The sequence below is a fragment of the Pleurodeles waltl genome, chromosome 3_1 (genome assembly GCF_031143425.1).
Source record: "Pleurodeles waltl isolate 20211129_DDA chromosome 3_1, aPleWal1.hap1.20221129, whole genome shotgun sequence".
Lineage (NCBI taxonomy): Eukaryota > Metazoa > Chordata > Amphibia > Caudata > Salamandridae > Pleurodeles > Pleurodeles waltl.
This window is the reverse complement of record NC_090440.1, coordinates 1,548,423,816-1,549,577,248: the sequence shown is the minus strand read 5'-3', so window position 1 is coordinate 1,549,577,248 and position 1,153,433 is coordinate 1,548,423,816. Positions and strand designations below refer to the sequence as shown.

The window sequence follows — 1,153,433 nt, the reverse complement described above, 5'->3', positions numbered from 1 at the left end:
GTTGGCTGCTGCAAAATCCCCAAAACGAGGTGTGGTGTCCTAAGGAAACTTGCAGTACTTTCTGGGCTCTGGGGCGGGGTAATTTACTTACCTTTACTGTATTCTTACTCTCAAAGCAATTCTGCACACACTACACTGGTCTAGGGGGGTATTCGTGATTCACATTTCACTTTTTTTGTATATGGTTTGTATATTGTATTGTGTTGCCCCTAGACCTATTTTCTCCCATTGCATTCTATAGGATTTCCTACTGTTTGCATTGTTCTATGACTATTTACTTGTCTAATTTTCGTGTCTACTGTATATATTGTGTATAATACTCATCTCCAGAAGGAGTATTGTCTCTAAGATAGTTTTGGTACTGTGTCACCCAAATAAATACCTTTATTTTTGGTAACAGTGAATATTGTCTTTACTTGTGTATACATATTGTGTAACTATAAGTGGCATTGCAGGAGCTTTGCATGTCTCCTAGTTCAACCTAAGCTGCTCTGCCATAGCTACCTCTATCAGCCTAAGCTTCTAGAACACTACTACTTCACTAATAAGGGATAACTGGACCTGGTATAAGGTGTAAGTATCCAAGGTACCCACTACAAACTAGGCCAGCCTCCTACACTCTGGGATAAGCCTGACTGGTCTGTGCTAAGCTACCAGGGGGTGATCATTGGTTGTCTTTGTTGTGCAACTCACTTGCCCTGACTAGAGTGGTGGGTTCTGCCTGACTTAGGGCAATACCCTAGCCCACCAGAAACCCCATTTCTAACAGCAGGACTCAGTAAAGTTAGTAGCTTACCTTACCATGACCCAAGTAGTAGAAAGGTAGCGCAGCCTACTTTTGACTGGATCCAAGTGAGCTAGACAGGAAAGACTGGAGCTTACTGTTGAGTCAGTGCCTAAATGTTATTGCGTACACCCAAAAAGGGTGCAGAGCTGATACTACAGTTTTGTGAAGAATTGTCAGGGACAGGCTTTTGTTGGGTCATACGTTTCTTATTCTCCATTTGTATCGCACTGTCTTTGGGTGTCAGTAGTATCCTTGAGATTCCTAATGAGATGCCTACTGCAGCAGCAGAGCAGAACAGGAGTACCACCGCATTATTTAGGGCTCACTCATGGCTCGAATCTGGAGGGTTAGTACACAAGTACACAAGTACACAAAGTGGTCATTGCTGACTGAGTAGCGTGTCCATGGCTGTTGCACTAGAGATCTAGTGCTGCATCATAGGTCATGTAGTTGTAGTTGCTATTGTGGCATATGACTGAGACCTTGAGTGGGTGATTCACTGTGAGGCATTAGATGATGTCATATAGGCAATCGATTTGTTTCAAAATTGAACATGAAATTTAGGGAAAGGGAAAATGGGAAAATCACTATTGCTATGGCTGAAAGGGTGAATATATCAGTAAGTTCAGGCATACTTGTGTGGTGCCTTCCTGTGGATTGTTATAAATAAGACCCCAGAAACACATATAGGCCCTCATTACAACCCTGGCGGTCGGTGTTTAAGTGAAGGTAATACCGCCAACAGGGCGTCGGAAAAAAAAATGGAATCACGACCGTGGCGGAAACCGCCAACATAGACAGCCACTTTAACACTCTGACCGCCACGGCGGTACAAACAAACAGCGCAGCGATCACCGCCAACACTATTATGAGAGGCCAATCCACTACCTTTTCCGGGACAGAACCAACGTGAACAAAAACACGGTGGAAACAGGACTTGGAAGGGAAAACACTCACCTCTCCACACCCCACGAGGAACCAGGACGCCATGGAGCCAGAACTCCAAATACTCCCTGCGATGGTATTTCTGCTCCTCTATCAGGAGAAACAAAGACAGCGGCGACGACCATGGTGTGTACTGCACCAACAACACAGGGGAGGAGGGAGGGAAAAGAGAGTGACACACACATGCAACACACAACACCCCCACCCACAACAACATACACACAAATACATGCGGCAACATTACATTTACACCCCCCACCCCGCCCTTCAATAACGCAAGGACAAAAGGAATTGATTTGAACGAATGTAATCAATAAAAATCAGATAGTGCAATTTAAAAAATCAGTATATACAAATATGTACACGAACTACACAAGTCCGGATAGTGCACCAATAATTGTCTGTGGACTCCCTGAGGGGAGGGGGCACATCCCTATCCCTATTGGATAGTCAGAGTCACTCCAGCTCAGGACACCTTAGGGGCTGTCCTGACTGGCCGGTGACTCCTCCTTGTTTTTCTCATTATCTCCTGCGGCCTTGCCGCCAAAAGTGGGGCCGTGGCCGGAGGGGGCGGGCAACTCCACTAGCTGGAGTGCCCTGGGGTGCTGTAACAAAGGGGGTGAGCCTTTGAGGCTCACCGCCAGGTGTTACAGTTCCTGCAGGGGGAGGTGAGAAGCACCTCCACCCAGTACAGGCTTTGTTACTAGCCACAGAGTTACAAAGGCACTCTCCCCATGTGGTCAGCAACATGTCTGGTGTGTGGCAGGCTGCTAGAACTAGTCAGCCTACACTGGTAGTCGGTTAAGGTTTCAGGGGGCACCTCTAAGGTGCCCTCTGGGGTGTATGTTACAATAAAATGTACACTGGCATCAGTGTGCATTTATTGTGCTGAGAAGTTTGATACCAAACTTCAGAGTTTTCAGTGTAGCCATTATGGTGCTGTGGAGTTCGTGCATGACAGACTCCCAGACCATATACTCCTATGGCTACCCTGCACTTACAATGTTTAAGGTTTTGCTTAGACACTGTAGGGGCATAGTGCTCATGTACTTATGTCATCACCTATGGTATAGTGCACCCTGCCTTAGGGCTGTAAGGCCTGCTAGAGGGGTGACTGATCCATACCTGTAGGCAGTGTGAGGTTGGCATGGCACCCTGAGGGGAGTGCCATGTCGACTTAGGCGGTCATTCTGACCGCGGCGGTCGGCGGTCGCCGCCCGCCAAGCGGTTCCCGCCGAAAGACCGCTCCGCGGTCAAAAGACCACGGCGGCCATTCTGGCTTTCCCGCGGGGCCGGCGGGCGACCGCCAGAAGACCGCCGGCCGGCCCAGCGGGAAAGCCCCTTCAACAATGAAGCCGGCTCGGAATGGAGCCGGCGGAGTTGCAGGGGTGCGACGGGTGCAGTGGCACCCGTCGCGATTTTCACTGTCTGCAAAGCAGACAGTGAAAATCTTTGTGGGGCCCTGTTAGGGGGCACCTGCACTGCCCATGCCAGTGGCATGGGCAGTGCAGTGGCCCCCAGGGGCCCCATGGCACCCGTTCCCGCCATCCTGGTTCTGGCGGTGGACACCGCCAGAAACAGGCTGGCAGGAAGGCGGCGCCGCCATGGCGGATACCCTGGGCCAGCGGGAAACCGGCGGGAAACCGCCGGCTCCCCTTTTCTGACCGCGGCTTTACCGCCGCGGTCAGAATCGCCCAAGAAGCACCGCCAGCCTGTTGGCGGTGCTTCCGCCGCCCTCCGCCATGGCGGTCATGGACCGCCAGGGTCAGAATGACCCCCTTAGTCTTTTTATCCCCACTAGCACACACAAGCTGGCAAGCAGTGTGCCTATGATGAGTGAGGGGTCCTCAGGGTGGCATAAGACATGCTGCAGCCCTTAGAGACCTTCCCTGGCATCAGGGCCCTTGGTACCAGGGGTACCAGTTACAAGGGACTTACCTGGATGCCAGGGTGTGCCAATTGTGGAAACAAAAGTACAGGTTAGGGAAAGAACACTGGTGCTGGGGCCTGGTTAGCAGGCCTCAGCACACTTTCAAATCATAACTTGGCATCAGCAAAGGCAAAAAGTCAGGGGGTAACCATGCCAAGGAGGCATTTCCTTACAGGAGCCTCTTCCAGTAGCTTTAAAAAAGAAGAAGAGATAGGTCGCAGGAGAGAACCACTGGCCTTAACTAGGCTGGGCAAGCTGAACTCCCTTCAGAAACTGACAAGCATATCTATGTACAGACACTGAAAATCTGCAATACTCACAAAACACTCAGGCCGAATTATCAATAGTGCCCTGGCGCCACAACTGGCATGTGGACCTGTTTTCTGTATGCATGTGGCACTTTGGTATTACAGAAGGGGTCACAGACTCTTGCACAGTTCCTTCTGTAATAGAAATCATGCCAGTGTACATGTTGCACCAGCACAATTCCAAGGGGGTATTCTTTCATTTTCATTGGGGATGTGAAACACTTTGGGGCATATATATACTCCATTTGCACCAAATTTGTGTCATTTTTTTTTAACGCAAATTTGGCGCAAAACTAACTTCATATTTCTATTTTGACATTAGACCTGTCTAACGTCAAAATATTGGAGTTTGCACCATTTTTAGATGCATGAACTACCTTGCGTCAATAAGATGCAAGTTAGGCATTCCCATCTAAAAAATGGAGCTAGCCCCATATTTATCCCTCCATGCTAAAATGACACACAGGTGGGAGGAGGGGCTAAATAATGGTGCAAAGCTTGCTTTGCACCATTATTTAACACCTGGATCAGACCAGGCGCTAGGGGACCTGTGGACCCATTTCCATGATTGAACACCATGGAATGGGTCCACAGGTGCCCTCCTCATGCCCCAGGAACACCCCCACCCACACCAGAGGGACACCGGACGATGGAGACCCCATCCCAGGTAAGTAGGGTTAAGTATAGCATATTTTTTCTTTTTTTAAATGAAAGTGCTATCGGAGGCCCAATTTGCGGCACCCTGCATGGCACAGGATGCACTGGCCATGCCCAGGGCACACTGGTCCCCTGTGCTGGCCACTGGGGTGGTGGGCACGAATCCTGTCTTTCCTAAGACAGAAGTTATGTGGTATGCATGGTTTTGCGTCAGAAAATGATGCTAGGCTGGTTAGAGGAATTTCTTTGCCTCTATCCAGGATCACGTAATTTTTTTGGGTGCAAACCCCCCTTCTCCTATACCGCCACCACCACCCAGCTAATGTCATAATTTTTTACCCTAGCCCACCCTTTGGACCAATGTAGTAGGCTGGCCTGGCTTATAGTGGGTACCTGATGGTACTTACACCTTGTGCGAGGTCCAGTTATCCCTTATTAGTAGATTAGTAGTGTTCTAGCAGCTTAGGCTGATAGAGGTAGCTATAGCAGAGCAGCTTAGGCTGGACTAGAATACATGCAAAGCTCCTACTATACCACTTATATAATACAGCACTATATCATAAGAATCAAATACTCAGAGTTACTAAATATAAAGGTACTTTATTTTAGTGACAATGTGTCAGAAATATCTCAGAGGATATACCCCCTTAGGAGGTAAGTAAAATACACAAAATATACACGCAAACCAAAATCAGGTAAGTAAATAGTTAGAAAAGTAGTGCAAACACTGTAGAATACAAAAGGATGCAATAAGCCTAGGGGCAACACAAACCACATAATAAGAAAGTAGAATGCAAACCACTTAGGGACCCCAGGCCTAGTGTAGTGTGCAGAGGGTCGCTGGGAGTGTAAGAAAACACTAAGGGTGTCCAAGATACTCCAACCCAAGACCCTGAAAAGTAGGAGTAAAGTTACCCTATTTCCCAGAAACACACTAAAGTCGTGATAGGAGATTCTGCAAGGACAACAACTGACTTCAAAGCACTGAAGATGGATTCCTGGACCTGAGGACCTGTAAAGGAAGGGGACCAAGTCCAATAGTCACAAAAGTGTCCAGGGGGGCAGGAGCCCACTAAACCCTGGATGAATGTGCAAAATGGCTGCCTCTGGGTGGAAGAAACTGAAGATTCTGCAACAACAGAAGATGCCAGGAACTTCTCTTTTGCAAAGAAGATGTCCCACGGCGTGCTGGAGGATGCAGAGTAGTTTCCACGCAGAAAGACCGCAAACAAGCCTTGCTAGTTACAAAGCTCGCAGTTGAAGAAAATGGGTGCTGCCCGGGCACAGGAAGGACCAGGAGGTCGCCCCTTGGAGGAGGAGACAGAGGGGGCGCTCAGCAACACAGAGAGCCCACGCAGAAGCAGGCAGCACCCGCAGAAGTACTTGAACATGGGTTCAATAAAACTGAGCATGAGGGTCGTCTCAACACTACAAAGGAGGGTCCCACGAAGCCGGTGGTCAACTCAGCGAGTTGAGCAATACAGGACAGAGTGCTAGGGACCTGGGCTGTGCTGTGCATGAAGGATTCCTTCCAAAAGTGCACAGAAGCCCTAGCGGCTGCAGTTCATGCAGTACACAGGATTACTATCTGGCGTGGGGAGGCAAGGACTTACCTCCACCGAATTTAGACAGATGGACCACTGGACTGTTGGGGTCACTTGGATCCAGCTCCTGTGTTCCAGGGACCACGCTCGTCACGATGAGAGGGGACCCAGAGGACCGGCGAAGCAGAAGTTTGGTGCCTGCATTAACAGGGGGAAGATTCCTTTGTCCAGTTTCGTGCCAGAGCAGGGGCTGGGGGATCCCTGAACCGGTGTAGACTTGCTTATGCAAGTAGGGCACCATCTGTGCCCTTCAAAGCATTTTCAGAGGCTGGGGGACGCTACTCCTCCACAGCCCTTAACACCTATTTCCAAAGGGAGAGGGTGTAACACCCTCTCTCAGAGGAAATCCTTTGTTCTGCCTTCCTGGGACTAGGCTGCCAAGACCCCAGGAGGGCAGAAGCCTGTCTGTGGGTTGGCAGCAGCGGTAGCTGCAGTGAAAACCCCAGAGAGCTGGTTTGGCAGTACCCGGGGTCCATGCAGGAGCCCCGGGGATGCATGGGATTGGCACCCCAATACCAGATTTGGCTTGGGGGGACAATTCCATGATCTTAGACATGTTACATGGCCATATTCAGAATTACCATTGTGAAGCTACATATAGGTATTGACCTATATGTAGTGCACTCGTGTAATTGTGTCCCCGCACTCACAAAGTCCAGGAAAATTGCCCTGAACTATGTGGGGGCACCTTGGCTAGTGCCAGGGTGCCCTCACACTTAGTAACTTTGCACCTAACCTTCACTATGTGAGGGTTAGACATATAGGTGACTTATACGTTACTTAAGTGCGGTGTAAAATTGCTGTGAAATAACGTGGACGTTATTTCACTCAGGCTGCAGTGGCAGTCCTGTGTAAAAATTGTCTGAACTCCCTATGGGTGGCAAAAGAAATGCTGCAGCCCATAGGGATCTCCTGGAACCCCAATACCCTGGGTACCTAGGTACCATAAACTAGGGAATTATAAGGGTGTTCCAGTGTGCCAATTAGAATTGGTAAAAATGGTCACTAGCCTGCAGTGACCATTTTAAAGGCAGAGAGAGCATAAGCACTGAGGTTCTGATTAGCAGAGCCTCAGTGACACAGTTAGGCACCACACAGGGAACACACATTCAGGCCTCAACTATGAGCACTGGGGTCCTGGCTAGCAGGATCCCAGTGAGACATATAAAACACACTGACAAATAGGGTTTTCACTATGAGCACTGGGGTCCTGGCTAGCAGGGTCCCAGTGAGACAGTAAAAACACCCTGACATATAAACACAAACAGGCCAAAAGTCGGGGTAACAAGGCTAGAAAGAGGCTACCTTACTACACAAAGCCCCCCCCCTCAAACATAGGAAAATAAGGCTAACCTTGGCCTGTTGAGTCTTTATTGTCTAAGTGGTGATAAGTGGAGAGAAGCTCTGCAATAGATTGTTTACTCCCTTTACCATCCACTGTATGGTTACTACCCCGTGGGGATGTAAACCACCCTGTTTGAAGGTTTTTAGCTAGCCAAGAATGTGAAGATATATTCTCAGAGTTCCTATTAGAATGTTTTAGTTTAGAGCAGTGGGATTGGTCCACTGGGCCTATATCAAATGATGAGAATGTCAGACAGGGATGCTAACTCAATAAAGCCATAGCTGGGTAAAACGTTTGTCCATATGGCTGTAAGAGAGAACAGGGTTGCTGTTTCTCTTGTGTTGGAGCAGGGCAGGGCTGCTGTTCTATAAGCTCCACACTAGGGCCGGGCTGCTGTCCTAAGTGTTGTGAGGCAGTGCAGGGTTGATGCACTAAAGTTTCTCTGGGAGGGTTGGCGGGATGCTCCATGTTAACTAAAATGGTGCAATTTTTCACATCAGGATTAGTTATCCCACAGAGAGGTACTTTCACCTCAGGGAGTACAGCTGTGGTAGCTGATGGTTCACTGGTACAGGTTCCACCCTAGGAGAGGTTTCTCCCACCACAGAATGGTATCCTTAATGGGAGGGTGGGTAGGGGATACTTTGATGCCCTTTTTACCTGTTGTTGGAGAAGGATCCTGTGTTTTCAGGCCTTTTTCTCTCCTTTGCTTTTTCACTTCAGCTGAAATGAGAGGAAGCAATTCCTCAGGGATACCCAGCATGGATGCATGGGTATTAAACTCTACCTCAGCCCAACCTGAGGTCTCTAGGTCATTACCTAAGAGACAATCTATAGGTAAGCTAGGTGATACCACCACCTGCTTTGGGCCAGTACCTCCACCCCAACTAAACTGAACTATGCTAAGGGGAGGAACTGAGTGGAGTTATGGACATCAATAATCTTGTACTGTTGTCCAATCAGGTGTTGTGCAGGAGACACTAGGTTCTCAGTCACCAAAATAATACTGGCACCTGTGTCTCTGTAGGCCTGAGCCTCAACACCATTTATTGAAACTGACTGCCTGTACTTATCCATTGTAAGGGGACAATGAGCCAGTGTGGCAAGGTCAGTGCCACCAGGTGTGACAGAAACTGTCTTGGGACTGACTATCCAAGTTTCTATGATGGACCCAAAAGTTAACCCAACTACACCCTTATTTTGACTGTTGCCAGCAGCCCTCCACTATTACCACTACTGCTACAGGCACTAATGTTTGATGTATTAGTGGTGGTAGGCTCAGAGGCTTTACCTGGGCAGGACTTATCCCTGGCCAATGGCCTTTATTTTTACACACATAGCACCAAGGCTTTTTAGTGTGTGTGGATTGTGAAGAAGAGTTAGAAGATGATTTATCCCCACCCCCTGAAAAGTGTTTAGGATGTGAAGAAGGATCTTTGTTTTTACCTTTATCTCCATACTTATCCTGAGATTTCTCACCATCTTTCTTTTGCCATCCTTGTCACCCCCTGTATGAGCTTTTCTGCTCACTCTTGTTCTGACCCATTTGTCTGCCTTCTTTCCCAAGTCTTGGGGAGAGGTCAGATCCGAGTCTACCAAGTACTGGTGCAACAAGTCAGACACACAATTATTCAAAATATGCTCTCTTAGAATTAAATTATATAGGCTTTCATAGTCAGTCACCTCACTGCCATGTAACCATCCCTCCAACGCCTTCACTGAACAGTCTACAAAGTCTGTCCAGTCTTGAGAGGACTCTTTTCTGGTATCTCTGAACTTTATCCTGTATTGTTCAGTGGGTAAGCCAAATCCATCTAAGAGTGCATCTTTCAAAGCATTGTAGTTATTTGGCACCACTTTCTCTGACAGTAAGGAGCCTATCCTACCCTTTCCAGTGAATGATAACCAAAAGATAGCAGCCCACTGCCTTTAAGGGACCAACTGTACCATACAGGACCTCTCAAGGGCAGCAAACCACTTGTTAATGTCATCCCTCTCCTTGTAAGGGGGGACTATCTTATGCAGGTTCCTAGAATCTTGTTCTCTTACAGGATTACTATCAAGAACATTGCTTCTGCCACTATGGGGAACTAACCCCAACCTCTGCCTTTCCCTCTCTATATCTAGAGATTCCCTGTCTAAGGACAGGTGCTGCTGTCTCAGCTTGAGTCTGGCCTCTTCCAACCTCAGCTTTCTGAGTTCCCTATCTAGGGTGTCATTCTCAAGGTGGGAGGCTCAGGAATTCTGAGACACAGAGGAAATTTGGGAATTGGCAGAAGTGGATCTGTCTCTAACTGGCTGGAATCTAGTTACTTGGCCTTTTGGAGTAAAAGGTGCCCTACTAGTGCGTGACCTCCTCCCACTACCAGTGTCACTAGATGGCCTGTTAGCTGGCAGGTCTTTGGATGAACCCTCCCCAGAGTCCTCAGGACCCTCTTCTGATTCTTGCTGGGTAAACCCTCCTCTACCTCCTGATCCTAGGATGGGCCAGACTGGTTCTGGTCACTTTCTAGGAGAAGGCTAAGAAGAAGATCTTTGGTAGGGTTCTCACCAATGCCTAAACCTCTTTCTATGCAGAGACCCCTCAAACTTTTATAGTTTAAACTACCATAGGTTGCCTGGACAACTGTGGGAGTAAGCTCTACTGCAGACATAGTTGTTAGAAAGGGTTGAGGACAGAGAGGAAAATGTTTAGAAACTTTTTAAAGAAAAGAGAAAAACTTTTCAAACTTTTCAAAACTTTTGAAAACTTCTTAGACACTTTTAAGAAAGTTTGTAGAAAGAGAGTTAAACTGTTTAGGTTAACTGTGTATATTTTTAAGTATTTGGAATATGTTTTTCTTATGAAAAGCACCAATGACAAAGTGGTAAAGCAGTTACAAGTACTTATCCCACCGATGCACCACCAATGTAGGAGGCTGGCCTGGCTTATAGTGGGTACCTGATGGTACTTACACCTTGTGCCAGGTCCAGTTATTCCTTATTAGTAGATCAGTAGTGTTCTAGCAGCTTAGGCTGATAGAGGTAGCTATAGCAGAGCAGCTTAGGCTGAACTAGGAGACATGCAAAGCTCCTACTATACCACTTATATCATACAGCACTATATCATAAGAATCACAATACTCAGAGTTACTAAAAATAAAGGTACTTTATTTTAGTGACAATGTGTCAGAAATGTCTCAGAGGAAATACTCCCTTAGGAGGTAAGTAAAATACACAAAATATACACACAAACCAAAATCAGGTAAGTATATAGTTAGAAAAGTAGTGGAAACACTGTAGAATACAATAGGATGCAATAGGCCTAGGGGCAACACAAACCATATACTAAGAAAGTGAAATGCAAACCACTTAGGGACCCCAGGCCTAGTGTAGTGTGTAGAGGGTCGCTGGGAGTGTAAGAAAACAATAAGGGTGTCAAAGATACCCCACCCCAAAACCCTGAAAAGTAGGAGTGAAGTTACCCTACTTCCCCAGAAACACACTAAAGTTGTGATAGGAGATTCTGCAAAGACCACAACTGACTGCAAAGAACTGAAGACGGATTCCTGGACCTGAGGACCTGTAAAGGAAAGGGACCAAGTCCAAGAGTCACGAAAGTGTCCGGGGGGGGGCAGGAGCCCACTAAACCCCGGATGAAGGTGCAAAATGGCTGCCCCTGGGTGGAAGAAGCTGAAGATTGTGCAACAACGGGAGATGCCAGGAACTTCTCCTTTGCACAGAAGATGTCCCACGGTGTGCTGGAGGATGCAGAGTTGTTTCCACGCAGAAAGACCACAAACAAGCCTTGCTAGCTACAAAGGTTGAGGTTGAAGAAGACGGGTGCTTCCTGGGCCCAGGAAGGACCAGAAGGTCGCCCCTTGGAGGAGGAGACAGAGGGGGCGCTCAGCAACACAGAGAGCCCATGCAAAAGCAGGCAGCACCCGCAGAAGTACTTGAAAATGGGTTCAAGAAAACTGAGCACGGCAGTCGCATCAACACTACAAAGGAGGGTCCCACGAAGCCGGTGGTCAACTCAGCGAGTTGCGCAATGCAGGACGCAGTGCTGGGGACCTGGGCTGTGCTGTGCACAAAGGATTCCTTGCAAAAGTGCACAGAAGCCCTAGCGGCTGCAGTTCACGCAGTAGACAGGATTACTGTCTGGCATGGGGAGGCAAGGACTTACCTCTACCAAATTTGGACAGATGGACCACTGGACTATCAGGGTCAATTGGATCCAGCTCCTGTGTTCCAGGGACCATGCTCGTCATGATGAGAGCGGACCCAGAGGACCAGTGAAGCAGAAGTTTGGTGCCTGCGTTAGCAGGGGGAAGATTCCGTCGACCCACGGGAGATTTCTTCTTGGCTTCCAGTGCCAGGTGAAGGCAGACAGCCCCCAGAGCATGCACCACCAGGAAACAGTCACGAAAGCCGGCAGGATTAGGCGCTACAATGTCGCTGGTAGTCTTCTTGCTACTTTGTTGCTGTTTTGCAGGCATCCTGGAGCAGTCAGCGGTCGATCCTTGGCAGAAGTCAAAGAGGGAGATGCAGAGGAACTCTGGTGAGCTCTTGCATTCGTTATCTGAAGAGAAGCCCACAGGAGAGACCCTAAATAGCCCTCCGAGGAGGATTGGCCACCTAGTCAGGTAAGCACCTATCAGGAGGGGTCTCTGATGTCACCTGCTGGCACTGGCCACTCAGAGGCCTCTATTGTGCCCTCACACCTCTGCATTCAAGATGGCAGAGGTCTGGGATACACTGGAGGAGCTCTGGGCACCACCCCTGAGGTGTTGATGGACAGGGGAGTGGTCACTCCTCTTTTCTTTGTCCAGTTTCGCACCAGAGCAGAGGCTGGGGGATCCCTGAACCGGTGTAGACTGGCTTATGCAAGGAGGGCACCATCTGGGCCCTTCAAAGCATTTCCAGAGGCTGGGAGAGGCTATTCCTCCCTAGTCCTTAACACCTATTTCCAAAGGGAGAGGGTTTAAAAACCTCTCTCAGAGGAAATCCTTTGTTCTGCCTTCCTGGGACTGGGCTTCCCAGACCCATGGAGGGCAGAAGCATGTCTGTTGGTTGGCAGCAGCGGTAGCTGCAGTGGAGACCCCAGAGAGCTGGTTTGGGAGCACCCAGGGTCCATGCAGGAGCCCCGGGGATGCATAGGATTGGCACCTCAATACCAGATTTGGCATGGGGGGGACAATTCCATGATCCTAGACATGTTACATGGCCATATTTGGAGTAACCATTGTGAAGCTACATATAGGTATTGATCTATATGTAGTGCACTTGTGTAATGGTGTCCCCGCACTCACAAAGTCTGGGGAAATTGCCCTGAACTATGTGGGGGCACCTTGGCTAGTGCCAGGGGGCCCTCACACTTAGTAACTTTGCACCTAACCTTCACAAAGTGAGGGTTAGACACATAGGTGACTTATAAGTTACTGAAGTGCAGTGTAAAATGGCTGTGAAACAACGTGGATGTTATTTCACTCAGGCTGCAGTGGCAGTCCTGTGTAATAATTGTCTGAGCTCCCTATGGGTGGCAAAAGAAATTCTGCAGCCAATAGGGATCTTCTGGAGCCCCAATACCCTGGGTACCTAGGTACCATATACTAGGGAATTATAAGGGTTGTCCAGTGTGCCAATTAGATTTGGTAAAATAGTCACTAGCCTGCAGTGACAATTTTAAAGGCATAGAGAGCATAAGCACTGAGGTTCTGATTAGCAGAGCCTCAGTGACACAGTTAGGCACCACACAGGTAACACACAGTCAGGCCTCAACTATGAGCACTGGGGTCCTGGCTAGCAGGATACCAGTGAGACATATAAAACACACTGACAAATAGGGTTTTCACTATGAGCACTGGGGTCCTGGCTAGCAGGGTCCTAGTGAGACAGTAAAAACACCCTGACATATACTCACAAACAGGCCAAATGTGGGGGTAAATAGGCTAGATAGCGGCTACCTTCCTACAGCAGCATTCTATAAATTTGGCGCCCGGCTGGCGCTCTAGAATGACGCAAGCAGACGCTATACTTTTTGACGCAAAACTGCGTTTGTGCAGTTTTGCATCAAAAAGTATTAATAAAGGCCTTTGTCTCAGTGCCCGTGCCGTATTACAGGGATTGGTGCAGAGGCAAAGAGACCGTGAGGATGCACACTTGCTGTACTCCACAAAGAGGTAGTACGCAATCAGTTCACCCACCACGTGTGGGCAGCCATTAGATGAGGGGAAAGGAGGTTCCATGGACTCTTCCCCACCCCAACATCCCCTTAAGTTGAGTTTAGTCACTTAGTGCACCCAACTACTGGGGGAGGTCTGCCCCCTTTAAAATTAAGGCTGTTAGAATAGCAACATACAATCAACTTTTAGTATATAGGAAAATTTATCCGAATAACCCAGTTGAGGATACAACTTTTTCCAGTATTGTGAGACGACAAGCTTCTATGGTTGTAGCCATTCCTTTTGAGTTGAGGAATGAATAGTTGGCATAAGGGGCTGGCAAGCAACCCAAAGAAGATTGGTACTTGCTAACAGCATTGTTTTACAGTGGAGCTACAGCAGAGGATATGGAAGACTGTGCCACCTCTTGCAGCCCCAAATTATCCGGAATGTGGGCCAACAGTTCCACCAGCACCTCTGAAGGCACACACAGTGCAGAAGTGCCTATATAAATATCTATATTAAGTTATTACTTCCAAGTCTCACACCCTCAAGTCTATGGAATTGTAGCAGGCAGAGGTTTTTGTGGAAGAATTGAGGTCAGCGGCAGCAAACAGTTCACAGAGCAAGAGAATTACATCCTTTAAGTGAGCTATATCTTAACTTCCCACGCCCTGTGAAGAAAAAATCAGCTCCAATTGGAGAATCCTCCAGGTACGAGATTTAGGCCCTCATTATGACATTGGCGGTAAATCCCACTTACCGCCATGCTGACTGCCGCCAACATACCACTGCCATGGTGGATATCCATTCACCATATAATTACACACACCAATCCATCACTATTCAGCCACAGGTACAAGTCCGCCACACCAAAGGTCATTGATACACTGGCAGTATCAAAACTCACATTGTTACACCAACAGAACAACGCCCATCACAATATGACCCACGAATCACCACGGCAGACATTCAACCACGGTAAACCACTAGCGGTACATACCACCGCACTCAAAATACACACACATATACAAAACAACACCACATTGGACAATTCAAACTACACACACCTGACACCCATGCACACACCACACCCACACCACTATAAAACACACACCCCCATTACCCACAACTCTTTACGACTATAATTAATTGCCTCCAGAGAGAGACAGCAAGGCCACTCACACAACCAGAGCCACATACCACTCATACCTGTACACCACTCACACACCCCACATGACACAGCCCAACACATTACCTTACACACCTTCACCTACACACCTTACACAACAACCATGGCACCACAAAGACACCCCCTCAGAGGAGGATCTAAGGGTCATGGTGGGGTAAATCATCAGGGTAGAACCTCAGTTATATGGAGCACAGGTGCAGCAGATATCAATAGCTAGGAAAATGGAGCTATGGCGTAGAAGTGTGGACAGGGTCAATGCCGTGCTACGACCTACGGGGGAAGGTACGTTCCATTGCAGCAAGACACCAACTCGCTGAACAGAGGACTGGCGGTGGACCCCCAACTCCTCCCCCACAACTAACAACATGGGAGGAGCAATCTTGGCAATCATGCATCCTGAGGGCATGGCCGGAGTAGGAGGAGGACTGGACTCCGGTAAGTCAACCCTATTCTACTACTACCACCCTACCTGCATGCCATCACATACCCTCAACCTCACCCTCACTCCCATCACTCCACCACCTCCCACACACCCAACCATCACACCCCACTCATCCCAATGCCAAGCCCTGCATGCCATACCAATGCATGGACACCCCTCACAGTGAGGAAATTCGATTTTTAATACGATCGTATCGACCCGCCATTTTGTGGCCCGCCGCCATTTTATGTTGCCTTCACTCAGGCAGCACAGCGAACGAAGTCCATTCTGCCTTTTCTGCTTATTCTGCAACATGGTGTTCATAACAGCCTTCTGCCTCTATCTTTACAAGGCTGGTATTAAGGTCTGACCGAGTACACTAATCCCTGTCTGGTTTTCTAATCCTTGTTTCAACTATCTGTAGGCTCACACTATTCTCCGCCGATCTTATCTTATCGTCTGGCCTTCGCTGTCCTTTGCTAGTATTCTCTCATTTCACAACTGTCCTCCAAACGCACACAAACTTATCGCACCACATGCAACTTCGTTGTGGATCGGTTAATGAATTAGTTCAAGGGAGGGGTGACAAACACAGCTGGAGGGGAGGCAACCTTAAGTCACTTGATACTTTGTTTTCCAATTCCTTCTATTGGTGCTGTCTTGTTTTCCGACATTTCTATTGGCTCTGTTCTATCTTTACATTATTCTTACTGGCTCCTTTCTATGTGTTCTGGGAGTGTATGTAGTTAATAAATGGTTTTTATACGGTATATAAGATTGTGCGCCACAAAGTAAAGTGGCAGTCTCCTGAGAACATACCTTGTGTACTTCTTGGACAACTGTACTAGCTGCAGCTAATAAAATCTGATCTTTTACGCCTGACAGAGTGTCCCGTGTCTCTGTTAGTTGAGGCAGGTGAATCCAAGGAGATTTCAGGCGTACCCTGCGCCGCCAGGCCCATAAGGTTCTGGTTCTTCAACTGGCGCCCAACGTGGGGCGGCTTCAGCGGTACCGGTTCTGCCTGAAGGTCGTGAGGAACCCCGCAAGAAAATTCTGGAGGAATCGCGAGCCACGTCAAGCGACCCCTGTATGTCGAAGTGGTCCGAAGGTCTTTTTCAGCGCGGTTACTCCTTCCTGACGGCTACTGACGACTGCTGCCCTGACTGCCGCCCTGCCTTGGCCCTTTCTTTGATGATGTATGGTAAAGCGAGACGATAGACGGGCCTCTGTTGGTGTAAGAAGACATCCTTAGTTAAGTATTTGGTGGGTCGCGCCCACAAATTTTGGTCTTTGTTTTGTCCTTAGGTCCTTAGATTTGGCCATTGCAGTGGCCAAAGCCGAGGGGTAAGTGCATTTGTGCTGTGTAAACTGAAAGTTTTACCCCCTTGATGTTTGTGAACAGCCAGTAAAAATCGTGAGATGTCTGGTCTGACTAAGTTTGGAAAACTTTGTTGCTTTGGTTGTAATAGGGACTCCCAGCTTGAGGACTCCTGTCCGATTCCTTCGGTTGGAACTCCCACATATGAGCTCTATTCTAAACATGGTGTTGGTCCTATTGCCTTTAATAAGACATGGACCCGATATACAAAGAAAGATGGTGTTTTAAAATGGCCAGAAAATGGTAGTTTCGAAACTGATGTGCTAGATAATTTAGAAGCAACGTTATTTAAAAGAAAAGCCCGGCCGGCAATGTTTGACTCTTTTCGCCTTTGGCGTAAGGAAGCCAAACAGAGAGAAATTAAACAAGCGAAACGAGATAGGAAAACACAGGGAATGACGATTATACAGGCTGCTCAGCAATTCAAAGATGATGAAATAGATAATGCAATGGAAATTTCAGACAGACAGCATCGAATGGCAATAGATAAATGCTATCCGACGTTGCCTATCTCTTCCCTTGATAAGAGAAAAGATTTTGAGGAAGATTCCTTAATGTCCCACTTATTGAAATTGCCTCCGCCCTATGTACAAGGTGCTAATGCACCCCCGATGTTACAGCCTGTTCAGCCGCCAGTTGTGCTTCCGCCTGCTCCAGCTTTTCCACATTTGCCTCCTCAAGTATTGCCTATGCCAGCTTTGCCTTTGACTCCTTTGCCTTCTGCTCCTTTGGCAATTCCTAATGCTCCTTTAGTTAATTCACCTAATACCTTGTCCCCTATCCTTATGTCAAATTCTCCATCTATGCGTAAGCGATTTGCAGATACTGTCTCTGGTCTCTTATCACCTTTCTTTGAAGCTTTAAATGTGTCTCCAGCTTTTTCTCGAAGACAGTCTCGTAGTCAATTCCCAGACTCCGAAGAGCGAGAAAAATTGGACTCACTTGCTTGTAGATGGATCAAGAAGGGTCCCCAATATAGTACATCTGATATTATGTCCACCTTTCTGCAATGAAATGCACCTACGCAGAGATATGTTTTTAAAGTTATGTGCGATACTCTCGCTAAAGAATGGGAGGATATGAATTTGGGTTCGGTCCCACAGGATCTGTTAGATGTTCAGGCTGACTTTGACAAAGGACTTATTGTGGGTCCTAAGGTTGAAAACGCTGTCAGAACACTTATTTCTTTCAGATCCCTATTGTTCTCACAGACTTTTCCTGATTCTGATCCTTCAGTTAGGACAGCACTGAAAAACTATCCCATGAGAGAGGTTTCTCCAATATGGAAGGAAGAAGTTGCAGCAGCAGGTGCTAATCCAGCTATTCCTGCGCATTTTCAGCGCATATGGATACATGTCCCCTGGAAAAGGTCTGAAGTTTTAGCACTTAAACAGTCACTACCAGATTCACGCAAAAATCCTGCTGGTTACTATAAAGAGTTGTCGCAAACAGTTGATGCATGTACTATGAATCTAGCAGATATTGACATGTTGATGGGAAATGTAGTTCCACAGACAATATGGGCTAAAATTCGTAGAGAGGATCACGCTCAAGAATTAGGCGGCGATTGGAACGCTATTATTGCCGCAGATAGAGGTCAAGTAGGTGGTGCAAAGCCCGACGCTTTGATCTCAGAACTCCCTGGTAGGATTATTACATTAATGAAAACAATGATGCCTGCTTTGAGAGTTAATTGGGATAAGCTAGCAGCATGTAAACAAAAGAAAGATGAAAGTGTTTCCGATTTCTTTACCCGATTCGAGGAGACATTCATTGATCACAGTGGTCAAGATATGGCTACAGAAGGGGGACAGCGATTATTTGTGGATAAGTTCGTATATAACTTGCTTCCTGAACTATCACACAAGCTAAAAGACTCCGAGAGTTCATGGGCAGTTTCTTCTTCCGCCCAGATATTGGCTACTGCACAATATTATGAAAATAGAGACAAAGAAGAAAGGGAAAAACAAGAGAAAAAGACGAAAGAATTAAAAACTAAAGTTCTCTTGCAACAGGCTTATCCTCCTCGTTATGTTCAGCCTCAGTTTCAACAGCCTCTGCAGTTTCAGAGGTTGTATCAAAAGCCTGAACCATTCATTCCAAGACCTTTGCTAGGTCCCAATCAATGTGCTTATTGTAGGGAGGAAGGTCATTTTAAGAACAGTTGTCCGGCATTGTTGCAGCGTAATGGAGCAACATCTGCTTCACGAGGTCGTGGTGGTCCTCAGTCAGCAAATAGAGGTAGAGGTCGAGGTGTGTTAACCCAAGAGCAGCGTTCTTTTGTTCCTCCAAATTCCGGAAATTACTTTGACCAGCAAAATGTTAGGTCTACACAGTATTACAGTGAGGATCAGTATATTGAAGGAGGGAATGAAAGTCTTCATTTTGAATAGGACAGCCATGGACAAAGTAAGGGGGTTACGTCAATTCCAGTGGATCAGAATGGACCTTATGTTAATGTCACTACAATGGGTGTTTCAGAGCCATTTCTTTTAGATACTGGTGCCATGAGAAGCTCTATCATTCATTCTAAACTCCCTGGCGCACCTTTGTCTGGCTTAACGAATGTATCTGTAGGATTTTCTGGCGCCCCTGTTCGCAATCCAGTTTCTTGCCCTTTGCCTGTTTCAATAGGCCCTTATGATTTAGAAGCTCCGCTTCTTCTGACGAATGGTTGTGGTGAAAATCTGTTGGGTTTAGATCTATTAAAAAGAATGCATGCTACGATATATTGTTCACCTTCTGGTGTATACCTCACTCTAGGACAGAAAATGACTAGTCCAATGTACTTATCAAAAGATCAATTCCCACCTGAATTGCTTTCTCTTCCCGAAACGCTTTGGGCTACGGGTCCGAATGACGTTGGTTGTCTTGAGATCCCACCTTATGTTGTTACTCTTAAGCCCAATGCTGAAATGCCACGTATTCCGCAATACAGAATCTCTACTGAAGGTGAGAAAGCACTTCTGGAAATTGTCCATGATTTGATTCAGAAGGGTGTGGTTGAGGAAACGAGAGGAAATACATGTAACAGTCCTGTTCTTCCGGTTCTTAAACGCACTGATCCTTCTCAGCCTCCTGTTTATCGTTTTGTAATTGATCTTCGGGAGGTAAACAAGATTGTCGTACCGCAGTTTCCTGTAGTCCCAGATATCACTGCTCTGTTGACGATGATACCTTCTACAGCGACTTGGTTTTCAGTTATTGATCTAAAGAATGCTTTCTTTAGTATTCCCATCGCCGAAGAGAGTAGAGATATTTTTGGTTTTTCCCTCGGAGGCCGAAGCTTCCGGTTTAAACGCGCACCTCAAGGTTATTGTGAAAGTCCCTCTATTTACAGTCAAGCTCTAAAATGTCATCTTGATGCCTTTTCCTTACCGTTCGGTGCCGCTCTCATTCAGTACATGGATGACTTATTAGTTGCAGCTGATTCAGAGGAGATTTGCAAAAACGTGACCGTTGCACTGTTGCGTCATTTGTTTGATCTGAATCACAAGGTTTCTCCTTCTAAATTACAATATGTCTGTCGCGAGGTGACTTATTTGGGTCATCTCTTGTCAAAGGAGGGACGACGATTGACCCCCGAACGAATTCAGGCAATTGCACAAATGTCAGTGCCATCCACACAAAGAGAGGTACGTGCCTTTTTGGGCATTACTTCTTATTGTAGACAGTGGATTCCGAGTTTCTCTTTATTGGCTAAACCGCTGTTGGCGCGAACTTTAAAAGATACGCCTCAGCCTCTTCCGTGGACTGACGAGTGTCAGAAGAGTTTTACTGATTTGCGTATTGCTTTGTGTTCTGCTCCTGTATTGGGTACTCCTGATTACAGTAAGCCCTTTACGCTCTATGTCCACGAAAGAGAGGGTTGTGCATTGTCAGTCTTAACGCAGCGTTTTGGAGATCAACAGCGACCATGCGCATATTTCTCAGCTACGTTAGATCCAGTAGCTAAAGCATTGCCTAGTTGTCTTAAGGCAACAGCGGCAGCAGCAATTTCTATTCGACAGTCTGCTGGAGTAGTGCTAGATAATACTCTCATTGTTATGGTGCCACACGCAGTGGATACTTTACTAAATAGGACAAAAACGCAGCATCTTACGAGTGCTCGGTTGTCCGGATATGAGCTGACGCTTTTGGCTAGTCACATACACATCAAACGATGTAATACCCTGAATCCAGCTACTTTGTTGCCTCTTCCAGAAGAGAGAGATGTCTCTGAACAGCATGATTGTTTTCTCCGTACTGAAGAAGAGACTAAGGGTAGAATTGACCTAAAAGACACGCCATTAGTGAATCCAGATGGAACACTATGGGTAGATGGTTCTTGTTTCAAGCTCCCGAATGGAGATACAGTTTCAGCCTACGCTATTACTACTTTGCATACGATTGTGGAGACAGCACGCATTAGACATAATTCAGCTCAGGCAGCTGAATTGATAGCCTTAACTAGAGCGTGTGTGTTATCCAAAGGAAAAAGAGTAAACGTGTACACTGATAGCCAATACGCTTTTGGTGTAGCGTTTAACTTTGGGCGCTTATGGAAGGAAAGAGGATTCTTTACTTCCCATGGTACTAAGATACAACATGGTCAATTAGTGACTGAACTTCTTGAGTCACTTACAATGCCTACTCAGATAGCGATCGTGAAGTGTAGTGCACACAAAAAGATTGTGGACGATGTTGGTCGAGGAAATGCATTTGCAGATGAGGTAGCGAAAAAGACAGCCAGAGACAACACAAGTCGAATGTATGTTGCAGGTCCCGCAAACTGCGTAAGAGAAAAGGGAATGTGTGAAGATACAGTAGAGAGTGTGAAATCAATTCAAGGAGAGGCTACGGAGAATGAGTTGAGAAAGTGGAAGGAAAGTACAGGAATGTTAGATGAGATGGGATGTTGGGTTGAATTATCAGAACATCAACGTTGGCTGTTACCAGATGCTTATGTACTACCTGTAGTTACTATGGCACATGGTCCAGCTCACCTAAGTGCAAAAGGAATATGTAAACTTCTGGCTCCAGTGTGGCAAAATGAGGGGATCCCAAAGTGTGCAAATAATGTAGTAAAACATTGTATTGTTTGCTTGATGTACAATCCGGGAAAGGGAACCCCAACTCCAGCAGGTCATTTTGCTCCTCCAACATATCCATTTGAGGTGTTGCAGATCGATTATATTCACATGGAACGATGCAACAACCTCAAATATGTTCTGGTGGTAGTATGTGCTTTTTCTAGATGGGTAGAAGCCTACCCTCTGAAGGACAATACTGCTTTATCAACTGCCAAAATACTTTTGAAAGAATTCTTCCCTAGGTTTGGTTTGCCGCGCATTGTCTGGAGTGACAATGGGAGCGAATTTGTGGGTCAAGTCATGCAAAAAGTTTGTGCAGGTCTTGGCATAAAACAGAAGTTCCACGCGGCGAATCACCCACAGTCGGCTGGTTTAGTAGAATGCTACAATGGAACCTTGAAGCTTAAAATTGCTAAGGTGCAAGCTAGCACAGGACTTAATTGGCCTGATGCTTTACCATTGGCTCTTCTGTCCACCAGAACAGCAGTACACTCTCGTTTGGGGCTTAGCCCTTACGAAGTGATATTTGGTCGCCCAGCTAATGTATGGGGAGTTCCTCGCCCTAAGAAATACTCAGACTTGCCATACCCGATGTTGATTGACTACTTGCATGACCTTACAACTAAATTGCGTGTTCTTCATCAACAGGTTCAGAGTGCTCTACCAGAGGCTTCCACAGACCCAGGTCATTCCATCCGACCAGGTGACTGGGTCTGCACGAAAAATTTCCAACGACAGAGAAATTTGGAGCCCAGATGGAGAGAGCCACGCCTGGTTCTTTTGACCACAAGAACAGCAGTTAAAGTCGAAGGAAAGAAAAACTGGGTGCATGCCGTGCACTGCAAGAAAGTGCCTTTGCCCTTGCCTTTCGATCAGTGGGTCCGTAGAGGCATCAGTGACTCTGAAAGTGAGAAAGTTCCGCAATTTGTACCATTCAGTGATGCGCGTCTAATTGGAACACTTTCTGAGAAAGAGGACGACGACATCCTTCAAGAAGCAATACCATCGCATCGTCGCTTGAACACGACAAATCCAGGAACATTGTTTCAAAACCAGACTGCCTCTGGACAGGAACGCTATAATTTGAGACCAAGACCAAAGAACTTGTAAATTTCTCTCCTATGTAGTACTCTATCCCGGTTGCAGGGTCACGGTAGGAGTCTTAGTTACGACCTGAGTAAGTGGCAATAGGCCTGCAGGACCTCACAGTGTCATAGGACGGTAGATAATCGTGACTACAGTGATTGAGGAAGATTGCCGTGAGCATCCACTTAGAAAGATGGAGGCTACATTAGATAAAAAAGAAAGTAAAAATGTAAAGAATAATTGTAAAGAAATATGTAGTCGTTGTAGTATTGCTCTATGCGTCATTATATTGTCGTGTATTCTTTTGGCATCTGTAAACTGGATCATTATTACTCTGCAGCAAAAAGTTGTCTCTTTTCCTACCTCTACATCTTCTTCTACTATCTCTCCGCACCTATTTCACACTCTTCCCCAGCATGAACTCATCAGAAGAACTGAATACTTTAACAATTCCTTCGTCCAGTTGTTACATCAACATCAGTTAGTGATCAATACAACTGAATGTTGGGTGTGTGGACTCATACCACATACAGTAGAAAAAGGAATGCCATATTTAGTTCTTCCATTCTCCTATGAAGGTTCCGCTTGGGCTTATTTTGTCATTTTCAATAATGCATATCAAAGTAAAATTAAACAACCTGTCAGTTCACATAGTGTTGGTTCAAATTTCAGTCATAGTTTATTGATAAAGGGAATGGTAGCTATGGCTAAAATCATGGAAAAAAGTGAAGCTTCCATAGATGAAAGAAAAGCATATACCAATTGGAACATAACTAATTACATTTCCAGCCTCAATGATAAGGTTAAGCAAGGAAAATCTCCTCCGATACGGGTCATACCCCAACAAGGAAATTTCTGTCTGCAAATAAATGGTAGAACTCCAAACACCGGACAAAGAGAAAGTTTATGTTCCCATACATATGTTTATTCAGCCCTGAATTCACTGCCGTTAGTACCATCTCAAGGTACATACTTCGTTTGCCACGATAGGGCTTATACATGGTTGCCAGCTGATTTCTCTGGTACTTGTTATATAGCCTTTCTTCTTCCCCCTACATACACCGCTCCTGCGAACCATCATAAAAATAGATATGGCAGAGGGATTGTGGATTCGAAAGACACAGCAGGACAAGAGGGAGGAGATTTCCTCAAAGGATTTCTTCCCTTCTGGGGTCCAATGGCCAACAGCAGAAATATAAGGCAATTGGTTCGTGTCGTAGAAACCACCATAGACATCACTGTAGGAGCTTTAAGTAACATTACAGCTGAACTACAGGCTGATCGTCTTATGACCTTGCAGAACCGTGTTGCCTTAGACTTTGTTCTTGCGGACCGTGGTGGAGTATGCAAATTGATCGGATCAAGTTGCTGTATTTTCATACCTAATGACGCTCCGACAGTATACCAAGCTATCTCTAAGTTACACATAATCTCCGAGTCGATTCATCAGGACGAAGGAGATTGGTCCTTTTCAGAGTGGTTTTGGGGATTACTGTCCAAATGGGGTTGGAAGGTATTGACATTCTTTGGAGTAATTTTAGCTTTTATATTCTCTTGTTGTCTTTGTATGCACTGCGGTCCTGCCATCTGCAACCTATGTGCTACTGCATGTATTCCCAAACCCAAGTCACAAAGAGCAGAGAATATCAAAATGACGGTACAGCAACAGCTTGATGACCTCATGGCCATAGACATCGACTCAGATTAACATGAGTTTGTGTATCTTGCCTGAGTTCTGGCAAAAGGAGGGTCTGAGGAAATTCGATTTTTAATACGATCGTATCGACCCGCCATTTTGTGGCCCGCCGCCATTTTATGTTGCCTTCACTCAGGCAGCACAGCGAACGAAGTCCATTCTGCCTTTTCTGCTTATTCTGCAACATGGTGTTCAAAACAGCCTTCTGCCTCTATCTTTACAAGGCTGGTATTAAGGTCTGACCGAGTACACTAATCCCTGTCTGGTTTTCTAATCCTTGTTTCAACTATCTGTAGGCTCACACTATTCTCCGCCGATCTTATCTTATCGTCTGGCCTTCGCTGTCCTTTGCTAGTATTCTCTCATTTCACAACTGTCCTCCAAACGCACACAAACTTATCGCACCACATGCAACTTCATTGTGGATCGGTTAATGAATTAGTTCAAGGGAGGGGTGACAAACACAGCTGGAGGGGAGGCAACCTTAAGTCACTTGATACTTTGTTTTCCAATTCCTTCTATTGGTGCTGTCTTGTTTTCCGACATTTCTATTGGCTCTGTTCTATCTTTACATTATTCTTACTGGCTCCTTTCTATGTGTTCTGGGAGTGTATGTAGTTAATAAATGGTTTTTATACGGTATATAAGATTGTGCGCCACAAAGTAAAGTGGCAGTCTCCTGAGAACATACCTTGTGTACTTCTTGGACAACTGTACTAGCTGCAGCTAATAAAATCTGATCTTTTACGCCTGACAGAGTGTCCCGTGTCTCTGTTAGTTGAGGCAGGTGAATCCAAGGAGATTTCAGGCGTACCCTGCGCCACCAGGCCCATAAGGTTCTGGTTCTTCAACAGCCCTGCATGGACAACTATCACAAAAGCATGCACACTACAGAGAATCAGCTAGCCCAACATATACCGACTTACATAAGTGAAAGCTGCCAGGGCAAATACAACCAAAGAGGACAAGCCACCGATGCACAATATGTCACACACAGAAACAATAACACTTCATTTACATCTCCACAGGTATCCCAGTCAATGTCACCGGAGAAGAGGTGCCAGCACTATCCAGTTCCCCAAATGAAGAGGCCCACAGTGATGACAGCAACTCTGGTCACCAGGATCTGGGTGACCAACCTGGCCCATCAGGGACCTCTGGACAGTCGGTTACCCAGGCCCAGTCACGCACCACCAAAGAGCCTCCCCCATCTGGAAACACCACCACAGCACTCACCCAGCATACCCACACCTCTTTCTCCAGGACACGTCAATCAGCAGTGTGTCCACTGCTACAGGGACCCCACTCCACCCCTCATACCCAAGACAATCAGGGACCTGGAGTCAGTTGCAGTGGGCACACGGTTCAGAGGACAGAGGCACAGGACAACAGGGAAACTGGGAGGAGTGCTGTACGCCAGGGGGAGGACAGGCCCAGGGAACCGACTCTCCAGGAGGCACTCACTGAGATCCTGGGAGCATATCAACATTCCCAGGACACAATGGGCTAGATCCTGGACAACGTGCAGGAGAACAGGCGGCTGCAGGAGGGACAGTACCAGAGGATCAGGGAGGACTTGCAGGCGATCAACACCACCCTGGTCTCCATTGCAGGGGTGCTGACATACGTGGCCAACACTATGAGGGAGGCAGTCTCACAACAGCAGGCCCCAGCCAGAAGCCAGAGACTATTGCCAAGACCCCCACCAGCAAATGAAACTCTCCTGATTGTCACCCCTGTGTCCCACTCAGTCACCCTGTCCACCTTGAACTGCCATTGCTCCACTTCCTATGTCCCATTGGACAATGCACCTGTGCAACAAATAGACTGGAACAATACCCTGGACTTTTTTCCCTCATCACCCCATCCCCTTGCACTTGCCCCTCTACTTCTTGGCACTTTAATAAACACCCTTGGAAAAAAAACAAGTATAGAATATGTTACATTTCAAAGTATGTATTCGCTTAGCCAGGTTCAAACATTGCTATTCAACTGTACAGTAATTTTGCACATAGGAAAGACCTGTATTTGGCTGCAGTGATCACACCAGGAGCGATAGTGGGGCACCAACATCTGTAAAATGAATTGCCAAAGGGTACAGTAAGTGGGCATAGAAGTGGGAAATAACAGCATGCCAGTGCCAAAGATATACAAAATATTGACAATGAAATGTAAAGTAACACTGTCTTACCTGTGTGTCATTGTAATTGTCGTATCACTGCTGCTTTGTTGTCCTCATCCTCATCCTCTGCCTCCTCATCCTCACTGTCCACAGGGTCCACTGCTGCCACACAGCCATCTCCAGCCTCCTCCTCCTGCAGAAAAGGCACATGGCGTCTCAAGGCAAGGTTGTGCAACATACATCATACCACGATTATCTGGCAGACGTTCTTGGGTGAGTAGCACAGGGATCCACCTGTTAGATGGAGGCACCTGAACCTGGCCTTCAGGAGGCCAAAGGTTCTTTCAATTATCCTTCTTGTTCGCCCAAGTGCCTCATTGTAACGTTCTTCTGCCCTTGTCCTGGCATTCCTCACATGGGTCAGTAGCCATGATAGGTTGAGGTAACCAGAATCACCTGCAAATATCAAGGGACAACATAATCCCATATGGCCCACACCATACCCATACACCAACACCTACTGAGTGGAAACCAGGGCTCACCTTTTAAAAAAAAAATATATATATATATTTATTGACATTTTTCCAAGAAGTGAATTCTCAATGGGATTAGTAGATCATGTTGCAGAGCCTCTATATCATGGTACAATCATATCCATTTTCGTGACATGAAACATGCAGTACAGGTAATCAGTTATTATGTTAGTAAGCATATTGTACATCTCCTGATATTACCCCTATCCGCTAATATTGTAACCGTCATCACTGTTCCAGTATGTAGACTTCCACGCTCTGCAACAGGTGTATCGCCATGTCATGTAAACCGTGATAACTAGAAAATCTAACTTTGTGCTGGTGAGACAATTCTAATACTAGTGTGAGGATCTGGGCAAACGGGGCCACCGGCCCACCACTCCAGGGGTAGATGCTCTCCCACCCCTGTCCCTCTCTACTTCACCCTCGCTGGGGTTCAATCACACTGTGTAACTGCTGATGTCTTTGTGTGTCGTGCAACGGGTTCGAGGCGCTCCTGACAGTGTTATTGTGGTGTCCTCTTCTATGCTCAGCTCTAGGAATGTACCCTGTCCTCTTTCATGCACTCCAGTTCCTCTCTATTCATCTCCTGTACCGAGCTATGCATGGGTCGCATCCGCTTCTCCCCCCATTCTCCTGACTATTACCCACCACTGATATCTTCTTCTCCCATTCCTCCAACAAGTCAGTCCAAAGTGGGGCAATTGGGCGCTGACGGATCCCTCGTTCCTCCTCTTGCCGCAATGCACGCAGCCTGGCCTGCGCCCAGGTCGACACATCGTGTCTCCAGACCACCACTGAGGGGCCTCTAATGGACTTCCAGTTTATGGCAATTCGGTGTTTGAAGAGCGCCAGTGCCAGATCCAAGAACCTGCCGCTGACATTCCGGGCAGCTGGTCTGGAGCTCAGGCCCAACAAGCAGAGGGAAGGGTCCATCTCCACGTTCACGCCCAGCGCCCTCTCCAGATCTCCCAGGACACTCCTCCAACACTGCCTTATCTCAGGGTAATGCCACAGCATGTGGTCCAAGTCTACTCCCTCAGCACCGCATCAGGGACATGCCTGGGGGTCACCCCCGTATATCAATGAATCGTGTGCGGCGTGAGGTAAGTTCTATGTACCTAATTGTACTGGATGTATCTAAGACGGGTGTTCCGTGATATCCTACGAGGGTATGCCAGCACTCTCCGCCACTCCGCATCAGTCATGCCTCTGCCCAATGTCTCCTCCCAGTTCATCCTAAGGCCCTGAAGGGATTCCATTGTGCCCTCATTGTGAGCTCTGTAAAGTCTAGTGATGTGATGCGCATCCCCCCCATGATTAGTAAAAGGTGTAGTACTGTATGCACCTCTGGTTCCGCGTTTACTGTATGCCAATATTCCCGTATAGAGTGTGCCAATGTTTGATACAGTAGGAATTGCCCTCTCTGAGCTCCATTCTCCTCCACCATATTAGTGAAAGATCGCATCACCCCTTCTCGGAAGAAGTCTCCCAGAGACTCCACTCCCACCTGGGTCCAGGCCCGACTTGAGATCTCGGCAATACCTGATATGGGGCACCCCGGGGTAACGCCGCCAATGGAAACGCCGGTGAGTAGGCTGTCTTTATTCCCATGCGTCTCAGGCACCTCCTCCAACAGGAGAAGGCCACCGTCAGTTGGGTATTCCTCGCCGGTAGCGGTATCCGGTGATTGAGCATTCGCACCAGTCTCCCCCAATCTCTCCCCTGGAAGTGGCCCGGTCCAGCCACCCCTCCCCAGTAAACCACCTAGATATCCATTGTAGCTGGCTCGACAAATGCTAAAGTTCAAAGTCCGGGACTCCCAGTCCGCCTTCATCCACAGGGCTACGTAAGATAGATGGGGTGGTCCGCCTGCAGCCCTCATCCCAAATGAGCTCTCGAAGCAGTATATTCAATTCCCTGAACCCGCTCACCGGAACCGTCACCAGGAGATTAGAGAAATAATACAGAAGGCGGGGTAGCAAAATCATTTTAGAGAGGAATACTCACACCATCGTGGATAATTTAAGAGAGCCCCAGAACGCCACGACGGACCTCAAAGACTGAAGTGCCTTGCCTAAGTTGCCATCACAGAGGTCCCCTAAGTCATGGATCACCTGTATTCCCAAATATTTGAATGTATGGGGTGCCATTCTGATATCCACAAGACAGGACGGTGGCCGCGGCTCACCCTCCCCCCACGGGAAGACATACGTCTTACTCCTATTTAGCCTAAGGCCTGAGTGGCAGCCAAATTCCTCCAGCAGTGCAAGTGCCCATGGGATCCCAGAGTCACCCTCCCTCAGGTAGAATAATATGTCATCCGCATAGAGTGAAATGTTATGTTCTGCGTGGCCCCACTTCACCCCTCTGCCTCTACATTCCTCCTGGAATTGGGCCACCAGGGGCTCGACAGCAAGTGCAAACAATAGCGGGAACAACGGGCAGCTATATCTGGTCCCTCTAAATACAGGGCAAGCAGCCAACACCGTCCGGCCCGTCCTTACTTGCGCCATTGGTCTGCTATACAGTAGATCAACCCACTGCACTAAACCCCTCACCTAGGCCCATTCAGAGCATCACTGCCCTCAGGTAATCCCACCTCACTGAGTCAAACGCCTTCTCAAAATCCACAGAGAGAAACACCGCCCCCGGTGGTCGCTCATCCCTCGGCATATGCAAGAGAGCAAATAAACGCCTGAGATTGAGGGATGTGTTACGTGCCGGTATGAAACCGTTTTGGTCATCGTGTATTAGGGTTGGAATATGTTGAACCAGTCGATTGGCGAGGACCTTGCTCAGTATCTTAAAATCACAGTTTAACATTGAGAGCGGTCTAAAATCCGTCACCAGCGCTTCCTGCGATTTGGTCTTAGGCAGGGGGACCACCAGCACCTCCCTCATTGTCTCAGGTAGTGTACCCTTCTGAATTGTCTCTGCATAGAGTTCAACCAGTATGGGTGCCGATTATCCGAGTACCTCTTAGAAAACTCCATAGGGAGTCCATCCGTGCCCGGCGTCTTGCCCGCTGCTAGCGGTGCGATAGCGGTTTTAACTTCCTCCAGTGTCACCGGGCTCCCCAGTGGTTCCCTATCCTCCAGCGCCAGTGTGCGCAATGGTACCGTTTGCAGGCGGGCTCCCAACAAATCAGGGAGGTCCGACTCTGGTTTTCTGTAAAGTGTCTCATAGTAATGCCTAAATACTTCATTTATTGCAGCTGGTGCATGTACGCGGTCCCCTCCTACGCCACATACACTCGTTATTGGTGCACCCTCCCCGTGGGGCCTCACCAACCACGCCAGCATCCTGCCCGATCTACCCCCCTCCGCATGTATAGATGCCAAATACTTCCAGTAACTATGGTGGTGTAGCTGTTCCTCGGTCAAGTTGTAAGATTCTTTCACTTTAAGGAGTCTATTGCACGCTGCCTGGTCTATGCCCACAGTGCTCTTGCCTTCATGTATTATCTTTTCTAGGCGATTGAGTTCACACTCAAGAGTCCGCGTGATTCCCACTGTCTGCCCCATGCAATATCCCCAGGTCACTACCTTGAGGGTTTCCCATTCTACGTGTCTGGAGGCAGCGTATCCCCTGTTGATGTGTATGTGTACTAATAAATGAGCTCTAAGCGCTTCCCTGTGGGTTGGATCCTCTAGTACTGCCAGCCTAAGTCTCCACATCGGAATGGGTGGTCTGGACTCTGCACATCGCCAAGTAAGGAGTAGCGGGCTGTGGTCCAAGAGGGTACGTCCCAGGTATTCAGTATGTATTATCTCGTGTACTAGGTTCCCGGTGCATACTACCCTATCTATTCTAGTATGCACCTGGTGCAAACCCGAGTAGTAGGAATAATCCCTCTACCCTGGGTGCTGAATTCGCCACATGTCCTCTAGGCTCCAATGTGTCATCCAATCCCTTAGCCCTTTAGCTAGTTTATGTGATGGCGCCCCTGGCATCGGTGGGGTAGATCGATCCAGCTCAGTGTCTATAACACAATTAAAGTCCCCTCCAACCACTAGTTGTCCCCCCAGTTGTCTGGTTAGTCGGCCCTAGAGGTGCTGCAAAAAAGATACCTGGCCCTGGTTAGGGGCATATATACAACTCAACACCACCTGTCTTCTGTGCAATCTACCCTCGACTATCACAAATCTGCAATCTTGGTCTATATCCACTGTGTTAGCTTGGAATGGGACCCCTGCTCTTACCCACACCAGCGCACCTCGTGCAAAGGCTGAATATGTAGTGGCAAATACCTGCCCCCTCCATCAGCATCGTAGCTTATCTACCTCACTGGAGTTAAGATGGGTCTCTTGTAACAGTGCTACATGCACTCTCCTCCTATTCAGATACGCCAGGACTCTGTGCCGTCTAGTCTGCGTCCCCATCCCCCTGATGTTCCATGTTAACAGGTTATAGTCTGCCATTCTATATAAGTTATACCAGGCTGAGCCGCCCGTCCCCCCACTGGCCCCCGCCACCCCCCGTCACCAGCGTCTGTATCAGAATGAAAAGATTCAGCCTCCCGCGCACAACACAAAACATGTAACTGCAAACCCCAACTCCCCATCCCCAGGGCACCGCTCCAACGGTGGGCCGCCCAATTAACAATGCAAATGCACAACCAAAACAATGAGTCATTCTGTATTCTCGCCGTTCACTCCTCCGCGGCTGAGAATCCAGGGGGGTTCCATGGCCAACAGGGCCCTGAATACAATCCAAGGTCCCCATCAAGGTCTGGGGCAGCATAGTCAAGGTCAACCCAGGTCGTCGGCAGTTTGGGGGGTTAACTTGGGGGCCCCATCAGGGCTGCCGACGCCCGTCTCCGATGTGTCAGAAGCACGATCTGATTCCTTCTCGCTGGCCTCCTCTGAAGAGTCCATGCCCGCAATGATGCAACTGCTTCCAACACCGCCTTCCTGGAGTACTCCTTCTGGGCCGGGGTCGGTCCCACTTTCGATCGGGGCTTGCTGCGCTGTCTTCTTGGTCCTCTGTGGCCCCAGCGCCCTGCACGCCTCGTTCCATCACCCGTGCCCTCCCCAGACTTATGCTTCTCCAGCCATTCCCATGCTTCATCAGGAGTCTGAAAAAAGGCAGTGTGACCATCAGTAATTACCCTCAATCTAGCCGGGAACAGGAGGGAGTATTGGATGCCATCATCCCGGAGTGCTCTCTTCACCGCTGTTCTGCACCTCCGCTGTAAAGTCCGGGAATAAGGTTACCGTTCCATTTGCAACATGGAAAGGCCCGACTTCTCTTGCTCTCTGCAGAAGTACATCTCTGTCCCGCTAATGCAGCAGCTTGGCCACGATCACCCGGGGGGGGAGTCCCGGGGCCAGTGCTTTCGACGGTACCCGATGCGCGTGTTCCAATGCACAGACTGGGGTAAGCTGCTCCAGGGCCACATCCGACTGTAGCCACCCCTCCAAGAAGGTCACCATGTCCGTGCCCTCTGCGCCCTCCGGAAGGCCAATAATTCTCCCGTTGTTCCTGCGACTGCGGCCTTCGGCTTCTTCTGCCCTGCGTTCCAGCCATTGCACACGTTCTGTCAGCTGAAAGACTGTGGCCCTGAGTTCCTGCTGCGCCGGTGCGACCTTCACCAGCCCTGTCTCCGCTTCCCGGACCATGTCTGCCAGTTTCTGGTGATCTGCCCTGAGTAAGCTCACCTCCACCGACACCTGACCGATGTTGCGTTGAAGCGTCGTCTTGGTGTCCTCTATGGCGCCTAGAATCTTGTCCGGTGTGGCCTGTAGGGGCAGCGGCACAGAGTCTGCCATGGCTCCCCCTGTCAGGTCGCCCACACGCCTGTGGGCCTTCGCTTTGCTTCTAGTCCGACCCCTGGAGGTCATCCGTTTGCTGGGGTGGTATGCTAACGGCCCCCGCTCTATTACAGCGATGTTCTGGACCCACAGTCGACCAGGTGCTCTCCCTGAGCCGATGCAGGTGGTCGCCAGGCCAGTCCAATGCCGCCCTACATTCTCAGTCACCATCTCACCCTTCCGTTCGGGGGATCAACACAGGCGTTCCCAAGGCCAGGCCCCTCAACCGGGGTCCAGCCGGGCCCGGTCCGTACCAGGGCTCGTCCACCAGTTCTCTACCGCAGCTGCTTCTCCTTGCAGGTGCCCGGTCCACACCAGCTCCCCACCTCCAAGTGTGCGCCACTCCTTGGGCGCCCCCTCCGCTGTCCGTTAGGGCCTGCTGGAGCCAAGATGCACTATCGATTCACCCACTCAGTCCGGGCCGCTGCCGACCCTCACCTCAGCTTTCCACAGGAAAGGCGCCGCACTCCCCCAGCAGTGCACCCCCCGGTCCACAGGGCACCAGTCACAGCACACCTCGTTCTCTGGTCCGGTTCACTCGCGACGCGGCCCCAGCCACAGGAACTCCTTACCTGCAGCTGCCGCAGGCTCAGGCCCTCTCCGTCTGCGGGCTATACCCCTGCCGGCCCATGCCGTCCAGGCCTCCGCTGGCGCCCACCTCCTGTGCGTTGTCGCTCTCTGCAGGGCTCAGCACTCCCCCAGAAGTCTGGGGACTCCAGCTGCCACACCGCCGCTTGCCAGGCTTCCTGGGTCTACCTCTCTTGCCGCCCGCCGCTGGGTTGGGTATTCCCCCACTGCCAGCCGTGCCACAACAGTCTCCGCTGGCTCCCCCTGCGCATCGGTCTGCTCCCGGCCCGTCTCTGAAGGGCTTTAAACGGCCCTAGATGCCTGCTCAAGGGGCCCCCATTGCCATCCCATTGTCGTAGTCCACCTCCAGTTCCCGGTGGGTCAGGGATTTAAAGGATGAATGCTGGGCCCAGATAGAGCCGCGATTTTACTCGTCCACCATCTTGGCCATCCAGGCCACACACCCCGAAGCCAGGGCTCCCCTATTAGCCACATCCTGTGCATCTGTAGTTTGGCCATCACATTTGGGATGCTGCTATTCCTCAGGATAAAGGCATCATGCACCGACCCTGGATACTTAGCATTGACATGGGTTATGTACTGGTTCAGCAAACTCACCATCTGAACATTCATGGAGTGAAAACTCTTGCGATTTCGGTACACCTGTTCATTGTGCTGGGGGGTGCAAATGCAATATGAGTTCCATCAATCGCCCCAATTATGTTGGGGATATGTCCCATTGCTTAGAAGTCAGCCTTCACTGTGGCCAAATCCTCCACCTGGGGAAAAACAATGTAGCTGCAAATGTGTTTAATCAGGGCAGACAACACTCTGGTCAGCACTATTGAGAACATTGGCTGTGGCATTCCTGATGCCAAGCCCACTGTCACTTGGAAACAACCAGTTGCCAGGAAATGGAGCACTGATAGAACTTGCACAAGAAGGGGGATCCCAGTGGGGTGACGGATATCAGATATCAGATCAGGCTCCAATTGTGCACACAGCTCTGTGATTGTGGCCCTGTCAAGTCTATAGGTGAGGATGATGTGCCTGTCCTCCATTGTTGCCAAGTCCACCAGGGGCCTGTACACAGGGGTATGTCACCATCTCCTATTCATCCTCAGCGGAAGCAATCTAAGGGACAAAGAATTGAGGAGCCGGTCACAAATTGAACATTGGAGCCACAACAGTGCAATGCATGCTGTCAATTTGTATTGGGTAAGTGAGATTTGTTCTGTATGTCCAGACTTTAACTGTGACATAGTTATTATCCAGGGCCTGTACGGACTGCTGTATGGGCCTCCAGACCAACAGGTGAGTACACTGTGAGCACGATCCATGTGGCATGAATGCATGGGGTGGTGTGTGTGAAGGCCTTGTGTAAGGGGGTGGGTGGATGTCCTCTGGGCGGTGTATTGGTTGTCTGCTGGGCCATGTGTGCGTAAATGGTGATGTGAAGAGGTATGATGGGCCATAAGTGTTACAGGCAGGACTGTCTGACTGATACTATTTTCCTGTGTGTATACCCTCTGCAGGTCAGGGCCCATCAAAAGAAGGGTATATAGTGTGCCATCACCAAGGACATGCGGACCCTAGGGGTCTACACCAGGCGGAGCACCCACTGTCGGAAACTGTGGAAGAACCTGAGACGCTGGGTATGGAAGATGGAGGAGACCCAGCTGGGGATAGCCTCCCAACAAGGAAGGGGTGCCCGTCGAACCCTGACCCCCCTGGTGGCCCGCATACTTGCGGTGGCCTATTCTGAGCTGGATGTGCGCTTGAGGGCATCACAGCAGCCACAAGGGGGTGAGTACAGTGCCCATCATTACAACTAACGCATGGTAGGGTGGTATCCGGATGGGGAATGTGTGTCAGTGGGTGCCCCTAGGTCAGGCCTGACATTGCAGAGTAGGTATCCTGGTGGCAAGGGTCCTGAAGGCATAATCCTGCTACCTGGCTCGTAGGCATCCACAACTGGTCAGGGCTGTCTGGGTCCCAGGTGTCCTGAATTTGGTGGTGTGTGCCCCTCTCCATTCCTTGGTGGCTAGCTAAATAACTGGTAGGCTGTTCCCTGTGTGTGAGTGGTGTGTACGCCAATAGTGGTGTTGGTGCGGCCATTGACCAGGTGTATCCTTTGTCTCCTACCCCCCTTTTTGTTTTGTCACCCTGTCCTTATCTGCATTAGCATCATCCGGCGGAGGAGCAGAGTTACCAGCGACAGAGGGAGCTGCATCCCACAGGACCCAGAAGGCAGAGTCCACCGACGCTGAGGGCACCAGTGGGACGGAGGTGAGGGGAGCACCACGGCGGAGACTGGAGGGGACAGTTCAGACTCTGATACCTCCTCCGATGGAAGCTCCCTGGTGGTGGCGGACACCTCTGTGACCACCCCAGCTACAGGTATAGCCGCCACCCCTGTACCAGCACCGCCCTCCCAGCAGCCCCTCATCAAGTTGCCCCTGCCCGCTCACCCAGGAGGGTGGGCATCCCTTTCGCCCCAGGCACCTCAGGCTCTGCCCCAGTGAGCCCTGCTGCCCTGAGTGAGGAGGCTATTGACCTCCTGAGATCCATCTCTGTAGGGCAGTCAACCATTGTGAATGCCATCCAGGTGCTGACAGCCCAAATGCATCAAACTAATGCTTTTCTGGAGGGCATTCACCCTGGCTTGGCGGCCCAATAGAGATCGATCCAGGCTCTGGCCTCCTCTCTGATGGCAGCCATTTTCCCTGTTTTCACCCTCCAACTTCCTCTTCCCAATACCATTCCCCTCAACCCCATCCTATCCCAAGCACACAGGCAGATGAGCATGCACACAAGACAGCACACAAGAGTAGCACAGGCAAACACAAGCACCACACATCATCCCACAGGCACTTACACAAACCCAATCCAGATGCAGACATACCAACATCCACAATTTCCACTGTCTCCTCCTCCTCTTCCTCCTCCACCTCCCTCCCAGTAGCATCTACACTCACACCTGCATGCACTACATCCTCATCCAGTACCAGCATCACCACCACACTTAGCAGAACCCACACCTCACTGGCAGGCACCTCCACAACAGCCATGCACACGTCCCCTGTGTCCTCTCCCACTGTGTCCGTCCCCCCTCCTAAAGTACACAAACGCAAGCACTCAGACACACAATAGTCATCCACCTCACATCAGCATCCAGCCCATGCACCTGCACCCCAAATCAGCAGACAGACACCTCCTATAACCACTCCCTCTTCCTCCACTCCCAAACCTTCTCCCTCTTCCCGCCCCAATGTCCCTAAGAAGCTTTTCCTCTCCACCATTGACCTCTTCCCTACCCCTCCCCCGTCCCTCACGTCTAGCCAGGGTGGCAAAAACCCAGGCATGCACCTCAGCCACACAGTCCTCGGGTCCAGTAGTCTCCACACCCACTCGTGGTGGGAAAGGATTCAGGGCACTTGTGCAGAGGGTGAAGGAGCCTACACAAGGCAGCCTCAAGAGAAGGGTGCCTGCTCCAGCTGCTGCCTAGAAGGGAAAGAAGCCAGCCCCAGCTGCAGCCCGGAAGGGCAAGGAGCCAGCCCCAGCTGCTGCCAGGAAGGGCAAGCAGCCAGCCCCAGCTGCTACCAGGAAGGGCAAGGAGCTAAGGGCAGTAACTCAGAAGGAGCCCCCACCACCAACCATGGTTGTGTAGCCGTCCGAGGCTGGAGGGGATGGGCAGGAGCTTCCCCCCACCACTAGCAGCAGCACCAGCACCAACACCATCAGTGGGCAGCCATCGGAGGCTGCAGGGGATGGGCAGGAGCTTCTCCCCACCAGCAGCAGCTGCAGCACCACCACCACCACCGGTGAGCACCTGTCTGAGGCTGCAGGGGATGGGCAGGAACTTCCCCGGATGGGCAGGAGCTTCCCTCCACCACCAGCAGCAGCACCACCACCACCAGTGGGTAGACGTCCGAGGCTGCAGGGGATGGCAGGAGCTTCCCCCCACCAGCAGCAGCACCACCACCACCACTGAGCAGCCATCACCGCCGGCAGACGGTATGCAGTCCTGCCTCCATGGGCTGCTTTGCAGCATGGCCCCTGCAAATCCAGTGGGTATGACACCCACCTGAGAGACTGTGACCTTGCACTCCCCAGGATCAGGAGCACAGGGCACGATGCCCCATCCAGAACCAGTGGGTAAGACACCCACCAACCCCAGCCTCCCCAGGATCAAGAGCACACGGCACAATGCCCCCTCCAGAACCAGTGGGTAAGACACCCACCAACCCCAGCCTCCCCCGGATCAAGAGCACAGGGCACGATGCCCCCTCCAGAACCAGTGGGGAAGACACCCACCAACCCCAGCCTCCCCAGGACAAAGAGCACAAGGCACAATGCCCCCTCCAGAACCAGTGAGGAAGACACCCACCAACCCCAGCCTCCCCAGGATAAAGAGCACAGGGTACGATTCCCCCTCCAGAACCAGTGGGGAAGACACCCACCGTCCCCAGCCTCCCCAGGATCAAGAGCACAGGGTACGATGCCCCCTATAGAACCAGTGGGCAAGTCACCCACTTGGGAAACTGTGGCCTTGCACTCCCCAGGAACAAGCACGGGGCATGATGCCCCCTCCAGAAACAATGGTGTTGTTCCATCTGACCGCTGAGGTGCCCCCCGTTCCCTGTCCCCCTGAGGTGCCTGCCTATTTTCCAACTGATGCCCCTGCATTGTTCTCTCCGTGTTGATGCAGGTGACATGTGGGGCCTTGAACTTTGGCCTGTGGCCCACGCACACTGAGGACTGGGCAGTGTCCCTTGAAGTGTACATTTGTATCTACCAGTTACATTGCATATTTCTTATTTCTACTGTGTTGATCTTATTAAATTAAATTCATGTTGTCCTTGCATTTTTAATCTGGGGTACAGGGTATATATGTTTTATTACTGCAGCTGTATGTGTTTATGGTGTTGGGGGTGTTGCCTGTGTGTGTCACTCTCTTTTTCCTCCCCCGTCCCCTGTGTGCTAGGCGGCTGTACTCACCGCCATCGTCTTCGTCGTCATTGGTGATCGTGGTGGAGCAGGACGTAGAAAATCATTGGAAAGACAAGCAGCTCGGGCTCCATGGCGGCGTGGTTCTTCCCTGTGTCTCCAAAGGTGAGTCCTTTCCCTTCTGTGCAGTGTTTCCACCAGGCTTTTGATGTCATTGGTACCACCCTGGAAACAGTGGCGGTTTCCTGTGTCTTAATACAGGGGCGGAACATTGGCTTTCACCTGGCTGTAGGCGGCTACCGCCGTGGTGCCTGTTGTTTCCGCCCTGGCAGTCGGTGTGGTAAAGTGGCTGTCTATCTGAGTTCTCACCACCATGGTCATAATTTGGTGGTACTTACCACCAGCCTGTATTACCGCCACTTTCTCACCGACTGCCAGGGTTGTAATGAGGGCCATAGTCTGTTCCCTGGCAACAGGTTACATACTTATGTTTATTTCAAAGAGACAAGAAATAAGATCATAGTTAATAGCTAAGTCAGAGATTATGGGAATTCACAGGAGTCCCAAATTCCTGATGCATACCCCACGCCTAAAAAAGGCTTATGAACAGAACAGAAACATGTTGAATGAGATTACATTATGTAAAGGATCCTTATAGCCCCAGTCAATCGATTATTTCTCTTTGATCTTGTGCTAGGTAGGCAATAAAGAAAATGATCAGCCAACCACTACACAATTTCAGTTGTTGAATTACCCTGCGTAGGTGGAAAAACTTGTACCTCAAAGTAGTCATGCACACAGAACCTGCTACAGGCAATTGTGTTGGAAGACTCATGCACATTATTTAGACCAAAAAAATCTCAAGGTGAGCAACTTCTATTGCAGGTGAAGAACTGCCCCAATGCTGTGACATAATACCTTTTGTTGATGATGGGCCCTTTGCTATCCTAGTGACAATACCATTGGTATATGGTTAAATGTAAATAAGTATTTCAACTTTGAGAGGTTAAGGAATACTCACCTGGAGGGAGCCGCCATATGGCCGCTCCGCGGTCGAAAGACCGCGGAGGCCATTCTGGCTTTCCCGCTGGGCTGGCGGGCGACCGCCAGAAGGCCGCCCGCCAGCCCAGCGGGAAACCCCTCCCCACGAGGAAGCCGGCTCCGAATGGAGCCGGCGGAGTGGGTATGTGCGACGGGTGCAGTGGCACCCGTCGCGTATTTCAGTGTCTGCAAAGCAGACACTGAAATACAAAGTGGGGCCCTCTTAAGGGGGCCCCTGCAGTGCCCATGCCATTGGCATGGGCACTGCAGGGGCCCCCAGGGGCCCCACAACACCCCATACCGCCATCCTGTTCCTGGCGGGCGCCCCGCCAGGAACAGGATGGCGGTATGGGGTGTCAGAATCCCCATGGCGGCGCGGACAGCGGAAAACCGGCGGGAGACCGCCGGTTTTCCTGTTCTAACCGCGGCTGAACCGCCGCGGTCAGAATGTCCTGAGGAGCACCGCCAGCCTGTTGGCGGTGCTCCCGCATCCCCGGCCCCGGCAGTCCTTGACCGCCGGGGTCGGAATGACCCCCTTTGTATCTTGGCAGAGTGCTTCTCTTGAAGAGACAAATGCATTTCTGAACATTCTACATTACTATTGTAGTTACTTGCCTAAATGTGCTTCAGGAAATCTTCTTGAGCTCAAGTACTACAAAAAGTGACAGTGCAATTTTAAAAGAGCATTCAAGTGACTTTTCTTTCTCTAATAGTATAACTCTTGGATTCGAATTGTGTCATTCATGCCTGTGTTTCAGGTTTGAGGAATTTGCTTTTGAAGGGTGTTTCACACACACAGTGAAACCAAACCAAACTGTTCCACCCTAACTGTTAAAACCCAGAGTGGACATTTGTATTTCTTGGATTGTTTTTGTTCCTTTTAGTTTAACCCTATGCATGCAGGAAAGTTATATGTGATATAATGAATGCCCTTGTTTGTCTTTCTTGTGCATGATAAGTGCAACCACAGTTCTAACTGCAGTGTGCAACAGTGAATCTCTGTGAAGCCAGCCCTAGTGTTGTAGTACTTATTGTTATGGTACTCAGTTTGGGTTTTTGATAATGCAGTGTTGGTTATTATTATCCAAGAAAAGTGCTGGAGCATCCCGGTGTTCTTCTACCGCTCCCGTGCCCATATCAGAAAGAGAGATTCAGTTTCAATGAAGTTGAGTGCACTAACTCTACTATCACTCTGTCAACAACGACCTGCCCCCGAAGATACAGGGTGCCTGGCTAGACCGGCAAGACGTGTCAGTGTTTTCTCTCTTTCTCTTCCGCTCCCCCTTTCCTTTTGGGACACCTGCCGGGGTTTCTGTGTCCATCAGGAAGTGCCGAGAGGTGTTCCAGGAGGTCGGGGCATACCATCGCCCCTGCAGACATCCTGCTTTTCAGGTGAGTGGCCCCGTCTCGACAGGCTGGACTAGCCCCATGAGAAGCAGGGTCAAGACTGGTTTGCATATGGCTGGGTCCAAACTGAGATGACATGGTGGGTGAAGAATGATGGATTGGGATGCAGCCCGAGTGATTGCCAGTGGCTGAGATTAATTCAAACATTCCATCCATCACCTTGTTTTTGCAACTAACTGGACATAAGCACATGTAAAAATGAGACATCCCCAAAAAGCCTGCCTTCCTCATGGCGACCCTCAAGAGATATGGCCCACTCCTGGTAGTAGCTCCTAGCCACCCCTAAAAACATACCTTGCAGTGGTAGTCCTCTTTTGATCTTTATTCCAGATGCACAAGCAGGAGCACACAGCAAACCCTTGGCAGCAAAGTATCATGTACTTTTCTCTCTCTATGTATGACTGTCAGCAGGAATAACCAGTCCCAATGGAAGACAATTACACTTAGATCAGCAGACCATCTGACACTAAGGTGAGCTTGAAAATTGCATCAACCACGGGTTTGCGGTGCTAAAATCACCATCTCCCCAGCTTTCAGGAACAGGCAGACTTGAATCACAAAATTACATTTTTCAACACAATTTTGGCATTTTACTGGGACATACCCCATTTATACTATTTTTTGTGCTGTCAGCCTTCTACCAGTTAGTGACAGAAATGGATGTAAAACCAATGCTGGAACCCAGACAGCTAACCATTTCTGAAAAGTAGACAAAATTCTGAACTCAGCAAGGGGTAATTTGTGTATATCCTACAGGGGTTTCCTACAGAAAATAACAGCTGAATTAAAAAAAAAAATGAAATAGAGCTGAAAAAAACAGCAGTTTTGCTCCATGTTTTACTCTGTTACTTTTTCCTGCAATGTCAGATTTTTTAAAGCAATATACCGTTAAATCTGCTGGACTCTTCTGGTTGCGGGGATATATAGGGCTTGTAGGTTCATCAAGAACCCTAGATACCCAGAGCCAATAAATGAGCTGCACCTTGCAATAGGTTATAATTCTATACCGAGTATACAGCAATTCATTTGCTGAAATATAGAGTGAAAAATAGGTATCAAGAAAACTTGTGTATTTTCAAAATGGGCACAAGATAAGGTGTTGAGAAGCAGTGGTTATTTGCACATCTCTCAATTCCAGGGTGCCCATACTAGCATGTGAATTACAGGGCATTTCTCAAATAGACGTCTTTCTAACACACTGTCTTACATTTGGAAGGAAAAAATGTGGAGAAAGTCAAGGGGCATAACACTTTTTTTGCTATTCTGTGTTCCCCCAAGGCTCCCAATAAAAATGGTACCCCACTTGCATGGGTAGGCCTAATGCTCGCGACAGGAAACCCAACATGGACACATCACATTTTCACATTGAAATCTGACATGTTTTTTGCAAAGTCCCGAGCTGTAGATTTTGGCCTCTAGCTTAGCCGGCACCTAGGGAAACCTACCAAACCTGTGCATTTTTTAAATCTGGACATCTAGGGGAATCCAGGATGGGATGACTTGTGGGGCTCTCACCAGGTTCTGTTACCCAGAATCCTTTGCAAACCTCAACATTTTGGTCAAAAAAACACCTTTTTGTCACATTTTGGTGACAGAAATTTAAAGGAGCCACAAATTTCCTTCCAGCCAGCATTCCACCAAGTCTCCCGATAACAATTGTACCTCACTTGTGTGGGTAGGCCTAGCGACAGGAAATGCCCCAAAACACAACGTGGACACATCACATTTTCCCAAAGAAAACATAGCTGTTTGTTGCAAAGTGCCAAGCTGTGGATTTTGGTCTCTAGCTCAGCCGGCACCTAGGGAAATGTTAGACTTTTCATCCTTGCCGTTGTCTCCCTTAACGTTTTGCCTCTGTTTCCCAGGTTGTTGATGTGTGCTGGACTCTGATTTTGCTGTTTTTGTTACTCTGGGCACTTTACCACTGCTAACCAGCGCTAAAGTGCAAGTGCTCCTTTACAAAATGTGTATGTAATTGGCTTATCCATGAGTGGCATATTTGATTTATTAGTAAGTCCCTAGTACAGTGCACTAGAGGTGCCCAAGGCCTGTAAATCAAATGCTACTAGTGGGCCTGCAGCACTGGCTGTGCCACCCACATACGTAGCTCTGTAATCATGTCTCAGACCTGCCACTGCAGTGTGTGTGCAGTTTTAACTGTAAATTCGACTTGGCAAGTGTACCCACTTGCCAGGCCTAAACCTTCCCTTTTCTTACATGTAAGACACCCCTAAGGTAGGCCTTAGGTAGCCCCAAGGGCAGGGTGCAGTGTATGGTTAAGGTAGGACATATAGGCCCTCATTACAACCCTGGCGGTCAGTGTTAAAGTGGCAGTAATACCGCCAACAGGCTGGTGGAAAAAAAATGGAATCACGACCACGGCGGAAACCGCCAACATAGACAGCCACTTTAACACTACGACCGCCACGGCGGTACAAACAAACAGCGCGGCGGTAGCCGCCAACAGACCGGTGGAAGAGAATGTACTGCCCACCCTATCATAACCCGGCAATCCGCCACCTTTTCCGGGGTGGAACCAACCTGAATGAAAACACAGCGGAAAAAGTACACAGAAGGGAAAATCACTCACCTCTCCACACCCCACGAGGAACCAGGACGCCATGGAGCCAGAACTGCAAATCCTGCCGGCGATGGTCTTCCTGCTCCTCTATCAGGAGCGACAACCACGGTGGCGATGACCACGGTGAGTACTGCACCTACAACACAGGGGAGGGGGGAGGAAAAAGAGAGTGACACACACACGCAACACCCCCACCCTCACCCACAACACCATACACACAAATACATGCTGCAGCATTACATTTACACCCCCCACCCTCCCTTGAATAACGCAAGGACAAAAGGAAATGATTTGAGCGATTGTAATCAATAAAAATCCAGTAGTCAAAACTCCAAATCCAGTATATACAATTATGTACACCAACTACACAAGTCCGGATAGTGCACCAATCATTGTCCGTGGACCACTGGGCCCAAAATGCATGGGCGAGACCCACACTAGATACCTGTCTCCAAACGAAGAGAACACTGCTGGGGCATCAGACCGAAAATATACAGGCACCTCAGAGGGAGGGGGAGGGGGGGCACCTCAGCCTGATGAACGCACAACGCCACTGCTCCACGAGGGGGATCCATGCCCACTGATGTATTCTGGGTAGTGCAAAGCCACAGTCTCTCAAGTGGGTGGGTTGCCCACTGCTTTATCCTGGGGAGTGCAAAGCCACAGTCTCTCAAGTCTTTTCAGTGGGTGGGTTGCCCACTGCTTTATCCTGGGGAGTGCAAAGCCACAGTCTCTCAAGTCTTTTCAGTGGGTGGGTTGCCCACTGCTTTATCCTGGGGAGTGCAGCGGTGCTGGTTGCGGGCTCTGTGGCGGCGGTGCTGGTTGCGGCTCTGTGGCGGCGGTGCTGGCGACGGGCTCTGTGGCAGCGGTGCTGGCGGCGGTGCAGGTGGCGGTCTTCTCCATCGTACAGGTTGGCGTCGACGTGGAAAGAAGGTGTTACACTGGTCCCTCAGTCGGTGCCACCATGCCCTCTCCTGACCTGCCCTTCAGTTTCTGGCCCTTCCCCACCTTTGATGATGGCGCAGCTGTCTTGCCACTATCCCCTTTTGTTTTCCCTGACCCCTTGGTGGCAGGATGTGGGCAACTTTTTTAACTTGGCAGGTGGCGAAATGTCCTTGCCCTCGCACTGTGGCACACTGGTAGCCCTGATGGTTGGTGCACTCCAATAGCCCGCAGTTGCTGGCACCACTGTGCCTGGGGATGTGGTGGCTAAGCTGCTGGGTTGGGACCTGGAAAGCCTGGCCCTAGGGGACGGACAATGGGGGAGGTGTAGGGAAGAGGTCAATATTAGCCAGGAAAAGTTTTTTAGACACACTGGGACGGGTAGATAGAGGGGGTTTGGAAGTGGAGGAAGAGGTAGTGGTTGTAGGAGGTAGTACGTCTGCTGAATTTGGGTGAAGGTGCCTGGGCTGGAGGCTGTTGTGAGGTGGATGGCTGTTGGGTGGGTGTGTCCCTGCGTTTGTGTACTATGGGAGGAGGGCTCACTGAAACACTGGGAGAGGACACAGGGGATGTGTGAATGGTAGTGGGGGTGGTGAGTGCACGTGAGCGGTGTGTGGTGATGGGCGTGCTGGTGATGGAGGTAGTGGCTGAAGATGTAGTGCAAGCAGGTGTGAGTGGAGACGAGACTGGGGGGAGGAGGGAGACGTGAAGGAGGGGGACACAGTGGAGGCAGTGGATGTTGGTGTGTCTTTTGTGTGAGTGCCTGTGGGATGTGTGGTGCTTATGTTTGCCTGAGCCACTTTTGTGTGTTGAGGTGTGTGCATGCTGGTCTGATGGTGTGCTTGGGATAGGCTGAGGTATAGGGGATTGGGTCTGGGTGGAGGAAGTTGGAGGGGGGAGGCTGGACACAGGGACAATGGCTGCCAATAGCGCAGAGGCCAGAGCCTGAAATGCTCTCTGTTGGGCTGCCTGGCCAGAATAATTGCCCTCCAGGTATGCATTTGTTTGTTGCAAATGCCTCTCAACATCCTGGATGGCATTCAGAATGGTACACTGCCCAACAGTGAGGGATCTCAGGAGGTCAACAGCCTCCTCACTGAGGGCAGCAGGGCTGACTGGGGCAGGGTCTGAGGTGCCTGGGGCGAAGGAGATGCCCACCCTCCCGGGTGAGCGGGCATGGGACACACGCTGAGGCGCTGCTGGGAGGGCAGGGCTGGTGGGGGGGTGGCGGCTGTACCTGTTGATGCGGGGGCACAGAGGGGCCCGCCACCGCAAGGGAGCTCCCATCAGAGGAGGAGTCACTGTCACTGCTGTCACCTCGTGTCCCCGCCGTGCAGCTCCCCTTGCCCTCCGTCCCACTGGTGGTTTATGACTCAGTTGTTTCGCCCTTCAGGGCCAAGTGGCAGCTCCCTCCTGCTCCGGTGCCCCTGATCCTCTGCCTGATGATGCTATTGCACACAAGAACAGGGAGACCACAAAAGGGGGGGGAGAGAGAAGAAAGGCATGTTCAGTGCATGAAACAGCACTACCGTTGGCGGACACTACAGACACAGCAGCCCTCTGCACTACACCATGCACTTATTGTTCCTACATTATTCACATGCCCATGGGGTACAAGGCCTAAGCCCGATTGCTGCACACATGGAAGTCACAGCAGCCTGATTAGGTGTAGATGGCACTAACCACTAGTGGGGTTGGGGTTCCACTGAACCTGCCTCTCAAGGGACCTTGCCTACCAAGCTCGCCCTGGCCTAGGGGAACCCATTGCCCACCTCCCCCACCCAGACACCTTGTAATGCGCGCAGAGTCAGATGAATGCGACTGTACTCACCCCCTTGTGGCTGCTGTGATGCCCTCGAGCACCCATCCAACTCCGGATACATCACCGCCAGGATCCGGAACATCAGGGGGGTCATGGTGTGACGGGCACCCCTCCCACTTTGGGAGGCCATTCCCAGCTGGGCCTCTGCCATCTTCTTGCTCCAGCAGCGAATGTCCTCCCATCTTTTACGGCAGTGGGTGCTCCGTCTGTGGTGGACCTCCAGGGTCGGGACGTCCTTGGCAATGGCATGCCAAATATCCTTCTTCTTTTGGGCGCTGACCTAGAGGAATAGCACAGGGGAAAAGGAAGATCTTTACCCGTCCGGACCGTCATACTCATTGGCCCACGTTCCCACCCTACCCTGACGTACATACACTCACCGTCCGCTCATGCAGGCCTCAGCCCCCCCCACATGTATCTTCCATCCACACCACTCCAAACAGGCATTGCCCATGCAGCATGCTCACAGTGTACTCACCTGTGTGTCTGGAGGACCGTACAGTTGTGTGTACTGGGGGAGGACCCCATCCACTAATTTCTCCAACTCCTCCGAAGTGAAGGCAGGGGCCCTTTCCCCAGACACATGAGCCAGCGTCGCTTCCAGACTGAGGTCACAGCAGCACTTGCAGTGTAGGTCCTCTCCTGTTGAAGGTCAAGTATCAAGTGAGTGAACAGACAGAAAATGGCGGTCACGTCCGCGGCGGTGCGTACCGTCACCGCCGGCGTACATCGTCATTGGCTCCTCGGACCCACAGGGTCCAATGTTAACCAATGCAGGATTGCACCATTATTCGACCGCCTACCGCGACGGTGTAGAACTCCAGCGCAGTTACCTCACACCCCATCCCATTGTCCCACTTTAGAGGTCAGGCAGCCGCCATTTCAGGGCCCCAAATGGCTTCATTTCCAACTGCGTCACACATACCTAGGCCTAGACTCAACACACATACAGGCCACCTTTTGTGTATGATTGGTGTTCTGGGTAAACTGTGGGTACCTGCCTCTGAGTTGTTTGACTCTGTGCTCGCTGTTGTCCTTCATAGGCACCGTCCGCTGGGACATGTGAGGCGATAGCAGCATCCTACGGTGTACCGACCGTTGGTGGACCTGTAGACAATGGAGGAGCGACATTTGATTATCACATACATGCTTGACCGTGCCACAATCCAGGAACTGTGTACCCAGTTGGAGCCAGACCTGATGTCAGCAATCCGCCATCCCACAGGAATCCCCCCTCAAGTGCAGGTGCTGTCAGTGCTCCATTTCCTTGTAAGTGGGTATTTTCAAACAGTGGCCATAGCATCAGGGATGTCCCAGCCTATGTTTTCCAACGTATTGTCCAGAGTGTTGTCTGCCCCTCTGAAACACATGCGGAGCTACATCGTTTTCCCTCAGGAGGAGGATTTGCCTACAGTGAAAGGGGATGTCTATGCCCTGGGACACATCCCCAACATCATAGGTGCCAGTGATGGGACCCATGTGGCCTTGGTCCCCCCCCCCACAGGATTGAACAGGTGTACAGAAACCGGAAGAGTTATCATTCTATGAATGTACAGATGGTAGGTTTGGCAGACCAGTACATCTCCCATGTGAATGCCAAGTTCCCTGGCTCAGTGCATGACGCCTACATCCTGCGAAATAGCAGCATCCCTTATGTGATGGGTCAACTCCAGAGGCACTGTGTGTGGCTATTAGGTGAGCAACTGGAGGCAAGTCAGTGGGAATGGTTGTCTGGGGATATCCCTCCAGGTTAGTACGTGTCTAACAGTTGTCCCTCACCATTTACAGGTGACTCTGGTTACCCCAACCTGTCATGGATACTGACCCCAGTGAGGAATCCCAGGACAAGGGCAGAGCAACGCTACAATGAGGCCCATGGGCGAACTAGGAGGGTGATCGAGCGGACCTTCGGCCTCCTGAAGGCCAGGTTCCGGTGCCTCCATATGACAGGTGGATCCTTATTCTACTCACCAAAGAAGGTGTGCCAGATCATCGTGGCCTGCTGTATGCTTCATAACTTGGCTTTGCGACGACAGGTGCCTTTTCTGCAGGAGGATGGTCCAGATGGCGGTGTTGTTGCAGATGTGGAGCCTGTGGACAGTGAAGACGAGGAAGCAGAGGAAGAAGACATGAACAACAGGGACTCAGTGATCCAGCAATATTTCCAGTGGAACACAGGTAAGAGTACAGACCTGCCTACTACATGTACTTTAACACTACTACCTCTCTACTGTGTGTCGTTTTCACCCAGTGTATGGTCACTGAGTTGTCACTTTCCCTTACGATTTCACAGATGTGGGTCCCACTGTGTGACATCTGCTTAGATTCCTCATGGACTAGAGCTGTGTGACATAGGTATGTTGACATTACAATTGAAAATGCATTTTGTCACTGTAATTGCTAATACACTATTTCGAAATCACAGACAGACTCCAGATTGTTTTGTGCTTTAAGTGTGTTTATATAAGTGCTCAATATTGGAGGGGGTAGTGAAATGGTGAGGGGTGATGGTGGAGGAATGTCCATGGCAGAGTCCAGTCTATTAGTCTCACAGGTGCATTGCCCAAATGGGCATAGGAAGTGGAGCTGGGGCAGTTAAAGTATGGACAGGGTGACAAAGTGGGACAGTAGGATGACAATCAGGGTGGTCTCATTTTTTGGCGGGGGTCTTGGCATTGTGCTCTGTCTTTGACCTGGATCTCAGGGACCGTTTGCGGGGTGGTTCTCCCTCTGCATGGGGTGGGATGCTGGTGTGGTGGTCCTGTGGCAGGGCGTCCTGTCCACTAGCGCCGGCGGAGTTGGTGGGCAGTTCATCATCCATGCTAGTGTCAGGGGCCCCTTGTTGTGCCACAGTGTTCCTCCTGGTGTTGAGTACTTCCTTCAGCACCCCTACGATGGTGCCCAGGGTGGAGCTGATGGTTCTGAGTTCCTCCCTGAAACCCATATACTGTTCCTGCTGCAGGTGCTGGGTCTCCTGAAACTTGGCCAGTACCGTTGCCATTGTCTCCTGGGAGTGGTGGTATGCTCCCATGATGGAGGAGAGGGCCTCGTGGAGAGTGGGTTCCCTTGGCCTGTCCGCCCCCTGTCGCACAGCAGCCCTCCCGGTTCCCCTGTGTTCCTGGGCCTCCGCCCCCTGAACCGTGTGCCCAGTGGCACTGCCCCCAGGTCCCTGTTGTTGTTGGGGTGGTGGGTTATCCTGGGTTCCCTGTAGTGGTGGACACACTGCTGATTGACATGTCCTGGGGACGGAGGTATGGGCCCGCTGGGTTGGTGCTGTGCTGGTGTTTCCAGAGGGGGGAAGGTCTGTGGTGGCCTGTGACTGGGTGAGGGGAACCGACTGTCCTGAGGTCCCCGATGGTCCGGGCTGGTCATCTAGATCCAGTTGGACAGAGCTGCTGTCATCACTGTGGGCCTCTTCTGTTGGTGGTGTGGACATGTGTGGACCCTCCTGTCTGGTGACGTTGGGTAGGGGTCCTGCAGGGGTATAAAAGGATGGTTATTACATCTGTGTGTGTCATGGTGTGCAATGGGTGGGTGACCGTGTACCCCAGTGCTTGCATTCCTGTGTGGGACCTTGTGTGAGGATGGTTAAGGGGGTTGTATGGGTATGTGCAGTGGCCATGCTTTAATGATGGGTGTCCATGCTTTGTTGTTGCATGCAGGGCTTGGTTTTGGGATGGGTGGTTTATGATGTTGGGACATATGTGAGGAGTTGGGGTGCTGGGGGTGAGGGTGAGGTTGGGGGTATGTGATGGCATTCAGGTAGGGTGGGGGATGTCATAATTAAGATTTGTCTTACCAGAGTCCATTCCACAACCCACTCCTGCGAGGCGCTCAGGATGCAGAATCGCCAAGACCTGCTCCTCCCATGTTGTTAGTTGTGGGGGAAGAGGTGGGGGTCCGCCGCCAGTCCGCTGAACCGTCAGGTGGTGTCTTGAGACCACAGAACGCACCTTCCCCCGTAGGTCGTTCCACCTCTTCCTGATGTCCTCCCTATTTCTTGGGTGCTGTCCCACTGCGTTGACCCTGTCCACTATTCTTCGCCATAGCTCCATCTTCCTTGCAATTGAGGTGTGCTGCATCTGTGCTCTGAATAGCTGTGGCTCTACCCAGACGATTTCCTCCACCATGACCCTGAGCTCCTCCTCCGAGAACCTGGGGTGTCTTTGCCGTGCCATGTGGTGGTGTAGGTGATGTGTGGGGTGGAGTGTGTGGTGTTAAGTGTGCTGATTTGTAGTGCTGTGTTGTGTGAGGTGCGTGGAAGTTCTGTGGGTGATGGTGTTGTGTGCCTGTGGATGCTGTTGTTCTTGCTGGTGCTATCTCTTTCTGGCCTTCTTTCGGAATTTTTGGTCGTGGGGGTTTGTGGGTGTGTGTTTTATATTGTAATGGGTGTGTGGGAGTGGTGTGTGTATGTGTATCAGGTGTGTGTATTTGGACTTGTCCAATGTGGCTGTGTTTTGTAAGAGTGTGTGTATTTTGAGCGCAGAGGTGTGTACCGCCAATGGAATACCGTGGTTGAAAGACCGCAGCGTGGATTCGTGTGTCGTGATAGTGTGGGCGTATTTCTGTTGGCGTGACGGTAGAGGTTTTGTTTTCGCCGGTTTATCACTGACCTTTGGTGTGGCGGACTTATGTGGGTGTCTGAATTTTAGCGGATTCCGGTATGTGGGTTATAATAGCTGTGGCGGAATTCTGCGGCCGCGGCGGTGTGTTGGCGGTCTTCTGCACGGCGGCAATCGGCTTTTACCGCCAATGTTGTAATGACCGCCAATATGCCAAAAGCATCTCAGAGGCTATACTCCCTTAGGAGGTAAGTAATATACACAAAATATACACACACAACCAAAATCAGGTAAGTAAACAGTTAGAAAAGTAGTGTAAACACTGTAGACCACAATAGAATGCAATAGGATGCAATAGGCCTAGGGGCAACACAAACTATATACTAAGAAAGTGAAATGCAAACCATTTAGGGACCCCAGGCCTAGTGTAGTGTGTAGAGGGTCGCTGGGAGTGTAAGAAAACACTAAGGGTGTCAAAGATACCCCACCCCAAGACCCTGAAAAGTAGGAGTAAAGTTACCCTACTATGCCAGAAAGACAGCAAAGTCGAGATAGGGGATTGTGCAAGGACAACAACTGACTGCAAAGCACTGAAGACGGATTGCTGGACCTGAGGACCTGCAAAGGAAGGGGACCAAGTCCAAGAGTCATACAAGTGTCCAAGGGTGGCAGGAGCCCAGTAAACCTCGGATGAAGGTGCAAAAGGGTTGCCTCTGGGTGGAAGAAGCCGAAGATTCTGCAACAACAGAAGGTGCCAGGAACTTCTCATTTGGTCAGAAGATGTCCCACGGCGCGCTGGAGGATGCAGAGTTATTTCCACACAGAAACACCGCAAACAAGCCTTGCTAGCTGCAAGAGTCGCGGTTGAAGGTTTTGGGTGCTGCCAGGGCCCAGGAAGGACCAGGAGGTCACCCCTTGGAGGAGGAGACAGAGGGGTCACTCAGCAACACGGAGAGCCCACGCAGAAGCAGGCAGCACCTGCAGAAGCACCTGAACAGGCGTTCAGAAGATTTGAGAACGGCAGTCGACTCAGCACAACAAAAGGGGGTCCCACGAAGTCGGAGTCCAACTCAGTGAGTTGGGCAATGCAGGACGGAGTGCTGGGGACCTGGGCTAGGCTGCGCATGAAGGAAGTCTTGCAAAAGTGCACAGAAGCCCTAGCAACTGCAGTTCACGCAGTACACAGGATTACTGTCTGGCGTGGGGATGCAAGGACTTACCTGCACCAAATTCGGACAGAAGGGCCAATGGACTGTCAGGGACACTTGGACCCAGCTCCTGTGTTCCAGGGACCACGCTCGTCAGGATGAGAGGGGACCCAGAGGACTGGTGATGCAGAAGTTTGGTGCCTGCGTTGGCAGGGGGAAGATTCCGTCGACCCACGGGAGATTTCTTCTTGGCTTCCAGTGCAGGGTAAAGGCAGACAGCCCTCAGAGCATGCACCACCAGGAAACAGTCGAGAAAGCCGGCAGGATGAGGCACTACAATGTTGCTGGTAGTCTTCTTGCTACTTTGTTGCAGTTTTGCAGGCATCCTGGAGCAGTAAGCGGTCGATCCTTGGCAGAAGTCGAAGATGGAAGTGCAGAGGAACTCTGGTGACCTCATACCCACAGGAGAGACCCTAAATAGCCCTCAGAGGAGGATTGGCTACAGAGAAAGGTAAGCACCTATCAGGAGGGGTCTCTGACGTCACCTCCTGGCACTGGCCACTCAGAGCTGTCCATTGTGCCCTCATACCTCTGCATCCAAGATGGCAGAGGTCTGGGACACACTGGAGGAGCTCTGGGCACCTCCCCTGGGAGGTGCTGGTCAGGGCAGTGGTCACTCTCCTTTCCTTGGTCCAGTTTCGTGCCAGAGCAGGGCTGGGGGGATCCCTGAACCGGTGTAGACTGGCTTATGGAAGGAGGGCACCATCTGTGCCCTTCAAAGCATTTCCAGAGGCCAGGAGAGGCTACTCCTCCCAGGCCCGTCACACCTATTTCCAAAGGGAGAGGGTGTAACACCCTCTCTCAGAGGAAATCCTTTGTTCTGCCTTCCTGGGACTGGGCTGCCCAGGCCCCAGGAGGGCAGAAACTTGTCTGATGGTTGGCAGCAGCTGTAGCTGCAGAGAAAAGCCCGGAAAGTTAGTTTGGCAGTACCCGGGCACTATGCTGGGGACCCGGGGATGCATGGAATTGTCACCCCAATACCAGAATTGGATTGGGGTGACAATTCCATGATCCTAGACATGTTACATGGCCATGTTCAGAGTTACCATTGTGACGCTACATATAGGTATTGACCTATATGTAGTGCACGTTTGTAATGGTGTCCCCGCACTCACAAAGTCCGGGGAAATTGCCCTGAACAATGTGGGGGCACCTTTGCTAGTGCCAGGGTGCACTCACACTAAGTAACTTAGCACCTAACCTTCACTAAGTGAGGGTTCGATATATAGGTGACTTATAAGTTACTTAAGTGCAGTGTAAAATGGCTGTGAAATAACGTGGACGTTATTTCACTCAGGCTGCAGTGGCAGTCCTGTGTAAGAATTGTCTGAGCTCCCTATGGGTGGCAAAAGAGATGCTGCAGCCCATAGGGATCTCCTGGAACCCCAATACCCTGGGTACCTAGGTACCATATACTAGGAAATTATAAGGGTGTTCCAGTGTGCCAATCAGAATTGGTAAAATTAGTCACTAGCCTGCAGTGACAATTTTAAAAGCAGAGAGAGCATAAACACTGAGGTTCTGGTTAGAAGAGCCTCAGTGATACAGTTAGGTACCACACAGGGAACACATACAGGGCACACTTTATGAGCACTGGGGTCCTGGCTAGCAGGATCCCAGTGACACAGGCAAAAACAAACATATATACAGTAAAAATGGAAGTAACATGCCAGGCAAGATGGTACTTTCCCACAGTTCGTAACTCACTTTTCATGCTTCCACTTTGCTGGCTTTATTTGTTTTAGGCTATGCAGCTAGAGTTCGCCCGTTCCCTTGCCCAAACCTTATTTACAGTATCCTTCTGAGTGCTCTCTTTCTGTAAACATGCCTAAAAATCTTGTTCTTATCTCATCATTTGCTGTGCATTCAAAGAACAAGGTCAAATGTCAGGATCTGTCTTCGGTGGGAACTTAGGTCCTCATTACAGCCCTGGCGGTCAGTGATAAAGCGGTGGTAATACCGCCAACAGGCCGGCGGTAACCAAAATAGAATTATGACCATGGCGGAAACTGCTCACACAGACAGCAACTGTAACACACTGACCGCCACGGCAGTAGCAACAAGCACTGCGGCGGTAACTGCCAACAGCCAGGCGGCCCACACTATTATGACACACCTATCCGCCACCTTTTCAGGGGCGGTACCAACAACATCAAAAGCATGGCGGAAACAGTACACAGAAGGCAAAGGACTCACCCCTGGAGACACAAGGAAGAACCACGCCGCCATGGAGCCTGAGGTGCAGGTGTTCCCCATGTTCGTCTATCTCCTTCTTCACTATGAACACCAACGCCGGAGAAGACAACCACGGTGAGTACTGCCGCCTAGCACACAGGGGAGGAAAAAGAGAGTGACTCACACTCGCAACACGCAACATCCCCACCCCTAACACCATAAACATAAACTATTGCAGCAATACAAAATATTTCCCCCGTACCCCTCAGGAATAATGCAAGGACAAAAGGAAATGATTAACGTAAGTGTAATAATATAAAATTACAGAAAATCGTGCTTCAAAATCTCAACAGTATGTACATATATACAAATCGAGGGATACAGCCCAGTACACAATGTCCGTGGGCCACAGGGCCACATCACATAGGCCAAGGCCCCATTTGACTCCTGCAACAACAAGGAGTGAACACCGCAGGGGCATCAGGTCGAAAACACACAGGCACCTCAGGGGGACGGGGAACGGGGGCACCTCAGCCGGAAGATGTTACAACACCACTGGTCCTGGAGGGGGCTACATGCCCTGTGCGATGTCCTGGGGAGTGCAAGGCCACAGTCTCTCAAGTGGGTGGTCTGACCACTGCTTGGTCCTGGGGAGTGCAAAGCCACAGTCTCTCTAGTGGGTGGTCTGCCCACTGCTTGGTCCTGGGGAGTGCAAAGCCACAGTATCTCTAGTGGGTGGTCTGCCCACTGCTTGGTCCTTGGGAGTGCAAAGCCACAGTCTCTCTAATGGGTGGTCTGCCCACTGCTTGGTCCTGGGGAGTGCATTCTACAGTCTCAATAGTAGATGGCTTCTTCCACTGGTTCTGGAGGGGGCCTTGTGCCCAGTGTGCTTCATCCTGACAAGGATTGGGTGAGTGGATGGCTTCTTCCATTGGTTCTGGAGGGGTCCTTGTGCCCAGTGTGCTGCCACCTGGCAAGGAGGGAGTGAGTGGATGGCTTCTTCCACTGGTTCTGGATGGGGCCTTGTGCCCAGTGTGCTTCATCATGTCAAGGATGAGGTGAGTGGATGGCTTCTTCCACTGGTTCTTGAGGGGGCCTTGTGCCCAGTGTGCTTCAACCTGGCATGGAGGGGGTGAGTGGATGGCTTCTTCCACTAGTTCTGGTGGAGGCTTTGTGCCCAGTGTGCTTCATCGTGGCAAGGATGGGTGAGTGGATGGCTTCTTCCACTGGTTCTGGAGGGGGCTTTGTGCCCTGTGATGCAGCACTTGGGGAGTACAAGGTCACAGTCTCTCACCTGGGTGTCACACTCACAGGATTTGCAGGGTCCAAGACGCTCTACAGTCCATGGAGGCAGGACTACACACTGCCCACCGGCAGTGATGGCTGCTCAGTGGTGGCAGTGGCGGGCTGGTGTCAGTGCTGGCAGTGGTGGGGGGAGGCTCCAGTCCATCCCCTGCAGCCTCGGACGGCTGCCCACTGGGGCTGCAGCTGCTGGCAGTGCTGCTGGCAGTGGTGCTGGTGGCAGAGCTGGCGTCGGAATGCCAAGAGTGAGGGGAGGCTCCAGCCCATCTCCTGCAGCCTCGGACGGCTGCTCACTGGGCTGATGCTGCTGGCAGTGCTGCTGGTGGTGGTGTTGGCAGTGTTGCTGGTGGCGGTGCTGGCAATGGTGGGGAAGGCTCCAGCCCATCCCCTGCAGCCTCGGACAGCTGCCCACTGGGGCTGCTGCTGCTGGCAGTGCTGCTGGTGGCGGTGCTGGTGTCGCGAATGCCAGTGTTGAGGGGAGGCTCCAGCTCTTCTCCTGCAGCCTCAGGCGGCTGAACCGCCATGGTTGGTGTTCGGGGCTCCAAATCAGTCACAGCACTAGGCCTCCTGTCCTTCCTGCCTGCAGGGGCAGGCCCCTTGCCCTTCCCAGCTGGTGGTTCCTCCTTGCCCTTGCCCTTGGCAGTTGGTGGTCCCTCCTTGCCTTTCCCCTTGGCAGCTGGTGATGCTTCCTTGACCTTGGCAGCTGGTGGTGCCTCCTTGCCTTTCCCCTTAGCAGCTGGTGGTACCTCCTTGCCTTTCCCCTTGGCAGCTGGTGCAGGCACACTGTCAGTGCTGATGGCTGGTTCCCTGGAGCCTCTCCCACCTACAGTATCTGCTGACACTACTGTGGCCGTGTACTGGGTGGCTGAGGTGCTCGGCTGGGTTCTGACCACCCTGGCCCAACTTGAAGGACGGGGAAGGGGTAGGGAAGAGGTCAACGGCAGAGAGGAAAAGCTTCTTAGGGACACTGGGGCGGGAAGAGGGTGAAGGTTTGGGAGTGGAGGAAGAGGGAGTAGTTGTAGGACATGTCAGTCTGCTGTGTTTGGGTGCAGGTGCATGGGCTGGATGCTGTTGTGAGGTGGATGGCTGTTGGGTGTCTGAGTGCTTCTGTTTGTGTACTTTGGGAGGAGGGGGCGCAGACACAGTGGGAGAGGACACAGGGGACGTTTGCATGGATGTGGGGGTGGTGACTGCCAGTGAGGGGTGTGTAGTGATAGGCGTGATGGTAATGGGGGTAGTGGATGAGGATGTAGTGCATGCAGGTTTGAGTGTAGATGCTACTGGGAGGGTGGTGGACGAGGAGGAGGAGGGGGACACAGTGGAGGCAGTGGATGTTGGTGTGTCTGCATCTGGATGGTTTTTGTGTGAGTGCCTGTGGGATGATGTGTGGTGCTTGTGTTTGCCTGAGCCACTCCTGTGTGTTGTCTTGGGTGCATGCTGGTCTGAATGTGTGCTTGGGATAGGTTGGGGTTGAGGGGAATGGGACTGGGTAGAGGAAGTTGGAGGGAGGGCCCCCTAGATTACAACCACTGCAGATGAATAGGATATGGAGACATCCCCCTGTGTACAGACCCTGGTGGACTTGGCAACAATGGAGGACAAGCACATTATCCTCACCTACAGACTTGACAGGGCCACAATCACAGAGCTGTGTGCCCAATTGGAGCCAGAACTGATATCTGCTATCTGTCACCCCACTGGGACCCCCCCTCTTGTGCAAGTCCTATCTGTGCTCCATTCCCTGGCAACTGGTTCTTTCCAAGTGACAGTGGGCTTGGCAGCAGGAATGTCTCAGCCAATGTTCTCAATAGTGCTGACCAGAGTTTTGTCTGCCCTGATTAAGCACATACGCAGCAACATTGTTTTCCCCCAGGTTGAGGATTTGACCACAGTGAAAGCTGACTTCTATGCAATGGGACATATCCCCAATATTATTGGGGCTATTGATGGTACACATATTGCATTTGTCCTCCCCCCAGGAGAAATGAACAGGTGTTCAGAAATCGAAAGAGCTTTCACTCGATGAATGTGCAGATAGTGTGCCTGGCGGACCAGTACATCTCCCATGTCAATGCAAAGTATCCTGGGTCTGTGCAAGATGCCTTTATCCTGAGAAATAGCAGCATCCCATATGTGATGGCTCAGCTCCAGAGGCACCAGGTGTGGCTAATAGGTGAGCCTATGGTTCCAACCTAGTGTATGTTGGTGTATGGGTATGGTGTTGGCCCTAAGGGTTAGTGTTTGGCTAACAGGTATCCATCGATATTTGCAGGTGACTCTGGTTACCCAAACCTCTCATGGCTACTGACCCCGGTGAGGAATCCCAGGACAAGGGAAGAGGAACGTTACAACGAGGCACATGAGCGAACAAGGAGAATAATTGAGAGAACATTCGACCTCCTGAAGGCCAGGTTTCGTTGCCTCCATCCAACAGGTGGTTCCCTGTGCTACTCACCCAAGAAGGTCTGCCAGATCATCGTGGCATGCTGTATGTTGCGTAACCTTGCCTTGAGACGCCAGGTGCCTTTTCTGCAGGAGGATGAGGCTGGAGATGGGCGTGTGGCAGAAGTGGACCCTGTGAACAGTGACGAAGAGGAGGCAGAGGATGAGGACAACAGAACAGCAATCATACAACAGTACTTCCATTGACACACAGGTAAGACACTGCAACTTCACCTTCCATTGACAGTTTTGTGTTGGACATTTTACATGGCAGGCCAATTTTTCCACTACTATGGCCATTTACTGTACCCTTTGGCATCTCTATTTTGAGATATCTGTGCCCCACTCTGGCTCCTGGTGTGGTGACTGCTACCAACTACAGGTCATACCTATGTATACATAACGGTACAGTTGAATTGCAATGCTTACAGCTTGTTAAACAAATACATATTTCAATCAATTGACAGACTCCATACTTGTATTTGTTCCAAGGGTGTTTATTTAGGTGCTAATAAGTGGAGGGGTATTGAAATGGGCTGGGTTGCTGATGGAGGAAAGTCCAGGGTAGAGTCCAGTCTATTTGTATTACAGGTGCATTGTCCAAGGGGGCATAGGAAGTGGAGCAATGGCAGTTCAGAGTGGACAGGGTGACTGAGTGGGACACAAGGGTGACAATCAGGAGAGTCTTATTTCCTGGCAGGGGTCTTGGCAATGTTCTCTGGCTTCTGCCTGGATCGCAGGGAGCGTTTGCGGGGTGGTTCTCCTTCTGCAGGGAGAGGGGTGCTGGTGGCCTGTTGGTCCTGTGGCGGGGCATCCTGTCCACTAGCAGTGGAGGTGGAAGGTTGTTCATCGGTGTGGCTAGTGTCAGGGACCCAGGGGTGTGCCACTTCCTCCCTCATGGTGTTGGCCATGTCTGCCAGCACCCCTGCAATGGTGACCAGGATGGTGTGGATGTCCCTCAGGTCCTCCCTGATCCCCAGGTACTGTCCCTCCTGCAGCCGCTGGGTCTCCTGCAACTTGTCCAGTATCTGGCCCATCGTCTCCTGGGAATGGTGGTATGCTCCCAGGATGTTGGTGAGTTCCTCCTGGAGAGTTGGTTCCCTGGGCCTGTCCTCCCCCTGTCGCATAGCAGTCCTCCCAGCTTCCCTGTTGTCCTGTGCCTCTGTCCCCTGAACCATGTGCCCACTGCCACTGACCCTAGGTCCCTGGTCGTCCTGTGTTTGTGGGGTGGCCTAGGGTCCCTGTAGTAGTAGACACAATGCAGATTGACGTGACCTGGGGACAGTGGTATGGGCCCACTGGGTGGGTGCTCTGGTGGTGTTTCCTGAGGGGGGAGGCTCTGTGGTGGTGTCTGGCTGTGCCTGGGTAACCGACTGTCCGGAGAACCCTGATGGGCCAGGTTGATCATCCAGATCCAGGCGTCCAGAGCTGCGGTCATCACTGTGGGACTCTTCTGGGGGGGACCCGCATGTTGCTGGCACCTCCTCTCCGGTGACATTGGATGAGGGACCTGTGGGGATGTAAATGCAGTGTTATTGTTTCTGTGTGTGCCATCTTGTGCATGGGTGTGTTGCCCTCTATGGTTGTTATTGCCCTGGCAGCTTAGCCTTGTGTGAGTAGTGATTTGGTGGGCTAGGTGATTGTCTCAAGTGTGCATGCTTTTGTGATGTGTGTCCATGCAGGTCTGTGATGGGGGTCTGTGCATTGCTGTTAAGTGCAGGGCTTGGCATTGGGATGAGTGGGTTCTGATGGTCGGATGTATGTGAGGTGGTAGGGGGATGGGGTGAGGGCAGGGGTGGGGGTATGTGATGGCATGCAGGTGGGAGGATGATAGTAATGGAGAGTTGACTTACCAGAGTCCAGTCCTGCTGCTACTCCTGCCAGGCCCTCAGAATGCCTGATTGCCAAGACTTGCTCCTCCCATGTTGTTAGTTGTGGGGGAGGAGGTGGGGGTCCACCGCCAGTCCTCTATGCTGCTATCTGGTGTCTTGCTGCCACGGATCGCACCTTCCCCCATAGATCGTTCCACCTCTTCCTGATGTCATCCCTTGTTCTTGGGTGCTGTCCCACAGCGTTGACCCTGTCCACGATCCTCCTCCATAGCTCCATCTTCCTAGCAATGGATGTCTGCTGCACCTGTGATCCGAATAGCTGTGGCTCTTCCCGGATGATTTCCTCCACCATGACCCTTAGCTCCTTCACTGAGAACCTGGGGTGTCGTTGTGGTGCCATGGGTGTAGTGTGTGTGGTGTGTGTGAGGGTGTGTGGGGTGATGTGTTGGGGTGTGTGCTGTAAGATGCGTGGATGGTATATGGATGATGGTGTTTGTGGTTCTAGTTCTGTGGTTGCTCTTGGTCTGTCTCTCTCAGTTAGCAATATTTTTTCATCATAAGGGGTTGTGGGTATTGTGGGTGGGTGTTTTATAGTGGTGTGGGTGTAGTTGTGTGTATGTGAGTCAAGCGTGTGTAGTTTGAATTGTCCAATGTGGTGTAGTTTTGTATGTGTGTGTATTTTGAGCGTGGCCATATGTACCGCCAATGGCTTACCGCGGTTGAATGTCTGCCGTGGTGATTCGTGGGTCATAATGCTGTGGGCCTAGTTCTATTGGCGTAACGGTGTGGGTTTTGGCACCGCCAATTTATCACTGACCTTTGGGCATGCGGACTTGTGTGTGTGTCTGTATAGTGACGGATTGGTATGTGTGTGCCATAATATGGGTAGCGGTAGTCCGCCGCGGCGCCGGTATGTTGGTGGCGGTTGGCATGGCAGTAAGCAGTACTTACCGCCAATATCATAATGAGGGCCTTAGGGTTTACTTTTCTTTCTCTGACTTCAAAGTGAGAGGATTTATGCGAAAATCTTGTTGGATACTGGGGTTAGGAAAGAGTTTTTTTCTATACCATGAAAACATGTAAATAAACTTCACAACATATCAGAATTAAGAGTACAAATGAAGCACATTTTTGATAATTCTGAACTGTGCTGGAAACAAATGCCTTTATATGATTAAAACAAATCATTGCATTGAGTGCTATAATTTACACACATCATCATCTGTGCACTGTATAGTTTTATTTGAAAAACTATATGTCTGTGCAACGTAATGGTCATTTCAATCAAAGCATGTTTTCTGTTACGGCAATGTGTTACCGCACCATGCATACTCCACTCCACACCACTCCACACCACTGCACCCTACTATGCATCATTCCGCTTCACACCACTCCATACCACTGCACTGTGGGACACTGCACTCTTCCCCACTCTATACCACTCTACTCTATGCCAATGCACTTTACGCCTCTCTACACCACTGTGATCTGAGCCTCTGCACGCTATACCACTGCAGTATAGGCAACACAAATCTAGTCTGCACCACTCCACTCTATGCCACTCTGCAACACTGCACTGTACTCCACAGCACTCTGTTAATACACTCTGTGCTAGTGCACTTTACTCTGCAACACTCAACTCTATGCCCTTGCACTTTACATCAATACACTGTACGTCACTCTAATCTATTCTATGCCACGGCACTCTACACCACTTTACTCTATGTCATCACACTCTATGCAACTCCACTCTACCCTGCACCTCTCCACTCTATGCCACTTCCCTCTACTGTGAAACAATCTACTTTACGACGCTGCACTCTGTGCCACTGCATTCTATGCCACACCTCTCTACTCCATGCCGCTGCACTCTACTCTGAAACAATCTATTCTACCCCACTGCTCTCTACGCCACTCGGCTCCACTGAACTCAAAACCATTACACTCCACTTCAATACACTCTACGCCAATGCACTCTGACACTCTACTCTGTAACACTGCACTGGCTGCCACTATACTCTACACCACTCTTCTCTGTACTACCTCATTCTGCACCAATACACACTATTCCACAGCACTCTATACCACTCTACTCTGCTTAACTCCACTCTATGTCACTGCACTTTACAGCACTATACTCTGCTCTGCACCATGCTAAACTACTCCACTCTGCACCACTCTATGTGACTGCACTCTGTGCCACTTGAGTCTGCTATGCATTCTGTCACTGTACCACTCTACACTACTGCACTCTCTGCCATTCTATTGTGCCACGCCACTGCTCTCTGTACCACTCCCGTTCTGTTTCTGGGAGACGGACGCGTTCTCCCGAGATGCGCCTTTTTCTTCACAAGAGATTCTGATTCTATATTATGTCCAAGTGCTCGTATCACCACAACTTATCTGAATGCCTTGAGAAAGCCCCGGCTTACGTGCCGTAAGGGGGCGAAACACGTGTTGGCTGATGGTCTTGTGTCGTTGCTTTAGACTCACCAACGATGTTAGGACGATGTTCCTAGGCTACTGTAAATAGACTCACAACTGACGGCATTTACATTGGATTGACGTTGTTCACAATAAACCTGAAATAAGAAGACTAGACTGACTCTTTATACAACCACTACGGATTCACCTTGTGTGTTTGGCCGGATGTTTTGTTTCGGACTCATTCTTCTATATTAATAATGTTGGAATCAAATTGCTCACAATGAATAAGGCATTTTGAGGATTAACCCGGAAACAATAATACTTTTGTCTGACTCTCATAATATTTTATTAGAGGGACTTTTCCACTATCAGACTTTATACTTGTTACTTTAGGAGGACTAGGGTCCAATGTCCTCCGGTTAAGTCCCTTCAGTTACCTCATTTAGGCATTTTATACAGAGAGCTAGTGTACTGGACCCCCTCCTTTTTTGGAGCTTTGTTTTTGCATGTACCACTCTACACCACTGCACTGACACTCTACTCTGCAACATTGCACTCTTCACCACTGTACTCTACACCACTCTACTTGTACTACTGAACTCTGTATCACTCCATTCTACGCCACTGCACTCTACAGCACTATACTCTGCACCACTCTACACTACACCAATCTGCACCACTCTACGCCACCTCTCTCTATGCTATGGGAGTCTACTCTACACTCTGTACCACTGCACCACTATACACTACTGCACTTTCTGCCACTCTAGTGTATGCCACTCTACTCCATTGCACTGTCACTCTACTCTGCCCCACGCCACTGCACTCTAATCACTGCACTCTATGCCAATGCACTCTAAACAACTGCACTGTACCCCACTGCACTCTACTCTGCACCACTGTGCCCTACACCACTGCTCCTATGCCACTCTACACCACTATGCCACTAACCTTTAGCCATCCTGAACAGCAGTCACTCTAGTGTATAAGATGGCTAAAACACGTTGGCAAAGCCAATAACTCTTGCATAGACGTGACCTATTAGCTTTGCCAATGTTTGTTAGTACTATGAGGTACCGAGGTCCCTGAAAGAACTATGAACGTGTAAGTCCTTATTTTAAACATGCATTACACACATCACAATATAGGCTGCTACAAAATGCACAAATACATTCTGTTAAAAAAGTCCTTCCAAAATACAGATTTAAATAATATACAGTTTATACCTAGTTCTAACATTTTTTTATAACATTCCAATAAAACTACACACTCCACAGCACACCTTGGAACACCCTTATAGTGCCTTTCTAAAAGAAAATATCTTTGCATCAAAAAGCTTCAAGTGACTCCTTAGATTAAAGTCAATGCAGGTTTTCAAGCCCCTTTACATTTGCAGATTTACCAGTTGTGCATATTTGCATTTCTTTAGGGAAGGAGACACCCTGGCAAGAAGGCCTTTTTGTTATCTGTCTGCCCCTCCCTCCCTCAGAGCACGGGAGACTCCCTGTCTTTCAATTTAGCTGGGAAAACTGATCTGTCCCAATTACATTTTGTCCTTTGGATGAAAGGCTAAAATTACAGAAAAATGGTGTCCGTTAAGCCTTTCATCACAGACAACGGACGGCAGGGCTAAATTACAGGCAGTCCGTGAAAATTACAGACGGGTGGTCACCCTAACATTGTTTACTCACACTCCAGAATCTAGCTGGGCAGTGTCTCAGCCCTGTTTACACACAAAGGGGGTCATTACGACCTCGGCAGTCTTTTCAAAAGACCGCAGAGGCCGCGGGAGACAGAATACCGCCATTGCCGGCGGTATTTCTGTCTCCCTATTATGACATTTCCGCTGGGCCAGCGGCCCATCGGAAATGTCACATCAACATTGCAGCCGGCTCGTAATAGAGCCGGCGGCAATGCTGTTGTGCAGCGGGTGCAGTAGCACCCGTCGCGCATTTCACTGCCCGATATTCAGGCAGTGAAATGCGCGACGGGGCTATGCCTGGGGGCCCCAAGTGCCCTTACTGCCGGCCTTTCCATGGCGGTGTGTACCGCCATGGACAGGCCGGCGGTCGGGGACTCATAATCCCCAGGGTGCTTGCACCGCTGCCCTGGGGATTATGACCGCCAGGTGGAATCCTGGCGGGAAAATGGAGTGGCCGGCGGTATGGCCGTGGCAATTCCACCACGGTCATAATTGCTGGCGGAACACCGCCAGCCTGTTGGCGGTAACATACCGCCGGCCGCCAGGGTCGAAATGACCCCCATAGTCACAAATACACATGCACACATTCAGACACATGCAAAAACACACACGCTATACCTCCTACCCCCCTTCTCATTGCCCAATGTTTGAGTTACGTATCTTCTCTTCTCCCATTTCCTGGCCCTCATCTCCTTAAACTGTAGCATCGAAGCATATTGATTTCTCATTCACAATTGGTATCACTTTGCAGGGCTGCCAGCAGGGCTCAAGTCCTAAACAAGCATTTGCAATGCAATGGGTCTCCCGTTTGCTCAAGTTAGAGCTATTAGCGTTGCAAATTCCTAACTGGACTTTTCTTGCAATATAAATTGAAAATTAAAAGTAAAACAGTTGACAGATCAAGCCGATTAAAAGTGCCAATTCAAAGCGCCATGGCCCCCATGAGCATGAGAGTTATTGGCTTCCTGCACTAATGTATAGAAAGGATCGCGGCTGGTATGAAAGGCAAACCAAAATCGAAAGAGGGGCTATCTCACCCTGTAACAGGAAGAAGCGTGACGTAGTGTGATGGTCAACAGAAATGTTTACTTAGTTAAAACGCCTGGGGAGGGTGTGAAGTTGTTTGTTGCTTTTTGTCAAAGCAGTATAGTGTTGTCAGATTTCTTTATTTCCTTGTTTACATAAAAATAAGCTTGTATTGCAAAAACAAAGGTTGAAATGGAAAGTTAGCAAAACACTGTGTGCATTTTTTGGGGTGTGGTGTGGTCTGACCCCCTGGTGCTGGCCTCCTCCATTGGCATGCATGCTAGCATGGTGTCAGGGCGAGTGCTGAGCAGAGGTGGCGGGTGAACACACACTGCTCTGGCTGCTTGAACTTCCCAGCCTTCAACAGAAACAATAGCCGTGTTCGGGAGCCGCAGAGAAGGCTCTACTGTCCAACCCTTCTCCGAGCCTTCCTCCTAACAACGACCACTTCCTTTATACTTCACTTTCCTCCTCGGGTCCTCATGTGAGCAGACAGCAGCAGAGGTTTTGCAGCCCCCTCTGACTGCAAACTTAAAGTGCTGGCCTCCCAGCTGTAGAAAAGACCAAAACAGAAAGACTGGCAAACTATGGGCTACGCAAGGGCACTCATCGGCAATGAGGCAAACTTACAGGGTCCTTTAAACCCTACTGTGTGGCAGGGCCACTTCTGTGTCTCCCCACGCCCGCCCCTTTGTGATGCGTGCTGACGTCACTGTTTGTTTTCTCCACCGGAGCAGGAAGCGGCCTTGTGGACGCTTCCTGCTCCAGTGGGAAAAACAGCCCCAAACGGCCTTCCAGACGTTCGCATGAGCAGAGCGACCCCCTGTGAGGGCAATAATTTTTTTTAACAGCTGTATGGTTTCCCTGGGGACCACTATGGCCCCCAAGGAAACCATACAGCTGTTAAAAAAATACATATATATATATACATATACATATATATATATATGAGAAAACAAACTGGTCCTGCTTCTGGCGTGCTCTTTCATGTTGGTACAGGTGTGAGGAATGGACCATTTCCTCTCATAAATCCAAAAACAAACAGTTGCAAGCAACTTCACCACTGCACTCCAGGAGGAAGTTATTTCTTTTTATTGCAGTCAAGATTAAATCACCATCCTTCACCACCGACGCGTTTCGACCTACCGGTCTTGATCACAGTAAATTAGTCCTATCTCCATGTCGCCTATTTATAGTGTCTCTCCTATAACCCCTGTTAGTGCATTGTGGGACATGTAGTCTATTAAAAATAAATTAAATGTTGTACATTAAAAACCAAGCTCCCCACCCCCACAAAACCTGCCCAACCCTACACAAATTGTCTAAATTAATATGTGCAAAGAATATCACTATTCACAACAATCATTATGTCCATTTCTATTCTGTTGGAACTATTAACCTTACTTAATGCAATTACCTCTGTGATTCCTATATATACCTGATAATAGATTGGTGCATTTATCTATTATTGTTTTCATACTTTCTCATATACATCCTAAATTTACCTCATTTTCTCCTTGATATTTATCTATAAATGTCCTCTATCCACACATCCACAGGTGATCTTATCTAATAACAGTTAGCAAGAGCGTTATATAACCTCAACCTACAGATGATAATGCAGTTCTTCATCCCCATTCAGACCCCTCGGGCTTTTGGTTTTGAGCTGTATTATGAACCCTGACTTCAAACGTCTCAGTTACTCTCTGTCTCCTCCCCTTTCATTGATATCTACACTCGCAATACCAAAAAATCTCATGTCTGTCCATTTAGCTTCATAATGAGTCATAAGATGTTTTGCAATAGCATAGGTTGTATCCTTATTTTGCACGGCTCTAATGTGTTCCAAAATGCGTTTTTTAGGACAAATTGCACTGCCCACATAACGCAGACCACATGTGCATTGAATCACATTTAGTCCAATCCAATCCACTGCAACTCCATTCCAGTCCAGTCCACCTTAATCAACCCCACCCCAGTCAAATCCACCCCACCCCAATCCAATCCACCCCATTCCAATCCACCCCACTCCAATCTATCCCAGTTCAAAAATCCACCCCACTCCAAAAAGTCCGCCCCACACCTATCAACTTTGCTCCACTCCAATCCAATCCACCTCACACCAATCAATTTCACCCCTCTCCAGTCCACCCCACTCCACTCCTCTCCACTCCAGTCCAATCTAATACAATAAACCCCCCTCAAATCCTATCCACTCAAACCCAGTCCACTCCAACCCAACCCAGTCCACCTCACCTCACTCCACCCCACTCTGAAAATCCATTCCAATCCAGTCCACCCCACTCCAATCCACCCCACTCTATACCAATCCAATCCACCCCACCGAGCTTCAGTTCACTCAAGTCCAAACCATCCAGCCCACCCCCCCTCCAATCTAATTCACCCCACTCTAGTCCAATCCACCCCCCTCCAATCCAATTAATAATCTGCCCCACTCCAATAACCCCCACTCCTATCCAATCCACCCCACTCCAGTCCTGCGCAATCCACCCCACTCCAGTACAATCTAATTCACCCTAATCCAAACCACCCCATTTCAATCCACCCCACCCCAATCCAATGCACCCTAATCCAATCCACCAGACCCCAGTCCCATCACTCGAGGTCAATCCATCCACCCCAATCCAATCTAATCTACCCCATTTCAATTCACCCCACTCCAGTCAACCCCACTCCACCCAATCCACCCCACTCTACTCCAATTAACAGACTTCCTCAGTCCACTCCAACCCACTCCATCCTATTCCACCCCACTCTACACCACTCCACTCTAGGACACTGCACTCTCTGACACTGAACCACTGAACTCTACGCCCCTCCACTCAACTCTGAAACTATACTCCAACAAATCCACTTAACAACACTACTCCCCCACTCCACTCTATGTCATTCCATACCACTAACTTTTAGTCATGCTGAACAGCAGCCACACTGGTGTACAACATGGCAAAAACACATTTCAAAGCCAATAGACCTTATATATAAGCAAGACCTATTTGCTTTGCCAATGCTTGTTTATTTTTGTACTATCACAGAGATTTTTCTTTTGCCTATACCTGTTTTTTTTCTTCATCTTATTTTTTGTCATTTATTTATTTTGCCTCTCACAGTACTCAGTCAAAACAGTGAGAAGGATCACCAGCTGAGCTGTTACCAGTGGTTGAGAAACAATGGTTTAGAATAGCAAACATCTGTTTGTCACTGTAGTCACTCAGAACTTTTATATATGCCTTGTTAAAGCTAGCAGACCTCCCTAAACTGTGGCACAAAACAATGTTTCTTCTCTGCATTGTAAGTCATTATTATGTATGCAGAGGTGTCAGCGAGAAGCCAAAACTCTTATCTTCACCCACAAATATTGTTGTTGGTGCCTCAGGTGTGAACAGTTGAAGTGATGTTTGAAGTTGTTGGCCTTGGAGTGCATAGATCCTCGGGGTTCTAAAATGCTAGAAAATGAATCCTATGATTCTGGGAACATCGCGTCTGACTCCAAGCTCTGAAAACTACAAACATTACTGTAAATATGCATCAAATCTCATGTTTGAGAAACTCCAGCTATCATAATGAAAACTGTTGCTTTGAAAAACAGTCAAAATAAGACAATGTTACGCTCAGTTGAGAAGGTGCTGAGGGGGTGTTAACTCCCCCTTACCTCCCATCAACATGCTCCCGACCCCACCTCCTCCGAGATTCCCTCCAGACCTTCCTTCGGGGTGCAGCAGGCAGCGAGAAATCGCAGCTAGCTGATTGCTGTTTAGACACATGGCTTGACTGCAACGATTTGGGAATATTTCTTGTGAATGGCCACCAGGGTTACTTTAGGGATCGTCACTTTGTAATGTTGTAAACGTTTTACTTCAATCATTTCTTTTGATGCATGTTTGTGTCTCAGAGTAGTAGGAAAATAAAAAAGAAACGTGGCACTCCTCAGAAAGTGTGCGGCCAGCTTTGCAGCAGGGTAGATGGTGTCTACCCTCTGAAAATAGTGGGTGGATGGCGTACACCTGTGTCTATCCTCGACTCAAGCCTGCTGCCCAGAAATTATATGGGAGTCTGAAAAGTGTGCAACAATTTCAACCATGTTTGTGCATTTGTCTGTGTGTATTGGCATGTGTCTCTGTATGAATATATATATTTTTGTGTATATATCTGTGTGGATGTTTGTATTTTTGTATTTGTATGTGGTGCTCTCTGTGTGCACTTGAGAGTGCTTGGTATGGTATCCTGCTCTAGCACATTGTTTATGTACCTGGCATCTGGTGGCCTACCATAGCATTTGATTACCATTCCTGACATTTGAAGCTCACTCCAGGCATTTGGGATTCCCATGGATCAACTGCCAAACAGGGGTTCACTGAAATATGGCTGCCACAACTAGCATATGAAGGTTTAAATATGAATCTGGTGGTTTCATCATGCATTTTATAGCCCTTTCTGGTATATGGTTTCCCTTCATGGACTACTGAGGAAACGTCTAATATTGGGTGTGCACCCCTTGCATTTAATTGGCATTCTAGCCTGATTTGTAGAAATCCCTAACATGATAGAGCCCATTCCCTGCATCCATTGAATATCGCTGTCTTAAAGTGGTCATTATAAGGGCATATGTAACAACTGGAGGCTACTCTCAACCTTAAACAAGCATTCATGACAGTGTGTAACCACTACACTCATTTGGTAGCAGTTGCTGGCAAAAGGTGTATATCCTGTCATCTTATGGCTATGTGTGGCATAAAGTGGCACTATTGTCATAAGGTAGCTGCCTCTGGAATCTGCTGGGCATCTCTGGCATCTGCTATTAATCCATGGCATATTGTGGCCACATTTGGTATCTGCCTACAACTCAGGAAAAAGGTATGCATCGCTGGAGTAAGGTAGACATACTTGACCTCTGGTGGCCAACCTGGCATCTGACGAGCATTCCTAGCATCTAGCCGATGCCAATGGCAACAGTGGACACCTCTGACCTGCTATTGCAGTACGAATATTTTAGGAGGCCGAGTTTATCCACGGGAGGCCATATGAGAAAATGACAAGTTGATATTTGTGTAACAAACTGTTGTATTAGTGAAAATAAAAAATTGGTATTTGAAGACAAAAAGCTTTAGCTAAGGGGAAGTTTATGAAAGCTATATGTAATTTTAGACAATGATAGGCTGATGTTTGAAAAAACTGTTGATTTGCTAGAAATAAAAAGTGAGTGTTTCAAGAGGACATAGGGTATATTTTCACAAATTGGCAAATTAATACTTAAGGGAAAATAGCTTATTTATTGAAATCTAATAATTGAGAGGGAAAATGTTTGGATTTTTCAGAAAATGACAATTTGATAGTTGAGGCCACGTGTATTTTCAAACTATTTATTAATGATGATGTTTGAGTATTAGTTCACACCAAGTTTGACACACGTATAAAATATGTTAGTATATTGATGTCAAGGGGCACTTATTGGTATGGCTGTTCTTTTATGATATTGTGGAAAAGGTCATGTCAAATTACATATTGAGATTATTTGAAATACTTATGACATTTGAACATTATGTAAGGGAATGCAGCGTAAAATGTACCATTTGCCCCCATTCTTCTTAATATTTTTGGAGGCAACGCTTCAAAGGTCAGGGTTACATGGTACATCATAAACTACCTGTAAAAGTGGTAGCTTTAAACCAACTTTTTGAAACAGATAAATGCATCTTTTGGCAGTAAGATAAATCACCACAACTCCTTGTAAATGGGTGCCTCTCAGGGCTTCAACTCCCCCTTGACAGAATCAATAATTTAGCCACAAGAACACTGTTCAGTCTTAGTTGACATATCCATATGCCCACCATGCTAATTCACAGCCAAGCACAGGCCCAATATATAATCCTGATTTTGATATGCAAACCAAAACATGGGACATCATCCTTTAGCTTCTCCAAGCTACTCTCATGGCTTGTCTAAAAGCACATTCTTCACTATGCCAACCTTTAAAGAAAACCTGTGTGGCCTCAGTGCATTGTAACGTTGAATGCTCACACCCTTCCTATGAAAATCCTCCATGATCAGCTCTGACCAAATCTCCCTCTTTCCCAGTTCTAACGTGTTTTATTTGCCCCCCATCTAAATATTAAACACAGTCAGTGGTTACTCCCTACCCTTGTTTCCTTATAACTCTTGGATACCTATAACTTGTGACTGGAAATAAGCATATGAGTCAAATATGTTGCAGGGTAATTCAGAAAATGAAAAAAAGACAGGCTCCTCTTTGGCAATGGAAAGACAGCTCTTTACTGTCACAACAGGGAGATCAACCCTCGTCACACAGACAGGTAGCCAGTCTCAGTTTGATGTTGTACAGATAGCTTCTTATAAACAAATTCACACAGTGCTTTATTACAAAACAGTAAACAATGAATCGCTACATCGTTATACATAAAGGGCCACATGTACGAATATTTGGAATTGCAATTCCCTAATTGCGATTCCATGCAAATCGCAATTAGGGAATCGCAATTCCAAATGTAAGAAACTCCATTGAGTTTCTTTTGCGATTCCCGGTGCGTCGCAAATAGACCTGCCTCATTAATATGCCGTAGGTCGCAATTTGTGACCCACTGGGAATCGCAAAAATCACAGGGATGGTGGCCTGCTGGTCTCAGTAGACCACCATGTCTGTGATTGCTTTTAAATAAAGCAATCTTTTTTTTTAAATGCAGCCCATTTTCCTTAAAGGAAAACAGGCTATGTTTAAAAATAAATAATGAAATGTTTGAGTTTCATTTTTTATGAGTAGGCAGTGGTCCGTGGGACCACTGCCTGCTCTTAAAAAATGTTTTGCACGCATTCACAAAGGGGAAGGAGTCCCTTAGGGACCCCTTCCCATTTGCAAATGGGTTCGCACTAATTTGAAATTGGTACTAACTGCGATTGTTTTGCAATCGCATTTACGGTCACAAAACAATCATACATACCATTTAGATTCAGTATTAGGAAGGGACGCCCTGGACATGCCCCTTCCTAATACCAAATCGCAAAACCCAAATTGTGATTTGGTAACAAGTTACCGAATCACAGTTTGGGATTTGTACATCTCAAAAAGCATTTTTCTAGTCGCAAACGGGCCGATTTTGCAAATCGGCCCATTTGTGACGAGAAAAAATGCTATGTACATCTGGCCCTAAGTGTGGAGAAACATCATGCTGTTTGTGACCCTAAACTTTAACCAAAATTATTACAATCCTTCATTGCAGAACAGCAAATAATAATTGACTTGTCAGTTACAGATTGAAAACAGAAACACATTAGAACCCTGTGACCCTGTACCCTAAACTCTAACTTAATCCCCTACACATTCTTCATTTGTGGTTTTTACAATGCTTGGCAAACTAACCATTCTTCATTCATGAATGCATGCATATTTGCAGTAAATACAGCTTTAGTAACCTGTGCTTGATCATTGTGAACCTAAGACCTCTGTGTAATCTGAACCGATTAGATTTCCTGCACCCATTATCTAATCAGGTAACAATCTATTTGAAAACACAAATCACGTGCCAGTAAGCCTGTGTGTTAAAATCATAAATTATATCATGCTTACTAAACGCGTGTTGGCCTTTAACTTCAACCCTTTCAAGTTACTTATTCCATTATGTACTCAAGTGAGCTCTTTACCTTATTCAAGTCAGTATTAGATTAGGGCCTGCAATGTTATTTCACTGCATACAGCTGTGTAGTGATTTCTGCTGGTGTCTGTTGTTATGATATAATCTCACATTCATGTTTCACATTTTCTGTTACTCATATGTTCTACGCATATGTAATGGGCTTCTTTTAGTCCCTCCACTCATCTCTAGTTCATCTCAATGTAAACCTTCCTTCTGACAATTGTTAGCACTTTATGCAAAACATTTCTCATAAGAGGATCCCAATTTTTAGCAGCTACATATTGTAATTGTAATTGTATTCATATAGCGCTTACTACGCCTGATGAGGCAGCAAAGTGCTTTTCGGCAAGTAGCACACTACTCTAGCGCACAAAAAGATTAGTGGTGGATTAGTATAGAGAAATATGAGTATAGTATTAGTGTAGGGAAATTTATGTTAATTTGAGTGGTGGGCATACACGTCTGTTAGTTGTATTGAACAAAATAATAGTGGGATAGAAGAGGAAAGAATTTAGAAAGTGTTAATTGGGAGATCATATTAGTAAAATTAGGTTTGGGATGAGTGAATGGAGAGATGGAGGACAGAAGAGTCTGCAGAAAGGGATTAGGGAGATCGTTGTAGTAAAATGAGGTTTGGGATGAGTCAAAGGAGAGATACATGAGGGAGAATTTAGTAGGGTTGTTTGGGAGATCATAGTAGTAGAATGAGGTTTGGGGTGAGTAGTAATTGGAAAGAATGTTTTTTTTTTTAAACGAATACATATCTAAATACATGATTACATCGAAAGGGAATATATCAAATCAAATCATTAACATTTATAAAGCGCGCTACTCACCCGTGCGGGTCTCAAGGCGCTAGGGGAAAAAGGGGGGGGTTATCGCTGTTCGAACAGCCAGGTCTTTAGGAGTCTCCGGAAAGCGAAGTGGTCCTGGGTGGTCCTGAGGCTGGTGGGGAGGGAGTTCCAGGTCTTGGCCGCCAGGAAGGAGAAAGATCTCCCACCCGCCGTGGAGCGGCGGATGCGAGGGACAGCAGCGAGTGCGAGGCCAGAGGAGCGGAGGAGGCGGGTGGGGACGTAGAAGCTGAGGCATCTGTTGAGGTATTCCGGTCCCTTGTCGTAGAGGGCTTTGTGTGCGTGGGTGAGAAGTCGGAAGGTGATCCTTTTGCTGACAGGGAGCCAATGCAGGTGTCTCAGGTGTGCGGAGATGTGGCTGCTGCGGGGTATGTCGAGGATGAGGCGGGCCGAGGCGTTTTGAATGCGTTGCAGGCGATTTTGGAGTTTGGCTGTGGTCCCGGCGTAGAGGGTGTTGCCGTAGTCCAGGCGGCTCGTGACGAGGGCGTGGGTCATGGTTTTTCTGGTGTCGGCGGGGATCCAGCGGAAGATCTTGCGGAGCATGCGGAGGGTGAGGAAGCAGGCGGAGGACACGACGTTGACTTGCTTGGTCATGGTGAGAAGAGGGTCCAAGTTGAAGCCGAGGTTGCGGGCGTGGTCTGTGGGGGTCGGTGCGGTGCCGAGGGCCGTGGGCCACCAGGAGTCGTCCCAGGCGGACGGGTTGTTGCCGAGGATGAGGACTTCCGGTTTTTTCAGAGTTCAGCTTTAGGCGGCTGAGCCTCATCCAATCTGCGACGTCCTTCATACCCTCTTGTAGGTTGGTCTTGGCGCTGGCGGGGTCCTTGGTGAGGGAGAGTATAAGTTGGGTGTCGTCGGCGTAGGAGGTGATGATGATATCGTGCTTGCGTACGATGTTGGCGAGGGGGCTCATGTAGACATTGAAGAGTGTCGGGCTGACTGATGAGCCTTGGGGTACGCCGCAGATGATCTCGGTGGGTTCTGAGCGAAACGGAGGGAGGTAAACTCTTTGGGAACGGTTTGAGAGGAAGGAGGCGATCCAGTCCAGGGCTTGGCCTTGGATCCCGGTGGAGCGGAGGCGGGTGATTAGGGTGCGGTGACAGACGGTGTCAAAGGCAGCCGAGAGGTCGAGCAGAATGAGGGCGACTGTTTCACCGTTGTCCATCAGGGTTCTGATGTCGTCAGTGACTGAGATGAGGGCGGTTTCAGTGCTGTGGTTGGTTCGGAATCCGGTTTGTGAGGGGTCGAGCAGGTTGTTGTCTTCCAGGAAGGTGGTCAGCTGTTTGTTGACGGTCTTCTCTATTACTTTGGCTGGGAAAGGCAGAAGAGAGATGGGGCGGAAGTTTTTTAGGTCGCTCGGGTCAGCCGTAGGTTTCTTTAGTAGGGCGTATGAATAAGGGCGTATGAATAAGGAAGATAATATATTGAGATGTCAAGTTGTCTAAACACAGACTTTCAAGTGTTGCAGTATTTGAAGGTAAATTTTTTTTTACGTTTTATAACATTTTTTAAATATTTTCATCAAAATAGTGAAACCTTATAGATAAATAATTAAGATAATATTTACCTATTGTGATAGATAAAATCAGAGACTAATTGTAAGTGATATATACATTTGTTAAGCAGGTTTAAAAGGTATGTATATATTTGTTTGTACAATAAAATGCACATATCTAGATATATACATATAGTCAAATTATAAATGTTTACATACACAGGGATATGCTGTAAATTGCTGTTTGAGGATGGTAGTTATGTAGGGAATAGCCAACTCTTGAGTAATCTTCTGAAGATAAGATAGCTATCTGTGGATCTTATATTTGGGGATAATGAATTCCTCAGTGTGGCCGCTTAAACAGAGAAAGATGTACCACTTATTGTTTTTTTTCTTGTATGGTTGGGTTTTAAGGCGAGGTGTCAAACTTTTTTTTTTTTAACTCTCTTTATTAACTTACTGTATCAAGTATCATGTATAAATAATGATCTCATTTTATTATGTTTGATACAGTCCAGTGCAATTATCATCAATGGATTTAAAACTTGGACCCTTCATAGTTATGTCGCTTTTACAGCCCATCATCATACTTCTGTATATGGTGGAGATCCCTTTTTTGGGTATAGGATCCATGAGCAGTCTATGTTCTAAAGGAGATGCCCCAGGCAATTGCTCTCCCTCTGGGACATGTCTCCTCAGGGCATGACCAAGTTGTGTGTACCTATATCATTCCAATTCCACAAGTTCAAATTCCTGGCTGAGGTCCTCAAATAGTATAATTGCCTGCCCCCTCCATCAACACCGCTTGCTCCTTACTGGGTGGTTCTGTCATGTGTAGTACCCCATACAGAGGTCTCAGATTGAGACTGGTGCTTCTGTGTGGCATGAAGCCCGGCTGATCCAGGTGCATGAGAGAACTGATGACCCTTCGAAGCCTGGTCACCAGCACCTTTGCAAGCACTTTCACTTATACATTCAGCAAGGATATGGGTATGTATGAGTTACAGTCTGCCAGTGGCTTACCTTTTTTGTGGAGAACTACAATAGTGGCTACTCTCTGATCCACTGGCAGGCAGCCCTCCTCGCACGCCAGCTGGAACATTTCCAGCATTGGCTTGGCGACTTTGTCAGCCAGGGATTTATAAGCTCCACAGGCAGACTGTTTGGCCCTGCCGATGTCCCGGACTGCCGGCCACGTTTTGCTGCTATCAGTTCTCCCCAATTTAATTCAGCCTCTAGGGCTTCCTTGTCCTCCTGTGTGAGTAATGATAGTGTGATGTCCTTGAGGAAGCCTACACATTCAACATTAGTTCTGAGGTAGCAATCTTGAGCAGAGGTTCCTTTGTTGAATCTATTCGATGATTTTATTCCTGATGAAAAGCTGTCCTGTTCCATGTATTGCTTTGTGGATGATACAAAGCAGCTTGAAGGTGGATCTTCTGGCAACCAGTAACCGGTGGAGGGCCCTCACAGTAGGGGAGATGTGGGCTTGTGGCTTTACATGTAGAAGTAGTCTGGCAGCAGAGTTATGAATCCGCTGTAGTCATTTTATAGTAGACAGAGATGATCCATGGTACAGGCCATTGGTGTAATCCAGTTTAAACAGTACAGGATAGATGGTAACCTGGACCTTGTGTGGAAATCCCAGGTGTGGGAAGATGCGTTGCAGAGTTTTCATGGTGATGAAGCTCGATCTTGCTAATTTGTCTACTTGGGCATTCATTGTTAACATGGAGCCCAAGGTAATTCCATGGTTTCTTACTTCCTAAGATGCTTTAGGAGATGGTCTTAGATCATTAAGCCTGGCACAGAGTGGGTCATAATTTTTCCAATCGTCACATGTGAATATTTTAATTTTGGAAGCATTCAGTTTGAGATGCCTCCATATCATACACTAATCAACGTCTCTGAGACACCTGAAGAGTTGTGAGTTTCCAATGTCTTAGGGGCTATCTAGTTTGAGGAGTGTTTATATGTCATCTGCATAGTTGTAGTTTGTGAGCTGAAATTCATTGATCATTGCTGTAATGACTTCATGTAGATGTTGAAAAGCAGGGGAGAGATGATTGACCATTGAAGGCCCCTTGCTTTTGTGATGTACGGTTTGGATGAGAAAGGGGGAGTATGGATGATATTTGTTCTGTTTTGAAAGTAGAATGTGATCCAGTCGAGAGCAGTCCCATCTATGTCGGCTTTGTAGAGTCTTCGTGTTAGGGTGTCATGATTAACTGTGTCAAGAGAAGTAGTATGACAACTCCATTGTGGTCTACTGTGTTTGTAAGGTCATCCAAAATGTTTATTTTAATCTGGCTTTTGGTTATATTCTTTTCAAATATATTCATTGCGATGTTAAATGAGTATTAGTGTGGAACATCTGTCATGGGATTTCTATAACATAGCCTATAAGGTTTATCCTAGGAGCACCAATGTTGATTACTCATTCTTCTGAGGCTCTAACAGTTCAGTTCAGTACACCACCTCTAGCATTCCCTAGTAGTAGTCTTGGAAATCTGTGACTATCCTAAAATTCCAAGGAGACTTCTTGAAACATTTGTAACTTGCTGAAAGTTGTAAATGTGCACCTCTGTTAAACCGTAGACCTCTGAATGTTAATTAACGAGTTACTTACAAATCAGGATCACTTTCTGAGCATCAGACTGAAATAGGAGGGCAAAGCTCAGCTTTGCATCAATACCCAAAATACTTCTTTGGTATTCAGTGAGTCACTTGAATCCCTTTGGACTTTTTCAAAGGTATAAAAAGTATTCTCAAAGGTCTTAGCCAGAAAGTGAAGACTTTTACATGTCTTTGTAAAGTGTCTGTCAGCCAGGATTTTCCCCTTGAATATTTCCGAGATATTTTGTGTGATTTATTTCTACATATAAAAGCTTTTGAAAAGGAACTCATAAAATCACTAATGAGCAGGTCTGTGATGCACAAAGATGTGACAAACGAAATACATCTGCTTGAAATACAAGTAAACTGCGTCCATTGCTGTTTTCCATGACAGGTCTTTCAAAACAAACATGTGACATGACAGTATTTTAGAAAATTATCTCATGCTTGCACAGCATAAAATGCTCAAATGGGTGTTGGAAGAAAGCGCTTTTTCAAACCATGCAAGGGGGGGATAAAAAGAGGTATTATTATTTTCATAGACACCTTGAATCACTGCTTGAGTGGTTCATTGATTTATTTATGTGAGTAGTTGTGAGAAAGTAGCCTCTTTCTAGCCTTGTTACCCCCACTTTTGGCCTGTTTGTGAGTGTATGTCAGGGTGTTTTCACTGTATCACTGGGATCCTGCTAGCCAGGGCCCAGTGCTCATAGTGAAAACCCTATGTTTTCAGTATGTTTGTTATGTGTCACTGGGACCCTGCTAGTCAGGACCCCAGTGCTCATAAGTTTGTGGCCTATATGTATGTGTTCCCTGTGTGGTGCCTAACTGTCTCACTGAGGCTCTGCTAACCAGAACCTCAGTGGTTATGCTCTCTCATTTCTTTCAAATTGTCACTAACAGGCTAGTGACCAATTTTACCAATTTACATTGGCTTACTGGAACACCCTTAAAATTCCCTAGTATATGGTACTGAGGTACCCAGGGTATTGGGGTTCCAGGAGATCCCTATGGGCTGCAGCATTTCTTTTGCCACCCATAGGGAGCTCTGACAATTCTTACACAGGCCTGCCACTGCAGCCTGAGTAAAATAACGCACACGTTATTTCACAGCCATTTTACACTGCACTTAAGTAACTTATAAGTCACCTATATGTCTAACCTTTACCTGGTAAAGGTTAGGTGCAAAGTTACTTAGTGTGAAGGCACCCTGGCACTAGCCAAGGTGCCCCCACATTGTTCAGGGCCAATTCCCCGGACTTTGTGAGTGCGGGGACACCATTACACGCGTGCACTACATATAGGTCACTACCTATATGTAGCTTCACAATGGTAACTCCGAATATGGCCATGTAACATGTCTATGATCATGGAATTGCCCCCTCTATGCCATCCTGGCATAGTTGGCACAATCCCATGATCCCAGTGGTCTGTAGCACAGACCCTGGTACTGCCAAACTGCCTTTCCTGGGGTTTCACTGCAGCTGCTGCTGCTGCCAACCCCTCAGACAGGCTTCTGCCCTCCTGGGGTCCAGCCAGGCCTGGCCCAGGATGGCAGAACAAAGGACTTCCTCTGAGAGAGGGTGTTACACCCTCTCCCTTTGGAAAATGGTGTGAAGGCAGGGGAGGAGTAGCCTCCCCCAGCCTCTGGAAATGCTTTCTTGGGCACAGATGTGCCCAATTCTGCATAAGCCAGTCTACACCGATTCAGGGGACCCCTTAGCTCTGCTCTGGCGCGAAACTGGACAAAGGAAAGGGGAGTGACCACTCCCCTGACCTGCACCTCCCCTGGGAGGTGTCCAGAGCTCCTCCAGTGTGCTCCAGACCTCTGCCATCTTGGAAACAGAGGTGCTGCTGGCACACTGGACTGCTCTGAGTGGCCAGTGCCACCAGGTGACGTCAGAGACTCCTCCTGATAGGCTCCTTCAGGTGTTGCTAGCCTATCCTCTCTCCTAGGTAGCCAAACCCTCTTTTCTGGCTATTTAGGGTCTCTGTCTCTGGGGAAACTTTAGATAACGAATGCAAGAGCTCATCCGAGTTCCTCTGCATCTCTCTCTTCACCTTCTGCCAAGGAATCGACTGCTGACCGCGCTGGAAGCCTGCAAAACTGCAACATAGTAGCAAAGACGACTTCTGCAACTCTGTAACGCTGATCCTGCCGCCTTCTCGACTGTTTTCCTGGTGGTGCATGCTGTGGGGGTAGTCTGCCTCCTCTCTGCACTAGAAGCTCCGAAGAAATCTCCCGTGGGTCGACGGAATCTTCCCCCTGCAACCGCAGGCCCCAAAAAGCTGCATTACCGGTCCCTTGGGTCTCCTCTCAGCACAACGAGCGAGGTCCCTTGAATCCAGCAACTCTGTCCAAGTGACCCCCACAGTCCAGTGACTCTTCAGTCCAAGTTTGGTGGAGGTAAGTCCTTGCCTCACCTCGCTAGACTGCATTGCTGGGAACTGCGACTTTTGCAGCTACTCCGGCCCCTGTGCACTTCCGGCGGAAATCCTTTGTGCACAGCCAGGCCTGGGTCCACGGCACTCTAACCTGCATTGCACGACTTTCTAAGTTGGTCTCCGGCGACGTGGGACTCCTTTGTGTAACTTCGGGTGAGCACCGTTTCACGCATCCTTGTAGTGCCTGTTTCTGGCACTTCTCCGGGTGCTACCTGCTGCTAAGAGGGCTCCTTGTCTTGCTCGACGTCCCCTCTACGTCCTGGTCCAATTTGCGACCTCCTGGTCCCTCCTGGGTCACAGCAGCATCCAAAAACGCTAACTGCACAATTTGCAGCTAGCAAGGCTTGTTGGCGTTCTTTCGGCGGGAAAACACTTCTGCACGACTCTCCACGGCGAGAGGGATCCGTCCACCAAAGGGTAAGTCTCTAGCCCTTTTCGTTCCTGCAGAAACCTCAGCTTCTTCTGTCCAGTAGAAGCTTCTTTGCACCCACAGCTGGCATTTCCTGGGCATCTGCCCATCTCCGACTTGCTTGTGACTTTTGGACTTGGTCCCCTTGTTCCACAGGTACCCTCGACTGGAAATCCATTGTTGTTGCATTGTTGGTTTGTGTCTTTCCTGCATTATTCCTCTATCACGACTTCTTTGTCCTTAGGGGAACTTTAGTGCACTTTGCACTCACTTTTCAGGGTCTTGGGGTGGGCTATTTTTCTAACCCTCACTATTTTCTAATAGTCCCAGCGACCCTCTACAAGGTCACATAGGTTTGGGGTCCATTCGTGGTTCACATTCCACTTTTGGAGTATATGGTTTGTGTTGCCCCTATCCCTATGTGTCCCCATTTCATCCTATTGTAACTATACATTGTTTGCACTGTTTTCTAAGACTATACTGCATATTTTTGGTATTGTGTACATATATCTTGTGTATATTTCCTATCCTCTCACTGAGGGTACACTCTAAGATACTTTGGCATATTGTCATAAAAATAAAGTACCTTTATTTTTAGTATAACTGTGTATTGTGTTTTCTTATGATATTGGGCATATGACACTAGGTGGTACTGTAGGAGCTTCACTCGTCTCCTAGTTCAGCCTAAGCTGCTCTGCTAAGCTACCATTATCTATCAGCCTATGCTGCTAGACACCCTATACACTAATAAGGGATAACTGGGCCTGGTGCAAGGTGTAAGTAGCCCTTGGTACTCACTACAAGCCAGTCCAGCCTCCTACAGTAGTCTTCCATGGTGGCAGGTACTGCAGTGCTCTGCACTCCTGCAGCTACTCTGAACACATGGTATCTAAGTCCCCAGAGGGATGGCAACTGATCACTGGAGTCGTTAGGTCTTTAGGAGATGGTAATTGCTCACTGGGGTGTTTAAGTGCCTGACTTAGAATTTGATGAATGGGGCACCATCACAAATGTGACATATATCTTTTGCATCTAATTGCCCGTGCATTAGGGTATAATGCACTTTTAAATAGGCGGACAGGATATCCCTCAAATTGAGTACCCCTCTGCCAAACTGTTAAATCAGGCCCTGGGTCCCCACCTGATTGATAATTGATGCTTGGGGTGTATTAGTCCCTGCAAAGATGGTAATTGATGTTAGGGATGTTTAAGTCCCCATATAGATGGTGATGGATAAGTGAGAAGTTTAGGTCCCCATCTGGACATTACTTGATGATTCTGATGTTTAATTAATGTGCGACAGGGTAATTGATGATTGACTGGGATGTTTAGGTTTCCACAAAGATTATAGTTAATGACTAGGATAGTTAAGTCCCCACAGAGATGTTAATTGATTACTCAGATGTTTAAGTCCCCACAGAGGTGGTAGCTGATGATTGGGGTGCACCCAGAGATTGTAGTTAATGTATGAGATGTTTAAATCCCCACAAAGATGGTAATTAATGATCAGGATGTTTAATTACCCAGAAAGATGGTAATTGATGGATGGATATTTTATTATCTACAGAGATGATAATTGATGATAGGGGTGTTCAGGTCCGGGCAGCATGTGTGTGTCTATATTGAATACTTCCTTTTTCATAAAAGCTAGTATTTGACTTGACAGTCATCTAGATACTGTTTATACAAAGGAGCACCTGGTCATCCTGGGACTGGTGGTTTTCAACAGGTCAGGTAAGACTGTTCTAGCAGCTAGGACTGCTGAGGACTTGCATGAATGTGGTGCTGAAGCGCTGATGAACTCTTAAGGCAAAGCATAGACTTTGAAGTGCATGGGACAAGCATGGGCTACATCTGGAAGTCTCTTCCATCATTTGGATAGAGAATAACCACCCTTAATAAAAGAGACAGAGTAACTCGGCTATCATGCCATGAATAGCGCTATGAAACTGACCTTAAAAGGCCTGTATTGATTTTTATTTGTGTCACACATGCTTTGTGTGCCTATATTAAAATTTCATAAAAGCTAGTATTTGACTGAACAGTCATCTTATTGGTGCTACTATTTGTATGTTGAGTTATGAGCCTTTATATGCTTAGCACCTACCTCCTCCTGAAGAGCCTTTAACTGCTCGACCTGCACTACCACTGAGAGGCAGGTGCTGGTCTTCGTAATACATGGCCCAGTTACCCAGGACTCATAGTAGGTCAGGCCCCAGGAAATCGGGCCCCATACCTGGGCCCAGAAACTCCTGCTTGCCTTCCAGCCCTGTGAGAGGTTCTGATAATGTCACTCAGTTCAGATATTAAAGCCCTGGCAAACATGGTACCTGATGATTGTTTGGGATGTTTCGGTTAACACAGATATATTTATTGATTATTGGAGCATTTAAGTCCCTCCAGAGATGGTAATTGATGTTTGGGGTGTTTAAGTCTCCAAAGAGATTGTAATTGATGATTTGAATGTTTAAATTTGCACAGAGAATTAATTGATGATGGAGGTTTTTAGGTCCCTGCAGAGATAGTTACTGATTAGTGGGATGTATAAATCCCTGTACAGAGGGAAACTGATGATTGGGATGTTTAGATAAATGATGATTGCGATGTTAAGGTCCTCTCAGAGGTGATAATTGATGGCTCGGATGTTTAAGCCTCTGGAGAAATGGTAATTGATGATTGGAATGTCTCCATAAAGATGATATTTGAGGAGTCCCAAATAAGAGGTTGTATGATGACTGGGATGTCTTTGTTCCTTCAGAGATGTGCCAATGATTGGCACGTTTAAGTCTGTATATAGATGGACTGTGATGGTAGTGATGTTAAGATCATTATCCTAACATCTGTAAATACCTCCTGTCTAGTTATATGTTTCTTACATATTAATAGTCTAAATGAAAGTAAACTCATGATAATCTTTTCTGAGGTTGTTCTGCACAATTCCTGGAATGAGGAAATGTGAATAGCTATTAAGGAAAAGGAACTTTTCAAATGTTACATTCTCCCTGCCTTAAGCCTCTGGATTTGCATTTGTATGAGCTTGAGCTGTCAAATGGCAGCTGAATAGCCCCTTTGATGATATTTGAAAACTGCTCCCACAGCAAGACAAAGGCATTGGGCTTGGGAAGGTGTTGTTGTTTTCTTGACACGTGGACAGTGGACTGTGCACAGGAACTTGATGAACTTAAAGAGGCCTACTCTGTCACAAAAACGTTTGCTGACACCAAGGTAGGCCCTTCCTTTGCCCCTGGTCAGACAGGCACCTGTACCAGCGGGTGAGGAGAAATCCCCAGAAGTGTTTTAGTTTGATCACAGAGGAGGGCTTGCTCATTTCAATTGAAAGACCCCTGGGGTGGGCACACAAGATCTTCAATTTGGAAGAAAGGTTTTGCTATCTTGGTTTTAAATAAAAATGGGCACTGTGGGACTGTTTGCAGTTGGGCACACAGGAAATACTGCAAATGTGGGTAGGGTTACGCCTGGGATCTTCTACTGTATTTGTTACGGAGGAGCCAGGAGTCTTCCTGGCCCACATGCTGGTGCCTGGCCTAAATGTGACACCCACAGAACCCTCCTCAGAATACTGCTGAACCTGTTGAAGAACAAAAGGGGACTGAACTTGCTGTCTGAGACCTGACAAGGGCCTAGAAGACTGGACCCGTTCTCCCTCTTGTGCCTAGAACAAAGAAGTGGGTTCCAGGGATCATAAGGGTGATCTCCTGTTCAAGCTACAGAGGCAGAACAAGCTATAAGAGGTCTTTCCTGCAACTTTCCAACTGACCAGTTCCGGCTTGACCTGTCCTGAACCCAGTTAATGGCTTCTCCTGTAGTGAGTCTTGACCCCCAAGTGCTGTTCCTGATATCCTCCAGGCTACGGCTATGTGGCAAAGTGTACTCACCTAACATCTCTTGAAACCGGTACTTAGAAGCATTTTGGCTCCAAAGACCTCCACAGGAGCAGAAATAAATCTGCCAAGCTGATCTGACAGAGGTGCACAGCCACTGGGCTGCAGACACAGGTTGCTCCTGCTCTGAGTTTTTCCATAGCAGCAAATCCAATTCAGCAGGACCTTGCAAATAAGGTATCTGGCCTTGTGGAGCCCTCTACGGCCACAGCCTGCAGCCTTGTCCCGCTGGAAGAATATGACCTCCAAAGAAGTGACTACTTCTGAACACAGAAGTCATTACCGGATGAGTGCACCAAAAGTATCCATCTAGTAAGGGATCTTCTCTGGGCATGAAATGAAAAATTTTCATGCTTGGACCTTTCCCAATATAAGTTTAGGAATTCACTGAGATCTCGTCCAGTGACCATCAAATGACTAGTAGCCATCCTTGTCCACAGCCTGCTGTTTTGCCCCGCTGAGTATTTTTGACTTCCATTTCAGAGACGAAGGATGGAATTTGGTGGAAGGGGTTACTCGGTCACAAACGTGACGGATATCCCATCCGCCGTATTAAGAGCCCATTATATCCTATGGGAATGATAATACGGTGGACGGGACATCCGTCCCTTTTGTGACGGAATAACCCCATCCGCCAAACTCTAGATCAGGCCCTAAGTCCAAAGGTAAAACCTTTGACTGGGATTGACCAGGTTTTTGCATCTGATCTGTGCTCCATTATGGTCAGCCTTAATGCTTTTTGACCTTATTTTGAACCTTAAAATGTTTTTTAAAATCATAACTTCAGTTTCCCTTATTGGATTTTTGTAACTTTGGCATTAAGTTATTCATTAATATTTATTCTATTTTTCTAAATTAGTCTGGGATTATTATTTTTTTGTATTCCTGCTTTATTACTATTTTGGTACTGCATAAATACTTAACACATTGCCTCTAAGTTAAGCCTACCAGCTCTGTGTCATATCTGCCTGGGGGTCGAGCTCAGCTCAATTTAATGCCTTTAGTAATTCACTCTAACAAAATGTATGATTGTTTCTTGAGGTGGGTAGTCATACACCCCAAATAATAATCCAATTTCTTACAATGAGAGGATGGTAAACCACTGATCTGTTGTGATGATCAGACTAGGATTGTAATGGTTTGGAAGTGTATTCAGTCTCATTTGGTATCAATAAATCAGGTGCCTCAAGATTGCTGACTGAAAGTAAAATATGTGAGAACAGATGAGAAACAGTGTTGTTGTAAGGACCCCTTTAGTAACCGGATTGGGCACCCCTAGTTTATTTTAGATTCCCTGTTAGTGCTTTTTACATTCATACACTTTTTATTCAAGTCTTATTCATATTTTGTTAGCAAGCCTGCTTTTAGCAATTGTTTTATATATTTTTAACAACTGCCTTTTAAAGGAAGGAAGAGTTCACACTGCACATTTCATTGGCCATTGTACAAAATGTAATCTGTACCTTTGTCCAAGGCTGCCATGTATGGTACATGATATGCTAATTTGTATTGCCAGTGTAGGAGCCAGTTTCTATATTTGAAACACAGCATGACATCAACCCTGTTCTCCAAACACTGTATGGGTTATTATATAAACAACACGTAGGCCTAAGGAGGGAAGAGGGCATTCCGATTATGACTGTCTTGGGACGTGTACCACACGACAGACAGCTTTGCTGACCCTGGTGCTGACTCTTTAGCTTCCCGAGAGGATTGCTATCCAGACAACAGGCAGACCCCTGCTATTCTATTCAGGTATGAAGCAAGGGTTGATCCCTTAGGTTGGGCCAGGCAGAAGGTTACAAACCACTATGCTCTTCAATTTAAACATAGGGATTTGGTAGGAATATCTAGGTTCTCTAGAATCACACAACATGGTGGGGTTGTTCATTTCCTTCACTCTGGCTGTAATGTTGGTTATTGTGCTATCTTTCATCTGCCTTATTGTTATCGCACCATTATTGCAGCACATGGTTTATACAATAAAATGTGACTTCTTCAATGAACTCATTGAAATCCATTTCACATTTTGTGTCTTGCCTTGGCATACGTGAGTAATGGAGTGAAAGGGGCATAATCTGTTTCCCCGACTTCCCTGAGGAGTCAGAGTGTTAGGTTCACGTTGCCACAAATCACCTTTTACCTTGGCAGGTTTGGAGGTTTAGGTGAGGCACTGCAAGCTAGCCAGGAGTTAGGCCGACAGCTACGAACCTTTGCGGTGTTGGTTCAGTCTCCTACTCTCAGTGGTGCTGCTGCCTTAAACATGCAGTCTTATTACCAAAATAGGAACCCCATAACAGTGGGCTACTCTAAGCAGAAATATAGAAGCCATTCGGTTGTCTTGAACAAGGAATAAACACATATATAAATAAAAGCACAGAGAGTGTACGTTAATGTGGGCTTGAAGAGGAACTCCCAGCCAGAAATATTGTGAGACACTAACTATAGGTTTCTATAACTTCGAGGTAACTGTACCGATTTGGAGATAATAGTAAATGGATAATGTAAGGATGTAGTCTGTGATCCATTAGCCTTTCTGACGTTTTGGCTGAAAAAGAGCACTTAAATGCACCAGAGGTGCTTGTCCTTGAGAATACCTGGGCAAAGATAGCTTTCTAGTTCAACATACTACGGCCCAGATTTAAAAGGGCCTAGCTCCTCCCTGCGCCACATTAACGGAATTTTTTATGACACTAATGTGGCCCAACAAGGCCAAATTTGCAGGGTCATATTTACAAAGTGGCACAATGCAATCATTGTGCCACTTTATAACCCCTTGCACCACATTAAGCCTGTGCAAGGCATAATGTATACACGCGGACATTCTCCCATTAGAGGGATCGCAAAAATGGCACAGTGGAATATAAGAGATTCGACTGTGCCATTTTTAATGGCTATTTTTAATGCCTGCACAGATCAGGCGTTAAAAAGGGGCATATCATTGTTTTCAGTGGGCCTCTATGTACTCTACAGGATTAGCTCCAAACCTTGGTGTAGGCTTAGGATGCATTAGGAGAAGAAGCCCATCTGTATGCTAGGCTTAATGGGCAGAGTGAGACACACTGTACCATATTTGCTGTGAAGTGTGTAAGCTCTTCTTGAAGCCTCAGCTTCTTTCTAAAAAAGTGATCAGCTCATGGACCTACATATGGCTGTTTGAAGCTCTGCTTTAGAGTTTGGTAGACAGGTTACTTTGTCACAAATGAGAGAGATATCCTGTTTGCCTCATTACAAGTGCATCATGTCCTTTTTTGACATTTTAAAGTTAAATTAAACTTCACATTCAAAATGGACCCCCAAGTACAGACAGTGAGTTTACAGCATGCATTCACAATAGCACAGCATCAATATCCGTTTGAGCTGTTACAGGGGGCAGGCTGGAGGTGGTGTTGCTCTCAAAGTTTCTATTTACTGAGTGTAGAAAATATTAGTCCACTGTTATATCACAGGTTCGGTCAACTCCATACAGCTAGTTAGCTTGTGCCGCTTGAGTTCCTTGGGGCAACGTCTTAACCTCCAGCACAAGGGTGATAATCCAGTACTAGTTTCATTTGCTTGCTCACTAGTCTCTACTCTAACAGGCTGTTTTATCCATTGTCCCCATCTCGCTCTGCCAAATATAGCAAAGTGGACCCCAGATATCCTTGGGGCGAGAGACAGCCGGTATGAGCTTTCAATATTCTTCACTTTGTTCCTGGCAGTGGGACATGCCTTTCAACTAAAAAATAACCATCTGACCAATGCTCCATTGTGGTCAGCGTCAGAGTGTGGCTAGGTCTTGTTCTGCCGTGGTCATTGACTATCACTGGCTGCTTCTTGGTGCTGGGTTTACTTAAAACTTTAAAAATTCATATATCTCTTTTTTCCCTTAATGGATTTTTGTAATTTTGATGTCTTTTTGTTTATTAAACGTTGTTCTGTTGTTCTAATTCGTTTTGGAATTTTTATTGTTTTACATTTCAACTTTATTAATGTTTTAGTACTGCATAAACACTTTACACATTGCGTCTAAGATACGTGTCTGCTCTGTGCTATAGATCCCTGGGGGTAGAGCTCAGGTTTATTTAGTGATTTTAGTGGTTCATCCTGACAAGGATTGTGATTATTATTAGTTAAGATGGGTAGTTACCCCTTCAACTAATAACCTAATTTCTTACAGGTAGCTTCAGTATATTAGAAGACAGCGCTCAGCCTGTGAAGAACTCTGAGGCCTGTATCCCTTCAGTGAGCGCAAACTCTTGATGTAGCTCCAGCCTGGGCAGAAAGAATATTTAATTGATAAGTAAACTTCACTAGAGCAGTAATATACGCATGCCATTTTGCTATTTTCACTTGTAACTTATACATTTGGTCTTATTATTTCAAGTCGAAAAACACTACCTCACCTTAGAAAGGTGTATTCTTTGAAGCTAGGCTCATTCCCCAGTCCGAGTCACGAACTTCTTTAGTTTACATAGTATACAGGCCTGTTTTGAAGCCATATGCCCTTTCACAGACTGAGGGAAGAGCGTTTAATTACGGGAGGCTACAAATACTGTCAATACGTAATTCCAATTGAAGCAAGATAGGAAACTGGATTTCTCCCCAGTCACTGTGCAGTTATTTTTCATTTTAATGTCTTATTTTGTGAATTTTAAATTACTTCGCAGTGAGACACGAACATAGCAAATAAAAACTGTATAATACTGATATAGGTGGCTCAGGGCACGATTGCATATGTTTTACACAATTTATACTCCAAGGGCTAGAAATAACAAGGTAAATAAAATGGTCTTCGATATATTGAGTGTGACATAAAATAGATAATTGCTAGAGCATCACATCTAAAATCGAATTTCCTAATTCTTCACGTAAATTAGTCACCTTTACATAAACAAATCAGACCTGTGTCTGTCTTGCTTCATTTTGGTCTCTGAATGCTGCAGTTTCTATTGAACTTATCATTTGATCAGTTACCAGTGGATTTCGCTTTCACCAGCAGCTAGTCCTAGTCATACCCAACCTCATATGCACAAACATACATACATTCATTCATTAATCTATGTGATCTATCCTCCTACTGCAACAATCTTAATGCAAAGTATTCCATCAATGAACAAACACATTCATTCTTGTGTGTGTGTATATATATATATATACATATATATATATATATATATATATATAAAATCTAATAAAATACAAATGTTACAGGGACGTTATAGTTAGGCTCACATTTTAAATGTACAAAATCATAGAAATTCACCTGTTATAGAGTTATTCCAAGTAACTATAACTCGTCCCCTAAATTAACTATAACTCGTCCCACCATGCACAGTTTTGTCCTCAGTAGTTTTACTGCAAATATTATAGTAGCATTATCACTGATGTTATCAAAGATGTCACGAGTGCTGTAATTTGTAGGGTAATTAGCAGTGCATGGCAAGGGCGTAAGGCGAGTTATAGTTACTTGAAATAACTCTAACTATAACTGGTGAATTGCTATGGTTTTGTATGTTTAAATTGTGAGCCTAACTATAACGTCCCTGTAACCTTTGTTTTTTTCTGTGAAGTTCTTTGTGTTTTTTTAATGTAAAGTAATTTTCATTACCATACGTTCAACCAATCACTAAGCACGCACAGCCTTTGGCTGTGTGCAGTAGCAGTCGGCCACAGGGCCTGGCCTCTGGCAACCCCTATAATCACACAAACCAGATCCTGCGCATGGCCGACCTGGCCTGCGGCCAGACCTTGTAGCCAACCTGCCCAGTGGGGGTTGGCTGCGAGCCTGGCCTGCTCCTAGACCTTGCTACCAACCCCTATCACCACCCAATCCTGTGCTGCGCACGGCCAAATCCCATGTGCAGCGCTGGTTTGCCCCAGCACCTGCGCACAGGCCCTGCGACCAACCCTTATAACCACCCAACCCCGCCCTGCGCACTGCTTTTGGCCACGCGCAGTGGGTGTTGGCCGCAGGGCCTTGCCTGCAGACAGTCCCTGCAGCCAACACCCCTTACCACCCAACCCCAGCCACCACACGACCTTTGGAAAAGCACAGAGGTAGTTGGTCGCAGGTCTGTGTGCCCCTCTCCCGGCTGATTTCGGCCCAGGCACCCCATACCCCGGGGCCTGGCCTAAATCCATTTTTTTTAGGGGGGGGGGAGGAGGCTGTATGCCCCCCACTTCTCAGGCTGATCTCAGCCTCATAGACACCACCCCCAAGACGCAGCTTAAATATATATATTAGGTTTTTTTTAGGAGAAGGCTGCGTGCACCCACTCCTCAGGCTGATCCTGGCCCGAGGACCCAATCCCCCAGGGCCAGGTCTAAATATATAATTTTCTTCGGGGGGCACACAGCCCCCCTCTCCAGGCAGATAATGCCCTCGGGCACCCAATCCCCTAGGGCCCAGACTAATTAACTATTTTTTGGTGGGAGGGGACCCAAAGGCCCTCCTCTCCTGGCTGATTTCAGCCCCGGGGACACCATCACCCGGGGCTCAGCCTCAATAATCATTTTTGGTTGGGCCAGGGGGTTCCCCCTTCCCGGCCAATTTTGGCCCCAGGGACCCCATCCCACAGAGCCCAGCCAGCACTCCTGGGTGCCCTCTAGGGTACTGAGTGTGCATTGGGGACCACGGGGGGAATCTCAAGGCGGGAGCCCAGCATTGCATTCGCACACAGGAAGCTGGAAAATATGCAGTTCAAAAGCAATTATTTCCTCTGTGGGCAGGGAAACTGGGGAAACCTCCACTGTGAGCATCCGTGAGCTGTTTGATAGCTCTCACTTACTCAGAGCAGAGTGTTTGCTGTGACTTGGTGGCAGCTGTGGGTGGACACCCCGGGACATAGCAGGACCCAGCCCTGGGGGTTGGCACTCCCCACGGCCATTAATGGCTCCTTGAGGGGGGGCTGTGGGGCCCCCCTCCTATAAGGAAATAGCTCTGGGGGGGTAGTCCCCAGGCCGGGGGTCTGCAGCGGACTGCCTTCATTGTTTTGTTAAAGACCCAGGGAGGTGGTGGTCTCCAGGGCTGTGGGGGGCCGGGCAGCCGCCACATTCTAATTTATTAATGCCCTGGGGTGGTAGTGGTCTCTGGGGCTGTGGGAGGGCCATGTCCCCACATTGAATTTTAATAATGCCCCCAGGAGATGGTGGTCCTCGGGGCTGCAGGGGGGCTGCACGGCTCCTTCGCCCATAATTTATCAATCGCCCCGGGGAGGTTTGGGGTCCCGGGGGCTATGGCTGAGGCTGCTGGGCTTCCCCCACACAAATAATGCATTTTGCCCTGGGTAGGTGGTGGTCCTAGAGGTGCGGGGGGCCACACGGCCCCACGCACATATTGTATCAATGACCCTGGTGCGGTGGTGGTCCCTTGGGCTGTGACAGAGGCTGTCGGGCCTCCCCGCACAACTCAAGCATTTTCCCCCTGGGGCAGAAGGGGCTGCCTGTCTCCCACCACATGTTTTATCATTTGCCCCGGTGAGGTGTGGTCCCCGGGGCTGTGGGGGAGGCAGTCAGGCCTTCCGCACACAAATAAGCATTTTGCCCCAGGGAAGTGGTGGTCCCTGGGGCGTGGAGCGGATGTGCGGCCCCCCCATATTCTAATTTATTAATGCCCCAGGGTGGTGGCAGTCCCCGGGGCTGCAGGGGGGCCCGCACTGAATTTTAATAATGCCCCGGGGAGGTGGTGGTTCCCGCGGAAGTGAAGGGGGGGCTGGGTGGCCTCCCCGCATCACATTAAGTTCATGCCCTAGGTGGTCCCTGAGGTGCAGGAGGGGGCTGCGCTGCCCCACTGCATATATTTTATTAATCACCATGGGGCTGTGGGGAGGCCGTTGGGCCACCCCCACACAAAGCATTTTGCCACGGGGAGGTGGGAGTCTGTGGCCCGCAGGGGAGCCACGCCAGTCCCGCGCACATATTTATCTACTGTATCGTGCCGGGGAGGTGGTGGTCCCCGGGGGTGTGGGGGAGGCCATTGGATTAGAGAGGAAAAGGAGCACATCAACTGCAATTAGTGCGATGTTATCCTATAGTGATTCTCCTCAGTTCTACCCCTGTACCCCTGTACCCAGGCATCACAGCCAAACTCAATAGACAGGGAAAATAAAAAAGGTGGCATTTTCATCCTTGTCTAGTACCCCTGTGAATCGGAAACATTTGCTAGAGCACCAGCTGTATAGGAACCTGTGCCAAAGGTTCTTGATATAGAAGTTTTAACATATCCCTGTTATGTAGGTCCAAAGCTCATGCCTCTGAGGACCTGATCCAAGTGCGACCAATCAGCTTCTATCAAAGGCCTTTTCGAAGTCAAAAAGTAAGAGTGGCAGGTGGTTGGAGATGTCTAGGAGCCAGATCAATGTTAACACGCCTAATACAATGCATGAAGCTGGATCGGGTGAACTAGGATGTCGACGATGCATTGCAGCGAAGTTGCTAATATCTTGGCAAAGAATTTCATGACAGTATCAATTAGCTAAATTGGACAGTAGAATGCACAATGATCCGCTGGGTGTCCTGCCTTGGAGAGCACCACTATAGTGGTGAGATCTAAATCGGCATGAAGAAACATTTTTGCACTGCTTGCTCATAAAGTTTCATCAAGTGTGGGGCAATATTGTCACTGAACTTACAATAGTGCTTGAGAGGAAAGCTATCAGGCCAGGATTCTTACCCATTTGCATGTCCTGTATTGCTGTCTCTATCTGCTCCACTGTGAGGTGAGCCTCAAAGTCATCTCATTGGGTTCTCATAAGTTGTATAAGGGGTATCTCTGCAAGAAGAAGTCTTTCCCGTTCCCGATCGGGGCCATGAGTAGTGTGCATATAATGTTTGATTGTAGGCCTCAAATGCCTCCGTTATCTAAGTTGATGTGTGTAGCTGTTGCCCAGCCCAATCACTGATGTGTCGGATTAGCTCTAATAGCCATACACATGCCTGGTGAATTCACCCCACCTTTGACATTACTTGTCTCAGTGCGATGTTCTGTCTAGTTCAAGGTGCAGACTGACGGAGTCTTATGCGCTGGATAGACTGTTTCTCTAAATCTAGTAGTCCATCTTCAAAGTCTGTGATTTTTCTACATTTATATCTTTTGACCTGTTTGCACCATGCAAAATGCTACCTACATCTGGCCCCAAGTTCCATGATTAGGTAGTCTATGAAGCGGCTGTCCACAAGAAATCAGGCGTTAAGGCACCATATTGGCCTTGCTTGGCATACATGGGTCCCTATGAGGAGGGTGGAACCAGGCCTTAAGTTGCCACCTTGGCCTTCTGTGGTATACACGGGGTTCAGGGGTTCCTCTGTAGAGGGTAACAAGGGAATGGTCTGGTATTCCTCTGGGTAGGATACTTGCCACTGTGGTTTGTAGCATGTCAGTGGCTGGAAAGAACAGGAGGTCTGTCCGGGAAAGGGTCTTGATGGAAGCTGAGGTATTTGTATACCCTTGCTTATGTGGGTGCCAGGCTCTCCCAACATCACAGAGTCCCAGAAAGTTCATCCATGTATTTGGATTTCTCTAGGCTTTACCATGTGGGGGGCCTGATGTGTCCCCATCTGGGTGTGGAGTAGCATTGAAGTCACCCCCCAGAATTGTGACACTAGGCGGTATCTCCGCCACAGTATCCATAATCTTGTGAAAGATTTGTGTATGTAGTTAGGGTGGTATGTATATGCCGAGTCTGTTGCAGTGATTCTCCTCTAATGAGCCCTCGCTGCATAACGACAGTGAGGGTTCCAAAGGGTTAAAGTTACTGAGGATGGGAAATGCCTGTGCAGGAGTATTGCCATCCCTCTAGAAACTCTAGGAAAGCCAGCATGAAAAAATGTGGTTCTATCAGAATCTATGCAGGAAGGGGCAGTAGGTTACCAACAGGTGGGTATCAGGCCACATAATTGCATAGTGCAAGACGATAGTGGTCTAAGAGAACACCTAAAAATCAGCCAATGATAGTGTGGGCCAACACCTTGTCAGGACTCTTGCCAGTTAGAGCCTTCCATCCACAAAGCAGTATAGAAACATTTATATTCTGGCTATGGATGCATTGAAGAACAAGCTGATACAATAACCCACAATAAACAAGAGCCCACAAACCGCACTTCCTCCCCAAAAGCATCTTATGTCCCTGAACACCCACACAGTTCAACTAGTACTGAAAACATTCCAAGGCCTTAAAAGTGGACCTTTTCCTAAGCAGGATCGCATGCCAACTGTCGTCAGACGCCCTCACTAAGGGGCATGTGCAGTAAAATGCCCCCCTCACTTCCCTGTGATACTAGCGGGCCCCAGTTGGGGAGCTAATTCTAAGGTGTGTCCTAGGCATGTGCACTCTTCACCTGGGGTAGTCTTCCCTCCCTGGCCTGGCCACATGAGAGATAGTTTGGTCAACATGTGGTCCTGAGCAATGCTTTAGTGATAGTTCTGTCTCACTGGGGGACCGCAGTCTGTATCTGAGGAGTCTGGTGATCTTCCATGCTGTTTCGCCCCCTCTACGTCTTCAGACTCCTGCGTGGTTTAGGTGGTATCGATCGATGGGGTATTAGCGAAAGCCCATCCCCTCTCAGAACGTTGGAGAGGTATGACAGCGAAGTTCCCTTTGTTCTGTGGCCTAGTCCCAGACCTCTTCAGGTGTCTCAAAAAAGTGATAAACTGGATTTGTAGATCACCTTTAGTTTAGCTGGAAAGATCAACATATTCTGAAGAGATATCTCTCCTAGTTTAAATTATAACAGCATTGAAGGACTTGGGTTGTTTCTGAATGATCTTGGTGTAATTGGGAAAAATTGTGATTCACACTCCTTGAACATGCAGTGTACCTTGCTTAAGTTGTGCACGTAGAATATTGTCTTAATATTGATAGTTTTGAATTTTACCAATCAAGGACTTGGGTTGTTTCTGAATCATCTTGGTGTAATGGAAAAAATTGTGATTCACGCTGATTGAAAGTGCAGTGTACTTTGCTTAAGTTTTGCACGTAGAATATTGTCTCGATGTTGATAGTTTCGAATCTTACCAATCATAGGGCGTGGATGCACTCGGGTAGGGACCACGTGGTTAGAGGCTGGTGAGCATGTTCTACAACAAACCATTAAGAGAGTGTTTCCCCTGGGACCCTGGGACCCTGGACTGAATCCAACCTTCCAAGAAGGATTCTGAGGATTGAGATGCAGCCCCCTCTGGAAATTCCACAAATTGCTAATTATTAGGCTGGGAACTATTTTTGGCGGCTTCCAGTGTGCAGGTGGTTGAGATCAGTGTTGTCATTTTAGCCTTAAGATCAGTCACTTCGTCTTCTAGAGTGGAGACCCACCTCTCCATCTCTGTGACCCTCTCAGCCACATTATGGAGGTCTTGACAGAGCAGTATGACATCCGCATCCTCTTCTTCAATACTTGTTTCAGTTGCCTCACAAACATTTTGGATCACCTGTAGAACTTTTGCCACCATGTAGATTCCAACTACTCTTGGGCTGGGGAAGTTGTGTTAGTCTGCTGTGGCTGTTCTGAGGAGATGGTGGTGTATTTGTCTGTTTTTGCTTGGGTATAAATTTGGGTTCCTTTGTCTTTCCCCATCATGACTACAGGTGGGAATTGGTGTAGGCAATTATCCTGCTTTTTGCCCAGCAGTTTCCCCGTATGGTATACTTATGTAGCTCCTGGTGGGCCGTTAGCATGGGATCCCTGGTGCCAACACTGCACAGTGTTTCCCTTTGCCAGTTACAGGGCAGCAGTTATCAGTACTGGGGGATATAGTATAAGGGCCTCATCAGTTAGGGCTTTAGCTACAGCTCTTATGTCCACAAGTCTCGCAACCAAATATGGGATTCGATCAACCCCTGGTGGGTGGCCCACCTCAAAAGTCCAAGGGCAGAAACTCAATCAGTTGAGTGTCTCTCCTTGATCGTTGGGTCAGTCCATTTACATAGGGCCCTCAGGGTTCCTCACCAACCACACAGGGGACACACGCCTTTAACATCTCACCTCATTTGTTCAAATCACTGGGGAGTTGGGAACCCCGTTCAAATTGGAGGGTGTGGTAGATGACAACACCTCCAATGAGCCCCAGTGTGAATTATCCTCACAGGGGGGGTGCGAAATGTGGCCCCCAGCAGCCCAGGAGCACAGGGCATTCCAGTTGGTACAGTGCAAGGGTAAGGATCAAGAGTCTGACAACCCCCAGCCTGCCCACCCCTGGCAAACTGTGGGGGAAGTAGCAAGAGCAGCTTTTGGTGTCTCGTCCGCTGCAATCACTATTCTTTCACTGTAAACTAGGCTGCACGGCCACACTGTGCTGGTCAATCTGAAGGCCCCACTCCACGCACCTCCCTCAGTCCAGGTATTGATTGTGAGGCAGGTGCCCTGCCGGTGTCTCCCGCCCAAGCTCCACTTGGCCTCAGGCACAGGGTGTGGGGTTCCATAGCACCGCTGCAAGCCTCCCTGGGCGGAGTGGACTGCCAAATGATCTCATCTGACTCGTCTGCCAGGCGCCCTCGGTCGGGGGCACACACCTCCTTTCGGGGTTCCAGGTAGATGGTTGCCCAGGTGCCCCAGATCCAGAGCTGCTCGGCTGAGGCCCTTTAGCCCGAATGGGTGGGTATTATTTTATCTGATGTACTGGTGATAGCTCAGTCTCTTCTGAGATGATTCCCGCCACCACGGCTGCCATCTGACATCAAATATCCAAGACAGGGGCCTGGGGAAGGACATTGAAAGGGATCTTGGTGTAACTTGGTGAGGGCTGGCTGTAGGATGTTCGTGGATGTGAGAGGATGTCTAGGAGCATTACCAGAACCTGTCTACCATCTTGACCTCCCCACCTGTGCACACTGGTACCAGATCTTTTAATTGTTTCTAGCCAAATTTTCCTTGAGGATGAGATTGGTGTCCAGGGTGAAGCAGAGTGACTGGCATTAGGAAAAAGTTAGGATTATACTCCATCCTGGTTCATGTTGTTGAGACTGGTTTGTTTGTTGTTCTTGGGGAACACCAGGAATCCTGTTTTTGTGGGTTTAGCTTCAGGTAGGGGCTGGACATGCAGGTCTGGATAAATTGAGAACAGTGTTTGAGTCACTGGACATCTACAGTAGAAGAAACCTTCACATATATTTGAGTGTTATCAGTAAACTGGTGAATTTTGATGTTGCTTTCTTTGAATAGAACCCCAAGGATCTCAAGGTGAAACTACCTTTGGTAGAAGCTCTGTCCACCCTCCTAACGAGATCTGTAATCAACCACTTTCCTCAGCCTTTCTTCCCACTTAGCTTTGGATCTCTTTCCAGCGCACAAGCTGTCATACATGTATGTGCCCTACCTAGCTGCCTCACATCTCTGCCTTCTGACTATTTAGCCGAGTATGAAAAGTGGTAAGGTTAAGGAGGGGTTCCAAGGGAGATTTCCATGGGTCACCTCCCAGTATGAGCCTGTTAAAGTCTAGGGCAGAACTCATAACTGATACCCTCTTGGTCCACAATGATCACTCTTCTCTTATGGCGCTCACCTAAATTCTCTTGTACATCCTCCTACTTCCCCACTAGCTTTCCTAAATTGTTAAGCAGTTCATTCACAGCAGCAGTTCATAACCTTTTGATTACATTGAACCCTCACTGAATCACTATTGGAAGCTGTGGACCCTCTCCTAAGCAATTCTACAATTTAAACCTCAAAACAATACAAAAAAAACCATTAAAAAGTTATAGGAAAGTATCCTCTTTTTGGCGTGGTTCCCCCCACTTTTTACCTGCTGTCAGTGTGTTTTAACTGTTTTCACTGGGATCCTGCTAACCAGGACCCTAGTGACTGTGCTCTCTTTCCCTCTAAATTTGGTTGCTTAGTACTTTGTTCACCCCACAATTGGCATACTGGTGCCCCCATATAAGTCCCTAGCATGTGGTACTTAGGGTACAGAGGGCATTGGACTTACATTGCATGGTTGCTTTTGAAGCCTGGACTTTTTGTTGGTTGCATCAGTGGCGCTTCCAATGCACCTCCTAGATTCAGAAATTCCTTGGTTGTTATTAAAGCTGCATTATCCAGTGGGGTATGTCTAGGCTGCTTCTAAATGTACATCATAGACCTAAATTGTATGTGTGTTTATGGAATCTGCATATTCGTATAGGTTGTCCCACCTCCCCTACAACCTTAGAAACTTACGACCTGATTTAGAATTCAGCAGATGGGTTACTCCGTCGCAAGGTTGACAACCCATCCGCCTAAATCTAAATCCCATAGAATATAATTGGATTTAGATTTCGACGGACGGGATATCCATCACCGTTGTGATGGAGTAACCCGTCCGCTGAGTTCAAAATCAGGCCAGAGTGTACTTGTTTGGGGGGAAACTGCATCTTCTTGTGGATGATGCCTACTTCCCTTCTAGGTACACTCTAAAATACTCCATGGCTTAACTATGTGGTAAATCAGTGATTTCGCCTCCACAGCTATTACCCTTACAGGCCGCTTCTCCATACTCAGTTTCCTTTCCTCTACCTCTCTTCATCTACCCTTCCTCTTCTACTCTTCCTCATTCCCTCCCCTACTCACCTTCATTTTTGGTTCCACTCTTTGTCCAGTCCTCTTTCCCTATTCTGTAGGGCCTCACCTTACCTGTTCTTTCATGTAACCTTCTGTCTTCTTTTCTACTTTCCCAATAAACACATTCGCAACATTGAGTTCAATGCATGTAATGCAGCCACTAAAGTTAATAAATATCAATGTGCAACTCTTATCTGTCTCTGCCCTTGCAATTGCTAGGGATGATCCCGAATCATATAAACATGGGCAGCAGCCAGGAAAAGCAATTTCAAATGTACAATGGCTTTGCAAACATTAGCCCACAGTGGGGATCAAGATACAGGTCTGCCACAGCATAGAGAATAAATCAAAGGGAAAGCAACTAGTTCAGGGGAGATTCTGAGTAGCACAGTACCCTCCACACCAGAACGAACTACTGATTACTTGATTCAAGCTGTAAAATACATTTTGGCAGCTACAAAAGTGTCCAGTGGTAAACTGCTAATTGCATACAAGAACGGATCTTGCATCTACCTCAAAACATGTCATTAAACAGACAGAACTTAAATAATTTGATGGGGGTCTACAAAGTGGACAGCTCATTGATACGTTCCTCAAAAGATGGTGATTTATTCTCATTTATAAAAGGGACATGAGGGCTAATAGATTTCCATCTTTAATTGTAAAGGCTCCTCACTTTATCCCTAGAGCAACTGAAGAGAGCGGAATTTGAGCTGTACGGATTGTCCTAACGCCTTCATGGAATTCCTGCTTGCAATTCCCCTTGTCTTTTCTTCATTTCTGGCTGATAATGTTCAAACCCATCTTTGGGCATCATACAATTTACTGCCTTCACAGAAGTCATACTTGGAATATTCAAACCTGCTCTTTCCTTCTCTACTGCCTTGCTAGCTTGGGTAGTGCACAGGGACCTTCAATCAAAACATTTTCAGTTGCCCTATCCTCTTGCTTGTCAACACCTCCAAGAGTTGTTCACCAGCTTGAAAATGACTCCAAGCCTGATCTAGTGCTAAAGGCCTCACTAGTTGTTTAAGTGATAACCCTGTTGCAAAAGTCTATCATAGCAGCACGGGATCTAATAATTTTGAAACACCCCCAAACAACTCCACCTCATGGAGAACATTCTACCAAAGGCTCTGAAGCATGTGCAAGACTCTTTTTAGGATGCTTCTCTTGCTAAGCATCTGCAAGGGCTCACAAATGTTGAAGGCTGGAGATTCCATTCAGTTGGACTATGATGCTGTTCAAATGCTCTCAAACAACCTGCATGAGGATGATGACAGTTGATGACTAACTCCTTCAGCATTCTACTAATGATAGCCATAACTGCTCCAGCATTGGATCTTTCATAGATTTACATGCTTGAATCAACCCCTTTGTCGTAGTGGGAGTCCCACTGTGTCTTTAATAAAGCAGTGGGTGAACTACCAGAGGCCATAATGGCAATGGATAGTCAGTGCCATAGCCTATCTATGTCCTTTTTTAAAAAAGGACCAAAGTTTATCTGTAACCAATTAAGCGATAGAACCCTCTAGAACGCTCCGAACAGAGGCTGAATCCCTTAGATTTTCTACTGCATGTTGTGTGAAGGGAGTCTCCTTCGAACTCTGCTCAAATCTCTATTTTCGCTCAGCAATTTCTCATCAGATTTGTTCTAGATTCGACTACCTACAGATTCTGACTGAACAATATGTCCCAACCTATCAAAAAATGACTTTTCAGAGGCTGTGACACGTGTGGGAAGAAAAGGCTTCATTACGAAAACCCACATAAGGAATGCATATATTGTCTTGATCCAGATCACAAGGTGGGAGACAACAGTATAAGACCAGTCACACCTTTTCTCACAATACTCTGAAAGACAGGGAAGGCAGTCTTTTACTATGGCAGCAGAAACAAAAAACAAGAGAGTGCCCGTCTTCTGAGAATAGTGATGACTCATCACAAGCTTCAAATTCCCTTAAAAGACTAAGGCTAAGGAAAATGTCATCTTAGAACCATCGATAAAAGTCATTAAAAAATCAAAGCACACCTCTGCTGGGCACGAAAAGAGGCATGAGGACCTTCCTTCATCTTTCAGAAAACATAAAATTGCCTTCTCTGAGAGAAGCACTTCCAAATAGTACTTCTCAGTCTCTACCGTCGACGACAAAGGTGAAGAACAATCCACTAGAGTCCACAAAGGTACTATAGTTGTGGAAAACACCATCGACGACACGCTCGTCGGTGACTTCATTCATAGTAAGGACGGCCATGCTGACTTTTACCACAGCAGTGTTTCCCATGATAATTACTTAGTCGCTGCTAGCATCGACGACGATCATCACAGCAAGGATCATAAAACACCAGTCAGCAAAGACACATTCGACAGCCATTCTCTTAGACTCTCTGTCGATGACAAAAATTCCATTGATGAGGCAACACTTGTCGATGCACTCACAAGTACTACCAACGACAACAATACCATTGAAGATGGACTCATCGATGATGGTCCCTTGAGGATGAAAACCTTGTAGACGATACAGGCAGCAACCCTGTCAACCACAACACCATTGATAATACTGTCAACAACACCTTTTCTATTGACAAAGACAACAACTACAATTGAACATTTAAAATCAGGAGAAAAACAATCAGCAAACATAACTTTTCCTCCACTGTCTTTGATTCCTCTTAGGGAAAAATCATCTACCTCAAAACTTTTACCAATACATACCTCTCCAAGTAAAGTATTACTCTACCCACCTGCACTCCTTTTTGATGAGTATGATGACTCTGAGGACGGAGGTCCTTTTGGAGTAGCTAGTACTCCTTCCCAGCTAGAAGTAAAATGCCAGGACTTTGCGGATGATGATGATGATGATGATGATCAGTATTAGGACGAATACTACTCAGCGAAGGAACAAATGGAGCCTTACCATCACCAATTTTCTGGACAAGGCCTACAAGAACCATCTATTCTATTGCCCATGTCACTAGTAATAGACTTGCAAAGTATGCTCCAAGATTATTATGGCAGGTTTCCACCATCAACTCCTGTAACACCTATGAACACAAGCATCTAGACCGGTATAATTGCTGCAAACCCCTTTGCCTGTGTCATCAAGAGTTATTGACACGCCTGCAGACCTTATACCGAAAGTAACAACTACTTTAGCCCAACCCCCAGATCCTCAGTCTACGGAAAAGACAAAGAAGAGGGGGAAATATGTGATGCTACCATGGAACCAAACGAGGAGGAAGATTATCTTATTCCCACTCCATCTCCAACTAGAGCGGTGCTGGAAGATTCTCTGCCAGAGGACATAGGTGGATTTCACATTTTAATGGAGAGAGCGGCAAAGCATTTTGAGCTCCCACTACTCTCTAGGGAAACAGACTGTTTTCTTTATGATTTTAAAGAACCAGCTAAGAAATCGTTGAGAGCTATCCTGATTAAATATTTCATATAGCAAGAAATGCTTAAGGCCAGGAAAAACCCAGCTACGATGTCCAGCACAAACCAGATGCCCAACTTGTCTGATCAGGATAACTAAGCCAGATTCTGTAGTTCACAAGTAGTGCAACCTCGCTCAACGAAACCCTCCACACCAATTTCCTCTCCTCCCACCAGGGATTAGTGTCAGCTCGACAATATTGAGAAAAGATTTTCCACTATGGCAGCCACAACGGTAACGACAGCAATTCTCTGGCCATATTGGGCTGTTACAACCGCCAAAAGTGGTCAAAAATATAGACTTGCTACCAGAAGATGCCACGCTGGAAGTTAGAAAAATTCCCCAGGAGTTGGAACAGATAACTGCATAAATGATTGATTGTGCCATCGAAGCATTAACAAGTGGATTCAGACAGCTTGCAGGTGCCGTGGTTCTCTGCAGATAAGGATGGTTGAAATCCACTTCCTTTCGGCCAGACATACAAAGTAAAATACTGGACATGCCATTCAACGGTGAGTCGCTGTTTGGAAAACTCGTGGATGAGACCTTACAGTCCATCAAGGCTGACATGAATACAGCAAAATCTCTTGGGACATTGCAATACAGGAAGCAGCCTTTTTGAGGAGCTAGAGGAAGAGGAGCTTATTCCTCTAGATGCAGCTATCAACCCTACAGGCAACAATTTTAATCAGCCCAGGCACTTTATCGCCCCAAGTATGCACAATAGAAGCCATATAGACTACCACTAGCAGTGGCATATAAGCACTCCACAAGAAATAAACAGTCTGCCCGCCGCAGGGATACAAAACGAAAGCAATGACCAAACAATGGTTCCGACTACCCCCCCCCCCCACAACTCAAATTGGAGGTCACATTACAAACCATTTTCATCAGTGGTCCACAATAACATCGGACAACTGGATTTGAAATGTGATCTCCAGAGGACACACCCTGAAATTCCTCCAGAAACCTCCAAACACCCTGTCATCACCAACTCCTCAAGGAGATTTCCAGCATGCTCAAAAAAGGGTCAAGAGAAGTTGTTTAACCACTTTAGAAAGGACTGGGGTTCTGCTCCTGTTTCTTTCTAGTAAAGAAACCTTTGGGACATTAGCGTACCAATCTAGACCTGCGAAGATTCAACACGTTTCTAAAGAAACAATTGTTTCGAATGGTAACTCTTCCTGATACATTATACCTCCTAAACAGCCGAGATCATATGATGTCACTGGACCTCAAAGACGCATATTTCCATATACCTATACATACAAAATATTGCAAATGTCTCCACTTCCAGATAGCTGGAACCCATCTACAATTCAAGGTACTACTATTTGGACCAAAGTCAGCCTCCAGAATATTTACCAAGATGCTGGCCCCAGTAACAGCTCATCCTGGACAACAAGGATTCCAGGTCTTTCCATACTTGGACAATTGGCTCATAAAAGCTTCAACGCACCAACAATCAGCAGCGGACAAGTCCATCTGCCTCTCGCTATTCGAAAAACTCGGGCTCACAATTAGCTATCAGAAATCACATTTCCAGCCCACAACAAGATTGACATACTTGGGGGCTGTTCTAGATACTATACAAAAGAAAAAACATTTCTCTCCCAAGACAGACAGCTGAAGATTCGTCAATTAGCTCACAAGCTCTCTGCAAAAAATACAATTTCTGTACAGACCAACAAGTCATTCATGGGAATAATTTTTTTCTGCAACCTCTTGTCCAAAATTGCTGACTACAGATGTGTCCACTCCAAGAAGAACTGGACAAACAATGGCTCAAGGTGTGCAGTTGTTTCGAGGACTGCAGTCAGATAACATCAATAATGAAAACAGCCATGTCTTGGTGGACACAACAATCAAATCTGTCCAAAGGGATCTCGGGCCATATTTATAATTTTCGACGCACAACTGCGCCAACGCAGTTGTGCGTCAAAAAATCTAACGCCGGCTAATGCCATTCTGAAGCACCATGCGGGCGCCGTATTTATTCAATGACGTTAGCCGGCGTTAGCCGGCGAAGCTGCCTGGTGTGCGTCAAAAAAAATGACTTACACCAGGCAGCGCCGGCGTAGGGGAATATGGAGCTTGGGCGTCAAAAAATGGGGCAAGTCAGGCTGAGGCAAAATTTTCACCTCAACCCGATTTGCGCCATTTTTTTTTACTCCCAACCCCCATTGAAATGACTCCTGTCTTAGCAAAGACAGGAGTCATGCCCCCTTGCCCAATGGCCATGCCCAGGGGACTTATGTCCCCTGGGCATGGTCATTGGGCATAGTGGCATGTAGGGGGGCACAAATCAGGCCCCCCTATGCCACAAAAAAAATAATACTTACCTGAACTTACCTTAAGTTCCCTGGGATGGGTCCCTACATCCTTGGGTGCCCTCCTGGGGTCCCTGGGGGCATGGGAGGGCACCTCTGGGCTCATTCCGAGCCCACAGGTCCCTTAACGCCTGCCCTGACCAGGCGCTAAAAAACGACGCAAAAGCGGCTGGACGTCATTTTTTTTGACCCGCCCACTCCCGGGCGTCATTTTTGCCCGGGAGTGTAAATACGGCGCACATGCCTCGGAGTCATTTTTTAGAAGGGAACGCCTACCTTGCATATCATTAACGCAAAGTAGGTGTCCACGCTAAAAAATGACGCAAACTCCATGAACTTTGGCGCTAGACGCGTCTAACGCCAGAGTATAAATATGGAGTTCGTTTTGCGTCGAATTTGCGCCAAAAAAACTACGCAAATCCGGCGCAAACGGAGTATAAATATGGCCCCTCGTATCTGCAACTAATTCCAAACTTTATCATAATAACAAACACTTCTCTAGACCTCCTCCAAGATTTGCAAATCAGCGACAAGTGGAGTCCAGCAGAAATAAAACTTCACATCAGCCAACTAGAGCTAAAAGCTATCGAATTGGGGAGCAAAGCTTTTCTACCCAAGGTAGAGCGACTCGCAGTCCTCATAGTACAGACAATACCACTGGTATGTTGTATCTCAACAAACAAGGAGGAACTCGATTGCTAGCGCTATCTCATCAAGGGCAGTGCATTTGGAATTGGCCCCTGCAACATCAAATCTTTCTCCAAGCAGAACGTGTTCTTAGAGCGACCAACCTCCTGGCAGACTCACTATGCAGAATGAGCATTCTGTATCACGAGTGGGAGCTAGACCAACAAGTTCTTGACAAACTCTTCCACAGATAGGGAAGGACAAACTTAGATCTATTTGCCATGAAGGAGAACAAGAAATGACTATTCTATGCAAACTGTCAACCCAAAAGAGGATAATGGGGGACTGTATTTTAGATTAGATGTCAGGAATATATGCTTACATTTTTCCCCTGATCCCATTGATCCCCAGGGTCTTCAATAAATTGAAGAGAAAACGATGCCGACTCCTCCTCATAAACCCCAGTTGGCCCAGACAATTCTGGTTCACAAAACTCCTTCTCCTATAGGAACAATGAGATGTCCAGCTCAAACCAACACCATTGTTGCTGACCATGACCCAGGGCCAGGTCGGTCATCTGGACCCAACATCATTACACTTATCGGCCTGGCTCCTGAATTCATTGAATTCTCCACCTTAGACATTCCCTCAGAGTGCAGAGAAATACTTGCCAAGGCATGAGGGGATATACCCAACAAAACTTATACATTTAAATGGAAACATTTTGCCTGTGGTGTATAAAGTCTAACATTTATCCTCTCACATTGCCACCAGAGCAAATACTCCCATATCTGTTCCAACTGGCAAAATCCAGATTATCTCATTCGTCCATAAGCCTGCACCTGGCAGCAATTTCCAGATTTAGATGTTCCAAGGGTGCACATTCTTTATGGTCTAATCACATTATGAAACAATTCCTCAAAGGCCACTTTAGAGTTGTCCCTCCAGTACAAAAGCCTGCACCATTGTGGTACCTCAATGTAGTACTGGGACAGCTCATGAAACCACCATTTGAGCCCATTCACAAAGCAGAATTACAGCACCTTACTTGGAAAACATCACTCTTAGTGCCTCTCACATCTGCCAAAAGAGTAAGTGACATTCTTGCCTTTTCCATCAAAGAAACTTTTCTTCAATTCACGTTCAAACATCGTTATACTTCGAACAAATCTTAAGTTTATCCTGAAGGTTCTGTCAGAATTTAATCTGAACAAACTGATGGTCCTGCGAACATTTTTTTGAGATCTGCAGGCAATTGAGGAAAAATCACTACATTCTCTAGATGTCAAAGGGTGCCTGAAATATTTCTTGCACAGGAACCATCAGCAACCCGCAGACCAACTGTTTATGGCATATTGTGGTGTTAGGAAAGGTTTTCCTGTATCCAAACAGACCATTGCCAGAAGGATTGGACTAACTATACAGTTTTGTCACTCGCAACCTGGGAAGCGGTTACAGTACAAAGTTAAAGCCCATTCCACCAGGGCTGTTTCCACGTATACAGCTCTTTTAGCTGGGGTACCCATTCAGCAAATCTGCCATGCAGCAATGTGGTCCAGCAGTCACACATTTACGAAGCATTACTGTCTGGATGAAACGCATAAGACTGATGTGGCAGTTCGATAGACAGTGCTAAGACATCTGTTTCATTAAGGTGAGCCTCTTTCATTTCCGCCCACATTCGCTAAATGTATGCTGCAATGACATAATGATGGTTAATATTATTATTATTATTATTATTATTATTATTATTACTATTATAATTAGTTACCTGTAACTGTGGTTCTCCAGTGTTGGTATCTCTCATAGATTCACATGCAACCCACCCTCCTCCCCTTAGAGGCTCCCCTCAGGCATACAAACAAACAATTATTTCACACTCGTACTGGAAAAGCCGAGGGATTCAGCCTCTGATGGGAGTGTTCTAGATTGTGCTGTCGCCTGATTGGTTACAGCCCAAGTTTGGTTCTTTTTTTTAAAAAATAGGACATAGATGGGCTATAGCAGTGACTGTCCACTGCCATTACGGCCTGTGATAGTTCACCTACTGCATTATTAAAGGGACTCCTACTGCGATGACAGGGTAATTTAAGCATGTGAATCTATGAAAGATACCAATACTGGAGAAACACAGTCACATGTAAGTAACTAATTTTCTTGGATCTACTAAGTTCAAGTTGGCTGGCCACTTCTCCAGAACTGGACATTGACAATTCCAGTATGGTTCAAGAATATCATAGAATAAACATTTATTTTGTTTTCCAAACAAACTTTATTGTCCTTTTCAGATTAGAACATTTACACTGAGGGTGTGTCAGTAGTCATCCAGTCACAAGTCAAAAAGAAGCAAAACTACAGTTAGGTAAGAGTGTCCCCTCACCTGTAGCCATGGATGAGGGCAGTTCATATCGCGCTTCCCTAGCCCTCCAAACATATTTCTACTGACCACATCGTTAAGGCCTCCCAGTAGAACAATATCCTTACTCCCCTCCACCCTTCTGGTTCCGTCTAGGGTCTCATGGCTATTCAATGGGTAGCTGATCCAGTTCGCCAGTAAATGCTAATGGTTGCATGTGTCCCTTGTGTTCATGTAGGTTGATGAAGGAAAAGGTAAATGATCTCTTGCTTGTGTTCGAGTAGCACCTTTTGACTGTCAATCCATCCTTTTTAAGCAGTGATCATTTGATTGCCCTATCCAGTGTGGCAGCCCTTTGTTCTTGCAGGGAAGAATCATTGTCCGAAGCATGATCATCCTTCTTTAACTGTTACACCAGACCCTCTCATGCTCTGACAGCCTCCATGGGGCTGTGGCCTTTCTTTGCTCTTCTGAGAAGCGTGATGCTTTCATAGTCCGCCCATCTAAGTAGTTCCCTCTTCCACCCATCCACTGTAGGACCTACAGTTGATTTCCATTTGAGTGTGATCTGTTGTTTGGCTAGAATAATGGCTAAATCAATAAATTTGGCTATGGTCTTGTGTGTTGGCAGGACACGGGTAGAGACCCACTAGACACACCGCTAGCATCCCAGAGATATTGCAGTCTGTGACATCACTAAGCAGTGTGATAACATCTCTCCAATATGTGGTTGGCTGCTGGTAGTCCTAAACCATATGAAACATTTCAGCTCCAGCAGCCCCACATCTACGGCATGTGGCTTGGGCATGCAGGAAGAAATTATTGATTTTAACAGGTGTGAGATATTCTCTATGTAAGAAATAAAAGTTGATCAGCTTAAATCACATATTTGTAGAGACCTTTGGTGTCATGTTAAATATCCCCCCTCAGTCTCCATCCGTGATGGGTGTTTCCGCATCCACCTTCCCCTTGTGCTTTAGTACATCCAAAGGAGTGTCTATCGCACTTCTGAGGGCTCAACAAAGGCCTGAAACAGACCGAGGGCTAGATGTACAACCCCGGGTTTTGCAGCTTGCAATTCGTGAGTCGTTTGCGAGTCGCAAATTGCAAGCTGCAAAACCTTATGTACAACAGTGTACTTTACACTGTTTGCGGCTCGCAATGGGGTTGCAAATGACCTACCTCATGAATATTCATGAGGTAGGTCGCAATTTGCGACCCCATTGGGAATGGCTGTCCACACAGGGCTGGTGGCCTGCTGGAGACAGCAGACCACCATGTCTTTGACTGCTTTCAAATAAATCAGTCTTTTTTTTAAACAAGACGCATTTCAAAAATAAAAATGAAAAAATATTTCGCTGCCATTCACAAAGGGGAAGGGGTCCCTGCAGACATCTTCCCGTTTGCAAATGGGTTAGCACCAGTTTGAAACTGGTGCGAACTGCGATTGTTTTTTTACCACATTCAAGGTCACAAAACAATGATACATTGCGCTGCGACTCGCAATTATAAAGGGAACGCTCCTTCCTAATTGCGACTTGCAAACCTATTTTGCGATTCGGTAAATAGATTATCGAATTGCAAAATAGGGTCTGTACATACCAAAATGTTTTTTTCCTGTCGCAAACGGTCCGATTCTGCGAATTGGGCCATTTGCAACAGGAAAAATGGCAAGTGCATGTGCCCACTAGTGTCCTCCGAGGAGATATACAAAAAATGGAGGCCCTGATGTAATTTGGATTCCCCAAGCTTTCTCGGCCACTTGCGCAGAAAGGCTGCCCCTAATGCTCCCTATATTAGGAAGTGGCTTGCTGGTATGTCACAATTAGCCCGTAGTTTGTCAAATTACAACAATTTGTCCAGTCTATACAAGTCCCCCAAGGTCTTCAATACCTTGCTAAACGCATGCACTCAGCTTGCTCCAATAATTCACCAGGATAAGGGCGGACAGCCTTGGAAGGGGTATGTTGGGTGAGTATGTTGAAGTAAGCCTCAGCAAGGCCTACTAGTGCAAGGGGTTCACCTTTCTCTGCACAAAGTCCTCAGACCATATAGGAAGAAGTTGGCACAGAAACTGAAATAAAAGACAAAGGGGGTGATTCTAACCCTGACGTTTCCCCCTCCAGAACACCGCTCTACGCAGACACTGAAATACAAAGTGGGGCCCTCTTACGGGCCCCACGACAACCCATACCACCATCCTGTTCCTGGCGGGAGAACCGGCAGGAACAGGATGGCGGTATGGGCTGTCAGAATCCCCATGGATTCTAAAGGGCAGCGGAAAACCGGCGGGAGACCGCCGGTTTTCCGCATCTGACCGCGGCCAAACCGCCGCGGTCAGAATGCCCTGCGAGGCACCGCCAGCCTGTTGGCGGTGCTCCCGCCAACCCTGGCCCCGGCGGTCCATGACCCCCAAAGTTTATTAACCTCATGAGGTGGTACTGCAGTTCAAACAGCACCCTTTGGTAATGTTTGAAGTAGCACACTGAACTGAGAGAGCATGGTCCTTTTATACCCACGCAGGGGCTAAAAGGAAGTGGTACAATTATAGAAGCAAGACTTGCATACATGTAAGGTCATGTGGAAATGCACAGTCAACAGGTAGGAGGAGCTGACAGTTTTCAAGGACTAACAGCTGCAGACCTTACTGAGCATGTGCGAAGTGGGAGATGCTAAATATAACTTGTCACTAGGCAGATTTTCAAGAGTAGTTAACAGAAAGGTAGGACAGAGCACATGGTGAGCACATGGCAGCATGTGGCAGAGAAAATGGCTGCCATGAATACAAAATGGATTCCGCGAAATGTTCACAATAGTTACTAAATACAAGATGTCTTCTGCTAATGCTTAATCTAATCGCTGCTAAACTACAACAGACGACCCTTTCAGCATTAGCTGAAGACATTTGTTTTTCTAGGATAATCTAAATATTCATCTTGTATATTTATGCTCATCATTTCAGCTATTTCCTTCTCTAACATATGTTATGCTTTCATTTCTGTAATATTTCTTTTGGTAGGCATACAAGCAGTAATACACATGGAGCAGAACATTGGACCACACTGAATACAGATACAGCATGTGAAAAATATTGCAATCATTACACACACCTGACCACCCAACAGGTAGTTGGTAATATCCATAGTATCACAAACAAAATATGTATTATGTGAAGCTGTAAAACTACTATTATTTACACCCTCAATAGTTAAAATCAAGGTACAATAGCTTATCCCTACTGGAATTCGGCCAATGCTGCGTATACATAAATCTGCTTTAGTTTTTGTAACAGAAATCACAAATTGTTCTTTCTTGTCAGAGTCTTGTATATTTGTGAAGACGTATGGTGTTGAAACATTGTCCAGTTGATACTCTTCCCATTCCCATTTAGTTCCTTTGGCTTGGGGATACCCATCTTTGTCTTGGTAGCATACTTTATTAAGGCGAAAAAGAAGTCCGCCCTCTGTACGTTTTCCAGATGCAAACAAAAGCGTGTACCAAGCTTGACAAGAACCATTGTGTGAAAAAGGAAGAGGAATGAAAGGTGTTCCTCCTTTCTTTTGATGCGCAGGTATCATTCCACATACCCAACAGTTAGTAGTATTTGTAGCATTATGAGTATGATGCAACATCTGAATGAAAGTATTATTGAAGTACGATTAACGGTGCTTCTGCTCCTGGTAAGGAAGTATAAAGTAATAGTGATCCTCTGGTACTGGAGTAGTGGCAACAAAAAACTCACGAGCAGGAGCCTTCTTTTCAACAAACTCTAATGCATGGCTGATTCCCCCCCCCCCTTGCCACATTGGCTCTCCGTTTCACTAACCCAGGGCGGTAGCTCAACCAGTTTAAAAAAAAAAGATTCTTTCCTCGGTCTCAAATTATATCGCGACACTCCAGAAGTCGTATGGTCCGGGAAGACCTCTGCAGATTCGTCAGGTGATATAGCACGGCCTTTCTCCATAGTCAAAATCTCTCGATGATCGGTCAGCACAGCAGGTTCCATCAAGGTAGGTAGCACTCTCTTGCAGTGAGTACTATGGACCCAATTCTTTCGGTTCGTCACTCGAACTGCTGTCCTTGTCGCAAGGAGCACCTGTTCTGGGCCTCGCCACCTTGGTTCCAAGCTGCTTGATCTTTCAAAGGACTTAATCATCACCTGGTCACCAGGTCGGAGTTCATGGCCTTCACCTGTAGATCTGTCAGGAAGTGCTTCTCGAACCTGTTGATGAATAGAAACCAAATTGTCGGTTAACTGTGCCAAATAATCATTCATCAGGACACAAGGTACATCATATACAGAATTTGGCTTAGGAACTCCCCAAATATTCATTGGCCTCCCGAAAACCACTTCATAAGGACTAAGGCTGATTTTAGAGTGTGGCACTGACCTAATAGACAATAATGCCAACGGTAATGCATCCGGCCAAGTTAAGGATGTGGAAGCCTGTATCTTCGCTAACTTCAGCTCCAAAGTAGCATTATACCTTTCCACCAACCCTGCTGATTGTGGGTGGAAAACCGCATGGAACTTCTGTTTGATCCCTAAGCCTTTCAGGACATACTTAATAACTTCCCCAACAAAATGAGGTCCGTTATCACTCCATAAAAGTCTGCAAACACCAAACCTAGGGAAAAATTCTTTCAAAAGCACCTTCGCTTTGGTAATGGCAGTATTATCCTTTGTGGGGTACGCCTCTATCCATTTACTGAAGGCACATACCACCACCAAGACATACTTTAAATTGTTGCAGCGTTCAAGCTGAATATAATCCATTTGTAGAACTTCAAAAGGTGCAGTTGGTGTAGCAAACCCTCCCGGAGGAGTATGTGTCCCTTTTCCAGGATTGTATTGTAAACAGATCAAACAAGACTGTGCTACTCTCTTAGCTGTACTGGAAATTTCTGGATGTTCCCAAACTTGCGTAAGCAACTTTGTTATTGTTGAAGCTCCAACATGTGCCAGCCCATGTGCCATCTGAACCATAGGTTGTACAAAAGCTATAGGCAATTTCCATTTATCCATCTGCTTATTCCACCAACAGCCCTCATCATCCAATTCTCCTTCTTCAGACCATTGCTCACGTTCTTTCACAGAAGCAGATTTCTGTATATCTAATACGTCTTGTCTAGCATTATGCCAACGTTCAGCTTGTGACTTCACTACATACATAGAAGTAGTACTTCGCTGCATCTCAGTCTCACGTGCTACGCGGTCTGCAAGAGCATTATCTTGCCCTATCTTATCGGTCACTTTCTTATGTGCACTACATTTCACAATAGCTAGTTTCTTTGGATATGTCAATGCAGTCAAGAGGTTATGCACTAAATCTCTGTGCATTATCTGCATCCCGTGGGATGTGAGAAAGCTTCTCTCCTTCCAAAGCAAACCAAAATCATGAGCCACTCCAAAAGCATAGCGGCTGTCTGTATAAATGTTCACACATAAGTCAGTACTAAGCTCACATGCTCGTGTCAAAGCTATTAGTTCAGCTGCTTGAGCTGACTTCTGTGGTATACGAGCTGTCTCCACTACCGTGTGTATTGTGGTGATTGCATATGCAGCTGAGGTCGTACCATCTGGCAACTTCAAACAAGACCCATCAACCCACAATTCCCTGTCTACATCTGGAAGGGGCGTATCTTGTAAATCAATACGACCCCTTTGTCTGTTCTTCGGTAAGGAATATACAATCATGTGTTTCTTGTGACTGAGGCTGAGTCACCGGATATGGCAACAAAGTGGCTGGATTTAGTGTTGCACATCTCTTCAGTGTAATGTGAGGAGCCAGCAATGTCAACTCATATCCTGTTATACGAGCACTAGTTAAATGTTGTGTCTTTGTTTGATTTAAAAGAGCATCAACCGCATGGGGTACTAACACCAACAGCTTATGTGACAAAACTATCCCTTCACTCTGACGTATTGACACAGTTGTTGCGGCAACTGAATGAAAACACCCAGGCAACGCTCGAGCGACAGGATCAAGTACTGCTGAAAAATATGCAAAGGGACGCTGCTTATCGCCATGTGTCTGTGGTAAAACTGACAATGCACATCCATCTTTCTCATGTACGTAAAGTGCAAAAGGCTTCATGTAATCTAGAGTACCTAACACTGGTGCTGAACAAAGGGTTTGTTGTAGCTGGCGGAAAGAAGTCTCACATTCATCTGTCCATGGGAGGGGCATTGGAGTATCTTTAGTCAAAAGTGCTAGCAAAGGTTTGACAATGTGTGAAAACCCTAATATCCATTGCCTACAAAAAGAAGTAAAACCAAGGAATGCACGAACATCTTTCTTAGTAGAGGGTACTGGTGTGTATAAAATTGCTTGAATACGATCTGATGTGAGTGCACGGCCCTCCTTAGACAAAAAGTGACCTAAATAGGTTACCTTTGGTCTACAATATTGCAATTTCTTTCGTGACACTTTATGATGGTGTAAAGCAAGAAAAGAAAGTAAGGACAAAGTGCACTTTTCACATTGCTCAGGGGTATCAGCCGCCAACAAAATATCATCGATATATTGTATGAGAGTCACACCTTCAGGCTAAACAAAAGAATCAAGTTGTCCAAAGTCATAGTACAAGAACTAATTGGTCCCTCAACTTCCTCATAAAAGGCGGCTGTATTTTTCCGCGGGTCAGGTATTGCTGTTTTAAGTGCCATTACATCTGCCCTATTCCAAGGAGTATACACCCAATTATAAATAAAATAACCCTTAGCATCAACAGAAGTTTTATCATCACTTGTACCCAATCCTTTAGGAGGAACATACAAAGGCGCGGCCGCTCGCATTGGTTTTGCGTGAACAATCATAATCTTATCTGTTCCAAAGATGGAAGCTTGCACCCCGTCGGTCATAGATGTCCGTACAACTACGTCCACGGCCCTTTTCTCCTCTCGCAAACGGTCTGCTGCAACACATAATTTCACCAAACGCCTGATTGCATCAGCCACCTGGGAGAAAACAAAAAGACCATCACGCATTTGCTTATGATCAGCTGCTACATCATCGGGCTCTAACTCATCAAAATATTTCCGAAATAGTTCAATAACTTTTGTGCCAAATGCCTCAGTAAAATATAGCTGCTCCTTTTCTGTCCACCCTCTCATGTTGTCTAAAAGTTCAAAAGCAGAGACAACGCTACGAATTGTTTTACGAGCAATAGATCTAAGCTCAGACGCACGGTTAGCAGGCAACATAGAGCGACTGTCTCGCATCTTCTGTTGCTCCGAACTGGAGACCTTAGCTAACTCATGAGGGGCAGAAGGAACGACATACGGAGGTGGAGGGCGATCTAGTAACAAAAAATCATCATGTGGTTTATTAAAGATAGGATAGAGAGGTTGCCTAACGGTGTATTGGCCAGTTACCTGTAATTTACGTTCTTTCTTTTCTAGCTCCTTTAAGTCATTTATTTCTTTCTTTCTCATTTCCAATGCTTTTACATATACATTCTTCCGCTGCTCTTTCTCAAGCAAGGCTTGCTCATGCTTCACTCGTCCACGCACTTCTTTCTCCCACATTCGTACACAGTCAAACATATCTTGCCTAGACTTTCGCTTACACATACATTGTTCCACATACTCAATCTTTCGCAAATCAAATGACCCATGCATAGGCCAACGTAACTCAGGATCCGCACAAGTGTATTTATTCCATAATGTGCTGTACATTATAGAAGAAAGACCATGTTTAACATACATATCTCTATTTGGCGTCCCCTCTGGGGGTGCCGGATGCGATTCTTCCAGTCTCAAATTGGTACCATTACAAAAGAAACACATCCTACGAAGTGCGCTAAAAACAGGCATGCCAAAAATAGTGCAGAATATGCAATATTATAATCAAAGTAGCACTTAAGGTGCCGTTCAAATCAAAATTAAATTGGAGAAAATTCTCCTTATTACCTGCCTATATAAATTGCAATTTATATATCACTTCAAAGGACACAAAATGACTAGTCGCCCAAAACACGAGAACCACAGTAAGTAGTGCTAAAATACATTACCAAACAAAGGCATCAAACCCCACAGCAAGTGCCGTAAAACGGCTCTTACCAATCACAGGGTGTCCAGGTTCCAACTGCCAAGTTCTAAAATCGACCAAATGGTCACTGCATGACGAATGAACAAAAAGGATCTCAGTCGAGGACCGGCGCCACCTGGATGGTCAAATCAGAAGGAAGGGAAAAACGCCGTAGTTGCCAAGACTCGGGTCTCCTCAGGCATTGATCGTCCGCAGCGAGATCCCAACCCTTTGTCACGACCAATCCGTTGGGCGTCCAAGTCACCGATGAGTCCCTGTTCGGGCGCCAATTTGTTGAAGTAAGCCTCAGCAAGGCCTACTAGTGCAAGGGGTTCACCTTTCTCTGCACAAAGTCCTCAGACCATATAAGAAGAAGTTGGCACAGAAACTGAAATAAAAGACAAAGTTTATTAACCTCATTAGGTGGTACTACAGTTCAAACAGCACCCTTTGGTAATGTTTGAAGTAGCACACTGAACTGAGAGAGCATGGTCCTTTTATACCCACGCAGGGGCTAAAAGGAGGTGGTACAATTATAGAAGCAAGACTTGCATACATGTATGGTCATGTGGAAATGCACAGTCGACAGGTAGGAGGAGCTGACAGTTTTCAAAGACTAACAGCTGCAGACCTTACTGAGCATGTGCGAAGTGGGAGATGGTAAATATAACTTGTCACTAGGCATATTTTCAAGAGTAGTTAACAGAAAGGTAGGACAGAGCACAAGGTGAGCACATGGCAGCATGTGGCAGAGAAAATGGCTGCCATGAATACAAAATGGATTCCGCGAAATGTTCACAATAGTTACTAAATACAAGATGTCTTCTGCTAATGCTTAATCTAATCGCTGCTAAACTACAACAAGTAGGGGTTCTTTGTTTTGGTCTTTTGTAGGCAGCAGGCCCAGCAATGCTTGCCAACTGCCTGCAGTCAGTTCTGCTACTGCACTGTGGAGTTCCAGTAACAATTGTGCTAGCCACTGTCATGTTGGAGCATCAGGTTTGTCGTGTGGTACCTCCGCAGTACTAGCATGCACCCACTTCGTTACCCACTGTAATTGTGCTGCTAATTAGTATGTCTCAAAGTCTTGGACCACTAGTCCACCCTCCGCCACCAGGCGTTGTAGCTTAGGAAGTGACAACCTTCCATATTAAATCCATAACTAATGAGACTAGTTCTTGAAACTTTCCTCTGGAGACCACAACCCAGTAGTGTACTAAAAAACATACAGTAACCTGGGTAGCGCCACCATTTTGCCTCCCACCACTCTCCCTGCTACTGACAGCGGGATAATTTTACAAACAGTTCTTGTCACTTACAGGGAAGCTACGGTCGCACCAATTTTGCCCATTAAAGTATCATGTAAGGTTCTATATTTAGCCAACTCTGAGGTATTTGATAAATGTAGGTTTCCCTGTCACTCACTGTGTGGTGGGAGTAACATCCAGGGACAGCTGAATTAAGAATTGGCTGGTTTTCTGCAGTTAACTCTCAGACCTGACAGAGTCTTAATGCTATTGAGGAGTTGTATTGCTTTACTGGGGTCCGACTGTCTATCCTTGAGAAACAGCATCATGTCATCTACATAGAGTGCGATATGGGTCAGCCTACCATGGCTTGTCACACCCTCGTAGAGAGAGCTCATCCATTTCCTGCACTCCAAGGACTCCACTGCTATTGCAAATAACAGTGTTGACAGTGATCCTCCCTGCCAAGTGCCCCTCTCTACTCAATACGTGTTAGAGATCATTCCCCAAGTTTTAACTCATGCTGTGGAGTTGGAATATAATAATCGCATCCATTTAAAAACCCAAAATCCTAGTCCCATTTTCTCTATCATGTCATAGAGGTAGTTACATTCCAGGCTGTCAATTACATTTTTGATATTGACAGACATGACTTGAGCATCTGAGGCGATAATTGGGGCAACTAGTAGAATGGCTATTGGTCCCCATATGTTTAATGCGATATTCTAGCCAGGTACAAAACACGCTGCTCAGTGTATTGTAATTGACATTTAACATTGATAGTGGACTGAATGCCTTAGCATCATAATGATCTCTGCCAGTCTTCAGTAGGGGAATAAATAAAACAGGGACTTACACAAGGCCCTAGCAGGACTTTTAAAAAATTTGAAAACTAGTCAATTTCTAATTACAATTTTGGGAATTTAGTCGTGTGATCAGGTATTGGCTGAGTAGTCCAGCAAATACAAAGTCTTAGACCCCACCGCTGATCCACCAATGTAGGAAACTGGTTCTATATATACTATCTCAAAGTGAGAGATAGTGTGCACAGAGTCCAAGGGTTCCCCTTAGAGGTTGATAGTGGCAAAATTAGATAATACTAATGCTCTATTTTATGGTAGTGTGGTCGAGCAGTAGGCTTATCAGAGGGTAGTGTTAAGCATTTGTTGTACACACACAGGCAATAAATGAGAACACACGCTCAAAGACTGAACTCCAAACCAATAGGTTTTTATATAGAAAAATATTATTTTCTTAATTTATTTTAGAACCACAAGATTCAGAATTTAGGTAAGTACATAAATTGTAAGGTACTTCACACAGGTAAGTATGGAACTTTGAATTAAAACAGTAATGTACACAGTTTTGGCACAAATGGCAATAAGCTATTTTAAAAGTGGACACTGCAAAAATCATCAGTTCCTGGGGGAGGTAAGTATTGGTTAGTTTCTCAGGTAAGTAAAGCACTTCAAAGTTCAGTCTCTTGGGCATAGGCAGCCCACAGTTGGGGGTTCAAGTCAACCCCAAACACCCAGCACTAGCAATACAGGGCCGTTCAGGTGTAGAGGTCAAAGTAGGGCCCAAACAGCATTGGCACCTATGGAGAACAGCGGTGCTCCCGTTCCAGTCTGCTAGCATGTAAGTACCTGTGTCCTCGGCGAGCAGACTAGGGGGGTTTTGTAGAGCACTGGGGGGGGATCACAAACAGGCACACAAAATACACCCTCAGCGGCAGCCGGGTGCAGTGTGCAAAGTAGGTGTCGGGTTTTGTGTTGAAAGCAATGGAGGACCCGGGGGTCACTCTGGCAATACAGGCAGGGCACAGGTGGACTTCTCGGGCCAGCCACTGACTGGGCTAGAGTGAGGGCCGCCTGCTGGTTACTACTGCACTGGTAGTTAGTTCCTCTCGGTCCTGGGGATGCGGGTGCACTGCTTTGTCCAGGCGTCGGGTTCCTTTGTTACAAGGTAGTCACGGCCAAGGGAAGCCTCTGGATGCTCTCTGCAGGTGTCGCTGTGGGGGCGCAGGGAGGTCGACTCAGGGTGTCCACGTTGTTGGAGTCGCCTGGGGGTCCTCTCTGCAGTGTGGGTTCCTCTGACCATGAGCCAGGGGCGTTGGGTGCATAGTTTGAAGACTCACGCTTCTGGAGTGAGGCTGGAGTCTCTTTAAAGTTGGTTTCTTTGGTGTAGTTTTTGGACAGAGCCGCTGACGTCGGAGGTTGTTGGTCCTTTAGGTGCAGGTCAGTCCTCTGAGTGCTGAGAGGTCGCTGATCCCGCTGGATGCGTCGCTGTGCAGGTTCTGCGAATCTGGAGACAGGCCGGTAGGGCTGGGCCCAAGTCAGTTGTGGTCTCCGTTGTCTCTGCTGCGCTTTCAGGTCAGCAGTCCTTCTTTCTTCAGGTTGCAGGAATCTGATTTCCTGGGTTCAGGGTCGCCCCTAAATACTCAATTTAGGGGTGTGTTTAGGTCTGGGGTGCAGTAGCCAATTCCTGGAGGGTGGCTGCACACTCTTTGTGCCTCCTCCCTGAGGGGAGGGAGCACATCCCTATTCCTATTGGGGGAATCCTCCAAAACAAGATGGAGGATTTCTTAAGGCAGGGGTCACCTCCTCTTAGGACACCTTAGGGGCTGTCCTGAATAGTGGGTGACTCCTCCTTGTTTTTCTCATTATCTCCTCCGGACTTGCTGCCAAAAGTGGGGGCTGTGTCTGGAGGGGCGGGCATCTCCACTAGCTGGAGTGCCCTGGGGCACTGTAACACCATGCTTGAGCCTTTGAGACTCACCGAGAGGTGTTACAGTTCCTGCAGGGGGAGGTGAGAAGCACCTCCACCCAGTACAGGCTTTGTTCCTGGCCACAGAGTGACAAAGGCACTCACCCCATGTGGCCAGAAACCCGTCTGGATGAGGCAGGCTGGCAGAAACTGGTCAGCCTAACACTAGGAATTGGACTGGTATACAGGGGGCATCTCTAAGCTGCCCTCTGTGTGCATTTTTCAATAAATCCGACACTGGCATCAGTGTGGGTTTATTGTGCTGAGATGTTTGATACCAAACTTCCCAGAATTCAATGTAGCCATTATGGAACTGTGGAGTTAGTATTTGACAGACTCCCAGACCATATACTCTTTATGGCTACCCTGCACTTACAATGTCTAAGATTTGGCTTAGACACTGTAGGGGCATAGTGCTCATGCAACTGTGCCCTCACCTGTGGTATAGTGCACCCTGCCTTAGGGCTGTAAGTCCTGCTAGAGGGGTGACTTACCTATGCCACAGGCAGTGGGTTGTGGGCATGGCACTCTGAGGGGAGTGCCATGTCGACCTGGTCATTTTCTCCTCACCAGCACAAACAAGCTTTGCTGCAGTGTGCATGTACTGAGTGAGGGGTCCCCAGGGTGGCATAATACATGCTGCAGCCATTAGAGACCTTCCCTAGCCACAGGGCCCTTGGTACCAGGGGTACCAGTTACAAGGGATTTATCTGGGTGCCAGGGCTATGTCAATTGTGAAGACAACTGTACAGTTTAGGGAAAGACCACTGGTGCTGGGGCCTGGTTAGCAGGGTCCCAGCACAAAGGTTGGGGGGTAACCATGTCATGAGAGGCATATTCCTACAACTTCCCTCCACACTTTCGCAAAACATTACTGTTTAGACTCAGAAGTGAGAAGGGACGGTCATTCTGTCATTTTGTTGAGTGTTGCAGGATTTCTTGGTAGAGCCTGACAGGCACCCACCTTCGAGTGCGGTACTGTTTTGGGATTCTGTTCAAAATGTGAGGAATACACAGGTAGATGTATGCATCTGAAGAACAAGTTTCTTACCTTTGGTAATGATTTTTCTGGTGGATACAATTTCTACCTGTGGATTCCTCATGGTCCTGCCCGCCTCCCCATTGCATGTCTGGTTATACCAAGAATAATATTAATTAGTTATATGAATATTGTATATTTGCATTTCAGGAAATATATATATATATATGTATATATATATTTTTTTTTAAACAAGGTTCAAATGCTGGCACTCCAAACAACGGATGTGTTTATTTAAACCAAACCATCCTTTTCAAATTTCCAATTTGACTTGCAAAAACAAGGCAATGCGTTTCAACCATCACAGTCTTCATCATCAGCCCAAAGAAAAATTCAAAATCGATATTATATATATATATACTGTATATATATATATATATATATATATATATATATATATATATATATTAGTGTATTGAGTTCGCACATGTTGTGCTTGTGATGTTGGTATTCACCCGTTCTCCTCAAGGCACGGTAAAAAAAAGTGTGTGAAACTGACATCAGCACTCCAGAATGAGCCCTTGTTGCGGGTTTGTTTGATCTTAAGGTTGATATCGTTGACGAGTAGTTTATCTTGGTAGAAAAGGTCCGAGTATATGCGACCTAGGAAGTCGAACTGCCTACTGCCGCCGGCAAAGCTCGCTCTTTTTACAAAACCCTGATTGCGGCCATCCAGCGCAGTAGCTTCAAAATGACCGTAAGTATCTTTGTAGAAGAGCCCCGCTGAAAGCTGTGTGTCCAGGGCATCGCTGCTGTAATTAAGAATACTCGCAAGTTAGAGAAATCAGGTCTAACTCAGATTTAGCGCATTCACCCGATGTGCAACCTACGAAGGCCATGTTTGCAGGTTGATCGGCTTTTAAAAAAATATTTACGTTAGCGACCCTTCTCTTCTTCTTTTTCGAAGCTCTCTTCCGACTTACGGATCTTCGTTTGTGAGCGCCTTATGAAGATCAACGTCTTTTTTATAGGGGGCTGGCAGGCCCCTGCGCTTTGAAGCACTGTGCTGCCTGTTAACAGGTGTGTGAGACTTGTACACCAACCCCGTTCCTTCTTGAGGTTGCTTATTCATACGTTCAACAACCGCAGATGTCACGGAAACCACCACATCCTGAAAATGTTTGTAGCAGCCGCTTTAACATGCGGTTTTGCAATTTCATAGCCTCTTCTCAAGAATGGCACAGCTCTTCTAAACAAACTACGGAAGAAACCCCCCAACCATACCCCATACATAACCGGGCCCCTTGAAAGTACGGCAGCGGGCTCCATATCCAGCCTGGTTTCTGTAATAATCCCTATACATAGAGGGGTTGCCGTACGTTTTCATAATCACCACGATGGCTCGTTAATAGTCGATCTCGCGTCACGGTCTTAAATTAAGCTTAACAATAATTTTCCCGTACTTAGAGGACACCGGCTCAGCCTGATCGTCGTAGATCATGATCGTAATGGTGTCAAAATGTTTTTTTAAATTGATAGGTAGTCTGGTTTGTTGTATTGTATATTAACCATTGTGTTTTGTGTTATTTTCACCCTTTACCTGGACCCATCTCAACAGCAGTGAATAACTATCCCCTATCCTCTGCGACTCTACAATATCACTATACATGTACAGTGTATAGAAACCACCGTTAATATCGGGGTAAGACTGGTCCAGTTCTACATGACTTCTGATATGCTGCACTGTTCCTAAAACCCTTTTTAATTTATCCGAACAGTTAAACACCGCATTACGATTTGGAGCTTCAAGAAACATCTTCCGTCTAACGTTATCTAACACTAACTAACACTAATATTCGCACACATTGGCTATGGTTTTGTTGATGGCTCCGACCACCGAGGTCACAGACAGGTAATATCTGTGAGGAAACCAAATATGGATGTTCAAAGCGTCCTGAGCACGCTTTTTATTAAATACAAAGTTGTACATTGAAAACGTATCCCATGTTCTGGGGTTTTGGATTTCTGTTAGGGCTACCTCCCAATCACCTTTCAGGTCTACGGGTTCAGCCAATTTCACTGTGCAATTAGAAATTTTATTGTCAGGGAGCATGTCCTTTGAGGCGTTGAACGACAGAGTGATACAAAATGGCGCTACATCCATCTTCATGTCTACAACGATCACCCATCGTACTCACACAACCTAAACGAAACTGGCCAGTACACAACTGTTAAATTTCTCTGGCCACCCCCGCCATTTGACAAAAACCTGTTGTTAGCACTGCTACCTTTCCCTTTCAGAATCTTTTCAACCTTGTGCAGATCATTAGATACCTTCTGTGGCTCCTTCTTGTAAAAGACACCTGACACCTTTTCCCCCTCATAGTCCTTTGGCCCGTAAATATATACATCCTCTTTACGCTCCACCACTATGAATATCTTGTCACTAAAAGTCTGTTGGTAGCATTTCGTAAAGACTCCTTTCAGTTTTGAAACCCTAACATGGTCACCTTCTTTTAAAACTGGCTTCTTTACATCTGCAGTGATCCGACTCCCATACACAGTTCACCTTTAACGAATTATCTGTTACGTCTACGGGGGCCATTTTGATGGTTCTGTGGTAAGTGGCGTTATAAACATTTATGAAAGCCTGTAGAACATCCAAGTACCGGTAGGTGTTATAAGCCATGAAATATCTCTACATCTTAGACTTTAGGGTTCTGTTAAAACACACTATAACAGATGCTTTTACCTCCATGTGCATTACAAAATGTTTAGCATTATGCTGCTTTAACAGTTTCTGAAATGCTTTGTTTAAAAATTATTTTCCTGCGTCTGTTTGTAGTTTTTGAGGAGTTATCCCTTTCCTGAAGATTGCTTTAAAGCCTTCAGTTACACCAGAACCACTTTTATCACTTAGCGCTTCTGCATAGGCGACTTGGACAATACATCTATAACCGTTAATATGTATTGAGCACCGTTATTATGCTTTGTTAAATCTTGAAGACTGATTGTCTGCTTGCCATTAATAATCTACTTGCGCATTAACTATGGTAGGTCTTCTCTTAAAATGTTTCCTGGCGGGCTTATGGAGGGAATACGCCTCTTCCCCAGATAATCACATCTTCACCAGTGCTCTGTTTACTGGTTCATTTTCAACAATAGCCCTTATAAACAGTGCTTTGGCACCCCCCCCCCCAGGCTACCAACCACTCTTGTATCGCAATAAAGCTTCCTTAAACCATAACTCAACATGATGTCATCTGTTACAAACCATGAAATGAAAGACACCAGTTTTGTGTGATTCCATTTTATTAAAAATAAAAAATATTAGCATGAATAAAACAATATACTTTACATTTTCGAGATACAGATCTTATGGTGTGGTATTGTTGGTCTTTAGTCTGTCTTTTGACTATGTGTACATACAGGGAGTGCAGAATTATTAGGCAAATGAGTATTTTGACCACATCATCCTCTTTATGCATGTTGTCTTACTCCAAGCTGTATAGGCTCGAAAGCCTACTACCAATTAAGCATATTAGGTGATGTGCATCTCTGTAATGAGAAGGGGTGTGGTCTAATGACATCAACACCCTATATCAGGTGTGCATAATTATTAGGCAACTTCCTTTCCTTTGGCAAAATGGGTCAAAAGAAGGACTTGACAGGCTCAGAAAAGTAAAAAATAGTGAGATATCTTGCAGAGGGATGCAGCACTCTTAAAATTGCAAAGCTTCTGAAGCGTGATCATCGAACAATCAAGCGTTTCATTCAAAATAGTCAACAGGGTCGCAAGAAGCGTGTGGAAAAACCAAGGCGCAAAATAACTGCCCATGAACTGAGAAAAGTCAAGCGTGCAGCTGCCACAATGCCACTTGCCACCAGTTTGGCCATATTTCAGAGCTGCAACATCACTGGAGTGCCCAAAAGCACAAGGTGTGCAATACTCAGAGACATGGCCAAGGTAAGAAAGGCTGAAAGACGACCACCACTGAACAAGACACACAAGCTGAAACGTCAAGACTGGGCCAAGAAATATCTCAAGACTGATTTTTCTAAGGTTTTACGGACTGATGAAATGAGAGTGAGTCTTGATGGGCCAGATGGATGGGCCCGTGGATGGATTGGTAAAGGGCAGAGAGCTCCAGTCCGACTCAGACGCCAGCAAGGTGGAGGTGGAGTACTGGTTTGGGCTGGTATCATCAAAGATGAGCTTGTGGGGCCTTTTTGGGTTGAGGATGGAGTCAAGCTCAACTCCCAGTCCTACTCCCAGTTCCTGGAAGACACCTTCTTCAAGCAGTGGTACAGGAAGAAGTCTGCATCCTTCAAGAAAAACATGATTTTCATGCAGGACAATGCTCCATCACACGCGTCCAAGTACTCCACAGCGTGGCTGGCAAGAAAGGGTATAAAAGAAGGAAATCTAATGACATGGCCTCCTTGTTCACCTGATCTGAACCCCATTGAGAACCTGTGGTCCATCATCAAATGTGAGATTTACAAGGAGGGGAAACAGTACACCTCTCTGAACAGTGTCTGGGAGGCTGTGTTTGCTGCTGCACGCAATGTTGATGGTGAACAGATCAAAACACTGACAGAATCCATGGATGGCAGGCTTTTGAGTGTCCTTGCAAAGAAAGGTGGCTATATTGGTCACTGATTTGTTTTTGTTTTGTTTTTGAATGTCAGAAATGTATATTTGTGAATGTTGAGATGTTATATTGGTTTCACTGGTAATAATAAATAATTGAAATGGGTATATTTTTTTTTTTGTTAAGTTGCCTAATAATTATGCACAGTAATAGTCACCTGCACACACAGATATCCCCCTAACATAGCTAAAACTAAAAACAAACTAAAGACTACTTCCAAAAATATTCAGCTTTGATATTAATGAGTTTTTTGGGTTCATTGAGAACATGGTTGTTGTTCAATAATAATATTAATCCTCAAAAATACAACTTGCCTAATAATTCTGCACTCCCTGTACTACTACACTTGCTACATACGTTACTTGGTGCCTTGCCGCTAATTGACCTCAGCGTCACAAGTTTTGCTATTTTTCTAGATATACACTTGATAGCTCTAGACACGACTTTCCTCTCACCCCTCCTATAACTTTGTACACACAGGATACTGACAGCATTCATAAGTTCATACAGTTCAAGGCCCGACAATACTAAACCCTTCTTTGTGAAATAATCATCTGTCAGAAGCTCCAAGGCTGTGTGTAACGTGATAGTCTGCAAGTCTTAACTCACGCATACGCCTTTTGTGCACGCTCCAATACTTTTTGGCTGTGGGCATCCAGGCGTTGATACACCATTCGGCTATACATTCAGGACTGTCACACATCATCGTAGCTGGCGGCTCAGAAATGTTCAAATAATGCAGAGTACAAGGGTGTATTTCAGCTATTCTTCCTTTAATCAGCACATATACCATTCTGCCAATGCATATGTGTCCGGGGTGTAACTCATAGGCATATTGCACCTCGACATTCTGATCAACGTCCTAAAGGTAAGTATTACGTTAAATAACAGCATGATGACCCTCTACCCAGGACTCTACATTTTTTTAAACAGTTTTTGCTGGGCTAATGGACCGATTCTTCTATTTTTAAAATGAACATCACACAATCGGCTTTATATAACCCTTTCTATCATCTTTCTATCAAAATATGTACACAACCCCTGCATACGCTTGAGTTTTGAACCTTGTTCATTTGAGTTTTGGATCCCTTTCAGCGCTGTTGCTACAATCTTAACCATATTGGGGTGCACATTTTTCTTTTACTCGGACATCCCATAGATAACTCTTAACATTTTATACACCTTGCATGGGTCTAGCCTACTACATAGATGTGTCGAATTGTTCTTGGTGTGTACGACTCATACAGACACTTGTGAGCCTCCTGTTGCAGTTCGTTAATTTTATTACCATAACAAAGATTATAATAGTCGCGTTTTACACGTGTTCACAACAGTCGCTGCAAAACTTTTAAGAGGCCATACTGCGTCTTGCAGGACACCCTTATTTTCCTTTTTGAAAACACCGCCATTATAGGTACAAACACAATTCTTACACTGCTCTTTGTTCTGGCTTGTGGAACTTTCAGACTGGTTTGAACAACATAAGCAGTAAAAATTTACATCGTTAACCTTTGATGATGACTCTTCTCCGACTGCGCTTTTTGTTGATGTTTTCTATGATTCAATCAGAAACAAAAACATACTATTAGTTAAAGGTAACAAAATATACATATATATATATGATATATATGTCTGTATCATATTTTTTATTAACCTTTTCATTTTCTTGACACACGGCGGCACCTCTGAAATCTTGAAAATTGCACAGATCCGTTACTGTGTAACCGTCGTCGGTGTTTAGACCCGGCTGCTGCACGATAACTGTGTCCGATGCCTTTTCCTCCAGAAACCCCATATCTTCATAGACAGGGGAGTTGGGAGGCGCTATAGATTCTTCCACATCATCAACGTCGGTGAAAATGTTTCCAACACTTAACTCTTCGCTCAATGCATCGCCGCCACTGCTGTCGCACTTAGTAGGGGATATCAGCTGCAGTAAATTCTTGAGGCTGAGTTTTTCAAGCCGATGGCAAAGATCCTCTTGAACTTCCGTAACATCGCACCCCTCTTCTTTAGGAAGGTCCTGCTGCTGCAGAGTGCAAACTTCACTCTCTTGCATGGCTTACTCCTGGAAGCGATAAGGAGGCTGGAACTCAAATATAGCCTGACACTGAAAGGTCAATGTCCAGCATGGGTTATATATCTTAAAGGGCCCTATTAGAGGAGGTAGTTATGGAATTAAACTCCAAAATCGACTGTATGATTCCAAATCCCCATTGCTCCCCAACAAATGTCTTGTGGTGTGTTTGTGCACACAGTGTCTCTGCGCAGGCAAAGTGATTCAGTGCACAATGATTCTCCATTGATGCAAAATGTCTACAAACCTGCAAAGTTTCCTGCGAAGTGATAATGGAAAGTTGCCCATCCTACACAGGAGAGGTTCTGCTATTAGAACTGTAAAACACATTTTACCGTTAAGGATGCTAATAAGGAAAACAAAGAACACCTAGTGAAATGGCCGTAAACCGGCAGTGAACTGACCTAAACCCGCAAGTTACAGAGCACCAAAGCCTTTAATAAAGCCCGGCTCGTCTGGCAGTTGCCAACTCGAGCTAATGGTCAGTCTGCCATTCTAGTGCCAAAGCTCTCACCAGCAGCTCTGTTGCAACAGGCTTTAGCTTAGCGCTGGCAGAAAACTACACTTTCATAACCAGTTATGTAACTTCAGCTTCCATTAACGAATGTAATTGTTCTACTTCTAATTCAAAACAGGTGAACTACAAGCCCAGACCTGCCTATCACATTAACACTGGGACATTCACTGAAGGCAGCTTGTCAGATATGTGGCGAGAGAGTTCTCTGACTGGGAAAACCGGGGCCCTGTTATTTACTGAAAGCCAGTGTATAGAACGGATGTCGGAGGGTCGCCACTAATACGAGTTTTTTTAGGGATATGACGAATATAATCAATAAACACTATCTGGATCCTCCAGGTGCTGGAAACCAAAATAGGTCATGGCAAAAATCTTCAAAGCATCCCCCACTAAGGGAGGCAGTCACTAGAATAAGACAAGTAAGGATGTATGGTTAGGCTACTGCAGCCCATACACATCGTAAAGCAGCCCAACTAGACAGAGGCGTAACGCAAAATGATGCCCCCCCCCGCAAAATGTGACGAGGGTCCCCTAGTCTCGCATACATGACGGATTTCTAAACGCCTTGGGCTGAATGTACCCCCTCCCCCGCCGAAGGTCTTGAGAGGTGGCCTGCACCTCAAGGCCTCCCTTACTCCCCGCCTCTTGATCTACAGTTCGCCAGGGAAATGACAGCGACAGAATGGCCAATCCGGCCCTGACCATGTTACAGTCAGCTAGGTGCTCCTGCTGAAGATATATGTTTATTGTTCTTCAAAACGTAAACAGTAAGCGGGTGGAGTGAAGCGTCCCTAACGTACCCAAAAAACAGGGCTTAGGGAAAAGACAACTTCTGCTAAAACGGCTCTCTAGCCGCACGCCCCTGTGACGCGATGGTACCGCCCACACCAGAGCCTATGATAAGTGAGCGCGGCTCTCTCACTTGTCAACAAAGCTCGGAGAAGAGAGAGAAGCAAAGCTGAGAGAAATTTGAATTGTTGTCAGCCATGAACAGACAGACCAGGAGCAAGCTGTGCTCACTTAAAGGCGGCCACCCACCCGCAGGTAGGTAGTCCTGCGCGAGACACCGCAGCCAGCAACGGACGAGCTGCTTAATGATTTAAAATGAGGGCGAGAGTTCCACTGGGGAAGAGGGGCGGGGAGTCGGTATCGTTGTTGTTGTTATAGCTGCATTCTAATTCATGCGACGTCGCAGAATAGTGTGGCACTTGAGGGATGCCAATTAAAATGGGGTTGGGGTGAATACGTGGAAGAGTAGTTCAGTGTAGCAGCCTTTTGTAAGGTTGGTGGTTCGTTACTTGGTCTAATTAAATAAACCTTAAATTGTCCTGCACTGAAATTGTCACGCCGTGGTACCCTTCATGGGTCTTGGTACTGGGCTTTTAGGTCTCTTACAGCGGGTCTGCCAAGTTTCTTGGGTCTGTATGGTTCGCTACTCCTTTCTTTGCATTCTGGGAAATGTAGTCCCGATTATCGCATTATAAAGATATGGATGTTAAGTACCAGATTTGTACGGTTGTCGGGTAGTATTCTGCAAAACTAGGCTGCAACGTGATAGGCTCATTGGAAACGGGTTGGCGATTGGCGAAGATGGGAAAGGACCGATAATATGGCCGATCAAGTTTGAATTCGTGCTTTCTATAGGTAGCCCAGACTAGCTCAGTAAGAAGCAAGTGAGATATCACCGCCCCCCTGTTTCCCACATGCTCCGATTGAAATAATGGTTTCTTACGCAGTAGTGATTCTTATCTCACTTTGCATCTAGTGTTGTAAATAACAAGTGTCTTCACCGACCGACAATCTACATGCACGCGAAGGGTGAAAGGCTTGCGTTGACTTGTGGCCTAACGCAGGATGTAATTATAAAATGGAAATTCCCGTAGGAAGTGGGGCGGGGAACAGGATGCGGGTTATTTTGCGCATCCTTTCTTAGCAGCGGTCTGCTGTGAGAGGGATACCCATGTGATAATGTATCTAGCTACCCTTTCACTCTCTCACTCACGCAGAAAACTGACTGGGAGCTTCCGTGTTTGATGATGGACCCGAACTAGAACCAGGCCCGAGAGGCCTCATTATTTTAGGGATTCTAGTCGTTAAGGGACGAGCGTGCGTTGCCTCCTCTAAAATGTCTCACTATCAAACGACCAGCAACTGGCAGCGCATTTTTAGTGACGCATGTTACCAGAAACCCGGGGTCAGGCCTTCTCCCTTGTTCACTGCCTGCTGCACTACCTCAAGCACCGAGAGTATGTTGATGACCACAGAAACAACATAGTTCTAGTGTTCTTGATCTTAGGTTTATTGTAGTAGGGTATTCAATCTATTGGTCGTTTGCAGTAGTTGCTGACCTGCAACCCAAGTATTTCATCCTCTGGGAGTATGAATACGGGGACAGAGCACGGTGCATTCACTAGTTGAGTTAGTTCGCAGGTTTCACTCGTTGTTGATAAAGGTTCTAAGATAAGGATTATTTTAAATGAGCATGTTGTGGGCTCACTAACTTTTCCGCGGCACATTTTCACCCTGTGCACGGTTGAATATTTGCACTGTTACAGTAAATTAGTGTGCGTCGTGGGAATGGGAAAGGGGCCTCCCCAGAACTCACGAGAAATACATTTTATATCGCTATGGGTGTAAAAAAACTATTCTCATCCGAAAGAAAATAGTCTAAAATGTCGAAATTGCAATTATCCTACAGGTTTGTATTTATGCACTCCTGAATAAACACCGGGTGCATTTACAACTGCAGAAAAAAAAACATTTTTTTTTTCTCATTTGTAACTACAGTTCAATTCACATATAAATATTTCAGAAGTTTGCCTTGGGAACTGCAACATTTAAATGTATTCATGCATCCATTTAAAGCAGAGGTCTTCAAACTGGGGGGCTGGCCCCCCGAGGGGGGCCTCAATAGATCCGGTGGGTGGGGTGGGGTGGGGGGGGGGGGGGGGGCGCCAAGCTCTGGCCAAAAGAAGCATTACACAGATAACAGTGTTTTTGTTTTAAGCAGAAACATGTTATCGCACCTTTTTAAAAAGGTAACAGTACTTAACTGCAGCGTTTAAATACGCCTGGACATATTTAAACATAGCCATCTTTATAAAATAATTGTGAAAAATTCTGAGGCGGGGCCCAATGATTTATTTTTCAACTGTGGGGGCGCAGCATTAAAAAGTTTGGAGACCACTGATCTAAAGTCTAAACGTTGTTAAAATTATGGCGGGAGAAAATTCCAAATCAAGGAAGAACAGCCTCGTAGACCAATTCAAGACGTTCTGTGAATCTGTTTTCTATTAGTAAATTCTGAGTGAAAGTGGCCTTGTAACATTCAATGCTTTCTCTTCCAAAGACTGTCCTGGAAGGAGGCATGTATCCTGTCTGAGAGTCAACGTTAGTTGAAAATAGGATAGAATGTAACATGAAGCAGGAGCGCTTAGTGATAGTGAACCCTCCTTGACAAATGCTACGATGTAGTTTTGTTTTTAAACCAGTTTCCTTTTCTGATCTAAATCCATGCCAACCATGATGGATGCATTAACATAAAGCAGAGAATTACATATCGCAACACTGAGCTTTACGAAGGAGCTAATGTGGGCTCTGAACTATATCGTGCATGTAAATTGAACTTGAATTGGCAGTGCCTTGACTTACAAGTGTAGGTTCAGGAGTGGTAATAACAAAACATAAATTTACACTTTCAAACGGCTTTACTACCAGGTGCGATTGTACCAATGTGGTGTAATTTCATGTGTGAGAATCAGCTGGAAGTGCAACCAGAGTGGCTATTGACTTAAAAATTAGACTTCAAATAATCTTGCCACTGTGTGCAGATTCAGAAAGTTCTCTTAAGCCACATTTTCTCCACGATGGATACATCTTTACTCCTTCTCAAGGGAAGGAGTAAATCTGTATTCAGGCTAGGAATGGGAGGACTACACCTGTGAGAACTGGTAAGGGAGAGGTTTTTTTTTTTTTTTTTTTTTTTCTCCCCATATGAAAGAGGAAGTGGAAATTCTGAAACTCATATTTATTTTGGCAAAGGATTTAGCCAAGTGTAAAGCTGCACCTGTTATATTTAAGGATGTGTAAATATTTAATTGTCACAGTTTTCCACAAGTACTCTTGGAGTTATTTTAGTTCCAAAATCCTCGAAAATGTAGATGTGAACTTCTGGAGTATTTTTTCAAGCACCTGTAGAAGTGTGTCCTGTGTGACTACCTTTCTACAGTGTAGAAGAATACACTGACTGTTATCTTCTGCTAACCACTCAATCAACATGTATACAGTTGTGAACATATACAGAGAGCAACAAACTAACTCCATGCCGCAAACTAGTACAAGTACTAATTCTGCATTGGCAGTTGCCAACGTCCACAGGCAATAGCAGTGCTGCTACAGTCAAATCAAATCATTAACATTTATAAAGCGCACTACTCACCAGTGCGGGTCTCAAGGCGCTAGGGGGAAGGGGGGGGGGGTTACTGCTGCTCGAAAAGCCAGGTTTTGAGGAGTCTCTGGAATGCGGGGTGGTCCTGAGGCTGGTGGGGAGGGTGTTCCAGGTCTTGGCTGCCAGGAAGGAGAAGGACCTCCCACGCGCCGTGGAGTGGTGGATTCGAGGGACGGCAGCGAGCGCGAGGCCCGAGGAACGGAGGAGACGGGTGGGGGTGTAGAAGCTGAGGCGACGGTTGAGGTATTCCGGTCCCTTGTTGTGGAGGGCTTTGTGTGTGTGGGTGGGAAGTCGGAAGGTGATCCTTTTGCTGACTGGTAGCCAATGCAGGTGTCTCAGGTGTGCGGAGATGTGGCTGTTGCGGGGTACGCCGAGGATGAGGCGGGCCGAGGCATTTTGAATACGTTGCAGGCGTTTTTGGAGTTTGGCGGTGGTCCCAGCATAGAGGGTGTTGCCGTAGTCCAGGCGGCTCGTGACGAGGGCGTGGGTCACGGTTTTTCTAGTGTCGGCGGGGATCCAGCGGAAGATCTTGCGGAGGGTGAGGAAGCAGGCGGAGGACACTTGACTTGCTTGGTCATGGTGAGAAGAGGGTCCAAGATGAAGCCGAGGTTGCGGGCATGGTCTGCGGGGGTAGGTGCGGTGCCGAGGGCCGTGGGCCACCAGGAGTCGTCCCAAGCAGACGGGGTGTTGCCGAGGATGAGGACTTCCGTTTTGTCAGAGTTCAGCTTTAGGCGGCTGAGCCTCATCCAATCTGCGACGTCCTTCATGCCCTCTTGTAGGTTGGTCTTGGCGCTGGCGGGGTCCTTGGTGAGGGAGAGTATGAGCTGGGTGTTGTCGGCGTAGGAGGTGATGATGATGGCGAGGGGGCTCATGTAGACATTGAAGAGTGTCGGGCTGAGCGATGAGCCTTGAGGTACGCCGCAGATGATCTCGGTGGGGTCTGAGCGAAACGGTGGGAGGTAAACTCTTTGAGAACGGTTTGAGAGGAAGGAGACGATCCAGTCCAGGGCCTGGCCTTGGATCCCGGTGGAGCGGAGGCGGGTAATTAGGGTGCGGTGACAGACTGTATCGAAGGCAGCCGAGAGGTCGAGGAGGATGAGGGCGACTGTTTCACCGTTGTCCATCAGGGTTCTGATGTAGTCTGTGACTGAGATGAGGGCGGTTTCAGTGCTGTGGTTGGTTCGGAATCCGGCTTGTGAAGGGTCGAGCAGGTTGTTGTCTTCCAGGAAGGTGGTCAGCTGTTTGTTGACGGTCTTCTCTATTACCTTGGCGGGGAATGGGAGGAGCGAGATGGGGCGGAAGTTTTTCAGGTCACTCGGGTCAGCCGTAGGTTTCTTTAGTAGGGCGTTGACTTCGGCGTGTTTCCAGCATTCGGGGAAGGTAGCAGAAGAAAATGAAGAGTTGATGACGGCCTGGAGGTGCGGGGCGATGATGTCGTCGGCTTTATTGAAGATGAAGTGAGGGCAGGGGTCCGATGGGGCGCCGGAGTGGATAGAATTCATGGTGGTTTTGGTTTCTTCAGTGTTGATGTGGGTCCAGTCGTTGAGGGTGATGGTCGGGGTGTGGGTTCGGTGGTGCTTGGTTGGGTCTGGTGTCCGAAGCTGTTGTGGAGGTCGCTGATCTTGTGATGGAAGAAGGTGGCGAGGGAGTTGCACAAGTCTTGTGAGGGCATTGGCGCTGGGGTTGGAGAACTCTTTGACGATGCTAAAAAGTTCTCTGCTGTTGTGGCTGTTTTTGTCCAGTCTGTCGGTGAAAAAGTTCCTTTTGGCAGCGCGGATCAGGTGGTGGTGTTCGCGGGTTGCGTTTTTGAGGGCGGTCATGTTGTCGGCGGTGTGGTCCTTGCACCAGGCCTTCTCGAGGGTGCGAAAAGTTTTCTTTGAGGGTGTCCGAGAACCAGAGAGGTTTTCTGGTGATGGCCTGTTGATGCATGCGTCTGAGGGGGGCAAGGTTGTCTGCGCAGTTGGAGATCCAGTTCGAGAGGCTGAGGGCTGCGTCGTTGGGGTCGGTGGTGAGGGTGGGTTAGTTGACAAAATGCTCTTGCTTATCAGTCTCTTCCTTCTCGCACTGACCTTCAGGTAAGAAAAGATGTGGTGTGGAGGGAAGTTCCCTTGCAAATGCGCTTTCATTTAATCCAGATGGAACTTTGTGCTTGGCTGAGCAAGACTTTTGAATCAACAACTCATCCTGCCAGCTAAACTGGAGAAGCACCACCTCTTGCATATTGCTTTTTCTCATCAAACAAATTGAGAATAAAGGCCACGAGAAGTCCTAACCAGCCAAAATGGATGGTTGACTTACTTAAGTGGAAACACTTACTTTCTCCCAGGTACACCTTATTGGAGTCCAAGTTATTACTTCAAAGTGCAGCTACTCCATTTCTGCAAAGGGTGGCAGTGCTTGCTTTATTACATTTTACTCCATCTAGGTCTGTTGGTGAAAGGTTTTTGGTAAATGAGTCCAAAGATACGTTTTTGTAATCGTATAGCATCAGTTCATGCCTCAGTCTACTCTTTATCTGCTAGTCTGAGGCCCAAGGCCAGCATCCCTGCAATGCATGGTCTCTCTGCCTGGTGAAATACTAGAGTTTTGGGGACAAACACTTCCTCCACAATGTTCCTTCCTCATTTCCCCATCTTGTTTCCTCGTCTTATTCCTTCTCTCTTGTAGTCCCATCAGTGACATGAAGTACTTTTTAAAAAGATGCAAGTGCTTTCCAAATTTTCAGTTTAACAGAAAATGCCAACCATTATGAAGTAAATTGTAATAACTCTGAATGCTCACACTTGTACTTAAACTCTGCTTATTATTTATGCAGACTGAGAATGATCCCAAACATATTAATCAGAATTAAGTTATTAATGGAGGCAAACTCTGTAAGATTGCTAGCTGCAAGTAATGTAAGGAATGGATGGCTCATTCTCAATGCAGCCCCTTACACTGTACTGGTGTACTGAGTTCTATGGAATAGAAAGGTGGACTTCAGTACACGGTTAAAAGGGTCAGGAATTTGCAATCCATGTTTTGTAGAGCGTATGAATGAATTTTATGTATAGTCCCATTCAACTACACTTCAAGTCTGTGGCAAATTTTGAGGGGTCGATCACCTCAGTTGGTATGCCTTGTCCCTGTTCCTTTTTGCTTCCATGATTTCCCTTCCATGTGACCTGCTGAACGTCTGTTGGCCAAAGTGATTGTCATGAAACCAACCTTTAAACCATCCTTGTGATGAGGGGAGGCTGTTAGCCAAGCATCATTAAGCTAGCGAAAGGTCAGACCTTGAAGACTGACTTAACACTTATAATTCTACAAATAACTATTTTTGCCTCTACAAAGAATCTAGAGGTGACAGAAGGAGATGGGGCAGCAACCTGGGCTCACTGGGGAACAAAAAAGTGAAAATATTTGGGTAGGCACTAGAAAAAGCTAGGTTAGATGGGAACCAAGAAAAACGCAAGGTTTTGCCCCACCATACTTCAACATGTAGTGCCATACCACAGCACACAGTGCCTTGCTTTGGTAGCGAACACTACATCTATCAAGTAGTGGGATTTGGGGGTTAGATTCTGACATAGAAGCCTTCTGTCTCTTTGAGGCGGTCAATACGACTTGATGTTTAGATTGTTTGTTTGTTTGACTCATTTAATTTCAGATTTGTTGCAGTAGGACTACTATGATTAATTAAATCCTCGTCTTCAAGGAGGACGAGAGCTGTTATTTTCAGCCATTCTGCTGGAGTGTGAGAGTGGCTTCAATTTATTTTTCTCAAACTAGTTTTTTTTTTTTTTTTTTTTTTTAAGATGGAAGCTTTGTTTCAAGTCTCATTTGACTAACCTGCTTAGCCTTGGATTAACAAATATTTTAAAATGGTAGGAACAGTGCATGCTAATCGTTTACTTAAAAGCATATTAAATATTTATTCTAGGACTTTAGTACTAATTATCAGTGTTTATTCACTAACATCACTCTTGAAACTTACCGATTTAAAGTCTAGCTGTTTCTTTTACTTAATTTTTGTAAAGTGCGGCCTGAAAACTGTAGTTTTTTTCACACTAGTTAAAGCTGGGAAGATGAGAGTTTCCAAAAAACAAGTAAACGAAGAAAGTGGACACATTGAGAAAAATGTCAAGAAAACCATTACTGAAAAAAACAGGTATGAAATAAGCAATGACCTTCATTCCGTTGGCTTCGTATGCTTTTTGTCTGAGATTCCCAAATTGGTTATTTATGGAAGAACATGAAAAGCGACGCTTGTTTCTGGTTAATACATCTTCAAGGCACCTGACCTGCATTCTTTATCAGCAGTGGTACAGTCTAAGCACTTAGTTGTAAGCATATGTTTGTTGGCTTGGAATACTATTTTGGTTTTCTGATCTTTTGAGAAGTGGTTTTGGGCCCACTGCCTGACTGATACAACAGAACTGCCGGTGGAAGATGGCTGTCCAGGCTAAAGATCATTGCTTTGGTTTGTATCGCAGTGAAAACACAAGCAATAGAATTGCATTGTTGCTTTAGTCAGTGCAGACTGGGAAAACACCGTTGCTTTCAGTGCCTTCAACAGTGAGGAGATTAGTAAATCTATGGTTGGGAATCTGACTCTTAAAACATTTTGAAGTTGCTTGCGTTCTTATGGCAACTATTGGAGATGCTAGGCCACAAAAATTGGTCCTCTCCTCCTAAATAAAAACCTAATAAAATAATTGGATTATGTAAAAACATACTTTTTTTTTAATGAAATGCTCCCCTAGGTTACATACTTAAAATTTCTTCATGTATGCATTTTTTTTTAGGCTTTATCAGCTAATTATGGTTATTTCATCATTGGGTCCATAGGCAGCCAATCATGCTGGTTTGCAGACAATCACAGGAAGTACTGCCTCTTGCGTTCAAGTTATGTAAGTTGACTGCTGATTTTAGCTAGTTTCCCGGACGTCCATGCAGACATTATAGCGATCCCCAGACGTTCCTGAGAGCTTTGTTTTTCCTCATGCATTCGGTGTGGCCCTCGCTAATCCTGTTGCTCATCAGACTTCTGTGCCTGCTCCTCTTGCCTGTATTGGCCTTATAGTTGTTCATTCATGAGCTACTACTTGAGCCCGAGATGGTACGTGCTGATAGATCACCTGAAATAAGCTGGATCTTCCAGAATGGCTCCAAATGATTTCGGTCTTAACATTTGTACTTATGAGATTCGGTCTCTGGACCCAATTTATGTTGAAGGCTTTTCTTCCCATTTTCTAGGTGCTCTTCCGTCTTCCAAAGGGTGGGGGAAAAAAGGGCATAGCTGACTTTAATTTCATATGTGCTGTCTGTTACGAAAAGGTCTATTTCACCTTATTTCCAGTTTCTTTAGCTGTCATCTAAGGGTGTCCCTGAATTGGTGGTGGGTAATTTTTACAACAGTGTATTTGATTGATCACGCAGTATGTTGGTTTATGCACTAGACACACGCCTTCTTGTGCCCAATTCATTCTAACTCTATTATAATTTAAGGGGGGAGTTGAACTGTATTATCCAGGTCTGCCTTTTTGTTGGCTAAGTGAACTTGAGGGATTATAAATACAGAAGGAACAGGTATACCGCATTTACCATTGTGAGCAATGGCGCATGGTCCATACAGGCTGCTAATGCTAGGTCCAAGATGCCCTGGAATTGCCTGCTGATTTATTTTTATTTTTTTATTTTTTTGGTGTGTTTTCACACAAGCTGGTCAGTCGTCTGGTTAAAGAGATGGTTGACATAAAGCTAGAGGACTGTCCTCCTCCACATTTTGGAGGAGATCTGTAGGGCTACACCTCTAGCTGCCTCCTCCAGACGGACAACTTATTTCGGAAGCAGCTGCTATGCCTGCCTGCTTTCTTCTCAACAGTGATTATACTTAGCGGTTGGTTTGCAGTTTTTGGAAGACCTGCTCCTCATAACAGCCTTATCACTGTAGTTCTTTCTGTCCAAATTCCAAATTGGAAACTGGTTTCACGAAATCAGTAATTTCAGACTGTCTTGCTCTGGACCATGTTTTAAACATCCAATGGCTTTTATATCCGTCAAACGTTAGTAGCTCAATTTAATATACCTGTTCTCCAAGAACCCCTTCAAACCTTGACCCCTGATAATTTTCCAAGGCAGCATAGTAGAATGTGTGCTGAGTTAAGGAAGTAGACTATGGTCTATTACATGTCAGCTGGCCTGAAGGAGGGTTGTCAATATTACTAATCCTATGTGACTAATATTCAGCATTGTGTTCTGCTGTCTAGATGAGCTGTGCCAGCATGAAATCCTTTGGCGTTCCAAGTAATGAAGGTATGCCCTTGTGATGGGCACGCATAGCACTCAGCACTTCATGCTTTTCTGTGGTTTCTACAGGCATCTGAGGAGATGCCACTTTAAACCAATCTTCCTGGCACATAGGATAAGAGACTGTTAGAAATGGTGTCTCTAGTTGGCAGTCTGTTTGCACCTTGCCCAAGTAGGCACCTTCACTCTAGTCAGGATAAGGGAGATACTCACTCAGATAACCCCTGCTTGGTAGCTTGGCATGAGCAGTCAGGCTTATCTCCGAAGCAATGTGTAAAGCATTTGCACATAATGCACAGTAACACAGTGAAAACACTACAAAAGGACACCACACCAGTTTTAGAAAAATAGCCAATGTTTATCTATTTAAAACGAGACCAAATACAATAAAAATCCAACGTACAGTAATAAAAATAGTAAATTCTGCAAGATTTACTCAAATACAGTTCCTTGATCTCAGTATCTCAACCTGGGGCTATTCCGGCGTCTTGAGCAACAAAACCAACAGTTCAGGCCAGTCGCGGGCCAGCTACAGTGTCTGGAAGACCCACACACAGTACCTTGGATTTGTAGGGCATCAAGATCCTTATGGTGAGCTCCACAGAGCGGCGTCGCAGTGTCTGTTCCAGTGTCGGTGCAGAAGTTGTCGGGCCCTTGAAGTTGCAAGCCTTGCGTATCGAACTCCAGGATGAAGTCTGGTGTGCTGGCATTGATGGCGTCGGGGCTGCGGTGCGAAGCTGGGCGGTGCAACGCCCGGAGCCCACCGGTCACGGTGCAGGCAGCGGCTCAATGACTGCAGCATCGGTGAAATCAGGGGTGCGGTGTGAAGCTGGGCGGTGCAACGCCCGGAGCCCACCGGTCACGGTGCAGGCAGCGGCATCATCATTGCGGAAACGCTGTCATCGGTAGATCCCAGCCAGCAGTAAGGGACAGGGCAGTGCTTTGTGACCCTCACGAGCGGTGTCCACAGGCCACCGTGCCAGCATTGGTGCTGGTGTCTGCAGGAGTGGCGGCATCTGGGAGGCCCAGGCTGTGGTGTGAGCAGACTATGCCGGAATGCGGGGCTCGCAGTGGCTTGGTGAAGTCGTCTGATGGTGTCTGTGAGACCAGGGTCGTGATACGAAGTGGGGCAATGCAACTGTGCAACGTCAGCAGGTCGCGGTGCAGGCCAGTGGCTTCTTGGTGGCGGCACAGTGATTTTTCCTCTTGAACAGCACAAAACACAGTTCCCAGTGCTGCAGGTCTAGGAAACTGAAGTCTTTGTCCCTGAGACTCTAAAGGGAGGCAAGCTCTACTTTAAGTCATTGGAGAACTCTCTCAAGCAGGACACACAGCAAAGCTCACCCTTTGCAGTCCTTTCAGACAGAAGCAGCAACTGCAGGCCAGTCCAGCAAAGGGACAGCACTCATCCTTCAGCTCCTCTCCTGGCCAGAGGTTCCTCTTGATTCCAGAAAGATTCTAAAAGTCTGTGGTTTTGGCTCTTCCTCTTATACCCCTTTCTGCCTTTGAAGTTTGCAAACGTCAAAGCAAAGTCTTAAGTGTTTGACAGATCCTTCCTTGGCCAGGCCAGGTCCCAGACACACACCAGAGGGTCGAAGACTGCATTGTGTGAAGGCAGGCACAGTCTTTCAGGTGTGAATGGCAACTACCTCCCTCCTCTCTAGCTCAGATGACTCCACAGAATATGCAGGCTACAAAGGGGTTGTGCGTCTGTCTAGAGAGTGCAAAACAGGCCAACTGTCAAACTGACAGACAATCCACAAACTGGCAGAGTCACAGAATGGTTTAAGCTACTTTATAAAAGTGGCGTTTTCACGCAGTTTGAAAACCAACTTGAATAAAAGATGTATTTTTAAATTGTGAGTTCAGAGACCCTAAACTCTACTTTTTTTTTTTTTTTTTTTTTTTTTTTTTTTTTTTTTTTAAATCTGATCTCAAGGGGAATCTGCGCTTCAAGGATATTTAAAGGCAGCCCCCATGTTAACCTGAGAGAGAGGCCTTGCACAGTGAAAACCGATTATGGCAGTATTTCACTGTTAGGACCTATAACGCCCACTAGTATATGTCCTACCTTAAACATACACTGCACCCAGCCCCCAGTACTACCTAGGTCCTACCTTAGGGGTGCCTAACATGTAATAAAAGGGAAGGTTTAGGCCTGGCAAATGGGTACACCTGCCAAGCCTCATTGGCAGTTTAAAACTGCGCACACACACTGCAGTGGCAGGTCTGAGCCAGGTTTACAGGGCTACTAATGTGGGTGGCACAACCAGTGCTGCAGGCACACTAGTAGCATTTGATTTACAGGCCCTTGGCACCTCTGGTGCACTTTACCTGGGACTTGCCAGTAAATCGGATATGAATAAACCAATCAACAGTACAATTTACATAGAGAGCATATGCACTTTAGCACTGTTTAGCAGTGGTAAAGGGCCCAGCGTCCTAAAGCCAACAAAATGGTCAGAAAAGTTAGGAGGAAGGAGGCAAAAAGATTGAGGATGACCCTGCAAAAAGGGCCAGTTGCAACAGAGACCATAAGTCTGCATTAAGCTACCTTGTTTGTACTTGATAACCCATTTGTGTTTGACAATACAACGTGGGAAAAGGATGGTTTGAAATGAGGTTGTTTTAACTGGTTTTAAAATCAATGTGTATTTTAATCTGTATGCACCTTATTAAGAAGGCAATCTAACTCCGATTTAAGGCGGGCCTAAAATGTGGTTGTTTAACCAACACTTCAACATTTGTGGGGTGGGTGTGTTTGTTTTTCAATTGCTGAAATTATGTTCATGCTTCTATGACTGTCCTTAATCTGGCGAATACATTTGTTGTTCACTAAACCAATTGCTGATTTGCAAACCTGATTTTTGCAACTTGTATATCCAGTACCAGTCTTTCCTCAGTCTAGCAAATTAAATGGAATCCCTTTTCATGAAACTGAGCCATCTGAAAACCGAATTCTTTCTCCTGTTCTTTACTTACAAGAGCTTCCTGTTCGAAAATAGCAGCTGCTCTACATCCATGAGGCATTTGTCCATCCCTTGTACTGTGTGCAGTTGGGACCCAGCCTACCTGTTATCTTTGCACTTAATAAATTGTTTGTTGTACCACCCACTTTGATGTAATGCAAAGCATGCCTTCTGTTCCATGTATAGGGCATGGATAACTCGGGGTTGAGTATGCAATACAAGAATGCATACATACTTGCTTAGCTTCAGTGTGGACCAAAACCCTGCCCTGAATGACCACACAGCCAAATGGACTAAACCATACCAACTCTACCTCCTCAGCAAACCAAAATCTACCATCCCGCTCCCTCTCCAAACGGGCCACTTATACGCTTTTATCTAGATGGAGTGGCAGTACCCTTCTTGTAGGGCATCAGAAATTTAGCACTGCGCATCTTTAAGGTACGCTCTACGTTGTTTGTCTGATAGATGCAGAAAAAGAAAGCTGATTGTCTTACCCCCATCTTACAATATCAACTAGGTGTTTCCAGCCAAAGGTAACTAAAATGGCATGCATAAAGCATTTCATACCAATTTGACCATCCAACTCTAGACAGACAATGAAAAATAGAGTGCAAAATTTCCTAATTCTAGAACCCCTGAAAGCCACGAAAGACTTAACGCATCGCCTCCCTCTTCCCAACTGAACTTCATTGTATATTGGCTGTTTATTGTAATGATAGTTGGGCCACTTGACTGTGAAGTACTGTAGCCTGGTGGCTGGGTTCAAGCTACAGAAATAATTCAAATAAATAACTGGACCTGGTATTTCAGAGAGTAAGTTTCTCACAGAAGTGTTTCTTCACATGATATTCGCCCACTACTTAAGCCAAACATTGGAACTCCCCTTACGAAAGCAACAGATCACTTCAGGTTCAAGGTAGCACTTAAGATTTGGTTGTTTTTGCTTAACGTCAGTCCTGTCTCTGAAGTCAGTCTCTGGGCCACAGCACCCTTTGGAAGCTGTGTGCTTGCATAATATTATTAAAACAGAAGTTGAACTTAGTGAAGGCCTGCATTTTAACGAGTTTTCATTTTTCCTTCTTGAAAGTAACCCTTTGCCAGTTAGACAATTCTAGGGCCATACTAACAACTAATCATGGTAAGATTATTAGGTGATGGAGGGGGTGCTGTTGATCAGGAAAGAAACCAGTGTTCTTCAGTAAGTAACTCGAGCATTGTTGTGCCCCTACGAAAAACAACTTATAAGCAATCTACTCACTGGCAGATGACTATGAAATCAGTTTTTAAAGAGGACTACGTTTTTCTGCAAACATTTGCCAAATTCTCTACTGTTGGTTAATCTGAATCTGCTTAATTGGGTATACGAATTGATATCTTTAGTATTGGTTAACCCTTTTTTTTTAAATTGAGAAATAGAGAGTAGGCTTAAATGACATCTGTTACTTTTTTTTATTTTTTATTGTGTCCATCTTAACAGGATGTTGACCAGATATTCTCTTTTGGATTTTCTTTTTTTTTTTTTCTTTCCCTGCAGTGTCTTCATTTTTGATTAATTTGGTTGCTTAGTGAAAAATGGGATTCTTGCTATTTTGCTTGGGTGTCTGGCGCTATGGGGTCAGATTCAAAGGAGAAAGCATGATAGGTGGACTTAATTCCTATTAACTTGTGACTGGTTCTAGGAATGTTAACTGCATGTTTACACTACTGTTTGTTAGTGTGCGCCGTTTTTTGTTTTTTTCATAGCCTGTCCTGATTTTTCTGTTTGGCCAAAGACTTAATTTGGCCAGCAATTCCAGGGTTTGATTTTGTTTGAAGGATGATACTTTTTAAAGCTTGCTGTTTGTCAGGTTCATAAGTAAACAAACACTTACCATTAGTGCCAAAGAGGGCGAACATCAACATTTGGTTCTGCTGGTCAGACCAGTTCTTATGGGATTATGGCACTCTGACTCCGTAGCAAATAGTGCAACCAGAATTGCCTCCTGTCCTGGAACCCCAAATTTGGTACCAATGCAAAATCGCTGGATTGCCAGAGGTTAGTTTTTTTTTAGGCTGTAGTGAGCGGAGGTGGAGGAGGGGGGGTAGGCAAAAGACTGAAGATTCAGGGCTCACTCTTGAATATTGGAAATTGATACAGGAACTCGCACAGAAATAACAGTCCGTTTGTTAGTAAAAAAATAAAATAAAAAAATAACTAGAAGGGAACTGATGGTCTAAAATATGGTTTAGTCACCTTAGCTAATGTAACCCAGCTTTCCACCAACGGTAGTCCTTTGCTTTTTAAAAATAAACTAATTAGCGAAGGCAGTGCACTCTGATCTTGCATGAAGTGATGCTATGTGAATTACCACAGTGCTGTCATATCTCCTACTTTAAAGAGAATGTAAGGTTTATCAACACTCTGAAGTTGTCGTTGACACTTTTACTTAAATTAAATTACTTGTATTTTTTTCCCGAATGTAAAGTTGTTTTATTTTGTAAGTGACTCAATGACATTTTTAAAGGAAATAGTGGTACTTGGTGGTGTTGTATTAAAAAAAACTGCAATATTTAAGATGGTGTGCTATTATATATATATATATATATATATATTTTTTTTTAATTTTTTTTTGTAGTCTGTTTTCCTGTCTGCACAAAAGCTTCACATTCTTAACATTGCCTCCTTTGCCATTTTCTCAAAGTAGATGGTGCCTGGTGGAAACACCGAGGCAATTTTTTTTTTGGCCACTTCCATCATACAGCTGCATACATGATCTAACTTAAAACTATACATGCACTTGCTTAGCCTACTCTAACCTTCATGTGCAATCACACTAACATAACTGTTGGATCAGGTAAACAACTGATCTTTACCTTAATCAAAATTAGGTGGTGCCAAAAAGCTGTTTGATACACTTTATAAAATGATTTCACAAATCTTTTCAGTGACCCTAGCCAAAATACAAGGCTAGTTGGGCCATGGTAAATCTTGAGTGATCCTGCTTGGGTTTCCTCAAACTTAGAAAAGTAATGATCTCCGCCAGGTGTCTTTATTAGATACAGCATGGACACTTCATATTGAGGTCACAAAGCAGTCCTCATGAGGGTAGGTAGAGGTCTGTCTGGGCCCTGCAAATGCTTGTTTTCAAGTAACAAGTAGTTTAAATGTTTACACTTCAGCAGAATTTCCGAAAATACCTCTCTACTGGGACATTAGATAATTTGGTAGCACTGGTGTACTCTGCAAATGATTTTCTTTTGTCTATTAAAATGTATAGAGCGAGTCTAATGTTAATCTATGAAACTTTGGTATCAGTTTGAATTGGCGAATACCTGAAGTCTAGTACTTGATGGGATTCCTTACCAATTCACTAACACTCGGTGATGCTCCTTTGGGAAGCCATTTGGAGACATGACAGATGACTTGCTGATTTATAAGTGCAGTTACAGTGAAGAAATGATATATAAAAGGAAGCTCATGTGAACGATTACTAAAGGGTAAATAAGCAAGAGTTCTCTTGTGCTGAACCTTAATAGTTTCATTCTGCTGTTCAGCTTTCCTTTTCATAGCGGTGTACAAACTGTAAGGACATAATTTAAGTTTGCTTTCCTAGGTAACCAGTTTAGGACTGCAGTTTTTGGGTAAGTGAATCCTTTCTCTCCCAGTAACTATACTCTTTATTTTGCAGTTCAGTGACAAATATTGGCAGAATGCAAGCCATGAATATCCTTTTTGGAGGCGAACTGGAAAAAGTAAGTATTGGTGACTTGCAGGTTCTCAGAATTGCCTTCCTTTCATGAATTATAAATCTAGTTTATTCAGTTTCCTCAAATTAGGAAACTATTCGCAAGTGTAAACTAGTTATCGAATTAACCAGTTGGTTTTCTGCTGTTTGTTTCACTTGTGAGCAAATCTACTGGGGGGGGCGAGATCTGGAAAGCCTACAATCATGTAGGTTAGTCTGGATAAAATCTGGAGATTTACTGCAGTGAAGGGCAGGAGTACCACCATTTCAGGGTAGCAGTGGAACACTAACAGTTGGCATTGCAGTGGGTATGGATTGTACCACGTATATTTTCCTGTGGGGGAGGGAAACGTTTGTACACCTGAGAAGGCCATTCACGTCTGCAGAGTGGAATTGCACGTGCGCAAACTGTTTCTGGTATCCTTGAACATCTCTACACTACAGGCAGTGTGCGTTATCTTCCATAAGGAAGACTGAAGAGAAATACCCTGACACAAGTGTTCTTGACTATTTGCTCAGATCCCTTAGTTTTGGATTGTGATTTGGGCATGTATATTTACGGGAATATTTTTATCTTGCAGCTCAGCCGAGAATTTCCACTGGCACCTGCACAAATGGCTGATCAGAAGCCACGCCCTGCGTTGGACAAGAATTTACTGCCGAAAAAAATTTACCTTCTCCATCAGCCTCGTAAATGCTGAATTGTAAAATGTGTATATACACACTGCTGGGTGTATTGTAAAGAACCAAACCTGTAACATAGTTTTGTACTTGTTTCATGCAATAAATATTTTCCAGCACTGTTTTTATTTTATTTTTTCGATGCTGTAAACCTAGCCAATATGTTCTAAGTTAACATGTCGCTTGCGCTGATCCAGTCCGACCCATAAATATTGATTCTGCTTGTTTCATACTGTAATATCACTGTACCATACTTTTTCCTATAAGCGTTACAGATTTTAATGCTAAAATGGAACCAATCTTAAATCTATGGGGCAATTAAAAATTACTCTTGACCACAATAGCTTGTTAACTAAGACAATCCTATTTAGGGTGAGATCCATTATTCTGCATTTGCAGATGCGGTTCAAAATACTGATTTAATGAAAGTGAGCAGAAAAAAGTGGTTTTGCTTGAGCAAAAAGCCATTACAGCTTATTTTCCTTTGTTTTTCAAGCATGTGCCAAGTCAGTTAACTTGCCCAAATATTGTGCGTTATATATAGGTGGCATTTTTCGGCGTATGGGGGTGTCTGGTGTGACTTTTGCATGGAGAATACTGGTGTACAAGGCAGCTGCAGTAACATGGTTATGCAATTGGCTTACTTTATTTTATTGTTACTGCGTTATATATTTGTGTTCTATTTGACATATGCAGCTTTAGAGGTCTGCCATTACGATAATTTGTGTAGCTTTTTGGAACACTGCTAGGAGAAGGCTGAAGGCAGCCTAGCTCATTGGTGTTTTGGCAATGTGTGCTTTGTCATCCTGCTGCCCCTCCCGTCTGGGGCTTGTTAGGACCGCAGGTGGAACCAGAAACCAAGTATACTGGCCATCTAGTAATGGGGAGGGGGGGGTATTTTCTACACCCAGTCCTGGATCTCTAACAATCGCTCTCTTCCTTATCGACTTATATATATATATATATATATATATATATATATATAATTTTTTTTAAAACTTTTTTTTTTCTTCTCTGTGCCCCAGCAGCACTGGTTCAGCAGTTACATGTCGTCAGCCATTACTCCCAACCAGCTCCATTTTAGCGTGGTTAGTATATCTGACCAGACCTTCAATGGAATCTATCCTTTTAAGGCAGCCATTCGTGTTGACATAGGTAGTTGAAGGACTCTTCACGTGTGTTCTTTTTCTTTTTTTTGTTGTCTTCCAGAAAAATAAACTTTTATGCCCCCTTATAAAATAAACTGCAGAATAAGTCCAATAGTATTGGCTCCTCCTGTAAGCATTCAGTTATCAAGTGCTATAGACTAGATTAGTGACAATGCTAGAATCCTAAAAAACTATTACGGGAACACAAACTCGTAACAGAGTTTCTGCTAAAGATAAGCAATATATTGTTCCATTTGAGTACATGATTTGATAGAAAATACTGGACTCTTAAACATTCAGCAGTACTCCTTAACTAGGGCACAGATTCTGTTTCTAACATCATATTCAAGTAAGAAGTTCTTGCTAAATTTTGCAAAGATTCTTGGAAGGGCAGAAATGACCACAGTGATCTATTAGAATTGCATGAGGTATATTTAGCTTGAAATATCCAAAAGATAAGATGCTCAACTGAATATTCTAGTATACAATGATCTCCTACGCTGATGGCATAATTTAAAGTGACCTCTTTGGCCTGAACAAACAATGCTGCAAATAATGTGGCCCAGAGTTGAGTGACATCACTTTATTACAAAAACTCTTGATGATCAACCGCCCCTCCCCCCGCATTGGTTTAGTACAGGGTATTTGCTCTAACCAGGTTTATTTGAGCCAAAAGCTGTTAAAGAATGTGTAACCTGTCCATGTCCGGATTAAAAGAATGTGCAGATTTGAGGTAAACTTTCTTTCATCTATAGGCTAAATAGTACGATCTAAACTGTGCATGCTCCTCTGGCTGCTATCATTTAGTGTAGTCGGTTTGGATCCTGAAGCCCTATTTTAGAAAATTGGATGTGTTGCTGTAGGACAATCTGGGGTCCAGGAAGTCATAGTTTTGGACTAGATAAAATAACATTACCCAAAGGATGAGGCATGGGAGCCCTTGTCTTTGAACTATTTGCTATTTGGCAAGTGCAATAAATAGCCAAGTTGATAAGGATAACGGGTGGTGCAAATCATCTTCATCCACCTCTTCTAACCCAGCTTGCCCATTGGGGCTCCCATCTGCATCACCCTCGGTATGCACCCATGCCTGCAACACCTCCGTCCACAACCCTGCAATCAGTTGTCTCTGTATCCTTCGAGCATCGTCCTGGAGCAATTATCTCCTCGGTGCTTACCCACACACAAACAGTGACACCTTTCACCCATGTAGCTACCATCAGGCCTGTCTCTAACTTCCAAGCCATCGCTTATCCTTGCTCAGCCAATACCAAGAACCCGGAACATACCTTGTGTGTGGGTGTTTTTTTTTTTTTTTTTTTTTTTTTTTTTTGGAGGGTGGGGGGGTGGGGGGGTGGGGTAGCTATTAACCATCCCAAGAGACAGCCCTCCAGGGTACAATTGAGAGTGGTGTTCAGTGCGTAGATCACTGTGTCCTAGTATGGCACCAAGTAGGAGCAACTCCAGGTCATATGATAGAAGTCTGGGAGTGCACATCTGTGGCAACCTCCTCGCCCATCTCTGTAAATGATCCACCGGCAGGGTGAACCTCGCTCTGTAGGTCTCCAAACAGTCCCATGCCACAACTGGATTCTCACAAGAGTAGTGCCATCAAGTATGATTCTGAGTTTATCAGGGAACATCAAAGAATATTGCAAGCTGCCTTCTCTGAGGGCCTTCTTTACTTGAAGGAAGCATGTCCAATTTGCACCACTTCCGTGAAGTCAGGAAGCAATAATACTTTATTGTTGCTCACTGTGAAGGGGCCCACAGTTTTGTGCCTTTTGGAGTATGGTATCTCTGTCCCTGTAATGCATCAGCTGTACCATCACAGGGCAGGGTCACTGGGCACGTTCCAGAGCAAAGAAAGGGGTTGGATGATTTGGGGCAGCCTTGGTTTGAAGCCATCTTTCAAAGTACAGCACCATATTGTTCGTCGCAAACTCCACCCCACCCTCAGGCAATCCGACCACCTGGATGCTGTTGCGGCCTTCTGCATCATCCGACATATGCTCTAAAATGCATACCCTGTCAGTCAGGTCACCCATTTGACAAGACCGTTTTTGGTGGTCTGGCTGCAGCACTCCCATTGTGGTTTCCACCTCATTAACCTGGTCTGCCAGCTTACTGTGACCTGCTTGTAGTAGGTCAAGGCCTACAGATACTGTACAAATATCTTGTGGAGAGTATCCTTGGTGTCTTATTGCAGCAATGATCTTGTCTAGATGGATGGAGGTAGAAGGGTTCTAGGAACCCTCAGGGTCTGTGGTCAGGAATTGAGTGGTCTCCCCTGGTCCAGGCTGGGCGCCCATTGCCTTAGTCTCTGGTTTCCCCATAATGAGTTAGCAATAGTCCCTATAAGGTTCAGATCTACTAGCCCCAGCTGTTTCGACTCCAATACTGCAAAACCTCAGTCCTCTTCATTTGAGGTGAGCAAAGCTAGAGTGTCGCTGGTGTTGCAGGTGCTCCTTACTGGAGCTGCTTCAAATTTTGGGAACTACCCAGAGTTCTCTTGGTTTTTTTTTATTTTATTTTTTGCATAATTTAGGTGTTACTGTAACCCTGAAAGTGCCTTGTTTTGACTTCTACTGGGTGTTCCCTTGTGTCTGGACAAAGCTAAACACCTCTCAAGAGCTCTAATGAGAGCGAAACACGCGTCTGGGTTGCTTTACTCCTTCTAAGTTGGCTTGGATGTTATTTGACCAGTCCAAAGCTGTAATACTGTGCCTGGAGTGATACATGTTTTTTTGTCATTTTACAGCTTGGCGAGGATGACACTGTCAATCCTGTGCTTAAAGATTTTGCTGTACAAATGGCAAAAGGCTTTGTCCTTATCTATTTCGGTGTGGATAGCACTGTGCTGATCTTATGCTTAAAAACTTTGCTAGATAAACAGACACTTGAGGAGAGCAAATCTAGAATGTAGCTGATGTTGCAGGGTGCTCCTTACTGGAGCTGCTCTCCACCAAAATTTGGGAACTACCCAGAGAAGAAAGCAATGTCTGCAAACTGGGAAAGAGGATGGCCAGGCTGAAATGTTAATTGACAAACCTTCAGAAGAAAGTGAAGCACTTCAGCTTGAAAATCAACTTGAAAATGGATTCTTAAGCTTGAAAATTGGCATGTTCTACTCCAAGAAAAATGCAAAGACTTTGAAAACAGACCTTTTCTGAACAACATATAGCTTGGGGCATAACCCCAGTTTCTTCAACACCAACCTACTGAGATACCCTACGAACCTATTTAATGCCCTCCTTGAAAAATCCAGTAGCGGCCCAATCATGAATATAGCTCAGTAGAGGTAAGCAGAGCAGTGAAACTCCTCCAAGTAGCAGCGCCTCCTGGGGAGTACTGAAAGTAGCATCTTGCCACTATACAAACAGGGTAAGGATCCACCAATTTGTCTGTTGTATAGGACGATTTGCCTACTTGATTTAGACCTCGATCTCTTTGCCAAAGTCTTATGCAACTGACTGGATAAGTTGATGCCCAATTTAATCCACCCTCACAAGGGAGGTTTCTTGCGTCAGTGCAGAGTAAGTGATAGTACCAAACAAATCCTACACCTTAGTCATTGCCAGGAAAAATGGGAAGGAGGCATTTCTCATATCTCTCTACTTTGAGAAAGCATTTGATAAGATAGACTTGGGGGGGGGGGGAAGGGAAATGTGTTTAGATGTCCTTAAGTGATTTGGCCTCGTTACTCGTTTCCTATGCTTTAATGTAACCCTCTGGTAAGGGTCAAGTTAATGGACGGTCCTCCAAGTTCATATGCATAAGCTAGGGCACATGCCAGTGGTGCCCTTTATGCCCTCTTCTTTATGATTTGTCCTTGAAACCTCTCCTGCAGAAAAGTCGTCATAATACCTGGATTATAGGTATCTCTTTTTGTAAAGACATGTTTGAGTCATCGGCCTTAGACAATATCCTTCTTATCCTCTCAGAGCCTATGCAATCCCTCCAGGCCCAGATCCCTTTGTTCAAGGTATGTTGGATGGTGTTGGAGCTCCAAAACAATCTGACTAATTTTGAAGGTTTGGTGTTGGTTGGAGGAGCATTTGGATGCGTTTAGTGCATGAAACTGAATTTGACCAGTCTCATGATAGCATTACATATATTGACATCCAGCTGAAGCCTAGCTTAGTGGCTTGTGTCTGAATGAATTTGAGCTGCTGTTATGGAAGTCGAGGTCCACTAGCTGCCTGGGTTTTTCAGACCCTGACACCCCCCTTGAAAAGGAAATATATTACACCGTTCTAAATGGCCTGCCCAAACTATTTGTGCAGATGGGATACCGAGGCTATCTGCTAAGATCTGAATGAAGTACCCAGGAGAAAGGAGTCCATGAGTTCCTCACTTGTTGCATTACTACCAAGCTTCCAAATTACTTACATGTTAGAATACCTACACTGCGTAAGGGATAAACAGTGTTGCTTTATTGGCCAGAACCTGGCAACCAGACCACTGGGAGAAGTACTATGGACCCCTGTGAACACACAAGGTCAACTTCTCTGTGTCCCTCATTAATTACTAGAGCTACTTTAGTGGAATGGGACTCTTGCCTGTAGGAAGGCTCTCACCATATTCCCATCACCTCTCACGCTGATAGTCAGCAACCCCAACTTCTCCACACATGGACAAGAAGGTATTGCTTTAGATGCAGGGATTTCTTCTGTAGTGGCACCCTGAAATAATTTGAAGAAATTACACTGGGTTATGAGATCCTAGAAGTGGAGTGTCTTCACCATCAACATATTAGACACTGGGTATCCCGAAGTGGCTTTAAGGATGAGGACACTAGGGAGTTAACCCATTTCAAAAAAAGTTTTTAACACCTTTCCTCAACTAAACACTTAGTTTTCAAAATATATGCCCTCCTCAAAACACCAGCTAGCACACGCAAGCTACCTTTTCTGATACAACAGGAAAAAGACCTGAGCAACTCCTGTGATGCAAAACAGTCGCAGGAGATATTTGTCTGGACCAATAATTTGCCCCTCACGCCCAAGGTACGGAGATTCTTTATCAAATCTTACTTCAATTGCACCTCACTCTAGTGTGGCTGTACACTATTAGAGTAGCTCTACACTAACTCTAGCGCCTGCTGGAGGGGTTGTGGCGAGCAGGGATCCCTGCTATGTATTCTCTGGACCAGCCAACATCTCAGAGGATTTTTGGGACCAAATTTCTTTGCAGTCTCAGATCCATGACCAAATAATCTATAAACAACCTAAGTTCACCCTGCTGGACAGACCTGCACGAGCGATCCCCAACATTTACCATTGGACAAACCTATATCCAGCCTTCATTTGGTGACCATACATACTGTTCTGTCACTCTGGGTTAAAGCCATCCTGTGAAACATGGCTAAACAAACTTTGGGTCCTGCTGGGTCACCAAAAATATTGACATGAGCTGCAGGGAAAACTAATCCATTTACCAAACAACAAAATATGGAATCTGGTCTTGGTATACAGTATGTGAACAAAGATTAAAAGGGTCCTACCTGTCTGCAGTTCCTAAGGACCCAAGAACTCCTTAATTGTACCACAATATCTCGGTTTGGGAACTAAGGTGCCAGGTTGAGTGATGCATGGCAATATTCTCTATTTTTGTATTTACTAAATGCACAATAAAACCTATTGAAACAAAACGTTTAGGAATACCTACAAATCTTGTGAAAGAACCTTTAGTGCAAATCTAAAAAACTGGGCAACATATTTAAAGACTGTATAACAATCCATTACGGCAGGTGCCAGAAATATCAACTCTAGCACCTTGTGTGCCCAGTGCACACCATTGAGTAAAACATATTGCCTATATACAGGTAAACAACTCCGTTGCAGGTGTAAGCAAACAAAAACAACATGCTTTACAAAAAGATGTTTAAATGCTATTAGAAGTTTAAAGGGGTTCCCTGCCGGCCATGCCATTTCACTTTTGACGTTTTCTCAGCATCTGCAGTTATGCCCCTCTTAAGTTGTTTTATATTTACTGAACATTATTTTTTCATTTGTTAATAACCCTCCAATACACTGCAAGAGATCCCAATCATGCATCTCTTGTTTTCTGCATTACTTTTTTTTTTTAGGACTTAATTAGTGGAGTCAGAAGTTACATTCTGCCAACGTCATCTTGAAATCCAGACTTCTATTGAATTTGCTGTGTATTTTGTTTAGATCCTAAAGTGAAACCGTTCTATATTGTTTACCTTTGCTTTGCTCCCGTGTTACCAAACCTGGATTTCCTTGTTGATCATGCTTTAATACATCTTTGGATATATTTATATGTAGTACGTGGCCAATTAAACGGGTGTCACAAGCATGCTCAAATTTTAAAACCAATTCTAATTTATGGCTTTGCACTGCGGTGTAGTCCACATCAGGAAACTGCCACAAGATCACCAATATAGCATTGGTTGTTATGGATGCCAGAAAAAAGATAAAACAGTAAATCAACATTCACAGCAGAATATCTTGTTTAGATAGCTTGTTAGAGAGTTACTGAGCTGCATTCCCACTGTTTCTCAGAGTAAGACCTTTTCTATGTGTTCTAGGACAGTCCGTATTTACCTGGCAGTCTTAGCTGCTGTTCATCATTGGTGTCTCAAGGACTGGTATTTTTGCCCTATAACTCGATAAACAAGTTACAGAAGACTATGAAAGAGTAGCGGAGTTGAGTAGTCTAGCCTTACTGCAGGACTTTGTGATTTAGATACAATATGATCCAGTGATTGTGCACAATAATATGAATGTTGAGTCAGAGCTATATTTTCCAAAGGGACACAGTCTCTTCAAATTGAAGAAAGTTGATTTATTGGAGCTTAGCATATACATTGTCAGACCTCTGGCAGATCCCAGCCAACTGACCACTCGCCAGAGATCTAGAATCATACAAGGAATATATACATCCAGTAATAAAGGATAGAACACACCTCTTTCTTAAAACACAAAAAACATAATACACTAAATAGAATCAAAGATATGCTTACAAACAAATACCCACTCTAATGTTAATAGGCCTAATCATATAAACCACAAATGTAGTAATTCAATTTCTTAGGCATGTACCTACCCCTTTATTTTCTCTAGCAGATGATTCAGTATATCCACCAGCACTATACCCTTTTGATTCCTTTGTTTTGGTAAGAGCTACAGCAGTTCCCTCAGAACACGCTTTCCACCTTTGACATTGACTCAATTGACCCCTTAATCACCATCTTGGGATCTGACCATTTGGAACTCCATTTCTTACCTGTAGTCCCAGCACACACTCACTAGATTCCCTTCTTCCTACATACTTGGTTCACTTACCGCCTTATTATGCCTACCGATTTTGATACTTTTTAAACCTATCAGACACCGCCTGTTTATCCAAAACGGGATGATTAGATTTTTCCACCCATGCAGGAACCACCAATGTACATGCTACTAAAATGATGCTTCTTTTGTAACAGTATGGAGTGTGATATGTAATTCCACATTTTCTTCAGTTACTGTTTTCAGCATAATCCGCTACGCAGTGACAGCTGGATACATTCACCTGACACTTGATTTAAATGCTCAACTAACCTATTTCCATGTGGATGATATACTGCTGTTTTGAGATGTTTGATTTCTACTTTCCTCAGAAATGCCTCATGTTCTTCAGAAACAAATTGTGGACCACTATCCAACACCATTTTTGTAGGACTAGCCCCTCTCCTGGACATCTCTTCACAAAAAGAAACAACCTTGGAGGATTTAACCTTGCTTAGAAAAGAGGAAGTTTTGAGTAATAATCTACTATCAACGTTGGCAAATCTACTCCACAGACCGTCAAAAGGGCCACAGATGTCAATGGCCACCTTCTATGTTCTCTTCAGTAATTTCACAGGTACAATAGGGGGGGTCTCCACAACAGTGTGTGTTTTATAACTGCATGTACAAGGTATAAAATTGCAAACAAATCTTTCAATTGCTCGGTCCATGCCAGACCACCACCCTGGCCTTCATCTTCATGGCTGACATGCCCCGATGACTGACACACAGCTGTTCTATTACCTTATTCCTCACACTCATAGGAACTACCAATCTGTCACCCCTACAAACCATGCCGTGCTCTACTGGCAATTCATCTCAAACTGGCTGAAACACATTCAAACAACTCTTTCCATTCACTTATAGCACTTTGCACCAGGTAACTTGGTTATCAATAATTGCAATACATGATCATCACTCAGCTTTTTTCCACTCCACACAAAAAGCCCCTATACACACTTCTGCACACTTGCTACCATCCACTCATCATCAGCTTCACACGTACTGCAGCATAATGGCAATTGTGACAGACAATCAGCATTAAACTTCTTAATCCCTGGTACAAATCTTATGTCAACAGTGTATTACTGTAACCTGAATATCCACTCTGCCACTTGAAGGGTTGCCTTGCTAGCCCTTTTCATAGTGAAAAGATCTACCAACGGTTTATGGTTTGTGCACAGTTCAAAATGGGACCTCCATACATATGTCCACCACCCACACGCCAAAGCCTCCTTTTCACTGGCCGAACATGAGCTTTCTGCTCCCTTCAACATTCAAAAAGCAAATGCGACAACTCCCTCCTTTGCATAAGCACTGCTCCCAAACCATAAGCCCTAAATCCGTCACAGCAATGGTTTTACCTTCAGGATCAAACTGTTTAAATTCCAACGCCTTAACTATATTGACCCTATGACATTCTTGAATGTCACACGGACTTTGCACCCTTATTCATGAGCAGCTGTAACATATGCACTCAGTCTGAAAAATGTTCTGCAAATTTGTAGTAGTACGCTAGACCCAGGACAAAACACAGAGAGGGTGCGTTTTCAATTACCTAAAACAGCTTCAATTTAGGTTTCACTCCCTCCCAAGACAAAATGTTCCCCAGATAATCAACTTTACACATTCCAAACTTGCACATCTCCACCCCAATAGAAAGTCATGCTTGCTCCAGCCTTTCCAACACGCCCTCCAACACATTATCTTGTTGCTCAACATCAGAACCCCACACCAGAATATCAACCTGAAAGCAGAGAATGTTGTTTAATACACTCAACACTCCCTCCATAACCCTCTTAAACACAAGGGATGCTGAAGCTAGACCGAATGTCATGCGCTCAAACTGATAAACGCCATGTGTAGTTATAAATTAGGTCAGATGTCCTGGCTCTGGCAGAAGTTGTACCTGATGACAAATCTAATGTGGCGAAAATCTGGCCTTCACATTCATCACCATCTCACTAAAGCAGGGAAATGGATGACATTTGCTCTAATATTATAGAGATCTCTGAGGTCTACACGCATGTGTATTGTATGACAAAAAAATGTGACTCAGCAACTTGGATGATTCAGTTGGGTCTATGGCTCCTATCCCCCCTCAATCACATAGTCTGTCTAATTCCTCTTTCAATTGCTCACGCAATGTAATGGCACACTGCAAATGTTGTGGACTTTGGGTATAACTTCCTTTTTCAATGCAATGTTTCCAAACATCCCAATTTCCCTGGCAAATAGTTTAGAAAATGTCAAACTCCACTTTGTAATCTGATTTTGTTCACTACGTAATACCTGCTTGGGATGGCTTGGATCCAAAACCATCCCCAACACACATTGCTCTCTCCATCCTAGTAATACTTTCCCTTTCTTGGCTATATAAATGTGACCCATAGCACTTCTGTTCTTAAATTCCAAATGGGTTGTAAAGTACCCTATAACTGGTATTTTACCACTGCAATATCCTTCAAGTTCGACATCAGCCACTAATAGTTCACAATGGCACAAATCTTCCCACAACAACTGGTTTATCAACGTGTAAGGTGAACAGGAATCTTCCCACAATTCTGTTCATTTTTACATCATGTTTTGGATGCTAATACCTAGTCCCTCTCTCCTCAGTAGACTTAACATCACTCACGACCATTGTAGGAAAGTAGCCTCCTTCTAGCATGGTTACCCACACTTTTGGCCTGTTTGTGAGTGTGTGTCACTATGTTTTGCCTGTCTCACTGGGACCCTGCTAGCCAGGACCCCAGTGCTCATAGTTTGCGGCCTAATGTGTATGCCTGTGTAGTGCCTAGCTGTGTCACTGAGGCTCTGCTAACCAGAACCTCAGTGCTTATGCTCTCTCTGCTTTTACATTTGTCACTGTAGGCCAGTGACTTTATTTACCAATTTCAAGTAGCATACTGGACCCCCCTTATAAGTCCCTAGTATATGGTACCTAGGTACCCAGGGCATTGGGGTTCCAGGAGATCCTTATGGGCTGCAGCATTTCTTTTGCCACCCAGAGGGGGGTCAGACAAACCCTTGCACAGGCCTGCCATTGCAGCCTGTGTGAAATAACGCACATGTTATTTCACAGCCATTTTCACTGCACTTAAGTAACTTATAAGTCACCTATATGTCTAACCTTCACTTGCTGAAGGTTAGGTGCAAAGTTACTAAGTGTGAGGACACCCTTGCACTAGCAAAAGTGCCCCCACATAGTTCAGGGCCATTTTCCCGGACTTTGTGAGTGCAGGGACGCCATTACACGTGTGCACTACATATAGGTCAATACCTATATGTAGCTTCCCAATAGTAACCCCGAATATGGCCATGTAACATGTCTAAGATCATGGAATTGTGTCCCCATTCCAAATCTGGTATTGGGGAGCCAATTCCATGCATCCTGGGGGCTTCACCATGGACCCCCAGTACTGCCAAACCAGCTCTCTGAGGCTTGCACTGCAGCTACAGCTGCTGCCACCTCACATATAAGGTACCACCCTCATGGGGTCTGGGCAGCCCAGTCCCAGGAAGGCAGAACAAAGTATTTTCTCTGAGAGCAGGGTGTTACACCCTCTCCCTTTGGAAATAGGTGTTACAGGCCGGGGAGGGGTAACCTCCCCCAGCCTCTGGAAATGCTTTGAAGGGCACAGATAGTGCCCTCCTTGCATAAGCCAGTCTACACTGGTTCAGGGACCCTTTCTCCCCTGCTCTGGCGGGAAACTGGACAAAGGAAAGGGAAGTGACCACTCCCCTGTCCATCACCACCCCAGGGGTGGTGCCCAGAGCTCCTCCAGTGTGTCCCAGACTTCAGCCATCTTGCTTTGCAAGGTGTGGGGGCACTCTGGAGGGCTCTGAGTGGCCAGTGCCAGCAGGTGACGTCAAAGACCCCCCCTGATAGGTCCATACCTGATAAGGTAGCCACTCCCCCTCTCAGGGCTATTTAGGGTCTCTCCTGTGGGTTCTCTTCAGATTCTGCTTGCAAGTTTCCTTCAGGAGTCCTCTGCAACAACTTCATCATACTCTGACCTCGGATCAACCGCAGCCTGCTCCAAGAAACACTGTAACTGCAACAAAGTGTCTACAAGAGACACTTTTCTTCAATAAATTCAGCTCCAAGTCAGCAACTGCAACAGTTTCCATGGTGTGCATGCTCTGGGACTCCCTGTCTTCATCCTGCACCAGAAGGACTGAAGAAATCTCCCGTAGAGTGACTCCGTCACTGTACTGCTCCAAGCAGGCACCTTCCAAAGTGACGACCGATACCCTGGGACTCCTGTCACGGTGAGGAGCATGCTCCTAAGGACACAGAGGGTGGACATCATCGACATAGACTGTCCTGAGGTCCTGCTGACGCAATTTGGAAGAGGTAAGACCTTGCCTTCCCCGAGAACGACAGTACTCCTGTGTATTGTGTCTTCTTCGCTTCCTGAGGCCTCTGTGCACTCTTTGCAAAATTCCTTTGTGCACAGCCTGGTCCAGGTCCCCAGCACTCCACCCTGCAACGCTCAACTCACTGAGTTGTTCTCCGGCGGCATGGGGCCTTCTTTTGTTGTGCTGCATCAACCGCGTTTTGCACCTCCTTCGAACTCGGATCTTGCAGCTTCTGGGGGTGTTGGCTGGCATCCTGTGGGCTCTCTAAAGTGCTGAGTGCCCCCTCTTCTTCCTCACACAGAGGTGAGGCCCCCAGGTCCCTCCTGGGTCCATCCAGCGCCATTTTGATGAAAAGAGCACTTTTGTCGTAGCCAAGGCTTGTTGGCGCCTTCCAACATGAAATCTTATCTACAATGATCTTCACACCGTGGGGCATCTTTTGCATTATGCAGAAACCTGCTGGCCTCTTCTTAGGGTGCATTTCTGCAGTCTTTTACTAACTGGGGACTCTTCTTTTCCACCCTTTTCTGGGTTGGCAGGGACTCCTGTCCTTTCTTGAACTTCTTTCGACTTCTGGACTTGGTCACCTTCCTTTGCAGGTCTTCAGGTCCAATAATCCAGCAGTTGTTCTTTGCAGACTTGGTTAGTTGCTGCAAAATCCCCAAAACGAGGTGTAGTGTGTCCTAAGGAAACTTGCAGTACTTTACTCGTGCTTTTCTGGGCTCTGGCATTGGGTGATTTACTTACCTTTACTGTATTCTTACTCTCCCAGCGATTCTGCACACATTACACTTGTCTAGGGGGGGAATTCGTGATTCACATTCCACTTTTTTAGTACATGTTTTGTGTTGCCCCTAGACCTATTTTCTCCCATTGCATTCTATAGGATTTCCTACTGTTTGCATTGTTCTATGACTATTTACTTGTCTAATTTTGGTGTCTAGTGTATATGTTGTGTATAATACTTACCTCCAGAAGGAGTATTGTCTCTAAGATATTATTGGTACTGTCAACCAAATAAATACCTTTATTTTTGATAACACTGAGTATTGTCTTTACTTGTGTATAAGTACTGTGTAACTATAAGTGGTATTGCATGAGCTTTGCATGTCTCCTCGTTCAGCCTAAGCTGCTCTGCTATAGCTACCTCTATCAACCTAAGCTGCTAGAACACTACTACATTCACTAACAAGGTATAACTGGACCTGGTGTAAGGTGTAAGTACCCAAGGTACCCACTACAAACCAGGCCAGCCTCGTACAATCATCACTTCCACTTCATTATCTCCCGCGCTCACAGTTTCAACTTCCACTTGATCCATGACCTAGTTTCCACTCCGTTCTGTTTTTTTATAATTCCACCTATTTTGCAAACCTTGGAAAAATGCCCCAAATTATTACATCTGTAGCATTTAATCTTAGCAGCAGGACAAAGGTTCTACCATGTGCTTTGAGCTGTCACACCTGTAGCACTGCCTATCTCCATCCACTGTACGTGATCTTGTAGAACTGAAATTACTATTTTTACTATTCTTAGTATTTTGCGATTGTGACTTTAACAGACTGACTTCATTCATTTCATAGCTTACTGACCTGCCATTGGTTTGCTCATCATTTATCTCTTTCACATAACCCAAAGTATTCTCCAAACCGTTAGGCTCTATTGCTATTTTTTTTTTCCTAAAGAAGGATCTTTCAACCCCAGTAACCTTTCATGTTACTGGTTCTGTTTATCATCTGATTCCTAATAATCTCTTCATGCAAATCCCTAAACTTGCACGAGACTGCTAAAGTTCTAAGCACTGCCACATACTGTTCTATTGTTTCACCCTGTAACTGAGCATGTGAAAACATGTCTTTTGACTACTACACTCACTTTCTTGCTGAAATTCTTTTCAAATGCATTCTTTGCATTCACATATTTGGCACTCGACTCATCCGCATCACCATCAGATCCAGCATCTCTATTCTCACTATTGTGTATTGGTGCCCGTAACGTCTTTAGCACCTTCCTTCCTCTCCAAAACTATGCTTTAGCATTTCTAATTTACATTTTGCCACAAATACATCCCTTCATACCTTTGAGATATGTCTCAAAGGACTCTCTTCAATCTACTCACATCATTGCTGAAAGACCAGAATTTTGTATAAACATGGGAGGAGCCACTATACTTTGCAAAACCATGTCACCATACACCATGAGCCATATGTATCATGCATTTTACAAGTTGTAATAGGCCCGATTCACAGAATTGGGCCGCTTGAAACCGATAAAGTGCAATGCATTTTGATATGTATTAGTTCCAATTTGCAATTCCGTAATGTGTTACCGAATTGCAGTTTGGAATTGCGAATACATACTGTTTCGGTATTAGGAAGGTGCGTGTTCAGGGCGTCCCTTCCTAATACTGAATCTCAGCAGTATGTAGGAACGCTTTGTCACCGAAATGTAGTCGTAAAACGTTCACATTTTACCACCTACTTCAAGTATGTGATAACTCATTTGCAAATGGGAAGGGGTCCCTATGGGACCCCTTCCCCTTTGTGAATGCATGTGAAAATGTTTTTTAAGAGCAGGCAGTGGTCTCATGGGCCACTGCTTACTCTTAAAAAATTAAAAGAAAACTTTTCATTTTTATTTTTTAAACATATCCAGTTTTCCTTTAAGGAAAACTGCCTGCATTCAAAAAAAAAGATTGCTTAATTTAAAAGCAATCACAGACATGGTGGTCTGCTGACCTCAGCAGGTCATCATCCCTGTGACTTTTGTGTTTCATAATGGGTTGCAAATTGCGACCTGCGTCATGCATATAAATGAGGTAGGTTGATTTGCGACCCATTAGGAAATGCTAAATTAAACTCATGGAGTTTCATACATTAGAATAGCGATTACCTAATTGTGATTCACAGAGAATTGTAATTAGGTAATCGCTATTTGGAATAATGATACATCTAGCCCCTACTACTAAAATAGTTTAAAAAAAAAAAAAAAAATACGTTGTCACCGTTGTCTAGTTAAAACAATAAAGGTAGTCACTGTCTTGCAGGTTTGGAAAAATGCCTGAAATGCCTTAAATCACACTGAGAATAAGTGACTGACAGGCGAACAGTACTTGCATCATACACACTCTCCTTACACACAAGCAGTCGACTTTCATTTTCCTTGCAGCTTGAATCCGTTTTCAATCACTGATGGCCGTCCAGAAGTAGTCCACTTTGTTTCTGTGCATTGCACATGCTCCAGTGCTCCTTCAATTACTAATGGGTAAAGCTAAGCCAGAACTCCTCTTAGAGAAAAACTTCATAATCTCCTCTGTCTCTTGCACCTCCTGTTGCTACCAATTGAGAGACTAGCACAACAGTGCCTCTTGAAGAGGCAAGATATACCAGTGCAAGCTCAAAATGTTCCAGTTTAGTTCAGCGCAAGGCCCTCCCTTTATCATGGCAGTTGTCATGCAACCACAGCAGCAAGCCAGACGATCCCTTTCCCAAAAGACATGCTGTATCAGCATGAGCACTGAAATGCGTCGCTTTATTTGGCCTCAAAATGACTTTTTCCCCAAATATGTGCATAAGTGATCTAGAGCAAATTCAAGTGCGACTGCTAAATGGCACAATGCTTCCACCTAGTTCACTACCAAAGTTGCACCATAACTGCAGCTTAATAGCTGTGACCTCTCACTACACATTGTCAAAAAACAACTGTTGCACACATACAGAGTAGCTCTTAGGGGTTGTCACCAGACTCTGCTCCAAAAGCTAGGTCTTCAATAACGTCTCATATTCATCATCAGTTTTCCAAAGAGGCTTAGCCTCTTTAAATTGAAGAAAGCTGAATTATTGGTGCTTAGCATATAGAGTGTCAGACCGCTGGCCTATCTCAGCCAGCTGGCAACTCACCAGAGTTCTAGTGTTTTACAATCTTTACGAGGAATATATACAGCAATTCCTGAATGGTATAACATTATAGCTTTAAAAACAGGTTTGTATTTACACATCTGAAACATAAGCCAATGAAAATGGTGTACAATGAAACAAACCAGGTTTTGGCACTCTAAGTTTCATCAAATCACCACAGTTAAAAAAAACTAGGGCATCTGCAGCCAATGTCATCTTGTTGAGAGCAGGTTAGTGATATTTGACTGCCTGCAAGAAGCCTTTGGCTTTCAATTGACTTCATATGGCTTTTTCAAAAGTCCATAGTAAATGAAACATAAGGCAAAGTGCTAAAATGTATCAAATATGTTATATGACTAGTAGGATTAATGAGGAAACTGGGGATTAGGGCCCGGGGTTCAGCTGCACACTCAAACAGGTTCAAATGGTTAACATTCAGGGTGATCAGGCTCGGCCAAGTGGGCATTAACCTTAGAACTAATCTGAAAGTGCAAGCCCCATATATCCTATTCAATATTGAAAACTGGTTGTTGTGACGGAAAAGTCCTCTGCATGGTAAGAGATGTGTACCCCTGCCCTGAGTGCCCAACTGTATTGTTGACTGGAACCCTAATGCTGATTTCTTTGTCATAGACGAACAAAGATCATGTGTGTGCACCATTACATAGGCCTGTCTCATGGATTGTGGCCTTGTTGGACCGGGAGGGGCACTCAAAACTCTGCCCTCATAGTGGTGAAAGGCTACCGCCTTCACCAGGAGTTACCATTACGTAACAACAGGGTCACCCAACAGGAAGACCTGGATAATAAACAATACATAACAACAGTGGTCCACAACAAATCCATTGTTTTGGCTACTTTCTTTTTAAAAAATCCAAAAAAAACAATGCCATGTGCTTTGGGAACCGGGGTGAACAATCTTTCACAATACTGACGGAAACCTGAGACTTTGTCAAAACAAAAATCACACACAGAAAAAAACAATAATGTACATAACTTTTTATATTCTCAAAAACAAATAAGAATCCATAACATATGTATGGTTGCTCCAATATCCTAGAGAAGAGAAAGGAAAGGCTCCTGAAAAAAGTGCTTGTGCTTAAAGTGAGAAGGTACAAGGAAGTGAACCTTTTACATAAGTCCTATTTATACAGAAGCCTGTTCGTACATATTCATTCCATAAACATAAGTATTGTCCCATCTCAAAGAGAGGCAATGGTCTCAATCACATTTGACCCTCAGTGAAACCAAAATATAATCCAGGCTGTCACGGATGTTGACGTTTTGACCCGACAAGGTGTGGAAGTGGGGCTGATCCAAGCCCCAACGTGGGTCTTTAGGAAAGGAAAAACAAAATATAGCAGGAAGCAACCTAATAAAAACAACACTTGTCCCATTTATTAAAATCAATCATAATATCTGTGTGTATGTAAAAAACAAAAAACAACCCTAAATAGGACAGAGTCCTCACCTAAAGACTTTGTCCAAGAGGAATCATATTTTTTAAAGCAGGTTCCAAATACAGGCAGGTTTACTCCAAACCATGAGAATTAACCATTGGCTATTAAATAACCTTGCAGCACTAAATGGAGTTCTTAGACCACAAGGAAGAGAAAAATATATCTATTAAGGGGTTTAAAAGTATAAACATTTACCCCTGATTTTATCTAATTGCAATAAAAAAACTGATAAAAAGACTCACTGGGAGCGTGGGTGAATTTATTAAAAAAAAACTTGTGTTCCTGAACAACCCTTTCTTTCATCTAAGACATTTTGGGATCTAGAACACAATAAATCTACATACCACATATTAGCTTCTCACAATGGCGTGCTCAAACATAAACGAAAAAAGAAAAGAAGATTAAGCCATTGGAAGGTTACCTCAAATAGGTACTAGAGGTCAATCCCTTTTGCAGCAGCTCTCCATGGTGGATGCAAAGTATCCAGTACATCCATCCACGTCACAAATTACCATTTCAAGATTCCAAACGCCGTGCTGGAAATCGACTATCAGCGAGTTTCAGAACTCAGCTGACGAAATTAACTCAACGCGCACGTCAGCCTTTCTTAAAGGCATCCCAACTATTTACCTTATTAAAATACTATGAATTATCTACTAAAGAATTGTCAAAAATAGAGTTATCAGCTTCATCACAACGCACAGTGATGAAATGTATGTTGCGAATGAATCACATTTTCGTTTGCTGTATAGCATGCACATATTAATGGAAGGAGAAAAGTTAAAGCAAGGGGGTGATTGTCAGAGTACAATACTGTGTCACAATAAATAACACATTCCCAATTTCCTGAAGAAATGAACTCACTGCGCCACAGCAGACAGCGCCCAAGGTTAACATATTTCTTAAGGACATCCCAGCTATTTACCTTATTATGATACTACAAATCAATATGCCAAAACTAAAAAAAGATAGTGGTGTTAACGCGTCCCTTTATACTAATTTATTATACATCAGAACTCGTTTTAGGCCTATGAATCTTTTGACCCATTTGAGAGACACCTTAGGAAGAGATAGCTAATCAATATGTCAATCAATACGTCTATGATGTCATCAATATTTATCGCAACAATACATTTTACTTTAGTCACAGTCATTAATCAATTCAGATTTCCACCATGACCTTGCAGCCATGAATAACCACACCAGTTTAGTAGAATTTGATGAGTTTTATTCCCTATTGGTTACAAATCTAATAACAGGTGCGTCAATCTCAAAATCAGGAAACATAAAAGCATAGTCACGATATGGTAACTTTGATAAGATTTAAATAAAGCGAGAATCACAAACATCAGAACATAACAGGGCGTGAACATAGATCAATTTAGCAGGGTATCAGTAATGCGTCAGTTCAACAAAGCATAGATTCAGTTGTTTGTCTATTTGCGTCAGTTTAGTGAAGACCTGTCCCTATCCACTGATTAGCATTCGCATGTTGGGCTTCATGCAAAACGATTTAGAAGACCAATTTGGTAAACATCTAACTATGGTCTCTGTCAAAAGTAAGCAGTTGGTACCTAGAAAGGAAAAGCAAACAAACAAATCACATATGCATTGTCATAATTACCCTCCAAAGATTAGGTCAGCACACATGTTCAGTCTTCGTCTTCAGGACATCAGTCAAATCGCCATCTGTCAGAACTCAGCTCCGCGGCAAAAGGGCACTTCCCTCCTAAGGAGGTAAAGTGTAAATGGGGAATTCTAAGGGCGAGGATGGTTTAAGTAAACCAACAAGTCACTAAACAGAGTGAAAACGTTTCTGGATAAAATCAATAGCATTCCCTACCTAATTCTAAATGACTCCCCGTGACATGGGTTTTTATCCCCTATTCGTTGTGCATTCCCCCAAAATTCTATTGGACATTTGTTATATTCCACTATCTTTAACCTATCAGAAAACACACTAGGTAACCCAACTCTTCACCCCGTATTATTTTACAAGTCTTTGATTGGTCTTCATAATTGACGTCTTCAGAGGTGGCACTTCCGGTATGATTTCATCCTTCTGTAATTCTTTGCACATCTTTGGTCAGCAGTTCCATTGTCTTCACTGGTTTGAATGACCTTGTACATTACATTAATCTACACTGTTTCACTTTAACTTTAACATTTATTCTGCAAACGAGAGAAGGCGGTGAGAACGGATCTAACATGGTTACATTCATCTTCTAATTTGAAGAAAAAGAACACGCAGGGTCATGTCCCTTTATGAGTCAGCGTACTGAAAAATAGAAAAATGCATTTAATATGTGAGCCAAGCAGCTAAGCTTCGGCTCATGCTAACTTAAGGCCTATAAAGGATTTCAGCACAATTCAATAACGCAAACGTTAGTATAAACTTATTTAAACGTAATATAAACATTTCAGTCCTAATTATTTGTCTACGTATACATTGGTGGCCACTTCCTGTGGTCACATTTCAAGTGCACGTTTAAGCAAAATTACTATTATTACAGTTTCTATGCAGCATTATCACACATAAATTCATAAACATTTCATGTTAATATAGTTTATATATGCTACACTCTCTCAGTGGTATTGGCTACAACACTACTCATGATGAAAAATGTATGTATTGAACAAATTTCATTTTCATTTGCTATATAATATATATATACATATCAATGAAAGCAGACAAGTTACATAAAACAAAGGGATGATTGTCATAGTATGATACTGTGTCATAAAAAATAACATGTTCCCAAATGGGAGTATCAACTAGAAAAAACACAGATTGCCCTCCTAATGGTCTATAGTGCCCAGTCAAATCACATGTTACTAATAAAATAGCCACCTGTTTGGAAATCTCAAACTCATTCAATCCTTCCATCACTGTGTTCAAACACTGAATCCACTTACATTCCTGTAAGTTGAGAATGTCCCTCTGGGATTGGAGCTAACCTTCTCATTCACTTGCCAGCGTAAACTGTCTATAGCGTGATTCAAGGCGGTAAAATGTTCCACTAAGGATGTGCCCTACACCTTCCACCTGATCCTACTGCAATGCTGGCGGTTACATGCCTTTACCCTCTGTCTGGCCTGACCTACATAAAGGAGCTCACACCGACATTTGATCACATAGATGACATCCACACTGTTACAGTTTGTGTGTTCCCTTAATGTGTAGGTCTGTTCCTTGTAACTGAAAACGTTTTTCTTTAACGTCAGGTCACATGCTTTACACTTCCCACACTTGAAATGCCCTTTAACCTTTGTCAAATCACACAATGTGTTAGCAGATGGTTTTGGTGGTTCTCCTAAAAAAGAACATGCCATGTAATCTTTGATGCTCGCACCTTCTTAAAGGAATGCATGAGGAGCTTGTTTGTTTTAATTTCATCAGAGACCAACGTCCAGTGATGATTAATGATTTTACGTATTTCATGGCTTTGTGTACTAAAGGTTGTTACATATTATCCTATTTTCAGTTGTCACTACACATTGTTTAGGGACAAGTAAGGTATGCATATGGCAGAACCATGCTCTTTTCCTCTTTCAGATAAACGCTTAAATAATATCTCAGATTCCCTGAAATAATCAGATTTAAGAGAGCAGTTCCTTTGGAAACGAAGGTGCTGACCTTAAGGTATGTTATCCCTAAGGTTTCTGGGGTGATAGCTAGAATGTTGTAAAAGGATATTTCTCTCACTATTCTTATTAAACAGAGTAGTATATAAGTGATCCTTATCAACCTTGATAGTCAGGTCCAGAAAATCAATAGCCTCTGTGTTATATTGAATTGTAAACTTAATATCATCTGACCTTATATTGAGCCATTTGTGAAAATCTAGGAGTGATTTCTCATTGCCTGTCCATATCAACAGAAATCATCAATGTAATGTTGCCCTAGGGTAATATGTTCAAAAAAAGGTGTTCCCTCATTATAGATATGGTCCCTCTCATAGTGATCCATATATCGTATTGCTAGGTCCAGCGCAGAAGTAGCACCCATAGCAACTCCCTTAGTCTGGAAATAATAGTCACCCTGGAAATAAAATACGTTTTTCGTCATTGCTATCGCCAATAAATCAATAATGAAACCAGTCCAAACCTGTACAGGTTGAGTCCTTTTATCTAAAACCTCTCTAACCACCTCCAGTGACTGCCTCTGAGGGATATCATTACAACACTGTAATATCCATTGTAACCAAGATCTGGTCATTAGGATTGAAAGCAAGCTTAGCAATCATCTTTATAGTTTCCATTGTGTCTCTCAAATAGGCCTTAGTGGATTCCACACTAGGGGCCAGATGTAGGTAAAACCGGCATTGCGACTCGCAAATTGCGAGTCTGAGCGACTCGCAATTTGCAACTCGCAATGCCGGATGCAGGGTGGTGTCCCTGACACCATCTGCGATTCGCAAGGGGGTCGCAAAGACCCACCTCATTAATATTAAGGAGGTGGGTCACAATTTGCAACCCCCTTGCGATTCGCAGCACTCACAGGGATGGTGGCCTGCTGTAGACAGCAGACCACCATGTCTGTGACTGCTTTTTAATAAAGCATTTTTTTTTTGTATTGCAGCCCGTTTTCCTTAAAGGAAAACGAGTTGCAATACACACGAAAAAATGAAACGTTTTTGTTTAATTTTTTCAGAGCCATTCACAAAGGGTAAGGGGTCCCATGAGGACCCCTTCCCTTTTGCGAATGGGTTAGCACCCATTTGAAATGGGTGCTAACTGCGAATTGCTTTGCGACCGCGTTCGCGGTCCAAAGCAATTCTACATCGCGATGCGAATCGCAGATAGGAAGGGGAACACCCCTTCCTATTTGCGAGTCGCATTCCCATTTTGCGAGTCGGTAACCAGGTTACCGACTCACAAAATGGGAATGAGCATTGCGATGTGCTTTTTGCATGGTGCAAACAGCGAATTTCGCTGTTTGCACCATTCAAAAAGCATTGTACATCTGTCCCTAGGTTTTAAAAATAAATCCACATATTTATATAGGGATTCCAAAACGAAGCCACATCCCAATAGTATGTCAACTGGGGGGCTTCTCGTAATTCCTGTGAATTTTAGGGATGGTATAAATGGAGTATTAGGCAGTTTTTTGTTTAAAAAATCATACTCAATTCATCAAGGTAAGCTTCCTCCAAATATTTGTCAGTTACTCTCTTTACCTGATTGATTATTACTTTAGTGGGGTCAGCACTGAGTTTGATATAGCTGATTCCATCCATCAATTGTGAAATTATCTCGGACTTATAGTCCAAGGTATTCTGAACCACTATCCCCCCCCCCTTTATTAGCCGACTTGATGACAATATTTTTATTCTGTTTCAATATCATTAGAGCTTCTCTCTCTGATCTCGAGATGTTATAGTTCACATACTCTTTTCTAGACAAAAGTTTCATAGTGTCCCTCATTATGACCTGTGCTAACGCAAGTATCTTATACAACATCAATTGTGCTGGAGGTGTAAAGCATGAAGGTGTCCTTAAACCTGTATTTGATGTAAACTGTTAGAGGAGGACTTTGTTGAAATAATATCTTAAGCGAACTTTTCTGAAAAACGTATGTAATTCAATTTTCAAATTAAATGAATTAGGTAATGTCGTAGGTACAAACAGCAGGCCTTCAGACAGTACCTGATACTCAGCTGACGTGGGCACATAGTCTGACAGGTTCACAATGGGGTTCAGATTACTATTGGAGTTCGGGGATCGGCAAATTCACCACCTGTAGTGTTGCCTGCATGTCTGGATCTCCCTGTGGCTCTCCTGTTGAAAATACACCTGCTTCTTGCCTCTGCTTCGGCCTCTCCCCCAGTCTCTCCCCCTGGGCAGTCCCCTATTCCAAGGGAGAGGAGAGAGTTGGAAGGAGCAAAGTCCATAGGGGAACGCTGATGTGAGGACTTGTGCAAGGTGTGAGTAATGCGGTCCTGCACACTGATCAGGCTAAAGCTGGTTTGCTGGACTGATTCGGGGACCCCGTATGCCAAGAGGGGCCACCATGGACTGAGCTAAGGCACGAGGTGTGAGAAACACACTCCCACACTGATCAGGCTGTAGCCTGTGTGCCAAACTGATTCAACGACCCTGTATGCCACCAGGGGCCACTGTGGACTGAGCCAAGAAGCATGGTAGCTTTTGGGCATTTGCCCATGTGCCGAAATATTCTGGAAAACTCGTATGCCAGGAGGGGCTGCTCTGGATGCCAACATCAGGTCAAAGTGACCAGATATGTGAATGCCGTAGTAGGGACCCCATATGCCAGGAGGTGCTGCTAGAGACGCTGAGGCCTAGGGCCTGGGTTGTCACCAGAGACTGAGAAACTGCTGCTGTTACCAAGGCAGAACTAGCCCGCATTCTCTGGACTTCACCGAAGGAGGCCTGAGGATCAACAGTGCACTACCAGAGGCCAATCAGAGCAAAGAGACCACCTCATCCCTGCGGATGGTAAAGGGACTTACCATGCGATCGTTGGAGAATGAGCAACTCCAATCGTTGGAACCAGCTGATAGTGTGGTTTGAAGGAGACAGTCTGCACCTGCCGGGTCCTACCACGTGTGACTGCGGGCAGTCAGACTTTGCCGATCTGGAGCAGGACTGCGCTGCACCTCTATAGGGTTCCATGCCACTGGAGCGGGTGTGACAAGAACTGTGCCTTTGGGATCCCGAGAGATATACACCATAGACCCTAGTGACTGAACTTACAAACAGAGTCCGATGGGAGAACTCTTGAGTACGGCCTAATAGTTTACATTCCCTGGATGCAGTCATCAGTAAATGAAGAATAACATCAAACCTGTTGCACTAGAGGTTGGATGCAGGGAGTGGCCTGACAGCTATTGCAGCCCGACATCAAGGGAGGATTGTTTTATTGCTTTTTAATGTCATTTACCTTTGCATGTGTAGAGTTAGAATTAAAATACTTTTTTATGTAAAAACAAGTATTTGACTGGACGTTGATTGATTGTTTGTGCTGCTTGCAGGGTGAGTTATGAGTCATGTTCATTGATCTGTATCTGCGCTCTGTGCTTCTCCCCGCGGAGCCTTGACTGCTTGACCTACGCTACTCAACTGATAGTCAGGTGCAGAAGAGGGTACTTGGCCCAGTTGAGCGGGATCTATGTTAGGGCAGCCCTGTGGCATCAGGAGTAAAAGGCCTCAATCACCATGGAAGGGCCCAGAAACTCCTACTTGCCCTGTGGGACTCTGAACGGGGTTCATACGGACTACCACAAAATTAGGCATCCAGCCCACGTGTGCAGGCACAGCACACTTACTAAAATGGCTTCTGAAATTACCCCTTTCTCTTGTGAACTATGATTCATGTAGCACAAATCCAGATTCAGAGCAGTGGATTGTTGTATATGCTAATGAGAACTGGACTAGGAAAACACGCGGAGCGTTTAATTTCAAGAGATATCTGTAGGGAAGCCTCAAAGTAGTTCTAATGATGGAGGATAAGATAGTCTTTGGAGAGGTGTTTTTTCAAATCCTTCCAGAAGTGAAGAAACACAAGGTGTGATTTGATATGTACATGAATGTTATCCCAGGATCAGGTTCCCAGCCATACAAAGCTTGGGTTGTGGCCTTCCAATTTTTGGACCCCCATTTCCAATCTGGAAATATATATATTCTGATTCTCAATCTCTCTCATGTTACTGTCTTGTTAGTCTGGCAGTAATTCTTCAGTCTGCTGTGAGCTGGAAGGAGGAGGCAGTGAGATCCCTTCAAGGTTATAGTGATATACTTGAATGTATTCAAGTCCTTGAGAGTCTGGAGATGTTCATCCTGACCAGCTGGCATCTCATGAGTAGGTAGGGTCAGAACCATTGTAATACTTTAATGTAGGCAAATGTGTGCAAAATCTGTCCCAATGTCTTGTTTTTAAATTGCTTTTTATTAGTTACAATAACAACATAAAACAGCAATCATACAAGCATTTTGATATTAAGTATTAATTAACATTAGCAGCATTACTTTGACATAAATATATTCAGATGTGAGTTGGCAAGTCATGCCTTTCATCAACATGCCACAGTTGAATTCTGATAGTGCATGCTGCCACCCCCTAGAGCAATCTGCCAGTTGGCTTCGAGCTTACTTGGCATCTTGGAGTTGATCACATCGGTCTCCCATAATATAGCAGTTTAAGAAGCCGTCATACTATTGAGAAGCTGTCTAGTACCATTAAAGAGCTTCCCAGTTTTACAGCTCCAAGCCTCCCCCCCACCATCCATCCTGCCCAGCTCACCAACAGTATCTTATTTGGCTACGGGGGCTCGAAATTGGTCAGCAGTGGGATTGAGGGATCATCTGAGTGTGCTAACAGATAATGGCACAGTGGCCCCCAAATGTCTTGAAGCCTGGAACTCACAGGCAGGGTTTCTGTATACATTGATAGCTGCTCATCATAACATTTGAGATCTGCCAGCCACTCTTTGAATTTTGGGACACGTCCCCTCCCCAGCGACAAGCTATTCTACGCTTAACCAGCAATAGTGCCAGGGCTGTGAATCGCCTGTACTGCGGCTTAATCTACTGTGTGTATCCCAGTAGAGCTGTTAAGGGTGTAGGTCGAAACAAGGGCTCTAGCATTTTCTGTAACGCCGGTTCATATCATACCATTATTCGCCTATGCAGCCACACTCCCAAGCCAGATGCAGAAAATCTGCTTCTGCCATGTTGCATCTCTGGCACCTACCATGCTCCCTCAGCCCATATCTGTACATTCTGTGCGATGTGTAATAGACTCTGTGTAGGAATTTATAATGAACAATGCGAAGTTGACTGCTGGACGAGACCCGCCCAGTATGAGCACAACATTCCCTCCAAATGTCATCCGACAGTTCCATCCCCAGCTCATCCTGCCATCTCTAACGAACCTCCACGCTACAGCCATGTGTTTCTGTTTGTATAGTGTAGTATATCATGGATATCAGTTGCTTCGGTGCCCGTGCTTGCATCAGTGTATGTAAATCATTCAGCACAGGGGGCTCGTCAGGGAACCCCGGAGTTGCTGCCCGCATGTTATCTGGTATAGAGGAATACATCCAGGGCAAAGGGGGAGGATTTAGCGAAAAACTGCTCCTTAGTTCTGAACGTGCCATTTACATAAAGATCACCCCACGTAGGGACTACAATCATTTTTATTAAGTGTGTGCAGCCTGCCAGATACTAAGGCAGGGATCTCCATCTTGTCACTTTGTTTGTTATTTCCATTATAGCCCTGCCATAATTCGCTCTGAGTGTTTCGGTTTTGTCTGTTGTAACCCTAATGCTACCTAGGTATTTAATCTCCACTGGACACCACTGCAATGGATAGTCCAGTTCAACATGGTGCACCTGTGGTGTCAGTGGGAAGATGCATGACTTCCCCTCAATTTATCTGTACGCCCGATAGTCCACCAAAATAGATAAACTCTTGAATGATGGGGTTTAGACTGTGTTTTGGCTCCTTCAGATATAGTGTAAGGTCATCCGCATACATAGGTATGCGCAAGTGTCTCGAGGGGTATCGAAGAGCATAGTCCAGGTGCCGCTGTCTCAGCTTAGCTGCCAACGGTTCGATAGCCAGCGCAAATAGAAGTGGCGACAGTGGACACTCCTGTTTTGTGCCTCTAGATATAATGATTGGTTCTGTGCGCGATCCATTTATGTGCACCCTGGCCATGGGCTGGGAATATAAAAGGGCTTCTCATCTTGAGAATCTTTCCAGGATCTCCAACCTCTGGAGCATCGCCATCAAATAGTCCTACTCAAGGGAATCAAACGCCTTAGGAGCATCAAGAAATGCTACTGCCGGGTCTAGTGTTGGATCAATGTCATTTATCACTGCAAATAGTGTATGCAAATTGTGCGAGGTAGATCTTCCAGGAACAAACCCAGACTGGTCTGGTCGAATCAGGAAGGGGAAACGTAGAGAGAGGCGACTGGCCAGTACTTTGGCCAACATTTTTACATTGCAGTTTATAAGTGACAAGGGCCTATAAGAGTCACATTCTTCTTGTGGTTTCCCAGGCTTTAGCTGGGCAAGTATCAGCACTTCCCTCATGTTCAGGGGAAGTATACCTGCCTCCTTGGATTGGTAATCCACACTGACCAGCAGAGGGATCAGTAAGTCAACATAAGCCTTATAAAATTCCTCAGGGAGGCCATCCGGACTAGGTGCTTACCCAGACTCCAGCTGCATAATCAGCTCCCTAATTTCGCTTTCGCTGAGATCCGCAGCTAGACCTCACGCAGGGCACTGCTCAGCCAGCCCAGCACTATCTCATCCAGCCACTCATCAAATTCTACCCATTTCTGTCTGCACGTGCCATAAAGCTCTTCATAGTAGCATGCAAAGGTGCGGTGTATACTCAGAGTGTTGCAGCAAATATGTCCCTCTCGTGTCTTTGGGCCTGATTACAACTTTGGCAGAGGGGGTTAATCCGTCCCAAATGTGATGGATATCCCACCCACCGTATTACGAGTTCCATAGGATATAATGGACTTGTAATACGACAGGCGGGATATCCGTCACATTTGGGATGGATTAACCTCATCCACCAAAGTTGTAATCAGGCCCTTTATCTCTAGGATGGGGTGTGACATGGAGGATTGACACGCCATAGTAGCTAGCGTCTGCCCTGGCCTCTCCCCTTCTCCATATGCTCGGGCCCTTGCATATCTACCCATATGTAGCCTCTCCCTCTCCGCCACCTCTGTGTATTCAGATCTCAAACTAGCTAGCGCATCAGCAGAAGTCGCTGACCAGTTGCGATTTAGGCTGAGTCAGCTCGGACTGTATCCTTTGAAGGTCTGAGCGGTGCGCACAAAGTACTCCACAACTCTTGGAAATGCACACTCCTCTTATTGTCACCTTAAAGGCCTCCCACACTACACCAATTCGAAGATACAGGGCCAATATTTCTTTGATAAAAGTCTTCAATTTCCTGTTTCGATTCCCCCCGGAACAGTGCATCTAGTAAACCCTCTGGATTCAGCCGCCAGTAGGCCCCCACAGCCAACACCTGTAGGCCAATTTAGCACTGGAGAGTTATCAGAGTATGTTCTTGCAGGGTGTTGTATCTCTTTCACCCATGGCCCCATCATCTTGGATATAAGCCTGAAATCTATGTGAGACCAGCTATTATGTACCCCGGAATAGAACGTAACCTCTCGGGCTTGGTGGTTGAGCATCCTCCATGGGTCAATCAGGGAGTGGTCTGTCATGATGTCTATGAGGTGTTTGGCAGTGGTGTTGTATGCGGTGGATGATGGACGTGATCTGTCCTGCACATCGTTTAATACTGCATTGAAATCTCCAGCCCAGATCACCATGCTTGGGCCAGTGTCCACTAAGAGACCCCAAACTTTGTCAAAAAATGCTGGATCGGCTGTATTTTGCCCATAACAATTGCTTATCATTACAGGGTGAGACCCAAGATTGCCCCAAATAACAGTGTAGCGGCCATGTTCGTCATGAATAGCACCCCAGGGGGGAAAGGGAACCACTTTGCGTATAATTGTGATGGTGCCTCGGGCATAGGACACGTAGGCAGAGTTCTGCCTATATGCGGCACATTTCGTTGCAAATGTTGGCCTCTGAGATGGCAAGAAATGTGTCTCTTGCAATAGTGCTAAGTGTATATTATGTCTTTCCAGGTATGCTAAGATATGTCTACATTTTCTTGGGTACCTCAGGCCACTTATATTCCATGTCAAGCATCTCATTGTCTTGCAGGGGTGGGTATGACTTGTGCTGGCTATGTGTCGGTTATTCACTTGTGCCATGGAGCTAATATCAGGTTAAATGACAACTTGCTCTATCTTTGTGTCTATGCATACAAGTCAGTAGTGCTGCTTGTGGATTAAGAATAAAACATAAGACTTCATACACTTTCCCCTGTTTCACCCACCTCCCACTCTGATGGCCCAATATATATGTATATGTAGCCCCTCCCTTAATGTCAACCTTACTTATCAACTTAACACAGTAAGCTTAACAAACACAAGAGGGGTAACCTGCAGGGGCTTCCAAGTTGCTGACTGAGACACCCTCATTTATATAAGGGGTACCTGGGCTTGGTCGGTAATATTAACAGATTGCCCATAACTGAACATTGTGTAGTGCCATTCTAGTCCTTCGCGTCCTGCAGCTCAGGATATCTCAAATGTACATCTGGGACCTCACAGTGAGGTCTTGCACTCATCGTTAATCTATGTCCGAGGTAGGCGATACTGGCCTAAGCTGCGTTTCTTTGAAACCTTTTTTTTAGGTGTCCATATCCATGTTTCGTAAGAAGTCCTGGGCCTGTTGGGGGTTTGCGAGTATTCGATCTTTCCCCTGATAGGTGACTCATAGATGGGCAGGATACAGCATTCCATATGGTATTCGTGCCTGGCGTAGTTTCTGCTTCACAGTTGTGTACTTTCACTTGGCATCCTGCACCATAGGAGTAAAGTCCGGGTAAATAGATATTGCATTGCCTTCAAAGTTCAGTATATGATGTTCTTGTCAAAAACCAACTAAAAGAGGGGTTTGGAAAAAGGGAGATTTGGATAGAAAAATCCTGGTCCTGTGTATAGAGCTCCCAATACATGTACAAAAACAAGGTATACACAGTTCCACAACGTAAGTATAATCAGGAAAACCACATTGGGTCCTGATCTAAGGAAAAGATCGTAAAAAAGAGAGAAGAAAGAAGAAAGAAAGCCAGGTCCCTGGAAAATTAATTATTTTGGAACAAGAGCCCTCACTCACCAAAAGGTGACATGCTTCATCCTCGGGCTTTGCTCCACGTCAGGCCGGCGCTGCAATGCCTGACGGGCCCCTCAAGGGGGGCTCTTTGCCGGAGATCTTTTGAGATATAGGCCCGGTTTAGAAAGAATAGGGTATAGGATTGGAAAAATTCTATTTAAAAATAACTAGAGGTTAGGCAAATTTTATTAAATAATCCAACCACTGTCATGATTAAAACCAAAGAGCGGGGAGAGAAAAGAACAAGGTCTACGCTCCCCAAAAAATTATTCACTTCCTCACTCAATTTGAGGTTAGGAATTGTACGCACAGGATCCCCTGTACGATTCACCAGAAGGTCAACATGTTTCTCGCTATTGATGTCCTATGGATCTAACGCGATTCTTCAGGACCTAAACTACCTAATCCTATGTGTAAATATAACCTATAATAAGGAATATTAGTACAATGCAGGGACCTGAAATGAGAAGAATAACAAACAAAAAGAACAACACATTATTCACATGCACAATATCAACAGTAATGTGCTCTGTGCAAATCCACACATAGGTGAAGTATGCCCACTGTGGATCAACGTGTAAATCAATGTGAAAATAATGATGAAATAAATGCTTACCCTCCTCATACTAGTGGATGGGCCACATCAGGTAAAGCACCAAGTAACGGAGGTCCTACTGAGCTAAATGCGTGAGTTCAATTATCAGATTGTATTTAGGGAGAAAGACAAAAACAGTAATACCGGGAAGTTGAGGGATATAGCGTTTGCCAAACATTCAAGTGTCCCATAATCAAATGTAGCAGGATGCTACACATATTCTGACTGACCAGTTTTTAAAGTTCACTTAGCTGAGAAAACATCAAATAAACGTAAAATACGTGGTGTGCTGATTGCAGATGTTAACAGCATATATAAGGAATGTCATAGACACATATATGTATAAGTATATATAACGTGCTCAAAAACGCCGTAGCCAAGTATGCAGCGGCGGTGTCTACACACGAGTGTTCGTGGTGGGAAATGCGTGTAAACAACAAAGGACCAAATCAAAGGGTATATAACTGCCTTTTCCCAAAGTAACATGAAGTGATCCTAAGGATTCCCATCTAAACACCCAACAATATTACCATCCACTTACTTGGGACCTCTCCGAAGTTTGCGGCATCACCTGCCCCGTCTCGGTGTTCCTGGAATAGGAAAGAGCACCCGGTAGGCTGGGCTATATATCTTCAAGCCTCAGCATAGAAAGAGGACAGAAATGGCGGCCATCTTGTGTTAGGTCCAGCAGTGGGATAGAAATTAAAGAGGGACTCCATCATGTAAGCCCCCAAAAAAAGGAAGAAAGGGGTCGGCCATCTTAGTGTTACAGAAAACCAATTTAAAAGACACAGAACTAAGGCTCAAATATATGTGTCGGAAAAAGAATGTGATTAAGAGGCAAATTGCTCAGACTTAAATAAGCATAAAATCTATGGAAAGAGATGGAATAGCCACAACCAGTAGTGAGTGTACTTAAACCTGGTCAAGAGATTCCTTAATCATGATCGATGCACAAAGTCTGTCCATGGTATGTCATCATTAAGTCCTATAATATGTGTCTTAAGTCGATAGACCCAACGTTGCTCTTTTTCAAAAAGGCGGTTTGTGGATTCTCTTTGGTCTCTGATGGTCTCAAGTATAACCCACCTGAGATCATTAGGGGTGTGATGTAAATCAATGTAATGTTTCGTCAATTTTGTGGAGGACCTCTGACATCTAATAGTACTGCGATGTTCATTTATCCGAATCTTGATCCTCCTAGTGGTCATCCCTATGTATCGTAGTTTACACGGGCAAGTGATCATGTAGATACAATTCTTAGTACGGCAATTGGTATGTATCCTTAACTGCCAGGTATAGGGTTCTCCCAAATCTAATTCTTGGGTGGTAGTGGTAAGTGAGCAAACATTACACCCACCACAAGGATGATGTCCTCTGACCCCCAGCCAACGTGTCTTTATCAATTCTCTAGGTTTTGGCACAACTGGTCTGGTATGGACTAGTAAATCTCTAATGTTTTGAGTTCTTTTGAAAGCAAAAAGAGGACGTTCTAGGGATTCTCCCGAACTGTTCAGGATACTCCAGTGTCTCAAAATGACCTTCTTGACACGGTTACTCAGAGGAGTAAAGGTAGTGACACATGTCAGTCTGGTTTGTGGTTCTCGGACATTGGTGGCTAGCAATGTATCCCTTGGGATATTCTTAGTTCTCTTCTTAGCCTGTTTTATAACAGAGTTGGGATAGTTCCGCTCTTTAAGTTTTTGACTCAAAATATCTGCCTGTGTATGAAAATCAGCCAAATCAGAACAGTTACGTCTTGTCCTTAAGAATTGGCCGAATGGAAGATTGTTCCTTAAGGATTTAGGGTGGTGACTGTCGTAGAGCAGGAGACTATTCCTGTCAGTGGGTTTGTGAAAGATGGATGAATGTAGTACTCCATCTGTAAGTATGATCCGTAGATCTAAAAAGGAAACTTCTTTGTCAGAATATTCAGCACTGAAGCGAAGATGCACATCAAGAGTATTAATCCACTGGATGAAGGCTTTAACTTGATCCACATCTCCTTTCCAAACCACTAGTATGTCGTCAATATAACGACGCCACAGTCTGATGTTGGAAAAGAAGGGTTGAGTAGGAACCAGTATGTTGTTTTGTTCGAAGGTGTACATATACAGACTCGGTGCAAAAGTGCTGCCCATAGATGTACCTTGTACCTGGTGATATAAGTTATCTTCAAATTGGAAGAAATTTTCTTTAAGGGCCAGGCTCGCACATTGCATTATAAAACTGATGGGGGTATTGCGAGTCCAGGGAGTGGACATCAATGTGTCTTGTACTGCTGTAAGTGTAGCTTCCTGGGGTATGTTAGTATATAGGGCTTCAACGTCAAGACAAATTAACATATCCGTTAAGCCTGTAGTGTTAATGTGATCTAAAAGGACGAGAGTATCCTTAGTGTCTTTTAGGAAAGTGGAAGTTTGTTGTACAATAGGTTTAAAGAAGAAATCGCAAAATTTAGAGAGAGGTTCCAACAGGGATCCTATCCCTGATACAATCGGTCGGCCTGGAGGGGGGGTGCCCTTATGAATTTTGGGGAGACAGTAGAAGTATGGCACCCTAGGTTCTTTGGTGTCAAGGAATTTGGCTTCCTGTTGTGTGATCCAACCTGCTAATTCTGCTTCGCTAATCATTCCACGAATGATGTGTTGAAGGCGGGCTGTAGGATCAACATTAATAGGTTCGTAGTATGTATCATCACTTAGGAGTCTCAGGCATTCTTGTCTATAGAAGGTGGTATCGAGTATCACAATAGCACCTCCTTTATCCGCAGGTTTGATGGTAATGTCAGGATTCGAAGATAAAGAACTAATGGCTGTTCTTTCTAATCTAGACATATTCTGAAAAGGACGAGTAGGTAAAAGATGCTGTAATTCATGCCGTATCGCCTTCTCAAAGGTTAGAACTTCTGTTGGAACAGAAGTGGACGGAGGCATGAAGGATGACGGATTCCTTAAATTCGTATCACCCAGGGGTGTCGAGGGGATACGATCCTTAAAGAAGAAGTGTAAACGTACCTTCCTAAACATTGCTGAAATTTCGCAATTTAGCCGGAACTGGTCATCTTTTGGGGTAGGTACAAAACCTAAGCCCTTTTCCAAAACTGACAGTTCAGAGGGGGATAGTATGGTGCCAGACATGTTAACCACTAAGGTTTGTTTGTTGGTGTCGCACTGCGGCTCCTGGTCACCATTTGTGGTTCTTCCTGGGCCCAGCGCACGTTCCAGCCTCTTCTTTTGTTTCTGCCTCTGCCTCTGCCCCGGCCTCTCCCTAAAAAAGGATTGAAACCAAACTGGGGTTGCGGTTGGAAAAATGGGTATGGCGGTTGTTGCCACATAGGAAATTGATGGTATGGGAAAGTCGGTGTCATATTCATTAATGGGACCTGACGATTCTGACCTGGCTTTCTTTCTTCTTTCTTCTCTCTTTTTTACGATCTTTTCCTTAGATCAGGACCCAATGTGGTTTTCCTGATTATACTTACGTTGTGGAACTGTGTATACCTTGTTTTTGTATATGATGTTCTTGTGCCAGTCTTAGTGCTGTGTCTCTGTCTTTGTAGTTCAGGAGTCGCGCTATGATTGGGCATGCATGGTCGCGTTATAAGCAATCTATGTGTTCTCTCCACCACAAATACTTTAGAGAAGGATTCAATGTCAAATAGTGCAAACAGGAGCTTCTCCATGTAGTTCTCCATTCGTCCTGTATTTTTTGATTCGGCTATTCCCATAATTCGCAGGTTGTTGTGCCTTGAGCGCGCTTCTAAATTTTATTTTTTGCAGCTATGAGATTCAGCACTTTGTCCATATTTTGGAGCTGTGCTTTTCGTGAGTTTCCAGTGTCTTCAATCTGCAAAATCCGCTGTTCCGATTCTTGCATCCGTCCATCTTGTTTCTCAAGTTTTTGTGCCATCACATCCAACCTAGATCACACAGAGTCCGTTTTGGATTCGATCAAAGCTAGGCTACCCTTCATTGCAACCAGCAGCATTTTTCATGTCTATCTCTTCCTAGGGGGGTATAAAATGACCAATCTTCACTGTCCAGCTCGCTTTCAGATGTATATCGTGCTGTCTTGCGCTGTTCAGATTGCAGCTTGGCTTGTTTCCCCTTAGTTTTCCCCATATTGGTGATGGTACGTCCTGCTCTCTCAGTAGTGTCTACTTCTCTCCCCTGCTCTAAGGCATCAGGGGGGCACGGTCAGGTGGTATAACTGGGGCTTATTCTCCTATACCATAGCACATTTGCATAGCTCAGCCTTCGTGCTTCACCCTTGTCGTCTGCGGTGATGCCGCCGTCGTCTAACCCTGTCTTCCTACAAGTAGTTTTAATCAAGCACTATGTTAACCTTATTCTGCAAAGTTTGAGCCGCACAACAGCTACCCGCCGATTCTGTGCACGCCTAGCTGCTGTATGTGTGCAGAGCTCTGCTTTGCGCTCTCACCGTCGTTCAAATGAGACACCCTCCATTCCTCCACTGCAATTCATTCATGGTTATATCCAGCCTAAGTCATCTCCTCAATATTAACCACTCACCTATGCTCTCCCACCATGGCTGCTGCTGGTTATAACTTAGCCTACCACCAGACTGGGTACATAAGCAGTTAATTGCGGTCCAACAGCATCAAACCAACTCAAGCTGGTACACGCTGCACGACTGCAACCACATGGGTACTTGGCTGTTTTCCTGGATGCTTGTCTTCCCCTTTCTTTTGTTTCCCACCTCCCTGCGTCTTCCTCGCCTTGGCGACGCAATCTGGGAATGGCGCCCACCTCCGCTCCCCCTCTGACCGCACCGGGTATCACTCTCCAGTTTCATCCGCGGCCCAGACTCCAGGCGTCTGCCATCTTAGGCACCCGGTGAGCTTCCTCGTTCGTTTTTGTTTTTGGGGAGAATGCAGCCGCACAGCGTCAGTCCGCCTGTCGTCTCCAACTGCAGGGTCTCAGTAAAGCATGCAGCACCATTCCACGATTAATTTGGGCGCAATCTGCCGCAAATTATGCCATATTATGCTCCCAGGTCACGAGAGCCTCACTAGTGTGCGGCCATCTTGCACACTGGCACACTGGCGCCCCATGTCCAAATGTCTGTGACCATCTCCACATTTCCTGTCCAGAATGAGCTACAGAAGTTTTCACCTAGAGAGTTTAAACAAGGCAGCATGGTTTCTGAGGTCATACTAGGTGTACTTGTATCTTCTGCTGGGCTATGTAAATTGTTTTACAAGGCAGGTAGAACCATACTGTAAATGTTTACTCCCAGAAATGGAAATTATTGTGTGTGTAATATCGTAACATTATGTTTTTTCTGTGTATCTGTGTAATCTCTGGATTTACCTTATTTACATAGCTCACAGGGAGTGGTTATAGAGGATTGTATTCCAGAGGATGTAGTGGACAAAAAGGTGGACTGGTCCAAATGTAAACCAATTCAGAACTCCACCTCTGTATGAGGGATTCTTCTTACTCTTTCTAAGGCTCTTTTAAGGGTTCTTCCTGAAGAGAAAGATTGTGTAGATCTCGTTGCTATGATGGAGATGCAAATGCAGTTTTTGCCACATCCCTTGTTTGAGACCTTGAGAGCCACAACAGTTTCTTCTGGGGCAGTCATTGCTGCCAGATGCCATGCATGGATTCCCATATGGAAGACAGAAGGTCTCCAAAAGTCTGCTGTTCCTTGTCTTCCTTTCCTTGGCAGTGTCCTCTTTGGTTCACATCTGGGCAATCTCCATAAATCATTCAAAATTAAGGAGCATATCCTCATTTATTTAAGTAAGTACACGCTCTGTCAAGTCCAAGGCATGTTTCTGTCAATGAAAGCGCTCTTTGGATGTATTATCTAGAAGTGGGACCAATAATTTTAGCAGCACAAACTGTGTCTCCTCTTCAAAGGTTTCTTTTGATCCAACAGCCAAAACTCAGAGCAACTGACAACCATGCGTTTGGCCCCATGACTGTGGTACGAAAAAGGCTTAAATTATTTCTGGTTTATTTCAAACACCGGGGATCTGAAGATAGTTCAGAGGGATAGAAAACAGAATTTTCCACATTCCCAGCATTTTCCACACTGACTCTAGATTCTGGTCTATTGATCATTTCCTCGTCCAAATCTCTAGTAGAGCAGGAGGTCCTGATGTCAATAATTCAAACCCTCTTGGATAATCTGGCCATTTTTCCCGTCCCCTTAGAAGACCAATTGGAAGGAGCTCATTGTAATGATCATTCATTTCAAAACAGATATATTACAGTCAATAGTCCCTTTAATCCTATAGGGAGAATTGCTAGTCACTCTTGAAATGGCGTCATGCCCCTGTTTGCGCCCTGACTGCTATTTACTGCACTTTGCTGTCAAGTTTAGTCATTTCCAGTTTAAGGTTCTTCCTTTCAACCTAAAATCAATTAGAGAGTCTTTTCCAAGCCTCTGGCTCCTGCAGTTGTTGTCTTGTACACAGAAAAGAGAGAGCCCCGATCTATATTTGGAAAACTGGTTAGTTCATGCTTCATCAAGAAACCAAGTGCTGAAGGATCTGAAGTTCATTTTCAATCTTCTGGGTTGCCCAATTGACCTAAAGAATTAAAGACCGGAACTCGCTCAACATCTCCAATTTATTGGAGCTCGGTTACAGGCATATGTGGGAATGGTGTTGGTGCATCCAGGCCATGCTTGCCAAATCTGTTTACACTTGATATTCTTGCTGGCTCTCCAATCACCCCCTGCTTGGAGATTGATGCAGATTCAAGGGGGGATTATAAGTCATTTTCCACACTTTAGAGGGTTTGGATTGGTACCTTCCTTCTCATTATCCTGGATCTTATTTTTCTTTCTTGTTCTATGCTTCCATTCCAGGTCACCATAATTTTGTGATTCAGTGGGTATGTCTTTACTTGGGATACGAGTTAAAACATATTCTCAGGTGGTGGAGTCCAGCCTCTCACTTTTACATGCTGAACGTTCTTGTGACCTAGGAAGTTCATTGATGGATTGTCCAAGCTCTTTTAGAGAGGGATTTCCATGACTTTCTTTCCATCCAGTAATCCTGCCCATGTATGCTTATGGACTAGCTTTGCTAATAATGATGGAGTCTCTCTCAGACCAGAGTCTGTAGATGGAGGAGGAGCAGAGACTCACTTTCTAGTGGAAGTAGCTGTCTTAAGTTCTCCATGCCCTGGAGGGTTTTGCCACTGAGAGAAAGTCTATTATCCTACGATCAGGCAACACAACAACCAAGGTCTATGTGAACGTGGCAGACACTGTGGGCCAGACTCACCAGTGGCCAGAGGAGAATCTGTTGACTTTAGTAGCCCACATCATTGGGGTGGACAGTTCAAAAGTAGACTCTCCAAGTCCGATGTCATCATAACAGGAGCTTTGTCTGGCTCGGGCAACATTCAACTTGATTAGCAGAAGATTCAGGTTCTTGTTAGCCGTTCCTTTCTGGCCTGGGAAGTCATAGTTATCCAATCCTCCATCAGCTTTCCTCACCTCAGGAGTGGATCATCTTGTCAATTCCATCTCTGATCTCCTCCATGTCGCAGCTATCTTTCTTGAGAATACACTTGTCGACACAGAGATTGAACAATTAGGTGTACAGAGCCAGGGGATTACCTGAGTCATGACATCTGTATTGCTGGTCTCTAGAAGATTATGCATTTGTAAGGCCTACAATGACCCTTGGGCCTCCTTTCAGAGATAATTGGGAAAGGTTAATCCTTCAGATGGGCTTTATCTCCTTCCACTTTGAAGACTTAGTGGGCAGCCATCTAGGCCTTTAGATAGTGTCTTAAGGGTATTTCCTGGGCATGGCCTCCAGGTTGAGCAATATCTCCTCCTTGGTCTTTCCTGGCTTTAGTTACATCCCTTTGAGCCTATCAAACAGCTTTCCCTCAAAAGCCTAATGCTGAGGACTTTCTTTATAGTCGCTGTCTCCTCGGGCAAGAAGTTTGGGTGATTTGGGACCTGGGTTCATCAGGCTTCCTACCTTTGTTTCTTTCCATGTAGGATGGTCTTTCATTTTGGTCCAGGGTTTACTCCCAAGTACTTGTTCAAATTTCACAGAGGCTGAAGTTATTCTCCCAGTGTTCTATCCTAATGCTGCCTTTCCTGAAAAAACAGCTATGAACTCCAGACGTTTGTAAAGCTCTGTCCATCTATCCTTATATGGTTACCTCGTTCCATCAGTGCAATTAAGTGTTTATACATTTTGGTGCTGCAGATAGAGGATTGGCTCCTTCCTCCCCTCCTCTGAGTCACTGTGTGAAAGCAACCATTTCAAGTATTTACAAGCTCTCAGGAAAATGACACCTGGACACATTCAGGGAAGTTCCTCTAGGGGATGGGTGCCTTGTGGGCCAAGGCACAAGAAGTCTTTCCATCATGGAAATTTGGCAGTTACTTGGGTGATGTCTTTTTGATGTTAATTTTTTAAATCCTACAGCCTTTGGCACTATACGCTCTGTCGGAGGTGTTTCAGAGACTTTATTAGACCTCTATGTGGATTCTTATTGGTTTTATCTCTGTGTGACTCTCACCAAAGCTGTGTTTTAGCTTGAGTACATTCTCTAACGTAAGAACAGGGATGAGGATGAGAAATGTAGAGGATTTTTTGTGCCTTTATATTTTTTGCATCATTAACAACGTGCAGAATGTAGTAGTTTCACACTAGATGACACATGTATACACTGATATAGTACTGTCATGTTTAAAACAGTTTTCCTATGTTGTGAAGAAGTGCGTTTTCCTGACCTTTGTTACTTAGGCCTCAATTTAGGCCATACTGTTTAAAATGGATTTCGCCTTTGTCACTGTGCCTCCCCCTGCACATTTCACTGCTCATTATTTCTGCAGCACACGTTCACACAGAGTCTTTGTCAGTTTATTTCCATTGTCATTGTTCAAGTTGTTTTCAATGAACTTTCCCTGGCTCAGTCACAAACTGTAACTACATTTCAAGATTCTTTTGTTATCTCATTGTACCTTATTAATTCATAATGGGTTAGTTGTTCATGCTAATGAAATGATACATCTGCGCACACCACAGTGATTCTGCTGTTTTTTTTAATTTAATATGTAAAAATAATATATAAAACCCCTCGAGTTTGGGGGTGAGCCAGGCTGTAGGGATGCTTTCCATTTCTCTCTTGATTTTGCTGCCCACTCGGGAGTTACAATATTTGTGATTCTGCACTTCTCTGTAAAATTCTATATGTTGAGAGCCTACGTGGCATTAACTTTGTACCTATGTTCTCTATTTTTTGTACTAAATCCTTAAACCTCTTCTGTAGATCTAGAACTCAAATATTGAGTTGGCCCTTTTACTTAGTTGACTGAATTTCGGATATTTTGATGTGCCTGGAGTTGCCTTAATTTGAAGACACATTACTTTATGAAGCCGAGGTTTAACCCAATCTTCAATTCATCGAATTGTGGGCGTTCCGTTGGGGTACATTTTAGGGTGTCAAAATTGTGGGGTTTGCCGCGCGCACAAAAATAAATTCCATTACAAAGATTTTCTTTTCCCTGACATTACTCCCTCCCACCCTGTTGTTTGCAGCTTTGGATTTAGATGTGGACAGTTGAATCAGGAAGATAGATGGGATTGGAGCCTTTATATGAACCTCATATAGTGTCACTATAAGGGTGTGTACAGGAAGGGCGGCCTCTAATAACGTTAGGCCTAGGACAAGGAAGAAGAGCAAGTTAGAGTAACAGGATTATCGTTAAGTAATCTGGAAATCAGTTCTATCTTAAAAAGTATACATATCATTCAAAGAATGCATTTTTTTTAACAATCGTCAAAAACACGAATAAATTCGTGTTTCCCCTGGGCCCGATCAGAAGTAGACCGAAAACGAGAGTAAAATGTTACCACTTATCTGTGAGATTATTAGTGTAATATAGGATAATAGTTAAACATGTAACGTGACTGGAAAAGGACAGGCCATATTGACCTTTTTTGTAATTATTTACCATTAGTAAAAGACACTCTTTCATAGCTTTCCATTGATCACAGAAACGTAAAACTCTGCTCTTCACCACAAGAGGGCAGCAGAATCATGTTTCTGTAGTCCGCTCTAGTCTAAGTGGCGAGTCTGTTGGGTTTTTTATTCTTATTTTTATTACTGCAAGAAAACAACCAAAACAGAGAATAAATTGCAGCCTCAGTAGTCAGAATTGTCAAATAACAAATAGTCATCACCCTTCCTTTCAATCGGAGCCTGTTGGTATTTTTATTAATTTAATTCACTGTGTAATCACTCTTCTCAGAAGAAAGGCGCGAAGTTCTTTTTAAACGATGAAACTACGAGAGATGCGTAGCCTTGATATTATTTTGAGAGATTTCAGCCAGCTGGTTTCTTGTACCAGAAAAAGAAAGATGCCTCTGATTTCAAGAGAGAAGGTTAATACTACTCGTGCCATCGTCATCTCAGTCGCAAGGGCGTCTAGCATACTTTTATTTTCATCAGCCGAAGACCTTGTGCTTGTGATGCAGTTAAATCTTCTGTAAAGTCCGTACCCTACACCTATTTGATTCTGAAATAACGTTTTGGACTTAGTAGAACTAGCTCACCCATTGCGTGAAAGGTTAAAATGCAGACAATTGTTTACTGCAATATTCTAGGAGTTATAGTTTAATATTGTAATTACAAGACCTCAGTATGCGAATGAATGTTTGTAGGTCTAGACCAGGATACTGGTATTCGGAAGGATGCAAAGCCTGACTGGTGTCGATACTTCATGTTTGAGTTTTTGCCTTCTGCAAAGCCTACAGATCCTTCCGCCGCGTCCCTTTCTGAGCACATGGGGAGTACCAGGCCGTGCTCAGGGCAGGAAGCGCAAGTCTCAGGACTACATAGACAAATAGCTAGTTCAGTGTCAGGCATAAACGGGGGGGAAGAAGTGTGAGATGAGGATAAGCGAGAAGGAGAAGAGGCGCTGATAGGTGTGACAGAATTTGGCCTGGTCATATCAGTTATACAAACTGTCAGCAACCGAGCGCTAGTGTTTCATGTCATTACTGGACTCCTGATCCTTTGGAGCACCAGAATCAAATGGTTCTGCCAATGAAGACAGCTCAATGGAATGGACCCTAAACACTTGAAAGAGTGAAGGTTTCCTTGTAATAACACAGCCATTTCTCCGTGCTGTGACGATTGTTCATTTAAAGTCGGTGATGACATATGGCTGAGGACAGTAGTTGGAATCATCCTGGTAACTGCTTTGGTCTTGCATCAGTACTCTTCCCCCCTGGTATAGATGGTAATACTATGCATGGTACTGAACACCAGAGTATCGCCTCCTTTTTTTTGATTTTGGCATCATGAGATCAAGTCTCACATGACACCCGTGAATCTAATTCATACCTAATGACACGTTACCTTGGTGTGCATCATTTGGCCAAACATAATTTCCACTGGCAACACATTTGATGTCCTGTGTGGAGTATCTTAACAATTGCGTAGTGTTTGGAAGGGTGTCTTAGATATGGAGGCCTTGGTAATTTTTGCAGGTTATAGAACCTCCTTTAATGTAGCTATGATTGTCTGGGTTTAGCGAAATGGCAAATAGTCATACAGTGGCTCAAATCATGTGGGCCAGCAAAAATTACATGGGAGAAGGACTTGCTGGACTGGGCCTGCTGAGGAAATTAGAATGAGAATGATAATGCGGAAGACTGGTCAGAAATGCTCAGGTATTTGATTGTGGGCAATGACTGTGTGTGAGGATGGGGGGTGGGGGGGTGGTTGTGTAGGGGACAAGGGACGAGGAAGTCGCTGCCGAACCGAATAATAAAAATAATTGTTATGGTATTAGTGTGTGACACATGGATCCATGGCCCAGATTGTGAAATGCTAAGTCACCATGTTTCTTGTGTATTATTTTACTGTTCACTGACAAGTATAAATAAAACTTACAAAAAATATAGCCATGAATCTCTCAACCACGCTATTTGCCTATGGCCAAAGAGGCGGGATCTTTGGATTTTTTTTTTATAAACAATTTTTATTGTCTTTAATGACAGTGTATCGAAACCACCTTACACATTACCATTGCATCCCAATCCAGTCCCCGCCTCCGCACCTGCACCCACCAGCAGCTGATCACACTTGTAATGTAACATTTCAATGTGGAAGACAGTCTGTAATATTCCCACCATTTGCCCCAAATGTTTGTTGAATTTCCGAGGACAACCCCAGCAACATAAATCCATTCCTCCTGTTTGAGACACCAGTCTATACCTGATCGCCACTGTTTCAGACTAGTTAGCCCAGGAGTATGCAATGCCCTTTTGGCAAACTCACGCCCACCAAACTCATCCATTATACCCAGCAGGGCCATCTCTGGGGTCAGCGCCATGGTTTTACTCAAAATCGCAGAGAAGGCGTTTCCTATGCGGGTCCAGTATTGGGTGATCTCAGGACATTGCCAGACCATGTGGAAAAAGTCTGTTGCAGGGGAGTGGCAACAAGCACACCTGGGGTCAGAGAGAATGCCTGCCTGTCTTAGTCGTTAGGGTGTCATGTACGTTAGGTGCTGGTAATGTGGTTGGATCAGGCTTAGCCTTGCGGATATTGCTACTTTCATAGGAGCCATGCAGGCCTTGCACCATTCAGCCTCCTCCAACTCACCCTCACATCTCTCCCATCTCTGTTTCAGCAGGTCCAGTATCTCCGGAGCAGTACGTACAAGGGCCTGCTATAGCCGGGAAATACCCCCTCAACCTAGTCCCCCCATCAACAGTTGCGTCTCCAAGGTGCTGAAGTCCAGCACCCCTTATAAGCGTGTGCTGTAATGACTCAGGGCATGGCACTCTGCAAGTATTTGTAGAACTGAGTGCAGGAAAGGATAACTAAGTTTGTAGATCAGTGAAGAAATGCATGGTAGATCCATGCCACATGTCACCCAACACTGTAATTCCAATTGAGCCCCAATGTCGAAGCCCACTAAACGTGCAACTTATTCCATCTAGCATCTCTTCCAAAGGGGGTAAATCATGTTGCTGCCCTCCACACCAAGAAGATCTCCCTGGTGACCTCTGAGAGAGTGAGTGATCAGCCATACAAGTAGTGCATCACCCAATCAAGGCTAAGGCTGAACAATTGAAGTTGGTACCCCAAGTCGTTCCACCCACCTGTCAGCGAGTGGCTTATAACCAATAAGTGAGATGCCCAGTAGTACAAAAGGATGTCCATCATACACCGAGCGGCAACATTTGGCTTGAGTGATGCTAGGGGGGCATGGCCCCTCCACAAAAGAACCGAATCAGTGCCACCACCTCGCTATACCAAGCACTTGGAATTTGGAGCTGGAAATTCTCCAGGATGTAAAGGAAGCAAGGGAGTGTCATCATTTTGATCAATGCAACTCTGCCCAAGATGTTAAGAGGAAGAGTTTGCGGGGCAGCTAGACTATTTATGGTCCCTTTCAGGAGGGGAGTGAGGTTGAGAGTGCACATCAGATCTGGAAGCATCGATATGTGACCTCAAAGGCATTTGAAGCTCAGGAGGTGAACAGGAATGTGGACTGCCAATCTAGTGACACGTGATCTCCTTGCAGAGGAATGAGTACAGACTTCCCCCTATTTATTTGAAGGCTTCTTCGAAAGGTGGAGGAGCTCAAGGGCCCGCGGGCCAGAGACCGCAGGATCAGCAAGAAACAAGAGGACATAGTCTGCATATAGTGCAATTCTATCCTCGGAAGCTCCACTCCATCTCCACCCCCGCATCTGGACATCACAGCAGATTATACAAGTCAAAGTCTCGTTGGCAAGGACGCAGAGGAGTGGAGAAAAGGGGCATCCCTGCTGAGTACCACACAGAATTGTAAATTCACAAGAAAGTACGCCATTGACCAGGACTTGAGCTATCAGTTGTGAATACAGAAGTTTCACTATGTTCCGGAAGCAGGGCCCAAAACACAAATGGAGCAGCACCGACCTGAGGCAGTTCCAGTGGACGGTGTCAAAGGCTTTTTCAAAGTCATCAATCAACAGATCTGCCACCCCCTTGACCTCTCTTGGTTTCTCTTGGCCAGAGCTACATGTAGATGTTAAATACAGCATCAGGTGCTGCGATCTCGGATAAAGATGCATGGATCGGGGTGGATAAGGAAGCGTAGGACCAAATGGAACCTAGTTGCCAAAATCTTGACATATATTTTAATGTCTGCGTTAATTAATGAAATGTGTGATAGGACGCGCAACTTGTCTAAAGCTGGTCTGTTTTAGTGTCGACAACAATAGTTGGAGGTTGAGTTCTGAAGGAAAGAGCCTCTGTCCCACAGCCTCTGACCAGAGCCTGAGAAGATGTGGGATAACAGTGTCACAGAATTTACAGTATTTCTCAAGAGGGAAATCATCCGGACCTGGAGTTTTATTGGTTTTCAGATTGCGGATGGCTGCTTAGGTTTCATCTTTGGTTCTTCTAGGGTCTTTTGCTGGAGTCGTATCAGACAGGGAAGGGGCACATCCAAGAGCAGTGGTTGGGCAAGCTCAGGGGCTGGCCGCGATTGAGTGGGCTATAGATGTTCGTAATCTGCAAACACCATCATAATATCTTCAGCAGTAGTGGCATGGCATCCTCAAGAGCAGGGAAAGTCTGGAGTTTACATTTCTGTTTGCCAGACGTTAAAGGATTATGCTACTGTTATCCCCGTACTCTTATAATGCTGGGTGGTGGCGCACCAGCATTTATGGTCCTCTTGGAAGGCCAGGTGGCAGAGGGATGCCCTATCTACCTCTAACTGTCAGGCCAGTGATTCAGTTGCATTAAGCACAGCTGCAGTCCAGTCTGGAGTATGCAGGATTCAAGGTCTGCAATGTGCTGATGCCTAGCTCTATCTAAGCATTTGAGGTATGCTTTGGCAGTTTCTTGTATTGTGGGTTTGCTTGCTGCCCACAGCGTACCAGTTCCCAGAACCATCCCTTCTTTTGTTTCAAAATAGGAGCACAATTCCTCAGACAGGTGGTCCACGAAGCCTTCATCTACAAGGAACCAAGGGTTCAAACGCCACATGGGTCTTTTATGGCATAGCATGGTCCAGGGTTGAAAATATGTGTGTGTGGTGGGATGGGGGTCGGGAGAGTGGTCCGAGATGCCACGGGGGAGGATGGCAGCTCCCACTGTAGCGAAGATGTCCATGGCCGGGAGAAATATGTAGCTGATACAGGACATCATTTTCATAGATACCAAGGTATAGGTATATGTCCGTTCTTGTGTGTTCCACATCCTGCAGATATCACAGAGTCCCAGGGGATATTCCAAGGAGTTAATGTTCCTGGAAGGAACTCGCTTCTCCCGCGAGGGAGGGCCAGAGACATCTACGCCTGAATTGGAGATAGTGTTAAAGTCCCCACCAAGGAATAACATCCCATACAGCAAAGCAGCGATCACTCCAGTTAAATCTCAGAGGGTCTGGCCCTGCAGATCGGGAGGTATGTAGATACTCAACAGGGTATATGGTTCCCCCTTTAGGGTCCCAGCCAACCCCATGTACCTTCCCAGGAGATCATGGAAGACCTGGGTAACCGCTTAGAGAAGATTATTGTGAAGAATTGCTGCCCCTCTGGATCCCCCAGTAAAGCTGGAATGGTAAACTTGGTCATAGCCAAACCTGAGCTGGGATGAGGCAAAGGGTGCGCAAGAGATTTGTCTCTGGTTAATGGTGGTGGAGGAAGTTAAGGACTACAGTGCTAAGATGCCATTTACATTCCATGAGGTAAGGTTAAATTCCATGATAGAGATGGCCTGGAGGAGAAAGCGTTAGCAAGTCCACCACAGATGGAGCAGTGAGGGATGCAAAACATTTACAGGAGCAAGCAGAACAAATAAAAACAAAACATTGAAAGCATAACCCCTTTTACATTCCCTAACAAACAAGAATCTGTGGCCCAACACTTTCCACCAACTGAAACAAAAAACATGTTGGGGTATTCAAGGTGAACCTCCTCCTGTGCAGGATCTATACGTAGTAGTCAAATCATAGGTAAGTCGCCCTGGCTCTAGGGCCAGTGTTCATCAATGACCAGGGTATCGAAAGCTAACCATGGAGCCGCAAGTGGGTCATCATCATCAGAGGCTGCAGCACTGATGACCCCCAGTGTTCCTGAGGGTGGCAGGGAAGCAAATGGTTTCTCAATCCCTGTCTGGGAACTACCAGGGCCAGTCCCCAAGGAGGTAGGGGAACATCCACTTCGCCCCACCCCCAGCCCCTGGATCCGGAGTGGTTTTGGGTCTGGGAGTGGGTCATGGTCGGGCACGAGGGTCTTGGGTCTTCTTGGGTGGTGTCAGTTTATGGGGGTTATTTCTTTGGAGGGTTCATTGTCCAGTTACCCATTGCCAAGCTGCCTCAGGAGTGTCAAAGAAATGGGAGCCAGATCTGTGGATAACCCGTAGTCTTGCCAGGAAGATTAGCACGTATTGCAAAGATGTTGCCCTGAGTTTCTGTTATATGACATCAAAAGTCTTGCGTTGTAGTTGTGTCGATTATGTATAGTTCAGAAAGATCATGATGTGGGGTGACTGAAAGAAGAGCTTGCCTCTGGTACATGCTTCCCAGAGAATAACATCCCAGTCGCAGAAGTTCTGTATCTTGGCAGTGGTGGGGTGGGGTGGGGTGGGGAGGGGACCCTGGGGAGAACTCTGCTCCAGGGTTCAGTGCTCCCACTCCACTATGAACCATGGTGACAGAGATCCCTCAGGTATCCTAGATCTGAGCCAGTTTTCTACAAAGGTCTCTGGCTGAGCGGGTCTCAACCCCTTCAGGGAAGCCCACTAAATGTAGGTTGCTCGGGCGGGATCTATTTTTCCGCTTCCTCAGCCCTAGCCTCGAGGGTGCGGACGGTTGAGAGTAGCGCTGTTACTTTGGCCTTCAAGTCTGACGAGTGGTCCTCAAGGGTGAATACTCGATTTTCCACCTCTGTTACCTGCCCTGCCACATTGAGAAGATCTTGACGCAGCAGGGCAACGTCAAAACGAACTTCCCCAATTCTAGACTCGAGGGCCTCCCGCAATGCTTGGATGGCTTGCAAAATCTGGTGTGAGTCCGGGAAGGCAGAAGGTTCTAGTGATGGATCTCCGACTGTGAGATTTCTACCAGTGTCTGAGGTGCGCATATTAAATTTGTCCATTTTGCATTGGGATCCAGGTACATGGAGCTTATCTTTCCCCACTGTGGCGTGTGAAGTGGGGTGTCTTGAACAGACACTGTCTCCCGGCAGTGGGAAGGAGCAGAGAAAGAGCCTTTACAGTGTCAGTGTCGTAGAGCCGTTGATGTCCAGTGACACCCCGGCCCACTTACCCATATAGGTGACAGAGTAGCATGTGCAGCAAGAGCAGGGGTCACCACAGGTGGACGAAGATCTTTCGGCCAAGGGACACAAGCCGTAGTGGGAGGGGGGCCTAGATCCGGCGCAATCCCTTGTGTTCTTTGGGTTCAGCTATGGGTGGTGGCATCACAGCAGTCAGTATTTCAAGGATAGGGGTTCACTGGTAGCAGTCAAACGGCCCACTTGCTTCCAGAGAGTCATCAGGGCAGCACGTGCAGCAAGAGAGGGCATCAATCTGCCGGCCCAGTGTCCCACCCCAAGGGAGAAAAGGTCCCTCCTCTTTTGGGGTCCCATTAGGCCTGGTCAGACCCCTACTCATGGAGGTGGGGGTGCTCATCAAGACCAGTCCACGTTATCTGTGGAGGGCACCAACTAGCTGCAATAGTGAGTCAGGGCTTCTCAGTCCCTTGTTTGAGGACAAGATCTAAAGGGGTGTAACCACCCCCAGAGACAGTGGGCATGGGGCCTCTTCATCAGCAATTAAGTCCCTGCGCTCCCGCTGCACCCCTGTGGGTTGAGCTGCCAAAAAAGCCCCGGGGTGAAGGGAACAGCCCTAGTGATGTGCATGTTATTCACAGACCCCTCGTTGAGGCCTTGGCAGGGTGGGAGCCAAGAGCACTCACCAGGAGCTTTATAAGGCAATGTGCGCCCAGCCAGGTGCCATCTTGATGTCTCTGCGGCCTTCCTCCACAGCATTCCAGGCCACAGGAGAGTATAGGTGAGGGAGGAGAGAGGGGAATGCATATGCATCTGCCACAAGCCACTCTGGTGACAGCCCTGGCCGACGACCTCTTCCTCCTCCCGGAACATCAGTCCTCTCAGTCACCAGGCTGGGGGGGTCACGCTGGAGGCCCACCGGGACGGTTCATATTCCATTGTCGCTGCCCTTCGCCCCTCTGTTGTCCTCTCCAGCCTTCACCCAGGTATGCACGCAGCTCAGGCTGCTAGCCTCAGGGTTCTTCATGGTGTCAGCAGGCCACCACCATTTTGTTGGAGGGAGCATGGCATGGCCCTACGCAGTTGCTGCTCCTCGGGGCCCTGGGAGAGTGCCATCTAGCTCCAGAACGGCCACCAGTAGTTGGAAGGATACACTGTGGATCTCAAATACAATCAAGGGGTACCCAGGGTAGAGGATGAAGTGGAATGGCGGAGGAGGCCCTAGTAGTACCCCTAATATGCATCCACCATCTTGGCTGCTTTGGCCATGCTCCCTATCGTCTGATGTTTATACCCCAAAGTAGCACAGTCTTAGAACTCTGCAATTGAAAAGCAGGACTTTTTCTAATTTGACTGTGAGGGAATGGCAAAAGTAGAGTGCACTTTGTTCAGTACTAGCACAATCTTTTCTGCAGCTGTGTCATGCAAAGTCACCACCTTCAGAAATTTGAAACAGTCACTTACAATGATCAACAGATTCTGGCCAGTGGTGAACAGGTCACAGAAGTCAATAGAAAGATTTCCCTTATGTTGATTGGTAGAGAAGTTATTTGAAGTGGTTCAGGTACAATATCTTTGCTCTGTGTTTGACATATGTCACACTCCACATCAATTTCCTCCATCCACCACTGCATCACATGCTGGAAACCTTGCCTTTTGACAGAGTACCTTTTTAGTTGCCAGAACTCTCTGGTAGCCGTCATGCACCTAATGTGCTAAGTCCAAAACTTGGATCTAAAGGGCATGAGGTATAATAATGCATTTGCCTCTGAGCATAAGACAATGATAGCCAATTCAGACGAAATCTGTCTAAAAGACTTGGGCCCTCATTACAACCCTGGCGGACAGTGTTAAAGCGGCGGTAAGACCGCCAACAGGCCGGCGGAAACAAATTAGCAATTACGACCGTGGCGGAAACCGCCAACAAAGACAGCCACTTTAACACTCCGACCGCCACGGCGGTACAAACAAAGAGCGCGGCGGTCACCGCCAACAGACAGGCGGAAGACAGTGTACCGCCCACACTATTATGACAGGCCAATCCGCCACCTTTTCCGGGGCGGATTCACCGCAGATAAAAACACGGCGGAAACAGGAATTTCGAAGGGAAAACGCTCACCTCTACACACTCCACGAGGAACAAGGACACCATGGACCTGGAACTCCAAATCCTACCTGCGATAGTCTTCCTGCTCCTGTACCAGGAGCACGAACGCCGGCGGCGAAGACCACGGTGAGTACTGCACCTACGACACAGGGGAGGGGGAGGCAAAATACAGGGACACACACACGCAACACCCCCACCCTCACCCACTACAACACACACACTAATACATATCTATACATTATAGTAACACCCCCCAAACCCCCTGGAAGAATGCAAAGACCAAAGGAAATGATTGTAACCATTGTAATCTATTAAAATACAGTACTATAAAATATATATACACTATAAACAAATATATACACCAATAATACAAGTCCAGGTATTGCACTATTTATAGTCCGTGGACCACTGGGCCCAAAATGCATGGGCGAGGCCCACACTCGATACCAGATCAAAACAGAGAGAACACTGCAGGGGCATCAGATAGAAATACAACAGGCACCTCAGGGGGAAGGGAAGGGGGGGGCACCTCAGCCGGATGAGTGCACGACGCCAGATCCACGAGGGGGCTCAATGCCCACTGTTCAATCCTGGGGAGTGCAAAGCCACAGTCTCTCAAGTCTCTCCAGTGGGTGGTTTGCCCACTGTTCAATCCTGGGGAGTGCAAAGCCACAGTCTCTCAAGTCTCTACAGTGGGTGGGTTGCCCACTGTTCAATCCTGGGGAGTGCAAAGCCACAGTCTCTCAAGTCTATACAGTGGGTGGTTTGCCCACTGTTCAATCCTGGGGAGTGCAAAGCCACAGTCTCTCAAGTCTCTCCAGTGGGTGGTTTGCCCACTGTTCAATCCTTGAGAGTGCAAAGCAACAGTCTCTCAAGTCTCTACAGTGGGTGGGTTGCCTACTGTTCAATCCTGGGGAGTGCAAAGCCACAGTCTCTCAAGTCTCTACAGTGGGTGGTTTGCCCACTGTTCAATCCTGGGGAGTGCAAAGCCACAGTATCTCAAGTCTCTACAGTGGGTGGTTTGCCCACTGTTCAATCCTGGGGAGTGCAAAGCCACAGTCTCTCAAGTTGATAACAGTCTCCACTGGTTCTGGAGGGGGACTGGTGCCCAGAGTGCATCACTCACCCCGTGACGGTCCCAGTTGCGTCAGTGCCCCTGCCGCTCATGGGCTAGCGGTGCTTGATTTGGCGGTGCCCTGTTCAGCGGTGCTTGAGTTGGCGGTGCCTTGTTCAGCGGTGCTTGCCCTGTTCAGCGGTGCTTTATTTGGCGGTGCCCTGTTCAGCGGTGCTTGATTTGGCGGTGCCCTGTTCAGCGGTGCTTGCCCTGTTCAGCGGTGCTTGATTTGGCGGTGCCCTGTTCAGCGGTGCTTGATTTGGCGGTGCCCTGTTCAGCGGTGCTTGCCCTGTTAAGCGGTGCTTGATTTGGCGGTGCCCTGTTCAGCGGTGCTTGAGTTGGCGGTGCCCTGTTCAGCGGTGCTTGCCCTGGTCAGCGGTGCTTGATTTGGCAGTACCCTGTTCAGCGGTGCTTGAGTTGGTGGTGCCCTGTTCAGCGGTGCTTGTGCTGGTGGTCCTTCATGGCCCAGCGGGGCTTGTGCTGGTGGTCCTTCATGGCCCAGCTGGGCTGGGGCTGCGGGGCCCTCCTAGGCAGCTGGGCTGGGGCTGGCAGGGCCATCCTGGGCAGCTGGGCTGGGGCTAGCGGGGCCCTCCTGGGCAGCTGGGCTGGGGCTGGCGGTGGCCTCCTGGGCAGCTAGGATGGGGCTGGCGGTGGCCTCCTGGGCAGCTGGGGCTGGCGGGGCCCTCCTGGGCAGCTGGGATGGGGCTGGCGGGGCCCTCCTGGGCAGCTGGGCTGGCGGTGGCCTCTTGGGCAGCTGGGATGGGGCTGGCGGTGGCCTCCTGGGCAGCTGGGATGGGGCTGGCGGGGCCCTCCTGGGCAGCTGGGCTGGGGCTGGCGGTGGCCTCCTGGGCAGATGGGGCTGGCGGGGCCCTCCTGGGCAGCTGGGCTGGGGCTCGCGGGGCCCTCCTGGGCAGCTGGGCTGGGGCTGACGGTGGCCTCCTGGGCAGCGGGGAAGATGGCGTCTTCTCTGCCGTGCTGCTCTTCCCAGACTTGCCGGGTTTCTTGTGGCCCTTCCCCACCTTGGGAGGTGTCACAGCTGAGTCCACACTCCCACCGGGACCCCTGGGAGCGGCTTTGGTGGCTGGAGTCTTTCCCCTCTCCCGCCGGGCACTGGCCAACTTCTGATGCTTCACAGGGGGAGACTGGCTGTGCTGTGGCTCCGTGCCACACTGGCTGTCCTGGTGGCCAGTGCACTCCACATACCTGTGACTACAGGCACCACTGGTCCCGGAGATGTTGTGGCTGAGGTTCTAGTTCGGGACCTATGAGATGGACGGGGTGGGGGAGGTGTGGGAAAAAGGTCAAGGCTGGACAGGAAAAGGTTTTTGGACACACTGGGACGGGTAGCTGGAAGGGGTTTGGGAGTGGAGGAAGAGGTTGTGGTAGTAGGAGGTGTACTTTTGGTGACTTTGGGTGCAGGTGCATGCGCTGGAGGCTGTCGTGAGGTGGATGTATGTTGGGTGGGTGTGTGCCTGCATTTGTGTATTTTGGTAGGGGGTGTCACAGACACACTGGGAGAGGACACTGGGGACATGTGAATGATAGTGGGGGTGGTGACTGCACGTGAGCGGGGTGTGCTGGTGAGGGACGTAGTGGCTGTAGAGGTAGTGCATGCAGGTGTGTGTGTAGACGAGACTGGGAGGGAGGAGGGAGATGACGAGGAGGGGGACACAGTGGAGGCAGTGGATGTTGGTGTGTCTGCATGTGTCTGATGCTTGCATGAGTGCCTGTGGGATGTGTGGTGCTTATGTTTGCCTGAGCTTCCCTTGTGTGGTGAGGTGTGTGCAGGCTGGTCTGATGGTGTGCTTGGGATAGGCAGCGGTACAGGGGATTGGGTCTGGGTGGAGGAAGTTGGAGGGGGGAGGCTAGACACAGGGACAATGGCTGCCATCATTGCTGAGGCCAGAGTTTGAAAGGCTCGGTGAAGGGCCGTCTGACCAGAATGAATGCCCTCCAGGAATGCATTAGTTTGTTGCAACTGCCTTTCTACACCCTGGATGGAATTCAAAATGGTAGACTGCCCAACAGTGAGTGACCTGAGGAGGTCAATGGCCTCCTTACTGAGGGCAGCAGGGGTGACTGGGGCAGGGCCTGAGGTGCCTGGGGCGAAGGTGATGCCCACCCTCCTGGGAGAGCGGGCACGGGGCGAAGGCTGAGGGGCTGCTGGGAGGGCGGTGCTGGTAGGGGGGGTGGCGGCTGTACCTGTAGATGCGGGGGGCACATATGTTGCCACCACCACACGGGAGCTCCCATCAGAGGACGAGTCTGTGTCGCTGGTATCAGCTCCTGTCCCCGCCGTGGAGCTCCCCTCACCCTCCGTCCCACTGGTGAATTCAGAGTCTGTAGTGTGGCCCTCCATGGCCTTGTGGGATGCAGCTCCCTCGTGCTCCGGTGCCACTGCTCCTCCGCCTGATGATGCTAATGCACACAAGAACAGGGAAACCACAAAAAAGGGGGGGGGGAACAGAATAAAGACATGTTGAGTGCATGGATTACCGCTACCATTGGTGGACAAGACAGACACAGAAGCCCCCTGCACTACACCGCGGTCTTGGGCTCTACAGTGCAATTCCTGGGAAATGGCCTACAAGGCCATGGACGACATCTGCACACATAGATGACACAGGGGCATGAATAGCTGTGCTTGGCACTCTACAGAGGTGGGGTGGGGGGTCACAGGGCCATGCCTTACGGAGGGGCCTAGCCTACGGAACTCGCCCTGGCCTAGGGAAACCCACAGACCTCTTCCCCCACCCAGACAACTCCACTGCACGCAAAGTCAGCTGAATGAGAGTGTACTCACCCCCTTGTGTCTGCTGTGATGCCCTCAAGCGCCCATCCAACTCCGGGTAGGCCACCACCAGGATCCTGAACATCAGGGGGGTCATGGTTCGACGGGCACCCCTTCCACGTTTAGTTTAGGGAATTATCTTCCCCTTAAATTCAACCCCGGCCCATCTTCTGTATGTGCCTAACAACTGGGAAAAAGCCTTATTGTCTAAATTCAGAGCTGGTACTATATGTTATGTTTTCCGCGGGGGTACTATGGGAATTTGGAAGAGAAGAAGTATGTTTGTGACTGTATCTTTGTGATCTTTTTTTTTTAATACATTTTTTTATTTGAGTTTTAACCAAAGCATAGCATAGCCACTTAGACATTTCGTAGCAATCTCTTAGCAAAGCACTTAAACTAAAAACATATATCCAACAGCCCCTACCCTCCCTCTCCACCCAAACCCTGAAACAGAACCCATCATCACGTTGAGTGGTCCCTAAGTTCAAATTTCCCGGAGTTCTCATCCTGCCCAGAGGTCTCTCCTTTGGCATTGTACTATGACGTGTCCCTGTCATTAACCTAGGAGTCCATATTCAGAAAGCGGTTATATCTCCAAAGAATAATATGTCATCCACGCTCCCCATATCCTTTTGAACTTCCACGGGCATCCTCTATTTGCGTACATCAGATTTTCCCCCATCATGAACCTTTCTATCCCTCTCCTCCATACATCCACAGAGGGGCATATCTCAGAGCCCCAGAGGTGGGCTATGTCCCTTTTGGCTACCATCAGTCCCAGTCCACATAACGTGAGCTGGCGTCTGGGCAGGTCAATATCATTAGGCATTCCCAGTAAAGCATATTTGGGGTCCAAGGGAATCTGTGCTGATAGTACTCCCTCCATCTTTCCCACCACCCTACTCCAGAACTCCTTGATCTTGGGACACTCCCACAAAACGTGGATGAAGGATCCAACATTACCACAGCCTCTAATGCAGTTCGGATGTCTCGCTCTTCCCATCACATGTAGTCGTTGTCTATCATAGTATAGCCAATGTAAAATGTTAAACTGAATCAACCTAAGTCGTGATCTAATCGCCACCTCTCTGGGGAACATCAGTGCTGCATCCCAGGCTATGTCTTCCAGCGTCCCCAGCTCTGCCTCCTATCTACTACGCAAATTTATCAGTGTATTTGGCGTATTTTAATTAATAGTTTTATATGTTAGGGATGTCGCTTTAGCGTCTAGACCGCCCATTAATAGCCTGCCTTCTAGAGGGGTGCAGTCAGGTATCCCCCTCCTCCATCACGTCCCCGACTTTTGAAATACCAATTCGGTCCCAGCACTCGAAACCCTTCAGTTTCCTGATTTCTCGCAGCCAGCCCCCCTCCCAAAGAGGGGTCTCTTTAGTGGGACGTCTCTGCAACCCCATAATCTTAGTAGCTCTTATCCAACCCTCCAAGGCCACCTGTGTGCCTGGCAAAAGATGTCCAGTCCCACTTCCTTCATATAGGTATTGCCTACATGATTTCCCTTCCCACTGTAGTCATTATAGACAGAAAGTGGGATGGTCCTCTGATGCGAATAACCAATCATTAACATTTATCAAGTGCACCGCCCAGTAATACGCCTCTATATCTGGCAGAGAAACCCCCCTAGCATATTGATTGCATTGTAAAGTCTTAAGAGCTATTCTTGGATATTTCCCCTCCCAGAGGAAGAGCCACATATCACGATCTATGACCCTAAACACGCTCGGGGTATCTGAAAGTATGTGTTTTATAATACATAAGAGGAGCTTTGGTAAAGGGATCATTTTAATAATCGCCATACGTCCCATCAATGTAAGAGGCAGAGCTCTCCATCTTTCCAAATCAGTCCTGCACTCCTTCACCACCCTCCCAAGGGTGCCAATGCACTTGAATCGAAAGCTTTCTCTGCATCCAGGGCTAAGAATACATGACGATCTATTCGACCCATTATGCTGGTCAACCACACATACGCTCGCCTCAGATTATGTTTTGTGGAGCTTCCTGGCATGAAACCAGTCTGATCCATGTGTACTAATGAAGAAACAACACCCAGCATACGATTTGCCAAGATTGTGGCCAAGACTTTCACTTCCACATTCAGCAGGGATATCAGTCTGTATGACGCACATCTCCATTTGGGTCTCCCTTCTTTATATATCACTGCTATCTCAGGCCTCCTTAAACCCGGGGGCAGATCTCCCTGTTCTCAAGCCTCTAGAAACATATTTAAGAGATGGGGAGCCAGGGTAGCGCGGAAGCTTTTGAAGAGCTCCGCGGGATACCCATTTGGTCCTGGTGTCGAAGTAAACCTCAGCAAGGCCTACTAGTGCAAGGGGTTCGCCCTTCTCTGCACAAAGTCCTCAGACCATATAGGAAGAAGTTGGCACAGAAACTGAAATAAAATACAAAGTTTATTAACCTCATGAGGTGGTACCACAGTTCAAACAGCACCTTTCGGTAATGTTTGAAGTAGCACACTGAACTAAGAGAGCATGGTCCTTTTATACCCACGCAGGGGCTAAAAGAAGGTGGTACAATTATAGAAGCAAGACTTATATACATATAAGGTCATATGGAAATGCACAGTCGACAGGTAGGAGGGGCTAACAATTTTCAAGGACTAGTAGACACATTACTGTTGGTTACTAATTACTAACAGCTGCAGACCTTACTGGGCATGTGCAAAGTGGGAGATGCTAAATATAACTTGTCACTAGACAGATTTTCAAGAGTAGTTAACAGGAAGGTAGGACAGAGGATATGGCAGCATGTGGCAGAGATAATGGCTGCCATGAAAGCAAAATGGATTCCGCAAAATGTTCACAATAGTTGCTAAATACAAGATGTCTTCTGCTAATGCTTAATCTAATCGCTACTAAATTACAACAGACGACCCTTTCAGCATTAGCTGAAGACATTCGTCTTTCTGGGATTATCTAAATATTCATCTTGTATATTTATGCTCATCATTTCAGCTATTTCCTTATCTAACATGTTTTGTGCTTTCATTTCTGTAATATTTCTTTTGGTAAGCATACAAGCAGTAATACACATGGAGCAGAACATTGGACCACACTGAATACAGATACAGCATGTGAAAAATATTGCAATCATTACACACAGGATAGTCAGTAGTTTCCAGCCCCAAGCGGAAACAAGAGCCCAAAACCATCCAGAAAAAGTCCAAGTACCAGTCTCTGTGTGAATTTCTGCAGCAATTTTATGCAATTTAGATATTGCATCATATACTGAAGGTGAGTGATCTGGAATGAAAATGCAGCAACTACTACCGGTGATGCGACATGCACCACCTCAATCAGCTAATATCACATCTAGTACCATATGATTTTGGAGCGCTACAATCCTCGCAATTTGGAGCTCCTCTGTAATTTTCCCAAGTGCCAGAGCTGCCTGATTGGTAACAGCTTCCACAACCCTTGTCAATCGTCTCACTTTCCTACTGTTTAATGTAGCACCCACAAAGGAGAACAACCCTAAATTAAAATCAACTTATTGTTGCAGGCTAGTGTCTGTTTGGTCTACCTCATTTGTACTTATTGTCCTTTTATATCTATTTTTAATGATGTAATTGAACAGTTTAAAATCTCTGTGATATGATGCAGGTGCCAAAAACACAGGGGGTAATAGAAAAGATACATAACACACACCTGACCACCCACCAGGTAGTTGGTAATATCCATAGTTACCACAAACAAAATATGTATTATGTGAAGCTGTAAAACTACTATTATTTACACCCTCAATAGTTTAAATCAAGGTACATTCGCTTATACCCACTGGAATTCGCCCAATGCTACGTATACATAAATCTGCTTTAGTTTTTGTAACAGAAATCACAAATTGTTCTTTCTTGTCAGAGTCTCTTATATTTGTGAAGACATATGGTATTGAAACATTGTCCGGTTGATACTCTTCCCATTCCCATTTAGTTCCTTTGACTTGGGGATACCCATCTTTGTCTTGGTAGCATACTTTATTAAGGCGAAAAAGAAGTCCGCCCTCTGTACGTTTTCCAGATGCAAACAAAAGCGTATAGCAAGCTTGACAAGAACCACTGTGTGAAAAAGGAAGAGGAAAGGTGTCCCTCCTTTCTTTTGATGCTCAGGTATTATTCCACATACCCAACAGTTAGTAGTATTTGTAGCATTATGAGTATGATGCAACATCTAAATGAAAGTATTATTGAAGTACGATTGATGGTGCTTCTGCTCTTGATAGGGAAGCGTAAAGTAATAGTGATCCTCTGGTACTGGAGCAGTGGCACCAAAAAACTCACGAGCAGGAGCCTTCTTTTCAACAAACCAGGTGATTATTGCTATAACCACCAAAACAACAACAAACCCCATAGTACTAATGATCACTTTGTTATTCATTTTAGCAACAGTGATAATCGACCCTTCCAGAAATTAATTAAAAACAATCATTGGAGCTCTTATCCCTGGACAGCCGCTGATTTCTTCACCATGGGCCAAGACGGGTGTCACTACTCTAATGCATGGCTGATCCCCCCCCCCTTGCCACATTGGCACTCCATTTCACTAACCCAGGGCGGTAGCTCAACCAGTTTTTTTCAGCACTACATATTCTTTCCTCGGTCTCAAATTATATTGCGACACTCCAGAAAACGTATGGTCCGGAAAGAACACCGCAGATTCATCAGGTGATATAGCACGGCCTTTCTCCGTAGTCGAAATCTCTCGATGATCGGTCAGCACAGCAGGTTCCACCAAGGTAGGTAGCACTCTCTTGCAGTGAGTACTATGGACCCAATTCTTTCGGTTCGTCACTCGAACTGCTGTCCTTGTCGCAAGGAGCACATGCTCTGGGCCTTGCTACCTTGGTTCCAAGCTGCTTGATCTTTCAAAGGACGTAATCATCATCTGGTCACCAGGTCGGAGTTCATGGCCTTCACCTGTAGATCTGTCAGGAAGTGCTTCTCAAACCCGATCCTTTAGGAGGAACATACAAAGGCGCCGCCTCCCCCATTGGTTTCGTGTGAACTATCATAGTCTTATCTGTTCCGAAGATGGAAGCTTGCACCCCGCCGGTCTGAGATGTCCATGCAACTACATCCACGGCCCTTTTCTCCTCTTGTAAACGGACTGCCGCAACACATAATTTCACCAAACGCCTGATTGCATCAGCCACCTGGGAGAAAACAAAAAGACCATCACGCATTTGCTTATGATCAGCTGCTACATCATCGGGCTCTAACTCATCAGAATGTTTCTGAAATAGTTCAATAACTTCTGTGCCAAATGCCTCAGTAAAATATAGCTACTCCTTTTACGTCCACCCTTTTCGTGTTGTCTAAAAGTTCAGAAGCAGAGACAACGCTACGAATTGTTTTACGAGCAGTAGATCTAATCTCAGACGCACGGTCAGCAGGCAACATAGAGCGACTGTCTCGTATCTTCTGTTGCTCCGTACCGGAGACCTCAGCTAACTCATGAGGGGCAGAAGGAACGACATATATAGGTGGAGGGTGATCTAGTAACAAAAAATCATCGTGCGGTTTATTAAGGATAGGATAGAGATATTGCCGAACAGTGTATTGGCCAGTTACCTGTAATTTACGTTCTTTCTCTTCTATCTCCTTTAAGTCATTTATTTATTTATTTCTCATTTCCAATGCTTTCACATATACATTCTTCCGCTGCTCTTTCTCAAGCAAGGCTTGCTCACGCTTCACTCGTCCATGCACTTCTTTCTCCCACATTCGTACACAGTCAAACATATCTTGCCTAGACCTTCGCTTACACATACATTGTTCCACATGCTCAATCTTTCGCAAATCAAATGACCCATGCATAGGCCAACGTAACTCAGGATCCGCACGAGTGTATTTATTCCATAATGTGCTGTACATTGTAGAAGAAAGACCACGTTTAACATACATATCTCTATTGGGCGTCCCCTCTGGGGGTGCCAGTTGCGATTCTTCCAGTCTCAAATTGGTACCATTACATAAGCAACACATCCTACGAAGTGCGCTAAAAACAGGCATGCCAAAAATAGTGCAGAATATGCAGTATTATAATCTAAGTAGCACTTAAGGTGCCGTTCAAATCAAAATTAAATTGGAGAAAATTCTCCTCATTACCTGCCTATATAAATTGCAATTTATATATCAATTCAAAGGACACAAATTGACTAGTCACCCAAAACACGAGAGCCACAGTAAGTGGTGAAACAAAGGCATCAAAACCCACAGCAAGTGCCGTAAAACGTCTCTTACTAATCACAGGGTGTCTAGGTTCCAACTGCCAAGTTCTAAAATCAACCAAATGGTCACTGCACGACGAATGAACAAAAAGGATCTCAGTCGAGGACTGGCACCACCTGGATGGTCAAATCAGAAAGAAGGGAAAAACGCTGTGGTTGCCAAGACTCGGGTCTCCTCAGGCATTGATCGTCCGCAGTGAGATCCCAATCCTTCGTCGCGACCAATCCATCGGGCGTCCGAGTCGCCGATGAGTCCCTGGTCAGGTGCCAATTCGTCGAAGTAAGCCTCAGCAAGGCCTACTAGTGCAAGGGGTTCACCCTTCTCTGCACAAAGTCCTCAGACCATATAGGAAGAAGTTGGCACAGAAACTGAAATAAAAGACAAAGTTTATTAAACCTCATGAGGTGGTACCACAGTTCAAACAGCACCCTTCGGTAATGTTTGAAGTAGCACACTGAACTAAGAGAGCATGGTCCTTTTATACCCATGCAGGGGCTAAAAGAAGGTGGTACAATTATAGAAGCAAGACTTATATACATATAAGGTCATATGGAAATGCACAGTCGACAGGTAGGAGGGGCTAACAGTTTTCAAGGACTAGTAGACACATTACTGTTGGTTCCTAATTACTAACAGCTGCAGACCTTACTGGGCATGTGCAAAGAAAGAGATGCTAAATATAACTTGTCACTAGACAGATTTTCAAGAGTAGTTAACAGGAAGGTAGGACAGAGCACATGGTGAGCACATGGCAGCATGTGGCAGAGATAATGGCTGCCATGAATACAAAATGGATTCCGCAAAATGTTCACAATAGTTGCTAAATACAAGATGTCTTCTGCTAATGCTTAATCTAATCGCTACTAAATTAAAACACTGGGACTTTGCCCGGTCTGAGCCTTGTCAGTGCGGCCGTGATCTCATCCAGCGTGATATCTCCCTCTAGTTCTTCCCGCCCCTCTGCTTCCAGGGTAGGAACAGCTATATTGTCTAGGTACTCGGTAATGCGGTCAGCATTTTCTAATGATCTTGCCCTGTAGAAATCTCTATAGTAGCAGGCGAAAGTCTCTGCGATGTCATTGTCAGTGGACACCCTACTCCCTCCTGAGTCTCCACCTCCTGGATCCATGTAGCTTCCTTCTCTTTTCTCCCAAGCCAGGCCAGGAATTTCCCGGCTTTATCCCCGGTCTCATAATGCCTATGTTGGACCGTCTGTAAACAACTCCTAGCCTCCTTTTCTGCTGTCTTTCGATACTCAACTTTCGCCAACTCTAATTGACGAAGTAGCAGAGCTGTCGGCGCCTGCACCACTGTTTTCTCTATTTCTAGGAGCTTGCGCTCCAAGGTACTCAGCTGGTCATTGTCCCTCCGTCTTTTCTGAGCTACCAGATTATGGGGGTTATTCTAACTTTGGAGGAGGTGTTAATCCGTCCCAAAAGTGACGGAAAAGTGACGGATTTACCACCAGCCGTATTACGAGTCCATTATATCCTATGGAACTCGTAATACAGCTGGTGGTATATCCGTCACTTTACCGTCACTTTTGGGACGGATTAACACTCCTCCAAAGTTAGAATAACCCCCTATGTGTGCTATCTCGAAGTACCATTTTGTAGGTCTCCCACAACACCACTGCCGAACCAACTGACCCTATATTTTCTTGAAAGTATAATTCTACTCGAAGCCCTCTCGCCACTTCGCGGTCTTGCTGATCCCAGGCGCCCAGCCTCCCCCCTCTACGTCTCTTTGCTCCTCCAACCAGATTAACTACCAGAGGGGAGTGGTCCGACAGCCCTCTTGCCAGGTATTCAGCTTGCTGTATGGTGCCCACCTCTCCCACCGGGGCAAACATATAATCTAATTGGGAGAAAACCTTGTGGGCCCCTGAAAAATACGAATATTTTCTGTCCGTGGGATGTGCCTGTCTCCACAGGTCCAACAATCCCAAGGTTTCAGCAAAGTCACACAGCGGGGTAGTGGGACCTATGGATTTCCCCATTCCAGATTTATCCATACCCGTCTCCATCACATCGTTAAAGTCTCCTCCCAGTATGTGGAGTGGGGAAGAGGACTCCAGCAGGATCTTTGCTAATTTCTCTAGAACGGGGGTCTGGAGTCTTGGTGGTGCATATGCACTTAGCAGCAAAATTTCTCTCCGTCCCCAGAACCCCTTCACACCCACATATCGACCACCAGGGTCCGTCAATTGGTGGGTGACAAGAAAGGGGGGAGATCTTCGGATCAGGATCGCTACTCCCCTAGAGCCAGACGTGTATCCCGTATGCGCCAGTATAACATAGGGGCCGCTGCTCAGGAAGGCACACTTCGTAACTCTGAGATGTGTCTCCTGAAGGAGTACTATATCCGTTCCCTGCCTTTTAATATATTGGGACACTAGTCTGCGTTTAACCTTATCTCCCAGTCGGTTCACATTCCAGGAGAGGATAGTAAATCCCTTCTCACCCTCAGAGGGCATCTCCTTAGCTTTACTCATGGGGGCTATCTAATACAACAGATCATAGTGCTTAAGCCCTGCGGGCACCCAGATCACCAGGAGCATGACTGAGGGGATTGAGGACCAACCTCTCTAATACTGTACTCAGCTATTTGTGTCTGCGGGTTAACTGTGCAACTTATCAACCAAAGAAGAAAAAAAACTCCTAAAGTAGAACCCCAACCCACCCCCCTCCCCACCTCTCAGCAGCCTCAGTGTACATCTCCACACCCCTACCCCACAGGACTCAAGAGGTCTGTTACCCCACTCCCTTCCCTACCCTCCCAACAGTATAAAGATATAGAATGTACTTAAGGGGGGGTACGCACCGATAGAGGTGGAGCCCCAACTGATTGATACTCAAGAGACAAGGGCTTCTTTCCCTCTTTCAAAACCCCCCTTAGGCTTATGTAAAACCTCAATCAGCCTGGGGGGGAGCGATACCGTCCATCCTCGCTCCTCCGGCCTCCCTTCACATGACTACCCCTCTGGACATTTGGGCCTCCGGGCCTCTTTCTCAGCCTCCATATTGTCAATGGCCTCCAACAGCGGGTGAGGGGACTCCCCACCCTGGTCAAGGCGGCTCTCTGGCGTCAACGAGTCCATATCTGCACTTCCATGTCTCTTCCGAAGGCTTGCGCTATGATTCCCTTCTGAGTCAGTAGTGTCCGCTTCCTTCTCTGGCTGTCGGGGGAGCCGCCATGGCGTGTCTCTACCAACTCGCTGTCGTCGCCTTCCCCTGCGTATCGGGAGGGACCACTCCTTGGGCCTCGCACCTTCCCTCTCTCGGGGCCCTTCCTCAGTTCCTTCATTCCCTTTCCTTGAGAGCTTGGGACGCTCCTCGAGCCACCCCCGGCATGTTCTGGAGACTGAAAAAAGAAAGTCTTCCCTTGGAACAGGACCTTCAGTTTGGCAGGGAAGAGGAGCATGTACTGGAGCTGAAGACCACAAAGCCTGGCTTTAACCGAATCAAAGGTACGGCGTTTTTTCTCAACTTCTCTAGTGTAGTCAGGGAAGACCATAATCTTGGAGTTCTCATATCAGACCTCGCCCATTCTACGTACTCCCATTAGGATCATGTCCCGGTCCTGATAGTTCAGAAAACAGGCAATCGCCGGCCTAGGGGGCCCCAGCGCTCTGTGGGCACGTTCAATCATAAACAGGCAGGAAACTTTTTGGGGCGGGTGGAGCCATTGATCCAAGAATCGTTACATATAAGTCCCTCTGTAAAGCCCCCAAAGCGGAGATTATTACGCTTTGCTCGATTTTCGGCATCCTCCAGCCGCCACATAACATCCTTGTTGAGGACTTTGATCTCCAACACCTCTTTCCGCAGGTCCCTGACCATGTCCTCCATTTCAGAGATGCACGACTCCGCCGACCTGACTCGTTCTGCCACTTTACGGAGGTCCTGGCACAACAGGGAGACCTCCGAACGTACCTCACCCATTCGCTCCTCCAGTGCCCTCCTGGATGCCTGAATCTCTGAAAGAAGCGCAGTATTTTCCGGGACCGCCACAGGGTCCGTCACCAGCGCAGGGGGGTAACCACCTTGGTGTACCGATCCATTTTGCCCTGTCGAGGCGGTTTAGGCTCCTTGTCTCTTGCCATTGAGAGACCTCAACAGGAACCTCTGTATCTTCAACTACCCGGTAGCCCTCAGTCAGGTAATGTACCACAGCACCCAGCCGCAAGTAGGGATCTGGGGGGGACCCCCCGACTCCCTCCGACCCTCGGGCCGGCATCCCCCTGGGGCGCTCAGCTCTATAGTCCTGCCACCAAGCCCTCCTTCTTTCTCTTTAACAAGGGGGAGATGCATCTCTCCTCAGCAGTCCCTTCGCCTGTCCCCGAAGGACCCCGGGGCAATATGGAGTCTCGTGTTCCTACTGCTCTTCAGGCCCTTTGATTTCCATCAACCGATCATTGTCTGCTAGTTATGCAGGGGTCACCTCCTTCTTTTCCATTCTCATCTTCTTATGGGCAGCAGATCTGCAATGCCCCGCAGCCCCAGTTCCTGCACCACATACCACAAAAATCAATGGTCGGAGTGAGAGGGGGCCACCCCTCACCGTCTCGGCCCTCCGCAACACACCATCCAAGGCCGGACAGTTATGCAGCAACAGGCGCTCCCAAGAGAGATCCCCCTGGCCTCGGGTCTGTCTTGGTCTCCTCTCCTATCCGGGGCATCCCACCCTCATCCAATCTCCCGCAGCCCCGACTCTGGTACCTCGTTTGGAGACAGTCACAGGCGGGAGGTGGGGGTGGCGCGCCTCACCGCCTCAGCCCTCCGCAGCACACCATCGGGCCGGGCAGTCCTTCAGTGACAGGCGCTCCAGAGCACCCCTCCGACAGATCCCCAACGGGTCCAAGCCTCAGCGCTCTCACTTCTGAGGTGCCAAGCCCTTATCCGAGCTCCCGCTGCGGGGAAGCCTCCAGGCCCAGGCCCGCCGCACCGCCTCGGCAGCCACAGAGGAGCGCCAAGTCACTCTCCGACCTTCCTGGTCGGTGACCCCCAAAAAAAGAAGGTGGGGGAGATCCCACCCTCCGCTTCGAAGTGTCCCAGAAGGGTAGGATATTATAAAAGGATACTTTGGCGGAGGCAGCAACGGAGCTCTTCAAGGAGCGTCCGTCTTCGGCGCCATCTTGGCTCTGCCCCCTGCATCTTTGTGATCTTTATTGCACTTTGTGTTTTTTTGCAAACAGTATAAACCTTTTAGAACTCACTATTATTACTTCTTTTTAAAATTCACAACTTTAAAGATTGCAGAGCTGATCTTTGTTTTTTTCAATTGTTACACAGCACTGATGTATGCTTTAGAATGGTTAGTTTTTTTAAAGCAGCTGTGTCTTATTGCAAAAGTTTGGATTTTTGGATGATGCTACTTTTGTTTTACCTTTCTATTGCCTATCACATGTGACTTTATATTATATATGTATATCTTTTATGATTGTCTTTGTCATTCGAATAAAGATTTTGATTGATTGAACTAGAAGAGGAACTAAGAGGGCTAAAGAAAAAACAAAAATGCAATGTTCCTTCCATAATTATGGAGGCCTAGAATGATGAACGGTAATGAATCTGCGTTTGTAAGTACTGGAAATTAGGGTGTGAAGAGGCATGCACAGATCTCAGTCCAGCACAATATTGTGATTGCCAGGGACTCAGCTGACCATGCAGTGATTGAATCTGTAGAGGAAGAAGAGGGAGGACTCAACAGAGGTTACACACACACACGCTATTTTGGTACCTAAGCAACGGCCACTGCTACTATTACATTTTCAGCATCAAGCAGCAACATAGTATCTGTACTGTGGCAGGATGCACTCTGAGGCACAACAGATGGCTCAGATAAGACCCGCTGCAGGCCTATTCACTTCACCGCAAACTACATGTGACTGACAGGTACAAAGGTAAACTACTTGCAAGTGAAGGTAGCAGGGCCCTCCCCCAAAGAAATCTAGGCTCACTTGTCCTTCCTATTCATCTTGGTTTGATGGATTTCATTTGTTTTCCTATACCTTCAGCAAAGAAGATTCTTGGGCAATGTCTATTCGTGTGCAGAGGTGCCAGAGAAGGAACAAAGAAAATGTTTCTGCTAGTATCTGGTTCTAAGTCTGACTTCTTGCAACTCAACACGAACATCAAGACAGTTATCTAGTGGAAATGGTCAAAGATGGGTGAGCTCTTTTCATGGTATGACACACGGTCTCCAACATTTTATTTAGTAAGAGCTACTTATGTTCAATGAAATAATCCCAACCTACTAATATTATTAGTGTTCTAATAGTGACCATATCAGCCAAGATTACATTGTGACCACCATATGCAAGATTACTAGCAGTGACCACTTCTGTGCATCAGGGAGGGTTCCCAGCAGTAATGTGAAAAATACTTTGTTCATATTTTTCTCCAAACATCAGTTTATGAGCTCTGAAAAACGTTCATATTTTCACCTGTAATACATACTCAATTTTGGTAAACACATATATTCAACCAAACACAAGCTTCCTATTAAGGGAGCGATTTACAGGTAACTGGAGAGAAACTAGTAGCTCATAAGCTACTTGTCAGAGACTCCCAATAATAGACAATGCATGCTGTGGTTTGCAGAAGAATTCCCTAAAACTGTGAAATATGATTTGTTTTTGACAGATCTGGCAGCACAATTCTCTAAGGTAACAGTGGAAGATTCTCATTTTATTCTTAAAGCCGAAACATGTTCATTTTAGTTAATATACTTTCTCTTCGTGGACCTTTAGTCCCTCATTATGACACTACGAATTGTGAGGTGAACTTCCTTTCAGATATTACCTTTCATAGATAGTGTGCTTTAGCAGCCGCATCACAGGCTTTTATAAAAGCCAGCAGTCATCTTTGGTTGAGGCCAGGAAGCCACATACAATGATGGTTAGAGCGGGCAAATTCATGACAAAAGAATAAGGTCTTGACCATCAGATACTGAAGTGCATGTGCTTCGTCAGGAAAAGCTTGCAGGTGCCTTTTCAACAAAAGGCTAGACTGAAATCAACCAGAATCTCTTACCAATCATACCATATCAAACCTATGACTCCTTTTTTCTCTTTCCAGAATCCGAATAGCAGGTTGTAGCCAATACATTTAGTAGTATCCATTTCTGATGCATGTGCACTGCAGATTGTGATACGAGGATATTGCATACCATATGGCTGCATTACACTTGTTCAACTTAAGTGCACTCCTATATCCGCCCAGGTGGGCCTACCATCCCATCAGCCTGGGTCCCTGTAGAAACAGCATGTCTGCTGTACACTGTAAATATGGCTAGTTTATAGATTGCAAAATGAGAGTGGATTTTATGAAGTGCAGCAGTTTGAGATAAATATACCTCATTGGATCTATGAATACATATGCACGCAGGTTCTGTTCCTTTGCAATGGAGGAGCACCAGATTTTTGTGCCACAAAAGATCATGGTAGCTATGTATCTCCATATTTTGCAAATGCTCTGTTGGTTGGATGTCCAGCAGTGTACGAGAAAATGGAGGGTAGGCCAAGAGCTGTCAGAGAATTTTGAAAACTAAAGGAGCTGGACAGTAGCCTCTACCTTTTACTCTGATCCCGAACATTAAGTACTCAGTACCGAAGGCAAAGAATGCTAAGGCCCTCATTACCCTAGGCTCGTAATTCTGATGGGCTGAATAACAAGAGTTAATGGACCCACTAAAAATTTGAATTTAGTAGAAACATATTGTTCCTGGAGGCTTCACATGCTGCAAGCAACTGAAGTCTCCAGGTGGAATACCGGGAAAAACACATGGAAATCAGCACAGTAAGGCCCATATTTATGGATGGTTACCATCGCCTTAGTGCCATTTATTTTGGCGCTAAAACTGTGTTAACCTAACTCCATATTTATATTTTGATGCTAGAACTGTCTAGCATCAAAATATAGGAGTTAGCACCATGTTCAGGACATGCGAAACCACCTTGCGTCAATGAGATGCAAGGTAGGCATTCCCGTCCTAAACACGATGATAACCCCCTAGCGCCATATTTATCTCCAGGCACAGAAACGACGTGCAAGGAGGAGGTGGCCCTAAATAATGGTGCTAAGCCTGCTTAGTGTCATTATTTAACGCTTGGGTCAGACCAGACATTAGGGTGCATGTGGGCCCATTTCCATGGTGGAACACCATGGAATTGGCACAAAGATGCCCACCCCAAGCCTCAGCAACACCACCACCCACATCACAGGGACACTACAGGAGGGGGAACCCATCCCAGGTAAGTTCAGATAAGTATAATTTATTTGTTTTGTAAGTGCCACTGGGGTCCCTAACATAGGGCCCCCTGCCTGGCACTGGGTATGTTGGGCTTGCCCAGGGGACACTAGTCCCATGTGGTGGGAATTCGGGGTGGCGGTGATGACTCCTGTCTACACTTAGACAGGAGTCATTTTGTGACTGCTTGGGTGTCATATAATGACATAAGGCTGGTTAGTGGCATTTTGTTTGCCACTAACCAGCCTAACGTCATTTCAGACCCACTAGCGCCATGTTCCCTAACGTCATCCCTGACTGGCTAGCGTCTTTTATTTAGACGCTAGCCATTCCTTAGCGCCATCTTGCGTCATTTATTGAATATGGCGCATAGCTGGCTCTAAGGAATGGTGTTAGCCGGTGTTAAGAAAAATGATGCAAAACTGCGTTAGTGCAGTTTTACGTCATTATTCATAAATATGGGCCTAAATCTGATGTTTGCATGTTAATCCCCAAAAAATCATAATCCCCATTATTTCCCAGCCTCCCACCTTCACAAATTACAGGGGTCTCCGGTAACAGAAGCTCCGGGGAAGGAAACAACGAGGATGTATATGGGCCATTTATAATGAGAGCCAGTGGAAAAAGTGGTGACTGTCACATCCCATTTAGGGGCAGATTTATGAAAAGTGGTGCTGTACCTAGTGCAGCACCACTTTTCTAGCACCCCTTAGCGCCCCGCTATTGCCACCATGGTAGCACCGTATTTAAAAAACGGCGCACCATGGCAGTAGTTAGGGTAACTAGCGTCATCATTTTTTATGCTAATCTGCGCTTTGCAGGATTAGCGTAAAAAAATTAGCGCTAATCCTGCAAAGCACCCAGAGGCCCATTGTACTCAATGAGACCCTTTTTTAAACACCTGCACTTAGCAGGAAATAAAAAATGCCTATAAAAATGGCGCAAATTAATCTCATTGATTCCTTTGGCCCATTTTTACGGCCCACCTAGCGCCGGAATGCCCCCCCCTTGCATACATTATGCTTGTCAGAGGCATAATGTGGGGCAAGAGGTTACAAAGTACTTTGTAAATAAGGTGTGACGTTTTTCCCCTTCCAAAACCACATTATTGTAAAAAAATGACGCTAGTGTGGTGTTGGAACGGCGCAAAGCCAGCATAATTCTGGCCCTTAATTTTTAAAATCTCAAATATTTTGTGCTCTTCCTTCATTTCCTTTGGGGCACACAGTGCTTCTCTACATGCAAAGGTCTTCTTAATAATATGTTAAATACTGGGGCTTTGTAGAAACGATTATGACAATAGTGATTTACTTGCTGGGAGTAAATGCAGGATGGAAAGAAGGCATTGTCATGTGAAATTCCAAGGTTGTTTGGGAAGAGGGCATTCTAGGACAGTGGTCAATTGTAATGTGCATGGTACTGTGAGCATTGCATTCTTTGAGACAGTGAAGATAATGAATGATCCATATTTGTACTTTAAATACTGAGGAAAAAGAGGATACAATCATGATATTGGATAAATCTTCTGTTTGGGGCCTGGGTATTTAAGATCAAGAACATGGCAGTATGGTATGTTGGTATGTTATGTTTTGTTGATTTGTAAAGTGCATTACGACCCAGGAAAGTTATTATGTGCCGAGCAGGTGTGAACCTAGCCAAAGCCTATGGCCTAGTGGAGACGACTCAAAAAGCTAGGTCTTCAGCTTCTTGCGAAACTCAAGAAGTGAGAATGAGGCTGTGTAGTGGAAGGTTGTTCCATGCTTTAGGAGCAATGCAGGAGAAGGCTCAACTGCTGGACCTGATTTCTGTATTTGCGAGATGTGTGCAAGTAGGAGTCTGGGCAGGCAAAGGTGTTTGGAAGGTTTGAAAATTGTTGAAGTATGTGGGGCAAGTGTTAAACAGTGCCTTGAAAGTGTAGGTGAGGGAGGAGTTATGCTTGTTTGTGTATGAGGGGCCAGTACAGCCCCCTCAATCCATCTTCAAGTGTGGTGGGGTGTGAGGTAGGCATTGGAGGTTGAGAGTGATTCTGGCTGCTGAGTACTGAATGGTCTGCAGCTTTCTTGTGAGTTTTTTGTTGATCCCAAGACAGAGGGTGTTCCCCAGCTTGCTTGCAAATGAGGCATATCTGATGGGTTTTCCGGGTGCTGATTGAGAGCCATTTGAAAATCTTCCCCAGCATCTTCAGGTTATGGAAGCATGAGGCAGCGATGGAGTTGAATGGGGCAGTCATGTTAATTTTGCTGCTGAGAACAATTCCAAGGTTTTTTGCGTGGGTGTTGAGGATAACTCAACATAATTCTGTTAGCCACCAGATGAGTTCCACAATGAAGTGCTCTCTCCGAAGATCACAAATTGGGTCTTGTGGATATTCAGTTTTAGACAGTTGGTCTACACCTGGTGGGCAATTTCAGTCACATGCAGGCAATGAACGTGATCCTGGTACTGGAGAGATTTTTCGTGAGGGAGAGAATGAGTTGTGTGTCATCTGTACTGATTAAACTACCCTTATCCTAGGATCCTGAGTAACAGAACAGGCAACCGGGGCATTGAGCTTACCCTGTTAATAACAGCTCCACGATGACCGTAAATGCTTGCAGAATGGAGGCGTATCGACATGCTGTATTCCTCCAACATGAGCTGATGTCTTCGTGGCTTTGAATAGAAGATACCAACATTGCATGTTCATAAATTTATGGGAAAGAGAAGTGATGCATAATAAAGGTGGTATAAATTATATCTTAATTGTTTTTGTTTATTCTCAAAATGTGATTTTATAATAGTAAGGCAATTCTTACCACAGTCCATCTGCAATATTTCTGGTGATGTCTCATATTTTCAGAATGTGCACAGATCTGATTAACACTAACATATCTTTTTGTGACACAGGCTCAAAACTCAACAAAGTAAACTCATGTGTGCGTAAGCTAGTTAATTAAGTAATTGCAGGAGTCAACTAACAAAGATGTTAAGCTCTTTGAGTGTGGAGAGGAACTGAGTGAAATGATCTATTTTCTGTGGGATATCTAGAACGTAGGACATGGCTGAATATAGTAAATTGGAGAAAAAGAATGGCATAGTGAAGCTAGGGCTTATAGTATAAGAGAGCTATTTAAATTCCTTGGTAATCATGTTTGAGGTTAAGGGACACAGCTTTGTTCAATGTCAGTTCATGAACAATGCATCTCACAAGTGTGTAAGACAACTGTCTATCCAAGAATCACACTAAAGACATTTGAAGTTTTCTCTGGTGGCAAAAGCCCATCTAAAGAGGGCTCCAGGAGTTAAAAATACTCACATCCACTAATTTTAAGAGTCCCATTTACATGGTGAATGAAGATATCTCCTCAGTTTGTCTTCAGACATGCAAGAAAATGAGTCTAATCTTGCAAATACAGTAGATCAAAGCCTATTGCTGCTGCGCCATGGCATTAGATGTGTATGGCATTAAATTACCAGTTTACAGTCTCTGCGTGTGAACTAATGCCAGTTGTCTCTAGCACAGTGTCTTAAAGCTGTGTGGGATATCTGAAATACTAGGACAGGGGGCACCCCAGAATGCCCACAGTTCCATAAATCAAAGACAGCTGTAAACCTCATTTTCAAGAGGCAAACTGTCCCCGAGGTAATGTACCTCTCAACACCTCAAAATTACAGTCATTTAACTAAAGGGTCCACTCAAAAGCTGAGTTCTAGATTTGTGGAATAAATTAAGGGTTTCGTTACAAAATTTCTAAAGGTGGTATACAAAGTAATTGCCATGAAGGCTCTCTACATATAGAGCATTAAAGAGAAGTGCAAAATCGAAAATATTCTAAGTCCCAAGTGGGCAGCAAAATCAATAGAGAAACAGACAGCATTTCTAACAGCTTTTAAGTCTTCAGGAAAGCCTTTTGTCTTGCCCCCAAATTGCGAGTGTATACACATTATTTTCACTTAGTAAAGCACCAAAACTGCTAAATCATTATGGCAGGACCAGGAATGTTATAATCTCAGCAAATCAGAGCAAGGTTTTATTAAGTATCTTATTGCCCAGTCACCTAAGCTCTTTCCCACTATATGAATATTGATTCTGCCCACTTTATTGATCTGGGCCACACCAAGAAAAAGCTAGAGGTCCACCTGCCATACATCCTCTGTAACATAACACTTAACACATAACTAGTATGGCAGGGTTCATTACCCTGTGTTTTATCAGGGACACATAGACAACTTATGTGCTATATAACAGTATGACAAAATGTAAAGATATTGATCCGAAAGGCCCACCCACTATTTTGTGGCATCATCAGCCAGTCCGACCCACCATGTTAGGATAATACCAACCCATCGGTCTCAACCTCATATAAGAGGGAGATGAGAAGATTGCTGTCTGGTCAACAACAGGGTCCAGTTAGTCTTAAAACAACCTAAGTGTAAACCCAAGGATAGCTTTTATTGTGTGGTACACTTGTCTGGAATAAACAAGTATTTGCAATGTAAAGGGTCTTGTGTTTGCTCAAGTTGCAGCTGATAGCGTTGTAAATTCCTTACTTTGTCTTTTCTTGCCATGTAAATTGAAAATGCAAAGTAAAACAGTTGACATAAGCAAACCAATTCAATGTGCCACGTCCACCATGAGCAACGTGCAGTTATCCATGTAACAGGGTCGATGGCCAATGCGGTAACAAAACTGCCCCAAGGAGGGACAAACATAAAGCATTTACCAATGATAACAAAGGATTTTTGAAAGGCAACACATGAACGAGTGATAGTGATGGGCGTATGATGGGCGTGATTAAAAGCCCAAAGATAGATTACAACACATCAGAGCACTTGTGAGATTGACCTTAAAATGTGGGGATGGTGTAGAGCAGTGGTTCCCAACCTTTTGACTTCTGTGGACCCCCACTTTATCATTACTGGAACCCGAGGACCCCCACTGAATTATTATTGGAATCCAGAGACCCCTGATTTAGCCATTACTGAAAGTTGGGGACCTAATCTGTTAATATAATTTAATTTTCTAAGCAGATGCGGACCCCCAGGGGGCCCCGGACCACAGGTTGGGAACCACTGGTGTAGAGAGGTTGTGTTTCAGGCATCACAGCACAATCTGATGGCCAACATATTTCAGCCACAAAGGATCCCTCAACTGAGGGACTCGGGCCTTCATCAGGGCAGTCCCGGTACCCCTACAGTCAATAGTTCATGAACCACTCATGTTCATAATAGGTAAGAATAGGTCTTACCTGTCAGTCTGTCGTTTTCACCTGGGAAGATAAAGAATATGAGAATTCTGGTATGTAGTTGATACACTGGGATCTCTATAATTTAAATCATTATAGAGTAGTATCTCTGCTATAAACATGCTTTGTTAGGCCAACTAGTCCAAAAAAATATTCTCTGAATTGCACATGCAAACATCTATCGTGATGCACATCTGATAACAAAGCATGCGCTAATCTACTTGTAAAACAAAGTTGTGAATCATCCATGGAGCGTTCAGTCACTTACTCTACATTATTTGGGTGTTATGCCATGCAGACACATCAAGGAGGAACCTCTCCAGTAGTCACACAGTTGTATGAGAGAAGAGGCATAAGTAGTAAACAAACCATACTCACAGTCCAGGTATACACAAAGTTTTGAGAAATAACTTGAATAATGGTCTATATGTACGTGACGTCATGTCCTATATGAAGACTTTGTGAGATGTAGGCATTGGACACCATCTTAAAAACGATGGCACTGATTTAGGTAAGGTGGCGCTTTTCTTGCGCCCCTTAGCACCCCCCTAACACCACCATGTGTGCGCTGTATCTAAGATACGGCGCACCATGGCGGTAATTAGGGGAGCTTTCATATATTTTTTGCCGATAGTTTGGAGCTTTGCAGGATTAGCGTAAAAAAAATTGACGCTAATCCTGCAAAGCCCATTGAAAACAATGGCATGCCTCCTTTTAACGCCTACTCTGATCAGATGTTAAAAGTACCGAAAAAAATGACGCAAAGAAATCTTTTTTCGGCCCCTCCTAACAGGGAAATGCCTCCTTTGCATACATTATGCCTGGCGCAGGCATAATGTAGCACAAAGGGTTACAAAGTGGTGCAATGAATGCATTGCGCCACTTTGTAAATTTGGCGCAGCGATTTTTGCCTCATTGGGCCAATTGGCGCAAAAAGAAAATTACACTAATGTGGCACAAGGGGCTCTTTAATCTGCCCCTATATGAGATGTAAGTATAGGACACCATCTTCTGTAGACATGAGCTCATAGCACTCACCAAATATACCTGCTTGAATAGGCAGGTATGTTTATATAGCGATGTCATTTTTGTATGGTAACTTCCTTGCGGGTCTCAGGCCTGTGCCTCTATATCACCATGCGGGTTAATACTCATACACCACCTACAACGCTATCCCCCAGAGGGAACTACTTACATACACATACCATCATGCATTCACAATGTTATGGAGTTGTAAGCGTTTCGTGTTTAGTCATTTTCGTAAACATAGTTAGACAAAAGCTCAAGGGAAAGCGTTGACATACAATCACAAACACAAGTTTATTAGTCAATATTCGTAAACATATAGTTAGACAAAACTCAAGGGAGAGTGCTGACACACACACAAAAACACGTTCATTATACTGGCCAAAGTCTGCAGCTCATTCATCACAATTAATAGTGCTTGTCCAAATACACTAATATTCCATTGCATTTATATATAGTACGACGGAAAGGATCAAAATATTTTTTGCCCCAACCACAATCATTCCCACCATACACACAGAGGCTCCTAATGCACCAATCTTCCGTCTTGTGCACGAGATAAAAATATATATAAATACAGAGAGGCTTGGAGAGGGAAGGTAATCATTAGGCCCCATTCACCCACACCCATCCTTACTTCCTCAATGCACAGTTTCTTACCATCCATCTAAGTCAGCAGCCGAAGCACTCTTTGTTAATGACCTCCGAAGATGGTAGAACAAACTAGGGGCCAGATGTAGCAAGTCGGCAATTTGCGACTTGCAAATTGCGAGTCCCTGCGACTCGCAATTTGCAAGTCGCAAATTGCTATGCAGTGCGGTGTCTTAGACACCGACTGCGACTCGCAATGGGGTCGCAATGACCCACCTCATGAATATTCATGAGGTGGGTCGCAAATTGCGGCCCCATTGCGAGTATAGGCGCTCGCAAACATGGAGGCCTGCTGTCGTCAGCAGACCTCCATGTTTGCGACCTGCTTTTCAATAAAGCAGTTTTTTTTTTTTTGAAGTGTAGCCCGTTTTCCTAACAGGAAAACGAGCTGCACTTCAAAAAAAACCGAAACCTTTAGTTTCGGTTTTTTTTCAGGGCAGGGAGTGGTCCCTTGGACCACTCCCTGCCCTGAAAAAACAATTTGGGGTCCAGTCACAAACTGGAAGGGGTCCCATGGGGACCCCTTCCAATTTGCGAGTGGGTTACCATCCACTTGAAGTGGATGGTAACTGCGAGTCCATTTGCGACCGCGTACGCGGTCGCAAATGGAATTGCATCCCACTGCGAGTCGCAAATAGGAAGGGAACACCCCTTCCTATTTGCGAGTCGGAAATGCATTTTGAGAGTCGGAGCCGACTCGCAAAATGCATTTCTGAATGGCAAAGTGGCTTTTGCGCCTCGCAAACGGCGATTTTCACCGTTTGCGAGGCGCAAACACTTTGCTACATCTGGCCCTAGATTCATAAACAGCGAGTTATTGTGAATAAATTGGGTGCAGTGAGCTAGCGGTCAGACCTTCTAATAAGTTGTAGTATTGCCATCATAGGAAAGATTATGTCGAGCACAGCAGGAACAACATTAATGGAAATAAATAAACATGACTCTGCTTGACAGTGTGCTGCCGAAATAAGGAACAGTGAAATATGCAGGGGGAAACATCCATTTTGACAAAGATGGCTGCTAGGCCCAGACTGAGGCATATTTAACAATAGTCAGAAAAACACAATTATTTATGTCATAGGAAATTTATTTTAAAGACAATAGTAATATTAGTGTGAATATGTATGATTGAGTGTAAAACCACATTCTGCACGTTGTTAATGCTACACAAAAATATAAATGCACAAAAATCCTAAACAACTGAAGCATTCCGCCTTAAAGGGTCTGAGACTGCAGGATGCTATCTGTGACTACACTCTTCACAAGTTTCTTAGCATGAACAGCAATATTTCTGTGAGTCATCAGGCCTTACGCCAAAGGTCTTCTAGATCTCCTTGAGTCTCAACAAATATCACCTGGGACTGGAAACTACCACAGGTGCATTTCATGTAATTTTATATAAGATATGACTAGAAGCAGGGCCTAATATGTTCCATGCACATGAGGCCCACCAAATAAGTTTTACATAATTTTTGGCACTGGCATATTTCGGTAATACAGACAGTTTATTGTGGTACTTTCTTTACCAAATTATGTTTGCTTTAAAAAGACCTATGAACAATTGTTTGCATCCATATTTCGTGCCCTGTATTACTGACATAATAAAGAACCTTGACTTTCATTTTTGTTCAACTTAGGTCATGATTCAGGCTGTGATAACAGAAAATGATTACAGCGGCAGTGTTAGCTCTATAAACAATGATCGCTGTACCTCCTGCAACCTAATAATACATTTCAAGGCCAGATTGCTCTGATATCCTTAAGCTTTATATGGGCTTTTTTCGTTCTCCGATAACCTGTGTGAGTATGGCTTTCTGCAATGGACCTTCTACTACTCTGAGCTTGAAGTAGTCGATAACAACGGAAGTACCAGTGATGTAGGTCATAAAAAATACAACATTTGGATAAATGGGAATTTGAAGACTATCATGACAAAGTGTCGAGACTTACTTCATTCCGTAGGTTACCGAGGGAAGCGTTTGGATCCATCTAAGTTCCCCTTCAGTAAAGAGGAGTTAGAGGAGGGCTTGAGGGCAGAGACATGTCAAGGTACAGTGTCGTTTGCATATATTCAGAGGAGACACAAAGGCAGGGTTTCATTTGCTCCTGCTCAGGTTTAATGTGGCTGTTAAGTCCGGGCTCATCCTGGAGACTTGAATCGGCTGGACGGTAGTTCACACTATGACATTCAGGTCAGCATAGGGCCCAATCCAAGAAGGCTGTTGGTACGGTCTCCAGGCAAACACTAGTCCTAATTCAAAATTCTGGTTTGACGCATGTTTGGACAGGATAACCAGAAACAAGACAGACTTAGTGATAGTTGTCAACTGTGAGCATTGGTGGGATTCTCCACTTCTTTAAGTTCACACCAGACTCTTCCCTAATTCATATTTTTGGTTTTCTTGTGTCCCTTTAGTTTCTCGTACTGCCCTCCCCCTTTGGTTACCTCAGTTAGTTATTGGGCTACCAAATATTCCATTATTTATGTACTGACTACTGTTCAACAAATGACTTCTGACTTCCATCAAAGATGAAGTTGTCCTGTAATACAAGGTGGTGAGCTCACATACCCTATCTTGATTTACAAGATGTTATATTGTTGTTTCTAGCTTTCATCTACTGTTATGCTTATGCTATTTAAGACGTCCAGTTTTTCCCTGGTCTACTCCTTAGCACTTGCTCTTTGTTTTGACATGTGAGAAATTGGTTTGTTGGTTGACTGGGGTGTGAGCCTTAGTCTAGCAACAGCCACAATCCCTTGCAGGGTGAACCACAAAAAGTCACTGATTTAACCTGTGCTTTACCCTGGGTAGTTTGGCACAAAAAGCAGTCAGGATAAACTTAGAGGCAATGTGTTAAGTATTTATGCAGTACACAAACAGCAACACAACACAATAAAAATCCAAAACCAATTTAGAAAAATAGAGAAAATGTTAATAAATTATTTGACCACAAACTATCGAAATCCAATAAGTAGAACTGGCATAAAGTTTAAGGTTCAAAACAGAAAGTTCTCAGTTTTAGAAAATGGCCACCTGGGCACTTTTAATGCCACAACCAATGGCCCAGGAGGGGATGAAGACCTCTTGGGGGTGCACGACTCATTCAGGCTGGGTCCAGGCACAGGTTTAGGATGGTGGGGGATTGTTATGTCCCTGTGGCTCAGAACAGGAGACCAGCTAAACTAGCCCTTGGACACACTTCTGAAGTCCGGGGTGCAGTTGGCGATCCAGGGCTGTACAGCAGGGCTGGCCTATGAAAGTTCCAAACAGGATCTGGGCAGCAGAGCAGTCCTTCCAGGTACATCAACAGTCTGGTAGAGTGCATAGCAGGCCACAGAACAGGCATTCCTCTGAGAGTCCTTCCGCAGGTCCATTAGTGAACTGAGGAGCAGGTCTGAGAGCCATGTTTGTTTACCCTGGTGCCCTGCTCCTACAAGCTGGGTGATGTTTCCAGAAAGGTTCTCCGAAGTTCCAGGAATTTCCTGGCCCCTAGCTGGCTGTCCTGACTATACAGGGTTGTTAAGCCTATTGTGTGGTGGCAGAGCCCAGCCTATTCAGTTGCAAATTGGACTGCGCTTAAATCCACCCCCCCATCAAGTCAGTTAATGGCCCATTCAGGCTCTGCTAATCCCCCTATTGTGTGACTGTCTGGGGTGAATTCACAAAGTCCCAACTGTCAGTTACACCTAGGCATGTGACCTAAAGCAGGTTACAGGCACAGATCGCTAAGGGCGGGAAAATGCCTACTTTCAAAGTGTGGCATTCTCAAACTTGTAATAATAAATCTGTCTTTACCATTAAAGAGGGTTTATTATTACAAGTTCATATATACCAAACATGCCATTTCTACCACTTCTGGTTTGGGAATTACAACGTAATAATTTTAATAAGGAATCCCCAGTTTTACCCTATGAGAGGGGTAGGCCTCTCAGTAGTGAGAAAACAATTTTAGGAGTTTTTCACTACTAGGACATGTAAAACTAAAAGGTGTATGTCCTACCTTTTAACTACATAGCACCCTTCCCTATGGGCTACCTAGGGCCTAACTGAAGGATGACTTATATGTAATAAAAGGGGAGTTTAAACCTTGGCAAGAGGTTTTAATGCCAAGTCGGCATGGCAGTGGGACGCCGCCTTCAGGCTACAATGCAGGCCTGATACAAGCTTTAAGGTGCTACTCAAGTGGGTTGCACAATATGTGCTGCAGGCCCACTGATAGTATTTAATTTACAGCCCTTGGGTATATGGTATACCACTCTACAAGGGACGTACATGTAAATTAAATATGCCAGTCAGGTGTTTGACAATCAAACCGTGTTTCGGGAAGTGAGCACATGCACTTTAGCAGTGGTAAAGTGCACAAAGTTCTAAGGACAACAACCAAATATCCAGCAAAAAGTAGGAGGTGGAAGGTAAAAAGTTTGGGGTTGACCCTGTAGAGAGGGCCATTTCTTATATAAGGTTTTCGGATTTTGAGGTGACATTGGGTTAACCTGTATGGATCCTTCATATACTGATCTTGAGACAAAGTTGTCAAGAGATCAGGGATGCAATAAATGTGCATTTCATGTCACATGATGGAATGATCCTGGTTGAAGAAAGAATTGGATCTGTAATTCTCTTGTTCTTAAGCAGGCAGAGGTTGTTACATTACAAAAGAAATGTGCTATGCCTTTTGATAATATGAAACCACCATGACCCACATTGAAAATGTGCTACAGCAAATATAGTGGCTAAACTAAAAGTGAAGTTTTGAAGATTTGTAGGATGTTGAAGTCTGTCATCATGGTAAAACTAGAGGTGAAAACCCAATCCCCATCTATTGTGAAAAGGTCCCTGAAGTTGCTAAAACTTTGCTAAAGACTCTTTTAATTGCCTTAAAGGGCAGGTGGGTTCTTCAAAATGGGAATGTGGAAATATACATCTTACAGTTCCTCAGAGTACAGTTGTGACTTGAGGGCAAATGCAACCAAAATGCGACCCAGGCTAAGTATTTTAATTTGTTTAGAGTAAGGAACTGATTCAGGTTGTGAAGATACTTGATGTACATGGGCCTTCTTGCCAGCATTATCACATTGAAAAAAGAAAAAGAAAGGGACATCTCATGGAAAGATTCCTCTGTTATCATGCTGAGGGCCACCAAGTGACTTCATCTTAAGACTTTGAGTCCAATGAAACCACTACCCACTCCCCCCATCCACTCTTCATCACTGGAGTCTTTCACTTTGTGGTGAGTCCTTTGCAGGCTAATTGAACAATTGTTCCTATTCAGGGTCTGTTAGACCCAGTTGCAGTTTATCTGCATACCAATGCCAGACGTTTCCCTGATCCATCCAAATCACAGAATATCTGATTCCAATATTCCTGGCAAACCACCTATCACAGCAGTCTTCAGATCCTTGTAACATTGTCACAAGTCCCGGTCCCCTCTGGAGTATGAGTAAACTAATAATCCTATCATTTTTCTGGCCTGATTTTACAATTTCACATCTCTGAGGTCACAACATACAGTACCTATGTTTGTCAACATTTGTCTCCCACATATTAGCTGGGCTGGGGAAACCATTTAACTTTTTGTGGGGAACTTCCGTATGGGGATTCCTACAAGTGTGACACACTTTTATTTAACTTTTCAATCACTTTTAATGCTCTCTTCAATGTCTACCTGAACTGTTTTGCTTGCCCATGTATAGGTCTGATATTATACTTTTTGTTGTTCATGGAGACATGGACCACACCATCGGTCAATGTCAGTGTACATCTACCAGCGTAAGATACAACTTCCAACTTACAGGCCCCAAGGAATACAGGTCTTTTCTTTCCAGTGAAGATTAGCTTTGTTGCATTTTCTTTTCTGGCAAATAAAGCTGGCTCTAGGAACAACTCAGAGCAGATGAGAGACTCTTGTAAAATGATAGTTCCCAAGATCTCCACTATAGCATGCATAATTGCATGTTGTACATGGGATGTCAGGGTGGGTACGTTTGCCTGTATTAGGACCCACTAATCTCAGGAAGAGGGTTAAAAGGGAAAGGTTGGTAAGATTATGGGGGTAGACTCCAGCAGCAGAACATGGGACAGGAGGAACACTGAGCTTTGGTACAGTAAAATTCATATTCAGTTAAAGGTGAGTATGATTTTGCTAAATAACATTCAATTGGCAGGATGAGGAGTTTTCAGTCTATATAAATGTGAAAAACACAATTCGCCCCAATATACTGCTCATACCCTTGCACATGTCACAGATGTAATCACTGATAATGAGGTGACTTTGGGTTTGCACGGTTAACCATAACTGGCCAAAATTTGTGTTTTTGGGGGTTTGTATTGTAACCATATTATCACTCTAACTGTGCTTTTTCAGTGAATTTAATAAATGTTAATGTCCTATGAGCAACAGAAACAATGACTTACCCTTGAAAATAACTTTTCAGTGAATATATGAGTTCTTTTGAATGCAGGTTTTCTTAGTGTTATGTTAAATGTGCCCCCAGACCATGTCTTCCAGATGCATATTACATTGTTTGCAGGTTCTTGTGCTCTGGCAGGTTGTAACAGACCAGGACTCCAGGGGAGAAAGGTGGATAGTGGTTAGGGGTCAACACAGTTGGGTTTGTTGGCTATGGCCTTGTCTTCAATAAGAATACTTTCTTTTATATGACCAGTGGTGTTCAGGGGCTATTTGTACTTAACACTTAGCCTAACCCATACTGGTGAGAAAAGGGAAAACCATCTTCTGGTAGAGTTCATTCTACACCATTGTTTAAAAATTGGAGGGTTTATATTTTCTGGGAAATGTATATGTAGCAATAGCCATGCACTTAACAAGTTCGGAGCTAACATTAACATGAGGAAACCCACTGGATATATGCTGATGGCATTGTTTTATATGTGAATATTATATTACTAAACAAATGTAAACTTAGACTCTGTTGTGATAACGTTTACAAATCATATCATATCATTTTAATTCATGTAAAACAGAGTTAATTCTTTTCAGTGCAAGTAGACATTGTTTTTAAGACGTTGATTTGATAGCGCCCAAGAAGTACCAAGGAATTCAAATTACCACTAATGATCTCTATATCTATTGCTCACCAAAGAAGGTAAACAGCTGGAGGTTTGGATAACTGTTCTATTTTAAGTATTTGGCATGTGCAGCTAGATAAAAATGACAAGTGTACTTCTGGACCCAAAAATAGGGCCACGAATCCCTGACCTAGTCTATCTATAACTAGTCTGGATAAGGATTATTTCAAGATTAGAACCTGGTGTCTTAATTAGTGTAGGATAGATATCTTGTTGGAGGATTATCTTGATGGACAAATCTTGTTGGATAGATATCTTGTTGGACAACTCTTTAGGATGATGCACAGTGCAACAAGATGGGCTAAGTTAAGGGGGGTGTAGTTATATATACAGGTAGTATTATACCAAAGAAAGTATGTGTAGCATACATCCCATATCTGCATCTAAATGTTGTCTTTATTACAAACTTCCATATAACTCGGAGTTGCCCATATTTGAACACTCTTTGAAAAAGGTACTTTTGACAGATTAGTAAAATCCTTAGCAGCAGTACAGTTCTGTGTTCCTGAACTGTTATGTGTGGACTCGATTTAAAGGATTATAATTTACAAGGGATTGATAGTTTATACATGCTAATCTTGATGCTCCACCCTAATTAATCAAGGAGGATCAATGGACACGGAAGAGAGAATCCTGAAGTATTACCGTCAGTCAAGACCACTAAGAAAACCTGCACAAGAAGTATTTCCAGTCCTCTGTCGTTGTAGGTTTATTCAAATACTAGTACCATTACGGAAAGCAAGAGTCATAAGGGTCAAGGAAATTAGCATAAAACCAAATCATAATAATGCAAAATGCCACAAGAAATTAAGTAGCAACAGCGCATTTAGTAAATAATCAAATTATTAGTAAATAACCCTGAATACAGAATGGCCAGAAGCATCTAACCCCGTCCAAGCAACAAGCGGAAATGCCAGAAAGCCCAAAAAGAAGATTATGGGTTCTTCTCCAAACAGCATATCTTTTATAATGTTTTAGACAGAGAAAACACACAAATCCATAGTATGATTTTACGTGAATGGGCAGCATTAAAAAGTTTGCTTGCACAGCACCAATCGCATTATTAATTTCAAAACAACACTTACTTGCACATCATTTTCATTGATACATACATGATGTGCTGCACAGAAGGAACCACGTTTTTTTAATGCGAAAACACAAGAAAACAAAGAACTGCTTCTGCACATTTATAGAATCGACATGGTAAAGCACATTTAGCTCATAACCTTGTAATGCTGCAAGATAAGTACATCTCTTCCACAGGAAGCTAGAGATAAATTACATTTGCACACAGGGACACAGACAATGGATTGCAGCTGATTCTGAAAACAAATAAAACACATGAACTAGGGCAACTCGTGCAGAACAAATAGACATGCACCTTTCTGTAACGTGACATACCATCTTGTTAATGTGGCCTACTTATACTAATTAAACCTAACCTATGCTAAGCACTATTGTCGGAAAATATTTTACTATCACGCTATCTATTCAGACGATTCCTAATTTTACAAAGAATAATCCAAAACCGTTTCTTGTTTTTAGTCCACTAAGGGAGGAGTGAGCAAAAGGTCATTATATGCCAAGATAAGGAGGTAACAATTGTGGTTATTCTCATACCCTACTCAGACAACCACAAGAACAAACGAGTATGCCATGAAACACAGTGGATAAGATTAGGAAGTTCTTTAGGAAGAAGGTGCACAATGGACTTTAATTTATTTGACTTATCTTCATATTCCCAGATTGCAGCTGAACTCGCCTTTTCTAGGAAGGATATAAAGATATATTACTACTCAATGCACAACCTCCTACCAGCTAGTGTGTGAATCTGCCTGCTCCTGTAGAAAAATCCTATCTTATTCTCTAAATGTATCTTTACATCTTTCATAAATGCCACAGGTTTCTGTCCATGCTTTAAGGTCAATGCTTCTTCTCATTACATGGTAATAGAAATAATAACATTAAGAGAATGTGGTTAAGTGAAATTGAGACACTGAAAGAAAACATCTTGAACCACATTTCTAAACTTGAAACAAGTGAAAAACAAATAAATCACAATCAAGTCTGCAACCAGACAACTAAGAGCATTATGTAGGAGTGCAACGGATTCACAATTCTATCTGCAATTAGAGATTGTAACTCTGACAGAGCAAGCACTTAAATTGGAAATACTGAATTTGAGTTCCTAACAAACCTCATCCCAGGACCCTGACTAAATAAACCCTTCCAAAAAGAGACCAGAAGATCCTCATGGACATTCCATTGTGTCTGGATCTGGCTTGGTACTTGAGACTGTATGTCAATATGTTACCACTCCCTTAAATCCTATTGTCTCACCATGGGTCAGGTATAAAAACATTTAATTAATATAGAAAATGTTGAGTATAAAAATGAATGTTAACATTTGATGCTAAATCCAACAATCCCATGACAAAAAGCCACTGCTGTCATACCTTAACTACATGTGCTAGATTAGCCTTTTTGCAATACAATTGTATTTTCAGAAATCAGTGCTTTCAACAAAATAAAGGGACAGAGATGGCCACTTGTTGCCCCAGATATAGAGCATGTAAATGTGGCTAACTAGGAAAAAGAAATCATCAATATAATCACTAACCTACACAAAGACCCTATCAAACCCTTGCATCAGTATATTGATGAAACTTCTACCTCCCATAGTATAGACCTAAAATCCATCTATCACCATAACAAAACAGAAATCAACTATATTTAGATATTTTGATCGAAATAGAAGGCAATTAACTTTATACAACATTCTCTAGGAAATCAATAGAGAAAAACTCCCTAGTGCCATCATGCACATAGTCTGAGGTGCAATCTACTATTTGGGCAGTTCCTGCAAATTAGGTGAACTCTAGAAATGTTGATTTTGTTCTGAAATTAGACTACATACAAAGTCATTTTAAGAGGATATCCCAACAATGTAGTGAAACATGCCAGGAGGAAACAGGCATGGTTCTACTCTTTAGAAAAACTGCTCAAACCCAAAGAGAAAGACAACAAGAATCAAAGGCTGATATGTGTACCACCCAGCCGCAGTCTGTCCTAGAGTCAAATGCAAATTCTTCAGTCTTTGCCTTGAAAAGACATAGAAGAAAACAAGAGATCATGCAGTGAGAGTGTATTGTCACAAAATAACTCTTCATTGACAGCCATTTAGGGACTATTTCCTGTGACAGGGCACTTTATGTGTGGACACTGTGTGGCCTCCAACTTCAGAAAGAACATACGTAACGTTTCACATAAAAGCCAGTCCATATAGAAATACGCATTAAAATGTTAACTCTATAAGCTTGATCTCTAAAGATTGTGTTATCTGTAGATTCATTATGTTGACCAGCTAGCACAAATTATGGAACAAGAAATTTGTCAACATTAAAGTAGAATAAGGTGCCATTGTCCACCCCTCAATCTTGAACAATGTTTGTGCACCCAAGCACACAACGTATGATATCGTCGTTTGGAAAGTAATTAAAGTTATTACGTTTGGTGCTGGGCTGGCGACATAGAGACTTCTGACAAAAAGGAGTATAAATGGATTAATAAAGTAGACAGTGTGAAAAATGGGCAAAGTATTCTGACAGACAAAATAAATTTATCAACTGTATGGTTTATTGCTTCATCCCTTAACAGATTTGGTAACAGTATATTGCAGTCTAAGCATCCTGCCCTAGCACCAGATACAGATGTAACAGATTAATCTTCTGCCAAATGTAAAAGAAGAGAAATATTTAGAAATTATTGTAATGTTCTGCGATAACTTGTATGCAACAATAACGATTCTACAAATACCTATGATGAACTGGGTGTACATATATTGGACATATACTATTCTTAAGCTTCATAATTTTGAAAATTGTTCAAAATGTTATGTATCACAATGATTGCTTATTTGGGTTATACTCAGAAATTTCTTGACCAAAAAACCCATGCATCATTCCAAGGCCAGATTGGCTGTATCGGGCATTGAGTGTTTCCGCGGGAGCCTGGAAGGGTGAGGGCCTGTTTTGTTCCTGTGGGTCGGTTTATCGCTCAGCTGGGGGGCACTGTGTTTTGCAAATTCTTACGGGTTTAAAAGTACTGACTGCAGAGTTCCTTTTATACCCAGCAGTTTTCATGCACAACAGAAATGTGAAGATATGTTTGGTGATTAATGTTCCAGCTGGAGAGGGATCGGAGTTTTGTCTAATTGCTGTTTTGACTCATTGAAAGTAGCGCAAAGGGTTAACATGCCTGCTGCAAAGAATGTGTACCGTGCAGATCAAAGAACTGTATTTAATGTGGCTAGCTCAGTGGGCTACTGCCTTTGTCATAGAGATCCTTTTATTACTTCCAGTTCATATGTTGTAATCATAATATAGCACAGTGAGCTATAAACTGCCATCAAAGAGTTGCATGCAAGCTGCATGATATGGTTAGAAAGCCTTGTTGTTCCTAGTCTTTCATTATCCTAATGTTGTTGTAAAGGTTTTGTTTAGGTAGAAATAAATTATTAGTAAAGCCAGTCCTAACCACTGTGTTATGTTTTGAATCATGAGTTTGTGCTTCTCTAAACCAAGCACCTTTATAAAATGCCTACCAATATGGATGACATTTGCATCATACACTTGTAGTCATATTTGTCTTTTGTAACATTTTCCATGCACTGATTTACACATGTATAATTCATTGGCTCTGTATGTTTGTGTGATGTAAAGTGATCCAACCCCTTCTGCTGGTATAAGGGGTGCTATAAAAACAAATGAAATACATGTGATTGAGGGGCTGTGGAGAGATTAGGGGCTCTGTTAAAGAGTTATAGTGAGGGAATTTATAGAGGAGGTTATGTTAATGGGAAAGGGGCACCCACAAATATTATTGCAAGAGCACTGCCAGGGCTAAAGCCGGGCCTGCTGTGACACTTATTTGTTTGCAACATGCTAACATCCCTCGAAATAGTCCGTCATTGTGCTCTCAGCTTCATGACTGTGCCTAACAGTGAATGTGTGCACTTATATTTAAATTCATGTTTCATGCTTGACATCTTATTTTATTTTTGTCATCTCCTTAAGAATGTCTGGGGGTATGATTGGGTATCCTGCTGCACTGGAAAGCCATCTTTTACCATGCTTTATAAACAAATACAATTGACAATGTAACAAAAGATGTGTTGTAGAATGTACCATTCTTGCTATTTTTCCCCAAATATTCTTAGGGGGATGCCCCCTCCAGACCCTCTCTGTAGTGGTCAGGCGTGATCGCTGTGCTCACTAGATACACACCGTACAGAGGCTGGCCTGACAAAATTTGCCCAGATAGCTTTGGTATCCTAGTCCAGCCCTGCAATTCCCTGTAGAACAAATGTTAAACAACAACTGGCAGTACACCCATTGGACACAGGCAATCAGGCTGTTATTTAAACTGTAAAATATTGTAATATAATATGTTTGTTAATTGAATAGTTGCGTGACCATATTTTCACTGAGTATGCCCATGAAGCTTATCAGTGTCATTTTGAAAAGATCTGCAAAATGGATTTGTTAGAATATTACTTTGATCAAACCCAGTTTTGTACGATTCTGTTTGCTGATTTCAAATAGGCACAAAATGTATCTACGAAATTGGGATATTTTTTCCACCCACTATACTTATGAGCAGCCTGTACGAAGTGATAGAGTGCTGGGCCAATCTCCTCAAATCAGATACCTGATGGACTTTCTTTCATTGACTCAAAAGATGTAGGGAGTTAGCATTGGCCACACAATTTCCAATTAACAGTGTCACACACTTGGCTACACAATAAGGACCAGGAATCAAGAATAAAGTTAAGAATTTTATTACAAGTTAACAGTCAGGGTACTATAACTTCATGTCAAAAACATGCTGTAAAGATACAGGATTACAACAGGATAACCAAACCTCCTGAAGACGTTTAGGCGAATCAGCATGAGGCATGCAAGAAGTTTAGTTGAAGCAATACAGAAAATTTAGCAATACAATTTGGTGCTCAGTGAAGAGTCTCCAGTCTTCTCCCCTAAACATTGGTATTGTCTAAGGTCATCTAGCTTAGGGTCTGAAATTTGGTAAAAAATAATTTTCTCCTAAAAGGATCCCAGAAGTTGGAGAAATGCTGAAAAATGTGAAAAATATATGTGCATGCATATAAAAGGAAAGGTGTCAGCATTTCAGAAGCTCAGTCAAGAGTCTTCCAGAGTTGGAGAATTTAAATGTTAGTTTAAGCCACACTCAGCAAAGGGACCAGGAAAGGGCAAAAATCATAGAGGTCTGCACCTCTCGAAGTCCAAAGGAAATCTGCCTAAGATCAGCATGAGAACACCAGTTAATACCACACGAATATTCTAAGTATAACCCCTCGTTCACACTGTCAGGAGTTCCATTGTCCTTTCCATTCTCACGTTGTAATCTACAACATTTGTGGATTCTCCCAGAGTAGTCCTAAGAACCATATCGCCCTTGGATACTTGCTACATTACTGAATAGGGACTGGCAGTTAAAGCTCTGTCTCTCCATGTTCCTCCGTCAAGGACCCTTTCTCAAACTCTCTATCACTAATACAGTGTTGCTCTATTTTCAAGCTCACAATCCATGTGAACGTACCTGAACAGAAAAAGACATGCAAGCAGAAATGGAAAAACACAATTTCAAGTTGAAAGAAATACAGGACTAGTCATGTCAAGTTAAACGTGCACATTTAATACTTGTCATTTGTGCACATATAACTACAAGTATATAAGAATGTCAATACATCAATTTAAATTATATTCATGGTATAGCTTTAAGTAAATGTGATGCAACTTTAAGTACAAGACTATAAATGTGAATAGGAACTACATTATAAATTCAAATGTGAAAACATCACTTTTCTTTGCAAGCACATTTTATTGAGTTTTTACAACAATTCCCCCCCACATGGTTTCCTTTGGTTAACTTTACTGCAGTTTCATATACATCTGTTACGAAGTACTGCGAGTAATATAGGCATTGTTCCCCCCAACAAAACTATAACCCCATACCCACTCTCTGATATGTGCATAGATTCTGGTGAAACATTTAATCAAAGATACCTTCTTGTGGCTATTATGTAAGAACATTAGTGTCTTAGTCTGACATGATTGTGCCAGTGGTAGGGTGTTTAAGTGAGTGCAGTGGGTCCTTTCCTGGCAGGTAAGAGGATTGGGCACTCAGAGCTCTTATGCAAGTGTACTTGTTGCAGTGGCCGAGAGTGTATTAGGTTTGGATATCTTGAGATCCTCAAATGGGGCCTCCCAGCCTTGGGCCGTTTTCATTGTGCCAATCCCTCATCTGGCTTCCCTTGTCAGTACTTTACCGTGACAGCCTGCCCATTTTGTTAGTTCCTTGCGTCAAGTGGCCACACGGGGCCCATTAGGGAATTTCCAGTTCCTAGTAATTACCTGTTTAGCTAATATGTAGGCCACGTCTTGGAACTTAGTTATAACCTTTGTTTTGGATGTGAGGGGAATTTGGCACTTTATGAGGGTACTAATTGTTCTAATTATTTCTTCCCAGTAGGTGTGCAATGTTTGACAGCACCATAGCATATGTAGAAGTCCCGCCCCCACCTAACCCCATCGTGGGCAGGCCTTGTTAGTGACTGAGAAGTGCATTCCAATGCGTTCCGGCGTAAGGTGTGCCCTATGAAGTACATACTAATTGATTAATTTGAAGCAGGTATTGAGGGATATCTTGGGGAATCTCTCTAATATATTGTCCTAGTCCTTTTCTGGTATTTGTACTTCAGGTCTGTGAGAAAACAGGGCTGATTGCAGAGGCCCCTGACTTTTTGCCCCCATTTTTAAATTTTTGCTGGTGTTTTCCTGACTCTAATGGTGCCCTGGGTACTGGCCTGTGCTTGGTATAAAATGAGTATGCACTTTGGGCTAATTATAATTGGCTAAGTGAACCTACCTATAAGTCCCTAGTATATGGTAGGGCATGTAGGTTTAGGGACCTCAGCATAGGTGGTGCACCCATAGGTGCACTGCGGAGGTGCCCAGTGTCATTTTAAAGGCAGGCCTGCCTTGCCGGCTGCTTTTAAATTAAAGTTACATGCAAATTCGTCTTTGGAATTAAAAGTAGTTCCGAAGTCTTAAACTATTTTATTTTACATATAGGTCACCCCTAAGGTGTGCCCTATGTGCCACTAGGGTTGGGTGCCATGTAACTATAAGCAGGGACCTTATAAAGATAATTTTATAAGGCCTGGTGAGGTAAAACAGCCAAGTTCGCTTTTCTCTCATTGTGAATGACCTCCACATGCTAGAATGGGGAGACTTTATTTTAATTTATGAAGTCCCCTTAAGTGACAGATACCACAAGTTTGGTATCAAATAAACTGTTATAATAAATGCCACAACATAAAATTGTTGGATTTACTATAACTTGTTCAGGTAAAGAGTTTTAAACTTTACCTGAAAAGTTGCCAACTTCAGCCCTGCAGTGTTTTGCTGCTTTGCTCTGATTGGCCAGGCTGCCTTGATGAGGTGTGAAGTGGTCTGGCTCAACACAAATAGATGTGCCCGGGGGAGGAGATCTTCCCTCAGCAGATGGAGAGGCAGGAAAAGGGGAAGGCTGCCAAACTGGTCTTCAAAGGCAGAGAAGGACATTTGGAGCAACCCAGCACCTCCCTCACATCCTGCAGACCCAGACAATTAGGTGCCCTCTTGATTAGATTAGGAGAGGGCAGGAGAGGGGTGTGTTTAGCCACACCAGTGGGTGGGTTCAGCCAGATGTAACCTACAAAAAAATATTTTTTAGCCATGATGGATTTTTGAGGAATGTTGCTCCCTGGGATTAATTTTTGCCACACTTCCCAGGAAGTGGTCATCACAGGGGAAAGGACCCTGCACCTGATTGGAGAACCATGTTGTTAGAAATGGAGTCTTTGGTTGACAGTCAGGTTACCCCCTGTTCAAGCAAGGACCCTCATTCTAGTCAGGGTAAAAGAGAATCACCCTCAGCTAACCCCTGCATACATCCTTGGTAGCTTGGCAGAGCAGTAGGCTTAACTTCAGAGTGCTAGGTGTAAAGTAGTTGTACCAACACACACAGCAACTTAATGAAAACACTACAAAATGACACAACACAGGTTTAGAAAAATAGAGAATATTTATCTAAACAAAACAAGACCAAAACAACAAAAGTCCACCATACACAAGTCAAGTTATCAATTAAAAAGCAAAAATAGTCTTTATGTAGTTTAAAAAACACACTAACACTGTTAGCGTGAAAAAGTACCTGGGATGCGTCACAAATAACCCTGCACGGGCGAGTGGGCATCAAAAAGGGCTTGCAATGCGTTGATTTCACTCATGAGCGAGACCTTGCGTTGTTTCTCCTTTCGTCGGGTCGGGAGTGTTGTTTCTTCTCTCTGCAGGAGAGCAATGAGTCGATCCAGTCAACACTCTCGGATCCAGGCATGCCTTGCGTTGTTTTTACATGCCCAGCAGTACTTGTGTCGGAAATCCAGCCGCACGATTATTCAAAAACCACGCAGCGCGAGTTTCTGTCTCCGAGTCTCCATCAGTGATGCGGCACGCCGCTTCTCCAGCTCCGTGCGTCGATTCTTCAGTCGCGTTTCCGGCGAGCGTTGATTTTCAGCTGCAGAGCCGGCGGCACGTCGTTTCTTCAGCCGCAGGTCTTTGCTGTTCCTGGGACTTCAAACAACAGGAGGCAAGTTCTAAATCAAGCCCTTGGAAATTTCTTCTCAAGATGGAAGGCACACAAATTCCAGTCTTTGCCCTCTTACTCTGGTAGAAGCAGCAACTGCAGGATAGCTCCACAAAGCACAGTCACAGGCAGTGCAGCTCTTCTTCCTCAGAACTTCAGCTCTTCTCCAGGCAGAGGTTCCTCTTGTGTCCAGAAGTGTTCTAAAGTCTGTGGTTTTGGGTGGCCTCCTTATACCCAATTTCTTCTTTGATGTAGGCCTACTTCAAAGTAAAGTCTCTTTTGAATGTGAAATCCTGCCTTGCCCAGGCCAGGCCCCAGACACTCACCAGGGGGTTGGAGACTGCATTGTGTGAGGGCAGGCACAGCCCTTTCAGGTGTGAGTGACCACTCCTCCCCTTCCTCCTAGCACAGATGGCTCATCAGCATATGCAGGCCACATCACAGCTCCCTTTATGTCACTGTCTAGTGTGAGGTGCAACCAGCCCAACTGTCAAACTGACCCGGACAGGGAATCCACAAACAGGCAGTGTCCCAGAAATGGTATAAGCAAGAAAATGCTCACTTTCTAAAAGTGGCATTTTCAAACACACAATCTTAAAATCAACTTTACAAAAAGATGTATTTTTAAATTGTGAGCTCAGAGACTCCAAACTCCACATGTCCCTCCGTTCCCAAAGGGAATCTACACTTTATTCCGATTTTAAGATAGCCCCCATTTTAACCTGTGAGAGGGACAGGCTTTGCAACAGTGAAAAACGAATTTAGCAATATTTCACTGTCAGGACATATAAAACACATTACGGGGATGCGGGAGCACCGCCAACAGGCTGGCGGTGCCCCGCAGGGCATTCTGACCGCGGCGGTTTGGCCGCGGTCAGACAAGGAAAACCGGCGGTCCCCCATGGGGGATTCCGACCCCCTCACCGCCATCCTGTTCCTGGCGGCTCCGACCGCCAGGAACAGGATGGCGGTGAGGGGTGTCGTGGGGCCCCTGGGGGCCCCTGCAGTGCCCATGCCAATGGCATGGGCACTGCAGGGGCCCCCGTAAGAGGGCCCCACTTTGTATTTCAGTGTCTGCTTTGCAGACACTGAAATACGCGACGGGTGCCACTGCACCCGTCGCACATACCCACTCCGCCGGCTCCGTTCGGAGCCGGCTTCCTCGTGGGGAGGGGTTTCCCGCGGGGCTGGCGGGCGGCCCTCTGGCGGTCGCCCGCCAGCCCAGCGGGAAAGCCAGAATGGCCTCTGCGGTCTTTCGACCGCGGAGCGGCCATTTGGCGGCTCCCTCCAGACGGGCGGATCCCGCCGCCCCCCTGGCTCAGAATGAGCCCCTATATGTCCTACCTTAACCATACACTGCACCCTTCCCTTGGGGCTACCTAGGGCCTACCTTAGGGGTGCCTTACATGTACGAAAAGGGAAGGTTTAGGCTTGGCAAGTCGCTACACTTGCCAAGTCGAATTCAAAGTTAAAACTGCACACACAGACACTCCAATGGCAGGTCTGAGACACGATTACAGAGCTACTTATGTGGGTGGCACAACCAGTGCTGCATGCCCACTAGTAGCATTTGATTTGCAGGCTCTGGCACCTCTAGTGTCCTTTACTAGGGACTTACTAGTAAATCAAATATGCCAGTCATGAATAAGCCAATTACATACACATTTTGTAAAGGAGCACTTGCACTTTAGCACTGGTTAGCAGTGGTAAAGTGCCCAGAGTAACAAAAACAGTAAAATCTGAGTCCAGCACACATCAACAACCTGGGGAACAGAGGCAAAAGGTTAAGGGAGACCACGCCAAGGATGAAAAGTCTAACACGTGTCCCCTCCAGCTGAAAGTGGGGAGCAACTACCGAACCTCATGGGAGTTCTCATCACTAATGCGGAAAAATCTGGACAGACCATCAGCATTGGCATGTTCTGTACTAGGACGGTGTTCTACTGCAAAGTCCATCCCCTGTAGGGAAATGGACCACCTCAACAGTTTTGGATTCTCACCCCTCATCTGCATTAACCATCTGAGGGGCCTTTGGTCGGTATGAACTCGGAAGTGAGTCCCAAACAAGTAGGGTCTTGTCATCCAGGTAGGCGGCACTGAACTCATCCAGCCCAGCCAACACCTGGTTGACCAACCTCTGAAAGGTGGTTATGTAGTTTAAAACACAAACTAACACTGTTAGCGTGAAAAAGTACCTTGGGTGTGTCAAAAATAACCCAGCACGGGTGAGTGTGCGTCAAAAATGGTTTGCGATACGGCGATTTCACTCACGAGCGAGACCTTGCATTATTTCTCCTTTCGTTGGGTCGGGCGCGCCGTTTCTTCTCTCTCGCAGGACAGCGATGCGTTGATCTGGTCAGCACTCTCAGGTCCGGGCAGGCCTTGCGTTGTTTTTACACGCCCAGCGGTACTTGCGTCGGAAATCCAGCCGCATGATGATTCAAAAACCGTGCAGCTCTGGTTTCGATCTCCGAGTCTCCATCAGCGATGCTGCGCGTCGTTTCTCCAGCTCTGTGTGTCAATTCTTCAGTCGAGTTTCCGGCGAGCGTTAATTTTCAGCCGCAGAGCCAGGGGCGCCTTGTTTCTTCAGCTGCAGATCGGAGTTGTGTCGATCTTTTCCCTACACGGCGCTCTGTGCGTGAATTTCTCAGTCTTGGGCTGCCAGCTTCTCCTTTCAGGGTCCCAGGAACTGGATGGACACCAAAGGGCAGAGTAGGAGTCTCTCCAGAGACTCCAGGTGCTGGCAGAGATAAGTCTTTGCTGTCCCTGAGACTTCAAACAACAGGAGGCAAGTTCTAAATAAAGCCCTTTGTCAACACCAGGACAGTGCACGCTCTACGGGCAACATAATGCAAAATGACAAACCTTATGCAATGTAATAATTCATGCATTGTGTGCTGATATTGCATATTAACTTTTTGCATTGCAGGTATTTATCTTGAAATGTCATTAATACTGTTTGCAATGTATTTTTCATTTCCAAGCCTTTCCTGAAGCCTGGCTGGGTGTGACTGGGTGTGGCAGGTGGGCGGGGCTTGGGTCTATTTAAGGAACCCAGCCCAGCTCCACGTGCTCACTATTCAGAGGTCCCGGTGCAGAGCAGCAGCATTTTCCACGGCTGCTGTTCCGGAGGCCGACTTGGACATTTCCTTCCTCATTATCTTGCTGATCTTCAAGCAGGGCGGTAAGGCGAAGTTCGGGGAAGGCCCTCGACTCTGTTTTCTAGAAACATTTGAGTTTTGGGCTTTGTGATTTACAGTGTATGTGATTTGTTCTTGGCACTTAACCCTTACAGTTCGGATCAGCAGAGTGCACGATCCTTTTGAGGCTTTTGAATCTTGATGGTTGAATCGGCAATAGTGAGCGCGATTCATGCTTGACAATTAACCCTTGCAGTTCGGATCAGCAGAATGCACGATCATTTCAAGGCATTTGAATCTTGATGGTTGAATCGGCAACAGTGTGTGGGATTCGTTCTTGGCAATTAACCCTTGCAGTTCAGATTGGCAGAGCGCGCGATCATTCGCAGTCTGGCTATAAGGTGCGTAATAATTTCTGGGCAATTGAATCTTGAAACTTAGATCAAACAGAATGTGATCTTTCTTGACAAAACAAGTTAGTCAGTTTGCCTATTCTACAGTATAATTCATGAATCCTATAGCAGTTAATTCTTTGGAAACTAATGTACTCATTGACTCTTGTTGTGATGTAATTGCTATTCTAAGGATTAACTTGAGAAAGTTCAATGTTCAGAATATATGATTATAAAAAGGTCACGTTATTGAAAAGTTCTTGATCTCTCATGTTGTTAGAGCATAAAGAGTTAAAACAAAGTTCATGACGATCAATGTGAATGACTTTGCTTTTGTGTTCTTAACTCTTGCTTCCACAGGTCTCCTTCCCCGTTGTTCCCAACCTAAACCCCATCCCCCACTTGCCCATTCTTTAACTCGGTGCTATAAGAGCTAGTAGAGTTTGGAGCTGCCAAGAGGTAGACATATTGGGAACAGACGCAAACCCAGAGGATCCGGTCTCGCTGACACCCTTGGAGATTTCTTCTCAAGATGGAAGGCACACAAAGTCCAGTCTTTGCCCTCTCACTCAGAAGCAGAAGCAGCAACTGCAGGATAGCTCCACAAAGCACAGTCACAGACAGGGCAGCTCTTCTCCTCAGCTCTTCTCCATGCAGAGGTCCCTCTTGTTTCCAGAAGTGTTCTAAAGTCTGTGGTTTTGGGTACCCTTCTTATACCCAATTTCTCCTTTGAAGTAGGCCTACTTCAAAGTAAAGTCTCTTTTGAATATGAAATCCTGCCTCACCCAGGCCAGGCCCCAGACACTCACCAGGGGGTTGGAGACTGACCTGTGTGAAGCAAGGCACAGCCCTTTCAGGTGTGAGTGACCACCCTTCCCCGCCCTCCTAGCACAAATGGCTCATCAGGTTATGCAGGCTATACCCCAGCTCCCTTTGTGTCACTGTCCAGTGGGAGGTGCAACCAGCCCAACTGTCAAACTGACCCAGACAGGGAATCCACAAACAGGCAGAGTCACAGAAATGGTATAAGCAAGAAAATGCTCACTTTCTAAAAGTGGCATTTTCAAACACACAATCTTAAAATCAACTTTACTAAAAGATGTATTTTTAAATTGTGAGCTCAGAGACCCCAAACTCCACATGTCCCTCCGCTCCAAAAAGTAAATCTACACTTTAATCAGATTTAAAGGCAGCCCCCCTGTTAACCTATGAGAGGGACAGGCCTTGCAACAGTGAAAAATGAATTTAGCAATATTTCACTGTCAGGACATATAAAACACATTACTATATGTCCTACCTTAAACATACACTGCACCCTGTCCTTGGGGCTACCTAGGGCCTACCTTAGGGGTGCCTTACATGTAAGAAAAGGGAAGGTTTAGGCTTGGCAAGTGGGTACACTTGTCAAGTCGAATTCACAGTTAAAACTGCACACACACACACTGCAATGGCAGGTCTGAGACATGATTACAGAGCTACTTATGTGGGTGGCACAACCAGTGCTGCAGGCCCACTAGTAGCATTTGATTTGCAGGCCCTGGCACCTCTAGTGCACTTTACTAGTGTCTTACTAGTAAATCAAATATGCCAATCATGGATAAGCCAATTACATACACATTTTATAAAGGAGCACTTGCACTTTAGCACTGGTTAGCAGTGGTAAAGTGCCCAGAGTAACAAAAACAGTAAAATCAGAGTCCAGCACACATCAACAACCTGGGGAACAGAGGCAAAAAGTTAAGGGAGACCACATCAAGGATGAAAAGTCTAACACAGGACCCCCCTCTTTTTCACCCAGAAGCAAGGATAAAACTGGCAGACCTGCACCCACACCTCAGATCCCTACCAGATTCCATCAAGGAAGAACTACAGAAGAAGAAGGACTTCCCTGCTGGACACCTGACCTGCACCTGGACACTGCACTCTGGAGGACTGCACCAGCTGCACACTTCGGCTCCACTAAAAGAAGTACTTTGCCTGGCTTCAACTTGTTCAAGGAGGGACTACCTGTTAGCTACAGGTGAAAATTGCTAACCAGAGTCTCCTGCACCAACTCCTGAAGAAACTGACCAGCTGACCACTGTCCTGAGACCGTTTTGGAGTTTGCGCCAGGTGCATTATGGGAGTTGTAGTCTGCACCATAAAGGGACCGACCCCCCATGACAACTCTAGCTGCCTTGCCTCAACTGCGACCCGGCCTGACTTGCAGGTTCGTCCCAGTGAAGAAAATGTCGGAAAAAATGACTAAGTCCGAACATAGGAAGTTGACCGGGACCTCCTAGGCGGTGTATCTGAAGAGGGCTCCAGGGACGTCGGATCAAGATTCAGGTTTGCCCCGGTCGAAGGATTTTCACCTCGTAAAAACGACTAAGTCCGAAGGTAAAATTCGCCACCGAGGGCTCCCGCAACACATATACGAGGAAGAGTTCCAGGGGTAGTTCTGCTCACCAGCCTTTGTACCAACTATTGTGTTTGGGATGCACAGTAGTATGTCTTGAAGTCAAGTACTGCCAGTCCCCCAGCTCCCATCGGTCATTGCAGTGTAGATAGTGCTATTCTCCTTTTACCACGGCCTTAGATAAACTCAATTATAAATGCATCTAGGTCTTTGTGTGTTGGAAAGGTGTCCCCGCCCGTATCCATATGAGCACTCCCCTTGCATAGGCAGAGTAGGTGGTGTAATAAGCCTGGCCTCTTTAGCGGCAATGTAAAGCCACCCCTTTGTCAGTCAAGTCTGTTTCCTTTAGTATTGCAACATGAACGCCTGTTCTGTTTGGATAGGAGAATACTTTGTAGCATTTGATCATGGTATGCAATCCACAAATGTTCCAGGATAAGAATTTATATGTTGGGTTCATAATCACTTGTTAGGTTTTGATCAGCAGACCCTTTCCCAGGACTCTCTTCCCGTCTCACCTCATGCCGGCTGCATGCTTAGGAGGTCTTTGAGCAAGTATCTAATAATGGCACAAGTCGCATATTCCCTCTTGTGGGATCCACACTGGTAATGTCCCAAAGAGGTATAAAAGTCGTGGCAGTACAACCATTTTGAGCAGTGCTATTCTTCCCATCACCGAGATGGGCACAGTGCTCCAGAAGACCATGTTCGATTTAAGGGCCATATTTATACTTTTTGACGCACAACTGCGCCAACGCAGTTGTGCGTCAAAAATTTTACCGCCGGCTAATGCCATTCTAACGCACCATGCGGGCGCCTTATTTATGGAATGACGTTAGCTGGCGCTGCAGACTGGTACGCGTAAAACAAAATTACTTACACCAGGCAGCGCCGGCGTATGGGAAAATGGGGGTTGGGCATCAAAAATTGGTGCAAGTCAGGTCTGAGGCAAAAATCAGGCCTCACACCGGACTTGCACCATTTTGTTTTACGCCCAACCTCCATTGACATGACTCCTGTCATAGCAAAGACAGGAGTCATGTCGCCTTGCCCAATGGCCATGCCCAGGGGACTTATGTCCCCTGGGCATGGTCATTGGGAATAGTGGCATGTAGGGGGGCCCAAATCAGGCCCCCCTATGCCACTTAAAAAAAATGGAAAAAAATACTTACCAGAACTTACCTTTACTTCCCTGGGATGGGTCCCTCCATCCTTGGGTGTCCTACTGGGGTGGGCAAGGGGGGCAGGGTGGATCCCTGGGGGCAGGGGAGGGCACCTCTGGGCTCCTTCCGAGCCCACAGGTCCCTTAACGCCTGCCCTGACCCAGGCGTCAAAAAACGGCGCCCATCAGGCTGCGCACCGCTTTTTAAGGCCCACCCCCTCCTGTGCGTCAAAATGACGCCAGGGTATAAATAAGGCGCACAGGCCTTAAAGTCATTTTTTGGAAGGGAACGCCTACCGTGCATATAATTAACGCAAGGCAGGTTCCCCCTTCCAAAAAATGACACACATGGTGGGATTCTGACGTCCGCTGGGTGGGGCGTCAAAGTATAAATATGGGGCAGGGTTTGCGGCGAATGTGCGTCAAAATTTTTGATGCACATTCGGCGCAAGCAGAGTATAAATATGCCCCTAAGGGCCATATTTATACTTTTTGACGCACAACTGCGCCAACGCAGTTGTGCGTCAAAACTTTTACCGCCGGCTAACGCCATTCTAACGCGCCATGCGGGCGCCTTATTTATGGAATGACGTTAGCCGGTGCTGCGGACTGGTACGCGTAAAAAAAAATGACTCACACCAGGCAGCGCCGGCGTATGGGAAAATGGGGGTTGTGCGTAAAAAAATGGTGCAAGTCAGGTCTGAGGCAAAAATCAGGCCTCACACCGGACTTGCGCCATTTTTCTTTACACCCAACCTCCATTGACATGACTCCTGTCATAGCAAAGACAGGAGTCATGCCCCCTTGCCCAATGGCCATGCCCAGGGGACTTATGTCCCCTGGGCATGGTCATTGGGCATAGTGGCATGTAGGGGGTCCCAAATCAGGCCCCCCTATGCCACTTAAAAAAAACGGGAAAAAATACTTACCAGAACTTACCTTTACTTCCCTGGGATGGGTCCCTCCATCCTTGGGTGTCCTCCTGGAGTGGGCAAGGGTGGAAGGGGGTATCCCTGGGGGCAGGGGAGGGCACCTCTGGGCTCCTTCCGAGCCCACAGGTCCCTTAACACCTGCCCTGACCCCGGCATTCAAAAACTGCGCCCATCAGGCTGTGCGCCGTTTTTTAAGGCCCACCCCCTCCTGTGCGTCAAAATGACGCCAGAGTATAAATAAGGCGCACAGGCCTTAAAGTCATTTTTTGGAAGGGAACGCCTACCTTGCATACAATTAACGCAAGGCAGGTTCCCCCTTCCAAAACATTATGCACATGGTGGGATTTTGACGTCCACGGGGTCGGGAGTCAAAGTATAAACATGAGGCAGGGTTTGCGCCGAATGTGCGTCAAAATTTTTGACTCACATTCAGCGCAAGCAGAGTATAAATATGCCCCTAAGTGTCCTAATAGCGTGGCCCATGTTGCCCTCCAGAATGTCAGGCGAGGTGTAATAAACCTTGACTCCCAAGTAGGGCAGGCACTATGGTTCCCAAATTAACGAGTCCAGCCCAGTTGGTAGGGATTTGTCAGGAGTGGAATAGCCTGAACTTCTGCCAATTCACCTACAGGCCAGATAATGCTCTGAAGTGTGCCAACATGAATTTGGCTCCTCTTAACTCATCTTGTGTGTTCTGTAAGAAGAGCAATAGGTAATCTTTTACTCAATATCTTGTAGTTGACCTTCAACATCGACAATGGTCTGTATGCCAAAAGGTCATGGGATGGTTTCCCTGGTTTCAGAAGGGGGATCACCAGCGCTTCCTTAGAGGTGTCTGGCAAGCAACCCAAGAGTATGGCCTCTGCATACATCGCAACTGTGAGAAAGTAGCCTCTTTCTAGCCTTGTTACCCCCTTGTGGCCTGTTTGTGAGTATATGTCAGGGTGTTTTCACTGTCTCGCTGGGATCCTGCTAGCCAGGGCCCAGTGCTCATAGTGAAAACCCTATGTTGTCAGTATGTTTGTTATGTGTCACTGGGACCCTGCTAGCCAGGACCCCAGTGCTCATAAGCTTGTGGCCTACATGTATGTGTTCCCTGTGTGATGCCTAACTGTCTCACTGAGGCTCTGCTAACCAGAACCTCAGTGGTTATGCTCTCTCTGCTTTCCAAATGTGTTACTAACAGGCTAGTGTTGGAAAATGGGTTATTGGTAGGGCAGGTAGGTACCTACACCTAGCAACAAGCCACTAACCTCCACATAGGTACAGTTAGGTCTCAGTAAATTAATCCCAGCTCAACCCTTGGTAGCTTGGCAACGAGCGTCAAGGCTTAACTTAGGAGACAAAGTGTAAAGCATTCAAATATCACAAAACAGTAATTAAATAAAACACATGAAACAGTTTAAAAATCCAAAACCAATTTATAAAAATAGTTTATATTTTTATCTTTAAAATGACACAAAAACGATTAAAATCGGTTCAGGGGAACCGGAGATATGAATTTTTAAAGAATTATTACTTTTCTAGCGCTTAGAAACAAAAAGCGCCAATCGGGTCATCTGGTTGCACCTCGACCGGGGCAAAGTCAAACTTTCAGGCCGACCGCGATGGAGCCCTGCTCGGCTACAGGTCGCGGGAGGCCTCGGTTAAAAAGTTACCTTCTGACTTAGTCTTTATTTTGACGTTTTTCTTCACCGGGACGAACCTGCCAGTTGAATCCGACCTCCTGGAGCCCTTGTCCGGATATGCGATGTGGGTTTCCTCGGTGGAGACTTTTACCTTCGGACTTAGTCGTTTTTTCGAGATGAAAATCCTTCGACCGGGGTAAACCTGGATCTTGATCCGACGTCCATGGAGCCCTTCTCGGATACGATGGCTGGGAGGTCCCGGTCAACTTTTTACCTTCGCCCTTAGTCTCTTTTTTGGATGTTTTTCTTTACCGGGACGAACCACGAAGTCAGGCCGGGTCGCGGTTGAGGCAAGCCGGCTAGAATTTCCGCGGCGGGTCGGTCCCTCTCTGGAGCTTTTTTCCAAAAATTCTCAAATCTTTTCCAAACTTCTGGGGCTTCACCCAGATGTTCTTTTAAGGTTCTTTTGGGGTCCACAGCTCACCCCAAGGGTCCAGAAGTTCTGTGATGGTCCTTGGGGGGTGCGGACTTCAACTCCCAGAATGCACCTGGCGCAAACTCCTTTTTGGCCACTGGACAGTGGTCAGCTGGTCGCTTTCTTCAGGAGTTGGTGAAGGGGACTCTGGTTAGCAATTTTTCACCTGTAGCAAACAGGGAGTCCCTCCTTGAACCAGTTGAAGCCAGGCAAAGTCCTTCTTGTGGTGAAGCCCAAGTGTGCAGCTGGTGCAGTCCTTCTGAGTGCAGGTTCCAGGTGCAGGCCAGGGGTCCAGCAGGGCAGTCCTTCTTCTTCTTTAGTTCCTTTCTTGTTGAATTCTGGAGGGGATCTGAGGTGTGGGGGCAGGTCTGCCAGTTTTATCCTTGCTCCTGGGTGAAAAGCAGGGGGGCCCTGGTTCTCCAATCAGGGACAGGGTCGTCCCCCTGTGATGACCACTTCCTGGGAAGTGTGGCAAAAATCCATCCCAGAAGGCAACAGTCTCTAAAAATCCAACATGGATGAATCTGATTTTTGGAGGTTACATCTGGCTGAGCCCACCCACTGGTGTGGCTAAAAATCATAAACACACCCCTCTCCTGCCCTCTCCTAATCTAATCAAGGGGGCACCTAGCTGTCTGGGGTTGCAGGATGTGGGGGTGTTGCTGGGTGCTGCAAATGTCCTTCTCTGCCTTTGAAGACCAGTTTGGCAGCCCTCCCCCTTCCTGCCTCACCATCTGCTGAGGGGAGATTCTCTCCCCCAAGCACATTCCTTTGTGTGAAGTCTGGCCACTTCACACCTCATCAAGGCAGCCTGGCAGAAGCTGCTGCAGGCTGGCCAATCAGAGCACAGCAGCAAAAACAATGCAGAGCTGAAATTGGCAACTTTTTAGGTAAAGTCTAAACTTTTTACCTGGACAAGTTATATTAAATCCAACAACTGGAAGTTGTGGGATTTATTACAAAAATCAATTTGATACCAAATTCTTGGTATGTAACATTTAAGGAGACTTTAAAATTTAAAATAAAGTCTGCCCATTCTAGCCTATGAAGGCCATTTACTTCAATGAGGGAAAAACGAATTTGGCTGTTTTTACCTCACCAGGGCTTATAAATCTATTTTTATAAAGTCCCTGCTTATAGTTACATGGCACCCAGCCCTAGGGGCACATAGGGCACACCTTAGGGGTGACTTATATGTAAAAATAAGGTAGTTTAAGACTTTGGAAGTACCTTTAATTCCAAAGTCGAATTTGCATATAACTTTAATTTAAAAGCAGCCAGCAAGGCAGGCTTGCTTTTAAAATGACACTGGGCACCTCAGCAATGCACCTAGGTGTGCATCACCTATGCTGTGGTCCCTAAACCTACATGCCCTACCATATACTAGGGACTTATAGGTAGGTTAACTTAGCCAATTATAATTAGCCTAATTTGCATATCCATTTTACACAGAGCACAGGCCCTGGGACTGGTTAGCAGTACCCAGGGCACCATCAAAGTCAGGAAAACACCAGCAAAAAGAGGAAAATGGGGGCAAAAAGTTATGGGGCCTCTGCAATCAGCCCTGTTTTCTCACACAACCCCCCCCAGCCCACACGCCCAGGAGACTCAGCCCAACTCTGGGAGAGTCTTCCTGGCTTGTTAGGCGAGGAAGACAGTGAAGAAAACTGGCTGTCCCTTTGCAGGGCCTACTCTGCCTTATATCCTCCTGTCAGGGTCACTCCCTATGGGTAGTGAAGCCATCCCAACAGTAACAGGACCCAACTCAAACTGAAACTTCCCTCTAGGGGGGTCTTCCTCCTTTCTCTCTGCCAACTTGGGTAGTGAGGTGCCCACCTCCCCTACTCCAAACTTTGCTAGGGCAACACCTAGCTTACCCAAAGAGGTCACCCAACACTTGAGCAACCCCACCATGACCAATAGGGTCAGGGGGCCTACTTTGCTATTGGCTTTGGGGTCTGCCTCCCAGGCCAAGTACAGTGCTGCCAGGAAGGCTAGCACCCAGCAGAGGCTACTGACAGCTGTCAGTACCCAGAACCACACCCTAAGCTCTCCACTGACAGGTGGCTGAGCTGCTTTAGGGGCAACTTTGGGGTCCTGGCACCCCTCTTGCTGACTAGAGTGGGGGGCTACCACCTCCTGTGGCAGACACCCTCCTTCCACTCTCCCTTCTGTCAGTGCAGGGGCAACACCCTGCATCTGGACAGCTGCCTGACTACTCAGGACTTCCTTAGGGTCAGGGGAGGCCTCACCAGTGCCAACTCTGGGCTTCCCCCCTACTGGGGCAGAAGGCCTTTGGCTCCCTGGAACTCTCTTTAAGAGTGGCCTACCCTTCCTTTTCTTCTTTCCTTTTCTTGGGGACCCCTGTCTCCTAACTGTAGGGACTGACTCCCCAGGACTTTGGGTTGGGGGGGCGCCCTGGGCGACCACCCCATCTGTGACCAGACTCGCCTCTGGGAGGTCATTGCCCAGGATACAATCTAGGGGGAGGTCAGCACTGACTACCACCCTAATCCAGTCAAGGATACCCTCCCTCTCTAGGGGCACTATGGCTACAGGTTTGGAGGTGACCTCCCCTGTGGCTATCCTGACTTTCTTTGTCTTTCCTGGGACATACATGTCTGGCGTCACTAACCGGTCACTCACTATAGTGTGACTGGCACAGGTGTCCCTCAGGCCAGTGGTAGGGATCCCATTCACTTGAATGTGGTGGAAGTGCCTACTCCCACCCTCAGGGATCACTAGCTTACCATCTGGTCCTGTCTCCCAGCACAATGCTAGGAGGACTTCATCATCTGAGGAATCCTCCTCTATGGCTACACTGGACAGCCCAGTGCTAACCACCTTCCTTGGACAGGCTGCATCTCCTCTGAAGTGACCTGTCTGCTGACAGTCAAAGCAAGCCCTACTGTCCAAGAGTTTTTTTAACCCTGGGTCTCCCTGTCTCTGCTTGTCAGAGTGGGAGTGGGATTTACTCTCCTCCTTCTTAGGGTTCTGGGGTACAGAGGGAGTCTCTGTGGTGGGCTTACCACCTCCCTCCTTAGGTTTTTGGGGACCTGTCCCCCCCTTCTTGGAGTCTCCCCCCTGGGACTTGACAACCACCCTGGTTCTCAACCACTCATCAGCTGCCTCCCCTAGCTCTCTAGGGTTGGTCTGCTTAGAGTCCACTAGATGCTGGCGTAACCTTTCTTGGATACAATTGGTCAAGATGTGCTCTCTCATGATCAGATTGTATAACCCCTCATAAGTATCTACTTTGTTACCAATAATCCAGCCCTCTAGTGCCTTTAGTGAAATGTCCACAAAGTCAACCGAAGACTGGGTACTGACCTTCTGGGTGTCCCTGAACTTCATTCTATATTGCTCTGGGGTCAGACCAAACTTCTTGGCTAAGCACCTCTTCATACTAGGGTATGAATCTGCCTCCTCCCCCCTTAAGGTCAGAAGCCTATCCCTCCCTGAGTTGGGGACCAACTCCCACAAAAGGGAACCCCAGTATTGAGGCCTAACCCTTCTCATTTGGAGTGCCCTCTCAAAGGCCCCCAGCCACTTATCTATGTCATCCCCCTCTACATAAGCAGGAACTACCCCCTTGGGTAATCTGGGGCAAACTCCCCCACCCATGGACACCTCAGCTTCTTTATCGCTGCTTCCATCTCTTTTCTCTTTGTATGCCCACTTTTTCTTTTCTAGGGCCAGCTTCTCTGCTTCCAAAGCTATGTATGCTAGCTGGGCCTCCAGCTCTCTTTCTCTGATGGATGGGTTCTCTCCTCCTGAAGGGACCCCCTTCCTACCACTAGCTTTGGGCCTGCCCCTAGTGACTGTATCTACTGAGGACTGTTCTTCCTCGTCCTCACTTAGGGTCAGAAGCCTTCCCTCCCCTGAGTGGTTAGAGCTTGCATCCTCCCTTCTTTCTCCCTCCTCTGGAGCTTCTTCTGACTCTACCTCTTGGGCCTCAGCCCATGCTGTCAGGGATGTGATCAGGATTTGCTTCCTGAGATCAGTGGTTGCAGGCAACCCTCTTTCAATACACAACCCCCTAAGCTGGACTACTGTCGGTGTGGGTAGGCTAGCCAGATCAAGCTCCATGGTTCCCTAGTTTTGTGTCAACAAAAACTTTTTGCAAAAATTGGAAACAAGAATTTAGAAAAATTACAAAAATTCAATAATTGAAATTAATCCAAATTAAAAATTAAAAAAATTTTTTGCACTAGGACAATTTAAAGGATTTTTAATTTGTTTTACCTAAAACTGTAACTTGATATTGAATACAAGTACAGGATCCCGTCGCTGCTTCCAATTATGTTGGAAAATGGGTTATTGGTAGGGCAGGTAGGTACCTACACCTAGCAACAAGCCACTAACCTCCACATAGGTACAGTTAGGTCTCAGTAAATTAATCCCAGCTCAACCCTTGGTAGCTTGGCAACGAGCGTCAAGGCTTAACTTAGGAGACAAAGTGTAAAGCATTAAAATATCACAAAACAGTAATTAAATAAAACACAGGAAACAGTTTAAAAATCCAAAACCAATTTATAAAAAATAGTTTATATTTTTATCTTTAAAATGACACAAAAACGATTAAAATTGGTTCAGGGGAACCGGAGATATGAATTTTTAAAGAATTATTACTTTTCTAGCGCTTAGAAACAAAAAGCGCCAATCGGGTCATCTGGTTGCACCTCGACCGGGGCAAAGTCAAACTTTCAGGCCGACCGCGATGGAGCCCTGCTCGGCTACAGGTCGCGGGAGGCCTCGGTTAAAAAGTTACCTTCTGACTTAGTCTTTATTTTGAAGTTTTTCTTCACCGGGACGAACCTGCCAGTTGAATCCGACCTCCTGGAGCCCTTGTCCGGATACGCGATGTGGGTTTCCTCAGTGGAGACTTTTACCTTCGGACTTAGTCGTTTTTTCGAGATGAAAATCCTTCCACCGGGGTAAACCTGGATCTTGATCCGACGTCCATGGAGCCCTTCTCGGATACGATGGCTGGGAGGTCCCGGTCAACTTTTTACCTTCGGACTTAGTCTCTTTTTTGGATGTTTTTCTTTACCGGGACGAACCACGAAGTCAGGCCGGGTCGCGGTTGAGGCAAGCCGGCTAGAATTTCCGCGGCGGGTCGGTCCCTCTCTGGAGCTTTTTTCCAAAAATTCTCAAATCTTTTCCAAACTTCTGGGGCTTCACCCAGATGTTCTTTTAAGGTTCTTTTGGGGTCCACAGCTCACCCCAAGGGTCCAGAAGTTCTGTGATGGTCCTTGGGGGGTGCGGACTTCAACTCCCAGAATGCACCTGGCACAAACTCCTTTTTGGCCACTGGACAGTGGTCAGCTGGTCGCTTTCTTCAGGAGTTGGTGCAGGGGACTCTGGTTAGCAATTTTTCACCTGTAGCAAACAGGGAGTCCCTCCTTGAACCAGTTGAAGCCAGGCAAAGTCCTTCTTGTGGTGAAGCCCAAGTGTGCAGCTGGTGCAGTCCTTCTGAGTGCAGGTTCCAGGTGCAGGCCAGGGGTCCAGCAGGGCAGTCCTTCTTCTTCTTTAGTTCCTTTCTTGTTGAATTCTGGAGGGGATCTGAGGTGTGGGGGCAGGTCTGCCAGTTTTATCCTTGCTCCTGGGTGAAAAGCAGGGGGGCCCTGGTTCTCCAATCAGGGACAGGGTCGTCCCCCTGTGATGACCACTTCCTGGGAAGTGTGGCAAAAATCCATCCCAGAAGGCAACAGTCTCTAAAAATCCAACATGGATGAATCTGATTTTTGGAGGTTACATCTGGCTGAGCCCACCCACTGGTGTGGCTAAAAATCATAAACACACCCCTCTCCTGCCCTCTCCTAATCTAATCAAGGGGGCACCTAGCTGTCTGGGGTTGCAGGATGTGGGGGTGTTGCTGGGTGCTGCAAATGTCCTTCTCTGCCTTTGAAGACCTGTTTGGCAGCCCTCCCCCTTCCTGCCTCACCATCTGCTGAGGGGAGATTCTCTCCCCCAAGCACATTCCTTTGTGTGAAGTCTGGCCACTTCACACCTCATCAAGGCAGCCTGGCAGAAGCTGCTGCAGGCTGGCCAATCAGAGCACAGCAGCAAAAACAATGCAGAGCTGAAATTGGCAACTTTTTAGGTAAAGTCTAAACTTTTTACCTGGACAAGTTATATTAAATCCAACAACTGGAAGTTGTGGGATTTATTACAACAATCAATTTGATACCAAATTCTTGGTATGTAACATTTAAGGAGACTTTAAAATTTAAAATAAAGTCTGCCCATTCTAGCCTATGAAGGCCATTTACTTCAATGAGGGAAAAACGAATTTGGCTGTTTTTACCTCACCAGGGCTTATAAATCTATTTTTATAAAGTCCCTGCTTATAGTTACATGGCACCCAGCCCTAGGGGCACATGGGGCACACCTTAGGGGTGACTTATATGTAAAAATAAGGTAGTTTAAGACTTTGGAAGTACCTTTAATTCCAAAGTCGAATTTGCATATAACTTTAATTTAAAAGCAGCCAGCAAGGCAGGCTTGCTTTTAAAATGACACTGGGCACCTCAGCAATGCACCTAGGTGTGCACCACCTATGCTGTGGTCCCTAAACCTACATGCCCTACCATATACTAGGGACTTATAGGTAGGTTAACTTAGCCAATTATAATTAGCCTAATTTGCATATCCATTTTACACAGAGCACAGGCCCTGGGACTGGTTAGCAGTACCCAGGGCACCATCAAAGTCAGGAAAACACCAGCAAAAAGAGGAAAATGGGGGCAAAAAGTTATGGGGCCTCTGCAATCAGCCCTGTTTTCTCACAGCTAGTGACTAAATTTACCAGTTCACATTGGCATACTGGTACACCCATATAATTCCCTAGTATATGGTACTGAGGTACCCAGGGTATTGGGGTTCCAGGAGATCCCTATGGGCTGCAGCATTTCTTTTGCCACCCATAGGGAGCTCTGACAATTCTTACACAGGCCTGCCAGTGCAGCCTGAGTGAAATAACGTTCACATTATTTCACAGCCATTTACCACTGCACTTAAGTAACTTATAAGTCACCTATATGTCTAACCTTCACCTAGTGAAGGTTGGGTGCAAAATTACTTAGTGTGTGGGCACCCTGGCACTAGCCAAGGTGCCCCCACATCGTTCAGGGCAAATTTCCCGGACTTTGAGAGTGCGGGGGCACCATTACACGCGTGCACTGTACATAGGTCACTACCTATGTACAGCGTCACAATGGTAACTCCGAACATGGCCATGTAACATGTCTAAGATCATGGAATTGTCACACCAATGCCATTCTGGCATTGGGGGGACAATTCCATGATCCCCCGGGTCTCTATCACAGAACCCAGGTACTGCCAAACTGCCTTTCCGGGGTCTCCGCTGCAGCTGCTGCCAACCCCTCAGACAGGTTTCTGCCCCCCTGGGGTCCAGGCAGCCCTAGCCCAGGAAGGCAAAACAAAGGACTTCCTCTGAGAGAGGGTGTAACACCCTTTCCCTTTGGAAATAGGTGTGAGGGCTGGGGAGGAGTAGCCTCCCCCAGCCTCTGGAAATGCTTTGATGGGCACAGATAGTGCCCATCTCTGCATAAGCCAGTCTACACCGGTTCAGGGATCCCCCAGCCCTGCTCTGGCATGAAACTGGACAAAGGAAAGGGGAGTGACCACTCCCCTGACCTGCACCTCCCAGGGGAGGTGCCCAGAGCTCCTCCAGTGTGTCCCAGACCTCTGCCATCTTGGAAACAGAGGTGTCTGTGGCACACTGGACTGCTCTGAGTGGCCAGTGCCAGCAGGTGACATCAGAGGCTCCTTCTGATAGGCTCTTACCTCTCTTGGTAGCCAATCCTCCTTCCTAGGTAGCCAAACCTCCTTTTCTGGCTATTTAGGGTCTCTGCTTTGGGGATCTCACCAGATAACGAATGCAAGAGCTCATCAGAGTTCCTCTGCATGTCCCTCTTCACCTTCTGCCAAAGGATTGACCGCTGACTGCTAAGGACGCCTCCAAAACCACAACAAAGTAGCAAGACGACTACTAGCAACCTTGTATCGCTTCATCCTGCCAGCTTTCTCGACTGTTTTCAGGTGGTGCATGCTCTGGGGGTAGCCTGCCTCCTCTCTGCACCAGGAGCTCTGAAGAAATCTCCTGTGGGTCGACGGAATCTTCCCCCTGCCACCGCAGGCACCAAAAGACTGCATCACTGGTCCTCTGGGTCCCCTCTCAGCACGACGAGCGTGATCCCTGGAACTCAGCAACTCTGTCCAAGTGACTCCCACAGTCCAGTGACTCTTCAGTCCAAGTTTGGTGGAGGTAAGTCCATGCCTCCCCACGCTAGACTGCATTGCTGGGTACCGTGTGATTTGCAGCTGCTCCGGCTCCTGTACACTCTTCCAGGATTTCCTTTGTGCACAGCCAAGCCTGGGTCCCCGACACTCTGACCTGCTGTGCACAACCTTCTGAGTTGTCCTCCGGCGTCGTGGGACTCCCTTTTGTGACTTCGCATGGACTCCGGTTCACTCTTCTTCCAAGTGCCTGTTCAGGTACTTATGCGGGTGCTGCCTGCTTCTGTGAGGGCTCCCTGACTTGCTGGGTGCCTCCTCTGTCTCCTCCTCCAAGTGGCAACATCCTGGTCCCTCCTGGGCCACAGCAGCACCCAAAAACCTCTACTGCAACCCTTGCAGCTAGCAAGGCTTGTTTGCGGTCTTTTTGCATGGGAACACCTCTACAAGCTTCATCGCGACGTGGGACATCCATCCTCCAAAGGAGAAGTTACTAGCTCTCTTCTTTCTTGCAGAACTCCAAGCTTCTTCCAACAGGTGGCAGCTTCTTGCACCCTCAGCTGGCATTTCCTGGGCTCCTGCCCACTCTCGACACTGTTGCGACTATTGGACTTGGTCCCCTAGTCTTACAGGTACTCAGGTCCAGAAATCCACTGTTGTTGCATTGCTGGTGTTTGTTCTTCCTGCAGAATCCCCCTATCACGACTTCTGTGCTCTCTGGGGGTAGTAGGTGCACTTTACACCTACCTTTCAGGGTCTTGGGGTGGGCTATTTTTCTAACCCTCACTGTTTTCTTACAGTCCCAGCGACCATCTACAAGCTCACATAGGTTTGGGGTCAATTTGTGGTTTGCATTCCACTTTTGGAGTATATGGTTTGTGTTGCCCCTATACCTATGTGCTCCTATTGCAATCTACTGTAATTTTACAATGTTTGCATTACTTTTCTTGCTATTTCCTGCATAATTTTGGTTTGTGTACATATATCTTGTGTATATAACTTATCCTCATACTGAGGGTACTCACTGATATACTTTTGGCATATTGTCATAAAAATAAAGTACCTTTATTTTTAGTAATTCTGTGTATTGTGTTTTCTTATGATATTGTGCATATGACACCAGTGGTATAGTAGGAGCTTTACATGTCTCCTAGTTCAGCCTAAGCTGCTTTGCAATAGCTACCTTCTATCAGCCTAAGCTGCTAGAAACACTTCTTCTACACTAATAAGGGATAACTGGATCTGGCACAAGGTGTAAGTACCTCTGGTACCCACTACAAGCCAGGCCAGCCTCCTACAGCCACTAGTGTGGGGGGTCAAAACGTCAACATAAGACATATAGAACTCAGCAGGGAATCCATCTGTTCCCGGTGTTTTCCCCATGCTAAGTTTTTGATTGCTTCCTTGACTTCTTGTGGTGTTATGTCCTGCCTCAGGCCTCTGCCTCCTCAGCTGAGAGGCATGGAAAGGGAAAGCTAGCCAAATACTCCCCAACCCGCCCTCATTAAATTGAGAAGTGCTCTTGTGTAGTACCTTATAGTGCTGGTAAAACTGGGACCTAATCCCCTCCTGGCTGTAGACACGTTCCCCGTCATCTGTCCTCAGTTCTAGTACTGGGGAGCCCCGCTTAGCGGATTGGCCAACCATGCCAGTAATGTCCCTGTGTGGTCCCGCTCAGCATGGGCGCAGTCCATATAAGCCCAAAAGTCAAATACAATGCAGTCGTTCAGTATGGGCTGCCACCTCTTCTTTTTTATCTAGTATGGGTTGTTGGAGGTCTTACCGGTTATTGCAGCTAGGTCTCCAATGATCAGTGTTCCTGCTCCGCTGCCAGCAGTTCCTGTAGCAAGGTGCTTCTTATGCCTATGGAAGCTGCCATGCAATATCCGGGGATAACCACTTTGAAGGTGTCCCACTCTTGTTGGAGTGTGGAGGCCATCCCATTATTCTCTTGGAAGTACTGCTCTACTCTGCTGGCGACTTCTTCACAGAGAGCTAGGTATTCCAGGTTGTGAGGCTTTAGGCACCAGGTAGGGATTCTAACTCTGGGTCCAGCCCAGTTCAAGTTTAAGAGGACTGGGTTATGATTGGAGATATGCGAGCCACATATTCGACTGTATGGATCTGGCCATGTACGTCCAAGGTGGAGATTAAAAGATTAAGGCACACGTGGAGTTAGTGTTAGCCTGAGAAGAATTAATAATCTCAGGTCTGTGGGTGAGTGCACCAGCATGTGTCTATTAACTCCCATTTTCCTTAGCCAATCCGTGAAAGCCCAGGCTACTCTGGAGACTAGTAAGTCAGGTGTGTGAGCGATCTAGTAGTGGACCTGCTACTCAATTAAAACCATCTCTCATAATAGTTGTTTGTTTTGGGCAATGCGCAAGGTGACCCGAGAGACCCATCAGAAATGTATGTTGATCTATATTAGGTGTGTAGACATTTTGACTATACCTCGGCCTTCAAGTATCCCCGTCACCACTATATAGCGGCCTTCTGGGTCGATTAAGGTGTTTGGGTGGTGGAATGGTGTCCCCGCCCATATCCATAGGAACACCGCCCTTGCATAGGCAGAGTAGATGGTGTAATAAGCCTGGCCTCTCTAACAGTGGTGTAAAGCCACCCCTTCTTTGGCGGTCAAGTGGGTTTCCTGTACTACTGCAACATGAACGCCTCTTCTGTTTAGATAGGAGAATACGTTGTAGCGTTTGGACATGGTATGCAATCTGCAAATGTTCCAGCATTAGAATGTATACACTTGGTTCATATCATTTGATAGTGTTTGATGAGCAGACTTTTCCCAGGACTTTCTTTCTGTCTCCTGCATGCTTATGAGTTCTATGAGTAAGTATCTATTACTGGCACAACTCACATATTCCCTCTTAGTAATGAAATAACCTACAACCCAACTCCCACACAAGTAGGACACAAGTGGGTCCAAGCCCACCATCCAAACTAATACACAACTAAACAAGAAAACAAGGTGAGAACAAGCTATTTGCTGTTCATGGAGAACCCACAACCCTAACCAAGAAGAGAAGGGCTCTCTAGCAGACATTCCAGGCACAGCTACTCTCATCCAGCACAGTTGAATAATTAGTAGTGCAAATTCAAAGAGGGTTGTATGAACAAGATACAGTTTCTCTCTCTAGCAAGGCTTTGCCCGTTGATCATTGGAAGGTCAGTGAATTTGTAGGGTGTTTTGACTTCGTGTTGCCCTCTATATGAGTTTGTCCGTTGTTTTCAAAGTGACCTTTGGCAAGGTATCACTCGATCCACCCGAGTTACTTGAGCTGCAGTCCGAGTCCACAGTGTCACCGTCGTCTAGTGGAGAGGGACCTGTTCCAGACCCAGTCAGAGGTATCACTGCTAGCATTACTCGTCTCCTTTCCAGTTGTGCTTCATCCTGAGAAGGGCTGCTCTGTTGCCTCTGCATCGCAGCCACGGTTATTTTCGGTGCTCGCCTTCGATTTTCTCCGCTAGGACTCAGCTGGGGGTGCTGGTCCAACCAGCACCAAACCTCTTGGGGGGACTGAAAAAATCATGTCCCATCCGGTGTCGCCACACAGAGTCTCGCTGGAAACAGTATCTCATATCAGTCTACCAGCTGGTGCAGCTTATTTTTAACTTCCAGAAACATGGATTGTCGAAGCTGTGCTTCTCGAGAGAAATCTGGAAAGATTTGTACCTGGTAATTCTCTATCAGAATCTCTCCTAAATAAATGTCTTGCTTTGGCCAGGGTGTGACCGCGTCCTTATAGTGTAATACTCTTGCCACCACTGGTGTTGGCGGGGCTCCTGATGGTGGTGGTATCGCTGGTCTTCTATGGGAGATTTCCAGTGCGTAAAAGGAGGACAAGCCCTCTGGGGCTACTTGGTTCCGTAACTATTGTTCCTAGTAGTCTATCATGTTGTCCCCCTCCACCCTTTCCCGCAGGCCCACCAGCCTAATATTATTTCAATGTGAGTGGTTCTTTGCATCCTCCGTTTGAATTTCTACAGTATGGATCATTGTTTCCATGGTGGTGAGATGCTCATTCATGTGGCGAGGGTGTGGTGAACCCCCGCCAGTTCCCTTTCTGCTGTGGTGACTATCAACCAGGAGCAGTGGTCATCGCTCAGCAAGCTTAAATCTGCTCTTAGCGCATCCATTTTAGTTCCCAGTGCCTCCCTCGAGGCCCTGATGGCTTGCATGTCATCATCTAGGAGGGTAGAACTGGTTGCTTGTGAAGATTGGGCGTTATGGGGGTTGGCTTCTTCAGTAGTGTGTCTGAGGGGTTCCGGGTGGGGCTCCTAGGTGTCCTGGTCTTTTTTCCTTGCTGCTTTATTCATGGCCCTAGTGGAGGCACTCCGCGCGCAGCGGAGTCCCAGGAGGAAGAGTGTCAGAGATAGGCCTCCAATTTCATTAGGGGGGACAGCTCCCTTGTGTGAGGAGGGCCTCAGACTGGAGATAGCTGATGATGCCTGGCCTCTGGGTGTAAGTAGTCTGTCTCTATCCATCAGAGGGAGAGGTATTTTGCCAGTTCAATAGGGCGGGGAGTGCACGGATGCAAGCACCATTCAGCAACCCCTATCTTCACTTGTAAATCACGGTTTAGTGGTGGGCATTGTTCTGGTGATTTTTGTTGTCATATTTTAGGGGAGGGGGACCTAATTTTGAGGGTGGGTTTCTGTGCCTTCATAGCTGTGTGCCGTAGTCCCGGTTGTGGGCTATAGGGGGTTAGACCTGGCTTCACTTCAATTAGTAAATGGGCCCGCCAGGTCCAGAGCTCCCGCGGGGAGCTTCAGTCTCTTTGTGCAGATTTGTGGATCTCTTGTACACCTTTCTCTGAGCGAGAGACAGTCCTTTCCCAGGTGGCTCAATCCTGGTTTCTGCGCACTCGCTGCTGCTCTGCAGGGTTTCCCATCCGCCAACCACTTGGGCCGATAGCTGCCTCTGTCACCACCACCACTGTGCCACCTGCCTCGCCTCCTATAGCGCAACGCCTCCTGGTCGACTGTTTGACCTGCCATGTAGGTCTTCGCTCCGTTTGTGGCAGTGAAGAGCAGGCGTCATCCCTAAGGGGCCCTTGAAGTACTTCGGTGGCCTGTCCTCACTCCTCCACGGACCCCGCTCCGTCCTGGTCCTTGGGCCTTGGGTTGGAGATTACTACGCCTGCTGCGTTCCAGGATCCTCATCTATTGCAGGCAGGCCAACCTCCTGTCTGCAGAGGTACCTACTGTGTATAGGTTCTCCAGCCATTCCAAAGGCTCCCTGTTATTTCCATGCTGATTGTGGGAGGGAGTCTCCATGACTGAATCTTTCAGGGCACGGCAGAGTCAACCCCAATGCAAGAGTATCGGTGGCCTGTTGATTCAGGGCACCCCCATCTTGCATCCCCGCTGTGTAGGCCCAACTTCAGAGGGGATGGTGCGATTCCTGGGCAGTGATCTGTGCCCCTGTCAGTGTTGTGCCAACCCTACTGCTTTAACAGGGTCCTCCTGGAGACTTTTTCTGGTCATTATGGTACTGAATGAGGGTCTAGTGGCCGGAGCTCTCTCGGGTGCTGCTCACTCCATCAGCTCCAGGCCACACCTGCAAATGTGAAAACATTATTGCATGTGTTTACATGAATTCTTCTAGTTTCTAAAGTAAATACTTTTCAATAGTATGAGGATGATTTTCTTCAGTGTTTAAAGAATAAATTTCATTTAATAAGGTTAAGGGACATAGAATATATAAATTCCTAATTCTACAGTGATTGCACTTCAGTATTGGGTTCAAGTGCAACACTTTACATTAATAACATTAGAACACACAAAATAGATAGTGCTAAGTGCACATGTGCACATGTATATTGCACATTTGTGACATATAGGGATGGAGTCAAATGTACGCTCTTCAAGAAAGCTTGACTCTAAACGTGAGCATCTGGGTTTGTTTATTGATGAACTGGATATAATGATTCTTCGTGCACTCATTGTATGAGGGACCCCACTGTGAATTTAAGAGGGAAGGATTTAGAACATCTAAGATTTGCAGAGAAGCCTTATGTGAAAAAGCATTTTGAATATATTACCTGTCACAAACATCCCCAAGGCCAGGAACTTCTGGTTATTTCACAATCATATCATTTTGAAAATGTTAATCTCTATTTCATGGCTTCTTAACAACAGCGCCCTTTTAACGTTTATATTTTTGCTTCTTCAGCGACATATCAGGATTGATGATTGCAAAATATTCACTAGCACTTGGAGGGCTCACATTCCACTCATTAGCCCGTTCAAATATCTTCTTCTTTGTAGTCTCTCAAACACATTAATACTTAGGAAAGAGTCAGTGGTCTCTCACAGAAGGTTAAAATGGGAACAGATTGCCCTACATGTGACTATGGAAAAGTTGTGTTCTCATCCATTTTCTAGTGTGATGCCCTGAATGGACCTTACTGCAGGTAGTATTACAATCCTATCTGCCTCCAAAAAGAGGGACCAGGCCGCCCTCATTGTCATAACAGGGCAATTTGTTCGGTCCCTGAATGATCTGACAGAAATTACAGTGTGGTAGCATAAACCTACGCAGTACTTTTAAATGTTTCCCAAAAGAATCTGCAGTAACACAAGTTAACACTATAAGGACTGCACCAACCTTACCTAGAGAGAATTACAAGAGCAAACGTTGGAGAAGTTAATTGAGGCCACCCAGTGGAAAGATACGCTTTTCTGGGAAATTCTAAACAATTCCTCTTTTGTCCCCGGGATGAAAGATCACTCGATGCACATGTTCAGGTAGACAAATGGGTGGAACAGGGTGGAACATTTCTAAATTATTCAGATGAATTATAATAGATGGGGTTATTGAAACCATTATGTCCAACCCTAGTAATAAAACCCCAGGCCCGAATGGAGTGCCACTGGATTAGTGTATAGTTCTGGGGCCCACTATTAACTTTTGTTTTAAATTGCAGCCTGAAGCCCACTTGGCTGGACTCCTGGTGGCAATCGATTATTTTCCTGATTTTCTATAGGGAGATAGGAGTGATCCAAATAATATTTGTCCTTTCTCACTTATCGACTCACCTGTTAAGATCATTAGTAGGATCCTGCTCACACACAACACTGGGCTGAGAACAGAGTGATTCTGAACAATATCCAGTATGTTTTACATCAAAGGCTGGGTACGACTGAGCAGTGTCCCAATTTGTACCTCATTGAATTGATGTATGTCAAGGTTCAGAAGGTATCAGTTCATCCAGCTTTTATGTACCTGACTTTGTTTATAACAAGACACTTTGGTGCATAACGAATAATTGTATGGATATATTTGTCTATCATAACACATGAGCGGTTGAATAAAAGCCTCTCTGTAAACCAGTATAGACCAAATGTTCACTATATGGATGCATTTTTCGTCTACGAGGTGGGTCTGACAGGATTGCATTTTAGTGTGTTTTCATTAGCTCTTCTCTTGTGGTTGTAGATGTGGGGCAACCCAGCCGTTACTTTGAAAAAGGAAATTCGTTTCAATTATTTGTCTTTAGAGATGTGGCCTAGGGTACTGGAGGTGAGATATCAGAGAGCAAGGATCTGGGTTAACTAGATTTTTTTTACTTTATGGCCACTTTGTCAAAAAATACGAAAAACAATTAACATTTGCCCTCATTAAGAGGAGGTGGATAAAGAGGGATGATGCTGAGCTTTCCAAACAGTAAACTAGACTTCATCTCTCTTTTTAAACTGTGATGAGTATGGAGACATTAATTATAGGTAAGAAATATTTAGGAGAGCTCATTACTGACAAAATTGTAGTTTGGTCATATTATCGATCTTTTCCTATTTTCTAGTGAGCATATATCCGCAAGGGTTCAAAATATCTTTGTCAATGTGACAGCTCATCCCTTGAAACTCCTATGGGTTGATTGTTTTGTGAGGATTTTGTAAATGTTATGGAAAGATGTACAGTAGGGTTCTTGGTCAACATGGAGGCAAAGTAAAATGTCAGTTTCTTGCGCCATATGTATATGTGTACGTACTTTTACCATCACCTATGGTTTGTTTTGTGGTAGGAAGAATGATGGTGGCAGCTGCAGAATTTAAGATGTTACTGTCCAGTTTACATCGATACCCTTGAGAGGGTACCTGAGAACCTTGGGGTCAAAATAACTACAAATATGTCCTGGGAACTTTGTTTGTTGGGTCCGGTGAGGGGCACTGACCCCTGCAAACACTGCTAGCACCATAATTCACAGTCCCAGGAGGAACTGCAACGGACGCGAGAGAGGGGCGGGGCCACCGTCTGCAATGTGCATAAAGTACGTCCAGCCTCCCGCAGCACAGGTCTTTGTTTATTGGGTCTGGTGAGGTTGGTTCCAGGGCTCTAATAATTTTTGCGAGCCTTACATTTTGATCTATCAGCATCGGTTAGGTATGGTCCTGCAGGCGGATGCACCTTCAGCGTTTTGCCAGGAAAAAGCATTCGCAAGGGGTGTGTGTTGGCCCCAATCCCCTTTTTGTTATATGTCAACAGCCTTGAGGATACCTTGTCTGTCTGTGCTAAGGATGGCCCGATGGTGGGCAGGAAAAAGTTCCTGCGTTACTTTACACGGATGACGCTGTCTTAATGGGAGAACACACAAGAGCTTAAACACACTTTTTCAGAAAGTTGTTAGTTCCATAGGGTCTTTGGGCCTAACTACAAACCACATGAAGATCTTTACCATGCTCTGTCGGCCCAAATCCTTGAAACCAATAAGTGTATACCTCAAAGCCAATCAGGTCACCTCAACCCAGGATTTTTTTTTTACCTGGGGGTGGTCCTTGATGCCAAAGGAAACTGGAGGCCAATGTAAGTTTAAAGCCATTCAAAGGTTTGCCAATGTTGCCAGTTATATTTACAGCTTGCCTCTCGCATTGGCAGAAAGCCTATGGCCGCGTGCTGGAGGTATATAGGAGTAAATGCCTACCTATTCTCACCCACAGGGCTGGTATTTGGGGCTATTCCAAAACTTCTGCCCCCCCCAGACCAAACTGAACAGATCCTGCGCGGTCTCATGGGGGTACCTCCGGCCTCTACCACCTACATTGTCCATAAGGAGCTTGGCGTTGGATTTAGTTAAGGTGCAATCAAATTGGCCCCGCTGGTGCTTTGGTGTGCTATTTGGGCGAATCTACATGCAGGCTTAAACTAGAAGGTGATCTTGGATTGCCTTGCTTGTAACAGATGCCTAGCCGTTCCATGGTTGCTATACATTAAACAGAAAATGTCTGAGTTGGGTTGGGGAGAAATTAACTCTGTTCTTCCCCCTCCAACATATCTAAGGCCAACCTAACTTGGGTCAGGAGAGCGTTCCTAACCAGGAATAGACAGCATAGAGAGGAATGTGAATCATCTAAAATCTCTTTTAGGAATATGTTAACCTGTAAACCAGCTACCAACATGGAATCGTACCTGTCTTGGGCGGATACTACCTGGGATAGAGTCTTGTTAACTAGATTTAGGTTTGGTATTGTGATGGGGCATTTAAGGTTGCTGTTGGGTCAATTTGATCCTACCAATGTGCTAACCTGCCCCTCACTCCAGAGTCTGCTCTATGTTACCTTCTTCTGTAAGTACTATAGGGTCTGCTGTAAGAGGTTTCTAGTATCAATTACAGCTCGTGGTATTAGAAGATGTTCTGAGGGTCCGGTGTATGTGCAATCACTGAGTTCCCCTACACTCTTATAGCATTGCTCATTTTAAAAGTGTGCCCTGGGCAAGATAAAATTAATGGCGTTTTAATAGTCTGCAGCTGTGTGTTGCTGGTACTTCCCGCATGTTTTTATCCTGATTGTTTTATTATGTATTTATTTACCTGCTGATTGTATGGGACTTGGAACTGTTCTTTACCATGTTTTAGCATTTGTACTGTGCTTGTATGGCTGTATTTTACTGTGGAAATAAAGTCTTTCTAGCTATCTGCCATGTCCTGGGGTAAGCAAATCTCTAAGAGCACTTTAAAACTTCAACAGACCACTTCTGGGATTCAGAGGGTGTTCATATCATTAAGGGCCTCATTTATATTCGCGGAAGGGTTACTCCATCACAATGGTGACTGATAGATATCCTGTACACCGGAATATAAAGTCTATAGGAAATAATGGGATATATATTTCGGTGGATGGGATATCCGTCACCATTGTGACAGAGTAACCCGTCCACTGAAATCTAAATCAGGACCTGAGTCTAGATCTATCAACCTGGCCATTAATATTTATAACGTTAAAGCCTTGAAAGCTGCACTCTATGGAGCAGAGCGTTGGGGACACTTGCAGGTACACAAACATAATATAGGAAAATAATAATATCTGAAATCATTGGCTAGTTTACCTCAGAGTACCCCCTTACTACCACGATTTTTGGATGTGAATACATCTACTTGCTCTAAGATGAATATCATACCATTTGTTCTTCTGACGAAGACTGTGGTTCACTGAGGAATGGTTGCAATATTGATCTGCCCTCGTGGAGGTCATTAGGCCTGATACCCAACATAAAAACCCATGGCGCAATTATGTGCGAGTCATGACAAGGACTCTTTGTTTGGAAGATCTATGGAAGAACAGAACGTGAACCCAGTGATAGCTTAAGAGCAGCTAAAAAACCTCAACTAGAATTTTGTATCGTAATAGAAAATCACCAAGCCCAAACATGGGCTTTTTAAGTCAGTCTTCCTGAACTTAAAATGTATCCGTTCTTGCAAGCATTCTTTTGATGTCTTTACGCTTTCGGTGGCCGGCAGTTATTCATAAAGGTTTGATCTGATATTCTTCCTATACACAGTTTTAATATAAAATGGCACAATACTCAAATAACATTTAAAATGTGGACAGCTTGTAATGCAATAGATGAAACAGTAGCTCATCTGTTGTTTTTCTCACCGGCATAAGTGCTGCCACAAAAGAAGTGGGTCATACAGATATGCCATAACTTATAATGACGTTGCATTGGGGATTCTGGGGACCCATACTAGAGAATTAAGGCCCAGATTTATGAGAGCCTAGCACCATTCCATTGCCACATTTGCGTCATTTTTTTACACTAATGTGGCGTTGGAAGGCAAAAACACCACACCATATTTACAAAGTGGTGCAGTGCTTGCATTGCATTACTTGGTAACCCCTTGGGCCACATCATGCCTGCATCAGGCATAATGTATGTAAGGGGGGGCATTCCAGCGCTAGGGGGGGCAGATAAAATGGCGCAAAGAAATCTAAGAGATTTTTTTGCTTCATTTTGATTGGCATTTTTTGCTAAGAGCAGGTGTAAAAAAGAGGCTCCCATTGTTGTCCATGGGCCTCTGGGTGCTTTGCAAGATTAGCATCAAACTTTTTGACGCTAATTCTGCAAAGCACCAGACTAGCGTAAAAAATGATGATGCTAGTCTCCCTGACTACCGTCCATGGTGTGCTGTATTTTAAATACGGGGCACACACAGGGGCATTAGGGGAGCGCTAAGGGGCAAAGAAAAGTGGCGCTGGACTAGGTGCAGAGCCATTTTTCATAAATCTGCCCCTAAGTGTATGCAGTGTGGCAAACCTCCTCCATTGTATCTGGTGTATGAGGACAGGATACATTGATAGGACCGATTCATAAATGTAAACCAATATGTGCACCGCCATCAAGAACATGTACTATTCCCTCTATCAAGGTCTAATGTTTTAGTTGGTGTAACTGTTTAAGGGTTTTAATTACATATTTATGTGTTAACTCAGCTGAATGTATTATTTTGTATTTGTAGTGATCGGGTTATTGTTTTGATTGTATTGTAAGATATGTCGTTTATGATGTTTAACTGAAATAAAGATTTGAATCATGATGATGTCAAAATGTAAATGTTGTTTTTAACGTATGTTAAACAAATGCATTAGCTGTATGAGGAACGTGTTTATCATGGCACTGTTTCAGTTGAATTATTAATTAGTCATAGTTTGTTACTTTTACAAATGTTGTATAGCGATAGATAGTATCTTGTGTTGTTTTTATGCTTTTTAATGGACCAAAATAAACTTACATTACTGATTGATTGACTTCTCGGTGCCTTTTTTCCCTTTTCCCTTTTTCCTAAGTACGTGTCCTTATGGGGAGTGACAGGAATAGTAGGTCTTGCCTTTTGCACCGAATGACACTGAGCCGAGCTTGTGTACTGCTGTAAAATATTTTAAAAGTTTTTACAATTCCCACACATTTCGGCCAGCAATCTGATTTTGTGTTTCATTAACTGAAAAAGCAATCATTGTGTGACAGTTCTTGCAGCATTCCAACAAACAAGGTAAGCTGCAATGATTCCTTACCAGTGTGGGGATATATAAGCTAACGCAATCTGCATTTTTATTTTCTATTGATGGATAAATAGTACTTGTTTAGGTTTTTTCATGCACATGGTGACAACATTCTTTAAGTAAGCGTCGGGATTAAGTCCCAAATTTGTTCTTGGTACCCCTAGCGTGGAACCTCACTAATTCCTCATAAATGTTGTTTGTTCTTTTGCAGTGATAGAGAAAGTGCAGGACAGAGAGGATCAAAGCATTGACAAATACCTCTAATGCAGTGACTTTTTTTTGTATATATATTCATTAGCTTTCCATAAAGCAGTAAACAAGACATGGGTCATAGTAGCATTTTGTACAGCCATAATTGCTTGAAATAATGTAATGCCCACCACTCCTGTATGTGGTGGATCACAGACCCAATGAAAGAATGCAGTTGTTGAACAAAGTGAGAAGAAGAGAGAGAAGACAGAAAGAAAGAGCCAATTCCCCCAATGTCATATATACCACAGAATAACTACATACATCCTATGGTAGTGCCGCCATTGACACATCTTTGGTTTAACAGGTAGGTTTTGTTAAGGAGCATTCAGCAAAGTAAAACATTATTCAATTCGACACTTAGCATGGTTCAGGTTCATCAGATCCCCCATGTTGAACAGATAGTCTGTAATAAAATTATGTCTATTTTGGGATATGAAAATCACATCCAAATGAATATATTCGGGGGGTGTTCGTCGTTTTTTGCTTCCACTTTAGTACAAAAATATCCCAAAAGTCCCCTCCCTTAGACGGGATTCCATGTAGTTTCAAATTCAGATAATAATTACCTTCAGCTCGCGTCCATAGCAAGAGTAATCTCAGCCACTCCCCCACACCGGGGGTAGATGGTGCTTTCCAATGCATTGCTATTTGGTGTTTAAACAAAATAAAAGCTAGATCAATAAATTTGTGTTTGTGCTTGTCTGATGTAGCACGAGGCCTTGCTCCCAGTAGGCAAGATTCCGGAGTACATAATGATGTATGGCCAGATATCTCACTTGTAATTGACATGACCTGTCCCCCAGACATGTTGAAGTGGGCAGCAGTCCCATGTCATGTGATAGAAGCTCGCCCCTAAAGCATGACATCGGGGGCAAGCAGAGTTTGCAGCCAGAAACATATGCATTATGCTATGCGGAGAGAGATATGTCTGGTGGAGATGGTTGAACTGTGTGTATCGGAACCTAGCATTGCGAGATATCTCTATGACCTGTTGTACTGCCTGGTTCCATCTCCGATCAGACAATGGATCAGACAGTACTGCGTCCCATCTAGCCCGTGCCTGTGTAAGCTCCTTGGCTGTTCGCGCGTCGCAAGGCCAGATGACTGTTGGTGATTGCCCATCCAGTATTCTCATGTGTGAGTAAGGTGTGCAGTATCGTGGAACAACTGGGCTGTAAGCCCTCCACTTCCCACATGTTCTTGATCTGTCGTTGCAGTGCATAATATGTCAAAAAATGACCTGCTGGGAGTTGCAATTCATCCCTGAGGTCCGGAAATGACAAGAAGGCACCCTCCCCGTATAAATTACCCAATGTGAGAAGGCCCACAGCTTCCCAGGCAGTCACATTCATGCGACTTGACACCCCAGTCAAAGCTGGCATCTGCCATAATGGGACCAAGGGAGAATAGGGTATTCTACCGTCCTGCCACCGTACATAGTGTGCCCAGCACAAGCGGGCCATCTGCATCTGTCTACTTTCTATTATTTGCCTGTTTTTCGGGTATGCGATCCCTGTATACAGAGAGACCCTGTTAAATGCCCGTTGGATCTGTATTCTCTTAGGGCAATCCACTGTTCGAAGCCACCACATTGGCCACTGGAGTTGGGTTGCCATATAGTACCATTCAAAATTAGGGACCCCCAATCCTCCCTCCATTTGCGGTCTTTATAGCACCTGTAATGTCACTTTGTCTTCTGGCCACCCCCCATTAGTTCTGTTAGGAGGCACTTGAGCTCCCTCCAAAGCAGTGACTTATTTAGCTTAATTACTGTAGTTTACTGGAGAATATATCCCCACATTTCTACAACATAATCTGTATTCAGCCTGAGTGATACACCTCTAACATTTGCCCTGCATCAGACACCATTTGTCACACTAGGCCGTCAACACTGGCCTCCTTTTCAAAAACGCACTGCGTGTTGGTCTCTGCTATAAAGTGCTTCAGCATAATGTCCCTCTATTTTGGCGTTGTCATTATTTTAACTATTCTTCCCCCAGAAGGTTGAGATCAGCAGGTGGCCCACTGTTGTCTAGCCCTCGTAGCAGAAAAGCAAAATATGGTGACATATTTTTTCTTATGTTACAGATACATTGTGGAAGACATGTTCATTATCTCCCAAATCATCTTGCCTTCCTCTGACCGCTTACAACTTGGCACTTCTCTGTCAAAATCCAACTGTAGAATCTCTTGTATCTTCTGGTGACTCAGGCAGTCCTTCTTTTCTTCTTTACCTTACCATCCCTTCTGCCTGAATACCCTATTCAAGACTGCTGCATGTAGAATATGTTTATTTTTCTTAGTTGTCATTCAAGTCAAAGCTTGGTTTAAAAAACATGTATTTTCCAGAGCTGGTCTGTTCTCTGCACAGGAGGTTCCTACATTCCTCTGATGGGGCCCTGCTTGGGAGCTCACCTCTCTTCTGTTCTGTCTATCATTAGTTCTGTGGGCCTTCACAAAACACTTTAAACCTGTTGTGTCTGCCATCAAATCGTGAGACATAGAGATTATAATTTTTTTAAATGACATTATTGTGTTACAATGCCAAGACCATCTGGAGGAGCAAGTGACATGGGTGGTTGTCTTGTTCGTGGACCTAGGATTTCTGGTCAAAATAAAAAAGTCAGGTCTAAATTGGAAGACATATGAACTTTCTGTGATTCGAAATACTCATGGAAAATTGACGTAAACCCATGGGATTAAAGACAGAAAGCAATCCAGAAGATGGTGGACTCAGAAAGATTCTCATTGTCGAAATTGGGTAGGGTGTTGGACAGCCTTGATCCAGGTCAGACTGACATATCTGTTACATTATTGGGACTTTGAAAGATTAAAGTTCCTGGATTTGTAAAAGGATCATCAGTATCCAGAGAAGATTAAGCTGCCGGATGAGGCATGCACAAAACTCCAATGGTAGCTAGACCACACTTAGGTATGGATGGGGAAGGTGATTTTTCTTTGGTTCCCTTCCAAACCTTGTCATAGAACTGGATGCCATCAGGCTAGGCTTGGGTGTGAGGTGCTACAAGATCTCCATAGGGGGAGCCTGGTCATTGGAAGAGTTTCAGTTGGGGCAGTCCTTACTTGAGAATGTTGGCTTAGTGAAGCCAACATTTTCAGCACTACTTCTTGGAAGATCGTATTCTAGTTCAAGTATTTTTCAGAACATGACAACATCATAGCTGACTGGCAATTCAGGTATTTCATGAGTACCAGTACTTGATGCTCACTTACGAGATGGAGAGAGCGTTGAAGTACAGATGGGGTTAATTCAAAAGGGACCTGTAATATCAATTATGTTGCTCCAAGATGAAAGGAAGATGCCAAAGATGTAATCCAATATAAGTTTATTCCAATGACAGAGGTCCCATCCAAACAGCATCCAACTGCCAGCTTCACTGTCTCAGCCTCTTACCTCACATCCCACAGTTCTATGACCTCACCCAGTTCTACACTACTCCTAAGGATTCTCTTACTATTCTCTCATGCATACTACACACCTCCCCCTTTTATCAACTAACAAACAAAACAAAACAATAAGAACTAAAAGTAAAACAAAAATTGCTATATACATTTGTTCAAGAATAAGTATCAAGAAAAAACAACATTGCTACATACATTTGTTCTAATTAACATATTGGTGAAACAGAATTAACCAAACTATCATTAAGAGTCTTTCTAAACTTATTACATTTGAGAACCACCACCCAATTAAGATTCCACATCCTAGAATCTTCTGTTCTTATCGCATTGTTGAACACTTTAACCACTCTTACAGGCTTAGATTTATTCATGCCTCTCCCTTTGTTCAAAGGTCCACGAATAAGTACCCAATCACCTACTTTAACTTTAGTTGTTTGTGTTGACTTCCTTGAATCAAAATATTTTTTCCGAGCTTCTATTTTCTTTTGCTCCCTCTCTCTCCAACATCCATCTGATAATATCACACCTGTCCTTGACTCCATATCATTCACCCACCTGGGAGACAAAAAGGTATTAGGGTGTCTGGCTCTGAGCAGTTCAAATGGTGTTTTACCTGTAGTGGAGTGAGGTGAGACCCTGTAAGCCTCAACCCTTTTCGTCACTTCTTTCCTCCAATTCAATCCACTACCCTTGGCCAAAGCTATAGTCTCCTTCAATACCCTATTGAAACGCTCTACCATGCCGTTGGTTTCGGGATGATAAAGCGCACACTTCTTGTGCCGTATGGAACAGTCCGCTAAAAATTGTTCCATCTCTCTAGACACTAACTGCACACCATTGTCAGTGAGGATAACTTTGGGAATACCCTCTCTGCCAAACACTTCTTTCAGAAAACCAATGACGTGCTTTGTCTCTATGCCTCTAGTAAATTTGATCTCCGGCCACCTTGAGAACACATCCACCAGCACGAGGAGATAAACATCACAACCCTCTCCACGAATAGGCCCTAAAATATCAAACGCAACTTCCTCCCACGGCTGAGTGTGACGATCTCTAATCTCCATGGGTTGAACCTTGGGTTTGATATATTTCTCGCTCATAACACACTGCATACACTCTCTAATGATTCTTTCTACCTGACTGTCCATTCCTGGCCACCAGTACGTCAAACGCAATCTCCCTTTGGTTTTTGAAACACCTTGATGACCCGAGTGGGCAAGGGAAATAAGCTCCTGTCTTAATGTGATGGGAGGAATTAGTCTTGTACCCCTAAACAGCAGACCATCTCTACTTGACAATTCCCCTCTCACATGCCAAAACTTCTGAGTCTCCAAACTCCCTTCATTCCTGTTCTCCCAACCTCTCTCTATCAAAGAAAGTATTTCAACCATTGTGCAATCTAACTCGCATTCTCTCCTCCATCTTTCTTTAGTCACAACACTGTCATCAAAACCACTTCCTTCGATTTCACATACCACTTCGTCATCCAAGTCCTCTTCACTCCCTTCTCCCAACTGGTTATCTTCTGTCGACCGTACCAGCCTTGATAATGTGTCAGCCACCCTGTTTTGCGCTCCAGGAATGTATCTAATCTCAAAATCAAAGTCCTGTAATGATACCACCCACTTCGTGATCCTACTTGATATCGCATCAACTCCTTTCCTTTTAAAGATCTCACAAAGAGGTTTATGATCTGTCCTAACCTCGAATTTGGTGCCCCACAGCAAGTTCTTGAGCTTCTTCACAGCCCAGTGTACCGCTAAAGCTTCCTTCTCGATTACCGAGTAGTTCAACTCCGCATTCCTTAGAGCTCGCGACAAAAACAAAACCACTTGCTCAGACTTATGATCTCCTTGTTGCAGAACAGCTCCTAGACCTTTTGCACTGGCATCAGTGATCAAAACTGATGAAAGATTCGGATTAAAATTCTTCAATTTGGGAGCCCTAACCAACTTCTCCTTAATTTCTTTAAATTCACTTTCACACTCCTCACTCCATACAAACTCTACACCTTTCCGTAATAACCTCCTCATATTCACACACATTTCAGCAAAATTCTTGATAAACTTCCCATAATACTCAGCCATCCCAATGAATTTCATCAGTTCCTCTTTATTAATTGGTGACTGTAACTTCCTAATGGTATCTACAAGCTCTTTCTTTGGTGATACACCTCCTCCAGTGATCGTATGTCCCAAATACTCAATGGAGTCCCTTTGAAATTTACACTTCTCCACTTTAACGGTCAAACCACACTCTCCCAGCCTCTCCAAGACTTCAAATACTCTTCTTTCATGCTCAGAACTATTTTTCCCAAATACCAAGACATCGTCTTGGTAAATCCTAACACCCTCCAAATCCTTCAAAACTTTTTCCAACATCCTTTGAAAGACCGAGGCTGCAGATATCAACCCAAATGGTAACCTGGTGTACCTGAATGTTCCAAACGGAGTGACAAAGGCAGTGAGATCTTTAGACTGTTCAGTTAACCTAATCTGATGATATGCCGACGTCAGATCTATTGTGGAAAACACTTTTGCTCCTTGCATCAACATCAACATATCTGAAATGTTTGGTAAGGGATATCTATCTACAATCACATGTTTGTTTAATTCTCTCAAGTCCACACATAAGCGAAGACTCCCATTCGCTTTCCTGGCTGCAACCACTGGTGCCAACCATTCAGTTCCCTCGACCTCTTCGATGATCCCTTCCTTCTGAAGCCTCCCCAGTTCCAATTTCATTTCTTCACGCAAAGCTACTGGTAAACCACGAACTTTGCTGCATACAGGTTTCGCTCCTTCTTTGAGGCGAATATGATGTACGTAGTGTCGAAGACACCCCAGTTTATTTTGAAAGATCAAGGGAAATCTCAACTTAAGTTTTGCCACAAAATCATCGTCACCTGTGGTTTGTTGAGCAGTAGCCCCTCCAGGTTCTACAATCTCATTCACCCCCACTTGATCTCTAATTTTCACAGGGGGGTCATTATTTGGATCAAGTATCACATCCAAATCTTTCTGATGGAACCAACTCAGAACACTGTCACCCTTCTTGGACACGTAAATCTTCGCATTAGTATATTTGTGTCTGTATTGAAGTATACCCCAAAAATACCCATACAGCTTAATAGGTTCTCCACCATATGCATGAGGCGTTATATCCGGTTTGAATAACTTTACTTTGTCTTTGAGTTTTCCCAAATAGAATTCTTTCGAAATGATGGTTATCTTTGCTCCAGAATCGAAAAGAACCTTAGTTCTTTCACCATCCACCAAAACTTCCTCAACAGGTCCTTTCCTTCTCTCTCCTCCAACCTGAAGGACGATTTGGCCACACTCGAATTCATCTCCATCATTGGTGTCTGAATCATTATTAACACCATATACACTATTTTTAGACTTGCACACACTAGCAAAATGCCCTTTCTTTTTACACAAGTTGCAAACCACCTTAATTGCTGGGCAGTTCTTATCATTTGCCATGTGACCCTGCTTGCCACAACGAAAACACTTCCCTTGAAAAGTAGCTTTCTTTTCCTTTCTATAACCCTGCTTTACTGGAATCTCTCGCTTGTCCTTGACCTGTTGTACATTTTCACTCTTGTTCTCTTCCTTCTTTATTGTTTCAATACACATGAGTGAGTGTTCAATTTTCTTGGCTAACACTAAGACTTCATCCAATGATGGATCATCCTTTTGCCAAATTTCCTCCCTAACTCTTTCTATGTTACAGCCCAACATAAACTGATCTCTGATCCTCTCCTCTGACAAAGGTCCAAACTTGCAAGATGAAGCTAATTTTCTAAGAGCTGTAACATAGCCTTCCACAGTTTCACATTCTCCTTGATTCCTCCTGCCGAAATGATATCTTTCGAGTATGGTGCTAATTTTCGGAATGTAATGTCTATCTAGTTTTTCTATGCATGTCTCATATTCATTTAGGTTCTCATCAAAAATGTCTGGAAGATTGTCAAACACTTCCTGACCCTCTGAACCTAAACAATGTAAAAGTAACGCAGTCTTCCTCTCATTGCTTAAAGATGCGCCACACACCTTTGCATATCTCTCAAAAACCTTCTTCCACTTTTGCCATTTAATAGGTGGTTCTCCTGGCATGGCCAAAAAGAAAGAAGGTGCAGTGACATTCTGCATCATGAAGAACTTCCGTTTTAATGAAATCACAGCTTTCCAAAGTGCAAGTCTTTTAATGTCACGATACTGTTGAAAAACAATTTAGAAATGTGGTTTCCAATCTGTATTCCTGTGTGTTTACAAATTCACAGTTCAAATCGTGAATTATTATCCCTTACAGGCTGTCCATCTGCTTTGGTTGTGGCATTTACTGCCTGTTGCACGCAGCAAATTCAGAATACAGATGATGCAGCTGGCACGCGTATTAAATATCCATGGAAACGCACGCGGCACAGCTGACGCGCGGCACGTCCCAAGCACACAATGTAGCTGGCGCGCGGCTGAAGCTATGCAGTCTCCATAGAAATGCACGCGAGACAGCTGGCACGCGTTCAACTGCCGGCCTCAGCTGAAAGTGGCGAAATTGTCTTGTTTTTTTTTTTTTAAATGAACGCGCTTAGAGAAGAAAATGTCAAACTTCCTAAATACGGAAAAAGCGCTCACCTTTCTTGTGCTTCGTGTCCTTAAAGTTCCTTGTTGAGACCTCTGTTCCCCCGTGTGCAATGAAATAATGCCACTGGGTTAAAAAAACTCGCATCCCATCCTCGTCGCCAGTGTAATATCAATTATGTTGCTCCAAGATGAAAGGAAGATGCCAAAGATGTAATCCAATATAAGTTTATTCCAATGACAGAGGTCCCATCCAAACAGCATCCAACTGCCAGCTTCACTGTCTCAGCCTCTTACCTCACATCCCACAGTTCTATGACCTCACCCAGTTCTACACTACTCCTAAGGATTCTCTTACTATTCTCTCATGCATACTACAGGACCTTTTCATGTTCAGAGTAGAATGCTCCAGTGTGCAGCTTCTTCAGGCAGAGGGTGGACCCAGAGACAGAAACTCCGGATGCATGTCTTCAGGTCTGGTCAGATGAGATAAGTTATGCATGTGCCAATTTTTGATGACACTGAGAATGCTAGTTCATGCCAGGAGACAGAAGGTGAACATTGTGCTTATTGTCCATTGACATGGTTTGCAGTGCTACTAGAACTTTCCTGGAGTTTTCCAATCCAAGTTCATGAGGATGTGGTTGTACTGCAGGATTAAGGCCCTCATTCCGACATTGGCCGGCGGCGGTCTCCGCCGGCCTGTCGGGGGCCGCCAGAATACCGTTCCGCGGTCAAAAGACCGCGGCGGTGATTCTGACTTTCCCGCTGGGCTGGCGGGCGGCCGCCTTCAGGCCGCCCGCCAGCCCAGCGGGAAAGAGGCTTCCACGATGAAGCCGGCTCGGAATCGAGCCGGCGGAGTGGAAGCTGTGCGACGGGTGCAGTTGCACCCGTCGCGTATTTCACTGTCTGCGAAGCAGACAGTGAAATACATTTAGGGGCCCTCTTACGGGGGCCCCTGCAGTGCCCACGCCAGTGGCATGGGCAAGGCAGGGGCCCCCAGGGGCCCCGCAACCCCCCCTACCGCCATCCGGTTCCCGGCGGGAGAACCGCCGGGAACTGGATGGCGGTAGGGGGGGTCGGAATCCCCTCGGCGGCGCAGCTAGCTGCGCCGCCTTGGAGGATTCCAATGGGCGGCGGTACACTGGCGGGAGACCGCCAGTGTTGCCGGTCCGACCGCGGCTTTACCGCCGCGGTCGGAATTCCCATTGGAGCACCGCCGGCCTGTCGGCGGTGCTCCCGCGGTCCTCCACCCTGGCGGTTTGAAACCGCCAGGGTCGGAATGAGGGCCTATATGTGGTCAGCTACAGCCACTGATGAAAGAGTGGCTATTGTACCTGCCTCCACAGCAGTGTAGGAAGCACGCACTTGGTGACAGACAGAGAGGACATTAAATAATGTTCAAAAGGTTTTTATTGCAAGTATGTACAGAACTCCTGAAAATGCTGCCTTGGAGCACACCAGTTCCAGTCACTGGTGTTCATAATTGGACGTCATCCTTCTTGTCATTTCTGTGGCACCTCATTGGTTTCACTGTAATTGAAATGTATTGCTGACGGTAGCTCCTTTCTTACTCTTCAGGTTAACAATCCAAGGTCCATACAACCAGTGGAGAGTCCTTTTTGAAGGTTTTACTAAGCGATTGAGATACAAAGATCTCTGCTCCATCAATACAATTCAGGAATCTCAGCAGGCCACAAAAATTTAGATGGGGTGCTATTTAGGGCATCCCCTTTCTAAGAAGGCTATTACAGGATCTTCGTAATGAGAAACATCTCTCAAGGCAGACCTAAAGCCCTACACTGTTCAGCCTACGATAACATCCTTCACATCTCTAACACAAACAATGGCCTCATAGGAACGCCACACTGACAATAAGATAGTGCTGATTTGGTGCCTTGAAATGGAAACAACCAAGTGAGCCTGGGAGTAGTTCTGAATCAGTTTCATATTTCCAATACATGGAAAGGCAGTAGGCCTGGTAATGACTCTCTGTGTAACAGTATGCTTTGTTTGTGAACAGATTAGTTCTCTGGGTGGGCCTGTTTTTACAGACAGTGATCCTCTCCCCATGTTCCCTTTGAAAGCGGTACATGCATCTCTGTATTTCCCCAAGTAAAGACGTTTGGTACCTGCGTCTGTCCTTTGGTGGGATTGAAGGGGAAGAAAAGCAATGAAGTCTGGAGTCTAGGATTGTTAAAAACAAATCCTAGACATAGGGGCATATTTATACTTGTTTTGCGCCGAATTTGCAACATTTTCTTACGCTAATTCGGTGCAAAACTAACTCCATATTCATACTTTGGCGCTAGACCCATCTAGCACCAAATTTATGGAGTTAAAGTCATTTTTTGGGGGGACGTGGAAACCTACTTTGCATCAGTGAGATGCAAACTAGGGGTTGCTTGCTTTGCACCATTTTTTAACGCCTGGGTCAGGGCAGGCGTTAGGGGACCTGTGGGCCTATTTTCATGGTGGAACACCATGGAATAAGCCCACAGGTGCCCTCCCCACGCCCCAGGGACACGGACAACCACACCAGAGGGACAGCGGAGGATGAGGGACCCCATCCTAGGTACGTATAGGTAAGTACAGGTAAGTATTTTATTTTTTCATTAAAGTGCCTTTTGGGGCCCTGAAATGGGCCCCCCTACATAGCACTGGGTGCAATGGCCATGCCCAGGAGACCCTGGTCCCCTGTGCTGGCCATTGGTGTGGTGGGCACAACTCCTGTCTTTTCTAAGACAGGAGTCCTGTGGTATGGATGGTTTTGCGCCAGAAAATGACTCTAGGCAGGTTAGAGTCATTTTGTGACTCTAACCTGCCTAGCGTAATTTTTTGGTGCAAAACCCCCTTCTTCCATACCTCTAGCACCACCCGACTAACGTCATTTTTTTTTACGCTAGCCTACCCTTTGCACCAGCTTGCACCATTCCATAAATATGGTGCCCGACTGGTGCAAAGAAATGGTGCAAGCCGGTGCTAAACTTTTTGGTGCAAAACTATGTTAGTGCAGTTTTGCACCCAAAAGTATAAATCAGGGCCATAGTTGTTAACTGGGACACTGCATATGTAACACTGCGCATTGCCATCACCCACATTATGGGCAAGGAAAACCCACTCCTGTTTGTCAGAACAGACTGTGCCACCACCTCTGGTCCTACATATGGCTTCAAGCAAATAGGCACTACTGCTAACCATCCTTCCACATCCACCAGAGAGTAACAAGGGGCATATTTTGGAGCCCCTAGAACTTCCTTGAGCCACATTAGTGCAATTTTTTATGACGCTAGTGTGGCCCAACGAGGCCAAAATTACTGCGCCAAATTTATAAAGTGGCGCAATGCATGCATTACGCCCCTTTGTAGCCCCATGAACTACATTATGCCTGCACTAGGCATAATGTATGCAAGGGGACGTTCTCCCGTTAGGGGGGGTCGAAAATATTGCACAAAGAAATCTAAGAGATTTCTTTGCATCATTTTTTACGGGGCCATGCTATTGTTTTCAATGGACCCCTATGTGCTGTTATGGGTTACATCAATTGCATCAGAAATTCTGGTGCTGTTCCCCCGACTCTGCACAATGGTGTACCGTATTTTAAATACGGCGCACATATGGTGGCAGTGGGGGGGGCGCAATGGGCCACAAGAAAAGTGGCCTTACATGTAATGTAGCGCCACTTTTCTCAAATCTGGCCCCAAGAGTTTTATGGCTTCATCGAAAAACACCATCTCATGACGATGCACATCTATGAAATGTATTAACCATGCCTCCGACCGTAAGGCCTCGGTGATTGGGCAATCAAGTAGTATATGCACACAGTCTATGAATGATTTATGAAATCCATCAGTAACTACCTGGATTCAGACAAAGTTAACCCATCACGCGTATTTGATTATCAATATCTAAATCGTTTTGACTTTCCTCCGGGGCAACTGCATACCAAATATTTTCACATACAGCAATTTGTGTATAAACCTATCCAAATGGCTCCCTGATTTATTTATATTTAAGATGGGTGACTCTAAAAGATGAATGAATGAACATAAATGTAATAAATGAATACGGACAGTGCCTTTTAAGGGAGGGACACACTACCACAAAAACACGTGGACCCATTGGCCTGTTTATTAAGATTCGAATATTGCAACTCTGAGCCACCAGCTAAAAATCTGCTGTCTGTTTACTTAAAAACCTACTTTCTATTAATTGATCTTTAAAGGACATTTCAGTCACACATTGACACCTATTTTATTTTTATGCTCACATGCACCCGGTCTTCCTATGCATCCCTGAGGCCCCTCATGGCTGTGTTCGCCTTCTTAGTAGTCATGCATTTCAACTTCAGTGCCCAAATGACCTGGGGCCAGCCTCCACTGTACCCCTGTTTTGTTTCCATCATAGCTTTCGATTCGTCCACCCAGATCTAAAATATGATGGAATCTCATTTACATTTAATAGCACTTTGTATGTATTTGTAACGGTATTGTTTGCCCAGAGCGCACTAATTTCCTTTTGTTTGTCTTGACTGGCTACTGAGAATGGGAACAAAAATAGTTTTGACTCAGCCACACGTCAATACTTATACAACTATTTCGACCTGAGTGATTGCTGGTGTTTCTTCAATTATTCAACAGTCTGTGTAACAGAGCGCACTTATATTTATCATTTCCTACAGCACCTCCATGCTTTGCTTATTAAACGCGGCTAATATCCCAGTGCTCATGGCACAATATTGCAAGCATTAATTTCATTTTGCTTTTAAAAATCAAATTAACATTGTTGGTAGCTCTAATAACTCACAGCGCATGATAAAAAGTCGATTGTCTTTTCGCCATTTTTCTTCCAATGCCAGTGGCCGTGGGCTTGGGAAATGCATCCAAGTTGCACCGCAACTGACCTTATGCTCAGTTCTCCATATTTGAATGGCTAGCTTGAAGTCCGTGTGATTGATGAGTATATTGAGGCGCATTCATATCGAGCACAAACAACTGAAAGAAAGAAAGTGCCCATAAAGCAGCGTATCTATGTGCGGCTACCTGTATTGTGTCGTGTGTGTGGGGGAGGGGGGCTCATTCGACACAGTAAAACATACTACCCACGCTTCGGTACTCTTCCAAAATGGGCTCGATAGCGTCAGTTCCCCTTTTATTTCACTTCTGTGATAATGTGCCCATCATCAGGGTGCCCGAGTGCGTGTGCCACGTGCACACTACGTCCATTCTCAAATTAGTATTACATAAAATGACGAATCTGGCCAATTTATTGCATAGTCTTTCAGTCTTATAGACTACTTCTACATGAGCCTTTTGAATGTGATGGTATTGGGTCGGCCACCACTTGGGATGTTTCCAGCCTTGTTGCACTGGCAGTTCCTGCAGGAGAGCGTTAATTCATTGCAGCGAATTTCACTTTTCCCACTTGGGATCAACATTCAAACGTCCAATGTGAGTCAGTCTCTCTTGAATTTCTATCCAAGAATGACTAAAGTAATCATACTTTTTTAAACATGGGCACTCACTCATGCCCGTAAGTGGCCATTACTATCATGCCACTGATGGTGGACACTGTTCATCTGCAACAATCAAATGGGGTTCTGAATTTCCTATAGGGTGTGTCCCGGACTAGAACTTTGAGTCCTACACGTATATCATTTTGCCTCCACCTCTGCTTTTGACTGGCAAGATCATTCTTCTTTTTCCTCCACAGATGAATTAGGATCTAAGTGCAGTGCATAACAAAGGCCCCTGAAGCCCCTGCGGTCCATCCAATGTTCTCACCTTAGTCTTCTCTAATGCATAGAACTTTGTCTAATCTCCTCATGATTAATTCAGCTTCTCTATTTGCTTGGGCCCATCTCAGTGTGATTTTGTGGTAGCTTTTTGTTTTTTAGATATTCTTGGAATTCAAATCCATGAAACAGAGGACCATTGACTTTTGATAACATTCAGATGTGTCTGTATGCTGCTAGTACCTTGTTTTAGGCTTGACATGTTCAAAGGTCGTGGATTCAACTATTTCTAATACCGGGTATTCTGAACAGGCACATATGAATACCAATAGAAATTTGCTGCCTGACAGAAGGAATAAATGTGTGCACTCTTTTCATTGATCACAGGGGCTGATCTGACTCCAGCATCAAGTTCCTTAGCTATTTATCGAATCCTCTTCTAGAATATCTCTCTTAGAGAACCACCCCTTTTCCTGGAGTTGTGCTTTTGTCACAGCCATTCCTTTGTGGCTCTGATATTTCAGTTGTACCGCTCAGTCATGGGGATCTCACAGTATAGCAACTCTATTACCATCCAGTACTAATCCATCTTCTGCAGTGTTAGTTTGTGGTGATGCCTCCACAACGCTACTAGTATTTGCATTGAGTTTGCATCGCTGTTCCTTTGACCTGCAGGTTTTCTGAGTCTGGCCAGTACATGATTGAGAAATTATACTTTTGACGATGAATGCTAATATTTTGGCAGCGGATGATGAGCAGTGCCCTGGATTAGCAATACAAGAGGCTTGAATCTGTATTTAGGCTGAAATTGTGTTCACATAAAAACAGATCGAAGTGGACACAGCCCCTCTCTAAGGTCAGTGTCTCTTTCTCTATTTGTGAGTAATTCTTTTCTGAGTCCATCAGTGCTTGACTCGCAAACGCCATGGGAATCATTAATTCAATAGCACAGTGATACCTGTCTTGGTGAGGTTGTGAAGAGGTTTTGTCAGAGTGGTAAATTGGGTATGAATCATCCACAGTAATTTATCATTCCCAGGAAACTGTGCACTTCTGTCAAGCTTTGAGGAGAGAGTGCAAAGTGGATGTCTTCCACTTTTTTTGGACCCACACAATGCCTTTGCCAAAGAACACACACCCCAAAAAGGTTCATAGAATCTTTTTGAAATTCATATTTTTCATGATGGTGCGTGAGACCAGACGGAGTTACACATTGCAGCACAGCATCACCTATGGTGCAGATAAGGATTCCGTCACTTATGTTCATGAAGTCGCCCAGCTTCGACAGCACCTCTCAAAATGCATTTTGAAAAGCATCCAGTTGATGACACCCCAAACCTCACTCTCTTGTATCTCCTCAACCCCACATGAATTGGGAAAGTTGTCATATATCAACCCAACTTGTCAACCAATAATTAGAGATATCCCAGGTTTTGATTTCATTTTGGAAACCATCTAGCTCCACTTAGGTCTACTAAAATGTTTTCAATAGTTGGGGTAATGTGGCATTGTCTTTTGATGGCAACATGTGGTAGGCTCAGATCATATAAGAACCCCACTCCATTGAATTGTTTGGGCATTACTGCCCTGTGACTTTTTCAATGATGTCAATTTGCCCAGTCTCCTGGGTTCTGCCTCCACTTGGGGCCTCAGGTGGAATGTGATTCTTCTGGGCATGAGTGGTAAACGGTCTATAAACCTGTCAGTGTGTACTTTAAACATCTTGGATTTTAAATATCATAGGCCAGAGAAGATGGGTCTATATTTGTTTAATAATTGTTTAGTAAGACAAGCCCAAAACGACAAAAAATCAATAAGAGGAAATTGAGATATGGATTTTTAAAAAAGAAACTGGGAAATAGCTATTAGAAATAAAAAGAGCTAACCAGGCATATCTGGTTGTGCCAGACCAGGACAAAGTCAAAAGTTCAGGCCTACCGATATGGAGAGCATGCCAGTTATAGGAACCAAATGAGGCCCACTGAACAAAAGTACCTTAATCCTACTCAATGAAGATGAGGGGTGCAGAGGAGGCGGCGCATTGGTGTCAAACCCTGCAGCACAGGAGAAGTGTCAATTTTCCCCATGCAGTCAAGGAGATACGCAGATTTTCTCTACACAGCAGCAGCAATGGGGCAGTTCCAAGGTGCAGTCGGTCCGGATTTGATGCACTGGAGTCAAACCCCACAGAAGAGACGATATGTTGATTTTCCCCATGCAGTAGCAGAGATGCGTCAAGTTTCTCCATGCAGCAGCACCAATGAAGTGACTCCGTGGTGCGGTGGTTCTGAAGGCAATGGCCAGGTCCTGGCTTTGCAGCAGCAGCAATGCGTTGGAGTGGATCTTTGCAGTAGAGGTGATACGCCGGTTCTGATCCCACAATGGGGCCGATGCACCAGTTCTGTCCCTCGCATCAGTGGTGATACATCAGTTCTCTCCACAGCAGCACTTTATACTCACTTCGAAGGCCCAGGACTGGATTGGCACCATTTGGCAGGCAAAAATTCACAGTTAGCTGAGTCCAGGTGCTGTAGAGTGAGTTGAAAGTTGTAAGGAAATGGCTCCCTGTTGCAGTTACCCCCCACTTTTTGCCTGATACTGATGCTGACTTGACTGAGAAGTGTGCTGGGACCCTGCTAACCAGGCCCCAGCACCAGTGTTCTTTCACCTAAAATGTACCATTGTTTCCACAATTGGCACAACCCTGGCACCCAGGTAAGTCCCTTGTAACCGGTACTCCTGGTACCAACGGCCCTGATGCCAGGGAAGGTCTCTAAGGGCTGCAGCATGTCTTATGCCACCCTAGGGACCACTCACTCAGCACAGACACACTGCTTGCCAGCTTGTGTGTGCTGGTGGGGAGAAAATGACTAAGTCGACATGGCACTCCCCTCAGGGTGCCATGCCAACCTCACACTGCCTATGACATAGGTAAGTCACCCCTCTAACAGGCCTTACAGCCCTAAGGCAGGGTGCACTATACCACAGGTGAGGGCATAGGTGCATGAGCACTATGCCCCTACAGTGTCTAAGCAAAACCTTAGACATTGTAAGTGCAGGGTAGCCATAATAGTATATGGTCTGGGAGTCTGTCAAAAACGAACTCCACAGCTCCATAATGGCTACACTGAATACTGGGAAGTTTGGTATCAAACTTCTCAGAATAATAAACCCACACTGATGCCAGTGTTGGATTTATAAAAAAATGCACACAGAGGGCATCTTAGAGATGCCCCCTGTATTTTACCCAGTTGTTCAGTGCAGGACTGACTGGTCTGTGCCAGCCTGCTGCTGAGAGACAAGTTTCTTACCCCATGGGGTGAGAGCCTTTGTGCTCTCTGAGGACAGAAACAAAGTCTGCTCTGTGTGGAGGTGCTTCACACCTCCCCCTTGCAGGAACTGTAACACCTAGCAGTGAGCTTCAAAGGCTCAGGCTTCATGTTACAATGCCCCAGGGCACTCCAGCTAGTGGAGATGCCCGCCCCCTGGACACAGCCCCCACTTTTGGCGGCAAGTCCAGGAGAGATAATGAGAAAAACAAGGAGGAGTCACTGGCCAGTCAGGACAGCCCCTAAGGTGTCCTGAGCTGAGGTGACTCTGACTTTTAGAAATCCTCCATCTTGCAGATGGAGGATTCCCCCAATAGGGATAGGAATGTGACCCCCTCCCCTTGGGAGGAGGCACAAAGAGGGTGTACCCACCCTCAGGGCTAGTAGCCATTGGCTACTAACCCCCAGGCCCAAACACGCCCTTAAATTTAGTATTTAAGGGCTCCCCAGAACCTAGGAACTCAGATTCCCTCAACCTAAGAAGAAGAGGACTGCTGAGCTGAAAAACCCTGCAGAGAAGACGGAGACACCAACTGCTTTGGCCCCAGCTCTACCGGCCTGTCTCCCCCCCTTCTGAAGACACTGCTCTAGCGACGCTTTCCCCAGGGACCAGCGACCTCTGAATCCTCAGAGGACTGCCCTGCTCTAGAATGACCAAGAAACTCCTGAGGACAGCGGCCCTGTTCACCCAAGACTGCAACTTTGTTTCAAAGGAGCAACTTTAAAACAACTGCGTTTCCCGCCGGAAGCGTGAGACTTGCTACTCTGCACCCGACGCTCCCGGCTCGACTTGTGGAGAAACAACACTTCAGGGAGGACTCCCCGGCGACTACGAGACTGTGAGTAGCCAGAGTTGCCCCCCCTGAGTCCCCACAGAGACGCCTGCAGAGGGAATCCCGAGGCTCCCCCTGACCGCGACTGCCTGCTTCTCAGATCCCGACGCCTGGTAAAGACTCTGCACCCGCAGCCCCCAGGACCTGAAGGATCCGAACTCCAGTGCAGGAGTGACCCCCAGGAGGCCCTCTCCCTTGCCCAGGTGGTGGCTACCCCGAGGAGCCCCCCCCTTGCCTGCCTGCATCGCTGAAGAGACCCCTTAGTCTCCCATTGAAACCTATTGAAAACCCGACACGTGTTTGCACACTGCACCCGGCCGCCCCCGCGCTGCTGAAGGTGTACTTTCTGTGTGGACTTGTGTCCCCCCCGGTGCCCTACAAAACCCCCCTGGTCTGCCCTCCGAAGATGCGGGTACTTACCTGCTGGCAGACTGGAACCGGGGCACCGCCTTCTCCATTGAAGCCTATGCGTTTTGGGCACCACTTTGACCTCTGCACCTGACCGGCCCTGAGCTGCTGGTGTGGTAACTTTGGGGTTGCTCTGAACCCCTAACGGTGGGCTACCTTGGACCCAAACTTGAACCCCGTAGGTGGTTTACTTACCTGCAAAAACTAACAAACTCTTACTCCCCCCAGGAACTGTTGAAAATTGCACTGTCTAGTTTTAAAATAGCTAAATGTGATTTATGTGAAAAGTGTATATGCTATTTTGCTAATTCAAAGTTCCTAAAGTACCTACCTGCAATACCTTTCATTTGAAGTATTACATGTAAATCTTGAACCTGTAGTTCTTAAAATAAACTAAGAAAATATATTTTTCTATACAAAAACCTATTGGCCTGGAATTGTCCGAGTGTGTGTTCCTCATTTATTGCTTGTGTATGTACAACAAATGCTTAACACTACTTCTTTGATAAGCCTACTGCTCGACCACACTACCACAAAATAGAGCATTAGTATTATCACTTTTTGCCACTATCCTACCTCTAAGGGGAACCCTTGGACTCTGTGCATACTATTCCTTACTTTGAAATAGTGCATAAGGAGCCAACTTCCTACAAAAGTCTTTTTGTGACCTTGAGACTTCAGAAAACAGGCAACCAATCAGTTGGCCCTTGGAGTCACTCTGGGTGTTGCGTTCAAGTGATGAAGGTCCAGCCCTTCTCACAAAGGCAAGAAGGACGACAGGCAGCAGGTCAGCACAGCAAGAGAGCAGTCTATAGCAGCGGTCCACCAGAGTGGCAGTCATTGTAGCAACACAGTAGTCTTCTTCCCGGCAGAGTATCCACAAGTTAGAAGTGTACTAAGTTGGTAGGGTCAGAAGTCCAGTTCTTGTACCCAGCGGTGCACTGAAGTGGGAGAGACTTCTAAGAAAAGGTTTGGAGTGCACAGAGGTCCTCCCTTCCTGCCCTGGCTATCGACTCACTACAGGGGGTTAAGCAATCCTTTGTGTGAAGACAGGGCATAGCCCAGTCAGGTGTAAGGGTGAGGCTGTGTCCAGCACCTCCCTCCCATCCAGCTCAGGATGGTCCATCAGGATGTGGAGGGTCCATCAATCACACCTAAACTCTCTTTGTGTGTGGCTGTCTAGAGACACTGCACAAAGCCCAGCTGTCACTCCACCCCAGACGTGTATAGGTGACAGGCTGCAAGCACACAGGGCTAGGAGCAGAAAAATGCCAGCTTTCTAAAAGTGGCATTTTCGAAATTGTAACAATAAATCTGACTTTGCCATTAAAGAGGATTTATCATTACAATTCAAAGGTTACTAAACATGACAGTTCGTCCCCTTCCCAATCAGGAATTACACCTTATTCAAGTAATAAGGAAACATCAATGGTATCCTATGAGACGGGTAGGCCTCACAGTAGTGATAAAAACATTTGAGAGTTTTTCACTACCAGGACATGTAAAACTTAAATGTATATGTCCTGCATTTTAATTACATAGCACCCTGTCCTATGGGCTACCTAGGGCCTACCTTAGGAGTGACATATATGTAATAAAAGGGGAGATTAGTCTTGGCAAGGGTTCTTAAATGGCAAGTTGACATGGCACTGTGACACTGCATTCAGGCTGCAATGGCAGGCCTGGGACAAGTTTTAACGTGCTACTTAAGTAGGTGACACAAGCAGTACTTTAAGTCCACTAGTAGCATTTAATTTACAGGCCAGGGCGGAGCCAAGATGGCGGATGGATAGGTCGCACGATTGCGCCTCTCCATCCCACCTCTCGGGGTATCCCTCACCTGCTGCCCCTGGGGGGACACCATCAGCGCAGCCACGGTGTCCCCGGAGTTCGGGGCACACCCCGCCGGCCACAGGGGCACACGAGGAGCGCCCCATCTGACCCCAGGATCGTGTAGAACGAGGGCCATGGACTCGAGCCGTCGCAAGATGGCGGCGCCCCTCGCCCGATATCGGAGCAGCGGGACCCGGCGGCCTGTGTGAGGAGGCCCCTGGAGGTGGGGGCTGGCTGCTGGAGGTCAGTGGTCGGCCGCAGAGGCTGTGGGGACGAGCTGGGTGACCGGAGAACCAGTCGAGGAGCAGACAGAGGAGGAGTCGAGGCAGTGCACGAGCAACGACTGGAGCGGGGCCTGCCAGGGGGTCCCAGGTGATAGGAGCAGCAGAAGGTGAGGCTTGGGGCCCCGGCGATCAGTGCGATTGGGTGGAGGCCGGTCTGACCTGGCGCCGCCGTTGTGAGGCCCGACCAGAGCATCAGGGGCAGTGGTGGGACCGGGGCCTGACCAGGTGGAGGAGGTGGTCTGTTAGGCGGCGAGAACCACCCGCCAGGTTTTCAGGAAGAGGCAGTGAGAGAGAGTCCCGGGTGCCGCATCGGAAGAGGGGCCCCAGCAAGGTGAAGGAGAGGGGCCTGAGACATCTGAAAACTTGGGGGCCCTGGAGGAGACCAGCTGGGGGCTGCCTGTCTGCAGGGGAGCCCTGGGCCCTGATGTTTGCGGCTGTACTGGGAGCTGGGCCTTGGAGTGAGGGGCTAGAATAGCGCCGGATGGGATCGGCGGCCGGGAGCCCACTTGATTAACCACCCGGGCACAGTGGACTTGGCGGGGTCACGGTCTGTGGATCTGAGAGGGAGAAACTCAGCGGATTCAGCTCACCCCTTGCCTGGAGGAGAACGACGCAAGGCCTGACGGGCCATGCCTAAGGGGCGCAGGACAATGGCGACAATGTTAGAGAAAAAGGACACATGCGTCAAGGACATGCTAACCAAGCCGCCGGCTGGCAAACCGGAGAGGAGACCCCTGGGCCTGGTCAGCATACAGAGAAGGAGGCAGGGGAGGACAAAGTGGCACCTGTTACTAGGTGCATTTTAGAAGGCCTCTTTGCATCGATCCGAGACGACATAAAGGCTGTGAAGAGGGTTCTTTCGCAGGACTTGAAGGTAGTGCGACGGGAGCTGGAGGAGGTAGGAGAAAGAGTGGCATTTCTGGAGGAGCATGAAAACACCAGAGGGGAGGAGGTCGAGCAGCTACAACAGGAAATTCTTTGGCTTCAGGACCAACAAAGAGAGCTCCAGGCACACTCAGAAGACCTGGAGAACCGGTCGAGGAGGAATAATATTTGCATCCGAGGGGCACCCACCGGGGCCAAAGAGGAGGACATACTTTCATTCGTGCAGGCCCTATTCCATCAAATCCTGAGGGAGTCCACTGAGAGGGAGGTGCGCATCGATAGGGTCTACAGGGTGGGCCTACCAAGGCCGTCTCACGCTCTGCCGGCCGATATTCTGGCCTGTATCCACGACTTCCCTCTGAAAGAACGCATCCTCTGAGCAGCAAGGGAGCAACATCCTTTGAAATTTCGTGGCCACACTCTGCTCCTTTACCAGGACTTAGCCGCCATCACCCTCCAGAAGTGGAGAGACTTCCAACCGATAACCTCACACCTAAGAGACCACAAAGTTCCCTACTCCTGGGGGCGCCCCTTCTGGCTAATATTTAGATGGGAGGGTAAACTGCACCAATTTCGTTCACTGAAAGAAGCCTACAAACTCCTCCAGATGTATGACCCCCAGGGCGGGAGTCAGGGCTCGCCCACTATGGATCGCAGGAGTAAGAGGTGTGCACGATGGCAGACTGTGTCGTATGGCAGATCCAGGTCGGACAAGGAGACCATGGTGTCCGAAAGGAGAGCAGTCCTGGAGTCACTCAGCGGGGACAGGAAGATGGCCACTAAAGACATGGGGTAACAATTGTGGGCCTAGCAGCTAGAGTAACAGTATCAGGCAGGGGAGGGGTTTAGGAGGGCACCCACAGTACATCGGACTGACTAGGGTGCAGGCCCCTTGGACTGAGGCTTGAACTCCGGACTATGCCGGTTTGTCCGGCTCCCCTTTCTGGGGCTATTTGACCATGTTGTTTCAATATGTTCTATTTTTTTGGAAGGGGACGGGAGCGCAACGCTTATGTTCAGTGGCAGTAGCTATGCAAATGGGACTTACACTCAGACTACGATCCCCCAGCGGCAGGCTGGGCGCAGCGGGACTCACTTCGGGGACACTGCGACTGACATTGCTTCACTCACACCTTCCCCATGTCAGTAAAACTAGTCACACTTAATGTTAAGGGGTTGAATAATCCAATCAAGCGCAGAACGATAATCTCATACCTCGAGCACTCAGGCACGGACATATGTCTCCTTCAGGAGACACTCTTAGTCTCTTCGGACCAGCATAGAATGCGGTCTGGAGCCTTTCCCATACAACACTTCTCTGGTGGGAGAAAAGTGGCGGGGGTCACACTCCTGGTGTCGTGTTCTTTCAGGGGGAAGGTGGGAGACAGGATTGCCGAGATACGGGGAAGTCTCCTTGCTTACAGGATCCACATTGGGGGGATCCAGATGGAGGGAGCATCTATCTATGCTCCCAACGAAGGCCAGGAAAAGTTAATTCTCGGGGCCCTCGCAGAGGTAATGACTAACCAGGAAAGAGAGGTGCTCATTCGGGGTGACTTCAACATAGTTTTACATAGGGACTGGGACAGATCCGCTTCACGATACGGAGGGACAGGGGCCATGCATGCGAGGGGCCTGGAGAGTTTAGAGGGGTGGGGGCTTAGAGATCTGTGGAGGGGAAGACACCCTAACGCTAGGGACTACACCTTTTACTCACACGCACACAAGACCTACACAAGTATTGACTTTTTCTTGGGCACCAAGGAAATCGAACAGAGGATGGGGGACATAGTAATAGATCCCTGTGCACTATCGGGTCACGCAGTGGTGACCCTCACACTTAATGCTCCCCTCGGACGCACAGGGCCCCACCCTTGGCGCCTGAGGTCCACACTCCTGATGAGGCCAGAGGTGGTCGCTCGGATCTCCAACGCTATTTCCACTTACTTGGAATTTAATGATACGGCTGACACCCCGCTACCCCTTCTGTGGGATGCACTGAAAGCGGTGATCAAAGGGGAGTTTATAGGGATCTCCGCAGTGGATAACAAACTCAGACGTGAGAAAAGAGCACACTTACAGCAGCAGGTGATGGAACTTGAAAAGATACACAAGAGGAAGTGGGCTCTGAGGGTCTGGAGACAACTCAGTGCAGCTCTGCTACAGCTGCCGGGAATCGACATGGACAGGGCGGAATACGCGGCTCTCTGTTTGCAGCAATCCTACTATGTGGGTGGCAATAGATGCGGGCGCCTTTTGGCCACTAGACTTAGGGCCCAGCACCAGTGGGCAGCGGTGCCATCAATTAGACTCTCGGGGGGACTGGCGGTCACGAGCGACGCACAGATTGCCTCGGCCTTCCGTGACTTCTACCGGGACCTGTACTCGGCACAGCAGACCGACCCGGGGCCCTCGCTTCCTTATCTTGAACAGGCTCGCACGCCTAAACTGACGCCGGAAGAGGCTGCCCCTCTTGAGGCTCCCATACGGCTGAAAGAGGTCATTTCAGCAATAGCCCGACTGGAGGCCTTGAAGTCCCCTGCGCCGGACGGCTTTCCTGGATCCATCTACAAAACATTTGTCTGTAACTGGCTCCCTTCCTGACCCAACTCTTTAACAACATCAAGGGGCCAGGGGACATGCCATCATCTATGCTGAACGCAGTCATAGTGGTCATTCAGAAACCCAGGAAAGATCCAGAGCAGTGTGGCTCCTGCCGACCTATATCACTACTAAATGTTGATTTCAAGCTGCTTATTGGTATCCTCGCGGCCCGTCTGAACCCGCTGATGCTTGGCCTTGTGGATCCTGACCAGGCAGGCTTTATCCCGGGCCGACACTGGGGAGACAACACGAAGTGTCTACTGCATGCGGTGGACAAGGCATAGTGTGCGGGGCGGACCTCAATGCTGCTCAGCATAGACGCCGAGAAGGCGTTTGACCGTGTCCAGTGGACACATGTCCATGCAACACTTGGACACTTTGGCCTGGGGACTCGGTTTAGGGCCTGGATAGCAGGAACCTCTATCCAGCCCAAGGCCTCGGTCTGGGTCAACGGAGTGTCATCTGCCCCTTCTTGGTGGGCCGCGGGACCTGCCAGGGGTGTCCGCTGTCCCCCCTTCTCTTTGCTCTGTATATGGAACCTTTTGCGCAGAGAGTGAAAGATAGGCCGGAGATTACAGGGGTCAGATTTAGAGGGGAAGCGTACACAATCCCGCTTTACGCATATGACACTGTGGTGACACTCAACAACCCGGTGAGGGTTCTTCCGGTCTTTCTAGAGGAGGTGGAGGCTTTCGGTGTGGTGTCAGGCTTCCGGGTGAATCTATCAAAGTCCCGGGCGCTTGACCTTGTGCTTCCGAGGGAGACGCTGAATTACTTAACAAAGCACTACCCTTTACGGTGGGAGAAGGACTCTGTCCCTTACCTAGGTCTCCGGATCGCCCGAACAGTGTCCGAGACTGCCTCCGTGAACTACCGGCTCCTCCTGCAAGGGGGTCAGGGCCGACCATGCAGGGGGGAGACGCTATTCCATCTCGTGGACTGGCAGATTAGCAGCCGTCAAAATGTCGATCCTCCCCAAGGCCCACTTCCTTTTTCAATCGCTCTGGCAGAGCCTCCGGAGTTATATGACCTACTACAGTGCACAGTCCTGATTCCTAGCATTCTGAGTCTGGCTCGTTGGGAGGCAGAACTGGGGAGATCCCTGGCGCCGGCGGACTGGCAGGCGATTCACTACAGGGCACACCACACAGCGCATTGCCCTACAAGCATGGAGACCCCGATAAAGATAGCAACTTATTGGTACCTCACCCGGGCCCGACTCCACCAAATGGACCCCACACAATCACCCCTCTGCTGGAGGGGATGCAGTAGTATAGGCACTTTGACCGACTTACTATGGGGATGCCCGAAGCTGTCTGGGTACTGGGAGGGAATCCTACATGACATCGACACTCACATGAACACCCAACTTCCACGCTTCCTGGCTTATATCCTACTGGGTCTTCCAAATCCCCTAACGTTTCCGCTCAAAACTATACGGGGCCGACAGATAGGTCTAGCGCTGGGGGCAGCTCTCCAAAATATACTGACTCACTGGGGAACGTCTCGGATTCCTACGCAGCTGGGGTGGTTACAGAGACTTTAGCTGATCCTGAGGATGGAGAGGATCACCCTGTCCCTTGCATCATACGAGGACTCCTATAGAGAGCTACGGCACCCATTTCTGACTTTGCTTTCCTGCAAGTTTAGGGAAGTGACATTCCCTAGATATCTGCAACTTCTTCGTTTACAGAAATAGGAGCCTCCTTGACACGTGAGCGGGGGTCTTCGCGGTTCCATTATCTGTCCCACAGCCATGACTACAAGCTAACGCTCCCAGTGGGGGGGGGGGTAGGGAGGGGCCGGGTAGGGGGGAGGTCAAGAAGGGGAACTGCCCTGTTGCCTGTTTCTCCTTGGAGAACATTGGATGCTGCGACACCCTCCTGTGTCTTTATCCCTTTCTTTCCCTTTCTCCATTTCTTTAAATTTAAAACCCTCAATAAAGAAATGTGAACAATAATTTACAGGCCCTGGGTACATGCAATGCACTTTACTAAGACGTATAAGTAAATTAAATATACCAATTAAGTATACAACAATCAAACCATGTTTTAGGGAGAGAGCACAGGAAACATAGCACTGGTTAACAGTGGTAAAGGGCACAAAGACCAACAAAAACGAAAGACCACCCTAGGGCTGACAGGTCTAACAGTGCCTGAGTCTCATTCTGTGATTAATATTTTCGCGATTACGTATGTTGACTTATGTTGTATTGTGATCTCAAATTTGCTCATTAGAGTCACAGTGTCAGACCTCTGTCAGTATATATGTGAGTTTTGTTGGATATCTACTTCAGCCTTGGGAATAGCTGTAGGAACTGCTGACTGTCCATTAAATTCACTGATGCTCCTAAATCTGTTACATTTGTGACAGTGAGGCCTTGTATTCGGATTCACGTTTTTGCTGCAGTCTTGTCTCTCTAGATGTTCTATCCATGACCAATGTAAAAAATATTTCCTTTTAACCCTCTGCACCATCCTGCACGCTTATGTAACTATCTCTGTATGAAGAGTGTGACCAGTTCTCTGGTCATTGTGAGATGGTTTGTAATGCTCTTGAATCCATCATAGCTATCTCTCTCTCCTGTTCATGTGTCCTCTTCTGCCACTGCAACAATCACTCTTCCAAAGTGGTTTAGCACAGTACGTGTGGATCATGTTTTCCCTTATGCCTGACAGTCAGCTGCTTGGTGTGATTCACCTCTGCAGTATACAGATTGTCTGGTCCGTTGGTCCTCTTTGCCTGCTTCTAGGAGTGCCTCTGGTGTAAAGCATGCTTCCAATAACATCAATCAACGCTCATCTGACTCCACCTTTACTGCTGTTAGAGAAGGTTGCATTCCATTATTTCTACCCTTGCACTGGAAAGCCTATGGGATCTAATGAGATTGTGTATACCATATAGGGCCATTGGGGGTTCAAGGAGGACCATGACCAGAAGCTGTGAATCAACTGAGCATGCATCATCATTAGGCCTTACGGTAGTGAGCTCACTCAATGTTGTATAAATACCATCAGCCGATTCACCTTCTCTCTGTTGTGCTTGGCATATAACAACTTGCAGTTTGCTTCATCTCCAGGTTCTAGAATAATTAAAATATCTCTTCTCCCACCTGGTGCAGAAGTAGGAAGTGTTTCACTTTGGGGTCACTCTCACTCATGGTTATGAAATGATTGCAGTCTATCCACAGAGCCCACTGGAAAGCCAGCATCACAGGTGCAGACAGTTTGCTGAATGCTGTCAGCAGGCACGCTGTCACATGCATGTGCAATTCAGGTGGTCATTGGCAGCAGCGTACACTAAAGCAGATGCCATCTGCCAGGCTGGAGAATGTTGCCTCCTTGATCTTTACCATCTATGATGGTATAATGTTTGCTGGTGAAGTATAAGCGAATATCAAAATCACCCACCTTTGTGGACCATGTAGTGCTTCTGAGGGGTTGATGCAGTCAGTGCAGCTACTATGTGCTCTGTCTTTTAGGGGTAAACAGAGATCAACTATACTCCCATTCTGTCTTTTATGTCTTTTGCTAAGCTCATAGCAATATGTTACATGTTGATTTTTCCCTCTGGCCTTGCTGATGCGAGTCCTTTTCATTCAAGGATGTCATACTAATTCACATCTGATCTGTTGCTTTGTTCCATTCATCTTTGAACCTGAGCCTATGCGCTTACTTGACGCACATCCCGCACTTTGCTTTGGTTGCCTTGGGGTCCATGAGCAGTACGTTACATCAGGTAGAATGTTTTAGCACAATTTACCAACTGTGTCATAAGAATTTGAGTAACACATCCTTCAGCAGCCCTGGGGCTCTCAGAATGAGGACGTGTATCGAATTTTCATTCTTTTCGCCAATGCAGTGGGGGCGACAGAGTAAAACAGACTCCTCCCTATTCAGCAATCTGAACTGGACTGGACTTAGGCAAGCCTAAGTCCCCTGATGATGCTCCTATTGTCAGGGTGGTTGCATTCATGTGTGGTCACCGAATGACACACTACAGAACCTCAGTGAGGCTTTTTAGGGTCGAGCAATGCAAGTGTATGGGCTAGTGCATGTGTCTTGCTTGCAAGACACTGTTGTGTGCAGTAAAGAGCTTGGAGCCCGCCTTTCTCTCACCATTTGATGGTTTGTGTAGCACTTTTCTTTACAGCCTCGTAATTCGTCAAGACAGGCCTGGTATCATTTCCACTCCTCTGTGTGGAGCAGGGACCAAGCACTAATTGATTCAACTTAATTAGGACTAGTCTGCTGTTCCCGACGTGATCCAGGTACTATTTTGTACTTTTTAACTTCTAGTGCTATGCAAACAGAAGGCTTGTTACTGGCAAATCTATGCCCAGCAGGACAAACAAAATCGCAAAGTTTTATTTTTTAAAGCTATCTTTCTTTTATGTTGCCAAGTTGTCTTCTCTTATTGCCCACTCATGTTTTCTTCTGTTTTTGCTCATGGACGCTTTTCTTAAAAGGTGACAATTAACTTGTTTGAAATATTGCAAAACAACATTGTTTCTTTGTTATATGTGATTTCTGAAATGAAGCTTTAACACATAATCGTGCAGTAGACCCTAATTCACCCACTCCATTCAACCCACTACAATCCACCCCAGTCTACCCCACTACAATCCACCCCAGTCTACCCCACTTTATCCCACACCAGTCCATCCCACCCCATTCCAATCCACTCACCCCGATCCAATCCACTCCAGCCCACCCCACCCCACCCAACTCCAACCCTCCCAATCCACACCAAATCTAATCTGCCTCATTTCAATTCATCCCACTCCAATCAAAACCAATCTGCACCGCTTTAATCCAGCACAATCTGCCCCACTCCATTCCAAAACAATAGGCCCTACTCCAATCCAGAACAAAGAGCATCACTCTCATCTACCTCACTTCAATCGGCCCCACTCCAATCCAAAATAACCTGTCCCACTCCAATCCAAAACAATTTGCCCACTCCAGTCTGCCCCAATCCAAAGCAGTCTTCCCCACTGTAATCTGCTGCACTCCTGGCCAAAACAATCTGCCCCACTGCAATTCAAAACAATTTCTATCCAATCCAGTTCATCTCATTCCAATCGGCCCCACTTTAATCCAAAGAAATCAGCCCCACTCAAAGTTCAATCCAATCCACTCCCATCTGCCCCACTTCAATCCAAAATAATCTGTTCCACTCGAATCTGCCCCACTGCAGTCTGCACCACTTCAATCCAAAACAATCTGCCCCACTCCAATCTGCCCCACTCCAGTCTGCCCCACTCAAATCCATTCCAATCTGCTCCACTCCAGTCCAAAACAATATGCCCCACACCAATCCAAACCACATCACCTCAATCCAATCCACTCCACTCGATCCCAATTGACTCCACTTCAATCCACCCCATTCCCATCTAATCCACCCCACACAAACCTAATCCACCCAACACCAATCCACCACACTCCATTCCACCCTAATACAATCTGTCCCACTCCAATCCGCCCAATTCCAGTCCAAAACAATCTGCCCCATTTCAGTCCAACACAATCTGCCCCACTCCAATCCAGAACAATCTACCTCACTCCAATCTGCCCCACTTCAATCCAGAACAACCTGCCCACTCCAACCTGCCCCACTCCTCTCCCAAATAACCCACTCCAATCCAAAACAATCTGCCCCCTCCAATCCAATCCACCTCACTCCAGTCCAACATACCCCACCCCATTACAAATCACCCCACTACAATCCAGTCCGCCCCACACCAATCCAATCGACAACAATCCAGCCCAGTTCAATCTACCCCAGTCATATACACCTCACCCCAATCCAATACACCCAACTAAATCCAATCCACTCCACCCCAGTCTGATCCACCCCACTCCAATCCATCCCACCCCAGTCTGATCAGCTCTACTCCAATCCAACCCACCCTACTCCCATCCAACCCACCCACTCCAATCCAGTCCACCCCACTGCAATCCACCACACTCCAATCAAGTTCACCCCTACCCAATTCAATTTACTCCAGTACAATCCACTTTAATCCACCCCACTCCAGTCCAATCCAGTCCACATTAATCCACCCTACTCCAGTCAAACCCACTGCACTCCAAACCACCTTAGTCTACTCCAGCTCAATCCAGTACACCCCTCTCCAATCCAATCCATCCCACACCAATCCACTCCACCCCAATCCAATCCAGTCTGCACCACTCCAATCCAAAATAATCTGCCCCACTCCAATCCGCCCCTCTCCATTTCACACCTCTCCAGTCTGTCCCACTCCAATCCATTCCAATCTGCCCCACTCCAATCCAAAACAATACACCCAACTCCAATCCACCTCACCCCAATCCACCCCACTGCATCCCAATTCACCCCACTCCAATCCACCCCACTCCTATCCAGTCCACCCCACACTAAACAAATCCACCCAACACCAACCGAATCCACCCCACTCAAATCCTCGCTAATACAGTCTGCCCCACTCCAGTCCAAACAATGTACCCCACTCCAGTTTGCCCCACTCCACTCCAATCCAAAACAAACTGTCCCACTTAAGTACGTTCCACTCAAATCAGCCCCATTCCAAAACAATCTGCTCCACTCCAGTCTGTCCCATTCCAATCCAACACAATCTGCCCCACTCCAATCTGCCCTACTGCAATCCAGAACAATCTGCCCCACTTCAATCCAGAACAACCTGCCAACTCCTATCTGTCTCATTCCACTCCCAGACAACCCACTCCAATCCAAAAAATCTGCCCCTCCAATCCAAACCACCTCACATCACCCCAATCCAATCTACCCCATGCCATCCCAATCCACTCTAATCCAAACCCCCACAATCCCCAACTACAATCCAGTCCACCCTACACCAATCCAATCCACAACAATCCAGCCCAGTCCAATCTACCCCAGTCCAGTACACTTCACCCCAATCCAATCGACCCCACCTCACCCCAATCCAATCCACCCCACCCCAATCCACTCCAGTCCAATCCACCCCACTCAAGCCTGATCCACCCCACTCCAGTCTGATCCACCCCACTCCAATCCATCCTACCCCAGTCTTATCTGCCCCACTCCAATCCAACCCACCATACTCCCATCCAACCCACCCCACTCCAATCCAGTCCACCCAACTCCAGTACATTCCACCACAGTCCAGTCACGTCCACCACTACCTAATTCGCCTCACTCCAATACAATCCACTTTAATCCACCCCACTCCAGTCAAATTCCATCCACATTAATCCACCCTACTCTAGTTCAAGAAAAAACACCTTAATCTACTCCATCTCAATCCAGTACACCCTCTCCAATCCAATCCACCCCACTTTAATCCAATCTACTCCACTCCAATCCACCACAATCCACTCCAATCCAGCACAATCCACCCCATCCCACCCACTACAATCCAGCCCACTCAATCTAATCCACCCCACCCTAATTCACAATTTTCAATCCAATCCACCCCATCCTAACCCACCCCACTCAATCCAATACACCTCACCCTAATCCACCCCACTCAATTCAATCCACCCCACACCAATCCCATCCACCCCAACCCAGCCCAGTCCAATCTACCCTAATCCAATGCAACTCACATCAACCCAATCCAATCCACCCCAATCCACTCCACTCAAGTCCAGTCCACCCCAGTCAAATCATCCCACCCCATTCCATACAACACACACCACTTCAATCCAACCCAGCCCAGCCCACTCCAATCTACTCCACCCCAATCCATTCCACTCCAATCCACCCCACTCCAATCCAACCAAATCTAATCCACCCCACTCCATTCAAGTCCACCGCTACCCAATCCAGCTCACTCCAATACAATTTACTTTAATCCACCCACCCCACTTCAGTCAACTCACCGCTACCCAATCCAGCTCACTCCAGTCCAGTCCACCCCACTCCAATACAATCTATTTTAATCCACCCCACTGCAGTCCAATCCAGTCCACATTAATTCACCCTACTCCAGTCCAATCCACCGTACTTCAAACCAACTTAATCTACAGTAGCTCAACCCAGTACACCCCTCTCCAATCAATCCACCCCACTCAATCCAATCCACTTCACTGAATCCCATCCAATCCACCCCACTCCACTCTAGTCCACCCCACTTCAGTCCACACCACTCCAGTCTACCCCTCCCCAGTCACCCCATTCCAGTCCAATCCACCCCCTTGTCCACCCCACTCTACCCCAATCCACCCCACCCCAGTTCAGTCCACAGCACTCCAATCTAATCCAATCAAATCCACTCCAATCCACCCACCCATCCTAGTTCAGTCCATCCCACTCCAATCCAATCCAATCCAATCCATCCACTCCAATTCACCCCACCTAAATACAATCTACCCCACTCCAGTCCACTCCAGTACACCCCAATCCAACACTCCGCACCACAATCCAATCCACCCCACTCACTCCAATCCAATCCATCCCACTGCAGCCCACCACACCGCAATCCAGTCCACCCCACTGCATTTCAATCCACCCCACTCCAATTCACTCCACTCACTCCTATCCACCACACTCTACTCTAAACTACCTACTCTATCCCAATCTGATCCACCCCACCGGATCCAGTTTAGTCTACCTCACTCCAATCCATCCAGCCCACCCCATTTCTATCCACTTCAGTCAACTCACCGCTACCCAATCCACCTCACTCCAGTCCAGTCCACCCCACTCCAATACAATCTATTTTAATCCACCCCACTGCAGTCCAATCCAGTCCACATTAATTCACTCTACTCCAGTCCAATCCACCGTACTTCAAACCAACTTAATCTACAGTAGTTCAACCCAGTACACCCCTCTCCAAACAATCCACCCCACTCAATCCAATCCACTTCACTGAATCCCATCCAATCCACCCCACTCCACTCTAGTCCACCCCACTTCAGTCCACACCACTCCAGTCTACCCCTCCCCAGTCACCCCATTCCAGTCCAATCCACCCCCTTGTCCACCCCACTCTACCCCAATCCACCCCACCCCATCCCAGTTCAGTCCACAGCACTCCAATCTAATCCAATCCAATCCACTCCAATCCACCCACCCATCCTAGTTCAGTCCATCCCACTCCAATCCAATCCAATCCAATCCATCCACTCCAATTCACCCCACCTAAATGCAATCTATCCCACTCCAGTACACCACAATCCAACACCCTGCACCACAATCCAATCCACCCTACTCACTCCAATCCAATCCATCCCACTGCAGCCCACCACACCCCAATCCAGTCCACCCCACTGCATTTCAATCCACCCCACTCCAATTCACTCCACTCACTCCTATCCACCACACTCTACTCTAAACTACCTACTCTATCCCAATCTGATCCACCCCACCGGATCCAGTTTAGTCTACCTCACTCCAATCCATTCAGCCCACCCCATTTCTATCCATCCCATCCCACTCTAATCCATCCCACCACAATTCAATCCAATCCACTCCACCCCACCCCACTCCAATCCAATCCAGCCCACTCCAATCCAATCCACAACAATCCAGCCCAGTTCAATCTACCCCAATCATATACACCTCACCCCAATCCAATCCACCCAACTAAATCAAATCCACCCCACCCCAGTTTGATCCACCCCACTCCAATCCATCCCACCCCAGTCTGATCAGCTCCACTCCAATCCAATCCAGTCCACCCCACTTCAATCCAATCAACCCCACTCTATTCCAATCCACTCCAGTCCAATCCAATCCACCCCATTCCAGTCTAATCTAATCACCCCATTCAGTCTAATCTAACCACCCCACTCCAGTCAAATCTAATCTGCCCCACTCCAGTCCAATCTAACCCACACCACTCCACCGCACTCCAATCCAATCCACCCCACACAAGTCCTATCGTTCCAATCCAGACCACCCTCCCCAATCCAATCTAATTCACCCCACTTGAATCCACCTCAATCCCATCCACCTCACCCCATTTTAACGTATCCCACTCCAATCCAATCCAATCCACTCCACTCAATCCACCCACTGTATGTCAATCCACCCCATTCTACTCCAATCCAACTTACACCACTATCTCAATCCACTCCAACCCACTCCACCCTATTCCACCCCACTCCATGACCGTCTGCCACTGAACCACTGTACTCTATTCCCTTATGCTCAGCTCTACGACACTCTACTCCTCTTACTCCACTGTACGGCATTCCAACAAATCCACTCTACGACATTCTACTCCCCCACTCTACTCTGACACTCCACACCACTAGCTTTAAGCCAAGCTGAACAGCAGCCACACTGGTGTACAACATGGCAAAGCACACTGTCAAAGCCAATAGCTGTTGTATAGGCGAGACCTATTAGCTTTGTCAATGCTTGTTACTTGCTGGGGCGATGTTTTTTTGTACAGTTACAACCTTATATTTGATAAATTTTTACATTGTAACGAATGAGATGAGACACCTGCCCATAATGATGGCAAGAGTGCCAGTTTTGTTTTGAACATTTTTATGACCTTCAAGAAGAACCCAAAGGAACAGAATCCACTGATTCTAGAAAGGGTTACACAATGAAGTGCAGTAAGAAGATACTCAAATCATAATAGCAAAAACAACAATAATAATAATAACAACAACAACAATGATAATAATAAAATATCTTGCCCTTTATAGGACACTATACTACTATAGCTTTTACAGTTTAGTGGCATAGTAAGAAATAGGTGTTACCACGGGCCAACACTCTGACAATGATGTTATCTTCCTCAGGTGAACTAAAGTTTGTTTCAGCTTGCCACAGTTAAACTTGACCCCAACATGTTCTACACACAAGTCTGCTGAAGGAGAGCTTATTGAAATAATGCCACTCACAACTATCTTCTCCTGAGTTGGGTTCAAGAACAAAGTTGTTTTTACTTACTTTTTTAATATTAATCTCAAGTGCATCTGCACCAGACAGTATTAGGTCGCTTCTAATGGACTCAGTAATACACATTCAAGTCCACAGTGGTTAAGAAGCAATAGACACTCAACGAGTAACATCTGCAGTAAAAAAAAATCAGAGAATCTGTCAGTTCAGTTCCAGGTTAACCTAGTAAACTAAAAGAGATGTGTTTAAGACGTGTTCTGAAGGTGCTTCCTTATGCAGTTCCATCTTAGGGGCAGTGGCCCAGTTTTTTTCTTTTTGCCCAAATCTGTAATTCTTCCTGAAAGATGGTAGCGTGGCCTTTTATGGACAGGTTTCAATGAGGAAATCTGGAACACTGGATGTATTCTAAGAGTAGAAGGCACAGTAGGTGGACAGCAACTGGACTGATAGTATTCTCTACCCTACAGGGTCCTGAATAACGTGGTTAAAATTTTCATGGCCCTTTCAAATGCAGATGCTTAATGGAATCTTAAACTCTATCCCGAACACTAAAGTTGCAGGACACTTCCTGGTGTCTGCAAATTGCCTTACTTTCGTTTCCGTGACTGTCGAATAATGTCATAATCACATGATAACCCACAGAACAATTCTTATGTACCATATGCTCTTGCATACCTTTGTTTCTTACTTGCAGAAATAAAAGGACAATAGTATCCCTGTAAATACTTCAATTTATACATAATAGAACTTATTATTATTCAGGGACACACAATAGCATTAATTGACATCCTAAATCATAGTCATAATTCGTGAAGGATGTATCTTCCAAGTCCTTGTTCACTGAGTTCTAAATATAATTCCTAAAAAAAATTACTCACTATCATGCAAAAGAAAGGTTGACACTCGCTGCCCTCGACTCCATAGTCAAAATGGATAGAGAAAGGATGGAAAAAGGTTGACACTGCCCTCGAATCCATAGTTCAGAATATTGCATACTAAAGTATTCGTCTTTCATTTCCATAGCAAGCTGCCACTAGATCGCCGATCCACTCAGTTACTCAATGGAGTGTCCAGACCTAAACACTTCAATGCGCGCTACCAATAGACCACAGATCAAAGTGGTGCTCCAATATGGTTTACAAACTTATTTTGTCACTCACTTTCATAATGTCTCTCTCCTGTTCCATCCACTCTATCTTCTCTCTATAGTGAAGGATTCCATCTTTCAGGTAAAATTTAGATTTTCAGTACAGTATTTATACTTTTGCAAAATGCTTTAATACTACGCTTGTGGTAATTAGCAATACTGAGGAAATTCTGTATTTCCTTCACAGAGATTGGTTGTGTCCAATCTGGTAAAGCTTCTATTTTTTTCTACGGTAATACCTTCAGGAGTGCTATACAATCTCAGAAGTCAATGTTAGTGGTATAGATTTATCATTTCTCCAATTTTGCAAATAATTTATTCTTGTGGAGTCTTTACAAAAGATCTAGAATAGGTAAGTATACCATTTAAATAGATGACTACAAAAACATCTAAATAATCACTGGAGGCTTCATCCGTAAAGCGGGGTAACACAGCTGGTGCCTAACACAACTTGAAAAGCATCACTTGATATTCATAAACTTGGTCCTCCAAGCGGTTTTCCTTTTGTCATCTTCCTTTATGTCCATAAAATGATAAGCCACCATTACTCCACCTTCGAAAAGATAACAGCTGTTTTTACTCGGCCTGTTAAATCCTGCATGACCGGTAAGGGGTATAATTTAAGGAAAAATAATTTATTAAGAGCTGTATAATCAATGCATGTTCTTAAAACATTCGAAGAACAAAGATAAAGATGCTGGAAAGTTTGAATGTTGAATAACGTTAGCTGGGTATTGTTTTAGATATGTTCTCGGTTATGCAGATTCACCTTTAGTTCGAGCATGTGCCCTGTAACAAGGCAATACTGGTCCTGGCTTCTAACCAATGAGACAATCGTAATCCCTATGTGGGGATAGAACATCTTTATGATCAAACACCTTCCTAAAGTTTTCATATTCCACTGGTTATACAACTATAGGGGCACCAATAGATGGATTTCTACTCAAATGAACTGCTGAGGTGGAGATGCATGTGATTCTAGTAGTGAAACAATGGCCTACACAGAAGGGAAGGGGAAGGGCAATCGCACATACTTCCCAATTAATAAATGGATTGTGCAAAGTGACTCAAAGCATTCCCAAAATAAATCTAAATAATGGAGCATCAATAATGTCAAAATGGATTATTTCTTTATGCCCGTGCACAAAATGTGAAAAGCCCAGATGGTAATGGTAACCCAACAACAGGCTGCACTGTTTCTTCCTGTGTTTTTTAAATCACAGATAAGCCCAATTCTGTAGCTTAGTAAATACTGACAAAGTTTCCTGTTGCCTGGAATTTGTCATGAGGAAAACTACTAATGTTTAATGCACGCTAGCAAGCAAGACATTAAGCAATATATATTCAGAACCTATTGTGTGTGGTGCTATCAGTAGCATATATAAGAGGAAAGTTTGAAGAAACAACTACGTATATATTGCTGAGCTACTCAGTATCCTTATCTTTCAGTGCTAATATCACTCTTTGGTGACCTGGTTCTGGCTCTGCATGTCTGAATAAACACCTTCATTGGACACAATTTCTTTGTCTATCTCGTTCTGCTAATAATATAGATCTCGGTAAACCCCCTATTTTGCATGTTTTTAGGGGATCTTTCGACTGCATTGTCTGGTTGCATCAAAACAGGGGTAAGCTGTTTTGCATTCTCCTCTTTTCTTTCTGTTAATCGGTAATCTACTTGAAGTAGCAGATCCATCAGCTCACTAAACATCTGTAGGGAATCTGGGTTTTCTACATGGTCACCCCAGATTTTTCCCCTTGTACTGGACTCTATATCTTTGCTTCCCCTAGTACAGTGGTTCCCAAACTTTTTTGATCCCCGGCTCCTTTGACCTATTGGCCGTGTTGGCCACGGCTCCCCGTTATGTTACTTTTTTTGGCGGGTGGGGGAACGTAATCCCAGCCTGTACCTGTACCTACACTATTTACCATTTGTCTTCTTTATTCTCTCCTTCACGTTGCTGAAAACCATTTATTGGAAACAATTTTTGTTACAGGGATATTATTAATGGTACTTTGGCGCCCTCCGCTGGTCAGAATAATTAATGCAGGGTATTTTTTTCCAATACCACGAGGAAAAGCTACCGATTCAAAGCACCTCCGAGTGGTTTCCAGACTGTGTGCGGCGCCCCTGGCTAGTTTTGACGGCGCACCAGGGAGCCGCGGCGCACAGTTTGGGAACCACTGCCCTAGTACATGGTGTAAAATTCATGCAGGGCATGGAAGTTAAATGCCATTTGTAGACTGCAGCATGTATTGTGCCACCCACTACAGTGACAGTGCTAACATGGCTAGATGCCTACACTCTGTAGCCTGAGTGTAAAACCTGCAGTGCAATCTGTTAAAGTAACCCTTTCGACAGGTAAAAACATCCCTTTTAAATATTAGTAAGTCACCTATATGTAAGTCTTATGCCTCACGTGGTAGAGTGCATGATATATAAAAGTGGGATATGTAAAAAAAGAATATTATCATGTCCCCTACTGTAACAAGTCCTAAAAAGCTATCTTCACTATGGCAGGTGTAGATTCCCTATGTAGAAAAACAGAGTGCAGATTAAAATGCTAATGCTGCAAACTCTGGAAAGTGACCAGCTAGACAAATAATGAAACCACTATTTTAAGCCGCCTTTTTCTGGAAGTACCAAGCTGACCAGTGGCAACTGGACCTGAACTGGTCCCTGCTGTTGGCCTCTGCCTGGCGCACCCTGAGAGTCTCTAAGTGGCTGCCCTGGGGATAGGGGGACTTTAGAAGTGTACTCCTGTGCTTGATTGGGACGTAAAAGACTAAGGGCCTGATTTAGAGTTTGGCAGAGGGGGTTACTCCGACACAAACGTGATGGATATCCAGTCTGCCATATTAGGATCCCGTTATAGCCTATGAAGATCCTAATACAGTGGGTGGGCTATCTACCACATTTATGATAAAGAAACCCCTCCGCCAAATTCTAAATCAGGCTCTAAGTCGATAGATAAAATCTTTGACTAGAGTGAACCTGGTTGATGTATCTGACCTGTTCTCAATAAAAGTCAGCCTGAATTTACACCTAGGTCCTGGTCTACTCTAACCATAGACTAACATTAGCACCAAGTGCTTTTTGGCACTATTTCTACTTACAGCTTTAACAATACATATTTACAGTTCACCGTAATTCTGTTTGTTGAATTTAAGTTTTTTGTAATTCTGTTTGGGATTGTTATTGGTTTGCATTTTGACTGTAATACTGTTTTGGTACATTCATAAATGCTTTACATATTGCTGTAAGTTAAGCCTGTCTGCTTTGTGCCATATCTAACAGATGACTGAGCTCGGGCTAATGTAGTGACTTTAAAGGTTCATTGTGACAAGAGTTGTGATTATTCCTTGAAGTAGGCAGTCTCCCACTCCAAATATTAATCCAGTTTCTTACAAGATCTTTGATTGTGGGTAAATGAATGTCAATACCAAGATGTCAAGATCTTCCCCTATTCTTCTGTACAATACAGCTGCTCTTTTATGTTTGGTATTTTCAACTTGATAAACTAAGTAATTAATCTGACTGAGAAAAGTGACTAGATCTCTACTTCTTAGAGGCAAATCTAATAACTCCTTGAACTACAGATTATTGGATCAGAATTTTTGTGAGCACATTCAAAAACCCTTCCCAAAAGGAAAGAAGAGACTTTATATTGTTAACTAAGAACATCTCGTAGGATGCTGCTTCTCCACCTAGGTGGGAGACCAAGAAGACGACTTTCGTTTGGTTATCTCAGAAAATGAGGGGTCTGTTGTATTTTCACCCTGTTCGCTTGTATTTTCCCTTGCCGTCTGTCTGTTTAGGCTTCTCTGTACACCCTTCCCTTTAGATGCACTAGAACATGGACGTAGAAATGCAGAATAAGTAAAGTTTATTAGGTCTGATATAACAGATGATGCAGTAATTATACTAAAGCATCTCATGTCAGTCGCTAGTCTTCCTTCTTCCTTTGTAGCCACAAGTCAAATATCAACTTGCTTTCCGTCCTCAAAAGACAAGGCGATGAGATGTCCCTATCACAGGATTGGCAGTGACCCTCTGGAGAAACATAATAAGACTGGTCAGTCTATCACAATTGCCTGGGCTATAATTTTGTTAGAAAACTGCCAAAACAGTGCATCCTTTCAATTGACTGTGCATTCACCTGAGTGAGAGGTAACTGGGTAAGTGCCAAGTTATAAAAACAACATGGGATGTATCTTTTTTTTAAGGGCTAGCGCTGGAGGCCCAGAGTGCTGCCCACCACCCCTGTATTCCCCATTTATTCCCCAACACTTCCCTCAAGCCACGACCCTCCAGGGTCGTGGCGTCCGGCTCCCCAGCCTCCTCTCCTGTTTTGAGGCCATCGGGATTGATGTTATAGCCGGGAACACTTTACGCTGGCCATCGGTTTCCCTTGTGAGTGGGTCCTTCGGGTTCCCCCTCCATCTGTCTGCCTCCACACTGGACCGGGTCACTCTCTTCCTGGTCCTTGCTACTCGCTGGACTCCACGCTTCCTCGTCTTCCGTCTCTGTCTATTCCTCCATCTGCCGCCCAATGCCGGGATCCATCTTTACTGCCATAGAGGAAGCGTCCTTCCGCTTCCAGTGACGCAAGTCTAGTGTGGGTGGCCAAGCAAGGTCATGGAATGGCCTGGCATCCGTGTTGGATGTCTCGGAGCACACTTGCTCAGTATTGTTCATATCACAATGCCTCCTTTCTTGGAATGGACTGGAGGGCCATTTCAGCATCGGAAATTGTGAAAGGTAGTCCACATTCAGTTGTAACTTTCCAGAGACATGAAAGACCAGAAAAAAGAAGGGCTTCAGTGCCATGAACCAACAAAATATTTTGGGGTTAGAATGTTTATTGTGGGCTAACCAAGCAAGAGGAGCATGGTCAGTTATTAAGACAACGGTATGTCCCAGGAGGTAATATTGGAGGGCCTCAACAGCCCATTTTATGGCGAAACATTATTTTTCAACAGTAGCATAGTGTAAGTCTCTCGGAAATAGTTTGCAACTTATATAGGGTATGGGTCGAAGGTACCCCTGGTCATCAGATGGAATGGTAGGATAAAATCAGGGCATCTCAAAAGGGGGGAGGTCTGCACAACATTTCGTTTAGTCGACAAAAGCCTGTTCTTGGGTTGTTGTCCATTTCGCCCGTCTACCAGTATGACTATTTGTCAATAGATGCATCAAATGGCTTGCTAAATTTGAGAATTGTGGAATAAATCGTCAATAGTACCCTAGAAGCCCCAAGAAAGACCAGATTTCTTACTTGTTGATAGGTTTGGGTATCCGTTGAAAGGTTTGGGTATCCGTTGAAAGGCTTCCACTTTATTTACCTGGGGACTAATTGTCCCATTTTGTATGGCATACCCAAGAAAATGTATTAATTTATGTGATCAGTTGCAAACATGTTTTTTTGGGGGGTTTAAGGTGAGGCGTGCTTGGGAGAGAGACAGCATAACCTGTTCTAGATGGTGTAGACGGGTTTTCCAGTCAGGACTGAAGACCACAATGTCATTTAAGTAGGCCCCTGCATACTCAGAGTGTTGTTTTAACAGATTATCCATCATTCTTTGGAACATAGCAGGTGCCCCATGAAGACCAAAAGGTAATACCCTGAATTGATAGAGACCTCTAGAAGAAGCAAAGGCCGTTTGTTCTTTGGCACAAGGAGTGAATGGTATTTGCCAATAAACTTTTGACAAGTCAAGTGTGGACATTATTTTAGCCTTCCCCATTCGCTCAATCAATTCATCTATTCGGGGCATAGGGTATGTGTCAAATCTGGAAATGGCATTTACCTGCCGAAAATCCACTCAGAACCTTAGACTGTAATCAGGTTTGGGAACCAGGACTACCAGGGAACATCACTCCCTATGTGACGGTTCTATAATCCCTACCTTCATTATCGCTTGAACTTCTTGTTCCGTGGCCTGTTGCTATGCTTCTGGTATCCTATAGGGTCTTTGGCATACCATTTCAGTACCCTGGGTCACTATGTCATGGGCGACCAGGGTTGTCGGACCAAAAGTATTTGATAATAGTATGGGAAATTTATTTGAGAGGGTACTTATTTGTTCCCTCTGGTCATTTGTTACATTTTCCCCCATTCGGATCATTCCCTCTACTGGTTCAATGAAGGGGTACAAGAAGCCCTCCACAGGGGAACCTGCAGTAATGAAATAAACAGGATGGGGGACCAGTTGACACTGAGGACAGGAAGAACACAAGCGTGCTGCCTCTTTGAATAATCCAGGCCAATAAAACCTTTCTAGGAGTTATTTGAGTGTGTTTTCTTGTCCATAGTGCTCTCCCTCTCCCTGACTGTGAGCTAATTGTAGTGCCTGTTCCCTGAAAGCTTGTGGGATGACCAGTTGTTTTACCATTTCCCCCTGCTGTATTGAATCTATATAATAATCCTTTTTCTAGGAAAAAGAATAGTCCTGCCTGGATTGGGTGTTGATTATTCACTTGTTACAATGCCTGTATCAAGGAGCTATCTTCTCGCTGTGCGTTCCGAAAACTCTGTGCAGGGATCTGTAGGTCATCTGAGGGAGACAGAATTCAGGTTTTTATATCCTGTGAGTCTAAACCGTATTTATTTTTCTCCTCTCCCTTCTCTTTCTTACTTTTCACTGGTTTTGGTTTGAACGGTTCAATGTTCTCAGAAAAAAAGGAGCTTCTGGTAGCCAAATGGGCTGTACTGTGTCTTGAGTTAAAGTGGCTAAATACTGATCAAAGTGAGGTAAGTCTTGCCCCAGAACGGCAACCTCGGCCAACCCTGGAACTACCCCAACCCTCCTTAGCTGCAGGTCTCCGTTAACCTCTAATAAAATCTCTGCAAGAGGGTATATCTTAATTTCTCCATGTACACATGCTATCTGTACCGTGTCCCCTAATTTGAACCGGTTTCCCTCACAAGCGGGTCCTTCGGCTTCCCCCTCCATCTGCCTGCCTCTACGCTGGACCAGATCGCTCTCTTCCTGGTCCTTGCTGCTCGCTGTCCTCTGCCCTTCCTTGTCTTCCGTTTCTGTCTCTTCCTCCATCCGCCGTCTAATGCCGGGATCCATCTTTACTGCCGTAAAGGAAGTGTCTTTCTGCTTCCAGTGATGACCGTCTAGCATGGGTAGCCGAGCAAGGTCGTGGAATTGCCTGGCGTCCACGTTGGATGTCTTGGAGCACGCTTGCTCAGTATCGGTCATATCAGAGGGTCTAAATAAAAAATGTAGAATACATTGTTTTAAAAAGATATGCAACTTCTAGAGTTTCCATTGAATAAGTATGGTTGTGTCAAAGGTAGAAAATGTGAGTGATGTGTGTGAACTCTAGCTCCTGTAACTACTGAAATTAGTTGGGAGAACATAACTAAGGCCCTTATTACAAACATGGCGGTAAATCCCGCTTTCCGCCGTGCTGTAGACCGGCAACATACCGTTGCGGTGGCGGAATTCCACTACAGGTATTACGACCCACTGCTCAGAATCCGCCACAATACAGACAACCACACAAGTCCGCCACACCAAAGGTCAGTGATATTCTGGGGATACCAAAACCTACACCGTCACGCCAACAGGAATACACCCACACTATCACGACCCACGAATCAATGCGGTGGTCTTTCAACTGCGGTAACCCATTGGTGGTACAAACCGCCGCGCTCATAATACACACACATTTACAAAACACAACCACATTGGACAATTCAAAATACACACACCTGATACACATACACACACCACACCCACACACCCACAACACTATAAAACACCCATCCACATTACCCACAAACCCTTACAACCAAAAATTTCGAAGAAGGCCAGAGAGAGAGATTAGCTAACACAACACCAGCTTCCACAGACACACAACACAATCACTTATACAACATCCACGCACCTCAAACAACACACACCAACACATCCCCCCACACATCACAACAGACAGCACCTCACACATCACCCACACCACATCATGGCACCTCAAAGACACCCCAGGTTTTGTGAGGAGGAGCTCAGGGTCATGGTGGAGGAAATCATCCGGGTAGAGCCACAGCTATTCGGATCACAGGTGCAGCAGACATCCATTGCAAGGAAGATGGAGCTATGGCAGAGAATCGTCGACAGGGTCAACGCAGTGGGACAGCATCCAAGAACATGGGATGACATCAGGAAGAGGTGGAACGACCTACGGGGGAAGGTACATTCTGTGGTATCAAGACACCAGATTGCTGTATAGAGGACTGGCTGTGGACCCCCACCTCCTCCCCCACAACTAACAACATGGGAGGAGCAAGTCTTGGCAATAATGCATCCTGAGGGCCTCGCAGGAGTAGCAGGAGGACTGGACTCTGGTAAGTCATATCTTAACTACTTCATCCCCCCCACACCACCTGCATGCCATCACATACTCCCACTCTTACCCTCACCCCCATCACACCATCATCTCCATATGTCCCAACTATCACAACCCACACATCTCAATACCAAGGCCCTGCATGCAACACCTATGCATGGATCACCCTCACCAAAGCATGTCCAGTACAGAAACCCACACAGACCCCAAACCAACTATCACACAAGGGCTAACACAATGATGCAAGCACAGGTGTAGAGGGTACCTCACCCAACGCACAAGATGGCACACACAGATACTAAAACTATGCATTTACACCCCAACAGGACCCCTACCCAACATCACCGGACAGGAGGTGCAAGACATATCCAGTCCCCCCACAGAAGAAGCCCACAGTGATGGCAGCAGCTCTGCACGCCTGGATCAAAATGACCAGCCCGGCCCATCAGGGACATCTGGACAGTCGGTTCCCCTGACACAGTCCCAAACCACCACAGAGCCTCCCCCCTCAGGAAACACCGCCACAGCACCCACCCAGCGGGCCCATCCCTCTGTCCCCAGGAAACTTCAATCAGCAGTGTGTCCACCACTACAGGGACCCCAGGCAAACCCACCAACCCAAGAAAATCAGGCACCTGGGGTCAGTGGCAGTGGGCACACGGTTCAGGGGACAGAGGCACAGGATAACTGGGAAGCTGGGAGGACTGCTGTGCGACAGGGGGAGGACAGGCCCAGGGGAACGACACTCCACAAGGCCCTCTCCAACATCCTGGGAGCTTACCACCATTCCCAGGAGACCATGGGCACGGTACTGGCCAAGTTTCAGGAGACCCAGCGGCTGCAGGAGGAACACTACCTGGGGATCAGGGAGGACTTGAAGTCCATTAACAACACGCTGGTCACCATTGCAGGGGTGCTGGCAGACCTTGTCAACACCATGAGGGACACAGCGGGACACAAACGGGCCCCTGATACTAGCCTGGACGATGAACAGCCCTCCACCTCCGCCGACGCTAGTGGACAGGAGGCACTGCCACAGGACCAACAGGCCACCAGCACCCCACCCCCTGCCGAAGGAGAACCACTCCGCAAACGGTCCCTGAGATCCAGGAACAAGACAAAGAACATTGCCAAGACCCCCACCAGGAAATAAGACCCTCCTGAATGTCACCCTTCTGTCTCACTTTGTTACCCTGTCCACCTTAAACTGCCATAGCTCCACTTCCTATGCCCCATTGGACAATGCACTTGTGACACCAAGAGACTAGACTCTGCCATGGACATTCCTCCACCATCACCCCAGCCCATTTCACACACCCTCCACTTATTTTCACAGAAATAAACACCCTTGAATCACAGATCAATCTGGAGTCAGTCTGTGCTTTCACAAATGTGTAATTGCAAAATCTCTGGAATATAGCAATGCCAATGTACTTGTTCACATACCAATGTTACACAGCTGTTGGCCAGGAGTAGACATAGCAGGGGCACAAATTGGGACCCGGATCTGTGAAATGAAAAGCCAAAGTGACAAGTCAGGGTCCATACACAGAGGTAAAAAGGCAGACTTATGCTAGGTCCTACAATGGTATGAGATGTGAGAAGCAGTTCCATCTTCCTACCTGTGTCTCACTGGAAGTATTGCATGATGATGTTGTTTCGGTTGTCTACATCTTCTTCTTCTGCCTTCTCTTCTTCACAGTCAGCAGGCTCCACAGCTGCCACAAGACCACCATCAGGCCCATCCTCCTGCAGAAAAGGCACCTGGCGTCGCAAAGCCAGGTTGTGCAACATGCAGCAGGCGACAATGATCTGGCACACCTTCTTCGGTGAGTAGTATAGGGATCCACCTGTCAGATGGAGGCACCGGAATCTGGCCTTCAAGATGCCAAAGGTGTGCTCTATTATCCTCCTAGTTCGCCCATGTGCCTCATTGTAGCATTCCTCTGCCCTTGTCCTGGGATTCCTCACTGGGGTCAGTAGCCATGACAGGTTGGGGTAACCAGAGTCAACTGAAAATATTGAGGGACAACTGTTAGACATCCTCCAAACATTAGGGACTCTCCCATACCCAGACAGCAAATTAAACTGTGAGGGGACTTTAGGCTCACCTATTAGCCACACATGGTGCCTCTGGAGTTGCCCCATCACATAAGGGATGCTGCTATTCCTCAAAACGTAAGCGTCATGCACAGAACCAGGATACTTGGCATTCACATGGGAGATGTACTGGTCTGCCAAACACACCATCTGCACATTCATTGAATGGTAGCTTTTCCGGTTTCTGTACACCTGTTCATTCCTGCGGGGGAGGACAAATGCCACATGTGTACCATTAATGGCACCAATGATGTTGGGGATATGTCCCAGGGCATAGAAGTCGCCTTTCACTGTGGGCAAATCCTCCACTTGAGGGAAAACAAAGTAGCTGCGCATGTGTTTCAGCAGGGCAGACAACACTCTGGACAACACGTTAGAGAACATTGGCTGGGACATCCCTGATGCGATGGTTACTGTTGTTTGAAAAGACCCACTGGCCAGGAAATGGAGTACAGGCAGGACCTGCACTAGAGGGGGTATTCCTGTGGGATGGCGGGTAGCTGAAATCAGGTCTGGCTCCAACTGGGCACACAGTTCCTGGATTGTTGCACGATCAACTCTGTAAGTGATAATTATGCGTCTCTCTTCCATTGTCTACAGGTCCACCAGGGGTCTGTACACCGGAGGATGCTGCCATCTCATCACCTGCCCCAGGGGACGTGCCCTACGGAGGAGAACGGTGAGCAGAGGGTCATACAACACTTAGGTATCACAATGCTGTTTTGCAAAAACGTAACAATTTCTCTATGTGCCTTTGTCTGTCCGTATTCCTGGCCTAAATAGGTGTGACGCAGTTATTTGGCCTGCCATGTGGCCCCCTGAAATGGCGGCTGCCTGACCTGTAAGCTGGGACAAGGGGAAATGAAGTAACTGCGCTGGCGTTGTACACCGTCGCGGTAGGCGGTCGAAGACTGTGGCGCAATTCAGCATTGGTTAACATTGGGCCCTATGGGTTCCAGGAGCCAATGAAGATGTACACCAGTGGTGACGGTACGCACCGCCGCAGACATGGCTGACATTTTCTAACTGTCCACTCACTTGATACCTGACCTTCAACAGGAGAGGGCCTACACTGCAAGTGCTGCCGTGACCTGTGTCTGGAAGCGACAATGGCTACAGTGTCTGGGGAAAGGGCCCCTGCCTTCACTTCGGAGGAGTTGGAGAAACTAGTGGATGGGATCCTCCCCCAGTACATGCAACTGTACAGTCCTCCAGACAAACAGGTGAGTACACTGTGAGCATGGTGGATGGCACATGATTGTATGGAGTGTCGTGAATGGAAGAGGGAGGGGAGAGGGACAGGCCAGCATGTGAGGATAGTGTGTGTGTATGTATGTCTGGGCCAGGGTGGGAGGTTTGTAGGCAATGCGTGAGAAGAACAGTACCGGATAGTAACATCCATTATTACTTCACTTTTCCTCTAGGTCAGCACCCACCAGAAGAAGGGTATTTGGCGTGCCATCGCCAAGGAAGTGCGGACCTTGGGGGTCTACCATAGACAGAGCACCCACTGCCGGAAAAGATGGGAGGACCTGCGCCGCTGGAGCAAAAAGACGGCAGAGCCCCAGCTGGGGATGGCCTCCCAACGCCCGTCGCACCATGACCCCCCTGATGTACTGGATCCTGGCGGTGGCATATCCGGAGTTGGATGGGCGCTTGTGGGCATCACAGCAGCCACAAGGGGGTGAGTACACTCTCATTCAGCTGACTCTGCGCGCTTGACGAGATGTCTGGGTGGGGTGGAGGCCTGTGGGTTCCCCTAGGCAAGGGCAGACGCGCAAAGGTAGATCTATTGTTTTGCAGCCTCATTCCAAGTCCAACCCCAAAGGTAGTATTTGTCCTCTACACCTAGTCAGGCTCCCATGGGTTCCAGCTGTGCATGAAATGGGTCTAGACAGAGTCCCCCTTGGGCATGTGCTTTTCCCCTGCACTGTTAGTGCATGGCTTAGTGCATAGGGCTGCTCCCTGTGTGTTGTGTCCGCCAACCGTAGTGGTGTTGCATGCACTGACCATGTGTATCTTCTGTCCCCCCCCCTCCTTTTTGTTTTGTCACCCTGTTCTTGCATGCATTAGCATAATCTGGCGGAGGAGCAGTGGCACCGGAGCAGGAGGGAGCTGCATCCCACATGGCCCTGAAGGGGGAAGTAACGGAGTCTGAAGGCACCAGTGGGACGGAGGGCTAGGGGAGCTCCACGACGGGGACAGGAGCATACACCAGCGACAGCGACTCCTCCTCTGATGGGAGATCCCTTGCAGTGGCGGGCACCTCTGTGCCCACCGCATCAACAGGTACAGCCGCCACCCCGCCTACCAGCACTGCCCTCCCAGCAGCCTGTCAGCGTGTGTCCCGTGCCCGCTTACCCAGGAGGGTGGGCATCTCCTTCGCCCTGGTGGTTTCCGTTCCAATTCCTGTTTCTGCCGTGCTTTTGATAGCGTTGGTACTGTCCCGGAAAAGGTGGCGGATAGGCCCGTTGTAATACAGTGGGCGGTACTTTGTCATCCTCCTGTTTGTTGGCGGTTACCGCCGCGGTGTTTGTTTCTACCACCGTGGCGGTCGGAGTATTAAAGTGGCTGTCTATGTTGGCGGTTTCCGCCATGATCGTGATTCAATTTTTTTTTCAACCAGGCTGTTGGCGATATTACCGCTGCTTTAACCCCGACCGCCAGGGTTGTAATGAGGGCCTAAATGTGGTATTGAAGGCCAAGGAAAATAGTTGCAGCTCCTCCTGGTAAACGAAGAATCTTAGACAAGACTTTGTACTACTTTGTCAGATAAAGTATAGGTAACTGAATATTGTTGTAATTTCTTGGTCATCATTAGAAGCTGCTAATTCTACCTGCAGTTCGTTGTAATTTGGCATTGCTACCTGCTAAAGCTTGGGTCATGGGGTCAATGATAAAGGACCATGGTCATCCAATACAGCTATTCAATCTGTTGTGTTCTGTGTTGATGAAATGCTCTTTTATTTTAAAACAGGTTAAAAACAAGACTAGTCTGTTGATTGTAACATTAAGGGGAAAGAGTGTCAAAAGGTGCAGATATTGACTTATTTCATGGAATTCAACTTCAAATAGATATGGAATTTCCAATTTGTCTCTTTGGAGCATGTAATGGTCAGCGTAAAGTCATATAATTGAAAACTGCTAGTGTAGAAAATGAATGTATATAAATATGAGTACTTGTAGTCTGTAGGAGAACTATAAGTTTACCTAAAAACAGGAGAAGCTCGGAAGAACAGGGAACACTGGAATAGTAAAATAAATAAGCTAGAGACCAGATTAACTAGTGGTTGCCCCTGGGAAGCAATTCGTATTATTGGAATGAGATGCAACAGTAGCTGCAACTGTACAGATTACTTACAATACTCTAGTTACCATTTCTTGTTCTAGTATTTACAGAATGGAGGTTTCCCTAAGACATCTTGTGAACCAGCCAAAAAAATGTTTGATCCCACCTCACCCGCTTAAGAATCCCATGACACCATCCATGCTTATGTGAATAATGATTCTTTAACCCTCCAAACAGTCTGTCGACCAAAGCACTAAGGATTAAAGATTGCAGTAGGGTGGGAATGTAAGTATTGGCATAAGAAAGAGTAATGGGAATAATAATGATAACCAGTTAATAACTAGGGCTTTACTTTTGAGACCTTATCTTATCCCAGTCCTTACAGAACTAAGAATATACAAAAAGCATTATACGGGGGAGGTTTCTCGATAGGGATGTGGGGGCGTTGACCCCCTACTCAGAGTCCCAACAGTCAGACAGACCCATTTTAAACTCATTTTCCCTGCTAAATACTACTCTCAGGGCTGCATCGGCCTCTCATTCATTGGACGATCAAGAACAGTTGAGGCCAATTTGCTCTTATGGCTCTTCTGCTGTTAGGAAGCACGAGAGCAGTGTTTAGATTGGCTGAGAAACGTGGGGTTTATAGTCTCTGGGACCAGCATGTTTTACATCCAGGCAGCGAGACGCAGGATAATGTTACCTCCGGCGTACTGCAAGCTGAAAATAGGTGTCAAGGTAAGATTATGTTTAATACTACATGCTTACAACAGACTGTAAATGTTTTTTAAATAGACTGTACCCCCTATTACCTCTGCATTACGAATTCCATTCTGCACCTATGCTATGCTTCAAGCTGGATTTCGTATAGCAGAAGCGATTTGGGCATATTCTTTTTATAATGCAACTACCGTCCGTTTTCAGCATATTTGAATTGTATGTGCCCCACCACTTTCAACAGTCATCAGCCGCTTCTGGCAGTATATCAGAACTCTTTTTTTAAAGTTATTTTTATTGAACAGTTAGACAAAGTAAACTGCAGTGTCATTAGACATTGCAGATCAATTAGAAAAAACAGCAGCACCCATCGACAAAGAACCTGTAGGACAGTCACATTACAACATTGGATCACTGCAGCAGCATTCCCCAATTCGGTGGTTGAGTTGACAACTGCTCTATTGCAGGACATCATCAACAGTGCTGTCCAGGGGTTGTCAGATGTTTCCTCTAGACACATTCCATTTACCCTATATTTTATTCCACTTACTTGGGCACCCCCTTCCCGAGTATACCACCCTCTCAGCCAACATGCACCACTCCGCGTCTTTTTTCCCAGTCCCCCAAACTCAGACTCAGTTCGGATCTCCACATGCGGGCTATATTTCGTTTGCCATCATCAGTTCCAAGTTGAACCAGAGTCAGTCCATACGATTAAGGTCTGTTTCAGCCTATATGTTAAGAAGATACCATTTGGCCGACAATGCCAGATCACTTCTCACCATTTCATTGAGGCGGGTAAGCAACCCCCCCACCCCAATAACCTTGAAGCGCAACGCAGCCCCATAGCATATGGAAGTATGAGCCTTCATGACTACACCTCCTGGGACACCAAGCATGATCCAGTTAGCCCATTTTTAACCAGGGTACTATATGCTTAGTTGCTACGATGAAATATTTTCAGTTGCACCAGACGAAATCTAGAGGGTATGGCCACCAACCAGGGGGAGGCCAGGGGTCCAGCCACTCCCCTTCCTCCAGGTCTCCTAGAGCTTGCTACCAACTCAACAACAACTTAGCCAGGGAATCAGGGGAGTTATTAATTCATTTGGGGTAGGTAAGCAAAATTGCCTGTCTTGGCGTGTACTCATCTAACAGCCGATCCTCAAGTGGAGAGGACTCTGGGAGATCCGTCCCCTTGCGAATTGCCTTCCGGAGGGTGTTTCTGATCTGTAAATATCCGAAGGTCTCAGAGGGGGCCAACTGGTACTCTTCTTGTAGTCTGTGAGAGGAAGAATATCTCCCTGTCTCCACAAATCACCCACCCTGGACCGACCTATCAAGTCCCATTTGTCAAACCCTATGTGTGTTGCCAGGATGCCTAACTGTGTTGTATCCGACAGGAGGGTGGCCTGTGTGATCTTGTCCCTCCACCACATGTTGTGAAGTGGGGTGTGCCAGAGTGCCACTGTATTAGTGGTGGGGCTAAGTATAGGTGCAGCCCTGGGACCTCCATGTATGACTCTAAGATGGCCACTGGGTTTCATATTGTCCCTGTCCATCCTAAATGCCAGTTTCCTCTCCGGGAGATGGATCCAGTGGTTGACCGCCGCTAGTTGTGCCACCCATTAGTACTTTTTATGTCAGGAAGGTATATAACACCCTCAAACCAACTCCATGTCATTTTTTACATAACAACACGGGGGACCCTGTTCTAGAGAAGGCTGCGGATCTCACTCTCTATGGTCTGGAAATAGGTCGTGGGAACCAGAGATTGCAAGTTTTGGAGCGCGTATAAAATTGGGGTAGAGCCAACATCTTGAAGAGGGCCGCCCTTCCCAAAAGAGACAGGGACCTCCAGTGTCGGACATCCACTCTCAGCCTGTCCAGTGGTGGCTGTAGATTACAGGTGTAGAAAACCCTAGGATCATGCATGATAAAAATCCCCAAGTATCTGAAACCACCAGTTACAATTTGGGCCTCACAACCAGTCAGCAGCACTGGAGTCTTACCGCTAAGTACATATATTAATGACCTATGCCTACAGATAGTATAGCCTGAGTACTTTCGGTATAGTGTAAACGTACATGAGTCTATCAAGGGAGTTGGTGGATTCAGCAATATATAGCAGAACATCGGCCATGTAAAGGAAGATTCTATCTTCCCGTTCCACAGTCCATCTCAGTCATCTGATCAGAGCATCAGTTCTTACCCAGGCTGCCAAGGGCTCCAGACCAGGGCAAAAATTAAGGGGGAAAGAGGACAGCCCTGCCTCATGCCCCTTCACAGCGAAAACAGGGCAGACGTGCCCCCATTCACTGCCACTTCGCAAGTGGATTGGAGTAGAGGAGTCGGATCCCGGACAGGCAATATGGGCCAAATCCAAGTTTTTCCAGCACTGCATAAATAAAGGGCCATTCTACTGTGTCAGAAGTCATTGACATATCCAGGGACAGTATGATTGCATCTTCCCTGAACACAAAACACCATGCAAACGATGCAGGTTAAGTGCTGTGTTCCTGCCCGGCATGAAGCCAGGCTGATCTGGATGGAAAAGTGGTTTAATCACTTGAATCAAGTGTGAAGTCAAATGTTTCGCAAGTATTTTAACTTCTGGGTTCAGTAACAAAATGGGCCTATATGAAGCACACTCCTCAGGCGGCTCGCCATCCTGATGGATCACCACAATATATCAGAACTTGGTCCAAAATGAAATACGCCACAATTGTTGTAGTGCTCCACATCTATGTAATTAATTAGCATAATACAACAAAGAAAACTCAGGCAGAGCCACCACCAACTGAAGTACTGGTTATAAATTCTAAGGCTTTCAAATCTTCTATCTGCACTCCATAAAGAGAAAAAATGTAGAAGGAGTAAACCAGATAGCCACTCAACAAATGTTCTGAATAGAAGCTCCATCCACTTCTGCTTAAGAAGCCGTCATCCCCCAGGTGGATTGAACTTGAATGGTAGGGGAACTTCCTGGGTCTCACAGGCCAAGGAAATCATCAACCTAATCCAATAACTTTTGGTGGTAGAAGGGGATTTCTGCCCCACCTAAAGACTTCTAAATTCCCATAAAAAATATCTATAGTCAGCTGAATGTGAGAGGAAAATCTTAACTAACTATATTCAGAAAGTCGTTTCTTATTCAGCATGTACCTTAGAAACTACCTTAGGCAGGAATTTAGGACAACTCATAAAACCATTCTGTCAGAAAATACCTGAAGGTAAAGGGCCCTGACAGATAAAGGGGGTCATCGGGGTCGGCGGGAGCACCGCCAACAGGCCGGCGGTGCTCCGCAGGGCATTCTGACCGCGGCGGTATGGCCGCGGTCAGAACAGGAAAACCGGCGGTGTCCCGCCGGTTTTCCGCTGCCCTGAGGAATCCCCCATGGCGGCGCAGCTTTCTGCGCCGCCATGGGGGATTCCGACCCCCTCACCGCCATCCTGTTCCTGGCGGTTCCGACTGCCAGGAACAGGATGGCGGTGAGGGGTGTCGTGGGGCCCCTGCAGTGCCCATGCCAATGGCATGGGCCCCCGTAAGAGGGCCCCACTTTGAATTTCAGTGTCTGCTTAGCAGACACTGAAATTCGCGAAGGGTGCTACTGCACCCGTCGCACCCTTTCCACTCCGCCGGCTCCATTCGGAGCCGGCTTCCTCGTGGGAAGGGGTTTCCCGCTGGGCTGGCGGGCGGCCTTCTGGCGGTCGCCCGCCAGCCCAGCGGGAAAGCCAGAATGGCCTCCGCGGTCTTTCGACCGCGGAGCGGCCATATGGCGGTTCCCGCCAGGCGGGCGGCGACTGCCGCCCGCCGGCCTCAGAATGAGGCCCAAAGTAATTAACTCCCAAGTCCACGGACTGAAATGATGACATTCAAGGAAATTGTTTTGAAGGTCAACATTTTTACATGCACTTTTTCTAATCGTTCAACAGGTGAATACTGTCAATTCTCAAGTACAAAAGGAAGATCTCAACCCTGAACTAATGACTTGGTAGGTGGCCTATGTAGGAAAAATCCTTTTAAACAATGAGATCCCAGTTCCTCCATGTTAGCTAATCCTCCCAGGGGAAAGCAGAACTTTAATCGCTGCCCAAAGAACTATAAGAGTAACCACAGCTAACTCTATATTTAGGCCATCTTGCAGGAATTGGATAACCCACATAGGTACAGGGATTTAAATGATGATTTTAACACAGGATGCCCAAAGATGATCATAACATTTCCGAGTAGAACGTCTGTGAGATTCCTTGAAAGAAGCTGCTAAACAAAATGAAATACCTCAGTTCTGCAAATTCATTATTTCAGCTTCCAGATACATAAAATAAGTATCTGAAGAGATAGAAGGACAATTCTGAACTCATTAAAAGACAAGGATCTATCAGAAGAATATATTCCGGACTTAATGCCAGTTTCCTCAGAAGTGGGAACCACCCCATGCAAAGCAAAAAGAACCCTATTGTTACAACCTCTGCTTCCTTCCTGAAAAGTCATGCTAGGAATATGGCTATCAGGGGAAAGGCATGAAAAAGCAGTGGAGGCCATGGAGATGTTACCAAATTCACTCCCCAGGCTTCTTTCTTGGGAAAACGAGACAGGAAATAAGGTACTAGGGCATTTTTGCTACTTACGAGTAGGTCCATCCTTAGGTGTCCGAACCTGACACACATCTTCTTATATACCCCAGAATCCAGAAGGATGGGGGCGTGGCCTGACAACATGGCCGGCAGGACGTGAACTACAGCTAGCCGGGCCGCAAACTCGTAGTAATCCTACACTGATCCTGACTGTTTGGCGCTGCATCTACTACCGATCTGGCACCCACAGACTGATTTATGGCATTGTGAGTGCCTTAGGGAGCACAAGTAGCACCTGAGACCTTGTGTGAGCTGTGAGGAAGGAAGAACAGGTTGGCGGTGAAGCCCCGTTGGAGTAGCCTCGGTTGCGGGGGACACACTGTGTGGTCCAGTTGGTTGCGTTCGCCGTGCGGATGAGTGGCCAGGATTGAGTGCTGGAATGCCCCATAGCTGCTTGGGATTGTTGTGACAGCAACCCGGGAGAAGGTCTCATACCGGTGCTGCTTTTAACCAATGAGGCCCTGTTGCACCTGCCCCACTGAACAGTGCCATGTGTAGCTGGGCCGGCGAGCGCAGTACCTGAGGACTAGAGGGTGGCCCGCAGCTGGGGCGCTGGCCGGGGAGCACCCCTGCTGGAGCAGTCTGGTACGCAGCAGACGCTGCACCCTGTGTATCGGCAGTGGCTCCCTATGATCAGAGGTCCCAGGCCAAATGTGGGGCAGATCTGCTGATAGCTGGGGCAGTGGAGGCGGAGGCTCATAGGGCCCGGGGGATGCAGTGGGGATCCACTGCGCCCCGGCCTTGGATCAATTGAGCCTGTCTCAATGAGTCCCTGAGGGGGGCGCTGCGATGTACTGACACTGACAACCGTGCACGGTGTGGCTAACACATGGACACTTGCCTCAGACACAGCGGGGGTTAGCAGACTGGATACTTGCCATCCACCCTCGCCTTCAAGTGAAGCTGCCCCAAGGGACCTGCACAGGTCGCCCAGCTTTTCTCAAATAAGCTTGCAGGGATTGCTGGTTCCCGCACTCCAGGTCATTGGCGGATCGGGGCCTATTGGCGGTAAAGTGCTGGGCACAGCTGTAAAAAGAGAACCCCGCAGTCTGTCAAAGGTGAGATGCGAGACTGCAATACAGTATGTGTACACTGCCATTCAGGGCCTCATTACCATATTGTGCTACCCTGCCTGCTGTTGACACCCCCGGTGGGCACTGCACCTAAGACCTTCCTTGCAACACACCTGGCATTAAGTGCAGCTGGCTAGAATCATTGGGGTCCCATTGTGATAGGGAGCGGTGTACCTGGGAGAGACCTGGGACAAGCTGTACTCAACCTTGGAACCAACCTAACGACCCATCGATAACGCCTGTATACACGAGGTACTGCACAGCGTTTCATGCGCCCCCCCCCACTAATATCCATTGTGTCATGTGTCCGTTGCATATCCAACAGACAGCATGGAGAAGGATAAGCAACGTGTTTGCATGCATCGAATACCATCATGCAATATACAACACCTTGACAGCCCACAAAATGACTAACGAGGCAGACCGGGCCCCCGGAGGAGAGGGATCTACCGAAGGAAGAAGGCAGAACCCACCAGGGCAGAGATTTTAGCTGCAATGCATGGTACCCACACCGCCTTGGAACAACGTATTGACTCTCTTTCTATTTATATTAACTTATTGTGCACTGACTTTCGCAGAGTGGCAGAAAAAATTACAACTGCGGAATCAAACATTGAGACACTGCAGGGTGAGGACTCTACACTGAAACAACAAATGGTGGAAATGAAGACAGCGGTGGCAGGGTTGGACGTGAGGGCGGAGGATGCAGAGGTCCACTCTTGCTGCAACAATGTTCGGCTTCTTGGCTTCCCAGAAAGGTCGTAGGGGACCTCTGCAGAGTCATTCATCGAAAATTGGGTGCGGACTGTCCTGAAACCACCAGGGCTTTCTACTTTGTTTGCGATCGAAAGAGCACACAGAGCGCGGGTGCCCCTGCCGGGGGCACCCCCTAGGGCTATCATAGTAAAAATACTGAATTATCGAGATTGTGATTGCCTCCTGCGGGCAGCAAGAGAGCAGGAGGTTCCCCATTATGAGAATTGTGAGATAGCCATTTGTCCTGATTACATGAAGCAGGTTCAACAGCATTGCAAGTCCTTTCTTGCTGTCAAACAAAAGCTGAGAGCACCGCATTTACGCTATATGCTCCTGTACCCGGCTCAGCTGAAAGTTATCCTGCATGATAAAGCTCACTTTTTTGATAAACTAGAGGAAGTAAGGAAATGGTTGGAGCTCCGAAATATTTCTACAGTGGGAGGACCAACTGGCCCCGGAAAGACGACATGGAGCACCCGACCGGGAAGGGGTTCAGCCCACTCAGGTACAGAGAATCTGAATATTACACTTCTGGGGTCGCATCAAGTGCATATTGGGGAGGATGGAGCCATGCATCTTACTACAGAGACTCGTCTGCCCTGTGCGGTCATTCCTCCTCTGCAGGGGTCCATGGAGGGCTTGCCCCTATTGTCTTCAAGTCCACCAGTGGACGTGGACCAGATACTTTGGCAGACTGTGATGGGTTGCTGCACTAGTTTCCTTATTGATAAACTTTGGATTTCCTGATTCCTAACAGTGTGGGGAGCACTCAATGGGGTGGGACCCCGTCGGTGGACAGCTAAGGTCTGATTTTGAACAGCCCTAGCAACTGGGGAACATAGTCCCACATTGTAGATCACTGGGCAGGGTAAGATGAAACTCCGCTGATTGCTGGCAGGTTGTTATGATAATAAGTCAGGGGAGTACAGCATTACTGACAGAGTGGATGTTACGCCTGACTGGTGGAGATCAGTAGGTATTGGTTGGTCATTGTTGGTCCTGGTGGGGGGGAGTTGTGCGTGCCTGGTGCACACATGGGTTGGACTACAATAGTCTTGCAGTTGCACATTATTTGCCTGCGGGTAGGAGGATGTAAGGTTCGCAAATGTTTAGTTTAACTCTGTTTATGTTGTTTAAGTTATTACAGCTGGGTAAAGACACTGGATGGAGCAGGTGGGATGGTGATGACTGTTGCACACAACACTTAGATGAGGCGTAGTGACTACAAGATACTTACCTGCAATGTCTGGAGACTGGGCACCTACGTAACGAGATACAGAGTTCTGTCAGTACTTAAAATGCACCGTATAGATATTGCTTTCCTCCAAGAAACACACCTGGATGACGCTGGGGTATCTAAACTAGCTAAAAAGTGGAGGGGACAAACATACCACTCTTCATACTCAAAGTATGCTCGTGAAACTCTGTTTTGGGTGGCACCTGGGGTCCCGTTTTCCCTCAGTTATATGGAGGCAGACATACATGGTAGGTATGTTTCCCTGCAGGGCACACTAGATGGCAGGAACATCTCCTTACTGAATACCTACACCCCCAATATGGATGACTCAGGCTTTTTTTTAATGCCATGCAGGAACTTATTACTACCACTACCGACACTCCCGTTTTGGTTGGGTGGTCATTACTGTGTACTAGACCCCTGTCTTGACCATACACCACCAAGAGTGAGGACGAAACCTGTCATGACTAAAGCTCTCTCCGAGGTTATGCATATCCTCAACTTAAGGGACGTGTGGAGAATATTACATCCCACGAGGCGGATATACACTAGTCACTCTCCCACACACAACACATATAGTCTACTGGATAGAATACTGGCAGGGGATCCATACCGGTTAGAGGGCCTTGCAGTTACACATTTGGCCCTGTACTTGTCTGACCACTCTCCGGTAGTTTGCAAGTTGGAGTGGGGAGACAACTCTCAGTTGGGGAGGACATGGAGGATGCCATCAGATATTCTGGAGGATGTACTGGGTCATGAAGCCCTGGGAAAAGCCCGTGTTGATTATATGGAAGGGAACTGGGGATCTGCCTCCACTAGGTCCACCATAGGATGGGAAGCATCAAAGGCAGTTACGAGGGGTGCATGTATGGGCCTCCAATGTGGTGTATGACGACAGCTGCAAACTGACATTCAGAAAGAGGAGGCGGCCTTTGCTGCACTGCAGAGCGCTACATTGGCTACCCCAGATACTCGGGGCGGGAGTTTCAAAGTCATAGAAGATTAGGGGAACTCTGGGATAGGTTAGACAAATATACCTTACAAACCTATTTACAAAGACTCCATAGGGAAGGAGACAAGTCTGTCAGACAGTTAGCCTAGATATTGCGTAGAGAGCAATCCCTACTGCCCATTAATTGTCTAAATCAACATAGACAGGGTTAAGATCACATCCAGGGTGGATATAATGCACACTTTACAAAAGCATTTACAAAGGGTCTATAGTGCAGACCCAAGAGTCAACATGCTTGGATATGTCCCTAATCTGACAGTTGCTGGGCTGCAGAGATTAGAAATCGCAGATTGCCCTCAACACGGTGAGAGTAATTGAGGGCCTCAAAAAGTCAGTCATATCCTGGAACACGTTGCCACTTTCCCTGATGGGCTGGCTGGCAATCGCCAAGATGGTCCTTCTTCCCAGGTGCCTATGTACCTTGTTACATTTTCTAACCATTATCCTACAGAGGTAATTCCGACAACTAGACTCTACTCTTGTCTCACTATTATGGGCGGGTAAAAGGGCTTGGGTTGCCTTGTCGACCCTATCAAGACAATACAAAGAAGGAGGGTTAGAAGTCCCAAGGTTGGATTTGTATTATTTTGCAGCACATATTCAACATGCTGCATGCTGGCTGAATCCAGTCAATAACTGGGAAAAATGCCTTCTGGATGGGGTGGTGGAAATCTGACAGTTCCCTGAGCTTCTGATGGAGGGACAGAGCGCGGTGCAGACACTGTTCTTAAATGCGCTCCTTTTCATTGTGAACTTCTGGTGTGGATTCTGAAACCAGTCTGCTACATCATGAACAATATGTATTTTCAGCAATGGCGCAATGGGGGCTGTGAGCTGCTGGGTGACTTATACCAAAATTAAAGGTTCCTCTGCTTTGAGGAAGCTCGGAATACCTTTTTCCTGGGTCAGGGCCAATTCCTGCAACCTAAAGGGCTGGCAGCCGTGGCATGTGTGATGTGGTGAGCTTTTCCTGGTACGCCTAAAACACCACACACACTGGGGATCCTCCTTACCTGTGGTGCGGGTAGTCGCCTGATCTCCTTATTGTATAAAGCTATGCACTCAGATGTTGTTGGCCGACCGCCGCAGGTCCGAGCAGCTTGGGACCAGGACTCCTGTGCCCCATTATCAGAGAGTGACTGGGCTCAAGTTAATGCACTTACACATACTGGGGGTTATTCCAACTTTGGAGGAGGTGGTAATCCGTCCCAAATGTGACGGATTTACCACCAGCCGTATTATGAGTTCCATAGGATATAATGGACTCGTAATACGGCTGGTGGTATATCCGTCACTTTACCGTCACTTTTGGGACGGATTACCACTTCCTCCAAAGTTGGAATAACCCCCACTGTCTCTTGTAATGCCCGTCTCAAATTAGTGCATTATAATTTCCTTCATAGGACTTATTTTACCCCTAGAGGGTTGCGGAAGTTCTCTGCTGCACGTTCTGACACTTGCCCCAGGTGTGGAAGTGAAGCGGCGGATTTCTTGTATCTGGCTTGGAACTGTAGGATTGTACAGGACTTTTGGTCACAAGTGATTACTGAAATTCAAGAGGTGGTGGGAATGAAGTTTGCTCAGATGCCCCAGAGATTTCTAATTGGCAATATTCCTCATCCAAAGGGTAGAAAGATGGAGTATAAGTTTCTGCATTTTTCATTGGTGCTAGCTAAGCATAGGGTTGCCATAACGTGGATGGATCGAAGGGGTCCAGACTATGCCCGCTGAAGAGCAGATGTCTTGGAATGGGCTGTAGCAGAAGAGATGCATATGAAAATAAAATGGCACAGTGACAAAGCGTTTGAGGATATAGATGACTGGAAATAAATATGTGCCATTTTTTCGGATCCAGGCACGACCCTAACTTCTTCAGAAAGTGAGGATGAAGACTCAGGGGTACCTGTAGGGGAGATAACGGGGATGTAAAACATCGAGACACTGAGACGTCCTACTATTAAGGCAAGGGGTAAGGTATTCTGCTGTAAATCCAAATGTTGTGGGCTTGACTGGTTGAGGGAGGACATGGGTATTAAACAGTTTTCTATTGTACATTAGTATTGCCAGTGCTTACCTGTCTCCTTATCTATGTGACACCGTATGATTCAGCTGTATGTTACTGGTAAAATATAAATAAAGTTTTAAAATAAAGGATCCAGAAGGAATTTGTGGAAGGGGTAAATACCATGCTCGGATGAGCTACAATGTCTGCACTTCTAATATAAATGGCTAAAAGGGTCAAGAGGCTGTTCTGCCCAGAAACATATATGGAAGGCAAGTTATGCTGGGCTGCAGACTTTGTCCCTGACTACTGACTCATGTATGCTTTTGCAACAGTGGTGTGTGTTCTTATCACCAATGCTTCCCCCAGAAGGTGAAGTGCAAAATGCCTCAACGCTTTTACTACTACCACCAATTCTCTCTAGTTGGATGAGTGGACTTGTCCAGAGGGAGCCAAAGTTCTTGCGTTTGGAGAGAGCCCAGAGTCGCTCCCCACCCACAGCGGCTGGCATCTGTTGTTAGGATATCCCTTCATTGAGGTTATGTGGGCCCACCCTTCACTTTAGTGCCCTCTTTGCAATCCAGGTTATTAGGATTGGCGTCTCAATGTCCCTTGATGCTGGTTTCTAATGACAGAACAAATGTTGAACCAGTGGCCCATATGCAGTTGTGCCCATGGTACCACAAATACACATGCGGCCTATCAGTAAATACAAAACAAAGATTGCATCCCACCTGAACTCCCCCCACCTCAACTCCCTAGTATTCCCCTAAACTCACACTCACCATGTCCTCTTGAACCTGAAGCCAGTCCCTTGCAGGCAAGACAGATGGCTTAACAGAAGCTGTAAAGCACTTGAAGTGTCAATGCTCTTGTCTCTGGTTAGGAAACCTCTCCCAACTGAGTCTGATTCCAAGCTTTAAGTCTTGATAGGGTGTCAGCTTGGACTTTGGGAGGTGTATCAAAAAGATATGTTGTTCAGGAGTCATACTTCTCTTGTATCACCTTCTCTTTGAAAAGCTGAAACAGCAGGAGAAAATCCCTCACAGAGAATCTCAGAAAATTCTGATGGAGAACATTGATTGGTATATGAAGATAAGTGTGCTATCCTTCTATGGCTATCATTCATTCCCCTACACTTATCGAGGGGAATAATCTGCCAATTTTTTTCCATCTTGAAATTGGTAGATTTGATAAAATATTTCAAAGTTTTCAAGTTGATAATGAGTCTGAACTTCCTCATTAGTTTTTGGCACCAGAAAACTACTGAATTAACTACCTGACATATCTCAGCCTTCGGAATTGGAATGATAGCCTTTTTCTGAAGTAATTCTGAAGTCCCCTGAAGACGAGCCAACTACTTTGGTGGATTCAATGGCCCAGGCATGAGCAAACTGCCTGATAGAGGAGGGATTGATTTGAATTCCAGAAGATACTTTGCCTGGTGCTGTCCAATACCCAGACATTTTTCTCAAATTTGAAGAAACTGAGAAAGATGCTGTCCAAGAGGTGTTGCAGCAGCAAGCGGTTGGAATAGTAAGGACTGCTACCTTCGATTTGAAGAACAGGATGAACCTTGATCAGTGTTCTGGGTCATAAAAGATGACTGAAAGCAATATTCTGATGCTTGCTGATAATATCTTCTCTGATATTGTGTTTTTAATAGTGCCTGGACAGTTCTATGAGCCAGGGTTTGATCTTAAACATATAAATGTGATTTTATTTTTTAAAAACACTTTTCAATAAGTTTTCTCACTGGTGCCCAAAATGTGAAGTACCATCAAATGGTAATTTTAAAAGGCAGTTTTATGTTAATTTCCAACTCTTCTAGACTCAAAGGTAAATCTGTCTCCTTGCTTCAATATTTGTTGCAAAAGCAGATGCTTCAAATTAATCACAAGCAACATCTGAAATTAATTTTGCCAGCATTTCTATATGAGCTAAAAAGTCTGAACAGTCTTTGCCAGCTTGAAGATCTGTAGACAAGGCCTGAAAGTACTTTAGTAATAACTGGGAAGCATTAAACAATGTAAATGACTGTTCTAGTTGCCAAGTTCAGTCCTCTAAAATTATTGAGTGCTTGTCTAGTGTGTTGTGTCTTGCATGTGTTATAACAGAACTCTTTTGGCTCCGAACGGACTCCGTAGCAGTGTGTTGTAATGGCTAGAATACAATGTAATGAAAGCTTCGTTTTGAATGTGGGAATTCACAGGAACATGCAGAGAAATAAAGATGTGTGATGTACAGCTTAGTGTGTGACGTTGTCAGTGGCGGGGAACCAGGTCGGGGAGGACGCTATAGCTGGGGAGGAGATAGGGGATTAGTAACCCAAAGAAGGACATATCTGCCCCAGAGAGTTTACCATGGTCCAAGCAGACTGCTCATGCGTGCCATGTGTGCCTTCGTAGAAGTGCAAAGTGACCGGTTGGCGTCTGTGGAGTCAAAGCGCAACTCTAGTTGTTGTGAAGAGTTTGAATGTAAAGACAGTTTCACTGAGAAGTCTCTGCATCGTTGGTCAAGAAACTATGACCAAGACCATACTAAAAGCCAAAATGCCATGCAAAATAAATGTACACAGTGTACGGAGTATTCGCGCTGAAGGCGGATACAACCAGGTTTACAAAGCGCAGTCAGAGACAATAATCATTTAGCACATAAGAATAATAGTGCTGGCTGTCAGGACAAGTAAAAAGAAAGCATAATGCTATTACACTTACCAGAGTCTTCGGGTCTGAGGTCTAGGAAAAAGTATGGCTTTGTTGGAGAAAATCAAGATAGTAGCTAGCTACAAAAGTGTGTTTGGGCTTTGCGGAGCTGCCACCCTTCCCTCAAGAGTGCAATAAAAATATTTGTGTTATTTTAACTGCCTGTGTGGATTTGGTGTCTGTAAGACTGTTTATTGTGTTTTATATTCAATAGCCTGGCAGCGACAGCCAGTTGGATGAAACAGAATGCCTTGAAAGTTAACACTGAAAAGTCAAAGGGTCCTGGTATTAGGTAAAAATAAAGCTAGCTGGTCAGATATTTGGTGTCTGCAGGGAAGTGGGATCTGCCAACTTAATCTGCCTGGATTTTATGGGTTTTGGATCACACAGTTTTACACTTTTTACTGTGGGTGAGCCTCCCAATTGGTACCTCACCCACTGTAAACACATGATAAATGGACTGTGTGTTTACTGCCAGTGTCCACTTTTTAAGATAAAGCTGCTGCGATGCACCAAAAGTAAGAGGCACACTTGTGAGGGCTGCGCGTGTCAGAATACCGTCATGTGTGAAGCTCTGTAACCACGTAAGGCAGCTTGGTGCACAGGGGAAACTTCAAAGTTATATGTTGACCTGGGTTAGGCTTTATAATATTAGTGAGCACTCATAGGTAAAGTAAATATTGTTTACTGTTTTGTCTGTAGTGACACTGTATTAGACACAAAGGGAAAAATCGGCCTTAGAGTGCAGTTTTGCTTCCTTTGGGTCTACAAAGTCCAGTAAAGTACTGTGAAATGAAACATATGTGCCAGGTCTGCACATGCACATCCCAAGAGGCTACATAAACACCTTATGGGTTTTCCAGAATGTTCATAGTTCTCAGACTCAGCTCAGAATCAGAGTCCAGGCCTTTAGCCTTTCTGCTGGGCAAATTAAATTACAATGCTCCCCAAAGGCCTCCTACCGCAAAAGGAGCAATTAACAGTCGTTTACACATCTCCCGAAGAGGGGGGCATGGGGAGGAAAATCTGCATCCGTTAATTATCTGTCACACTTTACCAGGGTTGTGACAACCCAGGCCCACTGAACTAATGAGGAGGCCCAGATCACTGGAGCTAGCACAGGAGGGGACTCCCCTTTGAAGTTTTGGTGGGAAAGTCCCCAGCAGGAATGTCAGCAAGGGATGAAGCTGAGGCCACCAGAGATGTGTGCAGAGAAAACTTGGCAGCACCATCTTGAATTACCCAGCATTAATGCAGGAGGGTTGGGACAAGGGTGGCGGGTGATGTGGCACCCTAGGACTGGTCAGGGGTGCCTTGATTCTAGAACTTTCCTTGTGCCATGTGAGAGAGAGAGAGAGAGAGAGAGAGAGCGAGAGAGAATTGGACACTGGAATTGGATGGCGATAAACACAGTGGACAACTGGAAGGACAGGCCCCCTGATGCCCTGAAGGACTAAGGGCTCTATCTACAAATGACACCGGGACCAATGGGTTTCTCTAGGACCAGGGAAGCTGGTCTCCTTACATGCTCTAAGGACCAGTAGGGGCAAGAAAAAGACTTCTGCACCCAGGCAAGATCAGAAGAGCACCAGAGACCAGGAAAAGGAGAAAGGCTGGTGCAGGATGCCAGTCGAACCAGCTCACTGGAATGTGTGCCACCTTAGAGGACAGAAGACCTGTGAAAAAGGCTTCAGGTGGCTATAGCTCGCCACCAGGAGCAAAATGAGACCATAATTGTGCAAATTGGCCAAACAGGGCCCTACTGCAGGGAAAAGGTTTTGACCTTTGATCCGCAGCCGAACAAACAGAGATTGTGGAGCTCTGGTAGGACTCCAGAAATTACTCCCAGGGTGGGCCTGTGCACAGTGATCGACACAGGATTTATTAATTATTAATGAGCCTGGGGGGTGGTGTTTTGCCCCCTACCAAGAGCTCTTCAAGGCCCGGGGACCCAATCCCCCGGGCTGGTCCATTTAAAAGATGGGCCCAGGACTCCATCTCCTGGCCCTCGATGCCATGAGATAGGGTGCACTATTACATACCTGCAAGACAGAAGACAGGGGACCCCTCTCCAGGCTCTCGATGAAAGCCAGAGGAAGGAGACTGCTGCCACGCTAACCCCAACAGCAGTAGGCTTGCACCAGCGGCTGCCGACTCCCGCCCCAGCAGACGAGGACTCTGGCCATGTGGGGGGCCTATTCTGCTCCAAGGGGAAAACATGTTGTGCTAATATTAACATGAGGAGTTGTGGGAGCTGCAATAGTCGTAGCAGCACCTCCCCACTCCTCCCACCCCAACCGCTAAGACGTTTTAAAAACTGACCCCAAGTCTGCATGGTCAGAGAAAATATGATTCTACAGCCTGGGGAGTGCAGTGACCTCTAGTTGTTGGTTCTATGACTGTGGGTTTTCTGGCCTAAACCAGTCAAAGAAGGACACAGACACATGTAATATTTTTTCAATATTTATTCAAATGTACTGTCCTAAAATGCTTTATTCACATGTATTGCTGACACTAATGTTTCATAAAGGTTGTAATGCTTTCTTAATTGTAATGATTTCTGATGGAATATGGTCACCGATGTCAGTGATAGAGTGATGGATTATAACGTGGTATCTGGTCTTTAAATGTAGTAACCTTGATAATGCCAGTAGGCCTGCCTGATTTAAAGTGATACCTGGCTATATTACAATGAGCTACCTGGTATGGGGGTACTATGATTTTTGGGGTCAAATGTACTGTTCTCAAGGTATTTCTACAAGCCTTGTGTATATTGTTAAATCACTGCATAGTATTTAGTAGCGTGTGTAATAAATGCCATTTTTCTTTTAAAAAAAACACTCACAGACTGGACAATTATTTATTAAATGTTATTATTGTGTGCCAGTAATGATGATTACTCGCCCACACCACACCAGAGTGGCCTTCAACTGCTCTGCGTCGCTACCCTGAGAGTGTCAAGCACTACAATGGGGTGCTTAGTTCCCAGTAAGGGGGTAGTTGTGGACCTATTACTTGTGCAGGCCTCACATCCTGCACAACTTACAGCCTGGTTTCCTTGCATTGGCTACTGGATTTTGGCCCCAACGGTAGTCAAAAACTTACAAGTCTGTTTGGATGCTGATCTGTTATTGTATAGACAATCGAGAAGGTAGCATCTACCTGTTCTGTCATCTCAAACTGCGGAAGAAAATCTTTTACTTTCTTCCTTTTGAGGGTCGCAGGCTGGCAGCAGAATCTCTTTTACCCAGGATTGACTCCTGCAAGAGTTTATATTTGGGGCCTACCACATTTGATATTAGAAAGCTCCAACTGTTTCAGAACCTAGTTGTGCACGTAATCTTCAACCTGAAAAAGCAGACACACAATTCCACATATAGAAGGTCTCTACACTGGCTTCTAGTAGAAAAAATAATTTTGTTCTCATCTCTGTGGTTGATTCCCCACTCGGTATAAAATAAGCCCTCTTTATCATCAAGATAAATTTCTGGACTGTTGTCCAGCACCTCTTAGTCAGCTAAACAGCATAGCCTAAAACCACTGCCTTTCAGGAAATCCCGCTGCAGAAGCAGAGCCCTTCATTATTTTACATTCAAAGCTTAGAGAGCCCTGCTTCCTTGAATCAATTAATTTTCACGCTCCTTTTAGGAGGGCTTGAAAAAACATCATATTTGAAAACCATTGTTAGGGTATGGTGTGGCATTTGAAATAGACTAGTGCCACGGCACCCAATTGGACAGCAGTTGAGCTTTACATTTCAACATAAGAGTATTCCTTGGGTAATGTGTAACACTCTGCAGAATAAGCTTCACTCCTACCATATTAATCAGTGACTGCTAAATTCAGCAGCACCCAGCAACACTGAGGCCCTCATTATGAGTTGAGATATTTCACTTGAGCAATAACTCCAAGTGAAATACTGCAACTCACAATTCCAAGTGTCTTCGGGCTAGAAATATCGGGTTCACAAACTCTGGTCCTGATAATTCCAGGCCCAGAGACACTAAAGGCTTTCAGATGCTGCATCAATCCAGAGGCGTGGGGCGTGAGAAGACAATGCTCTCCCTGGACAGGCCCACCACTGCCCTTCAAACCCCCCCCATACCCGTCCCAGCACTCCTTCTCATAATTTCGTATTGCTCTTGGCAGGCCAACATTGTCAGACGTTCTTCCCCTGGAAACGAGGAAAACCACAGTGCAAACAACCTGCTATTTCCAGGTATGTATGATAATTCCACATTCATGGGGCAGGGGGTTGGAATTGCTAGAATCTGTTGAGGGTATACTGACTGGAACAATAGATTCACGCCAACTGGTAATGAGAACTTGGGTAGTTACTCTGGCATACTAACCAGCGCCTTCAACATACTAATCTCCACAGTGGCACACTAAGTAGTAAATATAGCATACTGAGGACCAACCTTGGCATACATGACATCAGCCTGAAGCACTCAGCATCCTGTTTGATTAATTGATCAGCCCCAAGGTCACCATGCATAATTTAACAATACTACTGGAATATTCAGTAGCTCGTCAGTACAGTGTATTACACTTGGTTGCTACTTACAGGAAGAAGAAATATCTACTTATGTACACATTATTACTTCACTGGTGAAGGTCCTGAAAGCTTTAAAGAACGTGTTTAACCCTCTGGTTTTTTCCAGAAGCAGCAGAGGTAGGGCTCACTCTACAAGCTTCCAACATCTGCAGAGCTTCAACTTTAATATAACCTTTTAGGCTCCTGGCAGAGGCTGTGGATCCTCAGTAGAAGAAAGAGGAGGGCTTGCCTTCTTACGATACAGAAAGGAGGTCACTGGCATGAAAGAGGTCAGAGAACCAGAAGACAGTGCCACCAGATCGATGTTAAGTTGGCAAATTATAAATGTTTTTTCCTATGAAAGTTGAGTGGAAGACTTGTCCTCTTTCTTTTTCGGTGGCAAAGAATAACCTCAGATCCGTGGATTTTCCACACTGTACAGGATTACAAGAGAGCAGAGAGTGCTCTAGTCCCAGAGGTCTACTGAGATCTACTGAGCGAAGGAGCTCTAGAAAGAGTCAATAAATAAGCACAAGGATTTCAGAGCAATTTGTTCCTGGTGAGGAATGGGACAAAGCTTTCCGCCATGTGAAAAACATTTGATAAACTTGAGATTGCTGAATGGTTTCATATGTTAGACATTTCAATATGGAAGATGTAGCCTACCTGAGGGATTCTCTTTTGCCAGGGGACTGAATGCTGAAAAAATACTTTAAAGACACCCACCTGTCAATCCCAATTTACTCCAATCCCAGATGTCTCCTTCAGGTCTATTTGGAGTCAGGAAAGTTTACAGTTCAGAGATCCCCCTTTCAGCCCTCCTCTCACCCTTTGTGCAAAAGTCCTAAATCCTATGATAGCACTGTTCAGATCTTGGGGTATTCATGTGATAGTGTATCTAGATGACTTTCATTGTGTCTCATAGTAGGACCCGGCTGCACGCTCAGATAGTTTGGATGACATTTATGTTGCAGATGATTTGTGATAAATCAGGAGAAGTAATTGTTTGTTGTGATCGAGATGATTCAATTTCTGGGTCTTGTTATAAACTCTCGGAAAGCCTCTCTTTTTCTCCCCAGACAGAAAGTCATGATTATAAAGATGGATATTCTGTTGGTTTAGAAGAAATACAGATTTTCTCTCAGAGTGTTAGCCTGGACATTCGGACTTTTGTCAACATCCATTAAAGCTATTTTCCAGTGCCCATTGATTACAGGGATCTTTGGCATCTGAAGGCACTGCATTTGAGAAAGGCAATCCTGAACTCAGTTTTAATTTCACTCCTGGAAGACGCAAGGGAAGAGTTGGGCTGGTGGCTTTCCCAGATCAAGACTCAGAATTTTTGGCCCGGTTTCCCGACATCACATTAGAGGCAAATGCAAGCAAATCAGGTTTGGGGTTCAGTGTGGCTAGACTGAGATGGGAGAAAAGTGACATGCGCGAAGATATTTGGCAGCATATAAACTGCTTAGAGCTTCCCATAGCTTCCTTTTCCCTAAAACATTTGGTTCAAGATAGAGCAGACTGTTGCGTGTGTTTAAGAATGGATAATATATCAGTAGTATGGTACCTAAATTAGGAGGGGCTTGCTCAAAATGTCTGACAGATCTGACCAGAGACTTTTGACATTATTGACTTGACATGAACATAATGGTTCATGTGGAGTATCTTCCAGGCTTAAAAAACTCAGTAGTGGACTGAGGGTCCAGGCTTCTGTAGGACCGGAGTGACTGGGTGCTTCACATATGTGTTTTCCTTTAATTCTGTCAATTCTTGGGTCCCCTACAGGTAGATCTGTTTGTTTCACGACTCACGTGCTGCTTGCGCCTGGAATTTGCAGATCTGGTGGCGTGGATCTTCAATGTTCGACTTTGGCACAAAAAGGGGCGACTCTTTCTGGTAGCCACGGTGCTGTAGGCAATGGAGACGCCAAGAACAGACCGTGCCCTTCAGAAAATAGCGCCAGAGGGAAAAAAACCCTTAGAAAAAGGGGAAAAACCTCCAAACAGGAAGATTCCTGGAAAAAACAAGAACAAACAAACAGGAATCCAAAAGGAGCAAAAGTCAGGAAACACAGAATGCTGAAATCCAGAACCAAAAGGGGAGGAAATCAGGAGCGAAGACACTAACTGAGCAGAAAGTGTTGCAGCGCAAGGAAATGAAGAAAACACAGCCCTTATATACCAAAAGACAGGAAGTGACCCACAGGAAGTAAAAGGACACCATATTAGACAGGGAGAGGTACATAGAACAAAACAGAATAGAAACCATAGAGAATAGGGAACAATGAATGCTGGGAAGAGAAAGGTAACCTGGGAAGGGAAGAAGACATAAAAAAAGTACAACAAAAAGACCCCAGAAAGAAGAAAAGAAAGAGGACAAGAAGGAAGAAAGAAGAACAGGTAAGGGGGGTCAGGAGACCCCAGCAAGGCGGTGGAAAACGACAGAGCGAGGCCCCATGCAATGCCTGGGGCCTCGAAAAGTGCATGAAAGGCTGGGGGCGCGCCGCGTTTTAGAAACGCGATGTGCGGCCCCAGCCGAACGCCCGGCTTGTGCCGAACATTCGGCTCGCGCCGCACCACGCGGCGCGACAGTAGGTCCCCCTCCCGAAGGTCCAGGTTTGAGAGGAAATAAACGGTGAAAGCGTTGAATCAGGCGAGGAGCGTGAACAGAAGATGCATCTTCCCAAGAGCATTCACTGAGAGGATAACTCTTCCAATGAATCAGATACTGAAGGCGTTTGTGAAAAAGACGAGAGTCACAAATTTCCTGTACTTCATATTCAGGAACATCATCCACGAGTACAGGAGGTGGACAAGGAAACTGACGTGAGTAAGGGTCAGGCACATAAGGTTTAAGCTGAGAAACATGAAAGACCGGATGAATCTTCCATGTATGAGGTAAGTGAAGACGGACAGTGACAGGATTGACCAACTGAAGAATACGGAAAGGCCCATAGTAACGAGGTGTGAACTTATTTTGAGAAAGACGTAAGGGTAAGAATTTGGAGGAGAGCCAGACTTTATCTTGCGGATGATAGTCTGGATTGGTAGCACATCTCTTGTCTGCAGCCTTCTTCATATATCTCTTGGTATGTAACAAATTAGATCGAATTAGTCTTTGGATTTGGAGAAGGCGTTTGGAGAAACAGGTAATAGCGGGTAGAGGAGAGTTGGATTGTGGAGAAGTAGGAAAAGAGGTAGGATAAAAACCATATGAACAGAAAAAGGGAGTGACCTTGGAGGCACTATGGACTGAGTTATTGTAGGAAAATTCTGCTATAGAGAGGTAAGTGTTCCAGTTACTTTGGGTAGAATTGCAAAAGCATCGAAGATATTGCTCTAGTCCTTGGTTCAGACGCTCGGTCTGGCCGTTGGTCTGAGGATGGAATCCTGAAGACAGGGCTCTATTAATATTTAGTGTTTTACAAAAATGCCTCCAAAATCGGGAAATGTACTGAGGTCCTCTATCAGATATTATGGTATGTGGAAGTCCATGGAGACGGAAGATATGATCAATGAATATTTGACTTAGTTCTTGAGAAGTAGGTAGCCTTTTCAGGGCAGTGAAATGAGCCATCTTCGTGAAAGAATCCACCGTGACCATGATGACCCGGTTTCCTGCTGATGGTGGGAGTGAACACATAAAATCAGTAGAGATGGTATGCCATGGGGCCGGTGGAACAGGCAAAGGCTGTAGTAATCCTGCCGGTCTGGTATGGGGTATCTTGATTTGGGCACATATGGGACAGGCCTGAACGTATCTTTCCACATCCAGCTTCCAGGTAGGCCACCAGAAAAATCGTGAAAGAAGTTCTTGTGTGGCCTTGATGCCTCTATGACCAGCTACAGGTGAATCATGGCACATTTGTAATGCCTTTTCTTGCACCTTGTTAGTGGGGAGGAATATCAGGTTTTGATAATAAAAATATCCTTGTTTCTTATGTATTAATGGTCTTAGTTCTTCAATGTCGTGGTCCGATAGGTTGGCGTATTCCAGTTGTACTTCTTCCAGGAAAGACTGAGCCACTCCAATGATCTTACGGGGTTCCAGAAGATACTGAGATAAGGAAGGAGTACACTCTGGATATCGGCGAGACAGAGCATCAGCCAGAATGTTTTGAGATCCAGGAATATATGTGATAAAAAAATCGTACTGACTGAAGAAAAAGGCCCAGCGGGCCTGACGACTATTCTGGCATACAAAATTTCGTAAACATTGTAGGTTACGGTGGTCTGTCCTCACCTCAAATGGTTCCTTGGAACCCATCAGAAACTGTCTCCACTCAAGGCAGGCTGTTTTCAGAGCCAATAATTCCCTTTCCAGTACAGAATAGTGTTGTTCAGCTGTGGAAAGGATATGAGACAAGTAGAAAACAGGATGTTCAAGACCATCATCCTCTTGTCGTTGGAGTAAGACAGCTCCGATGGCTCTCTCAGAAGCATCAGTTACGACTATAAATTGTTTGGTGGTATCTGGATGTCTCAAGATGGGGGCTTGGGTGAAGACTCTTTTTAATTCTTGAAAGGCTGCTTCAGCCGCCTCAGTCCAGACAAACCCTTTCTTTAAATTTTCCTTTTTTAAGGTGTGAGTTATGTGGCTAGTCAGTCTGGCAAAGTCTAGAATGAATTGTCGATAGAAGTTTGCTAACCCTAGGAAACATTGTGTTTCTTTTATGGAAGAAGGAGAAGGCCACTCTAGGATAGCTTGTACCTTTTCTTGATCCATAGCTATGCCGGTGGGACTTAAATGATAACCCAGATATTTGACTTCCGTCATGTCGAACTCACATTTTTCTGGTTTGCAAAATAGTTGATGAGCACGAAGTCTTTGAAGAACTTGTTTCACATGGGAAGAATGGAGTTCAGGATTTCTAGAACAAATAAGAATATCATCTAGGTAGATCACGACTGTCTGATTCAGAAGGTCTGAAAACACTGAGTCCATAAATCTCTGGAAGATTGCGGGGGCGTTAGTGAGACCAAACGGCATAACCCTATATTCAAAATGGCCAAATGGAGTCCTGAAAGCTGTCTTCCATTCGTCGCCTTCTTTTATGCGTAAAAGGTGGTAAGCTCCTCGTAAATCTAATTTAGTAAAACGTTGAGCCCCTCTGATAGCTTCTAGTATGTCCCTGATGAGAGGCAAAGGATAACGATCTTTAATTGTTATTTTATTCAGACCTCGAAAATCCAGGCAAGGACGAAGATCCTTTGTCTTCTTGGGCACAAAAAAGAGAGGAGCCCCAGCCGGAGACGACGATAGAACAATAAGACCACTCTGTATATTTTCGTCCAGATACTCTTTTAGAACTTCTCTTTCGGGTTCCGTGAGAGAGTACATCCTCCCAAAAGGAACAATTGTGCCGGGTTCCAATGGAATAGCACAATCATATTCTCGATGTGGAGGTAGCACAGGTTTCGACGGTTTTTGGAAAACATCCTGAAACTCCAAATAGTGGTCTGGGACCCCTTGGACCGTATTAATGGACATACCAGTGGCACCTTCAGTATCTAAGGATCTTTTCGGAGACCAATACTTGTCGGAAGTAAAACAGTTCTCATGACAAAATTGCGAAGACAAAGAAACTGTCCGGGTTACCCAATTTATATACAGGTTATGTCTGATGAACCACGGAATTCCAAGAATGATGGTATGGTTGGGGGACGTGATAAGATCGAAGGAAATGTGTTCTTGATGGTTTCCCACCAGTAGACTTAACATCAGGGTAGTGGTGTCTACAGGACCCGAGGATATCAAGGATCCATCCACGGTGTGTACCTGTTCGGGTACTTCTTTTGCTTGTGTAGGAACTTGGTGAGCAGCAGCCCACCTCTTGTCCATGTATATACCACTAGCACCACAATCTAGTAATGCCATAGTCTTTTCTTGACGACCGTCAGGAAGTTGTAACAGGACAGGAAAAATGAACAAGGCGGTTGTATTGTCATTAAAGGAGCTGATGGAAGGTATAGCTGTAGATCCCGTTCCCTCCCTTCTTACAGAGGACGGGAGGTGGCGTTTCCCGAAGGCTTGGGCGGACGTACAGGACAGGTACGAAGCATGTGACCAGCAGAACCACAGTACAGGCACAACCCTCTCTTGCGTCTGTCTTCTCGTTCACTAGCAGAGAGCGGACCTCGGGTAGTATCCACCTGCATGGGTTCCCCTTCGATGTCTCTAGCAGGAGTGCGAGGTTCCTCGGAACGCTGCAGGCAAGCTCGTGAGCTACTTGGCTGGGAAAACCCTCTACTCCTTTTCTTTTCCGATCTCCGTTCCTGAAGACGATATTCGATGGACAGTGCTTGATCCATCAGGCCACGAAGCTCTTCTGCTCTGGTAGAATGTACTAGTTCATCCTTTATTTCTTCTTTGAGTCCTCTACGAAATAGAGTTACCAGAGTACGTTCCACCCAAGTGGTCTCTGCCGCCAGCTGCCGAAAACGGGTTATATATTGCAGGACGTCTTGCGAGCCTTGTTGGATGTCACATAGGGCTTCTTCAGCAGAGGCTTCCAATCCAGGACGGCTAAACATCTGTTTGAAGCGACTCACAAAGGTGGAATAGTCCAACAATACAGGGTCGTTGGAGGACACCATCGGGGTTGCCCAGGCCAAGGCTGGACCGGATAAGGCACTGATAAGATAACCCACCTTGGTCCTGTCGTGGGAGAATTGGGTAGGTCGGAAGGCGAAGTACACTGTTAATGCATCCAGGAACTCGCGAAGCTTGGTTGGTTCACCAGAGAAACAAGGGGTGGAAGCGGAGATAGTTGGAACATCACTGGTGCGGAGAGCCAAAGCCTGTCGTAACGCAGCATTTTCATTGCGTAGTTGTTGCAATTCCTGAGCTTGTTGCTGAATCGTGGTCAAAAGAGATTGTTCCGGATCTGCAGCAGCCGCCACTGAGTCATCCATGGTGTTTGAGGACGTCGGAATGGTTGGGCGCTGCAATCTGTCACGACTCACGTGCTGCTTGCACCTGGAATTTGCAGATCTGGTGGCGTGGATCTTCAATGTTCGACTTTGGCACAAAAAGGGGCGACTCTTTCTGGTAGCCACGGTGCTGTAGGCAATGGAGACGCCAAGAACAGACCGTGCCCTTCAGAAAATAGCGCCAGAGGGAAAAAAACCCTTAGAAAAAGGGGAAAAACCTCCAAACAGGAAGATTCCTGGAAAAAACAAGAACAAACAAACAGGAATCCAAAAGGAGCAAAAGTCAGGAAACACAGAATGCTGAAATCCAGAACCAAAAGGGGAGGAAATCAGGAGCGAAGACACTAACTGAGCAGAAAGTGTTGCAGCGCAAGGAAATGAAGAAAACACAGCCCTTATATACCAAAAGACAGGAAGTGACCCACAGGAAGTAAAAGGACACCATATTAGACAGGGAGAGGTACATAGAACAAAACAGAATAGAAACCATAGAGAATAGGGAACAATGAATGCTGGGAAGAGAAAGGTAACCTGGGAAGGGAAGAAGACATAAAAAAAGTACAACAAAAAGACCCCAGAAAGAAGAAAAGAAAGAGGACAAGAAGGAAGAAAGAAGAACAGGTAAGGGGGGTCAGGAGACCCCAGCAAGGCGGTGGAAAACGACAGAGCGAGGCCCCATGCAATGCCTGGGGCCTCGAAAAGTGCATGAAAGGCTGGGGGCGCGCCGCGTTTTAGAAACGCGCTGTGCGGCCCCAGCCGAACGCCCGGCTTGTGCCGAACATTCGGCTCGCGCCGCACCACGCGGCGCGACAGTTTGCCTCCGGTCTGAATCCCAAACTTCCTCAGTTTTTCAGCTAGATGCCAGATCCAGAAGTGGAAATGGTGGACGCTTTTCCACATCCTTGGTCTAATATAAAGGATTACACTTCTCTATCCATTGTGACAATCCTCATAACATTAGTGGAGATGAGGGATTAAAAAGCCCTCTGGTCCCAGTCACACCATTCTGGACAGTACCCTCTGCTTCTCAAACCATTTGTAGACTTCCCAGACTTTTTCTGTTTTTTCCATTAATTCTATCCACTCCCACACTGGGACAGCACGAGTTTGTGTTGTAAGGTCATCTTCCTCTAATGGCATGGAAGGTTTCATGGGATCTTGGAATACCCCAGGCCTTTCAAAGAAGTCTGTTATCAAATATTCTTGGACTTCAACTATTAGAGAAAGATATAAATATGCATGGTCAATTTGGGTTGGCTGGATTTGGGTTGGCTGGCATATGAAAAGACAGGATGATCCTGTTTCAGCTCCTCTGGAACAATTAATTATTATTTTGGTTTATTTTTTTTCAATGGTAAGGCTCACAGAACAATCAACTGCTATTGGTCCACTATTTCAGCTGGTCAAGATTTAGTTCAAGGGGAGTCAGTTGGCAAACATTTTTTTTATATGGAGGACATTATGATTTAGCCACACTGATTCCTCTTGGGCTTGAATATTAATTCTTATGGGACCTAAAAACTGTTTTGAACTTACTGTTGCAATTGCCACATAATGTTTATTTATCTTTGAAGTAGCTGGCAGCAACACTCACTATGCTCTTATGTTTAATTTCATTTTGAAGAGTATCAGATTGTCAACACTTTGGATGTAACTAATTGTGTTCCCCTAAGGGTTTAACTTTGTATATCACAAGGAGAACTTAGAAGATGTTCACTTCTGTTTTTTACCCTTCTTTGCCAGATTGTGAAAGGCAACGTAATTCAATGGTTAGTATCATTGAACACTATTCACTCGCTCTGCTAATCCATTACTTTGAGGAGAATAGCGAGCCATTCTAACATGTTCAACCCTAGTTCTACTCAAATATTCCTCCATTTCCTGAGATGTAAATTCAACACCATTGTCCAAGACAATAAACTTAAAGTATCCCTCAACATTACACATGTGTTCTAAAAATATAATAACATTTAATGACACTGTAACCGGGTTGCGAGGACCCTGGTTACAAATATCGACCCTGGGCCGGCCAACCAATACCCCGGGGGCGCCGACGGGAGAAAGGAAACGGAAAAGTCCTTCACAAACCCGGATATCCGGGTTACAGAGAAAATAAAGGAAGGACTACCGGCGTGCTCGTTGGTGGAAGAAAGCGCGGAGGACGGAGGCAGACAGGAGAGTCAGGAAGAGCGACCGGACCTGAAGAACGAAGGAGGAACCCCAGGAACCGGCGGCCCGACCTGTAACCATGGCACAGGTACGCCGGCAGTGGAGCAGCATTTGGAAGCAACTTCCCGCCACGTCCCTGGAGGGACGTGGCTATCGCAGGTACGTGCCTGCTTCTTGAGCCCCATAACAGATTTTTTGGGCGGGTGGGGAAGGCGGGTGGTGTGGGACAAGCGCTGGGAAGGGATAACAAAATTAACTCAGCGCCAACAATCTAATGAATAATATTTTTTGTGTGTGCCACCTAGAATTATTCTCACAGACTACAGAAAACTATTGGTTCTGTTTATCTTTCATTTTTCCTTGGTTTCTTGTTCCTCATTTCCACTAACCTGTATAAAGCGAGTGCTGTGAGTATAACAGCCTCGCATATAAAACCAAGAAAGAAATCTTTAAGTATACAAGGAGAAACCCCAAACCCTGGTGAGATTTTGGGCACCTATTAAGTTCTTTTTTCCCGTCCCATCACCCACTAAACTGCACTTTCCCTTCTAACCCTTACCAATAACCCCAGAGCAAACCACTTACCTTTCTTCATTTTTTTCCGATCAACGTCTCCTTGCTGTTCTCTCCGGATGTCGGCGAGCCTCCAGCCAAAGAAGAAGACCCCCTAAAAAGAATCAAAGAAAGGAATTAGAGACAGAGGGAACATAGGAAAGGAAAAGGCACAGAAGAACCCAAAGAAAGAAAGCCAAAGCGAGGAGAACACAGACTGTGCAGGACTTTTGAGATAAAAGAGACTTAGATAAATATAAAATAAACAAAGGTGCTACTAAAGAAATATTGGGTCTCCAACAGAGTTATTCTTACCTCTCCTTCGGTAACGCTATATCCAGACACATTTAGTCTTTGGCTTATAAATGGGTTCATAATGAACCTACTTTGAATGCTAATAGACTAACACTATGGTATAACACATTTCACTTCCCAAATCATTCACAGGTCCTAGAACTTCTGTGGCCACTTTTTCCCATTTCTTAACAAAGAAATCATCAGAAATTAAGGGGCAAGCACATGTAGATAAGGCTTTATCTGAAAGCAAGCAAAACTCACAAGAGCCTACATGCAATTCAGCAGCTTTTTCTAACCAGGCCACCAGTAATGCAGATTTAGGTGGTCATTACAACCCTGGCGGACGGTGTTAAAGTGGCGGTAAGACCGCCAACAGGCCGGCGGTAATAAATTTGGAATTACGACCGTGGCGGAAACCGCCAACAAAGACAGCCACTTTAACACTCCGACCGCCACAGCGGTACAAACAAACACCCCGGCGGTCACCGCCAACAGACAGGCGGAGGACAATGTACCGCTCACACTATTATGACAGGCCAATCCGCCACCTTTTCCGGGGCGGATTCACCGCGGATAAAAACACGGCGGAAACAGGAATTTCGAAGAAAAAACGCTCACCTCTACACACTCCACGAGGAACGAGGACACCATGGAGCCGGAACTCCATATTCTTCCTGCAATAGTCTTCCTGCTCCTCTACCAGGAGCACCAATGCCGCCGGCGAAGACCACGATGAGTACTGCACCTACGACACAGGGGAGGCAAAAAACAGGGACACACACACACACGCAACACCCCCACCCCCACCCTAACCCACTACAACACACACACCAATGCATATCTAAACATTACAGTTACACCTCCCAACCCCCCGGAAGAATGCAAAGACAAAAGGAAATGATTGCAACCATTGTAATATATCAAAATTCAGTAAGCAAATATATACATATATACACTATTTACAAAATATAAACCAAGATTAGTAGTCCAGGTATTGCACCATTCATAGTCCGTGGACCACTGGGCCCAAAGTGCATGGGCGAGGCCCACACACAATACCAGATCAAAACAGAGAGAACACTGCAGGGGCATCAGATAGAAATACAACAGGCACCTCAGGGGGAATGGAAGGGGGGCACCTCAGCTGGATGAGTGCACGATGCCAGATCCACGAGGGGGCTCCATGCCCATTGATGTATCCTGGGGAGTGCAAAGCCACAGTCTCTCAAGTCTCTACAGTGGGTGGTTTGCCCACTGATGCATCCTGGGGAGTGCAAAGCCACAGTCTCTCAAGTCTCTCCAGTGGGTGGTTTGCCCACTGCATTATCCTGGGGAGTGCAAAGCCACAGTCTCTCAAGTCTCTCCAGTGGGTGGTTTGCCCACTGCTGCATCCTGGGGAGTGCAAAGCCACAGTCTCTCAAGTCTCTCCAGTGGATGGTTTGCCCACTGCTGCATCCTGGGGAGTGCAAAGCCACAGTCTCTCAAGTGGATGCCTTTCTCCACTGGTTCTGGAGGGGGCTTTGTGCCCAGAGTGCTTCATCCTGCCAAGGACAGACGGAGTGAATGTGATACTCCACTGGTTCTGGAGGGGGACTGGTGCCCAGAGTGCTTCATTCAGCCAAGGACTGAGGTAGTGGATGCATGTCTCCACTGGTTCTGGAGGGGGCTTTGTGCCCAGAGTGCTTCATCCTGCCAAGGACTGAGGTAGTGGATGCATGTCTCCACTGGTTCTGGAGGGGGACTGGTGCCCAGAGTGCTTCATCCTCCCAAGGACAGAGGTAGTGGATGTGATACTCCACTGGTTCTGGAGGGGGCTTTGTGCCCAGAGTGCTTCATCCTGCCAAGGACTGAGGTAGTGGATGCATGTCTCCACTGGTTCTGGAGGGGGACTGGTGCCCAGAGTAATCATCCTGCCAAGGATTGAGGTAGTGGATGTGATACTCCACTGGTTCTGGAGGGGGCTTTGTGCCCAGAGTGCTTCATCCTGCCAAGGACTGAGGTAGTGGATGTGATACTCCACTGGTTCTGGAGGGGGACTTGTGCCCAGAGTGCTACATCCTGCCAAGGACAGAGGTAGTGGATGTGATACTCCACTGGTTCTGGAGGGAGCTTTGTGCCCAGAGTGCTTCATCCTGCCAAGGACTGAGGTAGTGGATGCATGTCTCCACTGGTTCTGGAGGGGGACTGGTGCCCAGAGTGCTTCATCCTGCCAAGGACTGAGGTAGTGGATGCATGTCTCCACTGGTTCTGGAGGGGGACTGGTGCCCAGAGTGCTTCATCCTGCCAAGGACTGAGGTAGTGGATGTGATACTCCACTGGTTCTGGAGGGGGACTGGTGCCCAGAGTGCATCATTCACCCCGTGACGGTCCCTGTTGCATCAGTGCCCCTGCCGCTCATGGGCTAGCGGTGCTTGAGTAGGCGGTTCTTGCCCTGTTCAGCGGTGCTTGACTTGGCGGTCCTTGCCCTGTTCAGCGGTGCTTGCCCGGTTCAGCGGTGCTTGACTTGGCGGTCCTTGCCCTGTTCAGCGGTGCTTGCCCTGTTCATCGGTGCTTGACTTGGCAGTCCTTGCCTTGTTCAGCGGTGCTTGCCCTGTTCAGCGGTGCTTGACTTGGCGGTCCTTGCCCTGTTCAGCGGTGCTTGACTTGGCGGTCCTTGCCCTGTTCAGCGATGCTTGCCCTGTTCAGCGGTGCTTGACTTGGCGGTCCTTGCCCTGTTCAGCGGTGCTTGACTTGGCGGTCCTTCATTGCCCAGCTGGGCTGGGGCTGGCGGTCCTTCATTGGGCACCTGGGCTGTGGCTGGCGGGGCCCTCCTGGGCAGCTGGGCTGTGGCTGGTGGGGCCCTCCTGGGCAGCGACGATGGGGCTGGCGGTGGCCTCCTGGGCAGCGGGGATGATGACGGTCTTCTCCGCCGTGCTGCTCCTCCCAGACTTGCCGCCTTTCTTCTGGCCCTTCCCCACCTTGGGAGGAGTCACAGCGGAGTCCACACTCCCCCCGGGACCCATGGGTGCGGCAAGGTTGGCTGGAGTCTTCCCCCTCTCCCGCCGGGCTCTGGCCAACTTCTGGTGCTTCACGGGGGGACTGGCTGTGCTGTGGCTCCGTGACACACTGGCTGTCCTGGTGGCCGGTGCACTCCAAATACCTGTGACAACAGGCACCACTGGTCCCGTAGGTTTTGTGGCTGAGGTGCTAGTTCGGGACCTATGAGTTGGACGGGGGGTGGTGGGAAATAGGTTAAGAGTGGACAGGAAAAGTTGTTTGGAGACACTGGGATGGGTAGCTGGAGGGGGTTTGGGAGTGGAGGAAGAGGTGGTGGTTGTAGGAGGTGTAAGTTTTGTGGTTTTGGGTGAAGGTGCATGCGCTGGAGGCTGTTGTGAGGTGGATGTATGTTGGGTGGGTGTGTGCCTGCGTTTGTGTATCTTCGGAAGGGGCGTCACAGACACACTGGGAGAGGACACAGGGGACGTGTGAATGGTAGTGGGGGTGGTGACTGCACGTGAGCGGGGTGTGCTGGTGGGTGTGCTGGTGCGGGACGTAGTGGCTGTAGAGGTAGTGCATGCAGGTGTGAGTGTAGACGAGACTGGGAGGGAGGAGGGAGGTGACGAGGAGGGGGACACAGTGGAGGCAGTGGATGTTGGTGTGTCTGTATGTGTGTGATGCTTGCGTGAGTGCCTGTGGGATGTGTGGTGCTTATGTTTGCCTGAGCTTCCCTTGTGTGTTGAGGTGTGTGCAGGCTGGTCTGATGGTGTGCTTGGGATAGGCAGAGGTACAGGGGATTGGGTCTGGGTGGAGGAAGTTGGAGGGGGGAGACTAGACACAGGGACAATGGCTGCCATCAGTGCTGAGGCCAGAGTTTGAAAGGTTTGGTGAAGGGCAGCCTGACCAGAATGAATGCTCTCCAGGAATGCATTGGTTTGTTGCAACTCCCTTTCTACACCCTGGATGGCATTCAAAATGGTAGACTGCCCAACAGTGAGGGACCTGAGGAGGTCAATGGGCTCCTCTCTGAGGGCAGCAGAGTTGACAGGGGCAGGGGCATGAGGTGCCTGGGACGAAGGTGATGACCACCCTCATGGGTGAGCGGGCACGCGGCGAAGGCTAAGGGGCTGCTGGGAGGGCGGCGCTGGTAGGGGGGGGTGGCGGCTGTACCTGTAGAAGTGGGGAGCACAGATGTTGCCGCCACCACAAGGGAGCTCCCATCGGAGGACGAGTCCGTGTCGCTGGTTTCAGCTCCTGTCACTGCCGTGGTGCTCCCCTCGCCCTCCGTCCCACTGAGTCCGTAGTGTGGCCCTCCATGGCCATGTGGGTTGCAGCTCCCTCGTGCTTCGGTGCCACTGCTCCTCCGCCTGATGATGCTAAGGCACAGAAGAACAGGGAGACCGCAAAAAAGGGGGGGAACAGAAGAAAGACATGTTGAGTGCATGGCTTACCGCTACCGTTGGTGAACAAGACAGACACAGAAGCCCCCTGCACTACGTCATGCTGTTGGGCTCTACAGTGCAATTCCTGGGAAATGGCCTACAAGGCTATGGAAGACATATGCACACATAGATGACACAGGTGCATGAATAGCTGTAGTTGGCACTCTACAGAGGTGGGGTTGGGGGCCACAGGGCCATGCCTTACGAAGGGGCCTAGCCTACGGAACTCGCCCTGGTCTAGGGAAACCCACAGCCCTCCTCCCCCACAAAGACAACTCCACTGCACGCAAAGTCAGCAGAATGACAGTGTACTCACCCCCTTGTGTCTGCTGTGATGCCCTCAAGCGCCCATCCAACTCCGGGTAGGCCACCGCCAGGATCCGGAACATCAGGGGGGTCATGGTTCGACGGGCACCCCTCCCACGTTGGGAGGCCATCCCCAGCTGAGCCTCCGCCGTCTTCTTGCTCCAGCGGCAAATGTCCTCCCATCTTTTCCGGCAGTGGGTGCTCCGTCTGTGGTGGACCCCCAGGGTCCGGACGTCCTTGGCGATGGCACGCCAAATATCCTTCTTCTGGTGGGCGCTGACCTACATGAAATGTAAAGGGGAAGAAGAGAAGTCATTACCAACTGCACCGTTAAAGTGAGTGGCCCCCATCACTACCCTTGCCATGTGGCACATGCACCCACCGTCTTTCATTCACTCAGAACTCTGCCCCCTTCCTTCTTACAACCATCCCTTTCCACACAGGCATAGCCCATACTTATGCTCCCTGTGTACTTACCTGTTGGTCTGGAGGACCGTAGAGTAGCGTGTACTGGGGGAGGACCCCATCCACGAGCTTCTCCAACTCCTCCGATGTGAAGGCAGGGGCCCTTTCCCCAGACGCACGAGCCATTGTCTCTTCCAGACCGAGGTCACAGAAGCACTTGCAGTATAGGCCCTCTCCTGTCGAAGATCAGGTATCAAGTGATTCAGCAGATAGAAAATGGCGGTCACGTCCGCGGCAGTCACGTCCACGGCGGTGCGTACCATCACCGCTGGCATACATCGTCATTGGTTCCTGGGACCCATTGGGTCCAATGTTAACCAGTGCAGCATTGCGCCGCGGTCTTCGACCGCCTACTGCGACAGTGTACAACCCCAGCGCAGTTACCTCACATCCCATTGTCCCACTTTAGAGGTCAGGCAGCCGCCATTTCAGGGGCCCACATGGCCTAATTACCTACTGCGTCACACATACCTAGGCCTACTCTCAACACACATACAGGCCACATTTTGTGATTGAATGGTGTTCTGTGTAGACAGTGGGTACATACCTCTGAGTTGTTTGACTCTGTGCTCGCTGTTGTCCTTCATAGGCACCGTCCGCTGGGACATGTGAGGAGATGGCGGAATCCTCCGGTGTACCGACCGCTGGTGGACCTGTCGACAATGGAGGAAAGAAATTTGATAATCACCTACAGGTTTGACCGCGCCACAATCCAGGAACTGTGTACACAGTTGGAGCCTGACCTGATGTCAGCAATCCGCCATCCCACAGGAATCCCCCCTCAAGTGCAGGTGCTATCAGTGCTCCATTTCCTTGCTAGGGGGTCTTTTCAAACAACTGTGGCCATGGCATCAGGGAAGTCCCAGCCTATGTTTTCAAACGTATTGTCCAGAGTGTTGTCTGCCCTACTGAAACACATGTAGAGCTACATCTTTTTCCCTCAGGTGGAGGATTTGCCTACAGCGAAAGGTGACTTCTATGCCCTAGGACATATCCCCAACATCATAGGTGCCATTGATGGGACCCATGTGGCTTTGGTCCCCCCCCCACAGGAGTGAACAGGTGTACAGGAACCGGAAGAGTTATCATTCCATGAATGTACAGATGGTATGTTTGGCAGACCAGTACATCTTCCATGTGAATGCCATGTTCCCTGGCTCAGTGCATGACGCCTACATCATGCGGAATAGCAGCATCCCTTATGTGATGGGTCAACTCCAGAGGCACCGTGTGTGGCTATTAGGTGACTCTGGTTACCCCAACCTGTCATGACTACTGACCCCGGTGAGGAATCCTAGGACAAGGGCAGAGGAACGCTACAATGATGCCCATGAGCGAACTAGGAGGGTGATCGAGCGGACCTTCGGCCTCCGGAAGGCCAGGTTCAGGTGCCTCCATATGACAGGTGGATCCCTATTCTACTCACCAAAGAAGGTGTGCAAGATCATCGTGGCCTGCTGTATGCTTCATAACTTGGCTTTGCGACGACAGGTGCCTTTTCTGCAGGAAGATGGTCCAGATGGCGGTGTTGTTGCAGCTGTGGAGCCTGTGGACAGTGAAGACGAGGAAGCAGAGGAAGAAAACATGCAGAACAGGGACTCAGTCATCCAGCAATATTTCCAGTGAAACACAGGTGAGAATACATTCCTGCCTACTACATGTACTTTTACACTTCTACCTCTATCCTGTCAGTCAATTTCACCCAGTGTATGGTCACTGAGTTGTCACTTTCCCTCACGATTTCACAGGTGTGGGTCCCAACGTGTGTCATCTGCTTAGATTCCTTAGGGACTAGAGCTGTGTGACATAGGTATGTTAACATTACTATTTCCTGAACATTTTGTCACTGTAATTTCAAATACACTATTTTGAAATCACAGACAGACTCCTGATCTTTTGGTGCTTTAGGTGTGTTTATTTAAATACAAAATATTGGAGGGGGAAGTAAAATGGTGAGGGGTGATGGCGGAGGAATGTCCATGGCAGAGTCCAGTCTATTAGTCTCACAGGTGCATTGCCCATATGGGCATAGGAAGTGGAGCTGGGGCAGTTTCAATATGGACAGGGTGACAAAGTGGGAGAGTGGGATGACAATCAGGGTGGTCTCATTTCTTGGCGGGGGTCTTGGCATCGTTCTCTGTCTTGTTCCTGGATCTCAGGGACCGTTTGCGGGTTGGTTCTCCGTCTGCAGGGGGTGGGGTGCTGGTGGGGTGGTCCTGTGGCGGGGCGTCCTGTCCACTAGCGCCGGCGGAGGTGGTGGGCAGTTCATCGTCCATGCTAGTGTCAGGGGCCCCTTGTAGTGCCACATTGTCCCTCCTGGTGTTGAGTAGTTCCTTCAGCACCCCTACGATGGTGCCCAGGGCGGAGCTGATGGTTCTGAGTTCCTCCCTGAACCCCAAATACTGTTCCTCCTGCATGCGCTGGGTCTCCTGAAACTTGGCCAGTACCGTTGCCATCGTCTCCTGGGAGTGGTGGTATGCTCCCATGATGGAGGAGAGGGCCTCATGGAGAGTGGGTTCCCTTGGCCTGTTCGCCCCCTGTCGCACAGCAGCCCTCCCAGTTCCCCTGTGTTCCTGGGCCTCCGTCCCCTGGACCGTGTGCCCACTGCCACTGCCCCCAGGTCCCTGTTGTTGTTGGGGTGGTGGGTTATCCTGGGTTCCCTGTAGTGGTGGACACACAGCTGATTGACGTGTCCTGGGGACGGAGGTATGGGCCCGCTGGGTGGGTGCTGTGCTGGTGTTTCCAGAGGGGGGAAGGTCTGTGGTGGCCTGTGCCTGTGTGAGGGGAACCGACTGTCCCGAGGCCACGATGGTCCGGGCTGGTCATCTAGATCCAGGTGGACAGAGGTGCTGTCATCACTGTGGGCCTCTTCTGTGGGTGGAGTGGAGATGTCTGGACCCTCCTGTCTGGTGACGTTGGGTAGTGGTCCTGCAGGGGTGGAAAGGCATGATCATTGCATCTGTGTGTGTCACGGTGTGCAATGGATGGGTGAGCGTGTACCCCAGTGCTGGCATTCCTGTGTGGGGGCTTGTGTGATGATGGTTTAGGGGGTGTATGGGTATGTGCAGTGGGCATGCTTTAGTGATGGGTTTCCATGCGTTGGTGCTGCATGCAGGGCTTGGTGTTGGGATGGGTGGTTTGTGATATTGGTACATTTGTGAGGAGTTGGAGTGATAGGGGTGGGGCGAGGGTGGGGGTATGTGATAGCATGCAGGTAGGGTGGGGGATATGGTAGTTAAAGGTTTGACTTACCAGAGTCCATTCCTCCACCGACTCCTGCGAGGCCCTCAGGATGCAGAATCACCAAGACCTGCTCCTCCCATGTTGTTAGTTGTGGGGGAGGAGGTGGGGGTCTGCCGCCAGTCCGCTGAACCGCCTGGTGGTGTCTTGAGACCACGGAACGCACCTTCCCCTGTAGGTCGTTCCACCTCTTCCTGATGTCCTCCCGATTTCTTGGGTGTTGTCCCACTGCGTTGACCCTGTTGACTATTCTTCGCCATAGCTCCATCTTCCTTACAATTGTGGTGTACTGCACCTGTGCTCCAAATAGCTGTGGCTCTACCCGGACGATTTCCTCCACCATGACCCTGAGCTCCTCCTCCGAGAACCTGGGGTATCTTTGCCGTGCCATGGGGTGGTGTAGGTGATGTGTGGGGTGGTGTGTGTGGTGATAAGTGTGGTGATATGTAGTGGTGTGTGGTGTTTTGTGCATGGAAGTTGTGTGGGTGATGGTGTTGTGTGCCTGTGGATGCTAGTTTGTTGATGGTGATGTCTCTCTCTGGCCTTCTCTCTGTAATAGTGATCGTAGGGGTTTGTGGGTGATGTGGGTGTGTGTTTTATATTGTATTGGGTGTGTGGGAGTGGTGTGTGTATATGTATCAGGTGTGTGTATTTTGAATTGTCCAATGTGGTTGTGTTTTGTAAATGTGTGTGTATTTTGAGCGTGGCGGTGTGTACCACCAATGGAATACCGCGGTTGAAAGACCGCCGCGTGGATTCGTGTGTCGTGATAGTGTGGGTGTATTTCTGTTGGCGTGACGGTGGAGGTTTTGTTTTCGCCATTTTTTCACTGACCTTTGGTGTGGCGGACTTGTGTGGGTGTCTGAGTTTTGTCGGATTCCGAGATGTGGGTCATAATAGCTGTGGCAGTGGTGTGTTGGCGGTCTTCTGCACGGCGGTAAGCGGCTTTTACCGCCAATGTTGTAATGACCGCCTTAATCTTTTAATTGATGGAGTTATACACTTGTGTCTCTCATGAGCCAACCTCCTTAATCTAACATGCAAGTTGGTGAATACAACTACCCATCCACTTTTTCTAACAAAATTCTTCTTGATCCTCAACATGTCTTGCTCCTTTGAAAATGCTTGTAATTCCTGATGAAGGCATCTATCCTTGGGCCAACATTGCATGATACAGGTATTCTCTTCTTGCAAAACGTTGTCATTGTTATACTCTTTCAACCACTCATCTTAACTTACAGCACAACCGTGATCATCGATTGGATCAAGCAAACCAACAACACGTTCGACTTAATCTTCATCATTCACACAATTATCTTCTCCAATAGAAATCTGGACAGGAAGCCAGCCCACATGTTTTCATTACCAGTGACATACTGCACCTCGAAATTAAACTGATACATTTTTAACAACAACCTGACCAATATTGGTGAGCTTAATGTAGGAGGCTGGCTTGGCTTATAGTGGGTACCTTGGGGTACTTACACCTTGTGCCAGGTCCAGTTATCTCTTATTAGTAGAATAGAGGTGTTCTAGCAGCTTAGGCTGATAGAGGGAGCTATAGCAGAGCAGCTTAGGCTGAACTAGGAGACATGCAAAGCTCCTACTATACCATTTATATCATATAGCACTATATAATAAGAAAACACAATACTCAGAGTTACTAAAAAATAAAGGTACTTTATTTTAGTGACAATATGCCAAAAGTATCTCAGAGGATACCCTTACTTAGGAGGTAATTAATATACACAAATTATATGTACACAAACCAAAATCAGGTAAGTAACAGTAAGAAAAGTAGTGCAAACAATGTAGAATCGCAATAGGATGCAATAGGTAGAAATAGGCCTGGGGGCAACACAAACCATATACTGCAAAAGTGGAATGCGAACCATGAATGGACCCCAGGCCTAGTGTAGGTTGTAGAGGGTCACTGGGAGTGAAGAAAACACTAAGGGTGTCCAACATACCCCACCCCAAGACCCTGAAAAGTAGGAGTAAAGTTATCCTACTACCCCAAAAAGACAGTAAAGTCGAGATAGGGGATTCTGCAAGAACAACAACTGCCAGCAAAACACTGAAGACGGATTCCTGGACCTGAGGACCTGTAAAGGAATGGGACCAAGTCCAAGAGTCACGCAAGTGTCCGGGGGGGCAGGAGCCCACTAAACCTCGGATGAAGGTGCAAAAGGGCTGCCTCTGGGTGGAAGAAGCCAAAGATTCTGCAACAACGGAAGGTGCCAGGACCTTCTCCTTTGGTCAGAAGATGTCCCACGGCGTGCTGGAAGATGCAGAGTTATTTCCACGCAGAAAGACCGCAAACAAGCCTTGCTAGCTGCAAGAGTCGCGTTTGAGGATTTTGGGTGCTGCTGGGGCCCAGGAAGGACCAGGAGGTTGCCCCTTGGAGGAGGAGACAGAGGGGGTGCTCAGCAACTCAGAGAGCCCCCACAGAAGCAGGCAGCACCTGCAGAAGTACCGGAACAGGCACCTGGAAGATCTGAGGACAGTGGTCAACTCAGAGTCACAAAGGAGGGTCCCACGACGTCGGAGCCCAACTCAGCGAGTTGGGCAATGCAGGACGGAGTGCTGGGGACGTGGGCTAGGCTGTGCACAAAGGAAGTCTTGGAAAAGTGCACAGAAGCCCGAGCAGCTGCAGATCACGCAGTACACAGGATTACTGTCTGGCGTGGGGAGGCAAGGACTTACCTCCACTAAATTTGGACAGAAGGGCCACTGGACTGTGGGAGATACTTGTACCCAGCTCCTGTGTTCCAGGGACCACGCTCATCAGGATGAGAGGGGACCCAGAGGCCTGGTGATGCAGAAGTTTGGTGCCTGCATTAGCAGGGGGAAGATTCCGTCGCCCCACACACGATTTCTTCTTGGCTTCCAGTGCGGGTTGAAGGCAGACAGCCCTCAGAGCATGCACCACCAGGAAACAGTTGAGAAAGCCGGCAGGATGAGGCGCTACAATGTTGCTGGTAGCCGTCTTGCTACTTTGTTGTGGCTTTGCAGGCGTCCTGGAGCAGACAGCAGTCGATCCTTGACAGAAGTCGAAGAGGGAAGTGCAGAGGAACTCTGGTGAGCTCTTACATTCGTTATCTGAGGAATAGCCCAGAGGAGAGACCCAAAATAGCCCTCAGATGAGGATTGGCTTCTGAGAAAGGTAAGCACCTATCAGGAGGGGTCTCTGACGTCACCTGCTGACACTGGCCACTCAGAGCTGTCAATTGTGCCCCAACACCTCTGCATCCAAGATGGCAGAGGTCTGGGACACACTGGAGGAGCTCTGGGCACCTCTCCTGAGTGGTCACTCCCCTTTCCTTTGTCCAGTTTCGCGCCAGAGCAGGGCTGGGGGATCTCTGAACCGGTGTAGACTGGCTTATGCAGAGAGGGCACCATCTGTGAGCATCAAAGCATTTCCAGAGGCTGGGGGAGGCTACTCCTCCCCAGACCTTCACACCTATTTCCAAAGGGAGAGGGTGTAACACCCTCTTCTCAGAGGAAATTCTTTGTTCTGCCTTCCTGGGACCAGGCTGCCCAGGCCCCCGGGGGCAGAAACCTGTCTGAGGGGTTGGAAGCAGCACCAGCTGCAGTGGAGACCCCGGAAAGCAAGTTTGGCAGTACCAGTTTTCTGTGCTAAAAACCCGGGCATGCAGGAAATTGTCCCCCCAATACCAGAATGGTATTGGGGGGACAGTTCCATGATCCTAGACATGTTACATGGCCATGTTCAGAGTTACCATGGTGACGCTACATATAGGTATTGACCTATATGTAGTGCACAGGTATAATGGTGTCCCCGCACTCACAAAGTCCGGGGAATTTGCCCTGAACAATGTGGGGGCACCTTGGCTAGTGCCAGGGTGCCCACACACTAAGTAACTTGGCACCTAACCTTAACCAAGTGAGGGTTAGACATATAGGTGACTTATAAGTTACTTATGTGCAGTGAAAAATGGCTGTAAAATAATGTGGACGTTATTTCACTCAGGCTGCATTGGCAGTCCTGTGTAAGAATTGTCTGAGCTCCTTATGGGTGGCAAAAGAAATGCTGCAGCCCATAGGGATCTCCTGGAACCCCAATACCCTGGGTACCTAGGTACCATATACAAGGGAATTATAAGGGTGTTCCAGTGTGCCAGTGAGAATTGGTCAAATGAGTCACTAGCCTGCAGTGACAATTTTAAAAGCAGAGAGAGCATAAACACTGAGGTTCTGGTTAGCAGAACCTCAGTGATATAGGTAGGCACCACACAGGGAGCACATACAGGGCATACATTATGAGCACTGGGGTCCTGACTAGCAGGATCCTAGTGACACACAGGCAAAAACAAACATACATACAGTGAAAATGGGAGTAACATGCCAGGCAAGATGGTACTTTCCTACACTTAACCCATACCATTTTCACCCATCATAAAGACCAATGATTTGTGATCCTATATAACTTAAACTTCCTGCCCCATACGTATGTACAAAAAAGTTGAGCTGCCAAAACCTATGGAAGTTCCTCTCTTTCTCTTGTACTAGTGTTTCAGACTTATGCAACCATCTAGATGCAAGTGCCACACTTTTAATTGTGTTATCATTATTTTTTCCAAACCTATGCCAAAACCATGTGAACTTGCATCAACCAGGATAACATACACATCCCCTTCAACATACGGTGTCAGTACTGATGCTTGACAAATCATTCATTTTATAGCGTCAAAAGCTTTCTGTTTCTCTATAACCCATTCAACATTGATGCATTCCTTAGTAACATATTAAGTGACATGGTGATGAGAGCAAATCCTTTTACATAACATGAATAATATTCACACATACCAACAAATGTTCTAAATTGGCTAACATCAGATGGTCTAGGTGTGTCAATGATAGGGTTGGCATAATCTGCTTTGGGCTTAATCCCATGTGTAGCGCTCACACTTACTACTTAAGAAATCATTTTTAGCTACATTGTCTCTGTGAGAACAAATGAACACTATCAGTGAGAAACGTACATGTGTCCTTCCTTACAGTGATCCCATGCACCTCTAAAATATATAGTAGCTTGTTGAAAATTGGGTTGTGTTCCTTCTGTGCTCCAGCATAAAATAAAATGTTATTCAGGAATGCATGGAATCCGGATACATTTCCAAATAACCTATACTTAGTTTCTGGAACAGCGAGAGCCGCCGAGGAAAGGCCAACTGGCATGCACTGAAAATAATAGGTCCCAAAAGAAGTGATAAAAGTGGTGAGTAACTTGGAATCATCAGAAAGTAGATTCTGGTGATACGCAGATCTCCGGTCAATTGTTGTAAAATATTTTGCTCTACCTAACTGTGCAAAGATTTCTAAAATTAGGTAGTTAATGACATGCAGTGATGGATTGGCCTACAGGGCAATCAGGCAGTGCCAGATGGGATGGTCTGATAGGTCATATGTGGTCCATTGTTTGGCTGTTTATGAGCATGTTTTATTTTTTGATGAGCCTGTTCTTATTGCTGACTTCCCTGGTATTGCTACAAACATTGCTTGCAGCAAGTATAAATGCATGCATTCTCCACTACCTTGCAAAACTTCTACACATCATGTATCCACAAGTTCAAAACCACCCCATTTTGCTAATTTGGGCTACTTTTTTAGTTATTTGAGTCACTAACAAGGGCAACTTCCTGGTGTTTGTGTCTATTTTCTGCCACATTCCGTCCCTGATGACCTGAAGTCTGCACACAACCATATCTCACCATTTTGTTTTTGCTCCAACCACTGGGGAAACCCATACTGCTGGTCTTCACTAACCCATCCAAATGTTTTGTTAAGTTTTTCCTAATGTTGAGTGGATGTTTTTGCACCTTGTAGCATAAAGGTGTGACGTTTCGTTTTAAGGTGCTTTTGTTTGAAGCCCTTCACACATCTTAATTTGCATCACATACTTCTGATTGCACATCAATGACTTATTTAAGCTATTTTAACTCCAAACTCACCAACTAAATTGGATAACTTGTGCCATGGACACATAACCATTCTTAAATTGCCCCGGACACTGTACCCTTTTTTTGGCTACATATACCTTAACATGAAGTTACCTGTCTGCAAACTTAGTAATCTACTGAAAATACCCTAGCACATCAATTTTTGTCCCACCAAAAGCTATAGGATACACATTTGTGGAAATTAGAGACATCTTCCCCCATTTGTCAAAGAATACCTTTTAATCAATAATGGTAATATGTGAAACTGAGTCAACAGTAACTTATATGTTTAGAGGCGCCACACAAATTTATATACTGGATCTCTTTTGTGCCAAGCCACCTTTGCCCCCATGCTCTCCTCAAAAGATAATACAAAATTGCAATTACTTGCACGAAAACTCTGATCATTATTCTGCACCGACTAACTAGTGTCAGCTTATGTTAGCTTTTGCAGACCTTAGCAAAGTGGCCTACTCTACCACACTCCTTACACCTCCTGCTAGTTGCAGGACAGTTATTAGTGCTTGCCAGGTGAAACCTTAACCCACAACGAAAACAACCTGTAGATCTTTGTTTAATTTCTTCAACTCTGTTACCATTTTTAAATGTTTAGCTACTTGAAATAATATAGCACTTTTATTAAGTTCCTTCGAGGCCCACATAGACGGCTTGATGTCCTTTGCAGTGGCACCAGTCTCACTCAGATTTTGGATTTTAAAACACAACATCTACTCCTGTACTTCTCTTTTGAAACAATTCACAACTATCTGGTCTCTCAAATAATGGTCTAGAATTCCATCAAATTCACAAGTCGATGAAAAGATGAGTAACTTTGCAACATATCTGTCAACGGATTAGTCAGACAATTGCTTCCCTGTATAAAAGATGTGTTTTTCAATAACTATGCTAGGTTCCTCTGAAAAATGATAAGACAATGTCTCCACAGCTTCTAAATACCCATTCCATTGACCAAAACTAGTGGTGTTGGGAATACCTTCCAGCAAATCATCAAAGATGTGCCTCCCTTCAAATCCTAAACTATTATATAAAATAGCTAATCTCATTTCTGCATCGTATCTCTTCCCACCAAGTGTAATTAAATACTGTTCCAAACTCCTCTAGCACTGCTTCGATGCTACAACTGGTTTTCCAGGAGTAGTAAACTTTACTAGGTAAAGTTTCACATTGCATGTTTATTTATGATGTGTTTTTCAAACAACAAAGTAACTTTGGAAACTTATAGAGCTAGCTTGTGTTGTAAAATGTTTAACATTTTATAACTGTGGGCACTGCATTTTTTATAAGGCACAACAGGTACCTAATGATTGCGTACAAGCAGATCTCCACTGCCCCTCCCCTCTTTCCAAATAATCATCTAGCACCTATCATCAGGGGACTGTCTTGAACACTGTATGTGCTCTCTCATGAAGATGCATGTGCGCTTCTGCTAATCTCAGAGATTACCCCTGATGTTGAGGTCAAGAGTTCCTGTTGCATACCAGCCCATTTGAAGCAACCTTCTTCTACTTGTCATCAAACAATCATGATTTATAGAGCATGCGGCTACTCCAAGAGTGTCCCAGTGTCCTCTATTCTGACCTCCCACATTTGTCTTTCTTCTGCCAGAGTCCACTCCCCCATATCTTTAATCAATTGTAGATGTGTGGGACTTGAGGGCGACAACCATTGAATAGCCACTGGTCTGTTTGCCAGTACAAGACTCAGCAATTCAAACCCTACTGGACCTTGCACTCACATGGGTAAGGAATTATGTGGACGAAGCAGTGCTTAACAGTATTAACAATGTTTATGTTGGTCACCTCACGTAGGCAACGTGGTAATAGTTTCCCAATAGGGTACCAGATGTGTGTAGTCCCAAGTTGTCTGTAGGAAGTCTGCTCCCCCGCTCTGCATCTGGTCTAATATATTGTATGCAATCTCACCGGAAAGAGGTAGGTGCAGTGAAGAACATATAAGTGTACATTACATGAGATTCCTTTTTTTAGGGCAGCCTATGTAAGAGGGCTGTAAAGGTGCACTGTTATTGCCCTAAGGTATACCTTTGAGGAAGCCTTCCTGTTCTAAAAAGAGCCTAGAGTTGAAGTCAAACACCAAACTACTGTGAGTGAGAATGACGGTGGATCCCCCTGACAAGTCCTGTGGGTCCCTGTATCAATTTTTCATTTCATTGTCCTATTATACTTTGCCTATGTTATTTTGCAGAGTGACATAGGCTTATGGCCCTGAAGAATGCCTAGAACCTATTAGCAAGGTCGTAATTTAGGCAGAAACATGGTGATCACTCTTGCGCTGGGGTCAGGTTTCACTCCACTTGTTTTTTTTTTTATTCTATCCCTTCGAGGCACCAGAATAAAGTTTTGATTCAGCCTAAAAAGAGATAATTTTATCTCACTTTACACACACCTAACACTCTGCACTCCTCACCCAGACCAACATTCTTACAAGGGCCCATATTATTTGAAAACACCTCAAGATCTCCTGCCTATTATCGAGAGTTGTAGCCCACAACAGGTCCTGGTGTGAGGAGGGACCTAATGATGAAACATGCCACCTAAGGGTGGGTGAGGATTCTTGTCCTTAACAAAATAATTGCCTTCAAGGACAGACAGATTTTTTCAATTTTCTGATAATCACACTTACCTCACTGTGCTTCCTCAAACACTAACGTGACACAACAACCTCCTGTCACAATTGGTGATGCTTTTTAATTATTTTACGCTTTGCACAAACACTTGCGTTTAACTGCACCACACACCTACATATATAGAGTGTGATAATGCTAAAGTTGACCACAGTTAAGGCAGGCCTCAGTTTAAATGATTCATGCTAAGTGAAATATTCTCTCGTCTGCTGTGTACTTTTTTAGCCTCTTTTTCATTTCAGGACCCACGCTACAACAGTACACAATAATTTAAATGTATCATAATGTTTTTACGTTCTGTGCGAATGTTTATGTGTATTTGTTAATTGTAGAGATGAATAATGAACCTCCAAGAAGCACATGCTGGCCGAACTGTTTCATTCCGCTATAAGATATCCGTTGATGGCCATGCAGCAGAGACTTCCAATGCGGAGTGGCAGTGAAGAAGGCTGTAAAAAGATGATTTAGTTATGCATTAATGAATAAGAACAGATCAGATGCCCCCTCTCATAAAAGTAGACACTTCTTTTGCTCTTGCCCAAAAGAGTTATACTCCAGGGCAAATTCATTCTCACTTACATAACTGAATCTTCGTTTGATTTTGCCATTAGATGCTTTACTTGCTGACACCTTCTGCTTGACTTCTCCCCAGCTCACTCAACTCACCAGCTTAGAAAAACAGTAAATTTCCATTTATGGGAAACTGTATTTGCTTCAAATTGCTTTATGGCAACTTTAAATAGCCTGTCTTTGTATTTGCTATTTTGAATTGACTTGAATCATAATGACAATTTCATTCATGTATTGATTTACAACTAATTTGAAGGATTTGAATGTGTAACTTTGCTGACCTGCTAAGAAATCTTTATGACCACTCTTAGTCATCATTGTGGTGCCTAATATGCTTTACTGTCAATGATGTACTTCAATTGTTTGAGTCACGCCTCAGTCCACGATTAAAGTTCTATCCACTCGAGCGCGGTTTGTACGTAAGTATGCACCAAAGATCTGCTCAGTGCAAATCCTGCAGCAAGAAATCAGCAGGGAAGAGTTTAACACTATACTTGTTAAAAAGCAGAGAGTATAAAATAGTCTCATACCTTTGAAAAGCAACATTATCAATTCGAAATCTAAACTTTGAAAGCAAGATTGTAGTTGAAATTTAAACTTGCGTGAGACTGGTGGTTTCGACTGAGAAAAAAAAGCAAAGAATGTATTTGTAGTCTCCTTGGGGTGCAATAAAATGTATGGTTTCTCACTTTTCTGGCTCCACTGAGACTACGGTCACCTGTCCAGATTTTCGAAACCGTTCCGCGTGTTACAAAATGCAACACAACTCTCAACTTGGCAGTGTTGTGATAGGCCTCCTATTACATAAAAATGTCGTTGAAGCCTGGACTTTCCCATGAAACGCAACAGTGTAAAACGTATTTTGGCGTCCTAGCAGCAGAACGTTCAATAAGAACTAAATACGATAATTTTATATACATTCTCTAGAATATGCATTACCGAACATTCAAAAAACTTTGTAAAGGTTCGCGTGGAACGCTGCGAGTTATGCTACTCGTAGCAGTTTAACGGAGAACAGGTTACTTTACTTCTGCTGTCATTATACCGTTTTGTTCTTTTGCATCCTGATAAATATTGTTTCCTGCCTTTTTACCTGCTGGCAATGACGTCATCGAGCACCCTCTGAAGATAGTTTTTCTTGTGAGTGTAGCAAGAATGATGAAAATTGTATTTTAATATTGTATTATATTAACATCTATAAATACCATTTTTCAATAGCTTTTCTTGTTTTTTGAGACTAGATACTCCATTAAAATAAGGAGTTTAATTAGTGACATTTCATCAGATTTAGCCAGTATAAATGGAAACTCGATCTGCTCACAAGGCATACTGGCTACAGGACAGAAGTATGTCCATGGCATGCCACCATAAATCTCGGAACCGTCACACAAACTTGAGTCTCAGCTAATTGCTGCCATATGCTTTGACTCTTCTCGAGGCCTGCGTTTTTTTCGGGTTTCCAGTGTGTTGGCTCAACCTCTTCAGCTGGGGCGTGGGCGGGTGTTACTTTTTGCAGGTCGGCGTTTCCCTGCTAGCGCGGTTTGGTTCACAGATGCTGTGAACGGAGACCGGCTGCTTTCCTTCAAGTAGACTGGCGGGGAGGGAGAAATGGGTAACCCTGCTTTCCTTCACAGAGCCGGGGGCGGGCACTGACAGCGAGTGCCATGAGGCATGGGACAGCATAGGCCAGGCCACCACTCGACTTAACTACACTTCTTTGCTCCAGGGGCGGGCCGCGGGAGGAGCTCAATGCGGACGGGCCCCAGAGGTATCAAGTTGAGGCGGCTCCTCCTTCTTTCCTCAGGTCTGTCCTGGCGGCAGAAAGGAGGAGGCCTGCGGTAAGGGTTGAAATGCAGGGAGCGGGCTCGCGTGTGAAGGCGGCACCTGGGCGTGGACGAGCCTAGGAAGGAAGGGGATAGCCACGGGACGCCAACTGGTGGGAAGGAAAATTAAAGCTCAGGGCAGTCCGAATCAATCTTGGGGGGCGTTGGAAAAGGAGGGGCATGCAAGGGACCCTCCTCCGCCCGCTGACGGAGTGAGCCCGAACCCTGGAGACCTTGGTGCCGTTTGTGATGGGGATGTGAGCCGGATACTGTTGGGCCGGGGGATCGTGAAAGTTCCCGGAGAGCCACAGGTACATTTTTCAATTACTTTGAGCTGTCACTGCTCCCCCATATACCACCCCGTCGGCATGAGACTTGGGGACTTCTTGGGTTCAGGAAGGAGCTGCGCAAGACGTTTTTGGAAGTGGTTGAGAGGGGAGGGGAAGCCCGAGGGATCTGCAGGGACTTGTCGTGGCACAGCAGCGGCATCGACAGACGCCTATCCGTTTCCTCTGACAGCCCTCGGCTGCTGCGTGGATTAGTTTGAACTCTGTGTTTGTGGACCAGGAGAAGTTTTTTATGAGTGTGCTGGCGAGTTCTCCGTAGTTTGTGCAGGAAGGACAAGGGCTGCAAGGACTAGTAGCGTCACCTTTTTCACATGTAACCGTGTATTTGTAACTATCTGTAATGTCCTGAGAGGTGTTAGAAGCGAAACGCGGGGATGATTTGCGCCCCCTCTCCCAGTAGCTCACGATTGACACTTTCATTGGACTTTATAGATACGATGAAGGCACAAATAGAATAAAGTGCGTGAGTTCCTGTCCTCAGACAATCTAGTCCACTCGGGGACCAGTTGATATAATATATCTGGGCTAGTCTGGAAAGTTTGAAGTTAGAGAAATTGTGGTAGGGAACGGCCGCTAAGTGAGTAAAAAGTGTTGGTCATATAGCTCTAGCCCTCTTGGTTTTCCATTAAACTGTGCTCCTGTGTTGAAGGCCGGGTATGTGTTGCACCTAAAGTGAAAACAATCTAACACGTTTATAACCTTGGCCAGTAGAGCTGAAGATTTATCACCCATGATAAAAGGAACCATCCAAGCGAACTGTTGCCAGCGATGGCTCTTAAATTGAGGTTTCTTTGAAGTTGTCTTCTCCCCAGAGGACAGCGGAAGAGGATGGATATAGCTATTTTAATCCAGTACTGAGCTGCGCATGTTACTGCCAGGTACCTCCAGGCCCGTTTATCTCTAGAGGAAGAGATTAGCCTAGCCAGACAGCTCCAGGCTCACAGTTGGATGGGCCCGATAAGCTTTAGAACACAGCTTGAAAATGGAAGACTGCATGTTAAAGTAAGCTGAGTGCGCACTGGCACTCTTTTAAGTATTTCCTCCGAGTGTCACTACCCAAATATGCCATGGCGTTCTACTTTGGAATGCGACTCGTTTAGATCCGGCATTCTGTTGTATGTTTTTGGACTTTTCGTGTGTTCTTGGAATGCGCTGCCTTGATTCTGCGAATGTTGTCATGCTCGATTTTAGTGCTGTGCTTTGACATGCGTACCACGGGTGGGTGCAGGCATCAGTGACACCAATATCATTTCTAGGCCATCCGGAGTTGGTGACGGAAGCACTGTCTGTTTTGTCACTGTACCAGTTCTGGGTGTGCTTAGGTACTCTTTGGGCTATATGCTTATATTCTGCCCTGCCGCTCTTCCATGCATACACCTGCACTCCTACGTATATAGCATGGGCTCTTCGGAGTATGCCCAAGCACTTCCTGTACTGTGTCCTTGTACTCTTCAGGTTACGTACTGGCGCCCATTTGCAGTGGCATGCTTTACACTATGGAAAGTGACTCGAAGCTTTGTCCATTTAAAAAATCACAATATTTTCACGTCGGCACTCGGCGAGTATAGTGTTCCTCAAACCTAGGAAAACGCACCATCTCAAGTATTGTTTGCATCATTACTTTTGGGCTATGCCCTGACACCTTTCTTTATTGCCTGTCTAGTGCTGAAACAATTGCATCTTTTTACAGTCTCTGTTTTGACATATCCACACATAGTCCCATACACCATTGTGACAAAAATAGCAAAACACTCTAACCGATATGGGTATCCACTAATGCTTTGCAATGTGTCAATTGTAGACATTTGCTGTATACTGCCAGGAAAAAAATACAGTATGTCCGGTCACCGGGACAGTGCATGATTTGTAACCATTCTGTATTATTCAGTTTCCTTGTGTACACCTCCTGACTTTAATTTTGTAGGGAACGTTTTGGGGCACTTGGCGTAAAGGTGCATCATTTATATTAAAAGTTCTTTAGATGCAAATTTTGAAAATTTATATTTTTAGAGAACTTAAAGTGAAATCTTGTGGTCACAATCAACTGCTCAAACTTGTTTTCAGTTGCTTCAGTGTTCCATATTGTCTGAAATGTTAAAATGGATATTTGTTAGTAGCAACCGAGAGACAGATTCACAAAGGTTTTTCATTGTCCATGAATTGGTGTGCACCAAAACCAACCGCTAGTAAAGTAAATATCTCTGGTTCTGTTATGCTGATGCATAATGTATTAGCGCAGTAGAACAAGACATACATGAGGGAGACAGCAAAGAGCAGACTGGGCTGTAGTTGTAAAGTAGTCTCAAGTAGTTCAGTTCAAGCACATGAAATCAGCCTATGCCATTAGGTGATAGATAAATATTCCACTGGGCTGGTCCAACACATGATTGAAATGTCTCATGCCAATGATTGCAAGAAGCTGGTTGAAGAAAGCAAATGATTCAAAGTGGGCGATCCAGAACCCACACCACAAATATGGTTAGCAGTAGGCCTGTATGACAGCTGTCAGAACCCAGACCTAAAAATACACAAATGGCGCTATTTGCAACCCCCCCCAAAATTTGAAATGGGTTTAACTTAAATAACCTGCACCGCTGTCTTCTATGTGTATGTAATTTGTGCTACTTACATGTCGCTTGCATATGTTCAAGTTGTAAGTTGCCAGTGAAAAGTTTGCAAATAAATAATTGTACCTACAAAATCACCTCACTTGTAAAATAGAAGTGTTCAACGAGTGGCCAAGGACACACAATACAATCATGGTTTACTCCCGAAAGAGCAAATAATATACAGGTTCAAAACTTTGTAGGTAATGGTTTGCTTCTGTTTATTTTGGTTGTATTTACACCTGTTCCTACCAGGCTTAAATTTGACTTAATTAAATCTAAACATATTTTTTCCCCTCAATATTCCAGAGGCAGGAAGCCTTTTTTCAGAGGTTTTACATATGTTTGATACAGCCTTGATTGCTGTACACAATATGAGTTTTACAGTAAGTAATTCATGGAAGTGGGGAGTGAACATGCAACATCAAGGGCAGGGTTTGCATTGGATTTAGGAAGGGCACTATGTTGAGGCTTACAGGGAGGGTGGGGTAAGTGGCAGAAGCTCTGGTTGAAGAGTGTGGCTAACGATGCACAATTTTACTTTCACTGGAATTTCATGTGTTTTTATGTTATGTGCTTTGTGTCTTATGTAGTTAGAGAGAAAAGAAGGTCATGAGTTAAGTTACTGGGGACTGATGTTAAGACAATCATTTTCCAGTCACAGTTTGTGCTCTCCCTTTGAGGAATTCATGTTGGAACAGAACCTGTAAGAATGAGGTGACCTAGAAACGGTAAATCAATATGTTGTGGCTAATGACATTAACTCTATTATTTCTTATGTCTGGTATTTACCAAGACCTTCTGGCTTTAGTAAAATTACTTGTATACAGTATACCGAGGACTTTCAGCAACCCTGCTTCATGCACTGGCTTCTCGTATCATGCACATTTTCACCCCCCCACTACATCATACAACATGGGACAATCGGTCAGCCCACTTCAGCCCTCACTTAACGTCACTACGTGTAATGGCATTCTGCTCTTTCACAAGGAGCACACATGCTGCAAGGTAGTTCCCTTCGGTGCCAGGCACTGCCATGACAACAAATGTTTCTTTAGACCGAAGATATTTTTGGTTTTAGCCATTTTTTATAGTTGTGAGGTCCGACACCTCCCAAGTTTTTCAACATCTATGACAAAACGAACACTGAGAAATTAAGAAGGTTTCAGCCAATGCCAGACCAGTTGGCTTTGCCAGTGGTTGTTACTGCAATGTGTTTTACAATATCATGAGGTTCTTTCAAAAGCTGCATCAGAAAGTCAAGCATGATCCAAAAATGTGAGTTGCCCCACTTCACTTATGAGGAAATAGCTAAACTATAGGGTTTTTATCACACTTTTGTCTTGTTTTTTCCAGCGAAAATATTATATTAGATCCACTCTAATGTAATTCTTGTAGAAGATCTATATACTGCTTAGTAAGAACAAGACGGAAGAGGGCTTAACAAGAGTAGTGTTTATTTCCAGAAAGACCAATGTAAGAAACTTCTAGGACTGGATTGGGGAACCAAAAGTAGCCTTGGCAAAGCACACTCAAACCATCTACTGCTACCTAACACCTCTTCTCTCTTTTCACCATCTCTGATCGCTATCTCTCTTGAATCCCTGTCATGCCTGCTGAAACTAACTGCAGAGAGCAAGGCAAAGTGACAGAGGCACCGGTTATTGGCTTTCAGAACCAGCCTCCAATGGATCCAGCACACTGGGGAAACGAACAATGAAATAAAGGCTAGTCCAACCCTGGACATTTCCCCCAATGGTTATGTCAGCAGGAAAATGTGTTTTTGGAACAGTGTACTTTTCTATATAACAATTAATTAACATTTTAAAAGCCATGAAATGGAGGTAATATACTATGAAGTGATGCAAGTGTATCTCCGTTGATTTGACACCTTGATTGAAGATCTGACTAAGCTATTTGATCTATATACTAAAGGCAAGATTATAATCACCAGATGACTCTTCAGCGGCAACTTTAAAGTTGCCATAATTGACTTGTATTTTATAAGCCCACCTGTTTGAGTCGAAATCCTCAAAAGCAGTAAGGGCTAGCTGAACAACTTCCCTCCATGCTGTTTAGGAACTGTAAATGCTTAGTATATGCCTTTTTTCTCTCTACTGGCTGTAACAGTGCCCTCAAATATACTTTCATTAAATGACTAAGAGATCGCACTGATCATGATGTAGGTCAGATTTTTACCATTCTTTGCAGAATATAATACTTTCCCTAAGTTTCCCGAATGCAGCAAAATGTGTCTGACGAGGCTTGACTCGCATCTGTGTTACTGGTTGTTTCGTAAATGTTTTAAGTATCTGATTTTTGTGGATTTGAGCAGGGATCTAGGGTCCTGCAGGGTTAGAAAAATCATAAAAATGTTACTAGACCTGCAGGTCGAGTTACTCAAATAATCTACTCAGCCTAACTGTAATGTTCTTGACCCATAAACTGGTCTCAAATTGTGTGATCGTGGGTAAATTAGTTTACAGAGTCACCTTTTCTTCATTCTCACATATGGTTGCACCTTAAAATATGTGAGCTCAGCATTGCTGCAGTACAAAAAAAACACCTCTTTTGTTTGATTAAGTACACTAAAATTTGCTGCATGCATCACAAGAATCTAGCCCACATACCCATGACGTCTAGCCCACATAACCTAGGACTTCTTTTAGTTGACTAACAACACAGCCATCAGAGCAGGAGTATTTCTCAGTATTTTTAAACACTCAATTCTAATAAATATATTACTAAACCATGATGTGGTCACATAGTGTCATCTACACACAGTAACTTTCCAAGAAATCTCTAAAAACCTCTCCACTAACTTGCAGCTTTACTGATAAAACTATATACTGTATTAATCTTTGAACATTGGGTTTCAGAAAACATATCCTTTGCACATCAACACAAAATATTCTGATTTGTTTTCATCCTATTAAAATATTTTTTTCATCACACAGAAATATAAAAAAAGGGCTTTCACAACTAATTAAATATATTTTGAAATATTTGCACAGTTGACTTAGTCATTTAAATGTGTGTTAGGAAAAATCTGACACCCTATATCATTTTATTTTACATTCTAAGCAGCAGGTCACACAGTTCACCTTACAATGTCCTGGAACTCTGCAGTCAGAAGGAAAATTAATTGTAAGAAAAACTGACTTTTGACCTCTGTCTGTGAGCACAGAGAAAATGTGACAGAACAAGATTTAAAGGCATCTTTTATTGCTCCTCCATTTTCAACTGAACAGAACACCTTCTTCATTGTCAACTCGCCAGAAGTATTAAATATAGCTCAACCTGATCAAATAAGATTCACCAATGCGAGTGAGTGGTAGAGTGGGTTTTCCAAACCCTATCCTGGGATCAACTAGCGCCCAGGGAAACTTACCACCCCCAGCGTGGAATGCCAGATATATATATGTAGGCATGAGCAGGGTTCCACACGCTAGATAACAAGGAATGTTTTTAATGGAGAAGTTTACAAATGTATATCTGCAATATTTGGTCATGGGGTTAGCTGGGTCCCAGGGACTCCTACTAACTCCATGCACTTCTAACAAGTATAGAATTCAGGGTGATGTGGCGTGTTATTGCAACATGTTTTATTACCAGAATTCCCTGCAAATATCAAAGTATGAGTGAAGAAAACCGCTTCTTCCCTTTTTCTGTAACTGAAAACTCCAGAACTTCAGGGCAAATTGCAAAAGTCCCATGATGTACAGTAAATCCTTGTATGCTAGTTAACTAAAACCATTCCAAATTATATTATCAAGTATAAACAATCTTTTGCAATAAATAGCATTAAAGTACGTGTCTGCTATAAAATCAGTGTCATTTAAGCTATAGATGCCCTCTATGCAACTATGTCTCAAGAAATTTAGTAGATATAACAGTCAGTTATATGAGTAAATCAGTGACTTGTGCAGAATACCAGTGCACCAGTGGAACAGTCTCCTGAGATAACTCAGCAAAACAGTTGTCATACTGCTTAGCCATTGCATGGAAAACTGTGGCCATACATTTGACAAATCTAAAATGTAAACCTACTGTCCGTTCCTTGGAAGCACTGCAGTTTGGCTTTTAGACCAGTCCTTGTGTTCAATTTGTGGAAAAATGTTTTGAGGAGTTTTTTCCTCTCACAAAGAAAGGCTGGACAAACACAAAGAACGTGCACAAGTGATTCTTTGATATAAGAACAAAACCGGCAAGCAACATTGGCCCCAGTGTGCTTCCATTTTATAATTGTTTTCACCTAGCATAAAAGAGCCTGAAATGCAATCATAGTAATTTAAGTTTAATTTTCCAATGATGGGCAGCATTAGGGATTTCTGAGGTGCCACTTTTTTCATAAGTTTCCACTGTGAACAGATTGTGTTCTGACTGTAATGTTTGTAGGCCATCTGCTTTGGATTTTGATGTAATTGCCTTTATAGGAACACATTTAAAATCTCCATAGGACATATTGAGATTCCATGGTGGGGTAATTTGTAGGGAATGCATTGTTGACTCTGTGGGTAGGTCCCAAGGGGTGGATTTAGACTGGGCAAGTTCTTGACCAAGATGATGTTTAAAAGTGCCATTTTCAGCATTAATTTAAACCACAGTTTTACTAATGTAGCATTTTGTTCCAAGGATTGCTCTAAAAGGCCAAACTCAAGACTAAGTTGAGCCCCCATCTCGGAATTTAATAGCCTAAAGATGCATTTGTACAATTTAGACTATGCCTGTTTAAGCCAACCACTACATTTGTATGGAAAGGCTTTGAGGCTGTAAGGTAATGGCTGTCAGTATTTAGCATTAGGCAGTGGGGCTAAAGAGGGGCCTGAAAGATTATTTACCCTTTTGTTTTGCAACTGTAGTACCTATTGCCATGATATTAAGTATTTTCATATACTGTCTATGATGACCTGAAGCTAGGAATTCCATCTGCGGGTACTGAGGAGGTTACAGTGGTGATGGTTTGCCCTGTCCTTGTCTGGTTGTATCAAATCCTCGTAAAGGTGATATTTATTTCTCTCTTTAACTTTTTAACTTTAATCTCAAGTTTATCTAACAAGTGTTGGAGACCTATGGTTGTGTGATCAAGTACGACAGTGTCTCCTGCAAATTGCAGGACCCGTAATGGTGCTCCATTTAATTTTGGTGGGAATGCCCTTAGATTTGCATTTGATGGCTCTGTTAGTGACAAACAAATTGATTAACAAGCATTTGCAATGCAATAGGTCTTGCATTTACTTTAGTTGTAGCTCTTGGCATTGTAAATGCATAACTGGACTTTTTTTGCCACATAATTTGGTCAACCCAGCCGCAAATTTTGGTTCTTTGTTCCGCATAATGCTAGTGGCCCTGCATATAATTAAAGGGCTAGTAGGTTTACAGGAATATTTTTTTTCAAACAAGACCCTTAAAACACAAACTACTCCCAGGTGCAAAATAAATGTTCCAGCCATAGAGCTTAAAAATACACTGAATGGTGAGATGAGTTATTATTCTGGGGTGCCCACTAACCGAGTGTGGGGAACCAGGGATGTTCTAAATAGAGCACGTTGTGGTGAATGTTTTGAATGTGGTCCATTTGTCATAGGATCACCACAGGCTGAATTATGAACAAAAATGTTTTGTAAAAAAGAATGCCCTGCAAAGCATTATGGGGCAAGTTTCTGAGTGTTGCAAATATTGTAGTATGTTGACTGTAATGCTCAGAACATCCCCTAGGGGACACCACAACAATAGCATTTGTAAGAAACATGGTTAAGTAACCATATAGTTAGCCCCTAGGGGGCGTAACCACATAAAAACAGAGTGGCAGAAAGTAATGCAGTGCAACCATATATTTAGCCCCTAGGTGGTGTAGTGCATTACACATTTTAAGGGCTAGCAGGCCTACTACAATGATGTTACAAAGAAGGCCCTTAAAACACAAACTACTCTCAGCTGTAAAACAAAAGTTCCAGCCATGAAAGAGCGTTAAAAAACATTGAACGGTGGGAGAGGCTACTATTTTGGGATCCCCAAACTAGTGTGGGGACTCAGAGATAACGTAGACAGAAAGGGTGCGGCGTACTGAGCAGTTTGGTGGTGGACCCATTGTCCTAGGACCACCAGGCTGAGTTATTGGGCAAAAATGTGTGAAAAAGAAATGCCTGCAATGCATAATGGAGGAGTTTCCCCGAGTGCAGTGAATATTGTAATAGCTTGACTGTAATGCTCAGAACAGCCCCTAGAGAACATCATAATAAAAATATAATTTGTAAGAAACATGGCTATGTAACTATATAGCTTCAGAATATGAAAACAGAATATCAGAAAGTAATGCGGTTTAATCATATATTTACCCCCTAGAGGGCATAGTGCTGTACACATTTTGTGGCATAGAAGTCCTACTGAAATACTATTGCAAAGAAGGCCCTTAAATACAAGCTATTCCCAGCTGTAAAACAAAAGTTCCAGCCATGAAAGAGCTTTAAAAGAAATTGAATGGTAGGAGAGGTTACTATTTTGGGACCTCCCTGCAACCTAGTGTGGGGACCCAGAGATGACCTAGACAGAAAGAGCATGTCACACTGAATGGTTTGGTGGTGGCCCCATTCTCCTAGGACCACCACAGTTTGAGTTACGGGCAAAAATGTTTTGAAAAAGAAATGCGTGCAAAGCATTATGGGGCGAGCTTCCCCGAGTGCAGTGAATATTGTAGTATCGGCTCTCCCACTGTGCCAGGATAGCCCTTTTGATGATTTCTGTGTTTTTATTTAGGTAAAACATTTACCAATTACATGGGTTTTTTTAAAGCCACGGAGCACGAAGGGGGGGGACAAAAGCAAAATTCAAATGACTCTGATTAGGTAACAATGTGATAAGTGCTCCAATACTGCTGATTGAGCACACACGGTTGGCGCTCAAAGTGCCATGGCCGCCATGGAGCGAGAACAGGAGAGACAAAAGAAAAAAGTAATTCGCCCTTCCGAAAGTATATCGGCAATTCTGCAATCATCCATGTAATAGGGTCAGTCTGCAAGGCGTAACAAAAGAGCCTCAATGCGGGGCAGACATAAAGCATTTACCAATGACATCAAGGGATTGTTGAAAGGCAAGCCCAGGAATGAATGAAAGTGATGGGTGTGAGATGGCCGTGTTTAAAGCCCACATAATAGATTACAACAGGTTGATAAGTAGCACTTGGTAGCTGCTATGCTCGACCTAAAAGGGAGGGGGACGAGTGACACACATCCTTCTTTTAAACATTTGTTAATGCACAGTTTCCTAGACCGAATTCCATTGCCTCTTATCTTCATATTAAACAGCCATGGAAGGCTGGATAACACGAAGAGTGCCTGTTGGACTGATTAACTGTACAATATGTGTCTAATGGTGCAAACAGATGCATAATAGTGTGCAGTACTGTTTGTGCTCATCTTTGTCTGCTCTCGGCCCTTCCAGTGGAGTCCAGTTATAATGATATTTGTGTTTTTGACCACTGACTCCATGGTGCACTACATTGAACTTATCTTAGCTTGTCCACCGTCACATTAGCGGCCACCAACTACAGACTCCATTTTGTAATTATGTTAGCCTTAGCTTCACCGCCAGTTAAAATTCAAGTCTTTTTCTGTGCACAACATGTTTTCGCTTATGTTTTTATTCTACATGTCTGCATGTTCTTTCTAATCAAGAGCTAAGGCATAACATGGGGGAGTTATTCTGATAAGGATGTACTAGGATGATGTTTATGGTAAGGCAGGGAACAGTTTAGTTTTTGGAGGGACACCTTGGGAACCTGGCCCGTTCCAATGCGTTCCTTTCAAAGCTGACCCGAAGTAGCTAGCATTTCTTAATAACAAGGAGCGAGGTTGTTTTTCTAGGAATCTCCTCTCTGGCTTGTTTAAGGTATATAAGAGACCCATGATTGACAGTGGGGAGATTCAGAGACTTCAGTCAGGATTGAGACGTCAATGCCCGACATCCTGTGAGGGTAGATCTCTCTTTCTCTTAAACAGCAGATCTTGGAGTCTGCATCTTGAAGCTACTGAGAGAAAGATGAAGGAGCAACTGTGCCCCATGGTGATGATTTTTTACTAATTATTTGCTTTGCATTGTGTATGAGTGTGTGTTAGATATATATATATATATATATATATATATATATAGGTATCTGTATCTTTGCATGTATATATTTGCTGTTTCTAGATTGAATATTATTTGTACATGTTTTTATTTTATTGCTGCGCACATTTTAAACATGCGCTTTCAGTTGTACTGACTTTCCTTTACGAGCCTTACAGAGTGATTTAATAAATGTCTTCTTTAGAATAAGAGGTGCAATCCAGAGATTCTTTTCAGTGTGTGTATTTCAGCTAGGTCAGCAGTAAAGCAAAATACCAGTTTAGCTGCTACTACAATTGCAACATTAAAATCTCCTTCCCATATGATAGTGCACAGCTCCATAGCAGTGAGTGGTTTGCTGGAGTTTGGTAAATGGGTCTCCTGAATCAGAGCTGTGTCCACATGTTGCAGGGGATATGCAAACAGCAGTTGAACCATGCAGAAATCTTTAACCCTTCTCCCCGACATTACATGTCCTCAGTTGTATTTTACATGTCAGTTGATTAATATGAATTAGGGGAGCCCAGACTCACCGCTCGCCCTCCGCAGTCTATCCCTTTCCAGTAATGCACCATGTGCATGATTATTGCAGATTTTTTCTTGTTTAGAACATGCTTTAACACCCTTCACCCCCACGCATTTCGAGCCCAAATATTTTGATGATGCCCCAATGATAACGCCCATGCATTATTAAAATAGTATGAATAAAAGAAAATATTTTCAATAATTGCAAGTAACTTATAAACCTCAAGGGGAGGCCGGAATAGCATTATGAAGTGCTAAGTCCAGGGCAACTATAAAGTACAGTTTACTTTTTTTTTTATTACTGTATATGAGCAGACTGGCATAGTGATTACTTGGCGAGTATCTCCGGTCACTCTGACTGCAGCTCAGTAGTAAAGGCTCCTCTCTAGGCCTACGGCAAATTATGCTATACAGAAAATAATTACTGAATAACAGTACAGTAGCAACCAGAGGTTGGTAATGACATCAGATAAGGCGCTTGATGAACAGTTAATGAGGATCTTCATTGACACATTTATATTCCACAACTAGGAGGTGCATTTGCCTTGTTCGTTGTATCCCCCCCCGCCAGCGCGAGTCTGGATATTAATGAAGGCGTGCACCTCACCGAAAGTTGCAAATAAATGGGGTTTGCCTTTAAATATCAGTCTCAGTCTGGCCTGGTAAAGCATGGCATATTGAATCTCTATCTCACACAGACTGTCTTTTTGACAGGATCAAGTTTCTGCCTGACATCTTGAACCAATTGTGGAAAATCTGGGAAAAAGGATAGAGAATTGCCTTCGTGCTGGATGTTCTGTCTTTCCCTTGCATTGTGTAAGATCCTGTTGCGGTCTCTGTAATGTAACAGTTTAATGATAATTGAGCGAGGTGTAGCACACAGAGGTGGCCTTGGGTCCAATGAACTGTGGGCAGCCCCACCATAAAGAGTGCTGACAGTGCTTCTCCTGAAAATGTTGGTCAGCAGTTTCTACACATAGTTTGCTGTGCAGATTTCTGTGGGTCCCATGTTTGTAAATTCCGACAAGCCAATTAGAAGTCGGTTGCTGCAAAATGAACAGGCATCAAGAGCTTTATTTGTATCCCCTTTTTCCTCTAATTTCGACATCAGTTCACTGTGTTGCTTGGCCTGGGTTACAGCATCATCCTCTGTCGAATATTCTGTGTTCTGTTAGGTTGAGACTAGTGTGTTTCCTTATCGAGGTGATCTTTCATGTCATCTAGTCTCCAAGTAACGAAGTCTATTATGGTATTGGTTTGTGCTAGACTACCTCTCATTTCGAGGAGAATAGTGCGGACATCTGCTGCATCTTTCCAAATCACTACTTCTGACGGGTTCCAAGGACCTTTCATCATCATTCCCGTGACCTGAGCGATTTCTTGACGCTATATAATGTAAGTTTAGATTGCTTACCGTCTGGTTTCTCCATTGTACTCAATTATAGAAATACTACTTGTGTGGCAGCAGTATTTTGCGAGATGGTTTGGTTCCAAGCTTATTTACCCACCCAGTTGCTTGTTATATAGCATAGCTATTGTAATTGTTTAGTTGTCAGGTAGTCTCCGTTCATAAAGTCCGGCAGGTGGTTTGGGCCTGAGGACTTTCACCGGCCATAACTTTATATCAGACATAGGGTCTTGTGTAGCTCAAGGCAGACACAGGATGCCGGTTAAAGGAGGCTGACACAGTGGTCTGCCGTTCCCTATCCCAGTGAGCAACAAAGTCAACAATAAAGCCTGCCAAAAGTTCAGGATTGGACTGCCAAGCAAGGTAATCGTGAGGAGTGCTGTCAGGCCTTGGTTCCCAGAAGCTCTGCTGTCCCACCCAGAGCAGTCTATCAGCCAAGGAGGAATAGCTCGGCCTCATCTCCTACCACCAACAGAATGTAGCGCGTTGCTGCTGCACAATATAGTCCCAGTGCCTCTCAGACTCATTATTGTGCCGTGCATGTAGGCCCATAGTTCTTGCCACACTCCCTCTCTTGTTCGGTGGCAGGAACCCAGTGGCAGCCAGTTGTCGCAGTTGCAGCCCTAAGTGGTGTGGTGCAGCACACTCTTTCTGAGCTCAACACCATGGCTCTCCCTGTTGATAAAAGAGGCATCAGCCTCACCGAATCCGGACCTACACACTGACACCTCAGTTGTGGCTTCTGGTTTTCCTCTAGTGTTGTGGTTTAGTCTCTATGCCAGCTGGTAAGATTTAGACTACTCAGTCGGCTAACCGTAGCTTGATGTGCCCAGGCTGGCCTATGTTTACATATGGATGGTATTGTTTATTGGAAACACTTTGATTTAAATTCAGATCTCTGGAGCAGAGTTAGCAAGTAGTCACCTTGATAGACACCCTCTAGCGGTCCCTATCAATATTATGTTTTGTAGTTTCATGATCGGATGGTTGATGGTCAGCTTAACTTCTAGGAGCCATGGTTTTCTGGTGTTTAGATTTCCTCTTTGAATGAATGTTCCAGGTTGTTTTAAGAAAAGGTACCAAGTTGCCTGCCTGCCTTCCCTTTTCTGATACTTTTATAGCGGCAGCGTGGTGAAAACCTCACAATCTAAAAGAAGTGGTGCTTCGGTTTTCCATGTTTCTTGAAGGCACACAGTATCAAAAATGGTCAAGTACTTGATTGCATCTTTTTGGCTATTCAGTTGGTTCTACTCAGATGTGTTCCAAGACAGATATGGATTTGACTAATTTCGTGGTTGGAATATTCTGTCCCTTTTCTGTTTCACCATGGTTAGCAATGTTGGTTTGTGAACCTATACTTTTGTGTGGGACAGGTTTTAGGTAGTGTTGCTGGTAGCTATCACCAATCCTGTACCATTTGCTCATAATTCTTTAGCCTACAGACCCTGTTCGTATGGGTGCACATTTGTGGCTGTGACTGCATTGGCCTCTTGACGGTGGGGGAATTCTCCTCATAGTTTTTTAGAGTGTTAGCTGCCAACTCTTTGCTATGCTGGACATTGTATCCTTGGGCACTAGGTGTAGATAACCTTGAGGTGTTGGTTTTTAAAGGTATGTTGGACTTTGCTAGATTTTCATTCGGTCCTGAGTGCAACATTACATTGTTTGGTGGTACCTTGAAGACTGCTGAATAACGTTCAGATTCTGAAAGGGAAATTTGAATTCCTCAATTAAAAAGGCTTTATTTTCGGGATACTAATGATTCAGGATCATTTTTGTTCTTAATGTTAGTCTTGTTGTTTTGTTTGGTTCACCTTGCTGGTAGGGTAAAAATGCCACGTTTAGTGTTGGAAATTGCCCTTTTTGCAGGGTTATCCCCAGACGTTTTGCCTATAACCTCCTGTTTTTGACTCTGAGCTGCATTTAGTTTTTGTTGGCATTAGGGCTCTGGGCACTTAACCACTGCTGACCAGTGCTAAAGTTCAAGTGCTGTCTGTCTAAATTGTATTGGTTATTGGTATATCCATGATTGGCGTATTTGATTTACTAGTAAGTCCCTAGTACAGTGCACAGTCTGTGCCTAGGGCCTATAAATTAAATGCTACTAGTGGGCCTGCAACTCTGATTGTGCCACCCACCTGCGTAGCCCTGTAAACATGACTCAGACCTTCCACTGCAGTGTCTGTGTGGGCGGTTTTAACTACCAGTACGACCTGGCAAGTACACCCACTTGCCAGGCCCAAACATTCCCTTTTACTACATGTAAGTCACCCCTAAAGTAGGCCCAAAGCAGCCCCATGTGCAAGGTGCAGTGTATTTAAAAGGTAGGACATGCACTGGTGTGCTCTACATCTCCTGATAGTGAAATATTGCTAAAGTCAGTTTTCAATATTGCAAGGGCCATCTCTCCCATAATTGAAAGTGGGGACTGCCTTTCAATATCTTGTAAGTGAAGTTTACCATTGGGAGCAGATAGAGGTGTGGAGTTTGGGGTCTCTGAGCTCACAATTTAAAAATACATCTTTTAGTGAAGTTGGTTTTGAAATTGTAAGTTTGAAAATGCTACTCTCAGAAAGTGGGCATTTTTTTGTGGGCATTTTTTCCTTAACTGTTCCGTGCCTCTTCTTGGCTGTGGAATACATGTCTGAGTCAGGATGACAGTTGGGCTGTTTGTGATTTCACTCTTGACAGTCACACAAAGGAAGCTGAGGTGTGCCCTGCATATCCTGATGGGTCTTTCCAGGCTAGAGTGGTGGGAAGAGCTGACACTTGCACCTGAATAGGGTTGTGCCTGTCCTCACACAAACCAGTCTCCAACTCCCTGGGGAGTGTCTGGAGCCAGGGCAGGAAAGGTAGGCTCTTGTGCACTACAAAGACATCCATTTGAAGTTTACTTACTTTAAAGGCGGAGATGAGTAAAAGTATTGGGCCTCTGAGACCACAGCTTCAGAACATTCTGGACCGAGGACATTCTGCCTGGAAGAAGACATAGGTGATTGCCACTCTGCCTGTTGCTTTGCTGTGCTGGCCTGTTGCTTGCTGCTTTTGTCCTGGGAGTGAGAGGACTGGACTTTGCTTTCTACATCCTGCTGTCCAAGGTGCTCCAAGGGTTTGAACTGAGCTTGCCTCCTGTTGGAAGTCTCATGAATATTAAAGACTTCATCTGCCTGCACCTGGGCTCTCTTGCTGAGGGTCCTGACCCTCCAAGTGGTGCCCAATACAGTTCCTGGGCCCTTGGGAGTGAGTTTTGGTGTAACCAAGAATAAACCAAGTGCATCAACTCAAGAACGACTTTGGAACCAGCACCGCTGGCTGACTCCAAGCCGCTGCCTGCACCAGGAACAGTGGTCTCCATTGGGTGCAACTAATGCGACAAACAAACTTGCTGCAGTGCCTCCAAAGGCCTGCCACAGCATGAGTCCTGAGTGCTGTGTCCCTGACATCCGGGACACACGACTCCACCATAGCACCTGTGGTTTGATTGCGATGCCGCGAAGTCGATGCATCGCGTCTTGACCTGATAAATTCATCAACTCCGCCGCATTGTAGGAAACTGACGCCTTGCCACTGATGCCCCCCTTATCTCCCCTAAAACCGTAAGGAACCTACACCTCACCTCCCCTGTCCGGCAGTAAGGAACCAACACCTCACCTCCCCAGTATCAGTAAGGAACCAACGCCACACCTGCTCGAGTAACGCCTCACCTCCCTGACTCAATGCAACCTCTTTGTTTCATTGTTACCAAAGGTACGGAGCATGGGGTACGTGCGACTCCCTGACCGGCCTGCACTCCATTGCAAGTAGCACCAAACTGTTGGGAACGACTTAGTCAATGATGATGTGATAGCCCCAGTTGAAGCTATTGTGTTTCTAAGCGCTTTTATTGAAATGAAACTTTTAATTTTTTTATCTTAGCCTGTGTATTTTGGATTTTTGACGTTTTGGTCTTGTTTTATTCAGATAAATATTGACTGTTTGTAGTCCCTTTGTAGTGTTTTCACTGTGTTACTTTGTGTGTGTGTGTGTGTGCACAGATACTTTACACATTGCCTCTGAGATAAGCCTGACTGCTCATGCCAAGCTACTTAGGGGGTGAGCAGGGGTTATCTTAAGTGTGTGACTCCCTCACCCTGACTAGAGTGAGGGTCAGTACTTGAACAGGGTGCAAACCACTTCCAAATAGAGACCCCATTTCTAACATTTAGTAGTCTGACAAATTCTTGATTGGTTGGATTGCTTTCTAGTGTGTCCTAAGTATTCTTGAGATGATTGAACTTGAGTTAGTATTTTACTGTTTGATCTGCAATCTCCCCATTCCTCAACCAGGATTAGAAACAATGACTCCCTCTAGTTTTTGTCAAGGATGAACACTTTTTTCTTCATTGAGTCATTTAAGCTGGACTGCATAGTTACCTTTGTAATGCAGAGGGAAGCAGTTTGTTGCTATGGGCCTTTTGTGGAGGATTAATGTTATTTGATACTCAACATTTCATCTTTCATTTATTTTGGCTGTTGGAGCACTAGGGGAAAAATTTTCTCTATTGAGGATGTTGGAAGTATGATTGCAAAGTGGTCTGGAGTGAATGGCCTTATCTAATTTTGGGTGTTGTTAGTTAAGTTCACTAATGGAGTAGATTTGTAAGTCTTTCCCAGTGTTTCATCTTCATTGGTTACAGTTGAAATCGCCATTTGTTGGTGAAGAGTTTGATGGGGCCTGCTAGCCATTGAGGAGAACAGAGGGTATAATTTTGAGTAAAGTTTTTTATTTTTTTTGTTACTGCACGCTGATCGATAATGAAACTTTTATGGTTTTTCTTAGAGACAGATGAAGTACCACTCATCTTTGGTTACTTTCATTCTCTGGACTCTGAGTGGGCACTTCTGTTTTCTGGCATAGCTTCTTTGATGGTACTTGTGAGCTCAAATCCCTGATGGTGCTTTCATTACGTAGGGCTTTGCTTGGCTTCAGTATCGATGGAGCTTGCTTTGTGAACTCTGGAATAGGTGTGTTGGTTGGCGAAGTATTTTGGAATTCATTACAACTTGAACTTATTGCTTCTTCTTCCCTTCCTTATTTTTTAATATTACTTTGAAATATCAGAGGTTGGTAAGAGTTAAAACTAAATTGTGTTTGCCTTGCAATCTACTGGGGGCAGGTACTTCAGAACGAATCTGCTGTAAATACGATTTTCTTTGCCTTCTTTGATTTGCTCATCAGTTTAATCAGAAGATCAGAGAATAGTTGTGATTGATCAATATGATGACATTAAAATCATCCGATATGGGCTGTAAAATGTTTGGGATATTAGCAAGTTTTAATATTATTGGTAAGCATGCACAGGAAGTCGGCAACACCACATTTTCTTTTTGTCCACGAAATATGAGGGAGTTAATTTCTGGAGCTTGGTTTTCATGGTAAAAAGGCTTTAAAGGTTTAAAGCAGTGGTTTTCGAAAATTACGTTTTTCCACAAAGGGCAATATTGTGTGTAAAGCAGCTAAGTGCTCATATCAGTTAGTTTTTCGAATTGTTTGTGTTGGGCAAAGAATCATTTCCATCTGCAGTTTCCCATTGACCAGCGATACTTTTTTCGAAGTTGTACTTGGCGATTATCTGATAAACACACTGATAATCATCTGTGAATAGATCTGTTTGACCTTCTCATCTGTTTCATTTGTTTATTCCGGTATACCTACACCCTTTTCATCTACAGGTAATTACGAGGTACATGATTATTCTGGCCTGGACTAAGTGACAGCTACAATTGTGCATTCCCTTCAGACACCCACAACACAGGATACTCAACTGCATCTGTATTCATCTGTATACTGATGAGTCTTCATTGGGAGGAGGCTGGGAAGGGCTCCCACTTACATTTCAAAGGGTCGTGGCCAGAGCCCACACAAAGGGGCTGATTACCCACCACTGATAGTTTGTAGCTGGGGCTGAGCTGAAAGGGGGACCTGTCCACTTCACAGAAACCTTTTTTGAAGTCATCCCCCACATCAAATGTACTTTTTAGTCTAAGTACTGGGTCTCTGACCCACTAAAATAAGTACACTTCTGGATTCAAGGAAACTCTGCTGGAGTAAAGACTGCTGTTTTGGAGGATCACCACTTTGCTGTGCCTAACAGTATTAAGGAACTGCTGCCCTGCCTTGCTGAGCTTCCCTGCTACCTTCTGGTCTTTGCCCTGCAACCAAAGAATCAGCATTCACTCCCAGACTGACTCGAAAGGCTTGCCGACTTGCCCCCGGTTCTGTGACAGGTCTCCAGGACATCCAAGACCTCAAGCGTGACTATGTTGCAGCCTGCCGCTCATTTAATCAAGACTTTGAAGTTGCTTCATTGCATCCTGCTGCTCATTTCTTCAAGACTTCGGAGTGGATTTGTTGCAGCTTGTTGCTCGTTTCATCTGTTCTTTAGAGCAGCTTCAGTGTGATCCACCGCCCATGTTGCCAAGTGACTGAGACACGCACTTGCCTTCTGCAATCAATGAGCTGTGCTTGGGTACAACCCAGCTTTTTGGCCTCGTGCCGGCCCGAATTAGATCACTTCTCCCTCAACCTGCGGCAGTGCATTTCTGGACCACGAAGGCCTGAGTTGCTTTAAAGCTTACGCTGTGCGCTCTGCATTCCAAAAGGTAAACACCTTGTATTCTCTACCCAGGCCGGTCCAGAATGGCCCCAGTCAGCCTGTACTGTGCTCCTCGAAGAAGGACACCCGTACTTTCAAAAAATACTGTAAAGACTCTAAAATGACCCCCAAACAAAGTGTGCTTATTGTGATACCTCTTCCAAGTGAAAATTCATTGGATTTTTGTCGTTTTGGTCTCAACCTATTTATTACATCTTTGTTGAGTTCTTTTATGGTGTTTCTTTTGGATTGCTGTCTGAATGTTGCACAAATACTTTACACATTGCCTTCTAAGTTAAGTCTGCCAGCTCTGTGCCAAGCTACCAGAGGGTGAGCGTAGGTTAATTTAGATTGTGTAATTGACTTACCCTGACTGGGATTGTGGTACCTACTTGGCAGGGTGCATACCTCTGCCAACTAGAGATCCAATTTCTAACCACTCCCCATTCAGTGCCTCTGCTACACCCCTAGCCTCCCACGCCCCCACCCAACAAAGTCCCTGAGCCCCCAGAACCAACTTCCCGCTTCTCAGGCGGAAAGGGGAGAAGCACAAGGGTCAGTATTGGGGAGTGGCAGAAGACACGCATGCAGGGGCCTGTCCGCTTCTGCGGCTTACCTTCTTGTTGAGTTGTCGGTTGGAACACAGCACTGAGACACTGGTACGCTTGCCGAGTCTGCAGTACACTGTTAACCAGTTGAGCTCTCTAAGTTCTTCAAGCTGGGTGGCCTTTCTGCTGCGTGAATGGAGGAGTCGATCGTTGCTGCTTTGTTGTGGAATTCTTCCCATCGCTTCGTAGCAGTGAAGGCTTAAGAACTCTCCCGGCCCATGCACTAAAACACTAGTGCTGTAGGTAAACCCCCTCTCACTGCAGGTCTGTGCCAAATTCCAAGATTTTGGGTAAACCATACCCCCACCCCCAGCTACCACCCGTTATCCACCAGAACAGCCAGACAGGGGAATCTTGGCAGGACAAGAAACTGGCAATTTAACCGCCTTGCTGCCTACCTCACTGTCTCTGTAAACTCTGCTGCAGTGGTGAAGTGTACCACATCACCATACCTTTTGTACACAAAAAAGTTATAAAGGCGTAACCGTGAAGCAAGGTATATTTTTTTTTGTGGCATTTAACACCCACTGCAATAAATACCTTCATGTTTTGGTTCAATTTTGTTAAACTGTAAATCTTATTATGTCTTGAATTAGTCTATCTCTGCGTAAACTAGCTAACCAGGCAATTGTAATTACTGCCACATAAGAGCTACACTTTCTAGCACTTCAGCATCTATAAACTCTGAGAATGTAATAGCATACATAATAACCGTCATGACTAAAATTGGACCTACCCTTACAAGCTACTTCTGAGAAAGAAGCTGTCCACCGCTCAAGCCACTATCAAGTAAACGTGTTCCTTTGTGTAAGATGTAGATAGACTCCTGAAAATGGTATTGCAACCATTTGAGGACTTAGATGTTATTGGAATAATACTTTTCCTGACAAACAGTAGTGTTGATTGCGCAGCTTAATCAAGCAACAATAGAACGTAACTCTGACCAAGCATAAGCGTGTTGTGTGTGTTTATTTATTTATTTTTTGAGGAGACAGAGAACATTTTTAAAGAAAATTAGGTATGTGGGTGAGACTTAACATTTTGTGGGCAAAGCAACAGCAACAGGATTATAGTTCCTAGGAGTTACTTTTCTTTGTATCAATTAGGAGCTACTGCAGGGTGAAGTGGCATTTATTCAGAGGCGTCATTGGTGATGGACGTATGTCCTTCATGAACACATGCAGCAATCGTCACCATTTCCTCTTTTGATATGGACAAAGGGGCACAGATTTAGACTGCCTCACCTCTTGAATTACTCACTTCAGAGCACCAACCATTCTGCATGTCCTCTGCTCTGCTTAATCTTCCTCTGCTTAACCTTGCCCACTTCCACAGTCTTCATCCTCATTTCCTTCCTTCCATCGCCTAACAGCAATGATTGTTGTGAAGCTCACCTAAGCTTTGTAAGACCATCAAGTGATGAATCCTGGTTTTCAGGTAGGAAACAACTTACTTTAAGCACCTTTTTAATCTAATTTATGTTTTCGGCCAAATGTATTACCCCGGTCAAAACCATTTTCAGCTTGATGCACAGTTCACTTAATGACCAGCTTTTGAGTATTTGTCTCGTTTTCGGCCCTCTTCTTGAGCGAATTTGATAAGTTTAATACGTTTGTCTTGAAGGTTATTCCTCTGGACTATTTTCTGAACTATAGTGGTATAACTGTTAATTAACTTTATTTGCGTGTTCAGTTTGTTTAAGTTTTGTCCTTCTTATTAATCTGTTTTTCAGTCGGTACATCTGGAGATATGTTTTCCTTGGCATTATAAAACACAGTACTAACTTAGCAAAGCCCCAGGCCTAAATACTTTCCATCTGTGGCATATCGTAGCTGAGACCATATGGGCATGGATTAAAGAAATCCAGATGTAGAATGGTCCCGTTCGGCTTGTACAGATGTGGAATTTTTTCAAAGCTTAGTTTTGTCGCACTTATGTTTTGGATTTATTGTTCTAATCTCAGGAAGCTTTGTTGAGGAATAATCATACTTTAGGGCTAGCCACAAGTTTTCTGTTTCCTGGCAGGCTTCCTTAAGCACACATGAAGTGCTGCTGTAGTTTAATTGTAATTATCAGAGATACGTTGATTTTTATTTTATTTTTTGATTTTTTTTTTTTTGGTTGCAAAATAAGCTTTTTTTGCACTGAAGAGTAATCGTTAATCATGAATTTGCAATATAATTTACAGTGTGATCAGAACCTTGGCAATGAAGGAGTGAAGGCCAAAAGCATTCTAAATGTATGTCTTGTAGATAAGCTTCCCAAGCATAGCTCATTTCAGAAAGTTTATAAAATGATTTGAGCAATCCGTTTCTAATGGCCAGTGAATAAAACTATGTAATTGCTAAGTGTATGTGAGTGCCAAACATTACTTTCAGAAGTGAGGAGAGTACTCAGTAAACGAATGGCTTGTTTTTTTGCTAATGTGTGTTTAAAAAAAAAAAAAAAGTTGACATGCTAGACGCAAATTGTGATCGAAGCGGCTTTTGAATCACTTGATTATGGATTACAAGTATTCTCCATTGAAATGGGGTCTTTTGTTGCTGCATGCAGATAACAAAACCTGCTCTCAGAGACTGCGTGAATGGGTAACAGCATACCATTTTGATTTCATTCTGGAGATGCACTGGACCTCAACACAGGTCATTCCGTGGTTCAAGCACAGTGGTTTCTCCTCCTTGAGAGACTATGTTGGCAGGTAGTGGCACACCTAGAAAGCTGCTCCAATTTCTTCTTTTCATACTTTTTTGGGGTTTATAGAGGTTTACCAATAAAGTGTTTTTCAAAACCTCGTGCTTTAGGAAATTGTTGTTTAATGAGGATACTGCATTGTGGACTGCAGAGCTGCCTGAGTGCAGTAGAAGTACAACATGATGGACAACATTGTTTAGGAAAACTATGACTCGTCTAGAACAAGAATGGACCATGGAGAACGCCTTCCATCTTTCGTTTCCACGGTCACAATAATTTTAATGATCAGTCACATTATAATGATGCTGGGAAGGAACGCCGGTATTTCTGAAACCAATGCCGATATGCCATGCCTGAAGCCAATCTGGAATTTTGAAAACCACTAATCTGATGTTTTTTCCTCTCTTGCTGAGCAGCCCAGGTCTCAGTGGGGGATACCTGGCTGCAATCTGGAGCTAAGGAATCACTTTACAGGAAATACGTGAAGCGTAAAAGCCAAATCAACACAGAAAATCTTCAACTCGAGAGATGGCGAACTTTACTATGACAGATATTACATGTTTTTGACCTGAAGACGTTCCATAGAATTTAAAGGAACAATTTTGGCTGCTAATGTGTGTTTTTTTTATAGTGAAAATTAGTGAAGGAGTATTTTTTAATTGGACACTTGATTCTCTGTTACCTCATTGAACTTTGGCATGTTCTCACTTTCAGTTGGATTAATGGATTTTCTCTGCACATCGCTGCAGGGGTGCCCGTAGACGCTGAGTATTGTAAGGAGGAGCACCCGTGGACAAATTAATACTTAAAACTAAAAGGGTGTGCTGGGTTCGTGTTTAGTCACAGCTGCTCATATTGAGGCTAGAAAGTAGTGCCATTCTTCACTATGGAATGCTGGTATCGCATGTAACCGTTTTAAAGGCTTCCCTTAACTTGATGATGAACCTTTGATTAATCAACATAATGTAATATACAGTCTGCGTTGTTCCAGCGATACGCTGTAATACCCAGCATAACACATCACATACATCCAGCACTGACTAGTAATGTCATGCCTAATTATCACATAGCTCAATACAATACTAGACACTAAAACATTACACACAAACCTCCAACAGAACATACTTTACAGAACACCCTGCATATGCCAAGACGTAAAATAATGTGTGTATTTGTAAGCTACACTTTTTTATTCCTTCGAGAGTCTTGGCTGGATAACATATGTTTATTGTTACGCAATTAAATGTTACTTATTTTAATGGTCTCAGAAGGTAGAAAGGCTGAGTAAACTTGCTGCTTTTTATTTATTTTTATGTATTTATGTTTATGTAAACTTTGCAAGAATTGATAGTCTTAATCACAGTTTTGCATTGTGTACTCAAAATAAGTTGTGGGAAATATACTGACCATACTCTGTTTTTTCAGTACATTGTCCCCTGACACCTCACAGTTAAACCTAAGCCTAGCGGAACCATCCATCCATCCATAGAATTCAGGACCGACCCAGATTTGTCATTGAAAGCAACCATCTATTTTCCTATATATATATATATATTTTTTGAGTGTGCTCCACCTTCACATAGGACCTCTTTCAATTTGACCCTGTTAGCGTGAGACCAAACCCAGATTCCTGAAGTGGATTCATCAGTCCACTGAGCCACTAGACACAGCCCAGGTGTGCTATATAACTAGGAATCCTGTGGCTTACAATTGCACTAATCCGAGGGCACTGGCTAACCTCCAAAAGAACATATTAGACACAGCACCTCCCACATATTCATCACTGAAGTATACTTAGTAGTAGCAATCATTGTACACCGCTCACTAACATGCAATAGAACACACTGGACTGAACGCCTAACGGACATCCAACAAGATGCAAACAGGCCATAATGTTGTGTATCATATTACCAAACAACACATGCCAGCACTCATCAGAGACAGAGCAGCAAAGACCTTTTTGTCTTAAACATTATGCACCTCAATCATACATGACTACAATCGATCCATCTAACTGAGACTAGGACCAGAACATGTTACCCACAACACATATTAACAGTGGGATCTGCCTCTGATCTACGATGGTAACCTCAGAAACTGTTTGCAAAATGAGCGTGCTGCCAGTAGTGTCATGAGGCCATCCCAGTGGCAAAGTGTGCCCTACATAATGAGTAATAACATAGCGTAACATAACCTAAGTATTGGCATGGTGACTATGGAGGTAGACTCCATTATTTGAAGCGTGGTAAATGTGGCTATGCTGTTATCTACAGGGGCTGTGCCATTTACTTCAAAAGGGGCACGAATGCCAGCTGCACAAAAGCAGTTATCCAACATTTAGTCTTAATACATTCACCATTTCATTGATTCTTGCAGAATAAGTTGAGAGAAGCAATAGGTTTACACAGGTGCCAGAAACTGATACCTACCATTCTTAAACCAAGCTTCATTGCTCGTTCAAATCTTGGCGTGCTGCCCAATCTGGTAATTTAAGAGCCTCTTTTGGTGAGGGTATTTAAAACATGAAACTCTACACTGTGAAGAGGGCACGAGACAAAAGGAGAGCAGCGCCTGCTGAGTTGTGCAATAAAAATAAGCTTTCAGGAGAGTCTGTATTCATAAGACTATTGAATTAATGTGTGTTGATTTAAAACATTTTCACGTTTTTTCCCCACAGACAAACCTATTAGCTTTGTCAGTGCTTGTTTATATTTGTGCTCACAACACTGGCAACGCATGCAGTACCGATATTCTGCTTAGATACTCATAAATGACATTTGCACGTGCACACATGCAGGCATTATGCTTTTTTCCGGGCATACTGCCCATTTGTAATTAAACAGACTCCAAAAGAATACAGGGCCAGATGTATCAAACCATTCTGTGTCTATGGGAAAATGTGTTCGTACATATGGCCCGTAGAAACGTGGACCTGGTGTTTGTGAAAATACCTGGATCCCAATAGTGTAAGTAGAACTGCAGTTGCATGATTTTACTGAAAGAAAGGTAACACTTTTAGTGTGTATTATTTGTTGTTACATGCATCTGATCCTGAAGGAAAGTGCCTAAGAACTAGCATGTTGTTTAACCCCTCCGCTGCCAGTCCTTTTTCCCCTCAGGTGCCAAGCCTTTTTTGGCTATTTGGGGCAGTTCATGCTTAGGCCTTCATAACTTTTTGTCCACATAAGCTACCCACGCCAAATTTGTGTCCTTTTTTCCAAACATGCTAGGGATTCTAGCGGTACCCAGACTTTGTTGGTTCCTCTGAAGGAGACCAAGAAATTTGTCAAAATACTGTGAAAATTCCGTTTAAAAAAAACAAAAAAAAAATGGAGAAAAAAAGGGCTGCAGACGGGGGGGCTTGTGTTTTTTCAGTGAAAATGTCATCAACAAAGGGTTTGCGGTGCTAAAATCACCATCTTCCCAGCTTTCAGGAACCGGCAGACTTGAATCAGAAAACCCAATTTTCAACACAATTTTGGCATTTTACTGGGACATACCCCATTTTTACTATATTTGGTGCTTCCAGCCTCCTTCCAGTTAGCGGCAGAAATGGGTGTGAAACCAATGCTGGATCCCAGAAACTAAACATTTCTGAAAAGTAGACAAAATTCTGAATTCAGCAACGGGTAATTTGTGTAGGTCCTACAAGGTTTTCCTACAGAAAATAACAGCTGAAATATATTAATATTGAAATTGAGGTAAACAAACTGCCATTTTTCTCCACTTTTTACTCTATAACCTTTTCTTGCAATGTCAGATTTTTGAAAGCAATATACCATTACGTCTGCTGGGATATATAGAGCTTGTAGGTTCATCAAGAATCCTAGGTGTCCAGAGCCAGTAAATGAGCTGCACCTTGCAATGGGTTTTCATTCTATGCCGGGTATACAGCCATTCATTTGCTGAAATATAAAGAGTGAAAAATAGATATCAAGAAAACTTTTGCATTTCCAAAATGGGCACAAGATAAGGTTTTGAGAAGCAGTGTTTTTTTGCACATCTCTGAATTCCGGGGTGGCCATACTAGCATGCAAATTACAGGGCATTTCTCAAATAGCCTTTTTTTTTTGCACACTGTTTTACATTTGGAAGGAAAAAATATTGAGAAAGACAAGGGGCAATAACACTTGTTTTGCTATTCTGTGTTCCCCCAAGTCTCCCAATGAAAATGGTACCTCACTTGTGTGGGTAGACCTAATGCTCCTGACAGGAAACTCAACATGGACACATCACATTTTTACATTGAAATCTGATGTTTTTTTTTTTTTTTTTTTTTACAAAGTCCGTAGCTGTAGATTTTGGCCTATAGCTTAGCCTGCATCTAGGGAAACCTACCAAACCTGTGTATTTTTTAAAACTAGAGACCTAGGGGAATCCAAGATGGGGTGACTTGTGGGGCTCTGACCAGGTTCTGTTACCCACAATCCTTTGCAAACCTCAAACCTTTGCCCAAAAAACACTTTTTCCTCCTATTTTGATGACCGAAAGTTCTGGAATCTGAGGGGAGCCACAAATTTTTTTCCACCCTGCGTTCCCCCCAAGTCTCCCAATAAAAGTGGTACCTCACTTGTGTGGGTAGGCCTAGTGCCAGCGACAGGAAATGCCCCAAAACACAACGTGGACACATCACATTTTCCCAAAGAAAACAGAGTTGTTTTTTGCAAAGTGCCTAGCTGTGGATTTTTGCCTCTAGCTCAGCCGCCACCTAGGGAAACCTACCAAACCTGTGCATTTTTTAAAAGTAGACACCTAGAGGAATCCAAGATGGGGTGACTTGTGGGACTCTTGCCAGGTTCTGTTACCCAGAATCCTGTGCAAACCTCAAAATTTGGCAAAAAAACACCTTTTCCTCACATTTTGGTGACAGATAGTTCTGTAATCTGAGAGGAGCCACAAATTTCCTTCCACCCAGCGTTCCTTCAGGTCTCCCGCTAATAATGCTACCTCACTTGTGTGGGTGGCCCAGGTGCTGCAACAGAAAAAGGGCAAACACCTGTAGAGATTGAGGGGATAGCACAGCAAGTTGATAAGCACATATTTGTCTTTTATACATCTTTAGGCTGACTCTGCTTTGGGGACCCACACAAGTGAGGTATCATTTTACTTGGGAGACTGAGGGGGATGCTGGGTGGTAGGAAATTTGTGCCGGAGCGGTGATCGTACAAAGAAAAGTGAGGAAAATATTCTTTTTTTTTAAATCAATTTTTGAGGTTTGCAGAGGAGAATGGGTAAGAAAGTGTTGACGAATCCATGCCAGCTGCACCTCCTTGGACTTCTTGAAGTGTCTAGTTGAAAAAAATGTCTGGGTTAGGTAGGTTTCCCTAGATAAAGGCCGCACCCGGGACCAAAAACATAGGTGCCCCCCCCCCCCCCCCCCCAAACACGGGTAGTTTTGTCATAGATCATTTTAATGTGTCCACGTACTTCTGTGATGTTCCACACTAAAATTGTGAAAAGAAATGCAGTTTGGTTATGTTAAAAAGACCCCTCACCCACCACCCAAGTTGGTGGCATGCTTCATCATCGGGGTCCCACCCGAGACACCTAGCATGTCACTGGTGTGCTGCGACGCCTGATTACAGCAGAGCAGGTTTTGTCATTTTTACCACACGTACTGGTTGGATTTGGCACAAGGGTGAGTGATTGTTCAATAGATCAAATTTTATTAACAAGAGATTTCACAAAAGTGAAATGCACTGTTAAGAACTGAACCAATGACTTGCAGCTCGTGAGCTGTAAAGCCGCGTCAAGGCACCAACCGCTTTACAGTCCATTCACACACGTTTCATTCATGACATGCACAAGACCATTCACGCCGCCAGCGGTGGGCCCAGCTCAATACAACAATCGCATCAACAGACAGTGCCAGTCAAGGGCCCATCACTTTCATACGCCCACATGCCTGATAGAGCAATCACACGCGCTGATGGGAGTGTGTGGACTGGTGTCTGGCTGGCACCCCCAGCCAAGCGCACCTCCACGCACCCCGCCAGCCAAGTGCCACCCCACGCACCCCGCCAGCCAAGTGCCACCCCACGCACCCCGCCAGCCAAGTGCCACCCCACGCACCCCGCCAGCCAAGCGTCACCCCACGCACCCCGCCAGCCAAGCGTCACCCCACGCACCCTGCCAGCCAAGCGCCACTCCACACACACCGCCAGCCAGGCGCACTCCACACACACCGCCAGCCAAGCGCCACTCCACACACACCGCCAGCCAGGCGCACTCCACACACACCGCCAGCCAAGCGCCAGTCCATGCACACAGCCATCACTTTTTTTTTTGTTTTTAAACAACTAAGAAACCACTGATTATAAATAAGTACAAAACTACAAACACAAAAGCTCTAACTGAATACATGACAGTAATGCCAACCGTGAAAATGAACATATGAAAATATAATACAGCAGTTTGCGCTCAGTGTATTTCTGAATAATTCTGTGTGTGAGGGTTTGAAGGACAATCAGGGCAGTACATCCTAGTCTCCTTCCTGATACCTCTTCGAGCACAGACTCTAGATCTCTTAGCAGGAATTTCTCTTTTTGGCCTGTGGGAGGAATGTGCTCGGCGAAATGACGATCTTTCAATCTAGCCACATCCTCCACCACTGCTTCTCTAGGAACTCTTGCCTGTTCCAGCACAACAATACTCGCTATGATAGACTCCTGAAATTTCACAAATGTCATCCTTGACTCTGTAGAACTATTCTTGAACACAACAACAGCATTAAAAGTTGCCAAGTGGAACAGGTGAACCGCTAATTTCTTATACCAAACATAATCCTTATGAGCAGCAGTGTAAGTTTCCAACCTCTGATCTACTCTATCAACACCCACCCATGTGCTTATTGTAGTCTAAAATGCACACAGATTGGCGCACTTCAGCAACTTGACCCTAAACAGCCACAGGTGAAGTACTCTCATCATGGATGGTACTTAGCATGTACACATCCCTCCTGTGTACAAATTTCAGAGCTAGCAGCTTGTGATTCCGCAAGGCATTGCACCGTTCCTTCTCAAGTTTTTTTTTTTTACCGACAGGTTCTCTTGGATAGCCTTTCCGATTAGAGCGGATTGTGCCACAAGCAACAGTGTTGACTTTGAACAATTCCTTGAATAACTGAACTCCAGTGTAGAAGTTATCTACATATAAATGGTGACCTTTGTTAAACAGTTGTCTACCAAGTTCATATACAGTTTTCTCACTAACTCCAAAAGTAGGCGGACAACTGGGGGGGGGGGGGGGGTTACAACAATACTGGAATCCCTGCCAGTGTAGACTCGGAAATTATAAACATATCCTGTACTACTTTCAGACAGCATATACAATTTAATTCAATACCGTGCCCTCTTGCTAGGAATGTACTGCCTAAAAACAAAACAACCCTTGAACAGGACCAAAGACTCATCTACAGATATTTATTTGCCTGGAATATAGGTCTCTGAAAACCGATCTCCAAAACGATCAAGGACAGGTCTAATCTTAAAGACGGTCAGAATCAGGGTGATCTTGTGGCAAGGCTAAAGCATTATCAACAAAATGCAACATCCGAAGAAGAAGCTCATACCGGTTGCGACTCATGATTGCAGGAAATACAGCAGTTGCCATCAAGAGACTAGTAGACCAATATGAAGACAGCAATGGCTTTCTTATCAGCCCCATGGAAAAAAGTTAAACCTAAGAACTTTTTCAACTCTTCCAGATTTGTGGGAATCCACCTGCTAGCTCTAGAGTGTGGCCTAAGTCTGGCAGCGTTGTCCCTCAAATACTGCTCTGCATACAAATTAGTTTGCTCAACAGTCTCTTCGACTAATACATCATCCATAAACAACTCAAAGAAGTTGCCAGGCACAAAGTTTTCCGTATTTACTCTACGCCCTGAGAGAACAGTAAAGGCAGGCAACTGTGGCTTGCTCCATGTTTGATGCAATCCAGGTGTCCGGCCTTCCAGTGGGAATCCTTACAGCCCCTGGCTGCTGCACCATTGGCACATCAGTGTCCTCCTCTAAAACCGGCACTTCATCAGCACTGAGAGTGGCTTCATCATCAGATGATTCCTCTCTGACAGAAAATTCACTTCCAGAATCTTGCACTTCCTCCTTGCCGCAGATGCAGAGTCAGTCTCATAATCATGGTCAGAAGACAACTCAACACACCAACAACCTGCTGAGCAGTCAACCTACGGCTAGCCATGATCCTTCCTACAAAAAGTAACTGGACAAATGCACCTTCAACAACCAGCACTGTGTAAGATAAGTAATAAACAAAGTGTAGCTTTTATCACTAAGATTTTTAAACTCCAAAAACTATACCACTCACTTGCCCCTAAAAAGCTAGACTCACCAGCAACTACTCTGCCCAGCCACAGCAATCACCAATGTATCCCACTAAAAAGAAAAAAGAAAGGCAAATTAGACATAAGACAACACAAATATCATTGTGCATAAATCTAAGGACAATTTCACAAACAATCCTGCATTTAGTACACCACTTACAAACATGTCATTCATGCATGGCAACTATACTCCTTTGTAGTAAATGTATTTACTTACCTAAAACATGCAACTACGCAAACAGCAGGACAACCACTGCCAAAACCGCAACAAGCCACAGCAAAGGAAGCAAAAGCTTTGAACTAGAACAAAAAGTAGAAATAAACTGTTATAATCACAAATGCAAATACTTTGCCAGATGACAAACGCCCGCCACCAAACATTTATACATTTTCTAGTGTCTAGTGTTCTCTGCCTCCCTTGGGGGAAGATGGGCCTAAAAAATAAAAATATTTAGCCCATCTGCCCCCAAGGGGGGCAGAACTACCCAACAGTGGTTTGCCCCCTTTGGGGGGTGGCCCTTGCCAATGGGGGCGCCCCCAACACACAAAAACGAATCCCTGGTGTTTTTATGGCTTCTGCCTCCCCTGGGGGCAGATGGGCTTAAAACAAATAGGCAGAAATGGCATAGAATATAGTACCCCCTTCGGGGGGAGACCCTTGCCCAAGGGGCCACTCCCCACACACAAAGCACACACACACATGATCCCTGGCGTGAAGTGGATTCTGCCACCCTTGGGGGCAGATGGGCCTAAAAAAAATAGGCTGATTTACCCCCCCAAGGGGGGCAGAAATACCAAACAGTGGTTTGCCCCCTGTGGGAGGTGACCCTTGCCAATTGGGGGCGTCCCCTCAACACAAAAAAACAAATCCCTGAGCCAAAGAAAAATAGGCAGAAATGGCATAGAATATAGTGCCCCCTTTGGGGGGAGACCCTTGCCCAAGGGGCCACTCCCCACACACAAAGCACACACACACATGATCCCTGGCGTGAAGTGGATTCTGCCACCCTTGGGGGCAGATGGGCCTAAAAAAAATAGGCTGATTTACCCCCCCAAGGGGGGCAGAAATACCAAACAGTGGTTTGCCCCCTGTGGGAGGTGACCCTTGCCAATTGGGGGCGTCCCCTCAACACAAAAAAACAAATCCCTGAGCCAAAGAAAAATAGGCAGAAATGGCATAGAATATAGTGCCCCCTTTGGGGGGTGAACCTTGCCCACGTGGCCGCCCCCACACACAAAGCACACACACACATACATGATCCCTGGCGCTAAGTGGATTCTGCCACCCCTGGGGGCAGATGGGCCTAAAAATAATAGGCAGATTTACCCCCCAAGGGGGGCAGAACTACCCAACAGTGCTTTGCCCGCTTTGCGGGGCGACCCTTGCCAAAGGGGGTGCTCCCCAACACAAAAACACAAAGAAAAGGGGAAAAAAACAATCCCTTGGGTCTTTATGGCTTTTGCCCAGAAGGGCCTAAAAAAAAAAAAAAAAAAAAAAAAATGGCCCATCTGCCTGGGGCAGAAATGGCATAGAATATATTGCCCCTAAGGAGAGAGAGACACACACACACACACACACAGACAGACACACACACACACCACTCTCCCAGGCGCTAAGTGCATTCTGCCCCCCTTAGGATGATCTGCCCCCAAGGGGAACAAAACTGCCAAATAGTGCATTTTGCCCCTTGGGGGCGACCCTTGCCCAAAGTCCCCCCCCCCCCCAACACACACACGCACAAAAAAAAAACCACAAAACAATCCCTGGTTTCTAGTTTCTTCTTCCTATTTTAAAAATAAAAGTCCGATCTGACCCAAGGGGGGCAGAAACGGCGATTAAATACATTGGCCTGCGCAGGGGGCGCGACCCTTGCCCAAGGGGTCGCTCCCCTACACTATAAACACACACACATACACAAATCTCTGGTGTCTAGTGGATGCGATCGGGCAGCAGGAACGCTGAAAGAGACATCGACGGAAAGGAAAACACTTTCCCTCGATGCCTCTTTTTTTTTTTTAGTACTCCCCCCTGTAAGGAAATGCCTCCTTGGCATGGTTACCCCCTGACTTTTTGCCTTTGCTGATGCTAATTTTTGAATTGAAAGTGTGCTGAGGCCTGCTAACCAGGCCCCAGCACCAGTGTTCTTTCCCTAACCTGTACTTTTGATTCCACAATTGGCACACCCTGGCATCCAGATAAGTCCCTTGTAACTGGTACCTCTGGTACCAAGGGCCCTGATGCCAGGGAAGGTCTCTAAGGGCTGTAGCATGTATTATGCCACCCTAAGAGACCCCTCACTCAGCACAGACACACTGCTTACCAGCTTGTGTGTGCTATTGAGAACAAAATGAGTAAGTCGACATGGCACTCCCCTCAGGGTGCCATGCCAGCCTCTCACTGCCTATGCAGTATAGGTAAGACACCCCTCTAGCAGGCCTTACAGCCCTAAGGCAGGGTGCACTATACCATAGGTGAGGGTACCAGTGCATGAGCACTGTGCCCCTACAGTGTCTAAGCAAAACCTTAGACATTGTAAGTGCAGGGTAGCCATAAGAGTATATGGTCTGGGAGTCTGTTTTACACGAACTCCACAGCACCATAATGGCTACACTGAAAACTGGGAAGTTTGGTATCAAACTTCTCAGCACAATAAATGCACACTGATGCCAGTGTACATTTTATTGTAAAATACACCACAGAGGGCACCTTAGAGGTGCCCCCTGAAACTTAACCGACTATCTGTGTAGGCTGACTGGTTCCAGCAGCCTGCCACACTAGAGACATGTTGCTGGCCCCATGGGGAGAGTGCCTTTGTCACTCTGAGGCCAGTAACAAAGCCTGCACTGGGTGGAGATGCTAACACCTCCCCCAGGCAGGAGCTGTAACACCTGGCGGTGAGCCTCAAAGGCTCACCCCTTTGTCACAGCCCAGCAGGGCACTCCAGCTTAGTGGAGTTGCCCGCCCCCTCCGGCCACGGCCCCCACTTTTGGCGGCAAGGCTGGAGGGAACAAAGAAAGCAACAAGGAGGAGTCGCTGGCCAGTCAGGACAGCCCCTAAGGTGTCCTGAGCTGAGGTGACTCTAACTTTTAGAAATCCTCCATCTTGCAGATGGAGGATTCCCCCAATAGGATTAGGGATGTGACCCCCTCCCCTTGGGAGGAGGCACAAAGAGGGTGTACTCACCCTCAGGGCTAGTAGCCATTGGCTACTAACCCCCCAGACCTAAACACGCCCTTAAATTTAGTAATTAAGGGCTCTCCCTGAACCTAGAAATTAGATTCCTGCAACAACAAGAAGGACTGCCTAGCTGAAAACCCCTGCAGAGGAAGACCAGAAGACAACAACTGCCTTGGCTCCAGAAACTCACCGGCCTGTCTCCTGCCTTCCAAAGAACTCTGCTCCAGCGACGCCTTCCAAAGGGACCAGCGACCTCTGAATCCTCTGAGGACTGCCCTGCTTCGACGACGACAAGAAACTCCAGAGGACAGCGGACCTGCTCCAAAAAGACTGCAACTTTATCCAAAGAAGCAGCTTTAAAGAACCCTGCAATCTCCCCGCAAGAAGCGTGAGACTTGCAACACTGCACCCGGCGACCCTGACTCGGCTGGTGGAGAACCAACACCTCAGGGAGGACCCCCGGACTACTCTACGACTGTGAGTACCAAAACCTGTCCCCCCTGAGCCCCCACAGCGCCGCCTGCAGAGGGAATCCCGAGGCTTCCCCTGACCGCGACTCTCTGAAACCTAAGTCCCGACGCCTGGAAAAGACCCTGCACCCGCAGCCCCCAGGACCTGAAGGACCGGACTTTCACTGCAGAAGTGACCCCCAGGAGTCCCTCTCCCTTGCCCAAGTGGAGGTTTCCCCGAGGAAGCCCCCCCTTGCCTGCCTGCAGCGCTGAAGAGATCCCTTGATCTCTCATTGACTTCCATTGCGAACCCGACGCTTGTTCTAACACTGCACCCGGCCGCCCCCGCGCCGCTGAGGGTGAAATTTCTGTGTGGGCTTGTGTGTCCCCCCGGTGCCCTACAAAACCCCCGTGGTCTGCCCTCCGAAGACGCGGGTACTTACCTGCTGGCAGACTGGAACCGGGGCACCCCCTTCTCTCCATTGAAGCCTATGCGTTTTGGGCACCACTTTGAACTCTGCACCTGACCGGCCCTGAGCTGCTGGTGTGGTAACTTTGGGGTTGCTCTGAACCCCCAACGGTGGGCTACCTTGGACCAAGAACTGAACCCTGTAAGTGTCTTACTTACCTGGTAAAACTAACAAAAACTTACCTCCCCCAGGAACTGTGAAAATTGCACTGTGTCCACTTTTGAAATAGCTATTTGTGAATAACTTGAAAAGTATACATGCAATTGAAATAATTCAAAGTTCCTAATGTACTTACCTGCAATACCTTTCAAACAAGATATTACATGTTAAATTTGAACCTGTGGTTCTTAAAATAAACTAAGAAAAGATATTTTTCTATACAAAACCTATTGGCTGGATTTGTCTCTGAGTGTGTGTACCTCATTTATTGTCTATGTGTATGTACAACAAATGCTTAACACTACTCCTTGGATAAGCCTACTGCTCGACCACACTACCACAAAATAGAGCATTAGTATTATCTCTTTTTACCACTATTTTACCTCTAAGGGGAACCCTTGGACTCTGTGCATGCTATTCCTTACTTTGAAATAGCACATACAGAGCCAACTTCCTACACCCCCCCACCCCACCCCAGAGGAAAAACTCTCCTCCTTCTTCCTGGATGTGCTGGAAGCAAATGGCTTCCAGCGCGTCTGGCACCCTCTGATGATGGCAGCTTGCGATCACGCACTGATGCCATTGGGTTTTTTTTTTGGGGGGGGGGGGTCGGGGTTGGAATGGGAACCGATTCCCCTTCCAACCGTGACATGGGGGGTTGGCCCTCGGGGGGAGTGCTAGCGCTTCCCCTGAGGGCCGGTCATAGGATGTAATGGCTACGTCTGTGTCGCTTCAGCACCGCAGCCACAGACGTAACCATTACGTCCTTGGGAGGGAAGGGGTTAATCCTCTCCTTTCAGCCCCCTTTTGTTCCTTCCTTTCACTCATATTTCCCTCTGTCTTTCCTTTTCTCCTTGGTTTCTTTTCTTTCTTTCTTTCCTTTTCACTTTTCATTTCTTCCAGTTTTATTTCATAAATGTTCTTTATTCCTCTTCTTTCTTTTGTTAGCTAAAGATACTTAACTTATTGAAGCAATCTCTTCCTTGATTACTTTGAGTTTTATCTTTGTCTCAGAGGTATAATTACCATTAATGGGGTGGCTGCAGTGGTATGTTTACTAGTAGAGTGCTATGAATTTTGCATATACCTACTCTTAATCTTGATTATTATGGTAGGGCCAGTTCATTGGCATCATCCAATGGCCTTTCAGGTACATGGACAGATAATCAATATCTTTTCAGGTTTAGATCTTATGAGAGTAGTGTCTTGCTTAGAAGGCAGTTGCTTAAAATTCGTTCCATAGATATGCAGCAGGTTTCGCTGCTCTAATGGTTGGAGATCCCTGTTTTCATTGGTATACATCCTTTCCAGTGGTTTTAAAACTGCAGTTAAGGCTCACATCTTTAGAAGGTGAATCCCTTGGAAATGTTCACATCTTTTCCAACTTTTTGGATTTCGAGGCTGACCTACTTGTAATTTCCTCATTTAGATCATAACTTCACCCCCCTCTGGCTATGGCTGTTGAGGAACTCATGCCACCACCACGGCCTGTATGAGCCGATTCTTGTCTACTTCAGTGGAGACTACCTTTAACCAGGCTTGTCCCTTCCAACAGTATCAACTCGGCATGTTCCTGGTAAAAGCCCCTTAGGGAGGTTTCTTACTTGTTTCGACTTACCTTCTCTAGACATTTGTAACTTATACCATACTGTAGGAATGTGCAGACAGGAAAGGCCTCTGAAAAATCCCCAATTTTACACGTTTTGGAAACTAACTGCAAATTTCTCATGCATTTACTAGGTCTCTGTAAATTTTTAAGTGTAGGAAAAATGTGCACAAGCCAAAGACAACAAACGAAGACCAAGACATTGTATATCAGCAGCTTTGGTGCCACCCACTGTGGTTCTGTTGATGTAATTTTGGTAAGCTGAGCTTGCAGATGGACTGCGCAGCAGTCAGTCGTTACTGATAGGAAGCCACCCGGTCTGATTCAATCATTCACCCAGCAGAGAGTCTTGTCTGTCTGCTGTCATTGAAGGTGCGCTCCAAACTGCAGACATGCACAGAGTGACTGAGGCGAAGTGTATGAGGAGCAGATAACCAGACATCATGACAGAAGCAAACCGAAAAGAGATTTATGTGATGGGAACAGACTTTGGGCCTCATTTGGGGTCTGGCAGTCCCACTGCAGGACCACCAAGCTCACGGGGAGGACACCAACGCCATGGAGGTGACTTCCCCACTGAGCGTATTACAGTGTTCCTGCTGGGCTAAGTGGTGGGAATATTGTGATACACGTCAGTCTGGCAGAAACCGTGCTATGATACAGGACTCGACTCCCTTAAGGGAACCTACTCCTATATCCTAGCACAGAGGAGGGCGTCTAGCACCCTCGATGAATGGGCTATGCAGTAGCAAATGGATACCTCAAAGTAAGTTGAAACAAAGTGACAAGTTTATGTGAGGAGACAGCAATAAAAATATCTAGGTCAAGATATTTTTCGTTTGCGCTTATGAAAGACCTGTTTGCGTACTGAGATAACCGATAATAAGGGAATATGATTACACTATTGCATTAGAACAAATATTTGAATAAAACCATACACAAAATATATGCAAAAAAAAGTAAAAACTGAAATGTACCTCATGGTTTATAAGGTACTTGAGTTTTTCTATTAGACATTCAAAGGTCCACGCGCCTTACTTGAAGCAAATTTATGATAGGGAAGTCAATGTAAGGTACAAAATCATTTCCTAGTTGTTTAACAGGTGATAGGTGAGTAAAACATAAACTACAACAAAACATACTAACTGTAGTGTGTCCACTTCATGTAATCAAAAGTAATTAGAAATGAAGATTTTATTCTTAAATCTAAATTACACCTATTTGAGGAAAAATAAAAAAATGTAAAAACATTAAAAAAGCAGTGTTCAGAACATTCCCGAATTTGCCAAAGTAAACAACTTCCCTGTCACCCACCTCGAGTAATAAATTGTCAAGTTCACATTTATACACTAAATAGCTCATCAAAGTACGACTTCCCAGGGCGTGTCTTGTGTAACTAGCAAGTCCAGGCCTCTCACTCCTACCATATGAAATTAAAAAGAAGAAGAACTAGTACTTACAAAAACCTTTTACAAAAATCATACTTCCAGTCTTCATTCTATTCTTGCTTTTACAATGCAAATTATAGATTTTTCAAATGTACTTTTCTGAAAGATGTTTGTATAATGACAGGGAATACTGTTTCAGACCCACTTTCACCTAAACCACAAAGACTGTGCTCGCAGTTCCGAGAGTCAGCAAGCAGAGTAGAAGGCACGAAGACACTGGGTGCGCACTATGGAAACGCAGTCAAGCAAACACCAGTCATTTTGCAGAATGCTCTCAAGTCATTTTACCGTTAACTGCTCGGCGAGCATATCAAGAAGATAATCTATACACTTGAAATAATAATTACACTAATAATTTGTATTTTTGTAGGTGCTTCATGCCACACTTCTGCCATTTCTAAGTGCTGTAAATAACACATTAGTACATCTCAATTTACAACACTTGATTTACTAACCTCTGGGAGGATGGAAGGCTAAACGTGTCATGCCAGGATTCAAACTCATCTGCTAGATCATCGCTCTGTTGTAATGGGGTTAATTAAAAAAAAAAAAAACAATGAGCTAATCGCCTGGTCTCATATTGACACTTATCCTATGCAGTGGAATTGGATCTTTTAATATTTCATTTGATTATTTTTTTTATACTTTTCTTCTTTTACACCACTATTTGCATTTCGTAAAAATAGTCCATACACGCTTAACAGTTAATAATATATAAAGATCAGGAACACTACAAGTGTAGTCCCCCAACATCCTCTGATATGTTTTACACTAATTAAAGCCTGTTTGTGCATTAATGCCTGCCGAGTAACTGCTAATCCCTCCAGACTTTATAATGCTTCGTTGGACACCCTCAATTTGTACACAACCTTTTTAGCATGCACAATATTTCATCCCCTGGGTCCATACTGTTAACGGGAGCCATCTTGGACCTCCAATGGCGTGCAATGTCGATTTAAAGCCCCTCTCTGCCCCTCTTTCAGAGGTTCTTCAGTTAATTCTTTCTTCAGCCCAGCAGGGCTCTGCATTGGGCACCCTTAAGGGGTATCTGTCTGCCATTTCTGCCTTTCTTAGGTTTTCTGATCAGCCCTCACTCTTTAAATCTCCTCTTGTGAGTAGGTTCTTGAAGGGGCTCACCCACTTATTTCCTCCCACTCCCTTCATCATGCCTCAGTGGGATCTTAATCTTGTACTTACTTACTTGATGTGTACCCTCTTTGAGCCAATGCATAGTTGTCCGTTGCGACTCCTCACATTCAAAACTGTCTTTCTCATCGCTATCACCTCTGCTCGCAGGGTGAGTGAGCTTCAGGCCCTTTCTTCAAAGCCTCCATACTTGTCTGTGCACCCTGACAAAGTGGTGTTACGCAATAGAGCTTCCTTCCTTCCTTCCTAAGGTGGTTACACCATGTCATGTAGGCCAGTCCATAACTTTGCCTACCTTTTGCGCACCCCCACATCCTTCCCATGAGGAGGAGAGACTCCACTGTCTGGACCCAAAAAGAGCGTTGGCGTTCTATCTCAATCGTACTAAAGACTTCCGGGTGGACGATCAACTCTTTGTTGGCTATGTGGGTGCGTAGAAAGGGAAGGCGGTGCAGAAGCGTACCATCTCTCGATGGGTGCTTCTTTGCATCAAAATGTGCTACGCTTTGGCAAAAAAGCAACCTCCTGACGGCTTGTGGGCTCATTCTACCAGGGCCACTGCTGCATCCACTGCATCTGTCAGGCAGCTACGTGGGCATCCCTGCACACATTTGCTAAGCATTACTGCCTGGATAGTCGGGTCTGTCGGGGCAGCTACTTTGGTCGTTCGGTCCTGCAGGACTTTCTAGTATGATCGTAGTTCGCAGCACACCACCGAGGAATTTCCTTTCTTGGGTATCTATTCTAAGGTAAGGAATCTGCAACTAGAAGTCGCTATCAGATGTACAAGTTACTTACCTTCGGTAACAAAATATCTGGTAGAGATATATTCTAGTTCATAAGTTGATTCAGTTATGTGCTCTGCATAAGGCCTACCTTTCCCTTCAGCAGATCTCTAGAATGTTTAGAGGTGCCACGGACATGTGTGCTGGGTGCAGCACCCAAAGTGTGGGATTCTAGCAGATACTATAGAAACAGCCGCAGATTCCTCCCCTTTTGGAAAGAGGTTTTCCAACCCCTCGAAGAAGTCATGGGCCTATTGGGAAATGATTCTTGGGAGGTACGTGCCTTTGGTATACAGTAGCCCTTATAAACCACGAGAGGTGATCTTCTTTTTTTGGACCTCTCCCTTATTCTGGCCATGCCCTCCACTTCAATGAGATGGAAACTCCCCTCATCTCCCTCTCTTGAAGCCTAGACTGACAGGAATGGTCTACATTGCTGCTCAGTTCCCCATGCTTGAGATGGCTTGTGTTCAGACTAGGCTAATTCACCCCTCAGGCTCTGCCCTCCCCCCTTGGTCTCAGACACCTGCCAACCCGGGAACACAGAGGCTTCACCCAAATGGGAGGTCGCTGGGGATGCATACTACCCCCTTGCAACTCCCCACCCTCCTGAGGCCTTTCTTCTTCGCAACCTTGCCTCCCCTTAGGAGATAGCAGACTCCCATGATAGCCTGGCAACTCCAGAGGCCCTGAGGCCGTACCCTTGCCAGACTATCCTGCCCTCACCTTCCTGCCCCCTCCCTGATTTCCCTCACCCTCCCCTACCCAGCTGTACCAAGTTATGTTCCCAACATTCCGACTACTTCCCTGTGGACGTAGGTCTCGTACTGTCACACATTAATACCCAACCCAACATCTTTTGGTTTCGGCCCCTCCTATGTGAACCATCATGCTACCTCTTCACTAGATACCTCGGCATGCCAGCACCCACTGGGGCATTTGTCAATTCGCATTTGGGGTGATCTTATGATTTTTGTTGGGTTAACGATTGCCAGGCACTGCCCTTTCCCCCTCGTTTGTACTTTTGGAAGAAGCAATAAAAATTGTTTCTGAAAAGAAAAAAAAAAGCTGGATCTGGTTCAAATGATGTACGTTTTGAATCTGACCTGCAGGAAGAGTTTTGGCGTTGTAAATGAGATGTAGTGGATTGCAATCCTCGTGTCATTTCAGTTGTACACCTGTGGTTATATGTGGAGTGCAATAAAGTGGTGTCAAAGGTAAATGCAACTTTCTTACTATTGTTCTGGTTCTAGACTGGGCATGTGAAACAGAGTTGCAAACCACTACAGCCAGGGTTAAGGCTTTATACAATCTACCCAGAACCAACGTGAGACCAAACCACAGAAATACCAGAAGCCATGTTAAATTCTCTTACGGTTCCACCAAGGAACGAGAGAGATAACCTAATTGCCATTCGCTGGTAACTAGCAGTCATGGTGCATGATATAACTCCTCTGCCAAGCAGCAAACACCCTCAGACTGGTTATGGCATCCAAAGTAGCTGATATGAAGAGTGCACTCCACAGTGCAGAGAAGAAAGCTACTAGCATGCACAGGGTTAAGGCAACCATGGCAGAATACTTAGTTTACTGAGAAGCGAGAGGTGAGCAACCCCAGCCATGGTAGTGAACATGGCAGCTACAGTCCATCCAGAAGAGACTGAAGAATTACCCTCAGACATGAACTGTTTAAAGGGACAGATGGAAAATGGTTAAAACAATAGGAAGAGACCACACAGGAGCGACAGAGGAGCAAATCAAGCATGTAATCTATTGAGGCTGCTATGGTTCTTGAGCTAAAGATTCCATCCAGGTGGAACGGAGGGGCAATTTAAAGACATTGTCCCAAGGTCATATCTGTGCATGCTGACCAACCAAATTAAAACAGACAACTTCCAAAGGAGAGAAGATATAAAATGCGGCAATTCTCAAATCAAGGAGGTTATGGCCTACTGCCTAGCTCCTGTAGGTCGCATTCAGCTTCTTATCATTGGAAGTAAAAGTACCAGACAGATTTTAGTATTTGCTTGCTGGAAAAAGTGCTCTCTATAGGGTCGATCCAGGAGCAACAAAGAAGCCACCTACTTGTGTGCACTGATTAGAGAGCACATACTATAATATTTACCATGGCTGACTATAAAGTCCACAAAGGAGTGAAGGAGGAGCAAACCAACAGGCATGCACTGGATACAGCCAGCCAGGAAAGAAGGCTCTATTGAGTCAAGAGGTGAGTACCCTCATGGAAGCAACACAGTGGTTAGCTGGGGCTCCAGAGGCCAATTAGTTGGTTGGATAAACTGAAGAAGGGGTATGGAAGGGGTAGGAGCTGGAGAAAGAGTTCTGGTGCCAAGTTATTTCCAGCCCATTACAGGGAAGCCACCTTTAACGTCTACGACCTTTGCCTAGACGACTGCTAGATACCCTGGGGTAACAGGCGAAGTAATTCGGAAGAGAGCTAGGAAGGGAAGGGTAGTCAGACAATAGTGGAAGAAGGACTCAGTCACTGTTGTTCGGTGAGAGGGGAGATGGGGCTCAGGGAACGTTTAGAGGCTTGAGGCCAAACTCTGCATATAAGATCGTCCAGGAGATGTTAGAGAGTAACAGAGACACAACCCTCCAGACGAACATTCATTTTGGCCACATAAGCTAAAAGTATAAACCCTCCCAAAGGAATAATAAGGTGCCAAGGCTGCCAATCTTATGTTATTTCATCAGGCAATGTGCATTACAAACACACTCGGGACTAACCCGTCGTTTACAATGCTATGAGGCTCGATCTGCGGCATTGCCTAGGGTATTTTCTCAATCAGAATCCAATTATAAACTCGTCAGATGTTTTGAATGGTGTACAAAACCAGCACCCCAGGACTGACCTGTATAGCAGCATTATTAATAAAAAAAAAATGTAATTAAATGAAGAAATAATGGGGGGGGGGTTCCAAAATGTGAACACTCCTTTCAGATTACCAAAGTAGTATGAGCTAAACTCCAGTTTAGAAAAGAGGTTAAGTATGAAGCCAGTATCGATTACATGGTTTGACAAGAACTATATCTACAGAAAGCGTATGTCCTTTTGGAAACAGATGTGGCTAAAGGTACTGACACAGGTCCTTAAGTATTGGATTACTTTATATGTTTCTCGCATAACTGCTTGAAAAATCCTATCAAACCATTATAGTTGAGAAACGTGTGTATGAAAGGATTTTCCAAAATAGTCTCTCGCTCGCTCTCTCTCTCTTTCTCTCTCTTTCTCTCTCTTTCTCTCTCTTTCTCTCTCTTTCTCTCTCTTTCTCTCTCTTTCTCTCTCTTTCTCTCTCTTTCTCTCTCTTTCTTTCTCTCTCTCTTTCATTCCAGTATGCACAACTTAAACACACAAACCTCTGTTTTGAGAAATATTTTAAAATCGTGTTCAAAAATTAAATAAACGAAACCAGACTACAGAAAAACAAAGGCTTGATTGAGGAGTTTTACTATGCCCGCTGTTATCAAGAAGGATGTCCTGGAAGCTACTTTCCTTGTGAAGAACAGAAGGGAGTTCTTTCCATAATTTGGGGTCCAAATGGGAGCAGTCACGGCCTCCCACTCTAATCCAGGAAATGTTTAGGAATTGATGAAGATTCTCAGTAGGTGAGAGTATTGAGCACAAAGAATAGTAGATCTTAAGTTTATCTGGAATGTAATCCGGTCTTGTGCTACAGAAAGTTCAGTGGCAGAATCTTTAAATAAAACAGCTGCTAATTCGGAAGCCAAACTAAGCACGAAAGATGTGTGTTGCACTTTTGGACATACGCATGGTCATCCCTAGTCTTTTTGACTCCTTCCTCCTAGTTTTTCTGACCTCTCGCTGTTGGCTCTAGGACTCTGAGCACTTTATCACTGCTGACCAGTGCTAAAGTGCAGGTGCTCTCCCATCTAAAGTTGGTATGATTGGCTTATACCTAATTGGCATATTTAATTTACCTATAAGTCCCTTGTACAGTGATATCTCTATACCCAGGGCCTGTAAATTAAATACTACTAGTGGGCCTGCAGCGCTGCTTGCGCCACCCACTGAATTAGACTTTCAAACCTGTCTCAGGCCTGCTAGCGCAGGGCCTGTGTGCGCAGTTTTCTGCCACAGGGACCTGGCATCTAAATTTACTTGCCAGGCCCAGAACTCCCCTTTTACTACATGTAAGTCACCCCGAAAGTACGCCCTAGCTAGCCCTATGGGCAGGGTGCCATGTATGTAGAAAGGCAGGATATGTGCCATATTGCATGGCCTGTCCTGGTAGTGACAAACAGCCTAACTTGGTGTCTCACTGCTGTGAGTGCTGCCTTCTCATAGGATTGCATTAGAAATGCCCTGCCTTATGTGTAAGGGGTATTGTCTGATTTATGAGGGGTAGCGTAGGCGTGTTTGGTATGGTTGTGATGGTGATAATAAATACTGCTTACTGGTGTGGGTGTATTTTTTATTACTATCACAGAAATGCCACTTCTAGAAAGTGCGCATTTATCTGTGCTTATGACTCTGGTGTTTTGCAGCTTGACTCCAATCCACGTCTGGCCAGAGTGACAGTTGGGGCTTTGTGCATACTTTTCAGACAGCCTGTACACAGGGAGGGTGGAGGTGTCACAGAGGTGCATCTGCATACTGAATAGTCTTCCTGGGCTGAGAGAAGGGAGAGGCGGGGGCACACCTACATTTGTAAAGGCTGTGCCCTGGCCTCACACAATAGGGTCGTTAACCCCCCACTGATGTTTGGAGCCTGTGCTGAAAGGAGAGAGGGGGCACTCCCAGAACCAGTTGTAACTGGCTGGAACCTCCTCTCCCTACCAATGTAAAACACTGTAAGAACTGACTATAAGTACAGGGGAATTTTCCCCACAATTTGAACATTCTTGGAACTTGAAACTGGACACAGAACGCTGATAAAGGGACTCACCAGGAAATCGCCTTGGACTGCTGCTGCTGTGCTAACCTATGACCTGCATGGTCACTAGGAGGAACTGCCACCATCTGCACCCCTTGTGCTGGTCTGTAGCTGGGCAACCAGCACTGTGCTCCTTCTTGTTTAGTTGTTCCCAGGGGCAGCGTGCTGTGGCCCCTGACCCCGGCAACGCTCTTTTAAACCTTGGCGCAGAGTGCTTTAACCAGGAACCAGGCATTTCTTCAATTGCTGGGCTGTTGATGTGCCATTAGCGCTTTGAAAGCGCTTTTCTTTTTCTAAAGGAAATCACCACCGCAGCCCGGGCGTTAAATTATGCCCTCGCGCTTCCTGGAGCCCGTCTCTGCTAAGAGGAAATCACCGCCGCAGCCCGGGCTTTAAATTGTGACCTCGCGCTTCCTGGAGCGCGTCTCTGCTAGAAGGAATCACCGCCGCAGCCCGGGCAGAGCATTCACCCGAGCGCGAGGTTCGCGCTGTCTGTAGTGCCCCCGGGGCACTGCTGGAAACAAAGGAAGGAGCTAGCACACTCCTATCGTGCTCCCGGGGGACGCGCGCTTTTCAGAGCGCCCCCGGGGCACCAGCAAGCCCCACCTTGGGCTGCGACGTCATCCGGATGTCGAGGGAGAGGAGGGCGCCTCTCCCTCGCGTGCAGGAGCCCCGGAGGACTCTACTGCTATTCCGGGCCGGGTGGCAGCCTCGCCGGAGGCTCGCCCTGGCACCCGGCTCTCTTGTTGGGCCCCCTCGTGGGCCAGGAGTATTTTATTTAGGGGTCTCCCTTCGAGGAAGGGCCACGGAGGCCCAGGGAGACCCCAGAAGGTAGCGGGTCCCCGAGGGGCCCGTGTTTCAACAAGGAGGGGGTGCGAGGCGCCCCCCTCCCCCCTTTAAAGGATTCCCAGACCTGGGCCCCCCTCGAGAGGGCCGGTGGAGGCCTAGGGGGGGCCCCGGTGTTCACGGTCCCCGGAGGGGCCCATTTTTGTTACGGAGGAGGTGCGTGCCGCCCTCCCCTAACTCCAGGAGACCAGGGAGACCCCCGTTTGCGCAGAAGAGCGCTGGGGGCCCCATTATTCGTTTTAGGCACTAGAGGTGCCTCTTCATCAAGCCAGGTACTTTTAAATGTACCAATAGAGTTATAATTGGAGTTCTTTCTACAGACTTTACTAATTATAATATATTGCCTACCTGTTCTATGATGCTTTTACATATGTGTGCACATGTTCCTTTTATGGGCATGACTTGCTAATATGTTTCCCTAACTTGCCATAGATTTTCTAATGTTCCTACTATGGGCGTTTTATGATATTCTTATGACAAGTGTCCTAATGTGATAACGTGTTTCCTGACTACTGCTTATGTTGCAGAATACTGAGTAACCTGTGTGTTATGTGTGACTACTGCTAGTTTGCAGATTAACTAATGTGTAACGTTCTGACAACTGCTAAGGTAGCAGGATAGTACTGTTATGTGATGTTGGTCTGATAATTACGTTATGTACAATACAGTATATTTTCATATAATCTGGTGTTGTGTTTCCTTTGTGGTGGGGATATTGCGTCACATGTGCGTGTGTGTTGTGCAAACGCTTTACACATTGCCTTCGGGTTAAGCCTGACTGCTCGTGCCAAGCTACCAAGGGGGTGAGCAGGGGTTATCTTGGACGTGTAACTCCCTTGCCCTGACTAGAGTGGGTAAGTTCTGCCTGGCTGAGGTGCATACCCTAGCCAACCAGAAACCCCATTTCTAACAATGTGGCAATGCTGGATAAAAACAAGGAAGATTAAAAAACAGCTTAAAACTGTGTAGCTTACAACAGCCTAGCAGTTTCACAAGATAAACAACAACACTCAAGTAAAGAGTTGCCATAGTCCAGGTGTAAAAAACTAAGTGTGTCGACCACTATTGTCTGACATACAATAACAAGCATCTGCAATGCAATGGGTCTCGCGTTTGCTCGAGTTAGAGCTATTAGAGTTGTAAACTCCTAATTGGACTTTTTTTGTCATATAAATTGAAAATGAAAAGTAAAAGGGTTGACGTAAGCAAGCTGATTCAAGGTGCTGCGACCACCATGAGCACGAAGGAGACACACAAAAGGAAAAAGAAGTTCACTTGCAGTCATACACATGGGTAAACGTGCAATTATCTGTGTTACAGGCTCGTTGGTCAAGGCGGAAACAAAACTGCCCCCAGGAGGGACAAACGTAAAGCATTTACCCATGGTAACAAAGGATTTTTGAAAGGCAAGCCCATGAATGAGTGATAGGGATGGGTGTGCAGTGGGCGTGGTTAAAATCCCACAGATAGAATACAACAGGCCAGAAAACTACCTAAAAACGTAATGTAACTCTTTGAATTTGAACAATGGGAAGAGTCAAAAAAGGGTCCCAGATTCTTGACAGAAATCACAAAAGATAGGAGTGGGACCAAGATTGGACAGCCCGCAGACTGGAGACCAATTAGAAGAAGATCCAACCACAAGGAGTGCCTCTATTTTATCTGTCTTAAGCTTCAGCCAGTTGGCATTCATTCACCTAATTAGCTACTTCATACATGAATGTACGAAAGTTATTTTGAGATCCCGATGTATCCACATCCTGACGAAGCATACACAGTCTATCATCTGCATAGGGCATCAAGGATAGCCCACAGGAACGGATACATTGAAAAAGAAGGGAGAAGTAGAAGTTGAAAAAGTAGGGCTCATGGAAGAATCCTGAGCAAGAGGATGAAATTCAAACCGAAAGGTAGGAATAAAATGTCTTGACAGTGCTGCTTCAAGACGAAACCCAAGCCAGGACATTTGCCTGTACCTCACAGGCATCAAGGTGAGAAAGTAAAATTAGACAGGATACTTTATCGAATACTGTGGACACATCAAGCAAGACACGGCGAGACACCCGCCCTGATCAATAACCGTTCTAAGCTCACAGAGCACAGTAAATAAAGCAGATTACAACTGGTAGTGCAAGCTTCTATTCCAGAATAACTTCACCTGCACCTGTCATATGACAGGTGCAGGCGGGTTCATACTCAAGTATTGGTGGGTGCTACCACCCAATGAATGCAGACATTCTGCTTCAGAGATATATCCTCAGCCATTAATGACGTGTTCCTTAAATCATCATAATGAGGTCTGTAGCACCTCGACGACTTTTGTCAAGTATTTACTGCCCTGCATGAGATCACAGTCGACAAACAAGGTCAGCTAATCATACCACTTGACCTAGTGAATGCTCAGACATTGTATAATTGCTATGAAGAACTAAAGTACAGCGAAAATATGAATTATTTTCGTGGTAAAGTTCTGTCTAAAAATTACAAATAGAACAAGCTAAAAAAAAAACATGCATGTTGGCGAAATTTCCCGTCAACTTCCATGTTTGTGACCATCCTGGAGACGCCAGTCTGGCCGAAAACAAATCTCATCGTGGTCAGGCACGAGGTCACATGCCGCAGAGAAGCTCTAACTGAAATACTACTTTTTACTGGGTTTTTTTTTTTTTTCAATCCATGTTAGTCCACAAACTGCTTTCGGAATTCAAAATGCTCAAGGTATATGTTTGATCACTTTGCCTGAAAACTCTACAAGTGTTCATCCAGAAACCTACAAAGAAAGCTTTTAACTGTATCAAATTTCTATTTTTTACAGTGTGAACATTTTTCTCAGCTGGGAACCTAAAGGACGGAATGTTTCCATTCAGATCATTAAGTTGGTCGGGCCCTGCCTGTGCTGAGCACGGGAACTTTTTAAAAGTGGTCATCGAAGCGGATCCCCATCTGGCTCTGTTTTTATGTCCAGTCATTTTTTGTGCCGTGCCCAGTCTGGTGGAGGGGAGGCCTAAGAAACATGGCTCTGGCATTCCTACGTGAGTCCCAGCTAACGCGTTCTCTGCTCAATTCGACCAACATGGCTAGTCACTTTGGAAACTCTTGCAGCTGTCTTAAGTGATTTCGTGTGGATTCGACCTTTCCTGCCACATTCCCTGGCCTTTTCTTTGCTGCTGGATGCTTGTTGGCAACCGGGTCGTAATCACCGCCTGCACACTTCGCTGGGACTCGCCTTGTTTATGAAATGTTTCCACAATGCAACGCCACCACTCAGTGTGTCATTGAAAAGGTAGGGGGTGTGCGCTCTGTAAGCACAATTAGGAACCCAAGAAGTGAACATGTTCCGCAGATACCCTGAAGGACACACATAAACCTGTGCAGTGCCCCCTCTTGTGGCAGTATGTGTGCCCCAGTGTCAGGGAACACACAGAGAAAGGCGGCTACTCTGAGATGTCCGTGCACAGCCGGGAGTGCGGCCGAGAGGGCAGACCGCCGCTCACCACACGCCTGTACTCACGGTTTGGAAATCATCACCTCCGAGCATAATAAAGCACGGCCAGCCTTGCTCTACACCACCATAGTCTCCCTGCCATTATAGCCTAACAAAGCAGACTCTACCTCTGTGCACCTTCAAGCGGCGAACAATCATGTCCGGCTCCGCACCCAGTCACCCATATCTCACAGACATTCACTGGCAATGGCTGAATGGCGCCACCATGAAGGGTTGCCCTACCTTGTGCCGCAAAAGCTGCAAGAGTCTGTTAAGCCACTGGCATCTTGCACAAACTAATAAATACCTTCCCTATCGATGCAGTTGTTTTACGATGTTCAAGACTTATATTTTTTCTTGAAACCATATTCAACTTTGACTGAATGTGCTTATTGTATTCCACGTATGATATTTTTTACATGCTTTATATATTTAATCCCTTTTGCTTCACTCTTAATAAAGTGAATTACAGTTGAAGTGTTGCGATCCTGAGTGATACTCCCTAGAGGTGGGTGTCATACTCATTCAGCTTTACCTAGTACGTTCAAAACGCCCTTCTTGTTCATGTCTAAAGCTGCATCCCTCAGCGACAACCCTCGTGCCGAGAGACCCACTATTTGGTCCGACAATGCAGGTCCTGTTAAACCCAATCCTGCAGGTTGAAGTATTTACAAGTTGCAGTATCACCTTCCCAGTTCAGCACCTAGGAATCGGGAGTAATGCTGCAAAACTTGAAGTATTTGTATTTGTGCGTCTGTTAAGCTCATGCTGCCTTCGTGTGTTTACACAGCATAGAGCACAGTAATGCTTTGTCAGGGGTAGTAACTGCAATATAACACAATAACAAAAACAATATATAGTCCGCACTAAAACTAATACTGTAATACTCAGCAGTCAGATAGTCTACCGGGATTCACAGAGGCTGCTTAATAATTCCCCTTTACTGCTTAACACTCTTACACTCACGTGGAACACAACTGCTAAGGGACATATCCATTACCCAGTACTGTACCTGTCAACAGCAACAGACCACCCATTGCCATTCAGGTTTTTAAAATTAACACAAGAGAGTTGTTTGTACAGCGCACATCCTGAACTTGCGTATTCATGATAATTCGCAAGAGGGAGGCTTGGAGAAAGAGTATTAACACTAGCCCTCTCTGTAACTATCTCTTAATTACATCAATGTTTAATGCTTTGTCCTTAATTCTTAGAGCAGTGTCTCCCAACCTTTAGACTTCTGAGAACCCTCACTTTATCATTACTGGAATCCGGGGACCCCTCACCAAGTCATTACTGGAAGCCAGTAACTCAGGCCTAAACATTGTTGATGATTTGAACCACAAACAATACACAGAAATACATAAACAAGCATTCCATCAAACACATAGACAGGTGATAACACATTTTATTTAATTGGCAAACACATAAATTACATTTTTTTTATTTTTTATGGAAAGGTTGGAGATTTTCCAAATTTAAATGAAGCCACATATCATCCATTTCATATTCTGTTTGATGCAGCTGCACTGCGCCCACGAATCAATCTGGAGACACTTCTTCAATTTTTTTAATTTCTCGACATTTACAGTACGTTTTTAAATGTTCAATTGTGCATTTAGCCACTTTTTATATACAATGTATTAGTCTGTTAATATTAGCTAATTTTCTAAGCAGTCATGGACCCCCTTCAGAGGTTTGCAGACCCCGAGACGTCCCAGGACCACAGGTTGGGAACCACTGTCTTAGAGGATGAGATCAGAGCTTGGTTGGGTTAAACTGAGATGGAAAATAGGCCCGGTGCCAAAATAAAAGTGGCCTCCATTAGAGAATCAGACAGTTAAAAAAGTTCCCATATTTACAAATTGGGTGGTTTTGAAATTGTAAAGACGCTGTACAAGTTTTTGCAAATTATGGAAAGCTGTGTGCATTTGAGCTTGCTGTGGCTATTGTTTGTTTTAATACCAGGGAAATCCACAGTAAAAAAAAAAAAACACCCCACCAGACAGGCAAAAAACAGCCAATACACTGGCCTGTCAGACCAGCCCTTTGGGTCCTGCCTGCAATAAATTCGAAGAAATGTAAATGATTTGTATATCAGTCGCAGTAACCAGAAGGTGAGGGGCGGCGCGTGCTGTGCACTCCCCCTCACTGCTCGTCACCCCCGTGGCCCGCCCCTTTTACCAAAATACAATAATAAACACAGTTTATCATCATTTTTTGGTACAGGTTTGCCACTGTCGCTGCTGGCGGGGGAGCAACGTCCACAGCCCGAATGGAGGAGCCAATCCTGTTGTTGTATACGCTTTCTGAAGAGTCTATTGTTTTTATAGCTTATTGTAATGTAAACTTTTTGCTAGTTTATTATCTTTAGTTGAGCGTGGTTTTATGAACCTCTTAAGCACATGATTCTAGTTCGAATATTTCGGCACCTAAGTATGTTGGCAATGCCCCTTTAACAGGTTTGCCATGCCCCTTTTAGAACGCCCGCCCCCTCCAGTTTCTTCATCACATTTAAAACTCTGGTTCCATTACTTATATTCGTTTTTATTCCGTTTTCCACACAAAACACCACCAAGGTGACACTTTCTGCATCTTTTTAGCTTGCTGTGAGAGATCATTGCAAATACTTGCTCTGGGTGGGACATGTCCTAGAAAAATAAGAAGAACTTGATGCGCTAATAATTGGCATATACAGTGGTCACGGATATCAAATGAGTGGATGGCATGTGTTGTGATCTGAACCTTATCAGATTTTGAACTTTTAATGGGATTGTCTTTTTACAATGTTTAACAGTGCAATATTCTGCTGGGTGTCATCTCCACAGGATTTGCAACTGAAACCAAAACAAATCATTGGATATCCAAATTATAATTTGGAATTTAAGATGGAAAAGCCAACTATGGGCCCTAAGGCACTTCAGAATATGAACCAAAGTTTAGAAATTAAAGATAAACTGAAGGTAAGAGGGTAACCAGGGGAATGGATAAATCACTATTTTCTTATCAGTGATTGCCACACAATCAAACAAGCCATTGGTTCTATCCCGCATAAAGAGGGTCAGCACGCTTATCACTGGACTCAAACATTGCCCTTGTAGTTCAGGTTGAATGTGCACTGTTCAACGACTCTTGATATTACAGAATTAGGCTACCACACATACAACCAATTTGGGAAGGCGCGCACTCTGAGTACTCTGCATGCATCTCAGCATGGATATGCTAATATGTGATGCCAGCACAGAGGTCTATGATGGGAGGTCCCTTGATGCCAGAGCACTTTGTGACTCGTGCATGAGACTAAGGGCCAGATGTAGGAAAGAAGCAAATTGCGACTTGCAATTTGCGAGTCCGTGCAACTCGCAAATTGCAAGTCGCAATTTGGTATGCAGAAAGGTGTCTCAGACACCTTCTGCAAGTCGCTATGGGGTCGCAAAGACCCACCTCATTAATATTAATGAGCTGGGTCGTAATTTGCGCCCCCATATCGACTCAGGGCACTCACGGGGATGGAGGCCTGCTGGGAACAGCAGACCTCCATGTCCGTGACTGCTTTTAAATAAAGCAGTTTTTTTTTCCAAGTGTAGCCCATTTTCCTTAAAGGAAAACGAGCTGCACTTAGAAAAAAAAAACGAAACCTTTTTGTTTCGGATTTTTTCAGGGCAGGTAGTGGTCCCTTGGACCACTGCCTGCTCTGAAAAAATAATTTTGGGTCCAGTCACAAAGGGGAAGGGGTCCCATGGGGACCCCTTCCCATTTGCGAGTGGGTTACCATTCACTTCAAGTGGATGCTAACTGCGACTCCATTTGCGACCGCATACGCGGTCGCAAATGGAATTGCATACCACTGCGACTCACAAATAGGAAGGGAACACCCCTTCCTATTTGCGACTCGGAAATGCATTTTGCGAGTCGGTTCTGACTCGCAAAATGCATTTCTGCATAGCAAACACGCATTTGCGAGTCGCAAACGGCGATTTTCGCCGTTTGCGAGTCGCAAACAGTTTGCTACATCTGGCCCCTAGTACTTTTTGACCCGTGCATGACACATCGCGGCAGAGGTGCATTGTGAGACTTAGTTGATGTCTCAGCAGCAAAATAGTGCTGCGTTATGCAAGTCAGAACAGATGGCTACAAGAATGGCTCAGTGCTGGGATGACTGTGAGTCCTGTAAATTAGGACATAGCTACATTACTTGGGAGCTTTTTGTGAAGTTTCAACACTTAAGAGTCCAAAGCATAAGGTAAACCAATATAGAGGTGCACTGTGGAATAGCAGCTCAAACAGCAGAAAGATAGTACAGTGCCTTAATGACAACATGCATTGGAAAATACAGTGTTCATGTTTTTAACATGCAAAGTTCATAAATTTCTATGGCGCGGAAGTATTACGAAAAATCATTTATACCCCTACGTGGTGTAAACCAGACTTCTCAAATGACTAACTCGTTAGGTGCTGGCAGCACTCCAGCTACCAGTGAGTAGCTCTCCTGCGTGCAGCCCAGGATACTAAAATGAGAAGCTTTTGCTTGGTTGAACTAATATATTTTCACCAAAATTGGAAAGTATTTATTCGAAATAAAAATGTGCGCATTTTTAAATCCTATATTTTCGCTAAATATATTTAAAGCTGATATTTGAATGAGAAATCCTGCAGTATTGTGAGACCTATTAGTAATATTATTACCTTTCTGTTATTACCCCGGTGTCCGGGGCATTGAAGGTGTGACTGTTATGTAGTGCCCTTGTAGAGGAGTTTCACAGTGACAAAGCCGTTTTCACATTACCTCTGGCACTGAGGTGATCACTGCTGGTAACCTTGCATAGGGTGCTCACTAAGGTAGTCTTGTCTGATATGTGCCACTCTAATGACATTAGCAGTGCAGGATGATTGTTACTGAACATAAGGAGCTCGTGTTACTGAAAAGGTTAGAGACCCCTGGTGTAAATAATGATCATTGGCTTGTTTTGCCCTGTACAAACTGGAAACACCCCCATTCGCTTTACGGGTGCAAGACACAGAGTGGTGCTTTGGAATTGCAAACCCCTGCGACTGTGCAAACATCTACCACTGCAGTCCACCACCTTCGCCCTGGCGTACGGTTTTTAGCGACATCTTACGTAGACGTAGGGTCTTAGGGCCAGATGTAGGTAGCCTTTTGCGCCTTGCAAACGGGGAAAAACGCTGTTTGCAAGGCGCAAAAGGCCTCCCGCGATGCAGAATCACATTTTGCGAGTTGGTACCGACTCGCAAAATGTGATTCCGACTCGCAAATAGGAAGGGGTGTTCCCTTCCTATTTGCGACCGCATCGCGATGTATAGTTGATTTGTGACCGCGAAAGCGGTCGCAACCAACTCGCAGGTACCATCCACTTGAAGTGGATGGTAACTCATTCGCAAAAGGGAAGGGGTCCCCATGGGACCCCTTCCCCTTTGTGAATGCCCACAGAATGCCTACTCTGAAAAAAACGAAACAGAAAGGTTTTGGTATTTTTTCGTTTTGCAGCTCGTTTTCCTTTAAGGAAAACGGGCTGCAAAAAGAACAAAAAAAACTGCTTTATTGAAAAGCAGTCACGACATGGTGGTCTGCTGTCTCCAGCAGGCCACCATTCCCATGAGTGCCTAGACTCGCTAAGGGGTCGCAAACTGCGACCCACCTCATAAATATTCATGAGGTGGGTCTTTGCGACCGCATAGCGAGTCTCAGAAGGTGTCTGAGACACCTTTCTGCATTTCCTTTTGCGAGTTGCAAATTGCGGGTCACTGGGACTCGCAATTTGCAACTCGCAAAAGGAAACTTACCTACATCTGGCCCTTAGCCTCTACATTTCTTCACCAGTGTGTAAACTCTTTTTCATACGGTGATTCTGGTTTCGAACTAGAGTGGCTTTTCGCCTATTCCTATGCCAAGATTGCTCTCGTCGCAGGTATTCCATTCCTGCACATTCGACATCCTTTCTTCGGATCCTCTCCGTCCGACTTTTTTCACAACTACCCACCTGCTTCCGCCTGGTTGCAAAAACTGGATTTGTATTTCTAAATCCCGCTCAAATGTGGCTGTGTTAGCACCGGGTGAACTGCCCACGGCTACAACGTGGCATTAAAACAGACAGGCCGCAAACAGTCTCGCTCTGCAACCTCAGTGCGCATTAAAGGAACGACAGTTCAGTAAGAATTCGTATGAGTCATGTTCTCTGCCAGCAGATTTGAAAAGTTAGTTTTTTTTGTCTTTCTGCGTGTCTTACAACACTTCTGAACCGGGGAGATGAGCTCACGCACGAGTCGCAGGAAATACATGAAACTGCTGAACGGCAGATTTAAAGAGGGGCTGCTTTGTCAAGCGTTTCTAGTATTGCGAAACTCATGACCAGGTGCGGTGCATAGCGCTGTCGCTGGATAGTTTGGAGTTTCAGTATTTCACATTAAGTTCAAACGCAGTGCGTCTGTATGTGTGTAGTTATCTTCAAGAGTTTTATCCCAGTCTCTTGGAGAGGCTGGTATAAAAGGAGGTGCAGACCCTTAGCAAAGGAATAGAGTAGACAGTTGAACTGTGTACAGAAGGTAAAGAACACTACCCCGAGTCCTCCCTGGGACTGAGTTCTCTGGAAGTGAGAGCGAACCGTGCTGGATAGCCCGCGGAGGGTGATGCTTCATGGGAGGTCGCTACTCTGCACCCCACGCTGTAGAGCATTGGTAAGTACCCCTGTGTGGTAAGTGCCCCGCCAGAAAGACAGACACAAGTATAGCCTGAAAGTGGGTGAACACTGGGCCTAGCCTGAGCTGCTTGCGGAAGTTCCTCTGACATTTCTATTCTTTCCAACTACTCGGAAGGACGGAGAAGCTCTGGGTGCCATGGAGACGTAGCAGCTTGAAGCCCTCAAGGACAGGAAGGATAGATTACAGATTGGTCACTACTTAAGGCCACCAGCTCGGGGAGGGGGTCTGGACACTGGCCACCTCCCTCTCCAATGACCCACTTGCCCTAGTCTGGTAGTTATCCAAGCAACTTGTGTAGAAAAGATAATGGCCTTGCTCTCTTTACAGTCCAAACCACCTTAGGTCCACTTACGGAAGAATGAGAGTGTTGTCCCATAATGTTAGACCCCGGCCCCTGCACTGTTACTTCATGATAAAGCTCAAGGCTTTAGTCCAGTTGTACACTACATTCTGGGGAATGCAATGGGTTCTGGAACAGTGTGTTCTGGGGACCCCAAAATAAAAAATATCACAGTGGTGTCATATCATCCTAATCTCACAGCTCTTTTGCAATATGTCCATCTTCCGTCCTAGACTGGTACCTATGGTTTGCTAACCCTTTTAGGGTGCGTTTGAGAGAGTCTCTAGCTCAGAAAGAAGCTGACACGCCTGTCCGTCCACCACAAGTTGCTGGGGATGCATCAGGCCAGCAACACATCAGTTTATCACATAGGGAAAACTGGGTGAGTTGCTTGGTAGGAGAGTGAATGTGTTTTTCACAATGACCAAAGATGAACAGATGGAACAGGCAGCAGATAAGAAAAAAAAGAAGTGTGCGATCTTATCAGCCAGTCGCCAAAAACAAGCATCTCAGCAGGGCAGAAAGGAGGTCCACCAGAAAGTGAAGATGCTGTTGGGATTCCGTTTGCCTTGGACATCACTGTGGGTATATGAGAAGGTAGCACACCTCAAGCTTCCTCGGTGAAGGAAAAAAAAAATCAAACGTTCTGCTGACAGACGGCAATGTGATTTTGTATACACATATCCACAAAGACCCCCTTGGAGACTCCAAGATGCTATATCATCATAGCATCTATGGCAGGAAAAAAAAAGTTCCCAGAATGTAAACACACACATGTACATGCACAGGTGGCCATGTACGAATGGTTTTAAAGCACGTTTTAAGATGGGTGACACTTGGGTGCTCAAGCGGGATGTAGTGTACTTCAAGCAGCAGCTAGGGACCCAGTACAAGTGTCTGGTGAGGTGCAGGGCCTTCACAAAATAAAAGCAATATAAGGTAAAACTATCTATTTAAAGGAAAAGACACAATAAGCCACCGGTCTTGGCACTGAATGGGCCTAGTTTCTGTGAGAATGACGATATTGTGCTTGCCAAAATTCCAATAATTACACAGAAGGAAACAAATTACTAAAGTGGTCTATCCCACTACCCTACACTGTATTGTTGGTGAAAGCAAAATGTAAAAGTACTTGCAAGTATGTAAGTATATGTCTTTTCATTTATTTAAAGGAAGAACAAAAGGTTTGGCTAACGCTAAACCCAAAAATGTGAATGTCAGTTTGACAATCATGTATAGGGTCATGTCTTAAATTTGACTCACCCCCACCCACCCCCACCGCAGACAAAGAAGGCAAATTTGTAGAGCAACAAATGTGTAATTTATCTGCAGATAAAAGCGTATCAAAAACCTGTTTAAAAATGATTTCTGCAAAGAAAGTTTCAATAGCAGTAGTTGATTATAAAAACAACTTTTCCGAACCAATATCCTATAAGATCAAATCAAGCATAGCTTAGGTCGACGGTGTGGTTTTGTCCTACAAAATAAATGATTTCACTCCTTCGAGAAGTAAGCCCTACTAAAAACTTGTTTTAAATGACTCTTGCAAAGAAAAGGTTCTGTATCAGTAGTTATTAATAAAAAACAACTTTTCAGAACCAGTAGTCCTATAACATGAACTCGAACATAGTTTAGTTCAACGGTGCGGTTTGCTCTACAAAAAGTGATTTGACACCTTCGAGAAGTCAGTCAAAATTCTTCAAGTATTTTTAGGTCAGGAAATGCCCACAACAAGGACATGGCCCCCTCAACTTTCTCGCCAAGGCAAATATACAAAGTACATGATCAACATTATTTGGGATACTTAGTGAGCACAGCTCACACTGCACCTCGCCGATGCCATCAACATTCACTCTATTACCTACATTCAATAAATGGTTCAGCAGAAACCCTAGCCAGCTTAACTAGTGGCAATAAAGGCATGCTCTCTACTAAAGTGGAACTGTCCCTTACGATTCTGCACAAAATCTTGTGAGACACACCTGAGTGTAATTAAAGGAGAGAAATAACAACGGGAAGTGAAGGAGTTAACAAAAGAGAGGGTAGAAGGAGAAAGGTGAGGGAAAGGGTATGAACAAATGAAAGAAAAGAATTGAAAGAATGGTAAAAGGGAATTAAAAAACTATTTACAAAAATGACATGACAAAGGATAAAAAATTAAAGAAGAAACAAAGCAGAGAAGGGGAAAAATAAAAAACACCAGCGAAGGAAAGAAAAGCAAAGAAGAAGCAAAGGTGAGATGGAGACCAATAGAGAAGAACACAAAAAAAGAATGAAACAATAAAAGAGGAAATAAAAGTGCAAGTAAGAGAGAAATAAATGTGAGTACTATAAAAGAAAGAAAATGAAGGAGAGAGAAAAAAGAAAATGAGAGGGGAAGAAAAAGGGGATAAAAGAACCTGAAATAGAAGAAAAAAGGAGAAACCCAAAAATGAAAGTGAACAAAGAGCAAAAGAAAGAGAAAAAAAAGTAGTTAAGTGTAATGCAGGTCTCTTACAAATATGTTACTGCCATTGACTTCAAAGAGATAAACTTCTTATAAATAAATACGATTTTTTTTTCTCATGGCAAATGTTCCCATACAACGTGCTCTGATGTGAAACATTGTTTCATTGTTTAATTAAGGCTTCTTGTCAAGCAGCAGCCCTGCACAGTCACATTTCTGGGCCTCACAGCTGCATATTCTAAACTATCCTGACCGGCAGGGGAGCTACTCAAAGAAGGCTTGTGACCTACTGCTAGCTCGCGCTCGACCTGTTGGAGACTCCTGGACCAAAAGATGTCCTCTGTCCGGCAGTATCGGCAACTTCTATGGTTTGATCTGTACTATGTGTACACTAACCCCAGAGTGTTCCCCACTGGAGTATGTACACCATTGCTTAATTTGTGCTTGTTGTTTCCAGTGCTGAGCACCAGCACTTATTTTTGAGGGCCGGGGCTTATTCTTCTGCCTCAAGCATTTGCTGCGAGCAAAAGACACATATGGGAAAGACGGAGGAAGAGAAAAACAGAAAGGCGTTAGAAAGGGAGATAGTACAAAGCTGCTATAGTGAGCTGAAGGGGCAGGGAGTGGCTTTATATGGATTGAAGAGGCCCGAGATGGCTTCAGGATTACGCAGCCTCAGTATTCCATGTTCACACATTTAATTGCAGCAGCCGTGTGTTTAAAAGAAGGGCTTTGGGCCCTGGCACGTTTTTATTTACAAATTAAGCACTGATGTACACACAAACTTAAATTGTAAGCCGCTGAAGAAAATGGAAACGTATCCTCAAAACGATTAACTCCGTAAAGGGCACAGGCACCGGTGGCTGCCTGATAAATCTTGCTGAACGTTCTAAAGAAGCCTTGTTTCACAGAGGGTTCAAAAATGGTCTACAGTGAACTACAATCCTTAGCCTTGGAACAGCCACAAAAATGAAAACTTCCTACCACAACACTTCTGCTGGCCCAGCCAGCTTTCCTGTACTGTCTGCAGTTTTTACACACTCGTCTTCTGTGATGTGGCCAAAACACAGGAGGGCTGAAGTCCCTCCGCGTGAACACTTGGGCAAGGGTACAAGATGCAACCAGTCCATGCAGTGTGTCGGTAAATCGGCCACACCTGCTACAATTGTGGGTGGTCCTCTAACTAGCCCAAGATACCCAGATCACCCCAGAAGAAAGCTACAAATCACAAGGCTTCTGTTGGAGACCAGCAACCATGAACTGGAAGGCAGAATCCTTAAGGAACAGACACACAACCGTGCAGCTGTCGCAGTCCCTCCACGGTCTCTGGGCTCCCTGAATGCCTTTTCTTCACGGGAATCTGCAGCCAGTGAAAATGTATCTAGTCCACTCGGGCCCCCTCTCAATCTGCACGAGGGATCGGGCCCCTAATGGACGGAAGTTCACAGAATCTCCCTGTGGCCCTACATTTTTAACTCTTGATCCAACGTTGAGTGCCACTGTTGTAATGGTGGCTTACTTTATTAGGGCAGAGGTAGTGCCCAGCTTTTTGTGGGTGATGCACACAACGAAAAGAGAAGAACGAGAAGCTTGGGGTTCTTCTGGCTGTCTGAACGTAAGTGGAAGAGGACGTTTCTTTTCCAGGTAAACTCGTGGGCTTTGGTGATAAAACGCAACACTGTATAAATATTACCTTCACGCCATTGCGTGCTGCCAAACCGTATCCACCTTACACGGGGGTCTAGAGTCGAGCTATTCCTTATGTTTTTTAACTGTAAAGGCGCAGAAGCCACACTGCGATGACAAAAGCAGCTGGTGGTTTTTTCAAGTGTATTTGTCTAGGCCGCCATGAACCGATTATTCACGTTTGATCTGAATGGAAAACGATGACACAGCTTTAGTCAGCTCGCTAAAAGTAGTAATTGACATCTTTAGGTGTATTTTTGTTGGTTCCGAAATTACTGCGTGTGTCCCGAGATGAATGAATGTGCATGTCTGTGCAAGTACTTTGGTACAGACTGTGGTTCTTTGATGTTTATGTAGCTCACGTGCCATCATGGGCCTTAGGGCGGACCTCAAACTTCTTCAGAACGACCAAGGTTTCGGGAATACATTTTTTTTTTTTTTTTTTTAATAGGTGGATTTTTTTTTTAGCATATGTTCTTAATTATATTTTAAGGTAGTTTTCCAATTTTAGTATAAGAGATGCTATTAAAACAACTTTACTGCTGTTACTAGTCCGTTTTAATGATTTTGCGGTGAGCTTCATGACTTGACAGCTCAGGCTTTGGCACAGTCCTGCTGTTACCATATAGGTGCAATGAACTAGAATAAAAGTATTTTACGAAATTAAGCATTCCTGTCTGAAAGGAGGCACAACATAATTTGGTGGTGCACTCTATCAGTGACAGAAGACGGTGTGTACATTTCTGCTCATCCCTCTTCCAAATCGATGCTTTTAATGCGTGTTTTTTTTTTAAAAAGTGAGCATGAATTCATTTTTAAGTTATTAATTTTTAAATCTGTAGTGCATTTTTCGGTTGTCAAGGGAGTCGGGGGCTGAAATTCGTAATAAAATACACGGAATTGTTTGCTGACTTGTAGATGTAAGTACTTTTGTGAAACAATTGCTTGCTAAGAAGAGAACACAGGGATGTTAGCCGTACGAGGTTAAACCTATTCTAACGTAAAACAAACTTTTCGGGAAACTTCCTCATAGAGCTCGGGGAAAGGAAAGGGGTTTGCACCAAAATCTGTTGCCCTAACATTGAAAACGATTTTACCTAAGAATCTCCTTCTTCTGGCTTTAATAGCAGAAGGAGAAGAATGGGCTGGAAGAAGCGCGTTCTTGTGGCCTCTACTAAAGGCTAATTAAATTAGCATGAAAGCACTAGGCCCGCTTTGGATCAGAAAGTTAGTGCTAGCGGTACTAAGGCGTGGAGACACTTTCGAGATGGCCGCCCTTTGTCTGGGCCTTGCCTCATTTACAGTGTAGTTGCTAGAGCGTTAAAGCTTCTCGTGTAATTCTAAATGAACTGCTGTAACAAAGTTTACACTTGTTAATTCTAAATGAACCTGTAAGAGAATTGACACTTAGGGCCTCATTACAACATTGGAGGAGGTTTTAATACGTCCCAAATGTGACGGATAAACCACCAGCCGTATTACGAGTTCCATAGGATATAATGGACTCGTAATACGCCTGGTGGTAAATCCGTCACTTTACCGTCACTTTTGGGACGGATTAACACCTCCTCCAAAGTTGTAATCAGGCCCTCAGTAATTCTAAATGAACTATACACTTGTTAATTCGAAATGTACCTATACCAGACTTTACACTTACAAATTCTAAATTAACCTGTTGTAAATTCTGAATGAACCTATACGAGAGTTTACAGAAGGTGTCGGTAGTCTGTAGCACTGTAGGACTGCCATTACTTCCTAATGCCAATTCTTGACACTATTTATTTCTGTAAATTACTCTGCTGTATCATAATTATTACTACTAGAACATTTTCTGTTTCAAAGATCCCTACCTTCAGATTGCACTAGGCGACCCCGTGCCCTTTGAGGTTAGAATAGTCTAATGCAGCACCATTTTATCTGCTTTCCTTCCCCAAAACGTGCGTAGAACTAAGGTGTCCTGTGCAGTGCACGAGGATTCTCGTTCGACGAGGGAACTTGACCTTCCCATTTTAAAGAGCGAAATGACTGAGAGCCTTCATTGTCCGACTAGTTTCTGCCTGTCACGTCAAAGCTGACCCCAGTCCCCCCAACACGTTTCCTCTTTTCTCAGAAAAAAAGCATGCTTGGCTAGTGCTCTAGACATGACTGCAGCTGCTGGGACGGGAGTTTTGGGGAACTAGCCAGAGGTTTTTTTTTTTTTTAAAGTCTGACTATCAGGCCTCTACTGACAGCAAGCGTTTTGTCTTCCTTGAACCAGATCAGTGGATGTTAGAATAAATAAGAAAATTATGCAAAGGAAGTACTAAATAACCTCCCCCTACGCACACACACACACACACACACACACACCTACTTACTTCCACCTGTTGTCTGACTGTGTCAAAATGGATGAAGCTGTTTTTTTACTAGCAAATTGCAACCGTTGTCCGGTTTACCTGTCAGATTCACAAACCTTTGGTACGGCAGTCACTTAAATGTATCTTGTAACAACTGATTGGCCAAAGGGCATGATTTCTTTGGGTCTGTAACCCAAGTCCTCTACAGCATGTGTCCACAAGAAAGCTGCTGCTATGGCTAATGCTTGCCTTAACCTTCCTTGAGACTAGTACCTGTGTAAGTGAAAATGGCTTACTGATAGGCCTTAAGAAATCCAAACTCTTAGCAGAGATTTAATTCACTTGGTTGGGGTCATTTGGTAATTTCGAGTCTTCTTGCTTAGTGCGCTTAACACCTGGCACTGCTGCTCATTTACAAATTGGGCTGCTCACCTTTTCAGCAACTAGTCTGACTTTCTGACTTTGAAAAAAAACTTTCTCTCACAAGATGCAGCAAAATAATGGATTCCCTTGGTGCTAACTTAGCCCTTCAGTGCTTATCTTTCTACGTCTCAGGCACATTACTTTGTGACACCTTCTTTGGTGGTGCAGCAACAAACTTCAGCAGTGGGAGAGGACGGAGCAATGTTCAGCCACTATTTCTAAACTTTCATGCTTATTCTAAATGTCCCTGACCAGGGAGAGACGGGTAATCCGTAGACTGCCAACATGCATATTTCCATACACGTAGGTGCCAGAAAAGGTGCTAGAAGACCTCCCTGAAGATTGAGTTGAACTGCCTACTATAGGTCACTAGAGTGTAGCCCCAGACTACTACTACTATTACTACCACTGAGTCTAAACTCTAGATTTCATGGATAGTGTTCGTGCATGTTCCACGTCTCTAAAGAAGTAATACACCCCCTCCATGTATGACACACTTGAGTGTTCCAACAGCCTCCTTTTTCCTCTCAAGACACATGTTAAAGATTGAACGTCTAATCCATATTTTCACTTGCAGATGCAGGCCCCTCTCTAGTTTAAGCCATCAGGCAAATGTTACTGTTCAGTTTTTGTTATAAAATTGATGTATCAAGTATGTAAGTTATGTTATTTTAAGATGGAATTCTCTTAAAATGGTCAGCTGATTTAATGAACTGTCAGTGAATTTTGCACATTCAGAATTATAAAATCGTGCACAATTATTTAAATTTACATAATAATCACCATTCATGCTTGCACTTTGAACACTCCTGCGCCTTGTGGACTGCAACATAATTTTATTTGTTTGTGCTTTAAACCGATGATCCTGTATTGATAAATATATGCTTGTCCATATCTTCTAATGAAATGCCAATATAAATAAATAAACACAAATATTTCCATACACCTAAAATATCTTCTAATGGGTAATGCTTCACATTGTTAGTGAGTCCTCATAATGCCAATTCTTAACTTTCTCTCTGTATTTCATAAAATCAGATATACTTCACCTAGGTCTTGAATCAAGAGGCATCCAAAATACGTGGGGCTCTATTGAGCACACAGATATCTCTGTCTGAATGACAGATTTTTCAAGGGTCACCTTGGGAGGCACTTTATCCGTCTTTCGGTTGGCAACTCCATTTTACACAAGTTCCAATATAAGCTGTTTAAAGGCGATGCAAGTGCCCCATTATTGCTTTTAATATCATCCCGGACAAACTGCAAGGTTGGGCACTTATGGGAAGGAGTGAACCACGCATTGAGAATTACGATTATTCATCTGTGTCCAGGACCTTCTGTAACGCATTCATGTTACAATATCATCATTTCTCATGTCTTCCAGCACATACATATTGCAACTAGCTCACCTGTTGTCTCAGTGGTTAGATCCCCATATTTGAGACCCTCTGTATAAAGCCAAAAGTAAGCTAGGTAAGGTTGAGCTTACTAGTCAATGCAAGGAGTCTGGTCGCAAAACATCCTTTATCAGCTTACCAAGATCATACAGTAAGCCTAAAGTCCCTCCCATTGCTGACTATTGGTAGGCTTTATTGCTGCTCTCATTTGCTTGCTCCTTAGTCGGTGAATTGTCTTGCTCATCTTGTGTTTGTCCCTTCCCTGGTGCACATCTTTTTTACTTGTGTCCTTCCACTGTACACGTTTAGGGAACTTTTTTCTTTTTTAAGCACTCAGGGAGTGCATGTGCTTTATAGCTGTCTCACTTTTGTGCTTCTAATGCCCCTCCTGCTCCACACTGCTCTTTCGTTTAACTGGTTTTCTCCTCCTATTGTGTTCCCTCTCATCTCTTTTTGCTTCAGCATTCCATGAGTATGTATTTTCCAGCTGGCTCCCGTGTACGCTTCTCTACACACCTCATTCTCCATGCTGCTTTCTTGTCCATTTGTGTCTCTCCACCCTACCCTGTGGTCCATGTTGCTCTCTCTTGGCCATGTGCTTCTTCCCCCTTCCACCTCTATGTACTGTTTTTCCCTTCCTTCCCTCACCTGCTCCTCCTTTACTCCAGTGCCCCACCTAACACCTGGGTCATATCACACATACAGAGCATTTCCTTGTTTACAGCTGGTGCACCTTTCAAACGGTGCGCCCTGTGCAAACAAGGAGAGTGTGCCATATTAGCATGAACGCGGTGCCCCCAGGGCAGGCCACAAACTTACGCTGTCCTCTGGGCAATGCATTCAAGAAAAGTAGGGATGTTTCTCTGCCGACTGAAACCTGCCTGCCCTTTAAAAGGGAGTTAGAGGTCCACTTGCAGGTGGATGCAGTAAATGACTGCACCCCCCCTGCAGGTGGCTATCTGGGGGTCCATAGGACCCGCTTTTCTCCCTCCAGAGGGCTGCCATCCGGGGCGCACTGCAAGGGTGCCACCTTCTAGATGGCACACTGTCCGTGCACCTCTTGACATCTTCTTTGCCTCTGCGCCCGCAACTGTATTATAGTGCAGGCGCAAAGGGGTTCCCTCATTTGCATGGGGCCACACCCCTATACAAATGAGGAAACACCCTCTGCTGATACCACTGGTGCTATATGTGCACCAGTTACCTTTGTACTACAGAAAGGGCTGCACAGTTGTCTACTGCCCTTTCTGTAATACCAAAGTGCCCAGAGGGCATCTAAGTAGGCGCACATGCCCGTTGCACCCCGGGGGCAATTCGGGCCCTGCTGTACTTTTTTGTTGTTGTTTTTGTTTATTTGCGCATTCATGCAAAAAACTTTTTTAATTTATCAATCCCAGTGGCTTCTGCCACTTTAGATAGGTAGAAATAAAGTAAACAGCGCATGTGTCATTTCACTGGTGCATGCATGTGTTGTGACACATGGATGTGTCAGTGGAGTGACACGAACGCTATTACACCATTTTTTTCATCTAAATTCTCCATTTGAACGATGCTGCACAGCATCCCAATGGTTTACAGCACCATCAAAAACAACTGGCAGTCATTAGGCATTAGGTGCCGATGCTTATGTTTTGCATGTTGTTTACAGAAACTCAAAACGTGTTCAAGGAAGCCCTTAAATTATTTTAATCTCATCCTTAGGGAGTAACCATAACACTTTCTGCATAGCTGGGCTCTGATATCCATCAAGGACGAAACTTTGCAAGTGATCTTTAGTAGTTTTCCCTCACAAGGTTGAGATAAATTACCGTTTGGCTGTGCATTTTACACTTGTTTTGTGCCTTATATTGGAGAATCACTGCTGTGCAGTCTGTAATTGATCATGTTTGATACACCTCTCAGCTTCTCAAACCTTTTGCTGTCTTCTTGAACCACAAAATCACTTTATGTAGAACCGGTTGAGACACTGTGAACTTTTCCAATTAACATACTTAGACATTTTCTGGCACATCAGAAATACCAGTATAGTCTGTCACACATGGAACTGTTATTGGGAGATATATTATGATTTGAAGTACAAATTGTGCTTACGTGGCCTGTATTGTAAATTAATAATGTATGGTTTGCATGTATTGGTTTTCCAGTTTTCTTTTGTAAGTAGCAAACAAAATCATACTTTTATGTCTGAGAAAGCCAAGACCTTTTGATTTTACATATATATACACACACACACATCTGTGTGTGTGTGTGTGTGTATATATGTGTTATCTTCTGGTGGACCATGTTTCCATAGGAAAAGTGCCTTTTGACTTGCCTATGTCTTTGGCACTGTTTGATGGATCTTCACAAAATGTTCCCAGAAAAGTGTGCCTTTTTGTTGCGCATGGAAAGTTTCAGGGTGATCCGTCAGGTGGGGGCTTAGAAAAAGGGGCATGGGGGGTGTGTGTGATTGATTCCTATGTTAATTCCCATATGAGTTTTGAACACAACTACAGCCAGAACTGCTGGATGGAATTACAGTAAACTTGGCAGAAAGCTAGATTTTGTTCCACAGATTATGTTTTTTTGTTGTTATTTGGTGTAAATCTGTTCAGTAGTTGTTGAGAAATATAAGGAAATCCAAATTTGTATATCTAGGGCCGTGGGTCCTCCGTGACGACTTCGCAAAGAATAATGAGTTAGTGCAGGGGATTGCAAAGATCTGATTGGCTGCCAACACTTCAACTAGAAAGTGTTGGCAGCCATCTGCTTCAGTCGAGTCCCGCAAAAAAAAAAAAAAAAAAAATGGGGAAAAAAAGAAAAGGAATACCCTGACCCAGGAGCCTTGATCTTGGGGTCCCAGTCGGACCCAGGCAGGGAAAATAAAGCATTTTTTTTTTTTGTGGGAAATTTGTGGCAAAAAAATTAATGTTTTAATTGTAGCCCCTGGATGGGCCTGGTCTGGGGGGCATGCAGGATTTAATTAAAAGTGGAGGGGGTACGCTGGGCCTCCCTGCAAAGGCTTAAAAATACCCTGGAGACCACCCTCTCCCTGGGGCTTGTTTTAATAGTAAAAGGGGGTGGGGCGCATAGGTGTCTGAGTAGGTCTGTGAGTGGATGCTTGAGTCACTGAGTGAGTCTGTGAGTGGGTGCATGAGTGTCTGAGTGCGAGTTTCTGAGTGGGTCTGTGAGTGAGTGCATGAGTCTCTCAGTAGGTCTGTGAGTGGGTGCGTAAGCCTGAGTGGGACTGTGAATGGGTCCTTGAATCTCTGAGAGGGTCTGTGAGTGGGTGTGTGAGTGGAGTGTCTGTGTGGGTGTGTCAGTAGCTGTGAGTGACTCAGCCACAAAGGAACCTTACCTGCCCATTTATCCAAAAAGAGTCCACAGTTTTGTACAAAATCTCGACCCAAAAGTAGTACTTTCTACTGATTCGTAAGTAAGTGCTACCTAGTTTGTTAAATGTCCAGTGTGCATTCTGCACAACACCTGCATAATGGACCACGAGGAAATGCCTCCAACGACTTTATGTGCGCTTGCCAATGTGATTTTTCCTCGTGTGTCTTTCTCCAGAATTCTGTGATAACATGAATCCTCACATTGGGAGGCCAAAGAGACTACAAGGAAGTAACTCTCCAACAAACCAGGGTCCTTACTCCTATCTATATGACTTAAGTACTTCTTTGTTTTGTAGAGATGTCCTCATCATCCCCAGTATCATGAAAGTTCCACCAAAATCGTCGAAAAGCGCACTGGGGGGGTTTCCTGGTAAGCTGTACATCACCCTGGTAAAAGGCGTTAAGACACATGCATACCAGGGTGGACAGGGAAGCCCCTCCCCTTCGTGGGCTGATTTTGGCCATGGGGACCCCATGCCTGGGCCCACCACGATTCAATGGGAGGGTGCGCGGGCATCCTCCGTGGGTGGTTTCTGTCCGGCGACCCCATTCTCTAGGGTCCAACTATGTACCAGGGCACCCAGTGTACTATAGGACTGCAGAGGCAGCCTCAGGGCCCATGCGGTCCTAGTTGGCTCCTCCCCCACACACACAGTCAGTTTATTCATAGCCCTGGTCCCTAGGGCTCGGGTGGGGGGAGGAGACGCTGCAGCCAACCCTCCCTAACCCCCACCAAACCCACGCTACGTATAGCTTTTGGCTGTGCGCAGCGGGAGTTGGCCACGGTCTGTCTCTCTGGGTGTGAGAATAGATGTGACTGGTTATATTTGGATGTGAGAGTGGGTGCGTCAGTGTCTTAATGGGTCTGTGAGTGGGTGTGGCAGGGTCTGTGAGTGGGTGCAATACGGTTTCAGTGGGTTTGTGAGTCGGTGTGTGACAGTCTGAGTGGGTCTGTGAGTGGGTGCGTGAGGGTCTGAGTGCAGCTGTGAGTGGGTGCACAAGTGTGAGTGGATCTGTGTGTGTCTGAGTGGGTCTGAGTGAGTGCGTAAGGGTTTGAGTGGGTGTGTGAGTGGGCGAAGGATTGAGAGATAAAAAGTTGTTTAGGCTGTGATGGATTAAATACTTAGAATGAGATATTTTGGACAAATTGAAAATAAAAATGTATTTGTCAATTAAAGAGTGAGATCACCTTTCAGTATGAACCTTAAACTTTTGAAGTTCAAAAGAAATGAAAGAAGGAAAACTACTACGGGGATACCTGGAGTAGAACCCTCAATTTTCAGTTTGAGGGTCTGTGACCTTAACCTTTAGGCCATAGGTGACTCCTTACTGTGATACTTTCACACATTCCAGTCATACCTATGACAGTAAACCCACGCTTATGATTGGAAAGAAACGTGAATGTTCCATCACTAGGAAGGTTTAACAGTCAAAACACTAGTAAATAAACAAACACACTGCCAAGCGATACTAGGCTTTGAACATTCAGCCTCCTGAGTGAGTGCACAAACCTTGACCATTAGGCTGGAAGAGACTCTGTTCTGCTCTGCTTCAAAATGTTACTGTAACATTGGTACCAAGCATCTTGCTAGTTTGAAGCTTTGGAGTCAAAGTGTGAAGAGACCATTGCAAAGACAGTCTCTCTCTTTCCCATCCCACTAAGGAATGGAAGAGAGAGAGAGTGACAGGACTGCAGGGGGAGCCTGAAGGCCCCTGCGGTCCTAGCTGGCTCCCCACGTCCTGCGGGAGCCAGCATTGCTTGCAGGGAAGTCCGATGAAACTCCGCTTTCTGCAAGTGAGAACTACTTGACAGCTCTCACTTACAGAAAGCAGACTTTGCTTGCTTTTTGCTTGGTTCATCGAGCCCTCCTTTTTTAGGGTCGAGCCTGCGTTGCATGCGCTCGCGCATGCGTATCGCAGTGATACGCTTTAGGGTTTAGAAAAGGGCTCGGAGCCCTGTCGACCTCACGTCAGTGTTTTTCATTGGTTCGTGGGCTTGCCTAATAGAATCTGCTTGCTTTCATTAGTCGAAGGCATGCATACGTCATGCTTTTTCCGGTGGCTAGTCCTCCTCGAGCGCATGGACCAAGTACAGAAAACATGCAAGGCTCGCTGTTTTCCGTCCGGTTTGTGGACTACTTTTTCTCTAATTTACTAGCGTGATTTCGCTTGGCAGAAGTCGAGCACTTTACATAGTTAATTGCACTTTTTCGGGTTACGTACATAAATGCACTTTTGCCGTTAGGTGAAAAGTCGGGTTAGGAGTTTACGACGCTATCAGCTCTAACATGGGCAAACGCGAGACCCGTTGCATTGCAAATGCTTGTTTTTTTTATTGGTATATTGTTGTCTTTCGCCTCTCCACTGCAACATAACATTTGTAGAGCAGGGGTCAGCACACTTCAGCCACTGGCCAACTTCAGAGAGGGTGACAGCATTCTTCTCTTCAACGAGAAGCACATCTGCACACAAAATAGTTATTTTCACTGCCAGGGACTGCGGTGGTAATGTGTGCTTTCTGAGACCAAGTAATATTGTTGCTTTTAGCCATTATTGTTTTGCATTGGCGGGGGCCCAGCAGCTCCCCCAAAAAACATGAAAAAAGTAAACAAGCATTGACTAAGCCAAAAGGCTGGCAGCCAAGGCCAGATCTGTTTGCCAGTGCTTGTTTAATTTAGTTCCTACATCCCTTATCGATAATTATAGATAAGTGTATTTTACCTGCAGTTTTGCTTCATATTATGCTCTGTCATGCAATTTCCTGGTCTGATTCTTAAGGGTATGTGGATAATTTATTACTTGTAATTAGAAGTAGTTAAAGTCAAATAGTAATGCAAAAAGTTGCTTACCAGACAACTCTGGTACAAAAATAGCAAAGTAAAAGAATTTCCATAAGGACAGATGCTACCTGGTTTTCAGCGTGACCTCTGATTTATCACTGGAGTTGATCCTCCGTGTGTACACAGGCAAAGTGAATTTTCTAATGTCCAGGTGATCCTCCCTGTGTTAAATAATTACACCCAGATCAATTCTCATATTGGCCAAAAAGTTATTGCCTTCTTATCCTGTTTAATCCCTATAAAGGCTTGCAACACTTAGTACCCTTTTCACTTTCTTGCTTTAATCAGTAATTTATTTAGGTACATGAATGTCCACCTTCTTCGAGTTTGGTGTCTTTTTACCTCCATGTCACATTTAATCATCTTTTGTAAGTATAGCAGGAACCACAGGAGACAACTGATTATAAGCACATATTGCTTTGTTTTTCCTCATCTTCGGCATAGTTTATGTTCTCAGGTGCCAGGCTTTTTCTTCTGGCTCAAAGGAACACCAGAGGAACTTGGCAAACTTTGTAATATGGATTGCCTGTTGTCCTTGGAATCCCAGGAACCAGATACTAGTAGGAGCTCCCGAACATTCAAGCTCCTTCTCATATTGACTCACACGGGGAAGTGAAGGTGAGCAGTCAAGGCGTATGTTTGAGGGGTGGTGTGGGGTATAATGTTCTATTGCTGTTAACACTTAAATGGCACACCGTCATTACAGTATACTTACATTGTTTTAAAGTTGTATAAAAGTATAATACTCGCACTCACGATAAAAATGTCAGTAGTATCATAGTAATGTTTCCCAGGCCACAGCAAGTTATGGGTAAGAGTTAAATGTAGAGTAATCGTAATTAATAAATAGAGACAACTTAACTCCGCTGTGTGCGCCTATGCCACGCTCCGGGGGAGTTGAGGTGTGCCGTTCACGACAGACTACATAGTTTTACCAGGAAGGTTGAGTGAGCAGCATCCCTGATTTGGGACGCAGATTAAAAGTCGCGGTGTACAGTTGTTTTTTTTAATCAGCTGCCATCAACTGCTAGTCATGGCCTGAGCACGGGGAATGCTGTCACCAAGTGTTAAAAGCAGTACACTTTGGGTAGACCCCATCTCCGGCAGAATTGAACACTGTGGGTGAATAACGCACGTAAAGCAACTGTTGAGTGGGCACAAGATGTGTGCAGGCAACATAAGGGTATGTCTGTTATTATAAAGCCTGGAGCAGGCTTGCATTGTTGTACTGGGCCAAGGATTTTCGATTCTGCTTTGTCAAACATTTTTTTTAGGCAAAAAGAAACAGGAAGAATACTGTGGACATTGTTACACATTGTCCTTTAACATCCCATGTGCACCTCCTTAGAGCGGTCTGTCTCTGCTTGACTTATTTTTTCTCCATTTGGTTTTGATTCGGCATCAGCTTATTTATTGCATGACAGCGAAAATGTAAAGTGCGTTTCTTCGGTAGCCATATGCTCCGAAAGTGATTGAGCTGGTGCGTAAAGCCTCTTCCTTCGGAGCATACAATTCGTCTTAATACAGATAAGTATGTGAAACTCGAGCGAAAACCACAAGAAACTTATATATAAAAAAAACCTCTAGTGTTCTGGCATAATGAAAGATTTCCACTAATTCTTTGTTTTTTAACAAATACGGTAAGAGGCCCACACATAATTTGTAAAAATGTACAGTAAAACACTGACGGTGACGTCTTCACATTTTCCTGTCATGCATCCCGACCATTGTTAAATGGCAAGCTATATTGTGATTTTTACGTTTTCATTTCTCCCGACCTTTACTTTGAGGCCCCTTCTTCGGCCTGTATTATAAATGTGATTCTGGCTGCTGTAAGTTTATTCGGTCAGTCAGGCTGTATTTTGCACTACAGTGTTGCAGGGTTCAATGTAATGCCCTAATGGATGGGAACATAAATCCCTTGAAAAATACAGGGAGTGCAGAATTATTAGGCAAATGAGTATTTTGACCACATCATCCTCTTTATGCATGTTGTCTTACTCCAAGCTGTATAGGCTCGAAAGCCTACTACCAATTAAGCATATTAGGTGATGTGCATCTCTGTAATGAGAAGGGGTGTGGTCTAATGACATCAACACCCTATATCAGGTGTGCATAATTATTAGGCAACTTCCTTTCCTTTGGCAAAATGGGTCAAAAGAAGGACTTGACAGGCTCAGAAAAGTCAAAAATAGTGAGATATCTTGCAGAGGGATGCAGCACTCTTAAAATTGGAAAGCTTCTGAAGCGTGATCATCGAACAATCAAGCGTTTCATTCAAAATAGTCAACAGGGTCGCAAGAAGCGTGTGGAAAAACCAAGGAGCAAAATAACTGCCCATGATCTGAGAAAAGTCAAGCGTGCAGCTGCCACGATGCCACTTGCCACCAGTTTGGCCATATTTCAGAGCTGCAACATCACTGCAGTGCCCAAAAGCACAAGGTGTGCAATACTCAGAGACATGGCCAAGGTAAGAAAGGCTGAAAGACGACCACCACTGAACAAGACACACAAGCTGAAACGTCAAGACTGGGCCAATAAATATCTCAAGACTGATTTTTCTAAGGTTTTATGGACTGATGAAATGAGAGTGAGTCTTGATGGGCCAGATGGATGGGCCCGTGGCTGGATTGGTAAAGGGCAGAGAGCTCCAGTCCGACTCAGACGCCAGCAAGGTGGAGGTGGAGTACTGGTTTGGGCTGGTATCATCAAAGATGAGCTTGTGGGGCCTTTTCGGGTTGAGGATGGAGTCAAGCTCAACTCCCAGTCCTACTGCCAGTTCCTGGAAGACACCTTCTTCAAGCAGTGGTACAGGAAGAAGTCTGCATCCTTCAAGAAAAACATGATTTTCATGCAGGACAATGCTCCATCACACGCGTCCAAGTACTCCACAGCGTGGCTGGCAAGAAAGGGTATAAAAGAAGGAAATCTAATGACATGGCCTCCTTGTTCACCTGATCTGAACCCCATTGAGAACCTGTGGTCCATCATCAAATGTGAGATTTACAAGGAGGGAAAACAGTACACCTCTCTGAACAGTGTCTGGGAGGCTGTGGTTGCTGCTGCACGCAAGGTTGATGGTGAACAGATCAAAACACTGACAGAATCCATGAATGGCAGGCTTTTGAGTGTCCTTGCAAAGAAAGGTGGCTATATTGGTCACTGATTTGTTTTTGTTTTGTTTTTGAATGTCAGAAATGTATATTTGTGAATGTTGAGATGTTATATTGGTTTCACTGGTAATAATAAATAATTGAAATGGGTATATATTTTTTTTTGTTAAGTTGCCTAATAATTATGCACAGTAATAGTCACCTGCACACACAGATATCCCCCTAACATAGCTAAAACTAAAAACAAACTAAAAACTACTTCCAAAAATATTCAGCTTTGATATTAATGAGTTTTTTGGGTTCATTGAGAACATGGTTGTTGTTCAATAATAAAATTAATCCTCAAAAATACAACTTGCCTAATAATTCTGCACTCCCTGTAAAAGCGGTAACCTCCAAACGCGCGAAATAGGGCGAAACTCTGAAGAGATTTAAAGTCTAAATGTCGTGCTACAAATGAAAATTCTCAGTGCCTGTTTCAGCCCAGTGCTGTTTTTGCTAATTGGGGAATCTCAACTTTGATCGTGTATTTCTTGGAATTCTAGTCAGTCCTGTCCTATTCATGGGTCTCTAGCATTAAAACCTTGTTGTCTGCTCCTCTTGCTTATGGTAATATGCCTGAATCTAAATGAGTACTAGGTGCCACACTCCCTTCATAAGAGTCTTTCTCCTTTTGTGTTTTTAGAGACTATTGCCCTCATTCTGAGTACGGCGGGTGGCGAAAGCCGCCCGCGCTGTCCGACAAACTCATCCCACCGGAAGACTGCCAGTGTGGTCATGACCCCGCGGCCCTATTATGTGATCACCACAGGGCCGGCGGACATAAACAGCGTTTCCGCCTGCTGGCCCTGCGGTGAATGGGGCCTTTACATTGACGCCGGCGGCAATGTTGCGGTGCAGCTGGTGCAGAAGCACCCGTCGCACATTCCACTGCCCGTAATTCGGGCAGTGGAATGCGCGATGGAGCTGTGCATGGGGACCCTGCACTGCCCATGCCAAGTGCAGGGGCCCCCAGTGGTCTCAGAGTCACGCATTCTGCCAGCCTTTCCTTGGCACAGTAAACCGCCATGAAAAGGCTGGCGGAAGGGGACTCATAATCCCCAGAGTGGCACTGCATACAGCACAGCACCACCCTGGAGGATTATAAACGGCAAGACCGCCAGGCTGCTGGAGGTGACAGCGTTTCGACCGTGGCGGCTCCACCATGGTCCTAATAAGGTGGGCAGACCGCCATGACCACAGCAGTCCACCTGCCACTGTGAGTCTGGCAGTCTCAGGGCTGCCAGACTCATAATGAGGGCCTACATTTGCGATTGCGGGCCATGCGAGAGGCCCTGCTGTATATGAATGACAACAAAAACATTTTTTTCCCTCCTGGCTGTCTAGAGCCCTCGAAAATTGGAAACTGTGACCCACTCCTTACCTCTGGGGCAAATCTCCGCATTTGTTTTCTTTAAGAGCCAATACTACTTGTGACAATTCTAACTTCTGGCGGAGCGAATCACCTTAATTATCTTTCTGAAGAACTGGGGTTAACCATGCCGGTTGCATTTAGATGCATATCTAGGTCGATAACCACGATTTGGCTCAATCAGAGGTCTTATTACGAATTGTATACAGTGTCCATAACACCTTCATCCTGGAAAATCTTGTTATGATCCCTCAATTTTTTTATTTGATCTGAACTTGTTGTATAGCACTGCTTTTTGCAATAACCTTAAATAAATTAATTCACTTTCCAGTGCAAAGACATACTAAAAACTGGAGTCAAAATGTCAATAAAGAAGAAATAAGATTAAGGCATACTCATTACTCATTACTGTTTGTCATACTCATTACTTCACTTTGGAAACTAGGTTAATGAAGTTGTTATAATTAGAAGTCATTTTCTAAGACTTGTGGTTAGTATATAATGGTTATTAGATAAAGCAGAGCCATACAGTAATCAACTATGGAAAATTTTGATAGTTTTTCAAAAGGATTTCCTAACAGAAAAAGCCGTATTGGAGAGGAATATTGGGTGAACAAGCCATGAAAGACTGGTTCTGCATGTAGAAAAAACAATTGTGCCTGTCTGTTGTGTTTTCGGAAGACGAGCTGCAGGGAACTAGTGCTATTGGCTCCTTGAATCAAGTCTACATAGAAGGTGAGGTTTTAAAGTTTAGTTTCAATATGTAGTTGTGTTTTAATCCAAAATATTTAATTTGAATTGAACACATTCTTGACATGCTTTATTAACTAATGATTTCTACTTCAGTCAAGCAGGTGAAAAAGTCTTAGTGGGTTTTACAAATGTAGTCTTTATATAGTTCTGCGCATTATATACTTGGTGATAATCTCCTTTCTGCTTTAGGAATTGGGTTTGAAACAGACAATTTGGAAGGTTGATATGAGAACATCTGTAGGTCTGTCATGTCTTATTCTTAGGACTGGTAAGAAGAAAATCACTTATCATATGATTAATTGAAATTGTAACAAATTCACCAGATGAAATCAAAATGAACCCTGATAAGAGGGACAAAGGCATTGTGAGATTAAACAAACAAAAACATATAACTTGGTAAAACACAAATTATAAAATCCACTTCTTTTTAAAATACACAGTGTATTCCTAGTGGTGTTAATTCTGGCAACAATTGATCCACAGACACAAAAATGCCAATCAACTGTAGTTGTTTTGTCTTTATAAAATACTTATCACTCCGACTTCATTGTTGCGTCTAAATGAGTCTAATTGTGGCATTGGTCTTTTTCATGAGGGTACGTTTTTAGTCTCTTGGCCACCACGTCTAGCCATGGCTTGAGTGATCAATCTGTTGTAGGTGCTGGATCTCCTCACTGAGCATCAGCGTTGCTTAATTCTTCAATAGCAAGCTCGATCCACTTTAAAAATTGTGCTGTTAATTGATCCCCATTTAACTTTTAGGCGAGCTTCCACCGCAGAATTGCGGGTTCATACATTCAAAGATCCTAACATTGGCTGAGCTGAAATTTACGAAGGTGAATAGTTTATGCCATGCGCAGACAATGTGCATTACTGACTAAGCCGTGGTTACAATAAGTCTGCAAGATTTCTTGGCATGGGATGTATAGCTCAGTTCTGGTACTGGTGCAGCCTCTAATCGCTGTGAGCTATCTAGATTGCAAACTGTGACTGTGATTCATCCATGAATGAGTAAGACGTTTATGCAAAGGATAGCAGCGGACAGGCCAGAAACATATTGCAGTATCGAGTGGCAACGCTTTACAATTATGTTGGCCTCAGTTGCTGTGGTAGTAACTGAGAACAATGGAGATTGTAGTGTACTCCCTTGTTGTAACTGGGAACATATTAAGTGTGCCTGAGATATACTTCACACACATGCGCTCTTCTTTAATGAGCACTTTCCTAAATGTCTTATTTACATTCGGCTGCTTCTCTTCAGCCTAGGTGTGCTACGGTCTTTCGATATTTCCAAGCTATTGCAGGGAGAGACCAAGGAGGTTGCAAGCTCAAGTGGCAAAATTATTTAATTTTGGTGTTCATGAATGAACCTGGTACTAAGTTTGACTGCTCAGCTTACTCTTAGTTAGGTCTTCTTCGAGCCAGGATTATGATGTCACAGCAGTCGAGGGAGTGCGGTACTGCGTCCCTTGTGAGTAGCATTTTTGGTTACGGTATAGTTGCTTTGGTACCAGCTGCCAGTGAGTGGTGGTCAGCATACCTACACTGTCAGCTGGCAGTACAAAACTATGAAAGATGGGTCAGGATTTGGTTTAGCCGTTTTCGTTTTTAGATTTGGTACTACGATCCAAGGTTCTGAGGTGAGTGTTGACAGAGTTTGTGATTGGTAAGGAGAATTACTTTTCTCCCTGGATGGATTTGTGGAAGTATGGGGATATTGATAGCTTGGAGGCAAAGAAATACAGGGCAGCCCCGAAATCGCAGTATTAACCGGCGTTCACTACAGCATTTGAGGTGGTCAGTCAAGAATATTTAAAGAGTTAAAGGTAGGATATGTTGATCCTCACTTGCAGGACATAAATAGACATAGCCACCGAAATTAAACAAACGCATATTTCAACTATTGTGCGCTCAGGCAGCAACAGTTATAAAGTTAGAAGCTTGAAGATGTGGGATCTTGCTTAGGCAGTGTTTGCAAATTTTCATTGGCAAGAAGCTTAGAAGTACATAAATGAAAGGCCATCCCCAAATCTAAGTTATACTTAACAAATGCACTCTTCTTCTATGATGACTTGTAGACGGCGGTGGCACTGGGCTCTGCTAGCTTCTAGTAAATAGTTCTTCCAGCAGTAGTGTGTCTTCTCATATGGGCGTACATCTTATTGTGGTTAATTAAATTAAGTGGGATTCATTTTGCTGTTTCTGTCCAAAATAAGGAGCTTGAATTCTCATTCCTTTAAAAAAAAATTTTTCTTCATGATTGCATGAACAGCCAAGTGCTTGAGACATTTGCACCTCTATACGACCATAGTTTCTTAATATGTGGGTATCTGCACACTTTTATTATTCGCAGAGACTGATGTGGTGGTTCGTAGTCAGGGCGCCCACTACTGAAGCTGAAAACCTGATTTTCTAATGAGTATAAAGAGCAAAGTAGGCCCTCAGCCCACCCACTCTCCACACACAGAGCCCCTACATCCCACTGGCCCTTGGTTTTATCCTGTACTGTTGTGCAATTCAAAATAGCTACCCGAGAAACGGTAAGTGGGAGTGCAATCCTTTTCTGCTGCCTTTCCGAGTAACTGATAAATCTGTTGGACCGCTAGGCGTTCATGTGGTACAGGTGGAATGAGTATCCGCCCAGATTTGTGCAACACGGAGGTAAACTAGGTGGGCATATATGTGGTGAGGTTTTTAATTTCATAGGCTTGGAAAAGTGTCTTGATTAGATTCGTAGGACAGGATCTGCAGGGTGATTTGGAAGTTCCAAAAGGTGCACCGTTTATTTGGTGAGTGTGCACGTAGATATGCATTGTTTACTTGTAAAAATTGCTAATATATATTTTGAGATGTACATTGCATTGGTCTTGTGATCAGCATGCATTTCAGGATGTGTACATACATTATACATAACATTCAAAGCACGATCTTTGGCTGTACAACCCATTATAAGCCGGGTCACTTGAATTATGTGGCAGGAGAGTGGTTAATTATGCAACAGGGTTTAGTAAATTTTACGGCAAGAAAAGGCAAATTATGCGGCGTAGTGCAGCACATTTTGTGATAGTATTACTTCATTGTTTTATTTTGTCATTTTAAAACTAAATAACACTGTCTGGGCAATGGTTGGACCTCATTAATACCATTTAAATGACCAAATATAGCAATAAGCAACAAAAAGGTGACAAGTTTATCTTTGCAAAGGGCCTTCCACTGTGCATCATTACATGTTGCTGCATTTTTAGTAACTTTTGAACCGTTTGAGCTAGAAACATTTTTTTGTAAAAAAAAAAAAAGGCCGATTATGCATCAGGTGATGGATTATGTGGCAAATACAGCCAATTTACAATTATGCGAAATTTGCCGTGGCCACACAGTCGCATAATTCCAGTGACCCTGACTATAAATGCACTTACTCATCAGTAAAGACAAAAGTATTGAGCTGCGTGTGGTGTGTAGGTCGGTAGGCAGATAAGTTAGGAATTTGCATTAGACATTAACTACCACTGATGGGTACCACTGATGGGTTTCATTGCAAAACCATTAACCCAAATTAAAATATTTCTGGAAAGCTAGGCAAATTATTTATCCAACCTTCATTCATAGTGGTGGGACGAAATAGGTATTTGAATTCTAATTAATACTGTTTCTCATGATATGTGACACTGTTCCTTTGAATGATTCTGCACTTTGGAATTAAATTTATCTTAAAAAATGTGATCAAGCAGAAACATGAAGATTATACTTTTCTTTTTCTGGGAATTCCTGAAGCACATATAATATTATCCTTACTTTCATTACACCACATAACTAACAGTCAAGCACTGAAACCCAACTATTATTTTAGAGCCAGGTGACTCTCCATATTATTTTTTATGCATTCCTTTCAGTTATACATTTCGGGATATTCTAGCCGAGAACCTGTTGGTAGTCGTTTCATTTTCCAGTGCTTATCTAGAATATATTATTTTGTTCTGTTCTATAACTGAATATTGTACACAATGGTTGTTGCATGCTTGTGCGTTTTCACTGATATGAGTTCAAGGACACACTTCCTGACTTCCTGCCATTGATCCATTTTTTCCTCATTGTTCTTCCTTCCTGGATTTATTTAAAGATTCCTGCACCACATGGCTATTCCGTGGAAATAATTGTTAAGGAACATGTGAGCACCTTCCTGTGTACAGGGTTTTGGGTTGTAAATTATTGATATGTTTGTAATAGATCTACCTTTTTCTGGTTGTTTTTTTTCAGTGTAATGTTTACACCCTTACTCTCACTCGCACACCCAATTACTTGCCACTGTTTGACGACATTGTGGTCGCAGATAAGAACAAGCATTGGCAAAGCCAATAGGTAGGTCTCAACACATACAAGAGCTGTTGACTTTGGCAGTGTGTTTGGCCATGTTGTACATCAGTGTGGCTCCTGTTCAGCATGGGTAAAAGTTAGTAGCCTGAAGTGGGGGAGTAGAGTGTTGTAGAGTGGATTTGTTTGACTGCAGTAGAGTGGAGTAGGAGGAGTAGAGTTGTAGAGAGGAGTAGAGTTCAGTGGCAGATAGTGGAGTGGGGTGGAATAGGGTGGAGTGGGTTTTTAGTGGATAGAGGTAGTGGAGCAGAATAGGGTGGATTGAATTGGGGTAGAGTGAGATTGATTGAGTGGAGTGGGATGGATTGGATTGGAGTCGGGTGGATTTAAATGGGTTGAGGTGGGTGGGATTGGGATGAATTCGGGTGGGGTGGGGTCGATTAGATTGGGGTGGACTGGAGTGGGGTGGATTAGATTGGATTGGAGTGGGATGGGATGGATTGGAGTGGGGAAGATTGGATTGGTGTGGGATGAATTGATTGGAGAGGGGTGAATTGGACTGGAGTAGGGTAGATTAATGTGGACTGGATTAGACTGGAGTGTTTTAAAGTGGATTGGGTAGTGGCAGACTTGATTGCAGTTGATTGGATTGGGGTGGGTTGGATTGGAGTGCAGTGGATTGGAGTGCAGTGGGTTGCATTAGGGTGGGATGATTGGAGTGGGGTAGGTTGGATTGGAGGGGGTGGATCAGATTGGATTGGGGTGGATTCGATGGGGGTGAGGTGTATTGGAGTGGGGTAGATTGGATTGGGGTGGATTGGATAGGGGTAGGGTGGATTGGATTGGGGTGGACTGGAGCGGTTTGGGGTGGATTGTGGTAGATTGGACTGTAGTGGATTGGATTGGAGCAGGGAAGATTGGATTGAAGTGTGGTGGACTCGGTGTGGGATGGATTGGTGTGGGGTGGATTAAGTGGGGTGTACTGGATTGAAGTGGGGTGGATTAGGGTGGTTTGGAGTGGGTTGGATTGGACTGGAGTAGGCTGGATTAATGTGGACTGGATGGGACTGGAGTGGGGTGGATTAAAGTGGATTTTGTATTGGAATGAGATGGTTTGTATGGTGGATTGGGTAGCTGTGGACTTGAGTGGAGTTGGGTGGAATAGATTGGAGGGGGTCGGTTGGATTGGAGTACTGTGGGTTTCATCATATTGGGGTGGGATGATTGGAGTTGGGTGGACCGGACAAGTGGAGTGGGGTGTATTGAATTGGAGTGAGGTAGATTCAACTGAGCTGGATTGGGGTGGATTGCATTGTGGGGTGGATTGGTGTGGGGTTGACTGGATTGTATTGTGGTGGATTGGAGTGGGGTGAATTGGGATGGAGTGAGTTGGATTGGGATGAAGTGGACTGGATCGGAGTGGGGCAGATTGTTTTGGATTGGATTGTTGGGGATTGTAGTGGGGCGGGTTGGAGTGGGTTACGTTGTTTTGGATTGGAATGGGACAGGTTGTTTTTGATTGAAGTGGTGCAGGATGTTTTGGATTGGAGAGGGGTAGGGTATTTTGGATTGGAATGGGGCAGATTGTTTTGGATTGGAATGGGGCAGATTGTTTTGGATTGGAGTGGGGCAGATTGTTTTGGATTGGAGTGGGGCAGATTGTTTTGGATTGGAGTGGGGCAGATTGTTTTGGATTGGAGTGGGGCAGATTGTTTTGGATTGGAGTGGGGCAGATTGTTTTGGATTGGAGTGGGGCAGATTGTTTTGGATTGGAGTGGGGCAGATTGTTTTGGATTGGAGTGGGGCAGATTGTTTTGGATTGGAGTGGGGCAGATTGTTTTGGATTGGAGTGGGGCAGATTGTTTTGGATTGGAGTGGGGCAGATTGTTTTGGATTGGAGTGGGGCAGATTATTTTAGGGTGGTTTGAAGTGGAGAGGATGGAAGTGGGGTGGATTGGATTGGAGTTAGGGGGATTAGATTGGAGTGGGGCGTATAGTTTTGGATTAGAGTGGGTCTGATTGGAGTGGGGTGAATTGAAGTGGGAGATACTTTTTTTTTTTTTTTTGGAATGGGTGGACTGGAGTGTGGCGGATTGGAGTGGGGCAGATTGTTTTGGACTGGAGTCGGGCGGATTTGAGTGGGGCGATTGTTTTGGATTAAAGCGGGCAGATTGGAGTGAGGTGGACTGGATTGGGGCAGATTGTTATGGATTGGAGTGGTGCTGATTGTATTGGATTGCAGTGGGGCAGATTGTTTCGGAATTGTGCAGATTGTTTTTTATTAGAGTGAGGCATTTTACATTGGGGTGGGTTGGGAGGATTGGGATGGGGTGGGGGTCGATTGGTGTTAGTTAAAGTGGGGTGGGGTGGACTGTAGCGGGGCAGAATGGAGTGGGATCGATTGGTTTGTACTGCACGATTATGTGTTAAAGCATAATTTCAGAGATTACACATAATGAACAATGTTGCTTTGCAATAGTTCGAAAAAGTTAATTGTCACATTTTGAGAAGAGCGCCCACAAGCAAAAACAAAAGAAAACATGAGTGGAAAGTGACAAAAGACGACTTGGCAAAATAAGAGAAAGTTAGCTTTAAAGAATAAAGCTTTGGAATTGTGTTTGTCCTGCTGGGCACGTTTTTGCCAGTCACAAGCCTTCTGTTTGCAGACACTAGAAGTTAAAAAAAAAACAACAACAAAAATAGTACCTTGATAACGTCGGGAGCAGCGGATGGGCACTAATTAAGTTTCATTAATCAGTGCTTGATCCCTGCTCCACACCGAAGGATGGAAATGTACGAGGCTTTAAAGAAGAGTGCCACAGAAACCAACAAATGGTGAGCGACAGGCAGGCTCCAAGCCCTTCACTGTATGCAACTGTGTCTCGCAAGTGAGACACATGCACTCACTGGCTCGACCTAAAAAAGGATAGCTACCTTTTGACTGAATTGGCAGTCAGTGATATTAGGTGGGGTACTTCGCAGATTGCTTAAATCTTCTGGTCTAGGATTAGTTATGAGGGATGCAAATCCACTCTCTGCTTCTGTATGCCAGCGTGCATAATACATTTGCTAAGTTAATTTAAAAAAAAGTAACAAGTCGTCAGTTTCTGACGACTCTGGCATAAGAATTACACTACCAGAGGCGCTGATTCCAAATGTGTACAGCCATAGGGACTACATATGATAAATGCTTAGTAGCCTTGAAATATGGGAGATGTGTACACAGGTTACATCTTAATGTTGGGAGCTTCATTGGAGACGATGGAGTGTTGCAGTCTTCTAATGGCGGGTAAAAGCCCGGAGCCCCAACATTCCACTGTTCTTTCTTCACAGCAACAGCTGTGAACAAAGGCCTCACAAGCTGTAGAGGATTTCAGTCTCCTTGGGCTCCATGAGGCCTTTGATTTAGTTCTTAGAACATTCTGCACTCTGTTGGCAGAATGTTCCTAGGTAGCTGGCCTATACGGGCCATTAAAGTCCTGCTTCCTTGTTAAAGGCCCTTGACTTTGGCTTGGGCCTTTAACGCTGGTACGGGCTTTTAATGGCCAGTATAACCCACTACGGTGGGCTCTAAGATCATATAATGAACTTTATGGAAATGTAATTTGGCTTGCAACTTAAAATGGTTTATCTTGCATCCAGTTTTGCTGGCCTGTAGGTGTTTGGGCATATAAGGAAATAAAATTAAATGAGGTAATTAGATATCCAAAATCCTCTACACCAGAGAGTGGATGGAGTAGAATTTGCCAGTCGCTGCATAAGATGGAAAATTTCCTTTGATTCCAGTTTCACCTTTGAACTGGTGTTGGTCATTGATTTCTTGCTTGATTTCTTTATTTTGATTAGTCAGCAGAACTTCTTTCCTTTTTCCTGCTTGGTATTTAAGGTTCAGTGTGCAAAAACCTGTATGTTGATCCTGCATCCAACAGGGACCATTCCTAATTGGTCAAGTGAAGTTATAACCAGTGGACCTGCTCCTTGTGTTGGGAAGGATGTAGTGGAAAAACATTTTTGTAATGCACCTGCAACAGAGTTATCAGATGAGTTACTTTCACTGAGATATAATGTTTCCACTCTCATGCTTTCCTTTTAGAAATTAGTGTTTCAGGTGAGTTTTCAGCGGGGTTGAACTAAACAATTCAGAGTACAACTCCCATAATGCAGTAATATGTTAAATGCAACCTTGGGACTGTCAAGATAGTGGCAAGGTGTAGGAAATTTGGTTACTGGTTGGGGGGAGGGAGAGGGGGTGTTAGACCTGGCACCTTTTGGTGTGTTTCCCCTGTTTTTTGTTGCTTTCTGACCTGTTTTTATGGTATGCTGGACTTGGTTTTTGCTGGTTTGTTGTCTCTGTGCACTTTGCAGATCAGTGCTAAAATGCACATGCTCCCTGTATAAATTGTATTGGTGATTGGTTTATCCCTGTTTGGCAGATTTGATTTACTAGTAAGTCCCTAGTAAAGTGCACTAGATGTGCCCAGGGCCTGAAAATAAAATTGTACTAGTGGGCCTGCAGGACTGATTGTGCCACCCACATGAGTAGCCCTGTAAACATGTCTGAGACCTGCCAGGTAAGTGTCTGTGTGAGTGTAGTTTTGCATTACCAATTCGACTTGGCAAGTGTACCCACTTGCCATGCCCAAACCTTCCCTTTTATTACATGTACGTCAGCCGTAAGGTAGGCCCTAGGTAGCCACATGGGCAAAGTGCAGTGTATTTAAACGATATGACATCTGCTGGTAGAGTTGGTTTTTAAATGCTACTTTTAGAAAGTGGACATTTTCTTGCTTAACCCTTCTGTGCCTCTGCCTCCCTGTGGAATCCATGTCTGTGTCAGACTGACAGTAGGGCTGTTTGTGAATTCCCTCTAGACAGTGACACAAAGGGAGCTGAGATGTGTCCTGTATGTCCTGATGGGACATCTGGGCTAGAGTGGAGGGAGGAGCGGACACCTTCACTCGAAAGGGCTAAGCCTGTCCTCACACAATGCAGTCTCAGAATCCCCTGGACTGTGTCTGGGGCCAGGCTTGGGCAAGGCAGGATCTTGTGAACAACAGAGACTTTCTTTTGAAGTTTGTCTACTTCAAAGGTGGAAATGAGTATAAATAGTGGACCCAAAACCCAAGACTTTTAGAACACTTGGATCACGACAAACCTCTGCCAAGGAGAAGAGCTAAAAAGTTGGAGAAGGATTACTATGCCTTTGCTGTGTGTGCTTTGCTGGGTTGGCCTGCAGTTGCTGCTTCTTCCTTAAAGAGTACAAAGACTGGACTTTGCTGGGTATTCTGCTTGTGAAGTGTCTCCAAGGGCTTGAAGTAGAGCTTGCCTCCTATTGGAAGTCTCAGGTATAGCATAGACTTAAGGTTAATCTGCCTACAGCACTGGAAACTGTGTTTTGTGCTGCAACAGACGGAAAACCACCATGACGCCGTCAACTAAACTGCTGCTTGCATGTGACCTGATGCCGCAGCATGGAGCCGTGCCTTGCTTTGCACCGCAACCCTGGTCTCTTGGACGCTGTCACCGAGCCGCTGTTTGCACCATGACCTGTGGCACCCACACTCCGCATCGCCTCGCTCACACCACATCCTTGGTATCCCGACGCAGTTGCCTGCACCGTGGCCTGAAGACACCACTTGTGAGGTACAGGAAGCACTGTCCTGTCCCGTACGGCAACCCCGGCCCACTGACACCAGTGACATGGATTCCAGCATCGCCAACAGACGGCTACGTCTGCACCGCGACCAGTGGGCGCCGCACAGAGCCCGTCTGCAACACACTGCCACCTTGGGCCTACCAACGACAGTGCTTCAGCAATAACGCTGTTGCATGTACTGCGACCTGGAGACACCGCACTTTGCACTGCCCCACTTCACACTGCAGCCCTGATCGCACCGATGCCTTACGACGCAGTCACCGAGCTGCCTGGTGCACCGTGGCCTGTGGGCCCTGCACGTTGCATCGTGCCGCTTTGCATCACATCCCCGACGCCATCAATGCCAGTGCTCCTGACTTCGTTATCAGCCCAGAGTTCGATCTGTAACGAGTGCGACTTCAAGGGGCCAGAGACCCCTGCACCGTCCTCCGGAACCGGTGCCTGCTGACGCCACACTCCGAATCTAATCGCGAGGTTCACAATGCCATATATTTCCAAGGTACTGTTTGGGGGTCTTCCTGACACCGTAGCTTGCCCGCGACCTTGTGGTCGGCCTGCAAAGTTAGATTTGTTGTTCACGATGCGTGATAACCCCAGACAGAGCTATTGACTTAAAGGAACTGAATTTTCAAGTAATTCTTGAAAATTCTTATCTTTATTACTGTATGTTGGATTTTTCTCGTTTTAGTCTTGTTTTACACAGATAAATATTGGCTATTTTTCTAAAACTTGTGTGGTGGCCTTTTGTAGTGTTTTCACTGTATTATTGTGTGTTATGTGCAAATGTTTTACACATTGCTTCTGAGATAAGCCCAACTGCTCATGCCAATCTCCCATGGGGGTGAGCATGGGTTATCTTACTCTGACTAGAGTGAAGGTATCTTCTTGGACAGGGTGTAAACTGACTACCAACTAGAGACAGGGGGTCAAACTATTCAAGCAGCAACTACAGTTCGGTCAGAGTGAAACACAAGCAAACACCAAATTAACCTGTGCTCAATCCTCTGGTTGGTGGCTGGGCATCAAAGCAGTAAGGCTTAACTTGGAGGCAATGTGTAAAGTATTTATGCAACACACAAACAATAATACAGTGAAAACACAACACCAGGAAAATCTCACACCAATTTATAAAAATAAGGTAAAATATAATACATTATTTGACACCAAAAATCTACTTTGTAGAACCAGAGATATGCAGTTTTAAAGGTTTAGATAAAAATAGTGCTTAAAAGCACAAAGTGCCAACTGTGGTATTCTGGTCGCGCTGGACCGGGACAAAGTCACAAGTTCAGGCTGATGATGATGATACAGTGTGGGCTGGGACCAAGTTCGACTTCATAAAAAAAGTATGTTAATTCCTGGTTGTGGAGTGTTGCAAGATATTGCTTTGAAGATGCATTGTACATTGCTGGTTCAGATGAGCTGCGAGGCTGCGATGCGAGGTCCTATGTTGAGGACTCTTCGCATCAGCTGTGGTTCTGATGGGGAGCTGCGAGGTGATGTGTTGTGCTGCAGCAGTTCTACTAAGACCACAGCTGAGCTGGTAGAGCACCTTCAGGCCCACTTCTAGAGGCCCAGCATTGGGGTGGTACCACTTAGGAGGCAGAATTTACAACAGGCAGATTCTAAGTGCAGGTTTGTAGTTGGTTAGGGCCTTTTCTGTCCCTCAGACACTGATCAGGAGATCAGCCCACTAGCCCTTGGTGGTCTGGAGTTCAAGATGGAGGTCCTGCCCTTCTCACTCAGGCAACAGCACAGCAGGGCAGCAGGGTAGCAGTCCTTCTTGCACCAGAGCAGCACAGCTGACCTTCTGAGTCTACACAGGTCCAGAGGTGTACTGAAGATTTGGGTCTGGGTGTCCGGTATTTATACCCGGTGCCCACTTTAAAGTAGGAGAAGCTTCTGGAGTCCTCCCCCTACAGAGGTGCCTGGAATTTCCTACCTCCCTGCCCTGGCCCAAGTCCACCTGGTCCTGGGCACAAAAGACTAGTGTGAAACTCTTTTTAAGTGTGCTGTGGCAGAGTCTTTGTGACATGCAAGTATGGTTTGCGACAGCTCTGCTACTCCCCACACACTCACACACATACTCAAGTCAGATGGTCCATCCTGCCAACACTTATTCCCCATTTTTGTTGCATTGTCTGGAAGTAATACACAAGCCCATCTGCCAACTATATCTAGTCATGTGACCCAGGAAACAGACAGCAAGCACTATATGGTTAGGACAAGAAAATGCCAACATTATAAAAGTGTTATTGTCAGAACTGTGACTTAAAATCTAACTGTACCATTACAGAGGTTTTTAAATTACAATTCCTTGGACATCAAACATGATATATCTACCTGCTTTCACACAAAAGTTATCAATTATTAAATGCAATGAGGTAACAATTTTAATTTGAGATTTTTTTGCTATCGTGACATAGAAAAGTTGAAAGAACATGTCACCTTTATAAATACGCTGCACCTTTCCCTATGGGCTATTTAGGGCCTACCCTAGTGGTGACTTATATGTATTAAAAAGGAAAGTTTAGGCCTGGCGAAAGGTTTATTTTTCCAGGTCGAAATTTCATTTTTAACTCCACACACATGCTGCAATGGCAAGGCTGAGGCATGTTGAAAGGGCTACTTAAGTGGGTGGCACAATGAGTGCAGCAGGCCCACTAGCAGCATTTAATTTGCAGGCCTTATGTACATGTAGTACTACTTTACTAGAGACTTACAAGTAAATTAAATGTGGCTGTTGGGTTGAAGTCTATGTTACCATGTTTAGGTAGGGAGCACAAGCTTTCTAGCATTGGTTAGCAGGAGTATAGTGTGCGGAGTCCTAAGACAGCAGAAACGAAACAACAAAAACAAGAGGATTGAAGGCAAAAAGTTGGGGGGAAAACCACACCAAGGATATCAGCTCCAGCACATGGAGTTATCATATAACCCTTACCCAGCTGAGCACAGAATGACATTTCACCCAATTGAATACATATGGAGTATAGTGCTGTACTCTGTACAGGCTGTTAATAAACGTTTCTCTAAACATATTCAGCTTTCCTCATAAGTAGAAGAATTATTAACTAAAAAATGCTCTGAAGGTAGGATAGATATTATCATATTAAAATTTGCTAAAGATATTCCTGTCAGCAATGGCGGGAAAATAATGAAAACTGATAATATACTTTAACAAATAAAAGTCTGTGAAAACCTCAATATCATGACTGAGTATTTTTAACTTTCCTGTATTTTCACTGGCTTGCATTTGTCATTTTGAGCAGCTGTTAAAGCACAATCAAAGCACTGCCATGTTTGGGTTCCTAATGACACAAGACAGCGCCTGCTTTCCAGGCTCCCTCCTACAGGGCGTGGCTCGTGGATGGGATCACAAGTATCTTCACTTCCTCACAAGAGCAAACGCACACGAACGCTGTTTCATAGGCATACAATGAACAGCTAGCTATTTGCACAAAAAATGTGCTGCATGATTTGCCATACACGGAACACATAGTTCTAAAGGTTGCATTTCAAATCTGGTATATTTCGGGTAACTGGGAGGGGGACTAGCATTTGTACAATGTATACAAATGTTCCAGAGGCCACTCCAGTCTTCTGATAATACCCAAACCAGTATAGAAGACCCTGCAGTACTGCTGTAGTACAGGTATTAAACTCAGCAGGAGTTTAGTGCTTGGTCCTAACAACACTTTGAGTATACAACTGAAGAGTGAGAAAATAAGATCTTTGATTAATGAGCTAAAAGTTTACCAGGACATGTTGAGCTTGATAGGGATTTAAACCATAACAATCAAAGAAGTTTTTTTGAATATGGACCTTTTTGGGATCAGAAGTAAGTGTGTTTAAGTGACGGGTTAGGGTGTGTAAAAATAGCAAATGTGCAGATTCTTCAAGATTTGCAGAAGGGATACAGAGATTGAATGATGATTATTATTGGCTTAATTAATTTCTCCTTAAATAAATATTAAAACATTTATCAATGTTTACAGAGCAAACTATCTGCTTGCAGCTTTGAAGAATTGTCAGAAACATTGGGCCTGATTACAACTTTGGAGGAGGTGTTAATTCGTCCCAAAAGTGACGGTAAAGTGACGGATGTACCACCAGCCGTATTACGAGTTCCATAGGATATAATGGACTCGTAATACGGCTGGTGGTATATCCGTCACTTTACTGTCACTTTTGGGACGGATTAACACCTCCTCCAAAGTTGTAATCAGGCCCATTGTCTCTTGCCTAGCTTCAAAGACAGTGTTTACTAGTTAGGAAATCTAGCACTTTTTCATTGTCTTTTCTTTTGAGAAATCCTTATCCCTTTTTCCCTAGCTATAGCGCTCCTTTCCCAATATGGCAAAACGTAATGCTCACTCATTCACCCCAGAAGATAGCCACTGTGATGCCATATACCCACCCTTGACAGGAAAGAAACATATAGGGGGTTATTACAACTTTGGAGGAGGTGTTAATCCGTCCCAAAAGTGACGGATATACCACCAGCTGTATTACGAGTCCATTATATCCTATGGAACTCGTAATACGGCTGGTGGTATATCCGTCACTTTACCGTCACTTTTGGGACGGATTAACACCTCCTCCAAAGTTGTAATAACCCCCATAATCTGTTCTGTCCTTTCTATAGACATGGGTTTCAACATCATAAATGTGATAGCAACCTTCAGCTGACAACCAAGGACGGCTTGTGTAGTTTGAAAGAGGTGAGGCATTAATAGCCTTCCGATCTTCATGAGTGGGGAAGCATAACTTCCACATTGAATTTGGCAGCATAATTTTGCATTTATGGGAATAAACATCGTAGATTTCATAGGCAGTCCTCGAGATGCATTTGTGGTCTATCAAACAACCGCTTTGTTCCATAGGGGTGTTGGAACAAAGCTGTGCATTTTTCAGCACAATCCCCCCACAAATTGACTGAAAATACATAGGTACTGCAGACAGTTAAAATAATCTGAATGTTCAATTTGAGAAGATCGTCTGGTATTTTGTGAGGTTTTTATAGTGCCTTTATTCACTTTTACTCTCTCTTTATTTTTCGCACACCGTTCCTTCTTGAGGGCTCCATAGTCCTGTATTATTACAGAAAATGTATTCTGATGAGATAGGGTGGGAAAATGAAACCGGATCATACAATCTCAGACAATAAGACAGCGAGACTACCCCTCCAGTTAGGTAAGACAGCTGAGCGACTGCTTCAATTACAGTGCCCTTTCCAGGTTCAGACAATATTCTACACCACACTGACAAACTCTGCCCTCACATAGCACAAGTGACGAAAATGTTATAAAATCTCCCTGTAAGTAACTTTTTGTGCCTATATATCGGATTTTCATTTTTAGTACTTGCACAAGGTAAGTCTCTAAATATCTGTGAAGAATATATCTAGGGATGTCCACTATGTGCCAAGGCTACTTACCATGTGTAAGGGATGCCCATCTGAAGCCATGGAATGCCATCTTATGGGTGGTCCTTGTCTTACCAGGGTGTCTGTTATGCCAATGATGGTCGCTGGTATGCTTTGGCTACCTCAGTAATGCCGTTGGTACTACTTTTGTGCCAGTGATTGTTATTGTGTGCCAAGATCACTATTATCCGGTGGATGCCCATAATATGATAGTATGGCCGCCTTATATTAGCTATAACCATTGCCATGCCTGGGGTGACCACCAGTAAGCAAAAATGTGACCACAGTTTGCCAGAAGAGGCCACCATTATAGCCTGGATGGTTGCTATTATCTCCAACCTTGCCATTTCCAACAACTATACACAGTATCTCAGGTTGGACGACCCAGTGCACCAACTGGTTAAGCAGCCTGATCATATGAAATACCAAAAGGACCCGCAGAGCTAACAGCATACTGAAAACTCTCTGCCTCTTACACGTCATCATTGTGCGCTCTGTGTCCCTTAACATGATAATCATACTTCGCTGGACATAACATATTACATGGAAACATTTCCCACATAGGATTATAACAGAAACAGCATGCTTCCGACCACACACCCTACATGGTGGAGCATGCTACTCATGTAGGCAAGTGCTTCAGTGCCCCCACATACGTGTAGTGAGTGCTAAATAAATGCTGCAATACATTACAATTCAGTAAGACGGAAGGGCTCCCACAATGTAACAACCGCCATTGTGACAAGGTTGGTTACCATAATTCTTAAGTTGGTCACTTTATCCTGTTGCCACAATTGTGCCAGGGGTATTCACAAATATGTATGGTATGATTTCCAGTGTTCTGTGGATGGCTGCCATAATGCCAAGGAATCCCTTAGTATGTCTGGGATGACCACAATTAGCACAAGAATGTCCTCTGTTACACCAACCAACACTATGGCTTATTTGGCTACCATTATGCCTGAATTGGCCACCATGATACCATAGATGCTCACAATGCTCCACATCGTTTATTTGGTGAGGGTGGGCCTTTACCATGCATGGTAAGGCGACTATTTTATTAAAGGTACCTCAGATGCCCGGGTTGCATCTCCTTACATACAAACATGTCACCCCTTTACTTCGCACCAGGAGTAAGGTTGGTAGACGAGGTCGACCACAGAAAACCCCCTTCCCCCGCCACACACCTATTTATAGTATTACTGTCACCGAACTCATCTTCACATGACTTCTTATTCACTTATAAACATCTCTATGTGGTTGTTTGTTCCCGGTAGGTGGTTGAAGGGAGTTTCTGGTAATTTATTTCACATTTTTATGCAGCAAAACTCAACCCAGACTGTGTATCCATGTGCAATACTAGTAAAACAACATTGGATAGCAAGAAAACGTGCGGTGAAAATGAAGACACACCAAAAGTTAGATGCTACCAAAACAACACAGTTGTCTAAAAGAGGGTAGAGTGATGACACAGATGAGTAGAGCAGAATGGACCGATTGGAACAACGTAGAACAGTGGTTCCCAACCTGTGGTCCAGTGGAACTGGGGGTCCTCCGGGGATTCGCGGCTGCTTAGAAAATTAAATAATATTAACAGATTAATAATGCATGTATAAATAAAGTGGCTAAATGTACAATTGAAAATTAGAAAAAGTAGCGTGAATGTCAAATTTGAAATTGGAGGCTAAAAATGTAATTAGTATCCTTAGATTGATTTGTGGGAGCAGTGCAGGTGCATCAGACGGAATATAGTATGGAGGAGGATGTGTGGCTTCAGTTAAACTTAGATAAGCTCCAACCTTCCTATTAAAATGATTTTTTTTTATTTTTGTTCATATTTGTTTGCAAATTAAATAAAATGTGTTATCATTTGTCAATGTGGTTGATGAATGCTTGTTTCTATATTTTTTTGTGTGTATTGTTATGTGGTTCGAATCACCGACAATGTTTAGATGGGGGGCCCAGGCTTCTGTTAATGACTCAGTGGGGGGTTCCCCAGATTCCAATAATGATTCAGTGGGGATCCCCGGGTTCCAGCAATTATAAAGTGGGGGTCCACAGAGGTAAAAAGGTTTGTAACCATTGATGTAGAAGAGTTAAAAGCCAGGTTGTAAGAACAGTTGCAACAGTGTTTCACGGGGCAAGTGTCATCTGTATCTGCCCACCATTTTATTGTACTTCTTTTGATTTGGGTTAAAACAGTGATCTAATAAGTGCCTGCTCAGAGTGGCTTTTAGACTATCTTTGCGTGTCTGATGACCTAAACAGTTGTTTTGGCATTCGGTTGGAATAAATGAAAGTAGATGATTGATTTTTTTTCAGTCAGTTCGCAGTTTTCTTTCTGGCTTTTTCGATTGCTGCGAATTGCTTTGGCAGTGCTGAACTGCTAGCTTGAGCAAATATGGAGTGAGTCATGCTTCAAAAATGCTGCACGCTGTTTGGGTTTGCCGAGGGAGGAGTATTCATAACGATGCACTGATACTACTGGTCGAAGCTGCACCAGCTGCGGTGGATTACTATGCAAGACAGTTTAAACGTAAACTAGTGTTGAAATTAATGCCTCAACTGACTCCCACCACTCAGAAATAGCCCCCTTTAAAGAAACGGCAAACTAGAATCCATACGCCAGCTGCTTTTCTCCTGGTGTGGTGGATTGTGTGTATAGTTTGAGTACCACTTTTCTCACGCGTTTTCTTGAAGAAATCTGTTTTATTTAGTCATACGAAGCCCATAGTCTGTTTCCAAATCATTGATGAAGTGGGGAGTCACTTGTCAGTCAATTTCTTTGCCTTTTCCTGAGATTGTCTGTTATGGTTTAGGAGCATTTTCGCTGTTGAACCAGTGATATGTTCACTTGCCCAAGTTTTTTTTAAACAAATTCACTGAATTGCTTCGGGATATGTGAGAAAACTAATGACAACACACACACACACACGCACGCACGCACACACACACACACACACACACACACACTCTCTTACTTCTCTCTCTCTTACTTCTCTCTCTCTTACTTCTCTCTCTTACTTCTCTCTCTAAATGGGCTGGTACAGAGTACCGGCACTTCTATTTTTCCATTTAAAGCACTGTGTACATATATATATGTATAATGTTGTGAAAAACCTAGCTTCATTGTCATATCACAGATGTTGCTAATCTGTTGAGAAAGTAAGGTGTGTAAAAGATATATACTGCACGTGTTGAACGTAGAGAGAACGTGAACGTACAGAGCCATACAGTTGATGAAATTAGTAGTAGTAAGTGATTCACATTGGATGATGATGAACTTTGCAATCGATGGAGTGTAAATAACCTGGCAAAATAGCAGGATCGTGTAAGTAAATTGAACAACACCAGGCACCCTCTTAGGCTTATGGTTTTCATCCCATAGAACATTTTGAAAACATGGGACTGAATGTTGCATTTAACAGAACTTTTTCAAAGAAATTGGCATGTAAGCCTTGGGTTTTACAGCCTAAAACCCTGCTACATGTGGTATGCAGAGCCAGCCCACCCCTCTTCAGTTCGGTCATACCCCTGCTCAGAAAACCTTTATTAAATTAAGCTAAGCAGTGAATGTTTGAGTACAGTTGCCCTAATATTTTGTCACTGAAGCTCATTTCAAATTATGTGGGCATTAATTTTATCACTGGGTCTTAACATTTGTTTCAGAAAGTGTACATCATCTAAGTTTAACATCCTTTCATTTTCCAATCTTGACACTTTTAAGTACATTTTCAGTTTTATAATATGATGTTGAATCTACTTTGAAATCGGAGAATGGCAAAATTACAAAATTAAACCGATGTTACAATCTCGGGACATGCGCATCAGAGCTGTCCCTCAGATTAGCCTGACTACAAATTCAGATGTCAGATCGAGGTACACCGATTTGATAGGCTTCGACCTCAGGCAGCATCCATTTTTATTGAGAATTATATCATAAAAGGTGATGTAAATTGGTTATGAAACGTGTCCACAAAAGTCAGGTCCTATGCTGAGAATGTCGACGTGTACTCATCTATGGGGAGCTTGTGACTCTTGAGTGGTGCAAAATGTGTTTTGTGCTTTCCATTGTTCATAATTCAGACGTACGATGTAATTCCTAGAATTAGCAGATTTTTTAACTATTGCCGTATGTGAGATATAACACTCGACAGTTGTACATGCATTGTTTTAAAGTGTAATGCAGCACATTGAGCAAATACAGTTCAGCATCCTTGTTAGTGAAAAGGGAAGTGTGATTTTTATTTTCACATATTGGTGAGGCATATTATTTTTCTTATAAATGAGGGGACACCGCCTGCATGTTTTGCCTGAACGTGCCACTTGTAATGGCCCCTTTCCTTAGGATTCAGCTCTACAGATTTTCCCTGGTGGTAGTTAATGCTCCTGTTGTGATGATGCAGCCAATGTATTTTCTTTTGTCAGAGTTGTTACCTGCTGTGTTCATGGTTCAGAAATTAAACATTTCCATTACAAAGTATAGAGTAAAACTATAAAACGAGTGGTGGAAGTGATGTATAAACTAATCGGATCAAATATTCGTACTTTTCAATTCAAATCTGAGGCTAGTCAGTGATAGACCCTTGTGTGGATTCTTTCTCTAGGGCAGCGGTCTACAAACTGGATGGTGGAGGGGATGATGGGTGGAGGGACGAAGGAGGCACTGGCCATGATGAGCATAGTACTGAAAATTGTAGTTGAGAGAGGCAGTGAGCCACTCTATAATTGTTCATCTGTAACATCATTTGTCATTGATATCCTGTCTCAAAGTAGGTGTCGAGGGCTCCAAATCATCAAAGTAAGCCCCACACCTATTTTCGATAATGGGTCAAACTATGGATAAACCTTATGCTTGTGCGGTTCAGGAAGATCATGCTGCCCATAACACATTAGTATTCATGAATTTGATTGCATTTTAAAAGGAAAAACCGAACATAACTGCAGTTTCAATTGTTGCATATGTTGAGGGCTGTCATTGTTTTTAAATAATTGTTAAAACAACTCGTTTATCGTTATGGGTGCCCAATGAAATTAATTATTTTTACATGAGGCGGCCGCCGCTTTAAAAAGTTTGAAGACCACTGCCCCAGGGAGTTGCTCAGTAACACAACCAATGTACGTAGCCCTGTTAAACTATGCGCTTTTCCAGCATGTTTACATGGGATGAACACTGAACATGACAAGCCAAAGAGTCAAACCCGACACCCACAAGAACTGCTTGTCGGAGGCACATTGCAACTTTTTTAGACTAAAATCTGGCGGCAATGCTCTTTAAGTTTTAGTTGAGGTTGTTTGTGGCTGTACATATTGAATCGCTTGAGCTTTATTTTTTCCAGTAGAAAGGCATTTCCTCTTCACACTTTTCTGCCTTTGCGAAGCTTTCTCAGTGTCACTAGTGGTCCGGCTGGCATAGATGCAGGCTCGGTGCACCCACCTGGCACCTATAGGCAAATAATGGAGCCAGAATACAGACAATAGCCCTTTGTTCCTCAAGCTGACTCTTGCTTCTGAAAATGAATGGCTCTTAGTTTTAGTGAATAGGCAAAGAAATTAATTCCTAGCAGCTGCTCAGTATAGGTATAAATTACTCTGGCCATGGCCGATCCTAAACTCATATTAATCTTAAACTTAGATGTTGGTAATGGCAGAGAATTATCCCTGGTACCCCAAGATCAGCATTAAGGGGATTTCATTCTTGAAATGTTACCAAAACAGCAACATTTAGCAGTCAAAATAGCTTAGTGCGGTAGTCTCTCACTGTTATTCAGTGACATGTAAGGTGCTAGCATGACTTCTGGCAAGATCCGCTCAGCTTTCCATCCTTCTTAAGGTGATAAATGAAGCACCATTCGATATATTATTAGTAATACAAGTTATTTACAGTGCTTAGAAGTGGCAGATGTGCATTATGAAGTGATATATAAAAAAGGTATTAATTCTGTCATTAATTTCTGTTTTTTTTCTGTTTCTATTTTTACTTTCTGTCTGCAGTTGCGCCTGGGTTTCTTTCCTCATCTCAGTCTCGTAAGGAGAGATTGCATTTCTTTCCTGCAACTTTGCTTTCTTTGCAATCTTCTATTGTATTTCTCCCATTCTCTGATCTCTGCTGTAGATGTATATCATTTAAATACACCCTGAATGTGTATGTCTTTTCGAGTACAGCTTCCAACAGTGACTCAAATTTGCCAGGTTCTTCATAATGTCAAAAACAATCCTTTTCTAAATCTAGTAAGCTTTATGATTTTATACTACATCGTACAAACTATTGCTGATCCCATTTGGCCCGATTCGCAGAGAGTTTTCGGGAACTGTGCATGATTTATGCTCCACTTACTCCTGAATTTCCAGGAGTAAATCACATCAATATTTGGGGAAAAAAAGAGCTTTGCAAATCAGGCCCTTTCTGGTGCCTCTGCGTTCTTCATTCAATTACCTGCATTCTTTCTGATCTTAGTTGCTTAGCTTTCATTTATCTGTCCTACTTCCATTGGCTTCCTCTTTCTTATTGTCTATAATTTAACTTTTAATATATCCTCTTTAAATGCATGCATTCTCTTGTTCCTGCATGTTTGTTGATTTTCCGATTTGCCTCCCTTGGTGGTCTTTCATTTCTCTGGCCTCCCGGCGCTCCACTTGGACCTTGATCATTTTCACTGTTAGCTTCTAAATGATGGCTCTCTATTAACTGTTATCTCTCTTTTTTCCTCTTTAAATATAAAAAAAAACACTTGGAGAGGCAATTGTTTAGTTCAGTTTTTCCCTTTTCACCCGTTTCTGTGTAGCACTGTGGTGTCATTGGTGTTTCATTATGTTTATACATTTCTCTTCTTAATAAAACGGTGTCATGCAAAAGATTAAAAAAAAAAAAAAATATGTGATTTTGACTAGGTTTGCATACTTTCTAATTTTTGCGGATTTTCTGATGAACAATGGTATCAACAGGAGCGGGTCTCTGCACACGGAATTTTGACATTGAACTGTAATTGACCAGCATAATTAATACTATTACTATTCTACTGGTATAAATTAAAATACCAACTGAGACCACTGTACAGCATTAAATATCAAAAGCCACTCTAATAAGAATATGGAACTAGGATTTTCTTTGTAGTATGCCATTAGTTGTCCAAAGAAAGTGTACACCTGTAATTTGATCTAGTAGAAACTGTTTGTAACTGGTCAACTGTAATGGCCACTAGGCTTGACAGGTGGTGTATTGGAGCCACTATATTTATTTCTCATCTTTCTCCGTTTTAGATCCCTGAGCCATTGTTCTTCATCCAGGGGTGGTGCCCTGATTGATTCGTTCATGTAAAGAAGCATTTTATGGTGCGCAGTTCATTTCCCATTGTACATTTAGGCACTCATGACATGGGCGGTCAGCTGACCGCCACACCAGCGATGGCGGTAGTACTATCGCCAGGCTGGTGGTGAAGACCGCCAATTTATGACCAAGGCGGTGATCCCTCCCATAGACAGCCAATGTACCACCAAGACCGCCAGTGCGGTCCGTCCACTGACCACAGCGGTATCCATCTTCAGGCTGGCGGAAGACAATGACCCGCGCACCATATTACGATATAGCAGACCGCCAGGATTTCCGGGGCGAGACCACCGCCACCAAAAGTCTGGCGGAAACACATAATATAAAGGGAGACACTCACCTCCAGGGACACAGGGGAGTCTGCGGCTGCCATGGAACCCAAACTGGAAGTCCTGCCGATGCTGTACCACCCAATGGCAGTCAAGGAGCAGCAACGCCGACGAAGATGATGACTGTGAGTACAGCCGCCTAACACACAAGTGATGGAGGGAAGAGTGACACAGCCACATGCAGAACACACACCATACACACATACTGAGAACTATCTGCAGTGGAATTCAACAACAACATAAGCCAGGAGCAAAGAAAGCCAGGACACATAACTTTGGTCTAACCACTGTAATACGTTGGGTATAGCGACCTCAATAAAATAAAATATATAGGTTTACAGAAAGGACCATTGGCCAGTCCAATGTAAGTATAATGCCACAGGGCAACGTCCAAGGCCCAACTTGACTCCTGACAGCCCAAGTCACTCCACTGGGCAGGGGCATCATGCTGATTGTAGGCAGGCACCTCAGGGGATGGGGGCCCTAGGTGGGGTTCTTGGGAGGGGTTGGGTTCCTTGGATTTGGGTTAGGGAGTGGGCAGGTCCTTGCTTCATTGTTTACGGGGCAGAGGTGGTTGCTTTGGGTGGGGGGTGGGGGGGAGAAGAAGTGCCCCTTAGTGGCAGGTAAAGCTTTAGGGAGAGGAACAGGAGTGGCCTGGGAGCTGGAGGTATTGGGCTGAGGGAGAGGGATCTTCCTCTTATGGACAGGACGGGAGGAGGAGAGAAGAGGTCCAGGTGAGAAAGGAAGAGTTTCTTAGGTCCAATGGGTTGGGTTTTGGGAGGAGGTTTGGGAGTGGCAGTAGAGGGAGTGGTTGTAGGAATCGGTGTGCTGGACTGGGTTGCAGGTGCATGTACAGTATAAGTGTGTGAGGTGGATGGCTGTTGAGTGTCTGAGCATTTATGTGTTTTGGGAGGGGGTATACAGGGTGGGAGAGGACAAACATGATGTGTGTATGCATGTTGTTGTGGTGTCTACAAGTAGGGTAGGTGTGCTACATGAGGTTGTGATGGTGGTGGTGGTGACTGCACATGAGGTGAATGGGGTGCTAGTCTGCGTGTCTGTTGTTGTGGTGACTGTGGGCAAGGCTGTACAGATGGCAGGATCTGGGACTGATGATGCAGTGCATGCAGATGTGTGTGTTGATGTGACTGAGGGAGGAGTAGGAGGGAAGACAGTGGAGGTAGTGGCTGTTGTATGTGCTTCTGTGTGTTGGCTCCGTTTGTGCTCGTGAAGTGTGGTGCATGTGCTTGTCTGTGCGAGTCCTGTTGGTTGTTTTTGGGTGCATGCCTGTCTGATTGTGTGCGTGGGATGGGTTGGGGGAGAGGGCTCTGGGACTGGGAACAGGTAGTTGGAGTGGGGATGGAAGAACTAGGAACACTGGCTGCCATCAAAGAGGAGGCCAGAGCCTGAAACGATCTCTGTAAGGCAGCCAAGCCACCGTGAAGGCCCTCCAGGTAGGCATTGCATTGCTGCATCTGGGATACCAGCCCCTGGATGGCATTCACTATGGTTGACTGCCCTACAGAGATGGATCTCAGGAGGTCAGTAGCCTCCTCAGTGAGGGCAGCAGGGCTGACTGGGGCAGGGCCTGAGGTGCCTGGGCAAAGGAGACGCCCACCCTACTGGGTGAGCGGGCATGGGCAACTGGGTGGGAGGCTACTGGGAGAGAGGTGCTAGTACGGGGGTGGCAGAAGAGGTTATAGCTTGGGTGGTCCCAGAGGGGTCCACCACCACCAGGGAGCGTCCATCGGAGGAGGACTCTGAATCAGATGTTGTTGCTCCAGTCTCCATCCATGGTGCTCCCCTCACTCTCCAACCCACTGGTCCCCTCGGCGTCTGTGCTCTCTGCCTCCTGGGGCCCGTGGGCTGGAGCTCCCCCACTCACCGGTGCCCCTGCTCCTTTGCCAGATTATGCTAATGCACACAAGAAGAGGATGAGAAAAGGAGAGATGGTGGGGGATAAAGAAAGGGAGCACAGGGTCAATACCAGAAACAACCTCACATATGGCATACACATCACAATTACTCACTGGGACTAAGACTGCAGTATGGACCACAATAACAAACCATTACCTGCGTACAACAGCAGTGAATAACCCAAACATTGCCATGTGCACACCTGCTGGGACTCACTAAGCCATGTCTGCTTTGGTATGCTAGCTACTTACCAATACCAAATATACATACCACCCTACATTGCTAAGCAGGATCCCACAAGAATAGCTAAACCGGCATATTGGGGCATCCACTGACTAGAACCTTGCACCTAAACCCCATAGCAGGCAACAAAAAATAAATACCACACAGTCTGTACTCACCCCCTTGTGGCTGCTGTGCTGCCCTCAAGCGCCCATCCAACTCAGGATTGGCCACGCAAGTATGTGGGCCATTGGGGAGGGGGGGTCGGGGTCTGACGGTGCACCTCCCTCGTTGGGAGGCCGTCCCCACCTGAGCCTACATGGCCTTCTGGGCCCAGCGGCTCAGGTCCTCCCCCCTTTTCCTGCAGTGGGTGCTCCGCCGGCTATGGGCCCCCAGGGTCCACACGTCCTTGCTGATGGCATGCCACAACCCTTTCTTCTGATGGGCGCTGACCTGCATAGGGAACACAGACAGAAGGAAACAATGAACTCAACACTCCATTCTGTAACAGAAATGGCTTACATACTGTATAGATCCCACAATAAGTGCACACATGACCCGTACCTCTGCATACAAATTGCATGCAGCCAAAACACCCCCCAAAATGACACACTGCCAGCACACACATACATCTTCATGCAGCCAAATCGCATTCAACGTACCCATGATGTACCCACCTGTTGGTCTGAAGGCCCATACAACTGCCCATACAGGGGTAGGACCCCATCCGCAAGCTTCTCCAACTCCTTCAATGTGAAGGCTGGGGCCCTTTCCCCTGTAGCACAGGCCATTGTGGGTTCCAGACACAGGACACAGCATCACACGCAGTGGAGGTGTTGAACCGTAGAGAGTCAAGAATCAAGTGGAGTGTTACAAAGAAAATGGTGGTCACATCTGCGGCGGTAAACACCGTCACCGCTGTTGTTGATCATCATTGGTTCCTGTGCTCCAGAGATCTCCATGTTAGCCAGTGAGGAGTTGCACGGCGGTGCAGTCCGTTTTCCGCCATGACGCCAAATGCCGACAGTTAGGTCACTTCCACCTGTCCCTGCATACAGAACAGGCGGTTGTTATTTTCCTAATGCCGGTACATATGTTGGACAATTTAATGTGAATCATAGGTATCGATTGTACACACCAAGACAGTTTGAGTCTGCTACATACATACATGCTCTGTCTACTGTGATATTGTGTATCCATACTTCCTGTAATCACACACATATCACGTTTGGTTTAGTTAGATACTTACCACTATGGAGGAGGAGGCAAGCACCCATATACAGACCTCTAGTGGACTTGACTACACTGGAGGACCGGCACATCATACTCACCTATCGTCTGGACTGGGCCACAATTATTGAGCTGTGTCAACAATTGGAGCCAGATCGGATTCCTACTTTCCGTAGCACTTCAGCAATACCCCCAACAGTACTGGTACTGTCAGTGCTCCACTTCCTGGCAAGTGGTTAATTCCAGGTGACAGTGGGCTTGGCTGCAGGAATGTCACAACCAATGGTTTTGATTATGCTTGGAAGGGTTTTGGTTGCCTAGGAGCTACATCTCATTCCCCGAGAGTGAAGATTTGCCCACTGTGAAGGCTGCATTCTATGCCATGGGACACATACCACATGTAATTGGGACCATTGACGGGACCCATATTGCCTTTGTCTATCCCAGGGCAAATGAGCAGTTCTACAATAATAGTAAGAGTTACCAATCTCTAAATGTCCAGATGGTGTGCCTTGCTGATCATTACATCTCCCACGTCACTGCCAAGTTTCCTGAATATGTGCATGATGCCTATGTATTGAAGATTAGCAGCATCCCACAGGTGATGGCACAACTACAGAGGCACAGAGTATGGCTCATAGGTGTGCTTGAGTCTTCACATTATGTATGTCAGTGTATGCCAACTGGAGTTGTACTCCATGCCATTGTACATGAGTAATGTGTGTCCCTAACTACTTCCAGGTGACTCCGGCTACCTAAACCTGACCTAGTTGTTGACCCAATTGAGGAATCCAAGGACGGGGACAGAAAATCTGTACAATGATTGAATGCACATTTGGTCTACTGAAGGCCAGGTTCCGGTGCCTCCATTTAACAGGTGGATCCCCTTGCCATGCCCCAAGAAGGTCTTCCAGATAGTGGTGGCTTGCTGCATGCTGCAAAATTTGGCTCTCAGACGACATGTGCCCTACCTACAGGAGTAGGGTGGAGACAATGCACCTGTGGCAGCAGAGGACACTGAAGACCGTGATGAGGAGGATGTGGACAATAGGACACATAGCAGTACTTCCAGTGACACTCCGGTAAGGCTGTAGTTCTGTTCATATCTCCATTTCAGTTAAGTGCTGTGTGCCTGCTGTGTTGTGCCAGGCAATACCTTTACTTTCCAATTGACTGTCACTTATGCTTTCCCTTTTTGCAGATGTTAGTGTGGTCACAACTGTTTACTGATGTGGTCACTACACACTGCTTAAACACATTTGATGAGTGGATTCACACATTACAGGACATTTGCACAGGGAAATGCAGTTCAATACATTGCAAATTGTTGTCTGATAAAGCACAAATACTCCAGTTGTGTTCAAGAGTGTTTGTCTAAGTGACAAAAAGGAAGGGATAGTGCAATAGAGTGGGGTGATGGTGGACGAAAACTTGAGTGTAGTGGCCCAGGTGCTTTGTAGCACAGGTCCAGTGTCCATGGGGCCATAGGAAAAGGAGCAATGGCAGTCCAGAGTGAACAAGGTGACTCAGTGGCACACAAGGGGGACATTCTGGATGGGCTCATTTCCTGGCAGTGGTCTTGGTAACAGTTTCTGGTGTCTGTCTGCTTTGCAGGGAACGTTTGCGGGGTGGTTCACCTTCTGCAGGGGGTGGGGTGCTGGTAGCCTGTGGGTGGTGTTGCAGGTCCTCCTGTCCACTAGCTGCAGGAGCTGTTAATGGCTGCTGAGTGGAGTGGAGTGGCTAGTGTAAGTGGGCCACTTGTGTGCTCTGTTCCCCCGCATGGTGTTGGCCATGTCACCCTGCACCCCTACAATAGAGGCCATCTTGGCATTTAGGCCCTGCAGCTGCAGCATGACCTCCTGGTGGTGTACCCCCAGCAGCCGCTGGCTCTCCTGCATGATGGTGATCACTTTGCCCAGCCTGTCCTGAGATTGTTGATATGCCTCCAGGACATGTGTGAGTGCCTCCTGGGCAGTCGGTTCCCTGGGCCTGGCCTCCCCCTGGCACACAGCTGACCTCCCACTGTCCCTGGCCCCGGCCCCCTGTGCCTGTGTTTCATGAACGGTGTGCCCACTCCCACTTACACCAGCACCATCACCGTCTTGCCTGTTTGGTGTCGACTCGGGCGGCCTGTACAGGTGGGCACACGATTGATAGACATGTCCTGGGGACGTGGGTTTGGGGACGTTGGCAGGCTGCTGTGTTGTTAGAGTTGGAGAGGGGAGCCGTGTGGTGGACTGGCTGTGGGATGTGGAAGCCGACTGACCAGTGGTCCCAAATGGGCCAAGGAGTTCATCCAGCTCGGGACATCCAAAGTTGCTGTCATCACTGACGGGATCTTCTGGTTGAGGACTGGGTTTCCGTGGTACCTGCCCGCCACTGACATTGGCTGGGGCACCTGTGAATATGTGTTAAAGTCATTGTCTGTCACACATTCTGCATTTCTGACTTTCCCTATGGGTTTGGTGTTGTCCTCCCACCTTTGGTTAGTGTATGGTGATGAATTGTGGCATTGGTAGTGCTACATGCTGCCCATGCATTGCTGGTGTATGTGCATGCAGAGCTGGGAGGGTTGTGCTTGCATTGGGTATGGCATGCAGGGGTACACACTTGAGGGTGGTTATTGGGGTGGTGCACTGTATGGGATGGAGTGGGGTGTAGGGTGAGGGGGTGGCATGCCATGCAGGTATCAGTGGAGGTAGGGTAGTAATGTGACTTACCAGTGTCCTGCCCTCCAGGTACTCCAGTTAGGCCCTCAGGATGCAGGATTGCCTAGACTTGCTCCTCCCATGCTGTCAAATTTGGGGAAAAAGTTGGCGGTCCACCGCCAGTCCTCATGATGATGACCTGGTGCCTTGATGCAATGGAACACACCTTCCCCTATAGGTAATTTCACCTCTTTCGAATGTCGTCCCTTGTGCATGGATATTGTTCCACAGAGTTCTCCCTGTCCACTATCCTCCGCCGTAGCTACATCTTCCTGGCAATAAAGATCTGCTGGACTTACACACCACACAGCTGTGGCTCTACCCTGACAATTGTTTCCACCATCACCTGCAGCTCCTTATCATTGAAACAGGGGTTCTTTTGTGGGGACATGCCTATTGTGTAGGGTGTGCCTATTGTGTAGGGTAGGTGTTGAGGTAGGGTTTGTGGTGTGTGATGTGTGACAGGTGTATAGGTGGATATGTGTGTGTGTGTGTGTGTGTGTGTGCAGTTCTTTAAAGGTTTGGCCTGGAAAGGTGTAGCAGTCTTTTTGTGTTTGCAAAGGATTGTGGGTTGTGTGGGGGTGTGTTTTATAGTGCTGTTGGTGGGTGAGTACGGTGTGTGTATATGTGTTAGGTGTGTTTTTTTTTTTTTTAATCTGCCCATTGGCTTCTAGTGGTGTTGGGTGCCCAATTCTTCCGCTGCGGTCTGCACCGCCAATGGCTGACCGCCGTTGAGTGTCCGCTGTGGTGATTCATGGTCCATAATTTGGAGGGCGGTGTATTGCTGGCATAGCTCGAGGTTGGTGGGTCTGACAGTTTTTTTGCCTCCGTTGGGTCTGGTTGAATTGTGGTTGTGGCTGGTTTCTGCAGTTTAATGTTTGTGTGTCATTATCTGGTGGGCGGATTACCGTTTCCGCAGCAGGCTGTTGGCAGCCGTCACCACGGCGGTCTTCGTAAAAGACCACCAATGTCATAACGAAGGACTTTGTATTTATTTGTGTCCTGTATCCACCTTCTATACCAGTGAGTGACCTAGCAAAGTCAAGTGATATTTCCATTGGGGTGTCTGCTGCAGTCGAGCAACTGTTTGGACGTTTATGACTTTTGAAATGTGTGCTTTTCTTTGTGGTGTTAAAAGTTCTGCTTTCAGTGTTATTAACTCTTGGTGATGTATTTTATGAGCACTTAGTTTGTACTGCTATGTAATTAGAGCTCTACAACAAAGTTCAGCATAGTAAACTTTATTTTATCATGATTACAGTGTAGCTTAAATAGGCATGCAGTCACTACCTTCCCGCCCCTGTGCACTTCTGCTTGAGGATCAGGCACACGCTGGTGAACAAGAGGACACAAGTATCAAGTCTGCTTCAGAGGCATACTGAAGTGATAAAAATGGGTTCACCAGTTAGGACTACTCTATTTTTCTATCACATTGGAAATCCAGGTCATATTGCACATGTCTGTGCATACATGGGGACAGTTGTACCCAGATGGAAATGTAAACAGAAAGATAGAAACAGAAAGTAAACCCGTTAAATTACCAGGACGGAGTAGTGTAGGATAAACCGTAGAGTAAATTTCGTTCCCGTAAATGCGGGTTGAGAATCCTTCATTCTAATCCCTAGTAAATGTTGCCATCAAAGGGTTTGAATCCCATTTTTGAAAGAAATCCCCTAAAATCACACAATTTAAAAGGTTTGATAGTTGGGATCCTGGATGGATTAAAAGAGGATTTGTTCTCCTGTAGAGCCAATACGAGCTAATCCAATTGCTTTATTTTATTTGTGTGGTTTTTCCCATGTTCGCTTTAGCCGCCATGTCGCTATGTCAACAAGACCCCGGGATTAGCCGAATGCCTGGCTTCGTGACTTTTAGGTCACTTTTGTTCGGTTCACTGGTTAAACATTGTATCTGAATAGCCTCTTACCGAAGAGTGAGCACAGAAAACGAAGCGCTATGGTTTCCTTTCTGCTTATTCCTCCGTCGGGTATCGAACACCCCGTTGTTGCCAAGGAGGTAAGGACGGCTTCAGTGGACCGAGCCTTGTGCTTATGTTTCTCCGAAGCAGAGGGCATATGGGTGCTGTCTGCTGAAGCTCAGTGGTTCAGAGCTCGAGCTGAAGGAGCGTTATGACGCAGTGAAACCCTTCCTTTTGGGTAGACGGTCATCGAGCGCGTGAGTAGAAATTTTGTACCATGTTGTATTGCTGGTTGGCAGTATTTTGAGGCATCGAAAGAGTCTGTCACAGAGCTTTCAAATTAACGTTTCAATCTCCCCTCGTGGCCCAAGAGGTGCCACAAAGGGAAGGAGTCCATGGGAAGGGTCATGGACTTCATTCCGGGATAATGACCTTTAACTAAAAGTGGCTGTCAATGGTTCCTTATTTTTTTTATTTTATTTTTTAAGTGGAGCTCTTTACTGTACTTTTTGTTTTCGCGAATCACAACAGTGCTATGCGCTGTGTGTTTATCACAATGGAGATTTTGTTCGCTTGCTTCGAGTTTTGCACACAGTCGCTGTGCGGTAGAGCAGCGCGTTGAAAGAGTCTGATCAAAGCATTTATTGAAATGTTACTAAATCCTATTTTAATTGAAGACATCAAGCGTTCTTTGAAAATTAAAAGCTTCCATGACATGAATGTAAAAGTTCTTGAAAGCCCCCCTAAACAACTCTTTAATTGTACTTTCTATATTAACAAGCCTACTTATACATGACTTATTCGGTGATTGTGCATTTAACTAATACACAGTAAAAGATGCTGACAATGCACAGTCAGGCTGCCTTGTTGCGCTTGTGCATCCGTGATTTAACTTTATGCAAAGGATAAATGACAATGACATAACTATTTTTTTTAGCTTTACGTGAGTTTTCGGTTTACATAAAGAGGTGGTATATAGAAACAGAACGTAGGACCTGAATGCTTAAAATGAATTTTCAGACTGGATTCAAGTGCGATTTGGGCAAAAGATACAGTTGCCGCGGAGTGCTTTGAGCTGTCTAGAGATGTTTGTGAAGTGTTATCTCACTGCTGGCATTTAATCCATGGGTTTTATGTTCCACTTGTTCATGACTATCCAGTGGCTTAATACGTAGTTTCGAGGTGCCTGTGAAGTCGTTATGTTGGATTATCTGTGCTGAGGTGTAGAGCTGTGGGATATTCATTTTCGGACATGATCTAGAAGTGTCCAACAGCAAGACAAGACATTGCATTTTAGTTGTGCAGCCCTTAGCATCTCCCTGTTGACATACTTCTGCATGGGAGTACACAATGAGGCTGTGGCTTGAGGAGGAGTGGCCTCACGGCTAGAGCCATAGCAATTATGTTCTGCGTGTGTGCAATGGTATAAAGGCAGGGATCTCAGGCCATCTACAGTGTATTCCAGTACATATCTGTGTCTCCAGCTGCCTCCTTGGATCCAGGGGACTCTAAATACATCAGTAAATAAAGATGTTCAGATTTTAGCCCTGGCACCCTCATCTGCTTTGTTGTCATGTTAAAGGGGGTGCTGCTATAGCGAGGGTCCATCACAGCTAGTCTCACTGGAAGGCCGTCATTCTAAAATATCTTTAAAGAGTAACACCACAGCAACAATCATTCAGGGGAACACCCACTGTCACATGTACACCTAGCGCCCGAAGGTCTCTGTAAATGGGTGCCACAGCATCCTCATGATCCATCTTCTTGCTCTGAACAGGGCTTCTTCTCCCCCCTCCCATATCTCCAGATAACTCCTTGTCACCTCCAACCTTGCCATGTGCTGCCGAGATTTTCACAGGACATATAAACTCTGGGATTCAGCTTGCCTGTGGCTTGAACCAGACTCGTGCAGGCCTATAGGGTTTTTGGATCCCTAAGAGTACTGTCCCTTTTTTTGCTGTGAGGCCTTTTCCAGTACATTGCACTCCTGGAAGAACCAGCTCCAGTCCCACTGGAAGGGGCAGTAAGTCCAAAGGCCAAAATCAGACGTCTACCCGATTTGGTAGTTCTTCTGAAACTCTGATTGCCCAGCACGTGCTAGAACATTGGCCATTGGCAGATCATCCTTGCACAGCCACTCCATGGCAAGTGCAGGAACACTTAGGTCCTTGTAGTTGCTTCCACTCATATCAAATGCATACCAGGTACTTTAATGACACACCCTCCTTGAGTTAGTGATGACCCTCCTGCCCTTTGAACATACTAATTGTGGTATCCCTGAAAGGGCTTGTAATAACATTGCTTTCCCACAGACATGCTCAGACGTGAGACCCAGGCATCACACACACTAACAATCCTGTGGAAGGTGACTGTACAACAGTAAGGATGCCACCCAGAGGCGTAATGAAGTGCAGGTAATGCACCTTACCTCCATTTAATGTAGGTATCTGGTTTGTTCTATATGAGCCTGTGGTTGCATTACATGCATGGGAACCTAAAATGGGTGTTTCATGTCCCCGAAATACAAGATGCAGTTTTGCTGCTCTGTAGCCATGTCTTACTGTGCGAGATGAGATGTTGTGCATTATCATTACGCCTCCCTTCGGGATCAAGGGAACCCCACAATTATGATATGGTTATATCAGAATTACAATTAGAATTGTTAGTTGAATTGTGTTTTTTCAATGTTGTGCTGTTTTACGTTGACTCGGAGATCATCAACGCTGCCTTTCACCTATTTGGCCAAAAGCAGTGCTTGCACAGTATTTGCATGAATAGGATGTATATGCTGAACGTGAGCTTGAGGGCACTTTAAGAGTCACATAAAATATTTGCATATCTAGAGTCTGGAATCCAAATGCCTTGCAGACAAACTGTAGGAAGGAGATGTTTTGAAGACACAAATTACCATAAAAGTGCAATGCCTAGCATGTATTTTAAAATCTAAATTATTTGACAACCAATGTATAGTAATTAGTTCCATCTGTTATACATTATAGCAGTCACTACATCAAAAGAATGTGAAAAGCTGCATGAAAGACTTATGCTCCCTCAAAAGCAAATGAGCTTGTCTGAACAAAAAAAAAAACCTCTTACATAAAAAGATGATTAAATGAAAGCAGCCACTGCAAAGTCACATTTTTTGTGAGGGTGTTGCAGCGAATTCAAAGAAACATATGAACCTACATATCATAGCGCCAGGTTGCTGCATCAGCCATGAAAACTTTCCAACTCTTCCCACCTCCACCCGAAACATCTTGTCTTTGTGTGTGACACTGGCATCCTCTGGGTTCAACGTGGTGTGTGTGTTGACCAAAGCAGAGGCAGATACTGTCCCTCACCTATGCACAGGAGCCCCCTGCTTCTGAGGGAAGAGATCACTGGGTTAGAAGGAGGGAGAATGTATTTGTTCCACGTGACAGTTGAGATCATGTGCCTGTTGATCCTCCAACTCAAGCACCTGAAATTGTGCCTGTTGCCGTATGTCTTTTGTCTTGTGCTTCTACTACACCCGTTTCTCCTGTGCTTGGCATCTCTACCAGCTGAGGTGCTGAAACTAGTGGTAGGGGGACACTATACCTTACTAAAACTTTCCTAAAGCTGAGACAGACTTAGTGCTTGGCTCAGAGGTTCAGGCAGTGGATTTATAGGACAAATTGGAAGCAGAATGTAAGTAGAAGTGTATTCAGGGAAAGAGAGATTAATGGAGAATGTGACATATCTTATTAGTCATCTTGGTTCTTCAGAAGTATGTCCTTTCATCTGTCTCTTCTGAAAACCAGGGCCAGCAGGATATGTCTTAAGGTGTCCACCCTTATTGATCCCCCTCTCCATTAGGCCAGGCACGAAGGGATGTTACAGAAATTCAAAGATCCTGAATTGCACTTAATCCTCAAGTACTCTTCTAGGATGTACCTTATGCAATGGTTTTACTCTGAATATCCTGACCCTCAGAAGGTGATTTCCTTATTTTAAGTCATGTATGAATGAGATTTTGCAGCATTACCCCCTTATGGGCTTAGTCATTATGAGTGGTATGCTTTTTCTGAGGAAGGCTTATTCTGCTTCTGCTTTCCATTTCTATCAGAAAAGTATGCTGTGTAAACTGCCTGGTCCCGCCTTAAAACCTTTTGATATCAATAAGCATATGCAGTCAGTTTCAGTATTGCTCTGCCTCAAGTACCTCCGGACATCTGGCTAGGCTGTGGCAACGTGAAGTCAGCTCTGGCTTTGGCAGAGGGAAATATTGGTTAAGTTTCCGTTGATTACTCTAATGCTTTGGATCTCAACTAGAGTAGTCACTGAGGCTAGGAATCTTGGTGCTCCTTTCTGGTCCCGACCGCTTGCTTAGTCATAGCGTTAGCATTTCCTTAGGTCTCCACTTCTCCATCCTCAACATTCTTGGATCTTTTTAGGGGTATAAGGTAAGTTTGTGGAGTCAGAGCATTTGTCCTCCAAGTGTAATCAGCAATCCTGACTAAGCCATGTCTGCTCCATCTTCTTTTTTAAACTCTTCTCTTGTCAGTGGTATTCAAAATCCAATCTAGGAAGAGGGCGCACTGGAGTGGAGTGGAGAGGGAGTGGTCTGAAAGGGACTACTCTGTAGAGTACCCCAAGTTCTGTAACTTCGCTGATCTCCGGAACCGAAAACCCATTGAAACAGCAATCACTTCACCAGTGCATAAATAATGTTGTTTGTATTGGAGCTGTCACCCCTCTTCCCCAATTAGAGTGGGCATCTGAAAGCTTGTTTTTTCATTCCTATTTATGTAGAGTAGAGACATATTCCCTTGGGGAGTATTGTCCACTGTTTCGAGGCCAGCCTTCTTTTCTTTTTTTTTTTTTTTCTTTTTTTTTTTTTATAACAATAACATGTTGTTCCCTGGTGTTTTCACTGACACAAATACGTTTAATTTTTTCATTTTCCTTACTTATATGCCTGTTACACATGTTCTAAAAGTATATAATTGTATTCTTTTTTGTCAATGTATAATGTTTTGATTAATTGTATATTGCATAAATTGCCTGGCCTTGTGTCAATATGGAGTTTTTTTCCCAAATGGTTGGCAGTGTGAAATGTCTTTTTCTTGTGATATTTTTTTCAAAACAATTTGAAGGTTACTTATTTCAAAAAATTGTGATTTAATTGTATTTCCTATGCTGGATATGAGTCAAAGGATTTTACTGTTTCACATGAAAACCTAAAAGTAACTTTGGAGTGTGGTCGGTATCGAAACTTTCTTTGTCTGATAATTATTTAGTGTACATGGGCTGTCATTGCTAACTTGTTGTGGAGAGGTAGAGGATTGATTGCGCTTCACATTCGGTGGTGGATCTTGAAACCCAGAAAAACACACCTTGAGCCAACTCACTCAGTTCATTGATACATATATTAGACACTACTTCTGGAAATAATTTCAATCCTCCTCTTCAACTTAAAAGGTTTAGGCTATCATCTACTCACTGTTGTCAGGAAAATCAAGAAATTACCCAATAGCTTTAAGTTGGGGGGGGGTGGGGGGTGCTGTTGTGTTTTTGTTGCCTCTTGTACTTGAACTCAAGTAAGCTCTCTGGTCAGGTATGACCTTTCTTGTTGTGGCACAAACTCTCAGGTTGATTATTTATTTATTCATGTGGCTCCTGCCATGTCTGTTGATGGCCAGTGGGAGATAGCTGTATCATCCTTGATTGTCTCATTGTTATGATCAATGGCAAGATGAAGGCTGGGGCGACCCTGGAATCTTCCTTTGCTCAAAGTCTATGTGCTTCCTATAAAGTGATCAAGACCTCCAAGTAGTGGGAATGATTGCTCAAACATGACCCACCCAAGCCTTCTGAGAGTCTCTGAAGTGACATATTCTCCCTATTTAAATTGAAATCAAGGTCCCTACGATGCTTCTAAACTGTTAAAAGGTGACACGTTCCAAACCTTTGACAGCAGTGTTTAAAAAACAAAAAGGTAAATGCCATTCATCTGTGAACATTTGAAAACAACGTTTATCAAAATGAGTATAAATCATGCCGTTTTTTCACAAAAATCATATAGCATGTTGCAAACATTCTGGGCTCCACCCTCGACCTTAACTCATTAAGGGCCAGATGTAGGAAGCCGTTTGCATGGTGCAAACGGCGAAAATCGCAGTTTGCGCCATGCAAACAGCCTTCTGCGATGCACATTCACAATTTGCGAGTCGGTACCGACTCGCAAATTGTGAATGCGACTCGCAAATAGGAAGGGGTGTTCCCTTCCTATTTGCGACTCGCATCGCAATGCAGAATTGCTTTGTGACCGCAAATGTGGTCGCAAAGCAATTCGCAGTTACCACCAGTGTCACACTGGTGGTAACTCATTCGCAAAAGGGAAGGGGTCCCCATGGGACCCCTTCCCCTTTGTGAATGTGGGCAAAAAGGTTTTTCAGAGCAGGCAGTGGTCCAATGGACCACTGCCTACACTGAAAAAACTAAACCAAATGGTTTCGTTATTTTTTTTATTTTGCAACTCGCTTTCCTTTAAGGAAAACGGGCTGCAAAATAAAAAAAAAAAACTGCTTTATTGAAAAAGCAGTCACAGACATGGAGGTCTGCTGACTTCAGCAGGCCACCACCATCCCTGTGAGTGCAGGGACTCGCTATGGGGGTCGCAAAATGCGACCCACCTCATTAATATTTATGAGGTGGGTCTTTGCGACCCCATAGAGAGTCGCAGACGGTGTCTGAGACACCGTTCTGCATCCGAATGTGCGATTCGGAAATTGCGAGTAGCACCGACTCGCAATTTCCGAATCGCAAATTCGGACCTTGCTACATCTGGCCCTAAGTCTCTTCACACCCATGGACACTTTAAGAGATTAGTTTGCACATATTCTTTTCTCTCTGCAGGAATTGGGCATGCCACAGACTTGCAGGATGATTACTTTAATTTACAGTTATGAGAGTCCACAACAAATTTTTGTACTTTGTTGCTAGAGCTGCAGGTTCATAACCAGTTCAAGGTGTATCCCTTTGTCCTGCACCCTATACCATGTACGTTTACAAAGTTTATGTCAGCAGTGGTTGTAACTCATGTAAGAAGCAAGACCTTAACATCTACCTATATCTTGAAATTGGATTTCCATGTGTCCTTGCCTCATGATTCAGAGCTCTAGCTGGAACAGTAGTGTCTGCAGTTCACTATGATCCTGGACTGATACAAATTCTTTCATAATTTATCTCCGTAGCCACCAGTTGATAGGTTGTTACTCAACAAGATATTGTGAAAGGTTTTCACCTTTCCAAGTGAGGGTTTTGGCTTCACAGGACATGTCCCCATTTACATCCAGGCTATTTTCCCTGCTTGAGCATTTCCACGAGCATTAGGACTCTTGGCTTTGTGTGTGAAGGTAGGTAAACATTACACACGTCTTCGAATCAGGAAAGACACTCACAATGTAATGTTTCCTTTTTATTTGGATAGCCTTCACGAACTGGACCATTGGGCCTCAAAAGAGGCCTCAATACCAGACAGCAACTTTCTTCCCCAGGAACCAGAGTTTTTCATCATGTCCATATTCTCAGGCATGGTTGTACCCAAGCTTCACAGTCTGTAGTTGTAGATAGCTGTTTACATTCATGCAGTTGAATTGAAGGTGTTGTGCTTGCTTTTTCTGTTTTTGGAAAGAAGTTAAGTTATCCATGAAAAATATGGCGATTAAATGTATAAACAAAAGGTTAGCGATATGTTCCCTGCCCTTGTGCACACCAGAAAATGAGAAGAGATTTCCTAAGCATGTGTATATGCTTAAGTTTGAATTATTTAGTGCAACTGTATTAAAAGCAGGCGTTTGTGGAATACACATAAAATAAGATACACTTGAAAAAAATAAATAAAGGTCAGTCAGGACTAACCACAGTACATAATCTAAAGACTGCTTAGTTACTGCAACATACTGTATGCACAAATGCAGAGTTTCTTCTAGAGTTACCAACGAAGTATAAACTATTGCTAGAAGCCAATAATATACCTTTCATAATACAGGTTCTTCAAAGTTTCTTTCCTGGTGTTTCTAAAATTAAATAGAACATATTCAGTTTGTTTTTTTACTGTGGTACTTTATTTTGTGTTAGGATTTCCACCAGAATATCTGCTGTAATGATCTAAGTTCATAGTGATTATTGATTAAAATTTGAATGATTAAATTAGTTCCTTAAATTAATCTTTAAAAAAATCTATTAATGCAGAACAACCACAGATTAGCTGCATCATATTCATTCACCTATCCCTTACAATCTACATTCCAGCAAAGTTATTAGTTTTTTTTATGTCGCAGCCTACCAGACAGCACAGCTGACTGTTATGCGAAAGACATATTGGGGAGTTTCAGAAGTTGACCTGGGAATGCATTCTGCCCGTCACTTGCGATTGGCCTTGTGGTTTGTAACTCATGTTTTTTTGATTACCATTTGCTGGCTTTATTTACTTTAGACTGACCAAGTTCGGGTCTTCCTTCCCCCCAACAATACCAAAGCCATGTTCACTGTATTCTTCCACAAACTCATTTTCTGTCAACAGATCTTTAAATCTTGTTATCTTTTCATGCTTGCTGCACAGTCAAAGACCGAGGTCAAATGTCAGGCGCTGTCATATCCTTCTGAGTGCTCCCTTTTTATAAACAGGCCTGTAAATCTTGTTTTTATCTTATCACATTTGTTGTGCATTCAAAGAGTGAGGTCAAATGTCAGGTGCTTTCTTCCAAGGGGCTTGTTAGGATTCGCCAGCATCAAAGTAAAATGGAATATATGCAGCATTTTTTTCTCTTTTTTTATCTCACAAACTTGAGCGCCTTACATGGGCACCGGTTGCATTGCACAAGGAGACACTCGCATTTAGGCACAAGGAGATTAAGTGATTGGCCCAGAATCACGGAATGTTGAGCTGCCGCCAAGACTTGAACTTGCTTCCCCACTTCCAAATTCCGGAGTTCTGAATATAGCACCTCATTCTCTCCTCATTCACGTTTACAACTATGTCTATTATAAAACAACAGGGCATTCATGTAACCCGATGATGTCCACTTCATTACAAAACATATAGTCCCTCAGTACGATGAAGCTTGTGGTGAGCAAGGAAATGGATATGTACTGTACACATCAGGGGTCCTTATGCATTAAATATTTCTGTTACAATGAGTGGTAGGTTTTATATGCCAACATTGCCTTTTAAATTTGGTTCAACCTTTTTTACTATCACAAAACTAGATGGAGTGCATGCATCGCCTCTTCCCTATGTATGTGTTTGATTTTGAACTTCGACCTGCGGTGACTCCTGGGTGCAGTTGAAGGAGGCAGCGCTCAGACCCTCATGGTTTGTGTGCAGACAGACTTATTCTGCAGCTACGCACCCAACCCCTCTGGCACATACCGGTGCCTGTGGCTCTCTTTCTCCAATCGCATGCTCACATGTGGGGCAATTGATGATCTAATTACGGAATTACAGTGCTATTGGAAAATGCCCTTTTCTGAAGTTCCACGTGAGAGACGTAGGAAACTAGGACGTTTTCTTGACATAAAGTACTGTACTAACAAATGTTCTTGACTTAAAGTACTGTACTAACATTGAATTGGACACTTTACAATGGGTGCAGTTGAAGGAGGCAGTGCTTAGACCCTCATGGTTTGTGTGCAGACAGACTTATTCTGCAGCTATGCACCCTACTCCGTGGCACATACCGGTGCCTGTGGCTCGCTTTCTCCAATCGCATGCTCACATGTGGGGCAATTGATGATCTAAGTACGGAATTACAGTGCTATTGGAAAATGCCCTTTTCTGAAGTTCCACGTGAGAGACGTAGTAAACTAGGACGTTTTCGTGACATAAAGTACTGTACTAACATTGAATTGGACGCTTTACAAGGACGAATTGCAATATTTAATTAAAACTACCAGGAAACTGTGAACGTACAGAAATAGCTGCCTTGCATCAGAGGATGGAGAACGTCCACGGTCTGGTCTGAACAGTCAATCCAGTGTTCCATCAGTTCACCTATCCACACACCCATCCATCCATCAACTGTTCAACCACCATAAATTCAGGCATCATCCGTTTATCCATCATCTGTTCATCCGCCATCCATTCATCTACCCATCCAATCCAGGGCTGGTTCTAGGGCGTTGCGACCGGTGCAACTGCACTAGGTGCAGACTTTGGGTTGGGGGCGCAGTGTTCTCAAGTATATTATTGTATTGTATTGTAATAGTATTTCTATAGCGCTTACAACCCCTGACGAGGCATTGAAGTGCTTTTCGGAGAGTAGCACGCTATTCCAGAACCCAAAAGAAATTAGTGGTGGACTAGTATAGGTAAATATGAGTACGGTTTTAATATTATTATGAATTAATTTGAGCCGCAGATATGAGAGTTTGTTAGTTGGATTGACTAGAATAATGGAGGAGGGAAGAATCCAGAACTGTTAATTGGGAGGGATGGAGGAGGGAAGAGTCTGTGGAAAGGGTTAGGGAGATCATAGTAGCAGGAGGGGTTTTGGATGAGTTAAAGGTGAGATAAACGAGGGAGAATTAGTAGGGTTGTTTGGGAGATCATGGTAGTAAACAGAGGTTTGGGTGAGTTAGATGTGGAGGAGAAGGGAACAGCTTAGGCAGGGTTATTTAGGAGATGAAAGTAGTAGAATGGATTTGGGATGAGTCAGAGTGGGAATGGAGGATAGATTGATAGAGACATGACATATGGTGATGAATAGACAAAGTAAAGCTTACAAGAGAGTAAAAATGTAATATTTTTATTTATAATTTTATATGTATATATACACACATTTTTATCATAATTTTTATTTAATTTATTTATTTTTTATTATTATTATCCCTATGTTTATTATTTTTATTTTAGATTTATTTATAATTTGAATTTTATTTATAGGTTTTATTTGTATTTATTTTTTTCCTCTAGTACAGTAGGACTAGAGTAATAAATAAACAGATATGTGAGTACATAGTAAGGGAATATGGGCCTGATTCTAACTTTGGAGGACGGTGTTAAACCGTCCCAAAAGTGGCGGATATACCACCTACCGTATTACGAGTCCATTATATCCTATGGAACTCGTAATACGGTAGGTGGTATATCCGCCACTTTTGGGACGGTTTAACACCGTCCTCCAAAGTTAGAATCAGGCCCTATATGTCCAAGGAATATAGCAATGGGTACAATATGAGAAGAAAAGTAGTATTGTATAAACGCAGACTTTCAAGATTTGTAATATTTGAAGTTAATTAGTGAGTGTACTTTTCTAACATTTATTTATCTTTACTCATTTTTTGAATAGCCAAATACCTATGATAATAAACATTTGATCAGTGTGATATAATATGAGAGCAGGGATTTATAAGTATCTAATATAACAACTTATCTAGGAGCTATGCAATGACCTATGAACATGTAAAGCATATAATAACATATAAACACATATATATACACATACATGAATACACACACATACATATACATCTTTAAACTGTGAGTAAATGTACATTAGTTAAACAGGTTTAAAGAGTATGTGTGTAGTTTGTTATGACATAGTAGCAATACATATTTTCTAAAGAAACTATATATACATCTTGAATATACACATAATTAGATAAAAAATATTTACCAACACAGGCATATGCAGTCCATGGCTGTTTGAATATGGTGGTTTTGAAGGAAAGAGCCAACTCTTGAGTAGTCTTCTGAAGACGAGATAGTTTTTTGTGGATCTTATAGTTGGGGGCAATGAATTCCATAGTTTGGCTGCTTGAACGGAGAAGGATGTACCACCTATAGTCTTTCTTGTATTGTGGTGTTCTAAGGCGGGGTACCAATCTTGAGTGGAGGTTTCTTTGTTGAATGTATTTGGTTATTTCGTTTCTGATAAAAAGCGGTCCTGTTCCATGTATAGCTTTGTGGGTGATACAAAGCAGCTTGAAGGTGCATCTTCTGGCAACGGGTAACCAGTGTAGTGCTCTCAAGGCAGGGGAGATGTGAGCTTGTGGCTTTACATGTAATAGTGGCCTGGCTGCAGAGTTCTGAATACGTTGTAGTTTTTTATAATAGATAGAGATGACCCATGGTAGAGGCCATTGGCATAATCCAGTTTGGATAGTACAAGCAAGATAGTAGCCTGCACCTTGTGTGGAAATCCGAGGTGGGGAAAGATGCGTGATAGAGTCTTCAAGGTGATGAAGCATGTTCGTGCTAATTTGTCCACTTGGGCATTCATTGTTAACTTGGAGTCCATGGTGATTCCAAGGTTTTTAACTTCCTTGGATAATTGAGGAGGTGGTCTGAGATTCGTCAGGCCAGACGCACAGTGGATCACAATTTTTCCAATCACCACATATGAGTATTTCTGTTTTGGAGGCATTTAGTTTAAGATTGTTCCAAGCCATCCACTGATCAACGGCTCTGAGGCAACTGAAGATTAATGAGTTTTCAATGTTTTTGGGGCATTCTAATTTAAGTAGTATTTGTGTGTCATCTGCATAGTTGTAGCATGTGAGATAAAAATAATTGATCAGTTCTGGTAATGATATCATGTAGATGTTGAAAAGCAGAGTGAGATGATTGATCCTTGGGGGACTCCTGCTTTTGTGAGGTAGGGTTTAGGTGAGAATTGGGAAGAATAGATTATTTTAGTTCTTTTTTGAAGGTAGGATGTAATCCAGTCAAGAGCAGTCCCTTCTATGCCGGCTTCGTGGAGTCTTTGAATTAGGGTGTCATGGTCAACCGTATCAAAGGCAGTCAAGAGGTGCTAGAGAAATAGTGCAGCAACTCCATTGCGGTCAACTGTGTTTTTACGATCATCCCAGATTGCTATGAATCCCTATTCAGTGCCTCTTCCTGGGCAGAATCCAGTTTGGTATTCTGAAAGTATAGAATTATCTTCAGTGAAGTGTGACATCTGGGTGAATGCTGCTCTTTCTATCAGTTTGCACAGGAAAGGCCCATTTGTAATTGGTCTGTAGTTGTTGGGGTCTTGTGGATCTAGGTTCGTTTTCTTTAATAATGATCATATGTATGCCTTTGCCAGGTCTACAGGAAAGGCTCCTGTAGTTAAAGAGTTGTTGATGATTCTTCTTACATGTGTGGCAGCAGAAGTAGATAAAATAATGTTCTTGAAGATGTGTGGTGGGCAAGGGTTAGAAGGGCAACCGTAAGGTCTGCTTGCTTTGACCAAATCCATAAATTCACCTTGTGATATTTGTTTGAAGGACTGTAGGGGCTGGGTTGGTTTATTCTTAGAGGGTATTTTAGGAAAGAGGTTGGTGCTGATGGTTTTCTTCAGTTTTAAGTAGGAGTCCAATGTGTCTGCCTTGGATGTGTAATGAGTTGCCAGTTTGTTTGTGAAATCTCGAGTAGTGGGATGACTTCCTTCTATGCATGTAGGTTTTTGAAATTCATTGAGCATTTTATAAAATTCTTTGGTTGCAGATTTTGCATTTTGAAATCTGTCTGAGTAGTACCATTTTTTTCAGCTTTTTGATTGATGATTTGTATATTCTGTTACGTTTGTGTAGCTGCAGTTTGTCTTGAATGTTGTGTGTTTTGAGCCAGGTCTGCTGCAACTTTCTGATTTGTTGCTTTATCTTTTTAAGTTCTGTGTTTCTCAAAGTTGTTGGGTTTCTTTTGTCCTGTTTAGTTTTTCTGAGTGGTATCAGGATATCATAAAGTTTTGGAACAGAATTAAGTCTAACTAGATCTATGTTGGCTGTTAGTTGTGTTCCTAAGTCATCAAAATTAAGTTTGCTCCAAGGTCGATAGGTGCATGTATGTAAGTAGTTGTGGGGTGGGTTGATTTGTGGAGTTTTATGTCAGAAAGTTATCAGATGGTGGTCTGACCATGTGATTGGCGTGATGCTATGAACGGTAACTAGTTCAAGCTAAGTAAATGACATCTAGGGTGTGTCCAGTGATGTGTGTAGGATTGTGTACAATCTGATGTAGGTTCAATGCGACTAGGCCAGTGGTGATAGCTTTTGGATGGGGCATATTGGGTTTGTCAAACCAAATGTTTAGGTCCCACAAAAACCCTCCTTGTATTAAAGGATGGGCCCCATCGGGATAGCGATAAGCATCATTGGTCCAGGCTTGTATAGTCAACCCGCTCGTGTGGCCACCGGGTGGATAACCTATCCCTGCTCCGCGTCCCAGAAGAGTCTCTGGACCACTGATGCTTATCGCTATCCCGATGGGGCCCATCCTTTAATACAAGGAGGGTTTTTGTGGTACGAAGAAATCCCGTAATGGGTTATAACATGTGGATTAGTTTACTATACAAGCCTGGACCACTGATGCTTATCGCTATCCCGATGGGGCCCATCCTTTAATACAAGGAGGGTTTTTGTGGTACGAAGAAATCCCGTATTGGGTTATAACATGTGGATTAGTTGACTATACAAGCCTGGACCACTGATGCTTATTGCTATCCCGATGGGGCCCATCCTTTAATACAAGGAGGGTTTTTGTGGTACGAAGAAATCCCGTATTGGGTTATAACATGTGGATTAGGTACGTTTTTTGGTCCTGACGAATCACACTGATCTTAACAGACATTTTGTTTGCGAGAAACATGTTGAGCCCGATGATAGAAGTATAGTTAGTTCTGTACTCTAACTCTCCACATTCCCCCAATTCAGGGACTGACAGTTTTTTTGTTTCTGAGGGTGGACTAGACATTACTTCTAATCCTTACCCACACTCTGTTTTTAATCATGACAGGGGTCTGGGTTGATTAAATACGATATTTCCAGACCTCTAGCCATTTTATTTTCACATACCCATATACCAATCCCACATACTAGCACTCAGCTACCGGCATTCTTTACACTCAAAAGATCTCTGGCAAAGAGCCCCCACGAGGGGCCCGTCAGGCATTGCAGTGCCGGCCTGACGAGGAGCAAAAGCCCGATGATGAAGCATGTCACCATTTGGTGAGTGAGGGCTCTTGTTCTAATAAGAGCAGACTCATAGACTCTATTACTTACTGTATACATTTGTACTAGTCTATTGGCTGGAACTGTGTACTTTTGGTTTTTTGATGCCTGGTATATAGTCATACAAACATGGCTTACAGTGAAAAATAATACATTTAATATGACACAGATAACGCTAGCTACGACATAGTGGCTTTTTTACTTCGTTTTTTTTAAATTTTTTGGGCTTAACATTGGCAAAGCCAAAAAGTAGAGCTATTTGGCTTTATCAGGCTTTTTCAGCCATGCTGCACAGTAGCCTGCAGCTGTACTGCATGGCTAAAAAAAACATTGACAAAGTTACTAGATCTTGCATAGGCAAGACCGATTGGTTTTGCCAATGCTTGTTTCACAAATTGCTCGCAAGGGTACATAATGCAGTCCAAATTCCATAAATATATGTATATCAGGTATGGTAGTTTTGTCTTTTCACCCCAAATTTTGTTAACATTGAAGTATTTCACAAAATGTCCTTTGTTTGCCCCATTAATTGCTAAGGACCTGTCATCCGAACGTACTAATTATGGTTCATCTTGATGGGGAAATGAAAACCTGATGCCCATCTCATTTTCCCTGCTCAACAAATTGCAGAGCATGTGCAATATCCTATGATATATGACTGTATAGAACATTAAGGAATGTTAGCAAAACGTTTAGAAATTTGAAATTGGAAGCTAAAAGTTAAGTTGGTATCCACAGCTTGATTAATTAGAACAGTGCAAGTACAGCAAACACAATATATTATGCGTTGGAAATGGCCCTTTTTGCAGGGTTATCCCCAAACATTTTGCCTCTGATCTCCTGTTTTGGACTGTATGCTGCATTTAGTTTTTGCTAGTCTTAGGACTCTAGGTACTTTACCACTGCTGACCAGTGCTAAAGTGCACGTGCTCCCTGTCTAAATTGTATTGGTGGTCGGTTTATCTATGATTGGCATATTTGATTTACTATTATATCCCTGGTAAAGTGCACTATGTGTGCCCAGGGCCTGTAAATCAAATGCCTAATTGCACTGCAGCACTTTTGTGCCATCCACATGAGTAGCCCTGTTAACATGTCTCAGACTTGCCACTGCAGTGTCTGTGTGTGCAGTTTTAAACTGCCATTTTGACCTGGCAAGTGCACCCACTTGCCAGGCCCAAACTTTCCCTCTTACTACATGTAGGTCACCCCTAAAGCAGGCCCAAGGCAGCCCCATGTGCAGGGTTCAGTGTATTTAAAAGGTAGGACATGTCCTGATAGTAAAAAACAAAATAAGCAGCGTTTCACTGTCGCATGGACTATCTCTCCTATAGGTTAACAAGGGGATTGCCTTCAAATATCTTTTAAGTGTCATTTCCCATTGGGAGCAAATAGAGATGCTGAGTTTGGGACCTCTGAACTCACAATGTAAAAATACAGCTTTTAGTGAGGGTGGCTTTTGAATTGTAAGTTTTAAAATGCCACTTTTCGAAAGTGCAAATTATTATTTTTTGCGTAACCATTCTGTGCCTCTGCGTGTCTGTGGAATACACAACTGTGTCAGGGTGACAGTTGTGCTGTTCCTGAATTCACTCTAGAGAGTCACATAAAGGGAGCTGAGGTGTGCCTTGCATTTCCTGAAGGGTCTTCCTGAGCTAGAGTGGTGGGAGGAGCCAACACTTGCACCTGAATAGGGCTATGCCTGTCCTCACACAAAATGTTCTCCAAGGGCAGGGAAAGGCAGGGTCTTGTCTACTACAAAGACTTCTCTTTGACATTTGCCTACTTCAGAGACAGAAATGGGTATAAGTACTGGCCCTCGGACACAACATAGTTAGAACACTTCGGGTCTGAGGACGGTCTCACAGAAAGCATAGCTTGATGCTGTAGTAGGGACTGCCACTCTGCCTGCTGCTTTGGTGTGCTGGCCTGCTGCTTTGTTGTGCTGGCAAGCTGCTTTGTTGTGCTGGCAAGCTGCTTTCTGCTTCTGTCCTGGGAGTGAAAGGACTGGGCTTGGCTTTCTATGTCCTGCTTTCCAAGGTTCTTCAAGGTCTTAAACTGAGCTTCCCTCCTGTTAAGAAGTCTCAGGGACATCAAAGACTTCATCTGCCAGTGCCTAGGCTATTCTGCTGAGGGGCCTGACTTGCCAAGTGGTGGCAATTACAGTCCCTGGGTCCTTGGAAGTGTAAGCTAGTGACTTGAAGGAGAAAATCCACGCACCAATGGGATGCGGCTGAAAAATCGACGCAACACCTGTGGAATGGATGCAGCGCCTGTCTCACAGTTGAAGAATCGACACAGCACCAGTCTTGTGACTGCAGAATTGATGCAATGCCTGTTACACTGCAGCTCCATCCACAAAGTGCGTCAGGATTTTTCATGCATTGCCCCCAGGGCGTCAGCTTCTCATTGACTCTGCAAGGAACCGAGGCTGCATATGCAGAAATCAACGCATCACCTTTCCTGCAAGGAAAGAATTGACACGTCATCTCCCCTGCCAGTAAGGAACCTATGCATCGCCTCCCCTGTGAGAAAAGAAACTGTGCATTACCTCCACTGCCAGTAAGGAACTGACGCATCACTTTGCTTTTTTTGGCACCTCACCTCCCCTGCGGCCCGCATCAGCTTTGGTTTTGACATACTTTGTGCTAAAAAGATATAACCATTGATTCCTATGGACTATGACTCATTTAAACATTTAGAAAGACATATCTTTACTTGTGTATTTTGGATTTTTGTTGTTTTGATCTTGTTTTATTCAGATAAATATTGGCTAGTTTTCTAAACTGGTGCGGAGTACTTTTGTGGTGTTTTCACTGTGTTACTATGTGGGTGTACAAATACTTTGCACATTGCCTTTGAGATAAGCCTAACTGCTTGGAGGAAGTTACCAAGGGGGTGAGCAGGGGTTATCTTAGCTGTGTGACTCCCTTACCCTGACTAGAATGAGGTTCCGTACTTGGACAGAGGGCCAGCCGCTGCCAGCTAGAGACCCCATTTCTAACAGTATGCATGAAGGGTGGCCTCAATTGAAGCGCTAACAAAAAAAAGAGGGTGCATGAGGAGCAAAAAAGAGCAAGTGGTGTGCTAGAATTTAGCATATCACTTGGTCTTTTAGAATTCAAAATGTACAAAGGCTCCAAAAGCCCCATTAATAATTGTTTGTGAATGAAACAAAATATCTTTTCATTTGTATATCTGTTTGATGTGTACTTGCATCTGAATTTTTGTGATTGGTTTTACGTTCAAATTGTAGATATTGCTTATGCCGGGGTCTCTAGCTTCCAGCGATGATTCATTGAGGGGGATGAGGGGGAGCACCAAAGTCAAAACGTTTAGAACTGTTGCTCTAGATGATTGTCATGGCATTTAGAAAGCTTCCATCATTTTTATTTTGCATTTATAAAATAAAATGTCAAATTACATATTCCTAATGATATAGCTTTTTATTTTACTGGCTGTCTCTTATTTTGTTATTAAATGTTTCCGTCTGACCCTTACATTCAGGTAGGAAACCCACAACAAGTAATTATTGCTTAACAATATTGTAGATCATTTTAATTTATCATTATCACTTTTCAAAAATCGTAGGGAACAGATCATATTATACTTTGTGTCCAGGTTAACATGTTGTTCGTTAAAATTGCTGTAGTGTTAGTGCTATCGACACCTAGTTTTATAAAGGGAGCATCTATTACACATAAATCACAGCCATCAGTCATTTTATTTTCTGTTCATTTTTTACAAGGTTTATTTGGCAGCACATTCCAATTGGTCATAACTGCTTTTATTTCTGCATGTGCTCACGATAGGAAATCTGCCTTTTTTGTGCACTTCCCTTTTACCTCCTAGTACTAAAGTGCCTGTGCTTACATTTTAAACACAGTTGAATTGGCATGTTCCTAATTGGTATACTTAACTTGCATATAAGCTACTCTAGTATATATGGTACAAGATGTACTCGGGGCTTGGAAGTTAAATTCCACTAGTGGCCTGCAGCATCTATTTTGCCATCTACTACACTGGCAGTACAGACATGGTTTCAGGCCTACTAGCGTACCTTGACTGTAACAGTGTAAACGCTGCAGCTCAACCTGTCAAAATAAATCCTTTTTACATACAAAAACTTTCCTTTTAATTTTCTATAAGTCACCGCTGTGTAAGCCTTGTAGTCCATTAAGTCGGTTGTACGATTTTTTTTTCACTTTGTCAAGCTTAGCTGCTTTATGTAGAAAATCAGAGTGCAGATTAAAATCCTAATACTGCATCTCTGGAATTGGACTAGCTAGAAAGTAATTAAACAACAATTTAGTCATTAATATCTAGTTCAGTAGCAAATTTAGATTTTTAATAAATATTAAAGAAAAGTAACTTTCAGAAAGTCTCCTTTTCCCTGCCTGAAGTTCCCAAAGCTAATCTCTCTGGAGCTACACAGAAGGTCACTGTAATTGACATATCGACCAGAGTGGGCCGGTTGAGTCTTTTGAGCTCAGCAGAAGATAGAGGGATATGACCATCCTTTTTGATATTACAGTGACAAATGCTGCTGTAGTGTCCAATTCTGCTTGACTTGATCAGCTGGGTTTACATATGACACAGGGGTGTACTTGATGGTAGAAAACAAAACGTCATGACAGTTCTTTTGAATCCATTGTCTGGTTGCTGGAAACCCCTCATTTTGTTCTACAATATTTCTGTCTTTGGGTTTATTGGCAATAGAGTGCTGCTTCAAACTGGAGTTTTGTGTTAGGCTTGGAAGAATACTTGGATTTCCATAGTACACTCCCTACACCCCCCAGCCCTCAGAGCCTAAATATTGTGTGGCCACAGACTTGCACCATCTTGGAAATGCCTAAAGTGGGTAGGGCTGGCCCTGGGAACTTTTACTCCATTGATTAGGGCGTGCCCAGGAGTTATTCCCACCCACTAGTTCCAGGCATAAATGTGGCATCTCCAGGCACCCTCTTCAGAACCCTTCTAGACCAGAGGAAGAAAAGAAGAGGACTGGAGCAGCTTTCTGGTACCTGAGAGCAGCCCTGAAGTACTGGACCTGCTGTCTCTTATATTCATGACAAGGAAGTGGACTACAAGGGTCTTAAGGCTAACCTGTTCATGCTACAGGGATACAGCAAGCTGCAAGAGGCCTTTCTGGCAACTGCCCAGCTGAGCGGTGACTACTGAGCTTGGACTGGACCCTGCTATTGGCCTCTCCCTGACACATTTTGAGTCTCTAAGTCCCTCCTATAAGTTCTTGGGAGTTTTAGAAGTGTACTCTTGTATGAATTGGGACTTTAATGGACTACGTCAGAAGGTAAAGTCTTTGACCAGGGTGAACCTGGTTGGTGTATCCGACCCGTGTTGCATCATGGTGAACCTTAAATTGTGCCTTGGTCCCACTCTAGTGTGACTAGTGACTATCATTGGCGCTTTGTGCTTTTTTGTGCTACTTCTTAAAGATTTTAAAATTCATATCTTCAGGACCCCTTATCAGATTTTTGTCATTATGATGTCATTTTGTTTATTGAATTTGACTCCTTTTCCAATTTGGAATTTATATTCTGAATTTTGCCTTTTTTTTACTGTCTTGATACTGCATGCATGCTTTACACATTGACTTAAGTATGCCTGTCTGCTGTGTACCATAGCTATCAAGAGCTTGAGCTCAGGTTAATTGTTTTGTTTTGAGGGTTCAAACTGTCAAGGATTGTTATTGTTCCTTAACCCCTTGGTCGCCAAGGATGCAATGGTTATGTCTTGTGGCGTGGCACTGAGTTGCCACAGATGTAACCATTACGTCCTGGGTCCAGCCCTCGGGGGAAGCGCTAGCGCAAACCCATTGTTGATGCCATTTTCAGGGTAAAACCCACAAGCCTTCTTCTGCAGTCCTTTTTTCCTATTTTTTTTTAACTACATTTTTGCTGTATTTTGGCAAACTCTGGGAACCTCTAGAATCCCTTGGATGTTGGGAACAAAGGATGCAAATTTGGCGTGGGCAGCTTATGTGGACAAAAAGTTATGAGGGCTTAAGCGCAAACTGCCCCAAATAGCAAAAAAAAGCCTGGCACCTGAGGGGGAAAAGGCCTGGCAGCAAAGGGTTAGGGAGGTAGGTTAGGGAACCACCACAAACAATAATCCAATTTCTTACACTCACTTTCTGGAAACTTATTTTTTGCTCATCATGAGTTAACCTGCAGTTGGTGTAGGAATGTTTGCCTCTTTTTTTTTAAGCATTCCATTGAGATGATTTACTGAGGAAAAAAAAGTCTGCACACTCCCTGGGAATCAGTCTGATAATCTGAAGCAGTTTTTGTTTTAGTATTTTGCAGCTTAACAGGGGCTAATGAGTGGAAAATTAACTTTCTAATGAGCCGTTTAATTTGCCACAGACTATCTTCCATGGCTTTGGGAATTTGCTTACAAGAAATACCGAAGTAAAGCTACATAACTATATCACAGTCTGCAAGGGAAATCATGATTTTAATTTTAATCTCTAACCCTATTTAGAGTCAATACACTGTTATCATGTAGTAAAATAGAAGGCCATCCCTTTTAGCTGGACTTTCACTTCCAATCCAATTTAGGACTAGTAGTTTTAGAATGCAAAATTATGTGCATGAATAAGCTGGGCTCACTAAACATGTCACAAATCTTGGAAAAAAATATTCTCACCAATCCTTGCCTGATGTGGACCCAAGGCTTCTACATGTGTTCACGGTAGCTGGTCACCTATTATCACTCTTAATTGGGTGTTCGGTCACATCAGTAGCCGGTGTAGTTCTATAGTGATGCACGTTCCCATTTCACGCCTGCATTTCAGCACATTTCTTACCATTTAGATTGACAGTCCAAAGGCTTGCTTGGTTATCTTCAACGACGCTGTAGGTTTGGTTTGTTTTAAGTTGCCCATCCAGTTTATCTTTTTGAACACCTTTCTTTACTCGGGCACACATTGATTCTAGCTTATACCTCTCACTTCGAAAGTGCATACCTCTACGAAGAGTTCTGAAATCCATAGCTATTGTCTTGTAATGACCAGATTTCTAAAGATTGTTAATGACCTACTTTGCACAAATGTTTCTATGTTTTAGGGAGGGGGGCGAAATTCAAATGATATTAGAGAGTAATGTGTAGCCCTTAATCTGCACTAGGTGTACCCCATAAATCATTACACTAGCCTACTATATGTTATGATGCCGTACTTTTCTTTTATTTGAACATCTTAATCTTGCACTTGATTCAGCAGCCCATTTTTGATAACTCGTGATTTTATTTGCAACTTTACATTAGTCTTCTTTTAAATACATAAGCTTTCGGCTTGGAGCAATTGTTTAATGGATCGCAACCTGAAATTCCTGCTTCCTCAAGCTCATTGCAAATATTTCAGTTACTGTGAGTCATTTTTTATGTTTATTTTCACAAAGCAATTTCACAAAGTAGGCTCACTGAAAGTCTTTGTTTATCTCCAGGAAAGGACAAAATGTTAAAGGCAGTTTTGAAGAAGAGCCGGGAAGGTGGAAAGTCAATCAAGAAAGACTCAAGTATGTTTCCTAATAAATATTTGAACTTAAATTTAAGGTGCCTCTTTGCTGCTAAAAGTCATAGCATGAAAGTGAAATAGTTATTACTTGCTTTCCTGTTTTAGTAGCACTTTTGCATCACCTTATTTTTTCGATCTTAAGACATTTACACGCATATTCACCCAAAATACCACTATGCCATTTGCCAGTGTTTCTTAAACTTGATACGGTTTTCCTTTGCCTGCGCCTACACGTGTTTTTGTGTGTATGTTTGTTTCTGTTTAAGTTGGTTTGCCCTCTAAGAAACACATTTTTGATTTTTTTTTTATCAATGTGGATAATTTTTGATGAATTTGTATCACACTTTTCAAATAATTGTCTAGCCACCTAAGATTTATCCTGGAAAGCTTTGTGCTGGTAGGTCTAAAGGTTATGGGAATTGTAGGGGTCCTAAAAGTTGGATTCCCCAATAAGGAAAATTAGAAGCATTAGCAATGCAGTAGGTCTCACATTTGCTTGAGTTAAAGCTGTTGGCATTGTAAATTCATAATTGGAGTTTTCTTGCTATATATATTGGTCAGCGCTGCCTCATAATCTCATATTTTCCTGCCATATAATTCTAGTGGCCCTGCATATAACTGAAGCATTTCCATTTACCTTCTTCCTACATCTGCAGCACAAAAATGAAAATGTTGCCATTTAGCATCCTATTTTAGATATGCCATGCTAATTCCAATAGAATACCACTTTCACCACCCCACCATCAGAGTTGCTGGCTGGCTGTCACAAGTCCCCAAAAAGACACAAGAGAGCCACAGAGGAGAAATAAACAGAAGGGTTACCCAAACACATCAAGAGTGTTCAAACAGTCCTAGTGTAATAAGTGTGTTAAATTGGCCAGGATTATGGTCATAATTAAATTAAGGAGAGATTATTATAACATATACAATTATCATATAAACCTTTATCAGAAATAAACTTTTGGCATTAGACTGTAATGCTCAACACAGCCCATAGACAGCACTATAACAAAAATATAATTAGTAAGAATCATAGTAATCTAACCATATTGTTAGCCCCTAGATAACCCCATTAAAAGAACAGGAGAAAGTAATGCAGCGTAACCATATACTTAGACCCTGAAGGCTATTTTTAAGGCTAGCACGCTTACTGCAGTGATATTAAGCAGTGAAAGAAAGCTGCTGTTTTAGGCCTCTTGTGCACCGGCCTGCCCCATGTGCTGTACACTATGACTGCCTACGACCCTGTACTGAATGCCCCTGACCCTGTTTAGCGCTTCTGAGCTTGGGCGCATTCAGGACTCCACGGGTCATTGAGCTCAGCCTCAGCGAAATTCCACTGAGATTTTATTCAACTCCACGGAATTCCGCAAAGTGGAATTCCGTAACCTCCACCCAGGCCTAAAGGCCTTTAAAACCAAACTTCTCCCAGCTGTAAAACAAAAGTTCTAGCCATGAGAAAGCTTAAGGCACTGATTGATAGGAGTAGTTATTATTTTGGGGTCCCCACTAACCTAGTGTGGGGACTCGGAGATAATGTAGACAGAGCGTTTTGAAGGTGGTCCCATTGTCCTAGGACCACCACGTGCTGAGTTATGAGCAAAACATTTTGTAAAAGTAAAGCCCTGTAAAGCATTATGGGGCGAGTTTATGTGAATATTATAGTATGTTAACTGCAATGCTCAGACCAGCCCTTAGAGGACACCACAATAAAAATAGCATTTGGAAGAAACATGCTCATGTAACTATACAGGTCAGCCCTTGGAGAGCACAACCACGTAAAAAACGAAAGGGAGAAAGTAATGTAGTGTACCATATATCTAGAGGGCATAGTGCATTACACATTTTCAAGGTTAACAGGACTGATGCAATGATATTAAAAACCAGACCCATAAAACATAACTTCTCCCAGCTGCAAAACCAAATTTCCAGCCACAAGAGAGGTTAAAAAGATAACGAATGGTGGTAGGGGTTATTATTTTGGAGTCCCCACTAACACAGTGTGGGGACCCGGAGGGAATAGCCACACAAAAAAAAAAAATGGCAATAAATAATGCAGTGTAACCATATATTTAGCCCGTAGAGGACATAGTGCATTGCATATTTTCAGGGGTAGCAGGCCTATAGAAATGATATTCCAAAAAGGCCTTTAGAACACAAACTATTCCCAGCTGTAAAACAAAAGTTCCAGCCATGAGAGAACTTAAACAGACACTGGATGGTAGGAGGGATTATTATTTTGTGGCCCCACTAACCTTGTTTGGGGACCCAAAACTGATGTAGGCTGAAAGAGCACACAGTTGTGAATGTTTTGGTGGTGGTCCCATTGTCCTAGGACCACCACAGACTGAGTTATGAGCAAAGATGTTTTGTAAAAGTAATGCCCTGTATAGCATTATGGGTTGAGTTTCCTGAGTGCTGTGAATATTGTAGTATCGGCTCTCCTGCTGTGCTGGGAGAGCACTTTTGCTTTGAGGATTTCTGTTTTGTTGTAAAGCATGTACCAATTGTAAGTGTCTTAAGGGGAGAGCCACAAGAAATGACTCTGATTAGGTAACTGAGGACAATGGGACCAGCGCGCCAATACCGCCAATCAAATTCATGCCATTGTGCCTGTTTGCGATGTGAGCGCCGTGGAGCACATCGGGAAGAGACAAAAAAAAAATAGCCCTCACTGAATTATATCAGCAATCGTGCAATATTCCATGTAACAGGGGAAGTCTGCAGGGCTTGACAAAAGCAGCCTAAAGGCGGTACAAACATAAACATTTACCAAAGACATTAAGGGATTTTTGAAAGGCAAGCCCACGAACGAGAAAAAGTGATGGGCATGACATGGGTGTGGTTTAAAGCCCACAATGCTTACAACAGGTCAAAATGCTTCCACACTCGACCTAATTATGGCCGCCTCCCTTCCCTGCTCGAATATTAAAAAGCTCTACAGGAGCCAGCCATCTCCTAAATTAAAATAAACAAAAATAAATACAAGCAGGGCCCAGCTTTGCATTGTAGGATGAAAACTATAGCTCTGAGGGGGTGTGCCCTCCACTGCCTTTGACTACACCCTTCTTGTATGGGCTTGGCTGAAGATTGGTAGATTGGATGCAGGTCGATGACCACTCACTGTGCCAAGTGTCTGCCAGTCACGAACACTGTCACTTCCTTAAAAGGAAGTTAGAGTTGTTCACTTAGGTCACAAAATAATTTGTGTTATAAAAAAAAAACAGCCATTCCCTTCAAATTCTATTGTGCAAAAGACAGAGGTGAAGATGTAAAACCTAATAAAAGCACTGACTAGTTATTACAAGCTACACAGCTGTACTTCCATAATGCACTGCTCATTGTCGCACAATTTAAATAAGACTCCCTTCCCAGTGTAAACTTTTCTACCTCAACACAGTTTGAAGATAGTTAAACTTGGACGAAGAGTTCCTGGTGAAAAAAAAAAAAACCTCAATTATTTTTTTTGTTTTGCATTTTTTATTCAAGTTTACAAAGGGTGGGGGGCTGGGGCTACAATAATAGGGTACAGCAGGCAAAGCGATGCTCCAGAACTGGCTGATCATAGGCGACAGAACCTGCAAGAGCCCACAAGATACATAAACAGTTCAAGGTACAACGTGTAGGTCCAGGCCTGCCACAGCTGAGAATGGGTGGGCAAATTGGGGGAGGGGGATGGGACCGAGGATGCAGGGAAGGGGGAGACAGAAAGTGGCAAGGAGGAAAAGAAGAAGGGAAGGGAAAGGGAAAAAGTAAAGGGGGAGGGAAAGGAAAGAGAGGGAAAAGGAGAAAGGAAAAGGAAGGGCGAGAATGGTAAAGTAAAGACCAGAGAAAGGATATGCTGGGGAGGTAGTGTGGGACCAAACCGTGGGAAGTGAGCAGGCAGAGGCGCAAGCTAAGAATATAGATAAATTGCGGGTAAGCGTAAAAGTAGATATTGATGCTGGTGCAGGAACACAGGCTGCCCAGATCAGGGGTAAAAAGAAGAGGTCCAGAGTGCAGCACTGAGGCCCAAGCGTCTGCCTTGCTGGCAGCACAAGGGAAGTCAGCCCACTCAGCCACTAACCCCTTGAAGGAAAGGTGCCCAAGTTCGACTCAATTAAGACTTAAAGATGTTCCCTGATTTCTAGTAAGCTATGTCCTATATATGTTTCATTGGATTCCAAAGTGGCTGAAGGTAAAACTAATGAAGGGGGTTAAACTAGCACAAAATCTAATTCCATTGTTTTACTTCTGAGAATGGTACTTTAAAGTAGATCTTACGAAGGCATTTTGGTGCACAATAATTTAAAAGGGAAATCTGACCCTCTCAAGCTGATACTGTCTGTAACGTTTGATACTTTCACCTGTGAGATTCTAAACTAATCATGGTAAGCCATATTTAAAATGAATAACCACACAATACAGATACTGAGATTTGGTAGTGTCCATGTTCGCTTCTGTAATAATGTACTTTGCGTCTTCAGTGAAAATCATCTTCAAAGTCCACATAAAGAAAGAAATGATGGAATGTAACCACTCAAGCCATTTCACCTCTACATGCAAAAGAACAGCTGTGAGGAGAATATTTATTCTAGAGAAGATGGTCATGTTTACGAGACTTGTTCAAAGAAAGATGTTTTCAAGATGATAGTAACGTGCATTTCCAATTTTGATAATAGGAGTGCGTAATTAGGATGGCAGAACAACAAGTGTAGGAGACTGTCTATCCACACAGTTAGTACCTGCGGGCCTAACTCCTGTCTAGTTCAAAGTGCCTCACACAAACCTCCAGACCCATCAGGGTAAAAGGTGATTAAGTAACTTCAACATGACACTCCGAATCCCCAGGGAAGCTGTGGAAACAGATGATACCCCTTTGATGTTGTTCATGCATGCAGAGGCAATACAAAAAACATGTGAGATAAGTTTTCAATGCATTTACTGAAACAATCGCAATCTGGCATATAAAAATGAGCTGTGATAATTAGGCAGGTGAAACAAAGTAAGGTAATCAGCATTATGAACATGATAAATAATATAAAAAATCCAACCATGATGTTTGTGGTTCTAGATGTACTAGAGGTTCCTATGTCTATGCTGAGAGCTTAGTGGGTGTACCCTTCTGCCTGGTCCGATCTAAGGGATTAGCCCTAGCCCCATACCTAGAAATACTGTCAGGAATCAGCCTGTGATGTAGATGGCAGTCCCCATGAGAGGCTGGTCGATCAGCACCAGCCAAGCTGCATGTTGTACAGGATATTCATGGCTGGAATGCCCTCTGTCCTATCTGGGTCAGTGCACAGTTTATATAATAAATCATACCACGTTGGAAGTACAGTTCCGATGCAATGCTGTGTCTCGGTGATAGAAGCTGACTCCTGATGGGACAACGCAAACTAGCATATTGTGTACTGAGTTCCTTAGCCTTTGACAGAAAGTACTGATTATATGTTGTGAAAAGGCTAACTAAATGAACAGCTTTGTGTTTGCTTTCCTAGATAAAAACAAGCTGAAAGAAGTATGTAAAAGTAATCGCCAAAAGCAGCCTCACTAAAATGAATGAAAATGTGAATAAAACGTGAACAGTGAAACTAAGCTAAAACGGCGATGACCAACCTGGGTCATAGAGGTCCTCACGACAACAGGCATTGTTTGACCTGCTTGTGCACTGTATCAAAGTTGCTGCCCATCAGAAGGTCATTATCTCTTAAACTCCATTTATATAACCACTGATATGGGGTTAACCTTGCAGCTTTTGACACAGCTAAAGCTTTTTCTAGAGTTAATTAAGCTTACTTATGACCTACAAATAAACCCTTCATTACAGGAGTTTATTTGTATAAGTTAATATGTGACTTTATGCTTCCCCTACATATATGTTGTTCGTTAATGGGACAATAGGGTTAGGTTGGAGAGGAAAATAAAACTCTTCTAGTTTGCGAAATATGAAAGAAAATTATGCTGCAAGCTAACGATGCACGCACATACACACCAAGAGCATTTGCATTCTCTGTTCAAAAAGAAGCTGGTGCAAGCATTTGGTAGCCTTTGTAGGTAGCAAACAAATGAGGATAAAACTGAAGTTACGGCTCCAAACACACAATGTAGCTTAAGAAGCAAGTCAAACATTTATGGAATCTGATTACCTCAAGGCGAATAAATATACGTTGATGCCCACACAAATGGAAATAATAGGGTGATGCCTTTGAAATTGAGTTTAAACCAACTAAGATTTGGCTGTACAAAAGGGTAGCACTGGGACCGCCTTGTTCCTTTTCTACAGTCTGTCCTTGTGAGAAAGTGGGGATGATGGTATTTTACATTTTCTACTTGTTTTCATATAATGCCATAGGGGGGAAGAGGGCACTTTTAAACCTTCTTTTAATAAAGGTGGTTGTTGTTAAACTTTTATTTGCCCAATTCATTGCCTGAATAATCTTGTAAAATTTTTGTTCAGTTTTGCGTGGGCTGTAATGACTTCAAGATTGGTGATAAGTTGTGCAGCACTGGCAAATAAACAAATATCTACACTATTTCCTTGTCTGCGAAGCATTCAGTTAACTGAACCCTGCTGAGCCCCAACATTATTTACATCTGTTCCCCTTAATCCTTCTTGTGTGCTCGATATTCAGTGAACATTGAATATTACGTGCATTTCACACAGTTCCTTTGTGGACGTAGTTCTCTTTTGAGGTGTAGATGATTCTGCTTATGCAACTTGGGAGTACCCATCACTCCTTCAAACTCCAGAGATTTACTTTGTGCCTAGAAGCCTAAGCGGCCTCTCAAAAGCATGAGAATACATCCAAATCGGACTGTATTACATCTTACAGGATGTTTAACCTAAAAGATGGTGGTATCACTAGGGATTTCACACTTTTTAAATAAAAGATGTAAAAATGCCCAATAAGTATTGGTCTTCCCTGAGGCATGCCACCTGTGGAAAAAAAAAATCCCTTGAATCAGTAGTTAGCATTTTCACAATGTGTACCATAGCATATGATTTGCATGACTGATCAGTTATTATAAGACATGTTAGGTGGGGAGAGGTGGTACGTGGGTGTGCTTTAAGACAACTCAGATAAGTGGAATATACGATGATATGGAAGGTCAAACTGATAATATGATATAGTTATGTTATGCAGATTTGCAGATCGCACTATCACCCGGTACGGTATCCTGGTGTTGGGTGTGAGTCTAGCCACATCTAGAGCCTAATGAGACTAGTTGAAGAGCCAGGTATTCAGCTTCCTATGGAATTCAAGCAGTGAGGAGGCTCTTGTGTGTAGGGCAGGTTGTTCCACACTTTAGGAGGGTTTTAGGAGAAGGTCCAACCCTCGGATCTGGTTTTCCATATACATGAAATTTGTTCAAGCAGGAGTCCAGACAAGAGGAGGTATCTGGAAGTTTTGGGACAGCAGATGTGATTGGCTTAGCATACCTTAGCAATGTTACATTGGGCCTTTAAAGTGTGGGTGAGGAGTTTATATTGTGTTTATCTGTGAATGGGGAGCCAGTGGAGTTCCCTTAGGTATGGTGTGATGTGAGTGCAGCGTGGGAGATTGTAGGTGATTCTGGCTGCCGAATTCTGAATGGTCTACAGCCATCTGGTGAGTTTTTTTTGTTGATCCTGGCATACAGGGTGTTCCCGTAGTATAGCTTGCTTGTGATCAGGGCGTGCATGACACTTCCTTGGTGCTGATTGGGGGCCATTGGAAAATCCTCCTCAGCATCTTCAGGATATGGAAGCATGAGATAGTGATGGCATTGACTTGTGCGGTCATGTTGAGTTTACTGTTGATGATGATCCCTAGGTTCTTGGTGTGTGTTGGTCTTAGCCGTTGGCCCACCAGGGGTGTTCCACAGTAATGTGCTCTTTTTAAAGATTGAGATTTCGGTCTTGTCAATGTTCAGCTTTAGATAGTTGGTCTTCATCTATTGCGCGATTTCAATCATGCAGGCATTGAACTTCATCTGGGTACTGGATTTCTTGCCTGTGAGGGAGAGAATGAGTTGGGTGTTGTTAGCATAGGAGAGGATGTTGATGTGAGAGTGGATGATGCTGGCTAGAGGGATCATGTAAGGTTTGAAAAGGGTTAGGTTTTGGGAGGATCCTTGCGGAACTCTGAACTCCGCAGATGAGTTTGTGGGCGTCTGATTGTACAATGCTGTCTGGGTCCTTCTAGTCCGGAAACAGCAGATTCATTTGAGTACATGTCCTTGGATTCCAATGTCGTATAGATTTTGGATGAGGATGGGGTGGGAGACTGTGTCAAATGCTGCAGAGAGGTCCAGGAGTAAGAGGGCGTGTTTGTCTCCTCTGTCCAGACTCATGCAGATGTCATCCGTGGTGGCGATTAGGGCAGGTTGTGTGCTGTGGTTGTATATGAAACCAGCTTGAGTAGTGTTGAGTTGGTGGTTGTTGAGGTATTCGTTGAGGTGTCAATGATTTTCTGTAAGACTTCGGCACAGCATGGTAGCAGGGAGATAAGTCTGTAGTTTGCGAGTGTTAAAGGAACCACAGTGGGTTCTTCAGCAATGGGATGGCAGTTGTGTGTTTCTAAGCATCTGGAAAAGTCACTGAGGAGGTGGAGGCATTTAGAATCGGTGTGAGCATGGTGCTGATGGGTTGCAATCCTCTGAAGTAGGTGTGGTGGAGGCAGTGGTCCAATGGTGCCCCTGAGTGGATGGACATCATGGGGTCAGTGGTTTCTTCTGGGGTGTCAAGGGTGATGTGGTTTGCACTGGTTCTTTGAATAAAATCGGAAGGTATTTGTGAGGTTGGGTCGGTTGTGGGCTAAAGTTGCCGTAAATGCAGTTAAATTTGTTGCTGGAGAATTGAGAGGGATTGTTGCTGAGGTCTTCATGGTTGTGATCAGGTTTAAGGCTGCCCATGGTGAGGTGACATTTTTCACAATGGTGGAGATTTCTTTGCTTCTCTCTGTGCTTGTATCGATGCGGTCCGCCAGATTTGGGCATTTGGTGGTCCGGAACATTTGGTGGTAGTGTTTTAGGGCAGATTTGTATATGGCTCCTGTCTGCATTGTTCTGGCTCATTGTCTATTTGCACCCCAGTTGTTTGCAGGGGCGTTTCATCAGTCTGAGTTTTATTTTATTTATATATATATATCTATGAAACAGAATTAGATGCTTTTCAAAACCCATAGAGAAATGAATGTTTTGAAAATAAGTAACGCCTGTATATCGATTAATATTTCCAATCTTAACTAGTATTAAATATTCTTCCCTCGATGGTAACTATACTTGGCCTCTTACAGTTGTATTATTTTCATAATAGTCACATCTTGTTTGAATGTGGCCAAGCTTTTTGACCTACTGCTTCTAGGTAGGTTGGGGTTACGGTTTTTAGGTGGCACGTGCAGTTTTACTCGTAATGTAAGATTACAGATTTGTTGTTCGTTCATTTACACTGAATTGTTTTCCAGTTGTTGTTTTTTTTTTTTACTTTATTTGTGTGGACTCGTGTTAAATCTGCGTAGGTAAACTTTTATTTCACCTGGCGTAACATTAAACTCCAGAAAGGGGACTATATTCTTGTGGTTGTTTCCATCCCTCTGCGGTGGATGTTTTTTTTTTTAATGTATCATGGTCTTAATGTATACATAGTAACTGAACCAGATTAGATTGCCTGTCCCTAATATTGGTACTCGTCTCAACTGCAACATGGCCATTCTCCTTTTGATACTTAAAATCAAAGTTACATGAATACATGTCTGAACGTTGCCTGTGCTTGTGTTTAAGAATCCTGAGCTTGCAAGTAAACAGGATTATCAGGAATATAAAGAGTAGAAAGGGCTGTGAAGTATGTAGTCAGCTTTCAGTATTTGTTCAGTGTCTGGACATGCCCCTGTTAAATGTGCGATTCCTTTCGAACCTCTGGCATTCGCCAGAATTAGGTTTATTAAAGTTCTATTTTTTTGGGTAAAGTATGGTCCGTGAAAGTTATCACGGTGCATCAGATAGAGTTAAGAGTTGATTGAGACTAATTTAATATTTGTACAAGAAATCACTTCTATTTATTTTCACCAGGAACGTGGCATTCAGTTACAGGTTGCCATTTATATTGAACTGCTGTATTTTGTCTTCTGTGTCTATTTTTATAAGAATCTGGAGTCGGCAGGTGCCGTCTGACAAGGCTAGCAAATTTTCCCATGTGCGTTTAAATAAATATTTTAAGTTGATATCATAGAAGATTGTGGCTGTTCTGTTACCCTCTCGTTTATGTTGATGCAAAGACATGAGCTCATTTGATCTCACTAACCGAGGAGGATGGTACCAAATAAATCTGCTTAGGGGGAAGCAACCACTAAAGGAGCGCGTCACCTTGTGCACCAACCAGAACGTTCAGAGTTATGAGTTTATTACTTACCATGTGAGCCTTTTGTAGCCTCCATTATGGTGCAGGAACCCATTCTTGGCTTACTATACAAGGAAATAATTGCACTCCCTTGGGGACTTTCAGCGTTCAGCAGGATGTTAAAGATTCTTTTACATTCTTCTAATCCACGTCCCATGTATGTTCTTTTTTCGCCATGTCCAAGACCCTTGTCCGAGGTTCTGTTTTCTCCCTACATCGTCTGCCCTCGCATGGTTCCTCCATTCCTCATCTATTGCCACCTTCTGACTTCCTTCATAGATCCAGCTTTTCCGATGCTTAACCATGAGGGGCCTGCTATTGCACTTGATTCTCGTCTCATTTTTGTGCTACAATTGACCTCCAGCTTTAATGCGTCTAACCTCCAAGTGTGTATGTCCTCTTCTGGTTTGCAGGTTCTGCTAGCATGTTGGGCCTTTTCGAGTTCTGCTAGCCTGTTGGGCCTTTTCTGGTTCTGTTAGATACTTGCCCACTAAGTACCTTTTTAATGCTTTTCTGGTCCTGGAACTTTTCCTTGTGGGGCTTCAACACCAACTGATCTACCATTTGGATCATCTGTTCTTTACAAGGCTCCACAAATGGTACCATGTGATTTTGAGCCTGTTCCCATAGAGGGTCTATTGATTTACTGTTGCACCTTCTGGGTCAGTGAATTTTGATAGATCACTAAGGGCATCGTTCAGACAAGCCTGCTGGATGCTCTTCTTAGAGGCTTTATCAGTAGCATGTACCTAAGTTCTGCGGTCACAAAGCTGTGTGTCTAGCTATTCCGATGCTCCATGGTCCTTCGCATAGTTTTCCAAACAAGGGATATGCTTCTTGAACCGGTGACATTTTCTCCTCCAGTAATGGGATTATCATTAAAACCTTATTGGTTAGTCCTCCATTCTGTGATAGAGGCTGTCTTGGCTTATTTTTCCTTGCTGCCTTTATCTTTACCATGCTACACTCTCACTGTTCTTGTTCCTTGAGATGGTCAGAATCCTACTTTGCAACCATTTTAGTTCTCCTGGCACAGACTCTGGTTCATCTTTTATTATAGAGCACTAAAACCCTCTTTTAAATACAGATTTTCTCACTGAGGCTTTGTAATGTAGCCTAAGAAGAGTTTTGCTGCATGACATCTTGTCACAGTCTTGAACCCCCAGTCAACTATACCTTAGCAGTGTACCTCTATATTAAAAAATGAGCCAGTGAAACCGATTACACAAAGTATTATAGTAAAAAAAAGTAGTGACTGGTTGAATTTACTATAATGGTATGACTAAACCTACTGGTAATGCTGTAGCTTGTTTGCAGTATTTTTGAAAACGTCCATTTTACCATTCAAGAAACTGCAGATATGATTGACTCCAGTCACTTTGAAAGGACTAGCTATCAAAGGATCATTTGGTTTATCATTATGGCTCCTAAACCCATAATTTGTGTGAGCTTATCAGACAGATAGTAGTTCTGAGGGAAGCCAGAAAGTCTACTGCAAGATACAGTTACTCTCTGCTCTGGGCAGTAAGACACAGTGGCTCACCACTGTTACTCCATGATTAAGGTCTTTTTAATATAACTCATGCCTTTGACTTATATGAAATTGACATAAATGAATCTATTCTGGACATCTGAACTACCAATGACTGACTGGAAAGTATACACAATGGCACAATGCCGTGTTTTGTATTTAAGTCATGAGAGATGTTTGGGAAGTAAGTAACAGAATCTGGTCACATATAAGGAACCTGGTGACAGCATGGGATGTAAATGTTTTTTGGCCTAGTCTATGGGCATCCTTTTGAATCGGTTCACAAGTGTACTTTAGAACAACTGTATTTAAGCATTGTGTGATTGGTAGCCTTTTTCATTCGTAATGTCTGATAAATTAAATGTTTGGCATTAAATGAGCTATTCACCTGAATTCAGAGGGGGAAGATAGTGTTTTACCCGCTTACTTGATTCCTACCAAGGGCGATGTGATATCTTTCCACATCAATTGAACTTTCAGGCATTTTAAAAGATTTGCAGATGAGAATGGGAAGGGTAAATGCATAAGAGGTTACTGTAGTCAAGACTTAAAGAAATTAGGAAGCGAAAGAACAAATTTCCGTCCAAAATAAAAATGAAATTAAGGCAAACACATTTAAGGAGGCCGTATTAGCCAGATAAGTGTTTACATTTTGTATAGAACTGCAGGGAAAATCGAGCGTCATAAGCCAAGACCACCTATGGCACAAGCACAAGGGCCAACTATTGCATTCTCTGGAAGCATTCATACCCAAAATATTCTCAAGGCAGGAGCTTCTAACTTCCCAGATGCCTTTGCAAAATGAAACAAATTTTACATGCGTACAATCAATCAATCAATCATTGAATTTATAAAGCGCGCTACGTACCCGTGAGGGTTTCATGGCGCTTGGGGGGTAGCTGGTGTTACAATGAGAGTTACACTTGATGGGGACCATAATGTTCCTGTGTAGGTAATGCTTGCTCTTCCATGTTACAGGTTGATACTCAAAGGAAATTAGCTACCCACCGGTATCAACACTTTAAACGCTTGAATTGTATATTCACTTGCAACCCTCCCTACTTCCCCACATTATGGACCAGATATAATAATTTCACACACATACATAGGTAGACAACGACACTAAAGTAGTGATGATGCAGGAGAAAATGTGAAGCTCTGGTTGACATAAAAGGTCTCGTTATATACGTACTAGTTGTTGGCATCCCCAATAAATATTTTTAAAGGAAAACAAATTGTTTTTTTTTTCCTACTGAATATTAAGGAACACAAATATGCACAGGAAGTAAATTGTTAAATTATTAGCTCCAAAACTATTGTTACCGTACATAGCAGAACAAAGCAAATCTATAGAAAAGTTAGGCTGTAGAGAGGAGATTCACCCTCAGTACTTTTAGGTATCACCTGCTTCTGAAAAGCTCTTGATGCACCTGTTTTGTTCATTTGATGGGTAATCTGCATACAGAGATTTGAGCTGCACATAGGAGGATGCCTGGAGCAAATTGGGGAATTACAAGTCGTAATTTCCTGGGAACTTGATTGGAAGACAATTGTCAGATTGGAGGTGGAGATGGGATGCAGGGAGGGCGGATGGAAACAAAGAAAACCCAATTTGTGGTTCTGTGGTCGAGGGGGCGGTGGAACATGCTAGTGACTGAAACAGTAACTTCAGGTCAGGAATTAGGGTTCCAGTCGGACACTAAGGCAAAATAAAATAAAAGGAAGGTAAGGTAAGAAATTCCAGTCCTTTTCGCTGAAGAATCGTTATCAATACTTAATTGGTATTATAAATTCCCTGCTCGGCCCACTTACTGTCTGTTTGACAGAAGCTCAAGGAGGTTCTTGCTTCCAACTCTTTCTTTAATCTCTGGGTCAAATACTAGTCGTACGCATAGGTGACAGAGATCGACATTCTGACAGTGAAGCCTACTTGATCCTCTGGAACTTAGTACTATGCTGTGGATTTTGAAGGGCCCGTTGCCAGTAGATGCACCTATAGCTGAAGTGAAACCCACTGCATCAGTTAGAACTGGAGATTGTGCTGCAGAACTGGGGGTGTGGGGAGGGAAATGCAGTTATAAACTGTGTACTGATCTGAAGAACCAATCCTGAGGATTAGATATATATATTTTTTTTTTACAAACTTGTGTTTTTTTGAAGAACGTTCCTTGCAAACCTGTTAGTCCTTCTAGAACTGAGTAGAGTTTCCCTAGAAAAAAACATATTCACCTACGGAAGCTGCTGGAGACAGTGCTTTCGTCTATTTTCAAAACTTAATTCACCGAGGCTGTTTCTGAATTAGGTATTTCCTTTCTGCCAACAACTGATTTTTAACTATAATCATTACTAGTAGTTTTTGCTGTTATTTGACTTTTCAGCATATTTCCATATTCTTGTGAAATTGTACTTATTATAGTTTGCCCCTGGAGGTAACTGGGTCTTCTAAATTATTTATTTTCTTCACTGTATTGTTGTTTTGTTTAGTTATTGCATGTGCCACCTGCCCTTCTGTTGCTGTGTGAGCCAAACTTCCAAAGGTGAGTAAAATATTCTCATAGAAACCAGACTACTCAGTTAGTGGACAGATTGTTTGATTTTTGTGATTATTTAGTTGCAGCTCATATCAAGTCTGTAGTCTTCCCTCTCACTATACCACCCCTTCTCTGTCTCAGCACTTAAAATACAATTACCTACAGGCACCATCTTACCTGTGTCCATTTTACAGAAGCCTGCGATGATGTGGAGTCATTGTAATTTACTTCACACTTGTGCCACATGTAGGTGAATATGAAGTTGAACCCTCAATAAGACATCTGTATATACCCAAGCAAACAGACCATAGCAGTGAGGGACATAACAACCACGGCCGAATCTCCGGTACTTTGTAGCGTGGTCTTAAGCAACAACAATACATTTCTTACTGGAGATTACAGCAGGCACTGCTGGAGGACCAGCACTGTTTATCCTAGCCACCTCAGAGGAAAATAGCATGGTACAAGCACTTGGCTTCAGTCATGACTCATAATTCATTTGGCAAGTAGAACATGTCTAGTAAAAACTCATCACACCTACGCAGTGGCGGCCGGCAGCTTTAGGAGGGAGGGGGCGTTTAGGACACACACACACACACTCATTCTTTCACACACAGACACGCACATCCATTAACAACACTCAAACATGCACGCGTGCACCAAACATTCAATTTAAAACATCATACACACACTTACCTTCAGCCTCCAGGTTCCAGGAGGGTTGGGACTGCTGCCTTCCCTCATTGGCTGACCCTAGGTCAGCCAATGAGGGGAGGCAGCAGTCCCAGCCTCGTCACGGAGTGGGATGGGGTCAGTGAGACCAGGGTAAGTGTCAATTGGTGACGCTTTCCTAGTCACCCAGGGGAGGGCCTCGAGGCACCTTTGCTGAGCCGAGGAGGTCACGCCCATAGGAGCTGTGACCTCCTCAGCCCAGCAAAGTTCAGCTCAGGCAGCCAGGAGTGTGCGCAAATCACGCATGTCTGCTCCTGGCCTCCTGAGCTGAACATGGAGAGTGTCTGTCAGGCTGACCTTTGTTCAGCCTGACAGACACTCTTCATGAGGGGCAAAAGGTGGGGGGGTGTGGCCCCTCCGCCCTAAAGGACGGGCCGCCACTGCACCTACGCCCATGCCTGGGCAGTAGAAAAACAGATAAAGCTATTCTCTTTCTTTATTTTTCCACAAGGTTACCTGTTGTGGGTACCTCAGAACACTGCATTGGTGTATTTGCATAGTTCATTTTGGACTGAGTCTTACTCACTGCTTACTGTGCAACCTTGAGTTCTCTTCTTAAACCTCCTTCACCAATCCAAGGGTGTTGCGAAATGTGGTAGCCAAAGAAAATCTCAAATGGGTTGAACCTCATTTCCTTTTGTAGCACCTAATGATAGACAAACAGAAAGCATGGTAGGACGATTCCCACTTTCTCCTCAGGGTATCGTCCAAAACACCCATCATGGTCTAAACTATTAAGTTAAATTGCTGTAACTTCCCTTTTGCTTGGTGACAATATAAGACAGGTAAATTTTTATTTACACTATTCCCATCCTCCATTGACCTTTATTTAGGAAGACATGATATTTTATCTGTCAAATATCACTTTCCTTGGGAACCCAAATTAGGGCACTATACCGGTTAGGGTGTTGGTGACCACAGGGTCAGGGGTGCTCCTTGGCAGCAGAATACCTTGTGGTGTAGTTATCCACACCCAATGTGTACTTGGAACAGATGTTGTAGTAGTGTTCAGAGAGACAACAATGTTGATCCCCAACTTCTCGAATTTAATTTCAGGCAAAGACTGTGGTAAATGGAGAGTAGAGGTGTATATGCTCCTGATTTAAAATGTAATGTGTGTGTCCAATAAATTCTGTCTGTTCATGTGCCTGCCCTGTAAAACTAAAGATGCAACTGTGTCCTTCCCATCTTATGATTTTGATCATGGTAAGGGTACCGCCTGGTGATGTTAAATTCTCCTGGTGTTATTACTTTGTCAACATTAAACTACTTCAGTACTGTTTTTAAGCAGCCAAAAATAACATTCACAATTTTAGGGTTAGGTATAGCCACACAAAAATGTATTTTTGACATACATTTCGGTGCACTGAGGTTTCCCATAAATTTCACCAAAGTAGTGACTTAATGGAAGATGGATGTTTGCGATTCACAAATGTGCGATTTTTCTTGTTGGGGAGCCCCAATATGCCTTAATCGCCTCCTGCTTAATTATTGTTAAGAGACAGACATGACAGTTTAAAAAGGTAGATAATTAACTTCAAAGTATAGTGGGGCTCACTGCTGTTGGTATGCAGGAGTACAATAAAATTAGGAGTGAAATGCTTCAGTGTCAGCCAGCATTAATTATTATGTCCACATTCCATCTTATTAGCCACCGTAGAAAAAGACTAGCCATATACAAATAAGGCTTGTTCTTGCGCCTCTTAAAAAGCAGTCTAGTCTAAACTGCCAGGCCCCGTCCCCTCCAGATACAAACACAAGCAACCTCATACATATTTCAGCTTATTTTGGGCCTCATCAGTGAGGTGTAGTTTGTGTCCGATGGCACCGTGACCACAAGACCATGGTCTGAGCATACTTTTCACAACTAGGACACTTCACTCAGAAAAGCAAAAAAATATGAAAAAGAGAGCTTGTATTACTTTGCGCTAGAAGTAGCTTGTTGCTGCTGTCGCCAACTGGCGAGTTCCTTGTACGTGCCGGGCCACACAATAATTATGGGCCAAGGTACAAACCAAGAGTGGGCGTTACAAAGCCTCTCTTACCTATATTTTCCAATAGTTAAAGTTCCAGATTAACAATACTAAAATATTTGGAGTGGTTTTCTTTACCTTTTGTAGGTACCATTCCGTTTAAATGCGTGACCGTTTTATACTTTAATTGTGCCCAGTAATAACCAAGGCGGGTTTAGGCGGCTTTTCCGACCAGTTTGCAGGATCTATAATAGTAAAAAGAAAAAACATCTGCCTAGGAGAAAAATAGAGCATGCATACAGCTGGCATTCTATCCACAACCCGGGATTTTTTGGCTATGAATTTTAAGTAGAAAACGTTTTGGCACCAGACGTTCAGATCCAACAGATTGAGTGTTGAGTATGTACTGTACGACCCTTTCAAGCCTCTGCGCAATTTTGTCTCTTTCAACTAAAAAAAAATGTCAACACAAAAGTTGCTTTGTTTCTCATAAATAGTATGTCACTGTTTTCAAATGTTTTATGATGGTTTGCCCGTTTTGCTTGTCCTCGATTCTCAGTGTGTCGCCTTGTGAAAGATGCACTTTTTGGAAAGATTTGCCACAGTAGTTTGTTTGTTCTCATTATTATAATTTAGGTCAAATTACAATTCCCAACATTGATACAGAGCTCCTTTGCCTCATCATGCACGTTACATGGTGGCTTGCAGGTTTATTTTCCACAATGCTCCCCTTGCTGTGACAATATTGTAAGGGTTGATTTCCTGCATCGTCCACATCTGTTGGTATAAGGGGTCTGCAGAAATCGTTGTTTGCCCGGAATGATGAGGCATATGTCAATCGACAAAACAACCAAGGAATGAGACAAACTGCCTCTTTCTCTGTGCTGCAGCATGTTTTCAAATTGCCCACAAACCATGTTTGAGCCCAAATTCAAGCCATGGGTATGTCACGATACTGTGATTCCACTTTTCATTTCGAGCCTACTAGCCCATGCAAGCTGTCTGATGCAAAAGACCTGCTGTGGGCTTAACAAAAGCTTATAGTGGGCTAAGGTCTGCCCATTTCCTGCCATTGGTTGGCTTTAGTGTGACGCATTTGTTGCTTCTTATTTTATGGCTTGACTTCTTGTTCTTATGTTTATTGCTCTCGGGAGCATACCTCTGCTACCATGCACAGGACCATCAAAAAGTTTTGGCAATGCCAGTAGGTCAAAAAGACGAGACCTGTTGGCTTTGACAATGCCTATTTTCTATACAATTCTCTCCAGGTAATACCAGGAGAAATTTGTGAGGCCAAATTGTGCAGCAAAGGAGATATTACGTAGTAACACTAGCTGCAAAAACTGTTGCCACACATTACTCCCCATTGTCTGTGGGGAAACTTTGAATTGGGTGTAGAAATCTACACAGTACTATGCAGTAATAGTTTTTTCCCAGGCCATTTGTGCCTGTTTTTACCTCCGTACCTCTAAGGAGTCTGTACGACTTTCAAACTTATGTGTCTGACTGTGATGGACCGGAGGTCCTTCAGCAAAAAGGATCTTCAGGCTTCTTAATGTGTTTGCTTTTAGATTGCCGAATACAGCACATATGAATAAAAGCCCTAGGATCAAAACCTGGAAGTCTTGTGAACTAATGCCCACTGTAGACACTAAATGAGGCTTCTAACGAAAATAAACCCCCCTTGAGCTGCATTTGATCCCCCCCATCAATGGCAGCCTGGAAAAAATCATTGTTTGTGAGGATTTGGTTGTACTGTATAATATGGATGTGGCGCCCTATTGAGCAGTACCCTCATAAATACCGGCTTGAGTCCAGTCAGGCTCATTTACTTAATCTGAAGCTTAACCCTGGGTAACTGTGGCCGCAAGCAGTAAGGCTTAGCAAAGGAACTATGTGTAAAGCATTTGACAGCACAAACAACAGAATAAGGAGGCCATGCAACAAGAAAGATACATTACAACAATTTCTACAAATAGAACTACTTATTTTTATGAATTTTTAGAGTCTTTGATCATCAACATTCACCTGAGGGTTCCGGAGATATATGTATATCTAAAACCTTGTTAACTTTTATATCAACCGCAAACAAGGATTGACCAACAAAGTTTGTAAACATTTGAAAAGTGTGAAAGAGTTAGTCTGGTAATTCTGACTCGAGTTGGGCAACTGATTCCGGCAGGGCAGAGGTATAGGAGGCTTGTAAGGATACTTGGGACAGGTACCTGGCCACCAGAGCATCTTTGAAGCAAAATCAAACTTTACAGGGCAACCGCCATAAACGATAATGGAGTGGTCCTGATGCTGAGGGATGCTGGCAAAAGATGTTCCAGGATACTCCTGATTTTGTGCGGTTGACAGGGTTAAGTTCCAGGTTGGTCTTCGGGTGAGGTGGAACGACTTTGGCCATATATCTTGTGGAACAACGAAGTTCTCTTTGCACTGGTAGAAGGACTGCTGCAGCAGGATGGACTTTGGTTCTTGCAACACAACACTCAGGCAGCAAACATTTGGTGGGGGCTAGTTTCCCCTCTGGGTGCCCAATCCGAGAACAGAGAACTCCTGCGAGTCCAGCAGAACTGGTGCACATTCTGGCTATCTCAGATACGTCTTTCGAAGAACCCAGCGTCCGGTAGCAGCAAAACTTTTGCAGTGGCTAACGACTTGGCCATTTAGTCTCTTTCCTTGGTGCTTTTCCAGGTGGCCAGCCGACTGACCTTTGGAGTCACTGCTTCTATCTGGGGCTGAGAATCAACATTTCCCTGAGCCAGGAGCCACTGACATGATCCAAACTTTACTAGCCCAAAGTGCAGCAGGTGCAGTCCTTTCAACAGTGCAACCTCTTTGTGCGCTTCCAAAGCCAGCAGGATGGTCCTCCTTCGATCCTTTCTCCAAATCCACAGTGTACTGAAGTCTAGGGCGGCAGGGGTGCCATCTTTATCCCAGGAAAGTGCTTCAGGGGCACAATGCAGTCACTAGCTAATGGGCCAGTGGGCCCCCTCCTCTTGGGTGACGAGGTTCTGGTATTTTGTTGCTTCTGGCTATCCCAGAGTGCAGCATGTTTGCCTCTTCCAAGATAGCATGACCCTTCCTTGGTCGCCAGGCGCATGGTAGCCCACCCCAGAGGTTTGACTAACTACCTAAGGGCTACATGCCCACAGGAAAAAAAGGTTCTGGCATTGGGTTCACCTCTCTGTCCCTATCTTCAACCTGTCTACAGAAATAAAAGGCATCCATTATGGGGGTGTTATCACCATTTGCCCGTCAAATGCAGACTCCCCTTTGAAGCTTGCCTTTTGGGTTAACGTCCCCATTGGCCATCCTGGGGGAGGAAGTCACACACCATTCTGCGGCTACTGCATTTGTTCCTGAGCCTGGGAGTTATTCATACATCTCCCCAGGTGGTCAGAAAGCTTTCTATGTGCCAGGACTTTGTGAGGCCACTAGACTAGCTGGGGCAGAGAGGGACAGCTTTCAAAAAGTTACTTAACTTTAAAAGTGACATAAATGTTGACTTGACCATTAAGCCACATTTAATGCCACAAAGAATTAGATACCCGATGTGATTTAATTAAGTTGTCCCAGTCAAGAGTTAGCCAGGTTGGGGTGCCACCCAGGAACCCTGTGTTGGCCAATGTGGCTACTAACTTTATGCACAGTAAAATTACAATTTGGAAGTGTTGCTGGTAAAATGTATCAAAAATATGTGTTACTTAACAAACTACAGCTCCCAGTCCGAGGGCTCTATAGTTCTTCTGTAGAGGAGGCCTATATTATTTCTTGAATATACATTCCGTTGCCATGGCTATGCGAATTAAAGAACTGGTAATGCTTGCCCGCTATCACAAATCCTAGGTATTTGTGATGGGCTGGATGTATGGAAATGTGGAAGTAAGCATCTTTTAGATCTAATGCTATCATGAGATCCTGTTTTTGTAATAAGGGAATGACATCCTGAAGAGTAACCATGTGGAAATGGTCTGAGAGGATGTACTGAGTGAGAGGTCTGGGATCTGGAATTGGTCTGAGAGTACCATCCTTTTTTGGGATAAGGAAGTATAGAGAATATACTCCTTTCCCTTGTTGAGGTATAGGTACCACTTCTATTTCACCTTTGAGTAGAATTGATTGTACTGCTTGTTTGAATAGAATTAGATGCTCTTGATTTAATGTGTGTAAACGAGGTGGAATGTTTGGTGGAGTGGAAGTGAGTTCTAGACAGTAAGCATGTTGGATAATTGATGGAACCCACTGATCTGTAGTTATGCTGTGCCATTGTGGATAGTAATTTACCAGTCTTCCTCCCACAGGAGAGGTGTGCGCTGTGGGGGATGGTAAGAAAGTCAATGTTTGTTAGATTGTGAGGAACCTCTGGAGGCAGAGGGTTTCCCTCTACCTCTTCTGTTAAATCCTCTAGAGGAGCCTCTAAATGATCCTCTAGTGTAGAATTGTGAGGATTGTTTTTGATGGGTGAATGATGTTTTCATGGCCGAAGGTTTGAAAGCCCCTCTAAATAGTGGCTTACGAAAATTCCCCCTAGTGGGTGTGGTATACAAAGCCCCCATGGCCTTAGCTGTTTCTGAAGTTTTTTTGAGTTTGTCTATTACTGTGAAACTTCAGGGCCAAATAAATGCTGCTTATCAAATGGCATGTTTAAAACTGCCTGTTGTATCTCAGGTTTGAAACCTGAACATCTCAACCGGGCATGTCTCCTAATAAGCACACTGGTGTTAACAGATCTAGCTGCTATATCAGCTACATCCATAGTAGATCTAATAACATTGTTAGATATTGTCTGCCCTTCATTAACTATTTGCTGTCCTCTCTTTTGGTGTTCTGGAGGGAGCTATTGTAATAGCTCTTCAATTTCGTCCCAGTGTGCTCTGTCATATCTAGCCAATAGAGCTTGTGAATTGGCTATCCTCCATCGATTTTCAGCTTGTGAGGCCACCCTTTTCCCATCTGCATCTATTTTCCCATTTTCCTTATGAGGAGGAGGGGCATCTCCTGTGAACTGGCCTTTGGCCCTTTTTCTCGCTGCACCAACTACAATGGAATCAGGAGGAAGTTGAGCTCTAATAAACACAGGGTATGAAGGTGCTGGTTTATATTTCTTGTCCACTCTAGGAGTGATAACCCTAGCTTTAACAGGCTCTTATATATCAGAAGCATGTCTGAGCATACCTGGGAGCATAGGAAGATATTCATATTGCTTGTCTGTTGATGCTAGTGTGTCAAACAGAAAATCCTACTCTACGTGGTCAGTGTGCATTTGCACATTATGGTATGCTGCAGCTCTAGCCACGACTTGATTATATGCTGTAGTGTCCTCTGGTGGTGAGGATCTGGCAGGATATAGCTGAGGGTAATTCGTAATATGGGACCAGAGTCATGTATGTCCCATGGATCTGTGTCCTATTGATCATCACTAAAATTATCCCCATGTGGTGAAATTGAGGATGTATGTAGTATAATTTTTCCTCATATGTAGGTGATGGTGGTGGAGGTGGTTTGGAAGGAGGAACAGGAGAATGTGGTGAAGAAGGCTGTTTCTACGTTGAAGCCTCTCCCAGTGGTTTCTGCTTAAAGACCTTCTTTGATGGAGGTGCATCTTTTGAAGAAGTATCTTTAAAAGTCAGTTTCCTTTTAAAGGACATTGGAGGGGAGGCAATTGTTTTTCCTGTGTCCTTCTGAGTAAGTATTTTCCTTTGTTTGGCGTCCATCACCACTAGAATTGGTTGAATATCTTTGGACTCCTGGGTAGCAGAAATATTTTGTTTTGATCGAACCGAAAGTGTCTGCTCTGAAGATGGTGTAATCCTTTTTGGCTCCGAAGATGGTGCTGATCCTTTTGGCTCTTAAGTTGTTTCTTTCGGACTTTGGGCTTGACTCCAAAATTGCTGTGGAGTCTGTTTAGTCAAAGTTGAGTGCACCTTTGTCTTAAATCTCGGTGCTGAACCCGAAGGTTTTTCATCCGGACTTTGTTTTCGAATCTGACCATACCCTGACTGCAATGGAGGATCAAAGACCAGTACTGGAGTCTTTTTAGAAACTTATGTGTGGTGTGATGGGGCAGTTGTACTCACGTACTGCGCTGCAGGCACATGATGGCTGTCGTCATCTGAATGTTTTTCGGAGTCGGAGTCTTGGATGGAAAAGACTGCCCTGTGCCGAACCTCCTCTTGGGCGTGTTCCTCACCGAAGATGTCCGGTGTGTATTCTGTTGGTTTTGACACCATCTCGAGATGACGAGCTCTACAGTCCAGAAGAGTCTTCTTAGATCGAAAAGATCTACAGGTGTCGCAATTGTCTTCTTGATGGTCTGGAGACAGACAAAGATTGCACACTGAGTGCTGATCAGTGTACAGAAATTTCACGTGACACTGAGGACAGAATCGAAACAGAATTCATTCCATCACACTCACATGGAAGCATGTCCTTAAAGGGCGTTGCCCTTGTAAGAGCGAGAAAAAAACAACCCCGACAGTCTAAATCGGATGGAGTACAGTTGGAAACACGATTGAAAACAATACTGACGATATTACAGAAAGATTAGAATAAGTTTTGAATTTCCAAATCAAGATTCACCGAATCGAGAGAATGTACATATACATTTCTTCGCTCCTTAATTCATCCTCCAGCGGGAAAACAATTTAACAAAGGACTCGATGTCCATGCGCTCTGTCACCGAGAGGAGGAGTCACTTGATCTTGTGACTCGGGAAAAGCTTCCTCGAAGAAAAACAACTTGTAACACTGAGTGCAACACTAGATGGCCAACTATGCAAAGCATGTGAAGTACATGCTATGAACAGATGTACACTGGGTAAGTGACGTTTTTATATATATATATATATATATATATTCAGAAAAAATGGTGCATTTAAATCGCACACCAAGGGCTGCACATCATCCAATACCAGCTGGTAAAATACTCAAAAAACCACTTTTATCGATTAAATTCATCGGCTGCTATTTATTGAAAAAAGATTAGATTGCAGGTAAATCAAACCAGCAAAAGTTGGTACAAAAAGCACAAAAAGAAAATCGACAATGTGCCCACCATTCAAAAAACACACACGCTGTCCCAACCAAATGTCTACGCGTTTCGGCCGAAGCCTTCAACAGGACATTGGCAGACATTTTACACTCAACTATTTAAACCATATAGTCCTTCTTTGTTGTTCATTGCATAGCTCAAGAGAAGTGCAAGTGGAGCGGCCATTTTGTAACGTCACAATTTTAACTTGAAAATGAGAAAACTCATAATCCTGTGCATGCTTTGGAATAAACTATGAGCTAAAAATATGACATTATATATTTCTCTCATATTATGATACATTATCACAAATATAGTCTGATCACCTGTGAACACTAAAAATGAATTGTAATCACAGTCTACAATTCTTGAATACAAAACAAATCCCATGTATGCTATTTTTTTCTCTCTCTTTCTCTTTTTCAATTTTCATTTTTCCTTTTTCCTTTTACTCTTGATGTCCACATATTGCCCACTTATACCTGATAATTTTAATTTTAAAAGCCTGATATATAAATGTAATTAATTAATTATATAAATATATAAATATATGTACGGCCAATTAATTGCAATACATCCACTCCATATACAGGCTATAAATAGATAACAAATGATGACAAATAAATAGAGTAAATTCAGTCAATTCTAAAAATGAAAAATAAAAAATGAAAAATAAAATACAGGTAAAAGGGATTTCAACGTAGAATAAATATATAAATGGATATTCATCATCATAATTCATTAAATTAGTCATAGTCCTATAAATTAATATATTCTAAAAGGAATCTGAAGAGATTAATTAATAGATCCATATCATAGATAAAATTGTTATCAGTTAGGGAATTGTAAATAAACCCCACAAATTCAGCAACAGGAGAGTGTATATGTACGCCGCTATCCTCCCCAAAGACCTATGCAACAGTATAAGAATAAAATAGATGAGTATAACACCCTAAAAGTGAGTAAAATATTAATAAAAAATTATTACCAAAATATGCTAAGTTTCAATCCGGCAACATGCTAATAATAATGATAATAATAACAATAATAGTAAAGTCAATCAGTAAGGATCCTAACAAAACACAATATTCTAAAAAAGTCATCAGTTTCATTTCATGTTTTCTATTAGACAAAATCTATGTATGAAAAAATTTGAAAAAAAGGGGGGTATATATCTGTGTGGGGAGATCTAAAAGCTTACAGATGAACATGAAGCTCTGCGTCCAAGTTGTGACCCCAAGGGTGTTCTGTACCTAAAAGTAAAATAATTTTGGACTCCATTTGTCTCAAATGTGCAATTCTATTGCCTCCTCGGGGATGGGCCGCAATGGTTTTAACACCATAAAATGCTAGGGAACCGCAGTTACCTTCATGTACATCCCAAAAGTGTTTAGCTAAAGGATAAGATGGATCATGATTCTTAATGGCTCTAAGATGTTGCAGGAACCTGACTTTCAGTTTATGAATGGTACTGCCCACATATTTTTTGCGACACCCACATTCAATGACATATACAACATATTCAGTTTCGCATGTGATACGATCAGTTATGTCACAGATTTTTCCTTCAAACGTGGTGTATGTCTGAGTATTCTGTGCATACAAACAAGATTTACAATGTCCACATTTCCAAAAGCCCAAGCTTTTTTTTAGCCAACCACGACATATTAGTTTTGGGACTCTGAAATAGGCTTCTGGTAAGATGGTTACCCAAAGATTGAGTTTTGCGATATGTGATACATGGATCTGAACCTATACTGTCCTTAATTGCAGAATCATGTCTCAAAACATGCCAATTTTTCTGTATGATATTATTTAAATATGAATGTTGAGAGTTAAACTCTAAGAACAGTCTAGGTGATGATACCTTATTTTGATCTTGATTAAGAATGTTATCAGGCTTGAAAAGCAATTTTTCTCAAGACATATTCAAGACCCTCAAGTGTGCATCTTTAAGAATCTTCAAAGGATATCCTCTCTCTAAAAATCTCTGTGTCATCGTCATGATTTCAGTCTTGAAGCAATCATCATTAGAACAGATTCTACGAGCCCGTAAAAATTGACTATATGGAATGCTCCACTTCAAAGCTTTTGGATGACCACTATTGCCATGCAAGATTGAATTACAGGCTGTTGGTTTATGAAAAATGGTTGTCTGTAAGACATCTTTTTCAATAGAGATCTGGACATCAAGAAATTCTATAGTTTGTGCACTATATTTCAAGTCTAAGTGAATGTTCAGCTCATTGTTATTCAAGATATCAACATATTGTTTGAGAGAAATCTCGTCACCATCCCAGATAAGAAAGAGATCATCAATATATCTGACCCATAGTATCACTTGTTCCATGTATTTACTATTAGAGTCAGACCAAGCTATCTCCTTTTCCCACCAGCCCATATAAAGATTAGCGTACGTGGGAGCAAATGAAGCTCCCATTGCAGTCCCTTGTTTCTGCAAGTAATATTGATTGTCAAATAGAAAGGCATTGTGGGTGAGGCAAAATCTTAACATGCTAGTTAGCATGTTAGTATGTTGAAGAAATTCAATTTTACGAGTACCCAAGAAGTGACAACATGCTTGAATACCATATTCATGCTTGATGGAAGTATATAATGCAGTCACATCCATGGTTACCAATAAATAGTTGGGTTGCCATGGAACATTGTGAATCTTAGCAAGAAAGTCATTGGTGTCTCGTAGATAAGACGGCAATTCGGTGACAAAATGACATAAGAAAAGGTCCAAGAAACGGGAGGTATTCTCTAATAGGGATGAGTTCATACTCACTATAGGTCGACCAGGAGGATGTTTTGTATTTTTATGAATCTTTGGTAAAAAGTAAATACAGGGGATTCTAGGAAACAAAACTTTAAGATAAAGATATTAATTTTGGTCAATTAGCCCTTTAGTGTGCCAGCTATCAAGCATCTCCCAGTAGATGGTTTGATATTCATTATTAGGATTGGTAGTTAGTTTTTGATAATGTTGTTTATTGGAAAGTTGATGATTAGCCTCCTTCAAATAGCTATTAATATCCATAATAACAATATTCCCTCCTTTATCGGAGGGTTTGATGATAATTGTGTTATTGGATTTAAGCTCATTTAGATCTTTCCAATCTGAGGCTGAGAAATTCACTCTTTGAGCTTTTTTCATTTTAACCCTTTTCCAATCATTCCGAAACCGATCAATGTCATCAACTACCAATTCATAGAACAAATCAATCATATTACCAGACGGTAATTGAGGATTAAATCTGCTGGAGGGCTTAAGCCTACTGGCAACGGTCTTATTAGTAACAAATCCCATATCAGTCAAAGTATGATTGTCTTCACCTATATCATTGCTAACATCATCCAAACAACCCAACCTGCCAATTTCTACTAAATCAGGCGCTTCATTGACATGAAAACCAGATAAAGTGTCTACATTAATGTTGGAACAAGATGTAGTGGCCTGTGTTGTCTTGGAAAAATATTTCAACAGCCGCAACTTACGTGTATATTTGTACAATTCTATTCTGGTGTCAACATAATCCCAATGATTATCAGGACAAAAACTTAATCCTAAATTTAGAATTCGTTCCTGATTAGAGGTGAGCTGTACTTTGGAGATATTTACAATGATATTGGAATTATCAGATCGAAAGGTCCTCTCTAGTCTTGATATTTGTGATTTCTGCCTCTTCCCCCTCCGCGTCTTGAACCTCCTCGACTTCGTCCTCGACCTCTGTTTGATTGTGGCGTGATTGATCGTAGTAGTCTCATTTCCCCGTGAAAATCCAGTTTATTAGCAGAAGCTTTGTCAGCTGAAGAACTCCAATCTGAGCTGTCTTCTACTATATTGGTTGTTATATTGGGGATGTCCATCATCATAACTTTGTCTTGTGCTCTAAGTGTATTATATTTGCGAGCAAATGTATAAATTCTGCCTATTTCATAATCTTTCTTGTCTCTATTAAATTTAGAGGCCTTACGGAGTTTAATTTCATCCTCTTTTTTAGTTATGCGTTCTTCCATCTTCATTAACAATTGTTGTATTTCTGAGGAAGTACCCATTTTTTCTAGTTCTTTAGTAAGAAGTTCAATTTTATGGGTTTGTTCTTCCATACGACGTTTTGATTGAATAATCAAAGTGTCCATCAATTTAACTGAGCATTCCGATGTATGCGCTCTCCATTGTTCTAGAAGATCAGGATCTATATCACCCAGGGTAGGCAATATTAGAATTCTGAGACCTCGTGGCACACGACCATTTTGTATATATTTGGTCAATGAGGTCATTTCCCACCATTTTTTTAATTCTAAGATTCTTGCCTTTTCTAGTTCAGAAATAATGGTGGTTACTGTGCGTGTAGATAAGTCCGAAGGCATTGAGGTTCCAGAAACATTATCAAATAGAGTAGTAGCAGCTTGTTCCCACAGGGCTTTCCGATTCGCCATAATGCATTAAACAATTCAAAAACTGATAAAATGAGTCCAAAAAATTGTACCAAGAGGCCCAGGTTACGTCGTCTATTCAGAATCAGTCCCAATACAGAGTTCCGGATAGAAAAGAAGAAGAAAGAAAAAATCAAAAAGCTTCATTCAAAAGTTAGAATCCAAAACTAAAATAAATAGAGTTCAACCAAACTCAAATGCCGGACCGTTACTATATGGACAGCGTGTGTGAAAAATTCAGAGAAACACAAAGCACGCCGATGTACTTTAGTGGTTCGTATTTCACAGCGCTGGTTACACAAACAAAATCTGTGCAATGTGACACAGTTCGAATGAAGGATTCGGATATGCGACTATAATAGTCTATCCGAGTCGAGCGCCGTAATAAATCCAATGAATAAATCTCAGCTACCCCCGGCACCAATCCTCCTTACCTCTAAGGGGGAAAGATTTGCTTCGATGGCAACAGCAATCTCTACGGGGGAGCTACAATGTATCCAAACGACGCTGTGCAGCGTGAAGAATCCTCCTTTGAAAACAAGTCTGGTAACGTTGTGTCACGCGCACTCCAAGCGGCGTGCTAGCCCTACCGCGAACCAGACATAACGCGGAACAAAAATATTCAGAAAAAATGGTGCATTTAAATCGCACACCAAGGGCTGCACATCATCCAATACCAGCTGGTAAAATACTCAAAAAAACACTTTTATCGATAAATTCATCGGCTGCTATTTATTGAAAAAAGATTAGTTTGCAGGTAAATCAAACCAGCAAAAGTTGGTTATATATTGTTAAGGGATAGGATGGCTTTGCCATTAACAGTAATGGCGAAGTCACAATGGCAGTGTGACACTATCTTTCTAGTATGCAATAGCAAGCTGAGGCTAGTATTTACTTTGTCACACAGAGGGTGGCACAACCAGTGCTTCAACCCAGAGGGGTCACTCTGTCTTACATGTTCTGGGCACCATATACTAGAGACTTATAAGTAAGTCAATACTTACCAGTTGGGGACACCCAATTCAACATAACGTAACATAACATAAAGGGAGTGAACACTGTCACTGAGGTCAGGACAGCAGGACCCAGTGTGCTCTCAGAGTCGAAAAACCAGCAGCTAATAGTCCAACTGGGGGCAAAAATTGGGAGTAAAATCTGCAAAAAGCCTGTTTCCTTACATTGTTCATTAGATGCTTTGAGCTATAAATAAGAAACATTCACTGTCCCATTGATCATGTACTTCAATTTTCTTTCAAAGAGGAATCATTGACGCCATAAGCAAATATTTAAGATATGTTGGATGACCTGGGCTTTACAGTCACTCAAGATCAATTTATTTGTGCTGCTCCACTATACCTGGCTTAGGGATCGCCAACCTTTTATGTAGTGAGTTATTTTTTATCATAGAAAATCATCGCGAGCTATAGAAGGCTAAATAACACATTGTTAACCAGATACCCTCACGCCCAGCTTCATTGACTTTAAGCCTAATATCCGAAGAGCCCTATACTCTGGTTTGAACAAAATACTTTGACTATGGGCACTATGACAGGGCTGTCATGTGTGTCGGTGAGAATGTGGTCTTTGGGGATATATGAACATGTTTGCCTATAAATAGGATATATTTGTATGGGTGACGAAGAGCCTGTGACTTATGTACTTGCAGCACAGGACATACTATCCTTTTTTAAATGGTAGAAATTTGCAGTGCAGAAAAATGTACTACAAAAATGTTCATAATATGAAACACTTTGCTGCACTTTAATATTTCTCTCATTTGAACAAATGGCTATATTCTTCCAGTTCGTACGTATGTCAGTTATGTCAGTGTCAACTGGGAGCAAGAGGCGTGCTATTTGCAAATGCCACACTTTGAAATGGGAGAAAATTAAACAGAAGAGTTAACTAAAACATTAGGGTAACTTTTAATTTTACTTTTCCCTTATTTAAAATCATTCAGAAATATAATTTTGTTCACAGCTCCAAAACTGAGTTGAGGAAGACTTTTATTTAGTAGTTAAATATCTCAGTGCTTCAGGTCTTCACCTCTGTGCCCCATTCCCAGACTGAGTCATAAATCTGCCTAACCACTGCTCATTATCAGGCCCTGATATCTGCAGCCTGATGATAATAATGTAAAATAAAGACAGCCTCCCCATAACTTTAAAAGGGAAATATGACCTTGTGCTTACTTAAAAATGAACGCAAGGCTGTGAGCCACTCTGAAGCTGCCTGGGATCTACTAGTAGTTCCTGATTGACTTTTGGGGGGTAATTTCTGTACACAGTAGTACTTTGAGCCAAAAGTTTGTGTTGATTTTATTTCTTGCACTTTTTGTAAAAGTTAGGTTTGCAAATTTGTAGAATGTTCATCCTTCCATTTAGGTCCCTAATGAATGTCTGATACTGTGTGATACTCTTCTTTCCTCTGTACCAATATCAGTTTATTTTAAAACACTGTGCTTTTTTGGATGAGGGTACCACGACAGTGCCAGAAAAAACACTCTCATCTCATGACTACACTACTTGACATGGTCCATGACTTTGTAGTGGTGGTCTTTGTTTGGTGGTGAAAACACCTTTGAAATGTAAAAAATTATTGGAAGGTGCATGATTCTAGCAAAGGCCTACGGATGCTTTTGCAGTGCCCACCTGTCACCAGTCTCGGGGTCTCGCACTGCAAGCGGAGTGGGAGTTCAGCTCTGTTTGGCCTTCCGCTAAGTCTACACTGGAGGCTGGTGGTGCTGCTGCCTGCACTAGTCCTCCCTGTATCTGCTGGCTTCCCACAACAGTGCCCTCATCCTTGATTTTCTTGTTTTTGCCCGGTTTTATTGCTGAATATTCAAGGTAAGCTAATGCAATCTTTTGGAAACAGCCAGCTAGAATATGCTCTGCGGCTGCGTTCTTCCTGCGAACTCAATTAAAGATTTTAAACTTTGTTAATCATGGGATTGCAGCTAACATGTTTATTAAGGATCTGTTGAAAAATGTCAAGAAGCTGATCTCTGCAACCAAAAGTCTATCTGCTACTCAAAGGCAATTTGCACACTCACTTCAAGAATTTAAATTTGAATTTATTGGAGTGGCTGAAACATATGATAAAAAAAAACATACAGATGCCCCCCCTACAGGCATTTTCAACCTTTTTAAGAACCCTGGAAGAACAGAGGAAAATAATGCCAATATGTTTGAAAGAGACCCTAGTTAAGCCTTTGGAATGATTTAGGAATGAGAAGCTTGGAGCTGTAAAGCATGGGCAAAGGAGTTTGGCAAAGATGGAGAGAAAAACTACAGTTCATTGGACAAACAAGCAAATTTGTCAGCAATGAAGGAACCACATATAATGGAGACAGGCAGCCAAGTGGAGAAGAATTGACAACATTTCTACGAGCTGTCCTTGGAATATGTATGTAAACTGCAGGAAATTCAAAAGCTCAAGATTTCAGAGTTCGTGGAACCTACGTTGTAATTTTTTCAAGATCTCTTCACATTTTATCATCAGAGTTATGAACCTACAAAAGACTCCAACCACTACAAGTATGTGTTACAAATCAACATAAAAAACACAGAATTGTTTTAAAGGCACAAGGTCGGAGGTGGAAGAGCTTAAGAGAAAGAATGGACAGGTGCCCACAAGAACATACGAAAACAAGTCTGTTTAAAATGGAAGTGTTCTTTACTTTCAAGAGAAATGGTCAGTGACGTTTAGTTCCAGCTAACTGAAACGCTGTTGCATGTACAGGAAAGAGATGGAGAAATTCACCATGGTGCAGTTTGAAAACCGGTTTGGAGGGATAATTAGTGATGGAGAATTGCTTGCCTTAAAATATTACACTTAAGAAATACTAGCACAATAAGCTGGCGATTCTGATTTGATAGAGAAGCTGCTGACAGACCTGGGATTCATGTTATTATGGAAGCCTTTTTTGAAGAAAACAGCAAACAATGAATGGAAGTTTTGGATGGGACGGCGGCGCCATTCTACAATTTGAATACAACAAAAAGAATACCAGCTGGAGGTGCCAAAGTGGTCTGAATAGGATTCACAGGTGTAAGAAAAAGTATTGAAGTAGTTGAAGCATGCCTCATAATTAACCAGGGCCTGTACAGGTGGGGAGTCAGCTCCAGGGTCCAGAGACTCCTCAGTTAGTAGATGCAAAAACATACGTCGAAGATGAACTTGAAAATTCAAAAATATGGGAGGTAACGACCATTACCAGCTCTAAGCTCCTCATGATCCACTGGCTGCATGGTGACTTCATCATTGCTGACAAGTGTGGCAGCCCGGAATCCAAATTTAATACAATCCACTTCTTGCAGACAAAAACAGGGAGAAGTTGGATATTCTGATGAAACATCTAGTGAATGTGGCAGAACATGGCAAACAGAATCTCGTTACTGTAACAGACCTGAGTGTTTTTTGGACCAACCGTGATGAGGTCACAGGAGAAAACTGTGGCTGCCATCCTGGATTTCAAATTTCAAAGCATTGTGGTGGTGATTCTCCTGGAGAACCACAAGAAGGTCTTTAGGAATCCACCTGATGACAATTTGATGGAACCAATCTCTTTTTCAATAGCTCCTCTTATTGCCCCACCAAGACAATCGGTAAGACAAGGGGGATGTAACAAGAGAGTGTTGCTGTGTACAATCTCTGCCTTGAGCTGAACAATGTTGACAATCACAGAGTTCCCAAGGAAGACACGCCCACTGGCAGCATTGATTTTCTGTCTTCTCAGTTCCACCTCCTATGGGATCCAATAGCCTATGTCCAAATCAGGAACTGTCTGCTGACAGACAGTGGGGGACTCCTGGACTAGGCAACTCTGCTGAATATTACTTCTTCTGATTTGGACTTGCCTGGCATTTCTTATATTGCTCCATCTCAGTCTTTTAACAGCATAGACATACCTTTGGACATAAGTCCGAGTACTCCCCCTCCAAGAATCCCCCCATGCTCTTAGTCTGTGAGCACACATACCTCACCCCTGCCACCCTCACCATCAGTATCTCCTTTACCCCACCCCACTCCAACCCACCTTCAGTGATTGATAGGCAGACAAAAAGTGTTGGCGACAAAAATGCAATAGCATTTTATCGAAGTGAAGTAGAACGCAGATCTAAACCATTTTTATAGGTCTTACATGCACTCACGCATGGAGGAGATATTGCTAGGTCTCACCTGTGACACTGCATGCACTCTCACAAGAGCTATTGTATACAAGGGGCTTGCAGCCCTCTCTTTGCGTAACATTTTTTTGGTTCATTGTCACTCTTATTTGTTGCCTTCTAATTGGCCAGTGTATGCTGGCTTCACTACCTCTTCTTTCTGCTGGAACATACACCAAATAGTGCTTGCTTCAGCTTGATTGCTATCCTTCCCACTGGTTGCGCTGTTCTTAAGGCACTACATGTATTTTTGTCATCCTTGTTGAACCTCTTGCCATTTGCAGCTATGTTTTACTATGACATATAAACTCCAAACAAGGCATTTTCTCCTTAGGAATGGGTGTTTATTGTAACAGATGCCAGCTGCTTTTATTGTGACAACAAATGTTATCTGCTCCCACATTTATTTTCATTAAGACACGGATATGGGTGCAACTGCTTTATGTGCTAGAATTTATTTTTGCCAAATGTCACATTTGTTTTTCCTTTTCATGTCTGCAGAGATTAGCTGATCTGCTCAGAATCACTGGGGTGTTGGCTGAAACCTAATAAGCGTTATGGCAAAGCCAATTGATTTTGCCTTTGAGATTGTTGGCTCTACCATTGACTTTTGCTCATGCCGTTCGTGATGGGTGTTGCCAGCATTGTCAATGATTTGTAGCCATGCTGTACAGCAGGGTGGCTACTCTGCAGAATGGCTAAAAAATAACGATGTACTATCAAGCATCCAGCGCAAATGCACCTTTTTTTAAAGAAAGAATGCATTAGCACTGGCTAATGGTGCTTTTTAAAATTAGTTTTAGCCACTTTGAAAGCATCCGCGTTGCTGTACAGAATGGCTGCTGTTGAAGATGGCCACTTTCCGAGAGAATCCGTTTGGCTGGAAGGAACTCTGAATCGCAGGAGAGGACTTATTCTTTAAAACTATGTCTAGTGGATTTAGTTTAGTGTATTTAACGTCCAGAAGATTTACATAGTATCCATGGAACTGTTCTGCAGTAACTGTCGATTTTTGTGACTGTTTTTATCGTCAACGAGAAGAAAATTAAAACGATGACTATGCACTAAGCGATGACACACTCAAACTCAAAATGAATTCTAAGTGTGAGCAAAACGTGCATATGTAAAGAATTTCCGCTTTGTACTTTTCTTATTGCTGCGTGAGGACTAGAAAGGCAGCTTAGGCTTTCAGTGTGCACGCACACATAAATACACTGCACATTTATGATATGTGCAAAATATAGTTTTACATTGGATTCATCTGATTATTAAACTGTTTTATGGTTATGAGAGAGTTAAACTGTTAAGCGGACGACTAGCATAAGGCTTTTTGTTTTTCCAAAGAGCATCAGTAAACAGTGAGAAGCTAAGGGTAAAAACGAATACATTTTTAAGTGTGTGGTACTGTATTTATGTAACCATTTTGTGGAATTCTACTTTATAGTTTACAAATGTGGGACACGTATAAAAATATATTTTAGGTTCTACACCATCCACTTTGCACTATTTTTAGTATTTAACTTGCCCCTCAAAAACAAACACTCTGTATGAAATAACAAAATTATTACAATTAAATGGTCTACTTTCTTTTTGTTGACTTCTCAGAGAGTACGGGTGAAACTGAGTGACATACGATGTTGTTTAGTTATTGTTGCCCTAAAGATGCAATGCCACCTTTTGCCCTCTGTGGAACCACCCTTGTAAAACTACTTTATCAGTAGGCACAGGGCTTCATACAGCCTAACTTTCGACTCCTTGTGAATCCAATTAAGGAGAATCCTTTTTAGCGCTCTCTTTATATATATATATTTTTATTTTTTTAAGTCGAGCCTAGCGTGCATGTGCTGTCTGGAAGACCTGTTGTACTAAATAAAGGATCTTGCTCCCGCCAGCTCTTTACCATTGGTTTAGTCTAGTGTTGCTCTTCTTTTCTCTCTCCTAAGTGGCTCATGCAGCGATACGTCAATTCCGTTTTTTTACAGAGGAGCACTGCTCAACTACTGTTTCCTTCCACTTGCATTCTTCCTCTGTTGTTGGGACGAACTCTCTCTCTCTCTTTTTTTTTTTCTTCATTGTTGCAGCGCGACATGCCGCGTTTTAAGTATGGCGGCCATACCTTTCTTTCTTTCTGCATGCACAGCTAGTTTACGTCCAGCCTGCGACAACACACGTTTTCACTTTGTTGTTTATTTCGACTCTCACCAAGACTTTATTTTTTGCAGCTAATTACAGCACAGCCTCAACTTGTAATCGATGCTGGGACCCTAAGCCGGTGCCTCAGAGCCAAAGCCGGCAGCTCTGGCCTTTATGCCACATCCTCTCTTCCCCGTTGATGCTTTTCAAATCCCCTCCCACCCACCATTTCTCCATATCGCAGACCCCGATTGCAAAAATAAAGCAAGACAGAGCGTTTGCAAAGAGGGCAGATTGGTTTTCTTCACAACCACAAAAGTTGGCGCCACTTTACAGTGTTTGCCAGTGAAGCGCTACTTTGGTTTTCTCGTCTTTTCTTGAACAGCATTGTTTTCCCCTACTGGGGAAGTGCGCCATTCCTGGCAGTACTGGAATACCTGGTTGATGCGTACAGTGGAAAACATTTAACTTTGCTCCTTAGCTCCTCTTTGGTCCACTTGCAGTAAATCCAACCAATCGCATGGATTTATTTGCCCCATCACAGTGTAGGGACCCCCTTCTGAAGATGATGAATCCCACCCCCTCCCCACACACCTCACACCGCCCACCTCTCTACAGTGTTCACTTCTCCTGCTCTGCTGCTGGCAGCTGCCTCCCCCTCTCTCTTTCTTCCTCTTCGTCCTATTCCCTCTCTTTCTGTCTCTGTCTCCCTCCTCCTCACTTCATGAAAACCATGACTTCAACAAGCTGCTCTTACCCTCTCTTTTTTTCTTTTCCTTTCCTTTATTTGTTCCCTTGTGAAATGGATCCAAAATCAAAACAACACTTTGGCAGCAAATGTCGTCTTTTTCTGAAATTTTTCTTTTCCGAAGTGCAGCCTCAGGACGGAGAAAAAAAAAGGTTAAAAATATGAAAAATAAAACAGCACTAAAAGCAAGACAGAGTGGTCACAAAGTGGCCAGATTGGTTTTATTCACAACCACACTCATTAGCACCACTTTACAGAGTTTACCAATGAAGTGCTACTTTTGTTTTCTTGTTTTTCTTTGAACAACATTGCTTTCCCAGGGTTTGGAAGTGCACCATTCCTGGAGGTACTGCAATACCTGATTGATGCGCACAGAGGAAAATGTTAGGTTTGCTTCTCAGTTTGTCTTTGGTCCGCTCACAATGAAACCAACCGATCGCATGGATTTAAATGCCTCACCACGGTGTAGGGTCCCACTTCTGAATCTTATGAAGCGCGCCCCCAAACACCACAATCATCTCACACCACCCACCTACCTACAGTGTTTAATGCTGCTCTGACAGCCCCCGCCCCCTTCCTCTTATTCACTCTTTCTGTCTCGCTCCTCCTCACTTGCTGAAAACCATGAATTCAATAAACAGCTCTTACCCTCTCTTTCCTCTCCTTTCCTTTATTTGTCCCCCTGTGAAATAGATCCAAAAAATAAAAAAAAACACTTTGGCTGCAAATGTCTGATTTTGTTTTTTCTATTTCAAAGTGCAGCCTCAGGACAGAGAGGAAAAAAATGTTCAGAATACGGAAGAAAAAAAACTAAACAAAGCAAGACTGAGTGGTTGCAAAGTGGGCAGATTGATTTTATTAACAACCACACACATTAGCACCACTTTACAGAGTTTGCCAGTGAAGCTTTACTTTTGTTTTCTCCTCTTTCTTTGAGCAACATTGGGGCTTATTTACAAGCCCATTGCGCAGCCGGTACGTCACTTTTTTCCCATATTAAAAGTGACGATTGGGCGACGCAAGGGGCTTGTAAATAACCGCCATTGTTTTCCCCAGGTGGGGAAAAGCACCATTCTTCGAGGTACTACAATACCTGGTTGATACATAGAGTGGAAAACGATTAGCATGATCCTTATCAGCTGTTTTCCTTATTTTAGTTTATAAAATGTGTTCTGCAGCTTTGTGTTCAGAGATGTGGTCTTTTGAAACCATACTGCTTACGTTTTGTAAGGATACAAGCAATGGACATTGAAACGGGTGCCTTCGAGCCCTATAGGCATGTCCTTAACATTTGAGGCGAAAACGCACATTGATTTCTGGATAATAAGTGTAAAAGCGTTCATGTAACCATGTTGTTACTGCTTACATTTCACGCGCTTTATTTAATCTTGAGTTCCCTAGGAGTGTTTGCGTTTTCCAGGATGATGTTACTTTTTTTTTCAGCCAGCATATTACTCTTGTCTCCCCTCCTTCATAACCTATTAACAATTTTCTAGTTCTCCAGGCTGCAAGGTCATACGAATAGCAATAGCGCTATGCACATATCATCACTCAACTGCATACAAAAAAATAAGTAAAAATCATTGTCATTTTCAACATTTTCAACATCAAGCTCTCTAACTTTAACAAATGCGAGACCGATTGCATTGCAAATACTTGTTTTTCTTTGGGTTAGGCTGGGGGATGTTTGCCAGGACTTCTTCTGAATATGTTGAGTGAGTTTCACCAGAAGATATGAAATTAGTGTCATACTCTCCTAAATATAGAGAACCCAAACAGGGGAAACATTTGACAGGACTCTAGCTGTACTTCTGGATTACCTCTGAGTTACTGGGTTGAAGTCACCTGCCTGATATCTCCTTGTCTAGGAAATCTTTTTCACAACATCAAAGACCTTTTTGTCAGGCTTCTGTTTCTAATAATCTAGCCAGACATCTGGGAAGAAGCGAACCATGGATCCTTATCCATTAATTTTTTGTGAGTAGCTCATAGGTTGTCACGCTTTTACTGAGTTTGTGTTTATTAGCATTGAGAGACGTTAACTGTCCCAAGATACATCTAAGGCCCTCATTACAACCCTAGCAGTCGGTGGAATAGTGGAGGTATTACCTCCAACAGGCTGGTGGTACCTACCTCCACTATTATGACATTGGTGGTTTGGCCAAAGCCAAACCGCCAATGTACTACACCGACCGCCACGGCGGTAACAACCGCCGGGCTGGAGACTTCAGTTTCCAGCCCGGCAGCCGTCACTAGGCATTATGACCCCGTCCACCGCCATGGTTTCAGTGGTTTCGGTACCGCCACTGAAACCATAGAGGTAGGCTTTATCAGTGCCAGGGAATTCCTCAGTGCCAGGGAATTCCTTCCCTGGCACTGATAGGGGTCTCCACCTCCCAAACCCCTCCACACATACACATACATGCACATAAATACACACACATACACACATTCGCCAACGCATTCATACATTCATACACATGCACAGCAACACTCACGAACATACATTCAGGCACACACACACGCAATCTCACTTCACAACATTCATGTACTCTCACACCCACTCATGCACACACAGTCACACCCCCACTCATGCACCCCCCCCACACCCCTCTCATGTCGCAGGGTAACCTCTGGCAGGAGACGGTACGCAGCGCTGCTGCCAGCAAAACACCGCCATGGAACATGATACGGTAGGCAGTGTTTTACTGCCGTCTGCCGCCTTAACTGTTGATGGAATTCAGACAGCCTTCTTGTGGTATTCTGTCTACGGTCATAATGCCATGGACTGTCGGTAGCCACGACAACTGTATGTTGGTGGCAGTCGCCGTAGGCAGCATTTGCCGCCAATGTCATAATGAGGGCCTAAGTGTCTTCAGCCTATTTTCGTGGCTAATCTCACTTGTGGGATTTTGTTGGGGTATTTTAGACATGTTTACCAAAAATAATCCCATCCCATCACATTCTCTCCTACTTGTGCATCCCTAGGATATACACATTAGAGGCTCAGATTTTATTTTCCGCTGCTTCTAGATTAATCTCTGCATGAACTTAATTTTCTGGCACATTTTCTGTTCTTTACTTTTTGTGGCTTCTGTAATTTATGGGCCAAAGACTGCGGGACAGCACAACTGTCTGGTTGCTAAAAACTTCTTGGTTACATTCTGAAAGTTGACTTGGAAATGCATTCCACAAATTGCTTACCTTTGGCTTTGTAACTCACATTTGCTTGCTTTCTGTTTGCTGAATATTTGCTTTAGGCTGTCCAGCAGGTCTTTGTCCCTCCTGTGGAGCATAGCCTGTTTACTGTATTCTTCCACGAGGTCTTGCTTTCTGTAAACAGACCTTTAAATTGTGTTCTTGTCTTGCCACATTTGCTGCACATTCAAAGATAGGGGTCAAATTTCATGCTCTGTCTTCCGAGAAATAATGTGTTTCCCTGACTTCAGAGTGATAGGATTTATTCAACAATTTGGGAGTGAGAAAGAAAGGGCTTTTTCTGGCCCGCAACAAAATTTAAATGTCCGTATCTGAACTGTGCAAATATTTCAAAATATATCTAAATAAGGAAAGCCCAAATTAACTACATTTTGATAGCTATGAAGTGTGATAGAAACAAATATTTTAATACGATCAAAACAAATCGAAACACTAGGTGATGCTATTGTTTGAGTTGTATAGCTTTATCAGAACAACAGTATGTCTGTGTAAATTTAATGGTAATTTCAATTGAAAATGTGTTTTCTGTAATAGCAGTACCCTACCATACCATGCATACTCCATTCTATGCCGCTCCATTCTGACACTCTGCTCCACTCTATGCTATTCTGCGCTCCTCCACTCTACACTACTCCCCTCTGTGACACTCCATGCCTCTTTACATCACGCTGCTCTTCTCCACTCCACTCTGCACCATTCCACTCTACGTCACTTCACTGTGTGGATATTTACTTCACTCTGTGCCACTTCACTCTGTCATTCTGTCACTCTACACCGATCTATGCCACTCTACTCGACACCACTCCTGAACATTCAACTCTGACACTCCCCTCTACGACACTGTGCCACTCTTTGTCACGCGACATCACTCCACTCTATGACACTCTACTCTAACACTACTCAGAGCCACTCTCTGCCACTCTACTTTGTGCCACTCCACTCAGACATGCTACGTCACTTAACTCTAGCCCACTCTACTCCCCTCTATGCCTCTCCTCTCTAAGACACTCAACTCTACTACAGACAACAAACACCATTTTAATACACTCTGACACTCCACATTACACCACTCCACTCTAGTTCACACCACTCAACTCCACCCTACAATATGTTACTCCACTCGGCAACATTTTACTCCACTCTACGCCCCTCCACTCTGTCATTCCACTCTGTCATTCCACTCTGTCATTCCACTCTGTCATTCCACTCTGTCATTCCACTCTGTCATTCCACTCTGTCATTCCACTCTGTCATTCCACTCTGTGACACTCTACTCCACTCTACGCCAGTCAGCACCACTCTATGCCTCAACACTGTAGGTCACTCTGCTCCACTCTATGCAACTACAGTCTACACCTCTACTCCACTCTACGCCTCCCCCACTCAGCGCTCCTCCATGTCAGTCTACTCTCCTCCACTGATACTCTGTTCCACTCTGACACTCTACACACTTCCGCTCCCCTCCACTATTTGACACCCCATGACACTTCATTTTACAACACTCTATTCCACTGTATGCCCCTCCGCTTTATGACACCTTACTCCCCTCCATTTTACTCCCCTCCACTGTATGACCCTCTATGATACTACAGGCCACTCTGATATTCCACACCACACCACTCCACTCCACTCCGCTTGACGCCACTCTACAACAAGCCACTCTCTGCCATTCCACGTCACTCCTCTCTGTGCCACTCTACAACACTTTGTTCCACTGCACTCCATTCAGGACACCCATTGACACTCCACTCTGTCCCACTCCACTTTATACCCCTCCACTCTATCCGCATTCCACTCTATTCTACTCCACGACACTCCCTTCTACGATACTCCACTCTGACAGTTTACTCCACTGTACTCCATGACACTCTACACCATGCTCCTCCACTGAACATCAATGATTCCACTCTTCGCCCCTCCACTCTACACCGCTCCTGTCTATGGCACTTTACACTCCTCCACTTTACGAGACTCTAAGCACCTCCACTCTACGTCTCTGACTATCCAGGCCACTCAACAGCATTCTTTGCCACTCCACTATGCTACTCTACTCCTTTATTCCACTCCATGCCACTGCACACTACTCAGCTCAGCACCACACCACATCACTCTATGCCACACAACTATACTCCATGCCACTCTACTCTGCTCCACTCTACGCTACCACACTCTAATCTACTCCGCAACACTATTCCGCCCTGACACTTTACCCCACTCTATGCTATGTCACTCAACTCTACGCTAACTCACTCCTCGACGCTCCAGTGTACAAAACTCCACACTATCCCACTCCACTCTGTGACAGTCTGCTCCACTCTGTGACAGTCTGCTCCACTCTGACACTTACTCCACTCTTCGCTTCTCCGCTTTACATCACTTTACTCCACACTATGCCCCTCCACACTGCCCCCCTTTACTCTGACACTCTTCGTTACTCCACTCTGTGGCACTCTACAACACTCCACTGCACAACACTGTGACATGCCATTCTACTCCACATCACTCTATACCATGCTACTCTGCTCGACACTGTGACAGTATACTCCATTCTATGACAGTTTATCCCACTCTGCAACATTTTGCCCCACTCTGCAATATTTTTCTCCACTCTGTGACATTTTACTATACTCTGCAATGCCTTAGTTCACCTCAATGCCACTTGATGCTTCTCTGTCCCACTCCACTCTCTGCCACTTCACTGTCAGTCTATTCCACTGTACTCTACTCTACTCCCTTGCACTCTACAACACTTTACTCCACTTTACTGTGCCCCTCCACTCTACGACACTCCACAACACTCCAGGCCACTCTAATCCATTCCACTCTACTTAGCGACAATTCACTCCATTCTACCACACTTCACTCTACTCTATGCCACTCCACTCTACTCCATGACGCCCTGTGACACTACACAACACTCCACGACACTAAACTCTGACAATCCACTCTACGCCACTCCAGAACCCTCCACACCAAGACTATTGTGACTATGCCACTGCACTCCATGACACTCTCCTCTACGCCACTAATGTTTAGCCATGCTGAATAGCAGCCATTCTGGTGTACCACATGTCTAAAACACATTGGCAAAGCCAATAGCTCTTAAATAGGCAAGACCTATTGGCTTTGCCAATGCTTGTTGTTTTAATTGCCAGACTGTTTGCTTCCACTTCTTTTTTCATCCACCTGGGTCATCCAGTTTCTTTACACTTCTTTTTCCATCCACTTTGGTCATCCAGATATCCAGCATCATGGACTTGTTATCCAAACTATCAAGTTGTTTTGTTATGATCCTCCCTGTTTCACTCAGTTTTTTGCAGAAGTGCCATCATCCTCATTTTCATTATGACAAGATCACATGGTATGTGGGGTGTTTGTGAATGCACTGAATTATTTAATCTTCCTTCTTACTGGAGTGCCTCTTCAAGGATAACCTGCCCCTTATGTTTATTTCCATTTTCTCTACTCTCATAATGTTTAATACCTCAGTCATTATATTAGTGTCCTTGTACCGCTGGTGCCTTCAATTTCCACAGAGATTTGTTTGGCTGCAGTTGTCTATGTGTTAGCTTTCCATTCTCCGCACTGTTATTGGTGCCAGGACTCGGCTGGGTAGCCTTGCTTTTCATTTGTTCCACAGAATTCTGTGGAGACTCTCCACTTATGACTATGATTGATTACCCTAATACTGGCATCATGATGACTTTGGATATGTTATCACATTTTTACTAATAAGCCACATTGCATTGGATTTTCTTAGGTTGGTTATTGGCCATTCTTACCAGTTTCTGGAAGTTTTAAATAGTGTTACCTAAAACTCATGACGTGGAATGCTGAATTATTTAAAAATACTGAGGGCCTGATTTAGGTTTCGCCAGACTCATTACTCTGTCATAATGGTGACAGATACCCATTTGCCAAAATATAAATCCCATTATTTCCTATAGGATTTATATTTTGACGAGATATCTGTCAGGATTGTGAGGGAGTAACCCATCTGCTGAAATCTAAATAAGGCCCAAAGTTTTCAGGCAATAACTCTTTTCTAAATATTTAAATTATATGCAGAGCACATCCTGCCTGTATTATTTTTCGTTGCACTTTAATTTTCATAGATTATTTATCATAGCCTTTTCTTTTGAATCTAATGATACAATGATTGCATCATTTTTATTAAATGTAGTTAAAATTAAACAGTGTTACTTTCTGATCCTTCACCTTCTTGAGAGAATGCCTAAGCCTGTCCCTACACTAGAAGTTTTAGTAAAGTGCTTCGCTAACCTAAAGGAGCACTACTGGCAAGCCTTGTGCTATAAAACATAAGGTCTCTGTTCAGTGCACTGTACTTCAGCCATCTCTAGGACTCTGCGAAGAGGCAGAAAGTCGGACAGATTCCCAGGAGCTATATTTAGATCATGCATACCAACAATTTTTTTATTTTTTTTGCTCTGTGAAACTTTTTTCCCCCTAAATAGTTTGTTCTACAGATTTCGGCAATATTTTACTGCAGACTGAAAATTAAATGCTACTAGTAGGCCTGCAGTGCAGCTTGCCACGCCCACAGAAGTACCCTTTCAAACTTGTCTTAGGCCTGCCACTGTAGGGCCTGCTAGCACCGTTTACTGCCACACAGACTTGGCAAGTCAAACTTCTTGCAAAAGCCTAAACTTATTTTTTACTACACCTAAGTCACCCCTAAGGTAGGCCCTAGATAGTCCAATGAGCAGGGTGCTATGTATGTAAAAGTTCAGACCTATATTTTTATGTGCTTCTTGACCTAGTAGTGACAAACTACCTATTTTGTTATTCACTGATGTGAGTGTGGCTCCTCTTATAGGTTTGCATTGGGATTTCCGTTGTATATGTCTGAGTGGTAATTTCTGATCTGTAATAGTAGCGTGGGTATGTTTGGTATGTTTAGAATGGTAGTGAGAAATCCTGAATGGAATTGTAGTGAGAAGTCCTGCATATTCGTTTGAAAGTGGGCATTTCTCTGTGCGTATAGCTCTGGTGCTTTGCAGCCTGACTCCAATCCACATCTATGGCAGAGTGGCGGCTCCACTTTTGTGCATATTCTCCAGACAGCCATTCATGAGGGAGGGTTAGGTGTGCCAGGGTTACAACTGCATTCATCTACATGCTGATGGCCTTCCAGGGCTGGGAAAGGAGGAGGCAGGGTGCACTTTACACTTGAATAGGCTGTGTCCTGCTCTTACACAAAGGGCTTGTTTACCCTCTACTGATGTTTGGAGCCAGAGTAGGGGAAATTCTTGGAACTGGTCAGGTCTGGCTAGAACCTTTTCCCACCTTCTAGAAGCTGAGCACCTGAGAGATTAAGTACACAGTCTCTCTCCCCATGATATTAGAGCACTTTTGGGAACTGGGACAAAACTTCTGCCAAAAGGACTGCTGGACTGCACAGAGGACTCATCTGGACTGCTCCTCTGTGGTTGCCCTGCTACCTGCTGTTGCTGGGTGGCATAAAGGACCGACTGGATTGCTTTTCTGAGTGTTGCCCTGCTGCCAGTTGCTCCCTGACTCTGGACTGCCAAGGCACTGTGGGAGGCGGGATCGCCATTGGAGCTGCTGGCTTTACTGAGCTAGTCCGCCTAACCATTACTGCCACTTTGTGCCCCCCTCAACCCCCCAAATAAGTAATTGCCTTACAAACTACAAACTCCCTGGTCCCCTGTGTATGCCTGGCTCCTGCAATCAGCTTCTGGGGAGCGCTTGTTGCAGAACCAATGCTGGATGAAAAAAGTTGTCATTTTTTTTTAAGTTCCCACTCAGAATTGGGACCTTGTCACTTTTTGGAAGAAAAAAAGTTGCGTTTTGTTTTATTATTGCTCCCCAGAGACTAAAGTGCATTGGGCCTTAGTGCTCCTTGTGTGTGTAGGAAGAGCTCCGCCTGGAGGGGCTCAGTACATTGCTTAAGGGGCTACTAAAGCCTCAAGTGCCTCCCTCTTCCTGGGCATCCTGAGAGCGGTGAGAGGAAGCTGCTGTGCAAGGAGCCGCCCAGACAGACCAGCGTAACACCCAGCCACACGTGCAGATTTCAGCTGGGCGGCCCAGACTGCACCAACACTGTTGCTGCTTCGCCGCCCCCCAAGAGAGGGGAGCCTACTATGATGATGATGATTGTGGGCCTTGGCTCCCGCAATGAGGCTGCCTGAACCCCCAGTGGCGGAAGAAATCCGCCAGGATCACGCAGAGGTGTTGAAGATGTGCTGTTGGTGGCTCTCTGCGCGGGTCATAGACCCAGAGAACACTCCCATTCTCTGGAAGGGGGTGGGCCAGGAGGTCAGCCACCATTCCAAAGCAGGAACACATTTACCTTGCGGCCGTTATGGAGTATTGGCAGCTGCACTGTGCAGACGCGGGCAGCTGCCTGTTGGGATCCAGCTTGCCGGGGACCTAGTGAGGTCTCCCTGCCGATGTAGGCGTGTGTGTGACCCCCCCCCCCCCCCCCCCCCCACCCCCCATATGTGTGCCTACCTTTCGAGGACCCCGCGGTTTGGTTGATAGGCTAGGGAGAAATCCTCCACGGAGGTACTGGTCTTGCTGATTTTGAATTCTTTAATGTAATTGCAGTGGCAGGAGGGCAGGTGCCTTGTAACCTATGTTTGGGATCGAAGTTACTGTATTACCTCTTATATAAATGCAAATGTGCTACATCCATCATTCTGGTGATGGTATTTCTGTTATTGTTTTATGGGGGAGTTAATGTGTTTTGCACCTAACATCTTGCCAATGTATGTCGCAAAGCTCTCCTACAGCCCAGAATAGTGAGTATAACTTCAGTAGTTACAATGTTAGCACAATTATTGTGGCTCATATGTTTATGCTTGGTGGTATGAGTATTTTTCCATGCCATAGCATGGTCTAAGGTATGTTTTCTGATTAGAATTTTGCACAGTACTTAAAATTCATGTTTTTTGTCCATATTATCTTCCCACTAACGGTGCAATATGTTGCATGGTGTGTACTATTTTCTTGGCAGCTCTGGCATTATCAGAATGATAAGTATTATTCTATAACAGCACAACATAATACATGTGATATTAGTTATGATTTGTGCATAATATATTTAATATTTTGATATAATATTGTGTGGAGTCTCTTTTTGTGGTGTATTTATTGTGTCACTGGTGTGAGTGTGTGGCACAGACTCTTTGCACATCACCTCTGAGGATAAGCCTGACTGCTCTGTGCCAAGCTACTAGGGGTGAGCACAGGTTATCTTTGGTGTGTAACGTACTCGCTGAGCACAGGTTATCTTTGGTGTGTAACGTACTCGCTCTGACTAGTGTGGTGGGTTCTGCCTGGCTTAGGTGTAAACCTTGGCCAACTGGAATCCCCGTTTCTAACAATAAGCTTACCTGTCTCTCTAAAGAAATGAAGCAAACCACAAATTTAAAATAAATAGTGTGTGTACATATACTGCATATGGTAGGAGTTCCACATCACATTTAGTCTGTTAGGATTCAGAGTATTCGAAAGACCTTCAGTCTAGGGACATGAACAATATATGAAAGGCACAGTCGATAATATAACCTGCTAAGCAAGCACCAGACCTGATTTGGTGATCTCACTGATGAAGAAACAACCAGCTAACAAATTGGTAAACTAACCAAATATCTCATCTTGTTTTAACAATCGTCTGCCAACGGAGTTATTTGTTTTGTTGCTGCAAATACATGTTTATCAATATCTCGATAAATAGGTTTTAGGCCGAAGATCCACAAGTAGCATCCTTCTGTAAAACCATTTTTTCCTTATGGTCCATATGCCATATTCCTGACCTGGGGAACAGAACCACCTTTTTTTCACGGGTCCATTGACCACGATATTGCAAAGCCTTCAAGAGATTCATTTAGTTCACCATTGCAGTCTGCCTTGTCTTTTGTCTCTGTTTCCGACATGCAGGAGGTTTTATTTTGTGATACAACAAAATGTAATTGGGTAATCTGACTTGACACCTTCTGCGCCCTTTTGAGGCTGTGCGATTAACATTTACTGCAAGTAATATATCTCGCCATGGCTCTTTTCGTGGTCCTGCCGGTAATATACTAGGGGGAATTCCATTACAGCTGCCTTTTTCGCACCCTCACCCCCCCCCCCGCTCCCCGTCCACACACACCCTCCGCCGCTCTCAAGTATTGAACTTCTCTATGAGTTGGAAGTAATGTACAGTCTTCTCTCCCAGGTCTCTCCTAAAGGTGGGATCCAAATGGACTTCTGGTAGCAGATTCCTTTTCTGCTTTTCCTGGGCCTTCTCTATGTATGTTGCCACATAGGTGCTTGGTGAGACAGAACCGTGCCATAGTAAACCCTTTCATATTATAATATGCTTAATAACCCCTGCTAGCTTCTCCCAAATACAAAGATGCAGTCATTCCTTGTAAATGATAATTCTCTCAGCTCAGGCGCATCCATAAAGTCTAAATCAATTGTCTCCTTTTTGAGTGATTGAGTCCTGTCTGGCTTACGTGGTTATGTCTGCAACAGCTGTCAAGACCGATATTTATCACATAGAGTCCCCTACACAAAGCATTAAGACTCCTGCATATGGGCCAAGTAAAGACCCCCGATCAAGAAAAAATGTGTTACTGTCCGTACAGTAGGTATTTTCACTAAGGATCCAGATTTATGCACCATCCAGAGGGCCAGTGTAGGAAATTGGGTTGTTGTTTGACTGTGTTATGAGCCCTGGTCAAGCAGCAGCCAAAATCCTTGTCAGGGTAAGGCACAAGCAAACCCAAAAATAACCCATGCTCAGTTCCCTGGTAGCTTGGCACAAAGTAGTCAGGCTTAACTTAGATGCAATGTGTAACGTATTTGAGCAACACTTGAAACAGTAACGCAGTAAAAACACCCCAGAAAAGGAGCCCACAACAGAGTTAGGAAAATAGAGAGGTTCTTAATTAATAAAACAAGACCACAACAACAGAAATCAGATTGGTAAAGCCAAAGATATTGAATATTCAAAGGTTTTTTAAGAAAATAGCACTAAAAGGCATAAAGCACCGGCTGTGGATATCTGGTGGTACAGGACAAAGTCACAAACTTAGGCCGACCGCGATGGAGTACAGGCCAGCTAGAAGGATCCAGTTAGGTCTGTTGAGCAAAACTACCTTCAATCCTGGTTTGCGCAGCATTGCGTGAATCTGAGTCAAAGATGCATTGTGCAGCTGAGACGAGGCAATGGTTCCGAAATGCTGGGAGGCTGAGTTTCGAAGTCCTGTTGCATTGACATGGAGGATACTGTCGACAGGGGCTGTCAATGTGAAGTCCGCTGTCAGGGATGCAATGTGTCCTTGGAGTGGTGTTGCTTCTGAAGAGCTGCAAAGCTGCATTGCTAAGTCCGTCATAGTTGTTGAGGCTGCCTTCGACGAGTGATGCGAGGGCATAGGCCGAGGATGCGTTGCGCAGTGGCAGTTCTGATAACTATGCGTGCTGCCACAGCGATTATTCTTTCCCGAAGGACCAGTCCATACAGCAGCAGAAATGCATTGGTGCTGCTTGGGGTTGCGCATTACAGCAGAAAAGATGCATCAGTTCTGCTGGATCCAGAGGCTGGCACAGCATCTTAGGCCCACTTCAAAGGGTCCAAGACTGGGTGGCACCACTTGGCAGGGTTGACTCAAAAATGTCAGAATCCAGGTCGACATGCATGTTTGTTGGACTCCTGTTCCTGAGGCTTCAGATCAGGAGGCCAGCCAACCAGCCCTTACAGTCACTTTGAGTTCTGGAGATGCAGGACCAATTATTTTCACCAAGTCAGGAGGGCAGGAGATCAGGAGTTCAGCTGAGTGGCGGACCTTAAGCAGCCCAGCAGAGCATCCACAGATCCAGAAGCGTACTCAAGTGGTGGTGTCTGTGGTCCATTTTTTAAGGCCTGGTGCCTTAGTTCTGGAAGGTGAGAGAAGCATCTAGAGTGGTTTTGAAGTTCCAAGAAATCCCTGCCTCCTTTGCCCTGGTTCCAGGCTGGCTATAGTGACAATGCAGGGTGTTAGGCCCTTTTTGTGTCGACAGGACACAGCCTATTCAGGTGTGAGTGAGACTGTGTTCAGCTCTTCCCTCCCATCCTGCCAGTGTTGGTCCATCAAGTCATACCTACGCTCCCATTGTGTGTGGCTGTCTAGGAGCACAACCGCCAACTACACCCAGTCATGTGACAGGAGACAGGCTGCAGACACCAAATGACTGAGGCAAACAAACACTAACTTTATAAACGTGACATTTTCAGGATTGCAGTTTAAAATCTGACTTCATTCAAGCGGTCCTGAACGAGAGGTCGGTATAGGCGCACAGAGAGCGCCCACCTTTGATGCAAGTCTGACTATAAGGGGACGCTCCCTCTCCAGGATACCAGAGGCTAGTAGCCTCAAGTGTGAGGGTCCTCCCCAGATATTCTCTTGGTTAAGGTAGGCCCTTCCTCTTTCACGTATTTGTGTAGCGGTCAAGTAGTAATTACTACAGGGATCCAATGCCCTGATGAATGCCCAGAGACTCTCCATAGCTCAACCATAAGGGCAGAAACATGTCGGCTACTCCTTTTAGTTAGGTGACCTTGTGAGTCATTGTTCTCGCACTGGTCCCCCATTCCTTTTAACCACACCGCACAGGACCCCTATTAAAAGTTACCCGGGTACCAGAGTAGGTGTTTTTATTCCCCTAGTATAGCTGGATCCCTATTTTCCAGAATTAAGTCCAATTTACGCACTCCCTCCTGTTCTTTTAACAGTGAGGTTGAGTCCGCCCAGGTGGCACTGTCCTACCTGGGTGGGGCTAGGTGGTCATATGATGAAGCATGACACTACATAGTGTGTGAGACCACCTAGTCCGTAAAGGAAACTTTCCTTCCCCTACACCCCGCAGACCTCACACCACCACACAGCGTACATAATTTACACCTCTAGTCGAGGTTTTTTGAGTGGACTTGCGTCATAATTAGTACATTAATGACCTACCCACATTACAACTAACCCGTACTCCCTTTTTGTGATTGTGTTAAAATCTGACTTCACCATAAGTAAGGATTTTAAATTGTGATTTCAGAGACACCATAAATGAACGATTATCTCTTTCCATGTGGACATTTTACTTATAGAATGTAATAAGACAACTCCATTATTATCCTTTGGGAGAGATAGGCCTTGTAGAGTTTTCTACTACCAGGACATGTAAATCTTAGAAGTACGTGTCCTACTTTCTATATACACCGCACTGTGCCATCTGAGCGATCTAAGGCCTACCCTAAGGTTGACTTATATATATTAAAAATGAAAGTTTGGGCATGGCAGAAGGTTTATTTTGCCAGACCGAAATGGCAGTTTAAACTGCACACAAGGGCCATTAAATGGCAGGCCTGAGACATGTTTTAAAGGGGTACTTAAGTGGATGGCACAGCTTATGCTGCAGGCTCACTAATAGCATGTAATATACAGGCCCTGGGCACATATAGTGCCACTTTACTAGGGACTTATAAGTAAATTAAATATGCCAATTGGGGGTAAGCCAATATTACCATGCTTAGATGAGAGAGCACAGCCACTTTAGTAGTGGTTAGCAGTGTAAAGAGTGCAGAGTCCTAATTCCACTACAAACGAGGTCAGACGAAGTGGAGCAGGGTGGCAAAAGGTTGGGTGGGGGTGGCGGGGATGACCACTCTAAGGCTGACAGGTTTAGCAGCCAGCCAATAATACATGTCTGTATTTGGTAGCTAGAGTAGACAGTCTGACTATCAGTGGCATATCAGACATTAAACATATGCTGACCATTCGAGCATATGTTGAGTAGGATGAGATGAAGAACCTATCATCCCTAACTTCTGGAGGCTTTCATTTTCTTCCTAGATCAAGTGCACCTCTTATAACAAATTATATAATGCTGTTTTGCTTAAAGTAAAACTCGCACATCTCATCTTAAAATAGTTTTTCAAGCCTTTTAAATTCCAGGATTATAATTTGAATCTCATCTGTCTTTTTAAAGATGTTTTTAGGAGGTCCCAAAGATGGGAGGCCATCCGATCTACTGATCTGGCACTCCATTCCATGCTTTGGTGAACTCCCTACTCTGTATTACATTTTGTTACATGGTAATGAAATCTGTTACACTTCAAAAATGCAAACAAGAAGTGAAATACGCAAGGCATGATCTTCCAGAGCCTGGTCCATCAAGACACATCAGCCCTGCAACTGATCTGCTCTTTCTCCGAAATAATGAATAATATTTATCCTTTTTTATCATTTTATTCACAAACAAAACACAATAGCTATTACTAACGTATTTGAATTCAGGGCTCCCCTATGGCCTAGTCTGCAGAACAAGAGGGGCTGTAATCCATTGAAATCTATTTCAACTCTGCTAAACTGAGGGTAACAGTAGCCGTGTGAGGGGGCAAATGACAGGGACCATCAAAGGGAGGATGATTCTTGCCTCTTCGAGCATTCCGTACTAGTGTATTACCCTGCACTGTAATGACGTAAGACCCTTGCACCTTAAACATGTTATCAGAACATACTCATCACACTAATCAGCCAGTGTTAAGTAGTTGAACTAACCGTGTTGCTTAGCTGCTGAGCATCCTTGCAGTTAGATAATTTAGGATAAGAAGCTTGCAAGTCTGCTTTCGTAGGATTGCCAAATACTTTATTTCATGTGGACAGTGTCTCTCTCCCCTTCTTTTCTTACATGAGAACAAACATGGGTCTTAATGAGCCATATTCCTGGGGATAAAGTAAGAACAGCCACCCTCAACAACATTGTTTTTGTAGTAAAAAGAATTGTTGTCTTGGTGCCTTCATCCCATTTCACAGTCTCTTCTTAACCACATCTTTTCCCTTTTTGCTTTGCAGTTGTTAAATTTAATCCAGAGAAAGGAGGATCACTGTGTTTTCAACCTCTTAGGGCGGTCTTGCTAAATCACTTGTAGTATGGCATCACTGTAGCTTAGTAGATTATTACCCTCTTATTTCACCCAGAAGCGCAAAGGAGGTGATGGGTAACATCAGGCTTTGTGGGAAGGCCTTACTAGTAGCGAAACAAGCATTAGCAATGCCAATAGATTTGACTTGGATTTGAAAGACTCTTTTCTGTCATTGATGGGTTTAGGCTCACAATAAATCATCACACACACACTCTGCCACTTCTGTTTGCAGTGATGCATTGATTTATTCATCCATTGGCTCATTCTAGAATTCACTCTTACAAAAAATCAATAAAAGACACAAAATCAACAACACAGTGAATATAAATTAAAAGAATACAGGTAGAAAAAAGCATATGTGTACAATAACAAAACTAAATATAGCAGTTAGTTTCGGTCTCACGGAGGTATTGTAATTAACCTATTGTTGTTTTAAAGTTCTAGAGCGAAAGAGTGGGGCATCTTGGAATGGTTAAACAAAGGTACAGTATGGAAAACAGCATTTCATAATGGCCTTCTGGTTTAGCGGAAATAGCCACATAGTATATGGTGCCCTGTATATTAAATGAGTGACAAACAGTGGGCTCATAAGCAGTCGACCCATAAGTAGTCGACCCATTAGCACTGCCAGGAGAGATGTAGTATCCTTTTAAGAGATATTTAAATAAAGAGAGTAGAAACAAAGAAATGAAATGGGAATAACAAAAGGATAAAATTGAAAACTAAAGAACAGACCAACCAGTCCTGACACTGAAGCAATCTCATTTTCAGGTTGGTGTACACATGTGGTTAGAAAATTGTATTCAGAGGGAAAGAAAGCCACTGACTAATGTGGCCTGCACTATTACCTGTGCAGTACACTGTCATGGATAGAAGCAGAGTGTAAATGACACTGAGTTGATTCAAATCCCTTGATATCGTGCACATGCGCTCTCGCTCTCTCTCTCTCTCTCTCTCTCTCTCTCTCTCTCTATATATATATATATATATATATATATATATATATATATATATAATTATTTTTCAATAGCAGATCCATGGATTTTAACAAGAATTATTAAAGTGCGGATTTTCTCACCTAAGGGTTTGTCAGAGGTGGTAACCAACACCAAAATACTCCCCTACAAAGGTAATCTGTGAGATTTCATGTAACAAAATACCCTCAAATGCCTGTTAACAGTGTCTTTTCACGTTAGCCTACTGATGCCTCCTGTACTAAACGTAAGCTTCCCACAAGACAACCATCAAGCATAAACTTACATCCTATACAAAATTAAAATTGGCAAAGCAAAATACCAGCACTCTTAAAAGGGCCTAACTGGCATGCTGATAGCACCAATCGTCTACACCCATGGTATGTCAGAGGCTTGTTGAGAATTGGCCTTAACAATTATTTTCGTAACAACAGTTACAACATACGGTCTAATAAAAACTTTAGCACTGCTTGTTTCAATGCTACATTGGGTAGGGCTTCCATATATGGAAACACTTCTTTAGATACTTTACAACTCAAATAGTTTGGATCGTTTTCTTCACTACTTCTCCCTTCAGATCTCAATCATGGTCGTAATGATTTTGGGTAGGTGAGCCGGCTTCTCAGTGACAGAGGCACAGAAGCATCTTTTCTCTGACTCTGAATGTCTTGTGTGCATTGTTAGTTTGTTGATTAAATCTTTCCCATTTTGAAATGATAGCAATAGTCTTTGGTGTATTTTGCCAGTGGTTAGGAGCACTGATATTTGAATTTCCAATTTGTCTACAAATATCAATGCAGATTGCTCAGTTGAAGTGAGAGCCTTATCTATAATACCCACCATCTAGGTGGACAGTCCTCCTTCCCCTGTCTTGCCTTCTGTTAAAGCATGGAAATAGTCTAGGAGGATCCAGGATGCACCTTTCAGCTCATCTCTAGCCTCCAGGTTTTGTGGCTTTTTCCAGGGGGTATGGTGCTACAAGGACCTGGTCTATGACTTGAGGCACCACTTATGGCGTACTGAGCACTGGGTGCTCAACAAGGGCGCTATGCTGCACTGCCTCACTACTCCGCGACAGCATTGATTTCCATTAATAAACGCTTGTTTAGCTGTACAGCCAGAGAATAGGTCACCATTTACACTGAACAATTCACATGACAACAGAAAGTTTAACAGTTAAAAATCTCGTGCTCGGGGTCAGCTGCCTGCAACAATTTCCAGCCTTATGATATAAGCAGATAAAATGTCCTAATACAAGGGATCACTGTTTCGCAGATCTAATATAGGATTAAAATCGCCCAGCAGTAACAACATACAAGATGTAAATAGTGAACAGGTTCTTGTAAGATCTTTGTAGAAGAGTCAGTTGAGCTTCATATTCATTTCTGTTAAATGTGTGTATATAAATATGTATAACAGATATGGCATAAAGTATTTGTGAACGATTTAAATGGTTTAATTTTTCATCTCTTTTTGCCTTTTGTAGTGGGTCCACGTAGATCTCTAGATTCTTATCAGCAGGAATCCCTATCTCATTATATGATGTGTTTTCTCTAACTTCACCTCTATTCACCCTATGCCCCTTAAGGTCTAACTTGTAACAGGTATCTGCCCTACTTGCATTTTTTTTTTATTGCTAGGGGAGTTTTGATTTATACGTCATCATGCGTAATACTGAATTCTGTACTTGGAGCGCTCTGAGCATTTGACTTTACTATAGTTCTAGGTGTTTCACTTTGTGCTTTGAGTGTTCTTTTTATTGCTAATGATATTTTTACCATTAGAATTTAAGAAACCTTTGCCTTATTGTTCATCAGTTTTTGAATTACCCTTCCCTATTTCACTTATCCTTGGACCCCTAACAAGTCTCCTATATACTCTCCTGGTACGAGGTATGGAACTTTTCTAGACATATTTTTTCCCCATTTTTTTTTTTATTAGCACTGACTGTTTTGAGATACAGACCATTAGGGGTGCTTCTGTATTCAATATATCCTGAACATCCACCGCTGACCCTTCCTGCATTATGCTGTCATTTTTTCTTTCAGTTGGTCTCAATAAAGATGGCATACAAATATTTATTTGTTTTAATAGTGATTCACTTATCAGCAAATGTGTCTTTTTCATTATAAGACATTTTGTTTAGCACTAGTTCTTTACGTCAGTAGCATTATGTCCGGCATGGACGATGTTGGGAGAGCTGATGTCTCTAAGTTCAACGAAGGGTGGAGAATAGGTCCTCTCAGTTTCTTCCTTATCTGACAAAGCGATTGAAGGGGGTGCCCTCACTCGTCATTGTTAGTAGGTTGGCAATTTACCACTGAATCAGGATTTCTGTTTATACTGTATGAACTCTTTCCCAACATCCCTACTTTCTCTCCTGGTATATAGCCATTCTTCGAGGGCGTAAATAACCATAGGGGTGGAGAAAGAATTAGTTCTTGGAGAGCCTTATTTATATCATATATATATTTTACATCCAACAATGTCTGAGTTAAGTCCGAACTTGGTGTGGGTGAAGTATAACTCTTCACCGACTGTACACTGATGTTGTTTCCTCTCATTAGTGATATTTTTGTTTTGTATCTCTCTCACTTTTTAGATGTTTTCCCACAAAGTCTTTCATTGACTGAGTGAATCTGGAGGGGGGGGCGCCCCTCCATGTTCTTTGCAGGGGGCCCCCTCCGGTTTTGTTACATCACTGATTGCCACAGTAGTTCCTGGCACTGAACAAAACTACTTTGTGTGCCAATATGCTCCTTGTGGAAGAGCAGAATGTGATCACTCACAGTAAAGCCAGCCGATAGATGGAGAAATGGAAGTTTGATAAAAACAAAATGTCTTTGTTAATGCCAGACCTAATTAGTGACTCAACTCCTAAAGAAAGTCACAAAAGTGCACCCCTGGTATATGTCTTTGAATAAGTGGCTTTCATGAATTCATAAAAACTTATAGAAGTAGACCAGGAAATCGTACTCCTAGAAAATATTTGTGAACTGTATTTTAGTGTGAGCAAATATGCATGTGTAGATTTGATCATGTGAAAATCTGTTGAGCTTTTACAAGTTCACTTTCCCTCCAACTACTTTTTCCCCAACCCTGGAAGAATTTCTACTTCTGCCTTTGTCAACCTTTCTCATTATGGGAAAAGATTAGAGAAGAGCTGTGGAAAATCCTTAAAACATGCAAGTTAGTAGGTTTTCATACTTAAAGGCATTCCAAACCTTGAACTATCGCTTACTGCTTCCTCCAGCCCCAGTATGTAGAGCTGCTGAAAGGTGGCAAAATAAGGAAATTGCTATAGTAGGGTTTTGATATTGTAAATATTCAAGTCCTACTATAGTAGTAGCCCTGGCATAATCAAAGAGGCTATTATCAGAGTTCTTACATAATGAGAGTGCTGCCATAATTTCTCCCCGCACTACATGGCACCAAAGGGACAAGTAGATTTTTGTTACAGGACAAGTAGATTTAAGAAGAAACCTGTCTCATGGACAAGTAGATGCTTTATTAAATTCCACACCCCTGTGTGTTGTACTCGTTCTCTTTGGTGTTCTTTCGCATTCAACAGTTTTGTCTGCTGTCACGACCTGGCCGACACTTTTCTTTTGGATGTCTGAAAAATGTCACTTTCCTTGGACAGGTTAATCGCTCCTTTGTGCCCTTGTGCACTCAGCGCATTCACTTCTTACCAATGTGGAATATCCCCTTCCTCCAATTATTCCTCTTCCCCTTTGTAATCCAATTTATGCTGTCATCCATAGCCCAAACATTATTCTTACTCCCACTGGGTCTCCCACCATCACACACACCACTGTTATACATTTTCCAATCTATTTTGTCCTCAGTACTGTCTTCTCTGCATCTTCTGTCATCCTGCGCCATAAGGATTGTCACGCCACACCTCTCCTTCTCTTCTGTCCGACGTCCACCTGCAACTTGAACGATAAACTGCTCATCACGCTTTGCCTTAAAATCCAGCATTTTCCCAATATTGCCCTTCAGGTCGCCCCAACCTTATGAGACTGTGGTCCTGTCGGAATCCTTGTCTTGCCTGTGTCTTGAAGTACCTTCCCCTGCTATCCAAACCCATCTTCCCAGTTCTTCTTGCCTTAACCGTCTCCCCTTTTTATCACTGCCATGCTGGCTTGACTTTAACATTGAGCGGTGTGGTTGGCAACCATCCTCCGACACCTGTAAGTGCCCCGCTTTTTTGCCTTTAATCTCGGTTTGATCTCTTGCATCATCTCAGATGTCTCCCTGTCCTGTTTCAGTGTGCCTCGTAGATCCCGTAGGCATTCTCTCAGGTTGTTAGTCTGTACTGCATAATTCTCATTTCATATCCTGAAGCCTCAGGCTTGCTTTCATACGAGCACTCAAGAGCCACCTGCTGGTCGTCTACTGCACTGGTGCCCCCTCATGAGCTCTCCCTTGTACCACCTGCTGGCTTTCCGACTGCACCGCGTTTGTTGATTCTGCCTAAAGGCATGGCTGCTGTTGTGCGCTCCCTCTTACCCGACCCTCGCAGCTAGACAGCCGCTTCCCTTTACTGCAGGGAGTTTGTGCCCTTTCTTTTAATGTTGCTGTTCTCTCTACTGCTGCTTCAGGTAAGATTTTTGCGGTCTAAGCATCTCGCTGAAAATTCGCTGACTCCTGCTCTTCATACTTACTGACGCTAAGCGCATTTGACTTTCCTTTTTGCCTAGGAGGCGAGCAGGCCAACACAGCGGCCACCACTCCACTTGCAGTATCTCACCTCTGCCTTGTGAGGCCCCCCATGCTTGTGATAAGACTCCTGGGCGAATGGGTCCTCCTCCCAGCCTCCAGAAGTACTTTCAGAGCCTCCCTCGCAGCCGCCCCTTTATCGCCCATGTGGTGCAATTTATACCTTTCACCAATCCAGTAAAAAATAAAGGTTTTCTACTTCATAATTTTTGGCAAAATGTGACCTACCACTAACCTGCCAATAGAACCCCGCCGTATGCCACAGTAATTTCAAACTGTATTAAACTGCTCACCGGAGACCCCACTGCCAATCCGAGGCCATCTATGGCCTGGACTGTCACCCATCGGAGGCAGCCTCGGGGTGAATGTTCCTTAGACCTCCACTCCTGGAAGCCCACATTTGCGCCTTGGCCTGGTCCTTGTGGTTTGGTGGTCGGTATCTTTGGCAGGAAACGGGGTACGAGGTGTGCTTCAAGCTTTTCACAGCGCATTTCCAGGTGATATGTAGATGAGAACAAGGAAATTGAAATAAAAGAACCCCTGTCTGGACTAGTTATGATAATTATCGATAATTACAGAGCACACCAGTTGTTCCATAGGTATTGCATTACTATCTGATTGAAATGCTAATATTCAGACTTAGGTTGGTCTCACAACAAGTGTTACACTGTAGAAGCCATTTTGAAAAAAAAAATAAATAATTCTGTGATGAAGGAAGATGGTTGCCTTTCAGACCGTAGACCATTGACTCATTCTCGAGAAATGTTTTACTTTGGTGAGAAAGAAGTTTGTTTTCAGATTTCTGGTGGAAGTTTGTTGGAAGACGTCTCCCACATTCCTCTTCCCCTCTTTGACAAAAGCAAAGAGCCAGCAGAGGCGCGGTATGCTAATATACTAGACTGTTAGAAAATATTGACACTGTTGCCACGGCTGTACTTGACAGATGCTATTGAGACGGCTGCAGTGTGGGGCAGAGCAGTCGTGTCAGCTATGAGCTAGAGTGGTGCAGATAAAATGCCAGAAGATAATGAGACAGATTTAGCATGGGAGGCGGCATGAGTGGGCCAGATATGTGCAAATAAGTAGCAGACTCTGTTCTGCTGGATTTCTAATACAAGTGCTTTTATATGTGTATCCTGGTGTTATTTTTGAATGTATATTTTGTATCTGAGTGTTTGCAGCTTGTCAGACCAAAGTTTACCTTGCAATCTCTTTCGCTGGAAACAGCAACAATATACAAAGGCAGGCCACTCTAGTGCCCTTTGCCTGGGTAGGAATGTTAACCAGACATTTAATTTGAAAGATATGTGGAACCTTAAAAAAAACTCTATAAAATGATTGCCAGGTTTACATGATGTTTAGGACTTATTATCTGTCTGCGTTTGTGGCCTTATAAATTCTGTAATCTGGGTGATAATTTATGTACGAACCACCAAACCCCTCCCTTCGCTACCTCGTTTTTTTAATTTCTAAGGGTGGTTTTACATACCTTTGCAGATAGACCTAGCAACTGCAGAATGTGATATGTAAATGAGCTGTTAAATGCCTGTTCAGCTTCACTCACTTTATTGGGTGGTGACTCCTGGGCATGTTGAGTCAAGTGGTCGTCCCAGTTCTAAGGATTGGGGCAGACCTTTGCAGAGGTCAAATAACGGGATCAGATGTGCAGTTTCCTGTTCTTGGCTTCTTGATGTGACCAAGCCTTTAGAGGCAAGACAGCACTTTTCTGTCAATTTTGTGGGTTCATCCTTCAGAGATTGGCCATTATTCACCTTGAATCATTAGTGACTCCAAGGCAAACTGCATATAGTACCTTCTTATGCCATGTGTTTTTATTTAGAGCTTACTAAAGCAATGTATTAAATCTCTTTTGTGACTCAACATGCACATTCAGTAGTACATATATCTTAGCCCCTTCTTGTCGATTGACCACATTGTCCTTGTCAGTGGGACACCATAGGTTAATTATTTGAAGTTAACTGAACAGAAATTAAAAGTGACCGAATGCACTGATTTGTTATATGAAAGCCCTGAATCACAAACATGGCGTTAAGGTATCATCGGGCACCTCTGTTTTTGTAAATGTATACTTCTTGTATTTTCAGGAGAAACCTCCCTTATATTACCTTAGCCACCTACAACTCCCGAGGACCTTATGGCAAGAGTAGAAACATTCCTTTAGCAGATTTTATGTATGAAAGCTAAGAATGCAAGTACATGATTTTATTTCTCTTAATCCCACCCCGTGCACTTCATTCCCTTGATCCTACTTTCTCTCTAAGTGGGACACTATGAACTGTATACCGTTGTATCTCCAAACCAAAGTTGTTCTTTTGATATACCCGTAGGTAAACTATTGTTTACCTTTTTTTCCTTTGCAGGCAGACATAAATTGATTTCAAAACTGTGATATTTGTTGGAATCCACCTTTTCTGACAGACTATGAAAAGTTTATATATTTGCTTTGAGGATGATAGCATACAATATGTTTTGCCTGCCTTTGCTCATTGACTGTGGAATACTTCCCAATGAGGCTCTTTCAGAAGGCCACTCATTTGGTTTACTTTCACAAGGCTCTATGGGCTATTTCTTGAAATGCTCCACAGCAGGTGGGGGTGAGTCAGCACCACATGTGGGACCAGTGTCTGTAAAACGATTGGTCCTTGTTTGAAACTTTTAGCTTTGTGCCAGGTGATCTTTTTTTATCAGTGTTTCATTCTGAAGTTACAGTCACAACTCTGGCGTTCCAGTCCCAGAAAAATGGTTGTGGCTGAGCTCTTCCTCATTACTTATTCACAGTACATGGTAATCCTACCCAGGTGAAGACATGTAACGATACCCTTCAGATCCTTCTTACAGCTGTTGATTCGGTAATGTTGAAAGAGAGCACTCCAATTTTCCTCCTAAGATTTCCAGAACCCTGGTTCCTAGAAGAGGTAGAACAGCTTTCACCTTGACACACCTTGAATCTGCTGCCACCACCGTAGGGAAAGGGTGTGGCAGGACCCAGCCAAAGTACTTCTCCGGGTTTCATTGTATGACCTCGTATCAGTCTTTGCAAAGGTGAAATTTTACAGAACACTGTCTCTTCTTCACCTTTTTAGAATACTCAATAAACGAAAATGCAAACTAAGGTGCTTAATGGCTAACCACCCCCTCCTCTTTGCTACTATCACTCTGACGCAGTGCAAGGATGTAGCCATACATCATCAGCAATACCAAGCGTTTGATTTGTTTGCCATTCCACTTGAATCCTTGGAGGAATTGGATGCTGAAGGTTTTTAAGGTGTAGACTTTACTGTCATGGCTTCATCCTTATTGTTTCTTGATCATTCATATGACCTGGCAGGAACACCCGCTTCTCTGATTGGGCTCTACGATACAGATGTTGATTTTCAAAGCCCCAGCAGTATTTGGCATCTGTCCAATACCTGTTACTGCTACAGCTCAGATGATCAGTTTGCTCAGTTCAGTCACAACCAGAGCATTGTCCTTTCATGCCACACCCCTTTTTGTACTCTCCTTCCCTCTCGTCTTCAAGTCACAGAGCCACATGAAACCTTGAGTAGGCCCAGGTAGCTAGCTTGCTACCCCCTGCTGTCTCCATTATGGATGAGGGGTTTGGAAGACACTTGCGTTGAGTGAGATTTTCAGGCGATTATACAACTTGTTTGCTCTAGTCCCCTTTGATGCAGCAGTTGATAAACATGGAGGCTGCAAGCCAGCTGTTTTTACCCCCAACATCTCCTGTAGCCCCAGAGCTCCTATAGATATCTCACTGCTGCCCTACCTGCCGATTTTTATAAGATAAGAAGATTATGTAGGATGGTCAAGCCATGCATACTTTCCCTTCTCTCTGGCCTTACCTGAAAACACCCTCATGGAAGCCTGATCCCTTTAGGTGAATTATCATATCTGTTTCCTTATCTTCTAGCTAGTTGTGGCCTTGACCTGTACTGGGAAGGGTGACAAGGAAAGGCCAGGGTTACTTTGGTCTTTACTGAGTCCTGAATACAGTTAGGTACACCTCTGATACCAATAGTTTTGCATAATAATCCGTGTAGGTTCTACGCATCTATTATATTTATTGTCCTTGCCATTGATGGAATAGAAAATTGCCCTGTGGCTAAAAAGCCCGAAGATTACGTAGCGACATCGGATACTTAGCAAAACACTCACAGATTCTGCCATTTGCCAATTTTCACCCCTGAGCAACCTTAATTCATTGTTTGGTGAACAGAAAAGGACAAACAAGCCACCGTAGCTCATGCTGTTTTAGGTGAAGATATTACATAAGATTTACATTGCTGTGTAAAAACATTGCATTACTGTTGAACAAACCCGTACTTTGTCAAGCTCCTCCCTTTGTCAGACTGCTCAAGAGTCCTCAGAAGTTCAACTCCTCCATCTTCGAAACCTCGTTTGCATAGAAACCTCTGCTTGGGCCGCTCTGCCCATTTATATTAGAACAATACCCAACCTTCTCAGGTTCATTAAACAGCTAAAACTTCACATATTCTACCTTGACTTGTGCGAATCACACCTCCCCGTTATCCCATAATCGGTGCCCAAATATTTATCCAGTTACTGTCTGACTTCCTTTCATGCCCCTATGCTGTAACTGCAGCTCTTTTGTGCCCAATGTTATCCTGTCTGTTGTGATGTTATTTATTAAATCGTGTAAAGCGCCCTCATAACATAGTGGAAGTGCGCTACATAAAAGTGGTAAATAAATAAATGGTTCCCTAGTCTCTGTTCTCTTCTGCTTCCAGCAAAAATAATTACCCACTTAGGATTTTCTAACTATAAATAGCAGGTTATTGTGAACAGCAATATAAACCGTACCAGTCTTTCATCCTTTGAAAGTAGTCTATTTCTTAAAGTGCTGGCAGGTTCATACAGTATCTTTACATTAGGCAGATACATTAATATTTAATGGGTAGGCTGTCAAGATTTACTTACATTTCGTGCTTTGATTCGCAGAGGTTTGGTGCACCTGGGTTCCAATTGTGTTTGAAAAACAGCATTTCACAAATGTAAATTAAACATTCTGATTCATAGAATAGGAATTACGAAAAATGTATGAATGTGCCTCGTTTGCAAGTTAAAAGTTTCATTGTGTCCATTTTGGGTTACAGTGGGGGCGGTGCTGTTACAACACGGACCAATGTCAATTTGAAGCATTTATAATCACTCTTTGCATTTAGTTTCCAACTTCTAAGCTCAGGCAACGTTTCCTCTGCAAGATGATGGTGTAAGCGCCTTTACACTTTGGAAAAGGGGATGGCATGTCGTAAGTTTGATAGGGATGGAGGTGAAGTGGTTTCTCCACAGGGAACAATATAAGCCCTCTTTTAAAAAAAAAAAAAACTACATTTGCAAGTGCACATTTCGGGGGAACCAGGGTTTATTTTTTCAGCTTGTTGCCACTCTACACACTTAAAATATTATGCATTGAAGTAATTCTCTAAACTTGTGACTCTCTTAAATGACCTGGAGTTCTCCCGAACTTTTTTGTGAAACCCCTAAAAGTAGGAAGTCTACTGTAGACATGAGCATATATTTATAGAGTATTTTCCGAGTTCTGAAACGTGGTTTTAAACAAACATTGCAATGATTGTACCAAATTTCAAGTGGATTTCTGTGCGTTTGATAAATATTCTAAAATGTGTGTTATATTTTCAACAGGTGAGGAAAATGCAGCTCAAATTATTACTAATCCTGGTCACAACTCCGATTACCCATTTGGTAGGATTTCTACACCGGACGACCAGTTCAGAATGAGTTTAACTAAAGGGGTTTCAATGTCATTGCCTTCATCGCCACTGCTGCCACGCCAGCCCTACTCCATGCCAGCGCGGTCAAATAAAAAATCTCCAGGTAAGATTTACTTGCTGAATTTCACTGTTGTATTGCTAAAGTAGTTAAAGTGATGTGATCATTTTCTAAAACGATGAGCAGTTGGTTCACTAACTTATATGTAACTTGATAATATGGTTGTCATCATGTTCTTAAAATGTTTAACGTCTTTGCTGAACTTGTACCCTCTTGTCATCACATGTCACACTCAAAGGATTGAAGCGTTACCATCATGCATTGGTGCACAGTCTCCTTTCATCACCCTTTTACACTCTGTCAAGCATGAAAGCAAGAAATGGTCAATTAAATCACCAAAAAAAATCTTACTTATTTCCTCATTTTCCTACTACTTTTGTGCTTTTATCTTTCGACTGCTTGACTTTAAATTCTGGTACTGTGTATTAAATTTACTGAAGCTTTTCCTTTGATATATGTTCTGTCTATACTTTTAGTCTCGAATCTAAGCACCAATTTTTGATAAAATTATTATACTCAATTTTATTTAATCTAATTATTTGTACTCTTGTATGAGCAAGTTGGATGTATGAGCAGCTTTGAAAGGTTTGCACAGCCACTTTTTAGTGTTAGTTCTTCTGGCACTCCCCTGCTTCTGCATATTCTTTCACAGATTCTAGTAATCACCCATCTTGCTTCATATTGAATCCTGAGCAGTTCAGCTTTCTTAGCAGGCGCCATTTTGTGGCAGTAAATTTTATTTTTATAGCATGTGTGGCTGCAGGTTTTACTGTTTTGCAGCACTTTAACAGTTATGGTGTCCCAACTTATGGTACTTTAATTATTTGTGAGCTCCAGGTAACTCAGGGTTTTTATCTGAAGGTGTGATAACCTTTCATCTGTCTTGGTCTGTTGAGTATCGGTAGGCTTTAGTTAGGCAAAGAAAAGCTTTCTCGACCCAGCTAGTTGTGCATATATAAAAAGGGAGGGTCTGCACCGGGTCTGAGATGGAGAAATAGTGAACGGTGGTTCTACCAACCCCAGTGTGGTCATTTAAGCATTTGATGGAATAGTCATATGGGGAGTATGCTAAACAAAAGTAGTCTCATCAGGGTGGGCCCTAGTGCACGCTCCAGAATGAGGGTATGAATAAAATGATTACGCCAGGTAAATGAATGGATATTTAAGAGAGTATCTTTATAAAGCTTGAAGGGTGGGTCAAGAAACACTGGGAGAATAGGAGTCAAAGTAAGAGATTTAGGAGAATAGATAATCTTGTTACATAAGTAAACATCAATGTTTGTTCAAGAGGGGAAAGACTCTAGAGTAAGAGATACAAGGGTGAACATGGTGAAGTGGCAGGGACAAGCTATGGGACCAGAATGGGCTTAGGAAGTGCCAGAGGAGGGGCTAGAGAGAAAGGGGAATCCCCATAGGCAGTAGTCACTAGAGAGAGTAGTCACATACACAGAAGAGAGTTCAAGGGTGGAACTTGAGGGTGAGAAGATCCTGCAATAGACACTGGAAAGAGTGAGCACATAGGACCAAAGAACCTTGTTCAGAAGGAGAGCAGTAAAGGAGACGAAGTTTATAGGCACACTTCAAAATGCATAATCATCTGGAAAAGTATTTTGAATGGAAGAGGATCTGCAAGAAGAAAGATCATTGCTGTAAGGAAGTGTTGGTCTCTGCCAGGACTATAGCAGGAGTGGATTACTGTACATAGCAGGAAGTTGTGTTTCTCCTGCAACTGATTTAAAATGGGGGAATAAGGAGGCTTAACCCTGGGCAGGGGAATAGGGGGTGCCACCATACTGTGGAGAACAGTTTTTCACTCCAGAATGATGACCAGCACAGACTTGGTCAAGCTGGGTGCACATGGTTCGTATGCTTTAGCCCTTCATTTTTTTTAACGAAACATGCATTGGTCCGTTGATTTGCTAGTCACCATTGGATCAGTTGTGCTCATGGCTATTATTTCTAGCCTGCTGCATGTATGCTAGTGTGCCAAGGTGATTTGCTGGTATGGTGCCTTTGGGTAATGCAGGTAGTTAGCTGCTGGTCCCTACTTTAGTTAACTGAGAAAAACAAGAATTGCCATTGTTGACAGTTACACATTTTGGATACTGCTGAGAGTGAGCCTACATGAAACAGTCGGCGTGCAGGTTACACTGAAAGACTGACCTGAACAGTTCATGGTGGTGTGTGTGTATTGGGGTCAGTGCTTCAAATTTCGAATTCTTATGCATTCAACCTGCAAGTCCATTATTTAGCACTATTTTTAGATCAAAATATGTCCTTGCATCACTTTTTGATAATCAGAGCACATTTTAAGGTAAAACAATTCTGCAAAAAACACAAAAGGAGCCCGAACACCAGCTCCTTCATGATAGATTTTTGCTGTGAATGGTACGTAATTATGCAGTTGGAGTAATGAAGTCATTTTGGCGTGGTGTAATGCAAAATTCCTGTAAGTATGCAAATCATGTCAGTATAATTTAAATTTCCTCGAGGCCTAATCAATATCTCCCTGTCTTTCCTACCACAAGTTAAGCTTGTTCAGACTGAATTATCATCTTTACCAAGTTAATAAAATTAAATGCTTTCTGCACAGCGACCACCTCAAGTCTACATCACGCTCCCTAGTGATTTCAGGTATTGATGGAGGAAATGCTATCCTAGCATGCCTGCAGTCTAATACCTTGTCCCCCTTCAGGCTGTCCTCCATCCCACTGCCTGCTTAATTGCTTGAACAAACAAACATTATCATGCTACACCTTCACCATGGCTTACTTTAGGTGATGGGAAAACGTTTCAAATCTGCCGTTCTCACATACCAGGTCCCCTGTGTTGGCAGATTACGCTATTTAGCGAATCTGCTTAATATTTCTGGCAGCCCAAGAATTTCCAGGAGCAAAAACTCACCTCTTTTGAAGTTTCCAAAAAGGCAGTCTTCTGAATCTGTAAAGCAATACTTTTGTGACTCTGGTACCATAACATTTTTTCATACGAAAAAAGGTCTAAAAATGAACCTTTTATAACTGTTGCCAAAGTTGTCAAAGACAGTCATGCACTGTTCCTAAAACTTTTGTTAGCAAAGCAAAAAACGTGAAACAGGTTTAGAGCCTGCCCATTGCTTACCAGGGTTTTGCTTTAACGCCATTCCAGTATCCTTGTTTCTTATTGGTCAGCGTCTCCTGCTTCCAAGTCACGAGAATTTAGTTTTCCCTGCTGTGGAGCATGGTCAGTGTTCAGCTTTCTGTCTGTGCCTAGTGGCTTTCCACTGCAAGTACTTTTTTTCATTTTTTGCATGCACTTTATAAGTTCATGTGTCTCCAGTCTTTCACTCCTTGGCGTGCGTGCTCTTGCCCAGTCCCACCTCCTCCTGTAGTCTATTGTGTTGCTCCTCCCACCCTCCTCTTTCGCACCTCCCTCCCCTTCCGCACCTCCCTCATGTTGCTTGCCCTACCACCCACCTCTCAATGTCTGGTGTGTTGCTGCCTTCCTCCCAAAACCCATGGTTCCCCTGCCCCTCTAAATCTCCTGTCCACCACAGAAAGCATTAAACAAAGACAAATAGGTCTTGCATTTGTGAGTGCTAGTCAGCTTTGTTTAATGCTTTCTTTAGATATGTTGCACAGCAGCTGGAGTTGATCATGGTTTTAAAGAAAAGAATGTGCAGACGCGGTCATCGCTGGCCGCGTCATATGGCTTTTTTTTTTTTCCTACAAGCCATGTTGTACAACAACCCCACAGCTGTGCAACTTGCCTGAAAAAGAAAAAAAAAACATTGACAAAGCTACAAGATTTTGCACATGAGAAACATACCTAGTGGCATTGCCAATGCTTGTTAGGACCTCTCTTAGCAACGTTGCCATGATGCAAACCCTCACTTCTGAGATTGGGCTATTTATAAGTATGACAGACATCTTTTAGTATCTTTTGTTTGCCACATAGTGTTGCACCTAGATGTTTCTAATCCATTTACTACCCCTCTCTTTTCCCTACTTTACAGTTCACCCGTCTGCATGCGATTTCCTCCTTAGTCAATGCCCTTTTTTCTTTGCCCCCTCGTTGAAGCAGTTTTCTCACAGCATTGCCGTGCTATGCAGCAGTTGTTGTATGTAAAGCACCATAATACCGTTTGGGTAAAGCGAGGCTATATAAAATAACTTAAATAAAAATGCGGATATGTATCACCGTTTTAGGACCTTTTGCAAAGTAACGGTTCTTTGCTTGCAGTTTTACCGATTGCTGTAGTGGAACCTAGCAGCGGTGCATGCAGTCCGGTGCCTTAGCGTGTTATTCTGCTAGCTTCTACTGCCGTTCTTTAAATCGCTTCTCACAATGACGCAGGGAGGGCACTCGATCTCCAATTAACTGCCCTCTGAAGCTGACTTGGCCCTAAAAGTTCTCAAGTATGTCATCGGTGTGCTTCCCATCTAATCTCTCTGATTTGGTATGTTTAGAAATGTAAAACCTGCGGTTTTGAAGAGTGATTTCATGCAGGCTTTATTTTTAGAGTGGCTCTTCAATTTCATCTTCTTGCAGCTGGGGGAGGCTTATGTGTTATTATGCACTAATCCATTTTTTATATATCTTTTGGGGATCTAAGATAAGATTCCAACACATAGTTAACACTTTGAAATATACTTTGGCGTTAACACATGTTTGAAATATTTTCACACCTCTGATTTCTTCAAATTGTATTTTTTCACTTATTACTGTAAGTATTGCTTCATTTGCCCCTTGAGGGGGCGGGAGGGCGGAGACCATTCTCTGTGTTTGCCCCTGGGAACACCGTGGTCAGCTGGAGAGGGTCTCTTCACTTCATCCCACCTCTGAATGCGCTTCCTGACATTTCGCCATAACAGACTGAAGGTTGTTAGCACCGTGTAATTTATGAAATTTGTAATCTGTATTATAAATTGATGTTCTAGTATTTGGTCTCGAGGTGGGTGGTAGTCAATAGATGTTTTCTTTTCCACTTAGAGCTCGCATTATAATTAAGGCCACTGGAATTAATGCTGTATTTTCCCTATAATTATGGTTCAGCACACTCGCCACGCAGTCCACCATCTGCTGCATAGTTTGCAGATTTCAACAAAAATTGTATGACAAAAACAGAGCACCTCACATTGTGCTGCATAGCGACAGGCCTTACGCAGTTTAACTGGCTACCTTTCAGTTACTGATTGTATTCGAGTGGTAAACCTATATTAATCATGAAGTGAAACATTTTCCATTAAGTATTAAAATGACAAAATAGTATAATTCTGGTGAGGAATCAATCTGCCGCATAATATGGCGCATAATTTAGTCATTTCTAATGCATATTGTGGTCGTCCGTTGCCGCGTAATTCTAGTGACCTTGGTTATAATTATAGAACATTTCATGGAATGCAACAATAAAATAAAGAAATGTAAAACAGTTATTTTTTAAGCTGCGTGTGTCTACTCTATTCCACCATAGAGCATAGTTGCTGAATATTGCCTTTTTCATATTGTACTTCTGTTTCACACCTAGCAGTCCAGGGAGTTCGGTTCCACATCAAAGCGCTCCTCATAAATGGTTGCCATCAGGAAGTGCTCAGTCAGGTGCATACCTGCCTTTAGAATTTTGATCGAACCAGCTTTCGTTATTGATTAAAAAAAATGTTCAAGTGCTTTAAAGGGTGCAATTTCTTAATTATTTAAGGTACTCTTTCGTTTTGTCACGGAGCCTATTAAAAAATACCCAGGCATGTAATCTGGTCTGCTGGTGTGCGGAGTGTTCCCTTCGGGCCGACGAGGGTTTCCCGCCTGATCCGCATTCTGTGCATTGGTTTCATTCCTACTCGGTGACATCATCTGAGCTCTCACGGGCCCTCGAGTGTCCGCTGACGCCTTCCAACCCCTGAAGCCGGAAGCAGGGCTGCAGGGCCTTTATCTCAAGAGCATTTGGGCTAAAATAAACTACAAGATGTTTGTCCTCAGAGGTGAGCGGACCTGCAAGGAGAACGACTCAAAATCTACAATAAAAAACAAGCACTGGTAAAGCCTCTGCTTTGTGGTGTTTTTTTTCTACAGTGCTTTGTGTAGTAATTATTATCAGTGCCCATGAGACTGTTGTCCTTGGTGCAGTTCAGAGCCTGAAGTGCCATCGCACTTCAGTCCGGTTCTGCCGGTTAGTGGTTACTGGTGCCCGTGCACCTCGCTGGCCTCCTTGCCAGTCCAGTGCAGTAGTCCACTGGGGTGGGAGTACAGTCACGCCGATTCCAAGCTGTACTGCGTCTGGGAACGCTCTTTGTAAAAACAAAACATGAACTGGAAACTCAGGGACGGGCGGGAGGTGCTGCGGGGCGGCAGTGCGAACTGAGTCAGAAGGAAAAAGTAGTGCGTTTGCAACTAATTAAAATGGCCAGAAATGAACTGATCAATGGGACTGGGTCAGTCTGCAAGGCGTAACAAAACAGCCTCACGGCGCGTAAATCATTTACCAACGAAATGAAGGGATTTTTGAAAGGCAGGACCAGGAACAAATGAAAGAGATGGGTGTCAGATAGGCATAGTTAAAGCTCACAGTATAGATTACAACACCTTAAAAAGCAGGCTTGCTCGCTGCTATGCTCGAGCTAATAACGTCTGTGGGGGTGTAATCAGACACACAACTCCACTGGCAAACAGCCAAGGAAGAGGTGCTGTGTAGTCAAGGAAAGTGATGTGTAGAGGTGAGCTGTCCCCTGCACAGCCGCACTAGCCATTGATGCCATCAGCAAGCATTCCCCCAATAAGCTAATGGCAGCAGGCCGGATGAACTCCGAAGATGGACATTGCAAGGATATATTCAGCAGCAGCCTTAGATATCAGTTTCTCCTGTAAGGAACATTTAAATGAAGATCTGGGAGTGGGAAAGATTGTGTATTTTTAATTCTTTTGGAGCAGTGGGGGTATTGCCTTGCAACATTTTTCTTGACATTCATTTTTTAGCCTCATCCCATTGATGCTAAGGTGTGTGACATCACCAGCCAATCCAGTATACTTTGCCTGTTCTTTAATTTGCTATTGTTTTCCAGAAGTGAGTAATCAAGCAGTGCACCACATGAGAGAAACGTACAATATAATTACACAGTAATGTTAATTTTCCATTTTAGTAGTTCACTCCACGGAGCCACTGCAACCTCGTTAGCCCCCATAACTGCACTGCCCAATCGTCTGGGTAAAAAAGTGTGAGGCTAATATATGGTGAGTAAAGGAAATGTAGAGTAGGGAGGTTTTGCTCGACTCCTATTGGAATGTGTAGCATTGTATTCTTAAATCTCGTTTCTAAATAATAATAGCCGTTTCTAATGGCATTTTATGCTACTGTTCTTTCATTACAAATTTCTCTAGGTAATGGGCATTACTGTTACGCATTTTGATAGTTCTGAATCTACCGACCTTGAATGGTGTGGTGGTCTGGGCAGGATTCGAAATTGTGATATGGAGAAGAATAAAAACTCAGTATGTTTTTTTTTTTGGAGGCGTAACTCTGATAAAGTAAATTCTGACAACCTTTGAGAAGGTCAAATGTTGCTGGATAAGTACCTTGCTCCTAGCAGCTGATGTTATAAATGTAAAAGAACAAAATAGCTAAAAGAGCGCCTTGAGTGTAATAATCGCGGTATTTATACCAATGTTATAGATTGCGTCTTAGTTAAAAAAAAAGAAAGTGTATTGGGGGCAATAAACATTTTTTAAAACATTGCTGAGAAGTCTGAGTGAACACAATGAGTCTGCGCTGTGAGCTTCACAAAAGCAGGTTTCCATCCTCTTGTAGAGAGCTGTAGGCTGTCATGGTAGTCAAGGCGCACGCTGATTATTAAATAACAGGGTGGGATGGGAGAACGGAGCCGTGAACTGAAAGATAAAAGCGGGGATCTTCCAACAATGGTCAGTATGACATCTTCTGTGAGTCCTGTCAAACGAAATGATCGCTTGTCTGCTATTTGCATATCCCTAAAGTGTGAGAGAAGCAGTTGGGGGTGGAACTCAAACTGTCAAACCAGAAACCACTGTCTAGAGCTAAACACTAGGAGTTTCTTTTGAACATTGACTGATAACTAATACTGACAACACATAGTTACTGCCCTCTCCAGTTACTATCGCAACGTTGTGGTCATTATTTCAGGGCTTGCATCACTAAAATTGACTGTGTAGCCAATGTACCTTAAATAGTATTGCCACTGGAACTGTTAATTCTCAAAGTTAATCTGTGTATTATAGGTTGTGAATGTACTCGGGTATAGTTTGATGCAGTGCTTAATTTGTGCTTGTTGTTTCCGGTGCTGAGCACCGGCACTTATTTTTGAGGGCCGGGGCTTACTCTTCTGCCTCAAGCATTTGCTGCTAGCAAAAGACACACATGGGAAAGACGGAGGAAGAGAAAAACGAAAACGCGTCACAGAGGAGGAGAGTAGAAGGCTGCAAGAGTGAGCTGAAGGATCAGCGAGTGGCTTTATATGGATTGAAGAGGCCTGAGATGGCTTCAGGATTACGCCCTCTCAGTATTTCGTGTTCACACATTTAATCGCAGCAGCCGCGTGTTTAAGAGGAGGGCTTTTGGCGCCGACACCTTTTATTTACAAATTAAGCACTGGTTTGGTGTAGTGGGAGGATCTTTAAGCATTATATATTGGAAGAATACATGTTCACTGAAAAGATTTACCACCCTTGATCTTGTGTCCAGAACGGGATTGACAGGTGCAGGCCGGGCTCTTACCTTTTTCAAAAGTAATGGTACTTGATATTAGGTATTCTGGTGTCGCAGTTTATTTGTAATGATAATAGTGCTAAATACCCTTCTAAAATGAGTGACGGACCATAATGTTCTCAAACCTAATGCTATTACGACCTTTTAAATTCTCTTAAACATGATTTAATAGTTGATTACAAACGTATTTCCCCTTACTGGAACATCACAGAACTTGCACATATATTTTGTTTACTAAAGTGGTGATCAGATTCTAGTGTGATTAGATGAAATGTGTGGTAGCATAACTGCATTTTTGCAGAGAACTGTGCACATAATATAACATTTCAGAAAAACGAGCCATATTGTACTTATCTTTTGAAAGTATGCAAACATTAACCCATTGCTACAATAAAATTACTATTTAAATGATATTGTTGTTATGACTTAATGAAGATCTTCCATATCAGTTAAGGCCAAGGTATGGGTAATGCTAGTCTTTAAAAATATATTTATTATTAATGTAATCCTTTCTTCTGGGTAACATTTCGAATGCATGCCAGAATATGTCAGACTTTTCACACGGGTTACTTTTATTCCGACTTAACATCGTGTTCTGTAGTAGCATTCAGGGCATTATTTGGTCCTATATCCTATTGTTTGAATATTTTTTTTTCTTGGGCTTGTGGGGTGTGAAAAAAGGGAAGGCGGGTGAGCTCTTGTAAAAGGCAAGTGATTGATTATTCCCGTCTACAAAATACGTGAACTTCGTGGTGGGTTTTGTATTTGATATTTTGTTTGAAGTGAATAGATTTTGACAGGCTGTAGTTCTGTATAGCGTAATATGGAAACCCTTTAAAACGTGAATTACAAAAAGTAACCTGCATCAACTTAATATGGTACATTTTTGTATTTTTCACTAGAGGTGTCAGTTGTCTCAAATACCCTTTAATCTTTGTATGTGATCTCTCAGTGCTCTGGAAATAATACAGGGCACAATACAGGGGCAATGTCCCTACAAGTTGGGGGCAAGAACAGAAAAGCTGTAAATCTCTGTGACGGATGCTGAGCTATTGATAGTGACTCCTATGAAGTGGTTTGTGACCCACCAGTTGGTTAGAAAGAAATTGTTTGTGCTGTAGCTGATGGTATGTTGAAGAAAAGCCACTTCAGCCATTAGAAAAGCTGATGACCACGTTAGTCAACAAGTGTGGTTTCCAGCCATTATGGACACCAATATTAGCATGATTTCCAACAGGAGAGAGAAAGCCAGGTCATATCCTCAAGCAGAAGCAGGAGGACCCTCCTGGGGATCCTTAATATTCAGTCAGAAATCCAACCACAGTGCTCCTTTATAACTACGAGCTTCACTGATAGTTGACTTTGATGTGTATTCCAGGTGGGTCCAGAGTCTATGCTTTCTGTCACCAGTGATCCTTGTTTTTATCAAGGATCCAGAGCTCTCCCAAGTCCTCGTCTAATAAACCTAGATGCAACCGCTGTCTGTGATCCTATTGGGGTGTTCAATGTGGGTTAATACTGGTAATGTCTCTCTGTGGCAAATGCCCTTGATACCTAAGAAGAGACCACAAAATATCCCCATCATTATCCTTCAACAGGAGGTCTCTCTTGATCAACTCTAATCACCTTAATATTTGTTTTTTTTCTATCAGTAAATTCTCCGTCCTAGTATTCCTCTTCTGTCTTTTGCCTCCTGTCTTTCTGCAGTTGTTGTTGTTTTCAGCTCACTTATCAGTCTCGTTTCCAGTTATGTTGTTCTGTAGCGCCAAGCAAACTCCTACAGACTTAGTGCTCCACAAATATTTATTTTTTTAATCCGGAAGGCATGGATGGAAGCTTACGGGAGCACATTGCATGTGCTTTTGCCACCACTAATACTATCGACTGGTAATTGCCTTTGATGAAGTTTAGAGATAATGATACATTTGTTACTGTAACAGTGAGATGGCGCTTCCTAATTATTCAAAACATGTTGATCACAGGCTGGATACCTCTTCTAAGCACCCAGATTTTAGATGCATACATAATTCTTCAAGGGCTGGTCACATAAATTAATGAGCGCCTAATTAAAATTCAGCTGATTCTTCAAATTCAATTGATTTGTTATGTAGCTAAAGAAAAAGCTAAAGATGAATATATATTTTGTAGCATTTGAGGTATCTCCTGTCTTTGGGCTGCTGTGGTAGATCCTGAGACCGACTGTCACCAGCACTGTACTAGTCAGCAGATAGCAACTGACAAAAAGAGGGATATTTGAAACATTTTGACAAAGGTTGCCTTGCATCATTAGATGAATACATTGTTTGTCCCGCTAGAACTTTAAAGTAGGGGTGAGGGGGAAAGATGAATTTGGCTATTACTATTGTGTGCCAGTTTCAACACACATGATTTTAAGACGATCGACTACTGAGCTAGTATATTGAAAGGAAAGTGCATCTTTACCATATGTTTGACGAAAACATTTGTGTGATGCAGTCATTTTCTTGTTTAGTGCAGGTCTGATCGTGTAGTCCCGAGGACAAGCCTCATTCTCTTTGATGTTTGATATTCAAATTCATTTTGTAGAGTGCTCTCTGAAAATAGCTGTCCTATACAAAACAGTTCTTAAATTATTAAAAGAAATAACAAGCGTGGTCCCGTTCATTTATTGTTCACTGTCTTCAATATAAACAAACCATTCAGCCGCCTGTGTGTTCCGTCTTGTGGGATCCTCTACGCTTCCTTTTTAGTAGACATTCCATTGCACTTTTCGAGATTGGTCATGGGAAAGTCTGCTTTTATAATAACCCCAGTGACTCGTGTCAAAAAATCTGATGCCTGATCCTGAGCATAAACAAAACAAGAGATCCTTTGTTTCTGCCGACCCACGATTTCCATCTTCCACTGTGCAGATGGGTCTTGTCGCCTGCCCTCCTGACGCCCACGCGAGTTACACTGAGTTTTCAGAGGCCTAGACTCAATACTTCTGAGAGATCTGCAGAGCTGCAGCAGAATTGACATTTTTCCAGTTGAATCGCCTCACAGGCATTCATGCATGTCAGTAGCCCTCCTGGTCTTCTAAAGCAGTATTCCCTAGCACAGAGTTGTCCATTGAGTTGTAGGGGGCTGCCCCCTAGATTGTTTGGACCTCATCTATTTCACTCCGACAGTACAGCAGTGCAAGCGCATCTGGGTGGATAGCGTATTGTAAGATGTAGCTTGTAATACTGAAAATGCCTCGCATATGCAGGCCCGTAGCAAGGACTTGTTTGCACAAGGCAGGGTGACTTTTTGCCACCCTTTGAAATTATCGCTTTAAAGAGAAGACTGCGTGCTGGTATGACACCCTCTGCTGGCCCAATCTTTATCTGGTAGATTGGACCGACCTGTCTGCAGCCATCCTCTCCGGTCACTTCTGGCCCTCGGCTTTAATAGATAACTTTAGGGGGCATATGTGTAATATAATGTGGTTGGATTCAGACAGCTCCATATCTTACTCCTATTAATGATGAAACTCCCGCAGAGAAATATATGCTGGGGAGGGATGTGTTCAATTTGTTAGGAAAATAAAGGCTTGGTGTATGAAACTGTTTTGCTGTTGGCAAGCCTGTGACTCGCAAATAACCTTTTCTGTGATGGCAGGACAATTTGTCACAATGTATTAATGACGCATTTTAAGTTTCCGATGTCTGCAAATAGCCTTTCACGACCTGTATTGATTCGTTAAAGAAAAGGGACGTGTCCTATACATGTCGTTATGCAATAAGTGTGTGGTTTGCAGCTCGAGTTGCTGTCATAATCCATTGATAAATTACCGAGACCCGATAGGGTGTGGTCCCGAGGAGCAGCTTCCCTCACATGAGTGGTGGCATCTGGTAGTGGGCCAGGGAGCAGACGTGGTCCCTGTAGTGGTAATGCCTGCATTTCTTTTTAAAGCGGTCTCTGTCCTTTATGGGATAGATGAAACGCTTGTTTTTTAAGGAACAAATGCCCTCCATTGGGAACGTGAATTGCAAGGTTGAAGGTCTGCTTTTCCTCACAGGCCTTCTTCATCTGTGCATTTGCACACTTTCGCAAGGGGCCGAAAAGAAGCTCCTGCCTCATCGCTATTAACGTGGCAAGAGTTTTAGTGACCTTCTGTGAATAAGCATTAGTTCGCCAGTTACAATGTCAAACTAAAGCTCAGAGTACAAACAAGTCAATGTGCGAAAATAGGCTAACTGGATTGCGACTTGACCTTATTATCCCATACACAGTAAGACTGTTGTTACCACTTCTATTTTTTAATATACATTTCCTACTGTAAAACTACGTGTCTGTAAGTGGCTACTACTCCATAGACAGGCATAGAGTAAGTTTCCTGGTACAATAGAATTGTGAGTACATGCAGACAAAAAATCTCTGAAGGAAGACAAGTACATATTTTGACTGATCTTGTAATTAATATTTCAGCAGTTAGGCAGTCTGATATGTGTCAGTGGCCTGCCTGGAGCTTGATGTTTTCAGCTCTGTCCCTGGGTAGCGTCTCACTGTTCCACCTGATAGACAGTAACCTGAGACCCACGTGACATCGCACGTGGACCCAACCGTGACAAGACAACAGGTCACAGAGGGGACCGACTGACAATCACAATATACAACTTCCTGAGTTACATCAGTGCGTTTGTGACCCTGATGGCAAACTCAGGACTAGATGTCTTTGTTTTATTTTGTGACGGTCTCCCTTTACCTCTCCACACTCGTAGCATACACAATAACCTTTCATGAACTGGAGGGCACCAAACTGATGGAAATGGATACATGGAAACAATTGTACTTGTTGTTCAGGCTCTTAATCGAAAGCTTTTCACCCAAGCTGTAGGACATGAGGAAATGTCTTGGGAGCACAGCAGAACTCCACCTTAAGTTCATGGGTGTAGCCTTGTTTTGTTGTAGGAGTGCAGTAGGTTTTACCTCCTTTGTAAGCCGACGTGGAACTGGTCGGTAGTAGTTAAGTTCTTATTTGCTCTTTCTTGGTATGCCTTGTTGGAGCCTTCGTGGTGATTTTTATTGTGCTTTTGCGTGCACAAGCTCACATTTTGCTGTGGGTCGCTAGAGAAGGCAGTTGGTGCCTGAAAGGGTTTACAAGCACATATATTTTTTTTTAATGTGTGTTAAAACCAAGCAGACAGTTGAACCTAACGGCTTAAAATATCTAGTGATGCAACGGAAAATGTGTCTGATGACTAGGATTTTAGATAGTGGTGAAGTGAGAACATTCCGCTCACGGAGTAGGAACAGAGTACGAAGCCGATTTTTATGTTGTAAAAATGTATTTCAGTTTGCTGTTTTCGCAGCTCCCGATGCCCAGACATATCTATTGCATTAAATAGGTTGAATGAACAAAAGATTCTTTAACTATTTGGTTGGCCTTAAATGCACCCTAAATGAAAATATATGAACGTTTTACGCAGCTAAGATAAATGCATTGATCTGGTATAAAAGCTCAGTTGGATAATGCGATCAGTTCAGATGTCTACGTGTGTAAATGGAGAGGCACTTATTTGATTCCTGGTTGGTGTGCTGGGAAATACTGGCACGCATATTTATAGTGCTGCAGTGCCCTAGCCTGTGACAGCAGGTGGGGGACTGCATTGATACCTCCACCCAAATAGCCAAATAGTTTACACTTGTTTCCCTCTATGATCTTCTCCTTGGAGGAGCATACTGTAAGGAAATGCCTCCTTGGCATGGTTGCCCCCTGACTTTTTGCCTTTGCTGATGCTATGTTTACAATTGAAAGTGTGCTGAGGCCTGCTAACCAGGCCCCAGCACCAGTGTTCTTTCCCTAACCTGTACTTTTGTTTCCGCAATTGGCACACCCTGGCATCCAGATAAGTCCCTTGTAACTGGTACCCCTGGTACCAAGGGCTCTGATGCCAGGGAAGGTCTCTAAGGGCTGCAGCATGTCTTATGCCACCCTGGAGACCTCTCACTCAGCACAGACACACTGCTTGCCAGCTTGTGTGTGCTAGTGAGGACAAAACGAGTAAGTCGACATGGCACTCCCCTCAGGGTGCCATGCCAGCCTCTCACTGCCTATGCAGTATAGGTAAGCCACCCCTCTAGCAGGCCTTACAGCCCTAAGGCAGGGTGCACTATACCATAGGTGAGGGTACCAGTGCATGAGCATGGTACCCCTACAGTGTCTAAACAAAACCTTAGACATTGTAAGTGCAGGGTAGCCATAAGAGTATATGGTCTGGGAGTCTGTCAAACACGAACTCCACAGCACCATAATGGCTACACTGAAAACTGGGAAGTTTGGTATCAAACTTCTCAGCACAATAAATGCACACTGATGCCAGTGTACATTTTATTGTAAAATACACCCCAGAGGGCACCTTAGAGGTGCCCCCTGAAACTTAACCGACTATCTGTGTAGGCTGACTAGTTTTAGCAGCCTGCCACAAACCGAGACATGTTGCTGGCCCCATGGGGAGAGTGCCTTTGTCACTCTGAGGCCAGTAACAAAGCCTGCACTGGGTGGAGATGCTAACACCTCCCCCAGGCAGGAATTGTCACACCTGGCGGTGAGCCTCAAAGGCTCACCTCCTTTGTGCCAACCCAGCAGGACACTCCAGCTAGTGGAGTTGCCCGCCCCCTCCGGCCAGGCCCCACTTTTGGCGGCAAGGCCGGAGAAAATAATGAGAAAAACAAGGAGGAGTCACTGGCCAGTCAGGACAGCCCCTAAGGTGTCCTGAGCTGAAGTGACTCTAACTTTTAGAAATCCTCCATCTTGCAGATGGAGGATTCCCCCAATAGGGTTAGGATTGTGACCCCCTCCCCTTGGGAGGAGGCACAAAGAGGGTGTACCCACCCTCAGGGCTAGTAGCCATTGGCTACTAACCCCCCAGACCTAAACACGCCCTTAAATTTAGTATTTAAGGGCTACCCTGAACCCTAGAAAATTAGATTCCTGCAACTACAAGAAGAAGGACTGCCTAGCTGAAAACCCCTGCAGCGGAAGACCAGAAGACGACAACTGCCTTGGCTCCAGAAACTCACCGGCCTGTCTCCTGCCTTCCAAAGATCCTGCTCCAGCGACGCCTTCCAAAGGGACCAGCGACCTCGACATCCTCTGAGGACTGCCCCTGCTTCGAAAAGACAAGAAACTCCCGAGGACAGCGGACCTGCTCCAAGAAACGCTGCAACTTTGTTTCCAGCAGCTTTAAAGATCCCTGCAAGCTCCCCGCAAGAAGCGTGAGACTTGCAACACTGCACCCGGCGACCCCGACTCGGCTGGTGGCGATCCAACACCTCAGGAGGGACCCCAGGACTACTCTAAGACTGTGAGTACAAAAACCTGTCCCCCCTGAGCCCCCACAGCGCCGCCTGCAGAGGGAATCCCGAGGCTTCCCCTGACCGCAACTCTTTGAACCTAAAGTCCCGACGCCTGGGAGAGACCCTGCACCCGCAGCCCCCAGGACCTGAAGGACCGGACTTTCACTGGAGAAGTGACCCCCAGGAGTCCCTCTCCCTTGCCCAAGTGGAGGTTTCCCCGAGGAATCCCCCCCTTGCCTGCCTGCAGCGCTGAAGAGATCCCGAGATCTCTCATAGACTAACATTGCAAACCCGACGCCTGTTCCTACACTGCACCCGGCCGCCCCCGCGCTGCTGAGGGTGAAATTTCTGTGTGGACTTGTGTCCCCCCCGGTGCCCTACAAAACCCCCCTGGTCTGCCCTCCGAAGACGCGGGTACTTACCTGCAAGCAGACCGGAACCGGGGCACCCCCTTCTCTCCATTCTAGCCTATGTGTTTTGGGCACCACTTTGAACTCTGCACCTGACCGGCCCTGAGCTGCTGGTGTGGTGACTTTGGGGTTGCTCTGAACCCCCAACGGTGGGCTACCTTGGACCAAGAACTAAGCCCTGTAAGTGTCTTACTTACCTGGTTAACCTAACAAATACTTACCTCCCCTAGGAACTGTGAAAATTGCACTGTGTCCACTTTTAAAACAGCTATTTGTGAATAACTTGAAAAGTATACATGCAATTTTGATGATTTGAAGTTCCTAAAGTACTTACCTGCAATACCTTTCGAATGAGATATTACATGTAGAATTTGAACCTGTGGTTCTTAAAATAAACTAAGAAAAGATATTTTTCTATATAAAGACCTATTGGCTGGATTTGTCTCTGAGTGTGTGTACCTCATTTATTGTCTATGTGTATGTGCAACAAGTGCTTAACACTACTCCTTGGATAAGCCTACTGCTCGACCACACTACCACAAAATAGAGCATTAGTATTATCTATTTTTACCACTATTTTACCTCTAAGGGGAACCCTTGGACTCTGTGCATGCTATTCCTTACTTTGAAATAGCACATACAGAGCCAACTTCCTACACATACTTAATGTTCACAGTAAACAAAGCAGACTGAAACCTTCCTGCGATAGAGAATATAACAATTCTTAGGCCGTATTTATTCACAACCACATAAACACAACATTAAAAAACATCATCATATTTACAGTATTTCCTCAATACTCGCTCCTTTTCCCGGCAAAACTAAAGGTGACCATGGACGGTAAGACCACATTTTTCCAGACTCCGGAGGAGGCGTGGGACTGTCTGGAGGCCCGAGGGACCCAAATGGTGCGACACGCAAATGGGGGAGTACGCCGGGGCTCGGGAAGACGACAAGCCAGGAACTGACCCCGCTTGGCACCAACCCAGTCGCAAAAGGAAATGGGGAAAAAGGCGGCACTAGAGGCTGCTGCCTCCATGAGCAGAGAGGAGTCGCCCCCCAGGGACTCATGCGGAGAGTCGGAAGGCACGGTGATGTCCTCGATGGACCGGTTGAGCTGCTCTGTGCAGCAACCAAGGGTGACCCCCCAGACAGCGGATGAGCTTGGGTAATCGAAAAAGCAGCGCAGCCCTGAGGTGGAGGTGGACAGCGATCTGGTGGCCCCTCTGGGCGTGGTCCCCCCCCACCAGAGTCTCGTCCATTCCCACAGTATGGCGAGAACTAGAGTTGACAGTTTGACTGAGTTGCACTGTTGCAAAATATTGTGGGCAGCCTTCTGTTTAGGGGGCGCCCTGGGGAAGGGGAGCTGGGGTTCAAGATTGTTAGTTTTTATGGCGCTCTGCAGTAGGTGGGTTGTTAGGATTAGACATACAGTCAGACGCAGAAGGTCTCAGGCCAATGGGGCGGGCCAAAAAGGAAATGTTACGAATGTCTTTCCGATATGGCAGAGTATAATATGCTAACATGGAATGTGCGGGGGATCGGAACACCAAACAAAAGACACAAAATTCTGTCCTACCTAAAAAGGAGGGGCATCCAAGTGGCGTTACTACAAGAGACCCACTTAGCAAAAGGGGAAGCAGAAAAGATAAGGCGAAGATGGAGGGGTCAGGTGTATGCCACGGAGTATTCTGCATACGCTAGGGGGGTGCTGATATGGATACGTGCTGGGGTTCCCTTTGCAGTAGAATCCACCAATATTGATCAAGAAGGCAGATATGTGGTTTTAGAAGGAAGGTTACACAGTGTGCCAATTACCCTGAGTTGCATTTATGCCCCTAACCAGGACCAGATCCCCTTTATGACACGGCTGTCAGGTCAACTCACGAGTCAGCGGGGAGGAGGCCTCTTGATATGGGGAGACTTTAACAGCGTGTTAGATATAGAACTAGACTGCTCCACCCCACCACTATCTGGGGCAATGACAAGCAGAGTAGCCCAAAAACTTAGAGAATGGCTAGATGCATGGGAATTTTTAGACATATGGCGTGAGCAGCACCCTGCCGAAAAAGATTATTCATACTACTCAGGACTCCACGGGGTGCACACCAGAATTGAGAGGGTGGTTTTTACAGCAACACTGATGCAGGGGATGGTCCACTTTGAATACCTGGGACGCACGCTCTCTGACCATAATCCTCTACTGCTGACTTGGAGAGTGAAGGAGGTTAGGCCCCCCCATCCCGATGTGGCGATTGGCCCCTGGAGCCTTAGAGGACAAGGTGTACAGGGATGACCTTCGTCTCTTCCCGGCTGACCATATTAAAATTAACGAGGGATCCACTGACTCTAGATCCATTGAGTGGGAGACCCTTAAAGTGACAACCAGGGGATACTGCATGGGACAGACGACGGGGGTGAGACGAACGCTGGAATGGGAACTGACCAGACTCGAGAAGGAAATACATGAGGGGGAACGGAGACAGGGAACAGGTGAGCAGGAAAGGGAAAAGTATGCCCAGGCACGGAGAGACCACTCCCAGGTTGAGGAACAACTTAGATGCCATAGTGTGCAAAACTATATGGCCTCATTACACTCTGAGGAAGGGAGAACAGGCAGATTGCTGGCGTGGCTGGTAAGACCTGGAGGGGAAGGAGAGCCTATCACCAAGATGATAACCATCGAGGGAGAGGGAAGACACAGTCCGAACGCTATAAATGACGCTTTCAAGGAATACTATGCTCATTTATATAGGAAACCCGGGGAGCTCGACGACCCTGCTCTTAGGGCGTATCTGCAGCAACTCCCATTGCCAACGCTGACAAATGAGGAACAGGAGGAGCTTGGGGGCAGCTGTGACAGTAGATGAGATAAGGAATGCCATATCGCAATTAGCGCCCGGGAAGACACCGGGGATGGACGGCTTGCCTATGGATTTCTATACGAAACCTTACTGGCCCCCAGACTGGCGGAAGTGTACTCTGAGGCATTGAGCCGGGGTATGCTGCCGGCCACACTGAGGGAAGCATTTGTGGTCCCACTGCCCAAATCTAAAGCTAGAGAGACATCTGTTGCTAACTTTCGCCCCTTGTCAATGCTGAACAATGATTTTAAAATACTTAGCAAAGTCTTGGCCAATCGGCTGCTCGGCCACATGCCCAATCTGATACATGAGGATCAGAACGGGTTTGTCTCGCACCGGATCACATCCCTTAACTTGAGACTGCTATTTGCCATCCAACATATGCCAGGGGAAGCGAAACCTTTGACTGGGGTACTACTCGCCGTGGACTTCGAAAAGGCCTTTGATTCAGTTAGGTGGGACTACCTGAGGACAGTGATGAGAAAGATGGGGTTAGGAGAGGGTTGGGTAAAGTGGGTGGACCTGCTATATGCGTCCCCCCTGGCTAGAGTGAGGACAGGCAAGACGGTATCCGACACCTACCCAATTTACAGGGGCACTAGGCAGGGTTGCCCTCTATCGCCACTATTATTCCACTGGCCATCGAGCCGCTGGCAGCCCAACTACGAAGGGATGGCAAGGGTAGAGAGATACAATGGGGACAATCGGAGCACATCGTTTCCCTTTATGCAGATGATATATTTATCTACCTCAGGGACGGAGAGACAGGACTCCCTAGGCTCTGGATGTCCTGGAGCATTTTGGGTCCTTATCGGGACTGCGTCTCAATAGGGGCAAAACATATGTTTTTCCCATACTAGCGGGATGTGACCGGCCCGTTTCGTGCCCCGAGGATGTAGGCTGGGCGCTGAGGACATTTAAGTACCTGGGGATACAGGTGTTCCACGAGGTGGGGGACCTCCGTGATGGCAATCTTGGGAGGGCACTCCGCTCCCTACGTTCCTCAGTAAAGTTCTGGTGCTCTCTGAGGCTAACCATAATGGCCAGAGTTGCACTGTCCAAAATGATAGTCCTGCCCCGGTTACTTTACTATTTCACGAATCTGCCGCTGCTGGTCAATTCGACGTGGTTCCGCGAACTTAAAACGCTGATCAGGAAGCTTATATGGGACGAAGGCCGTAGACGTACGGCACTTTCGACTCTTTGTAGGCCGACACACATGGGGGGCCTGGGAGTCCCTGACTTTGAGTTTTACTATTTAGCATCACAATTGCAGTGGATTGCGGCATGGATGGCAGGAAAGGGACAATTGGATAGATGCACTGCTCAAGAAGAGATTGGAATGGAACGAATCATTGCGCGGATGGTGAATATGAAAGGGACCAAGCAGGCGGACAGTATGATGACGAGAGTAGCGGCAGCATGTTGGAATAAAAGTACGAGAAGAGTAGGGGTGGGACAGCCTTATTCCCCAGAGCTCCCACTCTCAGTACTAGGGGAAGGAACAGATGAGAGGAATCTGGTGGGCTTTGGCCTAGGACCCTGGAAGAAAGCAGGAGTGGGGACAGATGGGGCGCTGTTCCGAGAGGGGGTGCTGAGGTCTTTTTCTGACTTAACAGAAATGGGCGTCCCAAGGGGACAGTTTCTCCAGTATAGGAAACTAACACACACCCTTAAAGAACACTGGGGAACGATTAATGCAGAGCCTCCCACCGACAGAGTACTACACTTACTACTAACGTCTGGTGGGGAATCTCACTTAATTGCTCGGATCTACAGATCCCAAAATGAGGAATCACTAGATGCACTACAGCCCAGAAGAGAACAGTGGGAAAAGACAGTGAGCAGGGAATTAACAGACGCGGAGTGGGGCAGGGCACTAGCATATCCTCGGACGGTATCCTTAAACACCCGGTTGAGGTATATACAGTACAACTATATGCACAGAACATACCTCACCCCACACAGATTGACAAGAATTTATGGGGGAACCCCCAAAACCTGCCCTAGGTGTGGAAACATAATTGCAGACTTTGATCATATGGTGTGGAACTGCCCAGAGCTCCAGAGGGGCTGGGCTGCGGCGCTGGCCGACCTGGCACGAGTGATGGAGGTGGAGATTGGGCTGTCCCCAGCATCATGCTTACTGGGTTTGAGGGCGGATGCGCCTCTGGGGAAAGTGAGGGGACGCTTCCTGGACCTGGCACTTGTTCTCTATAGGAGACGAATCACGATGGGCTGGAAATCTCCCAACTGACCATCAGTGAGCGAATGGGGGTGGTACATGTCAAGATGGGCCCGAGAAGAACTGCAAGTGCTGAAAAGTGAGGAGGCAAGGGGTATGCGACAAACCCCTATTGGCCTGGCATGGGAAGAAATACTCCTGAGATGGGATAGTCAGACTAAGGAAGGGGGGTGGTGGCAGTGGAAACCCAGAGTGACTAATAGGGCAGGGCACGAGGCAGTGGGGCAGGATGGAGAAACCAAGAGAGAAGGAGTGGAGAGAGGGTGACCAGGACCATCTGGAGCAGGCAGGGAAGGGGACAGGATGGCTGAACCCCAAGAGACAGGACATGGATGTTCTCAACCCCCAAGCACATCCATATCAGTTTGAGGAGACAGGGACAATAATCATAGGAAGGTACTGAACCGGCCTCAGTTGAATGAAAGAGGGGGAAAAAAAAAAAATAGAAGAACAAGGAAACGATGAGTAACACCTACCACGGCTGTGAATGTAGCCTGTTTGAAATAGCGCCATCAAGTTAAAATAATAAGTAGTTTTAGAGAAGTCTGCAATACGGACACGCGGGCACTCCAGGTTAAATGCGACCACAGGACAGGGATATACCCCTAAGTCACCGAAACAACCTAGGCACATTGCATCCTTAAGGAAACTGAACACGTCTAGGATAAAAAGAAATGGGGTGGGAGCATTAGAGAATGCAGGAATATATTGTATATTCAAATATCAATTATATGCACTGAATGGAAACCTGTTGATGTCACCAAGAATGTTGCAGATGTAATGCAGTGAAAGTAAATAAAGATATATTTAAAACAAATATTTACAGTATTTCCTTTCATCCATAAATTTCCATATTTATTTACAATATGCATCTCAAATAGTTTAGGTTCTTTAAAAAGGAATTCATGGTTGTCCACCCACCAGGCACCTGTGGCATTGACTGTAAACTGGGGGCCGTGCCCCCCCCCTCCCCCCCCCAAAAACCAATTACGCATCACAAGGCGAGACTCACCTGCCCCCTCAAGATAGAGGGGGCGCGGGCCAGCATGAAAACTGTCCCCCCTTGCACCCGATGGGGATGATACTGGGCAACCGGCCCATACCTTGGTCCCCTGGCGCAGACTCATCCCCCCCAAATTCAAAAATTCCAGGGCCATGTAATGGAGTACCGTGGGGGGAGCTATGGACATTCGCGGTAGCGGTCATCCCGAGCCCCTTTCCTACACCCACAGCACCACCACCCTGGTTTGAGCCAAAAAGCTTCTGATACCGTCTTGAGTACGCCTACACTATTCTTGATGCCAAGGTTATCCACCTGCTTTGTGCCCAAACATGACTCCTTCCCTCCTAAGGTCTTTCTACTCCTGCTAGTCTTTGGGGATGGGTGGGCGGGAAAGAATTCCTCCAGTCCTCTGGAGGTGTGCACCTATTATCAGGGGCAGCCCAGGGTCAAGAAAACAACCTGACCCTTGAGGGACTTGAGTCCCCCTTTTAAGCAAGTCCTGGCTGCCCCTGCCAGTCGCCTAGGTCACCACACCCCCTTCAGCCAATCGGCTCACCCCTCGGGGTGAGCGCGATGTTTAAAAAATTTGCGCAGCGGACAAAGTTGAGCCACTGGCTGAAACCGGTCCGATCCGGCCCGCACCTGTCCTGGGGGCACGCTATGCCTTGGTGCACGCTATGCCTTGGTGCAAGCCCCCTGCCCACAGGTGGGAGACCGCATCGATAACTCCACCCAGATAGCCAAATAGTTCACACTTGTTTCCCTCTATGATCATCCCCTTGGAGGAGCATACTTAATGTTCACAGTAAACAAAGCAGACTGAAACCTTCCTGCGACAGAGAATATAACAATTCTTAGGCCGTATTTATTTACATTCACATAAACACAACATAAAAAACATCATCATATTTACAGTATTTCCTTTCATCCTTAAATTTCAATATTTATTTGCAATATGCATCTCAAATAGTTTAGGTTCTTTAAAAAGGAGTCATGGTTGTCCACCCACCAGGCACCTTTGGCATCAACTGTAAACTGGGGGCTCTGTCTCCCCCCCCCCCCACAAAAAAACAATTACGCTTCACAAGGCGAGACTCACCTACCCCCGCAAGATAGAGGGGGCGCGGGCAAGCATGAAAACTGTCCCCCAATCCAACCATGCCAGAGCCAACCCTAAGCAAGGGATCCCCCCGGCACCCGATAAGGATGATACTGGGCAACCGGGCCATACCTTGGTCCCCTGGCGCAGTCTCATCCCCCCAGATTAAAAAATTGCAGGGCCTTGTAATGGAGTACCGTGGGGGGAGCTATAGACATTTGCGATAGCGGTCGTCCTGAGCCCCTTTTCTACCCCCTCTCGCTATACAAAGAAACTGGAGACCCGCGTCCTGTGCCCAACTGCGATACAGGTTGAAGAACGGCCGCGCCCGACGCACAAAGGAATGTTCAATAACCCAAACACTGGTGGGAGCCATGTGCCCAATGGTAAACTGAGAGGTCCTGAGAACAGAAAGTAAAAACCGTTACACATGTGATCATTGACGTGTGTCAAAAGTGTTCCTAGATAATATGGAGGCGTACATAGCGATTATAGCAATCTGACTTCAACCTCCCAATTCCTTTGACCTTCTCGGTATTGAGCCCTGCCCTCACTGCTGATGTTGCCGCCCCTATCCTAAAGGAATGGGAACTAAATTTGGCATACATGCCAATTGGCAGCAAGGATTTTCGCAATACTTGGGAAAACTGATGCCTAGTAAGTGGGACCCCAGATGCATGGACCAATAAAGAGGTAGGAGAAACCTGGGGATGAATCTACAAGTACTTTTGAACTGCACGTACTGGGCAACCACTGAAGTCACCAGCCCTCCCCAGTACTAACTGTTCTCCCCTCCCTGCCTGGTCTGTCTTGGACACCCCTGGGGTTGGTTCCCAAAGAGGACCCTGGGAATTTCGGTTGATACACAATCTTTCAGCTCCTCGCGGAGCCTCTGTGAATGACGCAATCGATCCAGCGCTCTGCTCAGTCAAGTATGCATCTCTTGAATTGAGGAAACTGATAGAATCAGCCTTTAGACTTTTGCCTCTTCACCCTGATGATTATCGTCTGCTGGGCTTCCAATTCAGAGGGAAGTTTTGTTATGACAAATGCATGCCCATGGGTTGTTCAGTTTCCTGCGCATATTTCGAGCAATTTAGCATGTTTTTGGAGTGGGTTTTTACACAAGTTTTAGGGTCACCTAATGTCATTCATTATCTAGATGACTTCTTGTTCCTAGGACCAGGCGGATTTGATAGGTGTGCTAAGTCTTTGATTGCATTCAAGTCTTTGATGGATGAATTTGGCATCCCTTTAGCTCAGGAAAAAACAACAGGTCCAGCCACATCCTTGGTATTTCTGGGAATCAAAATAGATTCGGTGAGAGGGGAGTGCAGATTGCCCCAGGATAAAGTCATGGCTTTCAGAGCATCCTTAGAAGCCTGTTTGGCGGCCAAAAAGTCACCCTGCACCAGTTCCAGGTATTGGTGGGTCAACTTAATTTTGCCTTGCGGATCATTCCGATGTGGCGCCATTTCTCACGCTCTATTGCTCAGTCTATGTCTGGCTTAAAGGAGAAGCACCATAGGACTTGGTTGCCTGCTGAAGTAAGGCATGACTTAAGGATTTGGTTGGCTTTCCTCCAGGATTTCAATGGGACAGTGGTGTGGCCGGCCCCTCGGCGGTCCAATCAGGAAATCGGTTTGTTTACTGACTCGGTGGGTAGTAGTGGTTTCAGGGCCATTTTGTGTACCAGATGGTGCACACAGGCCTTGCCTCAGGTTTGGCAGACATCTGGGTTGGTTAAGAACATCACCTTCCTTGAGTTATTGCCTATAGTGGTGGCACTACACATATGGGTAGACCAACTTCGCAATCAATCTGTGTTTTTTTGGTCTGACAACATGGCGGTGGTCCAAAGTATTAATTTTCAACATGCTAAGTGCAGAAAGGTGTTAAGACTGTCGAAGGAGATGGTGTTGATCTCCTTGCAGAATAACATTCTTTTTCAGGCGAAACATGTGCCAGGTATTTTTAATAATGCAGCTGATGCATTGTCTCGTTTCAAGCTACAGGATTTTATGCAGTTCCACCCACGGGCCGAGTTAGAGCCCACATATTTCCTGGGACAGATGTGGAATCTTGGAACTCACCCTTGGTGGATCTAGTGGCGGATCTAGTGGCAGCCAGTCTCGCACCAAAAACAAGAAGGGCATATGAGAATGCATTTCATAGATACATAAATCACACATCTGCCGACCCCTTGGTGCAGCCTGGTTCCTTGAGTAGTTGGTTGGATTTTCTTGAGCTTTTGCAAGGGCATGGTAAATCGGCTGCGAGTGCCAGGCGTCACATCTCAGCTGTAGCCTTTTTTACCAAACTAGTGGGTGGGGCTGATCATTCTCGATCTTCTCTTATCAGACAAGCACTCAAGGGATGGGAAAGGTTGGAAGGGTCGATCCCGGACCAGCGGTGCCCCATTGACATGGACAAGCTAGAAAAGATCTTCGGGCCCTGACTAGGATCTGTGACTCGTATTTTGAGGTCACTCTATTCTCAGCAGCCTTCGCGCTTGCCTTTTATGGAGCTTTTTGAGTCTCAGAACTTGTGGCCAGGTCTAAGCAGGACATTCACGGCAGAATTTTGGTGACTCATGTTTTCTGGAAAGGGGGGGATTTGGTAATTACTATACCACGGTCCAAGACAGACCAGGCAGGGAGGGGCGAACAGTTAGTACTGGGGAGGGCTGGTGACTTCAGTGGTTGCCCAGTACGTGCAGTTCAGAAGTACTTGCAGATTTGTCCCCGGGTTTCTTCTACCTCTTTATTGGTCCATGCATCTGTGGTCCCACTTACTAGGTATCAGTTTTCCCAAGTGTTGCGAAAATACTTGCTGGCAATTGGCATGCATGGCAAATTTAGTTCCCATTCCTTTAGGATAGGGGCGGCAACATCAGTAGTGGGGGAAGGGCTCAATACCGAGATGGTCAAAGGAATTGGGAGGTGGAAGTCAGATTGCTATAAGCGCTATGTACGCCTCCATATGCTGGAAGTGTGCACCGATCGTCAGGGGCAGCCCAGGGTCAAGAAAACAACCTGACCCTCGAGGGACTTGAGTACCCCCTTTTAAGCAAGTCCTGGCTGCCCCTGCCGGTCGCCTAGGAGCCCTCACCACACCCCCCTTAGCCAATCGGCTCACACCTCGGGGTGAGCGCGATTTTTAAAAAATTTGCGCGGCAGCCACAGTTGGGCCGCCGGCCAAAACCAGTCTGATCTTGCCCGCACCTGTCCTGGGGGTGCGCTATGCCTTGGAGCGCGCCCCCTTCCAAAAAGCACTGTGAATATGTACTTCATTTGTTTAGAAAATAGATTACACACAGTATAAGACAGACTGCTGTAATTTGAAAAATGTATTACAGTATAAGATGGTCTCTTGCAAAATGTTCAGAAAGATTTTAAGTACTTACAATGCTATTAAAGTTTTGTTGTTAGTAATCCCCAATATGCCTGTACCAAGTGCAAACCTTTCTATAGGTCTTTAGTAAAAGAATGGATTCCAGAACACGTAACACCCTTGCACTGCCTCTCATAATGGATCACTCGTTGTTACCTGTAAACTTCAAATGTTTCTATGAATTAAAGCATTTTCCAGGTTCCGAGCAATGTTTAGATTTTCTGATTAGCCAATTGTACTTAGCCAATTGTACACACTTGCATTTTTTTTTAAGTAGGAGGCACAATGGAGAGAAAGCTCGTTTCTTCTTTAGCTGCCCGTCCGTCCATTTGCTTCACAGTATTTGAAGCTATTCCCTTTTGGCCTTATGCAGTTCAAGGTGGCATTAACCAACTTGTTCGTTTTAACAAAAAGCATGGGAATTGTTTTTGTAAAATCTGAAAAAAAATAGGAATGTCCTTTCCAGTCGACCCGCCCATTTCGACCTCTGCATACAGCTTATAAAAAGAGATGTACTTGCCTTGAGGTGGATTCTTTTGAAAGAAAATGCAATCGAATCTTGATACATTAGAAATTGGAGACATTCTTGAGCAGAGCAAAGGTTGAGGTTTTCATAACTGGCTTTTGCTGATCGGGCTGTAACAACGGTGGCCTTTGTGAAAGATGCTCATGAGAAAAGAGTTAATTAAATAGTAGTTTTTCAGGAAGACTGATTTGGTTAAACTGACTCCTTAAAACTATGAAAGAGATGTTAATTGATTTTTGTTCAATCTAAACAGTTTGAAGAATGTATTGGCATAAAAATAGTTGCTTTAAGTGATATGTCTTAGTGGAAGGCTGTATGTTATCTGAATATATTTCCCTATTTATTAGACTAACATATGGTGGTGCTGTGGTCATTAGCTCTAGTTTTATTTCTTTAGTTTCTGTTAACCTATGGTTTCCCATGTAATTATATAGCGGTTGAACTTTTATTTCGAATGTTATAAGCAGGTGCACACATAGCCACGCAATGACTTGATTGGCATACGGGCAATGATAAGGTCTCACAATTCCTTAACTAAGATACTTTTTGAACATTTAACCGTCTGTGAGGTCTGTTGAGGTTTTGTGTGTTTGTGTCGATAAAGGTAATGATTAGACAAGAATATACAGTATTCCATTTGAATTTAAATGTACCTTTCGCCGGGCCGCAGCTGAGTGTCCCCTTGTGGTGGGGGTGCTGTGCATGCTGCTCACGCGGAGTAGCTCTGCAGAACAAGAGGCCAGAGCACTGCACATCTGCTGCTACGTGCTTTCATTCATGGGGAGGCAGCACCGACACTGTTTGGGGAGCAAATCAGAAGGGTACTCCGATTATCTGATGCATTACTGTAAACACGTCGGAATTTATGAAAGTAGAAACAATATACAAATATACCATTATTATAGAGCAAGCTTTAGCATAATGTTTGCATATTTATCTAAGCTATCAGATACGAATTGATTACTGGTTCCTGTGATCCGTTGATATTTATCTCCAAAGCTCCAATATGTGTCCTCTTTCGAAAATCCTGAAAAACTGTGTTTTTTTTATCATTAAAATACAATATGTTCTGAACGCATTTGAATTAATTACCGTGAAGCATATTTTAGTGCTCCAGTAACAAGTACTTGGCAGCCCCAATGTTCTGTACCTTACTTGAACTTAGCTTTGTGTTCAGAAATAAATCCTTGTTTTTTGCAGTTTTATTTCTTGAGAAATACATAATCTTGTGCCCGCTGCAAAATAGTGGAAGAAGGGGGCGGTGAAAAGATTAATAACAAATGGATACATATTCGTCCATGAAGCTTACTCCGTCAGTCTCTGCTAACCAACCTGAAACTCCTTGCAGAACTGGGTTTAGATACTCCTGATAATAATGAGAATTTGCCTAGCTCTCCCCAAGTCACGAGTTCTGTGCTAGGCATATTACATTTATACTTTCTCCAAATTTGAACAACATTGCTACATTCAGAGGTTTATGCAGTGCAGGTATACTGACTTCATTGAGTTGCTTTTTCTCACAGGTTTTCATTAATCATTCAAGCCTCAAACCTAAAGTTGTCCTTTAGTCATGGGTTGCTGGCCCATAAAAGCACTAGACTCAGATGAAGAAGTTTCTCATTATTTTTCAAACAGCCCCACAGTTGGTCGTGCGGATTACCATTGCTTAGGCTAAACTTAAATTCTAGAAGTCTTTGTTCTTTGCTTCTTTTCGGGCTCCTAATAGTTCCACTGAATTACACAGTGGTGCAAAGAAAGACATGGTTTCTGAATATTATCATACTTCCATTTCTCGGGCTACTTGGGTGTTTGTTGCCATTTCTGACAGAATTTCCACAGATGCCCTAAAACAACCATGAAGTCAAGATGTAGAGTTTGTTGATTTATGTCAGAATGTGCAGAGGTTTGATCATTTGCCTTTAGTATGCGGGAGGGTTTTGAGTTGGTTAGCCCACCATCTCTAGTAAGTGCTGCCTGAGTCTGTGGTCTTTCCAGGTTATGGATTGCTGACTGAAACCTTACAGAAGATGGTGCGCTTCATTGCTTCTTCTGCTAGTTTTTTTGTCAAGCATCAGGTGGGTCGCCAACTAGCAACATCTTTGGCCTAGGTAAAATGAGGTTTTGCCGAAGTTCAGTTCAGAGTGGTTTGCATATCTAAAAAAAAAAAAAAGGCATCTTTGACATAATGGAATTTTAGAAATGTCTCTACCGGAGCTATGCATGGTACTGCTGCTTAGTTCATAAGGAGAAGTCGATTGTTGGTTTCTGAGACACCTCAACCGCAACGCAACCCACCAGCAGGTAAATTATTTTTGGGTCCGAAATAAGGAATCAAACTATCTCAACCTTAAGCCTCCCAAACCTTAGGCCTTGGCATATATACATGGGTGAAGGGATCTTACATGTGACACAGTATAACATCACTGTTGCAAATTGCCTGTCATTTTTCATTGGGCCAAGGGGTGAAATGTAACAATAGACAATGTCCCACTTTTTCTCACTGTAGACTAACATAATGGGATGGGGAAGACAAGGGTGACAGAACAACAGAATGTGACACTGAACAACCCACTAATATCCACTCACGAGCACACAGCCAAAGTACATACACAACTAATCATTGGATTTCCACAGGAATGTAGTTAGCATGACATTAATTTTACCAGATATTTATACGGTTTTTAAAGGGACTGCAACACTATTAATGGCAATTGCGCTATAATTCCCAGTACACTCTTCTAGTCATAAACCAACCAAGATATCCATCACACAGCTTTTTTCTCTGAACTCCAGGTCATTGGAATGTAAAAAGCACTAGTCTACTTGGAAACAAGAAAGGTTTAGAATGTGCACTCGAACAGAAAAGTGACGCTGTACAGTCGCTAAGCTTTTTGTGGTATACTAATAGTATGATGTCCCAGGCAAGATGATTTCGAGGGTGCCCATTACAAGTTGGAAAGTGCTTTGACATTTTGATTATGTACATGGATATCAGTCAGCTCCCTCGGCTTCTAGCTCACTGTTAACCTGTGCATAAAATGAGCATACATACGCTAAGGCTCCTACCGGTGTCCTGAAGTGCACCCTACCTTTAAGCATTGTCATCGTCCTCCTGAGTACTACAGCCAAGCAGCCATTTACAGACAGGATTGATGCCCTTAAGAGCTTCGCAGTAGACCATAACTTCAGCTGTGTTGTATTGAGCATGCCACAGTTGGACATTCAATTCCTTTGGTATTTATGGTAGTGCTGCACATCTATGCTGCAATTGAGCCATTTAACCCTTACATTGTAGTACTGACCATCTGGAGCCACTGGCTCATGTTTGAAGAATTAAACGCTATCCCATACTGACTACCGACCTCTTGAACTCAGCTGGGACTCCCATCAACAGAACATGCTCTCTGCTCAACTTTCAGGCAACTTTTTGACAAACATCTTCTCTGCCCTCGTACATACACATGGACCCCCCCTTACCTTCACAACGCTATCCCCTACGTCACAACCATAATCATGTGCCCCTTTACTTACTCTTGCTCTGTCTCCAAGGCCCAGATGAATGGAATGCTCTATTACTTACCAGTAACCTTCATTACTCCTGGTCCTGTTGTCCTCGTCCCATTCATCACTAAGTGGAGATAACTATCTCCACAACAGAAAAAAAGAACATGAGGAATGCTGGGATATCTTCTCCCAGCCCCTCCCTCTGGTAGTACATAAGCTGTACTCACCCAGCATTCCTCCTGCACTACCAAGCCTTCAACAGAAGGCCGGCGGCACGGCAGGGTGGGAGTGGCGTTATGAATGTGACTAGGACAACCGGACCAGGAGTAATGAAGATTACCGGTAAGTAATGGAGAATTACCCCCAGGTCCCTCTAGTCCTCGACCCATTCATCACTAACTGGAGAATACCCAAGTAGGCAAAACCGGCCTTCTGAAAACCAGACAGAGCCAACACAATGTATCAAGGAGGGAAACCAAACAAAATACCACAGGAATCCCAACAAAAAGAGAGCGCACAGTCCCAGGTCAAAACAGAGGCCAAGGGCAAACCAGAAATGGAGCGACCGGGCCAGAGCCAGGGAGCAGAGGAACTGCTGCTAGCAGCCCAGCATAGCACAAGGAGATGCACAGACGACTGATCCCAGAAGACTGCAACCAGACCTGGAAACCAACGCAAAATCCCTTACCAGGGGAGGAAGACCAGACAGTTACAAGGCACAGCCAGGAAGAAAAAAAGGCCTGCCGAAGACACCCAGAGACTGTGACAGAAGGCCGGAAAAGGACACCTCGCAGGCAAAGGAATAAAAAAGAGAAGAGGGGGACCCAAGTCCAATGAATACCACGGACCCTCACCCTAGAACGTAGAGAGGGCCAACCAAGAGAGCATCGAAAAGAGAAAAGCGGAACAGCAGCACCCCCCAGAGACACACCGGAGCTGAACCAAAAGGCAAGCAGACCACAACCCACACAGCAAAAGCCAGAACGCAGGGAAGCCCAAAACACAGCAGCGCCTGCCAGACACTGACCAGATGGAAAGCTGTTGTGGGAGCAGAGGAAGGGGAGGGAAAGCCGCAAAGGCCACCCACAGACAACCCAAGGGGACTGAAAAAAAACAACCCTACTACCAGAGGAATCCATGAACAAACAAATACCACCCTGAGCACGTCCCAGACCCAAGGGCAGAAAAAGGGCAAGAAGGCCACCTGGGAAAAGAAGCCCAACAGACATCAGGGTCGGGGGACCGACAGGGCCCCCACCCCGCAGGAACCCCTGCATCCAAAGGGCAGAAAGGAGAGAGACCCTGAAACGAACAGCCCATGAATGGCCAAAAAGAAACACCACCACCCAGGAGACCGAGTGCACCACCATAGCCGCACAACTCAAAGAAACCCTCCAAAAAGGGACAATACCTGCCCGAAAACACAAGCAGTGCGACAAAAGGTGACCAAGAGAAGGCCCAGCGAGCCCTGCAAGACAAAGGCAAACCTCCCCAGGCAAGGAACAGGCAACCACAGTGAGAAACCAGGTCAGGCTGGACACCAGGAAAACCCTCCACAACAGAAAAATCCAAACAGGCATCACAAGACACCGAAAACAGGTGGAAAGAAAAGAAGAACCCCAATGGGTAAGGAGAAACGAGCCACCAGCAGAAAAACCAAAGCCAGCAAGAGGAACAGGACACCGGCCAACAAGACCCCAAGCCAAAGCCCAGAAAGGAGGCCCCAAAAACTGTGTGGAGGACCACGGGACAGCCGGCCGCAACTGAGAGTGGCACTAGAACAGGGACCACAGACACCACACAGACACCTGGCCCAGGAGCCACACATAGCAACGAGCTAAGGGACCAGATAAGAAGAAGCACCACCAGCAGGACCAACACACCAGGCAACAAATGGAGCAGAGACCGATACCCGGGCACTCAAAAAAGCATCCGACCAAGCCACCCCAGCTGGAAAAGCATCCCAGCAAACAGGGAAGGACATGTGCAAGAGTCCCCATCCTGAGAAGAGACCGGGTCGACCGGACAGAACAACACAGAATGGCCGACCCACCAGAATCAAAAAGCAGAACATCCAACCCCAAACCAATGTGGGAACAAACCCAGAGGAGTGGAATATGGAGAAAAACTAACCGCATGTGGAAGGGGCAGCAAATGACCACTGGAGGAAGGGCAAAGAGCAAAGCTCACTCCAGACGCGTCAGAAGACAACTGGACCCCCATGAACAAAAAGACCAAAGTCAAGTCAGGGAACCAATCACGACAACCATCCACTGCACCAGCCCCAACTGAGGGGCAGGACCCCGTCCCGGATGCGGAAATAAACAGAGAACAGATCAAACCCCAGGGCACACAATAAGCACCGCCAGGGAGCAGCCCTAGCCAGGAGAAGGGAAGGGCTAATGACAAAAAAGGGGAAGCAACATCCCCAAAAGAACCAGAATGCCCAAAGAGAGACCCGAGGAAAAAAAAAACAACATCGAGCAATAGAGGGCTGGACAGGGATGAGCAGGAGACAGGAGGGATCCAAAAAAATGCAGAGGGACACTGTAGGAAAGTACCATCTTGCCTGGCATGTTACCCCCATTTTCTATGTATGTATGTATGTATGTATGTATGTATGTATGTATGTATGTTTTAGACCCTGTGTCACTGGTATCCTGCTAGGCAGGACCCCAGTGCTCATATTATGTGCCCTGTATGTGTTCCCTGTGTGGTGCCTAACTGTATCACTGAGGCTCTGCTAACCAGAACCTCAGTGTTTATGCTCTCTCTGCTTTCTAAATTTGTCACTGCAGGCTAGTGACTACATTTACCAATTGTCATTGGCACACTGGTACACCCATATAATTCCCTTGTATATGGTACTGAGGTACCCAGGGTATTGGGGTTCCAGGAGATCCCTATGGGCTGCAGCATTTCTTTTGACACCCATAGGGAGCTCAAACAATTCTTACACAGGCCTGCCACTGCAGCCTGAGTGAAATAACGTACACATTATTTCACAGCCATTTTTCACTGCACTTAAGTAACTTATATGTCACCTATATGTCTAACCTTCACCTGGTGAAGGTTGGGTGCCAAGTTACTTAGTGTGTGGGCACCCTGGCACTAGCCAAGGTGCCCCCACATCGTTCAGGGCAAATTCCCCGGACTTTGTGAGTGCGGGGACACCATTACACACGTGCACTTTACATAGGTCACTACCTATGTATAGCGTCACAGTGATAACTCCGAACATGGCCATGTAACATTTCTAAGATCATGGAATTGTCACCCCAATACCATTCTGTTATTGGGGGGACAATTCCATGATCCCCCGGGTCTCTAGCACAGAACCCGGGTGCTGCCAAACTGCCTTTCCGGGGTTTTCACTGCAGCTGCTGCTGCTGCCAACCCCTCAGACAGGATTCTGCCTCCTGGGGTCCAGGCAGCCCTGGCCCAGGAAGGCAGAACAAAGGATTTCCTCAGAGAGAGGGTGTTACACCCTCTCCCTTTGGGAATAGGTGTGAAGGGCTGGGGAGGAGTAGCCTACCCCAGCCTCTGGAAATGCTTTGATGGGCACAGATGGTGCCCATCTCTGCATAATCCAGTCTACACCGGTTCAGGGAACCCCAGCCCTGCTCTGGTGCGAAACTGGACAAAGGAAAGGTGAGTGACCACTCCCCTGACCAGTACCTCCCAGGGGAGGTGCCCAGAGCTCCTCCAGTGTGTCCCAGACCTATGCCATCTTGGAAACAGAGGTGTTGGGGGCACACTGGACTGCTCTGAGTGGCCAGTGCCAGCAGGTGATGTCAGAGACCCCCTCTGATAGGCTCTTACCTTTCTTGGTTTCCAGTCCTCCTTTCTTGGTAGCCAAACCTCCTTTTCTGGCTTTTTAGGGTCTCTCCTCTGGGGAATTCTTCATATAACGAATGCAAGAGCTCACCAGAGTTCCTCTGCACTTCCCTCTCCGACTTCTGCCAAGGATCGACCGCTGACTGCTCCAGGACGCCTGCAAAACCGTAACAAAGTAGCAAGACGACTACCAGCAACATTATAGCGCCTAATCCTGCCGGCTTTCTCGACTGTTTCCTGGTGGTGCATGCTCTGGGGGTCACCTACCTTCACCCTGCACTGGAAGCCAAGAAGAAATCTCCTGTGGGTCGATTCAATCTTCCCCCTGCTAACGCAGGCACCAACAGACTGCATCACTGGTCCTCTGGGTCCCCTCTCATCCTGACGAGCGTGGTCCCTGGAACACAGGGACTCTATCCAAGTGACTCCCACAGTCCAGTGATCCTTCAGTCCAAGTTTGGTAGAGGTAAGTCCTTGCCTCCCCACGCTAGACTGCAAACCTGTGTACTGCGTGATTTGCAGCCGCTCCGGCTCCTGTGCACTCTTCCAGGATTTCCTTTGTGCACAGCCTAGCCTGGGTCCCCAGCACTCCGTCCTGCAGTGCTCAACTCTCTGAGTTGGCCTCCGACATCGTGGGACCCTCCTTTGTGACTCTGAGCCAGCTCCGGTTCACAAATCTTCTAAGTGCCTGTTCGGGTACTTCTGCTGGTGCTGCCTGCTTCTGTGGGGGCTCTCTGAGTTGCTGAGCTCCCCCTCTGTCTCCTCCTCCAAGGGGCGACATCCTGGTCCTTCCTGGTCCCCAGCAGCAGCCAAAAACCTCTACTGCGACCCTTGCAGCTAGCAAGGCTTGTTTGCAGTATTTCTGCGAGGGAAGAATTCTGCAACCTTCAGCACGCCGTGGGACATCTTCCATCCAAAGAAGAAGTTCCTAGCTCTCTTCGTTGTTGCAGAATCCTAAGTTTCTTCCATCTGAAGGCAGCTTCCTTGCACCTTCATCCGGGGTTTCCTGGGCTCCTGCCCCCCCTGGACACTATCGCGACTCTTTGACTTGGTCCCCTTGCCTTGCAGGTCCTCAGGTCTAGGAATCCGTCTTCAGTACTTTACTGGTGTTTGTGGTTCTTGCAGAATCCCCTATCACGACTATTGTGTCCTTTTGGAGTAGTAGGTGTACTTTACTCCTACTTTTCAGGGTCTTGGGGTGGGGTATCTTTGACACCCTGACTGTTTTCTTACAGTCCCAGTGACCCTCTACAAGCTCCCCTAGGTCTGGGGTCCATTTGTGATTCACATTCCACTTTTGGAGTATATGGTTTGTGTTGCCCCTAGACTTATGTTCGCCTATTGCATCCTATTGTAATTCTACACTGCTTGCATTACTTTTCTTACTTTTACTTTCCTGTTTTGGGTTTGTGTACATATAACTTGTGTATATTACTTACCTTCTTACTGAGGGTACTCACTGAGATACTTGTGGCATATTGTCATAAAAATAAAGTACCTTTATTTTTAGTGACTCTGAGTATTGTGTTTTCTTATGATATTGTGCTATATGATTGATATAAGTGGTATAGTAGGAGCTTTGCATGTCTCCTAGTTCAGCCTAAGCTGCTTTGCCATAGCTACCTTCTATCAGCCTAAGCTGCTAAAAACACCTCTATTCTACTAATAAGGGATAACTGGACCTGGCACAGGATGTATTTACCACAAGGTACCCACTATAAGCCAGGCCAGCCACCTACAGACACATCAGACCAAGGCAAGCATCAACGGGGATCCACGGCTGCACCCACCAGGCACGACCAACCCAACCCATCAAGCGCAGACTTCACCATGAGCCGAATGGGGGACCCATCTGAAGAAGCCCGGAAGTAACTAAGGCACCAGCAGAAAGCACAAAAAAGAAGGGGGATATAGAGAGACAGCCATTGTGTGAGCAACAGGAGCCAAGGGCCCAAAGCAACAGGGAACCACCCAAGCCATATGGAAAAACCAGGCAAAAACCAACAAAACTGGAGGCAGCAGAAACAGGCAGCGGCGCACGAGCACCAACGGAAAAGCAGAGGCCTGTGAAGCACAAGAGGGGAAAAAACACGAAACAGAACCCACACACCACGTCAGAGGGCCTGAGAATGCAAATATCCAGAGCGACAACCGGCAACAGGAAACAGGAAGGAGAGACAGCTCCAGAACAACCAGAGGGAAATAAGGGGAACAGAGAGACCCCGGATTCCTGTCTCACCCCAGTGGCCAAGGAAATGTACAAGAAGGAGCAGGCAAGTGATGTAGCCCAGCCTGCCGAGCTGACACCACACAAAGGGCCTGGTGGCCGGCAGCCTCAGAGGACACGAGGATCCTGACACTGGAGGCCACAACGCCGAACAGCATGCAGGTCCAACCCAACCGCAATGTGCATCTGGAAACAGAGCAAACTCAGGGACAAAGGAGCGTGTCACAAGGATACAGGTATGCGACCGGATGGGCAAGCAATGAGTAGCCTCAAGCCCAGAATATGGAACCAATAAAAAGACCCAAACCTGGCTCCACAGCAGCAAAGACTACAGCACTGAACAGAATGCCACTACCGCGCCCTCTGCAGGGGCCGGGCAGCCGAGCCACGCCAAGGGCCAAAAAGGAAGGAAGCCACCACCGGAACTGAAGATAGAAAGGAAGGAGCACAAGCAGACCAGACCGGGGTGACCTCCTTCCCACCAGTAGAGGCTCCCAGACTAGCACCCACAGAGGGGATGGCAACAGAAGGCAATTACCACTTTGTAGCGAACCGGGCCCACAAGCCCACAAAGACACAGACACATAACACAGACTCAGTCCCGCCAGGGAGGAACGGGAAGCAAAAGTAAGACGCTGCTGGAGACAGCGCTGTGAGAAAAAGCGAGCCTCCCCCAAAAAACACAGGAGAAGAAGCCCGCTGTGGGGGAAGCCAGGGCAAGGAACATGCTGGAGAGGACCCTAATCAGACACAGACCTGATGTGAACAAAGCAACTGGCTGAAATGACCACACCTGCATACAAAGTATGGGGTCAGAACTCAAGGAGCCCAGGCAGCCTTGCAAAAGGAAAGTGCCAGACACAAATGCCACCTTTCCCCCAGAAGCCAAAATTCGCCAGGGAAGGGGGCGCCCCTGTTGCACTTCCATTCAATTAATGTGAATCCCTATCATCTGTTATTGAGGGGGGGCAGGGAGGCCAACTGTGTCCGAGCAGAAAATAAGGATTATCAAAAGGAACCACCAAGGTCAGCCTGTCCCCGTAGTTCTTTGAGGATAGATCTCAGGTAACACCCCAGCAGCGTACATAAAAAGAAATGAAAACACTGCAAAGGAAATAGAGATGCCGCTGAGCGGTGCTCACCCCAGGAACCGGCATCAGCCAGGCCGGAAAGAGCGTTTTTTGCGCATCCACGCCCACACACATGTCACTAGCCGGAAGTCAGGCAAGCACCATGTCTCCAACTCTCACCACACGCCTTCCGGCTGCCCAGCTGGCCAGGAGACGAGGAAATCGGACTGGAACTGGACCCGCACACAACCATAGGCAGGCTCAACAACATGACGACAGCAGCCCGGAAGAAGAGACCCAGCAGGACTGGAAATGGCCGAAGCGGCAGGGAGGAACCAGCAGGCCCAAAAACGCCATCAGCATAACTGGAAATGTGCGGCAAGCACGCCCGCCCAGAAACAGAAGACAGGCAAGTCCCTTGAGTCCTGCAGCACAGCATCCAGCCCTCCAACCAGCTGGGAAACGTGCAAAGTCAAGCCTCGGGACACTGGAACAAAGGCACAGCCAGCGGCCCCATCGAGGCATTCAGTAGGCATGATAATATGAAGGACAGCAGCGACATCCCGCAAAGCCCAGCAGACCGAGAGGAAGCAAGTCCAGAATAGCAGTCGTCCAAGTCCAGCAGGGACGGCACCCCCACGTCCTCGTCCTTTTGGAAGACAGAAAAAAGAACAGGAGGAGGAATTCTGGGTGTGTACAGCTTATGTACTACCAGAGGGAGGGTCTGGGGAGGGGATATCCCAGCATTCCTCATGTTCTCTTTTTTTTTCTGTCTTGGAGATAGTTATCTTCACTTAGTGATGAATGGGATGAGGACTAGAGGGACCCAGGGGTAAGGAAGCATTCCCCTCACTCCAGTCCCATCTGTCCTTGAGCACATTCACAAACATGTGAAGTCGCTATCTTTGCCCATTCAACAACAGCCGGCAGTCGGTTTTCAGATCTCGCTACTCCACCCTCGTCTTTACCGCTGATATACCCTGCCCATAGCCTACAGTCATCATTACCGTCTGCTAAACAAGCCAGTGCATAAATCCTGGATCCCTTGCGTATTGAAGCCTACTAATAGGTCGTCACAGCCCACAAGTGAATTGTTGATGTTGCTAAATTCCCTTGCAGGATCAACTCTCCTTTAAAGTTCAGTCCCAACGACTAGCATGCTCTGAAAATTCACTGCTCTACCATCTCTGACCAGCCATCAGTCGTTCCAGACTCTGCCTACTACTTTTTAGGTTTCACCTGCACGCGCTACTTGTGTGCATGCTTGCAAATTCTTTTGTTAGTTAAAAAAAAAAAAAAAAACTTAAAAAGGGGCTTGGAACTAGCCCCTTACTTACCTGAACTTAAAATTGGCTTACTCCAGTGTTGCTCTGATTTACGCGCTTTAGATTGCCCAACACGTGGTCTTCACGTCACTTTCTGTCATTGTGTTCTCTTCGTCGTCCTTGCTGACTTTACCATCGAGTTGCCTGTGGACCAAGTACTCCTTCCAGTCACTTCCTATTGGACACTGGTCATTGTCGTTACTCTGGCTGTGACGCTGAAGATACTTCTTTTTTTTTTTTTCTTCTTGCATGCCATCTTCTTTCTTTGCTGCCATCTTCTGTTTTTGTCTAGAATGCCGTCTTCATACTTTGTTGACGTCTTCTTTCTTTGTTGCCTTCTTCTCTGTCTTCTTTCCTTGTTGCCGTCCGTCTTCTTTTATCTTTCTGCATACTGCCTTCTGTCTTCTTCTGCCTTCTCTCGCCTTATGTCTTCTGCCTTCTTTCTTCTAGCATGCATGCCAGTACGTTTCGCCTTTGTCTTTTTTTTTATGTAACTGGATTACAAACATTAGAAAAAATTTACAATAATGTTTGTTTTTAATTTAATAAAACAGACATTATAATATTTCTCTAATATTTGTAAGCTAGTTACTTGGAAAAAAGACAAAGGAGAAGCCTATTGGCTTTGCCACTGCTTGTTGCACTTGAATCCCTCATTAAAGCCACTCTGGACATGCCTCGCTCTCTGCTCTCTCTATCCTTGTATTCCATCTGGTCTCTCTTCTTACTATTCATTTACCCTTCTCTCCCTCCGGACTAATTTTAATATTTAAATTAGCCCATCCACGGCTGGTGCAGCCAATCAGAAATGGCCATAACTGGTCCCCAATTTGCCTCAAAAAGCGCCCTGCCGGTATGGGGCTGGGAGCGCCGAATGGCTAAACGTTTTTTTGTATGTGACATCGAAAACCTAAATCAATACTTGACTGTATCTGACACATTCAGTCCCTACACTGTTGAGTACTGTAAGGAAATGCCTCTTTGGCATGGTTACCCCCTGAGTTTTTGCCTTTGCTGATGCTAAGATTTGATTTGAAAGTGTGCTGAGGCCTGCTAACCAGGCCCCAGCACCAGTGTTCTTTCCCTAACCTGTACTTTTGTTTCCGCAATTGGCACACCCTGGCATCCAGATAAGTCCCTTGTAACTGGTACCCCTGGTACCAAGGGCTCTGATGCCAGGGAAGGTCTCTAAGGGCTGCAGCATATCTTATGCCACCCTGGGGACCCCTCACTCAGCACGGACACTGCTTGCCAGCTGGTGTGTGCTGGTGAGGACAAAACGAGTAAGTCGACATGGCACTCCCCTCAGGGTGCCATGCCAACCTCACACTGCCTATGCAGTATAGATAAGTCACCCCTCTACCAGGCCTTACAGCCCTAAGGCAGGGTGCACTATACCATAGGTGAGGGCACCAGTGCAAGAGCATTGTGCCCCTACAGTGTCTAAGCAAAACCTTAGACATTGTAAGTGCAGGGTAGCCATAAGAGTATATGGTCTGGGAGTCTGTCATGCTCGAACTCCACAGCACCATAATGGCTACACTGAAAACTGGGATGTTTGGTATCAAACTTCTCAGCACAATAAATGCACACTGATGCCAGTGTACATTTTATTGCAACATACACCCCAGAGGGCACCTTAGAGGTGCCCCCTGAAACCTTACCTGACTACCCGTGTAGGCTGACTGGTTTTAGCAGCCTGCCACACTCCAGATATGTTGCTGGCCACAAGGGGAGAGTGCCTTTGTCACTCTGTGGCTAGTAACAAAGCCTGTACTGGGTGGGGATGCTTATCACCTCCCCCTGCAGGAACTGTAACACCTGGCGGTGAGCCTCAAAGGCTCTCCCTCATTGTTACAGCACCCCAGGGCACTCCAGCTAGTGGAGTTGCCCGCCCCCTCCAGCCACGGCCCCACTTTTGGCGGCAAGGCTGGAGGAGATAATGAGAAAAACAAGGAGGACTCACTGGCCAGTCAGGACAGCCCCTAAGGTGTCCTGAGCTGAGGTGACTGACTTTTAGAAATCCTCCATCTGGCAGACGGAGGATTCCCCCAATGGGGTTAGGAATGTGATTCCCTCCCCTTGGGAGGAGGCACAAAGAGGGTGTACCCACCCTCAGGGCTAGTAGCCATTGGCTACTAACCCCCCAGACCTAAACACGCCCTTAAATTTAGTATTTAAGGGCTCCCCAGAACCTAGGAACTCGGATTCCTGCAACCTAAGAAGAAGAGGACTGCTAAGCTGAAAAACCCTGCAGAGAAGACGGAGACACCAACTGCTTTGGCCCCAGCTCTACCTGCCTGTCTCCCCACTTCTAAAGACACTGCTCCAGCGACGCTTTCCCCAGGGACCAGCGACCTCTGAATCCTCAGAGGACTGCCCTGCTCTAGAAGGACCAAGAACTCCTGAGGACAGAGGCTTTGTTCACCCAAGACTGCAACTTTGTAACAAAGGAGCAACTTTAAAACAACTTGCGTTTCCCGCCGGAAGCGTGAGACTTGCTACTCTGCACCCGACGCCCCCGGCTCGACTTGTGGAGAACAATCACTTCAGGGAGGACTCCCCGGCGACTGCGAGACCGTGAGTAGCCACAGTTGCCCCCCCTGAGCCCCCACAGCGACGCCTGCAGAGGGAATCCCGAGGCTCCCCCTGACCGCGACTGCCTGTTCCTCAGATCCCGACGCCTGGTAAAGACTCTTCACCCACAGCCCCCAGGACCTGAAGGATCCGAACTCCAGTGCAGCAGTGACCCCCAGGAGGCCCTCTCCCTTGCCCAGGTGGTGGCTACCCTGAGGAGCCCCCCCCTTACCTGCCTGCATCGCTGAAGAAACCCCTTGGTCTCCCATTGATTTCAATTACAAACCCGACGCTTGTTTGCACACTGTACCCGGCCGCCCCGTGCCACTGAGGGTGTACTTTCTGTGTGGACTTGTTTCCCCCCCCCGGTGCCCTACAAAACCGCCTTGGTCTGCCCTCCGAAGACGCGGGTACTTACCTGCTGGCAGACTGGAACCGGGGCACCCCCTTCTCCATTGAAGCCTATGCGTTTTGGGCACCACTTTGACCTCTGCACCTGACCGGCCCTGAGCTGCTGGTGTGGTAACTTTGGGGTTGCTCTGAACCCCCAACGGTGGGCTACCTTGGACCCAAACTTGAACCCCATAGGTGGTTTACTTACCTGCAAAAACTAACAAACTCTTACTCCCCCCAGGAACTGTTGAAAATTGCACTGTCTAGTTTTAAAATAGCTATATGTGATTTATGTGAAAAGTGTATATGCTATTTTGCTAATTCAAAGTTCCTAAAGTACCTACCTGCAATACCTTTTATTTGAAGTATTACATGTAAATCTTGAACCTGTGGTTCTTAAAATAAACTAAGAAAATATATTTTTCTATACAAAAACCTATTGGCCTGGAATTGTCTCTGAGTGTGTGTTTGTCATTTATTGCTTGTGTATGTACAACAAATGCTTAACACTACTCCTTTGATAAGCCTACTGCTCGACCACACTACCAGAAAATAGAGCATTAGTATTATCTCTTTTTTGCCACTATCTTACCTCTAAGGGGAACCCTTGGACTCTGTGCATACTATTCCGTACTTTGAAATAGTGCATACGGAGCCAACTTCCTACAAGTACTATCAGTTAACTCCTGTCTGACAGTACTTGACTCCTGGGCTGATATCCCTAGGGTGGCCTCAAAGCTGGGTGACTGCTTGTTTAGGGCCATTTCCCTGCACATGATCACACACTTAATTTACATCATCGAAAATAGACGTGTCTCCCGAGCTGGACAGTGAATCACGACTGCCTCCAGCTAAGCGTGTGCCAGTCATTCAAAGGGACTTCATTCTACACAATTCTTCTTTATCCAAGTATGTATCCGCCTTAGGCGCCAGATCTTTTTGTATTACTGGAATAACCCATAACATTATTCGAAATAATTGCATATTGTTTATTATGGCAGCAACATGTTTTCGGTACAATGATATTAAAAACAGTGTGGGTTTGTGACCTTACATGGGAACTTTGAGAGCGCTGGAGCTGTATAAAGACCATGAAATTTAAACGCCGATTTGTATACAATGCTATAATGATCCTTATTAATGAGAGGTCTTTCACTTCTCTGGGGTATCCCTTCCGTGTACTACTTCTGCTGCTTGGAACACTTCACCTCTCAGCCCCAGAACTGAGCCCACCCTCCTCGCTTCCAGCAACCACATAGAAGCTCGTCTCCACCCCCTCTTCAACAAATTTGCTCCCTACCCAGAAGCCAGAACTTTGTTAGTCTTACACCTGCCAACTTGTTATTCATTTGCCGTTTCCTAGAGTTCAGTTTGTTTTCAGTCACGTCTTTTATAAATGCGTGTAATTCCGGAGTTATATGTAGAGTGTCGTAGCAACTGTTGGTGCATAGGTGCCATATACGACTCTGGGGTAAATACATCAATAGCTTTTCAATCACGTCGCCAGTGTCCTCACACAAACATGCTCTCATCTCTCCCCCACCCCTTATTGCCTGTCGCTTCACTGTAGCTCATTTCTCTTCCTCCGTCTCTCCTTTCCAGTCCTGCCTTTTATCTTGCCCTTCCCACTCTCCATTTTCAGTCTGCCGCCCCCTCCATCTTTTCTTGTCCTTATCTCTTGCTTGCTCTCTGTTACCTTTTCTCCTCCCCCCGCTTCAGTCTTGCTCCACAACACCCCCCTCCCGCCCCAATTTTGTTAGTCTTGTGGTTTCTTTGGGAAAGTGATCTTATTTCCTACATTTTATCACACTCCAAAATTTGCCTTTAAAACGCGTTATGCCTCCATGCCCCTTGGTGTGTATTTCTGAGGGGGAGTGGAGGATGGGGGGAGGGTGAATGGTTCACTGGAGGTAGAGATTTAAACATAACTGAAAAGGAGATAAGTATACTGCGTTGAGCAAGCAGGGTCAACACTGTTTTACTTGTTTAACGACAATTTGATGTGTTATCGTATAGAAATCCCTGAGTGCGTGACGGATTCAGGTGGCCTTTTCTTATTTGTCTCTGAACTCTGGCGTTTCTTTGTTCCTCGTTTGCTCAGCTGACACCAGGCGTGTTTACGTGTGTGTGTGTGTATATATATATATATATATATATATATATACATATATATATATAAATGTGTGTTCCTTTGAAGCGTTACTCATTCAACTTTATGGCCCTCAGCTGCTCATCTGCTCTTAATCTTGGCTACAGCAATAACAATAAAGGAATGTCAGGGGGTTATATTGGCAATTTGCAGAGGCATGTTAGCAATGTAAAGAGAAGGGAAATCGGATATATTGTTTGTTTTTTTCTTTTCGGGGACCAGAGTGCGTTAGACAGGACTCAGACAAGATATGCTGCTTTTGCTCAATGTCACGGTTTTGATGAGATTTTTCAGTACGTTATTTTAGTAGACACTTGCAGGCTGCACGCGAATTTCCATGTTTTTCAGCACAAGGGTTACCGGAATTGGCCGCGCCAAACACCGAGTCACTTTATCAGATGATAAATAAACATAACATGTAGTTATCAGGGTATTTTCATGGTCCGTAGTTCCACGGAACTGCTTTGTTGCCTCTCGTCAGAGAGTTTGACGCTCTTCTACCTCAGTTTATTCAGGGTATCTGATATTATGGGTGTTTTGAGTCGGTATTGCTCTGTGTGGGGACGTATTAAAGAGAAAAACAAAAAAAACACTCAATTCTTGCATCACCAAAAGCCACTTGCAATTCCTGTGGGCCGCATATAACTCCAGAGAGTTGTTTTCTCAATTGTCCCTCTAGGCTCGATGCCAACTATATGCAAATGAACCTTGACCTCGCGCCAAAGGGGACAGCGCAGCTCATAGGCCACGCCTCTCCCGCATCCACCGCAGAGCATTCAGTTTAGCATGCAGGTCATAGGTTGAGCTTTATGCAAACCCGTAGGACATCGTCCTTGCGTGGTTGATAACACAATCATTACTGATTTTACTGATTTACAATAACACGTTACTTGTAGCGCTAGTAAACACAAAACATTTTGTTGCAGGAACTTCTGTGAGCAAAATAGTAGACCACTTAGTGCATTTAGGCTGCACCTGCATCCCTGGGGGGAGGGGGAGGTGGGGTGGAGTGGTCCATAAACCAGTGCTCAGTCGCTTAAACGTTTCCAGGCGCAGTTCTGCGGTCGGGGCAGAAGAGATTTGCTGCATTCCTCTATCTTGCGACTGCAGCTGCCCTCCTGGAATGTGTGCACAGGTGGCACCGCGCTCCGTTCCTCAAGCCCCTGGCATACCGAGGAGGAGGGGCGGGAGACCCTTCCGGTGAGTGCACACCATATAGCTAAAGGGGAGAAGTTAAACGGGGAGACTCGGGCGTAGGAAGCAATACAATCCCGGGGGGGAGGAGGGGAATAGTGCAGCCTTGAGGACTTATCAATTTATCATATTCAAATCGCCAGTTGTTTACCAACTGCAGACTCCTATAAACATGAAATAAGGAGACTGGAAGGCATGTTGTCACACTTTTAAACAGTTTTTTGTTATTTACATTCACAAAGTAATTAGACAAAATGTGAAAAAAACACGTTTATTAACCTTGTATCTTCATGCACCAAGCAAATAAAGGTAGTAGGGGAAAACGGAAGAACAAACCCTTTCTGTGGTATAGAATAGATTAGAGTGGCATAGAGTGCAGCAGAGCAGGGTAGAGTGGCGTAGAGTTCAGTAAGATAGAGTTCAGTAACGTAGAGTGCAGTGGTGCAGAATAGACTCAAAGTGCAGTGGAGTAGAGCACACTGGTTTTGAGCAAAATGGTCAAGTGTGTATTGTCATAGAGTGCAGTGGTGTGTGCATTGTGTAGAGTAGAATAGCGCCGATTGCAGTGGCATAGTGAAGAGTGTTACAAAGTAGAGTGGTGTGGAGTGGCGTAGAATAGATTTTTGCAGCATAGAGTGGAGCGGTGCAGAGCAGAGTGAAGTGGCATGGAGTGGTGTAGAGTATAGTGGAGTGGCATAGAGCAGAGTATGCATGGTGTGGTAGTGCACTGCCATTACAGACAACACATCTTCATTTGAAATGACCATCACATTTGCACAAACGTACAGTTATACTGCTAATAGTACATAGCGCACAATAATGTGTGGAAATGTCATTACATAGTGTACTGATTTGTTTTGATCATATTGTAATATTTGTTTCCACCACTCATATTCTTAACTATTTGCACATTTCATGTACAGATATTTAAATGGTGTTGTGTGGTAGAAAAAATAGCATTCTGCAGCCGTCCACCAGCACACTCCCAGGAGCCAACATGATTGTGATGTAAATCACTTCACTTTGAAGCCAGAAAAAGAAAGATAAACACCAAGCTCCATGGGAAGACAGCCTGTCATTTGACCTTGGTCTTTCGAAGCATAGCAAATGTGACAAGATACAAAGGCCTGTTTACAGAAATTGAAAGGATACATTAAACAAGGGATGCTGTATGGGAGGGACAAACTCAAGCTAGACAGTCTAAAACAAATACAGGTAGCAAATAGAAACATTGAAAATGTGAGCTACAAACCACAAAGCCAATGGTAAGCAATGGGCAGAATGTATTCCCATGGGAAGCTTTCCAAATGTCCCCTAAATGTCTTTAACAAACCAGACAGCTGCACAGTTTTGTAGGCTTCAATCTAATGAACTCAGCCTTTGGCCTTCTTCCTCTATATGGTTATGGAACTACTTATAATGTACGACAGGGGGTACTTTATTCCTTATATTAAGAACTGTGTACTGAACATTATACCCTCAACAAGGCATGGTGAACCTGCGTGCTGAACTTCATACCCCCATCCCCTGGTCCTGTGCACCGTCCTACACCCCTTTATCACTTGGAGGGGCGCTGTGTGAAATGGTATATTCATGATGAATCAATTATAATACAAGTCAGAAGACTGGCTGAGATACCATGCCTTCTTTAACACAGATTAAAATATATACAGAACTAACACTCTCTTCCTTGAAGATATTCAAGGTCTACTAGGAACCTTTTTATTCCACGCAGCTGAAGATAATGTTGAACCATTGACCTCCTCTAGCCTAACCCACATATCAGAGTAAGGATTCTGTGCCCATGAAATGCTGCCATTACTTGGATATCTGACAGACTAGAATACAATATGCCTTCTAACAACTGAAATTGTCAAACTGCACATAGCTATTTAGTGCTTTTTACATGTGTTGTTATGGGCATGGCCTGCACTCACTGTATCTTCCTGTAACATTGTGAAATGTGTGCAGGTTTATGTTAATGAGGCAATACGGAACACTGTATTGCTGATGGCTTGGTTGGCAATCAACAGGGCCACTGGATTTGCCGCATTTGCCACAAAATTTAAACAAAAAAAAGTCTAATTCAGACGGTTCAAAAGTTACTACACCGCAGTGACACAAGTTGCTGCACAGTGAAAGGCCCGTTTGAAAAAGTTGACTGGTAAAATTTATTTTGCTTGTTGCTATTGTTAGGTGATACTGGTACTAATGAGGTGCACCCTAACCCCAGAAAATGTTAACAAGTGCAAAAATGACAAAATAATAAAATTCTATTGCATGCTTCATTATTAGACCCGACAGCCTTAGGGTGGTCACCCCTAACTTTTTGCTTGCCTCCCTCCACTTTATAGCTACTGTTTTTGCTGGTTTTTAGACTCTGCACACTTTACCACTGCTAACCAGTGCTAACGTGCATATTCTATCTCCCTTTAAACATGGTAACATTGGATCATACCCAATTGGACTATTTAATTTACTTATAAGTCCCTAGTAGAGTGCACTATATGTGCCCAGGGCCTGTAGATTAAATGCTACTGGTGGGCCTGTAGAACTGATTGTGCCACCCACTTAAATAGCCCCTTAACCTTGTCTGAGCCCTGCCATTGCAAGGCCAGGGTATGCAGTTTCACTGCCAATTCGACTTGACATTTAAAAGTACTTTACCAAGCCTAAAACACCCCCTTTTCTACAGAAACCCTGAAGGTGTGCCCTGGGTAACCCCTAGGGCGGGGTGGTGTGTAGGCAAAAGGCAGGACATGTACCTATGTAGTCTACATGTCCTGGTAGTTTAAGACTCCTAAATTCGTTTTTACACTACTGTGAGACCTGCTCCCTTCATAGGTTAACATTGGGGCTGCCCTCATACATTGTTTGAGTGATAGCTGCTGATCTGAAAGGAGTAGGGAGGTCATATTTAGTGTGACCAGAATGGTGATACAAAATCCGGCTGACTGGTGAAGCTGGATTTAATATTACTATTTTAGAAATGCCACTTTTAGAAAGTGAGCATTTCTCTGCACTTAAATCCTTCTGTGCCTTACAATCCACGTCTGACTGGGCTTAGTTGACAGTTCCCTTGTGCATTCACTCAGACACACCACAAACACAGGATACTCAGCCTCACTTGCATACATCTGCATTTTGAATGGGTCTTCCTCGGCTGGGAAGGTGGAGGGCGTGACACTTGCATGTCAAAGGACAGTAGCCTGCACTCACAGAAATGACTGCCTCACCCCCTATTGGGACCCTAGCAGACAGGATTGAATTGAAAGGGGACCTTGTGCACTTCTAAGCCACTCTTTGAAGTCTCCCCCACTTCAAAGGCACATTTGGGTATTTAAACAGAGCTCTGCCCCTACCAACTCAGACGCTTCCTGGAGAAGAGAACCTGAACCAGAACCTGCATCCTGCCAAGAAGACCTGCCTGGCTACTCACATGACTCACCTGTCTGCTTTCTTTGAAGGGCTGCTGCCTTGCTGTTGCCCTGCTGCCTTGCTGCTCTCTGGCTGTGGTGAAGAAGTGCTCCCCAAGGGCTTGGATAGAGCTTGCCTCATATTCCCTGAAGTCTCAGGACCAAAAAGACTATCTCTACAAGAAGGACTCCTTGTATGGTGAAATTAGACACACAGCCTGCCAGAAACGACGCACAGCCTGCACTGTGGTGAAAATTTCACCGCACGCTGAACTGGAAAGATGCAGCCCGACTTAGCAACGAGAAGATCGACGCAGCCCCAGCGTAGCAACCAGACATTCGACGCACAGCCCAACCGGAACGACACACAGCCGAGCTGGAACAACGCAACCCGACTTCCAGAGAGGAATCAACGCAGCACCTGCCGTGTGGTAGAAAATGTGACGCAACGCCTACCGGATCGACGCAGCCCCTGTGACTTTGTCCTGTTAGCGCCAGAAATCCATGCGTCGTCCCCGGGGCGTCTGAAACCCCGCAACCTGAAGAGGATGCACGACGAGGGCCGGAAATCGACGCACAGCTGTCCCCGCGTGAAAACTAAATGACGCATCGTCGAGTGCGGCCCGAGATATCCACGCATCTCCTCCTCTGCGGTTGTTTGCGGAGATTTTTCACGCAAACCAGGTAGTTTGTGCTTGAAAGAGAAATCGTTTTGCTTTTAAAAGACTTAAGACACTTTATATCACTTTTCAGTGATATCTCAACATATGCTTATTGCATTTTAATCGTTTTGACCTGCATCTTATCAGAAAAATATTATATATTTTTCTAAACACTGTTGTTTTATTTATGTGGTGCTATAGTGTGTTATTGTATGATTTATTGCACAAATACTTTACACATGGCCTTCTAAGTTAAGCCTGACTGCTCAGTGCCAAGATACCAGAGGGTGGGCACAGGATCATTTAGATTGTGTGTGACTTAGCCTGACTAGAGTAAGGGTCCTTGCTTTGACGGGGTAACCTGACTGCCAACCAAAGACCCCATTTCTAACATGCATGATTTGCCTCTAGTTGCCGCATAATTTAGTGAACCCTTTCACATAATTTGGCCCTCTCCTGCTGCATAATTCCAGTGGACCTATTATTGTATCCACATGTAACTGTAATTCTTTATTTGCCAGTTGTTTCTGTTTGTACTCCTGAAACATGAAAATTAATAAAAAATATAACACAAGTCTAACAAGAATGTTAAAAACCAAAACGATAATAAACTCCAATATGCTAACAATAACATCATAAATGACAACACTAGGCAAAACTTCCCATAACGAAACATGACTTCTCCCTGTTACCCATGCTGTAATCTATCCCTTCATTAAGTAGATAAAAAACAATAAACAAAAATGTTAGAAATGGATACCCTTCTAGTAGCTTAATTGTGTACTGTAAAAAGGTAAAATCTGGGCTCAATCTCGCCTTCCCTGTTTAACCAAATGGTGTGATCCTCAGTAAATACAAATACCGCAATTCACAGAGTCCGCTTTCTAGCCTGCAGGTGCCAGGCTGAGTGGGACTCTGCCCCCTCTTTACGTCTTCCTCTTTGTTTTGCAGGGCCCGTCTTCAAGATAGCGGATTGGGGTAGGGTGAGGATGGCAGCAACCAGCAAACACTGTTGTCCCCTCCTCTCTTAGTTCTCACAGGTGTTTGATGCGGGCAGTTGTAAACAGCACAAACAAAAATGCAGAGGGCGTAGGTAACCTCCTGAGATACCTTCATTCCGTGACCATCAGATCAGTTACTGATAACTGGAGGCAGGTCGGCAGTTGAAGTGCAGGGCCATTATAAGTAGCGATTTCTGCATGCTTATGGTCCTGTAAATCATAGAACTGAAAGAGGAAATTCTTTTGTCCCCCCACCCCCGTCCCCCATGTCCTCCACTCTCCAAAATCTGGAGGGGGGATGCACCCCCCCACACTTCCTACACCCATGGGGAGAATGCCGGTGCTGTCCACGAGGCAGGAAAGTTTCGAAAACCAAACTCTCAGTGTACTGATAGCATCCACCGAGGAGCCACATTCATGCATGAAGGAACTGTCAGGCTTTTGTCTTTCTCGCCTGCCGCCAAATGCCCCCTTTTCAGATGAGATTTATTCTCCAACAACAGCTCGAAGGTGTTCACAGGGAGCATCACACCATAATTTCTGGTTATGATGGAAACCAAAATAAGGTTGATTAAGAGTAACGTAGTGGGCCACATTTGGGAAATGAACTACAGCGTGTTTCAGAGGAGAAGAAAAGGTCGTCATGTATGTGAGTGGAGCAGTTGAGGAGTCGTGAACTACTCATTGAAACTCCCCAACAGATTGAAAATGCTAAGTAATGGCGATTAATCGCTTACTCAGTTCCTGGTTGGGGTGGCAAAGCTTTAAGTTATTTGCAAAGCCAGAAGGTCTTGCCCATGCAAGAGGTATTGGCTTTGCCAATGTATTTTAACCATTTTTTACAATAGTGAGGCTGCTGTTCATGACTAAAAGTTAGTGGTGTAAAGGCAGTGGTGTAACAAAATGTGAGGGGGGGGCCCTGCAAGATATGCTGGAGGGTCCACCCTTACTCACATCACTGAGGGCTGAGGGGGGCCCCTCTCCAGTATGGGTAAATATGCATACTCCCTCTCCCCTCCTCCAACCACAGGTGCCTCTGTTACACCCCTGCGTAGAGTGTACAATGCAGCATCATAGAATGCAGTTTTATAGATTAAAGTGTTGCATTGTAAAGTGCAGTAAGTTAGAGTGGAGTTGTGTGGTGTAGAGTGGCATAGAGTGCAGTGGTGCAGAATAGAGTGTCACAGAGTGGTGCAGAGTAGAGCATAGTGCTGTAGAGTGCAGTGGCATAGTGTGGAATGCTGCATAGTGCAGTGGTGTAGAATGGAGTGATGCAGAGTAAAGCGGTGTAGAATGCAGTGGTATGGAGTGCATTGGCATGGAATGTCATAGTGCTGAGTAGAATGCCATAAAGTGCAGCATTGCAGAGTAGGATGTCATAGAGTGTAGTGGTGTAGAGCGGCATAGAGTACATTGGCGTACAGTACAGTGGCGTAGAGTGGTATAGCATGCAGTGGCGTTGAGGACAATGGTTCAGAGTGGAGTGCAGTGTCATAGAGTAGAGTGTTGTGGAGTGGCATAGAGGGAAGTAGTTGAGGGGTCTTGAAGTATTCATTGAAACTCCCAACAGATTGAAAATGCTGAGTAATGGTCACTAATTGCTTGCTCAGTTCTTGGGTGGAGTGGTAAAGCTTTAACAAGCATTGGCAAAGCCAGTAGGTCTCACCTATGCAAGAACTATTGGCTTTGGCAATGTGTTTGTCGTGTTGAATTCCAGGCTTGCTGCTGATCAGCATGGGTAAAAGTTAGTGGCGTTGAGGAGAGTGGCGTGGAGTGTCATAGAATGGAATTATAAAGAGTGGAGTCAAGTGGCGTAGAGTATTGGGTCTTGAAGTGGCATAGAGTGGTGTTGTGTAGCTTGGTGGACAGTGGAGTGGCATAGTGAAGAATGGACTGGTGTAAAGTGCATTGGTGTAGAGTGTTGGAGAGTATAGTGATACAGAGTGCAGCGACATAGAATTCAGCAGCGTACAGTGCAGCACCTTAAAATGCAGTGGCTTAGATTAAAGTGGTGCATAGTAGAAAGGAGTGGTACAGAGTAGAGTGGCATTGAGTGCATAGCTGTAAAGTGCAGTGGTGCATTGAGAGGCGTAGAGGGATGCAGAATAGAGTATAGTGGTATAGAGTGGAATGCTGCAGAGTTCAGTGGCGTCAAGTGCAGTAGTGTAGAGTGGAGGGGAGTAGATTTCAGTGCCAGAGACTGCAGTGTTGTAGAGTAGAATGCAGTGGTGTAGAGTGTAGTGACATAGAATAGAATGACAGACTACAATGGTGTGGCATACAGTGGAGTAGAGTAGACCATTTTGGAGTAGAGTGAAGTGACATGGAGTGGTGCAGAGTAGAGGGACGTGGCGTAAAGTGAAGTGGTGTAAAGTGTAGTGGTACAGGGCAGCGTGCAGTGGCACAGAGTGAAGTGGTGCAGTGTAGATTAGAGTGGCATACAGTGGATTGACATATGGTGCAGTGGCGTACAATGAGTGACACACAGTAGAATCCATTGGCGTAGAGTATACTGGCATATAGCGCAGTGTGGGAGAGTGGCGCATAGTAGTGCTGTGCAGAGTAAAGTGCAGTGGGTTAGACAAAGAGTGCAGTAGAGTAGAGCGCAATAGAGTGCATTGGCATAAAGTGGAGTGGTGCAGAGTAGAGTTTGCATGGTGTGGTAGCACACTGCCATTACAGACAACATATGTTCTATTTGAATGACCATTACATTTACACAGTCGTAGTTCTATTAGTAAAAATAAGCTGTGCACAAACGATAATCTGTGGAAATGACAACACCTAGTGTATTGATTTGTTTTGATCATAATAAAGTCATTGTTTCCATCACACTTCAGAATTTTAAAAAAATGTGTAACACTCTGCACCGGTGCCTGTTGTGGACTCTTATCTGAGATGTAGGTGTTAACCTAACCTTAATTAAGGGCTTCTCATATCTTTACTAAAACAACCAAGTGGTAGATACAAATTTGGAAATCATGAAGAGCTTCCAGACTCTGTGATTCTTAAAAAGTGGCATGTCCTTTGCTCCGTACAGCTACTTGTGTAGATTTCAGGGATCTCTGTTCCCAGCTCCTTGAGAAGGCAGCTGATGTCCATAAGGAAGTTTACCAACAAATATATTTTGTGTATTTAGCATATAAATTTGGCGTTGATGCCTACACTGGAATACTAGCTATGATGACCCACTATCTGCAATTTTGTGGATAACTTAAATTAATCATCACAGGGAAGACTTTGGCTATGGGCAAGTGTTTGCTGATATTACCCCTCATATTTGAATGTGAGTGCCTTGTGTTATTGTTTGATTTTGATAATTTGAGTCTGCATTTTGCTAACTTTTCTTCTTGGAGTAAAGCAGGTTGTCCTAGCTTCAGCTGCTCTTGGGTGTATGTATAGAAAGTTGGAGAGCACAAACTTAGCCAGCACTGAAGAAAGGCGGAAGGCATAGGTACAATTCAGGATTGTTTATTTTAAAGTTTGAAGTTCATTGGTGGTGAATCCTATCTTGTGGAGATGAAGTGTTCTGTGAAGAGGTGAGCCTAGAAATCCCTTCTGCATTTCATAGGTATTGGGGCAGTTTGATGTTGAGAAGGATGTTGTTCAGATCCTTAAAGCATAGATGGATGGTACTTGTCTTCCGGTGTTCTCTTTTCATACAGTTTTATATCTCCAGTCTGGTGATGTCCTGGCTTCTGCTGTGGCACTGTCCACCTGAACTAGTAATATTCTACCAGCTATGAAGCTGTACATTTTCTACTGCCCTAATATGTAATGCAACTTATTTATCAGTGACCAGGTGATGAATGTCTACAGAGTACCCAAGAACACCTAAGGCATTTCCTAAATGAAATGTTTTAATAACACATATCAAATAAGAATAGAAACACATATGACATTCCTACATTGACTGCCAAATGTAAAGTAAAGAAATTGAGGATGCATGGGGGTGTATATTGATATGTGCGTCAGAAAAGAAACATTGGCCAGTGTCATCTCCACCACACACACATCTTTGAGATACGTGAGTCTTTGACAGATTGGCATTTCCTGTGAACCTCCATTTGGATCATGACACCTATAGCTTGCTTTTGATTAATTTGATTGATGATAAACATTGGCCATTCCACAGTATAAATAGTCATGCATGTAGCTTTTTGTGTACCTTGACTGGGGTTTAAACCTTTGATAATAATGATCTGCAGTTGTGTAGCATGTGTGAATTATCTCTGACACTGTTGGCTTCTGCTAATTGAAGTAGCTGCTTATCCACAGTTTTAATCACCATGAATCATGTTTGCAGAAGACCATGGTCACATTTTTGATGGATCAAGTCTGGCTCTGCCTTTTGGGTTTTTTATGCTTCTTCCTTTGTATTTCTAGTATGTGATAACAGACCTGTGTGTTTGAGTTTCTTCGTGTTCAAGTGTTCTTTTAGAGTGCTGTCCCTGTGTGCCATTTTAAACATTTTATCTTGTGTTTCCCAGTATGGTGTGTGTCTGTTCAGACGTTTTTGCCAATTAGTTCAGTCACTTGCATTCTGTGTTTATCTCTTTTTTTGTGGCAAATGTACTCATGTCGTTAGGTGTGAGGTAATGCTCTCTAGCTGCCGTGGGAGTTTGTGTCTCATCTTGTAGATTTTGTGAAGCTTTGCACAGAAAGTAGTTAATGTTTCTCTTCTGAAGGTGTGCGTCAAATGTTTGTCTGTTTTGCTCTGTCGAGTAGTAGTGGGTGTTATCAACATACAGACTTCTAGAAGCTTACTTTCCATGCAAATCTCTTTCGAAATAGTTTTAGGTGTATGGTTATGAAAGGGCTCTAATTTCACTACCATTGAAGAGAAGTGGATTGACAACTCTTATTGAAAAATCACACCAACAGTTCTGACCTAAGGCTCTGGTACTATCATGCTGTTTCTTGTGGCTTAAAAGGCGCGCATGACCCTTTCTCAGATATATTATGAATTTTTCAGAAGAGCTGAATGTTATTCTCAAGTAGGCACATTTTGGTGTGTGTTCAGTACTTTAACTCTTTTTCTTGGTTGGTTATTAATTTCTGAAAGATCATTTTGGCATTTGATTTACCTATTGTCAAGCTCTCTACCTGGAAATAGTGTTGCAGTTTAAGGTTCTGTTGTAGTCGATGTTCTGTTGGCAGTTGGAGAACTGGATCATCTGCAGGGAGAACCTTGCCTTCATATGCCAACGAGACTTCGGCATTGCAGGTTGGGCCCTTCAGATTACCCATCCATGTGGGGCGCAGTTTCTTTGTGCCTGTTGTACAGGATGGTTCAACTCACTTTTGCAATTCTGGTGGTTATTTATTTAAATTCCATGATCAATTTAAATTAATTTCTTCTGTACCGTTTCAGTTCTTAATAGTTTTAAATTTCCCATTGCATCACAAGTTCACAAAAACTCTTCTTCCGAGCGTAATCAGGTATATATAAAATCTATGGGTCAAACTAAGGGGACGAACCACTTTAGTGAATCAGTTGTGTTAATAGGACATTTCAAAGATTAAAGGAACGTGATCAGCATTTCTGATGCACATTAGATAGTGATTTTCAGACTGCAATAAATTGTAAATGTTGAGACGGATGAATTTACAGCAACATGATTTATGAAATTCATGCATCTTAATTTATACTTCATGGTACACATATCACATGACGGTGTGTCTCCTTTGTTCCATAGATTTTGTATATAATTGATTACCTCCTGAAAAAGAGTGCTCATGAAATCGTGATACATTGGGGATCTTAAAACTTTGAATAATTGAAACAACACATAAGAAATTAATTTTAAATTAATCATGTAGGCCTAAAGTCCTGCCAGATCTGGCATGGGTAGCAGGCAGAAGACATCATCCGTCTCTGGAGCGATGCTTGAAGGCCGAGCACTTGGCCATGATAAACCAACAGCAGTCAGATTCCCCGGGGCTCTCCGAGTCAAAAGTCTGTTCTGACTGAGTGCATTGAGTCACTGAGGGTAGAGAATAATTGCCAAAACGACCAATTGAATTAGACTAAAGAAAGTAGGTAATGCACAGTCCATGGGCAAATTTAAGGGCAGTTTGGGGTTTTTGTTTACTGCTAATGGAATTGGGACCTTTCTTTGGACTTTGGTCCACAACCATTGCAATACAGCCAGACATTTTAGAGACCGATGTTCCACCCTTAGCACAATATTTTAAGTGACCCCAAAAAACAACATATGAGTGGTTGACCTTACAAATGCTGTAATGACATCATTCAATATTTGTAAAGTGTGGCTACTCACCTGTGAGGGTCTCAAGGCGGTTGGGGGGCAGGGGGCCTCATCCAAACAGCTACATTTTGAGATTCTTCCTGAAGATGGTGAGCGACGGGCTTTGTCTGAGGTGCAAGGGGAGGTTGTTCCAGGTCTTTGCTGCAGTGTAGGCGAAAGATTGTCCTCCGGCGATGGTTTCGCAGATGCGAGGGACGGTGGCCAGGGCCATCTGGGTGGAGCAGAGGGATCTGGCAGGGGTGTGAAAGGAGACACGTTGGTTCAGGTAGGCTGGTCCAGCATTGTATATGGCCTTGTACGTGTGGGTGAGAAGCTTGAAGGTGATTCGCTTCTCGACCGGTAGCCAGCGGAGGGTCCTCAGTTGTTGAAAGATGTGTTCTCTGCGAGGGAAGGTCTAGAATGAGTTTGGCGGCGGCGTTCTGGATGAGTTGAAGTTTTTTGATGTTCCTAGTTGAGGTGCCGGCGTAGAGGGCATTGCCATAGTCGAGTTTGCTAGTGATTAAGGCGTGGGTGACTGTCCTGCGACAGTCTGCTGGGATCCATCTGAAGATCTTCCGAAGTTTGCAGTGTGTGTGCCAGCAGGAGGAGGCAACAGAGTTTACCTGGTGGGTCATGGATAGAGAGGAGTCGAGAATGATTCCTAAGTTGCGGGCGTGCTCAGTTGGTGCAGGGGGGCGCTGAGGGATGTGGGTTCCCAAGCTGAGGAGGTGTTTCTGAAGATGAGCCCAGTCTTGTCGGAGTTGAGCTTGAGCGTTCTCTCATCCAAGTGGCGACGGCTTCCATTCTGGAATGGAAGTTCCTTTTGGCCATGTCCGTATCTTCAGTGAGGGAAATTTAGTTGTGTGTCATCGGCGTATGACATGATGTTCAAACCGTGGCTTCTGACGATGGCAGCAAGAGGAGCCATGTGTACGTTGAACAGTGTAAGACTCAGTGAGGATCCTTGGGGGACTCCGCAGTTCACTCCTGTGGGTCTGTAAGTGTAGGGCGGGAGTCTGACCCTCTGCGTCCTCCTGGAGAGGAAGGAGTGGATCCATTCTAGGGCTTTCCGTGGATTCCTACGTTGTGAAGTCTGGTGCGCAGAGTGCTTTGGGAGACTGTGTTGAATGCTGCTGAGAGGTCAAGGAGTATGAGTGCTGCAGTGTGGCCGCGGTCTAGGAGTAATCGGATGTCATTGGTAGTTGCCCGGAGGGCTGTCTCTGTGCTGTGGTTCCTGCTGAAGCTAGACTGGGAGCTGTCCAGGGAGTTGGTGGCCTTGATGAAACTCCATAGTTGTGCGTTGATTGCTTTCTCCAGTACTTTGGCGGGTAGGGTAGCAGCGAGATGTGCCAGAAATTCTTTAGTTCTGATGGGTCGGCCGAAGGTTTCTTCAGGAGAGGGCGTATTTCGTTGTGTTTCCAGTCCTCAGGAAGGTACCTGTGTTGATGGAGCAGTTGATTGTGTTACGGAGCTCGTGGTGATGGATGCGCTGGCTCTGATGTATATGTGGTGCAGGCAGGGGTCCGTGGGGGCTCCAGAGTGGGTGCTGTTCATGATGTTGACTGTTTCCTCTGTGGTGAGTGTGGACCAGATGTGGATGGTCGGGGGGGGGGGGGGGGATGGAGGGGATCGCTCTCATGTTCCAGTGCCAGGATTTTCCAGGAGGAAGCTGTCGTAGATGTCCTGGATCTTGTGGTGGAAAAAGGAGGCAAATTTGACACAGAGGTCCTGTGATGGGAATACTGGTGGCTTCAGAGAAGGGATCTGTGAACTCGTTAATGACTGAGAAGGGTTCCTTAGAGTTGTGTGTGGAGAAGTTGAAGTACTCCTTGAGTGTATCCTTCCTTGATTTTTTGTTGGTGGGTGGCGGTTACGTCTCTGAATGAGGCGACGTCTTCTCGGATTTGGCTGTTCCTCCATTTTTTTTCTCCAAACGTCTGGTCTGTGGGTATTCTTTGACATATTTGCCACCTCACTGCTTAGTGTCGTATAGCCCTGCAAGCAGGCTATGGCTTCGCCACATCTGAAGGATGCTGCCATGCTACTCTGCCTGTGGTTGCTGTGACAAGGATCCTCTCTTTTTAAAAAAAAAAAATTAAATTAAAAATATATATATATAGGCGTACATGTGCATATTTTTTACATACATATGAACCATGTATAGATAACATTTTTCTAGTATATATACATTCAGCTTTCAGAAGTAGTGTCTGAGGTGGTCAAATGGGTGTAGCGTAATTTTTGTTAGTATTTGAAACAAGAAATCTGCAACTTACAATCAATCCAGCCCCCCTAAAGGTGTTTGCTATAACAGTGTCAATACAATATTCCCAGCCAGTAAGCATTAACAAAGGTTTATTACATCTTCCAAAGGTTCGAGGGAATCAATTAGAGGATACTTACCCATTGACTGTCTCACCCCAGGTAAGGGACAGTGGTCAGATACAAACTGCTATAGAAATAAAGAGAGTGACATAGATATGTGTGTACTTCAGGGGCATGTCTTTAGGGATAGGTGTTGTTTTCCGTAATGCCCTTATACAGCTTGAGGTGCATGTCCTATGCTTGTGATATGAATTACTTTCTTACACCTGCTCGTTTCTCCCTGTGTAGTAATGTACATTCAGCTTGACCCCATGTAATCGTAGAGTGGGCCCAGGTGGCAATAGCAGAGCACTGTTATGTTTCCATTGTATTGTGATGAAACGCTTGGCCAATAGCAGGGCTTGGTCTAAGAACTTAACGGAGGGTCTCTTCAGAACAGGAAGAGGAAAAAGGTCAATAAGCACTGTGACAAGGATCCTTACCTCACCCATATGACTTTGGGCCACTAAGGCTGAAGAACGTGGTATAATTAGTATTTGTGTCCCCTGTGATATCATCTGTGTATATCTGGCGTTCAAGAGTGCTTTTGATCTTATATTCACCCTGCTATGACAGGGAGTTGCAGATACACTTCACAGAGTATCAACATTCGCACCCATCACCAACTCATACGCACCGCCAAAAGAGATCACTACAAGACACGCCTTGACAACAACTCCCAAAACAGCAAAGAGCTCTTCACCATCATCAACGAACTTGCCAAACCCAAAGCCAGCAACATAGACACCACACACACACACACAGCCCCTATGTGACACCCTTTCCAACCTCTTCCTCCACAAAATCCTGGACATCCACAACAGCTTCATATCACACACACCCACCACACATACCCCTCTCTCACCCAACTCAACCCCCACTCAAGACCCCCCCACAACACTATCCACATGGACCCCTACCACTCACGAAGAAACCGAAAAAAACATGTACTCCATCCACTCCGGTTCCCCCTCCGACCCCTGTCCACACCGCATCTACAACAAAGCTAGCCCTACCATCACCCCCATACTCTACAACATAATCAACTCCTCTTTCGACTCCGCCACCTACCCAGACCCCTGGAAGGACGCGGAAATTACCACTCTCCTAAAAAAAAAAAAAAAAAAAAGCCGACCAGGAGATCCTCTCCAACTACCGCCCCATCTCCCTCCTCCCGTTCCCCGCCAAGGTTGCAGAGAAATTGGTCAACACTCGCCCATCCCACTTCCTCAAAGCAACCAACACCCTTGACCCCTCACAATCTGGGTTCCGCAAGAACCACAGCACAGAAACTGCCCTCATCGCATGCACTGACTACATCAGGACCAAAGTCGACAAAGGTGAGACCGTCGCACTCATCCTCCTAGACCTCTCCGCAGCTTTTGACACCGTCTGCCACCACACACTCCGCACACGCCTCCACAACATAGGAATCTGCCACAAAGCCTTAGACTGGCTCTCTTCCTTCCTCACCGACCGAACCCAGAGCGTCCGCCTCCCGCCTTCCACTCCAACACTACCAAGATCACCTGCAGAGTCTCCCAAGGGTCCTCCCTCAGCCCCACACTCTTCAACATCTACATGATCCCCCTAGACAACTTTCTCCGAGCACACGGAATCACCATCTTCTCATATGCAGATGACACCCAACTCATCCTCTCCCTCACCCGCAACCCCACCACCGCCAAAACCAACCTACACGCCGCTCTCCTAGACACCGCCAACTGGATGACCACTAACCATCTCAAGCTCAACTCAAACAAAACCGAAGTCATTATCTTTGGCCCCAACAAAACCACATGGGATGACTCCTGGTGGCCCACAGCCCTAGGCCCCGCACCCACCCCCGCAATCCACGCACGCAACCTCAGCATCATCCTCGACCCCGCCCTCTCCATGACACAGCAAATCAATGTTCCAACCTCCTCCTGCTTCCACACACTCCGCACCCTGGAAAAGTCCATCAAATGGATCCCCCCAGAAACCAGAAAGACATTCACCCACGCACTCATCAGCAGCAGACTGGACTATGGCAATGCCCTCTACGCCGGCACCACATTCAAACTCAAACTCAAACTCAAATGCAAACTCCAAAGAATCCAGAACACAGCCGCACGCCTCGTCCTTCGCCTCCCCAGACACAAACGAATCTCACCACACCTCAAATCCCTACACTGGCTCCCCATAGACAAGAGAATCACATTCAAGATCCTCATCCATGCACACAAATCCCTCCACAACACCGGCCCAACCTAACTCAATGAAAGAGTAAACTTCCACACGCAATCTCCGATCAGCCGACCTCGCCCTAGCCACAGTCCCCTGCATCCAGCACACCACCACAGGAGGCAGGTCCTTCTCCTACCTCGCCCCCAAAACCTGGAACGCCCTCCCCATCGACCTTCGGAAAACCAAAGACCTACTGGTCTTCAGAAAGAACCTCAAGACTTGGCTGTTCGACCAGTGACCCTCCGTGCCCCCCCAACCCCTCCCCCCCCAATGCGCCTTGAGACCCTGACGGGTGAGTAGCGCGCTCTACAAATTTATTTTATTGATTGACAGAGTATGGCACCCAGCTGTGTTTGTATATACTTTGGAATCTCACTGGCTAAGATACAAAATGGATGGTTTCCTGGAAGAACAATCAGGATGACGGCACTGTCCTCATAGTACATGATTTACAAGTGAACCAGAATATGAGCTTATGCTTTTGAAGGTTACAACAATCCAGACCCCCCGACTTGGGCCACCAAAGGGCAGGAGTATATAGTCAGTGCAGGAAATAAGGAGGGATCCAGAGAGATCCCAGATCCAGCAGCTATAATAGAGCTGGATCTGGGCTTGGCACAATGAAATCCTGAATTTGTTCAGATGTAATTTGCTGACACTGGGACACAGTCGGCAGGAACCCCCACATTGTTGGCTTTCTGTTGGGAGCATAAACCTGCAGACATTGAGGGGCTTCCTTATATTAACTTCCACCTGAATCCAACACAAAGACCTACTTTGAAGGGCCATTAACCTTCCTTTTGTTCAGGTATCATCCTGCCTGAGAGCTGTCCGGAACCTAGCACTTGGGGGCTAATACAATGGAGGCAAACTAAGGCGCATACAGTTTGTCACTTCACAAGTTCTTAAGAGAAACTTCAATTTGGAGGCACGTTTTTGACTTTGTTAAACATCTAGAGGCAAAAGGTATGCGTGTACTGCACGAATTACTGATTTATCTGCCAAGTAATTACACAAACAACTTTTAAGTAGCATTACTTTATAGTGTTGTTTAATTTTTTTATAGTGCTACTCATCCCAATGGAGGGTGTCAGACTGCTTTAGTGCTCTCTAAATCATACCTGTGTGTAAATCAACGTACATGAAATGTTACATAAGACAATAAGGGTTGCAAGGTAATTAGTCACATATGGTCAATACTGGTAGACATTATACCTTAGGAGTGCATGGTCAGGAGAAACACAAAGTCAGGATTTAAAATGTAACACAGCGCTTGGAGTTTTTTGTACTGATAAGACTTTATTACTACCCATAGGAACTTTTTAGTAGCAGTGATAGAACGAGGAAAAGGGGACAGATTGAGGGGGGGAAACAAGGGTCTAAACCTGTGCCTTGTAGTTTGCACGCAGGACCTTAATCTCAGTTTAGTGCTTGCTGTGCTGTATTAGAAGAATTGCAACTTATGTACTGGAAGTAATAAAAGGTTATGTGTGCTGAAAGCAATAACTCAATTACAAACTGCATAAATTACAAATCTGTGAGCCCCATGTTACATGATGTGCTTTGCAACAGGACATCAACCTTCTATGCATCTTTGAGTCAAAACTGTAACTACACAAAACACGGCACTCTCAAGGAAGTGCATTAACCACCGGAGTTTTCTTCTTGTTCTTACTATCCCCTGATAGTTGCAGGGTACACAGAGTTATCTGCTTCAGGTGCCTTAATAGTGTAAGATATTCTAGAATGCAGCCTTGTTTTTTGACCAGTTAAGTAAGCCGGACACATTTACTGTCACATTTGCCCTTGCTGCCAATTTCGTAGTGGCAGAATTAATAAATAAATGCACGAGTTGAAAGTCAGGCTCTGCTTAACTCCATCCCTTCCCGCAGACATACCTTAACCCCCAATTTATGGTTTTCTGCTTTGTTTTTTTCCCATTTCCACCACTGTATACAGTTAACTTATGGGCAAACTAAAGTTACACGTGCAATATTTTACGGTCAGTGCTTATGCTACTCGAGAACAATCATATTTGCCTTTTTGTAGAATTTGTCATTGTTATGTTTCTGCGTTCTTTTGATTTGGAAACTAAGGACACTTTCTTCATATTGATGCCAAGTAGATTCTGCTGGAGATGATGGCAATCGAGAGGTCATCTGTAATAAGCTCTTCCGAACATGCTTTGGTGAATTGACCTTAGCAAATTTCAGATTCAAGCATTTCATCATTAGTTATTGCAGTCTGAGAATGTTGTATTTTACAGTTTTGATTATTATGCTGTGTATTTGTCTGGTTTCTTGCTTCTCTGCGATTCCTCATCAGTCACTTGAATACTATTACACTTACAACGCAATAAGGGCTCACCTGCCTTATTTATGAAAACCGTTAGGTGGCAGCATTGCTTGTGTTGGATATCAGGTTCTGTGATTTGTTGTCAGTTTGATTTCATTGCGCTTTAAATACTGGTATGTGATTTGCACAAAAGTTATTTTAAAGAATTATTCACTTGGTTCATCACAATCATAGGGGATACAATTCCCCACATAACTAGGCCATATGCAACGTTTTCAAAATGTGCCAGTGGCTTTCAGAGCACACTGATAGAAAGGAAATTTCCCACGCCCTTTTATAATCAGGCGGTTTATAATTGGTTGTGCAGAACACCCGGCGAAGGAGGACGGCTGCCCTGAACTATTTACAGTATGCCGCCTGCAGGGTATTTTTAGGTCTCGTCTGGGTGGGACGGTGGCAACAATCGTTTCAGCACTTGGAGTCGCGACGCACGGACTTTGACCCCCGAAGCAGCCCTTGTACTGCGCACCCCGGCGTCAGAGTGAGCTGGTAGCTTTCGCTTTCCGCCGGAGTTTGCATTCCGGGCATGAGTCTGAGGGGAGCCCTCCTCCGTGAACAGCGCGGGGCGGGCTTGTTTGTTGCAGCGCCTCCCTGGGACTGCTGTGGGTTAGGCGCATTACGGACTGGACGCCCGCTCCTCGCTTGGAGAGAATTAAAGACATGCTGAAATTGTTTCTCCCACAGGGCCAATCCGGAGGGCGAAGTATGTGGAGAGCCCCAGAGTGCCGGGGGACGCCGTCGCCATGCCATTGAGAAAAGTGTCCGAGCTGGCCGACGCGAGTCAGAATGGTAAGCACGCTCTGTTCTGCCCTATTTACAACCTTTTGCATTCAACCTTCAGAAAGACAACTTTAAAACGAGGGCTGTGGGGAAATTGAGGTAAGATGTTTGTGGTGTCAAATTGAATCTCGGCTTATGTTTCATGTTTATTGAAGTCAGGCTCTAAACCCGAAAATGGTTCTTTACTGAAGGGTATGTCAGTGTTTGCTGAAATTGGGTTGCATATAGAATTGTTTTTCATACGCATATTCATATTATGGGAGCGGTGTACAGCTTTCCTGTTTGAAATTCGCCTTGCATAATTTTTTAACAAACATCACTGACAGTCTATAAAAGGTTAATAAACCCAGAAAGTAGTTCTTTGTGTTGGCGGAAGGGGCAGTGCCAGGAATTTCATTTATATTCTTAGCTGGTCTCGAGAAGGGGCACCACAAACCGAAGCACTTGCCTGAGCGAGTACCCCAGTAGAATCAACTTTAAACATACGAGCATGCCTGCAGTTTGGGGAATACTAAGTGTTGCTGCTGAGAATTTTAGCTGACCTGGTTCACGCTGGACACAAGTTATGAACTCCAAGGTCTGCGACAGTGAAAGCTATATGTCAAGTAGGAAAAGGGCACTTTCTGCTGATTATATAAAATAACAATATACCAACAAAAGCTTATATGATACAACTCGAATTTTTGCCACGGCAGTCAGTCCCTTTTATGTTTCTAAAAAAAAATTGTAACTACATGGTTAGCTTGAATTCTCACCAGGCATGTAGATCGACGAATGTACGTACACATCGAGCGCCTCAGATGAGTAGACCGTAAAACCTGAGTAAATGAGGTTGCTAATCTACCCATAGCAGTGAATTAGGTCAGGATGTTTACTATCAAAACACTTGGAGCCTGGTTGTGCCTGTTCGCAATGTCATTTCAGGTAGCATGTTTAAATGTGCTGAGATACCTACTGCTCTGTAAGAATGCCCAGCCTGTGATTTTAACCAATGGCCTTGATAGGCAAAACACAACGCATTTTTTTCTTTTATGACGAGTTTCCTACCTTAATGTAAAGGAATGATTTGGTACGATTCATAAACTAAACATTTTAAGCAGTTTGGTCCAGATTTGCAAGCACTTAGATAGCTAACGTTCTGGCATCGTTTTACATCAATTAGGGTTTATATGCAGTTTTTCCTTGCCTAGCTTTTACTCCTTGAAGGTTTTGGAGTTGATTTTATCTGGGTATATACTGCCTTAACAACTATATTCTAGTTGTTCCACTAGCTCTCCCATGTTAGACTGTGTTATTTTCTCCATATCCATGTCTTTCAGTGCCATCAAGTTCATGTGTTCATGGTTGATGGTGTAGTGCAGGGCTGGTGTCGTGTTAGCAGTCTCCTCTCTGTTGAGCAATAGGCTGTACTTCCCTTTGAGTAATAGTGAGCAGCACTACTGTTATCACTTAAAACCACTTGCAGTCCTCACTCAATGTGGAACCCGGCATGGTAGGCGCTGAAGGTGATGCACCTGGCAACTTACCTTTGGGACCCAAAAGCATAAGTATCATCCCCTTAGACTCCTCTGTCCATTTGGTATGGTTGCTCATAAAACCTCATTTAGTTATTTATTTTTTAAGCATTGTTTTGCCCCATATGAGACAAGAGGAAGAGATGCGGAGACTGTTTGGTTCTGACCGGGCCCTCCCTATACAGGTTCTCCAGCTCCGTCGCAGAGCCTCATTAAGCATCTGGAGGATTTCCAAACCTCAGCTCTGTACTCCTCTCACTGTTGATTTTGTCTGTAATCCTCGGACCCTTGACCTGAACAATTTGTCACAAATGGCTCCCACGTCTCAATTTGTTTCTGCTCTCTATTTGCACAATCCAACCTACAAATACGTTTTGCTGATCTACCACATTCAGTGCAGTTTGTTGATTTGGAGGATAGACATTTCATGTAGACTTCTCTTAGTGCAATTAAAACCAGTATGAAGAGTAACTGTGACTGTGTCTTCCCTAGTTTTCTGCCGGGCACTTCACCTTCATTCATGCTAAATCTAGCACAAAAGCAGCACCAGGATTGGTCTGAGCGTCTTGGTTTCCCGCTCAGACAGTATGTGGGACTCTGTGGAGTTTCTCCAGCCCGGCTGTGTAGCACAGCCAGGTTGGATAAACCTAAAATGCACATTTAATCACAGATTCCACTCCCCTCCCCATTCTCCCGTGACCCAGCCCCGCCCCTCCCTGCACCAGCCGATGGCAGAGCCAGCAGCTGAAAGATAAAACAATCATGAAATATTGTTTTATCTTTCAGCTTCTGGCTTAGCCAGGGAGGCGATGTTCCTTTGCCATTGCGAAGGAGCTGCTCATGCTTAAAAGCATCCCATAGGGAGTTCAAGGGCGCAGAGCCTTCATTCACTTTGTAGAACTCTCTTGTATCTTTCTTTAGTTGACTAACTACTCCAGGGTCATTCAGAAGTGTCCTAACCACGGTCCGCTTAGACCAAGTTGGTCCTCCGTCCAGGGGGATCTCTAGTTTTACCTCTGAATGATCAGATAGGTGTTCCAAGTGATGTACTACATCCTTTACTTTAAGGTCAGCTCTCACTTATAAAAAAAAAAAATAGTAAGTTTGATATGTGTCCATTTTTTGTTATAATATGTAAAGCCCTTTTCCTCACCCTACCTCTGCCTCCAAATTTCCACTAACCTTAAAGCTCTCATCATGTGGTGAACACAGGCTCTCATCTTAGGGGAATTAATCTTTGGTTTCAATGTAGATTTATCTCAAGTAGGGTCTATTAATACATTAAAGCACCCCCTCAACCACTAAGTAGTGCCCCACCTCTACTGGTTGCCCGCACAGCTCCCGGAGGAGTGTTGGGTCATCAGTATTAGGACCATAATGCATTTAAAATGTACACCTTACTCCATGTATCTTGGCGTTTACTGTCAACCATCTCCCCTCCAGGTCTGTGGCGTAGTTTTCCAGTTTGGCATGCACTGAGTTTTTCAGCAGGATGGCGACACCCTTTACTGTACACCTCTGATTTGTATAAGCAAATTGATGGATCCATTTTTGCCTTTGAGATTTTGTGGAGTATATGTGTTTTGTTGAATATTATAACCTCGTAATCTGAATGTTTAATTATTTTAAAATTCTCCTCCTTTTACTATGTACCCAAAGCCCATTTACGTTCCTGGTCAGGACCCTTAATCTCATTTTGTTCATCATGTTATCTTTAAGCCCTTGAACTCATAGGAGGAAATATTTTTTTTTCTTTTTCTCCCACATGCTCCCCACCCAGTGAAAATACTGCTTAACCCTAAATCTTGTTGCATGTTTCCTCTATCTCCCATCCTCCCTGGGGAACCATCCAGTCTTCCTTATTGGGTATCTCATGGTACCCTTGGGCTCCGTTTCTCCATAGCTACTCATGATTTCTCTTCTATCTGTTGGACTAGGCTCTGAACTTCAGTGGGCTCTCTTATATTGTGCATTTTGTTATTCCACATGATCCTTAGAGTCACAGGAAATTTCATTTGAACAGTGACGCCAAGAGATCTAAGTCTTTTATATGTTTCCCCAGCTCCCTATGTCTCTCTTTTGTTGCCCTGGAGATGTCTTATCTAGTATGAAAGGACAGCTCACCTTTCTTAAAACTGTTGGGCTTTAAAGCTTCAGAAATAATCTGCTCTTTTATGATATATGTCTTCCAGTATTTTCCTGGGTTTCTCCTTATTTGGATTTTTCTTGCGATCCTGGTGAATCCTCTGTCTGTCAGCCTCCACATCCTCTGAGGCTACTGGGGGAACATAGTCCTTTATCAAATTAATCACAAAGCCTTTTAGGTCTCCTCCTTCCATGCCTTCTGGAATGTTTAATAGTCTTATATTATTCCTTCTGGCATTGTTCTCCAGTAGCTCTATTTTGTCCCATAGCTCCTTTTTTACCAGATTTCAGCATTTGAATATCTCTATGGTTGATGTCCATCTCCTTGTTCAATAGAGGCTCCCGTGTTGCACATCCTTTCAGAGAGATCATTTATTTTAAGCTCCAAGTTCTCACAAGCCTGTGTATGTTTGACTGGTTATTTTCCGAGATTGCAAATTTTTGTTTGATCTCCTCTGTGAATGCTGCTAGTAGTGATTCTATACCATGTAATTCTACCGTACCCTTCATGTGGCTGCCTACATCGGGGGGCCACGTTGGTAATTCACCGTCTTTGTCCTGCGATGGATTATCCTGAGAGATCTAGGAACTTATTTGTAAGCGCTAGTCTTTCCCCCCCTCCTCGATCAACCTCTGTCATGGTTCCATATTGCCATATACCCTACTGTTAGGGTCGGAAGGTCAATCTGTTGTGAATTTCTCTTCTCACCTTCTCTGTATCAGGCATGTACCTTGAAAAAGTAGCGCAGAGAAGGAGTGAGTTTAGATCCACCCCCAGGTTTTACTGGGATACCACAGATTTCTTTAATATCAACTTTTTTGCTAGGTTGTAGCGAAATCACAAGAGGACCATCCCCGCTTTCTTGAAAATGTTGGGTAGTGCTGGGGCGAAAAATGGTATTGTTATCTTGCCAACTATGCCTTATCACTATAGTCCCTCCCACTTGACTCTCAATCTACCTTCTTGCTTTTATTTCTTAGTGCATACCTGTTTCTGGGAAGCTCCATTCTTCACCCAGTCTGTTCACTCCGTAATTTCTGAAACCAAACGTGTTGCCTTCCTTCTTTGGTATTTCCTTGGAGGGGCTGTTAGTGTAGTCGTCTCCCAAGGACTCCCCTCACTGACCAAAACTGCACCATTTCTTGGAGTCACAGAATGCTGCTTATAGCGTTTTTGAGTTCTCGACCCCCATTCAAACAGGGAAACCTCCTTCTGTCCTGCATGCAGCCTCCAGCCTGTGCTGGCACTGCCTGGAAATCCCCAGAAGCTCACTGAAGCAGTGACCCGCCGCTCTCTGCTGATCCATTGGACTGTGCGCTTCTTGGATTCCAACCCGCCCTGTGTTGCCCTGCGGCCGTCGTCACGGCCTGCACAGTTTCTGCTCAGCTGTCAAATCATTTAACCCATGCCGGCATGTTCCGCAAGGCAAGCAAAGGCAGTCGGAGCAAGAAATTCACTGAGGCAAGTACAATAAATAATTTGTATTCTCTGTGCGTGAAGTGCTCCGCCTGTGGCTGAGAAGATGTGAGCCCACGGCGGGCTCCTCAGCTATCCACAATGTTCCTCTCAGTCAATAGTAACATTCAGTGACAAAAGCTCATTTAGTTCTTGATTGAAAGCTTCAAGGGTCAATTCAGGATTAGTAGATTTAGGGTGCCTTAGCAGGGCTGTGTACAGGGGGCAGGGAACTCGCCACTATCATCTCCCTAACCAGCACCACCACCACCCTAACCACGACACTGTTCTACCAACCCTCACCAGCCCTTTCACCCTCACCAACATCACCTTAACCCCATACCCCTCACCACCCTTAAACATATCTCATTATTCTTTCCCCCACGCCAGTCCATGTTATGCTTACCCTTTTGTGCTTCTTCTCGTTCCACATTGCACTGTCTCATCCATGTGCTTCTGTTCCCCTGCACTCCATATTGCTCCCTCGCCCGTGTTGTGTACTTCTCCTCTGTTCCATCTGACCTTGTCCCTTGTGATCCTAAAAATCATTGGCAAAACCAATAGTTTACAAAGGAGATACCCACTGGCTTTACAAATAACTGTTAAAAATAGGTGCTATAATTGACATGGCTCAAGCGCTGGGCATTGTGGACCTAGTGACATTGCTTAGTACATTAGTAAGGAACAGTGCCCAAAGGTCAGTGTTGGATTTAACCACATTTGCAGTTACAACGTCTGGGCCAGGTACCTTACCATGGTAAATGACCATGTCTGCTTCAAGGAGATCAAACACAATAGGATCAGCACTTGAGAGGGCACAATTGAGGTGAATCAGCATTCTGATTAGAATTCAAATCACGATAGTAGGTATTAGAGAAGTGGTTCACCATTGGTCTGCAGTAATGTAAGAGCCCATACTAGCCAAATGACCGTTATACTTTTTAATGGTATTAATTGTGTGACAAAATTATTTTGCGTTTCTAAACTTAACTGTCCTCCTTAAAGACTTCCGTTTATTTCTGTCCATTTCAGTCTTTCTACTTTTTATCATATCTTTATAATGTGATTTGAGGGAAGCACCCTCCTCCTGACACAGATTTCTTAGACAGTGCACCGCAAAGATGTTTGTTAGCAGCAGAACATGCTTTGTTAAACCACCTAGGTTTCATGGTATATCATACTATAGACTTAAATAATACATTCTTGATTACGTTACTTAACCCAACTAAAGAGTTAACAACTGCTCGAATAACTCAAGTGAAAGAGAGTTTAAAAATAGATGAAGATGTTTTTTTACCATGTTAACCATGAATAAATTGAACAGAGCAGTTTTCCTTACCAGCCTTAGGCCATTGTTCTTAAATGAGAGGCCAAAATTGTCAGTGGAGGACAATCTGACTAAAGGTAAAGGCAATGAAAATAAAACAACCAGAGACTTGTGATGTCCATTACCGTTTTAAAATGCATCCCCAAACAGAAGATAATTGCCAGAGTCCATGACAAAAAATATATTATCAATGACTAAATTGCAATCCTGACTAAAAAAGTATGAACAGCTTTGTCTGCAGAAACCTCAGAATCAAAGGGGTTTACTATATCCCTTTTAATAATATAGCTTGAAAGTGATCGCCCCTGAGAGTCAGACGATGACCCAGAAGTGTGGCTGGATCATTAATGAAACTTGTCCTGTTTGCACCATCTATACCAAGGCATCACCTACTGTGCCCGATACTGGGGAGAAAGTATGTAGAGAGAGGAGTGTGACATTGGTGCATTTGGGGAGCTGTTTTTTCTGGGTGATGATGTTATGAAAGAATGGGCAGGGGATAGTTTCATTAAAAAAACTGTCCTATTGAGTGACATTGGTCCTTAGATCTTCTGAGCCTAAAATGAACAATTTCGTATTACACGAGTGGTTATCCTTAGTTTATTCAGCTCTTTGATAGGATACCCAGATTTGGCCACTCTGGGAACTTGTGTTGGATTTGATCCTGGAAGGTGTCGGAGTTTGGTTAGAAGGTGGAGATTTGGGGGAAAGTGAAGGAAGGTGTAGACTCCACTCTGATATAGAGCCTGTCACAGTAGAATTAGGAGAACACAAAGACAAGGAGGAGGCTTTTAAGTCTGTCGAAATCCTTGTGGCACCTTAATCTGTCAGCTTAGTCAAAATAATGCAATAGACTGAGGGAAGGCAAAAGTAAGGCGGGATGCAATTACACCCTGGGGGTAGAATGGAATAACTCTTGAATTTGGGAGTAGGGTTGAAAGAGAAAGAAATTATTTCTGCATCATGTACACATAACACAGAGTCATCACATTAATAGGCCAGCAGGATTGTGGAGCAAGGTGTGGGGAGGGCATTACCACTTCTAGGAAATAGGTTTCTCAAACCACAAGCTGAAAAGAAAAGCAAGTTAAAAAGATATAGGGGCGGACAATTAACGCAGCATCTCATTTGAAGTAGGTGGGCCGCTTGAAATTTGGTAGGGAAATTGCACATGTTGGATCTGTTATTAAGTTGTTTTGTTGAAGGAACTCCTTAGGCTAGAGGTCTTGAGCACAGGTATGATGTTGTTCAGTTAGGTTTTTTTCTCTGTCATAACATTTGTCCCACTAGGTTGTCCCCACAGATCTTCTCTAACCAGAATAGATCATGAATACTTTTTTCTCAATGGGAAAAAATACAAATAGCATTTCTGTCACTGCATCCGCTTACTAGAGAAAATGTACGTGGAACCCTGCTCACTGATCTCCATGGTTTACTCAGCTTTGTCTGACAGAGAAGGTGATGTGTGGGTAGTAATGGATTATCACTGGTAATAGTTTTTTTTTTTTTTTTTTTAATCGTTCAAATGAGTTTTTCCTATTTTATTACGGTTTTTTGTACTTCAGAGATGCACCACGAACACTGCCTTCGCAAAGTGCTTTGCATGCAGATTATGCATGTGTTTTTGCTCAAGGTGTGCCTGATTTTATTTTATCCCGTAAGAAAGTGTTGAGCACACAGTGCTTTGAACTTTACTTTTGGTCCGGGAGTTCTATTTACTTGTCTATTCAGAGAGCTTATTATCAAACAGTTTTGAGGAGAAGAAGAAGGAAGACCCTTCTTTAGTCCACAGCGCAAGGGGAGACAACCCCCGGCTGAATGTAACCATGCGCCTAACAACTGCCAGTCTACCAGCTCAGTTATTCCTTGTCTGACTAGTCCAACAAATGTTTCGAGTTCATATCGCCTCCTCGTGTGATTTATTCTTCGCCACTGTTTCTTATATTGTGTCTTAATTTTTCCAAGTGCTCCCAACCGGCATCATCCTTTGAATGACTGAAGAAGTTGTACTGCTTAACCATTGGGTGTTTTGCAGTGTACCTTTGTTAGGAATTCTCCCTCTCTTGTTCAGTATATTCCCAAGCCCTGCAATACATATTGGCTTTATGATGCTTGCAGCTGTGCCTTTAAGCTCACAGATCAGTGCTAGTGTGCCAGCTGTTTGTATCAATGCTTATATTAAAACGTATCACGCCTCTTAGTGCTCTTCATATAGCAAATAGCATAGAGTTGTGTGTGTCCATTAACTCGCATCAAATATGTGAGTGAACTGTATGCAGGTCTACCCCGCTTCTACTGGTAGGCGTCAGTGGTCCCTGACTTGCGAGCAGCCTGAAAAGATGTGATCTTGTTTCAGGAAGCCAGAAAGCGCTTCATTGGCATCATGTCTCAGACGGGATCTGTTTCAAATCGGCCTGTGCGGAATGTGTTTGCTTCCACACCTCGCCCTTTCCATAGCTGGTGTCCAAAGTGACGTCATATGAAGAGAGGTGACCTTCTTAAGTCCCCTCCTTCCATGTGAACTCTAAAAGTGCCAACCAAGCAGTCCAGCCCTGGAACCCTGTTTCTTGTTCTTCGTTGTAGTCCTTTCCTCTCAGTCTTCAAACAACAGCTTTAGTGCACCAAGCAGTGCGTAAACAGCCCCCCACCCCCCATGCGTAGTGCACTTTACAAGTGCTGCTTCTCGCTCTCCCGGCAGTTGTTTGTCTCATGTAAGCACAGTGCTTCTCCCCCACCTCGCCCTTTCCCGGCAAGGTACCTTGGGGGGGGGGGGTCAACAACCATCTTGGACCCGGTCAACGGCCTGCCTCCCGTGCACAGTGTACTGTGCTGAGGGTCCCCGGTAGCTCGCCCCCCATCTCCCACCACGGGGACCTGTGTTACGCCGCTGGTCAGGCTACGACGTTCGGAATGTCTCAGTAAGAGCCGTCACGCTATGGCCGTGGCCCCCACTCTCTGATAATATTTCTTTCTTGACACCAGTGCCCGGCCAGATGCCCAGTTTGGCCAGGCTGTTACAGAACCTCTTTGTTCACTTTCTGTGCTGCCTGCATTTTTCTCTTCCTATAACGTGGCTTCGTTATGGGGATATAATCGAGAGAAGATCAAGTTGCTGTGCCTTTCACCACTCTACATTATTGCAGACAGTTCGAGATAGGTTTTGAGCCAAGGATTATTCTGAAACTCTCTACCACAACTAATGCACGAAGTGCAGCAGTAATGGTGCTATTAGTCACGTCTGACGGTGTACATTAGAGTCCATTAAAACCTCTGGTATCACATTTTGCAATATCTGATATTAGAACATGTGGCAGTAGATGTTTAAATATGACCAACCAGTCATATAAGACACTGTGCTTACAAAGGGCATTAGATCCCCCGACATAAATAACTTTCTTCATGTACCTGGACTCAGCAAGCATTTTACTGGCTTCTTGACTTGAGTTATTACATTTTGAGAATGGTAAATGCTGCAATGGTGCTGCGGTCGGCTTCCTCTGCTATGTTAAACAGTCAAATTCACTTCTTGCTGTACTAGAATCTAGGCATTTTTTCCCGTTTGTACAGCATATTCGGAGTGCAGTCCCCAACTAAAAGAAATCTCCATTTTTTTTTGGTCAGTACGCATTTACCATAAGTTAGTGGATTTAAAAAAAACAGCTTTAGTTCAACTAAGAGAGCAAGCTGTCTGGTTGCAAAAGAACAATTGTCAGTTTCCTCAAAACTTACAGTGGGCATAAATCCCGTTCATTGGTTACTATTGGTTGGCTTTATTGCTACGGATGTGTTGGCTTCTTATTCAATACCTTGCCTTATCCATCTTGCGTGAGGCATAGTCTCCTACTTCAATCCTTCCACTCCCCACTGTTAAAGAACTACTTTCTTTCTTTTCGATGAAGTACTCCATGAGTGCTTGTGATTTCTGTCTGCCTCTCTTGGGTGCCTCTCGCCCCTGTCCCCATTCTGTTGTTGTTTCTCATCCATGTGCTTCTCCCCACCACCCCCTGCGCTGCTCTGGCTCCTCTGTGTGCTTCTGATCCTGCCATCCAGTGCTCCGTGTTGCTCTCTCTTGTCTGTACTTCTGTGGTCTTTCCCTCTTGTATTTATGCTCATCCCCACCCGTCCTCCATGTGCTGCTTTTCCCCTTTGTTCCCTCACTCATTGGCTATCAGTCGCAGCCCTTATTTTCATTTTTTTTAATTGATGCGTTTGTTCTAAAAAAAAAATTAAAAAATAAATAAATACAAAGTTTTTGTTTTACTGGTCAAAGTGGTGACCACCATCTTGGATCAGTAAGTACCATTTTTTATGATGCTGCACAGTATCACAACAAAGAGCAATTGACAAAGCCAACAAATGCCAAAGGCGAGACCTATTGGCTTTGCCATTGCTTGTTTGACATGCATCTGAGCTCTCCAGAAAGAGCTGGCCCAGCTGGAATGAAGAAAGCATAAGAACTCCCTTCCAGACACCCAGAGTTCTATGATAAGCTAGAGCATTGACTGTGATTCTGAAAGACCCAGAGTAAGAGTTGGTAGATCTGTACAGAGAAAAATTGTAATTTGTTGAAAAACTCATCCTAATTTAACATGCTCTAAATGATGGGATGCAGAAAAAGGCTAGTTTTGCGGCCCATATGCATGAAGTGTTCAACCTGAAGGTTCCTGCCTTTATTTGGGACTGATCAAAGCGTAACATTTCATTTTAGGATAACATCTTCATGTTTCCCCACAGGTAGGCAGACGTTTTTCTTTACAAAATAAGGAGTGTTTTTGAAATTGCTTGATTATATCAATTAACAAGTGCAAACAGCTGGGGATTGCTGCCTGGAGAAGCGTTGATAGATGTCCTTTCGACAACTGAATCTGCAGCCAGTAGATTGGTAGGGGCAGGTGAATGTATTGTACATAAATAGGTGCTGGTGGTGGAACAAGAGCCTGCTAGCTAACACACTTACTTCCTACATTTCCCTCCCCTTTGCCTTCTTGGTGGATAACTTGGCACTCCCTCAATTTGCAGGTAATATCATTTGAACCTTTTGGGCAAACTTTTCTTTGACAATACATCTTCTCACACGAGATTTCCTGATGTACTTAGGGAAAGTTACCACCTAAGTGGCCACTCAGCATTTAAACAACTTCCCTAAAATGGCAGTGGAGCCTGCTAATAGAGCTCATAAGCTAGGCAAATGGCAGTCAAAACTCTAAAATATTGTATCAAAGATCACCATTCCTCGCAGAAGAGATTTTCATCTTGTCCGTGGCATTTATTTTTAGTATTTAAAATGCTAATTGTCCAACATAAGAATTCTACTGCCATGCACTAGCCTTCTTTTAGAAATGTTATTAAATCTCCAGGGCTTCTCGAACTGCATTATTACTATCATAAGAAAGATGTTGCTATGTGAAGCCCCCTTCATCTTTTAGCTCCGGCTTACACTCCACTTCATGGTGTGATGTCTGTTCAATGTCCTGTCTAATGGCAATCCTGCTGGCGAAATACAGACTCTTATCACTGTAGCCCAAACACTTATGCTAATGTGCTGCACCGACAGTGGTGCTAGTCCTGTGACTTGTTTCGGTTAAAAACTGTAGTGAACTGGCTCTTCAAGAGAAATGTTGTAGATCCTTACCTTGGCTTTGGGAGCTGAGAGAAATGCATTGATATTTCATTGACTTCGATTGAGTGAGGTCCCCATTTCTCACCTCTTATCTGCTTGGCTTCATAACATCCCAGGTTTTTAGGGTATTATATTCTTTTATTGGTTACCACAGTTGCTGTTAACACTCTACAGAGACAATATTGGCAGTCATTAGTGGCATTTTTTTGTGGCATAAAGAATATTAAAGGTGGCGGTCAAAGCCCTACTCTCTACATGTTTTTGAATGTGAGAGACCATAGAATATGGCTTAGGTTCTCCTAGGTGTGAAGCCTTTTGGCCTGCAACTAAGTGTTTAACCATGCGTGAGCACTCATAGTGGCTTAAGTTACAGAGGTCTTTTAACTGAGACCCTGATCAGATGCATCTTAAGGCCCGGCGTTTCAGTTCTGACTAGGTAAATCCTTGATACACCTTAGAGGATGCTGAACTTCTGTAGTGCCACCAAAATTAAGGAGGAGAGGGGTGATGATGTAACCTTGATGGATTCCCATTGTTGAATAGAAATGATGATGCATATGTTGGAGAGGAAGGAGGCAAGTCACTGTAGGATGCTACCATCTTCTCTGTGTTCTCTAGTCTGAGAGTTGAGCAGTATTAAAAGCAGAGGACAAATTTAGAAAGAGAAATAATGGAAACCATTTTAGTTGACTGTAGTCTTGATGTTGTCCTGTGGAGTGTAAAGTGTCTTCCACGCCGCAACCATGGCAGTTTAGTAGCATGAACGAACATTGTTCTCTTCTGTGAAGTAGGATAATTGACCGAAGATAGCTCTTTCAGAGAGTTGGCTTAATAATGCACGATTGTGGTCCACACACAGATCGACTCTGTTCCTGACTATTTCTTTTTAGAATATGTTTGGTGAAGGAGGTCTTGAATCATTTGGAAAAGTATTGATTCAAAGGAGTGGCTGGTGTAGGTCTTGATGACTGTTAAGGTATTAATGAGGATGCCCCTGCATAATAAATAGTGACTGCTGTCACTGTGTAGTTATAGTGCAACCAGACTTTACACTGGGAAGACATTTTTTGATTTGCCCATCACCATGGCTCACATGGACGGGTCTGACCCAAAATTGGCACCTAGTTAGCTAATGCTGGTCTAGCAAATTTTGTGCAGCTGTGTGGCAGAGAAGAATGTTAAAGTATGGGTGATGGAGGTCCAAAAAATAGGATTTCCCTTTATATCTCCCATAGGAGATAACAGTTGCCCCCTCCCCCACCAAAAAAAGACAGGTCCACATAAGAAGAAAGGGGACATCTGATCCCCAGGTTTGAATGGGTAACTCTTAGTGGGCCTTGACAACTAGACCATGGAGTATGGGTGCCATCTTAGGTGTATCAAGTCCTCCAACTAGTTGTTGAGGCTTCTGACTGGCCTAGTAGCACACCGTTTTAAGTGTGTCGAGCCCAAAACCTTGAAAAATATTCTGCAGACTATCAACATATTTGGAGGCCGTATAAAATGTAACAACCTAACTGTATCTATACATCTATGCCCCTTTAGATGTTCTTAGGCATCAGGTACACCTTTTCGGGGGTCTTCGATGCTGAGTGGAACTTTTTGTACACAGCACTGAGTCCCCACCATCTCTTTAGAGCAGAGACTCTGCACCAGTTTCAGCGAGGGCGCTATTCCCTGCAGAGTATTTTTCATTTTAAAGGCCATTCTGAGCTTCTTATTGGATCACAGCTCAGGTACCCTTCTGCCACAAGAAAACGTGCATTTCCCTAGGCAAAAGAAGGCATCGTCACCGTTTTGTGAAGAGCAAAAGACCAGTTCACGTTGCTGCTTCTCATAGTATCCAAATGGCACAGACTGATGAGGTTGCTCTACCAAGAACATTTATAACTGCTGTGCAGGAGAAGGAAGATGTGCAGTTTTTAGGCAAGACTGCAGAGGAAGCAAGGACACAGGTGTTTGGCAGTTTTCCACCCATCCGCCCAGCGAATTGCTCTTAATTTTAGCGCTGTTTTGATGAATCTGCATCAAATGTTCCTGGCAATTAGAAAATTATTCCTAGTGCACGTATTTCAGGTTTCATTAAGATCTAGTTAAGGGGGAAGCTACTAAATAATACGGCACTGTTGGATGGATCTGCATCAAATGTGACAGAGACCTAACAAATCGAGACTGCTCTTGTTTTTTGCAATTTTGTGGAAGTTCCTGGTGGTTAGGTTTCAGTGGGCGGTCAAAGAAGTGTTCGTTTGCTAACAAACTTAGCACAGGTTGATGAATCTGTAAACAGTTTGGCAGGTGTTCAGCAGGTTTAGCTTTCTGTTGATTGTAAAGTTTTGAGCACGTCCTTCAGTTGAGAACAAAGATAAACGAGGGGCTATAAAAAAAATCATTCATTAATTACTTTAGCGCAGTTTGAATTCCCATGATATTTGGCAGCTAGCATATTCAGCCAAGTACAATAACAGGCAGGCTGGACAGTCAACCCCTGCTATACACTGCCTGAGTACATGGGTACCTGGGAGGTGAATGCAGCAAATCATAAACCAGCATTTGCAATGGAATGGGTCTCGCGTTTGCTTGAGTTAGAGCTATTAGCGTTGTAAATTTCTAACTGGACTTTTCTTGCCACATAAATTGAAAATGAAAAGTAAAATAGTTAATATAAGCAAGCCAATTCAAAGTGCGACAGCCGCCATGAGCGTGAGCGCGAAGGAGAGACGCAAAAGAAAAAAAAGTTTGCTCACAGTCAAACTTACTGGCAAACGTGCAATTATCCATTTAACAGGGTCCTTGGCCAAGGCGGTAACAAAACTGCCCCAAGGAGGGACAAACATAACTTATGTAAGAATAATAACAAAGGATTTGTAACACACACTTCGCAACACACAATTTTCTGTAAAAAACAGTTAAAGGTCAGTTATGGTTCAGCAAACAAAATCTAAAAATCCCGCACAACTCACCATGCACACTGTATTTAGGCCTTCCTGTATGCTCAGCACAACCCCTTATCCGACGCCATGTAACACGCACACAGTAACTCACTCTCACCCCCTTGTGGGTCATTGCACATGCACAGAATGCAGAAACCTAAAAGTAAGGCTCCAACAGATTATACTAAGCCTCCTTGTCAACCGTCCACACAGTGCCAAACCGCTGGAAAAATGCTCTTTAGGTAAGAAAGAAAGACGCACACCCTACACACCAGACCAAGCATTTTTTAAGTTATTTTGAAATCATAATAAAACCTACAGGAAGGAAGAGCATTGAAGGCTCGCATGTGGCTGACAAAGGCTCTTTCAGGCAGCAGAATATGACTGGCTTAATAAAGGGTCCTTTGGCATTGTTCATTTAAAGAAAGTTCACTTATTCCTGTGCTGTGCGTGTGTCCAAGTCACCAAGAAATATGTCTAAAACATAATGTGCACAAAATACAGTGCAAAGACATACCCGTGACATGAGAAACCCAAAAAGCAAAAGACTCTTTGGCAAAGAGTTGTTTGTTTTTTGTCTATATAATTGTCCATGTTCAGTACACAATTCAGCAGTGAAGTATTTGTTTCCAAGGAGCACTAAAGTGTAGCATCCTGGTGCACAGTAGAGATATAATGACACAGTCGAGGATTTACTAAAATCAAAAAGGTACAGTTCATTGGAGAAGTGTCCTTACATTACTCTTTACCGCTTGACTGGACAGCAGTGGTAGCACCGTACAGTTCTGTAATGTCGACCATCCATTTAATTACTGTTAGCGTATACCCTTTTTACAGATAGCATTGCTACTGTACTGACCTTTTATGGGCATATGTCTCGCATGATGATACTTAGAGATCTAATATCGTCCAGCCAAGTGCTTCTTTAGTTTAGTATGATTCTTGCTTTTCTATTTGGTGACAAGATCACCACTATTGTTAATCTTCTGACATGAAAAATACAGTCATCCCTTATAAGTAGTGTAAGGAAATGCCTCCTTGGCATGGTTACCCCCTGACTTTTTGCCTTTGCTGATGCTATGTTTTGATTTGAAAGTGTGCTGAGGCCTGCTAACCAGGCCCCAGCACCAGTGTTCTTTCCCTAACCTGTACTTTTGTTTTACACAATTGGCACACCCTGGCATCCAGGTAAGTCCCTTGTAACTGGTACCCCTGGTACCAAGGGCCCTGATGCCAGGGAAGGTCTCTAAGGGCTGCAGCATATCTTATGCCACCCTGGGGACCCCTCACTCAGCACAGACACACTGCTTGCCAGCTTGTGTGTGCTGGTGAGAACAAAAGAGAGTAAGTCGACATGGCACTCCCCTCAGGGTGCCATGCTAACCTCACACTGCCTATGCAGTATAGATATGTCACCCCTCTAGCAGGCCTTACAGCCCTAAGGCAGGGTGCACTATACCATAGGTGAGGGCACCAGTGCATGAGCACTGTGCCCCTACAGTGTCTAAGCAAAACCTTAGACATTGTAAGTGCAGGGTAGCCATAAGAGTATATGGTCTGGGAGTCTGTCAAACACAAACTCCACAGCACCATAATGGCTACACTGAAAACTGGGAAGTTTGGTATCAAACGTCTCAGCACAATAAATGCACACTGATGCCAGTGTACATTTTATTGTAAAATACACCCCAGAGCGCACCTTAGAGGTGCCCCCTGAAACCTTAACCAACTACCTGTGTAGGCTGACTGGTTCTAGCAGCCTGCCACACTCGAGACATGTTGCTGGCCCCATGGGGAGAGTGCCTTTGTCACTCTGAGGCCAGTAACAAAGCCTGCACTGGGTGGAGATGCTAACACCTCCCCCAGGCAGGAGCTGTAACACCTGGCGGTGAGCCTCAAAGGCTCACCCCCTTTGTTCCAGCACCGCAGGGCACTCCAGCTAGTGGAGTTGCCCGCCCCCTCCGGCCACGGCCCCACTTTTGGCGGAAAGGCTGGAGGAAATAATGAGAAATACAAGGAGGAGTCACTGGCCAGTCAGGACAGCCCCTAAGGTGTCCTGAGCTGAAGTGACTCTAACTTTTAGAAATCCTCCATCTTGCAGATGGAGGATTCCCCCAATAGGGATAGGATTGTGACCACCTCCCCTTGGAAGGAGGCACAAAGAGGGTGTACCCACCCTCAGGGCTAGTAGCCATTGGCTACTAACCCCCCAGACCTAAACACGCCCTTAAATTTAGCATTTAAGGGCTTCCCTGAACCTAAAGATTTAGATTCCTGCAACTTACAAGAAGAAGAGGACTGCTGAGCTGAAAACCCCTGCAGAAGAAGAAAGAAGACACCAACTGCTTTGGCCCCAGTCCTACCGGCCTGTCTCCTGCCTTCGAAAGAAACCTGCTCCAGCGACGCTTTCCCCAGGACCAGCGACCTCTGAATCCTCAGAGGACTGCCCTGCTTCAAGAAAGACTAGAAACTCCAGAGGACAGCGGCCCTGTTCCACAAAGACTGCAACTTTGTTACAGAGGAGCAGATTTAAAGACCCCTGCAAATCCCCGCAAGAAGCGTGAGACTTGCAACACTGCACCCGGCGACCCCGACTCGACTGGTGGAGAAACAACGCTACAGGGAGGACCCTCCGGCGACTCCAAGACTGTGAGTAACCAAAGTTGTCCCCCCTGAGCCCCCACAGCGACGCCTGCAGAGGGAATCCCGAGGCTCCCCCTGACCGCGACTGCCTGACTCTAAAATCCCGACGGCTGGAAAAGACCCTGCACCCGCAGCCCCCAGCTCCTGAAGGATCGGAACTTCAGTGCAGGAGTGACCCCCAGGAGGCCCTCTCCCTTGCCCAGGTGGTGGCTACCCCGAGGAGCCCCCCCCCCTTGTCTGCCTGCACCGCTGAAGAGACCCCTTGGTCTCCCATTGGAAACCCGACGCTAGTTTGCACACTGCACCCGGCCGCCCCTGCGCTGCTGAGGGTGTACTTTTTGTGTGGACTTGTGTCCCCCCCGGTGCCCTGCAAAACCCCCCTGGTCTGCCCTCCGAAGACGCGGGTACTTACCTGCTGGCAGACCGGAACCGGGGCACCCCTTTCTCTCCATTGAAGCCTATGTGTTTTGGGCACCTCTTTGACCTCTGCACCTGACCGGCCCTGAGCTGCTGGTGTGGTGACTTTGGGGTTGCTCTGAACCCCCAACGGTGGGCTACCTTGGACCCAAATCTGAACCCTGTAGGTGGGTTACTTACCTGCAAGAACTAACAATACTTTACCTCCCCCAGGAACTGTGAAAATTGCACTGTGTCCACTTTTAAAACAGCTATTTGTGTTTTATGTGAAAAGTATATATGCTACTGTAATTATTCAAAGTTCCTAAAGTACTTACCTGCAATACCTTTCAAGTGAGATATTACATGTAGAATTTGAACCTGTGGTTCTTAAAATAAACTAAGAAAAGATATTTTTCTATACAAAAACCTATTGGCCTGGATTTGTCTCTGAGTGTGTGTGTGTTCCTCATTTATTGCCTGTGTGTATGTACAACAAATGCTTAACACTACTCCTTTGATAAGCCTACTGCTCGACCACACTACCACAAAATAGAGCATTAGTATTATCTCTTTTTGCCACTATCCTACCTCTAAGGGGAACCCTTGGACTCTGTGCATGCTATTCCTTACTTTGAAATAGCACATACAGAGCCAACTTCCTACAAGTAGTGACTGCTCTTATGAGTTGAGTCTAAGTAAATACCGCGTCATTCCCACCAAGGAAATATATGTTTGCAGTGAAATGCTTTCTTTATAAGCCTGGACCTTTTTTGCGTGACTGTGTAATGTAATCTATTTAAAGTCAAAGAAAACTGTGCTAAATGATGGAATAAGTTAGAAGTGGTTGATAATCACTTCTTCCCTTTTAAATTCAGGCGATGTTTCTTTAGAGCACATTTAAAGTCCTGTATTTAGGGGCATGCCCTGATAACTGGTGAATGTGAGACCCATTAGAAGAGTTTTAGATTACATTAACTGAATTTGGAATAGCAAATAGAGGGTTTGGTGATTTTGAAAAGTTTGACTGGTGAATCTTGAAAACGAGTATCGCGACTAAAAGAGTTGCAAAAGTACCCTATTGATATGATATTAATAGTCTTGTTTACCAGTACCAGAAGTTTTGTGCCTTTTTTTCCACAAAGCCAGTTGACTTGACGACCATAAACAGAGGTATTTATGTGCAGTTGGAGGTTGTATAGGGTTCTGCTAGCAAAGTTGAGATCTTAATCTAGTAAGAGGAAAAGTATTGGGGAGACCCGTTAGTAAACTATTACACTGGTCTAGCGTACTGACTACTAGTCCATTACCCAATGCTTTGGCTGTATTAATGGAATGAAGGGATTGATCCTTCATATATTTAGAAGTTGGTAGCACACTGCCATTGATTTGGTGGTTAAAGTTTCCCAGGCACATCATTAAACAGAACACCCAGAATCCTGGTTAAGGTTAGTGAGTCAGGACAAAAGTAGATTGACATGGGTAAAGACATAGGTGCCTGAGAGGATGGAAAAGTACAGAACCAAAGTTTCAGATGAGCTCAACATAAGGGATTTAAAATCATTTTATTGATTTCACCTCAAACAAAGGTATAATACCTTCTCCACAGTTCAACATGTCTAAACAGCAATCATTGCACCCCATGTGTACTAATCCCAGCAAAGGGACATTGAACAAGACAAGACATCAGAAGTTTAAGGCAAAATTATTACACATGGAAAAGCTTTGAGACATGGGTCCATCCCATCAGGCTGCTTTACTCTCAGGTATGTGCAAGTTAAGATCTTTCATTTATCTTAATCTCAGCTAGTCATCGTCCCGCTTAGTGTCCATCTGAACATTCTTCATATGGAGTAGTTATCTAGTCATCCACATGTTGATATCTCCCAGCCAGAAGTCATAATTAAGGCCTGTGGAGCATGCATTTTCCCTTCAGGCTCAGGTGGAGGCAGAGTATGCAGTGCTTAAGATCACTTCCAAAGGTTAAATCCCAAAATATCAGGGCTATTGTACATGACAAAGACATATGTAGCATTCTTTCTTCCCTCCCTGAAACACACCCACGGCAATCATTAGTGTCAGTGGAGTACATTTTATATAATATAGCAGGGGTGAGAGATGTTTTATAAAGATGGCAGAGGTGGACAAGATATGTTGGTGTGTTACTAGACATCCTGAAAGTATATGCCAGAGTTTCATTCCATTCACTGTTGGTTAGTGGGCTACTGCAGTCACTCCAACTTTCCCTTGACTTGTAGTTCTTGGCTTGAGCAGTCCCTGCAAATTTCCCTCTACACGGTTGTTAGCAGACACCTTCCCTGTGTCAGCCATAGCAATGCGTTTAGTGTGTTGGATTCAGGTGGCCTGCCTGGGAATCCTCCCACATAGGAAGTGATGCTTTAGTCAATCTTATCATATAGAAGAGTGTTTAGCTTGCAGCCCAAGTACTATCCTAGTCTCATCAAGTGTGCATGAGGTATCACTCTCATATAGATCTACCATTGATGGGAAGCCACAGTCAATCCAGTCCACTTCCTTCGCCTCCGACATCACAGTTATGCTCATATATTTTAGGTCAGTGATCTGCCACTTGAGCCTAATTAAGGATAAACCACATCATCCCCAAGAGTTCAGGTTCTCAATGAAACCTGCTTGCATTTGAACCAGACATGCAACCAAACTGGTCTAGAATCCAAATTATCAGTGGCACATATCTAAAAGGGTCATCTGAGTCGATCAGTGTGTCATCCTCATACTGCAACATAAATTATAGAGCTGTCGAACTCTGAATCCCCCATCTTCCTAGCTTTGTTCTGCACTTTTGAGCTAGGGGATCAGAGGTAAATAGGAGGGGAAAACAACGGGGAAGTCACACCAGTGGCTCTGAATAGACAAGGCTCACTTTCATAATAACAGAAGGACCAAAGTTGTACCTTTTGAGTGACTGAAACATGAAATCCCACTCCACCGTGCAACATGTCTTCTGCATATCTATGGAGGTATGGCCAGATATACTAAGAACTGTTTGTGATTTGCAACCAGTATTTTTGCAACCAGTGTTGTCATTTGCAAATCGACCTTTGTACTGACAGGTTGTTTCATAAATTACTGACTCTTAGTGGGTCCCAGTTCAACCTAACTTATGAATACTAATGAGGTGGGTCTCAAATTGCAAATCACTAAGAATCCCAGCCCGCACAGGGATGGTGGCTTGCTGAGGTCAGCAGACCACCATTTCTGTTATTACTTTTAAATAATGCATTTTGTTCCAGTGCAACCATTTTCCTTAAAGGAAAACTGGATGAGTTTAAAAAAAGATTATTTTTTTAAGACTAGGCAATACACAATGGGGCCACACCCTGCTCTTAAAAATATTTTTGTTAACATTCACAGAGAAGAAGGAGTCCCCCTGGGCATACCTGTGCTATTTGTGAATGCTGTACCACTACCTTTGAGGAGATGATAAAAAATGAATGGGTCTGAAATTCAGTGACAAAACATTAATACATACAATCCGATTCTGTATTTGGAAGGAATGCCCTAAACATGCCCCCTCCAAATACCAAATCAGTGTATTATCACACCTAAATTGTGATTCAGTAACTTATTACTGAATCACAGTTTAGTTTTGGACATAATAAAAGGTCTTTTTGCAGTGGGAAATGCTACATTTCTGCAAACTGGACCATCTGTGACCAAAAAAAACAGTTAGTACATCGGGCCCGAAATGTTGCATGCGGGCTAGTCTTTATTGTTTGAGTATTGCATTGTATCTCAAAAGGAAACTGGACTAGTCTTGGTGAACCAAATCTACCGTCACCCATGTGTAATATCTCATATCTTAGTATCTACATCAGTGTTCTTCAAACTGTGGGTCATTGGTTTGCCAGCTGGAGCATGTCCTCAGGAGATGCTGTTCACTAACAAAAAAGACAGTTTCCTTTCAGGGTAGCAGCGGGGACTTATTTTATTCAAATGATGCCTTTAACTCCCTTAGCTAAACAATTTGTCTGAATTTTTTTTTTTGCATTCAGACAATGTGCGCACCAGCAGCGGCCCGTCCTTTGGGGCTGAGTGGCCACACCCCCCACCTTTTGCCCCTCAAGAAAAATGTCTATTAGGCTGCGCAAAGGTCAGCCTGACAGACACTCTTCATTTTCAGGTCAGGCAGCCAGGAGCTAGACATGCACTTTTTGCGCTGGCTCCCAGCTGCCTGAGCTGAACTTTGCAGGGCTGAAGAAGTCACAGCCCTGTGGGTATGCCCTCTTCAGCCTAGCAAAGGTGCCTCGAAGTCCTCCCCCTCATGACAAAGATGAACATCACAGATTGCTCTGGATCTGGGCTCTTCAGTTTTGAGCCCTGATACGCCTAGGGCCAAATTTTAAATAGTGACACCTCGTCACAGAGTGGGGTGGAGTCAGCAGTCTCACTGACCCCATCCCACTCTGTGACGAGTTGGGACTGCTGCATCCCTTATTGGCTGACCTTAGGTTAGCCAGTGACGGAAGGCAGCAGTCCCAACCCTCCTCGGGCCTCCAAGGCTGAGTTGAATGTCTGTGTGTGTGTGTGTGTGTGTGTGTGTGTGTGTGTGTGTGTGTGTGTATTATTATATATTTGTTTTTCAGTGAATGTTTGGTGCGTGCGAGTATGTTTGAATATTTGATGAGTGTTGTGAATGGATGTGTGCGTCTGTGAATGAATGAGTCTGCATGTGTGCTGTGTGTCCCCCTCTTCCCACTCCCCTCCTAAAATTACCGGCCGCCACTGGTGCGCACACTTTTTATTCTGTGAATCAGAATTAGAAATGTTAAAACTGGTTTTGAGTTTCTGAATTTTTTGGACCTGTGAAGGTACCTCTTTTCCATTCTTCAGCAGCCCCTATAGAATAATATTGTACACTACTTATTACTATACAGCTGTCTCAATAGGAAGCCACAACACTCCTTCAAATGAGAAATACACGGACTATGTGACAAGCTTGGCAAATCTACATGTTCGATGTCATGTGTAGCTGTAGATACACATGCTTTGCATAAGTCCACCATCTAGTGTTGGTCTCGGAGTGTTACAGGTTGTTTTTCTTCGAAGATGCTTTTTCGAGTCACGAGATCAAGTAACTCCTCCTCTCGGTGATAATGCACATAGGCATCGAGTCCTTTTTTAGAATGTTTGTTTTCCGCCGTCAGGTTCGGACGTGTTTCCTTTCGTTCCAATAGATCTCGGTTCAATGCTATCTGGACTTCTCTCTTCTTTCTATAAACGCCGTAATCGTTTTTGATCGTGTTTTCTCACTTACATTAGATCCGAGTGCAATCGTCGGGATCAATTACACGCCCCTTTCGGGCGACCGCGCCTTTCTCAAGCCTACTTTGACATGTGGTTGTTGAATGATGTCAGGTTGATGGAACGGGCTCTGTTTCGCTTTTGCCTTCGGTGTCATGCTAAGTTCCCATACACTGACCAACACTAGGTGTGCAACCTCTGTCTTTCTCCGGATCACAGGGAGGAAAACTGTGAAGCGTGTCAATCCTTCAGTTCGAAGAAAACTCTGAGGCATCGAAGAGCTCGTCGGTTGGAGATGGCGTCCAAGTTGTCGGATCCACACCTGTTTCTGGATCGAGTCGAAGAATGGAGAATTACATCTTGGAGCCGAAACCCTACCATCCATTTAGGAGCTGAAAAAACTACCATCCACTTCGGAGCCGACATTCTCGGCCCGACTAGAACATTCAGTCTCCAAACTTTTGGAGCTAGGACCGGTGTGTAAAAAAATATGCTCCAGCTACAGAGGAGTCTTTAGAAATAAGGCCCATACTTGAAGTGATGGCTGCTAAGCAGCGCAAAATCAAAATCCATAAAGACACTGGAAGGATTATTGCTTGTGCCCGTTCTACAACGGAATTTAACTTTCTAAGAGACTTTAGATTAGTCTTTGTTCGTATCTACCATTGATTAGCTTTACCGCTCTTTCCTTTGTACACCTAAGATGGCCGCCGTCTTAGCTACTGTACCACTTTTTCAAGTCCTTCTTCTTTTTCTGTTACGCTCCCATCCTCTATTTCAACGAGGGAGTGCAGGTCTCCACAGACCGTTATACGCTCTCGAGATCACAGGAAGCCCGACGCTGCTCCTATCTCCAGGTATGTCACCGACTCGTCTACTCTACTCACGCTTTAGCTTCTACTTTGCCGATATTGCCACCTTGTTGTTTCAGCTCTCATTACTTTCTTTCCACTGCCCTACGATGCACGCTACCTTTAGTAAACGACGATCATATTTTTGCAACTGCCATGCGCCTCGACTCTTTCATTTTCAATTTTTAGACCTATCTCGGGTTTACTTTAGTCATAGCACCTCATAGCCAGCGCTCATTACACGACCGGCATGGTTATTGCTACACTTGTTTTCCGACCGCGCTTTTTTATAACTGTCCATATCTTTTTCCCATATACCTTGTTTACGGCACTTTCCTACAAACTGCCCCACGCTCGTGCGGTTTAATGTTTCTAACCTTATTGATCGCTACTTTTGAAAGCCACGCATATATTATGTAATTGCCATACGCTTCGATACCTTTGCACCTTTGACTTGCCTCGAATTTACTGCCTTAACAGCACCTCGCAGTATTACTTAACTCTGGCCTTTATCACATTAACTTCACCACACCACCCGTGACTGGGGTTTGCCCCATCACCAAAAATATTTTTTTAAATATTTTTTACTACTTATCTGTTCTTCTCGTCCATTTCGAACACACTTCTCTTACCCAATTTTTTCCTAATACCTTCTTAGGTTACGACTACGGGCTTATCAGGGCCCGCTATACCGGTTTTACTAGACTTACTCTCTTACTACACGCACCTGCAGCTGCTTGGACAGCCATACTACTTGCAGATTTACTACTTTCTAATAGGTATGTACTAATCGATCTACTTCTGTCTTCACAGTCTACTTTAGTTTTACAATTTTGCTCTAGTCCGTCCTCTCCCACATGTTTCTATGTTTGCTACTCACTTTCTGTCCCTAGCCTCTCTCAGTCCTGCACTACTCTCTGATCCATCCTATTTCACTTCACTTTCTCTATATACCAGGTGTGAGACAACGCGGTCCCTAGCTACACAGTACTCTAGACTCAATCTTTCTGAGTTTTCTGTTTGCAGTATAAATTACATGACCACAGTGCTTTACTGGTTACTTTCATGTTTTATAGTTTGGGTCCCGATCACTTTACACCTATCCTGTATGCCGTGTTCACTCCACGCTCACTCACACAAGTTCTTACTACTGGTCACTGGTCTCTGGATTTGGAATCTTCCTCACACGGTCACCTGACTAGCGCACACTAGATTCCATACACACATATATGCCCAATTTTGCTTTCATTACTGTTTTGCAGCCTTGATGAAGTCACCTGTGTGACGAAACACGTGTTGGCTGTATCTCCATGATGACAAAATCATCTCTAAACACCTACTAATAAAGACATCATCTGCAAAAAAGACTTGAGACTCTCTTCAACTTCATATTTCCTGTTACCTGCAATACGACACCAGGAATACGTATTCTTGCTATACTGTTGGACATTACATTCTGTGTGCTGTGGCCTTCTTGTCCCATTTTGTCCTGGGGTACTCCTAGTACCCGTTTGGTGCCTATCGGGTAGTAAGGCACTGGGCCAGTTTGCACCAGACTTTGCTTTGTACCTCTGTACTTAATAAGAATTTTTTTTGTTTACTGCCTAGAAGTGCGGCGCCTTTCACCCTTACTACCCCTGTGTCTCTCTTCCCAGGTTATGTTCTGTCTGAATAGGGTGTGCCGCACTCTAGTAACATTTACCGTCTATTCGTACTATCTGTATTTCTTCTGATCGTGGGGAATACCCTTTCCTTCAGACTATTAACATGGCTTCATTTGACGACAACCGGGACTCCCTAGCTGCAGAGCTATTCTCCAGGAAACCCTTAGCTCCACGCACCACAGATCCCACACTTTCCAAGGAAGGACTAAGACAGAAATTCATTAAATTAGAGAGGCTAAGAAAACAGGAACTAGCCCGCTGGTGGGACATCACCACTCTCAAACGCTATTTGGAACTCAAACAGGTTCCCAGAGGACTGCAAGTGATTATATTCCCATCATTTGAAGACCTTGACCCCGACTTACTTGGGGAATGGGAACACCTTATTTCCTCCACCTCCTTTAGCATGATTAACATACTGATCAAACATGCAGACAGGAAACGCACCAAACTAATCCAGGACATTACATCCCTGGAGGAAGAGATCAAAAACCTCAATCTCCCAGAAGCGACTGACAAAAACTACACTATCATGAGGGAGATACTCACTGGTTATCAATTATACATAAAGGACAAGAAAATGCGAAAACTTGTCGGGGATGACAATGATTACAGCAATGGCCGGATCTACACTTTCGCACGAAGGTTTGATCAGGTTAACAGACTCTAACAACAGACCCACCAACTCCAACACACCTGCTATATCCATCGCTGGTAGTTTATCTGACATTTCTAATGTATCCAGTGATTGCTCAGACTCGCCTATGGACGGCTCCTCTGTCAGCACACTTCCACAAAACACAACCCAACGGTCTCATTCTTTTTTAGAGGAACTTGGCCGATACAGGAAGGGACTACGACAGAACTACAACAGGTCAGGCACAAATACAAACCCACCCGCAGGGGGGGGCAGGAAACACCACAACAAACACCAGGGAGGGCATGACAACTCGCTCCACCACAAAAACCCTGAGGTCCTGAGTGGCCTCTCCTCACAACAAACCCTTATCACGTCGGAAGATACAGTACAGGTCATGAATCTTTCCAATTTGAAACTGTCTGTGCATGAAATAAATGTCTTGAAAAAGGGTCTGGGCTTCTGTCCTACTTCTAAACCCGACTACACGACCCTACACATAGATCTCTTCAAGTTCATACGCAATCTCAAACTGAAAAAGTTTTTCCATAACAAACCCGATACGTACAAAAGTGTTCGCGTTACATTGCCGACTTGTAACCAAACGATTAGGGATCTGCAGGATATTCACACGGTTCTCTCCCTTGATAATACATCCTCACCACCACCTAGCTTTGAGTTATTGACTGAACTTAACATTATACTGAATTTAGAAGTCAACAGTGGGCTCAAACCCAATTCCATGTTTGTCCCCATCTTGCCTCCAGACAACCACATCGACGTCTTCTACAAAGCTGTCAGTATAGCACTTTACGACTTAGAGGACAAGAATAGCGCCTGTACCCGTAGACCTACCAAAAATCTCAACCCTAATGAACTCCGAGCGTTGCACAAACTCTCCACATGTCCAGACATAGTCATTAGGGAGGTGAACAAAGGAGGTAACGTTGTCATCATGAACAAGGGTGACTATATTACAGAAATTGACAGACAACTCAATGACACCCAGGCCTACTCTGTACTACCGACTAATCCCCTTCCTAACATCACTAGTTTGATTAGAAAGAAATTGACGTTTTGGAAAAATCAGTGTCTCCTGACCGATGTAGAATACAGATATATGTACACTGAGGCACCCCGAGCTCCCTGCATATATATTCTACCCAAAGTCCACAAATCAGTGCTTTCCTCCTGGTAGACCGAATTATCTCAGGGATTGGTTCCCCTACAGAACACATTTCTGAGTACATTGACTCGTTTCTCCAACCCTTGGTACATAACCTGCCGTCATACATACAGGAGACCCGTGATTTGTTGTGTCAACTTGAAGACATCGAGTGGACGGAAGGCTGTGTGTTTGTCTGTCTCGACGTGAGCTCTCTCTGCATGGCTATTCCCCTGGAAAGGGGTCTTGAAATGCTCCAACTCACGCTCAGTGCCCGTGATGCCACACTGTATGAACACACACAGATGCTCCTTGACCTCACATGACTAGTACTGGAGAACAATGTATTTCTACATGATGGCAGGTGGTTTCGACAGTGTCAGGGTGTAGCCATGGGAGCTAAGGGCCATATGTACGAACACATTTTCCTTAGACACAGAATGGGTAAAACCCTTTGCTACATCTGGCCCTAAGTTCTCTCCTTCATATGCCAATCTTTACATGGGCCAATTTGAGAAAATACACTTGTGGTCCAACTGCCCGACACATCTCACCGAACATATCTTGTATTGGGGGAGGTATATTGATGATATTCTTGCTATTTGGACTGGCAATATCTCGGATCTCAATGTACTTATTGAATACCTCAACACTAATTAGTTCAACTTAGTGTTCACTCACAAGGTAGACACTAATCGAATTGAGTTCCTGGACTTACTCTTGTACATCACTAACAACAAGATCATGTCAAGACTGTACAGGAAACCTACTGCCTGCAATGCTGTTCTGCATGTGCGCAGCGCTCACCCCTTCTCACAGATTAGGGCCATCCCATACGGAGAAATGATCAGGATTCGACGCAACTGCACTGATACTCAGGTGTTCAAACAGGAACTTAAGAACCTGACTCATCGTTTCCGAGCTAGGGGCTATACCAACAAACTCATCTCGGCAGCTAGCAAACGCATGCTGAACAAAGACCAACACGACTTATTGATCAAAAGCTCCAAAAAACCTGTTGCCAAGGGTCCCTCTAACAGAAGACCGGTCTCTTTCATTACACAATACAGCCCTGCAAGCAGCGCTGTGCTACACATTCTCAAGAAACACTGGCACCTGTTAATGTTGGACACTTGTCTCAAAGACTCACTGGGCGGGTCACCCTCTATTGTACACAGTAGGGGTCGGACCCTTAGGAACATTCTGTGTCCCAGCTTTCTCTGTCCCTCCCCTCAGTCACGACCCTCAGGGTGGATGCCAGAGAGACCGAATGGTTTTTACAAATGTGGCTGCTGCATATCCTGCCAACTAGCCCTCAACAAAACTACTTCCTTTTCTTACAATACCACGACCACGTACCACATCAAGACCTTTATGAATTGCAACACTAAATATACTGTTTATTGCCTGATTTGTGTATGTGGTCTGATTTACGTTGGAAGTTCCATACGCCCAATGAAAGAACGTATTCAGGAACATGTCAGAGCCATCAGAAATGTCAACACTAACTATCCTCTTGCTGTTCATTTCAACACCGTACACGGGGAAAAAGACCTCTTGGACATTAGATTCCATGGCATCACTCAGATCTCCAACTCACCGAGATGGGGAGACAGAACCAGGGACCCGCGTAGATGCGAGTCCAAATGGATCATAAAACTCCGCGCAGTTGAATTAGGCCTGAACACGGATAGTGAACTACATTTTTTTCTTACATGATTGTATTGTTCCTTTGCCTTATGTCTGTATTTCCCATGTTGCATCCTTTTTGTTGAATATTCATGTACATAACTATGCCTGAGCTCAACATTGTACACAACACTCTATCCTGATTCTCACAATGTTGTGGCCTACTTTGTATTCCACTATTGTACCTATACATCTATTTAACGTTCAGACTGTTGCACCCAAGTATTGCACTTCATGGCTTTGGCTCACATGTTCCAGTTATTGTCTACTGGCGTCCATGACACAGCGATGTCTCTTCATACTCTTTGTACAACTCACATAACTGTTGTTGTCCCTTAGCTATTCACAATACCTCAATGCTCACCCCATTTTACACTCATCCATGGTTCATCTCACATTCTCCACTGCTCGATAACTGGACTGGGTTCCTCTATGTGTGTTTTTGCTACATTTTTCCTCCTCTTTTCCTCTGTTCTCTTCTATCTTTTCCCTTCTTATCTTATTATCCTAGCTTTTCTTCTGTACTGTACTTCAGACACTTACCCTCTGCCTAGCATCTATCCAAATATGGCCACTTCCTAACCAGCACTTGATTAGTCTTTGTTCGTATCTACCATTGATTAGCTTTACCGCTCTTTCCTTTGTACACCTAAGATGGCCGCCGTCTTAGCTACTGTACCACTTTTTCAAGTCCTTCTTCTTTTTCTGTTACACTCCCATCCTCTATTTCAACGAGGGAGCGCAGGTCTCCACAGACCGTTATACGCTCTCGAGATCACAGGAAGCCCAACGCTGCTCCTATCTCCAGGTATGTCACCGACTCGTCTACTCTACTCACGCTTTAGCTTCTACTTTGCCGATATTGCCACCTTGTTGTTTCAGCTCTCATTACTTTCTTTCCACTGCCCTACGATGCACGCTACCTTTAGTAAACCACGATCATATTTTTGCAACTGCCATGTGCCTCGACTCTTTCATTTTCAATTTTTAGACCTATCTCAGGTTTACTTTAGTCATAGCACCTCATAGCCAGCGCTCATTACACGACCGGCATGGTTATTGCTACACTTGTTTTCCGACCTCGCTTTTTTATAACTGTCCATATCTTTTTCCCATATACCTTGTTTACGGCACTTTCCTACAAACTGCCCCACGCTCGTGCGGTTTAATGTTTCTAACCTTATTGATCGCTACTTTTGAAAGCCACGCATATATTATGTAATTGCCATACGCTTCGATACCTTTGCACCTTTGACTTGCCTCGAATTTACTGCCTTAACAGCACCTCGCAGTATTACTTAACTCTGGCCTTTATCACATTAACTTCACCACACCACCCGTGACTGGGGTTTGCGACATCACAAAAAATATTTTTAAAAATATTGTTTACTACTTATCTGTTCTTCTCGTCCATTTCGAACACACTTCTCTTACCCCATTTTTTCTAATACCTTCTTAGGTTACGACTACGGGCTTATCAGGGCCCGCTATACCGGTTTTACTAGACTTACTCTCTTACTACACGCACCTGCAGCTGCTTGGACAGCCATACTACTTGCAGATTTACTACTTTCTAATAGGTATGTACTAATCGATCTACTTCTGTCTTCACAGTCTACTTTAGTTTTACAATTTTGCTCTAGTCCGTCCTCTCCCACATGTTTCTATGTTTGCTACTCACTTTCTGTCCCTAGCCTCTCTCAGTCCTGCACTACTCTCTCATCCATCCTGTTTCACTTCACTTTCTCTATATACCAGGTGTGAGACAACGCGGTCCCTAGGTACACAGTACTCTAGACTCAATCTTTCTTAGTTTTCTGTTTGCAGTATAAATTACATGACCACGGTGCTTTACTGGTTACTTTCATGTTTTATAGTTTGGGTCCCGATCACTTTACACCTATCCTGTATGCCGTGTTCACTCCATGCTCACTCACACGAGTTCTTACTACTGGTCACTGGTCTCTGGATTTGGAATCTTCCTCACACGGTCACCTGACTAGCGCACACTAGATTCCATACACACATATATGCCCAATTTTGCTTTCATTACTGTTTTGCAGCCTTGATGAAGTCACCTGTGTGACGAAACACGTGTTGGCTGTATCTCCATGATGACACAATCATCTCTAAACACCTACTAATAAAGACATCATCTGCAAAAAAGACTTGAGACTCTCTTCAACTTCATATTTCCTGTTACCTGCAATACGACACCAGGAATACGTATTCTTGCTATACTGTTGGACATTACATTCTGTGTGCTGTGGCCTTCTTGTCCCATTTTGTCCTGGGGTACTCCTAGTACCCGTTTGGTGCCTATCGGGTAGTAAGGCACTGGGCCAGTTTGCACCAGACTTTGCTTTGTACCTCTGTACTTAATAAGAATTTTTTTTGTTTACTGCCTAGAAGTGCCGCGCCTTTCACCCTTACTACCCCTGTGTCTCTCTTCCCAGGTTATGAAGCTGAGCCTCCACCTGCTAAGATATTTAAGCATAAGGAGAAACCAAAAGTAGTACATCAGCCTTCACCACCACATTCTCCTTTGCTTCCTGCTTCTCCACCACCAGATACTCCACTGCCATCACCTTCACCTACACAATTTTCTCTATAATCCCCTATCTCTATACATGGGGATGATTTGGGTGACACTCATTACAGTATAGATCCATGGGATTTATATGATCCAAACCCTATTCCTCCAATGATCCTGATTTATACCCGGCTAAGCCATCTCCACCTGAAGACACCACTGCCTACAATCAGGTCATAGCTAGGGCTGCTGTATGTTAGAACGTGCAGTTGCATTCAGATCCTATAGAGGATGATTTTTTTATTCAGTACACTATCAACCACTCACAAAGAGTATCAATGCCTATCAATGCTCCTAGGCATGCTTAAACATGCAGATGACATTTTTAAGGAGCCAGTGAAGGCAGGATTATTACACCAAGTGTGGACAAAAAGTACAAGCCTGCATCTTCAGATCCACTTTTTACCACACAATAATTGCCACCTGACTCTATTGTTGTTAGTGCTGCCAGGAAAAGGGCAAATAGCCAGTCCACAGGGGAGGCTCCTCCCCCACATAAGGAGAGTCGCAGGTTTGATGCCACAGGGAAGAGAGTAGCAACTCAAGCTACTAATCACTGGAAAATTGCAAACTCTGAAGCTCTGTAATCAAGATATGATAGAGCCTCATTGGGATCAGATGGAGGTGTTCTTCCAGTACCTTCCTCAAGAACAACAAAAAAAGGCACAGCAGGTAGTTACAGAGGCTCAGCTATCTCTAACAAACAAATTAGATCGACCTTGAATGCAGCAGACACGGCAGCAAGGGATATTGACACCAGTGTGGTTATCAGCGGGCATGCATGGCTAAGAACTTCAGGTTTCAAACCTGAGATACAGCAAGCAGTATACCATATGCTTTTGATAAACAACAATTATTTGGCCCAGAGATGGATATCACCTTAGAGAAATTAAAGAAAGACTCAGACAGCTAAGGCTAAGGGTGCCTCTTATACTACCTGCTCTGGGAACTTTATGTAGGCCCCAGTTCAGAGGTGGTTTTAAACCATCAACCTCAGAGCCATCCACATCCCAACAAAAGCAAGGACAACCATTTTACACCAGAGGCTCCTTCAGAGGATCTTAAAAGGAAACAACTTTAAAGGTAGAGGTAAATTCACCACCTCAAGAGTTGCCTCCACCTCAAGTAAACAGTTGCTTTCTGCTTTCTGCACATCCCCACACAGTATACATTTCTTGTAGGAGGAAGACTGAAATATTTCTACCACCAATGGCACAACATTACAACAAATCAATGGGTGCTGTAAGTTATCCAAAATGGGTATTGCCTAGAACTCATCTCTACTCCACCTCCACCCCCTCGCTTGCACAGGCTTTCTCTGGAACACCTAAATTTGTTAAAACAAGAAATACAATCACTTCTACTCAAAGGTGCAATAAAAACGGTACCTATACCTCACCAAGGGATAGGTGTATATTCTCTATATTTCCTTATACCAAAAAAGGATGGTACTCTCAGACCAATCCTGGATCTCAGACCCCTCAATCAGTACATCCTCTCAGAGCATTTCCACATGGTCACTCTTTAGGAAATCATTCCCCTACTACAAAAACAAGACTACACGACAGCATTAGATCTAAAAGATGCTTACTTCCACATTCCATACATCCAGCACATCGCAACTACCTGAGATTTGTGATAGCACGCAAACTCAGTTCAAAGTGCTACCCTTTGGAGTACAAACAGCACCAGGGGTATTCACCAAATGCCTCTCAGTGGTTGCAGCATACCTCAGAAGACAACATATACATGTCTTTCCCTATCTGGACGACTGGCTCATAAAAGCCAGCACCATTCAGATCTGCCAACAGCACACACAATACACAGTTGATATCCTACACAGTCTATGGTTCACAATCAATTACCAAAAATCTCATCCGAAACCAGCACAAATACAACCCTGTCTAGGAGCAATTCTGAACACTCAATCGGCATTATCGTACCCATACCCACAGAGAATTCAAGCTTTCCACAATCTCATATCTCAGCTACAATACAATCACACTTACACAGTAAGGTTTATCATGAAACTGTTGGGAATTATGGCATTGTGCGTAGCAATAGTACCCAATGCACGTCTAAACTTGAGATCCCTACAACAGTGTTTCTCGCAACAATGGTCTCGGGGTCAACTTCACGATCTAGTGTTTTTGGACCACCAAGCTTACAGCTCTCAGCCATGGTGGAATCACACCAACTTATCAAAAGGGCAGCCATTTCAGGACCCTGTGCCATACACCATAATCACCACCGATGCATCAATGATAGGTTGGCGAGCCTATTTCAACAACATTAGCATACTGGGGGAATGGGACTCATTTTAACACACTTATCACATAAATCACTTGGAATTGCTAGCAGTGTTCCTAGCACTCAAAGCATTTCAGCCACAGATCACGCACAAAACAGTATTGATAAGGACAGACAACATGACCACAATGTACTATCTGCAAAAACGAGGGGGGCACACTCATCTCAATTGTCCCTTCTAGCACAGACAATTTGAAAATGGGCAATTCACAATCACATTCAACTTCTAGCAGAGTATATCCCAGGGATACACAAGCAACTAGTGGACCTCTGAAGCAGGACGCAGCAACAAATACACAAATGGGAGATTCACCCACAAGTGATGCAACAGTACTTCTGCATGTGGGGAACCCCATAGACCTCTTCGCAACAAGCGAAAATGCAAAATGCCCAAACTTTACATCCAGGTACCGACACCCTCTAACCAAGGGCAATGCCGTATGGATCAATTGGTCAGGGATATTTGCTTAAGCTTTTCCCCCTCTCCCACTAATTCCATTTCTGGTCAACATGATATGTCACACCTCCCTCACTATGATACTCATAGCTCCCACATGGGCATGCCAACACTGGTACACAACACTGTTGGATTTGTCTGTAGTACCACATCACAAGCTCCCAAACAGACCAGACCTATTGACTCAAAACAAATGTCAAATCAGGAATCTCAATCCCAGTATGCTCAACCAGGCAATTTGGCTCCCGAGGTCATAGTTTGGATATCTATAGCTCCCAACAGAATGTATGGACATTCTAAAAGAAGCATGCAAACCTACAACCAGGCAGTGCTATGCAGCTATTACCGTCAACCCAAAACCATTGATCCACTCAAAGCGTCAGTAGAGGATATTGTCTGTTATATGCTTCATTTACAAAAGCAAATCTTGCATACTCATCTATTAAAATTAATTTAACAGCAATCGCTGCTTACCTACAAAACAGACAGCATACTTCTCTCTTTAGGATTCCTGTCATAAAAGCTTTTATGGAAGGCCTTAAAATAATTATTCCACCTACAGCTCCACCGGCTCCTCCTGGAATCTTAACATCGTGCTCACAAGGCTTATGCGTCCACCATTTGAACCCATGCATTCTTGCACTCTGCAGTTTCTCTCATGGAAGATTGCTTTCCTAGTAACAATTACTTCCTCAAGGAGAATTAGTGAAATTCAGGCATTCACTTTAGGAGACCATTTCTTTCAAATTCACAAAAATAAAATAGTACTTAGAACTAACCCAAAATTCTTACCTAAAGTGGATTCACCATTTCACATCAATCAGTCAGTAGAATTACCAGTCTTCTTTCCACAGCCAGATTCAGTTGCTGAAAGAGCTCTTCACACTCTTGATGTCAAAAGAGCTCTCATGTAGTATGTTTATAGAACAAAAGATTTCAGGAAATCTAACCAACTTTTTGTATCTTTCCAACAGCCTCATAAAAGTAATCCTATTTCAAAACAGGGATTAGCTAGATGAACAGTAAAGTGTATTCAGACTTGCTATCGCAAAGCTAAAAGACAGCTATCAGTAACTCCTAAAGCACATTTTACTAGAAAGAAAGGAGCTTCCATGGCATTCTTAGGAAATATACCAATAGCAGACATATGCAAAGCAGCTACAAGGTCCACACCACACACATTTACTAATCACTACTGTGTGGATGCGTTGGCTCGCCAACAATCAAATGTTGGTCAAGCAATGCTTAAAACACTGTTTCAAACTACTCCAACTCCTACAGGGTAGCCACCAATTATTTTGGGAGGGGGCTGCTTTTCAGTCTATGCAAAGCATGTGTATCTGCAGCTACACATGCCATCAAACAGAAAATGTTACTTACCCAGTAGACATCTGTTCACTGCTTGTAGTACTGCAGATTCACATGCACCATCACTCCTCCACAGAAGCCTACAGCCTTTGTATACTTTCTTTATGTAAATATGTATGTTCGGTGGCATGTGTAGCTCCAGATACACATGCTGTGCATTATCCTGCCATCTAGTGTTGGGCTCGGAGTGTTACAAGTTGTTTTTCTTCTAAGAAGTCTTTTCGAGTCACGAGACCGAGGGACTCCTCCCTTTCGGCTCCATTGCGCACGGGCGTCAACTCCATCTTAGATTTTTTTCTTTCCGCCATCGGGTTCAGACGTGTTCCTCTTCGCTCCGTATTTCGAATCGGGAAAGTTAGATGATTAGCGAAAATTCGATGGTATTGTTCTCGCTCGGTACCGGGTTAGTGTTAGAGTATCGGCACCGATCGCAGAAGCGCTCCGGCGGCCCTTCGGGGCTTCCGCTCGTCAGTGGGGCCTGGTCGGCCCAAATGCATCCAGCTAAGAAGACTAATGGATCGGACCCCCTTCTGCTTCTGTCCGAAGTGCCACTCGAAGTATCCTTATACAGACCAACACCTGGTCTGTAATCTGTGTTTATCACCGGAACACTGAGAGTATACTTGTGAGGCCTGTCGAGCGTTTCGGTCGAAAAAGACCCTTCGTGATCGACGAGCGAGAAGACTACAAATGGCGTCGACACCGAGAGAACAATTCGACGCCGAGGAGGAAGAAAGAATTTCCATCCAGGGGACGGACTCTGACGATTCCGAAAGTGAGCGAACCACGACGATGCAGAAAACAGTGAGTAAAACTACCCCGTCCAAAACTCACACAAAGATCGTTAAGGCCAAGGGGACGCCACCGCCAGCAGGCCATGGCTTAACCCATCGAAAAGAAGGTGACCAAACATCGGCCACTCAAAAAGGCCAAAGATTTGCCGAAGACTTCCGACTCCGGTCGAGATTCCGGCACCGAATGATCTCGACACTGAGAGTTCGACTCACCCAAGGTGAGAAAAATATCGTCAGAACCGAAAAATACATTTTCAGAAGCATCGGTACCGAAAAAAGCAGCTTCGGAGCCGGAAAGAAGCTCTTACACAGAAGAGCAAGGACTTTCCAGCCAAATGTATGAAAAACACAGATTTGAGCAGGAAATAAGTATGGTTGAGCCAGACCATACGCAAAGGAGGTTGCATATCCAGAAAGAGACTGGTAAAATACAAACTCTTCCTCCTATTAAAATAAAAAGAAAACTGGCATTTCAAAAGTCAGAAATGCAGCCAAAGGCGAAGGTGGCCAGAGAAAAAAACACCACCACCAAGTTTTTCGCCACAACCTTCCCCACTACACTCACTACAGTTGTCTCCGGTGGGAACACCTCCGATGCAGTCACCTACGCATACAGGCATGACGCAGGATGATCCGGATGCATGGGACTTGTATGATGCACTGGTATCAGACAACAGTCCGGACTGTTACCCAACAAAGCCGTCCCCTCCAGAGGACAGTACTGCATATACGCAGGTACTAACAAGGGCAGCTACGTTCCACAATGTAGCAATGCACTCTGAGCCAATAGAGGATGATTTCCTGTTCAACACCTTGGCATCCACCCACAATTCCTACCAGAGTCTGCCAATGCTCCCAGGCATGCTCAAACATGCAAAACAGGTATTCCAGGAGCCAGTTAAAGGAAGGGCTATCACGCCTAGGGTAGAGAAAAAATATAAGCCTCCCCCAACGGATCCTGTGTTTATAACACAGCAACTTACACCAGAATCGGTGGTTGTAGGAGCAGCAAGAAAGAGGGCAAACTCTCAATCGTCAGGAGACGCTCCACTGCCTGACAAAGAGAGTAGGAAGTTTGACGCAGCGGGCAAACGAGTGGCAGCACAGGCAGCCAATCAATGGCGGATAGCAAACTCACAAGCCCTACTTGCTCGCTACGACAGGACACACTGGGACGAGGTGCAACACATTATACAACACTTGCCCAAAGAACACCAGAAACGTGCCCAGCAGGTTGTGGAAGAAGGACAAGCAATATCCAACAACCAAATAAGATCCGCATTAGACTCTGCAGACACAGCAGCACGAACAGTCAACACTGCGGTAACCATTCGCAGGCATACATGGTTACGAAGCTCTGGATTCAAACCAGAAATCCAACAAGCAGTCTTGAACATGCCTTTTAACCAGGAACAAGTGTTTGGCCTGGAAGTGGACACAACAATTGAAAAATTAAAGAAGGACACAGACACGGCCAAAGCCATGGGCGCGCTCTACTCTACACAGGGCAGAGGCACATTTAGAAAGCCACAATTTAGAGGGGGGTTTCGAATGCAAACACCAGAGCCTTCCACCTCGCAAACCAGACCGACCTATCAGGCACAATACCAGAGGGGAGGGTTTTGCAGCTCATATAGAGGTGGACAATTCCCAAGAGGAAGGGGAAAGTTCCAAACTCCTAAAACAAGCCAAACCAAACAGTGACTTCGATGTCACAAAACCCCAACACTTAACATCAGTGGGGGGGAGACTTACCGCATACTACCAAAACTGGACACACATTACTACGGACGCATGGGTCCTAGCCATTATCCAACATGGTTATTGCATAGAATTCACAAAGTTCCTGCCAAATGTGCCCCCAAGGGCACACAATATGTCCAAACAACACTTAGACCTATTACAAATAGAGGTCCAAGCATTATTACAAAAACAAGCAATAGAGTTAGTACCCAAACATCAGAAAGGAACAGGCGTCTACTCACTATATTTCCTAATTCCAAAAAAGGACAAAACGTTACGACCTATTCTAGACCTCAGAACACTGAATCTATTCATCAAGTCGGATCACTTCCACATGGTAACACTTCAAGACGTGGTTCCCTTACTAAAAAAGGAGGACTACATGTCAACATTAGATCTCAAAGATGCCTACTTTCACATACCCATTCATCCTTCTCACAGAAAATACTTAAGGGTTGTAATACACAGCGTACACTATCAATTCAAAGTGTTACCGTTCGGGATAACAACAGCCCCAAGGGTATTCACAAAATGCCTTGCAATAGTAGCCGCCCACATAAGGAGGCAGCACATGCACGTATTCCCATACTTAGACGACTGGCTAATAAAAACCAGCACTCAACAACAGTGTCTTCTTCACACCCAATACGTCATAGAAACTCTACACAAACTAGGGTTTTCTATAAATTACCAGAAATCACATCTGCAGCCATCCCAAATACAACAATACTTGGGAGCAACACTCAACACACAAAAAGCGATTGCCACTCCAAGTCCACAGAGGGTCCAAGCGTTCCAAAATATAACATCAAGCATACAGCCAAACCAACACTACCCAGTAAGGTTTGTAATGAAACTTCTAGGCATGATGTCTTCATGCATAGCCATTGTCCCAAACGCGAGATTACACATGCGGCCCTTACAACAGTGCCTAGCAAAACAATGGACACAAGCACAGGGTCAACTCCAAGATCTAGTGTTGATAGACCGCCAGGCACACTTCTTGCTTCAGTGGTGGAACCCAATAAATTTAAACCAAGGGCGGCCATTCCAGGACCCAGTGCCTCAAGATGTGATCACAACAGATGCTTCCATGATGGGGTGGGGAGCACACCTCAACAAGCACAGCATACAGGGACAATGGGACAATCAACAAAAACAACTCCACATAAATCATTTAGAACTGTTGGCAGTGTTTCTAGCATTAAAAGCATTTCAACCACTAATAGCCTACAAACACATTCTTGTCAAAACCGACAACATGACAACAATGTATCATCTCAACAAACAAGGAGGGACACACTTGTCACAACTGTGTCTCTTACCACAAAAAAATTGGCATTGGGCAATTCACAATCACATTTGCCTAATAGCACAATACATCCCAGGCATTCAGAACCAGTTGGCCGACAATCTCAGTCGAGATCACCAGAAAGCACACGAATGGGAAATTCATCCTCGGATCTTACAGGATTACTTCCTACGCTGGGGAACACCAAAAATAGACATATTCGCAACCAAAGAAAATGCAAAATGCCCAAACTTCGCGTCCAGGTATCCACACCCTCAATCCAAGGGCAATGCATTATGGATCAGTTGGTCAGGGATATTTGCTTACGCTTTTCCCCCTCCCCCACTCATTCCTTATCTGGTAAACAAACTAAGTCAAAACAGACTCAAACTAATACTCATAGCACCAACCTGGGCTCGCCAACCGTGGTACACAACACTGCTAGACCTATCAGTAGTACCTCACATCAAATTACCAAACCGGCCAGATCTGTTAACTCAACACAAACAACAGATCAGACACCCGAATCCAGCATCGCTCAATCTAGCAATCTGGCTCCTGAAGTCTTAGAATTTGGACTCTTAGACCTTACACAAGAATGTATGGAGGTCATTAAACAAGCTAGAAAACCTACTACAAGACATTGTTACGCAAACAAATGGAAAAGATTTGTTTACTACTGCCACACTAATCAAATTCAACCACTACATGCTTCCACAAAGGACATTGTAAGCTACTATTACACTTACAAAAGTCTAAGCTAGCATTCTCTTCAATTAAAATACATCTCACAGCAATATCTGCCTACCTGCAGATTACACATTCAACATCGCTTTTTAGAATCCCATTCATCAAAGCATTTATGGAGGGATTAAAAAGAATCATACCCCCTAGGACACCACCAGTACCTTCGTGGAACCTTAATATTGTATTAACACGACTCATGGGACCACCATTTGAACCCATGCACTCTTGTGAAATGCAATACTTAACTTGGAAAGTAGCCTTTCTAATAGCTATCACATCACTTAGAAGAGTAAGTGAGATACAAGCATTTACTATACAGGAACCCTTTATACAAATACATAAACATAAAGTGGTTCTCCGTACAAATCCCAAATTCCTACCAAAGGTCATATCACCATTCCACCTAAACCAAACAGTGGAACTCCCAGTCTTCTTTCCACAACCAGACTCAGTAGCCGAAAGAGCCTTACATACATTAGACATAAAAAGAGCACTAATGTATTACATTGACAGAACAAAACAATTTCGTAAAGCAAAACAATTGTTCGTAGCCTTCCAAAAACCTCATGCAGGTAATCCTATATCCAAACAAGGCATTGCCAGATGGATAGTTAAATGTATTCAAACTTGCTATATTAAAGCAAAAACAGATCTACCTATTACACCAAGAGCGCATTCCACTAGGAAAAAAGGTGCCACAATGGCTTTTCTGGGGAATATACCTATGACAGAAATTTGTAAGGCAGCCACCTGGTCTATGCCTCATACATTCACGAAGCATTACTGTGTAGATGTGTTAACAACACAACAAGCCACAGTAGGACAGGCTGTATTAAGAACATTATTTCAGACAACTTCAACTCCTACAGGCTAAGCCACCGCTTTTTGGGGAGATTACTGCTTATTAGTCTATGCACAGCATGTGTATCTGCAGCTACACATGCCACCGAACGGAAAATGTCACTTACCCTGTGTACATCTGTTTGTGGTATGAGACGCTGCAGATTCACATGCGCCCTCCCACCTCCCCGGAAGCCTGTAGCCATTGTGAGTTGGATGAAAATTGTAAATTTGTAAATAAATATTATTTTAATACACATTATGTACATACATACCTACTCCATTGCATGGGCACATTTAGTATATTCACAACTACTACCTCACCCTCTGCGGGGAAAACAATCTAAGATGGAGTCGACGCCCATGCGCAATGGAGCCGAAAGGGAGGAGTCCCTCGGTCTCGTGACTCGAAAAGACTTCTTCAAAGAAAAACAACTTGTAACACTCCGAGCCCAACACTAGATGGCAGGATAATGCACAGCATGTGAATCTGCAGTGTCTCATGCCACGAACAGATGTACACTGGGTAAGTGACATTTTCCATACACTGCATGAATATCTTTTCTAGTTATATATATTTATATGTACATATACATTTCTTCACTCCGTACTTCACCCTCCTGCGGGAAAACAATCTAACAAAGGACTTGATGCCTATGGGCACTATCACAGAGAAGAGGAGTCGCTCGATCTTGTGACTCGAAAAAACTTCTTAGAAGAAAAACAACTTGTAACACTCCAAGCCCAACACTAGATGGCGGACTTATGCAAAGCATGTGAATCTGCAGCACTACATGCCAAAAACCGATGTCTATTCCTTATATGGCAAACAGATAGATAGCCGCAGCACACAATTTGAGTATCCCTTGGTATTAACCTCAGTCTTTAAAGAAGAATTAGGTGGTTGGGTTATTTGTCTTATTAGAAGAGAACATGTGCAGAGAAATGCTACAATTATCCATACAAAGGGACAATTACATATCAACTTTGAAATACTGCATTGTACTATCCAGCAGGTACAAACATTGGCAGTGGTGCAGTTTTCATATTAATCCGAGTATTGGTGACCGCACTAATGACAGCACTAATCAGGCAAACATCACCTACCAGAAGGTGTACTGAGAGTAAAAATGTTTGTTTTTCAGAGGCTACAACTTATCATCCCTGCACACATATTGGACATCCCATATGAATGTTAGAGCTACTTTTAAAGCTGAAGGCTCGTCAGTGTTCTATTCTGGAGCTATGGAAGTGAGGGTGTAGTGTTGTGGTCATTTTAGTTAGGGTGTGAAACCCCCACCTATGTGGTGTGGCATGCTTCATTGTGATAATTGCTCCACCGTGGAGCATTGCCACCACACAGACACAAGGAAAAACAGGGCTACCAATGTGTGGTTTCCGCATTATACCCTTCCACCCTAATGGCCAGTCCCCACCAAAGACTAATATAATTTTGCTGTGTTGCTAGAAAAAGGCCTATTAAAATTGTATAGGGGTGGAGTGTTTAAACTTCGTTTGAACTCCCTACCACAAAATGAAAGTCAAGGGGGAGTGAGAATGCTGAAGGACTGAAGAAGATAGGTAATGTGATTCACACTCAATTTGCCTTATATTGGCTGCCATCTCACTTAAGGTTGCCTGCCTGATGTGTTCTATGCGGCTCACTATTTGTAACAAAGTGAAAGATTCTCAAAGGGGTTCTCTGGCAGATTCTTGCTTTCGGACTAATATTGACGTTGGCATGCTGCTTGCTTCAAGCTCACTATTGCAGTTCGAAGATATATGGGTCCCAAACTGAAAAATGTATTTAAATTTCCATATCAGGATATCTTTCTTTTTGTAAACCTCTGTAAATGTACTTTTTAGGGTTTCTTGGTTCTGGCTGTTGGACCCTTCAGTGAAGTTTGCCAGTGCCAGTGCCAGCGCCATGCCAACTTCCTTTGACTGACTGCTCATGCAAATGTACCATTCTGGTCCGGAATTTGGAAAGGACACCCCAAACACCTTTCTTCCAAATACCGAATCTATATTTAGTTGCAACCCTAAATTGCTATTTGGTAATGCTTTACCGGATCTCAATTTGTGTTTGTACAAATCTAAATACCCTCGGGAAATCAAGCGAATCAAGGCGTTTGCAAAGCAGAAATGTTTGATACATCTGGCCCTTGGTCTCTGGCATACAGTGTCCTGCCATACTACCTACACCCTGACCGGGCCAAGCTTGCATGGATGGCCTAGTCGCACTTACATTAGCTTGGACGCTGGAATTGATTTGGCTCTCATATCAGCTGTCAGAATGCAGAGAAAAGAGCCAGGTATCCTTTCTTTGAGCCCAGTGTCTCTAACGGCATTGTCAATGCAGTATGATTCAAGTATATTCACCAGAGAATCTGTGTGTTAAGATCCCATCGTCACCAAATCCCATCTCTTAGCAAACAAGCCAGTTCGTGAATAAAAGCTATGGTGACTAATCCTTCCTACCTTCCGTCTCCATTTTGCAGTATTTACCTTCTCATAGACCTTCTTGGTGTTGTGACTTTGCAATGTTCCAGGCTGGGGCTGCTTCAGCTGGCTGTGACATAGCTTGTCCTCAGTTGGTAGCCTGTGTCCCATCCTGGGCTGTAGTCTCACATTACTGCTCCGTCTCCCATGACACAGTATGCACATCTACCCAGGGCTTTTTTCCCATACTGCGAGTCCCAATGAGGAATTCCAATATTCATTTTGGACAACTTCCTTGATCCTCAGCTGTCGTATCGCATGTCATGAGGGCATCTCAAGCCACAGCTGCACAGGTGGATCCAGACTCAACTGTTGTACCTTCGACTCTGTACTCAAAGGGACCAGGTCTCCAGATAAACAGCTGACAGCATCACACATCTTTTCAGAACCACAAGTCATGTTCAGACAAAGAATGGCTTTCACAGGGGCAACATATTTTAAAGAATGTTCACCAGTAGCCCGAGTGACTGAAGATTACATGTCGTCAGCCATGTTCCTCAATCTGAGAGACTTTAAGTCCATCCAATGATGATCAGAAGTGAGACATTTGCATATGAGATCCTGGAGATGGAGAAACAACATTGGAAATAAGAACATGATTTGATTTTGTTTGGTGCATAGGTGAGAAGGGAAACCAAAAGGGGAGATCTCACTAAGGTAGCAGTTAAAAAGAAAAGAGAAGGGAGTCCAAGACTGACCCTTGAGGGACTCTGACAAGTAGTGGTGTGATGAAGATAACTTGGTGTTCCATCCTACAGAGAAGGACTACTTAGGGAGATAGGAAGAGAAGCAGCTGAGCTCTGGGCTGGTGATACCTAAGACAATTAAAGCGGAATGATCAATATCAAGGTGAGATGATCAGCAGTATCAATTGCTACAAGAAGGGCCAGAGGTATAAGGATAGAGAATAAACGATTAGGGTGAACTGATGTTATGAAGTAGCAGTCCCTCTCTCCTAATATTTTTATTACTTTTGTTTTTTTGATTTGCCAAATGAGATCGTACCTGTGATCATACCATGCTGAATTTGCAGAATTTCTTATCAGCTTATGTGATTTCTCTATAAAACCGATGAGATTCAGTTTTTCTTAGGATTTTTGTCATATTTATTTTTGCAGGGATTTTGCGAGGCACTCTAGCCATTTTCCTCGTAGATGACTTGTCATGCTGACGGTGCTTTTTGTGAGCCAACACTTGAAATGTTCTTTTGCTTAGACCGTGGCTAACCAGTAATTATATAGTTTTATGATTTTACCCTTTTCCGTATGTCTGTAATTTGGGCCTACATGGCGATTGATGCATTTTTTACTACATTTTTATTATTCTGTCATAAATACCGTTATGCGCAATTTTTGACCTATGACTCAGTCCTTTATGCGTGTAATATTTTATTCTGTTTAACTGTGCTAAATTGTGGTTTCCTGATGAGGAGTATAGTCTCTAATTACCAGATCAACTGGAAACTCTGGAGCCGAATTAGTTTGGCAAAATATTTAGGGTGACAGGATAGTGGGGTTCAGGTGATTGAGTATATGGATTCGGCTCCTATACTACTGTGCTTTTCGATATTAAGATTAATGATCAGAGTTTTAGGGGATAAACTTCTGTGATTTTGCCGGTCAGGCAGTTAGTGGTCTCAAACATCCACATTGCTTACTCTACTGTTATCTTATATAATCGGTATAATTGGTCACCTTTTTGAGGAGGTAGGTGAAATTCACATAATTTCTTTTGAGTACTTTTATGAAATTCCACAAAAATTATGTGAAACGCTAAAGCATCACTTAGCTTGACATTTTAGCGCAAAATGCATCCTCCCGTTCAGTTTAGGAACAAGGACACATTTTGTGCTACATAAGCACAAAAAACTTCAAATGGTACAAACAACAGCTGCTCGCGTTCCAATCGTTGCTTAGTTCTCCAATGCTAAAACTTTGGTGCAAATGTGGCAAAACTACGCCATGTGATGTAAAGGCATACATTTGTGAATTTCACTTAAGGATTGTAACGCCAAATTAGAGAGCTTATGCTGGCATAGTGGAAATTTCGCCTTGACCTATTCAGCTTGTATTATTAGATTATACCATAGTGGAAGGGATATATTAATACTTTGAGTTTAGCTTAGAAGAGTAGAACACTGGTATAGGGAAGAGAGTTGGAGGTTAAACAGACAGTTTGCTGGAAGGGCTGTTTTTCAATTATTTACAAGTTCCATGTGTTGTTGTATGAGATTGAATGGCAAACTGACCAGAGTGGATGGGCCTAGTGTAGACCTGCATCCAGCCAAGTATACCAGAGGCGACACATTGTGCGTAATTGCACAGCCCAAACCCTTAAGTCCTGATCCAACACACTCTAGTATGGAGGCAGGACCTCCTGCTGTTTATCGCCTTTCGGGCAGCCCCTTGCCTGACCTTGTTATGGCTGCGTCTAGCCCTTCCTTTGTATACCAAGTATGTGGAGTGTGGATTGACGGGAGCCTTCTGCTTCATTCTCTGGATCTTGATCATGGAGGCGAGGAAAGGACTCTCTGGCTACAGTACAGTTCTTTAAATCCTGATCTGACATGCCGTAGTATGAAGACAGGAATTCCTGATCCTTACATCCTATTGGGTGTACAATCACTGTGGGTTTCGTCACTTTATATAGTTCTGAAGCTGGTACTTGTATTTATTTTTATTTATAATTTTTTTCTCAGTGTCTACATACTGTGTGTGTTTTGGTTCACCCGTCCCATTAGGTCTCTGCACATCCCACACTACCCCATGCCTCCTTTAGCATAATTCCTTTTTATATGGTTTCATATTTTCCCACTTACATAAAATCACTCTAATAATTACCACCTTACTGCTAATAACGAAATTCACCACTAGAAACTGGAAAAAATGCTTGTTTCCTTAGAATACAAGACTAACCCAGTAATAAACAAACCCACATCAATAATAACTAGGTTAATTACTAACTTTGTCTTTATAACTAATATAGGATACGTGTTTAATTTCATCTAGAGCATACTTTGAAGTATGTCAATGACACTTTCATTAGAGTTGTGAGAGGAGGTACAGCTCGCGATTCTGTTCAGATGATTGCAAAACAAGAAAACCACAAGTATTTATTTCTAGACCGGACCACTCCCTGACGTCCATAACCTTAATAGGTTTTTATTGTGCTTGGTGATTTAGCTAGATAGGAGTAATGTGCAGGGCCCAGGCATTCGAGCATGGCTTCAAATCAAGAACGCGCTTACTTCCTGTAAGCAGCTTGGTGTATTGTATTACAGCGCACAGGCATTCTTGGCATGAAATAGGGATTCATAGTGGCAATAACAGCAGAGATGAAAAACAACTTTATTTGTTGAGCACCGTATACGTACATGTTGAATTCAAAACAAGAGCAAACCCCAAGCCATCAATGTGACTCACTAACATTGTCTCAAATCTCTTCTTCCTCCACGCAGAAAGCAGAATAAGGTTTTACGTTTTACAGCTGTTTAGTGTTCGAGGGAATGTCGTTTTTGGATCTGGTATTAGCAAAGACTGCCTGATTTTGCTAAAATTCTAGGCATAATATACTTACTTAAAGGGACTTTCGACCAACCTTCTTGCTCTCCTAATTGTGCCATTCACATTTTTCTTCTGTCTCAGTCCACTTCAGATATCCGCCTACTTCACTGTAAGTGACAGCATTCTGCCCTTTCACAAGTAGCACTTCCACACTCAAAGTAGTTTCCTTCAGTGCCAGGGACTAGTGTGCCAATGGGCGTCTCTTAAGGCTAAACAAAATCTTGCTTTCAGCAAAAGTTTTTGTTTTTAGTTACGGAGGGCCCAGCAGCATCCCCAGCAGTAATGTTTTGCCAAAACTGCGGCAGAACAAAAAAAGCCTTGCCAAAGCCAAAAGGCTTGGAGCCAATGCGGGACCTAATGGCTCTGCCACTGCTGTTTTTTTAAACACACAGTACAGCACCAAATAATCTGTAGGCGCACTGCAGCAGCTCTTAAGATACATGTGACGAGAAACTGGAAGAGAAGGCTAGCAGAAACATCATATAAAGACCTTTGTATCATATTATTTAAGCTCTAGGGTGGAAAGGTTAGGATCCATGGTTGAAAGAGGTTCGTTTTTCTAGGAGACAGAAAGCCAAAGGCACCTTAAAGAGACACACATTTGTAGAAATGTGATAATTAATAGTACGTTATTTAGAGATGCGTTCCTGAATCGGAAGGGTCCACAAAGGCAAACATGAGTTTGTTTTAAGGCAATACTGTGTAGCGTGACCCATGCTATGAAGACACTAGCCTGAATACTAAATCATAAAATGCCACCTCACGCTATTCTGAGTATTTAAATTTTTTGTATAATTTCTTTAAAAATCATTACAAATAGATCAGAATCATTCAAAAAAGGAATCGGCATCATCACAGCTTTAAGACAACACAAGTAATAATATGACATTGTGCAGTGCCAGGTTAAATTCTAGAACGAATTCTTACATTGCAGGGCTGCAGCAGCAAACGTAGAATAACTACTAAAATTGCTAAGACTCTCGATTAAACCCCAAAAGCATTTTTAAAATGATAATAACAAAAGAGAGCAATGCCATGAATGAAAATTAACAGTTACGGGGCAGAACACAAAACGTCCATACTTAAGGGACCTTTCGCTAAAGTACAACTTGTAAGACCATGTAGCCCCTTGCCTAAAATTCAATTAAATTCACTGTTGTGCCTTAAAGTTAAGTCATGCAGTGTACAAGTTTGGTCCCTATATCACTGAAAGTGATTGACCCCATTTCAGTACAAACCAACTTATGCAGAAGCTCGAAGGCTGTAAGTGCAGGTGATCACTGCAGCATCATGCCAATTAACACTGTGTTTGTGCAGCCGGAAACAGCGAAACCCTACACCCATGGAGAGAACGTTCAACAATCCGGCGCTGTTGCCAGAGGGGGACAGGCATCTCGCAGGCTCCGTCCAGCAATGGCCAGAGATTTGACAATCTGAGCCAGATCTTTTACAGCCTGATGAATAAATGAATATCATGGCCTCTTTACATGTTTTTATACCCTGTTGAAGCAGGATAGGCCTTAAATAAATCCGCCTCTGAGCGAACAGTGCAGGACAAAAACATATAATGTGGATGGCAGATTTTAGAAAGGTTGCACATAAACAACACTTTTTTATGTCCTTAGGAATGTTCTTCCAATGTACCCTGTATTCGGTTATGGGCATAATTAGTAACAGAGTCATTAGTAGGTTCCTTAGAGCTTGTCTCCCCAGGGCGACATTCAAATATGGTTGTAAGTGGGCAGCTTGATACGACTGGACTAGGCCCTCTATTCCATGGATACATTTGATTTTACTAATGTCCTGTTGCGTTGATATTCTTTTGCTTTGTACTTTTAACATCCTCTGTAGGGCTTCCGTCAACAAGTATGTGCTGTTGATAGCCTCTAGGTGTAAATTCAGTGCGAGTGAGGCAGTGGCTAATTATCTTGACCAGCTACATTTTTTTGTCTTGAAAGATAATGCGTAGCGTAGTTCTCAGCGAATCCAGAGTAGCCATGAGCACCTGATGGTAATACTTAATTATATCTTTTTTGCAATGGATGTCCATTTTTTTAAGCCCAAATTCTAAGCGATCAGTGTGCGCTGCGTCCCTTTAGGAATCCCAAGGATTTTTCTATATGTCGCCATGTGGCAGTGTTCCAATGTCTCAATAAGCATGCCAGGACAGGCTAAGTGGCCGTATGTTATAGTTGGTAGAATCTTGGCTCATGTCACTCTTAGAATTCCCTCTGGGGAAGGGCTATGTAAGCTATGGTGCAATTTACAAATTGCATAGGCTGTCTTTGCTTCTTTTCCTGGTTGTGCTTCAGCATGCAAGGTGGACTTCTTATATGCTGATGGAAAGATAAAGAAAATAGCTGTTGGATGGGAACTCAATAAACATCTCAGGAAAAGAGATATTAACCATCCCCCAGAACATTAGGGCAGACCTTGCGTCAGGTCCTAATGGTTTGCCGGGGAGCATTTTTAAGGACGATTGTGCTTTTTGGGCATTTCACATGCATAGCTTGATCAGTGAATGTATCCTGTCAGCAACCATTCCAGAATCATGGAAGGGTTCTATCCTGTTTCCTATTCAGAAAAAGGGTTGATTACACCTCGCCCGAAAAATATAGGTTAATTGCCCTGCTTGATGTCTATGGAAAGGCCTTTGCGAAGGTGCTACTGAGGGAACTCTAGGCTTTGATCAATGAGAATAATACCCCGTACTATCTGATTGGATTCAGGCCAAACTCATCAACCATTGATAATGTGATTGCCCTTTCTTACCTGGGGGGGAAAAGCTGACAAAGTGAGTATGCCCCTCTCTATGCTTGTTTTATTGACTATTGTGCTGCATTTTATAGAATTGATCGTAACATTCTTTGGGCTAAACTTGCTCGATGGGGCATCCCAAAGCAAACTCCTGGAAGCAATTATAGCTCTGTATATTGATACACGGGTGCGGATTAGGATTTCACATAGTCACACCACCGGGAAAATTTATACAAACAAGGAGCTTAAGCAGGGTTGTGTCATCGCCCGACTCTTTTCAACCTATACACTACTGTTTCGGGGGCAGGGTTGCTGAAGGACCATACTTTTCCACCTAAATTAAGACACTGTAATCTCCCCCCTCATAATGCTATTTGGTGATGATTTGGCATTATTAGATTTTACTTGTATTGGTATGACAAGAGCACTGGGCATACTTCTTGCTTATAACACCAAGAAGCCTTACAGGCAAATGCTAAAAAATCTACGGTTCTGGTGTTTGGGCAATGGACTAAGAAAAGACAGTTGCATTGGTATAAGCACAATTGGTAAATACAATTATCTCGGAGTCTGGTTGTTGGACTCTGGGAAGACCACCTTGCATGCTGAAGCTACTCTGAGTATAACCACACTTTGTTCTTTTGCTTGTTAACATGTGTTGACTATTTGCTTTACAGTTTTTACCAAGCATTGGCAAGGCCAATAGAGCTGACTTACACTTTCAGTTATAACCTAGATCTGCAAATGATCTGTTTCAGGTAGTAGGAGCAGGGTGTTCCCAATCATAGTAAATCCTATCAAGCAGGAGTATTGAAGCTGCTGGGAGTGTACAATTTTACTGCTAGGTATAGCAAATGGTTGCTCCGCGAACAGAAACTAAATGTTACCCTTAAAATAATTGTACTTTGGCATCCCTGGGAGTCACATTATGGGGGTCATTACCACAGTGGCGGTCCAACTTCCACATTACAAACATGGCGGTTGCGCCACAGTCCGACCACCAGTTTACCTCCACAGGAGGGGCTGGCGGTCCTAATCTGCCAGAGCAGCACTGCAGGCAGCTCTGCCCTTGGGATTTCGACCCCCCTCTCTGCCAGCTAGATACATAGCAGCAGCACCACCATGTAAAGCTGGCGGAGATGGGGTGCAGGGTGTCCCAGAGGGGCCACTGCACTCCCCTTGCACTTGGCGTGAGCAGTGCAGGTGCCCACCCTGGCCAGCCCTTTCGCAAAGTTCACTGTCTACTTTGCAGAAAGTGAACATTGTGACGGGTGCTGCTGCACCCTACACACTACAGCATTGCTGCCAGCTCTGTTATGAGCCAGCGTCAATGTTGTATGCTGTATCCCGCTGTGCCAGCAGGAAACTCCTAGTGGGGCCCGCAGGAAGGTGACCATACTGGTGGCAACCTGACCATCTGGACTTACGCGGATGGGCATTTCCATCCGCCATTGCCATAATCAACCCCAGTGACTCTTACCATGGGTGTTGTGCGTGGAAAAAGAGCACCCTGCCCCAGCTGCAGAAGAATCAGGGCTTAGTGGGGGCACGGAGGGAAGTCATAATGGAGTAGCATGAAGAAAGGCAGGTAGCACCATTTTATCAAGTGCTATAACAGCTATAAGAAGTATTTTATGTTCTACTGTCATACCCTTAATTTGAACTCAGCACGACTCTTGAAAGATCCCTGAAATACCATAGGTTTGACCTTTTCAAGCAGTGGCAAACTGAAAAAAATACTGGAAAGTCAATGACAAACGGGCTGGCACAAATAATGTTTTCAGAATTCGTCATTCTGTATGACTCCCACTAACGTACTTGTGTTTCTGTGTGTACAGGCCATATCATTATAAGGAAAAAAGTGCACTACTAAATGAGGTTAAGTGACTACTGACCATTAATGACACATACTATTTTCTTATGGCTACTCAAGCTGTTGATAACGTTGCAATGTTTGAAGATCATAATGTTTCGATTTGATTTGTTTGTGTTGTACAGAAGCAAAGGGATGTAAAGAATCGAGCTGTTCGCCTGCAGCTCAAGAATTGATGACGCGACTGGGGTTTCTCCTTGGTGAAGGGATTTCAAGTTCTGCACATATGTCTATGGATGTCAAAAATGAAACCATGGTATGATGTATGTTTGTTATACGGTTCCTAATGCAAATCTAGGGGTTGAGTATTTTTCCAGAACCAACAATCTTGACATTCATTATTCATCACAAAATAGTTTATTCTTGAATTCAAAGTCACAAAGCCACACTGGTTGCCACTAGTTAGTTCTCAGAGAAGATGAAACCTGAATATTTCATTGGGAGACAGCTGTGCAAAATAAACATTAATTTACATTTTTTTAAACTGCACTCTTTAAAATGAACCCTTAATTCTTAGTTCACAGTGAACTATGTGGGTCAGGAGTTAGAAAAAATGCTAATCAAGATGCTTAGATGTGCATACTTCGAACTTGATCGGGTCAAGGTACATTTGAACGACCCACTTGCAGCATCCGGTTGATCTACCTTGAACTGAATTATGGTAAGCCTGGCTGTTAATGATGTTGCCTATTGAAATTCGGGTCTGTTTGTTCCCACGTGTCTCTGCCTAACAACTTTCTTCTTTCTTGAGGACTATCAATGTGTCCCCGGTTGAGTGAACATAAATGTTTTGAAGGTCTTTCTGAAGAAGCGGAGGGTAAAGGGAGGTTAATGATGTTGGCTCCATGTGGGCAGTTTCTTTGATAGAAAACTGAATGTCAAGTGTTGGAGCCCCTCACTATGAATCAGACGTCTATAGAATGGCTGAATTCTAGGGACTGGCATTTGCTGTGGGAGTGCCATATGGAAGTGGGTGAATTTAAAGGCTAAATAGGTGCCAGGGAAATGCACCTAATAATCAAAACCTGCCAATACCAAGAATTGGTCTGTAGTCAGGACCCTTTGGGTTGGTCGAGTGGGTGGGCAAGTCTGTGAGTCTTTCTTAGTGTGGTAGCGCAGAGTAGTTGGACTTGACCGTCTCTGCCCTTCCCCAGTGGTGATGCAGTGCTGTAGGGCAGCATCTCCAGTGGTGCATTACTTTTGTTGTGAACACCTTTATTCCCTCCCATCACGACAGATATGTTTGCTTATTTCTGAAGTGTAGTTTTACCAAAAAGTCTTCATGGTAGTAGCATGACTAGGGGGTAGGAAAACTCACAGAGAAGATTTATCTTTCATATAACACAACCTAAGAAAAATCAATAAACTAATGGACTTATAAAGCCAATATATTCCCATGGATGAATATACCATTTTTTTCCAAGACAAAGAAATTTCTTATATGAGAAACCTGTGTGCTCTGAATTAAGACTCGGGTGCAGCAAAATATTGTCTTTGCTTTGTGACATATTATTTAAGTTACACTGGACCTCAAACCTCAGTTCTAAAATGGGAATGCCTTTGCATGCGCAGTTCCCCTACACAGCGCTGTGTGCCTCCCTAACAATGTATCTTTTAGGTGTAAGAGACTGATGTTTCCAGGTTACACCCAGAAAACACAAACACAGGCCCCGCCATTTGAACTAATTCCAACCTTCACGTCCGAAAATGGCATTCATCCTGTGCCAACCTGTGATTTCCACTGCTTTCGATTTCATCCCACATCAAAAGTACTCATCTGTTAGCAGAAGCATTTCCACTTGTTTTGCTCAGTAACAGGAAATTGATCTGATGTCCACCTATTTTTTATTTATTTATAGAAAGCATTTGTAATGAAATAGCCATTATTTTGTGCTAACGGAGGATCTCCGACTTTCAGGTCATTAGATGATTCTCTCGCAGGACAAGGTGCCTGTGCATCTTGCATGTTTACCCTGAACTTCCTATGACAGCAACTTACTAAATGCACACATTTTCCAGAAAGTGAGGATCAGTAAACGCTGTTGGATTTGTTTAAAAGAAAAAAAAAAAAACTCCTCATTGGGAGAACCAGTCTTAGATTAACAAGATTCACGTTGATGAATTCTTGGCACAAAAGGCTTCTTAATGCTGATAGCAAAACCGCATATTCGCATCATGCGAGTTTCTTGTTTTAACAAATGGAATTAAAATAGGAGAGTGATAATATTATCAGATGGAACATTTCATTCTTTTTGGCAACATATCATTTCCTTTTCACTCGCATGTATGCAAGATCAAGTCTTTGCTCTGAGAGCTGGTAAAGGCTCGTGGTGCTGTCCTGGGTTCAGAGCAGATGTAACGGAGAGAAGGCAGTTTCACTCTTAGAGAGTGTCCAAAAACATCCACCTGCATCTTACAAGCACTGCATCCAGTGCCTGTGTGTGCACTCCAACCCCTTTATTGCAAGACTGATGTTTAGGTCTGACATTATCCATGACCTTTAGATTCGAGGCCTTTCAGGCAGCTCTCTTTGTCCACTGGTCTATTATCGTGTCACACAACAGCATACATCTTGGGGTAACGGGTCAGCCCTCTTAAGCCACTGGCTATCTTCCCTGTGAGTGGTGCTTTCTGTTTTTTTTTCATGAGCACATCCACCCAAAGTAGATCCATTCAGTGCCAGTGATTACTATCAAAATATGTGCATTTTGAGCCAAAAATATACTTTTGTTTTAGCTTTGATTTCCTTTAATATTGGCGGCGCCCAGCAGATCCCCAAGCAATAAAGTGCTACAAAAAAACTGACAAAACAAGCATTGGCAAAGCCAAAAGGTTGGCAGCCAAAGCCATCGTATTGCCTTTGCCAGTGCTTTTTTTCTTTAATGGTAGTTTGCGCTGGTGTTTGTTACTAATGTGCCTCTGTCTAATGACTGTTTTCGATGCTCTTTGCAGTGCACAACAGCCGGCCACGGTATAAGCCCGTGCTCCACGTTAACGAGCAGCACCGCGTCGCCAAGCACAGACAGCCCCTGCTCAACTCTGAATAGCTGCATCAGCAAGACGGCAAACAACAAAAGCAGTCCCTGTGGGACTATTAGCAGCCCCAGCTCCACGCTGGAAAGCAAGGATAGTGGAATTATAGGTAAGCATGTAACCCTTAGCACTGCCCTGACTGTGTGGACTGGGCCCTGTAAAGACTGAACGCCTAAACACCTTCATTTGATAAATGGATATTTTTTTCAGGTCCTTCGAATTCACTGGGCAGTTTTAGATTGTTCACACAGAAGTGTTGCTTATCACAGTGCAGACGCGTCACATGTAGATAACGCTGACAGTGGGTGCGGTTTAACATTTAGCAAGTAGGTCTTTGTCAAGTTGATTAGGACGTGAATTCATTAAGGCTGTGTTTTGCTTCTGAGCTGAGGACATACTGTATAAATAGAATGTGTTTCAACTCCCCGAGGACCCTGGAGCATCAGCGAGAGACGCAGGGTGGCTTTTGTGTTTGCAGGTATTTTTTATGTTAAGCTTTTCACAGAGGTTCGTAGCAGCTGTTAGTGTAGCAATAGGTTGCACATGAATAATTCACTGTACATGTAACAATGCAGTGTGGTGTTCCCAATAACTAAGGGATGAATTTGGGAAGATGAGTGCGGTCCAGTTTCGGGTAGCAGTGAGTGAGTTGTACTAACTTGGAAGCCATACACAAGGCTTCATCCCTCTTGTAGGTTTTTTATTGTGTTTTTTTTGGCATTAATGCTTGTACTTCTATGTTACTTCAGTTGTCTATAATGTTTGACAGCTTTATCATGAGTACTATCTTTCCTTTCCCTCAGATGCTGGCTTGATTCTCATTATCACTCTACTTCTTGCAGCTAGACATAGTTGTTTTGTGTTTTTCAGGGTTGGTGTTAGCCAGACCCTTTTGTATGTATGTATATGTGTATAATATATGCGCATATATATATAAAGCAAAGGTTACAGGGACGTTATAGTTAGGCTAACATTTTTAACGTACAAAACCATAGAAATTCACCTGTTGGAGTTAGTTATCTCAAGTAACTAACTCTTGCCCTTAGGGAACTATGACTTGCACCCCGCTGTGCACAGTTTTTTTGTAAAAAAAATGTACTGCAAATATTGCATTGATGTTATCAGTGATGTTAAGGAAAACAACGTTATTATCGGTATTTAATTACTGTACACTTAAAAGTAGGACATCCACCCCCAAAGAAAGCTAGAAATCTCTATGCTCTTCTGAACCAACCCCAAAAGTTATTAGGGTTCCCTTGTTCTAGACACAAGTAAACAGTTTAACATTGACCCCTATGGCCAGTGTTAGCCATTGGGAGATGTTTTGAGCTGTCTCATTTCAGTTCTGCAGTGCTCAAGTATTGGTGGGATGGAGATGTCTCCTCCATGGTAAATGGATATGTACCACTGCACTTAGTGTGTGACAGCATTGAAACTGGTTTCCTGCCTGTCACAGTGTCCTTTCCTCGGGATCTGCACGTTGCTGAACAAAAGGCCCACCACCCGGCGTCACCAACTCAGAAAGCTATCATAGCACAGAGTTATGATGAAGCCAGTCGGGGGAAGGGAATTAGGGTAGGGAACAGCAGGGAGAGAGATCTGAAAAGAAAAGGTTAGAACAAATATGCACTTACTCATTCATAGCAGTATAACTCATAAATAGGCTCTTGACTAAATGCATCTCCGATATCAAATGGAGACCCCTTTTGAATTGAGGGCAAAGCCCCTTCTTTGAATCATGGAACAAGAACAAACTACAACCTCAGAACCAAGAGATGGCAAGAGCTTTGGACTATGATCATACTCTGAATATCAATCCTGTAACATCTATGCATTCATAACATAAACCTTTGATCATGACCTAGAAAATCTAAAAGAATTAAATATGCTTTTCACGTATTATGCTTTCCAAAAAAAAAGAATGAAAACTATAATTTGTTTATCTCCAAGAATACTTTCACATTCACAACTATAAAGCTGGGAAGTTTTTTACTCATTGGACTTGAATCGCTTTGTTCCTTATGCCAGATAGCGCTTTTGTTTGTTTCATCTGAAGCGCTACGCTCCGCTTGTTATGCTAAGGGGTGCCTTACTCATGTGGCCTGGATCACTTTGATTGTTGTGCCAAGGGCTTTTTTACGCATGTGGCTTGAAGCGCTTTGATTGCTGTGCCAAGGGTGTTTTCCTTATGTGGACTGAAATGCTTTGATTGCCGTGCCAAGAGCGCTTTACTCATGTAGACTGGAGCGCTTTGATTGCTGTGCCCAGGGCACTTTACTCATGTGAACTGAAGCGCTTTGATTGCGGTGCCAAGGGCGCTTTACTCATGTGGGCTGAAGCGCTTTAATTACTGTGCCAAGACCGCTTTCCTCATGTGGGCTGAAGCGCTTTGATTACTGTGCCAAGACCGCTTTCCTCATGTGGACTGAAGCGCTTTGATTACCGTGCCAAGAACGCTTTCCTCATGTTGGACTGAAGCGCTTTAATCGTTGTACTAAGAGGCGCTTTACTTCTGTGCTCTGAAGCGCTTTAATCGTCGCGCTAAGGCGACTTTACTCTGAAAACTGAAAACGCTTTGCTCGTTCTCGTACTAAGGGGCGCTTTACCTTTTTCTAAGTACAACTCCCTTCAAGATTTGGCTCATCTAGGCCTTACTGCTACGAGTACGGCCTACTCGTCTCTGAATTCACCATGGAAACAAAGGTACTCCGATTTGCCGTCCATCTGCCATGCAGGAAATCTGCTCTTCTTCAGAGGAACCCCCACGAGGTCTGACTGCAACAAAGTCTTCAAAATAGTGAATAACGTGCTTGGGTGTGGCTGGGCTTTATAGGCCTCCCAAGATACCCCGAGATGGCTGCTGCCTCTAAAAACATGGGAATTGTAGTCCCTTCATGGAATAGCACTGATAAGTGCATCTTGTCCACCAATGTCCTGAATCTGCAGCTCTATGAGCTTTGCCACAGGGTAGACAATGCTGATGGCCACCTTTGGAACAAGAACGGATGACAAGTGGTGCGCATTAAGCGCCGCAGAGCCGCGCAGCGGAGTTTCGGGTGGGACCTGGACCGCGCATGGCCTTAATCCTGACACTGCCTTTCTGATTGACCGTGCTGTCATGCTAATCTAGTGTTGCCCTGTCCTTGTTAATGCAAGGGTCAATGGTTACCCGGATGGACACACACTGTTCTCTTATAGCGAGCATTTGACTTCTGTGCATGACCTGGATGAGTCACTTAAAAGTGTTTTGTGAATCATTAATATGACTAGAACATTTCCTCTGTGTTAAGGAGAGGGTGGTCTACTGACCCATCGTGTGTGAAGTTCTGCTCTTATGTGAGGCCCAGATCTTTGCCCTGATATTCCATTCGCTTGTGGAGAGCATTTAAGTGCATTGAGTGTGGCACATGTGTATGGTAGCAGTATGATGAGAGTCCACGTACTTGGTTCAGTTGGATCTATTTCATACGCTCTATGATTTAAAATGGCACAAGATAGATGGTGGATACAGCTTCCCCAGACAGTGGAATTGTGCCAGCTGGGTGGAGAGCCATATACTGAAGTGAAGGAGAATATGGAGTTGTGGGTTCCCTTAGAAATTCTTTTCGGGGCTTGTTAGCAAAGGGCAGCTTATTAGTGCTTTCTGAGCACTGCCATTTGCTAGATAGTGTCGAGGAGTGGAACTGCATTTTCTGTTGTTGAAGGTGAGCATGTTCCTCGAAAGGGATTTTTTTTTGGCCTATCCCTGATAACTGCTTCAGGAAGGAAGGGCTTGTGCAGTTGTTTTGGATGCTCCTGCTTATTGCAGCATCATTATTTCCTGTTGCGACAGCCATTACCTTGCATAAAGGCTGTGTCTGAGAAACCGTCAGAATATGACATTTGAAAGACAACCAACCCATACCACTTCTGAAACCTTAGGCTGTTGATCCGCTTCTTGAAAACTGTGTATAAACGTGGGATCCAAATCACTCTACTTTGTCCAGTGAGACTTTCCAGGAGGAAAAATCATCACATTTCCAGTGTGGCAAGTGACCAGAGAAAGCAAGCGGTTGTTAGGGAGCAAGCTAGGAGCGACCCATATGTGGAAGGATCCCTTGTCTCCCTAAGTGGTTCTTGCCACAAAACGCACTAAGACTTCTACAAGTGGCAAGAATTGTCTGTGATGGGCAACCAGCATGTGACTGAAAAACTGTTGCGGCCAGCGTTGAAGACGAAATGCTTAATCACAACTGGGGTAGGAGCCCTGAGTAGTCCCCTGATTAGCGTAGAGGCCTTTAATGGCAGAAGAAATCCTCATGATCACTATCAGCCTGGAGGTTGCTTCTTCCATGCCCATGACCCATCTGCACCTGGCCTAAGGAGCCGCTACTGCTGAAGGTGAGTGCAGTCATGTGAGCTACTGTGCTGACATCTTCCAGCCATCAAGGTCTGAGAGAGGCCGCTGCTGTGGCTTCTGCAGTTCAAGTGCAGTACTGCTGCACACATTCATCTCGTACCCTCTGATCTGGAAGGCCAAATATGCAGGTAAGAGTGGGGCACGGAACTGTGAGTGGAATGAAAGACTGTGGAAGCAGAGGAAGGACTTCTATCTGAACTTAAGATCTTTACCCGGTAAACTCAAAGGGGGGGAAAACAATCTGTACTGTAGTGAGATCTATGTTTGGGGTGAGTTGAATGAAGTGTACTTGTGCCTGATCATTGCCTTATCCTGTTAAACACTGTTAGCAGGAGTACAGTACCGAAGGGGGTGTAGTACCTTGTGGATGGTCGCAAACAGGATTACATTATCCCCTTAATGCGCTATATTTTAAAACAGTATGCTGAATGATTAAAATGCTTTTATTTAACCCAAAGCATAATCTCTGGGCTCAGGAATAAGGTATTGTGTTTGTTGGTTGACTGTTCTTCTCGGAGTTCTTGCTCCCACATTACCTCTCTGAGAAACCTTGGATTGCTTGCCCTCACTACCCTTAGAGTCAAGTGCAGACAGGGTATACTTGGCCTAGTTTTGTAGAGCCACTGTAGGATGAACCCCAGAGCACGACTGGTGAATTTCCGCAACCACTACAGTTTGGGACCCACTGGCCCCTATCTGCCCTGTGGACTCCCAAGCAGGGTCTGACAGTTGTCGACAAGTGGTGTAGGATCTAGAAGTTCCAATTTCAGTTGTCTTGAACAGAAATATAAGTTTAGCTTGAAACGTGCATGGCCTACGTAGTGCAATGGCAGGTACAAAATTGGTGGGAGTAGACCTTGACACCCTATCCTTAGTTCAGGTGAAGTGTCACTGTGTAGAGTGAGAGTGGAGGGCTCCCAGAAACAAACCTATGGAGTTACTTACAGTTTGTATTAAGGGCCAGTTAGAGACCTGGACGATAGGCAGGACACTGTGATGGATTCTGAGGAGGGGAACCATAATAGGACCCAAGTGAAGGAGTGTTGCGGTATCTGGCTTTCTGAGCCCCTTAGCACGTTTTCCCCAGAAACACCCTCAATGTGTCCCCAAATTTACTTTCTATATATTCGCAAAGAAATCCCCAGCCCCTGCTGTCTATCTCATCTCAGCTACTACACCCTGGAATTTCAAGGGTACCTCGGTCACAAACTACAGGAGTCATTCTCCTTGGATGGTTTAATTTCTGACTGAGACCCAGAACCTGCAGTTAGCAATCCAGAAAAAAGGGATGAGAAAAAGGAGAAGGTCAGAGAGGTTTTTTGGGGGACAGGAGGTTTGTGAAATCGAATGAATGAGCCTGAGTAGAAAGAAGACAGTTTAAAACGGAAACGGGGGAAATAAAATCGAAAGGCAGGGGGAAAAAAAGGGAGCGAGAGATTAATAGCCTTAGAGAAAGAGAAGCTCAGGATGGCAGCAGACACAGCTACATTTGGGGATGGTGATTATACCTCCAGCTCTGCAGAATTACCTGACAAGATTCCAATAGAGCTTGTACACATATATATGCAGGCACCAGGATTTTGAAAAATGTTTTATGAGCTTTGAGATTGCTCATAGAGCGCATTCTTTGAATGATGTGTTAGCGGCCAGCCACTTTAATGACTTTTTTGGTAACATAAGATATGGCAGTCATAGGGAGAATGCTGTAACTGAGCAGATGAACTATGGGTGAACAAAGGATGCTCTGGTGTGACCGACTGGGCTGAGGCCAGCTCAGCACATTCAGGGATCCAAAGAAAGGAATTGAGTGGATGGCGTTTTAAACTTCAGATTCATGGTGTGTTGGATAATTGGAATGTGTAGGTGTGGGGAATGGAGGACAAAGATTTTCATGCCCTTAATCAGCTAATGGTCACCACAGAGCAAATCAGTAAGGAGTACACTACTCCACTTCGGCAATACCTGGCTGACAGAAAAGGATCCAGAGAAACGTGAAGTGTTGGCTAGCAGGTGGTGCGTGAACTTTGTTAACAAAGGGCAGAAGCAGCAGGTCTTAAGCTAAAGAGAGAGATAACAATGGGTAGGAGCAGCACAGTTGTAAGCCAGAGGAACAGAGCAATACTCAAAAGACACTGAGAAAACTGGTTCCAATTCAGATTTTCAAGGGTTCATGGGAGGACACAGGAAAAATTGAATTAGGGTCCAGATCAGGAACACAAGTATAAGGCAGGACAGGAAGGTTCTTTGAAGTACAAAGTAATTACTTGTTATACATCTCACAAGGAGGGGGTACTACAAAAGTTACTGTCAACTGAAAGAAAACAAGCATATTGACTTTGGGTAAGGGGATTGGAAAGTAACCTGTGGTTCTAAGCCTAGTAGCAGTGAACATTTGGCAAAGTGAACCAGTTGCTCCAAAGCACATCCACCCAAGTTCCATGGAGTTTGTGTTGGAAGCAGTTATCAATAGCAGCACGTTTTATACCTTGGGGGATATGTGTCTTACTAGACTATGGATGAGAGGAAGTATCTCAAACTTGAGGAGGTTCTCCCCAGAGCCAGTGGCACAGGGTAGCTATCTATTTGGGATGACATGGAGCATCCTATTGCTTGAATTGATGTAGAAATAATTTACAAGTCGGCCATGGTTGATGTAGTGATCAGGGAAAAACAAGGTGTTTAATGTCTCTTAAGTAAATATTTGAATGCCCCTCTGTTAATATCAGCACCAGAAGCCTACACCGCTTGCACCACGTCACCTGTGTTGCTAGAAGAAATACTTACACGTAAAGTCTCTGCAAAAGACTGACACCATCCCAGGTTTGCAGGATTGAGAGAAGGACAGTGAACTCGTCAGATTTTCAGAAGGCACAGACCTTGATGTACTTTCCCCTGCTCCAGAGCAAGAGGAGGAATGAACATCTGAGGCAGACCAGGTGTTGGAGTCTGGATCACTGCCGAAGCTCCAGAGTTTGTTAGCTGCTGGAGGTCCTACCAAGGAATAGCTCTCCCAGGCACAAATTGAGTGCCCCACACATGTGAAACTTCGGAAAGAAACTCTTGCCAGGTCAGAAAGGTTGGAAGACATCATGTTGACTGACATGATATGTTGCTGTAATAGGGCCTGTGAATTCTGAGTCAGGAGCCCAGAAGAGGCTAGTAGTTCCACTAGTGCACAAGAGGTTCCTCTTGTTGCTGGCCTTTAAGGTGCATATAGCAGGTAACTTGAGCATAATGAACAAGAATATGTTAGACTTTTTTTTTTAGGCCAGGGATGCACCATTAGTGGCACTGCCAGTAGTAGGTGTTTGATTCAAGCTATTGGGCACTTGTGTGTTCTGATCGGTTTGAATGCCCCAACTTTCAGCATGAAGCAACAAGCACACATTGTTTGGATTTCTTCTTACCACTGGGTATTCAGAGGTGCTGCTTCTGAAGAGCATAACTGCCAGAGTAGTAACTAGGTCACTCTAAGGGATTTCTTTTAGGGTTGAATTTCCCAAGACTGTGATTTCCAACCGGGATGTAAGATTTATCTCTTTTCATGAGGGAGAGATGTGGGAGCAGGCTGGTGTGGACAAGCACCTCTCCAATGCAGACTACCTGAAGACAAATGGTTTGGTGGTAAGGTTTACCCAAACCCTTACGAGCATGATGGGAGCTCCGCCTCAGAACCCCAAGAGGAAGTGTGGTCTCCTATCCTGGCTGTTATGAGATTATCGGGAGATTTTACAGAAAGAAATTTGGTTCAGTTCCTTTTAACTTCTGTTTAGGCACCTACTTTATGGCCCATTCACTGTAGACAGAGAATATTAGGAAGGAACTTAAGATTCACCCCTAGACTGATGTGGGGAGTATGTGATTGACCTCAGGGAATAGATTGTTTGATGCATGGGTCAGATGAAGAAAAACCTTCTGTCAAATCAAGAGCTGATGAAGGAGTGGTAAGAAAAGAAAGCAATACTAACTGAACACCAGGAGGGTCAGAAGGTATTGGCGCTGAAGCCCATTTATCTGAGAACTTTAGAGGATAAGTGGTGTAGGCAATGCCAGGTAGTCCAAAAAGTAGGTGAAGTGAACTACTGAGTGTAAACAGGTACCACACAAGAGCCAAAAAAGCCAAGCCATACATCTGGAGAGATTTTATATCGAGCATCTTGGCGATGACAGAGGAGATTGAGGAAGATGGTAAGCCACTGTCTGAGCTATTGCACAGTGACGAGAAGGGTGGTTATGCGGAGGTGATACAACTTATTCCTGAGTAGCAAAGACAGTGCAGGGAGGTGTGAGGTGATTTTCCTTTCTCTTTTTCGCTGACTTCAATTTTGACACCTACATGGGAGAACAATATTAGATGCAGGGTAATCGTGCCAGTGAGCTTCAAGGTTTACCAGATGTCAGACCGAGTTCAGGAGCACACCAAGAGAAAGTTTTCTAAGATATTGGATATCAGAGTAATTGAGAGTTCCTATTGTCCTCAGGCCAGTCCACTCGTATTGATGCCTAAGTAAGGATCCATAAACTTGAATTCTTGTTTGGTCGACAGGAGGAGGTGACTCAGACAGATGCACTCCTGATTACCAAAATTGATCAGTTAATGGAATTGTCTAAGTTCTTCTGGAGTATCTTTGATTTGATCAGTGGTTTTTGGCAGACCACATTAGCACCTAGTGTAGAGGAGAAGCGTGCATCTTCTACGCCAAAGGGATTGTACCAGTTTAAGGTAATTCCTTTTTGGCTTAAGAATCCTCTAGACTCTTTTTGAACACATAGTGAACTATTTTCTCTCAGTGATGAAAGAATTCTGTGTGGACTACCTAGATGAAATTGCTACATTTAGCAATTAATGGGAGGAGAAGGAGGAGCCAAAATGGCGGCCGGGATGGACGCCTAAATCGTGCACTCCGTCCAAGGCTCGCCGAAAACATCCTGCGAGGCGCTCCCCGGGTTCTAGCATTCAGACCGGGAGCGGCGGTCCACCCGGGGAGCATCGGTGCGTCCTGTGGGGGCCGCACGCCGGTCGGACTGGGCCCGCGACGCTGGAAGTCGCCCACGGAGCCGGGGGCTGGACTTCAACCCGGCCGAGGCCACGAGTGGGCGGCGCCGAACCAGAGGGCCCGGGCGAGCCTTCTCGTGGCGGCGCCCGTGCCCAAATGAATAACTGCTCAGCAGGAGGAATTGGAGGGCCGGGGACGCGAGTCTCCGCCCTCGACTGCGGGCTGGGGCCTGCGGACCGAGACCTGAGATCGGGAGCAGTGACTGAAGCTCCCGCAACGTGCGAGGCGCCCGCGATGGGCCAGGACGAAGACCTGGGCGCGTCCCGCGCCACCGGGTCTGACTGAGTGAAGGAGGGGAGGAACGAGCCCCCCATTGGCCGGGCGGTCTCGCCCACACGCGGGAGGGACGCGCGGTGGATCCCGGCCAGAAGAGGGCCCAGGATAAGAAAAGGGCCCGAGCACTTGCTGTGGAATCAGAGGTTTGGCCCGCGCGGGGGGGGAACCTTCAACAGCTCTTCCCCCCCCCCCCCCCCCCCTTCCCTCCCCCTCGCCAGGCTCCTGCTCCTACTGACGGGAGGCTCAAATATGGCGACGCTAGCTGCCTGGGCGCCGGAGATGCTCCACACCCAGAAACCTGAGTGGAGATATTATTGTCCTCGCCCCCGCGGGCTGACTTGCGCTGGTGATGTGCCGCGTCGAGAGTGGGGGGGGCCTAACCTGGGTACCATAGACCTGCTGCGTAAAGGAGGAAAGTGACTTCCCTCTACGCCCCCGGATCTACGCCAGCAGCTGCACGAGAGGCCAAACACCCATCCCCCTTCAGTGGCTCGCTCCGTTCCGCTTCCCCTTGTCGCTGCACCCCCCCCTCCCCTGTGGAGGCGCTGCTACTGCCTGGCCTTGAAGCTGCCTATGGGAGGACCTGCACCCCAACCTTGTACACACGGGTCTCTGCCCTGCGGGTGACGCAACATTTTGCTTTAGGGCGACCCATGCAGACAAACCCGCGAGCACTGGCGACCACTGTATCGTCTCGTGAGCACACGGTCGCACGTCTTGGGCACTTAAAAGACAGGAACAGGCTCCCGCCTGGCTATACTAACTAACGCCACACCTGGAGGGCAAAAAGTACACGTCACACTGAGAGCAACAGTCAAGACTTGCCTGTCGAGAGGATAGCGCCAAGCCGTGCGCGACAACATCCCAAAAGGAAACTTCTGGACAGCCACAATGGCCGGCAGGGCCAAATCATCCAGGAATTCGGACCGCAATACTCTCGGAACAACACCCAGCGACCAGCAGACAAACCTGTCCCTACAGTCATTGGAAAACACCCTCACGTCACATTCCGCACAGTTTGAGAAAGTACTGCAGGCGATCATGGACACTAAATCCTCCTTGGAAAACAGAATAGATGCAGTCTCACAAGACTTAAATCTTCTGCAAGTGGACCACCGTAACTTAGCGGAAAGAGTGAAAACGGCTGAAGAAGGGCTATCCGATCTAACCCCCATGGCCCAAGATAATCAAAAACAGATCCAGCGCATAGACGCAGAGCTGAAAGTGCTCTGGAGGAGATCGGAAGAGATGGAGAGCAGGGCACGCCGTAACAACGTGCGCTTTCTGGGGTTCCCGGAAACCTTGCGGCAACCAGACTCGGAAATATCCCTGGAACAATGGCTTATCAAGGAGGTGTTAAACGGAGCCCCATCCAAGTTTTTCTCTGTGGAGCGGGCGTACAGAGTCCCGGGCAGACCCCCAGCCCCAGGCCAATCGCCTAGGCCACTGATCGCTAGATTTCTAAACTATAGAGACCGCGACGCAATACTACAGCAGTTTTGCAACAAACGCCCATATAAATATGAAGACTCGACTATCAATGCTTACCCAGACTTCACACAGGAGGTGCAGAGTCAACGTAACTCCTATGTCAAAATCAAACAGCGCTTGCATGAACACAACATAAAGTACCCCTTGTTATTCCCGGCGAAACTAAGGGTGGTATCGGAGGAACGCACCCACATATTTACCACTCCCGAGGATGCTTGGACATGGCTGCATGCCAAGGGCCTGCCCTGATCCCGGGACGACACGGAAGGAGATGAGAAATGGCAAACTTCTGCCTCAAGGAAGCGATCCAAGAGGCGAGCCAGAGGCCAACCTAATGACCAACAAGTAGCAGAAGAGAGAGCAAGGGTACTGAAAGAGACTCCCTTGTTAATGCAAAGCAACTTCGCGTTGGCTAGGAAACCCCCCGAGACGGGCACAGACTCCGACACAGCCAGCTCCGTATCCACAATAATAGGAGAGCTGGGAGGGCCGAGGATCACCCCCAGATCAGTGGACGAACTTTAACTGCACTCAGTTGTCCCACCGAACTGATGGTACTAACAATGGCTGCACTGGGGAGCCATTGTGCGCCCCGGGGCGACGGTGGCGGTCGGGCTGGCGGCGCCTCCAGCAATGAGTAACTTTGGAATAAACGGATAGCTAATCAATGCGGGATGGGGGGGTGGGGGGGCGCGGGGCGGAGAGTAGAGCGGATTCACCTCTCGGGGGCACCTAACGTTATTAGCAGACTCAGTCTGCAGAAAGATGTGAGCCCCGCGAAAGAGCCACATCTGGTAGAAATGATCACTCCACCACGGAAATCCAATTGGATACGGGGTTCTTCACACAGTTACGGGTTAAGTAGATTCACAAAAGTTGTTAGTAGGGTTAGAGATCCATTTGGGGTGGTTGGGGTTAGTAGTTTAGTAAACACACATGCACCGGATTCACTCAAAACACAAGAAAAACAGCTGCACACGCCCTTTTTAATACACAACTATATCAGAGGGGCAGCGCCCAGGTGGGCTAAGCTCAAGGACCGGAACTCAAGCACAGAGATATATCCCAGAAACCCGCATGGCGCCTCAGGGGAGAAATAACAAAAATCAGTATGTCATAGTAACATGGAATGTGAGGGGCCTGGGAGCATTGAGTAAATGATCCAGAGTACACGCACGCCTCAGGCGATTAGGAGTACACATTGCCATATTACAAGATACGCACATGTTAGAAGCGGATCTACAGGAGTTGCGCACGAGATGGGGGGGCCAGCTGATAGGTACCACGTATTCAGCCTTCGCGAGGGGGGTCTTGATCTGTATTGCAGCTGGGGTTCCATTCCTCCTACTGGCACATAAAATAGACCAAGGAGGTAGATACGTGGTAGCAGAGGGCTGGCTGGACGGCAGACAGCTAGCTGTTGTTGGCATATATGCTCTAAATAGCGGGATTGCATGTTTCCTGGGATCACTCACACCGTCCCTATTGACAAACCCAATGGCACCGACACTCTGGGGCGGAGACTTTAACAGTACCCCAACTGAGGCACTGGACAGATCCCACGCCCGAGCGAGCTCGATAGTAAATAGGAAAACCCTAGGCCCCCTACAGGAATGGGCAGGAGGTATGACGCTGTACGATATATGGCGACTAAGGCATCCGCAACAGAGGGAATATTCATTCTACTCAGCCCCACACAAAACCCACACTAGAATAGACATAATATGGGGCACCCAGGACTTAGGAGCTCTGATTGGAGAGGCAGAATACTTGGCGAAGACACTGTCGGACCATGCACCACTGAGAGTAACATTGAATTGGGGCAGGACACGCCAGGCGATCCCCACTTGGCGTTTGCTGAAACGCTGAAATCCACATTAAGCCAGTACTGGGAAACAAACGCCATGACCACAACATCATGTGCTATAGAGTGGAATGCCCACAAGGTGGTGGTCCGCGGACAATGCATATCTTCCACGTGGGGAGTAAGACTCACCCTACAGGTGGAAATCGGTAGATTAGAAAAGGAGCTCAGAGCGACAAAAACAGCAGTAGGGCGAGGGGAAATCCCCCACACAGTCCTATTAGAAAAGCGCTCAAAATATAACGAGGCTGACAGCACACTCCGATGTCATGACTATAACTATCACTTAATGCGTCTGCAAACAGAAGGGGATAGATCGAGCAGAATGCTGGCGTGGCTGTTACGTGAGGATAGACAGCAATCCCCAATCGGTGCCATACGCGTCGGCGCACATGGCATGGCTCACACAAGCCGAGATAAACTGAACGTTCAGAGACTATTACTCAAATTTATATACCAAACACACCTCATGCACCTCTACGCAACTTAAGTCCTTTCTTGCGGGCTCCGCCTTGCCGCAGTTAGCGCATACTGACAGGAAAACAATAGAAGCTCCCCTGACATTGGGAGAAATAGAATTAGCCATAGCGCAGATGCCCAGGAACAAAGCGCCTGGCACAGACGGCCTCCCATTGGAGTATTACACTGCCTATTCATCCTGCTTAAAGCCCCACCTACTGAAGGTGTTCGAAGAAGCCTGGACTAATGAATGCCTGCTCATATCCCAGAGAGAAGCCATGATAGTGGTGCTTCCCAAACAGGGCCGGGATCCCACGGATGTCAAATCCTACAGACCACTATCACTCCTAAACTTAGATTGCATAATACTAGGCAAAATATTGGCGCATAGACTAGCCCCTATCATGCACATCATAATACACAACAACCAAAACGGCTTTATACCAAGGCGCAGCACCTTCTTGAACATCCACAGACTTCTGAGCATAATGGGAGACACTCCCCCGAATGCACACGAAGAAATGGTGCTCTCGCTCGATATTGAAAAGGCGTTTGATACGCTGGAGTGGGATTTTCTGCTGACCACAATGAGCCACATGGGAATAGGTCCCAACTACATACGCTGGGTCCGGACACTGTACTCCAGCCCACAAGCCAGGGTGAAGACGGGCGGGGGGATCACTAGGGGTACGAGACAGGGCTGCCCACTATCCCCACTATTGTTTGCGATAGCAATGGAACCACTAGCTGCAAAAATACGGTCCATGGAACGCAGCTGGGGAATAGTCAGGAACGGGGTCCATCATACAATCTCGCTGTATGCAGACGATGCCTTAATATATACCCGGAAAGGCTATGAGGCTGTCCCCTCAGTAATATCACTATTAGCTGAATTCGGAGACCTGTCAGGTCTAGTGGTAAACTGGGAAAAGTCTTGTGCGTTCCCGCTAGTAAAGTGGCCACCCGAAAGGCAAGGGGCTCCCCCGCTGGGGCGTCTGAAATGGTGCTTCCAAACGTTCAAGTACCTCGGGATAAACATATACCACAGTACAGAAGATCTCAGAGACGGGAATCTGGGCAGGGCGCTGGCCTCCATAAAAGGCTCGCTGCAGTTTTGGAACAAGTTACCGCTCTGACCGCCAGGGAAGGAGGCGATCGCGAACATGCTGATACTACCTAGGCTGCTATAATACTTCGCGGCCTTACCGATTATTATCCCCAAAAGCTTTTTTGGTAACCTGAATACAGCGCTGCTGCAACTCATTTGGTGCAGGGGCAGACCGCGGGTGGCCCTGCCCACGCTGCAACGACCAGTAGAGGTGGGAGGCCTGGGAGCCCCCAACTTCGAACGCTATTACGCAGCCGCACAGCTGCAGTGGGTCTAGAATTTGATCCATAGACTGGCGCTGGCAGAATCTGCGCAGCTGGCGATCTGGTTAAAAGGAACCCCCCTGTTAAAGTGGCTGACATCCAAACACCCGAAGACGGAGTCTATTAATCCGCTGTTGGCAGTGGCGCACGGGTGCTGGGCTAAATATGTGCAGGGGGGGCGTAGTGGGCTCCCCTACTCCCCGCACATTCCGCTGGAGCACCTCCCGGGGTGGATAGGGGCTGGCACGCAAGTGCTGACAGTGTGGACAGAGGCAGGAGTACACACAGAGGGTGACTGCTTCGAAGACGGCAAGCTGATGTCCTTCGAGGCCATGCAGGCCCTCACCTAGGCAAGCCCCGGCCAATTCCTGGCATATCACGCCATATGTCATGCAATTAAACGAACGTGGGGGGCAGGCACCACAGAACCAGTCTCCTCCCCTGTAATCCATCATATTCTACAACATGATGCCCAAACAAAAGTAACATCAAGTCTGTATAAAATCCTTAATAAACCCCCCGAGCCGCATGCGGAGAGAGCCAGGGAGAGATGGAACGCCGTCCTTCCCGACCCGATTTCACAAGCCGAGTGGACGAAAGCTCTGTATCATGCCCGAGGAGTGTCACGGAACTCTAGATTTAGGTATACCCAGTTCAACTTCACACATAAAACATACTTGTCCCCGGCCAGGATAAAGCAAATGTTCCCCAACTCTGAGCCGACATGCCCTAGATGCAAAGCGGCGTCTCCACATTTCTATCACATGGTCTGGGAGTGCCCTAGCATACAAAAAGCCTGGACGGAGGTGTTGCAGGTAATCTCCGAACTAACGGGGCTCGATTTGACAGTAGACCCCAAGTCCTGTCTATTGGGGCTCAGGACAAGAGCTAAAAAGCAAGGATACTTGCACAAATTCGTAGACCTAGCCTGTTTGATGTATAAAAGATTGATAGCAATGCACTGGAAGGCGCCCTCAGCGCCCGATCTGAACTCCTGGTGCATTCTAACATTACGCTGGACCCACACGAGACACCAGGTACTAAAAAAGCTGGCGTGGGAGGGACAGCAACACACAGGGAGCGACGCCTGGGGAATATTGGTAACTAAACTCGAGGCCAAAAATGATGATAAGCCCCCATGAACAGGGGAATACACGGTTTGGGTGAGCATAGCACAATCCCTCCGCGCACCCCACGCGAAGGCTCAACTCGAGGGGCGGCATGCCATCGCTGAACGGGCTCGTCCACCCCCCCTCCCGCGCTGACGACCCATTAGCTCACCACCGCAAGAATATTCATAACATATAGGGCGACATTCAACATCCATTATCATATGCTGTTACTAGGCCCACATTCGCCCACTACCAGGAGACACGCGGCACAAGCCCAGCAGTAAAAGGCCCACTCCGGTTACTAGCGCGCAACCCCTCAGATATGTAATACACGCTATAGTTTCCAGCCACTGCAGCAAGGAATGTTTCTGAAGGTTAAGAAGTGGTCCGAGACGTATTTAATGTATGGGGTTTGGGGTCGTTATATGTTTTTCATGCAGATTAAAGGGATCCAGTTGTTGATAATTGTATAACTTGTAAGGTATATCTGAAACATAAAATTAATAAAATATTTAAAAAAAAAAAAGCAATTAATGGGAGGAATACTTGATGAATCTAGAACAGGTATTTGTCAGGCTATGTAGAGTGAAACTGACACGCAAGCCAATCAAATGAATGCCATGGTGGGCAGTCCTCCGTAGTCTACATAGAGCATCAAAGGGGCAAAGAAAAGGCCCGTTGTTTGGATTGTTTGTTTGGAAACGAGGAGGGTTGGATTTCACACTGGTTGGTAAAATCAAGCCACTGCAGAGAGAATGGTCTGGCTATCTAGTCCGCCTCCCAATTCAACCTAGTTTTAGGAAAAGAGGCAAGAGATATGTACTTGTGGGCTGGAATGTCCAAAATTGCAATATCAGCCCTGCATTATGGCAGCAGTCCTCTTCGACACCACTTAAACATGGAGCCCAGAGGACTCGGGCATTCCACAGACTATTGACACACTCCACATGGAGGACAAGCAACCGCTAATCATGTTTCTTATGTTAAGGCCAAGAATGCCGTTTATGAGGGATGTCACTTTATGCGGGGAGCAAGTACACAGTCCCTCCACAGAACTACAAATAGAAAGCCTTGTGCACCTAACTGTAGGTAGCTTTGCTTCTACTGTCAGTCTATGCTTAACTTGGCTGGCAAATTAAATTTGAGTCCCACTTTGGCTATCATAGTCCAGCTTGACTTTGTTGGGTCTCTTTAAACAGTAAAACCCTTAAAAGGCTCGCTTGAATGTCGAGCTCACTGAGAAAAAAGGCACAGGGCTATCCAAAAACTGAAAAGGCCATAGCTTTTCAGTGGACTTAATACAAGGTTGGAGTGCAACTCTTTGTACGATATTGCTTATGATGTGAGTTATTTAATTTTCGCAGGTCTTCTTTGGAGCACAATTCTAGGGACTGACCCTTTGTATAGCATCATCTGACATCCTACTTCATTATTCTGATTCCGAGACACTTCCAATCCTGACCTCAGTTGTGACTTAATTGAAAGCCTTTTTAAAACTAAAGATGAGGCGCATAGTGCTTTTTTGAAACTTTGATTTTGTTTAGACATATTCTTTCCAGAAAGCTGATTAATGAGGTTAAGAAAGTAACATTCTCTAATTAGATATTTATGGTGCATATTTTTTAAATCACTTTCCTAAATTACTTTTTTTATTGTATCATGTAAAAAAGCATCAGCATTAATAGACGGAAAGTGTACATTTATGTGTGCAATCAGTACAGTCCAGGTCTGCTGCAGAAATGTAAATGTTAGTAATGCAAATTAAAGCTGATATACAAGTGCTCTAGGTTGCAGCATCATTAGGCTGTGAGTGATGGTGAGATACCAGTTACTTTTCTGAGTATATTGATTCTTGATTGTGGAATTGCACAAACCCCCCCCCACGTTTGATTTCAGTAAGAGAGTTTGGTGAAATAATAGATTTTGAAGCAGAGGATGGGGTAAAAATAGTATGTTATGTCATTGAACACTGAGGTGGTGCTGTGTCTGCCATTTACATGGCATCTTGGTGCATATGGATTTCTTGGTTAGCAGGGACGTGTCTGCTGGTTTTAGTTTTATCTGTCGATGGTTGTTCTTGCAACCTTCTGCAACACTCTGTGTGTATGTGTGTGCACGTGCAAACACATTGGATCATATAGTTAATACTTGCAGGATTTTGCTCTGAAGTAGTCTCAAGGTAATTTGGACATATCTGCATAGACAGAATGCCACATGCTCAGCTGGCATGGATACCCCTTAGTAGTAGCACTTTAAAGGGGTAGGAGTGTGTTAGTTCATAAATCCTTACCACCACCAACGTGTGTTAAGCCAAAGGGCTTTGAACGTGAGTATCCTTGTGGTAGAGGCAGTAGGTGTGTTGGATTTTAGTTATGAACTTTGTTGTGTTAGATGCATTCCATGGTAATCTTACAGGGGGCTGTGTCATGCAACATTCTCCCACACCCTTTTATGTATGGATGGTGCATTGTGGGCTCTGGATTTTATTTTATTTTTTCTACTGTAAAACATATAGGCGGTCATTCTGACAGCGGCAGGCGCCGCCGAATGACCGCACTGGCCATTCCAACTTTCCCGCTGGCCCGGCGGGCGCCCTCCAAAAGAGCGCCCGCCGGCCCAGCGGGAAAGCCCCTGCAACCATGAAGCCGGCTCAGAATGGAGCCGGTGGAGTTGCAGGGGTGCGACGGGTGCAGTGGCACCCGTCGCGATTTTCACTGTCTGCTAGGCAGACAGTGAAAATCTTTGTGGGGCCCTGTTAGGGGGCCCCACGACACCCGTTCCCGCCATCCTGGTTCTGGCGGTGAAAACCGCCAGAAACAGGCTGGCGGGAAGGGGGTCGGAATTCCCATGGCGGCGCTGCAAGCAGCGCCGCCATGGAGGATTCCCTGGGCCAGGGGTAAACCGGCGGGAAACCGCTGGTTCCCCTTTTCTGACCGCGGCGGTAAGAATAGCCCAAGAAAAGCACCGCCAGCCTGTTGGCGGTGCTTCCGCTGCCCTCCGCCCTGGCGGTTTCAAACCGCCAGGGTTGGAATGAGGGCCATAGTGTAGAACTATCTAGTGGTGGTAGCTTAGTAGAGGTCTTTGGTCTTGGAACTGTCAAACCATTGCTCTTCTGTTCAGTTTTTAAAGGTATCCCTACGATAGTCTATATTCAGGGCGGGTCTAAGGACTTTACCTAATACTAGTATGCTTATAGATAGATTGATGAGATGTTCTGTGCTTTGTGAGTTTGGGTTGTGGTGTGATGAACACCTCACAGTATGGTTTTGTATGGCATTCCACTCTAGCACCAGTGATTATTTAGATAGTTTACAGCACAGTTGTTGCTTTTGAAGGATTGACACTACCACATACGGAGATGTTTACAATTAAATTCATTGCATGCACATACGTCAGTGTTGGAAGACAGTGTAATTCACTGGAGTTTTATGTTGACTTTGCATGTTATATAAGCATAATGTGGGAGACGTGCATCTAGTGTTGGGTCTGGATGGTTACCAGTTTTTTTTTTTCTTAAAAGTATTTCGAGTCACGAGGTGTAGTGACTCTTCCTCTTGTTGGTAATGTTCATGGTCCTGGACTCCATCTTCAGATTGTTTTCTTCTGCTGTCTGGTCTTGTCGTATTTTGTGAAGCACTGGTTTGAGACCACATAAGTGTCTTCCGTTCTGGAAATCCTTTCCAGCCCAGTTGGTATTGTTCCCAATTGTGTTATTCTTTATCCATTTCAATCCGGGACTGAAAAAATCTTTGTGGGATTTGAATTTTCGACTCGGAAGAAGAGCTCTTTGAAGAGAAATGCGGAGGCAGGAGCTAGAAGAGATGCCCAACATTTTCAGTCACCACAACACCATGCCGGACATGGAGCAAGAGCACGAGATCCAGGAGGCCTCAGGTACAGGGCAGGAGGCATTCTCCATACAAGATTTGCACTCCAAATCCAAAGTGACACTAGAGATGCAGGAAGTTCCCCCAGGTCAACAAATCATGAGTAAATCACACCCTGGTCCAACCAAAAATATATACCACCCTGGAAGCTAAAATGTTTGAGGCGCTACTGCATTCCAGCCAGGGTAGGCATCTGCAAACTTTTTTGGGTGCCACCCCCTCAGCCTTGGCACTGAAACCTAAGCCGAAAACAGTTGCGTTCCCTCTGAACAGAACTCCATCCCTTTCGACACAGAAGCCTTCCACCTTCCATGCGGCTCTGGCTCTCTCGGCACCATAAAGACCATTTGCCTCTGCTCCAGCGTCTTCGGCACCAAAACTATCTGCTTCTGAACTGAAAAAACTTGAGTCCAGAAAGAGTTCAGAATAGAAATTGCTACAAATGAAGTAGCAGCTCCAAGGCAAGCAACCTCAGCTTCAGATCCATCCTAAAACTGGAAGGGTGTTGGTAGAGGCTGCTGTCTCCACTCCTTCTAAAAGACAGCTTTAATTTGCGGAGGTTTTGGACCATTCTACACCTCCAGTCAAGCAAAGGAAGACAGATAAGGACATACATGAGGCGCATCCGCCCTCTTTATCTCCTCCAGCAACCATCACACCTCCATCATGTTCTCCTTCTCCGAAACAATTGCAGGGTGATCCCTTGGAATTTTCACCACAAGGGTCACCTCATTCCCCATAGTTTATACAGGATACTGGAGATGACTTGGACCTGTTACACACAGACACAGATCCCTGGTGTCAGTATGATGTTTACACCTAGGCAGACATAGATGTTGAGGTATACTCAGCCAGGCCTTCACCACCTGTTTACACTACTTCTTTCCAGGAACTAGTGGGGAGGGCATCAGTTTACTATCCGTTACCCCTGCATAATGACCTTCTAGAGGAATATTTCCTTTTTGAGACACTTAAAGCCTATCATAAGAACACTCAGTACCTCCCAAGTCTTAAGGGAATGCTTAGATGTGCAGACTGCATATTCCAAGACCCAACTAGGGCTTGCGTTATTACTCTGAGGGTGGAGAAGAAATATGAGGCCTCCCCCTCCGACCCTGTGTATATTAAGAGTCAGATCCCAGCAGACTCTGTAGTCGTAACCAATGCTAGGAAAAAGTGAACTCCCAAGCCGTACCTCCTCCTGACAAGTAGTCTAAACATGTTGATACATCAGGCAAGTGTGGGGCCGCTCAAGCAGCAAACCCTTGGAGAATCGCTAATACACAGGGACTCCTAGCAAGGTACGATAGGGCCGACTGGGAAAAACTGGAGCATTTTGTCCAGTACCTCCAAGAGGAACATAGAAAGAGGGGGCAAGAAATTGTTAATGAGAGGCAGCTCATATCAAATAGCTGAATACGTTGTGCATTAAATTCAGCTGATACCGCGGCTGTAGGTATCAACACTGGTGTTCAACTATGCTGACATGCATGGCTCTGCATCTCTTGTTTAAAACGAAAAGTGCAGCGAACAATTTTAAAAGTCCCTTTTACAAACAGTACCTTGTTGGACCTCAAGTAGACCAGGCCCTGGAGAAAATGAAAAAGGATAATGAGGTGGTAAAATCTGAGTGCTCTCCAGCTTCCCAGGGAGTTTTTGTAGGCCACAATATAAACTTGCTTCTAAGCCTTCCTCAGCCGAGTCATCTTTGACATACAATAGAGATCAGACACATAATTCCTCACACAGAGGTTTCTTTAAAAACTGCTATAGAGGTAAAAATGAAAGACTAATTTGCATATGGCTGGTGCCTAAATGGGGTGGCGTAGAAAGCAAAAAACTGTGCATTAAACCCAGATCTCTGTGACTGGGGGTGAATGTTTGCATTGTTCAGCATTCCGTCCATCATCTGCTCTTTTTGCTTTTATCACCTCTAAATGGGAAGGGTATGCCCAGACATGGGTCCCGTGTTCACTGCACCACTGAATTCAAGCTAGTCTGGCTGATGAGGTGGAGTGATACCCTGAAACAGGCCCCTGGATGCTCGTTTCAGGCCCAGGGAGGACCTGGCCTTGCACTATGGGCTGGACTGTTCCCATGGGGGAGCAGGGTCAAGACTGACTTGCGTATGCCTGGGTCTAAAATGGGGTGGCGTGGTTGGCAAAAAAAAACGATGCATTAAACCCAGATCTCTCTGACTAGGGGTGAATGTTTGCATTGTTCAACATTCTGCCCATCCTCTGTTCTTTTTGCTTTTATAATCTATGCAGAGCACGTGTATCTACAGCCACACAAGCCAGCAAAAGGAAAATGTTTCTTACCCAGTAAGCATATGTTTATGGCATGTAGTGCTGAAGATTCACATGCGCCCAAACGGACACCTGTGGTTGTTGCAGTACTCTAATTTAAGTTTACATGCATGGTCAGCCTCTATTGCACATATTGACATTACACTCCATTCACAACCGCCTGCGGGAAAACAATCTGAAGATGGAATCCGGGACCATGCGCATTACCAGCAGGAGTAGGAGTCACTATACTGCGTGACCCGAAAAACCTTTTCGAACAAAAACAAGTTGTAACCTTCGGGACTCAAAACTAAATGGCTGAAGTATGCCGAGCATGTGAATCTATAGCACTACATGCCACAAACAGATGCTTACTGGGTAAGTAACAATTTCCTTTTGATGGTCTTACAAATGCTTCTGACTTAAGGAATGGAAAGATAAGCAATATTGATTCAATATGCCCGCACAACAGGAAGAGTTCCCTTAAGCGTTGCTTAATTGGAAGAAGTGAAACCGGTTCTCATGCATCAAACAACCGTGTTGTATGTAAATCTGTGGTGATATATAGATCCTAAATAGTTCTTGTGGTTTATTTGACTGTGTCATACCATACTACATAGTGTGGTACATAGATTATTACAATTAAAAAAGTTCACTCTCGTAAAAGATGTAGGGGTTCTTTATGGTGTAAAGTAATTTGGAGAGTTACAGGGTTTACTTTTACTTTTCAAGTCCCCGGAAACCAGTGCATAATTTCACACTCTGTAAATATACTGACTGGACTCAGGGTACTCTTTGCAGCATTGCCCAAACCTCGCTGCAGCTCTAACCTTTGCAGCAAACCTAAATTTAGTTCTGGCCTATGACAGCATCATGTAATTAAATAATAATCATGAAAAATAGTTATACATTCTTGGAGGGAATATGAGCCATCCTCCTTAATCCATTCACATGTTTGAGGCATATGCATTTAGATTCTACTTACAAGAGCATACTGCATGGGCATTGAATCAACAGTCCTCAGCTATTGGCTCTGTTGCACTTTAATTTAGTGCAGGTCAGCGACATGGCAGTGGGCCAAAGTTGTCTCCTTTAATTTCTTTTTTTCCGTTATATTTTGCCTTTATCAATTTTGCTATTGTGTGAGTGTTTAATGTTAGGTCTCTCACAACTCCCTGACATTATTTCTCAGTTACACTCTTGAAGTCCACTGTGCCATCTTTTCAGTTTTCTCTTTTGACGGCTCCATCTTCTGAATTCCCTCTTCTTATTTTTGTAATTTTATTGGCTTTGTCAGTGTTTTTTCTTTAGTTCCAATCAGTTCCACATAAACTACTAAAAGCCTCCTCACTTGCCATGCTGCCAATTGCAGCACGACACATCCCACATGAAGGCTGCTTCAGGTTGGTATGCTCTTTGAATAGCATTCTGCGTATCAAATGATATAACATATCATTGTTACATCATTTCAAGAGTACTTGCATGTCTAGAACCAACACGTTGGTTGGCTCGGAGCGATACAACAAATATACACTATGGAGAAGACCATGTCAAGGTAGCTGTCCATTACTGTTTACCAGATGCTCATCTTGTAATAGTAAAGTGCCTAGTGTATAGTAGTTGTATCATTACAAGATGGCTGAAGTGTTGGTGAGTGAGTAGCACATTTAGAAAAGGTAAATATGTTTTTGTATTTAGCTTTGCTGCTGGCTACTACGGTAGTAGAATGGACACTGTTGATATAAGTTGTAAATGTTTCTAATTGTCTAATTTCTGCCTTCTATACTATAAATATATCATCAGTGCAGCTTAGCGTTAGTGGGTTGGTGCTGCAAGTATAAGGTGTTCTGGTTGGCCAATGAAGATATTCTCAAAGGCTGCAGCCATCTAGGTACTCGTAGAAGTGCCTTGTTTCTGCAGATATTTTTTTTTACATTAGAAGAGACACTGTTGCATTTAAAGATATGTCTGGCTATGCTGATAAAGACTTTGGTTGATGTTTTTTAAATAGTTCATTTATTAAGAGCTTTACCTAAAGACCATCCTCGTTTATTGGTTTACAGTTGTGTTTCTAGGAGAGTGCCATCCTCAAATGTGTAGGTTTGGTTTAATTTTTCAATGATCTCAAGGAAGTAACTGGTAATTGTAACAAATAAATTTATGGAAGACGCTGTGGAGGTACAGTTTAACATAAAGGTATTCTCTCAGTAGCTATCTGATTACCAGGGATGATGGGACAATCGGGTTTGTTCCTTGTATGTGTTTTGGGAAGAATGTAAAATCTCTCAGGTGTAGGTCTCGGATGAACAAGTATATCGACTGCTGTTTCAACAGTGAGATTTAGGCTCCTATATTACAACCACATTCATAATTTAGTTGTTCAAGTCTTCTGTGCAATCTGTTTAAAAAACCCATGTGCAGTAATTGTAAGCGAAGACTCATCTGTACAGAGGTGAAAACAGTGTAAGGTGGAGATAGAGGGTTGTCTGTCGGATCTGGACAATGAAAGATTGAGCATGTGACCTTATTAGTCCCATAACCAATATACTCTCCAGAGGAGAACGTTGAAGGACTAAGAGAAGGAAGGGATGGTGAAACATCTGGTGTATGCCAGGTTATGATTCTCTGTTACACTCTTTGACTCACAGGTTATACACAAATGTGTTAAACAGTGTTTACACCTAATGAACCAATATAAATGCTGTAAAAAATAAAACAAAATTTCCAAATAAGCTTCCTTTTCTTGACAAATATGCAAATTATGTGAAATATGTTTGAAAGGGATCTTGTTTGAAAATTATACTTTACTATTAAAAAAAACAGGGTACTATCAAGAATCTGTATCAAACAGAAAATGTCACTCTGCCATCCTTTTAAATTTTCTTTGAGAATTTTATGCTCTTGTCCTGCAAGTGAAAACCATTTGAAATAGCGTGATAGTGAAACGACAATAAAAATGCTGGATTTCAACCAGTCATTTAAAATTTCACCTGGGCTTAACACACAGATGTGCGCATGCGCTGCTGTGACATTTTAGTTTTGAGGTTTTTTCTAATGCTTTTCCTAGTTTTACAGGTTAGAAGCTTCAATATTTTGATTATAATCAACATGTCTTGCATACTTGTTCAATAAATGTTGTCAGTAATAGCTTAGAAAGTAAAACTTTCCTTAACATTTTCATGAAATTCTCAAATGGATGTTTGTTATACAATTATATCTTACTGGCAGGCTAATTTATTATCTAATTTAATAGTGCTGCTTTTTATGAGTATGCAGATTTTGTAGGTATTTCACAGTTATTGATGTTTGACATATATTTTGACATAAACGTCTAGCACGGATTGTTAAATATGTTTTTGTCCTAGCTGCAAGTTTATATTATTGAATACACATGTTGGTATTGTGCGCTGTGTTGCTACTTGGATGATTATGTGCAGTCGGGATGGATACATATTCCTATTAAAGTTGCCTAGCTCTTTTGAAAATTAACAACTACGTGAGCTGTATGGAATGTTTTTTTTTCTTGTTATGTGGTTGTAATGCCTCATTCTTCCAGCTGTGAGCAGTTTTGTTGTCTGTTTACACATTAATGATGACATAGTAATGCTCTTTGTAACAGCAGGAGCTCTGCATGCTTCAAAATTATACCAATTGCTCCTCTTTCGATGATTTCAGTGATGCATTTTCTCTGTTACAGCAACAATTACAAGTTCATCAGAAAACGATGACAGAAGTGGTTCCAGTCTAGAGTGGAGCAAAGATGGAAATTTAAGAGCAGGCGGCCATCATGGAACCGTTGCAGATCGTAAGACGGACAACTGCTCACCTGTTGAGGAAGAGTCGCCTGGGTCCTTGGAGAGCCTGTCCAAACCAGAAGCTCCTGTTAGAGCTGGGCCTGTTCCTTACACACCGAGCAGCAGCTCCCTGGCCATGCCTAGGCCTAACTCAGTTGCAGGTAAAAAGGTCATGTTGGATTATTAGAATGCCTGTCTTGCATGTCAAAATGTAAAAAAATCCTTTATAAAGATGAAAAACAATAATGCCAACGCTCTGATTATTTATGTACTAATTGTGGTCTTTATCCGGTATAGTCACATATTAGTATAATTCAGTTTTATTAAACTCTTTTCAAATTAAATTCTTATTATCACCCATGTACATCTACTATTAAATGATTCATATTGGTGGATAGCACCCCCATGTAAACCCACACTAAATATCTGTACTACAAAGTAACAGACAGGTGCAAACACTATGGATCTAGCTACCACAGGACTCAAACCAGTTTATAAGAAAGAATATATCCAGTATTAGTGTGCATTACGATGTTTCAAATTTGTCTACTGTCTTTACCCTCTCTTGCTCATCAGAGTGGGGGAAATGCAATCGGGTGCACTGTGAATGAAGAGCAACAATGTTTGCTATTTTTCTGGGGAGTCTATGAAAAAGATGCACACTAATACACAACATTCTGCTTAACTCTCCTTTTTTTGTAAACTGGCATTTATTGGGTTCTCTATTATTGCAATTACTGCTAAGAGGTCTTTTTACCCCTTGCTTTCAAACTCCATTTTCGGTTGGGTTGTTACCTTACTTTACCAAAAGAGCATATAAAAGTACAATTCAGAACAAGTGATCATTGCCAAATTTTCCTAATTCAGGGGAGGAATGTTCGTATTAGTTACTGGGCTCATTTGAGTCTGATGTGCAAATTCCGAAGTTTATAATCACTACACCCAACTGTCAGCAGCACTGCTGCAAAACAATTTGTCAGATGCCTGTCACAAGTTGGTGTCTGCTGTATGTTTTATTGTAGTAGACAATTCATGCCAAGGACCCTAATTCATAATTTCTGGATTTGACTTTTATGACGAGTGCAACAGACTTATTGATTTCTCATTTTTCCTAGGTCCAATTAACATATTGTCAGATCAGCCAAAGGCTGGTGGCATTCGAAGACACATTGTTATTGCCAGCTTTATGTGGATGTCGATGTCCTGAGGCTAGTGTCTAGATGTTTCTGTGTCTCTTACAACTTTGGTAGTCAGGCCATTTCGGATTTCTAGATGGTGACAGTGCCTAAAGTGCATCCTGTTACCCACGGCAATATTCTTTGATGCTACATGTCTCCTTTTCCAACACTGTAAGTCTTTGTTCCTTCAGGGGGCATTGCTCACGTTGTTTTATGCCTTGTGCTAGTGACTCTCTCTTAGTGTTTAACTACAGAGAGCTTTAGCTGCCTATTGCAACATCACATGTGATCAAGACATGGCCTAAGCATTTTCAGAGATGGTTACATTGTGCCATTAACTTATTATGGCTTTAGTGATGTGACAGTTACTTACTACACACAGAGCCAGTGTAGATTTGTCAGTGACAATGCAGCTTCTCCATTCGTGATAGGACCTTCACACCAGTGACTAATAGCCCTTCTGGCTGCACTCGTAGCTCCTCAGAGCCCTTCATAACAGTGTAAGTTTTGACAATGTTTGTTAGAGCATGTCTGAAATATGGGGTCTCTGGAGTTTTTATCTTTTGATTGGGTTTAGTTAGATTCTTAGTCAACCTTTTGTAGCTCGGGAACTGCTCCACCCCCTTAATGACTAGCTGGTTCCCTCTTTTATTTTTTTATTTTTTATGAACTATTTTTATTGAGCTTATACAAATAGAGCCAAATAAAAATTATGTAGTGTAGAGCATATGCGACCCCATAGGTACCAAACTCTTAGAAGAATAACTTACACAGACAGAAATATATATCGACATTAGCTTATTAAGAGGAGCATTACAGTGGTCCCCAACATATGGTAGTGCCATAATGTAAACAACTCATAAACAGTCTATGAATACTAGAATTTCAATATAACCACAGTTGGTTGCCATCATAATTGTACCCATAAGTTGACCCCATCTGGTAATCTTCAGCATCAGTACTCATCTCAGAGCTTGACTCTCCAGCATCAGTGAATAGCTCCAACTATTGTCTCCATGCCATTAAATCGGTAGATGCACCCTCATCCATACATACCAACCGCATAAGTTGTTCTTCTGCCACTCTCCACTCCAGAGTATCCCGTATCCAGTATTCCACCAAAGGGCTCTTAGAACTCGTCCAGCCTATAGCCATCCTGCGTTTAGCCAATACTAGAGCCAGCTGTGCAAATTTGTATGGGATTTTTCACCCCTTGTGCTGCGCCACTACCCCAAGTTTGCATGTCAGTGCCGTCAACGCGATACCCAGGCCCTTAGCCTCCACAACCTTTGCAAACGCCTCCAGCCAGATCAGATGTACCCCCTACAGGACCATGGTAGGTGAAGGAAGCGTGTCCCTCACCCGAGCGAGCGCACTCAGCTCCCGTAGTTGAATTAATCTTGTTAAGATGAGAAGGCGTGACGTTGGTACAGTGCACAAAATTATAGTGTAGGAGCTTAAATCTTTTATTGCATGAAACAGTGTGCAGCTGTGACAATGTCCAGGCCCAATCAGCATCTGCCACTGGTTCCCCCAACTCCTGCTCCCATGGCTGGCAAGTTGCCTAGGCTGTACCAGGCATATCTTCCCAAAGTCACCCTATTTTATAGGTCTCTGTCTCCCATCTCCCCAATTTATCAGCCCATTCAGCACCTTAGAGGATGGTGGGGTGACCAGAAGAATTTGCCCTGACCCAAGCCAAGTATATCCTGTGCCTCCTGAAAGGATAAGAACGCTTCATTAAGGAATAAATCCCCTGAGACAAGACTATCCCCCCCTCTCCAGCTGTCCATAGACGTGATTAAAATATTGTGGAAACAGGGCACTACGAATCACCTTCTTAACGGCCTGTTCCCAGTTCTGTGCAGTATTATAAACCAGGTAAGGGACAGCAGCCTTTGAACGGTCACCTCTCATCAGAAGTTGCACCAACATATCTGTGCCCAGCAGTCCCACATTTCCCATGTGTCAGACTCAGCCAGCAACTTCACGACATGCTTAAATGTGCGCAGCATAGTCATATAGCCGAATAGCGGGGATAGCTAATCCTCCGTCTTCCAGATCCTTCTGCAGCGTGGACAGAGATACCCTGCTGTGGCGCCTAGCTCGAACCAGAAACTATCCAGTCGAGTGAATAACCGAGGGTCCAATGGAAACAATGAGTTTTGTACCAGATATAAACAGCGCGGGAGGAACACCATCTTAGCAATAGCTGCTTTACCCATCACAGAGAGTGGCATCGTATTCCAAAACGAAACTGAGCGCTCCAGGTCCGACACAACTTTTTCCACGTTTAGTACCTCATGGGCTGCTGTGGTGTGAGCAACCCAAATGCCTAAATACTGAAAGTTCTCTAATTCCCAACGGAGGCCCACTATAGGTAAATTATCCAGGGGCCTACCACAAAGCACAGCCAGAGAGGACAGGAGTGACTTATGTGGATTCACTCATAAGCCAGAGATGGCTCCAAACTTCCTCAACAGCCGCAACAATAGAGAGGAACTGAGTCGCCCGGTGACCAAAGGTACACCAGCGCATCATCAGCATATAGAGAGATGATGTGAGTGGCAAGACCCACCCTTGGGGGCAGCTCCCTAAGCAAAAACAAGGCCTGCTGCTCCACTGCTAAGGCAGAGAGGAGCATTTAAAGGGGACACCCCTGTCTGGTTCCCCTGCCGATCACCTGCAGTGCAGCCAGGAGGTAGCTCAATTCATCAGTATTGAAGACCTTTTCAAGGTCCAGCAACACCAACTGCAGTTCTTGTGCCATGTCCATGGTTTCATGCAGAAAATGTGCAAAACGACATAAGTTAAAGGTCGTGCTTTGTGCCTGTATAAATCTGCATTGATCTTCATGAACCAACCCCTGAACAACTCCATGCAACCTAGTAGCTAATATCTTACAAAGTATTTTGACATCACTATTCAACATTGTGAGTGGCCTCCCAGGCTTGAGCATGAGACAGACAATACCCTGTTCCATCAACTTCGGTAAAATACCCACCTCCTCCACGGTGATATCACTGTCTAATTCTCTCCTGCACTCTGGGTCCAACTGCGGAAGCTGCAATCGCTGCAAAATCCCTGCATAGACAAGAAGGGGCCAGCCTGTGACACCGTTTGCAGATGCTCTGCCAACACACTTGAGATATCCCTACGGTTGGTGACCAGCACACCTGCTGAGTTCCTAATATGCAAAATAGGGGGTGATTCTACCTCTCACTTCAGGATCCATGCCAGCAACCTACCAGATTTATCCCCCTCCCTCTGTAGTCTCTGACGGTAAGATCTAAGTGTTAGCTTATCCAATGTCTCCAAACTCCTGCTTACTTCCCTGTGCAAATGAAGGTGTTTTCTTTGTGCTTCCCTTGTAAGGGATTCACGACTCTGTATATCTGCCAGTTGCCTCTCCCATTTTTTGAGGTGATGTTCCACTTGTCTATGAACACCACATATGGTGCATATACATGCTCCTCCCAAAGGTTTTCACTGCCTCTCACTCATTGCTCCAGGTCGCAGTGGTACCCTAGTTTTTGTCCAGATAATTTGTTATCATGGCAGCCAGTGTCTTGCGACACGCAGTATCCTTCAGGAAGTCAGAAGGTATGCATCAGGTACGTGTCACTCTGTTGACTGATCAGCATCCCAGTTGCATCAATACCGGAGCATGGTCAGATAGGAGCTGACCCAAGTGTGTTACGTCCATCACCTGCACGCATTACAAGCTACCCAGTAGAAATCTGTCAAAGAGGCTTTATGTGTTATGCGTCTTTAAGTGACATGTGTTCCCTACTCTTTGGGTGCAACCCTCTCCATCCATCCAATAACCCTAGATTATGCACAACCTGCGGTAAGGAATCTCTCCATCAAAGACTTGGTGCCCTTTTTTGGGGGAATGACGGTGTAGGTCACCTATAGTGTTATCACCCTATACCAGGTCCATGTATCACCTATTAGTGAAGTGTAGGCAGTGTCTAGGAAACCAGGGCTCTCTAGGGTTAGCTGTGGATGAGCTACACGGAGTCTGAAGATCCCTTGGAGTAGGAGCAAACAAGTCTTGGTGGCCGCAAGAGTCGTAGTGCAAAGGGGTACCATCCTACAAGGAGAGGCAAGGGTTACCGCCTCCCAAGTTGGACAGCAGGTAGAGAGGACCACTCCAAATCACATGTGATGCAGGATCCACACAGTTCTAGAGGAGAGTAGTTATATGCAACTGGACGTTGTTGCAGTTGGTACCTGCCGAAGCAGGGGAGTGACTTCTTCACTCCAAAGGAGATTCAGATTCCTTCATACTTCTTGGTGCAGGCTAAAGTCTCACCTACCTCGGAGGATGCACAGCCAGGGAAATGTTGCAGTTGCTGGAAGGAGCCAGAGAAACAATGTTGTAAAGCGGGGTCGTCACTGGAGTTGCAGTCTTGTTGGATCCTGAAGGGTCCAGTTGTGGTTCCAGTGGCCAGAAGTGGAAGTAAACGATGCAGAGGTGTCCTTGGGGAGTCTTGCACATCGAATCTGAGGACTCACCTGCAAGGGAGTCCCTAAAGTGCCCTAAAAGGGGGATCATTCACCCAGTAAGATGACCACCTATGGGGGGCTGTGATGTCACCTGCCTGACCGGGCCACTCAGATTCCCCAAGGGACCCCTCTGCACATCTTGGTTTAAAGATGGCAAAATCAAGTGGCCACCTGGAAGAGCTCTGGGCACACCCCTGGGGTGATGATGGACAGGGGAATGGTCACTCCTCCCCTTTCCTTTGTCCAGTTTCGTGCCAGAGCAGGGACGGGGGTCCCCGGGCTGGTGCAGACCGGTTTATGCAAGGAGGGCATCTAATGTACCCTGCAAAGCAGTCCGACGGCTTGGGGAGGCTACCTCTTCCAAGCCTTGGAACGCCTAATTCCAAGGGAGAGGGTGTGACCTCCTTCTCGCACAGGAAATCCTTTGTTCTGCCTTCCCCTGCTTGAGCTGGTCAAGCAGCAGGAGGGCAGAAACCTGTCAAAAGGGTGGCAGCAGAGAGGGCTGCCTGGAAAACCGTAGAGAACTGGTAGTAGCAATACTGGGGGGTCCGCTAAGGAGCCCCCAGGGTGTTTGGAATCATACAACCAATACTGGCAACAGTATTGGGGTATGATTCCAACATGTTTGATACCAAACATGCCCAGGTTCGGAGTTACCATTATGCAGTTGAACACAGATAGTGAGTGACCTGTGTCCTGTACACGGGTAAAATGGCTTCCCCACACTTACGAAGTCCAGTGTAATGGAGCTGGAGTTTGTAGTGGCACCTCTGCTCATGCAGAGGTACCCTCACACACAGATACCTGCACCCTGCCCTCTTGGCTAGAAGGGCCTACCATAGGGGTGACTTAGAATTACCGGGTGCAGTGGCCTGTAGTGAAAGGGCGCATGCACCTTTTCACACAAGCTGCAATGGCAGGCCTGCAGACACATTTTGCATGGGCTCCCATGGGTGGCACAATATATTCTGCAGCCCATAGGGAACCCCTGGAGCCCCAATGTCCTAGGTACCAAAGTACCATATAGTATGGACTTATAAAGGAGCCCCAGTATGCCAATTGTGGGGTGTACAAAGGCCTAGGCAACCAAATTGAGAGGGAGAGAGCACAATCTCTGGGGTCCTGGTTAGCAGGATCCCAGTCAAAACATTCCAAGCATACTGATAGCGGGCAAAAAGTGAGGGTATAAATGCTAAAAAAAAAAGAGGGTTCTTTCCTAAGATGGTCTCTAGCTCCATCCAATATACAATTGTAGTCCCCAGCCGTGACAATGGGGGAACCCACCCCAGCCTCCAGCACCCCAGAGAGATTGTCATAAAAGGAGTAATCATCAGCGTTGGGTGCATAGGTATTGAGAATTGTAATGGGCACACTATCCAGTGTACCCTGCAGGAGGATATATATTTCCCCCAACATCAGCCTTGCTATAGGCAGCTTAGAGGGAACACCTGAGGCCATCCATATCAACACTCCCCTGGCATAAAAGGAATAGGATGCAGAAAACAACTGACCCCGCCACTTCTTAGCAAGCTTCTGGGACTCATCAACCATCATATGTGTTTCTTGTAAACAGGCTATTTGGATCTTATGCCGCCGCAGGAATAAATACACCCTGTATCGCATGGTATAGTCTTTCAGTCGCCTGATATTTCAGGTCACTATATTTATCTGTCGAACCATAAAATAACTGTGTGCTTCCCCCTTCCCCACACAGCTGCCAGTCACCCCCCTCCACCCCCCACGAGTGAGAAAAGCGGTCTTACTACCACCCCTATGTCTCATATAAGAGTTTGCACTGGAAATGTAACCATCAAGCATGTAAAAGCATGCACAAAATGAAAAAATCCCCCCCCTTCCCATCTCGGATAAACACTAGAACAAGAAAAACAAAGCATACTGTAAATCCATACGTGTATATGCTGCCAGGACAAACAGCCTAAACCCACACCCCCCGAAACCAAAGCCTACCACAACAGTGGAGGTAGCCCCCCACACTGTAAGCTAAGTGTACTGTGTCTGTATCACTAATATATCATACCCCAGAGAAAACCAGCACCACTTCCTCCAATATGATACCTTGGGGGTGCAGAGGCAAACGTCCAGCAGTGTTCGCTAGTGCCAACCATACCTCCTCCAAATGAATTGCGTACCCTCCACCTTATGCTATGTAAGCAAAATAAGTCCACCATAATAACATGTTCATATGTTAGAGAATTAGGAGGCAGTTCTGTAAAGGATAAAGTTAGCTGGCATCTGACGCCACTCCCAGGTCAAGCTCCTGGGTTGTTCCATCGGGGGCAGGCAACAAGGTGGGGAAGACAACCGCCATCGTGCCATCCTGTTGAATTTTAGTTCTCTGGTGGGCACCCCTCACAGGGCTCAGTGAGATGTCTATCTGGTCCTTGTTATGTTTTCTCCAGTTGAAGCTACCAGAACAACCCAGTGGTCCATAAGAAGAGCGGGCCCGACTCGACCCGCCCTGCCCATTGAGGCTTTGTCCCACATTTACAGCCATCTCCAGGCCTCTTCCGGATGATCAAAAAAGTGGGACCTGCACCCAGAAATGACCTTCAAGCGCGCCGGGTATAATAACGTATAACTCACATTCATGGAGCGAAGCTTGGCCTTCATATACCTTCCGGAGGTCCGTCCGGAGAAGATTCACCTCCTTAGCCACTGTCCCCATTTTCCCTTCAAGGGCTACACTTGAGCCCTGAATCACTGCAAGAAGTTCAGCACGAAATGGCTCCTCTGCGGAGGCAGGCGTTATCTGTTCATCTCTCAGCCCACCCTGTTGCGACTGGCACCGAGGAAGAGGCGTGGAAGTGCTGTAATGTTTCATAGTGTTCTCCTGCGTAGGAGCCGCCTGCTTATGCCGTCCCATCACTGCACACACCAGAAGAAAAAGGGAGAACAGAGATTCACCCTGCCCCACAGAGCCAGGTGCACCACACAAAGTTCAAAGGTGCACCATACCTCTCTACACTACAGCAGAGGCAGACCAAGGGTCAGCATGCAATGCAGACTTCATCAGTGGGCAACGGTGGCATTAACTATAGCCAATTCAGATGAAGGCGCCAAAGAGCCAGGACTTCACAGTGAGCTCCACACATCCCAAAATGAGACGGGCATCTGCGCTAATACAGCATCCGGCTGGCCAAGCCCTCCGTCCGGCCCCCAACTCACCAAGGTATTACATTTCACAGTTATGCAATGCCAGCATTTCATTACCAGTGCATCCGCACCCCTCAGCGACAGGGTCAATCCAGATAGTGGCCACAAGTATCCGTAAATGCTTCCACCACCGCTGGCTTGCCACTCCTCAGCCTCCCACAGGCTCCGTCTCAGGGGCCGCACAACCACACCCATCACAGCAGGACACAGCGCTCTACCCTCCGCCTTGCAGGCCGTGGTCCACCTCCATAGGACTTCACCACAGAGGGCCCGAAACCACAGACCACTGGCCAGCCCATCTGCCAGAACAAGTACCGCCTCTGCCCGCCACCTGTGAACTGTGATGGGCCGCGGCACTGGCCACCGCAACACATTCCCGCACACTGGCTGCCCACTACCCCAGCACAAGGGCCCACCAAGGAGGGAGGATGCGAGGGCAGGATCCTCTTGCTCCAGGCCCTCAAGGTCTTCATCAGGTTCTCCCCATAGGCCCGAACCACAACGCGCTCCCCACGTTTTCACGTGGGGGTTTTCCAGGCCACACCTCTCTCCTCCAGGGGCATGAAGGCAACCCCCGCTGCACAGGAATAAACACTGGATTCTCCTTCTGCCTCTGAGGAAGGAGGAGAAGAAGGCAAACAGGGTTATTCTGCAGTCCCCTCAAGGCCAGCTGACCTCTGGCCTCCACACGGTCCCAGCCTGTTGCCCCTCACCGCCAGTCCGCGCAGCCACCAGCTTCCCATCTCAGGAAAGCAAAGTGCCATAGGGGCAGTAGCGCTCCGATCCCTGCTTGGAGTGGGGAGGGTGGTGGCCTGGTCCTCAAAAAGGGTAAACATGGCAGGATTCTGGAGGATCAGGTGGGGGTGGTGTGGAGCTTCCTAGAAGCGCTTCCCGACAGCCATCTTGTTGGGCCACACCCCGGCTGGTCCCCTCTTTGTTCTTCCAGAATATATAGACACTTAGTAAATTGCTTCTGCCAACATAATGTATTCCTTTTTTCCCCAGTTTGTCAGTAACTGTTGCTGGTGCTTTGGGTAGAAGAAGAACTTTAAACTTACATCTTTACCCTTAGCATAACCAGACAAGAAGATTAAGGTGGTGGAGGCTAGTGGCTATAAAACGTATCAGATTTTAGAGATGGCCTAGAATTTTGAATTCCTTCAAATAGAAACTGTCCAGTACAGTACCAGGCTTAGGGGAGATAATAGTGATTGTAAAAGGCTTCAACATTCAGAGAAGGCAGGTTGTTGTGTTAGTCGTTGTGAGAGCATTGAGGCACCTGTATCAGTCAACAGTATAGTAAGGTTTTTGCCTTTATAAGATTGATTGTTGCAAGGGATCCTGGCTCAAGTGATCAACATAGTTGTTGAATGTGCCTCACCAGCACTGATAGGGAGCTCATTAGACATAGCAAAGTAATCAGATGATGGACTGAGCATGGACAGAGCATCTGTAGAGAAATCACATACTTATGACCCTCCGAGCCCCTCCACAGGGAGTAAATAGAGCTTCATGCTTAAAATATTTCTTGAAGGAAAGTGGAGTAACAAATAATGATATGTTATCCATGCAGGGGCTGAAAAGGCCGTTTATAGTAAATGTACTTACAATTACCAGATTGAGTGAACCTGGAAGTTAACTTCCACATAGAGTGGTCTCTTCTGTCTATCTATTTAACTTGAGAGTGTACACTGTGTTTACTCACAGTTAGTTTTGTTGAAATTCTTTATTGAACACTTCACAGAGAATTGACCATCTCTTGAAATGTAGAATTTGCAGTGATTATTTAAAGTAGCATTGTGTCTTCTGTGCCAGAAATGGTGACAGCAGTGATGTCCCACGACAGTGAAGCAGTGAAAACTGTTTTCACTTGGGGTAAATCATGGGTATGTGGACTCAACAGTCGCTGCAAATGGCAAGCATTTGTAGGCATAGCCCTCAGGATTGCTCCATCAGTTATGTATTTGCCCCTGGCATCTACTGTGATGTGTAGATCATAAGTTGTTATCCTGCAGTTCCAGCTGGAATGTCCATACTCAGGAAGTTGATAAACTGAGTACCATTAATTTAGGTAGACTGCATAAGTTTTTTTTTACCGTGGCAAATCTGCAGTATGAAGCCTTGTATATTGTATTTGTAAATGATGTTTATAAAGTGCGCTACTCCAGGACCTAGGATTAGAAGTTAATAGTAGATTAGTAAAAGGGTTTTTTGCATTATTTGTGTTAGGTTTGTGCTCTGTATATAGTAAACAAGGTATCATGTGATTTTGTAGCATGGTGAATATTCTTCAAGCAATAGATCCTTAAGGCCTGTAGACACTTGTTTTCCATAAAGGATTTACCTATTTTTGACTATTGAGATGACTACACAGTCTTTTCTCCTTGACGTTGAAGCAGAGATTTGCAGGATAGCATTGTGACAAACAGTTCCAACTTCAGTCAAACGTTTTTCACAGTTGTTCTAAAATATAACATTCTAGGCTATCTGTTTTTACATACAACTCAACGTATTTCCAAATCATGTTTTCTTTCCCTAACATTGATACTGGCAAGGTAAGTTGCATTTTCTCTGAAGTCAGTCTTCTCCAAATGCTGTGGCTAATCATAAAATGCCTGTTAGTGAAAATAAACCAAATGTAGACTGCAGCACCTCCAAGCTGATTGAAAGCAGGAGTTGACTGTCAAAATAGACACAGTTCTTTAGAGGAAATAAGTTTCCTTAAAAAAATCTCCATTCAGCTGGTGAGGGAGAATGGACTCTTGTGGAGCCACTAACCTACGCTGACTGCCATCTCCAGCACTGAATCACGTCTGTATGTGTACAGGCCGCTCTGGGCAGTGACTTATCTCCACCCATCTCATCATGATTGCGACCAGAATCAGCATGACTTTGGATGAGAGAATTTTATAAAGGAACGGTAGGGGGTGGTGGTTTGGGTTTGTGACACAATGAGCACTCTTGAGAGCCTTTGAAACAGAAATGGCCTCGATTTTCAAGGTTCATGCTGACGTCACCCTGAGTAGGCTGAGTCTGGGCTCTTCAGGATTCCATGACAGTGGAGCACACCTTCACCAGAATAAGTGAACTCATTGTGCAGTCCTGAGTTTCTCTCAGGCTGCGTGGAAGTTCTGGATTTCCAACGTCTCTGCCAAGGCAGGGAGCTGAATGAGCAGAGGTGCCTCCTGAACGGAGAACTGCCCAGCATCGTTCCCTCAGGCTCCATGGTTGCACCAAGTAAGCGGCACCGAGTAAGCTGAGAGGTGCATTCAGATGGGTAATTGCAGGTAGACAGTAGACAGCTTTTCCAAGACAGGTAAGCTTTTCCCTGCCTGGCTATCAAGAAGGAGACAAAAAGACTAGATGGTTCATAACCATGCTTCCAAACCACTCCCATCTGACTGTGTCCATCCTTTTTACAGTGCAACCGGGCTTTGGCCCATGACAGCAGTGTGCATAGGTTTTAATAGACGTCTTGCAAAATTCTAGCCACAGCATAGCACCTGTCACAACCACAAGTTGGTAAAAAACTTTGTCCAGACTTCGCCACCCTGGTGATTAGCAGAAATCCTGCCAAATGTTATTTTGCCTAACTTTAGGCCCCAACGCAATGTTCAGGAGGCTCCTTCTTTAGGCTAGCCTCATTAACAAAATCTTGAGGCTTCTAAGTGAAATACAGGCTTAGAAAGAGTTTCATTGAGCATCTGGGGCACCACACCAAGTGGTCATGATTGAGTTCTCAGTTGTTTAGCCCAGGGAGGAGGCACTTTTTTATACTAAACACACATTCATTATGACATATCTTAGATGTTGTTTCTAGATGTTCATATAATTTGTTGTGTTTTTAGTCATATGTTTTTAAATGCTACCTTTTTGTCAGGTAACTGTTAGATTTGTTAAACCTGGAAAATATTACTTCAAGTACCAACACCAGTCTCACTGAAAGCTCTGTGCTTAATACAACTTAATATGTTTAAGACTCTTGAGGGTTAATTCAATTCTGTTTTGGATGATGGTGATCCTCTTCAGTATTTCAGATAATGTTTCATTTTTATTTCGTTGCACTTTTTCTTATTTTCATAAACGTGTATTTTTGCCAAGGCTTAAGGATAACCACTAACTCATGTCATGCAACCAAACTACTCTTTTTTGGATTCAGCTACATGTCCTTCAAATAAAACCTGTTTTGTATTAGTTGTCTGAATTGTTCTTAATCGCTGAATTAACGTCGTGCACGTGATTTGGCAGTTATCTCTTCAAGCTGAAGCAAATAGTATTGGCCGTTGAAACTACTTAGTCGTGCCAAGAGTGTAAGTGGTGTTGGATATTAAAGTAACACAGGTTGAAAGATGCTAATGCACACTTCCATTGCAGCAACTTTCAAATGTTTTCTAATTTGCCTCAGTAGATACGTAATGCTTATCTATGGAGAACAACGTTTTAAACACAATCCTCTGTCTTCATGTTAATGGGTTAGTGATTTGGGCAAACAGTAATAGGAACGAGCTGTGACATGTCTCTTTGCTATGTAAATTGTTGTAGGTTCACATACTTTGCACACTTCTGACATTTTTGGGTTGGATTCAAAATTGCATCTAAAACGTAATTATTTTTTGTTACGGACATCAACAATGGGCGTATCACTGAAAAGTCTCCCCAATTGATAATGTGCTCTTCAGTGCCACAGATATCACTGCTTTCCTTGGATTCTTTTATCCTCCTGGTTGGTTGCAAGGAATAAGTACAAAATATTTTCGTTATGGATCAGTTTTGAAGACCAGTCATTGTTTTGAACAGGCACTCAACAACAAGATCACATAAGAGTATTTGTTAAATGTCTTGAGAGTGTATGAGTTCCATGTGCTGATTTCAGACAGAGGACTACCAAAAACAAGTCGAATATTAATATATATATATATATATATATATATATATATATATATATATATATACAGGGAGTGCAGAATTATTAGGCAAATGAGTATTTTGACCACATCATCCTCTTTATGCATGTTGTCTTACTCCAAGCTGTATAGGCTCGAAAGCCTACTACCAATTAAGCATATTAGGTGATGTGCATCTCTGTAATGAGAAGGGGTGTGGTCTAATGACATCAACACCCTATATCAGGTGTGCATAATTATTAGGCAACTTCCTTTCCTTTGGCAAAATGGGTCAAAAGAAGGACTTGACAGGCTCAGAAAAGTCAAAAATAGTGAGATTTCTTGCAGAGGGATGCAGCACTCTTAAAATTGCAAAGCTTCTGAAGCGTGATCATCGAACAATCAAGCGTTTCATTCAAAATAGTCAACAGGGTCGCAAGAAGCGTGTGGAAAAACCAAGGCGCAAAATAACTGCCCATGAACTGAGAAAAGTCAAGCGTGCAGCTGCCACGATGCCACTTGCCACCAGTTTGGCCATATTTCAGAGCTGCAACATCACTGGAGTGCCCAAAAGCACAAGGTGTGCAATACTCAGAGACATGGCCAAGGTAAGAAAGGCTGAAAGACGACCACCACTGAACAAGACACACAAGCTGAAACGTCAAGACTGGGCCAAGAAATATCTCAAGACTGATTTTTCTAAGGTTTTATGGACTGATGAAATGAGAGTGAGTCTTGATGGGCCAGATGGATGGGCCCGTGGCTGGATTGGTAAAGGGCAGAGAGCTCCAGTCCGACTCAGACGCCAGCAAGGTGGAGGTGGAGTACTGGTTTGGGCTGGTATCATCAAAGATGAGCTTGTGGGGCCTTTTCGGGTTGAGGATGGAGTCAAGCTCAACTCCCAGTCCTTCTGCCAGTTCCTGGAAGACACCTTCTTCAAGCAGTGGTACAGGAAGAAGTCTGCATCCTTCAAGAAAAACATGATTTTCATGCAGGACAATGCTCCATCACACGCGTCCAAGTACTCCACAGCGTGGCTGGCAAGAAAGGGTATAAAAGAAGGAAATCTAATGACATGGCCTCCTTGTTCACCTGATCTGAACCCCATTGAGAACCTGTGGTCCATCATCAAATGTGAGATTTACAAGGAGGGAAAACAGTACACCTCTCTGAACAGTGTCTGGGAGGCTGTGGTTGCTGCTGCACGCAATGTTGATGGTGAACAGATCAAAACACTGACAGAATCCATGGATGGCAGGCTTTTGAGTGTCCTTGCAAAGAAAGGTGGCTATATTGGTCACTGATTTGTTTTTGTTTTGTTTTTGAATGTCAGAAATGTATATTTGTGAATGTTGAGATGTTATATTGGTTTCACTGGTAATAATAAATAATTGAAATGGGTATATATTTTTTTTTGTTAAGTTGCCTAATAATTATGCACAGTAATAGTCACCTGCACACACAGATATCCCCCTAACATAGCTAAAACTAAAAACAAACTAAAAACTACTTCCAAAAATATTCAGCTTTGATATTAATGAGTTTTTTGGGTTCATTGAGAACATGGTTGTTGTTCAATAATAAAATTAATCCTCAAAAATACAACTTGCCTAATAATTCTGCACTCCCTGTATATATATATATATATATATATATATATATATATATATATTTTTGTATCAGTCCTAAACCTTTGCAGCGCAGTCATGCTATGAAATCTGTTATGAATTTATGGAAGAACAACAGTTTATTAAAAAAAATACTGCTATGGATCTAAGTGCAGAGATTCAGAATGCACACTCTGACACTTTCCATTTGAACCTGAAAGGTGAAAGACTGAGGCCCTCATTAAGAGTCTGACAGTCACTAGCCAATGCGGCATCCAAGCCCCATATTTTAACTCTGGCGGTCGGGCCGCAGTGGGACCGCCAGCAGTGCCAGGATCAGAGATCCCGGTGGTCTGACGGTTGCTGTGGTCCTAATCCACTAGGCCAGTGCTGCAGGCATCACTGCCCTGGGGTTTACGACCTAGTTCTCAGCCAGTCTTTTCATGCTGTAGGCCGTTTCCCGCTAGGCCAGTGGGCGGAAACTCAGGTTTCTGCCCGCTGGCCTAGCGGGAAACTCTTAATGGGCCCGGCAGGTGGGTAGCCAGTATGGTGGCAACCTCCTGTTGGAAGTTCAGTGTACAGTCTAAACCGTCTGCCGAACTCGTAATGAGGCCCTGAATCTTTAAAGAGTGGTTAAAAGTGAAAACTGTGTCAACAATGGGTTAGTTTCGTTTCTTGTTTTTAGTTACATCGACAGCTACTGACGACAGGCAGTGGACTCTTCTGTGGAAAAAGGATGAGGTTAGGCCGATGGTTAACACAGTGCATACAAGGTTAAATGTTATGTTAGAAAAACAGGATACACATTATATGCAATTTGGAATTGACAGGATCTACCTTGGCAGTGTGCTACACAGGGGAGTCACATTCTTCACTTTGAACTTTTCTTCCCTCATATGCCAGGTTGTACACACTTTTGGGCATGACTATCGTATTGCGTCATTGTCATTTGTGGCTTTCTCTCCGGATCAACCAGGACAAGGAGTGGCAAACACTTGGTTTCTAAATGTTTTCTCTGAGCTCTGAGGTGTACTTGCATAAATAATGGGCTCATGCTGCACAGTAGAAGTTTGCTATCTCTCCAACTCTGTAGTGTTCTTTGCAACTTTCTGTTCAGCTGCATATAAGCACAGCCTCTTGCACCAACAGATTTATGCTTGGGAATCCCCATCAGCATGCGAGCTGCTGCGTTCTGTAGGACCTGCAAATTGTTCAGAAGCCTCTTTGGCATATTAATATAAAGAGCGTTACAATAATCCTAGTTTTGAAAGCATGAGGTCAGTAATGACTAGTTTCCTTAACCCCTTGGGTGCGGGCGTCTGCCACTGGCTCCCGCACTACCTCCCTGGTGCGGGTCACGACCAGTGGCCGACACCAGGGAGGGGGTTAAGACGCACCCGAGGATTTTTTTTTTTTAATCCCCGGGAGACAAGGAAGCTTTTCCGTGTCTCCCCCCGCACCCCCACCCGCCCCTTTGTGACGTCACTTTGTTGATTTCCCCATCGGAGCAGGAAGCGGCCTTGTTGCGGCTTCCTGCGTCAATGGGGAAAACTGCCCCAAACGGCCTTCCCCACGTTCGGTAAGTCCTCGTAAGAAAGGGGAGACTCTCCCCTTTCTTACGAGGCCTTCCTGAAAGTGTTTCCTAGCCCCCAGCTGCGATCGGGGGCCAGGAAAAAAAAATTCGCCCCTGGGGCTCGCGATCGCACTCCACCAGGGGCTACATTTTATTACAAAAAAAAAAAGAAAAATAATAAAAAGAAACGGACAGGGGGGACAAACCCCTGTGGGGACAATATTTTTTAGTTGTTGTAGGGTTTCCCTGGGGACCGTTTTGCCCACCAAGGAAACCATACAACTACTAAAATAAATATATATATATATATATATAATGTAGATATATCTATCTACATGGATATATCTATAGATATATCTATGTAGATAGATATATATAAAGTGATTGATATATATATATATATATATATATATATATATATATATATATATTTAGATCTATGTGTATTTATTTATATATATATATATAGATAGATCACTTTTGTCAATACATGTGTGGTTTCCCTGGGGGCTGCGATTGGCCCCCAGGAAAACCAGACCCACATATATAAGTGATCTCTATATATATATATATATATATATATATATATATATATATATATATATATATATATATATATATATATATATATATATATATATATTTGCCACCAGTTGTCTTGCAGTTGCAGCTTGCGTCTTCAAAGCAATGCACATACTTCAACTGACGCATTTCAACTGTAGCTTTTAGGCAGCAATAAAAAAGTCAAGTAAGTATTGTGATTATGTTTCTGCTACAAAAGGATCAGACTTTTGTCTAGTGGCAGTTTTAGTGCCATAAAGAAGCGCAGAAGGCTTATATGCCTACTGCAAAGACCAAATCTGTATTTTATGTAAATAGCTGAGTACATTAGTAAAGTCAGCCATTACCTGCGCTATAATACAAATGAAATGTATGTGCGGGGTGGGGGTGGCTATGGAGAGATGAAGGGCACTTGCTGGGTGGTAATGAGGGAATCCGAGGAGGAGGGAGTGGAAGCACCAATAATGATTGTTGAACTGGGCACAGGAGGTGTTAAAGACGGTGACGAATGGTATGTGACAAGGTGTTTTTTGAGTGTCTTGAAAGAACGTGCTGATTGAGGGAAGAAGCGCAGGTAATGTGGCCTCTACTGTTGCACATATCTCATAACACACCATCGATTTTGTGACTGTCTACGTAGGCTAGTGTTTTAGAGCAACAGTTTAGCCAATAGCAGAGATGGCATCTTGATGGATGACTGCTGCCATCACTCAGGTTATAGAGGACAGCTCTGACATAGGATCAGAGACTGAGACATCAGATACTGAGACAGCATCTGAGGGATAGGATAATGGCGCAGACTCTGGGAGTGATTTTTCAGTCGGAGGAGTCCCATTTGATAACTCCTCTTCCAGTAAATTATGAGGGAGGTGATGAGGACAGTCCTGCTGTCCCTTCGCAAGCACAGTCTGTGCAACGGGGTAATAGGGGGCTAGCCCAACCCATAGAGCAGGTGAATGCGGAGGCACGCAGAGAGAGAGAGTGCTCTCTTGGGAGCTCCCCAATTTAGTTCAGCCCCAAATTCCACCGCCCAAATCGGATTGTGGAGACATCAAAATTATCTATCACAAAACAAACTGGTTTTGCAAGGCAGGCACCTGTGTTTTTGGTCCTGGGTTCGATGGCCATATAGAGAAGCATACTAAACCCAGACATTTCTGGAAACCAGACATTCGGAGGAGTCCACAGAGGTGTGACTTGTGTGGATTCCCCAAAGTTTTCTTACTCAGAATACCCTGCAAAGCTGAAATGTTGAATAAAAACTATTTTTCTCGCATTTCTGTCACACAAACTACAGGAATATGCTGGGATCCACAAAATTCCTTCCACCCGGTGATTCCTCACCTGTCCTGATAAAAACATTACCCCACTTGAGTGCCTATACCTAGTGCCTGTGTTAGGAATGGATCACCCCAGGGTCAACAGCTGCCTCATGTAAGGACCAACATTGACCGTTGAGTGATCTATTCCTGTCGCGGGCACCAGGCCTACCCACACAACTGAGGTACCATTTTTATTGGGAGACTTGGGGAAATGCTGGGTGGAAGGAAATTTGTGGCTCCTGTCAGATTCCAGAACTTTCTGTCAACAAAGTGTGAGGAAAAAGTGTTTTTTTAGCCACATTTTGAGGTTTGCAAAGGATTCTGGGTAACAGAACCTGGTCAGAGCCCCACAAGTCACCCCATCTTGGATTCCCCTAGGTCTCTAGTTTAAAAAAATGCACAGGTTTGGTAGGTTTCCCTAGGTGCCGTCTGAGCTAGAGGCCAAAATCTACAGATAGGCACTTTGCAAAAAACACCTCTGTTTTCTGTCAAAAAATGGGATGTGTCCACATTGTGTTTTGGGGCATTTCCTGTTGCGGGTGCTAGGCCTACCCACACAAGTGAGGTATCAATATTATCGGGAGACTTGGGGGAACGCTGGGTGGAAGGAAATTTGTAGCTCCTCTCAGATTCCAGAACTTTCTGTCACTGAAATGTGAGGAAAATGTGTTTTTTTTTTTTTTTTAGCCAAATTTTGAGGTTTGCAAAGGATTCTGGTTAACAGAACCTGGTCAGAGCCCCACAAGTCACCCCATCTTGGATTCCCCTATGTCTCTAGTTTTCAAAAGTGCACAGGTTTGGTAGGTTTCCCTAGGTGCCGGCTGAGGGGCCCCTACCTTTAAAAAAAAATAAAAAAATTATGCCCTTGAGGGGGTGTGGGGGCGGCCCGTTTTCAGGGGGGCCGCCCCCCAAAATTGAAATCCCTGGTGTCTAGTGGGGTTTCCTGGCCCCCGATCGCAGCTGTGCTGCGATCGGGGCCCAGGAAACCGTTTCAGAAGGCCTCGTAAGAAAGGGGAGACTCTTCCCTTTCTTACGAGGCCTTCTGAAACTGTTTCTGGCCCCCGATCGCAGCACAGGTGCGATCGGGGGCCAGAAACAGTTTCAGAAGGCCTCGTAAGAAAGGGGAGAGTCTCCCCTTTCTTACGAGGCCTTTTCAAAGTGTTTCCTGGCCCCCCCGATCGCAGCTGTGCTGCAATCGGGGGGGCCAGGAAACCTGAAAGTGTTTCCTGGCCCCCGATCGCAGCACAGCTGCGACCGGAGGCCAGGAAACACTTTCAGGAAGGCCTCGTAAGAAAGGGGAGTGTCTCCCCTTTCTTACGAGGCCTTCCTGAAAGTGTTTCCTGGCGATCGGGGGCCAGGAAACACTTTCAGGAAGGCCTCGTAAGAAAGGGGAGACTCTCCCCTTTCTTACGAGGCCTTCCCGAACGTGTAAAAGGCCGTTTTCCCCATGAAAGCAGGAAGCGGCCGCAAGGCTGCTTCCTGTTTTGATGGGGAAAACACCTTTGCAACGTCAGCGCGCCTCGCGGCGCGCTGACGTCACAAAGGGGCGGGTGGAGGGCGGGGGGAGACACAGTAGCTTCCGTGTCTCCCCAGGGAAGAAAAAAAATATAATAAAATCCTCGGGTGCGTCTTATTAATGCCCTTCCTGGTGTCGGCCACTGTTCGTGGTTAAAGTCGGAAAATAAGAGGAGGTCACTGAATTAATCTTTTTATCAAATGACAGTTTGTTGTCAAATTCAATCCCTAGACTTTTAACTTTGGGGGCTGGTGCCGGTAAATCTCCTAGCTCTGGCGGCTAACTATCTGGAGACCAAAAAGAAATACTATCCCCTAGTAAAAGGATTTCTGTTTTACCGGAATTACATTTTAGGCAATTCGTGGACATCCAATGACTGATATGTTGCATACAGCAGTGGAAGTTAGCAGCTGCAACCTCCTGGTTTCCAGAGATGGAGACCAATAACTGGATGTCATCTGCATAACTTACCACAGAGAACCCAAACTTTTTATTGAGGTTGGCTAAAGACATGACATATAGATTGAAAATAATTGGGCTCGGGGATGCGCCGGAGGAGCCCCACAGGGAAGGGAAAAGGAGGTTGAGGTGAAACCTTCCATAACAACAAATTGCTCTCTTTCAAATAGAAAGGATTTGAGTAGAGCAAGTGCCGAGCCCCAGACACCTAAACTATCGAGATGGTCAATCAGTACCTTGTGATTGACCAAATCGAAAGCAGCCGACAGATTCAGAATCAGCGCTGCACTACTGCCACTATCCAGACTGGCTCTCAGTTCCTCAGAAGCTACTAAAAGAGCCAATTTTGTACTATGGTGACTTCGGAAACCGAATTATGATTGGTCCAACAGATTTTTTGCTTCCAGAAAAATAGAGTTCCCTATTAATTACCTTTTCTACAATCTTAGCCGGAAAAGGGATCCGAGAAAGGGTAGTGTAATTATTTGGGTCCAATGTGCTTAAATTAGTTTCAAGAGGAGTACAATAGAGACAATTTTCCAGGTTTTCGGAAAGTAGCCTTGGTTAAACGTTTAATTAAAAATGTTGTTAGGTGGCAGGCTATAGTTGTAAGTAACAGTTGTAAGATCTTTGGAGGGCAGGGGTTCAGAGGTGAGCCGGATCAAACAGATAGTATTAGATCCAGAACTTGTTCTGTGGTTAGGGTGGAAAAAGATGTGAGTGTCAGTGATCCTGGAAAGGGAGAAATCTCTCCCTGCCTGGGGATGCCACAGTGTGGGTTCTGTCTGTAATAGAATTTGTAAATAATGAAGAGCCTAACTCCTGATTTGTGTTAAAGGTGTTAAAGATGTCAACCATCTTTGCCTCAAAGGCAGCCACGGTATTATCACACAGCGTTTGACTGCCAGAGATTTTGTTAGACTCTTCTAATTTAGCAAGTTTTGTTACAGTTAAGAGAAGTTGTTAGAGGTTAATATCTTCTGTGAAAAGAAGGCCTGATTTTTCCTTAGAAATCAGTTCTTTATATTTGGAAATTTCAAATCTATAGCTTTTTCAGCAGGTTCATACTTTTCCCTCCAACAACGCTCCTGGCATCAGCAGTGCTTTTTCAGTTCTCTGACATTCTCAGAGAACCAAGGCTGAGAGGGAGACATTCTATTATTTCTTATTTGCTTTACCCGGACAAATTGACTAAAAGCAGTGGTTAGCCGAGACTGATAATCCAAGATGTAGTAGTCAAGACACTGTGACTGTGGGTAGCCTGGTGCGCAACTTGTTTTTGAGCAAAGTGGCATCAATCTTATGCCACTGATGAATAGCTTTCAGTAACCAGAAAGAGTGTTTTGGATTAGTCCTATCCTCGCACTTTAGATTGAACATGACCGCGGCATGATTGGACCAGGTTAGTGGTAGTGCTTCTGAGAAGGATAATGCAGAATTGTCAGAGAAAATACCATCAAGTGTGTGGCTGGCTGTGTGGGTTGGGGAATTGACCAAGTGTTTCAGGGCAAGACCGTTCATTAAATTAATTTGGCCTTCTGTGTCCCTGTCGTTTTTGTTCTGCGAATGGAAATTAAACTCTCCTAAAACAGTAAAATTGGCCATCTCTGCCTTGCCATCACAATGAAAGTATCTTTTTCATGCTAAAACTAGTGCACTGGCTGCGTTTTACTTCAGCTCAGCTAAAGTAATCTTTCTTCTATGAATGCTGCAGACTACTGTGTTTGTACACAGTTAACAATAGGCTAGCCTGCTCAGTATTAAAACAATTTCTGTCTTTGAGACAGACAAAACTAGAATAAATCTAGTGCCGCCGGAAAGAGTTGAGCATGCTTGCAGTATTCCACAACAGAAATGCAGCATTTAATGCTCAATTTATATGGGTAATCCTCATATTTGTAAAGCAGTAGTGCAGTCTTGCCAGATATAGGGGGTTATTCTAACTTTGGAGGAGGTGTTAATCCGTCCCAAAAGTGACGGAAAAGTGACGGATTTACCACCAGCCGTATTACGAGTCCATTATATCCTATGGAACTTGTAATACGGCTGGTGGTATATCCGTCACTTTACCGTCACTTTTGGGACGGATTAACACTCCTCCAAAGTTAGAATAACCCCCATAGTGCCTTGTAAATTGCGTCTCGAAAAGTTCTGGAAATTGTAAAAATACCCTCACCTCCATACTTTTTTCAAGAGAGCTTCGGCTAGGATTGAAAAATGTAATATCATATTGAAGTATGTTAAGTTAGTCACCATATTTTTGGGCCCTCTTAAAATGTAAGTCCCCCCTCTCCCCCCCCCCCCCCCCCCCAGAGAATATTTCCTACCACAAACATAATTGAAAATGATCTTGTGGAAATTCAAAGAGAGCCATAGCAAGCCATTTTATTTGGGTGGAAGGACCACTTGGATCTAAAATAGAGTATTAACTTTGTTGGGAAGTTATTGGGGGAAGGATAAAGACAGTTCGGCATTGTGACACAGGTCTGGTCACTTGTTTTTTAGTAGGGCACCCTACAAAACAGTGGAACAATTACTATTATCTTTTTAATTCAATGATCTCATTTCTTCCCTGGAAATTTGATAAATTCACTGGATCGTGGGTGTAGGAAACTGGCCCTTGTTGCAGTTACCCCCCTCCCACACACACCCACACACACACTTTTTGCCTTATATTGAGGCTGACTTGACAGAGTGTGCTGGGATCCTGCCAGCCAGACTCCAGCACCAGTGTTCTTACCCTAAATGTGTACCATTGTTTTCCTCAATTGGCACACCTCTGGCACACAAGTAAGTCCCTTGTAAAAGGTACCAGTGGTAACAAGGGCTCTGTGGCCAGGGAGGGTCCCTAAGGGCTGCAACAGGTGTTGTGCCACCCTAAGGGACCCCTCACCAAACACATGCACACTGCCATTGCAGTTTGTGTGTGTTAGTAGGGAGAAAAAGGCAAAGTCAACAAGGCATCCCTGTCAGGGTACCACACCCACAAAACACTGCCTGTGGCATAGGTAAGTCACCCCTCTAGCGGGCCTTACAGCCCTAAGGCAGTGTGCACTACCACAGCTAAGAACATAGCTGCATGAGCAATATGCCCCACCAGTGTCTGTCTATTCTTAAACATTGTAAGTGCAGTGTGGCCATATTAAGTATATGATCTGGAAGTTTGTCATTACTAACTCCACAGCTCCATAACGGCTTCACTGAATACTGGGAAGTTTGGTATCAAATTTCTCAGCACAATAAACCCACACTGATGCCAGTGTTGAATGTATTCTAAAAAGCACACAGAGGGCATCTTAAAGATCCCCACTGTATTTTATCCAATCCTCTAGTGTAGGGCTGACTGGTCTGTGCCAGCCTGCCACTAGCAGACAAGGCTCTGACCCCATGGTGTGAGGGCCTTTGTGCTCCCTGAGGCCAGAAACAAAGCCTTCTCTTGGTGGAGGTCACTCCAGCTAGTGGAGAAGGCCCTCCCCCAGCCCTCCCCTTCTGGACAAAGCCCCACCTTTGACAGCAAGTTCAGCAGGAAACTTAGGAGGAGTGACCACTTCAGCTGGGACCACCCCTAAGGTATCCAGAGCGGAAGTGACCCCCTCCTTGCAAAATCCTTCATCTTAGTTTGGAGGACAGGGACCAGTAGGGTTAGGTTTGTGTCCCCCCTCCCCAAAGGGAGTGGACACAGGAAGGGGTAGCCATCCTCAGGGACAGTAGCCATTAGCTACAGCCCTCTGACCCCTGTAACACCCCTAAATCCAGGATTTAAGGGTTTCCCTGAACCAGTTCCTCATATTCCTGATGACCTCACAAGAAGAAAAAAAAAGGACTGCTAAGCTGAAGCCCCAGCAGAGAAGAGGAAACTGACTTGGCCCCAACCCTACCGACCTGTCTCCTGTCCAGTGACCTCTGCCAAGCCTCCAGAGGACTGCTTGCATCACAGAGGACCAAGGACTCCTGTGGACAGTGGCCCTATCTAAGAAGAAACAACATGTAAGGACTCTAGAGCTTTCCTTGATCCGCGAGTCCTGACCACTCTGCACCCCACGGCCCGTGTCCAGGTGGCCCACCCTGCTAGAGAGGATCCCCACGTTTTTCTGAACAAGGGCCCACCCTAGGTTGACTTCTCCTGTCCCCCTCCACGACGACACCTCCAGTGTAAAGCCAGAGGACTCCCTGACCCCAAAAGCTTGGGACGAAGATATCCAATGCCTAAAGGTACACTGCACACACAGCCCCCAGGCCTTGGAGAACCCGACCTCCGGTGCAGCAACGTTCAGCAGGCAGCCCTCCTAATTGTTCAGCCTGCTTTTTTTCTGAACCGAACCCTGAACCGACCCCTGGATCCAGCCTGCACCTCTCCACCCGACCAGCCCTGTGTTGCTGGTGGTGGGTGTTTGGGGTTAAGTGAACCCCAAATAGTGGTCTTCCTAACCCCTGGAAACTGGAACTGTTAGTGTTGTACTTAACTGCAAAACCTACTAACTTTTCTTCCTCCTGCATCTGTTCTGAAAATGGCATTTGTCAACTTTTAAAACAGATTATTGACATTTATTCAAAAATTGTACAACTTACCAATTCTAATCAAAGTGGTCTTGATACATATGTGAAATACTTATCTTGTATGTACTTAGCTGCAACTTAAATCTTGTGGTTCTAGAAATTAATGAACCAAATATATTTTTGCTATATAAAAACCATTTGTCTGGAGTTAAGTCATTGCTGTGTGCTTCTATTCTCTGTGTGTGTTTACAATAAATGCTTTGCACTACCCTCTGATAAGCCTAACTGCTCGACCACACTACAACGAGGAGAGCATTAGTATGATCTACTTGAGCCTCTGCCAGTCCTCTGGGGAACCCCTGGACTCTGTGCACACTATATCTCATTTTGATATAGTAAATACAGAGCCAGCTTCCTACAATGGAGAACATATCATGGACAACTTGATTACGCAGATGTTTTCATGCCAGGGGGATCCTGTGGGGCCCCCGGGAGGGGGATTCCCAATGAGTGCTTGGGGACAGGGCACACTGGGGTCAGCATTACCCACTTGGACCATTCATAGGCATGAGAGCCTGGTGGAGGCACCTTGGTGGAACTAGAGGATCTATTGGGTATAGACTGTGTGTGCATTGTCTAATGTGTTTGTTTTGATATTGGGAAAAACGATAAAATATATCGTAAAAAACAGTCCAGTTTCTTTTACTGTGTTTGCATTTTTGAGGGCTATCCATATCTTTTGGTATCTTGGTTATTTATAGCATTTGGCTTGCCAAGTTTTTATTTCACACTTTTCTTTGGTGGCCCTCGGTTGGCTTACAATCACTCGTAGTTATTGATAGTTCAGGTCTGTGAAAGGCATGTTTTACCCTGAGATCTCCCTAATATGTTGGATATCTCTAGGACCAGTATGTGAGACCCTTAGACATACAAGGCAAGTCAATCTCAGATGTTTAATACCTGTTTGCATGAAGGCAAATAGGCAAGCCTAAATTCTGACCATCCTAACTCCATATGCTAATATGAGGGCCCGTTTATTATGTTTGGATCATATAAGTGCCGCTTACTCGTCTTCTGCCTCTGTCTAAACATTCGGAGGATCAGTTACTTCCAGCATGTGTGCTGTTATATCTGAGGGCTGCCACTTTTCTCTCCTGAATATTCCCACTTGGAGGAACGACCCGTGTGCTAAAAGCCTGAGGGTTTCAAAGATTATTTCGCATTTCTGTTTTCTAAAGCATTTTGATCAGGCTGCAAGCATGTCTAATTGACATTGATAAATCATTTTAAGATCAGGCATCACTTTTAATAAAACTGACTTCAGTTCTGTTAATCACGGTTAAATTACATGAACCTCAAATTCACTTCCTCCTTCATTCGAAAGGTTCATCCTAACTCCTTTGACACTCTGAATTGCCTAATGTAATTCGAATGAATTCAAACCCCTCTTTCTCTGCATCAAGTGCTCACAGTAGCCAAATGGAACTACGAGATTCATGACCAGGTTGTGTTGGTGTATGGAGTGGGCCTGCCTTGCTCACTGTCAGTGCCTGATCTCATATTTTTCATAGCGCTCACCTTATTATATTTCCCACACCGATCCCCTCACCATGAACCCTCATGGTGGTGAAGTCCAACTCCAGACAGCTCATACAAAGCACTCGTGGATGGAAGATATTTGATTTCACTAGTCACTTAACTCCACCAACACATTATTTAAAGTAAGTACTCTGTCTTTCAGTTAAATTAGATGACCTGCAGATTGACAAAAATAACCGATCTTCCCTCAGAGCAGGGCTCTTATATTATCCAATATTTCCAGATAACGCACAAAACCTTCTTATCCCTAAACGTCTCTCCTTAGAATCTTTGTGCCAACTTCGTTTTTGGCTCTTATATGGCATTAGATTTCTTTTCCTCCACATGTTCTATTTTAATATATTATTTTAAGTATTCAAATGCAGGAATATAATGCACATTTGATGTTTTTAAATGCGTCACCTAAATAAATGGTCTTACTGCGTGTTTACTGATGTTTGGAGACTACAACAAACATGAGACTTTTTTTTTTACAGCCACAAGTTCAACTAAACTGGAAGACCTGAGTTATTTGGATGGTCAGAGAAATGCTCCACTTCGTACATCAATTCGGTTGCCATGGCATAACACAGCTGGTGGAAGAGTGCAACAAGAAATTAAAGGTAAATGACATTTAAAAAAAATCGCATTTCATTTAGTTTAAATGAGCTCCAATTCAAGCAAAAAGATAGTGCTAAGACTGGTGGAGCTAAACGTTATTGCTCACACAGTCGCACTTGTTGTAAGAAATACTTTAATGTGTAAACAACTTCCCATTTGCAGAAGATCCTTGTTGTCTTGTGGCTTTAACTATTCTTATTGTTCATTCACATATAGAACCTCTTTCAAAGTTTGTTTCGAATAAATCTTGTCTAATGAATGTTGGCCTCTTGATTATGCAGTTAAGCTAGGAAAACCTGATCTACTGAAACTATTAAAGAAAAGGATAACATGCGTGTGATAGCATGCACACTGACTTTTTTCATCAGGAATGCTCAAGTTTACAAAATTCTGCATAAATTTGCTCATTTTGGAAGTAGATCACATCCAACATGGCATGGCTGCATTGGGATTCTATAAACATCTCTGAATAGATTTATTGTGTGCATGGATTTGTTTTGCAACTCTTACTTTGCGAAAATCTGTAAAAATGTTACATTACTTCTAATAGAGAAGACTATGTAATTTGTATCTAAGATTTTTCTTATTGCTTATTTCAGATTTTGTATGCCTTTCTTAACAATGAATGCATTTTGAACAGTGCTTGAATATCTGCCAACTTCATGGCTTTATGTTAGGGCCTCTCAGAGAGAGAGAGAAACAAACCCGACTGTAGGAAGAAAGAAACCGGCTTTCATCTTCAAATTACACTGAAGATAAGGCAATTTAGAATAAATAGAAGAGTGCAGGGAGCTCCATGGCGTAGTGCAAGAGACCAAAAAAGGTTTTCTCACCCTCTTACACACTAGTGACAGAAGTGTTGAGAAATCAAATGACAGGCGTCATGAGACCTACGTTTTGTGTTGGAATGTAGCTAAACTTTGTGCTGGAGATTTGTGGTTCATCCCAAAAACAACTTTAACAGGCAAGTACACAACCCTAAATTGCTCATGTTGAGGCCAGTGACAGCTACGACCACAATAAAAGCAACTAGATCTTTGTGATCAATATAGGGAACAGTTCTGAAACTTGCAATTTGACAACAATAGATAGTTGGGTCTATCATAATTTTGGTAGGAGAGGGAAGGTACAAGACGAAGGCTTAGATTCACTTTGAAAGGCTCTTGTGCAAGCCATGTCATTGTAATTGTGATTAGGAAAACCACAAGATCTGATAAGCTATGCAAGAGGGCGAACATGAATATTAAATATGATGGTGGATAGAAAGGAGTCCTCTGGTGCTGGACTAGGTATGTATCCAGTCAGTATAGAAAAGGGTCAAGGAAACAGCTAGAGACCTACTAGCTGAGAGAGAACCCGGACAGTGCCTTTAAAGAATTCATGGCTTGTCATTGAAGGACATATTAGAATGAGGTCAACTGTATCAATTGTCTCTTGCAAAGCAGGTAGTTTCAGATTGGTGACAATGCTGACATCCAAGGCCCATTCATCTGCTAGACTTGAAAGCCACCTGGAGATCACTAGACAAGCAAATGCCCCAATATAGTCTCCTAACTGTTCAGTTCAATTTCGCAGCTGCTAAAAGTAAAGTTGGTCTTCAGTTGGAGCCCTCTAAGGAAACAGGTATACCCTTTTCAAGAAGAGAAACAATAGCCGTTTTCAAACCAATTGGAATTGATTAGTGCTGTTAGACATCTGGCCAGGACAGGAGTCGGAGGCATTTGAATCCTATAGGAGAAAATGGGACTTCAGGTGACACATATTCCATGTTTTGTGATTTACAGGCACCTTCTCTCTCTCTGTTGTACCACTGGAAGTGACCTAAAGCGTGGATTCACAATTGCAAAGACTTGCTCAGGGTGAATATAACTTGGTGAATGAATTAAGGAACAGATGCCTCGATCTTTTGTTCAAAAGGAAAAAACTATTTGCAGGTCTCAAGAGTGGGCTTAATATAATTTTGGCAACATTTAAGGGTGAATGTTCTTGTTGAATTGAAATTATCTTTCCGCTTGTGGTATGCAGTGAAAATTCACTAGTAATACTTTTTTTTAGCTGCAATAAATTATTTCTTTTAAATAGCTATTCGGAATTTATAGGTACACCCAGCAAGTGTACCATAATGTCAGTAACCGAGGCACCTGGTGCAATTTTAAAGACTCTCTATATGAAAGAAAAACAAAAAGCAGGTTTGTGTTTTTGAGTGGAAAAATTAAATCATTATTTACTTGACTGAAAATGATCTGTTCTTTTAAATATGACACTTTGAACATTTAATTGTGTTAACTGTAACATTACTCTTCCATCTCTTAGCGCGATTTGTGCCCTACAAGCCTCAAGACATTATGCTAAAGCCACTGTTGTTTGAAGTTCCAAGCATCACAACAGACTCTGTATTTATTGGAAGGACCTGGCTATTTGAAAAGATAGAAAAGGGTCTAAAAAGTACAGACCTGGCAGAAAACAAAGGAGCAGTGATCATCGGCAGTGTGGGCTATGGAAAGACTGCTATAATTTCAAAGCTGGTAGCCCTTAGCTGCCATGGGAGTCGTATGAGACAGATTGCATCTAACAGCCCAAGCTCATCCCCGAGAGGTTGGTAGAAGGTTTTGTTTCTCAAAATAAGATATGGCTTGTTCTTCTCTGTGATGTAGTACCTTTTTATCAAAAGTGTATCTAGTTTTTAGGTCTCAGCCTACCAGACAGCCCAGCTGCCTGGTTTGCTAAAAACATCTTGGGGACTTTCAGAAAGTTGACCCAAGAACGCATTCACTCATTGATAACCATTAGCTTTATGGTTTGTAACTCACACTTTCTGGCTTTCCATCTGCTGGCTTTATTTGCTTTAGGCTTTCCAGGTTCAGTGTGTCCCTCCCATTGCTTAAACTGCTTTTTCTGTTTTCCTCCAGAAACTCTCTTTCTGTGAACAGGCCTTTAAAAGTTGTTCTGATCTTGTCACATTTGATGTGCATTCAAAGAATGAGGTCAGACGTCAGGTGCTGTTTTCCAAAGGCACTTTATTACTTTTCTTTCTCTGACTTCAGAGTGAGAGGATTTATGTGACAGTCTTGCTGGATACTGGGGGTTGGAAAGCTTTTTTTTCTAGCACATGACAACAGTTAAATTAACTGTGTAAGTATTTCAGAAAATATCAGAATTATGAGTGCACAAATGACACATTTTTTCTTATTTCTGAAGTGTATTGGGAACAGATACTTTAATATGATCAAAACAATTCATTAAACTAGGTGATGCAATTTCCACACATTTTCGTCTGTGCACTGTATAGTTTCATTAGTAAAACTGTATGTCTGTGCAAAAGTAATGGTCATTTCAGTTAAAAATGTGTTGTCTGTAATGGCAGTGTGCTAGCACACCATCAATACGCTTCTCTATGCCACTCCACTCTGCATGGCTCCATCCACACCACTGCACTCTACTCTACACCACTCCAGTTTACATCAGTCTACCCCACTGCACTCTACTCCTTTCTACTCTACCCTGTTTCACTCTACACTGTCCAAGTGCACTCTTCGCCACTCTACTCTACACCACTGCACTCTTTGCTACTGAACTGTACACCACTCCTGTCTAGGCCACACCAGTCTACTCTACACATCTCCACTCTACGCCACTCTGCAACACTGCACTCTATGCCAGTACACTTCTTGTCAATGGTCTTTACTCTGTAACCGCCAGCTCTATGCCCTTGCACTCTATGCCAATTCACTATACGCCACTCTGATCTACTCTGCACAGTGCGCTATGTCACTGCACTCTACACCGCTTTGCACCATTACATTTTGTGCCACTCCATGCAACTGCACTGTACCCCACACTACTCCACTCAATGCCACTTCACCCTACTCTGAAAGTCTACTCTACACCACTGCACTCTTTGCCACTATACTATGTGCCACTGAACTCTACACCACTACTTTTAGCCACTGCATTCTACACCAATGAACTCTACACAGCTGCACTCACACTGCACTCTGACATTCCACCCTGAAGCACTGCATTCTCCACCACTGAACTGTATGCCACTCTACTCTGCACTACTCTATGCCACTGCACTCTATGGCACTATACTCTGCACCACTCTGTTCTACTCTACATCACTCTTGCCACTCGACTCAACTCTGCACCACTGCTCTCTGCATCCCTCAACTCTATGCCACTCCACTCTGCACCATTCTGTGACACTCTGCTCTGCCACTCCACTCTGCCACTCTACTCTGCGCCATTGTACTCAATTATGCACCACTTTAATCGATGTCACTGCATTCTATGATGCTGCATTGTATGCTGCTGAATTCAATGCCACTACACTCCATGCCATTATACACTGTAGCTCTGTACACCAATGCCCTTTACACCAGTCCACTCTACTCTGTGCTACTCCAGTGTATGCCACTCTGCTCGAATCAACACTATGCCTCTCCAGTACACAACATTTTTTTGCCACCTCACTCTGTAACACTACTCCGCTCTTTGTCATTGCCCTCCACGCCACTGACCTCTATAGCACTAGGTTTTAGCCATGCTGAACAGCAGCCACGCTCATGAACAACATAGCTAAAACACATTGGGAAAGCCACTGGCTCTTGCATAGGCCAGACCTATTGGCTTTGCCAATGCTTGTTTAACATGCTGCTAATTGAATTGGGTGTAGTTAATTTGGGTACATGCCTGACTTTATGGCCCAGCTTTCTTTGACTGGTTTTAGATAGGAACAGCTTTATGACAAAGGTAGCAACATCTCGTTCTTACTTGACCATCCTGATCCTTTTATGTATGTTTTAGAAATACAGTCCCGAAATAGTGAAGTTGAGAAATTGTGGAAACAACCTTAAGAAAAAAAAGTAATGCGAAGAAACACTACTGATTGCGAGAGGACAAGCTTCAAAGATTTTCTCTGTAACCACATCGGCTCTGATGACTTAAATTTGTAGGTTCGAAAAAGGCACAGTTTAAGCTATGTATTTTCCTTACTGTCACCATTGGTCTCCCGGCTTCTCTGAGTCTGCATTTCCCAATTCTTCATAGATAGTTCTTCCCAATTAAGTGCTTCAGAAAGAGGTCCTGGGATGCACGAGTATGTATTCAGAAGACTTGTCATCTGCAGTAGTAGGACTTCATCCCTGTATTCACCATCCAAATGATAGCTTGGCCTCAAAAAGTGACATTGTTAAAATCGCAAAGGTCTTATGATTGTCTTCTCAAAAGTCTTGGTCTCTTCGCTACTGTACTTTCTCCAAAATCGATGACCACTTAGAGTGAGTACCTACAACATGTACATCAGGAAAAGCATTTGAGTGTACCTTTTTTGAGCTACCTTTTATATCCTATCGTGAGCACATAAATTGAAAATGTATCTCTGATGTTCAGCAAAGTTATTAACTACTTCTGCCCCTTTTAAAGAAAATGATAGCTAAATTCCTGACAATCTGTGCATCTATGGTGCTGTTACCTCTGCCTTAAAGTAGCAACTCACTCTGTGCAATTGAGCCATGATTCAAGGCATTAAGCTCACAACAGCTTACTGCTCTTGGATTGGTGAGTAAAACAGCTTTTTAGATTGAATAATATGTCTCTGAATGTGAGCTAAATGTAATTAGCTCTCGTTTTGTGAATGTTCTGATGAGATTTATTTAACATGAAAATTATGATCCATGTTGATCATTTAAGAATAGTTTAAAGAGAGACATAGGGCCTCATTGAGAGTTTTGCGGAAGGGATAGTCCGTCTCAGATGTGACAGATATTCTGTACACCGTATTACAGGCACCATAGAAAATAATGCAGTTGTAATACAGCAGACGAGACATCCAACATCTTTGTGGCAGAGTATCACTTCCACCAAACCCTAAATCAAGCCTATAGTCTGAGACCGTGTTCAAATTATGTTGGTGCGGAATAACAGATTGTCCCAATAATATGTATGTCTATTATTGTTAAATTGTATATGTAGTTCCCCTGTTTACCTCTACCATTAAGGCAGGATAAAAGATGCCAAGCCTCGATTACCTTTGATTCTGGTAAACATACCTTGGCTGTGCCATATTGACTGCACCTGTAATACATGTCAGCTTGTGGATGCGCCCCAGTAGCTGATGCTTCTGTTTTACCTAGAGGAGTATGTCCTTTATTACTCGAGGAACTTGCCTACATGGTTCCCATCTATTGTACTTGACAATGTAATGAGCGTCGCATAAGAGTGCAGACCTCCACTGAGAGGACGCACTCGCACAAAACAGAACTATTGTCCATCTTTTTTCGGGTTCAGCCCTTGATTCTGTGGTGTGTTCTATTAAACATTGCTCAGTATGTCATTAAGTCAACCTAAAATGCCCTACTTTTGAAAGTACGTACTGAAGGAAGGGGGTCAAATTGGTTTCATACTTTTTTCTTTGCCTACTTTTACCGTTTTTTAAGAGACAATTTATATTACACTACAGTGGAAGACAGAGAGTTAATAGGGTAAACATAGTCTTGGAGAAGAAAACCAAAATATAATGTTCTAAAATAATTATGAAGTACAGAGTGCAAGATGTGGAAAAAGAACTTGGACAGCCTGAGACAACTGGCAAGAAATCTGTTTTATTAGTAGGTCAGGAAAATATGATTCATGGACAGATGCACGTTCCAGCATTAGGAATGGGTAAAGCAGAAAGCGGGTTTCTGAGATATCAAATAATTTTCAAAATCATGCCTTCTCAGAAAGACTACCAGCTGGGGATTTTAAAGTAATTTGCGTTCCCCAGAAGAGCACACTGTCTGTGAAAATGTAAAAGAAAAGCCATATTACCCCAGCAGAGACAATGAACAGGAAGTAGCGTTTTTAGAAGCGAGCTCTCCACAAAGAAACAACTGTCCCATAATTGCCCAGTTGTTCACTTGGCTGCCTTACCATGTCACAAAAGCTCAAAATGTCTTGCAAGCCTAGTACATGTAGAACTATTCAACAAGAGCTGAAAATGAAAACACAGGCATCTTTCTGCCTCCACCACCATCAATCCGGTCTGACTAGCCCACCCTCATACACCAATGTTCCTATCTGCAGTCAAAAACACTACACTCAATGTGCATTGCCACATAGTGCCTGAGCTGACCATGCTCAGTTCTAAACTCGAGTACTGTTGCTGGCGAAACTAAAAAGAGTACCTGCACATCAGTCAGCAGATGCCAACGACAACCTACGCATGAAACTTCCTGAGGAGAGATTTGAGAAACAATGTATTACTGTGCCATATGCACCAGGCAAAGGTAAGGACGTGCTGGAGAGCAAACCTTTATAAATAAGGGATGTTTCCAGTGCCCACCACAAAATGTATAGAATAATTGTTTTTGTCACACCATAGCACCAGAAATTTCCCAACTGCAGCTATGCATATATATTTGACCCTTGTGAATAAGATTGTGCATGCTTAAGCACGCACGTAAGTTGTAAAGAAGCCCAGTTGATTTTTCTGCAACATTTTAGTCAGCTGAAGCCTAAGAATCAGTAATAAGCGGTGCATACAATTGAACAGTCTTATTTGCATGTGTGTATACTTTGTGTTGCCTCATATCTGTGTTTTTGTAGCTCTCAAGAGGATCATTTTGGTACTAGACTTTTATTCAGTAGAGAGAATGCATTGCAAAAGAAGGAATTGCAATTTACTTTGTTAAGCTCATATTACTTGTAGTTGATTTTCTCCACATTTTGCCTTTTCACGGTGGTCTGTGGTTGAAGATGTACTATGTTGATGGCATTTTGTTGAGAAAGCCAACCAATGGCATTTTGAACAGTACACTTTTCTTTTCCAAAATGTGAATATAAGGAATAGTTAAAATTAAATTCTGCCTTTTAAAAAACAGTTTCTGCACATATTTTTTGCAGGAAGTGACCAACGTAATGACATTCCACTCTCTCAGTTCTCACCACCAAATTCATCCATGAAAAGCAGCAGTACTTTAAAGAGTGTTAGCTCTCCGCACACTCCGGAACTGTCAACACAAACTGATGACTCAGTAAAACAACTTGCTTCTCAGGTATGAAAGTTTGCCTTTTCTTGCTTTTACAATTCAAAAGGCCAGTATTGGTGTGCCAAGAAAATAAAATAATGCATATTCCAGCAATCATGTCATTGAAAATTAAAGTTAATCTCAATTTGTCATTTTTTCCAGAGCGATATCTTATTAAACATTGCACTGGTCCTTAAATATTACTTTTAAGCATTAGGTAAAATAATGCCCTGTGTTTGTCTGTAACCTGTAGTAAAAGAAATAGAAAAACATGTTAACCTTTGTTGGCCAGCTGGTTGGAGCGCATTAAAAAGCGATTTTGCTGTTTCAGAAGTATGGTATATCTGAGAGAATAAGGGGGTTTGTAGTTACATCTCTTTAGTGTGGGTCTCTGCTTGCTCAGATTTGTTTTCTGTATTTTTCATATAATTAGTTTTTTTAAACAATATCTGATTAATACAAGTAGTACATAGAAGTGTAGGTCAATTTATACAACTTTTTTCAAATTACTGTTTAATACGAACTGATGTGAAATACATAGTTTATATATACCAACCTATGTTAATTATTTCATCTGTTGTTCAAGCATAAACATTTACATTTTTTTTTTTTTTTTAAACCTTGCAATTCTGTATCCTCAGTAGGAGAGAAAATATGCTACTCTTCTGGTTTTTCTTAGGCTTCTCTTCATTACTCTATTCGTGTCATATTTACCATGTTTACATGAATCATAAAGAACCTGAGAGATAGCCGAGAGGTCTTCTTCAATCCACAACCTCATTGGCAATCTTTTTACAGGTATTAATATTTGATGTATCATCATCCTCTGTAACAAATTTCATTATAACTTTCTCAGAGCATATAAGTCAGTGACCCTTTGGTTAAGATTTAGTCTCGCTTATTAAACAGTTAGTTTTGGAATGCATACATCTTTAATAGCTTTGACCTCCTTTGACCAATCACCCACCTAAGTTTCACATCAGCAGATTTTGGGGACCTTGGCAATGGGGAGCAAATTTTACAAGGAAGTGTTGGAGCCAAGGTCAGCAGTCACAGCAATGCATGATTTCATTCAAACTTTCAGTGACATTTGCTGTCCAGGATAGCTTTATAACTAGCATAGAGTTCAACCACAAATTAAGCTTGCATGATACTGCCCTATACCTATGTTTCCTTTTACTCATTTTGCTGTCACGGCTGTCCAGGTAGCTCAGTGAAGTTGCAGCTTCTCTGTTGTGTATGTGGTATTTGTGTGGTGCAAACTTGGATTGCAGTATAGAGACCAAGGCAAAAATAAAGGCAACGAGTGACTAGAGAGATAGCTGGGTTCTGAGAGCAGTGGACTTTTCTTCTGTTTTGATGATATGTTCTTTAGAAAGGTGTGTCTTCATTTCTTTGCCTAAATTGGACCAGAGTTGGGGTGGTCCTGATGGATACAGCAGTGTTGTTCCAGATCTTTGCAAGTTGCATTGTGTATTTCGTTTTCTGTTGTGCTCTGTACAAGGCCAGGACTTTGCCAATTGCAATGTTGAATGCTATTTAAGGTGTCATCTATTCACAGTTGCTGTAAAAATAACAAGCATTGGCAAAGCCTTGAGGTTTCACCTGTGCGGGTGCTATTGTCTTTGGCAATGTGTTTTAGCCATGTTGTGCACCAGTGTGGCTATTGTCGAGCATGGCTAAAGTTTAGTGCATAGTGTCATAGATTGGGGTGGCGTGGAGTTGGATGGCATGGAGTAGAGTGGGATTGATTAAAGTGGGATGGATTAGAGTAGATTGAAGTGGTTTAGAGTGGAGTGTATTAGAGTGACGCAAATTAGTGGCATTTATTGGAGTGGATTAGAGAGGAGTGGATTAGTGGCATGTATTAGAATGGAGTGGTTTAGAACAGAGTGGGTTTGAATAAAGTGGATTGATAGGGATTGGAGTGGACTAGAATGGAGAGGAGTGGGATAGAGTGGAGCGGGTTAGAGTGATGTGGATTAGAGTAGATTGGAGTAGAGTGAAATAGAGGGGGGTTGGCATTGATTGGATTAGAGTGGAGTGGATTAGAGTGCAGTAGATTATAGTGGAGCAGAATAGAGTGGAGTGGATTGGAGTTGATTAAAGTGGAGTTGGTTGGGTTGAATTGGCATGGTTTTGAGTGTATTGCAGTGGTTTCGAGTGGAGTGTATTGGAGCAGATTAGATTAGAGTGGAGGGGAGGTGATTGGAGCAGGTTAGGGAGAGTGGAGTGGATTGGGTTGAAGTGGATTATAGAGGCAGGGCATGGAGAGAAGGACAAAACAGGCGCACAAGGAGTTGTCTTTGCAGAACTGCTGTGATGTAGAAAGCTTCTGTAACTCCGCCCTTAGTAGCACAGGCTAAAAAACATGAATGTGACCTTGTGCAATGTAACTTGCTCTCATGTAAAGTTCTTCATTAACTTCAGGTGAGTAAAACTTGTGCTATAAATACATTTAAAAAAGTGTATTGAGTGTATTGCAGTGGATTAGAGTGGAGTGTATTGGAGCATTCATTGAATAAAAGAATAAATACTACCTTAATCACAGTGTGGGCAACGGACGGACACTTATTAGGAAAAATCAAATTGTACTTCGTCCAGGCGCCGCACAAAAAACGGAAGTGATGCTCGAACTCAAGCCTGAGACGTGCTGCCCAACTTAAAGGCAGTTAAGAAGAGTGATGCAGTTAAGTAATGGGTGGCCTAAATGCCCCTTTTAAGGACTTTTTTTTTGTTAGATACAATAGATCTCCAAGCCACAGCAATGCATGCTGGCTGCAGTCTTGACCTAAAAATGTTTTTTTATTGAACATTTAGGCCCTCATTATGACAGTGGCAGTAAAAACCGCCTACCACCGCGGCGACGGCTGCCAAGAGACCGTCGCTGTGGCTAACAGTCGTTCGCCCTATTATGACCACAGCTGGATTTCCACCAGAAGGATGACAGAAATCCAGCTGTGGCCAGGCCAGTGGATGGCGGTAAAGTGGCGCTGCTGCCAGCAGCAGCAACGCCATACCAGTAGACCACCGCCGGCCGTATTATGACCAATAATTTGGCCTGGTGGTGGCCCTGTCCCGTCTCCTGCCGGAGGACCCCCTAAACACAATAAGTGGGTGCTTCGACAGTAGGGGGATGGGTGGTGTTGTGTGGGTGTGTGTGTATGTTTGTGCGTGCGTGTATACGGGTGTGTGTTGCATGCTGAATATGTGTGCATGTATGGAGGTGTGAATGCATGTATGTTGTATTCTGTGAATGTGTGCCTGCTTGTATGCATGAAAGTGTGTGCAGATGTGTGTGTGAATGGATGTATTCATGCGTGGATGAATGTGGGATTGGGTGTGTGTATGCGTGTGTGAAGAGGGGCGTGAACGTGGGGCGGGGTTCGAGAGGAAGAGGGGTGGGGAAGACCTCTATCAGTTACAGGGAAGGGATTCCTAGTCACTGATAGTGCCTACCGCCATGGTTTTCGTGACGGTAAGGGAGCCATGAAAACCGTGGCGGTATGTCAGGTCGTAATCCCGCAAGGGGTACAGTGACGGCCGCCGGGCTGGAGATTAATATCTCCAGGCTTGCGGTCGTTACCACCGTGGCGGTCGGGTGGTACATTGGCGGTTTGGCTTCAGCCAAACTGCCAGTGTCATAATATGGTGGAAAGTACATCCAGCCTGTTGGCTGTACTCTCCAACATATTACCGCCGACCGCCAGGGTCGTAATGAGGGCCTTAATCTTTAAACACCTCAATGGGCATGTAAGGAATGCAACTTTTAAAGTTTTTATTTAGAGCATTTAGTTTATATAAAATAAAATGTATGCTGTGTGTTTTACAAATACTTTCTATTTGGGTTTTTCCCAATATTCCATCTCATGAAAATACTTGAATATCCTTCTCAAAGCAGATCTTGTCAGTAGTTATTGGGGAAAAAACACATTGCTACAGGCTACTTTTCTTTAAAAGTGTGACCTCCATATCTTCTAGGGCAAATCCTTTAACGCATGTGTCTTGACTAGAGATGGGGCATTCTTTTGCCTATATACGAAATTCGCAAAGGTCATCTTGCTCATTGAACATGGGAGAGCTCAAATTTTATTAATATGTTAGTGGCATAGAAGTTACCATATGGTGACTAATAAACATTTATTTAAAGGCCTAACAGAGAAAATAATGTGGAAATGTAAATGTACACGTTTGAATTATGGTGGACCATGTGGCCGCTGTTCGTATTAGACATCACGTTTTCACATGGAAGATATTGTTACATTTATAATAAATTAAGTATTAATACGAGTTAACGTTGAGTGTTTTTATTAAAATGAATATTAGAATTGAAGTATTAACTTAACATGAATTAATCATATTTATATTGATTTGAAATGGATTTTAATAACATGAAGTTACATGTGTGCAAAAAATTTAATGCAAAGGTAAATTAGTTATAACGTCATAAATAATGTTTGCAATTAAATACGTTGCTCTGCATATTTGAAATGAATTGTAAGGTGTGCAATAGGTTCATTAATATATTGTATTAATGTATATTAAGTATTTCCTAGCTTGACTAGGCCTCATGCTTCTCATGTGAACTGTGAATGCGTATCGTGAGAGAGGATCCTAATTTTGCAAAGAATCAGAAAATGTAATATTTTGTATTTTGTGTGAAATAATTTAAATGACAGTGCATTTGTGCTTAGAAAATTCGTAATAGTTGCAAACTTCATGGTGCCATCTGCAGCCATTGGATGCTGACATTTGTATGTAGAAATGAGCCCACCTGAAGGATCAGTGAATGGCTCATGAGCAATTCGAATTAGTGAAGAACTTTGGGAATAGTGAGAACTCGTGTCTTAAGTCTGCTGCTGTCACCCTCTGTGTTTTCCAAGTCACCTGATGAGTTTCTTCATAGTCTTAATTGCCCCATCTGTCATGCTGTTTAGTAATAATATGCCCAACTAATTCTGAACTTCTGTCTTGTCCTATTGTGCAGCCCGTGTTCTGCACTGTTCTGATGCTTCTGTCAACTGACGTCCGGAGAAAGTGACCATTCTAGCTGATGAAGTTTTCTGTCTGTTGTCCCATGAGGAGAGGTATAACTAAATGGGGTTTCTTGTTTTCCCTTTCAGACTAGATAATTACACCAGCATGTTTTATAGACACAAACCGTAGCTATATGATTTTTCCAAATTATTTTTGTCTCATCTTTTCTCCGTGTGTGTTAGCTTGTTCCCACACAAGCAAGTCTAAATTTGTGTTAGTGACAGGAATGGCCCAGCCTTGAAATTGATTGTTAAAATTGTTTTTTGATGATTTACTGATGTCACCATCATTTGCCTTGAAATCTAATAGTAATGTGCATATTGTGTTGTTGCTAATTTATGTTATTCTTTTGGAGTCTTTAGCAGTATTGGTGTTAAATCTTTTTAGATGTTTTGGTTAGCCTATGGTTTTCTTGTATATTTGTAACTTAGTTTTGCGGACCATATATGTGACATTGATTTTGGGGATTGTAATAAAGCTTTGAAAACTTTATTCAGTTTGGACTTTGATTTAGTGTTAAATTGTTCATGGTGTCCACAACTGTTGATGGTTTTATGTCATTGATTTCAAATTGAAGGAATCTGACTACTACACTCTTCGCCATGTCCAAGTATCTAGTTGACCTCTATTTGTGAGAATTTTAATGGTGCCTCACCAGCAGTTTTGCGGTTTCTGAACCTGAGGCAGGGAAAATACCTTCCTGGCACACCGCACCAACAAACCGATTCACATTTTTTTGCCATATGGTTTTTCTGGGAATATTTTGCAATTCTCTCTGAATTTCAGCCACTCTTAACCAGCATACTTATGTAAACTTTTGAAATTGCGCATTTGTTTAATCATCAAAAACATAACGCTAATGCCTCCCTGTAAAGCAATCAAAGGATTGTGGTGTTACTCTTTTCTTATTCCTAATGCTCTGACGTCTGCCAGGCTGCTTGTTCAAAATATCTCAAACTGTTAATTTTAATTTTTAAGCACTTTTAGGATCCGTTGTAGCTGTGATATGATAGTAAAGGTGCATTTTCTTTTTCTTTCTATTAATACATTTATTGTAATGTTTTATTATTTTATAATGATCCTCTGTGCTGCTTTGGGAATAAAACCAGAGATGACAAATATGTAATTTTTGATTATCAAATATGGTCTTCATATATTATTTCCTGATAGAAACTGTTCTGTCTAAGCATGTACTCATCAATCTGGAATCGTTTTATTGCCATAACATAACAGTACAAAAAAAGGTTAAAACAGGATCCTGACATTTCATTGGTTAAGATTAATGTTACATAATTGATTGCCTGCCCCACACCACTTCCACATATTAATATGTTTGGTTACATACCTGTCATCCAATTCCCTCTCCCCATCTCCCAATGTCTCCACCCCTGAATATTATCAATCAACTTGTTTTGGTCTTATTCAAGTGGTACTTCGTTCTGGGAAGGAGAATCTAGGAGGATTTGCCTAGTAAATAAAAGCAAGTTGTAGAAAGTGGACATTTTATATAGTGGACTAAAATGAGGTACACTGAAAAGAGTCCAAGCAATCCCCAGAGGTCTCTCAGAGGCACAAATGACATCCCAAGTGGGCAAGATCGGGGGAGGGCTTTGTCTCTGGAGGGCCTTGGGACAATGCTGATTCCATTGGCCCACTTCAGCTCAGGCTAGGTGGCTCGGGTGCTTGGTGATTTCCAGCGTTGGGTTTTTGGCAGTCCCAGTCCTCGCAGTTCTTTCTTGGGAGCCTCTGGATGCAGGGGAGCATCTCCTCCACTGCATGGGAGTTCTTCTTGGCGATTTGCGGAGCACTAGCAGCTCTTCCAGTTTCCTGGAGGCTGCAGCGGCAGGACAGGTCAGTTGCTTCTGGACGGTCGGGTGCAGCAGGCAGGCCGGTAAGGGTGTCACCAAGTCAGTTGTGCTCCTCGGTTCTCGGGTTCAGCAGATTTCTCATCCACTTTTGCTTTTGTGCCCATGAAAAGATTTGGGGATTTGGTATCGGGGGGGGGGGTCACCTAAGTACTCAATTTAGGAGGGCATTAAGGGGAGTGAAGGGCAGTAGCTAATGGACTACTTATTCTCAGGGTCACTATGCCTCCTAGATGACCACTTCCTGTGGTGAGTGGGCATCACATCCCTAGGTGTGTTCCCAGTCTGGAAGTAAGACACACCTCCTGCATAACCAGTTTTTCTGCCTGTTCAAGTGCAGGATGGGTCCTGAGGCAGGGGGCAACTGCATCTTCCTCTGAGGAAGGCCAGTTCAGCATATCAAAGGCGTTAAGCTTTGAAACTTCTGCCTTGGAATGCAGGTCACCCAGTGGGGAGGGGTGGGCAACACCCCAGCTCGGCCAGGCTTTTGTTTCTGACCTCTCAAGAGCGGTGGCTCTCCCCCTGGGAGGTCAGGTCCTCGTCTATTGGTAGCAGGCAGGCCAGAACCGGTTAGTGAGCTCACCAGCAGTTTGGGTTGTATGTATTAATAAATCAATCACTGTAATCAGTGAGAGTTTATTAATACGAGATGTTTGATACCAAACATCCCTAGTTTCAGTGAAGCCATCATGTAGCTGGGGAACTCGTAGTAACCAGTGTCCAGCACATGTATTTAAAACGGCTTCCCTGTACACTTACTATGTCTAAGAGTCAACAAAGACTTAGTAGGGACATATTTGCTCATGCATTTATGCCCTCACTTGTAATATAATTCACCCTGCCTTGGGGCTGAAGGCCTGCTATGGGGGTGACTTATAGATATTACAAGCAGTGTTTTAGGGGACATGGCACAAAAGTGTGTGCCATGTTGTGTTTTCAATTTTGGGAGCACCTTGTCATGCAGCCTGCAATGACAGTCTGCATAATGTTGGTGCTGGGTCCCTCAGAGTGGCACAAGTTGCGCTGCAGCTCTGAGGGGACTTCTTCAGTACCCATGCCCTAGGTACCGGGGGTACCATTTACTAGGGACTTACAGAGTTGCTGAAGGGCCTGGTCAATTGGGGATAAACTGACCAGATGGCAAAAAGTGGGGGGATACTGCAACCAGAACCCAGCTCCCTACACAAGTATAATAGACTACATGCTGGCCATCTGTTCAGAATATTTGGTGTTCAGATCGTAGGTGAAGAACAATGATTGTGACTAACTAGCAATGAAGGGTACTAAAATGGAGGTCTTTAGAAGCTTAAGACTATTGGTTTTTTTACCGCATTTAAGTCACTTATCAAATTTAGGCAACACTTCATACAGAAAGGAGATAAAAATGCTGAAATTCCCCAGAATGTTGCTTGAATTACTTGGAACTTAATGTATTGAACAAAAATCTCTGTCTTCCACCCTCCAGTCCCTATTCAGAGTACCTTGCCTTCTCTCCTGCATTTATGCCTTAGTACTTATTTCTACTGTTGCCCAACGTTTTCACCTTTGCCTGAACGCCAGAATGTAGGAGAGTCAAGCTTCCTGTATAACCAGATAAACACAACATATCAGTGCTTCATCATCATTCTTAATATCTAATTTACAGTAAGAGGGAGTTTGCTACCCTGGAGTCGTGTCAGTACCTTGTACAGAAACCCTCAACCTTGCAATAAGGCAACACATCTGTCCAATGCAACATAGAAAAGTGATTGATCTCCAAATATGACTACTTTTAAAGACAAGTCACTTGTTTTGATGTGGTCTTGGGAACGTAAATGTAACTTTAAATGTGGTTGCATTACCTCTGATATTTGAATCTGAATAACATTTGTGTCTGTGAACATAGATCATGCAGTGCTCCAGACGCCGACCAAGCATAAGCTGTATTTGTCCGATTTAAAGTATAAATGATGAGTGTGTATAAGTTCTTTTAGAAGCCAGTAGTGTAAACATCAGATTCAAAATCAGGTTACTCATTACTCTGTTAGGTCTCCAGAGATTCGAACAAGGTGTTGGAAAGACTTGCACTGATCTGTCACCTCCACCAAATCTCCAGAGCCCAAAGTAGATGTAGTGATGCTTAATAGACTGTCAACTTCCCTGCCTTCCCCTGTCTCTTTCAAGTCTCGAGGGAGGTGAGAACCTGCAGATGACACTCCAGCATCGCCAACTACCATCTTCCTTTCCAGCCTTGGATTAGTGCAGACATGGGATTTTGTCTCTGTGCAATAGCGTCCCTGACAGAGCTGCTGTCAGCCCTGCTTTCAAGGGCATAACCCTAAGGTTGAGGTGGTGTTCGGGTAGGTTGGCTGGGATATAAAAAAAAAAATTCTAATTGGCTGTGTTTTATTAGAAGAGATGGAGTAGGCTGATTGGACACCAGGTAGTTTCTATTTTTATAATTATTTACAATAAAAGGGTGTAGAAAGGGAGGTGGGGAGCTTAGCTGGATCCCTGGTATAGTTTATCTTCTCACACAGTTCATCATTGGGATTAGGATTGGCATATAGTGGCAATCTTTATGGCCTACCATACACAAAGTAGAACTGTAGATTGGTAGCTATCAGTAACATGGTGTTCTCCACCTGCATGATCCAAGTGATAACAAAAAAACTCGAACTTCGCACTTGGTCGTTTGAAATATCCCTTTGAAATTTGCTTCGAAAATCAACCATGTTATTAATAATAAGTACTGAAAAATGCCCTAGGTTCTGCATTTTAGATGGCATGTACCCACAGCTCCAACGTGTCTGTAGCACAACCATCAGTGAGTTGGAAACTCAATCTAACAGCCTTTATTTTCAAAGCTGCTCCACAGTGAAGACTCAAACACAACCAAATATATTTAAATATCATCATCATCACTTTATTTCGGTAAAAACATACCATAAAAGTACAGTGCAGAGCAATCCAAAAAATAAAATATAGGAAGAAAAACAGATAAAATTAGAAACAAACTCTTAAATAGAAGAGATTTAAAACCGAGTAAAACAATAACTAAAATGATTTCCATGAGTATAAAATTTAAAAAGAACCTACAACCTCAGCTAGATAATAGATACATTAAGCTGGTATCCATACACTAACGTGTAACAGCTATGCTCCATGGTGCCTACTTCTAGAGTCTACTACTGAGTCTTGTTCTTTAAAATCCAGAGTCTAAAATGACAAATAGATTCAAAGAAGTTTGCCACAGGGCACACAATTTGTACAGATGAATCTGACTTGAATACTCTCAGAGCAGGTAAACATTTCCTAAAGCCCAATTGATTGCATAGAGGGATGATCCAGAGTGCCCTCTGTTTACAATATACAGGACATTGAAAAAGAACATGGGAAGCAGTCTCTTCATTCTCACAGCCCATCGGACATAACTTGGACCTGTTGATTGAATTGGGCTATTTATAGGCTAGAGAGCGCAGAGGAAGAGACCCTATTAAAAATCTAATGTAGAGGGCGCGCGCAAATGGAGAGAGTACTGCATCCATGTAAACCTCTAACTCGTAATGGCATTTAAATTGGAGAAAACTGTCAGTTATAGAAGAGGGCGAGACTTCAACCAGTTGCACAGTTTGGACATTAAGCCAAAATGCGTCCTTCAAAATCTGAGCGCCATTTTTAGGGATAGAGGAAGGATCCTTCCAATAGGACCCCAAACCAAGATGAGATAAGGACCGTTCAACATAGGCACACCACTTGATTCTGGTAGTAAAATTGGTGCCCACCAGGTTGGTCAAGCCGCATCTAAATGGAATAGGAGCGTCTAATGACCATTAACTAATCCAGAACAGCAGTGGCCTTTGGGCGGCAATCTGGTTAATTGGGAGGAGGTTTAGGTCCATTCGGATGGGCAAAGAAGGGGTACTTGGGACTCTTAACAGCATCTTTAAAAACATGTTTTCCGCCCTTACCAAATCCTCTAGATTGCAATGGCCCCATAACTCAGCTCCATACAAAGCCCCCTCCCCCGGCTTGAGATTTTGTATATTTCAAGAGCAGGAGTCAAAGCAAATCTGGGGGATCTGGTTGCAAATCTTACAATACCACCCGCCCTTTGTTTCAGACACGTTATTGATTTCTGGAGGTGGGCATGCCATTTATGTGAATCTTCTAGTTTGACACCTAGGTAATCAAAAGTGCCCACACTTTCCAATATGGCGTCCTCTTAGCGAACAGGTCTTTTCATGTTATGCTTTTTATTGCCAAACACCTTGTATTTCGTTTTTAGTGAGTTAATTTCCAGACTGGTGTCTTTGCAAAACTCCATAAACCTCGCAAGCAGGTTTGAGAGGCCCATGGCTGTTCGGGATATTAGCAAAGTATCGTCAGCAAATAGAAGACATGGAATCTTCTGCCCTCCCATTTTGGGGGCATTGCTAAAGCAATCCAAAAGGTAGGGAATACATGCATTAATAAATAAGAGAAACAATGTGGGCGCAAGTACACAACCCGGTCTCACGCCACGATCTGTGGGGAACTCTGAAGTCAATTCACCTGCCAGTCCCCATCGTATTCTGGCACGATTGCCAGTGTAAAGATCTCTAATTATGTTAAGCACTGAGCGGGGAACTCCAGCTTTTCTCATAACTTCCCACAGTTTGTGACGCAGGACAAGGTCAAAAGCGGATTTCAGGTCTACAAATGCCACAAAAAGATAGCCTGATTCCACATCTACAGCTTTCCACTTTATGGTGGTAAAGCGGAAAACCTGGTCGATAGTGCTGACCTTGTCTCTGAACCCTGCTTGGAGGTGGCTTAGTGCCTGGTTGTTCGCTATCCATTTCTTCAACCTCCTTAATGACTGATTAAAAAATATTTTTTGTAGTTTATCTAATAGGTTGATAGGTCTATAGTTCCCTGTTAGACCTTTCTCACCTTTCTTATATATTGGCACAATAATTGCATCCTTCCAAGAATCAGGATAGGACCTGTTAGTCAAAACAGTATTAGAAATCCTGTTTACATATGGGGTCTAGTTATTCAAATCTGATTTATACATATCTGAGGGGATTCCATCCGGGCCAGGAGCCTTCCCTGATTTTTGAGCGATAATTGCCAACTCAGTTTCTTTTAATGTGAAGGGAGGCAAGGGAATCGCTGATGGATGGAATAGCGGCATCTCTCCAGAGCTGATGGCATCAAGGTGAAACGTAGAACCATACAGCTCCTTAATGTGAGAGAGCCAGATATAAGGGGCGATACAGCACTCTGGGTTAAATGTTTGATTTTGGTCTCTACGTGGACCAAGAACCAAAAATGTTTGGAATCATGGGCCCTGGCAGCCTCGGCCAGTTCACCCCATAGTCTCTCCTCATGCTTGAGTTTACACATCCTACATATGGAGGCATAATTTCTTCTTGCCCTCACGATGGCTTCCCTATCTTTAGATCTTAACACTTGAATCAGGGTACTTTTAGCCTCTCTGCACCTCTTGTCAAACCACTTGCTACTAGATTGAAAGGGGGGGGTTGCTTGGATTCCTAACAGATTTGGAAAACAGCTCCTTGAGAGCGGCAAAGAGGTCCGAATGAGAGGACATAAATTCCAACGAAGTTAATGAGAGATGGTCATCAAAAAGATGATGTCTAGAAACTAGTGCAAAGAGTTTATCCCGTAACTTGTTGGACCTCTGAAAGGAATCTCATCTCACTGTGCGCCCATTGCTAGATAGCTTCAAGACGCCAGGAAATTTGGGAACAGGGAAAGACACAGCTCCTGATAAGAGGATTCTGTCATATGCAATTTGGAGAGGCGCATGGTCACTGGTATACGGATGGCCAACTTTCACATCCATTATATGATGCAATACCCTTAAATCCAAGAGAATATAATCCAGGGTAATACTATATGATCCCCTAAAGAAGGTTGGCCTGGCAGGGGTATCAGCTAGAAATCGGCTGTTACCAAGACGAAGGCCATTAAGTATTATAATATCTGTTATCTGCAGCACCCTGCTGCAAGCAGTGGATGAAACTGGCTGAGTTAAGAGAAAGGGGATATTCCATGCTTCGTCTTTAGTCTGCGTAGCCTCAATAAAAGCAGGATTAATTTCAATTGGCGCATTAAGATCACCCGCAATAATGGTACGATATTTGGGACTGAGGTCTAGAATTATGGTGTTCAGAAGATCTATGGTGGCAGACAGTTGATTAGGAGGGCCTGGTCTGTTGTAGATGTTTATACATAGGACATGGATGCCTAGATTTGGCAGAATTGCTATAGCTGAAATATCAGGGGAATCTACATGTATCTCCTTTACTTCACCCACCTCTGTCGTCTTAACCCAGGTACATAATCCCCCTATTGCCCTGCCTGCAGGAGACTGCATAGCTTTTTTGATAAAGGAACAGTACCCCTGCCTATACACACTGTGCGTGGCCCATGTTTCCTGGAACATACAAATGCTAAAATCTTCAACATAAACCCCCCATTCGCAGTCGGCTAGTTTACTGTTGATGCCAGCCACATTCCAGGACAAAAGCTTCCCAGTTGAGTGTACAGTGGAACGGATGGGTTCGCTAATTAAAACATCTAGGTGGAAGGTATTGGCATGCTCATCATGAAGTGCAGAATTGAGGTTCATAATGGAAGCAGATTGAAGTTCCCGTGAAGGTGCAACTCCTGGGCTTAATACACTTTTTAAAATATAATGGGCCAATGAGTCAAATCTAATGCTAGAATTGCAAGAGCTGGAAGAGCATAGTCAATCAACGTCTGAAGTGGCCCCCTGGCGCTCAAGTTCACATACATTGATATCTTTAAGGGCAGAACCCATATCAATCACAGTAGCTAGGCCAGATATTGGTCTGGTAGGGGCACAGTGACCTGTAACATTATTTGATACCGGCATAGTCATACATGATGGAGGATTCGGCCTTGTGTTTCCCAAAACGGGGCAACTGTCGCTAAAAAAGATATCATGTTCCTTCCTCATATGGTTACGTGCTTCCATATGCAATAGGCCCGTCACCAGATGGGGACTTATAAGATTAAGGGGGTCATTACGACCTCGGCGGTCTTTTCAAAAGACCGCAGAGGCTGCGGGAGACAAAATACCACCATTGCCGGCGGTATTTCTGTCTCCCTATTATGACATTTCCGCTGGGCCAGTGGAAATGTCACATCAACATTGCAGCCGGCTCGTAATAGAGCCGGCGGCAATGCTGATGTGCAGCGGGTGCAGTAGCACCCGTCGCGCATTTTACTGCCCGAAATTTGGGCAGTGAACTGCGCGACGGGGCTATGCCTGGGGGCCCCTGCACTGCCCATGCCAAGAGCATGGGCAGTCTAGGGGCCCCCAGGGGCACCGCAAGTCCCCTTACCGCCAGCCTTTCCATGGCGGTGTGTACCGCCAAGGACAGACCGGCGGTCGGGGACTCATAATCCCCAGGGCAGCGGTGCTTGCACCGCTGCCCTGGGGTTTATGACTGCCAGGCGAAATCCTGGCGGGAAAGTGGAGGGGCCGACGGTATGGCCGTGGCAATTCTGCCACGGTCATAATTGCTGGCAGAACACCGACAGCCTGTTGGCGGTGTTACCGCCAACATACCGCCGGCCGCCAGGGTCGTAATGACCCCCTAAGTTTTATGGTGTCCCGCTCATCGGATAGGCCGCTTAACCGTTCAGCCGATACAGTATCGGCATGGATAATTGAGCTACAGCCTCTGTCATGGCGACTCCAATGTGAAACCTTGTGAATGAGTGAAAGTTTATCTTCCTGCAATTTTGCTGGAAGCAAAAGGACATTGCACATGTAAATACAGATGTCATTGTTCATGTGAGGGCTCTGACCGGGTACTAATATGGTGTCCCAATTCAAGTCTGCATGGAAAACAGAAGGCATAATCTTTTCAGAAGGGGGCGCAGCAGGCCTACTATAATAAGTCCTTTGTTTAGAACCTAAAAGAGTCTCAGAGTTCAACAACAAACCAGTTGGCAAAGGCCCGGGAGCAGGATGATGATAAGTTAACAAAGGGATTAACTTTGGTTCACAAGAAGGAGGTGAGTCATTCTTCTTAAGAAGCTTAAGAACTTCAGACAATAAAAGTTTCAACTCACCTACTTCACTCTTTAAGTTAGTCACCAGTGCTAATAGGTGTTCTCTAGGGGGGGTCACATTCAGGGAGCAGTGGTACCGAGAGTATCTGTTGGGCACTATCAGAGTCTTGCAATTCCAGTATAGAAAAACGGTTGGAACAAGAGATCCCATGAATGATTGCGTCAGTTTCTAAAACTTCAGAGTTGGAATTGGATACAGAATATGTGGGGGGGACTAGCATTCCGAGAGAGGCTTTGAGGAGCAGGTGTCTGAGGAGGGGCACTAATGGACTGGGCATAAGAGGTGGAATGAGATCCAGCTGTTAGGAACGGGATAAGAGTCCCCGATTTCAGCCTCTTCCGAACATTTCTCTCTTTTTTAAGGATCAGTTACACTTCTATCAGATTGTCGATCTCTTTAGACACGCAATTGGTGTGGGGTTGCGTGACTTTATTAGGTTTTGTGATTTTCAATTTAGCAGGGCCCAGTTCAGGACTGCCCCTCGCCTTACGCTTCCTCATTGTAAATAGAAGCCTCTGCACCAATAAGGAAATACTTTAAAAGTTGCAAATACACAGAGAGCCCCGGGCCATACCTTAGGGCCCAGAGGGGGAGCCCAGCCCGGCCTCGGACGGTCTGTGATGGGCACAGACAGGCCCGCCCTTGGCCCGGGCGACGTGTTGCACTGTACGCTTTGAAGCGTCCGTGTTGCTGGAAAGGAGGCAGTGAGCTGCCGGGAATCCTGGGGGTTGGAGTCCCCCTCTGCCCCCAGACGAAAGAAGAAACTGCCGCGCTTTGCGCGGTACGCTTTGAAGCATCCGCGTTGCTTGAAAGGAGGCGGTGAGCTGCCGGGAATCCTGGGGGTTGCAGTCCCCCTCTGCCCCCAGACGATAGAAAAACTGCCACGTATTGCGCGGTACGCTTTGAAGCGTCCGCGTTGCTGGGAAGGAGGCGGTGAGCTGCCGGGAATCCTGGGGGTTGGAGTCCCCCTCTGCCCCCAGACGACAGAAGATGTATGTTCGATGGCATGTGAAGCTGCAGATACACATGCTGTGCATACGTCTGCCATCTAGTGTTGGGCTCGTAGTGTTGCAAGTTGTTTTTCTTCAAAGAAGTGTTTTCGAGTCACTGGATGGAGTGACTCCTCCTTTTCGGATCCATTGCACATGGGCATCGACTCCATGTTAGATTGTTTTCTTTCCGCCATCGGGTTCGGACATGTTTCCTTTCGCTCCGATAGTTCGAGACGGAAAAGTTTTAAAACTCTATTTCTCGTCTGTATTGTTTCAGTTGCGTTCCATCTTCTATCGACACTTCGGTACCGTCGGATCAAACATCTTTAATCGCCCTTTGGGGTGCCCACGCCCAACTCGGGCCGAGTCAGGCTGACCGCGTGGCAGCCTTATGGACCGCACTCCGTTCCGCTTTTGTCCTTGGTGCCACGCTAAATTCCCTTACACAGACCAACAGCTCATCTGTAATCTCTGCCTTTCCCCAGACCATCGGGAAAAAAATTGCGAGGCCTGCAGATCGCTCTGTTCCAAGAAAACGCTCCGAGACAGAACAGCACGGAGACTTGAGATGACATCCAAAAGCACTGAACGTCTCAACGTCGAAGAGGAGGATATCATGCAGACTGCTGTCTCTGAGGATCCGACTCCTCTGAGGAGGACAGACCGGTCATGGCAGGACAGCGCGTGATTACGCCTGCCCTTGCCCCAGCCAAGCCAAACATAAGGCTTTGGAGATGCCACTGCCTGAAGGCCATGGCTCAACCCCAAAAAAGACCTTCGGTGACCAACCCACAACCTCGGCACCGAAAAAGGCCACTCCTCCCAAGCCATCGGACTCGAGCCGAAGCTTTGTCTCCGATCCCAGCAAACATCGCTCTTTCGAGTCCAAATCTCGAAAATCGTTTTCGGAACCAAGACTATCCTCAACCCTGACTTTTCCGATACCTAAAAAGCCAGCTTCAGAGCCGAAAAAGCCTAGTTACACAAAGGGGCATGGACTTTCACAGGCACTTAAAGAAAGCCATAAAGCTTCTGAGGGAGACTCACAAATGGAGGCAATGGATGAAAGGCAAGCCAGGATTCACATCCATAAAGAGACTGACAGAATTTTAACACCACCTCCAAAACCACGAGGAAATTAGCCTTTCAAGAGGAATTGGATACTGCACAGCCTCCAGCTAAAGTGGCAAGAACAAAAGAGAAACCTCCACCTCCTCAATTTTCTCCTCCTCAGTCTCCTCATTTACATATCTCTCCCCCTACTAGTCCTACACCTATGCAGTCACCAGCACACTCATTTGACTCGCAGCAGGACAATGTGGATCCATGGGATCTTTATGATCCAGACCCCATTCTGGACAACAACCCAGATTGCTATCCCTCTAAGCCTTCATCACCAGAGGATAGTACAGACTACACTCAAGTCATAGCTTGGGCGGCATCCTATCACAATGTCTCCATGCATACTGAACCATTAGAGGATAATTTCCTTTTTAATACACTCTCCTCTACACATGCAACTTATCAGTTGCTTCCCATGCTCCCCTGCATGTTAAAACATGCTGACCAAATATTCAAGGAGCCAGTAAAAGCAAGAATAATTACTCCTACGGTGGAGAAAAAATATACGCCACCTCCTTCTGATCCTGTCTTTATCACCCAACAGTTACCTCCAGAGTCTGTAGTCGTAAGCGCATCCAGAAAAAGAGCAAGTTTGCAGTCATCAGGTGATGCACCCCCACCATGCAAGGAGAGTAGAAAGTTCGATGCTGCGGGGACAAGGGTGGCATGTCAGGCAGCCAACCAGTGGAGGATAGCCAACTCTCAGGCATTGTTGGCTAGATACGACAGGGCACTCTGGGGTGAGATGAAAGACATAATTCAGCATCTCCCCAAGGAACAGCAAAAGAGGGCACAACAAATAGTAGAAGAAAGGCAAGCCATCACCAATAATCAGATCAGCCCTAGACTCTGCAGATACAGCAGCCAGAACCATCAACACTGCCGTAACCATAAGAAGACACGCATGGCTTAGGTCTTCAGAATTCAAGCCTGAAATACAACAGGCAGTCCTCAATATGCCGTTCAACTAAAAACGACTTTTTGGCCCAGAGGTGGACACGGCAATTGAAAAAATGAAAAAAGATCCAGACACCGCAAAGGCCATGGGTGCTCTGTATACCACGCAATACAGGGGATCCTTTCGTAAGCCCCAATATAGAGGTGGATTTAGAGCCCAAACTGCCAAGGCATCCAACTCACAGCCAAAGTCGGCCTACCATCCTCAATATCAATGAGGTGCTTTCAAAGGTACTTATAGAGGCCAGTACCCCAGAGGCAGGGGAAAATATCAAACAGCAAAACAAGCCTCACAGCAATCTAAGCAGTGACTTGTGCCATCCCTTCCCAATTCACATCTCACCTGTGGGGGGAAGACTGCAAAGGTTCCACAACAATTGGCTACCCATTACCACAGACAGCAGGGTATTATCAATTATCCTCAATGGCTATTGAATAGAATTGACACAAACTCCACCAAATATTCCATCAAAACCACACAAGCTGGCCACAGACCATATCGCTCTGTTGTAAAAAGAACTACAATCTCTATTACTCAAACAAGCAATAGAAGCTGTGCCACAAAATCAAATAGGGACAGGAGTTTACTCACTGTATTTTCTCATTCCCAAAAAGGACGGGACTTTAAGACCAATATTAGATCTCAGAACCCTTAATCTTTACATCCTGTCAGAACACTTTCACATGGTAACACTACAGGATGTTATCCCACTACTTCAACAAAACGATTTCATGGCAACATTAGACCTCAAGGATGCGTATTTTCACATACCCATCCATCCAGCGCACAGAAAGTATCTCAGGTTTGTCATTCAAGGAAAGCATTATCAGTTCAAAGTTTTACTCTTCGGAATAACAACAGCTCCCAGGGTATTCACAAAATGCCTGCCAGTAGTCGCAGCCTACCTAAGAAGGCAACACATTCATGTCTTTCCATATCTAGACGATTGGCTGATAAATCAAACAGTCATACACAGTGTCAAAACCATGCACATTATGTAATACAAACCCTGCACACCCTAGGGGTCTCCATAAACTACCAAAAGTCACAACTACAACCTGCACAAATTCAACAGTATTTAGGGGTGACGCTAAATACTCTGAGCACTAGCAAGCCCAAATCTGCAAAGAATACAAGCATTTCACATAATATTAGCTCAAATACAGACAGGCCAACAGTACACTGTCAAATTCATCATGAAAGTATTGGGCATGATGGCATCCTGTATTGCGATTATTCCACATGCAAGACTAAACATGCGGCCCTTGCAACAGTGCCTTGCACAGCAATGGTCATAGGCACAGGGTGAACTTCAAGATCTAGTGTTGATAGACCGCCAAACATACATGTCCCTTCAGTGGTGGAATTCCACAAACCTAAACAAATGGCGGCCATTTCAAGACCCCATGCCTCAGACCATACTTACAACAGATGCATTAATGATTGGCTGGGGAGCTCACCTCAACAATCACAACATTCAAGGACAACGGGAGACCAATCACAAACAGTTACACATAAATCACTTAGAGTTGTTAGCTTTACTCCTAGCACTCAAAGCTTTTCAGCCTCTTCTCACTCACAAGAATATCCTTATCAAGACAGACAACATGACAACAATGTATTACCTAAACAAACAAGGAGGGACACATTTGTCCCAACTCTCCCTCCTAGCCCAAAAGATTTGGCAATGGGCAATCCACAACAAGATTCACCTGGTAGCACAATACATTCCAGGGATACGCAACCAAATGGCAGATGTTCTCAGCAGAAATCATCAACAAACACACAAGTGGGAGATTTACCCTCAAGTACTTCAACAATACTTTCAACAATGGGGAACACCAGACATAGATCTGTTCGCCACCAGCGAAAACGCAAAATGCCAAAACTTCTCATCCAGATACCACATCCCCTATCCAAGGGCAATGCTCTATGGATCAATTGGTCAGGGATATTTGCTTACGCTTTTCCCTCTCTCCCACTCATTCCATTTCTAGTCAACAAACTGCGTCAAAACACGCTCAAACTGATACTCATAGCACCAATGTGGGCACGTCAACCATGGTACACAACACTATTAGACCTGTCCGTAGTACCACATATCAAACTCCCAAACAGACCAGATCTGTTGACAGAAAGCAAACGGCAGATCAGGCATCCAAATCCCAACATACTCAATTTAGCGATTTGGCTCCTGAGGTCATAGAATGTGGGTATCTACAACTACCAACTGAATGTATGGAAGTAATTAAGCAAGCAAGAAAACCCACTACCAGGCAGTGCTATGCCAACAAATGGAAAAGATTTGTGTATTACTGTCAATCTAAACAAATTACCCCTCTTTCAGCATCAATACAAGACATTGTATGCTATTTGCTTCATTTGCAAAAATCTAATTTAGCTTTTTCATCCATAAAAATACATCTCACTGCAATTTCCGCATATTTGCAAAATATACAGCACAGCTCCTTATTTAGAGTTCCTGGTATCAAAGCCTTCATGGAAGGGTTAAAACGCATCATACCACGTAGAACGCCTCCAGTGCCTTCGTGGAATCTAAACATAGTGCTCACGTGACTTATGGGCTCACCATTTGAACCTATGCACTCATGCCAAATACAATTCTTAACATGGAAAGCAACCTTCCTAGTCGCAATTACTTCATTGCGAAGAGTTAGTTAAATTCAAGCTTTCACAATTCAGGAACCGCTCATAAAAGAACATAAGCATAAAATCGTACTACGAACTAACTCTAAATCACCTATTCATATCAATCAAACAGTGGAACTACCCGTCTTCTTCCCACAGCCATATTCTGTGGCAGAGATAGCCCTGCATACATTTGATATTAAAAGAGCCCTAATGTATTACATAGATAGAACAAAATCATTCAGAAAAACTAAACAGTTATTTGTGGCCTTCCAGAAACCTCATACTGGTAACCCCCTTTCAAAACAAGGTTTAGCAAGATGGATAGTAAAATGCATCCAAACATGTTACCTTAAAGCTAAAAGACAACTCTTAGTTACACCTAAAGCATATTCCACAAGGAAAAAAGGGGCTACAATGGCTTTCTTAGGAAATATGTAAAACAGCTACTTGGTCAACACCACATACATTTACTAAACATTATTGTGTAGATGTGTTAGCAGCACAACAAGCCACAGTAGGACAGGCTGTACTAAGAACACTATTTCAAACAACTTCAACTCCTACAGGCTAACCACCGCTTATTGGAGGAGAACTGCTTTGTAGTCTATGCATAGCATGTGTATCTGCAGCTACACATGCCATAGAACGGAAAATGTCACTTACCCAGTGTACATCTGTTCGTGGCATGTTCCGTTGCAGATTCACATGCGTGCTCCATCCTCCCCGGGAGCCTGTAGCCGTTTAAGTTACATTTAACTTTGTACATATGTGTATATATATATCTCTATTCCATTGCATGGGCATCTCTTTCTTTACACTCTATCACTCCTACCTTACCCTCTGCGGGAAAACAATCCAAGATGGAGTCAATGCCCATGCGCAATGGAGCCGAAAAGGAGGAGTCATTCGGTCCCATGACTCCAAAAGACTTCTTCGAAGAAAAACAACTTGGAACACTCCGACCCGTGCATAGCATGTGAATCTGCAGCGGAACAAGCCACGAACAAATGTACACTAGGTAACTGACATTTTCTATATATATATATATATATATATATATATGTGTGTGTGTTCTTGAACTTTCAGTCAGCCCTCTATTCATTTGTCTGTTCAAGTGTCATTCACATTTTGTTTCTTCCCACCACAACATAGAGTAGAGTACATGGCAGCGAGTCAGCCCGATCCATCCAATTACGTCTTGCAGTGTGAGTGGTCACATTGTGCCTGATCACATGTGCATAGCTGTCAGTAAAAGAGTGCACTCCAGTGATAGGCCCAATGAGCGTGGGCTACTGCCACTCCTATATTTTTATACTTTTGCCAATTTTAGGATATTGCATTAGTATATTAAAGTTAAATACTGGATACTTGCCAGAGCTCTTGTCAGTGCTTATTTAAACGTGTGCCGCCACATCCTGTAGCCTCTGTCCAATGCTATGTGAAACGTTTGCAAATAGAAGTGTTTTGCATAGCCTGCAATGACTTGTGCACGTATGATCATAACTATTTATGAGGTTTAATTAACTTGACATCAGTCCTATTCTTGTGTAACAAAGTGTGGACTCTTCAGTTTTAGAGCTGCGTTTTCATTTGTTTTTCAGTTGCAATAATTCAACGATACACTGAGTTATGTTAATCCTGTGTCCCTACATCCTGCCTGTCGAAGAAGTATTACTCTGCATTAATTCTGTTTCCGTTTGAAATACTTTTAACTACGTGATAACAGTGAGTGTGCTTAAAGCAACTAAGTTGTGCCAGAGAGATTGAGCTGGTTTGTTCACTCCTTTTTGCACTTGTTTGGCAACAGTTAATGATTTATGCGGCTTCTGTGCATCCTAGAATTTTGTTCCTGTGTGAGTATTCATATTTATTTATATATTACATATACATTGCAGTGATCACCTTAACCTATAAACAAGAGTTTTAGCAGCATTACTGAGAGGGCGGCTTTTGCTCCACTTACACTTGATTTCCAGAGGATATGTGTTTCCTCTGACAAAGTTTGCATTTTACACCCTGGTGGCTAGTTTATGCTGGTTCTGGTGACAATTCAGTGATGCCAGTTGGCATATGTATGATCTTTTAATCTTGTAAAGTAATAAGAAGGACAATAAGCCTGACATTTATTGCGAGAAGCATATGCTGAAACCTGCAGGTCTCTGAGGGTGGATTATTATTACGTAATGTTAAAGCCTTAGAACTGTATTCTAATACATTCAAAGTCTATTTGCCAAAGTAGGTAACGGTTTTGGTCCCCTTAGGCCCCTCATTAAACGATAAGCACCGGGATAAGTAAGATTTGCCCTGATATTCCTTGTTAGGCATTCTAGGGTACCTTGTATATTGTTTTGCCAGATTTTAATGTGTTCATGTTTATACTGTTACGACTGCATGCCCAACAATTCTCCAGATAATGTGGCTCTTTTGGAATGATTGTTTCTGTAGTTTATTATTCTTTTCATGTTCCAAAATGGACGCCATATTTAGAAGCACATTTGATTGGTACATCAATAATACACTGCGCAGTAGCATTCGAAGATGGCATGTTATATAGCGGCCTACCTGAGATTTTTAAAAATATTTTTCCAATTTTTTTTATTTATTATATTTACAGGGCGAAACCACAACACAGTTGTCAGTTAACCTCTTAAGTGCGGGCGTCGGGATTTTTTTGTTTGTTTTTTTTGTTCCTGGTAGACACGGAAGACCTTCCGGGCCTCCCCCCCACCCGCCCCTTTGCGAGGCGCGCTAACGTCACTGTGTGGATTTCCCCAAGGCTGCTTCCTGCTCCGATGGGGAAAACGGCCAAAAACGGTCTCCTCTTTCTTACGAGGCCTTCTGAAAGTGTTTCCTGCACAGCTGCGATCGGGGGCCAGGAAACACCACTAGACACCAGGGATTTCACTTGGTAGTCCCCCTCGGAAAACGGGCCGCCCCCTCCCCACCCCTGGGGGCGTATATATTTTTTAAAAAAAGGTAGGTGCCCCCTGGGGCTAAATTTTATTTATTTAAAAAAAGAAAAATAAATGGACAATGGACGGGGTCGCCCGTGGGCAGGGCGACCCCCTGTGGGGGCAATATTGTTTTAAGTTGTTGTAGGGTTTCTCTGGGGGCCATTTTAGCCCCCAAGGAAACCATACAACAACTAAAAAAAATATAGATATACATATCTACATGGATATATCTATCGATAGATATATATATAGATATATGTGTATATATATATATATATATATATAATAATAATAATATATAGATCTATCTATAGATATATCTATGTAGATAGATATATATAGAGATAGATCTATATATATCTATCTATCACTTTTGTCAATACGTGTGTGGTTTCCCTGGGGGCTGCAATAGGCCCCCAGGAAAACCAGACCCACATATAAAAGTGATATATATATATATATATATATTTGTATATATATATATATAGAGATTTGCCACCAGTTGTCTTGCAGTTGCAGCTTGCGTCTTCAAAGCAATGCACATACTTCAACTGACGCTTTTCAACTGTAGCTTTTAGGCAGCAATAAAAAGTCAAGTAAGTATTGTGATTATGTCTCTACTACAAAAGGGTCAGACTTGTCTAGTGGCAGTTTTAGTGCCATAAAGAAGCACAGAAGGTTTATATGCCTACTGCAAAGAGCAAATCTGTATTTTATGTAAATAGCTGAGTACATTAGTAAAGTCAGCCATTACCTGCGCTATAATACAAATGAAATGTATGTGCGGCGTGGAGGGCGGCTATGGAGAGATGAAGGGCACTTTTGTTGGGTGGTAATGAGGGAATCCGAGGAGGAGGGAGTGGGAGCACCAATAATGATTGTTGGACTGGGCGCAGGAGGTGCTAAAGACTGTGACGAATGGTATGTGACAAGGTGTTTTTTGAGTGTCTTGAAAGAACGTGCTGACTGAGGGAAGAAGTGCAGGTAAGGTGGCCTCTAATGTTGCACGTATCTCACACACACCATCGATTTTGTGACTGTCTACGTAGGCTAGTGTTTTAGGGCAACAGTTTAGCCAATAGCAGAGATGGCATCTTGATGGATGACTGCTGCCATCACTCGGGTTATAGAGGACAGCTATGACATAGGATCAGAGACAGACATCAGATACTGAGACAGCATCTGAGGGATAGGACAATGGCGCAGACTCTGGGAGTGATTTTTCAGTCGAAGGAGTCCCATTCGATAACTCCTCTTCCAGTAAATTATGAGGGAGGTGATGACGACAGTCCTGCTGTCCCTTCGCAAGCGGTCTGTGCAACTGGGTAATAGTGGGTGAGCCCAACTCAGAGAGCAGGTGAATTCAGCGGCAAGCAGAGAGAGAGAGTGCTCTCTTGGGAGCTCCCCAATTTAGTTCAGCCCTAAATTCCACCACCCAAATCGTATTGTGGAGACATCAAAATTATCTATCACAAAACAAACTGGTTTTGTAAGGCAGGCACCTGTGTTTTTGGTCCTGGGTTCGGCGGCCATAAAGAGAAACACACTAAACCCAAACATTTCTGGAAACTAGACATTTGGGGGAGTCCACAGAGGTGTGACTTGTGTGGATTCCCTAAAGTTTTCTTACCCAGAATACCCTGCAAAGCTGAAATGTTGAATAAAAACTCTATTTTTCTCGCATTTCTGTCACACAAACTCCAGGAATATGCTGGCATCCACAAAAGTCCTACCACCCAGTGATTCCTCACCTGTCCTGATAAAAACACTACCCCACTTGAGTGCCTACACCTAGTGCCTGCGTCAGGAATGGATCACCCCAGGGTCAACAGCTGCCTCATGTAAGGGCCAACATTGACCGTTGTGTGATCTATTCCTGTTGCGGGCACCAGGCCTACCCACACAAGTGAGGTACCATTTTTATCGGGAGACTTGGGGGAACGCTGGGTGGAAGGAAATTTGTGCCTCCTGTCAGATTCCAGAACTTTCTGTCACCGAAATGTGAAGAAAATTTGTTTTTTTAGCCAAACTTTGAGGTTTGCAAAGGATTCTGGGTAACAACATGGTCAGAGCCCCACAAGTCACCCCATCTTGGATTCCCCTAGGTCTCTAGTTTTAAAAAATGCACAGGTTTGGTAGGTTTCCCCAGGTGCCGGCTGAGCTAGAGTCCAAAATCTACAGATAGGCACTTTGCAAAAAACACTTCTGTTTTCTGTGAAAAAATGTAATGTGTCCACGTTGTGTTTTGGCCATTTCCATTCGTGGGCGCTAGGCCTAGCCATGCAAGTGAGGCACCATTTTTATCGGGAGACTTGGGGGAACGCTGGGTGGAAGGAAATTTGTGCCTCCTGTCAGATTCCAGAACTTTCTGTCACCGAAATGTGAAGAAAATTTGTTTTTTTAGCCAAACTTTGAGGTTTGCAAAGGATTCTGGGTAACAACATGGTCAGAGCCCCACAAGTCACCCCATCTTGGATTCCCCTAGGTCTCTAGTTTTAAAAAATGCACAGGTTTGGTAGGTTTCCCCAGGTGCCGGCTGAGCTAGAGGCCAAAATCTACAGATAGGCACTTTGCAAAAAACACCTCTGTTTTCTGTGAAAAAATGTAATGTGTCCACGTTGTGTTTTGGCCATTTCCATTCGTGGGCGCTAGGCCTACCCATGCAAGTGAGGCACCATTTTTATCGGGAGACTTGGGGGAACGCTGGGTGGAAGTAAATTTGTGACTCCTGTCAGATTCCAGAACTTTCTGTCGCCGAAATGTGAGGAAAAGTGTTTTTTTGGCCACATTTTGAGGTTTGCAAAGGATTCTAGGTAACAGAACCTGGCCAGAGCCCCACAAGTCACCCCATCTTGGATTCCCCTAGGTCTCTAGTTTAAAAAAATGCACAGGTTTGGTAGGTTTCCCTAGGTGCCGGCTGAGCTAGAGGCCAATATCTACAGGTAGGCACTCTGCAAAAATCACCTCTGTTTTTCTGTCAAAAAATGGGATGTCCACGTTGTGTTTTGGGGCATTTCCTGTTGCGGGCACTAGGCCTACCCACACAAGTGAGGTATCAATTTCATTGGGAGACTTGGGGGAACGCTGGGTGGAAGGAAATTTGTGTCTCCTCTCAGATTCCAGAACTTTCTGTCACCGAAATGTGAGGAAAATGTGTTTTTTTAGCCAAATATTGAGGTTTGCTCATGATTCTGGGTAACAGAACCTGGTCAGAGCACCACAAGTCACCTCATTTTGGATTCCCCTAGGTGTCTAGTTTTCAAAAATGCTAAGGTTTGCTAGGTTTCCCGAGGTGCCGGCTGAGCTAGAGGCCAAAATCTACAGCTAGGCACTTTGCAAAAAACACGTCAGATTTCAATGTAAAAATGTGATGTGTCCATGTTGCGTTTCCTGTCGTGAGCATTAGGCCTACCCACGCAAGTGAGGTACCATTTTTATCGGGAGACTTGGGGGAACACAGAATAGCAAAACAAGTGTTATTGCCCCTTGTCTTTCTCTACATTTTTTCCTTCCAAATGTAAGACAGTGTGTACAAAAGACGTCAATTTGAGAAATGGCCTGTAATACACATGCTAGTATGGGCACCCCTGGAGTCAGAGATGTGCAAATAACCACTGCTTCTCAACACCTTATCTTATGCCCATTTTGGAAATACAAAGGTTTGCTTGATACCTATTTTTCACTCTTTATATTTCAGCAAAGGAATTGCTGTATAGGCAGTATAGAATGAAAACCCATTGCAAGGTGCAGCTCATTTATTGGCTCTGGGTACCTAGGGATCTTGTTGAACCTACAAGCCCTATATATCCTCGCAACCGGAAGAGTCCTGCACACATAACGGTATATTGCTTTAAAAAATCTGACATTGCAGGAAAAAGTTACAGAGTAAAACGTGGAGAAAAATTGCTGTTTTTTTCCAGCTCACTTTCAATATTTTTTTATTTCGGCTTTTATTTTCTGTAGGAAAACCTTGTAGGATCTACACAAATAACCCCTTGCTGAATTCAGAATGTTGTCTACTTTTCAGAAGTGTTTAGCTTTCTGGGATCCAGCATTGGTTTCACACCCATTCCCGTCACTAAGTGGAAGGAGGCTGAAAGCATCATAAATAGTAAAAATGGGGTATGTCCCAGTAAAACGCCAAATTTGTGTTGAAAAATGTGGTTTTCTGATTCAAGTCTGCCTGTTCCTGAAAGGTGGGAAGATGGTGATTTTAGCACCAGAAACCCTTTGTTGATGCCATTTTCAGGGACAAAACCACAAGCCTTCTTCAGCAGCCCTTTTTTCCCATTTGTTTGAAAAAAACGAAATTTTCACTGTATTTTGGCTGATTTCTTGGTCCCTAGGATGGGGGGGAGGGGGGGGGGGGGAACGGGCCAGCAGCTAAGAGGTTAATACATATACAATCTGCAACATCACCTTGGCACAAGACCAGAGCTTCCTCAGTTAATATTATTTGGCATATCACACTTTGTTGTTTGAATAAACTGTACAAATTTTAGGTTGAATTTGAGTTGGTTGCCGTTTTTCAGAATGGGTCTTGGCATCAGAATCATGGACTTGTTTCCCCTTTCTCTTTAGTTAGCAGCACCCTTGAAATCTGTGTAGTGAATTCAGCTGTTATGAATTTGGTGCTGAATGTACCTTTGCTTCAGTGAACATGAGTGTAGGAAGTTGGCTCTGTATGCACTATTTCAAAGTAAGGAATAGTATGCACAGAGTCCAAAGGTTCCCCTTAGAGGTAAGATAGTGGCAAAAAGAGATAATACTAATGCTCTATTTTGTGGTAGTGTGGTCGAGCAGAAGGCTTATCAAAGGAGTAGTGTTAAGCATTTGTTGTACATACACAAGCAATAAATGAGGAACACACACTCAAAGACAATTCCAGGCCAATAGGTTTTTGTATAGAAAAATATATTTTCTTAGTTTATTTTAAGAACCACAGGTTCAAGATTTACATGTAATACTTCAAATGAAAAGTATTGCAGGTAGGTACTTTAGGAACTTTGAATTAGCAAAATAGCGTATACAGTTTTCACATAAATCACATATAGCTATTTTAAAACTAGACACAGTGCAATTTTCAACAGTTCCTGGGGGGAGTAAGAGTTTGTTAGTTTTTGCAGGTAAGTAAACCACCTACGGGGTTCAAGTTTGGGTCCAAGGTAGCCCACCGTTGGGGGTTCACAGCAACACCAAAGTTACCACACCAGCAGCTCAGGGCCGGTCAGGTGCAGAGGTCAAAGTGGTGCCCAAAACGCATAGGCTTCAATGGAGTTGGGGGTGCCCCGGTTCCAGTCTGCCAGCAGGTAAGTACCCGCACAATGGAGAAGGGGGTGCCCCGGTTCCAGTCTGCCAGCAGGTAAGTACCCGCGTCTTCGGAGGGCAGACCAGGGGAGTTTTGTAGGGCACCGGGGGGGACACAAGTCCGCACAGAAAGTACACCCTCAGCAGCACAGGGGCGGCCGGGTGCAGTGTGCAAACAAGCGTCGGGTTTGTAATTGAAATCAATGGGAGACCAAAGGGTCTCTTCAGCGATGCAGGCAGGCAAGGGGGGGGGGCTCCTCGGGGTAGCCACCACCTGGGCAAGGGAGAGGCCCTCCTGGGGGTCACTCCTGCACTTGAGTTCGGATCCTTCAGGTCCTGGGGGCTGCAGGTGCAGTGTCCCTACCAGGTGTCGGGTTCTTGGAAGCAGGCAGTCGCGGTCAGGGGGAGCCTCGGGATTCCCTCTGCAAGCGTCGCTGTGGGGGTTCAGGGGGGGCAACTCTGGCTACTCACAGTCTCCCAGTCGCCGTGGAGTCCTCCCTGAAGTGATTGTTCTCCACAAGTCGAGCCGGGGGCGTCGGGTGCAGAGTGTCAAGTCTCACGCTTCCGGCGGGAAACGCAAGTTGTTGCAAAGTTGCTTCTTTGTTTCAAAGTTGCAGTCTTTGGTGAACAGAGCCGCTGTCCTCGGGAGTTCTTGGTCCTTCTAGTTGCAGGGCAGTCCTCTGAGGCTTCAGAGGTCGCTGGTCCCTGTGGAAAGCGTCGCTGGAGCAGTGTCTTTAGAAGTGGGGAGACGGGCCGGTAGAGCTGGGGCCAAAGCAGTTGGTGTTTCTGTCTTCTCTGCAGGGTTTTTCAGCTTAGCTGTCCTCTTCTTCTTAGTTTGCAGGAATCTGAGTCCCTAGTTTCTGGGGAGTCCTTAAATACTAAATTTAAGGGCGTGTTTAGGTCTGGGGGGTTAGTAGCCAATGGCTACTAGCCCAGAGGGTGGGTACACCCTCTTTGTGCCTCCTCCCAAGGGGAGGGGGGCACATTCCTATCCCTATTGGGGGAATCCTCCATCTGCAAGATGGAGGATTTCTAAAAGTAAGAGTCACCTCAGCTCAGGTTGCCTTAGGGGCTGTCCTGACTGGCCAGTGACTCCGCCTTGTTTTTCTGATTATCTCCTCTGGCCTTGCCGCCAAAAGTGGGGCCGTGGCCGGAGGGGGCGGGCAACTCCACTAGCTGGAATGCCCTGGGGTGCTGTAACAAAGGGGGTGAGCCTTTGAGGCTCACCGCCAGGTGTTACAGTTCCTGCAGGGGGAGGTGATAAGCATCTCCACCCAGTACAGGCTTTGTTACTAGCCACAGAGTGACAAAGGCACTCTCCACATGTGGCCAGCAACATGTCTGGTGTGTGGCAGGCTGCTAGAACTAGTCAGCCGTATGTTACAATAAAATGTACACTGGCATCAGTGTGCATTTATTGTGCTGATAAGTTTGATACCAAACTTCACAGTTTTCAGTGTAGCCATTATGGTGCTGTGGAGTTCGTGCATGACAGACTCCCAGACCATATACTCTTACGGCTACCCTGCACTTACAATGTCTAAGGTTTTGCTTAGACACTGCAGGGGCATAGTGCTCATGCACCTATGCCCTCACCTATGATATAGTGCACCCTGCCTTAGGGCTGTAAGGCCTGCTAGAGGGGTGACTTATCTATACTACATAGGCAGTGTGAGGTTGGCATGGCACCCTGAGGGGAGTGCCATGTCGACTTAGTCGTTTTCTCCTCACTAGCACACACAAGCTGGCAAGCAGTGTGTCTGTGCTGAGTGAGGGTTCCCCAGGGTGGCATAAGATATGCTGCAGCTCTTAGAGACCTTCTCTGGCATCAGGGCCCTTGGTACCAGGTGTACCAGTTACATGGGACTTACCTGGATGCCAAGGTGTGCCAATTGTGGAAACAAAAGTACAGGTTAGGGAAAGAACACTGGTGCTGGGGCCTGGTTAGCAGGCCTCAGCACACTTTCAAATCAAAACTTAGCATCAGCAAAGGCAAAAAGTCAGGGGGTAACCATGCCAAGGAGGCATTTCCTCACAATGAGCTAGAAATTGAGAAAACTTGTGGTTCCAGTCCTTTGTTATCTCGACCAATAATCATGACACTACAGCAAATTTAGATTCACATTTCATTCTAAGTGTTTATTTCACGTGTCAAGTATGGTAAGGGAAGTTACCGTATTTCTTGATGAAGTAATATCACTTTTCTTTAAATATAGAAAATCTGCTGAATGTATGGAGGGTAATTTTACTCCAATTTTAATACAAGTTTTCAACTTCAGAAACTCTAAACGAAGGACCGACTCTATAACATTTTGTTTTGATCTGGTTCAAACAATGTTCATTTGGTCTGTGTATATGTATAACATTTTTTCAGTAAATTTGGAATGACCTTAAAAAAAAAAAAAAAAAAAAAAAACTTTATTTTATCATACAACAAAAGCACACGTCCTGGCAAAGGCAGGCCGCGCTTTTAGCTTTCATGTTAAGCTGACTTTCTTAAACATACGAACACAATAAAAGTTTGGGGTCGCCTTCGCGCTTGTGTTTAGATACCGTTACCTCAATGGGAAATATTTACTACAATAATGCTGGTTTCTTATAGTAGATAGTGCTGGTGCGACCTCATAGGTAATTTCTGAAATAAGTATTCAGACAACATGCACACTGTGCAGGGCAATCTTCTGCAGCACCATCACTTTATATATTAGTCTGTGTCACAGGTTTCTCTGGCCAGTTTTTGTTTGTACCATATCTGGTGGCAGTACGTTTTTAGGATGTTTGTTGTTCCACGTTTCGTTGACAGATTGAGTTAGTTTGTCCCATAGCTAAACAATAGACTGCTTATGCAGACCCATGTTTTTAGGGTTCAGCCAGCGAGAGCATGCGCTAGCGCATGTGTCTCGCTTGGGAGACTATGTTGTTAACTAAAAAGGGTTTAGAGCCTGCCTGTTGTTTACCATTTGTTGGCTTGCCTGGCACTCTTCTTTAAAGCCTCGCAATTCATCACTTGAGGCCAAGCATCATTTCCATTCCTCTCTGTGGAGCAGGGACCAAGCACTGGCTGATTCGACTTAAAAAGAAGTACCTCAATCACATCGGGAGCAGCGGCGGGCACTGATTAACATCTAGGCCCCTGCAAACAGAAGGCATGTGACTGGCAATAACTTGCCCAGCAAAACCAACAAAATTACAAAGTTTTATTTCTATATTTAACTCTTTTATTTTATTTTGCCAAGTCTTCTTTTCTTACTTTGTACTCATGTTTTTTGTGTGCTCGTGGGTACTTTTCTCAAATGATGAAGGTTATCTTGTTCTATATATTGCAAAGCAACATTGTTTTTTACTGATGTATAATGTCCGAAATCATGCTTTTAACACATAATCATGCAATCCACCCCACTCCAGTTTAATCTGCCCCACTCCAATCTAAAGCAATCTGCCTCACTCCAGTCAAAAACAATCTGCCTCACTCCAATCCAAAATAATCTGCCCTACTCAATCCAAAACAAGCTGCCCCACTCCAGCCCTTCCCACTCCAATCCAAAACAATCTGCCCCTCTCCAGTCTGCCCCAGTGCAATCCAAAACAAGCTGACTCACTCTAATCCAAATCAATCTGCTCCACTCCAATCTGTCCCACTCCAGTTCAAAACAATTTGCCCCATTTCACTTTGAAACAATATAATACACACCAATCTGCCCCATTGCAGTCTGTCTCACTTCAGAAATCCACCCCACTCAATCCAAAGCAATATGCCCCACTCCAATCCAAAACAGTCTGGCCCACTTCAATCTGCCCTACTCCAATTTGGCCCTCTCCAATCCACCCCACCCAAATTCACCCTACTCATTCCAATCCACCACAGCCCAATCCAATCCACCCACTCCATCCTATTTCACCCTACTCCAATCCACCTTACACAAATTCAGTGCAGCTTAATCCAGTTTACCTCACTCCAATCCAATCTACCACACACCAGTCCAATCCACCTCATACCACTCTACCTCAATCCACCCTACTCCAATCCAATCCGCCCCACTCCAGTCCATTGCACACCAAACAATCCACCCACCCAAATCCATTCCACCCAATTCAATCCACCCACTCTGTTCAATCCACCCCACTTCGATCTAATCTACTACAAACCAATTCACCCAACTCCAAACCATCCCATTCCGATCCATTTTGCCTTAACCTCATTTGTGTCCAATCCAGTCCACCTTAATCCACCCCACTCCAATCCTATCCACCACACTCCAGTCCAGTTCACCCCACTCCAAACATCCACCCACTCCAATCCACCCAAATACAATTCACCCCACACTAATTCATTTCACACCCTCAAATCTACCCCACTTCAGTCCAATCCACTACAATCGACACACTCAAATCAAGTTCACACATATCCAGTCCACCCTACTCCGAAAATCGCCCCACTACAAAAATTCATCCCTCTCCAATCTACCCCACCCCACCTCAATCCATCCCAACCAATTGAATCCACCTAACTTCAGTCCGATCCACTGCGCTACAATCCGATCCACCCCCACTCCAATCCACCCCACCCCAGTCCACCCCACCCCAACCCACCACATTTCAATCCACTCCGCCCCACTCCACCTCAGTTCAATCTACCCCAGTTCAGTCCACCCCACTCCAGTCCATCCTGCCCACCCCACCCCACTCCATCCTATTCCACACCACTCCACGACACTGCACTCTACGACACTCTGCCACTAAACCACTGAACTCTACTTCCCTATACTACATTCTACGACACTGTAGTCCAACAAATCAACTCTACAACACTACTCCACCACTCCACTCTATTGCACTCCACGCCACTAACTAGTAGCCATGATGAACAGCAGCCACACTGGTGTACGGCATAGCAAAAACACATTGCCAAGCCAATAGCTCTTTTATAGGCGAGACCTATTGGCTTTGCCAATACTTGTCTTGTTTTGAGAGAACCATGCTCTCGCATTCAGCCAATTTGATCACTGCTTGTTACCACTGACATGCATGGGGGTACTTCAAGCAATTTTCAAGACTCAATTTTTCTTTTCACCAACAAAAAGGCTAAATCTGTAAGCATGGATCCTGTCTCCTTTCCCTTAGAATAGGAGAAGAGGCCTAAACAACAACAGTTTGAGTTACATAACTGTACCTTTCCTGTTGTTTTCACCAGGTTATGTTAGATCTCTAATGAAATACCCTTTCTGCAGTGAACCTTAATCTGATTGGATGGTTCTAAATGTCAAGGTTTTGTTCGATTTTCTTTACTCATAGGCTGTTTATTCTCTATCATAGATGAGTTTTGAGCTAGTGGTATGAATGATTCTGCATTCCAAAATGTTTCCTTACTGGTGAGTGTATTTAGTATGTAATGCAGTGCACACAACTCAGTATGTTTTATATTCTTAGTAAATGTACGTAAAAAACACATTGCTTATTACGTGATTCATTTTTACATCTGTATGATGATTATAATCAATGTTTTTTTATCAGTAGGAAGCACTTAGGCATAGAATATAAAGCTACTGAATATTTGATGCCAGTAATTACTTTGATCTTTATTCATGGTATTGATCTGTGTGTGTTATTCTCTGCATATCGACATTCTTATGGTCCATGAAGGTGGTGATCATTTGGTCACACCAAGCCTATCCATCCCTTTTTTATCTGTTCTTGCCAAGTTTGACACCAAAGATATGTGCTGCTCTTGAAAGCCTTGGTTTAGTCCCTCTCCTTAAGGCCTCCTTAAACACCATTTGCACTGTTCCTTGAGTCCTATTCCTACCTTTTTAGTTCCTGTTACATCTTTGATCCTGACCCATTAACACTAAAAGAGAGACTCGTGTTTTTCTCCATGTATTTCCAGTTAGAGCTGAACTTGTGTGATTTGACCATGAATCATATTCTTCATTGAAGTGACATTGGATCAGAGGTGATGTGTTTTATTCTATTTGCAATACTCCCATTGTCTTCAGAGTAGGTAGCTAACCACAGCTTTGGCAGTGGTATCACAGTAAATGGGCTGTAGGGCAGAATGTAGATGGGTGTAGCTGGATGCATCACATATCCTTGTCTTGCAAAAGAAGTGCCCTCTAGATCATGAACCCCCCTAAAATTTGTGTAAAAACTTCTGAGTGTTACTGAGATTTGTTAGGCTGGAGTAACCAGAGGGATCATCTCTAAGAAATATTGATACATATTTTTCTCTAGTGTTGCCTTATTACCAGCCAAAATAAAAGTCTGTGTTTTTTGGACATAGTCCAGCATAACTATTTGAGCTTTTTCAGGAAATAGCAGCGACTTTTAATGGTTGAACTCTCCGATTATAATACAAATTCAAAACCCTGAAGGCACTCAAGGCTCAAGGTTAAAAAACATGACACAGTAATCCCAATTTTAAATCAGGTATGTATATCAGTGAATCTTTATTTGGTTTAAAACAGGTAAACCATTAAAGACTTTAAAAAACAGAACTTAAGCTGTAAAATCACAACAGCAATAAAAAATAGTGCAGGTGAAAACAACAAAAGTGCAAAGACAACAATCAAGAGCATTGCGTTTTCTAAGGTCATTGAATTCCTCATTTTGCTTGCACTAATTAAAAAGCAAGCAAAGTTCTGTCAGGCAACATCTCTAAGTGTAGCAAAGCAGGCCTAACTTGCCTAAAATTATGTTCTTTCTCGATTGGCTCGACTCTTTTACGTATAGGCAAGTAAAAGGGGCAAACAAGAACAAAGTGCATAGTTTCTTGTGCTGAATAAGAGTCACATTGGCAGGGAATGTTCTTATCGTTGTCTACCTATTCCATTGGTATGCAGAGCAAATGTTATATCAAGTTGAACCTAAACTGTGTTAGCATGAAACAGAAAGATTTAGCCAACTCAAAGTTTAGATAGGGTTCCAATGAAAGGCAAGTTTGAACCAAGACATAAGATCTAACAGTTGGCATAGACCGAGCTTTATATGCTTTTTCTTTTCATTTAATTAACGTGAAGGCTTACTTGACTCAGGCTATATCAGCTTTATTGATAATGTAAGGTTGGTAAAACAGGTTAGATTGCCCTAATTTAATAAACAAATCCTTGACCTATTCAATCCACAGGACCTTATTGGCTTTGTCAAGGAGCAAGCAATCTTTGCCAATTGCTCTATTGAGTTCAGGATCTTTCTTGGACCATAAAATCAACCACTTGATCAGAGGACAGTAATATATCCAATGGCTAGTTCTTCATGAACATTGAAAGAAGATGAACTATAAGGCAACAAGAGCAAACACTTGAGGAGTCTATTTTCAGTGGTTTGTAGTTGCACAAATTAGATTACTCCCAGATCTCCACTCCATAGGAAGCCATAGAAAGACATTTCGCCTGGTAGATTTTTAACACACCAGGAACACAGCTATGCCCTAGTCTAGAAGCAGAACCAAAAATTAAAGCAAGGCTTCAAACAATAGCATGCTGTTTGGCGTTAATCAAAGAGGACCAACAAAGGGCGGAATCAAAGAGAATCTCAAGAAAAGGAAAAGCCTTGACCTTGCTGAGCAAATTACCTCGGATATGATATGCTTTGCTCTTAGTAGTTTTACTCAAAAATCATTTTGGACTTGTTATAATGTGTGCTAAGATCAAGAGTATCCATGAAGTCAACAAAGCTGTTCAAAAAGTGCCGCAGTTCTAGAATTCAGGACAGCGTTTTCAGCATAAAGTAAAACTGGGATTGTCCGCCCGTCTGTGTGAGGATCGCGACCTTCCGTACAAAGAACCTTTTTTCCATTAGTAATCTTGAAAACTAATAAAAATGGTGCTATATGCAACATTGCCTAACTCCCCTATTCATAGCCAATTTTAAAGTGCACTCCCCTGAAGGCCCATAACGAACAGTAGCAGTGAGATCAGAGTGAAGATTGCTAAGAAATACATTAGTGGCTCTGTCAAAACCAATGGCCAGCATAATATTCCAGAGTTTTGAACTATTGACCCATTCAAAAGCTGAGGTTACGTCCATGAACTTTTGATGAAGGTAATCCGTCTTAGTCTTGGTGTACTTGGTAATAAGTAAATAGAGATTTAAGCCTTGGTCCACAGTACCCTCTCAAGCCGGAAAACCATATTCTGCCTCAGACAGGATCAGCTGCTCGTTAGCCCACTCGGTTAACTTCCTTAATAGAATTCTCCCTGTCACCTGACTGTAAAATCAAAGAGATGGAGCAACAACAACAAGGGACATTTAAAGACAGGGACGATGACCGAATTTGATCATGAGGACAAACGTTGTTGCCGACTGTACTGCTATAAAAGGTTAAAAGGGGTGCCCAAAGGTCAACATTTGATTCAAAAACATTGAGCGGTACAGCGTCAGGGCCTGGGGCTTTACTCTGATAGACTCATGGATGAGCTAGTATCTTCACCTTAGACCAGTTTTAAGTTGCTCAAAATAGAATTTATAAGTCCACCCTGGGCAGAATGTCTAAAATGGTTGGCAGCTGGTGTAAGGGTGGACCATTTACAAGCATCCTAATTGAGACGTGTCACACAGGTGAATATTTAAATCACCCAGAAGCACAACAGAAACAAAGCCCTTAGTAGAAGAGGCATGCTTATCAAATAAATCTCTCCGCTTGAGTGCATTGGCATTCTGAGATAGGGTCAGCTTTGCATTATAAAACCTAACAAACAAGAAATTTCCATAATTCCGAAAAGTGAGGCAAACAGTAAGTACATATGGGGAACTAGTATCCACTCGCTTAGCAACGCAAATCACACTTAAAGAAATAAAAACTGAGATGCCCCCTTTAGCACTACCTGAGCTAGGACCTGTCACCAGCACAAAAAAACACCTTGTAATCCTCATATAACAAACAGTTCGATGTCTCCCAAGTTTCTTGTAGACAAGACACATTGTGCCTCCTCAGCAAAGAGACCCACCCAGTATCATTATCATTTCGGGCTACTGCAGCCACATTGTAACTTAAGAATAACTGGCTTGACCTTAGGCAATATTTTCCAGGATCCGCTCACGGTGATTGTATTGTCGTTAAAGGGGATACCAAAGGACAGTCATTCATTGTAATGAAGAAAACTCAAAAGGGCCGAACCTATTACGGGTAGACTTGCCTTGGGTAAGGTCTCTAACAGCAGCTCCTGTATGAATAAGAGCATTAGAGGGGCACAATAGAAGCAGAGGTTTCAATTGTAGGTCAGTAAAAATGACCCAAAGGTAGTAGCTGCACAGTGACATGGCCCAAACAAGGATTTGAGAGGTCCATCAGCAACTGACTGGTGATACTAGGATTGTTAAAGTTCACAACAAGACAGTCCCCATCTATATTTTTTTAAAACCTGCCTAACCAGTTGACTCTTAATATCATAAGTATACAAATGCAGATTTTTTTCTTAAACCCCCCCTCTAAACAACTGTGGAAAACGTTCAACCATCCCAGGTTTAAATGGGGTCACGCTGGAGAGGACAGCTATACATGGCGTGGCTGCTGGAGGCAAATCCAGGATCTGTAGGGTACGATGATGTCCCCTTCACAGAGCACTTGGCCAGACTAAATCTTCCCAATAGCTGATCTCTTCCTGCTATATTGTTGAGATAACAAAGGTTGTTTAAAAATGAGTACACTAATTCAACCCCCTACCTCCCCCCCACCCCTGTAGGACAGGATGCAACAGAGTTTGTAATTTTCTCAGGTCTAGAAGCGAATCAACAAGGGAGTGAATCGAAGAGATGGGCTAGGATGGTATGGTGATCACCTGTTTTTGATAACATGAGCTCCCATAACACTACTGGTAAAATAATATTAGACGTCAGGACCCCATAAGCAACTGGAGGAGTAGTCTGTGATGTCTCAACCCAGTTGGCAAAGGCAACTTCCACCTTAGACAATGTATCATTACAAACTTCAAAAGATTCAAAATCAAATGTTCCAGTTTACTAAAGTGATTTGCAAGCAGGTCACTCACAATTTCCAATGATGCAACAGTGTGCTTCGATGCCTTAACTTTTGCGGCTTTCTTTTATTTTTTTTTGGAGGAGGCTGGGAGTATGATGATTGAACAGAGCAGTCTGCTGGTGGAAGATGGCCTCAGTCAAATGTACATCGCCCAGTGTGGACGATATAGAGACCTTGTCTGTGATAAGAACACTGTCTACTAGTGAAGGTCTACAGCCAATTGTTTATTCTTTTTGTATGGCGGCAGATAAACCTAGACTTAGTTTTGCTTCTACTGAGCTGATTTAGTTGGTCATTGCCCCAACAGCAGAAGCCAAATATGTTAGAATACCGAAAACATTACACTGTCGCTTTGGGGCACAAGGTGCTGGAGAAGATTTACATTCTCCTATGACACAACTAGTGCTGGAACACAGAGTCACTGTGGAGCTGCTCAATTGCATTTGGAGTTAATGATAAGCAATAGGGGCACAAAGGGGGAACAAATAAGAAAAAGAAAAGGACCGATAAGAGACACCCTTAATATAAATTGAAGGGAAAGAAGGCGAACGTTAAGGGGTGGCGTGGACGGGCCCGGACACCCCCACTGACCCCCACCTCATCTCCCCTCCACTCCCCCGTCCCAGTCCCCCACCCACACTGCAGGACAGCTGAAAGTGCTATTTAGCGCAGGTCACCTGGGGGCGGCGCTGAGGATCCTGGGAAAGGTAGTCCTTGATGCTGGAGTCCATCTGTGTCCCCGTGCCGTGGGATAGCTGAAAGCTCTTTACAGTGCAGGTAATGATGGCCTCTCCTCTCGTCTCCGATTCACTTTATGCAGCCCTGAATTTCCTGAGGTAGTTAGTCCCTGATGCTGGTGCTGGACTGTGTCCCTGCGCAGCTGAAAGTCAGGGGCGAGGCGTCCCCCCAAGGGTTACACCGCTCTCCGCCCCCCCCCCCCCCCCCCCCCCACCACCAATTAAGTGTTTTTTCTAATAAATAGTTGCGTGGAGGGACTTTGTCAGGTATCATGTGTGCGTGTGTCAGATTTCACCTGGAATTTAAAATAATATATTTTGTCTCACTTAGTACTCATACCAATCCACTCTCCTCCCTTTTCGCTGCCCCTTAGACCCCTCTCACGCACCGTGCTTGTCGCTTATTGTAGTATAACATTATATGTGAGCATGATTGTTGAAAATCTGAAGTTCACACTAGGGTGACCACCTGTCTGTAATTTTCACGGACTGCCCGTAATTTCGCCCTGCCATCCAGTGTTTGTGATGAAATGCTTAACGGACAGCGTTTGTCTGTAATTTTAGCCTTTCACCTAAAGGACAAAATGTAATTAGGGCCGATCAGTTTCCCCAGCTGGATCGAAAGGCAGGGAGTCTTGTGTGCTCTGAGGGAGGGAGAGGCATTCAGATAGAAAAGGCCTTCTTGTCAGGGTGTCTCCTCCCCTAAAGAAATGCAAATGTACTCAACTGGTAAATCTGCAAATGCAAAGGGGCTTGGAAACATGCATTGACTTTAATCAAAGGAATCATTTGAAGCTTTCTGATGACAAGGATATTTTCTTTTAGAAAGGTACTCTAAGGGTGTTCCAAGGTGAACTGTGGGGTGTGTGGTTTTATTGGACTGTTAGTACTAGGTATAAACTGTATATTATTCAAATCTGTATTTTAGAAGGACTTTTTTCATTTAACCGAAATGGATTTGTGCGTTTTGTAGCAGCCTATATTATGATGTGTGTAATGCATGCTTAAAATAAAGACTTACACATTCACAGTTCTTTCAGGGACCTCGGTACCTCACTGTATTAACAAACATTGGCAAAGCGAATAGTTCTTGTCTTCGTAGTAGTTGGTTTTGCCAATGTGTTTTACCATGATATGCACCTGAGTGGCTGCTGTTCAGCATGGCTAAAAGTTAGTGGCATGGTAGTGTAGACTGCGTAGAGTGGCATAGGAGCAGTGTCAAGGAGCACAGTGGTGCAGAGCAGAGTGCACAGGGGTACAGTGCAGTTGTTTGAAGTTTATTGGCGTAGAGTGCAGTGGTTTAGAGTGCAGTGGGGCAGAGTGGAGTAGAGTGCAGTGGTGTAGAATAAATTGTTTCAGAGTATAATGCAGTGGCATAGAGTGCAATGGTAAAAGTAGATTGTTTCACAGTAGAGTGAAGTGCCATAGAGTCGAGAGGTGTAGGATAGAGTGTGATGGCATAGAGTAAAATGGCATAGAGTGCCGTGGCATAGAGTAGATTAAAGTGACGGACAGTGTATTGATGTAGAATGTAGGGGCATAGTGTTGAGTGTTACAGAGTAAAGTGTATTAGCATAGAGTGCAGTGGCATACCGTGAAGTGGCAGTGTTGCAGAGTGGCATAGAGTGGAGTTGTGTGGACTAGATTGGTGTTGCCCAGACTGGAGTGGTATAACGTGCAGAGGCGCAGAGTGCAATGGTGTAGAGATGCGTAAAGTGCATTGGCATAGAGTAGAGTGGTTCAGAGTGGGGAAGAGTGCAGTGTCCCACAGCGCTGTGGCATGGAGTGGTGTAAATTGCAGTGATTCAGAGTAGGGTGCACTGTTGTAAAGTGGTGCAGAGCTGATAACACACTGCCATTACAAACAACACGTTTTTGATTGAAATGACCATTACATTGCACAGACATACAGTTTTTCAAATAAAACTATACAGTGCACAGACGATGATGTGTGGAAAATTGCATCGCCTAATGCAATGATTTGTTTTAATCATATAAATGTATTTATTTCTAGCACAGTTCAGAATTAACAAAAATGGGCTTCATTTGTACTCCTTATTCTGATATTATGAATTTTATTTAAATGTTTTAATGTGATAGAAAAAACCCCAGTATCCAGCAAGATTGTCGCATAAATCCTCTCACTTTGAAGTCAGAGAAAGAAAACTAAACACCAAGTTCCTACTGAACACGGAGCCTGACATTTACCGTGTTCTGTGAATGCGCAGCAAATGTAATGAAATAAGAACATAATTGACAGGCCTGTTTACAGAAAGGGAGCACTCAGAAGGATACTGTAAATAAGGTTTGGGCAAGGGAAGGGACAAACTCAGGCTGGATAGCTTAAAACAAATAAAGCCAGCAAATTGAAAGCAACGAAATATGAGTTGCAAACCACAAAGCCAATGGCACGCAATGGGCGGAATGCATTCCCAAGGAAGCTCTATGAATTTACTTAAAGTGGCAGTTGTGGAATACTTTGTGGGGAAATTCCAGTTTTTTAGTCCAGTCCATACCTTGCAGAGGTTTGGCCACATCAATCACCCAGGTCGTATGGCGAGAAGACCTAGAGCGGTCTCAATGTTAAAGGTCTGTACACCCATTCTATCAGTTTGTCACCAGTCCCTATGGTGTAGAGCTTCTGGCACACCTCTTGCAGTGTTGGCGCTAGGTGACAGCGCCAGGGTTTTAAAATGTTCAGAAACATATTAAAAAATTTGTTGTTACTTTTTCTTTAAGAAAGATTGGGTAGATTTGGGTAAGGGTGATGGCCTTGATACAGTGCTGAAGGGTATTAATTTACTACTGAACAAGGGCGTATTGTGACACCCGAATGTAGCATACCAGGAGGAAATCACAAAAAGACCACAATGAATAAATAGTGCTGTGTTAAAAAAGAGTAAATAAATGCAGTAACATAATTGTGTATGGCCTCTCTTGGGTGTGTCTGTAAAACTGACGTTTGTTCTTGAATTTTTGTTCTGAATTTTGACCCCTCATCCTGTATTTTGACCCTTTCTCCTGAATCTTTTGCAGTCCTGTCCAGAATTTGCATCAGTGCCAGGTGGTCACCCTAGTTCACACCCAGCCACATTTACTGACTAAGATACGCCCCTGCTGAAAGTGCTATGTAACGCAGGTGAAGGGAGCCCCTCTTCTTGACTTCCAGTCACCTGAGGCAGCACTGAGGGTCCTGGACGGGTAGTCCCTGATGCTGGCGTCGTCGTGTGTCCCTACTCACCTTGTCATTCCCTGGATAAGTGGGATATGCCTTTTGGGGCCACTCTTTCTGTTGATTTATTCAAGTATTTAATAATGTAATTTGTTTTACATTTATCTTACGACCAGCGCTCTGAAGTGGCCTTGTAGATACTTAGCGCTTTAGATCAACAGTGTTTCATATAGCGCCAGACGTTGACTGGATGGGGGGGGAGCTATGATGAGTTTAACGCCCTCCGCCCTGACGTCCTTCTTTACATGTATGACTTATGGGAAACGGTTTGCTGCTGTTTTTGTATGAATAATGTACACACTTAAGTGCAGCGTAAGTGACTATTCATCTGCCGGATGGGTAAGCATCTCTCTGTAAACAGCACCAGGTCTGCAGGCCCTGCATATCCTGCACCGTGACAGCGTTGCTGGGGCACACCTTGCGCATCGGGGCACCCCCTGCCACCTGGTTTGGGTTCCTCCTGCCAAGAGCTGGCGCGGGCAGGCACGGCCGAGCCTTCACGTATACTTTTGCAGCAGAGCTGGTTGTCGGTAATTGGTGCGGACAGAAGATCAGATAAGAAGACAGGTGTCAAAGTCTCCTCAGACTCTACTGCATCGTGTCCTTCCTTTACAGTAACATGATGACTTACTGAAAATAAGCCCAAAACGTCTCCCTGGCTGATAGATCCGAGAAGGGTTTACCTGATGTGAAGTGTGCACCTGGCGCATAGCTGCTCAATTTTAATTCACAAACAGCAGCATTGCGGGTACATCTTTAGTACCATTATGGTCTGGGAATTGTATTATGGCACAACAGTTCCATCTGCTGGTCTCCTTCTATTATCATTGAGCTGAGCTATTTTTCAGGTGTTTTAATGAACTAAGAAATTACTTTCACAGAAATCAGAAATTACATCTGTCAGTCTTTAGATGTAATACTGATATTTTGTAAAGTTTCTGTAGTCTTATCCCTCTAATGACCAGCGTTCAGCGAAGGTTCATGTCCTAGTGAGGAAGATTCTCCATTCAGTGTTTGGAATTTGATTTTTCTCTTAAACTTTAAAAAGAAAACATTAGTACGTTGTGGCAGGTGAAAACAAACACAACTCCGAATTAAGAAGAATAACATTAACACCTTTCATATGATCATTATGCCACCTTGAAAAATATCGTTTTTTTTTCACCTACTAAGAAAATCTTGCAGTTATGTGTTGCTATAAAGGACAGGGCCACTGTGCCTAACTCAGTGGGCCAAGTTTTATTAGCCTCTGAAGGATGAACCATCCTGAGTCAGTTTAAAGGTATTTTGAATCCTTGACTTGTACGTTACTTACTGCATTCTGTTGCAGTTGGGTTATCCCACTGGTTACCTTACTAAAAATTATAATGTTTGATGGAATTTCTAAAAAACTGAACTGCATCAGGGACATGTAGGGCACTTTCTGAATTATGTTCTAACAGAGCAATAAGGAGTGTTTCTTCTGTGCCTTTCATGCTCTCTTCCCCTCTGAACCTTCTTGTTGCTCCAAAACCTCCATGTCTCCTTTCCTCCGTGATTACATTTGTTCCCCCCTCTCGAGCAAACAAACTTGCCCAGTTTGTTTTCCCCTGTGCTCCCTGCTATTCTTGTTCTTGCCTGCTTCTGTCCATTCTATGTCTCCATTTCTGTTTCCCCTTCCCATGTGCTTCCCTGGACCTTTATCTGTGTACCACCCATCGCCTCCCAGGCCCCCCAACCCTGTCTGTCTGCCATGTCAACCTCTTGCATTTTCGTGGCCCATAGCATTCTCAGTTTCTTTCCCCCAACCTGTACTGTCTAGCAGTTCTTTCCCGTGCTCGCTGTGTTTTCTTGCTCACTATATTCCTTTGTGCATTGTGTTCTGTTCTTTGCGACGCCTTGTGACTCATTGACTCTGTGTGTCACCCTGTGACTTTATCTTCTCCCTTTCTCAAATAACCACTAAGAGCAATGCGAGCTGTTGCAACTGCTCACTTTAGTTTGTGTGTGTACCCAGATGTGTCTTGTGCACTTGAGCAGTTGGTAACATTTATCTGATAATCATCTACTCAAAACGACCTTTATTTTTTATTTTGACCGTAACACAATATCTTTAGATATTGTAGTCTAGGATAACATAACATTAGAAAATGGTTATTTCTGTACACTTAATGTGTATAGAGTCCATTACATGTACCCTAGCTTTGATCGAGCAGCATCAGTATTGACCAGAGTTCCCATTTATTAGCTGCATTCCAAATACTATGTGTCATATTTGTATTTAACTTGTCAGTAGTGTTAAGCACAGACGTTTAAATCCCATGTTAAAAGGATGCACACGTTACAGTAAAGTCTCTACTAAAGCACAATTTTACACACCTCAGCATTTGCTCTTCTGTTAAATATTTACAGAAAATCGTCATATGTTCCAGTTATGTAAGCTAAGGCTTAATTTACGAGTAATACATTTTCTTTTCTTTTTTTAGGTTGTTGCCTACCACTACTGCCAAGCTGACAACACATACACATGTCTTGTGCCAGAGTTTGTGCACAGTATCGCTGCCTTACTTTGCCGGTCTCATCATTTAACAGCCTATAGGGATCTTTTAATAAAGGAAACTCATGTGCAAAGCATGCTTAGCCTTAGGTCATGTGTCCAGGATCCTGTGGCAGCTTTTAGAAGAGGGATATTGGAACCTTTGGTGAACTTGCGTCAAGGTATGCAAAAATATTGTCCTGCTGCGTTATGCAAAGTGTCTAAAACCTTTTTATATTGTCGTTATTTCAATATACTATACTTGTTGATTACAATCTTCTCAGAAGGGGTGAGTGGAAAAGAAGAGGAAAGTTTGATAAAAATATTTTTGTTCCAGTGACTATTGTGTGACCAAATTCTTTAAGGCTGTGCAAAGAAGACATTTAAATAGATATTTCTCTCTTTCAACACCCACTCACGCCGCTGGACACACGCTCGACCCCATCTTCTCCGCAAGCCCCCGCGTCTCCTTCAACCACACCACCGAACCACACTGGACCGACCACAGATGTGTCCACTTCACCTTCAGAAAACCCACCACACACCACCGCACCCAACAGCTACCACGCCGCTGCTGGGGCAAGGTCACCGAGGACCAACTGACTACCGCCCTCGCCCTGAGACCACCCACCGACCCAGACACCGCAGCTACCAACCTCACACAGTGGATCAACGACTACGCTAACACCCTCGCCCCTCAAGACCTCTACAACCAACCACACCAACAAGAAAGCCGCCTGGTTCACCGAGGACCTCCAGATCTCCAAGCACACCTGTCGGAAGCTGGAGAAGAAATGGCTCCACGACCGAACACCAGACAACCACACAGCCCTCAAGAGCGCCACCCGCAGACATCACCAACTCATCAGGACCGCCAAGAAGACTGCCTTCAAGGACCGCCTAGACAACAACGCACACAACACCAAAGAGCTCTTCAGCATCGTGAAAGAACTCTCCAACCCCAGCTCCATCACCAACGACATCCTGCCATCTCAAGACCTGTGCGACTCCCTGGCCACCTTCTTCCACCGCAAGATCACCGACATCCACCACAGCTTCAACCCCGACCCCCCACCCGCCACCGAGTCCGCCACCCCTGCGACTACCACTCGCACCAGTCGCCTGACCGTCTGGTCCAGCGTCAGCGACGAAGACACCATCAAAACCATGAACTCCATCCACTCCGGATCCCCATCGGACCCCTGCCCTCACCACGTCTTCAACAAAGCCAGTGCAGCCATCGCGCCCCACCTCCGGAAAACAATCAACTGTTCCTTCGAGACAGCAACCTTCCCAGAAAGCTGGAAGCACGCCAAGATCAATGCCCTTCTGAAGAAGCCCAAGGCAGACCCCAAGGACCTCAAGAACTTCCGGCCCATCTCCCTGCTCCCTTTCCCAGCAAAAGTGACCGAGAAGATTGTCAACAAACAGCTGACCCGCTACCTCGAAGTCAACAACATCCTGGACCCTTCCCAATCCGGTTTTCGCAGTAACCACAGCACTGAGACCGCCCTCATTGCCACCACTGACGACATCCGGACCCTGATGGACAAAGGAGAAACAGCCGCCCTCATCCTCCTGGACCTATCAGCAGCCTTTGACACGGTCTGCCACCGCACCCTATCAGCACGCCTCCATGACGCCGGTATCCAAGAGAAGGCCCTGGCCTGGACCACATCCTTCCTCTCCGGCAGAACCCAGAGCGTCCGCCTCCCACCTTTCCGCTCCAAAACCACTGAGATCATCTGCGGCGTCCCACAGGGATCCTCCCTCAGCCCGACACTGTTCAATATCTACATGGCCCCCCTCGCCCACGACGCACAACAACACAACCTCAAAATCATCTCCTACGCCGACGACACCCAGCTGATCATATCCCTCACCGAAGATCCCCACACCGCCAAAGCTAACCTCCACTGAGGAATGAAGGCCGTAGCCGACTGGATGAAGGACAGCAGACTGAAACTGAACTCAGACAAGACGGAGGTCCTCATTCTCGGACCCACCCCATCAGCCTGGGACGACTCTCTTGGTGGCCCACGTCACTAAGCACAGCCCCGGAACCCACGGACCACACACGCAACCTGGGGGACATCCTCGACTCCACTTTCTCCATGACCAGGCAAGTCAACGCCGTCTCCGTGTCCTGCTTCAACACCCTCCGTATGCTCCGCAGGATCTTCAAATGGATCCCCCTCGACACGAGAAAAACCGTTACCCAGGCTCTCATCACCAACAGACTCGACTACGGGAACACCCTCTACTCAGGAACTACAAACAAGCTCCTGAGACGACTCCAACGCATCCAGAACGCCTCGGCTCGACTCATCCTCGATGTCCCCCGCCACACCCACATCACACTCCACCTGAGAGGTCTGCACTGGCTCCCCGTCAACAAAAAGATCACCTTCAAGCTCCTGATCCACGCACACAAAGCACTGCACAACACCGGACCCACCTACCTCAACAACCGACTCAGCTTCCACACCCCCACCCGAAACCTCCGCTCAGCCAACCTCGCCCTCGCCACAGTCCCCCGCATCCGAAAAACCACAGGCGGCGGCAGATCCTTCTCCTACCTCGCCGCCCAGACCTGGAACACTCTCCCCACCATCCTACGACAGACCCAGGACCTGCTGGCCTTCAGAAGACTCCTCAAGACCTGGCTCTTCGACCAGTAGCAAATCCCCCCCCCCCCCAGCGCCTTGAGACCCTCGCGGGTATGTAGCGCACTTTACAAATGCAGTGATTGATTGATTGAATCTAACACCAGCCTTTACAAATATTTTTTTCCTTTTTACCTTCATTCCATTAACTAAACCTGGACCATTTCTGAGCAGGTATTAGAAAAGCACAGAAAACTGGAAAATGGTGAATAACTTGGGGAATGAATAAGTGTACATTATATGTCCTGCTCACAACAGAATTGCTTTTGATAAGATTGTCCAGCAATTGCTTGCAACTGTATACTGTCAAGAGTCAAGACTTTGCGTATGAGTTGATATACAAGTGAGATGGTTCATTCAAATGTTTGAGTACAAATGGAGAGTTTAACTATCAGAAAAAGATAATATTTTATCTATATGCGATTCATTATTGACAGCTGCGTAAAAGGAATGCAGTTCTGGAGGCCATAGATTAGGATGGATAAAACTAGATTAGGATATACCGACATGAAGACTGCTAAAATGGTCTAAGGTCTGTACCAACAATCGTAATAAGTTGATCCAGGGAAATCGCTCTGTGACGTCAGCAGGTGAAGAGGAGGAGAAACTGGGCGACCTATTTTTAGAAATCCTTCTATTATCTTCGTCTGCTGGGAGACGGGGGAGTGCTTTTACCGTTGGTATTGCATGGTTGTGCTGGTGGAGTTTCAGAAAAATTCTGTCTGCTTTGTTTCGAAACCTTTGAAACCTGTCAGCGGGGTTTCTTTAAGAGCTTTCATCACCTACACGCTTTGGTCAGTTCAGAGTAGTAAAACTATTCTACAGAGTAATGAGAGCTGCAAATTGATACTCTTGACCTGGTAATAAAGGACAAATCAGAGTTGTGCGGCATGGGTTTCTTAATTTGGCAAGGTTTAACCCTGCTAGCATAATAATTGCATTCTGATTAGGTTTTAACAAAGCTTTAGAGAATCTCTGTGCAGCCCATGGTAGGTGTGGCAGGAGCAGCAGGAAGTTCCCTAGAGAAATGCAGAATAATTTTCGAGTAGTACCAACAATTGTAAAAGACAGAAAAGAATACAGTAAAATTCCCAAACAATTTAGAGCAAGAGAGAAACATTTATTGAGTACAAGAGACACCAAGTTCATGAAAACCGCATAAGGTGAACCGATTTTTATTTTTAAGTTTTGAGGCAAAAAGCACTACCAAAAAAATAAAGCACCAATCAGTTACTCTTTACAGTTAGCAGAGACCTAAATGTAATTTTAGTCCTCTCACAATGGAGCGCAGGTCAGACACAGTAAGCAGCTTATCCCTGTCAAAGTTTTTACACTTAGTCTCTGAAATAGAAGTCAAAATCTTGACAGTGGTGCAAGACCCAAGGCTGTGATCGGTGGGGGCTTGTTGAAGTCAAATACGTCGTTGAGCTCCAGTTGAAGCCATTAGTTTTTGCACTAAAAGCTAACAGTGGGACACATCTGGATTTTGTAGCCACCAATATTGCATTGTGTTGAATAGATTTGCCACATCGCCCCCGTCTAAGGTTTTAACCTTTAGTTAGAGTGTTACTTACAGTTTGGCGAACAGGATACCTTTGTTGTTGATTGAAAAAAGGACTTACAAATTTGGATTCAAGTTTAAAAAGGCGTTGGACATGTGAGCAGTCATTACATGTTATGTCACTTGCTACTTTTATTTTTTATGTAGAAAAAATGACAAGCTAATTTGGTTAGAACAGATAGGATGGTAGAGTTTAGTAGCATTTTGTTAGCTCTAGTCCGAGCCAGTTGAGTATAGAAATAGCATGTAAACTAAAGAGTGAATTTATTTTTACAGCATTCAACAGTGCAACAAGTACAAATAGCATTTCTGGGGTATTTGATAACGTTAGATTCAATATATTGGGAAAAAGCTGTATTAGTTCTTATATTTGGACTTAGGAAAGCCAGTGTGTCACTTAAACTCAGAACCCAGGGTATTTGATAAATATACTCTATTTATTGAACAGCATGATGTTAAAAATGAAGAAATTAAACACTTCCACCACCCTTGGGAGAATTATCTACCTGTTTTGTAATCTACAGTTAAGGCCTGTGTTTGCAAACCCAGTAACTGATTTTTTCAGCCAATCAATGCAAGTACCTTCTGTTTCTGTGTTGAATTTCATAGCCCTTAAGTTTTTCTTACAAAAATATTTTTTCTTACAAAAATATTGTTGTTTTTCCTGAGTGTTTTTTTCATTTTAATAAATACACTAACTTAGCATTCGGAAATGTATTTTGAAAATGCTCTTCTATTCTGTCCTTTTTTCCCCCATTTAGAACATAAAATCCCAGATGAAGAATATATCATTCTGGTAGATGGCTTAAATGAAGCAGAATTCCACAAACCAGATTATGGAGATACAGTTTCTTCTTTCATCACCAAAATTATTTCAAAATTTCCTCCATGGCTAAAAATGATTGTGACTGTTCGTTCTAATTTTCAGGTGAGTGGCAGTTTTCTTTTGATTGAAGCATGTGTTTTTCACTAACAGTGTACTACATACAGTGGAGATTTTAAAGAACTTTTCAACATTTCAAAAAAAGTGGCATTGTGATAATTAAATGGTGTTTGAGTACACACTGAAGCAAGTACATGCATTGTGACAGCACAGAGTGAACAGGGAATTACAACAAAGCTGAGTACAATATTTTTTGAGCTACTAGGAGCAGGTTGGGACAGTGCATGGTAGTCAGTGTTGAACATTGTTTTGTTTCTTAAACCAATACCTTTATATGGTTTCTTCTCCTAACCTTATCATGCATGAGTTGTGCTCACCTTTTTTGTTACTGGTTAACAAAACCCGAAAGTCCTAGGTGGAGATAATCCATGTCCAGAAATGAATTTGGATATTGTTGAAACTAAAGGCATTTAAATGCTTTCTGCAACTGGAAAGAGAGAATAAGGGATTTTGAAGAGGAAGTTATCAGAAAGCAATATTTAAATTTTAGGTTTGAAATGAAAGTGCGCGTTACTTTGTTTTTATCAAGTTAGCAGTAGTCAAACAAAACAATTGGTGACAATATTGTGCCATAGAGAGGGCTTCCTGCAATATTTGCATCTGAGAATAGACATCCAGAATCCTTGCTGTGGTAAGCTATACTGAAAAAATCAAGAATATTTGTGGTTGGTGAAAAAAACATCATACACAGCGCAATTGCCATTACATGAACATAGCAATCAATCCCACAAGCATCCTGATTCTTGTAAGAAAGAGAGAGAATGTGCAGTAGTGTGTGTGTAAATTCCCATAAATGACTACTATGCACATTATGAAATCATATCAAAATGCAACGGAATATGGAATAAAAGAACAATAGGGGTTTCAGGAGTGGCAATTCATCACACCTAGTGAGTTGTGGTGGATGCCATTGATAAGCTAAAGGGTGTAGTGGCAACGAGCATTTTGCAAGTCTATGCAAGATCAGTCCTAGCATATTTTGGTTTTGAGGGTGCAGGGCAAGCACAAAGGACTGCAGGATCTCTGTTCCGTGTGTTGACCTTAAATATGAAAACCTGTAAGATGTTCGCTTAATCGAGTTCAAGCTTATGCTTCATTCAGATCTATGTTTGACAAGCCATCAAATAATGTTCATTTCAGTTATTGCTATCTTTGCAGAGCTATGTATTTCCACATAAACCTAGAGACTCCACCTGCTTCTTTTTCTCTGTACCATCTTTCAGTAGAGAGGGTGCTTTTAAACTCCAAATGTTAGTTGCTGGCTGAATTTTTACCCGGATAGACCTTAAGATATTGGTTCACGTGGCAGGCATTTGTCCCTCAAGGGGCTTCCTCTCCTTGAAAATATTGTTCACTTTCTTGAGGGTGCTACAAAGTTACTGGTGTGCCTTCTTTGAAAGTCCTTCATCCTCCTACAGTTAAATCAGAGAAGTACCTCATCCATGACCGTAAACTTCAAGACAACCAAGTGAGCTACCCATGCATTGTAAAAGTTTATGCCATGGACTATGAGCTTGGTTGAAGCTCTATGGAAAATAACATTGAGCTAAAATCTATTTTTAATAACCTGATTGGTCCACTCATAATATATTTTCCTTATAATTTTTCCAGATGTTTAGAAAGCAAGAGAACGGAATTCATTACCAGGTACAAGTTACGGGTCATAAGGGCTTTGGTACTCTGTGCAGTTAGGTGTACTTGTAGAGAAAAAGACTGAGATACATGAGTAGGGGAGCAATAAGTGGCGCAATCTGTGCTGCGCCTGTGCTGTTCTTCACTCTAATGTCCAAGCTGTGTTCTGATGCCCCATATTGCGACTCGTGACATCCAGTGTGTCTGGCAGGAGGAAAGGGCAGAGACTCATACTTTATTTTCTTCTTTATGTTTTTTGTGTCGCAGTTAATATAATAATTTCAAAACACTAATTGAGGGAGGAGGGGCAGCCTAGGGTCCAAATGGTTAGCCAGATTTGTAGAGCATTATGTTGCATTTCCGGAGTCCATTAGGGTGTGCCAACAATGAAATGTCCGAAGGAGCATGTAGGTTTTCAAATGTTCTCAGGAAGTCCTTTTTGCATCTTAGAGGAAGTGACTTCCAGAAGATTCGCATAGTTAGCTTTCCCCAAGAGTCACTATTATGACTTAAATTTATTTGGTGGCTCCCACTGAAAGCAAACATCTACATGTACAGAATATGTACTATGTATTTGCTCCCATTTTTGCAAAGCTTAGCCTCTCTCTCCAAAGCGATAATGTTGATTCTGCACCATGTGAACGTAGTTTGAAAGTTATGTATTTTCATCTAATTTAAACATATTGAGCCTATTTCCCTTATGATTGTAGAAGAGAACATAGTTTTTGTGGAAAAGAATACAGATGGACAGATACTGTTTCAGAAGAGATCGGAGTCTCTGGTGTTGGACACAGGATTTGTAAACTTGACATTTTCTTGTGTCCCAGTAGAAGGGACTATTACAGTTTTCCTCCCACAACAGCACTCTTGTATGCTGTTTTACTGTGCACTGATTTTCTGTTTGCTAGTATGATTACAATGTATTTTACTTTTGCCAAATGTATGGATGTAGTCCCTAGTTACAAAGCAACAGAGCACTATTCAAGGGGCTAGGTTGTAATATGGGATCAGGGAAGGGCAATAGGTGGAAAAAACGGCTTGGAGGTCTCCGGGGCTCAGTATCTAGAGAGTTACACATGCATGAAGTGTTGCTTTAAGATTGGGCTAATTAGTTCCTTTCTGAAGCACAGGGGCTCTTAGGGGGTTGCCATATTTCGTGTCATAGTCTCACCCACGTTTTCACACACGTTTACACTGCAAGTAGTAGTATGATGCCCTTTGTTGTTTTGGGACTTTGGTTGCTTAGGGTCAAGGTCAAATTATCAAGTCCACTAATGCCCTTAAATATGACACCAGTGTGGGGGGAGATGGCATGTGTGTTCTCTCTGGGGTGTGGTCGTGTCCTCACTTGTCAAGGAAGCCCTACTATGGCAGGTTTCCTTTCCCCTGTTTCTTATTCTACTTGACCTGCAGCCAGTTGAGGAGTAAGAAATTCCAGGCACAATCTTTGTGTTTCTTTGCCTCTCACACTCTACCTTTCTCAGCCCAGAGGGCATTCATTATTTCACTTTACTCTCCTCAAGCTTTTTCCTTTACCCTGGGACCTAACATTGCCAGCACAGCCACCACACTCTGTTAGCTACTTCTTTGCTTTTCCAGATTAGATCAGGCTTTCACTTGTTTACCTCAGCAGTGCCGTTTCACAGTCTCTCCACATGCCCTACCACATGCATCATTGTCCCTTTTCAATCATTGGTCACTTCAGCAATCATCTGGAAACAAAACCTCACATGTAAGAATCTGCATGCCACGCAGAAATGGGTGCATTGTACTGCCCCCAAACCATTGCCTTCTTCCTTCCATCCTATCATGTGCTCACATAGACTACTTTCTGTATTGGTGTTCATTTGAGTTCTCTGGTGTGCATGCACTGTTTTTAGGATGAGCAATCTATCTTCCTTAATCACTATGATGTGCCTTCCAGTTGACTAGGACCCCCTTTTCAGTTTCAAATTTTGAATCTCACATACCCTGTTCACCCATTGTTTTCTGTTGGATCTAGCACTAGGTGAGTCCCCTGGCCCTGAAAAAAGCTGCTTTAGTTTCCTGTTTAAATCAAAATGTATTGAGGATTTTCATTAAGGGAGTTGAGCTTCAAAAGCTCACACACTTCTTCCATGGTTCCAGGCTGACACTGAATATTTAATAAAAGGTTACACTACTTATCTAATAACATGATACTGAATGACTTCTCTAAGTATAGGCTCAGCTTGATTTTACCATTGTAGTTGTCTTGTGAAAACAGATGGTAAAAAAGGGATTATCAGTCAATAAAATGCCAACAAGTGAATTTCTTGTTCCTTAAATCCTAGGAAATAACAAGCTCACTGCCCTTTTTCAAGATATCCTTGGATGACTTTCCTGAGAACAAAGACATTTACACCGATCTAAACGCCTATGTACAGTACAGAACAGTCAACAGTGAAGATATCATGAATAATATTTCTTTAAATGGGAAAGCAGACGCTGCTATTGTTGGAAAAGTGAGTGATCATTTGGTCATGAAAAGTCAAGGATCCTACCTGTACCTAAAATTGACTTTGGATCTTTTTGAAAAAGGACATTTGGTTATAAAAAGTGCAAGTTACAAGGTTGTCCCTGTGTCTTTGTCTGAACTCTACTTGCTTCATTGCAACATGAAGTTTATGTCAAACTCTGCTTTTGAGAGAGCACTTCCAATTCTGAACTTAGCTTTAGCATCACTTCATCCAATGACTGATGAGCAGATTTTCCAAGCAATTAATGCTGGTTATGTCGAGGGAATGCATGAGTGGAGGGACTTTCAGCAGCGGATGGAGATGCTTTCCTGTTTCTTGATCAGGAGGAGAGACAAGACACGAATGTTCTGCCACCCATCCTTTAGAGAATGGCTTGTTTGGAGAGCAGATGGTGAAAATACAGACTTCTTGTGTGACCCAAGGTAGGTTAATAATCCTTTTTCTCAGTTTGATGGTTAGCAAACACACACATAACATTTTGTTACGGACATAGCCAGAGGTCTTAGTGTGAATTTTATTTTTCAACACTGTCGCACAAAGAAAGGTTTCTGTTTTTGTTGTATAATTGTTCCTGCTTTTGCATGTCGATGGGAGGTAAGATTTGGGAATCATCTCATCATGGTTGTCATCTCCATTATAGTTTTTTGTACTATAGAAAAACATGTTTTTATTAGTGATGTGTAGGAATGTAGTCTAGGGTGACTTTTACCACATTTCGGTTTTTCGGGAGAATGGGGCTTGGTAGCCTCATACATGTAGTTTTCAGCAGCTGTTTTTTTCTTGTAAAAAATGTTCAAATGAGGATTCGTCATCTTGGAAATGGGTTGTTTGCTTTAGTTTTAAGGCTCTTGTAGAGCTGGCTACTTCTTCATGCACAAAGGTTAAAACTACACATGGGCAAACCTATGTAGTTGAGTTTCTTTACCTGCCAGGAATTCTGTGTAAAAAGTGTTGGTCTTGAACATCTGCGATGGAGAGTAAGGGCCAGATATACAAAGCGTTTTTTCTGGTCACAAACATTTGCAACATGAAAAGTGTTTTTCAGATGTACAAAATGTGATTTTGGTAACTTGTTATCTATTCACAATTTTCATTTGCAATTCAATATTTAAAAGGGGTGTGTTTGGAGCATCCCTTTCAAATACCAAATTGGTATCGTTATGTGATCAAATTCCAGTAGCAGAACAGTAATACTTTATCCCCACTTTAAATCTAGTGGTAACCCATTCGCAAATGTGAAGGGGTCCCCGAGAGGCCCCTTTCCAATTTGAGTATGTAAAATGATAATATTTTTTTAAGAGTATACTGTGGTTTCATAGACCACTGCCAACTCTTAAAAATAAAACTTCAAGGTTTCATCTTTTTTCTTTTTAAACACATCCTCTTTTCCTTTAAAGTAAATGGCTGTGATTCCTAATGGGTCCCAAACTGCAACCTACCTCATTAATATTTATAAGGTAGGCCGATTTGGGACCCACAAGGAATCCTTAAATGAAACTCCATGAGTTTTATACATTACAAATACCGATTTGCTGGGGAGCAGAGCCAAGATGGTGACGAGGACAGACACTCACTGAAGAGCTCCGCAACCTAGGCCCAGTGTAAATCCTAATATATCCTTCATGTTCCCACCTAAACTATAAAACATACGCTTTAGACGGTGGTCTAACGATCCTTTGCTCTAGAGCGCAGAAAGACTGGAAGAGACGCGGACCTAGTTGAGGTGGGCCTCAGCACACTGGAGAGGACAGGCTGCTTGCTCGCCTTCCCCAGCAGTTCACTGGATCCGCTGCCTAGTGGCGGAGAACGAAAAGGAAAAGCTCCCGCATCCCGGCATAGACCCTCCACCACTGCAGTAGAGAAGAATACTGCTGTCGACGTCTCCCCTGTGCCAGGCCGGGGCTAGGGTCGCCTGCGGCGCAATGAGCGGTGAGAGGAGACTCAGCGCCCGAGATGCGGGAGGGCCCCACTGGTGAGGGACCTACCCGCCGTAGCACATTGGGTGCTGTGGACGCTGCGTTGGCCGCTTGCTTGAGATGAAGCTGAAGTGGAGGCATCATCTGGCCACAGAAGAGAGGAGGAGGTGCCTCACTGGGGTGCTGGGAGTGTCTCAAGGCCCGATCGTGGACTGTTAGACAACAGCAGGGGTGGGAGGGTGAGGGTCACTTCCGTGCCCGTGTGGCAGATCTCCTTCCCGACCCACTTACTAGAAGACGCTAATCCAAGGGACAAAAATGAGAATTGCTGGCTGTCTGAGGCTGGATGAGGCAGGAAAACCTCTGCTTGCAAGGAGAGAAAGGGATCAGGATGAGTGGGATTGGCCGGCCTCTCACAAAATGGAACAGGCAAAGTCACAGTGTTTAGTGGCAGCGACGACCGGGGCCACCACCTCAGCTATCCCCCCCCCCCTTCCCGTGGAGTGTTAGACCAGAGGCAGTGACGGGCCTGCGTGCGCACTGTGGGGGGAGCAGCAGAGGCTGGGTGGTCCTGGGTTCCCATCCCCCCAGCAGTGGGAAAGCCCTTGAGAGACATGGGGAGTGGAGGTGAAACTGGAAACTGCAAACAGAGGGGGCTAATACATGCTGTGCCCCACTGCCTCCACCTTAAGAGAAGAGATATAGCGACACTTGGGCGGCGGTATGGAGACCCACCAGTGAGCGCAGCATGGGTGGAAGGACTGTAGCCCTCCTGCCTCACCAAGGATAGCAATGCAACACGGCAGGCACCATGACTTGCGACAAGGAGTTCTGGACTTCTCGACCGGGTAAGCAAGGCAGATATGCCAGGGTGGTGTCAGGCCAAACTTCTCACCCCACCGTTCACTGACAATGCAGTTATTTTGCAGGCTATCCAGTCATCGGATGAAATTCTGGAGGGAAAGATGGGCGAGGTCTCCTCCGAGGTCTTCTTTTGTCAAGACCGTAGAAACGTGGCAGACAGTGTGTCCACAGCAGAGACCAGAATATCCGAACTAGAAGGCACAGTTAAGACTGCGAAAGGAGGTAACTGAGTGGTGCACTATCTATCACCAAAGATATAAAGTGGAGGCTCGCAGATGCTGATAACAGAGCCAGACGAAATAATCTAAGATTTGTCAGTTTACCTGAAGGCATGGAGGGCTCAAACATGCATGTGTTCCTGGAGAAATGGCAGAGACAAGCACCCCCTCAAAGGAATTTCTTGTCATGCTTTGTGATTGAGCAAGCGCACATATCATTGGGCAAAAAAACACTGGAGCCCCTCCAAAAACAGTAATTGCATGTTTCCTAAACTGTCAGGACAGGGACATGATCCTCACTGAAGCACGGAAACTCCAGGATACTAATATACCTGGACTACACGAGGGAGGTCCAGTGTCTGTGGCGCATATTCGTCTCAGCCAAGGCAAAGCCGTGCAGCCTCCAGATACAGTATATGCTCTTGTTTCCCGCTAAAATGAAAGTGATCTTCCTGGACAAGGTGCTCTTCTTCCAGACCCCAGAGGAGGCAAGGGGGTGGATAGAGGAAAGTTCCCGGCTGAAGTCGGCTGGAAACAAAGGGACGGAAGTCCCCTCCAACAGTGAGCCGGAGTCAGGAGCCTTGGCAAAACAGAGATCCAGGAGAAGAGATCAGTCAGCACGGAAACGAGAAGCATCAGCACCATGGAGTCAGAAAGGCATAATGCCCCATCTTCGTACTCTGAGGGAGAGAGACACCTGGCCTCTAAAAAACACAAGATGGTGAAACACACAGACTCCTAGAACCACGGGGTCTGTGTGATACCCTGCGACGGACTCTGACACACCCTACCCTTTGGCGGAGGCCATCATACAACTTGAAAGCGAACTGACAGATGCTGGACCCTTCCTCCCAATCAGATCGGTCTCCAGAAGTGGCAGACAACTAGTTACTGAAAGGAAAGAAGACCGTATTGGGGCACAGGGACTGATCACCTCATCCCCGGTAGAGGCAGATTCGAGATTCAGAGCGTACCTCACACACAAGGAAGCCTAAGGGCTGTTCGCCATTACGTGACAACTCTCAACCACATTACCAGTTTATTTCTTGTGCAAAGGGAGTTTTGAGGGGGCATTGTCCTCTCAGACTCTTCTGCTAGGTAGTTAAAGTTATATTTTTTAAGGGGTACACTCACAGAAGATTAAGGTTGGGGGGAGAGTTTAGAGCTGTAGTTTCATTCACAGAGGGGACGTTGCTAGATGGATGAGTAAAGCCCATCAGAAGATACAGACAGCAGACACACAGCTTTTCACGTAGGCAACCTGACACCGACACAAGGGGTAAATGGAGGGATGCAAACAACTTAGTGACATTCAATACTCCGGCCTGACCTGGAACGTAAGCGGCCTGTGCAATAAAATCAAACGGGGCCTAGTAGCTACATAAATAAAAAAGCACAAACCAGGTGCAGTCTTCCTTCAAGAAAGACACATGAGGGAGTCCCAATGTAAATTCTTAAACAGAGGGACAGACGTGCTACTGGCACATGTGGGATATGCCACAGGGTCCTGTGAAGTAGCAATTTAAGTACAGCAGAACCCCCCCATTCCAACTCAGGAAATCCTGGATAGATATATATGGCACATACTTGGCAGTCAAAGGGATGTGGGGAAGGAAGGAGTTGACACTGGCAAGCATATATGCCCCCAAAAACTGCAACAATGCACCTTAGATAGTCACTGCAGAGACACTCCTGAAATCTGCTTCCCTTCTTCACCTCACAGAGAGTGATTTCAATTATGTCTTTAACATTGAGAAAGACAGAACAGGCTTCCTCCAACTACCCCTAAGGGAGACTCTACTGGCAAGATTCTCAGACATGATGTGCCTCTCTACATATGGAGAAGGAAATATCCAGACACCCGCCAGCACTGTTATTTTTCAGGAGCCCAGAGGGGGTTCTCATGTTTAGATTATGTGTTCGCACCAGCGGGCCAGATTGAAAAGTGGGAATACCTGGCCAGAGGCCTGTCCAACCACTTATCTCTCTGGCTCAGGGTGGGGACCAAAATCCAGGGTGTGAGGTCAGAAGAGATGTTAAATGCTTGTGAACTAAAGAACAAAATAATTTCCCGTGAACTCAGAGTGGAAACTGAACTCTTATTTTCGTGACAACAAAGTTCAGTGTCCTCTGCGATCACCCTATGGGATGCCTTTAAGACGGTCCTTAGAGACCGTGCGCATAACATAGTAGCGCACAATTGGTGAAAATAGAACCCAGAGGTAGGCGCAATGGAACAACAACTCATAGACCTAGAGCGCCAGCAGGAGGCAGCACAGATGTAAATGCCATATGCACAATAACAGTTCTACTCCAGGAATACCATGTACTAGCACAAAATACTGCAAAGTCCTAGGCGTCAGCCCTGCAACACCAGCTGTACGAAACCGGAGATAAGGTCGAAAGGCTGCTGGCATGTTTGGGGAGGAGAGAGATAGAGGCACGTTGGGTACATAGCATACGGGACCCACAAAACTAACTCTATGATAAGAGAATTCTCAAGCTACTACAGGAAGTTTTATAAAATGAGACTGCTGACAAATGAAACCCAGATAAAGGAGTACATGGCAGGAATTACCACCCCTACCATGACAATAGCCGAACATGGGCACCTTGAGGAAAAAATAACCCTTCTAGAAATATGAAACACAATAGCTAAAATTAAACTGGGTAAAATGCCCTGGCAGAATTTTTAAAGAAAATTGCAACTATCCTGAGCCCACATTTACTTCACAGGTTCACCAGAGCTAGGGACATATGCTGCCTCCCACTAAACCATTGCAGGCCTACAATAGTAGTACTCCCAAAGGCAGGCAAGGCCAAATAGGAGTGTGGCTCGTATCACCCGATCTCCCTCCTTAATGTTAAAACCAAAATACTTGCCACAAACCTGGCCACCAGATTGATAGGAGTCATAACTCATTTGATCCATATAGGCCAGTCAGGTTTTATGCCCAAGAGATCAACAAGATTTAATCTTCGTAGGCTTTGTATACCATAAAAGAAAAGGTAGCACCCAATGTGTTACTAACTTCAGACACGTAGAAGGCATTCCACGCCGTCGTCCACTGGGCTTTCATGAATGTAGCTTTGCAGAAATACGGCTTTGGACCCAAATTCCTGCAGTAGGTATTATTACTATACAACGGCCCAACAGCAGCCATCCAAGTTAATGGGGTGACATTGGAAGGCTTCCCAACTGAGAGAGGGACTAGGCAGGGCTGCTCCCTACCTCCACTGCTATTTGCCCTTATGCTGGAGCCCCTGGCATGTATGGTGCTCCACCATGTGGTAATCTCTGGCTTCTGTCTGGAGGAGAGTGGGGGAAAAGGACGAGAAGATCTTGTTATATGCAGATGATATCTTACATTATGTCACTAGACCACACACAACGTTTCCCGCAGTGTTCCAATTATTTGAACAATATGGTGCCCATACTGGCTATATGATAAATTTTTAATAAATCTAGCCTTTGATAGTGGTGTGTGTTTGTACTTGATCTCCTGGAACATTTGCAAGTAGATAAAGGGTTTTAAATATTTGGGTGTATATGTGACACAAGATAAGGAGCGCTGCCCTCTTGAAACATTGGCAGAGCTCTGGGGGAATTTCTGGAAGATGTGAAGAAATAGAGGACCCTCCCCTTGAGTCTGATGAGCAGGTCTACTTTGTTTAAGATGATCACCCTGCCAAAACTTCTCCACACTCTTCAGAATACATATGTGCAGATCCCAGAGGGCACATTCCTCAAAATTGAGGATCCCCGAGAATCACGCTACACATACTGCAACGCAAACAATACAACAGGGCAGGGCTATGTCTCCTGGATATTCAGACATATTATTGGGCAGCACATCTCACAGTTGTGATAAACAACTGGGGACACACGCTGGGGATCACCCCACATACTTACTGGAAAGAAGTCAATTTCAAGAAAAAATGTATTTACCCTACTTAAATGGAGGGAAAGGGGAGAAGAAACTACTGGCATCTATAAAACTTACCATAGCACCTTGAGGGCCGCAGGGAAACATATGGAATGGAAAGAGAAAATCATGTGAGCCACACTATTTTCAAATAATCAGTACACTTGTAAAGCGTGCTACTCACCCGTGAGGGTCTCAATGCGCTGAGGGGGGGAGGGTGCTGCCACTGCTCGAACAGCCAGGTCTTGAGTAGCCTCCAGAAGGTCAGCAGGTCTTGGGTCTGTCGTAGGAGCAAGGGGAGGGTGTTCCAGGTCTTCGCGGCGAGGTGGAAGAAGGCTCTGCCGCCGGTGGTCACTCTTCGGATGCGAGGAACGTTGGCTAGGGCGGGGTCGTCTGAGGTAGGCTCGACCAGTGTTGTGGAGTGCCTTATGTGCATGGGCGAGGAGCTTGAAGGTTATCCTTTTGTTGACGAGGAGCCAGTGTAGGTCTCTCAGGTGGGGAGTGATGAGGCTGTGGTGGGGTACGTTGAGGATCAGATGTGCAGAGGCGATTTGTGTACGTTGCAGTCATTTGAGGAGTTTGGCCTGGGCTCCTGTGTAGAGGGCGTTTTTGTAGTCAAGTCTACTACTGGGTGACTGTTCTTCTTGTCTCTGTGGGGATTTTGGGAGTGAACTCACCTTAAGGAATTTGGGAAGCTGAGAGGTTTCGGGCCTGGAACAGAATAGGTATCTCCACTGTGGGAGACTTGATAGAAGCCGGAAAATTCAAGTCCTCGGAGACCCTGCAAAGGGAATACCAACTAGTTCACACCCAACACTACAACTGCATGTGGTTGCACCGTGCATGGACAGCAGAGACACTAGATCCCATGGACATTCCTGACTGTACCCCGCTTGAAGGCAAACTGCTACATGGGGAGATCGAAGAGAAGGCACTGTCATAGACTTACAGTGCAGTCAATAACAGTATGCCCGACACATTGAAAAAACTGCAGGTAAATGGGACTGAGAGTTGGTTTAGGTGTACGACACTTGAGTGGGGGCAGCCCTGATGCACCCCAGAAAAGTGACCATCAAAACCAGGCTGAGGCTCATTCAGTTTAAAATCCTCCATAGGATATTCTATGACGGGTCACACCTGCACAAATTTGGGAGGGCCCCATCCCCTCATTGCCTGAGGTGCATGATAACACCGGTTTCCTTTCTTTATACACCCTGGGAATGCCCCCTCATGCAAACGTATTGGGTAGACATAATGAAAGAACTGGAGGTAGTGTTGGAGGAAAACATCCCAGTAGATTCCAAATATATACTGTTGGGGATAGTGACTAACATAGACCTCCAACGCTCCAAATTCCTCTTTGCTAATCTAGGGCTAGTGGTGGCTAAAAGGGACGGGGCTAAGCAAAGGGGTGCCCCGGAACCATCAACCATTAGTTAATGGAAAACAGGAATGGACTTCAACTTGATGGCGGAAAAAGTGACCTACAAAGCTAGAGGATGCCTGAAAAAGTTCTATAGGATTTGGGGCCCCTGGAAGACCTCCTATCACCTGGAGGACAGAAAGGTAGGGGAGGGTCACTCACCACGACAGATTGTGATGTCCCAAAATGGTAATAGCCAAGGGGAGTAGTTCAGCAGGTCATCGAGATAGAGTAGCAAATGTTTTAATGTCACACTGTCTTATATCGAGAACTGATAAACATGCATTTTGTCTGTATGCAATTGTTTTGTAATACAGTATTATAGAGCTAGCTGTTTATTCAAGATTGGTAAACGACAAAAAACAATAAAAATATATATATTTTTAAAAAGGTGGGAGACACAAAAATTGGTTAAAAAGGGCCTTGGAAGCCTACTTTGGAGATTTTATAAGAAATTTGAGTCTCTCTAAAGGGTTTAGGATTGTTGACGTTAAAAGCCAAGCAAATTGTTTTTCAGAATTGCTGCTACCGAGAAACAGAAGGAGACTGATGTTGCAGATGTTATTAACTGGGTCTACTAGGAATGAGAGTAGTGGGTATGAGTTTGTGACTCTAGGGAAAGAGTTTGTCAGGCATGGAGGTGGGGTTTGGAGAACACTGGATATAAAGGATGGGAAAACTGAGAAGACATTAGAATTCAGGGCGAGTTTGTTGGAGGGTTGTTTTAATCATGTTCCAGCAGTTTCAAACTCGAAACAGTTTGCGTTATCAACATATCATATAACTCCTAGCCAGGGCCACTGGAGTAACGTGATTATGTGGCTGCAGAGTTTTTCACATATCTATAGATTTGCCACAAAGTCCATCATCCGCTGCATAATCTGTAGATTTTAACAAAAAATTATTGTTTCTAGGTCAAACCGTTCATAAGTTACTAAAAACGCAGCAACATTTACTGATTGTTGTGCAGTCGCGGCCCCTTGCAAAGGTTGACTAATCACCTTTCTGTTTATTGCTATATTTGGTGTTAAACTGTTAATAATGAGGTGTAACAAATGCCCAGCCAGGGTTAAAAAGTGTAATAATGACAAAATTATGAAGTAATGCTATCACAAAATGGCTGCATGATGCTGTATAATTTTCCTGTTTTGCTGCATAATTTACTGAACCCTTCATAATTTGACCCTTCCCTGCTGCATACTTCCAATGACCCTGCATATAGCTTTAGACCATTTTGTTACATTTCATCAGTGTCTGACTAAAGCTGTACTCCACTGATGAGCTCTAATGAGGATAAAACGTGCGTCATGATTTGTCTAGATATGCAGTGCACGGTTGATGTTTCATTAACTGTTTAATTGATTTTTTTCTGTATGAGCTCCTCATTACCAAGCAAGTCAGTTTTACAATGCAGCTATGAACGGTACATTATTTTACAGGATCCTCTTCCGCTGATAAGAGATCTATGTTTGAAACATTGAATGTAAACTATAAATATAACATTTAGAGTGAATTAAATATTTCACACAAAGGGAGTATTGTATCTTTGATATTTGTCGTAGTAGGCACACCAACAACTTGTTTTCCTTTAATTGTGGCAGTGCATCATTTGCTCTAGAAAACTGAGCAGCTTGCTAATGGGCAACAGGGATGGGGAGTGAGATTGTGTGGATGAAGAGGAGGAGTCATTTTTTTTTTTTTTTTTTTTACATTACTTAACAAATTGAGTAGTTCTTTTTAAAGTGGATGCCTAGGCTTTGAGACCTTGTCAGATGGAATTTTAATGGGTGCTAATAGGTTGTTGATTGTGAACTGAAGCCTGTCACCAGGAATGCGCTCCATCTGAAAACAAAGCTCATGGAGAGCTATTACTGTTTATTTTGTGGCAGAACTAGTATGTAAGTAAAGATGGTTTCAAGATAATTACAATACTAATCCTGATCCCAGTGGTCATTTACACACAACTTGCATATAGAACCTCTCCAGCTAATACAGTGATAAGGTAATGCAAGAGAATCACAAGTGAAAAGCTCATTCAAACACATAACAGTAATAGAAACTCAAAATATATCGTGGAAAGCCCTGAAGACACCTCTTTGAAAGCCACTTCCCTTTAGAATAATACCCTCTATCTACATCTGAGCAATATCTCAAACTCAGCAAGTGCTGTGAAACAACCTGTGATGTTTAGGGTTCCTATAGAAAAACACATCTAAAGTAGAATAAAAATGTAGCCCAACAGAATGTTACGGTTATTACATTTTATGGTGGTTACCTCCTATTTTGTGGGTCAAATGGTAAAGATTGGATTACCTGTTTGGAGAGGCAACCTAGTTTCTAATGACTGATTCTAACTGCAGATTCGTCACCTTTAAAATATTCCCCAAGTGCCAGACTGGATCTAGATGTTTTCCAGCTGTGCTCCTGTGTGCTGTTAGGGGGAGTTGTGCAGGTTTGTGTTGACCTTGTTCCACCCAGAAGTGATGAAGCAGAGCAGCAGATAGGCGCCACCTCTGTGTGCCCTTTGTCAGCTCCTTTCTTTCCGCCCCTTCGAAAGCTTATGCTGAGCTCTGTTGCTTTTTTTGTCAGTTGACAGATTCTTTCAATATCTTTTCTGGTGTACAAGGAAACGATGTCCCCACCAAAGACAACAAGCATGCCTTGACTGTCAGAAACAGAGGTCAGTGACGGATCCACACCAGTTGTGCCTCTGGTGTTTGGGCGTGGGTCATTACTCCAAGTCATGTGAAAAATTTTGTACCCTCATGCCCCCTAAGGTATTTCAAGACCATAGAGTGAAGCTGTATGTCACAGAACACTGAAAGAAGTCAAAGACCTTGCATAAGTTCTGCTCACATTACAAGTCAAAGCTGCAGAATTATACTGCTCTGAAATGTACTCCAGCAACAATTCCTCTTTGCAGCCAAAGTAATTTGTTAAGTCGAAATCCAAATCTAAGAAAAAGCATAAGAAGTTGAAGCAGAATTCGACCCTACCTCGCCCCTCTGTCCAAAGAGAAATCTGGCCCCTTCAAAGTGTCATCCAGTCTTGTTCTCAATCATTGAGCTGATTTCACAACTGGTCCAGTTGCGACCCAAACTTGTAGTAATCAGCAACGCCGCAGCAGGTCAAGGTGGTTACAGAGGCCATGCTGCATATTTTGGTACTCTTTTGGTTCCTTCTGGCACTGCTTCTTCTGGGAATGTGTAGACTCCTAATAGTTCCAGTTCTACCCTCGCTCATTTGAAAGAAAGAGAGCCTGACAGTTTCCTCAGCAGTCCTGGCCCATTCAAGGCTACTCTAGAGAGCTGGTGTGTAGGTACCGCAGAGCCCTGCCACCACTGCAGCAGTCACCCCAGTCCTTTTGTAGCCGGGGACTGGGATCAAGCAAACCGTGCAGCTTACCATGGACACTGTTTCACTCAGTCCCCAGTTCATGTGACATCACCCTCCAAGCCACTTAGCAGTGTAGCATATGGGAGGCTGCATCAGACATTTTCTTCTAAGGGGGCATCTGATAGGTGTGTCCTATAGCTCACCCTGCAGTACCATGCCCTTCTATTCCTTTCTGACCCACTTCAACTTTCCCCTACATCAGAGCGGCTTTCAGAGGAGAGCCTATCTATCTTACTGGAAAAGGTCCAGACTTTACTAGCTAAAGGGGCACTCAAGAGAGAGCTGGCTTCAAAAGTAAGCGGCATATGTGCATTCTGCAGTGGAATCTGAAGTCTCAGTGGGGCCAGCACCAAGAAACCCCCTCAAAATTCATGCATGTTTCAGAGGAGAATGCACAAGATCTGCTGTGGTGAATGCTATTTGGCAACCTGACCAGCAGCAGACCCTTCTCACTTACCCACCCCAGCTGATAGTGGTGATGGTTACATCCCTGCTGGGCTGGGGGAGGTCAAGTGAAGATCAGAGGACTCTAGTCTTCGGTGTAAATCCGGCTCCACATAAATCTGTTGGAGCTGCCTGTGTTTTAAAGGCCTTCCTCCCATCCACCAAGGGAAGGTCAGTGCAGGTTCTTATGGGCAACACCACTGCCATGTGATACTGCAAGGTGCAGGGCGGAGTGGGGTCCTGGGATGCTATGCCTCCATAGATGGATGGAACATCAGTGTATCACCCTGAATGTGAATTACCTGGGGTGGGGGATCTTTAAACACCAAGGCAGATGATCTCAGCTGGCAGCATCTTGCCAGTCATGAATGGTAGTTGCATTCTGAGGTGGTACATGACATCTTCTGACAGTGGGGAGAGCCTTGGCTGGATGTTATTGCCACTTTCAAGAATGTGCAGTGTCAAAACCTTTCTGCATTGAAAAACTCAATGCTTCTCTAGGAGACACATTCAGGCTAGGGTGGAGCACAGGACTCCTGTACGGCTTTCCTCCACTGGAAGTCCTGTTCCAAGTTCTGAAGAAAATCAGGAACGGCCATCCTAAGATGTCATCCTAGTGGCTCTGATTTGGACAGGGGAGAGTGGTACTCAAAACGTCGGGGCATGAGCATCTGTCCTCCAATCAGGCAACTGCTTTCAGAGGATTGTCTGTTGCAGCAGCAGTAGAGGGTTTCGCACTTGAACTTAACGCAATCTGCACCTCCATGCCTGGATATTCATCAGCTGCAGCTGACTGTGTTCAGTCTACCTCGTGAGGTTGCGAATGTCATCCGTGTAGCCAAGTGTCTCTATGCAAATCTATTTATGCAGGGCGCTGGGACAAACTTATTTGTAGGCTGGTGGTGAGACTGTAACACAGACATCCTGCAGGCAAAACCGTCAGGCTTTTGTGTTTGTTTGATTTTTGGCCCAGCAAGGTTTAGCAGTAGGCATCATTAAAGGTTATGTGTCTACCCTTTTGGCCTAGTGTTTGCTGGTCCAACTGGCATTATTTAAATCACCTGTTGTGATGCAGTTTGTAAAAAGGTGTGACACATAGGTTCGCTCCTAAGCTGTGCGTGGCACCACAGTTAGTTTTTAATTTAGTCCTGACATTGCTTATTAGTACACCCTTGGAGCCAGTGCACAGCTGCTCATGTATTCTGACTCCCCAAATCGCCCTCCTCATTGCGATTTTTTCAGCTCCAGTCTCTTGGTGCAGCCATCCTACACCAGATGTTTCCCATTCAACCTGGTGTGGAAGACTAGGGCCAGCTTTTAGTCTAAAGTTCAGATGCTTTTTCATGTTGAGCAGAAAGTCCATGACCCTCCTGCTTCCTTTGCCCCTTTTAGCTCCTCAAAAGAGGAGGAGAGACTCTCTCAAGTGGACCTTATGGAGGACAATAAGCTTTTTCTGGGCTTCTCTGGGGTAAAGAAAGTTAAGGTAGTGCAGAAAAGGAGTCTGTTGGGGTGGCTAGACCTGTGCATTAAGATCTGCTACAGAATTGTCCCCCCATAAGGGCTGAGGGCCCCTTCCACTAGGGCCAAGGCTGCTAGCATTGCCTTGGCATGTGGAGTGCCTGTTTTCGACATCTGCAGGTCCACGATATGGACATCAGTGCCCACGTTCAGGAAGCATTACTGCCTTGACAGCCAGGTATGCCAGGAAGAGCATTTCTTCCATTCGATCTGCTAGACTTTTTGGTCACAGCCCTTCACCTTGGGAGGTACTGCTTTAGTACTCTCTTCTAAAGTTGAGGAATTTGCATTTAGAAGTGTCCATCAGAAGAACAAGTTAGTTACCTCTGTTGATGCTCTTTCGGGTGAATACTGCAGATTCATCACTACCCTCCTTGTTTTGTGTGGTGGCCCCTTTTTATCATCTAAAAAGGTCACTTATTAGAGATCTGCAATCCGATATTTCCAGTTATTTTTCTGCATCCAATGGCACAGAAAGAGTCAATCAAGAAACTGCCATTTGCGTGTAGGACTGTCACCTATATGTGGCACTGCTCCTTCATTTCTTATGTAGAACGAGATCAGTGCGGTACCGCACAATGCCACCTTGCAGAGTGCAGGAGCAGTGCTGTGAAAGCGTCCAAATCCAGTCTGATGCCTTGGGAATATGCTAAAGGTGAGGAATCTGCAGTTAGAGTATCTACCATAAAGAACATTACCAAAAGGAAGTAACTTATTCTTTTGAGGTACTTGTTATGTGACTCGTTTTTTGGGTGGCTTCTGCTTGTGAGCAACAAGCCATGGTTCAACCCATGGCCTCCAAATGTAAGTGTTGTGTTCTTCTGGGTCAAAAGCCTGAAATGATGCTTTGACTATTGCATGCAGCCTAACATGAGTGCTAGTACCAAAGTGTTCTTGTGATTACTTGTTTCATCCTGCTTCGTTTGCCTCTTAGAAAAAGGTTTGGGGGATCGTGCAGCACTTGTGAGACATCTTTATTCATTTGAATTTATTTATTTTGAGATCCTTGGCATTTTTGATATTGATACTCTGTCAGACAAACGTTTCTCAGTGTATGATATCCTCACAGGAACTATGGGCATGTGTCTGTCTTTTCATACTGTGAAAGAAAATGGTAATGAACGGTGGAAACTGTGTTTTTGCCAGCTATGCCCAGAATCTCTTGCCATTTGTAAAATCTTTTAGAATCGGCAGCATGTGGTGTGTAAAATATATCAGACTCCTTTTACATTGGGAATTTGGTGTTTGAATGCAGTAATAACAGCTGAAATGTAACAAGTTACCTTTTGCGAAGTGTCTTGCCCCTTTTTGTGTTTTGCATGTTCTGTGATAAAAATGCTTGATCCGTTTGAGCTAGAAATTCTTTTTGTTAAAATCTGCAAGATAGTGGGGTGGGTTATGTGGCAAGTGTGACATATCTATATGGACATATAAAACAGAGCAGCTGCAGCATCACATAATTGTACTGACCCTATTTAAGGGAGAATAGAAACACAGAACGTTGGATTTGGGTGGGTGCCTTTATTTGTATTCATGTAGAAAGGCAACACGCCCATTTTTAAAAACGTTTTTTGTGTCATAACCAAAGCAATGAGGTACCTCTCTCCAGAGGTCTGTCATTCCCAATTACAAGAAAAAGGACTAGAAAGGGAAGTAAAATTGTTCTTTGTATGGTTACTGGTGACTTTGAGCTTTTCATTGGCTTTGCGCCAGTAAGTGAACTTACTGTTACCTGTTCCTTCTGTGTATATTGACTATTTGTGTACAAAATCCCAAACACAATATGCTCTGTACTGTGTAATGCCTGAGACTTTTCTCAAAAGATTTATGAGGCAAGTTAATCAAACTGTTTCTACAGTGCTTTATGAGGTAAAGGCTTAAATGCTTTTAAAACTAAAAGCTTCATCCAAACCAATCACTCAAGATGCTCCCATTGCTTGGGGGAGGCTGAACTGTCTGGATATTTCCGTGCTGCGCAGTCTTATCTTATTTATGTTAAGCCCATCACAGGAAGGAGTAAGGAGGTGATATGTCCTGCATAAACAAGGATGCACATGTTTAATCCCTACTAAGGATGGGCACACCTTACTATTTCAAAACCTGTCTGGGTCCAGGGTATGCAACCAAATCTATGCTGAAAATATTTTCTTCGAAGTACACAAACACATGTTTGGAGGTAAATCACATTTCTTACTCATAAACAACCACATTTTTCCTGCAATTGGGTTAGGTTTACCACTTCAAGAGGAATGTTCAGAAAACTGTGTACCCCCGCTAACCAGTAGTAAAGTGCTCCCTTTTAAACATGGGTGAATTGGCCTTTACCTAATTGGTGTATTTATCTTCTTCATAAGGACCTACTATATGGTGTAAAATGTGCACCCAGGACCTGTAGGTTAATTACCACCTGTGCACTTACTTAGCCATCTACTAGTATGACAATGAAAACACGACTTTAGGTTTATCGTTGTAACCTGACTGCTGCAGTTTAAATCTGGTGTATGATTTGTTAAAATAACCCTTTTTGACAGTTACACATTTCCCTTTTAAATGTTAGTAAGTCACCCCTATGTAGGCCTTGTAACCCACAAGGTAAGGTGCTTGGTATTTAAAAGTGAGACACATATAAAATGAACGTTACGATGCCCCTACAGTGCCAAGGCATAAGAGCTATTTTTACAATGACAGGCCTAGCTGTTCTGTGTAGAAAACGAGAGTACAAATTAAATTTCTAAAACTGCAAATCAGGAATGGAACTAGCTAGAACAATAAACCAATTTGTAATAGTTATTAACACTCCAGTTCAATGGAAAAGTCATCATTTTAATTAATATTATGGAAATGTAACTTTCAAGAAGTTATCTTTTACCTGCCTGGCCTACCAGAAGACCAATTGGCATAGGTCTCTGCCAGCTCTTAGCCTGTGCTTAACCTTGAATAGTTGTGAAAAGTATGAACTGCCTCCTGGGAGAAAATAATAAGCTGACATGAATGGGAAGATGTGACTCCTCTGAATGCCATAGAATAAGAAGGTTGGGGAGTGTGGCCATCATTTCAACACTGCAGTGTCAAAGGCTGCTTGACAGGTCTGTTGAGGCATATGTAACACTCGGGGCACACTTGAAAGGGAGAGAACAGAATGCCAAGTCAATTTTTGTGTATCTACTGCCTGGTTGCTGAAGAACACTATTTTTGTCCTACCAAACCTCAGTCTCTGGGTTTGTTGTGAGTACACCGCCTGCCTCGAGTTGGATGTTAGCGTTAGATGTGAGAGGACACTAGGATTACCATTGTAAGCCCTCCATCTTCCCCCACACAAATTTTCAGCCCTCAGTGCCCAAGTTCAGTGTGCCTGAAGAAGTTCACTATCTTGAAAATGCTGTCACACATGGCGTTTTGGGGCCTGTTTGCAGTAGGGCAAACAAGAACTGCTGCTAAAGTGGGTAGGGATACCCTTGGTACCTTTAAAACTGTTGGTTAGAACGTACTAGGCAGTTATCCCCCCCACTAACTCAGGCGTAAATGTGGCATCTTCAGGCACCCTCTTCAGAAAATATTTGGACATGCAGAAGAATAGAAGAGGACTGGACTTGCTGTCCGTGACCTGAGATCGGCCTGGAAGGACTGGGACCTCCTTTTCTAGTACCCAGGGCAAAGACTCGCCGTCCATTGTGGTCGACCTTAAATTGTGCCTAGGTCCTGGTCTACCACAACCATAGACTATAATTGACACTTAGCGATTTCTGGTGTTATTCTTACTTGTAAACCCAAGAAATATATCTGGTTTCCCTTATTGGACTTTTCTCATATTGGTTATCACATTTTACTCTGTTTTCCTAAACTTGTTTGGGATTTTGTATTGTTTAGCTTTTTGACTTTATAACTGTTTTATACCATCAGAATAATTTACACATTGTCCTAAGTTAAGACTGTCAGCTCTGTCCCAAAGCTATCAGTGGGTTGAGCGCACGGTAATGTTGTGCCTTTGAGGGTTCACTTGACAAGGGTTGTGTTAATTCCTTGAGGTGGGTAGCTACCCTTCCCACATAATAATCCAATTTCTTTCAGAAGTATTTTCTCGCTCCTAAAATTTCTTTCTTCTTGGGTATGGTTATAAAGAGCTGACCTCATGGCATATATGCTTTTTCCTCTGAGTGCCAGCATTTTCCTTGATTACGTCTATTCAGCCAACTAAAAAGTGCACTTCAGTGCCAGTACTGCTGTGCCTTGGCTGGGCCAATCCTATTTTATGTTTTGAGTTTTCCAATGGTTTTCTTTTTGCATTTGGTAAAAAATGCATCCTTGCCAAGGTCAGATCTTTTGACCTCACTAGTACTTATTAACTTAGATTTTTTTATTGCATGTGCCTAGAGCAAAAGTCATCTGTAGCCCACACCTTATAATTCCAGTCGTGCACTTATTGAAATGCACACAACCTCATTTAGTGCTAGCCTTCACCAGTGGATTGCAATTTGGCACTTTCAAGATCACTTGGAACATTTGGGCTTTTGTGTCTCCCACAATTACGTCTTTTATGTACCTCCATACATGGAACATATAAGGAATTTGATATGTAATTACCTATTAGTATATGTTGTTGGATAAATAGGCAGTGGCTTCGATTGGTGCTGTGTGGCAAACCTTGGAAATGCAATCTATTGCTATTCTAACATTATCCCTGACTGCTGTACCGAGTTGGAATTGATGCGACATTTCACCAATTTTTTTGTCTCATAGAAATATAGATAGCAAAATAAGAGTTATTCTAATTTGAAATTATCAATTAAGTGCCAAACTAGATCGTTCAGGTAACTCACAATTGGCATGAAGGCAAAAGAAGGTAAGGAGATGATAAATGTATTTATTTGACTCTTACCTCTGAACAACCCCATCAACTTTCCAAGGGAAGACTAAATAAAAAATGTTTTAATAATACACTCTATTTGATTCTATCTGCACTTCACTAAAAGTTGAATATATGTTTGGTGGATTGTGGAAGTTAATGCTTGTTTGACTAAACAGGTGCTTCCTGCTTATAACTGGTTTGTGAACTATGCATATGTTTAAGCTGTGGGCGGTAAAGTTACTGTATGCATCGCAATCTATATGTTCAAGAGAAATGGAAATGAACTGGAGAATCTAGCTCCACGAGCCGTGATGTTGTTAATATTTGGTAGATAGGAGGCATTATTTTAATTTGCTGCCTTTTTCTGTGAAATTCTCTTGCAAGTTGCATACCACTGAAGTGTATTCAATGGCACATTATTGTAGATTTATCCTGCCTTTCTTTAAAATGTGAGATTTTCTTTCAGTACCTAGGTATAAGTGAACCCAATCAAGTGACACAAAAATATGTTAAAGATCTCATGTTATTCAGTTTGCATGGCCTCTTATGTGTGTTTTCTATCTCTTGGCTAAGACATCGCATGCACTGTTGCTGGTGAGACATTTTGTTTACATAAAGAGGACTTAGAGACCCCCACTCTATCCCCCCACCCCCCAACACCATTGCATACCATTTGTTGGCTTCAGTGTCTGTCATATTTGCTGACTCCTGTTTGGTCAGCCGTGCTGGCTTCACTTTCCGTTTCTGTGTTTCCACTGTTCCTGGAATATGAACTAAGTACTGTACATTTTTGGTAGTGTCCATCGGCTGCTTTTGCTTTCTGTCTCAGCCTATTTTTTCTTATACGTGCAGCACTTCGTAAGAGTGTATATGTTTTTTAGGTGGTCTTTGTCTTACTCCTGGTTTTGATCAACACTGTTGCTTCCAACACTCATTTCCCATGTTCGTTCTGCCTTTTTTTTTTCATCCGCTCCCCTTCTACTCTTTGGTGCAAGACAACAACGTCAGCAGGCCCCAGGTTGTTGCATCACTTTTAACAAAGATTTCAAAATCCATTAACTACTTGGCACTATAGCTATTGAGTAATCACTTGTTTAATTTGTAACAAAATGATTTTTTGTTATACCATGCTATACAATGACAGACCATACCACACCACACCACACCATACCATACAGTTACAGGCCACACCATACCATACTATACAGTGGCAGGCCATACCATACTGTACAATGACAGCCCATATAACATGTCATGACAGGCCACTTCATATAATACCTTATTATACAATAACAGGCCATGTACTATACCATACATTGACAGACCATACCATACTATGAAAGGAAAATAAATAACATAAAATAAGTTGGAAGTCAACTCTGCCAAAACTAAAATTATGGCGTACGGAGTGAAAAATAGACATATTGCTAAATGTAATTTTACTATGAACAATGTAGATCTGGAGCAAGTGACTCGCCTTAAATACCTGGGCATTCATTTTAATCAGTGTGGTTCCCTTGTTATACATTTGTCCAGCCTACAAGACTCTGCCCTGGCTATGACAATGAGCTTTAAAAAGACTGGCATCTAAGATGTGTGGTCCTGATCTAACTGGCATTTGTAAAGTAATTGACGCTAAATGTATGCCAATGCTCATGTACAGCTCGTTGATCTTTAAAGAGCATATTTCTTCCTAGCTGGACAAAGCCCAGATAATGTGTTATAGAAGTCTTTTCAATCTTCTTAATTCTGCACCATCCTCACAGATAGGATTGGTATTCGGGCTCTATAAACAAACTAACATGCTGAAAGCCTGGTTCTTGGGATATTATGCAAAGCTGAAGGATGCCCCTCCAAGGTCTCTTAAAGAATTGATAGGTCAAGGTTTCTAGGACAAAACAATCCTGTGGGAAGCTTATTTGATGGAAGCCACTGAAGCTCTTGAGGCCCAAAACATCTTTAGGCAAAATCTAACCCTTAAGCCCACTGAAAAATTGGTGGTTAAAACAGCCAAGATTCAATCTGGAATTGAGACTAAACAAGATCTTTTGCCAAAAGCCCATATATGTAAGACTTTGTATCAGGATTGGGGGAAGTATCATATCTAGCCAGCCCCAGGAAATTAGCATTACAAAAAATATCTTTTGAGGCAGAGATGTGACTTCATTCCCATGAAAGGCTATAAGTTTGGCCACTTAACTGGGTCAGTGGAACAGAACTGGCGTTAATGTAATTACAAGAAAAAAAGTTTGACTCATGTTATATGCGTGTGTCCAGCCCTAAAGAGTTCAAGATGCCATTGGTTGAAACTGCTGTTCCGCAGACTTGACAAGTATCAGTCAAATGTGTGAAATTTCTCAGAGATGCACTGAAGTTACTGAATCCATTGTCGGAAAGTCGCTGAAATGGGGAACTTTGTGATTTCGGTCTACGTTTGAAAGTTCACCTACCTGTGGCAAGTAGATGTGGGTGTGATGGATCTGTATGTGGTGCTAACTTACGGTAGACCTATGCTGGCTGCTCCTCTCTATTTTTTTCCGTGCTTTATCTTAAAAATATGTCTGCTAGAGATTACTTAAAACGGAGTCCAGCATGTTGTTATATTAGAATGTGGCCTTAATTGTAAATCTGTGTCTCAGTTATTGGGTTTGCAGCAGAAATGTTCTCTAGATTGCACTCCGCTTTGCATTTTTCAATTTTAATCTGCTTGGGTTTGTTTTAGGTTATTTGCCCATTATTTTAAAAGACCTGGACTATTAGAGTACAGTTAAAAGGATTTTCTGCCATTGTGTTGTACTTTCATTTTATCTTGTACGAATTTTAAATGTGTTATAGGGTTCACCGTTGGGATGCCATTTAGTATTTACTGCATTTGACATTTTCTCTATGTTATGCTGCTAGGGTTTGTCATGATGCACTTGTCCATTATTCTGAGACGATCTAGACGGGCAGAGTTCAGTTACAAGGACTGCTCATGGTATTTCCATTTAGATCTCGATTGAAGTTTCAAATTATATTCTTGTTGTTGTTTTTTTTTACAAAGGTCTCAGCCAAGTTATATTCCATTATGCTCCTTTTTGACTCGGATATGGTTGGGTTTGTTTTAGATCATTAGTATTTCAGTGTAAAAAAAAAAAAAAAAAAAACAGACCACCAAAGCACACCCATAAGGGACATCTCGCTGCACCGGCACTTTATTTTAATTGAGACCCAATATTTATGTGTCACTCTCCAGCTCTGCCGTAAACATTGAGGCCCTCATTCTGACCTTGGCGGGCGGCGGAGGCCGCCCGCCAAAGTCCCGCCGTCAGGTTACCGTTCCGCGGTCGAAAGACCGCGGCGGTAATTCTGACTTTCCCGCTGGGCTGGCGGGCGGTCTCCTTCAGACCGCCAGCCAGCCCAGCGGGAAAGAGGCTTCCACGATGAAGCCGGCTCGGAATCGAGCCGGCGGAGTGGAAGCTGTGCGACGGGTGCAGTTGCACCCGTCGCGTATTTCACTGTCTGCGCAGCAGACAGTGAAATACATGTAGGGGCCCTCTTACGGGGGCCCCTGCAATGCCCATGCCAGTGGCATGGGCACTGCAGGGGCCCCCAGGGGCCCCGCAACCCCCCCTACCGCCATCCGGATCTCGGCGGTCCGACCGCCGGGATCTGGATGGCGGTAGGGGGGGTCGGAATCCCCGCGGCGGTGCAGCAAGCTGCGCCGCCGCGGAGGATTCAATGGGGCCGCGGTACACTGGCGGGACCCCGCCAGTGGTGCCGGTCCGACCGCGGCTTTACCGCCGCGGTCGGAATCCCCATTGGAGCACCGCCGGCCTGTCGGCGGTGCTCCCGCGGTCCTCCGCCCTGGCGGTCAAAGACCGCCAGGGTCAGAATGACCACCTGAATGTGTTTTGGCATCTGAAGATGCATTCATTTTTTGGTTCTCTCTGTTTGGCCAGTTGTATGCCATTTTAGGTGCGTTTTATTAGACTGAGATTGTTTTTGGACCTTTGCGGTCCTGGGTCATGAGTGTGTTTGAATTATTTTATTGTATCACATTGCACCTTCTACTATTTTGGATTTTGGCCTCAATTGGGTGCACTGTCTTTTATTACGATAAACCAGTTGATCATGGTTTTTAGAGGATAGGTCTATGTGTTAAGTGAACAGATTTTATAATGTCTTCTCAGTTATGTTGTTGTATAGTGTGATGGTTTTAAATAACTGTAAATACTAAAGATGTATCTATCTGTTTATAAAATGACAATCCATACTATACTGTACAATGACAAGCCATACAGCATTGTCAGCCCGTGCCCTGGGTCAGGCTAAGGCCACCTTCCTTACGCCACAGAAAAAGGAAAGGTGCCAGGGAGCGAAGTACTTATGCTTTAAAAGTGCTCTCCACGTGTCACATGGGCAAGGTGCTTACAATTAGTTTTCAGTGTTTTGTCATGTCAGGCGTGACGCATGGATAGTGAAGCAAAGCACATTTTAGTGAAAGTTATCTGGGGGTCCAAATTAGGGTTCCAGTTTTTCCTTTTGGTTTGTAGCTTTTGTATGTCTGTACGACTCACTCTGGCCTGAGCAGACCTCTGCCCGGGATGGTGACATAAACACTTGCTTCCATTATAGTTTACTAGGATGGAGGTCTGCAACTAAGCTAATTGCAGTGTTTTATTATTTTTTGCCTTCGTTTGTTTTTCACTCTACTTTTCCCTTTGCTTCCTTTAGTCCCGTAGTCGGGTGCCCCAACATCCCTCTTGTCCCCTGACTGTTTCCTTCCTGACGAGACAACATAACCTGGTTTAGTCTGTGTTTTGAGGTTTGCTAGCTCATTTGAAGTTTCTAAGTGGAGACGTGCGATAATGAAAGTGGTCCATGATGACAGCCTTTGTTCTTGCGGAGAATGCAGTTTGCCTCTCGATTTGGAGTGATAACTAGATGCATCCAGTGCTGGTGGAAGGTGCGATTGGCTGTAATGAAAACCAGAGGAACATGGTGCCCCATACTACTAACCCTCTCCTAGTCTGACCTATCTGTAGGCCGGACTTTGTAGTTTTAGCATCTGTAGGAACCCGCTCAAAATTGTCCAGTCCCTGCACGCACAAGGCATCCAATGAATTAGAGTGTGCAAAGCAAGTGCGGAGAATCCATCTACTAATGGATGAAAGAAAGCTTGCAAGACCGCTAGCAAAATGCATTTGAGGTAAAAGGGGTGTATTGCTCAGTAATACAATCTCTCATCAAAATAAACACAGCCAGCCTAGAATTAACTGGACATAAAAGGTCTGCAGATACTAATGAGCATCTTCACTCAACATTCGACAGTAGGAAATCTTTTTCAGCAATATTGTGCATAATCTATCTTGCTTTTTGCACATTTGACTCAAGTTTTACTCAAGACAATGTAGTCTTACCTACTGATGTCCACTGGTACCTATTTGCCTATGCATTACAGTCCACGCTATTTTCCTTATGACCAGCGGAGGCTTTGTCCCTGATTTACTATCCCTGTAGTGATCTTGTTCCTGAGTTCTCTGTCATTGTCTGTTTCGGTTAGTTTTCAGCAGGATGCTCGTTCTGTAGTCCAAACTAGTTATGAAAATGCCCTTAATTGTCCTTGCTTTAGGCAGCAAAATATGTGGAGACCTAGCTGGTTAGTGGAGCATGTAGTACATTTCAATAGTTAATGCCAAATATAGCAGTTTTCTTCCTAGTGCCTCTGTTTTTGACTCACAAATCCAAATATATTTTTACGTATGCGCTATCCAGCCGAAGACATCCCTGCTGCTTTATCGCCTTGAGGGCAAAATCCAGCTTTCCCTCATCGATGAAAACCACAGTCAAAATACATGATGAATGGTTATTACTTTGTTTTTAGGTCCAACAATTCTGAACCTTTTTCTTTTTTATTGTAGCAAAATTAGAGTGCAAAGCTAGCTCAAAGTTCTTCGCCCAGCCATTTTGTAGAAGTCCTTTGATGTCTGTATCATGTTCCTGATTCATGATCTAATAGTGAATGCATTGGTGAATAGGCATAGTTATTTATCTGGATTCCGCTATTACCGCTGCAGCTAGCTCCAATGTATGTAATATTGTTTGATGACACTGTTACATGGGTTTTGAGTCGAACCCAGAAAAATGTAGGAGACGGCAGTAGAGGGTCGAAAATGAGGGGAATGTACTTGAGGGTATATCGTTCAGTGGTTAAGCAGTCATGCTTGTAAGATGGAGTCCAGCTTCTAATCCCAGCTTTGACACTTGACCAAAACGAATGTGATTTTGAGCAAGTCATTTAGGGGGTCATTCTGACCCCCGCGGGCGGCGGAAGCTGCCCGCCTGGCGGGAACCGCCAGAAGACCGTACCGCAGTCAAAAGACCGCGGCGGTCATTCTGACTTTCCCGCTGGGCTGGCGGGCGACCGCTAAAAGGACGCCCGCCCACCCAGCGGGAAAGCCCCAGCAACGAGGAAGCCGGCTCCGAATGGAGCCGGCGGATTTGCTGGTGTGCGACAGGTGCAGTTGCACCCGTCGCGATTTTCAGTGTCTGCCAAGCAGACACTGAAAATCTTAATGGGGCCCTGTTAGGGGGCCCCACGACACCCGTTCCCGCCATCCTGTTTCTGGCAGTGAAAACCGCCAGAAACAGGATGGCGGGAAGGGGGTCTGAATCCCCATGGCGGCGCTGCTTGCAGCGCCGCCGTGGAGGATTCCCTGGGGCAGTGGGAAACCGGCGGGAAACCGCCGGTTTCCCTTTTCTGACCGCGGCTTTACCGCCGCGGTCAGAATGGTCCCAGAAGCACCGCCAGCCTGTTGGCGGTGCTTCCGCGGTCGTTCAGAATGACCCCCTTAATCTCAAAGTGCCCCAGATGGCTAATGTGTTTTATAATGTGCAAAATATGTTTTGGAAATCAGTAAATATGCTTTTGATCTACAAATAGTAAGTGAACTCCTTTCATCATCGATAATTTGCTCCCCAGCTTGCTTCCTTTTTTTAATAAATGCCAATACACATTTCTGTTTTAAGGTAATGTTTGTAAATATTTTGTGTTACAAACCCTACTAAGCAGTCGTCGTCTTACTGGAGTCTCATGGGCACTTTGGTACACTGCTACTTGCACATCATCCTGAGCTTGGGACAGTCCGTGTCCAGTAATGGGTTGGTCTTTTCACTGTCTTTCGGTTGCATTGGAATACTTTCTGCAGTAGTGGCTAGTAGGGTGAGTAAAGTGGCCAAATAAATATAACGATGGCCTACCCCACAAATAGATTATGCATTTACAGTGCGCACGTGTCCTTCATAAATTATTGTTGTAGATGGGAGGTTGAGATTTAATTTGTAAGTTATCGCATGATTTCAAGATACGGAATACAGACATTGTACTGGTATTGCTAAATATTATATACATGCATTTAATTAAAGTAAATGTATGTTTTCATAATCGGAGTAAAACCACAGTACTGTTTTTTTTTCCTTTCATCTAGGAGTGGGCATGCGCTGCTGGCCTTCATGTTTTCTCGGCAAGAAGGAAAGCTGAATCGCCAACAAACCATGGAGCTGGGTCATCATATTCTTAAAGCGCATATATTCAAGGTACTGCAATATTCGAACAGCTGTGTAAGGGGCATGTAAATGGACTGCTAAGATGCATTAGTTGTCTATGTAAGTTATTGATGACCAGAAATGTCTGTAGTCGCAGAGGAGAGCCTCAAGTGAGATACAAAGATTCTCTTTATAAAGTGGTTGCACTTCTTGTATTTTAGCATGGAAATTAGAGAAAGAATTTATAACACATTCTAGTTTATGATCTTCAGGAGGGACTAAAGCAGGTTGACGTCCTTCAAATGGTGCAAGTATGCTTCTTCTACCAGATGGGCATCAATGGTCCTTTGTTGATATGTTTCCTCTGACTAGATTATCAAGCTTCCTTTGTATTTCCAACTCCACTCATTATTGTTTTCAGTCATTCTTAATGTCATCAAAAAGTCCAGCATCCCTTGTGAGATAGTCTTAATATTACATGAAACTGATTTATGTGTACCTCGGGGGAGAATCTCTCTCCTGCCTAGGGAGGAGCAGACTACCTTTCTTTTCCCTCAAGGGATACACCAAACGTCTTGGCTGCTGAGACTCTAGCAAACCAAACAAACCTGCCAGATGACACCTAACCAGTTGTGTAGGCAACTATTAAGCACTGCATCAGGTTGCAGTGCAGAGAAACGATTTATGTTTTTATTATTCAACACTGGAGAGAAGGATTAATGTTTCTCCTTCCTGACAATGGTATATTTTATTTCATCTTGTCTGTCATAGGTGAAGGTAAAGATTTGGCTGTGATAAAGGCCTACAGAAATACCACAGAGTCAAAAGTGAGGGAGCCACAGTCAAAATAGCCATATGGTATTTTTCACAAGGACAGGACAAGCTGCTTTTTTTAACCATAGCGTATACAACGATTCTCATCAACCCAGAGAGATGACTTTCAGCTTCTATTCCGGGTTCATGTTGCAGGCAGGCTTAATCACATGGGCATCAGAAGATCTCAAGAAGTTTATTTAGATTGAATAAATGACATCAGCAATTTGGCTAGGCTTTTTGTCATTTATAGCAATAATTCCCTTGGCAGGCAGACTTTCGATGCGTCCCTCTGCGAGGTGTCTTGGAATTCGGGTTGGTATTATAATGGGTCATCAGAGCGATTTCTTCTGAAAGTCATATATGCGAACTCAAAAAAATGTTTTATTCACTTTCCCAAGTAATGGTATATTAGTCTCATCTGTAGGACCACCATATAGGCTACCTGCACATACCATCTGCAATAACAACACATTGGGCACTTATTCCAAGGCCAGCACACTATTTTGAAAGACCGCGCTCAATGTGCATTTGTTAGTCCATGTTCACAGCAGCAGCTGTAATCTTCCTATTTGTTGTAATCTTCTCACAAGTTAGTAATGCTCAAGTTTTATCACTCTTACTACAAAATCTACTTCCTTTCTTAGTGACTGATCCTTCCATCCTTGAAACCACAGCACAGTTAAATTACCACACTGTTCTGGCAGCAGTTAAAAAGCTGAAGGGAGGTACATGCTTTTTAAGGCATAGTTTAGCTTCACTGTCTTTGACATTGACATTTTGAGTATCATCGCAAGACATCAAACTTTCCCATGTTGTAAATAGATCAAGGAATTAAGAAGAGCGCAGAAATGAACACAAGAGATAAATATCAATGGACCCATTCAGAATCACTTTTGATAGAAAAGACAAGAAAAGTAGTAAGAAAAAGAAAGCATGGTCGATGTGCTAGGAGGAGATACAGGCCATGAAACTCGGTCAGACTAGAGCAGGAACCCCAACCCCAGATAGTGGGTGTTTTTAGGGAGGGGGGGGGGCAGTGGGAGACCCAAGGGAGGCAGGGGGGAGTACAGAGCCCAGACACAGGGGGTGAAAGCCACAAGAGGAAGATGGATATACTTTCCGCTATTCGAAATCAACAATTCTCCGACTGTACGGTATGCTTGTGAGAGAGCGTAGCATATATAATCTATATTAACATGAAATGTTTATGAACTAATGTGTGATAATGCCGCTTAGAAATTGTATTAATACATTTTGCTTAAACGTGCACTTGAAATGTGACCATGGGGAGTGGCCGCCAATGTATACGGGAACTAATAGAAATGACTAATGTTGATGAAATATGATATTAAAATATGGTTTTGTACTAATTATTAATGATTGTTATTACAGTTATGCTAAATGAATTATGTAGGCCTTTAGTTAGCATGAGCCGAAGCTTAGCTGCCTGGCTCTCATATTAAATGTTTTTCCTAAACGTGCAGTGTGCTGACTCACAAAAGGACATGACCTCTTGTTTTCTTCAACTAAAAGCTGAATGTAACCATAGTGGATCTGTTCTCATGAAATGCATCTTGCTTGTAGAAATGTTTAACTAAAATGCAACAGTGTAGATTAATATAATGTACAAGGTCGTTCTATCCAGTGAAGACAATGGAGCTACTGACCAAAAGTTGTGCAAAGAATTACAGAAGGATGTAATCATACTGGACGTGCTACCTCCGAAGACGTCAGTCACATGGACCAATAAAATGTCTGTAAAATAATATTGGGTGAAAGATTAATGACATAATCTGTTTTCTAATAGGGTAAAGATAGCGGGGTATAACGGTAAACCAATGAAATTTTAGGGGAATGTACTACGAAAAAGGGATAAAAGCCCATGACACGGGGAGCCATTTAGGTGGGTTAGGGAATACTATTGATTTTATCCAGAAACTTTGTCACTCTGTTTGGTGACTTTGCTGATTTTCTTAGAACCATCCTCTTCCTTAGATTTGCCCCTTTTACACTTTGCTTCCTTATGATGGAAGTGCCCCTTTTGCCCCAGAACTGAGTCTTAACTGATGGCGAATCGACTGATGCCCTGAAGGTGAAGACTGAATCTGAGTGCTGACCTAAACCTTGGAGGGTAACTATGACAATGCAATTGTAATTTGTCTGTTTGCTTTTCCTTTCTAGGTACCAACTGCTTACTTTTGATAGAGACCATAGCTAGATGTTTTCCAAATTGGTGTTCTAAATTGTTTTGTATGAAGCCCAACATGCTAATGCTAACCAGTGGTTAGGACAGGGGTTCACTAAAACTGACGGAAATAGACAAATGACTGAATCTATGCTTTGTTGAACTGACGAGTTGATGACGCTCTGCTAAAGATAATCTATGTACACGCTGTGTTATGTTCTGATGTTTGTGATTCTTGCCTTAATGAAATCTTATTAGAGTTGCCATATCGTGACTATGCTGTTTTGTTTCTTGGTTATGAGATTAACACATCTACTTTTAGAATTGTAACTAATAGGGAATAAAACTCATAAAATTCTACTAAACTGGTGTGGTTATTCATGACTGCAAAGTCATGGTGGTGTCTTGAATCGATTAATGTCTTTGACTAAAGTAAAATGCATTGTGGTAATAAATATTGATGATGTTATTGACATATTGATTGACATATTGATTAGCTATCTCATCCTAAGGTGTCTTTCAAATGGATCAAAAGATTAATTGGCCTAAAACGAGTACTAATGTGTAATAAATTATCATAAAGGGACGCGTTAACACTTGTTTTTGTGCCTGTAAAATTAATTAAAAAGGAGTTTAAAAAAAAAGTGTAAGGAAAGCTTGTTGTGTCGGAGATGGAAGCTCTGGCATTCTAAACTTATCACGAAGGTCAAATGTGTGTATCAACACATATCCACACAAAGCCCTCATTATGACATTAGCGGTAAATCCTGCTTACTGGCGCGGAGACGGCCGCCAACATACTGCTGTGGTGGCGGATATCTATTCGCCATATTATGACACACACACCAATCCGACAGATTACAGTCACATACACAAATGGTAAGCCAAAGGTAAGTGATAAAGTGACAGTACAAACACCCATACCGTTACACGAACAAAACAATGCCCATCACGTTATGACCCACGAATTACCACAGCGGACATTCAACGGCGGTAAACCATTGGCGGTACATACCGCCGCACTCAGAATGGACACCCACATACAAAACAACACTACATTGGCCAATACCAAAAACACATACCTGACACACACCACCCCCACCACTATAAAACACACCCCCACATTACCCACAAACCTTTACAAACAAAAATTACTGCCTGGAGATTTACACGAACAGCACAGAGACAACTAGACATACACACCACTTACACCTATACATCCCACACACACACCACAACACACCCCAAAACATTACTCAACACACACTCACCAACACACACCACACAACACCCAGGTCCCCACAAAGGCACCCCTGATTCACTGATGAGTTAAGGGTCATGGTGGAGGAAATTGTCTGGGTAGAGCCACAGCTGTTTGGCGCTCAGGTACAGCAGATATCCATTGCAAGGAAGATGGAGCTATGGCAAAGAATTGTGGACAGGGTGAATGCTGTTGGACAGCATCCAAAAACAAAGGCCAACATCAGGAATAGGTGGAACGACCTATGGGGGAAGGTGCGTTCCATTCTAGCAAGGCACCAGCTCGCCATACAGAAGACTGGCGGTGGGACCCCACCTCCTCTCCCACAGCTCACAGCATGGGAGGAGCAAGTCTTGGCAGTACTGCATCCTGAGGGACTCGCTGAAGTAGCCGGAGGACTGGGCACTGGTAAGTCAATTTTACTACTTATCACCCCCATACCTGCATGCCATCACACCCCCTCACCCTCACTCCCATCACTCCACTCCATCCCACACAGTGCACCTACTCATATGACTAACCACAATGCCAAGCCCAGCATGCTATTTCAATGCTTGGACAGCCCTCCCAGCGCTGCATGGACACCCATCACTGCAGCATGCACAGCATAGGGAAATTAACAATCAAACAGTACATCACCATAGACAAGCAAAAGGTGGCAGGGCAACACCAACGATAGAGGGGAAGCCAGGGATGTACAATATGTCACAGACATGAAGCATAATACATCACTTACATCCCCACAGGCGCCCCAGCCAATCCCAGCAGAGAGGAGGTGCCATGACTATCCAGTCCCCCAACAGAAGATGCCCCCAGTAATGACAGTATCTCTGGACTCCAGGATTTGGACCAACAACCTGACGCATTAGGGACCACTGGACAGCCGGTCACCCAAGCCCACTCACAGTCCACCACAGAGCCTCCACCATCAGTATCTAACACCGCAGCACCCACCCAGCGTACCCACACCTCTGTCCCCGGGGCACGTCAATCAGCAGTGTGCCCACCTGAACAGGGACCCCAGTCCACACCTCATACCCAACACAATCAGGGACCTGCGGCCAGTGGCAGTGGGCACACCATTCAGGGGACAGAGGAACAGGCCAACAGGGACACTGGGAGGACTACTGTGCGCAAGGGGGAGGACAGGACCAGGGAACAGACAACTAGGAGGCACTCACCAAGATCCGGGGAGCCTAACAACATTCCCAGGACACGATGGTCCGGATCCTTGACAATGTGCAGGAGAACAGGCGGATGCAGGAGGGACAGTATCAGGGAGGGTTTGCAGACCATTAACACCACCCTGATCTCCATAGCAGGGGTGCTGGCAGACATGGCCAACATCATGAGGGAGGCAACAGTACACCAGTGGGCCCCTACCACTAGCCCGTCCATTGACGAGCCCTCCACTTCCGCTGCAGCAAGTAGGCAGGAAGTCCCGCCACAGGACCCACAGGCCACCAGCACCCATCCCCCTGCAGAAGGTGAACCACCCCACAAACGTTTCCTGCAAACCAGACAGAAGCCTAAGACACTTGTCAAGTCCACCACCAGGAAATGAGACTCTCTTGATTGTCCCCCTTGTGTCCCACACTGTCACCATGTTCACTTTGAACTGCCTTTGCTCCCCTTCCTATGGCACCTTGGACACTGGGCCTGTGCCACAAACAGACTGGAACAATTCCCTGGACCTTCCTCCATGATCACCCCATTCCATTGCACTTTTCTCTCAATTTCATAGCACTACAATAAACACCCTTGAACAAAACTTGACTACTAGTATTTTATGTGTTGAAAATGTACATATATGGTAACAGTCACATCTAGTGCAAATGATCTGAACACTGTGAGAGCATAGAAATAATTACCTGTAGCTGTCTGTAGTCAGCACATCAGTACACAGTTGTTATATCACCAAAATCTGTAAAATAACAAGCAATAGGTGGCAGCAGGTTGAAATGCAAAGTAAGTTAATGCCATCATGCTACAGCCACACAGAATACACCAATAGTCATAGGAATGGTCAGTTGCACTGTCTCACCTGTGTGTTGTTGGAAGTATTGATGGATATCTGATGTTCTGTTGTCTTCAGCCTCATCATCCTCACTGTCCTCCGGGTCTAAAGCTGCCGCAAGGGCATCTCCAGTCTCCTCCTCCTGCAGAAAGGATACATGTCGTCTGAAGACCAAGTTGGTAAACATGCAGCATGCCACTACTATCTGGCAGACCTTCTCAGGTGAGTAGCACAGGGATCCATCTGTCAGATGGGGGCACCTGAACGTGGTCTTCAGGAGCCCGAAAATCCTCTTGATGATCCGTCTGGTTCACCCATGTTCCTCATTATAACCTTCCTCCAGTTGCCAAGAATTGGAGCACTGATAGCACTTGCACAAGAGGGGGAATCCCAGTTGGATGACGGATAGCAGATATAAGGTCTGGCTCCAGTTGGGCACACAGCTCTGTGATTGTGGCCCTGTCCATTCTATAGGTGAGGATAATGTGCCTATCCTCCAGTGTAGCCAAGTCCACCAGGAGTCTGTACACAGGGTTATGTCTACACCTCCTATTCATCTGCAGTGGTAGGTATCTAAGGGTCACAAGAGTTAGTAGGGTGTCACAATTTGAACAGTGGAACCACAAACTCTGTGTACATGGTGCATTTATGTTATGGGACAGTGGGAATGGCAAGGTATGTGCTAATCTAGGCTGGGATGCAGTCACTGTCGATATGACCATTGTCCCTACACCTCCTAAATCCCCCCAACCACCTGTCTTGTATGTAGTTACAGGTGGAAGTGAGGTAACTCTGCTGACATTGGGTGTCATGGCAGAAGGCGGTCTTGCCAAGACCCCCGTGCAATTCCTTTTTGGATAATATGCTGCTCTATGGAGTACAGAGGCCAATGGGGATCTGCACTGGCGGTGAAAGTGCACACCGCCGCGGATGTGACTGCCATTTTCTATCTGATTCCTCACTTGTTTCCTGACCTTCAACAGGAAAACACCTATACTGTGTGTGCTGCTATGACCTGTGTCTGGAACCTACCATGGCCTGTGTGACCGGGGAAAGGGGCTATGCCTTCACTTCGGAGGAGTTGGAGCGTCTGGTGAATGGGGTCCTACCCCAGTACGGACTGCTGTATGGGCCTCCAGACCAACAGGTGAGTACACATTGTGCACGATGCATGTGGGAAGGATGCTTCGAGATGTGTGTACAAGCATCATGTCATCAGCTGGGTGGGGGGAGAATGTCTTGTGGTGGTGTTCATGGTGTGTTCATGGTGTGCGCTGGGTGATATGTGTGCCAATGGAGATGGAAACGGGATTGAAGGGCCATGTGTGTGACAGGCTGGACTGTTTGTTCAATGGTGTTCTCCTAACTGTATTGCCTCTGCAAGTTAGCGCCCATCAAAAGAAGGGATTATGGCGGGCCATTACCAAGGACGTGCGGACCCTGGGGGTCTATGGCAGGCAGAGCACCCACTGTCGGAAATGGAGGGAGGACCTGAGACGCTGGGCACGGAAGCCCAGGGAGGCTCAGCTGGCGATGGCCTCCCAACGAGAAAGGGGTGCCCATCTGGACCTGACCCCCCTGATGGCCCGCATACTGGCGGTGGCCTACCCAGAGCTGTATGGGCGCTTGTGGGAATCACATCTGCCATAAGGGGGTGAGTACAATGGGTATTATTCTAAAATGTGGCATGTGGGGTGTGATCCGGGTGGTGGATGTGAGTTAGTGGGTGCCCCTAAGGCCAGGCCAGACATTGCAGCATGGATCAACTCTAGGGTAATGAGTGTATGGCAAATGCAGGTAACCTAGCTTGTTAGCATTCCATTTCAGGCAGGGCTTTGTGGGTACCAGGAGGGGTGCAGTTGGTGGTGTGTGTCCCTCATCCTGCCGTAGCATCTAGCCGAATTACTGGCAGTGCAATGCATAGTGCTCAAGCCTGATCCCTGTGTGTGACGATGCTGGGTATGCCAACTGTGGTGTTGGTGCAGTAATTGACCCAGTGTATCCTTTTTCTCCCCCTCCCTTTTTTGTTCTGTCATCCTGTCCATGTGTGTATTAGCATCATCTGGTGGAGGAGCAGGGGCACCTGCGACCGAGGGAGCTGCATCCCCCAGGACCCTGGAGGCAGATTCCACAGACGCTGAGGGAACCAGTTGGACGGAGGGTGAGGGGAGCACCACGATGGAGACAGGAGGTGACAACACAGACTCAAATACCTCCTCCGATCGAAGCTGCCTGGTGGTGGCAGACACCTCTGTGACCACCCCAGATGCAGGTACTGCTGCCACCCCCTGTACCATCACTCCCCTTCCATAAGCCCCTCAGCGAGTTGCCTTGCCTACTCACCCAGGAGGGTGGGCATCTTCTTCTCCTCAGGCTCTGTCCCAGTGAGCCCTGCTACCCTGAGCGAGGAGGCTGTTGACCTCCTGATACCCATCTCTGTAGGGCAGTCAACCACTGTGAATGCCATCCAGGGGCTGGCATCCCAGATGCAACAATGCAATTCATTTCTGAAGGGCATCCACAGTGGATTAGCGACCAAGCAGAGATCGATTCAGGCTCGGGCCTCCTCTCTGATGGCAGCCATTGTCCCTGTTCCTACCGTCCCCCTCCAACTCCCACTTCCCAGCCTCCTCAACCCAACCCATCCCATGCACACATACTGACGAGCAAGCACACAAGACAACACCCAAGAGTGGCACAGTCAAACACAGGTACCACACTTCATCCCACAAGCACTCATGCAAACACAAGACAGTTGCGGACACAACCACATCCACTGCCTCCACTGTCTCCCCCCCCTCCTCCCCCTCCTCCCCCTCCTCCCCCTCCTCCTCCTTCTCCTCCTCCTCCTCCTCCTCCTCCACCTCCTTCCCAGTCACATCCATACTCACACCTGCATGCACTGCACCAACATCCACCACCAGCATCACCACACCAAGCAGCACACATACCTCACTAGCAGACACCTCCACAACATCCATGCATGCTTCCCTGTGTCCTCTCCCACCCTGTCAGTCCCCCCCTCCTAAAGGACACAAACGCAAGCACTCACACCCAGCAGCATACTGCCCATGCACCTGCACCCAAATCCAGCAGACATACACCTCCTACAACCACTCCCTCAACCTCCACTGCCATCCCTCTTCCCTCCTTCCGCCCCACCGTCTCTAAGAAGCTTTTCCTTGCCCAACTTCCGTCCTCCTGCCCGTAAGAGCAGGGTCCCAAGGGCCCAGCCCAGCACCTTAGCCAAACAGCCCATGCGGACAGTGGTGGCACCACCTAGTTGTGGTGGCAAGTTAGTGAAGGATCCCACTCCACTAGCCAAGAAGGTGAAGGATCCCAGACCTTCTGCCATGAAGGAGAAGAGCCTGCACCTCCTGCTTTGAAGGGGAAGAAGCCCTCGACTCCTGCCCGGAAGGCTAAGGAACACGTACAACTTGCCATGAAGGGGAAGAAGCCCTTAACCCCTGCCAGGAAGGGTAAGGATTTCACGCCCCATGTCATGCAGGGGAAAACGCCCTCTACTCCAGTGGAGGCCGTCAGGATGACACCACCACCAGCAGAGGCTGCCCAGGAGGCACCTCCATCTGCCACCAACGTGCAGCCATCACCAGCAGAGGAGGCTAACCAGGAGGCACCTCCATCTGCCACCAACATGCAGCCGTCACCACCAGTGGAATCCATGTAGGTCCCCCTCCAGGGGCTGCTGTACGAGGGACCCCCTCCAGAACCATGGGGAAAAACACCCACTCCAGGGACTGCCGCCTTGCACTCCCCAGGACAGCGAAATGGGCCTGGAGCCCCTGCCAGAACCAGTGGGAAAGACACCCACCTGAGAGACTGTGGCCTTGCACTCCCCAGCAGGGATAAATGGGCATGAAGCCCCCTCCAGAACCAGTGGGACAGTCACTCCAGAGACTGTGGCCTTGCACTCCCCAGGACAGCAAAATGGGCATAGAGCCCCCTCCAGAACCAGTGGGAAAAACACCCTTCTGAGAGACTGTGGCTTTCCACTCTCCAGCAGGGAGAAATGGGCATGGAGCCCCCTCCAGAACCAGTCGGAAAGACACCAACTCCAGAGAGTGTGGCCTTGCACTCCCCAGGGCAGAGAAATGGGGCATGAAGCCCCCTCCAGAACCAGTGGACTTGTTCCTGACTTCAGCTGAGGTGCCCGCCACCCCCTGTCCCCCTGAGGTGCCTGCCCACTTGCAAATTGATGCTCCTGCAGAGTTCTATCCGGATGAAGTCAGGATTCGAGTTAGGCCTTGGACTGTGCCCTGTGGCCATGGGGCCCTTTATACATTGGACTGGGCAGTGTCCCTTTCTGTACATTTGTACATATCTGCTTCACGGACAATTGGATTATTTATTAGCTGTTGATATCAATACATTCACCTTGGTGCATTCTTGTTGTCCTTCAATTATTCTGTTGTGTATCGAGTGCAAATTGTTTTTCGTGTGCAGCTGGTTGTGTGTATGGTGTGTGTGTGTGTCAGGTGTGTGTGGTGCGTGTATGTCACTCTCATTTTACTCCCATGTGCGCTAAGCAGCTGTATTCACCCTCATCTTCGTCGGCATTGGTGTTCCAGGTGGAGCATAATGTAGAAGAGCATTGGAAAGACTTGCAGTTCGGGTTCCATGGCGGCGTTCTTCTTCCTTGTCTCTCGATGGAGAGTTTCTGTGATGCATTTCTGCCAGGCTTTTGATGGCGTTGGTACCGCCCCGGAAAACGTGTCGGATTGTAGTGTCTTTATATGGTGGGCGGTACTTTGTCTTCCGCCTGACTGTTGGGTACCGCTGTGGTGAGTGTTGTTTCCACCCTGGTGGTTGGTATGGTACATTGGCTGTCTATGGGAGTTATCACCGCAATGGTCATAATTTGGCGATGGTTACCGCCAGCCTGTTGCAGGTATTACCGCCACGTATCACTCACTGCCAGGGTCCTAATGAGGGCCTAAATGTTCTTAATAACGAAAGATCACGCCCCGTAAGTATATATTCAACAAAATATAGCATATAACATAACAAGCATAACTCATATAAATGCAAAACCCCTAAAATACTTGATAATAAAACACACCAGAGAAGAAGGGATTTGCTCACAAGTAAATCAATTATATCTGTTTCACAAGCTAAAAACATTAGAACACTGTTCACTTTGTAATATGGTCCGCTATTGCTAATGAAGTTTTTGGGTGACAACCTGAGCCACAAGCTGAATGCGGAGTGTGTTGTAAATGTCACCAGGAGCCTGAAATAATCATATAGGACAACTTTACAAGTCACCCATTATGTAATTTTTAATGTTTTTTAATACTACATGATTATTGTGGAGTAGTTAGCGTGAAAAAGCTGTTTATCTCACAATATGCCTAACAAAGGGCACAGATCGGAATAATAAGGTTTTTTACGTTGAATTAATAAATCGTTGAATAATCAATGTTGAAAGCCATTAGATTTATGCATTTCTATGTAGCCACATAAATTTGGGCATTTCACAAAAATGTTGTTTCTTACTGAATAGTTAAAAATACCACCAGTGCATAATTTGCATTTCAGAATCTTGATAACTGTGCTGCATAATGTGGTCCTTTATGTCGCTTAATCTCAGTAATCCCAAAAATAGCAAAACAAATTTTGAGGGTGAAATCCATATTTCACAGGAAACCATCAAATATTTTCTATATTTCACTTCTCATTGAAACATGTTTTTTTAAACCACATACTTTGTTTAATAAAAATCTCCCATATGTACATATAAAAATTCCTAAACGTTAATACATTAAGAACCATTAAATGCTTATTTATTCATGAAGAAAATGTAGACAAAATTTTCTTTTGCTCACAATGGAGTGGCCTTCAAATCCATATTTCACATGGCCCCAACAAATAAACATGATAAACCTTTCAGTGTCTTCAGACCTCCAAACAGTACACTATTTCCCAGTACTTCACTTTCAGTTGTCAGTGGGCATTTCCCTATTTGAAACAAGCATTGTCAAAACCATTAGATCAGATGTCATCCGCCAGCCTTTTGGCAGTTCTTATTTGGTTTATCATGGCTTTTGCGAAAATTTGTTTAGGGCACTGCCAGGAGTATGTCAATCTAAAAAAAAAACATAAACTTAAGAAAAAAATGTTTTTTGCTCTCCAAAAAAAGGAAAATATGACCATAGAACTGCTTGCATTTAAGGGAACTACTCTGTGTTTAGATGTGCTCCATGTAAAAGGCAGCTTAACGTTACTCACAGTGAAGTCAACTGAAGTTGGATGACGCATTTCCCCTTGGTTTATGCTTGAGTGAGTTGGTGAAAAATTTGAATGACACAACCACAGGCAAATAGATGAAGTGTGACTGGAAAAACACTTATTAGTACATATGTCATACACATAATTTTATTTCAAAAGCCTATTGCTCTGCCATTGGCTGCCAGAGTCTTGCATTTGAGAAAGAAAGAAGTAAAGAGAGGAAGGAAAATAGGAAAGTGAGAATGAAGGAAGGAAGGTAAGAAAGAATACAAGAACGAAAGAAGGAGGTAAAATATGCAATAAAGAAAGGAAGGAAGGCAAGAAGGAAGGCAGTCAGAATGAGGGAAAGAGAGAAGGATAGCAAGACAACAAGAAAAAGAGAAAGATTGAACAGGATAGGAAAGAAAAGCAAGAGAGAAAGAAGGGAAGAAAGAAAGGAAGCAGGAATGGATGCAAAAAGCAGCTAAATCAAGAATGCAAGAGAAAGGAAACAAAAAAAGCAAGAAGGAGACAATGAAATAAAAAAAGAAAACAGGAAAGAGTGAACGAGAGAAAAGAGGGAAGCAAGAACGGAGTGAAAGAAGGAATGAAACACAAAGAAAAGGAAGCAAGAAATAAGAAAGAAAAAATGAAAGAAGAAATGGGTGACTAAATTAAAGGAAAGAAAGAAATGAAAGCAAGCAAGAAGGAAAGAAAAAGAGAAAATAAAAAGCATTGGCAAAGCAAACAGGTTTTGCCTCTGCGAATTTTAGGCATGGTAGACAGCAGCTCTAGCTGCTATGCAGCATGTCTTAAAGTTAAATAAAAAAAGAACTGTGACGTGGTCATTGACATCCACATCCTAGCTCTTTAAAAAAAAAAAAAGCTTTAAGCCATATTGTCCAGCAGCTGGTGCCGCTCTGCAACATGCCTTAAAATTATTGACAAAACCAATAGATTTTGCAGAAGTGTAACCCATTGGTTTTGCCAATGCTTGTTATGTATATGAGTTGAGAACACAGGGAAGATTGTCCACTTTTGAAAGTGATGAAAAAGAGTATTCCGTGGAATTAGGTGCCCAGGAGAGCTGGGGGCCAGATGTAGGCTCTGGATTGGAGCCTTCACATTAGGAACATCCCGTCAGTGTATACATGGCCTGGGAAACAGCTGCCACACCACCCAAGCTAGTAATGTACCTGGAGAGGTGTTGCCATATTGAGGTGCGGTGATGCCTTTCATGAGTTGTAAGTTATCCTGTCCACATATTGACGTGAGGCAATGCCTTTCATAAGGATGATGAGGTATCCGTGAGAAGTATCTTCTTGTACACGTGAAGCAATGTCCTTCATGGGAAAGTGTGAGGTATCCTGCCCACGTAAGCAGGTGAAGCATTGCCCTTCATAGAGAGGGGTGAGGTAACTTAAAGAAATGGCTTATGCACGTGAAGCAGGCATGAGGTTTGTTGTTCATGTGTAGGCAAGGAAATGCCCTTAGTGAGCAAGGTGGGATGTTGCGATGTAGAGCTTTCTGAGTGTGCAGCTGCAGAAAGAAAGTAAATGATGTAGTGTAAGGTCTCCAGGGAACTTTCAATAAACCAGAAGCTGATACTGTGTTTGCCCCGCATTAATGGTGAGCTATATATTGAAGTGTTGTCCATTTATGCTCATGCTGGGGTAAATATAAACTCACATGCATAGGTGCAAATATTTTTATCAGAGATATCCATTTGTACGGGGACTGAAAGTGAGCTCTTCTGGCATGCTCGTGCTGAGAAGCCACTAAAAACTCACACAAGGCTGGTGTAAATCTTAGAGAGCTGTCCACCCAGTCCGCTGCTCTACAAGAGCTGGTTTCACATGTGGAGAGGTGACAAATAATGGACAGCAAGAGCTAGGGGTGTGGCTTTATTGCAGCAGATGCAGGTGGCACCTGGGTGAGAGGTCTGAGGGGCCCACTGAACCTTGAATAGTGTTGTATTTTATAAAGCAAAGAGCAGTGGAGGGGGTATTCCTTCCTTGCACAACGGCCAATGACATACTGCCTACGCTATCGGCAGGTGTTGCTGAAAATTCTTACGTATTCAAATAAAAAGCCAGAGTCCTTGACCATGCGAGGGTAGCGCCTAAGAAGTGAAAGTTGTGAGTCCGGGTGCACCTGTGCGCCTAAGAGGCCTTGATGTGCTTTTTATCCATTACCAGCGACCACGGCGTGGGAAGTTGGGTTACAAAGATACACAAATCAAAGGCAGTGGATGAACAACGTGCAGTCGACTAACAGTCAGGGTTACAAAAAAAAAAAAGAAATGAATGTACATAAGCATGTGGCTATTTGGAATGTGTCACCTGGAAAGTAAAAGAAATAAAACAAGTAGCCTGGTGTGATGTCTTGAGCAGTCAGGCAGAATTGTCTTGAGCAGTGCGTCAGAATGTCTTGAGTGGCCAGGTGAATATTTTGAGCAGCCTGGTTGAGAGTCCAAGCACCTTCAGGATGTACTTCACGCAGCCCCAAATACTGTGAAAGTAAAAACAAAGTGCCTTGGGAAGCATGTGGTTAGTGGAAGGAGACTGGTCAATAACCAGTGGCAGTGACTGGAAGGAGTACTTTGTCCAGGCTCCACATGACGGCATGGATGGCCAGATGGCAACACAGCAGAGAGTAGGAACTGAAAGCAGATGCCATGCTGGCTAATGAGAAGCACATAAATTAGATCAATGTTGGGTTAAGCCAGTGGTAAGTCCAGGTAAGTAAGGGGAGAGTTCCAAGCCCCCTTTAACATGTATTTTTATTCACAAAAGATTTCACAAGCACAGTACAAACTTGCGTGTGTTTAGGAAAAACCTAAAAAAGAAGGCAGTAAACGAAATTAAACACTATAAATGCTGATTTTAATTCCTAGGCAAAGTTTATTGAAGAACCATTAGTGAAATTTAGTTCAAAATAAACGTGTTCTGAAGAATGTTCGCTTATGAATTCACATGTGTAATATTGATGCTTACGATAACTTAATAACAGTTTCACAGGGACGCAATCTGTTACACAGTGAAATAAACAGTCAAAAAGTAAACAGTGGACACTCCACAAGGAATTTACAACAACATTGGCAGGAGACAGGAACTGATAAAGCATGGAATGTGGCCTATGCCCACATCTGGTATAGCGCCCTGCTGTCACATCAGACTGTAACCAAAAAGGCAACATGAAAGTAATAAATTAAAAAAAAGTCACAGAGGGGAACTAGCTTGTGTGCAGATGTGCTCTCTGTGAAAGAACAAAATGCAGTAACTGAAAGTGCAGTTATCCTGCGACTGAAATGGACTGAACCCCTGCCCCATGTTTTATGCTGTAGTGACTGGAAGCAAAATTTGAATTACACATCTACAGACCAATTGATGAAGAAAACTCGCTGTAAGTCTCTTTAAAAAGGTAAATCATACATATTTTTTCGAAAAATCAAAAGGCCTTGGCTAACACTAGACTGAAAAATACACTTTAAGGTTAACTTCTCCAAAAATAAACTTTTAGCATACTGAATACATAAAGGTGTGCTACCTACGTAATATAATTTTATATTCCCATCTTGGGATTTTGATAACATTTACTAAGCACTCTGCGTATGGCCTTGATTTTTGTGATGTAACCAGAACCCCTCAATGCCAACAAAGGACGAGGAACCTGAAGTACATACCCCTTTTTTGCTGTTGCAAAATCACAAGATCTGCGACTACAGGAGACATTTTAATTAGTTTCTAAGCCCTTTTTGCAAGACAGAAAAGCCTCTCCGGTTCACAAAAAACGGTTTTGAATCTCAATCTGATCTGCAGATTGGTGGTGGCATAAAAGGGATATTGTCTCCTAAGTGCAGTTCACAATAACGTACATCGATGCGATGGTCAAAACGGGCAGGGTGGCACGTGGCAGTGGAGGGGGGGAACGAGAAACCAATTTTAAAAAACTTACCTGACACGCCGTCACTGCCTCTGACGGGCTGCTCCTCATCACAGCAGGCACAGGATCCTGCTGCTTTTAGGATTGACCTGAGTGCCCTGGCTTGGTTCTCCGAGGCAGAGTAGGAGCCTCTGCCTGGTGTCTCCAACCTGGCAACACAGTGTGGGTTGGAGAGAGCCCAGTGCGCATGTGTGTTTCCCCGAGTTTCCGTCCCAGTCCTCAACGGTGGCCCACCTCCGTAAAATACAAATGATAATAAACATAGGTTATTATCTTTTTTATTTTTGGTTTGCTGATGTTGCTGATGGCGGGGGAGCACCTCCGCCATAGTGGAGGAGCCCCACTGGGGGCAGGCTAAGAGCAGGATGATGAATGCATGCTTTTCTTCCCCCCAGTATTTTCCCGAACAAGAAACATTTTTTAAAAACTGAACATATCCTTTAAGAGAAAGAGGAAACTTTAAAAAACATGCAGGAAACACCATTCCTGTGTTGTACCTAATCTCAGACGGTTGCAAATAGAGATCTGCCTGATTAATAATAAGTACATTGTTTTTCAACACTTTTCAGTGGGGCATTTTACGGTGCGACCACTCAGTGTATATATTGCATTGCAAAATGACAGGGTGCAAAAGTTGGACCTAGTATGCGCAATATGTATGTGCATCATGCCCTAAATCACACGGTCCTGCGGATGCACATTTCAGCATTGCTGTTCTGGCAGTAGGAACCTGTCCTCATACACATTAAAAGCACCTTAGAGTTGAGAACCTGATACATTGTTCCATTAGCGAGGCAGACTATAAAACCATATTGCTTCCCTCCTGTAAATAGTGCTTTGTACTTTATTTTGTATTTCTATTGGCTATAAGCAAGGGCTTTATATTAATGGGACCAAGGGCTATAGCTTATGTCTAACCAGTTAATCATTTGTTGAAAATAACTTTACAAAACGCTGAAACTACCAGAACTGAGAAACAAAATGCGATCATTTCAGTACATTTAAGGAAATGTGTTGGCTTTCCCATACAGATGATCATAAATTGCCAGTTTATTTGTTAGTAGGCAGTGGTAAAAGTTGTACCTGGCAGCCAATTGCTTTTTATAACTGTCCTAGAGACCGCATAAGCCATTTTGCCACCTCATGTGTAAAAAATGTGTACATAAAAATACATACTTGCATAGAGCTTTTGGGTCACCCATCTGCATCCGTTGGTCTGTTCAACTGTCATTCACGTTTTGCTTCCTCCCACTATTACATACAGATTGAGGCAATGGGTCAACCCACCTCAGCCATTTGTTCACTTACACTGTCCGTGACAACATTTCACTTAATCACGTGCAGAGAAGCTAGTGCACCTCATCAGGTTTAGTGTCCACCACTCTTTCCTTTTATTTATTTTTTTATTGTTTTTTTTTCCCTGTTGATTTCTATTGGATGTACTTGACGAAAAACAATATTATATAAAAAATTGCACACTTGCCAGAGTAAGACCTTTTGGGTTCGCCAGTGCTTATTTATTTATTTTTAGCGGCTGAGATAATTATGAAAAGTGAAGAATGTTTCCTTGTCCTTCTTTTGGCCAGTTCCACTCAAACATCAATCTTGTTTTAGCTTTCCTGATGGGAATAGGTTTTCAAACAATCATATCAAGGTTAATGGCTTTTTAGTGGCTATTAGCTTAGCTCACAGATCCGCGAGCTTCAGTCATTATCCAGCAGACTCGCCTTACGCAATTTTCAAATAGAAAAATGGTTGCTGTTCATTCTAAAACGACCTTTTTACTTAATGCTGGCATAGAGTTTCAGATCAATCAGTCCTTTAACTTGCAAACGCTCTTCTTCCGTCTCACCATTTCGGTCTCTGCCTTCAACACAGATGGACGCTCAGCTACTGCATAACGTGACAAGAAGATATTAGAGTGGAAAAATAGATGTTTGCCAGGTGTGACCCTAGAATAGAAAGAGGTGGTTCTTGTTTCATTTGACAATAGTTCATAAAATCCTGTTACAAAATAGCCGCTAAGCAGCTACCTAAAAACGTTAATAATAATTCCACCAGTGATGTCCTGGCTGAAGTCATTATGTTTTGGGTAGTGTCAAGAGAGTTGCAGTGTTTATGCAGGCTCTCTTTCATATATTTGCCGACTTATTGCCTAATCTGTTATGAATAGGCATGCTCCACATTTTAATGTTTGGTCTTTCACAGTCTTCCATGAGAGCAGTCATGTCTGTCTGTATTTAGGTGTTACCATCATGGGTTGAAGCGCAAAGGGTGTATTTCAAAGGTTTGAATGATGCAAGAAAAGGATTACAATATTGGGCAATATTTAGTACACCCACATCCCCCACCCCCTCCATCTTTTAGAGTATCTGTGGAGAGTTATTGTGTCCTTTCGTGGTATGTTTCCAGCATGTGGGGGCCTTATTCACACACTGCATTTTGTAGTACTACAAAACTTATAGTGATATTACCAAACTGCACTTTTGTCATAATTTACACTTTTTGGTAGGTTTAATACTTTTCCATATTTACAAACTGTACTTTTGGAGTTATTTACACTTTTGTAGTAAGTTACTCTCTTTTATTTTCTGTGGGAGGGTGGTGCAGAACCAGAGTTTGGCCATATGTAGTGCTGGGCTTACTACTAACGTGTTAGTTACTACAAAAGTGCAGTTTATGATTACTGAAAAGTAGTAAACGTTCTTGAAAGTGTAAACTTACTCAAAAGTGTAAGTTATCTTTGAATCAGTTCCACAGTGTTAATTATACACAAACAATGACATAAGTGGCAGTATGCAGGACTAAGGGAATCTGCTGTCCTCCCCTGGAGATATTTTCTGGGGGTCCATAGCTTGGCATCAGAGAGTGTTTGACAGCTGTTAAAACAAGTACTGGCAAAGCTAATAGGTCTCTCCTTTAAGACCTGTTGGCTTTGTCAATGGTTTTTAGGCATGCTCCCCAGCATCCAGATGGTGGGCAGCATGGCTAAATAAGGAAGAAAGGCTACAGTGGGGTACAAGTCATTCTGAAGGTGTACACACCAGGCAAGAGTGTGCTGTCAAAATGATGCACTCTTGTTGGACTGGCAGGCAAAAGAAATGCTTGAAATGATGGGAGCGGTATGGAAGATGCGGGTAGGAGGAAGCCACAAGGAGGGTGTAGGAAAGCAGCAAGTGACAGAGAAGGTCAGAGGAGGACCAAAGCAACTTAGAGGGCAGTGGTGCAGAGGAGAAGCAGTGGGTGAGAGAGCAACTTGTAGTGGGCAGGAATAAGCTCACAGGTGACAAAGCAAGAAGTGGACATGAGAGCGAGCACAGCAGGGAAGGGGCTGGGATAAGCACACGAATGACAGAGCACACGGAGTGCTGGGGAGAGAAGTACACGAGGGAGACAGCTCAACATGTACTCTGATAGAATACTTAATCAAAAAGAAAAAAGTAGTGCTTGAAAAGCTATCTTGGAAGCATAGTAGCCAGACAATCAGAAAATATTGTAAAGAATATGCGCTCCATGGAAGGGACAAAGCAATGAATGACAAGCTGGGATGCGAATAAGAAGCAATAAGCATGACGGTAAAGCCAACCTATTGTAAGCAATGGACGGGCTACAAGATCCTCCATGCTTTTGGTAACCCCACAATAGGTCTTTTGGATCTAAAGAACACACATGTACCACCAAAAGGAAAAAGCTTGTTCTTTTAAACGTTTAGTACTTCATGAGGAATCTTTCCATATGAAAATTGATTGACTGATATCGATAAGATTTGTATCGCAAGTAGCAAAATCAGAAAAAATATGTCTTTGCTTCACTGATAAGATAAATAGATCCTCCTTAAAGCTTTCTTTCCTAGCGTTCTTAAAATAAATGTATTTTATTTTTAATACCTATGCCATTGAGGCACCTAGAAATTGCATCAAATTCAGCCTGATCAGTGCAAGACTACCAAGATTGAGTTTATATTGCCAGATTGAATTTCTTGGAACTACAGATTTCATTGCCACCCCCTTTTCTTTTATAGCAGAGGCTTCCTGTGCCCCCTTTACCATGTAGTTTTTCATCTTTTCATGCTTCATCTGCGTAAGAGATCAACCTTCTTGATTCATTATGTTGCTTTTACCTGGCAGGTCATGATGCCCTTTGTTTCTGTGTGCACTCCCTCGCCTTCACTCTCCTCTTATCACCTACCTCATCCACCTATTTGTACTGTCCTACCAATTTTTTTCTGTATTTGACCTCTTTCTCATCATCCTCCGTGTTACTATTTCCTGCTCTGCATTACCTTTTTTACACTTAATGCCTTTAATTGTTGCCTCGTCTCCCCTCTCTTTCCCTCTTTGTAAAAAAACAAATTGCACGTTGCTGCAGTTCTTTGCTCGACAACAAATGACTTTTGAAGTGCATCACAAACAAAAAAAATAGAAGTTCATTGAAAAAATCATGGTTACATATTCGGTATTTTTCAGTGAGTGCAATCCCAGGCAGCCCCGTAAACTCTCCAGTTATAGTATGCAACCCACCGGCATAACTCACCTGGCCTTTCGTGCTCATTACACCACCTTGGCAAGGGCACAGAACAACACGCATTTGCAATGCAACAGGTCTTGCATTTGCTTGACTTGGAGAAATTGGCATTGTAAATTCATAACTGGACTTTTTTGCCACTCTAATTGGTCAACCCTGCTGCATATGTTGCTCCTTTCTGCCACATAATTCAAGTGACCCTGCATGTAACTAAAAGGCTAATAGGCCTACTGGAATATTGTTTTTAAACAAGGCCCTTAAAACACAAACTAATCACAGATGCAAAACATATTTACTTGGCAGTTGGTACAGGTGACATTGCCCATGGGGCAACAATTGTACTCCAAGAATGCATGCTTACTTGATCACTGTTCTTTACTGCAGCCTGGGTAGTCAAACAAAAGGCCCATGATTTTTCACACACTTGAGGAAAGCTATCTCACATGAAATTAATAATCCTCAGTCTTGAACTGAAATATTAGCTATAAAATATTGACCATTGTACAGCATAATCAACTGCAAGCTCTCCTCAAGGTTAATTTTATAAATACACACACACCGCTCAAGTTTCGCAGACTTAAACATGTGTAGTCCATCTAGTCATGTTTCTGCTTTGTATTCATAGCTTGTATCACGTTATAAAACTACAAGTCCCAGAATGCAAAGCAGAAACAAACTAAATGAGTGAAACACGTTTTGATCTAGGGAGTTGCACAGCTCTATGAATTATACTCCAAGGCCTGGCTTCCAGCTTTACGGTATTACAATTGGAATGCCCTCTTGAATAGTAGTGTATCAAAGTAAAAACATGGCAAGCCAGGATTTCAGCACCTTACCTGACTGTTTTCATCACAGACTGCTGCTACAGCTCATGAGCTGGGGTTGGCTGCCTGCACAGGTATTTATTAAGGAGTCCAGTAAAGTTGCAATATTACGCTCAATCAAATAACTCATCATTCGTGGAGGCCCAAAAGCACAAACCTCTTCAAAGCAGAAAACAGCTTTAAAGCGCTATCAAGTAACACAGCTGCTTCATACAGATGTTAAAGCACTAAATACTGAGATGACATCATTTTAAAGCCATATCATTTAGTTTTACCTTGGAATTAGACCGGCTCGCTTGCTGGTGATGAGGTCAATGTAGAGTTGTTTTGGTAGGGACCCCGGCATGTAGGGTCTTTGTCTGCTGGAGATGGAATTGCTTTATGCTCACTGCCAGGTTCAGTGGGTGAGTGTGCAGTACATTTTGTCAGGAGTGTATTGAGATCTAGAAGAATTATCTGAAGTAGCACCTGTTGTCGGAGAGGTTGTCCCAGAGAGATTTAAGTTGAGAATGAATAACATGGTGGTCACTACAAGTTCTCTCTTTGCTTTCAGTAACTGAAATGAGACCTTCTGGTGCTAAAATAGTGTTGAGAATGTCAAAGTAAATCTGCTCACACCTCAATAGAAGTCTGAAAGGGTTTATTGACAAAATAAAACTGTAATAGCATGTTAAGCCTGAAGAGGTTCGCGTAGACAAGTTGGTGCGAAGCTGATTACACAAAGGCAGGGCACACTTCATAAGATCTCACAAACTGGTCCGCAATGAGGGCATGTGGTAACAACCAAACACATAAAATGTACAGGTTTCTAAAGACTGAGATTATAAGACTGGAGGAAGACGGCCCTCAGTTGAAACATGAATGTAGGTATGTATACCTGAGCGAGCTGATCAACACTTTCTTATCTCTGGAGAAGCTCAAAACGTCAGCCTGGCACTCATTTAGACACTTGTTAACATGAGCAGAAAAACATAGCTGAAGTGAGTTACAGTTATGCTAATAAGATCATCATTTCACGAGTTGAAGAGGGTGTGCAGCAAACAAGGAACAGTTCCTATTCTGGAATTGAGGATTGTTCTATCAATGACTTTGGTAGGGTGCGTTTATAAGTCCCAGTTAGCCCTCTACCACTGTTTTTGAGCTTGTCATTGCTGTACTCAGCCAGTTATCTATCAGGGATAACCTCATGCAGAACACAGCAGATAAGGGGTTCTAGGCATCACAGAAATGATGGGGTGCGGCTGGCATGAATATGGCGGTGCTGAGATGTACTACATGGAGCATGCACAAAGGTGGACAGAAACCAGCTGCTGACCATCCCTCTGTCTGGAAAGGTGGTGAGTGTTCAATCGCTGAAGTTTGTCGGGAAAAGGAACATTTATAATTAGTATCTCCATGAGTGTCCTGCTGGCTTTGGTACACTCTTATGGGGACTTTATGGGAGTCTATTCGTGGTATCTAAGGAACTGAGGATTGTTAAGGGCGTTGTGGGGAACTGCTGGGCACTTAAGGTATTAACGAGTATATTGTTTCAGGTTTGCTGCTTGTATAGTGTTGCAGCACCTCAATGCTGCTTCTCAGTGCTGTAGAATGGACAGAAGAGGGAAAAGAATGATATTCAGGGAAAAGAGGGAGTATAAGAGGCTAAAAGGACGGAAAGGGAACGTAATGTGGCGTTGTCAGCAGCTAGATCTGGGTGTCATTTTAGGACACTGGGTGTGGTCCTGTGCCAGCACCCTGGCTGCTATTAGCCAGCAAGATGTCATCCTAGGTGGAGGGTGTGGTCTGATGGCAGCACCCAGGCTGCGAACAGTTAGACCTTGTGTCGTTCTAGGGTGATACGGCAGGCGTTGTTCCAATGCCATTACGATGCATACATGAGTGATAGGCCGGATGCCATGTTAGGGTGGGCGATTGGTTCAGATGGACAGGTAGCGCACAAGGGTAGAACCTTTTGATGGGTTAAGAAAGCGGGTTCATACTGGGAATCAGAGAGCACAAAACTGTTCTGGCCCTCCCCGTCTCAGAGCACAGGAGCATCTGTGTAGGAGCCGCACATGACCATGACGATCCCTCGAAAGACTTGTTCTGCACGTATTTGAAATTAATCAGTGTTTCATGGAAACATTACCTTGCGCATGACTTTTATTATGTTTCGAGAAGTGTACTTAGGAGGTTGTTCCAGCGGCAAAGAAATATTTATTTTACAGCATAGTGATGGAAGGTAGTCCGACAGAGTAGCAGAAAGGCAATTAAATAAACAAGCAACAGGGAAGGAAAAGAGATGGTCTCATCATGATATATATGACGTCATCACGCATGATGTGCAGTCACCATCTTAAATTGGGGCATTATACATTAAATGATGTAAAGGTAGTGATTTTCTGTTTGCATTGGCAGCACAAAATGTAAACATAGTTGTGGTCACGATTGTCTTTGCACAGCGGCAGCATGGAGCGGAAACACACGCCCCAGAAAACAGCCTCTAACATTTGACCTGAGTCTTTGAAAGCACAGCACATGTAACCAGAGAACATGATTTACAGCCCTGTTCACAGAAACGGACTGGAGCCACTGAAAACATCCAGCACTCTAGTCAAATGCACATAGCTGAAGGAAAAAGTAGTCCCTAAGCAGATGCTACACTGGCAGAAGTGGAAAGGTACAAGTACTGAGGAAGGATTGACCACTAGCAAGCAAGGATTTTTAAGGACACTGAAACAAACTAACGAAAAAGCAGAGAACCCACAAAGAAGTATATGCTAAAGTATATACAAGAGGCTGTACGCTTACACTCAACCTAAACATGCTATTTACCAAGAGCAAAACATGTCAGTCAACGTCAGTTATGGTAGACGTTGCATACCATACCTGTCAAATTTCACAGGTTTTTCAGGTTTGGATTGGCTGAATAATAAATCCTTTTGTTCAATACAATTCCTCGGAATTGTATTCTCAAACGTATGAGTACCCACATGTTTGAGATCAAAGAAAAAGCTTTATGACATAGTATGGTGGGCATTTAGGAGAACTCAAATGTGATAAATGAAAGTGAACACTTGAAAGGGTACAGTCTCAATGGATATGTGCTAGTGGTTCATTTTACATGAATGTTTCACAGTAAATGAGACTCTGATGTTTATATGCTGTGTCTGTTATAACTGCTATGAGCCTTCTTTTTGTCAGCAGTGGGAATGGCACATGGAGCAACCTATTAAAAAGTTTGTCTTGTTAAAAAAAATAAAACGTGTTAGTAACTTATTACATTTCATGAAATAATTGTGAATCTGCATATTTACCACACCTGCCTTTCCCTTCCCCCCCCAAGGGTCTTAGCAAAAAAAGTGGACTTTCTTCCAGCGTCCTTCAGGCTCTGTGGATTGGATACAGTACGGATGGATTGTCTGCTGCCTTAGCCTCTCTGCGTAACCTTTATACTCCTAATGTGAAGGTAAAATATGACAAATGCTGATTTTATCTGGTTTGAAGGTGTTACCATACATTTTTTCATTTAGCTGTTGGTCAATTCAGTGAGAAATAGTAATCTTTTCACTTGAGGCAAGAAGCGAACAGGATGGCGTTCAATATATTTTCAGTTTTACTAGTTTTTTTTTTTTTTTTTTTTTTTTTTTTAAAAAGCCCTACATTTCCTAAACTGAAAGATCCAAACATAATCACGTGAAAGCTATTGTAAAGAATAACCTTGTTAAGTAACCAGGTTAATATCAGGAGTTTGCTCTTTTTTCAAATGTAAGTTGGTTTGGGATAAACCTCAGATTAGTGGTATTTTGTGCCTTAACTGTAGGAGTTTAACAGGGCATCAGATGGGTTGATGTTTTTAGAATTATGTGCTCTGTAAGGAGAATATCTAATTAGGAACTTTATCTTGGAAAGCCATCAACCTTTTATCAGACGATCTTTTGTTCTGTTCGCTCTTGCACTTGAGCGATGACCATAATGCTAATTTTCTAAAGAACTTTACTGAAAATAAATATCTGAATGCTTGCAGCATGGCCTACTTTTTCTCTGTTTACAGAATAATTCCTCCTTGTGCCTTTGCTCTCAGCTTCTCCTAGAATTTTGTTAAATATCTGTTCATTGTAGGAGCAATTATAATTGTGCCTATTTTAGGTAAAGATGCTCATGATGAGAAACCTACTATTGTTAGTTTATTGGTCCATGGAAATTATCGGCTCCCACAGCCATTGCCAGATTAACTCTGAATTGGTTGTATTTTCTGTTTGATTATAAGTATTAGATGGACTTGGAGGGTGGGGTATTGAGGGGTGTAATGAAGATCTTTCTGTATACCCAGTCACACATGGAAACCCCAGCTTCTGCCATCTGAAGATGTGTGCACTTGTGAATTCCCACTCACTTGGTAGTTTGAAGAAGTACATGACATGAGTATGCTGGATTTCCTAGGGATACACATTTTATCCATCTGCAAGAGACATTGCTATTCTCCAGTTTGTGGTAGCACCTTGCACTTATAACATTTGCAGAGGTGTTTTAGTTTAAGTTGTTGTCTTTGGAATCAAGTGATCTGAGCGGTACCCTGGACTTCGTACCATCAAATCAAAGCTTCAGAACTGCAAGAAAGACCACAATCTTCTACTGCAACAGAGGTAAGAACTAATGCTCAAAGGCATGCTAGAAGGGTAACTTACAAGAAAAGGAACCAGGTAATCTACTCTGTGTACTTCCTGATGCCAATGTAAGAGTTGCGTTACACCTGTTGCTCAACTTATGTTTTCCATGCTGTTCTGGCGGTCATCAAATAATCATAACTGACTCATCAAAGCATTGATCCATTTTACCACCCACCTTCTCTCATCTACCAGGAAATTCAGCCCCAGCGTATGCATTGTCAAGGAGCTTTACTGGCCCTGTCTTGAAGTGAGGATTAATTCAAGATCAGCTTCCTTGCTATTAAGTGTTTCATTTAACTCTCCCACTAACCAATCTTCTTGACCTCTCATTAGGCCAAGAGGTCTTGGAATCAGTAGTGATATTCTGTTCTTGCACATCATCGTTATGCTGCTCTACTGTTCATCTCGTGATGATGTATTCCCCTTCGTTCTGTTGGAAAGCACCCTATGGCTTCATGGTAAAGGAGTGCCAAAGAAATCTGTGAAATATTTAAAAAAAAAAAAAAAAAGGTGTTTAGACAAAGATTTCAGATAACGTAATATCAGGGTGCAATAGGTCTATTGGAAGAAAGGACCACCTGGCAACCATTGAGATAAGGAGTCCTGTTACCCATATTTGAGTGTAGTCTGTGATATTAAAATATCTCAGGTTTGTTGTGGGATGGAATTTATTATCATTTCTAAGTGTTGCCATTTAAGGTCATTGAAAATGTTAAGAATATTTGCACATCATCTTATATGAAAGACCATGCATGTTTACTGAAATCTAGAAAAGTGGCTGGTGAAGTAAAACATGCTCCAACAATGCTAGAATAGTATAAATTAAACTTAAGTCTCATACCAGTTGAGTGTTACAGTGAACAAGAAAACTTTACAACCAATCCATCTAAATAGGTTTTCTTGAGAAGACGGTTGAAGGACAACACACTAAGTACTGGTGTTTCAAGAGCAGATTCACCTCTCCCAGAAGTGTCTGACAGAAAGCTGTATGCTGAAATAGTTGGGGATAAAGGTATCATGAATTCATATTATATCACAAGCAAGATAGCAAATGAAGCCTCTGCAGGATTGGTTGGCAAACCAAAGGTCTCAAACACCATGAACTGGGAGGGCCTAGAGGTTGCCACAAGCAGAGTACAAGAAGAGCTAAATGGAGGATATGCAGCAGCATGGCAAAAAAGACAAACATTTCCTACTTCACCAAGCGTCTCACACACAGGGTTTGGAGGTGGGTCAGTGGTCAATCGACAAAGTAATCAAGCATATCTGTATTATAGAGCTCCAATACAAGGTAAGGTAGTGCAGATCCATACAGACAACAACACAATATTTTATACAAACAAGGAGTAAAGGACAAAGTTCCTTATGCTTTCAGTGTTCTTACCGGGCATTTGGTACTAGTCAATTCAACACCAAATTTCATTGGTGGCTAATGCCCTCAAGGCAAACCAAATGTTGAGGTCAAGACGTTAAGCACTAACAGGCATTTCACATTAATGATAATTGAATCTAAATGTTGTTACACATTTTCTTAACATGGAGCACAACAAGCAATGATATATTTGGATCATAACAACAGTGCAAAATGATAAAGCTTTGCCTTAAGATACCAACATGAATAGTCTAATGCAGTTGCATGTCAGTGAATTTGTAAAGGACATTTACTTACGCGTTTTCTCCTGTATATCATTCAAAACTCTAATTATCAGTTAGTGCATGGTTTCACAGATGAAAGGAATAATCATAGCACAACAGTGGGATGTACAGCCATGTGACTCACACCTTATGACCGTGTACCGAAAAAGAGAGGGTGCTGTGGCCTGTATTGCAGCAGCTGCCCACAATGGGAGTTGCAAATATGTACCACTCGTGACCCAAAGGATTAAACCTGGCAGCAAGGCTACTGAAGTCTTGCAGTTTCAACACAGTAACTTACCTCAAAAATGTATGGATACCATCCATGAAACGAGAAGGCCAGCAACTAGTTATATAGCAAATAGAAAGTTTTGTTAGGTGATGGCCAGTCAGTGTTTTCAGTCACATCAAATTGAATATATCCTGCTTCTGATTGATACTTCCAATTGCAGATTCCCCACTTTCGAATATCTCCCAGGTGGCAGACCAAATATAGGAAATGTTTTCATAGCAGTGCTCCTGCATGGTGTGTGTGGCTCCATACCAACCTGAAAGTGATGGAGTGGAGCTGTACATACGTGCCACCCCTGCATCCTGACCTAAGTTCTTTTCTTTATGCTCCTTCTTTCGTGGAGCTGGGTCTAACTCGTGGGTTTTCAGGTTTTTCAACAACTTCTAAATTATTTCACAGTGTACTAGAGAACCATGTCCCCACTGAAAACAATCAATTGCAAGCTATGCCATGACTGCAGGATGCCGATATCTGTCTGTTACGGACCCACATGAGGTGTGTCTTTGAAGTCTTGGCTCATGACAGGACTCTAAGTTGTCTCACAAGTTCATCCTCAAGCACCCAAAGGTAGTCCAAAAATGGAACATGAGGTTGGACGCCCCCAAACACAATTATTCATAAGCAGTAATTCAATCCTGCTCATGCTGCATGTCATGTCCCTGAAGCTGGTCCTAGTCACAAAGCTTCTCCCATGACTGTTCAGCTTTGTGCTTGAACTCCTTCAGTATGTGGAAGTACCTAGTCTAAAACATATGAAAGCAAAGAAATACCCTACCCTGTCACTCTGACTCCAAAGAGACAGTGTGAGGGCATCACATTGTTCATTTCACTTCAAGATCTCCTGCCACATAAGTGATTTCTCAACTGGTCCTTTCAAGCCCCAGGGTTTCATGGTCCATTGTCTCTCCTCTAGGATTGAGGCCTTTAAAGAGTCTATGTTTCCCTTCTGCCTCAGTTCGGCAAGCTTTTAGGATTATAAAACTGCAGTGGCCTCTAATCTTGGTGGTGACAGGTCACTTCTCAGGGCCATTTGTCCCCTTGAGACCTGTTACCAGGCTCTACCAGTGCTGGTAGAAACATATACTCCAGCCCCAAGATCCACACTGGTTCCTGCCACTGGAACAGATGCCACTAATGTCTGAGGATGATTTGATGCCAGTATTGGACCGTGAGCCAACTTCAGAATGAGCCCAACCAGAGTTGGGCTATGAAATCACAAAAGAGCTGCAGGTCATCATGCAGCCTGATTAACCCAATGTCTGCCACATTGCAACTTCCAGCAGTGGCTCCATTTTATTTGTAGTTCTGAGTCTGATCCTGTGCCAGAGAAGGGGGCACCCCAGGCTTTTGTTGATGATTACAGTGATATTGATGGGTTGCCTCCTTCATTGTACTGATGATGCCTTATACATTGACTGACAGAACAACAGTGGGCTTGACACCTCTCTTCAGACCGAATCGGACTTCCCACTAGGGTCAACAATGGAAGCAAATGCCTCATTTGCAGAAATGGTACATAGGGATGTTGAGGCAATACAATTAGAGCTGCCGTTCATCAAGACTAAAACAAATGTTCTTACAGAAATTCTGCAGCCTGGACCAGCAACTTCTCAGCCCTTACTTCCCTTTAATGATGCCCTCAAAGATACTTTGATGTGGGCTTGTTTAAAGCCTTGTTCTTGCAGCCTATGAATACACAGATGGTTAGTCATCACAGATCAGCGCCTGGTGACCTCGGACTTTCTCACCTAACACCCCAGACCAGAGAGCCTTATTGAGCAGATCTCAACCAGTAAAGTGAATAAAGACTAATTCCAAACCTATCTGTATATTAAATCCAAGAGAATTGATGCTTTTGGCAAGCACATACTTTCTTCCGCCAGTCTAGCACTGCAGTCAATAAATAGGTTGTCTGCTGGGTTGCCACACAAATGCCTTTTGGGACATGACGTGGCCAGTGAGGTCTTGCCAGTGGCCCCAGCAGATATTAGGGTATCTTTGGGTCAGATAATACATGATAGACAGGACAGGGCCAAATATGTTATCTGAGCAGGTGTGAATATTATGGTTTGCCTGGTTAGGTTGGTCAATACCAGTGTTGTCCTTTGTAGACCGGCATGGATGTGGTCCACAGGATTTTCCGACCATGTACCGGCCTCCATAATGGCCATGGGTCCAGCCTCTTCAAAGAGAAAGCTTGTGCTCAGTGTTGGAACACTTCAAAGGTTGAGTGCTACAGTGCTCTCCTTTGTGCTCTTGACTTCTACCAACAGTTTCTTCATCAGTTAAGAAAGTTTAGAGGCTATTTTATAGGGGTGGCATTTAGACAAAGACAGGTTTCCCAGACAGGTCAGTCTTTTCAAAGCTGTGGACATGGATTTAGCCAGCAGTGTGTGAGCCAGCAGGGGCATCAAGCTTCTAATTCCTCCTTCTCTCCAACAAAGACTAACTAATCCCCTTAGCTTGCAATGAGTGGAGGCTGACCAACCATTGCATTGTAGATGCAGGATTCAACATATCTTCTCTTGTTGGCAATCCACCTATCCAATTAAGTGTGACAGATGGGTCTGAAAGATTGCTAAAAATGGCTATGCCCTGCCTTTTCTCTCCTCCCCGCCCACTATTGTTACATACCAGAACAAATTTCAGATGAACACTGTCCATCCACTTACAAGAGGTGTATTTGTTGCTCTCTGTTGACCCCCATTGAGACGGTATGAGGAAGGGGTTTATTACTCTTGCTATTTCCTTATCCCCAAAAATGAGAAGGGCCTTAGGCCTAGCCTGAACCATTCACCCCTAAATGCCTTCCTATGAAAGGACAATTTGAATATGTTTAAGCTGGTCCAGATGGCTTGGCCAGGGGTCATGGCAGACTAGACATGTCTCCAGTAACTCTTGTCGCAATCAGTGATCATGCTGATAATCCTGTGGCATCTGGTGCCCTGGTACTACTAAAACTACCCTGATAAGCACCCAGAATGTGTGGGGGGGCTCGCTGGTCATAGCGGCCCCCCTACGAGTGAAGGAGCCTGTGAAGAGCAGAATTACGCATCTGCAACCTGAATGTGGTCTACATAGGCATAGAGGCAGCCTCCCCAAGTGATACGAAAGTGACCCTGAGGGTCAAGAGTGCTGCAAAGCAAGTGACAGGGGAAATTGACGGCATACCTCGGACCCGGGTGCCTGTTTGAGTGAGATGGTGAGTATTTGACTTGGTCGGAATGGCCAGAGCAGGAAGTTTAAGCATGGGGGAACCAATCTACCCCAGTGGGTACGGTGGGTTTGAGTGCTTGAGTGACCCAATTGGCCTTGGGAATCTCCCCTAGCCGCAACGCAGATGGATAGAGAAAAACACCATAGGAGGGGGCCAAAGGAGACTGGAACATAGCCACAACTGACTGGCAGGGAAACAAGCTGCTGGCGCTGTTCCTACCGGTTGAGCACAGGGGATCTGGGGTGGTTCATGTCTGTGGACTCTCTGGGCTGCCCTAATCTGCAAGTTGCAATGGGGAAAGATAAACCAGCCAAACAGTCAGAAACAAAATAGATAACTATACACATGAGCAGGAGACAGTCAAGGGTCAAGAACAGATTTCAGGAAAGTTGCAGATAGGGTCATGGAAACAGAGGGCACGGTCTTGAAGCTCCAATGTGAAGTGAAGGTGCCGAAAGAGAGAACCTCTAAATTGTTCAAAGCATCATCAGTACTGGAGGACAGAGTGGAGGATGCTAAAGGCAGATCCAGATGAAATAATTTGCCCTTCGTAGGGTTCCCCAAGAAATCAGTGGGTCAGTCTGCTGAGCTGTTCTTGGAAGCTTGGATGGAGCAGGAACTGCAACCCAAGAAGTTTGACAAATATTTTCAAAATTAGCAGTTGCATAGGGTGTTGGTCTTCTCACTGGGGGGCCCGCTAGGGCCATCATCGCCTGAAAGTCTGAATTCAGGAATCAGGGACATTATTTTGCAACATGTTCAGGTGCACAGCCCACCACAGTTCAAAGGTAGTAACATGTCTGTCTTTCCGGACTAGGTCACTAAAGTGCAGGGCCAGCATAAAAACTTTGACAGTTAAGCGGCGGCTCTGGTACCGTAGTGTAAAATATAGCCTGTTGTTGCTCGCTAAACTGTGAGTTGTGCACACAGGGAAAGCACTGTTTTTCTACACACTGATGGAAGAGAGTGACAAGTTGGACCCGCTGCCTGGGGACACTCTGGGCCGAGATGCGCCACGAGGACAGAATCGCTGGAATGCAGTGCAGGAGTCTGCACGGTTGAAGGGGTGGATCATGTCGTCAGCAAGCCAGAACTACTCACAAATGATGTATTGAATTGTGATTTGCCCTGATGGTACCCTTGCAGGCACAAATGTAGTGCAGGACACAGGAGGCTCATTCTCAGAACACAGGGGAGATCCAGGGTGGGAGAGTGACAGCTCCGATGCAAGCCTGACATAAAGTACCAGGACTACTAATTGGGGAACTGGGTGGTGTGCATGTGGGGCCGTCTTGTTGAAGGATGCTGCTCTGATAATCAATGCAACCAGAGGTAAAACGGTATGAGAAGGTAAGGACGTTGAAAGATGGGTGCCCAGTATGTATAGGAGAATGTACATTTATTGAAGAATATGTCTTGCTGGCGGGTGCAACAGTGACCCTGCTGCTGAGGGTGAGAGGGCTGGAGTGCCGATGGCCTTGCAGCTCCAGCTGGTCGGATTACGGCTAGCGCATCGTGGGTTCTAGTTGGGGAGGAGGTTAGTTGATCTCAGAGGGAGGGGATGGATGAGTTGGCACAAACTGTGAGTTGCAGGGGAGGGTTTGTTACTTGTACTGCCTGGGTGAAGGGGTGGGAAGGGAAGAATTCAGTATTGTGTTAAAGTTAAGTTTAAGGAGCATTTAGACTGCTCATAATGTGGTTTGCTTCATTGCGTCTGAAGTGCCCAGAGGAGATGGGGCTATGGAAATCAAGCAGACGTCAGCAGTGGGAAAATAGCTGATGGAGGTCACATTAGAAATGGCACGTAACACCACCAAAATACTCACATGGAATGTCAGAGGGCTCGGTTAGGTGAAAAAGAGAAGGAGGGTACATGCCTACATGAACTGCTATTGTATTTTAATAGCTTTTCTGCAGGAAACGCATGTGGTGCAAATGCATCCATGCATACATGCCCTATGAAAGAGATGGAGACGGTCAACTTTACTCCATCTCCTGTTCTAGAGTTGCGAGGGGGACACAGATCTGGGTGGCCCCGGGGATCCCATTTAGTGATAAAGGCCACAAATGTGATTTGCATGGCAGGTACGTGGTTGTGTTTGGTGCACTGGATGGTAGAAACATCTGCCTGATTAATGTCTACGCACCAAATTTGTATTGCCCACAGTTTTACGGTAAACGACTAGTGGACGCCACTGAGTATCTGTTGGCGGAATTGGTATTAGCATGAGACTGTAACTATGAATTAAACTGGGGCCTGGACCGAGATTCACCTAGGCTTTTCACAAAACCAGCACTGACAGGGGCACTGAGGGACACATTCACAGGACTAGGATTGGTAGATATCTGGTGGCAAAGACACCCCCCCCAGGAGAGGCCCTACTCCTGTTAGACCCCAGCAACCGGTACACATAGCAGGATAGACTACTGCTTTGTTTCTGGACATTGGTGCAAACCGTAAAGACGTAGCATAGCTGGCCAGATATATATCCGATCACCCTCCCTTACTGACTGGAATAAACTTTGGGTGAGGGCGACCAGCTATACCATTGTAGAGACTTAGAGCAGAGGTGTTGACGGACCCGATTTTTCTTTTTAAGTCCATTGTCAGTCAAACTTTGACTCATTACGTTGATGAGAACTGAGGAAGTGCAGGTGGTAGAGCAATAGATTTGGAGACCATGAACGTGGTACTCAGCAGGGAATGCCTGAAAACCATGTATGGGGTTAAGAAGAAATTGGAGGATAGCGTAGATAATCATGAACAAAAATTGTGGGCACTGAAAAAGTAGCTGCTGCTGATTGGAGGAGATTGGACAAATTTATATCTAAGGCCTATCAACAGGCTACATGCGAGGGAGGGGGCGAATAAAGCATTAGTACTGTTGGCTCAGGAGATCATACAAGAGACATGTCAAGCCCCGCTGCTATCTATAAAAAGGAGGAGTGAGGGAATCTGGTTTGTATGTCACTGGCCATTAATGCCATGTTTGCAGCCCATCTCCAAATGATCTATTAACCACAGCCCTGGAATGTTATGAAGGGAGGATGGCAATATCTGATGAGAGTACCAATAAACAGAGTGAAGGCGGAGGATAGAGAAAAACTAGAGAGACCATTAGCTAGAGAAGAGATACTAGCAGCAATACGCAGCCTCAAAACAGTAAAGGTGCTAGGAGGTGACGGGCTGCTGGTAGAGTTCTATCAGAGGTGCGCTGGAGTACTAGCGGACAAATTGTTGGAAGTCTAGAATGAGACAATGTCTGTGGGGAGTCTGCTAAACTCAATGTGGGAGGCACAGGTGGTGATGTTGCCAAAGCCGGGTATAGACCCGACTGAGGTGTGGGCGTGACCTGGGAACATGGCTGACCGGATGTGAGCACCCAAGTTTTCAGCCAGCCAGCCAGTTTTATCCCCTAAATCCTGCATCACCCTGTGATTTGCCATCACCTACTGCCACACTGTGGCCGAATTTGCAACAGGGAAGAAGAATCCCCTGACTGTGGTCTATGTGGCCCTGCAGCGTATACTGTGGTGGCCCACAGTGATGAGAGATGAGCCAGGGAAGCTGCTCAGGCAGTCACTGAATCCTTGGCCCTCCCTGGACTAGCGGAGCACGGAGGAGCCTACTGTGTCAGCAGTGATCCATGGGTGTCTCTCCCCCCCCCCCCCATTAGCGGCTTTCGGCTGCATTATGAGCTGACTTAAGGAGGGCACAGCCAGAAACGTCTCAGCATTGGCTGAGGGCCAGGGGTGCCTCCTCCACCATGGAATGAGCGAGCATGGCTTAGAATCTCTGGGTTCAAGCTGGAAGTACAGGCCTCCACCATAAACCGTCCCTTCAATGGAAATGCTTTGTTTGGCCAAGAGGTAGCAGAGTCCTTGCAACAAACTAAGGACAATAAAACAGCAAGGGCAATGGGGGCCCTCTAATACAACTTCAGAATAGGAGGAAACACCCTCAGAAGAGCCACAGGAAGGAGATCTTTTACATCAGGGTGACAGCCCCAGGTGAGTACACAACAAACAGTACACCTTACTGCATCCCAGCAATGCCAACACCCTGCAAGACAGCCCTTTTGCTGTAGGGGGAGAGCAAGAGGCCAAGCCCCCAGAGGGGGAGGAACATCCAAGTGACTCAGAAATACCCCCAAACCCACACACAAAATCGGTGGGAGGCAGAATAGCACAATACCACAAGAATAGGAAAAGATTACCACAGACAATTGGGTTTTAAACGTGGTACACCACAGCTACTAATTAGAACCCTCAAACCTATCAACACCAAACCCACCAAAGAAGAACAGATACCAGAGAATAGAACTAGTGCAACTGAGGAAAGAAGTAAAAGAACTCCTACAAAAACATGCAATAGAACGAGTACTAAAAGACGAGTCAAACAAGGGAAACTACTTGCACTACTTCCTGGTACCAAAATGAGACCTTTCACTAAGGCCGTTCCTGGACCTCAGGTCCATAAGCAAATTAATCTGCGCACAACATTTCAAGATGACAACCCTACAAGAGATAATTGTAGTCCTTCAAAAGGGAGACTACATGGCAACCATAGCCCCTACAGGATGCCTAATTACACATACCGATGAATCAAGCACACACAAAATACCTCAGGTTTGAACTCAAGAACGTTCATTATCAATTCAAGGTCTTCCCCTTCGGAATAAAGTCAGCACCAAGGGACTTTGCAAAATGCTTAACAACTGTTGCAGCATTCCTAAGGAGGAAGGGGATCTGTCTGGATCCCTACCTGGACTACTGCCTAATAAAAGCACATATAAAAGAAAAATGTCAAAGAGATACCCGAACAGTGATCACAACCCTGCAAAAGCGGAGTTTCAGCATAAACCACAAAAAATCATCCCCGAAGCCGCAAATACAGAAGACTGCCATAGGAGCCGGACTGTATGCAAGGAAAGCACATGCATACCCTACTCAGATGAGTGTGCAAGTAATCACAGAGAAAACTCTCCTTTACCTGAAGGGTCAATCTCTGACATTGAGGACAGTCATGAAACTAATGGGCATGATGGCATCATGCATCCCCCTCGTAACCTATGCAAGACTCCACATTCGATCATTCCAGGAATGGCTAGGCAACAACTGGATACAAACCACCTGCAATTGGGAGGATCTAGTGGTTGTAAAAGAGAGAATACAGAAGAAGATACAGTGGTGAGCATCCAAAGATGTAACCAAAGGGAGACTTTTCAAGACGTCAACTCTGCCGGTTACCATCACAACAGACACATTTCATAAGGAATGGGGTGCAGACACAGATGACTTGAGAATCTAGGCCAGTGGAGCAAAACAGATGCTATCAAACACATCAGTTTCCTAGAGATGAAAATAGTGGCACTTGCCCTGAAAGCTTTTCAAGACAATTATCGGGGAAAACCATACTAATCCAGAGAGACTATATACTACCTAAACAAACAAGGGGGCATAAAGTATTTTACACTAAGCAAACTAGCCCAAGAAATTTGGAAATAGGTAATACTGCAAGGGACCAACCTACAAAAAGTCTACCTACTGGGGCAGGACAATATAGAGGCAGACTAACAAAGCAGACAAGAAAGCACTACACACGAATGGAAGACAAAACAAGAGAGACTAGAAAAACTCTTCAGAATTTGGGGCACACCAACAATTGAATTGTTCACATCAGCAGAGAACAAAAAAAATGCCAACTCTTGTCCTCCAGGATTCCACCCCCCCCAATCAGAGGGGAATGCACTGTCATTAAACTGGTCTGGGAGCTTTGCCTACACCTTCCTTCCAACTCCTCTAATACTAAGAGTGCTGGAGAAGGCCAGGCAACCAGGGACAAATCTCATCCTAATAGCCCCACAATGGGCAAGACAAACATGGTATTCAAACATAATACCAAGGGACCAATGATTAAGATCAAAGTGGAATGGGACTTTCTAACAATACAAAGAGGATGAGTGTTCCACCAGGAATCAGCAACACTCAGTCTAACAGCATGGCACTTGAATGCATAGAATTCAGACACCTAAACCTACCACCTAGAACCATGGAAATACTAAAGGAGGCAAGAAAGCCAAAGGCAAGATATGATACACATCAAAATGGAAAAAATAACATACTATGGTGCACAGAAAAGAACACCTGTCTACACAGGAAACGGTAATAGCCTACCTCACACACTTACTGGACAGCGGAATCAACTACTCTTCTCTCAAGATACATGTGGCAGCAATCTTGGCCTACAGTAGGGGTGCTTTTTGTAAAAGTTTCTTCACAGCACCTGTAATAAAGAGGTTCCTGGTGGGATCCAACAGAATTCCCCTTCACTCCCCCCCACCCCCCAAAAAGCACCAGCTCAAATGTTCAGCTTGAACACGGTATTGATGCGGTTGATGGCAAACCATTTGAAACTATGCACAAAGCAGAACTCTGGTTCATCACATAAAACACCACTTTTCTGGTAGCAATCACATCACTAACAAGAGTAAGAGATTCAAGCGCTAACAATACAAGAACCATACATTCAAATTCACAAGGGCAAAGTAGTCCTCAGAACGAATCCTCAATTCCTACCTAAGGTAGTGAGCAAATTCCATGTCAACCAAAGCATCAGGTGCTGTTTTTTAAGAATCCACAAACACAGTTGGAAAGGACATTACATACTCTTGATGTGGGAAGAGCACTAATATATTACCTAGAGGAGACCAAACAGTTCTGTAAGGGGAACCAACTGTTTGTTTTGTACGTCAAATCCAGTAAGGGGTAATTTGTCACAAAGGGAACTTGCGCACAGTGGATTGTGGAGAAAATCCAAACATGCTACACAAAGGCTGGCAAACGTCTACCTCACCGCCCTAAAGCACACTCAACAAGGAAAAAGGGCACAACACTAGCATTCACAGCAACATGGGCATCCCAAACACATTCACAAAGCATTATTGTGTGGACATCCAAACGCATAAAGAAGATCAAGTGGGACAAAAGGTACTACACCTGTTTGCAAACTCATCATTTCACCTCAACTAACCCAAAGAATAAGAAGCCGCTACATAATCTAATGCACAGCATGTGAATCCAAAAAGGGATTCATGCTGCAAAACGAAATGGTTACTTACCAGTAGGAGTAGTTTTGCAGCCTGAAGAGTTTTCTGGATTCTCGTGCGACCCGCCCACCTCTCTGGAACTAACAGGACAAACAGGTGGGAAAGAGGTCCTATGTACATAAAGCAAGCAAAAAAAAGAATAACACAATGTAAAAAGAATCTGAAGATGGCTACCATGCACACTAACTTCAGGGGCGCTGTCTGACATCACACAGGGGACTGACCAAGCACCAAATGGTGGTAAACAATGCCCAAGAGAAAGAAAAAAAAGGGAAAAGAGACAATTCCGAACCCAAACACTAGATGGCGGAATAATGCATAGCATGTGAATCTAAAAAACTCTTCAAGCTACAAAACTACTCCTACTGCTAAGTAACCATTTTGGTTATGCCAATTCAGGAGGTGCTGTGCTTGGAGCCTCAGAAAATTCTTAAGACTGGTTTGGTCATCCTTATGTTTACCTGAACCATTGGCACTTGATTGCATGCCTACTATTTCACTCAGTGCTGCTGTATTATTTATGATAAAACTGAAAAATAAAGATTTTAAAAAGACCCGACTGAGACAGCATCATATTGCCTATTATTAGTGTTGAACATTGATGTAAAACTATTTATTGGATGCTGGCGATGTGCATTTTGGGCTACGTTCCCTCAATGATCCACTTGGACCAGTGTGGGTGTATCCCAAAACGGAATACACTTTGCAAATCAGGCGTCTGTTATGCCCCACATCTGAAGGATTCCTCCTACGCCCTGGCATTCCTGGATAATGAACAGGCGTTGGATTGGGTGGAATGGGTGTACTTACTGATGGTACTCAAAAAGGTTGGGCTGGTCCACATGTATATTTATGCTGGATGCGACTTCTGTACACTAAACTAGGGGCGCCTGTCAGAGCAGGTGAAATGGTACCTCAGAGATTTAACCTGCAAAGGGGGGTGAGACATGGCTGCCCTCCATCACCACTCCTAGTCACACTTGATGGAACCTCTGGCGAGTATGCGTAGGAGGGTGATGGGACCTTGGCCACATTGGGGTATCCTTGGGGTATCCAGGTAGGCAAGACACTGAATGTAATTTTACTAACGCCTATGGCGCCTTGGTATATCTTAGGCAACTGGATTATTCGGTGCCCATCCTTTTGGGGGCAATGCGGAAATTTGGGGAGGTCTTGGGGCTCTGTGAAAATCATGCCAAGTCCTCACTCTTCTCTCTGGGGGAGCTGAGAGGGAAAGCGCTGGAACGACTGCCACTGTCAGGCCTCCTTTGGTTGACTGTTAGTGTGAGGTATCTGGGAATTAGAGCTGCACAAACTGAATCGAAATGAACATCTATGAATGTGGGAAGGGTGGTGGACAGACGATCTTGGACACAGTCGGGTTCAGTGCTTTTAATCTGCCTCAATGAATCCAGGACTTTCGGGCTATGATCCTGTTGTCTAAGGGTCGGTCCTGAATCACAGCCTCGTTCATCCTCCTCACCAGCTATGCCAAGTGGAACATGCATGTTGTGCTATGGAACTTGAAGTTCCAATAGGCCCATCATCAAGACCGTCTTACCGATGCCATCCAGGTCTTGGAAGAGATGCTTTGAGAATTATAGTGGTGGCTGCTCAAGCACAATTGGTCCAGGAACAGACTTCTCTCCTTTCCTCATGCAGAATTGTTGGTGGTGATGTACTTAACGCTCCTGGGCTGGAGAGGTCATCTGGGGAGGGCAAAACCAGAGGACTCTGGGTTTCAGCTGATGGCAGTCCCACATCAGTCTTCTGGTATTATGGGCCACAGGCTGTCTCTGAGGGCATTCCTGCTGTCCATCAAGGGGAGACTGGTGCAGCTTCCCAGGGACACCACCATGGGTACTGCAACAAGAAGGGTGGAGTGGGGGAGTCTTTGCATCACTGGAGGTGGTTGGCACACTAAGGCTTCTTCCTGATCACAAACCACCTGGCAGGGTCCGTAAATGCCATAGCAGGTAACTGAGCAAGCGTCGTCAGACAGATCACAGTGGTGCCTAAATCCCGAGGTAGCATAGGGTGGTTTGCAACAGTGAGTAGAACATGGCTAGATCTTTTTGTTATTGTTGAGAACACACAGTGTAGCACATTTTACACATTGGAGTTTCCACAAGAATACTCATTAGGACATACATTCGGGCTGGAATATAACACAAGACTCCTGTACGCCTTTCTATCTCTACTTCTCGTTCCTCAAGTTCTCAAAAACTTCAATATCGATTAGTGAAATGTGTTGGGTCAAAAGAGTATGGTCCCCAGAACTTGTGTGCATGAGCATCTATACTCCTATAAGGCTGCTAATTTGCGAAGACCTCCTGCCTCTGCAACAGCCCAGGGTCCTCCACCCAGATCTACACCTACATGCCTGGAGATTGAGCGGCGGCAATTGACTGCGTTTTATTTACAGACTGAAGTGGTGGATGTCATCCATGCTGCCAGGCACATTTCGGCAAAGTCCATTTATGCCGGGCACTGGGATAAATGTGTGCCTATCCTTACCATCTTTTGGGCTAACAAGTGGGCCTCAGTGGATACTTCTTGGAGCACTACTGTCTCTACAGTCTGTTCTGGTAGGAAGGTCACTTCTCCCACTAGACCATGTGGGAAGTTTTGGTCTGATCCCACTCCACAGATCCTCCACCTTACTTTGTTATCTATTCTAAGGTGAAGAATCTGCAATTAACATTATCCATCAGAATAACAAGTTGCTTACCTTCGGTAAGGCCATTTCTCATGAATACTTTATTTAACTGCAGATTCCTCACTGCCCTCCCTCCCAACCCATACTGTGTAGTGGTCGCTTTTTAACATCTGAAAATGTCCCAACTTAGTATTCAACACACTGTTACCAACAATTGTTCACGCTGAGCCTCTGAGGACATTGAAAGGGTAATCATAGAAACTGTCATCAAAGCACAGGCGTGGCGCTTACATGCTGCTCTACTTTGTCACTGCTAGGGCGGTATTGGAGCAAGTGTGGAGCAGGGTGATGCTTCCTAGCGGCGCCTGTTAACACTTCTTTGAAAAAAGAATCGAGTCTGGTCTGCCACTTGGGGATATGCTAACGCCACGAATCTGATGTTAGAGTATCCACCTGCAGGAGTGTTACAAAAGATAAGAAACATTTGTTAGATGGTTACTTATGCTTTGCTTTGCATTCATCAGCAGTTGCACTATACACAAGCGCTGGATTGGCATTTTACATGCCAGTAAATAAAAGATTACTTGGTGGAGTAAAATGTATCCCCCACATACGGTGCCTGCGTGAGCTTCGAATGTACACATTCTGAGGAAGTCTGAGAGCTCTCCTTTTGAACCAAATCATAAAGCAACTTGAAATATTGGACTTAAAAACGCTTTAAATGTGTCTACTTCACTGTCCAGATATAGTGGTAAATCAGGCGTTAACAGCTCAAGAACCATACATTCAAAATCTTAAGAATAAAGTATTTATGAAAATAAATCCAAAATATATTCATAAGTCATATCTAGTTACTATATGAAACAAACAGTAAAAAGTTTGGCTGTTAGAAGTGTGATCCTGCGCTAAATAGAGGACATAGAAACAGTAAAGAAAACGTGATAATTCTCATGCACCGCAGGTCAGAGGAACTATTGTTGCAAAGAGAAGCATAACAAAATGCATTGTACAAAGAAACTTAGAATTAAACTCAAAGGTGCATTCTAAGTGGCAAAAAACATTAGCATATATTACCAACGTCTACATTCATGATATTTGTGAAGGAGCTAATTAGTGACCAGTGCACACATTCAATAAAACCTGCTGTGCAGGTATGGCGTCTCAAAGAGAGAAAGAAGTAAGTGATTCTGATTTAAAATGTGTTTTTTTACTCCTCTGACTTAGGACTGTTCGCCACGTAAGTAACACATCCATGCACAGCATATGAATCTATAGTATATTTATGCTCAGAAGAAACTACTAATTTACCTGTACCAATAGTTGTGGGGTAGGAAGCTCTGCAACATTCACATTTGACACTTCCACCTCACCAGTGAAGCAGGGGCTTCATCACTCTCTAAATCACTCTCATGGGTGCATAGTAAAGATATTGTAAGCCACCAAGGAGTTTTGTGACCTTATAGACACAAGAGTCTAGGCCAAAAGTCTTTGCACTGTCAAAGAGCTGGAAAGTGACTCGTGATGCCCTCACTATGTCCATTTATGGTACTCACTTCTTTTTAAAACATGATCCATTTTATTATGTATTTAAAATTGAACAAATACCTTAAAATAAGTATATACACCTTAACTATGCATGCAAGCTCGGTATGAAAACACACTCACATTTGTGCACATTATAGCAACTGAAGAAGACCATCAAGGATATTTGAAAAATAAATAATTGTTGTAAGAGAAAAATATTTTCCAGTATTTTGGCACCTCTTGGGCATGGAAGGGGTCACCATCAACTCCAGTCAAAATATGATTGAGGCATGCAAATGGTACTTATCATCCTAAGTGGCAGGTGATTTTCTCAGTTTTTAGATTCCCTTTGCTCTTTAGCTGATAATTTGAAGCACTTCTTCTTGAGGGTTATTATTGCATTTTCTTTTTTTTCCTGCTAATATTGCAAACCAGACGACTGCTATAGGATGAATTCAAAACAACTGTTTCTCAAACACAATGAATCTCCGAGTTGTAGGTCTCGTCTGCTCTCATAGGTTTTTCCAAGTGTGAATTCTTCATTTGTAGAACATTTTTACCCTCTCCCTTGCTCTACAGAATTGGTTGCACTGTACTCTGCTAAGAGCGGTCACTAAAATAAAAGTCTGACGAAATATATGCTGAACTTGTGCTTGCTTTAACATCTTGATGTAACTCACCCGTATCAATTGCAACAATCTGCATTTCCCCCATGCCTTCTGGCTTTTGTTTTCTATACTTCACTAAGGTAGTGGGAGCTTGCGTTGCATCTGCCTGTATGTTAAAGTGCCTGATTAGTAGAATGGAAGCGCTGTGTGCTTCATAACAGAAACTCTAGGAGCACAAGCCACAGAATACCTGGGAGATGAGATTGCATGAAATGTTCGAAAAGCAATTGGTAGAAAATAACATGCCAGAAAGGAGATAGGAGTAAAAGAAAGTACACCACTAACATGGCAAGATTTATAAAAGCATGCTTTTGAAGGGTAAAAAATAACATGCCAGAAAGGAGATAGGAGTTAAAGAAAGTAAACCACTAACATGGCAAGATTTATAAAAGCATGCTTTTGAAGCAGCCATTCAGTCCTTCACAACTTTAGAGAGATCATCACGGAAACACTTAGAGGCGCAGTTAGAGTGCATATATGAAATGAAAAAGTAAAATGTAATCTGCATCGCGCTTTTAGGCCTTTTTCTGCATGTGAAAGAGTTACTAATATGAACTTAAAAATGTAGGTTATCTGTAACAAGATGTGAGGACTAAGAAGAAAACAGTAAATTTCATTATTAGTAATTTTAAATATGACACTATCACAGTCTCACTGAAGAATTTGGGTTGTCCTGACATGCTAATCAAAAGGGCTACAAACTGCAGAGCACCCGGCTTGTGCTAATGTCTCACTTTAAATTTGTGTTTGCAGGTGAGCCGACTTCTAATCTTAGGAGGAGCAAACGTGAATTACAGGACTGAAGTTTTAAATAATGCTCCAATACACTGTGTTCAGTCTCACCTTGGTCATGAAGAAGTTGTCAACCTTTTGCTGGAATTTGGAGCATCCTTGGAGGGTGTATCTGAAAATGGTATGACACCACTGTGCTTCGCTGCTGCAGCTGGGCACTTCGATATTGTATCTCTGCTGTGCAAGAAGGGAGCAAGAGTAAGTGAAGGCAAAGCCCATTATTCCACTATTGTTCACGCTTACGTGACCCTTGAGTTGTCTTACCTCAGTGCTCGATTTTCCCCTTCATTTCTTGTGCTCATCAAAGTCTTGACTGCTTATATTATGGTACTTTCAATCCCTTTAAAGATGGCACCCTGAAAAACCTTCTCAAGAAAATACTTTATAGCACCATAAGGTATGTTACAGTACATTATTGTTTTAGTGGCTGTAGATGGAGCAGGTCACTTCATTCCCAGCCCGTTTAGCCTGTGACACATGATCATAGTTATATCTATAATAATAATTATGGTTTGAATATTGAGGAAATGATATGCACATTTTAATGGAGGCAAAATGCATATTAAATATTCCTCTAAGTTATATGGTGCCAGTCTAGTCAGTTATTGCATGTTGGGGTGAAACTATCTTGCAAAATAAATTAAGTTTATTAATAACATTTGTGTTTGATTAATTACTTAAATGAGGAGGAAAGAACATAAAACATAACCTCTCCACTTAAAAGTTGTGTCGATATGGAACACCAGGATATTGTAAAAAATATTTTGCTAATATTGACTAAGGATAAACACCTTTTATAACATTCATTATAAAGAGGAATATTTGTATATGTAGTTAAATAGGACATTGGGTCAGATACTGGTATTATTATAACACCATTTATTATCCTAGGGTGGTCCTTGAATAAAAATGGTTTGCAGTTGTTTCGTTCCAAGTAATATCATAAAATAGTTAAACTATCTATTCCTAATATTGACAATGTAATTATTTTCTGAGAAAAATGATGCCATCTGTCAGTATTGATGTACAGCGAAAACACATCACTTCTAAATAGTCCACTTACTAGATATATTGGAGCCAACTGTTTCCCCGAATACATGACACATTTTCTTCATGGACCCAAGTTACATATGTATGTTTGAGTCTTTTCTATTTCCTTACCTCCCCTTTTTTTAATAGGAGTTTGAGTTACTAATGACCATGGTAGAATCTGGAAATGCTTGCAGATTGTGCCATGAAGGTGTTTTTCCATGTCTGTTTTAGAGTGCACATTGTGGCAATAGTGATTGAAAATTGGAGATCTGTGCTCGAACTGTCAGTTTACCCCTGGGAAATGAGACTTGGGATGTAAAAAGGATCCCCTAGACAATCTCAAAGTATGTACTTTGCTGGCCAATCCTGAATATTGACAACAGGGAATTTGGAATATTATATTACTGAACTCCTGGTTGCAGGCCTGTGGCTGTGCACGCCATCCCTGTCAGTACCACAGTGGCCAAGGATAAATTCTGCAGGTATTTTCAGTGGATTATCCTTGCTAATTCATTGTGGCTTTTATGAAGCTTTTAAGGGTTTGATTTAAAGTTTGGTGGAGGTGGGCAGTAGCTAATGATCGTCTCTGCCATGGTACCATCACCTGCAGTCTGGCTACCAATTAAAAGGCAGTGAAAAAAATAGAGGTAGCTCCAACCAGACTGTGGTTTCCCCTTCAGCTGCCTGCCAAATTCCCACCCTGTAAGAATCAAGTTTCAACACTTGATGCCTGATTTTAACCTTGCCTGGGGAAAGCGGGAGGGTGTTGGTGTGTCGGCGTTTCAGCTTAGAGCAGGCGGTAGCCTTCATTTTCTTCTTCCAAGCCCAAAGAATACTATAGTTCCCTGAGTCCCAGCAAGGAGAAGACTGGCCTGATCACCATGATTATGCCAAGGTGTGCAGTACAAAAGAGAATTTCTCTTTTGTACGGCATTTGCTCCTGGTGTTGGCAAGGGAATCACAGGATGCCCCTTTTGTCAGGGGATGCATGCTTGTTCTTGGTGAGTAATCTTTGGGATTACCAGTATGCTTAGGACCCTGCAAGACCCTTGCCAGTACTGTTCGTGTGTTTGGTTCTGACATGTGGTTCCTCAGTGAGGAGACCATCCTGCGATACCGTCTCCCGAGGGAACAGGGTCATGAACAAGCGATGCAGGCACTACTGTGCGGATATCTATCCAAAGCCCTGTCATTCTCGTGCTGAGTTCATGCTGCCCCTTTAATCAAGGGAAATACTGCTGCAGGCAGTGGTAGAGAGTGGCAGGGTGGTAAGTCGAGCCTGTCCACAGTTGCCACACGTTGAAATGTTTGCAAATGCATTATCTTCACAAAAGAGAAGTCAGAAAACCTTGTGTATTTTGTAGAGTATCAACAAAGAGCTGTGGAAGGGTGTGTAGTTGATAAGCAATTTGTTTTGCATGTTGTGATTGATCAGCTTCAGATAAACAATTTGAAAGGTGGAATTCCACAGATTATAAATCTGGATATCATCAGTGGAAAATAGAAGTCAAAATCGCCTGGGTAGAATACATAATCCATTGTTCTTACAGGTATATTTGTAATAAATGAAGTAAATTGTGCAATTTATTTCTTTTCATTTTGAATATTTAAAAATAAATATGTATCTTAATACATAATCATGTTACAGGCTGAAACGCATTACAATGGGCTCAAACCATTCAAATTATGGTGAAACCTATTGCACAATAAAAATGTGTTATTTGTGGGATTATTCAAAATAATTTCCTCTGCAGTAGTTTTATATAGATGATGTATGAACTCTAAATGAATATTTTTGTGATGCAGGTTGATCATTTGGACAAGAAAGGGCAGTGCGCTTTGGTTCATTGTGCTTTAAAAGGGCATTGCTCCATCCTTGAGTATTTGCTCAACATCGAATGGCAGGTGCCTTCACGCCAGCAAAATTCTATTAGAAAAAGCTTTGCTCTCCAACAAGCCCTGACAGCAGCTGCCAGCATGGGGCATAGTCAGGTATGTTTATAATCCTGTGAAGGCTTTAAACATATTTAGTTCATGTTTAAGACTTTATGAGGAAGATTCCTCATATGTAGCACCAAAACTACACCGAATAGCTTTTCAAGGTGTGGGTATTTCTTTCTGGTGTGTTTTCTATCCGCATTTTGTGCATTCCGAGCATTCTTATGGTATTGCTTTGTCTTTAAACTGATATTTCACTTAGTTAAGTTTTTAAACTCAAATCTTTTACATGCATAAAGTAGGACTTTTGGTTATTATTATTCTTTTGCATTTGCACTGTTACTCTGTTTGCAGCTTGAAATTAGCAATTACTAAGGATACTGTGAATGTTCCAATAACTCCTTGTGTACATTTCTCACGTTTATGCTAAATGAAGCCCCCTACATTATAGGCAGAGATGTAAATGGGTCCGTTGATTCTCGTTAAATTTTAAAGTAAAATATTGTAAAGATTATCCTGTTCATAAGCTAAGTTTGGCAACAGTTAGTAAATTATTTTTCTGGTAGAGAAAGCGAGATGAGTTTAGAGATTTGTCCTGTGTGACTTACCCTTTGATAACAAAATTAAGGTTGAGGAACGCCTGTTTAGTGACATCACTTCCAGTCTAAAATCAGCAACCATTGCTCTGAGTTGGATGTCAAACCATGTGGCTCAAATTCTTAAATTATCATCCCTCTATTACCTAGTCTGCCATCCAACCTTTTTGCATTTGCATGACCGGTCTTGAAAAGGTTGTCCTGACTGCAGTAACAAAAATCATTGAATATAGCCCGAGGTGGATTAATGTCAACCTTCAATGTCTTATTGAAAATTCTATGATGGAACCAGTGGAGCTGAATATTGAAGTCATCAATGCTTACTTCTCTTTGACAATCCTAGACTGTGGGCATAATCACTGGAGTGCTCTGGAACTCCTTTCTTGAGACTGGCCCCTAAGTGTGCTGCTGAGGCATGGCTCTAAAGAAATTGCAACAGCAAAGCAAGATTCAATTTATGGTAACTGTCACAGAAAATAATGGTATACCACACAAACAGTGCAAACAAGCCTCTTATCATGAATTTATCACACTAACTCGAAAGGAACTTAAGGAGCATGATACCAAGAAGAACAAGCTAATGTGTCAAATCATCTTTGCCTCGGGTTTTCTAGCTGATGAGTCACATTGGAGGATACACTTTACAATTGGAATCCAAATCTATCTGATTGAGACTTCTAGTTGGACAAAGTGGTGCTTTGCAATAGGGCTTCTTTTCAGCCAGAAGTGGTTACGCCCCTTCATGTAGGCCAGTCCATCAACCTGCCTACATTTTACGCACCCCCACAACCTTCTAAGGAAGAGAAGAGACTCCACTGCCTGGACCCAAAAATGAGTGTTGGTGTTCTACCTTGATCGTAGAAAAGAGTTCTAGGACAAGATCAACTCTTCATAGGCTATGTAGGTGACAAGAAAGGTCGGGCAGTGCAGAAGCGGACCATCTCCACATGGGTTGTACTCTGCATTAAAATCTGCTAAGCACTGGCCAAAAAGCAACCACCTGAGCGTTTGAGTGCTCATTCTGCTCGAGCTACATCTGTGACCACTGAGGTAGCACGCAGAGTTCCAGTCCTTGATATCTGTCAGGCTGCAACGTGCGCACACGTTTACCAAACACTACTGCCTGGACAGTCAGCTCCGTAGGGGCTGGTACTTTGCCTGTTCAATCCTGCAGGACTTTCTAGTATGATCTTAGTTTGCAGACCCATCTCTGGGGATTGTATTGCTTGGGTATCTTTTCAAAGGTAAGGAATGGGCAACTAGAAGTCTCTGTCAGATGGAGAAGGTACTTACGTTTGGTAACGCCTTATCTGGTAGATACAATATCTAGTTGCAGGTTCCTTACAGGCCCATCCATCTTCCCTGATCTACGAACTGATTTCTAGGGACAGGGACCCCACCTTCAGGGCCTTAGTTTTAACACACCAATAGACAGTGTCCTTCATTGCTGTGTGCTACTGGCATGGAATGTTGTGAAAAGACACCGATGCCAGCGTGCAGGCGTTGTGCCTATTTAGGACCCGCAACATCATATCTGGCGTGGACGACAACAGACACTGAGCCGATTGATGCCACCTAATGGCACGCAGGGGTACTACTCAGAAAATTGCTGGATCCAGTCTGACGCCTGGAAGGAAATTCGAAGGTAAGGAATCTGTAACTAGATGTTGTCTTTACCAGATAAGACGTTAGCAAAGATAGGTTACTTGTCCTTCAAAATTCAAGGCAAGCTATGCAAAGCAGTTGAATCCTGTAACCTCCTAACATTGGATCATTGCATAAAATGAATTAAGTTTGCACATTTTTGGAAGCGGGGCAAGCAGTATTATATGGTAACCCTACGTGCAACGTCAGCAAATTGCAACAATCCTATTACATGGGTTTTGGTGCACAATCTGGTCATGCAGTCTACTTCCTTCCACGTCTCTTGTTCGTTGACAGTTGTCAGCTTGTGCTCTTAAAAGATGCTTCTAATAGTGCGTAGCTGTAATTTGGTAGTCAAGATAGTTTTGTAAGTATTAATTTATGAGTTGGTGTTATAGTTCTGGAATAATCGCTAGGGATTGACGGCCCCAGGACTTTTGAGTTTGAAACTTGGCTTGCAGAGGGCCTTTGGATCCATAGACCTATGATATCAAGATAATATATGTTTAGTTATAGTGTTCCTAGCTCATTTGAGCAGGAAGTACATGGATTATACTTGTGTTCAATATTTTCAACTCCAACATGGTGTAGAATAGACATTAAATTCCTGAATATAGAGCTAGAATTAACAGAGGATCATCATTGGTTTCAAGCATGATAGGACGCACCTAATATTGCTCTGCTTTCTCCACTTGCAGTATTACAAGCATGTGACATTGGGCCAACGCCTTGTGATCCCTAGCCTTTTTGTGGCCTATGTCTTGAGTGCTCGAAGAGTATGTAAACTGATAACAAGAGTGTCTCAGTTGTGGTAGATAAATAGCGCCTACCTGTATTACAAATTGCAATATTACTGTGCATATGTTGTGCATCATTGATGAATATCGATGTATTCACTTTACTGCATACTGTGTATCTGTTGACTGTGTTTTCTTTTTGTAAATTATATTTTGCGCCATCTAACTTATGTTTGCTTCAGGGGGTGTGCACTTTCTGGCTTCCATAAGTAATCATTACTATTTGTGAAGTGATTCTGAAGGAACATCTGTCTGGTTCCTAGGAATACTGGGTTTCCCCCATACATGAGCTAGTTCATGAATCCAGTCTCAAATCATTTGTCACAGTCTTGTCACTCCCATCATTGCCAAACTTAGCAGCATCACAGCTGACAAAGTTGTGGTAATCTCGGAATGTTGCCCAATGGATAGGAAAGATGAGGATTTTAGCAAACAGAAGAAAAGGACAGTAAATCAGTGTCTAGAGAACCAGGCAAACAGAAGGAATGAGGTGTCTCAGGAGAGAGGCTCAGTCACAGTAAGGGAACTCGTGCTTCCAAGAGGCCCCAAAGAGGTCAGAAAAATATGTCAGCTTGCTGATACAAATCTTGAAAGAACACAAGAAGAGGTCTCCTAGCACTCCAAAGTTCATACAGTAACAAAAACAGCCATCAATAGCAGTCAGCCTCACAGAAATGTCCGGACAACCCTTTCCAAGAGTACAAGGGACAAAAAGAGCACCATGCCACATTATGTGGTATAAACGTGGATGAAGAAGCCCTCAACGAGAACCTGTCACCGCAAGTGAATCCTAGACCATAAGACGAAATGTTCCCCTGAAGGACACCACAACCCTTTTATTGTAGATTTTATTACCAGCCGAAGACACCAGATCCTACAAGGCACTGATGGGTAGAGTGTCTTCTGAGTTTCCCCTCAGAGGTCTAGGATCTGGACTTCCCTTTTGTAATATTACAGAGGCCTGTGAAAACATTGATGTCTCTGGCTCTGGTGTGCAACTTTCAAAGTAAGGGAAGACACCTTAGATTGTTCTTTTTGAAAATACAGATACTGTATTGGGAATGTTTTGGAGACCAGCTATTTATTTCACAGCAGGCTTTACCAGAGCTGGCCTGAGGCCATCTCTAAACCTGACTTAAAGATGACTGCAGCTGCTCAGTGATGATCTTTGAAACCTATCTCAGTCCTGTTGGTGTACCCAGAGAAACATTATAGGAAATGGAAGGCATGGACAGAAGAATTTACGGTTCTTTATCCCTCGCCATAATGGGTGTCAGTTCTCTAGTGTTGTTCAACAGAAATGACAGGAAGCGGTGGGATTGGTTGATAGGAGGTAAAAGCCAGGGTGTCCTTCAGTAGCGAAAAACTCTGGCAGAAAAAGTCGACAAGGATCCCAGTCATTTAAGGCTCACATTGCTAGTGCTTTGGCAGCCCTGCCGATGAAGAGTCAGTCTTTTTTTGTGGATCGGGAGGCAGGTTTACCCACTTGCAAAGATTTTTGCTCCTCAGTTCCAACAGTTTGCCTTCTCAGCTGTGCCCCATAGCTACCATATTAAAGGCAGTCCTTGACTTGGAAATCTGTCATCAGGATAGTTCATCAGACACGCCTTTCTGCCCTATGCCTTCAGATGTCACAGCAGTATAAGGCACCTCCCTGGAAGGTTGGGGTCGCACCTAGGCTCACTTTTGACCAGGTGTCTCTTCTGGAACCAAAAGTTTCATATTAACATAATGTTGTCAAGTATGTCCTGCAAGCGTTCCAGACTCAAGTCACAGCAAAGGCAGTGCTATTTATGAAGCATGGATACAACCACTTTCTTTTCTTGTGGAGTGCAGTGGCAGATATCTGGCCTTAAGATCCCAAACTAGACCTCTTTCTTATGGGAAGTCACCTGCCAGCCATAGAGAGTGACAGGCAGATGAGTTTAGCAGGTCTGTGCTCAAGGCGCATGGGTGAAAACTTTATGAAATGAAAAGGGGCAGTCTGTTTGAACTAAGAGCAATTTGTTTTCACCAGGATGAAACGGATGCTGTGCCTTTGTCTTCAGGTTTCTCAAACTAGGATCACTAGGGGACACATTCTCTGTGAAGTGAGAATGCCAGTTCCCCTGTGAGTTCATGCTGGTTGCTCTGCAGCAAAAAACAGCCTATTCAGAGTCTGCTGGAGCGCAAGTGCATGTTGGTAATGGTGGCTCCCAATTTGTGAGGTAAATCTAGTTTCACCTGTCAGAGCACAATCACTTTTTAATGCTGGCCATCAGCTGCCTTTCGAGTAGGAAGAACAAAATGCAGTTTTGCGCATCCACCTGGCTTATTCTGACCTGTCAGGTTGGGTCCTTCAGGTCTTCGAGGTAAAAAAAAACATGGACTTAAACAGAGATATTTCATGGAAGTGCTTATTACCTCCAGTGCTGGGTAAAAGAAAGTTATGCACCGGATGCATGCCAAATGACATACATCAAGTATTAACTGAACAGCACAAACTGTTACTGTACCTACTGACTTTGACTACCAATTTGGGACTTAACACATGTCCAAAAAGGCACAACAAATAATCAAAAGGATGCAACAGGCAACAATATCTTGATTCTTGAAAACACACGGCTAGAGCATCTGCTTGATACAAATTCAGTTACACTTTTTTACGTTATTACTGCAGGGGCTTCCAATTGTCAGATGAGCACTTCAGTAGTTTATTTAACACATTTGGTCGAACCAAAATCAAAAGCTCCCTTTTTTTGTGGTGGTAAATACTGAAATACCCGTTGCTACTCAAAATTAAGACAGACGCTGCAAGGCTGCTTAGAGCTGATAATGCCCCTGTTATGTGATATACCTGCAGTTGAGGGTCCTCAGGTTGGCATAATCAGTTTCTTTTTTTTTCTTCCTGCTTTGCAATCTTTCAAACAGTGCAGAGCAAAAGATGTTCTACTCTGTGACATTGGATTACCACAAGGTAAGACCACCCTAACTAGTACTGAGGTTTCAGACAATACCGACTGTCATATGGATTCCAAAGGAATTCTAACATGTTACAACTGGCATTTTGTTGTCTGCGTCCAGGCCACTTTGTGCATTATGCTGATGGTGCTTAGACTTTGGGTCTTGTATGTCACACAGATGCTGCCAACTAATAATGCCTGTCTCATTTGAATTTAAGTACAAGTTAATTTGAATTCAAATTTACAGGTTGAAGAGAAGGTTAGAGGGACTCTCAAGGAGCCTTAGCCTATTCCAACATGATTCATTGGTATCACACCTCCTATTGAAGGATGCTTGGTGTGTGGACCAAAAGAGAAACCAAAAAAGAAGCGAGTCCCTGTACATTTAAAAAAAGCATTATCATTTCCATCTAAGATGAGGATTTTCTAAGGTTGGGACATAGTCATAAACAGTTTGTAGACAACTTTAGCAACACTAACACCTAGGGGCAAATTGGCATTTTAGAGGCATATTCTTTTGCGACGCATCTCAGTTTCTAACAATTAGGATAGTTACAAGATTGCCGGGTACGCTGTCATCATGTATTCATCTGGTTTAATATTCCAATCTCCATTAGGTCAATAGAAAAATGTCTAGCGTTCGCAACAAATAATTTTTAATTCTATTAAGGACACAGGAGGCAAGGATTATCCTGCTCTTTCTATGCTTTAATATTTTCAGCAGCCAATAGTAAAAGTAAACATAACAGTCACATGATAACCTTCGAGATGGACCCTATATATATTCTTTCCCACATTTCCCACATAACACTTCCTCTTTCTTTGTAATCCAAAGCAATAACATTCGACAAAAACATTTCAATTAGAGTCATATTCAACCCAGGAAATGAAAATCATTTCCCAAGGAAACCTGAATACATCCAAACTGGAAGAACTTTCCTGCAACTGTTCTTATTAAAACAATCCCAGAGGAAAAACACTCCAGAGGCGTCCATAGATCCAGGAAATATCCTAGATCACTTATCTTCTAGTCATAAAAGGAAAGAGAAAAACAAAGTTGAAGTATTCACGGTTCATCCACAGTGAAAAGTTACAATGTGAAATAATATACTTCTGCAAAAGGGAGGAAACAGTGAGTAGCATCAAATGCATGAACATAACAACATCACACTGCAACATCAATCGTAATATACAAACAGCAATGCTGTCTTATGTAACTGATTGGGTGGGATAATCCTCGCCTCCATGTCCTTAATAGAATTGAAAATTATTTGTTGAGAATGCTAGAAAAAATTGTATTCTATGTCAGGACCAGAGGCTCTGATTATGCTAGCTTAAAGCTGATCCATTACAATTGAGGCCACATCTACAATTGGTTGTTAGTAAAAACTCTTGAACGTAGACTCAGAGGACCAATCTGCCGCCTTCAAAATGTCTTCTAAGCGAGATCCTAGAGCAAATGATTTGGATGCCAAACCTCCCCTTGCAGAATGCGCTCCAAAAATGTAAGTATCGATACCTGCTTCATTAAGCAACCGTTTCACTCATCTGGCCAATGTAGCGGAGGTCACTGGGCGAAACGGTCTCTGCAATGCAATCAATAATTGACCCTGCATATCAGATCGAAATTCTGCCATACTGGCCTCGTACGCTTTCAAACAATGACCTACACGTAACTTAGAATTACTTGGGAAAGCTGGATATGACACCATTCTGGAATTGCTCTTAGTCCTCCTAGATGTTAGAAAAGAAACTCCTTCAGGAGAAAATTGCCTACCTGCTAATTCCAAAGCCTTAACGTCAGAAACTCTCTTGCAAGAGATAAGATAGAGCAACGTGGTCAATTTGGCTGACAACTATTTCCGCGATAGATACCTGTCCAAGACTCTAAGGACTGTGTTGACATCCCATAAACAAGAATATTTAGGTTGAGGAGGCTTGAACATTCTAATACCCCTCAGCAACCATCAAGCAATGGGCAATTAACCTATCAGAGATTCATTTTTATAAAGGAATGACTGACTGAAATGGCTGATCGGAAGTTGTTCACAGACCAGTAAGCCATTCCGTCCACCGCTAATGAGGAAAGAAAATTCATAATCAAATGGCAATCTGCTCTCATGGGATCCGTATTCCGTGAATTACACCAATCACACCAACGTCTCCATGCAGAGGCGTATCTTTTATGAGTACCTGTTGACCAAGCGAGACTAATGAATTGCTGAGCGTCTCTTGAAAGGCAAGGGATATTCCATCTTTCCCCAAAACCAACCAGGCCACTAGATAAAGTTGACCTGTCTGTATCAAGGGATGAGGAAGGCCCCCGGATCTAATACAAGATTCCAACGCCATGGAAGAAGAGCCGGGGGGGGCACACCCAAGCTCCAACGTGTCTGGGAATCAAGGTTGAGCCCTCCACAGGGTGGTCACTAAAATTATTTCCGCTTTCTGCCGTCTCATGTGAGCTAGCACTCAGCGAATCATCGCAAACGGGGGAAATGCATAGTTCAGAGTGTGGCTCCAGACCTGGAGAAAATCATCCATCGCCAGAGCCTCCAGGTCTGGATGCCACTGAAAAACACTGGAAGTTGATGGTTCAGCTGAGATGCGAAGAGATCTACACTGCATGGACCCCATCTGCAAATTAGCGCGTGGAAGGCTCAAGGGTGAAGCCTCCAATTGCTGAAGTCTTGGAGGTGACAAGAATGCCAATCGGCTATTACATTGCTCTGACCTGGAAGGTATTCCACTGTCGCAGAAATGTGATTCTGTAGACAAAAGTGCCAAATATCCTTGGCTATGTTGGAGGGCATCTGGGACCTGGTTCCTCCCAGCTTGTTCACATAACGTAGTGCTGAGATGTTGTCCAAGCCGAGCAAAATGCAGCAATTCACTTTCCCTGCCTAGAAACTCTGAATTGCCAACGATCCTGCCAAAAGCACTAGGCAGTTGATGTGGAGATCTAGTTCCTTCAAAGACCATCGACCTCCGGTGGAGATCTGACTGCAAAGGGCTCCCCAGCCCCATTGGCTGGGCTCTGCCTCTAATCACCTCTGGAGCAGCACCAAAAATGACTCTGCCGTTCCAATCTTCCCTGTGATCCAGCCACCAGGAGATCTCCGACTTGGCCTCCTCTGACAGGGAGATCTTCTCGGAATAAGAAAACCCCTTGTTCAGATGTTGAATTTTTAGGCGCTGAAGGGCCCGATAATGAAGAGGTCCCGGGAATGTCGCCTGAATAGGGGACGCCACGAGGCCTACTATCTGGGCTATGGACCTCAAGAAAGTTTTCGTCGAAGGCAACACTGACCTCAACTCTTTTTTGATATTCATCACCTTGCGTAAAGGAAGCATCAGCTGGGAAGAGAGGTAGTCTATCTGAAACCCCAGAAATTCTGGGTCGGGGTCAAGACCGATTTCTGGTTGTTGACAATAAATCCCAAGGCCTGAAGGAGGACAATAGTCCATTCTAGATGAGTTAGTCGTCTGCGGACACTAGGACATTATGATAATGTCATCTAGGTAAATGATTAGACGAACCCCTTTGGACCTCAGATACTCTACTACTGGTTTCATCACCTTCGTGAAGCACCAAGGAGCTGATGAAAGACCAAAGGGAAGGACTTTGAACTCGTAACATACGTCGCTCCATAGAAACTGAAGGAAACAACGGTGAGGGGAAAAAATGGGGATGGTCAAATAAGCGTCCTTCATGTACAGGCGTACCATCCAGTCTCCATCTTGGAGAATGTCCCCTAAGAGATGGATAACTTCCATCTTGAAGTGACGATAGAGTATCCGATAATTTAAATCTCGAAGGTTGAGAACCAATCTGGATCCTCCACCTTTCTTTTCGACTAGGAAAATAGAACTGAGAAAACCTCTCGGGTGAATAAAGGACTTCTGAATGGCCTCTTTGTCTAATAAATTTCTGCGTTTATGAATCTCTGCTCAGGTTTGGGAAATATACATTGTGTGCAGGGATAGGGTTTGGACTGGCGTATCGTAAAATTCCAGTTTGAAACCCTGTATTGTCTCTAAACCCCATGGGTCCTGTGAAATTTTGTGCCATTTGTGAATAAACAATTGTGTTCTTCCCCCGAAAAACCTCTGATAAATGTAGAATCCTTACCTGATAAACTAGTCTCTTGGCGGGTACTCTGGTTGCCTCTACCTTGCCCTTTCCTGAAACGGCCTCTGTTATAACGGGTTCTGGAAGGATAGAAGGTGGTGGGCTGTTCTTGATAGCCACCTCTGCCTCTGTAATAGTATTCTCTCTGCGGGCCTTGTTGGTAACCGCGGCCAAATGACTGCCCCTAAAGCGCCTGGCCTTGTTAAAAAATGGGCAAAGTACTTTGTTTGATCGAACCTTGTGCTTTGTCGACATTAGAATACGTTGCTATGAACTTAGAAAGTTCCTTCCAAAAGGGCGAACCATAAAGAAGGCCTTCGGGCTGAAAGGCCAGCCTCTGAGGAGGCTAAATCAGCTCATTTCGGGTCCAGTTTCATCAAGATAGATCTACGTCGTTCGCTAGAGATAGCGCAGTTCACATTGTCCAGCTGGTATATGGCACGTTGTGGAAAAAGAAAAAGCAAAAAATTATTTTTTCCAGGATTCTTATTTGGAACCTTTGAAGAAGGTGGTTTTTTTCCCGCTTTTTCTTTAGCATGCCCCTGTCCCGCCCCTCCTCATTGATTTGAGGTACCCGTTGCTTTATTTGGCATATGGCACGTTGTGCCCATCCCACCAAAATTTCCACATCAATAGGTACCTGAGACCCCTTGGAGTGGAAAGCCATCTCCAAAATCATTGTCAGTGGTCCTGACATGTCTAATAACTTGTCATGCACTATTTCCATGCCCGATCTAAACCCTCCTTAGCATCCTTGGTGAACCTTTCAAGGTAGGTACCAATGGTGGGGTCCACCTCTGGGGTGTCTGCGAACTTATCAGGCAGATCTGGTCTGGGACATTCTGACTGTAGTCGAGCACGTACATCCTTTTTCAGAGTCTTGGTGGATATGGGATGCGACGTATTTTGTGACTTCTAATGGGAGAACCCAGGAAGTGGATTTGGGATGTATTATATCCCTGGGTTCGAAAGTAAGAACCTTGGGTTGCTTAGGTGGTTCTGCATGTTGCAATTTTTTCTTCTGTTTGCCGGAAACTGGTAGTACCTCCTGATCCGAGTTCTGGGAATCTGGGGAGTTGGAATCATCTGACCCAGTGTCATCTCCGGGGTAGAGGGAACACTATAAGCGTGGTCAGAGGACAGAGAGGCTGCCAGTCTCTCAAAAGCCTCTGTATTTGGCCCCTTGGGCTGTAGAGCCTTCCTACCCATATCCTGTGGAGTGCCAGAAGGAGGGGGAGGAAGCCAACCCTGTTGTTGGACAAAACCATAGAGGAGTTGTTTCAAGGGGGCAATGGCTTTCACCAGTGCGTCATTCTCTGTCTGCCGCACTCCTGTGTCAAGGGCATGCGTCAAGGGCATGAACCAGGTGGGTCTTCCCCATAATAAAAAATGATCATCCGTGTCCAGATATCTGCCATTATTCCACCTGAGTGAGTTAGACCTAAATCCAAATCTAAATATTTGTTGATCCCCAAAACGATTCTGAGCCCCAAAGGGTTAATCAGGGGGAGCACAGCAGTCAAAAGACAAAGCTTTCAATATACCCCAGGAAAACAAGGTCAGCACCAAGTGCACAATAAAGAGTGGAGGGAAACAAGGCCTCAACAGCTCTGGGCAGGGCCTCTGCAGTATTGTACAACCCTGCTGAACTCTGTCGAGGCAGAGTGTCTACGGGAGCCAGAAAAGACACAACGAGTCATCTGAGGCAAAACGCACGATAACGCGTGTCTCACAGACGAATCGCGATGTATGGGCGTCGGCAAAGAGCATGCCCACGCTGCTAATGCTCAGAGCAATAAAAAGAGGACAACGTGATCGACTACTGCGTCGTCCTGGCTCCCAAATCCCTCACCACGCAAAAAAGCGCCGGCGGCAAAGCGCCACGCTATCGAGGGGTCAAACTGCCTCAAAACAACAAACTATCACTCGTAACCGATATGCGGCCTGAAATGAGCACCAACACTACTGTATACGATCACTTCATAACATTAGAAAAAAGGAGAACGCACTTAACTGGCTGTGGAGCAGCAAAGAAAGAGGAAGTGTTATGTGGGCAAGAGTATTTATAGAGCCCATCTCTATGGTTATCATGTGACTGTTTTGTTCACTTTACTATTGGCTGCTAAAAATATTAAAGCATAGAAAGAGAAGCATAATCAGAGCCTCCGGTCCTGACAGAATTCAGGAATAGCTTCAAAGTCAATGGTAAAAAAATAAATACTGTGGGCCACACAAGTGACCTTCTGGTCATAAGTCAGTGGAACAAAAAGGAGGCAGTGGAGCACGTCAATGTGTAAGAAATGAAGACCATTCCCCTATCAGCAACAGTTTTTGCAGCACAAATTTTTTGCTTGCCATTGTTCATCGAAAATACAACTGCAGTGTTCTTGCTGAACAAGAAAGGGAAACAATCCATGTATTTTCCTCTCTAAAAGCTAGCATAAGATATTGGGTGTGCGCCATTTGCCAAACCATTCACATGGTAGGATACCACATCCCAAGAGAGAGAAATATGCTGGCAGACACATTAAGCAGGCAAAAAGGAGTCTTATACAACTGGGAATTGTATCAACCATTCAAGATCTTCCGTAGAAGGGGAGAACCAGTACTAGATGTTATTGTTCCACAGAAAAAGATAAAGGACAAGTCTTCACTTCTGGATTTCTACACTCCTGCTCAGGGAGAAATACTGATCAGGGTGATTTGCATACTCTTTGCCGCTAATGATAATAGAGGTAATCGCCGGAATCATTCACTTCCACATAGCACACATTCTAGTGGTTCCAGTGTATGCAAAGCAACTGTAGTTTTCACAACTCAGGACGACAGCCATCCCTCCACATCATTCAAACCATTTGCAGCTTTCCTACAATGTAAGAAATGTGGTTTGTTTTTTGAGATCTTGAGCTTGGTAACCTTAATCTATCACAATGTTGTATACAGGTGCCACCGGAGGTTTATACATCTACTACAAGAACTTTTTAGGCAGGAAAGACAAAGCATATCTTTCGTGATATGGTGTTAGGCAACTGTTAGTTTCCGGTAGCTACCAGCAACCTAGCACCTACTGGAGATTATAGCGAAGTACCTGTTGCACCTGTTTGGCAGTATATTAGGCAGTCCGGCTCGTGTGTGCATTTGGCAGCTCTGAGCATACTTGAAAGGCATTCATGAAAAGTCACTTTCATCATATCCATTATAAATCTTTTTTGTGAAGCATAAAGAACCTGTATCCACCCAGGCAGACAACACCCACCCTAATAATTAAACATGCTTCTTGACCAATTCATAGAATCAATCATCGAGTCTCCGCAGAAGGCATGTTTAAAATCAGCTTACTAGTAAAACAGTCTTCCATTTAGAGCTGACGTCGTTAACGAGGATTGGTGAACCACAAGCATTTATGGAACAATAACTATACTTGCAGATTTCTTCTGATAAAGCCGTCATGCTTACTTATCCTATATTTATGCTAAAGGTTATCTTGACCTTTTATATCAACCACCCGGTTCAACTCCAGGTGTTTTTAGAGATCCACCTTTATGTGGAAAAAAGCGTCCAGCGTCTGCTACATGTCAAAACAGACGTTAAGTATGACAAAGACAAGGCAGGTTTAATTAAGCAGCCATAAACATTCTCTTCCCATTTTCAGCCAAGCCATTAGGCAAAGCTATCAGAAATGGAACTTTTGCCAACTAGATGGATTGTGGAAACATTCAGTTGGCCTACCTTTTAGCAGGAAAAAGGTATTTAAGAAAGCCAGAGGCACCCTCTGTTAAAAATAAGGTTGCCTCATTAATTTTTCTAAGCAGTGTTTCGGTAGCAGACAGTTGTGCTGGAACAGCTTGGCAATCCACGCACGGGCTCTCCACACACTGTTGTATGAATGCCCAGTTAAAAGAGAGTAATCACTGAGGGGTGTGGTGGCAAAGAATGTATTTATCTTTTTGGTTCCTTTTCTGCATACAAGTGTACCCATTGCCTCTTCTTGTTACATCTTCAGTTTACATGCATGATTAAGAGGTGTGACTAAAGGTGACATTTTAGAAGTGTCTCTCCGGTTTTTTGTTACTCGTACTTCACATCATTCTTTCAAAACAGTGGCCCATAACAACTTAACATCATCCTGAAGTACGTGTATGGCGTCAGCGCCTTCAAATGTCACCATAGTCGATTCCCAAACTCATTGGATTACTTCACACTGGCGAATGAGACACACCGGTCCATCATCACAACACGGTAGTTGGGTACTTCTTCCCGAATCTACAAACTGCTGCAGTGGCAATTCCAAATACGTTGCTATTCTGAACAATAAAATGAATTGTGAATTCTACAAGTCTTTGTTGGTCACAGCCTAAAACAGGTCTCGCTGTCAGAAGAATATACAAATATTTACAAAATACGTCTTAGCTGAAAGTTTTTTGTGTGGCTTTTTCAGGCTTTGTAATGTCACCCTTGCTTATTCATTTAAAGTGGCGATCGCGAAGCTGTTGGTAGCTGAAACCATGCGTTGCTCAAAATTGTTCACTTTATTTAGAAGGCTCTGCAGATTGTTAGGGTCGAGCTTGCGTCGCATGTGCTAGCGCATGCGTTTCGCTTGCAAGACGCTTTAGGAATTAGAAAAGGGCTCGGAGCCCCGTCCTTGTCACGTCAGTGTCTTTCATTGGTTCCTGGGCTTGCCTGTTAAAATTGGCTTACTTTCGTTAGTGGAAGGCATGCATACGTCATGGCTTTTCCGGTGGTTAGCCCTCCTAGAGCGCACGGACATAGTACTGAAAACAAGCGAGGGTCGCTGTTTTCCATCCGGTTTGTGGACTACTTTTGCTCTTTTGTTTCGCAGCGCGATCTCGCTTGGCAGAAGTCGAGCGCTTTGCATGACATCAACCCTGTCACAGAGTTAATTGCATTTTTACCGGTTACGTAGATAATTGCACTTTTGCTCATAGGTCTCATTACGAGTGAATGATAGCAGCGCTATTGCGCTCTTTTTTCCCCATTCAGTGAGGCAAGAAAAATCCGGTTGGGAGTTTACAACTGCTAATAGCTGTAACTCAGAGAAATGCGGGACCCTAGTGCATTGCAAATGCTTGTTTTTTCTGTCATCAGTGATGCATGTGAAGCGACCCTTCTACAAGACTGACTTTCTTTGCCAATGTATTTACTTGTGATTGCCTTTCCCGTTATGATAAACACATCTTTTCTTGCAAAAATATATTTTTTTTTATTCCCGATTCAGTCACTGCACTTAATGTCATATCAAAGAAATATTGTACTGTATTTTACATCGCAAGGTATAATAATGTATTTTGGCATTCTAACAGGTTGTTCGTATGCTACTGGGTTTGGAAACGGAACTTGCAGTGGACATTAATGGTGCCGATACCTTGTGGGGAGAAACAGGTGTGATAACGTACTTAAAATAGTATGTTTTTTATGTGTAGCAACTTTAATTTGTTCTTTGGTGTCTTCATACAGTAGTATTCTTCACCACTGTTAAAATATTATCAAGGCTTAAAACTATTGTTGGACTAGTAATATGTGCATGGTTTTGCTTGCCAGGACTATAGCATTTAATTTCTGTATCTTGTGTGTAATATCGCTCACTATCTTCCCAGTGTGTTACGTGAACATACGTGAACATGAAAAAAGTTAGCTTAAAATGTAGCAGTGTTTCAACATAAGTGTAGAATATTTAGAGAACGTATGCCCTGCTTCTTTTTTATTTATTTTTTAAACAACTGTCCTTATTAGGTTTTCATGTACCATAGAAAAGTAACCCCTCACTCGAAGAACGTCAGTACAAACGTGTCAAAATTTGAAAATGTGTGGTAATATAATCAGAAAACGGGAACACAAGCAACAGCAAAGCCAACAGCTCTTGCCTTTGGGACCTATTGGCTTTGCTAATGGTTTTAGCAATGTTGATTTATATATACATAGAATATTTTACAGAAGTAAGGACATTGAATTTGTTAACATTTCTAAACTCTGCTTCAGTGCATTTTTGTACTGGAATTGACTTTACTACATTATGGCAAAACCGATAGGTCTCAGTTCTGAATGGCAGAGTTATTGGGTTTCCCAATGCTTGCACGGTACATGTGAAGATGAGCTACATTTAGGTGTATGATTGTGGGCAGGTGTTCATAATGAGACGCGATTGCGAGCTCTGGAGCTGAGGGTGAAATCAATATGAGTCAGTGGCCCTTAACAGTGTTCAGATTACATGCCCATCCATTCATTGACTTCTCTCCAGTGCACACATAGGGGCTTATTATGACTTCAGTGGATAGAAAAGCATGTCTGCCAAACTCCCGACAGGTAGGTTGCCGCCAGTGTGGCATCCTCCCTGCTGGGCCCATTATGAGTTTCCTGCTGGGTCAGTGGGTGGAAACTCCGTTTCTGCCCACTGGCCTAGCGGGAAATGGCCTATAGTATTGTCTCTGACTCGTAATAGAGCCAGCGGCAATGCTGTAGTGCGTAGGGTGCACCAGCACCCATCACAATGTTCACTTTCTGAAAAAGCAGACAGTTAACATTGCAACTGGGCTGTCCAGGGGGGCCTCCGCACTGCGCATGCCAAGTACATGGGCAATGGAGGGGCCCCCTGCACCCAGTCTCTGCCAGGCCTTTTCATAGCGGTGCTACCGCCATGAAACTTATGGCAGAGAAGGGGGTCGTAATCTCCAGGGCAGCGCTGCTTGCAGTGCTGCCCTGGCGGATTAGGACCACCAGCACCACCAGACCGGCGTAAAGTCATAATCTGGCAGTGCTGGCGGTCTGACAGTGGCGTTACCGAAACGGTTGTAATATGGTGCTCAGACTTCTGCATTGGCAGCTGTCCGACAGCCACCGCAATCCAGGCGGTCACTAGACTGCCAGGGTAGTAATGAGGCTTATAGTGATGGTCACATATGTATCATTTCTGATTGCCAGCTCTAGATATTTACAACAAAATCATTGTTACTCAATTATGTCAAACTACTATCAATCACTTACAAAGCCAGTAGGTCTGGCTTGATTAGGCATATGTTTTTCCGTTGTGTGATATGGATGCAACAGCAGAAAACTCACAAAGAGGCACCTAAATTCTGGTCAGGCAACATGACGTACAAAGTATAAGATTGTAGTGCACATGTCTTAAGTCACATCCTTACTTGCTTATGCTGCACCCATTTTAGAAAGACCCCCTCCAAACCCACCGTTTTCATCCTACTTAAAGCTCTGTGGCCCACAACAGGAGTTTGCCTACTGACACTAAAACCTGTCTCATACTCAAGAACTAAAAATTGTAAAAACGTAGAGCCTTTGAAGTGAAATCTGAAAATTGTGGAGCGAATAGAAGATGCAACCGCTTTGCTCCACTGCGACACTCACTCTAGAGCGTTTCTGGGAGGGCAGGAGCACAGCAGATATAGGCCCTCATTACAACTTTGGCGGGCGGCGGAGGCCGCCCGCCAAAGTTGCGCGTCGTGAATACCGCACCGCGGTCGGAAGACCGCGGCGGGTATTCAGAGTTTTCCCCGGCGGCCGCCCGCCAGCCCAGGGGAAAACGACCTTCCCACCATGAAGCCGGCTCGTAATCGAGCCGGCGGAGTGGGAAGGTGCGACGGGTGCTACTGCACCTGTCGCGTATTTCACGGTCTGCTATGCAGACAGTGAAATACATTTTGGGGCCCTCTTACGGGGGCCCCTGCAGAGCCCATGCCGTTGGCATGGGCACTGCAGGGGCCCCCAGGGGCCCCGCAACTCCCCCTCCCACCATCCGGTTCCCGGCGGGAGAACCGCCAGGAACTGGATGGCGGGAGGGGGAGTCGGAATCCCCAAGCCGGCGCAGCAAGCTGCGCCGGCTTGGAGGATTCCTTGGGGGCAGCGGGAAACCGGCAGGAGACCGCCGGTTTCCCTTCTCTGACCGCGGCTAAGCCGCCGCGGTCAGAATGCCCTGCGGGGCACCGCCGGCCTGTCGGCGGTGCTCCCGCGTGCCGCGGCCCTGGCGGTTCTATACCGCCAGGGTCGTAATGAGGGCCATAATGTGTCTGGGGTTGGGGAGTCATGCACTGCAGTGAAAGAAAATCAATTGCCTGACCTCCACTGTGACACCTCAGGTTGTGATTGTGGATAGAACACTTACTGCCACCATGCCCCTTTAGAAGTGGAGCTGCAGTATTTGCTGGCCAGTGAAGTTGATCAAAAATTGTGCAGGCTATTTATTCCCCAGCAAAGCAGATCCAGATATCCTCAGCTGCTCAGGGAGTGAAGTGTAAATGGAGAAACACAGGTGAGAGACAGCAGGATGGAGCGAGATGTGGAGGAGGCGTCGCAGTCAGATGGTGGGAAGCCACATTGGGGGAGTGGCGATAGGGGAGGAAGAAAACTCAGGGAGAGTGAGCAATGTTCAGCACTGGGAAGGAAAAGGAAACGGGCAAGAGAACAGCGGGAGCGGTTGGGGGAGAAGTATAAGAGCAAAAGAAAGAGCACAACACTGAATGTGTGGGGGCAGAAACACACTAGGCAAACATAAGAAGAGGAAGGAAAGCCCACACACACTAACGAGTAAGAAGTAAGCAAATGAGAGGGACAGTGAAGATAAGCAGCGGTAAGCAATTGATGGACTCTAAACCCACTGTAAGCTAACAGTACGTTTTGCAACAGACAGCGCATGTGGTTTCTAGTAGATGTGGCCCAAAACACATGAGGCAGGGTACTTGAAACTCAGTAGACACCAGGATTAAATAATTACTCCAAAGAGTAGAACAATCTTTTTTCTTTGATTTGAAGAAACAAATATAGTACAACGCACTTCAGTAGGAAATATAACTGCTAATATTTCAGACCAGAGTCCTGTTAACACAATTTCCTGAGGTTTCGAGATGTGGGAGAAAAAGTAACAATTAGGATCGTTTATCCGGCAGTTGTTTTGTTAACCAGAAAAAAAAAATCAATATGAAAATAAATGGAGAAATGCCTGCGTTTCTGGGTTATAATTAAAACACGAAATTTAAGGTTTACAGATGGAATGGAAATGCAAACGCTAGTGCGTCAACTTTAAAAAATGCATGTGGTAACACACTTAAAATGCCACGGTGAAAGGGAGGGAGGAACACAGATAGCCCTCTACTAGCAACTCTAGACACCATAATTTTATTTGGCCGTCAGAAGCTGACATGGAGTAGGGTTACACAATTTGGGATGCAAAACAAGAGGCTTATATTTGTAACGCATTCTCCTACCAGGGCTGAGCTGGGAACAAAAAGCAGCCCTGCTCTCTTCTTCCCCTCCCTCCTCTTTCATTCCTCTCCCCTCTTACTCTCTCTTTCCGGTCTCTTACATGCAATAATTACATGGGTGCACCGGAGAAAGTGACGAAAACACCAGTAACAACCCCCTGCCTTCAAAAACCGGCCACCAGGAAGATGCCAAATGGAATAAACGGGCAGTCCGGCCCTGTCTCCTATTCCGTAAAAATTGTGGCGCATACTGCAACTGTAGTGCTGGGTCATTCGTTTTTGGTTACTTTTTCTATGGTATGACTGCTGCCTGGTCCTTTTCTTTTTAAAAACATTTAAAGAGCTTTTATTGTTCAAAGAGACTGGATTCCAAGGAACACATTCCAAGGGTTTGCAGGGTGCTACAGAGAAAACAAAATAAATAGAAGGTAATATTTTCTGGTCCACAAATCCCCTGTAATAGATTGCAGGCAGTAGTTAGTCAATTGTCTTTCCCTTCTGTCGCACCACTGTCGCCCTGTTTGAGGCTTGCTCACCAAGAGAGGGTCAAGCCTGGGCAAGGATTTTGCCATTCAATGACATCAGTCCTTTTACTGCTGTCCCCTTACCACCTAATCACAGTTCTGCTTGCTTTGTTGGTTCATCCGAAAAGCCCCCTACTGCGTCAGATTACCACTATTTATGATTGGTGAATTAAATACATGATTGTAAATTGATTTATTTATTTGCCCCTAATAACCTGACATTCATGTAGTAGCCCAGAGTTTCTTTATATATTGACCTCCGCTAGGAAATTCACAGGGAGCAACTACACCTACGCACTCTGTGCTTGGTTGTTGCAATCAATAATGATCTCGCCTTTGGTACATATTGGCTTTGCTGTTACCTTTTGGCGATTCTGCACAGCATCAGCAGGCTGCTGTGCAACATTTCCAAAAGTGAACATAAAAAAGGGCACAATGGCTCAGCTGTAATGCAGAATTTTGTGGGTGTATACATGCATGGGTACGTGTCCGTGCGCCCACAAAACAATGCAAGTGTCATTTTTTATTTACCAATCTAAGATGCATCAATACATTAAAAAAATGTAAACATAGCATCGTTTGCTGCCTAGATCACCCACCCTACCGTCAAAAGAAAAAAGAAAAAACTGTGTCCGTTAGCAGCAATGGGGGACTAGATGGGAAGCAGTGGAGGGTGGGCAGAAGAGGGGGAAAATCAAAACAGGAGGTAGGGGTAAAAGCACATTAGTGAGAGCTTCAAATACTGGGCTTGTGGCTGGCAATTATTTGGCTGAGGAAGGAGAGAGCTGAAAAACACATGCTTTCTCATGAAGGGCTGAAGAAGGAAGAAAAAAAGTAGAATCCTGACAGTGAGCAGTGAAAAGACAGAGGACACCCAGTCAGAGAGATGCTAAAGAGGCTGTGGTCCAGACAAACACAAGATGGACAAGCTGGGACAAGCAAGTCACAGAATGAAAAGAATCACAAGAGACTGACTATAAAGCCAGCTATTAGTAAGCCTCTGTACGTTCTTGGTAAGCACATAATAATTTTTTTGTAACCAGACAACTTGTGCTGTCTCAGATTTGACTGAAAAATGTCTGCATTGAAAGTGAAAGATGAACATTGTGAAGCCTGGTCAAGGCATTTAGCAGCTTATAGCAATCAACCTTCATGTCATGCCCATAGCTGTGCCTGTTGTGGGCCACGCACAACTTTAGAATACTCCTATGTTGCTCAGACTCTGTTGACAGACGTCCTTGTGAAGGCTTAGGCAACGTCTAGGACAAGATGGGATTTTCTTCTGATCCCTCTACCTTAGCAGTTGCATGAAGAGACCAACTTTATCATACTTCACAAAATCCTTAATCCTGCCTGATGCATATTTTTATTGGTGGACATTTTCAGTTGCCTCAACAGCACTTTGACGTGAAAGAGAATTTGCGTAACATAAGTAGCCTAATAGGCATACATAAATCATCACTTGATGACATGTTTTTGGGAGACATTTAAAACCCAGTGCTTAGCATCGCCACAAGCTAAGGAGGGCTCTTGGGACTGGTGATTGTTGGTTGTAGGTATACAAGACTTAGGCCCTCATTACAACCCTGGCGGTTGGTGTTAAAGTGGTGTTAATACCGCCAACAGGCCGACGGTAAAAAAAAAAAAAGGGATTTGGACCCTGGCTGTAGCCACCATCCAACACCGCCACTTTAACACACCGTCTGCCAGGGTGGTAACGGCCGCTGGGCTGGAGACTTCGGTCTCCAGCCTGGCGGCTGCCACAATCTCACCCTCGCGATTACGACCCGGCCTACCGCCATGGTTTTCGTGCCAAACTTACCGCCACGAAAACCATGTTCCTTCCCTGGCACTGATAGGGATCTCCCCCGCCCCCTCCCCTCCCTAGAGCCCTCCCGCACCATCCCCCTCCTGCCCCCGCACATATGCACCACCACACGCGCACCCATATACAAACATGCACACACTCATACCCACCACCACCCACACATACATACCCACACACAGCAACGCACACCAACATACCTTCTCACACACATGCAACACTCACAATCACTCATTCACGCATGCATCCAAAGCGACTCTCACCCGCATGCACGCATACCAAAGCACACACACACACACACACACACACACACACACATCCCACATACACACAACAACCTCCACCCCCCTCTCCGGTCAGAGAACCCGACTTACCTGCTTGCAGGGAGTCCTCTGGCTGGAGACAGTCCGCAGCGCTACTGTTAGCAGCAGCGTCCACCAACAAAACACCACCAGGCCGTATCATTGGTCATGAAACGGTCTGCGGTGTTTTTCCTGGCGTGGTGGTGCTGCTGTCAGCAGCGCTGCCTTACCGCCGTCTGCCGCCATGACTGTCAGCAGTGTTCCGCCAGCATTCTGGTGGTATACTGTTGGTGGTCATGATACACGTAGACGGCTGGTAGCCATGGCAGTGGTATTTTGGCAGCCGTTGCCATGGCGGTAGTTACTGCCAATGTTGTAATGATGGCCTTAGTCCTGTCAGCTAGGTGATCATTGATCCCTGGCCCTGTTGTTGTGTATGCCCAGGCTGTGTATGTCCTGATGTCGTTTGAAAGCCAGACAATGTTTGTTCAATAAAATGTAATTGTTGGTGGTGTTGGCTCAATACAATCTAAGCTTTAACGAGAAACATATTGAACCAAAAGTGTCCGCAAAACTCCGTGTGCAGAAAAGGCTATTGTTTTCCAAGAGAGCATCATGGAATCTCAGGAAGGTCGGGTCTTTGTGGGTCACCCCCCAAAGAATCAATCCCACTAAGAACTTAATGTGCCCATAAAAGAACAAACTGAGAGCCCTCACCACAACAGATGAAGGCCTTGTGTCTTTGGACATGGGCCACACATGCTCCCACCAAGAACATATGTTTCAGCCTCAAACACTGTGGTCCATATTTATTCTTCTTTAGCGCCGCATTTGTGTCGTTTTTTTGACGCAAACTTACAAAATACAACTGTATTTTGTACGTTTGCGCTGCTCTTGCATCAAAAAATTGCGCAAATGCGGCGCTAAAAAGGTATAAATATGGGCCTACGATTGACAAAAACCACGACCCATACCTTTTCCCCTCAGGCGATGTCAATATTTGATTAGATTCCACTTTCAACTCGCCTGTTTCCGATAATTTTCCTCCATCCTGACACCACCGGCCGCTTTGTGTGTTTGTCATATTTCCACTGCATAATAGCCTTGACTCAACGACCATGTACCCCTAACAGAGATTAGTTTTCCTACTGATTTCCATTAACACATCCACATTTTATTTAAAATTTTTGTGGAACAATAGAGTTTGGGGATAATTACAATTTCCTTTTATTCTGAGCCATTTTGAACTGGGCACCCCACCTCCTGCTTTTGATTGTGTTATAGCCTATTTTTTATCACATCGAGTTTTTGTTAATACAATATTTTTTTTAATTAATTTTATAATCTGAAAACTACATTTTCCTTCTCTTGAACTACTGGGAATTGTTACTTGTTTCTTGTATCCACTGTTACCTCCTGCATGAATAAGCCTTGAGCTCAGCAAGTCCGCTCATCAAAGGTGTGTGATTCCTTTCTGCCCATGAACATCTGATTTTAGGTACTTAAATGTTTAGGTAGGGTGTGTTATATTGGTTTACTCTGTTCCACCTCACACTGGCAAACACACTAATTGTGAATTAAGTTGTCCAACAGCATAATATTGATTTGACAGGGTCCTACATCTCCCTAGAATCCCAGGGGGTTATCTTTAGTAGTTATCCTTGCAGAGAATTAGCTTGTTCAGTTTAGAACAAAACAAGTGATCAGACATTTGGACTGCAGACTACAAGAGTGTAAACCAGTACTTAGTTCCCCATTGACATTGGGAGGTCTGACATCATCTTGAGTGAAGGCTGCATGCCTTCTTCCATTGTAAGTCCACAACAACTGGCCAGTCCTCCCCATTTTCCTCATAGGAGAACTCAATTTCCATGGTGCATTCAGGCCTTTCCGCATGGAGCACGTATGCTTTATCACTTTTTGGAGCATCCCACACCCTCATATTTGGATTGTTACATGATTATACACCAATCCATGGCCCTCCTCCAAGTATCCACATCGTGGGTAATATTATTTCTGGATTTTTGGGACACTATTAAAACAAAAACTTCTAAGATCTTGTTTTATTTCGGTAGATTTAGCTCCCCCATTTACTCCCAGTATAGCTGTTTTTGGTGTCGTTGGCGTCTGAGTGCCTGCTTGAATAGATAGATCTATGAGGACCGTCATCCAAAATGAAGGATTCACGAGGCATTCCGAGACTCTCTGGAGTCTAGGGCCCTCTCCCCTTTTGTAGTCTATGTCTTGAGTTACCAACCATTGCCATTGAGTGGCGTCTTGTTGTGTGTTAGTATATACACCATTGTTTAAAATGTAGAGCTCAATGAGTCTGAAACTGAATTTACTAGGCACTTTTCTCAGGTGCTGTTATGCAGTTTATACCTTTGTACATACAGATAAATGGAGAAGGCCAGTGGTGCCAGTGAGACACTATTTTGGATGACAAAGTAAGACGTGGACCTGCCGTTCAGGATAAAGTATGGGAGCACAGTTAAAAAGACTTTTGTTTTTTAAATACATTCCAGGTTTCAGGCGTGAAACTCGAAAAATATGGCAGTTCATATTGCCATCTGGTCTACTTTCGTATGCAGATGCCTTGCGTGTATTTATTTCCCAGTTTAGAATGGTGAGAAAATCAGGTCACGCATTCTCCGTGCAGTGATTTCAGCTCATGCGCCCCTCACTTATACATTGACAGAAGTTAAAAAGAGCAAGTCAAATGATGTGACTGGGCAAACATTTACCTTTTTGAGTATGCCAACAAACACTGCCTAACAATGGTTTTACCTGTTATTAATATTGTGGCAAGTTTAAGAACTGAATTTGTCACCGGAACATTTTATTTGCTGTCACGTCGCCTCTGAAAATTCATTCAAGTAAAAATTAGAACATGGACATGGGAAACCAGCCTTGCCTGTCTGATGAATGGTGACCTTTGCGTGATAGCATTCCACTGTCAAGTTTTAACAGATATGCTAGGCACGCTAACACTCTGGACGTTTCTGATTCTCAGAGAAACCTCATAACAGCAGACAAATGTCTTTAACTGCGATGAGACATTATAGTTTCCCCATAACGTCACTTAAAAGAGGGTAACATTTTTGTGCAACCAAATCGTATCTTATATATATCTTATCTTATCTTATCGTATCTTATATATATATATATATATATATATATATATATATATATATATATATATATTTTTTTTTTTTTTTTTTTTTTGTTTAATACATTTGTTTTGACAATGCTGGCTAGCACGATGAATTCGACCCCAGCCGCTATGAACGTGTTTCTTAATTGCCTCTCGTTTTAGAAGGCCCCACTCCATTTCTGTTTTAACAGAGCACATCAGCTTCGGATCAGAGGCCCTGGTTCGTACAGAATTGCCGGAATTCCTGGAACATTGCTCTGCCTGATAATGTTTGTTCAAGCACATTGCGGGCTATCCCTCAGCTCTGCCAGCTTCCGAATATGGTATGCTCGAATATAGGGTGCGGCGTCCTAATCTGCGGTGGCAAAACATGCCCAAACAGCTATTACCGAAAGCAGTTTTTTAAAATCTTGAGTTTCACTGAAATGATGTTCTGCTGCTCAGCCTGATTAACACGTGCCAAACGTTTGATTTTGATTAAAAGATGCGTTCTGGGCCAAAGATCTGACCGCAAATTGCTCACCATACAATATTGCCCAGGCTGATACACCTCATGCGCATCATGTGCTTTATCTGCATGCCGGTAAGTGGCATGACTGCTCCACATTGATGCCTTAATAGAGACTTTTAGCCACACATTCCTCACCTTTTGAATATTCCCCAGGCATCAGACTGGATCTGGAAACTTTTCAGCAGTACTTCAGCGTGCCAAAAAGTGGCGCCTTGTGGCTCCGCACTGATGCTGTTCCCCTCCGGAACTGACATGTAGGCACTACTCCCGTGTGCTAACATTGGTTCTTTACTTTCTGTACTTCCAGAAACATATGTGGAGCTTCAAGGGAAGTGTCACCTGCCAAAACAAAAGGTTTTAAACCATCGAAGGACTTTCACAACCAACTGTGTGTGACAGATACCCATCAGGTTTACCTGTAGTGGCTGGGGTCAAGTCACAAATCCTAGGCCTGCAGTCATTAGGTGTTGATGAAGAACAGGTGTCAGAGCACTCATGATATTCCTAATTAGGAGTTATTGATGTATCCAGTCTTCTTAGTCAATCAATCACCGACTCATGTTCATCTCAGAGTCCAGATTTTATTCTCAATGTATGGAACTCTCCATAAGTATAGTACAGTACAGCCAACACGTGTTTCATCCCATGAGAAGTTAATCTCTTAAGGACTTCATCAGGGCTGCAAATAGACAAAATAATAGCGTCTACATATGTGGTAACGAGCGTTGGTCAAAACAGAGACCATATCAGCACCCAAAGTGACAATAGTGCAATGTAACAGGGCAAGATATAATGTGACTTTTGTGATATTCGTAAAAAATTATTAGTGGTTAAGATAAAACAGTATAGACCGACAATTTTTATATTCCCGTTCAAAAGAGGGTGAAATGTACGAATCAGTCATCTGTTATTAAAGCTTTAGTTAACTATTGATTATACATGTCATGTACCATATAGGTTTATATAATAAGAATGTGCACGTCACCAAAAGAAGACAAAATGGAGTGAGACGCCCTATGAGCAAGGCAGAAAAAAGATCCAGGTTTTATGTAGAGATTATAAAACAAAACCCAGAATATATAGAAAACTAAACTAGAGATTATACAAGCAGAAGTAAATAAAATAAATAAATCAAGGAAAACCTAGACTAATCTGTCGTTATCCCATTAAGGCATCTCATCTGTGACATACCTTAATAAAATTAGTTAGTTTAGTAGCGAAATATCCAACAAGGCCATTGAGCAACCTGTCGAGATCCCAAAAAGAAAAAGGGGGGGAGAACAATCAGGCTTATATAAGGTCCATATCAGGTATAGAGTATAAAATCCAAGCAATTAAGTAAGACAACTCACAAATATACATACACCGACCTTAAGTTCTATGTTGCATCCAAAATAAAGTTGCACCGAGGTAAATTCCATATCAATCTACAAAAAAGAATTATAGACATGAATCTATCATGCTAAGGTAAGCGTCACCGCGTGGATTCTATGTCAAAAAAGAAAAGAAGAAAAAAACACAAAAAACAAGAAAAAAAACCCGATGCCGAACCTCGAACAAACGGAGCCAATCCAGATGTTACAAACCAATACACCACTCACCTTCTGTGATAGATTATCAAACTTATATATGGGGAACCGAAACGGAGTCAAAATGCATCCCGCTACGTCCCAGTCACAATGTGCCGCATCTCGTCTAAACGCCCGAGAAAGCCGTCCCTTTTTAAAAGGAACTGTATCCGCGGAAATGATTGGAGTGGAAGACGGACTTTAACTAAAAACCATGGGCGCCATATTGTCATATCTAGAACTATCCGTAGAACGTTGATTATACCATATCGGGTACTTAATGTTCTAAAATTTCACCCGTTATCAATCGATATGCCACATGAGAGGAGCAAAAACGGTCTATACTGCAAAGTGAAATGTCCAAATTACGAAATGTCGATTCTTAACAATATGAGTAGCAAGCATACTGCTAATAAGGTAGATATAAAAGAAATACTGGGCAAAGGTTTCTTTAACCTTGTTAACTATTCAGAATAGGGGGAAAGAAAAACGGGGGGCCTTGAAACCCAATCATAATAAATATCCCTCATCTTAATAAGGATAATAATAACTATCTATAGTCATAAAATTAGAATAAGCCAAAATATACAATCAGAAATGGGATGGGAAATAGCAAATGATCGCACTATAACCAAAAAGGAGGATAAGAGTGAAGTACATATTCAAAACATATATACCTATTGATAAGATCTGTAGTAACAACACTTTATCTATGAGAAATCATGATATAAATATGTCGGAGATGGGATAGAAATATCTTATCCTCCTTTTTGGTTATAGTGCGATCATTTGCTATTTCCCATCCCATTTCTGATTGTATATTTTGGCTTATTCTAATTTTATGACTATAGATAGTTATTATTATCCTTATTAAGATGAGGGATATTTATTATGATTGGGTTTCAAGGCCCCCCGTTTTTCTTTCCCCCTATTCTGAATAGTTAACAAGGTTAAAGAAACCTTTGCCCAGTATTTCTTTTATATCTACCTTATTAGCAGTATGCTTGCTACTCATATTGTTAAGAATCGACATTTCGTAATTTGGACATTTCACTTTGCAGTATAGACCGTTTTTGCTCCTCTCATGTGGCATATCGATTGATAACGGGTGAAATTTTAGAACATTAAGTACCCGATATGGTATAATCAACGTTCTACGGATAGTTCTAGATATTACAATATGGCGCCCATGGTTTTTAGTTAAAGTCCGTCTTCCACTCCAATCATTTCCGCGGATACAGTTCCTTTTAAAAAGGGACGGCTTTCTCGGGCGTTTAGACGAGATGCGGCACATTGTGACTGGGACGTAGCGGGATGCATTTTGACTCCGTTTCGGTTCCCCATATATAAGTTTGATAATCTATCACAGAAGGTGAGTGGTGTATTGGTTTGTAACATCTGGATTGGCTCCGTTTGTTCGAGGTTCGGCATCGGGGTTTTTTTCTTGTTTTTTGTGTTTTTTTCTTCTTTTCTTTTTTGACATAGAATCCACGCGGTGACGCTTACCTTAGCATGATAGATTCATGTCTATAATTCTTTTTTGTAGATTGATATGGAATTTACCTCGGTGCAACTTTATTTTGGATGCAACATAGAACTTAAGGTCGGTGTATGTATATTTGTGAGTTGTCTTACTTAATTGCTTGGATTTTATACTCTATACCTGATATGGACCTTATATAAGACTGATTGTTCTCCCCCCCTTTTTCTTTTTGGGATCTCGACAGGTTGCTCAATGGCCTTGTTGGATATTTCGCTACTAAACTAACTAATTTTATTAAGGTATGTCACAGATGAGATGCCTTAATGGGATAACGACAGATTAGTCTAGGTTTTCCTTGATTTATTTATTTTATTTACTTCTGCTTGTATAATCTCTAGTTTAGTTTTCTATATATTCTGGGTTTTGTTTTATAATCTCTACATAAAACCTGGATCTTTTTTCTGCCTTGCTCATAGGGCGTCTCACTCCATTTTGTCTTCTTTTGGTGACGTGCACATTCTTATTATATAAACCTATATGGTACATGACATGTATAATCAATAGTTAACTAAAGCTTTAATAACAGATGACTGATTCGTACATTTCACCCTCTTTTGAACGGGAATATAAAAATTGTCGGTCTATACTGTTTTATCTTAACCACTAATAATTTTTTACGAATATCACAAAAGTCACATTATATCTTGCCCTGTTACATTGCACTATTGTCACTTTGGGTGCTGATATGGTCTCTGTTTTGACCAACGCTCGTTACCACATATGTAGACGCTATTATTTTGTCTATTTGCAGCCCTGATGAAGTCCTTAAGAGATTAACTTCTCATGGGATGAAACACGTGTTGGCTGTACTGTACTATACTTATGGAGAGTTCCATACATTGAGAATAAAATCTGGACTCTGAGATGAACATGAGTCGGTGATTGATTGACTAAGAAGACTGGATACATCAATAACTCCTAATTAGGAATATCATGAGTGCTCTGACACCTGTTCTTTTTCTGTGTGTTTGCCTTGAAACATGGGAGGACTAAGGGAGATCCTCTTGTCATGAGCACCATACCATAAACTTATTGGACTATTACTTGATTGGACTTACTGTGAGCGCCCAAATTCTATGAATATCTTCTCTGTTGGCATTGTTTTATTAGGTGTTGATGAACCCGAAGGGCATAAGGGACCACAAGGCGAAACTCTACATTGCTAAGCACTGCAAGGCTCCTCTTTGGGACTGGTCCAAGTTCAAAGGAGACGATCATGAGGTCGATCATCACCCCACCATCGCCCAATGCCCACATCCCACCTGGCCCAGGTTGATGTCTGAGTCAATCCCGCAACTTGTTCAGCCACATCCCGAGTTTCTGTGGCTGTCTACAACACTGAGGCAGATCAAGAGCCCATGGAGCCATGGTCTGCCTCTTTGGATCCCTTCCGACTCCCTCAGGAGCACCTGCAGGCTACAAGGAGCAAAGAGGCCCTCCATATAGGATACTGCATGCAGGTTTGGCCTCAGTATCAGTTGGATTCTCGAAACTCACTGCCATACCTCCCCCGGCTGCAGTACCGGCAGAGATAGCATGCCTGACAATCTACTGCTTCCCCTGAACAGATGCCATGATCTTGCAGTTTTGCTGCATGAATATGTCGGACTGTGGATTTGGTGGTTGAAGACCTGAAGGCTAACCTCACCCATTGGTACATTCGGAAGTTTGTAAAATAGAGCCTTCTGCCACAGTATCTGGAGCATTTACAGCCTTAATACGCAGACCCTTCCAAGCCAAATATCTCAACATCAGCAGGAGGTACCCTCTCTTGAGGTTCCAAAAAAGAATGTGGGCTCTAGGGGGAAACAAACAACACTTCAAGCATTCTATTGTTTTGTATTCTAAATATAGGTACATGTTTGTGAGACCCTTGGAGTGTGTACTTTGTGTCTGAGAGACCTCTAAGGGGTAAACAGTATCTTAACAGTAAATGAACAGTGTTTGTCCGGTGTTTTTTTAAAAACAAATCATTGCACAGTCGTTGCCCATATTCATCCACCTTGTTCTTGCTATCGCATGTGGTGTGTGTAATTGCCACATGGTTATGAATAGGGGTTATTCTTGGTCAAATACTTTGGTTTCAATGTGCCACCTCTAACGTGTAATACTATGGATTATTACCCTTTCCGAAAGACTGCTTTGGTAGGTAGGTCCTGCAGGTTGTCCGAAAGGGGTACGTCTTACACCTCATTGCCACTCTGCCACAGTTTCCACCATCCCCGGGACAACTGACGAAGGGACCATCTTGCCATCTTACAGTAGGAAGTACAAACTCTTCGCCAAAGGGGCCATTGAGAGAGTGCATGTGTCAGAAATAGGTGGTGCTTGTTATTCCAGCTACTTTCTGGTGTCAAAGAAGGATGGAGACTTTCATCCTATTTTAGACATGCACCCACCTGACTAAGTCGACATGGCACTCCCCTCAGCGCGCCATGCCAACCTCACACTGCCTGCAGCATAGGTAAGTCACCCCTCTAGCAGGCCTTACAGCCCTAAGGCACCTTGCAGGTGAGGGCATATGTGCATGAGCACTATGCCCCTACAGTGTCTAAGCAAAACCTTAGACATTGTAAGTGCAGGGTAGCCATAAGAGTATATGGTCTGAGAGTCTGTCAAACACAAACTCCACAGCACCATAATGGCTACACTGAAAACTGGGAAGTTTGGTACCAGTGTGCACTTTATTGTAAAAATACACCCAGAGGGCATCTTAGAGATGCCCCCTGAAAACATACCCGACTTCCAGTGTGGGCTGACTAGTTTTTGCTAGCCTGCCACACACCAGACATGTTGCTGGCAACATGGGGAGAGTGCCTTTGTCACTCTGTGGCCAGGAACAAAGCCTGTACTGGGTGGAGGTGCTTCTCACCTCCCCCTGCAGGAACTGTAACACCTAGCGGTGAGCCTCAAAGGCTCACCTCCTTTGTTACAGTGCCACAGGGCATCCCAGCTAGTGGAGATGCCTGCCCCTCCGGCCACTGCCCCCACTTTTGGCGGCAAGGCTGGAGGAGATAATGAGAAAAACAAGGAGGAGTCACCCGTCAGTCAGGACAGCCACTAAGGTTTCCTGAGATGAGGTGACTCTTACTTTTAGAAATCCTCCATCTTGTAGGAGGAGGATTCCCCCAATAGGATTAGGGATGTGCCCCCCTCCCCACAGGGAGGAGGCACAAAGAGGGTGTAGCCACCCTCAAGGACAGTAGCCATTGGCTACTGCCCTCCCAGACCTCTACACATCCCTAAATTCAGTATTTAGGGGCTCCCAGAACCGAGGAAGATAGATTCCTGCAACCTAAAGAAGAAGAAGGACTGCTGACCTGAAGCCCTGCAGTGAAGACGGAGACGACAACTGATTTGGCCCCAGCCCCACCGGCCTGTCTCCCTACTTTGAAGAAAGCTGCAACAGCGATGCACCCAACAGGGTCCAGCGACCTCTGAAGCCTCAGAGGACTACCCTGCATCTAAAGGACCAAGAAACTCCCGAGAACAGCGGCCCTGTTCAAGAAACTGCAACTCTTTGCAACAAAGAAGCAACTTTTAAAGACCATATGTTTCCCGCCAGAAGCGTGAGACTTTCCACTATGCACCCGATGCCCCCGGCTCGACCTGCGGAAAACTAATACTACAGGAAGGACCCCCCTGAGCCCCCACAGCGACGCCTGCAGAGGAAATCCAGAGGCTACCCCTGACCGCAACTGCCTGCTTCAAGGAACCCGATGCCTGGAACCAGCACTGCACCCGCAGCCCCCAGGACCTGAAGGAACCGAACTCCAGTGCAGGAACGACCCCCAGGCGACCCTATACCTAGCCCAGGTGGTGGCTACCCCGTGAAGCCCCCCCCCTGTGCCTGCCTGCATCGTTGAAGAGACCCCCGGGTCTCCCCATTGATTCCTATTAGAAACCCGACGCCTGTTTGCACTCTGCACCCGGCCGCCCCTGTGCCACTGATGGTGTACTTTCTGTGCCTGCTTGTGTCCCCCCCCCCCCCCGGTGCCCTACAAAACCCCCCTGGTCTGCCCTCCGAAGACGCGGGTACTTACCTGCTGGCAGACTGGTACCGGGGCACCCCTGTTCTCCATTGAAGCCTATGTGTTTTGGGCACCACTTTGACCTCTGCACCTGACCGGCCCTGAGCTGCTGGTGTGGTAACTTTGGGGTTGCCTTGAACCCCCAACGGTGGGCTACCTTGGACCCAACTTTGAATCCTGTAAGTGTTTTACTTACCTGTGAACTTAACATTTACTTACCTCCCCCAGGAACTGTTGATTTTTGCAGTGTACACTTTTAAAATAGCTTATTGCCATGTTTGTCAAAACTGTACGTGCTATTGTGAATATTCAAAGTTCCTAGAATACCTGAGTGAAATACTTTTCATTTGAAGTATTATTTAAAAATCTTGAACCTGTGGTTTTTAAAATAAACTAAGAAAATATGTTTTTCTATATAAAAACCTATTGGCCTAGAATCAGTCTTTGAGTTTGTGTTCCTCATTTATTGCCTGTGTGTGTGTGTACAACAAATGCTTAACACTACCCTCTGATAAGCCTACTGCTCTACCACACTACCACAAAATAGAGCATTAGAATTATCTCTTTTTGCCACTATCTTACCTCTAAGGGGAACCTTTCTACTCTGTGCACACTATTTATTACTTTGAAATAGTATATACAAAGCCAACTTCCTACACCCGTCCTGTAGACACATTAGCGTTTACCTGCCGTTCATGGTGGGATAGGAGCATTAGCAATTCACTGTGCTCCTTTTGGTCTCACAAGTGCCCTTCTGGTATTCACAGAAGTGACGGCAGTGGTAGCAGCACACCTTTGGTGGTTATAGGTGCTAGTCTTTCCCTACCTTGACGACTGCCTGGGGCAGGCCCACCTTTTACAGCTAGTTGTCAACCCACTTCTAGATTAAGGCAAACCTCCATTCATCTTTGGGGTTCACTGTTAGTGTGCAGAAGTCACACCTAACTCCATCTCAGATGCTACCCTTCATCAAAGCCATTCTGGACACAGTTGGTCTGTGCCTTTCCCCTGGAAAACATAGTCCAGGACATTAAGGCTGTGATCCTGATCTTTCAGCTCCTGATCTCAAAGAGGTAGAGACTGAGGCTGCTGGAACTCACAGCCTTCTGTATCCTGCTGTTATTGCTCCCAGGCTCTGCAGTAGGATCTGAAGTCTCAGTGGGCCCAACATCAAGGAGACCTTTCTGATCTGGCCCAGATTTTGGAGGAGAGTGCAAAAAAGTACAAAAGATCTGCAGTGGTGGTGACCGATGTCACTTCTGGGTTGAGGTGGCCACCTGGTAGAGTTGAAGATCAGAGGCCTCTGGTCTTTGGCACAGTACCAGATCCATATAAACCATTTAGAGCTTAGGGCAACCCACTTGGCATTAAAAGCCTTCCTTTCAGCCATCAAAGTGAGGCTGGTACAACTGCTTTCGGACACCACCGCCATGTGGTACTACAACAAACCTGGTGGGCTGGGGGTCACAGACATTGTGCTAGACGGTCCTCAACCTGTAGAAATGGCTGGACCATCAAAAGATTTTCCTGGTGGTTAACCACCTGGCAGAATCTTTGAATACTAGATGGATGAGCTCCGCGATCAATGCCTAGCAGGTCATGGTGGGAAAGGAGCATTTTCAATTCACTGTTAGTTACACCTGGAGGTGGCACAAGATCTTTTCCGCCAGTGGGGAGAACCTTGGCTCAATCTATTCTCCACCACAGAGAACAAGCAATGTCAACAGGTCTGTGCGTTTGACTTTCCAAGACATCTCTTGCTAGGAGACGCTTCTGCTCATGATGGAATGCGGGTCTCCTGTATGCCCTCCCACAATCCTTTGAGCAGCTTCACAGATGTACTTTGGGACTTCCCACCTTCAAGCTCCAAGTTTCAACCCCATGTCCACTACTTTTTCCCAGACCAACTGGTTCTATGGACGCATGCATCCTTCTTGCTGAAAGTAGTGACGCTGTACCACACTGGTCAGCATATCATCTTGCCAGCATTCCTTGCTCCTCTTCACCATTTCTAAGGAGGAAGAGAGATGCAACTATTCCTAAAAGACCACGGAGTGCTTACATCAGTCTTACCAAAAAACACTAAAAGGATGATAGGCTCTTTTTTTAGGTTCACTGAAGTGAAAAAGACAAAGCCATGCAGGAAAGACCATCTTCTGCTGGATTGTGCTGTGCATTAAGATCAGCTATGCATTGGCTCAAAAAGCAGCCTCTGGAAGGGCTGTGAGCTCATTCCATTCGGGCCAAAGCTGCTACCACTGCGTTGGCATGTGGAGTTCCTGTCCTGGACATCTGCCAGGCAGCTAACTTGACGTCACTTAATGCGTTCACAAAACATTGTCTGGACTGTCAGGTTTGCTGAGAAGAGGTGTTTTGCATGCTCGTTCCTACAGGACCTTCTGCTTTGAGCCCATTCACAGACCCACCTCCAAATAGGTACTGCTCAGGTATCTATTTGAAAGGTGAGGAATCTGCGGTTAGAAATCTCCATCAGAAGAACAAGTAACTATGTCAGTAACACTCTTTGTGGCAGAGGTTCTGTCGAACTGCAGATTTCTCACTCACCCTACCATCTCCCCCATTCTGTGTTTGGACTCTATATCTGTTAATAAGATCCTATGTCTAGAATTCTGCACACTGATCACAACCAATTTTCTGTTGTTGCTCTTCATCTAGGGTCACAGATTGCTTAGTTAGCAAATGACATAAGTGCACAAAGTGGTGCCTACCTAGGCTCTGCAAGCCATTTTTGGACCGAAATGGCATCAGTGTGGAGCTGCACTGCACTACCTACAGGTGCAGAGGTACTGCTGAAAAAGTATTTGGATCCAGTCTGATGCCTGGGGAATGTTTAAAAAAGTGAGGACTCTGCAGTACTCTACCAGAAAGAGCGTCACCTAATAACTTGTTCTACACCTACAAACATCAGTTTGTTAGCTTGTTAATTGGCCCAGCCCTACTCACTCACATGTCTTGCGGGACCAGAGGAGACGCTTTAGATGATCACCTGTGTGTTACGATGGCCATACTTGACTCTTTCCTCTGTAGCTCAGCCCAGGTGCACCATTGTTTGTTTCTCCACAAGCCTATTCCTTCCACATGCATGCCACATAAATATAGATATTCAACGGTAGGCCATTAGCATCTTGCTGCTTTATGGGATTGTGTTTTCACTGACTCTGAGTGAGTTGGCTACATATTGCATTGACTACTTATCTTCTTTACCACATTCCTGCTGTCTCCTCCCTTGCTCTGCAATGTAAGGGGTAACAAGGTAAGACGGTGGATAGGATATCCCAGAGCCCAGTGATTAGAGACTACCTTCAATAAACAACAAAGACTTAATTTTATATAACACACTCCCTCCACTTCAAGTAAACATACACAAGTAGTTGCATGTCGAAATAGTAACATAATACAGAACAGGGTTTGAATTTGTGATTTGCTGTGCGTACTTGGCAACCACCATATTTGGCTTCTCTGGGAGCCATTAGATGCTTAGAAGACTTTTACATGAAAGGCTTGAAAGGGGTTTTCAGAGCAAACTGGTTTCAAATAGCAAACCTCTATGGTTTGGAAGGGGATAAATATGTGTGGATGAATGTGGGCAACTTTGAAGAACGTAAGAGTATCCTTGAAGTACATAGCAGTGAACACATGGCTTTACATGTCTTACCTTATGCACTATTTTTAGCCTTCTTAGTAGTCAGGAATGAAATTATGTAGATCAGGTATAAATACATGCAGCCTGATATTTGACACAGTAATATTTTTGTGTATTTTGAGTATTTATCCAAATAGTGCGTTACTAGTTTTTTTCAACAAATAATATGCCATGGTGAGAGATGAAGCTTCAACGGAAGTGCATTACAAATTTAGAGAAGGTTCATTTTCATTCGTTTTTAATGTTGGAATTTCAAGCCTGAACTACTGCTAATGTTTTTTTACAGTCAGTGCACCCATCCCAAGATTGTGAGATTGCTAGGCGGTTCTGTGGAAGTAAGTGCTCGTGGTTAGGCCTTTCGGAAGAGCTACAATGGTTGATCTCTCTGCTTTTATCTTGATTATATTTCTCAGGACCACCTCAAGAATGCACACATTCTCTGCTTTGCTTGACAAGCCTTTGTATACCCTTCTCCTTGCATCTCTTGCCCTTTTGCTCTGCTATTAAAGAGGAAGGAAAAACAGGAAGATGGATAACATATTCAGGAGCTCAGGAAGAAGTGACCACGAAGCCAGGCACACACTGCCCCTTCTCCAAGATATAATTTTACACAATCCATTCATTTTTAGTAAAAGAAAATCTTGCAGTCTTGAAAGGCATATGGTGCCACATAAAGGTTTTGCCTTTCTAATTACAGTTTTTAGTAGTGACGAGCACAATAATTTAAATGGAATATATTTTGTTGGCTTCTTAAAAAGTTTTCACGGGGTTTGTTCCAGGTTCGAACATACAGTACTTTTTTTGGTGGTTACGTTTTGCAAGACGTGGTGTTTACATACAGTGGGCTTACAGCTCGCCCCTAGTTTACCATTTGTAGCTTAAGCGTCACTGTAATTTCCTTTGTCCCAGTGTGTCACCGAATGCAGGCTTCGGTGCCCATGTGCATTCAGTGCTCCCGTTTTTGGAGCGACTTTGTTCTTTGTGTTCAAGCACTCCATATGAGTGCTTGTGGTTTAACTACCTTATCCCTGTCCATTTAGCTTTTTTTTTCCCCTCCCACTCATCCTCCCTTCCATGTTGTTCATTTTGCCTCCCACCCTGCGCCACTGCACTCTACTCTGTGCCACTTGACTCTTCACCACTGCATTCTATTCCACTGCACTCTACGCCACTGCACTTTAATCACCACCACTCTACGCTGCTGCACGCTGTGGGACTCTGCTATGCACCACTCATGCCACTGCATTTTACACCACTGCACTTAATGCCACTGCACTGTGACTCACTAATTTGCACCACTCTACTCTAGGCCACTGCACTCTATGCCATGCTACTCTGCTTTGCACCACTGCACTCTACTCTGCACCACTCTACTCTATGCCACTACACTACTGCACTCAATGCCCCTATGCTTCAATCGGCTCTGTGGCACTCTACTCTGCACCACCGCATTCTACTCTGTGCCACTGCAGCCTACGGGACTGCACTCTACTCTACACCACTCATCTCTGCTTTTCATCACTCTAGGCCACTTTACTCTGCATTACTCTGCACTATGCCTCTGCACTCTACCCCACTGTACTCTGCACAACTCAACACTATACCACTGCACTCTGCCACTGCACTCTGTGCCACTCTACTGCCGTCTACACCATTCTACTGCACTCTACACCACTCTATACAACATTGCACTCTGTGCCACTACACTCTACGCACTGTAAACCACTTTACTTAATGCCACTGCACTCTCCTCACCACTCTATCCTGCACTGCTCTACTCCACCACATTCTAACCCAGTGCACCAAATGCCCCTCTACTCTACTCTACTCCAGTTCATGCTATTCTACTCTACGGCACTCCATTCCACTCTACGCCACTCCGCTCTACGCCCCACTTCACACAGTGCCACTCTACCCCACTCCACACAATGCCGCTCCACACTGTGGCACTCTGCTGTTGCCACTCTAATCTGCTTCAACCGCTCTACTCTATACCACTCTATGCCATGCCTCTCCTCTCCACTCCAGTCTACCTCTCTTCACTCTGTGCCAGTCAACTCTGTGGTACTCCACCCCTACCACTCTACTCTACGCCTGGCCACTCCACTCTATGCCATTACACTCTTGCTGTAGGCCACTTCACTCTACTCTACGCCACTCATGCCGCTCTCCACCACTTTAGGCCACCCCACACCACTCAGTCATGCCACTCCATTCTGCTGTACAACATGGCTAAAAGACATTGGTAAAGCCAGTAGCTCTCCCATAGGCAAAACCTATTAGCTTTGGCAGTGTTTTTTTTTTTTTTTTTTTTTTTTTAGAGCCGGAACTCCTTGTTTTTCAGCATCTGCGCACAATCCAAGATTGTGAAATTTTGACAGGGATGTGCTTGTGGTCAGGTGTCTGGTAAAGGCCACATTGGTGATCCAGTCTGCTGAATTATGTATGCCAGGCTGTGCACATTCAAACGCAATCAATCTTTTTTAATGTGATTTCCTTCTGAATTAATTATATAGGGATTAACTGTAGTTGGTGTACACTCAAGAATTCTTGCCTGTTTCCTTAAATAATCTGACTGGTTACCTGTCTTTCCTGACTCATACATCTGCTCTTATTATTTGGAGCTAAGTACACAATTCTGCAATTTTAAATTATGTGCCCAGAAGGAAGTAGCTGAAAAATGTGACACTTGGGCATACTTTCAAAGAAATGAATACAGCTAAACAGTTGCCTTTGAGCATGGAGTGCTTATGTTACCTTTTCCGGTAAGACAGTGTTTTACTCAAGGGATTGAATTTAATTAATAACATGTCAAAAAATTCCTGGAAGATTTGCTGTAATAAATTTACTAATTTATGCCTCTAAAAAATGTACTTGGATAATACAGAGGATAATACAGAGGTATCGCTGAAGGTCTTTGCATCATTTTATTGAACAACGCTGTAGCCTATTAGCCTCATTAATTCTGTTGCTTTATTGCAGATTTATGCCAGGACCTTGGTCTTGTGTGCATGCAGATTGAAGTGAATGGGCTGAGAAACCATTCACAGGAACTACGCTTTATACATATATTGTGTGCACCCACATCATCTACTTTACAGCTGGGCGGGCAAAAGTCAGAACTGTAATATACTTGTTTTCTGTCCCAGGAGTTTTCTGGGAATCTACAGTGGTCCTTTTCCTGCACAGCTTTTTAGTATACTAGCTGACCAGGTTAACATGCTTGCTTGAAGCCAAGCACTTCGATGCATTTGAGCCAACTACTCCAGCATCATCAAACATTGACCCAATGAGAAATTGTCCACATCAAAAATGTTTTTGCACGAAAAACAGGAGATTGCATTTGCTAAATGTGAGCTATTTTACCGAGTTTTTCTCTTACTTTTAGCTGATGATTTCGCCTTCTGTATTTTTAAAGACAAAGGGCCTGATTTAGATATTGGCAGACAAGTGAGTTACTCCATCACAATGGTGACGGATATCCTGTCCACCATAATTTAAATCTCTTAGGAGATAATGGGATTTAGATTTCGTCAAACAGGATATCCATCACCATTGTGATGGAGTAACTCATCCACCAATATCTAAATCAGGCTCAGTGTTTGCAAACGTAATGTTTTTCACAAAGACTACACCGTTTTAGAAACAAACTTCCCCAAATTACCGAAGGAATAACCCTTGCAGCTTTGTGCACTCACTACTTAGAGTAAAACATACTGAATCCCGCACTTGCTGCTTGAATAGGTAAATCTTTTGTCAGCATCGCAGGGTCAATTTTAACATGTTTTCAAGTGCTTTCTCAAGGAAAATTGTTTGAAATCTCAGAGTGGAGAGGGTTGCAGAAAATACATTGTGGAATTTCCAACAGATAAAATGCTAACAATGACAGTAACAGATTGATCAGACAAGGGTTATCCTCTGTGGTGCACAACAAAGGTTTTTTCGGAGTGATGTGCTATGTGTGAATGAGTAAAGAGACAAAATCTCATAAGGGAGGTCTGTGGTCCTATCCTCAGTCTTTGTGCTATGCAACAGAACATCACACAGATCCCCAACATGGCAACACAAAATACTGGTTGCTGAGGTTAGACATGGCAGAGAATGGCAAAGTGTACTGTGCAGTTTTTTTTAAATAATGGCACGGAATACTGTACAGAGATAGAGCAAACACAAAAAGAACTCCTAGACAAAACATTGGACTCGACAGAAAACAAGTTTTCTCAACAAAACTGTCATTTGGGCTTGCTGCTTCAGCTTAGCCCTAAGACTTGTGGGAACTGTAGTATTGCAGCATGAATCATTCTGGATTCACATGCTGTACATTATTCACCATCTAGTGATTGGGTCTGGAATTTTCTTCTTTTTTTTGTCTTTCAATGGATGCTGTCAACCACCATTTAGTGCAATGCCCAACCCCTTGTGATGTCAGAAGTGCTCTAATGAAGCTCCTGTGCGTGGTCGTCCTCTTCAGATTGATTATCCTACCTTATGGTGACTTAGTCCTTGACCGTTTGAGCTTTTACAAGTTGTATGAATAGATAAACCCTCCTTCATACTTCATGTATGAAGCACCTATTATGGGGAAAGTGAGAGGGTCACACATGCTTGAAAATTCTCCAAGCAGCAAAACTGTTCCTTCAGCTAAGTAACAATTTTATTTTACAGCATGCATCTTTTATGGATTCACATGCTGTGCATCTATTTTCTAGCGATATCCTTTTCTCTGTGGAGGCTGGGTTAAAATGAGTTTGTACGAGCAAATAGGGACTTTAACACTTTCTGTCGTGACTTTGCTTCTCTGAGTTGAATGTCCGCACAGTAGTGTTTAGTGAAGATTCGTATGGGCATCTAGGTGGCTTCCATAAAGATGTTGTTGATGAAAACATTTGCTAAAAATGTGAGGGTTGCTCCTTTTTTCCTCGTGGAGTGGCCTTGTTTCCCCTCTTAGCTGTACAACTACTTTGGTGTAGCATTTCTTCATTGTCTGTACTATACAATATGAAATGGTCCCCATGGTCACTGGTGAGCCCCTGCCTGTTGTTGTGAATGAAACAGAACTTGTTTCTTCTACTGATTTGTTTTGCTTGGTCTAGGTAGCACATGATGGCCCTGTGAACATCTAGCATGTGGAGAGCGTTTTCCACACGTATCTTTGACTGTTGGAAAAGTGCTGGCAGCTGGATGGTTTGGTTAACATAGAATTGTGAAATGGCCTTGGGAAGGGACTGTAGATTTGTTTATATGACCACTCGGTCCTTGTGAATTTGCAAGAAAGGTTCCTGTGTAGAGAGCACTTGCAGCTTGTTGAACCTGCACAACGATGCGCTAGCTATGAAGAACTCTGTTTTCAGTGTCAAAAATTTGAGTCCTGCTTTGAGTTGGCTCAAAGCATTCCTTTGTTGTGTGAGCTCCAAGTTTATATTCTGCACAGATATGGGTAATCATCTTGGTGGTGCTATCCTCTTTGTTCCTTCTAGGAATCTTTTAGGAAGTAGTGTATTGATGAAACATCTCCCTATCTGACCTCTTAAGGCTGACAGGTGGACTTTAAGTGAAGGGTGTATGAGATGCTCACCTGGCAGGTATGTTACGTATCTAATGACTGTAGTGACAGGAGTCCTGTCGTCTTGGAAGCCTTTCTTGTTGAACCAGCATACATCTATTGCTTTCAAATTTAAATTCTTTAGGAGCAAGGTTGCCAAACTTAGGTTGACTTGTTCCAAATGATAGATCCGTTCCCTTTGCATAGATAGATGATCCTGTGAGGCTAGTAGCCTTGTTATGTTTCACTGAAAATGTTTAAATTGGAGAACCAGGTTACCCTTGCCCACTGTAATACTATTAAGATGGGTGTCATGGGAGAGTGGTTGGACTTAGTTATGGCCAGTGGCTTCAGTAGAATTGGGGAAAGGGTATATGCACATTTTACTGACCAGTCTGTCTATAGAGCCTTCCTCTGAGACGGGTAGTGTGGGTACCTGGGAATGGTAAGTTTGGGTATTTTGCATTTTCTAGGAAAATAAGCAGGTCTAGTTCTAGTATATGCCCCATTTTTGAAAAACTTGTTCCAATATTTCTTGTTTTATTTCATATTCTTGTAAGACAGTTGCTTGTCTGTTTAGTCTGTATGCCTCTTAATTTTATATACCAGACAGGTGTAACATAATTAGGGTTATATCCCTCCACGTGTTCTGGGCTAACTTGGACAGCACATATGACCTGTCCCCTATTGTGTGTTGAGGTACGACACCCTGGTCGTATTGTTTATCTTGACTTGTGTTGTCTTCCCCTTTACGTGTGCCTGAAAGGTCCTTAGTGCCAGGAAAACTGTCTTCAGTTCCAACACGTGTATGTGCTGTATTGCTTCATTTGGACTCTATTTGCCTCTGACGTTCTGGTTTCTCATGTGCTTCCCACTTTGTGTGGGATGCATCTGAAGTGATGGTCAATTAACGGAATTGGCTGTATGAATGTCTATCTACTATTATATTGTCCAACTTCTACCATGCTATTTACACCTGAACCTTCTGTGTAACAACCACTAAATACTCGCTCCTGGTTTGGTCTTACATGGAGTCTGTTGTGGAAACGTATACTTAATGGAATGCAAAAGGAATTTCATGTCCATCATTTTCCTTACTGTCAGAAGGTTTATCCTTGTGGTAAAGGTGAATTTGCTCTGTAAATGCCAGGATTCTTTTGGTTGTGGGGAATACTTTCACATCTTTGGAATTTAATCTTGCTTGTAGAAATGTCTTTTATTTCTCCTGGATTGGCGAGGATTTCACTAGGTTCAGTGAAAACCCCAGTCTGTGTAGATTCTGCATGACTGGTTTTATTCTTCTTTGGCATTTTTTGAATGAGTTTGCTTTGCCAGTCAGTAATCCATATATGGGTATACATGTATTCCCTGCCTTCTTAAGTGTGCCACCACTTCAACCAAACATTTTGTAAACACTCTTGAGTGCTGACTTTATCCCCAAGGAAAGTACCTTTAACATGGGCATGTATCTGGTTTATGGCGAACCTGAGGAATTTTCCGTGCTTGCAGCATATAAACACAGGCGTCCTTGAGCTCTGTGGTCGCCATGTAGTCTTCATTCCATAGCTGCGCAATGACCTTCTGTAGTGTCATTGTCTTGAACTTCTGCTTCTTAAGAATTTGCTCAAGAACCTGAGGTCTAGAAGGGAGCTTTGTGTATGGTTCAGTTTTTGGTATCAGTAAATGTACTGAATATATTCCTTGTTTGATCTCTGTCCTTGGTACCATCTCCATTGCTTGTTTTAGTAGTAGTAGTTAACTGTATGTAGTTGATTAAAACCATTGCAAAAAATTCAAGAGCGTACAATACATTTTCAAGCTTTAAACAGTGAATAGGCCCTGCATGTTGGAATTGCTCTATCCTGAAAACATCCTCTAAGTAGCTTGAACTGCGCTTGCCACAGGGATGGGCAAAGATATAGCAGGTGTATTTGATTTTCATTTTCACTTCCACATAACCTGCATGTTATTGGTCCATTATATTTCCATTTTGGAAGTTCTGCAAGACCCGGGAGCTGACCAAAGTGTAGCCCCTCAGTCTTTTCTTGACGCAAGGTGAGACAGTCTGGAGTAAGTATGCGCCTGGCTCCATCTCATCATAATTATTAACCTCTAACCCCCATGTGTCCTTTTAAAAAAAATATTTTTATCTTCTATAACTGAATGAAATTTTGCTGCATTACTAGCCACACACTTAAATTAAAAAAAATGGTGCATTCTTTTCCCACAGTTCCTCCAACCCTGTATACTTTTATGATGTATAAAGAAATTTATTATGATTGGAACTGGAGTCATTTTCCACGGTTGATCGTGGAGATCCTCCACTTCATGGTGCAAGCGATTTTGCTCTTCCTTGGTTTGAATTCTCTTTTTTTGACCTACTCCTTGTTGGCCTTTTTAAGAGTGTGATACAGTAGCTATAAGGAAATGCCTCCTTGGCATGGTTACCCCCTGACTTTTTGCCTTTGCTGATGCTAAGTTATGATTTGAAAGTGTGCTGGGACCCTGCTAACCAGGCCCCAGTACCAGTGTTCTTTTCCCTAAACTGTACCTTTGTCTCCACAATTGGCACAACCCTGGCACCCAGGTAAGTCCCTTGTAACTGGTACCCCTGGTACCAAGGGCCCTGATGCCAGCGAAGGTCTCTAAGAGCTGCAGCATGTCTTATGCCACCCTAGGGACCCCTCACTCAGCACATGCACACTGCTTCACAGCTTGTGTGGGCTGGTGGGGAGAAAATGACTAAGTCGACATGGCACTCCCCTCAGAGTGCCATGCCAACCCCACACTGCCTGTGGCATAGGTAAGTCACCCCTTTGCCAGACCTTACAGCCCTAAGGCAGGGTGCACTATACCACAGGTGAGGGCATAGCAAAACCTTAGACATTGTAAGTGCAGAGTAGCCATAAGAGTATATGGTCTGGGAGTCTGTCAGACACGAACTCCACAGCACCATAATGGCTACACTGAAAACTGGGAAGTTTGGTATCAAACTTCTCAGCACAATAAATGTACACTGATGCCAGTGTGAAATTTATGGTAAAATACTCCCAGAGGGCATCTTAGAGATGCCCCCTGAAAACGTACCCGACTTCCATTGTAGGCTGACTAGTTTCTGCCAGCCTGCCGCACACCAGACATGTTGCTGGCCACATGGGGAGAGTGCCTTTGTCACTCTGTGGCCAGGAACAAAGCCTGTACTGGGTGGAGGTGCTTCTCACCTCCCCCGCAGGAACTGTAACACCTGGCGGTGAGCCTCAAAGGCTCACCTCCTTTGTTACAGTGCCACAGGGCATCCCAGCTAGCGGAGATGCCCGCCCCTCCGGCCACTGCCCCCACTTTTGGCGGCAAGGCTGGAGGAGATAATTAGAAAAACAAGGAGGAGTCACCCGTCAGTCAGGACAGCCCCTAAGGTGTCCTGAGCCGAGGTGACTCTTACTCATAGAAATCCTCCATCTTGTGGATGGAGGATTCCCCCAATAGGATTAGGGATGTGCCCCTCTCCCCTCAGAGAGGAGGCACAAAGATAGGTATTTAGGGGCCCCCAGAACTTAGGAAACTAGATTCCTGCAACCTTAACCAGAAGAAGGACTGCTGACCTGAAGCCCTGCAGTAAAGACGGAGACGACAACTGCTTTGGCCCCAGCCCTACCGGCCTGTCTCCCAACTTCGAAGAAAACTGCAACTGCGACGCATCCAACAGGGACCAGCGACCTCTGAAGCCTCAGAGGACTGCCCTGCAACCAAGGACCAAGAAACTCACGTGAACAGCGGTCCTGTTCAACAATCTGCAACTTCCTTGCAACAAAGAAACAACTCCAAGGACTTCACGTTTCCCGCCGGAAGCGTGAGACTTTCCACTCTGCACCCGACGCCCCCGGCTCATCCTGCGGAAAACCAAAACTTCAGGGAGGACTCCCCGGCTACTGCGAGTCCGTGAGTAGCCAGATACGACCCCCCTGAGCCCCCACAGCGACACCTGCAGAGGAAATCCAGAGGCTCCCCCTGACCACGACTGCTTGTAACAAGGGACCCGATGCCTGGAACCAACACTGCACCTGCAGCCCTCAGGACCTGAAGGAACCGAACTCTAGTGCAGGAGCGACCCCCAGGTAACCCTCTGCCTAGCCCTGGTGGTGGCTACCCCGAGGAGCCCCCCGTGCCTGCCTGCATCATTGAAGAGACCCCCGGGTCTCCCCATTGCTTTCAATACAAAACCCGACAGCTTTTGCACTCTGCACCCGGCCGCCCCTGTGCTGCTGAGGGTGTACTTTCTGTGCCTGCTTGTGTCCCGCCCCCGGTGCCCTACAAAACCCCACTGGTCTGCCCCCCGAGAACACAGGTACTTACCTGCTGGCAGACTGGAACCGGGGCATCCGTGTTCTCCATTGAAGCCTATGTGTTTTGGGCACCTCTTTGACCTCTGCACCTGACCGGCCCTGAGCTGCTGGTGTGGTAACTTTGGGGTTACCTTGAACCCCCAACGGTGGGCTACCTTGGACCCAACGTTGAACCCTGTAAGTGTTTTACTTACCTGAGAACTTAACAATTACTTACCTCCCCCAGGAACTGTTGATTTTTGCAGTGTGTCCACTTTTAAAATAGCTTATTGCCATTTTTGCCAAAACTGTACATGCTATAATTATTATTCAAAGTTCCTAAAGTACCTAAGTGAAATACCTTTCATTTGAAGTATTACTTTTAAATCTTGAACCTGTGGTTCTTAAAATAAACGAAGAAAATATATTTTTCTATATAAAAACCTTTTGGCCTGGAGTAAGTCTTTGAGTGTGTGTTCCTCATTTATTTCCTCTGTGTGTACAACAAATGCTTAACACTACCCTCTGATGAGCCTACTGCTCGACCACACTACCACAAAATAGAGCATTAGAATTATCTCTTTTTGCCATTATCTTACTTCTAAGGGGAACCCGTGGACTCTGTGCACACTATTTCTTACTTTGAAATAGTATATACAGAGCCAAATTCCTACAGTAGCCATGTTGGATGTTGACTAGTATCCATCTATCTGAGGTGATTGACCTCCAATGTTGGAGGAACCGTTCTATTCTGCCACACATTAGCGTTATGTGGGGGTGGGCTCTCCTTCCCTGGAATCATTTGCGGGATGAGGCTCCCCTGTAAAGTGTTTTCCCATTTCCCCTGGCTCTGCCTCAAAAGGGTTGATGTGGTGTTGAGGAGAGTTGCCAATATGGAGTTTCTACTTACAGTGCCCTTATCTGTACAGAAAACAATGTTTGAGGAGTACTACTTTGATAACCTCTTCTGCCTGAAGGTCTCCTCTTTGGCCCAGTTCCCCTTCTCAGGTGTCTGTGAAACTGCCGGACTGCCATTGTGTTTGCAATGTCATTTTCTTTGTCAGTCTTTTAGAGGGTGTCATCCACTGAAGTGCCAAACAGATGCTCTCCCGTGATGGGGTTTTAATACTGGTTGAGTGCACCTCATGTTTAATTCAGAGACTTGCCCATACAACGCTGCCTACTTGCCGTCCAGAGCTCACTTAGGGCAAGTTTTGGAGGTAGTCTTGCCCTCTCGGATGATGACTTTCGCCGTCTTTTTCTTGCTTGTTGGGAATGTATTGCCTCCTCTATTGGTGCCCCTATCTAATGAGGAGTGCATTGGAGTTGGTTGTTCTTCATTGGGTGGCAGGTGCTCCCTCCACCGTAAGTCACAGCATCTCCACTCGTTTGCTTTCCTTCTCTTGTGAGGTGAGCCCATAAACATTGGGACATTTGCTCTTTTCCTTGCAGTGACCATGATGATTAAATCCCCTATAGCATTGCCCTTCATGTCTAAGGGATTTTTTGATGAATGCCGTATTCTTTCTCCACCATTGGAGTCACTGCCTTACAAGAGGCTGGTTCGCTAAAAGCCTCCCTACCCTGATCTTTAATACTTGAAGGCACTAGGAGGCATTAATTCTTCTCTTGTGATGGCAATGTGTTTTGAGGAGAAAGCATGCCCGTGACTGTTCCTTCTCCAGTTGTGTACCATATCTGTCTGCAGCTCTCTTTACCAGAGCGTTTTACATTGTGATCTCATAGGGGAGTGGTGGAGTGGTGAAGTCCTCTAAGGGTAGGATTTAACACTCTCCCCTGTGGAATTGGTGTTGACATCTTTCCAATCTCCTTCATTGCTCTTTATATCCTCAAAGGTCTTTGCTCGGACATCTCTTCGTCCACATAGAAGACTTCCTGTTTCTCTTGGGATTCAGGTGCAGTAGACAATTGCAAATTGACTAAGTCCTCTTCAAGCCTAGTCTGACCTAAGTGTTTGAGTTGTGCTCAATCTTTTCATGGCTTGCAGGTAGAATTGCCCAATTCTTAAGTCAAGTGTATTTCTACCCTCATTCTAAATTAAATGCAGAGAAGAAAATTATACTACTTTCCCACTTTGAGGTTCGCAAAGAGAAGTGCTGGTTTCTGAACTACTAAATAAGCATCTGAAGAAAAATCTAGTTGTGCCATTCAGAGTTCTGTTAGAACACAATCTGCAAGATATTCTTAAACATGACACTAAATGGTGATTGACAACACCCATCCAAACAAAACCCCCCAAAAAACAGAACAAAATTCCAGACTAAACAGATAGAAGGCAGAAATATGCACAGCATGTGAATCTAGAAAATTAATTTTTTCATACTGCAAACCTACTCATACAAATAAGTGGTCCTTTCATTTTGGACTTCAAAGCATCACTAAGTATGGCATCAGGAAACCTCATACAGCTTCTCTGATTTGATTCAAATGCATCTTCATGATCTTCAGAAAATGTTTTGGCTGCTTAGCCTCCAGCAGCATCATACAGTAACACCTAAAATGCATTATAGGGCTGGATTACATGTTATTCTTTTATGTAGTATTTGGCGAATAATGCCATCCATATGTGTTACATTGTGAAAATCCACTCTATAAATGTCCATTCCAACCTTCCCTACATTTTGCTTTTGTCAGTTTATAATTTTAATTTCTTCCATTGCCTTTGTAGCGCAGTTTATGCTTCCCTTACAGATCAGCGTATGGTCTCGGACTTATCTGTTCGAAGCAAAAATTCTTATGTCTTACCTCATCAAAAGCAGCAAGAACTTCTGGTAAAAACTATGGTGGTCATTACAACCTCAGCGGTCTTTTTGCAAGACCGCCAAAGGACCGCCATGCTGAAGACTGCCAGTGCAGGCAGTTTTCCGCTCGGCGAATTATGACTGCTGGCAGCCCTCCGTCCTTTTCCGGACGGAGAGCCGCCGGAGCCATACTGGCGGTCGGCGGGGAAGTGGAGGTTGCTCCACCTCCACCGCCCCGTCAACAGAACACCGCCCACCGAATCATGTTCCGTGATTCGGCGTGGCGGTGTTCTGTTGACGGGGTGCTGGCGGAGGAGCAGCCCCCATGGATCCCGTCCCCTCCCGGGGGATCAATGGACCAGGTAAGTTGATCGTCCGTTAGGGGAGGGGGGTGAGGGGCGTTGTGTGCGTGCATGGAGGTGTGCGTGTGAGTATGTAGAGGGGGTGTGTGAGTGCGTGTATGTATGCGGGGGTGTTGTGTTTGGAAATGTGTGCATGTCTTTTAGTCTTAATGGATGTGTGCGCGTGTATGTCTGTATGTGGGTGTGCGTGTATGACTGTGTGTGTGGCTGTTGACATATTTGGTGATATGTGTGCGGATATGTGTGTTGGTGGTGTATGCATGCGTGTATGGTGTGTGTCTGGGTTGCGATCTTGGGGGTAGGTCTGGGGGGGGGGGGGTCCTGCCACCTTTGGGGGGTGGCAGGAGGGTGGGGGGGTGTGGGGAGAGGAATCGGGGGTTGGGGGTGGGGGAGACCCCTATCAGTGCCAGGGAAGGAGTTCCCTGGCACTGATAGTGCTCTACCGCCATGGATTTCATGGCGGTTCCCAACCCCATGAAATCCATGGCGGTCAGCCGGGTCGTGATACCGCCGGCGGTCTTGTGACGGCCGCCGGACTGGAGACCCAAGTCTCCAGCCCAGCGGTCGGATCTGAGAAGTGGCGGATGACCATGGCGGTAACCGCCATGGTTATAATTCCAATTTTTTTTACTGCCAGCCAGTTGGCGGTAAGACCACCACCTCTCCGCCAACCGCCAGGGTCGTAATGAGGGCCTATGTTTTTACTATTGAATGATGCTGGCAGATGCTGAGGTGCAAGTTTCTCGTGTCTCACCGAAGATCTTTTAGAAACCAGGCTGGACAATTGGAAAGTGGGAATCTTTAGAAGGTTTTGTAAAAGTACTCTTGGCAGGTTCTCTGGGAAGCATTTTTTCTACCAGCAGTAGAGGACATACCCTCTGGGGAAGTGTTGTTTTTTCCCTGTGGTGGAGGGCAAACTCCTGAGGTCATGTTTAGCACCTTGCCTATTGGGGCATCTCTTGACAATCTCGTCACCCGTCCATCTATTGGTCAAAGAGATGGCTGAGTTCAAAGGCATTTACTGTCAATGGGCTAGGGGAGCTCCTGATCAGGAGTCCAAATGGCTGAGAGAATTGTGGCAGCTGTCAGCTGCTCCAGTCCGGAAGCACCCACACAAAGTGCTTCTCCATGAGTCGCCATAGTTGAAAAGAAAGCAGGGGTTATGAGCCGAGGTTAAGTGCCATTCACACGTCGAAGGTCGCAAAGCAAAGTGCTGATTCTTGTACTACTAAATGGGTGTATTGTGAAAATTCTAGCTCTGCCGTTCGAATTTTTGTTTGAACACAATCTACGAGATGTACTTAAGCATTTATTGTATGAAATGATTAGAAACTATTGAAAGGGTTAGCACAAGACAAAAAATTGGACCACACTTTTGTTTCATGCCAAATTGGTTTAATAGTTTCAATCAATTTATTTTCTTAACTCATGTTTGATGTGGATGATGTGATACTGATAAAATATTTTCATAATTTGTATAAATTATGTCACTTTGATAATTATGAGGTATAACAATAGTTTCTCAGTCCAATTTCCCTGTCGCAACTAACGAGTCTCCAACACTAACAATCCTGCAGGAGCAAACTTTGTGATCTGATGTTCATGACAAAACGTTTTATGGTCAGGACACTGTTGGTCAGTTTTCAGTGGAGTGATGATTCAGGCTGAATGTAACCCAGGGTTTTGAGGTCCAGTCGCTATGCTCAGCCATATAAATCTCAAACATAAAAAAATTACCCCCCCCCCAAAACAAAAACCACTTATTGAAAGAAAATTCTCCAGTGCGTTTTAACTGATGTTATAATCCCACCCCACTTCCGAAACTGTTTACTTTTTTTTTTTTTTTTTTTTTTTACTGTTTACTGTTTTTTTCCTTTGTTCGTCAGTTTTATGTGATTGTTATATTTAAAAACAGGTTGCAAATATTTTATGTTCTAGTGTTGGATTATCATGCATTAGGTATGCAAATAAGCATCAGACTGTAAACTTTAGATTATGTTTTGTGAATATGTGTATTAATCGAGATTCTGAATTAATCTTTACGTTTTATCCATTACAATTGATATTGCTTTCTTATTAAGGTAAGGCAGAGCATAATTGGTGATGGAAAGTTCAGCTTAGCTCGAGTAACTTTGATGTTTTCAATTGGAGTCACTTCCATCATATATGTTCTATATCCTGAAACAAATGTGGCTTCTAAATTGAAAATATCCTTGACTCAAAGCGGTACGTAAATACGGAACAGCTGTTAGGCTATCCACATTTTCCCTAAATTAAACCCTATATGTTTTTACATGTTTTTACATTTCAGAATCCACTTCCATCATAGATTGTTAACAGCTGATCCAATTGGTGACATGCCAGGAAAAAAATGGTTCCACATCGCTCCCACATTAGGACAGCTCCACTGATTATTGGTGCACAAGGAAGTATAGTACAAGTCCTTGATAGTTGTCTATAAGGTAATTTGCAGGCAGGTCCTTGTTTTCTAGGCCCCTTAATTTTAGTGACAGACTTCTGTTCTCGGTCAGACCTGGAAATCACTTTCTTCTGCATGTTGCTGCTGTTTGGTAAGCACGGTCAGGAGACAGACCCTTCTCTGTGCCAGAAGCCATGCTCTGTCTCTTATTTGCGCTCAAAACCTACTTCCATTCTAGTCACAAAACAAATAATGACTATTTAATTTTTCCCCTTTGTTTAATTGCAGTTTGCCAGCTTTCATTCTGCAGTTGCATGAAACTTTGATGAAAGCACGCTTAAGAAATGACCCTTATCATAACATTGACTTTTTGACCGCTAGTGTGTTTTCACTGTGCTAAGAGGTACCCGAAATGGGCGCACTGTGAAAGCACTATAGATTTCAGTTTAGTTGCATTGTAAACCCAAGTAGAACATATTTTGAAATAGACCAGAAGCAGAACTGGTACCATCAAGAACAAAAGCAAATTCTAGTGAATGGACCTCTATTTTCTTCTAGAGTTTAAATAATTCCACAGGTAGAGGTGCTGCTGCCCTGCTCATTAATATGATTGGCTGAAATGCAAATTACTCTTCTCTATTTGAAATTACAAGTCAGATCTGTTAGTAAATACCAGTGTGTGGGATCCTTGAAAAATAAAGTTTGTAAGAGTACAAGCCTTGGCTAGCCTAGACTGAGGCCCTCAGTATGACCATGGTGGCGGTCTGAAGACTGCTGCATTATGAACATGGCGATGTGGGCGACTGGAAACAGCCACACCACCGCCAGTGTGGTCGTACCGCCGTATTACGAGGGTGCAAACCGCCAGGGTTTTCGCGGCGATCGCCCCGAAAACCCTGGCGATAACGCACCCGTGACAGTAATCCCATTTCTTGCGCCAGCACAAGCACCCCCACATGTCCACACAGTTGCAGACACACACATACACCCGACCGCACGCATACATACAAACAGCCCCACTCGCTCTCCCCACACGCACCCCCACTCGCATGCATACGCACTTCCCTCCGCAATCATATACACACGCCCTCTGCATGCATGCATGCCCCCACCCATGTATACATGCGCACACACACACCCCTCTGCATACATACACACATCCACCCCCACCCTCCTCATACATGCACACACACCCCTCCGCATACATGCACATACCCACCCCCGTATTCCTGCACACACACACACACAAACCCCTCCGCATACATGCGCACACACACACACACACCCCTCCGCATACATAGACACCCACCCCCACCCTCTGGATACATGCACACACACCCTCTGCATACATGCACACACACACACCCCTATCCTCCGCATACATGCACACACACCCCTCCCCTCCGCATACATGCACACACACACACACTCCCTCTGCATACATGCACACCACCACCCTCCACATACATACACACATCTCCACCCTCCGCCTAGAGACACACACTCACACACACACACACACACACACACACACACACACACACACACACACCCTCCGCGCACGCTTACGGTCAAACGCACACCCATTCTGACACACACACACACACGTGCTCTCACCCACACACCACACATATGCACCTCCCACACTCAAACCTCCCCCCCTTTCGGTCAGTCCAGCCACCTGTCTGGGATGCACACACCACACACATGCGCCTAACACACACAAACCTCCCCCCTTTCAGTCAGTCCAGCCACCAGCCTGGGCCCCACAGCAGCCCACGTCAAGGTGGTCGTCCGGGAGGGTGTGGATGTCAGCGGGTCCACCACCAATGCTGAGCCGCCTTGCAAGGACCGCCATTCTCCTTCTCGTAATATGGCGGGCAGAGTCCTTGCGGCGTGGAGGTGGAACCGCCTCTCACCTGCTGTCGGTCAGGACAACGGTGTCAGATTTCTGTCTGTTCGTGAGCGGAAATCTGTATTTGACTTGTAATACTCCAGGAAGAGGCACAAAGAGGGTGTAGCCACCCGCAAGGACAGTAGCCATTGGCTACTGCCCCCCAGACCCAAACACCCCCCTAAATTTAGTATTTAGGGGCGACCCTGAACCCAGGAAATCAGATTCCTGCAACCTACAACACGAAGAAGGACTACTGACCTGAAAGCCCTGCAGAGACGATGGAGACACCAACTGCTTTGGCTCCAGCCCTACCGGCCTGTCTCCAGACTCAAAGAACCTGCACAGCGACGCATCCAGCAGGACCAGCGACCTCTGAGGACTCAGAAGAATGACCTGCACCTAAAGGACCAAGAACCTCCCGAGAACAGCGGCACTGTTCAGAAACTACAACAAAGAAGCAACTTTAAAGAGACTCTCACTGCCCGCCAGAAGCGTGAGTCTTCACACTCTGCACCCGACGTCCCCGGCTCGAGTCCAGGACAACAAACACTGCAGAGAGGACTCCCAGGTGACTCCAACAACGTGGACACCCTGAGTCAATCTCCCTGCATCCCCACAGCAACGCCTGCATAGAGAATCCAGAGGCTCCCCCTGACCATGACTGCCTGGTAACAAAGGAACCAGTCGCCTGGACCAAGCACTGCACCACAGCTCTCAGGACCGAGAGGAACCACCTACCAGTGCGGGAGTGACCAGCAGGTGGCCCTCATCCTAGCCCAGTCTTTGGATGGCCCGAGAAACCCCCCTGTGCCCTGCCTGCATCGCCAGAGTGACCCCCGGGTCCCTCGATTGCTTTCAACAGCAAACCCGATGCCTACTTTGCACACTGCACCCGGCCGCCTCTGTGCCGCTAGGTGTGTGTTTTGTGTGACACCCCGCCCCGTGCTCTACAAACCCCCCTGGTCTGCTCCCCGAGGGCCCAGGTGTTTACCTGCTGGCAGACTGGAACCGGAGCACCCCTGTTCTCCATAGGCGCCTATGTGTTTTGGGACCTCCTTTGACCTCTGCACCTGACCGGCCCTGTGTTGCTGGTGCTGTGGCTTTGTGGTTGCCTTGAACCCCCAGCGGTGGGCTGCCTATGCCCAGGAGACTGACTGTGTAAGTGCTTTACTTACCTGAAAAACTAACCAAAACTTACCTCCCGAGGAACTGTTTATTTTTGCACTGTGTCCACTTTTAAAATAGCTATTTGCCATTTTAACCAAAACTGTGTACTACTGTTTTAAATCAAAGTTCCATACTTACCTGTGTGAAGTACCTTGCATTTGACATACTTACCTCAAATTTGAATCTTGTGGTTCAAAAATAAATTAAGAAAAGATATTTTTCTATACAAAAACCTATTGGCCTGGAGTAAAGTCTTTGAGTGTGTGCTCCTCATTTATTGCCTGTGTGTGTAAAACAAATGCTTAACACTATAAAACTGTAAACTTCGCACTTGTATAGCACACTACTCACCCGTTAGGTTCTCAAGGCGCTGTACGTATACCGCTGTGGAACCCCTCCTGGCTTTTCCCTGTGAGGCGCCCACTCATGGACAGCCCCAGGGTGAAGCCAGGCATCCAATCGCTGTGAGGGCCGTTGTGGAGATTAAGTAAGCTATTGCCCAAAGTTACAGAGTGGGACCCATTAATTAGATTAGGCACTGAGGCTAGAATTATCTGTTCCAAGTGAATTGAGCCCAAGACCCGCCGAGGTGGGAATTGAACCCTGGTACTGGGCCAGATCTCTGCATCAGGGTCTGCCGCTCTAACCACTGTGCCACACTTCTCCACCAATTCACACTACCCTCTGCTAAGCCTACTGCTCGACCACACTACCACAAAATAGAGCATTCATATTATTAAATTTTGCCACTATCAACCTCTAAGGGGGAACCCTTGGACTCTGTGCACACTATCTCTCACTTTGAGATATTACATACAGAGCCAACTTCCTTCAGATGCAGATGGATTTCTGCAATCAAAGTGAGGCTTTGGAAAAGTGGGAGATGAGGAACATCAGTGTAAAAGAAAAAAAAACTCTAAAGTCCTGGTTGTTATTTATGTTTGAATTGCCTTCATATAAGAATTATTGGCCTGTCAATAATGAAGAAGTTTTTGTATTTCACACAAAAAACACATATTTTTTCACACATTTTGTTTTTCTCATGGTGATTTTGGCTCTTACTAGCCACGTGAAGGACCCAGGAAAACATTCAGGTTTCAAAATGAAACGCCCAAGTTCTGCAGGTTAGGCCCAAAAAATTGTGATCCCTTTTATTTCTCCACCCTTGAATTTACGGACACCCCTGGTAACCGTTATTCTAGGGCAGGGCATTGATTAATGTTGGGCACGCCTAGTGGAGGCCCAGGTGGTGCAAGGTATGACATGGCACAAATGTGCTTTCTAGAATTAGCTTTCTTTTAGGGCTCACATATGGATCCAGACACATCTGATCTGATTCTTTCCCTTAAAAAGCTTCTACTGCACTTCATTGTCCAAAAAGTTGGAGGTGCCTTACAGTGATCTAATTGTGGATATTAAAATGAATGGTGAAGGGCATCTGCACCTTGTTGAAGAAAACATTAGTTGTATTCATATTTCTTAGGTTTTCCAGGTCCATTCACAAGTTGCTCATCAGGTTTTTTCATTGTATTCAGAGACTTGTAATCCTTCTATTATAATGGGATCAATAGGTTTTATAAATCTCTGATTGCAAAGGAAAATCCTCATGCAAGGAAACTTGAGACCTCTGAGTATCTCAATGGCAAGTGAAATTATTGAATCTGACATTGATATACATTAGTCAAAGGCCATTTTAGAAAGATGTTCAACATTTTTTAACAGAGAAAGTTTAAATTGCATAGCTGGCTTTCTTCTATGTGCTCTTCTAGTAGTTTAGGGACATATTGTGTCCCCCACATGTAAACAGTGTTTTGTGACTGCAGGAAACTGAGTTCTGGCTGCATAACATCACCCCCCACTCCAACCCGACCCCTCTGACAAACACATACACACACACATTCCCCAGCCCCCCCTCTCCCCCCCCCCCCCCCCAACCACCACCACCTCCATGTCACTTGATCGCCAAGTGGCCAGGCCCTGTAGTACCTCTATAAATCCCTAGTAAATGGTAACTCTGGTACCTAGGACAAGGGTACTGAAGAGGGCCCCTAAAAGCTGCAGCACAACTTGAGCCAACTAAAGAGACAATTCACCAACTTCATGCAGACTGCCATTGCAGTCTGCGTAACGAGGTGCTCCAAAAAGTGAAAATACGACATGGCACACGCTCTTTGTGCCATGTCCTCTAAAACACTGTCTGCAATTTCTGTAGGTCACTCCTACCACAGGCCTTAGAGCCCTAAGGCATGGTGCATTATATTACATATGTGGGCATAACTGCAAGAGCAGAAATGCCTCTGCTATGTCTTTGTCGACTCTTAGACTTAGTAAGTGTGTAGTGAAGTCATTTTAAATATATGGGTTGGTCAGTGGTCAGTAGGAGTTCCCCCGCTACATGATGGCTTCACTGAAATTAGGGATGTTTGGAATCAAGCATCTCATATTTATAAACCCTCACTTATTGCAATGATGGATTTATTGATATGTGCACCCAGAGGGCACCTTAGAGGTGCCCCCTGAAAGCCTACCAACTGCTGGTGAGCTCACTGACCAATTCTGGCCAGTCTGCCACCAACAGACGAGAGTCTGACTCCCGAGGCTGGGAGCCTTCGCTCCCTGGAGGTCAGAAGCAAAAAGCCTGTTTGGCTGGGGTGTGGAACACCGCTCCCCACAGACTGACCTGCTTTTTAAGGCAAGGCGCTTTAAAGAAGCCCACTGCCTTTGGTATGCAGATCTGGTCTCCCTCACAGGGAGATGCCGACCCCTCACCCCTTTTCCAGGGCCCATCTGGCACCTGGGCAGGTGAGAAAATATGTTTTTGAGGAGGCATGTTCCTTTCCAGATTGACAATGCCTTTAGGGTGCCCAGCGTGACGTGGTCTCAACTTAGGACATTCCATCATCTTGTGTTTGGTGGAATTTAGGAACTCTAGACAGGGTGATGCCCACTCCCCACAGGAAGTGGTCATCTAGGGAGCATAGTGACCCCAGGGATAAGGAGCCCATTGGCTACTACCCTTCACTCCCTAATGCCCTCAAAATTGAATATTGAGGGAACATTCTGATACCAGATCTTCACTAGACACAAAAGATGGAGTTGGCGAGAAGCCTCCTGAACCTGAGAATCAAGGAGAATGACTGTCTTTGCACCAACCCTGCCAGCCTGCCTGCTATACCAACCCTCGAGGAGCAACTGACCTGTCCTGCCGCTGCAGCCTCCAAGAAACTGGGAGAGCTTTGCAAATTGTCAGAAACTCCCTTGGAGTAGAGGAGCTGCTCCTCTGCATCCACAGGCACTAAAGAAAGACCTGTGAGGACCAGGACTGCCAAAAACCTAACACCAGACATCACCACTGCACCGAGCCACCTAGCCCGTGCTGAAGTGGGCCAGTGGTGTTGGTCTGGTCCCCAGGCCACCCAGAGTGAAGCCCACCATGAGTGCACCCACTGTGGACTTGACAACAGCATCTGCAGCCTGTGTCTGCAGAGCCCCCTGCAACTGGGAGTGACCAGGAGACAAAGACCTGATGCCCCAGGACACCTCTGCACCCATCCGCCCTGGAACGAGGAAAACAGAACTAAGGGTGTCCCCACATCGCCCAGCCTTGTGAGACCTGAGTCCACTTGTTGGCTTGGTCAGACTGGACCCCCAGTCCACGCCTATAGACTGTCTCTGCAGGCCCCCTACAACTGCGAGGGATTCCAACACCGGACCCGATGCCAGAAGACACCCCTGCACCCCACAGCCTTAGAAGAAGTGGACCGATGGTGTCCCCACATGCCCCACGACCTCAAGGGTCGAGCCCCCATGTGGATTCCACTGGACTGACCTTCCAGTGCATCCCTGAAGCAACTTTGTGAGCGGACCATTCCCCATTGAAGTGAATGAAACACCTGATGCCGTAACATACCTCTGCACCCAGACGGACTAGAGCCTCCAGAGGTGGCCTGTTGGTGTGGCCTTGGACCCTGCCTCTTACTCACCTTAAGTCCTGGAGAACATTCCCCTAAGCACTGTGAAGTGTCCGAATGCAGTACGTTTTCCCCCTATAGGTTAACATTACCACATACAAAAATTGCACTATCATCAGATTCCTTTATTGAGTGTGTGTCTCACTTACTGTATAAGTATGTGCCTTACATGCTTAGCGCTACCCTCTGATATGCCTAACTGCTCAACAATACTACCACAAAAAAAAGAGCTCTTGGGATGTCATTTATGCCCCTGTGATACCTCTGGGGGATTTTCTGGACTCTTTTCACAGTTTACCTCATTTTGGTCAACTATATAAAGAGCCAGCTTCCTGCAGTGTCTCCCTCTACATTTTGTAGAAATTGGGTTTGTTACAAACATGATTGGACCACGTAATTACAGTAGTATTGCAAACACAAGTAACACCTCTTAACGCCACAGACAGTGAATACAAATGATCATTGATGGATTGAAAAATTATGAAAAGGTTTATTAAACCCGTCATTCAATGTTGAGGTGGATGTCATTCAAATGAAATGAAAATAACTTGCAAGGTGCTCTTTTTACCTAAAAAAAAAAAAAAAACACAAGCTGGACGAAATGCCGAACAAATCAAGCATTCTTCCCCAGTCACAGATCTGGGTTTAATCCATCAGTTTTTTTTGCTTACCATGCCATTCCAGTTCATATCCAGCCATATACAAATCAGTCTCTACCCTGTTCCCCATGGGAACAGTCCAGCCCGAACTGCCAAGCCAGGTCCTCACTGAACTGGAAAAAAGCATCCTGGGACCGGTTTCAGGGTATCACCCTTCATCAGCCAGACTCGCTTGAAGCTTGAATCTGGTGGCATAGCAAGCACGGGACCCATGTCTGAGCATACCCTTCCCACTTGGGGCGACAAATGCTAAAAGAACACAAAATGGACGGAATGCAGAACAAATCAAGCACTATCCCCCAGTCACAGATCTGGGTTTAATCCGTCAGTGCGCCGCGTATGCCCAGACGTGGGTCCCGAGCTCACTATGCCAATGGATTCAAGCTAGCATGGCTGATGAAGGGTGATACCCTGAAACTGGTCCCAGGATATTTGTTTCTTTTCCAGGGAGGACCTGGCCTGGCAGCTCGGGCTGGCCTGTTCCCATGGGGAAAAGGGTCAAGACTGATGTGCATATGGCTGGGTCCAAACTGGGGTGGAATGGTGAGCAAAAGAATTGATGGATTGAACCCAGATCTTTGACTGGGAGAGAATGTTTGATTGATTCCGTATTCCGTCCATCATTTGTGTTTGTTTGCTTTTTACCTAAAGGCATCTTGACACTACCACCTTACCCTGTCAGGAAGCAGAACTGAAGGCTGGCAGACAGATTGAAAGTTAAAAAGCCAGGTTTTAAACTTTTCCTAAATAAAAGGGAGCTTTCTAAGGATTGTATCTCAAGAGGCAAAGAATTCCAGGGGTTAGCAGTAACATAAGAAAAATATCTACCTCCCCAACAGCTGTGATTGGCTCTTGGAACAGCTAGATTCTTCCTAGAAGCCCATCTTACGTGACTGAGTCACACAGTCAGTTATACCACTTAAATTTTGACCTGAGGAATTAATTCCTTGTATTGTAAAGAACCTTGTGTCGCAAAACATGGCTTTCTTCCTTACTGGAATCTAGTGCAGCTTAATCAGGTCCTTTGTGACTAATTGATATTTAGGTATGTTTAATTTTAAGCGTGTTACCACATTCTGTATTACCTGTAAACTCTTCGGGGATAGCTAGTTAATTTCAAAATAAAGACCATTACTATAGTCAAGTAGGGAGGAGATTAAAGCTAAGATTCCAATTTTTCTCAACACCAGAGGAATGAAAAAGAAAATTATCATGAGGATTCTAAGAATGTTAACACAAGATGCAGTGACTTGACTCACATAATCCCCAACAGTTAAGGCATCGTCAGAAAGTACTCCCATGTTTCTAGTTGATTTGACAGGACTTTATAAGGTGCCAACATTTGTTGATCACCAGGAGTTAGACCAAATAGTGGTAGGGCACGGACAGCAAGGCTAAAATGGCAGACGCACTCTGAAGAGGATCTGCAGTAAAAACTCTGCCATTAATCCTACTTATAAAGAGCATCTGGTGCCACTCTTGCCCGCACCATGTTGCCTAGACACTCCTGCGGCCATCGATAACCTTCCTTCCCGCTTTCATGCACAGGGGAGACCACCTGGCCACCTGGAAGGAAGAAGCATGTGAGGCCTACTGACCAGTCCATGGCGGGGCCTGGCCTGCCTGGGACTTCTTTCCTGACTTGAGTGGGCTGGCGCTGGCTGGGGTGCAACTGAGGCTCACGGCCTGCTGATCGAAACGGGTGCGCCCCGTGGCACCGCACTATAGTGTTGGTGCCCTGCCACCCTGAAACCCAATGTGACGTGGCTGAGCAAGCTGACTTTTTGCAGGATGGCTGGAGGCCGCAAGGAGTATCACGCCATTGCCTGCTACACAATGGAATGTCCTGTCTTGCGATGAGCAGCACAACAGAGCTGTGGGCGTATGCGCTGCTGATTGCCACAGCTGTGCTGAAGGTGAGCCGCACTGGGCCTATCTGCTGTTTCGACGCACAGGCACCTGGGGCCCAGGGTTGGGTACTCCACTGTTGCGCCACCACTACACAGGTGGCTACAGGGCCCAGGGATCATGTCGCACCTATGCCTGGGCCACTGGGACACTGACTAAATGTGGCTAGCTGGTTTGTGTGGCTGGGGCTGAGATAAGAGGCCCCTGAAGCAAGTGTAGGCCCCCCTTACCCTCTTACTAGTCTAGGAGTGTGGAAAAGACCAGTGGAGTGAGGTTGACCCTGGGTCTCGCTTTATGCCATACTGCCATGGGCACCCTTGGAGGTGTTGTGGGACTTGGGCCTTATTACAATAATTTTCAAGTAGACCGATAAGATCCACCTGCTGTCTGGAATGCCTTGGCTGGTTGCAGTGATGCGAGTGGCACAGAGGCTGGATCTGGCCGACGTCATTGAATAACCACCCAGATACATTACTGGTTGGGAGCGGTTGCTGACCCATATATAGTCGCCCTGGTACTTACACTTCTTCCCCTACTGGGGTGGCCTCCATTCTTCACATTCCTGGCATGGGGGCAGGCTGAGCATTCAGCATTTAGACCAGGAACGCCCACATTTTGTAGTGGAGCCACGACGGCATAGAGGCAGTGAAGGGTTTGGTTACTGTGTGAGCTTTGGATTTTAATGCTTTCAGTAAGGTGTTTTTGCCCTTCTACATTACTTTGAATACAATGGATTACGCAAGTTACTTTTCCTGAGGGGTTCAGTTGGATTTCTTGGTGTTACTTTAGTTAAGAGTGCTTTTAAGGTGCCAGACAAATTATTATGTATATTGACTATGGGAATAGCGGTAATAGGGAGGTTGATAAAAGGGGTGAGAGCCATGGAGCATGCATTATATTATAGATGTTAGTTAGCATCGCTATTTTTCCCAGTAACGAGGGCCACTTTATTGACCTGTAATTATTTCCCATTGATGGTAATTGAGCGTCGGATCCAGCAGAAACACCCAGTTCTTCAGTCAAGGATCCTAGTAAGAATATTGAAGCAGGTAGCGATCACTATCCACCCTATCGTCTATCTTAAAATCTGGCATCTTGTCCCACATAGTGACACCGATCAAGAAATAGTTATTTTGTGATGTAGGTACGCCTCTCTTAAAGGTGAAAGAGCCTAGCTTGTCCGAATTGGATCTGCCAATAAAGGCCTGCAAGCCATTTGCTACAGTAAAAAGGGCTGTCTGCATGGCAGCCACCATACTGGGGATGTAGAAACTAGTATCAAGGGAGGGTGTACCCCATGCCTGGTCCTCCTCTTCAGGGATCAGGTCATAGCCATAAATTAGCTCATATGTACTAATAAAATTGCCACCATTCTCTTTGTTTTTATGGTGTGTATACCATTTTCCAAATAGTTAAGGTTGAGGAGTCCATATTACTCTGTCTAAAGTAAATAATAAAGAAATACAAGCTGGGCCATTTTGGAGTATACATTTTCTGCCCCAGATGGATCAATACTCAGGGTCTGTCTACGTACATTAATTTTTTTTTTGACCCACATAACAAGTCCTCCAAACACCCTGCTTTTTGTAAAGGCAATGGCATTGGTATAGAAAGTTTTATAGCCTGGTATATAAGTTGGATATGTTAGCCAGGTTTCCTATAGCATTCAAATGTGGTATTGCTCTATATAATCCAGCCAATCGGTACCTAAAAGCTTTGATCTTAGACCTGCAAAATTCCACAAAAGTATATTTAAAGCCTCAGCAGACTAGTATCCCATACTCCCAAGCAACATGACAGTCAATCATTACATCTGCTTGGTGTGCAATGAAAAATCTCATTGGGTTATGGGCAGCCAGACTTGCTTCCTTTGCACTATTAAAGCTTGGAAGTGGACCTGCCTCGTAAAGCAGAGTAGAGGTCATGCTATTAAAGCCTAACTGAAGCGAAAGTTGCTGCAGGAGGAAAAAAAACAATATATAGATTCCATTTTAGACAAGGTGTGTGTAATAATTACTTGCACCTATATGTTCTTATCAGACGGATTGGTTCTCAGAAGAGATAGTATTAGCTTGAGGGTTGGCTACGGGTGCTTCACCCATGTTGCAAGTTCTTCAATGTAATCTAATGTTGTCCAGCGTACCTGTCACCGGAAATACGCTCAGCATCTAGAATATTAGAACGTACCAAATACTAGGATTGGCAATAAAGCCTAATCCAATGTATTGCTTGTTTTCATCAAATAATCCCTATCCTCTCTTGCATTACAATCTAATTTAGGAACATTAATCGTGTACACTGTATTATTGGATTGTTTTGTGTACTTGTTGTGGTATACTGTATACACGTTTGTTCGTTGTAAAAGTGTACCATGAGAGTTTGCCCTTTGCCCTAATTGGGGGTGGGGGGAGGGGGAGTTTGGATGAAAATCTTTCTCCGTTCTTATAGTTGATGGCCCCTGAGAAAGGTAGTGTACTGTGTCAAGAATAGGATGTCTGGGTTTATTACCAGGGTCAAGAATGGTCACACCGGAGAGTGGCATTATCAGCGCAGATTGAAAATGTGCTCACACCCTGCATAAGCATTCCGTAGGTTTGGGTATTCCGTTCACCAGGATGAGTTTAAATCATGCTCAGATGTTACTAGTACTCAATTCAATTCAATTCATAATTTATAAACCCAAGAAGGACAGAAGACTCAGTTGGTCTTGACCAATTTCCAACTGTGTTTGGAAACAGATTAAGATAATTTTTTTGTACTGTGCCCTTCACTTTTTCTCACAGTTTTGGTGAAAGTTTGAGAAACACTTGTTAGAACAACGTTAGGGATTTAATACAAAACTGGACAGGAAAACTCTGTGCCACTGTAGAAATTTAGAGACTCATTTTAATTTTGGCAGGCCAGCCATCATATGGCTGTTAATGTGGATGCAGAACCACCAGAGCCTTATAGCGGCCTGCCAGTTGTAAAGCAGTTTGCGCTTGTTTGGCAGCCATGGAAGCGGACGTGCTATGGGGTAAAAATGTCCCCATGTCACTCACACCTTCTTGACAGGAGCTGCTCTGGGTGCATAAAAGTCTGCCTTGTAGGCGTGATAGACCTTTCAATCTTTCATTAAAGATTTTACCAAAGACTGAAAAATTGGGCTCTTTTCAAAGTAACATAACTAACATCACCAATGTGCTGGGAGTTTTCTGTGGATGCATGTAAGACGTGTGGATTTTGTCTGAGACGTCCATGGTAGACTTGTCAATTCTGGGCAGAATAGACACTGGCATGCTGGTGGGACTACGCTCAATAGTGCAGCCACTCTGAAGCCATTCTCACAGGTGTCAGGTGTCTGCAGCCTCACCTTGTTCCAGAACCACTTTTGCCTCAAACTCTGGAAAAGAAGGTGGGCATACTAAGAGGAGGCCAGATGGGACAAAGGTCACGTTTTAGCAGTGGTTCTGTTTCTGCCTTCCTCTGAATTACCCCCTTAGATTTTAGAAGCAAAAAAACAATAACTATTGGAAATAATACATCTTTGCTTAATATTAATGTGCAGAATGTTTATAGATCCTGAAATGAATAAGCTAGAAATAGATTTTAAAACGTAAGCAGATGTAATTGAACAAAGATATAATCTGGATGTGTTACTGAGATTGGTAATGATGTCAAATTTGGTGAAGAACATTTTGTATATTTCCTTTGCATTTATTTGATCCCTCTGAACACAGAATAGAATGGTGATTTGTCTGCTACTCATGTTGTCAAGGTATTCTTTACCGCTCCAGCATCTCATACCATTACGTCAATGACATCTGTACATGAGAGACACATCACCCAAAGAAATTAATTTGCTCACTCGGACTGTTAAAAATATCCAATCCTGGATGTCCCGTCACCACCATAAGCAGAACGCCCTGAAGACTGAATTTTTACTGATCTCCCCCCAACAGTTCTACACAGTTTCAATCCTGGCTAAAAGACGCCTACATCCCCAGTTGCCAGCCCACCACTGTTGATTGCTTTAGATGTCCCAGCATCTAATTTGACAGGAAACTGAACCTTCAAGCCCACATAAATGATCTAGATAAAGGTGCTCACCCCAAATGAACTACTTCGGAGTGAAACATCTACTCCCACCTGAAGATTTCACACATGTAGTTCAATCATTTACTACTCTCAGGACTAGACTATTGCAATGACCTGCTAACCAGGATCTCCAAACGTAACCTGGCACCTTTGGAAGCAGCTCTGCAGTCTGCATCCAGATTACTGTTGGGCTCAAGGAAGTATGACCTCATCACTCTGATCTTGATCTCTCTTTTGGCTCCTTGTCGGAGCAAGAAGTGTTCTGAAACTGGGATGCATTATCCACAAAGCCTTGCATGTAAAGTTACGGCACTATCTCTCTGAGACATTAGCAGCACTCTGAGCACCAACACTCTATTAATAGAAGTCCCCTCCTTCAAGAGAAAAACAACTTTCAAACAACCCCTCTCAGGATGTGCCCCATCAACCAATCCTTCAGAACAGCCCCCTTTGTCGAGGTCTTCAGGGCGGAGATGAAAAATCTACCCATTCAACAATTCGTCCCAGAAGGCCTATTAACTTCTCACTGCAGCCAATCACTCATAGTTACACAAATCTGTATGACTACCCCTCACCCCTTAGTATAGAAATTCTGCTTCCACAAACTGGATTGCTACTGGTCTCATAGCTTTCACCATTTTATTGATGAAGCCGCCTCAAAGTATAATCTGTCCCTCTCGCTTTGTCCTTAGGTCAGTCTTTACCCCACCTGCTCCCCTTGCATTGAAGGTCTTTGGTTGAATTACATTCTCCACTTTTTATGTAACTCTAGATAGCCTCATATTCTAATATATTTCCTGTGATCCTCCAATGTATATAATTCCTTTCGTTCTCTGTTGTCCTGTATATTTTGTTACCCTGTATAGTAATGACACCCCTTGGAACCTAGTCTGCTCTGTATAAAACCCACTACAAATAAATCTACTCGTATATATAACTTCACATGTTGCTATGATGCTAAGAAGAGAAATATTTGTTGGCTAATCACGTTAACATTTTGGTCTGAAAATTAAAATGTTGTATCGTTGATTTGCTTTAGCTCTTACTGCTTCGGCTGGAAGAGGCAAGCTGGAAGTGTGTGAGTTACTTCTCGAACATGGAGCTGTTGTGTCGCGAACAAATAAACGAGGAATTACTCCACTGTTCTGTGCAGTGAGACAGGGACACTGGCAGGTAATGAAAAGATGAGAAATTATACATCATTATGAAAAGAAGAAGCATGTTTCATAGTGTCCTTGTGATGAACTGTTTCTTTACTTTTGAAAGATAATGGTTGGAATGTTTACACCCTCTAACACTGAGATGCAGCTACTGATGCTCCTCATCTGACAGTGCTAACACAGCTCTAGTAATAACTTACAGACGTTGGCCCTTTAGTGATACCATACATGTGTACAAGATAGCAACCTCTGCAATGATTTTGAGACATTTTTGATGATCACGGGTCAGTCTCTAAGCTCAGGTTTAGAAAATATTTATTTTTTATTTGGTGTGAACAGAATAACACTTATCCACCATACCTTCAGGAAGATGTTAACTCACCAGGAGTGAAGTGAGCTCACTTCCCACCAGCCAAGGATTTTAACATTATTGCTTACAGGAGAGCCACACAAGCTGTTGCCACCCTGGCTTAGTGGAGAATGTCATGTGAATGGCGTCTCTAAATGAAGTGAGAATCTGAAGAAGCGATGGAAGAAAACAAAGCATATGGTTATGCTTTTAATTCACAGTATGGTAACAAATTACATGAAAGAACAGATTGATATCTTTTGAACCTTGTGACACTCAGACAAAAGAATGGATAGACCTAACCACTCACCAGCTTAATCAATAGGTTAAACATCACCAGCCTAACCAAGTGATTAAACAATGTTTTATTTTGTATCATAAACATAATAGACATGGAAAGCTTGTGTGATAGTGAATGGGAAGCTCAAACCAGTTATAGTATTTCTCAGTTCTCTTAATGACAAGAAACCATACATTGTCTTTGAGATCGCCTGCCTTGAGAGATCGCCTGCATTGAGAGACTGGAGATTAGGCTAATCTGCATATTATGTGTCTCCTCATTAATTACCAGTCCTCTTGAACCACCCCTGGTAAATGTTTCTACATTAGTTGGTATTTAATAGAGCAAAGTAGTATGAAACGGTGTCATGGGAAACAGTGAGAAGGGCATGCCTGATTCATCTGGAATTATTGTAGAAATAACTAGGGGCCTGATTATGAGTTTGACACTCGAACCGTCCGAACTCCAGAGCGGCGGTGGGGAGGCAGCTGTAAGCTGGCGGCCTCCCCGCTGTTGTATTACAATGTTTCCACTGGGCTGACCATCGGAAACAGTGCACCAGCATAGGCCTTGGCTCCTTCAGGGAGCTGAAGCCAATGTCGTCGAACACAGCACCCTCGAATGCACACTGTCTGCTATGGCAGCCCGTGCGCGTTCCGAGGGTGCTGACAGGATGACCCCTGCACTGCCCACGACATGATCATGGGCGAAGCAGAGGCCCCTCTTTGGCCCCATCTCTGCCTTTCTGACAGCCTTTTCAAGACAGGGACCTTGCCATGAAAAGGCTGGCAGAAAGGAAAGCCATGATCAGTACGGCGATGCCGAACTCTGCCCGCTGTGCTGATCATGACTTTCACCGCCACCAACCCATTAGGATCCGGGTGGTGGCGGCGCTCTCCTGGTGGTCCGAATGCTAGGATCGTAATCTGGTGGTCGGAACACCAGGATTCTGACGTTCACACCGCCACCGCAAGTGTGGACCTCATAACTCGTAATCAGGTCCTAGGTTTTAATTGCTTTCCTAAAAATGATCTATATGAAGGAATAGACCAGCATTTTAAGAGATGCCTTTCGAAAAGAATACCTACAGCTCTCTACAGTAGGTCTGGATTTGGGAATAGGTAGAAGATTAGTAGAAAGGAATAAACATTTCTGTCAGGGTATAGAATATAAAACAACTCTCTATAAAAGAGGTAGGTTGGTCGTAGATGACTAAATTGACAAAACGTAATTCCTTACATTTGTTGTGTTCCTTGACAGCCAGCCATTGCAATGCTGCCAGAAAGGACCTGCAGGAAAAAACATCTGCCCTAATGACCAGTCTAGTATTCTGGTTTTGAAACTAATGAATAGGTTTAAGCAAGTAGTCAGGAAGGCCAAGGTATATGGCATTAGTATAGTTCCATGAGATCTACTTTGTTGGCTTCTGCTAACCATTTGCCTTCTGATTACAAAAAACGAGCAATATTTCTCCGTTTTCTCAAATGAAAGGCACATCAAGGAACTATTGCTCATACATGAGGGATCATAGTAAGCCTGATCCCAAATCTGACATCTAAATTACGGGATGTAAGTACAAGAGTAGGTAGATCTCTCATAGCATTAGATGAAGTCTTCCATTAAAAGATCAAAGCTGCTGTTGAATTTCATCACCTCCTTTTATTCAACAGTGACTTTTACCCGTTTGATAGTTACTCAAACCCATGGGAGACTAGCCCCTTTCTTAAATAATATGGTAGGCAACCATTTGTTCTTCAGGCAGATGATCAGTTGCATATCGTCAGCCTACATATTAAAACCGATGCCTAGGTAGAGGACACGATCAGCAAGTGGTTTGAACATGTACACATTGAAAAGATGAGGCGATACGTCAGTGCCATGCTTTGAACCTAGAGCGGGGTGTTAGTTACCATTGACCAGAATATTACCTGTAGCAACAATGAATCTTTCCTACAATAGGAGTTACCGTTGGTATTTGTCAGTGTGAAACAAAGTTGGATTTATAAAATACAGAAAGCAACTAAGGTGCCAAATTCTCCTATTTCTTTCCTCCCTCATCCTCCCATAGTGGACCATAAAGGGGGACAAGAGAAAGCAGAGGGAGAGAATGACAAAAAAGAGAGCAGCACTATGAAAAAACCATTCCCCACTCCATATTCACCATTCTACATTCAGTCCTGTCCGTATGCAGACTAAAACTCCTATTATCCTCAGGAACCTCTCCAGTGTATGGTTTGGGTGTCAGACAGAGTTCGTCAGTAAGAACCCTACAGACATTCCTAGCTGAGTCCACATTTGTGAACATCTGATTGTTTCCCTTGATCTCTCCTTTGGGACACACATCACCCTGGGCGGCTGAAACCAGACCCTCGAGATGCTGCAGCACTTAAGTAAATCTGAATGGAATATGTTGGATGAAAAACGTCATTATGATACAGAGAGAAGAACTTGATATTAATAGGCGTTGATGATTAAAAATATCACTAAAAAGACAATAAAACGAAGGTGTGCACACATTCTAAACTGAATGGTTACACAGACTGTCCATTTAGGGATATTCGTAAGATGAACAGGATATTTTTCAATGGAGCCCTTCTAAGTGCCACTTCTTTGAGTTATAATTTTATCCATCAAAAATAAGTTTGATATTTGTATGACAGTCACTTGAGAGAGAATTGATGCTTTGTGACATTGGACAGTTCCCTTGTACTACGTGTCTAAACGTGCAAGTTAATAGATTTTCCGTGTGAATAAAATGTGAGATTTACTTTTTTTCCCTCTAATTAGGGACCGAGCTACTCTTGTACGAGCTGTTTCTTCTCAAGTTACAGCAGCATTGTTTTGTAACCTCCCAGGGAAAAATGCATTTAATATGAAAATAAAATAGGTTACTGGACATTGAGGAAAATGCAGTTTTATTAAGTTCAACTTTAGTTTGATCGGAAAGTAATCAGTGTACTGCAGGTACATGATTGGTTGCTTTTAGCAGTTCTTCCATTTAAAAATAGTTTCTTCCATTTAAAATTAGTTAATTGTGCAGTATGAGTCCTTAAACCTGCAGTGATTGTGGATAGTAAACAGCTGCACAAGAAAGTCAGTACTTTGAAATGTAACACTAGTGTAATATGAGGATCCTTCCCATTCTGTTGTGTAGGAAGCTTTGCAGTCTTTGAATCTTTGTCTCCTAGCAGTACGAGCAGTGTGCCTAATTATGAAGATAATTTGAGGGGCCCACATTTTTCTAAGTTGCGTGCCCCCTGCCCCTATATCGCACTCTCGTAGATTACTTTTAATGCCTGCTTTCCTCATTTGCAACTGTTTTCCAGTCTTATTTTTTCCTCTTTCTTACTCCCTTTTCTGCTTTTTTCTTTCTCGTTCCGAGTCAATGTGAAGAATAAAAATAAATCCTGGTTCCCCAAAAAAGTGGTGCTGAATGCCACCTGCTGCCCATTAGCTCAAACTAATCACTGAGAAGGAAGGTATTTATGTTATCCTTGTTATTACCACTTTATGTTCTTCCTCGTACCCCACGTAAACTGCCCAGCGCGGATCCTCAGTACTCCAATCAATTGCCCCTTTTGGTCATTTCAGCACTGTTCAAGAAGCCCTGCCAAGTAGCACGCATCTCTCGTTACACTAGCACATTTTAATAATTTATCCGCATCACCACAAGGAGTGAAATTGCCACGCAATGTTTGGGACTTGGCAGGGCTGCACAGGAACAGAGAATCTGAGAGAGCGCGGGATTTCTCCTGTCTCACGTTGTCTCGGGCCGGCTCTGATTGAAGCACTGGTAGCAGCGGGAACCCTGCTGGGGCTGAGATGGGGCTTCATAGCGTGTCTGCCGATCATGATGTTAAACTGCAGCAGAGGCCCTCCCTCTCTATCTTCGGACGGCGGCACTCCCGCTTGCTGATCTCAGCTGAAGCTGCCTCCAATTTCTTAAAGCATTGTGACTGGGTACAGGAATGAAGAAGTCAAAGGTTTGGTACAGGTCGACAATACAACCACGACAAGATCTTACACAAAGACGTATTTTTCTAGGAGGCTGCATTATATCGGAATTTAGACGTTCATGAGAAGAGCGACGTGTTCCCCTCACCGATGAATGCCACCACATCCCCAAATGCTTCTAACGTCAAAACACGATATGTTTCCTGCTGCCTTTTTTTTGCCAGTATTTATAAATGTGTTTATCTCACTCATGGTAAAAATGTACAATAAGCTGTTCCCCAGTCTTTAGCAGTGCTCAAGGTCTATTAGGCATGAACACTAAACCTTAAGTAGGTCCGTGTCAACATAAGGACCCTTGATTACTATGAAGCACATTGCACAAAAGGCAGCCAGCGCTGGGAAGCACAGAGCGAAAAAATGCAATAGGTCTGGCGCTATTTCATCGAAAAGTTTGTGATGAGTATGAATATTTGAGTGTAGTTTCCCGAAGCCACCCATTACAGGTTGGGATTTCCTTCGTTCAAAATGCATTGCGTTATACAACATAACTGCTTTATTATACTAGAGATAATATGCCACTGAAAGTGTCACTCAATACTCACACACAAAAGCACACTATTTAGATGGAAACGTGCCACATCACCAAACTGAAAACGTGGCAGCTATGCCCTAGAGCAAGCGTCTTGTAATGTATAGTAGGTAGAAAATACTTAAAAAAAAAAAATATTGTAGTCCCTTTTTGTACTCTTAAGATAGCTTATTAGTTAGTTTTTACGCAGGCTACTTCTATTTTCTTTCTTGAAGCAGTCAGCTTTTCTTTCTGACATTTATACCCGTTGAAATTTACCATCCATTGACTGGTGTTAAATACACTGCAGGGATGTTTTCTTTCTTACTAACTCATGTTAGCTCAATTTCCTTCATTTCTAACCGAAGGTAAAACTAGTGTTCTCTTCCAGGGGATCCTCATCAATAGTCATAAACATTGAATATTCCCGCCCTTGTGCGGCGACCCCGGAGCATATATAAAATACACACATATTATACATGTGTAAAACAGCAATGCAGGCTATAATGTTAAAAAAGGCTAAAATGCTTTATTTCTATGAAGTTTTTTTTTTTTTTTTTTTATATTATAAAATTACAATAGAGAATAAATATCTACCCAAGCCCCCAAAACTGGGCTTAAGGAAGTAAGCAGCAGTAAACTCTAGAGAAAAAGAGAAAAAACTTCATTGAAAAACAATGGAGCATTCGTAGCCAATAGGCTGCATGCAGGTTAACACAGGAGAACTATAAAAACTTTGGCACCGTGCCTTTAAGACCCTGAGCACCTCCAGTATCCCACCATGCCTCAGGGGTGAAGGAAAGGTGACAGTTGGTTCACAGTTAGGTCAGTTCTTTTTTCCGGCTTCTTCTGAGAGGATCCTGGAGCATTGAGCTCTCAGTTTTTCTGAGTTTTTCTCAGAAAAATCCTTTAAAAAAGCGTTTTTTGCCTTTTTCATTCGACAGATAACATCTTTGTCTGAGCTTGGCAGTTTTTTTCTGACAGAAAAATGCCTTTACTTTTTGTCAAATGCCCTGCTTGTGGGAAGAAGAAGGCCCAGTCAGACCCACACTCTCTGTGTATAGTGTGCCTGCCTCAGAGTCACTGCCCTGACACTTGTAAGCACTGCAAGAATATGTCAAAGAGGACTCTGAAGGACAGAGAAAAGATCAGGCTACATGGGCTTCAGGAGAGGCAGAAAACATCGTCCTCTTCACTTCCCAGACAACCAGCAGGCCATTCTCAGGAGAGAATGGCTAGGTCGACGTCAGCAGGTAGGGAAGTACCTGTTTGTTCCCCGTCGACGTCGTCGCTACCACCGTCTCACCGGCATAGATCGCCGTCGACGGCGACACACCCGACGTCGAAGGAGACAGCGTCGAGGGAACACCATCACAGAGGCAGGTCTCCGTCGACGGCAGCCCGCCGATCGACGTCGAGCCATCGCCGGCGTGCCCGGTCGCCGGCAAAGGCTGTGTGCCCCCCGACGTCAAGAGACACGGTGTCGAGGCACACGACGGCGAGCAGGTCCAAAGATCGCCGTTCGACGTCAAGACACTCAACGTCGAGACACTCAACGTCGAGACACTCAACGTCGAGGCAAGAGCAACCGGTGGGGCGCCCTTCGACGTCGACACAGCCGTCGACGTCGACACAGGTTTTACCTGTCCCGCAGAGAGTAGAACATCGCCCCACGCCAGACAAGGCCGCACCATCTCCAGTGGTCTCCATACCGAGCGGCTCATCTCATTCAAGAGCGGCATCATCTGGGCATGTCTCGCCCATCAATCTTTCTCCAAGATGGCTAGAGAGCCTTAACAGACCAGCGGCCTCCCCGGATTCGCAATATTCGCGAATGTACTCGCCTACTGCCTCCCTGCCAAGAACGCCATCACCGACAGCAAGGGCAGGACGGGCTCGTTCTGCTCCTCGTCAACAGGCCGTGAGGCCTGGGCGCTCTGCTACAGCGTCTCGCAGAAGGTCTCGTTCTCAACGACGATCCAGGTCTCGTTCACGAAGAAGATCACCCTCTTGGTCGTCGTCAGGATCATCTGTCAGGCGTTACTCCCCCACCCTAACAGATTCTCCACCTGCTAGGGTCTCACCGGTGGATGACATTACCACATTTAACGAGGTGCTGTTAAGAGGAGCGCAGAAACTAAACATAGAGGTTCCAGAGCCATCTACCTCCTCGTCAGTCATCTTTGAGACTCTACAACAGAGATCAGCATCGAAAAAGCTGCTGCCTCTAGTGCCTGGTTGGTTGCAGCCAACCATGGACACTTTTCTGGCCCCAGCCTCGCTCAAATCTGCCCCGGCTAGGATTCTCAAAAAGTACAAGGCTCCCGAACAGGACCCTTTGTTCCTCAGGAAGGATCCGCCACCGGTCTCAGTAACATTAGCCGCAGCCCGAAAGACCCACTCGGTGGCATCATCATCCACGGTCCTCCCGGATAAAGAGAGCAGGCATCTAGACTCTCTGGGGAGAAAGATATGCGGGACGGCGGCTTCGGCAATGAAAGTCTCCAGTGCTTCTGCACTCCTGGGCAGGTATGATCGTTCTCTGTGGGACTCTCTCAATAGATTCACAGAGAAATTGCCCAGAGAGGACAGACAAGATTTTCAAGAGATCCTGCAAGAAGGATGCCTGGTATCCAATCAGGTTATCAGCGCGGCAGCAGATGGGGCGGATTTAGCTGCACATGGGTATGCGCATGGAATCTGTGCAAGGAGGTCTTCCTGGCTGAGGCTCACTGGTTTAAAGCAGGAAGCACAACAACGCATCCTGAATCTCCCATTCGCCGGGAACTCGCTATTTGGTGCCCATGCAGACGAGGAAATGGCCCGCATGAAGACCGAGGTGGATACCATGAGGGCAGTGGGCCTGGAAAGAAAGAAAGATTTCAGGCGGAGGTATAGGCCTTATGACAGGCGCCCTTTCCAGCAGAGGGTTCAAACCCCTCACTGGTCCCAAAGGTCACAGCAACGGCAGGGACGCCCTCTTTTTCAGCGAAGGAACACAAGGGAGCGAGGGTCAAGTAGACCTCAACAGTCCACTCCGAAAGCGCCGGCCAAACAATGAGATCTCGCTTCCCTCGACCCTGTACACCACTCCGGTGGGGGGAAGTATTACAGCTTATCTTCACGAGTGGCACTCTATCACAAGAGACAAATGGGTGCTCAATATTGTCGAACATGGCTACTCTCTTCTTTTCAAACAACCTCCACCACACTTGGCACCAGCCAAAGGCAATCCATCTCATCTCAGCCTGCTGCGCAAAGAGGCTCTCGCCCTCCTACAAAAGAATGCCATAGAAAAGGTTCCACCTGCGCACAGAGGAAAGGGGGTTTACTCCCGTTATTTTCTAGTGGCGAAGAAGGGTCGAGAGGGCGTTTTCAGGCCAATTCTGGACCTACGGCTGCTGAACAAATACATAAGGAAACAGAAGTTCAGGATGCTAGCGCTTCACCAGATTTTCCCTCAGCTGCATCAGGGAGACTGGATGTGCTCCATCGACCTGCAGGATGCATATTTTCACATCCCAATAGCTCCCAAACATCGAAAATTCCTGCGCTTCCAAGTAGCGTTACAGCATTATCAGTTCAGAGTTCTACCATTCGGCCTGAAATCTGCCCCACGCGTCTTCTCGAAATGTATGGCAGTGGTAGCGGCGCATCTTCGAAAACAAAAGATATTCATATATCCATACCTAGACGACTGGTTACTGAAGGCTTCTTCTCCGGAGCAGGCGAGAAGCCATCGGGACATTGTGCTCGGAGTTTGCGAGTCTCTAGGTCTTCAGGTCAATTACCAAAAGTCAACCTTGATTCCAACACAGAACCTTCACTACCTGGGAACTATCATAAACACAGAACTCCAAAGAGTGTATCCTTCGGAGGAACGACTATCCTCAATAGACAGGAAGTGTCAGGACCTGTTGAGAGCCAACGCACCTACGGCACGTCAGGTGACATCGCTGCTGGGCTCCATGGCATCATGCATTTTTATTGTCCCAAATGCCAGACTCCACATGAGGCCCCTCCAAGAGGCATTGGAGAGCAACTGGAGCCAAAGGACAGGTCGCTGGGAGGACAGAGTGCGACTACCGGCAGTAGCACTTCAGTCATTGAGATGGTGGATGCACAGACCTCACCTGTCAGTGGGTGCTACGTTTCACCAGGTAGTTCCATCCGACACTCTGGTAATGGATTCGTCTCTTCAGGGATGGGGGGCTCATCTGGGTCCCCTTCAAGCTCAGGGCCTGTGGTCAGACAAGGAAAAGCAGTACCACATCAATCTGCTAGAACTCAGAGCGGTCCATCTGGCTCTCAAGTCTTTCATACCACTAATTCAGGGGAAAACTCTCCTAATACAAACGGACAATACAACCACGATGTATTATTTGAACAAACAGGGGGGAACGAGATCCCTACCCCTATCTCGAGAGTCCCAAACGATATGGCATTGCCTCCTGGCCAGAGGAATGTCACTTACAGCGGTTCACCTGCCAGGTCAACAAAACGTGGAAGCAGATTTTCTGAGCAGACACCTAGAGGACGCTCACGATTGGGTCCCACACGGCGAAGTTGCAGAATACATCTTCGCTCAATGGGGTCGGCCTCAACTGGATCTCTTCGCAGATGAAGTAAACAAGAAATGCCCAGACTTCGCATCCAGGTTCTACCGTCCGGGATCTCGAGGGAATGCCCTGTTGATCGACTGGTCAGGGATATTTCTCTACGCCTTTCCGCCGATTCCCCTCATACCGGCAGTGATCAACAAACTTTACAGATCCAGAACCAGAATGATTCTTATAGCGCCACAATGGCCCCGTCAATTCTGGTACACAGATCTCCTCAACCTATCGGAAAAACCTCACAGGAGGCTGCCGTGCAGACCGGATCTTCTGAGCAGAATGGAGGGCAGGATTCTATATCCCAACCTACCCTCTCTGAGCTTAACAGCATGGCTCCTGAATTCCTGCAGTATGGGCACCTAGGGCTCTCACAGGAGTGCATGAACATCTTGAAAGAGTCCAAACGACCTTCCACATGGCGTTCTTACGCTTTTAAGTGGAAGAGATTCTACATATGGTGCTGTCAACAAGGTCAGAATCCCATACGGGCTCAGGAGGATGTCATACTGTCCTATTTGCTTCATCTGGCAAAGTCCGGTCTGCAGGTATCATCTATTAAGGTACATTTGTCTGCTATTACAGCCTATCGCAAGTCACCTTCTCAGGAATCCTTCTTTACGAAACCTGTAGTCAAGGATTTCTTAGAAGGTTTGAAAACAGTTTTTCCGCCCATTCGGAGACCTTCTCCTCCATGGGAACTGAACATAGTATTGGCAAAACTTATGGGCCCTCCTTTCGAACCTATACATAAGGCTTCTTTACAACACCTTACGTGGAAGACGGCTTTTTTAGTGGCCATTACTTCAGCGAGGAGGGTCAGCGAAATACAGGCTTTGTCTTCCAAAGAACCGTACACGGTTTTTCATGACAATAGAGTGGTTCTGCGAACTCACCCATCTTTCCTTCCGAAGGTGGTGTCAGAATTCCATATCAATCAGACTATATCTTTACCGACTTTCTTTCCCAATCCGGAGACTCCGGCAGAGAAAGCATTGCACTCCTTAGACTTGAAAAGAGTGCTGAAATTTTATCTGGATAAGACAAAACCGATTAGACACTCTAACCGCTTGTTTGTAAATTATGGTCATTTGAGGACAGGAGAGGCAGCATCTAAACGAAAGATATCAAGATGGATAGTTTCTTGTATTGTTAATACTTACCAGCTGGCTAATAAACAATTACTAGCGAGGCCTAAAGCGCATTCCACAAGGGGAAAAGCGGCTACTGCTGCCCTCCTTAACAATGTTCCAATATCTGAGATTTGTAAGGCTGCTACATGGAAGTCTGTGCATACGTTTACTAGACATTACTGTTTAGACTCAGATGCAAGAGCGGATGCCCAAGTGGGGCAGGCCTCTCTGAGAAATTTATTTGCATAATACGTTTCTATTCCTGCACTTCTATCGGACAGTCCGCAGAGTTTAGGGATGGGCTTGCTAATCTATTCAATGTTTATGACTATTGATGAGGATCCCCTGGAAGAGAAGGATAAGTTACTTACCTGTAAATCCTAGTTCTCTTCCAGGGGTATCCTCATCAAAGTCATAAACAACCCACCCTCCTCCCCAGACGCACGTCTCCTAGAAGTGCAGGACAGACTGTATTTTAAATCAGTTATACAGATTGTCATCGTAAAAAAGAACTGACCTAACTGTGAACCAGCTGTCACCTTTCCTTCACCCCTGAGGCATGGTGGGATACTGGAGGTGCTCAGGGTCTTAAAGGCACGGTGCCAAAGTTTTTATGGTTCTCCTGTGTTAACCTGCATGCAGCCTATTGGCTAAGAATGCTCCATTGTTTTTCAATGCAGTTTTTTCTCTTTTTCTCTAGAGTTTACTGCTGCTTACTTCCCTAAGCCCAGTTTTGGGGGCTTGGGTAGATATTTATTCTCTATTATAATTTTATAATATAAAAAAAAACAACTTCATAGAAATAAAGCATTTTAGCCTGTTTTAACATTATAGCCTGCATTGCTGTTTTACACATGTATAATATGTGTGTATTTTATATATGCTCCGGGGTCCCCGCACAAGGGCGGGAATATTCAATGTTTATGACTTTGATGAGGATACCCCTGGAAGAGAACTAGGATTTACAGGTAAGTAACTTATCCTTATCTACAGCCGGCACCGCTTAGGCACTTATCAACATAACATATACTAGACTTGCCTCTGACAGGTTCATGCCATCATAATTTCCACTATTTTCCTCAATAGTCTTGATACAATTAAGGAGGCAACCACTGCTGAACAAGTCCTTACATTTCCAAGAGAGGATCCATTTCAGATCCGTTTGCCATTACATTGCCAACAATGCAATACATGCTTCATCGCTTTGTTACCACGCACATGTCATTTCATGGTACAGCTTGTCATAATCCCTAATGCAGTTTGGTGCTTTTTCTATCGCCCATCACTGCTTGATAGTTCAACATGGACAGGCACCAAATTCTGTCAGACGTTCTGCTTGTATTTTGTATAATGTATTCCTTCTATGGTGCAGTAGCTCTTTAACTTTCTCACGTGTCCAGTGAACCAAGTGACACATTTACTATCACAATCCAACTCTAGCACAACCTATTTCCTTTTTTATTCTTTTTATTAGCGTTTTTCAATGTAAACAAACATTTTCTCATAACGAGGGAGAAAAAGAGGCATTGGAAGAAACACCAGTATTCACATTTAGAAATTGACCAAGTCCTCCCTTTCATCTCGACGAGAGTTCCATGGACCCCCAGTGGAATTGTCTTCCACATTTGCACAACCTATTTCTTTAGTCCACAAGGTGGCCTGAAAACACAAGTTAAGAAATATATGCAAAATAACTATGATTTCTGAATTTTACACGTAGGTAGAGGTGCACTGTATTGGGGTAACACCGTTTCTGAAACTGTGCTCTCTTAGCTAATGGAGAATGTTGACTTACCTTTCTAACTTGGTCTTGAGGCTTCGAAACAATGTGGTATGGATGGTTCCAAATTTATTTATTCGTTTTCAGCTTTCATCATCCAGTTTTGAAAAAGAAGCATGAGCTATTTTTCTTTATCAGGTTATCACCACTGTCTCAAAGGTTAGTGCTAACCATATTTCTATTAAACCCATACATTACAGCAATTACTTCCTGTTTTGTTCTGACATCTTCAGAAACAACTAAACTATACAAAAGAGAAAGTGTTCTCAACCACACTTATAAGAATAGGCTGTTGTACAAAAGTGAAATCCAAGTCCAATGAGTGAATCTTGGGTGTCCACAATGTAGTCACTAAACGTCAAATACATTTTATGACATCTAAACATTTCAGTTTAGATTTTGCAAAGCTGAAAGCAAAATTGCTGCCTAAGCATACAGGGAGTCACTCTTTAAGTGATCATTGCAGACTCCACAGTGTGTTAATCTCTTAGCTTGAGAAATTTGTACTTTAAATTATTTGGCAGCAGGTTTTGGGAGTTTCATAATAAGGTTTCTGCATACATTTGGATGTACCTATATATCAAATAAATTTTCTTTTGTATGTATATGGAATGCCAAACTGGTTGTGTTACCCTGTTGCCTTTACAGGTCCAAATCTAAGATGAATTTCTAAATAGAGCCTTTTTTGCGGAAAATTACATTGTAGCTTCCAGAAGTTTCCTTCCATTTCCTCCAACTCATGCAATAACTGTTCTAGTAGACATTTTGTATCATACAGTGAAATAGTTGGATCTTTTGTTAAATAGGCTTTTACAAGGGCTACTCAATTGACAGAAGCATAGGTCTTGTCTGTGTTCTTTACAGGTCCAATTCTAAGGTGGTATCTTAAATTGAGGCACCTTTAGATATCTTAATTTGCAGTTTCCAGAATTCTTCCCCAGTTTCCACAATTCCTTTTATAACTGTGTGTGTATATTTTGTACTACACAGCAAAAGAGATGGATTTGTTTGTCTCGTAAGATTTTAACATGTCTACTATGTGAGGAGAGGTTTATGTTTTGAACATTCTTACTAAGCCTTTCTTCACTTACGGCCTGGTTATGACCTTGGCGGATGGGATACTTGTCACAAACGCTACGGAAATACCACCGGCCGTTTTACAAGTTCCTTAGGATATAATGGAACTTGTAATACGGCAAACAGGATGAGTATCTCATCTGCCAAGGTCGTAATCAGGCCCTTAGAGTTTAATGTTTTAATAAGAACATTTCATTTTAAATACTGATTGAACGTCAGGGCTTGATATCTTTATTCCTTAAGGGATTATTTAATTATGAAGGATGATTCCTTAATTTGATCATATCACAATAAGTGTTCATTTTACCAGCAATGGTAATAAATAGCATATTATATGTTGCACTTTGCACATCTGTAGATATGGTTTATGCTATAACATTTTTATATGTATTTGTTTTAACAAAAATTATTTAACCAAAACCAGGATGCAAAGGTTTACAGTTTGCATGCAGCAAGGTAAAATTACACTTGAGATATCATGGCTAGTAGATGAGTCCTTCCCCTGTGAAAAGTAATTCATACTTGAAATCTGATGTACATATATATATAGATATTAATACACTGTTGAAAGAATACACTGTGCAAGTATGTTTTCAAATAATGTGAGTTGTGGATTTGATTTTATAGAGGTTAATATTTTAGGAAGTTTCATTCACTAAATGATTTTAATAAAATTAATAAAAAATATTTAAATAATCTTTTCAGATTGCAAGACTTCTTTTAGAACATGGTTGTGATGTGAACGCAAGTGACAAGTTGGGCAGGACTCCGCTTATGGTTGCATCTTGTGAAGGACATTTTACAACTGTGGAATTCTTGCTCTCACAAGGTATGAAACTGCAGTTGAGAGGCACTGCAATAAAAAAGCATTTTCTCATTTGTTTTTATGTACTTGCGGTGAAGGGGGATAACCCTAAATATGGCTTCTAAAAGCACCCTTTTAAAGTTTCATATATTTAAAAATGTTGATGTTCAATTTTTAAAGTGAGTCTTCATGCCAGAAACTTAATTCATTTGCCCCCTTCTTTTCTTGAAATTATACTTGTCGTACCCTCGTCACACCTCTTTCTGATGTTATATATTTTGTTAACATTGACTGTAGACAAGAGTGGACTGCAATCCAGGGGGTACTGAAATGACCACTCTGGAAAATGCAGCTTTATCTTAATGAGCTCTATAATTTAACATTATCATATTATTATCAATTAAAGGTGACTTTCATTGAATCTCGACTGGTGTTAATGTTGACAAGAAAAGCAGTGGCAGTGCCAGTTATACATAGAATGAGTAGCAGAGTAATTATACTGGGAGTGAAATTGAAGGACATGAAAGGTGCAGCTACGTAGTTTGCTGAATTTTGGGAGTGTGCAGTGGGATGATGATCACAATAGTACAGTTGGAGTCCAGAATATAACATTTAGGCAATACAACTCAAGCAGTCTCCATTTGGTATGTGGTGTGAGGAAGAAAGCCCATGTTGTCCTGTCATCTCACTTCCATTCACCTTCTTCCAGTTTGATACATTATAAGCTCAAGCGCCTGCCAGCCTGATTGCCTCCGTTTGGAAAGCCAAAGTCTTGCAAAACTGACTCAAGAGGTTCTAGATTTTGGTTTTCTGGTGGAGGCTGGGGGCATTTTAAGGGGCAGGGCCTCTTGTTCTTCATACCTTTTAATTCTGAGTGATCCACATGCCCCAATTCTTATTTTACAAGCTGCTAAACATATTATTTTCTTTATGTATTGGTACTCATAATCATTCATATGATCCTTTTGAAGGTGCGGATGTTTCTTCAGTGGATAAAGAGGGATTAACGCCATTAAGTTGGGCCTGCTTAAAGGGCCATAAGGACGTGGTTCAATGTTTGGTTGAAAAAGATGCTGAAATAGATCAGACAGATAAGAATGGACGAACACCATTGGATTTGGCTGCTTTCTTTGGGGATGCAGACATTGTAAGTACGATTTCTTCATCCTGAGTTTACAATGCATACAAAGTGCAGTAAAATAAAATATACTACCACTACTTGGTACAATGTGTGTTGCAAACAGCACATGGTGCCAATTGAAATTGGCACTCACTCTTTCTAGCTTGATGGAGTTCCAAGGCACACTCGTAGCCAACTGGTCTACCTCTTTGTTGAGCACCAGATATTCCCATTTGTGTAAAGAATACTGATCTCCTTATTGGGTCAAATGTCTGGCTTGTGTATGTACTTTGTTAGCACCTTTTTAATCCAGAATTTTGAAGACCACCAGCTGAAAGTTAAACAAGTTATGCGGTCTACCAAATTTGGTTCTCAGATCACTTCAGTTTACCTACTGTTCCTAGGAACTTTTTTCTCTTAAGATCTCCTTGTAGGCTACTTTACTAACTTAGGTCATTGTTCCCTGTGACTGTATTGCTACATGGAGATTTGAGACTCATGAACATGACTAAATGAAAAATCTATGAGGATGCCAGAAAGGTTTACATATCCTGTTGGACTAAGCCACAGTGAGGCAATGGGTCTCTGTTCAGACTTTCAGGAATATGTAGCAGTATCCTCAAAGAATAAATTGAAGTGATATATGCCTCAAAATGTGTTTTCCTGTACAATCTGTTTTAAAATGCTTTCTTCTTTCATTGGCTGTTTTTTTCTCTCTAATTGAAATGTCTACAGACACCATGTTGGTACTTAGAAAACTTAGGGGGTCATTCCGACCCTGGCGGTAAAAACCGCCAGGGCCGTGACTGACGGAAAGCACCGCCAACAGGCTGGCGGTGCTTTCCTGGCCATTCTGACCGTGGCGGTATGCAGACAGTGAAAATCGCGACGGGTGCAACTGCACCCGTCGCACCCCTGCAACACCGCCGGCTCCATTCGGAGCCGGCTTCTGTGTTGCAGGGCCTTTCCCGCTGGGCCGGCGGGCGCTCCCTTGGTGGGCGCCCGCCAGCCCAGCGGGAAAGTCTGAATGGCCTCCGCGGTCTTTTGACCGCGGAGCGGTCATTCGGACGCCAAACTTAGAATGAGGGCCTTAGTTCTTTTCAAGGGACATCAAGAGAATGCTGAGAGATATAGCTATAAGTGCCATTGACATTACCCATTCATCTACCAAAGATTCTGATCCTTTTTTTTGCACCACATCCACTTCTTTATTTTATATTATAGCATTGTATATTATAGCACGTTTGGGTTTTTTCTGAGTCCTTAAGAGAGGCTCCCCTAATGTATTGGGCCAGGATGGAAAATCATGAAGGTCGGGAAAAAAACTGTCTGTTATGCTCCCCTTAGAAACATCTTTAGCCATCTAAAATAGATCAGGTGACTTGGTTAACCATTAGTGGGCTGAGCAGCTCACTCATTTTTCTGTCTGCAATGAATTTTTTCCTATAACCATATCAGATCCTTCTGGTAATATGGATACAGCTGCCTCCTATGGCAACTGTTGGACATTGAGGTCTTTGGTTCCAGCATAGTAGACTTTACTAATGCAGTATAGGCTCTGACCACATGATATTATACTCCAGCACCGGATGTGGAATCAGCAGAGACCTCCTATTAACACCTACAGCTCTTTCAGTCAGCAGCTTCACCAGGCCTCTTTTGTTTGTGTAGAGTCATAGCTTCTTTCAAAACATCTGCTGCGGCTAGAGGAAGTGTTCTGTGTGCAAGATACAGTCTAAGGATGGGAATTACATTTATTAGAGCAAAGGTTCGTTCTCCAAAGAGGTTGTGACCTCTTGGCAAAGAGAGTTTGATCTAATTCATGACTTAAGATACCTGGCTGCTTCACCAGAAATATTCATTCTCCCAACTGTTACTCTGTGTTACAAAAGTGCTTCCAGTTTGTAGATCTGTCGTTAGCCAAGACATTTTGTTTTTATTAAATCTGTTCATACATTTATGCATGGGGGCTTTGAGCCACCCATCCTCCTCTATTGATTGGTCTTTTATTGTAATTCACATTTTCTCCGCCCACTACATCATACATCCTGGGACAGTATATCAGTCCAGTTTAGCCGCTGGCTGACTGTACTGTGAATGATGGCATTCTACTCTTCTGCGAGGAAGACATCCACGCACAAAGTAGTTCCCTTCAGTGCCAGGGACAACCTCCCCAATGTGTACTTTTTGAGTCCGAAAAAATGTATGTTCCTTTGAACTGATTTTGTTTTTAGATTGAGGCTGTTCAAGCAGCTTCCCAGTAATAAAGAATCTGGAATAAACAAACATTTAAAAATCCAAAAGCAGGTAGCCAGTGCCAGATCTATTGTGCCAATGCTTGTTAATTAACTCTAAGTAGGTTGTTATGCCTTGGAAAGTTTACTACTCAGTCTTAGGCATCCTACCACCCAACTAAACAGTCCCCCGTCCCCGATTGTGTCTTTTCTGAATAAGTCAGGTGTTTTTTGTGCTGATTTCGTAGGTAAGCCCTCAGAGACTCTGCCCCTTTATACATAAGACAGTTCTGTCCTCCTATTCAATTCTTTCAGGCTCAAAAAGGATAATTTTCCTTTTACATTTCTTCTCATCATTCAGTCTTTGATTCTAATGTTCATTCCAGGTCCTTTCTCTTTGCCTCAATTTGCATCTCCAGTATAGTAAGTCTAAATGGGTGGCTGATGTTGAAAAGAGAACTTTACTTTCTTTTAGGTAATCACTCTTGAATTTGCTAATGCTACATGGACTTTGTCTTATTACCAACCTGAGAGGCTGTAAACCCAGGGTGGCTTGAGCTCTGTTGGCACCCTATGCAACAGCCGAATTTTGGTGCACCCAAAACTGACCTCCTTCTCCATGATTTCCCTCCCTACCACTCTCCAACAGTGCCCTTTATTTCTCCAAAGCCCCTCTCTAATAAACATCTAGGACCTCATTATGACTTTGGCAGTCCATTTCCTAGACTGCTGAAGTCACGCCTGCCACATGACTGCCAGTGTTGGCGGTCTTCAGACTGCCATATTATGGCTGCTGGCTGCTCTCCTCCACTATTTGGTGGGAAAGCCACCAGCAGCCATACTGGTGGTCGGCAGTCTAGTGGAGCTTGCTCCGTCGCCACCGCCACGTCACCACAACACCGCCCGCCGTATTACAGCATTGCGGGCCGCTGGCCATGTAAGGTGATCGACTGATTGGTGGGGGGGGGTGTTGAGTGTTTGTGTGCGTGAATGGGTGTGTGTGAATGGGGGAGTGTTGTGTGCAAGCGCACAAGTGTCTGTGGGCTTGTGTGTATGCAGGAGTTAAGAGGTGTTGTGGCCGTGTCTGCATGTGTGTGTGAATGAGTGAGCATGGGTGTGTGTATGCGTGGATGGGGGGACGGTGGTTCAGAACGGGGGAGGGAGGTGTTGCTTGTGGGGGTGGGGTGGCTTCTGATGGGGTTGGGGATGGGTGGGGGCTCCTACATGGAGGGGGGACGTTGGGGAGTCCTGTTGTGGCAACAGGAATCTGTGTTCCTGTCATCAGTATCCTTACCACCAGGGATTTCATGGGGGCTGCTGCCACAGAATCCCTGGCGGTAAAGATACTCAAAATACTGTGGGCGGTATTATTTGAATCGCAGGGTTGAAGGTGGTCAACCTTCGGCCATGTGGTCCCACCCCCGTTGGTACAGGTGGTGAACTGGGTGCGATGCACCCAGTTCACTAGCGATGTCATAATTTGGCGGTCCTACACGCCACGCTGTCAGCGGCCTGACCACAGACGTGGCAGAGCAGGACCACCAAGGCCGTAATGACCACCTTAATTTTTTGTATAGTGCTCCTCATAGTTCCCTCACACTCTGTTCTGTGATCTGTATTTTATACGCTCTTTGCAGCAGGCACAGTAGCCCTTTACGCTACTTTATGATGAACCAAAACTGCCACTAGACAAAACTACATCTTTCCCCAGTAGGAACATTAATCACCAGAGTTGTCTTGACATTTCTATTGTTGCATGAAAATTGCTGGAAGCCCAAGGAAGTTCACTGTGCTTTTAAAGCAATAAACTATTTTTAAACACAGCACCAGGTGTAGCTGAACCGGTCGCACTGCCCTAAAGCTAGCCCTGTGTAAAGCCAATACCAAAGTTTGGCAATGTTACCAGGCATGTTAAAACACGCCAAACAGGTGTTTCAAGACCCAGTCAAGAGCAGAGCCATCACACCTAGAGTGGAGAAGAAATATAAACCTCCCCCTACGGACCCTGTGTACATTACACAACAGTTAACTCCTGATTCGGTGGTAGTAGGAGCAGCCCGGAAAAGGGCAAACTCACAAACTTCTGGAGACGAACCACCACCCGACAAAGAAAGTCAGAAATTCGATGCAGCAGGCAAAACGGTGGCAGCACAGGCAGCCAATCAATGGCGAATCGCCAATTCGCAATCTCTACTGGCAAGATACGATAGGGAACATTGGGACAAAATGCAACATTTCATTCAACACCTTCCCAAAGAGTTCCAGAAACGTGCCCAACAGGTTGTCGAGGAGGGCCAAACTATCTCCAACAACCAAATAAGGTCGGCTATGGACTCAGCAGACACGGCAGCCAGGACAGTAAACACGGCGGTTACCATTCGGAGACACGCGTGGCTACGTACCTCCGGATTTCAGCCAGAAATCCAGCAGGCTGTGCTGAATATGCCTTTCAACGGACAACGATTGTTTGGGCCGGAGGTGGATACAGCGATAGACAAACTGAAGAAAGACACTGACATGGCCAAAGCCATGGGCGCGCTCTACTCCCCACAGAGCAGAGGCACTTTTAGGAAGCCGCACTTTAGAGTGGGGTTTCGGGCCCAGACCACAGAGCCTTCCACCTCATAAGTCAGACCCACATACCAGGGCCAATATCAGAGAGGAGGTTTTCGGGGACAATATAGGAGTGGACAGTTCCCTAAAACAAGAGGGAAATTCGAAAGCCCAAAAACTCCACAAACTAAACAGTGACTCCAACGTCACAAACCCCCAACACACAACACCAGTGGGGGGAGGCTCACAGATTTTTACCAAAACTGGGAACACATAACTACGGACGTGTGAGTCCTAGCCATTATCCAACATGGTTATTGCATAGAATTCCTACCTTTGCCACCAGATGTGCCTCCAAGAGCACACAGCATGTCCAAACAACACTTAGATCTGTTACAACTAGAAGTCCAAGCATTATTACAAAAGAAAGCAATGGAACTAGTACCCAACCATCAAAAAGGAAGAGGTGTTTACTCCCTGTATTTTCTCATTCCAAAAAAGGACAAAACACTGAGACCCATATTAGACCTCAGAACACTAAATCATTACATCAAATCAGATAACTTTCACATGGTGACACTTCAAGACGTGATTCCCTTACTCAAACAACAGGACTACATGTCAACATTAGATCTCAAGGATGCTTATTTCCACATACCCATACATCCTTCCCACATGAAATACTTGAGGTTTGTAATCCAAGGCGTGCATTACCAATTCAAAGTGTTACCCTTCGGCATAACAACGGCCCCAAGAGTATTCACAAAATGCCTTGCAGCAGTAGCTGCTCACATAAGGAGGCAACACATGCACGTATCCCCTTACTTAGACGATTGGTTAATAAAAACCAGCACTCAGCAACAGTGTCTTCTACACACAAAATACGTTATAGAAACCCTTCACAAACTAGGGTTCTCTATAAACTACCCAAAATCACATCTACAACTGTGTCAAGTACAACAGTACTTAGGAGCAACAATCAACACACAAAAAGGGATTGCCACTCCAAGTCCACAAAGGGTACAAGCCTTCCAAAATGTAATACTAAACATGCACCCAAACCAACACTATCAAGTGAGGTTTGTAATAAAACTCTTAGACATGATGTCTTCATGCATAGCCATTGTCCCAAACGCAAGACTGCACATGCGGCCCTTACAACAGTGCCTAGCAACACAATGGACACAAGCACAGGGTCAACTTCAGGATCTAGTGTTAATAGACCGCCAAACACACGCCTGGCTACAATGGTGGAATCCTATAAATTTAAACCAAGTGCGGCCTTTCCAAGACCCAGTGCCTCAATACGTGATCACAACAGATGCTTCCATGGTAGGGTGGGGACCACACCTCAACCAGCACAGCATCCAGGGACAATGGGACACTCAACAAAAACAACTTCATATAAATCAGTTAGAACTACTAGCAGTGTTTCTAGCGATGAAAGCATTTCAACCACTAATAGCCCACAAACACATTTTTGTCAAAACAGACAACATGACAACATTGTATTACCTAAACAAGCAGGGAGGGGACACACTCAACACAGTTGTGCCTTTTAGCACAAAAGATTTGGCATTGGGCGATTCACAATCACATCCGCCTAATAGCGCAATACATACCAGGAATTCAAAACCAGTTAGCCGACAATCTCAGTTGGGATCACCAACAGATCCACCAAAGGGAAATTCATCCCCAGATACTACAAACCTACTTCCAAACCTGGGGAACACCGCAAATAGACCTATTTGCAACAAAAGAAAACGCAAAATGCCAAAACTTTGCATCCAGGTACCCACAGCCTCACTCCAAGGGCAATGCGTTATGGATGAGTTGGTCAGGGATATTTGCTTACGCTTTTCCCCCTCTCCCACTCCTTCCGTATCTCGTAAACAAATTGAGTCAAAACAAACTCAAACTAATACTAATAGCACCAACTTGGGCACGACAACCTTGGTACACAACACTACTAGACCTGTCAGTAGTGCCTCATATCAAACTACCAAAGGCACACTCCACTAGAAAGAAAGGTGCCACCATGGCCTTTCTGGGAAATATACCAATGACAGAAATCTGTAAGGCAGCCACATGGTCTACGCCTCATACATTCACTAAACATTACTGTGTGGATGTGTTAACAACACAACAAGCCACAGTAGGACAGGCAGTATTACGAACATTATTTCAAACAACTTCAACTCCTACAGGCTAAAGCGCCACTTTTGGGGAGATAACTGCTTACTAGTCTTTGCACAGCATGTGCATCTGCAGCTACGCATGCCATCGAACAGAAAATGGCACTTACCCAGTGTACATCTGTTCGTGGCATGAGACGCTGCAGATTCACATGCGCCCTCCCACCTCCCCGGGAGCCTGTAGCCGTTATAAGTTGATAAAAATAATCTTGTACATTTGTAAATTTGTAAATACAACACTTTTAATCACATTATGTACATACATACCTACTCCATTGCATGGGCACTATTACTATATACACAACTCCTACCTTACCCTCTGTGGGGAAAACAATCTAAGATGGAGTCGACGCCCATGCGCAATGGAGCCGAAATGGGAGGAGTCCCTCAATCTCGTGACTCGAAAAGACTTCTTCGAAGAAAAACAACTTACTTGTAACACTCTGAGCCCAACACTAGATGGCGGGATATGCACAGCATGTGAATCTGCAGCGTCTCATGCCACGAACAGATGTACACTGGGTAAGTGACATTTTCCATATATATATATATATATATATATATATATATATATATATATATATATATATATAATTTATTACAGAAACAAAGTTTACATACAGGTACGTTGTAGTTAGATTCAGATTGCACACACACACAAAACCATATAAATTCAACAGTTATAGTTATGCTTATCTCAAGAAATTATAACTGGTGCCCTAAGGTGTAACTATAACTTGCGCCTCCACCATGCACAGTTTTCCCTTCAGTAATTTTATTGTAAGTGTTGCAGTGATACTATCAATGAAGTCATAGAAGATGTCAAGATTGGTGTAATATGTGGGGTAATTATCGTGCATCACATAGTGAACACATTGTGATTAAATCAATAGTATGTCCATTATTCAAACAGATGTACCAGTGAAAGACAGTGTTTGTATACATGTTGAGGGAGAAGAACAGGTACAAGTGTTGGAAGAATCTTGTTGGCAAGTTAGTCTACTACACCTCATGGCCACTCTAATAATGCATGTTTCTCTCCACAGCCACCATCAGTTAAGGATGATGATGCCATCCAGCCACCCACTCCAATCCTGCAACCAGTTGTCAGGCCCTGACAGCAGCGCCTAACAGTGTGTGCTCGTAGGCACCGTGATACTTCTCATGGCAACCAGTCTTCTGGGTCCTAGCAGTTGCAGAAAATCAGGCATTTTTTGGTGGACTTGAGTCCTCAATGCTACAAGTTTAGCATCTGTAGCAGAAACAAATTACAATTGTTAACACAAAATTGCAGACCATGCAGAAAACCATATCTGTGGTTTTCAGTACAGTGGCCAATCAGTTGGCTGACAGTCGGTCTTGGGTGGACAACTAGTCTATGGTGGACAACTTAACAAGTGCCCTAGATAAGTAGTGACTACAGATGGCAGAGAACAATGCCAATCAACGGTGGAGGGTGGAGCAGTGCTGCACATATGAATGCCTTAACATGGTCTATAGGAAGGCTATCACATGCTACCTCAACCTTATGTAGGCGGACGGTGATAATCCAGGTAGAAATGGGACAATTCATTGGGGATGTATCGAGAAGCCTTGGGCAGATTACCACTGTAATGGAAGTCATGTCCATTGTCCCAATTGCAAGTGGGGTAGGGGTAGAACATCTTGATTGTAAAGAGTTGTTCAGCATCAGCAGCATCTCTGCCACAGATGCACGTGCTGTGGTGCAGTAGCAGCCGTACTCCTGCAGCTCAACATAGTGGCACATCCAGTACTGGACACAGTCACAAAAGGCATTGAGGGGCACAGTTGAGTGAGGGCCTACATTGATGTTTATTTTCCTTTTGGTGCTGTAACCAACTTCCATGGATACATAACGTTGTATTTTCTTTTAAAAGTTACAGATTGTTTCAGAACAGTTCTGAAACACCTGAAATTAAAGCTATCTTTACTTTGGAACGCCAAACAAGTGTGGTGTGTTTTATTTTTTTTATTTTGTATAATCCTGTGTGACTTACCTGAAAAAGTAATGTGTTATAATGTGGTCCCTGCACCTTCTCCCTCCCTCTGCACTGCTCCCATCTGTAGGTTGTTGAACAAGGTGGCCCAGGATCTTCATCCTCTGAATCCAAGTCTGAAACCTCGATGTGTAGACCTCTCCTGGTGGCAATATTGTGTACGATGGTACACATTGCTACTGTCATACATGCAATTTCTGGGACATATTGTAACCCATCCCTTCTCTTGTTTAGGCACAGGAAACAAGCTTTCAGTAAGCCAGATGTCTGCTCAGTCACACTCCTTGTGTGACAATGTTGTATCGCCATTCAGTTTGGGAGGTAGGGGGGTGAGGGGGTGGTGAAAGTCCATGGACATAGGTCATACGCACTATCTCCTGAAAAACATACATTAGTTTGAGCCTACAAAAATTTAGTAAGGAAGCACCAAAAACATATCTGTATTTACATTTCTTCCCAGTACCTAATAAATATCAATCATCAAACTTCCCATTTTACAGCCGTCTGTATGTTCCGCTGTGCCTAAACATGAATGAGTCATGATGCTTTCTGGATATTGTGACAGAATATCAGTTATTATATTGTGGGCATTATATACCACTTGTAAATTGAGGGAATGTGTATTTTTCCTGTTCCTGAAAAGATATTCAAGATTAGATGGAGGGCATGTGTCCCATCAATACACGCTATTAAATGGGGAAACTGGACAGTCCTGTAAAATTGCAATTTGGTGCATTATATTTCTGGTTATTCCTGGGTAGATGTATGATCCGGTGGCTATAATGCATCTTTGCATTTAGGAATTCACAGAAGAAACATAAAAGCGGAATTCGAGACACTCCTCCTGCGACAGCTAACACACCCTGGTAACTACCAGAGGACAATAGTGTAACGAGCACCTGAACATGAGTGGAGATAGAATTGTTGTGCAGAGTACTGCTTTCTAGATGTGGCTGTAAGAGGGCAATAAGCTCCAATATAACATTGCTTTAGCCTGTATTTTTCATATATTTCTTCCTCCGTTTGTTGAAAAACGTTCAACCTGACTCTGAAAATCCTCTCTTGTCTCTGCCTCCTCCGCTGCTGAGCAGCCAGTATTCGCATCCACCTTGCAATTTTTACAGACCTCATTTGCCTGAGAATCATCCAGATCATATACATGCTCTATTGAAATAAATATAGGCATCTGTGCACTACTTTAATTTTTGGTATTGTCTTCCTGCCATTGACAGGGGAACTGTTACCCAGAAATCCAATGAGCACTATATGCCCTTTATCAGTTAAACCGTGTTTAGTTCATGTTATATGCGTGCCATGCATGTGGGCATGTTTCCCAGGTACCTAAACTTATCCAGCTCCCAAGGACCCTCCGTAGGTGAGTGTCTTTGCATGGCAGCCTACCCATCGAGTGAGTACATGAGTGATTTCTGCTAATAAATGCAGAATCCATACTGTTCCCTAAACCATTCCAGGACTTTCGTCAGAAGGGGGCCATAGTTTCTGCCAGCTTAATTTATTATTAAGTCAGTATGTCATCCATATACAGGTTTACTAGCCGTGACTTTCTATTGCTAAATCCGACAATGAGTCTTTGTGCTAATATGCTTTAAGGTTCTATTGCTAGAACAAACAGTAATGGGGACACCAGACACCCTTGTCACATGCTCCTCCATTGTTCCCATTCCTCAGCTATAAGCATATCGGTCTTTACCCTTTCCATTAGTTTTGTGTTAAGAATAGAACAATTACAGTTGGGCCGAAGTTCATAGCCTCTAGTGCTGGGAACAAGTAGTGCTGTGATACAGTGGCAAAGGTTTTTTCTGTGTCTAGTGACACCCAAGCCATTTCTCGTTTCTGTATGTAGTTTTACCTATTACGTATCTCAGATGTTTGGTATTAAAAGCCATCCTTTTCCCTGGTATGATTCTGCACTGATCACTATCTACTGGCTGCCTAATATTAGTCTTCAGGTTGTATCGCCTTTAATGTATCTAATATATTGATGTTGATATTAATCAGAGAGAGAGGCTGGTTGACCTTATTACCCATTGCCCCATCCCTCTTTTAGCAGTATAACTATTTGGCCCTCTCATGGATCTTGATAAAATACTTTCTGTAGAGCCTTTTAATATACTTGTAGAATCTTATTGGCCACCATGCATTTTTAGGCTTAATACCATGCCACCAGATGGACATCTTTCCCTGGGATTTTGTTTGTGTTTAATTCCTTAATGACTGCTTTAATTAACTGTAACTTTACAGAGTCTTCTAATTGTTCTTTTTGTTCCTGGGATAGCCTTCGCAGTCTTGGTATGGTGGGAATCGGGCCCTACTATGAATGTTGAAATGCCAAAGAGAAACATCCTAGTACTTGTACAGAGACAGAGTAATAGCAAGTTTTATATATTTCTGCGATTTGCAGACCATTTATAGGTCAAGTGAAAGCCTGCAAATACACAGGCGTTCATAGTCCTCTAAATATTGTCTCTATCTACAGGTTGCTCAGTCTGTCATCACCATTGCAAGTGGATTTGATACACATTGTTTGTTGCAGAGTGCTAGAATGACGTTTCCAGTGGGTGGATGACTTGCTACTAGGATGGGTAAAGTGACATGTACCAGTTAGGATTTACCCAAAGTGCTGTTACACTAAAGCACAAGGATTTCACATATTATCCAATTTTAATATAAGAATGGCCATTGCAAAACTCTCAGTATATTGTGATTGCTGCAAAGCGTTTTCTACTGAGTATGAGTACTAACAAGAGGACAATGTTTGTTACAATAGGAGTAAATATCTGTCATTCCACCACTAGGTGTAATATTTGCTAAGCAGAATTGCACTCTAAAATGGTTAGCTACAGAACACATGCGCCTACAGCTAGAGTTGCCACCTTTACCAAAGGCAAAATACCAGACATTTGTTCATGTATTAAGATTTTGCAAAGACCCAGACATGATACTTAAGTAGAACTTTATCTATCTGTATTAGTTTTTAACATGACTTTGCTATTTTTATTTACTTTAATTATCAATCATGGATCCTTAAGGCAGCTTGAGAAAAAAAAAGAAAGTGCTTTCTTAGATTTGCTGTTTCAAGAATGTACTGAGAAGAGGACCTAGAGCACGTTTAATGTGCTTTCTTCCTTCATTTGCTGTTTTAAGAATGTACTAAGAAGTGGAAAAAATACCGGTTTTAAGTGATTTTCCTAATTTTTGGACCGGCCAGGCATTCAAATATTGGTGATGCTAGTAAAAAACCTGCCAGGTGGCAGCCCTATCTACAGCCATCCCTCACTGAAAACAATGTTAATCTGGTACAAAATAAAAATTAAAAAACTATATATCATTATTCTGAGTGCTGCATTAAACTTAACCAAACTTGGTATGTAGTGTAAATAATGATGGTTTTCATCATGGTCTGTTTGTATTTCTAGGTGCAGTATTTGGTGGGGCAGGGTGCGATGATAGAGCATGTTGACTTCAGTGGAATGCGTCCTTTGGATAGAGCGATTGGATGTCGAAATACATCAGTGGTCATCACACTTCTTAAAAAAGGAGCCAAATTGGGTACAGTAAAAAGCAAAACCTTTACTTTAACCGTTTGTTGGAGCTAAATTATAAGACCTTAATTGTAATATGTGTCCATCTGGGTCATTGAGGGTTCCAGAAATTGGTTTTCTCTTAAATAGCAATTTATTTGCACTGTTCAATATTTAGGCAATACACAATATTGGGCTGGACATGTCTTTATAAATGCTCTCAAAATTCAGAGAGTTTTATGTTTTTTTGAGTTCACACTGATCACCATGAATTGTGGTATGAAATATTTGTGTTATATGAAGATATTTCTAACTTGGCAGACATGCACCGCATTTCCCAAAATAATAGTTTGACCATTCTGAGTACTGGGCAAGTTAGGTAATGAAATACAGCTTAAGGAATTTGTCATTGAATCGAAGGCTACTTTAATGTGCATGTTTTTTTAAGGTGAATTGCTGTTCAGTGAATTGAGATATGCTCCAAAACTGCTGTCTATTTTAAGTATGTGTTGTGTGAGGGAGATAAGTGTTCCAGCTGATTTTGATCCTCCTGTCTGAAAGTGACTGGCAAATATGTTAAACTGTAGGCACACCATCACACTTTTCTCTGTATTGCTTTCTCTCCATCCTTGTTCCCAACCCCCCTTACACCCTGTCACACATCTTGCTGCATGGCAATGTCTTTTTTTTTTAATGATTTCATATTTTGTGCCATTTCGGTCAGTCTGCACCACTCCACCCCTTATTATACTTCTATTCTATACCTTCAACATACCCGTTGTACATTAACCTTACTTTCCTATTTATTTGGTCTCCCTTAAACCTACTCTGTGATGTCTGCCTGCAGAGGTTTTTTTAAGGAAAAATTGACATTTGCAATTCTGTATTATTGGTGGCCATATTTTCTTTCTTCTTGTTTTGTTTCTTTTTAAACTTCTTTTACTTCTTATTCTCTTTATTTTGAGAATTCCAGGAAGTTTTAAAGTGGTTTTTTTTGTTTGTTTTGTTTGTCCCTTGACAAATGAGTCAATAGATGGTCCATCTTCATAATTTATTTTTTAGTTTAAAGAGTCTTTTTCCAGAAATATCAGTCATTCATCACAGTGGGATTTCACTGGAAAGGATTCTTCAAAATAGCATTCTGTTGTAGTCATACCATATTTTATCAGCAGTAGCCTATTCACAATACATTTAATTAGCAACCAGCAAATATAGCTGAACATAACTTTTTCTAACTAAATTCTCCACACCTGTTTTTTATAGAATTCTTAAGTAAAAATCAAATGAGAAGCTACTGTAGTTCACAACGGGAAAGGTGGGCTAGATCCTCTGATCTGGTCAAGTAAATTCTGTTTTAGAAGCATACATAACATGTTAAGCATTTTTTTTAGTGGTGTGTCCTTCTTAGTACAGTTAACTCATAATTTATCTTTTGAAATGTAATCCTTTCTTTATTTTTCTCACTTATGGAATTGCTTACTTGAGGCTTCAGAACCTCCGGTTATGATCGATCAGGTACTGGTCTAAATCAGATTACTTACATTGATTTTATTTCTTGTGCTTATCTTATGTAAACCCACTGATTTTTGGCTCTCTAGTTTGCCTTATTTTGGAATGCTCCTGATACTGGATGCTAGTAGATGAACACATGAAAATTGTTTAAGTGTTTTCTAGAGAAACCTTCACTCTAATAATTTACAACTTGCATAATAGAACAGTGTAAGGGAATAATGAAATTGATAACTGGTTTAACCGATAGCTGGTCACTGTATTATACATTTTACTCCATAAAAATCGATAGGCTCCAATGAGTCAAAATTAATAATCTAGATTGTACCTTAACATGAAAAAGTAAAAGTGCTGGAAACTCGTTTTGAAAGCATACCCTTGCTCCAGGAGTATAGAATACAATTCAAACAAACGTAATTTGAAGCCTACACAAGTATATTTGAAGCTAGTGTCTGAGAAGCCTTCAGAGGTTGCCCACTACAGTATGGTTCAACCAATGACCTTCATTCGTGCAACACCCTGGCTATTCACCATCCTCATTTCAAGTAGCAAAACAAATGGCAGGACCCTTGATGTACAGAGCCCGAATCACTGGACCTCTGTCAGCCATCCATGGAATCCCCACCAGGATACTTCATATTAGGAAACTTTTTGATACTTATCTGTTCAAATTGGCCTTCGATTATTGGTGCAGTCGCCTAGTAATATGGTTAAGGAGACATATCCTCTTGTCAGCTGTAAAAAATATTTTTTTTTTTAAAGAAATTGTTAGAAATGATTTAATTATTTTGTAAGCAACGGATTGCTGCTTTGTACTGCTAATTAAAGAGCATGTGGCAGGTCCTGATGATTGCCAATCCATTTTCTGGATGATCAGGGTCTGAAGTTGTGGACGGTCAGGGCCTGTGAGGCAAGAGGTTCAGCTCTTATATTTGGTGGGATTTAAACTGGTGATGAGTACATAGGGGTAGGGGAAAATCCAGTAGTGATGGGTAATCTCAAGGGGAGTAGATGGGGGGGGGGGGGGGGGGGGGAATACAAAAATAAATAACTACCTAAACTCCATCTCTGTCTCCTGCCACCTCGCTACTCTTCTGGTGTCCCAGCATTAACTGAGAAACCAGCACAGGCTCCCCAGTAATCCTGGCGCTGCTCTCAAGCTAAATATAGCATGAAAGCAGCACAAGGATTGGTCGAGCGGCTTGGCCACCCAATCAGACACAACCCTGGGGTCTGTGCAGTTTCTTCAGCCCAGCTGTATACACATCCAGGCTGGAGAAACCTAAGTGTGCATGTGTGTTTGGCTGGCCTGAGACGGCCTGTTAAACACACATGTGCACTTAGTTGCACTCTCTAATCCTTACCCATCCCACCTCTCATGGCCCGGCCCTCCCTGTACTGCTGGCTGAGCCAGCAGATAAAAAACGAAACAATATTGTAACTCGTTTTATTTATCATCTCCTGGCTCTTGGCCAGGTGAGCAACGCTCCTTTGCCATAGCGAAGGAGCCACCTCTGGATAATCTGTAAAGCTCCTTTAGAAAGACGTGTTCATGAAGTCCCCTCAACCTGTGCCATTTGTCAGGAACTTGGGGGACGTAGACTCTGAGCTGGCTTTAGATTAAAAACTGGGGACAGATCTGAAAACTTGTTATCTCCAGCAGAGTTATGTTCCACATGTTTCCATCTCTTGCTTTCTCCCAGAGACTTCAAACCATAGAATCCTCACCTTTTGAATATTTCCCAGGCATCAGACTGGGTTTGGAAACTTTCCAGCAATACCTTTGTGTGACGGTAGGTGGTGCCTTGTGGCTCCTCTTTGACGCTGTTCCGGAAATTACATGCGGACCCTATAAAGGTGCAACTCCACATGGACACAGGTCCGGAGCTATCTCTCATCTCTTTAAGAACTTACCTTGATCAAAACATTTCTTTATACAGTGTGCAAGGGACATCTCATCTCCAATAACAACAGGCTTAAAGCCCCGTAAGGACTATCACAAAAAATATCTGTGACTAGTCTTCATCAGATTTGTCTATGGTGTCTGAGATCGAGCCATGTTACTAGGGCTTGTAGCGACTGCATGTCTGAAGTCCATACGAGACAGTAGAAGATTGCGATGAGACTGGTCCGAGTCGAAAGTTCGGTCTTGATCCTGTTTGAGATTCAGAAGATGTAGGAGTTGTTACAGAGGTCAGTTTTCTTCTTGATCAACGTCTTTGGGTAAATTGAGGAATAACCACAAGAAATCTAAACAGAACTCTGTCCTTTCCTGCCAGTCACACCCCCCTCAGAAGGCGCTGGAACAGTACCATATGTCACAATATCATTCCTGGAGTCATTCGACTTCGGAGCCAATCATATAACTTATTCCGGCACAAACTGAGTTTACTGGGCTGACCGACACTCCTAAACTGACAGAAGAGTTCTATGTGGCCATGCTGTAGGAAAATGGCTCCCTGTTGCAGTTACCCCCCACTTTTTGCCTGATATTCATGACGATATGACTGAGAAGTGTGCTGGGACCCTGCTAACCAGGCCTCAGCACGAGTGTTCTTCACTTAAAAATGTACCATTGTTCCACAATTGGCACATCCCTGGCACACAGAAAAGTCCCTTGTAAAAGGTACTGGTGGTACTAAGGGCCCTGTGACCAAGGAAGGTCCCTAAGGGCTGAAGCACACGTTGTGCCACCTTAAGAGACCCCTCACCTAACACATGCACACTGCCATTGTAGATTATGTGTGTTGGTGGGGAGAAAAAGGCAAAGTCGACATGGCATCCCCTCAGGATGCCATGCACACAAAATGCTGCCTGTGGCATAGGTGAGTCACCCCTCTAGCAAGCCTTAGAGCCCTAAGGCAGGGTGCACTATACCACAGGTGAGGGCATAGCTGCATGAGCAATATGCCCTTACAGTGTCTAAGTCTATTCTTAGACATTGTAAGTACAGTGTGGCCATATTAAGTATATGGTCTGGGAGTTTGTCAAAACGAACTCCACAGCTCCATAATGGCTACACTGAATACTGGGAAGTTTGGTATCAAACTTCTCAGAATGATGAACCCACACTGATGCCAGTGTTGGATCTATTAAACAATGGACACAGAGGGCATCTTAGAGATGCCCCTTGTATTTTACCCAATTGTTCAGTGCAGAAATGACTGGTCTGTGCCAACCTGCTGCTGAGAGACGAGTTTCTGACCCCATGTGGTGAGAGCCTTTGTGCTCTCTGAGGCCAGAAACAAAGCCTGCACTGGGTGGAGATGCTTAACACCTCCCCCCCTGCAGGAACTGTAACACCTAGCAGTCAGCTAGTGGAGATGCCTGCCCCCTGGACACAGCCCCCACTTTTGGCAGCAAGTCCAGGGCAGATAATGAGAAAAACAAGAAGGAGTCACCCACCAGTCAGGACATCCCCTAAGGTGTCCTGAACTGAGGTGACCCCTGCCTTTAGAAATACTCCATCTTGATTTTGGAGGATTCCCCAATAGGAATAGGGATGTGCCCCCCTCCGCTCAGGGAGGAGGCACAAAGAGGGTGTAGCCACCCTCCACGACAGTAGCCATTGTCTACTGCCCTCCCAGACCTAAACACAAATTTAGTATTTAGGGGCACCTAAGAACAAAGGAAATCAGATTCCTGCAACCTGAACTAAAAAGAAGGACTGCTGACCTACAAGCCTGCAGAGACGACGGAAGACAACTGCATTGGCCCCAGCCCTACCGACCTGACTCGAAAATCTGCAACCAGCAATGCATCCCACAGGAACGAGTGACCTCTGAAGCCTCAGAGGACTGCCCTGAATCCCAGGACCAAGAAACTCCTGTGAGCAGCAGCTCCGCTCAACAAACAGCAACATTCTTGCAACTTTTCCACAACTTTAAAGACCTCACTCTTCCCGCCGGAAGTGTGAGACTTCACACTCTGCCCCCGGCTCCAGATCCAGAGAACCTACACCACAGTGAGAACTCCCCAGCGACTGTGACCCTGTGAGTAGCCCGAGACGACCCCCCTGGACCACCACAGCGATGCCTGTAGAGAGAATCCAGATGCTCCCCCTGACCACGACTGCCAAGGGGCCCGACACCTGGACCAAGCACTGCATCCGCAGCCCCCATGACGAGAAGGAACCGAACCTCAGTGCAGGAGTGACCCCCAGACGACCCTCTGCGTAGCCCAGGTGGTGGCTGGCCCAAGAAGCTCCCCCTGTGCCTGCCTGCACCGCTAGTGACCCTGGGGTCCCTCCATTGTTTCCTATACAAAACCCGACGCCTGTTTTGCACACTGCACCCGGCCGCCCCTGTGCCGCTGAGGGTGTGTTTTGTGTGCCTACTTGTGTCCCCCCATTGCTCTGCAAAACACCCCTGGTCTGCTCCCCCGAGGATGCGGGTACTTACCTGCTGGCAGACTGGAACCGTAACACCCCTGTTCTCCATAGGCGCCTATGTGTTTTGGGCACATCTTTGACCTCTGCACCTGACCGGCCCGAGCTGCTGGTGTGGTAACTTTGGTGTTGCCTTGACCCCCCAACAGTGAGCTGCCTATGCCCAGAAACTGAGACTTGTAAGTGTCTTACTTACTTCACAATCTAACCAATACTTACCTCCCCCAGGAACTGTTGATTTTTGCATTGTCTACTTTTAAAATAGCTTATTGTCATTTTAACAAACTGTATATGTTATTGCTCTTATTCAAAGTTTGTAACTTACCTGTGTGGAGTACCTTGCATTTTATGTATTTACTTCAAATCTTGAACTTGTGGTTCTTAAAATAAATTAAGAAAAAATATTTTTCTATACAAAACCTATTGGCCTGGAGTAAGTCTTTGAGTGTGTGTTCCTCATTTATTGTGTGTGTACAACAAATGCTTAACACTACCCTCTGATAAGCCTACTGCTCGACCACACTACCACAAAATAGAGCATTAGAATTATCTAATCTTGCCACTGTCTTACCTCTAAGGGGAACCCATTGACTCTGTACACACTATCTCTTAACTTTGAGATAGTATATACCGAGCCAACTTCCTACACATGCTCTTACTCTTTGTATCCTTGCCGACTCCCTCTGGTGCACCTGCAGGCCCATGGATTACCATCAGTGGGTTTACCCTAGTCGCCGGCTGGACCCTCTGAGCTCACTACGGTGGTGCCTCCAGCCCCAGTCCTGACCCGCCTCCTACCGCCACATTCCCCGTTTACTCCCAATACTTTGCTGCTGATGCAAACTCTATTATTGCCGGAAGATGGGGCTCCAGTCCTTCTCTCTTGTCATCGAGTGGGAGAAGGTCTGACTTTGAATGAAGCCGCGGGCTGCTCTTGTGACTACACTTCCTCCATCCTGTGCAGCACAGATTTGGATGGGTGATGCAGTTGATGAGATTAGCCCACCATACCATGAGGTAAATTGTTATGATGATCTGGGAGGTTAATGGCCTTGATATCTCCCCTGAGTCACTGGCTCCTCTTGCCCCCAGGTTGTGCCACTGAGGAGAGGGCTTATGCCATGGCGATGCATAGGGTGGCAAAGTCCTTGATCTCCAGAAACCCCCCTTGAAGGCCCAGACCAATGTTCTTAGGGAGGTTATTCAGACAGGGCATACATTCAAAATTTACAAAAGTTTTTAGATCTACAAAGAGATCAACGGTAAAACATTTAAGGAATTAAAACGTAATACAGCAGAATTAAATTCACTTATAGTAATGATTTTGTGAATTTGACCACATAAGACAGAAGTTTATACATACTTTAAAAAAACTCTTGAAAATAAACAAATTCTATAGCACATTATTTTATTAACCAGTTCATATAGAAACTGAGTGGCTGCACAAGCCGATTTCATACCATATTTCATAAGCAGGGGTTTTCAAAAACAGCATCTAGAAAATTTTAGAACAGGACAAATCAAATAATACTTGATCAACCGTCTGAACTGCACCCTTGCACAAGCTACACCTCCTGTCAACCGAACTTATTCACCGCCACGCATCCACAACACAGCTTAAAGGGAGGCAATTTATTCTAAACATAAGCATGCAGCGATGGACCCCATTCTCCAAACTCCATCTTAATTGTGCTGTGGCGCGGAAACACTTCCTGTCTTTATTACTCCCCCCAGCCTTTTTAGTCTCCCACAGTGGTGACTATCCTGTTTTATAGAACTAGGTTTCATGGTAGACTTTAGGTAGCCTCTGAGAGTGCAATATCTCCTATCTTGCAAATCTACCAGTTTCAGTCTAAAGTGAGTGAATAAGATTCGCCATGATAGTATGGTCAACCCTTACCGAAGTGAAACATTCAATACTTGTAATTTTCCTTAGAGAGTTCTCCTTTGAACGCATAAGATGATAACCCCTGCATATTATTGCTGCCAAACCCCTTACAAAGGCACTGACCAGCCCATTTCAATGCGTAGTGCCTCTGTTGGTGCCATGGTGTTTGAGTTACAAATTGATCACAAGATTTTCCCTTCTACTTTGTGCATAAAGTACAAGTGCTTAATATTTATTGATTCCACCCCATATAATAGTGTGGGTGTAACTTTCATCTTGTAAATGGTAAGTAAATTACTAAAATGCCTTCAGCCTATAGCACTATAAAGTGCTGTAAGTGCTTTTGCGTGGTACAACGCCTTATTTGTCAGATGGACAATATGTTCTTTCTCAGTTAAAATGGCTGAAATAGTTGTAGTATGGATAATATTTAACTACTAAAGGTACGGTACCCAAGAGCCATCTATATTTAGTCTTTGGATTACAGCCCTTCCTGTGAAATTTTATTACTTTACTTTTGTTTGTGTTGACTTTTAGGTAATGTCTCTCAGCATAGGCTGTTAGACAATGAATGAGTTTCTGCAAAACTTTAGGGCTCAGGTCCAGTAATACAATGTCTTCTGCGTATAGGGGAGTCCCCATCCGGTAAGACCCAACCATTGGGGAATCTCCTTCTACAGAGTCCATCTACTGCAGTAAGTCAAGTGATGTATAATGAAAAAAGAAGGGGTGCTAATAGGCCATTGTTTGTTTCAGTTTTTTGCGTAAAGCCACTATTACCCTCTAGCATAACTTGACACCATGTGTCCATATGCAGGGCTGTTATTACTTTTAGTAGACCCTCTGGAGTACCCAAATCTGAGTTTCCTCCACAGGGTGTGCCTGTTCACGCGGTTGAAGGTGGTAGAAAAATCAGTAAATGTCCTGTAAACAGGCATACCATGTTTCTGGACATACTTTCCACAATAATGTGTAGTATGGTTACGTTATCTATGGTGGAGCAATTTGGTCTGAAGCCAGCCTGTTCCAGGGGCAGGATCTGCATTTCTTTTACCCATTCCTGTAGTTGATTCAGTGCAGTCTTTGCAAAGATTTTCCCAGTTGCGTCTAGGAACGTAATTTTCTATAATTCCTAGGGATGTTATTGGGGCCTTTATTGTGTAGAGAGAGTATAATACTGCCCCTCCAGGACTTGGGTATCTCCCCGGATATGTAGCAGAACTTAAACAAAGGAGCCAAATAAGTCTCCCATAAATTGGCCTCTAACTATTAACAGTAATCAGTAATAAGAAACTGGTCAGTCTCTCTTACCCTGTACACCTTGTACCCAGAAGAATTTTCTTAATTTGTGACTTAGATGGATAAGGAAGGATAGCCCCATCCGTATAACTAAGACTGGAGTTTAACAAACTATATCCCTGGAGACGGGTCTCCTCGACCGCGTCTAGTAGCTCCCGGAGCTGGCGCCAGCCACACACCTCTCTGGAGAGACGTCCGCGTTCCGATGACGACATGGGAACGCTCGCAGACGCGTCAAACGTGGATTTCTGGGTTTCGTGTATGACAGAGAAGACGGACTCTAAAAAGGGAGAGGAGGAGTTTCGGGAGGCGGAGAAGCAGAGAACCGAGGAAAGGACGCCGAACGCGGAGAGGAGAGAGTTTGACCCAGAAGAAACGCCGGGCGCCGAAAACAAACATTTCCCTCAGGAAGAGACAACGGAGAGAGGTGCCGAGAAGCCCTCAAGGAACCCAGAAACCAAGGCCTGCGAGTCCAGCCACGACCCTGGAGGGTCGTGGCTCAGCAAGGTACGGTCCTTTATAGGACTCCAAACCCCTAACATATCTAAAAGGTAGCAAGCAAAGGGAATCGGGCACACGAGGGGAGGGTCGGGGTTGGGACAGGGAAGGGGCACCGGGTTAGCACCTGAGAGCACTATTGGTCAGGACGTAGAGAAAGAGAGTGATAGTACCTGCCAACAGCACGTGTGACCCACACCCTCACGACTGGACACTTCCCCGCTACCCTTCTCCCTCCAACCCAGAGTACCCTTTTCCCTTGCATGCCAATAACAACAGAACCCTCAAAATTACCCCACAACCGACTTACCTTTGTCCTACCCTATGTTCTTTTTCCGGTATCCACAGGAGACAAGATGAGCTGACGTCCATCCAAAACCTAAAAGAAGAGAGAAGCAGAGACGGTTAATAGCAGACAAGAAGACTCATCCAGACCCACAGTCACCACAGTCTTTTCCTTTTTTTCCCCCTCCGTCACTGGAACTGCACCATCTACTTATATAAATAAATATCACTTACCTTATCTCCGACTCCGAGTCCTCTGTACCGTCAGTAGCCTACCACAATCCCATGAAAAAGTTCCCTGAGATATTCAAAGCATACAATGAGGAGATATAGTTGCACCATTCCTCACTAGAAATGTTATTAGTTTTGAGTTCACATGTGCTACTACTACATTTCCTGATAATGTTCCAGAAGGATCTACCATTTTTTTGTTTGATGGTTTCCATGATTGCTACCATCTCCTGTCTTCTTCTTTCCTTTTTTTTTTTTTATCAATAGCCATCTACTTCTCCTCTTTCTAAGACAGTTTGTTAAGCCAAGAAATACTTTATTTCGGCCACTGGAGTAAATATACAGGACCACAGAAAGGAGAAATAAAATGACACAAATGTCATTAAATACAATTTAAATCAATGTATCATACATATTCATCAATAACCTAAAAGAATGTCGACCTAAAAACAATATTTCATAAAATTATTTTTAAAAATATAAGACAAAATTGTGGCAAGCTAAATCTAGAGAAATATAGAGATGCATTATCAAATCTCAGATAAAACCCACGTCACAAAATTGCAAATGCAATCAGCAGGTTTCCCCCTAAGATAATTCCTTTACCAAGAATTTTTCAGAGGAGAAAAAATGATAGACAGTGTCACAAACTAGATCTGTTTGCAACAATCGAAGGTAAGTCCTTGCTTCCTTACAATGCCTAATATTTGAAGCCCTAAGTATTAGGCTTAATATACTCATCTACTCATAATATAGTCCACGAAAAAGCATATGTAACTGATTGAGGTGTATGGGAATCACATGGACATGGTATTCGTCCTTTGAAGAGTACACTTACGACGGATAAACTACCAAAAGATGAGCCAGACCTAACCAATACCTAACTAAATAATACCTATGGTGCTGTGGCACTCTTAGTAGGTATGGCTCAACTTTGGGTGTTGTGCAGGGGTGAAGACACGCCAACACCATTCCCCTACCTCAGTCATAATCACACCTTTCTTCCCTTAGCCAAATTGCTACTTTGCTCTTTGCCGCTGTGCTAACCAATTTGGTTATGGACTGTGCATTCGTAAATTGCTCAGATCTGTTGATGGCACCTAAAGTTTCCTTCACAAACATGACAATATATATCTCATCAAGATTTAGACAATCTAGGATTAAAGTCTGAGTTAATGCCACTTCGGGCCTCATCCATACTGAAAGCCACATTGCTATAGGGGCCAACTAATCTATGTCCTCCAAAAATGGGAGACCTAAATCCTCATGAACTAAGGCAGCAGGTATACCACTGGGGAGTGACAACAATTTCCTAAGAGTTTAGGTGAACATATCACTATAGCCCCATGTGGCCATAGAAGTGGGCCTGGCTTTATAATTAGTTATAAACTCTTCAAGTGGCATTGATCCTAGTCTAGAAGCAAACCTTTGTAAGGATGCCACTGCGTGCTCATACTGGATGATTTTAGCAGAATTAAGGTGGTCCCACTTACTTCTGTTGTCAAAAGGCACACTTAGATAGGAAAATGTGGTCACACATTTAAGATAAGTATCCCCAATATGGAAGGGGACAATTCTACTTTTAGGACGTCCACAGACTATCACATAAGATTTCGCCTTATTGGTGGAGAGGCCCAGGGAACGCATAAAGTCCACAAAATTATCAACTTTTGAAGGCCCATACCAGTCTGTGACATAAGAAGGAAAACATCAGCATAGAGAAGAACAGGTTAGTGATATATCCCTATCTTAGGAGTATCTGCCTCAACCTTCCCTAAAAATAAATCCTCCTAATCATTAATATAAAAACTAAAATGAATGGGAGCCAGGACACCCCCTTCCTGACCTCCTTTCCAGTCTTAATAAAAGGTGTACATACCCCATTGGGCCCATATCTAACCCTGGCTTCAACATTACAGTGTAGTTATGCCCGGAGATGAACTACTTTAGCGTACGCACCTCGACTGAGCAGCATCTCCCATAGTTTGCTCCTAATGACATTGTCGAATGCTGAACTGAGGTCCAGAAACGCCAGGTTGAGACACCACTCCCTGGCGCTTACATACTTCTCCTTCAACAAGTGGAAATTCAAACATTGATCCTGAGTGCACAACCCACCTCTTAATCCATATTGGACTGGTGACAGAAATGCAATTATCAATAGCCCAACTTTAAAGGTGGGTGGTCCAGGAGGCTTCTACCCAAAACTTTAGCAGTGACATCAATGAGAGCTGTGCTGCGATAGCAGTAGGAGTCATTCTGATTATCTTTTTTAAATTTCAGGACAATAGTTGCCCTTGACCATGCTGCAAGGGGAGTAGTACTAATGGCACTTCTGAAAACATTTCATAAAATTGGCACCCAGAGCTCAAGGTTACCCTTAAAGAGTTTGACCATAACACTATTGGGACCTGGGACTTTGTTCGAAGGAGACCACTTAATAGTTGAAAATACATCTTTAAGATTGGTAGCTAACTCATCACTAGTTCACTAGTTCCTGGACTAGGAATTAAAAAAAAAAAACATCCAGACGATTCAGCCCCATTGCGTTCCTGTATGTTTATAAGATAGTCTGTCCAGAGATACTCTGGAGTGGTAACATCTGTCCCATTATTAGCATTAGGTATGAAAAAAGGAGAATTGACCACCTTCCAAAACTGGGATGGATCTTTTGCTGCAGCAGCATGGGCCAACTTCTCCCACACCTCCCCCCACCTAATTTCAGTTTTTCTCAACCTGATAGCTTCTTTATACGCTGACCTACATTTCTTTACTTCTGCTGGGATCCTAAGATTGTTTTTCAAAGTCCAGATCAAGTCTCCATGGGCTCGTGAACTGGCCTTGTCAAACCATTTCACAGGCTTCTGTGGGTAAGATCTGGAGGTTAAAGATAGAAGTACCTTGGTTGACGCACAGTTGTCCGTAAATGCGTCCAAAACCAAACTAGGACCGAGGTTAGTACTAAGGTCAAACGTATCCCTATTTTCCCCCACCAGTTAAGCCAAGAAAACCTCAGGATCAACATCCCACCACTTTCTTTGCACACCCTTATTTCTCATATAGTCAATAGAACATTCCTTCCTTTCGCCTCAAGACCTCACTAGACCAACATAAAGGCTAAACACTAGCGGATTATGGTTACTCAGGGTGTTATCCAGGACCTGAAAATTAACATTGTTAACCCAAAACTTGGAGATAATAACAAAGTAAATTACGAATCCTCTGCCCCTCTCTGCATATGTTGCCTGTTGGGCAGCGTGTCTTGTCAATAAATCAGTGCCCAAAATTACATCATATACCCACAACAATGTATTTAATCTTTCCCCACAGGGATTGTGTACAAAATGTGAAAGATCGGAGGATTCATAAACAGGTACCCCGCACACCCTACCGTACCCAATGAGACAAGATTTGAGGTTAAAATCACCCCCCACACAACTATAGGATCACCCTGTTACCATTTTTTCAATGCTGTGCGCAAGAGAGTCTACAATTGGACATTGCTTTGAATATAATTATTATGATAAAAATTGGAGGAAACCCGTTCATAGACAATACGATCAACTGAAAAAAGGAGGCTCAATCCTAACCTTAACCACTTTTGCCATCAAGGCAGTGCTACTAAGTGTTAGGAGTCTCTCCCTGCAGAAGACGGTGTGGCATGAGATGAGATTGACAGGAAACCATTTATATGAACATCTGTTTTAACCCAGGCCAGGTTTCCTGGAAACAGACTATCTGCTGGTTAATAATCAGAGACAGCTAGTTTCTATCGGTCTCTTTGCCTCTAATACCAGCAATAATCCAAAAGAGTACATTAAGATCAGGAGAGAGCCCCCTACTAGTGTTAGAAGCTGAAGTTCTATTACCTAACTCACAAGAATGATTCCTAGCGAATTGCACTTCCAACAGGGTGATAGCGTGACATTCCCTCATTAGTGCCAAATTTGACAGTGATATACTGAAACTGTCACTAGAAGTGATACCACCCATACAAGAGTCTAGCTTGCCCTCACCATTAATCATGCTTTTACTTCTGGTGCTTAATGGAACAATCTCATCCACCTCAGGGAGTCAGTCTATCTCCTCTAGTGCAACATAACGATTATGGATTAGGACAAAGTTATTACTTCTCGGTGCATAAACCCTGTCAGACAGACTAGGCTGGTAAGAATTTCCCAGAGGAGCAGCTTGGATGCTGTGTAAGATGTTCTGTTGGTTATTAGGCCTATCCAAAATCCACCCCACCAAACATGGAACTTGGAAATTAACGAACCACACAATCACCAGGCACCCTCTTTCGTATATGTCCCACCCAGCGAACCCTTCTTACACCAATTATGCTTCTAAAAAGTGCATCACTGGAGACACCCACAAGAGACTTAGTAAACCACTGTATCACTTTATTCTTCAATTGGTCATTTTATTCCTTGAGTGGGGATAGAATTGGGACATTCTTTAGAACGATTACTTAAGGCGTACAATCCAGTGGGAGCTAAAAGACCTGAGCATCTCTATTAGTGGCGTTAAGACTAGGCACCAACTTTAACTCACTGGGTGAAATGTCCCTCACATGAACATTCCACCCCAGCCCCTGACCCCTTCCCCTGCCCCTCCCTCACCCTTCATTGTGCATCCTGGTTGAGCACTGATCAAGAATGACCGGGTTCACCTTATGATGTTGATCATTTACCCTGGTGATTACAGAAACACCCAGCGTTTGCACCATGCTTCAATATTCTCCAGAGTCGTAACCAGGGGACCCCATGCCTTCTCTTAAGTAGTCTCAAGGCCCACAGCCTCCATATGCTTAGGTTCCCCCCTTACAGCTCCTATGGGGCCATTAGGTGTATACTGTTCCTAATTCTGAGCACAACCCGTCAAAAATGCAGATTTACCTTAGTCAAATGTCTTATTGCCAACTAGTTTAAAAGCACACATATGACATGAGCCTGCCTTCTTCCTCCTTATCAGGGTAGAAACACTATCATCTGGGTGCACAATTTTATCAGCAAGAGACAGACATTTAGGAGCCAACGGCACAGGTGTAATCCCCAGGTCCTCATTACTGAACAGTTTTTAAAGCATGGTATGCTAATTCTTTCTCTGGGCTCATTCACAGACCCTCCCTGGATATTGCCATCGGTGCCTTCTACTGATACATGATCAGAATGTTCCTTTAAAGGTGTGGCGGTAATTGACTTTCTCTTCCACAGATTCAATTTCAGTCGTTAGGGCACTCACAGCTGTAGTTAGTGAAGATGTGATAGAGACTGCTGCCCGGTTATCCCTAAAATGTACACTAATAGCATTTGCTTTTCCTTTTCCCACGTCTCGTGGGAGGAGGATCTCTGTCCTGCACTACACCTTTCCAACATCCACTTTCAGGCAGCCAAGCTGACAGAAAGGGCCCAGCCTTGTCCAGTCAGACAGGCCCGCTCTTGGCCCGGGCACACGCACTGCGGGTGTTCCACACTGTGGGTGCCTCAGGCAGTTTTTAAATGCACCTCCTCGCGCAGGAGCAGTGCCGGCGGCCCTCCTGCTGCAGTCCCCTCTGGGGAATTGAGTCCATGGCACCTACTCTCACAAAGCGCACTTATGATTTTATTACGTTTATTTGAGTAAAAGATGAATTGTCTCCTTCGAAGTTTGTTTTAGAATAAATCCTTTATCTGGACTCTTCCTCCTGCATCTTAGATTTATTGCCAACATTCTCAGAGAAAGTTGATTTAAGCCCTACGTAGTTTTGCATATCTTTTGTAAAAGAATCTTCTGAAATCCAGCCTTGTACAGGGATTGCTTCTATGGCTCTTCTTAGATTGCTTGTTAGGGATCGTTTATTTACCAAATTCTATGATAACCTACATTAACAACTTTACCTGTTGGCCTCAGGTTGCCCTTAAAGGCAAAATATATAAAATGCTATGATCTAGCCAATTATTATTAATTACTGCAACAGCCTTCATAAGGGGGAAAACCAAATAAGACATTATGATGTAGTCAATTATTGAAGAGCCATTGGGTGTTCTGTGGCTCGGACAGGCCGGGGTATCGATATCTATTCTACCATTTACAATGATGGCGTTGAACTCCCCACATGTCTCCCGCAGGAGGGACCCTCTCTTGTTTACTCTAGACCCCAATGGGAAAGACACCCTCAGAATATTCAAGGCTTCCTCCCTTTCATTATAGTAAAATGTATTATCGAGTGATTGGAAATCATGGCATCAAGATCACCAACAGCTATTATAGTACTGGTCTGTTCCTGCTCGACAATAGATTTAATAAAGTCAATTATTCTCCTTACCATGCAGTATATACATGTTTACCAAAATGAACTGAGGCATGGTAAAAGCTCTTCCTTTGTTATTACAAAAGAGTACACAATGAAGTATATTTGAAGGATGATAAAATGTTTTATAGGACCATTAACAGTTGGTGCTCAGTAATGTGGCTTTGCCACCGCTTGCATGCCCTTTTCTAGACTTTTTTGTGAGGCTGCTAATAACAAAGTAATCTTTCATTTCAGATGTACCAATTACTCATGTGTCCTGTACATAATATACACGGGTTTAATTGGGCAAGATTTAAAATTTTCTCAACACTTTTGGAGCAGCCCGCTAAATTCTGTGAAATAATTTTAATTTGGTTGTTAAATAGATTGTCTGCACAGGATTGGTTTGCCGAGAACCCTTCTCAACATGTAGGGCTCCTGCCAACCACTGCCACTTCAGCAGGTCATCATCACATGGCGCAGAGATTGACTTCTGATTTACAATGGATACGCTTCTACTCACCGCTTTACAGATTGCAGTCAGCTTTGCATTGCGCTACAGCTCCTCAGCCGAGATTATGCCTTTGTCTAAGAGGTTAAACCTGCTCACATCATTATAGTTATTTACTTTAGGCCTAGGTGATCTTGAAAAATATGGTACTATATCAGTCCCTCTCGAGATTTAAAAAAACAACAAAAAAAAACAACTCACAAGTATTGATTATTAAATTGGCAATTTTGAATGTAACCTTTGATTTTCTTTTTTTTTTTCTCAGCACAAACATTTAACAATTTTAGCAGTTTTACATTGCTACTCTTTATCATCCTTAACTTGTCTACTTGAGCCAAAAAAGACAGCAAATAAGATCTATTTAAGACAGAAACAACATTGTCAAGTAGCATAATAAAATCAAGAGTCTTCAATATCACAGACACCTCTTTGTCCTTTTGGTAACTGAATGAACCTCTCTGGTTAGTCTAAGGAGAATCCCTACTTCTGGGCCCAGTTGATGGAGCATACGACGGCCCATCGACCATGCATTCAGATATAAAACATAAAATGTAGAATCAAACCCATTGATCCCCTTGATTGCAGAGGCAGTATTCCTTGACAAATAATTGTCCATATTAACTTTAGGACCATCAGACTCTGTCTGTAATTAAACACCTGTTTTCCTCTGCTTTTGCTACGCATGGTATGTCCTGCACCAGTCCATGGGATCCTGTTGATCAGATGTCAGACCTTTCTATCTGTACTTCCATTTGTACTTCTGTCATAGGAAATTTTTTCCATATCCCTCTTTTATTTATCCTTCTTAATTTCCTTTTAGCCTTTTGTAGGAAAAACCCTGTTTCTTGGCAAGGTTACTCCTTTTTTCTGCCTGTTGTCAGTGTGTTTGGCTGTGTTCATTGTGATCCTCCTAACCAGGACCCCAGCAATTATGCTCTCTCCCTTTAAACTTGGTTACTTGAACCACATACATCTCACATTTGGCATACTGGTGCCCCCATGTAAGTCCCTAGTACAGGGAGTGCAGAATTATTAGGCAAATGAGTATTTTGACCACATCATCCTCTTTATGCATGTTGTCTTACTCCAAGCTGTATAGGCTCAAAAGCCTACTACCAATTAAGCATATTAGGTGATGTGCAACTCTGTAATGAGAAGGGATGTGGTCTAATGACATCAACACCCTATATCAGGTGTGCATAATTATTAGGCAACTTCCTTTCCTTTGGCAAAATGGGTCAAAAGAAGGACTTGACAGGCTCAGAAAAGTCAAAAATAGTGAGATATCTTGCAGAGGGATGCAGCACTCTTAAAATTGCAAAGCTTCTGAAGCGTGATCATCGAACAATCAAGCGTTTCATTCAAAATAGTCAACAGGGTCGCAAGAAGCGTGTGGAAAAACCAAGGCGCAAAATAACTGCCCATGAACTGAGAAAAGTCAAGCGTGCAGCTGCCACGATGCCACTTGCCACCAGTTTGGCCATATTTCAGAGCTGCAACATCACTGGAGTGCCCAAAAGCACAAGGTGTGCAATACTCAGAGACATGGCCAAGGTAAGAAAGGCTGAAAGACGACCACCACTGAACAAGACACACAAGCTGAAACGTCAAGACTGGGCCAAGAAATATCTCAAGACTGATTTTTCTAAGGTTTTATGGACTGATGAAATGAGAGTGAGTCTTGATGGGCCAGATGGATGGGCCCGTGGCTGGATTGGTAAAGGGCAGAGAGCTCCAGTCCGACTCAGACGCCAGCAAGGTGGAGTTGTAGTACTGGTTTGGGCTGGTATCATCAAAGATGAGCTTGTGGGGCCTTTTCGGGTTGAGGATGGAGTCAAGCTCAACTCCCAGTCCTACTGCCAGTTCCTGGAAGACACCTTCTTCAAGCAGTGGTACAGGAAGAAGTCTGCATCCTTCAAGAAAAACATGATTTTCATGCAGGACAATGCTCCATCACACGCGTCCAAGTACTCCACAGCGTGGCTGGCAAGAAAGGGTATAAAAGAAGGAAATCTAATGACACGGCCTCCTTGTTCACCTGATCTGAACCCCATTGAGAACCTGTGGTCCATCATCAAATGTGAGATTTACAAGGAGGGAAAACAGTACACCTCTCTGAACAGTGTCTGGGAGGCTGTGGTTGCTGCTGCACGCAATGTTAATGGTGAACAGATCAAAACACTGACAGAATCCATGGATGGCAGGCTTTTGAGTGTCCTTGCAAAGAAAGGTGGCTATATTGGTCACTGATTTGTTTTTGTTTTGTTTTTGAATGTCAGAAATGTATATTTGTGAATGTTGAGATGTTATATTGGTTTCACTGGTAATGAAAAATAATTGAAATGGGTATATATTTTTTTTTGTTAAGTTGCCTAATAATTATGCACAGTGATAGTCACCTGCACACACAGATATCCCCCTAACATAGCTAAAACTAAAAACAAACTAAAAACTACTTCCAAAAATATTCAGTTTTGATATTAATGAGTTTTTTGGGTTCATTGAGAACATGGTTGTTGTTCAATAATAAAATTAATCCTCAAAAATACAACTTGCCTAATAATTCTGCACTCCCTGTATATGGTACCCAGGGCATTGAGGTTCCAGGGGGATCCCCATGGGCTGCAACATGTGTTATGCCACACATGGGGAGCCCATGCTAACTGTATCTGCAGGCCTGCCATTGCAGCCTGCGTGAAAGGGTGCATGCACCATTTTCACTACAGGTCACTGCACCATGTCACTGTTAGTCACCCTTTTGGTAGGCCATCCAAGCACACAGGGCAGGGTGCAAGTACCTGTGTGTAAGGGTACCCCTACACTAGCAGCGGTGCCCTCACAAACTCCAGTTCCTTTTTTCTGGACTTCATGAGTGCGGTGACACCATTTTATGCGTGTACTGGACATAGATCACTACCTATGTCTAGCTATATAATGGTAACTCTGAACCTAGGAATGTTTGATATCAAACATGTCAGATTGAAGAACCAGAACCTTTTGGGCCTGGCGGCGCAGGGTACGCCTAAAATCTCCTTGGATTCACCTGCCTCAACTAACAGAGACACGGGACACTCTGTCAGGCGTAAAAGATCAGATTTTATTAGCTGCAGCTAGTACAGTTGTCCAAGAAGTACACAAGGTATGTTCTCAGGAGACTGCCACTTTACTTTGTGGCGCACAATCTTATATACCGTATAAAAACCATTTATTAACTACATACACTCCCAGAACACATAGAAAGGAGCCAGTAAGAATAATGTAAAGATAGAACAGAGCCAATAGAAATGTCGGAAAACAAGACAGCACCAATAGAAGGAATTGGAAAACAAAGTATCAAGTGACTTAAGGTTGCCTCCCCTCCAGCTGTGTTTGTCACCCCTCCCTTGAACTAATTCATTAACCGATTCACAACGAAGTTGCATGTGGTGTGATAAGTTTGTGTGCGTTTGGAGGACAGTTGTGAAATAAGAGAATACTAGCAAAGGACAGCGAAGGCCAGACGATAAGATAAGATCGGCAGAGAATAGTGTGAGCCTACAGATAGTTGAAACAAGGATTAGAAAACCAGACAGGGATTAGTGTACTCGGTCAGACCTTAATACCAGCCTTGTAAAGATAGAGGCAGAAGGCTGTTTTGAACACCATGTTGCAGAATAAGCAGAAAAGGCAGAATGGACTTCGTTCGCTGTGCTGCCTGAGTGAAGGCAACATAAAATGGCGGCGGGCCACAAAATGGCGGGTCGATATGATCGTATTAAAAATCGAATTTCCTCAGACCCTCCTTTTGCCAGAACTCAGGCAAGATACACAAACTCATGTTAATCTGAGTCGATGTCTATGGCCATGAGGTCATCAAGCTGTTGCTGTACCATCATTTTGATATTCTCTGCTCTTTGTGACTTGGGTTTGGGAATACATGCAGTAGCACATAGGTTGCAGACGGCAGGACCGCAGTGCATACAAAGACAACAAGAGAATATAAAAGCTAAAATTACTCCAAAGAATGTCAATACCTTCCAACCCCATTTGGACAGCAATCCCCAAAACCATTCTGAAAAGGACCAATCTCCTTCGTCCTGATGAATCGATTCGGAGATTATGTGTAACTTAGAGATAGCTTGGTATACTGTCGGAGCGTCATTAGGTATGAAAATACAGCAACTTGATCCGATCAATTTGCATACTCCACCACGGTCCGCAAGAACAAAGTCTAAGGCAACACGGTTCTGCAAGGTCATAAGACGATCAGCCTGTAGTTCAGCTGTAATGTTACTTAAAGCTCCTACAGTGATGTCTATGGTGGTTTCTACGACACGAACCAATTGCCTTATATTTCTGCTGTTGGCCATTGGACCCCAGAAGGGAAGAAATCCTTTGAGGAAATCTCCTCCCTCTTGTCCTGCTGTGTCTTTCGAATCCACAATCCCTCTGCCATATCTATTTTTATGATGGTTCGCAGGAGCGGTGTATGTAGGGGGAAGAAGAAAGGCTATATAACAAGTACCAGAAAAATCAGCTGGCAACCATGTATAAGCCCTATCGTGGCAAACGAAGTATGTACCTTGAGATGGTACTAACGGCGGTGAATTCAGGGCTGAATAAACATATGTATGGGAACATAAACTTTCTCTTTGTCTGGTGTTTGGAGTTCTTCCATTTATTTGCAGACAGAAATTTCCTTGTTGGGGTATGACCCGTATCGGAGGAGATTTTCCTTGCTCAACCTGATCATTGAGGCTGGAAATGTAATTAGTTATGTTCCAATTGGTATATGCTTTTCTTTCATCTATGGAAGCTTCACTTTTTTCCATGATTTTAGCCATAGCTACCATTCCCTTTATCAATAAACTATGACTGAAATCTGAACCAACACTATGTGAACTGACAGGTTGTTTAATTTTACTTTGATATGCATTATTGAAAATGACAAAATAAGCCCAAGCGGAACCTTCATAGGAGAATGGAAGAACTAAATATGGCATTCCATTTTCTACTGTATGTGTGATGAGTCCACACACCCAACAGTCAGTTGTATTGATCACTAACTGATGTTGATGTAACAACTGGACGAAGGAATTGTTAAAGTATTCAGTTCTTCTGATGAGTTCATGCTGGGGAAGAGTGTGAAATAGGTGCGGAGAGATAGTAGAAGAAGATGTAGAGGCAGGAGAAGAGACAACTTTTTGCTGCAGAGTAATAATGATCCAGTTTACAGATGCCAAAAGAATACACGACAATATAATGACGCATAGAGCAATACTACAACGACTACATATTTCTTTACAATTATTCTTTACATTTTTACTTTCTCTTTTATCTAATGTAGCCTCCATCTTTCTAAGTGGATGCTCACGGCAATCTTCCTCAATCACTGTAGTCACGATTATCTACCGTCCTATGACACTGTGAGGTCCTGCAGGCCTATTGCCACTTACTCAGGTCGTGACTAAGACTCCTACCGTGACCCTGCAACTGGGATAGAGTACTACATAGGAGAGAAAGTTACAAGTTCTTCGGTCTTGGTCTCAAATTATAGCGTTCCTGTCCAGAGGCAGTCTGGTTTTGAAACAATGTTCCTGGATTTGTCGTGTTCAAGCGACGATGCGATGGTATTGCTTCTTGAAGGATGTCGTCGTCCTCTTTCTCAGAAAGTGTTCCAATTAGACGCGCATCACTGAATGGTACAAATTGCGGAACTTTCTCACTTTCAGAGTCACTGATGCCTCTACGGACCCACTGATCGAAAGGCAAGGGCAAAGGCACTTTCTTGCAGTGCACGGCATGCACCCAGTTTTTCTTTCCTTCGACTTTAACTGCTGTTCTTGTGGTCAAAAGAACCAGGCGTGGCTCTCTCCATCTGGGCTCCAAATTTCTCTGTCGTTGGAAATTTTTCGTGCAGACCCAGTCACCTGGTCGGATGGAATGACCTGGGTCTGTGGAAGCCTCTGGTAGAGCACTCTGAACCTGTTGATGAAGAACACGCAATTTAGTTGTAAGGTCATGCAAGTAGTCAATCAACATCGGGTATGGCAAGTCTGAGTATTTCTTAGGGCGAGGAACTCCCCATACATTAGCTGGGCGACCAAATATCACTTCGTAAGGGCTAAGCCCCAAACGAGAGTGTACTGCTGTTCTGATGGACAGAAGAGCCAATGGTAAAGCATCAGGCCAATTAAGTCCTGTGCTAGCTTGCACCTTAGCAATTTTAAGCTTCAAGGTTCCATTGTAGCATTCTACTAAACCAGCCGACTGTGGGTGATTCGCCGCGTGGAACTTCTGTTTTATGCCAAGACCTGCACAAACTTTTTGCATGATTTGACCCACAAATTCGCTCCCATTGTCACTCCAGACAATGCGCGGCAAACCAAACCTAGGGAAGAATTCTTTCAAAAGTATTTTGGCAGTTGATTAAGCAGTATTGTCCTTCAGAGGGTAGGCTTCTACCCATCTAGAAAAAGCACATACTACCACCAGAACATATTTGAGGTTGTTGCATCGTTCCATGTGAATATAATCGATCTGCAACACCTCAAATGGATATGTTGGAGGAGCAAAATGACCTGCTGGAGTTGGGGTTCCCTTTCCCGGATTGTACATCAAGCAAACAATACAATGTTTTACTACATTATTTGCACACTTTGGGATCCCCTCATTTTGCCACACTGGAGCCAGAAGTTTACATATTCCTTTTGCACTTAGGTGAGCTGGACCATGTGCCATAGTAACTACAGGTAGTACATAAGCATCTGGTAACAGCCAACGTTGATGTTCTGATAATTCAACCCAACATCCCATCTCATCTAACATTCCTGTACTTTCCTTCCACTTTTTCAACTCATTCTCCGTAGCCTCTCCTTGAATTGATTTCACACACTCTACTGTATCTTCACACATTCCCTTTTCTCTTACGCAGTTTGCGGGACCTGCAACATACATTCGACTTGTGTTGTCTCTGGCTGTCTTTTTCGCTACCTCATCTGCAAATGCATTTCCTCGACCAACATCGTCCACAATCTTTTTGTGTGCACTACACTTCACGATCGCTATCTGAGTAGGCATTGTAAGTGACTCAAGAAGTTCAGTCACTAATTGACCATGTTGTATCTTAGTACCATGGGAAGTAAAGAATCCTCTTTCCTTCCATAAGCGCCCAAAGCGTTTCGGGAAGAGAAAGCAATTCAGGTGGGAATTGATCTTTTGATAAGTACATTGGACTAGTCATTTTCTGTCCTAGAGTGAGGTATACACCAGAAGGTGAACAATATATCGTAGCATGCATTCTTTTTAATAGATCTAAACCCAACAGATTTTCACCACAACCATTCGTCAGAAGAAGCGGAGCTTCTAAATCATAAGGGCCTATTGAAACAGGCAAAGGGCAAGAAACTGGATTGCGAACAGGGGCGCCAGAAAATCCTACAGATACATTCGTTAAGCCAGACAAAGGTGCGCCAGGGAGTTTAGAATGAATGATAGAGCTTCTCATGGCACCAGTATCTAAAAGAAATGGCTCTGAAACACCCATTGTAGTGACATTAACATAAGGTCCATTCTGATCCACTGGAATTGACGTAACCCCCTTACTTTGTCCATGGCTGTCCTATTCAAAATGAAGACTTTCATTCCCTCCTTCAATATACTGATCCTCACTGTAATACTGTGTAGACCTAACATTTTGCTGGTCAAAGTAATTTCCGGAGTTTGGAGGAACAAAAGAACGCTGCTCTTGGGTTAACACACCTCGACCTCTACCTCTATTTGCTGACTGAAGACCACCACGACCTCGTGAAGCAGATGTTGCTCCATTACGCTGCAACAATGCCGGACAACTGTTCTTAAAATGACCTTCCTCCCTACAATAAGCACATTGATTGGGACCTAGCAAAGGTCTTGGAATGAATGGTTCAGGCTTTTGATACAACCTCTGAAACTGCGGAGGCTGCTGAAACTGAGGCTGAACATAACGAGGAGGATAAGCCTGTTGCAAGAGAACTTTAGTTTTTAATTCTTTCGTCTTTTTCTCTTGTTTTTCCCTTTCTTCTTTGTCTCTATTTTCATAATATTGTGCAGTAGCCAATATCTGGGCGGAAGAAGAAACTGCCCATGAACTCTCGGAGTCTTTTAGCTTATGTGATAGTTCAGGAAGCAAGTTATATACGAACTTATCCACAAATAATCGCTGTCCCCCTTCTGTAGCCATATCTTGACCACTGTGATCAATGAATGTCTCCTCGAATCGGGTAAAGAAATCGGAAACACTTTCATCTTTCTTTTGTTTACATGCTGCTAGCTTATCCCAATTAACTCTCAAAGCAGGCATCATTGTTTTCATTAATGTAATAATCCTACCAGGGAGTTCTGAGATCAAAGCGTCGGGCTTTGCACCACCTACTTGACCTCTATCTGCGGCAATAATAGCGTTCCAATCGCCGCCTAATTCTTGAGCGTGATCCTCTCTACGAATTTTAGCCCATATTGTCTGTGGAACTACATTTCCCATCAACATGTCAATATCTGCTAGATTCATAATACATGCATCAACTGTTTGCGACAACTCTTTATAGTAACCAGCAGGATTTTTGCGTGAATCTGGTAGTGACTGTTTAAGTGCTAAAACTTCAGACCTTTTCCAGGGGACATGTATCCATATGCGCTGAAAATGCGCAGGAATAGCTGGATTAGCACCTGCTGCTGCAACTTCTTCCTTCCATATTGGAGAAACCTCTCTCATGGGATAGTTTTTCAGTGCTGTCCTAACTGAAGGATCAGAATCAGGAAAAGTCTGTGAGAACAATAGGGATCTGAAAGAAATAAGTGTTCTGACAGCGTTTTCAACCTTAGGACCCACAATAAGTCCTTTGTCAAAGTCAGCCTGAACATCTAACAGATCCTGTGGGACCGAACCCAAATTCATATCCTCCCATTCTTTAGCGAGAGTATCGCACATAACTTTAAAAACATATCTCTGCGTAGGTGCATTCCATTGCAGAAAGGTGGACATAATATCAGACGTACTATATTGGGGACCCTTCTTGATCCATCTACAAGCAAGTGAGTCCAATTTTTCTCGCTCTTCGGAGTCTGGGAATTGACTACGAGACTGTCTTCGAGAAAAAGCTGGAGACACGTTTAAAGCTTCAAAGAAAGGTGATAAGAGACCAGAGACAGTATCGGTAAATCGCTTACGCGTAGATGGAGAATTTGACATAAGGATAGGGGACAAGGTATTAGGTGAATTAACTAAAGGAGCATTAGGAATTGCCAAAGGAGCAGAAGGCAAAGGAGTTAAAGGCAAAGCTGGCATAGGCAATACTTGAGGAGGCAAATGTGGAAAAGCTGGAGCAGGCGGAAGCACAACTGGCGGCTGAACAGGCTGTAACATCGGGGGTGCATTAGCACCTTGTACATAGGGCGGAGGCAATTTCAATAAGTGGGACATTAAGGAATCTTCCTCAAAATCTTTTCTTTTATCAAGGGAAGAGATAGGCAACGTCGGATAGCATTTATCTATTGCCATTCGATGCTGTCTGTCTGAAATTTCCATTGTATTATCTATTTCATCATCTTTGAATTGCTGAGCAGCCTGTATAATCGTCATTCCCTGTGTTTTCCTATCTCGTTTCGCTTGTTTAATTTCTCTCTGTTTGGCTTCCTTACGCCAAAGGCGAAAAGAGTCAAACATTGCCGGCCGGGCTTTTCTTTTAAATAACGTTGCTTCTAAATTATCTAGCACATCAGTTTCGAAACTACCATTTTCTGGCCATTTTAAAACACCATCTTTCTTTGTATATCGGGTCCATGTCTTATTAAAGGCAATAGGACCAACACCATGTTTAGAATAGAGCTCATATGTGGGAGTTCCAACCGAAGGAATCGGACAGGAGTCCTCAAGCTGGGAGTCCCTATTACAACCAAAGCAACAAAGTTTTCCAAACTTAGTCAGACCAGACATCTCACGATTTTTACTGGCTGTTCACAAACATCAAGGGGGTAAAACTTTCAGTTTACACAGCACAAATGCACTTACCCCTCGGCTTTGGCCACTGCAATGGCCAAATCTAAGAACCTAAGGACAAAACAAAGACCAAAATTTGTGGGCGCGACCCACCAAATACTTAACTAAGGATGTCTTCTTACACCAACAGAGGCCCGTCTATCGTCTCGCTTTACCATACATCATCAAAGAAAGGGCCAAGGCAGGGCGGCAGTCAGGGCAGCAGTCGTCAGTAGCCGTCAGGAAGGAGTAACCGCGCTGAAAAAGACCTTTGGACCACTTCGACATACAGGGGTCGCTTGACGTGGCTCGCGATTCCTCCAGAATTTTCCTGCGGGGTTCCTCACGACCTTCAGGCAGAACCGGTACCGCTGAAGCCGCCCCACGTTGGGCGCCAGTTGAAGAACCAGAACCTTTTGGGCCTGGCGGCGCAGGGTACGCCTAAAATCTCCTTGGATTCACCTGCCTCAACTAACAGAGACACGGGACACTCTGTCAGGCGTAAAAGATCAGATTTTATTAGCTGCAGCTAGTACAGTTGTCCAAGAAGTACACAAGGTATGTTCTCAGGAGACTGCCACTTTACTTTGTGGCGCACAATCTTATATACCGTATAAAAACCATTTATTAACTACATACACTCCCAGAACACATAGAAAGGAGCCAGTAAGAATAATGTAAAGATAGAACAGAGCCAATAGAAATGTCGGAAAACAAGACAGCACCAATAGAAGGAATTGGAAAACAAAGTATCAAGTGACTTAAGGTTGCCTCCCCTCCAGCTGTGTTTGTCACCCCTCCCTTGAACTAATTCATTAACCGATTCACAACGAAGTTGCATGTGGTGTGATAAGTTTGTGTGCGTTTGGAGGACAGTTGTGAAATAAGAGAATACTAGCAAAGGACAGCGAAGGCCAGACGATAAGATAAGATCGGCGGAGAATAGTGTGAGCCTACAGATAGTTGAAACAAGGATTAGAAAACCAGACAGGGATTAGTGTACTCGGTCAGACCTTAATACCAGCCTTGTAAAGATAGAGGCAGAAGGCTGTTTTGAACACCATGTTGCAGAATAAGCAGAAAAGGCAGAATGGACTTCGTTCGCTGTGCTGCCTGAGTGAAGGCAACATAAAATGGCGGCGGGCCACAAAATGGCGGGTCGATATGATCGTATTAAAAATCGAATTTCCTCAAGATCATACCCCAATACTGTTTCCAGTATTGGAAGTATGATTCCACCCACTCTGGGAGCTCCTTAGAGGACCCCCAACATTGCTCCTACGTGCCTTCTCGGGTTTCCCGACAGGTTTCTGCTCTCCTGCTGCTCGATCAGCTCAAGCCCAGGAAGGCAGAACATAGGATTTCCTTTGGGAAGGGGGGGGGTAAGACCCTCTCCCTTTGTAAATAAGTATTACATGGCTTGGGAGGGGTAGCCTCCCCAAGCCACTGGTATGCTTTGAAGGGCACATTTGGTGCCCTCTGTGCATAAACCAGTCTACACCGGTTCAGGGACCCCCAGTCCCTGCTCTGGTGCGAAACTGGACAATGGAAAAAGGGGTGACCACTCCCCTGTCCATCACCACCCAAGGGGTGGTGCCCAGAGCTCCTCCAGAGGGCCCGTTGATTCTGCCATCTTGAATCGAAGGTGGGCAGAGACCTCTGGGAGCATTTGAGTGGCCAGGTCCGGTAGGTGACGTCAGAGCCTCCCTCCTTATAGGTAGTCCCCTGGCTAGGTGATCAGTCCCCCTTTCAGGGCTATTTAGTATCTCCTTCTTGGGTGGGATCCTCAGGTTCTGCTTGCAAGATTCCAGCAGGACTCCTCTGCAACCTCTTCTGCGACTTCTAGCCACTGGAACTCTGACTGGACCCTCCAGGAACCGACAATCTACATCCACGACGAAGACTCTGCTTGCAACATTGTTTCCATGGCTCCTTCCAGCTTCTGCAACATTTCCCCAGCTGTGCATCTTCTGAGGACAGCAAGTCTTCAGCCTGCACAAGAAGGAATCTCCCTTGGAGTGAAGGAGTCACTCCTCTGCATCTACAGGCACTAACAGCAACAACGACTGGCTGCGTGGATCTCCTCCCATCCTGAGCTGCGTGGATCCTGCATCATCGGGTGGTGGTCCAGAGTAGTCCTCTTGGTCCTCTCTGCCAGCTGTCCAACTTTGGTGGAGGTAAGCCCTCGCCTTCCCACTCAGGATAGTACCCCAGTGCATTGCGTCTCTTGCAACTTCCAAGGCTTTTTGGCGTCTCCTCCAAGGGATCTTCAGGCTCCATGTAGTCCCAGCTCCCAGTACTCTTCCCTGCGATGCACAGCCCTATGCGTGCTTCTCCTTTGGCATGGGACCCTTCTCCACTTGTGCTGCGTGGGCTCCTCTATGACTCCTGGTTCCTCCTCCTGTGGGGCTGCCTTTTCTTTTTTTTCTTTTGTGGACTCTCTGCCTTTCTAAGGGTCCCCTCAGGTCTCCCCCTGTTGGCTGAGTCCTCCTGGACCTTGCTGGTCCCCGGCAGCTCCACTTTTGCTTCAAGGCTTGCTGGTGGCTTTTCCATGTCACTAACCAATGGCACTCTTCCATCTGGCATGGGACGTCGACTGCATCCTCCAGGAACTCTTCTCGGGCTCCAGGGCTGCATTGCTGGATGTCTTCGTCCTCCCGTCGACCAACTCCTGCAGTTACAGACGGGTGGGTAGTGGCTCCTGCCACCACCAGACACTCCTGCAACTTCTGGACTTGTTCCCCTTCTTTCACAGGTCTTCCTCTTGAGAAATCCACTGCTGATTTCCTGCAGTCTTGTCTGCTTGTTGCATTGTCTTCTTTACAGTCATTTTGGGTGGTTTAGGGACAGTCCAGTAACTTACTCCCTTCTTCCTGGCTGCTGGGGGTCACTGTGGTGCTTACCTTTGGGGTTTCCAAGTTCCCCTGGCTTCCCTTTACACATTCCACTTACCTAGGTGGGGTCTGACATTCGCATTCCATTTTTTTAGTATATGGATAGGGCTCCCGCTAGGGTCACTATTGTCTATTGCTGTTTGCACTGTTTTCTATTGCTATTTATGCCTATTTCTGATTACTAGTGCACCTATCTAGTGTGTGACTTACCTCTTACTGAAGAGTTGCCTCTCTAGTAATTTTTAGTAATTGTGTCACTAAAATAAAGTACCCTTATTTTTGTAACACTGAGTGTCTTCTTTCATGTGTGTAAGTGTTGTGTGACTACACTGGTATTGTACGAGCTTTGCATGCCTCCTAAATAAGCCTTGGCTGCTCATCCACAGCTTCATCTAGAGAGCCTGTCTTCTAGATACTGCCTACACTACACTAATAGGGGATGCCTGAACCTGGTATAAGGTGTAAGTACCTTAGGTACCACCACACATCAGGCCAGCTTCCTACACCTTTCTTCTTTCTTTCTTATCCTTTCTCCTACCAGACTTCTGAACATCCTCCTTTGCAGAAGACAACCTGATGTTTCCCTTTTGTCTGTTTTTTTAAAAAGTGGAAACACTTCTGTGTTTTTCCCTAGATCAGGAGCCTGATTAGGAGGCCCAGCCCCTTTGTTGACAAGCTCTGAGACGGACCGATCGCCTTCTTTGAAAAGGTCTTCTAGATGAGCTAAATCTACTGATGAAGCACATCTTTTTTTCCTTCACCTGGAAGCTGAGCCTAGGACGACTCGCTTGCATACCAGTCTTTACCAATCTGGGGGCAGGAGGATTCAAGTTATTCAGATTCATAACACCAACAGATTTAAGCGGTAGTTGTTTGAGTATCACCGTCAAGATATATAGAATGTGGTCAGAGCTATCTGTAGATTTTTCCATTAAATATGTTCCAAGCTTTGCAATGATTTAGAAAAACACACATAGTCTGCAGCGATATTAACTGGTGGATTTAACAACAAGTCATGAGTCATTGAGATATTCTGTCACACTAGCAGTCTGACTAGGGGTACTGAAGAACCAGTCTAGACGTTTTCTGTGTTAAAGGCTTTATGAGCAACTACAACTCCATCTCCCTGGTTACTGCCACAGGACTGGATTTCTAATGGCGGATGCTTCTGTTCGAGTGGTGGCACCAGCGCTTTCCAAATTCAAGACGGGCCACAGCAGTCTTTCCAGTGTCAAGATGGCCCACCTATGGCCACGTAAGACCAACCCAGGCTGCGGTAAGGGTCTGTGGCATGGCTAGGCAGCAGCTAAAGTAGAAGCAGCAGAGTAATCCGGACACTGAGCAGAAGGCTGCTGGCTGCAGGGCTGGGAATGGAATGGAATGGAATGGAATGGAATGGGAGGGAGCCTGATTCCCCGCTCCAACACTCCCTGCAGCACCGGCACTGTTCATGGGCGCAACCACTCTGCTCCCTGCCACAACCACTGACCTCAGTCCTCCTTACACCCGCCTTACTTCTCGCTAAACTACACCTATCCGCTTTCTGCTACTCTTTGGTCCTGCAGGGAGCCAAGGCTAAATCTTGCTTACCTTTTATCAAGGCCATTAGTATTAATTTGTTAAGGAACAGGTCATGGTGCCCACCGCACCTGAGGTCAAGGTCAGCAGGCGGCACAGTCTACTACCCCACCTGCCAAGCCCATTTAACATGCCCTCAGGGGAATACAGCCACCCAGTGGGAGGCAGAATCCAACCATTCTTGCCGTAACATCATAGAGGTGTGTACTGCAAATTGTTCAACAGGGATACCTTTCATTCTCTCTGTGCCACACCTTCCACCATCTCCACAACAACTGGCTGAGGACCAGCTCTCTATTTTCCATTAGGAAGTGAAAGTTTGTTTGGTCATAGGGTCTATTGAGGGAGTGCCCATGCCCGAAGTAGGATGAGCTTGTTATTCCTGCTACATTCTGGTACCCAAAAAGGACAGAGGTCTACATTCTATTTTATACCTGCGTCCTCTCAATGCCTTCCTCCAGAATGAAAAATTCAAGATGCTTAGTCTGGCCCAGGTCTTATTTGTGCTCAACACTGGAGACTAGGTGGTGACTTTGGTCCTGCAGGATGCCTATTTCTGTATGCCCATCCTCCCGGCCCACTGCTTCCTGCAGTTGGTGGTGGGACTGGAGCATTTTTATTAGTTTACTGTTCTCCCCTTTGATCTCACTGGTGCCCCATGGGTGTTCACAAAAGTGATTGCGGTGGTGACAGCACACCTTCGGAGGTCAGGGGTGCCAGTCTTCCCATACCTTGACAACTGGCTGTTAAACCACCTCCAGACTACTTCAAACTTTCTGTCATCTTTGGTGTTCACTATCATCATGCGGAAATTGCACCTGACTCCTCAGACACTCTGCTAGACCTGGACCTCTTAACGTGCCACCAACATGAGTAGCCTGGTAAACTTGTCTCAGACCTGCCACTGCAGTGCCTGTGTGTGCTGTTTTAAACTGCCAGTTCGACCTGGCAAATGCTCCCAGTGCCAGGCCCAAACATTCCCTTTTACTACATGTAAGACAGTAGGCCCAAGGCAGCCCCATGGGCGGGGTGCAATATATTTAAATGGTTGTTCTCATGTGTTTTACACGTCCCGATAGCGAAATACTGCTAAATATGTTTAACACTACTGTAATATCTATCTCTCCCATAGGTTAACATGGGGATTGCCTGGAAATATCTTTCAACTGTAATTTCCCATTGGGAACTCACAATTTAAAAATACATCTTTTGGTGGAGTTACTTTTTAAATTGTAAGGTTGAAAATGCCACTTTCTAAAAGTGGGCATTTTCTTGCTTAACCATTCTGTGCCTCTACTGGCTGAGGAATACACTTCTGCGTGAGGATGATAGTTGGGCTGTTTGACAATTCACTCTAGACAGTCACACAAAGGGAGCTGAGCTGTGCCCTGCATATCCTGATGGGTCTTCCGAGGCTAGATTGTTTGGAGGAGCTGACAGTTGCACCTAAATAAGGCTGTGCCTGCTCTTACACAAAGCAGTCTCCACCGCCCTGGAGTGTGTCTGGGGCAGGGCAGAAAAGGCAGGGTCTTGTGCACTACAAAGACTTTTCTTTGAAGTTTGCCTACTTCAAAGACAGAAATGAGTATAAGTATTGGACCTCTGAGACCACAACTTTAGAACACTTCTGTACTGAGGACATTCTGCCAGGAAGAAGGGCTAAATGCTGTATGAGGGGCTGCCACTCTGCCTGTTGCTTTGTTGTGCTGGCCTGCTGCTTATGTCCTGGAAATGAAAGGACTGGACTCTGCTTTCTACATCCTGCTTTCCAAGGTTCTCCAAGGGCTTAAACTGAGTTTGCCTCCTTCTAAAAGTCTTAGGGACATCCAAGACTACATCTGCCAGTGCTTGAGCTCTTCTGCCAAGAATCCTGACTTGCCAAGTGGTGCCAACTCCAGTCCCTTGGCCCTTGCAAGTATAAGCTGGGGACGTGAAGAATAAAGTCCATGCAGCGCAAATTGACGCAGTGCCTGTCTTGTGGCTGCAGAATTGACACTGCACCTGTTTCACTGTGGCTCCATCAACACAGCGTGTCTGCATTTTCTACGCATCATCCCCGGGGCATCAATTTCTCATCAACCCCACGCTGCAGTAAGGAACCGAGGCACCGTGTCCGGAAATCAACACATCGCCTCTCATGCGAGGAAAGAATGAACGCATCACCTCCCCTGCACAGTAAGGAACTGACACATCGATATGCTTTTTGGCGTCTCACCTCCCCTGCAGTCCACATCGTCTTTGTTTTTGACGCATCCTAGGTACTTTGTACTAAAAAGATGCAATTATTGATTGCTATTGATTAAGACTTATTTTGACCTTTAGAAAGTGATATGTTTATTTGTGGATTTATGTTGGCTTGGTCTACTCCGCTAAATATTGAGAGAGAGAGAGAGAGAGAGAGAGAGAGAGAGAGAGAGAGAGAGAGAGAGAGAGAGAGAGAGAGAGAGAGAGAGAGAGAGAGAGAGAGAGAGGAGAGAGAGAGAGAGAGAGGATGAGAGAGAGAGAGAGAGAGAGAGAGAGAGAGAGATGAGAGAGAGAGAGAGAGAGAGAGAGAGAGAGAGAAGAGAGGAGAGAGAGAGAGAGAGAGAAGAGAGAGAGAGAGAGAGAGGAGAGAGGAGAGTAGAGAGAGAGCGAGAGAGAGAGAGAGAGAGAGAGAGAGAGAGAGAGAGAGAGAGAGAGAGAGAAAAAAAAAAAAAAAAAAAAGAAAGAAAGAAAGAAAGAAAGAAAAACACGAACACACAAATACTTTACACATTGCCTCTGACCCATAAGCCTGATTGCTTGCACCAAGGGATGTGAGCAGAGGTATCTTAGCTGCGTGGCTCCCTTACCCTGACTAGAGTGAGTGTCCCTACTTGGACAGGGTGCAAACCACTTCCCAAATACAAACCTCATTTCTAATACGCTCCATTTTATCTGAGCCATTCTAGACACAGTTTTCAGGTTGTGTCTTTCTCCCTGAAAAGATATTCTAGGATATTCAGGCTGTGATCCAGATATTTCAGCCGCTGTCTTGAATTTCAGTGAGGTTTGACTCTGAGGCTTGATGGCCTCTTGAATCCTCTTGGTCGAGCATGCCAGGTGGCATCTGAGGGTCCTACTGTGGAATCTGAAGTCTCAGTGGGCCCATCTTGAAGGGCACCTCTATGACCACGTTAAGATTTCAGAGGAGACTGTAAAAGATTTGCAGTGGTGGTGGTTACTAGACTGAGCATGGGCCTGTGGCAGACCCCTCTCTCTTGTCCATCCAGAGCAAACAGTGGTGACTGACTAATCGCTTCGGAGTTTGGGTGGCGATCTATGATAAGGGATGTGGGAGGCAACTGGTTTCCCTTGGAGTCTATATCAGCCTTCTGGAGCTAAGGGTCCTCTGCTTGGTAATGAGAGCCTTCCATCCATCAAGGGGAGGCTGGTGCAGGAGCTCGCAGACAACTACTGCCATGTGGTACTTCAATAAGGAGGGCAGGGTGTGGTCAAGGACTCTGTGCCAGGATGCTGTAGACATAATTGGACTACCAAGGAATTTTTCCAGGTAATTAATTCAATCAGGATGATGCAATACCAAGGTGAACAAGCTCATCTATTGGCGCCTAGTGGATCACGAGTGACAGCTAGACCTGGAGGTGGTGTAGGTTTTCTTCAGTGAATGGGAAGAACTTTGGCTCGATCTGTTCATCACCATCAAAAATGTGCAATATCTACACTTTTGTGTGTTGGAGTTTCCAATGCGTAGTGCACCCTGAGATGCATTTCACTGAGTGGGATTCAAAACTCCTGTATTCCAGAGAATGCCTCTGCCCTGAGTTTACAAGAGCAGGACGACCGGGCCCAAGTCATCCTCTTGGATCCCAGAAAGGGTAGAGAGAGTGTGGTATACAGAACACCTCAGCTTGAGCATCTATTCTCTGATCAGGTTGTGCCTTTGAGAGGTATGCTGTTACAGCATAAGGGCAGGGTTCTGCACCCAGTCCTTTGCAATGTCCACCTTCATGTTTTGGAGAATGGGAGACAGCTGACCACCTTCGGACCGGAGGTGGTTGATATCATCTTGACAGCCAGGTGTCCCTCGACAAAAACTGTATACTGTCATTAGGACAATGTTGTGGCTTTCTGCAGTGCTCTGCAGATAGGCACCCTTCCAGGCTAAATTATCTGATGTTTTGTTCTTTGGTTTGTCTCTAGCCCAGCAAGGCTTTGCTCTGGGCAGTTAAGTGGTACCTTTCTGCTTTTTTGCTGTTGCCGGATCAGCCTACATTGTTAAGTCTCTAGTTATGCATTTCTTGAAGGGTTTACAACATTTTGTTTCCTCCCTCTCCGTTTGTCATGCCACATTGGGACCTTAACGTTGTCTTCAAATTTCTCATACCACTGCCTTTATACAGTTTCACAGCTGTCTCTTGTGACTTCTCACCCTCAAAACAGTGCTCCTAGTCTCTGTAACATCAACGTAGTGTGAGTGCGTTTCGGTCTCTTGTGTGTCAACCTCCCCTATACTATCTTCTTCCCCCGGACAAGCTGGTTTTGCGCACAATTACATCTTTCTTGCCTAAGATTATGACTCCCATTCCACAATGGTCAGAAAATTACCTTGTCTGTGTTTTGTGCTCTGTTACACCCTTCTAAGAAGGGGGAAGACTCTATTGCTTGGACCCCAAGAGAGCACTGAGCTTTTACATAGATTGTACCAAAGAATACCAGTTGGACGATCAGCTCTTTGTGGGGTTCTCTGGAGTGTAAAAGGTAAGGCTGTGCAGAAGAGAGCCACCACCCGCTGAATCGTGCTCTGCATTAAGATCTGCCATGCATTTGCTAAAAAGCAGCCTCCTGAAGAATTGTGTGCTCATTCTACTAGGGCAAAAGCTGCAACCTCTGCATTGGTGTGCAGTGTCCCTGTCCTGGTCATTTGCCACATGGCTGCGTAGGCGTCCTTCTATACTTTCACGAAGCACTATTGTCTGAACAGTCAGGTTCGTCGAGAGGGGCATTTTGCCTACTCAGTCCTGCAGGACTTTGTGGTATGAGTCCATCCACAGACCCACCTCCAAATAGGTACTGCTTTGGTACTTAGTCAAATGGTGAGGAATCTGCAGCTAGAAGTCTGCATCAGAAGAAAAACTTACCTTCAGTAATGCTCTTTCTGGTAGAGAATCTTTCTTACCACCGATTCCTCACCGATCCTGCTAACCTGACTATTCCGTGGTTTTACTCTTTGTTAATATGCTCCCAAGTCTAGGAATCTGCAGCCTGGTCACACCATTTTACTTTTGGGCCTCCAAATCTGGACACTCGAGAAAGCAACTGACTCCTCATTTCCAGAGCAGAACAGCGTCATTGTAGACCCTCATGATGCTCCCTACCTGCATGCAGAGGTACTGCTGAAAAGTTACCAGTTGTGGACTGATGCCTGGGTAACATTCAGAAGGTGATGAATATGCAGTTAGATAGATTTTCTACCAGATAGAGAGTTATGGAAGGTCACTAACTTGTTCATCCTGTACAAACAAGGATTTTGTTTAAATCCTCCTATATTGCTTACAAAGTATTTCATGACAAGGTTCAAAGTTTCTGTTTTGGAATCTTCTAAGTACTCCTCAAACGTTGTTTAACCCCTTCGCTGTCAGGCCTTTTCCCCCTCCTGTGCCGAGCCTTTTTTTGGCTATTTGGGGCAGTTCGCGCTTAGGCCCTCATAACTTTTTGTTCACATAAGCTACCCACGCCACATTTGCGTCCTTATTTTCCAACATCCTAGGGATTCTAGAGATACCCAGACTTTGTGGGTTCCCCTGAAGGAGACCGAGAAATTAGCCAAAATACAGTGAAGATTTTGTCTTTTTAAAAAACAAATGGGAAAAAAGGGCTGCAGAAGACATCTCGTGGTTTTTCCCCTGAAAATGGCACCAACAAAGGGTTTGTGGTGGCAAGATCACCATCTTCCTAGCTTTCAGGAACAGGCGGACTTGAATTGGAAAATCCAATTTTTCAATACAATTGTGACATTTTACTGGGACACACCCCATTTTTACTATTTTTGTGCTTTCGGCCTCCTTCCAGTTAGTGACCAAAATGGGTGAGAAACCAATGCTGGATCCCAGAAAGCTAAACATTGCTGAAAAGTAGACAAAATTCTGAATTCAGCAAGGGGTCATTTGTGTAGACCCTACAAGTGTTTCCTACAGAAAATAATAGCTGAAATAAAAAAAATATTGAAATTGAGGTGAAAAAAACAGCAATTTTTCTCCACGTTTTACTCTGTAACGTTTTCCTGTGATGTCAGATTTTTGAAAGCAATATACCGTTACGTCAGCTGGACTCTTCTGGTTGCGGGGATATATAGGGCTTGTAGGTTCATCAAGAACTCTAGGTACCCAGAGCCAATAAATGAGCTGCAGCTTGCAATGGGTTTTTATTATATACCGGGTATACAGCAATTCATTTGCTGAAATATAAAAAGTGAAAAATAGGTATCAAGAAAAACTTAGTATTTCCAAACTGGCCACAAGATAAGGTGTTTAGAAGCAGTGGTTATTTGCACATCTCTGAATTCCGGGGTGCCCATACTAGCATGTGAATTATAGGGCATTTCTCAAATAGACGTCTTTTTTACACACTGCTTTACATTTGGAAGGAAAAAATGTAGAGAAAGACAAGGGGCAATAACACTTGTTTTGCTATTCTGTGTTCCCTCAAGTCTCCCGATAAAAATGGTACCTCACTTGTGTGGGTAGGCCTAGCGCCCATGAAAGAAAATAGCTCAAAACACAACGTGGACTCATCACATTTTTTCACAGAAAACAGAGGTGTTTTTTTGCAAAGTGCCCACCTGTGGATTTTGGCCTCTAGCTCAGTCGGCACCTGGGAAAACCTAGCAAACCAGCGCAGTTTTGAAAACTAGACACCTAGGGGAATCTAAGATGGGATGACTTGTGGGGATTTCACCAGGTTCTGTTACCCAGAATCCTTTGCAAACCTCAAAATTTGACCCCAAAAACACTTTTCCCTCTCATTTCGCTAGCAGAAGGTTCTGGAATCTGAGAGGAGCCACACATTTCCTTCCACCCAGCGTTCCCCCAAGTCTCCCGATAAAAATGGTACCTCACTTGTGTGGGTAGGCCTAGCGCCCACGAAAGGGAATGGCCCAAAACACAACGTGGACACATCACATTTTTTCACAGAAAACAGTGCCTACCTGTGGATTTTGGCCTCTCGCTCAGCCGGCACCTGTGGATACCTAGCAAACCAGCACATTTTTTAAAACAAGATACCTAGGGGAATCCAAGATGGGGTGACTTGTGGGGCTCTGACCAGGTTCTGTTACCCAGAATCCTTTGCAAACCTCAAAATTTGGCCCAAAAAACACCTTTTCCTCTCATTTTGGTGACAGAAAGTTCTGGAATCTGAGAGGAGCCACAAATTTCCTTCCACCCAGCGTTCCCCCAAGTCTCCCGATACAAATGGTACCTCACTTGTGTGGGTAGGCCTAGCGCCCACGAAAGGAAATGGCCCAAAACACAACGTGGACACATCACATTTTTTCACAGAAAACAGAGGTGTTTTTTGCAAAGTGCCCATCTGTGGATTTTGGCCTCTAGCTCAGTCGGCACCTGGGGAAACCTAGCAAACCAGCGCAGTTTTGAAAACTAGACACCTAGGGGAATCTAAGATGGGATGACTTGTGGGGATTTCACCAGGTTCTGTTACCCAGAATCCTTTGCAAACCTCAAAATTTGACCCAAAAAACACTTTTCCCTCTCATTTCGGTAACAGAAGGTTCTGGAATCTGAGAGGAGCCACAAATTTCCTTCCACCCAGCGTTCCCCCAAGTCTCCCGATACAAATGGTACTTCACTTGTGTGGGTAGGCCTAGCGCCCACGAAAGGAAATGGCCCAAAACACAACGTGGACACATCACATTTTTTCACAGAAAACAGAGTTGTTTTTTTCAAAGTGCCTACCTGTGGATTTTGGCCTCTAGATCAGCCGGCCCCAGGGTGGGCAGAAATGGCCTAAAATAAATCCCCCCCGCCCCCCTGGGGAGCGGAGCGACCCTTGCCTACGGGATCGCTCCCCTTGCGTGACGGCGCAAAAAAAAAAAGGATCCCTGGTGCCTAATGGTTTCTGCCCCCCTTGGGGGCAGATTGACCTAAAATCCGCCAATCTGCCCCCAAGGGGGGCAGAAATGGTCTAAATACAATTTGCCCCCCAGGGGAGCGACCGTTGCCTAACGGGTCACTCCCCATTTCTAAAAAAACAAACAAACAAAAAAAAAACACACAATTTTTTTCCCCCTGGCTTCTAGAGGTTTCTGCCCCCCCCCTAGGGGCAGATCGGCCTAATAACAATAGGCCGATCTGCCCCCGGGGGGGCAGAAATGGCCTAAAATAAATTTGCCCCCCCCCCCCACCTGGGGAGCGACCCTTGCCTACGGGATCGCTCCCCTTGCGTGATGGCGCAAAAAAAAAGATCCCTGGTGCCTAGAGGTTTCTGCGCCCTATGGGGTCAGATTGACCTAAAATCGGCCAATGTGCCCCCAAAGCGGGCAGAAATGGCCTAAATAGAATTTGCCCCTCCACGGGAGAGACCCTTGCCTAAGGGTTCGCTCCCCATCTGTAAAACAACAACAAACAAAAAAAATCCCCGGTGCCTAGTCGTTTCTGCTCCCCTTGGGGGCAGATCAGCCTAATTAAAATAGGCAGCAGATATGGCCTAAAATAAATTTGCCCCCGAGGGGAAAGACCCTTGCCTAAGGGGTCACTCCCCTTGCGTGAAATTCACAGAAAAACAACTCCTCCCTGGTGTCTAGTGGTTTCTGTCCCCCTTTGGGGCAGATTGGCCTCATAAAAATAGGCCAATCTGCCCCCAAGGGGGGCAGAAATGGCCTAAATCTAATTTGCCCCCTATGGGAGTGACCCTTGCCTAAGGGGTCGCTCCCTCATGCCAGTTTCATTTAGATAAATAAAATCCCTGGTGTCTAGTGGGCGTTTCAAAAGCCGGATTGATTTGCAATCCGGCTTTTGAAATGCTGAGAGAGACTTCAAAGGGAAGGAAATTCCTTTCCTTCCCTTTGAAGCCTCTCTTGCCTCCTCCACGTGATCGGAAGAGAAATGCTTTGCGTTTCTCTTCCAATCATCGCGCTGATGTCACAGGAGGGTCGCGGGTGGAATGGGATGGTCTTCCCCTTCCATCCCTGCCTTGGGGGGGGGGTTTGGGGGGGAACCCCACAGAGGGAATGCCAGCGCTGCTTCTGGGCTCTGTGCCAAGGACGTAATGGTTACATCCTGGGCACACGAGCCCTGTGCCTCAGGACGTAACCATTACGTCCTGGGCACAGAAGGGGTTAAGTTCCTATCCTGGTTTGCTATTTAACACATCAACCCCCCCACCCCCCAAAAGTAAAATCTAAGAAATTGTGTTACAGAGTTTTCAGTATTAAAAGTTATGATAACGTCTAGAACAGTCTTCCTTTAGACATTCTTTACCTTCCAAATCTTCATAGTTTTAGAAAGGTCTCAAAACCTTGTTGCCTCGTTAGCTGATGTTTCTGTGATTTGAATCACTGGGGTAGTCCTGTAGCTTCTACACAGCAGAGACTATTTGTGAGTGTATTCAGGCTAAATGAATGTCCATTACATAAATAAACAAGGATGTCAGGTAATGTTGATTCCTTTGATCTTGAAGCAGAACTGGGCCTCAACAGCATGCACTGGCTTTCCACTGCAGGGTTTTCAGTTACATGTGTCCTGAAAATGCAGATTTTCACTACTAGGTCTCAAGTTAAATGGCAATGTAGATCAGGAAAAACAACTGAAAATACGGTGAGCTGTGTACAGAGAGGTTTTAACTTCATTCTTTCAGCTACCAGAAGCCAGTGTAGCTTTATTTGTACTGGAACACATGCTGTTTAGGGAGAGGAAGTTGCTCCTCCTGAATATAAGGTGAGAAGTGCATAATGAGTACGAATGAATGCTCTGAAGCTAAAACGCGAAATATATTCCTTTGTTATAGAGGCCAACATAACAATATAATGCTTTTCTGTACTCTTTCCTCATTTCAAATAATACTCATGAGGTCAACAGTATTATTGTAATTGGAAATGTGGTAATTTTTTTGTTATATGCATGAAAGGTTTATTAGCAATTGTAGAAAGTTGGCTCTGTTTGCACTATTTCAAAGTAAGAAATAGCATGCACAGAGTCCAAGGGTTCCCCTTAGAGGTACGATAGTGGCAAAAAGAGATAATTCTAATGCCCTATTTTGTGGTAGTGTGGTCGAGCAGTAGGCTTATCAGAGGGTAGTGTTAAGCATTTGTTGTACACACACGGGCAATAAATGAGGAAAACACACTCAGACAATTCCAAGCCAATAGGTTTTTATATAGAAAAATATATTTTATTAGTTTATTTTAAGAACCACAGGTTCAAGATTTACAAGTAATACTTCAAATGAAAGGTATTTCTCTTAGGTAACTTAGGAACTTTGAATCAGCAAAATAGCATGTACAGTTTTCACAAGAATGGCAATAAGCTATTTTAAAACTAGACACTGGAATTTTCAACAGTTCCTGGGGGAGGTAAGTGTTTGTTAGTTTTGCAGGTAAGTAAACCACCTACAGGGTTCAAAGTTGGGTCCAAGGTAGCCCACCGTTGAGGGTTCAGGGTAACCCCAAAGTTACCACACCAGCTGCTCAGGGGCGGACAGGTGCAGAGGTCAAAGTGGTGCCCAAAACGCATAGGCTTCAATGGAAAAGGGGGTGCCCCGGTTCCAGTCTGCCAGCAGGTAAGTACCCGTGACTTCGGAGGGCAGACCAGGGGGGTTTTGTAGGGCACCCGGGGGGGGGGGGGACACAAGTCAGCACAAAAAGTACACACTCAGAGGCACGGGGGCGGCCGGGTGCAGAGTGCAAACAGGCGTTGGGTTTGCAATGGAGTTAAATGGGAGACCCAGGGGTCTCTTAAGCGGAGCAGGCAGGCAAGGGGGGGGGGGGGGCTCCTCTGGGTAGCCACCACCTGGGCAAGGGAGAGTGCCACCTAGGGGTCGCTTCTGCACTGGAGGTCGGATCCTTCAGGTGCTGAGGGCTGAGGTTTGCAGTGTCTTTACCAGGCGTAGGGTTCTTAGAAGCAGGCAGTCGCGGTCAGGGGGAGCCTCTGGATTCCCTCTGCAGGTGTCGCTGGGGGGACTCAAGGGGGTCAACTCTGGCTACTCACAGGTTTGCAGTCGCTGGTGAGTCCTCCCTGTAATATTGTTTCTCCGCAGGTCGAGCCGGGTGCAGAGTGCAAAGTCTCATGCTTCCGGCGGGAAACGTGTTGTCTTTAAAAGTTGCTTCTTTGTTGCAAAGATGTTTCTTCTTTGGAGCAGAGCTGCTGTCCTCAGAAGTTCTTGGTCCTTTTAGATGCAGGGTAGTCCTCTGAGGCTTCAGAGGTTGCTGGACCCTGTGGAACGTGTCGCTGTTGCAGTTATTCTTGAAGTGGGGAGACAGGCCGGTAGAGTAGGACCAAAGCAGTTGGTGTCTCCGTCTTCTCTGCAGGGCTTCAGGTCAGCAGTCCTTCTTTGTCTTCAGGTTGCAGGAATCTATCTTGCTAGGTTCTGGGTGCCCCTAAATACTGAAATTTAAGGGTGTTTTTAGGTCTGGGGGATTAGTAGCCAATGGCTACTAGCCCTGAGGGTGGCTGCACCCTCTTTGTGCCTCCTCCCTGAGGGGATTGGGGCACATCCCTAATCCTATTGGGGGAATCCTCCATCTGCAAGATGGAGAATTTCTAAAAGTCAGAGTCACCTCAGCTCAGGACACCTTAGGGGTTGTCCTGAGTGGCCAGTGACTCCTCCTTGTTTTTCTCATTATCTCCTCCGGCCTTGCCGCCAAAAGTCGGGCCGTGGCCGGAGGGGGCGGGAATCTCCACTAGCTGGATGCCCTGGGGTGTTGTAACAAAGGGGGTGAGCCTTTGAGGCTTACCGCCAGGTGTTACAGTTCCTGCAGGGGGAGGTGAGAAGCACCTCCACCCAGTACAGGATTTGTTACTAGCTACAGAGTGACAAAGGCACTCTCCCTATGTGGCCAGCAGCATGTCTGGTGTGTGGCAGGCTGGTAAAACTAGTCAGCCCACACTGGAAGTCGGGTATGTTTTCAGGGGGCATCTCTAAGATGCCCTCTGGGGTGTATTTCACAATAAAATGTAGACTGGCATCAGTGTGCATTTATTGTGCTGAGAAGTTTGATACCAAACTTCCCAGTTTTCAGTGTAGCCATTATGGTGCTGTGGAGTTCGTGTATGGCAGACTCCCAGACCATATACTCTTATGGCTAACCTGCACTTACAATGTCTAAGGTTTTGCTTAGACACTGTAGGGGCATAGTGCTCATGCACCTATGCCCTCACCTATGGTATAGTGCACCCTGCCTTAGGGCTGTAAGGCCTGCTAGAGGGGTGACTTATCTATGCCATAGGCAGTGTGAGGTTGGCATGGCACCCTGAGGGGAGTGCCATGTCGACTTAGTCATTTTCTCCCCACCAACACACACAAGCTGGCAAGCAGTGTGTCTGTGCTGAGTGAGGGGACCCCAGGGTGGCATAAGACATGCTGCAGCCCTTAGAGACCTTCCCTGACATCAGGGCCCTTGGTACCAGGGGTACCAGTTACAAGGGACTTACCTGGATGTCAGGGTGTGCCAGTTGTGGAAACAAAAGTACAGTTTTAGGGAATGAACACTGGTGCTGGGGCCTGGTTAGCAGGCCTCAGCACACTTTCAAATCATAACTTGGCATCAGCAAAGGCAAAAAGTCAGGGGGTAACCGTGCCAAGGAGGCATTTCCTTACAGCAATTGTTAGCGGGTTTATAGCTTTATGGCTAATGTCAGTTTTGCAGCTTGAAAAACAGCAGTGATTGTATTGCCTGGGCTCTGCCCTCAATTACAACTGCTCATGTTTTTTGCTGAGACAGGCATCCTTAACACTTGAAGTGTTTGTATATTGCATCTTTAGAAGCATTGTCCTCATTGTTGTTTTATCTGCTCTTTATGTTATTGATATATTGAGAAGTAGTCTAAAAAAAGACTTTGGAGTTTGAGAATTTCTAACTCCTAGAACTGTTATACAAGTTTGAAAGAAACAAGTTAGAAATCAGAAAAAGCCTTATCATGGAGAAAAACCTGTTAAATCGCTAATTTATCATCTCTTAATCTCCTAAATAAGCACCTATCTGCCTTTGCCTATGCACCTCGGGCCCTAGCTGTTTTGTGGTATGTGCTTTTCTCGAAGTGACTTGATAGGATATTGATGCTATGACATATGGTGGGGGTGCATTAGGAGTGCTTATGCATTCTAGCATTTTCTGTCCTTGCTGGGAAGTGAACAGCAGTTTGTAGAAAATTATGAGGCAATAAAATTACTAAGCCCAAAACTCATAGACCATCTTCCTTGACAGAAAATAGTTTTTTGTTGTTGTTGTTTGTTAACAGTATTTTAACTGTGCTTGTTACTTTCCAGGAAACGCGGCATGGGCCATGGCAACATCTAAACCTGATATTCTGATCATTCTTCTGCAGAAGCTAATGGAAGAAGGGAATATCTTGTACAAAGTAGGTACATTTTATAAATATGTTGAACTGTGGTATATTTAGTGTGAATAATAGTTATTGTTTATTTAATCATTATTGTGATTTCTTTCAAATGCAGTGTGCAGACAGATAAAACTGGTATTTTGCTACTAGTGAAAATTAAGATGTGTATCAAAAACTGGAAATAAGGGGTGCGTATGTAATGAAAAATGCTGTTTTGTATACCAGTGATAAAGGTGAGGACTTGGACCCTGTTTCACAGAAAGTGATATTTTAGACATACAGATGCCAAGAGCATTAATTAGGCAGAATTCATGACAAAAGGGTTTGGAGGAATCTAAGAGGCTTCGTACTGTGATAGAAAAGAACAATAACAAGTTGAAGAATTTTAAAGAAACAGATGAAGCAGCATTCATAATAAAAATGAATGAGTAAACACTTCAGTTTTTAGAATATGTGTATGTTCCTACCTACCACATCTTTCTCTGTTCATTCTGTGCCTCATTCTCTTTTTCCCACGTTGGTGCCTGGAAATTAGTTTGCACACGACAAAACAAAGAGAAACGTGGGATGCACAAGGGTATGGAAATGCATGGAGGAGAGAGGAATGTGCTAGATAAGCCCAGAGTTGAAATCCATCTAATACAATTAAAGCATGGAATCAGCAATGTCACCAGCAAAGCAGGCATTTTACAATTCAAGAAGATAACATGCAAATATTTTTGGGAACAAGATATGCAGCCTCCGAAATACTGTTGCCTGTCACAACCCTAGATAGCAGAAGACTGGAGAATCAAATGAAAAAAGTGTAGGTGAAGCACAAAGACTTAGAAGTCAAGTCAGAAAAAATAGCATCCCATTATTGGGAGTCCAGAGGCTACTCCCACAGTTTATATGGGACTTTTCTTTGGGCCATTACTGAAGGAGACTTTGAGTAAACCTTCTCCACCACTGTCACCACAGCTATTAGAAAATGGGCTATAAGCTCTGTAGGGCTGCTCCAGCCATCCTCCAAATCTCTAATTCCTTGCTTTTCTAATTCAATTTTGTGTCTAAATAATAAGGCCTTATGCTGAATCACAATTTCTACTTTCTATGTCAACTATTAAAATGGTGAAAAAAAGCTTACACTGAGGTGAAAAAGGACTGAAAGATTGGAACCTCTTCAAATCTTTGAAACTTAGGAATATGTTGAAGAACAGTGGACTACAAAAGCATCAAGGGAAACATCTGACAATTAGTTACATCCAGATGAGAACATCCCAGAGTTTTCAAAATAATATGGACCTCCACACAGAACAATCTTAACAACCGCTTAAGTGCAGAGATTTCAAAGAGGTGAAGCATTCTTAGGAAAGGCAAATTAAACTGGAAATAGGCAAAAATTGGTTTGGTGTAGAGTGGTCCTCACTAGAAGACTAACATGGAGACTGGAGGCAGACCATCTTGAAATCTGCCTCACAAAGCTAAGCGTGAACCTTATATGATATATATTAGTGCAATCCATTCAAATAAGTTATAGAGAAGTGGTTACAGAAACGCAATACTCTTCAAACACCTCAACCCCAAACTACCTCTACTCCCGCTATTAGGAGTCAAGACTGTCTTTACTCACTTTCAGTAAAAATACCGGGTTTTCCCTCTTGATGACATCCAACAAAACCCTCCGTTCCCCTGATTTGATTTGCGATCAACCTTCCTTCCTGTCTCTTTCACCCAACTCTACCTGATTTTATTTTATTCTCCCACATCTTCAAGAAAGCTTGTTAATCCTTCATGGTGTCTAGAAGTTCCGCAAACCTGCTCTTTGAATAACTTGCAAGGATGGGATCAACAAGCAAAAGAGAACATTTCGGTAAAACTCCACCGGCCACAAAGTACATGAGGTAGGGGTATCTGCATGAGGGTCAAGCACATAGAGGGTTAGAAGTGCCTAAAGGAAGGAATCCCAATCCACTTGGCAATCTTCAAATGCATCTGCATGAGGTTCAGGCACATAGAGGGTAGGAGTACCTATAGGAAGGAATCACATTCCATTTGGCAATCTGTAAATAATATACTTCTAGGGAAACACATCAATAATATCATTAGGCATGAATAGGTTAACACAATCTAAAGGGTTTCCTCCTACAAGAAACACATTCAGGTCTAATAAAGTAAAAGTGGGTGTGAAGAGCCTACTGTGTGGGAGGAAACAGCAGGGGATCTGGCAGAGTAGAAATGCATTCAAGTGGCTTAATCAGGAAGAATTATTTTTTCTGCCACACTCCAGTGTAAATGTGTGTGCACTATGCACATAGGATTTATAGGCCCTTCATTCCTTCTAAAGACCCTGATGAAAGCCCTGTCTGATAACAGGTTAACATTGGTGTAAAATTAAAATATGACTCTGAACCTTGGCAGGTATAGAAGTGACAGTGAAACTGCTGTGGCAGTTAAAAAGATCTTGTAACCTTAAAAGATGTGTGGGGGAAGATTGTATTGAAGGGCGACTCATAAGCAGTTAAAAAAATGGATACTTGTTCAATACTGTAGGTAGATTGCTACGATTCTGATACAGATTAAGGGCCTGATATACAGTTTGTTGGTAAGGGATACTCCATCTCAAAAATGATGGATATCCTGTCTGCTGTATACAGTTCCATTATAGCCTATGGAACTTGTAAGTGTCGGAAGGGATATCTGTCACGTTAGTGACAGGGTAACCCTTCCGCCAAACTCTAAATCTGGCCCTCTTACCAAAATATCTATCGGACCACTCTTCAGTGATGATCATTCTTATTGGTAAAGCAATGGAGACATTTCTACAGAGCCGTTAAACAACACCCCTTTAAACTCACATGGATGACTACTGAGGAACATAGTGTTTGATGGCATGTGTAGCTGTAGATGCACATGCTCTGCATACTTTTGCCATCTAGTGTTGGGTCCAAAAGGTTGCAACTTAAAAGCCACAGGACATAGTGACCCCTTCTCTTGTTTGCAATGCTCATGAACCTCAGCTACATCTTCAGATTGTTTTCTTCCGCTGTCGGATCTGGTCGCGTTCTCTCTGGGCTCCAGCCCATGATTGTCTTAGGCACCTTCAGTTCGGGAAACATCTCCAAACCTGTTGGTACTGTTTCAATTGCATTATTCTTTCTAACTTTGCGTTCCGGGATCGAAAAAAAAAAAAAAAAAAAAAAAACTGTATACATAACCTTTTTGATCAAGGCCCTTGGAGGCACGCCCTTGGGGTCACACCTTTAGTGCGGCCTTTTTCTCCATTCAGCACAATCAAGAATGAAGAACTGATGGAACGGCCGCCGTTCCATTTCTGTCCGAAGTGTCAATCCAAATTCCCTCAGACCGATCACTATCAGGTCTGCAACCTCTGCCTGTCACCAGAACACTGAGAAGACGACTGTGAGGCCTGCCAATCGTTCAGGTCAAAGAAAATTCTACGAGACCGAAGAGCTCATTGACGCAAAATGCAGAGACAGGATTTGGAGGAAACGCCTGATATTTTCAGCATGCAGGACGTCATGTTGAATATGGAACAGGAGCAGGAGATTCAAGGGGCATCAGCTGCTGAAGAGGAGACATTTTCGGTCAAAGATTTGGATTCGTAGGCAGAAATTACTCTAGAAATGAAGGAGGTCCATCCAGGTCGACATGCAGTGAGTAAACATGCCCCTGCTCCACCCAAGAGACTAAGTTCCCATAGGGAAGCTGTCGAGCCACCTCTGCTTTCTGGCCATGGCAGGCATCGAAAACATTTGTTTGGATGCCTTGCATTCAGACACGGCACCGAAACATACATCTAAAACCGTAGCTTCCATTCAAAGCCGGGTGGCAGTGACTCCGGCACCGAAACCTTGCATCACACTCAACACCGAAAAGACTGCCTGCATCGGCACTGATATTTTCGGCATCAAAAATTAAAACCACTTCGGTCCCAAAAAAACTCGATCGGAAACATACTTCAGAGCCGAAAAAATCCTGGAGCGGATTCTTCAGAAATGTAAGCAACAGCTCAAAGGGAAGCAATCCCACCTACATATCCAGCCTCATACTGGAAGAGTATATTTTAAAACTACTCCTCCTAAAAGACAGCTTACTTTATCCCTCCACCACCACAAACTCTGTCTCCACAACACTCTATCGAAGACCAATTAGAAATATCTCCACTAGGGTTTCCTTACTCAGGTCAAGATACCCATGACATTAGTGATACAGCACATATCCAGGAGGACACAGATCCATGGTCACAGTATGATATGGACACATATATTAATTCTGATGTAGAAATCTACCCAGGTAGGCCTTCACCACCTGAAGACACCAGTTTTTCAAGAGTTAGTAGGGAGGGCTGCAACCTGTCATCAGGTACCCCTCCACAAACATCCTATAGATGATGCCTTTCTTTTTGAGACACTTACAGGGAATGCTCAGACATGCAGATGATACGTTCCAGGATCCAGCTAGGGCTTGTATTCTTATGCCAAGGCTGGATAAAAAGTATAAAGCCTCTCCCTCAGATCCCACATCCATCAAGAGTCAAATGCCAGCAGACACTTTGGTGGTCTCTCTCTAATGCTAGGAAAAAAGCTAATTCACAAGCCTCTCAGTATGCACTACCTCCTGACAAAGAAAGTAAACTTATTGATGCATCTGGTAAGCGTGTTGCTGTTGAAACAGAAAATTATTGGCGAATTGTCAATACACAGGGACTTCTAGTCAGATATGACTGTGCCCACTGGGACGAAATGGAGCAGTTCCTCCAATATCTCCCAGTGGAGCATGGGAAGGAGACAAGAAATTGTTAACAAGGGACAGCTTATTTCTAATAATGCTATTCGATGTGCCCAAGACACCACTGATACGACAGCGAGGGGTACTAGTACTAATGTTTTACTAGGCAGACATGCATGGCTTGGTATCTCGGGGTTCAAGCAAGAAGTGCAGCACACAATATTAAATGTTCCATTTGACAAGGAACAACTTTTTGGGCCACAAGCAGACCAAGCCTTGGAAAAAATTACAAAAAATTAATGAGGTGGCTAAATCTATGGGAGCACTTCAACACCGTTCCTCTTGTGGTACTTTTCGTAAGCCACAGTATAAACCACCCTCCAAGCTCGCAGCAGGGGAAACATCATCAGACAATGGAGAAAAATCACATACATCCTCCAAGAGATGGATTGTAAAGAGGATCTTATAGAAGGAATGGATTCCGAGGCAGAGGCAAAACATCTTCCCCTCGAGCATCTGCCATTGTCCCCAAACAATGACGGTCTGCAGCTTCCAACATATCATTTAACACTAGTGGGAGGATGACTTCAATCCGTCCTACACAATTGGCAAAAAAATTACAACAGATCAATGGGTTTTGGATATTATCCAACATGGTTATTCCCTGGAGCTAATTTCCACACCTCCAAACATACCACTTCATTGCCACTCTCTCACAGAATCAAATAGTTCTCTTCCAACAAGAGGTGCAGTCTTTGCTTCTAAAAAAATTTAAAAAAAGCACTGAAGCAAGTTCCCTTTGAACAACGAGGAACAGCAGTGTACTCCCTTTATTTTCTCATCCCCAAAAAGGAATGCTCACTAAGACCCATATTAGATCTCAGAACCTTAGAACATTGCATCCTGTCACTTTACAGGATGTGCTACCTCTGATTTAACAAGGCGACTTTCTATCAGCACTAGATCTAAAGGATGCCTACTTTCATATTCCTATACATCCAACACATTGCAAATACTTCAGATTTGTCGTACAGGGACAGCATTACCAGTTCAAAGTTCTTCAATTTGGGGTCAGCTAGCGGTGGTGGCAGCTCATGTACGCAGGCAACGCATTCGTGTATACCCATATCTCATCAACTGACTCATCAAAGCCGACTCTCATCCACAGTGTCTCAGTAACATACGTGCCACAATAGATCTGCTTCATGAGTTAGGGTTCACAATCAATTTCCAGAAGTCCCATCTCATCCCACTACAGGTCCAAACTTACCTTGGGGCTATTATCAATACCAGCATAGGAGTAGTTTATCCAAATGCAGCAAGGATACAGAACTTCCAAACCCAAAGTCTTCACTTTCGCCCAAATCATTGGATTACAGTGAGGGTATTTATGAAACTTCTGGGAATTATGCCTTCTTGCATCGTAGTTGTCCCACACTCACAACTACACCTGCGTCCGTTGCAGGAATGTCTCTCAATGGTCTCAAGCACAGGGTCATTTGGAGGATCTAGTGTTGGTAGACAGACTCACCTCTCACACTCTCCAGTGGTGAAACAAAACCAATCATTCCAAATAGGCGGCCATTTCTAGACCATGTTCCCCAAGTCATTCTCACAACGGACGCTTCGCACGTAGGATGCGGTGCTCATCAGCACAACCTCACAATACAAGGTCTTAAGAATAATGTGCACATAGTTTTGCACATCGAACTATCTGGAGATGATAGCAGTTCACCTAGCACTCAAAGCTTTTGTAATACATCTCAAAAACAAAGCAGTCCTCATATGCACAGACATGACAACCATGTTTTATGTGCAGAAACTATGGGGGACACATTCAATTCAGTTGTCTCGCCTTGCACAGACATTTTGGCACTGCACCATTTGGCACGATATCTACATATTTGCGGAACACCTTCCAGGGACACACAACCCTTTCGTCGACCCCCTCAGCAGGATGCCGCAACAAGTTCACGAATGGTACTCCACCCCAAAGTCCTTCAGCAGAGATGGAGTGTTCCATACATGGCCTATTTGCAACAAAAGAAAATGTAAAATGCCCAAATTTCACCTCCTGGTTTCCACACCCGCAGTCCAAGGGCAATGCTCTGTGGATGAATTGGTTGAGTATATTTGCTTACGCTTTTACACCTCTCCCTCTTCTTCCATATGTGGTTCGGGAACTCAGACAAATCTCTTTGAAAATTATACTGGTGGAACCCACATGGGCAAGACAACCATGGTTCACCACACTACTAGATCTTTCAGTAGTACCACACAAGAAGCTTCCTCTACACATAGATATCACTCAGAACAAAGGACAGGTCTAACACACAAATCCCAAAGACTTCAATCTTGCAATTTGGCTCCTAAAGTCCTAGAATTTAGGTATTTAAATTTACCTCAAGAATGTTTGGCCATCCTTACGGTAGCATACAAACCAACCACTAGAGCTTGTTATGCAGCTAAATGGAAGTGTTTTGTTCATTACTGTATTTCTCAAAACTGGAATTTTTTTCAGGTATTTACACAAAACATTATAGTGTACCTTCTCCATTTGCAAGAAGCTAATTTAGCATATACATCTAGAAGGTTATATTTAGCGACTATAGCTGCTTATTTACAAAACAGACAATGTTCTTCTCTTTTTAAAATCCCTGCCATAAAGGTTTTTATGTAAGGACATAAAAGAGTAATACCACCAAGACTACCTCCAGTTCCTTCCTGAAACTTAAAATATAGTACTCACCAGGCTTATGCGGCAACCTTTTGAACCAATGCACTCATCTCAGCTTTGTGAGTTGCAGTTACTTTCCTAAGACGTCTAAGAGAGCATCAGGCATTAATATTACAAGAACCATTTTTTCAGGTACATAACAATAAAGTGGTTCTTCATACTATTCCAACTTTTCAAGTGAAGGTTGTGTCTCATTTTCATATAAATAAAAATATTAAATTGACAGTTTTTTTCTCAAAACCTGATTCAGTTGCATAGAGAGCCCTACACACATTAGATGTGAAAAGAGCACTTATGTTCTATCTTGATAGAACAACATTTTTTAAAAACAACTTTTTGTTTCTTTCTCTCCACCACATAAGGGTAATCCCATAACTAAGTCTGCTGTAGCAAGATGGATTGTTGAATGTATCCAAACCTGTTATGCAACAGCTAAAAGGCCACTACCTTTTACCCGTAGAGCACGTTCAACACGTAAGAATGGTGCATCTATGGCATTTGTAGACAACATACCTGTAGCTGACATTTGTAAGGCAGCTACATGGTCAACACCACACATTTTCACTAAAAAGTATTGTGTGGATGTTTTAGCATGCTAACAATCCAATGTAGGACAGTCAGTGCTGCGTACTTAATTCCAAAATACTGTCGCACCCACAGGTTAGCAATCACATTTATGGAGGCTTTGCTTTTCAGTCTATGCAGAGCATGTGAATCTACAGCTACACATGCCATCAAATGAAAATGATAACCAGTAAGCATCTGTTTGTGGCATGTAGTGCTGTAGATTCACATGCGCTCACCCGCCTCCCCTGGTCACCTGTGGCTGTTGCCGTACATAATAACATTTTTTATGCATGATCCTTTAGGTTATCTACCTTTCCATTACACTCCATTCATTTCCAACTGCCAGAAAACAGTCTGAAGATGGAGCCAAGGATCGTGCGTATTGCAAACAAGAGGGAGGAGTCACTATGTCCTGTGACTCAAAAGACTTTCCAACAAAAACAAGTTGCAACCTTCCGGACCCAACACTAGATAGTAGAAGTATGCAGAGCATGTGCATTTACAGCACTAAATGCCACAAACAGATGCTCACTGGGTAAGTAAACTTTCCTTTTAGTATTACATAATAATATGAAAGCAGTGCTTATTTTCCCTTGTGGGAAGACAGCCGATTCCTGTGTTTTTAAGATTAAAAAATTCCCACACAGACCCTTTGTCGACAGAATGAAATGCCATACCCTTATTCAAGGCCTTCAGTACTGACATGTAGCTGAGTGCCTGACACCAGCAAAGCTAAAGAAGTATCCATGAAAGATATAACATTTACAAGACTTACATGAGTGGAAGTCTGTGTTGGTAGGTGAATCAGCACAGGGGGAATTTATGTCAGCCATTAAAAGCTGCCACGAGAGAACTGTAGTTGTGTACCCTCGCTCCAAATGACCCATTTTCTTGAAGGGGAGTGAAACAAAGGGAACCAATGCTACTGTACTTAATGTGTCAGCTGTGCCTGGAGAAAACGTTTGGTAAAACTGGAACTTATGAGCTGTAGATTCTACTCAAAGTCACTGAGCCATCCTGCTTTTCCTTGATTGTGTTGTTGATTGCGGAGAAAGCCTATGATAAAGTAGAAAGAACATATGTTTTAAGGTTTAAAAAAAAAACAGGTAATTTTCTGCCAGATTCAGCAGCTGTATTAAAGCTGCTGCAGGCTTCTGTGAAAGTACCCCTTTATGAAGATATATGTGCCAAGGTATCACCTCCAGGAAATCCTCAGCTATCCCAATGGACACACAGGTTTGCAGATTTAGGCCCTCGTTTGGACCTCAGAGGTCTTTTTTCAAGACCGCCGAGGTACCGCCGGGCTGAAGACCGCCAGTGCAGGTGGTCTCCCGCCCAGCGTATTATGACTGCTAGCCGCCTTCTGCCCTTTTTCGGACGGAGAGCCGCCAGCAGCCCTACTGGCGGTCGGTGGTGAAGTGAAGGCTGCTCCACCGCCACGTCATCAGAACACCGCGCACCGAATCACAACCCAGGATTCGGTGTGGCGTTGTTCTGGTGAAGGGGTGCTGGCGGCAGAGCAGCCCCCATGGAATCCCGTTCCCTCCCGGAGGATCACTGGACCAGGTAAGGTGATTGTCCGTTAGGGGAGGGGGTGGTGGGGTGTTGTTTTGTGCGTGCATGGGTGTGTGAGTTTGTAGAGGGGTTGTGTGAGTGCGTGTATGCATGTGGTGGGTGTACTGTGTGTATGGGAAATGTGACAAATGTGTGTGTGCGTGTATGTGTGTGTGTATGTGTATGAGTGGTGTGAGCGTGCCTGTAGGGAGGTGAGGGGGGTGTGTGTGTGTATCTGGGGGGTGGGGGGATCATACCACCTTTGCAGGGTGGTAGGGCGGTGTGGGTGTTGGGGGAGGGGGGTGTGTGAGACCCCAATCAGTGCCAGGGAACGTATTCCCTGGCACTGATAGTGTCTACCGCCATGGATTTCGTGACGGTACAAAACCCCACGAAATCCATGGCAGTATGCGGGGTCCTGAGACCACCGGCGGTATACTGATGGCTGCTGGGCTGGAGACTGAAGTCTCCAGCCCAGCGGTCGTCACCACCCTGGCGGTTGGAGTGTAGAAGTGGCGGTTTGCCATGGCAGTAACCCCCATGGCCGTAATTACATTTTTTTTCCGCCAGCCTGTTGGCGGTATTACCGCCATGTTTACTCCGACCGCCAGGGTTGTAATGAGGGCCTTAATGTTTGATCATTTGTAACCTAACTCTACTTGAATATACTTAGTATTATGAGTGATAAATTAGTGCCCCTATCATCTTCATGTTGACAGTGTTGGTATCTTAAAACTTGTATTTCGGATTTCACAAAGGAATTGAGATTATTATTAAAAGTGGACATTGCATTGGACAAAAGAATAGCATATTGATATTTCACATTGTTTTTCGTTCTACTTTTTTTCCCCATAAACAGCATTTTGAATGTAGTGGAACCGAAAATGTTTTGGCCATGTGTTATCAGAGAAAATAGAAAAATGTAAACTTTGGTCCTACTCTAGATCTCAGCGAATGGGTTACTTCTTCACAACGCTGATGGATATATCATCCGCCGAAATCTAAATTGCATTCTGTCCTGTGGGATTTAGATTTCAGTGGACGGGATATCCGTCACTGTTGTGACAGATTAACCTGTCCACTGAGTTCTAAATCAGGCCTTAAATACTACAATAGCTTCTAGGCTTGTACATTTGCAATTGGCACTTGGGTCATATGATTTGCTATTGCCCTAGAGTTTCTTTTTTCTATCACACACTTTATTGGTTTTGCATATATAATAAAACAATGCTGTAAAGGGACCAAAAAGATGTCCAACACTTGATTCCCAGTGAACCTATTGAATAGTATTCAACATTGCAGATCAAGTACAGGTGATTCTAGACAACATACACTAATATTGTTCGTAGGTCTCATGGCCCACAGTAGCTTCAGCACCAAAGCAGGACCCCAGCATCTTGCATCCAAGGGATCCAGATCTGTGCATATTTATTCAACACTCAGCGAGCCTTATACACCAATTTTCCGATTGCTGCACACTGGTCCATACCTCTGGTCCATTCATCCAGGGAGAGAAGTTGGGTTCCCCTCCAGTTTGGGTAAGTTTCTCTTCGCAACGTGTTGACCTATGGCCACGAGGTCCTAAAGATTCTTAGTAATCAGCAGTAGTGGACAGAATAGATTTAGGGCCCGATTTAGAAATCGGTGGAGCGGTTACTCCGTCATTACGGTGGCAGATATCCCGTACGCCGAAATATAAATCCCATTGTGTTCTACAGGATTTTGATTTCGGCAGACTGGATAGCTGTCACCGTTGTGACGAAGTAACCCATCCACCTAGTTCTAAATCAGGCCCTTAGTCCTTCCCAGACAATTCAACGATCAGCTTTGCTACCTATGCTGCAGGTGCTCCTAATAAAATTAGGTTTATCCTCATTTGAAAAAACCTTGGCTATTCCAGTCTCTGGTAATAGCAAATAAATACATTTTGAAGAAAGAGAAAATCTCATCATCCACTAACGTTGATGAATGAACCTCAGAATTGAAACTACTTTCTTGCCACTGAAAAGGAAAAACTGCTTAACTTATTGTTTTCACCTTAAGGGAAATGTCCATTCAAATCATAAGCAGGCAGTGGTCCCACGCTTAGGTAGGACTGTTCAGTACTTACGGTTATTAAAGGAAATCCCCTGCAGGAAGAGTTAGTTTGTAGGTAATAATTAAGTACAATTATAGGATGAGTGTAGAAAATATGTAATTACAGTTGTAAATGTGCTGGTTGGCGATTCAGCAGTATTTATTCAGTCCTTGTACAACATGCTTTGATGATGGTATTTGAAGATTGTAAAATGCTGCTATATTTCTAGCCCATTATTTCTGACTTCATCATTCACTATGTTTTTTTTGTTTACTGTTGTTGGTTTATTTCCCAAAAATGAAATAAAGGGCAAATATATCTGCTTTATTTCCTGTTTAGTGATAAATTTAAAAAAAAAATTATCCGGCGCACATGCTGATCGAAAGTGACTATTTTTCTTGTAAAGAATTTTTGAGTGCCACTAATACTTTTTTTTAATATTTATTTTTATTGTGCAAATTAATAATTGTATTCAAACACACCTAATATTCTAAATGCACCATTCTTATAAACTTAGAAAGGGAAGATGAAAGAAGCTGCTCAAAGGTACCAGTATGCCCTCAGGAAATTTCCACGTGAAGGATTTGGAGAAGAGATCCATGCTTTCAACGAATTACGAGTTTCTCTGTATTTGAACCTGTCGCGATGTCGCAGAAAAACAAATGTAAGTTACAGATTAAACTGTTTGATCTTTTGTTAAGGTACAAAATGTTCAGAAAGAAAATCATGTACAATGGTTATCATGACTATTATTTTATTTTATTTTTTAAGAACCGTTTCAGAGTAATTGTATATCCAAGGAAACTAAGGCTTTTACTCTTGGCTTTCTTTCATTACATTCATTCTCCTTTTTAATATTTTGATGGTACTGCTACATATACTATCACATATGAGCTTATATATATATATATATATATATACATACATACATACATATATGTTTGGTGGCATGTGTAGCTGCAGATACACATGCTGTGCATTATCCTGCCATCTAGTGTTGGGTTCGGAGTGTTACAAGTTGTTTTTCTTCGAAGAAGTCTTTTCGAGTCACGGGACCGAGTGACTCCTCCCTTTGGCTCCATTGCGCATGGGCGTCGACTCCATCTTGGATTGTTTTCTTTTCGCCATCGGGTTCAGACGTGTTCCTCTTCGCTCCGTATTTCGAATCGGGAAAGTTAGCTAAAGTATCGAAAATTCGACGGTATTGTTATCGTTCGGTACCGGGTTAGTGTTAGTGTATCGGCACCGACATCACGACCCCTTCGGGGCTTCTACTGTTCACCGAGGCCTGGTCGGCCCGACCACACCTGTCATCCCAGATTAATGGACCGGACCCGCTTCCGTTTCTGTACTAAGTGTCACTCAAAGTATCCTCATACAGACAAGCACCGGGTCTGTAATCTGTGTTTGTCACCCGAACACAGAGAGGATACTTGTGAAGCTTGCCAGGCGTTTCGATCAAAGAAGACCTTGAGAGATCGACGAGCAAGAAGACTGCAAATGGCATCGAAAACCGAAAGAACAGCTTGACGTCGAGAAGGAGGAAAGAATCTCCATCCAAGAGATGGAATCGGAGGAATCCGACAGTGAACGACTCTCGTGGTGCAACAGACCGTGAATAAACCTGCCCCGCCCCAACATCAGGGTCACAGCAAGAAACTTAAGGCCATGGGGACGCCACTACCAGCAGACCATGGCTCAACCCACCGAAAGGAAGGTGACCAAACATCAGCAACGAAAAAGGCCAAGGAATTGCCGAAGACTTCCGACTCCGGTCGAGAATCCGGCACAGAATGATTTCGACACCGAGTGATCGAATCGACCAAACCCCGAAAAAGCTCCTCGGAACCGAAAAAAACTATAACAGCAGAAACTTTGCTACCGAAAAAAGCGGCCTCTGAGCTGAAAAGAAGCTCTTATACAGAAGAGCAAGGACTTTCCATGCAACTCAAGGAAAGACATTGATTTGAGCAAGAGTTAGGTATAGAAGAACCTGACTATACACAACATAGGTTACATATCCAAAAAGAGACTGGCAAGATTCAGACTTTACCTCCACTCAAATCGAAAAGGAAACTTGCATTTCAGGAAACACAAAAGCAACCAAAGGCCAGAGTGGTTAGAGACAAGTCACCACCACCAATGGTCTCACCACAACCATCCTCACTGCACTCACCACAATTGTCACCAGTGGGAACACCTATAATGCAGTCACCCACACATACTGGGATGACCCAAGATGATACTGATGCATGGGATTTATATGATCCACCAGTATCGGATAACAGCCCAAAATGTTATCCAACCAAGCCGTCACCACCAGACAGTACTGCATATACGCAGGTACTATCCAGGGCAGCTACGTTCCACAATGTAGCAATGCACACTGAGCCAGTGGAGGATGACTTCCTTTTTATCACTTTGGCATCCACCCACGCATCCTACCAAAGCCTGCCAATGCTACCGGGCATGCTCAAGCATGCACAACAGATCTTCCAAGAGCCTGTAAAAGGAAGAGCGATCACGCCTAGGGTCGAAAAGAAATACAAACCACCTCCAACAGACCCAGTATTCATAACACAGCATCTCACACCGGACTCAGTGGTGGTAGGAGCAGCAAGGAAAAGAGCAAACTCTCAATCGTTAGGGGATGCTCCACCACCTGACAAAGAAAGTCGGAAATTCGATGCAGCAGGCACGCGAGTGGCATCACAGGCAGCCAATCAATGGCGAATTGCTAATTCGCAAGCCCTACTTGCACGCTACGACAGGGCACACTGGGACGAGATGCAAGACATCATACAGCACTTACCCAAGCAATACCAAAAGCGTGCCCAACAAGTAGTTAAAGGGGGGCAGGCCATATCAAGCAATCAGATAAGGTCCACATTATACTCAGCGGATACAGCAGCACGAACTGTCAACAAGGCTGTAACCATACGTAGACATGCATGGCTGCGGAGTTCTGGTTTCAAACCAGAAATTCAACAGGTGGTATTAAATATGCTGTTTAACCAACAACAATTGTTTGGGCCGGAAGTCGATATTGCCATTGAAAAAATGAAAAAAGACACGGACACGGCCAAAGCCATGGGCGCGCTCTATTCCCCACAAGTCAGAGGCACCTTTAGGAAACCACAATTCAGAGGGGGGGTTTCGGCAACAAACATCTGAACCTTTCACCTCCCAAACCAGACCCACCTATCAATCACAATACCAGGGGGGCGTTTTGTGGTTCCTATAGAGTACAATTCCCAAAAGGAAGGGGAAAATTCCAACCAGCCAAACCAAGCCCGAGGAAGCAGTGACTTCAATGTCACAGCACCCCAACACTTGTCACCAGTGGGGGGGAGGCTAACCACATACTACCAAAACTGGACACATATTACCACAGACACATAGGTCCTATCAATTATCCAACATGGTTATTGCATAGAATTCACAACATTCCCTCCATATGTGCCACCAAAAATGCAGACTGTCTCAACAACACTTAGACCTATTACAAATAGAGATCCAAGCACTGCTACAAAAACAAGCAATAGAGATCGTACCCAATCACCAAAAAGGAACAGGCGTCTACTCACTATATTTCCTCATTCCAAAAAAGGACAAAACGTTAAGACCTATCTTAGATCTCAGAACACTGAATCTCTTCATCAAATCAGATCATATCCACATGGTAACACTTCAAGACGTAGTTCCCTTACTAAAAAAAGGAGGAATGCATGACAACATTGGATCTCAAGGATGCGTATTTCCACATACCCATCCATCCTTCTCACAGAAAATACCTAAGGTTTGTAATACAAGGCAAAGACAATCAATTCAAAGTGCTACCGTTCGGAATAACAACAGCCCCCAGAGTATTCACAAAATGTCTAGCAGTAGTAGCTGCTCACATAAGGAGACAGCACATGCACGTATTCCCATATTTGGACGACTGGCTAATGAAAGCCAACACTCAACAACAATGTCAATTTCACACGCAATACGTCATAGAAACTTTTGTAATGAAACTACTAGGCATGATGTCCTCATGCATAGCCATTGTCCCAAACGCAAGATTACACATGCGGCCATTACAACAGTGCCTTACAAAACAATGGACACAAGCACAGGGTCATCTTCAAGATCTAGTGTTGATAGATGGCCAAACACACTCTTCGCTTCAGTGGTGGAACCCTATAAATTTAAACAAAGGGCAGCCATTTCAAGACCCAGTGCCTCAAGCTATTATCACGACAGATGCTTCCATGGTTGGGTGGGGAGCACACCTCAACAATCACAGCATACAGGGTCAATGGGACAATCAACAAAAACTACTTCACATAAATCACTTGGAACTGCTAGCGGTATTTCTAGCATTAAAAGCATTTCAACCACTAATAGCCCACAAACACATTCTTGTCAAGACAGACAACATGACAACAATGTACTATCTCAACAAACAAGGTGGGACACGCTCGTCACAACTGGGTCTCTTAGCACAAAGGATTTGGCATTGGGCAATTCACAACCACATTCGCCTAATAGCACAATAGATACCAGGCATTCAGAATCAGTTAGCCGACAATCTCAGTCGAGATCACCAGCAAACTCACGAATGAGAAATACATCCCCAGATCCTACAGGTTCACTTCCACCGCTGGGGAACACCAAACATAGACCTATTCGCAACAAAAAACGCAAAATGCCCAAACTTCGCATCCAGGTACCCACACCCTCAGTCCAAGGGCAATGCTCTATGGATCAGCTGGTCAGGGATATTTGCTTACTCTTTTCCCCCCTCTCCCGCTCATTCCTTATCTGGTCAACAAACTGAGTCAAAAAAACTCAAACTAATACTCATAGCACCAACCTGGGCTCGCCAACCGTGGTACACAACACTGTTGGACTTATAAGTAGTACCCCCACATCAAACTACCAAACAGACCAGATCTGTTAACACAAACAACAGATCAGACACCCGAATCCAGCATCGCTCAATCTAGCAATCTGGCTCCTGAAGTCTTTGAATTCCGACATTTAAATCTTCCACAAGAGTGTATGGAAGTCATTAAACAAGTGAGGAAACCTACAACAAGAGATTGTTACGCAAACAAATGGAAAAGATTTGTTTGCTACTACCACACTAATCAAATTCAACCACTACATGCCTCCACAAAGGACATTGTAAGCTATTTATTACACTTACAAAAGTCTAATCTAGCATTCTCTTCCATTAAAATCCATCTCACTGCAATATCTGCTTATCTGCAGATTACACATACAACATCACTTTTTAGAATCCCAGTCATTAAAGCATTTATGGAAGGACTAAAAAGACCCCCAAGGACACCACCAGTACCTTCGTGGAACCTTAATATTGTATTAACACGACTCATGGGCCCACCATTCAAACCCATGCATTCTTGTCAAATCCAATATCTGACTTGGAAAGTAGCCTTTCTAATAGCTATCACATCACTTAGAGTGAGTGAAATACAAGCATTTACTATTCAAGAACCCTTTATACAAATACATAAACATAAAGTGGTTCTCCGTACAAATCCAAAATTCTTACCAAAGGTCATATCACCATTCCATCTAAACCAAACTGTGGAACTCCCAGTCTTCTTTCCACAACCAGACTCAGTTGCTGAAAGGGCCTTGCATACATTAGACATAAAGAGAGCACTAATGTATTACATTGACCGAACGAAACAATTTCGTAAAACAAAACAATTGTTTGTAGCTTTCCAGAAACCTCATGCAGTTAACCCTATATCCAAACAACGCATTGCCAGATGGATAGTTAAATGCATTCAAACCTGTTACCTTAAAGCAAAAAGAGAATTACCCATTGCACCAAGAGCACATTCCACTAGAAAGAAGGGCTCCACAATGGCTTTTCTTGGAAATATGCCAATGACAGAAATTTGTAAGGCAGCCACCTGGTCTACGCCTCATACATTTACTAATCATTACTGTGTAGACGTGTTAACAACACAACAAGCCACAGTAGGACAGGCTGTATTAAGAACATTATTTCAGACAACTTCAACTCCTACAGGCTAACCACCGCTTTTAGGGAGATTACTGCTTTGTAGTCTATGCACATCATGTGTATCTGCAGCTACACATGCCACCGAACTGAAAATGTCACTTACCCAGTGTACATCTGTTCGTGGCATGGGACGCTGCAGATTCACATGCGCCCTCCCACCTCCCCGGGAGCCTGTAGCCGTTTTTAGTTGCATGAAAATTGTAAATATGTAAATAAATATTATTTTATTACACATTATGTACATACATTACTACTCCATTGCATGGGCACCTCTAGTATACTCACAACCCCTACCTCACCCTTTGCGGGGAAAACAATCTAAGATGGATTCGACGTCCATGCGCAATGGAGCCGAAAGGGAGGAGACACTCGGTCCCGTGACTCGAAAAGACTTCTTCGAAGAAAATCAACTTGTAACACTCCGAGCCCAACACTAGATGGCAGGATAATGCACACCATGTGAATCTGCAGCGTCCCATGCCTCGAACAGATGTACACTGGGTAAGTGGCATTTTCCATATATATATATATATATATATACCATCCAAATCCACTAGGTTCCGGCCTCTTAGTCGCGGCAGGGTAGTGAACCCTCCTAAATCCCAGACACACGTAGCCTTGAACATGCAGAACACAATGGCAATATCAAAAACAACGTGCCGCGACTCCTTCAGCACCAGCGTGTTTATTTCAAAAGCTTACGCGTTTCAGAGCCCCTGCTCCTTGTTCACAGGTTGTATGCGTGCCATATTTCTTTTGCTACCTAAATAACCCTGTCTTCTACACTCTCTCAAACGACATAAACAATGGACTAAAGAAATTAAGGATTCTAAACATAAACATTTCGGCCATCTTTAAATAGACTACAACTGCATTGTTTTCACTTCCCAGTTTGTAAATAGTTCGCAATAATCAATCTTTTAATTTCTCATGCTGCTTTCTTAAATAAAAAAATGTATTTGTTTGTATATATATGAAATACAACTATGGAGCTTTTAACAAACATGCTCTAATTTTGTAATACACCTACTCACATTAATCTTCTATCTCCCTGTTAATCACCATAATGCACAATTTGTACAATTTAACAGCAGCAAGGAATGAGCTTCATACTAAATGTCTAAATTCAATACAGACTTGCAATATGTAATGTTCAATAAGTGCATAAAGAAATTTAAAAAAAATCTTAATTACAAATCTCCATCACAAATTCGATCTCACGCTATCTTGGCCCATTCATCAAATACAATGGCTCTTTTGCTTTTTAGTTCTGTTGCCACGATGTCACCCTACTGAATTAAAAAAATATATATAATAATCCAATTTGGAATTATTAACTCTTCAATGAAAACACAACCCCACAAATTGTTCATGATATTTACCTACATCTGTGAAAAAAAAACATTTTTGCTTCTTTACAAAGACCAATAATAGCTATAACTGCCAGCTGATAAGCATAAGAATAAATTAATTGTTCTATACTAACCCAGATGTACTGCTAACTCCTCACTAAGGTTATAACCCCTGGATGCATTGTTCTGTACTTAATGATATATTTTGACTCTAGTCTCCTGAGTTTTTGTTCTCGATTCCCACCTCTCACAAGGCTAGGAATATTATCCAGTACACAAAAGTTGAGTAGATTACCATTCTTGTCATGATACTGAGCAAAGTGTCTTGCTATTGGGTATTTTTTATCCTCTCTAGTTATAGCTCTCATATGTTCCAACACTCGCTTCTTTGCTTTATGGATAGCACTACCAATGTAACATTTGTTGCAGGGACATTTCAAAGCATAAATGCAAAATTCTGTATTGCAATTCAAATGTTTACTTATTGTGAAAGGTCAAGTCTGTTGAGATAACTGAATTAGTTTGCAGCTTTCGCTTCCACTACAGGCCTTACAGGATCGACAGATATGCACTTAATGGATGATAGGAGTTGGATCAATGATCCGATCGCTAATCTAGAAGAGGAAGGTCTAGAAACTGATCTGGACAGTGAGACAACACACATTTTTAAACCAAAATCAATATTGTGTCCCCAAGTAACTAATGCACCCATTGAGATATTTGAGAGATGTATGATAAGGGAATTTCAATAGATTGAAAGAAAGAGAAAATTTAGTCACCAACATTTGAACAGGGAGCAACTTGAAGCTCTGAAAGAATTAAGGAAGAATGAGAACATAGTCATCAAACAATCAGACAAAGGGGGTAATGTGGTGATTGGCCATTGGATAAATACCTGGAGGAAGGTTTGAGACAACTGAATGACACGAAACAGTATGAAACTACCACTTGACAAAAGTATTTTATAGCAAATAAGGAATATTTGGATAAATTACAAACGTGAAGTGATGAGAAAATCATTGCAAAAAATGAATATTTGTTCCTGAAATGTGATTTTCCTAAACTCCTGGTGTTATATCTTTTGCCCAAGTTACCCAAAAGCTCAGTTAATCCACCAGGCAGACCGATTGTTTCATTTAGAGGCAGTTTGCTAGAGAACGCTTCTAAATCTTTTGACTTTTTCCTTCGACCGTTTGTTGAATCTTTACCCTCCTATACCAAAGATACTGCCGATTTTTTTAAGAAAGATAAATGGCATCTTGTGGGATGAAATTTTTTTATTGCTTAGTCTAGATGTAGAGAGTTTGTACCTGTGTATCCCGCATAATTTAGGCATCAGAGCAAGTAAGTGTTTTTTGAGAGCAAGATCAAATTCGTTTTTACAGCACACTGACATGTTACTGCAGATGATGTGGACATGTCTTACGAATACTTTCTTCATGTTTAATAAGCAAATCTATTGACACACAAGGGGCAGCAATGGGTACTTTCTTTGCCCCTAGCTATGCAGGACTTTTCCTGGGATGGTGGGAGGAGCAGGTAGTATAACAATCGTCGGTTTGACAAGCATGCTGTCCTTTGGGTCCGTTATATCGATAATATTTTCTGTATTTGGAATGGCAGTGAAAATGAGGCACTTGATTTTGTCAAACAACTAAATGACAATCAGTTGAATTTAAAATCTACAGCTCATGTACATCATTCTGAAATAGAATTCTTAGATTTGAAATTGGAGGTCAGGAATATGAGACTAGTGAGCACATTGTTTCGTAAGAAAACAGCTAGAAACAGCTTGCTTTATGCAAGAAGCTGTCATCCTACTAATCTCATATGGAGCATTCCTTATGGAGAATTATTGAGAGCCAGAAGAAATGGCAATGATGAGAAAGATTTTTTGCTTGAAGCACAATCATGAGTAGGAGATTTCGTGAGGCGGTTACCTGCTGAATCTCACTGGGAACACTTTTAAGAAAGAGTTGTCGATGGACCGTGAGAAATTATTAATATCTCGGGCGAAGCCAAGTGTTGAGGAAACTCAACCTATAAGATTTATTACAACCTATCATGATCAAGCATGGGAAGTAAGACGTAGTCTAAATACATACTGGGACATATTAAGAACTGAGGAGAAGTTGGCAGAGGCTATCGGGAAAAGACCCCAGTTTACCTTTAGGAAATGTGCCTCTCAAAGATAAATTGTGTACTAATGTTTTGGACCTTCAAAAAAGTTGCAGCCAGACATCAATACAAGGTTTTTATATCTGTGGATCTTGTAAGGCCTGTAGTGGAAACTAAAGCTGCAGACTGATTCAGTTATCTCAACAGACTCGACCTATCACAGTAAGTAAACATTTGAATTGCAATACAGAGTTCGATGGCATGTGTAGCTGCAGATACACATGCTGTGCACATCCCACCATCTAGTGTTGGGCTCGGAGTGTTACAAGTTGTTTTTCTTCGAAGAAGTCTTTTCGAGTCACGAGATCGAGGGACTCCTCCCATTTCGGCTCCACTGCGCTTGGGCGTTGCCTCCATCTTAGATTGTTTTTTTTCCGCCATCGGGTTCGAACGTGTTCCTTTTCGCTCCGGGTTTCGGGTTGGAATGTTAGTTAGAATCTCGGAAAAATCGTCGGTATTGTTTGCGTTCGGTATCGGGTTAGTTATAACAGATCAACACCGACTTTTGAAGAGCTCCGGTGACCCTTCGGGGTTTTTTCGATCCCCCGTCCTGGCCTGGTCGGCCCGGCCACGTGTCTCTTCAAGGCTGATGGAACGGACCCCATTCCGCTTCTGCCCAAAATGCCATAACAAGTATCCATATACAGATCAGCATCTGGTCTGTAACTTGTGTTTGTCGCCAGAACACAAGGAAGATACTTGTGAAGCCTGTCGAGCGTTTCGGTCCAGGAAGACATTAAGAGACCGAAGAGCAAGAAGACTGCAGATGGCGTCGGCGCCGACAGGACAAGAGCGTTTCGAGGAGGAAGAAGAAACCTTCTCCATCCAGGAATCGGACTCGGACGAGTTCGAACCCGAAGAAACACCGAAAACCGTGAGTAAGACGTCGAAACATAAAACTCACGAGAAGACCACAAAAGCCCAGGGGACGCCACCCCCAACAGGCCATGGCTTAACCCAAAAAATAGGTGACCGAACATCAGCACCTAAAAAGGGCACGCTGGTGTCGAAGTCATCCGACTCCGGTCGAGATACCGCCACACAGCAATCTCTGGCCCGAGATAGTGGCTCTGAGCAAGTTCGCACCGAGACAGCGGCACCGAAATGAGTCGGCACAGAGAGACAACAACGCCAAAAATAAAAAAGGTTTCGTCAGAACCGAAAAAAAGTAGCCGAAAAGGTTTTGATACCGAAACATCCGGCCTCGGAACCGAAATCAAGTTCCTACACAGAGGAACAAGGAATGTCCTCACAAATGAAAATACATAGATTTGGACAGGAATTGGAGACAATGGAGCCAGACTACACCCAAAGAAGGCTCCACATCCAAAAAGAAACGGGGCAGATCAGCACTCTCCTTCCTATTAGAATGAAACGCAAACTTGTCTTCCAGGAGAAAGACAAGCAGCCACAGGCAAAGGTGGCTAAACAAGTAAGCCCGCCACCGTCTCCACAACGCTCGCCGCAACCATCACCGGTAGCCACTCCACCTATGATGCAATCCCCGACTCATACAGGGATGAGTCAAGATGACCCTGACGCGTGGGATCTTTATGATGCGCCAGTGTCAGATAATAGTCCTGACTGTTATCCAGCTAGACCGTCGCCACCAGAAGATAGTACAGCCTACGCACAGGTGGTGTCGAGGGCAGCGGCATTTCATAATGTCAGCCTGCATGCAGAGCCCATTGAAGACGACTTTCTATTTAATACACTGTCGTCCACACACAGCCAGTACCAGAGTCTCCCCATGCTACCTGGAATGCTAAAACACTCCAAACAAGTGTTTGAGGAGCCTGTAAAAGGAAGGGCCATTACTCCAAGAGTGGAGAAAAAATATAAACCGCCACCAACAGACCCCGTGTACATCACACAACAGCTAACACCGGACTCAGTTGTAGTAGGGGCAGCTCGCAAGAGAGCGAACTCACGTACTTCAGGAGATGCACCACCTCCAGATAAAGAAAGTCGAAAATTCGACGCAGCAGGGAAAAAGGTGGCAGCACAGGCAGCAAACCAGTGGCGTATTGCAAACTCACAGGCTTTGTTGGCCAGATACGATGGGGCTCATTGGGACGAAATGCAACACTTTATAGAATATTTGCCCAAGGAGTTCCAGAAGAGAGCACAGCAAGTAGTAGAAGGACAGAGTACCTCCAACAATCAGATACGGTCAGCAATTGATGCAGCAGACACAGCTGCTAGAACTGTCAACACAGCAGTGACAATAAGGAGACATGCATGGCTGCGTACATCAGGTATTAAACCAGAAATACAGCAAGCTGTGCTGAATATGCCATTTAACGGACAGCAGTTGTTTGGGCCGGAGGTGGACACTGCTATCGAAAAACTTAAGAAAGACACTGATACGGCCAAAGCCATGGGCGCACTCTACTCCCCACAGAGCAGAGGCACATTTAGAAAAACACAGTTTCGAGGGCAAAGCACAGAACCCACAACCTCACAAACAAGGCCCACTTATCAGAGCCAATATCTGCGGGGAAGTTTTTCGGGGACAATATAGAGGGGGACAGTTACAAAAAAGTAGAGGGAAGTTCCAAAGTCCCAAAACTCCACAAAACAAACAGTGACTTACACGTCACAAATCCCCAACACGTAACACCTGTGGGGGGGAGACTAACCAAGTTCTACAAAGAATGGGAGGAAATAACAACAGATACTTGGGTATTAGCAATTATCCAGCATGGTTATTGCATAGAATTTCTCAATTTCCCTCCAAATGTCCTACCGAAAACACACAATATGTCAAAACAACACATAGACCTTCTACAACTGGAAGTACAAGCGTTGTTACAAAAAGAAGCAATAGAATTAGCACCAGTTCATCAGAAAGGAACAGGAGTTTACTCTCTGTACTTTCTCATACCCAAAAAGGACAAAACTCTAAGACCTATATTAGATCTCAGAACGTTAAACACCTACATCAAATCAGATCACTTTCACATGGTGACATTACAGGATGTAATCCCATTGCTCAAACAGCAAGACTACATGACAACACTAGACCTAAAGGATGCATACTTCCATATACCGATACATCCTTCACACAGAAAGTACCTAAGGTTTGTATTCCAAGGGGTACATTACCAATTTAAGGTGTTGCCATTTGGGATAACAACTGCGCCAAGAGTTTTTACAAAATGCCTGGCAGTGGTAGCTGCGCATATCAGAAGACAGCAAATACACGTGTTCCCATACCTAGACGATTGGCTAATCAAAACCAACACGCAAAAAAGGTGTTTACAACACACAAAGTATATTATCGACACACTCCACAAACTAGGTTTCTCAATCAACTACACAAAGTCGCACATTCAGCCGTGCCAAACACAGCAATACTTAGGGGCGACAATCGACACAACAAAAGGGGTTGCCACTCCAAGTCCACAAAGGGTACAAGCTTTTCACAAGGTAATACAGGTCATGTATCCAGAACAAAAAATACAGGTCAAGATGGTAATGAAACTACTAGGCATGATGTCCTCATGCATAGCCATTTTCCCAAACGCCAGATTGTACATGCGGCCCTTACAACAGTGCCTAGCATCACAGTGGTCACAGGCACAGGGTCAACTTCTAGATCTAGTGTTGATAGACCGCCAAACATACACCTCGCTTCTATGGTGGAACAACATAAACTTAAACCAACTACGGCCTTTCCAAGACCCAGTGCCTCAATACGTAATAACTACGGATACCTCCATGATAGGATGGGGAGCTCATCTCAATCAACACAGCATCCAGGGACAATGGGACACTCAGCAAAGACAATTTCACATAAATCACTTAGAACTACTGGCAGTATTTCTAGCGCCAAAAGCATTTCAACCCATAATAAGCCAAAAACACATCCTTGTCAAAACAGACAACATGACAACGATGTATTATCTAAACAAACAAGGAGGAACACACTCAACTCAGTTGTGTCTTCTAGCACGTAAAATATGGTATTGGGCGATTCACAACCACATTCGCCTAATAGCACAGTTTATTCCAGGGATTCAGTATCAGTTAGCAGACAATCTTTCTCGGGATCATCAACAGATCCACGAATGGGAGATTCACCCCGAAATACTAAACACTTACTTCCAAAGATGGGGAACACCACAAATAGACCTATTTGCAACAAAAAGCGCAAAATGCCAAAACTTTGCATCCAGATACCCACAAGATCAGTCTCAGGGCAATGCGTTATGGATGAGTTGGTCAGGGATATTGCATACGCTTTTCCCCCTCTCCCACTCCTTCCATATCTAGTAAACAAATTGAGTCAAAACAAACTCAAACTCATACTAATAGCACCAACTTGGGCAAGACAACCTTGGTACACAACACTACTAGACCTCTCAGTAGTGCCTCATGTCAAACTACCAAACAAACCAGATCTGTTAACTCAACACAAACAACAGATCAGACACCCAAATCCAGCATCGCTGAATCTAGCAATTTGACTCCTGAAATCTTAGAATTCGGACACTTAGACCTTACACAAGAATGTATGGAGGTAAAAAAAAACAAGCTACGAAACCAACCACTAGACATTGCTATGCAAATAAGTGGAAAAGATTTGTTTATTATTGCCACAATAATCAAATCCAGCCATTACACGCATCTGCTAAAGACATTGTAAGCTACTTACTACATTTGCAAAAGTCAAAGCTAGCTTTTTCATCCATTAAAATACATCTTACCGCAATTTCAGCTTATCTGCAAATTACACACTCAACTTCATTATTTAGGATACCAGTCATTAAAGCATTTATGGAAGGCCTAAAGAGAATTATACCACCAAGAACACCACCAGTTCCTTCATGGAACCTCAACATTGTCTTAACTCGCCTCATGGGTCCACCCTTCGAACCTATGCACTCATGTGAAATGCAATACTTAACATGGAAGGTTGCATTCATAATTGCTATCACATCTCTAAGAAGAGTAAGTGAGATACAAGCATTTATCATACAAGAACCATTTATTCAAATACACAAGCATAAAGTAGTTCTACGGACAAATCCTAAATTTTTACCAAAAGTCATATCACCGTTCCACTTGAATCAAACAGTAGAATTACCAGTGTTCTTCCCACAGCCAGATTCTGTAGCTGAAAGAGCACTACATACATTAGACAAAGAGCGTTAATGTACTACATTGACAGAACAAAACTAATTCGAAAAACAAAACAATTATTTATTGCTTACCAAAAACCTCATACAGGAAATCCAATTTCTAAACAAGGCATTGCTAGATGGATAGTTAAGTGCATTCAAACCTGTTATCTTAAAGCAAAAAGAGAACTGCCTATTACACCAAAGGCACACTCAACTAGAAAAAAAAGGTGCTACCATGGCCTTTCTAGGAAATATTCCAATGACCGAAATATGTAAGGCAGCTACATGGTCTACGCCTCATACATTTACCAAACACTACTGTGTAGATGTGTTAACGGCACAACAAGCCACAGTAGGTCAAGCAGTACTACGAACATTGTTTCAAACAACTTCAACTCCTACAGGCTGAACCACCGCTTTTGGGGAGATAACTGCTTACTAGTCTATGCACAGCATGTGTATCTGCAGCTACACATGCCATCGAACAGAAAATGTCACTTACCCAGTGTACATCTGTTCGTGGCATTAGTCGCTGCAGATTCACATGCGCCCACCCGCCTCCCTGGGAGCCTGTAGCCGTTTAGAAGTTGATCTTGAACATTTGTAAATTTGTAAATATATTACTTTAAACTACATTATGTACATACATATTCACTCCATTGCATGGGCACTATTTCTAGCATACACAACTCCTACCTCACCCTCTGCGGGGAAAACAGTCTAAGATGGAGTCGACGCCCATGCGCAATGGAGCCGAAATGGGAGGAGTCCCTCGATCTCGTGACTCGAAAAGACTTCTTCGAAGAAAAACAACTTGTAACACTCCGAGCCCAACACTAGATGGCGGGATGTGCACAGCATGTGAATCTGCAGCGACTAATGCCATGAACAGATGTACACTGGGTAAGTGACATTTTCCATATATATATATATATATATATATATATATATATATATATATATATATATATATAAACTGAATGTTCAACAGGTTTTACACCAGGATCTCTATATTTAGTGCACAGTTCAAGATGAAAGTCTGAAAACTTTGCCAATATCTTTTAGCATGTAACTTGCTAATTAATTAAATTTCAGTTATTGCATATGCAGGATTTAGTTTTTTTGTTTTTTAAATGACGTGGCGCCTCCAGGTGTGCACCCTGTGATATTGATATTTTTTGCAGGAGCCGTCTGTCCTGGAAGTGGTGTATGAACAAGGTTGTTCAGCTGTGTCTCGTTGTGAGGTACAGGTCCAGGTATGGGATCTTAGTTTCCCACACAAAGACCTGTGGTTTCCCACTTTTGTTTTAATTTACTAACATCACTGTTCAATTAGAACCTTTTTGGCTGCCTTTTCTTGTATCCTTTGTTTTGTAATGTAAATTTCAAGGCTAATAATCCTTCTCTTAAATGTTAAAAAGATCAATTGTGTGATGCTAAAATCCCAGGCTTATACATTGGATGTGGGGTGGTTTGTCAGAACTTTCACCAGATCTGTCCAGCAAATATTTTGTGAAATCACTTCATAAGCAGTAATTGTTTTTCAATTCTATTTTACACGGATTAGGATTTCGGCCTGGCAGAGGAATTTGCTTCCAAAGCACTTGAACTAAAACCCAATTCCTATGAAGCATATTATGCCAGAGCAAGAGCCAAGAGAAGTAGCAGGTATTTCAACATTCAAGATTGTTATTGGCCATTTCCCTATTGTACAGTTGTTGCCTGTATTTTTTCCAGAGCTAACTTCATAATATTTTGCATAAATTTGCAGCAGTAAGTAGGTTGATCGGTGGCACATGTGCATGCGTACATCTCTCTGATTTGTCATGTGGCCTGGCCTCAGGGCTGGCAGGTGGTTCACTGCAGGCCAGCCAGGCGGTGGCGCAAGGCTTCATTGGTAAAGAAGTGATCTTTATTGCTTTTATAAATAACATAGGAATGCTGATGCTCATAGGTCTTGAGAAGTCATTCCATGGTATTGGCAGACTCGGAGTTTGGATGCATAGAAGCAAAGAAATACATGATTTGATGAGCCCAAAGTGCAGGTCAGTCATAGAGCCAAACAGTGTTGGCAAGGTAGGATGATTAAATATTAATTGTGGTGAGTGCAAAGGTGAGGCATAATCAGCCATCTTGCTCTTTGGTTGTTCTGTAAGGTGGGCATGGACTGGGAGATGCAGAAACTCATGTGTTTGGGTGAACCTACAGACAATCCAACAGGGTGCTGTTATGGAGTTTAGCTTGTTGATTACAAAAGTATTTCAGAGGAACTTGTTTGAGTGGAACCAGCGATTGAGGAGTTGAAAGCGGTGTGTCTCATGGTAGTGTATTTTGCCAATCAACTCTGTGATAACTGGCTTAACATGCTGTTCAGCATGGAGAGATAGAGTACTCTTGGTAACAAGGGCAAATAGAGGCTTTCTGTGCCACTAAGCGATAGGAAACTCAGTTATACAGTGGCAAAGTAGGTGGCAGTTGAATGAAGGAAAACAAAATAGCCACTCATGTTGGGGGTAATTGAAGTTTCCCCTGGAGTCTAAGGCTGACAGGCCTCCATGAGATGCATTTTCACATTTGGGAGTGGTACTTCACCTGACAAACCAAAAATTGCATTTAACGACCCCCGCCAGAACGGAACCAGCACCGGCTGTGACCACATTGATGGCAACAATACTTATTTGTAAGTATTTGTAAAACACAAACTTATCTTCCATATTGCCTTGGGAGAATGTGTGCTCATCTGGTGGCAAAGTGTTCCTCCCATCTCTCATCAAACCCATATCAGCAAAGAATTACCTTTAAAACAGGGCATGAGGCTCATACCTTTATGTTAGTAACAGATTGAACTAGCTAAATTAACCACAGAATATACATCTCTACCATGTGTTCGACTGCCTTGTATGCCATTAATACAACCTGTTTTTCCTCTTAAGAGAACCACATTATTGTCCAAAAATGCTTGTTAAGCAAAAGTAGTTCATTTGATCTGATAGAGACTTGTAGTTGCGGCCCCTAAATCTCATGGCGGCCTGGCACTCGACTCCGCGTAGGTCTCGATCTCGCTCGAGATCGGTCGCTGAGTCATCACCACTTCAAAATCCTTGGTTCTAGGTAAGAAGTCGAAGAAGTTCCATCGCTCTCCGACTTCACCCTGTCGCTCGGCCGACGCAACGCCTGAAGAGCGTCCATGCACAAGGCTTCCGTCCTCGGAGCCTGTGTCTGGGTCGGCTCCACGCTTCCCCGAGTTTCCCAGAGCCGGCGCGACCCCCGCCGAGCTTAAAGAGTTTCTTGAGGCCATGCTCCTCATCTTTGGGCAGTCCGACCCCGATACGGCGCCTTTGGGCCAAAGGGGTTCGGCTGAGGGTCCTTTAGGTTCCACACCGGCGGCTTTGGCTCCGGCCACCGAGGTCATCTCCAGATCCGCACCAACGGCAGTCGCACCCTTGAAACCTTCCCCGGCGCCGGGTTGTTTGTCGAGGCTCCCGACGTCAGTAGTGCCACTATCGACGTCGACACAATTCTTATCCCCGACGACTCTGAGTTGGAGCGGCGTCAGCCGACGCCGCCTTCGACTTTGATGGGGCCTATTCGCCCCAGGTCTGATTTGGACCCTTTTTCTCATTGGTACGAATATGGGGAGGGATTGGAGGGGTTCCTCTTATGAATACCAGGATGACCCTTCTATGGACTGGGCTCAGGAATTGGGCGAAGCCAGTGGTCTGGATACTTCTCCTGACGCTGGCATGGTGTCTCCTCCTACCCTGGCTACGGTGGAGGTCGCAACTTATAGTATGGTGGTCAGTAGGGCAGCTGAGGTCTTTGGTCTCCCACTGTTGAGGTCAGGTCAAATCTCCTGACGGAGGTGCTTCAGCCTGGGTATTCTACTTCAGAACCCCTTTTGCCATTTAATGAAGCCCTCACCAATGCCCTTTTGGGTACCTGGTCCAAACCCAACACAGAGGCTCCTGTGAATAGGACTATCGCACGCTGCCGTCGGCCCTCTCCGCATGACCCTAAATTCCTGTCCCAGTACCCCACGCCTGAGAGTCTTGTTATCCAGGCTTCCTCTTCTTGAGGCGCATTCCCTTCCGCACCCCCGGATGGGGAATCCAAAAGGCTGGAACAGTTTGGCAAGAAGTTGTTTTCTTCCTCCAGTCTTGCCCTGTGGTCTGTGAACGCTGCATGCCTTTTGGGCCTTTATACCCACTCTTTGTGGGATACGGTTGTGCAGGTCTTCCCGCAGATACCGGAGGAGGCCCGTGCTATTGTCTCCCAAGCTGTGAACGATGGGAGAGATGTGGCAAAGTTCACAATCCGTTGTGGGCTGGACACGACCGACTCTCTGGGCAGATCGATTGCTACGACGGTGGTCTTACGACGCAACGCTTGGTTGTGTGCTCCTGGTTTTTCTGGGGATGTCCAGCAGTCACTCATGGACATGCCCTTTGATGGCTCACTTCTCTTCAGAGACAAAGCAGACTTGGCCTTGGAAAGATTCAAGGATTCCCGGGCTACGGCTCGGTCCCTCGGTCTTTCCTCTGCCCCTCGCCTGCCACAGTCCACTTTTCGTCCCATTCGTGGCCACGTAAAGGGCTCCCTGTCGCGTCCTCCACCGAGCCACTGTGCCGCCCACGCTGTTCAGCCTCTGCGTGGCCGGGGACTTGGAATTCCACATGGCCATGGGACAGGGAACCAGAGGTCTGCCCAGTCCACCTCTGCCACCGCTGCAGCCTCCAAACCCTCCTAGTCCGTCCCCTCACTCCCGTCCAGTTGGTGGCAGGATTTGCCATCACCTGCCCAACTGGGAAACCATCACCACAGACAGGTGGGTTTTGCAGATAGTTCAAAAGGGCTACTCCCTCCCATTCGAATCTGCTCCACCAACCATGCCACCATCCTTCAGTCACCTTCCAGAGGATCATTTGGTGCTTCTCCGCCAGGAGTCGCAGCTATCTTGGCCAAGGGAGTTATAGAAAAGGTCCCTGTGCCAGAAGTAGGTTGTGGTTGTTATTCCTGCTACTTTCTGATACCAAAAAAGGATAAGGGCTTACGTTCTATCCTAGACCTTCGGGACCTAAACTACTTCCTCAAGAAGGATAAAATTCAAAATGCTTACCCTGACTTAGGTTCTGTCTGCCTTGGACCCAGGAGACTGGATGGTAGCGTTGGACTTGCAGGACGCTTATTTACACATCCCCATCCTGCCTACCCACAGACGATTCCCGGTAGGTCACGAGCACTTTCAGCTTACCGTGCTCGGCATTACCAGCGCCCCTCGGGTGTTCATGAAAGTGATGGTGGTGGTTGCAGCTCATCTGCGCAGGTTAGGGGTCTCAGTCTTACCGCTACCTTGACAAATGGCTGTTGACGGCGGAATCGCCCCAGAAAGTAGTCTTCCACCTTCAGACTACGGCGAACCTCTTGCACACGCTGGGGTTAACTATAAAGGTGCCGAAGCCACACATGACTCCCTCTCAGACACTTCCTTTCATCAGAGCGGTTCTGGACACAGTGCAGTTTCGGGCTTATCCTCCCGAAAAGCGAGTCGAATACATTCAGGCTATGATTCCAATCTTTCAGCCTCGGTCTTGGGTTTCGGTGAGACTGACTCTGAGGGTGCTAAGCCTCATGGCCTCCTGCATCCTGCTAGTAACACATGCCAGATGGCATATGCTGGCTCTACAGTGGGACCTGAAGTTCCAGTGGGCGCAGCATCAGGGGAATCTCTCCGACATTGTCCAGATCTCGGAGGGGACTGCGAAAGACCTGCGATGGTGGCTATTGAATCCGCATTGGGTCCACAGCAGATCTCTCTCCCTTCCCCAACCAGATCTCTCTATAGTGACAGATGCGTCACTTCTGGGTTGGGGCGGCCACATGGGGGAGGCGGAGATCAGAGGACTCTGGTCTCCGGCCGAGTCTGGGCTCCATATCAATCTTCTGGAGCTCCGGACAATCAAGCTTGCGTTGAAAGCATTCCTTTCCTCTCTCAAAGGGAAAGTGGTGCAGATGCTCACGAACAAAATTACTGCCATGTGGTACAGCAACAAACAGAGCGGAGAAGGGTCCTGGACCCTTTGTCAGGAGGCACTGCGCCTCTGGACATGGCTGGAACATCAGGGCATTACCCTGATGGATCAACATCTGGGGGGCTCTCTCAACGCCAGAGCAGATGACCTCAGCTGTCGATGCACAGCCGATCATGAATGGGGGTCTCCATCCGGAGGTGGAGCAAGGTCTCTTTCAGCAGTGGGGAGAGCCTTGGTTAGATCTGTTCACCTCCGCAGAGAACGCTCAATGTCAGCTGTTTTGCGCTTTGGATTTTCCAAGGCGGCACTCGCTCGGAGACGCTTTTCGTCTCGAGTGGAACTCTGGCCTCCTTTCAACCTATACCTCTTCTGCCCAGAGTTCTCAAGCAAGAAAATCAGAAACGAACAGGCCCAATTCATCTTGGTGGCTTTGGACTGGGCACGGAGGGTGTGGTATCCAGAGCTATTGAGCATGTCCATCGATCCTCCACTCAGACTGCCTCTTCGGGCAGATCTTCTCTCGCAGCAACAGGGGACGGTTCTTCACCCAAACCTGTCCAGCCTCGGCCTTCATGTGCGGAGATTGAGCGGTGACAGTTGACGCCTTTTGCCCTTCCACCCGAAGTCTGCAATGTTATCTTGGCAGCCAGGCGTCCATCAACCAAAACTGTATACGCCTGTCGTTGGAATAAATTTGTGGCATGGTGTAAGAACAAATCTGTTGATCCCCTTTCTTCCCCTCTGTCTGAGGTTATTCTGTTCATTCTTTCTTTGGCCCAGCAGGGCTCTGCTTTGGGCACCCTTAAAGGGTATTTATCTGCCATTTCGGCCTTTCTTAGGCTACCTGATCAGCCCTCACTCTTTAAATCTCCTATTGTGAGTAGATTCCTAAAGGGACTCACCCAATTATTTCCTCCTACTCCATTTATCATGCCTCAGTGGGACCTCAATCTTGTACGTACTTACTTGATGTGTACTCCCTTTGAGCCAATGCATAATTGTCCCTTGTGGCTCCTCACCTTCAAAACTGTCTTTCTTGTTGCAATCACCTGTGCTTGCATGGTGAGTGAGCTTCAGGCCCTTTCCTCAAAGCCTCCATACTTGTCTGTGCACCCAGACAAAGTAGTGTTGTGCACTAAGGCTTCTTTCCTTCCTAAGGTGGTTACACCCTGTAGGAAGTTGGCTCTGTACATACTGTCTCAAAGTAATAGATAGTGTGCACAGAGTCAAAAGATTCCCCTTAGAGGTAAGATAGTGGCAAAAGTAGATAATTCTAATGCTCTATTAGGTGGTAGTGAGGTCGAGCAGTAGGCTTATCAGAGGGTAGTGTTAAGCATTTGTTGTACACACACAGGCAATAAATGAGGAACACACACTCAGACTTAACTGCAGGCCAATATTTTTATATAGAAAAATATCTCTTCTTAATTTATTTTAGAACCACAAGATTCAAGATTTGAAGTGAATACATAAAATGCAAGGCACTCCACACAGGTAAGTAAGGAACTTTGAATTAGAGCAGTAACATATACAGTTTTAGTTAAAATGGCAATAAGCTATTTTAAAAGTGGACACAGTGCAAAAATCAACAGTTCCTGGGGGAGGTAAGTAAGATAAAGTTTCTGAGGTAAGTAAAGCACTTACAAGTTCAGTTTCCTGGGCATAGGCAGCCTACCGATGGGGGTTCAAGGCAACCCCAAAGTCACTGCACCAGCAACAAAGGCGGTCAGGTGCAGAGGTTAAAGGAGGGCCCAAAACACATAGGGTCCTATGGCGAACAGGGGTGCTCCGGTTCCAGTCTCACAACAGGTAAGTACCTGCTTCTTTGGAGGGTACCGGGGGGGTTTGTAGAGCACTGGGGGGACACGAGTAGGCACACAAAACACCCCCTCAGCGGCACAGGGGCGGCCGGGTGCAGTGTGCTTAGCAGGCATTGGGTTTTCAATAGGAATCATTGGAGGGACCTGGGGGTCACTCTAGCGATGCAGGCAGGGCACAGGGGGGCTTCTCGGGCCAGCCACTGACTGGGCTAGGCAGAGTGTTGCCTGATGGTCACTCCTGCACTAGAGTTCGGTTCCTTCTGGTCTTGGGGCTGCGGGTGCAGTGCTTGGTCCAGGCGTCGGATTCTTTGTTCCAGGCAGTCGCGGTCAGGGGGAGCCTCTGGATCCTCTCTGCATGCGTCGCTGTGGGGTGCAGGGGGGTCGTCACAGATTACTCACGAGGTTGCAGTCTCCTGGGAGTCCTCTCTGCAGTGTTGGTTCTCTAGAGCTCGAGCCGGGGGCATCGGGTGCAGTGTGAAGTCTCACGCTGTCGGCGGAAAGAGTGAGTTCTTAGAAAGTTGTTAGAAAGTTGTTTCTTGGTCCTTCGGTTTCAGGGCAGTCCTCTGAGGCTTCAGAGGTTTATGGTCCCAGTCTTATGCGTCGCTGTGCAGGTTCTTTGAGTCTGGAGACAGGCCAGTAGAGCTAGGGCCAAGGCAGTTGTTGTCTCCGTCGTCTCTGCAGGGATTTTCAGGTCAGCAGCCCTTCTTCTTTGTGTAGGTTGCAGGAATCAGATTTCCTTGGTTCTGGGTCGCCCCTAAATACTAGATTTAGGGGTGTGTTTAGGTCAGGAGGGCAGTAGCCAATGGCTATTGCCTTGGAGGATGGCTACACCCTCTTTGTGCCTCCTCCCTGAGGGGAGGGTGGCACATCCCTAATCCTATTGGGGGAATCCTTCAATGTCAATATGGAGGATTTCTGAAGGCAGGGGCCACCTCAGCTATGGACACCAAAGGGGCTGTCTTGACTGGTGAGTGACTCCTCCTTGTTTTTCTCATTGTTTTTCTCATTATCTTCTCCAGCCTTGCTGCCAAAAGTGGGGGCAGTGGCCGGAGGGGCGACATCTCCACTAGCTGGGATGCCCTGGGGTGCTGTAACAAAAGGCATGAACATTTGAGGCTCACCGCCAGGTGTTACAGTTCCTGCAGGGGGAGGTGAGAAGCACCTCCACCCAGTACAGGCTTTGTTCCTGGCCACAGAGTGACAAAGGCACTCTCCCCATGTGGCCAGAAACTTGGCTGGTTGTGGCAGGCTTGCAGAAACTGGTCAGCCTAGCACTAGGAGTCGGACTGGTATTCAGGGGCATCTCTGAGATGCCCTCTGGGTGCATTTTACAATAAATCCCACACTGGCATCAGTGTGCATTTATTGTGCTGAGAAGTTTGATACCAAACTTCCCAGATTTCAGTGTAGCCATTATGGAAAAGTGGAGTTCATGTTTGACAAACTCCCAGACCATATACTCTTTATGGCTACCCTTCACTTACAAAGTCTAAGGTTTTGCTTAGACACTGTAGGGGTAAAGTAGAGATGCACAGGCCAGCCTCCCTGTTGGTCAATTGTGCAGACAAGCTGTTCTGATTCTAATTTTTTTCCGAAAAGTTTTCAGGTGTAGCTCCAATGAATTACTTGGTGTATTAGGTCACATGCCCAGGGGTATGTCTGACAGTTACAAGAGGACTTAAAGTCAGAGGTCCCCAGATCTGCTGCACTGATCGCCAATTATGTAGACTGGCCATGCTATAACAAATGGTCTGGAGCCTAAATATAGTAACCATTAGCAACACAAACTAAGGTAAGTAAGTTGTCGGCTGATCCATCATATGCCAAAAGGTGTGGGAGTGTCAAGCTAATGCGCATGTAGCAGTAAAACCCAGTAGTTACAGACTTTCTGAAGCACATATGTTCTACCCATGGCATTGGTGCACTTTGATTCACTCTCCTGGGAACAAACCAAAAGGCCTTAGCATGAGACTTCACCAGTGTGGCCTAAAACATAAGGTTCTCCAAAGCTGAAAGACTAAAGCTGAGTAGGACTTCACCCTTGCTACCCAAATGGCCCTAACTGAGTTCTGTTAAATGTAATTAAATAAACACTTTTGAAACTTATTTTGAAGCAACTATACACAGAATAATGACACCTATGTAGGTGGCAGTGCACAGACCAAGCTTATTCATAGCATACAAATAGATATGTCTAAGAAAACCTAGAGTTGGGATTACAAATATGAAGTCGGCCGCAAAAGGTAATATGTAGTTTTCTGCATATATCAATTTCAAGCGAACACATCTCTGCGGGTAAGGAAACACCCGATCACTCTTTGCAGTCTGAGCAGGACCCAAGCCCAACCATACATAACCAGTGCCTCTCTAGACTGCTCAGGACATTGTTTGAGGCGCACACTCAACAGTTCTAAAGTTATTCGTTAACCACTGTACTCTCACTGGGCTCTTGACACCCTCTACTCGTTCATAAGCCACCACACCCCATCAGTCTTCGCATCCTCAATGGACATAGCCATGTAGACCTGATAGGGCCCTCAGATGGCAAATTGGTAGTATTTCTTGGTAAAAATCTGATTGTGTGTTACAATAGATCACATCCATATGCCAATCCTTGAGGGTTGGGAGTTGCCTGCAAGCCCAGCGCAGTGCTGTTGTACTCATCACAAGTAGCAAGCTGATGGCCAGCAATTGCTGGGAAGCAGCTGGGACATCTGTCGTATCCCAGCAATGCAGGCAAAGGGGTCAGTTCTATGCATGCACCGGTAATCTCCTCAAACTCTGTCAACACTGCTTGCCGGAAGCTCTGCACACCCGGGCAGAATCAGGCCACGTTGGCAAACTCCACCTCCTCTGCAGCACATCTGACACAACAAAAGTTATCACGCAAACCATAGAGGAACAGACAAATAATACATCCTGTTAAGATATTTAAAATGCAGTAACTAATTGCGGGTATTCTAGGAGACCAATTTTACTGCTGAGCAGCAGTAGGTCCACTGTTTCCCACTAATAGCGATACTCTGTTCCCTCTGCCAATCTAAGCGGGCTTTCGTGATGACCTGCTTGCGTGCCTATTTAGTTAATGCGTAAAGTTTTGCGGTGTAGCAATTTGCAGTAAATGTGTTAACGCCTGAAGCTCTGGAGGCTCCAGCCATCCCCTAGAAGGGCGCACATCATGTGACTAGCTCTGAAATAGTGAAATTGAGTGAGGACAGACTGTTCAGTGGACTGTGCACTGACCTGTTACCAGCTATGCTTCACTCCATCCTGACAAATGTCCGCCATAGTCTGCAGACCCACCCCTTCAAGTGCTTCCACTGCCCCGGCTTATGTCCTAGGGGGAACCACATATACCACTGTTCTTCCAACAACCGAAGCCACGAGTAAACTCTTATGTTTAATGGCTCAAGCACTTTGTAGAGCTTTACCTGCTTCTCGAACAGCACATGAAACAGCATAAGCGGAGAGGCAGGGTCCCGCACAGTCCACAATTGTGGCAGGTGATGGAAATTAGGATCTTTCTGACATGGTTGCCCCTACTTTTTGCCTGGTATAAGTGTGTTTTGACTGTAGTACCCTGGGATCCTGCTAACCAGGACCCGAATGTCAGTGTTCGCTCCCTTCAGTTGCTAAGTACTCCTTAGACCCCACAATTGACATACTGGTGTACCCCTGTAAGTCCCTAGTAAATGGCAGTTCTATGCATGCACCGGTAATCTCCTCAAACTCTGTCAACACTGCTTGCCGGAAGCTCTGCACACCCGGGCAGAATCAGGCCACGTTGGCAAACTCCACCTCCTCTGCAGCACATCTGACACAACAAAAGTTATCACGCAACCCATAGAGGAACAGACAAATAATACATCCTGTTAAGATATTTAAAATGCAGCAACTAATTGCGGGTATTCTAGGAGACAAATTTTACTGCTGAGCAGCAGTAGGTCCACTGTTTGCCACTAGTAGCGATACTCGGTTCCCTCTGCCAATCTAAGCGGGCCTTCGTGATGACCTGCTTGCGTGCCTATTTAGTTAATGCGTAAAGTTTTGCGGTGTAGCAATTTGCAGTAAATGTGTTAACGCCTGAAGCTCTGGAGGCTCCAGCCATCCACTAGAGTCCCCGGGCAGAATCAGGCCACGTTGGCAAACTCCACCTCCTCTGCAGCACATCTGACACAACAAAAGTTATCACGCTACCCATAGAGGAACAGACAAATAATACATCCTGTTAAGATATTTAAAATGCAGTAACTAATTGCGGGTATTCTAGGAGACAAATTTTACTGCTGAGCAGCAGTAGGTCCACTGTTTGCCACTAATAGCGATACTCGGTTCCCTCTGCCAATCTAAGCGGGCCTTCGTGATGACCTGCTTGCGTGCCTATTTAGTTAATGCGTAAAGTTTTGCGGTGTAGCAATTTGCAGTAAATGTGTTAACGCCTGAAGCTCTGGAGGCTCCAGCCATCCCCTAGAAGGGCGCACATCATGTGACTAGCTCTGAAATAGTGAAATTGAGTGAGGACAGACTGTTCAGTGGACTGTGCACTGACCTGTTACCAGCTATGCTTCACTCCATCCTGAAAAATGTCCGCCATAGTCTGCAGATCCACCCCTTCAAGTGCTTCCACTGCCCCGGCTTATGTCCTAGGGGGAACCACATATACCACTGTTCTTCCAACAACCGATGCCACGAGTAAACTCTTATGTTTAATGGCTCAAGCACTTTGTAGAGCTTTACCTGCTTCTCGAACAGCACATGAAACAGCATAAGTGGGGAGGCAGTGTCCCGCACAGTCCACAATTGTGGCAGGTGATGGAAATTAGGATCTTTCTGACATGGTTGCCCCTACTTTTTGCCTGGTATAAGTGTGTTTTGACTGTAGTACCCTGGGATCCTGCTAACCAGGACCCGAATGTCAGTGTTCGCTCCCTTCAGTTGCTAAGTACTCCTTACACCCCACAATTGACATACTGGTGTACCCCTGTAAGTCCCTAGTAAATGGCACTTGCATACCCAGGGCATTGGTACACCAGGAGCCCCCCATGCATCTTCTTTGTGCTGCTGAGGCCTCCTCACAACTCCATGTGCCTGCTGCAAGAGGGTCCTCCTGGGGTCTCCATTGATTCCTGCTGGCTCTCCTTCTTGCTAAGGGCTAGCCCAGACTTGTAAAGGCTGAGTCCCTTGGATCCTGTTGGTCCCCACTTCTGCAACCCTCCTTGCAACTCATCTTTTGCATTTGCCAAAGCTTGTTGGTTGTCCTGCTGGCCACTGATTCCTCTGCAGTTCGACAACCAGCATGGGACAGCTCATGGACAAATCCTGGGATCCTTCTGCATCGCCTGGACTCCACAGCTGAATCTTTAAGACCTCCTTCCTGTAGTGAAGTATCCACGAGACTGGCGGGCATTGCCCTCCTGTACCCCCTGGGTGACTTCGGGTGGGTTGGACTCTGTCCCCTCTTTCCACAGGTATCCCTTGTCTGGAACCCACGCCTTGGTTCCACCGGTCTGGTCCATGGGTCACTGTAGCAGCTGGACAGCTGAGGTCTTCGTTGACTTCAATGTGAGATTCAGACACAACTTCACCCTTATGCACCTGGGCTCCCTGGTGTAGGTACTCCACTTCTCTGGGTATCCACGGATGGGGTCACTCTTGAACCTTCCTTGTCCCAACAGGTTTTTTTCTGGGTCCTTTGGGAAGGGTCCTGAAACACAAAAACTCTAAGCATGACTTCCCCATAGTATCCTATGGACACAGCTGGCGAAACCTAGTTACATATCGCTGGTGATTTAGTACTTTCCCGGTCCTGACGATCCTTGGGTGTCAGTCTTGGTTAGTTGTGATTTTCTCATCCCATTTGTTTTTTTTTGGAAATGGTTAGGATTCCCACCAAAACAGCCCCCCCAAACCCTCCTGTTTCCATATGGGCCCATGTTATTTTATGCTTTTTCCTACCTGTTACTAAGTATATTTTTGTGTGTGTGTATATCTCCGGTTAGGAGATATACCAAAGGTAGTTTAGTGCCTATGTTTTAATACATAATACATTATTTTTTCTAACACTGTTGTTGTTCTTTCTTGTGTGAACATTAATGATTGACTTTTGTGGTATCTGTAATTGCTTTGCACCCTCTCCAATAAGCCTTAGCTGCTCTCCATGGCTACCCTATGAGATCTTTGGTTATTTGCAACCACTAACACTGTCACTAAGATTTGCCTGGACTCGTACATGGTGTCTCACATATAGGTTTACACCGTATACTGAGCCAGCCTCCTACAGCAGGTCCTCAAGACCATGCAGCCAGTAGTGCACGAACATACGTTGTGCGACCCTATAGTATGATTCCAAATCAGGGGCGTTCAGCCCTCATATAACATACGGCGTAGTCATTGTGTCCCAGCTCACTCTGGGCTGTTTCTTTGCCCCGGCCAATCGGAATAGAATGGTTTGCAAGTTGTTGAACACCACAGGCAGTAACAATTGGAATGTTTGCAAATAAAAACAGAAACCAGGACAGCACCACCATCTTCGTTTGGGCTATGCGCCTGTTAAGTGACAAAGGGAGCTTTATCCCTCGTTCTTCCGCCTCCGAGAGTCCCTACACCGCCCTGCCATTAAAACCACAGATGGATCGGTATGGACATGGATTCAAATAAAGCACCGATTCCATAGTCCACTGCATTAAATACTCTATCTGTATTGGTACTGAGGCTGCGGTAAGGGGGTAAATCAAGGATTTATCCCAATTAATGCGCAGACCCGGATGTGGGTCAAAGAGCACCACCTCTCGGAGGATTGGAGACCAATTATATTAAGGGTTGCAAACATAAAGAAGAATTTTGTCTGCTTATGTAGAGATGATCAGGTTGTAGCTTGGGTATGAGAGCCTCCTGTGTGCATGGTACTTTTCGAGCATACATCCCCCTCAGCCACCAAGGCATACTATAACAGTGACAAGGGATAGCCCTGTCTGGTGCCCCTTGTAATGTCTACGGCATCTGTGACCATACCAATGACCTGGACACGTGCCATCAGCCATGTATAAGGCACCTAAACCAGTTGTAAAAAGACATCTCCAGTGCCAATGAGCCTTAAGACCACCAGCATTACCCCCATTCTACAGAATCGGATGCATTTTCTATGTTCAAAAACACAGCCGCGACAAGCACCTCAGGGTTGACATGAGTGATTACATCAAAAAACGTTAAAATATTGTACAATAGCATCTGCCCTGGAAGGAATCCGGCTTGCTCCAAGACCACCACACCCGGGAGCACCGGCGCAAGCCAATTTGCCAGTATTTTCATGAACATTTTTGTATCTAAGTTCAGTAGTGACAGCGGTATATACGTGGGCTGGCTCACCCTGTTTCAGCAGGGTGAACAAAAGTGCCTCGTGCATCGAAGGTGGCATGCAGCCCTCCTACACTATCTCTTCGTAAAGAGGAACCAGACGTGGAAGGAGAATATCTTGATAGCCCTTATAAAAGCCCACCACCAGCCCTTCCGTGCTTGGCACTTTACCCCAAGGCATGTCTTTCAATGCTGCCAGTATCTCAGCAGGGCACGATGAGGCCATGAGACGCTCCCTGTCGTCCATCGAGAGCCACTTCATAGCAAGATGCGCTAGACAGTCCTCCAAGGCTTGGTCATCTAGCGGGAGTTGCAACGGATACAGCTCCCCCTAGTAACGACAAACCGCTCCAAGATCAGGTATGGTTTATACAAAGCAACCCTTGGTTGCCCCACACCAATATAATCTTATCCTCCTTGCTCCTGGGGTGCAGAAGTGACACCATTGTTGCCCCCAGTCACTCCCCCTCTCCATATACCCGTGCTGTCACTTATGATGTGATTAAATTCACTGTGTGCAATATTATGATATGCTTCTAATTTAACTTGGATGGCACAGGGAAACTCTGCCCTGCAGTTTCCCTGTGCTTCCGCTCCAAGTCTGAAGTTTCCGCCTCCAATCTTGCCAGTCTGTCACACAGTGATCTGAGCACCCCTGCATGCTTAGAGATAGTGACTCCTTGGATGTAGACCTTCAAGGTTTCTCAAACCTTCGCAGATTTCGTTACCAAGCCAGTGTTAGTGCGAAAGAACTCCTCTATTGCTTGAACCAGCTCCTCTTTGAACAGAGTGTCCAATATAGTATACGGTGGGAACTGCCATGCGAATGCTGAGGTGCATGGGTTGCGCAGCTCAGCTCCAGCAAGATTGGTGAGTGGTCCGAGTAGGTGCGTGGCAGATGCTCACAACGTTGCTCTTGCAGAGCCAAACTACAGGATATGAATCCCAGATCTGGAGTAAGTACCCCCATGTGGCTGGGGGGGGCACAGTACATGGTAAAACCGTAGGTCATCCTAACTGGGTCCATAAACTCCACCAACATAGCCGCCAAATCATCCATATAGCAACATGCCCTGACGTATCTGCCACCCTGGTCCATGCATACTTTATGCAGTTTAACACCATGCCCCCTTCCGGTGCCATATTAGCACCCCCCTGGCGTGAGTAGTAAAGTCAGCTGCATAGGAAACACCCTGCAGATGATGCTGGGTCAGCACTCCACTCCCAGGGGCATCTCTTGCAATATAGCTACATCTATTTTATGGTGCTGCAAATATGCTACTACTTTGTGGATCTTCCTGTAGATGTTCCATCCCCTGATATTTCAGGTAAGGAACTTTAGCAGCAGTACGCCTGAGCGCTCAGTGCTGCCCCATTTGCATCATCCACCATCACCCCCCCAACTCAATTTTCCGGATCAAACTAGAAAATAACAGTCTGTAGCACATGCCAGTGCACACAGAATGGTTGAAATGAACAAAACACCCCATCCCACAATGTGAACGCCCTGCAAAATACACAGCGATAAAATATACCCCCCCAAACCCACCCAATATCTATTCAACAAACCCCAAACATAGCTAAGTGGTGCACACATCGGGCAGATGTTACCACTTCAGTCACCCCTGCTTCAAAATGTTGCAGGGGGCTGTGTGACAAGTACAACATGTGCTACAACTTATAAATGCCAAATGCACATGAATGACTGCCTTGGCCATCCATGCCGCTCAACACAACGTATCAGCAAGCAAACCATAGTGTCATTGTAAATGTTTGCGAGAATTCCAGAGTAGGCACTTCCAAGTAAATTGTCAACACCACCTAGATTCCACTCACTCCCATTCTTGCCAACAGTCAACTTCTAGGGTCCCGCTAGCACATCCCCGTCATTAGGAAATATAGCAACAGTTAAGAAATACAAACATGCAGTATTTCAGTACCACTAATTCAGGAGGGAAAATCTCCCTATGAAAATGGTCCAGGTTTTTCTGACCTAAAGCAGTAACCCTCAACAACTGCCCAGTAGATGCTAGTCCTGTTCTTCTAAGTCTTGCAAATTTGCCACATCAGAGTCCTCCGAACAGGGGGACCGGCGTCTCGTCCTGCTGTAGTATGGTGCTTGAGGAATTACTGTAAGTTGGTTCAGATCCTAAAAGATCGTTGCCTTGCCATCAACCACAGACGGGCATGATAGAGCATGCTGTTTTCCAGATGCAGTTCTTGCAGTTTATGCTTAGCTACGATAAACTGCCCCCTGGCTTCCAGTTTACGCTTTGCTAGGATAAACTGCCTCCTGGCTTCTTGGAACTGTTGGGTGAAGTTCTTGTAGAGTAATATTTTTGCACCCTTTGTGGCTCAGCACCTGAAGTTTCCTTGCTTTGCGAAACGCTGCATCGCAATCTCTGTAATTTAGAAGTCTTGCAATGATGGGACTAGGTCTCAACTCAGGCACCCGTCGCGGTGCTAGCGAGCGCTGAGCGCGTTCAACCACAAAGATGTCTGAAAAAGTCTTGCGCCCCAAGAGATATGGGAGGAGTTGTTCCACATACTTCTCCATATTGCTGATGTTGGTGGACTGTTCCAGCCCTACAATCCGATGGTTGTTGCGACATGATCAGGCCTCAAGATCTTCTGTCTTAGTCTGCAGTGCAAGCAACGCTTTCACCATCCAGTTCTGTACCGCCTATGCATTGACCTGTTCAACCTCCGCTCCCAATATGCGCTTCTTGACCATGTCCAGTCGCTCAGTGTGCTTGTCTATACACTCCAACATACAATTCATTCAGGACAGGGCATTAATCTTGCCATCAATTTTCACGAAGCTATGTTGCATTGCAGCAAGAATCTGTCGCAATTCCTTGCCAACGTCCAAATCAGCATCGGCTCATCCAGACTCCACCATGGTGCCATCCTTGCAGGCTTTGGGTGTCTTTCGCAGATCAAAGTAAAGTCTAAGCTTTATCTTGTCAGTTCTGCCTATGATTCAAGGATGCCCTGCGGGGATCGTAGTTCAAGCGGCAGACCAGCACTGATGCAGTCCTGATTTATAGCCCGCAGCTGTCACAGCTTGTCAGCATCGAGAAATCCGTGTAGAGGAGTGAGAATGAAGGGGCACCCTATAAAGGGATGTGGTGTCTTCCATGTGCCCCCGAGGCCCCTCCACGCCCCCTAGACCTTTATGTGGGGCCCGGGCACCTCCTGCGCCAGTCCCTAGGCTCAGTTTCTGAGTGCACACCTGCTACAGTCGGTGCCTTAACGAGCCATCTCAGCCTGGGCTGAAGTGTGGGACACCAGATGCTACACCTCGCTTCGAGTAAGCCATGTACTAGGCTCTCTCAGATCACAGAATGGTGAAGTTCCATAATGGCCAGCTGACTGGGACACCTCACCAGGGCCATGGTGCGCCCAAGGACAGGTACTGCTGTGCACCACTCACTCTGCTAATGAGACTCACAACTGAGTTGGGAGCCTTTCATCATCACGTCCACCACATTGTTGTGGTACGATCATTCCCCTCACAATGCCAGCACTAATAATCTCACGGGGTACCACTTGCCCTGGGTGCCCTTGGTGATTTACACACGAAATGTCCATAAGACAAAGGTCTAGGACTAATCACGTAGGTCTGGAAAGGACTGCAGGGATGAACTTGGGGTTAGTAGTCACACACTTTCCCTCTACCATCAAGATCCAACCTCCGGAGCCCCCATACCTCATGCAGAACTCTCTGCTAGTATTGCTGATTCTCTGCCAGTACCAGCAGATGGAGTCTACACTCCATAGCCCCCACCTCCCCCCGGGGAAGGTTACTTGTGCAGATTCAGGGCCGGGCTCTCTTAGAATGTAATCCACTGTTCCTGGCGTCAACAAGGAAATCCAGTCCTCACGTGACTTCTGTGGGAGGCCGCCACTCAGCGACTGCAAGTGGGCCTTCCTGTTCATATTGGGGTCATCTGCCCCCTGCCCACCCCCGCTGTCTCCAGGCATCATCACTCACAGCATCATGTGGGGGCTAGCTCCGACACCACCAGGGCCCCCAATACACCACCCGCCCGCTGGGGCAGTCCTGGCCTCTTATCACTTCAGGCCGTGCAGGATGTTTGTTGGTTTGGCCCCACAGCACAGGAGGATAAGCTGCTTTGTCGATACTGGTTGTTCAGTGGCATGTGTAGCTGCAGATACACATGCTGTGCACAGTCCGCCGTCTGGTGTTGGGCTCGGAGTGTTACAAGTTGTTTTTGTTCGAAGAAGTCTTTTCGAGTCACGAGACCGAGGGACTCCTCCCACTTCGGTTCCATTGCGCATGGGCGTCGACTCCATCTTAGATTGGTTTTTTTTCCGCCATCGGGTTCAGACGTGTTCCTTTTCGCTCCGTGTTTCGGGTCGGAAAGTTAGTCAGAATCTCGGAAAAATTTGTCGGTATTGTTTCGTTCGGTATCGGGTTAGTTAGAACAAATCGACACCGAATCTTGAAGAGCTCCGGTAGCCCTTCGGGGTAATTTCGATCCCCCGTCGGGGCCTGGTCGGCCCGACCGCGTGCGACTTCAAGACTGATGGAACGGACCCCGTTCTGATTCTGTCCTAAATGCCATAATAAATATCCTTATACGGATCAACATTTGGTCTGTAACTTGTGCCTGTCCCCCGAGCACAAGGAGGATACGTGCGAAGCCTGTCGCGCGTTTCGGCCGAGGAAAACGCTCAGAGACCGAAGAGCCAGGAGATTGCAGATGGCATCCACGCCGACAGGACAACAACGGTTCGAGGAGGAAGAAGAAGAAACTTTCTCCATCCACGAGTCGGATTCCGAAGAACTCGACGCCGAAGAAACGTCAACCGTGAGTAAGACGTCGAAACAAAAAGCTCACGAAAAGACTGACAAAGCCCAGGGGACGCCACCGCCAACAGGCCATGGCTTAACCCGAAAAGTAGGTGACCGTCCATCGGCACCGAAAAAGGGCGAGCTGGTGTCGAAGTCATCCGACTCCGGTCGAGATACAGGCACGCAGCAATCTCGGGCCCGAGAGAGTGGCGCAGAAAAGATTCGGCACCGAGACAGCAGCACCGAAGGTGGTCGGCACCGAGAGGGCACGACGCAGAAAAGAAAAAAGATTTTGTCGGAGCCGAAAAAATCTGTAGAAACGGTTTCGGTGCCGAAACATCCGGCATCCGAACCGAGAATTAGTTCCTACTCAGAGGAACAAGGACTGTCCTCTCAAATGAAAAAACACAGATTTGAAGAGGAATTACAAACAATAGAGCCAGATCACACGCAAAAGCGGCTCTTTATTCAAAAAGATACAGGGAAGATCAGCACTCTTCCCCCAATCAGAATGAAAAGGAAACTTGCCTTCCAACAAGGAGACAAGCAACCACAAGCAAAGGTGGTAAAGAAAGTAACTCCACCACCTTCTCCACCACCATCAACTCATGCATCACCGGCGCAAACTCCACCATTAACACACTCACCAGCTCATACCACAATGAGCCAGGATGACCCAGATGCATGGGACCTCTACGACGCTCCAGTATCGGACAATAGCCCAGAGTCGTACCCAACTAAACCGTCACCACCTGAGGACAGTACATCATATGCACAGGTGGTCGCTAGGGCAGCCGAATTCCACAATGTATCACTACATTCGGAACCTATTGAGGATGACTTCCTCTTTAACACCCTGTCCTCCACCCATAGCCATTATCAAAGCCTTCCCATGCTCCCAGGAATGCTAAGGCACTCGAAACAAATATTTCAGGAGCCAGTTAAAGGCAGAGCAATAACTCCAAGGGTGGAGAAAAAATATAAGGCACCACCCACAGACCCTATATTTATTACAACACAACTGACACCGGACTCAGTAGTTGTGGGGGCAGCTCGTAAGAGAGCCAACTCGCATACATCAGGCGACGCACCACCTCCGGACAAGGAGAGCTGCAAATTTGATGCAGCGGGAAAAAGGGTTGCAGCACAAGCAGCAAATCAGTGGCGTATCGCCAACTCGCAAGCACTCCTGGCGAGATACGACAGGGCTCATTGGGATGAAATGCAACATTTCATCGAACACCTACCCAAAGAGTTCCAAAAAAGAGCGCAACAGGTGGTGGAAGAGGGACAAAGTATCTCGAACAATCAGATACGGTCTTCCATGGATGCAGTGGATACAGCTGCAAGGACAATAAACACTGCAGTCACAATAAGGAGGCACGCATGGCTGCGCACGTCTGGGTTCAAACCTGAAATACAACATGCTGTGCTCAATATGCCGTTTAATGAACAGCAATTGTTTGGGCCGGAGGTGGACACTGCCATTGAAAAACTAAAAAAGGACACCGATACAGCCAAAGCCATGGGCGCACTGTACTCCCCGCAGAGCAGAGGCACATTTCGGAAGACACCTTTTAGGGGAGGGTTTCGAGGTCAACCCACAGAAACCAACACCTCACAGACAAGACCACCTACCTACCAGGGACAATATCAAAGGGGAGGTTTTCGGGGACAATACAGGGGAGGCCAATTCCCAAGAAATCGGGGAAAATTTCAAGGTCCCAAAACCCCTCAAAACAAACAGTGACTCACAAGTCACACAACCCCTTCACACAACACCAGTGGGGGGAAGACTAAGCCAGTTCTACAAATCTTGGGAGGAAATAACAACAGACACTTGGGTCTTAGCAATTATCCAACATGGTTATTGCATAGAATTTCTCAAATTCCCTCCAAACGTCCCACCGAAAACACACAGTATGTCAAAACAGCATATAGATCTTCTAGGACTAGAAGTTCAAGCATTACTGCAAAAGGACGCAATAGAATTAGTACCAAGTCTACAGAAAAACACAGGAGTTTACTCACTGTACTTTCTAATACCAAAAAAGGACAAAACTCTGAGACCAATACTAGATCTCAGAACACTAAATACCTACATCAAATCAGACCACTTTCACATGGTCACATTACAAGACGTAATCCCACTGCTCAAACAGCAAGACTACATGACAACATTAGACCTAAAAGATGCGTATTTCCATATACCGATACATCCATCACACAGGAAATACCTAAGGTTCGTATTCAAAGGAATACATTACCAATTCAAAGTGTTGCCATTCGGAATAACAACTGCGCCAAGAGTCTTTACAAAATGCCTAGCAGTAGTAGCTGCACATATCAGAAGGCAGCAAATACACGTGTTCCGTTACTTAGACGACTGGTTAATCAAAACCAACACGCTAACAAAGTGTTCATATCACACAAAGTATGTCATACAGACCCTTCACAGGCTGGGTTTCTCCATCAACTATGCAAAGTCACACCTTTTGCCGTGCCAAACACAGCAATACTTAGGAGCGACAATCAACACAACAGAAGGGATAGCCACTCCAAGTCCACAAAGGGTTCAAACATTTCACAAGGTAATACAGGCCATGTATCCAACACAAAAGATACAAGCAAAAATGGTATTAAAACTCCTAGGCATGATGTCTTCATGCATAGCCATTGTCCCAAACGCAAGGTTACACATGCGGCCCTTACAACAGTGCCTAGCATCACAATGGTCACATGCACAGGGTCAACTTCTAGATCTGGTGTTGATAGACCGCCAAACATACATCTCGCTTCTATGGTGGAACAGTACAAATTTAAACAAAGGGCGGCCTTTCCAAGACCCAGTGCCACAATACGTCATAACAGATGCTTCCATGACAGGGTGGGGAGCACACCTCAATCAACACAGCATCCAAGGTCAATGGGACATACATCAAAGGCAGTTTCACATAAATCACCTAGAACTGTTAGCAGTATTTCTAGCGCTGAAAGCATTTCAGCCCATGATAACCCACAAATACATTCTTGTCAAAACAGACAACATGACCACAATGTATTATTTAAACAAACGGGGGGGGGGACACACTCGACACAGTTGTGTCTCCTAACACAAAAAATATGGCATTGGGCGATTCACAACCACATTCACCTAATAGCACAATTTATTCCAGGGATCCAAAACCAGCTAGCAGACAATCTCTCTCGGGATCACCAACAAATCCACGAATGGGAAATTCACCCCCAAATACTGAACACCTACTTTCAAATTTGGGGAACACCCCAAATAGACCTATTTGCAACAAAAGAAAACTCAAAATGCCAAAACTTCGCATCCAGGTACCCACACCACCAATCCCAAGGCAATGCTCTATGGATGAATTGGTCAGGGATATTTGCGTACGCTTTTCCCCCTCTCCCTCTCCTTCCATATCTAGTAAACAGATTGAGTCAAAACAAACTCAAACTCATACTAATAGCACCAACATGAGCAAGACAACCTTGGTACACAACACTACTAGACCTGTCAGTAGTACCTCATGTCAAGCTACCCAACAGACCAGATCTGTTAACAACACAAACAACAGATCAGGCATCCAAACCCAGCATCACTGAATCTAGCAATTTGGCTCCTGAAATCCTAGAATTCGGACACTTAGACCTCACACAGGAATGTATGGAGGTCATAAAACAAGCTAGAAGACCTTCCACTAGACACTGCTATGCAAATAAATGGAAAAGATTTGTTTGTTACTGCCATAACAATCAAATTCAACCATTAAACGCATCTCCAAAAGATGTAGTAGGATATTTACTACATTTGCAAAAATCAAATCTAGCTTTTTCTTCCATAAAGATACATCTCACAGCAATATCTGCTTACCTGCAGATTACTCACTCAACTTCACTATTCAGAATACCAGTCATTAAAGCGTTTATGGAAGGCCTAAAGAGAATTATACCACCAAGGACACCACCTGTTCCTTCATGGAACCTCAACATTGTCTTAACAAGACTCATGGGTCCACCTTTCGAGCCCATGCATTCTTGTGAAATGCAATACTTAACGTGGAATGTTGCATTTCTCATTGCCATCACATCTCTAAGAAGAGTGAGTGAGATTCAGGCATTTACCATACAAGAACCATTTATTCAAATACATAAAAATAAGATAGATCTAAGAACAAATCCAAAATTCTTACCAAAGGTTGTCTCACCGTTCCACTTAAATCAAACAGTAGAATTACCAGTGTTCTTCCCACAGTCAGATTCCGTAGCTGAAAGAGCACTACATACATTAGACATCAAAAGAGCACTAATGTACTACATTGACAGAACAAAACTAATTAGAAAGACAAAACAACTATTTATTGCCTTTCAAAAACCTCATACAGGAAATCCTATTTCAAAATAAGGCATTGCTAGATGGATAGTTAGGTGCATTCAAACCTGCTATCTTAAAGCAAAGAGAGAGCTGCCTATTACACCAAAGGCACACTCAACCAGAAAGAAAGGTGCTACTATGGCCTTTCTAGGAAATATTCCAATGAACGAAATATGTAAGGCAGCAACATGGTCTACGCCTCATACATTTACTAAGCACTACTGTGTAGATGTGTTATCTGCACAACAAGCCACAGTAGGTCAAGCTGTACTAAGAACTTTATTTCAAACTACTTCAACTCCTACAGGCTGAACCACCGCTTTTGGGGAGATCACTGCTTACTAGTCTATGCACAGCATGTGTATCTGCAGCTACACATGCCACCGAACGGAAAATGTCACTTACCCAGTGTACATCTGTTCGTGGCATTAGTCGCTGCAGATTCACAGGCGCCCACCCGCCTCCCCGAGAGCCTGTAGCAGTTTAGAAGTAGATCTTCAACATTTGTACATTTGTAAATATATTACTTTAACCTTCATTTTGTACATACGTGTTCATTCCATTGCATGGGCACTATTACTAGCATACACAACTCCTACCTCACCCTCTGCGGGGAAAACAATCTAAGATGGAGTCGACGCCCATGCGCAATGGAACCGAAGTGGGAGGAGTCCCTCGGTCTCGTGACTCGAAAAGACTTCTTCGAAGAAAAACAACTTGTAACACTCCGAGCCCAACACCAGACAGCGGACTGTGCACAGCATGTGAATCTGCAGCGACTAATGCCACGAACAGATGTACACTGGGTAAGTGACATTTTCCATTTTTGGCTCACAGCTGTTGGGAACAGCTTTTGGGTGGCTTCGGCAGTCATTTGGCAGGATTTAGCACCAGGATGATGGAGGATATTTCCACGGCTGAAGAAGCACGCTTAGGCACCGCCTATCTTCAGGCCCAGCAACCTCCGCCCCCTCCCCCCTAATTAAACATTTACCTGCCTGTAATGAGGAAAAAGTCTTGTCAGCTAATTAGATTGTTTTGTTGTTGAAATAATAAGAATTTTCAAAGCTTTCATGGCTTTGGTTCCTTGGCAAATGCATCTTTATAGAATTTTCGCAAATTTTAACAACAATAATACACACAGTATGTATTAAAAACTGTTCAATGGCATGTGTAGCTGCAGATACACATGCTGTGCATATATCGCCATCTAGTGTTGGGCTCAGAGTGTTACAAGTTGTTTTTCTTCGAACAAGCTTTTTTTAAATTACGAAATCGAGTGACTCTTCCTCTCGGTAATAGTGCCCATGGGCATCGAGTCCTTTGTTAGATTTTCTTTCCGCCGTCGGGTTCGGACGTGTTCCCTCTCGCTCCGGTAGATTTCTGTTCGGTACTGTCAGAACTTCTCAATCTATTTCTACAACGTCGGTATCAATTTCGAACGTGTTTCTGACCACACTTGATCCGATTGTAGAGTTGGGATTGATTAAATGCCCTTTTGGGTGCGCGTGCCCTATTCAGGCCTACTGCGTCAAAGGCTCGTGGGTCGGACTCCATTTCGAGTCTGTCTTCGGTGCCATGCCAAGTTCCCCTACACCGACCAGCATTCGGTGTGTAACCTCTGCCTCTCTCCGGACCACAAAGAAGAGACCTGCGAGGCGTGTCAATCCTTAAAATCCAAGAAAAACTTACGGGATTAAAGAGCAAGACAGATAGAGATGGTAATCCACAGAACAAACACCTGACATCCTTGGTGAGGAACAGTCACAGACTGCAGTCTCCATCCAAGACTCAGATTCAGACCGTGATCCAAATGAGGACAGCCAGATATTTCCTGCAGCGCAGTACGTGAGTACACCAGCCCCTTCCCATCAGAAACAAATTTAAAAAATCACAGAAGGCCTTGGGTCAACCACTGCTTGCTGGCCATGGTTTGACCTGAAAATAGCATATCGACCAATGACCCTCGTTTTCGGTGCTAAAAAAGGCCAAGACTCACTTTGATGAACAGACTGCCACACCTGTTTCGGCTTCAAGTCGGAAAATGGAGGCTTCCACTTCGGAACCAAGATGGCTACACACCACATCAGAGCCAAAACATCCCCTCACCTCTGCGGAGCCTAAACATCAAAGTTCCTCATCGGAGTCGAAAAAACATTCGCATACTGAACAGATTACTTTTTCGGCCCGTATAAAGCATGCTACCAAGCTTTCGGAGCATTCATTGGTGGAAAGCAAAAAGATTTCATCTTCAGTACAGGAAACAGATGAAACAGACATTAGATCAAGTCTTGAGGCCATGGACCAAAGTCAAAGTAGAATTCAAATACAGAAAGATACACGGAAGATTATTGCCTCACCTCCTCCTACAACAAAGACGAAATTAGCATTCCAACAAGACTTGGAAACTGGCCTTTCTCCAGTCAACATTTTTAAACATAAGGAGAAGCCAAAGACTGTACAACAGCCTTCTCCACCACATTCATCTTATCTTCTCTCTTCTGTACCACCACCTTCACCCACACAATTTTCCACACATTCCCCAGTTTCTTCACATGGGAAATATATGGGTGACAATATATGACATGGATCCATGGGATAATATGATTCTGACCCAATTCCATCTAGTGACCCTGATTTGTATCCCACAAGGCCGCCTCCACTTGAGGATACAACAGCATATAATCCGGTCATTTCAAGAGCAGCCACTTATCATAACGTACAAATGCAATCTGTGCCTATAGAAGAGGATTTCCTATTTAACGCTTTTTTCTCAACTCTCAAACAATATCAAGTGTTTACCAATGTTACCAGGTATGTTAAAACATGCCTATGACATTTTTAGAGAACCAGTGAAGGCTAGAGTATTAACACCTAGAGTAGATAAAAAAATATAAAGCTGCACCATCTGATCCAGTCTTTATATCGCAGCAATTGCCGCCTGATTCCATCTTGCTCAGTGCAGCCAGGAAAAGGGCAAATAGCCAGTCCGCAGGGGATGTGCCTCCCCCTGATATACAGAGCCGCAAATTCGATGCAGCAGGCAAAAGAGTGGCAGCTCAAGTTGCAAATCATTAGAGAATTGCCAACTCCTAGGCTCTTTTATCCAGGTATGATAGTAGACATTGGAACGAGATGCAGGAGTTCCTGCAATACCTCCCAAAGGAACACCAAAAAAGAGCACAGCAAGTAGTGGCAGAAGGACAAGCCAGTGCCAGTAATCAGATTAGATCAGCACTAGACGCAGCTGACACAGCAGCTAGGGGAATTAACACTAGTGTTATGATTAGAAGGCATGCTTGGTTGAGATCCTCAGGATTTAAAGCAGAAATACAAGAAGGGGTCCTTAATATGCCTTTCAATAAACAGCAGCGTTTTAGATCTGAGGTAGATACAACGATTTGCAAATTAAAAAAGGACTCTGAAACAGCAAAAGCCATGGGAGCCCTTTACACCACACCTTTTCTGGCTTATTTTGTAACCTCAATTTAGACGAAGGTTTAAGCCACAAACTTCAGAGGCCTCTACATCCCAACAAAAACATGGACAACAATATTAGCTAAGGGGATCTTTCAGGGGCTCTTCTAGAGGACACACTTTCAGATCTAGAGGCAAATCCGCTACCACAAGAGGTGCGTCCACCTCAGCAAAGCAGTGACTTTCCCTGCATCCCAGACAGCATACCTCTCCTGTGGGAGGAAGACTGCAATATTTCCATCCTCACTGGCAACAAATTACAACAGATCAGTGGGTACTGTCAATTATCCACAATGGTAATTGCCTAGAACTCATGTCCACTCCACCAGACATTTCTCCCCGTTCACACAGGCTTTCTCTCGAACACATTGGTCTGTTAAAATAGGAGATAGAATCTGTAGGAAGTTGGCTCTATATATAATATTTCAAAGTAAGAAATAGCATGCACAGAGTCCAAGGGTTCCTCTTAGAGGTAAGATAGTGGCGAAAGTAGATCATTCTAATGCTCTATTTTGTGGTAGTGTGGTCGAGCAGTAGGCTTATCAGAGGGTTGTGTTAAGCATTTGTTTTACACACACAGTCAATAAATGAGGAACACACACTCAAAGACTTACTCCAGGCCTATAGGTTTTTATATTGAAAAATATATTTTCTTAGTTTATTTTAAGAACCACAGGTTCAAGGTTTACAGTTAATACTTCACTTAGATACTTTAGGAACTTTGAATGAAAGCAATATCACATACAGTCTTTGTAAAAATGGCAATAAGCTATTTTCAAAGTTGACACAGTGCAAAAATCAACAGTTCCTGGGGGAGGTAAGTAAAGGTTAGTTTTGAAGGTAAGTAAAACACTTACAAGTCTCAAGTTTGGGACATAGGCATAGGACCGGTCCTGAGCTGCTGGTGTGGTAACTTTGGGGTTGCCTTAAACGTTGGGGGTTTAAGGCAACCCCAAAGTTACCACACCAGCAGCTCAGGACCGGTCAGGTGCAGAGGTCAAAGAGGTGCCCAAAACACATAGTCGCCTATGGGGAACAGGGGTGCTCCAGTTCCAGTCTGCCAGCAGGTAAGTACTTGCGTCCTTGGGGGGGCAGACCAGGGGGGTTTTGTAGAGCACTGGGGGGGACACAAGTAGGCACACCAAACTCACCCTCAGCGGCACAGGGGCGGCCGGGTGCAGTGTGCAAAGCAGGCGTCGGGTTTTGTATAGGTTTCAATGGAGGGACCCCGGGGTCAATCTAGCAGTGTAGGCAGGCACAGGGGGGCTTCCCTGGACAGCCACCACCTGGGCAAGGCAGAGGGTTGCCTGGGGGTCACTCTTGCGTGAAGGTCGGTTCCTTCAGGTCCTGGGGGCTGTGGGTAAAGTGTTGGTTCCAAGCGTCGGGTCCCTTGATACAGGCAGTCGCGGTCAGGGGGAGCCTCTGGATTCTCTCTGCAGGGGTCCCTGTGGCGGATCAGGGGGGTCGTCTCTGGTTATTCACGGGCTCGCAGTTGCTGGGGAGTCCTCCCTGAGGTGCTGGTTTCTGCAGATTGAGCTGGGGGATTCAGGTGCAGAGTGTAGAGTCTCACGCTTCCGGTAAAGTTGCTTCTTTGTTGCAAAGAAGTAGCTGGTTTTGAACAGGGCTGCTGTTCATGGGAGTTTCTTGGTCCTGTAGTCCAGGGCAGTGCTCTGAGGCTTCAGAGGTCACTGGTCCCTGTCGGATGCGTCGCTGGAGCAGGTTTTCGAAATTGGAGACATGTCGGTAGGGCTGGGGCCAAAGCAGTTGTCGTCTTCCTCCTTCTCTTCAGGCTTGAGGGTCAGCAGTCCTTGTTTCTTCAGGTTGCAGGAATCTGATTTCCTGGGTTCTTGGGTGCCCCTAAATACTAAATTTAGGGGTGTGTTTAGGTCTGGGAGGGCAGTAGCCAATGACTACTGTCCTTGAGGGTGGCTACACCCTCTTTGTGCCTCCTCCCTGAGGGGAGGGGGGCACATCCCTATTCCTTTTGGGGGAATCCTCCAAAATCAAGATGGAGGATTTCTAAAGGCAGGGGTCACCTCAGCTCAGGACACCTTTGGGGCTGTCCTGACTGGTGGGTGAGTCCTCTTTGTTTTTCTCATTATCTCCCCTGGACTTGCCGCCAAAAGTTGGGGCTGTGTCCAGGGGGCTGGCATCTCCACTAGCTGAAGGGACCTGGGGCATTGTAACACGAAGCCTGAGCCTTTGAGGCTCACTGCTATGTGTTACTGTTCCTGCAGGGGAGAGGTGTGAAGTAACTAAAGAAAGACAGAAATGGCAGATAAATACCCTTTAAGGGTGACCACAGCAGAGCCCTGCTGGGCTAAAGAAAGAATGAACAAAACAACCTCAGAGAGAGGGTATCAACAGATTTGTTGGTTCACCATGTTTACAAATTTATGCTAATGACACGTGTACACAGTTTTGGTGGAGGGACGCCTGGCTGCCAAGATAACATCACAGACTTCGCGTGGAAGATCAAAAGTCGTCAACTGTCGCCGCTCAATCTCCATGCATGAAGGCGGAGATTGGACAGGTTCGGGTGGAAAACTGTCTCCTGTTGCTGCGACTGAAGATCCGCCGGAAGAGGCAGTCTGAGTGGAGGGTCGATGGCCATGCTAAATAGCTCTGAATATCAGACTCTCCGTGCCCAGTCCGGAGCCACCAAGATGACTTGGGCCCGGTCGTTCCTGATCTTCTTGAGAAATCTGGGCAGAAGTGGTATAGGTGGAAAGGCGTAAAGGAGGCCAGAGTTCCACTCGACGCGAAAAGCGGATTGCACTTTTTGCCAAAACTGTACATGATATTGTGTTGATTCAAAGTTCCTAAGATACCTGAGTGAAATACCTTTCATTTGAAGTAGTATTTGTAAATCTTGAACCTGTGGTTCTTAAAATAAACTAAGAAAATTTATATTTTTTTATATAAAAACCTATTGGCCTGGAATTGTCTTTGAGTGTGTGTTCCTCAGTTATTGCCTGTGTGTGTACAACAAATGCTTAACACTACCCTCTGATATGCCTACTGCTCGACTACACTACCACAAAATAGAGCATTAGAATTATCTCTTTTTCCCACTATCTTACCTTTAAGGGGAACCCTTGGACTCGGTGCATGCTATTTCTTACTTTGAAATACTACATACAGAGCCAACTTCCTACAGGTACTTCTTTGCATCAACATGTGATACGCTTTGGCCAAGAAGCAACCCCCTGAGAGCTTGCATGAGTATTCCACCTGAGCAACAGCTGCTTCCACAGCGTTGGCACGCGTAGTTCCTGTCCTGGATTTCTTCCAGGCAGATACGTGGGCATCCCAGCATATGTTTGCTAAACACTATTGCCTGGACAGCCAGGTCAGTTGGGATGGCTACTTTGGTCGTTCGGTCCTGCAGGACTTCCTAGTATGATCTTGGTTCGCAGCCCACCACTAAGGATGGCATTGCGTGGGTATCTGTTCTAAGGTAAGGAATCTGCAACTAGAAGTCTCTATCAGATGTTTTGGTAACGAAATATCTGGTAGAGACATATTCTAGTTGCAGATTCCTTACGGCCCACCCATCCTCCCAGCTTGCGAACTGATTTCTAGGGACAGGGATTGCCCCTTTAAATCCTTAGCTCTGGCGCACCACTCTGTGTTCTTGGCGGCTCTGCGCTTTGGCGTGGAAAGTTGTTAAAAGAAACTGACGTCGCTGGTCTGAGGCGGTGTCTATGTACTACTCCTGACGTCCTCACGATGACTGCGATGCCCGCAGAGTCGACAGACGCCACCTACCGACGTGAAGAAAACTCTCCTGATCCAGTCTGTAGCCTGGGGGAAATTGTAAGGTAAGGAATCTGCAACTAGAATATGTCTCTACCAGATATTTTGTTACCGAAGGTAAGTAACTTGTATGTCTGGATCAAGCATTTGAGAGATTGTATCTTATCATTGATGGAGTCCGGTGTGGATAGAGAAGGGGGGAGGGTAGGAACATATATCTGTACCTGTATTGAGCCCCATTAAGTATGAGAAAGGAAGGATGCAAGAAAGGGAAGTGCAGAGTCTGTGCGTCATTAAGGTGTATGTTTTCGGGTTAGGAAAGCACTCCTCATTTGGCAGCCTGTTCAGTGGCTCAGACCTATGGTGAATGTCAAGTGGGCACCCCAAGGTAGCACCCTCTACTACTGTCAGTCTGTCTCAGATGAGTTTATCTTCTCGGATATGTGTTGTATATATCCGTCCCAGGTTGCAAGGTAAGTAGCAGCCCCTTGCAATTTGCAACATCAAACCATCGCCTCTGACTCGGCTGCTGCCCATTTGTGTGTCACCTTCAGCCAAGTAATTACTGTAGGGGGGTGTGAGGCCTTCCACTGCATCGCGATAAGGCGCTTGCATAATAGTTGCTAGATCAGTGAGTTTCAGATAATGCTTAATGTGTCTGATGCGCGATAAGATACCCAGCAGGCAGACGAGCGGACTTGGGGGGATTTGGACCTCTACAATATCTGATATCAGCTCCATTACTTGGTCCCATGTGTGTCGCAATGGAGGACACTTCCAAACCATGTGGTTGAATGTCGCACCATGTGAGTTACATCTAGGACATTTGGGATGTGTTGCAGGGAAGATCTTGCTGAGACAATGTGGTGTGAGATAAGTCTGGGACACATAATTCAGTTGTTTGTATTTCAGACCTGCATTGCGGGAGACTCATTGAACTTGTTCAAGAGCCATGCTCCATTGCTGAGATGTAAGTGTTGTGGACAAGGAGTCCTCCCATCGCTCCTTACTTCTAGGTGTTTGGGGGGGGGGGAGAGCTTTTCCCCCTCGTAGTGCTGAGTATAAAGTTGAAATTGCCTTACGGCCCAAATCATGGGTTAGTATACATTGGAGTCCTGGGTGTATTGGTGGTTCCCCTAGCCCCTGAGGCCAGAGGGACGTGATTCCTGCCCTGAGCGCCAAGTAACATAAATATTGGCCAGCTCCCATGCCAAACTGAGCACAAATGTAGTGAAAAGAGAGCAGAGCACCTTCCTGATATAATGCACCCATTTGGGACAGTTCAGCCTCTCACCAAGTCATATATTTCTAGGAGCTTGATTAAGGTTGGTAAGCTCCATAGGGGAATCTGGGCCGCATAGGGGTGTGGGACACGTTTGGTATATATGTAGCATTTCCATTCCATGTTTGTTTGGCAACCTTTAACAGTATATTCCCCTTGGTTTATCTGGGGAGAAAAGCCATCCCAAAAGGTCTGTATTCCCTGGGAGTGCTCTCACCATACTACCTTCTTCTAACCCCCCTCCTCATCTCTCTTGCCATCAGCTACTTCATTGGCCACTGGAGTTGCGCTGCTGCGAAGTACGGTTCAAGAGCCGTGACCCCAGGTCCCATTACAAGCTAGGGTACTGGAGATCCAATAGTGACGCCCTTTTCCTTGCCTGACCCCATATAAGGATTGACATCAAGCTACGTCAGACAGTAATAAAGGATGTCAGCGGGAGCACCAGTATGGTTTCTAAGAAATACAATAGTCTTGGGAGCACCAACATCTTAGCAATTGACACCAATGGCAAACGCACCCAGAATTGCATCGATTGGCATATGGATGTTAACGCTTTCCCATGGTTACCATCCAAAATGTCTTTGGCCGTGTGATACACATTCACCCCTAGATATTGAAAGATGTTAAAGGCTCCCAGGGTAGGCGGTCAACCGGTAGTAGGTGATGCTGGGCTTGCTGAACCCTCCGCTACAGCAATATGCAGGACTTACCCCAGTTAATTTTGAGTCCTGTTAAAGAAGTGTGCGAATATATCATATAAGTGTGCTAGTGTTGAGGCTTGGTCTTGTATATAAATAAGATCATCATTGGCATAAAAGGAGTGCTAGATACATTGGCCTGTCCGAACGTGGGCTTTGGGACTAGTGTATAATATTCTAATCCATCGTAGAAAATTGGGGCCCATGCCAAAAGCTTGTAATGCTTGATGCAGGTAGCTCCAATTAATCGTATCAAATCCCTTTTCAAAGGACACCACAACTGGGACATCAGGGTCCGCTTCTGAGGCATTGTAGGAAGTTGGCTCTGCATGCACTATTTCAAAGTAAGGAATAGTATGCACAGAGTCCAAGGGTTCCCCTTAGAGGTACGATAGTGGCAAAAAGAGATAATACTAATGCTCTATTTTGTGGTAGTGTGGTCGAGCAGTAGGCTTATCAAAGGAGTAGTGTTAAGCATTTGTTGTACATACACACAGGCAATAAATGAGGAACACACACTCCGAGACAATTCCAGGCCAATAGGTTTTTGTATAGAAAAATATATTTTCTTAGTTTATTTTAAGAACCACAGGTTCAAATTTTACATGTAATACTTTGCATGAAAGGTATTGCAGGTAAGTACTTTAGGAACTTTGAATAATCACAATAGCATATATACTTTTCAAATAAAACACATATAGCTATTTTAAAACTAGACAGTGCAATTTTCACAGTTCCTAGGGGAGGCAAGTTAATGTTAGTTCTTGCAGGTAAGTAAACCACCTACGGGGTTCAAATTGGGGTCCAAGGTAGCCCACCGTTGGGGGTTCAGAGCAACCCCAAAGTTACCACACCAGCAGCTCAGGGCAGGTCAGGTGCAGAGTTCAAAGTGGTGCCCAAAACGCATAGGCTTCAATGGAGAAGGGTGTGCCCCGGTTCCAGTCTGCCAGCAGGTAAGTACCCGCATCTTCAGAGGGCAGACCAGGGGGGTTTTGTAGGGCACCGGGGGGGACACAAGTTAGCACAGAAAGTACACCCTCAGCAGCACGGGGCGGCCGGGTGCAGTGTGCCAACACACGTCGGGTTTGTAATAGGAATCAATGGTAGACCAAGGGGTCTCTTCAGCACTGCAGGCAGGCAAGGGGGGGCTCCTCGGGGTAGCCACCACCTGGGCAAGGGAGCGGGCCTCCTGGGGGTCACTCCTGCACTGGAGTTCCGATCCTTCAGGTCCTGGGGGCTGCGGGTGCAGGGTCTTTTCCAGGCGTCGGGATCAGAGAGTCAGACAGTCACGGTAAGGGGGAGCCTCGGGATTCCCTCTGTAGGCGTCGCTGTGGGGGCTCAGGGGGGACAACTTTGGTTACTCTCAGTCTCGGAGTCGCCGGGAGTCTTCCCTGTAGCGTTGTTTCTCCACTAGTCGAGTCGGGGTCGCCGGGTGCAGAGTTGCAAGTCTCACGCTTCTGGCGGGAGATGCTGTTTGTCCTCAAGTTGCTGCTTTAGAAACAAAGTTGCAGTCTTGAGTGAACAGGGCCGATGTTCTCGGGAGTTTCTTGGTCCTTTTAGAGCAGGGCAGTCCCCTGAGGATTCAGAGGTCGCTGGTCCTGGGGAAAGTGTAGCTAGAGCAGTTTTCTTCCGAAGGGGGAGACGGGCCGGTAGGGCTGGGGCCAAAGCAGTTGGTGTCTCCGTCTTCTCTGCAGGGTTTTTCAGCTCAGCAGTCCTCTTATTCTTAGGTTGCAGGAATCTGATTTCCTAGGTTCAGGGGAACCCCTAAATACAGAATTTAGGGGTGTGTTTAGGTAAGGGAGGGCAGTAGCCAATGGCTACTAGCCCTGAGGGTTGCTACCCCCTCTTTGTGCCTCCTCCCAAGGGGAGGGGGTCACATTCCTATCCCTATTGGGGGGATCCTCCATCTGCAAGATGGAGGATTCCTAAAAGTCAGAGTCACTTCAGCTCAGGTTGCCTTAGGTGCTGTCCTGACTGGTCAGTGACTCCTCCTTGTTTTTCTCATTATCTCCTCCGGCCTTGCCGCCAAAAGTGGGGCCGTGGCCGGAGGGGGCGGGCAACTCCACTAGCTGGAATGCCCTGTGGTGCTGGAACAAAGGGGGTGAGTGAGCCTTTGAGGCTCACCGCCAGGTGTTACAGCTCCTGCAAGGGGGAGGTGATAGCATCTCCACCCAGTGCAGGCTTTGTTACTAGCCACAGAGTGTCAAAGGCACTCTCCCCATGTGGCCAGCAACATGTCTCGAGTGTGGCAGGCTGCTAGAACCAGTCAGCCTACACAGGTAGTTGGTTAGGGTTTCAGGGGGCACCTCTAAGGTGCCCTCTGGGATGTATTTTACAATAAAATGTACACTGGCATCAGTGTGCATTTATTGTGCTGAGAAGTTTGATACCAAACTTCCCAGTTTTCAGTGTAGCCATTATGGTGCTGTGGAGTTCGTGTTTGACAGACTCCCAGACCATATACTCTTATGGCTACCCTGCACTTACAATGTCTAAGGTTTGGCTTAGACACTGTAGGGGCACAGTGCTCATGCACTGGTGCCCTCACCTATGGTATAGTGCACCCTGCCTTAGGGCTGTAAGGCCTGCTAGAGGGGTGACTTATCTATACTGCATAGGCAGTGTGAGGTTGGCATGGCACCCTGAGGGGAGTGCCATGTCGACTTACTCGTTTTGTCCTCACCAGCACACACAAGCTGGCAAGCAGTGTGTCTGTGCTGAGGGAGGGGTCCCTAGGGTGGCATAAGATATGCTGCAGCCCTTAGAGACCTTCCCTGGCATCAGGGCCCTTGGTACCAGGGGTACCAGCTACAAGGGACTTACCTGGATGCCAGGGTGAGCCAATTGTGAAAACAAAAGTACAGGTTAGGGAAAGAACACTGGTGCTGGGGCCTGGTTAGCAGGCCTCAGCACACTTTCAATTCAAAACATAGCATCAGCAAAGGGAAAAAGTCAGGGGGTAACCATGCCAAGGAGGCATTTCCTTACAGGCATCTACTGTATGGCACAGGTGTCTGATGTTGAAGTGTGCAGCTGTACCCATTATGAAACTGTTCTGGTCCGCATGAATTAAGGCTCGCAACAGGGGTAATAGCCTATTAGCAACAATTTTGCTCAATATTTTATAGTCTATATTTAACATGGAAAGTGGTCTGTAAGAACCAACCACAATGGGTCCCTACCTGGTTTAGGTAGTACAATAATTAGGGCTTCACTGAGTGAGTTGGGTGAGTGCTGCGTTTTTGGGCCTCTCTAACAATGTCTAAAAGGCGTGGGGCGCGGGCTTCTCTATATGTTGCTTAATATTCAACTGGGAACCCATTAGTGCCTGGTGTCTTACCGCGTGCCATCTGTTGGGTAGCTATCTTAATTTCCTCTAATTGCAGGGGTTGTTCCAGTTTCCGACTTTGTGACGTATTCAAAGTGGGAAGTGATCCCTCTCTGAGATATTCCTGTATGAGTTGTAAGGGTGCATTTCCAGGAGATGAATATAGCTCCTCATAATATTTAGTGAACATGTCATTAATGTCTATCGGAGTGGATTTTACATCACCTTTATGATCCCTCGTAGCCCCTATCAGTGTTTTGGGTACCTCCGTCCACAACAGCCACACAAACATCCTACCAGGTTTGTCTCCCTCAGCATCCTGGCGGGCCATCGAGATTTTATAATCCAGGTCGCTTAACCATTGGTGTTCCTCTTAGTATATGCAGCACAAATTTGCCAATCTCGATCTGGCCTGGGGCGTTGTGACCGCTTCCAACTCTGTGTCGCGGAACTATCTCTCCAGCTCCAGCACGCTGCAGGTCAGCGCACTGCGCACCCCCAATGAGGTAGAGATGCATGTTCCTGGCATAGTGACCTTCATAGCTTCCCATTCTGCTCCTCTAGATGTTCCAGTTCCTGTATTTTCAGCTAAATATGTGGTTATCTGTGTGGCTATTGTGGTGCGAAACCCAGTGTCCTGTAAGGCCTCAGTGCGCAAGTGCCAGGAAGGAATAACAGGTCTCGCCCTCCCCAGTGAAAGGTGACCTTGAGCGGGTTATGATCTGAAAGAGTTCTGCATTGGTATTCAGATGTACGAATCAATGGCGAACACTCCGAATTACAGAAAACGTAATCTAAGCACGTGTGTACCTGGTGTCCTGGTGCGTAGTAGGAGTACTCTCGCTCCCCCGGATGGCCCGAACGTCATGGAGGCCCATGGTCCTAGACCACTGCAGAAAGTGTTTTGTGGCATGAATGCCCGCTGTACCAGGTAGGGGAGGGAAAGATCTATCCCATTCCGTGTCCTCTATACAATTAAAGTCCCCTCCCCAAATCCCTGGTGCTTGTGGCATTAAGAGTGCAGTCGGTGTTAGAGAATCCAGGAAAGTGGCTTGCGCAGTGTTTGTACATAGACTGATATTAAGTAAAACGGGCGCCGTTCAAGATTACCCTCAACCGCCACATAGCGGTGCTCAGCATCTATCAAGACTCTTTCCTTCAGAAAAGGGACCTCAGGAGTAACCCATGCAAGGACGCCTCGTTCATAAACAGAGTATCCCGTGCCATATACTTTCCCACCCCCATCTCTTGCTCACTTTATTTAATTCACTCTTACTGAGGTGGGTTTCCTGTAGACAGGCCATATGTATGTGTTGTCTCCTCAGGTGTGCATAAATTCTATGTAATCACATTATAGATAGTAGCCATAAGTAGTAGGTGAATGTGTCCATGTCTAGGCGGTCCCTGACCACCCGTGTCATATCCACCCCACCACTGTTATCGCCATCTCGGTCTCCAGACAGCTTAGAGCAAATCAAAAAACCTAATAAGTGAAGAACTCCCATTTCCCAGGCCTGAATGTCGAACAACCCCATGCCACCCCTTAACAAACTAGATAATGAGTAAACGGCAGGTATTTGCATACCAACCATGTCCATGCAGGGAATGTTCAACACAGGGAGGCGTGATGAATTAAGAGTATCTTATAGTGTCAGTGTGTGCCCTTTCGGATTCTACTATGTCGGGCCTCCGAGTTTGTTTGCAGTGGCTGAATCCCCCACCCATGCCACGCCCCCTCTATCTACCGAAGGGCCACCGGATCAAGTGCTTCCCTGGCGCCTGTTCAAGTGCTGCCAAAAAGGACATTATCCTAATAGGTTATCTGAAGAGCTAGGTATGACACATGGGCCTAGGTGAGAAGGTACTGTGGAAAAGGATGAACCACCGGTGTCTGAGCCAGAGTCCAGGGTCTGCTCTGTTTGCAGTGAGGAGTAGGGATTGGCAGTGCAAAGTGATGCTTCTTTGACCCCTTGAGCTGCTTCCATTTGACCCTTACTTAGCTTTTACTAGAGTGCTTTCTTTTTCCGAGATCGACTCTTAGGCATAAGCCAGAACATACTCTCAGTGGTCTCACCCGGCGATCCTGCTAAGTTCTTAGCATGGAGCCATGTCCAGAAGTCTTCAGGAGAGTGAAAAATGTGGTTCTGTTCTCCGTCAGTCTAAAGGAGCTTTACTGGGAGAAGCAGGAAATATTTCAAATTTACTTTGCGTAGCTGTGACTTGACCTTGGTGTAGGAGTTTTGTTGACGTTGCACTGTCATGGTAAAATCCAGATAGGCCGTGATCATGCTGTCGTCATATTTCCATGGCCCTTTGGCCTGGAACCTCTGTAGGAACAGGGCTCGGTCCTGGTAGTTAAGCAGCCGGGCTATTAACGGTCGTGGTGGGGCACCAGACGGTGGAGGTCACCCTGGGATACGGTGATACAGTGGAGAAAAACTTCGAGACCCTACCCTCCAGCACTGTGTCAGTAAGCCAACTCTCTATGAAGAATTCTGCACTGGGGCCTTCTGCGCGTTCTGGAAAGCCAAGGAAGCAGATATTATTATTATTCTGGAGAGAGCGTCCTTCTGCATCCTCTGCCCTGCGTTGAAGTGTGGCCACCTCAGCTTCCACTCGTGTCATCTGATCCTCCATTTCCTGGACCGACAGGCCCAGAACACCAAGGGTAGATTCTGTGTTGCCAACCCAGTCGGCTAGTTTACTGTGATCTGCTCGCAGCAGGTTTACCTCCAATGAAATTGTGTCGATCAGGGTTTCCAAGGAGAACTTCATGTCACATATGGCCTGCAATACCTTATCAAATTGCATGGAATGTGTTACCATGTGGCTTTGATGTGCTGTATGCTGTTTGAAGCTTTTTCTGGGGGATTGGAGGGTGTTCGGGTCCCAAGCACCTCTACCGACAGTGTCTTGATGGATCTGGTCTTCCCCATCATGTTTGACGGTGTTCTGATAGCCAAGGAAATAGCAGGGTGTCCAGCTCGTCAGTTATCTCCTCCTTTGAGGGAAACAGTGCTGCGGGACCACAGGCCTCTAAGGGCCGGCTGCGATGTGCATCCAACGTGGTTGAGAGGCTTCCCAAAGCACCCTCAGGTTGGCCACCTGGGTTGTCTCTGATGTTCCTCCTCCTCTGGTGGCAAAACTGTGCTACCCTCCGGCTCCCTTGTCTCTGCCGCGCAGCACCGCCACCAGCCTCCTACCGGGCTCACACGAGGGTATGAGGCAAGCACGTCCCCTGGCTCCGGAAGTAGGGGGACCAGCAGGGGGTGCTTCAGGGGTCCCGACACTGCGCCATCCTCTTCTTTGCAGGCCTCGCTTGGCTGCCACTTACTGCCAAGTCGGGCTGTGCTTCTCCTCCGCTGTCCTCTCAGGTCTGCGCCAGCGTTGCTGTTAGATGGGCTCCAGGGAGGTTCCTCAATGGCTGGCGCCGGAGCCCAAGCAGCGCGCCGTCTCCTTTCTCATAGGCCCCACACTGGAACAGCTCACCTCCAGGCCTATTTGGGCCAAGTCTCTACCTTGCGCAGGAGCCTCTGTCCAAGACCGGACACACTCAGCCTGCCGGCCTCGGGAGTCACTATTGGCCCTCGCAGAGGCTTTGGTGTGTCACCGGCTACTTCTGTGTCAGCTGCGGCTCTGCTCGGTGGCCCACGCAACTACAGCGGGTAGATGTGTCTCCCAATATCAGGGGGACCTTCAATGGGTGTCCCGGGGCCCAGGTGCTGCGCCATCACCCACTCTCCAGCCTACCACAGGTGCAGCTCTCTCTCACACCAGGCCGAGCTACGTGGTCTCTGGACGCACCCGCCCGCTTGCCTGTCTTCCGTGTGCGCAGCTGGCTGCCGGCAGCCTCTCCGAGGCAGAACTGTTAGCTCGAGTCCCCCGGGGCAGTCAGCAGGCCAAGCTCTTCCTCTTTGGCAGTCATGGGGACCAGAGGATGACAGTTGTAGAAGGATAATTTTAGGGCTCACACGGAGCTTCATGCTCAGCAATCAAGCGATGTCGCCACACCCCCGTATGAGCCTTCCTACTCACTCTGGTACGGACCCATTTGTCTGCCTTCTTTCTTAATTCTTGGGAAGAGGTCAGATCAGAGTCCACCAGGTACTGATGCAGCTGATCAGATACAGCTGATCAGATACATAGTCATTCAAAATGTGCTCTGTTAGAATTAGTTTATACAAGCCCTGGTAATCACTAACTTTGCTCCCATGCAACCAGCCTTCCAGAGCTTTCACAGAGCAATCCACAAAATCAACCCGATCTTTAGAGGACTCTTCCCTAGTCTCTCTCATCTTGATCCTATATTGTCTAGTAGTCAGCCCAAACCCATCTAACAGTGCAAATTTCAGAACTGTGTAATTGTCTGCATCCTTTTCTTTGACAGTGAGGAATCTATCCCTACCCTTGTCAGAGAAGGAGAGACACAATATAGTTGTCCACTGCCTCTGAGGGACCCTCTGTACTTTACAGGCCTTCTCCGGGGCAGTGAACCACTTATAGATTTCATCACCCACCTTGTAAGGTGGGACTACCTTGTTCAGGTTCCTAGAGTCAAAAGAGTCCTCCCTGACCCTGGTGTCCCTGAAACTAAAACTGCTGCCCCCATGGAGCACTAACCCCAACCCCTACCTTTCTCTCTCCACTGCCAAACCCTCTCTATCTAGGGCCAGCTTTTGCTGCTGCAGTTTCAGCTTGGCCTCCTCCAGTCTCAGTTGCCTGAGCTCCCTGTCTAGGGTGTCCTCACCTGAAGTTGAGCAGTAGGTCCCCTCAGAGACTGAGGAGTTATGTGAATGTGCAGAGGAGGATCTGTTCATATTGTTGGAAACCCTCTCAATCAGCCCTCTAGGGTCAAAGGGTGACCTACTTGTGTCACCTTCCCCCCCCCCCCCTCTTTCCACTCCCAGTAGTACTCCTAACAGGACTGTGAGTGTTTCTAGTATTCCTCTGATCCTCCCTGGGTACTTCCTGACCAACCTCAGTGTCTAATTCTATTCTCATTCACAGTGAACACATTCAAAACATACTGACAGCAGGCAAATAGTGGGGCTAACCAAGCCAAAAAGAGGGTACTTTCCTACAGTAAGTCAAAATCTTTAACTTTTAATCTTTCAGAAGCCTGTTGGAATCTTCTTGGACTAACTACAGTATGCTGGGGTCAGTCACAGGGAGCATTTGGGTCCAGGTGGACAGTTTACCTGTCTTAGTCAACAGCTTTAGGGTCCTCCATGTACTTTACTTCTTTAGCATGATCCAGCCAAGATATGGACCTGATGCTGGGGATAAAGAGATGCAGTGAGTTTTCCTGGTGTCCACAAACTTTAGGGATTGTTTCTGGCCTCTGAACTCAATGTCCACGTGCAGCAGGAGAGGGAATGCTGTTGAACTAGTCTCCCTGTTACAGCAGATTCAGTGGTTGCTTACAGTTAAGCAAATCCTTTTTCTTAGGGAAGGTGACTACATTAAAATTCATTTTCAGCTGTGAGTGCCACAGGCTTGGAAACATCACAAGAAGGCCAAGACTCTGTCACCAAGCAGACACTTCATGGTCCAGTGGCAGGCAGGTGTTCCTGTCAGGTTGGCTTTCAACAAGTGAATATTTCTGGAGCTTGTTGCTGCCCTGAAGCTTAATAGGAGGCTAGTCACCTAGCCCTGGGATTCACTTCTGTCCTGAAACAAGTGGAGCTCTTTTGCAAAAGTGGGCATTGCAGGCACAATCCTTTTTACGGGTTCCTTGGGTGCAACAGGTGCAGTACAGTCTTTGGTGCAGATTCTCTTTAATGGGTCAAGGAAGCAGCAGGGCAGTCATTTGTCTGTCTTCCTCCAGTCCAGTAGTTATCTAAGGCCTGGAGGTATGCAGTGTCACTTTTTCTCTTCTCATTTGTGGGAAGGGAGGACTCACTAGCCAGTGGGACAATAGTTCCCATGAGGCAACCCTTTCTACTTCGCATCACATTCTAAGGCTTGGCTAAGGATACCCCTTTTGATCCAAAATCAAGATGGTACAAGTGTTCTTCCCCAGTGGGGAGCTGTAGGAAAGTACCCTCTTTCTTGGCATGGTTACCTCCATTTTCTGCCTGTTGTCAGTATGTTTGTGTCTGCTGGGTTCCTGCTAACCAGGACCCCAGTAGTTTTGCTCTCTCCTCTAAATTGTACCTTTTTCTTACCACAATTGGCATACTGCCCCCCCTATGTAAGTCCCTAGTATATGGTACCTGCAACCTATAAGGAGCCCATGCAAAGGGTTCTGCAGGCCTGCCATTGCAGCCTATGTGAAACAAGTGCATGCACCCATTTTCACTACAGGTCACTACACTAGGTCACTATAAGTCACCCCTATGGTAGGCCCTCTCAGCCCAGAGAGCAAGGTGCAGGTACCTGTGTGTGAGGGCAAAAGGGCCCCCCACAAACTCCAGATCAATTGTTTTGGACTTTGTGAGTGCGGGGACGCCATTTTACACGTGTACTGGATATAGGTCACAACCTATGTCCAGCTACATAATGGTAACTCTGAACCTGGGCTTTTTTAGTATCAAACATGTCGGAATCATACTCCAATACTGTTGCAAGAATTGGAAGTATGATTCCATGCACTCTGGGGGCTCATTAGAGGACCACCAGCATTGCTACCACCCCTCAGACAGGATTCTGCCCTCCTGCTGCTTGATCTGATCAAACCCAGGATTTCCTTTGGGGAAGGGAGGTAACACCCTCTCTCTTTGGAAATAGGTGTGACTGGCTTGGGAGGGGTAGCCTCCCCAAGCCACTGGTTTGCTTTGAAGGGATAACCCAGTCCACAACGGTTCAGGGACCCCCAGTCCCTGCTCTGGCGCGAAACTGGACAATGGAAAGGGGAGAAACCACTCTCCTGTCCATCACCACCCCAGGGCTGGTGCCCAGAGCTCCTACAGAGGGTTCCTGGGTTCTGCCATCTTGTTTCCAAGGTTGGCAGGGAACTCTGGGAGCATCTGAGTGGCGAGGCCAGGCAGGTGACGTCAGAGCCCCCAGTAATGAAAGAAAAAACCCTTTGGGGGCACACCCCGTTTGTTCGTTATTCACCAATCAGTCTGCACACATACAACAAAAACACTCAATTTTGATAAAGGAATTTAAATTTAAGAGTATAATTTAATAATAGTTATTCCCATAAAAGACCTTATAAAGATTTCAAAGATAAAAATCAAGCCAACAAGCACTACATGAACACGAGAGACACAACACAGACAATTCCCTAGTCTATTGTTATCTCCTGTCCACAATATGGTATATCTTGTCCCATAGATTTATTATTCCAGATCTTTATGGGGCGATTCCAATGGGTCCAACAAATTGACAAGCGTCGACGCGTTTCAGTGGTTTGTCAAATTCTTTTAACCACCTTCTTCAGGACAATATGATATCCTCCCATCATAACTAGTTTGGTCATTCACAACTAAAAACATATAAAAAAAAGAATGATGTTTTAAAATTTAAAATCCCAACATTATTTAAAAATACAAAGGCAAACATATATGTTTTCCACAATTCCACCACTGACCTTATGTGCCCATATACAATATTAAAGTGATGATCCCATGCTGGGAACATCACCTCAAGTCCCCCACATTTCCTTTATACAAACATCATGTGAATTAATCCCATAACATGCCATCCCTTCAGTTACTCCGAACCATAATCCAATTACATCAAACATCACATCATTCTAATCTCACCCAAATAAAACCTTCCAATTGTTATTCTTGTTCCTGGGGGCGTTCCTTATCACAACCTATTCCCCGGCGCTGGTCAGTTCTGCATTGACAAAACGATAGTGTGAATACCCCTCACATCCACAGGGTTATATCATTTTGGAGACCCATTACATATATTATCCTCACATAGTGTCATTCCATGTCTCCATCTATTCACCATTTCTCACACCCGATATATTATGTGTGGCAGAATGATTGTCTAGAGAAATAGGTTCCATTATAGACCTGTTTTTTCAATAATCATGCGTGTGCTCCTCTGGGCGTACCCTTTTTTTTCTCAGTTATTTCCTTTTCTCTTGTTCAATAGAACCGATTGATCATACTTCTATCTTACTCTCCAATCTATAACCCAACGCATTGGGATTAAAACCAAATCCTCTCCACAAGATCATCGCCATATATAGCATCTATCTATGCTTCCATTATTACTGGGCCACCCCATATTCCACAATATGTCCAACAGTGTCTCAAGCGAGTGATGTGCATACTTCATCACTCTTTCAATGTCGTATAAACGTACATCAAATTCCAAATCTTCTAATATCTTTCCCAATATCAAGCTCTCACTATTCTCACTTGCCTTGTTCCCCTATTATTATAGTTCACAGGCAGGAATCTCACCCAAATAACCTGATTCCATATAGAGGTAAAACTGACAGTGAAGTTGAAGGTCCCGCTTTACACTCACTTATTTATTCACCCGCATGGCGGCAATTCCATATTCCGTCTCTTGTGTTTAGTTTATAGACCCTGCCACATCATCTGGTCCCCATTATATCCAATTCTGGGCGTACTCACAAAAATCAGCTAGTGCAAGAAACGACCACCATAGTGTGTTAAAGTAGGCGCAATCTTGAGAAGCCCTAATTATTTCTATTTGCGATCGCACATCCCTTTGGGATATCATCCAATGCACTCCAGAGCTTTGTGTGCATCCCATACTGCCCCTCCCAGTCATTTGTCATTTCCTATTTAGATCGTGATATTTCACGAGCGCCATCTTGGGCTATTCCACTTTCGGTCAGGGTAACTGACCCCATTTCTTTCAACTTATCCGCGCCTCTACTGGTGTTTATCTGGCACCAAATTTGTCTAACGAAGCATATGAGTTCCTTCTATAACCACAAAGTCCTACATCCACTCTAGCGATTATCAGTATATATCATTTCCTGTGACCTCCATCGATACATAGTGAGATGTTTAATTAGAGGTTAGACTTCTGTCCCAATCCTCCTTACTATTCAATCCTTTCTTCACAGTCTCTAACCTCACAATATACCACAATTCTCTTTTTCTTCTAACCTACTCACCGTATCCTCCTCTTTTTTTCGGGAGGATCCTTTCTAGAATGAACCACCGTATGTCCTTTTCTGAGTGTTCTACCTCTCTATAATGCTCCACTAATGGTACATTTTGTTTACTTGCCTTGATGGCCGACCGATGTTCACACATCCTTATCCTCAACTCTCTTCTCTTCTTTTTAATATTAAGCACCTTGTCTGGTGGGCTATCAAGGCCCTGCTATTGGAGTGGCGTACTAATATTAAAAAGGAAGGTTTTGACCTAGCAAGATGGTTTATTTCACCATGTCACGTTGGCAGGTTTAAATCAGCTTGTTTAGGCTGCAGCGACAGGCCTAGAGTTGTGTTTTGCCCCTGTTACTGTGGTGGTGGTGGCGGCAGAATTAAGTGCTGCAGTACACTAGTGACATTAAAGTTACTAACCCTGGGTAATTCATGTACCATTTACTAGGGACTTATACATTAGGTAAGGGAGCCAGGCAGCTATTAGCGAATTGTACACATACTTTGGAGGGTCAGAGCACCTGCACCCGGGGCCTCGGCAGCAGGGCCCAGTGCACTACAGAGCTGGAAAAACAGCAGCATCAGTCCAAAAACTTGGGTGGGTAGGGTAATCATACAAAAATTGTTTTTTCCTACAAACCTGGTCTCTCATTTGTGTGAAAGTTTAATCAACTGTGATTGTTACTCACTAGCTCCCATAAGGAAAATGTGAAATTGAGAAAGCTGTGTTGAGTATCCATTCTTTAACTCCTTGCTTTAGGATGGTCTTAGAATGTGCAGATATTCATCTAGCCTAGACCATGTTCAGATGCAACATTGGTGGAGCCTGTTCCCAGTATGGATCAAATCTACTAGAGCCTTCTTTAAAGGCCATAATGATTGGTGGCATGGCTAACAAAATATTCTCTGTTTCTCATGCTAGTCACTAAATGTTCTATTACTAATGCAAATATTGAACCCATGTCTAGGAAATATAGCAGGTATTGCAGTGGGTCCAAGATATGTTAGTTTGTATATATTAACATCGTTGGAAGCCACATGTGACAAACCTCTTTCACTATGCTGTGTTACATTAACTCCATGCAGGAATCTAGCTTTATTAAGGACATCCAGGCACATCTTTCATGATGTTAAGTAGCAGCATTCTAGTAGCACAGGAGATCCTTTGAGGGATTTTTTTCCTGTGTGTGGCTGAATGCAAATTCACCTGTCTCCTCAATTTCCTTCTGACGTCTCTCAATGATTGGCATTTGAGCATCTTTGGAGCCAGTGATGACAGACAGTCCCTGGACATAAAATATCTCATGGCTCTGCTTCTGAGTCAATATCTTTTTTGGGTCCAAATGGGTGCCTATACTGATGAGTCTTTCGGCTTTGGTGGTTGCTTTGGCTTATTGGTGCTGGGTGGCTGATGGGTATCAAGGCCTTTACTCCTGTTTCAGATCTGATACCTTGCCTCAGTGCCAACTGGAGTACAAAGGCAGCACAGTTGTATGTGTTGTGCTGGATGACCAGAGAGTGGTTCTCCACCTCAGTATGTGGCTGATTGTTAAGGTTATGGCATTGGGGTTCAACCATACTCCCGATCCTTGGCTTCGATTTGACTCGAGGCACAGTGGTATATGTGGAGAGAACATCCTCCTGCTCTGTTTTTTCTGGCTTGGAGGCATCGGATTGGATTACCTCTGGGCTGGGCTGGGGCGCAGGCAGCCCTTGGGATTGGACATCCTCCTTTTCCTCTTCCGCAGCGCTGAGGGCATGGTATCTAGGAATTGGAATGCCTCATGATGTGGGACTTGTGTCAATCCCTACACTGCCAAAGGGACTTATTATAACCAAAAGCCAAACAGAAGGTATACTGGGTATCCTTGTGATCCTGTGCAAGGCAGTAATTAGACAGTCTGTGTGAGTCAGTCAAGGAATGTTTGTGCTACACTGATGGCATTTTAAAAGTGTGTACGTTCCATCAACCTTTGAGCTCTCATTTGCTGCAGTCAGTGGACTGAAAGGAGACTGAGCCCCGATGGGGTGTGAGTGCCCTGACGGTCAGGGGTCCAGTGTTCAAGTGTCCGGTTTTGTTCTGAAATTTCTGTTATCCATCGACAACGAGAAAACAAAACCTAACTTGTTGTGCTGTAGATTCACATTTGCTCCCCACCCCGGAGTGAGTGTGTTGTTTGCACATCTCTTTAACATTACTTAGCACACTACTTGCATGGTCGCAATATTCTCTCTACTAGCCTCTCCATACCAAAACTCACCTGCTGTGTAGAAAACAGTCCAACAGTGGAGTTGGTGCCCATGCGCCTTCTCTTCTCGTCACAGGATACATCTTTGAACAAAAACAATTTGCAACCTCTAAGCCCAACACTTGATGGCAGGGTATGCAGAATATGTGAATATACAGCAGTAGAAGCAAATACTTAGTGTGAGTAACGTATTCCTTCCTTTGGTTCCTGACAAACTGTGTAATTATGTAAGTGCCTGATGCTAACTGTCTTGTATTGTCCATGAAAACAGAAGAGATTTAGTCACCTTTTGTTTCAGTAAGTAATGCATTGTCATTGTTTTGTCCATACAAACCATCACTACATTTTTCATTCAGGTACATTTGAATGTCAGTGAATACTAAATCTCCTTTCTTAAGCTCTATTATATTAATGCTTATTTTAAAGTCTGGTGGTGGTATTGTGTCATTCATGTGAGCTTCTCTTCCTATGTAGGAGGCATCTGTTGTTGTGGTCATTGTAATTGGGGTCTAAAAAAGGGCATTCCTGGGAGTGTGGCTTGGGAGGCCAATATGGCGGTTTTGATATAGAGCAGTGCATCCAGCTGCTATAACGATCTGGCTTATCCAGTTGCTGAACCCCCGCCCCTCCCTTCTGACCGAAGAAGGTGCTGAATTCAGGAGGAGTAGATATCTGTTAAAAACCTTTTGAATCGTCGCCCATCTGCGAGCCTGGACCTTTAGACCTCGCTCATGCGCGTGCAGGTAGAAAATGGCTGCAATAAGCTGCTGTGGCCCAGAGGAGAGTCAAAAGTCTTAGCCCTGGCAACTACCAGATGTTGTGAGACTCACTAGGAAGTGTTCAACCAGGAGGGGAAGTGTCTGAGTAAAGTCGCCCTTCCCACTGAGCCCTGCGACCTAACAGTGGAGCTGGTGGCTCGCGTCCTAACAGCGGCCTCAATCCAAGACCCTCTATGGGAGATTGACCCCAGAAGTGGATGTACGGCCTCCGATCCTCCCACTATATCCCTGGCCTGAGGCCCACAGCTGAAATTTGATTCTTTACACAAAAACCCCTAACCCCAAACAGCAGATTGTGAAGGAGTGACCTGTAAGGGAGACCGACTTCCATGGCATCAACAAGGAGCAGGTTGGTACCTTGCTAGCACTGCAGGATGCCCAGACTAAGAAGGGGATGGCTGTGCGCCCTCACTGGCTGCAGCAGACCAAGGCCCTGACAGGGAGCTCGCCCTGATACGCACATCACGTGGCCTGCCTGGAGTTTGATGTCAGCCCAGGATAGAGGGCCCAGGCTACATCAGTAGACCTCTGTTGGCCTTCACCCTAATTTATGGGCAGGGCCCAGATGGGAAATCCAGGTGGCAAGGCGGGAGGCCCACCCTTGACCCTCCTGCAAGTGGCCAAGAGCTGATGGGATCTCTTCTCCCTGGCCTTGCGATACCATACCCTAGTGGGAGGTGAACTGGGGTCTTCCTTCTGGGCATTGTAATGGACCCTTCTGGACCTGTACCACTTTCCTTCCACCCGGACCATTCTTGCTAGACTGCAAGACATGTACGGCCTTGCCTGAACTGGAGCCTGTCAAGGCAGTCTGTGAGGATGTAGAGCATCCAGGCTGCTTACGTTGCTCATGGAGTAACCCTACGCACAGCGCAAGCTGGCTGGTTTGCGCAAGGATGATTGCAATAATCTGGGCCTAGACACACTACCAACTACAAAGTAAACTGACAGAAGGAAAACAGCAGTCGTACCACAGGTATTTCTGGACACTGTAGCCATAAGTCTGCAGGTGTTCTGGGCTCAATGACGGAGGACATAAAGTAACATCTCTGAGTAATCCCACCACAACCATCTACATAATGCAATGGCAGCTACATATGCACTCATGCAGTTCTGATCAGCGGTCATCAAATCTGTGCGGAGCTGACCGAGCCTCCTGTTACTTCACCTAGATATCACCTGTCGTATGTGCCTTAGGTGGCTGTGGAGTGTTGCACCCTCATTCAAGCAAGGAGAACTGCTTGAGACCTCCCCTTAATCCGCAGCAGCCTCTGGAGGAGAGGGAACCAATGACCCACCCCCCATTCTTTGCCTGCAGCTAGGCCCCACCCCCTAATCGTTGCATGTAGCTGGGCCATGCTACCAGAGTATCTGAAGACTAGACTAGACACCATATCCATCTTCTGAGCGTTCCGGGAGCCTAGGGCTTTGTCATCAGAGGGAGGCAATGACCCACACTTCTCAGGCATGAAAAAAAGGACAAATAACCACCCCTGTCATTGGACGCACCCAAGCCGGACAAGGGAGTACCTGTGCAACCCTCTGTACCTCCAGAACTGATACTATACTGCAAGCTATCCAAGCCTCCTGTACATCTCTTGAGGCTAGGATTGGAGAGGTGCGAGTGGATGTTACGCTGCTTCTGCAAGATCTGGACAACATGGTTGACAGTGTGTCTGAGACTGAAGGTTGCATTACTGACTGTAAGATGCTGTCACAGAATTAAAGTTCATTGTGTCTTACCTCACTAATGTGTCTAAGGTCTACAAGAATGAGCCAAAGGTGCCATAAATAGTGCAAGGAAGAACATTTACGCTTTATTGGCTTCTCGGAAACCTAAGAGATTCTTGGAATTATTGGAATTGTGTATCACCTCCTTGTTGCCTCCTAGCAACTGTCATTTAGTCATTCACAAATTACACTCTGTCTTCTTTGACTCACCTGACGCGGATTGGGTGGTTGAAAAACACTGCAAAATCCCCTGCATGAGAGACCACTTGAGGTAATGGCAGCAGGGAGCCCCTTTGCGGTGGGAAACCAAGAAACACACTTGAATCAGTGAAAGGGACCCTGTCTGGACACCTGCTCTTTTGATGCTGAAAACAACCTCTGCAGAATGATGACTGTTGATGGAGAATTCACCACCTGACCTCCATGACTCGGCAGCCCCAACACCATATTGGCAGCTGCAAGTTTCTCACAGGTTCTCTCACCTATAGGGGAGGGTTGAGCGTTTAATGGGAATAGTTAGGACAACAGATGCTTTCACTGTGGAAGTGCTGGATGGGGTGATTCAGGGAAGCTGGAAATTGAAGTTCTGTTAAAATTGTCTTTTTCATGTGTCTCCTGCTCATAGTGCTGTAAGTACCAGACGTTTAGTCTTGCAACTGCCCTAATGTAGGATCCCTCGCAGGTTACCACCCATGCTTAGTGCTGGCACTCATTATCAGGTCATGTCAACCTCCCTCAATACTATGGCACACTTGAACACCTTCACTATGATGACATGGCTTTCAGGGGCCTGACAAACCGCATTAAGTCAAGTGTGGTTCTTACATTTGCCAAACGCCATGCCCCGGCAGCACTTTTACCTCAAGAAACCCTCCTCCTCTGCTCCTGCTGTCCTTTCCTGGATAGGTTTGGGTGTGACAGAGTATTCCACACTGGATAGAGTAGAGAGTCCAAGAGTCCATCGATACTACTGCACATCCTTTCACCTTTCCCCAGGTGGGTGCCAATATGCAGGGTTGATTTGTAGCAGTAGAGTTTTGGATGGAAAGAAAACAGTATAATTTCATCAGTGCGTATGCCTCCCCTCGCGCGCCACCCCCTCTTGCATATACCTGGGTCCGCCATGGACGACCTCAGGATGCTAGCATTAGGGCTGTTACAAGGGTTGTCACGGGCAGAGATTTTAACGCGGTTACTGATCCATCCATAGATATGACAGGCACACAAGTCACAAAACCTCAGAGAGGCACATCTCTGGCAGAGTGGGCAGCTTCCATAAGGCTATGTCGTGTGGTAGAAATAGCACCTCTGCCCTAAGAAGTATACTCGTATGTGAGCTGCTCATAGACCTATAGCTCGATTTTGACTTATCTCTTTACCCCTGCTGCAGATGTGCTGTGCACAACCGCAGAAAATAGTTTCCCTAGGGTATATTCAATACGTCCACAGTAATGGAGTCCAGGCAGTAAGGGTAGGAGTACTCGTAATGTTGTGTCTGAACTCTTGGGGTCTGCCAAGTGTTCTCAGTTCCTAGCTCAGGAGCTGAAAGCATACATGGGACTTAATGAGGGTTCTGTACAATCCCCTGGGACATTATGGGTGGCTGGAGAGTCTACCTTTCGTGGCAAGGCCAAAACAAACCTTATGAGGAGGGAATGGGAGAAAAATCTAATTTGAGCAATCTTGGAGATCAGAGTCCTAAAGCTCGAACTAATGCATGTCACCAAACGAGATAAGGATACCCAACACCAGCTTGCGGGAAGCGTCCTGAACAACGTGTTGGGAACAACATGGACATTTCCCATGCAAGCGTAACCACACATACCTGAACAACGACTGCCTTTTTCTCTGCCTTAACCACGCCTTTGCTGAGCTACACATATGCGTGGTTTAGAGAAAAAGGCAGAGTGGATCGGGAGAGGACACAGTCAGGTAAGTGGAGTTGGGGGTGGTTTTTAGGGGTGGGGTGGATAAAGGGCTTGGGGTGGGGTTGGGCTATTTTGTTTTTTAAGGGTGGGGTGTTTTTTTTTTTTTTATGGTAGGTGTAGGACGTTGGCTCTGTATATACTATTTCAAAGTACGAAATAGTGTGCACAGAGTCCAAGGGTTCCCCTTAGAGGTAAGATAGTGGCAAAATGTGATAATTCTAATGCTCTGTTTTGTGGTAGTGTGGTCGAGCAGTAGGCTTATCAGGGGGTAGTGTTAAGCATTTGTTGTACACACACACAGGCAATAAATGAGGAACACACACTCAAAGACTTACTCCAGGCCAATAGGTTTTTGTTAGAAATGGGGTCTCTAGTTGGCAGTCGGTTTGCACTCTGTCCTAGTAGCGACCCTCACTCTAGTCAGGATAAGGGAGATACCCGCTCAGATAACCCCTGCTCACCCCCTTGGTAGCTTGGCACGAGCAGTCAGGCTTATCTCAGAAGCAGTGTGTAAAGCATTTGCACATAACACACAGTAATAAGTGAAAACACTACAAAAAGACACCACACCAATTTTAGAAAAATAGCCTATATTTATCTGTATAAAACAAGACCAAATACGATAAGAATCCAACATGCAGTAAGAATAATATGAATTATGCAAGATTTACTCAAAACAACAGCTCCGTGAAGTCGATAGCTCCACCTGGGGCTATCACGGCGTTGTGAACAACAAAACCAACAGTTCAGGCCGGCCGCAGCGTTGCGGGCCAGCTATGGTGTTGGGAAGACCCGCAAACAGTACCTTGGATTTGCAGGGTGTCATGATCCTCGTGGTGAGCTTCAGAGGGTGGCGTCTGTGTCTGGTCTGGAGTCGGTGCAGGAGTCGTCGGGCCCTTGAGGTCACACGCATTGCAGATCGAACTCCAGGCTGATGAAGTCAGGTGCGCCAGCGTGGATGGCGTCGGGGCTGCTGTGCGAAGTGGGACAATGTGCCGTGCGGTGCCCACAGGTCACAGTGCAGGCAGCGGCTCGGTGACGGCATCCAGCGGCGTCAGTGAGACCAGGGCTGCGGTGTGAAGTTGGGCGGTGCGACGTGCGGTGTCCACAGGTCACGGTGCAGGCAGCGGTGGCGTAGTTGCTGAATCGCTGTTGTCGGTAGGCTCAAGACAGTGGTGCAGGACAGGATGGTCCTTCGTGACCCTCACGAGCAGTGTCCACAGGCCACGGTGCAGGAGGATGCCTGGGGACGACACAGGAGTCCATGGTGCGGGCATTGGTGGACCGGGGCTGCTGTGCGGGATGGGACGGTGCTTCTTGTACCTCACGAGCAGTGTCCACAGGCCACGGTGCTGGTAGCGGCGCTGGTGTCAGCAGGTGCATCGTCGTCGGGGATGCCCAGGCTGCGCTGTGAGCTGGCGATGCAGGAGTGCGGGCCCACAGGTCGCGGTGCGAGCAGCGGCTCGGTGATGTCGTCCGATGACTGCGTCGGTGAGACGCACACCAGGGGGTCAGAGACTGCATTGTGTGAGGGCAGGCACAGTCCTTTCAGGTGTGAACGACCACACCTCCCTCCTCTCCAGCTCAGATGGCTCATCGGGATAAGCAGGCTACACCCCTCCCCCTTTTGTGTCACTGTCTAGAGGAGAGGCGTGAACAGCCCAACTGTCAAACTGACCCAGACAGACAATCCACAAACAGGCAGAGTCACAGAGTGGTATAAGCAAGAAAATGCCTACTTTCTAAAAGTGGTATTTTCAAACAGACAATTTAAAAACCAACTTCACTAAAAGATGTATTTTCAAATTGTGAGTTCAGAGACCCTAAACTCAAAATTTTTATCTACTCTCAAAGGGAATCTGTGCTTTAAGGATATTTAAAGGCAGCCCCCCATATTAACAACATTTGGCAGTATTTCACTGTTAGGACATATAAAACAGTATATGTCCTACCTTAAACATACACTGCACCCTGCCTCTTGTGCTACCTACGGCCTAACTTAGGGGTGCCTTACATGTAGTACAAGGGAAGGTTGAGGCCTGGCAAGTGGGTACACTTGCCAAGTCGAATTGTCAGTTTAAAACTGCACACACAGACACTGCTGTGGCAGGGCTGAGTCATGTTTACAGGGCTACTAATGTGGGTGGCACAACCAGTGCTGCAGGCCCACTAGTAGCATTTAATTCACAGGCCCTGGGCTCCTCTAGGGCACGTTACTAGGGACTTCTTAGTAAATCAAATATGCCAATTATGGATGTACCAATCCATAGTACAATTTATATGGGGAGCACTTGCACTTTAGCACTGATTAGCAGTGGTAAAGTGCGCAGAGACAATAACCCAGTCAAAACAGAGTAAAAAACCAGGAGGTCAGAAGGCAAAAAGACAGGGGAGACACGCCAAAAAGCTGCCAGGTCTAACAGTTTTTATATTAAAAAAATTATTTTCTTAGTTTATTTTAAGAATCACAGGTTCAAGATTTACAGTTAACACTTTAAATGCAAGGTACTTCACTAAGGTGCTTTAGGAACTTTGAATACAAGCAATATTATATACAGTCTTTGTAAAAATATCAATAAGCATTTTTCAAAGTGGACACAGTGCAAAAATCAACAGTTCCTGGGGGAGGTAAGTAAAGGTTAGATTAGGAGGTAAGTAAAGCACTTACAAGTCTCAGTTCTGGGGCCTAGGCAGCCCACCGTTGGGGGTTCAAGGCAACCCCAAAGTTACCACACCAGCAGCTCAGGGCCGGTCAGGTGCAGAGGTCAAAGAAGTGCCCGAAACACATAGGTGCCTATGGAGAACAGGGGTGCTTCGGTTCCAGTATGCCAGCAGGTAAGTACCTGCGTCCTCCAGGGGCAGACCAGGGGGGTTTTGTAGCGCACTGGGGGGACACAAGTAGGCACACAAAACATACCCTCAGCGGCACAGGGGCGGCCGGGTGCAGTGTGCAAAGCAGGCGTCGGGTTTCAGATAGGAATCAATGGAGGGACCAGGGGGTCACTCTAGCGGTGCAGGCAGGCACAGGGGGGGCTTCTCGGGACAGCCACCACCTGGGCTAGGCAGAGAGTCACCTGGGCGTCAATCCTGCACTGAAGTTCAGGTTCCTTCAGGTCCTGGGGGCTGTGGGTGCATTGTTGGTTCCAGGCGTCGGGTCCCTTGTTACAGGCAGTCGCGGTCAGGGGTCTGCAGGTGTCGCTGTTGGGGGCTCAGGGGGGTCATCTTTGGTTACTCGAAGGCTCGCAGTCGCCGGGGAGTCCTCCTTGAGGTGTTAGTTCTCTGAATCTCAAGCCAGGGGCGTCGGGTGCAAATTGTGAAGTCTCACGCTTCCGGCGGGAAACATGCAGTCTTTGAAAGTTGCTTCTTTGTGGCAAAGAAGTAGCTGGTTTTGAACCGAGATGCTGTTCACAGGAGTTTCTTGGCCCTTTAGTCCAAGGCAGTCCTCTGAGGCTTCAGAGGTCGCTGGTCCCTGTCAAGTGCGTCGCTGGTTACAGGTTTTTGAAGTTGGAGACAGGCCGGTAGGGCTGGGGCCAAAGCAGTTGTTGTCTTCCTCCTTCTCTGCAGGCTTGTAGGTCAGCAGTCCTTCTTTCCTCAGGTTGCAGGAATCTAGTTTCCTAGGTCCTGGGGTGCCCCTAAATACTGAATTTAGGGGTGTGTTTAGGTTTGGGAGGGCAGTAGCCAATGGCTACTGTCCTTGAGGGTGGCTACACCCTCTTTGTGCCTCCTCCCTGAGGGGAGGGGGGCACATCCCATTTCCTATTGGGGAAATCCTCCAAAACCAAGATGGAGGATTTCTAAAGGCAGGGGTCACCTCAGCTCAGGGCACCTTAGGGGCTGCCCTGACTGGTGGGTGAATCCTGCTTGTTTTTCTCATTATCTCCCTTGGACTTGCCTTCAAAAGTGGGGGCTGTGTCCAGGGGGCTGGCATCTCCACTAGCTGGAGTGCCCTGGGGCATTGTAACATAATGAGGCTCACTGCTAGGTGTTACTGTTCCTGCAGGGGGGAGGTGTTAAGCACCTCCACCCAGAGCAGGCTTTGTTTCTGGCCACAGAGGGCACAAAGGCCTCACCCCAGGGTGTCAGAAACTCATCTCTCAGCAGCAGGCTGGCACAGACCAGTCAGTCCTGCACTGAAGGATTGGGTAAAATACAGGAGACATCTCTAAGATGTTTGATACCAAACTTCCCAGTATTCAGTGTAGCCATTATGGAGCTGTGGAGTTCGTTTTTGACAAACTCCCAGACCATTTACTTAATATGGCCACACTTTACTTACAATGTCTAAGAATAGACTTATACACTGTAGGGGCATATTGCTCATGCAGCTATGCCCTCACCTGTGGTATAGTGCACCCTGCCTTTGGGCTGTAAGGCCTGCTAGAGGGGTGACTTACCTATGCCACAGGCAGTATTTTGTGGGCATGGCATCCTGAGGGGGATGCCATGTCGACTTTTCCTTTTTCTCCCCACCACAACACATAATCTACAATGGCAGTATGCATGTGTTAGATGAGGTGTCCCTTAGGGTGGCACAACATATGCTGCAGCCCTTAGGGACCTTCCCTGGTCACAGGCCCCTTGGTACCACTGGTATCTTTTAAAAGGGACTTAACTCTGTGCCAGGGGTGTGCCAATTGTGGAAACAATGGTACATTTTAGGTGAAATAACACTGGTGCTGGGGCCTGGTTAGCAGGGTCCCAAGACACTTCTCAGTCAAGTCAGCATCAATATCAGGCAAAAAGTGGGGGGTAACTGCAACAGGGAGCCATTTTCCTACAGTAGAGCTTAGGGTGGGGGTTGCGTAGGGTTGGGGTAGTTTTTAGGTGTAATTGGTGGATAAAGGGCTTGGGGTGGAGGCGGGGCCTATTGGCTTTTTTTTTTTTTAGGGGTGGGTGATGTTTGGGGTTTTCTTTTAGGGTTGATCGGGAGAGGGAAACATCAGGTGAGTGGGGCTGGGGCAGGGTTAGGGGGTAGTTTTTAGGGTTAGGGGTGGATTAAGGACTTGGGGAGGGGGTTTAGGCTATTTTTTAGGGGTGGAGTGGTCGGGGTAATTCTGTTTTTAGGGCAGGGGTGTCGGGGTAGTTTTGTTTTTGGGACGGGTGGGTGGTGGGGTTATTTTAAGCATTAGAGTGGAGTACTTTTGGGCCTTAGGCATGCTTTTACAGCGAAAAATCGTTTTAAAGGCATGCGTGGAAATAACACATTTGTTCCGACCGCGTTAAGGCATGCGCGGTTCCCGCATTCGTTGTACCATCATACATTCCCAGCTTTGCAGATTATGAGGCCCTACTGCTTCAGTTATACTTGGACAAAGCTAGACAATGGAAGGAAGCTTCAAACAGGCAGGTGTACAAAATGGGAGTTAAAGTATAAAGTTGCTCTATTTGCTACCAACCAGTGACGTTGCATTCAGGTTGATTTCCCATATAGTGGCCTAAAGAGGAGAGAGAGGATCACAAAGTGGTAGAGATTGCCTCTTCATTCACCCTGCACTGTCAAAACCTTTATGCACAGCAGGAGCGCTCTGAACATGAATGATCCACCCCTCTGGTGAAAGACCTACCTTTAGCATCCGTGGCCAAAGTGGTTAGAGATGAGTAGGCACAATCTTATCAAGGTGGATGATATAGAGGAGGCGATCAGCGCTATGTAGCCAAAACTGTCAGACCTGACAGGTTTCCAATTGAATACTACAGCAAATTGCAGTCGGTCCTCTCTCCCCACCTACTGCATCTATATCATGTGGCCTTGGTAACAAGAAACAAAAGAGGGTGACCGGGTGCAATTAAGATCCTTAATTTAAGACAAGAAAAGGGGTATGCAGTTCCTAGAAGTACAAGGGCAGAAAACATTGTCACCCCTGACATAAAATAGGTTGGAGGGATATTGAAAAATCAGGAGCAAAAGCCCTCCCCACCCATTTGGGTGGCATGCTTCATCGTTGGGCAGCTCATCGCTAAGCCGGCACTGCAATACCTAACCAGCACCAACAAGGGGTTTCTGCTGGGGATCTTTTTAAGAAGTGTTGTATCAAAAAGGATGTAAAAACTATCTAGTATGTCGATTGGAAGAGAAGGTGAGAGTTAAAAATGACTAAGGGACACCTAACGCATATTTATTTTTTTGGTGGGCCTTGTCATTAAAAGCAGAGAAAAACAATTGCGGAAAATAGTGTTCCTTTGTGTTTAGTTTAAAGGAGGGTCAACGTGTTTCTTGCCTAAATTTCTGGATCTATGGCAACTTGTCAGGACCAATCTGAAAAATCCAGATCTCCTGAAATAATGGGCCAAAATCAATGTGAAGACAAGTGCCCAGACCAAAATCCACCACATTGTTGTGGTTCAGTTAATACCTAATGTTGGGCATGGAACGTCAAACCTCATTGCTATTGGGATCTTACCCCCCTAGGTATTATGGATGTACCTGCGTATTACGTGGTAAAATGATCAGCGTGTAATGATGCCGGCAAACCTACCACATCCATAATCCAGAAAGTAATCCTTTTTGACATGGCCCTTGTTATTTTAGGAACTACATTCCCCCTTTTTCTTGACCTTTGGAAATCAGCCAGCCCCACCGGAACTTGAGCTGCCACAATAGTTGTCCCTCATACACAAGGACAGCCGTCAGAGCAGTGCCCATTCTACCACCCCAAACTCCCTCATTATCATGAAGTCCAAGATCTACATCAAAATTCTCGCCACAAGATTAGTGTGTGATTACTTCCCTGGTTCACCTAGATCAGTGTGGTTTTGTGCTTCAACGTTTAATACCCAGCACTGTATCCACAGGGTCCGTGTTTCTTTAGCACAGGCTCACATGCTCTGAAATAACTATGCTGTTATGCTCAGAGATTTGAGAAGGCATTTATTTGATTCTCTTGATTGGTCCTTCCGCTTTAGGGTGCTGAAAAATACAGGGCTCGGACCCTGGATTGTATCCTTCATCAAGATGCTATATGCCCAACCTCAAGCACAAGTAAAAGTGAACAGCACCTTATCAATATCGTCTCGATTTGTTGTGGGACTAGGCAGGAGGCTACCCCTTGTCTCTGATCCTATGTGCTTTGACGAAGGAGCCCATGGCGGAATGGATTATATGCGACATCCAGAGGTGTGAGGATTTTGATGGGCAAATAACTCGGCAGATCGCATCACGCTCTATGCAGATGATATGTGCCTACTTGTGGTCTGTCACCTTGACACAGATGTCCGACTCTCTAACATATTAGAGTTGTACTGTGAGGCCTCTGGCCTGCTGATCAACTGGTCAGAGTCACTTCTTGTCCCAGTTAGGGGTGGAATGGAGGCAACTGATTGGTAGTTCTGCCTTTGTATTAGCAAACTCAGGCCCAGATTTATGGAGATTCAGCACAGGGCAGTGCAGCAAGTCACCTTGCTGTGCTGCTCTGCGTCAAAGTGAAATCGCAGGAATGCGTTGTATCTGTGGCAATACAGCGCATTACTGTCCTTTCCCCCTATGTTGCCAACACAGGCACCTTTCCACCATGGTGCACACCTTCCTGCACTAAAACAATCCTGAGAGACCTTTTACTCTGTGTGTGTGTGCTGCAGAATGCAGGATACATAGAGGTAAAAAACGAGGAGAAATAAATATATTTCTTCTTATTGCGCCTCCCCTGGAGAGGCGTAAGAATTTGACGCATCCCCAAGTTCACTTAGCCTTGTAAATCTGGGGATGCAGCAAAATCCATGGGTGTTCCGTGGGACTACCCCTCGCACGCCCATGGAACGCCTCCCAACACAGAGTAAGGCAACGGAGCGATTTGCGCATTCTTGCCTTACTCCATATCTATGAGGCCATTAAAAGCCACTAAAGTAGTTTCAAGTTTGCGCTGCCATTGTGTTACTAAAAGTGACACAACAGTGGTGCAAGCCTCTCATAAATATGCCCCTCAGTTCTCAATACCTAGGCAAACACATAGCAATTTAGCGGGGATCCGATGGAGAATAAACCTATCAGCACTACTTACCTAAAAACACAAAGTTATAAAGAAATGGACTTGTCTGCTGCTCAGTACACTAGGGAGAGTAGTTATCTTTAAAATGTTGGTCTTACCAAGGTTCCTATACATATTGTAAAACTTCCCCTGGTGGTTCCGAGACATTGTCTGTGATCTGGGAAACATGGAGTTTTGCTTTAAATAAGTGAAACATCCCCATCTATCACATTGAATAAATGCACTCACTCTGCTTATGCTGTGCATGGCAGACATGGCATTGCAGGTATTCGGCTTTGTTACTGGGCCTCACTCATCCTGGTACTAAATAACTAGCTATACTGGGTCCGCAACGATCCAGCATTTTGCTCTGAAACCTCCCTGACTGGAAGCGAGTACATACTAGGATTATTGTGTGGATATACCCTTGCACATTCACTCTCTGAGGTTACTAGGGTAGTCCTTTTTTGCTGGATATCCACCCTCAGTGGATAGTTTGGGTCACATCCGTTCAGTCATTCTCTAATTGGAAACCATTGTCTGCTGGGGAAGGTGGCTTCTACATAGTGCTCTGTCTGAGGTTTTCGCACAATGGGATCTCATCAGGACTCTCTAAACTGGTAAATGTCTGGCAGGGTAAACACATGAAAGCATTCCAAACCATTCAAGAAGAATACAGCCTGCATAGAACTCAATTTTACACATACCTACATCGCCAACATATATTATCCTACCACTAAAGCTTCTTGGTTGACCCCCCCAAACACACGCACACACACACACCAGCAAATCTTGTATTCTATAGTCACATGTATATAGGATTATTTACTGAGTAAATGGACCTTACTTTTGAATACTAAGGGGTTGATCTATAGTTTGGCAGAGGGTCTTAAGACTGAGTAACCATCCAGCGACACCGAAGGTCCAAGTGCTTCATTTACAGAAGGGCAGACCTTCATTATGATGATAGCGGAGACTACTTTACTGCTAACATACAACTCTGTCGCCCCTACAGAGTAAGTGCCAACAGAGTTCAAGACCTGGCCACCCACCCGATTTAGAATGGGTGAACACGTGGCTAGTTTTCACTGCCTAGCGTTGACGGGCAGAGAAAAACTTCTGAATGCACCCCACACCCTCTCCATGGGAGAAAACTCCCATGGCAAGGGGGCATTGATTTTTCTTTTTTTTCCCTAAACCAGAATCCTACTTTGGGGTTTTTGTTTAGGAAATTAAATAAACTTTGTAAGTTTGTTGTGAGGCTCCATCATGTTGACAAAGCCGTCGGTCAAACTTAAAATGCATTGACAAGAACCGCTGTGACGGTGGTTCCTGCCAATGCTAGGGATGTCCGCTGAGCCAGCAGACATTTCAGAATTTGGCAGTTGTGGACTGCGTTTTTTTTTTTTTTTTTTTTTTTTTTACAGAGTACTTTACTCTGTTACCCTGATGGAGTACACACTCACCCGCCAAACTCTAAATCAGGCAGTATGTCTCTTAATTCCTTACAATTTATGCTTTATAGAGAGCTTCCCTTGTCCTGAAAATCGAATTAACTGATGTTCTAATGTCTGTATGTTTATTTTGAGTCCCTTTAACGTTTTGTTCACAATCTTATCTTTGCAGACAGTTTGCTGCAGCCCTTGTTGATCTACATGAAGCTGTAAAGCTGTGTCCCAGTAACCACGAAATAAAGAGGCTTCAGGCCAGAGTAGAAGATGAGTGTAAGCAGGTGCAGAAAACACAACAAAAGCTGCAAGCACAACAGTCTGCCCCAAACAATGATCTTGATCACGATGAGGAGACTCTTAGCCAAGGATTGAGCAGTCCGCTTAGTCTTGAAGAAATCAAAGAGGAGGAGCCAGTACAATACGATGAAACATTCCAGCAAGGACTAATACCACAGCATTTGCAGCCCTCTGTGCTGGCGCACAATTGGCCGCAGGATTGCGGTCAACTAAAGGCTAGACCAGTGTCTCCCCAGAATGGCTCTGGTAACAATATGCACATGAGAGAGGCAGTTGCTCAACAAAGTCTGGTCTTGCAACCTCCAAAGCAGGCACAAATTGTTAAAACAAACCAGCACATAAGCGCTCTACAGTCTGCCACAAGAACTGCCACTAACACTTTCAGTGTGAAGGCCCAAACTTTGTCAGAGCATCCACCATCTAGTCCTTTATCAGGTAGAATTTCTGCAAATGTGGCCTCCAGTAAAATGCAACCCTTAGATTCAGTGCATTCCTTCTCATATGGAAGTGTTGCTACTGGAACTCATACCGTTGTGTCAATCGAAAGATTGCCTTCAACTCAGTCTTTATATTTACAAGCAAGTGGAAGTACATCTTTGTATCATCCATCCAGTTCATTATCAAATTCAGCTGCAGAGAGGGTGAAAATCCAGTCTGCTCCAGCCATGGATGTATCAACGGAAGCTCAAGAAATCCAGATAAATTGCAGCGAAATAAAGCCCTATGCATCGTTGGTCAACTCTTCCTCTTCAAATTCGCCAGCTAGCAGCATTAATATATCCACCTCCTCACATAATTTAGCTTCAAGCAGCAGCTTTTATGATGGTATGAAAGGACCAGATGTACGAAGGAAAGAGAGCAAAGCTGGTGAGACCATGAGTTGTACAGGAGAACACAAACCACGGCCAACTCCATTCATGGGTATTACAGATAAAACTGCTAGGTCCGTACAGCAGGGCATTCAGCAAAACCGCAGCTGGCATAATCTAGCAGCAGATGGGCAACTTGTCAACAGTTCAGCTACAGGAAGTCTGTTATCCATGAGCTGTGATCAGTTTTCCACCAGGCAAACAGCTGGATACAGCAATCAAATGAAAACGTTGCCCTCTGCACTAGTTGGAAGTACTCATTATGGCATCCTTTCAAAAGAAGTTGATGAGACCAAATGCCTGCACGAACCCAGAAACAAGGCAATTTCACATTCATATCAAGAGGGCATCTCAAAATTGTCACCTCCTCTCAGTGGGAAAGAAAGCAAGTTAACTAATCTTCTTTCTGCAAAACCAAAGCGGTCCTTTGTAGAATCAAATGTTTGAACCAATATTTTTGACACTAACAAGTTTTGTAGCAAAAACCTTAGCAATGTTTTGATGACCTTTGTTCATCGATAAGCTGTACTGATGGGGCTATTAAAGTGCTGGTGCCTAAAACAGCAGGTGTTGCTAGTCAACCACATGTTTCTGGCACAGTTGAAGCAAGGTCCCTCTCAGGCATTTCTGATCTTCACACTATTTGAGGGCCACAACTCAGAAATTAAGATGCCTTAACCACTTTTATTCATCTTCAGCAGATTTGCTAAGCTTACTTTTCTTTCACACTTTACACACTGGGCGCACTTCAAGGGACTGAAGAGACTAACCAGAGCAGGGCGTTTGATATGTGGTGCAAACTATTTGCTTTTGAAGATAAGTATGTTGCATGCTGTGGTCGAAAGTAGAGAGAGAGGCGCTTAACAAGCATTCTCATCATATAATATAGTTCTCTTAAGCGGCCTACTACACGGCCACATACAAATCTGTTTAGTTTGGAACCTTTTCGAATGGTGCTTCCTAAATCATTTAAACACATTGTTGTTACCTTACATTCAAAGTATGTTGCTATATATTTTTGGCCAGTATGACTAGAAATATAGGTTTCTTCCACTTTAGAATGAAATTGCAGCATTATATGAAATACGTCAAGTTTAAGTGATCTCTTAAGATCTTAGGACTGTGCAGGAGTAATGTATCTGAAGGGACTAAAAAAACTTTGAAGAGAAGGCGTATGTTATAACCAATAATTTAATTTAATTTAATAGAGACAGAAAGCTCAGTCATATTCCCTTTTCAAATTCCTGTAACTTAAGGTAAAGCGAATGCCAACTGTTTGAAAATGTTCTAGCCTTTACTGTGATTTCTGCTTCGAGTTTAACATATGTTCAATTTCATTATTTTATCGTTCAGTTAGTTGCTCTGGATATTTGTGGCTCTCCAAAACATTATTGTAATCCGGGAGCGTTAGTAACTGAAGACCACTCAAATTAACTGATAACGTTTTCTTTGAAGCTTGCAAAATTCACATTTTCCACGCAAAGTTATACTTCTACACAACATGCCATAGAAGCAGATCAGTATGTTTTGTCACGTTATTTGACCTACAACTTTAATTGGGTGTGATCCTGATAGCTATGTTATTTACGTAATCAATATTAGAATTTAGACAGGTGGAATGATTTCTATGATAAAATCAAGAGTAAGGACGGATATGTAATAGAAATTTGTGTTATTGCAGGGATCATTAAAACATTTTGTTAAGGTAAAAGATTTTCCCACAGATTTAAGCTGTCTGTATGATAAGCATTTGCTGTGTGCATGGATTTCTTCTGTTGACCATGTTCTAATTTTCATAATTTATGCAATTGAGAACATAAACTATCCAGCATTGTACATTTAGAAACTCTGACAGATGTTTATGCAATTGCAAACTAGCTTACGTAATATGTTAAGATGTAAATAAAACATTATTTTTTCATAATAACTGTTTAAAAAAAGAAAAGATATTAAACGGCAGCCATATATTTGCATGTGTTTATAGACATTGTCCAGACAGGTTATTGCACTGAATAATATGGCATGGTATAATTTATAACCATAACTGCACTTTATATAGACACCATTAAGGTGGTATCTAAGTTCAGAGAGAGATTTATAGGATGTTTGAGGGGATAAGGTACAGAAATAAATAGTTTGTTGGTTTTAGGAGTTGCATTGTATTGTTTGAAGGCAATAAGTGTATGTGTGTTTCATTATAATGGTAGAGGTTATGTATTAGAACGAACAATGAATCAAAATGTTTTATTGAAAAGACAGATTTCAAAGTGGAAAATTGTAACTAATTCCCTGTAATCGAGGAATGTTTATAAAGACTGCAATATTTTTCTGTCATTTATTTAACAAGCTTTTATTTGTACGTGTGTAAATTGTAAAAATGACATTATACAGTTTCACTATTCTATACTGAAAGTGCTTACATTTGCAATGTTGCTTATTTATTGTTTACAGTTTATCTTTCAGTCGTCATTTGTTGTAATTCTTTTTTGTTTTGTAGGTTTGTTTTCTTTGCACAGCTACTGTACGTTTCCATATGGAATAAAAACTATTAATATAGGTTTTGTGTAAATTGCTCACTCCAGATTTTGATTATTGGTATTGAAAGTAAGTGGAGTCTCTGTTAATTGACATGCAACGATAAACTTGAAATACAGGTACTCAAAAATAGCAGCTTTTTCATAGACTAGATTTCACATTGCAGCAATTTAACCTTCACAGATCTACTTTAACAGGCCAACATCCAAGCGTTTGAAGTCCTCATGAGCCAAATATGACCTCTTGGCAGAGAGTATGGAGAGATTCAAAAGCCACCAAGCTACTCGAAAATGTCGGAAACTTCCTTATATCTCACAACATCAACCCCTGTCGCACCATTCCAAGAGCTATGTTGTAGCCTCCACAGCATCCTCATAAATAGAGCCCAGTGAATACAAAATACACCTGAACCCAGGTATGCAAAACCACCTTCCTCTCCTTCACCCCTCTTTACTTTATTACTGTCCCCCACAGCCAAATTCAAGCTGTCCTGCAGTTAGCTCCAATTTGACCCTGTTCAGCCACATCCCTGTCTTCCACCAACCTGAATCCCCCCTGTAGTTACTCCACCTCTCCGTAGACTCCAATTTGTGGTTTCTTCCCTCCTGGTTAATGCAGTTGTGTCCATCTAGCTACTCAGTGAGTGGCTCTGTTGGTGACACATTGGCCAAATGTGCATGGAAGTTAGTGCCACATACCTTAGTCTTTTCAGGTCAGTAGTGGAAAGTATTTAGGGGGTTATTCCAACTTTGGAGGAGGTGGTAATCCATCCCTAAAGTGACGGTAAAGTGACGGTTATACCACCAGCCGTATTACAAGTTCCATAGGATATAATGGACTCGTAATACGGCTGGTAGTAAATCCGTCACTTTACCTTCACTTTTGGGACGGATTACCACCTCCTCCAAAGTTGGAATAACCCCCTTAGTGTCTGAGCTACAGCATTTTCTAGAATCTCACGTTATGCTAGAATATCAATTAGGATTTTGTTCCAGACATGAAACACTTTGTGACTATCAGGGACAATGTCCTTTACCTGTGACTTAATTAACAATGTGACTTTTCTCATCAATCTTAACCTTTTACTGTCTTTGGCAACATCTCCAAAAACATCCTGATCAACAAACTACGTCATAATTTCAGAGCTTCAGTACCTGCACCTGACTAGTCCTATTCCATGCTGGGCTGCTGGGTTAAACAGGACCCCTTTCTTTGAAAACCCGCACTAATTAACTGGAGTCTCTGCCTTTTTTCACATTTATGTATACCTCTCATAAACCTTCTCAGAAGCCTTTGCCTTTCATTTTAATTCAACACCTGATTGTGTGGAACCAGAGAGTCTGCCTCTCTCCATTCTGCATTGAGGCCACCGAAATCATCTGCGGCGTACCCCAGGGTTCGTCCCTCAGCCCAACCCTCTTCAGCGTCTACATGGCCCTGCTCGCTAACATGGCCCGATCCCACAACCTCAACATCATCGTATACGCCAACAACACCCAGCTGATCCTCTCCCTCACTAAGGACTCCGCCAAGACCTTCTCCCTGAAGGAATGAAGGCCATTGCCAAATGGATGAAGAGCAGCTGCCTCAAACTCAATTGCGACAAGATGGAAGTCCTCATCTTCGGCTCCACCCCCTCCGCATGTGATGACTCCTGGTGGCCTGCCAATCTCTGAGCCGCTCTGACTCTCACCGACCACGCACGCAGCCTGGGATTCATCTTGGACTCCTCATTATCCATGACCCAGCAAGTCAACACCATCTCCTCTTCCTGCTTCAACACCCTCTGCATGCTCCGAAAGATCTACAAATGGATATCCACCGAAACTAGAACAGTCACCAAGCCCTCATTAGCAGCAAACTGGACTACTGCAATGCCCTGTACGCAGGAATCACGGGCAAACTCCAGAAGAGGTTGCAGCACATCCAGAACGCCTCCGCACGCCTCATCCTGGACATCCACTGCCACATCACAGACCACCTGAAAAACCTGCACTGACTCCCAGTCAACAAGAGAATCACCATCAAACACCTCACCCATGCTCACAAAGCACTGCACAACACCGGACCATAATACCTCAACAGACGGCTCTCCTACTACACCCCGACCCGGCATCCCCGCTCCGCCGACCTCGACCTCGCAACCGTCCCACACATCCGCAGAACTACAACTGGCAGTAGATCATTCTTGCACCTTGCCGCCAAAACGTGTAACACTCTTCTCATCCACCTGTGCCAGACCAAAGACCACCTTACCTTCTGGAAACTTCTCAAGACCTGGCTGTTCGAGCAGTAGCCTCACCCCCACCACCACACCATTCCACCCCCCCCCCCCCCCTTCATCCCACTCAGCGCCTTGAGACCCTCACGGGTGGGTAGTGCGCTTTACAAATTCCTGATTGAATGTGGCTGAAAGTCTGCATCAGGCATCATCTACTCATTCAAGCATGCCTCCAAAGGCCTAGATGCCCCAAGGAAAGGGGGATAGAAGCAGCCTAAAGCAAAACTGCTCCAAGACCCAGATCCTACTAATAAGCCCCGTACAAATGCAACATTGACGATTCAGCAGCACCGACAAGCATTGAGAAGCCCCAGAAAACTCTTCTCTCACTGGGGCAAAACATGCTTTGGCTGATACGATTCTCGCAGAAAAGTTTAGGTGAAACAGTAACATTTAATGAAAAACAAGTTATTGGTACTCGGTAATTATCACAATTGTGAAAAGAAAAACATGCTGTGATGCAACCAGTCTTGTTTTTAGGGTCGAGTCTGCGGGTGCATGTGCTAAGCGCATGCGTCTTGCTTGCAAGACTCTATTGTGAACAGCAGAGGGCTTGGAGCCGACCTGTCACTTACCATTTGTTGGGTTGAGTGCCACTCTTCTTTACAGCCTCGTAATTTGTCACTGCAGGGCAAGCATCATTTCCATTCCTCTCTATGGAGTAGGAACCAAGTACTGATTGTGTCAGCTTAATCAGTGTCTGTCCGCTGCTCCCGACATGATTAAGGTACTATTTTGTTCTTTTTAACTTCTAGGGCCCTGCACATAGAAGGCATGTGACTGAGAAAAATGTGCCCAGTTGGGCAACAAAATTGCAACGTTTTATTTTTTATAGCTAACTTTATTTTATGTGGTCAAGTCTTTCCTCACTTTCCACTCTTTTTTTGGGGTCATGAGCACTCTTCTCAAATGATGTTGATTATCTTGTTCGAAATATTGCAAAGTTACATTGTTTTTTTTACTACGTATAATTTCTGAAATGAAGCTTTAACACACATTTATGCAGTGCACTCAGTCTGCCCCACTACAATCCACTCAACCTTTAACCCACACCGATCCACCACACTCCAATCCATGTCCCATTTACCACTAACTCAGAGCAGGTGGTGATCATTACCAAAGTATAAAAGGAGACCCAGAAGGCATCTGGGTTACTCAAGATGGCGGAGATATACCTGATAGCAGTGAGGAGGAGAGTCCACGCAGCCCAGCAGAGGAGGAGGAGGAGCCAGAGACAGGAGAAGATTTACAGAACAAGGCAGACTCTTTTTCAGCAAACTGAGGAAGAGATATATGACAAATACTGACTTAGCAGCGCAGCTATACTAGAATTAATTGAATTACTCAAACCACAGCTAGAACGCCAGACTCTGCGTGGCTGCGCCATCCCTACGCATGTGCAAGTGCTATGCTCACTGCACCTCTTGGCCTCGGGGAGCTATCAGGGGGTCATTGCTGTGGCAGGTGGGGTATCTCAAAGCGCACTATCAAGGTTCCTCAGGGCATTCCTAGATGTCATACTCACACACATGTCTCACTTCATATACCTACCCAGGAATGAGGCAGAAATTAACAGCACCAAGCTGGACTTTTACCGGATTGCAAACTTTCCCCATGTCATAGGGTGTGTAGATGGGACACATATTCAAATATGCCCCCTGCAAACCTGGAATATCTTTTCCGCAACAGAAAGTGTACCCACTCACTCAATATTCAGGTTGTTTGTGACGCCCATTATGTCATCACTGACATTGTCGCAAAATTTCCAGGCAGTACTCATGACTCCTACATTTTTAGGCATAGTGGGATACACCAACGCCTGGAACGTGGGGAGTTTGGAGACGGATACCTCCTAGGTAGAGCTGCATACACCTTGTAGACATACACACAGATCAATGTGCACACCAACCAGGACTTTCTAACAGTGTACAGTTTGTGCCCAACAGGTGACAGTGCATATGCACTACGGCCATGGATAATGACTCCGTTCTTAACACCCAGCAATGAATGCGAGAGGCGATACAACAGTGCACATAAGAGGACCAGGAACCTGATTGAACGCACCTTCGGATTGCTGAAAGCAAGGTTCAGATGCCTCCACCGCAGTGGAGGTGCCCTCCAGTATACCCCCATTACAGCATTCAAAATTGTTGTCGCATTCGCCATCCTGCACAATATTGCCACCCGACGTGGGCTACCTCTCACCCCTGCAGACCCAGATTCTGAGGATGAAGAACAAGAGCAACCACATCGCCATCATGGAGATCGGAGCATCGCAAATCAAGGCAGACTGAGACGGGAACACATCGCAACCCAATACTTTGGAATGTACGTGTCAACTTCAACCATACTCACCTATTGACCAAAAACTCCATTTGTTAAGTGGAACAAAAAAACAATTTAATATGTGCAGAAATAGAACTATTTACAATGACAAACTGTTCAGGGACTTCAAAAAGCCAACCATGCATAGGGCACATTGCCGTCATGTGCCCCATCATCAGGGACAGGGTTTTGTCTATGACCTACGGTGGCCTCTGCCAGCCTAGCTGGTCCCAGGTTGTTCTGCAGTGCTCTTCCTGGTACTCCCTCTCCGGAGCACCCTAGTGTCACCAGCAGAGATACTGCTCACAGTGGAGCCCTCTTCGCTGTCCTGGGGTGTGTCCCCTGTACCCCTGAACAAATGACGTGCCTCCATGAGATCGATCACATGGGTGATCCGGCCCAGGCCTCTTGCCACATCCCCTGCAAAGTGGCCCATTTCCACTTGGAGGCCGACTGTCCTTCTTGACAGGCCAGTGGTGTTGACTGCCAGTCTGCCAATTGATGAGGCCATCCTGTCCAGCCTCTGGAGCAGCTGGCGGTCCCTGCGCCGCCTACCCTCGCTCTGTGACAGTAGTCCAGCCACCAGTTCCCGCATGGACAGGGCTATGTCCCCAGTGTTTGTGCCAATGACGTCCAATTGTGCATGGAGCTGCTGCATGCTGGTCTCATTGCTCCTTACAAAGCGCTGCAGAACCCCACTAATTCTCCCTATCATTTGGTTCTGCAGGCGCTGACCACGTAGCAGTTGTGCCTCGGTCATGGTGGTCGATGGACGCCCGGACTCAGCCTGCAGCCCTGCTCTCCTCATCCTGCATCGCCTGCGCAGCGGTGGATGCCCTGTGAGCTGTACCGTGGCACTCCTGGCTGTTGCTGGCGCAGCCTCCGGAACCACTGTTGCAGCAGGTGTAATCATCAAGGGGATGGTGTTGGTGGTGCAGGTGGAAGTGGTGGCAGCTCCTGTGCTTTCATCATGGGTCTGGCTGACTGTTGGCACCTGGCTGCTGTGGCTTGTGGTGGTGTCTTGTGGGAGACCTGTGGGACATGGGGAACAGACTGTCAGTGTCTACTATCTGTTGCACACTTCCTAATAAACATTTGCCTATTGACTGCCTACTTGACTACATTGCCCATAATGCATCATTCTGGTGTTTGCTACCCTGAAATGGAGCTATCTTGGTTGTGCATGCCCCTGTGTACATGGTGGGTGGGGGTATGGCATTGATGGGGGTACAGGCATATCACATGGTACTCACCAGTTGATGTTGTAGGCTCTGAGGTGTCCAGATCTCCAAATCCTGTAACTGCCTCCTGCTCCAGGGTCTCCTCCACCCTTTCCTCCAGGGGTGTGGGTGGTGGTATGGATGATGGCCCCCCTCCTGTGCCTCTCATCTCCCGGAGCCTTTCTGCCACCCTCTCCTTGGTCCGGGAGCGGAGGTCATACCACCTCTTCTTGATCTCATCCACACTCCTGTGGCTGACCCCCAGGGAGTTCACTTTTTCCTGGATTTCCAGCCAGCGTTGTTTTTTTGTTGAGTCAGGCACATTGAGGACTGCCTTCACAAAAAGATCATCATAGTGCTGACGGCATACTTCTGTCAGCACCTCCAGCTCCTTCTCAGAGAATTTTAATTTCCTCTTTCTGGGTGTTTCTGCCATTGTTGCTGCAGTTCCTCCTGTTGGCTGTTCAGCAGTTTAAAATGGGTGTGGTCCTCCCTCCTCCCAGGTGTATTAGTAAACTTCCTGGCTGTGATGTCATCATCATGTGACAGGAAGTGTTTCCAGAGTGTTCTGGAGTGGTTTCTGGAGTGTTCTGCAGCACCTGCAATCAATATACATGGTACTCGCAATTTGCGACACCCACTCGCAAATTGCGAGTCCGTTTTTTGCATGGTCGCAAACAGCGACCTCGCAGACAGCGGACTCGCTATCTGCGTTGCGAGTCCGGGTGTGAGTCGCAATTTGTCCCCACAAATTGTACCTGCATTCCTATTAGCGACACGCAATTTGCGAGTCGCACATGCTCGCAAATTGCGAGTCGCTCATTTTTTTGTACCTACATCTGGCCCTTAGTCCTTTTTTCCCGACCAGCACACACAAGCTGTGGGGTCCCCAGGGTGCCATAAGACAGTCTGCAGCCCTTAGGGACCTTCCCTGGCATGAGGGCCCTTGGTACCAGGGGTACCAGTTACAAGGGACCTATCTGAGTGCCAGGGCTGTGCCAATTGTGGAAGCAAAGGTACAGTTTATGGAAAGAACACTGGTGTTGGAGCCTGGTTAGCAGGGTCCCAGCACACTTTCAGTCAAAACTTAGCAAAGGCAAAAAGTCAGGGGGTAACCATGCCAAGGAGGCATTTCCTTACACATCCTTGTAGGAAATGGCATCTTCTTATCATGCTAAGACTGAGATCTTCCTAAGGTTTTCTGATCCTACCACAGAGCAGGTTACATCGCTCATCAAATCCATCAAGTCAGAGTCCCTTCGAGCTCCCTGTCCTCCCTCGGTGGTCAAACAGGCATCAGAAGTCACAGCTTCTAATCGTACAGCCATATTTTACCAAAGTTTGCCATAGGATACTTTCCTTCTGGAAGGTAGTGTCAGTGTTGCCCCTTATTAAGAAATCTACTCTTAGCCCACTGATCCAAAAAGTTAGCTGCATATTTCTTGCCTGTCCTTTCCAGCTAAGATTGTCATGAATTCTTATCTGGCCACCTTTATTCAGGATAATGATCTGCTGGATCCCACCCAGTATGGGTTCAGAAGTGAGACAGCCTTGATCAAGGCAACTGAGGAGATTAGAGCTACTATGGATCAAGGATGGAGAGCAGACCCCATCCTGCTCGACCTGTCAGCAGATTTTCACACGGTCAACCATCAGCTGCTGATAGGCTGACTTCACAACATCGCTATTAAAGGAGCTTTTCTCGCCCTCCCATAGTCTTTTTTGACCGACCACGAACATTCGGTATCACTGAATGATTTCACAGCTGAACCTTTCTCTGTGCCCTGCGGAGTGCCACAAGGCTCTTTGTTGAGCCTGACTTTGTACAATGTTTGTGTCTAGTCTGGTTGATCTGATCACGGGTTCTCGCTCATGTCTTATGCCGACAATACACAAATTGCTGTCTCTTTGAGTGAGAGTGACACTGACACCATGTTCCATGACTGCATGGAGGCTATCAATGATTGGAAAGCCAACAATTGCCTGAAGTTAAACTGTGGTAAAACTGAGGTCATTCTATTCGGGAACCCAGCGACTTTCTGGTCAAATTTGTGGTGAACACAGGAGCTGAGAACCCTTACAACTCCTGTTAGCAAGGCATGTAAACTTGGAATGATAGTCGACGACAGACTTCCATAGAGAGAGATCAAGTGAACTAAGTCACTTCTTCCTTATCCAACACTCTGAAGACAATAAAAAGACCTTACCTTTCATCCTATCCCATCTGCAGAAAACAGTAGTTACATCCATGGTTCTTTCAAATCTAGATTACTGTAATGGTTTATACATCAACATGCAACAACAATATTTGAACAAACTGCAGGTTCTTCAGAACACAGCACGGTTTCCCTTAGGAACTCCAAAATTAAAATCTTCTTTTATGGCATTGAAAGGCTCTCCGCTGTATTGGACCAGTGTAGGGAAATGCCTCCCTTGGCATGGTTACCCCTTAACATTTTGCCTTTTGTTGATGTCAGTTATGATTGAAAGTGTGCTGGGATCCTGCTAACCAGGCCCCAGCACCAGTGTTTTTCCTTAAACTATACCTTTGTTGCCACAATTGACACAGCCCTGGAACACAGATAAGTCCCTTGTAAATGTTACCCCTGGTACCAAGGGCCCTGTGGCCAGGGAAGGTCTCTAAGGGCTGCAGCATGTATTATGCCACCCAGGGACCCCTCACTTAGCACATGTACACTGCCTCACAGCTTGTGTGTGCTGGTGAGGAGAAAATGACTAAGTCGACATGGCACTCCCCTCAGAGTGCCATGCCCACATCCCACTGCCTGTGGCATAGGTAAGTCACCGCTCTAGAAGGCCTTACAGCCCTAAGGCAGGGTGCACTATATCACAGGTGAGGGCATAGTTGCATGAGCACTATGCCCATACAGTGTCTAAGCCAAATCCTAGACATTGTAAGTGCAGGGTAGCCATAAAGAGTATATGGTCTGGGAGTTTGTCAAATATGAACTCCACAGTTCCATAATGGCTACACTGAAATCTGAGAAGTTTGGTATCAAGCTTCTCAGCACAATAAATACACAATGATGCCAGTGTGGGATTTATTGAAAAATGCCCACAGAGGGCATCTTAGAGATGCCCCCTGTATACCAGTCCAACTCCTAGTGTTAGGCTGACCAGTTTCTGCCAGCCTGCCACAACCAGATGAGTTCCTGGCCACATGGGGTGAGTGCCGTTGTCACTCTGTGGCCAGGAACAAATCCTTCACTAGGTGGAGGTGCTTCTCACCTCCCCCTGCAGGATGTGTAACACCTGGCGGTGAACCTCAAAGGCTCATGCCTGTTACAGTCCCCCAGGGCATCCCAGCTAGTGGAGATGCTCACCCCTCCGGACACAGCCACCCCTTTTGTCAGCAAGTCCGGAGGAGATCATGAGGAAAACAAGGAGGAGTCACCAACCAGTCAGGACAGCCCCTAAGGTGCCCTGATCTGAGGTGACCCCTGCCTGTATAAATCCTCCATCTTGGTTTTGGAGGATTTCCCCAATAAGAATTCGGATGTGCCCCATCCCCTCAGGGAGGAGGCACAAGGAGGGTGTAGCCACCCCCAAGGACAATGGCTATTGACTACTGCCTCCAGACCTAAACACACCCCTAAATTTAGTATTTAGGGGCGACCTTGAACCCAGGAAATCAGATTCCTCCAACTTAAAGAAAGAAGTAGGACTGCTGACCTGAAAGCCCCGCAGAGACGACAGAGACAACTGACTTGGCCACAGCCCTACCGGCCTGTCTCCAGACTCAAAGATCCTGCACAGCGATGCATCCAGGGGGACCAGCAACTTCTGAGGACTCAGAAGACTGACCTGCACCTAAAGGACCAACAACCTCCAGAGGACAGTGGTTCTGTCCAGAAACAGCAACAAAATTGCAACAAAGAAGCAACTTTAAAGAGATTCTCACTTCCCGCCCGAAGCGCGAGTAATCACACGCTGCACCCGATGCCACCAGCTCGAGTTTGGAGAAACCAACACTGCAGAGAGGACTCCCTGGCGACTCCAACGACATAGACACCCTGAGTCGACCTCCCAGCCCCCCTACAGCGATGCCTGAATAGAGGATCCAGAGGCTTCCCCTGACCGCGACTGCCTGGTAACAAAGGATCCCGACGCCTGGACCAAGCACTGCACCCGCAGCCCCCAGGACAGAGAGGAACCACCTACCAGTGCAGGAGTGGCCAGCAGGCGACCCTCATCATAGCCCAGTCAGTGGCTGGCCCGAGAAGCCCCCCTGGGTCCCTCCATTGATTTCTACAGCAAACCCGACACCTACTTTGCACACTGCACCCGGCCGCCCCTGTGCTGCTGAGGATGTGTTTTGTGTGCTTGTGTGTGTTCCCCCCCAGTGCTCTACAAAACCCCCCTGGTCTGCTTGAGGACTCAGGTATTTACCTGCTAGCAGACTGGAACCGGAGCACCCCTGATCTCCATAGGCACCTATGTGTTTTGGGCCCTCCTTTGACCTCTGCACATGACCGGCCCTGTGTTGCCGGCTTCGGTGTGGCCTATTCGCCCCAGGTCGGATTTGGACCCTTTTTCCTATGGGTACGAATATGGGGAGGAATTGGAGGGGGTCCCTGGACCCTTAGGAATACCAGAATGACCCTGCTAATGGACTGGGCACAGGAATTGGGCAAAGCCAGTGGTCTAGATACTTCTCCTGACGCTGGCATGCTGTCTCCTACTGTGGCTACGGCGAAGGGAGCAACTTATGGTATGGTGGTCAGTAGGGCAGCTGAGGTCCTCGGCCTTGAGCTTCCTACTGTAGGGGTGAGGTCTAATCTCCTGAAGGAGGTGCTTCAGCCTGCAGCTTCTACTTCAGAACCCCTTTTGCCATTTAATGAAGCCCTCACCAATGTCCTTTTGGGTACATGGTCCAAACCCAATACAAGGGCTCCTGTGAATAGGACTATCGCACGCCATCAGCCCGCTCCGAACGACCCTAAATTCCTGTCCCAACACCCCATGCCTGAGAGTCTTGTTATCCAGGCTTTCTCTTCTTCAGGCGCGTTCCCTTCCGTAACCCCGAATAGGGAATCCAAAAGGCTCGAACAGTTTTGCAAGAAGCTGTTTTCTTCCTCCAGTCTAGCGCTGCAGTCTGTGAACACTGCATGCCTTTTGGGCTGCTATACCCACTCCTTGTGGGATACGGTTTCGCAAGTCCTGCCACAGATACCAGAGGAGGCCCATGCTATCGTCTCCCAAGCAGTGAACGATGGGAGAGACGCAGCAAAGTTCACAAGCCGTTGTGGGCTGGATACAACCTACTCTGGGCAGATCGGTTGCTACGGCAGTGGCCTTACGGTGCCACGCCTGGTTAGAAACTTCTGGTTCCTCAGGGGTTGTCCAACAGTCACTCATGGACATGCCCTTTGATGCCACCCGTCTCTTCAGAGACAAAGCAGACTCGGCCTTGGAGAGACTCAAGGATTCCCAGGCTACGGCTTGGACCCTTGGTCTTTCCTCGGCCCCTCGCCCAACACAGTCTGCTTTTCGCCCCTTTCGTGGACACGGAAGGGGCTCCCTGTCGCATCCTCCACACAGCCACTGTGCCATGCACACTGGTCAGCCTATGCGTGACAGAGGTGGTGGAATCCCACGTGGCCGTGGGACAGGGAACTAGAGGTCTGTTCAGTCCACCTCAGCCCCCGCTGCAGCCTCCAAACCCTCCTAGTCCGTACCCTCACTCCCAACCAGTTGGTGGCAGGTTTCGCCATCACCAGCCCCACTGGGAATATATCCCCACAGACTGTAAGGTTTTGCAGATCGTTCGAAAAGGCTACTCCCTCCCTTTCGAATCTGCTCCACCACACATGCCACCATCCTTCAATCACCTTCCAGAGGATCATTTGGGGCTTCTCCGCCAGGAAGTCAAAGCTGTCTTGGCCAAGGGAGCTATAGAAAAGGTCCCTGTGACAGAAGTAGGTAGTGGTTGTTAATCCCACTACTTTCTGATACCAAAGAAGGACAAGGGATTACATCCTATCCTAGACCTTCGGGACCTAAACTACTTCCTCAAGGAGAAATTCAAAATGCTCACCCTGGCTCAGGTTCTGTCTGCCTTAGACCCAGGAGATTGGATGGTAGCATTGGACTTGCAGGAAGCTTATTTCCACATCCCCATCCTGCCTGCCCACAGGCGTTACCTACGATTCGTGGTGGGTCACGAGCACTTTGTTTACCGTGCTCCCCTTCGGCCTTACCAGCACCCCTCGATCTTCACGAAAGTGATGGCGGTGGTTGCAGCTCATCTGCACAGGTTAGAGGTTTCAGTCTTTCCCTACCTCGACAACTGGATGTTGTAGGCGGACTCGCCCCAGAAAGTCGTTTCCCGCCTTCAGACTATGCCGAACCTCCTGCACATGCTGGGGTTCACTATCAACGTGCTGAAGTCACACCTGACTCCTACTCAGTCGCTGCTTTTTACCGGGCCTGTTGTGTACACAGTGCAGTTTTGGGCTTATCCTCCCGACAAACAAGTCCAAGACATTCAGGCTATGATTCCGATCTTTCGGCCTTGGTCTTGGGTTTTGGTGAGATTGACTCTGAGGCTGCTGGGCCTCATGGCCTTCTGCATCCTGCTATTAACACATGCCAGTTGGCATATGCGGGCTCTGCAGTGGGACCTGAAGTTCCAGTGGGCGCAGCATCCTGGGAATCTATATGACTTGGTCCAGATTTTGGAGGGAACTGCGAAAGACCTGCAGTGGTGGAACGGATGAGTAGTTACACGGCAGATCCCTCTCCCTTCCCCAACCAGATCTCTCTATAGTGACAGATGTGTCACTTCTGGGTTGGGGGGGCCACATGGGAGAGGCGGAGATCAGAGGCCTCTGGTCTCCGGCGGAGTCGGGCTCCATATAAATCTGCTGGAGTTCCGGGCGATCAGGCTTGCGTTGAAAGCATTCCTTCCCTCTCTCAAGGGGAAAGTGATGCAGGTGTTCACGGACAATACTACCGCCATGTGGTACTCCAAAAAACAGGGCGGAGTAGGGTCCTGGACCCTTTGTCAGGAGGCACTACGCCTCTGGACATGGCTGGAACATCAGTGCATTACCCTGATGGTTCATCATCTGGCGGGCTCCTTCAGCGCCAGAGCGGACGACCTCAGCTGTCGATGCACAGCCGATCACGAATGGCGTCTCCATCCAGAGGTGCCGCAAGGTCTCTTTCAGCAGTGGGGAGAGCCTTGGTTAGATCTGTTTGCCTCCGCAGAGAACGTGCAATGTCCGCTGTTTTGGGCATTGAAGTTTCCAAGGCGGCACTCGCTTGGAGACGCTTTTCGTCTCGAGTGGAACTCGGGCCTCCCTTATTCCTTCCCGCCTATCCTTCTTCTGCCCAGAGTTCTCAAGAAAATCAAGAACGACCAGGCCCAAGTCATATTGGTGGCTCCGGACTGGGCTCGAAGAGTGTGGTATCCAGAGCTATTGAGCATGTCCATCGATCCTCCACTCAGACTGCCTCTTTGGACGGATCTTCTGTCGCAGCAACAGAGGACGGTTCTTCACCCGAACCTGTCCAACCTCTGCCTTCATGTGTGGAGATTGAGCGGCAACAGTTGACGGCTTTCGCCCTTCCACGCGAAGTCTGCAGTGTTATATTGGCAGCCAGGCATCCATCGACTAAAACTGTATACGCCTTTTGTTGGAATAAATTTGTGGCATGGTGTACCAACAAATCTGTTGATCCCCTTTCTGCCCCTCTGTCAGAGGTTCTTCTGTTCATTCTTTCTTTAGGCCAGTAGGGCTCTGCTTTGGGCACCCTTAAAAGGTATTTATCTTCCATTTCAGCCTTTCTTAGGCTACCTGATCAGCCCTCACTCTTTAAATCTCCTATTGTGAATACGTTCCTAAAAGGGCTCACCCATTCATTTCCTCCCTCCCCATTTATCTTGCCTCAGTGGATCCTTAATCTGGTACTTACTTATTCGATGTGTACCCCCTTTGAGCCACTGCATAATTGTCCCTTGCGGCTCCTCACCTTCAAAACTGTCTTTCTGGTCGCTATCACCTCTGCTCGCAGGGTAAGTGAGCTTCAGGCCCTTTTCTCAAAACCTCCATACTTGTCTGTGCACCCTGACAAAGTAGTGTTGCGTACTAGAGCTTCCTTCCTTCCTTCCTAAGGTGGTTACACCCTTTCATGTAGGCCAGTCCACCACTTTGCCTACCTTTCTTCGCACCCCCACATCCTTCCCATAAGGAGAAGACTCCACCGTCTGGACCCAAAAAGAGCGTTGGCGTTCTACCTCAATCGTACTAAAGATATCCGGGTGGACGATCAACTCTTTGTTGGGTATGTGGGTGCGAAAAAAGGTAAGGCGGTGCTTCTTTGCATTAAAATGTGCTACGCTTAGTCTGAGAAGCAACCTGCTGAAGGCTTGTGTGCTCATTCCACCAGAGCAACTGCTGTTTCCACTGCATTAGCACGTGGAGTTCCTGTCCTGGATATCTGCCAGGCAGCTACGTGGGCATCCCTGCAAACGTTTGCTAAGCATTACTGCCTGGATAGTCAGGTCCGTCGAGACGGCTATTTTGGTCTTTCGGTCCTGCAGGACTTTCTAGTATGATCTTGGTTCGCAGCCCACTACCGAGGATGGCATTGCTTGGGTATCTATTCTAAGGTTAGGAATCTGCAACTAGAAGTCTCTATCAGATGTACAAGTTACTTACCTTCTGTAACGAAATATCTGGTAGAGACATATTCTAGTTGCAGATTCCTTACCGCCCACCCATCCTCCCTCCTTGTGAACTGATTTCTAGGGACAGGGATTTCCCCTTTCCTGTCCTTAGCTCTGGTGCACCAATCTCAGTGTTCTTAGCAGCTATGCGCTCTGGCGTGGAAAGTCGTTAAAAGAAACTGACGTCGCTGCGTGAGGGCGGCGTCTATGTACTACTCCCGATTTCATCACGGCGACCTCGAGGCCTACGACGCCTGCGGAGTCGACCAATGCCATCTACCGATGTGCAAGGGTATTGCTCGAAGAAAAAACTCCGGATCCAGTCTGACGCCTGGGGGAAAATTCTAAGGTAAGGAATCTGCAACTAGAGTATGTCTCTATCAGATATTTCGTTACTGAAGGTAAGTAACATGTACATTAAAAAGAGAAATGTCATTTTTCCTTTTATTCCCTGCTTTGCATACGTGCAGAACTGTGCAGCATTCATACGAAGTAGGAAATGTTTTAAATGTTGTCTAGGCATAGTATTTGTACTGAAAGGGACCCCTTTCAGTCCAAAATCTATGTTAGACTCACACACACACCCTTGTACTATGGCAAAAAGGAGTGTGTGGGGCAGCAAAAACCTCAGACAGCGCTAGAGAGAGGCCAGGAGAGAGCTATATCTCTGTAGATATAGTTCTCTCCTGCTCCCTAGCTGTCATGCAATGCAGCACAGCATTTTTGGCTGCAGCGTTTCTTGAAAGTTTAGTAAATCTGTCCCTAGCTGTATTAATGTCATTAGCGCAAACGTGCCACTTTATTCACCTCTGTCCCACCAGGCAGCAGCGCATGCTTGAGCAAGAACCTGCAAGCCTCCCTCTCCAAGATGTGGTGTAACTGCGTGCAAGCTCAACTACAAATTTTGAACGTTGCATTTGTGGTGTATATGCGCTAAAGATTATGGGGGTCATTACAACATTGGCGGTAAAAGCTGCTTACCGCCGTGCAGAAGACCACCAAAACACGGCCGCGGAATTCCGCCACAGCTATTATGACCCACGTCTCGGAATCCGCTGAAATTCAGACACCCACACAAGTCCGCCACACCAAAGGTCAGTGTTAAACTGGCGAAAACAAAACCTCCACCGTCACGCCAACAGAAACACGCCCATGCTATCACGACCCATGAATCCACGCAGCGGTCTTTCAAACGCAGTATTCCATTGGCGGTACACACCGCCGCGCTCAAAATACACACACATCTCAAAAACACCGCCACATTGGACAATTTAAAATACACACACCTGATACACATACAAACACCACTCCCACACACCCAACACAATATAAAACACACACCCACATCACCCACAAACCCCTATGACCCAAAGTTAGAGACGAAGGCGACAGAGAGAGAGCACAGCAATAGACAACTCCACCACACAGAGGCACACAACACCATCACCCACACAACATCCACGCACAAAACATCACACACCACTACACATCACCACAATCATCACCACATACATCACCTACACCACCCCATGGCACGCCAAAGACATCCCAAGTTTTCGGAGGAGGAGCTCAGGGTTATGGTGGAGGAAATCGTACGGGTAGAGCCACAGCTATTTGGATCACAGGTGCAGCACACCTCTATAGCTAGGAAGATGGAGCAATGGCGAAGAATAGTCGACAGGGTCAACGCAGTGGGACAGCACCCAAGAAATCGGGAGGACATCAGGAAGAGGTGGAACGACCTATGGGGGAAGGTGCGTTCAGTGGTCTCCAGGCACAACATCGCGATACAGAGGACTGGCGGCGGACCCCCACAACTAACAACATGGGAGGACCAAGTCTTGACCATTATGCATCCAGAGGGCCTCGGAGGAGTCGGTGGAGGAATGGACACTGGTAAGTCAAATCTTAACTATAATATCCCCCACCCTACCTGCATGCTATCACACACCCCCACCCTCACCCCCTCCCCTATCACTCCAACTCCTCACTAATGTACTAATAACACAAACCACCCATCCCAACACCAAGCCCTGCATGACACAACAAAGCATGGACACCCATCACTAAAGCATGCCCACTGCACATATCCATAACAACCCCTAACCATCATCACACAAGCCACCACACAGGAATGCTAGCACTGGGGCACACGCTCACCCACAAATTGCACACCATGACACACACACATGCAATAATCATGCTTTTATACCCCTGCTGGACCACTACCCAACGTCACCAGACAGGAGGGTCCAGACATCTCTACCCCACCCACAGAAGAGGCCCACGGTGATGACAGCAGCTCTGGCCAACTGGATCCAGATGACCAGCCCAGACCATCGTGGGCCTCGGGACAGTCGGTTCCCCTCACACAGGCACAGCCCAACACTGACCTTCCACCCTCTGGTAACACCAGCACAGCACCCACCCAGCGGGCCCATACCTCCGTACCCATGACACGTCAATCAGCTGTGTGTCCACCTCTACAAGGAACCCAGGATAACCCACCACCCCAACAACAACAGGGACCTGGGGGCAGTGGTAGTGGGCACACTGTCCAGGGGACGGAGGCCCAGGAACAAAGGGGAACTGGGAGGGCTGCTGTGCGACAGGGGGCGGACAGGCCAAGGGAACCCACTCTCCACGAGGCCCTATCCTCCATCATGGAAGCATACCACCACTCCCAGGAGACGATGGCTACGGTCCTGGCCAAGTTTCAGGAGACCCAGCGCATGCAGGAGGAACAGAATTTGGGGTTCAGGGAGGAGCTCAGAAACATCAGCTCTGCCCTGGGCACCATCGTAGGGGTGCTGAAGGACATATAAAAGACCATGAGGGACACCGTGGCACTCCAAGGGGCCCCTGACACTAGCCTGGACGATGAACTGCCCACCACCTCCGCCGGCGCTAGTGGACAGGACGCCCCGCCACAGGACCACCACACCAGCACCCCACCCCCTGCAGCCGGAGAACAACCCCGCAAGCGGTCCCTGAAATCCAGGAACAGGACAGAGCAGGATGGCAAGACCCCCGCCAGGAAATGAGACCACCCTGATTGTCCTCTCACTGTCCCATTTTGTTACCCTGTCTAGATTGGAACTGCCCCAGCTCAACTTCCTCTGCCCATATGGGCAAAGCACCTGTGAGACGAATAGACTGGACTCTGCCATGGACATTCCTCCACCATCACCGATCACCATTTTACTACCCCCCTCCATTTCTGAGCACTTAAATAAACACCCTTGAAGCACAAAACAATCTGGAGTCAGTCTGTGATTTTGAAAATGTGTATTAGCTATGACTATGACAAAATCCGTTCGAAATTTTAATGTCAACATACCTATGTCACACAGCACAAGTCCATGAAGCAATCAAGCAGATGACACACGTTGGTAACCACACCTGTGAAACCGTAATAGAAATGTACAACTCAGTTACCAAATACTGCTTCAAATTGACAGACAGGATAGAGGTAGAAGTGTGAAAGTGAATATAATAGTAAACAAATGTTCTCACCTGTGTGTCGCTGAAAATATTGCTGTATGACTGACTCCCTGTTGTCAATGTCTTCTTCCTCAGCTTCCTCCTCATCACTGTCCACAGGCTCCACAGCTGCCACAACACCGTCATCTGGACCATCCTCCTGCAGAAAAGGCACCTGGCGTCGCAAAGCAAGATTGTGAAGCATCGGGAAGGCAATGATAATCTGGCACACCTTCCTTGGTGAGTAGAATAGGGAACCACCTGTCATATGAAGGCACCTGAACCTGGCCTTCAGGAGGCTGAAGGTGCGTTCGATCACCCTCCTAGTCCGCCCATGGGCCTCATTGTAGCGTTCCTCTGCCCTTGTCCTGGGATTCCTCACTGGGGTCAATAGCCATGACAGGTTGGGGTAACCAGAGTCCCCTAATAGCCACACCCGGTGCCTCTGGAGTTGACCCATCACATAAGGGATGCTGCTATTCCGCAGGATGTAGGCGTCATGCACTGAGCCAGGGAACATTGCATTTACCTGGGAGATGTACTGGTCTGCCAAACATACCATCTGTACATTCATCGAATGATACTCTTCCGGTTCCTGTACACCTGTTCACTCCTGCGGGGGGGACCAGAACTACATGGGTCCCATGAATAGCACCTATGATGTTGGGGATATGTCCCACGGCATAGAAGGCACCATTAACAGTAGCCAAATCCTCCACCTGAGGGAAAACGATGTATCTCCTCACGTGTTTCAGCAGGGCAGACAACACTCTGGACAACACGTTGGAAAACATAGGCTGGGACATCCCTGATGCCATGGCCACTTTTGTTTGAAATGACCCACTTGCAAGGAAATGGAGCACTGACGGCACCTGCACTTGAGGGGGGATTCCTGTGGGATGGTGGATTGGTGACATCAGGTCTGGCTCCAACTGGGTACACAGTTCCTGGATTGTGGCACACCTGTAGGTGATGATCAAATGTCGCTCCTCCATTGTTAACAGATTCACCAGCGGTCGGTACACCGGAGGATTCCGCCCTCTCCTCACATTTCCCAGCTGACGGTACCTAAGGACAACAGCGATCACAGAGTCAACAAAATCTCAGGTATGTACCCACAGCTACACAGAACACGACACCAATTAGAAAACTCTTCCTGTATGTGTGTTGAGTGTAGGCCTAGGTATGTGTGACGCAGTAGTAAATGAAGCCATGTCGGCCCCTGAAATGGCGGCTGCCTGACCTCTAAACTGGGACAATGGGATGTGAGGTAACTGCACTGGCGTTGTACACCATCGTGGTAGGCGGTCGTAGACCGCGGCGCAATGCTGCATTGGTTAACATTGGACCCTATGGGTCCCAGGAGCCAATGATGAAGTGCGCTGGCGGTGATGATACGCACCGCCGCGGACGTCACTGCCATTTTCTATCTGTTCAATCACTCGATACCTGATCTTCAACAGGAGAGGACCTACACTGCAAGTGCTGCTGTGACCTCGGTCTGGAAGAGACAATGGCTGCTGCATCTGGGGAAAGGGCCCCTGCCTTCACTGCTCAGGAGTTGGAGAAGCTCGTGGACGGGGTCCTCCCCCAGTACACGCTACTCTACGGTCCTCCAGACCAACAGGTAAGTACACAGGGAGCATGTTGTATGGGCTATGCCTGTGTGGAGAGGGCTGGTTGTAAGAAGGAAGGGGGCAGAGTTCTCCGAGCATGAAGGACTGTGAATGCATGTGCCACATGGCAAGGGTAGGGATGTGGGCCACTCACTTCGGTGCAGTTGGTAATGACTTCTCTTCTTCCCCTGTACATGTCATGTAGGTCAGCGCCCACCAGAAGGAGGGCATTTGGCGTGCCATCGCCAAGGATGTCCGTACCCTGGGGGTCCACCAGAGACGGGGCACCCACTGCCGGAAAAGATGGGAGGACATTCGCCGCTGGAGCAAGAAGACAGAGGAGGCTAAGCTGGGGATGGCCTCCCAACGTGGGAGGGATGCCCGTCGCACCATGACCCCCCTGATGTTCCGGATCCTGGCGGTGGCCTACCCTGAGTTGGATGGGCGCTTGAGGGCATCACAGCAGACACAAGGGGATGAGTACACTCTCATTCTGCGGACTTTGCGCGCAGTGGAGGGGTCTGGGTGGGGAAGGAGGGCTGTGGGTTTCCCTAAGCCAGGGCGAGTTCCGTAGGCTTGCCCCTCCCTAATGCAGGCCATGTGCCACTCCACCCCACCTCTGTAGAGTCCCAAGTACAGGTAGACATGCCCCTGTGTCATCTATGTGGGCAGATGACACCCATAGCCATGTAGGCCATATCCCAGGAATTGCATCTTTAGAGGCCAAGAGCACGGCGTAGTGCAGGGGGCTGCTGTGTCTGTATTGTCCGCCAACGGTAGCGGTACGCCATGCACTCAACCTGTCTTTCTTCTGTCGTTCCCCTCCCCTTTTTATGCTCTCACTGTTCTTTTGTGCATCAGCATCATCAGGCGGAGGTACAGTGGCACCGGAGCACGAGAGAGCTGCATCCCACATGGCCATGAAGGGCCACACCACGGACTCTGAATACACCAGTGGGACAGAGGGCGAGGGGAGCTTCATGTCGGTCACCAGATCAGCAAACAGCGACACGGACTCGTCCTCCGATGGGAGCTCCCTTGTGTTGGCGGCACTATCTGTGCCCCCCACTTCTACAGGTACGGCCGCCACCCCCCCTACCGGCACACCCTCCCAGCAGCCCCTCAGCCTTCGCTCCGTGCCCGCTCACCCAGGAGGGTGGGCATCACCTTCGCTCCAGGCTCCTCAGCCCCTGCCCCAGTCACCCCTGCTGCCCTCAGTGAGGAAGCCATTGACCTCCTCAGGTCACTCACTGTTGGGCAGTTTACCATTGTGAATGCCATCCAGGGTGTAGAAAGGGAGTTGCAACACACTAATGCATTCCTGGAGGGCATTCATTCTGGTCAGGCTGCCCATCATCGAACCCTGCAATCTCTGGCCTCAGCACTGATGGCAGCCATTGTCCCTGTGTCTAGCCTCCCCCCTCCAACTTCCTCCACACAGACCCAATCCCCTGTACCCCAGCCTATCCCAACCACACCATCAGACAAGCATGCACACACCTCAACACACAAAAGTAGCTCAGGCAGACATAGGCAACACACAACCCACAGGCACTCACGCAAGCATCACCCACATACAGACACAACAACATCCACTGCCTCCACTGTGTCCCCCTCCTCGTCGTTTCCCTCATCCCTCCCAGTGTCGTCTACACTCACCTGCATGCACTACATCTACAGGCACAAGGACTCGCACCAGAACACCCAGCACCACACCCCGCTCACCTGCACTCACCACCCCCACTACCTTTTACACGTCCCCTGTGTCCACTCCCAGTGTGTCTGTGACGCCCCCTCCTAAAGTACACAAACGCGGGCACCCACACACCCAACATCCATCCACCTCACGACAGCCTCCAGTACCTGCACCCAAATCACCTAAAGTTACACCTCCTACAACCACCTCCTCTTCCTCCACTCCCAGACCCCCTCCAGCTACCCATCCCAGTCTTCTTCAGAAACTTTTCCTGAGCAACGTTGACCTCTGGGCCACCACCCCCACCCCTCCAATTCATATGTCCCGGAGTAGCACCTCAGCCAAAAAAAGTCCAGTACCAGTGGTGCGTGTTAGAGGTCTGTGGAGTGCACCGGCCACCAGGGCAGCCAATGTGACATGGAGCCAATGCACTGCCAGTCCACCCCCTGTAAAGCACCTTAAGTTGGATAGTGCCATTCGGGAGGGGGTGAAGACTCCTGCTGGCAAAACTGCTCACAAGGGTCCCGGGGGGAGTGCCGAGTCAGCTGTGACTCCTCCCAAGATGGTGAAGGGGCAGAAGAAGTCTCCAAAGTCTGGTAGGAGCAGCACGGCGGGGAAGGCCGCCATCCTCCCCGCTGGCCAGGACGCCACCGCCAGCACTATCGTCACTGGTCCGGAGACCACCGCCAGAGTCAGCGCCCTGGAGGGCACCAGTATCGTCACTGGTCCGGAGACCACCGCCAGTGTCAGTGCCCTGGAGGGCCCCGGCAGCCACAGCCCCGCTGGGCACTGAGGGACCGTCATGCCACACACCAATGCACAGGTCAGAGACAGCAAAGTCAAGCACCGCTGAAGAGGGCAAAGACCGCCATGGTAAAGACGGCTGAACAGGGCAAAGACCGCCATGGCAAAGCACCGCTGAACAGGTCAGAGACCGCAAAGTCAAGCACCGCTGAACAGGGCAAAGATCGCCATGGTAAAGACCGCTGAACAGGGCAAAGACCGCCATGGCAAAGCACCGCTGAACAGGTCAGAGACAGCAGTCAAGCACCGCTGAGCAGGGCAAAGACCGCCAACTCAAGCATCGTTAGCCCATGTGCAGCTGGGACAGTGACGGAACTGAGACCGTCACGGGGAGCGTGATGCACTCTGGGCACCAGTCCCCCTCCAGAACCAGTGGAGACATGCATCCACTACCTCAGTCCTGCACAGGATGAAGCACTCTGGGCACCAGTCCCCCTCCAGAACCAGTGGAGACATGCATTCACTACCTCAGTCCTGCACAGGATGAAGCACTCTGGTCACCAGTCCCCCTCCAGAACCAGTGGAGACATGCATCCACTACCTCAGTCCTGCACAGGATGAAGCACTCTGGGCACCAGTCCCCCTCCAGAACCAGTGGAGACTTGCATCCACTACCTCTGTCCTGCACAGGATGAAGCACTCTGGGCACCAGTACCCCTCCAGAACCAGTGGAGACATGCATCCACTACCTCTGTCCTGCACAGGATGAAGCACTCTGGGCACCAGTCCCCCTCCAGAACCAGTGGAGACATGCATCCACTACCTCTGTCCTGCACAGGATGAAGGCACATGCATTCACTACCTCAGTCCTGCACAGGATGAAGCACTCTGGGCACCAGTCCCCCTCCAGAACCAGTGGAGAATGTTATTGACTTGAGAGACTGTGGCTTTGCACTCCCCAGGATGGAACAGTGGGCAATCCACCCACTGTAGGGACTTGAGAGACTGTGGCTTTGCACTCCCCAGGATGGAACAGTGGGCAATCCACCCACTGTAGGGACTTGAGAAACTGTGGCTTTGCACCCCCCAGGATGGAACAGTGGGCAAACCACCCACTGTAGAGACTTGAGAGACTGTGGCTTTGCACTCCCCAGGATACATCAATGGGCATGGAGCCCCGTCGTGGATCTGGCGTGGTGCTGTAATCCGGCTGAGGTGCCCCCACCTTTCCTTCCCCCTGAGGTGCCTGTTGTATTTCTATCTGATGCCCCTGCAGTGTTCTCTCTGTTTGGGGACAGGTATCTAGTGTGGGCGTTGCCCATGCTTTGTGGGCCCAGTGGTCCACGGACATTGATATGTGCATACCTGCACTACTAATCGTAATGTATAAATTCTAGAATGTGTATATATATCTGTATATGTTTGGTTAATATGTGTTGATATATTACAATGGTTGAACTCATTTCCTTTTGTCTTTGCATTCTTCCGGGGGGGGGGGGTTGTGGGTTGTTACTGTGATGTTTGGAAATGCATTGGTGTGTATATTGTAATGTGTGAGGTTCAGGGTGGGGTGTTGCGTGTGTGTGTCCCTGACTTTTGCCTCCCCTATGTCGTAGGTGCAGTACTCACCGTTGTCTTCGGCGCCGCCGTTGCTGGTGTTCATAGACGAGCAGAAAGACAAGGGCAGGGAGTATTTGTAGTTCTGGCTCCATGGTGCCCTCCTTCCTCGTGGAGTGTGTTAAGTTGAGCATTTTCCCATTGCAAAAGCTGTTTCCTCTGTGTTTTTATCCACGGTAAATCCGCCCCGGAAAAGGTGGCAGATTGGTGGGTTGTGATACTATGGGCGGTACATTGTCTTCCGCCTGTCTGTTGGCGGTGACCGCCGCGCAGCTTGTCTGTACCGCCGTGGCGGTCGGAGTGTTAAAGTGGCTGTCTATGTTGGCGGTTTCCGCCACGGTCATAATTCCCTTTTTTTTCCCGCCGGCCTGTTTGCGGTATTACCTCAGCTTTAACACCGTCCACCAGGGTTGTAATGACCCTATATATAGATATAGGTTCGATTGCATGTGTAGCTGTAGATACGCATGCTTTGCATAAGTCCGCTATCTAGTGTTGGGCTCGGAGTGTTACAAGTTGTTTTTCTTCGAATAAGTTTTTCCCTGAGTCACGGAATCGAGTGACTCCTCTTCTCGGTGATACTAAGCAACAGCTATCAGGCAGCGCTGCGTCAGACTGTGATGATGATCTGTTCTTAAGTCGGGCCCTGCTTATTTGATTGTTTTCTACATATGATTACCTTCTCATCCATCCTCCCTGCAATACTTGGATGTAAGAGATCTGTAAGGCTCAAATATCTTTGTTATATCACATACTGCATACCAGTTTGTCACTTCCATCAATAACATAGTCACTGAAAACTGACAATAAACAATAATTCAACCTCAGCTTGTGAACACTTCTTGCCACCTTTGCCAGCCCTGATGGCCAAGAAAGGTAAAGCAGAGACAAAGAGAAAAAGAAGCTAAGAACTAACCATTCACTGCACCAACCTCCTTCCCAACGGATGTCTTAACTGGGAGCAGGAGTCATCCAGGACTGCATGAAGTCATTTGCTGAATTACAAGAGGAAAGTGAGATTCATAATACTCAGTATTATCTGTATATTGCAGCTTAGCAGTACCTTCCCACTTGGACGCAGTGGTTGACTTCAGTCTCTTAGAAACCGAACTAACCACAAGGAGATTGCCCTGATAAAATTATCTCTAGGCTGTTTGCAGTGCTGGTCTTGTGTGCATTGGACCCATTCCCTGCACTCAAGTCTTTGTGGGGCCACTATAGGAGGATTATGAGCCCGAAAGAGATTGCCATCTCGGCCAGGGAACAGACTTAAAGAATGATCTACTCACAAGGAATATACTGTAGCAGGATCTGTTTATGGGGCATGTAGGTATTACCATATTGCTAAGATGCCAGTGTAACAAAGGGAACTTCTTCCCTACATTGTGGAACTGTAGAGTTGTCCAGGTGTACGGAGGTGTGGTGGGCAACATCCTTTCAGACGTGCTGGATTGACAGATTTAGTTTACCTCTTTGATGTCTCTTCCTGACTATACAAGAAAACCAAGGCGGAAATAGATATGGGCAGGCGTTTCTTGGTTTGGGGTGACTCCTGGCACACAGCATTGGTCAAAACTGGAGACTGGGGGATGTGACAAGCATCATCAAATAGAAAGGGACTCCATATCATTGTACAACCTTTAGGATTCTTAATATGAAGTCAGAGGATGCACTTGGAAATAGTGGAGAAATTGTGGAGCCTGCATGACCTGGCTTGGTGTGTTCAACTAGGGAACGTTTCGCCATATTGGGCTTCCCCTAGTACTTTTGAACCACCACTGACGGCTTTTAGGATCTCTCCTTATTTGGACTAATGGCATGCCACACATTTTGGTTTAGTATGGGAAGTACCATTACTTCCCGTCCCTCCCTGACTTTTCTTCTTAACCAATGAGGCTCCCTTGCCTCCAATAGATCACTCCCTTCTCTAAATAAAAACACCCCACACCCTCTTCTTGACTTGTCTTTTTTTGTCTCCCTGGAGACTTACCTTCCTTCACGGCTTGGCCTGGGGGACCTTCATTGTTTGGATCCCTGCCCTGAGCGGAACTTTGGGCAGCAGTTTCCTGGCTTGATGGCTTTTGCTGCTCTTCAGCATTGCTGCGGACACCGTGACGTAGTCCAGTGTTGCTTCTGTGGCTGGGGCTGCACTTCCGGGTTGACGCCTCTGCGAGGCTTGGCACGTATCCGTGGTGATTGGAATGGCCGGTAGGAATGGGTTTGGGCCCATTTTTCTTTCTATTTTGTGGACTCGTGGGGGATTGTGTTTGGCCCTTATGTTTGCTCAGGGTCCCTCATATGTTTCTGTTGGTGTCTTGTTTCCTTCATTTACGATGCCATGGTTGGTCATGAAGCATTAGTATGGTGCTCGGGGTGTTCCTGTGGCTTTGTGGTTAGGTCTCGGACCCTCATGCCGAAGGTTGTGAGTTCCAGTCTAAGTGTGTCTGTGTTCAGTTCCTTGCTTTTCCCATGCCTGTACGATCGCCTACTTCTGCCTCAGAGAATGTTCCTCTTCCTCGCTAATAGGCTTGTGACACTGAGTTTTTGTGGGGCCAGTGCGCCAATTCTGTATGGGGAGGAGTTGCAGGAGCGCTTGGCCCAGATTCATGAGGTTTCAATTATGGCCTTGCTGTGGCAAATCGATTGGTTGCCTCTTTGTAGGGTTTGCAGCTCCCCCACTCGCTCTGACCCTCATCGCTTTTCCTAAGGCCTGCAGCCGGTGTCTTCGTCTGTGTGCCACTGTCTTGCGTTAGCACCAAACCCATGACTCACCTCATGAAATAGCCATTGGGTGCAGTCTGCATGGCCTGTTGCAATGGCCCTGCTTAAGACTGTGGTGGCTGTCTGAGTCTTTGCCCTCCGGTTTGGAGGCACCATCTTCTTTTGGGAAATTTGTTTCCTGTGTAGACTGGTGGGTTATTGCGGCCACTGTGCTGGTCCTCTTGGGGTTTTCCATACTTTCCGACTGCCAACGTTAAGGGGCTCGGTTTCCCCACTAGGTCCAGCCCTTTGGGTTTACCATGCCCTTTACGGTTCCTGTTGGGTTTTGGTTCCTGTTGGTTTTTGGTTCTTAGGGTCTGACGGAATGTTGATATGTTTCAGGTCCCTCGCTCTGTACAGTTATTGTACTTTTCTTTTTGGGAGGGAGGACGCTCTTCCTCCTTATGTTTGTCTGGCCTCTATTTTGGCTACCCTGCTTGGCTTGAGGACCTTTATTCCGGAGTGTGGTGGTCTCTCTGCTGCAAAAATCATAACATACACTGTTCCCTAAGGAACCAAAAGCAAATGCGAAAACACAGGGGACTATTTTCTCAGGAGCAAAGAGAGCCCTCACACATCCATTAGGATGTCGAGCATCATCACTGGGCAAGCTCCTCGTCAGACCGGTGCTGCAATGTCTGACGGGCACCCCTTCAGAAAGGGGTGCTCTTAACCGGAATTCTTAAAGTTAAGCTGTGCCGGAGATGGATACATTTAGTAACAAAGGTGAGGAGAGAAAATATACAACAAATAAAATTAGCTCTAAACCCAAGCCATCACAATTTAATGTATTAGAAACAGGTTTAGGCTAAGATTAAAAATAATCGGAGTGCCTACAGAGATAATGTTCCTATGCACTCACACTAAATACGTTTGGGGGGGTGGGAAGATGAAAACTGTCCTAACCCCTCTACTCTAAGGTCAACATATTTTGCGTCTCAATGGCCACCAAGGATCCAGTGACGCTTCATCAGGACCAACACATCTACACAACTTCTCCTCTAGATATCATATAAACCCAAATAGGGTACAGGTAAGTAAACAAATTCTGGTCACTCATGTCCACTGCACGTCTGGTCAGTAAATAAAAAAAAAAAGAGTCACCCTGTAAAAGGTAAATAAGAGCAGTAATATATGCCATATATAACCAAACTACTCAGTGAGTATACAGCATTGTTAAGAAGTGCTCATAAAACCATATGTGCGAACTGGTGAAAGACATAGGTATACGCTGATCATCCCAATCAGCGATAATGGCGCCTTAGGGGTACACAGGTCTATCACAAAGAGCACAGAACTGAACAAAACATGATAGAGTGTGGAGAAAATATGTGTAGGAAGTCGGCTCTGTATATGCTATTTCAAAGTAAGAAATAGTGTGCACAGAGTCCAAGGGTTCCTCTTAGAGGTAAGATAGTGGCAAAAATAGCTAATTCTAATGCTCTATTTTGTGGTAGTGTGGTCAAGCAGTAGGCTTATCAGAGGGTAGTGTTAAGCATTTGTTGTACACACACAGTCAATAAATGAGGAACACACACTCAAAGACTTACTCCAATCCAATAGGTTTTTATATTGAAAAATATATTTTCTTAGTTTATTTTAAGAACCACAGGTTCAAGATTTACAGTTAATACTTTAAATGTAAGGTACTTCACTTAGATACTTTAGGAACTTTGAGTGAAAACAATATCATGAACAGTCTTTGTAAAAATGGCAATAAGCTATTTTCAAAGTGGAAACAGTGCAAAAATCAACAGTTCCTGGAGGAGGTAAGTAAAGGTTAGTTTTGAAGGTAAGTAAAACACTTACAAGTCTCAGGTTTGGGGCATAGGCAGCTCATCAGTGGGGGTTCAAGGCAACCCCAACGTTACCACACCAGCAGCTCAGGGCCGGTCAGGTGCAGAGGTCAAAGAGGTGCCCAAAACACATAGGCGCCTATGGGGATCAGGAGTGCTCCGGTTCCAATCTGCCAGCAGGTAAGTACTTGTGTCCTCGGTGGGGAAGACCAGGGGGGCTTTGGAGAGCACCGGGGGGGACATGAGAAGGCACACAAAGTACACCCTCAGCGGCACAGGAGCGGCCGGGTGCAGTGAGCAAACAGGCGTCGGGATTTAGGTTGAAAACAATGGAGAGACCCTGGGGTCACTCTAGTGTTGCAGACAGGCACAGGGGAGGCTTCTCGGGACAGCCACCACCTGTCAGACGCCAATCTCTCTGGTTGGGGGGCTTGGCTAGTGTCAGTGCTGGCCCTGAGGTTGTGGGATTTTCAGGTCTCTCTGAGCTCTTTGTCCTGATGGGACTTTGTCTGTTATGCTGGCTCTGGTTCATTTTCAGGCAGGCCTGAAGGGGTCAGTGGTGCTGTTTCAGCAGGACTGTCTGATGACAGTTTATCCTCCTTCCACAAGGCGGTACCAGGTCAATGTCCTTTTTGTCTGGGCTCTGGCATATTCTCTATCTCTGATTGTTCGTGCATTCATGGGGGGGGGGGGCTGTGACTGGGATCGGTGAATGCCCGGCTGGATCTTTTATGCTGGGAATTTCCACCCTCAAGTATTTCTTTCTGCACCCTGGCCTGTTCGTTATGTTTGTACAATGGTGGGGTGTTCTGGTGTTTGACCTGTTTGCTTCGCCTGAAGATGCAATGGAGCATATGTTGTGTTCAAGGGTGTTGTCCTCAGCCATGGGCAATGGGCCTTTCTCGTTTGGGTCTGATATGTGGGGGTTCTGGGATTTTTGATTACTCCACAGTGTCCCCAGACAACTTGGTTCACTCTTCTGGCATTGTTGGGGTGCAGTCCAGATTGGGATCTTCTGGTTGTCTCCTCTATTCGTTCTGGCTCCTCCACTGGGTTTGTTAGGATCCTTGCACTGGCCGCTTGGAGGTTGGAAGGAGCAAATTTGCTGGTTTAGACGTTCCTGTGTGGTTGGTGCTGCCTTTCTTTGCTTTGTGGTGGTCATTTCCGCTGCTTTCTTCTGCCATACATTCCAAAGCATTTTTGGTCTAGTGTTCAGGGCAAAAGATGGATTGGACTTTGGCAAAGTCTTTTCTGCCTATGTCGGGTTCTCTGGGCGGCGGTTCAGGTGTTACGTGGCTCTTGGCATATTCTGGATTGTGTGGTTGGGCTGATGCCTAGGTTTTTCCTAGGGTTGTTGCCTTTGTTTCCTGGTTTGACCCATTCTTTTCCTGATTGGGATTTGCTGTTGGCGTTTGTGGCCTTGCCTGGTCCTCCAGTTGTGCCCCTTGTTCTGGTGGATTGGCAGCTTCTTAACTTTTCATTCTTGTTTTCTGGAGGTGACTAGGGTGACTTCATTGCAGTGGATCTCAGTGGTGGGGATTTGTTGGACTGCGACTTGGGCTACCCCTTTGTCTTTTGTTCATCCCTTTTCGGATTACTGAGTTGGAACGTTTGGGTTCTGTGTTGGGTCACAGGGTTTGTCCTCTATGTGAGTAGAGGGGTATTTCTGTACATGTTTTGGGCACTCTCAGTTGGGTGTTTACAACTCAGTTGTCCGTTTTCTGTTTTACTTGCTTTGTCTCATTGGTTAAGAAGGAAGTAGAGGGAGGAACGGGAGGTAATGGGTCCATTACTTACCGATAATGGCATTAGTCCTAGTTGTACTCCCTCTCCTTTCTTCTAGGTCCCTCCCACCCTCCCACCACAGAACAACTGAGTGTCTGGGTTGGCTTATTTACATACAGGACGAGGAGGAGATAGGGGGCATTTTTATTTAGAAAAAAGAGGGGTCAATTTGAGGCAAGGGAGTCTCATTGGTTAAGAAAGAAGGCAAGGGAGTAGGACTAGGAGTAGTGCCATTATCAGTAAGTAATGGACGCATTGCTTGATATTGTGTTAATTGTATATTCAAATGTCAATAAACTGGTTCTATAAAAAGTAAAATCACATGCTCTCCTTATGTCCAAGGTCTAGTGGTTGAGCCCAACTAGTAATGGTGAGATATAGACAGTGTGTGCATCTATAAAATATACAAGCTGCAAAACTATTGTTATATTTTTTTTATTTTGCAAATAGAACTTGTATATCTCACCGTTTAGTAGCTGGGCCTTACTACTTGTTAGATGTTGGGAATATGAATAACAGAACTATCTAATAGTTGAAAGCTTCAAAACTATTTTACAGGTGAGTTCTTGCTTCCTCTATGTAGCTAAATGTAAATCAGTTCCCAGTACAGCTGCTTACCTGATTTAACACTTGCATATCCCTTCATGAATACTTTGCAACGCCCTTGTTGTTGACATATTGCATTTGCAAAGACTTAGCTGTACCTTTTTTTAAATGACAGTCAATACCACTTGAGAAACCAGCTCCTCACACCATCAGCCCCTATTACCAGAAGTCATTGCAGCACTTCAACATATTAGCACTTATTTTCCAGTTATGTTAGGAATGCTAAACTCAAAAGTGTTGATACAGGTGATGTAATGTGTAAGGAAATGCCTCCTTGGCATGGTTACCCCCTGACTTTTTGCCTTTGCTGATGCTAAGTTTTGATTTGAAAGTGTGCTGAGGCCTGCTAATCAGGCCCCATCACCAGTGTTCTTTCCCTAACCTGTACTTTTGTTTCCACAATTGGCACACCCTGGCATCCAGGTAAGTCCCTTGTAACTGGTACCTCTGGTACCAAGGGCCCTGATGCCATGGAAGGTCTCTAAGGGCTGCAGCATATCTTTTGCCACCCTGGGGACCCCTCACTCAGCACAGACACACTGCTTACCAGCTTCTGTGTGCTAGTGGGGATAAAAAGACTAAGTCAACATGGCACTCCCCTCAGGGTGCCATGCCAACCTCACACTGCCTACAGGTATAGATAAGTCACCCCTCTAGCAGGTCTTACAGCCCTAAGGCAGGGTGCACTATACCATAGGTGAGGGCATAAGTGCATGAGCACTATGCCCCTACAGTGTTTAAGCAAAACCTTAGACATTGTAAGTGAGGGTAGCCATAAGAGTATATGGTCTGGGAGTCTGTCATGCACGAACTCCACAGCACCATAATGGCTACACTGAAAACTGTGAAGTTTGGTATCAAACTTCTCAGCACAATACTGTAAATGCACACTGATGCCAGTGTACATTTTATTGTAACATACACCCCAGAGGGCACCTTAGAGGTGCCCCCTGAAACCTTAACCAACTACCCGTGTAGGCTGACTGGTTTTAGCAGTCTGCCACACACCAGACATGTTGCTGGCCACATGGGGAGAGTGCCTTTGTCACTCTGTGGCTAGTAACAAAGCCTGTACTGGGTGGAGGTGCTTCACACCTCCCCCTGCAGGAACTGTAACACCTGGCAGTGAGCCTCAAAGGCTCACCCCCTTTGTTACAGCACCCCAGGGCACTCCAGCTAGTGGAGTTGTCCGCCCCCTCCGGCCACGGCCCCACTTTTGGCGGCAAGGCCGGAGGAGATAATGAGAAAAACAAGGAGGAGTCACTGGCCATTCAGGACAGCCCCTAAGGTGTCCTGAGCTGAGGTGACTCTGACTTTTAGAAATCCTCCATCTTGCAGATGGAGGATTCCCCCAATAGGGATAGGAATGTGCCCCCCTCCACTCAGGGAGGAGGCACAAAGAGGGTGTAGCCACCCTCCGGGCTAGTAGCCATTGGCTACTAACCCCCCAGACCTAAACACACCCCTAAATTCTGTATTTAGGGGCTCCCCAGAACCTAGGAACTCAGATTCCTGCAACCTAAGAAGAAGAGGAGTGCTGAACTGAAAACCTGCAGAGAAGACGGAGACACCACCTGCTTTGGCCCCAGCTCTACCGGCCTGTCTCCCCACTTTTAAAGACACAACTCCAGCGACACGTTCCCAGGGTCCAGCAACCTCTGAAGCCTCAGAGGACTACCCTGCATCTAGAACGACCAAGAACTCCAGAGGACAGCGGCTCTGTTCCACAAAGACTGCAACTTTGCAACAAAGAAGCAACTTTGAACCAACACACATTTCCCGCCAGAAGCGTGAGACTTTGCACTCTGCACCAGACGCCCCCGGCTCGACTTGTGGAGAACAAACACCAAAGGGAGGACTCCCCGGTGAATACGAGACCGTGAGTAGCCAGAGCTGACCCCCCTGAGCCCCCACAGTGACGCCTGCAGAGGCAATCCTGAGGCTCCCCCTGACCGTGACTGCCTGCTTCAAAGACCCGACACCTGGTAAAGGCACTGCATCCGCAGCCTCCAGAACCTGAAGGATCCGACCTCCAGTGCAGGAGCGACTCCCAGGTGGCCCTCTCCCTTGCCCAGGTGGTGGCTACCCCGGGGAGCACCCCCCTTGCCTGCCTGCATCGCTGAAGAGACCCCTTGGTCTCCCATTGATTTCTGTTGTGAACCCGACGCTTGTTTGCACACTGCACCCGGCCGCCCCCGTGCCGCTGAGGGTGTACTTTCTATGTGGACTTGTGTTCCCCCCAGTGTCCTACAAAACCCCCATGGTCTGCCCTCCAAAAACGCGGGTACTTACCTGCTGGCAGACTGGAACCGGGGCACCCCCTTCTCCATTGAAGCCTATGCGTTTTGGGCACCACTTTGACCTCTGCACCTGACCGGCCCTGAGCTGCTGGTGTGGTAACTTTGGTGTTGCCCTGAACCCCCAACGGTGGGCTACCTTGGACCCAAACTTGAACCCCGTAGGTGGTTTACTTACCTGCAAAAACTAACAAACACTTACCTCCCCCAGGAACTGTTGAAAATTGCACTGTGTCTAGTTTTAAAATAGCTGTATGTCATTTATTTGAAAACTGTATAGGCTATTTTGCTAATTCAAAGTTCCTAAAGTACCTACCTGAAATACCTTTCATTTGAATTATTACTTGTAAATCTTGAACCTGTGGTTCTTAAAATAAACTAATAAAATATATTTTTCTATACAAAAAACTATTGGCCTGGAATTGTCTCTGAGTGTATGTTCCTCATTTATTGCTTGTGTGTGTACAACAAATGCTTAACACTACCCTCTGATAAGCCTACTGCTCAACTACACTACCACAAAATAGAGCATTAGAATCATCTCTTTTTGCCACTATCTTACCTCTAAGGGGAACCCTTGGACTCTGTGCATACTATTCCTTACTTTGAAATAGTGCATACAGAGCCAACTTCCTACATAATGTTAAACACAAACACAGATAATCAGTAATGAAAAAATCTTGTGACCTGTTCATAGATATACTTACAATAAATTGTAAAGGGGCTTACATATTCATATTAAGCAGGATTTATATACTAAGCCACTCCACTACGATGCCACTGCTGGATCAAGGACCATACCCAGTCGATATAAATAATGACCCAACATACAGGGATAGACATAGGATGCAATCACAAGTTATGCAAATTTACACTTGCTTCAGGTGCAATGTGTGCATCCATAAAAACTAACACCAATAGGCAAGCTGGCAATGATAGGGATGTTATGAGGAAATTTATAGGTACATGTGCTGATACAATGGATATTCTGCTAATATACAATATTCACTGATTGACAACATCTATAAAGCACCTACCACCTCTGTGGGTCTTTTGCTTTTCTTAAAATCTGCCCAACCAAACAGTTAAGGCTTCAGCTTATGCCTGAAATATAACAGAAATAAAGGCTTCCAATTGCCAAAAGTAATAAGTTCCTTCATTTTAGGTCCTGAATGGAGAGTGAGTGGTGCTCCGTAGTAGCTAGATTATATTTGGTGACTTTTAAGACAATCTCAGTCTTGTGTCACAGTAATGTCTTAGATACCCAAGTGTTTTTTCCAGGTGTATACCTTGTGAATACTCCCCAGGCATGAGTCTGGATCCGGAGGGAGCTTCAAAACAGTATTCCTGTATTGTATTGTATTGTAATCGTATTTATATAGCGCTTACTACCCCTCATGAGGCGTCGAATCGCTTTTCGGTGAGTAGCACGCTACTCTGGAACCCAACAAGAATTAGTGATGGATTAGTATCGGGAAAAAATTAGTACAGTTTTAGTATTATTATGAGTTAATTTGAGCCGTGGATATGAGAGTTTGTTAGTTAGATTGACTGGAGTAATGGAGGTGTGGAGGAGGAAAGAAATCCAGAAGTATTAATTGGGAGTATATCCTTCATTTTACTCAACCCAAAGGCTTGGGATGAGTAAAGGGGGATGGAGGAGGGAAGAGTATGTGGAAGGGTTAGGGAGAGCATAGTAGCAGGGTGAGATAAATGCGGTAGAATTTAGTAGGGTTGTGTGGGAGGTCACGGTAGTAGAGTGAGGTTTGGTGAGTTAGATGTGGATGCGGAGGGAAGAGCTTAGGCAGGGTTATTTACGAGATGAAAGTAGTAGAAAGGATTTGGGATGAGTCACAGTGAGAATGGAGGATAGTTTGATAGAGACATGACATATGATGATGGGTAGATAAGTGTGATAAGTTGAGAGCAGGAATTCATAGATATCTAGTATAACAACCCCCCAAGGAGCCGTGCAATGACCTACGAACATGCCAAGCACAGAAACAACATATACAGTATACATAAATACATATATATACATGCACACATACAAACACACATGAATACACACACATATGCACATACAATACATAATTAGAACCATGGGTAAAATATACTTAGTCAAACAGGGTTAAAGAGTGTGTCTGTATTTTATTGTTATGACATAGTAGCGATACATATTTTCTAAAGAACTATACATAACTAGAAATATACACATAATCAGAAAAAAATATTTATCAATATAGGCATATGCAGTCCATAGTTGTTTGAATATGGTGGTTATGAAGGAAAGAGCCAACTCTTGAGTAGTTTTCTGAAGACAAGAAAGTTATCTGTGGCTCTTATAGTTGGAGGTAATGAATTCCATAGTTTGGCTGCTTGAACGGAGAAGCATGTACCACCTATAGTCTTTTTCTTGTATGGTGGTGTTCTAAGGCGGGGTGCCAATCTTGAGCGGAGGGTTCTTTGTTGGATTCTGTGCACCAGTAGGCTGCCTTGCGGACTGGCACAAACGTTATTCCATTCTGGAAGTGACAAGCAGAGCCAAATATAAATGTCAGCTATGCGTACTGATGGTGGTTCTTTACTTTACACACCTGAAGACCTACTTCTAAGTCTTTTCAAGACTTTTTTTTGGTAACATTTTTCCAGTGTGCAAGGGGAAATGTCACCTTCTAAAAAAAAAACAGGGTTACAAGTACTGTCCCAAACAGATATTTGTGGCAGACCCTCATGAGATATGCTTGTGGTGTCTGGGGTCGGAATACGATTCCAAGGCCTGTGACAACTGCGTCATGATGAATCTGAAGGCTCTATGCAACCCCAAAGTGATGTTTTACATCACCAAATATCATAAGGCTCCATACCATGACTGATAGAGGTCAAAAGAATTTCCTACTCCTGGTCACTCCTGCAGCGGATCTTCATTGCAACGGAAGTCTTAGGTTGAGTCCAAAAAGAAGCATAAGAAATTTAAGTCGGAATTAGCTGCTTCTTGCCATTCTTTAACTCCACAAAGGGCACAAGGTTGTCATTATGGTACCTGATCTAGCTATAGTTCTCCATCTGCGCTAATTTCAAGTCTGCTCCTGATGCACCCTGAATTTCTGGATCTGTCTACAACAGTGCATGAAGTGAAGTCCTATAGGTAAGCCATGCTGCGCATTTTCTCCTCTATCAGTTCACTGTAGAGCGTCATACAGCCTGAAGGATCCATAGTGGCCTTCAGTCAGACTTCCATAGCCAAATCCATCCTCTGCACCATCTATGCCTTCAAGCCCACTTTAGGTTCAGCAGTGGTTTCTGTGCTAACTTAGATTTTGGTGCCACCTGCTGCGCCTGTTCCATTTACATCGATGCCAGAGGATGATGCACAACACATTGTGCTCTTCCACTCCAGGCGGAATCCACCCAAACCTTCACAGAGGCTGCCTCCTGATCCTACCAAAGCATAGCCAGCCACTGTTTCATCATATTAAGATACCTTGCCCTTACCACACAGTGAAGCGCAGGCTTTACACAACCTTTTTGCCACCCATTTGGACAATGACAATTTCAAAGAAGCTTGTTCCCCAAAATGGTGAGACCAATTGGTATGAGGCGCTACAGATACTGGCCTTGTTTCTTCGCCCAGTGCTGCCGCCGAAGAAAGTGTCTCCTTTGCTGTCATTATGGGGAGGGTGGCTGAAAAACTGGACCCACAACTACCTACTATGGAGGTGAAGACTAATGTTCTTACAGAGATACTCTAGCCTGGCCAAGCACCTACATCATTTTCTATTGCTCTTTAACAAAGCCCTCACAGATACCTACTTAGGCTAAAATAGGTTTGGGACCACCATTCAGTAGGTAGGTGGCTTGGTACTATCAATGACAAATAAGGCAAACCTGACTTCCTTACACAACACCCTACACCAGACAGGTTGGTGCTTGGGCCCGTCTGCTCTCTCCAGGCAGTTACGTCACCTTCTTTAAGGATACATTAGGGGTTTCCAATACGGCCAAAGTCAGACCCTTCCACCACCCAAACAGAACTCCCAACCCTTTAGTTGCTGAGGCTGTGGCTTACAAAGACAACTGCCAGGGCATCAGGGACAACAGACGGTGCCGTCCCCCAACTTTCCAGCTGTGACAGCCCCAAAAACACTTCAGTGTGTCCTCAACATACAGGAATTCATCTTGGGGTGAACCACCTGGTGGGATCTCTAAACACCAGAGTGGACAAACTCAGCTGCTGATGCTTAGCAGACCACGAATAGCAGTTACGCCTGGAGGTGGTCTGAGGCATCTTTCATCAGTGGGGAGAACCATGGCTCCATCTTTTTGCACAATGTTAAAGGTTTTGTGTGTTACTGTTTCCAAGGATTCTGTCTCTCAGACTGTATGCCATCCTTCAGCTTCTTCTCCTGCCTCATCTCCTCTTCTGACCAGCTTAGCCCACCACCTGGAAATCAACATTGATTTACATTTGACTTTGAGCTCTCAGGTCGCTGCAGTAGGTGGATCTTCCTTTGTTTTTGTTTCAATCATTTCTACTCTTGCTCCCTGTGCAGGTGCAGAAAACTGTGATACATGCTCTTATCAACTTGCGCCTGGACTATGCTAATAACGTATACCTAGGTCTGCTCGCCTACTTGCTGAAAAGGTTGCAGGTGGTACAGAATGCAGCTGTAAGGGTTTTATCAAAGGTCCCTTGGAAGGCGTCAATCTCCCCTATCTGAAGGAGATGCATTGGGTGCTAATCAGGGAGAGGATTCACTTTAAAACGGTAATCATGACCCACAGAGGTATTTATGGCACAGGTCAGCGGTATGTCTCAAACAGACTAATTCACTGCTGCTCAGACAGAACCCTATACTCTTCTAAATTAGGGTTGCTTTGTGTGCTAAGATTCAAATTCAAATGCAGGAAGGGGGAGGCTTGTCCTTTCCTTATCCCGCGGCCCACTCCTAGAATCTGCTGTCTTCGCATCTACGCAAAATCTGAGATGAATGCCACTTTAGAAGGTCTCTCAAAGCTTAGTTGTTTGAAAGGGGGAAGTAGAAACAGGAATAGTGGTTTGGGTGGAGCAAATGGCACCTGTTAGCACCTGGGGTCTCCTGTTGGTGTAGCAGTGACCTCTATAAATGGTTTGATTGATTGAGTGCTGAGGAAGATCAGGAATGACCAGGCCTATTTCATCCTAGTGGCATTGGACTTAGGAAAGTGTGGCACCAGGAACTCCTGGGCATAACCACCTGTCATCCGGTCAAACTGTCCTTTCACAAGGATCTTCTGTCACAGTAGCAGGGCAATGGGCTACACCCGGACCAGTGGAATCTGCATCTTCAGGCTTAGAAATTGAGCAGCAGTAGTTTGCCCCCATAGACCTTGCTACTGAAGTCATTGATGTCATCTTGGTGGTGAGGCAACACTCTACATTATCAGCTTATGCCTGTCAGTGTTATAAATTTGTGGTTTGCTGTGTCACCAGCTAGACTGACCTGCTGAGGCCAAATTGTCTGTGCTTTTTGCAGTTACCAGACCAACCTTTGTTATTTAAATCACCTGTTGTGATGGAATTTCAGAAAGGTTTGCCACATTTATTTCCACCAAAGCCCTTTGTGATGCTACAGTGGAATAATTTGGATCTTACCTTAATGTGTACTCCCCTTGAGCTTATGAACAATTGTCCAATACATTTCCTGGCCCTCAAAATGGTCCTCTTACTGCCATAAGATCAGGTTGACGTGATTAAGATTCAGGCACTTTCTGTTCAACAAACCTATACCACATTCGTTCCAGATAAGCTGATACAGAGTTTTTTTCTGCCAAAAGTGGTAATGCTGTTTCACATTGAGGCAGGAACAGCTTTCCCAGAACTCTTCCTCCTCTGCTGCAGTGGCACCACAGCCACTTTAATGTTCCCGCACAGGTCAACACCCAGCCAGTAGTAGGTAGGTTGCAATATTTCCTCCTTTTCTGGAGATCCATCATGAGACAGATGGGTCTTGCAAATCGTTCAACCTTTCATTTCCTTCCTTTCTGCTATAGATACAGGGGACTGTATTTTGCCCCTGGACAAGCAGGATGTGTATTGTCATATGCCTGTCCACCAGTTCCGCAGGTGTTATGCGCGGTTCATACTGAGGTCAGAGCACTTGCAATTTGCCAAGCTCCCCTTTGACAGTATGAAAGCCACATGAGTGTTCATGAAATTGATGTCAGTAGTTGCGGCCCACCTTCTGAGGTCAGGTATAAATGTGTTCTTATGCCTCAATGACTGGATGCTCAGGGCAGGACTTGCCTCAGTTAGTCATAAGCCACTTCCAGATGGACAAACTGTTGGCATTTTGGGGATTTCCAATCAATGAGGCAGTCCCACCTGATCCGCACACAAAGGATTCCTAGAAATTGGCATTTAGAGCCTTTAAACTGCCACAATTCGGGGACATTTAGGATATGATCCCCATGTTTTTGCTCAATCCTGGGTGCCATGAAGATGGCGCAGAAGCCTCTGGGATTCTGTCTTTGTGCACCCTCCTCATTCTGAGTGTCAGGTGGCATGTGCAAAACTTGGACTGGAACTGGCAGTTCCCAGAACTCACAGGAAACAGTGCTTGAGATTCAGTAGTGGATAATAAGTGGCAGCCTGCTCTCGTTGTACCTCCCCGACTTCAAGGTTGAGACTGACGAGTTACTGATGGGCTGGGAGGGGTTGCTTGGGAGATATGGAGAATAGAGGTCGCTGGTGTTTAGAAGATGGCTAGCTCTACAAAAATCTTCTACAACTTCAAGTGATTCTCCTGGCAGTGAAAGCCTTCCTTCCATCCGTCAAGAAGCTGATGCAGATCTTCATGGACAACATGACTGCCATACAGTACTGCAACAAGCAGGGCCGACTTAGGTCCTTGATTCATTGCCAGGAGGTCCTACATCTCTGACTAAACAAGCAGAAGATTTTCTGTAGCCGACCAGTTGCTAGGACCAGCGGAAGATCTTTTTGGTAGATAAGCACTTAGCGAGATCCCTGACCACCATAGCAGATAAGCTGAGCAGACGTGGACCCTAGGATCACGAGTGGCATCTCCATTGTAAGGTGGTGAAGGGCATCTTTGATCAATGGGGTATGCCCTGGCTTTGTTGGTTCACCACCATTAAGAAAGTACAGTCTCAAAACATTTGCACTCTGGAGTTCCTGAAGGCACTCTTTAGAGAATTATTCCCCCTGCAGTGGGACACAGGGCTCCTGTACACATTTCCACTGTTACTTCTCCTGCTTCAAGTAATGAGAAAAATCAGTACGGGTCTGGCCCAAGTCATCTTAGTCACCCTGGACCGGGCCAGGAGAGTATGGTATCCGGAGTTAATGATTGAGCATTTGCTCTTACATCCGCCTATCACTTCACAACAACCTCCTGTCTCAGCAAAAGGGGAGGGTCCTGCATTCAAGTATCCACAACTTACCTGTCCACATATGGACCATGAGTTATAAGGAGTTTCTCTTTACCTTATGCCCACACACATGCTTTGACAAGGTATATGTTTTCCTCCTCAGCCACCGAACATCTTCTCTCCCGATGTTTTGGCTCAACTACTCCTTCCTGTAGCGAGGATGCAAAGGCGTAATTTCTGGCGGTCATCTTAGGGTCAGGCCCTGGCTGAAATAGGGACTTAGGGAGGTGGGAGCAGAAATTCTTTACTTTTTCATGGAGAAAATTAAACAATAGATATTTTTATGATAAATAAAATGTATTAAGTTGTGTTACAATTGCTTACTCCTTCCAAATCCAAGCTGGCCAACCCTTTTTCTTGTAGAATGCTGTCATGTCCTGTTATCTGCTATATAAGGGCTCCGTTTTCAGGTCCAGTTGCATTGCAATTGTTTCTGCACCATTGTTCGCTCACTGGACCTCATGGACCATGTGTTCTGCATTCCTCATCGCCTCCTTGTTTGGCCTGGTTAGTCTGAAGCGTTTTTTTGGCCTCCAGTTTTCACTTTTTACTGAATTATTTTCTGGACAGTTTCTAGGCTTTCTTTTCCAACCTGCCATCTGGCACTGATTCTGGGGATAAGAGGCCCTTTCTGTGAACCAAGAAGACACTACAAGCGTCTCCTAGAAGATTTGTGCTTGGCAGGCTGCAACCTTGGACTGTGGTGTATGGTCTGGGAGGGGACTTTCCTTTACCGACTAGGTGGTCTCACACTCTCTTCATGCTTCATCATATGACCACCTAGCCCCACCCAGGTAGGACAGTGCCACCTGGGCGGACTCAACCTCACTGTTAAAAGAACAGGAGGGAGTGCGTAAATAATTTCTGGTTCTGGAAAAGGGATCCAGCTAGACTAAGAAATAAAAACACCTAACCAGATACCCATGTGAGTTATTTAATGGAAGGTTCTGTTTGGTGTGATTAAAAAGAAGACTGGGACACCAATGTGAGCGCAATGACTCACTGGGTGAAAGTTGAGGCAAGAAAGCACAAGCGGAGTAATAGAAAAGTAGGCTTGTAGTAAAAAAAGGGAGAAGAAAGGATAAAAAAGACAAAAGGCAGTAAGAACAAAACGTAGACAGAAAAAAAGAAGAAAATAACTAGAGGAAACAAGAGAGAAAAGAAATTGTGAATATATATGACAGGGAAGGAAAGCAGCCAGGAGAAAGGAAGAAGTAAAAAAAGGAGTGGGAAAAGAGGGAGAATTCTTATCTGTGCATCCAATGATGGCCGGCTCACTCACTGCATCAAAGGTGGGCGCTCTCTATGCGCCTAGACCGACCTCTCTCAGGACCGCTTGAATAAAGTGGCCTGAGCGAGACGGTAAATATAGTAGTCTTAATGGGCAGAAATGAGTTACAGCTGGTGATGCTCACCGTCGCGGCCCGAGGTCAGGGCCATGATTGGAAATGAGATACAGCTGATGGTGCTCACCGTCGCAGCCCGAGGTCAGGGCCATGATTGGATGTAGCTAGCGGAAGTGCGTCCGGCGGCCCCGTGCCTCAATAAAGTGACGACGGGCGCCCGGATGGAGGATGAAGGATCAAGGAGAAAACGCCCTCGCGCGGGGACAGCATCATAGAGAGACGCCGTCCCCGCGGGGCGTGCCGGGAAATGTAGTTTCCCCGGCGCGAAGAGGGGAATGTCCCTCGTAGTCCTCCGCCTGGAGAGCAGGCAGGAGGCAAAAGAAGGGCGAGAGGGGGGGTGTGGAAAGGGAGAAAAGCAAGGGGAATGGGGAGATGAAAAAAGGGGGGATAAAGGAGGGGGAAAAAGGAAGAGTAAAGAAAAGGGGGAAAACCAGGAAAGGAGGAGAAAGGGAGAGTGGGGCAGGGAAGGTGGGAGGAGAGAAAGTAGAGAAAGGAAAGGTGGGGCCGGGAGGGAGGCGGGTGAAAGTGGCGAACTGGGAGAGCAGGAACAGAGAGAGAGAGAGTAGAGGAGAGAAAAGAGAAGAAGAAGAAAGAAGACAAAGAAGAAAGAAACGAGGGGAGGGGGAGCAAGGGGAATTGTGAAGACGGGGGAGGCAAGGATGGGAAGGAGGGGAAGGGGTGTGGGGGCGCAAGAGGTGCAGGATCAAGAGAAAGGGATACAAGTGACGGTGCTTGAGAAAGGAGGAAGGTAGAGGGGAAAAAAATTAGAAGGAGAAGAGGAGAGGTGAGACAGCATAGACTAGGGGGTGAGGCGGGGAAGGGTGAAGGACTCAAGGAGTATGTAGGTCATATATAGGGGTATAATAATGGAGAGAACCAGGGTATCTCATCGTTTAAACCGGCTGTGTCAGTGTGTAGTCTCCAGATCCAGCGTTGTTCAGCCCGAAATAGTCTGTTTGACATGTTGGGGGTTGTAGGAGAAAATTGTTTGAGAACCGTCCATGACATGTCATCTGGAGAGTGATCTTTTAACAGGAAGTGGCTGGTAAGTTTTGTAGCGTCACGTTTACACCGAATCGTGCTTCTATGTTCACAAATTCTAGTGCTGACCTTTCTAGTGGTCATACCCACATTTTGAGTGGGCACGGGCAGGTGATTAAATAGACTACGTTCTTACTGTTACAATTCGTCAGCGATTTCTGGACCCATGGGGTTTTAGGTCAAGGTTGATGGTGGTGGATCTACGTGTGAGGCAGCATACGCTACAGTTGCCACACGGATAGTGGCCTGTGGGGGGTGCGGTCTGCCAGCGCATAGTCTGTTTGATACAAGGCTTATCTTTAGGTCTTGTGTGGACCACCATGTCGCGTATATTAGTTGCTCTTTTGTGCGCATGCAATGGCAGTTCAAAGGGTAAGCCACCTGATGTAAGAATCTTCCAATTATCTTTTATGATTTTCTGAATTGTGTTGGATAGGGGGTTAAACGTGGTGACACACACAATCTTCTCGAACTCTGGTTTCGATGCTCGGGGTTGCAATAACTGGTCCCTGTTATTGTTGCGCACTCTCTTGCAAGCTCTACTGACCAGGTGTAGGGTATAGTCCTTAGTTTGTAACTTGGTGGTCAATTTATCGGCGTGTTTACGATAATCAGTCACGGACGAGCAGTTTCGTCTCAGCCGGAGGAACTGACCCACTGGGAGGTTATCCCTCAGAGCTCGTGGATGGAAGCTCTGGTACTGTAGCAAGTTGTTACAGTCAGTCGGTTTAAAGTACACTTCTGTGGCCAAACCACCATCGTGTTCATAGATGAGTAGGTCAAGGAACGGTAGTTTGTTATCACCTATGTTCATAGTGAAAGTGAGGAAGGGATTAACCCCGTTGAGCCAGACAGCAAACACGAGGGCCTCTTCCTTATTACCAGTCCATATCAGCAATACGTCATCAATGTATCGCTTCCAGAGTTTTATCTTGTCACGGTAGGGGTTATCATCTTTCAGGACCACAAGTCTCTCAAAATTGTCGACGTATAGACACGCCAGACTAGGGGCAAAGGTGCTGCCCATAGATGTCCCTTGTGTCTGTAAGAAGAAACTCTCTTCAAATTTGAAGTAGTTTCTTGTGAGAGCAAGGTGCGCTAGGTCCAGTATGAACCCAGGGGGGGTTTTAGATTCATCCATATTTTCTTCTAGAAGGTTGCTTATCACTTCCAGAGTGGCCTCTTGGGGGATGTTTGTATATAGCGATTCCACATCGAGAGTGATCAGGAGTTCCTTTGTCTTGTCAAAGGATATAGATTCCAGTAACAGTAGGACATGGGTGGTATCCTTGAGGTAAGTCGGGATTCTTTTAACTAACGGTTGTAGGAAGAAATCCACAAACTTAGACAAGGGCTCTAACGCTGAGCCTATTCCAGATACTATAGGTCTCCCGGGAGGTGGAATCTTCTCTTTATGTACTTTTGGCAAGATATAGAAGTACAGGATTTTCGGGTTAGTTTGTATTAGGAAGGCTGCCTCGTGTTCTGTGAGCCAGTTGTTCTCTGTCCCTTTGGTCACTAGGAAGGTAATTTCTTCTTGGATATCCGGTGTAGGGTCACGGGCCAGACGCTTATAATGTTTGGAGTTGCCCAAAAGTCGCTCACATTCATCTTTGTACATTTTTTGAGGAAGAATCACCGTGGCCCCACCTTTGTCCGCTGGTTCGATAATAATGCTTGGGTCGGCTGTCAGGCTCTTAAGTGCCTCTAGCTCATCCTTGCTCATGTTGTGAAATACTTTGTTAGATGTCTCAGTGAGCCCGTTGATCTTAAGGGATACTGACTTCTCGAATGCCAGCACCTCTGGAGGCATTTGCCCTGCTGTGGGACAGAAAGTCGATTTTGGACGCAGTCCTGTGTTCTGTTCAGGAGTCTCATATTCCTTACCAAGGAAAAAGGTTTTTAGGCGAATCTTGCGAAACAGGCCCGCTAATTCTGTTCTGGTTTTAAACAGATCGACTTCTCCTTCTAATTTTTTCCCCCTCTACCTTCCTCCTTTCTCAAGCACCGTCACTTGTATCCTCTTCTCTTGATCCCACACCTCTTGCGCCCCCACACCCCTTCCCCATCCCCTCCTTCCCATCCTTGCCTCCCCCTTCTTCACAATTCCCCTTGCTCCCCCTCCCCTCGTTTCTTTCTTCTTTGTCTTCTTTCTTCTTCTTCTTCTGTTTTCTCTCCTCCACTCTCTCTCTCTCTCTGTTCCCGCTCTTTCAGTTCACCACTTTCACCGCCTTCCTCCCGGCCCCACCTTTCCTTTCTCTACTTTCTCTCCTCCCACCTTCCCTGTCCCACTCTCCCTTTCTCCTCCTTTCCTGGTTTTCCCCCCTTTTCTTTCCTCTTCCTTTTTCCCCCCTCCTTCATCCCCCCTTTTTTCATCTTCCAATTCCCCTTGCTTTTCTCCCTTTCCGCATCCCCCTGTCGCCCTTCTTTTGCCTCCTGCTTGCTCTCCAGGCGGAGTACTACGAGGGACATTCCCCTCTTCGCGCCGGGGAAACTACATTTACCAGCACGCCGTCTCTCTATGACGCTGCCCCCGCGCGAGGGCGTTTTCTCACTGCAGACTGGAGGTGGGAGTCCAGCACCGCAGGAGGCCCTGGACCACATGGAGGAGATGGTCACTGCCGTCATACCTGAGGAGATCATCACAGTGATTCAAGGACAGGACAGCGCAGATTACCAGGAGACAACACAGATGCAGAGTAAGTCGCATGGGGAATTAAAATGCACAAATGTAAAGTGTAAGCAAGGGGGGTGGACATACCTACTACACAATGCATGTCATGATATTCAGGGAGTGGCATGGGTAAAGAGGCATGGCACGGGGCATGGGCTGTAAGAGGAAACCTGGGGCACAATACTAAACTACACCAACAACCTTTGCATGGGGGTATGCTGCCATGCCAAGGATGTTGCAAAGGTAAAGCCAGGCCAGGCTACAATGTTAAACTGGCAGCCCGTCACAAGTCAGCCAGTATTCTCCCTACATTAACTAGGGCCCAATTAACAACCTCTGGCCATATCTGCAAGTGGAATGTAACATTGACAACAGTTGCCACTACCACCTCTGCTGTGTGTGCAGGTCAAGTAGCTAATGGCAGTTACGTCCCCATGGATCAAACACACCCAAATTAGAGGGTTCAGGATGACAACGTTATCAATCCCCTGAAATCAATACAAATGTTCCAATCCTGTCAAATTGTGATTGTCCATAGTTGCTACAAACATCAGCCATTGTCATAAACATTAGGAGGTGCACAGCACTAATGTCATACCCATGCTGCATATGCCAGGGTTCACCCTGTGCCTGGGTCACAATAGCTCCAATGACACCATGCAGAATCCCAAATGTCATACTGCTCAGACAACAGCATTGAGGGGGAGGACACATGTAACTGGTTACAGAAATACACCCGCGCAGTCAGAGGAGGAAATGGAACACTGCTAGGACAATCAGTGCAATCCAATGTACCACACATTACCCAACATCAGCAGTACACATCACCAATGCTGACATCCATATCGTGCCATACCAATGCTATACATAGTATATGCTAGATCTCAACAACATACAGGTGGATGTGAAAGATCAGAGACTGGGGCAGTTCCAGATTAAGTGTGGTGCTAGTGCCATTAGAACACCCACAGCCAGTGAAAGGCCTCCCCATGAGAATGGAAGTAGATGGAGGGTAGAGTAGAAGAAGGTGGCAATTCACAATTTGGCCTGAACCAACACCTAGAGGATGTGATGCTGACAAGTCCACAAACTGACCACAATACATGTGACGTGGAGGTGGGGCATAGGCCTGGTAGAATACTAATATTAAAGACAGGAACAATGAACAGGAACCAAGATCACAATGTAAAAATAATCGGAAGGCAAGCATGTCACTTTACAAATGCCTCAGCACAGACACACTAATTGTACCATATCTCATTGCAGAGGGCGATGGCTCTCCTGCGGATATGCCTGTCCAGGACTACCCTGAAGACATGGATGATGAGCTGACAAACATCAGCCAGCCACCCTCCAAGATGTCCTTGGAACCCTCCAGACCCCACCTTCAGTCACAAGGAGGAGCACAGAACCAGCAGCCATCTCAGAGGACCCACCCACCACCCCAATTGTATGACATGCCAGCTCCAACACAGCTGAGGACTCTGACGACCCTGGCACCAGCTTTGAGCGAACTGCAGTTGGAGTACAGCAGGAGCTGGCCAAGGAGGTGCGGTGGGGATGCAAACTATGGCAGCCAGCCTAGAGGGGGTGCGTTTGTGCATGATGTCGACTGAAGAAAAGGCAGCAGCTATGCAAGGGCGAACAACAATCTTGCAGGAACTTGAAAAACGGTTGAAGGAAATCAGCACAGCTGTAATAGAGTTGAGCCAACACCTACAACAACAATCCTGTCAACGCGTACACGAATGCAATATTGAACCCCTCAGGGCCGACCTGTCTGCCTACCACCGCGATGTGGCTGCCATCCTTAAGAACCAGCAGCTCCTCCTTGCTGCAGTACTGCCCTTAAGAGCCCCACAGTTGGCAGCTATCGGGATGTCTGACTGTCAACACCAGGACAGTGCGCGCTCTACGGGCATCTAGAATGCAAAAACCCAACACTCGCAAGATAATGTAATTTATGCATTGTGATGATATCTTATTGTTTAACCTTTTGCATTGCAGAATTCCATCCAAAAGATTCATTTTAAGGTGCTTGTAAATACTGTACATTTGCAATGTATTGCTGCAGACATTCAGAGTGTGTTAGGGTGTGGTCCCTTTCCAAGGCCTTCTAGAGACTTTCCATGCAACATGCCTGGGCGTGGTTCTAGGCTGGGCCAAGACTCTATAAAAGAGTCAGCCCAACTTCCAGTGCTCATTGTGCGCTACCATTTCTTGGCATTTGCATGGTGGCATTTGAATCGGCAAGATTCGCAATTCTTTCCCTGAGTGCTTTTCATGTTGTTCATTGTGTGCTACCATTTCTTGGCATTTGTATGGTGGCATTTGAATCGGCAAGACGCGCAATTCTTTCCTCGTGTATAAATAATGTAAATTACTGTGCGCTACTATTCTAAGACATTTTCTTGGTAGCATTTCAAGTTGACACGTTGCGTGATTTATTCCTTGAATCTACGTTGTGTGATTTCATGGTGCACAATCATTTATGGTGTTTAATACTCATATAAAAATCTGCAATGTGCGCAACTCACTTCCCAATCTTTTTTCTGAGATGAACACAACAATACCAGAGTTCTAGATGTAATGCTGTGTGTTCCTGATATATATTCTTAAAAGGAGATTCATATGGTTGTTTAGAAATTGCTCAGAGTGTTTCCTGATTCTCATGCTAAAGAAAGTACTCGAATCTGAAATTCCTATTTAACTTTTCCTGTTTCCTCCTCAGGCATTCGGTCATCTAAAGCCTAGTCCGTTTTATGACTATTCTAGGGTTGTTCATGTTTTTCGGAAAAGACGAAGCTTAGAGTTGTAGCATGGTACTGATTTCATGAGATGTAATTTTGATGTTGTGTTTTAACCTTTTTCTTCCTACAGGTCTCCTTCCCAGCTGTTCCCTTCCTAATCCCCTTTTCCCCACTTGGACTCTCTTAGACTCTGTGATAAATCTAATCAGAGTATTGGAGCTGTCTTGTGGTGGAAGTGTTGGGAACGTGCACAGACCCCGAGGATCTGGTGACTCTGACAACGTGCACAGACCCCGAGGATCTGGTGACTCTGACACTGACTCCACGTCTTCAAACACTGAGGTGTGTGTTGCCCCTTCACAACCACCACCACCACCACCACCACCAAGGGCAGAGAAGACAACACACACATCAGAAGATGAAGACGTGGAACAGATCACCTTCACCAGTAAGAGTACCCGGTAGAACTAGCCCCTGCCACATGGCCACTTATTACCAAGGTCCTGTGCTTTGTAACATGCCAGTCTTGTAACAACTGTACTTAAACACTGTTCTTCAGCCCACTGTTTATCTTGTCACCCTGTCCTGTGATTGTCTCTCACTACCTCATTGGCAAATCCTGTCCCTCTGCACTGTCTGACACTTCACCCCAGCATGTCCAATGACATGTCCTTTTGCACTTGTGTAGGATTACAATGGAAGATGTCACACTAATGGACTCACAATCATGGAAAATGTACATATAGCACTACAGCACTTTAAAATAAATAGCACTTACACAACAACTTTGTCTCTGTGTAATGTGACACATCAACCGTGATGGCCATCAGTGATGTTTACCTCAGGTCAATGATTATTGATTGTCAATACACCTGACCTGAATGAATCTTGGCGGATAACTATGCACAGTGGTCTGGATTGTACTATCATCTGCCCTTCCTGAGGGTTATTTCAGAGGAAAATAGAAACTATACACCATAATGCTGTGTTGGACAGAATAACGCTTCCTCAAAGGATGTCTAAGACAGAAAATAGTGCCTTCAATTGTTTCTGCAAGTCAAAACTTATTTATGTTACATTTGCCCCAATTTTTAGCTAACACACACCATACAACATGGATGGATGTGTATGGGTTTCCTTAGAAATAAGTCACTGGGTTGAACATTGTAACAAATGATAGGTGAGAGTTATGTATACCATACTACATGAGAGCATACTACCACTCACCTTATAATGATTTGCTTGGACATCAGGCTGCAGGCAGACTTAACACAGTGTCCTCAATACAAAAT

General features: G+C 45.0%; 2 protein-coding genes and 1 pseudogene across 3 annotated transcripts; all 3 read left to right on the top strand.

The window, feature by feature from the left end:
• Positions 1 to 128,824: 128,824 nt before the first annotated feature.
• DAPL1 (death associated protein like 1) lies at positions 128,825 to 146,176 on the top strand. Its single transcript, XM_069225131.1, has 4 exons — positions 128,825 to 128,982; positions 136,439 to 136,535; positions 145,317 to 145,380; positions 145,955 to 146,176. The coding sequence occupies exons 1-4, from the start codon at positions 128,925 to 128,927 to the stop codon at positions 146,072 to 146,074; spliced, it is 339 nt and encodes a 112-aa protein (XP_069081232.1). The 5' UTR covers positions 128,825 to 128,924; the 3' UTR covers positions 146,075 to 146,176.
• A 221,737-nt stretch (positions 146,177 to 367,913) lies between these two features.
• Positions 367,914 to 1,103,937, top strand: TANC1 (tetratricopeptide repeat, ankyrin repeat and coiled-coil containing 1). 2 transcript variants are annotated; one of them, XM_069225129.1, is made up of 26 exons: positions 367,914 to 368,049; positions 497,789 to 497,860; positions 562,054 to 562,245; positions 626,991 to 627,095; positions 679,370 to 679,500; positions 682,197 to 682,386; positions 708,179 to 708,436; positions 735,633 to 735,758; positions 738,070 to 738,351; positions 743,641 to 743,792; positions 789,158 to 789,389; positions 794,196 to 794,362; positions 798,322 to 798,929; positions 824,528 to 824,636; positions 849,714 to 849,836; positions 868,895 to 869,131; positions 871,772 to 871,957; positions 887,336 to 887,414; positions 938,486 to 938,619; positions 953,066 to 953,189; positions 954,137 to 954,312; positions 966,723 to 966,855; positions 1,011,655 to 1,011,746; positions 1,023,912 to 1,024,058; positions 1,039,670 to 1,039,770; positions 1,100,390 to 1,103,937. In XM_069225129.1, the coding sequence occupies exons 2-26, from the start codon at positions 497,800 to 497,802 to the stop codon at positions 1,101,825 to 1,101,827; spliced, it is 5,583 nt and encodes a 1,860-aa protein (XP_069081230.1). In that variant the 5' UTR covers positions 367,914 to 368,049; positions 497,789 to 497,799; the 3' UTR covers positions 1,101,828 to 1,103,937. The 2 variants fall into 2 exon arrangements, with proteins under 2 accessions (XP_069081230.1, XP_069081231.1); XM_069225130.1 differs by lacking the exon at positions 497,789 to 497,860 and having other exon boundaries at positions 367,944 to 368,049.
• On the top strand, positions 529,429 to 530,128 carry LOC138285934 (rho GTPase-activating protein 10 pseudogene; annotated as a pseudogene).
• Positions 1,103,938 to 1,153,433: the final 49,496 nt, after the last annotated feature.

Bases quoted from the DNA above. Each gene is read 5' to 3' on its own strand.
- TANC1 (XM_069225129.1), top strand. From the start codon at position 497,800: ATGTTAAAGGCAGTTTTGAAGAAGAGCCGGGAAGGTGGAAAGTCAATC. The intron at 743,793-789,157 runs GTATGAAAGTTT...TTCTTTTTTTAG, and splicing joins TAAAACAACTTGCTTCTCAG to GTTGTTGCCTACCACTACTG. The intron at 869,132-871,771 runs GTAAGTGAAGGC...TTTGTGATGCAG, and splicing joins TGTGCAAGAAGGGAGCAAGA to GTTGATCATTTGGACAAGAA.
- DAPL1 (XM_069225131.1), top strand. From the start codon at position 128,925: ATGAACAGACAGACCAGGAGCAAGCTGTGCTCACTTAAAGGCGGCCAC. The intron at 128,983-136,438 runs GTAGGTAGTCCT...TTTTCACACTAG, and splicing joins AGGCGGCCACCCACCCGCAG to TTAAAGCTGGGAAGATGAGA. The intron at 136,536-145,316 runs GTATGAAATAAG...TTTATTTTGCAG, and splicing joins ACCATTACTGAAAAAAACAG to TTCAGTGACAAATATTGGCA.